The sequence below is a fragment of the Cricetulus griseus genome (assembly GCF_003668045.3).
Source record: "Cricetulus griseus strain 17A/GY chromosome 1 unlocalized genomic scaffold, alternate assembly CriGri-PICRH-1.0 chr1_0, whole genome shotgun sequence".
In the NCBI taxonomy this organism is placed as follows: domain Eukaryota; kingdom Metazoa; phylum Chordata; class Mammalia; order Rodentia; family Cricetidae; genus Cricetulus; species Cricetulus griseus.
The window spans coordinates 196,191,137-197,198,913 of NW_023276806.1; the positions used below are offsets into that span (position 1 = coordinate 196,191,137).

A 1,007,777-nucleotide genomic window follows, 5' to 3' on the forward strand; every position below is an offset into this window, starting at 1 on the left:
ATATCATCACCAAACAATTTGAAAACTGACCTCTCTGTTTTTGTTTGGTTTCTGAAAATGAAGCTGTAGGTTACCAAGCAATCTGAAATCTCAGGAGCCTAATGCCTCTGTGAGAGTGAGGACATGAACATGGTGCAAAACCCTCCTGGTGCCACCTGAGACGACAAGAGGAATTCAACTAATAAGCTAAATCTGTCTAGAGGCCAGATGAGGGAGCTGGAAGGCTTGGAAAGCAGTCCTTTGGAAGCTCCCCGTACTGAGTGCTCAACCCCGAGATTGTTCTTGGAATACAGACCAAGGGAGGGGAAACTACAAAGAGGGGACTCACAATTAAATTATGTTCTAAGATCATAACGAAGCAACAGAGACATTTGGAAAACCCACCAAAGCATTAAACAACCAACTTCCAAAAGAGCCCAGGGTCAAAGTCAGAACCAGAGAGGAAATCAGAAAATTCTTAGAGGTGAATGAAAATGAAATAAAAATGTGTAGGGTGTGGCTGGGTTTGAGGACACGGGTTCCAAGCATGAAGAAGAGAAAAGTAAAACGAAAGCAAATAGCAGGGAGGAAATAAAGAAAATGAGAACCAGGCTAGAGATGCAGGTTACTGCCACAGCTCTGGTCTACCACAAGAAAGCCCCGGGTTCAAGCCCAACACTACCCAAAACAGAAGCAAATTGAAAATAGGAAAGAAATAGAAAATCAGTTAAACAAAAAAGTAGTTAATTTCTGTTTAAATCAATATGTGATCAACTTTTCTAGAGAAGTGGTTCTTAACCTATGGATCTCAACCCCCTTGGGTAGGTCAAACAACCCCTTTACAGGGGCTGCATATCAGATATCCTGCATATCAGACATTTACATTATGATTCATAACAGTAGCAAAATTATAGTTATGAAGTAGCAATGAAAATAATTTTATGTTTGGGGGTCACTATACCATGAGAAACTGTATTAAAGTGTCACAGCATTAGGAAGGTTGAGAAGCACTGCTCTAGAGTGACCAGGGGGGAGTTGGAGAGGTTACTATGGACCATAAGGATTTTTTTTTCATTTTTTTATTTGAATTAGAAACAGGATTGTTTTACATGTACTTAAGGGTATTTTTTAAGTGAAATTTTAAAATACTGCAAACAACTATTATAACCCAAATATTCTTTTTGTTTTGTTTTGATTTTTTACAGACAGGGTTTCTCTGTGTAGCTCTGGTTGTCCTGGAACTTATTCTGTAGACCAGGCTGGCCTCAAACTCACCTGCCTTTGCCTCCTAAGTTCCTGAGTGCTGGGGTTAAAGGCGTGCACCACCACCACCACCAAGCTAATCTGAATATTCTTATCCTTTATAGAATGGAGAAAGATATATATGAATGAAAATATCATAGGGAAACTCATTCCTTTGTACAATGGATAGAAGCTACAGTTGATGCTGTAGCCATGAGGACTACTGCTACATGCCATGATATGAGTATAGCAAATGAACACTCCAGTGCACAAACCATGAACATGTGGTTTGAAACCTTACAACATAGAGGAAACATTTCCCGTGTCAATTCTCCACTTTGTAGACTGGACATGGGTTAGAGTCTACCCAGTAGTCTCCATGGCCACATAGACCAAGACGAAAGGTAACTCATTAGGATGGAAGGATAGTTGGAGAGACGCTTCCACAGTCTGCTGGGACCTTGTTGACCTTGGAGGGCAAGGAGAAAATTTTAATTCCTTTGCCCACATTAGTATACCCCCTATTAAAGCTGTTGAACACCAAGGTCAGTTACACCAGCCTGCTACTTTTAACTAGTGTGTAATGTTTAAAGCTTGGGCAAGACCCAAACACTATTAAACAAGCCTCAAATAGACACATATTTTGTTCTTTACAGGCAGTTTTTGTAACTGCTACCAAGAACAGATCAATAACTTGAGAGAATTCCATTGCTTTAAGTAGAAGATTGATATCAATGTATTGAACTTTGACCTGAGAAATCTTAAGATCCTTCACACCACGAAAAAAATCTTATCTTTTACATTTAATTACAATAAATACTCTGAGCTTTGTAACTTGCTTGGGTTTTTTTTTTTTTTTTCAGCTCTTTCCCACTCTGGAAAAGTATGCTGGGTTCATCATCCTTGAGTCCAGTTTTGGAGACTGTGGTGGTTTAAAAAAAAATGGCCCCCAAAGAAAGTGACACTATTTCAAGGTATGACTTTTTTGAAGTAGGTGTGGCCATGTTGGAGGGAGTGTGTCACTGTGGGCATGAACCTTGAGGTCTCTTTTGTTCAAGCTTCCCTTAGTGTGATACTCAGACCATTTCCTGTTGTCTGCAAGATGTAGGGCTCTCAGCTACTTCTCCAGCACCATGTCTACCTGCACGCTACCATGTCCCACCATTATGATAATGGACTGAATTTCTGAACCCTAAGTCACCCTAATTAAATGTTTTCCTTTATAAGAATTGCCATTGTCTTTATGCCATCTTGGTGCCTGTGGAGATTTGCTGGGAACAGGACTTCTAAAACACAAATATGTCTGGAAGGTTGTGGTGCAAGGCCATTTTTGCTGGCTATAAGCAAGGTTTCCAGACCCAGAGAGAGCACACAGTTCTTCTTAAAATTGAAGGTGTTTATGCCTGAGATGAAACTGAATTCTACTTGGGCAAGAGATGCACTTATGTATAAAAAGAAAAAGCAAAAACAGTGACACCTGGAGGCAAACCAAACAAAACCAGAGTGCTCTGGGGAAAAGTGGCATGGTCCATGCCAAATTCCAAAGTAACCTTCCTGCAAAGGCTACTGGACACAGAACCCATGTGATGCTGTAGCCTTCCCGGATTTAAACTAATGAAAAGTAAATAAATAAAAGTGGGTGAAAAAAGAGTTGCCATGGTCATGATATCACTCCACAACAACAGAAACCCTAACTAAGACAGAGGTCAAAGGAAAAACAAGGAGGAGCCCAACAGATGGAGGCTCCTGAGCCCATCAGGAGATAGTAATGGCTTTTGATTTGAACATCTGAAGACTGTCCTCTGTTCTAGCTTCTCCTGGCTTCTTCCTGTCTATGGCTCATACTGCTAATAACCTGCCTCTCCTTCCTGCTCCGTCTCAGGGCCAGTCAGGAATTTCCTTTCTTCCTTCCATCTGGAAGTTTTACAAATAAAACCACTGATGTGCTCTTGTGGTCTTCCAGACAGGCCAGCTGGAGAGGTATCCTATCTGCCATACCAATGTCCCCACTGAGCTCTATCTTAGAGGCCAGGTCAGTCCTCATGTCAGCTCTTTAGTGGCACAGTGGCAGTTAGAGAAAAGATAAGATGGGAGGCAGGCACTGGCCAAACCTCTCAGGGTAAAAAGACCCCAAAGAAAAGTGACCAGTTCCCTTCTTGGCTAAAAGCTGGAAATGTCCCTGGTCCTGTCCCAGATGGAGGTGAGAAATGCTGGAAGTATTTGGAGGCTCTGATCCCTGGTCTGGCTTCTAAGTGACTTTGGAGTTACCTCTTCAGACAGAGAGTGAACATAGCAGCAGTAATGGTCCATTAAGGAAAATGTCTTTCTGGTCAAGAGAACAGAATCTCAGGCCTGGGCAGAGACCTAATATTTCAGTTGGGCAATAACCAACTGTCACCACATCTAGGAAGGCAGGCTCACCTTAAACTATACTAAAAAGATAGGCAGAATAGCCTATGCCTTTAATGAAACACTTTTTTTTGTTGTTTTTCTATATAGCCCTGGCTGTCCCTATACTGGAACTCACTCTGTAGACCAGGCTGGCCTTTACCTCAGAGATCCACCCACCTCTGCCTCCCAAGTTCTGGGATTAAAAGTGTCTGCCACCACACCCAGCCAAAAGCAAAATTATAATAAAAGGATATGCAAGCCAATATCCTTCATACACACAGTTTCAGAAGTCTTAAATATACTGATATGTTATCAAAGGCATAATAATTGAAGTATCATAATCAAACTGCTTTATTCTAGACATTGGAGAATAGCCCAACGATTCAAAATAAGTCAGTACAACTCACTGAGACAGAAGATTGAACGACACCAACAGGAGCAGGAAAGCATGTAACAAAATTCACCATCTAAACTCACAGTGAGGCAGGGAAGTGACTTCCTGGGTAGAGGCACCTGCTGCCAAGCCTGATGACCTGAGTTCAATCCCCAGGACTCTCAGGGTGGAAGGGGAGAACTGACTCCTGCAAGTTGTCCTCAACAGGCATACCGTGATGTGTGTGTCCACACACATGAACACACAAATAAGAAATGTAATGTTAACAAAATGAAACTCTCAACAAATTAAGAATAGTAAGGAACTTTCTCAAGGTGAGAAATGGCATTGTTAAAACCCCACAGCAGCAGAATCATAGCTAGTAATCTTAATGGTCAAACACTTTGTTACATCATATTTAGTGGCCAAAAAGAATATTTCCCACATCCACTGGGAATAGAGCAAGGATGCCCATGTTCCACACACGATGCATCCCACTGGACATGCTAACCACTATAGAACCAAAAGATATTTGAAACATACAGATTGGAAAAAGAGGGCTGGAGACAGCTCCGAAATAGAGTGCTTTCCTAGCCTGCAAGAGCCAGGCTGAGGTTGTAGGTGGTTGTGAGCTGCCATGGGAGTGCTGGGGAGAAATCCTGGTTATTTTTTCATTTTGTTTTGTTTGTTTGTAAAGCAGATTGGATAAAATAAATGACCATCCTTAATTAACAATATGATTACTTGTACAAAAACAACACCAAAAATCTATAAGAGATTTTTAAAAAGTGAGTTTGTCAAGGGACCATGGCACAAAGTCAGTGTACAAAATTATTTTATTTCTATAATATACCTATTAAAATTTTTTATCTATATATATGCATATATGGTAAATTGATTTTGCCAAAAAGACAATGGTAATTTGTTAAACAGAAAACGGTCCTTTCAAGAAATGGAATAAAGTGACATCCGTATACAGAAAGAAAATGGGCTACAATCCGTACCTTGTTCTATATACAAAAACTAGCTCAAAAATGAAGAAAAGACTTAACTGTAAAGCTAACACCATAAAACTTCTAGAAGAAAACAGAAGAGAAAAACATGAAGGCCTGAGGCAACCGTTCCTTAGCAACCAAGTGACAAGCCTGAGAGAAAACAGCAAGTTAGACTTTATCAAAATTTAATTTTTTTTTTTTTGCTTCATGAAAGATACGATTAAGAGAGTGAAAATGCATGCTACATGCTGGGAGAAAATATTTGCGAATCATTGACAAAAGATTGCCATCTCGAACACACAAACACCTCTCAAAATTCATCAATAACCAAACAAGTTCCCAGGACTGCAGATTAAGGCTCTACACTTCCTGAGGCCCCGACTTCAGTCTCTAGTGCCCAGACTGAGAGGCTTACAGCTGCCTGTAATCCAAAGGGGATCTGATGTCCTCTTCTGACCTCCACAGGCACCTACATGCATACACACACACACACACACACACACACACACACACACACACACACACACACCCTTTTCTAAGGGTTTTTTTTAAGATAGTGACTCTCATTCTGTGACCAGGCTGTCTTAGAACTCACTATGTAGCCTGCTCTGGCCTCAAGTTTGCAATCCTCCTGCTCCCCATCCCAAGTTGTTGGCATTAGAGGCATGAGCCAGCATGTCCAGCTCCTTATTTTTCTTCTTTATTTGTGTGAATGGTGTTTTGCTCACATGTGCATCTGTGTGCCATCACATGTACATGTGTAACATGACTGGTGTAGCGGAGGTCAGAAGAGGGCATTGATTCCCTGGAACTGAGTTCACAGACAGCTGTGAACTGCCATGTGGGTGCTGGGGATCAAACCGAGTCCTCTGCAAGAACAACAACTGCTCTTAACCACTGAGCAATCTCTCCAGCCCCAAACACATACACACAACACATTATATTTACATATACAAGGGCATAACATACAAAATCTGGCCTGGGAATGGCAGCTCACACCTGCAATCCAGTACTCAGGAGGCAGAGGCAGGGAGATTGCCCAAAGTCTAGTGTAGACATGGCATGGACCTGTAACCCCAACTATTTGCGAGGAGGAGACAGGAAGATCACTGAGCCCAGGAGCTGAAGGCCAGCCATGGCAACACCGTCTGCTGTAATGCAATACTTGAAGTGCAATAACTTATAAACAAAGAGATTATTTATCTCTCCATGGCTGGTGGAGTAATGATCCCACTAAACCCCACTTTTCAAGGTCCCACTACCTCTTAGCCTTGGGGCCAAGCTTCCAAAGTGTGAGCCTCTAAGAAACAAACCACATGTAAACTACAGCAAAAACAATAAAAGACGATTTCCAGGACTTAGGAAAAGGTCTGACTTCTGAGAGGCTCAGGGAAATTTGGAAGTGGAGAAATCTATTCTACCTTTGGATTGTAGTGGTGGCTACACCACCGTTCACACTGTCAAACCTCAAAACAACAAACTGAAAAGGATTAATCTTACTCTATGTTCATCAACACCTTATTTTTATAATAGAAACGATGAGCATGGTACTAGCCATTTCAAAATATGCCCAGCTTTGTTCACAATAGAGAAACACTGACTACACTGTCCTGAGATGCCATGTCTCACCTGCCAGACTGGCAAAAGGCCCCAAAGTATGACAGTATACCCTATTGGACAGCCCGTGGAGAAGTGATACACTCATATATTGCTAATGAGAACACAAAACTGTGCACCCCTATGGAGGCAATTTTGTCAATAATCAAATTATGATGCATTTATCCTTTAACTCTGAAATAAGTATTCTAGACATCTCAAAAAGACATTAGTTAAAATATAAAATGACATAAACACAATTCTGTTCACTGTGGCACTCTTAGTAATAAAAAGCCTGGAAGCAAGCCAGCTGTCCATCATCAGAGAACTGATTGTATCATCTACAATGCATTTACAAATAGACTATGCAGCCACAAAAAGGCACAATCCAGCCTACATTGCTAAATGAATAAGGAATGGTAGGGGGAAAGCTGGTTTGGTGTGTGTCTCATTTTCTTTTCTGTTGCTGTGATGAAATACCTAGACAAAAGCAACTGGAGAGAGATGGGGCTTGTTCATCTCACAATTCCAGGTTATAGTCCATCATTACAGTGAAGTCAAGGCAGCAAGATGAGAGCCTGAAGCAGTCACATTGCATCCACAGTTAAAAAGCAGAGAGAAAGAGAAAAATGAATGCATGCTGGTGTTCAGGTCAACTGCTCCATCTCTACAGTCCAGGAGCAGCTGTCCAGGAATGGTCTCACCTACATTGATTAGCATAATCAAGATCACACACACACACACACACACACACACACACACACACACACACACACACACACACACACACAGCATGCCCAGAAGCCCATCTCCATGGTGTTTCTAGATTCTGTCAAGTTGACAGTTAACACTAACTCTTACAGTATGTCAACATTTTATTTATCTAAAGTAAGAGAGAGTGTGAACTTAATTACACTTTTACCTATGCTAACAATAAAATAATAGAAAGACAAAGCATAAAAGCATTTCAATTATTTCCCGTAAAGAGAGAAAGCAAATAGGGCTGGAGAAAAAGGCAGGTTTTGTGGAATGTGGATTGCTATGTAAATAGTTTACACAGTATTCATATATAGTAAAATTTGGTTTATATATATAAATTTTGTTTATATATATATATATATATATATGTATATATATATATATATGCCTATTTAATGTATGTGTCTTAGTTACTGTCCTATTGCTGTGAAGAACACCTTGACCAAGACATCCTTATAAAAGAGAGGAGATAATTGGCTTGCTTCCAGTTTCAGAGGATTGTTCCATTTTACCATCATGGTGTGGAGAGTGGAAGGCAGGCATGGTGCTGGAGAAGTAGCTGAGAGCTTCCCAACCAATTGGAAGGTAGCAGGCAGCGAGAGAGACGCACGTGAGATTTTGGAAACTCAAAACCCAACCCCAATGACATACCTCCTCCAACAAGACCACACCTCCTAATCCTTTCCAAACAGTTCACATCTGGGAACTAAGCATGCAAACATATGAGCCTTTGAGAGTGGGGAGACCTCATTCAAATCACCACAATATGTGTTATGATTTAAATGTGAAATGTCTCCACAGGTCCATGTGTTTGAACATTTAATCTCCAGATGATGGTGCTGTCTGGGCTGTGGAGCTTTTAGGGAGTGTCTCCTGGCTGAAGGAAGTGGGCTATTGGGGCCGGGTGGATCTTCTGCTTGCCATCCCGTTGAAATGTAAGCAAGCAAGTCGCCATACACTCCCGCCACCAAAGAGCCACCTCTGCCATGCCTTCCCCATCATGGTGGACTATGTACACTCAACTGCGAACTAGAATAGACACCCCACTTCTGTTGCTTCCTGTCAATTATTTTATCACAGCAATGAGCTAATGAGTCCACATGGCCATAGAGTTGGCAACATAAACACAAATTATCAGAGTGAATTAACTGAACATCCCTAGTTGCTGAATGAATAAAAGGCAAGAAAACCCTAAATAAGTGTACACGCACACTATGGGGAAATCAAAGGAGAGTCGCCGTAGGGGTCAGAAACCAGGATTGGGTGTGGTAGACAAGAGAGCATGAAGTAAAAGCCTGTAACTTTACATTCCAATGGAGAAATACCACGATGATCTTGAAGTTCATCATTCTCTTTAAATGCATGTTTTATGGCTCTGCTTATTGAAAAGACTTTTAAAAAATAAAAACAGTAACTAATCCAGAAACAAGTTGGCCCACAGCACATGGATTAAGGTATTCTTCAAGCACTATTGGTCCATGCCTGGGAGATCTGCTCTCTGAGAGTCTCTGGACAACCAGGTGACTCCCACAAGGTGTCCTCTAACCTCCACGTGCCCACTGTGGCACTCTCCATGCCCCACAAAATAATAAATAAATAAAAATGTAATCAAAGAAACCAGGACTACTCGTATTCCTGATTTGACTGATTCCAAGTCAAAGCAGGATACGTCATGAAATGGAGGCAACATCTTTTCACAGGCAAAAAAAAAATCTCAAGCAGGCTCAGACACCAACTCAAGGACAATGCTGGGCAAATGTGAATGGTTTAAGCAGAAATAAGGCTGGTCATTACAAGGACACAACCAACATTTTGCTCTTTGATTCGCTGGTCACTGTGGAAGACATCAGAGAACAAAACTACCAAAGTGAAAGAATTAAGCACTCATCTTGTCTCACTATAGTTTCAAGTAGGCAAGCAGGAGAAGTTTCTCCCTGTCAAGGTATCCCTGCTAATGAATGAAGAAAGAACAATAGAATCCCAGTATCACCACATTTTCAAAACCCCTGATGAATGAACACATCAAAGTAATAATGACTAATGCTAGCTAATATCATAAAAAGGAAAGGAAAGGAGAGCAGACAGTGGGAGCTTCCTGATAGCAGTATGCAAAATAACCCATCAGATGCTCTTAAAAAGACATCTTAATCAAATCAAGCCTAGGACTAACTGCTCGTTTACAGGTAACGGAGGAAATGGAAGCGTGCTCACTGATACAGTGTGGGACCAGCAAAGTACAGGCAGCAGGAAACCAGGCTACAACCAGCAGTCACACACAAAGCAGAACTGGAGGGGAGACTGGGCAGGAAGGGACATGTTAGTGACTTGCAACTCATGGATCTTCATCAGACCATGGTTCAAATGAAGGAAGTGTGAAGGCAAAGGAAACAAAGAATCAGAATTGGCAACATTTTAGGCAGAATAGTGCATGGTATGTTTTTAAAACTGAATTTTAGATATGCCATCTGAAATATTGCTTTTGACTAAGGTCAATGGGAAACGGGATTACAGGATGCCCTGTTCTTCAAAATAATCTGGAAGGAGAGAAACAGGAATGATGGTATCAATGAGACAAGATTAGTCATGTTGGATCTAAGTATGGTCTCCTTGGGAGTTTGTAATAGTTTTAAAGAGAAAAAGAAAGACACGCTCAATTGATCCATAAAGACTCAGTAAGAACAAAGGGGCTGGAGAAATGGCTGTCAGCATAACTTGATGGGCCAGCATAAGGACATGAATTTGTTCCCCAACACTCGTAAAAAAGCCAGGTACAGTGAGGTGCACCTGTGATCCTGGCACTGGGAAGTGGCGACAAAGGATCTCTGGGGCTTGATAGCCAGCTGATCTAGCCAAATCAATGAGTCCCAATTCAGTGAGAGACCCTGTCTCAAAAGGTAAAGTGGAGAACAGTTAGGAAAAATACCTAACATTGACCCCTGGCCTCTACACATACATACAATATATATGAGCACGCACACACCTGCATGTCTGTGCATACACACATACAAATGAAAGAAAGAAACCTAGAACAAGCAGGAAAATTAGAGTGCATAGTGGGATATAGTAAGACATGCTTGTCACCCCACTTGGGAGGCAGAAGCAGGATACTGAATTAAAGACAGCATAGACACTCAGCAAGACCAAAAAAAAAAAAGAAAGAAAGGAAGAAAGAAAGAAAGGAAGGAAGGAAGGAAGGAAGGAAGGAAGGAAGGAAGGAAGGAAGGAAGGAAGAATCACCGTTGAAGTAGGCATGGTAGTTTCCATATGTAAGTCCAACCCTGAGGGAGCTGAAGGAGTGTGTTTGACGCCAGTTCAAGGTTAGGCTACATAGTATACTCAAGACAAACCTAGGATACAGAGTGAAATGTCTCAAACTGCTGCACTGCACAGGGTGTGACCTCAAACACCTTTAATCCCAGCACTCACGAGACAGGTGGATCTCTATGAGTTCAAGGTCAGCCTGGTCTACATAGAGAGTTCCTGGACATCCAAGGCTACATAAAGAGACCCTGTCGCAAACAAAAAAAAGAAAAGAAAAACTAACAGATAAAAGTGGCTGCACAAAAAAAAATGAAAGTGTATGCACACCCAAATAAGCCGGTCATTTGTATAATTAGTATAATCAATGTACATAAACGGCCTGAGCCAAGTAAAAGTCAAGTGCTATCAGATTGCACTTTCAATAGAATATATGTGCTGCTTTCAAGGTACATAAATATCAAAATAAAGTTAAAAATGAGGTACACAAATATCAAAATAAAGTTAAAATAAGGTTACATAAATATCACAAGGGCATGGATTAAAAATAGGTATCTTGTAAATGTTTGCCAAAGAAAAGAAAAAAACCATTTTTTGATGAGTGAGACATCAAAATCAGGCCAGTAGCAACTTCAGGAGAGTGGCCAAGGAAGGGGATTTGAGAGGGGGTATACCCAGGAGTATGCTTAGGGGTCTCCCTCTCTTTCCTGGGTGGTGGTGGACACTCAAAGCTCTTTTTAGACTCTCTACCTTCCAGTAGGGCTTGGAATTTTTAGCTTCACTTTTTTTTTTTTAACTTCTTACTCTGAGATCATAACTCATCCACAGGAAGTTGTAAACAGCAGAATACCCCCCCTTCACCCTTGACTCAGTCTTCCCTGAGATCCTCTTACATAAAGGTGGTTCATATTAAAATAAGGACGGCGGTGTTGCTCCAAGTCAGTGGGAGGGTCTCCATCGACTTACCAAGTGTGTAGATTCCTGTCACTGCCACAAACAGAACCGTTCCACAACCTCATGACTTTCCCTGGCACTACAGCCACAGAATGACACATGTCCCCCATTGCGTGCCCCTGACAACTATTACTTTTCCTCCCAGTGCTATAGCTTGTCGCCCTAAACTCTAATACACAACTATCATGTAACACGCGACCTTTTGAGACCAACATTTGTGCCTCGAGGTCACCCAAGTTGTTTTCACATACAAACCATTCTTTACTGTTTCTGAGTAGCTGGTCATAGACTGTGGGTTTATCCACTGAGCTGTTGTAGAGTGTTCTGGCTGTTTGTGGTTTTCGGCAATTACAAACAAAGCCAATATGGGGAGTCACATAGAGAGCCTGTATACACATCCTTTTTCTAGATTTTCTAGGATATAATTGTGTTAGATTATATAGATTACTTTTCGATCTTTTTCTGAGTAATCCTACCAATTCACTTTCCCAATAACAATACCTGAGAGCTAGTTTTCGCACATCCTGGGCAGCATTTAGTATTTTGGCTGTTGCTATTGTTTATTTTAACTGATCTCACGGCTGTGTAATGACGCGGTCTCAGTTGCATCTCCCTGACAGCTAGCAATGCTGAACATTTTTCCAGGCACTTACTTATTATCTGCAGTCATCTGTGATGAGTGTCATTCCCTGTCTTTTGCCTGTTTTCTTGTTTGTTTCTTGCTGTAGTTGAAAGTTCTTAATATAATCTGTAGATGACTTCTCTGTCAGAGATATGGTTTTCAGACGTTATTCTCCCAATCTATAGCTTGTCTCTTCATTCTCTTCATGGGGTCTTATACGGTGCCGAAGGTTTATTTTATTTGGATGCTGTTTGGTTTATCAGTTTTTACTCCTTTTGTAAATATTGGGCTATGTGTGTTGTGTGTGAGAACTCTTCTCAAAGTCCTACATCTCAATGTCTCATAATTTTTAAAAATCACTTTGTCCTAATGAACTCACTAATAAAAATCATCACATGGCTGGTTTATAGAAGCCACTTACTCACCCAATCCTCAACTCTCTGCCCTCAGGGAGCCTCTGTACAGATGGAATATGGCCATAGACGCCATGGATCTTTGTATACACTTTCACCATCAGTTACATGTGTAGAGATCCTAGCCTATGACATATGCATGTTTATATGCCAACCGCTGTAAGTGTAGGTGTGAGTAACATTTAGAAAGAGACCAAGAAACGATGACACTGGGTTGTGAGGATGAGCAGAACGAAGGCAAACAGACACGTGAGTCAGGAGAGAGAATCTAAAGCTAAGTATCTTCCTGGTTTCAACTCTGTCTTGTTTTCTTTTTTTAAGTGAAAAAGTCCATAAACAGTTTTATGATTTCATGCTTTCCATTAAAATCTGTAATCTATTTTAGGTTTAATGAAATTATTACCAAAATATCCTGGTTGCCAGTTTTTAAAAATGTATTCAACCAATTTTTACAAATTGCAGCTGAAAAATACGTCTGTACTCATATACACATATATGTATGTAAATGTAGGGTTAGACCTTACTTCGATAAAATACTGTTGTGCTTGGCTATGTATAGAGACAGATTGAAAAAACTTCTCCTCTCCATTAAGCTCAATTTACATAAACTACAAATTGGACCCAGACATGAAGTGAAGTTTTTACTCACCATATGCCATGCCTGTGCCACTTTAAATTTTATTCCTTTCTTGACTGTCACCTGAGACCCACATGGGAGACTTGACTCTGCATGCGGCTGCCTCATGGGATACTTGAGGTCCTCAGGTAACTCAAGACTACTCCATCACTCTCCTCTTCGCCCCTGCCAAGCTAAAAGAGATCCACTGTCTATTTGTACCATTGGAGATCCACAATGTCCTCTTGGCTGCATCTTGCCCAGCCAGGAATGCCACTTATTCCTTCTTCTTCCCACATTAGTTCTCTGCCTCCACACTCCACTGGCACATGAGAGTCCTTGTCTCACTATGGAGCACTCCTCAACATTCACCATGGATACCCTCATGGATGTCCTCTCTACCCACAAATGTGTCTAGAATATCCATGAATATCAAGCAGAGCAAAGTATATTAAAAGTCAGCCATGAGCCGGGAGAGCACAGAGCTCAGTGTAGAACCCCAAGCAGTGGGAGTGAGGGGGTGTCTGGAATGTTTTGACTATGAATCCATTCACAAGTCAGTGTGGAGAAAAAAATCTTACAGAACAAGTCAAACTTCATTAAATATCTTCGGCTAGTGATATTTAGGAACTACTTTGGGTAGTTGATCATCCGAATTTAGTTCACCGTACTAGCTCTGACTATCCTGGAAATCACTCTGTAGACCAAGCTGGCCTCGAACTCAGAGATTCACCCACCTCTATCTCCTGAGTGCTGGGATTAAAGGCACAACCATGCCTTGGCTCAATAAGAGTTCCTGATGTTGTGTAAATACTTCCATGATTGGACCCCACTGAATTCTACTGCTCAGGTAATTTTCAAGGGAAGTTTAAACACCATGCAATTCTTTATATGACAGAGCCAAGACACTGGGTTCTGACTTCACATCAGTTGCAGATAGGATAAATGTAAAAACTCCTGCATGGGGACCACCCAAGTCCACTCTGAACACAGGTTATACAGACTAACCATACTGGAAGATAGAAGGTCAAACAACCATGGCCTCTACTCTCTAAGATCTTACAATCTGGTGTCAGGAGAGAAGAGCTGTCTATCATGTCAGAGACGATAGAGGATGTCTTCATAATACTTGGAAGTCTACCTTCCACAGGAAAGATAGTAGGGGAATGACCTGGATAATTAAAAATAGAAGATGACATCATGGCCAGGCCAAGATTTTGGCTGAGTCTTATAGGATGACTGATGATGTTTGGATGGGTGGATGGACAGATGGACAGACATGCTGATGGATGGATGGATAGATAGATAGATAGATAGATAGATAGATAGATAGATAGATAGATAGATAGATATGTGTTGTGGTGTGTGGATGGATGGATGGATGGATGGATGGATGGATGGGTGGAGTGTGTGCATTCATGCATTTGTGTGGGAGGAGGGGTGGATGGGTGGACAGATGAACAAATGGTAGAACAGAAGGTATCTGAAGCAGAATGCTCTCACAAGTCCCACAAAGAGGGAGTTACCCCTCTCCCTACTGTGCCCAGAGCTCCATTGAGTTGCCCTTCAACAATAAGTGGAAAACATATGGAAATGGCAGCCACCTAGCTGACACACATGGAACCCCATCTTCCTAGAACTTAAAGTCATAAGTTACTGATACCTCAGAGAAAGGTAGTTTCATAAGGGAAACACAGACTTGAGGGTAAGACCAACTCAAGTTATTGCTAGAGTAACCTCAAGCCACTCCTTCTCTGTAAGCTCCAGCTTTAGTGTGACAAACAGACTGATATTGGGACCAAACGCAGAGGATTGTTGTAGAGAATAAATAAATAATGTGCACACAGTGCCTGGAAGATAAGATGCACTTTACAAGAAATAACTCTTGCTAGTCAATATCTGTGCACACCTCTCGATATAGTCCGTGGTTGCCTCTGCTTCACTCCTTCCTACATCCTTGCACTTCCATCTGGGATGCATTTCTTCTGTCTCAGGAATTGTCTTCGGATGCCAGTTCACTTTCAGGTAGTCTGTGGTGTGGTTGATGTCATTGTTTGTGTTCTGCCAGCAATTGAACCCAGGGCCTCACACGCTATGCAAGTGCTCACTGCCAGGGTGCCCTCCCAGCCCATCACTCTGCTCTGAAGGGAATCTTCAGTGTAAGGGTCTAGAAAGACAATGGTTTTCCTTTATCACTTAGAAGATGTCACCACATGGGCGTGACTTTCAGCATCTCTGTTGAGAGTTAGCTGATGACCTCCTCACTGTTTGTTTAAAAGTTGTGTGTATTTTCCTCTCAGAGTACTCTTAGTATTTTTTTGTTTGATCATTCCAAAAGTCTGATTTAATGCTGGCTCAGCCATGACCTTAGTACTTCAAAAACTCTTCCTTTCCCCCCCAAATCAGTCCCCTTTTTCCTCCACTGTACTCTATAATTCCTTTGCTTATACATACATCTAAATACACAGGCACACATATGTAAGACACAGAGACAGACAGACAGACAGACAGACAGACAGACAGACAGACAGACAGACACACACACACACACACACACACACACACACACACACACACACATACACACACGACTCTAAGCTCACCAAGAACAGCCATCCCTATCTGTTTTGTTCACTGATCTCTCTCCAGGCCTAGAACAGTCTCTGGTCCCAGAATAGGACTGCTTGAAACCTCCACTGACTATTCTACCACTCTTGTTTTTCCAAGCAGTATCTGCCCATCCCACCTTTCATCTGGGCACTCAGAACACACTGACACTCAACTAATGTGGGCCTAATTAACCCACACTAGTTAGCGTTATTAATTAACTCCAGGAGCTGCTATGGGCCTGGCTTATGTCTGCTCCTATGGACACAGACACCCCTTCTCCCTGCACCTTCCCTGCTGGTCTCCTCTGGGCACAGAAATCAAGTCAGGGAAACATGAACTTCTCTTGGACCCTGAAAGACTGAGATTGAGCAGAACGGAAACTCTAGGTCAAATAAATCTGTGGAAATGCAATAAAAATAAATCTGCAGACACAATAAATCAGAAGCTCAGTGTGGGTCAAATGGCTTCCTGATGTCAAAATGTAAATGTTAACCCAAAACGTCATGCTTCTGCTCTCTGCGGCCCATTTCACGGCTATTATTTCACATTATCTTCAAAACAGCTCGAAGATACAAATCGTCTCCATCTTAGAAGACGCAAAGCTGATACTTAGGGGAAAGAAAAGATGCAAGCAATGCCAAGGAACCACACGGCAAGGCCAGATCAGAAGTCACAAGTTCTAGAACAGGGTTTCCTACTGGGCTATCTAAGGGTCCCCATGCAGGGTGTTCAGGGCCACAGCAGAGATGTGGTATATCTTCCTAATACATCAATTCTAGGCCAAGGTTCACATAAATAAAAAAGAACTATTTTCCTATGAAAGCAAATTATTATTTTGAGGTTTTTGTTTTTTTTTTAATAAAGTGTCACCCTGTAACTCAGGATGACCTCAAACTTAATATTCTGCTACCTCAACCCCCTAAGCACTAGGATCACAGACATATATGGCTATGGGTAGCCACAAATACGAAGTTTTAGGGTGTTGGGGAGCAGGAGGTGTGCAGGAGGGTGCATCCACAGCTCATGTGTGGAGGCCAGAGCACAACTTTCCGGAGTTGGTCCCCTTATTCACCGTGGGTACCAGGGATCCCACTCAGGTGTTTAGGCTGATGCAGCAAGCACTTTACCTGCTAGGCCATCTCAACAGCCCTAGTGTAATTTTTATACAAAGTACAGTCCACAGTATTTGTGTGAATTGTTAAGATAAGAAAATTTGGGGGCTGGAGAGATGGCTCAACAATTAAGAGCACTTTCGGCTCTTGCAAAGGACTCAGGTTCAGTTCCCAGCACCCACAGTGTGGATGACAGCCATCTCTAACTCCAGTTCCAGGGAATCCAATGCCTTCTTCTGGCCTTCAAGGGCACAGACATACATGCAGGCGCAACATCCATACATGTAAAATAAATGACTAAACCTTTTTTTTTTTTTTTTTTTTTTTTGGTTTTTCAAGACAGGGTTTCTCCGTGTAGCTTTGGAACCTGTCCTAGCACTTGCTCTGTAGACCAGGCTGGCCTCAAACTCAGAGAGAGATCCGCCTGCCTCTGCCTCTGCCTCTGCCTCCTGAGTGCTGGGATTAAAGGTGCCACCAATGCCCAGCCGACTAAACCTTTTGTAATAAGCTAAAATTTGCCTGAAGACTGGCAAGAGCCATCTTAGAAATCTGTGCCACGGGGCTGGAGAGATGGCTCAGAGGTTAAGAGCACTGACTGTTCTTCCAGAGGTCCTGAGTTCAATTCCCAGCAACCACTTGGTGGCTCATAACCATCTGTAATGAGACCTGGTGCCCTCTTCTGGCCAGTGGGCATACATGTAGGCAGAACACTGTATACATAATAAATAAATAATTCTTAAAAAATAAAAAAAGAAAGAAAGAAATCTGTGCCACACTTCTACCCTGCAACCAGCCCTGAACAAAGCCTTTCATTTCCCCAAGCCTACTGTTCTCACCTGTAAAATGGGGATAGCAATGCCTTCCTGACAGGATCCCTATCATGAAGACTAAATGGAGTTCCAGAAAAGAAGCCCTAAACAGAGCCTGACATGGGAGGACGGGTATGAAAACACTCATGTTTTTAAATCGCCAATCCTGTTGGAAGGTTTTTAAAACATATGGAAACCAAGTAGCAATCATTTCATTATGGTCCCCACACTCCTAGAGTGTCCAATTTAAAGTTTCACTTGAGAAGCAAGAGCTGGAAACAATTTATAGGATTGACATTGAGCAAATGATTAGAGATTAAAGAGCAGCATGATTGAAGAAACTTGAGATTTTTGTTTTAATGATTTTTCTGTGAGCTTGAGGAGGAAAGGGTTGAAAGGGACTTAAAAACAGTCTTCACCAGCTGGAGAGATGTCTTAGTGGATGACGAGATTACTAATGAAGCATGAGGGCCCGAGTTCAGATTCCAAACACCCACATAAAAGCTGGACATAGTGTTACACGCTCGGAACCCCACTGCGCCCGAAGGTCCATCTGCAAGCTCCAGGTTCAGTGAGCTACTGTCTCAAAGAATAAGATGGAGAGACACAGAGGAAGATACCAAAGCTGAGCTCTGGCTTCCATCTACACATGCACAGGTCAACCCGCCTGTGCACACACATGTACACACATGCCATGCACATGAGTTCACACACACAGGCTCATGCATGCATACGCACATGCACGAGTGCACACACACACACACACACACACACACACACACACACACCACATACACAACTTCACAAGGGTTAGGGAAATAACTCAGAGCTAGACTGCTGGCTTAGCATATGCAGAGCCCTGTGTTCAGTCCCAAGTACTGACAGAGAGAGAGAGAGAGAGAGAGAGAGAGAGAGAGAGAGAGAGAGAGAGAGAGAGAGGAAGGAAAGGGGCGAGAGGAAGAGAGAAAAAGAAAAAATGGAGAGAGAAGAAAAGGGAAGGGAGAAAGGCTCGGCTATCATATTCCCACCAGAGGTGGAAAGGCACACCACCCTGACCTCAACTGAGAGGACCAAGGAGAATCAGGAATCAGAAGCCCCGCTTGGCTTTTAGGCTCTCGGAACCACCTAAGGAAAATAAACCCACTTCCCTACAGATTTTCTAAAATCTTCATTATGGACTCTTGGCTGGGGACAAGCTGGCCTCTAAGCAGGAAGCATGAACACCCACACAGTGAGGGAGTTGGTGCACCGGAGTCAAAATGTCCCACAATGTCCCCTCGTTGGCCCTGCCTGGTCACCCACAGTCTTATGAGCCTTTGTTAAAAGGTTCCCACCTGCAGGATGTGGAGCCATTAACGGTTTTCAGCATGACACTCACTCTGCAAGTGCCTGGCATCCAGCAGAAGGCTCAGGAAAGCACAGAACAAACCTGTGTTGAACCCACGGCCAGAGAAAGGCAGAGGCGCTGCCTGGCTGAGGTAGGGTACCAGGACCAGGCTGGCAGCCATGAAGGTGCTCAGCATGACCCATGCAGGAGAAGCTCAGAACCAATGTCATCATTGCCCATCATCTGTCCATCTGTCCGTTGTCATCCTATGTCCCCCACCACTCGCCTCCGATTCCTCAAGCAGCGGTTCCTTGAAGGGAAGGCTGTGTCCTGTTAATGATTTTATCCCCATGTCCCCACATAACACCTGGTCCACAGTCAGGAATGTACAACACACACCAGCTCTCAGATCCCGCTAAATGTGGGGCCGCTCTCACCAACAGCAGCAATCAAGGCTTGTGCTTAGAGCTATGAGCTGAGGCTCCCTGGGGAACTGCTTCGAGCTGCTGGCTCCCAACCTGAACTTCAGGTTCTCTCACTGGATTGCCACCACCCAGTCCCTCCACCCGCTCTCCTACCTACACCAAGTCCCAGTCCCATAGGCTCACTTTTCCCCTAGCCCCTTCATCAAGGGATGACCTCCTCCTACCCCTGACTCCTTCCCTCTCCCTGGCCACGCCCGCCTGTTCCTCTGTTCGCTCTCCCCACTCTGCGCTACCTCCTGCCTTGTTCTGGTTTCCTCTTCCCTGAATCTGTCTTGCAATACACAACCAGGCTGCTCCTCTATCATCTGGCTCTATCCTGTTTTACCCCTCTGTTCAGCCCCACATCTGGAGCCACAGCTGGTTCTCATCAGGATGGTAAAGCTTGACTCTTCCCGGAGCCTAAAATATTACAGCAATTCAAGAGAGAGGGGAGGGTGTTAGTACATAGTAAGAACTCAAAAAGATACATGCATGCAGGTTCAACCAAGGAGAGTGTGGATGAATGTTGCTGAGTAAATGTTTTAGCAATGGCGGCACTAGGCAGTAGAAAGCTTAAAAGTAAATAGAACAAAACACCCCTGCGTTCTCAGCCCAGAATATTCTGAGGCGTGGTACGTGTCTCAGATCTGAGTAAATATTACATTCGGTCCTTGTCTTCTGAGGAGGGGAATCCTGGGAAGACCTAGCTATCGCCTCTGGGAAGCAGGAGCAACTTGCAAAACTCAGGATAGAGCTAGCTATAGTTTCTGGTGGGCAAAGAGCAACAGTGTCAAACAGCCAACCCTGCTCCCTCACCTGAGGCTCCTTAAAAACTTCTCTAAGCAAAAGAGGAGAAACCCAAGCTTTATCGGTTATTATTCTCAAAACCCTGGGCCAAGCCCTTATGGTCAGTGCATACCTCATAGAGCATAGTCCTGCAAGCCCCCCACCCCCCCCCCGGGTGCTAAGCTGAAGGGACAATCACCAGGACCAAAGGCCACAGGAGTTAGTGGAGTGCACATGACTGGGCTTCTAGGCATTGGTGTGGGGGGCAGGGGCTGGGAAGAGACTTTGAGTGAAGAAGGAGGGGCATGAAGAGACAGTGGTAGGGGAGAGGACAGTCCTGCTGGTATGGCCAATGGTTTGGAGAGGTCAAGGCTTGGGTCCTTCTTCGAGGCCTGCCTGAGTGTGTTCTTGCTATTGTCGCCACCTGAGTTCAGAAGTAGGCTCTAGAGGACGCAGGCAGGTGGCTCCCTGATGGCTCACCTGAGCCTCATCCATAGCCACTGTCTCTGGACAGGGCTTCAGTGGGACACCAAAGCCCTGTGGGCAGTTCGGGGAGTCTGGCCATTATGTAATGTCCTCCAGGACAGCTCCCCTTCAACCTCTGCCCCTGGAAGGAAATCAGCATCTGTGCCCAGGCCTGACTGTCAGGGTGGCCCTGCCACACCAGGCTCTTAAGAATTCACTGCACAGTGCGCAGGTCATTAAGACATTCTCAGCCGGCCTGATGAACACCACACACACACACTGCTCACTGAGGTGGCTTTCCTGGCCCATCCCAGGCCTGTGGCCAGGAAGCGTAGGGGAAAGTCTGAGATGTGAGGTGCCACTGCCCCCTGCTGGTACCCTCAAGAATCGTCTAAGCTGGTATCAAAGATAAAATGGACCAGGCTAGAAGGTTACTGTTCCCTTCCTCCACTCACTTTTCAACAGGGAATAAATACACAGGCTTGGTATCTTCAACTGGAACCATGGAACTAGATGTCCCTAAAGGAGTTGACATCTCACAAAAAGGGGACAGACAGGCAGCAGAGGAGATGCAGGGAACAGGAGAGAGAAGGGACCCTTCCTTACTTGAAGAAAGAATATAGTGACACTCTCCATGTCTGTTTCAGCCTTCAAAGGGCACAGAGTGTGTTCATAGTCACTGGCATCACACCTCACCAAAAGAACCCTGAAGGCAAGGCAGGACAGGGCAGGGCAGGGCAGGGCAGGGCAGGGGTAGGCCCTTCCATTGCACCAGTGAGAATATGGAAGACTACAGAATCTGTGTTGTCCCCTTTCCCTCCCAACAAAAACAGGTGCACAGCCAGACTCTGAAGAAATCACAGGGCTCTGACACATGCCACTTTGTGTTTCTAATGGGCCCTAGAATATCCACAACACTAGACCTTGTCCTTGTCCTGTCTTCCTGGGGCCAGCACTGGGTTCTACTTGTCACCTGGTGAAGGGGTCACGTGGTCTGAAAGAAGCCATGTTTGGCACTGGCCTGCGATTCTGACCTTCAGAATCAGATGGAAGATTACGTTGCAGAGCCCTGAGAAAACAGCAGCCTCTGCGAACACAGAGGTCACTCCCAGTGGAGCAGCGAGCCACGTCCAAGGTTCTCGCCTCTGGGACGGCCCCGAATGTCATGTGTCATGTGTGCTTCCTGCTGCTTCCCCACAGATGACCAACAGAGCTACCAGCAGCAGAAGACAGAGGCATTTTGACGAAGTCAAGGGGATGCCCTGTCCACTATAACCTGGACCGCCTCTTCCACTAAGAAACCGTCACTCTCTTCCTCTTTGTCTCTGATTCTCTCCTGGACAGCTTCTTCAACCTTCCATTCTGCCTCTCTCCCACCCTGCTTGGTTTGGTCTGATTGTCTCCCTCCCTGCTCTAGCCAAATGTCCTCTTCCTCTGCAGTCCCTCCCTAGGCTACAGCACGACTAAACCAATTGAACAGAAATGAACCCATCTCTCATCCCTGTCTCTCCATCACTCAGAGGCAATAGCAAAACGTCTCCTCTGCCCTGGGCCAGGGAACAGGTGACAAGTGGGTGGCTTGTTCTTCATCTGGATTCCTTTTGAATGTCAGAGGGAAGAATATTTACTCATACAGAAATGGGGCTTGTCAGGGCCTGTGACTGTTCCCACTGCTCTCTCAAAAAGATGAGTGGAGGAAGACCCCTGTGAGTCCTATGGCAGTCAGTGTCCCCTGACATCATATGCACCCAAGTTGGGGCTCCAACTGAACGATGTCACCATCTAACTACCTGAGAGGAAAATGAAGCCATCTTAGTCCATCCCTAGGGGACCATGACAGCCTGGTATGGGCTAAGTCCATCTCAAAAATGCTCTCCGAAAGAGGTATCACCTCTTGGGGACCTAGGGTCATTGCTCACCACCCCAGAGATCTATGGTCCCAGGACAGGTTAAGACTGGGTGACCCCTGACCTCTCACCTCTCCCTCCATTTCTCACAAGGTCTACCCCCCTCCATGATTCTAACCACTGCTCAGCTCAGAGAGGTGGGGGACACACAGAGAGGAGGGCAGGCCCTCACCGGAGCCAACGATGAACTCTCCTGCCTTCACTCTAAGACACTTTGGCACTCTGATATCATCTTCGATGTTCAGGACCTTGGTTAAGAGCTGGTTTTAAATGGCTATATGATGGATGAAGAAACCTAGGGTCAAAGTGATGTTCAGGTACCCTGGCCTAAGTCTGGTCCAAGATTCCCCTGGCTACAGCTCAGAGGAAGGCAGGAATCCTCAGCCATGCCCACGGCTAGGTGCGATCCATTACTAAGCCACAGACAGACGACTAGCTGGGTCCTCAGAGCTGAGGGTGTGGCCCTGCCACCTCCAGCAGTGTTCTCACAAACCTGATGTCCTCCCAGATTAAAATGGTAATAACCCCGTTTTGAACAATGAAGCAGAGAAGGGGAGAGTTGACTTGATGGAAACGAGCTCTTCCCTGAGTCACCCTGGTGAGGTGGGAGGGTACACTATAATGTCACCCCCTGTCAGGGCAAGCATGCCCACAATTTATGCTATGTTCCACGTGGCTTTAGGAGCTGGGAAACATTTGCCTAGTCTTTCTTGGGGAGAATGAGAATATGCAGTGCTAATTCTGATCTGCAGCCAGGCCTCTAGGTCTCATATGTGGGGCTCTTTTGCCCTCTGGTGGACAGACTATAGCACTGCAACTATGTCCCTGCTTAACCCTTAACACAGATAACAACCATCCGACCCCACCTGGCCCCTTCAGGCTCCGTTCCTTTTCCCACATGATCTGACACCATCATGGCTAGGCAAATGGTGGCAGGAGCCCTGCTCTCTCCTCTTCGTCCCTGCTCCCTTCACTTCCTGCAGACCAGGCCACCTCTTTTCTGTTACTCCCATTTAGGAACTGCCTCTCTTAGCATGCAGCTGCCACGTGTGGCTAGTACCCTGCCTTGGACACTAATGGACCCCTCCTGCCCTGTGACCTTTCTCAAGCCTCCTTGACCCGATCTCTCTCCCTGTTGGGATGGTTTCTTTGCCTCCTGGCTCAACCAGCTTCAACTTGCCAAACGCCTCTTCTCTTGCTGCCGCAGGGAGCAGACAGTCAGAGCCAGTGCTAGTGTTTCCACTAAGGAGGATAGACAGGACGAAAAGCATCAGCGGGAGCCCTTTGCTGAACCAGGATCTTGGGATGACAGTGGCCTCGGGGACCTAGCAGCAGGCTTCTTTGGGGAGTGACAAGACTCACCGGTGACAGGAACTGGCTCCCCAAAAAGTGGAGAAGGAAGGCTGGCTGCGGGGCCTGTCTTTACCTACTTCTTTTCTTCCCTTCACCCCGATTGTGAGGATAAACTGCGATCCTACTTTTGCTAGATGACTCTGTCTCAATCCCACATCTAGGGAGTGCTGTGGACTCCTCCACCCCCACCTCACCCCACCCCACCCCGCCCCCAGGATCTCCTACTGTTCTGTACTCCGTTGCTTCCCTCACAAAACATGGAGTGCAAGCCTGGGAGGCGCCACTGGCAGGGAGGAAGAGTGCGGGCAGACAGACTGAGGCACCGCAGTGGAGTGGCATGACCAACCTTCTCAGAGCTGTGCACAGGCAGAGGCAGAGGACAATCTTGGGGTAGCTGGCCACATAAAACAGAGTAGCCCTTTAACCTTGACTTTTGTCTTAGTTCTTATCACCCTGATTTAAAAAAAAAAAAAAACTACATCTCCCAGCTGCCGTGGCTTGAAGGTGTCCCCTTCAAATATTCAGATATTGGGACTAGAGAGATGGCTCACTCAGTAAGGTACTTGCCATGAGAACATGAGGACCTGAATCCTATATCCAGAACACCATGCATAAGGCTGGGTGTGACAGCACAGACAGTGTGGTCCCGGCACCAGGGAGGCAGAGACAAGAGGATCTCGGGACTTACTAGCCAGTCTAGCTCCAAATTCAGTGAGGGACACTGATTCAAAAACTAAGGTGGAGGAGCTAAGGAGACGGCTCAGTGGTTAAGAGCACTGACGGCTCTTGCAGAGGTCCCAGGTTCAGTTCTCAGCATGCACCCACATAGCGTCTCACAAGCATCTATAACTCCAGTTTCTGGGGATTTGACACCATCTTCTGACCTCTGTGAGCATCAGACCTATATGGGGTATACATACATATATGTGCAAGCAAAACCCTCTGCACATAAACTAAAAATAAAAACAAACAATAAAATGTAACTGCATCACTGAGACCATCCATTCATACCCGCCTCCATCCCTTCTTTGCCAAAACCTCAGCAGCAGCCTTGCACCACCTTCATGAGCTTAACACACAGCATCAACCAGGAACAAGGTGCAGACAGCCACTCACCCAAGAACACTCCCCACCCCCGACTCCCTGGAGCTGGGGTACGTCTCTGTCCTCCGTACCGTTAACATGTCAGCACCCTTTCTGTCACAGTACCTGGCGCAGATGAGTACCCCAAAAATGCCACTATGCAGGACTGCCCTTTATTCCTCTTTCTCTTGTGGCCCCACCCCTCTGAAGCACAGCTCTATGGTGAAACAAAAGCCAGCATACAGTAAGAAGCCTTGAGGAGTGACTACCCTTCCACTCAGAGCTCCCATTATCAGGAGGTAACAGGTTTCTGCAATCTTACTCCCCATTTGGGCAGAAAAACATGAAGCAAGCTTTCTCAAGGATGTTTAACTGGAAATGTTCTACACCTCGAAATTTAAGACTCCATTTCAGAAATGATTCCGCCTTAGATGAAAGAAGACAAATGCCCCTATTTTTATCCAGAGAAAGTTACGAAACACCGTGCACGTCAAATCTCCATATACCTTTTCCTCCTAATGCAGCAAAATGATACCTTTATCATCGTTCAATCAGAGGCTTGCTAAGTCGGTGCAGGGAGATGGAGCCGTGACAGTAATCATCGATGCTTCTGGCGGCCCTTCATGCCCGATCCAATGCACAGCACTGCCATCATCAACCCATGAAAGACTTCCTCAATTTCACTCCTGCTCATCATCAGCACAACAGATATTTATCGACTGGCTGTTGCATGCAGGAAACTTGGCCAAGGGCAGAAGGAAAAAACCAGGAGAGAAATTCCCCCCTCCCCCCCCCCCGCAAGGATTTTGAAAAGGGGAGGAGTGGTACCATCAAAGCAAGAGATCTGCCTCCAAAATGTGCAGGACATAAAAAGAAGACAAACATGGTGGCTTTGATAGAGAGCGATGGTCTGGACCAATGTGGACGTTCAGGTTGCTCTAAGTGCAATTTTTGCCAAATGCAAGGAAATGATAGCAGCCTAGTTCTTCAACTACAAGGTAACTGAGTGGATGTGGGGAGGAAACCCTGCTCAAAATAAGCCTGTCTCCTAAATGTTTTCATTTGTTTTGCTTTTGATGGAGGGTTTCATGAAGTCAAGGTTAGCATTGAACTTACTGCGTGGCTCATGATGAATGTGTGTTGAGGGCAGGGGGCAGGGTGCACACATGTGTACATGGGTGTGGAGGCCTGAAGTCAATCTTGAAGGTATTCCTCAGGTACTATCCATCCACCTTGGTTTGGGAAGGTTTTGTTTTGTTTTATTTGAACAGCGTCTCTGTCTTAGGACTCTTATTGCTGTAATGAAAGGCCATGACTAAAGCAACTTGGGGAGGAAAGGTTATATTTCAGCTTACAGTTCCAGATAACAGTCCATCACTAAGGGAAGTCAGGCCAGGAACTCCAACAGGGCAGGAACCTGGAGGCAGGAACTGATGCAGAGGCCATGACAAGGGTGCTGCTTACTGGCTTGATCCTCCTGGCTTGCTCAGTCATCCCAGGACCACCTGCCCAAGGGTGGCACCACCCACAATTGAGAAAATACCTTCCAGACTTGCCTGCAGGCAAATGCTATGGAGGCATTTTTTTTTCCTCAATTACAATTCCTTCTTCCCAGATAACCCTACCTTGTGTCAAGTTGACTCAAAAACTAAGACTGGGCATGCTAGTGCATGCCTTTAAGCCAGGCACTTGGAAGGCAGAGGCCCGTGGATCTCTAAGTTCAAAGCCAACCTGGTCTACATAGTGAGTTCTAAGATACCCAGGGCTCTATATAGAGAACCTATCTCAAAAAAGAAACAGAAAAACTATCACATCTCTTGTTTGGTTAAGCCAGATGGCCAGTGAGCCCCAGGGATCTGCTTACCTCTGCCTTTCAGCTCTAGGATTACAAGGCACACCACCACACGGAGCTTTTTGATGTGGGTGATTGCAGGATATTCTATTTACCTAGCCTAGCCAAGGATGGTCCTCCTACATCCGTTTCTGAGTGTTTGAGTACCACCATACCCCACTCAGGATCTTGCCTGAGCCCTGCTGCTGAGATGATGTGAATTTCAAGGCTATTCAAGGTGTTTCATAGGCTGGAGACTTGGTCACCAGTGTTAAGGGATATTTGATCACACTGTGTGACAGGCACCTTCTGATTGGTTTAATAAAGAGCTTACTGACCAATAGCTAGGCAGGACTTCCAGGAAAGAAAGGAACTGGGGCAGAGCATAGGTACCCAAGAGATATACTCCCCAGCATGATGTCCCTCCTCACCACAGCTCAAAACAGCAGAGTCAGCCAGCCGAGTGAAGGCTGAAGCCTCTGCAGTGTGAGCCACAGGAATCTGTTCTCCAGAATCTGTTCTCCTTACAAACAGACAACCTGAGGTCTCCCATCACATCAGCTAAGCTGACTGGCACACCTATTAATACCAATGGGCAGGAAAAGTTCCACAGTCTTGGTCTCCATTTGGTCATGAAAATAGGGTGGCTGATTCTGTTTTTTGTCTGTTTCGTTGGTGGTGGTGTGCATTTGTCTTCTAAGACAGGGTCTCACTGTGTAGCTCTGGATGGCCTGGAACTCACCACGTAGACCACACTGGCCTCTAACTCACACTGATCTGCCTGCTTCACTCTCACCTGCTGAGCCACCACACCCGGTTTGATTCTGTGCTGTAAAGTCAAGGTCTGAAAAGGGTTCCTTGAGGCCATGATCGGTCACACAAAGAATAGAAATAAGTGCAATGGTGTTAAAAGAAGAAAGAGAACTCTAGGCATAAAAGTCTCTGTGGGCCTTTTTTAAAAATGTTCGTTATTTATACACATGAGTATCTGTGTGTCCGTTTATGAATTCAAAGGCAGGTGCCCTTCAAGCCCAAAACAGGGCATCCTGTGCCCTGGAGCTGGGATACAGACAGTTGTGAGCTGACATGGGTTCTCTACCAGAGCAGTGCACACTCAACATCTGGGCCACCTCTCCAGCCCTCGGGACAGGTTTTCTCTGGGCTTTGGAGGCTGTCCTGGAACCTGCTCTTGTAGACCAGGCTGGTCTCGAACTCACAGATCCGCCTGCCTCTGCCTCTACCTCCTGAGTACTGGGATTAAAGGAGAGCGCCTCCATCACCACCCAGCACCTTTTTTAAGTGTTTTTTAAAAAAAAATGACAGGAACACTGTCACCACCCTACCAATGCTCACTGAGTCACTGCAGTGATGCACAAACCCTCACAATCACTTTCTTTCCATATTCAAATCATTCAAGCATCTCTATTAACAAGATATTAACACTTGCTGGATTTTACTCAATTATGCCAGAAAGATTTTCAGTGTTTTGACTCTTGGGATTTAAGGCATCTGAAATCACTATTTTTGTACCCTACTGGAAAATCAGAAGACTGGGGCCCAGTCACAAATGGCACTGTGCCTAACTAAGCATGACCCCAAGTCCCGACCCTGGTTACCTTGATACAAAGCCAGTTGGCTTCAGCTTTTCCCCTCACCAGAGGGTTTCCTCCTATCCCTCAGCTCAGCTCTCTACAAAGAGGCTGCAGTGCCTCATGCCCCCTACCCCACCCCATGCCTCACGCTCCCAGTCTCCAGGAACAACCGTGCTGGGATTTCCAAGAAACTCCCAGGGCCAGCCACCTAGTACTGAGCAGTGAGGTTCTCTTTACTGCGATTATATCACCCTTGCCCATAACAAGGCGGATCCCATCTGGCAAAGCTTCCAATGGGTACCTCACTTATCCAGCAGAACACCCACCCAGCCCAGCATTGCAATGTAAGAATTCTGAGGGCAGGCAGCTTCGTGTTCCCTTTCTGCTAACTCAAGCTAACCCCACTGCCACCAACAGAGCTCTTCTGTTCCCTTACACCGTGTGACTTGGTAGAGTGTGTACTGAGTCCTCTCACACACAGATAAGCAGTCATAGGAACATCTTGCATAACTATGGTGGCCACAACAGGACATCTACCGTACAGAATCAGGTGGTACGAGCAGGGGAGGAAAGGCAGGCCCCAGACTCCAGACTCACAATCTACCACTGTCACTGCGAAAAATACTTCAGTATGCAAGTAATACATATAAACATGTAAGACATTCTCACACACATAGCTCCGGGGAGGCAGTTGACATCTGAAGTTCCTTCCTGGGAAATGATCGTTAGATTTGAGATGCTCTCCTGAAAACCTCACACTCCGAGGCAGCTGCTTCTAAGCAACCAGACCCACTTGGTTTTCGGCCATCCTCCAGCTTTGTTAGCTACATCAACGGATGCTAGAAAATGCTCTCACTGCTGAAGTGGACGCGGATCATGATGCAAGGGCCGTGAAGCACCCTGAGCATTCTGGTCCCATTGTAGACAGGAAATTAGAGACCTGTGGAGCCAGTTACCCGACCTCCAGGATAGGAGCTCAGGGCTGAAGGTTCCGTCCAGGATTTACTCAGGATTGCCATCTGACCCAGCCAGATGTGCAAACGCTCCCTTCTAATCAGGCATTTCTTCATCCACCAGGGACACATCGCAGAGCTAGCACAAGTGAGCCGTAGTACTCTTTCTGCTGTCGTATCTGCTGGTAAACTGCTGTGCACCTAACTGAATTTACCCTGAGATTTCACTTCCCCAGAATATGCCATAACATATAAAGTTCAGTAGGAAACAAATAAGTGAAACAAGCCTAAGCCCCTCACCTATTCCTAAATAATGTGTGTGATCACTATGAAGCGAAGGGACCCTGAAAAGCGGCCTGGTGGCTGGGGTAAGTTCACAGCACTGTCCCCTCCTCTTCCCTATACCAGTCTTCACCCCTCCTTGGCATGCTTGTCCTGCCTAAGGAGCAGAGTCAGAATTCAAACCCCTTTACCAGGCCAGCACGTAGACTGCAGACATCGAGATGGAATTCCACAGAGGCAGCCATGAAGTTTCAAAGTCCAGGTCACAATTCATCAATTCTGAAACTACAGGAAAAGAGGACAAATTGCGTTTGCAGCAGACCGGCATCCAAATCTATGCTTGGTGGCGTCACAGAAGTATTCAGACAGCATCCACAGAACAGAGGGCAATGTCAACGTCAGGAAGATGGTGGTAAATTCAGGGATGCATATGTCGGAAGTCACTTTGGCAATGATATTATAGTCATAAGAGACAGATGAGGACATGGAGTCTTAACATTATCAACCTCGGGCTGGAGAGATGGCTCAGTGGTTAAGAGCACCACCAACTGCTCTTCCAGAGGATCCAGGTTCAATTCCCAGCACCCACATGGCAGCTCACAACTGTGTGTAACTCCAGTTCCAGAGGATCTGGCACCCTCACACAGACATACATGTAGACAATAATACATCAATGCACATAAAAATAAATAAATCCTTTTTAAAAGTCTCATTGGAGAAGGGTCAACAAAGGGAGGATTATTTAAACATCGAATAGCTAAAGGAGTGTTCTGGAAAAAAAAAATGCTTGACAGGCTAAGCAGGTAAAAGATCTAAAGAGAACTGAAAATTAGAGTTGGAAGTGTGTCAAGGGAGTGTTAAGGGGATGGTTCAGCCAGTCAGTGCCTGTCACACAAGCACAGGGATGTTAATAGGGTCCCAGAACCCACATAAAGTCTGATTGTGGCAACACACACCTGCATTCCAGTGCAAGGTGAGGGGGACTCAGGGTGGGGGCATAGCACAGAAAGTCAGAACTCCCTGGAGCTCACTGGCTGGTCAGCCTAACATGATGAGCTTCAGGGTCAGTGAAAATAATAAAACGAAAGATAAATAAACATGGTGCAGCCGGAAGCATGGCTCAGCAGTTAAGACCGCTTGCTGTGCAATCCTGAGGGTCAGAGTTCATATCAGTTCTAGCTTCATTTCTGATGCCACTGTGATAAAGCACCCTGACCAAAAGCAGCTTATGGGCAGAAAGGGTTTATTTGGTTTACAATTCCCAGTTACAGCCCATCAATAACAGAAAGTAAAGGCAGGGACCTGAGACAGCTGGGATGGGCTCGAAAAACAAAACAAACCAACACAAGGGCATGGAAGCTTCTTTTGCAGTGGTGTTGATGACTGCAGCCTCACAGTTGAGAATGAGGCACATAGAAGAGCTTTGGTGACGACCCCCACCCTCTCCCCCCAAAAAAGAAAAGAAACGGTCTAGACGGGAAGCCATTGAAGAGAACTCTTAAGAAATGTGATGGGGATGCTGAAGTGAAGCTCTTCACAGTTGATGGTTCAGGCAGGGGTGGGGTGGGGAAGGACTCAGTGCTCTAGGGGAGTTGGACCATGCTCCAGGAAGCATATGGGCAACACAAATTGGACTCAGTCTTTTTCTTTTCTTTTCTTTTTTTCTTCTTTCCTTTGGGGGAGGTCACAAGGGAGGGGAAGTGGGCCTGAAAAAGACTGGGAAGTGAATGTGACCAGGGTTTATATGAAACTCTGAAATAATCAATGAAAATATTATGATAAAAAAGTAATAAATAAAATACTAAAGCCACCTAAATATGAATAAATAATGGTGGAGAGTGATCAAGGAGAGAAACTCAACATTGAACTTGAGCTTTCACGTTGAACATGAACACACACACATGTTCAAGCACACATACGTAAGTGCACTTGCTACCAGCATTGTTGTCATCACCATCTCTGTCAATCAAGAATGATGCTAACAGCATCATCACCATCAAGACTATCATCAGTACCACCAACATCCTTACCACCATCTACACCATCTCCACCATCGTCGGTATCATCACCATCATCACCATCACAGTAGGTGGCATTGACTGGGAGGAGTAAATCAGTTCACTCCATGTACTGTTGCTCTCAAACAAGCCATGGGCATTCTGTCATTTTCAACTGTGTGAGGAGCTCTCTCCCACGTTTCCTCTTCTGAGGAAGAGGTGACTCAAGAGCCCACCTCCAGGCCTTCTTTGCTGCCTCTCCTTTGCACCTATTCACAAAGTAGGTTTATGACCCTTAGCCCTGAATTAGACAAATTCTGTAGGATCCAATCCACAGTTCTACCAGTCACCAGCTGTGTGACCAAGGACAATTCTTCAGTCCCTCTAAAGCCTTAGCTTCTCACCTCAAAGAGAGCTGACTTGAGGATTCGTTGGGCACATGCATCACTGCTAACACGCCTGTGCATAGTGAACACACATAGCCAATCACTGCTCTCCTTTAATATGCAGGGTGGGGTGAAGACACATGAGGTTCCACCCTACAGATTCAGCTACAAAAGCCTTTTCTTCCAGGAAGCATTCCTCAGTCCAATGACTTGGGGCTCAAAGGCTGTGTAGAAGGAATGCAGTTCTAGCACCCTGAAGGGGAACAAATTTCCATTTCAGATACTCAACCTATGTAACCCTCCAACAAATCTGTCTTCCTGAGACCTCCAACAGGGGCCTCTCCCTCAAGATTCTCCCTTTTCCACTGACAAAATTAAAACCCATCTCCTCTGCAGGAGCTTCCTGTGCTGCATTCTCCCCAGATGTGGAAACCCCAGGCCACCTAACAAATATCAATTGCTTTTTCTTTGCATGATTCTGGGTATCAAACCCAGAGCCTTGGATACACTAGGCAATTGCTCTACTTTTGAACCACCAGTTTCCATGGTGAGAAAATAACAGTTCCATTCCCTTTTAGCTAGTCACATGACTGTTTGATTCTTTGCTTTTCCCAACCTTGTAGGAGCATCTAATCAAGTTGCTAATTAAACCAAGTTGTTACTACTAATAATAATAATAATCACAATAATAATAATTAATAAGCTTCATGCTAGATCACGTTGTGATTTGGAAGAAATGTAAGGAATCAAATAACAGGAAGAGCAAAACTCTTTCCTCTTCCAACCCTGTGACAACCCTGTTTGTGTGAACAAAGCCACTCAGTGCTTGTATCTGTGAAAACAAAAACGTGAGCACAAGGCACAAACCGAATCTTGTCCCATTCAAGCAGTAAACAATATTTTCCCATGGGGTCTTGACCTAATTCATCTACTGAAAAGATGCATTTCCACCTTTTAATTATTTATTAAAGTTTATAGTTGTTTTGATCAACTGCATATTAGTAATAATTGCCAAAAATAATTCAATCCAGGAGAAATGCAGTCAACATTTATGGATTTATGATCGTCGGAAATAAAATTTAATTTCACAAACATGTTTGGATCCCTGTGAAGTATGGAAGGATGATCAATAAAATACTTTCAAAGGCAAAGCATTACATCAAGATGAAGTTGCTCAGGGGGAAATAGAATAAGAATATTAGTTCAAAGAGAAAAATGATGTCACGCTTCATACTTTTAAAGAAGTCGTGTGTGTGCTTTTTAACAAATGAGGGCTGTTACAAAACCACTAAGGCCTCCCGATTACATGGAATCATCTCAGATATGTTGGAAATTACCTTCTACAATTCCTTCCATTTTGAATACATTCATTAAAAAAGCTACAAGACATGCTGTTTCAAAATACTTTTAAGTAGAAGGTGGAGACTCCTGTGATGGCAGCTTGCCCTCTCTTGTCCAAAGAACCCAACCACTGATCCATCCCCATAGCCCATTCTGCTTCTCTCTGCCTATTGCTCCCTCCTGTCTGAGAAGTATGCATTCACAAAAAGAAGGGTCTGGAGACCGTATGATCCAAAAAGATGGGAATAAAAGCACATAAAAATTTTGGGAAAAAATTTAACAGTTCAAAGTACAGCTAGCTGAACTCATTACAAAAAAAAGTGAGAAGGATTCCCAGGAGCTAGGAGGCAAGTAGGACAGGAAGCCATGGGAGCAACACAAGCAGAAGCTGCTGCCCCTGTTACTCTATGATGGTTCATCTGCCTGCCCACTACCGAGGGATTTCTGTCACTGGTCTGCTAGCCAGTAGAGAGCAGTGGATGTAGTTTTCATGAGAATGGACATGGTAAATGAAAAGGCAGACAGAAAGATACACAGCCTTTTTGGGAACGAGCAGCAGGTAGAGGAGCTGGGGACCCCTTTTGGATTCCCCATTCCTTCCTGTGGTATCTATGCATGGATTGTGATTTCTAATAAACTGTAAAGCATCCTTTGACTCGCTTCATCATCTGGCACCCAGAGTGGGGCACGGATTCACCCTGAGGTCAGCACCTGCCTCTACCCACGTGTAGGAAGACTGGCTCCGGAGAGTGAGGAGCTTATGCTGAGGTCCTACATACAAGCAGAGCTCTCAACAACACCCATTCTCAGTCATGGAAGGGGCAAGGCCTGGCATGGTGGTGCATGCCTGTAACCTCAGCATTTCAGAGACAAAAACAATTCTAATCAACAAATCGCATCTTCTGGCCAACTGATGCCTATCTTAGTGCCGCACCATGATTTTAAATTTTACTTGACCCTTTCCTTTTATCAGTCCCTCACTGTCATAATAATGCCACATAATCAGCCTCCCAGGACTCTGTGACACAGAGATAATTGTCTGCTCACTGTCCAGGGTGTGGATTCAGGTGTACATTAGACACTGACAGGAGAAGGGCAGGAAGCACGTCCCAGTTGGAACACATTACATGTCTTTATGCATGTGACATAAGCCAATAGCCCATTTGGCAAGTCACCCAGCCAGGCCTAGTAACCCTGAGGTAAAGAAACTACTCTGGTATCACCACAGAGAGGGATGGGGACACAGTCACAAAGTCAACCCCCCCCCCCCGCCACCACCATGACCACTTCCCAGCCCAAGCCTCACAGAGGAGCCATCAATATCAGACTGGCTCCCTCCTACTTCCCTGGGTACTGTTATCCTTCCTTTGCCATCTGTCTGGCTCCTGCAGATCTTACTTCATGGTGTCTGGGCCATGATGTACTTCAGTTCTCTGTAAATACTCCCTTAGGTGGCCAGGTCTCCAGAGATCTTCAGGGTTCTAGTATCCTGATAACTGCCAACATGTTAGCCCGGGGCATCTAAGACAGGTAGTCCCAAGTGAAGTCACCAACACTGCTCTACCTTTAGAAGCTAGTCAGTGGCTAACCAGTCTTTATCTCTCTTCAGATTTGGTCTGACCTCAGCCCCAAGCTCAAACTATGTGTAGAGGATATTTATGGTGCTTGAGGTGAGACACACACACACACACACACACACACACACACACAATCAGGGACTACTGCCTGGACCGGATGATCTGTCATGGGGGATGTATATGATGCTTAAGAACTGTGATTCTGTAGCTCATCCTCCTTGGTAAATCTTCACCAAGGCCATATACCTCAGTGGAAACTGTCACTTAACTGGCCACAGGGATGCACAAACCTAGTTTTTCCTATGAATACATGAGGAAGAAAGAAATGCTGCAACTTCTGGGCAGTTGCCGGGGCGCTGGAGACGGGAAGGAGGGAAGGGCTAAGGAGGGGGGGTACATGGTGACTTCTGCTGGTGTTGAGGTTCACATCCAGAGCTTTGTACGTGCTAAGTACTTGCTCTACCACTGAACCACATCCCCAACCCTGCAATAGTGAATTTTAATATGTCAACTGTCTGTGGGCCACCATGCTAAGATATTTCACTAAATATTATTATAAATGTCTTAGGGGAGAGAACTGTGTGCATAAGATGGATACATTGATCAGAACACTTTGAATAAGGCGGATTAGTCAGTGGGATGTGGGTGAGCCTCATCTAGGCAGATGAAGGCCTGAATACAGCAAAGACCGACCTGCCCAGGCCAGAGGGAATTCTTCCCAGCAGTTGCCCTCTGGATTCTAATTGTTATTCTTCTTCGTAACCAACCAGCCAATCCAGCCTGAGGATTTAAATTTTACCAGCTTCTACAAATGCAAGAGACAATTCTTTTAGATTGAGGAGAGAGAGGTGGGGGAAAGGGAGATGGAGAGAGGAGGGGAAGAAGGGAGAGAGAATAGGAAGAAAGAAAGAAATATAATAGATAGATAGATAGATAGATAGATAGATAGATAGATAGATAGATAGATGATAGACAGACAGACAGACAGACAGACAGACAGATAGATAGACAGACAGATGGGTGATAAATAGGTAATATCTAGACAGACAGATGATGAATGCATCACACACTCCTGCCTTTTCCCGGTCTCCCTGGAGAACTTTACCCCAGGACTCCATTGTAGAAGGTTCGGTGGAACAGGGCAAGCCTCCCAACCTGTACAAGTCTTTTTCTGTCCTTTTCTTTCTCAAGCCCTCCTAGGTAGCTCTGTGTGCCAGTACTGATACGTTTTATTCCTGGGTCAGGTTATGTTGCTCTTGGCCAATGACTGCTTTGAGACAAATGCATTCCTGGAAACTACATTGTAAATCCAATTGTCATAAAGCAACTCAGGCTTTCCCATGGAAACAATGTCACAGTGAATGATGGCAGGAGGGATAATACCCTGATTGCACAGAGCTTTGTACTTCAAAGGGAACCGGCACACTGTTGAGCTTGTCCTGGAAGATGGGCAATATGTTCTCCTCATTGTATAAAAGGAGAAATGGGGGCTCAGAAGAGCACTTGGCTTGGTTCACACAGCTCCTAGGGGGCTCTCTCCTTAGCCACGCAAGCTCTCCGCTTCTATTGAATCGTTTATACAACGGAAAGTGAGACCAGATGCAATGACTGAGGAAGGGTTTTCAAATGACAAGACTGCTCTTAAGTCACATAAAGCAGGCAAATGAGTGTATAGGCTCCTCCAGGAACTCTTGAACTATAAAGTAACCGTAGACTGCACAAGCATCCAGTTGTGTCATTGCAGAACACCTTACCTGAACAACCGCACTGAGCCCCATCCATCCGGAACACTTAATGAGCAACCAATAGTTCCCTCCGCAGAACAGAGTGCAGCAGTGCACAGGGAACCCACACACACACACACCCCGAATCCATGAGCTTGTTTTTTTAGACCCCCCTAATGCCTTTTATGTGCCCTGAAAACAAAATTAAAACTCATAAAAAAGGCTTGTTTTTGTGTTTCTGGCGTCAAGAAGGAAGCAAGCACCCTTCCTTAGAGGGGCTGAGCTTGGGGCTGGAGAAATGGCTCGGTGGCTATGAGCACTCATTGCTCTTGCAGGACATCAGGGTCCAGTTACTAACACCCACATAGGAGCTCACGAACATCCCAGACTCCAGTTCCAGGAGATCTGATGTCCTCTTTTGATCATTGAACACAAGGCACATACATACACACAGCAAAATACCCATACACATGCCGGAAAATAAATGAATGAATGCCGTTTTCAAAGAAAAGAAGAAGAGAGGGGCCACAGGGCCCACGAAGCAGAGTCGGGAAAGATGATGAGGGCAGGACTGGACCCTAGTGAAGAGTCAGTTGGAGCTTTCTCATCTGGACTGAATGGAACACCACCACCACCACCACCACCACCCACCAAAAAAAGAGCTTCCAGATTTACAGAAAACATGAAGGCCTTTGTCTGCTCTGCTACCATTACCAGGACAGCTTTTTGGACTCTAGGACCTATCCTGCTTCCTCTTGTCACTGCCCTCTCTCAATGCTGTCTGTCACCTCTACAGATTCAAGTAGGGAGTGGCCCTGCCCCTGGTGGGCAGGGGATAAAGGACAGGAACACGGTATGGGGTCAGTGTAGACGTCCGTGTCTCTCACTCACCCCTGTCTGAAGACTTTACTTTGTTCCCTGTGGAAGAAATGGCTGTGAGTATCGACTCGTGCCTGGGTATAGTGCTCGATGCCACACAGCTGAGCTCCTGTGGCCTTTGCTCAGCTCTCAGTTCCTGCACAGAGCACCAGCTGACTGTTCCTTGCCTACAATTCATCCATCCCCTGCACCCAACTCTAGACAGAGCCTGAAGCTAGGCTGTCCACAGGCAATGGGTCACTGTATCCCTCCAGGCATAAGGCTCAGTGTTGTGCCCAAACTCTGAACCCCAAAATCACCAAGAGACCCGAACTGATGCAAAAGCAAAGAGTCTTTAATTTTAAGAGTTAACTCAGATTTCCCAGTTCATCCCACACAGCAGGTAAAGCAGGAGGGACCTCCAGCAGCGTTGGACAGGGAATATATTGGGGTAGAGCAAGGAGAGTGTCTGGGGGTCCTCTAGTTGCATAGCAACAGTCTCAGGATTGGTGCACCTCCAGATTTGGACAATCTGTCCTGTGTTGATTGGTCAGCTGCAGCTGCAGGAAGGGTGCTATACCTAGAGGCCCTCCCAGGGTGGTTGCTATGCTCTGCATTCCACTGTTATCAGTAAGGCACATCAACAGCCTGCCAGCTAACTTCTGATTGGTTCCTTGCCACATGGAGGGTATCTAGCTTCCTTGTGATTAGGGCAAGGTTGGGCAAGGTCAGGGGCTCAGCTACTGAGTCAGGGGCCTACATCTTGCTGGGTCTTTTCTGCAGCCTGCCATGGCTGCCAAAGCAGGAGGCTGGGTGAGGATCTGGTCCCTTCATTAGGTTACTGCCAGTTCTCAACAACATCCAGAACCCAGGAAGTAAGTACCTACTGTGCCCATCACATCATGCTCTGAGGATACTTCAGACCCAGCATGCCTAAACAGTAACTCAGGAGAGCCATGAAAAAAAAAAAAAAAAAAAAAAAACAAGGGCTGGAGAGATGGCTCAGAGGTTAAGAGCACTGGCTGCTCTTCCAGAGGACCTGAGTTCAATTCCCAGCAACCACATGATGGCTCACAACCATCTACAATGAGAGCTGGTGGCCTCTGCTGGTCTGCAGGGACACATGCAGACAGAACACTGCATACATAATAAATAAATAAATCTAAAAAAAAAGACAAAACTGGAGCTGTGTGTCGATTGGTAGGGTTCTTGCCTCACACACACATGGCACATTCAGTCCTCAGTGTTGCATAAGCTAAGCATGGTGGCACAGTCAGGAGGCTGAAGCAGGAAGATAAAGACCACTCTCATGGGCCACATAGCAGATTCAAGCTTGAGCCACCTGGAAGACTCCCCCCCCCAAAAAAAAGAGGAGGGTAACCCCAGTGGTTGGAACCACAGAGTCATAAAGCATACCCACAAAGAAACTGGAACTGAACACCCAGACCCCCTAGATTTAGGGGCAAAAGGACCAGACATGTCTGCTTCCTCAAACAGCCTGGAGGCTGCTCTCCTGGAGGTCATGTGAATTTACGGCCTACTAACCTAGCACCTGGTGGAATGGGTCACCCATGTGTCTTCCCTCAGCCCCTGGGCTGTGAGAGCTAATCCCATCAGGACTGGGACTGTTCCAACCTGGGCCTCAGAAGTCAGAATATGCATGGATGGGCTGACCCCAGCCAAAGCACAAAGCACACTAACAACCAGCATTCCTTGCAACAACACCCCTGAGGAGTTCCGGGGAGCAGTGTGCTTGGGTAGCCGTAATGTTAATAATTGCACTTGGTCCCAGTATGGTCGGAGCTAGTAGATACATACAGGAACAAAAGGCTGAATCAGTATTTCTCCAAGTCTGCCCAAGGCTACCACTGCACATCTTAGTACAAAACAAAGCTCCAGCCTCCAGTATGGACCATTGATTGAGACTCTCTGGTGGTCAAGGCCACACCCCATATGACTTCATACAAGCTAATGCCACAGCTGACAGACAGCAGCATAAGAGTCACACTCCATGGGACTGGAGAGATGGCTCAGGGGTTAAGAACATTTGACTGCTCCTCCAGAGGTCCTGAGTTCAATCCCAGAAACCACATGGTGGCTCACAACCATCTGTATTTGTCAGATTCCTTCTTCTGGTGGGCATGAAGACAGAGCACTCGTACACATAAAATACATGAATAAATAAAAAGATTCACACTCCTACAAGACTTAGGGAAAAAAAAAAAAACATCTGGGGACTGGAAAGATGGTCCAGGTTAAGAGCCCTGCTGCTCTTTCAGGGGACTGGAGTTCAGTTCCCAGCACCCATGTTGGGCAACTCACAGTTGCCTATAATTCCAGCTCCAGACGCTCTGATGCCCTCTTCTGGCTCTGAAGTCACACACACACACACACACACACACACACACACACACACACACACACACACGGATACACACAAATTGTTAAAAATGTAAATCCTTGAAAATGAAACAAAACAGGGCTGAAGACATTGCAGTTAAAAGCACTGACAGCTCTTAGGGAGGTCCTGGGTTCAGATCCTAGCACCCACACAGGGCCTCACAACCATTTGTAACTCCAGTTCTAGGGTATCCAATGCCTCCTTCTGACCTCTGTAGACACCAGGCATAATATATCAAATGAATGCAAATGAAATAATAATAATAATAATTAAAATTACTAACCACTGTTTGATCCCACCCCAGCATCTACACTAATTGTACTAGGGTTCAGCCTATATTGGGGGGATTTCAACACACCCACCCCTAAGTGTTCACTGCCCAGGCAAGAGGAACTCAGTGTGTAAAGTTTGAAGACCCTTGTGCCTTCCAGAATACCCTTGCTTGCAGAATTTATTGCCCCAGTTTTATTTTTTTTAAAAATATATTTATGTGGAGGAAGGGAGCAGGGATACCTGGAGGTCAAAGAACAACTGGCAAGAGTCAGTTCTCTCCACCACATGAGTCCCAGGAATTGAATTCAGATCGCCGGGGGCTGGGAGCCAAGTGTCTCTACCCACTGAACCATCTTGCTGGGCCCCCACTTTCCCGGGAACCACCTCAGTTCTGGGAAAACCAGGCTGTCATCCAAGTACAGAAGGACACCTACGTGCAGCTACAGATCAGCAGGGCACAACTGCACCGCCGGTTAGGAACAAAGCAAAGGGCAGGTGGGAAGGAGCCTTTCCTTCCCCCAGCCAGACTGGGAGACTCGGGGTGTGCAGCAGGGTGGTGGCTACCCCTACAGCCCCAGTCCTCGTTTCCTGATCACTCAGAAAGCATTTCCACGTTGGCCCAAAGTTTCTGTTTCCTGTTCCCTCCCACACTATTTTTAGGCCCAGCAGGCATTTCCTGTGTTGGCCTGTCCCACCCACCTCCTGTCCGACCTGGCCTCTCCTATCAGGGTGCCTGCAGGGTGGGCCTGACACATGTAATTCCTCTGGTAGCCCTGGAAACAGGTTTGTACCCAGCAGGTGGCCCACAGCTGCCAACTCTCACTTGGTGCCACCCACACAACATCAGACTAGCTGCTTTCTTGAGTAAGCCCCTTGCGGTAGGCCTGGTACTAGGAGACCCTCCTACCTTCAGGCAGAGCCTGCAGCCTCCAAGATATGCAGGTGCTGCTCCTGGGACTCAACAAGGACGGGGACAGCAGAGCTTCAGGCCTGGAGGCTGGCTTTTACCCAGTGTTCATTTCGCTCTTAATGGCCATGGTGGAAATGAGAGTTGAGACTCCCGAGTCCTAGGCTTTTCCACTCCCTGCTTTTTCAGACCCATCTGTGGGTTAATGCCTGCCTCGTGTGACTAAAGCTCATTGTACCTACAAGAAAGTCAGGGTCTGTTTACTCAGCCTGAGGTGAACAGGTGGGGACCCTAAGGCTCACAAATGAGGAGCCTCGGGACCTGCAGCCCATTCCGTCCCAACCAGTCTGATTGCATGAAAGGCTCTGTACCATGCTGTTCATAACTCCTAAGGGGCCTGTGTAGACAGTTTATTTTCCTTCTTACTCCTTCCTCAGGATATTGTAGTTGCACAGATACACTGTATCCCTGCCTCCTACATTGATATAAAGAGAATACGGTTTTCCACATCTTCTAGAACCAGTTGCAGGGTCTAGAAAGATGGCTCAGCCGTTAAGAGCGCTCACTGCTCTTTCGGAGGACCTGAACTCAATTCCCAGCAACCACATAGCAATGCCCAATAATCTGCAACTCTAGTCCCAGGGCATTCTGGCCTTCATGGGCACTGCATGTATGTGCTACACAGACATACATGTAGGCAAAACATTCAAACACACATAAAAATAATTTTTTAAAAGAACCATTTACAGCCAGGTGGTGGCAGCACATACCTTTAATCCCAGCACCCAGAAGGCAGAGACAGGAGGATCTCTGAAAGTTTGAGGCCAGCCTGGGCTGCAGAGTGAGTTCCAGGACAGGCAGACCTACATAAAGAAACCCTTTCTCAAAAAAACAAAACAACAACAAAAAGATGAAGCCAAGCTTGGTAGCACATGCCTTTAACCTTTAATCCCAGCACTCAGGAGGCAGAGTCAAAGATGTGCAGATCTCCAGGAACTTGAGGTAAGCCTGGTCTAAAGAATAAGTTCCAGGCCTTCCTGGGCTACATAGACAGACCCTGTCTTTAAAACAAACAAACAAAAAAAAGTGTTTAAAATCTGAAAGCTGGGCATGGTACCACAGACCTATAACCCCAGCACTCAGTGGCTGAGGGGTAAGGCCAGCTGCCAGCCTGGCTACATGGTGATATCCTATAAATAAATGAACAAGCAAATCTCATCCTTCTGGGCCATTGTGTAAGCTAAGTAAGAAGGGGAAGCATTTGAATTTGAAGTCAAACCACTAGGGGAATTTTTTGTTGTTGTTGTTGTTGCTTGAAATTGGAGGCGGGGGTTCCTTTTTCTTCCTTTTTCTGTTTGCTTTTGAGACAGTCTCTCCGTGTAGCCCAGGCTGGTCTCAAGTCTGCCAACTGCTGGATGACAGGTATGTGACACTACAGGAAGCTCAGTTTGTCTTCTTCACGCCCAATTCTGATGGAAAGAAGTCACTTCCCAGAGCAGTGTCTCCAGAACTCTAAAAGGGAGGTCTGAAGCCAACCCATGCTGGAGCCAACATCACTCACCCAGAAAATCAGACGCCCCAGTACCTGAGGAGTGACTTCTTACACAAAACCTGTTGAGTTACTCTTACACTGAAAGGGAAAAATTAATAAAATCTAAAACCCGGACTCCAAAGCCCAAATAGAAAAACTCTTAAGCTTCTCTGAGTTCCCAAAAGGCAGCCCAACAGACAAGGTTAAACTAAGGTCCACATGACTCAAGGCCTTAGACCAGATATCACACCCTAGAGTTGTGTCAACATTCCTCTGGTCCAAAGAAGATCAGATAGTTACCAAAGTAAAAATCCCCCAGCCCAGGAGATAATTAACAAACTCATTTCCTCTGCAGCATCCTGCTTAATTGCACCTTGCTTAATTGCATACAACTGTTGTCCTGTCCTGTGTAGCCACAGAAGTTTGTAATCTTGGGGCTTCCAGCCCCACACTTTTCCCTTTTAAAAACACCCCTCAGTAGAAAGTAGGTACTCCATTTGTTCCCGAATGAATTTGGTCCTTGCTGCAGCTCATATCCTCAAGTCAATAAAGAAACCTTTGTCCCTGCATTCGGTGAGTCGTCTCCTTGTTGGCGGGTTCTTTTGGGGTTCCGCAACCTGGGCACAACAACACCAAGGCCTAATATGAACAGAACGGGCTATCAAATTAACATCTTCCTTATCTGTTCTCTGTTTTTATCTCTCTCTTCTAATTACATTTTGAATTAATGGCTGTGAGTCAGTGTTGTCTGTCATCTTGAGCTAAGGACTCCAGAACCAGCAGTATACTAATGCTGCCATAGATGGCTTTTCTGTCTCCTGGAGTGAGTCTTTCTGGAAAGGTTGTCATCTGTCCATCTTCTTGGTTAAATGGTTGAAATAATCTGTGTATCAACCCTTGGAGAATATATAGTTCTTGGCTACTGTGCTTCAGGCAAGCCAGGTACACACAGTAGGACTTCGGGAGCGGGGGAGGAGGAAGGGAACCACCTCATAATAAAGTCTTTAAGAACTCTTGCTATTTGGGGACTGGAGAGATGACTCAGCACTTAAGAGTGCTGGATGATCTTGCGGAGGACTCAGGCTTAGTCCCCAACACCCACATGATCGCTCAGAGTCTTCTGTAACTCCAGTTCCAGGGATTCAATACCCTCTTCTGGACTCTGAGCATGAAATCCAAGTTCAGGACGCACATGGTGGAAAAGAAAACCTGATTCCCTAGAGTCCATAAACACATTCACACCTTTTTTTTTTTTTTTTTCTGGTTTTTCGAGACAGGGTTTCTCTGTGGCTTTGGAGCCTGTCCTGGAACTAGCTCTTGTAAACCAGGCTGGTCTGGAACTCACATAGATCCGCCTGCCTCTGCCTTCTGGGTGCTGGGACTAAAGGTGCGCCACCAACGCCCGACAATTCACACCTTTTTTTAAATTATTATTATTGAAGAAGCAGAGACCACATTCCTGACTCCAGCCCATACCTGTTTTATCAACTTCTCAGAGCATTTGAAGTGTTTCACAAGGGCAAGTCAGGAAAACTCTGCTGGGGTCTTGAGCCACTACAGGCTAGCAGCATGTCCGTTCCCCAGCTGAGGGACGGGACACTGGCAGCTGCAGCTTTCTGGGAACCTTTGTCCTGTAGCAGTCTTAGCCCCTGGGGGTGGGGAGTAGAAGCTTGAGGGTTTTTTTGGTTTTTGTTTTTTGAATCCACTTTGTCCCCAGCATAGAGCACAGTAGTGGGCCTTCATCTGAGCATTCAGAAGACACTCAGTGTGAGCATTTAGAAAACACTCAGTGTGAGCATTCAGAAGACACTCAGTGTGAGCATTTAGAAAACACTCAGTGTGAGCATTCAGAAGACACTCAGTGTGAGCATTTAGAAAACATTCAGTGTGAGCATTCAGAAGACACTCAGTGTGAGCATTTAGAAAACACTCAGTGTGAGCATTCAGAAGACACTCAGTGTGAGTAGCATTCAGAAGACACTCAGTGTGAGTAGCATTCAGAAGACACTCAGTGTGAGTAGCATTCAGAAGACACTCAGTGTGAGTAGCATTCAGAAGATGATATTCAGTGTGAGTAGCCTAACTCAGTGCACTTGTGAACGAGGGCAGGGTGGCAGCCCATGTAACAGTATCTTCTGGGCTGGGGCCAGCTCTCCACAGGACACCTGTACAGTCACAGATTGGTGATTTGTAAAAACACACAATGTGATTCTTGTTAATTTCAAATAACTCCTGTCTTTATTAAATCCTTACCAGAGAAAAATTAAGCTGTCATACTGACCCCAAACCACCCCCAACTATCACTCTGCCATGGCTCCCAAGTTCTGGCACAGACAGAAATTGTCCTGGGATTCTGGAGAGACCATTATGTAAGGGCCACCAGATTGTCAGTGGTGTCACACTGGTGTCACACTGATACTGCCATGCACAAAGGGCCCACCAGCTTCAAGGTCCCCTCCTCATCTGTGTCAACGTTAAGCCATCTAAAAATGCGCTGCTTTAGAGTTGTCCCCACTTAATTCAGAGTTGAGGAAACCCAGAGAGAAACTCACAGATACAGGAGCACGCGCGCACACACACACACATACAGAGAGAGAGGGGGAGAGGAGAGAGGAGGGGGAGAGGAGGGGGAGACGGAGGAGAGGGAGGGGGAGGGGGAGAGAGAGAGAGCTAAAATGGGGAAAACTGGCCCAGTCACTGTACCACTCTGGGCCACCAGATGGCGAGCACAGGCCACCTGACCTGACCATTGCACTCAGGAACAGCTACTTGAAGGGCAGCAGCTCCAGTCAGAGGCCACCCTGAAAGGGAAAGAACAGCTGAGGAGCCTCCATAACTCACACAGCAAATATACCACAACACATATAACAAACATCCATACACCCAACATCACACATAACACAAACAATGGACAATACACACATATTCAACGTCAGGCACAACACATACAATAAAAACACTACAAACAACGCAAGCCCCGTATCATATACCACACATGTCAATAGACAACACACATATCCAACATCACACACACTATATAAGACATATTCACCATACACATACACAATATCATGCACAGTACACACAATATAAATGCTTCAGCACACAAAACACACCACACCCACCTGCCAACATCACACCCACACAATATAACACGACACATATACAATACTCATTGCAACATACAACACAACAGACTTCAACATATACCACACACAACACGCAACGAAGTATGCCACATTTCACACACCACATACACCACACATAGAAAATGTATCACAACACATACAACCCGCAGTACATGCAAGTGGCCTGCTCACAGCCCTTACCCGTCTCTGGGAGCCACTGGCTTCTATCTTTCTTTGGCTCTCTCCCTTTGCCAAGGGCACCTATTAAGGTGCCAATCATCTCCTCCCCCTCTCCTCCCAGACACCAGCCAGCTTCTATCACCATTCCTTAGAAGAGAAGATACTACCCCCACCCCCCCATCAAGCAGTTTCTTCTGCTTTTTCCTTCTGGATGCTTTTCTGTTCCTCCGACCCAATGATCCTGCACCACACCTATTACCATTGCTTTACAGGAGACAGAGTTCAAACTGACATTGTTGCTACTCGTGGTGGTGGCGGTGTTAGTGGTGGGAAGACAAGGAGCTAAGTCTTCAGTCCAGTGAGGCAGATCCCACATGCAAAGTCTTGCCCTCATTCACTCCTCTCTCCTGGCACACCTGCTCCATCCACGGGCATGTTGCTGAAGTCTTGCTGAGGTAGGAGGGCCAAGTGAGAGGAATCAGGGTAGCTGCCCAGAGCCAGAGACCCTTCCCAGAAAGCTTGACTGAGAGACACTGTGGAGCAATAGGTAACCTGGACATCACACTGTGTGCCTGAGGCTAGACCAGCTACCCTAGGGCCATCCATGACTGACTAGTCCCTGCAAGTTGAGCCCACTTCAGGGAGCTGGTAAATCTCAGGGCTGGGAACAGCTGCCCCTGGCCTGAGCTGCCTTTTCTTGAGCTTAGGGCCTGGGACTGAAAATAAGGAAAGACAAACAGTACCCTCCAGGCTCGAATGGAACAAAGGGACAGGCCATGCTGCCTCTGAGCAGAACTGCTTCCCCGGCAGCCCAGCCCAAGTCTTTCCATCTTCCCATCCCTCCTCCTGCATCATCTCCTCTCTGTGCCCTATTCCCAACTTCCTCACCCCCAAAATGGATTCAGAAATTACAGTCAGTGGCAGAACCAAATGAGGTAACCAGAACTTCCCCACCCTTAAAAAGTTGGGGGGGGGGGGTGCCGTTTTGTTGTTGTTGTTGTTGTTGTTGTTGTTTTTAACTACGAGATCTGTTGTTCTTACTGGTTTTTTCATTTTGAGAAGCTTATCAAAGTAGGGTCACAGGTAATTCCTTTCTTCAGAAGCAGTAAATATGGCTGGAATAAAGAGTATACTAATAGGGCATGGGAAGTCAGGGAGATGAAGAACAGCAAAGAACTTATTCCAGGGGCCTCTCAGACACTAAAACATCCTTGCCCTGTTAGTGGGATTAGACAAGCCCTCAGCTGAACACTCCTTCCGTGGCAGAATGGAGGACAAAACACCTGCTGTTCCACACAGTGTGGTATCACTCAGCCTCAGGGAAAGCAGGGGAATCTGACCCACGCTCCATATGGACAAGCCTCAAGCACACAGTACTAAGTGAAGACAACTGTCGCAAAGGGGAAAATGTTGTCTCAGCACAGTCACATGAGACCCTGAAAGTGGGCAGACTCGTGGCCAACAGTAGGATGGGAACTGGCTAGTACAGAAAGTATGGCTGTGAGGGTGCTAGCCAAGCACACAGCACTGTCCCGGCTCCTTCTGTTCCTCACCCACCGTGGTGTCCTGAGAGTTCCTGGACTTCCTGTCTTGCCAGCCTCAGACCATCCCAAGCTTTGGGGGAACCTGAGCTCATTCTTCACATCCTAGCCTGCTCGTCCACTTTCTTCCATTCCTGCTTCTGACTTTTCTGCCCTTTGTCTTATTTCTTTCCCTCTCTTGCCAGCCCTCAGGTTGTTCTGTAACTATGATTACAGTATTTCTTCTAGAACCGTCTGTATCCCCCTCAACCTCTTGTTTGCACAGAAGACAGGTACAAACCAACAGATAGTCACCACAAAGCAAACAGAGACTCTAAAGGCCCAGGAGCCACTCCCAGGACAGTCGGGGGCCGATTCCAAGCTTGGGCTTGAAGACAGGAGGCATTCCTGGGCCTGGAGCAGGGAGCTGGGGTTATCTGTTATCAGGAGCTGATTGCACTTAAAAGTGCCTGCTCCACTTCAAAGGAGCTTTCAGGGTGCATTCTGGCCATCAGAGCTGTCCTTCGGGCAGCAGCAGTAAATCTATGAGAAGGAACAGAGGCAGGCTGCCGCTGCACTGGTCTGTGCACAGACCAGCCTGTCAGGGCAGATTCCAGAGCTATTTACAGCCCTGCCAGAGGGTCTTTCTTCTCCCCAAGTGGCCTCTCTCATGGAAGAGGGAATGAAGCAGAGAACTCAGGGTCCTCACGGTTTGTGTCTCCCCACAGCACATCCCATGATGCTGCCCTTCTCTGTTCATGGCCCTCTCATTACTGATCCTTAGAGAAATACAAATCCAATCACAAAGAGAAATCGCATCGCTCCCAAAAGGATGACTGCAGGCAAAAACACACAAGTGTTGGCAAGAAGGTGGTAGGTACATCTGGAGACACTGGTGCATTGTGGGTAGGATTCCAACATGGCAGCTGCTGTGAGAAACAGCATGGCAATTCCTTGAAAAACTGAACATCGGAAAATAAGCATGGCTTCACATATTTGCAAGTCGACTATGCAGTATGATCAGTAAATAGAGGGAACTTTAAAATAAATAAAAATAGATGCTGGGTGTGGTGGGCACACATCTGTAACCCCAGCATGGGAAAGTGGAGTCAGGTGAATCCTGAGGGCTTACTGACAGCCAGCCCAGCTAAAACAATGAGCTCCAGATTCAGTGACAGACCTGTCTCAAAATGTAAGCTGGGGGGTAAAAGAGAAAGGCTCCACACCAAAGAACACCTTCCTTTTTTCCCCTTCCTTCCTTCCTCCTTCCTGCCTGCCTGCCTTCCTTCCTTCCTTCCTTTCTTTCTTTCTTCTTTATCTATCATCTATGTACCTACCTACCTACCTTTTCATTTATGTGTGTGTGTGTGTGTGTGTGTGTGTGTGTGTGTTTGTGTGTGTGTGTGTGAGAGAGAGAGAGATATGGACATGTGTGTGCACACGTGTATGACTGAGATAGAATCATAGATGTCTGGCCATGGGAGTGGTGGGATCAGGGAGACCTTGTTTCATGGTAGAGTTTTGGTTCCACAAAATACAATGAGCTCTGGAGAGATAGTGGTGATGGTTCAGCAGAAATGTATGTGTAAAAATGGCCAATTTTCTTTTTTCTTTTTCTTTTTCTTTCTTTCTTTCTTTTTTTTTTCAGGGTTTCTCTGTGTAGACCTGTCCTGGAACTCACTCTGTAAACCAGGCTGGCTCTGAACTCAGAGATCAGTCTGCCTCTGCCTTCCAAGTGCCTGGCTTAAAGGCCCGTGCTACCACCACCAGGCCTACATTTTAATTTTTTTTAAGATGAGCAAAGTTAAGTAATCAGGATGAAGGAGTTCTCCCTAGGAACAAGCCTGAGTTGAAGTCAGGCTTACCTGGGGCCAAAACATGAGCTCCTTGGCGTGAGGCCTTGCTCTAGCCAACAGTTCCTTCAGAGTCAGCCAGCCCCTTGTTTGAGCTGATGGTAACTCAAACATGCTTTCCCTGCGTGCTAATCCCAGGCCACATGGAACACCTGTGGGCCAGCTCTGTGCCTGGCACCAGAGCATGACAATAAATAAGCCACCAGGTCCCCAGTCCTTTGAGACACTGCCATTCTATGGAGGCTATGAAAACAGACCCCCAAGAAATCGACTGAGATCGACAGTACTGAGATCTGTTGAGGATGTAACCCATTCATGTGAAGAAAAACAAGAGAGTCGGAGAGAGAGGATGGCTTTAGATGGACTTATCAGGGAGGATTCTCTGGAGAAAGATCTCATTTGGCTTCTACAGATTGTACCTGGTGAGAGATTATTGTACAGGACACAGTCCATCCATGGTATTGGTGCCAGGAGTGGAATGAGAAAGAAAGAGTGACTAGAGCCAGCTGACCGAAGGGAAAGAAGGGCTGGAAAGACAGAGGAAGGCAGAAAGACAGGAAGGTCAGAGCAAGGGCCCCGGAAGACAGGCTGTGTAGCCTAGGTGATAGATTGCGACTGAAGGGATTAGAACAAGGGGTGATGAATGGGAACTTTGCCTGAAAAGTGACAAGGGGTGGATCTTAATGTGTCTATTACCAAGCCTATGCTCTACCAGATGGGGTGCAGAGCTCGGTCGGACCTCCTAATATGTCCTGGGTCAGGCTCCATAAGGGACACTTATCCACTACACCTGATTTTCTGCACATCTGTCTCCTGGGAGCATGCTGACACTTTCAGGTGGGGGAGGACCTGCTTGAGAAGAAAGGGGCCTTGGAGATGGCGGCCTGTCCCCAAGGAGCTGAGAGATGCATGCTCATCTTGCTCAGTGCTCTTCATCTGTCAGGTAGAATCCGTGGGTAGGAGGGACTCTCCAGATGCCTTGTGTCTATGAAAGCATGGTTCAAAGGGTCAAACAGGAGGGGAACAGAACTGGTTTCTGCTACAAGGCATTCTCTCCTTAAATGGTAGGATTTGTTTAGCCTCCCACACAGCTCTGGCCTGCCAGCCAGGAGAGTCCTATACCAGAGAGAGCTGATTGTAGAGATGAGGGTTCTAATGAGACTAATCGCTGACAGCCACTGAGAACCCAGGTGTCAATTCCCCACTGTGACAGCCCAAGGTCCCCTGTGCCCAATGGGCACATAAGCAAGAGCTTCGTGATAATTACCCCTGCCCTCACCAAGGCCCCTGGGGACCTTCTGAGCTCTGTCACCTTGCCCTGACAGAGTGTTTTGTCCATCTGCCTCCCATGTCACAACTGGATGGGAAGAGGTAAAGTTTTCGTCAGTCACCCTCACGGTTGACATCAGAATGAGTCAGTTTCAGCTAAGTGGTAGTGATAAATCCAGGGTGTTCAACCTCTACTCTGACTTTTGTTCTCCTCCAAGTTCAGTGGCTTCTGTCTGGGGTGTCTCCACCTGAGCTCCAAGCCCTTCTGCCGTCACTCTTCTCTGATTCCTGTCATACCCATCCATCACTTAAAGACATGTCTCCAGGCTCTGGTCACTCATCTCTTCCTATACTGCCCTGGGTTGGGCTTCCCCATCAGCTAACATAGTCCAGCTTCTGCCCTGGGGCTTCTGTTGGACTCAGTCCAACAGAATTTGGATTTTATGTTTTTTGTTGTTTTGTTTTGTTTTTCCCCTGAGTGAGGGTTTCTCTGTGTAGCTTTGGCTGTCCTGGAACTTGCTCTATAGACCAGGCTGGCCCCAAATTCACAGAGATCCACCTGCCTCTGCCTCCCGAGTACTGGGATTAAAGGCGTGCACCACCACCTCCAGGAAACCCTTGGAGCTTCATCTAGTTCCCAAGGTCCATGCTGAACATTCTCGCTACGATAGGACCTTCCCAATTAATGTGGTCCTACAGACCGCAGCTTGACTGAGTCCTAAGAATGGTTTCTCATCCAAACTGGTTCCCCCTCTAGTCTCATTTAAAAGCCACATAATGGGCTGGGGATGTAGCTCAGTTGGTATAATGCTTACCTAGCATGTAAAATGCTAGGTTCTAGTCCCAGCACCACACAAAGCAGGTGTAAGGACACATACTCATAATCCCAGCACTCAGGAGCTAGAAGCAGTAGAATCAGTAGCTCAGGGTCACCCTCAGCTACATAGCAAGGTTGAAGTCAGTTTGGAGTATATGAAACCCTGTCTCAAAAAAACCCAATTATTTACTACCCAGCTGCTGCCTGTCACTTCTACCTTCTATGGCCAAGTCATACAATGCCGACAGTCTCGATGACCCGACAGTCCTGATGACAACACACTCTTCACTCCTGTCTCTGATTCACCCTCTTTCCATCGGGGCCCTTGCCCGGGTTAGTGTTATCTGTCACTGGGATAGCTATCATCTCAAATGATCCCAGAACTTCCGGGTTCTTCCACTGCAGCTCCAGAAGTGCCTTTCCAAGACCTACATCTGATCACATGACTGCCTTTCCAGACCTTTCCTAGCTCCCCAGAGCCTGCAAGCTTCTAACATCACCTGAGCCACCTCTCAAAGTCAGCTTGCTCTCATCTGCCAACACACGATGGCTTTCCGTGACCATGCCATACACCGCAAGGACATTTCCCCTTGCTCCATCTACAAATGCCGGTGTGAGCTGTGACCCTAAGGCTGATGAGAGGGCTCTTCATCTGTGCCAAGATCCAGTACCAGCCCTGCCATTGCATTTGAGTTCGTAGACGCTTCCCCTGTGTTACCTATACACCTTGTGTTCCCCAGAAGACTGCCTAACGTTGGCCGTGGAAGCCCGAGTCACCCGGCTCCCTTCTACTAGCACAGATGGATCTCTTCTCAAGATGGAGGCTATGAAGTAGTTTGTCTGCATCTAGAGAGGGTGACTGGGGAACCCGGCATTGGAATTCCAGGGCTGTTACCAGCTCCATTTGACATCATCCCCCAGCTGTACCAGGAGCAGGAGCCCTAAGCATGCCTGAAGTTTGTCTAAACAGCAGAGCCCTGGGTACGAAGCGGTTCCAGCCCCAGCCAGGAGCTCAGGAGTGTGGGTTTGGCCTTTATCTCCTGTCAGCTCTGCTAGAAGAGACTCCTCCACAGGGCCACAGCAGGTGGGCGAGGAGGAGGGATGATGGAGCACTTTCCCTGCAGCAGTCAATTAAGAAAGGGTTTAAAAGGCATTGTGTTATTCCACTTATGGCAGGAATGCTGCAGGAGCCCTGGTTCCCACCTGCTCTCAGCTCCGGGGCTGCTGAGGCCAGGGCCACAGAGGGGAATCAGCCAGTTTGGGCCATTCCTCCCCACACCTATGCTGTCCGGAGAAGCACACCCACCAGGCCTCTCACCTCATCCTGCCCTCTTTACGTTCCTTTCTCCACCTCTTGACATGCGAAATCAGTTTTCTCTGTTTTACCATAAGCATTTGGTATTAACTTATTTTTATCTAGTATGTGAACCATGATGTATCATTGTAGCCAAAAAGTAATTTTAGGAGCTGACATCTAAGGATATTAAAGAAATTATTGACCAGATGAAGCTGGGAAAATGACAAAGTCTGATCCAAGGAAATTTGATCCAAGTTTCTACTGTGAGCCAGCTGAAGTCTTATGTCTGTGACTGAAGCACCCCGGAGGCCCTGGCTTTGCTGTACAGGCAGGTCTTTAACCTTTTATTCTATGTAAATATGGAGAAATCAAATGTGAACGTCTCATCTAAGTGAACGTAACGGGATCAAAATGTTTACAGTGCCCAGGGTGACTTTGAGACATGACACTATGATCTACAAATGTGTCGGTTCACATTCATCACTATCCTAGGACATATGCAGGTCATAGGCCACAAGCTTGAATGCATCTGGATCTATGAAATTCCTTTCTTTATGTTTTTCTAAGACTGAGCTTCAAATTGGTAGTAGGGGCTGGCAACATAAAGTTTGCTGAAATGTAATGTAATCTTACTCAAACTTAATATTAAAATAATCTTTAATAGATTAAAAATAAAAAATGTGTCTTAATCCACCCAATCCCTGACGGGCAACAGGCCATGTGAGTAGACAGGTACCGGAGTCCACACAGCTTTGCCCAGAGTCCTGGGACTGAGCAGATGGGAAAAACACCTAGAACTGGACATTGTTTTTCTGAGTTTTTACTTTTTGAAAATCTTTGTGTGGGTGTATATATCTTTGTGTGGGAGAGAGGGGGGCTATAAATGCAGTTATATATACACAGTTGACATGTAGAAACCAGGGATAGGCCTCAGCTATTGGTCTCTGACTTCTACTGTGTTTGAGACAGTGTCTCTCTCTCTCTCTCTCTCTCTCTTCTCTCTCTCTCTCATCTCTCTGTCCCTGTCTCCCCTCTATCTTCTCTCTCTCTTTCCTCTCCTCTCTCTCTCTCTTTCTTCTCTCTCTCTGTCTCTTTGATTTTTCGAGACAGGGGTTCTCTGTGTAACAGCTCTGACTGTCCTGGAACTCACTCTGTAGACCACACGCTGACCTCGAACTCACAGAGATCTATCTGTCTCTGACTCCCAAGTGCTGGGATTAAAGGTGTGTGCCACCACTGCCTGGTGAGACAGAGTCTCTTATTCACTACTGTGTATGCCAGGCTGGCTGACCCACAGCTTCCTGGGACTCCAGTCTTCACCTCCTATGTCCCCACAGCCTAGGACTCCAAAGTCAAAGTCTTCAAGAGTCACTCCCAAATTGCTCCCCAGTTCTTCTCTCCACTCAGTCCCACATCCTCAAGCCTTGAGCTTCAAAATTCCTGGTGCACTTGGATTTCACCCTCATCTCACACCACACAACCCTTCTAGCCTTTTCTCACCCTCTCTTCCCTGTGGATTGGACTGAGAGGCCCCACACACTCTAGGCAAGTGCTCTACCACTAAGCCACATCTCCATTTCCCTCTCTTGTAGTTTTTGTTTGTTTGTTTTTGTTTGGGTGGTGGGGTTTTGGTTGGTTGGTTGGTTGGTTGGTTTTTTGAGACAAGCTCTCAGTAAGTTGCACAAACTGGCCTTGAACTCACTCTGTAACCCAGACTGGCCTTGAATTTGGGGTCCCCTGTTTCACCCTCTGAAGAAGGTGGGGTTACAGGCCTGTGCTGCTAGGCCCAGCCAGCTCTCCTGGGTCGTGGGATGCAGATAGAAGTAAGGTTTTGCCCAGGCTGGCCTCGAACTTGTGACCCTCCTGCCTCTGCCTCCTTCAGCAAATCCTACTAGCATGTGCCACCTCAACTGGTGACTGGCAGTAGGACCTGGATTGATCCTTAGTGCTTGAACTGGCTTTTTGGAGCCCATTCCCTATGGACGGATACCTCGCTCAGCCTAGACACAGCAGAGAGGGCCTTGGTCCTACCTCAAAGCAGACTTTGTTGACTCCCCACGGGAGGCCTCACCCTATGTGAGGGGAGGGGAGAGGGCTGGGAAGAAGGGAGGGAGAAGGAACTGGGATTGGTACGTAAAATAAAAAGATGGTTTTAATAAATTTTTAAAAAGTTAGGTTTTGTGTGACTACAGCCTGTTTGTTGGCCTAAGGTTGACATGACTTTTCCAGAAGCTTCCTCTAAGGCCAGCACTGTAGGATTTCAGAGCATCCAGCACCCATGGCTTCTTACCCCATGCTCCTGCTGCCATCCAGCACCCAGACCTGAGCCTGAGTCTGCACCTAGGCCTTTTCTAGGGAGATATTTCCTACACCCTCATGGACACTCAGAGACCCTAGCACCCAGGGCTGACAGAATTCCATCTTGCAAACAGCCTTTGACCATCAGCCAAATGCCTTCTGGGTCTGATGGCCAAAGTATGGAGGGAGTTTCTTTTAATTTAGCTGCCTTTCTGTTTCTTTATTCTTCCTTGTGACTCACTATCTTGAGAGGTCTTTAATAACTGAATAGGCCTGAAACATTCCTCCTCTGTTTCTCCCACATGGTTTTTGCTACCTACCCCCACACCATGGAGGAGGGCAGCTAGAGGCCCTGGCTGGCGCTGGCCTGGGTGTCTCCCACTGTAGCTGCTGGCTCACAGCCCAGGACAGGAACAGGAAGAGGGTCCCAGAGCCTCTTGGAAATGGGATTTACATCAGAAAAGAAAGTCTGTCTGCCAGCACTTCCACCCCACCCTGCACACTTGTGCACACACACACACACACACACACACACACACACACACACACACGTACACACACACTTCTGCATCCACAAAGTCTCACCCCTCATATGTCACGAGGGGTCAGGTTCCTGAGGTCTCCAAGGACAAGGAACTTCTATGTCTACAACATACCAAACTCTGCATTTTCCTGTAACAACCTGATGTCAAGAACACATCTCCTCATAGACAGAATATTACTTATACTGTAGGAAGAAGTAGGCCTGAGCAACCCAGATGGCTGCTGTGGAATATCCCAGATCTCTAAAACAGTTTTCTGCTGCCCCAGGGGAGGGGATGAAAAATTGCTGTGTTAAGACCACAGAAGCAAGCCCTGGATAGGGACAGAGGCACCCATGTGGAAGTTAGTCCTTCACCACAAGCCAGACATGACAGCTGACTGGGTTCTGCTATGACATGAAAAGTAGATGGCCATGTCTCAGGAGACATGGCACTAGGCCAAACATGAGACTCTGAGGTGGGGCTGAGCTATCCTCAGAGCCCAGGAGATGAGCCCAGGAGGACAGGCCTGTGCCCAGCACAACCTGGACCAGGCTAGAGCAGCTAGTGCAAGACTTCTGAAAGTGGATACAGCTGCTGATGAAAGCAGAGGCAATGTTCAAAGGACCCAATCCTGGGAGGGGAGCTCTGGTGGCATCTGTTGTAGGAATCGGACTTCTAGCAAGGTTCAGAGCACAATGGCATGCTAGAATAGTCCAGGGCTACTGTAACAGACCAGGTGAGGCTGAGGTAGGAAGACAGTGAGTTCAGAGACAACCGGGGCTACATAGTGAGACTGTGTATCAAAAAAGGAAAGAAAAAGGAAAAGGGAAGGAAGGAAGGAAGGGAGGAAGTAGAGAGACAGAGAGAAAGAGGAAGAGAGGAGAGAAGGAGAAAGGGAGAGAGGGAAATACACACACACACACACACACACACACACACACACACACACACGTCCATATGCAAAGTCAGACTGATCTGCGTTCAGAAGCTCAGTCCTGTCTCTCGTTAGCCACATGACTTTGGAAAAGATGAAAGACTCTTTCCACAGCTTAGTTCTATCATCTGTGATGTAATAACTGGTCTTTTTTATTTATTTTTATTTTGAGACAGGGTCTCAAGTGTTCTGAGCTGGTCAGGAATTTGCCATGTAGCAGAGAATGACCTTGCACTTCTGACCTTCCTGTCTCTACCTCTTAAGTGCTGGGACTACAGGCACGTGCCACCACACCCAGTTTATATAAGCCTACATAGCAAAGCCCCAGGGCCTCACAGATGCTAGGCAAGCACTCCACCAAACCAAAGCACATCCCCAGCTCCAGTTCTCAGTAATCATGAGAAACATCTAGCTTTGCTTTTTAGCATTTTAAGACATCCAACATCATCTCAGAGTCATTAGCTGGGAAAAATAACGGCAGAGTTGTCAGTACTTATCACACACATCAGAAATTACAGAATAGGGGCTGGAGAGATGGCTCAGAGATAAGAAGTGCTGGCTGTTTTTTTCCAAAGGACCAAGATTCAATTCCCAGCACTTGGCAGCTCATAACTGTCTGTAAGTACAGTTCCAGGGGATCTGACGCCCTCTTCTGGCCTTTATGGGTACCAGGTGTGCACGTGGGGCATGTACACACAGGCAGGCAAACATTCATACACATAAAGATAGAATAGATCTTAAAAATTATAGCCTCAACTTCAGGTATTTGGGAGAAACCCCACACTTTAGAAAGCACTGCACTGCTCTTAATGACACAGAGAACACTACATGAAGAGTGTGACAGAGCTCCACCTGGCACAGTGACACACGTCTGTGATCCCAACACTCGGGAAGTAGAAGCAGAGGATCAGGAGTTCAAGGTTACCCTCAGCAACATATCGAATTCTGGGATACATGAGACCCTGTCTCAGGAAAAAGAAAAGGGTAACTCTGAAGAAAGATAGGAAATTCAAAGAGTACAAGGACAAGGTGGGGTGCAGCTATTGGACAGAGTGTGTGCTTAACAGGAGGAAGCTCTGGCACCATCTCCAGCACTGACCCCACCCCAGGTACAAAAGTCTTATAAATGTACTAGCTGATGGTAGACACCTTTAATCTCAGCACTCTGAGTTCGAAGCCAGCCTGGTTTACAGAGAAAGTTCCAGGACAGCCAGGACTACACAGAGAAACCTTGTCTTGAAAAACAAGACAGACAGACAGACAGACAGACAGACAGACAGACAGACAGACAGACGGTAAATAGTTAATTCCAATGTCCACTTCTAATCAAGTGTAAAAGAAGTGTTTCTTCGCTTACAAAGTGAGTCAACAAGAAAGTGTTGAGGCCGCTAACAAATACAGAAACACCAGATATTTAAGAAAATGGGTGGGCACCCCAGGAGTAACAAAGCAGTATTTAATCTTCTTTTCTTTTTTTATTTTTTTTTATTTTTTTATTTTTATTTATTTATTTTTTTTAAGATGGCATCCCACTATATTGACTTGGCTGGCCTGGAGCTCTCTATGTAGACGAGACTGGACTTGAAGTCACAGGGTTCAAGTTTTCTTTGTCTAACAATTTAGTATTAGTGTGTGTGTGTGTGTGTGTGGGTGTGTGTGTGGGTGTGTGTGCGCGCGCGCGCATGCGTGCAGCCATCTCAGCTGTCCCTTGCTTTGTCAGTGTTATATAAAAAAAAGCTGCATCTTAACAATTGGTGGCATCCTAAAGTCAAAGTGGTATAGTTAGAACTGTATGTACCTTACAAGCTTCTTGCATGTTCAAGACTCCTGGTTTGAGCCTCAGCATTGCATTACAGATACCCCCCCCCCAAAAGGAATTATTTAAATGAGTGGATGTTTATGAAAAACTTCAAATGGCACCCAGAACAAAATGGCTCCTATATCCATGCTGCCAAAATAAATTGAATGAATAAATGGAATATGATTTGCCCTTTAGAAATATTCCTGGCAGAGCTGTACAAAAGGAGTATATGGGGGCACAGGGCAGGACGGGCAGACAAAATGAGAACCCCTATTGTTCATGGTTGTGTGGACAGACAGACAAGATAAGCAGAGTGGAAAGTGTTGGTGATGGATCCATACATGTCTGTTACTGGGTATTTGGAGGAGGAAGAGGAAGAAAACCTCAGAGGTGAAAACATCAGAGGTTTCTGGGCAGGCCCATCACCACAGTGCTTCAGCTTGAGCTGGGAAGTCAAGAGAAGCAGGTATAGAAGCAGGCTTAGAAGAATAAATAGCATGTGCACTCGCACGCACGCGCGCACACACACACACACACACACACACACACACACACACACACACACGAGGCATGGGGGCATGCTGAATGGGATGCCTGATGCCTGTGAGACATCCAAGAGGAAATGTCGCCTAGGAAGTAGAAATGAGTTCAACGTAGCAGGAATCAGGGAAACGAAGGGAGGAAATGGGAGAGCCAGGAGCCAAGCCAGTTCCTGCCTGTGATACACTGCTTATGTCAGGCAGAGTGCTCAGCCCTATTTAGTATCTGAGGTAATGCTGTACTTGTTAGTCACCCCACCGAGATGCAAGGCAGGGGAACTCAGAAGTCAACCTAGAACCAAGCACATCCTAGTATTTTATATTCGTTGCATGACTTGCTTCCTCTTGGGCACCACCCTCTTCAGGAGAGGCCTCATCCCTTGGCTCATTTGCTCTTCACAGTGGCCATTCACTCTGTGCATAATGATGTCAGAACAAAACTGATTAGAAAATCAAAATGGATCAAGAGGAAAGACGCAGGTTCCTTGCCAGCACCAGATGAAGAGGACAGAGAAACAACAGGGAGATAAGACAGGACAGTGCGTAGGTGAGAACAGGAAGAAGAAAGAACTGTGCATGTGGCTGTGACGCCCGCCCGCTTGCTACCCCCTCCCTTGACTTGCCTTCTCATCCTGAGGCTTTGCACAAACTCTTCCCCACCCAGGAAACCCAACCTACTCGGCTTTCCAAATTCAAGTTTGCATACCCAGACAGTGTCTGAAGGGATAAAAAGAGAGCCCTGAACTTTAGGACCCACTCTGCCTCTGGCCCAGTAATCTGGAGCCAAACCCTTCACCTTGCTGTCTTGCTTTCTAGTCTAGCATCAATTTCACAGCTCGAAGCTTCTAATTTTGCTTTAGGTGGGTGGGACCTCCTCTGCTGTTCAGGAGAACTGGCTACCTGGCACAAACTTGCATCCTTGATGTTTTGTGTGCATCTCTTTTCTTGTTCCAGTTCTATGTCCCTTGCACCTTCAGGCCTTGCTCACCGTCCTCTAAGCTTCAGGAGCCAGGACTCTGATCTGTACCATATGGTGGGTCTCAAGTGAGAGGCCTGTACTTGTCGGTCACCCAGTGAGCTTCAAGGCAGGGCAACTCAGTACTTAATCCAGAACCCAAACTATCCTAGCTATTTCATATTTTAATAATTTATTTATTTTATGTGAATTGGTGTCTTACCTACATGTATGTCTGTGTGAATTGGAGTTATAGACAGTTGTGAAATGCCATGTGAGTGCTGGGAATTGAACCTAGATCCTCTGGAAGAGTGGCCAGCACTCCTGACCTCTGTGCCATCTCTCCAGCCCTCATCTGCTTTACAGAGTGACCATTCACTCTGTGCCTACTGATGACAGAACAACAGTCCTGTAACCTTTTGTCCCTCACCCCATGACCCACAGGCCTGGCTCTCACTCCCAGGCATAAAGAGAGAGAGTCATGGAGCTGTGCCTAGAAAAATGGTGTCTGTTAGCTACTTGTGCGAGTCCCCAGACATCAAAGGGACTATGAGGCAGAATTAACATTGAGACAGACAGCAAAGTCAGGAAGTCCACAGACAGACTTAGGAAGTGAGATATTTTAGCTAACATTTTTCAAGGAGCCAGAGGAGTGTTAAAGGGAATGTGAGACCAACCGAAGCTCCAACCAATGCTCAGTGTATGCCAGAGAGAGACTTCGGACTTGGTGACTCCCAAACCCAAACCCGTGCTGTTGAATAAATAAGGGCACCCTGAGGCTGGACAGGTGGCTCAGTAGTTAAGAGCACTGGCTGTTCTTCCAGAGAACCCAGATTTCATTCCCAGCACCCCCATGGAAACTCAGTTCTGATGTCCTCTTCTGGCCTCCACAGGGACCAGGCACACACAGGCCCACACGCATACACGCAGGCAAACCCTCATAAACAGAAAACATAAACAAGTAAATATTAAGGAAGTGCACTCTGATTTGCCCAAGACTCAGTTATTCAGAAGCAAAAGGAAAACAGCACAGGCTTTAGAAATGTGTGTATTTGTCAGTTTTCTTGTTGCTGTGACTAAAGACCTGGAAGAAGCAAACTGATGGAAGGTTTATTTTGGCTCGTGGTGCCGAGGAGTGCAGCAGCAGCAGCGGCTTGGATCCTGACTCTGACCAGGAGCCAGAGAAAGGGGAATGTCAGTGTTGGGTTGGCGTTTCCCTTTCCCTTTTCATTCAGACAATGAGATGGTGCCATCCGATCTAAGGTCGGTCTTCCATCCTCAACTAATCCTTTCTGCAAAGACCCTCTCAGATACACTCAAAGCTGTGCTTTGCTGGCTCCTTAGTGTTTCTTTATCCAACTGGGTTGACAATCAAAACCGACCATTGCCATAGCATTTCCTGGGTGAGTCAGAGCAAAGGAAGAAGTCAATGCAGTTTGGGCTCGGGGAGCTATACACTGGGGAAAAGTGGTTGTTGTTGTTTTTAATTTAAAAAATATTTTTTTCAAGATAGGGTTTCTCTGTGTAGCCTCAGCTGTCCTGGAACTAGCTCCGTAGACCAGGCTGGCCTCAGACTCACAGAGATCCGCCTCCCAAGTGCTGGGATTAAAGGTGTGTGCCACCACGCCCAGATTAAAAATATTATTTTTATGTATATGGGTATTGTGCCTGGTGCCCACAGGGGCCAGAACAGGGTTTTGGATGCACTCGAACTGGACTTACAGATGCTTGTGAGCCAGCACATGTGTGCTAGAAATCTAACCCAGTCTTCCTGAAGCGCAGACAGCGCTCCTAACCAGTGAACCTTTTCTCCAACCTGAAAGTTGATTTGTTAGGGTCCTTGGTAAGTATCTTTGCTGATGGTTTATCCAACTTTGTTTTTTTGTTTGTTTGTTTGTTTGTTTAGTTCTCTCTCTCTCTCTCTCTCTCTCTCTCTCTCTCTCTCTCTCTCTCTCTCTCCTGTATGTGTGGTATTGTATGCCATACAGATTACAACACATGTATAAGCAAATGGACGTGTGTTCCTCTAGAGCAGAGAACAACCCAGGTGTCATTCCTTAGAAGCCATCCACCTTGCCTTTGGAGCTAGAGTCCCTCCTAGGCCTGGAGCTCACCAAGTAGGCTAGGGTAGGGGACCAGTGGCTCCGACAGGGATCTGCCTGACTCTGCCACCCTAGTATTGGGATTCAAAGTACATACCACTGTGCCTGAGTTTTTTGCATGGATTCTGGGGACTGAACTTAGCTCTTCATGCTACCATGGCAAATACTCCTGGGACTGAAGTGAATCTCTCCTGGGTTGTCTAACTCTGAACAGGCAACCTCACCCAGGCTGGCTGAGTTTCTCTTGAAGACATGCCTGCTCCTGGGGTGGAGGTTGAGGGCATCCTTCTGTTCACCTTCATTCTGTCCACATGATCTTTGGAACTGGAGCATGGGTCTGACCCATCAGAACACCTGTCACCAGTCATCCAAACCCTAACCATCATCCGGGATTACTTCATTCAGAATTATTTGTCCCCAAGAAATATAGTTGCACTTAAAAGCTTGAATGTGGATCACTTTAATGAAGGGGAAAAGGAGTCAGTTATTTGGGTAATTGACATTGGAGACAAAGGTGACTTTCTTCTCTTTGAATGGTGGTCCTGATGAGGATTCTAAGCTAGCACCCAGAGTTGGGGCCAGAGGATCTGCTGGCCCTGGCTGGCCACTGATCCTGCTCATGAGCGTGTATGTGAGCAAGCTGGCCCCAAAGTCACCAGCTGGGCCCCCCAGCTTTGTTTTCAGAACACAAGATGACCCCTGGCATCAGCAAATAGCACCAGAGTTTAATCAGAAATCGGGGACTAAATAAATAAATAAAAAGAAAACGGTGACAGCTGCTTGCCATCGCTCTAATTAAAAAAAAATATACAAGCCACCATGGTCAGCTTTCTGCTGCATCCTGGCACCCCCTCCACACATCCACAAGCAACAGGTCACATGCCTAGGGATGCAGTCACTGTTCTGGGAGCACAGCCTGGGGTCCAGACCCATGAGTGTAAGTTCCTCAGATGGGTGTGGCTACAGGGGATGCTCATGCTGCCTGTGCCTGCCTTCTCTGATCACCCCACTTTTCCTCTGAAGTAGGTGTCTATATTAGTAGGCTCCAACTTACTGTCCTTGGCCAGGGAGAGAATGTGTGCAGGTACACTTGTATATTATGCATGCAGGTGGAGATCAGAGCCTCTGTCACTGACCAAGTAGGCCAGGACCGGTTGGCCATGGAACCCCAAGGACTCTCCAGTCTCCACCTCCCTAAGACAGGAATTATACAAACGTCTGGCTTTTGTTTTTTAAGATGAGTTCTGGAGACTGAGTTTGGGTCCTCCCAAAGGCAAGCATACGGTCTTCTCCGGTCCCATCCACCTAAGTATTCTTTACAAATGAAACTCTCAAGCCACGGGCTTTGCCTGCTCACATCTCCCCTCTGTCCATAGAGTTCCAATAACACCTTCCTAGAAAAGTTTCTTTCCATGACCCCACACAGCCTTTCCATGACCCCACATAGCACACAGACTGCCTTCCTCCAAACCCCTCCTATCAGAGCTGTCTTCACAGTAGCCATCTCTTGTTTTCCAGGGCAATAGCAAGATCTCAGAACCTTGCATAGGCGAGGTAAATGCTCTGCCACTGAGCTACAGCCCTAGCCCTGTTAAATTATTTTTTACTTGTTTTTCTCATTTGGTATCTGTCCCTGCCCGCCCCCCTTACCCACTTGCCTGCGCACTCATCCACACTCTGAGGACAGATGCTGTCTTGTCCACTGTCATCTCCTGTCCTGCTTGAACAATGTCTGGCACATAGCAAGCTTTCGATCAATATTTACTAAATGAGTGAAGTGTTATTTCTTCCACACCGAGATGACCCATCTGACTTACCATTAGAATGTGAACTGTTCTTTCCAGTAAAGGGTACAGTATAGGGAGCTCCTAGTCATTCTTGTCACAAAACCCCCAACCTGCTGGCATCTCTGTGCCTGGCCCTCTGTGAGAGTCTCTGAAGACTAGTTCCTTTATCTTCAAAGTATCCAGAAATAGTATCTTTAACCCTCTTAGAAGGGGCAGGGGGAAGCAGTGCTTTATAAAGGAATTTGAATGAGTCCTGGTACTCAGGAAGTGGAGGCATGAGGATCAAGAGTTCAAGGCCAATCTTGGCTTAATAGCAAGCCTAGGTTACATGAGACCCTGTCTTCAAAAATACAAACAACAGCACAGCAGCAACAAATTCCCAAGCTCATTGGCGCACCCATGATGCATCTGTTTGACCTGAAAGCTTCCTTGTGACCAAGAAACTTTGTCCTGGGACAAAACTCAAGCAATAGAATTATCCCCACTGAAAATTGCCCCAAGCCCTAAAACCTATTTGCCTATGGCTCAGGGCTACCCAAGGAAATGACCTTTGTTACCCTCCAGGGCCTCCTAGCACTGGCACTTACCCCCCTCCAAGCTCCTAGAGCCTGAGTGAGTAGCCTCCAGTGCTCAGAAATCACCTGTCTAAGCACTGTTTGCACATACCACCGCTCAGCCGGGGGCCAGCCTTGTCCCCTGAACTGGCCTGTGATAGACATCACCTGAATCATCACAGTCACCTAAGAATCATCAACCCAGCACAGCTGGACTGGCGGCAGCCTTGGACAATGTGGCAGGGTTTCTGGCAAGGGAGGGAAGTGGGGAGGGGGGTGGGAGGGGTGAGGTAGGAACTCTGACAGGGGCAGAGAGGGAGCCCCAGAGGTCCTGGAGACAAACCCTAAGCCCCCTGGGCTGATAATTCACTGTCTCTCAGGAGAAGATACTAAAGCCCTCACACAGACATGCTTCCCAGCTTTATGAAGGGCTCCGTGTACAGTGCTCAGAAATAGCAAGCATCTCCCCTCAATTGGCAGCATCCACAAAGGAGGTACTTGTATTGCTCCTCACAGAGAGGACACAGAAGCTCCGTAGGGATAAATGGCTTATTCCAGGCTTGTCTGCCTTGCCATTCTCTGTCCAGATACCCCACACTCCTTCATTTCACTGTGAACTAGGGAGCAAAGCCCTGCACGAACCTTTTCCTGGGGTGTTGTTGACAACACCTTTTCCTGGGGTGTTGTTGACAAGAGCCTCCTTATTCCCAGCTAGACCTCGTTGTGGTATGGGTGCACGGGTGAGTGTAAGATGGAGGACTTGCACGGTTCTCCCCAACCCCAAGGGCACACACACCTCTGCTTTATGTAGTCTCTAGTTTCTGGGAACCATTTGATGAGCCAGCTCTTTGAGTGGGTGAGAACGGGAAACTGAGAGGTGTGACTTTCAGGCTCAGTGCTGTTGTTCACTAGGAACCCAGCTGCTGTCAGGTAGTGACAGGCCCTTTTGAGAAGACCTCTGGAGAACATGAACAAGGAAGCTCTGATAGCAACACCTCCCTAAGTCCTGCTGGGGACGATGGGGCAGAACAGCTTCCCATAGGAGACACTTTCCATCCAGCTCCATCCGGCTTCATCCAGCTCTGTCCTGCACCAGGAGCTTGAGCTTGCACAGGGTACACAAACTTGAGAGGAGATTCCAGGGTGCAAGGCTCCACACCACCCAAGCATGAGTTACCATCCCGTTCCTTTCCCTCTCTTTGTACCATCTACTTAACCATGCAGAGCCTCCTACTAAGCATATCAGCCAAAGAGGCCCCAGAAACCCACAGAAACTCTGTCAACAGCAGAAGAGACAAAATGACCTTCGAGCAGGACACCTCCACCTGGTAGGACATCTTCCTGGAAAAACCTCTACTAGGAGGCTTTCATTTGAGTAGGCCATTCAACGGCATAGAGACCCACGACCTAATTGGTTTTTCTAGATGTCACGCTGGAACCCCAGCAGACCCTATGAGATTCCTGTCAGCTCTATTTTTGCCACCATGTCTGGGAAAACTGACTGAATTTCCTTTTATCTGGAACCAAGCCCAACTCTGAAGTTGGGTGGATATAGCCACACTTCCGCACCCAAGTTTCCGCAGGTTTGAAAACAAGGCTTGGGTGTTGCAGAGAACAGCTGTGCTAACAAGCGTGGCTCTTATCTATCTGTGACTAGTCCTGCCGGGGTGTCCAGGAGAGCCAGGGCAGTGACTAAAGAGTGGACATCCACACCCAACAACAGAGCCCAGGGGGTGACAGGGAGAGCTGCCAGAGCCAAAGTGGTACTGCTTCAGAAAAGGAGCCCCTGAGAAAACCTCAGAAACAACAAGAGAGTCAGTTCCCCGGTGTGTGGGACAGTCCCCTAAAACTGCTTCCAGGCCCTTCAGAACACCTGGCCCAATGACCTTCTCCGCCTTCAGTATTTCTGTCTGTGCTAACCATGCTGATTGGAAGTCACCCAGGGTGATCCTGTCTCTGTGTACAGGTTCTAATAACTTTGTCCTTTTTATTTTTTTTAAGTTTATAGCAGTTCTGGGGATTGAAGCCTTGTGCATGATGCCCAGCCTTTATTTTTAATGTATTTTTTTATTTTGAAATATACTCATCCTAAATTGCCCAGAATGGCTTTGGAGCCACTTTGTAGCCAACTCTGTCTCAGCCTCCAGAGTAGCTGAGATTATAGGCCTGTGCCACAAGATCTGGTTGGCTCTCAAACTTTCAAATCAGCTCAGAGCCCTCAGAGAAATCCGTGTGCTCTGCTAATGCCCAGTAAAATACAAGTTCCCCCACACATCCCTTTGTCAACACAAGTATTGTGTCTGTCTGTCCCATTGCTTGGTGGACCCATGAGGGATATGGTGGAGTTAATGCTGACAGAAGTTTATGAGGTTCCGATTTAGCTGCTATGGCATTCACCCCAGGCCTTGATGTTTTTCAGACATGCATCCCGTGCTGAGGACTCCTGCTGGGGAGTGTAGATGCCAATCAGCAGTCAGCAATTCCCAGCTAGAGCTGGAGAGGCAGAGGTAGCAGAAGCCTCACCAAGCCGCTATCTTGTCATAGAGATCAACGTGGTGACGGTGGTGACATGGTGACGACTTCACTAGTTCTAGCTGCTGGCTCAGGAAAGGGAAGTGGCCAGAGCAGAGGCCATGACTTCCAGGGTTTTCATTTGCTACTCTGCCATTCGTTGCTCAGAGCAGGTCTCTGGTCATCAGGATGGACAAACAGCCAGCTGGACTGGGAGGAAACTGAAGGTCAAACAGCTTCGGAGTTGCTGCACTTACCGTTGAAAATGTACTGCAACGGCCCCCACTCCACAAATACACAACTACCATTTTGTAAAATCGAATTCCTCTTTTAAGAGTGCAAAAGAGGCCGGACAGTGGTGGTGAATACCTATAATCCTGGCAGATTGGGAGGCAGAGGTAGGTGGAGCTCTGAGTTCGAGGCCAGCCTGGTCTACAGAGGGAGTTCCAGGCTAGCCTGGGCTACACAGAGAAATGCTGTCTCAAGAAATAAACAAAACAAAAAGGGTGCAAAAAGGGGCTGACAAGATGGTTCAGCAGAGAAAGGGGTTTGCTTGCTATGAAGCCCACACAAGTTGTCCTTTCACCTTCACGGAGTGTTGTGATAGGCATGAGCCCCACTCTCCCATGCATGAACAAAATAAACAATAAATAAAACTGTAATACATAAATTTAAAAGAATGCAAGTGGAATTGTTAAGGTAGGAAGGCATAAAGAGACATAAGTTGCCCACAATCCACCAGGGTGATCACACACACCAAAGTGGCTTCCTCTCTCCTCCTTCCAGGAAGCCCAAGCATGTCTCTCCTGGCTATCCTAACCTCTTCTCATATCTTTCTCTTGCTCTTTGTCCCCTGGAGCGTATGAAAGAGAACTTTAGCCCTGTTTGACAAGGGGCTTCGAAATGGCAGATCATTGACAAACATTCCTAGGGTGTGAAGAGTCCCGAGGAAGAGATTCCTGCCCCTGAAGGCATCACTGTGTAGGTGAAGAGGCAGACAGACCTCCCCACAGCTGCAGAGAACAAATAAATTAGTAACTAAATTGTGCTTAGACAGCTGGGGATGTCTCAGCTGGTAGAGTGCTTATCTAGCATGCACGAAGTCCCCAGGACCACAGGAACTGGGCAGAGCTGCACGTGCCTGTGATGTCAGCACTCCACAGGTGGAAGCAAAAGGATCCTCCTTAGCTACATAGCCAGTTCAAGGCCAGCCTGGATACAAAAGACCCTGTCTCAAATGTGCTTGGACCATAGCAATTGCCTGTAAATACTTGCTTATAATATTTTTATTACCAAGACATTTTATTACCATCATATATGTTGACAGAGTAATAATGATTAAAGAGTCTGTTTTGAGGGAAAAAATTGTTGGAGGTTAGATGGTTGAAGATAGTTTCTGGGTTCCAGAAGTGGTCTAAGGCCCCAGCCTCTCACTTGGGAAATGACCAGCAATCAAGCCCAGAGTAGACAGGGGCTTGGTCAGGCTATTCACTGGCCCTGCATACCCCACAGACAGCAAGATTAGTAGATCTAAGGGACACAGGCAGTCTCAGGTCATCCATCTCAAGCCTACTTGGCTGAGCTCTGATTGGGTTCTCTCACTGAGAACCACATGAGCAAGCTAAGGGACTTCCCAAGAAGGCTGGTGGAGAAGACCTGGGAAAGGCCCCAACACCAGGGAGAGCAGAGGGGTTTTCAAAGTCCGAGTGAGGAGCAGACGGGGACATAGTGCCTGGCAGCCCTGTCTGAGGATCAAGGACACCATGGGTAGAAAAGTATTCTAGGTGGAGTCTAAGGTGATGAGCTAAGTGATTCATGTGTGGCCTGACCCTCAGTCCAACATCTCTCCCAGGGCTTTCGGGTCAATACTCTTCAGAGGGTGTAGCAAAGTATCTATAGACCCTGAAGCCTGGCAGTGGCAGGCACAGACCGTCCCCACTGGAACAGGTCATGGAAACTGCCACTGACCTTCAGTTCAGGCCAACCTGGGCTGGGCAGGAGAAAGCAACAGAGGAGATAGAACTAGAAAGGAACTTTCTGGAAGCCATGAGGAGAGCCCAACACTGAGAGGACTGCTGGGCTGTGCAGAGGAGGTACGCTGGCTTGCTTCCAATGAGAGAAGGGGCAGACATGGATGGGGCTTGAAAAGAACAAACGAAATCCCCTCCCTACATATAAATACCATCTGTCTTGACATGGCAGCCACCGGGTCTTAGAGCCTGGACACGGTGTGTAAGGGGAAGCTCACCAGCAGCCTTCTTTGATCTTTCTCTCTCTCTTTATCTACCCTAAAGTAGTGTGAGGCCCAGGGCTCTCAGCTCAACCCCTTCCCCAGCTGGGCCAAACCCATAATTCATATAGCCGGCCCTCCCACTTCAGAAGGGCTTTGGTGGTAAAAACACAGTCCTAGCTTGTACCAGCCTCTGCCTCCCCCAGGCCCTGGGGATTAGGATATGAAGGGTTCCTGCATTCCTTTGGACCACCTTGCCTCTGGTCCCTGTAGTTTCTCCAGCTTCTATGAGCGAGGGCCAGAAGTTGCCAAGGTCCCCAGGGAAGGCAGTGCAACATTTCAGCCAGAGAAATGAGGAAGTGAGATCGTTTCTTTCCAGGAACCTCAGGCCTTCCTCTCAGACAAGCCCTTTCCCATGGCATCCGCCTCATACTGCCCCTGAGTCAACCCCAGTGCCCCGAGCCAGGAAGAACCCTCCTCAGGGCCCAGAAGTCTGCCCCCGCAGTTCCAAGATGGAAGGAGCCATCCAGCAGGGCCACAAGGTCGTCACCACCCACTGCTCTCTCCCCTAACAAGCCTCAAGCTTCATTGATTCCAAAATAGAAAGGTTCATGTCCCAGATGAAAGCTGGCCTGGGCCTTTTATCTTTATAGCCTGTACTCGGCATAGTCTTTGCTAAGAAATGTCTTAAGGAAAAGGACGATTCTGGAAGATTCTTCTCTCCACAAGAAGCGTCTCACTTGTCAAAACCAGTTCCTATCCTAGGACCAGAGCTGAACTAGGGATCAGAACCCCTGAGTCTGACCTGTTTCACTCTCTACATCAGTCGCCACACGGGCACACCTGCAAGCATGTGTGCCCATAGCCCAGCAAGGAGGCAAAGCAGACTGAGCTTCTGCTGGGCTGGTCACCTCCTCCTTGCCAGAGGCCCCATTTTTCTCTGCCCTCTCCGAGGCTCGTGGAGACATCCACCAGCTCTGCAGCCCAAGAGCTATCCCCCTTGAAAGGCTTCCAGTAAATGCTTCCTCCACAGAGGAGATAAGCAGTAGAGTCCCCAGTAAGGATCCAGGCAACCTGCAGGACCGGAGAAGAATTCTCTGAATTCAGGGCCACTTGATTTGCAGTCGACTCCCTTTGACAGTTGAGACGGGTTCAGTTCCTAGAAACAGCCCCCAACAAGTAACTGAAAAACTAGAATAAGCTCAGGTCAGAGAGACAGCTCGGTGGTTAAAAGCCCTTATTGCGTTTGGGGAGGCACCTTCTGGGTCCCCAGCATCCACATCTGAGCTCACAAGGGTCTGTAACTCCAGTTCTAGAAGATCAAATGCCTTCTACAGGAGCTGTATGCACATGGCACACACACACAATATGTAGGCACTCTTTTTTTTTTTTTTTTTTTTTGTTTTTTGAGGCAAGATTTCTCTGTGTGTATCCCTGGCTGTCCTGGAACTAGCACTGTAGTCCAGGCTGGCCTCAAACTCACAGAAATCTACCTGCCTCTGCCGCCCAAGTGCTGGAATTAAAGGCATGTGCCATCATCATCCAGCCAGGCAAACACTCTTACACATATTTTTAAAAATCTTTTTGGTTCTTTAATAAAATATGTTCATATGTAATGAGTTTGTTGTTATTCTTTTACCTGAAAAAAATCATTTTTTATTTTAATTTTTGCTTCTTCAGGTTTCTGCCAGGCATGGTAGCAGTGCTGAAACCTTTGGCAGGAGAATTAAGAGTTTAAGGCTTGCATGTGTAAGAGTACTGAGTTCACTTAACCACTGAGCCAACCCATTAAACAAACCTGAGTGTATTTTACCAAGTATAATATATTTAAGAAGCAAATAATATATTTCATTAAATATAGCTACATTCCAAAACAAAACACAACTATGAGAAGGTTGACATTGTTTTCCCCACCTGCAAGTCTGTCTTACTTAGCAGATACCATCTGCCTTCTCATATGTGCCTCTGTATTCAACCTGGCAGCATTCATCGTTTTGCTTGAAGACTATGAAGGTACTTATGTCTGTAATTCCAACACTTGAGAGGCTGAGACAGGAGGATTGCCACAAATTCAAGACCAGCCTGGCCTATCCAGTGACTTCTAGGCCAGCCAGAACTGCCTAGCATGATTTGTTTGAAAAAACATGAGGCCAAGCTGTGTTGGTGCACGCCTTTAATCCCAGCACTCGGGAGGCAGAGGCAGGTGGATCTCTGTGAGTTCGAGACCAGCCTGGTCTACAAGAGCTAGTTCTGGGACAGCCTCCAAAGCCACAGAGAAACCCTGTCTCTAAGAAGGAAAGAAAGAAAGAAAGAAATGAAAGAAAGAGAGAAAGAAAGAAAGAAAGAAAGAAAAAGAAAGAGAAAGAAAGGAAGAGAAAGAAAGAGAAGAAAGAAAGAAAGAAAGAAAGAAAGAAAGAAAGAAAGAAAGAAAGAAAGAAATCTTGTTTTGCAAACATCTACATGAAAAGAAGTATTTTTGGAGGAATTGCTTTCAGGTGCTCTTTGATACTACACCAAAACTCAACTAGCATCATGTCTCATGAGTAGGAAGAGTGGGGCAATGTGGTCCTGGGGACTTTATGCTGTTGTGTGACACTATTCCTGTGGAGACAAACAACGTCTCATCTCAGACAGGGAACAAACGACAGCCCAAAGGAAGGGTGCCACCAAAGTCCGGGTTGGTGAACAAGTGAATTTTACTGGGGATATTTATAGGTGTGTGGGTGAGGGGTCACATACAGGGGAGAAATGACTCAAAGTCAGCTGTGTCACCAAAAGCCCACTCTAGCATGGGTGACCACTTCTGAAACTGAACGTCTGCAGCACACTGCACAGCCTGCAAGCAGCTCAACAGGTTGGAGAGTGTCCTTTTCCGGGTGCCTCAGCCGGTCTGTCTCTTCCAGGTAGCTTGAGTGGTCTAGGTGGGTGTTCATTTCATATCACACACACCCATTGTTATTACTATTATTTAAGCTCGTGTCTGTGTGTGTGTGTCTGCATGTGTGTGTGTGTGCGTGTGTGTGTGTGTGTGTGTGTGTGTGTGTGTGTGTGTGTGTGTGTAGAACTATTGCTTAATTGGGCGGTGATATAGCTTAGTGGTGAAGTATTTGCCTAACATGTTCCACCTTCAGCTAAAAAAAAGGAAGACATGAAAAAGAAATACTGTATAATTTTAAAAATTAAAAGCAAGATGGCGTTATTACATATCTACCTATATCTCTGTCCACCCACCCCATCCTCTTTATGTGTATGTGAAATGGTAGGGAAGAGGGGTGTCTAAAAGAGTGTGTAAAGAACACGGAGTGAGCTACTGGTAAAGCTGGTGGCTGCACAGGAGAGACATGAGAAAAGGGGCCACTAATGAGAGTGAAGGCTGGCTGGGGAGGCAGGGTGACAGTCTGCACCATGACAGAAAGTCACGGTTTATGCATGAAAACAATAGTGTATAATGAAGGTTAGCAGACAGAGTGAAATAAAGGGACTATTCACAGCAGGTGGGCAGGGTTAAGGGAACACATAAGAAATGGCACCAAACTGTGCCTAGGCTTTCTTGGCCTAGTTCTGCATATTCTGATTCTGCCCAGCTATGTCACTTCCTGCCTGTCTGTGCAGACCTCCAGACCTCTATGGTTAGCTAGTGGCAGTTTCTGGCCATCTACATCACTTCCTGGCATCACATGACAACACCCAAGAATCCTCCTTGTCTCCTAGTCCTACCTATCATCCTGCCTGGCCAATCAATGTTTTATTCATCAACCAATAAGACAAACATATACACAGAAGAACATTCCCCATCACTAAACAGCATGGTCACAGTAACAGCTAGGAACCATCACTTTACCCCAGCCGCAGGGGGAGGAAAAACTGAGATGAAGGTCTATACGAAGCTAGCTGACTGGACCAAAGGTGGCCCCCGGGAAGGCGAGCCAGTGGTTCCATATATTCTAGTCCCGCCCTCCTCTTGGATTCTCACATCCCACTAACAGCCCAGCAAGAAGCCAGAAGCAGGCCTTGTTCACATAGTTCATCAAAGAAAGTTTTTATACGAAGTTGCGTCTTGAATATCAGTATGCTCTCTGGGGCAGGCACCCAAGGTAAATCAAGGCAATGGCATCTTGCTATAGGAGCTGCCATTGTATTCTTTACTTTTGGGCATTCATGGAGAGGGTCATCTCACAGGGGATTTTTAAAATAAATTTCTCATAATTCTGAAATTAGAATTACATCATTTTCCTGGGATTCCCTTTCCTCCCTCCAAATCTTCCTATTTGCTTCTCCTTGCTCTCCTTTAAATTCATGGCCTTTGTTTGTTTGTTTGTTTTTTCGAGACAGGGTTTCTCTGTGGCTTTGGAACTAGGTCTTGTAGACCAGATGGGTCTCGAACTCACAGAGATCCTGCCTCTGCCTCCCGAGTGCTGGGATTAAAGGTGTGCGCCACCAACGCCCGGCTAAAAGTATTCATTTTGTTAGCTCTTTTTTCTCATTCTTTCTTTTTTTCTTGTTTTGTTTTGTTTTGTTTTGCTTTGCTTTGTTTTTCAAGACAGTTTCTCCGTATAGCCTTGGCTGTCCTGGAACTCGCTCTATAGATCAGGCTGGCTTCAAACTTACAGAGATCTGCCTCTGCCTCCCATCTTTTCTTTTCTTTTCTGTTTGTTTGTTTGTTTGTGACAAGATTTCTCTGTGTATCCCCAGGCTGCCCTGGAACTTTCTGTGTAGACCAGGCCTGCCTCTGCCTCCCACATGCTGGGATTAAAAGCATTCACCACCACTGTCTGGCTGTTAGTTACATTTTACTGATTTATTGTGTGGCAAGTGCTGAAACATCCCATCAGCCAGTGACAGACCCTACCCCATCTCTTTTATCTCTCAAATCTCATGGAGCCCAGGCTTGTCTTAAACTTGTTACTTAACCAAGAATGATCTTGAACTTCTGGTCTTCCTGTCTTCGTTTTCTGATTATTTATGTAATGCTGGTGATCAAACACAGGGCTTTGTGTCTGCCAATGGAGTTACATTCCCAGCCCTGATATTTAAATGCTTTTAAATTGGGACCTGTTTATTTGTTTGTTTGTTTGTTTTTTGAGACGGGTTCTCTCTACATAGCCCCAGCTGTCCTGGAACTCACTATGTAGACCAGGCTGGCATTGAACTCACAGAAATTCCCTTGCCTCTGCTTCCATAGTGCTAAGATTAAAGGTGTGTGCCACCACACCCAGCAAACCTTTTTTCTTTTTGCCAACTTCTTGTCTGGATAAGTGGGTTGTGTTACAGTGACTAATCCTTCAAAAGAAGCCCCAAAACAGTGACTATCAATGATTCTAGTGACACTTCTAAGCTACTTCTAGAATTATGTGACACACATATATGACGTCTAAAGGCACTATCACCTCTAGGGAACCCTCCGAACACAAAGCCTGGGTACCAGAGCTCGGCATCGGGACTACATATCTGGCTTCATCTATTGCTCACTAATAATGAGGAGCAGACATCTACCAAGTGCTGGAGCACAGTGAGAAGCTGGGAGCTGGTCCCTCTCCATCAGTCAAGTGGAAGAGGCACACATGGAACCAGCAATCAAATGGCCAATAGATTCTAGGTAGCCATGTGAAAGACAAAGCAGATAGTAGAGCCAGGGCGCTTAAGGGACACATCTCTTCTCTCATGTCCCCATCTGCTACACTAAGATTCAGAGACTGACAGCTAAGAAAGAAGAGGTTGAGTAGTGGACAGTGCCCAAGGGAGAGAAGAGGAAGAAAAGAGAAGTGGTTCAAATAGCTGGGCCATGCAGAAAGCTACAGGGTCAGAGCATCGATACAGGTGGCCTTGTCAGCACTGGTTAGCCAAACCTTGTAGGGACAGAAACTGCTACTCACCATGGCCCCAGCATTGCCTGCTGCCCCTTGGCTGGAGTTCTCCCCTCTGTCTCTGGTCTCTCTTCCATGGGTCCCCAACACTTACGATCTGACAGAATCCCACAGATCCTCTGAATGAGGCAGACTGATACATCAGGAGTGGAAGTCAATCAAGAACAAACAGAGCCCCACGTGTTCTGGCTGGGAGCAAACTTACAGGTCTCTGATGGGAAAGTGAAAGGCAGTGGCCACCTGAAATCTGGGGGCCCCAGGCAAGGCAAGGGCCACTCTGGGCAGATGCAGGCTCCAGGTTGTTCCCAGCCCTCCTGAGCCTCCTGGAAGCACACCCAGGAACAAGCTGGGAGCTGTGCAGCAGCATTGCATGGCAGCAACGTGTGCAGCCTGGGAATAGCCAATAACAGGCTATGGAAGGCCACCCTGATGCCAAACCCTTCTACCCCAAAAGTTACTCCTTTGTCTTTCTCCCCAACATCCCATCCACCCTGCATTATTTATAACTCTCTGAACTCAGAATCGTTTGATAATCACGTTCAATAGTCAATGACATTTCCATGTAACAGCCCCTACAGAAAGAAAAAAAAAAGAAAAAAAGAAAAAAACCCACAATCCTGCCCATCCCCAACCCTACCCCCCAACACAGGGTGTCACATCTCCCAGAATGGCCTCCAACTCAAAAGTTTGAGTCTTTTGGCTGCACTATCTGAGTGCTAGCATTAAAGGTGTGTGCCACCATGATTGGTCTATGTAGTGCTGGCAAAGTGAAGCCTGGGACTTTGTGTTTGCTAGACTAGTACTCTACCAACTGAGCTACAACCCCAGCCTAATGATCTTTCTGATACAGCAGTAAGTAAAAACTCATTAAGGAAAAACTATTCAAAAGGATGAAATTATCTGGCCCAGGATGCCAGCTGGGCAGGTCAGTGACTGTTTAGTTAAGGGACCGCCCTCAGGAAGACAGGTTCATCTTAAACCATGCTAAACAAATTGGAGGCAGAGACAGACAGAAACTGCCTATAATTCCTTGAAAAGGACTGCATTGACCTGGAGCTTGAAAAGTATAGGGTACCCGAATGTGTGTCATATATGTGTTCATATACCACACACACACACACACACACACACACACACACAACACACACACACACACACACACACACACACACACACACACACTATATATATATATATATATATATATATCCCATGTCAAAAAAAAATCCTTTTGTCCCAGCTCTTATCTAGAAAAGATCAAGTACAGGAAGAGAGACCCTGGGGTCTGACTCACCTGTGGATCAGTCTCACTGGGGAAGTGAAAGCTAGAGTTGGGTGGACAGAAATGGAGGAGATCTTTTTCTTAATGAGCACTACATCTATGGTGCTCACCAAAATCAAATAAACCAATCAGTGCACTGTGTCCCACCTCCACTGTCAGCCCCTGTACTGACTGCCCACCCCCACAGCAGTTGCTGTCTGTCTCTGGCTGACAGCCTTGGCATAATAACCACATCAGCCAAGCTGAGAGGGGGTCCCCCTGGGGTTCTGTCCCTATTCAACAGAGAGGCAGCTGGTGCCCACCCTTTCCTCCAGGCACCAGCCTCCATGGTCTCTCCAAGCTGCTGTCTTAACCCATTCCTGTGTGACGGACACCTACTTACCCAATGAGCATGGTACCCGCCTTCACTCATGGGCTAAGTCCCCTTACAGTTGCAAATGCCACTGGGTGGAAGAGGGTATCAGGGTGATTTCGGTCAGGGACAGTGTGACTTTTATTGTACCCGCACTGGGAAGATACTTCCAAGCCCCTTCTCTGGCCCAGGCAGAGTCAGGAGGAGCAGCAAATGTTGTTCTACTAATGCCACACGTCCACCAGAATCCACGTCTGCCGGAGAGCCACCCGTCACCTCAATGCCATCTCTGTTGTGAGATTCTTCGTGAAAAGCCCCTGTGTTATGGCTCCCGGCTACAGCATGGACTTCAATACAAGGTCCCCATTCATTCAAGGCTCACCATTCTTGGCCACACAGGCTGCTGGCTCCCTGAGGGAAACTGCCTGGGTGCAGAGTGATCTTCCCACTTGGCATCTGAAGAGGCCAAAAGCAAGCTGACTGAAATCCCCCTCGTCACCCCAGTGGCCTTATGGGAAATGCTGGCATGGCTCAAAGCACCAGGCCCGCCAGTATATGCCAGTCAGCCAGTCTCTTTTAACATCTCTGTCAGCCTCCAAGCTCCTGAGCAGCATGATATCAATGGCAGGATACACAATGCCTACAGAAGGAACTTTTTATCCTCTGATAAGTGAGAGGGGGAAAAGTTCAGGCTCAGAGATACCTAGATCTGAATGGAAAGTTGGTTCTAGGGAAAGGGGCAGCTGAAAAAGTGTTTGTTGTTTATGTAGTACTAGCAGTAGAGCCCAGAGCCTTGCACACGTGTTCTGCTGCTGAGACACGCCCCCAGTCCAGATAATTGACTGCTCTGAGCTCAAGTAGGTTATTTTGACAGACGGTTTATGCACCCAGAGAATACCACCACACTGGTTCTCAAGTCTTAAAGGTACATCAGAATCATCTAGACGGTTTGTTAAATGAGCCCATTAAAGAAATGGCTCGGGGACCTCTGTGCAAAAGGAGGAAGGAGAGTGCAAGTGACAGGTGATGGGTGACTCCAAGGAAACCACATCTTCCAGACACAACAGGACTGATGCACATATGAACTCAGAGACTGTGACAGCACGCACAACACCTATACAGGTTCAAACCAGGCAAAGGCTCAGCACTGAAGAGTGGAAGTGAACGTGGGTTCCCACCCGAACCAAGAAAGGACTTGCCATTGATACCTGAGGAAAAGGAAAGCGGGTTTTCTCCAATGGGGATTCTAGAGCAGGTGTCATGCTCAGAAATAGTCGACCAACACAAAATTATGCTTTTTCAGTGGGTTTTTGTTTAGTTTAGTTTTTTGTTTGTTTGTTTTGTCGTATCGGTTTTCATTTGTTTATATTTTATTTTTAATTTTTGTTTGGTTCAGTTGGTGGTTTGGTTTTTGGAGACAGAGTTTCTCTGTGCAGTCTTGGCTGTCCTGGAACAAACTCTGTAGACCAGGCTGGCCTCAAATTCACAGAGATCCACCTGTCTCTGCCTCCAGAGTGCTGGGATTAAAACACCACCACCTGGCTCTGTGTTTGTTTGTTTGAGAGAGAAAGAACAGGAAGTTGGGTAAATAAGAAGGTGAGAAGTGGTTGAGAGTAGGTGGGGGAAGGGAAAAGAATATGACCAAAATGTAGTATATGAGAATTATATACTCTACCTGGGCATTGGTGGCGCACGCCTTTAATCCCAGCACTCAGGAGGCAGAGGCAGGCAGATCTCTGTGAGTTTGAGGCCAGCCTGGTCTCCAGAGCGAGTGCCAGGATAGGCTCCAAAGCTACACAGAGAAACCCTGTCTCAAAAAAAAAAAAAAAAAAAAAAAAAAGGAAAGAAAAAGAATTATATACTCTAGTACTGGGCTGGAGTCTAGCAATCTGCATTCCTGACAGGCAGTTAGGGACCCTCATGTTGTGAAACCCTGGAGCAGAGGCTCCTCAGACTCCAAAGGTTACACACTGTTTGAGACAACTAAAACATACCCAGTATATTCCCAAAGACAGTTTCAAAGCAAAAAGTACCAACAGAGGCAGATAAGATAGCATACGGACCACTATGGGATAACTGACAACTGATACAGGGCTGTGGGACTCTAGAACAACACCAGTCAGTAAAGAAGACACCTAAAGCTGGCTGGGACCTACATGATGTACACAGACAACCCCAGCTGCCCTTTGCTTCATGAGAATGGTGACTCTATGGTGATGGAGACTTCACTCTGGACTCCCCTAGGTTCCCGGGCCCATGTGACTGCCATGGAAAGAATTCAGATGGGGTGCACAGAGCATGGAAGAGAAGGTAGGCAGAGTTTATTGCAGAGTAGAGCAGAGTACATGCTCCAGGAGGAAACCAGACAACGGCCAAATCTTCAGGTCTAAAGTCTCTATAATAGGCAGTCTTTCCTAAAGGCTTTTTCCAGTCCAGATGATTGACAAGCACATTTGAACTGATTCTTCCAGGAGGGGAAAATGGGATGTCTTTGATCTTTGACATAAAGCCTACCTCTAGAAGGTAACCGGTAAGGCTTAGTACTCCTGAAGCCAGGTTTAGATTGTTATCTATTAATGATCCTACAGGCGGTTGGAATGTCACATTTCCTGAAGGGCCAGCAATGTTCAGAGCCCTGCAACTCCGGTCCTGGATGGTACAGGCTTTTGAGGGAAAGATCCAGCCCCAGTGTTCTCCACGCCTGTTGCTGATAACTACCTGGCTACTAACAGCATCATTGGCCTTGCAGAATGCTGTGCCCATCTTGCATCTGATACAAACGATGAGAACAGAAGATTAAAAACTGGTCAGGCAGTTTAGGGAAGGAACCTCAAAAAGTGAACAGCTCTACTCTTTGTCCTTGCCAACCAGTTCTGTTTTGACCAGAAGCCAAAAATGTCCTTAGTTCTATCAGCAGTTGTGTCCTGGCCAGAGATCAGAAATAAAAAAAAAAAAAAAAGTTTAGAGGCACCGGCTTGTGTCCTGGTGCCTAGCACTTACCTTTCTCCTTTTACAATCCTTCCCCTGGGCTCTCTGGTCATAGAGAGCTCTGCTGGCTTTCTCCAGAGCTCTCTCCTGTAATTAAACTCCTTTCCTAAACCCATCCTTCCATTGTCCATGATACTCATTCATTCTTCCAGTCTTCGAGGCAAAGAACTTGGAAGCCACTGAGTTGGGGTGGCTTTGGTGACTGATTGGATTATCTGGGACCTTAACTCTATAAATTCAGTGTTTTAAGAGTTCTAAGGCTGAGTGGGCCTGACCCCAGGGCAGCAAGGGGTTGTCAATGAAGCTTGTCAGAGGATGAGAGACTCAAGCAAGATGACAGACGGATGATGGGTGAAGAGGAGTTGGGAGTACACAAACGTAAGGACAGGGTGAATGAACACTGCAAGGGTGGGCTGTGAGCCACCCTAGACCTTGGGACCAGACTCAGTGACCAGAGGGTGCCATTTTCTAAGCCAGCATTGGCGGGACTAAGCCTGTGTTTGCAGCAGGAGGCAGCTAGAACCCCATGCCAGCCTTCCTTCTATTGGGTCAAGGCAAAGGGGGAGATGATTCCATGGGTGATACTGGGGTTAACACTGCCAACCTCTTCCCCAAAAGACAACCTGTGAGTTGCCATCCATTCTGCTCCTTCTCAGCTTCCTGGGGAAGAGATGACCCCCTAGAACCATTTGTCTTTGGAGAAAAGACAAAGGAGAGACGATTAATTGAAACAACACAGAAAGGGCCTCAGACATTTGTCTAGATTGCCAGGAGGCCCTGAGTAGTCCCAAAAGTCACATTGCCTCGAGATGTCTTTTTGTTTTGGTTTTTGAGACAGGGTTCCATGTAGCTCAAGCTAGTCTTGAACCCTATGTAGCCAAGGATGGCCTTGGACTCCTGATCCTCCTGCCTCTTCCTCCCGAGTACTGGGATTACAGGCAAACACTTCCGCAGCTCATTTTCTGTGGTACTGGGGATTGAACTGGGGTCTTGTTCATGCTAGAAGCAGTCTGCCCTCTGTGCTACGTCCAATCCTAGGATCTCTTAGAGGGAGGCATCTGTGGGTCCTTGCCCGTCTCAGTTCCTCACGATACAATGAAACCCTATTCCCTCTTGTTCAGCCTCCAGTAGGAAAGGAAAACAAAAGAGCACAGAGCCAAAGTAGGGCTCCTGCATGGGCCTGAGTCAGAGTTTAAATATTCTCACTGCCCTAGCATGGCAGGGTTGCTTGTCTACTCTGCCTGCCATAGGTGGCAACTCACAGGGAATCCAGCATCACTATCCCCACAAACATCCCTGACTAAGACCAGGAGAACCACAAACAAGGCCCATGACCCTTCCAGCACACAGAAGTAGCTTTTCACCTCATGGGCTGTACAGGAAGATTCCTAATTTCTTTAGGCTCTGATACAAGCTTTAATGGAGCGGGCAGCAAGCCAGGCCCAGCCTAGAGAAGAAAGCTGCCATTCCCAATCCTGAGAGCTGTGGAGTGGAGCCAGAGGGGTGAGGGAGATGCTGTATGAAGGAGGCACTTTGGAAATTCCTTACATTTTTTTGCCCTTTGTCTCTGTGCATTGAGATGGAGAGCCACATTTGACTCTGTTCCAGTTCCCATCTCTCCTTTGCATTCAAAAGGAAGATCCTAGCCGAGCACCAAAGAATCCCCGGGCTCTTTTTTCATCTCAGTGGAGACCCAGTGGCGTGAGGTAGCCAGGCTGGCTGAGAGGCAGGCTTTGTTTTACTCTGTGTTCCTGCGTTTCCCTTTTTCAGTGACTAAGGGCTGGCTCAAGTCCTCAGTGATGCAAATGCGATGCCGCTCTACTCCTTGGTAGAGGGGATATAAAGGTACCTGCATGCAGGTTGGGGATATGAGGATTGGCACAGGGACACCATAGCTAAGCTCCACGAGGAGTCTGACCAGGTGCCAGAGATGGAACCCAGTAATAGAGCCTGGGTTCTGTATGCTTGTGGTCAGCTCTGGACTCAACATTTGGTATTGAGGGAAAGGGTGGATGGGGGATCCAGAAGCCCCTTCCCCAGGAACCGCTACAGACTGCAAGGCTCTTACCACAGGTGTGAACAAGGATCCCTCTGTTGTGGATATAAGGCCAATGTCCTTTTGCCCCCATGAACGGCTCACCAACCCCCACAGCAAACCACTTGTCACCCAGACAGCTAATTCCCAAGCCAGCACAGGGCCACCAAGTCATGCTAGTAACCCGCCCTCCTCTCCTCTTTCCCCCACTTTCCCACCCTGATCTGAAGAGCTGGGATTTTTCATTATCCTCCTTCACTTGAGCCATCATGACCCTTTTGTCATCAAATGGCATCCTCATCTTCCCAAAGTGGCAGAGAGCCTCACAGAAAATGGGGCAAAGATCTATTGACAATTACCCAGTTGCTCTTAGACAGGCCTGTTCCCATAGTCCTGGTTTTGTCCCAGTCCCTCCCCAGCCCCCACAAGAGTACCAGATCCCCAGTCACTCATTACAGGACCTCCCTGGGGGAGTCACATCCCCACCAAACTTCAGTTTTCATCTCTGAGATGGAGAGAATTGTCTTGAAGACCTCTGTGTTTCTTCCTGACTGACAGCCCAGGGTGCAGGTATGAGTTACACATCCCATGTCAGGGACAGCTCCCCCAACTCCCCCCTCTTTGATGCTGGTCCTGGCAGAGGGATACCTGTGGCTAGCATCCAGCTCCTAACCCTTTTTGGTTCAACCCTGTTGAGCGGATGTAGAATGAAAACCACAGACAAGTGACAGTCATGCTTCAGTACATGACTCTTAACCAGACTGACCACACTGTTACCGGAGAATCTGAGTCTCAATAATAATAAAAGAACTCAAAAGCAGGCTCAGAAAGAAGCTCAAGTGCCATTTTATTAGCATTAGAGAGAAAAACAATGGGGCAGACAGGGTATAAATCTCCACCTACGCTGGGAGAAAAGAGACAGAAACATAGGAGACAGTGATGCCTTTGAGTTAGACTATAAAACACCAGGCAGAGGCTGGGGTGGTGACTTTGATCCCACAGCTCAGGAGGCAGAGACAGATGGATCTCTGTGAGTGTCAGGCCAGCCAAGACAGCCAGGTCTACACAGCAGACCCTGCCTCAAAATAAATAAATAAACAAACAAATAAATAAATAAGCTGGGTCTGGTGGCTGGTGGCCCACACCTTTGATCCCAGAGGTCAGGAGGCAGAGGTAGGTGGATATCTGTGAGTCTGAGACCAACCTGCTCTACAAGTGAGACTCTGCCTCAAAAACAAAAAAAACAAAAAAACAAAAAAAAACAAAAAAAAATTTAAGAGAGAGGGCCAGGCAGTGGTGGTGCACACCTTTAATCCCAGCACTCATGAGGCAGAGGCAGGCGGATCTCTGTGAGTATCAGGCCAGCCTGGTCTACAGAGTGAGTTTCAGGACAGCCAGGGCTGTTATACAGAGAAACCCTGTCTCGAAAAAAACAAAAGTAAGTCAATAAATAAATAAACAGACAAATAAATAAATAGATCTAGAGAAAGAGAGAGGATAAATAACTGAAGGAAATGGATAAAAGAAAGAAGGGAAGATTTAGCCATGAAGATCAGCAAGAGCTGTAGAAAGGGTGGGAGTCTTCAGAGAAAAAGATGAGAAAGTTCAGAGATTCAGAACAGGTATGTTTAGGGTTTGCCTGGTGTACAAAGAGAAGGGAGAGCAACCAGACATGGTGGCACACACCTTTAGTCCCAGCACTCAGGAGGCAGAGGCAGGTGGATCTCTGAGTTTGAGGCCAGCCTGGTCTACAGAGTGAGTTCCAGGTTAGCTACACAGAGAAACCCTGTCTCAAAAACAAACAAACGAAAATAGAGAGAGAAGAGAAGAATTATACTTTTTGAATTAGAACTCAAAAAAGCAGGCAGGCTGCAGGCAGGCTTAGCAGTGAAGATCTGTAAGCAACTGCATGGGGGTGCTTCTAAAAGGTAAAAATATGATTATTCCTCCCATCTCCTTAGCAAATTTCCACATGAATCAGCATTCCTGGGGGGTGATCTCCAGCCAGGTGACTGACAGGCTCGATTGTTTTTAACTGTTTTCTTTTGTGGGGAGGGGCAGACAACAGTAGGTGGTCTTCTCTAATTTGGGAGACGGATCAGAGTGTCATGTCTGCACTCAGGGCCTGGGATTCATCTCATATCTCATGTTTTCAACTAACAGGAAGCAGTTCTTTAATGGGCCTCAACAAAGCCCTTTTCATGTAGCATTTAAAGCCTTTTTTTTTAAAATTATTTTTTATGTTTATTTTGTTTTATCGAGACAGGGTTTCTCTGTGTAGCTCTGGCTGTCCTGGAACTCACTCTGTAGACCAGGCTGGACTTGGATTTAAGAGATCCACCTGACTCTGCCTCACCAGGGGTTGGAACTAAAGGTGTGTACCACCACCACCCAGCCTGGTTTAAAATTTTTCATACAACATATTTTGGTCATATTCTTTCCCCTCCCTCAGCTCCTCCCAGACCCTCCTGTGTTTTAAATATGAAGGGAAAGGAGTCCAAAGAGAGAGGCTCATCCTCACCTTCAAGACTGCCACCGTCTTTCTAGCCACCTAACAACAGTACCATGAGGACATCTCCTTTGAGGACCACTGTCCAGTGCTCCATAACTGTGTCCCTCCTGCGTCCTGGGTCAGAGTCCATCATGCTCAGACCTGGGCTCCCAAAGCATTTCTACTCCAGTTTTTTTGGTTGTCATTTTTGCTCTTCAAAGTTTTGCTCATTAACCTCTGTGTCTATCTGTTCTTGTATCTCTCTGCCTGTCTCTCTTTCTCTTGGAACCTCTATCCCTCACTGAGTATGTCTAGATGTGTGCCTGTCTGTCTGTCTGTCTGATTTATCTCCACATGTCTCCCTGATTTCTCCTTCCGCATTTTTTTTTATGTTGTTAGTCAAACCTTCTCACTTTTTTTAAGGTAACCAGGTATGGGTGTGCCCCAGGGACAGCCTCTGTTATAAACCAGCCTTCGTGGAGATGTTCACGCCAGTGCAACTGATCTCCCATGAAAACACAAATACCATGCACTGAGCATGGGAGCTGGGAATCTTCTAAATTCTTGGGAGATTGAGGCAGGAAAATTTTGCACTTTCAAGGCCAGCTTGGGCTACATAGAGTCCCAGGCTATCCTGTGTTATATAGTAAGACTCTGTGGGGGTTGTAACTTTAGGTCATCCAGTAGCATGCTTGCCCAGTGTGCAAGCCCCGGGATCAATCTCCAGCAAAAACCAGGCATATTAGCCTATGTCTGTGATTAAAAGTTCACTATCTGGGGGCAAAAAAATCCTTAGAAGTCCATGGCCAGAAGTCTTGGAGAGCACTGTACACTTCTTCAGTGTCCATGGAATGACAAAGAAAGATTGTAGCTGAAGCACATACTCATCCTACCACCAATCTTAGTCTCATTTGAATGCTCTCTCTCTCTCTCCCTCTCTCTCTCTCTCTCTCTCTCTCTCTCTCTCTCTCTCTCTCTCTCTCTCTCTCTCTCTCCCTGGAATTCTTTTGCTTTATACCAGATGGAAGCATAGACCTCTGGAACACTTACCACGCCCCCCTTCAAAGACACTGTCCTGGGCCAGGACACCAAGAGACACTGTAGTACATTACAGCCATAGCCTATTGGACCAAACTGAGCACCTGACCTGAAGTCTACCCAGTGTCCTGTGAGCTAGCCCAGCCCAGCTGGTGGCTGCCTCCCATGTGGTACAGTGATGGAAGTCAGGTGGAGGTCAGTGAGAAGCAGACAGTGGCTACAGCTAATAAAGCAGGAACGGCTTGGAGATGATGCCCTGTGGTACCCCAGCAGAAAGAGCAGAGCCATGATAGAAAAAGTCTGCAGATGAAGGGCATTGGTCCATAGGGGGAAAGGCAGTCTGTCACTGTGCACCCCTGCCTTCTACCCAGCAAGCACAATGGGCACTCTGTGAACTACCACACCACTTGCTAATGGCTTCTGTGTGGATTCCTAAAAAAAAAAAAAAATACCTCAACTCCTTCAAACCACACACCACTCTCCTCGAGACCTCTTTGGTAATCACTAGCTTGATGATTGTGTGGCTATTCATGTGTCCTTCAAAGTTGGCCCTTCTTGCCAAACCATTTGTTTTGTTTGGAGACACACACACACACACACACACACACACACACACACACACACACACACACACACACATTCCTGGCTAGCCAGGAGCTGGTCTTCAACTCAGAGATCCACTAGCCTCTGCCTCCCAAGTGCCGAACTTAAAGGCACACACCCCTTCAAAGCCTCATATCTCTCAGGCTGACATATAGTAGAGGACCACCTTGAACCTCTGAAACTGACAGCTTTGTCTCCTTCATGCTGGTGTTGTGGGTATTCACCACTGGCTGCTTAACTATTATGCTATTGACTGAGGTTCACCCCCAGTTCCTGCAGATTCTGTTTTCCTGTGTTCTGCATAGACCTAGGTTTGCCACTCATCAAGGTCTTCCATTAGCATCTGTGAAATCGAAGCACTGGGGGGTGGGGGTTGGGGTGTCAAGTCATAGGTACTGATTTTAGACTGAGACTATTATCGTCTATCATGTCCTTTAGACCCTCACATGAGGACGGGTCTTCCCCTGACACTCATTTCAGAGACACTTATCTCTCTCTTCTCAAGCAGCAGGGATCACCCACTGGTCTGCCGGCTCCCATGCGTCCTCTCCAGCCTAGCCTTGCAGTGGAAGGGAGTGAAGCCAGAGAAGAATGTGTGGAAATTTGTGGCTTTCATCTCTTAAACAAATAGCAAATTCCTCTGGGTTGCCGCTGCTGCTGGAATTAAACAATGATGTGTTCAGGGAGGCTCCAAGGCGTTACCTTAGCAACGCCCAGGCTGTTTTTATGCAAGATCTAGTTAAAGAGGAAAGAGAACAAAAATAATCAAGGGACAGTCCTGGCTGGAGTCCAGGGACGAGGGTCTTTGGCGGAGTATTTGTGTTTTGTGCTCTGATGTGTTTGTGGTTCTCCTTTTTCAGAGCTTTGTGTCCATACTGGTGAGACTGGCTCCCTGGAATACTAATACAGACTCAGAAAGGAGAGGGACAGACGTCACAGGTGGTACAACTTAAGCAGAGGTGACATCCAAGAAGCCGGCCAGACGGGGGTCTTGAAATCAGAAAGGTCACAAGCCGAAGATTAGCGAGGATACCATCTTCTCCAAAGTGACTGACTGTCCTTTGATGGAGGCCCACATGGGAGTGACACATAGGCCCCTCCTGCCCATAGCATGGGCCATGGTCCAGCAGGATCAGTGGCTCTCAGGAGCCTGGTATGCCCCAGCACCTGGTTGGTTCATTTGTTCCTGAAGTTCGGAAGATGGAACAAGTGATGGATAGGATAGTTCACACCTATAATCCTGGTCCTTGGGAGACTGAGGCACGAGGCTTGTTAAAAATACCAAGTCAGTCTGGAAGAGCAAAATAAGCAAAACACCAGTCCAAGCACACTTTAGGAGTTAGCTCTCTCTCCTCCCACCATAAGGTTCCTGGGCATTGTTGCTCAGCTTGTAGGTTTAGCGGCCAGAATCTTTACAGTCCTTACCCTCAATCCATCTCTCTAGCATAAAGTTTGTTTCTTTCCCGTCCTTTCCTTTCCCTCCCTTTCCTTCTTTTCCCTTCCTACCTTCCCTTCCCTTTCCTCTTTCCTTCCTTTCTTTTGTTTTGTTTTGAGACAGGGTTTCTCTGTGTAGCCCTCACTGTCTAGGAACTCTATCTGGAGACCAGGCTGGCCTCAAACTCACAGAGATCCTCCTGCCTCTGCCTCCCAAGGGCTGGGATTAAAGGTGTGCACCACCATGCCCAGATATACACATATATATATGTATACATATATGCATATATATATATATATATATATATATATATATATATGTGTGTGTGTGTGTGTGTGTGTGTGTGTGTGTGTGTGTGTGTGTGTGTGTGTTAAGATGAGGTCATTAAGCCAGGCGTTGGTGGCGCACACCTTTGATCCCAGCACTCAGGAGGCAGAGGCAGGTGGATCTCTGTGAGTTCGAGAGCAGCCTGGTCTACAAGAGCAAGTTCCAGGACAGCCTCCAAAGCCACAGAGAAACCCTGTCTCGAGAAAAAAAAAAAGTCATTAATGTTAATCCTATGGCTGTTATCCTTAGAAGAGGGACATTTGGGCAAAGATACAGAAGGAGGGAGTCACAAGAGGACAAGGTAGAGACTGAAGTAAAGGTGTCATCACCAAAAGATGTCAAAGAATTTCTGAGAGCTGCCAGAAACTAGGAGAGTGGTGTAGAACAGATTCTGAGGCTGAGCCCCCAAGAAGGAAGAAGCATGGGGGGCTTTCAGCATCTAATCTGAAAGCCATGGCCTCAGCACTGAGAGACAATGCACTTCAATGGAGCCTCTCAGTTTCTGGTACTTGTTATGGCGACTTTGTTAAGCTCCTCAAGTAGCACTCTCCTGGCCAGTGCCACATTCTGTAAGAGCAGAAACATTCCACCTGCTTTATAGAGAAGGATGTTAAATTATTTTTGTCGTAGTCTATGATTCTACTTCGGCTTAAGATATTTTATATACTGGTACAAACTAAGGATATTTTTGTCATATTGCACTGTACATGTCTACCTCTGATTAATATATTTTTATTTATTGTTACAATTTTGAGATCATTTTGCTTATTCTGTACACATGTTTGAAGATTGTTTATTTTTATATTGTGAAGCTTTAGTCTTTAAGATATATAGGTTATTAGGAATTACAGGTTAATAGTCACCCATGTTTGTCATATTTACACTCATGTTAGTTAGGTTCTCTAGATGCACTCCACATAGATAGGTAATCTTCAAAGACTTCAAAGACCTACAGAATATGGCATTTCAACATTTTAATGATTTAGAATTCTGTTGACGTGAGACAGGACTGCTCCCGGTAGCACTGATGTACTCCTGAGTGACTGATGGGCACCTAAGACACTCCGTGTGGAGCCTGTTTTCTTCTTGGCAAAACTGGCCTACTGGGCAAAGAACTGCCCTTGCCTCATCTGCTGACAGTAAGCACACTCTCCAATCTGGACTAGCAGGATATGAGGAAAAGCAACTGCTGAACCTTGCCAAGACAGGGTAGGACAGTCTTTCAAATTTTCCTGCTTCTGAAAATGTTGTCAGATATTCTAGGCCTGTAGTCAAAGTTGGATGTCCCAACACTACAGGGAAACATTGGGTGACTTCCAGGCAGCCAACTGTTTCTGTCATTTCTTGTATCCTTTGGAAGTCACTTGCTTGTACCTTGTGCTTACTCAGGTAATATTATTTTCCTTCTCGGGTCTTTGATGGGTTGAAGACTAGATAGTCACAGTTTCTATCCTCTCATATCTTGGCTAGGTCATATTAGGTACAAGACTTAAACTCTTTAGGATAGGACAGCTATTGGAATAATCTCTGTTATTGGCCAATTACCTATAGCCTGGACATTTAGTATGTGTTTCTTGTTTGGTGTTATTCTTGTTGGTTGTGGTTCCATTTTTGTGTATGTTATTGCCTTTTCTTTCTCCTGGACAATACTTGATAATTGTTCTTATTGTATATAGTTTTGTATGAGGTTTAGAATCTTCTTATTTAGAAAAAAAAAAGGAAAGATTTGTAGGAATTCATTCCACCAATAGCTTTGGGGTACTGGGTTAGGGTGTGGCTTCTTGTCTGCAGATGTGATCTCTTAAAAAGAGACAGACAGAGATCATGTGCTCTCTTAGGTTGTGAAGGTGGCTTGAAGCAGCCTGTGACCAGTTCCCAGCTCCCTTGGGCAGAATGGTTATACTTTGTCCTGTATTCATGAGTCTGTTTCCCCATAGCATCCCTTAATAAATTGATATATACATATACGTGTGTGTGTGTGAGTGTGTGTGTGTGTGTGTGTGTGTGTGTGTATCTTTATGGTTCTCATAACAAGGAGGCCCTGTTAGCACTCTGTGAAGGCAGAGAGCCATGGTCCTCAGGCCACCAGTAGAGGGTAGTCAAAATTGGATCTACCTAGCACCCTGCCAGGCCTACCGGGCTGGGAAAAGAGCTCATGGAGTGAGCAGGCCTGTGACTTTTACTCCTTAGCACCCTGCCAAGGACACATGGTTAGAGGGAAGACTAGTGCCATCAGGCTTTTCCCATGCGAGATGAAAGATCTCCACCATTCCATGCGGGGCAGAGCACCGTCATCAGTGTGAGTGCTGGCACAAGAGTGGACAAGGCCCAAGGATGTACCCTACATGGAACCTGAACATTCAGGTTCGGGTTGTCAAGTGTTACTGCCGAAGTGACCCTTTATCTGAAGTCCCCATTCCCTGTTTTATCTCCTTTATTATATTTCACACCATCCACAGTACTCCTGCCTAGGGACTGGTCACATGTTCATTTCCTACCTCCTCTAACAGAGCATCAGTTCTGCTTCCTAGAACAGGGCCGTGCCCAGGGCTTCGGTTAAAAAGCAATGAGAAGGTGGAGCACACAGCTCAGTGGTTGCGCACTTACTTGCCTAGGTTGGCCCTGCCTGTCTGAACAGTGCTAGAGATTGATCATATGGGATATTCAGGGTCAGGCTGAAGGAGGCTGGCTGTGTTCAGAGGCGACAGCTTGTCAAAGCTGGGAGAGGGAGGTTGAGAAAGGAGATGGGAACACTGATGCTCTTCAGCCACAGTTCCAAGGATCCTCTTGTCCCTTCTTTCATATCTACTGCCATTGGACTCTATACAGCAAGCTGGTGGCAGCATAAGGGAGTCCTTCCAGAACTTTCTCCAAGGATTCTGAGGTGGTTTGCTGAATGCCAGTACGGGAAATGACAAAAGGTGGAAGGAAAGAGTCACCAGGGGGCCTAGCCGAGAAAGCCACCCACACGAGTCCCCACCCTTGGAGGACTCAAGTTCTGGGCTTATCTTCCCGTCTTCTATGTTCATGACGCAGAGTGACGCACCACATACACACAGACCTAGGTGGAGAGAGGGACACGGCCTTCTCCAACACAAAGGAGAAAGGGGATTCCTAGCTTCAGGAAGCACCAGTCTCCACCCATCGCCAGCTACACCATTGACTCCCCCACGGGCTTCCTCTCCTCTCCCTGAGCCTCACCACCCCAGCAGAGGTAACTGACAGTTCCCTGAGGCCTCCTTTGAGTTTTACTTGGACACTGGTCTTTATACAAACCCTGGGCTTCCTGCCTAGATCCTTTGTTAAGGCTCTAGCTGTTTCCTCTGCCTGCAGACTCCTCCCCACTCATATCCATGTCTCCCCAGTACGAGCAGGAGAAGCTGGGAGCTGCTTCTCCCAGCACTGAGCCCCTGGCACATCTACTAAGCTGTATTTGGGACTTCACTATCCCCATGCTACAGCTGGCAGGGAGTATGCTAGCCAGGATGTAAGGCTGTGATACCTACAGTGAGCCCACTCATGTCCCTACAACCTAAAGTTGCTCCTTAGAAAGTGGACTTGATCTTATGCAGTGTTCTGTGCCCAGAGCCACACTGCACTGTGAAGGACACAAGATGAAGGCGATAAATATGTTCTCCTACCAGAAGCCAGATGTCAGTTAGAAGAAAGGAACCAGAAAGGTAGCATGGGAATGTCAGAAAGCCATGTTGGTCAGTAGTGATGACACCCCAGCAGCATGGTGGCCTCACTGCTGCCCAGAAGTCGTGTGACAATGCCTGTTCCAGGGCTCCTCTGTCTGGATACCCGTATATGGGATGTGCTAGTCAAGGCCGGGAGAATGTGGGCAAGGCCAGGGGAACAAGGGGACTAGAAGAAAGATACCATCAGGATGACTGGGGACCCATTCTATGTGTTCCTCAGAGATCCCCAGCCCTGGCTGCTGCCAGCAGAGACCAGCCTGAAAGCATGTCCCCTGTCTGTCACTTTCCAGTTCCACTCCCATGCTTAGGGACTCACTTCCCTCCAGAACCATGTGGATCCAGCTTCCATCTTTGTCTTTCCCAGCAGGAACTGAGGCTACAGAGGCAAAGAAGAGGTTCTGGCTCACATGCCTTTGATCCTGGTGAGGGCTGGGAGCTAGGGCAAGGGGCTAATCTATAATCATCTTATCAGAGGACTGAGAGCAGGTCAGTTCAAACAAATGGTTAGCACAAAGGTCGAGGCACAGGGGCCAGATGTCTTGGCATTTCAGCTCATTACCTATGTGGCCCTGGAGAAGTTAGTCAGCCTGAGTGCCTGTCTCCTCACATTGTGGCGCTTGAAGAAAGACAAAATAGCCACCATCTCACCATGATGTGATGAGGGTTGCATAAATTTATTCATGTAAAGTAATCTAAAACAGCCTTTGCCTATTCAACTCCTGCCACAAGGCTCAGCCTGTCACTCTGGAGAACACTGGACCTGGGCAAACACAGAAGGCTCACACTGCAAAGCAGTGAGAATGATTTTGTGATTTGGGTGTTGGAGAGACAACTTCAAACTCCAAAAGTGGCAGGTGATGGCGGCACATGCCTTTAATCCCATCACTTGGGAGGCAGAGGCAGGTGAATTAAGGACAGCCTGGTCAACAGAGAGAGTTCCAGGACAGGCAGGGCCACACAGAGAAACCCTGTCTCAGAAAACAAACAAACAAGCAAAAACAAAAACAAACAAACAAACAAACAAAAAACCTTCGAAAGTCCTCACTGAAGTTAAAAGGTCTGAATAACAAAACCAAGGTTTATAAATAGAGTTTGCAGGCCGGTGATGGAATGGGAGAAGTGAAGGCCAGATCTCTCCTAAGATGAGCATGCCAAGGACTTCCAGAAATCAACAAAGAGAGGGCCAGCTTCCAGAAGTCATCAGAAAAGAGGCCAATGATAGTCACAGACAAAACAGCTATGGAGCCTGTAAGGAAAGCTCTGTGGTCATCCACAGGGGATTTGAGTTGGGAGTATGGTGGTGCTGATGGTGGAGCCCCTGGACAAGGCTCTCTGTAGCAGGTCCCCGTGCACTGTGACAGGAGCTGGCAGACATGACCAAGCTCTTTGGCTGCTGAGTATCCAGCTAAAGAGATTCTCCAGGTTGCAGTCTACCTTATTTTTTGAAACAGGATCTGCTGTTGGGAGCACAAAGGTCTTTTCAATCACAGATAAGCTGTAGGGAAACCAGGAATGTTTAACCCACAGGATTGTCTCTTCAGCAGGAGAGATGGATAGCCTGTTTTTCCACCTAGAAGACTGGGAATAGAGGTGATCTGTGTTATCTGCAGGACCAGGACATACCAAGCTCCCACAGCTGGACTGGAGGTGGCTAATGGTCTAGGCTACCTTTGAATTATCTGTATGCCCAGGGTTCTCCCACGCCCCACAATCAGGACTAGAGATAATTATTAGTCTAGGTGACCTTTGTGTTATCTGTATGGTCAGGGGCCAATAGCCAAAATGACCTCTACACTACATATGACTAAGACCACACCAGATCCTCTCCTAGGCCCTTCAGCCAAAACATGTAGCCTATATCTAGAACTCATCATCATGGAAGAAGTGACATGTGGTTTGAGAAGAGTTTCAATGTAATTATGCCTCCTTGTGCACAGGGATTGTTTTATACCAGGGAACTTTTTTCAAATTGTGTTGTACTTAAATATACTTATGATAAACTGTCCAATGTCAGACTCTAGACATTTGAATCAACACTGGCTCACTAAGTCGTGTTAAAATAGATTTTCTTCTTGCCTCACACAGATCATTACTCCACTGGCCCTGGTGGTTACAGAGACGCCCCCCCCCCCACAGCCTACACACACAAACACTCAAACACACATGTACACACACATACACATACTCTCACACAGATTCAAACACATACAAACAGGTGCAAACTCAAACACACATGCATACACATGCATACATACATGCACACACACACTCACATTCAAACATACACACACATACACATACTCAAACACATGCATGCACACACATTCAAACATATACACACACATATACACACTCAAACACACATGCATACATTCATACACACACTCAAAGAGTTTTGTTTTGTTTTGACTTTTAATAGGACACAAAGAAAGGAAGGAAGGAAAGAAGGGAGAGAGGGAAGGAGAGAGGGAGAAGGAAGGAAGGAAGGAAGGAAGGAAGGAAGGAAAGAAGGAAGGAAGGAAGGAAAGAAGGAAGAAAGAACAGAGAACTCTCCCAAGGCCCACAATGGGTTGGATGCTTACTACAGTCTTACCTCCTGGGAATCTGGACTTGGAAGCCATGAGTTTTTCTGAGTCTCTGAACAATTCCACTTCCTACACAGAACCTAAGAAACTGGGCTATTGATATTACTTTTACAATTAATCTAATGGGAAAGAAAAAAACTCCAATAGGTAGGACTGTCATCGGGTAAAGATGAGAGTAAGCAGTTAGAGGGTAGATTAGGGGAGAGGGGAGGCCGAGGACAGGTTTCAGCCCCTGGGGCACAGGCTCACAGTGCTGGCCTCATCTGCAATGACACAGATACTTTCTAAGGTGGAAGGATGGGCAGGGTCCTCCCTAGGGAGGAAATGTTGCAAATGGAGCCTACAGGAAAGCAAACGGCCCAGCCTGCAAAGGGAGACAAGGAGGTCTCTAGGAGGACAAGCACAAGGGCACAATGGGCTGGGGCTGACTGGAGAAGGTTCCTGGGTTGGACCTTCTCTAAGGGAATCTAGGAGGTGGAAAGAACCTACTCTACTTCCAGAAAAACGAAGTCTTTGGGAGCCGGGTCACACTTGTGGGACTACTACCTGTTACTCCACTCCCATCATACCGTAGGCCCCCACACCCCTCAGAACACACACACGCAGGCTGCATTGTATGTGCCTCACAGCTAGTGCCCTGTCACACACACCACCTCTCACACCACACACACACCTACGTCTATACCTAAGCACTCACACCAGGTACACAACTACACACAACCCTCTTCCACACATTAGCCTTAATTCACACATTAACCAACCCTACATAGACATGCCTATATCCATGCATTAACCCTATATACATACTCCAGCAACCACACCTAACCCTACAGACATGCACACTCATATACTAAGCCTATAAACAAACATAGACCCACACACTAACCCAGCATATACACACTAACCACACACTAACCTCACACTAACCTCACATGCACACATCTGCTGTGGAATCTTTCTGTACACTGTGTAATTTGTGCTCTGATTGCTTTAATAAAGAAGCTGACTGACCAATAGCCAGGCAGGATATGGTTAGGCAGAAAAAACAAACTAAGGAGGGGAAGAAGAAGGGCAGAGTCAGGGGAGACGCCAGCCAGCCTCCAGGGAAGCAAGATACTAGAGGACAGGCAACGCCACAGGCCACATAGTAGGACATAGATTAATAGAAATGGGTTAATATAAATGTCAGAGCTAGTTAATAATAATTGGCCGAGAATTTGTAATTAATATAAGCCTCTGAGTGTTATTTGGGAACTGGTGGGTGGGAGAGAAACGCACTCATTTACAGTCACATGCTAACCCTACATACATACACATATATTCACACACCAACCACACACACACACCTACACCCCACATGCACATATCTATCCACACCCTAAGCCCACATACCACCTACACTTACACACTGACCCCACATGCACACATCTGCATCCACACACTAACCCAACACATACACACTGACCCCACATACACACACACCCCTATATACTAACTCCACACACACACACACACACACACACACACACACACACACACACAACCCCATGTAAGCATACCTACACAAACATTAATTCCACATGCACATCCACATCCACGCACCAATCCCACATAAGCATCTATACCTGCTGGGCGTTGGTGGCACACACACCTTTAGTTCCAGCACTCGGGAGGCAGAGGCAGGTCGATCTCTGTGAGTTCGAGGCCAGCCTGGTCTACAGAGCGAGTTCCAGGACAGCCTCCAAAGTTACACTGAGAAACCCTGTCTCGAAAAACAAAACAAAACAAAAATTTATACCCACACACTAATGCCACACACTCACAATACACACACCACCTGCACACATACACATACCACCAACAACCATAGACCATACCCACATGCACACAGGCTCAAAACACCCATAACTATCCATACCTGGAACAGGCAGCAACAGATCTCATTCATACCCACAAGACTGCATCACATCGTGTACACACACACACACACACACACACACACACACACACACCATCTCACTAGGATGACACCTTCAATAATATAGGCTCCTGACATTTAAACAGCCTGAAACAAACAATACTTTCCGCCTACATTCTCTGAACTCTGAGGCCCCATATAAGGTTTGGGTCTTCTGACTTTGGTGTCACCTCAGGGAACTCCTGATTCCACTGTCAATCACAAGCACAAGAACTCTCTTGCCCCCCATTTCTAGGCTGGGATGCAAGGACATCCTTCCCACTCCCCAGCTGGAGCCACAGCTCCGTCTGCTCTAGTCCCTCCTCCTCTCCCTCTGATGCACTCTGGCACCTTTCTGTCCCCAGAGCCCTCTCTCTCCTCTCCTTGGGGATAAGGCCAGGTTATCTGTCCATCTGCTGGCCCCAGCCTGTTTATCTTCTTAGGGCTTTCTTCCTGGAATAGCTCAGGGTTATCTAAGCTGTGAGCTAGGGCAGGGCCTAATTGTCTGCCTGATAGACCCTGCCCCCCAGGGACAGTGCTTACTCATCCTTGGTGGTCCCTCCTCCTTTGTCCAAACCAAATTCCACTCGGAAGAGGCTCAGATACTAGCCAAGATGGAGGCCTTCCTGGGAGCATCACATTCCATTCAATTTTTCCACTCCTACAAGAGCACCCTGGGTTACCTTTTCTTTCCTCCCCTGAGGTTGTGGTCACTGTCAGGATGCTGGGCATGTCACTCCTCTCCTCATACCAGCCACAGGCATCTGAGATCCCCCTTGCAAGTGACCCCTTAAAGACATCAAACCCAAAGCCAGACTTACCATTCACCCTGTCCCAAACTCTCCATCTGTGCAGCCAGCTCAGGACTCCCGAGACACCCCGATCAGAGCCTCACCCCATTTCTTGGGCCTTGGCTTTCTCTCAGTGCCTCCTACTAGTACCATCCCCCATCCCTGGGTCCCCAAACCTTCCAGGTTGAGTCCTCTGACAACCCCCTCCACCTAGACGCTAGACTTTCCCACCCCTTCCACCAGAGAATAGATGTCAACTGTCATTTCCAGGGACTTCTCTGTTCAAAAGCATTCCACAACTCTTTGGTCCTGGCTGCATCAAGTCTGAACATGTTTTTCAAGGTACAACTCCACTTTCTTATTGCCCCTCACAGCTACCACTTGCACTTTTGGGCCTCTATGTCAGGCCTGGTCTAGTGTCCTGTTGCTAAAATCCTTTACCAAAGGGAGATGTGTGCCCTGTCTTCCAATGTCAAATGAGGCCAGGACACAGCCTAAGTTCACTCTGAGGAACCAATGGGTTTATTGGACTTCCTTGCAGAGAGCATAGGTGAGGGTGCGGGGCTCTCTCCACAAAGACTGCGTTTATCTGTCAAGGGATGAGGGCATACCTGTAGCTGTGTCCTCTTCCTGGGCTTTTTTACTGTAACCTAAGGCCACGTGCAATTGAGGCAGAGTTCCATACACAGGCAGCAGTGAGCAACTGAAGGCTAAAATGAATGACTCTCTCCAACCCTGCCTGAGGGGATGTAAATAGCCAACAAGCTCAGCCGGCATAATCCTTTTGCTAGGGAGGGCACAGCTGGACTCCCAAGATGATGCAGAGGACAGTCACACCTCGACCAAGAGCAACTTCAGTATTTCCTCCGGTTCCCTGAGACCTCCCCTCCCTCCGACCCTCATCTTTCTTTCTTTCTTTCTTTCTTTCTTTCTTTCTTTCTTTTTTTTTTTTTTACAACAATACAAATGCTTTATTCAATATTTGCAGGTCATCATGGGCCAAGTGGTGGATATCCAGGACCCAGCAGCAAGGTCAGCGTAATCTCCGAGCCTCTCTTTCTGACTCCAACAGGGTGAGCACATCACCCTCCGTGCACTGTCCCTGCAAACCGGTCCTGCCCAGCACCTTGGTTACCCTAGCCAGCTTGATGGGCTGTACGTGACTCGTGTCCATGATGGCAGCGATCTGGTGGAGACGACCCTCACGTTTCTTGTGTCCTCTGCGATGCTCTCTGGTCATTCATTCATCCAGTCAGCCAGTGTTCCTGGATCTCTCTCTGGAGCAGCCTCCAGACTGAGACACAGTAATGTAAACCCCCACTGACTGTTCCACAGAGTCCCCTACAGGTCTGTGACCCCCCAACGGTGTCAAACACTTCCTGAGGGCAGCAGTCTAGTGTCCAACTTGTCTTCATGTGGCTTTTGTTTTTGTTTGCCAAGCTAACACAGGATCATCCACTTTCTGCTTTATCACACAAATACATCTTTCAGTCATCACCTTTTAGCAGTGAGGAAGGAAGAAAAACAGTCCCAGAACAAAAGACAACCTGAGAAACTGAGTCAACTGCGCAACAAGAACAACTTCACCGGGTTTCTTTGTCTTCAGCCCTGAGCATCATCTCAGAGCAAAAAGGCCATCCTCCCAACGGAGCAGACCTAGCTAGATGGACGATTCATCAGTTTCTCCTTTTCCATTCACAGAGGACTGGTGATGACTTTGTCAATGTCTGCATCTGTGGTCCTCCATCTATATAGTATTGGCCAGGGATGACCAAGAGCTTAAAAGAGCGGAGCCCTTAGTGGATCCTTTGTTCTGTTGCCAGATGGAGAAAGTATCCTGACTCTCTTATCAAAAGTCAGGGTTACCCTGGAACCCCAACACAGCCATGACTGGTCCTGATGTTGGTGATCCCAATTGTCAAGTGTGTCCAACCTTTTGAAATTTCAAAGTAAAGCTATCATTTAGCAAATTTAAGATCCAGAACTGCACAATGGGTAACACACACACAGAGAGAGAGAGAGAGAGAGAGAGAGAGAGAGAGAGAGAGAGAGAGAGAGAGAAAGAGAGAGAGCTGGCTGAATTCACAGGTACACACACACAGTCACTTGTCTGAATTTGTGTATCTGCTTGGCCGAATGCAGTCACATGCAGCCCATGGCCCACACGTTGGACCCATGTGCTCAGTGCTGCCTCAGACATTTGCCTTGATCCCATGCAACTACCAGTCAGGTACATCTTGTGGCGGCTCTGACTCTGTCCTGCCCTTGGGCAGTGGCACCTTTGAGTCTCCAGAGAGACAGGTCAGACCAAGGTGTCTGGAATAGTGGGCTGGAGCAGGAAGCAATGATCCTCAGAGATAGACCCTCAACTGTGACTTCATTGTTTCTGGGAGTGAGCCCAGAGTTTCAGTGTCCCTGAGATGTGACCCTGCCTCTTCCCTCCCCTTCAAGGCTCATGAGCACAATCTAAACTTTCCATCACTCAGCCTGGAGTCTCCAGCTGCTTCCACAAAAAGCTCCTGGGCCTGGACTGGGGAACGGAGAGAATTTTTCCGAAGGATGTATATGTGTATTGTTGGGGACCAAAAGCATCTCAGTGAACTCAGGGTCATGGCACAGCCTGACAAATGACAGGAAGTTCGGGACTTCGGCCTGACATTTTTTGACAAAGGCCCCAGAGTACAGCCAGGTGAGCTAGCCTCTAGGAGGGACACACATGGCCACCGCCCAGCACTTCCTGCCCTTTGTTGGCTCACGGGACAGCCTTTCTTTCGTGCCTGGCTCCTGTTTCTTATTTAAGGCTAGGAGCAGCTCAATATAGAAACGGGTGGGCCCAGGAGTTGGTGAAGGATGTAGGAATGCAGACTGGCAGGGTGCCTGCCTAAGCAGGACTTCCAAATTGAAATACTGTCACCATATGTATCAATCATAAACCCTTCTGTCATGTATATACCTATGGAGATGTCCCATGTGCTTTCAAGGTATGCTTCAGAGGCTCCCAGTCTACCTACACAGCAGCCTTTGCCAGCTGCTCCATCCTTGGGTCCCTGGGCCCTGGCTGATCTTCATAGGAACCCTGAAGAACAGCCATTTTCTTCTGCTGTAAGGAAACCTTGGTCTCGGGCTTCCTCGGTATCTACCTTTATTGCCAATGAGCTGCTGTGAACACTGATACCCTGGGAACATTTACATCCCTGTCTACATCATCATCTTTACGCAGAGCTCACTTGGAAGATGGAAGATATAGAACAGAATGTGAGCTTCTCTTGGAAACTGGGCTCAAAGTCCTGAGGGAAGGAGAAAGAGCCTGAATTCAGGGAGACCCATGAGCTCTGTTCCTCTCGCTGCCTGACTAGCAGTATAAGCTGGAATAATGACCTTCACTTCACATTCTGTGGTTCTAAGATATGCTTGCTAGCATATAGTCGTAACACTGATATCAGTTAACAGTCACAGAGGTCCACAAGTCTTGAGTCTTACACACCAAGTCAGTAAGCTTTGACTGTTCGGGCTGGTGCTTTCAGTATATTCCCTTTCCATTTGATGCATAGGTTTCTTTTCTTTTTAAAACGTATTTTAGTTTTATGTGCATGAATGTGTTTGCCTACATGTATGTCTGTGCACCATTTGTGTGTCTGGAGCTTATGAAGGCCAGAAGAAGGTGTTGGATCCTCTGGAATTGGAGCTACAGATGGTTGTGAGTCACCATGTGGGTGCTGGGAATTAAACCCAGGTCTTCTGCAAGGAACAGCTAGTGCTCTTAACTACTGAGTTATCTCCACAAGCCCCTCTTTCTTTTCTTTTTTTAAAACTAAATTTCATTTTCGTTTGCCTGTATGTGTGTGCATGGGTGTCTGTGTGTGGGTATTTGTCTGTGTGCCCATGGAGGTCAGGAGCACTGGACCCTGGAGCCAGAGTTACAGGCAGCTGTGAGCCATTCACTGTGGGTGCTGGGGCCCAAACTCAAGTCTTCTGCAAGAGTGGCATGTATCTGCAACTGCTGAGCAACCTCTCCAGCTCTATCTTTCTTTTCTTTCCAGTACTGAAGATTGAACCCAGAGAGTCCTATGTACTAAGTATTCACTCTGCTGTCCACTGCCTCATTTTAAAGCTAATTTTAAATGATTAGGTGTGGTGGTACACACCTTTCATCCCAGCACTCAGGAGGCAGAGGAAGGCAGATCTCTCTGAGTTAATGGTTAAGACTCCAACCATAGTAGCAGTGCTCTGTTCCTCAACACCTTAAGTAATTCTTTTTAAAAATTATGTTGTTTGATCTCGAACATAGAGGTCAAAGGACAACTTGTGGGGATTAGCTGAAACTCTCTTTCACAAATGTGCATCCTGGGAATTAAATTCAGGTCTTTGGCCTTGTCAGAAAACACCTTTGCCTACTGAGCCATCTCAACAGGTCAAATTTGTCAGAACATCTCAGTCTGTCAGAACTATGTGTAGTAAGTCCAGAGTAAATGTACAAACACATGCTTTTGTGTGTAATTATGACATAAGTTTGGCTAATAATTGACTTTTTCCTAGTTATTTTCCTTTTAAGCTTCTATGTATATATGTGTGCATGTGTTCACATGTATGTATCTTTGTATGTGAGCATGCATGTGTATATGTATGCACTTGCCTAGCATGCATAAAGCCTTGAGTTTGACCTCCAGCACTGAAAAATCTCAATAAAAAGAAGAGAGAGTGGTTGTGTTTGTGGGACATTTTATTACTAAAACACATTAGAAAAATAACACTGAGCCAGGCGGTGGTGATGCACGCCTTTAATCCCAACACTCAGGAGGCAGAGGCAGAGGCAGGCGGATCTCCGTGAGTTCAAGACCAGCCAGGTCTACAAGAGCTAGTTCCAGGACAGGCTCCAAAGCCACAGAGAAACCCTGTTTCGAAACCTTCCCACCCCTCCCAAAAAAAAAAAAAAGAAAGAAAAATAACACTGAAAGAGGATTTATGTCACCTGGTCCCCCAGGGAATAGAATGATGCTACTGCATCCAGGACACACTCCATCTCCCCAGTTAGCCCTCTCTGCAAGCATCCTCACAGACACATCTAGAACACCCACATGATGGCTCACAACTGTCTGTAATGCCGGTTCAAAGGAATCAGGACATCTTCTTCTGACCAATACGGGTACTGGGCATGCAGGTGGTAGACATACATGCATGCAGGCAAAACATTCATATATATATATATATATATATATATATATATATATATATATATACACATTTTAAAAAGCAGCGACACGCGACAGGACTGTGTTGCACACAAGCAGCTAACTCTCCAGTCCTGGTGTCATATTGCCACATACAGCAGAATGCATTTTCCAGGATGAATTCCCATCCCAAAGCTTTCCCCAAGTGTTGCTGATCTGCTTTGAGGAAGAGACTGCAGGCAAGCCAAGATGAGGGGTGCTGGCTTTGGACTCCCTCTTTCTAACAGGCAGGGAGTTCTCCTTGAGGGGAGAGGGGATGAGAAGAGGTGGCAGAGGGGCTGGCCCCAGGTTGGAAGCCAGGCCTGAGCATCCCTATTAGAAGAGGGGATCTGGCTGTGGATTCAATGCACTCACAGCCATGAGCCTGCGCTGGGAAGATCTGAGATTTGGGGTCAGAAGCCCTGAGCTGGATTCTGGGCTCTGGAACCACAGTTGATTTCGTTTTGCAGTGTGAGGGCCTCAACTCTAACCTGAGCCTTGAGTGGCCCCAAGGAAGCTGAAACTTCCTAAGCTCCCAATCCCCATCTCAGCAAAATGAGGATACTAGTGGCCACAGTGACTGTAAACACCATGACAACAGAAGGAGTAGTATTTGTTCTCATCTTTCTCTGAGAGGTTAAAGTCAGGCTTGAACCACACTGTGTGTGTGTAGGGGGGGGTAGCGTGGGGATTTCTCTTATGACACAACTTAACAATCATCTAGCATATGGTCACTGTTGTCACCATCCCAGACCTTTACTGAAGGTAAAGACCTTTGCTCCAGGCACTGAGTTAGACCCTGTAAATTTGTCGATGAAAGAGGCAAAGCATGCAAGAAGCTTGCTGTCTCTCACTTCACTTAGTCCTCCAGGGCCAGTCATCAGTCCTGATGGGCTGTGTAGCGGGTGGGCTGCTTCTGTAGGTGCTGGTGACATTATCCCCATCGTTACTGCTGTGGGAATTAAGTGACTCGATTTATATGACCCATGGACACATGTCACAGTGCTTGTCATGGAAAGAGCACTCAATAATGGTTAGCTCTTTGAAAGTGCCCTTGAGGTCACTGCTCTCTGAAAGACTTGGTCACTGTCTAAGATACCTCCTCCTGCTTGACGCTAGCTAATAGCTAAGACATTTCCAGGCCTGGTTTCCTCTGCCATGGACCTCTTGGGATAGTAGCCTTTGTTCCACCTCAGTTGTGAGCATGTACCAAGTCTTCCTTCTTCACACAGTATATAACCCACGAAGGTAGGCCTGGCTCAGCTGCCAGACACTCCTCCCTTGTGGGTGCCATAAAAAGACAGACAAGCTGTCTGCTCTTAGCCAATCAGCAGAAATCCCCTCACTGCTTCGACTGAAAGGTGATGGCAAATGCCTGATACTGCCTGGATGGCCAGGACCCAGAGACCTAGGATAGAACCAAACATGACAGGCAAAAAAAGAAAGAAGGAAGGAAGGAAGGAAGGGAGGGAGAGAGGGAGGGAAGAAGGAAGGAGAAAAGTCAATGAAATGGTCCCTAATGATATCCTGCTGTCCTCATAGGTTGCTGCCTAGCCCGATCATCAGAGAAGCTTTATCCAGCAAGTGATGAGAGCAGATGCAGAGAGCCACAGCTAAACATTATGCAGAGCCTGGGAAACCCTGAGGAAGAGAGAGAGAGGAAGGATTTTTAGAGGCCAGAGGGGTCAAGGACACCAGAACATGGTTCACAGCCTCAACTAAGCAGGGCTCATAGGAGCTCACAGAGACTAAAGTGACAATCAAAGACCCTATATGGGTCTGAACTAGTCCTCTGCATAAATGCTGGGGCTCTGTAGCTTGGTGTCCTTGCGGGATTCCTAACAGTGGGAGCAGGGGCTGTCTCTTGACTCTTTTGCCTGCTTTTGGGACTCTCTTCCTCCTACTTGTCCAGCCCTGCTATGAGGGTACATACCTAGTCTTATTGTAACTTTTTATGCCATGTTTAGTTGAGGGAAATGAGCACTAATGCTCAGCTAGCTTTCTCCTTTTCATGCAACTTGGTACCCTAGGGAATGGAATGGTGCTGCCTACACTCAAGGTAGACCTCCCTGCTGCAGAGTAAGAGATAGTCCCTCACAGGCAAGCCCAGACCCTGTCTCCACGGTGATCCTGACAAGTTGACAGGCCGAGTTAAACATCACCCTCTCTAAGTTGTTTTTGTTCAGTAGGCTGGTCACAAAGATGTAAAAGTGACCAACATATTACGTTTAGACTGTTCAATAGCAAGCATTTTAAAAGGTAGCTACTGCCATTACCAACTTTATAACTGGCCATCTGTTGTTGGTTTTTCCCAATAGGGACCCCAGCTCTGTGATGTGTGTGGGGCCCTGGGGGTCATCTCCAGTACCAACAACAATAAAATTAAGGGATTAGGCAGTTGTTCTGTTTATTTGATAAGCTGGAATTTTTGTTGTTGTTGTTTTTCTTTTTCAAGACAGGGTTTCTCTGGGTAGCCCTGGATGTCCCGGGACTCCCTCTGTAGACCAGGCTGGCCTCGAACTCAGAGATCCGCCTGCCTCTGCCTCTCAAGTGCTGGGATTAAAGGCTTGGACCACCACCGCTTAGCCCAATAAAATGGAATTTTTGTTGTTGTTGTTCTTATTCTCATTTTGTTCTGTGGAAGAGGCAAACTCAGAGTCCCCACATGATGGTCACTGAGCACACCTTTAGTTCCTCACAATTGCAATTTATGCCCCTACTTGAAAAGTTTTTAAAAATTATAGTTCCTGCTGGGCATTGGTGGTGCATGCCTTTAATCCCAGCACTCGGAAGGCAGAGGCAGGAGGATCTCTGTGAGTTCGTGGCTAGCCTGGTTTCCAGGATAGGCTCCAAAGCTACACAGAGAAACCCTGTCTCGAAAAATTAAAAAAAAAAAAATTATAGTTTGTTTAACCCCCACGTGTGTGTGTGTGTGTGTGTGTGTGTGTGTGTGTGTGTGTGTGCATTGTACTAGAGTAGAGGTTCTCTACTACTATGTGGGTCCTGGGGATTGGAGTCAGGTCATCGGGTTTGGTGCAAGCACCTTTACCCATTGGTAAATATCACCAGTCCCTTGAGTAAGTTTTTGTATGAGTTCTGGACTCTTAAAAAAGTTCCACCATTTATTAAATTAAAAAAAAAATGCTTCCAAAGGTCAGACAGGTGGTTCGTGCCTTTAATCCTGGCACTCAGGAGGCAGAGGCAGGCAGATAGATCTCTGAGTTTGAGGCCAGCCTGGTCTGCAGAGTGAGTTCCAGGATACCCAGGACTACACAGAGAAACTTCTGTCTCGAAACAAACAAACAAAAATAAACCACAATTTTTTTTGCATGGATTGGGGAGGAGCATGGTGGGAAGGCATTCTGGGGTCCCTAAAATACCCCCAAGACTGTTATCTCCAAATGTATTCTAAATATCCTTTAAAATTTTTTTCTAAATTCTACAACAGCAGACAGCATTAGTAATTAATGCTTATCATAAATGATACATCAGTCTTCAGGAAAATTTATAAGGCGATATAATTTTTCATGTGCAGCATGTTCATTTTATGTCCTTCTGTGTAATCAGTATGAGCTCTACATTTCTGTGAATGTTTAAAAAGCATAAGAGCACACGTTTATTACTTTAAGTGACGACAAAGGTTTATAGTCCTTTGCTCCTGTGCCATCCCCTGCCATGCCCCTGCTTCTCAAGCCAAGTCCTCCTACAGAAGGCAACCTCAACAGCAGCATTATTTTTATGGAGAAGACGTGAGCTGCTTCACAATGACTCAGTTTCTGGTGACTTTCCAAGGCCACCAAGTAGAGGAGAGCAATTCATTCTCCTTTAAAATTTAAGGCTAACCAAGCAGTGGTGGGTGCATACCTTTAATCCCAGCACTCAGGAGGCAGAGGCAGGTGGATCTCTGTGAGTTTGAGTCCAGCCTGGTCTACAGAGCCAGTTCCAGGACAGTCAGGACTGTTACACACAGAGAAACCCTGTCTCAAAAAGCAAAAAAACAAACAAACAAACAAAAAAAACCAAATAAACAAAAAAAACCAAAATAAAACAAAAACTTAAGGCTGTGTGTGATGAAACTTATCATTTCTTTCCTCTTTTTTTTTTTTTTCTTTTGAGACAGGATATCATTATGTAGCCCTGGCTGGCCTAGAACTTGCTATACAGACCAGGCTGGCCTTGAATTCATAGAGACCTGCCTCTGTCTCCCAAGTGCTAGAATTAAAAGTATTGCTTGTTTCAATACATAAATAAATAAACCGAGGTTACAGTTGTCTAAGAGCCTCCCCCAAACATTTTGAGGTATGTTTCCTTTGGTTGCCCCCAAGATGGAAAGTAAATCGCTATTGCTAAAGACACCATGCACTCTGGACCTGGGCTGGATCTGACCTGAAAGTCAGACCCTGAGGACTAGCTCTCAAGGTTCCTGAAGCTTCCATGGAAGCTTCCTAAGGAAGGAAGTAGCTGGTAGCTCTGCCCAAGTTTGGTGCTACGAGCCGCAACAAAGACCAGCATTGAACAATAACCCTACAGGAGCAGTAGCAGCGCTCATCCCTTGGCATGAGCTCTCTAATTGGGTTTAAGACCATCTCAACCAGAGGGAAATCATGCCAGGTTTTGAAAACTTAGCCAATTACCCAGGCTTCGTGAAGTCACGGATCTTAGAGGAGAACCTACAACAGCTACTTTACCAAACCTGCATAATTCTAGCTACATTCCAAATATTTATTCTTATTCCTATAGATTAATGTAGTCCTCACCTCTCATCAAAGAAATTTCTCTTTGCATCAGATGAAGACCAATAAAGAAAACACAACTGATCAAAATGGAGCTCAGTTGCAACTAATAAAGTTATAACACAGCTCTTGCCTCCAAGGCTCAGAGATCATTTTGGAAAAGGGATCAGACAGATTTTAAGAGCTAGAGGAAAAGGAAGTTTGCTATGAGATTGTGTCTTCTAGTAATGTCAGAGCAACTATATCAATGACATCTCACCAACAGGGCTACCTAAAAATGACTTGAACAAGGATGGCACCAATGGACTTGCTAACATGGAAGGGAGAATGCTCATGTGGCCTCAACTGTAGACAAATGACTACAGGTAGCTAAAGAATGCCGAGAGCAGGGGAGATAGTCTTCCCCAAGGAAGAGCACACCAGCTGGTTATCCAGTCCTAAAATGGCCAGCCTGAACACATAAACATACAAGTGACATTATACAGACTTAGCAGGTTGTGTTTTTTTATATGTAGGAAAGCACACACACACACACACACACACACACACACACACACACACACGAGAGAGAGAGAGAGAGAGAGAGAGAGAGAGAGAGAGAGAGAGAGAGAATTAAAGAAAAAGTGACCATGAATTTGAAAGAGAACCAGGATGGTAGATGGGAGGGGCTGCTGGATGAAAAGGAAGGGGCAAATGACTTTGTTATAATCTCAGTTATAACTACCTGAAAAGTTAAATGGAGGCTGAAGAGATGGCTCAGTGGTTAAGTGCGAGTACTGCTCTCGTAGAAGCCCAATTTCAATTACAGCATCCCCATTGGGTGGCTCATAACCTCCTATAAGTCCAGCTCCAAGGAAATCCACACCTCTGGCCTCCATGGGCACCTCACCCAAGTGCACATACCCTCATAGAGACACACGTGCATTAGATATTAAAAATAAAGAAGGACACCCATTATTAAAAACAAAACTAATTCACACCATCCCCCTCTGTTCCTTCGATTCCCTGCCCACCGTCTGGCCAGGCCGCTGCTGCAGTGCCCGCACATACACAAAAGTAACAAGAAGTACACACACACATCCAAACAACCAGACAAAAGGCATTATACTCAATAGGCCCAGTATGACGGCACACACCTGTACTCTCAGCATTTGGAAGGTAAAACTGGGAGATCAGGAGTTCAAGGTCACTCTTGGCTACGTAATTAGTTCAAGACCAACCTGGCCGGCAGGAGACTCTACCTGGAATCCCATGTTCCCCTCCACCAACACCCACCCCCAGGAAACTAGAGAGGAAAATACTGAGGAGTCACAGGAGAAAAGGGAAGCTCCTGAGCGTGTGTTGTCACACTGCAGACTCCCTGTCTGTGAATGGGCAGGCACTGTGCAGAAGAAAGAAGGTCTCCTTGGGAACAAATCAATAGCAGAAGCTGTATATTTGGCTGTGGCATGGACAGAATAAGGTCCCCACCCTGCAGAAGGCAGTCACTTTTAGAAAATGTAAAGACCTCTTAAGTTAGATGAAGGGTGACTTTTTTTTTTTTTTTCCTGAGACAGGGTTTCTCTGTATTGCTTTAGAGGTTGTCCTGGAACTTGCTCTGTAGACCAGGCTGGCCTCGAACTCAGGGATCCGCCTGTCTGCTCTGCCTTCTGAGTGCTGGGATTAAAGGCGTGAGTCACTGGCGAAGGATGACTTTTTTGTTTGTTTGTTTGCTTGTTTGTTTTGTTTTGTTTTTCAGACAGGGTTTCTCTGTGTAGCTTTGGCTGTCCTGGAACTCACTCTGTAGACCAGACTGGCCTCGAACTCACAGAGATCCTCCTGCCTCTGCCTCTCGAGTCCTGGGATCAAAGCACGCACCACCAGCACTCGACCAAGGGTGACTTCTTAGTTCATGTTCCGGGTTTTCTTCCAAGCAGTCTAAACTCTTTTGACAGAAGGACTAGTTGGGTCAGAGGACTAAGATGCTTCTGAAGAGGTGAAGAGGCTCTAACATTCACATGTCTCACACACCCTGGGCTTTGTTGGTCACTGTAGCTGTGTCCAGGACATGAATGCAGGGTTCATAGTAAATACCATATAGGAGGTGACCATAAATTCTTCCCTAAGATGGGACTGGGGGTACAAACACATAGTCTAAGCTACTTGGGCCGTTGAAGCAGGAGGATCACAAGTTAAGGCCTGCCTGAGCTACACAGTGAATCTGACACCAGTCTGGGTTCCTTAAAGAGACTCTGCCTACACACACACACACACACACACACACACACACACACACACACACAAACACACACACACACCATACACACACATACACACACACACACACACACACACACACACACATACACACACACACATCACACACACATACACACACACACACACACAACATACACACACACACACACACACACACACACACACACACACACACACACACACACGGCTGGAGATATGGTCAGTGGTCGAGTGATTGCCTATCCTGTGTGAGACCCTGGCTTCAATCCCCAGTATCATAACTAACTAAATAAATAAAATCCTCTCTTGGTGTTTAGAAGGTTAAAAAGAGGACAGGCCTCAGACACTCTAGGTAAGTGTCATGCCACCAATTACACCACCCCGCTTGAGCCACCCCAGGGTGTCAGAGGTACAGCTATCCCTCTGGCTGAAACAATTTCCCCTCGTCAGTGTTAGAAAGCCACTGTGTGGAGCCCATGAGAGATTATGATAAGATGTAAGTATTTATTTTTAAGTGATCACTACAAAGAAAACTGCATTTTTCAAGCTTCTTCACCAACTTTACTTGGGAGATTAGAGAAGACACAGTAGTCAGGGCCGATACTTCCTTCCCTCTGCTTGGCAGATAAGGAGTTAACATTACAGGAGTTAGTTTCCTGATATCACAAGCCAGTCAACCGCAGAGCAAAGATTAGAAACTACAGTAGTGGCTCTCACCCTTCCTAATGCCAAGACCCTTTAATACAGTTCCTCACATTTTGATGACCCCCCCACTATAAAGTTATTTTCATTGCTATTTCATAACTATGATTTTGCTACTGTTATGAATTGGTAATGCAAATATTTTTGGAGATAGAGGTTTGCCAAACAGGTCAAGACCCACAGGTTGGGGATGGCTGAACTAGATTTTTTTACCCTTTAAATTATCTGCAAGAAGCTGTTGATTTTCCTAGCTGCTGTCAGTTGAGCACCTCCCAAGACTAAGCAATGAGTAGGTCTGAACCCAGGGACATGGCTGTGGCCTCATAGAACTTCGGGTACATTGAGGAGAGCAGTACTACATACTACTGAGAAAAACTAAAAATGCATGTGCAGACTATAGTGTATTGGGGAGATGCCTTGTGTTTTTACTTTAGTGTATTCATTTATTCTTCAATGGCAGGACTTGAACCCAGGGCCTCACAAATGCTAGGCAAGAGCACTATGGAATGGCAACTCCAGTCCAGATCTGTGCTTTCATTCAAAAGCTTGATTGTTGGGATTCTTTCCAACTTGAAAATTCTGGAATTTCCTACCTTGCTTCTGCAAAGTCGCGCGCGCGCACGCGCGTGCGTGCGCGTGCGTGTGCGTGTGCGCGTGCGTGTGCGTGTGTGTGTGTGTGTGTGTAGTCTATGTGTGGGTGTATGTGTGGGTGCTTGTGTGGGTGTATGCCTGTGTATGTGTGCACTTGTGTGCATGCGTGCGCAAGTAGTGGGGAGACAGAGAGGACATTTCCTTGTTCTCTTCAACTGTGACTTGGCTCTCCTAGTCACGCTCTGACTCTTCCTGCTCAATGGCAGCTCCTACAGCCAGTTGTGTGCCTGACTTTGCAAATGTTATCAAAACGTCCAGGCAACATGGGAAAGAACAATGCCCCAGAGGTTAGTGAAGTCATGGGAACCTCCAGTGCCCGTCCAGCCTCAACCACTGTTGTCATTTGTCCATATCTGGCCAGTATGTTTACCTCTGTGGTGCAGTCCTGTCCTCAGGGGGCATGACAGGACTGTTTCAGATGTCCCCATTTTATCCCATAGCCAGAGACAAGGACACCTGAGCTAGAGACTTAAAATGGAATGTGTCCCCCAGGATACATGTCATACTGGAGCTACAAAACCCTGGATGCTGCCTGTCAAGTAACCAGGAAGATGGAAAGAAGGGAAGAAGCCCCTTAAGAAGCCCCAACCAGTGGGACAGTTTGGAAGATCTATGCAATAGTGAATGGGAAGGACCAAGAGCTACAAGATGAAACCACTGGGCCGCTATGGTCATTCTGATGTTTTCAGGTAGAAGATGTAAAAGGTTGTATGATTCATTAACCTTTTCTGTTATGTTTATTTACTTGGGGGTCACCCACTATACAACACATATGTAAGGGAACAACTACAGGAGTCAATTTGTTCACTTCCACCATGAGGGTCCCAGGGATTGAACTCAGGTCATCAGTCTTGGCAGCAACTGCCTTTATCTACTGAGCCATGTTGACGGCCTGCGGTCCTGTGATGCAATGCTAAATTCATGCATGTGTTTAGCTTAAACACAGCTAGCATGGTCTCTTTCATGTTTATTATGGAGTGAAGATGGTTCAGTAATTGAAAACCCCATGTGCTTTTTATTCAAGTCAAGTGGGTTTGGGGACACAGGACAGTGTGGCTGTGAGTGCGGGCAATGCAGTTGCGTGGGTGAAATGATTGTTTCCCTGAATGGAGAACAGCGCTCGTGGTCGGCTTCGTCTGCACTTATATTTTGGATTACTCCTAAGGGCAGATATTCCATCTTTTAACTGTGTTTATGAGACTCAGCAGGCAAAATTATAGCACAATAAATATCACTTTGTAGTTACACCCCGTGATCTCACGCTCTGAATAGTTAGTGAGTGGCTTAGAAGTGCAGCTGGCAGGGTTAACCCTGACTCCACTACTTAACAGCTGTGGGGTTTTAGGCAAGCTATTTAATTCCCCCAAGAGCCTCAAAATCCTTACCCAGAAGTCAGGATTAATAATAGCAACTGCTTCCCAGATTGGTCCTGAAGATTCAGCGTGGCTATCTGGGTTTTAATCTGGCTCAGCACTGTCACACACATCGAGGATCGATAAACTCCAGCTGTTACAATTTGAATATGGTTGAACGCCTGGTCCCCAGCTGGTGGGGCAATTTGGGGAAGTAATGGAAACTTCAGGAAGCTGCCTCTGAACTTGGACTCTGGAGGCAAGTCTTTAAGGATTCCACCTGGTCACTATTTCCTGGCTCTATTTAGTGTCTCCTGTCCACCATGAGATACGAACGTACTCACACAGCCATGATGTCTGCCCAAGCAAACATGGACAGAACTCTCTGAACAGGGAGCCAAAGTCAATCTTTGCTCCTGTAGGCTCTTTCGGGTATTTGGTCACAGCTGTTACTCACATTGTTCTTATCAGTGACTGTCAAGTGCTTTCATTTGTGGGAACCTCCAAATTTCATGTGCTGGGAACTTGGTCCCCAGCACAGCAGAATCAAGAGGTAGGACCTGTGGAGGTGATTGGTTCATGAGTACTCTGTCATCCTAAATGGATTCATAGGTAAATGAGTTATCTGGAAAGTAGTTTTACCATAAAGACAACTTTCTTTAGCTTCCTGTATCTCACCACATGACACCCTTAACCCCCTTATGATAGAGTGAAAAGGTCCTTGCCAGTTGCCAAGAGGAAGCCAGCCCCATGTTCTCAGACTTCCTAGCTCCAGTACCGGGAGCTAAAGAAACCTGTCTTCTTTATAAATTGCTCAGTCTCAGGAATTCCATTACAGCAACACAAATGAAGGAATAAGTTAAATAAGACATGCTTATTCAACTACTGGGTACTTAGAGTGTGCCAGATACCTTGCTAAATATGTACACAGTGGACAAACAAGTAAGTAAAAGGAGGTTCTTGCTCTTACAGAAAGAACTGAGGTTTGTTGCCAAAACCACCCATCCAGACAGTGAATTGGGCAAGAAGTACCTAGAGGAGAATATGATTAATTCCGATCTGATGGGATGATGATGATTGAGCATCCAAATGAACAAGTTAGCAAGAAGCATTGTCTGCAAGGGCCTGCCAATGAGAGGGTGTTTGGGATCCAGTTTAAAAGAACTTCTCCCAGATTGTGGAAGAGGAGGAGGGAAAGTTAGTTAGGGACCAGAATTTGGAAGGCCTTGAAAGCCAACTTAGGGAAATTAGGTGATAAAAGCAGAGTAGATGGGGAACACGATCACATTTAATTCAGAAGCCCCACACTCTTGTGTCAAGTAGAGGGAAAGCAGAGAGCATCACAAGGAGACAAAAGTCAGGTTCTGCCAAAGGAGAAAAGGAGCCAGACGCAACAGCTCTGTCCACACAGAGCTCAAAGCTCACTGGAGAAATAAGATATGCATGTCAACATCCAAGAAGGAGATCACAGAACAAAGCCACCACTACCTTGAAGTCCACGTCAGAGAAACGAGTCTTCATTTCCTCAACTGGAAAATGGTACAATGATAATACATCTACTCTTCTGGTTTATAAGGATGTAATCACGCTAGGACAATGATGTGTTGAAAACCATTCGTTTTCAACAAACCAAGCTTCATTCAGTACTGCCCAAGTGCAGGCTCAGCCCTGGTTGGACTCCAGGGTGGAGGAAGCTAACTGCATGCTGGTTTTATTGCATGAGGACCAAGAAGGCTAGCACTCAGTTAAGTGAGCCTGGAAAACAGGTTGGGGTATATCAGGAAAACTGAGCCAAAGATGGCACTCTGGGCATCTTTTGTTTCAACTCTCCTACTTGTCTCCATGCATACCTCCTTTGCTCCTGCTAGGGGACCTGAGACTTTTCAAATTGTGAGACACAGGTGCATGAATGAGAATAAGGTTGACAGGGGGGTTGGAGCACCCTGTTAGAACTGTAACTGGAGGGACAGACTGCTTCTGGAACCATCTTTGTTTGTAAGCTACCGTGAGTGAGGATGTTGTCTGAGCTCTCTGGGCCTCAGCTTTCTTCCTGTGGGTGAAGATGTCAGAGACCCCTAACATCCACAGAGCCTTAGGCTGTGTCTGAATGTGAGGTGTGTGGGAATTCTGGGACACTGCACATACAGCTGTTTCACCTGAGAAGAGGGTAGGTACAAGTAGACTGTGTAACCTGTAATTCTGGCTTGAGATAGGCATCACCTCTGCAGAAAAGGTCTCTCACCTTTCACTCTGGGGCACAACATGTTAGGGTTTTATGATCCTAGGCTCAGGCTTACAAGAGGAAATGAATACTTCGGGGACAAAGAGGGAATTGAGGCAGCTCTTCTGTGGGTGCAAAAATATCACTGTTCAAGAAACAAGCACCTTTCAGGCACTACATACACCCTCCAGGTCCCATGGGAATTAATTCTGTGGGTTGAGGTTTAGTTTATAGAGGAGGAGACTGTCAGTCATGGGGATTAAGACTAGGATATGTGGCCACCAAACCAAAGGAGGGTTACATTCTGGACTGACTCACTCCAAGACCACTCCATGACAGACAGACGGTGCCTCAAACCAAAACTTTTTTCCAAAGTTCTCTCTGTGTGTGTTTCTCTCTCTGTCTCTGTCTCTGTCTCTGTCTCTGTCTCTGTCTCTGTCTCTCTCTCTCTCTCTCTCTCTCTCTCTCTCTCTCTGTGTGTGTGTGTGTGTGTGTGTGTGTGTGTATAAGTACTAGCACATGCATACCATAGGGTGTACAAGGACAACCTTGGATGTCAAACCTCACTTTCCACCTTGAGACAGGGTTTTCTGTTGTTCACTATTGAGCACACCAGGCTCTGCTGGCTGATCCATGAATTTCTGAGGGCTTCTCTTGTCTTAGCCTCCCATCTTGACATAGAACCCCTAAGATACAGATTCATGCTACCACACCCAGCTTTCCATGGGTTCTTGGGATCTGAACTCAGGTCCTTTCCCACTGAACCATCTCCCCGGCTCTCACCTTCAAACCTTTAGCAACGAAGTCCTCTGGCTTCAGACTTTTCTCACTGTCCATGCTTCTTCTAAGCTCTCCCTTTCAGCTAGTTCCTTCCTCCTAGTGGAAGTTTCTCTCTTCTTAAGGTGAAGCCATGCCCACAAGCCTTCCCTTGGCCCCACATTCTGCCTCCATGCCTTCCCCTCACACCTACACTGTCCTCAGTTCCTGTCCTCCATTCGGTGCTTCCCTGCAAAGGAGATCACACCGACTCTCTCATTGCCAGATCATGTCAGTCTTAGCCCTTACAGCAGGGGACTTGGATGATAGTCTCCTTCTTCCATTTCTTCTAGCTGAGTCTCTCTCCGGGGTTCACTCTCGACATCTGCCCCATCTGTGAAAGAGCTGTGCCCCAGCCTCTTCCTATCTCCACTGAAAACCATTCCTACATCCCATCTGTACCTCCCCACCTGTACCTCCATGACTCTCTTATTACTGCTCCTGGTCCTGACCTCTGGTCTGAGCTCCAGTGTCACAAACAGGACCTCCTGACATGACTCTGAGTGTATCATGGACCTTTAGCATCAGCACATTTTGAAACTGGACTTTTCTTCTCCCACTCTGCTTTTTTATTTATTTTTTCTTCTTCTTATCTCCTCCATCTCAGGAAGGCCACTGCTCTCCCCTCCCCACAACCTTTGCACTCATCTAATCCACCTGGTAACCAGCGGCTATCTAGAGCCCAGTCACGCCTTATGCCGCACCGCTCCCATACCCAGCTGCCACACCATCCTAATGTACCCAAACACCTGCATAGACTCCTTCACTTCATTCCTGTCTCCAGAGGATGGATTCATGGCTTTCCTGGACCATTCCACTGGCTTCACATTGTGCTGTGGTCTCTTCTGAAGTCAAGTCTGTTCGTTCATTATACCGAAGCGAAAAATGGTTCTTTTCACGCAGAAAGTTGGTCATTGTCTTACGGATGCTGTCTGTAGTCATTCACAGGTTCCAACACTCCACAAAAACAGCTCTCGACTTAGGACAAAAAAACAAAACAAAAACAAAAACAAAAAACAAAAAGCCTGCATATCTCAGCTCCCAGCCTCTCCTCTACCTCTCTCCTCTCCCCCCCCTGAAATGCCTCACTTTTCCCTTCCCCCTGAAGTACTACACCTGGAGCCCCCCACCCCTCCCCCAGGAGCCTTCCCTAAGCCTCCCTGAGCTGTGTCTGGTTCTCTGTTGCCCCACCATTTGTCACGGTCCTCGCCACCTGCTAACCATGTTTGTGTACAGGTATTACTTCTCCCTGAAGAGAGGGAAGGCTCTGCCGCTTCTGTTTGCATTCTCAGCACCAGGCATAATGTCTGGCACACCGCCTGTTACAGTAGATGTGGTTGGATAATAACACACAGGGCATGACTTTGGAGTGAGGCGCTGCATTCAAACCCCAGTGGAGACTCATAGAATCACACAACTTGGCAGTCAAAATAAAGTGCGGCTTTTTTTTTTTAATCCGATAAAAGACATCTGTTTTACCTTTGTGCATTTTCTTTAGGTAAGACACTACCTTCCAGGTCTGGAACACTGCTCTGGCTCAAGGTTGGGAAGCCCATTGTAAGAACGTCCCTGATCCCTTATGCCTGAGCTGCCTTGATGTGACAAGTTAGTGCTTTAGATCTTTATAGGGTGTAATGGGACAGGATCTGTCCTACCTCTCTAGACCTTGTCAGTAAAGATCAGACTGTTTCAGGATGAGCATCAATAGGATGTACCAGATCTGGTCAAATTGCACCTGCCAGGGACAACAAGAACACAAATTTAAACCTGGTGCCATAGGTTCCTGTGTTATGGTTCCAAGCTGGCATGCATGTCTGCATCTGTAGATTTGCATCTGTGTCTATATATGACATCTGAGGTGATGCTGTGCTGTTCTGGCTGCTCTGAGGAAGTGAAAAGTAAACACTGAAGACCCTATGTTAAGAGGTTTAAAGTCTGTTAGTGGATGGGCTGGGGCGTACTTAGCTCAATCAATGGTAGATTGCTTGCTTAGCATGCACAGGCCGTGGGTTTGTTCCCCGGCACACACACACACACACACACACACACACACACACACACACCACAGAGAGAGAGAGAGAGAGAGAGAGAGAGAGAGACAGAGAGAGACAGAGAGAGACAGAGACAGAGACAGAGAGATAAAGAGACAGAGACAGAATACATGGATAGTAATAGCCAAAGTGCACTGAATTCCAGAACTATGGGGAACTAGTGTCTATAGAGGGCATTGCATTTCAGTTCTAGGCTTGTGTTCCAGGCCAGCAGGCTAACTGTGCAGAATGGGCCAGGGCTTTGGTGCAGCTGAGGCAGCTCTGCTCACACCATAGTCTCCTCATTTTGTTGGCCTCCTTCTGGAAGTTCCATGGTACACACATTGGGGGTCCTGTCAGATCCTGGGGATTGGAAACCACAGTTCTGACTTTGCAGTTTTCAGCCCAGATATCTGCTGTCATTTTATGTTTGATCTGATAGTGGAACCAATCTGGAATCCTGTTTCTTTAAAATGTCCCAAACTCTATCCACAAACTTAATGCGTTTGTTTTTGAGTTTATATAGAAGTTGATCCACTGAATGCAAGAGCATGGATTAGCTAGGTCACATACAAAATAAAAATTTCAACCCTAGTTTTGAAAAGGTATTGCTTGGTTTGAGAACAAGCCTTTTGTTGGCATTGATGCCAATCGGGAGAACAGCACTAAAAAAACATCAGAGATACACACACATCCCAGCGTATTTCAGGGAACACCCTCTGTCTTTCCCAAAAGCGGCGTGGAAAACCGCGCGCCAAAAAACGATCGTGCAGAAACTTCCTAGTGAAAACAGCAGGGCAGCCCTTCCCAAGCTTGAGGCCAGCTGCGGGGACACCCCAGCCCCGCTCGGGTGAGCCTGAGCGCAGCCCACATGAGGGGTTCATCAAGTCCACCGTCCTTGGGATCCGGGAACAATGCCTCCACCAGGCCCATCTGTCAAAAAGGCTCCGGATTAGAAACCCAGGAGTCATGTGTGACAAATTTTCACCGTCTCCCTTCGGTGTTAGCCGCCCCTCCCCCTCGAGCTCTGTATCCGGGCGTGGTTGAGGTGCCTCCTAGCAGCGGACTCCAGGGTCTGCAACCCGCAAAGGCCCCCAAGGTAGGGTGAATAGGATGCAACCGAGCTTCTTTGTCCTTTCACGGGGTAAATTCGGGACCTTTCACGGGGTAAATTCGGGTTTATGAGATTCTTCAACTCCAATCCCCACCCCAAGTCTACGCCTTTCTCACCCGCGCAGGCTGCTTGTTTCATTGAGCCGGTCCAAGGTTCTGGCCCTAGGCTAAGTGCTTCCTCCCACTTTAGCGCGTGTCTTAGCAGCTGTTGGAGGTGTTGGCTTTGTTTTTCGGATGAAAAGAACCCAGGCACATAGAGTAATTCAGCACAACTAGGTTTTGAGCCCAAGTTGGATTTGAAGCCGAGGCCCTTAAATCTCCATTGCTGCTTTTTAATTCAGCAAGATTAATTCTTACGGAGCAATTATGGTATTACAGGCAGTGTGTAAAGTATTTTTTACAGACTAGTCTCATTAGCATGTGTGCCACTTACCACCTAAGGGATCTTAAAAAACTTTCTTAACCGTTTTTTTTTTTAAACTATTTTCCTGTCTGCAAAATGAGGCTTAAAAAATGTGGCTGCTGTGACGAGCAAGCGAATTAATACGCGCAAAGCATATAGAACACAGACCCGCACGAATTAATCGCCGAAATTTTTGCCGTAAAAGAGTCACATCCATTTGTACTCAGAAAAACGTCGGTGGGAGAGGTTAAGCAAAAAAAGGGGGGAAAAAATCGGACCATCGCACGGTGCTCATCCCGTAGCACAATCTTGCTCAGGGATTTCACGAAATCCAGGCACCTGCTAGGTAGGGGGCCTGCTCCCCGGTTCAGCCACGGAAGGCGCTGGGGTCCGGGGACAAGGAAGGGTGGGTTCTTAGCGGGACTCCCAGGCTGTGGATCTGTGCCTTCGTGCGAGGGTCGCAGCATTATGGAGGATCCCGGCTGACCCCCTGCAAAAGCTGTGCGTAGGACATCAGCGGAGGGGACTGACTGTCTGGCGGGGTCCCTGGTGCGCACACAGCACAAGCACAAATCTACAGGGACCCACGCTCACACACACACACACACACACACACACACACACGGACCCACACTGATGCGCGCATACACACACACGCACGCACGCACACACACAGGAACACAAACACTGATGCGCGAATACACACACACACACACACACACACTTACACACACACAGGGACCCACACTGATGCGCGCGCGCGCGCGCACACACACACACACACACACACACACACAGGGACCCACACTGATGCGCGCATACACACACACACACACACACACACGCTGATGCGCGCATACACACACACACACACAGACACACACACACACAGACACACACACAGACACCACACACACACACACACACACACACACACACACACACACACACACACACAGACACACACACACACACACACACACACACGCACACACACTGGTCCGGACCTCCACCCTGCTCCCCCGCCCGCGCGCGCTCCAGGGCGGAGTTTCCTCCTCTGCTTATTGTTCGCGGCCCAGCGCCCGCCCAGCCGCCGCCCCGCCCGACCCTGCCGGCGCTGTGGGCGAGCTCCTGGGGGAGGGGGCGGAGGCCAGCGCGGACGGGACGGGGCGGGAGTCGTCGCAGCAGCGCGCGCAGGGCCGCAGCCGCTCAGACACCGCCCGGGCCGCAGCCACCTTCGCTTCTCGCTCCTGGCTCCGCGCCCCAGCCCAGATCTGCGGCAGGCAGGAGGGGCCCCCGGGACGCGACTCCGGACTTCGTGGCTGTCGCCAGGCCTCCCCGAGCGGCGCCGACGCTCCGGCCACCCAGGCGAGCGACCCTGTGCCAGCACCGCAGCCACCTGCTCCGAGTGCCGGGGCGAGGACAGCCATGGGCCCCTCTCTGGCGCTCTCCGCGCTGCTGCTACCGCTGCTGCTGCTGCTGCTGCTGCCGCCGCCGTCGCTGTGCCAGGATGATGGTGAGTGGACAGCCGCGGCTCCGCCGGACCCCTGGTCCTTCCCCTCCACCCCAAGTCAGGCGGGGCTGCTGGGAAGCCGGCTGCACCGCGTGGTCCGACCGACCGCTTGCAGCGGCTCCCGCGTGGCCGCGCTCCGAGTCCTGACCCTGGTACCATCCACGCCCCCTCAGATTGGAAAACGCCGCAGGTGCCGGGCCAGTTCGTGTATTTGCCTCTAGTTTTCACTCGTGAAGAGTGAGCTGGAGCGCGTGAGGGGCACTTGGTGGGTTTGCGGGAGAAAGCGGGGGTGGGGGGGCGGACTTTGGGTGTTGGGAGGTTCCAGATCTTTCGGGGCCACCAGAATGAGATTTACTCTTATTGGTGTTGGGGGCGACCAGGGTCTGTATTGCAAGGTCGTGTTGAATTGAAACTAAGCAAAAAGACAGACTGGAAGTACATGAAGGAGTACCTGCAGCAGACCGCAAGCAAACCTCTAAGTGCCCACTCATGCAGTGTGCTTCTGGTTCCAAGCGCTTTTTAAGTCTGTTGGGGTAGGTGGAATAAATGCACCTTCCATGGTCCCAGAGTGTGGCTCAGTGGGGACCGTTTCTTCGTGTTGCCAGAGGACCGAATCCTTTCTCAGAGCATGGCCAGGATGGTGAGCCCCTCCCACCCCTTTGTGCAAACAGAAACTTCTTTCGCCTAAGAGGTTTGAGCTTCTTAGTATTACCTTAAGTACCCATCTCTCATCAGATGCACCTTGGAGGCAGCCCCACGCCGTTCTTTCTGAAGGTGGAATGTTACTTTCTGTTTGAGAGGTCGGGCAGTGTCTGCAAACATAACTAGAGCAGGTGTCCCAAAGTCCCTGCCAACAGCTGAGATGTGCAGCCCAGGGGAGAGGCACGTTTCTAAAACTGTGTAGCCTACCCTTCTTGAGCAAGTAGCAGAAGGGAGAAAGTGGGGAGGGGAGGCTTCCCAGGGCCAAAAGTTCTATGGTGACAGCCGGGATAAGGAAGGGACTCTGCTGCCGTAGGCGTTAGTGTTGGGGAACTGGATTCTACAGGAGAACAATGAGATGACAATGCTATCCTCATCGTGGTGGAGAGGGCTAGTGCTCAGGGAAAGAATGTTTAAGCCTCTGGTGGGTGGCCTAGGACGCCACCAGTCTGGCCTGAAAGGGAAGAGCCTGTGTCCCTGGAGGAAGGGTGCCCTGTGAGGAAATTGAGAACAGCTTTGAGGGCCACAGTCTGCAGTTTAAACAATCTTTAGGGATGACAAGTTTATGGAGTATTTTGGCTCTTGAGGCATCCAAACTTCATGGTGGGTCTTCAAACGCAGTCTTGGAGGGAGAATGCCTCAACACCATTGAACAGACAGATGGACTAGTTTGTCGATTGAGTCTGGTCTTATAAAAGCCAAGCCGATCTGTGGGAAAGATCTTGTTAAGGGGAAATGTCTTGGAGCCGTCAGTGGACATCAAGGCTGGGGTTCTTGTCTGGCACCTGAGAACTGCCTAGAAAGCCATGTTTGCTGTGAAGCCCTCTCCAGACTCTACACAGAGATGGTTCAAAGTCATGTACAAACAAAACTGTCCCGAAACCTGTCCTTGTTCATACAGCAAGTCTCTTAGCATCACTGAGGCCCTGGTACCCAAACATCCAAATGTCATTTTTACAGTGTGTGTTAGTACAGAGAAGTTCTTTGATGGTGTATGGTAGCGAGGAGGGGTTACAGTGATGATGAGGACCACAGACTGATTATGATCATGGTGGTGAATTACATCCAGGGCAGAAAAGGCATGGGGCAAGCCAGGTATTGGGTAGTGGTGGTTTTACACCTTCCTCTAGGCCAGCTCCCTTGGCTATCACCAGCCAGCAATACTCCAGTCCCACCTGAGTTGGAATTCTGTGATGAGATGCAAACACCATAGGCTAAAGTCCAGGTCTCTGTGACAAAGGAATTATCCTGACAGGTCTCAAGCTTACCTCCTGAGCTGGTGGCTCGAGCACACCCCAGAGGTAAACAACCTGTATCCTGGGATCTTCCATGCCTTTCCTTTGCCACGGGGCGAGCCAGACCTATAAACTCCTATCTGTAAAGCAGAATGGGAGAGCAGAAGGGACCTCTATCTGCACTGTTGTGAGATTTCCAGGCTTCCGTTTTCCTTGGATGATGAAAAGAGACCATTTAGTGCTGTCCATCTGACAGCATTTGATGGGTAAATCCTGGACAGGAGAAAGGCAGTGTGGCATGGTGGAAACTCTCAGACTGACTCCCATACTTGTGCTCTTGTTGTCAAGGTAGTGGACTTCCCAAGTTCCAGTTTCCTACTTAAGTGATCACAAACCTGCTTCGTGGGTTGTTCTCAACTGAGGAACAATAAGGCAACAGGTTTGGCACTGTACTCAACTTACCAACATCAGCCGCAGCTTGGCATTGCTGCTGTGAATTGAATGTGTGTGTTGCTCCATGTGCTTGAGGCATCGAGAGCATCTCGAGTGGCTGATGTTGGTGAGTGACATTCAGGGCACAGCTGCTTCCTAGAGGCAGGGCAGGCTGACTTAAAGAGCACTGAGTGGCCTGCGGAGAGCTTCCTGGAGTGTTTTCATATGGAGATTTTTTAAATAAAAGGGATCTGTATGGGGTGGGGAATCTCTTCCTAGGGCAACTTGAGCTGGTTTGAATTGTGGGGTGTAAGGGGAATGCAGGTTGTGGGGATGGGAGCCACTCTAGGGAGTTTGAGGTGGGGGTGTGTGAACCGCAGGAGTGCTTTAGAAGAGAGAACCAGCAGCTGGTTGAAGGAAAGGATCCAGAGGTTCGGAGTTGGGGGTGGGGGTGGGGTTTTTCTAGCAGGCACTTAACAGACAGGATTCACTCTGAGGTAGGCATCTGCAGTTAGCTGGACACAAGGGGCCGCTTATCTGGGGCAGGGATGAGAGCATCCCTCACTGAAGGCTTCAGGTGGGGCATGGCCACTCAAGGAGGGACAGACCAGCAGCTTAAGAGTCCTCCAGATGTCACTTTAGGTATATAGAATAGAGGCTGAGAGAGCCTGGGAGCCTGCCTCTCTTCCTGGGGCTCCTTCATTTATATGGAGGAGACTACCTTTGGAAGCTAGGGGGAGGGGCAAGTGGTTAGAATCCCCCAGGGGGCAAGAGGCTGCTGAATGGGTTATCTCCTGAGCTTTTGGAGCCCCGTTGTGCTCCACAGCCTGCGACTGTGCCTCTCCACACGTAGAGGCCTTGGAGGATGGGAACCTTGTAAAGTTTGTCTCCACCTCCTGGGCCAGCCCTGTATGTTGTGCTGAGCAGGTGCCCCTGGATGTTGACCTGCAGGGGGAATCCCAGCCAACTTGAGTCCTGGGCATGTCTGTCTAGCTAGTGGATTCCTTTTCCAGTGTTGCGCTGGGGGCCAGTTCCTCCTCCAGCCAGGCTGGAAGTTGCTCTACACAGCTGGGGACAGGATGAAGTCACTTCTACTACTCACCGTCGGGAGCTGGCCTGGAGACCCAGCAGACCTAGGGCTAAGAGCACTTTCAGCTCTGGACCCTGTTCTTATTTGTGGCTGTAGTGTCTGCGGCAGGGCCAGGACCTCAGTTGGTAGGGTTTCCTGTCACAGCCTGTTCCCAGGAACATTGTGGGACAAGTCTTTCTGTTTTGTGTCTCAGCCACTTGTGAGGCTGTGAGAGGCTCAAGGAATTGTCAGATCTGGGGTCGTGACTCCCGGGGCCACAGAAACCCGAGTAAGTCTTTAAGAAAAGAAAGGTCTCCAAGGCTGGGTGTGGTAGTACACTCAGAAGTGAGGGGCTCTCATAGTTCAGGCCAGCCATCATTTTTGTCGCAAAAAAACCAAAACAAAACAAAATGACAACAACAAAAAAAAAACTTTAAAGAAAATCTGCCTGAAAAGTTTCTACACCCTGATAAGCCTGTCTCCCGATGCAGCCATCCAAATCAGACCAAATCAAACAGAATTAGGAAAGCCCACGTTTAATGGATACAGCGCTTCCAGATGGCCTTCCAGCCCCCAAAGAGGAGATGGGAGAGACCAGAAAATTAGTTTCTGAGGGACAGTTTAAATATGCTGTGGGAGTGGTCGTGAACATCTCTGGGAGGAGGGGTCATCACTTGTCGGGCTGAGATGCAGCAGGGTTTGGAGGGAGATTGGGAGGGGGGCTTGGGTGGAACTTCCAGAACATTCCAGACTCTTTGGATATATGGATTCCAGTGTCTGGGGTGAAACTTCCACTATAACACTACCTGAAAGATGCATTATGGGATGGGACCGTAGCTCAGTTGGTAGACTGTTTGCCTAGCATGCATGAAGCTCTCATTTCAATTTCTAGCACTGAGTAAGTCCAGCAGAGTGGCAAAAGTCTGTGCACAGGGGACACTGACACAGGGGGATCAGAAGTTGAAAGTCGTTGGCTTCATAGGGAATCGCAGGTCAGCCTAACATAACGAGACCCTGTCTCAAAAAACCAAAACATCGTAAGGGGCTTCTCATTTACAGTAATGCTTGAGGTAAGATTCCTGTAAGTAGCAGCCCACTGGCTATTCAAATGGAATCCAGAAACTGAGGATGTAGCTCAAGTGGTACAGTGCTTGCCTAGAATCGCAAAGCCCTGAGTTCGATTCCCAGTACCACAGAAAGTGAGTGTAGTTGCCCACACGTGTAATCCCCATACTTGGGAGCTGGAGGGAGGAGAATAGTAAGTTCTAGGTCAGGCTGGGATACAGGAGACCCTGTCTCAATTCAAAAGTTCCAATAATGGAATCCAGTTGCCTAAGAGCCATTTCCATACCTCGTCTACATAACCATTCTAAGATAGAGTCCAAGAGCTGAGAGCTGCCTGGAACTCACCTACTATAACCTACTTAGTTTCCAGATGAGAGGTTCAGACAAAGGCCAGGGGAATGGGGGGGGGGTGTTTGCCCAAGTTTCTGGGTGCTCCCAAGGGCTTGGCAAGAGACGAGTGTGTGCAGGTACGTGCAGCTTTAGATAACCAGGAGCTGAACTCGGGCTTTTTGGTGCCACGTCTTCTCTGGGGACCAGAGGAATTTAGTGATGGTTGACTAATGTAGCCTTTATTAAACCAAATCTTTCCCTTCCTGGTTGCCATTAAGGTAAACTGAAGCTTGGTGTTACCTGGCAAAGCAATACCAGACAGACTCTCCAAGAACTCTTCAGGTACAGTCAAAACGCTGGCTACCTGAGCTATGACTGTAGGTCAGTGTCTCTAACTGGCCTGAGAGCTCTTGAGGCATCCACAGCATCCATTCAGTACCTACAATAAATAGGTGGTCAAAGAAATGCTCCTGGAAAGAGTGGCCTCATCTTGAACTTTCTTTTTTACTGTTGGCTTCGTTTGTTTTTTGAGATGGGGCTTTCACGGTAGCCCTGGCTTTCCTGGGACTCACTCTATAAACCAGGCTGGTTTCGAACTCACAGAGATCCACCTGCCTCTGCCTCCCCAGTGCTGGGATTAAAGGCATGCGCCACCATGGCCCAGCTCATCTCTAACCTTCTAACTCTCATCTCCCTGAATGCCAAGCCGCTGTACTATTGTCTCCTATATAGTGACTGTGCTAGCCTCTGCTCCTTTCCTTCTTCACTCCTTACCCTCTCAGCACATACCACTGCCACCCTCTCTTCCTTTGTACCCTTGTCCCCCTCAGGTCAGCCACCTCGCACTTCCCTAGGGCCAGGGTGCAGGGTGGCACCCCGTCCGCCAATTGTCATAGCCGGAAAGCTGTGTGCCTCAACCCAAAGGAAGAGAATTCTGAGGAGTGGCTGAGTGAAGCTTGCATTCAGCCCCAGGTTGGGGTGCAGGAGCCCCAGCAAGAACCAGGTCCCCCAGGATTAGGGCCAACCAGGGGCCTATGGCTGTCTGAGTTTGAACCTTACAATTGTTTGGCCCTGGTTTGGGTAGACAGGGCAGGCTGAGACACAACCCAGGAGTTCTGTGATTTTTAAGAGCACAGGCAATGTCTGAGGTCTCCTTTGTGGAACTCAAACCCACAGAGCTTAGCCTGAGCTACAAAGCTCTCAGACTCGCCTAGTCGGATTCCCCTGCCAGCCTTTGGAGTATACCCAACTAGTGTCACGGGGTGCTAAAGCTGGGCTAGCACAAGGTTGCCACTGGCTAGCCTCATATTCTGTCCATTCCAGAGAAAGAAAACTGAGACACTGGCACAAGGACTTCCAGCCGATTGCCTGACCAAACCTTTCTTCAAACATTCTCAGGCTCCTCGGTTTCCATTTCAAAACTTCTGCTTCAATGTTTTTATTTTTTAGACAGTCTCACAGAACTCTGGCCGTCCTGGAACTCTCCACGTAGCTGAGGATGGCTTGGTTGTCTTTCTTGGCTGCCTCCACTTGTAGGTGTGTGTTGCTGTGAGTGCCGGTTTTACACAGAGCTAGGGACTGAATGCAGAGCTTCATGCGTGCTAGACAAGCGTTCCCAGCTGACGCACACCCCAGCCTGAGTGTCACCTTTTTGAGGGAGAACTTTTCCAAGACATTTAACTCATGCACCCCCATTTTCTTATTCTACACTAATTTCTCCAGTTGCGCTCACTACACACAATACGTTTCGTTCTGTGCCTCTCCCTCCTGCTAGACTGTGTTTCATGAGGATAGAGACTTCTGTTAGTGCTGTAGACACAGCATCTAGAACAGGCCTGGCCCATAGTAGACGTTCAGTCAATTCTTGTTGAGTGAGTGAGGGCCAGAGCTGATTTGGAGCCTGAAGTCTTGGTGGCAGCTCTGCACTCTCCACTCCTGACCTGAGTGGAGAAGGGTGAAGGTGGCTGGGAGGAGCTGGCCCTGGATCTTGGAGAAATGGACAGGTGAACATGAGCAGGAACAGGAAGACCCCTCAGGAGATGCAGCAGCCTCAGGTCTCCCCTTCAGGTGGAGGATTAGGGATGCTGTTAGAATTTATACAAACAAAAAGATTAAACAAGACAGCTTCTAAGACAAGATACATTGCTCTCGCGTTGGAAGTTCAGAGTTCATGTCGGAAGTTCAGAGTTCGGCAATGACGGTTCTGCCCTCATTAGCACGTAGCCTCATGGTCCATGATGGTGCCAGGGATTCCACCCATCAGGAAAAACAGAAGGGATAAGAAAGCCACTGTAGTTCCTCCTTTGAGGGTATTTTCCCAGAACTACACATGACTCTTCTAAGTACATTTTACTGACCTGAACTTAATCTTGTGCTGGTTTCTAGCAGCAAGGGAAGCGGGAAAGAGTACTTTCCTTTGGAAAGAGTAATTTTTATTTGACCAAAAGTAAGTAGCTACATTATAAAGAAGGAGAAATGGATACCAGGGCAGGGCTGGCAAATTCCACTGCAGTAGCTGTTTGTGGAAGCCTCAGGCTTCTTTGTCAGTCATCCTTTCCCAGGGGCACCAGGTCCTTACTGTGCAGAAGGGAAAGAGAAGTACTTCCTTTATGGCCTTAAGCTTTGATGCTTCTGACCTAACCCTGCTCAGGGCAGTCTGAGGTTTGGAGACTAGGTGTTGGGTATTCAGGGAGAAGTTCCTTTTAAGGCAGAGGCGCCAGCTTCCCCCACCTAGGCTCCTTTGCCCTCAGCTAGGCCACTGAGCCAGTTGCACTGAAATGTCCTATGAGCTGCAGCTGAGGGTGAGCACAGGGATGACCTGGGTTCTCACACTGGCCTTGGGATAGATAGGAATACCTCTCCCCCAACTCCCAGGGGCGCTCTCCTCACCTTTTGTCAATACAGATTTTCCCGAAGCCCTGGGAACCCCAAGGTTGTTCCTGTCTTGGAGCTCTCATGGCCCCTCTTCTACCAGGATAAATGTTCCTATGCTCAGCTGATAGTTTCTCGGCCAGCCCTGCTGCTCACCAGCCAGCTCCCATCTCTCTTCCACTAAGCACTTCCTTCCCGGTGTCATCCCATGCTACCCAGACTCCAGCTCCCTTTCCCAACTGCCATCCAAGCACAGTATGGTGTTGGACTTTCAGCCTCAGTTCCACATTTTCCTCCTCGGGGTGGAATGGGGCATAGAGGATGGAGAGGTTGCAGCCTTCCTCCTGAGATCCAAGGGAGGCATGTTTTCTTATAAAGCAGAGAATTGGGAGGAAGGGAAGAAGACAGTCTGAAGTACTCATAGGTCTGTGCCCCCCCCCTTGCAGGAGGGGTAGATTGCATGCCTCAGTTTACCCAAATGGGAAGCCAGGGCTAGCAACATATGGGGCTGTGTTTGTACTTTCACACTGCATAAAGCAAGCTGCTTACCAATCTGTTTGTAAAGAACATTAGTGACCCCTCGAGATTTTAATAGGCTCTCAGAGAATGTTTGGTCGATGAGTTTAATACTTGCTCTGTGAATAAAAGGGAAACCATGATGCAAAAGTTGGGGAATTGCCACTTACTGTACCCTTCATTGAAGCACAGTACCAGATACAATCTGTCTCTTTTTGGGGGACGTGGGGTAGGATTCAAGATGGGTTTCTCTTTGTAGCCCTGGTTATCCTGGAACTTTCTATAGACTAGACTGGCATCAAATGCAGAGATCCACCTGCCTTCGCCTCTGAGTGCTGGGACTAAAGTTGTACACCACCATGGCTGGTTCTCTTAATACAGTCTCTTAAGTTTCCTTTCCTACTGACCTGACTGTAGCCCAGCACACATCTTATATTCTAGCATTGAACAGAAAATTTTTGTTTCTTCTCTTTAAGACAACATGTACATTGCTGGGCACAGTGGTGCTTGCCTTTAATCCCAACATTTGGGAGGCAGAGGCAGGCAGATCTCTGTGAATTTGAGACCAGCTTAGTTGACATAGGCTGACCAAGGATACAGTGAGACCCTGTACACACACACACACACACACACACACACACACACACACACACACACACACACACACGTTGGGTAGGGTGAGATTTTGAGAAGCATTCAGGCTCCCTTAGGACACTTGGGATGTGGGACATTCAGTATAAATTCCAGACAATCTGTAAAGACCTGGACCACACTGCAAAGTCATCAGTGAAAACACCAAGTACTGAGCTAGGTGTGGTTGAGCAAGACTTTGGAAAAATGAAAATGAAACCCCAGAGGCCTGCCTCCTCTTCAAGAGGGTTTCTAGGAAGTCATGTGGGAGCTTGTGGCTTATGAAGTTGTCTGAACCAGGTACCTGGGAACAAGTTAAGAAGGCTTGGAGCATTCCCTGGATGTTATCCAGGCTTGCTCCTTAAACAGAGGTGGGAAGTGCTACTAAAAGAAGTAGGGTTTGGGGACTGGGGACTGGGGATGCAGTTCAGTTGGTAGAATGCTTGCTGGGAACAAAAGCCCCAGGTTTAATCTTCAGTATATAAGACTAACAGCCCATCCTCTGCATCCTCCTTGGCGAGAGGAGCATACACTTGTAATCCCAGCACCAGGGGAGTGGAGGCAGGAGGATCGAAGCTGGAGAGATGGCTCAATGGTTAAAAGCACTGACTGTTCTTCCAGAGGACCTGGGTTCAATTCCCAGCACCCACATGGCCGCTCATACCTATCTGTTAATACCAACCTCTGACACCCTCACACAGACATACACGCAGGCAAAACACCAATTATTAAAAATAATTTTAAAAATTCAAAGTTTGAGGGCTGCCTAATCTGCACATGACTTTGTCATTAAAACAAACAAACAAAACAAAACTGTACTTCTGATGCTTGTTCTTTCAAGTTCATTGCCTGCAGACAGTTTTCTGTTGCCCCTGGCTCCAGTTTCCCTGGCTTGCCTCCCACCCCAATTCTTGTAACACCTCTTGTCCCAGGTGTCAGAGGAGGGGACATTCTGGAGGACATGCTGTTGGCTTCCCAACCCATAGTAGCTCTAGCCAGTTGGTTAAGCACATCTCTGGCTAAGCCAAAAGGTAGCCACAGGGAACGTCCACTAGCTTTCGTCCACTAGCTTGCGTCTGCCTTCCTAGCAACAGCTGTCCCTTAAGCCCCTGTCCCAAGTGAGACAATGAGCTAGGAGTGCCCCTTGCTCAGGTAGGTTGAGTCCCCACCCCAGCCCAAATGCAAACAAAGTGCAGTTTCCCTGCTGTCTCCCTTGCCTGTTGGGTCACAGTCCAGCTTGGAGCACCCCACAAACTTTCTTCTCATTATAAGGTCACCCCCGCCTCTGGCCTTATAATGCTTATTTGTGGCCTCAGGGGCTAAGGCCCTGGAGAGCTTGTGCTGTGGTTCCTCATCTGTTCTTCCTCTCCTGGCCTTCCTGGGGTGGGGATACACACTTAGGCAGGGAACATTTTCTGACTTTACCTCCAGGGCCCTGGAGGAACCTGGGAGTTCTGTATACACACAGAGCATTCACAATGACGGATTCCAGGACACCTTAGGACAATCACAGATCCGTGCCAGCCGCAGCTCTCTCTGGGCCCTCTAACTCCAGCTATGGCTGTGCTTGTGCGTTGTGCGGGTGTGTGTGACGGAGGGGTGTGGTAGGCAGGTCATCTGAGCTCAGGACTGAACTATGGAGCAGGGAGAAAGAGAAGACTTTCTGCCGAAGAGGCTGCACCTGGAGGTGCAGCCTGGAGCTGGTGGTGGCCTTGGTTTTCTCATCTGCAAATAAGGAACTGACTGAGAAGCTCTTGGGTCATCTTTTCAGTTCACTCTGACTCATCCAATGATTTGGATTAATTTGTGGGGGCAGCCCAGGGGCATCTGTGTAGCTGCTGTCTTGAGGTCCTGTGGATGCCTGCAGGGTAAGTGTCTGAATTCTGGACGGTTCGAGATGCTGCAGACTTATGTATCACAGTGGAAGACATGAGAGCTTCCCCAGAGTGTCATGGAAGCCTCCCTCCTACTCATTGTGGGTCAGATGGATTCCTTCCCCAATTGTCCAGTAGCTAGAAGAGGCAGGATCTGGGGCCGGCAGCTCAGAGCTACTCACGTTCCGCAGGCAAGAATAAATAGCTGCATTGAACCTCAGCGTTTCTAGGAAAGTGACTCTGTCCATCTGTTGCCTATCTAACTTGTTGGGGTGGGATCAAGGGTGGGATCAAGTGGCACCCAGGGTCCCCTAGCTGTGACATGACTGAGATGCAGAGGAAGGGTAAGGCTGGGGATAGGACCTGGGGTTTGTGCATGCCTGGTACGGGTGATGGATGAACGAACGGCAAGTGTCTTATCACTGAGCTGTGTTCAGAGCTCTATTTCCTGGATTTTATTGAGAAGACTATTACCATAGTCATTGACTATGGAGCATTGTAGACTTTGCCATAGCCTGCTCAGTAGCTTACTCCCTGTCTGAAGGATGGGTATCAATTCCTCTGCCTGGGTAACTTTGGGCATGTCATCCTGGCCTAGCAGGAACCAGGCTCAGAGGCATGACGAGGCAAGCTGTGGACTGACTTGTGCTGTTGGTCACCCTGGAATGAAGGAATCTTGCCATGGAACTAACTCCACTTTCCAAATGGGAACTCAAGATGGGAGGGTGGTAGGGACATAGCCCTTGTTTGGGATTGGCCTTAGTGTCCTCGAACAGCTGAGCAGTGGAATAAAATAAGCCTGACTTCTATATGTAGGCTCTGTAGCTACTTGCAGGGAATGCAAAGGTGGAAATGCAAGAGAGCAGAGACTGAGGTGAGGATGGTAGCGTGTGCCTGGGATTCTGGAAAGGGACAGAACCTTCCCCGCTGCACCCCTGTTAAACCCCAAGGCAAACTTCAAAAGCAAGGTTATGCCATCTAAGCCAGCCTGACCTTTTCCATGACTTGGAAACTACAGAAGGAACATTCAACACAGCTCCTAGTTCCTGGGAAAGGTAAAGTGTAAAAATAGTCCCTATCTTGTGCGTGCGTGCAGGCGTGCGTGCGTGCGTGAGTGGGTGCGTGTGTGCATGTGTGTGTATTTAATCTGGTCATGTCCTCTGTGTGATGTCATTAAATCTCGGTACTCTTAAGGGAATTAGTATGTGCTGTTGGGAAACCTGGTTTCCAGGAGTTGCCTGGATTCTTGGCTCACATCCTAGGCTGAACCTGTAGAAAGGGAGCTTCCTAGACCAGCTCTGATGTTCCAGTAAGTTAGGACTTGGCTCTGAAAGGATCCAGCCCTGAGTTGCTTAGTTATAGCCTCTGACATTTGCTGATTCCCCCACCCAGCTCCAAAGAAGTCCAGACTTTGTACCCTCTGGAGGGTGGTCATGCCTTACCCTAGCTCCAGTCTTCTCCTCCTAGGTCCCACCGGGGAATTAGGTCCTGGAATGTTGGCTTTCTTGTTTTTTGCTTTGGGATACAACAGTTGAGGTGCTGAAGAAGGGGAAGTCTTAGCAAGTGTTCCCCCAGCCCAACCTGCTCCCAGCACAGGGGTGAGAAAGGTGTAACAGTGAGGATTATTTTGCAGTCCCTCACGTGTGTCTTTCCTGGATGAGGGACTTCTGCATCACAGGACGCACAAAGCTGGGAACTCTGGAAAGCTACACTTGCGGTCACGACCTCTGGCTTCCACCTGGTGAAAGGCGGTCATTCCCTGGGAAATTCACAGGCTCCATTTCACAGACAGAACATTCAGTCTGGTTCCCAGAGGTGACTGTCCCACAGCTGGAGGTGCAGGACTTCCCTCTGGCTTCATGCCTTTATTTGTGTCGGGCCAAGAGTATGAGGCTGGTCCCTGGCAGAGACTTCCAGGATCCACTGCAAAACTGTACACCACCGGCTGTCTTCATGGGAGGGGGAGGTGGCGTGGGAATAATGATAACGCGCCCCCTCAGAAAAATATTTTCCGAGGTTCTTTCTGAACTTAACTGTGAAGGGAAGAGCCGAGTGCCAAATGCGCATGTGCTGTGACTCTGGACGTGTGAGCATGCCCAAGGTCTCATACTAGGCTCTGCTGGGAGGAGGGGCGGTGCCATGCCACAGAGCCCCCCCCCCCCGCCCATATCAGTCTGCCACGAAGTGTGGCTAAAGAAGAGTGTGTGAAGAAGAACAGCTCCCCCAGAGTTCCAGTCCAGTTTCCTCACCTAGCCACCGAGTCTGCAGTCGGCATCTCCCATAGTAAAGCAAGGCAAACGGCGTAATAGAGCAAGGGTCTGACTGACACAGGAAGGCTCTGTGTCTGGCCAATGTGAGAAGCCTTAGTAAATGCTGGTGGTTAAGTTTAAGAAGCAGGCTTTATTTTGTTTTAATTTTTTTTTCCAGGACATGGTTTCTCCATATAACAACTCTGGCTGCCCTGTAACTCGCTCTTAGACCAGGCTGGCCTCAAACTCACAGAGATCCTCCTTCCTCTGCCTCCTGGGTGCTGGTAATTAGAGGCGAGCCCCACTACCATCTGGCAAGAGGTAGGCTTTATAATAGGTGGATGGTGGATACGTAGGAAATTACACTCTGTGTGTGTGTGTGTGTGTGTGTGTGTGTGTGTGTGCGTGTGAGAGAGAGAGAGAGAGAGAGAGAGAGAGAGAGAGAGAGAGAGAATCCACACCTGTGCCTCCGTGTTGCAGTGGCGTCACAGCCGGGCCCTGCACTGATACCCCAGGTCCACAGTAGGGTGTTGGAGTCTGGATCCCTGTTTGGTTCCTCCTGCTTGCAGTCTCTGGATTTGAGAGTCTTTTAATGCTTTCTTCAAGGTGTATACTTTTTCTTCTTTAATGTTCATTTTGTCCCAAGGTGGGTAGATATTTCTTGTCAGACAGGAAATCGAGGCTCCGAGAGGCCCCTGCACACATAGATCACAGGCCTCCAGGCCTCCATTGCTGTCTCTGAGGCAGGCCATTGAAACTGGGCTTATGACAGGGTGAAGGGCTCCTTCAGGAACTGCTTTTCTAGGTGCTGTCTTATGTTGTGGCTTTGTCTAGCGACCTGTGTTGGCAGGTGAGGGGTGGGGGCATGGCAGCTGGCCTTTCCTCTATCCCTGCCCACTACTGGCCATGGGCAGGCTGCTCCTGGGCAACCTGCCCAGACCAACTGACCGCGATTCACATGGCCAGCAGCAGGCCAAGGGATTAGGAGGCCCTGGGAGGGTGCTGTTGCAGGAGACTCATGGCTCATTCCCCCTCAGGAAGAGCCCAGCCCCTTTTCTGGGTGGTAGGGCAGGCTGGCATCCTTAGATGAAGCTTCCAATGGAGGCAAAGCAGCTGGGCACCCTCTTGTTAGGGGCAGCTGTAACTGGTAGGGGGACGGGCCAAAGAGAGCAGCTGTGGGCAGCCTCTCAGGTAGCAGCAGGACTAAGCTGGGCACGGATGGCATGCCAGGCTCTCCTCTTGCCCGCCTCCATGAGTCACAGAGTGTTTCTAAGATTCTTGGGGAGATGGTTGAGCCTAGCTAGTGAGTCCTTACCCCTCAGTGCCTTATGTGGAAACTGAGGGTTGCTCAGTCTCAGAGTCCGTCTTAGAGTAGGATGCTGGCTCCAGAGAGCTCTTCTGTCCCCACCATTGAGTGACAGCTAGAGGTTGTGAGGCAGAGCCAAGTGGAATGGCCACATAGAGAAACGGAACTCTGAGTGGGAATGCCTGGAGCTGGGACCCAGTGTGCATGGGAATGGGGGCCCCTGGTACAGCCCTTCCTGTACTCTATAGGGCCTCAGCAATGGGCCCAGCCAGCTCTGTCACCAGGCTGTGTTATTCTTTTGTTTAAAAAGAAGAAAAGAGAAATACTGAGACAGACACATTGACTATAAGTTTATTATAAGGCCCGGTAGAATGGGGAGGCTAAGAAGAGGAACAGGGGTAAATGGCTGACCGCCATGGCTGGTCGCCATAGAGAGACAGAGCGGGAAACAGAGACAGGAGAGCACACAGAGAGAGAGAGAGACAGGGAGAGAGAGAGAGAGTAAAGGGGCAGGGGCCTATCTTTTAAAGGGGTCCTCTGCACCTGCGTGCAGACTTCTTTCCCATGGAACCTTGGGCTGACCAGGGTATTGCCTGAGTGGATTCCACCAGGTAACAGGGGCAGGCCAGCATAATGTCTGAACCTTTCAGGCTGCCTCAAGTCCACACAGATGCTCACGGTCATAGTCTGCAGTGTGCATGGCACTGCTGTTGGTAGTGGCCTCAAGTAAACTGGAAACTATGGAGCCACCCATTAGCAGTAGGATTGTTATCAAACTTGGGGGTCACAACATGGGCCCCAAGCCAGATCTGCTCACCTGTCTTTAATAAGCCAGTTAAAACTGGAAGGCAGAGCTGGGCGGTGATGGTACACACCTTTAATCCCAGCACTCGGGAGGCGGGGCAGGTGGATCTCTGAGTTCCAGGGCTACACAGAGAAACCCTGTCTCAAAAAACTGGAAACAAAAAGTGGAAGGCAAAAAAAGAATTTATTCAATGTGGCCATGTTGGGAAGAGGGACAAAGAGATATGACACGCTACCAAGTCTGTCTTCGGGGTCCTGAAGTGAGGGTACAGAAATACACACATCTAAGCCATACTAGCCAAGGTGTGGTCCTGCCCAAACTGATTCATCACTGGGTTTCAGTCCCATCCTGCAAGGTGGTCTGATAAGTTGTAGAACTAAGAGAAATCTCTTCTAAGGAGACAAGCTCGCCCTCTGGCTGGTGCCTTGTCTTTCTCCAAGCATAAGCTTCCAGGGGAATTCCCATTTCTTTGGGAGTCCATTGTTTGAACAGTCTGATGGATTGAGAGACAAGCCTCTCTTAAAACTATCTTAATTTCCATCAGGCCCTTTACAGAATACTTACATATGAGAGAGGTCTGCATACTTGCACAGTGGAACACTGATGAGAGTCAACAGTTGACAGCTATGAACCATGAGATGTGGCGAGGGTGTGTGGTGGTGGTGGTAAATTCAAAATGGCAGAATGGAGCTGGAAATGTAGTTTGGTCATAAAATGCTTCCCTAGCAGGTGTTCTAGGTCTATCCATCAGCACCTCTTGCTTTGGGAAATGGAGAAGGAATACAGGGATGTAGATGAGCAGTTTCTATCCCACCTGGTCCCACAGCTTTGCTCCAACTAAACACAAAAGACTGTTAAGTATAAAGTATAAACTGTTGGCCGATGGCTAGGGCTTCTTATTGGCTAGCTCTGTCTTAATCCAGCATGTTACTTGTTGAGCAGCATGGCGTCTCTTCTCGAGGCCTCTCTCTGCCTCCTCTCCGCAGCCTTCTCCTCATTTGGTAGCCCCACCTATGCTTCTTGCCTGGCTATTGGACAATCAGTGTTTTATTCATCAGCCAATAAGATACACATGTATATACAGAAGGACATCCCCCATCACAGGACAGGCCTATTAAATAAGACGTCCTATATCACAGTCTTCTTTGTGAGATGTGATGTGTGCTTTTAATCGTGCCTCTCATATGTGTGTGTGTGTGTGTGTGCGCGCGCGCGCGCGCGCTCATGTGTGTGCTCCTGTGTGTGCTCATGTATGTGAGGATGGACATGCCAAGGTATGAACCCTGATATCCAATGTTTTCGTTACACAGTGGGACACATCATACTGCACCCTCAGCTGCCCGCCTTTTTTCTCTGCTGGGACCTAGAGAGAGGTCTCTTAGGGAGGCAGCTCTTCCACCCAGCAGGAGAGGAAGTATTGTCACTGGCCCCTTATAAGACAGCCAGGCCAAGTGGATCACTTCTTCGTCAAAACCTCTCATCCCCAAATTGTCCGCTGGAGTCAAATCCCTGTCTCGGTCACCCAAAAGTTCTCATGAACATGGGAGAAACAAGAATCTGCCTTGGGAAGAAATTGGGCAGACTGCTTGTAGTGTGATATCAGTGTGCTGGAGGGCGCCTGTGCCCATGGTGGGTTCAAGAACACCTGAGGGTTAGGAAAACGGCTGCAGCCATGAGGACAACACTCCCTGCACTGGCCAGATCTGGATGACTGAAGCTCAGTTGACATTTCCTAGAAGAGGTCTTGCCTGCCAGTTAATATGACACAGAAAACCAGGAAGCCAGGGACCTCGGTGAGACAGTTTGTATGTACACATGTGTTTTAAATTCTTCTCTCATACAATAACATCCTGAGCACTGCCTTCCCTCCCTCCATGCCTCCTCGGATCACTGCTCCTGTGTCCCTTCAGAAAAGAGCAGGCCTCCCAAATAATAGGCAGAGCTTGGGGAGCCCCTCGGAAGAGGGGCAGGAAGGATTGTAGGAGCCAGAAGGATGGGGGGACATCACAAGAAAATGGCCCACAGAATCAGCTAAGCCGGGCTCATAGGGGCTCACAGGAACTGAAGGGGATCACAGATCTGCACTCAGTCCTCTGCATACATGTTGTGCTTGTTTTTGTGGGACTCCTAACAGCGGGAGTGGGGGTGTCGCTGACTCTCTTGCCTATCCGTGGGACCCTTCCGCTCCAACTGGTCTGCCTCCTTCAGCCTTGATATCAGTGGGACGGTTGTTAAAATGAGGAGGGAGGAAGAGGCTATTGTGAGGCCGCCCCAGGACCCACACCACCAGGTTCCAGTCACCTATTCTGACAGGAAGGGAGGGGACATGGAACACAAGTTAGGTGCAGTGACCTGGTGGGTCCTGGCTGACTGTTCCTGTCCTTGCTGCCAGCTGGCACTGATGTCCCCTTGAGAGCCAGGGTGTATGGCGCTTGTTGGCACCTTCCCTGGAATACTCTGGATGTCTGCTGGGAGAGTACTGTGCAGGTGGCAGGGCTTCAAGGATGGCCCTAGTCCCTCCCAGCTAAGCAATGGGGAGTGGTGTTGTTGGTAACAGCCATGTAGAGGGGAGGAATCCTGTATGGTTACACACGGCACTCTGAGGTCTGTTGCTGGGCTGTAGAACCTTAGGTTTGTTAATTAATTTTGACTTTTTCTTTTGAGTGGGTGACAGGTTGGTTGTTTTCTCAGGAGTTGTATGTATTTTCTGTTTGTATTGTGAGGCCTTGGCTTTGCTTCAAATAGCAGGCGTACGAGTGCCACTGTGGGGCTCTAGGGAAATCACAGAGCAGGATCTGTAGCTGGATGAAAGCACAAGCTTCAATTCCCAGACCCAGGAGAAATCCCACTTCAAAGGTCTGCCAGCAACTGCTTTGCTGTGTGGAGTTGTAAATAAAGTTTTATTGTGATACAGGCATGCTTTAATTAATTGACAGTATCATCTCTGATTGCCTTTGGGGTCACCCTGGCAGAGTTGCGTGTTTGTAACAAAGACTATGGGACTTAGAGAAACATACTCTGTCTTCTTTTGCTCATGGGGTGTGTCACCTGAGCATCATATAGGCAGCCCTTGAAGCCTTACCTAAATGTCTAGGGTGGCTCAGAGCAGTGGCTGTGTAAAAACTGACTTAACCTGTGTATTGCTCAGTGTTACACAGCACCATGCCAGGAAACTGTTCACATTCCAAGGGACCTTTGAAATCATCTGCCCACTTCACAGATGTGCCTGGGTCTCTGGGCCAGAGGCAGTGCATTGATGTGTGTGTGTGTGTGTGTGTGTGTGTGTGTGTGTGTGTGTGTGTGTGTGTGTGTGTATGTGTGTGTGTGTGTGTAGTGTATGTATGTATGTATGTATGTATGTGTGTGTGTATATGTGTATGTATGTGTGTATATATGTATGTGTATGTGTGTGTGTGTCTCCATCTTTTGATCCCACTAACCCAATAGGACTGCAGTGAATCCAGCTTGGTCTCTGTCCCCTGGCCTTTCATTTCTCCTAGAGAGGTGACAGCTTGGAGTGGAGAGTTGGAGTTGAGAAGGAAGGAGAGGCCAAGTGAGTGTCTGGGTGGAGTCCAGTCCTGCTGCCTTCCTGCCTGCCTTCCACACGCCCTCTTCCTGGGGCATTCTTTCCAGTTTCCTTTTCTGCTATTAATAGTGGAGTCAGTCCCAGGTCTGGGAGCAGCCGGGAACAGGAGGAAGCGGGCCCTCATGGAAGGTTCAAGCAGCACCCACCTCTCTCTCCTTGGGGAGGAGGCCGAAAGGGCCTTCTGCTCCATCCTTCACCCTGCTGGGGAAGCCTTTCCTCCCAGCTGGAATAACCTGTGCCTTGCTCTCCACCCGTCCCCTCTATCTCAGCTCTTCTTGGAGAAGCAGGGAACAGCCTGGCCTGCTCCTTGACCCTTTTCAGCCATTTCCCTTTCACACCTTGAGTCTCACCACCTGCACTGAGCACAGTGCTGATGTTCTAGCTACCCAACTCATTTGCAGAGTCAACTTTGGTACCTGTAGGCGGTGGAAGCTAGGACCCTCCCGCCCCCGCCCCTTCCCCCGCTCTATGGAATCACAATCACTATCCTATGGCATAGCATTTGCACACAGCCTGTATAGATCCTTCCATATGTTTCAAGTCACCCAGACTCAGGGCTGCTCGTGTTGCTTCATCACTGGGGTTAGAAGTCTGTCTTCCCTTAGATTTATTTTGTGTGACTGCATGTATGTGTATTATGCGTATGCCGGGTGCCCCTGGAGGTTAGAACTGGAGTTAGAGATGGTTGTGAGCCACCTTGTGGGTACTGGGAACTGAACCCAGTGCCACTGTAAGGGCAACAAGAGTTCTTAACCGCTGAGCCATCTCCAGCCCCCCATGACTCCAGAGGGCTGACCATATACCCACGTCACTCACGTAGACTGAAGCCTAACATCTAGTTTTCTCTTTAGCCACCCTGGGTTCCACTAGTCCACCATCACAGCCCCCACCTGATGCATCTTCTCGTTCTCCCCTTTCCAGGCCATCCTACCCTTACACTTTCCCCTCCAACTTCTAAACAAGTGACCCCTTTGGGCAGGGGCACAGTGTTTGCTGACTGCGTTCGTCTTACACTGATGCATCGTGCTTTACTTTGGCACTGAATGCTTCCCAACAATTTTGTTGTTTGTCTAGTATAATGTCTTCTGACCAGCCACATCCATCAGTGGGGACTCGAGAAGCAGGCAGATTGTCACACTCCCATGGGTATTTGCAAAATTCCCATTGGTATTTTGCAAACCCTCCTGGAGTTTTGATGCTGGCTGGGGCTTGATAACCACTCTTGCAGTAGGTTCTTTTGGTTTTTGTTTGTTTGGGGGTGATGATTACCCAAAATTCAGTATTGAATTCTCTGTAAAGCTAAGCAATATTTTCTGCATCTATCCCTAGGGTTACATTTTGGCAATTTTTGAATTTTATAATCAAGTAAGTGTTTTTGCTTGCCTTTGGGACATGGTCTCTCTATGTAGCCTAAGTGGACCTTAACCTGACCTACTGTTGCAGCCTGCTGGTCCGGACACTGGGTGCTTGCCATCTTTCAAATAAAGAGTCTTCTTGGCTTTTTTTTTTTTTTTAAATGAAGTAATGCCTAGAAGTGTAAACATAGTCCCCTCATGTTCCTGTTTGGGAATACAATCACAACTTATTTATTACAAACTCTGTTGATAAGCATTTATTTCTTGTCTCTATGGGGCCAATATAAAAATAAGCATTTATGAACCTTTCTAGGGTAAGCACCACATGCTACAATCAAAAGTTATAGGTTGAGAGATGTGTGCGTGCCTAGCCTGACTTCATAGCACCGTGGTATTTTGCAAAGTATCTGTGCCAACTTTCCCCAGTCCATATGCTTTTGAAGAGAGACCAGCTCTTCAGTCTTAGAACTAACCTCATCTGCAATCCCATTATCACTTTGGGCAGTCTTTGCATCTGCATCACAATCCTTTGTACCCTCATCAGTACATGGTTCTGGGTTCAAAGAGAGTTTATTACTTTCGTGCCTGTCTTCTGTCCTTTACTCCACATTCTTGCTACCAGTTGCCTGGCTTTACGAGTTTTACCGATTTGGAGGGTATGAAATGGCAAACCCTCCTTTTATTTTGCATTTCCCTAGATGCTGACATTTCTTGATGTTCATGGGTCACATGTGCCTCCCGCCACCCTGTGAAATATCTTATATTAGTGGCTTTCTGTTGTAACAAAGTGCGCAAGAAAAACAACTTAAAGGAGGCAATGTTTATTTCAGTTCATGGCTTCAGAGGGGTCCATGGTCACTTGGCTCTGTGAGTCTGAGATGGTGGTGAGGGAGAACCTGAGGGAGGAGAGAAAAGGGGAGAGAGGAGACTAGACAGAGCAAACCCTGATCAGCTGATGACCTACTTCATCTGGGGACCAAGCATCCAATACAAGCCTTTGTCCAAAGCATGGCATCTGCACACATCTTTTCTATTGGGTTTCCTTTTGAGACCTCGGGGGAGGTGACTGGACTCTTGGGAATCCTGGAAGGATTTGTTCTTTCTTTCCTTGGGATTCGCCTCCATCAGAACCCATTCATGGGTATTCGTTCTGATGCAGTGATTGCTGAGAAGTCTCAAATGGCCCATGTTTGGCTATCGGAGGACTTTCAAGTCCATTTAGCAGGTTTCTGTTTTTTGGACTTGCTCTTTGGTTTTTGCTTTCTTTCACACCCCCTTGCTTCCTGGCATTCTAAGATGTTCCAGGCTCAGCTTGCATCCCCCTCTGTCAGCAGTGGACACACAGTCCACGTCATGAGAAGCCCAGGTGCTCGCTCCTGGAGGATGACGTAAGGCATAGTCTGGGCCCGGGTTGTGCCGTGAGGGGCTGCTTTGTCACAGCTTTTAGGTGCTGCAGGGGACAGAGAATTTGGTCTATCTATACATCCACTAAAACGTGAGCTCGTGAGCTGGCAAGATGGTTCAGAGGTCAAGACTGACAAGCTGAGTTTGATTCCTGGAACTCACACGGTGGAAGGAGAGAAATGATCCCTGCAAGTCATCTTCTGACCTCCAGACCCACACCCTGGCACTCCTTGTCACACAGTAGATAAATAGATGTGAAAACATGAGTTCATACTGACATCTCTGGACTCAAGGATTTGTTTAGCTTCTCCATCCCAACCCTCTCTTGCTTGTTTGCAACCCTTTGAATAGTAGCTTTTGGCCAGACTCTATAAAGAACTTTGGGGTTTACTTTTGTAAGTGGTAAAAGTGTGTTTCAAACGAGGGCAAGGGTTATGAATTTCAAACCTATTTTACCCGTACAGTAATTAAACAACACAGAAAACAAACACAAGCCGAGGTCTTGCTGCAGAGAGAAGTTGTCCCCCACACGTTCAGTGGGGCTGTGTGATGTGTTTGGAATATTTGCGTAGACTTCACTAGCATTTCACTTGGTTTGGTTTTCACAATTGGCATCAAGGAACGCCACTTCTTTGAGGTGCTTGGTTGTGCTTATCTTCATCAATCATCCTGTCAGTGCCTCAGGTGTCCCAAATAACCTTGTGTGGAGGCTCCCCCTACTCAGCCTCTGTGACTCTCCCATCTGTTTTCAGGCTTTTTCTTTATATCATATAGGTGAACTCAAACACTATTATAGCCTTCTGGCTTCTTTCATTAAAAAAAATACATAAACATATATACACAAGTGTATGCATACTTATATATATAAACTTATGTATGTCATTTTATATGTATCTATATATGTATAAATATATACTTATGCATGGTATATATTTATGCTGGTGTGCTGATGCACATCTGCAATCCCAGCACTCTGAATATGAAGAAAGGAAGGTCACAGGGTTAAGGAAGCCTGGACTATGTAGTGAGACACTGCTCTAAACAAAAGTCAAGCCGTTCAGCGAGGTGGCTTAGTGGGTAAAGGCACTTGCTGCCAAGCCTCACAAACTGAGTTCAGTCCCTGGAACCAACATGTAGAGGGGAGAGGTCAGGTTCTGAGCATTGTCTTCTCACGTGTGCTATGTGGTGTATAATGCCTGCACACTCAGACACACAAATAAATAATAAAGATGTGAAAAAAAAAAGTGTGGAAATAGCTCAGTAGTGGAGCCCTTGCCTACCAAATCCAGGTCCTTGGGTTCAATTGTCAGTACTACAAAAAAAAAAAAAAAAAAAAAAAAAAAAAAAAGAAAAAAGAAAAAGAAAAGAAAAGAAAAAAATTAAGGTAAACCGCTAGCCTGCTTTCTAAAGTGCTGACCTAATTTGCATTTCTACTGTGCATGGAGTTCACTTTTAACCCTTGCTTTCAGCAATTCTTTTTTTCTTTTTGAATTAGAAAGAAGATTGTTTTACATGTCAATCCCAGTTTCCACTCCCTCCTCTCCTCCTCTTCCCCCCACCCCCAAGATTTCAGCTACTTCTAGTAGATATGCAATGGTGCATTGTAAATTTAATTTGGATTTGCCTCATGACTAGTGTTGAGCATTGTGTGTGCTTATTTTCTGTTGATGTATTTTTGGCAATTTTTTCCTTTTCTTACATTTTATTTTTTTCTTTTGGAGGAGCAGGGTCTCACTCTGGCCCACATTGGCCTCAGAATCTCAGCAGTCTCCTGCCTCAGCCTACTGAGTGTTTGGATTATATGTCTGTGTATGCTGCTCCGCTCTTTTTGTTATTTTAGATGCCCCCCCCCCCCATGGGCTTGGCTCGATCTCTTGCTCAGTAAGCATGGTGAGAAGGGACAGCTTTGTTTTCCCCAAAGCACTCAGCCAGTCTCTCCCAGTTTCTGCATGCCAGAAGCTTATTTGGCGACATCATTTATTAGGTAAGGGTGTTCCCTTCCATTCCTAGTTCACTTAACATAACACTTTTCTCTCTCCCCCCGCCCTCCTCCTCTTCTTTTTTAATTGTGAGTAAGAGGGGGCAGGAGAGATGGCTCAGGGTTAAGAGCACTTGCAGAGTGCATGTCCCAACCCAGGCAGCTCCCAAAGCCAGCTCCAGGGATCCCATGTCCTCTTCTGAATGCTAGGCACCTGCACTTACATGAGCATGCATTTACACACATGTACACACAATTAAATCAAATAAATCCTAAAAAGTAAATTGGGTTTGTATTTTGATAATATGGTGAATTTTGTTTTGTTTTTTTAGTTCTGAGCTATCCATGACAGATCCCACTTGGTCACGGAGTGCTGTCCTTTGTAGGTGTCGTGTTTTTGGTTAATCGCTAGGTAAAACCACACAGTTACCTACCACTCCATGACTGTCAAAGTGACTGTCATGACAAAAACAGACAGACTTGGTGAGGATCTCGAAAAACTACATGAACTGGGCAGCCACTTTGGAAAAATACTTTGGCAGTTTGTAAAGATGCTAGATGTCGAGTTTCCATACAGCTTGGCGTTTCCACTCTTAAAGAAACAGAAACACACATCCACATAAAACTCAGGGAACACAAATGTTTCCAGAAGCGTTGTTCGCAGGAGGCTGATAGTCCACATAGTACAGAATGAATGATGATGAATGAAGAAAACACAGTAGAGCCATCTAGTGAGATACTATGCAGGCATGACCTACAGCAGGGATGAAGCGTGAAGGAGACAGTACAGAGAACAGCTTGACAATAAGGAGGGAAAAACCAGCCACATCACAGAAAATGTCCTGAATTTCAGAGGCAGATCCTTGGGCAGTAGTAGACGAGTGGTTGCCATAGGCAACATTGGAGCTTTTTTTCCTGCCAAGTCTTTCGAGTGAAAGTTGTGTTGGTCCAGCAGGGTTGGGTTTAAAAATCTGTTGTTGCTATGGATACCATTAGTTCCCTAGAGGATGGGGAGTACTCCAGAAATGCCTACTTTGTCTCCCGGCATAGCTGTAGGTCTTTAAAAACAGCATCATAGTGTGTGTGTGTGTGTGTGTGTGTGTGTGTGTGTGTGTGTGTGTGTGTGTTGCCTGCATATATGTTTGTTATCACGTGAATGCCTGGTGTCCACAGAGTCCTCCAAAACTGGAGTTATGGATGGATGGATGGATGTGAGCTGCCATGTGGGTCTGGGAATTGAACCCCGGTCCTCCGCAAGAGCAGCAAGTGCTCTAATCTGCTGAGCCAACTCTAGTGCCTGTAGTTTTTTTTTCCCTGCTCCTAGGAGCCTGCCTTTTTCAACTTCCCCATCATTCCATTGTTAAAGCCCTTGCTGGTATTGTGAGGCAGGGGAGGGGACCTTCTCTGATGTTCTGATTAAGCCCCACTCAGGAAACTGTGGCTTGGGGGTGTGGTTTTGTGCAGTGTAGTTGATTCTTCTTAGATGTTGGGCTTGAGTCTCTGGAGCATCCTGGTGGCATTGTCATTAATTTTTAGTTAGGCATGGTGTTGTCCAGTGGTAGTCCCAGATGCTCGGGTGGATAAGGCAGGAAGATGGTAAGTTTGAGGCTATCCTTGGCTACATAGTGAAACCCAATCAAAACAAACCTTTGTGCATTTGGTGTTGTTCTTGTATTTTAGTTTCAGTTTCCTTGATTTTTATTTTTATCAGCATTAATTCATTCTTTCTTTTTTTAGTTTTCATGATCAAATGACAGGTCTTGGGCTTTTTCCCCGGCACCACAAAGTTTAAACAAAAATTTACTCATTACTAAGAAAGATCAGGGTAATGGGCAGTGCGGGCCCATCCTCAGTGTGTTAAGTCCCATCTGAGCCCAGGCCCAATGGTCCCTAAGAGAGGCTAGTTCTCCATGGTCAGCTAGTTGGATGCTTGTGTCTAGCCTGCTTCTAGATAATGTGGGCTGCTTCAGGGTCATAGCCTATTAGGGGAGAGCAGGTAGGAGAGAGACTTCTTCAATGGCCAAGGCTTTGGCCTAGTACATTTCATGTTCTTAACCCTGTTTATTTGAGGCGTATACTGAGGTAGAAACGTGTGAACAGCTTCACAGGCCGTATCTGAAGGGTTAAAGCCCATGGTTTAGAAGGAGCAGGAAAGGAGAAAGAAGCCAGCCTTCCTGGACCCTGAGGGATGAGGCCAGGGCTGCACTGTGGGATGTGGCTAGAGTGGTGGAGCTGCCTGTCTGACACCATTGATCCCCAGGGCTCATATGTTGTCAGTTCTTTCTCTGTCACCTCATGGCTGCTCCATGGGCTCATGACTAAGTGGCTGCAATACAGGCAGGTGGCTAAAGCACACATGTTCTAGGTGTGTGTGTGTGTGTGTGTGTGTGTGTGTGTGTGTGTGTGTGTGTGTGTGCGCGCGCGCTCCCTGCAGCCATGCTTCCAGTAGCAGCAGCATGTGGGGACTCGGATGCCTTCCTCAGAGCCATGGCAGACGCAGAGTACTTAGCTGTAAGCAAAGTATGGAGCACAGAGTTCCTAAGATGTACTTGTTGCCATTAACTCTACCCGCTACTAAATAATAAAGCAGGAGGAAGATGTATGGGACCCAAGGGGATTCCCTGACATGCTCAGTCCTAAAAGTAAACGTAGAGCACTTACCAACAGTGTCCCCAGAGACCACAACTCTCAGCAATGAGTCTGGTCTCTGTTGTTCACAGAACCAATGGTGTAGAGTGGTGCTTGCTGTTGGGCCAGCGGCCTTCCCAGGCTACCTCACAGGAGGGCTTGACACTGAGTCTGACCTACCTAAAGCATGCAGGGTTGATACCAGTGCTTGAGCTGAGTTGATTATGAGGGTTTGGAACTGAAAGTCCTGCTTTTTACCAGCCTCCTTTCATCCCTGTTGCTGTGATAATGCACCCTGGCCAAAAGGCACCTCGGGAGAAGACAGTTTATTTGGTTTGTGTACAATTCTAAGTAAAAATTCATACTCTAGAGGGAAGTCACAATGCTGGGAGTTTGAGAGTTTCTCACCACATGCATAGTCAAGAGCAGAGAGGAGGGATGCACCCTTGCTTCCTGTTGGCTGTTCCTGAGTCTGACACAGCCTGACCCCCTGTCTGGGGAATGGCACTGCCCACAGTGGGCTGTATCTTCCTGTATCAGTTATAGTCAAGACAGTTTGCACAGACGTACCTGCAGACCAACCTAATCCAGGCAGTCACAGCTGAGGCTCTTTTTAGAGGGCTCTAGGTTGTGGCATTTTAAACAAGCTGTCACAGGCTTGGTGGGATATGGAGAAATAGATTGGGAGTTGGAACAGCGGGCTCCCAGAGTGAAACACTCAAATCCATGCCAGCAATATTGTGTGACCTGAGGCATGCGCAGTCTTGGCAGGTGTAATCAGGTCACAATGCAATCTCACGAGTAGAGCAGGCTGTACTAGTGTACCCAGGCAGGGGTCGATTGTTTGTGTGGTATCCCGAGAGACTTTGGGTCCCAACCCTGAAAACCAGAGGCACGCAAGGAAAAAAGTCACATGTTGATGGAGTCACAGAGTCACAGTGACACAGCTATCAGCCAAGGAGTGTTGAGAACTGTGAGGAAGAAGCAAGGAAAGATTTTCCTTCACAGGGAATATGGGACCGTGGGCTTCAGACTTCCGGAGCTTGGGGGCAGTCGCTTCAGACTTCTGGAGCTTGGGGGCAGTCTATCTATGTCCCTATGAAGCCACCTTTAAGAAAAGAACCTGAGCTCCACTAGAGGTTCTTGTCTGTGGGAGCACTGACTCCTGGGAACTAGATAGGTGGTGGTGGTCTCCAACATCATTCAACATAGCTCCCACAATTTTTATTTTTTTTAATGTGTGTGTGTGTGTGTGTGTAAGAGGACAACTGGGCTTGGCAGCCATCTTGTTGGGCCCTGCCCACTCGTTTTGGTCTTTAAGAATACTTGTTGTTTAGCTGCTCTTCTAAAATCCCTTTGGCAGGTTGTGCTGATTGCCATATCGTTCTTCCTGCCTAGAGTATCCAATCCCATACGTCTTCCCCCTGGAAATTCTACACTCCAGGGACATTTGTTTCCACCCTAGCTAGAATCAGAATCAGTGTCTAATTAACATATCTGGCTAAGGAGGGAGAGGCACACCAAAACTCTACTTTGTGCTAACAGCACCCCACTTCTATGAAATCCAAGGCACCATCAGTTATAGAATGCACAAATATCCAGGCATGGTAGCTTATGCTGGGAATTCTATCATTTAGAAGGCTGAGGCAGGAGAACGGTCACCATGAGTCCCCTGCCAGCTTGGGCTGCAGAGTAAAACTCTGTCTTATAAAAATAAAAATTGGCCAGGCAGTGGTGGCACACGCTTTTAATCTCAGACTCGGGAGGCAGAGGCAGAGGAAGGCAGATCTCTGTGAGTTCAAGGCCAACCTGGTCTACAGAGCAAGTTCCAGAACAGGCTCCAAAGCTATAGAGAAACCCTGTCTCGAAAAACCAATAAAAATTAGACAAACATAAATGATAAAAAAAATAAAAATTGAAAAAATAGAAAGTCAGCAAAAGAAAGAGAATAGCTGTTTTATGAACCAATTAGAAAACAAAAACCAAAGAGCTGTGAAAACATGACTGACAAATATTTATACTATGTCTTCATTAGAGAGACACAAGAAGGTGTTCCTCTTAGCACACGTGGCAAGTGTTGCTGGAAGCCTCGTCAAGAGTTGTGTTATCTGCACTATCAGGGAACAAAGTTAGTGTGCAAGTGAGCAGGGTATACATTATTAAAAGCCCATCACCGTGTGTATGTGGTGCTGGGAGTCAAACTGATAATTTGAAAGTCTTTGTGTGTGTGTGTGTGTGTGTGTGTGTGTGTGTGTGTGTGTGTGTGTGTCCATCCATGCAACCTCACCTTACAGATTCCCCTGCTCTCTCCACCCATCTCCCTGTAGGAATGCTGTGATTACAGACATGTGATTTTGAATGGATCTTTACATGGATTCTAGAGATCCCACCTTGGGTCCTCATGCTTGCAGGGCATTTCTCCAGTCCCTCCAACTGAGACTCTTGATAACACCAGTATCTCTCTCCAAGACTTTGGATTTCTTCTTGCACAACTATTCTTGGCTGTTCTTGCCAATGTAACAATCCATTCAGTTTTGTCTTTCTATGACAAGATATCCAATGCTGGGTACCTTGAGCCAGCATACGGAATGCAAGGTCTTGGGCTGGGTACCTATATTGATCACTCTGTCCTGGTGAGCAAAAGTTGTAATCCTCCATTTATCACTGTCGTGTATTATTTTGTGAGCCTTAAGCAAGGTAGGAGTGGTCCTTCTGTTAGACAGGAAAACGGTTGGTTCTATTGAGAAGGGAAAGACATCAGAGATGGAGGTTTATGGGTAGTCTGCTTCATATCTATGCAACACCAAATGTCACGGTCAATTTCTATGCTAGAGAAATTACCAAATGAGGTAATCAGTTACACTGGGATTTGGTAGCCCCCAGGACCAGTCTTTTGACCCATTGTGGAAAGCACCATCTCCAGGCAAGGTTCCTAAACAGTTTAAGAGAGAAGACAACTAGCTGAGCAAGCAAGCAAGCAAGCAAGCGAGGACCCAGGCTTCATCCTCCTTGCTTTTGACTGTGGATAGGATGCCTTAAGCTCCTACTCTAACTTCCCTGATATAATGAAGCAAGACCCCTTTTATGTCCATGACAAACCCATTTTATCCCCAGAGCTGCTTTTGGTCAAGGAGACCTGAAACCAAGACAGCTGCCTGTCCTGTCATCTGACCCCACCCCCTACGCCCACTCTGTGTGTCCCGTACTTATCCTCTCCATTTCCTCTCCTTACTCATTCTTCCTGAAGTTCCTGAGTCTGTCATTCAGTTGTTCTTTTTCATGTCATCTCCCTGGGGTTGTAGGTTCTGGGTCTTGTTCAACGTAGGTCACCACAAACCCTGTCGTGTAACAATGCCCTAATGAACTTAAAAAAAAAAAAGATTTATTTATTTATTATACCGCATTCTGCTTATATGTATGCCTCCATGCCAGCAGAGGGTACCAGAACTCTTTACGGATGGTTGTGAGCCACCATGTGGTTGCTGGGAATTGAACTCAGGTCCTCTGGAAGAGCAACCAGTGCTCTTAACCGCTGAGCCATCTCTCCAGCCCCGATAGACATTATTTTAAACCAGTAAAAGCCTTTCTTCCTTGACCCCCTTCCCCCACCTACGTGAAGCTACCGAGGCACATTGCTTTTCCTCAGCACCGCCCACAGTGGGACCATGTGAGCGAGCATTTGTGTGGCTGCAGTGTGTCATCCATTTGTCCTCTTAGGCTGTGCCTTCCCTGGAAAGGCTATGTGGCTCCTGCCGGTAGTTGTTACAGAGTCAGCAGCTCAGTAAGCATCGGTCTGTGTGATCTTCTGGAGGGCCAGGGTATTTGGGTGCTGGGGGTGGGGAGAACAGTAGAGCCACCTGGTAGACTTGAGGGGCTATGGTAGACTCATGGTAGACTCATGAAGGATGCAAGCTTCAGCAAGGCAGTGCCACAGATGAGTGGGGGCCTGAGGGGTGGGGATGAGCTTGAAGCTCACAGACACTCCAGCTAACACCTGGCTTCATTCTGTATGGTCTTCATCAACAGGAAGCGACATTGGCAAGTCTGATGCAAACAAAACTACAAGCAATCCAACAATTTCTACAGCAACAAAGACTAGCACAGTATTGACAGAAACCACAGCTGGTACATCAGTGGCATCTACACTTTCTCCAGCCCAACCAACCACTGCATCATCCAAAGGAGGAACCATCCCAAACAGATCTCCAACACCTACTTCTGCATTGACCCCAGGCTCCAGTGTCAATCAAAGTGGTGACAGCAATACTGCAATTCCCAGTGGTTCCCAGGATGAGAAGACGACCATAGTGACACCATCCAGTAACACTGGCACCACTACTGACAAGGGACAGCCAATCTCTGGAGGCAAGATTGACAGTGCTTCCACAACCCCAGCATCCACTCAGGGGAGTGACCAGCTAACCGCTAATGCTTCTTCTTCCCAGCCTCCCACCCCCTTAACTACCTCAAAGTCTTCTCCTGCCTCCGAAACAAACAGCACAACAAGCTCTCACCAGCCTATAGCTACTCCTTCACACACCACCGAGAGCCCTTCTGCCGTTGTTTCCAGCAGTTCTGACCCCACGTCCAGTCCTAGCTTCCCTGTGTCCCCAAGGAAACCTACCACACACAGTAAGTCATTCCTTGGCAATTTTGCATCTGTCTGTCTGTCTCTCTGTCTGTTTTTTTGAGACAGGGTTTCTCTGTGTAGCCCTGACTGTCCTGGAACTTGATCTGTGTAGACCAGGCCACCCTCAAACTCAAGAGACTGCCTGCCTCTGCCTCTCAAGTGTTGGGATTAAAGGTGTGCACCACCATAGCAGAGCTGCTTTTGATTTCCCTAAGAAATGTAACAGGATGGAGAAATACCTCAGTGGGTAAGAGCACTGGGTGCTCCTACAGAAGACTCAGGTTCAAGTCTCAGCACCCATGTGGCATTTAACAACCATCTGTAGTCGTCTGACGCCCTCTTGTGATCTCCTTGGGCACTGCACCCATGGTGCATAGACAAATACGCAGGTGAAACACTCATACACAGAAATGTTAGAAAAGACAGAGAAACTTGGCAGTGCATTTCCCCCACACTGTTGCTTAGTTGGCATTTAGAGGTGTACATTTAGTTTTAAACTGTGTGCCTTCTGCCTTTATCAGACCTAGCTATGGGCTCCCTTTTTAGCAATGATAGAGGCTGGCAATGCACAGATTCAACCAAGCCAGAACCTATGTGGTTATGGTGGTGGGGGCTTGGAAAACTCTAGAACAGTGCTTCTCAGACCTGTTTGATAGCAACCCACCATGGGAAACATGCTTTCAAATTAATGAAAAATAAATAAATATATAAAGGCCAGTGCATGGCTGTCTTAACCTGATGACCTGAGTTGGATCCCAGAGACCCATATAGTGGAAAAGGAGGGTTTGCTTCCAGGACCTGGGGTATATCATGAATACTGATGCCCCCTCCCTCCCTCCCTCCCTCCCTCCCTTCTTCTCTCCCTCCCTTCCTTCTATACCTGAGACTGGCTGGCCTAGAAGGAACCTGCTATGCTATGTTCCTTGAGGCCTGGCTGCAAACTCACCGCCTCAGCCTCCCAAATGCTGGGATTAAAGGTGTGCAGCCTCACACCCGATCCTATATCTATTTCCCTTTACTCTCTTATTTTTAAAGTGCCCGTCTTAATTGGGCACATGAGTGTCAGAATCTGTGACCAGCTCAGGAGCCTTAAAATTCTGACTCAGGTGCTGTGCATGAGCCTGTGCCCTGGGAGACAGTGGCCACACCCTGCAGCAGGTACACAGGCTCAGAGTTCAAATCCCCACACTTCCACTTGTGCCAAATGACCTTGGATGAGTCACTGAGCCTTGGTTGCCTTGTTCACAGGGCTGTGAAGTTCCTTCCTAAAGGAGCCAATGCCTTTGAACCCCCCCCCCCAAAGCAAGTGGCTCCAGGTCTGAGCTGTGCCATCATGTCTGTGACTTCTGCTCAGCTCTTACCTCCTCTGAGTGACTCATGGTGTACCATGGCCCAGGACCCAGTTCTTGACTCCTGCCTCATGTTCCTCCATAGCCACTGGCTTCAGCTTTCGTGGCAGGTACAGCTGCTCTCCTCAGCTTTTGCTTTGTCTGTTGCAGCACCGCTGGGCACCTCCAAAGGGACTCCACCCATCACCAGCCAGATACCCGGCATCTCTACATTGCCTTTATCTACACCACAGCAGACTACAGGGTCTCCGGTGGGAACAGAGATCATGTCTACCACTGAGGAGTTCCCACACTCCAGCTCTAATTTGACTTCAACAGCCCCTCAAGGGCCCAGCACGCCCTCTTCCGTCTGGATTTTTAGGGATTATAAGGTAATTCTAGCACCAGATGGCATAGGCCCGACTCAAGGGAAGTACTCCTTAGCCCCACATAGGGCCCCAGGTGGGCACTTCCTGTTTTCTCCCCCTGTTCTAACCCAGGCTTTGGAAACAGCTGGGCAGCCAGGTACATTCCTGGCTCTGAAACTGACCGGCCATGCCCTCACCTTTCCATGTATGCTTTTCCTGGATCAATCACTCCCACGAAGGGGAGAATCAAAAATTAGCTGACTTTGTGCCTAAACCTCCATCTTCTGACCTCTTCCAGCTCAAATGTGAGGCCGCCATCATGCCCAGCGAGGAACTACTCATTCTGAATCTCACGGGAGCCAGCCTTTGTGTGAGTACACGGCCCACACCCCTGTCCCACCCCAGTCATGAACTTCCTCTAAGGGAACAGACTTCTCTAAGTTAGGTCCTTGACTTTTGATGCTCCAGGTGGTCTGAGAGTCGGGAGACCCTGGTTGCAGTTCCTGTGGCTGTGTGTGTGTGTGTGTGTGTGTGTGTGTGTGTATGTGTGTGTGTGTGTGTCTGTCATAGTCTGTCTGACTATGGTATTGGTAGGTTTTGCTGGGCCATGTGGCTCAGGCCTATAATTTCAGCTACTTAAGAGGCTGAGGCAGGAGGGCTGAAGTCAGACTTGGCTACAGAATATATGTATGTATTACATATATAATACATATATAGACATACATATTTGAGGTCATCCATGGCAAGAGTACTAGAGATAAAGATTTTGGCTAGCATGTGTGAGGTCCTGGGTTTAATCTCCCAGTACCTTGGAAAAGAGTTAAGTTCTGACTAATGACCCTGTGTCCTAATGGTGGTTTCAGATTTCCTGGTCCCCTGCATATATAAGAGGGTAGAGCAATGTGTACAGCTCCCTTCACACTGCCAGTCTTCTGGGGCCAAGGGCTTGGCTGGGCTGCACAGCACATAGTCATTGACTTCCTCCTACAAGTGGTGGCTGGCTTGTTGCTGCCCTCTACTGGCCAGCGCCCATTTCTGCAGCCACTTCTGAGAGCAAGGACTGAGGAGCTTGGCTCCTCTCTAGGATGGAGACCTTGGACTCTGCGGTTGTTTTCTTCCAGGGGTTCTGTTTTGCTGACACTTACAGGATGAACTATAAAAGCGTGAATTTAGCCATCAGAGGTTTAGGAGAAGATAGGAATAGCATTGAAATTGTCCCTGAGATGATATTTAGGCTAAAGCCCTTAGACTGCGTAGTTAGTGGGTAGCATTCATTCCCCTTTATAGAAAAGGAAGGTGTAAAGTGCTGGATCCACTCCTGGTGATGGAGTAAGGTGCTCCTGGGCCTAAGGAAACACACATGGAAAGTGTAGAGGGTGACACGGGGGAGACCTAAAGGGTGCTGGGGTCCAGATCTCACGCTTTCACCTCATCTCCTCATCCAGAGTCAGGAAGGGAGACAGCGTGTGAAACTGTGAAACTGTGAAACTGACAGTACTGAATAAAGGCCCATACCCCACACCTCACCATCAGCTCCCCCCCATACCCCACACTTCACCATCAGATCCTCCCATACCCCACACCTCACCATCAGACCCCCCCATACCCCACACCTCACCATCAGACCCCCCCAAACCCCACACCTCACCATCAGACCCCATACCCCACACCTCACCATCAGACCCCCCATGCCATGTTTCTGTGCTCTTTCCGCTTAGGTCTGTGGACAGCCCCAGAACCCCATACTGCCCACTCAGTGGCCTTACTTTCCCTGTCAGCCTCTTTCTGGCATGGCCTTAGCTAATGGATGGGGACAGAGATATTATTTGGGGGTATTTACTGTCTCGGAGAGCTGTGTGGCCTTCCCACTTGAGTAAAATGGACACCAGAGGCTAGGGAACAGCCGGTTTAAATCCTGGCAGTGGTGGGGTGCCGTACACTGGTTTAGCCTACTCCCAGCTGAGGCACGACAGTGCAGGGCCCCAGGGAACTTGCAGGGAGGAAAAGGAACCTGGAAGAGGAGGACTCGTGAACAACACACACGGGCTGAGGGGGGTGGGAAAGCTGAAGCCAGGTAGAGGGGATAAAGAGGAGAATACAAAACTCGATCCCTGGCGGTCCAGGAATAGCACGGGTGAAACGTGGAGCAGGGATCCTTGCAGACTGACAGGAGAAGGCGCAGCCTCGTGAGCCCGAGCTGCTGTCACAACCTTGGAATCACCTGTGCTCTCTGTGCAATAGGAAGGGAGCCCTCCGGATGAAAAGCTCGTGGAACTGCTCTGCCATTCCGTCAAAGCCTCCTTCAAGCCAGCCCAAGATCAGTGCACTCTGCAGGTGGCACCTATTCTAGAGAGCCGGGCAGTGGCAGTGAAGAGAGTCCTCATTGAGAGTGAGTGCAGGGTGAGGAGACCCTCGCCTGCGTGTGGGCGGGAGTCTGACGGAAAGACGGCTTCCGGGTGGGTGGTGCCAGGAGCCATCCCGGGAGACTTCCTCCTCTTGGGTGCCCGCTCTTTCCTTTCGTGGCCCCCTGGGCTGGGCCCTGGAATCAGCAGCCTCTCCTTCTCCCCCACAGCGAAGCTTTCTCCTGAAGTCGTCTATGAGCGGTTGAAGGACAAATGGGATGACCTGAGAGAGGTAAGCAGCTTTGTCCTTTACGCCCAAGTCCAGTGTCCTCTGGTGTAGAAGCGTCCTCTGATTGCCAGGCACGTATGAGTGGACATGGTAGCATAGGAGGCAAAGGACCCACCCGGAAGGGCTAACAAATGGATGGGGTGGAGATGAGAGGCCCGGACTCCGTGTTCTGTCACTCAAGTTCTCTTTCTCGGCTAGGCGGGAGTCAGTAACATGATGCTGGGGAGGGAAGGACCACCAGAAGCCAACGAGGACCGCTTCAGCCTGCCACTCATTATCACCATTGTCTGCATGGCCTCCTTCCTGCTCCTTGTTGCTGCTCTCTATGGCTGCTGTCACCAGCGCATCTCCCAGAGGAAGGACCAGGTAGGCATTTTCCTCCTCAAGCCAGGGAGCAACCAGCCCAGCGAAGGCTCACTCAGTCCCTCCACACAGTGAGGGGGCCTGGACCCTTCTGAGAGGCTCTTGTCCGCATGGCAAGGAGACTCATTGTGGTGACCAGAGCAGAAACCCTGGGTTTAAGCCCTATCTCTGTCCATATCCTGTGTGTCACTTTCAGCCTGCAGCCTTGTCATCAGCACAGAGGGGAAGGGACCTTGCAGAGCTGCTCTGGAGATTTAGGGGTATACTGCCTTAGGCAAGTGTTCCTCTAACCACAACTTCTTTCACCTGGCCTACTAGAACCGCCATCTTCTCTGGTGTGGTGGCATACATCTGTAATCACAGCACTTGAGAAGCTGAGGCAGGAGGTCTGAGGTCAGCCTGACTGCACAGCGTGACCCTGTGTCATACACAAAACGGCCATCTTTATAGTGCCATTGGGCTGCGGTCTCAACCCAGCTGCAAACTACTGGGAACATTGAAAGAGTTCCATACCTTAGACACTGCATGAGGTGTGAGTGGTGGCAGCATGTGTCCAAGGCCAAATCTCAGAGTGCAGACCTTGCCACCTGCAGCGTGGAGGGCCAAAAGGCCCACCGTGCTCATCCTGTCAGCCGGTCTGAAGGTGTCTTGTTTTCATTATGAGTGAGTTAAGAACTTTGAGAGGTATTTGAGGGGAGAGATGGAGGAGACAAAAAAGAACCTAAGGACAAAAAGCCTTAAAAAAAAAAAAATCTCTCCACAGATTGCACTGGAATGAAGGTGGAGACCAGTTGATAATTTTGGGATATGGGGAAGCCAGGGTGACCTCCAGAGCATCTGCCCCCCTACAAATGAGCCACAGGAATTTACTCTAGCCAACTTGGGGTCCCTGGGTAGAATGGGGAAATAGTCTATTAAAGGTCACAGCTATCCACAATGCCTTTTTTTCCCGGGGTCTTTGTCCCCACTCTAGCAACGACTCACCGAGGAGCTGCAGACAGTAGAAAATGGTTACCATGACAACCCAACCTTGGAAGTGATGGAGACCCCTTCTGAGATGCAGGAGAAAAAGGTGGTCAATCTTAATGGGGAGCTGGGGGACAGCTGGATCGTACCTCTGGACAACCTGACCAAGGATGACCTAGATGAAGAGGAAGACACACATCTCTGATGAGGCTGCTGGCCACCCAACAGGACAGCAAAGCTCCAGACCACCCAAAGTGCCATTTGGACAGGAGGAAGGCTTCCCACTAGAGGAGGGAGAGACTGGCGAGGGAGAGTGGACTCCGAGGGATGCCCCTCCCAGTCCCCAAGGGCCTTAAATTTTCCTTTTCAAGTTCCACAAGTCACATTCTGTTTTCTTCATGTAAAATAACCCACTTGTGCCTGAGCCCAGAGCCGCTGGAAGGCGAGAGGAAAATGGAGAAAGCCACGGAAGGGGCTTTGGAGAGAGAGAGAGAGCCTCTAGTCGTGGTGTCCTCTCGTCTACTAAGTGAGACGACGACAGAGACCTTGAGGTCAGGTGACTTGCACAGGGTCACACAGACATTTGTTTTCCCTCAGTCTGGTGCTTAACTGCACCGGGCCATACCACTGTGTTCCTTTGTGCCCCTCCTCAAGGCTGTTCTGGGCAGGAGGGATACTTGCAGGTGGGCGGGCTAGAAAGAAAACCAGGTCCCGACTGTCTGAAGGACAGGTCCCAATTTTCCATGTCCTATAATGTGGCCTCCACTAGCTTGTATCCCACCTCCCACGATTCAGTCTTTAGTGCCACCATTTCCCAGGGCACGACTTTGAACCTCCTGTTGTAGATTCTGATTTCCTTGCCTGTGCTCAGTGTGATTGGGACTTGGCCCACACAGGCCTCACTCCTCGGTGGACGTCTGCCGAAAGGGTTGGTGGGCGGGCAGAGGTAAGGGGGCTCATGCGCAGACAGCTTCCCCGTGGCAGCTGATTCCATACTGACACTGGCCCATCACCCAGGGCACCCCTAGAAGACACTCCCCCAGGTGTCCTCTGGCCTTCTGCTCCCACAAGGAACAAAATGCAGTAGCTCCTGAAAACCAGATGTTCCCTTTCTCTTGTTCACTGCTCCATTGAGGGGGTGACTCCTTGAAACCCAGTGTCATAGAGCAATTGCTCTATGACAGGGACAGACATGTCTTGGGACCCTGACTGGTCCCGGATTGGCAAATGTGTCTCAGTAGACAATCAGCATAAACGACCAGCCATTACTGCTGTGAGAATTGTGTTGTGTGTTTGTTTCGTCCAGCTCCCCACTACCAGAGGCCAAAGCTCAGATCAAACACTGGAGATGCTGTTAGCTTCTTTCACTAGTTCTCACTCCTCCTCTGCTGTGGAGAAAGGCAGGCCCAGAACATGCAGTTAAGGCGCCTCTGCCCACAGTCCCAGCATGGAGCCAGGCTTTTTGTTTCCTGTGTTCGTGGCGGCACCCTAGCTGTGGAGTTTCTTGTGGCATCTCAGGGAAACACAAAGCCATGCCTAAATACCTAGCACAGGAGTTTTACGGGCTTAGCCGTCAAGTGGCCATGTGGAAGGCAGCTGAGGGGCTGGAATAGTGAGAAGTTCTGAGAAGAAGGGGGAGCCTGTAGGGAGCTTTGAACTTGGTCTGTTTTGTTCTTGGACATAAATTCCTGTGACCCATTCTCTGCCCCGGAGTAGCTTGTTTTTAAAAGATGGGGGGTGGGGGTTTGACAACAACAGGTGTCCTCTGCCTGATTCCACCTTTACAGCCATCACCCTGTGGTATTCCCTAGGCAGGCAGCAAAGGCTGTCAGAAATCAAGGCAGGCTCTCAGTGAGTTTGACAGATGCTAACAGGAAGCCACAGCCTTGCGGCTGCTTCTCTCAGATTGCAGGGGATGGTAGAGAGCAGTGCCAGGGAAATTAGGTCTCTCCCTCCTGCATTAAGTTCTGTCACCAGTGGGTCTGTTCTATCAGTGTGAAAGGCTGCTTCAGTGTCACAGTCACTGGGGGTGAGGCCATTTGACAGACAGCAAATTCTATTTCTGCAAAATGGTCACAGGTTGCAACCCCACAGCCTCTCAGAGATGACTGCAAGATTAGATAAAGGATATCAGGCTGAAGGAATTGCCATGGCTCTGTTCAGGGTAGTCCATGGAAGCTCTGACCAGGCTGGTCCAGAGCTCCTTGTGCGCCCAATGTTGCCTTTTAGGACTGGTCTCAGGCCCCAGCTTGTTCTTACTGCTGGGGTATCTGCAAGACACACTGCTAGCATCTATAACAGTCGCCTTGCTTTGTTTCCACTGGGTTTTTAGAGCTGTCTGTTAACTCAGAATCTCTGGCTGAGAACAGGAAGAGGAAGGGTTCTCAGCAAGACTTTAAAACCAGCTGTACCAAAGAGAAATCAGAACTCTTCATTTCAGTGGCAGATGGTTTTCCCAGCTGCAAACCCAAGGGCCTGATGACTGCGACTGAACAAATCCAGCAGCTGCTGCTTGAGTGGGAGAGAAAGGAGAGGAAGCTAAGCAATCCGTATCTCAGGGCAGGATCCAGGCTCTTCTGGGAGACTCAGGCTTCTAACCTTCAACAGAGAAAGCTAGCAGGCGTTTTGAACTTTATCAGGTTTGGCCCCCCTTTTGGACTATATCCTTCTGTTGAAACTTTGAAGAATAAGGTGAAGTTGACAAGATGTATGCATTTTTTTGACATTGTAAATACAAGGGCCATGAGGTTGTTTACCCTGTACTACTTTCAGAGAGTAAATTTTGGGAAAACATTTGATAGCTAAGAGACAGCTAAGTGGTTTTTCTCTCCACAAGAATGTAAATGTCTTTTTAGTAGAAATGACTTTTTAAAAATGAGAGCTATAACAAAACAGGCTGGTAACAAAAGTATTTACTTTGTAGATAGGGTATTTTAAAAATTTAAATATGATCCTTGCTCCTCCCCAGCCAAGTCTTAATCCTACTTCAGTATGGGCTGAGTTCAAAATGTGTTTATACGGCTGATGGTCACGGGGAAAACAGTTTGGAAGACACAGTTCAATCTTCCTATGGGAAAACACATCCCAAGCCACAAAGTGAATGGATCAAAATCAACCAGGGACAGAGACAAGATTAAAACAGGAGTCCCAGACTGCCCACCCTGTGTTGTGTGTTCCTCAAGAACAGGGAATTAAAGAGTGCAACTCACAGGTACAAAGTCAACACAGGACACCACCAATCCTTCTCCACACTTACCCTGGCAGTGCTGGGGAGGACACAAGGGACACACAGCCATGTTGCTGAGCTTTGGAATCATTTGGGTCTGAGATGTAAATACATGTTTGGGGGAGGCATATTTTTTCCTCCCTAACAATTTTGAAAATTTACTGAGCAATGTCCAATATAACAAGGGTTAAAGGGAATCCCACAGAGCAAGGCAGAGAGGGCAGGACACCCCCTGTAGTGGAGCCTTTGTCACTGTCACCAGCGGCTTGTTCCCTGAGGTTCCCTGGGGCCTTTCTGTTTCTTGGTGAATGTCAGCCAGCTTGCCCAGGACACTGGGGGAGCCTGTGTTAGTGGACAGGGGTCTGAAGAACACTGGAATCTATTGAGAAACTTATTTGTAAAGACTATAGTTAACTATTGCATTTTCTTATAAAATATATTTTGGAAAATTGTACACTGTCAATTAAAATGCTTTTGTGTAAGCTGGTTCAGGTCCTGGTGTGTTGTTCTGGCTTAAATTTTCCACCCACGCCCCTGAGGACATTAGCTACTGCCTCTGTCTGCCTATCCATGCCTGCTGCATCTATCTACAGCCTATCCACAGCCGCCTATCCAACCTGCTGCCTTCTGCCAGTAGAGGGGAGAAGGGGGACATATTGGAAGAAAGGAGTAGAGGACTCCAGGGCTATGCAGCACCTGAGAGGACCTCATTTCCCCTGTGCACTGGGTTACAGACCTGTCAACCTTTAACTCCCCTTGCTTCTCCCTGGGATATTCCTACAGATGACCACCATCAAAGAAAGAGGCCATGACTATCGGGTATGAAAAACTGGCCACGGGAGAACAGGTACGTTAGGGAGCGCTCTGCTCTGACCATGGAAGGTTGCTGCAGGGGCTTGAAGCTGCTGTTTCTCCCGGTACACAGTGAAGGAGGCAGTTGATGGACCAGAAGATACATTTTCTCAGGGCGAGCTTCAAGGAGGGAAAGGACTGTCCGCAGATCTGGGCCATATTCTTAATTTGCCTCTACCTCAATGATCATAATGTTTTCACCTCCTTTCAGTGCTGGATTCTTTTTTCCATACCACTATCGTGCTTGAGTTCTAACAACAGACTTCATTTCTAGATTGTATCCGCAGTTACCGTGGGTTTTTCTTTAATAGTCTTTGTGTGGCTGTAGGCAAGTGACACCCAGAGGGATGGGCCAGAGTTAGGTCCAGGGTATTTTGAGGCTAACCTCATGAGTGTGCCAAGGATACAGAAAAGAACCAAATGCCAGGAACTCCCACAGGACCGTGGCCCTGCTGGGGCACACTGTTCTGATGGTGACTCACAGTTATCACAGCCCACAAATGAGCTCTAAGGCTCCGCTCTCTTCCTGAGTGGGTCACTGACCTGGCTCCCAGCCCTCACAATCTAGAGAGCCTCTCAGTTGCCCAACTTTCCCATTCTGTAAGCTCCCTCCCAAACCACCTCTTCTGTACCCAAAAGGGGAAAAGAGAGGGGTCTGGCTACTCGAGTGAACACTTAGGACAAACACCAAGTGAACATCTTTCACATGGCTGGTCCTCTTAAAACCACGGGAGCCTCACAAAGATGATCTGCTGCTAATGTTTACTTGCAGAGCTGAGACTGGTCCACAGTATGTGCCGGGTTCTGGTGGATGTGGAGATGAAAACAGCTCAAGGGGCAGCTGTCCCATATGTGTGGCATACATTTGCCAATCATCTAACCCTTCCAGCATAGTGGGCAGGTCACCTTTACCCGGTTTTTCTCTCCCCTGTCCGGTGTCTGTGGTAAGGGCGTGTTCGACTGCTCCAGCAGAGCCATCTGCTCTTTTTCCAACCGAACCTGAAGGATGTTGCCTCCACTCATAGGGACAGTGCTCCAATCACTCCCCCACCCTGCCCCATTTCCATGACCTCGGGCTGTCACTTGAGAGAAACTGAGCGTGTGGACACATAAAGCTGCGTCTTCCATCTGTAGGCTTGCACTCACTGTACAGGGGCAGTGAGCGTCTTAAAGGGTTTTTGTTTACTGCTGTCTTCCGCGCAGGAGATAGTGACAAACATGTCAGTGTTCCTCATTTTGATCCCTTTAATTCTCAGGAGGATTAACCAAGGAAAGGGCAATTTTCTTACCTTATCACTGTACCTCATGTCTTCCTGTTTTGAGAACACAAAGAAACATTAGTTCTGAGCCATACTAAATTACACCCTAAAAAATGAAAGCTATGCAGGAAGAGCTTGATTTTCAAGTTAAATTTAACCCCTATTTTGAATACACACCTGACTATGCAGGCCCCTAAAGCCTGGAGCATTTGGACTCTAACAGATGACAGGTGGAGACCTTGCTTCAAGGAGCACCGCCATTCCCCAACCCCCCGAATAATCCATGCTCTCCCTTGGTATATTTCTGAATCTATGTTTTAGGTCTGGTCCTTAAGATTCTCCTTTACAGCAGTGATATAAACCTAGACTTTTCCAAACTCAGGAATACTGCTAGGTTCTCTCCCTTTTCAGTCTAGTTTTCCATGTACTTTGAAACTAGTACAACTAAACCCCAGGAAACAAGTTCAAACTCACAAAAGACGATGAATTGCTGATTGACAGCAGATTAATTTTTTTTCCCGTGAAACCATTTGCCAGTGTTTAGCAGAAATGGAAACTTCCTCAGAAATGGCAAGCATGCCCTTTACCTCAGTACTGTCTCAGAGGAAAACACCCAAGGCCTCACTGTTCCCACCTGAAAGCCTGCATCAAACACTCCAGGGAAAACTGGTTCTCAGTGCTGGAAGCAGTGGTTAAGAGCACTGGTTGCTCTTCCAGAGGATCTGAGTTCAATTCTTAGCACCCATATGGGAGCTCACAGCTGTCTAACTCCAGTTCCAGGTGATCTGATACCTTCATACCAATGCACATAAAATGAATTAAATAATTACAAACAGGTTCTCATGGGGCTCAGGCTGGCCTTGAAATCCTATGTAGCTAAGGAAGACCTTGAATTCATTATCCTCCTGCCTGCCTCCTGTATACTGGGATTAATGTCATGTACAAACCCCACTTGCAGCTTATGAGGATCAAATCTGAAGCCTCCTGCACGCTAGGCAAACACTACTATCTCCAGCCCCTGTAAATGTAACTTTTTAAGTTTCAAAGTAATTTTGGCAAGACATTATGTAGTGTTCATATATAACTTTTTATTAAGAAAATGAGCAAAATACATTCTTTCTTCATATGTACATTACATACAACATGATTCTACAACTTATATTCGGCAAAGATCACTCATTTATTTATTCACAAAGTAGTGATAACATGTACCAAACCTGGAGTTCGAAAATTACTTTCACCACAAAGAAATCCTAGAAAGTCCACAAGGATTGGATAAAAGATAAACCATCGAGGCTTGTGTATGCCTGGGGATGGACGATTGCAGAACTCAACAGAGCCAACACCCTGATGCTGGAAGAGAAGAGATTGGCCCCAAGAGGGCTGTTTACATGTTCCAGTTCTCACACGCTGCCCTTCCAGGTAGCTTGTAACGTTACTGACTCTACAAATCCAGTTCCTGCACTGCCGTAGAGCCCAACAAGGTGATTTTCTCCTCCCACACCAAGAGGAGGAGTCTAATCCGAAAATGGAGGTGCCAAACTTGGAACCTTCTGGCTCTTAGCTGGTGTTTACACGTTTTTTAGGCATCTGCTTAGCACGATAAGGATCTCTCATGTCATGGAAATGAACGCCTCACGGTCTGTTTATATTGTATGCCTGTTGCCTTCAGCCTTTTATTTCTGAGTGTGGGTTTAATTATGGGCATATGAGATGGTCATAGCCAACATAAGTCTACTCACGCTATGTATGTCCCATATGCCTGTCACAGTGCCTAACTGCCATAGAAATTCAGTTTTAGGGGTAAGATTTCCAATAACCCCAACAAGAAACAGCATCTTTCCCCCCAAGTACATCACTAGAGATACATAAGGAGACAACTTTTCAAACTTTATGACAAGGTAATGCTTGCGGAACATGAGCAGGGATGAGCTGTACACTTGCAACCTGGTCATACCTGTACCCCGTGTAGCAGAAAACAGGCTATTAACATTGGCTTAAAGGGGCTGGAGAGATGGCTCAGAGGTTAAGAGTACTGGATGCATTTCCAGAGGTTCTGAGTTCAATCCCCAGCAACCACTTGGTGGCTCACAACCATATGTAATGAGATCTGGTGCCCTCTTCTGGTGTGCAGACATACAGACATACAGACAGAACACTGCATACATAAATGAATCTTCAAAAATAAAAATAAACCACTTGTCTAAAGGCCTTCCTTGCCTTTGCCCATTTTGATAATGAAAAGTAAGGGAAAAAAAGGTTAAAAAAAAAGTAAAGGGTTAGCCACACCTGGTGGCACACACCTTTAACCCCAGCATTTGGGAGGGTTCTAGGACAGTCTGGTCTACATAGTTCCAGGACAGCCAGAGCTACACATCGAGACCCTGTCTCAAAAAGACAAAGGGGTGGTGGTGGTGAAGCCATCTCGTCAGTCAGTAAGAGCCTTCCTTCTTTATTCTTAGTTATTTCCTGACTTTCTGTAATAGGCATGGTTTTATAATTACAAAATCAATAAATGTTATTCAAATCCACAAAGGTTACTTAACACTCTCTAGCTTTCAGATAAACTGATCCCAGTGTGTCCAGACTAGATGTCCTCACCAGGAAGGTCATCCTGGGGAGATGACACTGAACCACCTGCCTCTACCGGGTTCAAAGGCATACGCCACCACTGCCGCACCACCACTGTGATATTAACCTAATTTCCACTCAAACTTTGGCCCTGAAGCTCTTTATCAGATAGCATCTTAATTTTCTGGTCACTGAGTACTTCTAACTCACAAAGGCAAAACAGCTGACTTAAAAAATTAATATTTGTTTTGTGTGGATTATAAATATGTCTTCTCCAGAGATGGAATACTGCATGTTCTCAGGACTAAAATAAGAAAAAAGGTCCTTGCTGGGTGGTGGTGGTGCATGCCTTTATTCCCAGCACTCAGGAGGCAGAGGCAGGCAGATCTCGGTGAGTTTGAGGCCAGCCTGGTCTACAAAGCTACCAGAGAAACGCTGTCTCAAAAAACCCAACACAAACCAAAAAAAAAGAAAGAGGTCCTCACCTTAGCTCCGAAGGAAGGAAGGAAGGAAGGAAGGAAGGAAGGAAGGAAGGAAGGAAGGAAGGAAGGAAGGAAGGAAGGAAGGAAGAAAGAGAGAGAGAGAGAGAAAGGAAGAAAGAGGTCTTCACCTTAGCTCCCTTGTACTCTTGGGGGGCTGCAGGGTCAGCTGTGCATAGCTTTAGAGTTTTAGAGTGGTAACGGAAGGAAGAAAATGTCTTCACTTCAAAAAGTAAACAAAATCTGCTCACAGGAAAGAAAAAGTGCCACATTATTCTGCAACCTCTAAATAGAGCAGAAGGCTAGACATAAAGGATAATCAATACTATACAATCTAATTGATTTCAAAAGACATTGCACACATGTCAAAAGGCAGACAGACTTAAAGAACACAGCACAACGTTTGTGCCCAGGCCAGAAGTAATGGTTAGGGAGGGAGCAACACTGTTAATGAGTGATCTCTGGAAGCTTATCAAACACATGATATTTTTCTCTCATGAAACAATGGCAAAAATGTATGTATCTGGGGTTTCAGCTTCCTGAGTGCCCCTCTGCTGCTCTGAGTCTATGTGCTTGTTGCATGTGTGTGTTTCTTCATCCTGATTAAAAAAATCTCTCCCCATAAAAATTTACTCATACATAATCTCGAATTTCGGAGTTTGACATCTACCATGAAGTGGGCCGGGCTGACAATTACTTCTCTGTGTTCTCACAGGCATGACTGGCATTTATTTATATGTGCAATTAGGCCAAGACTTGCAAAGGGACAAGTGCTCTATAACTTCACAAGTGAGCACATTAAAAAGTGAAACGCTACACACACCTCTGTTCTCAGTAGCAACTGCATCCATGAGTGTAAAGACAGCAACCAGTCACTGGCACATACAGGCTGGCATGGCCTGAATGGTTCTGGTCTTTGGTTGCAACTATGTCTGAAGCTTTGCCAGCTTGAAGGGAACTGGAACATACTCTAGGTTCTTTTCTCAATTTAATCTGTCATTTTACAGATGTGAAGAACACCTGAAAGCATAAAGTTATCAGAAACCCGCAACCCTCAGGACAAATAAATAGAACTGCCAGGATTGGATAATTCAATTTAAGGCACAAAACCTGTCAGTTCAATTCTGTATGGATCTGAAGTACACAATGACCACTTTCTTCCTATTTTAGGGGCTTAGTAAATGAACACCAATCTAGTAACATGAGCTAACTTGTAGGACTTGCTTGGGATTCCCAAGGGTCTCTGAACTCTCACTCATACACATGGGCTCACTGCATATGGAACTCACTGTGTTTCTTCTCTACCAACTAACTTGGCATCCACTAAGCAGTGAATGGAACTGAAAAATGATGATGTCTTCAGGCTGATTTTCTGTGTGGCAGCCAGCTCAGGTATGGAAATTCTTTGCTGGGCTTGAGGCTGGCATGCAAGATGGTCCAGAGCTATGTTGTAGCAAGAGCTCAGAGATGACGTCTAAGCGGGTCGTTTGGAAGCCTCCAAATTACACATTGAAATGTTTCTAGTTTTTGCCTGTGGGCTTACCAAGGAACTAGTCATATGTAGGAAAGTACTTTCCTAGTTTTCAAATTGAAAGATTACTCTAGGGTGTTTTAAGGTCTGTATTTGCAAGAAGAGGAAAAAGGTTAATTATCTAGGAAATGCTACTTTCCCAAGACTATTCAGAAGAACACAAGCTTTACCCCCCCCCCATAACTTTTTTCTGAGCCCTGACTCCACGGAATTATTCTAGGTTAACAATGAGGAGCTTTCTGCCTTTCTTAGCTTTGGGGACCTTCAAACTCCTGTTTTTCTTTTTCTAGTACACTTTCATTCTCTTTTGTAGCTCTCTTCCCGAGGGCAACACTTCTCGGGACAGTGCGCATATATGTGTAACAATCTACTGGGGCTCCCTGTGTAGCACAGAAAGGAAGACCTGAGTTCCCTTCCCACTCCACATCCTGTCACTGTTGCCTTCTCTGTTGTTGATCCCACAGGCGTCAGAGGCAGCCACAGAGAGTTGTTTCCAAGCAAACCTGGCAGTGTTTGGGGACAAGACTGCACATTTCCAGATCTGATTCACAAACAGCTGGAATGCAGAAAAGAAATCAGAACCATCCTTTGCTGTCTGTGCTGTGAACTGGATTCTAATTCAAGATCTGTGGCTTTCGAAAACGATAGTAGCAGGAATTGTCCAGGAAGGTATTTCTCTGTGAGTACTAGAAAGTCTAATTTACTGTATTGTCTAAGGACTCCCTAGGTTACTGACTACAGATGTTACTGTCTGACGATTTTATCACTAGCTTTATGACTAAGAAAGCAACTCAGTCACTTGGAATTGAATCTTCATTCATACTCTTACAATTTTTAAATATTTCATTTACTTATTCATTTATTTTATGTGTGTGCGTATGTGAAGGTCCAAGTCAACTGTTCTCTACTTCCACCACGTGTGTCCTGGAGGATGAAGTCAGGCTGTCAGCAAGGCTGAGCCATCTCACCTATCCTAAATTCATCTTGATGAGATATTTATATCATTATATTATTCTTATTTATGAAAATAGGGATATCAATTACTTAGTGGCAATAAAAGCCATTTCTAATGTTCAAACTGTATCAGAAATTAATGCCCCCTCCCAAACCTTGAGAGGGGGTCTCACTATGCTGCTCCAGCTGGCCTGGAACTCACGATGTAAATAGACTGGTCTTGAACTCAGAGATATCGTCCTGCTTCTGCCTCCCAAATGCTGGGATGAAAGGTGTACACTACAACCCTAAAAGCCAATCATTAGCACAATTTCAACAGAAAGTCAATGCTATTGATGGAGGTAGAGACAGAGAAAAGGTTGGCTAGCAATACAGTAAAAGGAAAGGGCGACAGAAGATTTAAAGTGTGGTGGCACACTAGTCTCCGTGAGCTGGCTCTCTCAGAACCTGTGTTCTGCCAACAGTTCTATGACAACTGTTTCTAGTACCAGGAAAAGAAGTTAAACCATGCCTCTCGGTGATCACTACCCCCAAATGAAAATGGCACACACATTTTATAGCAATATCTAAATGTTATTACTTCTTTACCAATATACATTTTTAATCTCATTATTCTCTTATCGTAAACAGGAACATGTATGATTTACAATGATTTGACTTTTTCTTTTTAAAAAGCAATACAATAGTTCTAAACAGTGCCATAGAAAAATCTAGAAGTAATGAATAAAGTTAAATTAGCCAAGGAAAATAAATGGAAACACAATTCACAGTAATTGGTGAGTAGAATGAATTTAAAGTTAAAAAGTCATCTAAAAATAAAATCTGAGACAGCATTTATTATTAGGAAAACAAGAGCATTTGGTGATGAAATCAACAGACTGCAATAACCACACTCCAGAAACAAGCAAACTATCCGTATTTCTACTAGTGAGCTCCATGTAACTTCAATAAATGTGGAAACTCTGACCTTCAACTGACACACCTATATAGAGAAGATTTTATATAATATTATATATATATATATATATATATATATATATATATATATATATATATATCTATCTGACATATACTAGAAGCTTTGGATAGCCAAGTCATTTCAACATTAAGACAAATTACAGAGACTAAACCCACAGTCAAAAACCACATATAAAAATTAGCATTATTTGCCTAATACAGAAAACAAAAATTGCATTAAAGAGCCCAAAAACTTAATCTGTAAATATTGTCATATACAGACTTCAATGACTATCTCCAGCAACTATAGAATTTTTTTTTTCTTGCAGAGCCTGCACATCCTAAACCACAGACTAGCTAAAACTTGGTGAAAATCCAGGCAAGAATTTCTGCAAAGGGGTGAGACTGTAGACAAGCAAGGGTTTTAAGAAAGCAAATGTTAGGAAGGGCATTCTGAAAAGGCTTTGTGACTGTCTAAAGTGCACACTATCATGACTTCTTCCTAAGAAGTCACTTCAAACAAGAATTCCCAACTGCCATATAATACTCGGTCAGCTAAGAATTTCACACTTATTTCACTCAGAAAATAAATGACTCACAATTATTCAACAAAGCAAAACAACTACAAGGTTAACTCTTTAATATATATTATTACCATGAAATTTAATATAACTCGGAGAGTAGTAATCAGGAACATTCTTTTAGGTACTTTTTGACTTACTAAGCAGCAATCTCAATCTCTCACTAAATGGGTAAGTTCTTCAGCTAGCTTTTATCTGTACAGATTTTAAGCCTATTTTGTCACATCAAACTGTTACTATGTATCTCTATAGAACACTTTTTAAGGCAGATGTGGAGAGAGCCAGTGGAATGGCAAGTTGCCAACACTTACACAGAGAATACACATTTCCTTCAGTGTGGTTTTATAAACAAACAAAGCACTGGGCCTTAAGTCTGACACACTTGTCTACATTAAACCAGTGACTTCTTTTTCCAATATTTTCTGTTTTTACTCCCTGGACACAGAATGGTCAGTTTTAGTAGAAATGGAAACCATATCAAAACGGGTGACTTTGATAAAGTTAATATTGTTTGTTAGCTTTAACAACACAGAGGTGGGAATCCAACTCTAAATTACTTTGTATGTGTGTATAGAAACACAACATAACTCTGAATCAAACCAACTGGCAGCCAAGTAAGTTCTCATGCTATTTCATAAATAAAATGCAAATGCATTTGTGAAGTGACTTGCAATTAAAATTCCTACAGAATACAAGGGCGAAAGTGGCATCAGGTATCTATAGCTTATTTCTGATTGAAAGCCATATATTCTATAGAAAAAGGGAGCCGGAGGTGAAGCTGGAACTGGGGATTATGTCAAGGGAACAGTTTCCCACTAACTAATATGTCTAAAGCTATGTGTTTTAATTTGGGACTAAGCTAGAGTATGAAAGACATTTTAAGTAGTAAAGCACACATATTTGGTTACTTAAATATTAACTTTATTGTTTAAATTATAATATTCTGCTGTTACTCCTTATGAAATATCTATACAAGTTCTAAATCTGGGTTCTGATGTGAAATGTGAGCAACATGTCAGTCTTGGTCCTGGACATACAAAACTTTCTGAAGTTATCCCTGGCAGCGCCCCAACTAAATCCCCAAGGCACAGATTCTCACTTGACTAGTAGTCAGTCATTTCAGTTAGCGAAAGCATCTCACTCAGGCAACTAAGTAGTTTCCTATGATCCAACCACTTAAACATGGTAGTGAAAAATGAAAATTTCCAAACTAAATAAAAGTGAAGAAAGATGGAATTAAAGCAGGCATTTTAAAAACAGAAGAAGCAGTTAAGAGGAAAAAAAGAATCACTGAGGTCAAGAAATGAATCTGAAGGAGGAAACTGGGGTGGTGGGGAGCATGTATAGACACAAAGGAGGCAGGCAGCAGAATTCCGTTTGATTGTAATGTCGAGCGAGGTGCCAGAGCTCACAGTGCTCAGCTACAGTTCTTATATTTGGCAGCTTCCAGTTCAAGTTTTTTTTTTGTCAACTACTGATTTGCATCTGTCTTTGAAAAAACGAGATCCACCAGGCTACTATTAGTGATACAGTTCATGTTCTTCGCTGTCATTTAAGAAAATCACTTCAGGAAATTGCAAAAGTCTTTGAATAGAATGGATTTGCTCCTATGTACAGTTAACTGGTTATTCTGTATTTATATAATTTGGTACCTGCTAAATACATTGTATTTTTCACAAGATAAGGTATTGACTTACATGTTTAATAAATTACTACTGATTACTTTGGGATGCTTATAAAGCTAAAAAGCCATGATTCAATCCTACAACTGGCAAAAATATATTTCCATTCATCCTCAAAAGTTAAAGACAGAGGAAAAAGACATGTCAAAGTCTCATTCCTATACATGACACTTTTGGTTAGTACAAGTCAGTTTCATAGTCACTCACCCTTAATAGCTGGCACATAGATATTCTAGATTCTGCTTTCAGCACGGTGGGTTACCAGCTGCAAATGGCACACTTTTGAGCAAGTGTGAATATTAATTAGCCAGATGCAAGTTTCTCATGCTACATTCCAAACCACCTGATAGGAAGGTATGCTCCTCTGTTCCCACACACAAAAATGGAATGATGCAAAGGGCAGTTTGTTGTACTTTTCTGTCTAGTGAAAAACTGTTGGTATTATTTTTTTTCCTTTTGTCCATCTAAAAAAGCCCACGTCACATGCTTCCTGAAATTCTTGTCAGCTGTATGCCAGAGGACAACTACAACCCATTACCCTTCAAAACAGCAGGGAGCCATATCAGAAGAAATGAAAGCACAGCTCTGGAACCCATTTTCCCAGATAAAACTGCAGCAAAAAGACAACTCAGAGGAGGCCGAGAGTGCTGGTTCTGTGTAACTGTACCAGAGGAGTGCCATATCCTTCCAAAAATCCCTACAAAGACAGTGAGCACGACAGGACTGCTCCCGCTGGTCATCCATGAGAAACCTCTTCAAGTTTCAGCATGATAGCCCTGGTTTCAAATTTTTGTGATTCAAAGCCACTGGCTACTGTAATATCTACTACAAAATACCAATACAATTCAGATCAAGTGTCTGGGTCAATCTTGAGTTTCACTTTTTGGTTGTATGGCAAAAAGTATAAACTGAAGTCCTCTAACCTCTCTATTGTTTAATATAATACAAGAAAAGTCAACATACACCAACTGTCCCACAGAAATAGACACCTGTCAAGAAGGAAGTAAACTAGTGACACCACTTACAACAGCTGTGATTCGAGGAAAAGTAAAAGGGAAAGAGGAGGAAAGGCAAGCAAAGGCCAGACAACCCAAGAGCAAAACCCAAATTCTTACAGCACCGAGTCCACTAACAGTGCTGTTTTCCTAACTAAAGATAAACTTGGAAAAATTGGAAAGCAAAAAAACAAAACAAAACAAAAACCCATAAAAACCATAGTTTTCGATACTACTTGCTAATTCTTAAAAGCTAAAGAAAAATATACATAATTAAATGGGAAGTATATCAATTTCACTTTATTCACCTAATGCAGGAATATGAGGAAAAGGGGATTGAGGTCAGGTACGAAGGAGAGGGTTAAAACTTGTGATAATAAGGATCCTTCAAAACTCTGATGCAGTCCTCAGTCACTGCGACGTCACCTCTGCCCACGCAAACACGGAACTCCGACTCCTGTCTCCACTTCTGAGCCCAGCAACTCAACTCAACTCCCCAGTTTACAGTGTGATGAGGTCTACCAGATTGCCTTTCGGAGGAGTCATGCTGTCAGGAAAGAAGTTTACTAAGGTGTCAAAGAGCTGAGTTCTTTGCGCATAGGTGTGATCCACATCTGAAAAGCCTGGAAAAGAAAACAAATTCACATATTATTTCAAAAATTTGACACAAAACAGAGAAGTTAATGTGACCAACATCATGGGGAAATCAAAATCAGGACAGGCTTCAAAACTAGCTAAATTCTACCAACATGATCCTGGTTCTACCAGCTCACATCACTTAGAGCAATAGTTCTCAACCCACCCATGCTGCAACTCTTTAATAGTTTTTCATGCTGTGGTGACCCCCAACCATAAAATTATTTTCATTGCTACTTCATAACTACAATTTTGCTACTGTTATGCACTGCAATGTAACGTCTGTGCTTTCCGGTGGTTTTAGGCAAACTCTGAATTTATAATTTATAATCTGAAAGGATTATGACCCACAGGTTAAGAAGCCCAGCCCTGGGGGAAGGATGCAACAGTGTGGACTAGGCCCTGTCAGCCTCCTTGGCATCCAGCACCATGTACATCTGTGAGACCCTGTTCACTTCAGACTTCTGTGCAGACTAAATGCAACTACGTGAAAACACCGAGCAGAAAGATTGTCACTTCAGTAATTAACACTGACTTCTCTCTCATCTCTCCTTTGCTAGATTCTTCTTCCCGCCATTTACATCTACAACATTTATTTTTCAAGTTCACATCAACCAATCCCCCCATCCTGGTCAGTTTGCAAATAATCTCAGCTGTTTCAGACTTCTAACAAACGGATTAAATAGTCTATGATAAATGCTTTTCCTATTACTGAATGGCAAGGTTAGCTCTGATGAATGCCATCAAAAAGAGAACCAGGGCTGGGATAGTTCAGGGAAAACACAAACTGGACTGACTCCACTCAACAGTTTTAGATCCTATTGGTTTTAATCTTGTAAAGAATAGAAATAGAACACAACATTGTCAAGGATACCAGCTTCCCAGAAGAAAATAAACAATGCCTTGAGAATAGTTCATTCCTTTTTATTTTAAAAAATTATTATTATTGGTTTTTTTAAGTTTGCGGGGGTGGGGGTTACGGGGTGGGGGTGGTGTTTCTTCCTTTGAGCTTGGCTTAACAAAGCCTACTATCATATCATAGAAATGAATAGAAGGAAATACTGCAAAAACTAACAAAGCTTATTTGAGAAGGTGAGATTATAACCTTTTTTTCTTTTATAACGCTTTTCTGAATTTTCCGAATTGCTTTACTTCCAAAACATTGCAAACACACAGAGGTTTCAAAAGGACAATGAGCCTTCACTCAGAGCCTTCACTTTGATGAGTCTGTTGGTAGTGTCTCGCCTGACACGTTCTTAGTGTAGATACTGTGCCCTTCTCGTGCATCACCTCAGAAAGCACAGGGTTATCAGTTTGAACCAGTAGCAATTAACATTAACTTTGATCATAAGGTTAACTCAGCCTATGCCAAATTTCTCTGGTAAAGTTTTATTCCTACCTCTGAAATTAATAAACTGCAAATGGGGAAATTGTTCAACATTTCATAAATACTTTGTTTCTCAAAACACCAGGACCCAGTGATTAGTAGTCATTGATGGTTCTTGATGGAAGAGCAATAATGTAAACTACTGTGATTTTCTAACTGTTATTCCTTCTGTAGTTGCCAACTGGCACTCTGTTATAAAGTGCTCCCCCACCCCTCATTGTTTTTTCAAGGCAGGGTTTCACTATGTATCCCTGGCTGTCCTGAAACTCTATCTGTAGACCAGGCTAGCGTGAACTCACAGAGATCTACCTGCCTCCACCTCCCGAGTGCTGGGATAAAAGACATACGCCACTATGCACAACTATAAAGATTGTTTCTTTATCTTCCTTTTAAAATTTATTTGTTTGGATCAGTATGTACTCTTGAATTCTTCTCTTATTCAATATTAAACTCATCACTGTCACCATTTTGATATTCACATCATCTCAGATTTAACCAGTAAAAAATCTACCCACCAATTTTTGAGCATCTCTTTACTTTTCCATATAATAAGATCTCAAGCTTATTCCTACACAGCTCTGGAGTTAGTTATTTTATAATTCTTTGTAGTACCAAATTATCTGAGAAATCCAAAGTCAGTTACACTAACTGCCGACATATCATTTCTAGGCCTGGACATAAACTCCACTCTTAGAATCATTTAGGAGATTTAGTAGATGAGGAGACTCTAAAGTTTATCTACTCAGTCTTAACAGCGTTTAACTGAGTGTGTTATGCTCCCTTAGTCCCCAAAAGTATCTTTACTTTTATCACATTTACCAGTAAGGAAATCAAAACTTACTCCCATTAGGTGAACTATGAAGGGTACTGAGAATCCTTTCATGTGGACGGAGCAGATACATACAGCACAGTTTCACAAAAATATTTCAAAGCCACACCATTAAATAACATATGCTGTACAGTATGTTTTTACACTATGTAACAAGCCCAGCATATTCAAAACCATATGCTTATATATGCACATTAGTATAAAATCTTGATTAAAGATCCTATATTTACAAAATCACCTAATCACTGAAATGTATTTGTAATCTCACAATCAAGACTTGTGGCGCTATTGTGAATATTTATAGACAGTGCAAGATGGCAGAACATTTGGGGTTGCCAGAAGCACATCCCCAGTAAAGTCTGCTTTCTTGTTTCAGGTCTCATATTATACAGCTGTCATTTCATGTTCTGTATGGAGCCACAGTTTTTCTAATTCTGTCCTGTTTGATGGTGACCCCACCATTTATAGTGGCCTGGAGCTTTCTAAGAGTAAGCAGCCGTGACATGCCTTTCAGAGACAGGAGGCTAAACAAGCTTCATTCAGGCAAGGGCTTTGGTTCTCCTGACAATGTGTTCAATGTAAATGAATAAATAATGTGCACTAAATAAAAAGGCATCAAACAGAAATACCCAAGAATCAATGCTACGCAATGATCTGTTAGAGGGGCTCACAGAAACTTAATCCTCTGAGTTTCCCCCAAGAGCAGTGATTCACCTTCACTAAGTCATTGTCCCTGTGGTTATAAAACATAATTACTTTGAATAATCAGAATCAATTATATCAACCTATCTCTTTACAAAGCAGGGTTGGGCAAAGACACACCAGGTAGAGCAGACTGGGAAGCTGTGTAAGGGGAAACTCATGCTTAACCACAGTAGTGCTTTTTTGTTTGTTTTTCTCCCAATCCACGTAAAAGGGGCAGGAGTCCAGGACATTCACCGAGGACACAAAGCCTGGCATGGCAGCTCAGGAAGGGCGGTGCTGATGCCGTGCCTCTTGCTCCCCTCACTTCTACGGCTCTGTACTAACCGTGACTGAAGACAATGACTGCTCTAAAGACACGAGGGTCTACTAGGAACAAGCTTTGTTTATACTCCCAGGAAAACAAACTGTTCTTGACAAAATATGTCCTTTGGCAGGGAGTAGGGAAGAAACAGAAGAAAGGAATTAAGCTAAATGGTAAAATATCTGCTGACACAGTCCTAACCTATTTAATCACTGTCAATAAAGTCTTGTTAATGGCTAAACATTAGCCAAGAAAGGTCAGTGTTGACCAACCAATAAGTAAAAATAATGGCCCTGGGCTGTGGTATCTGGATACATCAAGGCATGAATTCTTTTAAACTGATGGCAAGTACACAATTTGGGTATCACTATATCTGCTTCAAAGGATAAAACAGTGAAAGGCATGAGCTTTCTGGCAATGTTTGTACCTAGTTTCTCCATTCACCAGGACAAGGCTGCAATGTTTGGCAGTCTAAAGATACACCCACTAAAATGGTGTTAACAGTGCCTGCTAATCTAGCCTGTGGAATCCAACATGCTTGGGAGTTAAGGACTGCCAGTTTTCTATTTTTTTCCTTTCAGTTTCCTATCTTACCACAATGATCTCAAGCTATTCTGGAGTCAGAAATGAAGACCAGAGTTGCCTAAATCATTAAAGAAGCCTCAATTACTGTTACAGAAGAGAGAAGGCAAAAGTCCCAAGGAACATTGCTGTTCTTTCCCATCCTAGGGAATAGCACCAGAATCACACAATTTATGTTTTTATTTTCTTCTGAGAATTATTCACTTTTAGCAGACAAAAGGACAACCAATGAATACCCCAAGGACCATTTGATTTTAAATAAAAGAGCAATGTTTCTATTATGCACACTGCTGTACAACTCTTGGGCTAATACTAATAGCACTGCCATCAACAAGGTTAGTAAGTACTCATGTAAAATTACACTTCACAATCACAAGTTCAGGGCTACAATTTCTCACATTTCAAAGATTACTCTTTGAGGCCAAAGAATCTTGAGTTCAAGCCCAGTGTGGAACTTAAAAAAGCACAATGCTAGCAAAAGACAGAAGCTACCTATCATGAATTGTCCTAACAAAAATATCCCTGAAAATTTACAGCATAAAAAAGCTCTGGGTTTTGGAACTTCTGTAATAGACTTTTCAGACTTATTTTTATGACAGCCTAGGTTAGCTGCTGTGTAAGTGTGCGCATGTGTGTTAATTTCATGTTAAATTAGCATATGAAGTGACAGGCTTCCTCTTGTGTTTTGGTACACTCTGAGCTTCAGCTGAAGGCCACTCCTCTCATGTGCCTTCTTGCCCATGCCCCCACCTGAGCCCTTGAGCCCTCAGAATCTCCCCATCAACTGTTACAGCACAAGTGTTCTCTTATACACCCCCCCACCCCGTCCCTAAAGCCTTTTTCTCCTCTCATGGCTCCTTCTAGTGTCCTAGTGTCTGGCCTCTCCCTGCCCTCGCTGCCCACAATAAATATAATAACATTATAAGTACATGAATTGGAAAGCTAGGGTCCATACATGACAGATGGAGTGCTTGTCTCAAATCTGAGTCACCTCACTTAATGCTACATTTTCTACTTCCACCCATTTTCCTGCCAATTTCATTCTTCTTTATGGGTGATTAAAATTCCATGTATGCTCGTACCACACTTCCATTATCTATTCATGTGTTGATTGACATTTAAATTGGTTCCATTTCCATCAAACAGAGCAGCAATGAAAAAGGATGTGAAATACTTTTGTGTCAGGATACAGAGTCCTGTGGGTACATGCCCAGGAACAACACAGCTGAGTCACAGTGTAGTTCTATTTTTAGTTTTTGAGAAGCCTCCACACTGGTCTCCACAATTCCACCAGTACTGAAAAAGGATCCTCTTTCCCCATATCCTTTGCCAGAGTCTGTTTTCATGTTTCCTTGAGGACAGCCATTCTGAAGACTACAGTGAAATACAGTCTGAAAGTAGTTCTAATTTGCACTTTTCTGATGGCTAACTATATTGAAAACTTTAAAAACCATTTACAGACCATCTGCATTTCTTTTGAGAACTGTTCACTGTCCCTGTTATTAAGTGGCATGATTAATCCATTCGTTTATTTAGGCTTTTGTGTATGTGTGCTTACATTTTACACTTCTTTTTTACATCCTAGTTGCCTAAAATACAGCTGGCAAAGACTTCCAGTTTACTATGCTGGTAGTATTTTGCTGTGCAAAGGCTATATGATGTAATCAACTTTCAATTCTTGCGAGCATTTCTTATGCTATTGGAGTTTTATAACTTTAGTTACTTTAATCATCCATTAATACCATTCAATTTCTAGCACCACATTTTTTCAAGTAATTTATTAATATTAAATAAGAGTACTTCTTTTTTTTAAATATGAGTACTTCTTAATGAAGTCTAAGGGGGAAAATCTTAAGGGGAATTGATTTATTAACCATTAACAATTTTCACTTCTAAAGAAAGATAAATTATTTTCAAAACATTTCATTCCCCACCCCATTTACCAGCTCCTGATACTATACAACTCTCCAAAGAACAAAGAGAAAACAGCCCACCTGATTAAGTGTTGATTCCAGAGCAGTGATACAAAGATGAGTTTATTTGACCATGCTTCTATTGCCATCAGCCTGTATCAAGGGGTACATGAACTGCAAACTGTAAACAGGAACTGGCGGATGATGCTAGAGAAGCAACCTTTTAACAACTACTAGAAATTGCAGGAACTTGTTTAATGTACACCTCGCCTAATACTCCATACCAGAGATCAAAATCCAACCAAATGTTAGTGCAACAAGATAAACTGCTGGGACACTTACCTAGAGCTGTGAAATCTGATCCAGATTTGAACAGAGCTGAGGCCAGGAGTTGAAACTGTAGAGAAATACACAAGCAAATTAGCAGGCTGATACACTTAGGGAAATAACTTCATCGTTTTTTATTTATTATAGCCTCTGTTCTTATGCATTCATCGCACAGATCTAATCACCAAAACCTGGCAACATCCCCTGCATAGCTCCACATTTACATTCAAACAACATGCTGGGTTTTCCTATTTATTTTTTTGAAACAAAGTTTTCACTGTGTAGCTAGGCTAGCCTTGAACTCATAAACCTCCAATCTCAACCTCCTTGGATGTCTTTAAATTTTCACATACCAATATTTTGTAAGGCCCAATTGTCTTTTAGAAGTCTGAAATGGGACAAATACTCTATTTCTTTGTGAATTTTTTTTTTTTTTTTTACTATTTTATGTGTATGGATCTTTTGGTTGCATGCCAATTTGTGTGCTGTGAGTTCCTGATGCCCATGGAGACCAAAAGAGATGCTGGAACTGGAGTTACTTATGGTTTTGAGTCACCATGTAGACACTGGGAATTGAACCCAGGAAGAGTAGCAAGTGCTCTTAAGTGCTGAAAGTAATCTCCCCAGCCCCAATCTATATATTTTTGCTTATGTTATCTTTGCTTAGCTCTCACAGCAGAATTACAATTTATTCACATAAAGATTCAGGAATTCATCTAATTTCTGAGAGTTTATGTAGAATTATAGGAGAGTTTCATAGTATAGTTTCTTAAATGATTAATAAAATTACTGATGGAGACACTGGGGCTGGATTAATTGCTGAATTACTTTTAATTACAAACTCAATTATGTAATAAATATGGTATTTTTTTATTTCTTATTATGTCAGTTTTGGTAAATTACATCTTTTAAGGAATCTTCTGTATATCACATTAAGTTCCTCAATGCACTGATAAGGTTTTTTACTGTATCTTTTTGTTACTGTTTTCATACTGGGGTTCTAGTGACTTCATTTTTTCAGGTTGTGGTGGTTTGAGAGAAAAACGGCCCCCAAAGAAAGTAGCACTATTAGGAGGTGCCGTCTTGTTGGAGGATGCATGTCACTATGGGGCCGGCTTTGAGATCTCTTTTTCTCAAGATCCCCTCAGTGTCACAGTTGGTAGACTTCCTGTTACCTGAAAGAAGTAGGACTCTTAGCTCCAGCACTGTGTCTACCTCGACATCCCGATGATAATGGACTGAGCCTCTGAAACTGTAAGTGAGCCACCCCAATTAAACGTTTTCTTTATCAGAGTTGCTGTGGTCACAGTGTCTCTTCACAGCAATAAAAACCCAAACTAAGACACACGTGATGTTGAGTTTATGTTTTCATGTTTTCTTCATGAATCTTGATAAAAGGTTATCCATTTTATTTACTTTTTCAAAGAACCACAATTATACTTTACTTTTTTATAGAATGTTTCAATTTTATTAATGTTCTGTTTTAGCTTGTTTTTCTTTTTTCTTTCTTTTCCAACTCCTAAAATAAAAAATAAACTTCACCGATTTCTTATGGAGAAGTGTGAGAGAAATCTGTTCTTCTAACAAACTGATAAAGTAAATTGAACTGATATATACTATAATTTTAACCAATACCAAACTGTATTACAGACCTCTTTCCCAAGTTCTGCAAATGTCCAATTGCAACCTAAACTCCTCAAGCTGTTGTCTCTAGCTGGTGTCACTAGCCTCTCAGATTGGACATATGCAGTACTAGCCTGTCGTAGTCGGGAGCCTCTACTGACTCCATGAGAAAAGCAACTTTCAACTCCTTTCTTTCTTTCTTTTTTTTTTTTTTTAAAAAAGGTTTTTTATTTATTATGTATACAGTATTCTGTCTGCATGTATGCCTGCACATCAGAAGAGGGCACCAGATCTCATTACAGATGGCTGTGAGCCACCATGTGGTTGCTGGGAATTGAACTCAGGACCTCTGGAAGAGCAGCCAGTGCTCTTAACCTCTGAGCCATCTCTATATGGCCCCTCAACTCATTTCTTTTAAACTACATTTAAGTCATCACATGTCCATTCTACCTTTAAGGAGACTCAGTCTCTAATCTATGTTTTTACTTCTTACCACTCTGCTGTGAGCTGAACTACCATAGCTTATTGTTTACATTTCTGCCACCGCTCTCATGGGTCTTCCTGGTCTTATCCCTTTTCCCTTTTGTCTTTCCTCAATACAGTACTCAGAGTAGTCTAATTAAAATACAGAGATCTTATCATTCCCTTGTACCATATCTGGAGCTGAGTCCTTAACCATTCCAAGTAAAAGCTAAAAAAGTCCTCCTAACCAGACTTATGAAGCCATTCAGTCTGTTTTCCCAATCTCTGTGTATTCTTCTCTAGCCTTATTTCACAACGCTCCCATTCTTCTGACTTCTCCACTTCAGTTAGCATGAGTTCCTTCCATTCTCCTAAACCATGCCAGAATGCACTATACCCCCAAGGATCTCTGTTCCAGCTGCTAGAATTATCTTCACTGTACTATCTCCTCAGAGAACTAACTCCCTCACATTCTTCAAGTCTGTGTGCAAATCTACTTTCTACTGAGGCCTATTATGATAAACCCATTTAAGACTTCAACTGCCCCAATTCTTACCCATATAAATTATGATTTCCTTTAGGCCCAATCCTGCCACTGGCTTTTTGACACAGGTCTTATGTAGCCCATGCTGGCCTTGAACTCATTGTGTTGCTGAGGATGACCTGGAACGCCATATGCTCCTGCCTTCACCTTCCAACTGTTTCAGATGTGGGCCCCCAAAGCTGCTCCTTTACTCTTCTTAGATTACATACTATTAACCAATTTATAATTATAATAGACTATGTATTTTTCTTACTTAATATGTTTGTTATCTTCCTTAAAAGGATGTTTAGCATCTACTGAACAAAGATCATTCCCTTTACAAATATATTTCCTATGCCAAGAATGCCTGGCTATGTAAAGAATCAATATACAACTATTAAATGAATGAGAACAATTATTTTGGAATCCTAAAAGAATTGTATAATTAGTACAAAATGTGGTCTATTAGTTGAAAATTTGTTTTCCCCATTCCTCTATTAAAATGTCCTTTATGAAAATGGCAGGCTTGATTTTGGCATTTTTTTTCCCTCAAGCCTTTCTAGAAAAAAAAATACATAATTTTTATTAGCATGTGCTAATTACACATAACATGTTTCGTCATCACATTTTTATACATGTATAGTATATAATGTATATATATACCTAACCTTTCTAAGGTCCCCTCTCACTGCCTTTCATGAGTTTTTGTTTCATTTTGTGGGTTCTTGTTTCTTGTTCTTTGGTGGTTGTTTGTGAATTACTACATTTTATTAGTTTGAACAAACAAACAAAAAACAGGATCCTGAGGGTAAAAGCATGGGCTCAATTTAATTATTTTAATAAAGTTCATTGGAAGTTCAGAACCAACAGTCTAGAGACTGAAGGAAACAAGGAATCATGTTTCGATTTACAAAGGTAGGCAACTGTCACTGTCCTAAACTCGTTATAATACAATGATGAAAATTATGATAATTTTCACATCTCAAACATAAAATACTTTAGGTTACTGAGAAGTTAATTTAATTAATGAGAAAATATGTAAAACAGGGGAAAAAAATGACAACCCAGACTGCTGGGTTATAAAATAGTTTAAAAGTTAAACCTGCTTACCCATTTTAAAACCATATTATAGTCTGGTAGACCTACCATTCCCAATTATCAGGTATTTTCTGTGTTTTGTTATACATGCAGACAGAAGAGTGGGTGAGGGTACAGTCTGAGTTTGGAGAGGATTCTAATGTTCACAAGCACATACCACCTCACTAACTTCCAAGGCTAAGCAACTCTTGCTTACACTTTTAGAAAATGCAAAGGAAACCTGTATCATACAAAATGTAGGATTCACAGAATAGGAAAGCCAGCTACCAATACTTTAAAATGGCTGTCCGAACTTGCAATAACTCCCTGTCCTGATTTTTCCCATTAACTCTAAGAGCAAACTGTTTTATTTGACCTACTTACCAATCCCACAGCTGAAATTATTTACTCTGAAATATTTGGTTTTGGTCTGGTTTTTAAAAATAAGGGGAAAATAAGTATGTTCAGTTATGGCCATTTTATATAGGACACGGTGAAAATACAAGGAAATCTATTTAGAACTCTCAAATGCATGGTGCAACAAAAATGTCCATTAATGTATTTTCATAACTACATAGTGTAATAAATCATGGCAAATTACTCTGTTTCTCAGCAAAAGAATAGTAATTTCCCACATTTCAAATGGTATCAGGAATCAGATAAACATTCAAAGAAAAACAATTTATTGTCCCTAAACAGAGGGTTCTAAATTGTAGTTTGCTCATTCTATACTTGAGGAAGAACTGCAACCAATAATGAGTGAGAAAGACGGAACATATTTTCACAGTAAACTCTGAGGGAGTACTGTTTTGGTGTGGAAGACATGAAGGTTTTATTGTCTTAAAAATACAATGATCCTGGTGCATGAAAGAATCTGACATTTAATCAAAATCCATGTCAACACTGAAGGAGAAAAGTGCTCAATACTGCAGTTACGAAGCCAGCGCAAGGCAGCACCACACAAGGAAGCAGGCCTAAGGGACGGCTGTAGCCCTTCGGCATCAGCTGGGAGTAGAAGAGCGAAATGACCGCAGCTCAGGTGCTGCTAAATGAACAAAGACACGTGAAGGGCCAAAGCAATCTCTGAAGCGCCAGAAAGAAACTGTAAGACCCAGTGCAGACATGTTCACACACTGGATAGGCACATGTGTCGGTAAGAACAGAAATCTTAAACATTGGCTTCAACTTCATGGAACAAATCCTGAGACTCATTTCTCAAGCTTAGGAATTAGCTGGAAGAGGTTAGTAGCCCATAGTCAAGTTCTACTGCTAGAACCTTCTTACAAATAAATACTAACACTGCAAGTATTCCAAACCCACCTCCCTCTCTGGCTCCTTTTTCCACACAAAGAGAAGTTCTATTTCTCTCTTAGACATTAACAGCAACAGACGTGCATATTGAACCATTGTATATAATCCTTTATGATCTATAAAAACTGAACTTAAAAAAATTTCCTCCATAAATATAGAACTAATGTCGAATTTAAATTTTTATACCATTATAATCAGGACTGGAGAGATGGTTCAGTGGTTAAGAGCACTGACAGCTCTTCCAGAGGACCTGGGTTCAATTCCCAGCACCCACATGGCAACTCACAACTGTCTGTAATTCCAGTTCCAGGGACCAACACCCATGGTAAAACACCAATGCACATAAAAAAAATAAATAAATTTTTATACCTAAAAATTCTTTTTGAATGAATCAAATATGCCTGCTCAATTTCCTTTTCTTTTTCTTTTTGGATACAGGGTGTTATGAGACACCTTGTGACTTAGATTAGCTTTTAATTAGCAACCCTCCTGCCTCAACCTTCCTAATGTTGGAGGACAGGCATTCAGTAACATATCTGGCTCTGCCTATTCACTTTTTTTTTTTCCTTTCTTTGGTTTTCTGAGTCAGGGGTTCTCTGTGTAGCCCTGGCTGTCCTGTAGACCATGCTGGCCTTGAACTCACAGAAATCTGCCTGTCTTTGCCTCCTGGGATTAAAGGTGTGTGCCACCATCACCTGGCTGCCTGTTGCCTTTTTATTTCATCCATTTTTATTATCCTCAAGATCAGAGCATCATATTTTCTTCATTTTCCTTTAAACACTCAAACTAGAAAAACATTTAAAAAACATAGTCCACTCCTGAATTTGAGTCCCATCTTTACCTCTTTTGTCTCTTCTGGGTCTGAATGATCCACAGTTATATAAAGATCATTCTGTAAATACTTCAGAGCACTAAGAGGATCCATTTGGGCCTTCTCTTCAAACCTAGAAAATACAAAACAAGGGAACAATTACTCTGAGTTATGAGAAATGCCCTTAAGACTTGAAGAAAGGTGCTTAGACATGAGCTAGCTATTCTGGGTATCTAAAAACCTTGTGTTTTTGTGCATCAGAAAAATAAGAATTCTCCCACGCACACTACAGATGTCAAGTCTCCAGAGATGCAACAGAAACAGAACATCGGTGCCAAGACTTCCTACCTTGGCTGTGCAGCCCGGCAAGGCGGCTCAGCTGACAGGGTCCTTGCCACCTCCTTTACTGGGCCCAATTCCATCCTCAGAACTGACTTCCCGAAGTGTCCTTTATCCTCCACATTCATACTGCAGTGTGCACACAAGTGAGTGTGCACACACACTTACACACCAACCTTACAAGACCCCAATGTGTCACATCAAAACCAAGAAGATAAAGACTAGCTTTCTTAGACTAACAGACTAGACTTTCTGATGACAGGGGTTTTTTGTTTGTTTGTTTGTTTTAACAGTTTGGAAGCTGAAATGAATAAGGCACTTAAAAAAATCAATTTTCTTAATTAAAAAAATTATGTGAGTGTTTTGCCTGCATGTATATATGTACACCACATGTATGCCTGGTATCCAGAGAGGCCAAAAGAAGGCAACAGATCCCCTGGAATGAGAACAACGGACAGCAGTCCAAGTACGGCACTTTTAATAAGTACCATTAACACAGGTTAGATTTTTTGTAAGTTGAATATTTGCCTAATTTTATTTATTTTTTTAGTTTTCCCACTTTCCTTTCCTTCCTCCATCCTTTCCCATGATACCTTCCTCCCTCCCTCTCAAGCGCATGGCCACTCTCTCTATGATGGTTACTGTTACTTGTAAATGTATCAATGCATTTCCTTGTTCTTTTCTAGGAGGCACAGTCTCACAGAAGACTTCTTCCCAGAAGTTCCCTGAACCTTAGGCGCAAAAGTTTTGTGGCAGATGTATCCCTTAGGGCTGGGTACCCCACAATCAGTTGATTTCTGTTTCTACAGCAGTATTGATAACGATAATAGAAACAAATACAATAACCACTTAAATATGCTTGATATGATTAGGTATTTTACATATTTCATTTATACTTAATATAACTCTCATAATATGGATACATTTTTCACCATCTGTTAAAAAAAATAAGAAATTAAGCCCTCCCCTCGACCAAATTGTGTCAGGATAAGAGCTAGTAAATAACAGAAGCAGAATCAAACACACGTGTGAACAACTACACAGCTGAATTCTCTTAAGTTAAAGAAAAAGAAAATTTGCTTGCAATGGTGGCCCACATCTTTGATCCCAGTATTCAGGAGTAAGGCAGGTGAATGTTTATGAGCTGGAGGTCAGCCTGTTCTATACAGCAAGTTTCAGGCTAGCCATGAGACCCCCTCTCTCTCTCTCTCTCTCTCTCTCTCTCTCTCTCTCTCTCTCTCTCTCTCTCTCACACACACACACACACACACACACACACACACACCACACACCCACCCACACCCCATCACCAACAAAAAAACCCCAAGTGTTTGTTATCTACTTAAATAAGACAGTGTTCATTTGTTACAATATAACTATACAGATGTTTATATATGATGCCTTTGAAAATGCTATATAGTTATATAGAGTACATAGGTTCCTCTGGGTAAGGAAGATGGTAAAGACCTTTCCCAATGGAGTTCAGGCTGATACTGCTTCAATGACAGGCTATCTTTACTTTAGGCAAGGACAAAATTAAATGTGAACCACTACTGTTCTCTTGTATCAGGTAGTGCTCAGATAAGAGACCCCTTAGCAGAGGTCATTATTACTCTACCAACTTATCCACAACAGATTCAAGTATTGAGCCATAGGCAACTGTCTCAAGCTAGATCAGCAGCTTACCAAGTGGCTTGTCAGAATCCCTCCCAATAGGGACATTCTTTAAAGAACTCTCTCTTAAGAGAACCAAAAGATAGATATACAAGGATGTGATGGTTTCAAAGAAAAAGGTTCCCAAAGGGAGTGGCACTATTGGGGGTATGGTCTTGTTAGAGGAAGTGTGTCACTGTGGAGGCGGGATTTGAGGTCTAATATATGTTCAAACCAGGTCTGTAAGACAGTTCACTACCTGTTGCCTGCACACCACCATGTATCACCCGGATGATAATGGACTGAACCTCTGAACTGTAAGCCACCCAATTAAATGTTTCCTTTATAAGAGTTGCCTTGGTCATGGAATCTCTTCACAGCCACAGAAACACTAAATAAGACAAAGGACATATAAAAGCAGACACAGAGGAGGGGGTGGGCTGAAGTCATAAAATAGTCAATCAGCCAGCCTGCCTGCCTAGGCTCTGAGACCTAGGGAAAGCAAAGTCAGAAGGAGCCAGCTGTATAGGAGGACACAATGAGGCAAATAGAAAAGCCACTGGAACTGTTCTGGCTTCACATACAACTCTCCAACTGGTCTCATTACTAAAATACAGAGAAGGTACCTTAATGCCTGGCTTGCTGCTAAAACGACTAAGGGGTCCTAGGCTTCCTCCAATCTTCTGCAATGTGAAATAAACCCAAATTTCACTTTCCATTCTATTAAGTTCAGTAAAGAAAGCAGTTTCCTGGAAGTTATGTCTTCCCTCCTGTTTGTGAGTTTTGTTGTTGTTTCCATCTTGGGGTTCTTAACGTGTAAAAAGTACTTCTGTAGTCTAGAATTGTGTTTAACCAACAGTTCTTCCCTACTGTTAGACATGAATTTAATGCTGTAAGAAGTCTTGCTCCTTCGACACACAAGTTGTTAATCAAGTTTAGAAGACGAATATTATATTAAAAGTTAATGGTGACACTTTATTTATATCCTTGGCTCACAAGGTACTTTTTTCCTTAAAATATATATGTTAACTAAATAGAACAAGTAAATTTCCACAAGAAAAACAAAAAGTCACCTATCAAAATGTATTAGCCACTTTACAGAAACAAGCTTCTATTCTATATGTAATATAGGAAACTCTTAAATTTGGCTAAAGTTTAGCAGAAGAAAAGGTCTACAGGTTTCCCAATGTTTAAAGTGGGCCTTCTATGACCCGTTTGACAAACCTTCCAGAATCACCCTTGATGCCTCTTTGTCTCATATCCATACCCAAACCACCAAAACGTCTATTTGTAGACCCTTCACTGTCCATCCAGAAACTCACTGTCCGTTGTCAATCTCTTCTGCAGTGTGCCGCCAGACAATACCAAACATCCTTTTCACCCTGGTCGTTCCGCATGCTCTCCTCTCTGCTGGCGACTAAACGATGTAATGTCAGCTCAAGCCATGTCTTCAAGTGTTCACCGATGACTTCCATGTTACATAAAAGCTTCCCAAACTGAACTTAGCCTTCCCAATGTATAAACTTACTGTTTCTGAAGAATTCTATATGACCTTATACCCTTTTGGTAAGTCTGAATGTGTTACTCATCTTTGAAAATCTAACAACTCCTATTTCCTCAGAGTAAAAGCAGGAGGCTTGCAGAATTTGTCCCCACCGCTGTCCCTTCAGCCTCACCTGTTACTTTCACCTCACTCACACCCACTGGAGGTGGAGACAAGGGGGATTTCTGGAGCCAGTCCAGATGAATGTGTTCTGATAGCTCATGTTCAATATTGGAAAAAGGACCTCAAATACATATTTGTCTTTTAAAATTTTACTTTTTTTTTTTTTTTTTTTTTTTGGTTATGTAGACAAGGCTGGCCTTGAACTCACAGAGACCCACCTGACTTTGCCTTCTAAGTGCTGGAATTAAAAGGTTGAGTTACTTCTCTGGGCTGTATCAGAAGATTTTTTTAAGAGCTAAATTTAACTTATATCTACCAGTTGTTCTAGCTGAAGCAGAAAAAGAAGCACAATGGTTTTTGAATTTATGTTGCCCTTTTACAAATAAAGTAAACATTAAATAAGATACTAAGAAGTGGATTTTGGTAACTAGCTGAAAGTGCCTCAAAGTTTAAACCTTATTTTAGTCCATTCCTTGTCATCCTGACTGTCCTATAGGAAATAAATTTGTTTATATACAAGGATGCCTCAAAATAGCTTCTGCATTAATTTCTCTAAAATACAACTTGTGAAAGCAGAGAAAGATAAATAATTAAGCATATGGTTTTTAAAAAAAGCACAAACACAAAATGACTTAGTGGAGCCCATTCTATATGGAGAGATACCTTGCTCAGCCTAGACACAGGAGTGTGGGGGGTGGAGAGGCGCCTTGGTCCTGACTCAACTAGATGAAGGGACAGACTTAGTAGACTTCCTCGGGGAGGCCTTACCCTCTCCATGGAACAGATGGGAGAGGGAGAGGGTGGGAGTGAAAAATTTTACTTGCTTATTAAGAAGTTAGCACCTGTATGTGTCCTTACTTTGTATGCTCCTTTGTAAAATGAAGGCAAAGTGAAGAACAGACATTTACAAAACCCACTGTCTTTGCAGCACTCCACTACCTTCTCTGACAGTCACACCAAGAGTAGCTGACAATGCTAATTAAAGATTCTTTTCAGTCAGGCTATCACTATGTAGCTCTGGCTGTCCTGGAACTCACTATGCAGACGACACTGTCCTTGAACTCATAAAGATCCTCCTACCTCTACCTCCTGAGAAGTAGCATTAAAAGTGTGAGCTACCACAGCCAGCTTAGTAAATTACATTTATACCTGTGTTTTCTTATGAGGTACTTGCAATGCCTCAGTAAGTAATCTTTTGAAGGTCTACACAACTTCAGTGACCAGAAGTCATCTAGTCTCATCTTTGGAGAGCAAGATTTTCCTGGATTTCCACCAAATAAATAATGAACCTATAAGAAACACAACAAACCAGAATGTAAAGAGCTCATACATACCCACAAAACTACAGAGCTCATAAGGAAATTTCTTTTATTAGGAGTATGTGATAGTTAACTCTCTTTGCCTTATTCATTTGATAATTTTTAAATTGATACATTCTTACCAAAGGTTTCCCATGATTTTTCTCTATTCCATTTTACCCTAAAGCACTTTCCTAAACTACATGTGGATTAAAATTGTACTATTAGAATTGGAATGATAATGGAAAATGAAACAAAAACCATGGTAGGAATAAGATAATCCAACACATATTTTAGAGAACTAAAAATAAAAGTATTATCTAGTTAATTGTTGATCAAAATAAAAAATGTTAGATATTCAAAAGAATTCTGACATAAATTTTAAATAGAATTGTTGAAGGTCAAGAGTTTAACTTTAACTTTAACATCTCTGATTTAACATAAATGCCAACTAGTAAAAGACATATATAACTTTCACAATGTTATTCCATTGTTCAATTAATACCAAATAAGAAATGTAAAAGGATTACAATCATGATTTCATCACTAGAGTAGAAATTATTGTATACTTACACGAAACATTAAAACACTTCCCTGAAAATTTGAAAACATTTATATTCACAGTACTACAAAATAAACAATATTTCTAACCTAGTAAATGAAAATTATTCCTAGCCCACTGAATGACAATTCTTCATTACCCTCTTAGGAGTAAGGGCTTGTATTCATTTCCATGTTATCTTTTATCTGAAAGTTTCAAGATATATAAGCACTGATTTTAATACCTACGGCTTAATCAGAAAAAATTTGCTCTGCCAGTAAATTTCAATACAATTTGAGTCCAGTTGCTAAATTTCACATCAAATTTAAGAGGAAAATAGTTACAGAAACTACTCTAAACACTTAAGTGATACAAAAATTATTTTCACAATGCCAGTAGACAGAGGTCACTTATACAAGAAATATATAGATGAAACAACTTCTTATACAATTGGAAAATCTAATGCCTGGGAAGTTATTATATACCTGTTCCTTTTCAAAATGCAAAAACTGCATTTTATACTTGAATATCCACAACATATACACAGTGACACATGGTATATGTCTGTTCCATGGAGTAGAAAAGAAGCCACTGACAGTTTTCAAAATAGAAAAGATGCTATGGTGCGCACCTGTAATCTCAACGTGAGGGAGGCTAAGGCAGAAGAATCTCCTGTTTGAGAACAGCCTGGGCTACTCAGTGAGACCCTGTTGCAGAGGAAAAAAAAAACCAAACAACATAAACGATGGAAAGTCCCAGGAATTATTACGGACCATACAAAAAGTTTATTCTCTTGAAGAATTCTGAGAAACACTGGGGCTAGCTAGTGGGATAGTCCTGTAATTCTAGGTACTTGGAAAATTGAGGCAGGAGGATTGCAAACTTTGGTTGGGCTACAAAGTGAGTTCTAGGACCGCCTGGGCAACTTACCCAGTGTCAAAATAAAAAGTAAAAAAAAAAAAAAAAGTGCTGGGGACAGATATATAACACAGTGGTGGGGTGCTTGCTTATTATGTGAGAGACACTAAACTCAATCTTGTGTGTGTGTGTGTGGGGGGGAAGTGATGGGGATAATATTGAATGCCTGCTACATATTCTATTAAATGTCTGCCTCTGTATTGAAACTTTTCATTCAAATCCACTTAAAAGCAATCAGAAATAAGATCTATTTGGGGGTACTTTCTGACTGTAGTCCATTGAAAATATACAGCTAAAGTGGTTAGCGTACCTTGTGTAATTCATCATAAACGAGCTGATGAGCAAACCTTGGACATGGCTCTTCCTCCTGAAGACTTTTGCTCAGATTATCTTTTGCAGCTTGATCATTCTTATAGACACAAGACCTGGAAGACACCACTTTTAAGACACTGTACTTCTGTCTATACAATTATAGCGGGTAAACTAGCTGCCAATGCCCAACTATCAACAGAAAAAAATGTACAGCTGTCCACATCAAAGTGGAAAGTCAGTGACTCTCATAAGGGGACATGTACTTGTTAGAACTAGTTCTGACATTTCAAAATAGCTCACTCCAGAACAACCTATCTTGTGCTTGGAATCAGGTACTGTATTCACGAAGGGTTAAAAGTGAAGTGTTGTTTTACTGTGTACTCACAGTGGAGGGCTCAAGCACACTCTCATCATTCTGAATGCAAACAAAACGTCTCACTCAGGAAACAACAGATCCCACAGCTGCCAAGCATATTGCCATAGAAAATGGAGCTGGTTCTTGGAAGTGTTTCTGTTGTCACTGAATACGAGAGCTGGATCTTCTGCAACTGTTTCCCAAGCAGAACACGCAGCGTCTGCTCTGCCAGATGCCCTGGGACAAGGCTTGGCTTGGAAATGCTAAGTCAAACCTACCCTTTGCCAGTACTGGGATACTGTTGGTAGAACGTTAGGTTCAACTTTACCTAGTTACTTGGTGGTAACCTAGAGCAAAATACAACTCTTTAAAGCCCCAGAACAGGAAGTATCAGAAAGCGAACAACAGAGTAAAATTCCACTCATTTAATATCACTTATACACAAGTACTGATCTTATCTAGGGCACCGATTTCTTTAAATTACTGATATTTTAGGCCAGGTGGGTTGGCTCACACCTATGATCCTGGGCAGAAGTGAGCAAATCATGAGTCTCAAAATATGTTTAGTATTCTTTCAATATTACAAATTAACACACACACCCCCACTCTGCTCATTTTTAAATAAACCAGCTTCATGTAAGTAACACTGGGATTGCAGCACAGACATGAGTCCTTACCAGCTATTCCTCACAATGTCATAAATCCAGAATGAATTTCTAACGTTCTCTTCCCTCTTCTCTTTGTCTTTGCTGAGTCCAGATAAGACATGTATTTCATTTAATTCTGGATCAATAGTTGCTCTCTGTGTGAATCCTGTCATTGGCACTAAAAACGGAAGAAATACTTAAGATGGCAGTACTTACAATAAACAGGAGATTAGTACTAACTCATTACACATCTTCATTTTGCTCTATATGTCCACTGTATTTACCTTTTAACACACCTCACAGCCTTTTGTATTAAACCACAGACTTTGTTTACAGCCTTTTTTTCCGCTTAGAATGTGAGTGACATAAAGGCAGAGGTTGCTTTGCTCATTACTTGGTTCTCAGTGTCTAAAGTAGGACATACACATAACACAAGCACACGCACAGAGAGAGCGACAGGGGGAGGGAGGGAGAGAGGGAGAGGGGAGGAGGGGAGGAGAAAGGAAAGGGGGATTGGGGAGAGAGGGGGAGGGATGCAGACAGAGCACACAGTGAGCATGTGCACAAGAGCGAGCACCAGAACGAGTACAAATGACCTTAAAAATGGAAAGAAAAATTACAGAATGAGAGCAAAGACCTGCAAGTCATATATCTAAAAAAACTTGTGTACAGGGTAAGTAATCCATAACTCATTCTTAATTTTAAAACAAGTAAAGCATTTCCAAGAATATACTCAAGTGGTCAATAGACATAGTAAATGGTACTCAGTATCATTAGTCCTTAAGAAGTACAAATCAAAACCATGATACAATACCATTTTATGTAGGCAAGGTGACATACACCCCTACAAGCCTAGTACTCAGGGGCTGGAGATCAAGACTAAGGTTGAGGGGAGGTAGAGGGCTGTGGCCACCAGGAGTGGCTTTTAGAGTACTTAATGTACTCACTACACACATTATTTCTCCTTGAAGAATCTTGCCCTCATTTGATTGATTACAAGGTCAGTTTTGTCATGGTCATATTTGTGGTTATATTATTTATCAGCTCCCCTAATGTCTATACTATCACTTTCCTTGTAAAGTCACATGTTTAAGGGCAATGAGACAATTCTACGAATGTTTTCTAAAGGCCATAGAACATATAACATATGCTTCTGACTATGTTCATTTGGGCAAATTACTGGTTCTAGCTAACAGGCCACTGTGCTTACTTTGAATTTGTGGTTCATAGACTTGGCTTTTGATCACACACGTTGAGTTTATTGATTTCTTTTGAAATAGCTATAGTCCTCTAGTGTCTATTCATGTTGGTCTGTAAGGAGGTAATGTTTTTCAGAGATTGAACAATACATTCATTTGGAAGAGAGAAAGGTGAAAAGTTGGAGGCCATAACTCAACTGGGACTAGTATCAGTGACTTTATAGAGAGGAAGAGCCATAAGAGAGTGAAGCCTATACAACAAGAAACAGCCAACCACTTCTGTGTACTAGCAAATCCCTATGTAAGGATTCTGTATTTTCAACCCTTTGGGGCAAACAGGAAGCAGTCACTGAAAGAGAAGAGTAGGAAAAATGAACTAGTGAGCTCAGATGTCAGTGCATGGCTGCTTCCATCAATTCTGGGCACCCCCAGGAGTCCCTGCTTTGGCGGTCTGAATGAGAATGGCTCTCACCTGCTCCTATGTTTGACTGCTTCATTCCCAGTTGGTGGAACTGTTTGGGAAGGACTGGGAGGGGTGACCTTGTTGGAAGACGTGTGTTACTGGGGATGAACTTTGAGGTTTCAAAAGTCCACATCATTCCCTGTCTCTGTTTCCCTCTGTGGATCAACTCCAGGGATTACTCCAGCGCCATACCTAGCCGTCTGCTGCTAGGTTCTCTGCCACAGTACAGTGGTCATGGGGGTCTAATCTTCTGGAAATGTGAACCCCAAATTAAACTCTTTCTTTTATAAGTTGCCTTGGTCATGGTGTGTTGCCAAGGCAACAGAACAGTAACTAAGACATCTGCACTGCATAATGCTGCTCTTTGGATTCTGACAATGAATGGGCTCCTGCTATGTGCTTCTATAAGGAAGGGCCAAGAATTAATAACTCAGAGAGTTATTAATTAATAACTCAGAGAGTTAATAACTTCGGAGAGAGGCTTTGATCACTTAGACTGAATTTAGACTCCACTCGCCTCTCATTTTTACTCCTCCTAGGCTGAATTTGGGTAAAGAAATTAGCAGAGTGTGCTAGTTTACTACTTTGTACTAAAACATCCTACATTCTTTAAATCTTGCTTTATTACATGCACCACTTTCATGATAATAAAACTAAAAACTGGATTGAATAGAAACAGCATTATCAAAACTCCACAAGACCCAAAGGTAAAAAGAAAAAAAAAAAAAAAAGAAAAAAAAACCAAACAAGTATTTCACCCTAACGTACCACAACTATTAATCTGGTCTTCTGTATTATTTCTTCCCAAGATGAAAACAAGGCTATCTTTGTAATTTCATACTTTTTTTTAAAGATTTATTTCTTTATTATGCATACAGTGTTCAGTCTGCACCCCAGAAGAGGGCACCAGCTCTTATTACAGATGGTTGTGAGCCCCCATGTGGTTGCTGGGAATTGAACTCAGGACCTCAGGAAGAGCAGCCAGTGCTCTTAACCTCTGAGCCATCTCTCCAGCCCCTTTAATACTTTTTAATAGGTGGCATGGGTAGTGTTGGCTTAATGTGAAAGGGTCAAAACCAAAGTAACTCTTGCCATCTATTTGCTTGTCAACACCAAGCGTAATAAACACATTCCCATGGACAGATTTAAAGGCTGACTCTGCTTTTAAGGTTTTTGTGAACATAAACTGATAGAGAACTCAGATGATGCAGACATCCCTCACATCACCCTGACAGGTGTGACAGGGAAAAGGGTGAAATTTAACAGTTGCAGGGATGGATGAAACGGAGCTTGGCTGGCCAACCTTCTCATTTTCAGATGAATAATCAGGTCTAGAGAAGTTACACAATCTTGCTAATGGTGAAAACCCAAATGAAGAGAGTTGGTCTTTTGATTTAATTTACTGTATCAAATACATCAATGTGCTACAATAGCTAGAGCACAATGGAATAAAGAATGGCCAACTATGGAAAGGCAGAGGACACAATTTAAAAACCAAAACAAGTAAACAGGAAGCCACTACGTTAGTGGGATGAGATTCTAGGAGCTCTGTAGCAATGCTTGGTTTAGTATCTGCAACATGGGGAAGGTTCCACTGCTGGCCTCAAGCAAACAGAAGCCTCCTAACACAGTCTACAGAAAACTACAAGCTATGTGTGTTACAAATCATCTTCTAAACAGCATCCTCAATTGCTGGTAAACACAGAATTAACATGTGAGAAGTATGCTAAACAGCTTGTGTTCACAGCATTAATGCCAAAGGCAGTTTAGAAATAAATCAACTTTTAGCATACTGAATTTTGATGTTAAACACAAAGCTAAAAAATCCCTTCTTTCTAAGCAACTGCCATCTGCTAATTTAAATTACAATTTTTGTCTAAGGTAAGTACAAAATTGTTATACACAAGTTAGAAAATTTAAAAAAAAACTGAACCAAGTTAGAAAATAAAAAGGTTTAAGTTTTTCTAGATATTGATGTTAAATCTAAGATAATACATTTAAAAAATTATAAAGAGCAATGGTTGAAGATTTTACAGTACTGGACACATGGAAAACATCAATAAAGAGCAGTAATTTTGCTATCAAGACATGTATTGTCTCCTACTGGGAATCTCAATTGTTAAAACATTTGCTCTATGATTTCAAACAATACAATGTAAAACTCACATTGTAAATGCAGTTTTAATCAAACAGCACACGAGTGAAGCACAAACATGTAATTATATATTAAGTCCATCTCAAATTACAGTAATTAAATGAAATACAAATACATCAATACAAAACAGCTAATAAGCACCAAAATGGTTTAATACATTGCAGAACATCTACAGAGTGGGTAAAATTGATGTTTTCTAGGAATATTTGATAATTTGGGAATTTGAATAGTGTTCTACCTCATTACTAAAAAAATTTAGTGCTTTAAGAGATAAGTAGTGCCCTAGTGAGATAAAATAAAATTTAAGTGTACACTAGTTATAGTGAGGTAAAAATAATTCTATGCAAATACAATACTTCTTGGTGTGAGGTTTTCTAACTAACCTAACTTTATGCAGTATATTTTAAAAGGAGAGTTGGGATATCAAAGAGTCTGGATGGATGCTCTTTTAAGAAATTCTGAATAAAATGTGTCCTTCCCCCAGTTTTGCAAAGTCTCTGAAATGCAGAGCCATGGCTGCACCTGTAACAGTGTTCATGGTAGCGATTAGGCCAGAACCACACGCTTTAATCCCTGTCTTGAGTTAGGAAAGAATTTCAAGAGACTAAAATATAAGGTAAGATCTGAGAGGTGACCAAAACTAGATTTTAGAGGTAAGAGGAGAAACTGGGGGAACAGCATGGCACAAAGCTCAAAGACTAGGAGAGGAATGTCACCTCTGAAGGGGCTACTCGGTGCTGACGCAGCAAGCAGTCCAGGAAGCAATGCAGGCAGAAGAGGGCTGCCGGCTAAGCCAAGCCCTCATGCAGCCAGGCTCTTGACAGACAAGATTCTAGCTCTAATCAAAAAGATCAACTTACTTCTTTGTCTTCTCCGTACACAAAAAGAGCGTATGAAGACAGAGCCCATACTCACACCTGTATTCCCAGTGCCTAGCTTGTCGTTTGACACCTGCTAAGTGACCAAAAACTGTCTACAAATTAAACGTTAGGCCTGTGGTTCTGTCCTTCCTAAATCCCTCAGTAGAGGATGGGTTGGGAAGAGATGGGGCACATGGCCAGAAGACGACTAAAGAAGACTGAGGGCGAACGGGTGAGATGGCCCAAACTAGCACAGAATAAAGTGGCAACAGGCACAGAAACATGCTGTAAAGACGAGGTGACTTGATGGTTACTGGATGACTCAGTGTTACCTGAGGGAGGGTGAAGGTGACATCTTCTGGAGAAGACAGATACTCAACAATACCAGCCATGCTGAAGGATGAGTCCACCTCCACTCAGCGAGGCGGTGGGCATATCACAACTAATCCTGCTAACTTACAGGTGCAGATGCACAGTATGAGGCAGTAGGTAAGCCTACCTGACTACACTGAAATAGAACCTGAGCTGGAACTGATGCTCCCAATCCCTGCCGGGCACTAGAACCCTCCAAGAGAATAAGAGGGAAGGCAGACGGGGGAGGCACGAGAAAGGGAACAGGAAGGAAGAGGGGAAGGAGAGGAAGGAGCAGGCACAGATGGGGGCAGACACACAAATAAATAAATAAATAAATAAATAAACAAACAAACAAACAAATGGAAAAATATCATTTCAGTTTCAACCTGATATAGGTGAATTATTCTGGTATGTTCTTCAATTCCAAGCATAACTCTGTAAGAGTTTTAGGTGGGAGCATTTCCCAGCTAGTTCAAACCATGCTCAATTCTGCCAGAAAAGTTCTCAAACTAACACTTGTACAGTTTGGTGCTATTTGAGCAATGTAACTCTTAGGATTATTGTAAAATTAGCCACTTGGAAATGTATCCTTAAACAAGACTGTATCTTCAAAAGAAATAAAATCTAGACCCAGAAATTCAGTTCTGAAGATTCCCTCTGCAGAGAGGCTTCCAAACTACTTTATCTAAATGACACTCATGCTACTCATTAGCACAGCCTCTACCTCCCTTCTCTTCTCAGAGTGCAGAGGCAGGTCACTCTTCACTGGAGCATGAACCTTTTGAGTTAGCTCAATCCCCAGAGTTCACATGCCGATCCTTAGCCAAAAACAATCCTTGGTAAATAGAAGACAATGGACTGTTTGAGGAGAGAGGGTCTAAAACCCTTAAACGCCACTAAGCAATCAATACATACTATTAAGTTAATGAATGCATTTGTTTGCTTTGTGTAGTTAATTCCCAATTAAAACCAATTAAAAATTGAACAATACACAGCAGAACTGTAATTATGATTTTGGATAACAAAGTTATGAATAACTACAAAATTGTTACTAATTTAAATGCTTTCAAATTATAACCATTAAATTTATTACAGTAAAAAAATTTTTTAAGTAGCTTTCTTCCACTAATTACTCTTTGACACGTTTTTCTTTTAGTCTTGAGAAGTGGTTCCATACGGTAAAAAGAAAATCTTTTTCCTCAAACTCTTACATGTCAGATCTATTGTCACATAGTTGCATTATGCCCAACGTATTATTTAACCATATGAGAATAATACCACCAATAAAAGATCATCTGGTATATAGTAGGTCTATACAAACAACAGCTCCTGGGACTGGGGATGAAGCCTAGTGCACAAGCCCTGGAATCATTAATAGTACGGCACCGTAAAACTAAGAAATGACAACATCAAAAACCATGTGAGTTATTGTTCATCAAAATACTATTTACTAGCTAGGCTACAAACACTTTGAGAGACATATGTCCTCTCATACCCTGAGACAATATACTGCAGCTTTGAATGTACTATCCTATCAGTTACCACCCTTGAAGCTGGACAGGGAGAGCAGAGTCTGTCCCCCACCCACCCCAGGGGACGCCAGGGAAATCTAGAGTAACTCCTGTAAGTCAGAGGTAATGCAAAGTGAAATCCTGTGTCTCCATACTATCCTACTGCAGGGACAGAAAGGGAGTGAGGAAGCAGGGTGGACGTCTAAGACAGGTGAGTAATAGCACCAGCCTCCCACTCTGGACCAGCCCCTAAAGGAAACATAAGCGGAGGCCGCTATTTCAGATATCACCAAATGACTTCCTGTCTCAGTAAACTTTGACTCAGGAAACTGATCATAGCTTTTGTATTACATTGTTTAAAAAAATCCCAGCATTTGGGAGGCAGAGGTAGGCAGATCTGAGTTCCAGGCCAGCCTGGCCTACAGAGTGAGTTCCAGGACAGCCAGGTTTACATTGAAAAAACCTGTGTTGAAAAACCAAAAAATAAAAAAATAAAGAAAAAGTGCAGCTCACTTTAGGGCCAAGAAATTCACTGTGATGATGTCTTTTTTCTTAAAATTTTGTGTTTTTTTTTTTCTTTTTCCTGTTATGTTCCTATCCCCAATCTTTTATAACACATGCTATCTGCCTACTAGTATTTTTATTGCAAAGGCTCAAATGTATCTTTTAAGTCTACTTTCATCTGGAACCTCCATGCCCTGCTCCTCCTGCTCACTGGGCCACATCTTGGGAATCCCTTTTGTTTTCCTACATTGGATTTTCTTTTTTTCTTAGCTTCTGTGTTTTCTCTTTTGCTACTTTTACTGTTTGGTTATTACATTTAGTAAAGTATCTTCCTTAACAAAAAGTACATTAAAAGGTTTTTTTTTTGTTGTTGTTGTTTTGTTTTGTTTCGCTTTTTGAGACAGGGTTTCTCTGTGTAGCTTTGGAGCCTATCCTGGCACTCACTCTGCAGACCAGGCTGGCCTCAAACTCACAGAGATCCGCCTGCCTCTGCCTCCTGAGTGCTGGGATTAAAGATGTGCGCCACCAACGCCCGGCGGCTATAGTTTTCATATCTTGAGACAAGAGTCATTTCCAAACCCCTTTCCCTCACACCCTCAACACCTGCTCCCAGACTCTCCAGTGAAGCCTGACTTCACGGTTCTAGCCAATAAAATCTACAAAGCATCACACCTGCAGCTGTCAGGACAAATCTGCATTCTCCTGCTGTCCCGCCCCACAAGCAAAGGAGTGATGTTTGAAGTGAATCAAGTAACTTATCTCCAGGTAACTAACACCTTTTATTAAAGACAGAACAGCAGAAGAGCCAACTTGGGGCCTTGGAGACACCCCTGAATCACTCCATCAGTCCCAAATGGTCTACTCTGGATTTCTTGATCTCAGATGATTCTGTAACTATTCAAACTGCTGTCTGACGGGACAGTTCTAAAAGGTAAACACAGATTTACCTGCAGATCTAAAACTACTGCTTCTCTCTTAATTTCTCACTATTTTGGATAAGAAGAAAATCCCCGTTTAATTATTTCCCAGGGTTTTCAGAAGCTCCTCTGGTTTGCTGAAGTATCTAATGCCTTTGAGACTTTCTATGTCATGCTGAGTCCTGCATCTCTGAGTGCAACTCATTAAGAAGTCCTCTTTCTGCCAGAATTATGAAATCTCACTATAATGCACAATGATCTGCCTTAACAGCAAGAGAACTTGCTGTTGGTTTTCTGATGATTCAGCCAGTTATTTTTTGTAGAGGGCCATTTATAACCTGAAGATCAATGTTCTGAGCTTGAGGAAATTTTTAAGTACTTCTGCTTCCTCCATTTACTTCATTCTCTACCTTCTGGAAAAAACTCCAGGGATGTCGGCAGTCGACCTGCACTGAACACTGACTAGGCTGAAGACCAGCAATTTACTGGTGGTCATGAAGAAGAGACCACAGAAAATACACCTCTAGCCTGCACTCCAGAGGGAAGGTGTGAGTGCACGTCCTGAGAGTCACATGACTCCATAGTTGTTGTTGTTTTTTCTTTATCTTTTATTTAAAGAAAAAAGTTTTATTCTTTTGAAATTTTGATTTATTACAAGTGTGTGTGTGGGGGGGGTAGATAGGCTGTGTGTAGCACAGTTCGTCTGCAGGGTCAGTCTCCTTCCCCCATGAGATCCAGGGATGGAACTCAAGCCACCTGGTTTACACCCACTGAGCCATCTTACCAGCTCAGCTTTTCTTCTTTACATAAATAAAAGAAGAGGCTTACTAAACATAGTGCGTATAAATGATACCTGTAACATATGTATTTGTAGCTGTATGGGGGTGAGGGATGTACATTCATATAAGTGCCTGTGGAGGCCAGAGGTCAACATCTGGTGTTTTCTTTTATTGTTCTCTACCTTAGTATTTTTTTTTTTTTTTTGAGACACAGTCCCACTTATTTAACTAGATTAGCCAACCAGCAAGCGCCAATGCTTGTCTTATTTCTCAGCACTGGGGTTACAGACACATACAATCATGCCTGGCTTTTAAATGGGTGCTGGGGATCTGAACTTGGGTCCTCATGCTTATGTAGCAGCACTTTACTGACAGAGAGAGCTACCTTCACAGCCCTAACACAATTATTTAAAAATTCATTTTGTAAAAGCCCCATTGATAAAAGGATATTTTTTATATATGGCAGCTAAAATAAAAAGCAAGCTGATCTAATTTCTATTCCTGGTGCCAAAATGGGCCTTCATCAAATCTACTCTTCTGGATATAGTATTCACAGGTAAAGCAATTACTGTGTTGGTTCACTGGAAGTTATCAAAATAAGACTTTTAAAAATAGTAAGTACAGTGTATTGCTAGCCACATCAGGGCAGTGTGCATGGACTTTTAGTACCAGGAGATGTGCTTGCCAGCTTGCAGGTAAATCTGACATGAAGACTCCCTTGGAACAGACTGACACCATATGCTGGTGTTTCACCTATAGCTCACTACAGTCAGAACAATAAGTAGACAGCATCAGCAAATGCAGAGTACTTTTTAGGATGCCACAGACACACACGTTTACTTCGGAAACTCATATTAATCTCTGCTTAAAAAAAGTAACAGAGCCAGGCAGTGGTGGCACACACCTTTAATCCCAACACTTGGGAGGCAGAGGCGGGTGAATCTATGTGAGTTCAAGGCCAGCCTAGTATACAAAGCTACACAGAGAAACTTTGTCTTGAAAAATCAAAAAAGAAAAAAGAAATAACAGTAAATCACATATTTTCGAACAGATGGAATTCGAGAGTTTTATTCCTCTTATTCAGAAGCATTTTAATTAAAAAAAAGTAGAGAAAGTGTGAAGGATGGTTAGAGAGAGAAGAAAATGGACATAGTTTTCTATAAAAAGTAGTGACAGCATGAGAAATATTCTTACCCATTCCAGAGTCTTTCTTGGTGCCGTCTGAAATTATGTCTACATGATCAGAGTCCACATCGTAACTAAAGAAATCATTCAAATAGGTCTTAGATCTCTGGCCACCAAACACATATAAGCAACGATTTTTCTAAAAACGAAGGAGAAAAGGAAGAGAGTTGTCATTTCCAATGAAGAATTCAGGATGATCTTTCAAACTTTACATCTCTATAGCAGCAGCTTCATGAGAGATCCCATACAACACTCCTTTGCTAGAATGAAGAGGAAGAGAGAAAGGCAGCTCTCTCCACACTACCAAAAGCATTGCTGAGGCATGGCACACTACCTACTAAAGCCAAATAGCAAAGTTATTGTCTTTTGTATGACTACAAGGGAGCATAAGTGAGCATGAGTGGGCAAGCAAGAAATGTGTTTGGATAAATGAAGACACAATGAAGTACAGCCACCCATAAGAAACGTAACTCCTTCTTATACCTAAAATAATAAACAGAGTTATCTAAAAGTACCTTGACTTAGTTTATAACCACATGCATGCTTTTATTAGAATGTTAAATTTAAAAACAGAAACAAAAATGAAAAAAATCTATATATAAAGCTACAACTTTATGTACACACAGAATTCTAACCACACTCAGAAGTATTATACTTATTTTTAATTCAGTTTTTTTTTAATAATGCATTCTTATGGCCTAAGTCTTAAATTAAAAATTCACCAGAAAGCAATTTTAATTTTGGAAACACTAGTGATTTTGTTGCTAGCTTTGACAACTGGAAAATTTTCACAGATGAAACAAGTAATACAACATGAAATAAGATTTTTAACCTTAAAAGATATACAAGTACAAAAATCAAAGTCACTAAGTAAAAGGGAAAAAAATAATTTGAATTGGTTTATCAGTGAGAACTCACGACTTGTCCTTTGTTTTATCAAAAGATAAATGTGTATATATGGATAAAGGGGAGGCTCCTACTGGTCAAAGATAGATTAAAAAAACAAAAACAAAAAAAAACCCGAAAAACTGACAGCACTGAATTTAAAATATCATGCATATAAAAATTCATGAGCTCATAATTACAATGTTTTTTTCTACCTCACTGGTTAACTTTGGAAACTGAATTCATTAACATGCAAATAAACAAATCATACATCCATTAATTCACTTAGATTTATTTATTTGAGACAAAGTCTTACTACATAGCTCTGACTGACTCGGAACTCACTATGTAGACCAGGGTGGCCTCAAAAACAAAGAGATTCCCACTGTCTCTGTTTATATTAAAGGCATGCACTACCACACCCAGTGGTTTAGTTCTTTTTCTTTTTTTAAGATAGGGTTTTTCTATGTGTTCCTGGCTGGCCTCGAACTTGCTGTGTGCAGCCCAGGTTGACCTCAAACTCATGGTCTGCCTGCCTTAGTCACCAAAGTGCTGGGATCACAGGTGTGCATCACCAGGCCTGGCCCAAGAATTAGATGGTTTCATTTTAGAGTAACCAAACAACTCATGATATAAAGATGTTTTGTTGTTCTTTTTAAAAAACAAAAAAACAAAAGTAGAATTACACTTAATAATGCAGAAGAAACAACATCAGAAAAATCACTATTTTGTGATAGCTAATGAAATCTAGACAATGAATACCCAATGAATATCAATAGGTAAAGATTATAGGAAATTTCATAATTGATCAACCAAACTAATAATTCCTAAACTCACTAACATTTATCAAAAACATAAACAACAACATTAAATGCCTCTTGATATCCTATGATCAGAATACTGGTGAAGTGTTGTTGTGTTTCTTCCTGGCCTCCCTGTGAAAGGACAGCAACTATAAATCAAGCCTTCAGGTAGAAATGACTAGTTTATAGAAAATACGACAGAGAAACACATTAAATAATGCAATGAAGATACAATCAGTCAAGTGAGAATGGGAAACATTGTAGATTACAATAATTCTGATTTTTAAAAACCAGAGTGAGTAGAATGTACACGGAGAAAAGAAGGACATTCTGCGGCAGTACCCAGGTAGGTGTATTTGGGATCCCAACCTGAACAAACCAGTTCTGGAAAGCTGTTATTCAGGCCATCAGAACAGCATAAGTGCAGACCAGGCATTCTATAATATTACAAACTGCTTTCATTGTGACGGATATGATAATGGTAATACCATTTTTTAAGAGTGCTATCATTGTAGGTGCAATTGTCCCTCAGTATCAGTACAGGTGACCCCCAAATCCCTTAGGATTTGCAAATAACATATACATATCCTCTTATGTACTTTAAATCATCTGTACATTATTTTTAATATCTAGTATAAACTGTAGGACACGAGAGCAGTTGTTTAGCAAATAAAGTTTTTTTAAAAGTCTATACATGTTCAGTAGAGATAAAAAAAATTTTAATAGTATTTTTAATCCATGATTGTTTAAATCTGTGGATGCATAGTCCACAGATATGAAGGACCTGCTAAATAAAGACATCCTAACTGAGGTCTTCCTGAAAAATATTCCCAACATAATAAAATGTAAAAAGCTCTAAAAGTGACAGGAATGTAATTAAAGTAGGAGAGATACACTAAAAACAGACAGATTGTTTACTGATCAAACTGAAAGACATATGTTCTCAGAAATTCACTATTATCTCCTTCTTTGCACTTCATATAAAGAATATTTTTAAAATATGCATGTTGAATAACATATGGTCTAATACTTTGTTCACACAAAGAAGGATTACCTGCTTCAAAAGGAGAACTCTTTTTGTTGTTTTTGTTAGTAAACTCTTGTTCTAATTCTATAAAACCAATCTGTACTTAATTGAGAGTAGCATCAGGAAAAATAATTCAAAATTATCCATCTAACTACTAAGAAATGTTCACTAATGGTTAAGTCCTAAAAAAGAGCTAATTATACGACAGCTAGGTAACCAGTAAAGTCAGTAATAAAAGCACCTACCTCTATCTTCAGGTAATAATCACTTAGGAGTTAGTTTCTAACTTGATGGAAATGACTAAATGGCAGTTCTATTTTCTCTTTCACTGCTGTATTAATCATTTATTTCTAGCGAAAGCTTTGCTTTTTTACTAATCTCTCCTATAAAGATACACATGACAAAATAACACAATGTACAGAATATTCTTACTGAGTGGAACAGCATGCAGTGTCCAATTCGAGACTGGATGTCCTCAGGGCCAGCATTACAGGAGTCTTCTCGAAGAAGCTTCCAGGTTTGACACTGGCAGTTGAATGCAAACAAGCCACTGAATTGTGGTTCACTGGCTCTGCTGTCATCTACACTGCCATTACATGTCAAAATTCTACCACCGAAGGTGTAGATCATATGTTTTTCTGAATCCATACACATCTACGAGAACAAGGCAACAGATTGAACAGTTTTAGTTTGTTCCTTCGGATGTGCCAAAATGGGATCAGTATGTATGGTTTCACATTCTCAAAGAAACCCTGAACTTTGCTCTTAATGATGCTAAGTACATCTCTTAATTATTATACACACATATTGTAATACTGTTCAGAAATTCAGGATAGCTTTCTAAACACCTTTTCAATTTTCATTTACTCCAATTAAAATGAATATACTGAGTTAAGGAACTTTGCTTTCTTGATGCCATGCTACAAGATTTAACCAGAGCCAGCAATGAGTCATGGCATATTGGGTCTTACTAACCCTGCATACCGATCACAACTCTATGGGTGAACTGTGATCATATGCTCCTCTCCATCCTTTTAACAAGAGGGCAGATTCCCAACCGGCAAACCAGAGTGATTCAGCTCAATGAAACTCTACATTTATTTTACAAAACTCTTCAAATTATGTTCTAAATTAAACCAACAAGCCAGGAAGTGGTGCTGTACACCTTGAATCCCAGCACTCAGGAGGCAAATGCAGGTAGATCTCAGAGTTCTAGTCTAACCTGGTCTACAGAGTGAGTTCCAGGACAGCCAGGGCTACATAGGGAAACCCTGTCTTTAAACAAACAAACCACCAAACAAAAGGCCATTTGCAAACATGTCTACACACTGACTTCCATAGTGTGAAGAACTGTGTTTTTTTACATTATAAATTTAATTTTCAATTAATTAAGCTATGCAATTCATGTCTACCCTGATTTTGTTTTTTGAGATACGGTTTCCCTGTGTAGCTTTGGAAACTGTCCTGGAACTAGCTCTTGTAGACCAGGCTGGTCTTGAACTCATAGAGATCCACTTGCCTCTGCCCCCCAAGTGCTGAGATTAAAGGTGTGCCCCACTACTGCCCAGCTCCCCACCTTAAGCTTTACGCTCTTTAAAATAAAAATATAGCCTTCCATAAAAGAACGCATGAGGAAACAGCTGTTTGTCACAAGATAGTATCAAAATCTATCTCAAAGTCAAGCTGGAGTTCAGATACCAAAGCCAGTGGCACTTGTGATTGAAAAATCTATTAGGTACACATAACAGCTGTACTTTCAGGGAAGCACAGCACTAGCTGTTACAAGCTTGAGTCTCTTCTTCCAGCAAACTGCTTTTGTCATATAATTACTCTTTCATTTTTAGCACAAAGTTATTATGGTAGTTTTAAAGGCCAAGTAAAAACATAAAGCACTGCAAAAGAGGGAAAGATTCTAGCAGAGAGTGAGAAGGGGGGGGGATGAATTTGAGACAGGGTCTCTCTACATAGACCCAGTGTTGCTCCTTCCCTTTGTCAGTTTTTTGGCGAGGCATTCTTAACTGTCATCAGGGCTACATATCCACACCTTTGTTTTGCTAATTCATAAAGGACAGGAGGAGCACAGTATCAGCATGGAGACTCTTCTCCACACTTCCAGCATAAGGATACGAAACAGGGACAACTTTATTTATAAACTATATACTCCTGCACTAAGATGCATAGTCTTTTTGTTTGTTTCTCGAATCAGGATTTCTCTGGCTGTCCAGGAACTTGCTCTGTAGACCTCACTGGCCTTGAACTCAGAGATCTGCCTGTGTCTGCCTCCCAAGTGCTGGGAATAAAGGCGTGTGACACCACTGCTTGGCCTATTTTTTTTTTTTTTTAATGAGGGTCAATTATCAACAAATTTTAAACCACTCTAGGCATCTTAATGCTATTTTAACCCAGTCTAACGTTTGTTCTTCCTTTTTTATTTAGTTTTTTTCCTATGTTTTTTAGTATTTTTTCTATTTTAAATCATGTATATGTGTGCCTATGTCTATGCATGGACATGTGCACATGTATGCAAGGTGCCCTTGCAGCTCAAAAGAAGGTATAACTCCCTGGAGCTGGAGTTGCAGGTAGTTCTGGAACACTGGACATAGGGGCTGGAAACTGAACTTGGGTCCTATGCAAGGGTAGCACACGCTCTTAATTGCCCAGCCATCTCCAGGCCCTGTTTTGTAGTTTTTAATCTCCGAAAAATGATTATAAAAACTTATGATAAATTGTGATATTTTTATAAAAATTTGCAAATCAAAATTTGAAAGACTAGTGAGTGTGGTGGCACATGCCTTTAATCTCAGCATTCAGGAGGCTAAGGCAAATCTCTGTGAGTTTCAGGCTAGCCTGCTCTACATAGTGAGTTTCAGGACAGCTAGGGATACAAAATGAGAACCTGCCTCAAAACAGCAACAACAACAACAACAAAAACCTAACTGAATTTAAAAGTTGGAAAACTATCTACTCAGGTTGCATAATTTGTAAAACCCAATTGAGCAGTAGATAGCCCAATTTTCTTTTTCTACATTTAATTCATTTTCTAATTTTTATAAATTATCAGAGTTAACTGATACTTCATCAGACTAGAGGATGCCCTCCTATTTAGTCCCTAACATTTTCTAGGGGCATAAAGACTTCTTCTGGACATCTCAGCCTTTGCTGCACTATTAAGCAGAACCCCGATTTCTTCTGGAGGGAGGTGATGTGCCTTCAGAAATGCTCCCACAAACTGCTCTTGTTATCCAGCACCATTTCTAATGTGTTCTCCCTGCAGATGTTGGCAAGGAGATCAATCAAAGTATTTGTCTGCCCTGTCAATTACTTGGTCCAGAAAGGAGGCCAAGAGACAGAGATCTTCAGTTTTTTTGTTTTGCTTTTCAAGACAGGGTTTCTCTGCTTAGCCCTGGCTGTCCTCAAACTCAAGAGATCCACCTGCCTCTGCCTCCAGAGTGCTGGGACTAAAGGTGTGCTCCACCACTCTAGTAATTTCTTAAAGTGTTTATATTTAAAGGGCAGTTTGGTCAGATCTTTAATACTTGGTTCACACTATCTTTTCTTGAACACCTTTTTAGATGCTGCTCTTTTGTCTCTTTGCATTTGCTACAGTCCACATAGGGGTAGTGTCTCCCAGAGGTCAACATGCTAACAGTTTGGCACCATGGTGGCACCACTGACAGAGGCTGTGGAATTTCAGAGGTGTGGCCTTTGGAAGATCACTAGACTATTCACAAAGAGGACTGAGAGACTCCGATCTGCCCCTTCTCTTCTGTGTACCTGTTCACATAAGCAGTCTGGCTCTGCCACATGACTGTCATAATGTGTGCCCTTACCAGAATCTCAGAGCAAGGATGCCACCTGATCTTGGACTGAATCCTGCACAACCATGAGCCAAAATGTGTCTTTTCTCTTTATAAGTTAAATGCCTCAGGTATTTCACCATAGCTACAGAAAGCCAAAACAACACTGAGAGTAGATATACAACCAGTCTCAGTTCTGGTGGCTTCATAATTTTGTCTAGTGACTAAAAGTAGTGTGTTTTAAATTTAATGTTATTAATATTCTTTAGAGGTAGCTGGCTGGATCTCATTTGCCTGTCTTCTCTGTACTTCGTTCACAAACACTTTTTATTTCTGTTTTGTTTTACACTGATACCTATTCTTATTTATGCATATAGATTATCTCCATTTCTGAAAATGATAATATGTTCTATATTATTATTTTTACACTGTGAGAAGGAGGCATGTGTGTGCCACAGTGGTCAGGGGAAAACTCTGTAGAGTGGGTTCTCTTATTCATCTTTATAAAGGGTCCAGGGATTCAGCTCAGGCTGACAAGCTTGAGCCACAAGCTCTTTTACCCACTGAGCCACTTCATCAGCCCCCGTGTCTTTGCTGTATTTAGGTTCTTTCATCTGCTCTCACCATTTGGTTATCACAACTGCATTTTTCAAATTTATACTTTGTAGTTATCTTCAGTTTCAAGCTTCATTGTGTTGTTAAGCTGTTAGAAGGCTGAAATAGAATTCTTACCTACTTTTGTATGAAGGAAAGTATTTTTTTCCTTCTATTATGTTCTTTAAAGTATTTCTTAAAGATCTGGTGCCTGTTACTGTTTATAATTTTTCACATTTCCTTGGCCCCAACAGCTTTCAGAGAGTGCCTATGGAAGAGGGACGGACAGTAGTGTTTAAGGACCCTGGTGCTACAGAATAGAGGTGTGCTTCTGTGAAGCCATGTCTTGTCTAACTCTACAATCTCAACTGGTTTAGAAATGGTCCATCTCAAGGTGTCTTGTGAAAATTACAGTTGTCTATTTTGACTCTGTATGTGCATGTTTATATACCTGTGTGTGGGCACGCATGTGACAGTGTGCTTACAGAGAATGACTTGTAGGAATCAGTTCTTTCCTTTTATCCTGTGGATGCTGGAGACCAAACTTGGCAATAAGCACCTTTACCCGATAAGCCATCTCACTGATTGGTTCTCAACATCTGAATTTCCCTAGCTCACTGGCTATTGCATAAAAAGCCTGTGTCCCCACCTGTCAAAGGGTTTCTTTTTTAGACCGCACTGCTTTCTTAAACCCACTGGGCTTTCTGACACTTGCTGTTCTGTTTTGCCACTGAGAGGAGTCTGCTGTTCCCCTGCATTCAAGCTCTCTCTCTCTGGCTTTAGCACATGTACCAGGCTTTTTGTTGTTTTTGATTAAACTTACAAGTAACTGTGAGCTTTCTCTTGCCCAAATTTTGGGGTATGTGATTTACATATGGTTTTTAGCAACTTTGCTGTTCTTGAAATGTAGGCAAAGCAATGGCATGGAAAGTTTGAGAGCTTAGCTGAGCTAAGCTGCCATATGTTCACCATAAATACAAGTCTTCAAATTCCAATTTTTTTAATGCTAAAATTCAAAATGGAAAAATAATTTTTAAACGTGTTTATATTTTTCCCTTGTTCTTCTTAATTTTGAACACAAAGTACTAAACCCTAAAACATCATGGCACTATAAATAATGTTTGGAGTGTCATGAGCACAAGTTAATAAGATCTAACTTACAGCTTTATTTGCATGTAATCAAATGTACACTGGAGGCTTAGACAGATGCTGCTTGCTCCGTAGCACAGAGCATAATTGTTCAGCTGAATTAGGACCAAATACTGTTTCTTCCCCTCCATGGTTCTTTTATGCCATGTGATCAGCTGAAAACTTAGCATTTATTTAATAGTAGCCAACTTCCAAGGGGCACCCTGTTTCATCAAAGTCAAGACAAACAAATGGCCATATACATTTGTGTGCCACAGCTAGACTATCCCTCAACTACCTTATTGTCAACCCATACAAGTAATTTTTGCAAAATTCAGTATTTTTTGGTAAAATATTAACAACTTCTAATTAAAAGGCTAAATTGTTCCCTAACAATGTCACCCACTGACAGTCTGTCCTTAGATGAGCAGAGTCAGCTTAACTCCTTGACTTCTTTTTCCCAGAAGAACAACAGTGAGGCTGCCAGAAAAGATGAGCATGGCTTTGGAAACAAACTCAGCAACCAGAGGACCTGACATCTTTATTTTTCACCTACAGTGCTTGATGTAGTTCTTCTGCTCCATCCTTTTATACCAGCTATGCACGGATGAAAACATGCAAATAGGATAACTACAAAGCAAGGCAAAACAACCTATAGAGAAGCAATCAATAAAGGCCTGGGATTTGGCTACCTCCTATTTCCCCAGTAGCAGACAACACAGTAAAACATATCTCTTCCACGCGCTGAGAGCTGCTGTAAACAGGTTAAGTAAAACTGCCTATTTGAACAATTCAATGCAGTTACTGTTTTGTTTTGGTTTTTTTTCTCCCTATGATTGGGATGATGAGGAGAGGCACAGCCAGAGTAATTAAAGTGGTTTCCATATCACTCACTGTTCACAACTGTCTTGTCCACAGATGTATATGGCCAAGATATGTCCATTATACGCTGAGTTTAAACTTAATCTAGAATGTGCCAGATTTCTACAGAGCTTTGTAAGAAGTTTCTAATTACAAACAAAACAAAGCATATTTTAGTCTAACTGGAAAGGAAGCTCTGGATTTTAAACTCATTAGCAAATTATTTTAAATTTTTTCCAGGAAAGCATAATAAAAAATATTAACAGCAGTAAGTTGTTGTAGTTGTTATAATATATATATATATATATATATATACTAAATTTGTTTTCCTACTATTGCTTCATCTATACTAAAGTTTTAAATAGATTAACAATTATGTAAATATTAAGATTAACAGCTTAATATTTTATCCTATACCAAACAATAAAAAAGTAAGAATAACCTTGCACTTCCTAAAATAATTATCTTTATTACCTACCAACATTGTCATCAGACAACACCATATAAACATCTAAAGTAGACACTAGTTAATTCTACTATCATTTAACTGCATCAAACCTGATGATCAAACACCAGTTTTGGTCCACCATCAGCAGCAGTGTCTTCACTCAGTAACATCCAGGTATTGGTGTCAATGTCATAACGGTAGAAGTCACTTTTCAGAGATTTGCTGTTCCTCACAGAGGAATCCAAGTAACGGCCCAATGTGTAGATTTGCCTCCGTTGAATGTCAATGCACATTTTATGACACGATCTGGCACTAGGACCATTCTGGAGAAAGAAGGGTGGAAAGATAAATGGGGGTGTCTAAAAGCAAAGAGAAGAAATTCTTCTATTTCATTAAAACTCCTAACAAGTCAACTAATGTGGGTCTAACACTAGACTAATAATCTCTAAAGGAAAGCAAAAGAAGCAGTAGGAAACCAGGCGGTGGTGGCACACGCCTTTAATCCCAGCACTTGGGAGGCAGAGGCAGGCGGTTCTCTGTAAGTTAGAGACCAGCCTGGTCTACAAGAGCTAGTTTCAGGACAGCCTCCAAAGAAACCCTGTCTCAAAAAACCAAAAAAAGAAAAGAAAAGCAAAGAAAAGAAAAGAAAAAAAAAAAAAGCAGAAGTGTCCCAACCTGCAGGATGTCAACCTGGGGCAAGAGAGTCAGGGATAGGGAATGGGGACAAGCGACACAGAAAGTACGACCACAAGACAGGATTCTGATCAACTTTACTTTTCTCAGGCTAGCTTATATAGTCGTCTGAGCAGGATATGGGGAGTATGGGGAGGGGCAGAATGGGTTGTTTGTGCACCAGGTGTTGGTATAGGCAGGATATTAGGAAGCCACAAAAAGGATGTTTGGCAGGGTAAAGAGTTTATGAGTAAGAGGTCCAGGAAGGGTTGCCTAGGTGACTGAGCCTGTGGGTGGAGGACTGGGTCAGGTTGTTTCTTTTCTTGAGCTGAGGTTCTAAGGAGCTGCTATGTAAAGGTTAACTATGTGGCCTGCCAAGCATGGCCTAGGATCTCATGCCCAGCCCTGAGATCTTTGGCTCCCAACACAGAAGCAGTAGGAGACGTAAACTAGAAATGTTTTTAATCTACCAGGAAAAAGGTATGACCTATTTTATACTCTCTGGCACTTGTTTTAACATCCATTGTATCATATGTCACACTGTGTTTTATTTGCTTTGAACACAGTTCAATTCCCTATCAAAAATCTAGTTTAAGGCATATTGGATTTTTAAAAGAACTGTGAACAAAAAAAGACATTTAAGTAATATGCATGTATGGTCTTATGTATGTATAAGATGTGTGCACATGTATGTAGGCCTGAGGTCAACACCAGTGGCCTTGCTTTGACTGTCATTCACCAAATGACTCTAGCTTGTTTCTGACATAAAACTTGCCAGAACATTTTCTCAATTAAGATTCCCTCTTCCCAGATGTCTAGGTTTGTGTCAAGTTGACAAAAACCAACCTTCACACTTGCTAAATTCTGTTTATATTATTACTGTGGATAGATGTGTTTCACTAAATCCTTACAAAAACCCTGTAAGGAACTCATTATCACTATTTTACAGTCTAAACTACTTGTCTAGAATCAGAACTCTAGGAAGTGACAACAATATCTAAGCCCACTGTAACCAGATTTAAAAACACTATAAAACCCTGCTCTTTTCACCTTGATAGGAATTATTTTTTTTCTCAGAAGAGAGAAATGAGCAAAATCTAACTGCTAATAAACTTTATATGCTCATGACTGAGATGATGAGAAATAGGAAGCTTGCTGAATGACTACCAGAAGACTGGGTGTGATCTGCAGGAAATAAAAAAACCACTGTAAGTTCCTGGAACAAGACAGAACACAAAATAGCATTATTATACGAGGAGTAATATAATGTAAATAACTTGATTAAGTGTGGGAATATTACACAGGAGAAAGGGTTGACACTAGTAACAGTAATTGAGAAAATAAACTGAGTGCAATCTCTGCTTTTTCATATTCATACCAATTATTCTAATATGCCTTAGGATATTTTTTGCTAAGATCTCATAGATAAGATAGAAATATTATTTAGGGGAAGAATTCCCCATGATTAAGTAAGCCCATGCCTTATTTCTATTAATATAAAATTTTAATTTTTAAATGAGACAGAACCGATTGCTTCAATCAAAGTAGCACTAATACCATTAAAAAGGAAAGAAAGCTATACCCCAGGGAGAACAAAAATTAAAAATGAAGATAATAGAAATTAAAATAGAAAACAAGAACCAGAAAATTTTAGTTTTTTTTTATAAAGCAAGAGAAACTTGTTTTCTGATGTTGGTAAAGATGTTTACCAACATCTGATATAAATTCAGGGATATCATTGAAGAATAACAGGAATTAAAAGGAAAATAATCAAGTATTTGACAATAGTTAAAAGTGTAGGTAAAATTTGACAAATGAAATATGCAAAGTCCTTGAGAAAATATAACCTACCAAATGTCATGAGACACGAGGTAAAAATGGAAAGTCCTTCCATCTAGAAAGTGAATTTATCATTCAAAACCTTCCTATTCATACAAGAAACGATTATTAATTTTAGACAAAAAATTCAGAAAATATGAAGGAAAACTCTATTTTGAACTTTGTTCTATTCCACATCTAACACCAATACAGAAGGATTTTTTTTGTTTTGTTTTCGTTTTTTCGAGACAGGGTTTCTCTGTGTGGCTTTGGAGCCTGTCCTGGAACTCACTCTGTAGACCAGGCTGGCCTCAAACTCACAGAGATCCACCTGCCTCTGCCTCCCAAGTGTTGGGATTAATTAAAGGCATGAGCTACTAACACCTGGCTACAGAAGGAATTTTTGACATAGTTCATACATGCTCATGGTTAAAAAACAAAACAAAACAAAAAACAAAACCCAGCAAAACAGGAATAGAAAGAAAATGTTCCAATCTGATAAAGGATGAAGATAACATGAAGCCCAGCTTTCACTAGGTAGTAACACATAAATGTTTTACAAGATCTGAAGTCAAGGATGTATATCCTCACTACCTCCACTTAACAGTGCTCTGCAAGGTCAACTTGGTGATATGGGAAAGACATTAGAAAACAACAGAAGTTATGAGGAAAAGAAGAGAAAGAGTAAATGAGGTCTTTAGTCACTCATACCCACTTAATTATCGTAAGTGGATTTAGTAAAATAGCATAATACAAATGAATTCCTCTCTCTGAGGTGCTTCAGGCAGTCAAAGATCTTTTCATGAAAATGCTTAAATATTTGTCGCTTCATTCTCTATGAACACGGGCAAAAGTTCCCAGAGGCTACATGACTTTCTGGTTGGTACACTAAAAGTCTGAAGCAGACTCTTCTTCAAGCAGTCAATTCAACTATTTCTACTACCTTCTATTACATCAAATATTAGAGACTTTAAAAGTATAAAGCGAGGTCATTTTGTGTAGAATGGATGTCTCAAAAAGCGTTTGTGTAGTTTTTGGAGTTCCAAGTTCATACAGAGATTTTTCTCATGGACTACAGTGGGAGAACAATTACAACTAGTCAAAGTATGCTTACTCTGTGGGAAATAATGGCACACGCTTTTAATTCCAGCACTCAGGAAGCAAATGCAAGAGGACTTCTGTGAGTTTGAGGCCAGACTGGTCTACATAGTGAATTCTAGGACAGCCACAGCTACATTAGTTGGACCCTGTCTCAGAAAACAACAACAAAATATCCAAATAGTATAATGATTCACAACAACTGAAAACAATAAAAACGTACTTGCCTAGCTATATAAACAATTATTTTCTCCTTAAGAGCTCAGTCTTTCTATGAGCTTTTGATCTCTAAGTGTTTTACTAGACACATGTTTAAATCAACTTTGCTTTTTGATTGTCTACCATGATTTTAAATGCACATTCTGAGACACCACCAACAGTAACCTATAACCTATACTCACTGGTACAAAAAATTAGGTATGCAAAATAGTAACTGCAGAATGTTAGAAACAATGCCTGTTTAAGCTAGGGCAACATTACCATTCAGTTTTCAGACAGACCAACTAAAGACTTTCAGGTGTTGTCTTAGGCACTGTTCCACTGCTGTGGAGCATGGCAGCATTCAGACAGGTGCTGGAGAGGTAGCTGAGAGCTACATTCTGGCCCACAGGCAGAAAGAAAGGGAGAGACAGAGAAAGAGAGAGGGAGGAGACAGACTCTGGGCATGGCGTGGGCTTTTGGAACCTCAAAGCCCACCGCCAGTGACATACTTCCTTCAACAAGGCCACACCTCCTAATCCTTCTCAAACAGTGCTACACCCTGATGACTAAGCATTCAAATATATTAACATATGGAGGCCATTTGTATTCAAATCACCACAGGCATCCATGTGATGGAGTAACAAGCTATAATAAACCTGAGTTCCAACTGAAACATTTAATTACCTTCAAAGTAACAGAAAATGTTCTCTTCAAAATAATCAGTGATTTTTAACTTCATTTTTCATATTACAATGTATACATACAGTATAAAAAAATAATGAGCTGGGCACACTGACACATGTCTGTACTACCAGCACAGAATATGTAAAGCTAGGAGGAGGAAAAGCAAGCAAGCTTAGCCTTGAATTTGAGGCCAGTCTGCCCTACCTAGTGAGATCATGTCTCAAATATACAAAATATATGTACTACCAATAAAGCCTCACACCCAGACACCACTCTCCTGAATTTTGTATTTATCATTCCTTTGCTTTACTCCAACACCAGCTTTTCATTTAATTTATCTGACTACTTATAAAAGAGTAAGCATGTCGACTACTTCTTTAAAACACATAAATTCTAAATAATAGGCTTCATTCCTATCAGGAATTCAGACTCTAGGTGGGAAAACAAGAACACAAACCAGTGAAGTGAAGGTGGGCGCACCAAAGGAAGTTTACATTCTGTTTAGAGAGCTTCAAGAAAGGCTATATGGAACACGGGAAGTCTAAATGGAGCATTAAAGAACATACAGGCTGAAGCTGGACATGGGAGATCTAACTGAAAACACAGGGGAAACCCTGGCAAAAGAGACAAGCAAGGACCCTGCAGAACTGTGGAAATGCTCAGTGCGCAGGTAAGACAGGGCACATGGCTGGTAAGCTGGTGAGGGCCAAACCTGCAGGAGAACTGGAAGCTTTCACTAAATTAAAGAGATTAGGTTAGAGACATTATTTTATTATTGTTCTGCCCCCCCTTTTTTGTATGAATACATGGACTTTGAACTGACTCCTTTTGACAAATAAGACAAAAACTTGGCGGATTATTCATGGCTATTTCATCCCCTGGCAGACCTGCCTGTAGTCAGACTTTCCTTTGGGCCTCCAGTTCACAAATAACGACACAGAGGCTTACTGCTAATTATGAAAGCTCATGGATAGAGAAAATGTGGTATATTTACACAATGGAGTACAACTCATAGGAAAAAACAATGAAATCTTGAAATTCGCAGGCAAATGGATGGAACTAGAAGAAACCATCCTGAGTGAGGTAACCCAGTCACAAAAAGACAAACATGGCATGTACTCACTCATATATAGATAGATTTTAGACAGAGCAAAGGATTACCAGCCTACAATCCACATTGCCAGAGAAGCTAAGAAACAAGGAGAACCCTAAGAGGTTCCCCTGGAGAAGGGGAAAGGGACAAGATCTCCTGAGCTAATTGGGAGCATGGGGGGGGGGACGGAGGAGGGAGCTAGGAGAAAGAGAAGGGGAGAGGAGGACATGAGGGAACAGGAAGATTGAGTGGGGAAGAATAGAGGAGAGCAAGATAAGAGATACCATAATAGAGGGAGCCATTATAGGTTTAAAGAGAAATCTGGCACTAGGGAAATGTCCAGACATCTACAAGGATGACCCCAACTAACAATCTAAGCAATAATGGAGAGGCTACCTTAAATGCCCTTCCCCGATAATGAGATTGATGACTACCTTATATGCCATCCTAGAGCCTTCATCTAGTAGCTGATGGAAGCAGAAGCAGATACCAACAGCTAAACACTGAACTGAACTCCTGGAATCCAGTTGCAGAGAGGGAGGAGTGATGAACAAAGGGGTCAAGACCAGGCTGGTGAAAACCACAGAAACAGCTGACCTGAACAAGGGGGAGCTCATAGACCCCAGATTGATAGCTGGGAAACCAGTATAGGACTGATCCAGACCCCCTAAATGTAGATGTCAGTTAGGAGGCCTCAGGGACTACGGGGCCTCTGGTAGTGGATCAGTATTTATCCCTAGTATACGAATGGACTTTGGGAGCCCACTCCACATAGAGGGATACTCTCTCAGCCTAGTCACACGGGGGAGGGCCTAGGCCCTGCTCCAAATGTTGACAGACTTTGAAGGTCCCCTGTGGAAGGCCTCACCCTCCCTGGGGAAGCAGGAAAGGGATGGGATAGAGGGCTAATGGAAGACAGGGGAAGGAGAGGGAACTGGGACTGATATGTAAAACAAATTTGTTTCTAATTTAAATAAAAAATAGAAAAAAAAAAGAAGAAAGCTCAGCCTTAGCTTAAGTTTGTCCCATTAGCTCTTATAACTTAAATTACCCATCTTTTTGTTAATCTATGTTTTACCACATGTTTTTTCCTCTCTCCCATTTTGTGTGTCCCACTTGTTCTGAGTCTCAACAGCATCCTTGATTCATCTTCTACTTCCTCTCTCTCTGCCTGGAATCCCATCTATACTTCCTGCCTAGCTATTGGCCATTCAACTTTTCATTAAACCAATCACAGCAATATATCTTCACACTGTGTGCAAATATCCCACAACACCTGCCTTTGCCCTAAGAACAAGTCCTGGTTAGCCTATAGACGGGCAAACATTAAATGAAACACAGCCATGTGGTCTCAGCTGAAGCAACCTTAAACCAGCGAACAGCTGTCTCCCATATGAGTGTTCACACCAAGAGAATGACCCAGCCAACCGACTGCCTCACAAAAAAATAAATGCTTACTACTATATACCATTCAATCCCTAGGAATGACTAATGTTAACAGTAACAGGGATCAAAGATAAATGTTTCTAAAAGATTACGATTCATTCTAGGTGTATGGCACAGGTTAACTTGGAACTTCCCTATGTAGACTCAAACTTAAGGCAACTCCTAAGATGGTCCTGCATTTCTGTAATTGCAGGAAGATGAAGAAGTATCACACATCAAGGCCAGTCTAGGCAATTTTCTAAGTTGGGTAGGGTAGGGAGTATGGAGGGAAGGAGACAGACCGAGAAAAAGTAGCATCAAAAGGAATAGAGACAAATAAAAAGATGGAAAAAAAAAAAGAAATAGAGATGAAAGGACACTTGAAATACAGTACTGACATCAATGGACCTTTGGCATAAATACGACACAATGAATAGGGAAGATTTTAAGATGAACCCTATTCTTACTAGAAGAATAGTTACAGACGTAATTAACTCAATACAAAATAGCTGAGAATAAACAAATTAAGTTATTTTAGATATATGTTTGTTTTTGTTGAGGACAGAAATAACCATTTCAAAAAAATGATACTTTTAACACTGAAAATGGAAGACCATTTTTATGTAGCTGGGATTAGAAAAAGAAATCAGAATTTCAAGGTCTTATGGAAAAGTAAGCATTAACCAAATGATTAATCCTTGGAGCAGACAGAGTAAGAAAGAACTCAGTTTTGAAGGCACACCACCAGATCTCTTGAATCAGCCTTCCTAAACAAAAATCAGTATGCTTGACTTAAGTCCTTTTCTCTTTTGCTTTCTTTTTGTTAGAGTTTATCTTCCAATCTACAGTCTGAAAGAGCTTAGATGGAGAATACAATAAAAGTTCTACAACAATTTTGGGGGAAAGATGACTAATATTTGCTTTTCCCTGCATATAATCATAATTATTTAATTCAAAGTCATAAATCAAAGCTATTTTCATTATAGAATTGCTTCATTTATACACATAAAGATACAAACACAAATACATGTATAGATAATATTTTAATTAAAATAAACATCACTTATGAAAACTGACAGGTATAGTTTGATGATGAGAATTCATTCTGAGAAATGCATTGTTAGGCAATTTCATCATGTGCCAACATTCTATACTGTATCTGTATAAACAAATTTGCCTGTGATAGCCCTAAACAATAACTTACAAGCCCATCAGTATGCACATAAACTATCAATGGCTAAGGACTGTTATGCAGCACATGACTTGACTGTACAGTGAAATAGGGAGGGGTCACAACAGAGATAACATGGACAACATGAGACAGGGGGCTGGAGAGAGGGCTCAGCAGTTAAGAGCATTGGCTGCTCTTGTACAGCTCCCGGATTCAGTTCCCAGAACTCATATGGTGGCTCACAACCATCCATGACCCCAGTTCCTGGGGGTCTAATGACCTCTTAGTATCTCTGCAGGCCCCAGACATGCATGTAATGCCCATACATGCACACTGGCAAAACAAACATATATTTAAAAAAAAATCTAGACAATGTAGAACTAAAACATCAAAAGCAGGTTTCTCAGAGGAAATAAAAGTAAGATGGTGGGGGCTAGACTAGACTAGCTCAGTGATACTGCACTTTGAGGCCCAGGTTCCATCCTCATCAGTGCAATGGTTAAAAAACAAAAAACAAACAAACAAACAAACAAAAAAACCCAGATGAATGCTGGAAACAACAGTATAGTGCTGAGGTATGAAAAGATATTATACAATTACATTTCTAAGGTAAAGTAGTTTAAAATTAAAAAAAAAAACTATTGCTATTTAACACTACAAAATAGCCTTGGCAATATATACCAATAATTGATGAGCTAGGGATAGAAATTCAAATGCAAAAGTTCTTAAATTCAATTTATTTTCTTACTTCAAAATTCTTTTGCACTACCACTGTTGGGAAACATCAGAGAAGAAAACAAGCATGCTGAAGTGTATACTGTGTACACACTCCTACTGTGACGCAGACGAATGAAAAGACTAGGAACTTGCCTCTTTCTCAGTGTCTCTAGAGATACATGTCCACTGGTTCTCCTTCACACTGTATGCCCAGAAGTCAGCAAGATCTTGTGTTCCATCCCAGCCACCAAACAAATAAACAGTCTCTATGAAAATCAAAAAGGTATATATTAAAAAAAGCCACAGGGACAAGGGTTAAGGCACCAGACTCACTCAATTGTTTCAAAGAACATTTAAGAAGGTACTTTTCATAGTTTTTACAGTTTTATCTTTAAACTTGTAGCTTTCAAAAATGTACTCCAGCTGTTCTTAAACCTAAGTATACAGGAAAACTGCTATAGAACCGTATTTTTTTATTTATTTATTTATTTATTTATTTATTTATTTATTTATTTATTTTTATTTAAAAATCAGAGCACTAGGCCATGTCCCCCAAGATTCTGATTCCAAAGTTCTTCAGTGGCTAAAAACTTCTTAACAATGTAGCCACATTTTAGCCACTAAAGGCTGACAGAATTACTCAAAACTGTAAAAACTAAAAATGTACAGGAATACACGATGCACAAGAATAACATGGGGACAAGTAGCTGCTACTGGGGACAATGAGGAAAGGTCACATTAATGGTGATGCCTTCTTAATGCCAAAGCAATGCTTAGAACCAGCTGACAGTTAAGAGTAAATTGATAGAAAACAATGGTAGTCCCAGGAAAATTGAGTTAATATTTCCCCAAATATATTGTAATTATCTTCCTTTTCAAAGATTAACCTAATACTTTGAGAAATTAATCTCTTGTCATTCTGAAATGTCTATTGCATTTATAGACTTTATCACTGTGACAAAATTATCTGTCTCAGTGAATAGTGAATCTTTATACAATATACTATATCATAGATCCTTCTCCAGAAAATGCCTTTCCTTTTGTTAAGTGTTTCCCCTTCTAAATATGTTATGCCAACTGATTACAAACTGTTAAGCCACTGACCCTTTGAAGCCTGTGTTTTAAGACTATACACATAGCAGTTATCATCTAAACTGTGAATGATCATAAAGACACAATTCAAAATGATATATGGGAATACTGTTATTTATATTTATACATATTTATATGTATATATTTATACATTGTAAGAAACCTCTTTCCATTCATGTTGGGCTGTCATGCAATATTCTGTCATTTTTTCATATAACTTAAAATTTTAAGCAAATTTCTGAGTAAGATATTCACAAATGCTTTACTGCTTTCAGAGTAAGAACAACCCACTAAAGGAAGACTTAGTTCTAGTGCTAACTGGATGCTATGGCTTGAAAATACCTCCCAAAGGCTAGTCTTGAAGGCGTGGTCCTAGCACTCTTTTCCTCTTTCCTGGCCACAATGGTGTGAGCAGTTCTGCCAACCTCTTCCTACACTGGCAGATAAAAGTCCTTTAAAAACGTAAGCCTAAATTGTTATGTCACCATGACAAAAGCCTGGACTAACATAAAAATGTTGCTGGTGATTAACCAAGGCCACATGGTTCTTTGGAATTGGTTTGCAGAAAGAGTTTAGAAAAGTTCAGAGAAACCGGCTAGAAGAAACCTAGGATGCTAGAGGAAGAGCTTAGTTGGCCATTTCAGTGGAAGCTCAGAAGGTCAGACGACCATCACCACTGCTAGCTGCCTTTAGCCAAGTTTACAGTGAAATCGAGAGCAAAAGGCAGACAGAAAGATTTGAAAAACTTGGTTTGTTTAGAAAAAACTTTATACACATTTGAAACTAAGGAAGACATGGTTTCTGAAATGCTTACAGCCATTACAAAAGAAGCAGTTTTTTGTTTGTTTGTTTGTTTTTTCCCAATAAGATAACAGGAAATATGACATGGAAGCATCTCAGGAATTGGCCAGATGACCACCCCACTGCAAAGAGAAAACAAATTAGAAGACTTTACATTGAGCAATTAGTACCTCTAAGGCACTCTGACCTTACATGAAGTTATTTTCCAAAGATTATTTAACTATGCTAAGCTACCCAGGAACTGAGCCCACTTATGCTAGCAGCAGACTTAGGTGAAGTTTACCTGCTGTTGCTTTTGCAGACATATAGAATGCTAGAGTCACAGAAACAGAGGTTTCTACTCAGATTTCAAAGTTAGGCTGAGAAGTGAAGTGAGACAGTATGTACAGAGTTCCTGAGAGGGAAATGCATGAAGCTGTGGGACACAAATGAACCCAGGAAGTTAAAAGATTTCAGGAACAGAGAATGTATACTGGAGAATGCCGCAGACCAACAAGAAAAGCCAGCCTTAAAGAGAGGCCATGCGAGCTGGAACCATCCAGTGATGGGAAAAAATCCCTCTTAGAGCTGGGCTTTCAATGTTGTTTCTACAAAGCCTATCTCTTTCTCACATCATACCGTCACATACCCCGGATCCTGGAAACAAGCTACGATTTTATTTCTATACCTCCATTCTTCCATTTTGGATTGGAAACGTTTATTGAAGTACATCTAACTTTTTTGTATAGAGGCTTTCCTTCAAGAGCTTGCCTTGAACCTTAGCTGACTTTGGGTTTGAACTTCTGCCCCTACAGACTTACTCTTAAACACCCAGTCACAGCTAGAAGCACTACTTCAGAAGGCTGGAGCTTTAAGATGGGGGCATGGCTACGAGATGTAGGTCACTGGAGCAATGCTCTGAAAGGCAGTATCTTCTCTTTGTTCCCTGACTTACTCCCTTCCCTTCCTCCTTCTCTCCCTCCCTCCTTCCTTGCCTCTCTTTGTTTCCAAGCCACCACTATGTGAACTATTCTTTTACATCATCCCTACCACAATGGATTAAAACCTCTAAAACCGAGAACCAAAATAGTTTCTTCCCCTAAGTTATTTATCTGAGTTATCTAGTAACAGTGGCAAGAAATTAATACAGGGTGATTGAGCACAGGTCACTTTACCTTCCTCAGTCTTAGTGGTTTTTTTTTTTTTTTTTTTTTTTAACCAAACTCTGTTCAGAGGTCCCTCAGATTTAAGTTACACAAATTGTCAAAAATGAACATTCCCATTAAAAAAAAAGAAAAACAAAAACTTCCAGCTATCTTTCAGTTCATAGTACCTCAGACACAGTATTACTGTACTAGATTCCAAGATAACCAATACCTGGAATCCCTTTGGCGCTGTAAAAATATGAAATGATGGCAGTTATTTTAAAGTACTAAAAATTTGTCTTATTTCATAAGTATAAAACAATCCATTATCATTAGTTAAATAACATTGTTTCCCAGATGGCATACAGTAATGTCCCAACACATAATTTTACTGGAAAAAGAATAAAGAATAAAGAATTTTCATCTGGCTTAAGATTATTTGCCAAGACCTCACTATAACAGCAGTTAACCCTGTTAATTTCTGAAACTTGTAGAGGGAGGCCCATATAACTAAAATAGCAATAGCAATTGACCTTTTGTTTTATAGTACTTCTGGGTACTCTCTGGATAAGGTTACCCTGGTTCATTAACTTTAATAACCCTTCCTCTTGGGCCCTGAGTTCTCAGTGTTCTTCTGAAAAGCAGGTCTCTTTGTGCGCATAAACTCTCACAGCAGAGAAAGCCCACATTTCCACAACAGCCTCATTGATAGCTGAGCAAAATAAAATCTGGCACAGGGCAAGCATCCCAACCGAATTAAGAAAGCTGTCATTCCTGTCCGTGGAAGCTTTGTGATCCAACTGAAGCAAGAGTACAACTAAATGAATGTTGTAGAAACTTATTCTTTTGATGCAGCTGAATAAGAAAGATGCAACAAAAATTTTTAATTAAATCACCTCATCACTTAAGTCTCACAAAGATAAATCACATAGAAATAAATACCAAAAAGTGTCATTAATCCATAAAAGTCAAAAAGGCTTAAACTACGAAGCTATCTAGAGAGAACTATGGTGAGAAGTAAGGCGTGGAAAAGAAAGAGGAAAAACTGAAATATTAGCAGGAGAGCCGGCTTACCAGAAACACACGAAAGAGGAAAAGCTGAAATCTTAGCAGGAGAGCCGGCTTACTAGAAACACAAGCGCCCCCCCCCCCACAAGTCCTATGACAACCTGCCTGTATATCCTAGGCAACACCTGTGTATCCTAGGCAACGCAATCCTCCTCAAGCAGCAACCCTTTCTCTCCATCTTTTCCCCTTAAAGGAATATAGGCTAACACAGTCATGCATTTGTCCTGGCTCTTCAGCAGTCTCTATCTGATAAGTTTTAAGCACTGATTTGACCTCACAAACACTGTAGGGAATAAAAAGATAGATAGAATAGTCCCTTGTCCTTGTCCTTGAAGAACTTACATTCTAGGCACAACTATAAAAGGGTACATAAGTCACCACAACACAGAATAGACCAAGTGCCATATGAAGGCAAAAAGCCCAACAGGTGTTCTAATGGGGAGGGGCACATGTGGCTGAGGATCTGTGGTAAGAACAGTATCTGTCCTGGGTCAGAATGTGACTTTGTGTTCCGGAAAGTAGAATATGGGACAGAAAAGAAGCATTTTAGGCAGAGTAAAATGAGTAACAAAGACAGAGAGACAGAATGACAAAAGAGAAGTGTTTGAGAAGCCATAACTCCATATTACAGCCTCAACCTTGATTCTATAACTACATCTGGATGAACACTAAACTTCCTTAGCCACTAGTTTCCTAACCTCTAAAACATAGTATGCTTATCTTTCGTAAAGATACATTGAAAACTAAAATTATACATTGCCTGCAAAGAAGTTAAACTGCATGATAAGTAAATTACAGACAATGGACAGGATATCAGGCCACAAAGGTAGTAGGCAGACAGGAAGTCTAAAAAGACAGTGACTAGATCACAGTCCAGGTTCAACTGTTAGGGTTCCAACTTAATTCCACAGACACTGAAGGAACTATAAACAATCTTAAGCAAGAGGGGTTAGAATCTGAACTTGCTGCAGAACTGACTGAAAAGGAAGCCATAGGGAATGAGAGAGATTGATGGTAGCATAGTTAGTAGTAGCCTATTTTAAAAATTTCAAGCCAATTTCATTTAAGGGACCACATCAAGTAATCATCAATCAATCATTACTCCATAAATATTACTCCTTGGTACAAAGGATACATCATTTTGTACCAGAGCCTAATAAGCCATGGATCTACTTACTTCCGTACTCCCAGTAACACAATTTACACATTGTACATGAATTAAAAATAAGGGAGGCATGTTAACACAAGAATTTGGCTAAAATTTTCTCACATTTTGTAAAATAAAAAGAGCTTTTTTTACTTGAAGTGCTCAACTGCAGTATCTATCACTCTACTGAGTATATCAGATTGCTGATAGCATCAAGCTCCACAAGATGGCACACTATTCATAATTAAATGAGTTTGACCATTTTGAAAGTATAAAGTCTATCAAATATGTGCTAACAAAGAAAGCCAAACAGCCAGACACAATGGGTGTCATCAAGAAGACAGGAGATGGCTCAGCAGGTAAGCCTGAGGACCTGAGTTCACCTGACCACACACAGCTGTCCCTGACCTCCATATGCACATCTTGACACTGACACCCAAACAGGAATCATACACACAATAAAAAACAGAAATATAGCCACATGAAAGTTTGATGGCAATTAACAATCCAAACTCCTTTTTATTCACTTCATTAAAAACTTAAAGGAATGGCTGGGCAGTGATGACACACGCCTTTAATCCCAGCACTCGGGAGGCAGAGGCAGGCAGATCTCCTTGAGGTCAAGGCCAGGGTCTACAGAGTTAGTTCCAGGACAGCCAGAGCCACACAGAGAGACCCTGTCCATTGGGGCTGGGGCAGGGTGGGGGGGGGGTCTTCAAGGAAAACTGAGATACATTTTTTGTTTCATTTTGTTTTTAAAAAAGCACTTTAATGTAATTGCTATAGAGGTAGTTCAAGGTTCAGAAACTTAGAGAGGAGAGCTTCTAAATGACAAATCACCAACAACTTCTGCTGGTATCTGATGGGGGATGCTCTTCTGCATATATGCTTCTCTTATTGGTTGATGAATAAAACACTGTTGGCCAATAAGGCAGGAAGATAGACTGGATTAGGAGATGAGGAGAATTCTGGGAAAGGTAGACAAAAAGTTGCCATGTGGAAACCGGGAGGCTAAGACATGTCGGGTGTTCTCTGGTAAGATAAGGCCATGTAGAAATACACAGATTAGGGGCTGGAGAGATGGCTCAGAGGTGAAGAGCACTGACTGCTCTTCCAGAGGTACTGAGTTCAATTCCCAGCAACCACATGGTGGCTCACAACCACCTGTAATGAGATATGGTGCCCTCTTCTGCAGGCAGAACACTTCATACATAATAAATAAATAAATCTTTAAAAAAAAAGAAATACACAGATTAGTAGTTAATAACTGAGAGAAAGCTAGTCAATAAGAAGCCCAAGCCATCACCAAGAGTTTTATAATTAATATTAAGTGTCTGTGTATTTATTTGGGGCTTCGGGGCTTCGGGGCTTTGAAGCCAACTAGCAACAGGTACCAAATAATGGGTATATGTTGCCTGAGTCTTTCACCAAAATTCAGTAATAATTACATAAGAAGAATAACCTAACACAAGACAATCCATGATGAAACAAAATCTCTCCACACAACTGCTTTACCTAAACCACAGCTGAAACCCAACTTACAATTAAAGACTATTAAGCAGAGAAGTGTCAGGTTCAGGCACTATAATCAATAAAACTAACATACCAAAGTACCACATTCGCCTGCTACCACGATATGTACAATATGATTCTCATATGATGGGAGAAGTTTGTCAATTGTAAAATTTAAGCCACGGTGCATTTTTATGGCTACTCTATCCTTGGATCTGACAGTGAAATGGCATTAAGCAAACAACTATTGACTGGAACAGGGAAATGAGATTTAGGAACTATTAGCTAAGAAAACAAGATATAGGAAACACTGAGAAGCAACAATTGCTTTCACATACAGCCACATTAAATAAGCCAAAGTAAAATTTACTTAGCTTTACAGGCATGCGCCATTATGCCTACTTATGCTTTTAATTTCTTTCTGAACCCGACTGACTGCTATTTGTGGTTCTTTTGTTTTCTCCTTTTAATGTCATGCTGGGAAGGAAGCATGACTGCTATTGTATCTGGGTAGATATTCTACTGCTGAGCAAAACGTCGGACACAGCTATGAGACAGCACAACGTCCCACTCCATCCTCCCCTGCTCAGACACAGTAAACACATATAAACTCTAAGACTAGGAGAAACTCGACGATGAATAGATCCCAAGCAGGCGAGACAGGGAGGCTTGCTGAACAAGTGCTCTTAGAATCCACACACCCTACAACAGCAGAGGAAAGCAGCATAAAGACCATTACCCTGCACCTCGCCAGGAAGGGCCTTCACATGGCTTACTTCCATCTCCTTTTAGAACACGCATCATTGACCACTGCAGAATTTAACAAGACCTTTACAGAACCAGGAGTAATACTATTCACACTATCCCATAAAACAGGGAAAAAAAAGACTGTTTCTAAACCTACTCTATAAAGCCAGTATTATCCTGTTAACAGATATAAAGACATAACAAAAAGAACCAGAGACGTATATCCCAGATAAATATACATGTAAAACCCCTTAATAAAAGCCTTGTAAACAATACACTGAGAGACTATATACCATGATCATGTTGGTTTCATTCCAAGGATGTAACACATGCAAATTAATAAACATACTACTACATATAAATGGAACCAAGGGGGCAAAATTCACAGGATCATCTTAACAGATACAGAAAAAGCATCTGAGAAAATGCAACATGCCTTCATGAAAAAAGCTCTAAAGAAACAAGGAACAGAAAAATCATACCTCAAAATAACTCATATAATAAATTGATAGTAGATATCATGCTAAATGGGGGAAAATTGAAGGCATTTCCTCTAAAATCGCCTTTCTTATTCAATACAGTGTTTTAAATTGTCACCAAGTAGTGGGGGGGGGGGGATAAAGGAGAGGTTGAGATTAAGATTAAAGGTTATAAGTATAAAAGCCATCATGAAGAAATTAAAATTAAGAGCTAGAGATGGCTCAGCCAGTAAAATATAAAAGGGCCTGAGTTTGATCCCAACACCCACATAAATAAGTCAGATGCAAGCAGCTTGTAATCACAGCACTGGGGAGAGAGAGACTGACAACATTCAATGTCAGCTTCTGTCTCCACATGTATATACATAAAAATGCAAAACCATATGCATGGGCTCACACACAAACATGGGGATACATAGGTGCTTGTGTGTGTGTGTGTGTGTGTGTGTGTGTCACATGACTGTAATAACCACTTCCACTACACTTCTTAAAACTACAATTCCTATAGTTAGACAAACAGGAATGGCAATATGACCATGGGCCACTTAGAACCTGCTGAAGTTGTGACCCTACTGCATAAAACAGAAGGAAAGATCTATACCTTCATCTTCTGAGCCTCAAAAGAAGGACCGCCACTAACTTAAATCTGCAGGCACGTTGTTCACACTAAGTGCTGTCATGACATTTGCCTATCACTTGAATCTTTGTTTTCTCCTTAAAATCCCATACCTTATCTTTAAATTATCTTTTTTCTCACATGTGTTCTTTCCCCGTCATGCATGGCCTCTTTCCCACAGACAGCATAGCAATTAGTGCCCTGAAACTCCTGCCTCTTGAAGGTGGGTTTTAAGTGTTAAGGTCACCTCACCCTGGGGTGAAGTGCATTTTACTGAGGAAATTAAAGGGGCTTTTCGCAACAATTTCCCTTGGTGTATTATTAGCAAGAATTTGCCTCTTTAATAAACAAACATAGGCATGCTTGTTACTCTGACACAGGAAAGCAAATGCCTAAAGACTACATTGTCTTTAAGCCTACTTATGTAGGTCAGGCGAGTACTTGCCAGAAGGGGCAGATTAGGAAACAAAAGTCTTCTATACTTTGAAAGAAAACTTTTCCAAAGAGACTCTATAGTCTTCTCAAATTCTAAAAGTTATTATAGTTATTTAATACTTAAAGTGAAATATCCAATTTCATTACTAACAATTACTAAAAATAGTCAAGATTTAGTACCTACACTGTATTTTTCTAATTATTCATAAAATAATATGAATCTACAAAAGAAATATTTCTATCCCTGAAGTACTGAGCCAACACAACAAAGTAACAAAATGGTACACATACTCTTAGGGAAGTAAAACGCTGCTTGAGAAAACACTGGCATTGTACAGAGTAAAGTTTTATAAAGTGGAATTACGTGAAGGACACCTGTACAGCAGCCTCCTCTCTCATTGTCAGCTTTCAGACACATATGCAGTCAGCCAATGCTGTTCTCTTTGCTATTGGTTTAATAACATTTAACCTTTATTATAGATGGAAAGAGAAGTGTGTCCACTCTTAAAAAGTATTTTAAATGTCGGCCAATGATAAATTTTGGCCTGAATTTACTGCTGAATTCTACTCACACTTTAGCTCTAGAATTCTGCTGGAACTCCGGATGGTGGCAGTACATGCCTTTAACCTAGCACTCAGGAGGCAGAGTGATCTCTGTGAGTTTGAGACCAGCCTGGTCTACAGAGTGAGTTTCAGAACAGCCTCCAAAGCCACAGAGAAACCCTGGGGGTGGGGGTGGGGGGATGAATTCTGCTGGAACACTGCTAGTGTGACTCACCTGTCTGAACATCAATAACCATCTGATGGCCCCCTCTCATTCCTGGTCGGTTATCTTCTCCATCACCTGAAGAAAAAAAAAAGTATTTTCTATAATGAAATAATAAAACTTGCAATTCCAGAGGAGTAACCTCATTTGTAAGTCTATAAAGGGTAGTGACACTCCACATGTATTCCATCAAAATATTATAAATAGTGAAAGGCAGAATAAAGGAAGAAATATCTTTGTTTCAACTATTCAAAAGGTTACAGGATTCTAGGAAATGGTATGTGTGTAGGGGTGTGCACGCAGGTTCCCACAGATGACAAGCAACTATTCATCACTGAGTTCTATTCTCAGTGATGATTACAGGATTCTAATATCACATTCAATATAAACCAGAAAGCCTAAGGTTTACATCATATATCTCCTATTAGTTGAAATATATTATCTGGCAAATGAACTTCCCTAATCTTCATATGTAAAAGTGACATCATCTAACTCTGTACACCAGAGTTTCACAGGGAAATGTCAGTTTTTATACAGCTATGAGTTACTGATGAGGAATACTTTCTGAGAAATGCACCATTAGGCAATTCTGTCCTTGTGTAAACGTCAGAAAGTATCCATTGCACGCCTACTCATATGGCAAAACACGTTACCACTAAATACTTCAGCCAACTACAATGTCTGTATCTTTCAGAACAGCTAATCACAGAAAAAGGTTCAGTACTAACACTAGATAGGAAGTTTCAGCTCAATTAAAAACTCATGGGATTACTGTTATTGACCAAAATGTCTTTATGAAACACATGATTATACACAGAAATAGGACATGAAGCCAAATCACGGTACTGAACGATTCCTTTTCCTCTCTCCTAGCTAGGCGCCCTTTAGGTCTTGCAGATCACTGTCACTAAGGGCTTGCCCTTTTATTCTCTCCTGCCAGTCTGTATTGCTATTTTCAAAATTATCAAACACTAAAATATTAATTTGTACCATTTGTTTTGTGTATTTAATCTGTTTGTTTGCAAATGCACTGTCTTTGAATAGATCACCATACACAGAACTATGAAAGTAGGAGTATGTTCACATAGCAGAGCTTATATAAGTCAGGAGGAATTTTCAGCACATATTAATGAGCAATGCTATGAAAACTGTCTCACGAGTGGAGAGAAAGCCTTGGAAACATAGGAAGACCACAAGGAACAACTGAATACCTCGAGAGCCATCTTTCTTCAATGGAAACATGTGCAGTAAAACATTGCTCCAATCTGGCAAGAGTGAATGCATACAATAAAGTGACAAACATTTGCTCACACAAAAATAATGGGTTAATGAAGACGACTAAATTCGGAGTCACATTTTGAGTTTTGAACAAACAAAGCAGTCCCAATTAGAAATAAATGCTCCCTAGGATCTGTGTCTCCAAGAAGGATGCATGAGATGTGGCCACTAAGGTACTTGGATACTCAAATTGAGTGCCTTTAAGCTTCAATTGCACTGTGATTTAAATAGAATTACTATGTCAACTTTTATTAGTACCTGTGTATAAAGTTCATCATCTGTCCCTCTTATTCTCAAAGGTCCTGCTATGCTTAGTGATCCATTTTGTTGAACTTAGATTCCCAGGAACACCCATGGTGGCACCACAGCATACCCATCATTTTACACACCTCTATGAAAGTAGTTTGTAACAGCATTCTTCGTGAAGAACAAACAATCTCGGTCCACATTTGGTCATAGTGATGAAACAAGAATTTAAAAGATAATTTTAATACAATAAGCTAAGGCTGGGACTATAGCTCACTGGTAAGAGTGTTTACCTAGTATGTACAAGGAGAAAAAAAATGATGTATGACAAGCCACTATGCCACCTGGCTAAGGAACCTATGCTCTACATGAAACAGCTGCTCGTTATGAACAGATGTTTGGGGCATCCAAGGAAAACAGACTGTAAAGATAACAGAGAACAGAGCGGACAGTGCAGCTCACCTTTGGTGCTCTTAGGAATGATCTGACTCCACCTCGGCTTATACTCCTGCTGACTGATATACTGATTGAACAAGCCATCTGCAAGTATCAAAAATAAGAATTACAGCTCAGCTGGCTCTTCAATCTCCCAGGATGCTACCCAAATATAAATACATAGTAAATGATTAGTTGAAACAACAATAGAAACAAATTGCATTAGCAGCGGCCCATATTAAACTTGTTTCCATGATTATTAACTACATTAGTGGCTATAAATTTACCACTGTACTCATGAATAAGTATGTGACCTCAACAAGGACCCTGAAAGAAGGAAAACACTGAGAGGGGAAAAGTCAAGATGACAATTTAAGGCTGGAAACTAGAAGCAGCAGAAAATAGGTAATAAGTAATCCGAAGCATGGCCATATACACCTTAAAAATCATTTTTGGCATCAATATAAACACAAACAGGAAAAGAAAGAATATTCAAAGCCAGAAAGAACATTTGCTTTCTGGTGATTTCCCACTACAATTCTTTATTTACTACTTTTAAAATCCTTACCCCTTATAATGAATAGATTATTGTATTCCAATATCTTCCCCTTGAAGAGTCCAGAGATTTTGTTACAAGATTACCAAAAAAAAAAAAAAAACCCTCCATAAGGAAATATGAATGCCAACAGCTTTGGTGTAGGCACTTTATAGTACAAACTCAGAGAAAGAGAAAATCCTTTAAAATGCAAATTCCAGTTTTCTTTGGGTACAAAGTGACAGATAAAAGTACCGCCAGAAGCAACAGAACTGTATTTACTGATGCTGCCAAATGTTAAAATCTGTTTTGTCTTAGTTCATTTAATTCTAAAACAACCCTAAGAAGGATTTGCATCTCCTCTTCTAAGATAGAGAAGTCCATATTTACAGAATTAAGGAACTTCATCAAACTCACACATATGTTAAGCAGTGCAGCGGACACTGGAATTTCACTTTGCTTTTTTTCTGAATCCTTCCTCAGTAAACTTTTCATCTACTTTTTGGAGGAAGGAGTTATTACACTAGTTACCACAATTATATGGAGACTGTACTTCTCACACAGCTACTCTGCTCCAAATGATTATTAGACCCCATACCCACAAGACTGTCACAAGTTTACCAATGATGTATAGAATCAAATTCTGGGTAACAAAGCACGAGAAATCTTCTAAAGGACTTGTAAGCAATGTTTCATTGCTTCTGAACAGATATACAGCCAAGAAAAGAAGATACTTTTATCTTCTGGGCACATTTTCAGATACATATGCAATATATGATGTATACAACTTCTAAATTCCATTTGTAGAGATAGGGAAAGAGTCAATTCTATAGTAATGACAGAGCAGAGAAATATAAAGAAACTAGATCACTGAATCAACCAACCAGGAAAGCCACCTCACCTTCTTGTTAAGTCACATAGTGTGTAGCATTTCCTTACCAAGCTAGAGTTTTCTTTTACGTGTACCCAAATAGGTAACTAACAGTATGCTCATTCTCTCACAAATTCTGTCCTTTGACTATGATTTCTGTCTGAATGAGGATCTTCCTGTGTCACTGAAAACAAAGACTTGTCCAAAATGCTATAAAATGTCTCTTTTCTATGACTTGCATACTTGGAATTTAAAGAACCTCCCTACCTCTTTCTTTTCTGGGTTAGTCAAGAAGCTGCTGTAAATAACCCTGAAGTTCTTTACTCTTTGTCTTTTGTAACCTAAGTTTCCTTATAAATCGCGTCATCCAAGCCAGATGTGGCGGCTATGCTTTAACCCTTGCACTATGGAGGCTGGAGCAGGACTGCCTTAGGAAGGAGGCCAGCTGGGGCTACACAGCAAGTTCCAGACCTTCCTGGGCTACAGTTCTGGGTTGCATCTCACCTCCAAGTCCTTACACACTCAGAGAAGTTGGCACTTACATTTTGACTGTTATAGGAAGAAGGAAGTACATGCAGCACAGTTTAATTTAGTGAATGTGTCTATTACATAATTTCATAATTTTGGAGTCTTGCTTTATTCAGCCTTCCTGATGAAAACCTCCTTTATCATAGGTTTTGAGAATCTTTTCCCCTCTTCCAGACAAAATGTGTTGGGCTCCTGTTCATTGTAGTAATGATAATAGAAAAATAAAGCAACAACAACAAAAAAATTAACCATAAGCTCAATATCACATAAACAAAATTTTATTTAGCTTTGAAAGGGAAATTTAATAGTTTTAAAATATTAAAGAGAAAATAAAATTATTCATTTAAGAATTAGACTAGCCTGTGGAAATGGCTCAGTGGGGAAGCACGACAATGAAGCTTGAGCCATATATATATGAAAAACTGAAGGTGGGAAAAACACAAAGTAAAAAAATCAAAAAACTACAATAGAAAAATAGTAAATTTCACTTTTCTATTTGTTTTTTGAGACACAATTTCACTATGTAACTCTGGCTGGCCTGGAACTCACATGTAGAACTCACAGAGACCCTTGCCTCTGCCACTGGGTGCTAAGATTAAAGGTGTGCACCACCATGTCTTTTCCCATTTTCTGTAGGTTTTTTTTAATTAGCATATATTTCTTTCCCTTTCTCCTTTCATCTTCCCCTGTTGACAGAATTTCATATATCCCAGTCTGGTCTCAAACTCACTGTTGTGCTTGAGAAGACTACGGTTTCCTTTCCTATCCTCAGAGTATGGAGTGCTGGGATGACACCCAGGGCTTCCATATTGCTAGGCAAGCACTTGCCAACTGATGCACCTCTACAGGCCAGAGGAAAAATTTCAGCAAGTCTATTTCTGACAAAAACCTGAAACAGGAAATCAGAAGTCCAACAAAAGTAAAACATCCTAAAGAAATTAAAATATCTCAGAGAAAAACACACTAGTAATAAGTTGCTAATAATTTTCAAACTATTTAACTTATGGCTTCAGCTTCAACATCACTTCATTTTTTCTGGGACTATGACTATACTAAATAAACACAATAAAGTCTTCACTGGGCACGCACTATTTTTTTTCAACACAGAAACACTTTAAAAATACATGATTAAAAATGAGACCCAGGAAGCCTTTTTACCAAAAGAAATGTTTAAACCTCAATGATCAAAACAAAGCCCAGAACATCATTATAGTACCACTACCTATTCTCAAATTTAGTTTCTCGTCCAAATAGATTACATTCATAGAAATACTTAAGTAGCTAGCTTATAGAGCATATACACTTTTGGTCATTCAAAAAATATTTTACAAAATGATGCATTTTGGCAGGCTGATGGCACTATTAAGGGACATGCTAGACAATTTTATGCCAATTTGACACAAGAGTCACTTGGGAAGAAAGACTCTCAACAGGGGGAATGCCTGCCTCCCTGAGGTTGGCCTCTAGGCAAGTGTGTAGTGCATTTTCCTAATGACTGACATGGGAGGGTCCAGCTCCCCAGGTGCCGCCCCGGGCTGGTGGTACTGGTGCCATAAGAAAGCAGACCAAGCAAGCCATGGGGAGCAAGCCAGTAAACAGCATCTCTCCATGGCCTCTGCATCAGCTCCTGCCTCCAGGTTCCTGCTTTCAGTCTCTGCCCTGACTTCCTGACGAAGGAATGTTACCTGGAAGTGTAAGGTGAAATAAACCCTTTCCTTCCTGTGATGGCTACTCTTGGTTGTTAACTACATAGGGAATTAACTAAAACCCAAATGACTAGGCACACCTGTGAGGGATTTGTTCTTTTCATTTGTTTTTCTTAAATAAATATTCTGAAGGGGAAGGTTCATTTCTAATTTGGGTTTCAGGTGGGAAGATAAAGCTTTAATCCAGATCTTTTTTAGTGGGAAGATCCACCTTTAATCTAGACCACATCTTCTGTTGGCAGCCTGTATAAAGGCTGTATAAAGGACATGGAAGAAGGAAACATCTCTCTCTGTCTCTCTCTCTGCCTGCTTGCTCTCGCTCTTGCTAACAAGTCCATTCCTTCACTGGCATTATAGTCTACTTCTTTGGGATTCTCTTATATACTGAAGACCAGCTGAGACATCTAGCCTTGTTACTAAACTATTACTGGATTCTTGTAACTTCTGTTCATAGGCAGCCATAATTGAGTTAGCTGGACCACAGACTATAAACCATTCTATTAAATCCCCTTTCATTCTATAAGTTCTGTTCCTCTAGAGAATCTAGATTGATATACTCCCCAAACTGCTCTTGGATGTGGTGTTTTATCACAGCAATAGAAACCCTAAGACAGCAGAGGATACAGAAACTACAGGAGGTGAAGCCTAGTCAGAGGGAAGTGGACCCCTAAAAATGTCCCTCTGGAAGTTATACCGAGTTCCCCCCCACTCCCCACCCCCGCCCCATTCCTGTCAAGCCATGAGGTAAGCAGCTTTTACCATATATTCCCACCACTATGATATCCTGCATTGCTACAGGCCCAGATTCCACAGTCAAAGGACTGTAAACTAAAATGTCTTGAAACTGAGAACCAAAGTAAATAATTCCCCACTTCAGGTTATATTTTGGTAACAGAAATTATACATAAAGTAGCTAGCTTACAGAAAGCTAACTAACTAGCACACTGAACTAGTAAAAATATATAGCAGTAAAGCACAGCTATTAAAAGTATAGATATTGGTAACAGACTATGGGAGCCCAAAAATTAGCTTTGCCACTGATTAGTTATGCTATCATAGCAAATTAATTATTCTCCTTTATTTAATAGGGGCAGTGATAATACTACACATGCCCCAGAGAGCAGGTAGGACAATTACAAAGTTCACATAAAAGAACTTAAAAAAATAAAAGGTCCATTATAAAACTTCAAACATACATTGTGGTGGAGGTGGTGGTGATGGTGGTGATGGTGGTGATGGTGGTGGTGATGGTGGTGATGGTGGTGGTGATGGTGGTGATGGTGATGGTGGTGATGGTGGTGATGGTGATGGTGGTGATGGTGGTGATGGTGGTGGTGGTGGTGATGGTGGTGGTGATGGTGATGGTGGTGGTGATGGTGGTGATGGTGGTGGTGATGGTGGTGATGGTGGTGATGGTGGTGATGGTGGTGATGGTGGTGATGGTGGTGATGGTGATGATGGTGATGGTGGTGGTGATGGTGGTGATGGTGGTGGTGGTGTGGTGGTGGTGGTGGTGATGGTGGTGATGGTGATGGTGGTGATGGTGGTGATGGTGATGGTGGTGATGGTGGTGGTGATGGTGGTGGTGGTGGTGGTGGTGATGGTGTGGTGGTGGTGGTGGTGATGTGGATGGTGATGATGGTGATGGTGGTGGTGGTGATGGTGGTGGTGGTGATGGGTGGGTGATGGTGGTGATGGTGGTATGGTGATGGTGATGGTGGTGATGGTGGTGGTGGTGTGGTGATGGTGGTGGTGGTGTGGTGATGGTGGTGGTGTGGTGATGGTGGCGACGGCAGCATAGCAGCAATAACAATGTCAATGGTGATGATAATGCAGTGTTTATAATTACACTTGGTACAAAACTATTAATCTTTTTTGTGCACCAAATGAGAAATATGCCACTCAATCAAACAGGAGTTAGGAGACAGAGAGAATACCAGGTAAAAAAATAAAGGAAGCTATCTGGAAAGAACTAGTCTTGGAGAATGAGTTGGAAGTGAATAATGAAAAGGAAAGTAAATAGCAAAGAGGGAATTCTGGGAAGAAGCCATGTTTTAGGAAGGAGACTGATGGTTATGAGGGAAGAGAAGGTCGTTTTGCATTACTTAGCACTGCAGAGAATAAACAGAATTCCAAGGGAGGAAGAGTAAGGAAACTAGCTACTTGGGACAACAGCTCTAGCCTCTGACTCATAAGAAGCTCCTTAAAATTAGCTAGGGGATTTTTGTTTGGTTGTTTGGTTGGTTTGGTTTTTCAAGACGGGTTTCTCTGTGTAGCTTTGGAGGCTGTCCTGGCACTCGCTCTGTAGACCAGGCTGCCCTTGAACTCACAGAGATCCGCCTGCCTCTGACTTCAAAGTGCTGGGACTAAAGGTGGGAGCTACCACCCTGGGTGTCAGTGAGGCGGCCTTGGCAATCTATGGGGCCTTGGGTAGTAGACCAGTATTTATCCCTGACACGCAAAGAACTTTGGGAGCCCATTCCACATGGAGGGATGCTCTCTCAGTCTGGACACATTGGGGAGGGCCTAGGCCCTGCCTGGGATAATATGACAGACTTTGGAGATCCCCCATGGAGAGCCTCACCCTCCCTGGGGAGCAGGGGGGGACAGGGTGGGGACTTGGGGGGGAGGGTTGGTAAGGGGTCGGGGGAAGAAGGGAGGGAGAGGGAGCTGGGACTGACATGTGAAGCAAGCTTGTTACAAATTTAAAAATAATAATGAAAAATGAGGAAAAAAAAGTTAAAAAAAAAAATTAGCTAGGGGAAACTTGCTCTATCCAAGACTAGTTTGTTTTGTTCTCTGCCTCCTGAGTGCCAGGATTAAAGGTAGGCACCACCCACCATACCTAGCACATCTGAAGATTATTAAACCCACCCAGATTAGTAAGAACCAACACAGATTTATGCTAAGATATGAAAAAGGAAAGGGGGATGCAGCAGAATAGATGAAACAGTAAAATTAAACCATGAATGTAAGAAAGTAAGCAAGTCTTGACATCAGACCTTAGCACCAAATAGACATGAATGTTGAAAAGTAGACACGATAAATAGATGGAAATAATCGCACAGCTGAAGACATAAAATATGAATTGTCAAAGGTGAGAGAGAAGACAACCTGAAACATTACAGAAATGAAGACAAAGACAATAACCAAAAACTGTGATGTATTTGGAAATTAAAAATAATATTTCTATGAAACTATGACTCACAAAGAGCCATTTCATTACATAATGAAAATAGTGAACCAGACAACAATGTAAGTAGATATAATTTTATATCCTTAATTCATGTGAGAAGATTTAAAATTCTGATGATTAGCTAGGCATCCAAGCAAAGGTGTTATAAAAACAGATACAAAAGCTAGGCATGGTGGTGCATGCCTTCAATCCCAGCACTCAGGAGACACAGCAGAAGGATCTCTGTGAGTTCAAGACCAGTCTTGTCTACATTTCAAGTTCTAGGCCAGCTAAGGCTACATATTCAGAGCCCTTATCTCAAAATAACAAACAAAATACACGAAAGAGAGAGAGAGGGGAGACAGAGAGACAGACAGAGAGAGAGAGAGAGACAGAGAGACAGAGACAGAGAGGAAGAAAGAGGTAGAGGTAACAGTAAACAAAGCACAGAAAATAACAAAAAGGCTAGGATCAGGCAGTGGTGGTGCACACCTTTAATCCCAGCACTTAGGAGGCAGAGGCAGAGGCAGACTGTGAGTTCTCTGTGAGTTCGAGGCCAGCCTGGTCTACAGACAGAATTCCAGGACAGCCAAGGCTGTTAACACAGAGAAACCCTATCAGGGTGGGGTGGGGAGAAAGAAAGAAAAGGAAAGAAGAGAAGAGGAAAGGAAAGGGAAGGGAAGGAAAAAATAAACAACCCACAAGTTAGTTATCTCTAAACCAGTTTTCTGGTGACAGTGATAGAATTAAAAAAAAAAAAAAGAAGAAGAACAATTTATAACTAACTAATATAAAGAACAAAAAGAAATAACCCAGGAAATCCTGCAAACATTAAGTAGTTAATAACATAGTAAATACACCTTTATCTCCATAAGTTTTAAATTTAACATGTTAATAGACAATTCCTAAAAATAATGTAACTGAAACAATCCTGATGAGTCCTACAATGTTCATAAAAATTGAACAGATAGGGATGGTGCTCCCATAAGGCCATTTCATTAACAGACAGGCTGGGTGCTCCCACAAGGCCATTTCAAGACTGATTACCTAACTCTAAGCTCTTCCAGGTAAGAAAACAAAGAATGTAAATCTTAACACAGAAAGAAGAGATTACCTTCTGAGTTCAGTAGGTGAAATTAAAACCTAACCCTGAGGGGCTGGAGAGATGGCTCACTGGTTAAGAGCACTGGCTGCTCTTCCAGGACCTGGGTTCAATTCCCAGCACCCACATGACAGCTCACAACTGTCTGTAACTCCAGTTCCAGGAGATCTGACACCTTCACACTAATGCACAAAAAATAAATTTAAATAAACTAGTTTTAAAAAAAAAATCTAGAAAAAATGGGGGAAGCTGAAAGTACAAAACTGGAATTCCAGCACTAGGAAGGTAGAGGCAGGTAGATCACCACATGTTCAAGGCTAGCCTGGACTATAAAACAAGTTACAGGTCAGTCAAGGCTTCATAAAAAGACCCTGCCTCAGAAAAGGAAGAAAAAATGAAAACAGGAAGAACAAATTAAGGAGAAGAAAAAGAAGCCATAAAGAGTAAGCCATGACATAAAGACTCAAAAAGGAAAATTTAAAAAAAAACTACAAATAACTTTATACTGATAAATTTAGCAACTTAAATGAGGTGCATAGTCCTCAAAATGCATAAACTACCAAAACTCCCTCAAGAATCCAGAATACAAACAGCTCTTTATCAATTAACAGTAATAAGTGTGAAGTTTAGTAAAAGTCCTCATAAAACTAACTTCAGGCCCACTTTCTATTATTCATCCTTTTTAAAGTCCACCATGGTACTATTAATTCTATATAAACATTTTCAGAAAATTAAAGAACTAATTCTCACCTCATTGTTTCTGTAAAGGCCAGAACTACCCACATACCAGAACAAGGTATATACTTACAACAAAATTGCAGGCCAGTATCCAAACTACTCAACTATTCATAAAAATACTCAATAAAATTTTGTAACTCAAATGTAACAAGACCTAAAATGAGTATCAAACAGGGATTTTCGTAGTATTGGAAAGCTAAATTTAAAAATCAAAATTAATATAATTTAAGATCTAAGCAGTTGAAAACAGAAAATTCATGATCTCAAGACACAGGAAACATATTTGATAAAATGCAGTATCTATTTCTGATAAAGATATAACAAACTAGATCTCCTCAATCTGGTAAAATGCCTATGAAAAAATTCTAACTAACATTTTACTTAATGACTTCTTTACAAAGCAAAGTTATCTACTGTCTTGATACTGCTCAATGGTCTATGGAAAGTCCAAGCTAATACAGTAATAAAAAAATTTAAAAATATCAAGACTGGATAAAACACGAAAAAGGGTCTTCTAAAAGTGATGGCATGATTAAAAACTCTACTGAATCTCTCAAGCAGCTACCAAGGCTGCAGAGTAGAAAATCAACATTAAAACACCTGATTTTTTTCATATTCACTAGCAATTAACAATTAGAAACTGAATTTTAAAAATACTACTTGTAGTAGGAATATAAAATGTGAAATACTATGGGACAACCAACATACATATATAAGACCCAGCTACCAAAAACAAAAGACAATGAAATAAATGTTAAAGAACTGTAAAAACAGAGAGTATAAACCATATTGTAAATAAAACACTAACATGAAGATTTTGATTCTTGCCAAGTTGACCTATGACTATACTATAAACGAAACAAAATGATAGTAGACAATTTTTCAGACATGGAGAAGCAAATTTTAAAATTCACAAGAGAATTCAGACCACCCAGAATAGTCCAAATAATCTCAAAACAGAACACTGGAAGACTTACTCACACTATTTATTAAGCTAAGTAATCAAGACGGTGTGGCACTAGGGAAACACACTGCATTGTCAAACCAGAAATTATTAGATCCCTATCTGGTACCATACACACAAATTAACTCAAAATCAATGATAAGCACAAATGTAAACCTCAACGACAAAAGTCTTGGAAGAAAACAAGAAGTTCTGATCTTGCTCAGATTTAACGCCCAGAGAGCATGGTAACAATCAAGCAGATAGAAGGACTCTCACCACGAGGTAAACTTCTGTGTTCAAACACACAGTGAGAAGATGAAAAGACAAGCCATACACTAGAGATTACATTTTACTTTTGCTTGTTCTGAGACAGAGTCTCATGATATTTAGACTGGCCTCTAACTTGCTCTACATCTGCCCTATCTCCATCCACCAAGTACGGAGATTACAGAATCTGTACCATCAGATCCTGTGAAAATATATTTTCTTATTTCCTCTTTTTAATTAGCATGCACTAATTGTACAAAATAGTGGGTTTCATTATGACATTTTAAATCACACCACATCAGAATCTTGTCTCCTCCATACTGAAAGAATATATTTTTAAATCCCTTATATACTTCTAACAGGGCTGGAAAAATGGCTCAGCCATTAACAGCTAGGCTCATAACCAAAAATCTCTCTCTAATAAACAACTTGTCTCCAGATAGAAGAAGTCTCAAATGCAGACATAGGAAAACAATTCACTAAAAGAATGGGCAAAAGATACAAACAAACATCTCACCAATGAAGACACAAAAGATAAAAATAAGTCTATGAAAATATGCTAAGCATTATTAGTTACTACAAAAACAAATTAAAACCAGAAATTATACACATATATCAGAACAACCAGTATTAAAACTATTGCTGGATGTTTACAACGTATGGACAAGAATATGCAGCAGTTAGTCAATTGTCTTTTTTAATATTATTTTATTTTAGGATTTCAAACATGAGTACTGTTACATCATTTCCACCAACGGCCCTTCCCTCCAACTCCTCCCACGCCTTCTCAATGTCATGACCTTGTCTTAACTACTGTCACACAACTGGAATTTCTATCCACTACTATGTGAGTGTAAAACAGCAATGTCAGTTTAAAAAGTTAAAATATACATACAACATGACACATGGTGATTCTGTTCCTCAGTGTCTACCTTAAAAAGTGAAAGTGTTTTCCACACAAAGACTAATGTACAAATGTTCATTGCAACAGTTGCTTGCAACAGCCCACAAGTGTGAGTAATCCAAATGCCCATCAGCAGATGACTGTAGAAGAAAACTAGTATCTACATCATGTGCTACTCAGCAGTAAGACATGGGGTATCACCGAGTGCAGCAACCTACATGAAACTCCAAACAGTTAAGCCAACTGAAAGAAGTCCAAGAGTATAATCTGTTTACATAAAGCTATAGAAATGCAAACTCATCTATAGTGACAGAAAGTAAATACTTGCCTAAGAATGGAATGGAAGCAATGAAGGAAGGCTAGATTAGACAAGAAAGTGAGAAAAATTTAGGGATTGTCGATGTGTGTTACTGTGAGTATAGTGGTGGAGGTGTCGGGCATATGGGCATACATGCATATATGTCATACCAAAGTATACATTCTAAGAATGTATAGTTTATAGTCTCTCTCTGTGTGTGTAAAACTCTAATCAGATAAAATAACTTTGTCTGTTTTCTACAACGTTTACTCTTATTCACACATGAAAATTTTAGACAGGTGTTAGAATAAAGGAAGAAGAAATACTCAAATGCAGATCACACTTAAGATCATATTAATGAGAACAGTAAATACACTGAAAGAAGTTTTTGTTTGCTCCATTGTAAGAAGCTTGATAAAAGATGCTTCAGTGTCCTACTTTTCTATTCAGTGAACAAAAACTTCTTGGCCTCATCTATGTTTTCAGTGGAAGAGAAGCCAAAAAATTCTGCACTGTTCTTTTCCTTATTTGTTCAACAAATCATCATCAGTGAAGTCAGCAGCAAAGTGAACAACCCTGAAAGGAATAGTTATTAACTAAGTGTTCCAAGGCAACGGAAAGCCCTTAGCAGTAAGATGGTGTGGCTCTAAGTGTCAGTTATGATCATTTTACTAAACCAGGCTCCCTTTCTAGAGGCAGAAGTGCAAGTAACTATTGTAAACAGACTTGCACATGCTTGGAACAGCTTCTCCTAACCAACAGGCATACAACTGAAGAGACAGTTTGAAAAGGTAATTATCATTAGCCTTACAATCAGTGAAGCTTCACGTGGTGGTTACTGTTGCTTTATATCACTAATGCAACAAAATCAGATGCCTTAGTGGTGAAGACATGAAACAAGTCAACCCCCAAATCATAAAGTTACCTATATATTTCCCTCATACTGAGATTAGAAAAATATATAAAGTAACTTTTAGAAATGGAGACATATTTATGCACTTTCATTGGTAGCATTTTAATAGTTTGGTATGGGATTATCAGTGTTCTTAAAGTATATTCAATCTCAAAACTATCACTTCTTTATTTGTAAGCATGAATCATCAATTAAAGAAATAGCAACAATGTATAAGGCTTGGAGGTAACTTTGCCAATGTATCTTACAATAGATCTGGAAGTGACTGATTTTAGTATAAGTTTATAAAATAGAAAGACTTTTCGTTTCCTTAGTTATAAAATACCCAACACAATACCCAAATGCAAGCACCTAGTAATAATGAATAATAACAGCAGGGAGAGTAAAATATATGAATGCAAAGGACTAAAATACATTATTATATTCCCTATTCTTTGTATGAAAAGATAAACTGGATTAACCCTACAAATTTGTTTGTTGGTTGAGAAATGGCTCAGGCTAGCCTGGAACTTGCTACGTAGCTGAAGATGAATCTGAACTACTGATCATCCTGCATCTCTCCCATAGTTTATGCCAGGTTGAAGTTTATGGCCTGTGTATGCTAAACAAGTTTTCCACCAATGAGCCATCCCCCAGCTCTCCACAAGCTTTATACTGAGTATCTGTAATGTTCTTTGTCACTATGAAAACCACTGTGGAAGAACAAAAAGGAGAAAAGGAGAAAAAAAAGTTCTCATTCACTAAGGGATAACATAGCCCTCTTTTTACTTCAAATAACTATGAGACCAAGACCTTAAATATTCAAACTCAAAGCATTTTGTTACATTATAAATACATGTTGAAAGCCAAATTATAGGCCACTTAAGAAAGTCAGCAATTCTATAAGGAAATCAAGGATTACGCAGTGTCACTCACATTACAAAGAAAAAATTTAATACAAATTTCCTTGTCTATTACATTTACTAATATACAAACAACCCGTCATCCAAATCACACTATTAAAAAATGAATATTGGAGCTGGGCAGTGGTGGCACACCCTTTAATCCCAGCACTCGGGAGACAGAGACAGGAGGATCTTGAATCCAAGACCAGGCTGGTCTACAAAATGGGTTCCAGGACAGCCAGGGCCACTTGGAGAAACCCTGTCTTGAAAAACCAAAAGGGGATGGGGGGAAAATATATTGGCCATTGAAAAAAATTACTTAAAGGAACAAGTCATTGGGCTGGAGAGATAGCTCATCTGTTAAAGGCTAGGCTCACAACCAAAAATATAAGGAACAAGTCATTGATAACAGACCATAACATCAAAAAACTGTTTCTCATTTGATTGTTAGTTTAGTTAAGTGCTTGGTTTCCTACAATGACAATTTAATATAGGTAAATGAAGTCAAATTTATTTCTATTCTTTTTTTAAATTCCTGGAATATTATAAACCTATCTTACATAACAAAATTACAAGGAGATAACAAACTTTACAGAGGAAAAATAGAAAAGAGTAATATCTGATTAAGCAGCATATATTCTTTCTGAAAGTTTCCTGTAAATACTGAAATTATCCTAATAATCCAACTTTCTAAGTTTCTCACCATTTACAGCCTTTTCAATCAACTCTTCGCAAGCATCAAAGTCACCCTTCAACACCAATTTGTCATGCATATCTGTCAACATTGGATGCTCCAGTGCAATCTTGGTTTTCTTTTGCAGGGATTCAAAAGCCTCAGTATAGTTGTGTTGTCTAAAGTGTTTTAGACAAAGGCGAATGGCTTCTTGTTCGCGGTACTACTAGAACACAAGAGAAGTAGGAGGGAAAGAGATCTGCTTAGTTGCCGCTGTGGGAAACAGTAACAATAAATAAAATTAAACTCAGCATTTACTATTTACCAAGCACTATATTCAATCTTGTTCATTAGTTACCATTATTTTCACCTGTCAAGTAGTAAAACTGAAGCTTTTGCCCAAGATTGTAAGTATGTTACCAAAGGAGATCAAACCAGACATATTTCAAAAGCCTAAACTTGGGGGGGGGGGGCAAAACATTCTATGTTAAAAACCCCTTAAGGCTATACATTCTGCAATTCCCAGGACAGCAACTAAAACATCATAATGCAGGTGCTAAGAGAAAAGACAGCAGGAATTTAAAAGTGAGCACCCAATTTACAAACCATTTTCTTTAACAGGATGAATGCCAGAAATAAACACAAGCTCAGAAAAATAATTTAAAAACAAACAAGTTAAAATATGCACTTGGATTACCTCAAATTTTCTAAGTATATTGATTTACAAAAAGAAGAAAACAAAATTATATAGAAACACTACATAACAATTAAAAAATCAAAAACAAAAACAAAAACAAAAAAAACCTCACCAGCCGGGCGTTGGTGGCACACGCCTTTAATCCCAGCACTGGGGAGGCAGAGGCAGGCGGATCTCTGTGAGATCAAGACCAGCCTGGTCTACAAGAGCTAGTTCCAGGACAGCCTCCAAAGCCACAGAGAAACCCTGTCTCAAAAAACCAAAAATAAATAAATAAATAAATAAATAAATAATAAAAAACACCCTCAAATAAGACAGAAAAATAAGACCTCCCCCCAAGACTTGAAAAACAGCTAGTTTATAGTTACCTCACTTCTCAACTAATTAAAGGTTATCAAATTCCTATTACTTATACAGCTATAATTACCAATATGTAACCTCATCTAATAACCAGAGTGACTCTATCCCCAATAATTTTACACCCTCCCCCCCTTGGGCCTCAAAAACGGATTTATTATTAACTATCTATATAACAGATACATAAAGAGTGACATTTAGCTACCATGTTGACTTTAGGCATTTCAATCATGTTTAAACAATAAACTTTCTATCAGGCTGTAAAAGTAACCCAGTAAAAATTTTATTCAAAATAGTCTTATCACTTTATATTAAAAATAAAATTGAGGGTTAAGCGAATATAATAAAATAACAGCTAACTATAGAGCCCTGCTGCCTGAGTCCAAATTCTGGCTCAAGCACTTTACAACTGTGTGAGCCTCTCTGCTCCATTTCCTCTTCTATGAAATAATGAGGATTGATAATTATGTCTCATAAGATGATGATGATTTAAGTGAGTTAGGAGTGCTGAGCAGCTGATGGCTACAACACTTTAACTGTTAGCTGATTAATCCTAATTTTTACTACTGTTCCCGACAGACATTTCATATTGGTCACAATAAAGACATTTCTCCCTCCTTGGGTATCAAAATGTAAATGTAAAGCACAGTCCTACCTTGCTGTACCAGTTCAGACAGGGCTGCACTATATCAGGATCATCAATGCCACTAAGTTCAACATACCAGATGCTAAAATTAAAGCTGGGCCCCCAGGACAAAAGGGGAACTTTAAGGAGGAAAAGCAAAAGAGGGGGAAAATTAATATAGCTCAAATAAGTTTCAACAAAGTAAAGCTACTAATATTTAAATCTATATGGAGTTATTCATCAAAATTTATGACTCATGCCACACACCTACATTTTCAGTCCTTTCAGGGCTCTAGCACGAGGAACAAGAATTCCTAGGCCACATAGTGAAACTCTGTCTCAACAACAACAGAAACCATGCATCTTAGAAACAAGTGAGTGTTTGGTTTTTAAAAGATGGCTTGTGATGTCAAAAAACAAATTTGACTGAAGCCATCATGATATTTTCTTAGCTAATAAAAACTATAATATAACTTCAAAGGCATCATACATCTACCCCTAAAAAATAAAACCCAAACTAGATAATCTAACAGAGGTTACTGATCTTACATACAGCAGATAATAATATTTTAAAAATTATATCCAAGTATAGATTAAAACTTGAATTATTCATCAATATATAATTCTGAAAACAAAACCAGAAAAAAATACGCTTAAAGTCAATCTCTACTATGAAGACATACCCAAATAATCAGGGAAAAATGCAACAACAATAAAAATTATCTCATAGGTTTTCTTTAAAAAAATAAAAGACTTCTTTCAAGGAGTACAAGATGATTCAATAAAAAGAGATATAGTGATGCAATTTACCATGTTAACAAAAGCTAAAAGGAAAAAAATATGCCCAGTTACTTTTTAAAAATCATCTTTAGCCTTAAACAATAAACCTGAGGAAATATTAAGTACTCTTGTCCAAATGTCAGAACAAAAAAGCCAATTTCTTTACTAATCAATATTACACTGGATGTCTTAACCAGTACAATGGGCGAGGGGTTGGAGAGACAGCTCAGCAATAAGAGCTCTGGCTGCTCTTCCAAAGGACCCAGGTTCAGTTCCCAGCCCCCACACAGCAGCTCCCACACACCCATATTCCAGCTCCGGGGATCTGATGCCCACTTCTGAGCTCCTCACGCACTAGATGCATAGTGAACAGTGCAGACACATGTGAAGGCAAAAACATGCACAAAGTAAAAAAAAAAAAAAAAAAAAAAAAAAAATCTAATTTAAAAAAAAGATTACAGTAAGTAAAGTGACATGGCTGTGTCTACCTGAAATTTTAAAAGACTTGACTATCCAATCTTTCTGCTCAACTACTAGGTACACAGAAGTTTGACTACAATGCATGTGCTTAAAGGGTTTTAATAAATCAATGTTTTGTCGGGACTTGAATAAATACAATGATTCCCACTACAGTCTTGAGGGTCTCAACTATTCCCGTTGAGTCTACTCTTTAACACTATTATCACAAAAAATTTCTCTTAAAAAATGTGGGATTCTGGAATTATTGTTCTTCAATAATAAATATGACTTCTTTGATTCCAATTTTAATATAATATTTCTAAAGGTTTGGGGCAGAGATAGGCTTGGTCCTTAATATCCTTAATATCCCTGCTCACTAAATAACTATCACTTAATAATGGACTCATAAAGCAATGGTTAGCAAACATTTCTGTAAAGGACCAACAGAAATCTTTTAAGCTTGATGGCTATGTATCTCTTTATTCACTTTGCCTTTGAGGCACAAAAGCAGTTAAATCCAGCATACAAACTAAGCAGTGCAGCAACACTCCTATAAAAAAAGAAACCCTAACATAGGGAGCTAGAGCCTATGGACTAAAGGCATTAAAAAACTTTTTAATTCAAAGACACCAAAACCTTACCAATTTTAATGAATCGACAAGGGAACATCTGTTCATCGATTTTATGTTTCAAGGTAAATGTCTCTTTGTTATAATCATTCTTCAAGCCACTGTTGGGGGTAGGGAAAGAAAAAAAAAAACTATATGCAAAAACATGATTTCATAATTTAGTAAACACACAAAGACATTGTAATCTTATATTCGGATGTTAAGCTTTAAGCCAATGCTCATACTGTATATTCAAAACAATATAAACAAATAACTGAACATGAAAACATAAGTCAAAATATGTGCATCCAAATCAACTGCAACTGACAGCTGCGCTTTTTAAAACTATACAAAAGCTAATGAAGAATGTTCCATATTAACTAGAGAATGTGGCTAGCATATGGAAATGCGTGCCTATTTGTAATGTATAATTTAGTCTGATTTTTTTCAGGGAGTAAGAAAGGGATTAAAAATAATACAGCTGTATCTAACAAGTTCAACAAGGCCAAATATCAGAATTTGTCAAAGAATCACGTTTCTTATTATCTTTTCACCATTCACAAATTGTCACAGACAATCTTGGTCTGCTCATTTAATACCATCTCCTTTAACCCAAATAAACACTAACCCATATCACCTCTTGTTTAACCAAGATTGATACAAGCGCTTACAGGAAAATCCCTTACCATCAGACTACCCTACTCCCTAAAATACTTTGATGACTTAAATCAGAGCACACAACCAGTATTTACTTCAGTATTTTCTTAATGGGATAACCATGTCACAAATACATTCTAAATCTGCATGGCTTTCTTTCCACTAGCTATCCGACTTTCATCATGCTGGGATTTAACTGTTTTAGAACTCCAATCGACTGAGTTCTATCTGTGCTACATGCTGTCATGTTTTGTTTATTTTCATCTACTGAAACTTCTCCTTTTTCATCTCTAGCAGCAAAATCTTAGAATACTATTTAGATTAGACAGTTCAAACTTTGAGTGGAGTTTATGTTTTCTAATAGACACAGATTTTGTGCTTCTACCACAAGTGGGTGGTTTGCTCTGGAAGTGCTAGGGACTAAACCCAGAGATTATCATTGGAATAGAAAGTATTTCTAAAGTTATCGAGAGGTCAAAGTTATGAAAAAATTTTGATTCTTTCTCCATTATTTAAAAATTTTAACTAGTAAGCTGGTAGTTTAAAAAAAAAAAAAACAAAAAACCCACTAACTTAAGCCACAATGTTAACAAAGATACTAGAATAAAACCAAACAAATGTTCTTTCTTTACTTCCTAGAAAAGAGCACAGATTTACCTACAAAGAAAGTAGACTAAAAAAAGAAAGCTGGGCGGTGGTGGTGCACGCCTTTAATCCCAGCACTGGGGAGACAGAGGCAGGCGGATCTCTGTGAGTTCGAGACCAGCCTGGTCTACAAGAGCTAGTACCAGGACAGCAGGACAGCCTCCAAAGCCACAGAGAAACCCTGTCTTGAAAAACCAAAAAAAAAAAAAAAAAAAAAAAAAAGAAGGAGAAAGTAGACTAAATCTGCAGTATGTTTCACTTTCTTCCCCACAAGCAAACCCACCTAGACAACAGCTCTGTCATATTTTCTTCATTCATTCCTCCAAAGACTTTGAATTTCTTCAAATTGCAGACATGGGTTTTCTCATATTTTCCAAATGTAATATTCTGAACTATAGCAGGCCTTTCAAGCTTCAGAATCAAGTACTGAGGAAAAAGAAAGAAGAAACAACAAAACTACACCCTCTGCTTAATGACAAACTTTTGGTATTTAACTTCTGACAGTTAAAGGAGTAGTAAGTTCCACCTCAGGTGGAAGGCTGGAAGACTTTTTTGTTTTTTGTTTTGTTTTGCCTTCAAGGAATAATTAAACAACACCCTATAATGACTGTTACCATTCTCCACTCAACAGAAGCCACCAACTACATTCTTCTGCATGTTGAAACAGACTGAAAGAAGCCCAAGTGATGTAAATTCTGGTCAGTGAATGACACTATAACCAGACTAGGAATAACCAAATCAGCAGGATTAAAATGCAAAACTAGCGACCACGCACTCCATAAAATGAAATTGGCAGAACCAAGTCTCACTATATACATTACACACACACACATTATACACTTAAAATTAATCAAAACTTATTAAAATTAATTTCTTATAATAAAATATTTTGATGTAATTTATATTAAAACCTAGAGGCAGTCTCCAAAAAGCACAGGAGTAAATCTTTATGGTGTTAGCTTTGACGGGGTTCTCAGGTGTGACATCAAAAGTGCCTACTATAAAGTTTCACATGCAGATACCCAGCTCTCCCAACACCATCTGGTAAAGAGTCTGTCTTTGCTCCAATAACTACTTTCAGCATTTCTGTCAAAAAACCAGCTGGTGGTAGCTGCATGGATTTATATCCAGATGTTCTATTCTGTTCTACTCATCTATATTTCTGATTGTGCCAGTACCATGCTTAGTTTTGGCTATGTAATATACCTTGTAATCAGGCATGGTGACACCTCTGCTTGCTTGATTTCTTTCTTTATTGGGGGTGAGAGGTGGGGAAACAGGATTGTTTTGGGTTTCTGAAGACTTTTGTGTTTCCAAATAAATTTTAAGATTGCTTTTTATATTTCCATGTATATGGTGTTAGCCTTTTGATTGGGATTCATTCAATCTTGTAGACTACTTTTGTTAAGATAGCCATTTCCACAATTCTTTCAGTCCACGAGCACAGCGGTCTTTTCATCTTCTAGTGTCGTTTTCAATTTCTCTCTTGAATTTTAAAAGTTTTCCATGTCTTTCACATCTTTGGTCAGATTTAGTTCAAGATCGTAAATGGGAGTGTTTCCTTAATTTCTTTCTCTATGTATTACTGGTATAAAAGAAGACTACTGATTTTGTAACCTGCCACTTTTCTCAAACTGTTTGCCAGCACCAAGAGTTTTCTGGTTACAGTAGGATCTTATATGTAAAATCTTATCATCCATCTTCAAACCTCTATCATTACCCACCTTATTCCTTTAAGGCAAGGTCACTCTCTGAACTTGAAGCTCAGTTTTTCAGCCAGGCTAGCCAGCAGCCAACAAACCCTAGCAGTCCTCTTGTCCCTGCCCCCTGAGAGCTGCAATTAATGAGCACATAGGACCATAAGTGAGTGCAGAGATCTGAATTCGGGGTTTCCATACCTGCACAGCAAGTGTTCTTACCTCCTGAGCCATGTCTCCATGTTCTTAAACATTTCTTTTTATCTACTGATTTTGGGGTGTACTGGCTGGTTTTATGAGTTATCAGAGAAGAAGGGGCCTCAGTTGAGGAAATGCCTTCATGAGGTCCAGCTGTAAAGTATTTTTTTCAATTAGAGGAGATCAATAGGGGAGAGTGCAGCCATGGTAGATGTTGCCATCCCTGGGTAGGTGGTCCTGGGTTCTATAAGAAAGCGGGCTGAGCAAGCCAGGGGAAGTAAGCCAGTAAGCAGCACCCACCCCTTTATGCCCTCTGCATCAGCTCCTGCCTCCAGGTTCCTGCCCTGCTTGAGTTCCTGTTCTGACTTCCTCCAATGATGGAACTATGATCTAGAAGTGTAAGACAAATAACCCTTTCCTGCCCAGCTTGCTTTTTGGTGATGGTGTTTCATCGCAGCAACAGGAACCCTAACTAAGACGGGGTGGGGATTCTTATTTTTCTACAACCCTAAGATGTAGCATTAAATTATGTGTTTCTCAGCACTGCTCTCTCTCTCTCTCTCATCTACTCCATAGACTCTGTGTTTCTCAGCACTGCTCTCTCTCTCTCTACTCCATAGGCTCTGTGTTTCTCAGCACTGCTGTCTCTCTACTCCATAGACTCTGTGTTTCTCAGCACTGCTCTCTCTCTCTCTACTCCATAGACTCTGTGTTTCTCAGCACTGCTCTCTCTCACTCTCTACTCCATAGACTCTGTGTTTCTCAGCACTGCTCTCTCTCACTCTCTACTCCATAGACTCTGTGTTTCTCAGCATTGCTCTCTCTCACTGTACTCCATAGACTCTGTGTTTCTCAGCACTGCTCTCTGTCTCTCTACTCCACAGACTTTGGTGCACTGTGTTTCATTTTCACATGACTTTAAAATGTCTTTATTTCTTTTTGATAGTGTGTTGTTAAACCTCCATAAGTCTGTGTACGCTCTACAGTCATTGTAACTGTGGTTTTGTAGTTTTTTTCATTGCTTATAGATTATAAGGAATTATTTCTATTTTCCTATAATTGTTCAGATTTCCTCTATGTTCTAATACACACTTTTAGACAAATGTCCATGGGCTGCTAAGAAGAATGTGTATTCTGCAGTTTAAGGAGAGAATTTCTGGAGATACCTGTTAAGTCCTTTTGATCTATGATGCCATAATCCAGATGCTTCTGTGTACTTTTTGACACAGAACTCAAAATTGATAGAGCGGCCCGGTGGTGGTGGCACACACCTTTAATCCCAGGAGGCAGAGGCAGGCGATCTCCGTGAGTTCAAGGCTAGCCTGGTCAGGACTGCCAGAGCTCACAGAGAAAACCTGTCATGAACCCCCTCACCACCAAAAATAAAAAGTTGATAGAGTAGTGTAATGAACTACCCTGTACTATTGTGTTGGGGTCAAGCTGTGTCTTTACACCTAGCAAAGTATGTTTTATGAAATTGGGTGCACCTGTGTACCTGTGTTCATTGCACATGCCTGGATGTTTAAAACTGTAATGTCTTCTCGTTGGGTCTCTCTCTCTCTCTCTCATTCTCTCTCTCTCTCTCTCTCTCTCTCTCTCTCTCTCTCTCTCGCTCTCTCGCTCTCTCGCTCTCTCGCTCTCGCTCTCTGTCTGAGTTTGCCGGTTTCGTCACTTTTTATTAGTTGTCATAGTCATTCTCCCAGATCCACCCTTACCCACCCAATTTGTATCCTTTTTAAAAACACATTAAGTCCCCTTTATGCTGCCTATAAACTGTAGGATAGGATGGGTGGCCTTTACCAGGGCCACACCCTTAAAGAAAAATGACTGTTCCTTTCCCAGCAGCTGTCAACTGCCAACAGCTCCTCAGAGGTGGGAATTCATGCTTACCTCTCATTTCCATGTTGTAACTGGTCTGGCCTGAGCCTACACAGACATTTTGAATGCTGTTCTAACCACTGGGAATTTGTTATGTGCAACTTCCCTGCTGTGTCCAGAAAACTCAGTTTCCTTTCAGTCATCCACTGCCTCTGGCTCTTACAATCTTTCTGTCTCCTCTTCCCAAATGATTCCTAAGCCTTGAGAAAAGGGGAAGCTATACAAATGTCCCATTCAGGGCTGAACATTCCTCAATCTCTTACTCTCTGTACCTTGACCATTGTGGGTCTCTGGGTTTATGGCCATCAAGTACAAAAAGCATCTTCTCTGATGAGAGCCAACAGATGCACAAGTCATCAGGAGTCCATTTAAAACTCGGTCCACTTAGCAGAGTAATAGTAACTGATTCTCCCCTAGGGTCTACAACCTATCTAGCCAAAGGTTCCTGTCTCTGATGATGCCATACCTGTGGAGCAAGCCTTAAGTCCAAACGACACTCTTTTTGTTCTAAGGGTTACTCCCATGACACGTGTGTCACTACTGTACCTGCAGGCATGTCTTGCCACGTGGATCATCGTTGTAGTACATCTAGTAAGCTTTATCTCTGTAGATTGGGCTAGTTCTTTCTCAGTGTCGGCCATGATGCTGGGATTGTAACTTGGAGGGTGCAAATTATATCGGTTTTCATGTTACCTATCATTTCTGCATTGGAACTTAAGCACCAGGAATTTAACTGTTGGTTGTTACTTTTTCATTTTCCAACGGTATGTCTGCAGTTTTGGGGAAGGATTAGGTGGCAGCATGGTTGAGGTGTCACTTTCCTCTGTTAAAAGATTGTTCACAGTATCAAATTCTATCCCAGTCCTCTTCTGAGAGTAAACTACCAACTACAATAGACACCACCCAGGGGTGGACTTTCCTGACTGCTGAGTTTTATCTGGCATCTCTCACATTCCTTTCCTAGTTCCCAGAAGGCTGTCTTGTGCTGGCAGCTCCTCTGCACAGAGACTGCTTCCTCCACAATCTGTATCTGAATCCTGGTTTGGCCCCGACTCTGGATCCAGATCAGGTTCTAGTTCTGGCTTTGGTATATATACAGAAGTCTCTGCAAGTGGATGCCTAACTTTTGGAATGAGTTTCTGGCATTCCTGCAATGAATGAATACTTGGTTCGGTGATCAGTGTTTCCTTGCCTTAGCTGGTCTTGGTTCAGCTAGGGGTATGTAAATTCAGTCATGGAGGTAAGTAGTGCCAATTTATGGGTGAAGTAGCTGAAGTAACCCCAGTTCCAGTAGGTATCATACAGTCTCGACCTCATAGGTGTGTTTCTAAGATCAAATCTTAAAGTAATTACTTTGACTCAAGCCACACAAAAACACATATTATGCCATTAATAAAACATTCTGGCATATTGGTTCATGTCTGTAATTCTAGCACTCTGGAGACTGAAGTAGTAGCATTAAGTTGAAGACCAACCTGAGCTACACAATGAATTCCAAACCAACCCATTCTATACACCAGACCCTGTTTCAGACAAAGAAGGAAGGAAGGAAATCTGAGTGAGAAAAGGATAAAATGAAAAGTATAAAAACTAAAAAATGCAATGTACAGTGAAAGAACACAATCAGTGGAGGCCTAGACACAGAGATGAGGTAGGTGGATTAAACACGGTACACGGGAAACTTCTGGAGGGGGCAGATGCATTCAAGTCACAGATGAAATCCAAAAAAGGACTCATGTACAAAACAACCTCTAGAACTCAGTACTCAAAGAGAAAACAATGCTCTTTTTTAAGAAATGGGGAGGGAGGGAGGAGGGAGGGAGGGAGGGAGGGAGGGAGGGAGGGAGGGAGGGGAGGGAGGGAAAGAAGAAAGGAAGGAAGGAAGGAAAAGAAGCTAGCTGTTTGCTAATCTACTTCAGTTACCTTCAGGTCTTCAAAGTAAATAACAATATTCAATAATCATACATTTCCTTAAAACTACTTTGAAAGGAACATAAAATTGCAGTAGAAATGTTATGAAGTAATCTTAAATCAATTAAGACACCTCTAACTGGATCTACATTTTAAACAACCCCAGTATTCATTAAGTCCTCACAAAAACATATTTTCTATGGTAGCAATAACAAACACTAGAAAATGTATTTGATTTGAAAAGGGTGAAATACTAGCCTAAAGCACTGATAGGCTTTCATTCAAGCTACATTTAGTCTTTATAGATGATTCAGAAGTAACATGAAGTTTATCTTTAATGGGAAGACTGGTCAAATGGAGTTGTTACTATGATTATCATTTATAGAAGTTTCGTGTGCTTCTTTCACAAGTCAACTAGACTATGTCTTACAGTTTCCTATTCCTTGCAAGTACCTTTCACCATCTAAATATGACTGGCTGTTGCAATTCCAGCGTTATTTAGTACTTTTAATTCCACATCTAAAGTTTTTACAGGTTTTCACTACTTTTTAGTTACAGGTACTGTGTTTCTGGTTCTTGCTGCATGCATACTGCTCACTTTCCTACAGTAGATTTGTGGAGACTACCTGAGGCCTAGGCATAAAGGTAACCAGCTCCAGGAAAGCTGCTTCTCTTTAAAGCACTGGGCATACAATGTCACTTATAACTTCTCTTGACTTCAGGAGGTTCTGGAGATTTGGTCATGCCAAATATGACAAAGACCAGCACTCTGCCGTGAGCTCTCACAGATAGGACTTCTTCATCTTGTCCTGTTCAATAAGGCTGCAGCTTCTGCTACTGTCCCCAGAGCCAAGGATTTCACCTGCCATGTCCTTATCCTAAGACTGAGTTGCTTTAGGGTCCTAGCTTTCATAAACCTTAAGCACACATGCAGCTTTAAATCAAGTCCTTTGCTCAGTCAATAACAAGCTTTACAGCTGACAACCACTGAGAGCACAAAACTTCAGGCTTTTTATCTATACACCAAAACTGTGCCTACCCTGTCCAATAAATAAAACTAGATTGCTCATGTCCTTTGAGACTGGCCACAGGGAACCTCAGATTTGGGTAATAATTACAACGAAGACAAATTGATTACTTATTAAATTTATTTATTTATTACTTTCAAAATTAAATTAATCTTACTTAATTACAAAAGCTTTAGGTTACTTCTATTCTAGGACTCAACAGATTGAATGCTAACTCAATCAGGGTTTTGCTTGATTCATCAAGAACAAAGAAAATATTTCATAGCTCTACTTAACTTGGTACCTCTTGAATACATACTAAATAATTTTTAATGAGAAAGAAATATATAAAAATATTAAATGCTACTACCCTTAAAATATAGTTAAATGGGAATTTCATAGTAAAAAATCATAATTTCAGCAGTAATGTCAAAGTAAATAAAAATACAATCTTTGGTCTGAGAACATAGCATTTAACACACATCATTTTGAAATAAAATATGAAACTATCAAATGACACAAATAGGTACAGGAAAAGACAAGAAAAAAAAGTACAGAAACTAGACTCCCATGAATTCTACTACAGTAAGTTTACCCACCTACTTTATTACACCTTCAAGGATATTGATATAAATGATACTACTATTACTCACTAAGCATTATACACTAGAAAGTGTATAATGAAAGAATGGCCCTTTTAATAATAGTACTACCTACCAAGAAAAAGCAGGGCCAAAACACCTTCTTTTTATTATTACGATTATTTAACTTTATTTTATGTGCACTAGTGTGAAAGTATCAGATCTCCTGGAAGTGGAGTTCCAGACAGTTATGAGCTGCCATGTGGGTGCTGGGAATTGAACCTGGGTCCTCTAAAAGAGCAGTCAGTGCTCTTAACCACTGAGCCATCTCTCCAGCCCCCCATTATACCTTCTAAGTGCACTATTTTAACATAGCAAACTCAGCCAGAGAGATGGCTTAGCAGGTAAGGGTGCTTACAAAACTCATGTGATGGAAGAAGAGAACAGACTCCCATAATTCATCCTCACGTGTACATATGCACTCACACTCAACAAACACATACATAAACAGATAAATGTAGTTTTTAAAAGATACCAGGATAATAGTGTAACAAACTATGCTGACTTTTCAAAAAAGGTCCCTCAGTCAAAGTCAACTTAGTAACATTTACAGAATGACTTGAGCATAACAAAACTTCAGCTCAGATCAGGACAATTACAAGCACTCTAGTCAGTTCTTGTCTAACATTTTCCTTGTAAGTTAAAAAAAAACAAAAAATAAAAACAACTTAATTTTACATTCTTATTAATATATAAAAGTTAGATAAATTTTCATTAAGACAAAGTAAAAGTGTCTCATCAAATCCCACATTATTTTAACCTATAAAATAAACATTTTTAACACACCAAAAAGAAAATGTAGCTCATAATTCCCAAGACAAAATCAACTAACTCTCAATGGTTTCTAGCTAGATAACTCATACGAACTAAGCAAATGCCATCTATTCTGACTTTTAAACAGTCTCAGATGTTACATGTAATCTTACCTGGGGAGGATAGTTGCTCTCTGAAGACCATCTGGAAGATTGATCATTTGGTTTATCCACTAAAATGTTCCTGGAATAAAGAAAAGAAAAAAGAAGCAATTAATTAAAACAGTAAGTGACAAATCAATGGACAAAAAAGGAGTAATGCACCATTATAAAACTACTGAAACTATCACAAAGTTATACAATGTTTGCAGTTCAAAAGAAAATAGCATATAAACCTTAAGAAGAAATACAGAGGGGGTGGGGAGACGGGAGCACTGGCTGCTCTTCCAGTGGTCCGGAGTACAATTCCCAGCAACCACATGGCAGCTCATAACCATCTCTCGTGGGATCTGATGCCCTCTTGTGGCATAAAGGTGTACATGCAGATAGCACTCAAGCATAGGAACAAAATAGAGGCTGTAGCATGAGGTTATAACAGGAAGTATAAAATAATACCCAGAGTCCATATCACCACAAATAGCCCTAATATAGCCACAGGAAAAGCATCACAGAAACCCAAACCGAGAAACTTTGAATAAAAGACATGATTGCTATTCTTCCAAACCCTGTGAAGTGAAAAATAAACAGAGATGGAGAGATGGCTCAGTGATTCAACGAATCTGTTCTTGCAGAAGACAGTGTTCACTTGTCAGCACCCACATGGAGGCTCGCAACCATCCATGACCATAACTCAGGGAATCTCACGTGCTCTCTCACCTCCACAGGCACTAGACACACATGTAGTACACAGACATATATGTAAACAAAACATTCATACACATAAAACAATAAATCTTGAGAAATTTAGAAAACAACAAACAAAAATAACACTAACAAAAAAGGAAGACCGGAGACCTTGTCAAATACAAACAAGTGAAAGGAGCTCGGGCACTGGTGGCGCACACCTTTAATCCCAGCACTCCGGAGGCAGAGGCAGGCGGATCTCAGTGAGTTCGAGACCAGCCTGGTCTCCAGATTGAGTGCCAGGATAGGCTCCAAAGCTACACAGAGAAACCCTGTCTCGAAAACAAAAACAACAACAACAACAAAAAGAAGTGAAAGGAAACAAGGCAACTAAATGTAATGCTGTTTCTTGGACAGGACCCTAGATGAGTAAGAAATACTTCTGGGGAAAGTAGTGATATCCAAATACAATGTAAAGTTTAGTTAAGAGTAATATATCAATGTTTGTAGCTTTGTTGTGATAAATTTATACAGAAATATTAAATGTTAGCAGTAGGAGAAGCTGCTTAAGGGAAATAAGCTGTACTATCTCTGCAGCTTTTCTGCAGGCTGCAATTATTCTAAAAATAAAAAGTGTATTTTTAGAATGTTAGCTGTATACCTGGCAGAGAAAAGTACTTGATAAATGAGTGAATAAATTATATGTTTATTTATATTACCACAAATAATAGATTTATTATAACAAGTAGATGAATGAATAACTTTTTAAAAAAAGACTTATTTTTATCTTATGTGTCTGGGTGCTTGTCTGCATGTATGTACGCCACATGAGTGTCTGATAATCACAGAGGACAGAAGAGAACATAGAGTCAAACTAGAATTACAAGTGGCTGTTAGCCACCATGTGGGTACTGGGAAATGAACCCAGGTCCACTACCAAAGAAACAAGTGCTCTTTAACCACTGAGCCATTTCTCCAGCTCCATGTGAAATTTTTTAAAGCAGACCATAAAGAAAAGAACTACTTTTATATACATATTATACAAAGACACACACACACACACACACACACACACACACACACACACACACACACAGAGTCAGTATTAACAAAACCAAACACTGGGGATTCACCTGTCCTTAAAAACTGGGGCCACATTATCAAAACCATATAATTCTGAATTAAGACATAATTACTAGCTAAAGGTTTCAAAATGTTACTCTGTTTTGCTGGTAGGTATACAAATTAATAGACCTTTTCAGGACAAAATTCTGACATACATCAAAAACAATTCAAATATGCACATCTGTAAAATGAAAATGATGAAAACTACAGCTATGAAGATATGGTGTCTCAATATTCTGCTTTCTATGTATAAACTATCTTCTTTAAAAGTACATATTTAGAAATGGAACACAGAAAAATGGAGTCTGACTACAAGGGCATCTGATCACATACTACAAATCTAAAGCAAAGTCAAAGAATCATTCCACTTCTTGGAACTTAACCTACAAAACAATTAAAAGGTATGAATCATCACAGCACAATTTAACAGCGATTGTAAGAAGACTAACGATTGAGTAGGTGAAACCCGACATTTCTATGTTATGCCACATCCATTATAAACACAAAACCTGACTTGGAAAATGTTCACCATATAGTAGTAAGTAAAGGGCAAACACTGTTTATACATGAAGAAATCAAGTACTGTAAGAAATAACAGCATTCACGTATGGAGCTGTCACATTCAGATGTGGGGCTGTACAGGGTACCACGCATAATCTTCACCCTATACAACAGCACATGGGAAACAAGTTTATCTTAAGGAAGAAAAAAAATACAACAGTAGTTGCCAAGGCCTGTGAGAGCGTGGAGAAAGGAAGGATGAAGAGAGCATGGTTAACAGGTACAGGGATGCAGGTTGTTAGGAAGAACACCTTCTAACCTTCAATACAGCAGAGTAGAATAACTACAGATTACAACATTTAATATTATTAAAAGTCATTACAACTGTGGATGTTTCCAAAAAGTGATGGATGTCTGAGCTGATAGGCATGGTGATTCCTATCATCTAAGCATTATACCTTGTATACCTGTATTATACTGCATTCCACAAATACAGTGACGGTTGGTTGGTTGGTTTTGAAACAGAAAACTTCTCTGTAGACAACATTGAGCTTGAATTCCTAGGAATTCTTCTACATAGTGCTAGGATCACAGACATGAGCCCCCAAAATATATTTTCAACACAAGGAGTGAAATAAACCACACTCACAAAGATGTGCACATTTTATATCATGTGCAGAGTTTAGAATTTTAAAAGGGGTGAAAGTAGCAGAGGACAATTTAGTGAGGAGGAAAGGGGGTAACTGACCAAAGTGCACTAGACACATCTGAAAGCCAGCGAACTGGAATTTGAACTTAAAGTAGAACAGAAATCAGAGAATAAAGATGCTGCATCTCCTTTATATATAGTTATACACAATCAATGGGTTATAACAGAGCTTCCATTAATGATGAACACTTTAAGGTAATGCCTTAAAAAAGAAAAATGGGTACTGAGGGTAAGGAGATAACAATCTGTTTGGTTCAGTTTTCGAGACAGGGTTTCTCTGTGGCTTTGGAGGCTGTCCTGGAATTTGCTCTGGAGACCACACTGGCCTCGAACTCACAGAGATCTGCCTGCCTCTTCCCCCACCAAGGACTGGGATTAAAGGCGAGTGCCACCACCACCACCACACCACCACCACCACCACCACCACCACCACCACCACCACCACCACCACCACCCAGCATCACAATCTGTTTTTAATAGCATAAAATTGAATTGAAACAAAGGTACACAATAAAATACTTTGATTCTTAATGCAAAATAAGGCCCAAACCTTAAGTCAATTTATATTCTCTCCAGCTATCAAAAGTGAAGCCTACAGCTTTCCCCTGAATCAAATACTTGTTACTGTAGAAGTTCAGACTCATTTCCAAATTCTTAGCAATTTTAAGATGGTATCATACTGAGGAGTCTACCATATTCCATGATTGTTTGTTCCACAAATATACACTGAGTCTTACACTGAGCAAGACTGTGTACTAGGCTCCAAGTATACAGCAGTACATAAGATGGAACAAGGTCTCCCCTTTCATTCAAATGATAACAAAATAAACAATAGAGCTGTAATAAGACAATCATACACCACTGTAAGTTGTTGTGGAATAATCTTTTTGTACACTGTGAATATGTGTCTTTGCCATGATGCTTATGATTGGTTTAATAAAAAAGCTAAATGGCCATTAGCTAGGCAGGAGGTAGAGATAAGAGAGTCAGACAGAGAACTCTGAAAGAAGGGCAGAGTCTCCACTGGGTGAGAGAGAACACATTTGCAAGAAAAGAGGTCACAAGTCACACAGCAACATGTAGATGAATAGAAATGGATTAATTTAAGTTGTAAGAGCTGGTTAGAAACAAGCCTAAGCTATTGGCTGAGCTTTCATAATTAATAAGTCTCTGTGTGTTTATTTGGGAGCAGGCTGGCTGGACAGAAATTCCGCAAACAATAAGTGCTAAAAAAAATAATGAGTTCTCAAATATGGTCTAAAACTTCACACACACACACACACACACACACACACACACACACACACACACCCACCCCTACCTACCTACCTACCTCTGGGAAAAAATGCTAATCACAGTAATTAGAAGAAGCTACTACATAAAAACAAAGGAAAAGTCTATTCCTCACAAAGGAATGAACAAGTTCAAATCCCAGCAACATCAAATAATCTGAGAACTAGATAAAGTCACACCATGTCCTTCACTGGGTCCAAGATGAAGATAAGCACATGAGATTTCTAAGGGAACTGGACCACATTTACTTACTGATCCTGAATTTAAGCTTGGGGCTTCATAAATAGTCAAACTGTCTCTCTAGTTATAAAGATATATTTAACGCACATTTTACATTGTTATATTTATATTTTAAATATAAAATATATTTAACAATATATTTTTCTCCTGAAAAACAACTAAAGAACAAACTATGCATATCCCCAAATGACTTGAAAACCTAAAATGAATTACAGAACTAAACCAATCGTGAGGATTTGACATAACAGAATGCAAATGTGCACTGCAAAAATGTAGACAGAATTCCATCATGGTGATTTATGCCTTTAATCCCAGCACTTGGGAGGAAGAGGCAGGCCTCTCTGTGAGTTCTAAGCCAGCCTGAGACAGTCAGAGCTACATAGAAACTCTGCCTCAAAACAAACAAATGTAGGCAATATAGTTCTCTCTCTCTCTCTCTCTCTCTCTCTCTCTCTCTCTCTTCTCTCTCTCTCTCTCTCTTCTCTCTCTCTCTCACACACACACACACACACACACACACACACACACACACACACACACACACAAACACAAAGGAAATGAGAGAGGTGGAAAGGGAAAGGTGGATGGATGTTAGATATTCTTGTTGAGTACCTCAAATATTAGCTAGAAGTTAAGTTGGTCACTTAAAATTAGGTATCAGGAGGAAAGAAATTGTACAGAGATTCTTAGTTACCTCCTTGGGATGATCTGTTACAGAAAAGGAATTGGCCTGAAGGTTACCAATGAACACAACTAGAAAGTATGCTAGTATTGAACATAGAAGCAAGCAAACAAACTTGGGGCCAGCCTGGGCTGCAAAAGGAGATCATGACTGGGAAGAGAGGGAAGAAGAGAAGAGAAAGGAGGGGAAGGGAGGGGAGGGGAGAGGAAGACAGGGGAGAGGAGGAAGAGTCCTAAAACACCATTCTAAAGTTTGAATAGAAAATATATTAGAACCAGACTGAGTTAATACAGATTTTTAGAATTATCAGATAAGAAATGTTTTTAAATAGCTATGGTTATAATTACTTAAGAGTTCTAAAGGAATAGGTAAATAATAAATAGGATAGGTTAATAACATTAAAGAAAGAATCTGAGCTTGAACTCTTTTAACAGAAAATCCCCAAACTAAAATATCTAAGGCAATACAGTGACTGAGAAATTTCAGAAGTCAGTAAGAAACGTCAAACCACCAATCCAGGAAGATGAGACAAAACCAAAAGAGACAAATACAAAAAAGAGAAGAGAAGAGAAGAGAAGAGAAGAGAAGAGAAGAGAAGAGAAGAGAAGGAAGGAAGGAAAAGAAAAAAAGACAATCTACATCTAGGCTATATTGGTTAGGTTTCTCTAATGCTGTGATAAATATAACCAAAATAAAAACAAATGGTGGGGGTTGGGGAGACACAGGGATGATAGTTCATCTTTAAGGAAAGTCAGGTCAAGAACTCAAGAAGGGACAGAGGTAAGAACCATGGAGGAAATTCACATACTGGCGTGTTCTCCACAGCTTGCAAAGCTACTTTGCTTTTTCATACAACCCAGGATCACTTGCCCATGGTGCAATCAATCATTAGTCAAGAAAACGCCCCACAGACATGTCAATAGGCCAATCTGATGGGAGCAATTTCTCAATTGGGGTTCCCTCTTCTTAGGGGAGTCTAGGTTTGTGTCAAGTTGATAAAAACCAGCATACAGGTATTTCATATTCAAATAGCAGAAAACCAAAAACACTGAGAAAGTCATGAAAAAAAAGTCACAGAAAGTAGGGAGAACTCATCTACAGAGAAACAAAGTTAAGAGCTCCATTACTGTACAGGCAATAAAGGAACAATTTCAAGTGTTGAAAGGGAAGGGGAAAGAGGACCAATCTTGATTTCTGACCTGAAAGTAGAGAGAAAATACTCAGAGTTAAAGGTCACAGTGGATGGATGGAGGAAGAAACGAGGTTAACCAAAACTAAGGATGTATTAAATATTATCTACTACTGTAAGCCCTTAAAAAAAAATTAAAGGGATTTGAACACAAGTTCCCTGCATGGGTGGGCAATGCTTCCCCCAGAAGACATGGGTTATTAAATGAAAATCTTAGTGCTAGGAGTAGGAAACTTTCTTATGAATTATTCATCAAGAAGGTCTTATAGGTGCCCCTCCCCCAAACAATATAGGCTATTGCCATGCTTGTGACTGCCCACAAGAACTGGATTTTAAATACCCTACTGTTGAAGACACATTACATTTTGATTGTAGAGCATACAGAAATCTACCTGGAATTAACCTGAAAACTTTCTCACAGATGGCTAATTGCCGTAATGCTGGAGGGGGCCATGCAGGCAGGTAGGAGAGTCAAGTCATCAATAGTATTAACCACAGTGAATATCCTGGATGTTACAATACTGACTTACCAGGCAAGAAGTGCCCACCAGTGCATTAGAGGCAAGGGAATCCATGCCTGGCACTGTAAACCTGGTCAAAAGTCCATGATTCTGGAGGTCATAGGCCCTGAGGAGCAACCTGTTACTGTTATTCTACATAATGGGTACATAGTCAAATTGCTTTCTAGGTATTTATTTATGCCAATAGATGAGTGCTGCTCTCAACCCAGATGAGAGAAACTGCTTCTACAGTGAGCAGTAATTAGGGCAAAGACTCATAACTAGCTCAAAGTGCTCAGAAAAGGTGACTGTAAGTACTCAACCCTAAATAGGACATCTGTATCAACCCTGTTCTTCCAAGCTCCAGCAACAGGTGAAGAGAGAGCAGAAAGAATGGACAAGCTGAAGGATGGAGTAAAGAGTTGTGAAACGCAGTTTTCTGGGCCTGACATGACTGTAGCACTATGAACTCACTGCAGTCACCATCAAGCCAACAAGATCAGTCTGTGTTCTAGTAGTCAGCACTCATTGGACTCAAAAAGGGAGAGAGCATAAAGATGGGAAGGGAACACACTGGCATGAATGAGTTCATTTAGAAAAGATAGAGTGTCCTTCTGTTACCTTCCTCCTCCTCTCTACCCTTCTGCCATGAGATGTTTTAGACAGAAGATCTTTTTGCCAGGTGTTGGTTCCTGAACCTTGGATGGCTCAGCTTCTAGAACTACAATCCAATAAATGTCTGTTTATTACAAACCACCCAATCTGTGGTACTCTGATATAATCATACAAAAGAGGAATAAAATATATTCTGAAAATCAATATCTGTACTACTCATCAGCAGTATAATAGTATTTAAAGTTGGAGTTAGATTAGTCATAAACATATTTTACAAACTCTAGGATAAGCACTGTGATGGTTTGAATGCCCCCACAGTCTCAGGCATTTCAACACTTGGTCCTAGCTGCTGGCACTATCAGTTGGTGCAACCTTGCTGGAGGAAGTCTGTCACTGGATTTAGAAGGCTTTGAGAGTAAAAAGCCTCGACTCCTTCCTGTTGTTCTCTCTGCTTCATGCTTACAGTTCCTGCCACCTGTTTCCATGCTGTCCCAGCTGCTAGGAAAGTTAATCCTCTAGATCTGTAGCCAAAATATATTCTTCTATTAACACAAGCACTAAAAAATATGTAAAAAAAAACATATACAAGAAAGTAAAGTCACATTGGAGGCTAATTTAAAATCAGAGACAGAAAAAGAAAAGGTGAAAGAAACACATGTTTGAATAGAAAACAGTTATAAATATGGTAGATATGAACCCAACTGCATCAATAATCAATTTATATGTGAATGGTTTAAATAAACCAACTAAAAAGAGAATGTTGAAATGGGTGAAAAAAAACTGCTCAAGTACATCATCTATGAAAAACCCACATAAATATAAAGAGCATAGGTGAATGTAAAGAAACAGATGAAGATAAATCATGATTTAAACAGAGCATGAAATAGCTATATCTATATCAGGCTTACTTAAGTAGAGGGGATATCATCGGGGGGGGGCATTAAAGAAAATGCCAATTCTTTAAGAAGACATAACAATCCTTAATGTGACTGCACCAAACCAAAACAGTGTCAAAATACTTGAGAGGAAAACTGTCAGAATTGCAAGAAGCACTATTATAATTGGAGTATCAACCTTCCTCTATCAGCAATTGACAGATTCAGCAGGCAAAACCTCAGTATGCCACTGAACTGAAAAGCACCATCAATCAACTGGATCTAACTGACATCTATAGAACACCTCACCAACAACAAAGTCCATTCTCGCCGTGCTCACACTAGGACACACACTAAGACAGAAAAATACACTTTCGTAACAAAAGAACAGAAACTTATACACAGAAGGCTCACAGACCTCAGTAGAATTAAACTAGAATCATTCGTAGAAAATAGCTGGAAAATCTTGGCATAAACAACACAGTTCCAAATAATACACAAATCAAAGACACCTCAGGATAAACACAGAAATATTTTGAAATAGATAAAAAATGGAAGGAAAACCCTACAAGTGTTAAATACACATTAGAAAATCAGAAAAATTTTAAAATGAATCGCCTAAGCTTTCACCTTAAGAAGCTAGGATAGAAAAGAAATGCAAGCATGAATATGACAAAAAATAAAAAGCAAAACAGAAAATCACAGTAAAAATCAGACCAAAAATGAGAACTAGAAAAAAAAAAGTGTAGTTGGTTGTTTTTTACTCTGATTCTTTCTTCTTTAGGGGCCCACCATCCAGCTTCCACATAACTATAAATGGAGGCTTATTCTTACTTATAAATGTCCAGCCTTAGCTTGGCTTATTTCTAGCCAGCTTTCCTTAAATTATCCCAGCTATCTTTTGCCTCTGGGCTTTTCCCCTTTTTTATTTCTGTAATTTTACTTTCATGCTTAATCTGTGGCTGGCTGTATAGATGGGCCCTGCTTTTCTCATTCCTTGATCTCTCTTCTTGTTCCGCCTTCCTCTCATCTTTTTCTGTTTATTCTCTCTGCCTGCCAGTACCGCTTATTTCTCTCTGCTGCTTCACTCTTGGCCATTCAGCTCTTTATCAGACCAATCAGGTGTTTTAGACAGGCACAGTAACACAGCTTCAAAGAGTTAAACAAATGCAGCATAAAAGAATGCAACACATCTTTGCATTATTAAAGCAAATGTTCCCACAGCATAAACAATGTAACATCTTAAAATAATATTCCACAACAAAAGAATGAAGACAAAGCCTGACTACCTTAAAAAAAAAAAAGACAAAACCTCTAGAATCTTGTTTGTTTGTGGGTTGTTTTTTTTTTTTTTTTTGTGGAGGGGTAGATTCGTGTGTGTGTGTGTGTGTGTGTGTGTGTGTGTGTGTGTGTGTCAGGCAGTTGTGTGTCATCAGGCATGAGTGCTAGAAATGGAACACTGGTACAGGTCCTCTGAGAGCAGCAAGTGCTCCTCTAATCACTGAGCCATCTTTCCAGCTCCAGGGTTTCTATTTTTTCAATTAATATCTAATATTTGTACTCATTTATGTGGCTACAACTCTACAAATTAAGTCTATGGACAAATACAATGTACAATAATCAAACCAGAGTACTCAGCCCTTCTGTCCCCTCAAACACTATCAACACCTATGATCCTGGAACCCAACTTTTCCTCTCCAGCTATTTTTGAAATGTACAGTTAATTGCTTTGGATTAGTTTGCCAATTTTGTAACAGATGAGAACCCCAGTAACTGCATCTGGGTTCTGGTTATCCTACCCTCTGACTGCTTTCTCTTCCTAGCCTCTACTAGCTGTACTATCCACTACTGTGTGATTAATGTCTTTAGCTTCTCCAATAATTGGCTCTCTGCACCTAATTTATTTTATTTAACATAATGCCCTCCAGTTTCAGTCATGTTGCTGCAATGACAAGATTTCATCCTTTTTATGGTTAAACAGTATTCTCCCCACCCCCACACATCTTTAAAAAAAATCTGTGTGTACAGGTATAAATCTGTATGTGAATGCCATTTGTGTGTGAGTGCCTTGGAGGCCAGAAGAGGGCATCAGAACCCCTAAGACTGAAGTTATAGATGACTGTGAGCCATGTGGATGCTGGGAATAAAACTCTCGTCCTCTGCAAGAGCATCAAGTGTTCTTAACCACTGAGCCATCTCAGCCCCCATGTACCTATTTTTAAAATCCATTCATCTTGGTCAGGCGATGGTGGCACACGCCTTTAATCCCAGCACTGGGGAGGCAGAGGCAGGCAGAACTCTGTGAGTTCCAGGCCAGCCTGATCTACAGAGTGAGTTCCAGGACATCCAGGGCTGTTACACAGAGAAACCCTGTCTTGAAAAAACAAAAACAAAAACAAAAAACAAATAAAATCCATTCATCTGCTGATGGACATCTTGGCTGACTCTATAATTCTGGTTCCTGTGAACAATGCTGCAATAAACAGCTATGTGGGTATCTCTTTGATGTAATAACTTTTATATACCCAGTAGTGGGTTGTAATATTTTTTCAGAGACAGTATTTTTGTAATACTGTTTTCCATAACAGCTACACACTAATTATATTATGATCCACAATATATAATTCTCCTGTCTATAAATTCTAGTTAAGTTCTTACATAAAAAACCCAAATATCGGGGGTGGAGAGATGGCTCAGCGGTTAAGAGCACTGACTGTTCTTTCAGAGGTCCTGAGTTCAATTCCCAGCAACCACCTGGTGGCTCACAACCATCCTGAATGAGATCTGGTGCCCTCTGCTGGCATGCAGGCACAAAACTGTATACATAATAAATAAAATCTTTAAAAAAAAAAAAAGATTCTCCATAAAAAACAAACAAACAAAAAAACCCACAAATCTATAAGCAAAAATCAGGCCACAGAAAGATTAAAATTTTGCTCTGAGAAGGACTGGGTTAAAAGGATAAAATGACATGATAACCTATTAAAACCTATTTAAAAAAGGACTTACATCTAGAGCAAACATGTATGCACAGTGATTAGGTTAAAAAAAGAAGAAGAAAAGCAGACAATTTAACTGGAAAAAACGGGCAAGACATGAATAACATTTCATTGGGTGCATACAGAGGGGAAGATAAACACATGGAAACACAAACCATCAGTTATCGTTACTTGCCTATCAGAATATTTAAAATTAAAAGCCAGTGACAGCAGCAAAGTCCACAAATTCAGAGAAACTGTGGACAGTTGACATGACGCAAAAGGCCCACATGGTAGGAGAGAACTGATTCTCACAAGTTGACACACACACACACACACACACACACACACACACACACACACACACACACGTAAACAAACAAATGCACAAGAATAAAAAGAACTCAGAGAAACTGGAATGCCTTTACACTAATGTGAGTGTGAAATGGCACAAACATTCAAGGTGTCTATTACATATATCCAATTTCCATACCCCCGCTAAACATTTTTATTCTGACGATGATTATCACTGAATATTAATACCACTAGTGAAAGGCCAATGGGAAACTGTAGCATGAATAATAAAAACCCAGAGACAGATATTGGGGTTCAAGCTGAAGATCAGAAAAGCAAAGCAGCCAGCCACTAGAGAGTTCTTACCTCTCCTAAGAATAAGACCAAAGAAAGGCGATCCTTCCCTCAGAGTAACTGCAAACTGCACTGAGCTCCTGCCTTATATTCCTCTCTGGTGCTGGGATTAAAGGCCTGTCATCCCAAGTGCTGGGATCAAAGGTATGCGCTCTGTTTCTCTTTTAGATTGATTCACTCTCATGTAACCCAGGGCAGCCTTGAACTCATAGAGATCCATCTGCCTCTGTCTCCCGAGTGCTGGGATTAAAGTTGCGGCCATCACTGCCTGTCCTCTATAGCTAACTAGTTAGTGGCTTAGGTGTGTGGCTAATTAGTGGCTTAGCTCCTAACTAGGTGTGTAGCTAACCAGTGGCTTAACTCTGTACTCTGATCTTCTAACAAACAAAGCTTTATTTGTTAGATTACAAACAAAATATCACTACAGGAAATCTTACCAGAAATTACCACTAGACTATACAGCCTGAAGTACTAACAATAAATACAAAGTACATTACACCACCTAGATAGTAACCTTTTAAAAAAATGATTCAAAATATAATTCCCAGTATTGTTTAAAACTAGAGAAAGTAGTTAAATTCTACTATGAAAATGCAACTAGACTTACGTAAATATGGAAGTCTATTCAGGGCAAATGACTCAGTTTCCTCAAAAATTTTCAGTTGGTAAGGCTGGGGATAAAGCTCAAATTGGTAGCCAGGCGTTGATGGCTCACACCTTTAATCCCAGCACTCGGGAGGCAGAGGCAGGTGATCTCTGAGAGTTCGAGACCAGCCTGGTCTACAAGTGATAGTTCCAGGACAGCTTCCAAAGCCATAGAGAAATCCTGTCTCGGAAAAAAAAAAAAAAAAAAAAAAAAAAAAAAAGCTCAAGTTGGTAGAGTGCTTTCCCAGCACACACGAAACCTGAGTTCAATTCTTAACACCCAGTAAACCCGGCATGGTAGCACGCATACACCTGTGTCCCCAGCAATGTGAAGGTGAGAGCAAAAGGATCAGAAGTCCCATGTCATCCTTGGTACATAATGAGTTTGGGGACAGCCTTGGATACATGAGAGCCTGCCTTAAAGTAAAAAATAAATTTAAAAAATCAGTGGGCTAAAAAAAAAAAATGGCAAGAGGATGAGAAAATGCTTCTTGGTAAAAGAATTTTAAAGAGACATAGCAATACAATGGGTATTTAGATTCTGATTCAAACTGAAAAGAGACAGCTGGACATGGAAGCAACATCAGGTGTTATTAAAGCATCACTGCTAAATCTATTAAGTCACATCAATGAAATAAAGAGAAAACATCTCTAGAACAGCAATTCAGAGAAGGCTCCAAGTGATTTCTACTCCTTGGTATACACAGCTTCATATAATCTGTTGCTCATGTAGGATAACCTAGGGACTTATTTCAAACTAACAGAACGAAGCAATGATGATGTGGTGTCATTTCTAAACCTCAGACACTTAGTGTGATTTAGACCTTATATGTTAGAGGCCTACTAGGCAGCCTCTGACCCACAAACAGCACACAAGGAACTCAAGCTAACCACAGAAACCTAAAGTAAAGTCTTCCCTATTCAAGCCTTCAGAAGAAACTGGTGTCGTGGCCAGCACTTTCACTGGAGCCTTCTAAGAGACTTGGAACAGAAGATCCTTCTAAACCATGCCCAAACTCTTGATACTTAACTATTATGTAATAAATGTATTGTTTTAAGCTGTAGTTTGTAGCAGACTGTTACTGAGGCAAAAGATATTAATGCCATGTGACCTTCTTCATGTATATTAAATATTTAGGAAGAAAACAACTTAATTTAAGAAATACCAGGAGAGAAATAGGTAAGTGCAATAGAGACTGAGCATTTTGGAAATAGTAGGTCACTATAGTACCTACTTAGCATCACACAAAGGAAAACTTGATTTGGCTTATTATCACCATGGAGTATGGAGTGGAGAATGTTCGAGCCTGTAATAACTATCTCTAAGGATTCTAAGTCCCCTAGGGACACAAATGCACATGCATACTCCACATGAGCAAACAGCAACCCCTGGGGAAAGCATGCCAATGACAGAAAAGAAACATTCCCATGTAGATGATCACTGGTCAACAACCAAACTGAAAAATCAACTCATGTAGTTTGGCATCTCAACAACAAATAAATACAGAAAGCCCAATAACTATTCGTATAAGAGCATTTTCATTTAGTAGATATCCCAAAAGGTTTATAGGACTAACGACATGGCTCATGAGTTAAGAGTGAATGCTGCTCTTGCAGAGGACCTGAATTTGGTCCCCAGTACTTTTAGGAGGTGTGGCTTTGTTGAAGTGAGTATGGCCTTGTTAGAGGAAGTGAGCCACAGTGGGGCAGGTTTTGAGGCTTCCTATGCGTAGGATACCACCCAGTTGACTTCTGTTGCCTGCGAGATGTAGGACTCTCAGCTTCACCACCATAGCTGCCTGCACGCTGCCAGGCTCCCAATCACGGTAATAGACTGAACCTCTGCAACTGTAAGCCAGCCACCCCAACTAAATGCTTTCTTTATAAGAGTTGCCATGGTCATGGTGTCTCTTCACAGCAGTAGAAACCCTAAGACATGGTGCCTGAGTAACCTGCTTGTTTGAGCCTGCTTCCCTTCTGTGGTGTGTACCCTCACTTTTAATAAATTTATACTTTCATCTTTCCCTTGTTGTGTCCTGTTCAATTCTCTGTCAAGATGCAAAGACCCCAAAGTCCCCTAGTAACAATTTTATTTTCCACAGACTTTTATATTTATAGTTCAATATTCATTTCTGCAATTTTATTATACATTATTGTGTCACTCCTTATATCATAAAAGAATATATGGAAAAATAAAAATATAAAAGCCTACCAACATTAATCCAACTGAAACTCTAAACTTAGCCTTTACTCCCTTCAACGGAGGCATTCTAGTGAACAATGGTGGCTGCAGCATAGTCAGACGCTCTCACCTCTCACTTTCAGACAGGCTCAAGTATTACCCAAAAGTCAGTAAAGGACCCTACACTTAGTGGGAAAGATAATCAGAAATCTGAAAGGCTTTAATTGCAATTCAAATGCTATGATATAGCAGTAAGATATCTTTAAATCTGTTTTTACTCCATCACCCAGAGCATCACAACCTGTTGAAAATCAAGAATTCAACAAATGACAGAGACCTAGATTTGTGAATTTTCAACTATCCAAAATTCTAAGCTCTGGGGGAAATTAGAAGTTATTTTCAGCTCTTTAAAATCTATGCCTCAGTTTATATGAGGAGAGTTCATAAATATATTTCAACCCTCCCAAAAATAGCTTACCAACCAAAAATAGCTTATTCATATATAAACAATATAATTTTTGTTTGTTTTGAGACAGGGTTTTTCTATGTAGCCCTGTCTGGCCACTATATAGATCTGACAGTAACTACATACACCAAGCTGGCCTCAAACTATCAGAGAATCTACCTCTGCCTCCCAAGTGCTAAGATTAAAGGTGCGCACCACCATGCCCAGCTTTAAAGAATATAATTCTTAAAAGTCAATTTTAATCAATTTTCTAAGCACAAATTATGTGTGAGTGTGTACATATATATGGAAAGTATGCACATTAAAAATGGGGCAAATATATTCAAGGATCAAAGTATGGAGTAAATATATAGACATACATATCCTCAACAAAAATAAAGGAAAATAAAAGACTATCTTCCTGTCACAAAAACTAGTGCAAGTGAATTAACAGCAAGATAATCCAATCTCATATGGTCATTTTCAATATAGGGCTTTCATTTATTAAGTCATTTTAATAGCTTTAAATAAGCTATTTTAAAATAGCTTTTAAGAACTATTTAATAGCTTTTTAGGCACTTCTTCAATACAAAAGAACTGACAAAAAAAGTCTGACAGTTCCTCAAATAGTTAACCTCAGAAATTCTCCTCCTAGGTACACATGTAAAGGAAATGAATACATTAAGTTCACACAAAAGATTCTTCACATAAACAATGTTTATGGAAGCATTGTTCATAATGTCCAAAAAGTATATACAGCCCAACTGCCCATCAAGTACTGAATACACAAAGTGTGACACATCTTCACACAGTCAGAACACGGACACGGCACTGACACATGAAACAGGGTGTAGGAACTCTAAAAGCATTACTCCACGTAGAGGAAGCCAAGCACAAAAGCTGTATTTCATCATCCCATCTACCTGAAAGACTCCGACAAATCTACAGGTTAGAGAGTACTTTAGTACCTGCTTATGGACAGAAGGGCAGCTAAAAGTACTATAGCTAAAATGTACTGTACACAAACTGTATGTTAATCTGCAATTTAACAATGTTAACTTTACAATTTAACAATATTACATAAAAATAAACATATAATCAAGAAGAAACACATAACTAGAAGAAAACATATCCTAAAATTAATCAAAATGTTGGTAGTATTCCTTAAACTATTATTAGGCAAATCAAATTCTGCATTAAACTGAACTAGAAATTTCAAGGTATCATTAGAAATACTGTCTATAAAAATTTTGACTAACTTAGTAATAAAAGTCTCAAAGATACAGATAAGAAACACTCTATTCCAAGTCCTTCCAAACATTATATTGTTGCACATTTCATTTCAGATACTCTCAGACTTTTCTGAAAACCACTTAAAACATTTAAAATCAATTATTTTTTATTTGTCAACATGATATTCCATCCCCAAACCAAAATTACACTTAGAAAGAGAAAGGTAATTAAAATGTCTAGTTAATTCACTCATCTATTCCTTAATAAACATGATGCTCAGATACAATGATGGGGGAGCATTCCTTACACCCTATGAAGCTTATGGTCCAGTTGAACGGAATAGCTATTAAGCAAGTAACCATATAAATAGGTACACGGCTGAAAATTGTAATACATGATCTATCAGGCAGGCACATATTGTTACCAGGTATTCAACCACAGAGGTGGGGGATAGGTGCCAGAATTATGGAGGAAGAGTGGGGCAGACAGGATGTCCAGGTAAAATAGTATTTTAAACGACATTTGAAGACTAGGAATTAAGTCTTACGATTCCTCTAATGGAAACAACCTAAATCAAAATGGGAAGTGGGGAAAAATGGACAATGAAAGGAAAGGAAGGGTATCACACCTAAAGGTGATAAAAGTAAATGTGCAGTTATCTTTATGTAAGTCTATTTCTTTTACAGCAAACACAAGGCGATAATACCAAGTACCCATTTTGTTACTTTTCTGTTGCTGTGAAGAGACACCATAAGCAAGGTAACTTAGAAGAAAGCATTTAATTGGGGGCTTGCTCACAGTTTCAGAGGGTGAGTCCAAGACAACCAATGGCAGGGAGCATGGCAGTAGGCAGGCAAGCATGGTACTGGAGCAGTAGCTGAGAGTTTACATCTTATCTACAAGTTGGTGGCAGAGAGAGAAAACCTGGGCCTGCCATGGAAGCCCACCCCCAGTGACACACCTCCTCCAACAAAGCCACACCTCCTTATCCTTCCTGAACAGTTCACCAACTGGGAAACAAACATTCAACTATATGAGCCTACAAGGGCCATTCTCAACTAAACTAGCACAGTCACAATCTTAATAATAAGATATACTAGTATACATAGTAAAGAAATGTAAAAATATTCTGAGTATTAAATTCCAACAGTCGAAGTCAAAAAATTGACACTAAACCCAATTATATCTCCTCTAAACATGCCTTAACACAGATTCCCACAAACGTTTTAATTAAAAAAACAAGTAATATAAAATCATATTATAGGAATGGAAAACTACTATATATTTATAAGAATAAATTTTCCATTTTAGATCTCACAGAAAACAAGTCTCAAAAGAGATTTATAGATCAACAAACTCAAAAGTAAAATGCAACTAAGTAATTGCTAGTAAGCAGATACCTAAGCAATGGTAAGATGACACAGGCCTGCAATCACAGAAAGTAGCATGCACTATAATCTTTTTAATATACAGGAGGACAGGAAAATCTGAACCAGATCTAATAATAATCAAATCTTAGGACAGCAAGATGGCTCAGTGGATAAAAGTACTTGCCACCAAGATCGGTGACCTGATTTTACTCCCTGGAATCTACACAGTATAGGAAAAGAACCAACTCCTGAAATTTGTCCTCTGATCTCCAAACATGTGCCACGGTATTCAGTGCTGTGTATACAAATAAACTCTCTCTCTCTCTCTCTCTCTCTCTCTCTCTCTCTTCCTTTCTAAATAAATGAATAAATAAATAAACTTAATTTTGAAAACTCTGTTGTTAATTAATAAGAAACAGACCTCAAATATAAAAACACAAAACACACACAGTAAGAGGAGGGCTGGACAAGCAGCTATCTAGCATGCATGAAATCTTGGGTTCTAATCACCAGCGTCACCAAGGAAAACCTAAGTAAAGCTTACACCCAACAAACAGCAGCTCAAATAATGCATATGGAACCACACTAAGTAGATTTTAAAGGCAAGAAGCACAAAGTATTATTAGAGATAAAGGGGGAAAGTTACACCGTTCAAAGGCCCGATCTGCTAGAGGGATAAAGCTATATGTCTGTATGCATCTAGTAACATGACTTCAAAGCACAAGAAATAAAAGGAAAAATGCAGATCATAATCATAGAATTACCCTGAGGTACACCTCTCTGTAATGAAAATGAGTAAAGCTGGGGATGCTGCTCAATGAAAGAGTACTTGCCTAGCACACATGGGGCCTAGGTTCAATCACCTGCTCTAAGGAGAGAAAAGGAAAAGAGAAGAGGAGGGGAAGGGAGGGGAGGGGAGGGGAAGGGGGAGAGAGAAGAGAAAAAAGAGGAGAAGAGGGAAGGGGAGGGGAGGGGAGGGGAGGAGAGGCAGCTAGACTGCTAGCATTGAAAGTCATCTGCAGCTCTAGCCTAGTGACCTGAGGTTGAGCTCAGGAACCTACGTAAAGGTCAAGGAGGGAGTGGACTCCACGGTTGTCTTCTGACCTCCATGCAGGCCATGGCACACACATCATGCAAACACATAAAATAATAAAACTTAGTTAAAAAAAAAAACTCAATAGATTACAGAACATTTGAACAGCATAATCCACAAACTTGACTTTCTAGATATACAAGGAAGATAGTCTGTAACAGAATAAGGTCTTTTCAAGTGTACATAAAATTAATCGAAACTAGACTCTGCTGGGCTGGAGAGATGGCTCAAGGATTAAGAGTACTGCCCGTTCTTCCAGAGGTCCTGTGTTCAATTCTCAACAACCACATGGTGGCTCCCAACCATCTGTAATGTAGTCTGGTGCCCTCTTCTGGACTGCAGGGATACATGCAGGCAGAACACTGTATACATAATAAATAAAAAAAAAAAAAAAACCTAGACTCTGCAAAGGTATGAAATTACCTGGAGCATGTTTTCTAGCCATAGCAAAACTAAGAAGTCAACATAAAAAACATAGCTACAGAGCCTGGGTGGTGACACTCCTTTAATTCCAGCACTCAAGAGCCAGAGTCAGGTGGATCTGAATTCAAGGCCAGCCTGGTCTACATAATGCATTTCAGGCCAGCCAGCCAAAGCTATAAATTGAGACTTTGTTGTCCCCACACTCCCCCAAAAAGAAAAATAAGACAGACATAAAACAAAACAGAAGAAAGTAATACAAGATCTCCAATGTTCAACAATAAGCAATAAAGCCAGGCATAGATGCACAAACAGGACACTGAGGCAGGAGACTTGCTTGAACACAGGTGTTAGAGACCAGCCTGGTCAATATATACATAACCCACTAGGGGCGACAAAAAAACGAAAAGACAAATTCTAGCCAAAGAATAAATGAAGGGGAAATCTGGATAATGTTATGGTTAAATGGTAAAGAACTTATACCTAAACTTAAGGGCTGCGAATCCGTACAAACAGAAAATCCTACAATATTCAACATACACATTAAAACTAAACAGCCCCACTTTCCAGTTCTTATTACCGGCCAATCCAAAATATATGTGCTAGGGTATCTCACTTAGGGTCTACTCAGCAACTTCAAAGGGGGAGATTTCAGACCAAATCAATTCCATATGAAGATTAAAATGGCTTTCCTTTCTGTATATTTTAAAAGATGGATAAATCTTAATGGGTAACATTTATTTTATCACAAGCAAAACCTATCTAAATAAAAACTGCATTATTTTTACCTTAGCATACGTGTGTGTGTGTGTGTGTGTGTGTAAAACAACCTATAGGCCATTATTTTTACTTGAAGGATTTTTTTTCTGCAGATTTTTTTTATTTGAATTAGAAACAAGATTGTTTTACATGTCAATCCCAGTTCCCTCTCCCTTCCCTCCTCCCCTACTCCCCCAACTAAAACCCTATCACATATCCTTTCTGCTCCCCAGGGAGGGTGAGGCCTCCATAGGGGGTCTTCAGGGTCTGTCATATTCTTTGAGATAGGGCCTAGGCCCACCCCTGTGTGTCTTGGCTACTTGAAGGATTTTTACAAATATACATAAGTCATGGAGTTTATAAACAAGTGATCTTTCTAAGAGAGGTATTGTCCAAAAGCTCACTGATGAGAAAAACGATTACGCTGGGCGTTGGTGGTGCACGCCTTTAATCCCAGCACTCGGGAGGCAGAGGCAGGCGGATCTCTGTGAGTTCAAGACCAGCCTGGTCTACAAGAGCTAGTTCCAGGACAGGCTCCAAAGCCACAGGAAACCCTGTCTCGAAAAACAAACAAAAAAAAAAAAAGAGAGAGAGAGAGAGAGAGAGAGAGAGAGAGAGAGAGAGAGAGAGAGAGAAACGATTACATTAGTGGGTCACAAAGCAATACAAAAACAGACGTGTGTGGGACAGATTTGTTGGAGACGGTGATGAGAACAAACAGAATCATCATATGCATATGTGAAATTGTCAAAGAACAAATTTCAAAAACTTTTACTTAGTTTCCATTATGCATGTGCATGCTGTGTGTGTCTGTGCATGTCATCTGACAAAGGGGCCAGAAGAAGGTGCAATACACAGGTGGCTGAGACCTATTATGTGGTTGTTGGGGATTGAACTTGGGTCTTCTGGAAAAACAAAAAGTGCTTTTAACCACTGAACCATCAACTTATAATACCACTAAAAAGAAAACAGCAATAAAACTGACAAAAGAAAATGTATAAAAACTCTAAAACATTGAAATAAAGAAAGCATAAATAAATGGCAAAACAAAACAAAAAAGAAAATATCTATAGCAAGTTGAGGCTGAGGAGATGGCTCAGCTGGGATCCCCAGCACATGCGCACGTGAAAAGCAGATGCAGCAGTGCTGGAGGGGTGAGCCATGCCAGCAGCTCACCGGTCAGCTCTCCTGACCTAATAAATAAGACCCTGTCTCGAAAAATGATGTGAAGACATGAGGCAAGACAGCTCGGCAGGTAAAGGTGCTTGCCACCAAGCCTGAGCATCTCAAGGTCCACAGAGTGTGCCCGCAGATAATTCACACAATGTATGATTAGCCTATATTCAGCCTGCAGAGACTGATCATTTCATAAATTTTCTTCTCTAAAGTCCTTTATCACAGATTTTAATAGCTAGTATTATAAATAAGCAATAACCAGAGATCTTAACTGTTCATTCTCTGAACCATTCTATACACATTAAAATCCATAAAATCTCTTATTTCTAAACCATCAAGATGGCTCAGCAGTAAAAGCACCTGCCAAAAACCTATGACCTGCATTTAAGACCCAAGACCCACATAGTAGATGGAGAGAACTAACGCCCCTACGTTGTCCTGATTGTCACAAGCACATTGTGACACACATGTGCAAGCATGCATGTGCGCCCACACACACACAAACACACACACACACTGTAAAAATGTGACTTAAAAATAAAACCATAAAATCTCTCATTTCCAAAGGTAATTCATGAATAACTGAAATATATCAAAGTCCCATAGTTATTAAAGCACTGAAATACATATTATCTGCATATGAAACATCAAAAACTCCCTGTATCAGGTCCAAAAAGTTATAGACAGGATCTCATTGTACATACTAACTGGCCCCAGACTCACAGAGATTCTCCTGCCTCTGCTTCCCAAGTGTTCAAGTTAAAAGCTCAGACAAGAATGTTAGCTCAAGCTGAAGGTGAGCCTGGATTACACAGTAAATTCTACACCAGCCTGGGCTTTAGAGCGAGACCTTGTTTCAGAAAACAAATGAAGCTGGACATGGTGATGCCCACCTTTAGTACCAACACTCAGAGTCAGGAGACAGAGACAGGAGGATCTCTCTGTGTGCTGGAGGCCAGCCTGGTCTACATAGTGAGTTCCAGAACAGCCAGAGCTACACAGTGAGACCCTACCTCAAAATAAAACAAAAACAAACAAAATCAAAAAACAATGTGATTCTAAATTAACAAGAATATTAATAAATTCCCCAGGCACCCAGAATTCAACTGTCTACAGAGATGAGCAAGTAGTCTTGCTTAAAGTACCTTTAATCTAGTCATTCAACCCCTAGGAACTCAGAAGAAATGGGTTTCCCTTTCTGCCTCATCAGTACCAGGTGCCGTGGTGCATCTTGTGACCCAGACACTGGGAGGAGGAGGCAGGAGAATCAAGAGGTTCAAAGACAAACTCAAGAAGGCTGGCTGTGCTACATAAGGCTGTCTTTAAAAACAACAACAAAAACAAGAAAATCTACCAGGCAAACAATCTCATTATTCATAGTGACCAAAGGACAGCAGAAGCAAAAAATGAAACAAAGCCAAAAAGTATAAATGCCCAATAATAGGAAACCAATTAAATAAAAAAAAATCACTGCCTAGAATATAAATGTATCTATGCAAGTGAAAAAAGAATATTTAATCCCATAAGAAAATATCTATTACATAGACTGAGCATCCCTTACCCAAAAAGACTGGAACAAAGTATCTCTGATTTTGGAGTTTTTTACATTTTGAGCTTTAATGACTAAGAATCTCCAATACAGAAATTAAAAATCCATAATGTTCCCAAATCCATATGATCTAAAATCCAAAACAAAGGTGCTCAAAAGTTTCAGATTTCAGAGCAAATGGGTTTGCAAATTAGAAATACTCAACTATACATAAGTATACTATGAAGCAAAAAGAGGATATTAAATACTAAGCTAAAAAGATAAGCAGACCTGGAATCACACATCTAAAGGATGGGAGCGATCTTTGCATGGGGAGAGTAGGGTAGCTTACATTTGTTCCTGTGGATATTTAGAAAATATTCTAACTACAAACATCAGGCATTTTTGCAATGAGAACAAACACCTACTTATTTTTAAATGTGAAAATTTTTAATTAGTTGAGCTGAAATAAATTCAGCTATCCTAAGCAAATGTTACTATTAAAACTATTTAATTCATTCAATAATAAAATAAATCTGAGAACCATTCCCCATCAATAGAATTACCAAAGATGTAAAGCCAGTTTTAAAGACTCAGGTTTCATGGCAAAACCATAAACACCAAGATGAAACACTGCTCGATGTTCTAACTCTAGAGCAAATCTTGTCTGCAGGCACAGAACAGTCACACTGCATACTGAAGCAGCTACAGGAGCTTGTTAGGGAAGTCAGAGAGCCTAGGACCAGTCCTCCTCTGACCTGAGCAAGGGAACCTCTAAATCTCAGGTTCCCTGGCTGTAAAATATGTATCACATCCATCTTGCTGTTTGGTTGAAGACTAAGTCTAGGAATACATCTAAGAGAAGGGAAGACACTTAATCCCTGCTTGTTATTGGTAGAGCCAGTGTAGACTGGGTTTACACAAGAGCTTGCCAAACCTCTGGAAAGCTGTGTGCTGTGGGCAAGTATGTTATATATTGCTCTCAGCTTCCTCATCGGCAGAACATAGGAAACTCGTTGCAGGTTTGTGCTTAAGAGTAAACAAAACTATATGAAAAAAAAGCATCTCAGAGACAGTAACTATAGCCAACATCATCACAACCTACAATGATACACACCGAAGAATGGGGATCATTATAACATGTTTTTACCTGTAGTATGCTCAATTCTATCAATGATCACTTACATGTACCACCCTTAATTTCCAAATTAGGTAAAAACTTCAGAAAAAAAGTAAAATACAGGTAAATTAATTTAAAAACACTGAAAAAGATCATCATTAGTTTCAAAGTCAAAAAATGTTTTAACATTTTAACAATTTAAGGTTCACATGAATCTTGAGTTAAATGGAGAAATGGTTTTCTAGAAAGAAATCTGGGACTGGAATTCTTTTCATGACTTCATGGTGTGGAGGGACGGTGGGAGCAGTCCTATGCATACGTGGTATGTGTGCACCTATGTGTACGGATAAGTGCATGTGTGCCAGAGAGGCCAGGAGGACATAGGTATCCTATTCTATCACTCTCCACCTTGCTCCTTTAAGTCCGCATCTCACTGAACTTAGAAGTAGGTTGGTACCCAGTTAGCCCCAGGGATCTTTCAGTCTCTACCCCACTAAGAGCAATGGGGTTATAGGTTCGGCCTACAAATCTGTCTATGCTATGATTTGAACTCAGGTCCTGAAGTTTGTACAGAAAACACTCACTGAGTCATCTCTCTAGCCCTTTACATGACTTTAAACAACTAAAACACAAATGCCTTTCCTAGAAGAATTCTCTCCAATCAACAATTCCTCATAGAAACACTTGTGTGGATGCAGTAAAGTAGCACACTGGTTAGGATCATGGACTGTGGAGCCAGATTCTCTGGATTCAAATTCTGGCCTCACCCAAGAGGACAGCCTCTCCGTGCCAGTTTCCACATCTGGAAAATGGAGATTTGGGGAGGGGGTTGGGGGGGGCAGAAAGGGACAACACAGGTCACATATAGCCCAGGCTAACCTTAACTTTACTATGTAGCTGAGGATACCAGTAAACTTCTGATTCTCCTGCTTCTGCTTCCTACGAGCTTGCATTACAGGCATCTCCTACCAGACCCAATGTTTTGAGATTCTTAAAAGATTGTTAAGGAGTAAAGAAGTTAAAATACTTGAAGTATTCATAATAAAAATCGGCATATGAAAGGCATAAATTCTCACCATTTTTGTAATTATGACCACCTCCCCAAAATGCCTAGGTTTCTGTCAATAAATATTTGCTGTTTTGTGAACAATTTCAACAAATAGCTGGCTAGACCTACCCCGCCCCCCCCCAAAAAAATCACATCTGCTTAAGACATTTACTGTCTCACCCCATTAGAGGTGATTTTAGACCCCCCCAAGTCAATTCCTTTCTTAAACTTCCCATCATACAAAGTTATAATAGCCATACTTGCTAACATAAATTCAGAACCAAAAATTTTACAATTAAGGCAGACACACACCAACTTGCCTGACAAAATTCTCAAACTCAAGCCAGGTAACACTCGACTACTGTCCTTCAATGGAAAACCTTCAGATTACTGAACTCTACAGTGCTTTAAAATAAAAATTATACTATTTTTTAATGCCATTGGGATCAAACAAGATACGCTTAATGAAAATACATACCATATTAACACTTTCTTAATGGCCTTAAGAAATCTATAGTAATGGATTTCTCCCAGTTACATTTTAACTGCCACAACAGGTTCTGTCCAGTCCAAATCAGAGTCTGGTTAAAGCCACTATTCCACCAGATCAGGTCTGTTTAGAAATGCTTTCTTCCTTAACGCGCCCATACAACAGCTAACTCAAGTGGGACACCTAATCTGTAAGGAGTCTCACTCCAGATCAGAAAAAGAAAAAGTCAACTCTCACCAGAGAGAGGTTCAGGTACCTACAGCCACATGTCAACTTCAACTGAAGGTTAGTGTTTACCTAGCTTACCCTCAAATTGAAAGTTGGGTTCCAACATCCATGGGAGATGTGGCCATGTACTAGCCATCAATAGGCCACTGCGGGCCAGATGAGACCACAGGTCAGCCTTCACTGGGTCAGAGCAACAATATCTCAGTGCCAACCCTTGACCTGGTGAATCAGAGGGCAGGGTGGCAGTCAAGGGAGATTCTTCTACAGGCGGCCTCACTTTGAGAGTCCTGCCTGACTTCACTTGAGACATTAAATCTGGACAAATGCAAGGATTTTTTTTTTTTTGAAATATAAATGGGAAAGCATCATTGTTCAGTACACTCCCGGGATGCAGTCATTTTATTTGTCTAGCAACATAAAAACACACCAGCTCCCTGGTTTGCTCATCAAAGCCATTTCTGCTGAGACGGAGGCTCCCGAAGACAAGCAGCCGCCCTCCTTCCCTGTCTTCCCCACAACTTCCAGCCCCAAAAGCAAAGACACCCCTTTGCCAGCCCCCAAGTTCTTGCCGGGATGCAGACGGACTAATAACTTCTCTCGCCGCTCGCCCGTGCGGAGAGCTAAGCACTTTTAATGCGGGCTCCGGAACTCGGGGGCTGTTAGGTCCGAGCCGCGCTGGGAGGAGCGGGCGGGCCCCCGGCGCCCTGGCCGGCTCTCACGGCTCTCACGGCCGGCGGGGGGGGCGGCTGGCCCGCGGCCGGCGCGCAGGCCCGCCTCGCCGCTGCCCCGAGCTCGCTCCCGGGCCCTCCCCCTGGCCTCGGCCCGCCAGGCCGGCGCTCTCGGCCGCCGCGCCGCGCCGCTCCGCGCCGCTCCGCTCCGGAGGCCGCGCGTCCCCCCTCACAGGCCCCGCCTGGGCCTTTCGGCTCCGCTGCCGTCCACCGCACGCTCGGCCGGGCCGCGCTCCCGCCGAGCAGCGCCGCCAGCTCGAGCGCGGGGCCCCGCACTTACTCGGGAAGGTAGGTGGAGGAGAAGGAGCTCCACTTGTGCAGCGCGTAGGGCAGAAGCCGGCACTCGGGCGCCGCAGCAACAGCCCCGCCAGCCGCCATCTTGTCAGCACCGTAGCGGCCGCCACCGACCGCCGGCCCCGCCAGGAGGAGGGCGGGGACGTGGCTGCTCTTAAAGGGGCCGCGCCGCGAACGCCACCGCGACCGCCAAGGCGACCGCGCAGAGCGGGCACAGGCTCGGTCGGCGGCCGGCCGCTTCCTCCGGTTTCCCTCCCGAGAAGGCTTGCTGCAAGAGGAGTGGCGCCGAGGACTTTTCTTCCAAACGCAGGTAAAGACAACGCCAAGAACATTTGGGGGTGGAAAAAAAAAAAAAAAAAAAGAATCTTAGTCGTAAACCAGGAAGGGAAAATGAGATCCGCTTTGGAAAGGCGATACCTTTCCGACTTTGGAACCCACCGCCCTAGCCTGTTTGTAAACCCTTTGAGGAGAATTGAAGTGCAATAATAACGTATGGCCTTTGTCTCTGGACTTGTCCTGAGGTTAAAAAAAAAAAAGAAAATGCCCTTGTCACCACCGTGTTCCAGGGTCAGGTGGAGGCGAGAAGAGGAAAAGCTAGTGTGTGTTCAGTCTCTGAAGTCCTCCACTGCAAGCATTTCTTGTGAGCCCTCACCTACTAGTAATATTCTTATGGCTTCCTTTTCAGAAATGACATTAACCCACCTACCAGGAACACGTCCATAGTGTATGGAAGCTGTGTGCCATCATTTGTTTCATCTTCCTTTTGATTTTACCATAAATGTAGCCCAAACATTGGGAAAGCGAAAAGACCACGTCCTCTTCAGAAGGAATGGTGAGCATACCCGCTGCCCCGGCCTCCCCTAACACAATACAACCAGAAGGGCATCGTCCCAGCTTCTTATCACAAAAGGAACACCTACCTGGTCTAAATATGTGTCAAAATTAAGATAATGTTCCCGTCTAGTACCTGTTTGTCAGGGTTAAAAATATTTATTTTCTGGCCTAGCCATTGACATTACCAAATCTTGGGTTCACTCCTTGCCCAAGACTTTGGGTTCCTGAAAGCTTGGATAGGGTCATTTTGTCAAGCAGAGGATGAAGAAACTCAAGCAAAGAGCTTCTCAATGAATGACCAGGTGAACCAATCGTTATTCTCTCCTTGATTATGATCATTAACCTGCCCATCAGCTCTCTCCAATTCCTTGCTGGATTCATTTCCACTGGGGGAATTTTTGTAGTGGCCTCTAATAGGATGCCATTAGAAACGTCAGCAAGGCCCCAAGTACAATCAGGCTTAAAGATTCCTTGTGCTTTAAGTGTGAGACTTGGTTGGGGAAGGGTACAATCACAGGGCAATGCTCTAAACCAGTGTCTTGAGTTAGAGAACGGCCTTCGATGAGGAAGTTAGCTACAGAGAGATTATCTTGGGGGGAAAGGTTGTCTCTAAAAGGGAAGGTGAGACTGGGACTCACTCCAGTTAATTTGAGGGCCCCACAATTTGCTAATTTCTCCTCTTACCGAAATCTTAATGAGTCTTTTTTTTTTTAATTCTCCAGGCACAGAATTGTGTAGTTCCTGATCAAACTTTGTGAAAAACAGGTATAAACCCATTCATGTTATTGAGCTTGTAATTTGTAATTTAATTACATCTCTCTCTTCTCTTTCCCCCCTTCAAGCTTCCCATCTAACCACCCCTGCTCTCCTTCAATGCATGGCCTCTTTTTTCATTAATTGTTATTAAAGGCATCTGTGGACCTGTATATAAACATTTACTCCCAATTATAACCTGATGGGTTCGTATAATGTTACCTATATGCATATTCTCAGAGCTGACCATTTCTCTAGGGAGGACCAGCTCTCCAGCTTCCAGCTTATTCAGCTACCTGTAAAGTTCTTCATGTCGTTTTGAGGCTCCATGGGCTGCCTTCCCTCCACCCCGGCCCCACCCCCCAAGCAGCTAAACCAACTCTTTCTAAGTGTTAAATTTTCCTGTAATTTTTTTTTTTTTTTTTTTTTTTTTTTTTTTTTTTTTTTTGGGCAGGGAAGGGAAGTTGTTGTGATTGTTGTCATTTTCACAATAGAATCTTACTCTGGAGACCTGACTGGCTTCGAGTCTGCAGAGTAACTCTTGCCTCTGCTTCTTTTAAGTACTTGGATGGCCATGCCAGCTCTTCTGTGGCTTTCCATACTCTTCTACTATAAATGTCTTAACCAGGGGCCCCTCATTATCCCTCCAGCATTACTCAGGCTCTCTCCTTTTTCTGCTCTCCTTTACCCCCGTCCCTCCTGAGCAATCTATTCTGGCCACACTAGACAAGCATCCCAAATCACTACTTCTATGGTGTGCATGCTCTCCATCTCTAAGATGTAGTCTGTTCCTGGCCTGGAATATCTCCCTACCCTGTATTTTACCTGGCTAACTCTTCTTGTTCTTCAGATCATTTTATCTTGGAAAATCTTTCCTCATCACCTATTTTAAGATTACTTGACATTTTCTACATTTCCCTTAACACCCTGAGTTCCCTCTCCTTAGCTTACCACTCATCCCAGTATGCTTCTGTTTCTTTTGTATTTCTCTGTCCTGTTAATGATAACTCCCACTGTGGCAGGAGCCATGCATACTCGGTTTACAGTTGTAGCTATATATTGTAGTCCCCACATATTGTAGTCTAATACCTAGTAGATGCTCAGTAAGTACTTATTGAAGAATGAATCAATAGTGCTAAAAGACAGTGTCAATTAGAGGCAAATGTCCTGCAAAGGAAAAAGAATGTCAAAACACTGCAAACATGTGTCCCTTAGGTATGATTGCCAAGCACAGTATTAAGACCTAGGAGAGCTTGGTTTTTCCTATAACACAAATGGTGAAAAATTTAAAGTATCTCTGTGTTAATAGAAATACAAACAGATGTATTGCTACTCACCCCAAAATTTGTAGAAATGTTCAAATAAAATTGGAATCTGCAGAAAATTCCTAACACTAGACTTCTAGGGCTCCATCTTTACTTTCTTCTGCCTTTGGAGTATGACTTTAGGTGATGGGGTTGTTTGCACAGATGCATATGCAAGGCCTGGGAACTGACAGTAGCCACACAGTCATCCTGTACCATTGTACTTCACAGATGGGGCCTATTACACCATCGTGGAGCATCAGTTTTCAGAGAGCATCAGTGCTGTGGTAACACACAATGCTAGTGACCCAGTCCTCTTACCCCCCCAGAGGCCTCTGCAGTGTGCTTCTCAGATACTTCTCACTGGGGGCAGTTGATTATGTTTGGGATTTTGCTAACCACTGTCTCTCACTGCAAGAAGGACTTATCGAGGGAAACTATGATGCCCCAGGCTGTCCCACATGCTAGGGAGACAATGGTGCACAGAGGAGCCAGTCAAGGCCCCATTCTGTTTGGCCAATGCATGTAAGTCATCTAGGTAATTTTAGTCTGCTACATGTTAAAAAGAGACCAATACAGAGTAATTCTTAGATTGGCCAGACTCCCCAAGAAGATAATATTTGAGCCAACCACTATAAAAAGCTGGGTTAAGCCAGGTGGTGGTGGCACACACCTTTAATTCCAGGACTGGAAAGGCAGAGGCAGGCTGATGACCTCTGTAAGTTTGAGGCCAGCCTGGTCTACAGATCAAGTTCCAGGACAGCTAGAGCTGTTATATATAGACACCCTGTCTGGAAAAACAAAAAACAAACAAACAAAAAGTCCAGGCAAAGCATGGACCATTGACTGGTGAAATGCTTTATCCCAGGAGGTCCAGCTGCTGGGTGATACCTGCAGACTCTCTTTGGTTCAAAAGCCCACCCTGTTTGATTGTATCACAATTCTTCCCAAATGAATGGGTAATTGGGAATCATTTTAATAAACTATGAGGTACTACTCAAATATCAAATGTAGCTAGTAGTAATAAAGGCCACAAGACAGGCAAAGCAAAACAAACTCAGCCGGGCCTGTTTTCCTGTAAAGGAATATACCACTTGGCTGAGGGCAAAAGGCATTTGCTTACTGTTAAGGAAGAGGTTTCATAGTTATGCTTGGTAAATTATACTCTACCATGACAAAATACTCGAGACAGGGTAATGTATTAAAAAAAAAAAAAGAAATTTATTTCTCACAGTTTCAGAAGCTGGCAGTTCAAAATCAAGAGGTCAGCAGGTTGAATGTCTACTGAGGTCCTGTCTTTCTGCTTCTGAAATGGCTTATGTCCTCTGGAGGGGAGAAGTATGTCAGACATAGTGGAAGAGGAGGAGAAGGGAGCCTGGCTGGTTCCCTCCCACCTTTTTATCAGTGTACCGATCCCATTTTTTCAAAGTGAAGCCCTCTACACTCACCGATCTCCTAAATGCCCCATCTCTTAATTGGGGGTTAAGTTTCAACAGGAATGTTGGAGGGGATATGACATTCAAACCATAGCAAATGATAGCAAAGGACTAAAATGTACTTAAAATAATAGACTGATACTCATTGCTCTACATGGTTGATTAAAGTAAGACAAAGAATGTAGTAAACCTTTCTCTGTACTGCCAACTCCCAAATAACAGCACAGAGACTTCTTATTAATTATGAAAGCTTGGCCTTTGGCTTAGACTTGTCTCAACTAACTCTTGTAACTTATTTAACCATTTACATTAATCTAAATTCTGCCAAGTGGCATTACCACTCTTCATCTTGCCCTTCTGGTTTCCTCTCTGTGTCTGGCTGGAGACTCTTTTTCCATAGTCCTCTCTGTCCCTGGAAGTCCCACCTAACCTTTTCCTGCTTAGCTATTAACCATTCAACTCTTTATTAAACCAATCACAGTGACACATCTTCATACAGTGAACAAATATCCCACAACACAATAATTCATTAGTTAAGGAAAACAATCTTGACATAAAGGCCTATGACATTCTTCCTTTAGCTTACCAGGACCTCTCAAAGTTCATGGTCTCTAACAGATTTTGATGTTTAGAACAGGTGACACATGACAAATTATTCAATTTGCTGTCTTCTAAGCAAGCTCTGATGTAAATTTAAAAAATGCCCTTTTACAGTATTATTCAATAGATGAGAACATGAATGTCCAAGTTTGTTAGCTGCTATGGCACCTAAGACATTTATACAACTGAGCTATTTGCAGATGGGCATCTAGAACCCAATTCCTGTTTTTCCTATGCATTTCATGACAAATGTGATATATATGTCTACTTATGATATTATTCTTTAAATTCTCTATGATAAGCATATGCTAGCTACTCAAGAAACATGTCTCTTGGTTTCTTCTGAATTTCTTCTTGACAATATATAGTTATGTCTCTATAAAATTCAAAACTGAATAGAATTAAAGGCATAAGGTTGTCCGCTCAAATTTTGGTCAGCCTGATGTTGTCTGTTGGCAAGATCCAGAGTCACTAGGAGACAAGCCTCCAGGTGCACTTGTGAGTTACAGTCTAGATTGAGGTTAGCTTCTGAGAATGTCTATGAGAAATTATTTTGATTAGGTTTATCGATGTGGGAAGACTATTCCCTAGGTGGGGGATTCTAAACTGTATACAATGAATAAAGCAGGCAGGGGGCTGGCATTTGTAGTTCTCTGCTTTTTGACTGGATGCAATGTGACCAGCTACCCCAAGATCATGTTGTCTTATGTACACATGCACTTTGAGCCTAAGTAAGTCCTTTCTTCCCCCAAGTTGCTTTGTCAGGGTATTTTATCATGGAAATAGGAAAAGAAACTAAGATAGAAAATTGGTACCAGGAGTAGGGCCATTGCTATGATAAACCTGACCACACGACTCTTAGGCCTTTGGAATTGGTGTATGGGAGGAATGTGGAATAGTTTGGCACTTGGGACTAGAAAAGCCCTGGAAGGCTGGAAACAGAGGTTAGAGGGTTGTTCTGATAGGGGCTTAGAAATACAAGAGTGCTGAAAAAAAAAAAAATACAGGCAGTGGAGGCCATGCTCATGCGTTATCAGAGGGAAACAAAGACTCTCCCAGGAACTGGGCTATGTATGGACCATCCATGTAGTATTTTGGCTAAGAATCTGGCTTCATTTTATCTGTATCCTGAGAACTTAAATGAAGTTGGATTTAAAGCTAATAGGATAGCAGAGGAAACTTTCAGGTAGGAGAGCATTCAGGCTAGTGAGGAGGAAACAACTGTTATTATTAAGTAGAATGGCACCACTGAAGAGAAACATCGACACTGCCCTGGGGAAATGGTAAAGGGACCTTGAGAGCGAGATCTCACCCATCAGAGGCTTCATATCACGAGGGTCTAAGTTTGTTTGAAAGGAGAGACCAAACTTAAGGTGTGCTCTGCCCAAACACATCACCTAAGGAAATGTTTCACCAAGGTCAGCCCAGACAGGATATGGATATTGCTATGGTCATGTTACAAGGGGGCCAGTCAGCATCATGATCTGGCAACCGAATTTGGCATCATCATCCACATGGCACTGGTTTTGAAGTTATTAAAAATGAAAACTTAGCCAGGCGTTGGTGGCGCACGCCTTTAGTCCCAGCACTTGGGAGGCAGAGGCAGGCGGGTCTCTGTGAGTTCGAGGCCAGCCTGGTCTCCAGAGCGAGTGTCAAGACAGGCTCCAAAGCTATACATAGAAACTCTGTCTCGAAAAACCTAAATAAATAAATAAATAAATAAATAAATAAATAAATAAATAATAAAAATTGAAACTTAGAAGCAGTCATGGAGTCCTAATCTGTAATATCAAACAGCCACTGAGGCCAGGAAATAAGGAACAGAGTCAGAGTCCCTACAAGGAGGCCCTGAAAGGCTGAAGGCCCTGAAAGCATGAAGCTGCAAAGGTAACACCCAGCTTGTTCTGGTGACCATGGGGCATTAGAGATGCTAAGACCATGGGATGTCTGCCAAGGAGAACTGACAGCATGAGTGGAGCCAGCCTAGGAGAGAGGCTATGTGTGTTACAAGCAGCAGAGCTGGAGTGGGGCCATCCAGGCCATTTGGAGCCTAGATGATTATATTACAAGTCTCTGATGCTGTACACAAAGTGTTTGCCCTACTGGATTTTGGTCTCGCTTTGATCCAATCATTCCTGTTCCCCTATTCTTTCTTTTTGGAATGGAAACTCTGTGCCATTCTATGTTGAAAGTATGTAACTTGGTTTTTGTTTTATAGGAACTCAGCGTTAAGAGACTTTGTAACTGTTATTGGCTATGGCAGCAGTTCTCAACCTGTGAGTCATGACCCCTTTAAGGGGTCTAACAACTCTTTTACAGGGTCACATATCAGATATCCTACAAATCATATAATTTACATTATGATTCATAACAATAGCAAAATAACATTTATGAAGTAGCAACAAAAATAATTAAAAATAACAACATGAGGAACTGTATTAAAGGGTCACAGCCTTTGGAAGGTTGAGAACCACTGGGCTATGGGAACTTTTGGTGTTGAAATGCATGTACTTTGCTTTATAAGATGGTCATAAGCCTATAGGGACAAGGGGTCATAGCCTATGGGGACAAGGTGTCATAGCCTATGGGGAAAAGGGGTCATAGCCTATGGGGACAAGGTGTCATAGCCTATGGGGACAAGGGGTCATAGCCTATGGGGACAAGGGGTCATAGCCTATGGGGACAAGGGGTCATAGCCTATGGGGAAAAGGGGTCATAAGTTAATGGGGACAAGGGATCATAAGCCTATGAGGACAAGGGGTCAGGTCCTCAGGAACAGACTTTACAGATGATTATGAGCCACAGTGCGGAGTCTGGGAACTGAACCTGGGTTCTCTGCAAGAATAAGTGTTACTGGAAAGCAGAGGCACGTGAATCTCTGTGAGTTCAAGACCAGCCTGGTCTACAAGAGCTAGTTCCAGGACAGTCTCCAAAGCCACAGAGAAACCCTGTCTCAAAAAAAAAAACCACAAAGTAAAAAATGAAAAAATAAAACAAGTGTTCCTAACCGATGACCCATGTCATCTCTCCAGCTGCAGCAGACCCTTTTCAGCTGTAAGCGAGTCCATTCCCTGGGTTGGAATTCTGAAGTGGATAAAATGAACTTAGCACTAATGCCCATTTTCCTTCACTTTCTGACTCTGGGTCCAGTGTGTCCAGTTGCCTCAATTTCTCTGCCAGGATGGACTGTACCCTTGCAGTATGGGCTGAAATAAACCCTTTCCCCCTTTGAAAGTCCCCAGGGAGATTGAAAGCATGGACTCACCCCATTGGCCATTTCTTGAAATCTAGGAGCTCCCGTTACTGTCTCAGCTCCCACAGCAGCCCCGCAGTGAACTGAGATGCTTTGACATCGAGGACCACCAAGGCTGTATGCACCCTCTCTATTGTAAAAATCCCATGTGTTTTCATCCTCACCATCACTCCAGGACCCAGCATTCAGAGAGCTAAGAGGAGGGATCTCTGACATATTCCTAAAACTAACAATTATGATGCCAGGCTGTAATGGCACATGCCTTTAATCCCAGCTCTCTGTTCAAGGCCAACCTGATCTGCAAAGTGAGTTCCAAGATAGCCAGAGCTGTTACACAGAGAAACCCTGTCTTGAACTGCCCCCCCATAAACAAACAAACAAACAAACAAACAAAAAACCTAACACAGTTATGAAGTCCTTATTTTTTTTCCAGTGCTGGGGGTGGAATTCTGTGCCTCGGGCATACTAGGCAAGCCCTTCCTACCACAACTGCACTCCCTGACCCTGAAATCATTTCATTAAGCAGCATGCTGTCAAAAAAGAACAGAAATGCAAAAAAAAAAAAAAAAAAAAAAAAAAAAAGACATTTAATTTTCTTGTTGTTGTTGAATAAGTAGTTAATTAGTTTGGGGTTGTTTCTTAAGTCAAATGTTTGTCAGTCCTTTGCCCAGCAGGGCCTGTGGCCAAGTCACTGGTGAACCTAGACATGAGTTGCAGGTATGCCGTTCAGGTCTGTCTTCTCCCAGGAGGTGGCAGCAGCCACAGCAGCCGCCACAGTGTCAGCTGCTGGGGAAATAGGGCAGAATGCATCTGCTCTCCCATTGGCTTTCAAGCCTAGAAATTCCTGGTTCCAGAGACCACTTTATCCCTTCCTTGGTTTGCTGGGTTTGTTTGTAGCCAGGCACTGGGAGTACAGGAGCTGGCAGAGAGTCCTCTTTATAAGTGCCTAGCTTTTTCTGTAAACATTTTGGTCTAGGCTGTGACCTTGAAGCATGTGTGAAGGAGGCTGAGTAAGTCTCTAGCCAAAAGGAAAGAGCTTCAAAAAGAAACAACCAGTAACTGAAACTCACAGCTCCACAAGCATCAATCTAGAGGGCACCAGGCAAAGAATATAGATTCTTGACCCCGGGCTCCCAGCCACCAGCCTGCTGACCTTGTCCTTGAACCTGTTAGAGCTGCAATTCATATCAGCCCTTGGTGGACTAAGTTGATCTTCAAGCGCTGCTGATTTTTAATTTGTAGGGGGTGGATGTGCACAAATGTGCCCGTGTATATTGAGCCAGAGGTCAACTCAGGTGTCCTTCACTTTGTCTTTTTGAGACAGATTCGCTCACTGACTGGGAGCTCACCAAGCAGGTGAGCTAGCTGGCCAGCAACCCACAGGGACCCGCCTGTCCCCACCCCTCCAGGGTTGGGATTTAAAAAGCATACTACCACTCTGGACTTTTTTTACATGGCTACTGGAGATCAAGTTCAGTTCCCCATGCTTGATCTACAAGCACTTTACCCAACTAAGCTATCTCCTCAGTCCTAATTTTTAAATTTCACTCTTATTATTTGAATTAAGTAGGACTGCCCTTCACCCTTGCAGAATTTAAACAAATCTTAGACACAACAAAGTGCTACTTGGTTCCAAGTTAATCCCAGCTGAGCACATATCCTGGTTTGGCAGACACTGCCAGCTGCATAGGAGGTGGGCAGAAGTCCCAGGAAATGTCTGGATACCACACAGCTATGGATGAACTGTCAACTGCTGGAGATTGCTTTGCAAATTACCACATCCAAATGATGCCGACAAAACGGTATTTCAAAAAAGCAGTTAACACTGATTCCTAGTGTATTTGGAACCAAAAGGCCTTGGGGGTTGGGGGTTGGGGGCAGGCTGAAATCTGCTCAGAAAAATCTTATCCCAGCCTTCCTGGTTGAAATGTCCAAGGATAAGGAGTTTTGAAGTCAGACTTTTTCTACACTCTCTTCCCCCACCCATACCCAGGATTTTGTGAAAACCAGGCATAACTAGTTCCTCTCTTTCCCCTGCATCATCTAATTGGCTCTGATTACCTTGTTTTGTTTCTCATACTTCCATCCATTCATTGAAGTAAGCGTTTACCCAGCCTCTCCCTCCCATGTATCTGGTTTATATAAGAGTCTGTTCAGAAATGGATGGTATTTTAAAAAATACAGTATTAGTGGTAGTGATGGTGATAGCAATAGACTTATTTCTGTAAGACCACAGACCAGATGTCCTATTTCCTAATGATGGATATCGGTAGAATAGAGTGGAATCATCTAGAAATAAGTCCTTAGTTCCATAGGAATTGGCCCCCATGAGTCTGTTAAGACAACTCTTCTTCTTTCATATAAAAGTCACCATATTGAAGTCTCTTTGGGATTAGGAGCATTGGCTGCAGAAAGCCAGTGTCAGTGGGGAGGTAGACAGATATCTATAGTGAGTAAACTGAGGCGTGCCTGTGAGAGGGAAGCTGGCAGTAAAAAGTAACTCTAGACAGCTCTGCAGTAGAGAGGAGAACCCAGAGGGCAACTCGGAGAACAAGGGGACACAGGGATGTCCAGGATGACACAGAATGTCCCGGACAGTGGCACATGACAAAGAGGAAGTAATCTATATCTCCTGGTTCTATCACATCGCAGATCAGTCTGAGTTGACCCTCAAGGTCAAAAAGGTGCCAGATGTCCTTGGAATTAAATCATCTCATGTCCTAGGGTAACTTGTGGGAGTTTGTTCTACCTTGTGGGTCCTGAGGATTAAACTCAGGTCATCAAGCTTGGCAGCAAACACCTTTATCCAATGACTCCTCTTACCAGCCCTCAAATGCAAATTTTTGTAGAGGACTTTATCATGTTGATAAGTTTTAATATTTATTTTGTGGGTCCCTGTGTGTATGGGTGAGTGCCAGGGGGGGGCATGATTGGCAGGGAAGTTCCTTACCTGCTAAGCCATCTTGCTGGACCCTGAAGATTGTGATTTATGTTCTTGCATATTTTCAAATAAAGCTCTAGTAACCTCCTCTCCCCAGCTCCACATACTAAATACACAGGACAAAGGCTCAGAACCCTTGACCTCTGGCTTCACTTCATCCAACTTGAGTTGGGGTGTGCTGATTTCATAAGACATATACTTTGTCTTTGTTTCTTTCTTTATTATTATTATTATTTACACAGAGTCTTAATATGTAGTTTTGGGTGGCCTGGAACTTACTTTGCTGACCAGGCAGGCTGGCCTTGTAGTCACAGAGCTGCCTGCCTCAGCCTCCAGAGGGCTGAGAATAAAGCCTGTGTCCCCACACCCCACCCATCTCAGTTTCTTTCACCATTGCTGTGATAAAAGATTCTGACCAAAGCAACTTGAGGAAGAAAGGGTTTTCTTTTAGCTCACAGTTCCTCATGTTCGGGAAGTCAAAGGAGCAGCCCTGGAAAGCAGCAGATCATGTGACATCTGCAGGCAGGAGAGAGCAGTGAAGTCCTGCCTGCTAGTGCTCAACTCTCTAATCCAGGATTCAGTTAGGGAACGGTACCACCCACAGTGAAGGGTCTTCCCCCAGAATGGCAGTCCCACCAGGCATGCTCAGAGACCCATCTCCCACATGAGTCTAGATTTTTCTCAAGTTAATGACACTAACCATCACATGCTTTAAAAAGAAAAAGAAAAAATCCTTCAATCTAAGTCTTTTTGGGAGTTTGAGACAGGGTTTCTCTGTGTAGCCCTGGCTGTCCTGGAACTCACTCTGTAGACCAGGCTGGCCTTAAACTCAGAGATCCGCCTGCCTCTGCCTCCAGAATGCTGGAATTAAAGGCATGCACAACCACTTCCCAGCTCCAATCTAAATCTTGGGCTTCTTCTTTTTTGCTTTGTTTGTTTAATTTTCCCTATTTACTGATTTATGTATTTCCTTAATTTATTTTTGATAGTGTCTCACTATGTAACCCAGAAAGGCCTGGAACTCAAATTCCTCCTGCCTTAACTTTCTGAGCACTAGGGTAGGGCATGCCCTACCTGGTTTGACCTTATTTGTCTCTATATGTGCAAGCTGGAAAGGAGAAGAGACAGATATAGAGACAGAGAGAGACAGAGAGCCCCTGTGTAGGCCAGGCTAGCTTCCAACTGTCAGTCTTCTAGCCTCCGTCTCCCCTGTACCTTTCCCTCTTTGCCCATTGTTCTCTTCTGTTGCTTTCTGGTTCTGTCTGAGCTTCTCTTAGCCCTTGTCTGTCTCTCATTACTGTCTGGTCCTATACCCTTTCTGCAGCTCCCATTCCCTTCTCTCTGACCCACAGTACACCCCTCTTTGTTCTAGCTCATCATCTTCCCCCTTGAAGCTCCTTAATTAGAAAGTATAGGGGAGACAGCACTGTCAGACATCTATAGTTTTATTATTCAACAAGATACTTTATTTTTAAGAGCAGATAATTACTAAAAGTAGATTTTTTTTCCTCTCCAAAAACCCCCAAAAAAGGAGGAAGAAAAAAAAAAAAAAAAAAACCCTTGCTCATAGTTAGCTTGTTCCTTAAATACTAGCTATAATAATTATTATTTTAGTTATTTTCTGGATTCGCCATGATGACTTTGTAGCTCATTGACCCTTGGTTGGGAAGGCCTTCGCAGTTCTTCATAATCCAAGACAGCAGCTGACATCAATGTAAAAAGAGAAACAAGCTAAAAACAGTTGAGTGTGTACGCCCTGAATTGCATATTCAGTTGCAAAATCATCATCATTATTATTGTAATTACAGAGGGGAGGCATTTCAATAATTGTTCAAAGTGTCTTCTTGAGGAAATAAGTAAATCAGGGCCAGCTGTCACAAGCCAATCTACAGTAATGATCCCCGTATGTGTGTCTTTGGGATTCATAACAATCTACAATAACAAATTTGTGCATTCATCTACTGTCCCCGAACAGCCTAAAAAATAACAAACCTATGATCCGCTCTGATGTCTCGCTTGGTAGCTCACTTGTATTTTTAAACAGCATCCTTGAATAACCCTAGAGTCATAAACTTGCCAAACAAAAATTGCATCACCAGTTTAATAACAAACAACGGTGGGCAGCCTGGCATCCATCCACCTGTGACAAGGATAGCCACAAGTGAGGTTTCTGAGCCAAGGGGAAGCCAGGTAGACAGATCTGCAGACAACTGAAACTGTTCAGAAAGAAACATCCACCAAGACAGACATGCTTTATTGGCTTGGAAATTACAAACAGAAATTGTGAAGGCCTTGTTTTCAGCTTACTTGTGAAATCAGCCCGAAGTATTTCAGATCTTGCTCCTCCCAAGATACAGCTGTGAAATGACTAATAGAAATTAAGTGACATTGGACCAGGAACTAGGTGTGCCACTTCTCTGAGGACAGAAAACGTCCCCCAATAGAGGCCATCCTCACAGACTAATACATCTAAGAGATGGCGCAGAGAAACTACCGAACTGGACCACTCCATAGACAGAAAGATTGATTTATTGGGGATCAGACTGCCAAGGCAGAGAGAAAAGCAAAATGGTTGGGAAACAAGCAGATTTTATATGACAGTCATCGGAGTAGGGATCTGAGCTGACACAAGCTGTCAGGATTGACCCGGAACTAGATGCCCTTTCCTGAAGTAGCTGACCTTTGGGAGAAGGTTAAGGGCAAGGTTCCTGGTAAGCAGAAACCGCCTTAAGAGATCTGCTTTTCTAGAGAATACAAACCTTCAGGCTTGCTCACAGTCCTTCAGTTTACCCACCAAAGTCCTCCTGTTTAGGACAATGTCACCAGCTCTGCCATTCTGGAGGAAGGGGGGCTTTGAACCTGACAATACCCTGGGTGCTTTAAAGAGGACCAGCCAAGCACATGCATGGTGTATTTACAAATGCTTTAAAGAGGACCAGCCAAGCACACACATGGCACACTTACAAAGAGTGGGAATCATCCAAGCACCCTCTCAAAATTCCCTCATGTCTTCTAGCTTTGAATTATGGTTATATCTCTAATTTCGTGGTCTTGAAGAACCTCCAGAGACAGAGAAAGAAAGAGGAGAAAGAAAATCTCTTATCACATTGTTTTTCTCTCGCTGGGCCACTTAGGCTTTCCAAATGCAAGTCTTGCTGAAGGCTGGGCCTAAGCCAGGGGAGAAGGGTGAATGACCTCAAGCTGCTTCAGGAACTTGCCAGCTGCTCTGTGCAGCCTTCTTAGGTGCTAAGAAGCATCTTCCTCAGTACAGTGGCTCAGTATATTTCCATATTTGTGCTCCCAGCTAAAAGCAATTTAACCAGCATGCAACCTTATCTTGCTTCAGTAGTTCAAACACTTCCTACAAAAGCATCACAAGGGGCATTGGGCATTGGTTGACATTTTGAAAGTTGTTTCGTGGTATATTTTACATATTTTTTGTTGGTTTTTTTTGTTGTTGTTGTTGTTGCTTTGTTTTTTCAGGACAGGGTTTCTCTGTAGCTTTGGAGCCTGTCATGGAACTCACTCTGTAGACCAGACTGTCCTGGAACTCAGAGAGATCTGCCTGCCTCTGCTTCCCAAGTGCTAAGATTAAAAGCATGCACCACCACCTGGCTATTTTGCATATTTGTTTGTTTTTGTTTTTCGAGACAGGGTTTCTCCATGTAGGCTTGGCTGTCCCGGTATCCACTCTGTACACTGGGCTCGTCTACAAAAATCCTCTTACTTCGGCCTCCCAAGTGCTAGGATTAAAGGCTTGTGCCACCTCGGCTTTAATTTTGCATATTTTTAACTGTAAAAGTAAGACATGACAATGCTGGAAATAAGTGGAAACTTCAAAATGGTTTCGTATAAAAAGAAAAAGATGTCCCTCTTGCTTTTATCACAAGTTAAAACACTGAGAACTATTTCTTGGCCTATATTTTCCATATAAAGCTATAGAATGCATATAATATTTCTATGCAGAGTAGATTGTGTAAATATACAGCATCTTGTATGCTGTATCTAATACGTATCAGCGAAATTTCATGTCAGCACATGGAGATCTTTTAGCCACTGCATGGTCCTTAAAATCAACCATTGCTGAATTAATGGACATTTAAACTCTTTCCACTTTATGCTATTATTATTATTATTATTATTATTATTATTATTATAAATAATATAAATAATGCTTCCATGAATAGCCTTACATTCATGTCTTTAGGAATCTCCATTGTGACTTTATCCATAGAATAAATTACTTCAAAGAAATTTCTGGATCATAATATATGTACATTTAAGATTTATACTCATGGCCGGGCGGTGGTGGTGCTCACCTTTAATCCCAGCACTCAAGAGGCAGAGGCAGAGGCAGGCAGATCTCTGTGAATTCGAGACCAGCCTGATCTACAAGAGCGAGTTTCAGGACAGCCTCCAAAGCCACAGAGAAACCCTGTCTCAAAAAACAAAAACAAAAAACAAAAAACAAAATTTACACTCAGTGGTAACACTTCCTTGCCTACCTTGTGCAAGCTCCTAGGTTCAACCAGCAATACACACACAACACACACAATTAAATGCTTCCAGATTGTAACCCTCCCCCCACACTGTCCTGATTCCATTTCCATAGCAGTGTACATTTGCTATAACTTGGCTAAAAACCAAACTTTATTGGACTTTAACCATTTGTCACTCATAGAAACATGGACATGCTGTCATGTTTTGCATTTTTCTAAGTAGTCATGAAGCTGAACACTTTTTCCAGGTAATTTTGACCATTCCTACTTTTCTGTTTGTTTGTTGTGTGAGACAGGTTCTCCTTATGTAGTCCTGGCTAGCCTGGAACTCAGAGAGACCTGCAGCCTGCCTCTACCTCTCCTAAGCACCAGGATGCAAGGTATGTTTGACCACATCCAGCACCATTCTTATTTTTAGTATATGAAGTAATTGTTCACATTCTTTGCCCATTTTTCTGTTCATTTTGTTTTTTGATAAAACTGTAAAATTACGATCTCCTTGCATAATACATAAGCACTTTTTCTGTCAGATTGCAAATAATTTCTCCTCCTATCCATTTGTCTTTGGCTCGGTTTGCAGTGTTTTTTTCTGCTACTGCTCTTGTCTTCATTATCTTCATTTCACCATATAAAAGTTTTAAATGTTTTACGTAAACTCATTTATCAGCATTTTCCTTTTCGGCTTCTGAATTTGCTTGTGTTTTAAGCGTTAGTTGTCTTGTTGTTGGGTTTCTTTGCAGTATAGTTTGTGCACAGTTCTCCAGGGCCCATACACCCATCCTCACGCCTCTCCTTGCCTCAATCTAGCCCCAGACACATGGTTTGAGCTAGCTCAGTGTTCAGGCAACTCCAAAGGGGAGCTCAGATTCATTTAAGACAGCCTGCTGCTTCTAATGTACTAACTTAGTCGTGAAAAAGAGACGACTCCCCACTCCCGAGCTTTTTATTTTGAAGATTATAGACGCCACAAAGTTTGAAAAACTACAATGAATGACCCTATACCTTTCATCTCTGTTCAGCTATTGTTTATACTGCTTTCACCTTTGCTTTATCTCTTCCTAGGAATAGACGTTTTTTATCCATTGAAGCATTTGAAAATAAGTTGAATATTGAATTTTTTAATTGACATCTCACTTAAAATAATCCAGCATACATCTTCAAAGAATAACGACATTCAACATAACTATAATACCATTTCAGACTTGGGAAAATTAACAATGATTTAATATCTTTAGGTTCATATTAAAATTTCTACAATTGTCTAAATACCTTATATACACGTTTTCCTTTTGTCCCAAAGATCAATCTTTGTCCCCCCTTTCTCTCTTGTCTTTCTTTCTTTCTCTTGCTTGATTGCTTTCTCTTTTTGACAAGGTCTCATGTAGCCCAGGCTGACCGTGAACCCCCTGTGTAGCCAAGGATGACCTAGACCTCGTGATCCTCCTACTTACACCTCCTGAGTGCTTTGCCATGATCCCTGGTTTATGTCCTGCTGGGGATGGAAGCCAGGACTTTGTACACATTAGGCAAGCACTCTACCAAATGAGCTAGATCCCCCAGCCCCTGGTCTAAGATCTTAACATTACATTTGATTCTTTTTCTCTAGTCCAGTGTCCCAAGATGGACAGTTATCAATATCCACAGATATTTTTGATTATGGGGTGCTTCTGGCATTGCATTGATTCATTTTCTGTTGAAATAACAGGATACATGAGGTTGGATACTTTACAATGAAGTCTATTTGATTTGTAGTTTTGGAGGCTGGAAGTCCATGATTAATTAGGTGATCATATCTATTTGGTCAACTACTAAGTGAGGGCTTCAGCTTGTTTAAAAGTTGGATCTTTAGACATGGTTATTCCAACACTGTCACCCATTAAGTCAGGGCTCTTGTTTCCTCCCTGGAGAGGTTGCATGATTGCTCCCCAGGGAAAAGACACATCATCATTCCTACAGCAGAGTCATAGTGAATGCTGTTATCTGCTCAGAATTCTGCTTTACATATATTTGTCACAGCAACTCTGTGCATAAAGAGTAGGGGCTACATATTAGGAAGGAGAAACCAGAGACTTAAAAGGAGATACTAGGAAAACCATAGCCTTTGGAAATCAGTGGTCAAAATCTGTATCATCTATTTGGTTCTGGATCTGGGGCCTCTGTAGACTTCATTTACTTATCTGTACCATGCTGAAGATGAGCAACTGGCCTCGTAGGTTGAACATAGCTGCCCACCTGACCTATAGTAGATGTTATTAGGTCAGTATATCTCCCGACGATAGGTTAAAACTCCTGGGTCATGACGGATAATTCATGGTGCCACAGAGTCCACGAGCAGTTAATCAGTCAATCAAAGCCATTAATTCAGATAATTTAACCTACACTTCAGTTGAAGTTTAACTTTAGAGATATTTAGGGAATGAAGAGTTTGCTGATCAATCCCTTGAGTAATATTGTAGGAGGGTGATTATGACCATTTAACTTCTGGGAACGTGTCAGGGAAGACTTTAGTTCCTCACAGGCCTATCAGGAAGCGCAAGCAGACTCCAACTTTGTTCACCGCAAAACAGTGCGATCATTCCGTCCACAAATAACAAAGAAATACATTCTAAGAGAGTGCAGAGAACCAGTCTCATCCTTACGAAACTATCACAGATGACTATCACACCTCACATGGCTGCTATGTCACTAAACCTTATAGTCCTGTGGGTCACTGTTACACATGCATTCAATTTCAAATATAATTTGTGTGTGTGTAAGAGAGAGAGAATATGTGTGTGCGTGTACGTGTGTGTGTGTGTGTGTGTGTGTGTGTGTGTGTGTGTGTGTGTGTGTGTTTATGTACACCATGTGTGCAGGTATCTGTGGAGGCCAGAGGGCATCAGATCTTCTGGAGTCAGAGTTTCAGGCAAGTGTGGATTGCCTGTCATTTGTGCTGGGAACTGAACATAGGTCCTATGCAAGAGCATGCTCTTAACCACGAAGCTATCTTGCCTGCCCCTAATTCATTTAACTTTTAACCCAAATCTCACTAGGAGACACATGATGGTATTAAGGACCACCGTGTTTCATGAAATGTTCTAGGCACCTGGGGTACATCAGAGATGAAAAATAAATGTTCTTTTACTCTATTTGGGATATATGGATGAAAAATCCACAAATTTGTAAATTACATTAAAAAGTAAGTGCTAATGACAAAAATTTAAAGTAGGGATAGATAGGTCATTGTAATTTTAAATTAGGACTGGCAGTCACTTAAAAGGCAACATTGGGCATGGTGTGGTGGTATGTGTCTTTAATCTCAGCACTTGGAAGGCAGAAGCAGGTGGATCTTTGTGAGTTCAATGTCAGCCTGGTCTACATATCGAATGCCATGTCAGCCAGCACTATAGAGTGAGATCCTGTCTATAAATGGCTGGGCAGAATGATACTGGAACAAAATTTTAGATGATGTTTAATAATTAGCATTTGCTCTCACTTTTTAAAGTTTTAGGGCTTGAAAGGAAGCTCAGTGCTTAAGACCATATACTGCTCTTGCAGAAGATCCAGGTTGGGTCCCTACCACCCATGTCAAGGTTTCACAACTGCCTGTAACTCCAGAGAATGGGGCCCCTCTTCTGGCCTCTGTGGACAGCTGCAGGCCCATGGTGTACATACCTGCTCAGGCACACACTGAAGCCATTTTAGAACCTCTAAAGTCTCACAAGGACGTTTTCCTTATGTGTCTATCTCTGAAAGCATCCAAGCGCCTTCCCAAGGGAAGGCAGAAAGAGCAGATGCCTGTTTCAGGTATGTCCTGTCTGTATACCAATGGGGATGGATTAGCAAGCTGCTTTCTTAGGGCCTAAGGTGTCCCCTGAAGGGAGCTGCCAGACTTAGTGGGACTCTGTGACCAGGGAGGCACTTGCCCTTGAAGATGATTGAAGGACTCAAGCTAGAAACCTCATGGAATTCAGTAGACACTTAGGAACAGCACAGGAGAGTTTGTCTGGGGAAGAGACAGGCCGGGCGTTGGTGGCACACGCCTTTAATCCCAGCACTTGGGAGGCAGAGACAGGCAGATCTCTGTGAGTTCAAGGCCAGCCTGGTCTACAGAACGAGTGCCAGGATAGGCTCCAAAGCTACACAGAGAAACCCTGTCTCAAAAAAAAAAAAAAAAAGAAAAAAAAGAAAAAGAAAAAAGAAAAGAAAGAAAGATAGCATCTACTGTATATGGACCATAGGCGAATGTCTGGTTTATTTAGTAGCTACTGTGTACTGAGCATAGGCAAATGTTCCCCAGCATGTGCTGACCATTATGATCATCAACATGTAAAGGGCAAGGAAACTAAGGCTCAAAGAGGGTGAGTAAACTTACCCACTGCACACACAGAGTGACTTAAGCACAGCTCTGCCTGGCTCCAGAGCCCATGTTCCTACCTCATTAGTCAATGCTGTCTAGGATTAATCAGATATGGACTATAAATCGCTATTGTTTCTGGAGCCCACAAAAGACTGTCTCCCTGGAGTGGTTCCAGTTCTGAGTTTCCAAGTGCCTGTTGAACATAACCAAATTTTCTACCCCCTCCTCCTCTCCCAGGGTATCTATCAGGCATGTCTCAGGTGCTTGCCAGAGCCCCTTTCTATTATATCCCAAACTTGCAATTGTCCGTTCTGTCTCATGCCTGCCTGGGACTTGCTCTGCTTGTAGCCCATACAATCCTGCAACCCAGAGCTGCTTCCCCTCCTGCCCGGCCCCTGTCACACTGAGCAATCAGGCCCAGCAGGTACTGGTGCAGGTCTCTAGCATCTCTGTGCTCCTCAAACAAGGTTAAAGGCTGCACAGCAGTGCTGGTTGGAGCTCGCCAAGAAGCTAACAGTGGGAATAGGTGACCAGTGTGTGAGAGAAGTGAGGTGGGATGAACTTGGATCACTGGGAAACAGGCAAGGGGAAGGCCCCCAAGAAGATGGCTTCCTTGTCTTCCCTCCTCCCAAGAGCTTACCTGAGCATAGTTTCACCCTCCAGCACAGTGATAGTCTGCAAAGCCACTCGAGCAGGCATACAGTCTTTCTGTGGATTGCACAAGCACCCTCTGGCAGAACGCCTTGTCTTCTTGCTTCCCTTTTCCTCGCACACTCTCTGCCCCGGGATTGCATCTCCTAAATAAAACATTGGCATGATGTTTTAGTTTGAGTTCTGTTTTTCTAGAAAACACGAACTAGATAAAATACGAAAGTTCAAGTTCTCGTCAGAGGATCACTGCTTCTTGCATTCTCTTGAGTGTGTTCCAAAATGCAATAGCTGATGATGTCTTTCACACAACATGTAAAGATAAAAATAAATCTCTAAAACTCATACTGCCATTATCAGGACACCTAGTGGCATTTGTGTATTTCCCTTAAAAATGTGCAGTTTGTTTGAAAAGAAAAGGAAAACTATTGAAAGAGTCCTTCCTTGGTGCAAAAAAAAAAAAAAAAAAAAAAATTCAAAGCCAGGAACTCCTAACTGATCTCCCTCTTGCATGCCTATTTCCTGATGGTCTCACAGAAACCTTTCCCTTGCCCGAGTCTGGGCCCCCATTATTCTCTTTTAGACTATTAAGGTTGCTTTTTAATTTATCTTTGTTTGCACGTTGCCTATTGCCATCAAGTAAGTAGTCCTAAGACTGATTTTATCTTGTTCTACCATGTTCAAAATCCTTTAGTAACTCTCATTGTTCAGAAAATGATGCCCAGAGATCCTTCTAAAGCCACACTCTGGTAACTCTGCATCCATAGCAGAGCCTGGTGCCCAAAGTCCTCTGTCAACCATTGACCACGCCTGTTAGACCCCTTTAAGGAACAGGGCATGAAATATACTAGAGGAAATCACCTGTTGTGAGGAGAAGTCACACAGTACCTGGAAGACGGTAGCTTCAGTCAGGTGGCAACAGACACCACTGGGTAATACAAGCTGAGGGGTAGAAAAAAAAATAGAAAGTACCATGAAGCAAGGCCACCAGAGGCAAGAGTCACAACAGCAAGGCATTCGTAGGGTACAGAAACAGTACTTCACTATGGAAGGGCCCACAGGGATGACTGCGTTAATGCCCACTGGTCATTGCTTCAACATAGCTGGCGGTACCCCAAGTCCAGCTTGTTCTAGAAATGAAAATGTTGCCTTTTGAGATTTCTATCAGCCCAGATCATGGCAGGAACCTGAAGATATAATCAACTGAGACTGAAAAGAAGGTGGTTAGGACATAGGCATGACATAGGCACGAGAGCTGTGGGCAGTTAGGATGCCAGGCGCTCACGGACTAGCAGCGGTGGAACCCAGGGCCGAAGAGAAGAGGCAAGGGAAGCCCCACAAAACAGGAACTATGGAGGAACATGGTTTCGCTGAGAACATCAAAAGCACCCTGCTACAGAAAGAAGAGAGAACCCTCAGTGTCTTCTTCCTACTCTCTGATACTTGTTAAAGTCTCCCCTTAGAAAGCCCAATGGTTACCAGAGGGCAATGGAACCCCCAGGGAACACAGCACAGGATTAACAAATTATCTATCCGATACAGCTCAGGGCAGAGAGTAGTATGGCAGCTCCCTTTTCCCTCCGTAAATGTCCACAGCCTAACCTCCAGAACCCAGGGGAACTTACTACATTCTATGACAAAAAAATGAGATTGCAGTCAAGGGTCACGAGAGAAGAGACTTATCCCACATTTCTGGGTGGGTCCTCAATGCAGCCACACACATTCTTACAAGGCAGTATCAGGGGAATAGTTCTACAGTCGAGGAGGAGGCAATGAGACCACAGAAACAGATTGGAGAGGAGTGGCCAGTAGCCAAAGAAAGCCTGAGGCTATCAGTAACTGGAAGAAGCAAGAGACAGATTACCTCCCCTCCCGTCCCCTCAAGCCTCAAGAGATGCTGACCCTGCCCAAACCTTCATTTCAGACTTCTGGCCTCTAGAACTGTGAGAAAATAAACTTCTGTTGTTTTAAGTCAACCAGTTTGTACTAATTTGTTACAGCAGTCGCAGGAAACCAGCAGAGGCCAAATAGCACAGACTCAATTCATCTCAAATGGCACACTGATGTCCACAACCCTGTTGGCTGGACACCCTTTTACCTACCTTTATATACTGTTTGGAATTTCTGCTAGGACCCTCCCCATGCCTCATATCATAGGCTCCCAAATCACAGTTGCTTCCACGTGCAAATTTCTTTTAATTCAAATAAGAGTATGACCTTCTTTAGAGCGAGAACCTGTCTCTCGTACCTTGGGAACCCACAAAACTCCTCACACATTTCTTTGAGCAGAGTAATTGGTAAATGAGAAAGAGAGCTTCCATTTGCACATCTGTAAATGGAAAATAACAACCACTAACTTGCCTCTCAGAGGCAATGATGGCAGTATTTCCTGAAATCAACTCCTGTCCCTGTAACAGAAATGAGATATCTGAAACACTCATTCCTACTAGAACAATTCCTTAGGAAAAAAAATTTACAATTCATTTTAGTGAGCCCTCTATTCCACACCGAACTAAATAACACTGCCAGCAGTTCACCCCAAGGAAGAAGAGGCCAGCAATTAACAAACAGAAACAGGCTGGAGTATGGTTCGATGGTGGAATATTTGCCTAGTGTGTTTGAGGCCCTGGTATTCTACCTGCCCCTTGGCACTGGAAAAAAAAATAAACAGCAAACAAAAAAACTTGAGACTGAAATACAAGCGCCAAGGAACCATGACTCATATAATAAACATTTATTAAAGAACTATGATGCCAAAATACAGTCTATAGATGCTGAGGAAATGCAATAAGGCACAATCGAAAGGAAACAATTATCACAAAATAGAGGAATCCTTGTGTGTGTGAGTGTGTATGCAGAGGGATGTCAGAGTCATCCTCAATCACTTTTCAATGTGTGTGTGTGTGTGTGTGTGTGTGTGTGTGTGAGAGAGAGAGAGAGAGAGAGAGAGAGAGAGCGAGAGCGCTACAGACATCTTCCTCTCTCCCCTTCTATAGTGCTGGGATTATGTGTGCACACCACCAGGCCCAGCTTTCTACATGGGTCACTGGAGATCCAAACTCAGGTCCTCATGTTTGTGCAGCAAGCCCTTCACTGACTGAGCCACCGCCGCCCGCCCCCTAGCCCTAATGAATGCTTTTTATAGGAGCGCTTGCTAAGGGATCAGAAAGAAGGGAATGATTAACTCGAGAGACGGGAGTCTCACTCTCAAGGAGCCGCTTTCAAGCTGGTTATTTAGGATTTCATCAGGCAGAGCCAAAGTCTGGAGCATTCCAAGACCAAAAGAAACAACTGCCTGTGCTGTTGCCAAGCAAACCACACCCTGTTCAGTCCTATTGTATCCGCAAAGGCCTATTTCTGTTCATTGTCCTCATAGCCACTTTTTAAGACAAAAAGAGAATGTGGGCTAAGCCCCTTCTTTGAAATCAGGTATTTTATAGGTCGAAGAAAAGAGACTGTGAGGAGGGATTGTGGAGGTTGGCTTCTGGTGAGTCCAGAATTCAAGAAGAAATGGAAGCTCTTCCCTGTTTCCTGAAAACTGAACTGAGGCTCCCCCAGTGTGTTGCAGCGGCTCCTTCTGAGCTCAGTCAGGAGAAAGCAAGAGGGAATGAGAACACCCCAACCATAGGCACTGCTTTGTGACAAGCACGCCTTAACCAGGAACAAGGGCCCTACTTCCTCCCTTCGGCTGACCTTCAGATCCTTCTAGGAGAGCAGGCACCACCCAGCCTCCCTCCCAGACAAGTCCTGCTAAGCCTCTGAGACCAGAGCTTGCTGCTTGTGAGTGGGAGGAAAAAACCTCTTGGGAAAGCAGCCAGGACAGAGGAAAGGAAGGCCAGCAGACACCTACCCAGGGGCACATGGGTCCCCATCCTCACCATGGAGCATCCATGGGAAAGCAGGTAAGTGGGAGGCTAGCATCCCAGCCTCCCGCTCCGCAGCCTTCATCTTTGTTTTCCCAGGAAGCTTCTACCTTGCAGACCCTGCCAGAAGGCCCACGGCATTTTCACAAAGCAGTAACAACAAGGACAGAGCGTTCTAGCCTGCCGGAGCCTGCTGGCTGGTCACTCTTTCCACTGACTTTTGTTTTCATGCATCATTCCTCTAACTTGCTTCTCAGATTCCTCTGGGCTTTGAAAAAGCCACACAGTGACACCACCCAGTGGGCTGGCAGGCATCTCTGACATGCACCCTGCCCTAAGCATTGACTCATATCTGGAGTTTTCAGAAAGGGACCACCTCCTACCAGTGTAGTTGGCAAAGGTAGGGCTTTAAGTACCACCCTGTGGACTGGTAAATCACATCCTTCTGTCTTATTCAAATGCATTTTCAGTTCCAGGCATGGTGGCGCACACCTGTAATTCTTTCTAGCTCTTGAACAGCTGAGGCAGGAGGATGGCAATTTCTACACCACCTGTCTCAACTTAAAAAAAAAAAAAAAAAACTGAAAGGGGGAAAACAAAGAAAAATATATCTGCAAGGTTTGTTGAGCACACTTTGTTTCTTTCTTTCTTTCTTTCTTTTTTTCTTTTTTCTCTGAGACAGGGTTTCTCTGTGGCTTTGGAAGCTGTCCTGGCACTCGCTCTTGTAGACCAGGCTGGTCTCGAACTCACAGAGACCCGCCTGCCTCTGCCTCCCGAGTGCTGGGATTAAAGGAATGAGCCACCACAGCCTGGCTTCACACTTTGTTTCTTAAATGATCCAAGCACAGCCAACACGGATGTGTCTAAGCAAACAGAGAAGTTTCACTGTGACCGTTTCAATGTGAAATGTCTCTCATGGTTCATGTGTTAACTTGAACTTGGTGCCAGCTGGTGGCACTGTTTTGTGAGGTTGTGGAGCTGTGTGTGTGTGGCAGGAGGTGTGTCACAATGTGAGTACTCTTCAAAAGGAACAACCAATCGCAATGCCAGGGTCCCCCTTCTATAGTAGACCCGGCAATGCCAGGGTCCCCTTCTATAGTAGACCACATTGCCTGGAACCCAGAAGCAACATGAAACTCTCCTCTCTTAGGCTGATGCTGTCAGGTGTGCTGTCCGAGGGATGTAAAAGTAACTGACACTCCTGTGTTGATGTGTTAGACTGCTGTACACATGCCTATTGGAGCAGAGAGAATCTCAGCTCCTCAAAAAATCATCCGTAGCGTTTTGAGCCATAATCTGAGAGTAAGACCCATGTAGATGCTTACTTCTAATACTTTAGAAATACTTTACATGTATTTATTTAGCGTGTGGGGGCCACTACACAGATGTGGAGGGCATGTAGAGGAAGTCGGTCCTCTCTTCTCACTGTGTAAGTCTGGGGCATCAAACTTAGGTCATTTTAGGCTTGGTGGCAATAGCTCCAGCACGATGTTGACTTTAAAAACTTAATGGTATTGGTTCTCAATGTGGATCAAGAGACTTTCTTGTAAATCACTGATGAGAGAAAAAATTGGTCGAGCTACTACACAGAGTAACCTCAAAAGCAACCTGGTAAAGTCAAAAGTGCCTATCCGTTTCCTGTCAATCACCACCCTAATTTACACCCCAAATTCCTACATGTGTCTCAGGAGACACAGACAAGGATGTGGGTTACATGAAAACCCCAAATCTCAAACAAAACAACAAAACTATTGACATAATGAATTTCTACTTACAGGAGACTAGCATGTAAAGTAGTTACATAACAGGATAATAGTATTTCAGTACTCCGTAGTATAATATTACCATGTTATGAAGAGCAGATTAGTTTTATTAGTGCCATATACATAAATCTCAAAGTCATTGTGGTGAGAAAAGGGCTGTAGGAAAATATTTATGCTACTGATATACATGCTTAACACTGTAAGCTAACGTTTTGTATATTTTAAAGTATCTTTAAGAAATTGGTTACCTCTGGAGAAAGTTGAGATGCAAAGGACGTTGAAAACTAGATACTGTCTTTAAAAACATTAAAAGGGCACTAGGAAGGCAAAAGCAGATGGGTCTTCAAGTTTAAGACCAAACCTAGTCTACCCAGGATAACCAGGGCTACAAAGACAAACCCATCTTGAAAAACAAAAACTCCCTCCCTCTCTCCCTCCTTCCCTTCCTCCCTCCCACCCTCCCTCTCTCTTCTCTCTCTCTCTCTCTCTCTCTCTCTCTCTCTCTCTCTCTCTCTCTCTCTCTCATTGTACCACACACTTTTCCTTCCAGCACTTGGGGGGGGGGCAGAGGCAGGTGAGTTCCCAACCAGCCAGAGTTACATGTTAATCCCTATCTAAAAAAATACATGAATGAATAATTAAAAAAAAATCCTGGATAATGGCTATATACCCTACAAGTGACTCTGAAGACCATGGCCATCATAGCAAAAGGTTCTTATGAGCTCTTTAGAATTCTTACTTATGAAAAATAAGTATTTGCTTTATATGATGAGTCACTTCCATAAACATAGGCACTAATGAACCCTCTTAGAAATGTGTGCAGTCGCTGAGGCTTTTGTTAGTGGAGAAGCCTTACAGATTCACTTATCTAGGTGCCCCTGTGACCTGGACTTGAGACTGTCCTGAAAAGAATCAGAGGGACAGTGGGATGAGGAAAGATGCTGCACCACATGTGGTTATAATTATAACCATACCCAGAAGTTCCCAACATTGGCAGAAAATCAGATAAAAATGTTAATGCAGCTGTCCATGCCCCATCGTCTGAGAGCATGACACAGCAGCTCTGTGTCAGGGAGACTGAGATCTATAGTCTAAAAGGCTTTCCAAGAAATTCTGATGATCAGCCAGGTTTGAGAAATGGCAGCCATCTCTGTTATGGTCTACCAGTGTTTTCAAAGAAACGGGGCGGAGAAAACAAAGCAAAAGATGAAAGGAGAAAAGGGAAGCAAAAAGAAGGGAATGAGGGCTTGCAAGCGAGCCTTTAACCCTCCTTCCTCCTCTGACTCTTCCAGGCTTCTCCAGCCTTGAACTGTCTTTTCAGAATTCCAACTTTCTGTAATAGTCATCTGGGAATTACACGCTTCCCTGTTTGTCCCTAACCGGGCTACTGTTTAACCCACTAAGTTTAAGGTGTGCCATAAGCATCTCAGACCATCTTTGTATTTTCCATAGTGTCTAACACGCGCCTCGGTGAATAAGCAGTAATGATCATAATTAAGAATACACCAAGTTCAGAAATGTGTTAAGATATGAAATAAATGTGCAAAATCAATTGTATTTTTATAAGCTAGCAATGACATCCACTGCAATCCTTATCAAAATTCTGACATCTTTTCTTTTGCCAAAATTGACAAGCTGGTTATACAAGTCATATGGAAGGATAGCTCAGAATAAGCACAATGACCTTGAAAAAGAACAAAGTTAGGAGATGAGTATTTCCCAGTTTCAAAACCTACATAATCGGATATAAGGCATGAGGGTACCTACAAAATCCAGCAAACACTTGATGGTATCGAGATAAACCCACACATTACGGTCAGTTTTAGATAAGGTGCCACACAGCTTTATGGGGAAAATATGATGGGTTTTGCTTGTGCGTTTGGCTGTGGCCCTGGAGTTTGAGCCTCACATATGCTAGGGAAGCACTCTACTGAGCTTCACCCTTATTCCTCTGCTTTCACTGTTGATTTGGACGCAGGGTCTTGCTAAGTTACCCAGGCTGGCTTGGAGCTCATTCTGTATCCTGGGCTGGTCTTGAGCTTGCAATTCTCCTTCCTCAGCCTCCCAATCGGCTGGGATAACAGGACTGGTGTGTGCCCAGCTATAACTAATTTTCCAAAAGATGGTGCTGGGACAGCTGATTATCTACATGCAAAAGAGTAAAGTGGGGCTCTCTTCAGCACTTACACTCCTCCCCCCCCAAAACTAAGCAAAGAAAATACGTATGTGTGAAAATGTAACAATGAAACCCATTATTTTGTACTCCAATTAAAAATTAATAAAGTACCAATTCACAGTGAATCCTTGACCTAAATGTAAGAATTAAAACTATACATTTTTCTATTTTTTTTTCATACGGTGCCATACTATGTAGCCCTGGCTAGCTTAGAACTTGCTGTGTGAAACAGATTGGCTCTGAACTTGTGACAATCCTTCTGTCTCTGCCTTCTGAGTGCTGAGATTACAGGTGTATGCTACTATGCCTGGCATAAAACTAAAAATTCTTCCTGGGATAGAGATACAACTCAATGGTAGAACCTGTGTCCAGCATGTGGAAGGCTCTGGGAGCAATCCATCGCCAAATAAGCAAATTATCTCCTGGAGGAAACAAAGGTGCACGGGAATCTTGCAAAAATCTTTGCAAAATCTCGCAAAAAGGGAATCCAAAAGAAAAGCGTCAAAAATTTTCAAAATAGACCAATTGGATTTTTAAAGTAAAAAAATTTTTGTTTCATGGGCCAGTGAGACAGCTCGGGGTGGGGATGGGGGATAAACAGACTTGGTACATAAGCCTAATGACCTCATCTCGATCATTAGAACCCACAGAGGACAAAGAGAACTAATTCCCAAAAGTTGTCCTCTGACCTCCATCTGTGCACCATGGCATACTCTCACATATACACATACAAATAATAATAGTAATAATAAAAACACTTGTGTCAAAGGACACCATCAAGGAAATAAAAGGGCAAATTACAGAAAGAAAGATAAGCCTTTCCAGATATCTGGTAAGGACCTTATATCCCAAGTACATAACCTATCCATACTCCATCATTAAAAAGATAACCTAATGAAAACATCAGCAAGAAATCTGAATGCAGATTTGTCAGAAAAATAGATACAAATGACCCCCATGCATGCAGACAGATGCACGGCACCATTAGTCATTAGGAAAGCCCGAGTCAAAGCCCCAGACACAATCTTCACACCCACAAGAATGGCCATTGTTAGTGAGGATATAAAGAAACTGAAAACCTACATGGTTTCCTCAAATGCTGAACTACACAGCCACTGGGCAATTCTTTTCTCGACATATAAGTGAGGAGAAATGAAAATTCGTACACTTGTATTATGTACAAATAACAGCATTATGTATAACAGACAAAAAGTGAAAGCAACCAATGCTTATAAACTGAAGAATAGATAAACAAAATCTGTTATAACCATGTGAAAACAGACATACTGGTAAGTGCTACAATATGGGGGAAACCATGAAAACACTATGCTAAATGAAAGAAGCTGGTCACAAGAGATCACACGTTAGGATCCATTCGTGTGATACATGCACAGTCTGCAATTCCAGAGAGGCAGACGATAGATTAGTGGTTCCCGGAGGGTAGGGATTAGGAATGAGTCATGACATCTGTGAATACAACAAAGTTTCTACAGAGGTACTGGAAATTTTCTTGAATTGGGTAGTTGAGATGGATGTACCAGTCTGAGAATATTTATAAAATAATGAGCTGTATATTTAAATAGGCAGCTTTTATAGTATGTAAAATAGTATGAGAATAGCTATTCTCAATAGCTATAAGAGAAGTAAAAACTAGATAACCCAGTTTTGCATTCTAGCTCAATCACTGTTGCTGAATATATCAAGTTCCTTCCCCTTAGGACCTTGGCATTTGCTGTTTCACTAAGTATTTGTATTGTATTAGCTACCTTTCTATTACTGGGATAAAACGCCATGACCAAGGTAACTTATAGAAGGCAGTTTCCTTGGGCTTACAGTTCCAAAGAGTTAAGAATCCTCTGAGGGAATCATGGCAGCAGATGGCAAACATGGATGCAGGAACAGCTGAGAGCTCATATCTCCAAATATAAGTAGGAAGCAGAGAGCACAAACTGCAAATGACTTGTGGCTTTGAAATCTCCACCCCACCCCACCGCCAGTGACATACTTTCTCCATCCAGGCCACACCTCCTAAACCTACCCAAGCAGTGCCACCAATTTAGGGGACCAAGTATTTAAATACCTGAGCCTATAGGGACATTCTCATTCAAATCATTACAGTCAGTTTCTCATTATTTAGGCCTCCTTCATCCTTCATCCATTGGGTGATTGTCCCCATTTCTGATTATCATTATTATAGTGGCTTAAATGAGATGTCCCCATAAATCTTGGGTACTTGAATATCTGGTCCTTAGTTGGTGGCTGTTTGGGGAGGATCAGGAGGGGTGGCCTTGCTGAAGGAAGTATGTCACTGGGGGCAGGCTTTGAGGTTTCAAAAGACTAGGCAGTGTGTTCTGTGCCTCCCATTTGCAGACCAAGTTGTGAGCTCTGAGCTAGCTATACTGCTGCCAAGCCTTGGTTGTACCATCATGGACTCTAACCCTCTGAAACTGTAAGCCCAATTGAATGATTCCTTTTGTAAGTTGCCTTGGTCATGGTGTGTTTTTTCACAGCAATAGAAAAGTAAGTAATACGATTATCAGTAACCCTGCTTTATTTTTCTTGTAGCATTGGTCACTATCTGAAATCATATTGTCTTTTAGTTTACTAGTTCCTTGTTTGTCTCTCTCACAGAGTATATGCTCCATGAGAACAGGGACCTTACCTGAGTTAATTATTGCTGCCACTTATGTCAGTGACAGGGCCTGGCATGCAGTAAGCATGCAATAATGTTTGCTGGATGTTTCATGAATGGAAGGTGGCTAATCACCAGGCTTCCCTTAATCTCTCTAAATCTTCATTTTCTAGTGACAAAGGGGCATAAAAATAATTGCACTTTGCCCATAAATGTCAGTGTGTGCAAAGACACAGCTTGTTACAGACACCCAGCAAGCGTGAATAGTGACTATTGTTAGGACCTCCACCACCACCATTAACCTGTAATTAAGATGGTGCACACGACCATAACAATCACCTGAAATGAGCCATTTTCACTGGAATATGAATGGTTGAGCCCCTTCCTGGAGGGTGGACAAGCTTTGCATTCTAGGTCCCTAGGATTTGGTTCCTCTTTAAATGAAGTTAATAAACAATAGCTATAGTTTTTATGATTTTTTGGGGGGGCGCTGAGCTTTGGGGTCTGGAAATTGAATGTATTTTTAGGTACAATGTACCTAAAAATATTCTCTACCACTAAGTTACATCCCAGATCAGTAGCTGTAATTGTTATAGTGATTACTTCAGTTATAAAGAAAACCATGACAGAAAGCAAGAGAGAAAAATACTAAATAACAATGCTCCTCGAGTCAAAGAAAGAACGGGCGGGCCTATTATCTGTTGATAATAATGTAATAACTTTCCCCACATGTTTAGTAGTTCACAAGAACTTAGTGAATGCCCATTGAGTCCAAATACAATAGCCTCTTGATGCTTACCTTCCTTACTGGCTTAAAAGAGCCAGGGTATGAAGTCAGTGAAGCAGGGCTGTGAAGTGGGTGAGGAGCTCTGTGGTGAGAGGAAGCAGGTCATGCAGATGGCAAGTGACATCGCCTACTGCTCCACACCCACCCCGAGGCTTGTGCTTTTGCAGTGGCTCTCATTACAAGTCAGGTAGAGTCTCAGAAAGCCATCTTTTACTGACTTTTGTGAAAGAAATGATATGTTAGAGTGGCGAATCCATCAGGAAAATTATGGTTATGCTCCAGGAACAAGTGACCCCGAAAATCTCAGTGGCTTACAACAACAGCTGCCAGGTCAGTCATGCCTCGTGTCCATTAGAAGTCCCCTGCTTTGGCACAGCTCCCATTCTCTGCACTCTGAGGCCAGCATTGAGGAAGCAGCTGTAATCTAGAACCTGGAAAGGAAAAAGAAAGAGGGTGAGTGAAAGCTCCCCACATGGATGCAGCTCGCTCCTACCACCTGCATTTCATCGGCTAAGGCTGCAGGGTAAGAGGGTAAGAGACTTGGGATGTTTTGAGAAAGGTAATACAAACTACTATTAATTGTCTTCAAAAATTCTAGAATTTGGTGGTGCCTGAGGGGTCTCACTTTTATATTTAAGAATGCCCTTTGGGGTAAGGAGGGAAAAAAATACCTTTGAAATCCAACTGTAAATACTCCATAATAGATTACCACATATAAAAAGATGTTAAACACTAGAGTCTAGATACAGAAAAATAGACACAAAAATACAAATGAAGACACCCTTAGAGAAGTCTGGCAATTAAGAGGATGTAGTGTAGACAACTCCTCCCCCAGACCTTGGCAGATCCTTCCTTGCCCTCTTGGGCTCCAATCACAGAGTGATTCCATGCATTTCCCTGGGGACTGATGCCTCCTGTCTTTCAGGAAATTGGTGACTGCCCAGTTGGCAACTTGTTGGATGCTGGGAAAGTGCAGATTCCTGACAGCGGTGACGTACATTCTGGATGGCACTGTTTTCTGGGAGGTGAGCATGTCTTTACCAGCACATACCAGGGCTGCGTTTCCTTAACCCTGGAGCCCCCAAGCACTCACATTTCCCTGAAGAACTGTGGTGGCTAAGGGCTGACCTCTGTACCCCCCAAGCCAATGCATGTTGAAGTCCTAACCCCCAGTACCTCAGAAAACAACAGTATTTGCAGATAAGGACTCTCAAGAGATAGTTACATTAAAATGAGGTCTTTGGGGTGGGGTATTATCCAACACGTGGATATTCAGGGCCAGGGCTGAGTGTCATGGAAGAACACTAGCCATGCCTGTACAGGAACCTGGGTTAGACTCCCTGTACCCCCAAATAAGCAAATTAGGAAAGACTATATGGGGATTCAGTAAGAGGGATCTGTGTGCAGCCTAAGGGGGCGGGGGAGGGAACTCATTCAGAAACCAAACTTGCTGACACTTTGGTCTTATACTATCAGAATTTCCGTCATTTAAACTACCCAGTCTATGGAGTCTTGTTATGGCGGCTCTCTGGACTAACAGAGCAGTTCTTTTGAGTATCAAACAGTGACATGGTAGACAGGAAAGGCGCATCATTCTTCTCCCAGTGCTGAAGGTGAACCCAGGGACTTCACACTGGCTCAGGCTATTTTTGTTTGTCACAGTAAAGGTGCTGCATGTCACCCTCTGATCCTCCCTGATATCAGGGGTTGGTAGTGTGAGAAATCTTTTGAGAGAAGTCCTTCACAATGGTTATCATGCATAGACCCCTGAAAGATCCTCACCTTTGGGAACACCCTATTCACCAGCCCCCAAAAAGGTCTCCCAAAGGATTTTCATTAATTGGTAGGAATTAGTCCAGATGTGTTTAAAACCAGGCGAAAATGTCATTTTAAATGATGCTTAATTACAGAGAGCTCTTAATAACATGGGGAAATGATTATATTATCATTTAAGTGAAAGAATCAGCATGCAAAATTAAACCATATAGATAGAACCACCTTATCTATGTAATCGTGTGCATAAGAGAAAGATTGAGTAGAAACACCGTCAATGTTAACATTAGCTTTCCCGTGTGATGAGATTATAGGTTATTTTTGTTTTCTTCTTCATATTCCTCTGCATTTCTGAATTTTTCATGTTGAGCATGTGTGAGCTTTATAATTACAAAATAGGCTTATGTTTTAAAGATTGGAAGCTGGAGCCGAGTGTATGTAAGCCAGTACCACAAATGAGAGACATCGCCAGGAGATACAGGTTCCAAAGCTGCTAAGTCAGATCCAAATCCACCCAGAACCCATGGCCCACTCTCCCTGCTTCCATGACTGGCGATGTCAACTCCTATTTTGAACAGGTCTCTGACAGTCCCTCCTCCCTTCAGAACTCTACACTCTGCTTCTGAACTTAGACTCTTCTTTCTGGAGTCAAGTTGTCCACGTTTTTCTTAACCAATGACCCAACGCAACCTTTGCACCCTTTCCATATACCTTGCTCCCAACCCTTTTGTGCCCTAGAGCTGCCTTGGCACCTGTAGCTTCCATGAGCAGAGTGGCTGCAAAGTAGTAAGCAGGAAATAAAAGGGACAGGGGGAAAATCCTGGGAGAAATGCTTCCAGAGTTTTCTTCTCTGTGCTGTAACTCTCCTGGCTCCTCCTGCCTTCCTTCTTGTTCCTCCTCTTGTCAATGAGTAACTACCTCAGACTGACACCCTGGTGAAGAATGCACAGGCCATACTTAGCCGACCGCCATCTTCCTTGCCCTCATTGTATCCGTCTGCTCACAGCAAGACTATCCTTCCCTGTCCTCATTGTAAGACTATCACCCAGCGCTTCTGTGTCAAAACACAGTCCTCTTCCTAGCGCAGCTTCCAACCTCATTTTGCATGAGCCTTGCTTGATCAGATTTTTCTTGTGATGGAGCCTGTCCACCTAGCCATGAAACATGGCATTCCTATTAGATCTCAAGGCTGATTCCTACCAATAATCAAGGTTGATATGAGCGGAATAACCCCACTCCTGTTTTCCCCAGCCAAGCGATAATATGTCAGTTACCTTTTTGTTCCGGTGATAAAATATCATGACCAAAAGCAACTTAAGGAAGAGTTTCATTTGGCTTTTGGTTCCAGGGGGATAAAGAGTGCATTGTGGTTGAGAAGGCATGACATGGACATAGGAGCAGGCAGCTGGCTGATCACATTTTATCCACATACAGGAAAGAAGGAGAGGGAACAATAAAAGGGATGAGGCTATACACGCTCAAAGTCCACCCCCAACGATGTACTTCCTCCACCTCCTAAAGGCTCTGGAACCTCCTCCAACAGCACCACCAACTTGGGGTCAAGTGTTCAAATACATGAGCCTGTAGGAGACATTCTCATTCAAACCCACCACAGATGGTATTAGGAGACTGGGTTCCAAGGGGAGCAGTTAAGTTGGTTAAGTAGTGAAAGTGGAACCTTTATGAGTGGGATTTGTGTCCCGGGGGAAAAAGGCTCTGCAGGAAGCTTTCTCACTCTTTTCATCCCAGGAAAAGATGCCATGGGAAGCCAGCACTTAGTGTCCTGGAAGGTCCAGGTGCATTTAATATCTTTGTGTTAGCATTTCCATCACTGTGACATAACATCTGAGAAGCCACTTGGGCAAAGAATGACATGTTCCTCTTGAAGTTTCAGAGTTCTCAGCCCATGCTTGACTGACTTCTTGGTTTCTGGGCCCGGGAGAGGCAGAACAGCACAGAGGAAGAAGGTGGAGAAGAGAGCTGGATCACCTTGGAAGCAGGAAGCAGACAGAAACAGCAGGAGGAGGCTAGGACCAAGACACGCCCTGCAAAGGTACCTTCACGGCAACCCACTTCTCCTAACAAGGCACCGCCTCCACAGTTCCACCACTGAACAAGTTATTCAGAATGGAGGCCCTTAATGCGTGACACCATTGGAGTTGGTCGGCACCCTCCTGATCTAAAATGCCCCTGGAAACTCCCTCAGAAGCTCACTTTACTCATTCTGGGCATCTCTCAATCCAACTGAGTTGCCAGTCAAGATGGACCATCTCACCCCACAACCACATGTGTCATCTTCCCCTCTCACAAACAAGGAAATGGAGGCTCAGAGAAACTAAGAAATGTGCCAAAGGTCTCATGGTTAGTGAGTGGCAAGCGTCTGTCTAACTTGAAAGTTCAAGCATTTCTTAGTGCTTAAGAGCTTGTCTTTGGCCACGGATGCACTTCTCAAGGACTGAGGCAACAACAACCCTAGGTGCCTAATACCTCATCATTGCCACACCTACATTCCTAACCAACTACACCTTCCACTGAGCAGCACACAGGAAGACAAAGACAATGCAATGGAAAGACAAAAAGACAATGGCTATAAACCTATAGATTTGAAAACACTAAACATTAAGAAATACATTTTCCCTTAACATTCAGAGACATTTTTTGTATTTATTTATTTATTTATTTATTTATTTATTTATTTGCCTTTGGGACAGAATCTTACTCTGTAGCCTAGGCTGGCCTGGAACTCACTATGTAGCTCAGGCTAGACGCTAACTCAGGGCAATCTTCTACCTCTTGAGCATTGGAATTAGGTGTAAGTCACCACACTTATCTGTCTGAGACTTTGGCCAATCACCTCACCTCCTTTGTTCCTCAGTTTGTGCTCTGGCTCCCCAACTGTAAAACAGCCCAGTACTAGCCAGTTCTACTTACATCAGACCACATTTCATGTTTCTCTGAGGCTAGCATCAGGACAGTGGTCCCTTAACTCCTACTTGCCATTAGAAAACAAATATATGTCCTACTACCGTACGGATTGGAAATAATTTAAACGCATAATGCATTAATCTAACCATATATAAAAGCCAGTGGTAGTGAGCTGATGAACAGAAAATGATAGTAAAATTTATCTGGCTGACCTTTTAAACAGGACAAGCCAAGGAGACATTTGACTCTGACCCCTAAAGACGGTCAGCTGGCCAGCTGAACCACAGCCCTTTTCGGTGAGCCAGCAGATATCCAGCTGCCAAGGAACCAGGCAGTGTTTACAGGATCTCAAACCACTGCTACTTTCTTCTCATCTTCCCAACAAAAACTCAGAAAGGACAAGGGCACCCCACAGGCCACTAAGCACATCCCCGATTGTCCCCCAGGGAAATCTGGTGCTGAAAAATGGCACTTTTCCAAAATAGTGGTTCCAGCCAGATGAGGAATTACAGAAAAGATGGCCTTCCATGGAAAATACCCTGCCTCCAAATCCCCAATGTCTTCATTAGGGAACTGAAAATGCAGGCACAGCAGCTGGTCTCCACCGAGCTGTGGTGCTGTGGGAGTGGCAACATGTAGGGCTGGTGACAGGGCAATTCTCTTTCCAGGCCCCAGCTCTGCCGCCGACAGCTAGCTGGGTGATCTTGGCAAAGGGGCTTCTGAGCCAGACTGTGATGCTTTCTGTTCTAAAATCCTGTTACTGTTCACCTCTGGATCAGGACCTTCCATTGAAAAGCAAGGCAGGTTCTTGAGTGTTTCACAGATCTCCTACTATTCCAAAAGCCACGCCACTCTCCTTTTTATATATCCCGCAGTGGCTCCCCTTGCATGTGATTAAAGACGCATTCTCCAAGGTGGTATTCAGAATTCCTGGTGATCAGGACACAGGTACCTACCCCCGCATACCACCCTCTAGCCTATCAATCACCTCCTTTATGCTCTGGCACCACTGCACTGTTTCTGCTTCCTCTTAGCGTCCTCGGTGCAATGCTGAGCGTGCACCGTGTGTTAGATGCTCTTCTACCTGCTTATCACACTGCTCTCTTTGCTTGAGTGGTTTGGACTAATAACAGCAGGGCTTGCTGCTGTAACAAGCAAGCTGCAATGTACCAGTAGATTAACAAAACAGAAGGTTATTTCCATATTATGTAACAGTCCCTCCAGGTTCCTTCTGTTTTACAGCTCTGCTGTCCTTAAAGCTTCCAAGTTCTTCATTCCCAGTTCATGATAACCGGGAAAGAAAAAGGCACAAAGGCACATTCACTTTCCAGCCCTGGTGAGGACATGAGGCAACATACCACTTCTGTTCACACTCCTTTAGAGAAACCTGACCTCCTGGCCTCGATGAGCATGGGAAATTAAAGCATTGCTTAGGCTCCTTCCCATCTTCCCTTACGATGTCATATTGTGGAGGGAGGAGAAGATAACCTCATGGCATTCCCTGTCCTGAGGAAAGGCTCAGTCCCCTCAAACATCAGTCCATGTGCTGCTCCGTGTTTGGACAGGTAGAGGCAGGCCCTCGCTTCCCTAGCCCACTGCAGCTGTACCTTTCTCCATTATGACATCTGTCACTCAGTTCTGTGTGATGTGTAGGACAGTCTGTCTAACTAGATGGACCGTGACTCCCCTTCTTCCTTCTTCCCTCTTTCCCTCCCTCTCTCCTTTCCTTCCTTCCTTCTATCCATCCTTTCTTTAGACAGGTTCTCTAGGTAGCCCAGGCTGGTCTGGAACTCACCATGTAGCCTATGTCAGCTTCAAATTTGCAATCCTCCTGCCTCCGCCACCCAAGTAAGTGCTAGCATTATGGACATGTGTGATAATTAATCTTCATTGTCAAGTTGACTAAATTTAGAATTACCCAGGAGACAAATCTCTGGACATGTCTGTGATGCTTCCAGAGAAGTTTAATTAAAGTGGGAGACCTGCCCTAACTGTAGGCTGTACCATCCCATCAGCTGGGGTCAAGAAGTAGCAGACTTGATCAGGAGGAAGTAAACACACCATTGCCATTCGTGACTACAGATGCAATTGACCTGCTGCTTCATGACCCCGCTGCCATTCTTTCTCTGCCATGATGGACCACATGCTTAAACTGTCAGTCAGAATAAACCCTGCCTTCCTTCCTTCAGTTTCTTTAGGCAGGAAACCCTGTCAAAGCAACCAGAAAACAATACTGGACATGTACACTAATAAGTGTGGTTATTGCTGTGACAAACCTGACTTTGTGGTTGGTAGGTCTTTGGAATTTGTTCGTGGGAGGAATGTGGATGAGTCTGGAGTTGTGGGCTGGAGAAGCCCTAGAATGCTGTGAGCACAGCTTAATGACCCATTCTGGTAGAGGCTTGGAAGACCAGAATGCTAAAGGAAGATAGACAGTAGATGCTCCACTCAAGATGTTTCAGAGGGAATAAGGACTTTACTGGGAACTAGGCTGGAAACAATTAGCATTATGGTCTATCAAAAAATCTAAGTTCATTCTGCCTATGTCCTAAGAACTCAACCTAGGCCAAATTCAAATGTAATGGACTAATTTGCTCATCAGAGGAAATTTCAATACAAGACGGCATTTAAGCTGTGGCATAGTTATTATTGCTCACTGTTCTTGTTTACGTGTGTGATGAAAACAAGTAAGGAGACTCAAAAAGGGTGCAGTTGGGCAAGGAAAGGAGTGTGTACAAGTTTAAAGTTCAGCCAAAATGGGTACAGAGAAAGCAGCGTTAAATTAATAATCTTGTGCTCTGCACTATGTCAACAAAGTTCCACCTATAGAAGGTTCCAATTTGTGGAAATGCAAGCTAATTTTCAAGGAGAAAGCCTGAACTAAGAATACCAGTAAAGGAGTCCCTGCTGGAAAACAACTATAAGGGAAGGGTTCTCGGGTTCAGCCACCAGGATATAAAGAGGCACTACAGATGTGATAAAGGGTAGCCAGACCTTATCTCAAGTTGGCAATAGAAGTTTCAGGGTCATCCATATGGTTCAGGTTTTACAAACATGCAAAATATAAAAGATACAGAGGCATGGAAGCTGGCATCAAGGTTCCAGAAAGCCGCTGAGGCCAATGTGTAGTAGAGTTAAGAGTCCCTGCAAGGAGATTCTGAAAGACCATCTCACGAAGGTGAAGAAGCCCAAGTTGCAGTGGAGATCCCAGGATGTTGGAGACCATAGGACAAGCACCATAGAAAGCTTCAGCCCAGAGTGGAGCAAATCAAAAGAGGTCACATGTGCTTTCTGCAACAGAGAGGCTTTCCAAGGCCCTTGGGACACAGATGAGTTGGTCATAAGTTCAAAATGTCAGACATGGAGTTTCAGGTTTGATAATTGCCCTGCTGAGTGCCAATGCTGCTTTGGTCCAATCTTTTCTTGCTATGTCCCTATCCTTCACTTTCAGAACGGGAATATTTACTCTGTAACTTTGTAATGGAAGTATGTCATTTGATTTTGTTTTGTAGAGCTCACAGTTAAGAGATTGCCTTAAGTCCTAGAAAAGTCTTTGGATTTTGGACTTTTAAACAGCATACTGACTGTTAAAGACTGGGGAGTTCTAGAGATGGACTAAATGACTTTTGCATTATGGGATGAAAATGAAAGTTCAGGGCCAGGTATAGAATATAATGACAAATTGATATCCGAGGGGGGTCAGAGTGACATGGGAGAGATTGACCATGTTTAACCTTCATTACCAGGCTGACTGAGTGTATGACTACCTAGAAGACAGGTGTGTCTTCCAGAAAGGTTTCTTCAGAGTGGGAAAACTCACCCTAAATTTGAATGGCACCACATTGTAGGCTGGAATCTTGAACTGAATAGAAAGGGGAAAGTGAGCAGAGCATTGGAATTTGTCTTTCTCTACTTCCTGACTGTGGTGTGTGTGACCAGCCACTTCCTGCTCAAGCTGCCTGTGATGTGATGTGAGCAGCCACTTCCTGCTCATGCTGCCTGTAATGTGATGTGGCCAGCCACTTCCTGCTCATGCTGCCCGTGATGTGATGTGACCAGCCACTTCCTGCTCAAGCTGCCTGTGATGTGATGTGAGCAGCCACTTCCTGCTCATGCTGCCCGTGATGTGATGTGACCAGCCACTTCCTGCTCAAGCTGCCCGTGATGTGATGTGACCAGCCACTTCCTGCTCATGCTGCCTGTAATGTGATGTGAGCAGCCACTTCCTGCTCAAGCTGCCTGTGATGTGATGTGACCAGCCACTTCCTGCTCATGCTGCCTGTGGTGTGATGTGACCAACCACTTCCTGCTCATGCTGCCTGTGGTGTGATGTGACCAGCCACCTCATGTTCATGCTGTCGTGTTTTCTCTACTGTGCTGGGCTGCAGCCTCATTTTGAATCAACAAGCCTTTCTTTCTTTTGGTTGTTTTCATTACATATCTTCCCATAGCAGCTCAAGTACAGCAAGCAGTCATCAAGCTGTGACTCTCGAAGAGAGGAATCTTGTCATTTCATGTTTGTACTCTGAAAGCTTAGCAAAGATCCTGATACGTAGTTTTATATTTATTGAGTGAATTATGAGCACTTTAAATGACTAGAAGAAACAATGAATAGTTACTCTGAGGAAAAAAGCTAGTTTTTAAGGAACAGACTCACATGAAAGAAAAAAAATGATTCAATATTATCCAAGTTTAGGAAAGTAAATTTGCGATACAAGCATAATAATTATAGTTAATATTTAGCATTATTATTTATTTAGAATATGTTTTTCTAATTGTACTTTGTTTATGATCTAACAAATAAAGCTTGCCTGAAGATCAGAGTGCAAAACTAGCCACACTAGTCAGCCATAGAGGCCAGGCAGGGGTGGGCACACACCTTTAATTTCAGCACTCGGAAGACAGAGGCAGACAGATCTGTTAGTTCAAGACCACCCTGAGCTACACAAAATTGATCCAGTCTAAAAGAGAAACAGCTCACGCAAGGGTGACCTCAGCTCTTGGGATCCCATGCCTTTAACCCCAGCACTAGAGAGGAATGTAAGGTGGGAGGAGACAGGAGCTCAGTGCAGTCTGGAGATGCAGTCTGAGGACAGGATCGCCCCTTTTGGTCTGAGCGTTGGTAGAGATAAGAACTCTCTAGTGGCTGGCTGCTTTGCTTTAACCCCAATATCTATCTCTGGTTTTTGTTATTAAGACCAAAGACAATTTGTGCTACATCTAATAAGCTCCACGGGGCAAAGACCTTATATCTATTATTCTTTGTCCTGTCTCCAGTACCTAACACATTGTTGTCTATAAAAGGTAATCAATAACTATTTTGGAATGACTAAATGCATAAAGAAATGAATGCATACATTCTCGAAGATTGTACTCGTAACTCCCTAAGGCACATAAAGGTATAGCTTGATTAGAAAGGAAAGTCTAGACTAACCAGCAAAAAGTCACCAACACTAGAAAAACAGCTCATAGTGTACACCAAGACCTGTCTGTGGCAGCTCTCACAGTCCATGTCATTACCCTCTTTATATAAGAAACGGACAAGCACTGCTTGAGGAAGCTAAAACCTCAATGGGAGTAAATGAGGATAAATAGATGTCTCTAAAATGGCTGAACTATGAAATAGCCTTTGTAAATTGGTTAATGGGAGAAACAGGAAGCAAGGTTGCAGATGATGATGGAACCATGACAACTACAAAAAGAATGCTGATTGATTAAAAACAAAATCTTTTCCTTTTTTGAGACAGGGTATGGCTTCTGGAGTCCAGACTAGCCTCTAACTCACAAGCGTCCCACCAGAGCCTTCCAAACTCTGTTAAAATATGTCTCCCTCAAATTCATACATCAAAATCTGATCCTTAAAATGATTTAGATATGGGATTTGGGGGAGTGATTAGTTCACAGGTCTAGAGCCCATAAGAGTGTCCCCAAAGGGACCCTCTCACCTCTTGGGCCACATGTGGACCCAGTGAGAAGCTTCCATCCATGAACCAGAAAGCAGCCCTCAGCAGACATCAACGCTGCTAGTTTCCCTGCTTCCAAAATGGTGAAACACAAATTGTCTGTTGTGTATAAACCACTCAACTTACAGTGTCTTGTTATGGCAGCCCCAACGGACTAACATAGGTCTGAAAGTAATTCTTTAAATGCTCATGACACATTTATAACCTCATAGGTCTTATGTGATAGATTAGTGAGATAATCTATGTGGCTTCATGCAGATCCCAAGCCAGTGTTACCATGGGAACCATCAGGTAAGGCAGGCAAGGAGCAAGCACAAGGGCAGTTTACAGTCCACACCTGTGGTCATCTTAACCCAGGTGTCTGGAAACTCTGGAGAGGCCTATGTAAAAACAAGCAAGTTCCTATGTGAACTGACTCACGGTAATCAATAGATGGACAATGATGTTGAAAGATAGTCTTTGTTTTTGTTTTTTTTTTTCCCCTAAAGTAACCAAGAGACAAGTGGAAGGTCCAGGGGTGAGTGAATCAAAGGGTGTATCACACTTATTTTGCACACTTTTGGTGACATAGGACAAGACTAAACGCTTGCCTGGAGGGAACCTCTGTGGCAGAAACTGGGGTGAGTTGGACACACAGCTCTATCTAGTCCATCCTTCCCAGCCTCTCTGGAAGTTGAGCACCAATGGCCACATCTCTGTGACTAGATAGATGCTAAGGGCTGCCAATCTCCTGGCCTTGTCACAAAGCTTCCTAAGCAGTATTCTCTGAAGGATTTCTGTCCTGCTGGCTGAGTGGAGGGAACCCTGCAGATGACAGAGTCGCGGGTTGGAAGAAGCCTGTGTACCAGAATTACTCAACGGCTCTGTGTTCACCGCATGTCACCCACCTCCTCTTCCACGTGCGCTCCGGACTGTGAGAAGAATGGTACCGTTGCACTGGGCCGACTCACTGAGATTTGAGGATCAGTGGCTAGAATTTGTCTATCCTAGAAATTGGCCCTACTTCCCAACTTTCTTCCTGGTCACAGTAGGAAGAGAGATAGGGAATCTCTGGAGTGCTAGATGATCAAGATAAATGAAGTTATCTGGGGACTGGAGAGTCGCCCCAATGGCTAAGAGCACTTGCTGCTCTTGCAGAAGACCTGGGCATTCCCAGCACCCACATGGTAGTTTACAAAGTATATAATAACTCCTGTTGCAGGGGATCTGGCACCCTCTGGCCTCTATGAGCATCAGGTATGTACACATACATGCAAGCAAAACACTCATACACATAAAACAAACCTTTCTTTTGTCTAAAAGAAGATATTCAGTGCCAACCTCAATGTTGAACATTATAGTTTCTAGCAGATTCTGGAGTAAAATTGGAAGCCATGGACATTCCTATGGGATCATACAGACTACCTTTGTTTCTCTGCCCAATCCATTAACTGCCCCTCTGAACATACTTATGCTCCCAGGAACAGTGAGACACCACCTCCAAACAGCTGTTATGTGAATTCCCAACACAGCCTATTTGATTTCAGATATTTGAACTCTAAATACTGCCGTATATATGTAAACCTACTATTTTTTTTTATTTTTTCTGAACATGATGATTAAGAAGAACAAATAAATTGTCAAGCAACTCTATGTCCAAGAGTCTATTTTTTAAGTGATTATAAAATGCGGTTAGGCACAATCCTAAAGGACAATTAGGGGGACCCAAACATCATGTTGAAAATGAGACCTTTGGGTGCTTGCCTGAAGACGTTATTAGGAAACATTTGTTTACTCACCAACTTTGAAATTTAAGACTGTCTTCAAGTAGCCTCAAGGTATTAAGAACAATAAATAATAATGTGCTGACGGAAAACATTAAAAAAACAAACTTGTTAGGGTCTTTCAAATAATAAGGGATAAATTTGGCTTAAATCAGAATACATGCTCCAAATCCATCTGGCCTGCACCATCCAACACTAAGCTGAAAGCTGGAGTCTAGTTGCCATCTGCGTAATGATGCTCTACCAAGCGTTTAGTGGGGACCAAGACTAGGGTTTCAGAGAATGCTAGAGAGCTCCTAGCTCCTCATTGCTAACTTGGGCCACTGACGGGAAGGTGAGTCTAGAGAAAGGGATGAACTTTGAGACAGCTGTGATTTGGGGGAGAAGGGGTGTGTGGAGACAAGGTAAGAGATATGACAGCAAACACTTAGAAGAGTCCCTTTAGACTGAGATAGAGGGGACAATGCACCATTCCTCTGGGAAAACAGGTCTGTGGCTCCATGTTCCAAGGTTGAAAACTTGAGCTCCAATATTCCTCTCTTGTGGCATCTTTTCCTTCATCTCCATCCTGTTTTCTTCCCACTCCAAATTCCAAGTCTCTATACATACCCCAGGCAGCTCATCACCAGGGCTTTGTCAGCATCACAGAGAGCGCCTGGAGCTCATGCATATAATCCCAGAACTTTGACAGGCTGACTCAGGAGAATGAATGCAGTGAGTTCAAGGCCGGCCTGGGCCACAAACTAAAAGCTTGCCTTAAATCAGGGGTGGTGGGTGGTGGTGGTGGGTGGTAGGTGGTGGGTAGCAACAGGATGCTTCAGAGGATAAAAACATTTTCTTCACAAGCTGCCCATCCTGATTTGGGTCCCCAGAACCCATGTAAATGTAGAAGGAAAAAATCAACGTCCACCAAGGTGTCCTGATTTCCTTATCTGCACCACAGCATGTGTCCATATATCACACACACACACACACACACTCATGCTCACACATGCTCACACACACACACTCACGTTCATACATGCTTTCTCTCTCTCTGTCTCTCTGTCTCTGTCTCTGTCTCTGTCTCTGTCTCTGTCTCTCTCTCTCTCTCTCTCTCTCTCTCTCTCTCACACACACACACACACATACTCACACATACTCATGCTCACACACACACTTACACACTCATGCTCACACATGCTTACACACATACTCACGTTCACACATGCTTTCTCTCTCTCTCTCTCTCTCTCTCTCTCTCTCACACACACACACACACACACACACACACACACACACACTCACACACACTCACACAATAATAAACAAATGTTACAGTACCAAAAAGCTCAAGTCGTGGATCAGGTGAGCTTCAGCAATGCAGTGTGGTCATAGAACTGTCTTCCCCAGCATAAAGTCCTCGTATCAACACAGAAGATATGGAGCCTCCTTGTATGTCTCCCAGTTGGAGTCCTGAGTCTAGACATGAAATTTAAAAAGATTTCTTTGATACAGGGTTTTGTTATGTACCTCACACTGACCTTGAACTGAGAGTGTCTTGCCTCAGCCTCCTCAGTGTTAGGATCACTGTTAAGCACCACCATACCTGGCTTGACAGAATCTTAAAGGAGACCCATGTGGTCATGTACAGCCTAGGTCTTTTCCAACTTCTATTTTCTTCCCCCGCCTTTTTTAAAAATTTAAATTAGAAGCTTGTTTTACATGTCAATACCAGTTCCCTCTCCCTCCTCTCCTCCCTTGCACCCCCCCACCGAGCTCCTATCTCAATCCCTTTCTGCTCCCCAGGGAGGGTGAGGCCTTCCATGGGGATCTTTAAAGTCTATCATATCATTTGGAGCAGGGCCTAGGACCTCCCCCGTGTGTCTAGGCTGAGAGAGTATCCCTCTATGTGGAGAGGGCTCCCAAAGTCCATTCTATCCATTCTTCAGTTGAGGGATATCTAGGTTGCTTCCAGGTTCTGGCTGCTATGAACATAGTTGAACGGATGTCCTTGTTGTATGAATGTGCATCTTTTGGGTATATGCCTAAGAGTGGGATTGCTGGATCTTGTGGTAGACTGATTCCCATTTTCCTGTGGAACTGCCATACTGATTTCCCAATGGCAGTGGAGGAGTGTTCCCCTTTCTCCACATCCTCTCCAGCATAAACTGTCATTGGTGTTTTTGATTTTAGCCATTCTGACAGGAGTAAGATGGTATCTCAGAATTGTTTTGATTTACATTTCCCTGATGGCTAAGGATTCCAACTTCTATTTTCAATGATCAGATTCACCGCCCCCCCCACACACACACGTGATTAAACTATAGAGTTTTATCTATAAGTAAACTACATTTATAAAAAAAATAAGGTTTTAGGCTGGGCGTTGGTGATGCATGCCTTTAATCCAACACTCAAGAGGCAGAGGCAGGCAGATCTCTGTGAGTTTGAGGCCAGCCTGGTCTCCAGAGAGATTGCCAGGATAGGCTCCAAAGCTATACAGAGAAACCCTGTCTCAAAAAACCAAAATAAATAAATAAATAAATGTTTTATTATTGTAGGCATTGAGTTAATTAATAATACACATTAGTTAAAATAATCACAGAATAGAAAGTATTAGCCTTATTTTATAGATGAATAAACTGAGGTTCAGAATTGTTAGGTAAATTGCCTACATCTTCTTGCTGAAAACTAAATTCTGGTTGGCCTCATTTCTCCATCTATATTCTCTTTTTTATACTCCATTTATTATTATTATTATTATTATTATTATTATTATTATTATTATTAATTGGTTTTCTTTTGGTTTGGTTTTCTGAGTCAGTCTTATGCCAGCCAGGATAGTCTTGAACTTACTATGTAGCTGAGGATAACCTTGAGCTTCTAATCCTCCTGTTACTACCTCTCAAGTGCTGGGATCACCAGCATGTGCCACTATGCCCTGTATGCAATGCTGGTGATGGAACCTAAGGCTTTGTGGGGCTTCATGCACGCTAGGCAAGTACTCTACCAACTGAGCTACAACCTTTACCCTGTTTTGTTTTTTCTAGACAGAGTCTCAGCAAATAACTTCAATCTGGCCTTGAACTCAAGGTCCTCCCAATTCAGTCTTCCTAGTGCTGGGATTGTAGGCCTGTGGTACCAATCCCTGCCCTGTATACCTGTCTACATCACATGACACAACAATCAGAGTTTCTTCATCTGGGCTCTGGTCTTCACAGTGACCAACCTGATGTGCTCCCCCGCCCCCGACAGCTTCCAGTCTTGTGCCTACCCCTCCCCGCCAAAGGATGACATTTTTCATTATCCTAGTCAGTCTCTTCAGGCTTTGTTGTGGGTAATATATAAAATTTCCCAGGTCTTTTAAAGTACTGGATATAGTTCAAGTGCTTCTGATATAATCATCATAGAACTCTGAGAATCTGGAGAACCTGGCCTAGAAACTGCAGCTGGCAGCTCCGAGCGATGGAAGTTGGCCAGCGGGGAGTTCAGCACCTAGACCCAGGCACAGCCCGTCCCACCTCTCCTGGGATTCGTCCATTCTTTTGATTCCACTGAGTGTCATAACCACAGGCTGATGTGAAGCAGAAGGTTCCTTCTAGAAAACAGAGTTCGCTAGTGGGATCAGAGAAGCACACCACCTATGCTACCAAAGGAAAGGGAGAAGGACGGGGAGGAAGAAAAAGAAATGGAGTGAACAAAGGAAGTGAGCGGATGTTAGACTATTGGGCCCTGGTGGTGAACCCCCCTCCTGGGGTCTTTGTCACCAAATATTAACAATGCTAAGTAGACATGGGATGTGTGGACGTGTAGGTCCCTCAGGAGTGCTATCAACAAGGAATTAGTCCCTCAAAGAGATTCTTTTTTTTTAAATCACCTTTCGTATCTGGTTGGCAACTGGTTGAATCTAAACTCGTTAAAGGTTACCCAAGAAATGGAAAGAAGGTATATGACTTAATTCTAGCTGCAAAAATAAAATAAAAAAAAAAAAACAAGACTAACAGTATCCTAAGATTAAATTGTTTCTCTGTGCAGAGAATTCACAACAGCTGCCTAGATGAAAAACAACATAACCAAAACAAAAATGAACATAAAAACAGATAGACAATGGTAACCAAAAAAACCCCCTGGGGACCCAGAGATCCAGGGCAACCTTGGACAGAGACTAGCTGACATAAGGATTTAACTGCTCTAAAACAAAGTATTTATTTGGAGATTAAGATTAAGTTATTTTTTCAGAGAGGTTCAAATTCTTAGTTTAAAAATAACAATGAAGTTCTTTAATTTAATTTTGTGAGTCTTCACTGAGTTGGCTCTTCAGTTTGCAGCAGCTAAAAGTCAAGAGATAAGCACAGAAAGAGGAACAGACTCTTCCCCCACTCTAAAATCTGCGGTGTACAGCAAACAACTAAAGATCTATTTACCTGCTATCCAAATATATGTCATTCTTTATTTTTACATTTTGGAACATAAAGCAATTTCTTAAGATAGACACACATACACACACACACACAAATTATTTTAGAACACTGTAAAAACAATTCCCTAATATCTGAATTTCCAAAGTGTTCTTTCATTAGTTAAGAGTCAGAAAAATATTTTCTATGGTTAAATTCTGGTTAATGACCAGATTGGGAGAACGTTCTGGGGCCCAAAGAACACATAGTCTCTTCCAGACCTCCAGATCTCATATTTCATATTCTGTGCAGATTAGCCAGCTACCCATTGGGATAATATAAAGAAGCTAGTCTCCCCTCTCTCCCTCTCCCTCTCTCCATCTCTCTCTCCTTCCCTGTCTCTCCAGATATATTTTTGTCTCTGTCTCCATCCCTTTATCTCCCTCTCCTCTACCTTCTGTGGTTGTTTGTTTTTTAGACAAGTTCTCTCATAACTGGGGCTGTTTTCTTGGACTCCTGATCCTCCTCTTACTTCTACATCTCAAATGCTGAGATTTGAGATGCCATCAGCACACCCAGCTTCTCCACCTACGCTCTCCAAGATGAAGACTATGCTCTACATGCCAGGCAACATGACATGAGTATTTAAGGCAGGGGTAATTCTTTTTAAAAGTTCGAAAATCGATTCTCACATTCCAAAACTTTGTTAATAGGAGACTGTCTCCTTAACCCCCTGACTCCATATTAGCCTCATCGATTGTGGGACATCCAGACATGATGTCTGACCTAAAATGATGCGGTAGGAAGCACCCAGAATTGTCCCTGAGAACTTTACCCAAGTATGTACCCGACTCTTACCAAGCCTTTGGATCTAACTTCCAGTTTACAAGAAACACGGAGAAGAACAAGTTAAATAATAGCATAAAGAAGCAATCAGATAATACAGAACACAGGCTATTCCATGGAACAATCAGGTGGGGCTCAACGAAAGGTTGATGTCATGAGAAAGCAATGCGTGTGAATGTGGAGCGAGAAGGCAATGCTAGGTAGAAAAAGGTGTCTAAATAAACACAATGCCCGAGTGAAGTATGAGATCTTGTTTGAATTAAATAGAATCACAGGATGTTCGGAGTGGGATAGAAAAACAGGAATTACTCTTTGTTGGTACAGGTATTGTTTAGAAATAGTGGTGGTTGCACAACATTGTCAATGTGTTTAAGGCCACTGAATTGTATGGTTAAAATAGAAAACTTTACATTATCTACAATTTACCACCGTTTTAAAATGACATTTTGGGAGACAAATAAGGAAATTCAAAATGTGGATAAACAGTTAATAATGTCAAAATTTATGTGGCTCTTGTTAGGAATGGCCGTGGAACTGTGTTCACCTCACAAAAATGTGCTTATTTTTCAGAAGTCAATGTTGAAATATTCAGACTACCCATAAATTTTATTTAAACAATGAATAAAACTTATCTTCCTTCAGAAAAGAGGAAACTGCAGACTACATTGTGAAAGTTTTGCAATCATTTGATCTCCATGTTAGATAATGTGTGTTCCTGGTGTGATGCTGTCTCTCTTTCCAACCACATGAGAACTGTGCACAGGGGCAGCAGCAAAGGACAGAGCCCTCTCTGGACAGCCCAAGTGTAGATACCAGTGGGCATCATAAAGTAAGTCTGCACAAGATTTCATCCATTTAAAAATCAGAGGGAAAGTTTCAGCCCAACATCAGCCTATGTAGTGAATCTGTAAGTAGAGTTGCTGCCCCTAGCTGGAACTAGCTCCTTACCTATCCCCAACTTCCTTCAGGGGTTGAGCAAGCTAGCTCATCATACTGAAAGAGCTGCACAGCTGCATTTCTGGGAACTAACAGAGCGGGATCAGGACTGTTTCATCCAAGGCACCCTGCAGATCGTTTCCCTTTTAAGAGTCAATACGCCACTAGCAAGTCACCAGGTCGCATCTCTTCCAGGTGGTCATGCAGTTCCCTTCCATCCTGCTCTTTCATCGACAGAACTGTACCGTACCCTGGCTAGCAGTGATCTCAGAACAGAAGGGCAGTAGAGAAAAGCCTCACCACACATACCGCCATTAGGGCAAGTCTCTGGGAATTGTAACTGATGGCTTTCTCTGTCCCATGATGATAAAATCTACAAAGCATTTCATTTACACAAACAGCTATAACTTTGATATAAAGCACAACTCGCTTTAATAATTACACAGTTTCTTTCTGGGTTAAAAATCCTACTCAAAATCTTGAAATGTGCAGAGTCCTCTAACGCAAGTATGTCCTCATGTGTCCCTGAATAGCTATGAAAGCAGCCCAACACATTTATAGATGACAACGTCATGTCACAGTGTCAAGAGGTTGGCCGCTGCAATGGATCACTGATTGGCAATGAACCCGCAGCAGTCTTACTCACCAAGGCATCTGCTGAGGTTGTTTGACCTTCTCCTCCACCTCCATCTTCCCAGCTCTGCCCAAAGCTGTTCTCCTCTGCTTCAGTTCTGGGCAGTGGTTCTACTAGATACAAGATTCTTAATGGGTGCCCCTTTTGTCTCTTTCAGCCTTTTGAATATCTCTCCCACCATCTCCAGGCATCCACTGTTTATGTGGAGAAGTTGGCTGTTTATCTTACTTGGGTTCTTTTGTACACGATAGTTTTGCCTGTGTTTTTCTTCTTGTTGTTGTTCATTTGCAGTGTGGGGATTGGACCCAGGGCCTCATGCATGCTAGGTAAAAGCTCTTTCACTGCGACACATCCTCTACCTCTTTGTTTGGTTTTGCTTTTGTTATTGCTTGATCGTGTTGCTTCCACAATGTTTCCCATTTTCTGTCAGTATTTTTGCTTTAGTGTATCTAGTTGTACAAGTTGTTCTTAGATAAGTAGATGAATAGATTTCATAAAATTTCAGGGTTTTGCCCATTATCTCACCAAATCCTTGCCCCTTTGCATATGTTGATCTATTCACCATAGTTTACCACAATTTAAAAGACTGTGATAAATTTTTTTTCAAATTTGGTAAATTGTACATAATGCAAAGTTTCCCATTTTAATCATACAGTTCAGTGGCATTAAGCACATTGGCAACATTGTGCAACCATTACCACTACTTCCAGAAAATAACTCTACCCACAAAGAATAATTCCTATTTTCCCCTTCCCACTCCAAACATCCTGTGATCCTATTTAACTAGAACAAGATCACATGCTCTGTTCTGGCATTCTGTTTCTTAAGTAATTCCACATTTGTCTGAGTCTCTTTTTCATGTTTCTTTATTCTTTCCCTCTGATCTTGAGATCATATAATCTCTATCTTCAAATCCAATGAATTCCTGGGTACTGTGGCATCTGCCTTTAATCCCAGTACTCAGGAGGCAGAGACAAACAGGTCTCCATGAGTTCAAGGCCAGCATGGTCTACAGAGGGAGTTTCAGCCAAGGCTACTTAGTGAGACCCAGTTTCAAAAAAAAAAATAATCTGCTGATTCTACTAGTGCAAATCCACTGAGCACTTCTAGTGAATTTTTTTTATTTCAGTTACTGTACTTTTCAACTCTAGAATCCCTCCCCCTTTTATAATTTATTCATTTTTTAATTTTATTTGCATTGGTGTTTTTCAGGCATGTATGTCTGTGTGAGGATGTCAGACTTGCAGTTATAGATAGTTGTTAGCTGCCATGTGGGTGCTAGGAATTGACCTGGGTCCTCTGGAAGAGCAATCAGTGCTTTTAACCATTGAAGCATCTCTCCAGCTTCCCCTCTCCCCTTTTTGAAAAGTCATTTCTATCTCTACATTTACACTGACAACCCCTTTCTTCAAAGCATGATTTCCCTTGTTCTTTGAACATACAATATCTGCTTTGAAGTCTTGAAGTCCAACACCCAGGCTGTCTCCTAAGCAGTTGCCACTGAGATCTATTTACCTCCCTGTATATATTGTTTTTCTTGTTGCAAACAGGATGTTTTCAATAGTACTTTATGACAATGCCGACTCCTGCTTCTCTTGGTGTACGGCTTACTACCATCCCTCTATTTGGTGCAATGCCTGCTTCCTCTGGTGAGAAGTCCTTTCCTCATTCAATGTTGCTCATATACACATGTAAAGCGAGGCAGCTGGTGTTACTCAGAAGGTCAGTCACATGCACAGTCACTCAGGAATGGCAGTGCTTCCAGGAAACCTGACTGTGTCTGTCTGTCTGTCCATCCCTCCCTCTCTCTCTGTCCCTTTCCTTCAGGTTTTCTGCCTCTAGTGATAGGACCCCTAGCTGTTAGGCTCCGCTCCTTGCCATCTAATTGCACTATTCTTTTCCACAAAGCTCTGGGGCATACAACTGCTCCACACTGATCCAATTACATGGAGGCCTCTTTGTAGTGGTTTTTGAGTCTTGAAGATTTGAGCTGAGCCCTGAAGGCTCTTCTTGGTTCTTTCTTTCCCTAGTACTCTCTAGTAAACCAACCACGCTGAAGTCTATCCATTTCTCTCATGGAGCCATCAGCTTCCTCTTCGTTTCTCATTACCCAAGTCTCTATGGTTCTTAAGAACTGACTTCAATGTGAACTTCTCTACACCCTCTTCTAAACACAGTTATGATGGGGAGATGTCCTTCTGTATATATGTTTCTCTTATTGGATGATGAATAAAACACCGTTTTGCCAATAGAGGCAGGAAGATAGGCAGGACTAGGAGACCAAGAGAATTCTGGGAAAGGTAGGCAGAAAGGGATCTTGAAGAGACACCATGTAGCTGGCAAAGGAGTAACAGGTCCGGGCATTCTCCTGTAAGCCAAGGCCACGTGGAAATATATAGATTAATAGAAATGGGTTAATAATTAAGACAGAGGTAACCAATAAGAAGGCCTAGCCATTGGCCAACAGTTTTATAATTAATATAGCATCTCTGTTTGTTCATTTGGGACTGAAGCGGCAGGACCTGGTGGGACAAGAAACTCCAGCAACACAGTTAGCTTCTTCTCATCAGTGCTCTCTCTTCTTCTAACTGGCCCCTTTTCTTACACAGAGTCTCTAGGACTCTCTTCATGGACACAGGGACACTGTCAGTTTCCCACTTTGCTTGGACTGATGGCCCTGCTTTACAAAAAGAACATAAGTAGGAGCAGTGACCTCTGGTTTTGGTTTTTAATTTCCTCTGTGGAGACCCTGTCACATGCGAAATAGAGTGGATGCAAGTGGTCCCCAGTTTTATGAGTCTACCACGTAACAGTGGAGACTTGGGCAGGAAATAAGTCCTTCACCTTTTTGCTGCACTTTTTTTGAGGGGGGTTGAATTCATCACCTACAACACAGATGTGGTAAGAGGGAGATACTGTAGGCCTTGACTGATAAGAGCCCTGCCTTCCCAGGCAGGTGGAAGCTTCTGTCACAACAACATAGGATGGACAAGGTTGGGGGTGTAGGGAGCAGCTTGTGGTTTAGATGCTGTAAGTTCCCTCTCTTGCTGAGATTTAGTAGATTTCTTAAATAAATGAGCATTTGCTCTGTACCCTTAGGAAACATTCCAGAGACGTTGAATGATTGTTTTTACAATATGAATGTTTTGTTGACAGGGGACTGTAGGGCTCCTCACAGCATCATTCTGGAAATGGCCTCCTAATAGGATCTTAATAGCTATAAACACTGTCTTGACTGCTAATAATGTTTTTCTGAGCTTCCCTCCAGGGTTCAGGCTCTGATAAATGGAGGTGAATTTGGAGATAAAGTACTGCTCGATCATCCCAGACCAAATAAAACTTTATGGACACGCTCTGCAAACTGCACAGAATACCAGACAGTGACCAAAACAAACCAGCAGGCCCACCAACCCCTGGACACCTCCCTGGTTTCTGGGGTGATGCTACATAAAGCAGCCAGTCTCCTCTGAGTTGAGGTCCCAGGAATGATTTATTAAAGGATTTCTCACAAACTTTCCCAAAACATGGCATGAGAGTTAAAGAGGATTTACAGTAGAAAACAATTCATCAAATCAACCCTGTTCCTTCTGCCTCCTCTCCTTTGTTCTGAGCAGGTATCCTTGAGGAATCTGCTTGAACTTGGGGGATTTAGGAGCTATGAGCTAGACATTGAGCCTTGCCCTAGATGACTGTGGTGGTAAGTACTGTCAGCTTGCTGTGACTTAGAATCACCCGGAAGATGGGCTTCTGGGCATGCCAGTGGAGGACATGTTAATTAGAATAATCTGAGGTGGGAAGACTTGACCACCCTGGATGGTACTGTCCTGTCCCGTCTCCCCCGCCCCCGGGGGCTGGGTCTTGGAATGAATAGAATGAGGAAATGGAACTGAGCACGAGCATCCCTCAGCGTCTGCTTCCAGTTGTTAATATGATATAAGCAGCTGTGTCAAGCCCCTGCTGTTTTGACTTCTCCACCATCATGGATATGCCCTTGATCAGTGAGCCAAGATAAACCCTTCTTCCCTTAAGTTGCTTTTGTCAAAGTATTTTATTACAGCGGCAGGAATAGTAAATAAGATAATATTCTAAGCACATTGGCCTTGTGGTAGGACGAATAAGCAAAGTCACAAAGCTTTGTGAGGTTTTAATTATGAAAGAAGATCAGGAAATTTCAAATTCTCAGGTCTGATTGTCTAGTAATATCTACTGTCCTACCTCAAAATAATGTCTCATCCCAACACCTGGTAAATTCTCCAGTCCCAAGTGGTTGGACTGAAACACATGTATAGATGGGCAACATCGGTAAGTTTTATCTATGTGTGTCTGTATATTGTGCATATCAGTATATACAGTTACATATACATGGGTGTGTATATGTGTATATGCAACAATAATGAAGAAGAATAGGTCATGAATTTCAAATTCATGAGAGGGAAGGGCCATGGGAGGCACTGGAGGTGAGAGAGGGAGGGGGCATGGGAGGAGAGAGAGGGAGGGAGGGCCATGGGAGGCATTGGAGGTGAGAGAGGGAGGGGGCATGGGAGGAGAGAGAGGGAGGGGGCATGGGAGGAAAGAGAGGGAGGGGGCATGGGAGGAAAGAGAGGAGGGGGCATGGAGTGGGCGGAGGGCATGGGAGGCACTGGAGGAGAGAGAGGGAGGGGGCATGGGAGGTGAGAGAGGGAGGGGGCATGGGAGGAGAGAGAGGGAGGGGCATAGGAGGTGAGAGAGGGAGGGAGGGGTAGATTCAGCACTCATCTATGAAACTACCAAAACATTTAAGGTAAAAATACATTTAGTACCTAAATGAATAATTACAGATATTTATTATGTAGACTATAATTCCTGTAATATAGGCCATTGCAATGGAGCCAAATTGAACTGGAAAGCATGAATAACTTAATGCAATTGTCAATTTCTCCATGGTCTGCTCTGCTTGTGATCCTCAGGAATATATGCATACAGGCAGCAGTAACTGGACTCGGGTTATTGAGAAAATAAGAAAAGGGTGTGTGGTCGGCAGGGAGATCTGCTGGGGAGTTCTGACGGAATCTGGAGGGTTACTGGGATGGACATGTTCAAGACACATGGATAAACTTAAAGTACTATAAAAATAATGTCTCGTCTCTCTCAAGCACTAACGGGTTTTGTCACTTAAATTGAAGCTGGTTCTGAAATAGCTCCTCCCACGATTATGTCCCTCCCACTAACTTGGGAACAAGGTTTTCCTTTAACAAGATCTCCATAAAGACCACCTGGCCCTGACGTAACTGACTCTGACTTCTCAACACTGCTCTCAGGGCCGTTCGAGTTCAAGAAGTCAAAATCAGTCCCCACAGAGATCAGGTCTAACAAGTTCACCTACTGTCCCGAGGACCTTTATGCCACCATCCCCCATGTCTGAAGTGACAGCAACTGACCAGAACAGGTTTTACCCAGTTTCCTCCCTGGAAGTGGGCTAACCGTGTTAGTCATCTCATTTCTGTGACCAAACAAAGGCCTGACAAATGCAACGGATGGAAGGAGGGAAGGAAGGAAGGAAGGAAGGAAGGAAGGAAGGAAGGAAGGAAGGAAGGAAGGAAAAAAGGACTTATTTTTGCATACAGTTCCAAAGAATACAGTCCTTGATGAAGGCGTGGCAGCAGGTGCTTGAGGTGGCTGGTCACACTGAATCCACAGTGAGGACGCAGAGAGAGATGGATGCTTGTGTTCAGTTTGCTTACTCTTTTTCTGTTCAGTCTGAGACGATCCCGGCCCATGGAATGGTATCACTCACCTTTAGGGTGGATCTTCCCTTCTAAAGCTGGTCTAGGTAACACCTCACAGATGTGGTATGGGGATTTTAAATTCCACCAAACTGGCAATTAATATTAACCATCGAGCTGGGCAGTGGTGGTGCACGCCTTTAATCCCAGCACTCGGGAGGCAGAGGCAGGCAGAGCTCTGTGAGTTCCAGGCCAGCCTGGTCTACAGAGTAAGTGCCAGGACAGCCTCCAAAGCTACACAGAGAAATCTTGTCTCAAAAACAAAAAACAAAACAAACAAACAAACAAACAAAACCAATAAATAAATAAGTATTTTAAAAACTTTAACTGTCGCCGTAACCATCACTCTGCTGGCAAAAGCTCTACAGCACAGATTGTTTAATATCTTTAAGGCATGCTATATAGTTTGTCCCCAAGAAGGTCATTCATATACCGGAGCCTAGGTCCCCAGTGGTGATGATGAGGTAGTAGGACCTGGACACTCTGCCCATACAAGTAGATTGGTGCTGGTTTAATGAATCCCATCTTGCATGTGACCCCCCCCCCCATGCACACCACCATTGTGAAGCCATCTACCACGAGGTCCTCAACAGACCAATGGGGATGCCAGCATCATGCTCCAGAATCTAACCTGATAACAAACCTTTCTCCTTTACAGGGTATCCTGCCTCCAATATTTTGTCATAACAACACAAAATTAACTAAGGCGAAGTGTAATGGGGAGTGGTTGCTTAACCGAAATAAAATTTTGGGAGCAGATAGTGATGATGGATGCACAAGATTGTAAGCATATTTTTAAAAAGTACTACTTGGAACTCACGGTCTTCTAAGCACATGCTGTACATCAATGACTTACATCTCCAGTCCAAGATCAGGCATGCACTTTATGACATCAAAATGTACACTTAAAAATGCCCAATGGTAAACTCCATGCTATGTCTATGTTAAAGCACACACACACACACACACATACACACACACACACACACACAGAGAGAGAGAGAGAGAAACAGAGAGAGAGAGAGAGAGAGAAAAACAGAGAGAGAGAGGGAGAGAGAGAGAGAGAGAGAGAGAGAGAGAGAGAGAGAGAGAGAGAGAGAGGCCACACACTTGGGGCTTCATTGCTGCTGGTTTCCTTTTTGCTAGTTTTTGCTTTGAGACAGGGTTTCATGTCACTGTGGCAGGCTTTGAATCACTGATCACCTGGCCTCCATCTCCTGAGCACTGGAAGCTGCAGGCTCTCCATGCACAGTAGTTCTCAAAATGCTTTCCCAACATCCAGCTTGGGGCTTTGCCAGCATCTGAGTTGTTTTCAAGAGGCAGGCTTAGGCTCCCTGCATATTTTTGCCATTCCTATGAAAAATGAAAAGGAGATTAACTCCCCCAATCGCTGCCTGCATCTCAGACAGTTGGAAGAGAGATGTAGTTGCTTAAGAGCTCAAGGATACAGAATGGCCTGGGATGGGCATCTGCACATTTGGAGTTAGCCTGAACTGGTGTCTGCATCCTTGTGCTCTTGCTAAGTGGTAGCTAGCAGGATCCTGATTTGTTAGACTTAATCTAGAATTATGACAATACAACCTCAATTAGCTGCCAATAGTTATGACCATCCTTTCCTGATCGATCGTGCTTTTTTTCCTGTTAGCCCGCTACAGCCTTGTGACCCAAGGCTCTGGAATGGATCAACCCGCCTACGCCTGCACACAGCTCTGCGTCTCCATGGAAACAGCTTGTCAGGCCCTGCTTGGCTGCAGGTACCGAAGACCTCTCATTTGCAAACTGGGTTCCACACAGACTCGGTCTTAGCAACCAGGCAGGTGTCAGGAGCCCTGTCCTTTCTAGCCACAAGGGTCTGGCCTCTCATCAAGCCCCCTTTGTAGGGCACCTCCACTGACATCCAGGTGGCCTTGAAGGGAATGAAAGGCTTTCTGGCCCTGGCCCCTTCCTTCCTTGACACTGTTCCACCCATCAAAGCCTAGACTCATCTGAATGCCTGCCACCCCACCTGGAGCAGCAGCTTTGTCCCTCTCAGACCCTGCTGTCTGCATCCCTACTGTCTCTGGTGTAGCTTGGGCCCCCTATCATTTCCTTGCTTCAGGACTGCAAAATTCTCCACGCTGGTCCTAGCATTTCCGTGTGTTCAGTCTCCATCTTACAATGACTTTCTAAAAACGTAATGTAATAACATGTCATAAAAAAAGGCTTTGTAAGGTGGGGGATGCAGGGCAGAGGGAGACTGAATAACGCATGCTAGAAAGAAATGATAGCACGCAGAACAGGGTGAATATAGTTTACAGCAAGTTACTCCATACTTTCTAAAGAGGTAGGAGACAGACGTTTGCAGACTCTGAACACAGGATGTATGTGACAGATGTCCAATAAGATGGAAAGGCCAATCCTGCTGATTGGATCAATGCACATTGAATACATGGATTGAATCATCACGATCTAGCCTATAAATATACGCAATTATTACATGCCAATGAAAATCCGTTAAAAACAAGATAGTAGAACCAAAATGTCAGAATGTGATTATACCTATCATAGATTTTTTTCTCCTGTGTATGTTAATTCCCACATAATTCTATGCAAAGGGGACACAGCTTGAGTACTCCACAAACAATGGGCTGGACACTGTATGTTAGGTATAGAAATAAAACTGACTATGAACAGAGTCCTAACTTTAAACTGGCTTGTGACTTCCTTTAGGATTCTGATTATGTCAGGTGGGAAAGTCAGAATCAGGATGAAACCTATGTTTTTGAAGAATTCATCTCTTTTTAAAATTTATTAGATAAAAAAATCCAAAATATTATTAATGGGAAATAAAAAGGGTAACTCATATTTTTCCCAATAAACATCTGTATAAAGTTTGTTTGATTAAAAGCAAGATATAAAAAAACAAAACAAAAAAGCCGGGTGTTGGTGGCGCATGCCTTTAATCCCAGCACTTGGGAGGCAGAGGCAGATGGATCTCTGTGAGTTCGAGGCGAGCCTGGTCTCCAGAGCGAGTGCCAGGATAGGCTCCAAAGCTACACAGAGAAACCCTGTCTCGGGGGAAAAAAAAAAAAAAAAGCAAGATATAGGTCTGGGAATGAAGCTGTGTGGTACATGTGATAGGCTCAGTCCCTAGAGTACGGGGAAAGGCACACACACACACACACACACACACACACACACACACACACACACACACACATCCCTCCACCCCTATCATGGGCTAAGAGAACACAAATCTTTTCATGTCCTTCACTCATACTAGGACAGTTATTGGCTCCCATTCCCCTCAGATAGACTCCAGACCCTGGAAAAGACAAGCAAGATCACCCTGTTATCGATTGGCCAGGCTTACCTCCCAGACACAGCCCGTCTCGCCCTTCTCTCTGACAGCAGCTACTCACTGTCTATACTTCTCCCCGGCCTCTCCTTGGCACTGCTTCCTGCTTCCTGCTCCATGGTGTGGCCTCTTCTTGCCTGCCCTGATTTCATTTCTGTTGCTGGAATGAACTACCTTGACCAAAAAACAGCATATGGGGAGAAGAGGTTCATTTTGGTTCTCAGTTCCACGTTATGGCCTATCGTTGCTGGGAAATTCAAGGCAGGAGTTTGAAGCAGCCAGACACATTACATCCACCATCAAGAGCAGACAAAGAATAGACCCATGCTCACTTACTTGTGCTCAGCTCCCTCCCTATTTATTCTGTCTAGGACCCAAACCTAAGAACTGTTACCATCCACATTCAGGGTGTGTCTCCCCCTAATGACCACATTTAGGAAAAGCCTGGGGCAGATATGCCCATTGGGCAACCTGATTATGTTAGTTACTTTTCTGTTGCTGTGATTAAAATACCATGATGGGTGCTGGAGGGATGGCTCAGTGGTCAAGAGCACTGGCTGCTCTTTTAGATGACCTGGGTTCAATTCCTAGTACCCACATGACATCTCACAACTGTCTGTAACTCCAGTTCCAGGGGATCTGACACCCTCGCACAGACATGCATGTAGGCAAAACATCAATGCACACAGAATAGAGACAAATTATTTTTTTAAAGTTAAAAATCCTACCATGATCCAGGCAAGTTATAGAAGAGTTTGCTCAAGCCTATGGCTCCAGAGGCGTAAGAGACCATCATGGCAGGGAATCTTGGCAGCAGGGGGCAGACGTGGCGGCAGAAACAGCTCCCATCTCAAACAGCAAGCAGCAAGCAGCAAGCAACAAGCAGAGGAATGAACTGGAAATAACATGAGAAAATTATGCTCTCAAAGCCCACCTCCAGGACATAAATCCGTATCTCCTGACCCTCCCAAACAGCACCACCAGCTGGGGACCAAGTGTTCAAATATCTGAGCCTGTGGGGGGAAAATCCCATCTAAACCACTGCCCCTATCAAGGAAATCCCTCATTAACACTTCCTTCCCAGATGGCTGTACATTTCGTCAAAAGTAACCATCATTGTTAGAAGTAACCATCATACCACCATACGGCCCTTTTGTACAACTCCTCATGCATTTTTGGAGGGCTATGCTCTCGATTCTACAACTGTGAGTTTCTCTAAGTTCCAAACCTCTCTCCCACGTTGTCCTACTTGCCTTTCTGCTGTTGAGGGCAAGATGTTTGCCCTCCTCCATCTCAGTGCCCACCACAGTCACTCGGATGCTGATACACACAGGAGGGAACGTCAGGAGCCTCTGGAATAACAATGTTACCCCATGCTGATAGTAAATATGTCCTGCTTCAGGGTCTTCTTTGGCTTGGTGCCTACAGCCACCAGCCTAGGCCAGCTGTAACTTAGCCACATGCCAAGGCATTGCAGCACAGGCTGCTGGCCACTGTGTTTTGGGTTACTTCCGTAAATGGGTCACTGCTTCTGCTCAGCTCTGACTACCGCTGGTTGCCTTTCTTTAGAAGACACCTGGGAGTCGGCACCAGCCTTGGAGCTGGGCCCATATGGCTATGTCAGCAGCTAGAGAGCCATTCCTAAGAGCCGAGATATCCTAGGAGGCAGGCTTTCTCCTGGAGTTCCGGAAGATTCCTTTCTTGCTAGTGGTACAACTTCACCCAGGCAACGCTTTCCTACAGGAACCCAAGATCAGAATCACAGGGAGAGGAGAGTACAGTAAGCCGACTCAGGGATGGCTAAGACCTGTCTCCAGAGACAGGGTTGTTTTGTCTTGTTTTCTTTAGTCTTGTGGGGCGGGGGGGGGGCGGGGGGGGAGCTTGTAGTTAGTGATAGTGGTAACATAAGTTCGGCTGTCAATCAAAAGGGAGGGTGAATGGATGAGGACCCTTGTCCCATAGAGTAAGAAGACAGAGGCAGCGCCTGCCCACATGGGCACAGGGTGTAGTGTGAGGCAGCAGGTAGCCTTCAGCCCCCATCCTTCTCCTAAGTCATCACATCTTTCATTTTCTAGAAATGAGAAACCAACCTTTGGCCTAGAACCCAGATGAGATGCAGAAAGAACGGATTTTGTTTCCGTGTGGGTGGAAGGTTCGCTCAGACAGAGAAGGGGAGGAGCAACCAAAGGCCCAGTTCCACTTTCCCATTGCAGTAAGTAAGCAAAGGAGCCATTAAATGAGAAAATGTATGTGAAGGCACTTAGCACAGTGTTTGCCAAATGCACGGGATTCGATAATATTGACTTGTTCATTTTACGTTCACTCAGTGGCAGGACCTATAAGGCAGATTTGTGTGCAGAGAGGATAATAGGGGTACCCGTAAGGGTAGGGAGCATTCTCTACCTGGAGGGGCTGATCAATTTTGCCATTAGATGTTTCTTCCTTTGACTCTATAGAAACTCATCCATCAGAGGCAAAAAAAAAAAAATCTTCAGATATTTTCGTTTTACTATTAAAGCTTATCATACTCAACCTCCAGCCCTACCCTTGACAGTAGTGGAGATAACATAAATGCATTAAACACCAGAGATGGGGGTGGTACAAATTTCTAGTGAAGTTGAAACAAAAACTGGTCAATCTAAGTGATACCCACACCTACATATACATGTGCAGATACATAGACATACACAGAAAAGAAAACAAAAAGTAAAAAAAAATAAAATTAAAAATGGGCTGGGGTTGAGGTCAGTGGTAGAGTTTACCTAACGGTCAGGAGGCCTCAGGCTCAATCTGCAATACTGAAAAAGGAGTTTGCTGTGTGTGAACTCTAGTAAGCCTAGCTTCCCAACAGAGATGCAAGCAAATAAGGCAGATAAGGAGATGCTCAGCCATCTCACCTTGGTGCTATGGGGGTTCCATGCTTAGATGGTTATGAGTGGGAGAATGGGAGAAGAGTACATCTGCTGATGGCTTAGTGAGACACGGTGAAGGAGGCCAACGGCTGATACAAATCTTGGGCTCGGCTCCAGAGAAAGCGCTCTACATGGACAGCCTCTAACTCTACCCTCTACTTCTCAGAACAACCAGAAACCTTTGTTTAACCAAAAATAAACTAAATGCAGAACAAAACAAACCTGGAATTTGTCAACACCAGTCACCTGAGCCTCTCACGAGGCTTCATAAAGCTATTGGATTAATATAAGCTCTTGACAGCAAACTAAGCATGGCATGTGCTTGTATTTGCTCAACACTATCCCACATATACTTCGTCTTCATGCTTAGCAGTTCCCTGAGATGTGTAGTAATCTTTAATACTTGCCTTTACAGAGATGGAACTGTACTGCAATAGAGGTTGCTCAGATTAGTAAGAACGAAGAAGAAGAAGAAGGAGAAGGAGGAGAAGGAGAAGGAGAAGAAGAAGAAGAAGAAGAAGAAGAAGAAGAAGAAGAAGAAGAAGAAGAAGAAGAAGAACAACAACAACAACAACAACAACAACAACAACAACAAGAAAATAAATTGTTTTTGAGATAGGGACTCACTCTGTAGTCCAGGAAGGCCTAGAATTTACTGTGTAGCCAAGGCTAGCCTCAAATTACATCATTCTCTTGCCTCTGCTTCATGAATGCTGCAGCTATGGGTGTGTGTCACCATACCCAACTAAACTGACAAGAAAAATAATGTTTTATTAAATTCCAAATTCAATAAAGTAAATATATATATATATATATGTATATATATATAATATATATATATATATATATATGGCTTTATTCCCTTTACTATTATAACCAAGAACTATCCTAAGTCAATAATTAAAAGGCAAAAAACCCCAGTAGAAAAATCAGCAAAACATTGACCTATCAAATAATAAGCAGGGATCCCTGTAAACAATCTGTAATAAACACAGAAACAGTTTTTTGGTTTCAGGTTCTGCCTAAATGTGAGTTCTAAGTTTCCAGGTAATTTGAGCTGGATGAGACCTCACAGTCAAGGTTGAAAATGTATGAGGTCTTTTTCTTGTGTACTAATACCAAACCTAAATCTTGCAATGTTAACACCATCCACTGGGAGGAAAGAGATGGTATTGTCTGGGCCTTGCAGATAAATGTCATTAGCTGAGGAGGAAGACTGTGGAGGACAGTGTCCCTGAGCCGCAGGTTGTTTCTTGGGGACAGAGTAAGTCTTGGCCCTTTTCTTCAGAGCCCCTGGAGTCTTGCCACTCCACATATGGGCTAGTGGGACCTCCAGGGAACTTACAGATGTGCAGAAGACGGCCTTCCATCAAGCCTCTTGAACTGGAATCCGCATCTTAGACAGCCTCTGAGGTGACTGTACACAGACCTCATGGTGCAGTCACAGGGCAGCCACACAGGCTCCTTCCTCACAGGTGCTGTGTAATTGCTGGTAGGATGGAAAGCACAGGTGGTCTCTGAGGAGCCCTTCAAAGCTAAATCGTTGAATTTAATGAAAAGTGTCACACTCAGCCAAGTCGAATGCTTCCCACTCTACAAAGGGCTTTGTGATTAATGAATTAATAACAGTGTCATGGTGCTGCTGTTCTTACAAGTGAATTTAGAGTTCTTATTAGCATCCTTTCACTGGGCGTCTTGATAGACCCAGGAGGCATCAACTGAGATGACTCCTCTCTCATCCAGCTTTGCCTGTCCACCTCCCACAACAGAAGAGGCACTGGGGGATGTAAGATCCAGAGAACTGAGATGGAAAGACAGACCTGTAAGGACTGGATAATATCCAGTACATGTGACCTAAGGACACTGCTCTTTTCTGGTCTGCCCTCAGAACAGTCCATGAGCTTTCTCCTGATATCACCCAAGGGCGTGTGCAAGGAAGGGAGGGTGGAAGGAGAGGAAGAAAAGACTAGAAAGAGAAAGAAAAGGTAGCTAGGTCTGGCTGTGCTCTCCCTTCGGCCCAGTACTTGGAAGGCAGAGACAGGCAAATCTCTGTGAGTTTGAGACCAGCCTGGTCTATAAAGCAAGTTCTAGAGCAGACAGGGCTACATAAGGAGACCCTGTCTAAAAAAGAAAGTGGCAGGGGGACATTGCACCAAATGGACAGAGGCACAGATGCTGAACCTGGCCACTGAAGTCCCACCGAGGCCATGGTGTGCACGCCACCATCTCCATCTTAATTCTACTCGCTGTCTGCCAGTCTCTCTTCACTGAGCAGACCATCTTGGTAGCAACCCACCCTCCAGCTTCAAGGTTGTCTCTGGATTTGGGGGCTGCCAGGAAAGCTGTTAGATGCAAAGGAACAAAAGAGATGCGGGGATGGAGAGGCGTTCTGAGCTTGGCTAATGAGAGAGGTGACTCACTGGCTGACTCAGACGCCTGGGAGAGGGAAGCAGTGGGGGACAGACCTCAAAGGAGCCCTGCAAACCAGAGCTAGGAGGCCAGAGGCACGTTTCGGTTTTGTTGTTGTTTTGTTTGTTTGTTTTACAGAACTTCTTGGGGCTGTAGATGGGGGAGCAGATTCTCAAAGAGAGGGACATGGGGGGATGGGGGGGGCTACTTTTCCTTTTCTCTTCCCCAGAAGCTGGGTTGTGAATCTAGCCTTCTGTGCTTGGAGAGCTGTGTAGCATCCTCCAGCTATGCTGACCTGAGCTCTGGCAAATCTCAGGGCACAAACGCAATAGGAATTAATTGCCATCAGGTCCCCAGGCAGTGAGCTGAGTCAGGTACCACCCTCAAATTTTCTAATACTCTCCATTAGGGGAGGGAAAGGGCCACTTTTGATTTTTTTTTTTTAAGTATTTTACATTTGAGAACATTGTGATCCAACCTGTTCTTATAAATACATTAAACACTGTTCTAAACATATGACTAAGGCATCTTATCTTTTGTGAATGGCTAATTGAGGTTCTGAGATGGAAGAGTCCAAGGTCATTGCTATGAAGGTTGGTACCTGCCTTGCCCTAGGAGGGATGCACCTGAAATGATATGACTATGAACTGCCCACTACACAGTATAGCTAGGTCTCCTAAAGATCACACGTTTGTGACATGGTCGATTGTAGGGACAAGACTACCTACCTAGGTGACGAATTTTCTTCATGTGTTAAATAAGCCACATAGGTTCAAACCGGAAGCCTCAGCCGGTTCAGTCAATGTAAACCCACTGAGCTGGCTAAAAATAGCTCTAGTTGATTACATATTTATACGTAATTTGATGGTTGATGTCTCAAATGTACTTCTGCAGAGCTGTGAGCAAAGGCAGGAGGGGAGTTCTTGGCAGCTTGGCAACCTGTCACCTTTCACAAAAATGAAAAACAAAAGCCATAGGCTTTCAGCTTCCCCGGCCTCCTGCAGACAGCAACAGTGTTGCAACTGTTGTTAATCTCAGCCCTGGCTAACTACTTTTGTCGCCATCATGTTGCCTGTATTTAGTGCCGGGTGTTTTGTAACATTCTAACCCCATCTGTCTGATAATTATGAAAGCGCTGGAGAGTATTGGGTGTGCCGATAACAGGCTTATTCTGGTGAAAATGAAGAGATGGAAGCACTCAGCGTAGTGAGAAAAGTCTTCAAAGCTGCGTGCGGGGTAAGGAGCAATGGTCTTCGTCCACACTGGAGATCAGACCCAGGACTCTAACCACGGAACACTGGGCATATCCTGAAAGACAGACTGAAGATGTGGGCCTATGTGATGACCAGTAGTCTGCAAAAACTAAGAAACGGGAACACATTTGAATGGGAAATGAGTAACAACACTGAGTACCTAAAACGAAATACGAATTCAGGTGAGGGCTGAAATTGCAGGAGAGCATTTGGAAGCCAGATGTGTTTACCGATCCTTCTGAAACATTTGCTGAACACCAGGGTGGCTCTGTGGGGTCAAGGCCACTTAGATTCACAGCCTGGAAGTTCTCCTACAGCCTCACATGTAAAGCTTTGAAGGAACCAACATGGCTTCCGGAATGCAAATCACTCTTGGCAGCTGACATATTAACAGTCGTTTAGAACTCACCAATTTATAAAGCACATACACATTCCTGCATATTTTACTAACTCATGCTTTTTTCCCCCTTTGCATAGTTCTTTGGCATGATTTTGTATGCATGTGTGTGCATGTGGAGGTCAGAGGTCAGCCTCAGGTGCAGTTCTTCACTTCTTCACTTTGATTTTTGAGACACAGTCTCTCACTGGGACCTGGGGCTTGCCAATTAGCCTAAGATGGCTTGATGGCTAGTTAGCTAGCCCCAGGGGCCTCCACTCTCTGCCTCCCCATCACAGGGCTTACAAGTACATCCTCCATAGCTGGTTTTTCCACATGGGAGTTAAACTCGAGAGGACCCTCAGAGTTTAGATAGGAAGAGCTGTACAGACCAAGCTATCTCCACAGCTCCTCGCCTGTTTTGTTTTGTTTTTCAAAACAGGGTTTCTGTGTAGTGTTGGCTGTCCTGGAACTCACTCTGTAGACCAGGCTGGCCTTGAACTCAGAGATCCACCTGCCTCTGCCTCTGCCTCCCGAGTGCTCGGATTAAAGGCATGCACCACCACCGCCTGGCTTCCATTTGTTCCTTTTAGCAATAGTCTGACATTCTATTTGCTGACTGTGTCATCTGATCCACCTTTTGTTGGACTCAGAAGAATAATGTCACTTGTCATAAGTCACTATACATTTTTACCAGAATAATTAGCAGAAGTTACAGGTTATGTTTAACATTTTAATATGTTTCTTACTTACCTTGAGATAGTGCTGACTAGTATCATGCCCAGAAACATATGGATGCTCCATTCAAATGGCCCATGGACCTTTGCCAACTAACTAAGGAGGGTTTTTGAGGAGAAAAATTTGTTTCTAAAAGTTTATTGGATTATCCCTACAGTCTCTTTGTATGACCTCCCCCCACCTCACTATACCCCTGGCCATTTTTCTGTTGAAATATCTATCAAGTAATGATGGGTAAGTGTTTTCTATATCAAAAGTCCTACTTCCCCCAATTTTCATGGATCTTGTTACTTTATAGTGGCCACCACTGTGTTTCACCTCTAAAGCTGAGATAATGCCAGTCCCTGTTAATGTAGATGGCTGATGGAAAGATTGACTGAGAAAATTTGGGAGGAAATGCTACGAAACACCAAACATTTTTAGCCCATCCTTCCAATGATGAGACCAGCTTGAAACAAAAAGGATTGGCTGATATACCCAGCATGAATCTATATGCAAACTCATATCCTCATCTTAAAAATACCTTGCCTCATAAGAAATTAATTTCAGCTTTAATAGTTACTAAGGATTGCTATAATTCACACACTGACTGACTCCCAAATGTCTAAATGTTAAGAGTGGTCTCAAGGTAGTACTAAGATGGCAAAACCCTTGCTAGTCAGGGTCTCGTGGGAGATCCTTGGATCACTGAGGGCATGCCCTCAAAAGGGACTGTGGAACCTTCAGCCCTCTTTCTATTTGTTTCCAGGACATGAGGTGGACAGTTTTGCTCTGTCACTCACTCCTACTACAGAGTCTGTCTCATCCCAGGCCCAAAGACAGGGGCCCAGCTGGAACCTCTACAGTGATGAGCCAAAATAAACCTTCTCTCTTTTTAAGTTAATTATCTTAGGTATTTTGTTACAGCGGAGGAAAAGCTAAGACAAGAACGTTATGAAAATCAACAAAGATGGTCAATATAAAAGCACTCAGAAACATTTAAATGATCCCACATAAAGCCAGGTCGGCACTCCAACATTCTTTTGCTTTTTGTCGAAAGCCCTAATTAGCCAAGGACAGACTTGTTGTAACAAGCAAGGCTCCTCATTCAACATGATTTTTACCTCAGCCTTCTATTCCACGCAGTGCACCTTCCCAAGCAGTCCTATTCTTGGCTCGTCTTCACTGGAAAACAAAAAGAGGTCAGTCAGTGGAACACTCTTCTGCAACAGAATGAGATATTTTTAATTATGCATTTTTATAAATAGATGAGAAGAAAATATTTAAATGAATACACGAGCCTTCATTCCCAGCAATGCCGCCACCCTCCCGCTGCCCCCATCCTGGTCTCCATGGTTTCTCGCATATCTTTCCTGTGTTTCATAGATGCAAACAAATCCAAACAGACAGCACTTCCCTGTTCATACATGAAGTTTGCTTCACTTTCCATCTCTTTTTTCAACCTAATAATAGCTGGTGCTCCATGATAGAGATACTTTTTTTAGTATGTTCCAGACCCTATATTCAATCCACAGCACCACAAATCAAAGTAAAACACAAGTCCCTGAACACATCTTGAGTAGAAGACCTCTATTGGGAAGACACAATATAAATGAGACATGATGACATTGCCTTTAAATATAAACATTTTTAAAATGTTGTCTCATCACCGAAAAAAATATAATTATGTGTGGGAATATATGTTAACTAGCCTGATTTAGCCTTTCTACAATGTATGCATATATCAAAATATGGTCTATACCATAAATTCATAAGACTTGCATTAGTCAACCAAGGAACTACTGAACATAATATAAAGGAACAAAACAAACAAATAAATAAAGTGGAGAACCCAGCCCTCCCTCCACAGTCTTACTTGGTTCTGTCATCATAGTCAGAGAATCTCAGAATTGGCTTGTCACACTCAGGCATCAAAACTTGTTTCCCTTTTTTCTGGGGAATATATTGTGTGCCCCACCCCCACCCCTGTCCTGTGTGTATTGTTGTTGCCTCTGGGAATCAATCTCAGAGCCTCGAGCATGCAGAGCACACACTCTACCCCTGAGCTCCACCCAAACCCAAGGTTGAACTTTAATTTTCCTCTTGGCTGGGTGTGGACACAGGACCAAATTCCAGCAGGTAAATGTGAGCAGAGTGTAAAAGCACTACGTCTAGGTCTAGCCCAAACCCATAACCCCAGTATTCCTTGTTCTCCCCACTTGCCAGCAGGTTGGTAATGCCTAGAGTGACTCTGTAAGCTGCACACTGAAGATGGCAGAATCACAAGATAGAAAGCTCCGGGTCTTTGAACTGTTGCTAGAAACAGTACTATGAATCTTGGATGTTACACGGCAAGAGAACCTTCCCATGTGTTTGAGCTGTGAGATCGTAGTTTAGGTATAATACAGCAGCTATTATTCTTCATTAAAACAGCAAACACACAACACCTTCTATCTGTGGGGGTCTCTTACTAGCATTCATTCCTGGGATCCCCCAGCAAACTTCCAGTGGACTATGAACTCCTTGTAAGAAGTGAAGTGATTATCGCTCATGTTTGCATCCTTAGTGCCTAGAACAAATCCTCCAAATCCTTTTGGAGGAGTGAATGAATTTTGGAACTCCTGCAGGGACAATGGATTAACTCATTACCATGTCAGTTAGTTTCATATTACCCCATAGCTTTTTCCTTTGATCAAGCATACTTCATCAGCTTCAGATATTAGAAAATTATTAATCTGGAACTAAACTCCTAAACTCCACTACCCTCTAACTTTTTGTTTGTTTGCTTTCCAGACAGTGTTTCTCTGTTCTGAAACTAACTCTGTAGACCAAGGCTGGCCTCAAACTCACAACGATCTGTCTGTCTCTGCCTCCTGAGTGCTGGAATTAAAGGTGTTCACCACCACCACCAGGCCACTACCCTCTAATTTATACAACTTTCTTATTGTCTTTTTCAGATGCATAGAATAAATCCAAGCTGTCTTCAAGACAGCCCTTCAACCACTTGACAATGTCTCCTCCTGCCTCTACCATAACAAATCGTCCGGATCCAGACTAAATAGTGTTACGTCCTTCAACTCTTCTAAGACTGCAGTGACTGCAAGTCTTAACAGTGATTTGCCCTCCACTAGACACACTCAGGGCTATCACTGTTTCCTGTTCAGCCAGTACCAGGGAATAGCATTGTGCTCTTGGCATGCACTGCCCAGCCCATGGTGGACCACTTGGCCCTCCTAACTAGGACTTCAGACATCAATCAAAGTAACTCTCTAATTTTTACAGTCCTGGAGGCAGCTATGACACCTGGAGATCCATCTAAGCCTTCCTTCCATCTAACTTGCTATCTTTTCTCCCTACCAGAGAAAGAAGTCCCTTGCCACCACCTACACACCTCACCATACAATCTTAGACAAGTCACTTCACCGCTCTTGTCTGAAAAATGAGGTGGCTGGGCCACATGATTATTGAGGTTTGCTTCCCACTCAAAAATCCTTTGTGAGTAGAACAGGAAATTCTGAGAGAATGCATGAACTTTGACGTAGGATCTCTCACCCACAAAGCAATGGGAGGGCAAATCTGCCTGGAAACAACAAGCTTACAAAACAACATGAAGCTGTACAGGTCGGTTTTCTCAGCCATGTTAAACTAATACCCAGTGGTATCTGGAGACTGTGACCAACCAGAAGTATAGACTAGAGACAGTGGATCACTGGTATAAAGTCAAGAAAAACACAGCACCAGCTAACAGTGACAAAGCATAAGGGAAATTAGTGTGTGGCTCGGGGAACGGTAGTGGCTGGAGAACATACTGTCTGCACTATTTAAACTCAAGGAATAATGACCACATTGTGGGGTTTCAAACTACAGAAAGCCTAGTTGGGTGCATTGCTTTTCTTCTTCTCATCTTACATACAGTATAAGCATACCCACCTAGAAAGACCCTCAGCTACTGGACCAAAACTGCTGTTTGCTGGGGGCATGAATCATGTCTGTTTATCTCTTGCCCTTGGTCAAGTTCTTATAAAGCAGACATCTTGCTTGCTTTAAGCTGATTAATTTCTCTTACTGTTTCTGCTGGATAGCTGCCCCACCCCACCCCATCCATGCTTCTGAGGCTGGTCCCACTTCCCACCTCAGAGCAAAAATCTACGCATTATTATTTGACCTCTTTTGAAAACCTCATTGCCAGTTTCCTAACCTGATCTGGGCACACTCCCCATCGGGGCCTGCATTTCCTGTGGATGATGAGTTGGTTTCCTAGGTGACAGAGGGAAGGAATAGACCTGTTAGCTTGTGGCTTCTGACTCACTCTCTGCAATGGACGTCACAGCATCCTGGCTGGATAAGTGGATGCTGATAATAAGCTTGTGCTGAAGGCAGCAGCAGGGCACTAATGGCTAAGACAATCGAGTTGTACCGCTCGCCCTCCCACGAGGCAAGCCAACAGACCCCATAAATTCTGGATATGAAGAAACAAACAGCAAATTTCAAGACCCTGAACCCAGTCCATTATAAATACACAGTGGAGTCCTGTTTGACAACGATCTCAGCACAATTTGCTTTTCTGGGACATGAAGGAAACAGGGTTCTCTAACGAAATGGCCCATGAAGTCTGAAAGGAGAGGTAGCAACAGATCAAATCCTCAAATTCAGTTTACTGAGATGTCAGCTGTCTGTAAACTTTCACAGTTGTTCCCAAAGGGGTAATTAAACTCACAGTGACCCAATCAGTCATCAGAGACCACAATGAGAAATGACAGATTAATCTTCAGAAATGTTAGATTTCATGAAACTTGGAGACAAGGACACATGGACACACACACACACACACACACACACACACACACACACACTTACTTTTCAACTCCCTCTTTTTCTGTCAACTCATCCCTACCCTGTACAAGTCAATGAAAGCTTCGTGGAACCAAAAACCTGAAGACTTCCTTTGTTCTTCCCATCCCAATCAGAGAAGGCTGAATGGATTCTTAGGATTCTTGAATCCCTTAGATGACCAACAAACCTATAGTTCCTTCCAGGAGATAAAGCGTCCTGTTTTTCCCAGGGGCCTTGAGGGTACTTTAAATAGCAGCAGCAAGCCTCCGAATGAATTAGACAGCAAATGTAGGTTAGCTTTATTTAGACTTATAAAGAAGCAGAGAAAGTTGTCTGGTTCAAGGGCAGTGCAGCCTGACATGACAGCATTTCTCAGAGGAGGGGAAATTGCTCTGGGAAAGAGAGGTATTTGGGGCGAAGAGCAAAGCTCCTTTGTATCTCCAGGGACAGGGATGCTACAATCTTCAGCCCAGAAGAGCACAATTTAAGAATGGCCAGCTAGTCACTGAAGGAAAGAGTTCAAGATTTACAATGTAAAATGGAGCTGTGCATCTGAGTTCACCATTTCTCTTCCAGTTCCTTGGGAAAGTCACCAGAAACTTCCTGAAACATAGGCTGGGACAGGGAGCTCCTGCAGCTTCTCAGAGCAAGACTTCAGATCAATAGTAACTGCCCTTAGTCTCCACATGGGGGGAAGTTCTGGAATCTCCCTAGGAGACCAAACCATGAGGGTGCTCAAGTCACTTCTATAGAACGGCATGCTGTGTGCTCACATCCTAAGCATATCCTCAGGCACAGTTTAAATCCTCTTTAGATACTCTGTAATACCTCACGTTACATAAATGCTGTGAAACTGTTGCTATGCTAGACAGCCCAGTCCAGGAAAAATAATAAAAACAAAATCTATGAATGTTCAGGAGATATGCACATCCTCCCACCCCCAACAACATCTTCAACAAGTTGGTTGACTCTGAGGGTGCAGGATCCATGAATACGGAGGGCCAGCTAGCCATCCAGATGGAGGGCCTCTGGAGATACATAAGCCCGGAAAGTAGAGAGATAGGCAAATGTTGTGGTGACATTTATGCATTGGCAAAAATGTAAGTGCTTGAGAAAAAAAGGTCAATAAATAGGTTTGCGGTTTTCTTCCTCTTTTTCCTCTGCACCTTTCTCCCTGGGATTATTTTCTGTACATGTTTTCTGAAAGTCAACCATGTATGGAAGGTTATAGATCTAGGAAAAAGGATAACAGTCCAGTTCTGTTGTTTGTGCCATGTTTATGGTATCTTCCATAAGTCTTTGCTGGCTTCTTCTCAGCACACAAAAGTCAAATTTGATCTTGTGTCTTAAAGTTCAGCAGCTACTCCCTAGTTGCAATTTTAAAACAAAGACATTAGATTTATTCATTTGAATACATGATAACTCTGAATAATTAATAATTCTGAGCAAACCTATTTCTTCTTCATGTATAATTTTGTGTTCCTGAAGTAACACTGAATTTATACTTATGAAAGAAAAAAATCTTGGAAAAAAAATCTTAAGAAACAGACAAAATCCAAACCAAATCTTTAGCAGCTTAGTTTTTTCAAATTTCTTGTTTTACTTTAAGTTATGCACACATGTGATGCAAGAGCCCTGTACTCCTGAGTTCGAGTGCCCAAGGAGGTGAGAGGCGGGAGTCTGCTGGTGCTGGAGTTGCCTGCAGTTGTGAGACATCTGTGGGTGCTGGGGAGAGACCTCTGCAAGAGCACAGCGTGCTAGTAACCACTGTTAAACCACTGCCATGCTCCAGCCCACTTGGTTGTTGTTTTGTTGTTTCCTGCTCTATAGAGGACACGGGTTCTGTTCCCAGAACCTACCTGTTGGCTCACAAAAGTCAATAACTCCAATTCTAGAGATCCAACACCTTCTGGTTTCTGAGGGCACCAGGCACACCAGGTACATGGGTACACACACACACACACACACACACACACACACACACACACACACACTACCACCACCACCACCACCACCACACAACACACACAGGCACTTATATATATAAAATAAAAATAAATAAATTTCACACTTAGTACTTCTGAAAACTATGCATCCTTATAGATTGTCAATGGAATGTCATAGTGAAAATGACATAATCCCATTGTGAAGCCAGACGCAAGGGCTGAGTTGGGTATTCATTCACACTTTTCCCAACCCATTCAATTCTTCCTTCAGTAATTATCAACAGAATATCCACTACGTGCAGAGAAAGCAAGGGTCCCTGAGTGGTCACCTTCTTCCTCACTGTCTGCTCTTCTACGCTTGATGGATCCCTCTCCACTGTGTCCACCCAAACTCTTCTTCAATTACCTTTGCTGGTCACCTGGAGCATATGCTGGAAATGTATCCAGCAGGGAAGCACTGTTTGCACTGCAGCCAAAGTATGCATAACTTGCCTCCTTCACTGCCAAAATCTCAACAAACTTTTAACTCTTTGTGACAGTGGCAAACGGGCTACTCATCTGAAGCCACTGCAAGTCTAGGAGGGACACAGAATGCCACTAGGTACGACCGCATTTATAAAGTGACACATGACTTCTGAAGTCCAGATGCCAAGTATTTTCAACCAACCTTTTATAAAGTTGTCTCGCCTAGAAGACAATCCTACAATCTTTTCATGCGTAGCTATGAGAATCGAATCCATCTCAACCTGTGAGTCCTAACCCCTTAGGGGGTGGGGGTCCATGACTCTCTCACAGGGGTCGCATATCAGATATTCACATTATGATTTACAACAGTAGCAAAATTATAGTCGTGACATAGCAACGAAAATAATTTTATGGTTGGGGTCACCACAACATGAGGAACTGTATTAAAGGGTCACAGCATCAGGGAGGTTGAAAACCACTAAGCTAATTAAAAGGAAACTTAACTATTTACTTCCTTTTTAGTAAAGCCAACATTTCTACTTGAACCAAAATGAAAAATGTAGTAATAGCCGTGGGGTCTCTCTTGCTCTTCAGTCATATCACTATCTTTAAATATATTTGTTAGAATTTCTCAGTGTATGCTAATGATTCATCCTTTTAAATGTTCTTCAGTGGCACATTTTCATAACCTGTTCTTAATATGTCTAAGTTCTGGAGAATATAGCATTTACATGAAGAGACAGAGCTAAGTTTAACCAGCTGCTGATACAAATAAACAAAATACGGTGAATGTAACTGCTAAAAGAATAGCAGTCTCCCATCTCTGTTTTTCTGTGTTCTTCATATTTGCTTTGCCAAATATGATTTCAATAATCTCACATTGCTGTGAAGACAAAAAGTATTGTAACAGTGTGTACCCGAGCGAAGTGAGACTCAGACATTTTCTTTTTATTTTGTGACATTTGTGTCTATTCAACATGACACTGGAAGTCTTCCTCTCATGACACAACTCCCTGCTCTGTTTTTGCTTCAGCCAGGGATTGTTCCAGGCTCCCCTTCTCTGCACATTTCGCCTGTGAGATACTTAGCTGCTGCTTCATCCTCTGGAACTCTACTTCTGCTCTCTGCGGCAGCCAACACCTATACACAAAGCTCTAGTACCCCATCCAAATGGACACTCACCCATAGGCTATTAAGTTCTCTCTTTCTCTCTATCTCTTCCCCTCTCTCACACACACACACAAACACAACACTACATACCACACAAAAAAAACCACACGCGCGCGCGCGCGCGCACCCACCCACCCACCCACCCACACACACACACACACACACACACACACACACACCTTGCCTCTTCCATCCTCTTACTGGGAGCTCACTCTACTCCAGCTGCTTGCTGGCCCTGTGGATGAAAGCATTGGCCCCTAATGTCAGTTCTGTGATCTGTATGTATGTCAAGGGAGTTGGGAACAGTTAGGGATTTTTGGCCCCAGGGGAATCTGGCAGTACCGGTGAAAGATGAAAGAGGCAAAGGCTCCAAGCTGTCTGTCATGGTAAGAGCAGAGGAGACAGCAGTTAGGGTCCTGTACCTGGAGAGTGCTGGCTACTGATAGCCATGGCTCCTCAAGGCTCAGCTCAGGTCATCACTCTCAGGAGCTTTACCCAAGATGCTACTGTCTCTGCCTTCGCCTCCTGCAACCCTGGTTGAGATATGTTCTCTTCCTTCTGGCAACAAGCCATTAGGTTGAGGCTTTTAGAAGCACAGACATTGGATGCTTCAGCTTTAACCTTAGCAACCGCTACCATGAGTATTATCATGTACTCAAAGAACGAGTGGAAACCATGTTTCACTCTCATGGGAAAAAGTGACTGACGTTGGTGGAAGGAGAGAGACAAGGCTCTTCGCACTGGCATCCCTTCCAAGACACACAGAGAAGTGCTGACCTCATACCAGGAGCTAAAGGCAAGAGCAGCTCTGCAACAAATAGTGCTGCCTGACACCTCAGCATCCTCACTCACATGGCTCCTAGTGACTAATAAATAGGTCCAATGCTACCCACAAGAGGAGTCAGGCATGATAGCACACACCTTCAATCCCAACTCTGGAACTGGAGGCAGGCTGTGAGTTCACTGTGAGTTCAAGGTCAACCTGGACTACATAGCAGGTTCTGGACCAGCCAAGGCTATACAGTGAGGTCCTGCCTCAAAAATAAACAGAGCAAATAAATAATAATAATTAAAAAAGAGTCTCTCAAAACCCTGCAAGAGGTTTTGATCATGCTAGCAAATGGAGAAATGCATCACATATCCTTTAAATTGATGGATAAGATCCATATCTTAGAGTAAAATGTTTCAATATTTAAGAGGTCTGAGTATAAAGAGAAGGGAAAGATGGGAGAGAACTGTGTCCTCCTCCCCCTCTTCTTTATCACATTAAAAATTAAAAACCCCAGCATTCTTATTACAAAGGTGACCCCCGGGCCTCATGCTGGGTTTATGGGTCAGAGTTCTGGTAGCAAGCACAGAAACCAGGGCCTGAAAACTGGGTTCACATTGACCAAGGTCGGCTACAGCAGGGTCCTGTCATGCTGGATGAGGATGTCTTGGATCTTCTTCCAAACCTTGTTCACCTATTTCTGGTAGTAGGCCACCAGGGCTTTGGAGATGGAATGTGTGACAGCATAAATGTGACTGAGGTGAGCACCACCCTTCACACAGACCTGGATGTCCAGGTCAGCAGACTGCTTACAGCGTTTGCAGTTCCACAGGACCTGGAGCCTGCTCACTTTGGCCAGGCCGATTTCTTGTTTGCAGCACGTTATAGCCATAGCTGTCTTTTCAGCAGACCCTTGGGCAACAAGACTGACTAGAAGCCAGATGCCAGCCCCTCACTGTGAGGAGGTGCCACTGAAAAGGGCCCGGTTCTTTATTTGAAAGATATCAGTTTAATTTACCCTGAAACCATAACTGGTTTTATTGTCTTCCTTTCCCACAGGGAGAAAGTAGCAGTTGCAAGAATCAGAATAGGAAGCATTTGGGCACTCAGGAGAATGAAGACTCGAGCCCTGTCTCTGCTATTCCCAATGCTATCTTCTATTGGCTTGTTTGTTTGTCTGTGGGTCTTCATTTTTGTTTGTTGGTTACAAGCATGTGTCACCAAGCCCAATTCCAAGAGATACTTGTAAGAGATAGCTTTTCAGAGGGGCTGGAAAACAAAGATTGAATGCTGGGCTAGGAGTGTTGCTCAGTGACGCTGGTTATTCCATATGTGTAAAGGCCCAAGTTGAAACTCCAGCCCTCCAAAGGTTGACTATTTACTGGACTCTGTGGGTCACATCTGACACTGGACAATGTGGGAGGGATGGAAAAATGGTCTTCCACTCAGAGGACTAAGTACCAAGGCTGAGAAGTTGACACATGGACGCTGGCTGACTGACATAATGAAATGGAATTTGGGGAAAGGGATTGCCAAGGCTGCAAGAGAACCGGAGGAAGTGTTCCCTCAGCTTGCAGGGTATCCGGGAAGCTCCACAGAACACGGGGAGGCAGCTCTGAGCTGTGCTAGGAGCAAGCTCAGTGCTGGGACGCTGCAGAAAAGGGAATGGGTTATACTGCAGCCATGAAGAGTTCAAGCCAGTTCAGCAGAGTTCAGCTTAGGGCTGGGATAGTTGAAGGTGAAGGGGGGTGAGGGGTGGAGCCAGACCATAGAAGCTTCCACAGAAGCCTCTGAACTAGAAATGGGGACTTATTGAAGGTTTTTGAGTAGAGAAGGCAATGATGCAATTAATTCCTTGATTAAAGTACCCTGAAGTATTGCTGAATCCATTCTGACTCCAGTACACAAACTCATAAAGCGGAGAAATATAGAAAGTCAGTATTCTTAAGACAGAACCACCAATACCGACAGAAACACAAAGGCCTGCTTACTTCTGAGGAAAGACAGCCAAATCCAGCCATCTTCCTCAGCCAAGAATGGCCCCATTTTCCTGACTGGAGGTCATCCCCATCCACCAAAACCCCCAAGGCAACCCCTCCTCCCCTCAGAGAAAAAATTCCAGCTGGGAAATGACAGTCCCTTCCTTTCCTTCCTGTTGGGCGGTCAGCCCAAGGGAGATTGCTGCCCTGTTCTCACCTCAGTGTACCAGACCCACTCGCTGGAGTGGAAACAGGATCCTGATGGCTTAATTGAGTTAAAAGGGAAAAGTGCGGGTCCATCTAAAAGCCTCTCGATGGCTTCAATGGCTTCAGAGAGGCACTCAGGGCTCTGAAAACCCTGTGGTGGTGGCAGAGGCTCAGTCCCAGGGCTAGGGAAAAGCAAAGTGAATTTCCCATAGTGCAGAATTCAGGAGTACTGAAAGCCAGCTGCCCGAGCCGGCACAAACGGCTTGTTTACATTTTTCTCTTGGGCTGAAACCCATCTATTTAAACTTTAACCAGAGGCAATTATAAACCCAGCAAAGCCAGACATGGCAGCTTGCACAGGACTCGAGTCAAACGCCAGCAGTCTGGCACGGAGGGAGGAAAGAGATGAGTATTTTGAGAAAGGGGTCGAGGAAGAACCACAGAGGTCTGAGAGTAAAAGGTGTCCTTTGCTGTCTGGTCCCCAAAAGCAGCACAGCGAAGACTGGAGTAAGGACAACGGGGGCAGTCTGGAGAAAGTGAAACCCGTCACCTTTCCAGCCTACTCACAAGGCGGACAGCCGCAGCTTTGAGGCTGCTATCTTCCTTAGCCTAGGCGAAGAACAGTCCATTTCTCCGGATTCTGGAGACCAGTCCATCTACCAAACCACAAGGTGCTCGGGTTTTTCTCTGGCTCATGGGAAGCCATTTTCTTACTGAGCTCTGGCTTGCTGAAAGGGAGTGTGGCAACTCTTAGGGCCTGTTTTTGTAAGGACACTAACTTCATTCATGAGGGCTTTATCCTTAAGACCTAATAAACACCTTTGTTTACTTCCTGGGTCAAAAGTGCATTAACCTGAAGAGGCGGCAGCTATAGGCGAGATTGTCCTCCCCAAAGGGCAAGCAAGTTTTCCTAGTGAAGGCCCCCAGGAGCCTTGATGAGCAGCTCAGTGGGCTAGGGTAGACTCAGCTTGGCTAGTGTCTAAGGAGAACTCATCTATGCTCAGGCTGGGTAGATCCTACCAGCCAGTTCAGGGATGCAGACCCACAGTTTCAAAGTTGATGTTTCATTCTGAATTCCAGGTCTGGTGGGCCTGCTCAGTCGGGCCCAATTTTAGATATAAGAACTTGAGGAGCAAGGCATGGTGGTCCACACTTTAATCCCAGCACTTGGCAGGCAGAGGCAGGTAAATTTCTATGAGTCTGAGGCCAATTTGGTTCACATATTGAGTTCCAGGCCAGCCAAGGGTACATAGCAAGATCTTGTGCCGCCACCCCCCCCCCAAAAAAAAGACAGAAAACCAAAACAAAACAAAAAGAATGTGAGGAGGATTATGAGATACCAGCTGCCATGGAGAAAAGGCAACCCCTCTTCCCCCATTCATGTGTTGGAAAATCTTATTGCCAAAGTAGAGGCCTTAGTAGTAGGGCCTTTAGGTGGTAATATTGTCACATTATGAGACCAGAGATCTCATGAAAGGGATTAGTGCCTTTAATAAAACAGGCTCTGGAGTGCTGCCTTCTCTCCCCACTGTGTGGGCTGTCTGTGAACTGGAAAGCCAGCCCTCACCAGATAAGGAACCGCCAGTGCCTTGATATTAAACTTCAGCCTCCAGAACTATGAGAAATAAATTTTGTAGATTATTAGTTACCCAGGCTATGGTTTCTGTTACAGCAGCCCCAAAGCACTAAGGCACTAACTAGTCAAATCCCTCCAATATCAAGGAGCCTGACGCTAGCCCTAGATGCCCATTCCTTCGGTTTTCAAGCTCCTTGGTTTTGCTGTCTCTGTAAGGATGCTCATGCATCATGCAGAAGACAAGATTTAACTCAGATGTTCTCAGCTGATTTCTTAGCAGGATTCACTTTCTGCTTGTTCTATCTAGCCAGTCTGACACCAGAGCCCTGTGGGAAGAAGATCTAGGTGGGCGGAGGCCCTGGGAACTAGTAGTAGGAAGCAGACTAGGCAAGGAGCTAAATCTTTGTGTGACAATGAGACACCAGCGTGAGTACGGTGAGCAGCAGCCAAGGTCTTCCTGACTTTCTGTAAGTCCTCTTCTGGCCTCCCTCTTCTTGCCAGGGAAAGCCATTTGGGGCCCAGCCAGAGGAACACAGGTAGAGCCAGGGGATTATCGAGCACCTCGTGATGTCCAAGGCCCTGGTTATGGTCTTCCAGGGTAAACAGGTCAAGGTCATGGGCTTCTTTCCAGGCCGGTTTGCTCCCGTCACCGGAAGGTCTGCCCTGCAGCTCTGAAACACTCTCTTGACTCCAGCCAATCATCTAAAAAATTCATGACCCTGTTCCCAAGAGCCTGGATGGCTCCTTGCAAACTCATCCTGGCTGGTGACAGACCTCACGGGGAGGTCTCTGTTTACACAGGGACAGGACACTTCATACAAGGATGGTAACATCATTGCTGAAATCTTAATTCCTCAAGTTTACATGTTAAACACTGTCTCCTCATTCTCTGGTTCCTGGAAAGAAAGGTCTGATTCTGTGTCTTCTGTGGGGTAGAACCTTGTGGCTATGGCTTCCAATGGATGTGCCAAGAGCTGCCTGAAAGGCTCAGAGACATATACGAGACATATACCTGTTGCCCAACACGAGATAGTATATATTGGTGGAGACATTTCATAAAACCAGGCATGAAACCTCCAAAGGAAATCTAGGAAACTATATATAAGGCAAAAGCAGCAAGGAACAGTGGTTAAAAATGTGGACTAGGAACCAGGCTGAGTGATATTAACTGTGGAACTTAACCTCCTTCCCTAGGCCTCAGTTTTTCATCCACAAAATTCAGACAGGAGTAGTTCCCAATTCCCAGGGTTGTTGTATGGGAGGCCTGGGTTACTATTTAAAGAAATAAATGTGTTAATATTTGAAAATGCATAGAGTGTCACCTTCCTACATAGCTTTGGATGGTGAGGTGGTTAACTTTATCAACTTGATGCTCCCTAAGATCATGTGTGAAGAGAATCTCATTGAAGGGTTGGTCATGTTGGGTTGGCCTATGGGTGTATCTATGGGGACAGTCTTAAGTAAGTTAACTGATGTGGGAAGTACCAGCCCACCATGGGCAGCACCATTCCCTAGGCAGGAGGTCTTGAACTGTGTAAGAGTTCAAGCAAGCAAGCAAGCAATTATGCATGCATTCATTTCTCTCTGCTTTTGACTGCAGATGTGATAGGACTAACTGTTTTAAGTGCCTGACTTCCCTGCTAAGGCGCATTATAACCTGGCACTGTGAGGAAAAATAAACCCTTTCTCCCCTAAATTGCCCTTTCTCAGGCTATTTATCACAGCAACTGAAACAAACCTAGAAAGGGATGGGGAGTGTAACATCTAAAGAGTAACATGACCACGTTGCCAGGCTTTGAGCACTGTGGTTGGTTTTATGGTGGTCAGGGTCTTCAGTTGGTTTCCCACAACAGCATGATGAGACAAAGATCTTTCTGCCCCCAGAGAGGTTCCATTCTGAATTCTAACTCGGGACCCAGAACAAGCAGAGCCAATAAGAAAACCCACCCTGTGCCTGCAACGGAAACAGTAATCCTTCTACTGGAATCCCTCTCAGCTCAGGGACCCATACATCGCTAAATGCTGCCCCTCCTGGACACCCTGCACCAAGCCAGGGTTCCAAAACAGAATACAGTCATCTTGAGAAAGTGGGGGAGCCGAGGTGCCAGCAGGTGGTTAGAAAAAGGAAGGACCAAATGCAAGAGGAAACCAAACACACCAGAAAAAAAAAAAAAAAAGAAAAAGAAAAAAAGAAAAAAGAAAAGAAAAGCCAAAGAAAGTACAAGGAAACTTTTTTGTGTCTCTCTATTTTTGGCCAAGTGGGGGGGGGGATAAGCACAAGAGAATGAGACAGAGCCAGTGAAGGGACAAAGACAAGCACAGAACTGCAGATCCACGCTAATTACCTCACCCTCCTCCTGTGTGGGGCTGCAGGCAGCGCCCAGGAGCCTAATCATCATTTCATCTCACAGCCTTTCTTCCACTTTTTTTTTTTATTTTCTTACAAAGTCCACTGCAATTCTGTTTTGCTTTAGGAAGTAGGAACAGGATCTATCTTTAGGACGCTGAAATGCCAACTGAGCTCGGAGGGGCATAACCGGGGAGTAAAGAAGAGTTGCTCTGACCAGGACAAATATCAAATCACAAATATTTGAAATTCTTCCCCTCGGTGCCCTGAGGAGAGAAGGGCCTTTGTTTGCTGAACTGGCTCCCAGAACCACTTGGCCCTTGTCCTGCTGCATGGGATGTTGGGTGGGGGAGGAGAAGCCAAAGGCAGGCAAAATATTAGTCAAGTACCTACTATGTACAAGCCCTTTCTCTGCTGGGTGCTAGAAACTGATGGTGAACAACACCACAGACCCCTGCCTGCAGGAAGCCTACACACTTAATTTTAAAAAAACTGAAATCTTGCGGTCAAACATTATTCATCACTGTTACATAGCTGATCTCTGTGGATTTTCCTTCTTGCAAAGCTGAAACTCTATACACCCAATTAAGTTGCTCCCATTTCACTGATCCCCAAGGTATGGGCAACTAAGATTCACTTTCCAGCTCTATGACTCTATTTTAGGCACTCATATAAGTGACTGTGTACAGTAACTTCTCTTTCCTGTGATTAGCTTGTTTCCCTCAGCACAGTGTTCTCCAGGTTCACCCACATCCTAATTGTCAGAATTCCCTTCTTTGTTAAAGCTGAAGATACCACATCCCATGGACACCTCGTTTACTTCTCCATTCTTCCATGGGTGGACACAGGGAGCTTCCACCCCCTGACTACCGTGCATCATACTGCTAAGAACACGGGCATACAACTCTTGAAGGTTACTCTCCTTCTCTTACCTCTGCTTCCTCCTCATCAGGAGGAAGTTCTTAACTATGTAGCCTGGACTCATAATCCTCTTGCTTCTTTGGGAGAGGGGGGTTCTGGGACAGGGTTTCTCTATATAATAGCCCTGTAGACCTGGTTGGCCTCGAACTCACAGAGATTCGCCTGCCTCTGCCTCCAAGTGCTGGGATTAAAGGCGTGCCCCATCAACGCCCAGCTGAGAGCTGGACTTAGCAGTTGTGAGAAGCCTGACCTGGCTGGGAAGTGAATTCAGGTCCACTGCGAGAGCAGTACCTGCTCTTAGCAACTCTAGCCCCTAAACTAAACTCCTTTAAGTATATCCTGTTACATTTGTCTCATATTACCCATAGGTCCAATTCAATTTCATTATTATTATTTCCTATGTGTGAGTGTTTAGCCTGCACGTATGTTTGTGTACCACATATGTGCCTAGTGTGGACAGATGATCCCCTGGAACTGGAGTGTACAGATGGTTGTGAGCAGCCATGCCGGTGCTGGGAATTGAACCTGGGTCCTTAGGAAGAGCAGCCAGTGCTCTAACTGCTGAGCATCTCTCTAGCCTACCAACTCAAATTTTAATTGTACGGAAACCTGTGTTATTTATCCTTGTAGGCCTACTTCTTGTACAGTGTGAGCACATAGTAGGAGTTCGAAACTGTTAAACAAAATATTTTTGCACTTCTTAGTCACCACTGTTGCAGCTGTCTGCTTTACATATTTTAATAAATAAGTTTTGCAATGTTAATGACTGCTATTTTGATTATATTTACATATTAAGTTTATATAAGGAGAGTAGTACAAAAAATATCCAGACCTCAATCAAAATTCACTTTCTAGATGAAATGCCACTGACAATTCCTCCCCACCCACTTTGCCAAAAATCAGCACCTGCCACTTAGCCCTTTCTTTTCCTTAGATCATGATACTGTGCAGACCTGGAGGACACTCACCAGGGGTCTCCTCGGTCCATGGGACCTTGTCTGAAGGAAGCCAGGCATGGACTTGAAATGCAGTTGGCTCAGCTTAAAAACTTTCACAGAGCATTGTTTTCTTCAAGGCACAGGATGAACAAGGCCAAGCCTCAGGTCTGGAAGAACTCAGAGAACTGTAGCTCTGCCTGGCCATTTTCTACTATAATTAAGCAAGAGGCTTTAGTTTTCTCAGGTGTAGAAAATACATTTACCACTGTTCCCCAGGAGCCAGATGACAAACACAATACTACCACAGTGTTCAGAAAGCACCAGGACCTGAAGGACACTGGAAAAATTCTGAGGGGCTATGTTAGTGACTGTTCTGTTGCTGTGATAAAGTAAGTACCATGGCTATCAGCAACTTAAGGAAGGGTTTGTTTTGGCTTTCAGTTCCAGGGAGATAAGAACCCATCCATCATGGTAGCTGGAGCTGGAAGCTGAAGGATCCCTCTTCAACCACAAACATGAAGGTGGGGAGAGAGAGAGACAGAGAGGGAGGGAAGGGGGGGGCAGACCGCGCACATACGCACACGCACGCACGCGCACACGCGCACAAATGCAAAGCCTACCCACAGTGATGAACTTCCCAAACAGTGCCACCAACTGGGGGATAAATGTTCAAGTCCGTGAGCCCATGAGGGACATTATCATTCAAACCACCAAGCAGCACTGTCTCTGGTGATAACTGCTGTGGTAAGTAGTGCCAGTGGCTGAAATCACTTCTGTGTTGCTTTTCCAATGCACGGTAGAATTCAGATTTTTGTTCAAGATAGCATTTTTGTGCCTAAGTCTTGGAGGCACTTGCTCAGCTCCAAACACAAAGCAGTGGTTCTTGTGTCTGCCTTACTATAGAAAAAAATATGTGTGAGGCTCACTCACTTTATGAAGAACAAAAGTTCATTTAGCTTAGAGTTCAGGTAGTTCTAGAGTTGAAGAGCCTGCCCCTGATCATAATCTTCTTGCCATCAGACTCCCAGAGTAACACAGGACGTCACATAGCAAGAGACAGTGTATGTGTCTGTCTCTCTGTCTGTGTGTGAATCTGTCTATTTGTCCTGGGTTTTCTCCCCCTTATAAAGCCACCAGTGTTAGTCACAGGGCTCCACACTGGTGACCTTATCTAATCCCAGTCAAAGGCTCCACTTCTAAGCATTTGCAGTTAGATTAAATTTCTACTCTGTTAATATCTCTAAATGAGGGTAAAATTTCAGCACACAAGCCTCTGAAGGATACATACCAACTATACCCGCATCATAACAGTTATTAAAACACAAAAGAAAAAAATTGGTCTAATATATAAAATGTTTCTATGGGCCAGAATTGCAAAGCGAAGAATGGGGCTGAAGACAGGGCCCTGAGTGGCCCATGGGTCTGAAAGCTGGTAGAGGATATTAGAGGAGAGTGGGTACCCTGTAAGCCAGGTCCAGAGCTTAACAATGTGGTCTAGACTGACAGCTCCACCCACACAGGCTTGTTAAAGAGCACAGAAGATTGCCCACCCTCTGCTGGTGAGTCTCCCACCCGGGAATACACAAGACAGAAAACTACAATCAACATATCTCTGACTGCATCTATCTGCTATCCCAGCAGGCAAAGGAAATATTAATTCTCCTTATTTGGGTATTAGAACTGTCTGTGAAGAAAGCCAAGCAGTTCTGAGAGAAAAGAGGCTACATAACGAGATCCAATCTCAGTGTCACCCTCTCTCCCAAAATGCAACAGATCCTATAGAAACACTATACATTAAATATGAAACATGTTCATGAATTAGAACATTCCTTACCACGAGGGGTTAGGTCTCCTCAAGCTAACATTTACTTTCAACACACACTCAAAACAAGAAGAAAATCTCAATCTGACTGGGAACATGGAGTAATGATCACAAAATTCACATCAAAAAATAAAAGTTCAGGGTGAGCAAGATGGCTCAGGGTGCTAAGGCACTTGTCACAAAGCCTGACAAATTGAGAGCAAACCCTGGGACCCACATGATAGAAGAAGAAAAATATCTCCCGAAAATAGTCCTCTGACTTACACACACACACACACACACACACACACACACACACACACACAACACATGATAAATATAATTTAAAAATAAAAGTTCAAACTGCAACTGCAAATAACAGAATATACAACATAAAGTAAAGTGACTTCAGCAGTAAGACATGTATTATTGCAGCTCACAAGAGACCCAGTACTGGTTATTGCAGTCACACGATGACATCATAAGGACCTGGGACTACACATGCAGTCTCAGTGAGCCAGCTTCCAGTGCCTCCTGCAGTGGGAAGATGCTGCCACAGTTTTAGGATTTCTATTTTCCTCCAGTTTTACACAAAGATAGCAAGGGTCTCTTTCTTACATACTTTTTAAACATGAGGGGGACCTTGCCTATCCCCTCCACTTTTACTTTAACATAATTTCATCTAGTTCTCATTGGAAAGATATTGAACCCATTCAATGGGATGGGTTTAGGGTAAACAGATGCCCGGGGACATTGTGGATTCCCAGTTAGAAAAGAGAAAGGCACGCTATCTGTTAGTGAGATAATTTACTATGATAGCCAAGAAACTGAAGAAAAACATTAAGTCTGGACATTATTCTACCAAGTATCAAAATTTAAAATCAGAGATGGCACAAGAAACCAGATTTGAAAAAAATAACTAATAAATAGATATGAGTTGGAATAACTGTATAGGTCTACACTGTTTTACCCCACAATGGCTACTTGATCAAAAGACTTAAATGTCAACTGTAAAGTTATATATTCCTCGGAAAAAATATAGGTTACAGGTTATCTTTACACACTTGGGATGGGAAAGAAATAAAGAACAAAAGTATAATACATAAAAGGCAGTATTACTGTATTTCAGTAATTTAAAATAAAAGGATGCCATTAACAAAGTAAATAAGATAAACTTAGATATTTTCCCAGATGTAAAACCATCCAAGTTCTAGTATTGAAAATTATAACGATCTCTTAGACAACAAATTAAAAAAGAAAAAACTAGAAAATTGTCAAAAAATTTGAATAGATAGAAGAAGAAACCTAAAGACCAAACACACAAGAAAATGTCACTATCATTAGAAACTATGGTAAAAACAAAACTTTAAATGCCTCAACTTTATATCTATAAATTGGCAATGAAAAACTTAATTCTGAAAATATCTGATGTTTAAAAGATACAGATAAACAGAACTCTTGGGAAACCAAAATCAACACTTCCATGACAACCAATGCTAAGACCCAGAAGCCCCAACTCTCGGGTCCACAACCCATATTAGTGAATCTCAGCTAAAGGTGATGCTGCCCCTAAGGGAACACCTACTAGTGTTTGAAGACAATTTTTGTTGTCACACATTGGAAGCAGTGGTGCTGCAGGGATCTAGGGGAGGAAGTGAGGGAGGCTGATTGACAGATTACTCCCCAACAAAGAACCTGCCCCCCATGTCAGTAACCTCTGGCATCTCCTGCCTGGGAGACTGGTATGCAAATGTTAATTACAGCATTGTTTGCTAGAGCAAATAGCAAACTAAAAATAACTCACAAGTTCTTAAAGAGAATAAAGTAGCTTGCAGATAGTCAAAGGAGGCACGGATTTACAGCAGGTGTAACAAATGAGTTTATTCTTTGGGTTGCAACTATGAAATCTAAAAACTGATGACAAATAAAAAATACATGGTTATGATATATTTTATACTCTACGAATGAAGAAATACTATATATACATATATATGTATATATATACATATATATATAGTTTATTAATACATCCATATAATGAGGGTATAAATGCATACATGGGAATGACTTATGATTTATAACAACTTCAAGATAAATTACTTTGGGGGACAGAGGAGGAAGGAACTTCGACAACATTTAAAAATGTCTTACATGCCAGGCAGTGGAGCAGTGTTGGCACACGCCTTTAATCCCAGTACTCAGGAGGCAGAGGCAGGAGGATCTCTGTGAGTTCAAGGCCAGTCTGGTCTACAAAGTAACACAGAGAAACCCTGTCTCGAAAAACCAAAACCCAAACCAAACAACAACAAAAAACTAAACCAAATCAAAACAACAAAATGACTTACAACAGACCCAAAAATAATTCAAATACTAAGACCTGTACTTGTGGGTGTTTTAAGTGCAATGTCTGATAAAGTGTTTTCTGTTTGTTTGAAATGTTTCATAATGAAGACATATTTAAACATTTTAGGAGCTACATTTGCAAAAATGAGTGTGTGTGTGTGTGTGTGTGTGTGTGTGTGTGTGTGTGTGTGTGACTCGGGAGCAGAAAGCTAGTGTAGGGAGTCCAGGCTTCTGGAAGAATCTCATCCCAAAGGAAAAGAGAAAGAGAAGTGACCCCCTCCGAAAGCAGAACATGCTTGTGCAAAGACCCTCTTCCCGGGTTTCTCAGTTTATGGAAAACTGGCTTTCCTGCAGACCAGGGTCTGGCAGCCGGACCACTGTCCATGGTCCTATTCTGCCCTGGTGGAATTCAGAGGCAAGCTTAACTCTTCTCTGTACGAAGATGAGTAAGTGTTGTAGACAGAGCTGGGGAGCTGAGAAGACAATGTGGGCACAGCTGGCTGGAGTATTTGGACAGAAGCTCCTCTACCTGCAGCATATGCCACTGTCAGAAAGGGATCCGCCTGGAAGGCCATTCTCTGTGGCTGAAGAACAGCTTCCCACAGTGAGGCCCTGAGGCCTACCTGGGGAGACGGGCTGTCATCTCCCCCCGTACCTCACATTTACAGCCATGAGCTTTCCTGTTCCAATGCTTTTCACCGTTTCTTTCCTGGAAGACTAGTCAATATTCACCCCTGCTTCTGCAGAAATACAGAGAGACTAGCAAGTCCTCTCATAGGCTCAGGGCCTACTAGCCAATATTTTGTCCTAAGTCAGTGGGGCTAAAAGAAAGGCAAGAGGAACTCAACCAGGAAAGATATTTTATGGGCATACTAGAGTAATTGCCCATCTTTTTTTAAAAAAAGGAACATTTCCTGGGATCCCAGGAGGTGTCTGGCGTCACACAAAGTGATCTGAGCATGAGAGTGCAGAATACAATGTTTGGGAACACAGTGCTCCTCAGGGACTAAAAATTAATGCAGATCCAAAACAGTGCTTAACAAATACAAGAGCTGGTTGGAATAAACAGGGAAAGACAAAGTGAAAGGCAAAGGGCCCCACCCCTCACCCCAGTGATAGCTGGGAGAATGAGAAAGCAGAATCTGCCAAGCCAACAGACTGAGGGGAGCGTCGAGTCACAGGATGGGCAGAGTACATGGGTATTTACCCTGCAGATCCAATTTTTAGACTTCATTACTTGTACACACACACTCACACACACACACACACACACACACACACGCACGCACGCACACACCAATAGCTATTTCTGAGAAGTCACTGGCAAAAAAAAAAAAAATCACTCCCCACCAAATAAAATCCCTCAACAGCCCGCCCCCATTTGTTATTTTCTATAGATGGAGTCAAAACCATCTAGTATACAGAGAAAGTGTTTGGTGGGAGCGGAGTGGGGGGACACTAATGTCAGCAGACTGAAACTGGGAATGCAACCCTGGGTAAGAGCTCTAATGGAGACAGTGCAATTGAGTTGTGGACGATGATTTCTATCAGCAAGAAGAAACTGTGCTAAAAGCTCAATTTGGTGTACTTTAGGTTCCTTGGTAAGCTAGTGAGTTCTCACAATGCTGTTTGTTATGTAATGGAGGAGATGCAGAGAGCAACACACAGATGCTGTGCTACACAGGTACAAGAGTATCCTAACAGAAATAAGTTCTCTGGGACAGTGTTGCTGCCCCACCAAGGTGACAGAAGGTAGCTGGAAATGCAGGGACCTTCCTGGTCCTTAGAGTGAGCTACTTCTATCACTGCAGCCCAGCTCTGTTGTCAGCTTTCCCTTCAACCTGGAGAACCATACCACATTAAAGGAGTTGTTTTTTTTGTTTTTTTTTTTTGTTGTTTTTTTTTTTAGGAGATTCAGTTTTTAAAAAGTATTTTTATTTTTAATTATTTGTGTATGCACACACGTGCGTGTACAAGTGTCTGTGTGTGTGTGTGTGTGTCTGTGTGTGTGTGTGTGTCTGTGTGTGTGTGTGTGTGTGTGTGTGTGTGTGTGTGTGTGTGTGTGTGTGTGTGTGTGTGTGTGTGTGTGTGTGTGTGTGTGTGTGTGTGTGTGTGTGTGTGTGTGTGTGTGTGTGTGTGTGTGTGTGTGTGTGTGTGTGTGTGTGTGTGTGTGTGTGTGTGTGTGTCTGTGTGTGTGTGTGTGTGTGTGTGTGTGTGTGTGTGTGTGTGTCGTGTGTGTGTGTGTGTCTGTGTGTCTGTGTGTGTGTGTGTGTGTGTGTGTGTGTGTGTCTGTGTGTCTGTGTGTGGGGGGGTATGTGTCTGTGTGCACAAGTGTGCCTTTGTGGGTATGTACAGGTGAATACAGGCACCCAGGGAACCAGATGTGTTGGATCTTTTGAGCTAGAGGTATGGGTGGTTGTGAGCTGACTCATTTGGTTTGGAACTGAACTTGGATCCTCTGCAAGAGCAGTTTGTGCTCTTAACCACCAAGTCATCTCTCCATCCCCCAAGAGTCAGTTGTATACACTGTCCAGCTTCTAACTTGAGGACTCTATGGTCACTGTAATTTGCTCACCTTTGATGTTTGCATGTTTGCTCTAGTATTATAATTGTGTGCCACACGTCTCTGTATGTAGATTTAAAGGGCCTAGAACTTTTATTCCATTGTGGAAGGTAAGTCATAGGACAGTTACTTCCACATCAGTATCTAAAGAGCATCTCAAAACTGGCATGGTCAAAGGGTAATTCTGGTTTGTTTCCTTAAAATTCTTGTGTCAGATAAAATAATGGGTGAAAGGGAGGGCAACTTTTTAATTATTTTTAATGAACAAGATTTTTGGCTGGAATGTAGCTCAGTGAATAGCGTGCTTGTCTAGCATGCACAAAGCCCTGGGTTCAATCCCTGGCACTGCATATGACCAGGCCAGTGACAGTGTGTATCCTAAGGCTATAGAGGAAAAGGTAGGAGGATCCAAAGCTCTCACTCATCCTCAATCTTCAAGTACATAGCAAGTTCAGGGCTAGCCTGGGGTTATGTAAGACCACAGATCAAGAGATGATCAATGGTAGTGCTTCAACCACTCAACTATACTAGTTAGGACGAGGCATCCTTTCTACCTTGCCATCCTTAATGTATGGCTCGTTAATTTTCGTGCCTTTTGTCTTAAAATCAGGACGTCTGCCACGGTTCCAGCAATTTTGAGGCAACTGCAGACAACTACATGTATCCCCAAAGGCTTTCACTCAGATCTCATTAGCTAGGAATAAGATTCCCTTAGCTGCAAAGAAGAAGGGGAAATTGAGTATCTATCAAAAGAGAACAGGATTTTTATGACTGAATCATACCACCATGATTCATCACTTGGAGCTGCTGGATGTATTGTCATTAGAAGCAAGCGAGGGCTCTGTCAGCAAGGAGGGAGAGAGGAGCGGCACCAGGGAGGCAATAACTGAATCTACCCCGTACTCCCCTCTCTGGCAGGCTTCAGATTCCCTGGAGCTGGAGTTACAGGTGAGAGTGAGCTGTCAGAGTTAGGTACTGGGAACTGAACTCAGGTCCTCTGGAAGCTCAGCAGGTGCTGAGTCATCTCTCCACACCCTGGATGTGTTTACTCTACTTAGCTCTTGATGGTCCATGTGACTGACTGAGTTCCTGTCTTGACTGCCCCCAAAATGACAGACTTGGAGTTGTCAAATAAACCCTTTCCTCCTCTGGGCTGCTTTTTATGGGGGTTATTTGTCACAGCAACAGAAATGAACAGAGAGCAGGCCTCCATGCATAGCCTGCAATAAGAAGTTAAGAATGCCTGTGCTTTCTAGCCAGGCGTTGGTGGCACACGCCTTTAATCCCAGCACTCGGGAGGCAGAGGCAGGTGGATCTCTGTGAGTTAGATACCAGCTTGGTCTACAAGAGCTAGTTCCAGGACAGCCTCCAAAAGCCACAGAGAAACCCTGTCTCAAAAATCCAAAAAAAAAAAAAAAACAAACAAACAACAACAACAACAACAACAACAAAAACAAAGAAAAAAGCAAAAACAAAAACAAAAAACAGCCCATGCTTTTAGTACACAATCTTCCGGCGAGCAGGGACTTCATTTGCTGTTTTCACTCCTGTGTTCCTGGTACCTAAACGATGGTATGTGTTGAGGTCTCACAGATGCTTCAGAATGTATGAATTCATGAAGGGCAAGATTTTAAAGTGCAAACATTGGGAGTGAAAATAAGATCTATAACACACTATCTGCATCCTTGGAATGATCCATTGTGGAGAAAAATCACTTCATTAAAAGATACAGACTGTGTATTGTTTCAAGATATCACTACAAACATCACTGACTGCAACACTGACGCCTCTGACCATGTCTCTCTCCCCACGTCCTCCTCCCAAAGCTGTGCACGTCACTTGTCCTCCAAGTCCTGTTACTCAGTGCCATCATTAAATGTCTTCTACAGCAGGTGATCTTTCTCTCTGCGACAGCATGACCGCCTTTTCTCGACATTTTCTGAATGTCTGGGAGAAATCGACAGAAACATCTGGGAAATGTCCTCCCTCCCTGCGTTTTTTTGGCTATGATTTCAAAAAGGGGAAAGCCTAAATGTTCTTGAGAGGAGACAGGAATATTTAGACTCTGAATTGCTTTCCCTTTTTCTTACATTTTCATATTTTTACATATGTTCTTTCCAAAGGCCAAAGCTATCTCCTCTTCCTTAACCAAAATACAAAAGCTTTTCATTGAATAGTTTTCCCAGCAAAAATAATGACAAAACCAACAAGATGAATATGGCATCTTTTTCCTTCTCTCTTTCTATGATCTTCCTAGCCTTTTCCTAGCATCCTTATTTCTAAGATGGCTTACTGTGGGCTCAGATTTTTAGATCAGCAGGTAGCAGGGTCCACATGCCCCGCCCAGCGCCCAGCACGCAGACCTCTAGTATACCTACAGGTCACAGTGCATGGAAATGAAAATGGGCGATGCTCATATCCACAGTAGGGGTGCAACATCCAGTAAAACCTATTCAACATATCCAAAGCACACCTGTATTTAGGGAAAAAGTCAAGGATCACTCAGAAATCACACACATGTGCACACATGCTCTCACACATAAAATCACTTTATGTTTGAACTTCTAGGACTGTTCATAGAATGTAATAAAAGGGCTGGAGCTGGAGTCCAGTGATGGGGCATGTGCAAGGCTCTGGTTTCAATTTCTAGTATTGTAAAAAAAACATGAAAATAACAAGACTTTTATCTTCAAAGATCTTCAGTCAATATACTAAAAATAGGGGGGAAAAAAGCTATTGCTCTGAGTTCGTCAGAATCTTAGCCTCTGTCCCTTTTTTTACATACAACTGTACTTCTTCAGCAAAGTGTTCCTCTCTATATACAAGTCGTCCTGCTTAAACCTCACCCTAGTATCTACCTCTTATAAACCCACAAGCCCTTGAAGCACAGTGTGTTTCAAAATAGGCATATCGACAGTTTTTTTGTGTGTGTGTGTGTGTGTTTTTTCCCCAAGCATCGCTGAAAGTATCAGAGTGCACATATAGCCAGGGGCTTTTCTGTGTCATGCCTGATCCCACAGTTGCTTATAAAATAGTCACTCAGAGGCTTAATATTAATTATAATTGCTTGGCCAATGGCTTAGACTTATTACTAGCTAACTCTTACATATAAATTAACCAATTTCTATTAATTTATGTATCACCATGTGGCCTGTGGCTTACTGGTGATGCTCTACCATCTTACTCCTCTGGCAGCTGCTGGCATCGCTCTAGACCCCACTCTCTTTCTCCCTGTATTCAGTGTAGCTTTCCAGCCTATCTCTATTCTCCTCTGCCATAGGCCAAAGCAGCTTTATTCATCAACCAATAAAAGCAACACATATTCGCAGCATACAGAAAGACATCCCACATCATGCAGACCCCCAAATACATATGCATTTAAAAATAAAACCTACATATATGTTTAAAAACTAAACAATGAAGGGAATAAAAGGAATAAACTCTTGGATTCAGCCCTACCAAGAGCCTGTTTCTAGACTGTACCCCAAGTTTACTGGATGACTATTTTACTAAAGTAGGCAAAACTATGAAGATGGCTGCCCCAGACTGGTTATCCAGTGAAAGAAACACTAATTAATCTACAGACCATTGTTGAGGGATTTTAGTCCTAAGTGAGTTGGCTTGAACCAATGGAGATTATCCAGGTAGGCTTGAACTAAGCAAGTAAGTACTTGAAAGGAATCATTTTCCTCAGTGGGTAGAAAAGGAAGATGAGACTCCAAATGGGGGAAAGATGAGAGGGTGCTTGTTAGCCATGAAGATGGAGACGTCAAGGAAGAAGTGATACTGGAGTCTCTAGGAGCAGCTGACATTACAGGCACTTTTTCTTCTCCAGGGCATCCGGATGAAAGCCAAGTCTAATTGATGCCTTGCTTTCTGCCTTCAGAACCTTAAGGAGAGAGAGAGTCCAGGCAAGGCCACCTTGACTCCTAGGACCCATGGAATAGCAAAGCCCACTGAATAACTGGTGTGCTGTTCCAATCTCTCAAATCTTTGGTAATTTGTCCCACAGCAGTAGAAAATAAATACATCCCATCGGTTTCCCCCAACTTGAAATAAAGTCAACACTACCTGGTCATTCCTAAGAAAAATTCCAAAGCCAATGCTGAGCTTTAATGGGCATGTTGCAAGTCTGACTGAAAAGAAATGCTGTACGTTACTGCTGAATACTGTGATGTTTCTATTAATTACAACACCCACTGAAGTTCAATCAACAACAATTAGATGCCTTAACCCTAGTTATGTTTGCTTTGGCATGCTTCTTGCAGTCGCAGGACAGAGCTAACTTTAGAAGCCACGTCATACGGGTCAAGACCATGGAACTGTCGCTTCAGGGAGGACGTGATTTAACCTGCAGCTTTTCCAATTCACAAAAATGGTCTGACGAATGTATTGGTGCTGTACCGGATCTTGGATCTACTTTTTAAATTCCGAGATTTTTTTTTAAGCTTTATTTCCCTTCCTGAAAAATGACCTTCTCCTTGAAAAATTCTGTTGAAATCTGGCAAGCTATTTCTGATCTTGAAAAAACAAATCATGAGAGAACAGGCAGGGGGATCACACACATTTTAATAAAACTGATCACTGAAACGAGGGAAAGGCGCAAAACAGGTCACAAAGCATTCCGAGCAGGTATTCCTCTCTAAGAAGATGCAGAAGGGAGTGCCATTGAACCTGCTCGCCCAGATTTCTCCTCCAGAAAATGAGAGGTAACCATGGACACTCTGATGAGAGCAATTCAAGAGCAGATGTAGTTTAAACAAAGCTATGTGGAGAAGAGGAAGGGGTGGCATTTAAGGAGCAAGGGGTTGGATCCAGAGAGAGGGCCCTCCAATGCAGCTTTCCATACAGGACGAGCAAGCTTGGGGATGAAACAGCACCGTCCTAGGCAAGTGACACAAATTCCCCAAGCTGTGGTTTACTCAGGCCAAATCAAGGTAATTTTTCAATGTTCTCAGCACGAGGCCCGAGATGTGGAACACTCGATTAATGACGGCTGCACTGTGAGCTAGCAGTCTCATCCCTACCTTTGCGCCGGCATTCCTATAATCATCTCCAGTCAGACATACACAATCCTACTGGCCAGATCCAAGCCTCGTGTTCAAAACTAAAGACAAGAAGCCATTCTCTGGCCCAGAAGCCCACAGCGAGGACAGTACTTACTAGACCCACAGGAGGAAGGACCAACCGCAAATAAAGATTTCATTCTAAAACAATCCCATTTTCTGGCCCCATCAGTTGACAATGACTTGGCCATTGAAGATGATATTTTTCCAACAAGGTCCACTTTCTTGGCTCTCCTAAGTTATTAATTACAACCATGTTTTCCCAAATGTGGAAATTCCCCTTGCTCAGATACAGCTACTTGCTGGCCAACCCTCCTTTCCTAAGAAACCTCTACAGCACAAAAATATTTTTGTTTTCCCCAACTGCCCACAGGGAAAATTTCCTCACTCTTTTTTCCCCCTCTTCCCTTAAAGGCTTCTGGCAATTTCCAGGAATACAAAGTAAGGCATCACTACTTACTGAGATGGCCGGAGAGCCGTCAAGACATCCTACATCTCACACAGCAAAAAAGGAGTATCAATTTCACATTCCACATTAATAAACTTCATCTATGAGTTTCTTTCAATCACAGAAGGCAATCTGACTGAAATCAAAATGCCTCCCACTCCTGCCCAAGAATATATTTCTAGGACTTGAGTGCTTCCATTATGAATAGCGGTGGCCAGGGGGATTTACTTTATCAAACCATGATTCAAACATAGGTGAGAGTCTTTTACAAACACAGGCTCTAAAGCAGGCCTACAATATAGACGGATTAGTCAAATAGTAAAAATCCTACAAATGAGGCCGACCAATATCTCATGTCATAGTGTTAGGAATAAAGAGGATCAGGTTGGGACTGCAGATGGCTGGTCCTTGGTCCTCGTGCTGGGATGGAGAGGACCACAGCCCCACCTTGGGTAGGTGATGGACAGTGGGCAAATGGGGAATCAAAGACTTGTAGACCTTACTCGTATTGGAAGTTTTATTGAGGGGGAGGTAAGAAAATAAGGGAAGGAAAGAGAAAAGAGGTAGAGACACAGAAACAGGACAGAAGAGAAGGGAGGGGAGACATTCTGCCCTTTCAGGGAATGTGGGAGGGGGCAGAAGGAAGGAGAGAGGAAGTGGGCAGGGTCTTTCTTTTAAGGAGCCAGGGTACATACACCTGTCAGGCACAAGTGGGTGAGAGGAAGGGCCAGGTTTGCCTGGATTACAACAGAGTCTTGAAAAACTGTGATCCAAAGAACTCAGTTCCAAAGTTCTAAAAGGCTGGGAAGCTGGGTCTGATGGCCTGTGACTCCATGGAGCTGGGTGTGACGGCATGTGATTCCATGGAGCCCACTGGCCAGCCAGCTTACTGTACTTGGTGAGCTTCAGGCCAGTAAGACACCCTACCTCAAAGCAAACAATTCTGAAGAGGGATAAATAATTAAGGAAACCAACAAACACGGCGGGCAGAGCCTGAGGAATAATGCCTGAGGTTGTTCTCTGGCCTCGGCAGGCACGTGCACACGTTACTCGTGTGCGCGCACACACACAAACACACAAAATGTTAGATGAGTCATCCAGGTTGCCTTCTTCCTGTGCTGAGCTTGTGGTGAGGGCTGACGACAGCAGAGGAACCCTGGAGATGTTTTGTTCTTTTCAGAACATTCAAGAAGCATTTCTGTGCCAGAAACTAAATTTAGTTGGTGGAGAAGAGGTGATAGAGTGATGAGTCAGACTGGGTCTGTGTCGCCCCCCCTCTCATTCCCCCTAGTTTTCACAACCTAGTAAAAGAGGCACATTGTACACCCCAGTACTTGGGTTGGGGGAGGTACCATTCCTCTCCTTCCCTTGGAGAACTCTGGTAAAAGCTGGAGATATTTTTGATTATTGGAAATGGAGGGGCAACTGCCTTTGGCACCTAAAGGATGCAGCTACCCATACAACGATGCAAACCACAGACATGTGCAACAGCAGAGAATATCCAGTCCCACAGTCAATAGTCAATATAGTGCCACGGCCAAGAAGCCTTATACTAGCGGCATTGGCAAGAATAGAAGACTTATCCCCTGCCTGCTCAATGAAATGACTGATTGGTGGTGGTCCACATGGTAAATGACTTTCACCCTAAGACACCAGTCACTTTGAATTTATACCTGTAACCCACAATATCTGCCAAGGTTGTTTTGAACGTGTGCACATTTAGATGGGTGCCAAATAAAGCGTGGTTAAGGAGACACCAGGCAAAATGAGTGGCAACTTAGGGTGAGCTGTTAAAAAGATGAAATTTGGAAGTCAAAGCATTCTCCCAGCATGCTTTAGGTTCAGTCCCTGGCATGGGAGGGGTTGGGGACCCAGGAACAAAATTTTTCTAGGTGATGTCACATCACTAAATGTGCAGTGACAATGAACTGAGCATAGCAATTATGCTTAGCAACACTTGTTTGTCTAACATTGAAAGAAGTTGGTTCTTATTAAAACAATCCTGGTGCTGGCATCTTAGAAATTCCTCATTGTAGGCTGGGATTACATACACGACCATGAAGGGGGTTTTAGATTAGCATTCAGAATGTTCCAGACTTCAAATTAGTCTGTTCCTTGAAGCATTGAATTAGTGATTTTGAACAAAGTTTGAAATTTCAACTATTAAAAAAAATTGAGATTATCACTTGACGAATTTAAGAGTTTGAGGGAATGGGATTTTAAAGCAGAGCCTTACCATTTTATATTTGATGTGGCTCCTGCTCCTTATAGACAATAACAGGTACAGCAAAGCATCGGTTGGTTAGTGAGTACCTCATGCATCTGTTATGTTTGCACTGCTTCACCAGCTTCTGACAGAGACAACCTAAAGGGACATGGACTCCTTCCCTTCATTTCTTCCTTTGGTCCTCCCTCCCTTCTGTCCTCCCTCCCTTTCTTCCGTCCTCCCCTCTCCCCTGCCCTCTCTCCTTCCTTTCCTTCTCAAATTACTGTTTCTTCTAGTGCTGTGCATTAATTCATTTATTTATTTTACATGCATGGGTGTTTTGCCTGCATGTATGTCTATGCATCCCATGTGTGCCTTGTCTCCCTTAGAGGCCAGCAGAAGGGGCCAGACACCCTGGGACTAGCGATACAGGTAGTTGTGAGCCATCACATTCGTTTGAGACTCGAACCCAGGTCCTTTGGAAAAGCAGCTGGTGTTCTTAACTGCTGAGTCACCTCTCCTTTTTAAATTAAATGAAATCATTTGAGTCTCACACTGTAGCCCAGTTTTGTCTGGAACTACATAGCGTAGGATGGCAAGAAACATGTGGCCACCCTCCTGCCTCAACCGTCCAAGGATTGGATTAAGAGACATGTGTGTGGCATGCTATGTCCGGCATAGAGGGGTTTATTTCACCTACTGTGAAGGGAGAGTGTATTGGAGGAGTTGGGCTTGTGGCAGCAGGAGCGTGTGGAGGAGATAGATACTTAACATCTGTAGGCCAGGAAGCAAAGGTCATGCTAACACCAGGGACCCAGGCTATAACTCTCAAAGGCCCAACCCTCCAGGCCTACTTCCAGTAGCTAGACTCTACTTCCTAGGGTTCTACAACTTCCCTTCACAAAACCACCAGAGGAGAGACAAGCATTCAAAACACGAGCCTGTGTGGGATGGGCTGGGGGTGTTTCAGATTCAAACTACAGCACAAGTACCACTACTAAGAGCATAGTTATGTATCACTTTTAGTTTAGGATTAATTAAAAATGAAATTGTATTGTTCATACTGAGCATGTCAGTGGAAAAATACAGTTTACCTTACTAAAATTATTTAACATCTTTTTCAGGAAAAATGGTGAAGTAGTCTAATATTCTAATGTCAGTGAAATAAACAGCCATTGTTACTGGGAACTCTGTAATTTTGATGAAGCAATTACCTTCACTGTGCTCTGTGGGTTACCCAGGAGACAGTGGCTTTCTTCCTCGGCCTATTTGACCTGTATGTAAGTTGATGAGTAAGTCAGGAAATGGCCTATAATTGTGTATTAGTACTCATCAAAAAAGGATGGGAGAACTACCACACAGATCTCCAACACAAACACCTGCAATAATCTACCATTTGGATTAGCATTAATGTTCTCTGAGTATAGCACACAGCATAGAGACCACAGGGTTCCTGGTGTTTGCAACACGAAGAAGCAAAGCTTGGGAATTTTCCAGTCCAATTTTTGCCTAATGTGAATTTAGTAAAACATGCCTAGGAGCAGAGACGTAGTGTTCTCTTTGCTTCTCATAAAGGAATAAATAAAGAAAATCATTCCAGCTCTACATAACAAAAACGATCTTATGGAAGGTGGGGGCCCTTGGTAAAAACATAGGATTTTAAAATGATGTACATTTTAAATGCCAAAACTTTAAAATTTAAAAGAATAAAATGTGGGCTGTGGACGCTCAGCAGAGAGCTTGCCTGTCACTGACAAGGCCCTGGGTTCAGAGCAGCTCCACAAAGAAGTGACACCCACTAGAACCTGACTTGGGAAAACATCTAGTATCTTCAGAAAAAGTGCTTCGACTGTCAGGGGCCTGTGGGGTGGCTTAGCTGATGAAGTGACGATTGGGGTTCAGCTTCCCAGCACCCACACAAAGCTGGGTGTGGGAGTAAGGGCTGTAATCCCAGTGTTGGGGAGATGGAGACAGAGACAGGAGGCCTCCTGAGGCTTTCTGGGCAGCCAGTGTAACTGGACCAGTGATCTCCAGGCTCAGCGAGAGAGCATGTTCCAAAGATTAAAGTGGAGAGGAACTGAGGAAGACATCCAATGACAACCTCTGCCTTACCCACACATGTGTGCGCCCACACACACACAAACCTTCACACACACACACACACACACACACACACACACACACACACACACACGTCTTGTACCTTATAAAAATGGCTCATCGCTGTCACCTCCTTTTATTTACAATAAAAAAGACAAAATCTTGGATTTACTTCTATTTCCTATTCCAGGGATAATAGGGGATACAGCTAGGCACTGACCAGTCAGAAGAGATGTCGAAGTGGCCAGAGTGGCCCAACTAATATGCACAAGCTCAGTGGCAGCTCACATTATTTAATATGGCCAAAGGCCCCAGTTCAAAGGTGATTCCTAAACTGAAGACATTAGGAAACATACCTCCTGTACTGTGGCATGATCCATGAGGATTACAATATGTGCGTATACAAAAGAAAATGCAAATATTCCCAAGGCTTATTGAATTCAGTGTTATAATTGCTTATCAACTAAGAATTCTAATTAATTTGCCTTCCTCTCATGGCTTTCAGGTGAGTCTTTGAAAAGTCAGGTTTTGGGCTTCCTTATTGGACTATCGATAAAGTCAAACATAACAGCCCAAATGTATGTCACTCTTAAAAATTCTAACCTACCCTAGCACTCAGGAGGCTGAGGTAGGAGAATCTTCATTCAAGGCCAATCTGGCTACTTAGTGGATTCTAGGCTAGAATTTATTGGCCCTATGTCAATACATAAATAAACAAATAATAAGTAAATGGGTTGACAAAATGGTTAAGAGAGTAAAGCACTTGTTGCTTGGGCCTGATGACTTCAGTTCAATCCCTCAAACCAACAATGTAGAAGGAAAAAACTGATTCCCATAGTTTGAACTCTGATTTCCACGCTAGCACTGTGGCATTGTGTCCTACACACAGACATACACACACACTACACACACACTCATATGCACACACACACACACACAATATAAAAAAATAAAGAAGTTTTTATGTCTACATAAGACATGGTGTTCCCCTAGCATTCACAGAGGGTTATCTTTAGGCGATGGGGTGTAGCAGAGTTTCTTACTCTTGATATGCTCTTCAGTGTATGAATGTCTTTCCAAGTCATTAAATAATCATCATCTAAAATCCTCTCAATTCTACTTACTTAGCCAATGTCTCAGTTCAGTCTTTTCTCCTCTCCAACTCATCACCCAAATTTGCTTCTCAAACACTCAGGGCCACTTCCATAGCTGTGACTCATTTTATAGGAATCTTCTATGTAGCCAAAGGGGAAGGATGGGATAGCTGGCTGTTTTCTCAGGGCACTTGACCTCTGCAGTTTTTCCTCTGCTGTCTGCATTCTTTGTGTTGTCATAACTAGTTGTTTCAAAATACTGCTTAGCTTTCCATATTCTTCCAAAATGAGGATCACAATATACCGTATTTAGGAAACTGGGGAACACACTGCTCAACTTACACAGTGCCTGCAAACCTTGGGCTATCATTTAAGGCTGGAGCCCTGCATGAAATAATCGCAGACTTTTGTTGCACAGGTGGTTTGGAGGGGTAAAAGGATGAACCAGGAAGACATCTGGATGATGCTCCGATACTCAGGCTTATAGGTACATCTTACAGTTTTGCCCTCATGGTGTGGTAGGCATCTTGGACCAATGAAATCTAAGTGTCCTTTAGCCAAATGATTCAGCCTCCTTGCTTTCCTCAGGGACCCTAAAGAGGTATATTTCCTTGAGACTGGGTAGTAGCAGGATCCTCCTCCTCCCCTTTCTCCTCCTCCTCTCACTGTACTTATAGCGCTATGTGTGCTTTAATGGCCCACCTAAATAAAGTGAGTGCGAAAACAGGATGCATTTTTGTCATGGAAAAGTCTCCCAGCCAGTATGCATAGCTACCAGGTATGGGTCTGGAGGGCCCACATCCATGACAAGGGACTTGAGTTGACCTCTCATCGCCATCGTCAGATTCCGTACTCTGCACTCTGCTCCCCCTTCTCATGGTGCACCATACTGGAAGGACAAGAGTCTCTAGTGGCCACCATCCTCACTTTGTGTAGAATCAGAGGGTTCTGTGAGAGTGCCAGCTCTGAGAATGAAACAGAGGAGGAGAGGTGGGTGGGAACGCATTTGTAGGCAATGCGGAGCTGTCCAGCAGCGATGGAGCTGCACCGGGGAAGCCCCAGCGAGTGTGGCAGCTGGGAGTGGGGATTCAGTGAGAGCATTCCTAACCAGAAGGAATGTGTGTATGCCTGCACATATACAACCGTTTTCTTTTACTTTAGGTTTCAGCTACTCACACAATCCTTGGTCTTCAAATATGAAATGGAAAAACTATAAATTTTAAAGTGCATGCCATTCTGAGAAGTATGATTAAAGTTCATGCCATGCCCTCCTGAGACACGTTTTATCGCTTTGCCCAGTGCTCCACATTGTAAGTGGCACAGAAGCCACTTAGCAGCCACCTGGGCTAGCATGTCAACTGTCATGAGATCATGGCGATTCCTCAAAGTAACCCTTAGTTGACTTACTAATGGCTTCAAGGCATAATGGTGCTGACAACAAAGAAACCATAAAGAATTTCCTTTAAGTGAAGAGGTGAACTTTCTTAACTTGCTAAGGAAAGAAAAAAAGTAGATGCTGAAGTTTTGGAGACCTAAGGTGAAAAAAAAATCTCTCTCTATAAAATGGTAGAAAAGCAAAAGGAAATCTGTGTGCTCTAGCTTTGTTTGCTATTAATCCCAAACTGCAAAAGTTACAGCTATTACCTACAGTAAGTGCTTAGTGATGATGAGAAAGTAATTAAATTATGGGCCTTGGTACTATTGTTTCAGGCATCTACTGATCATCAGAGCATACCCTGGGTGTGAGAGGGGCACTACTTTACCCAACATACTGTATGATTCACCCACCCCACCTCAAGGGGCGGGTGAAGAAAGAAAGAAGCAGAAATGTACAGGGGAAGGAAAAAGGAGACTTGATGAGGAACAAAGACAAAGACAGGATTACCATATACACAAGCAACCCATCAGCTCATTAGTGCTGATCCACTTATGTGTGCATGAGTGTGCACACTCACAAGCACCGCACACGCAAACCTGTCAACATGCCCTCTAAGTATATTGCAATTTCAGTATTTATGTTGTGCAATTAGAAATAGTCATTTTAAGCCTTTTGGGGGCAGCCCGGGGGGTGGGGGGTGGGAGTAGCTAGTCAAAGGCTTCCTTCCTGGAAGGAATTTAAAATTTTAAATTTTAAATTTTAAAATTTTAAAATAAAGTACTGGTGTGTACTGCAGCCATGTGCGACCTCCCCAGCCTGTTGACATGTCTGAACCATCTCCTTTAGCATCCTCTCTTTTTGGGGACCAGTGGACAGTAAGTTACCAATGGAGGCCTAAAGCCAGCAGTAGGATTGTAGGCAGTTGCTCATCTTTCTTTTCATGACTAGAGACCCAAGAAATCATAAAGAAACACTACATCACAGGACAGCTTTATTTTTGTGAACTAACATTGAAGGTTCCCCACTTTGGACAGCTGTCATCAGTCATGTGCTTCACCGAGTGAAAAAGACCCACAAAGGAAGAAGGTAACTCTAGCCTTGAAAAAGCCTTTCATCCGATGCCTTTAAATTTGTCACCTGAATGTGATATTAACATAATCGTCTGCATTTTCTGCTAATGAATGCACCTGCTTCTAAGACTTTATTTTAGCAGTTTTAATGAGCTCTTCAAAGGAGTGTGCCTGGACTCGCTGCACTGCTAGAGAAAAAGCAGCTGTAAGCAACTAACGCTGCATTCAGAATTGGAGTGAAGGCTCTGTGAATTTGTTAAACTTGAGAAGCAGTATCTACCCGTCTGTCTGCAAGGAGAGACATGAAGCTGAGCTGTGGCTAACAGCAACTGGGAAAAGCCCCAGTTGAAGTGGGCCTGGCCAGAAAAGCTTCTTGGGTGCTTGGCCATAAGGAATGGGCCTCTCAGGTGGTTCTCTGAATCCCAGCTTTCTCATCTGGAAAATATGGTGTCTACTTGTAATGGTTACATGCCTCATGCTAGAAGCACTCAATAATGGTAGATTTCCTTATAGCCATAATGTTTATTCCTAAGGAAATGCAATTTAAAGAAGGGCCACATATGGTTGGAATACATTTATGTGAGATATCAAGGCTGGGAACCACAGAGACAGAGAGTAAATTGGTGGTGGACAGGTTCCGGAAGGAGGGAGTGAGCACCAAGCAGTAGCTGCTTAATGGATACAAGGCTTCCCTCTGGGGGTGGTAAAAACGCTTGGGAACTAGATACAAGAGGAAGTTGTGCAATGTCACAAACACACTAAAGGCCTCTGTATCGTTGCCTTTAAAATGATGAATGTTGTTATGTGACTCTCACCTAAGCATAAAGCAAAAGTACCCCCTTAAATTAAACAAAAACTGGCTTTAAATGGATCAAGCAGATTGTTTGATTGACTGCAGGTCCTCAGAGAATTCTTAGGTGAATAATGACTCATCAAGCTTCGTGCTAAGGAAACCAATCTGGTCTCCTCTACCGAAGCCATCAGGATGCCCTTTCGATGCTGAGTCATACCTTGCTTCAGGGTGAAAGCATCCCAAGAAGTCATCAACCAATCTGCAGATGTTCAGAACACCCTGTAGATGCTCGCACAGTAGGGCAGACAGATAATACGTCATGTGACCAAATCTGTTTCACAATTGTTACACTCTGACTTCAGTGACATTTGCATGCCTGTCAACTCAATCTCTACCTCTCCTTCTATGTGGTCCTCTGGGTAACTTTCATTTGAAAAGCTTAAAAGTAAGGACTAATGAACTACCCCCAAACCCAACTAAATCTAAAGTGAAAAACAGAACAAGTGTTGCTTTAAAAAAACAAAAAACAAAAAACAAAAAAACACAGAGCAGACAGATCATGAGGCAGGAGCATCCTAGATTCATGATGCTACCCCCTCCCTTCCTGTTAAGAGAATCTCCAATTCCCTTTTAACTTTTATTCAGTAATAGTGAACTACCGTGGCAGTAACTAGCTCTCTGGACACTCCTTAAGAGTCTTCCCTCAGTGTTAGGGACTGGCTCACTGGCCATTCAACCACACTCTTCAATGCTGGAGAACCATTCAAGAAACAGGCCCAGTTTAGGGATCATCACCAGCTTAACCTGGGTTTCTCTGGAAAGGTCCTGGGTTCTAGAATTCTCCAAGCCAAGCCATTTGACAATTCTGTGCACCCCTACACTCTTTATCTAGACTGACGTGGAACGTCTCTCCAGAGGACTTTGAGTTCTGTTCTGAGGCCTCCTCTGTGTAACCTGAGCTCACCTCCAGCCACCCTCTGGCAGTGCTCAGCCACCAGGGCACTGGCTGCATGCTGACGAAGGTCTTGCTATGCCTCACAGTGTGGTCCTCAGAAGGGCAGCATCAGCATCACCTGGAGATCAGCATCCATTGGCAATGCAGGCGAGGTCCACCCTCAAGCTACTGCATCAGAGCCTACAGCTCACATTTAGGTTCAGGAAGTGGCGGTCCAAAGGATCTGCTCGAGGTTGCTTTTGCTGGCAACATGACTCACCATGTCAGGTTCCCAAGTTGTATCGGTGCACATTCCACTTCAAGGTCTAACACAGATTCCCCTGCAGTGCTCCTGGGCAAGCTAGCTCTGCTTTGGATGAGTTCCCACCCAGTGGGCCTCACGGGTGATCTGCGCTTCTGTGTGCTGAGTGGTCACACATTTATATAGCACAGCCTCCTGCTAAGCAAGCTATGCCCACCCCCTAGGTCATCTTGCCCTCCTGGTCCCACAGCTCTAGCGGTACCATGTTCATAAATTGTTGTTAAAGAAGGAAATCACAAAAAGGAAAAAAAAATAACGTCTATAAACCTGCATAGTTTAGAGCTAAAGAATATGTTAAAATTTTCCATTGTGGAAATTTCCCAGCTACTGGGCTCTTTAGATTTTTTTTTTTTTTTTTCAGAGCTGCAAGCAAAGAATGGAAATTTCCAAACGCAGCATCAAGAGCTGCTGTTCTGCTGACTGTCTCGCTCAGCCGGGGTCATCTGCTTCTCTAAGACATCAAGGAATGCCAAGGTAGAGAACACAGGCTTCCTCCACAGGCAGGAAGGAGAGAGCTAGGAGGAGGGGAGGGGCAGCAGAGGTGACAGCCCCTGCTCCTTCCCCCAAGCAGGAAGTTTATCCTACTTGACTTGTTTCCAAGGGCAGCTGGCTGGCAGGACTTTTTTTTTTTTTTTTTTTGTGACATTCCTAAGGTGGGTGGGTGATACAGAAACATGAAAGAAATAAACATTTGTTGGGGTCTAATTTTGAAAACACTAACTTGTAGATTCATCATTCCATGCTTACGTGATCTGCCCAAATAAACCTTTTTTTTTTTTTTAGACAGTGTCTTATGTAGCCCAGGCTGGCCTTGAACTCCTGATCCTCCTTCCTCCACCTCCCAAGTGCTGGGATTACAGGCATGTGCCATTATGCCCAGAGTTAACTTTTGAGCTTAGAGTCTTTAGCTGTACCTCCCAAGACAGCTCTGTCTTCCCATCCCCCATAAACCAAACCATCCACAAATATCCCAGCAGGGTCTGTGCCCACCTCGGCACCCATACCACAGCCCTGTTCTTTCCACTGTAGCTACGTAAAAATACATTCCCATTCACAGCTGGTCCTGCCGCCTGACTCAACAGGCATCTAATAGTTCCCTGAGATCTGGCATGTTCCTTCCACCCACGGATGCTGCTCCTACAGAAGGCTAATGGCAGCAACTCCATGGAAGTTGGTGTCAAGGCGTCAGTTTCCTGCAGATGCCCAAGGACCCGGAGTGGCTTCAGAACAGAAAGAATATTTTCAAACCTAAGCTGTGTGGGTTTTTGTCTGAACTGTTTGGGAGTTGTGTTTTTGTTTTTCACTTTTTGGGACATTCTTAAGAAACAGGTGCTGCCTCTGAGATACCCCCTGGTACCAGGGAAAGGACTGCTATGGAAGGTTTTTGACATCCTGGTTATTTATACTACACATTATTTATGGAGACAAGTTTGGTAACAGTGAAGAATTTCTGGCAATAAACTTTAAAAAAAAATCACATGGCTGAAGCTTGGGGACTACCACAAGTTTGAAGCTAACTGAGGCTACGTGGTGAAAACTTTAAAAATCCAAAGAGGAAAACGGCTTGGGAAGGTAGCTTAGTTGGTAAGATACTAGCCGTGAAAGCATCAGGACCTTGGATTGGATGCCCAATACCCCTTTAAAGTCAGGCATGATGGCATGCATCTGTAATCCCAGTGGTGGGGAGGCAGAGACAGGAGGGTCCCTGGAGTTCACTGGCCAGTCCATCTAGACAAACTGGTGAGTTCCAGGTTCAGAGAAACCTTGTCTCAAAAAATAAGGTGGGTCGTGATTGTGGAAGATAATCGATATCTACCTCTGATCTTCCTACATAAGCTCATGTACCCCACAAACAGGTACATATAACACAGAGTGAGAGACAGAGAGAGACAGGAGGAGGAGAAGAAGGGAGAGAGACCTAAATCGGAGGGGGCATCAAATAGCTAATGAGTAAAGCAGCTGTCCCATGTCTGTCCCTTCAGTCACATCTATGTAGAAAGGCATCATTAATAGCAGCCGTAACAGTAGTGGAACATGGAATGATTAGCAAGAATATTTAGCATAGGTCTGTCTAGACATTAAGCCCGAAGGCTGTTCTCAGTCACCGGGTGCGTCTGTGACAACTGTTTGCTTTATACCTTTAATGGGTTAAAATCGAGCCCAGTTTCCTGGTGGAACTCATCAGGTGGTCTCTGACTGTGGGTGTGGGTCTCCTAGGACAAGCCTCATTTGATTCCTCTGTACCTGTCATATGCTAGAGGATAATGGTGGCCTCAGTGGGAGACACTGATGATTCATAGCTGTGGGTGGGACTCAGTGGACTTGTCTGATGAATACATCTTTCCACTTGAGACCACAGAGATGATTTAAAAAAAAAAAACAAAAAACAAAAAACCTGTGGCTGGAATGCATGCTGCTTTAGATTAGGATTGCTTATGATTTCAAACGAGGCTCTGACTCTGTCCCTCGGCTCTCCCTGCTGTTTGCAGTGTACCTTTGCAGTGGCTTAATCAAGAACTGGGACCCACTTCCAGACCCTTCAACCCAGGCTGGCCTTTTGCCTCTCTGTAGCTACCAGAATGTTACTGTGCTGAATCCAAGCTGTGCCTCAAGTGTGTACTTCCACTTTCTCTCTTGAACCTGCCTCTGCTGGCTGAGCAGAGGCCAACCCGTGGGAGGATGAGTGATTGTGTACAGCAGGGATGAAATGTCCCGCCTGATGGTATCCTAGGTCACCCAGCCCCAGGCAGTACACTGAGTCTGGCCCTCAGACCAGGATTTGCTGGCCTTTTATCTAAAGAAATGTGTCACCCACAAAAGCATTGGTACTCATCCTGGGATCCCAGCAGCTTCACTGTAACTAATCTCCATCACTCTGAGGGGAAAAAAGGAGACAGCTATTTACTCACAGCAGAAAATAAGAAGGGGCTGGGGGTGTGGCTCAGTGGATAGAATGCCTGCCTAGCCTGCACAGAGTTTGGAAGTTCACCACCATGTAGAACTGGGCACTTGGGAGGTAGAGGCAGGAAGATAAATCAAGGTCATCTTTGGTTACATAGGAAATTTGAGTCCATCCTGGGCTACATGAAACTCTATCTCAATTATATATATATTTAAAAAAAAAAAGGGAAAGAAAGGAAGGAAAGTGGAAAGGGAGAGTTGACACAGTACAGAGATTACACTGGGCAAGTACTACGTGGAACAATTAAACAATTAAAAGCCCCTTAGCCACTTCAGCCTCAATGGTTGCTTGGTTAATGCTACAGGCCAGAATGATCAAGCAATGTTTCATTTCCCAGCCTCTACCCTCTAATGCTCATTTAACAAATGCATGCTGTGTGTCTCAGTAAGGATGGGGCCCCACTTGTACTTTGCCTGCTTGGAGTCCCCGAGTGTATTGTGCTGTTTCACGCCTCCCTAGCCCTGAACACAATGTTCCTTCTGCCTGGAACACTCTTAGCCCTCTTCTCTCACTGGCGAACGCCTACTCACTGATCAGAGCCGAGCTCAAGGATACTGCCTCTTGGAAGATTTCCCCAGGAGCACCTCCACCTCCTCGCCCTCAACCTCCGGCCACACGCTCGCTGCATCTCAGCATTCATTCTGCCAGCCTAACAATTAAAGCAGAAAATGCTTCTATGGCACTAGGCACTTACTGTGTGCCGACACTGCCCTACAGCGCCATTCGATTGGAAACTTTCCACATCCTCCTGTCCTTCCTCAAGGCGGGCGTACGTTCCGAAGTGCATGCCGAGTTCTTCCCACCTGTTGAACAAACAAGTTATGCAGTGATGTATCATCTAAACTGTATACCCACGGAGGGTACCTATTGCACCTTCTCACCCTTGCAGCATTCAGAGCAGACTTGCAGTGGGCAGCAGATGGTTGAACGCAAGGAACAAACACTAAACAGCACAGAACACATCCTAGGCCGCCTTCTCAGCCCTCCACAAGGACAAACATGGTCAGGAACTCTTTGAGGTAGCTGTTTTAGTCATCATGGTACCACATATCAGGAATGGAAAGCATCAAGAACGCCTTGGTAACTCTCCCAAGGTTGCACAGCTCGAACTTGAGAGAGCTGGTTTCCACAGCAGGAAAGGAAAGCTGGAGTGACTCAGCATGAATCCATTTCCGTCCTCAAGGAGGAAGAGAAAGAATGAAACTTTGAGGACACGAGTGGTCCAGTGTGGGTGGCTGGATGCTTAGGCTTGATCATCAATAGGCTTGTGTTCACTTGGGCACTCAGTGCTGGGTGGAGAGGTGATGGTACTGATGGGACCTCCAAAGCTTTTCCTGTTGTCATGTTTATTCAGTATGGTGTCTGGCAGCCCACATATGCTGTTAAGGCCTCTCTGACAGCAGACAGAACCTTGTGGAATAACCCCTATGCTGGCCAAAGGACACTTTACCAAGGAGCAGCCGGAAGACAATTGCCTGGAATTGTCTATGAGGCTGCTGAACCTGGCTGCGCATGGGCACATTTTGTAAAAACACAATGGCCAGCTGCTCACTGAAGCTTTGGCAGTCCCCATGGAGCATCCCAGGAAGTGTACCTCTCAGTGAGACAGACAAAGGCAGGGACACACAGTGACTGGATCACAGCTGTCTCAGCACAGGCCTGCTCTGCTGAAAAGACAAAGAACAGACACTTGGAATGGAATTTTGCTTCTGAGACAAACGCAAGCTTGGAAAATGTTAGGTCTGAGCACTGGGACATTAGAAAATGAAAATGCCCAGTTTCTGCAGACCCTTCATGTCCACAGTCCCTTTGAACACAGAGGAGTCCATTCTTTGCTTCTCAGTCATGTCCAACCTGTGTTTGACAGGCTGAATGTATCCAAGATAGCTATGGGTGTGGTCTACAACATTATTAGATGATGCCATCACATTGCATCGTCAAGAGCCTGGACACCTCTGCATGCAGGTTAGTCTTCTCCCTTAAACTGGATCTGCTCTCATGGTTTAAAGGGCTGAACAGTGGCCAGGATGACCTCCCACAGGCTCCTAGTCCTTAGTACAAAGCATAACAGAGGGGAGTAAGAACTCCAGGACTCCAAATATCCATGTGTCCCATGGACCTGGATAAGACTGTATCTACTGGCTTCTCTCTTGGTGAGGACCTTCTCCCCAAAACACTTATGGCCTGGCTGGAAAACATTAGAAACCTCCATTTGATTCATATTCATCTTCAGGCCACGGGGTGGAATTGATAGCACTTTACTTTCTAATGAAAATAACCTAACTGTTGTGTTTACAATCTGTGTTACCCTGTTTAAAAAATAAAAGTCTTTGGCTTGTTTCACTGGAAAACTTTTATTTTCCCAACTGACTATAAACATCTTGAGGGTCAAGATCATAATCTTAGTCCTTTGGACTGCTTGGTACAGACAATATGTCACAGTACTTGGTGGAAGTCAGAGGGACAGAGGACACTATTTGGAGACACCCACCACCGCACCTGCACTCTCACACCCTGCTCCAGCTCTGTGGAGGTCTTCAGGAGCACTTAAGTCTGAGATGCAATTTCCTCATCTTTAGATCCCTCTGGTCTCCCTGCCTGTTGAGAAGATCAAATAAGATAATGCATGTGAAAGTGTTGTGTAATCCAAGAACTGCCAAGGACTGAAACGTAAGGAATCCTCAGAGAGGCACTTAGTAAATATCTGATTGATTTTTAATGATAAGGTATTGTCTTCCCTCTGCTCTACAATCAGCCCCTTTAAGGATTTTATTTCCTAGAATTTAATTTGGTTTGAGTAGTAAAGCCACTTCACGTCTTCCTGATAGCGTGCGTTTCCCCCATAGTCACCTTAAAATCTGATTGTAATCTAAGCAAACCAACCCTCCCAAAGTCACAAAGCACATCACTGTCATGCCTGTCACCCACTGTTCACGGGGACAAACACACTCAGATCCCACTTAAATTTCACAACCTTTCTTGTACTGCTTTCGGACCGCGAAAATTGTACTCTTAAGGAAGGATTGTGTATATCTTTGTGTGGTAGCACACTCAGTAGATGCAGGAGTTCTAAGCCTGTGTCACCACTAAGTCCAAGCCAGCAGAGAAAATGAGAGAAATGGAGTGCCTTATGTGAGTCGTTTCATAGAGGCGACACTGTATCCTGGCTTCTTAGAACAAGTCATTTCTGTATAGTCCTTGTTCTGCATTTGTTCTTAGGAAAGACAGCACCCTTGGTTATACTGAAATTCTACATGCTACATTAGAAATCTTCCAAACATGGATCTTTCTCAAACTGCTTTTAGAAAATATTATAGCCAGCCAGTGGTAACACAGGCCTTTAATCCCAGCACCCAGGAGGCAGAGACAGGCTGATCTCTGTGAGTTCAAGAACAACCTGGTCTACAGAGAGAAGTACAGGATAGGTTCCAAAGCTATGCAGAGAAACCCTGTCTTGAAAACCCAAACCAAAAAAGAAAAAAGAAAGAAAGAAAATATTAAGTGTAGTTTCTGAATTTTTCTCTCTTAGTTAAACAAAACAAAATGAAAACAAGAGATACAAGGAAATAAATAAGTTGTATATTCCAGGGATGAGTTTACACCTGATTTCTCATCTAGCTCTCTGGGGCCAAATAACATGAAAGTAAAAATATCTAGATTTTATAAACTGGACAAAAAACAAACAGCCAAGGAACCATTGCTTAAGTCCTAGCATCTCTTACTGAAATAGTTCCATGTCTATTTTCAAATGCTACTTAGGAAACTACATGAGCCTGTGTCTCTTCTGAGTACAACCCAAGTGTGAGCCATTGGATTTGCATACAGGTTTGAGATGTGTTATTGATGTTATTGGACTTGAGCCAGCTTTGAACAATACTGATGAATTTATTTATAAGCCCCTTATATAGGGGGCTGCCTTCCACTCTAAAGCAGTTGTCTGTGTTAAATACACCAAAGATAGAAAGAATAGTAAACAAGCAAACAAAAAAACCAAACTCATCATTAAACATTCAACAACTGTAGACATAAAGCCATCTTGAGAGTCTTAGTTGAGACAGACCTACTAGGTAGCTCTGGCTGGCCTGGAACTCTCATTGCAGACCAGGCAGGTCTTGAACTTGCACTGATCCACCCTTCTGTGCCTTAGAGTGCAGGGATTACAGGCATGCACCATCACATCTGGCCTTTGTTTTTAGTACCCAAGAGGAAGGCTAGGACTGGCACATTCTCAACATACATTCTCAGCTCCTGAGGCTTTAGTTTTAGCAGATGTGAGTAGTAGCCATATATTATATCGAAATACATTTTTATGTTCAAACCTGACAGCAAGCTTATACATCTTTATTTTTCTCTAATTAGTTCTATTTTCAGCAGACACTTTTCTTTCTTAGTCTCAAAACTTTCCCACTTCTCCGGAGGCTGGTAGGAAGCCAAGTTCCCTTCACAGTCAGACCAGAAGGAAAGTATCTAGAAGGAGATGTGGTGACTTTAAAATTTACCAATTTATTAATTATTCCCAGCAGTGGAACCGATTCTCAGTCCCTCTTGTCCCAATGATACAGGGGCTACAGGGAGTGGCAGACACTGTGGGGGTGGAGCAGGGCTGTCCCACTGCAATCTCAATAGTAAGGGGAGAGAGCATCAGAGGCAGATATCGTAACCCAAGCATCTCAAGGTGGAGAGCTTCTTGTACATACAGGTTACTTACTTATTTCATATATATTACTAACTGTTTTCCCAGAATGCAATTTGCCATACAGAAGTATCATTCCAAGACTTATCAAAGTCTACACTGGTCTACAGTCAAATCATACTCACATGAGATCTAAAATAACTTAAGAAAAACAAATGAGAAGAGAACTTGGGTGGAAGCTGTATCGCTTTAATAAAACTTGGGTTTTTCCTTTTATGCCTTCCTATCTAAGCGGTAACACTTGAAGCATTTGGTTAATTTTAGGATTCTTGATTGCTGTTGGGAACAAGTGTACTGCTGTGGCATGAAGTGGAAGGTGTAATTGGGAACCAGACAGGAGACAAAAGACTTCCTTCACAAGCATAACACTCACAAAATGTAGAAAGTAAAGAGAAAAAAAATAAAAGATAAGTGATTTCTCCGAGTCACATAAAGCTACATTTCATAAGCAAGTCCCTGAAAGAGCCCAAACCGGCGGCTACACAAACCTTTCTCGGGTGCTTCTCAACCCCTTAAAGAACGGATGATGACCAGCAAGACAACTCATTAGGTACAGGTGCTTGCTGCCAGCTTGACGCTCAGCCCTGGGACTCACATGGCCAAGGGAAAGAACTGACCTGGTCCCCACAAACTGTCTTCTGATCTCACCACATCCATGCACATTCTGGCAAGTGAGTGTGCACACATGCACACATACAAAATGTAATATTAAAAATCAAAACAGCCGGGCAGTGGTGATGCGCGCCTTTAGTCCCAGCACTCGGGAGGCAGACGCAGGTGAATCTCTGTGAGTTGGAGCCTAGCCTGGTCTAGATAGTGAGTTCTAGACCAGTCAGGGGCTACATAATGAGACCTTCTCTTTCTTTCTCCTCTCTCTCTCTCTCTCTCTCTCTCTCTCTCTCTCTCTCTCCATCTCTGTTTCTCTGTCCTTTCTCTTTCTCCCTGCTCTGTCTCCCTCTGTCTCTGTCTCTGTCTCTGTCTCTCTCTCTCTCACGCGCGCACACACACACACACACACACACACACACACACACACAGACAGACACCAGAACAACAAACAAACAAACAAAAGCAAAGGTAATAAGGATACTGTAATGGTTTGAATGTGAACTATCCCCCATAAAGCCATGTGTTTAACAAGTGTACCCTAGCTGGTCACGATGTTTTAAGGAGTTTGTGGACCTTTTAGGTGGCAGAGCCTAGTGAGAGGATATAGACAACTAGGAATGGGCCTGTGAGGGCTCCAGCCCATCTAGGGATCCTTGTTGGTCCACCTCTCTGTCTCTTTCTGTTGCCATTATGTGAGCAACCTGTATCCACTCCTGCCACCATAAACCCTTCTATGATTTCCCTGCAGTGATAGACTGGAACATTAAGCCACACTAAAGCTCTCCTCAGTCAGAAAAGCCAATACAGACAGCAAGCCACGAGATGTCCCACCCATAGTCTCGCTGTTCCTGATAACTGGTTTGCATTCAGTAGAGAAAGCCAAGCACAAGGATAAATACTTCTTGCCATTCATGCCCAGGTGGGTGCTTGGTTTGTTTTCTAGACAAGGGCTCACACAGTAGCCCAATCTGTCCTTGAACTCATAGCAATTCTCTTACCTCAGCAGCTAGAATTCTGTGATTATAAAATGGGTTCCCTGCGGACTTTGGGATTCTGGGCTAAAAACTTAACTTCTTCCTCCATTAGGAAGACCTGGAAAGGACTCTAAGAACTAAGGGCAGTTCTTCTTAGCTGGGTCAGATAGGGATCATGTCTAGGCCCTTATAAGAGTTGGGTGAGGTAGGGTATCCATAGAGGTCTGTGACTGACATCAAAAGACACGAGGACAATGAACTTCCTTAATTATCAAATGCTGCCAATGACCTTATGTGTCACTGCTGAAAAGCTAAACTACATTTGTTCCTCAGCATATTGATAGCAAATCTCTGAGACAAAGGTTCATGGTTAGATTTGCTTATTCAAGACAAAAGGAAAGAAAACCCTCTACTGGGTAACACAGAAAATACCTGGGAAAATGATCATGTCAGTAAACATAAAGAATGAAAAAGAGAAACAATGAGATCTAAAAACTAATAAACATAAGAAGGAAGGGATGGGAATAAATATACATTGGAATGAGTTTCCCTTCAAAAGATCTGTGAGACTGAGCTAAAAATAAAATAAAATAAAATAAAATATGTACAGGGAAATTATCTCAAAAAAGTGACAAGAAAAGTTAGAAAATAAATGTCTGAGGAATATATATACCAAGCCAATCCCAAAGTGGAGGTGGTGGTATTGATGAAATTCATGGCCACATGTAGTTAATAGGAATGAATGATAGAGGTTCAAGGCAGAGCCTGACTGCCTTGGTTTAATCTGAGGTACCATGTGTTTGGAATGATATAGTTCCTCCAGTCCCCTTCTGTGCCTTTCTTTGGGCTGTGAGGACTGACCTGAGGGCCTTGTGAATGCTGAGAAAACACTCCACCCTTGAGCTACAACCCAGCCATCCAGTCTTCTGCTATAATTTGAGGTTAGGGATGTAGTGGGTGGAGCCTCTTTGTTCTTTTCCTGTCTGGAATACATATGGGAGAGCTGGAGCTGTACATGCCGTCTTACAACTGTGACTTGGAAAATGAGTGCCACATATTAAAGGTGGCAGGACAGAAAAACTGCCCCTCAGATGATGCAGGAGCTACTGAACCAGCCCTAGACTTCCTGTCTCCAAATATCCTTCACGTTTGAGAGAAATGCATTTCTGTTTATTAAGCCACATTTTTTTTTATTTTGTATATGTATGGGAGCCTAATTCCGGTGGGGTGCATACAAACGTGAAAAGCTGTTAAGAACTGTGAGCTCTTTGCACAAAATAAAGAAAAGAAAAGAAAAGAAAAGAAAAGAAAAGAAAAGAAAGGAAAAGCACAAAATCAAAAAGGGAAATCAGAAGAAGAGGAGTGTGTGATGAGATGGGCAATCAAATGCTAGGCTTTGATGTACTCCTTTCAGAACTCTCTAGAACGCAGCATGAAAAACAAGCAAGAACGGCCAGGGCTACAGACTCCAAAACTCACTGTCTGCAGAGACACACATGTATGTTTCTTTTTTGTTTGTTTGTTTGTTTGTTTTGGCTTTTCAAGACAGTGTTTCTCTGTGTAGCTTTGGAGCCTGTCCTGGCATTCGCTCTGGAGACCAGGCTGACTTCGAACTCGCAGAGATCTGCCTGCCTCTGCCTCCCGAGTGCTGGGATTAAAGGCGTGAGCCAACAATGCCCGGCACATGTATGTTTCTGATTGGCAAATAATATATAAAGCATATTTTTATATACAACAAGGGAATATGCAACTGCTTATGCAATGTTTACCTAATTAATTAAGTTGGCCAGAAAACATGAACAAATACTGTGGTTTAGGCAGCAGAAGAAAGGGGAAGGTTGAGCAATCTTCCTAGGCTTCATTTCTTAAGTTATTGAAGACAATGGTTAATATAATAGCCATTAACTTTATCTCTCGTCATTATGACTCCCTGCAGCTGATCCCCCCCCCCCACAAGCCTAGCGTTTTCCAGCCTGATCTGGTGTGGCAGGTCACTAGCTCTGGGTAGAAGAGCCAGACCATCAGATGGCTGTCACTGCTGCAAACTGATAGGGCCAGCAGCAGGCAGGAAGGTCGGCATTTCTCGGATTGGCCCCAACTGAACAGGGAACACAGGCTCTACCACAGAGTTCAAGAGCACCGAAAGAATGTTAAATGGCCGGATTGTTACTCACAGGAAAAGAAACAGGCACCATGCTTCCAATTATTCTTCACTGCAGACAACAACTAGCTGTTTCTGCTGGCTGGCACAGCCACTGGATGGGGACACTACTGAAGAAACTCTGATGAAGAGGAATGAATGTGGCCAGTGAATTTTTTTGACACAGTCCCAGCTATATTTTTGCTTATTGCTGGCAAGCTAACATGAGGGAAACAATCGACAAAAAACGTTGTGAAGAAGGCCTGAGGGACAAGAAGTCTTTACAGCCCTTCACAAATAGAAACTTTTTATACCAACGAGGATCATCTAGCACATAGGATAGTACTAGGAGAAAAACTAACAAAATTCTTCCAAGAGAAGAATGTACCACATTTTTATTTCAAAGTTTAAATACTGAAGTATTTGAAACACTTAAAATAGGTAAATACCACTTGTATGCACCTACAGTCTCAGCTAGGTTGGAGGCTAAGGCAAGAGGATCACTTAAGCCCAGGAGTTCAAGGTTAGACTGAGCAATACAATGAGACCCTGCCTCAAAAACCGCCACTGGTACCAACAACAATAATAGGTAAAAACACAGTAAGTGATAGAAATAAATCCTTTATTTTATGATAAAGGGAATCTATTAAGAACCCTATATATCCACTCTATCTCTCAATCATTTGTTTCATATAATTAAATTATTAAATATATATATATATATTATAATAAGTATTTAGTTCCTTGACTAAATTAAGTACAATAAAATATCAATTATATTTAAAAAATCAGCTTTGCTGCAGAACTCAGAGGGCAAGTACAAATGAACTGAAGATAGTAAGTTCCCCAACTCATTTTAGGTCACTAACGAGGCAGAAACTGGCTGATGTCATCTAGGGATGAATGGGGTATTTGTTCTGTTGCTTCTGGGGACCTGGAGCTAGAGCGGCCTCCTCACAGGAAGCCTGTGCTTTGCATATAGTTGTATGTTCTGTCTCAAACATGTGGATACACAAATAGATGAGCTAAAGGCACAGGGTTTTTTGTTTGTTTTGCAGGGGGTGGGGTCCAAAATGTTTCCTATGTAGCCATTCTTAATTTTGTTTGCACTATCTTAAGGTATCTCATTTATTTTTTTAAATGGAATTGCAAACTCAGTTCCTTCACACTAATTTCTGCACTTATAAAGATCTTTTCCCAAGTTACATCAGTAATCCCAGAAGTTGTGTGGCTGAGGCAGGAGGATTGTTGTGAATTAAAGGCCAGTCTGGGCTACATAGCAAGAATCTGTAGGAAGGAAGGAAGGGAGGGAAGGAGAAAGGGAGGGATGGGAACAGAGGAAGAGGAAAGGAGGGAGGGTAAAGAAAGAAAAAAAGGAAGAATTTTTTTCCCCTAGTGTTTGATGAAGCTGGTGTCATTTACAGAAGAATTCACACATCAGGAGAGCATCAGACTCAGGATAAGCTTTTGTCTAGTTTCTCTCTTATACACAGACAGGACACACACACACACACACACACACACACACACACACACACACACACACACACACACACACACACACACACACACACACACACCAGGAAGCACAGCAGCAGACGATAATGTACTCCCTTTGGAATTTATATAGTGTCTACTCACTAGGGAGGGGAACAGGATGGAGAAGAGAGTCAGAGAGTAAGAGTAGAAGAGAGACGTAGAGAGGACCGTTTGGGATAAAGTATTCTGGAAGCACAGCCTGTTCTGTGGTCCCACTGATGGATGAGCACTCTCTGATCTACTCAACTTGGCTGGCAGTAGTGAGTGTTTGCTGGATTGAATTCTCAATACTTACCAAGACCATTCTGAGAAGTATGTGAAATAGAGTCTCACTTTTGTTTTTGAGACAGGGTCACTCTATGTAACCCAGATTATCCTTAAACTCATAATCCTCCTGGCGCTACTTCCCAGGCAAATTCAATGCCACCTTGGTCTACATAGAAAGTTCCAGGCCAATCAAGAATACATAGTGAAACCTTGTCTCAAAACTTTTTTTTTTCATCTGCCTCCCTGCAAGAGTACAGACAGCTAGGGACGGCATGGCAGGAAGTGTGGACTAATGGGGAAAATGAGGGCTAAAAGTCCTTAAGACAACCGAAGAAGGAAGGAAGTGAAAGCCGACAAGTAATTCCCACTGTTAGTTTCTATTTCAAGCAGCATTTCAGGTTGCAGGATCATTTTAGGAGTTAAAGTCTGTGTTTTCTTTCTTTTTTTGAAAAAATAATTTGTTTAACTTTATTTTGTATGCATTGGTATAAAGGTGTTGGATCCCCTAGAAGTGGAATTGCAGACAGTTATGAGCTGCCATGTGGGTGCTGGGAATTGAACTCAGGTCCTCTAGAAGAACAGTCAGTGCTCTCAACCACGGTTCCATCTCTCCATCCCCAAAGGCTGTGTTTTCTAAACCACACTCAGCCTCAGGACTCTCTTATGCATCCTTTGTTCATTAGTCAAGAAGGAAGCTACTGGGGAGAGGGAAGGAGGGAAGGAGAGTGTGGGAAAATGTATAGCTCAGTCAGAAAGCAAACAAACAAATGGATAAATAAATAAATAAATAAATAAATAAATAAATAAATAAGACACTACCTCACCAAGAATCCAGCCAGTGAGGCTGAGTCACAATGCTTGATTCAAAGGTCAACCAGATACAGTATTGTTCCATCACATGGGATGCTCTCTTGTCTGCCTGGCACTTCCCCATCTCCAAGGAGCTATAGATTTTTGTTCCATTGTGTCTGTTGTACAAACATCTCATAGTGTATGTAAAAAAAAAAATGCAATGTATATGCATCTAATCTTTGTGGCGTACTATAATTATAAGCACAAGTTTAAGAAAGCATTGATTTGTCAGTCCATCCAGGACCAGGACAAGCGACACATTATGGATGGTCATTTTTGAAATTAAGTATTCATTATTCAACTTTACAAGCTTGCCTCACTCTTTTCTCATATACTGGGGACCGAATCCTCTCTCTTACATTTCAATCATTCATCTGGGATGTCAAATAACAGAAAGATTTTTTTTAACAGTTTTTATTTGAATTAGAAACAAGATTGTTTTACATGACAATCCCAGTTCCCTTCTCCCTCCTGTCCTCCCCTACTACCCCCCCCCACACACACACAACTAAAACCCTACCTAACACACATCCTTTCTCCTCCCCCGGATGGTGAGGCCTTCCATAGGGTGTCATCAGAGTCTATCATATCTTTTGGGATAGGGCCTAGGCCCACCCCCGTGTGTCTTAGCTCAGGGAGTATTCCTCTATGTGGATTGGGCTCCCAAAGTCCACACCTATGCTAGGGATAAGTACTGATCCACTACAGGAGGTCCCGTAGATTTCCGAGGTTTCCTCACTGAAACCCAAGTTCCTGGGGTCTGGAACAGTCCCATGCTGGTATCCCAGCTATCAGTCTGGGGAGCAAGAGCTCCCTGATGTTCAGGTCAGTTGTTTCTGTGGGTTTCAGAACCCCTTTGCTCTTCACTCGTCCTTCTCTGCATCTGGATTCCAGTTCAGTTCAGTGATTAGTTGTGGGTGTCGGCTTCTACTTCCACCAGCTGCTGGATGTGGGCTATCGGGTGGCATATAAGTCAGTCATCAATCTCATTATCAGGGGAGGGCATTTAAGGTAGCCTCTCCTCTGTTGCTTAGATTGTTAGCTGGTGTCATCTTTGTAGATCTCCAGACATTTCCCTAGTGCCTGATTTCTCTGTCTCCCTCTATTATGGTATCTCCTTTCTTGTTATCGTCTATTCTTCCCCAGACTCAACCTTCCTGCTCCCTCATGTCCTCTGCATCCCTCCTCTTCTTCCCTTCTCATTCTCCCAGCTCCCTCCCCCTCTTCCCGAGCTCTCAATTTGCCCAGGGGATCTTGACCCTTTCCCTTCTCCAGGGGACCATGTATGTCTCTCTTAGGGTCCTCCTTGTTTACTAGCTTCTCTGGCAGTGTGGATTGCAGGCTGGTAATTCTTTACTCTATGTCTAAAATCCACATATGAGTGAGTACATATCATGTTTGTCTTTTTGTAACACAAAGATTTAGTGAAATTAACATTAAGGATTAGGAATAAGTAGCTGTTCCCTACTGTCTCTGACAGCATTTCTGTTTTTGTTTTTTAGTTTGTTGACGAGTCCAGTAACGGGTTTCACTCTGCAATTCTCTATAGGGAACATGGGCCTTCCACATGGTAAGAGATGAGTTCATTTGCTTCTTATCAGCTCATCTGCTGGGACTTGAGCATTCCTGCTAAGAAATTGACAGTTGTGGCAGCCAGTTCACTTCCGACAAACCTTACAAGGCCCACCATCACTCCTGCTCAGAAACAAAAGATTCAGACTCCCGTGTCTTCTACTCACTTCCCCTCCGGCACCAAGCTACCAAACTGCTACATCCCTTCTCTGTTGGTTCCTTGTTTCTGTTGCTCACTACTTCACAAACACCCTGGGCACTGCCACCTGGGGGCATTCTCCAGCTGTTCTACCCTGATATATCCCCCCTTCCTTCACAGCTACAAACCAAGTCTTAACTATTTTTGAAATGAACTTTTTTTTTTTAATTATACTAAACTAGGAATGAATGCATCCTCTCTGGAGAAGGACTCAAACAACACAGAAATATATATACAGTAACAAGAGAAAGTTAAAAACGGCCAGGAATGCTTATCATCACAGCATAGCACTTGGGAGGCAGAGGCAGGCAGATCTCTGTGAGTTTGAGGCCAACCTGGTCTACACAACAAGTTCCAGGACAGCTAGGGCTACACGGAGAAACCCTGTCTCGAAAAAAAGAACCAACAAAACAAAACAAACTAGACAATCTAAACATAAAACCCTGAAAGTCACTATGAATTCTAGTCCTTCCTCCTCCTCTACTACCAACTACCAACTGCACACACACACACACACACACACACACACACACACACGTGCGCACACACACACACACACGCACACACACACACACACACACACACACACACACACACACACACGCACACACGACACACACACACACACACAGACACACACACACACACGCACACGCACACGCACACGCACACACACGTGCACACACACACGCACACGCGCACACACACACACACACACACACACACACACACACATGCACACCTGACATGGTTTCAATGTTTTCACAAAAAGTCCACAGATTTGAATGCAAAGCCCAGTGTGGCAGTGTTGGGAGGGAGACTTAGAAGGAGGAACTTAGGTCCTAGTCTTCTGAATGGCTCAGGGTCCTTCTCTCAGTTCTCAGGGCACTGGGTTCACTTCCACCACTGTGGGATTCAGAAAATCAAATCCAGATTTCTGGCTCTCTTGTTCCCATCCTAGTGCCCTTTCAACCATGTCATGAGGCACCACAAGGCCCTGTGCTCTTGGGCTTCCTAACCCCAAGAGCTGTGAGTCAAACTGTTGGTTGTCGCTATTCCTAGATTTCTGTATTGTTTGAATTTTTTCTTTTCTCTTTAAACTACTTAGTCTGTGGTGTCCTGTTATAGCACCAGATAAACGATGAAGACTTCCCTCCTCACAAATTGCTAAGCAGCCCTCAAGCTCTTCTTCTCTAATATATATTATATAAAGTCATATACATATGTCACATAAAGTCATGTACATGTGTTATGTAAAGTCGTATACATGTATATAGGATTTTTCTTTGTTTTCAGGCAACAGGAATGTATACATGCAGTACTCTGGACAGCTTTCTTCACTTCAGGCCTATCTCCAATCTCCTCTCTGCCCCAAAGCCTCCTCTATTCCTTGCCTCAAACACTAGGCATCCATGCTTCTGTTGGTTTCTGATCTGTCTCTGTTTGATGTGTGGGCTGTTTGGTTTTTATTTACTGTGGGGGTGTCTTATCACCAGCATGCAAAAATCATTGAGAGCTGAGGTGTTATCTTGATCTTTTGTGGTATTTAGAATTGTGTTATGCACAAAATAGGTATTTGATATGACTTTACTGCATAACTGACATCCAAGTTCCTGTTTTCTGATCTAAGGCAGGAAAACTCTGGGCAAATGTAGGGAGAAGTTCAGATGAACAGAGGAAACGTGCTTGAGGGTTTTCATGGGCTCACCCTCGAACTCCAATCTGTTCTCCATGGTGGGCAGGGGAGTCTGACAGACTAGACAAGCACAGCAGCCCCGGGAAAGTCAGAGGCCCTGGGTGTAATGTTTCCTCTGATCTCTCAGACCAAGGACAGCTCCACTGGCTGAGCTCTCAGGGCCACCATGGAAGGTTTACAGGCTGGGTGAGAAGGATGGGCTGTGAAGAAAGTTCAAACTAGCCAGGAAAACACAGTCTCAGAGCTTTCGGGGTTCTAAAACTTCACCTCTCAAAGAACCAATTCTCCAGTAGGGTTAATCACTAGCAGCAGGTCAAACTGTCTTTCATCTTTTCTTTCCCACAAAGAGGAGAGTTAAACTCACAGCTTCTGTATAAAATGTCACTCTCCTGGCATGACAGGAAAATAGAAACAGCCAATGAGACAGACTTGGGTGTTTTCTTTAGTAGTGTTTCTTGGTCACTTTCTTAACCTGTATGCCTGTTTCTTTCTCTTTCCTCTGCATATGTGTATTCATGCTCACGTGTGTGCATGTGTGTGGAGGCCAGAGGTCAACCTCAACTGTCGTTTCTCAGTCACCATTCACTTTCTTACTTGTGACAGGGTCTTTCACTGGGACAGACCTCACCAAGCTGGCTGGCCCATGAGCCCCAGTCTCCTATCCTATCTCCACCTCCCCAGTGCTGCGATTAAAACTGCACAGCACCACTGGCTTTGTTCCTTGGGTTCTTGGGATGGAACTCAGAGCAAGGGAAGCACTTTATCAACTAGTCCATCTCCTTAACCCTGTGTCTCAGTCTTTTAGTCTGGCTATTGTTGCTAGTGAAATTTACTTGTGTCTGAGCATGCACAGCGCAGCAAGGTCTGGATCATAAGAAGTTGTCAAAAATGTTTGTTAGTGAGAGAGGTCCAGTTCTGGCTGCTCACACCTGTGTCAAGAACTAAAACGGTCTTTCAGCATAGCCTCTTAGCCACAAGAGGCTCACAAGAACACTGGTGAGCCATTGGAGAGGTGGGTATTATGAGCAATGCTTTCTGAGAAATGCTATTCAATTCCTGTTACAACAGATTTATTTCAGATTCTTATTAAACTTTGTTGCTTGAAATAAATGGTTCGTTACATGGAAAATCTCTTTTTGTTAGAGATTTCCTCTGAAAGAGTATTAGTCATAACGTGTGGGAACATTCCTTTTGATAACGTACATGTCTCCTATTAATAGACTCAATTCTTAAAGTCCAAATAACCATTTTTAAAGACCCGACTTAATATTTAACGACTAAGAATTTTACTTCATAAAAAAGTTGCTTTTTGTCCCAGAGGAGAACTTCTAAATCCTTCAAAAGTGGCTATTAATGAAATTAATTTTAGTTGGGTAAGTAAGTGCTTGGGATAATACAGATAACCAAAATGGTTAAACTACTTAGAGTTGTTCATCAAGCCAGCTAGATGGTTCAGACGGCAAAAAGTGCTTGGCATACAAGCTTGAGACCCAAGTCCTCTCCCTGAAACTCATTTAAAAAAAAAAAAAAAACCACTCTGGATGTGGTGGTGCACATCTGCAATCCCAGCACTCCTACGTTGGCAGAGATGGGAAAATCACCAAAAGCACTCAAGGGCCAGACAGCTTGGAGTGAACAGCCAGCAGAGAGGTGACCACTCAACAAGATGAAAGGCAAGAATCAACTTGTCCTCTTCTCTCCATTCATGGGCACACACACACACACACACACACACACACACACACACACACACGCACACGCACACGCACACGCACACGCACACGCACACACGAAAAGGTTTCAGAGTAATTTGAAAAAAGAAGCCTACTCATTCTAGTCTCTCTAGTTGCTGAGACACTGTTCATCCATTATGAAAATCTGACGCAATGAGAAGAGAGTTGGGATATATAGACACTTGCCCTTGGCATCGATTGATTGTGAGTTTTAGTTTGATTTACCTCTTTGTTCATCTGGACAACTTCTGGAAAATAAGAGAATACAGCCTATTTTAATAGATGATGAATGTCCACCAAGGTAGCAGCTAAGGGCACAGGCTTGGGGGTCAGCAACATGAGGGTTTGAATTTCACCTTGACAACTTTCCGAGTAAGTGAATTTAGGAAAATTATTTAACCTCTCTAATCCTCCCAACTGGTGACACTTATTTCTCTGGTTGGTAAGGATAAAAAGACATAATACAGCCCAAGAGTTTACCTAATGCTCAGTGGGTAACCATTGGATTTTTTTCTTTTTCCTTTTAAAAATCACTTTGTGCTAGAAACAGCAATCTTGTTACTGCCAGCTCAAAGCCCTTATAGTGTACTCAGTAAACCTGTCTTGTTTCTAATAAAATAAAAACAGGACTGGGGATGTGCTCTGTTGGTAGAATGCTTGCTTAGCATGCATGAAGCCCTGGGTTCCATCCCCAACATTGTGCAAATCAGGTATGATGGTGCATGCTGCAGTCCCAACATTTGGGAGGAAGAAGCAGGAAGATCAGAAGGTCAAGGTCATCCCCATCTATGAAGCAAGTACAAGCATAACCTGGGCTACATGAGATACCCCTAACCCCCCAAATCAAATCAAATCAAATCACCACAGTTCTTTAGTCATGCTAAAACATATATTATCCATAACCTGAACTGTGGAAGAGTCAAGTGGGAACCTCTAAATGGGGGTAGGAGTAGCTAAAATCAGAACAAATTAAGAACAATTAAAGAGGAGGGTTAGTTTATTAGTGTCAAGGTGCAAGGTGTAAGTTGTTTGCTTTTTGTCCTTCAGGGTAAGGAAGACACTGCCATCAGCATGAGGAAGAGACAGAAGCAGTCAGGAATGAAGGCATGGTGGGCCTTGGGGTGCTGATGGGCTGTAGGGCCAGCTACACCACTGACCCTTGATGCTATAGACAGGTTCTAGAGAAGGCCTGGGAACTCACCTGCCATGGAGACTCATTTATGCAACGTCAGTGAGTTGTGTAGCACCTCTATTATAATACTTTTTAAATGGCTGACTTTAAAAAATCTAATAACTTTTTATATTTAGGATATGACTGAAATACAGGAAATCCAAAAGATTTAGGAAAAATCATAAATTTCAATTAGCCATGCATTTATTATCAGCATTTAGGTTAAATTTCTTAATTACGTTTCTACTGTTATGATAAGACACCATGACCAAGGCAACTGAGAAAAAAATGTTTTGGGACTTACAGTTTCAGACGGTTAGTTTAGTCCATGAAATCATATCATAGCGGAGAACACAGCGGCAGGCAGGCACAGCATTAGAGCAGGAGCTGAGAGCCACATCCTGAGACAACAATTAGAAAGAGCTAACTGGTAAACCTTAAAGCCCTGTGACACACCTCCTCCAAAAAAGCAGTATCTCCTAATCATTCCTAAAGAGTTCGCCCAGTGGGTATCAAGCATTTTATATATGAGTCTAGGGAGACCCATTATCATTCAAACTGTCACTGTGTGTGTGTGTGTGTGTGTGTGTGTGTGTGTGTGTGTGTGTGTGTGTGGAGAGAGAGAGAGAGAGAGAGAGAGAGAGAGAGAGAGAGAGAGAGAGAGAGAGAGAGAGAGAGAGAGAGAGTACAAGCTCTGGTTCAGTTCTTCAAGCATCAACAACCTTTTGAGACAGGGCCTCTCACTGGCTTAGAGTTCACCAATTATTCTTGATGGGCTGGCCAACAAGCTCTGGTGATCTTCTTCTCTGTGTCCCCAACACTGAACCACACATGCACAGACCACCACATGGCACCACATGGGGATCAAACCGTGGTTCCCCAGGCTTGAAAGGCAAACACTTTATAGACTGAGAAATCTCCCCAGCTTTCTTTATCTTTTTTTGTATGCATATTTAAGGGCAACTGGGCCATAGCCATGCAGTTTTGGATCCTGTTTTTGAATTAGAGAACTTAGGGAAGCGTTTTCCTAGCTGCTAACTTGCCTTCATAACCATCCTTTCAACAAGTGAAAACTACATCAGTAAGTAAAAGACGAGTAATTTATTTTGTTTAACTCTTTTCTATTATTTGATGTCTTGAACCTCTCTGACTTCATGACATCATGCTTTCTTTCCCAGATCTGAGACTAGCTTCCTAGAACTGACTTTTTCCAAAACATAAAAAGTTGTAGGGCATGAACATTTTACAGTTCTTCATCCTTGCTGCCAAATTGCTTTCCAAATTGTTTATCGTGCCCAGTCCCAAACTCAGTGTGTGAGAGGAGCAAGCCCTGATGCACTCTCGAAAACACTGAATTATTTAATTATGTGTGTGTGTGTGTGTGTGTGTGTGTGTGTGTGTGTGTGTGTGTGTGTGTGTATGCTTCAGTTTCCAAACTATGTTGATAAACATTAAGTGTGTCAGATGATAGGCAAGTGAGGGAGGCAAAACTAGCAAGGGAGAGGCAGTGTCACTGTTTTACAGAAGATAGTCAGGAAGGGCTTTCTAGGGGGGCATTTAATGATGCATTGTGGCACACACCTGTAATCCCAGTTAAAAGGAAAGCTGAGGCAGGAGGATCACAAGTTTACTGACAGCATGGGCAATTTAGTGAGACCTTGTCTCAAAATGAAAAAAAAAGATATAAATAAATAAATAAATAAATAAATAAATAAATAAATAAATAAATAAATGCCTGGGTACAAAGGTTAGTGGCAAAGTCCTGACTACCATAGTCAAGACTATGGGTTCAGTGCCCCAAATTACAAAATAATAATAACTGTCTTAGTTAGGGTCTCTTGCCGTGACCACAGCAACTCTCATAAAGGAAAACATTTAATTGGGTGGCTTACAGTTTCAGAGGTTTAGTCCAGTATCATCATGGCCCGACATGGTGCTGGAGAAGGAGCTGAGAGTAGAGAAGGAGATATATCTTGATCCCACAGGCAACAGGAAGTAGTCTAAGAAACTGGGCATGGCTTGAGCATATATGAGAACTCAAAGGTCACTCCCACTGTGACAGACTTCATCCAAGAAAGCCACATCTACTCCAACAAGCCACATCTCCTAAATAGTGCCACTCCCAGTTAGCTTATGGGGGCCAATTACATTTAAACTACCACATAAAATAATAATAATTAATAATAATAGTAATAATAATAATAATAATAATAATAATAATAGCTCTTGAAAGAGAGCTGAGGGAAGGAAAGAGTAAGGTACTGAGAACTAAAGAAAGTTCTCATACACGATGTAGGACCAGGGTCACCACAGCCCCTGTGAGGATGGAGGAAAAGGGCGGCTAGAACAGGGAAGCCTTGATGAAACACTGTAAAGATTGCTCTGAGCTGAGCAAGATGAGAAGGCACTGATGAGCTCCTGTAGGAGCCTTGATCAGGGCAGTCAGAACTGGCTCATGTTTTATATGGTTCTGTTATCCAGCATATTCAGAACAGACTAACCATGTTCAAACCAAACTCAGCATCTTCCCTGGCAAGCCTCCTACATTCTCAGCATCTCTGTCCTCTGACTCACTGATGTTCAGAACCTTCTACAGTCTCAAACCAATGGCTGTCAGCACCCTGCCAGTGCTTCCTCCAACTTTTTCTTTCAGACTTTTTTTCTGTCATTCCTGCAACTCTATTTCAACAATTTCCTGAGCCAAATCCCTTAGTTTTTCCCTCCCAACGAGAGCACTTGGGACTGCCAAGCCATTGCCCTCCACAGGTTAGTGTTGTAGAAATTACTTTCACTATGTAAAGGTATATTACATTTGTTTATGATACATTTGTTTAAGGATGTAAGTATGTGTATAATTATGTAAAGGTGTGTTGCAATTGTTTCGCCTTATGTGCTTAAAGCCCTGATTGGTCTAATAAAAAGCTGAATGGCCAATACGTAGGCCGGAGAATAGGCGGGACTGGTGGGCAGAGAGAATAAGTAGAAGAGAATGAAGAGAACGAGGGAGAAAGAGGGACATGCTCAGGGTCAGAAGTGAGGCAGCCACCAGCCAGGAGAAGCAGTCAAAGTAGGACAGGAGAGAGACAGAGAGAGAGAGAGAGAGAGAGAGAGAGAGAGAGAGAGAGAGAGAGAGAGAGAGAGAGCCCTGAGGCAAAACACAGATAAAGAGAAACAGATTAAAATAAGAGCTAAACTAAGGGGCTGGAGAGATGGCTCAGAGGTTGGGAGCACTGGCTGCTCTTCCAGAGGTTCTGAGTTCAATTCCCAGCAACTATCTATGCTATCTGATGTGTAGGGATACATGCAGACAGAACAGAACATGGTATATATAATAAATAAATAAATCGAGAGAGAGAGAGAGAGAGAGAGAGAGAGAGAGAGAGAGAGAGAGAGAGAGCACTAAGCTAAGGCTAAGCATTGAAAACTAATAGCAAGTCTCCTTGTCATGATTTGGGAGTTGGTTGGTGACCCAAAAGGAAGCCTGTTACAGGCTGGTCCCTCTTGGGGCATGTCTTAGTTATTTCTATTGCAGTGATAAAATTCTGACCAAAATCAACTAGAAGCAGAAAGGGTTTGTTTTGGCTTTAAACTCACAGCTCATCACCAAGAGAAGGGAGAATGGGACCTCAAGGTAGGAACCTTGAAGCAGGAACCTGAAACAGAGACCATGGAGGAGCGATGTGCACTGGTTTGCTCTTCATGGCTTGTTCAGCTGTTTTTTGTTTTTGTTTTTTTTTAATACACTCCAGAACTACCAGCCTAGGGATAGTAACACCCACAGGGGACTGGGCTCTCCCAAATCAATCACTGATCAAGAAAATACTTCTACCCTCTTGCCTACAGGACAATCGGATGGAGGAGTTTTCTCAGTTCAGGTTCCCTCTTTCCAGATGACTCTAGCTTATGCCAAGTTGACAAAAACCAGGGTTGTTCCATACATCCGCCGTTTCCCTGTTCACCAACCTCAAGAAGGTCCAGATTCTTCAGAATGAAATCTGAGCCTTACCACAATTCTAATCTACTGGTCAAAACTTGCCACCCATTATTATCCAAAAGCATGCTGCCTTCTGGTCTAACAAGTTTCCCAAACCAGCTCTCCACTCTCCTACCGTACGCCTTTACTTATATTGTCTCCCCTTTTTGTACCTTCTGTTTCATGCCATCCCAGTCCCACCCACAAAGGCTATCTATGCTTCTGGGACCATCCCAAGTAGCTCCTTCTCAAAGCCACCTCCAGCTCTCTGGGTAGACTAATGTTAACTTACTGCCGTCCCCCTAACTCCCTCATCACCAACATATCTGGCGCTATACTAAGCCACGGCTCGAATATGCTTTCCTTCCTTCTCCATGACACCAAAACACGAGAGTCCTCTAGAAAAATTCTGCACTTCAAGTGAAGATGCTGGGACAAAGATGCTCCCCACAGGCAGATATTCTGGCCTTTGTTTCATATTTTGTATAAACTGTGGCATGGGTATGAGCAAGACCTTAGGCAGACTGAGAATGCCTCCCTTTCTGGTTACGACCAAACCTGTACATAAATTCATTTTTCCATTTATCTGTATTGTTTTTTTTTCTTAATGCAAGAGAGCGTTCAGACTCAAAGCTGATAGGTGGAGGCCTGCACTAAAAGTCATTAGAAGAGCTACATGTTGTTCTTGTTGTTATGTATCTTTGTAGCTTTGACAGTACCCAGTTCCAATCCCTTGAACACAGTAGGTGTCCAGTCAATGTTCATGGAATGCAGATTCCCAGGGCTTTGTTGGTTAAGTCCTTAGAGCCTGAACTCACATCATCTGATTCCAGGCCCTACACACCTTTCTCAACAGTCTTCCCTTTCTCTGGCTTCTTGCCACGGTCCACTGTCATTTCAGCTGAGCTGTATCTGAAACAGCTGTGGGATTTTAAGTCAGAATGACTAGGCAGAAAGAAAAAAAAATGAAACAAACCAAAGGCTGGAATTTATTTTCCATGTCGCTATTAAAGTCAGTATGAACATCTGACTTAGAATTTGAATTAAAAAGTAAACAGTGAACAACAGCAACAAAGGCCAGTAGCCCTCAAGAAACTCTACAAGAGTTTGGTGTTTGAGTTGCATCTTATAGCCATTAAATCGTCATGTTTCTTGGTATAAACTTGTAGTCCAAGGAAATAAAGAAAAGAGGAAAAATAAGTGTGTTTTGAGTTTTCCTTCCTTTTTTTTTTTAATAACTCCCAGTAAAGCTTCTAGTCCCTAAGATATGACTTGGGGATGAGGCTCTGTGGCCAAGTCTCATTCCCAATTACTCTAGTCATCCCGACTTCCAAACTAGGAAAACACATCTAAAGGGCCAGTGTGTGTTGAAATGTGAAATTAAACAAGTAAATTACACTCACAAAACATGCTACATGCAACTACATGTTAAATGAGAATAAAGTTAAGTTGTAGATTGAAAAACTAGTAACAGCTAGCATTAATGAAGCAGGCCTGAGACTTCATTAGTGACACTTGAGATGCCCTTAGGAAGGGGAAGGTTTGGTTGACAGTGAACCTGTACTCTAAAGACTGGCTGAAGGCATCAGGGTGGGGTGGGGATCACAACAGGAATGGTTGGTTGTTCCTCCCCTCCCAGTCTCTATGTGTGGGTGCAGCAACTGAGAGGTGAGCAGGATTGCTATGAAGAATGCCCCACCGAGGTGCTCATACAATTAAATGAAAGCCTTTGACATCCCTGCAAGCGGTGTGTGGGGGGGGGGGAGATGAAGTGGGAGCATGGATTCTCGTCACTTCCATACACTCCTTGAGAGCACCTTGATAGGATTCCTGTCAGGCAGAGGCAGGCACCTGATAGGAATAGAACATAAAAGAAGGCTCAGAAGTCATTTCGTAACCCTCCTCTCCTGGGTGGGGAACCCCAAACTTTACAAATAGTTTGTATTTAAGAAACTTTCCTCTAATAATTCCTCAATTCTCCCTTGCAGAACAAAACCTTTTGCTGTTTGTTTGTTTTGTTTTTCCTCCTGCTCTCTAGATATGGAAACAGTTTTTTTTTTTTTTTTTTTTTTTTTTTTTTTTTTTTTTTTTTTTTTTTTTTTTTTTTTTTTTTTTTTTTTTTTTTTGCCATAGTTAAAGATCGTAACTGCTTGTATAGGACAGGCTTGTGTTTCTGCACTTGGGGGTAAAGGGTATAGAATAATAGCTAAGAGTTGAGGCTTGGAGACAGAGTCGCACTTAAGCCACAGCTGTGTGATCACAGGCAATTTACTTAAGTTCTCTAAGCCTCAATTTCCTCACCAATAATGTAGAAATGATAATACCGTCCAGCTGACCAAACTACCATGAGGAATGATCTAGAACAAGGGCTGTCCAATATAAATAGAACATAAGCCACATTGAGAGCCACACATATGATTTAAATTTTTGAGTAGCTGGTTTTAAAAAAGTAGAAAGCTAACAGGTGTATTTAATTTTCATACTATAGGTTACTTAACATGTACAAAATATTACAGTATTTTATACTCTGAGTCTTTGAAGATGAACTCAAACTCCTGCTCCTCCTTCCTCCACTTTCCAAGTGCGAGGATCACAGGCACATGCCTGTTTTATGTGGTACTGAGGATTGAACCCGGAGCTTTGTGCATGCTAGACAAACACTCTACCAACTCAGCCTCATCCAAGCCCCGGACAGCATCTCTCCATTCTTGTAACACATTTCAAGCCCTTAATGACCAGATATGACTAATGGAGAGTGGGTCTGGGGAAAAGCCGTGAGGCATCTGGCTTTGTTCTAGACACACAGTGAATACACAAACAAGCATGAATATTAAGTCTCAGGGGGCTCCATAATCTCAGAGCTTTTGCAGACTGTCCATGATGCTCTGGGAAATCCCTGGAAAAGCTGGCTGTTCAACTTTGAGCCCTCACTTACCTTAGAGGCAACTTCCTCATGATTACAGCCATCTGTCATATGGAAAAGAAACATAAAAAGTGGCCTTGGAAAGATCTATGTGAAGAGTATATCCCACAAACACCAATGACGTTCAGGGTACTGACTCAGGAAGCCCTACGAATGAGGAACCACTACTAATCTAACACCTCGTACAATGCTCGCTCCTGGGCATTTGTTCTCGTATTTTCCAAATAATGAGGAACTAAAGTAATACAGTGTGATCAAAGTTGACTTGTTAAGCTAATGTTTGTAATCTGCACACTCAGGGGGCAGAGGAAGGAGGACCAGATGTTCAAAGCCAGCTTTGGCTATATATCAAGTTCAAGGCCAACGTGGGCTACATGAAACACTGGAGGAGAAAAAAAGCAAAACACAAGTTAAACACAGAGTTACAATACCAGACAATTTCACTGGGTATATACTTGGGAGAATTATAAAATATATTAACACACACACACACAGCACCGTTATTCATAATAGACAAGGAATTGAACAACCAGATCAGCTGAGGAGTGTGTAAGTCAAATGTGGTAGGCTCACATCATGGAACACTATTCAGTTATAAAAAGGAATGAAAGATGGATGTTTGCAACATCATGAATGGGTCTTGAGAAGTATGTTAGTGAAAAAGGCCAGTAACAAAGGTCGCACTGTGGAAGTCCACTTACATGAAATGAATATACCCGTACCCAGAGATAGAAGTTCTGGGTTTTCTTTCTGGTGGCAGAAATGTTCTGGAATTAGATCTTGGCAGTGGTAGCTCCATATTGTGAATAAACTAAAAACCAATGAATCGCTCAACCTGAAGGTTGACTTGTTGCTCACAGGAAGCAGAATCACACATTCAAGTACTGCCAGAGCTCCAGAATAGACAAGTATTTGTGAGACTTTAAAAATAGAAGTGGTTACTCACGACCAAAACATTAGTTGATAAGATATCATCTTGAGCTACAGCATACTTTATATTGAACCTGCCCTTCTTTCCCATAAATGAGAACTGTTTCAAAGTTTAGAATCAAGACTAATTACACAAGTCTAAGGACACGGACACACAAAGATGCATAGATACCCACATATGGGATGGCACCAATATCTCTGAACAAAGGTACCTGCTGTTCCTCTGTTCATGACTCTGTTTCGGTTCCCTCACACCCAGGAATCAGCCTCATTTGTCGGCATGCCCCGCTGTCCTCCTGTGGAGCAGTGAGATACAGAGTCCACATTTTACTACTCTTTAGCTTTGTGACTTCTGGCAACTTCTCTCTCTTATGTGCCTCAGTTTCCCCTTACAAAAAGGATTTAATCCCAGTGCTTGGGAGGCAGAGGCAGGCACATCTCTGAGTTTGAGGCCAGCCTTGTCTACAGAGTGGGTTCCAGGACATCCAGGCCTACACAGAGAAACCCTGTCTCAAAAAAAATGGGGTGGGGGGAGATCTGGGCTTGTGAAGATTGTGTTGAGGGGTAGGGATAGGGTTAGAATGTGTAATCCTCTCAGATGAGTGCCTAGCCACAACAAGTACTTTCTCAGGGTTTTATAAAGAAGGATAAATGAACAAGTTAAGCGGGGCTCCTGGACCATGGAGAACTTGCTTTCCCGTTCTCTAGAACATGCTTTCCACACAACAGCTCTTCCTTGCTCTTCCCTCAGTACTTAGTTCAAATGTCATTTGGTGACCCCGGCTTTCCTTCTTCCTGTTTATAGTACTTATCACTTTCCAGAATTCCCTGTGGCCATCTGCTCCAGCTCCCTTATCTGTGGCCATCAACTCCTATCAGAAGACACATATCTGACTGTACTGTTTGCCTCTGCATCAAACGAACCAAGAGTGGTGGCTGAGAGGGAAGAGAGAGCCCTGGCTGTTTTCTGAGCCAATGGACATTAAAGACAGGCCTAGCCGGATGCGAGGGAGGTTACTTTCTCGCAGGGTCCCCCATTGTGCCATTTTATATGGGACCTCACGCTTATGACCTCTCTTTGATGATGAAAAACGAGAGACAAAAGGCGATGAAGAGTACCTCGAGTGAGGGGATAGCTGGCCTTCACATCAGTGACTGGTGAGGACTCTAGAGGAGCCTGGAGGCTGCCGCTGCTGGCCACTGGGCGGAGCGAAAGGAGGAGTCAGAAACAGCTCTCAGACACAGGCTGAAGGCAGAGTGTGCACAGGTCAACAAGAACTCATTCTTATTTATTTTCTTGTGCACCCATGGTGGGAGACCTGCTAGGTTAAAGCTCTACCACTGAACTATATCCCAGCCGGGACAAGAAATTTTAATAAGATCTTTCTTGTTACGCAATATGTGTCCGGAGCTTGCGGGTACAGCGAGGTACTTTTCCATGGCATGAGGCCTGTTTCCAGGCACAGTAAACATAACTGTCAATGGAAGGCTGTCGCTTGCTTGTATGACTGCAGTCCGGATAAGCAGGTGGCCACAGGGCCTGGGAGTCCTTGGGCAGGACACAAAGCCAACAGATAATGGCTTTTCTCAATCTCCCATTTTCTGCTCAGCACTCTAGAATCCTAATAAAGTCCCATACATCAGCACACTGACTCCAAAGAGCCAATCTGTAAACTCATCCTGCCTAGTCTGGAATCGGGGTCCATTTTCTTTCATCATGGGGGGGGGGTGCTCACCGTCATCTGCATCTCCCACTTCTGCCTTGTAAGAGGCTTCTGTTTAATATTGTCCGGAGAAAAACAACCCATGACTCACCAGCCTCTTGGGAAATGTGTCACCCCTTCCAGGAGTTTCACATTAAGAAAAGAGGTCAATATGGAGGAAAAGAAAGACTAATGGCGACAAGGCGATGAGGACATTAATAACCCTGCGGATGACAATGGCCCTGTAGGTGACAGTTACTGAATATTCACTATGTGTCAGATACTCTACTTACAACAAACACCATTATCTTATGTAGCTGTAACTCCAACCACCCTTTGAGGTTGATATCATCTCATCCATGTTACAGTTGAGGGATGGAAAAAGCATATGCCCCACCACATGGCAGACAAAGGGCTGAAAATTACTCTAATTTTTTTTTTACTCTAAGTTCCACCATAGCACGATAAGGAATACATTTTTAGAACATTTGCACATAGGTGTGTGTGTGTGTGTGTGTGTGTGTGTGTGTGTGTGGTGTGTGTGTGTGTGTAAATGTGTAGGGATGATGTGGGGTACTATGGCATACACGTGGAAGCCTCAGGTGTTAGCAGATGACAGCCTCAGGTGTTAGCCCTCACTTTCCACCATGTATGTGGAAAACTCTTGTTTGCTTCTGCATTTGCCAATCAAACTGGCCAACAGGCTTCTGGTAATTCTCCTGTCTCTACCCCCCCACATCACCATAGGATTGCTAGGAGTAGAGGCACACGTGACCTCATCCAGCTTTGACCGGGGCTCTGGGGATTCAAACTCGGGTCTTTATACTAGGGTGGCAAGGGCATTACCTGCTGAACCATCTCCCCAGCCCAAATGAATAGATTTTTAGGGGGGTTGGGGGGTGGAGCAGACAACACAGCAGCCCTGCGTTTCTGTGATAGCCTAGGTTCAAATCCTCTCGTGAAGGCTTGGGGGGCAAGTCACAGAACCTCCTTGTGCTGGAGATTGTGTTCCAATTAAGTGAGACAAAGCACTTACAACAGTCACAGGCATAAACACAAGGCCCTGAAGGCTGCCTATTTAGATTGCTGTAAACCCCATACTACAAGTCTAGATTCCCAAATAACAGAAGGTTTCTTTTACCTGGGTTTCTACTGTGGCTACTGATACATTTTCTTTAAACTTCTAATGAAAAAAAAAAAAAAGACACCCTAGAATTTTGAAGGGAGACACATTGAATTCCAGTTCCCTAACACTGATTTTCTTTGGACTTTTGCTCATTCTGAGAAGCTGCGTGGAAAGGACACCGCGCTGAATCAGGCCTGGGCTTTTGTCTCCAGGAAGCTGTCCGACTTTAATAAAGTTACATAACTGCCCTTTGCCTTAGTTTTCCCAAGTATAAAATGGAGGGGTGAGGCCAGATGAACTTTAAAATCTCTCAACTCCAACCGGAGGTGATTCTGCCTCTCAGCTACTTTCCTGGGCTTTTCTAGCCCTCACGGAGATATGTAGGTTTAGCATAAGTTTGTTAACTTCTCAAACTACATCTGGGGAAAACATTTCACATACAATGAGCCTGTAAGGGAAAGGTTATAATTAAAAACTCAGGAAATCTCAAACGTTTCCAAAAGCTATGCAAATTAGTACCTTAATACCTGCATGATGGCTATGTATACAAGTGAAGTATTAATCATTTGAAACATTAACTATAAGTAATATATTAAATTTGATATGGCCCTTCTAATCTCTGTTGAAACATAACTCACAATGTAAACATGAAAATGTTCCATCAATGGAAATTTTTCAGACAGTATTTGTAATTCTGTCAAGGTTTCTCTGTAAGAAAATGAGAAAAGATAGTCAAAGAAAGCCAGGGGTGGTTTCAGCTAATGTATCTGATGAGCAGAGGCAGGTCAGTGTATATAAGTCTAAAAAGTATCTACCACTATGAACACAGTAAGTCTTGCCTCTCTCCCACTCTGCCACGTGCCATGTAACATGGTCTGACCTTTCTGAAGGGCTATTTGACTATACCAATCAGGAGCTTTAAAATGTTCCTTCCATTGAGTTAGTTCATTACACTTAAAGATACACGTACTAATTCCATAGACAGGGCTAGAGACATAGCTCAGCTGACAGAATACTCGCCAACCATGCACAAAGCTCCAGGTTCGATCCTCAACATTGCATAAAACAGATGTGATAGCCGGGCGTTGGTGGCGCACGCCTTTAATTCCAGCACTCAGGAGGCAGAGACTGGCAGATCTCTGTGAGTTCAAGGCCAGCTTGGTCTACAGAGTGAATGTCAGAACAGCCTCCAAAGCTACACAGAGAAACCCTGTCTCGAAAAACAAAAAACAAAACAAAAAAAACCAAAAAAAAACAAAACAAAAACCAAAACAAAAGAAAAACAGATGTGATAGGGCTGGAGAGATGACTCAATGGTTAAGAGCACTGGCTGCTCTTCCAGAGGACTGGGGTTCCATTCCCAGCACCCACATGGCAGCTCACAACTGTCTATAACTCCAGGTCCAGGGAATCCAACAGCCTCACACCAATGCACATAAAATAAAGTTAAATTAAAATAATAAAAAACCAGATGTGATAGCAAATACCTATAATCCTAGCACTGTAGAAGTGGAGGCGGGAAGAACAGAAGTTCAATAACCATTGGCTTTAGGGAGAGTTCAAGGCCAGCCTGGAATACATAGATGCTGTCTAAGATGATGATGATGATGATACTTTGAGGCAGCATTTTATATGACTGGAAAGAATTGGAGCTGGATGTGGTGGTGCACGCCTTTAATCCCAGGATTTGGGAGGCAGCGGCAGAGGCAGAGGGATCTCTGTGAGCTCAAGGTAAGTCTGGTCTACATAGTGAGTTCCAGGACATCCAGGATGACGTTGTGAGACCCTGTCTCAAAAAGAATTAGAAACAGAAGCTGGCTCAGTTGGTAAAGTGTCACTCGAGCATGAGGATCTGAGTTTGCATTCCTAGCACCCACATAAAAACCCTGGCACAGCAGTGTGTGCCTATAATCCCAGCCCTGGGGTGTTGGAGACAGGAGCATTGCTGCGACTCGCTAAACAGCCAGTTGAGACAAATTAGAGCATTTCAGATCCAGTAAGAAAGCTTGTCTTAAAAAGTAAGGTAGAGGACTGAAGACATGGCTCAGCAGTAAGAGCATTTGCTGCTCTTGCAGAGGAACACATACACTACACACATGAAGAAGAAGCCGAAGTCATCTAAATCACCAGAAATAGAAGAATAGTTGTCATTGATGTTAAACATATGCTAAATACTTGTATATGTGAATCTATTCACAACATGTATATTTAATAAAAAGGCAGATACTTTTCCTGCCTCAACTAGGTCACAGTATAGACAGCATGGATGCTTGTTGACATTGTCTTACATCCAGAGCTTGCCAGTGAACAGAGGAGCTGGAACATATGTCTCTGTAGGCAGAAGCATGATCAGTTTATCTCAGCAGCATTAGTTCAAATCAGGATTGTAGAATTTTACCTGACATCTTCTGTGTTACAGCTATGTTATCTTCCCATGTGTTTATTAGCCAGGGTTCTCTATAGGAACAGAACCTATAGAGTGAATATACATACATGTACACACACACACACACACGAGATTTATTAGAATGGCTTACAGACTATGGTCCAGCTAGTCCTACAATGGCTATCAACTAAAGGTCCAAGAATCCAGTAGTTCTTCAGTCCCCAAAGCTGAAAGTCTCAGCTGCTCTTCAGCATACACCAGAATCCCATAGAAATAGGCTCTAATGCCAGTGAAGGAAGGAACTGGCCAGTTAGAGTGAGAGCAAGCAGGCAAAAAGAACATGCTTCCTTCTTTCATGTCCTTTATACAGGCTGCCAGCAGAAGGCATGGCCCACACTCAAGGTGGATCTTCCCACCTCGAAAGAACTGGTTTAAAAATGAGTCTCTCACTCCAAACGATTTAAGAAAAAAATCCCTCACAGGTGCATCTAGCCCCTTGGTTAATTCCAGATGTGGTCAAGTTGGCAAACAAGAATGCTCATCACATTCCTCATAGGAAGAGTCCTGTCTTTAGGAAAATCAAGTAGGACAGACTTTGAATATTTATCTCTAGCCACTGAGCACCAGAGCCCACTCAGTTGGTCTACCTCAGGATCCCCAATTCCATTTACAGCTTCAGTGAGCTCCATCCTGTGGGGTCTACCACAGCCTGTTCAACTATTCTTCTGTAATAGACATGCCTTTCTCACTTTTTTACTCAGCGTGTGTGTGTGTGTGTGTGTGTGTGCGCGTGTGTGTGTGCGTGCGTGTGTGTGTGTGTGCGTGCGTGCGTGTGTGTGTGTGTGTGTGCGTGTGTGTGCGTGTGTGTGTGTGTGTGTGTGTGTGTGTGTGTGTGTGCGTGTGTGTGTGTGCGTGTGTGTGTGTGTGTGTGTGTGTTGCGTGTGTGTGTGTGTGTGTGTGTGTGCGTGTGTGTGTGTGTGTGTGTGCGTGTGTGTGTGTGTGCGTGGTGTGTGCGTGTGTGCGTGCGTGCGTGCGTGCGTGTGTGTGTGTGTGTGTGTGTGTGTGCGCGTGCTTGTCTGTGGGACGCCCAGGGGTCCATCCCCTGCACCACACACACACATAAATAAAGCCAAAGAAACATCAACGTCCTCAACCTATGCCCCTTATGTCCCACTCCAAGTTGAGACAACTGACAATAGGAGTGCTGAATATTTAATAATTTAATAATTGTTGATGTAAGTTCAATTGTGATTATGTTTTACAAAATCTCTATTTTTTAAAGATCCATATTAAAATATTTATGGGATAAAATGATACGACATCTGGAATTTGCTTTAAATTACCGTGAGCAGGGCTGGGACTTCAGGTTAGGGACAGAAAGCTTGCCAAGCATGACTGAAGTCTGGGTTTTGATCCTCAGCTCCAGAAATAGAAAAAGCAAACAGGAGCGCAGGGATTCTGACAGGTGAGCCACAAGCTAATAGGCACAGTGCTTCATTACGGTCCCTACCAACTTTGGTTTATGTTTTAAATTTTCTATGATAAATGTGGACACATATTTATATGTAGTGAAAAACTTGGAATATGTGTGCATGGGTCTATTTATGTGTATGTTTAAATGCCCATTAAAAGAAAAAAGCCTGACCATGGTGGCTCACACCTGTAATTATATTACTCAGGAGGCTGAGGCAGGAGGATTCCACTGAGGTCTAGGCCATCCTAGATTACAAAATGTTTACTTTTTTCTTTTAATTTTTTGAAACAGGAGTTCTCTCTTTAGCCCTGTATGTCCTGGAACTCACTTGGTCTTGAACTCACAGAGATCTGCCTGCCTCTGCCTCCAGAGTGCTGGCATTAAAGACATGCGCCACCACCGACCGGCCTTGAGGACTTTTTTTTGTTTGTTTTAAAGGGAAAGATAAAGGAAATATGATAAGAATTTATGGTGATAATGTGTGTGTCATAAAATTGTGAGGCTTTGGTAATCATATTTTCTTCTTTTTGTTTGACTGTATACTTGCTATATAGCTATATATCTTACAATGCACATTTTTCTTTATCTGCCCCCCCCCCCGTGGTGCTGGAGATTTGACCCAAAGTCTCATGCAGGCTGTGCACGTGTTTTACCACTGAACTGTACCATCAGCTCTGTGCATATTCCCAATAATCATGAAAATGTATTTTAAAAGATTGATTTTTTTAATTTAACAATATTGTTTTTACAGTTCACCTAGAATTCACTTCTGATGCAGTGATTACAGTGACCCTATACTTTTTAAATATAACAAGGCAAAGTGAATCCTGCCATATTCAATCATATTTAGTTTTCATTGAGTATAGATGACAGTTTATGAAAATATAGTTCTAAAGTAAAGTTCGGGGTTTAGAGACTTTGCCATTTGGTGTAATGGAATCATCTCAGATTTACAATCTGAGAGTAAACAGTTAACTTTTCTTCCTCTTCCTCCTACTCCTCCTTTCATAACAACAATAGACCCATTTGGCACCAAGTTTTTCCTCCAAAGTCACCTCTGCACTGAAATCTCACACCTCAGATTTCAATCAGATATCCTGCAGATATGGAGAAGTTTCTTAAAAACAACAACAACAAACTTCTTGCATTTTACCACCTTGCTGGCTTCTGGCAGCCTGGGAGAATCTTTCCTTTAGACCTCAGGAGGAATGCCTGCCTCTCTTTCCCCTTATCCATCCGATACCCAGGGCGGCCACGGAGCTATCAAGTTGAATCACACTCAGAAGCTCAGGCAAGGACAGGAGAGGCAATGAAAGAAGGTGGTTAACGGATATTTTTAGTGTACTGGTTGTCAATAGTAGACCACAGTGTCGGTCATTTGATGAGACTATTAAAACCAGTTCTCTAAGACCAAGAAAAAAATGGAAAAAACATAGCCTTATGAAAATAAGCATACTTAATAATTATATGTACACTTACAGCTTCTAAATGTTTTACACTTAGATATCTGGACAGATATTTTGAAATTATTTTGAAATAAAGACATCTTTTTCATCTAATTTTCTCTCTGCTTTTTGCTCATCATTTTCTCCTAAACAAATCATTATGAAATGTGTTATGAACTATCTTGACAGATGGTCACATGAATACTGTTTGAACATGGAATTGAGTAAGAAGGCAGAGGCAGACATAGCCATGTACCTGAGAGTCAAACTTTCCAGCTCACAAGCAGCTAGGGTAGATAATGCCAGTGTGGGGTCCCCTGCCTGACTGAGTTTCCCTGGCTTATTCTATAACTCAACATAAGTTCCATCTACACTTAGATAATATAATCTCGACCGCTTAGTAATAAACACAATAACCTTGTGAAATCATTGTTTTAGAAAAAGTCAGGCTCAGCCATTAAGAGCATGTACTGCTCTAGTGAATGACCAGAGTTGGGTTCCCAGCACCCACATCAGGCAGCTAACAACCACTTGTAATTCCAGCTCCCCACCTCCCTCTTCTGGCCAACTTGGGAAAATGCATTAACCTGCACAGACCCATGCATGTACCTGTAACTAAAAATAAAATCTTTTTTTTTTTTTTTTATAATTAGAAAATAAGCTAAGGGGCTGAAGATCCAGTTTAGAGATGAGATGCTTGCCTACTATGTGCAAGGTCCTGGGTTCGATTTCCAGCATCATAAACAGTAAAAAAAAAAAAAAATCAGATTAAATTGCTTGTTCAAGGTCACATAATAACCTAGACATTCCAAGTTTTAAACAATCAGTTTCAAGTTATGAACAATGACAACTGACAATGTCTGCCACTGTCCTTCTTGTATAGGACTCAGTCTTGAGCTAGAGAGCGTACAGCTGACCTCCACCTGGGGCTCCTCTACTCCTCCAGAATGGGCACAATGTTGACTGGTGTGGAGATGGACTCTGCTGAGGTGGAACCTCCTGCAGACAGACCCCACTATCAGCACCCCTGAAGGGGGAAGGAGACAACTGCTCCACTTCTGCCTGGATCTTAAAATTAATGGAAGCCTATGCAGCTTTAAGTCTGGGAACAGACAACATTTTTGATATGGTAACAAACTAGAAGTCAATCCAAGAAAGTTGAATTTTGACATCTTTCCAGCAAGGGTCACTTGTTCCAATGCAGTGGGCTCAACATTTGGAATTAAAAACCTCAACTTTAGCAAATTACAGGTTTGAAATACTGGGAACTCTAATTAGACATGCATTCCCAAATGCCAGGAGAGCCCACTCTATTCATTTACTCTTGGCTTTATGAAAAACTATTTGCTTGGAATGCAGTCTCTGTAAAGCAATTTACCTTCAGATTTAAAGAATGGAATATGTGAGCAAATAATTTTCCAAGTTTTACTGAATGAGTGATAAAATGAAATCTTATGTTTGTAAGAACACAGCTCCTGTGTAATTAAAAAATAATTTATTTAAATACTAAACACAATGAAACATTTAAGCCTAATTTCCCAAATGGACCTCTGTTCTTGGCTACTAACATCACAGTGGGCATCCCAAGGATCACTTACTGTGTATCACATAGGTAGATGCTGCTATAAGGTTATATGAGCGTTCTAACAGGAGGATTTGTGCAGACATAAAACAGAGTAACGCCTCTGAAGGCAGACCAAAATAAAGCATGATGGAACCCTCTCGCAACCAGCCAAACAAACATTTCCAGGGACTGGAAACCAAGACAGATTTCCACCACAGAAACAAGAAGCCATTTGACTGTACTAGGTCTCCACACTTGACAACAGGAACCAAAGTGCTGGGGACATGCAGACCCCCAAGCCCCACCCACCTGGAAGGCAAGAATGCACTGACCTTTAGCAGCTCGGCAGACCGAAGAAACTCCAGCCTGCAGCCCATTTCAAAATTACCAAATCTCCAAAAATTACAGGAGATGGGTAGCTTACAATCACAATTGCTTTGATCACATAGGTCAAGACTGCATTAACATAAGCGGTAATTATCGAGGAAGGGGTCATCTACTTCATTCATTTAATAGCCCATTCTCTCTCAGTCAGATTTGCCACAGATCCAGCCCAACTCAATTAGGAGGCACAAGAATATTGGATTGAACTATTTTTCAGTGTAAGAAGGCTTGAACAATTTAAGCAATTAGGTGCTCTATTCCTCCTCTGCTAATTTACAAGGTATTCAGTGTAACTAGTTTTATTCAAACCTTTACATTCTATCCTCTTCTTTCTAGAAAAGAATTTAAATTGTATCTCAAAAGGCTTCAGGGGAAAGATTGGTGTCTAGTTTCTAGCAGTCATAGGCCACATCTCCTGCTGCCCAGACTGCAGCCCCACCGACAAGGCAAGAGGCTGACTCTCACTACTGGTAAAAGTCCAGAATACTTAAGACATACAAGGGCTGCACCATGTTGGTGGCTGTGTTAAAGCACATTCTAGATGTCACCATGATGTTCCCAAACACCATAGATACAAGGTCACCATAACCCCATCTGTTATGAGACCATTTCTTCTCTTTCGGATGCAACAACAAGGAACAAGGCCAGGTGAAAGAAAACTGAACTTGGATTCAGAATCCAGTCCCGTGGGCTCCAGTTCTTGGAGCGTGTGTGTGTGTGTGTGTGTGTGTGTGTGTGTGTGTGTGTGTGTGTGTGTGTATGTATGTGTTCGTGTGCATGCATACATGCGCATGTCTGGGTATAGACAACTCAGTGCAGCAGGCAAGTGTTTGCTAACGGCTATTGCGCAGGCATGAACCCATCTTCCACCCTGAAGCTTTGTAATGGATTATCACCTCTGCCTCTTGCCATCAGACTACCCAGACAGCTCTTGTTTTCCTTCTTGTGAAACATACTGAGATGATGTTTCAGGTGCATCCGTGTGGTTACATTCATTTCTTCTTTTCTGATAATAAAAGCATAAAGATTTTATGGAGCACCTACCAAAACCAAGGAATTAATTCCTTCCCGTAATTATCCACTTGATGACTGGGCAACTCTAATTCCTGATCAATCCCTAAGGTGTTGAAACGTACATGCTTATGACTACTTACTGGCACTCAATCTGACATTAAGATTACCCAGAAGTAATTAAATCTCTCCGCCACAGGACACCCTCTCAAAGCTCAGAATTCAGAAGATGGCCACCTATGTTGTTTGTCACTCCCACACATGTGCTCACACATGACCTTGGATTCTTTCTGAATAACACTGTTTACCAGAACCTTTATTATTCTTTTGTTTTCTTCTTAGATGGTCTTCTGTCTTTCAATAGCTCTGTCTGAGCCCAGAATTCATAAACAGAGCAAATGTGGTCTGATCCCCAGTGAGCACTGGAGAGCCAGCTCCACTCTCAAATGCTCTATTGCTATTAATACAGGAGATTGATTTTTTCGAAAGGGACATCACACGGTGTTGACTCACCATCTACAATCAACAGGAGGCTCTAAATCTTCCTGACGTGTGTGCTTGCAAGTCATCGCTCGCCCACTCTGTACCTGTTTAATTGGATTCAGGGATCTTTGAGGCTTGATACTTGTACCCATTAACTTCATATTGCCAGATGATTCACTACAATCCGTCAGCACTGGGGTAGAGGGGATCCTGACTGAATCCATTAAGTGACTACCCCCCTACTTGTATGTCATCTGTCTATTTGCTTAGCATGCCATCAACGTTATCATCTTAGTCATCAGTAAAAAATGTCAAGGGGAAGAGGGACGTGTACCGGATCCTCCAGAGACCAATGCACATTTCAGTACCTTAAAAAACAGGAAAAAAAGAAAGAACCTTCACTCGATCAGCAAATTGTGGTATCTTCCATGTACCGTTTTAAGTCCTGAGCATGTAGTGCTAAACAAACTCTCTGCCCCCCTGAAGTGTACTCTTCGGTCACCTTGACTGGATTTAGAGTCACCATGGAAACGCACCTCTGGGTGCATCTGAGGATGGGAAGATGCACTCTGAATTCAGATGGCCCCGTCCCATGGGAGGGGATCCTGAAGCTAATAAAAAGGAGAAGTAGCAGAGGTCCGGCCTTCATCCCTCTCTGGTGACTGGGGACATAATGTGACCAGTTGCCTCACAGTCCTCCTACCTTGCCTTCCCTGTCATGATGGGCTGTATCCTGTTTTCCCTTCAGTTGCTTTTTATCAGGTATTTGGTCACAGCAAAGAGAAAAACAATGTCGTGAGATAGGCAATTTTTAAAAAGGAAGACAAGAAAATAACAGTGAATGTTAAACAAATGCAAGTAAGAGAATATGAAAACTTGGAGTTGAGGATGGAGGAGGGGGCTGTGTGTGGAAGCCAGATGTCTAGTGCAAGGTTGTCTATGGCATGCTGCTCCTGTCCTGAATTCTTAGCACACGTTTGGCTCAAAGGTGCTCCACTATGATCAGCAAGTCTTTCTGATTCCTCAAAATCCCCTTTCTCTAAGAGGAATCACATTAAAATAAAAAAAAAAATCAATACAACTAAGACAGAGGGCATCAGCCAGTTCACTCAGGGGAGAGGCTGGCAAAGCGAAGAGGACCAAATGACACAAGCTGACAAGGCATATTCTAGGGAACATGGACTATTGAAGAGTTGGGCCGATTGTGTGTTAGCATTTTGTAGAGGCAGCCATCAAGACTGGGGATTGGTTTGGGATATATACAGGGTGAATTATGATTCATTCATTAAGACAACAAACAACATGAAGACAAGACGGAGAAGCTGTAGGGGAGGCATAGACACATGCCTTAGTCATGTTTGTGATGCCTGGGGAGATTCACAGAGCAGAGACAGGCAGCTGGATCTGGTAACCGCATGAAATAGGTTTAGAAATCATCAACACAACTCTGCTGGTTAACTTGTGTCAGCTTGGCATGAACCTAGATATACTTTAGAATAGGGAACCTCAATTGAAAACTTGCCTCCATCAGATTAGGTCTTGGGTATGTCTTTAGGTCAGTTTCGTGACTGCTAATTGATGTAGCAGGACTCAGTCCACTCTGGGCAGCGCCTTCCCTAGTCAGGTGGGCCTGGGCTATATCCATAAGGCAGCCGATGGAGGGAGCCAGAGAAGGCGTGTGATTTGTAAACGGAAATAAACCCTTCCCTCCCCAAGTCGCTCTTTGTCAGTGTCTTATCACAGCAACAGGGAAGCAAACTAATACAGCACAGAATAAGTGGATTCACAGGGGTGAACGAGACAGCCTAGGAGGATGTAAAGAGCCCAATACAAAGCCGAAAGCCTGGGCAGAGAAAGGATTCCCCCAAAACAGGAAGGAGGCACATCCAAAGTATCAGGGTGAGGGATGCCAAGGGTAAGACACATTTCAGTAAACAGGCTGGGGTCAACAAAGGCAAACAGTGTTCAGAGATCAAAGATGAAAGATCAAGGATCCACAGGTGCACAAGTTCAGGACCAGTGAGCTGAGATGTGAACAGAACCAGTGCACACAGCCAGCCATTTGGAAATGTTTGCTTTGAAGGTGGAAGATGACATACCATATCCTTAGACTCCGCCCCCCCACCAAAGTGGGAAATGGGGCCCTCCTGAAGGCTACCTTCATCAGATGAAGGATATCCACAAGGGACCCCTACCTCCTTGAAGGCAGTGTAGTTGATTCATGTCAGGTATCCGGGGAGTCACAGCTTGCAGGTCAAGGAGTAGTCTACCAACTAATGCTGGGCTTAGCTAAAGCCATCAAGTAAACCAAATCCGCCTTGTATATTCTCCCTCTAGGTCTCAAAGGTCCACACAGGCTTCCTGGACCAAGGCTCGCTGTGATGGATGAAGGCCCATCTGAGTTCTTGAGCAGCCCATCGCTGAAGTGACAGCGACTGGGGAAGATTTGCTTGTCACACTCACTGTCTCTCCCCTATTGTCATGGCGGTCAGAGGGAGGGAAGGAGTCTGGTCACCTTGGACTCTGGAACAGGCAGCTGGCCCCACAGCTGGCCAAGCAGCTATGCAAGCAGGGAGCCTCTCTGAAAGCAAAATCCAGAAGCCAAAATAAATGGGTCAGGTGGAAAACAGATGACCACAACGGCAAGCACTACTGAAGGTTGGTCCTGGGGAGTGAAGGTGAGACACAGACACAATGAAGGGTTTGGCAAGGGGAAAGGGTAGGAAGCTTGCAAGAAGGTGAACCAAAGAAGCATAGATGTGTGAACACACACGCACGCACACACACACACACACACACACAGACACACACCTACCTCATGCACACATATACTCCAAAGCATCATCTCAGTTACTCTGCATCTTCCCTGACTCTGTTTGTGTTCTCGGCTTCCATGATAGGAGTTCAGTTTTCTAATTCCATCTTAGTGTGGGTCCCGGGAACCAAACTCAGGCCAATAGGCTCGCGGGGCAGGTGCCTTTACTCACCCAGCCCACCTTGAACAATGAAACAAAATTTACATTTGCACAAATCCACAAGCAGGATTTCCATAGCCCTTCTCCCCTACATGATCCTGAATTCCAAGAGCACAGGAAAGTTGTGGCCTGGCGCTGCTCAGCCATGCACACAGGCACCAATCAATGCTAACTAGCCAGACCACCACACAAATCAGCTAGCCTCTCCCAAGTGCCCAAAGGGGAAACAGAGGCTTGGTAGTTCACTTAGGCCTGACTTCACCAGTGGGAACACTATTTCCAAAACATAACCCTTCCAGGTGATCCTGGGTTCTGGGAAACACACAAAGCCTGAACCAAAAGGCTTGTCTGTCTTCAGCTCCTGATCAGAGTGCAGAAGAGAAAAACAGTGTTGAACAGCACACACCAACCCACTGGCATTACAAACGGCTGAGCAGCAGTTCCAGCTACAGATTTTTTTGTTAATCTCATTTTACTCAAGTCAATAATCATTTACCTGCTGACTATTGCTTAAAGCAGAGTTTTCATCTAATTCTCAGTTAATAGGCCCGAAAAGGAAAAACTAAATAATAATACCTCACTTAAGTATAAGTTTATCTTCCAAGAAGACACCATAACTATGTAGACTTTCTAAAGCACCCTGACAATGTTTTTATAATGTAAATACTAAAAAGGGCTATTAGCATCTTACACACTGGGCGTAAAAGAAACCCTGCAGGGTTGGAGTGACAGGACTGGATCAATGGAACTTCACTTTGAAGGGGTTCTAGGTGGTATGCTCCTATTGTTGGTTTTTCGAGACAGGGTTTCTCAGTGTAGCTTTGGAGCCTATCCTGGCACTCACTCTGGAGACCAGGCTGGTCTCGAACTCACAGAGATCCGCCTGCCTCTGCCTCTGCCTCCCAAGTGCTGGGATTAAAGGAGTGCTCCACCAACGCCCGGCAATTGTTTTTATTGCCTTAAACCAACATGCTTAGAGATGATCACTTCATTCTTAAATTTTAAGGAGAAAAATACCTTGCTTAAATAACATGGACCAAAACACCTGTAGGTTCCTCGATCAAATCTTTTGTGCAAACCTAACCGAATTTTGGAAGTACCACTATATTATACAAATTCTGCAGAGATGTAAAACTGTCAATTTTATTCTGTTTTTCAGACAGGCTCTCAAGTAGAGCAGGCTAGCCTTGAACTTGCTATAAAACAAAAGCACCCTCTTGTATTCCCCAGCCCGGGTTACAGGTAACCCCACCTGGTGTTACCTAATCCTATTAGTTTCCATTTGGGAGGTCCTGATTTCCCAACCGTCCATGTATTAATTCATTTGCTCATTTATTCGGTCACACTCTTAAACATTAAGGTATCCGCTCAACAAACTTGGTGTTCAGGGCCCATAAACACTCTTCTAAATGCAAAGGATAAAAACAGGTATAAGATCATAGACTTCAAGACACGTATGAGCCAAGGAGAGTGTGGAAAGATTCCGCAAATGTTGTGAACTGCAGTGGGGGTGGAACGGGAGCTGTGGCTTTGGGAGCACAAAGCGGGGATCTGGCTGGCAGAGTGGGTGAAGACGGCCTCCTCCCAGTGCCTGTCATTCCAGGAAGAGGCTATGGTTGTTCCTGGTACACGGAACATGATGTGCAGAGACACAGACAAGTAAGGCAGAGACAACGGATGCAGCTGGAGAACTACAGAGTCTGTGTATCAGAAGCTTCTGCAGTCAGTCACTGCACAGGCCCTAGACAAACCCAGAAATGACTCTATAAAGGGAAATGTCTAATCCATAGCCATCTACACACAATGTATTCTGCATCTGTACCCAAAGCCCTTCTGGGAACTTGACTCCGTATGGGACACCACACAGAGAACGGCAGAAAATCAGCACCAATCCAGTCTCCTAGAGGTTTGTATCCGCCCAGTTTCATAACAGCTAAAGTCTAGGGAATAACAGTTAAGCCTGGTTTCATCAAATCTAGGAGGTTGCTTAACCCATCTCCATTATTAAATTAATACTTTTATATTGCAATATTTCAAAGGACAGCATGTTCAAACACACTCAGTTGGGCAGGACAGGCTTTCCTGCCCACCTCTTCTAGAGTACGCAGGCTTAGTGCTGCCCTGTCCAGAAAAGGGTGAGAGCCAGTCTGGTAGGCCTTATCAGCAACCCGACATACTAGCAATGAGTGTTAGCGATAGTTCCTAAAAACCCTACCCATATCCCCACTGTGAAGACTCTTCTCCAAGCAGCCCCACATGAGAGGACCTGTCTCAGTTAGGGTTTCTACTGCTGTGAAGAGATACCATGACCACAGCCAACTCTTATAAAGGAAAACATTTAATTGAGGGGGCTTGCTTTCAGTTCGGAGGTTCAGCTAGGCGGTGGTGGCGCACGCCTTTAATCCCAGCTTTTAGGAGGCAGAGACAGGCAGATCTCTGTGAGTTCGAGGCAGAGGTCCAGTCCATCATGGTGGGGAGCATGGTGGCATGCAAGCCGATATGGTGCTGGAGATGAAAGTCCTACGTCTTGCCTCAGAGGCAACAGGAAGTCTATTGACTTTCACCCTGAGTGAAGTTTGAGAAAAAGACCTCAAAGCCTGTTCCCACATCGACACACTTCTAACTGAAAGTGTGGCCCAAATTAAGGGTGTGCCCTCTAGTCTCAAGGTCTAGATTAAACTCAGGTGTCATCCAGCCTCCTCCAAGACCACACTTCCCTCAACAAGGCCCCACCTCCTAATAGTGCCATTCCCTATGAGTTTATAGGGGCCAGACACATTCAGACTCCCACAAGGCCTGAGTGAACTGGCCAGGGGAGGAAATGGTATAAATGGCGAAGAAGTCATGCTCCAGGACTATAGCTCTGAACTCCAACTCAGGACTGCATTGTCATTCAAGGAAAGGCTTGCATGTTGAGTCACATCCTCGTCTCAAAGTCCCTCACTGACCTATCAGCTCCAGACCAATTTATAAACCAGCTTTCCCCTTTGTCCAGCTGTCACTCAATTAACAAGCATCCATTTTCTCTCTTAAAGCTAACTCAACTCACTATCCACCGCATCCCACCACTGAAAACACACCATGAAGACCGTGGAGCTGTGAAGGTTGAATTAACGTTTACGATGTCAAGGCCAAGGCCGATTCTCAGTCAGCCCACCTCCCTAGCAGCCTCTAGGAAGATAGAAGACCATGGGACCCATGGTCATTTGCCCTAATGGAAACACCCACTACAGCTGCCATCCTTCCACACAGCCTCGCTCTCCTTCCCGTCCATCTCTCTGGTTGTGCCTTTCCCGGGCCTTTATTGGCTCCCTCTGATCTCTGTGTTGGAAGTCACCTTGGGCTTGTCCCTGTACAAATTCCCCAAGGACTACTGTTTGTTTGCTTCTTTTCTTTCTTTTCTCCCTCTCTCTCTCTCTCTCTCTCTCTTTCTCTCTCTCTCTCTCTGTTTTATATCTTTTTGAGACAAGACCTCACTCTGGGTCCTTCCTTCCTTTGTTCTCTCTTGAAACAAGGTCTCAGTAGTCTGATCTACTTCTTTCTTCTTCTTTTTTTCTTCTCTACCTTCTCCCCCTACCCCCATACACAACACATCTTTGCTTCTTTTTTTGGGAGAAAGGCATCCCTCTGCAGTCAAAGTCAGCCTGAAATTCACTATGTAGCCCTGCTAACCTCAAACTTATGGCAATTCTCCTGTGTCAGCCTCCTGAAATTATATTCTTCAGCCACCATACCTGGTGTCATTGCTTCAAACAACATTCCCTAGGTAGTAGAGCTCTTACCTAGTATCAAGCCATGGGTTTTATTCCATCTATGAAAAATATAGATAACAAAAGAAACAAATAGCTGCCATGATAGCTTACAACATGATATCTCCTAAACTCACTGCCAAGAAGCTTTGTTTCCCAGTGAGCCAAAGTTTGGGTGGGACACTGAAGGGGTATCTGAGTTGTCCAAAACATTTTGTTTTGTTTTGTTTGGTCAGGGAAAGAACAAGATAAGGAAAAGCACAAAGGCATATGAGAAAAAGAATGGTGTTTACTGAAGAGAATGAAGCCTGGTGTGGGCTAGCAGGAGTAGTGAGGTAGGCGGTCCCTATACTGGGAAGAGGTCTGATTGGCAGCTAAGAAGCTACAATTTATTCTGAGGACAGGAAGTAATTATGAAGAGTTCCTGAAGAGAGAAGGGCAGTGATCATTCACACTGGCGGCGGGGGGGGGGGGGGGGCGGGATTGGAGAGGGGGAACTGGGAAAGCTTGTGGGGTGGTGAAGGGTGAGCTGGAGTAAGGAGAAAACGGCCAGGAAAGCCAACTAGAGGCCACTGTAGAGTCTCAAAATGCAAGTAAGGTCTGAATCACTATAGCAGTAGGGGAGTGCCAGATACAAAGGATACAAAGGAGACTTAGAAGCAGCATTAGGGGCACAGATATTGATCAGATAAGGTTTTGAGAGTGGAGGAGGCCATGGTCGCAGTCAAAGACATGAACAAAAGTTAACCTTGGGAAGGGGAGCCAGTGCAGACAGGACCATTAACGGCATCAGGCTTGGAGAGACTGCAGGACACCCTGTGTGAATGAACAAGTCTGCGGACATTTACAGCACTTCATGAATATAAGAAGGGTTCAGATACGTCACTGTAACCCATGAGACAGCATGGGGAAGGCACACAGTGAGCCAGAACCCTGAAGAAGATACAGATAGTGGTTAAAGAAAGAAAGAGCCAAGAGAGGACTCTGGACAAGAGCTCTTGGAGAGATGGATGGAAAAGGGACCAAGTGGGGTCTCCAATAGAGACATAAGTGATCTTTTATGAAAAAAAATCAACAGCCCTGGTGGGGGGGGCAGTGATGAAGAATACAACAGGCTTTATAATTAGAACACAGGATGAGGGCTGAATTAATCTAGTTCAGTTGGTAGAATGCTTGTCTAGCATGCATAAAACTAGGTGTCACAGCGGTATGTGCCTGTAATCCCAGAATTTGGAGGTTTCAGAACCTTGAGAACTAGGAGCTGGGCTGGGTGTAAAGACGGGAGTCTTGAGTATACTAGGTAGTTGTCTAGCCTCTGGCCACAAGACAACCTTGAATTTTTGCATGCCAGTAAGTCCAGTTCAGTTCAGTGTATATTTCTTGAGTGCCTGCTATGTTTAAAGCATCTGGCTCAGCACTTATGTCTTCCCCAACAATATGCAAGGTGCAATAATATTCTGGCTTTTCACTTGTTGTCCCACATCTGCTTCCTGCCAGCCACAGCTGTCACTCCTTTCCACCCTTGTGCAATCTAAAAAAAATTCTTCCATATAGCACTGCTCCTGCTAGATGAAAGTTTTCAACTGGCCCTCAGGTTTCCGCACTTACTCCACATTTATGAAATAATCCAGTGTAATGTACATGCTCGCCAGCTGGCTTGCTTCCTTTAGCTAGCCATAGCCTTGCATGTCAAAGTGGTTTTGAAAGCTTGGACTCAAGTGCAACTGTCCCCAGCTGGTGTCAGCAGTGTCCAGACCTAAGTAGGTATCTCCCCTTTCCAGAATATAGTTCCTCTTGTCACACTAGCTAAAAATCACAAGGATGTTCGATAGCCGCTGCTGGCTTGAGGTGCTTCCTAAGCAATTCAGATCTTGAGGTTTGGTGCCCAAATCTCACCCTGTCACCCAAGCTGATGTGCAACTCACTATAGCCACCTGGTTAGCCTCCGTTGCAGTCTTCCTGCCTCAGCATGCACCGTCAGATCCAGCAATAGAGCTATCTGCACTCTGAATGTTGAAAAAGAACACAAACTTCACATTTTATACACAATGTCTTAAAGTCAATTACATTAACTCGCCACCCCATAAACACTGTATTTACGCATTTGTTTATTTAGCTAGTAGTAAACCTAGCAAGGGCTTGGGAGTCAGGCAGATCTACATTTAATTCTGGCTCTGCTCAGCAATAGAGTGATTTTGGATCCTGAATCATCTGAGAGCAAGAGGTGGGGTGGGGCAGGAGGCGTGGGGGAGGGGAAGAGATTCCTAGGCTGTCTACATACAGAGCAGTTGGGTGGTTGTTTGTAAACGCTCAGTCCCCTGGGTTTCTTGCTTTCCTTCTCTTCCAGTCGCTTGTGTCATTTTGAGTTGCTACTCAGATAAACCTTTCTTTTAGTAAGAGAAATGAATTAAGCCATTACTAGAGCCAGGGGCCTAGTGAAGATATATTGATATAAGTATCAGTTATGGGTTCCGAGCTCAGATTTTCCGTGACTCAGTCTTAACTCCCATGCTTACTAACACGCAATCAGGAGCGCGTACACATGTCACTCTTAGCTCTGGTTTGTCACCTGTATAATGGGGATAACACCTGCTTCTCCCATACCGGGAAAGATATTGGATGAGAAGCATTTCAGCATAGAACTCTGCACACAGTATACTCAATTGTTATTATAACCAATTTGAAACCTGAGAGTTGACTGGGTTTTATTGGGATTGGGGAATTTAGCTCAGTGGTAGATCACTTGAAGGTCCTAGGTACCGTCCTCAGCTCCAGAAAAAGAAAAAGAAAAAGAAAAAGAAAAAGAAAAAGAAAAAGAAAAAGAAAAAGAAAAAGACAACAGCAAAAACACTGGGTTTTATTAACCCACAATTTTGTGTGTAACACTGTCCTTGATGTTTCATAGTGTCCATTAGGATTCCCTGGAAATCTCTCTACAATGCCAGGTATGATAAATATGCCTTTAATGTCCCCACCCAGGAGCATCAGCTACAGGGAGGGATGGAGGGAGGGAGAAGACCATGTGACAAGCGCTTGCCTTCTAAGGCCTCTGGCTTCTGCCTAAAGCGGGTGATGTACTTCCTACCTTGGAGGTCCGGAATGAGGATTTTTGAGGTTTAAGGTTTAAGGCTCCTGTGGGTGAGGAAATCACAGTACTTAAAGTTCTGAACTCCAGTGAACCCCTGCTGGCTCATGTAGATACCAACTTTCTTTTCCTAAGTGCCTAGTTTACCAGGCAGTAGGTTCTGGAATTCACTTTTCTTTCTTTCTCTTTCTTTCTTTCTTTCTTTCTTTCTTTCTTTCTTTCTTTTTTTTTTTTTGAGACAGTATTTCTCTGTAGCTTTGGAGCCTGTCCTGGAACCCTGCTCTGTCACTTTTCTTTCTTTCTTTTTTTCTTTTCTTTACTCTCTTTTTCTTTCTTTCTTTTTTTTATTGGCAAAGTTAGCAGGACCTAGTGGAACAAACATGTAAACTCACTTCACTTTACTTGTGAAGTGGGATTCAGAAATATCTTAAGTTTGAGACCAGCCTGGACTATATAGCATGACCCTGACTAAAAACAAAATTAAAAAAGAAAGAAAGAAAGAAAGAAAGAAAGAAAGAAAGAAAGAAAAACAAACCACAGAAAAAAAAGAACCCAGAAAAAAATTTTTAGGAAAGTTGCATAATCCCAGGATGTGGTACTTCCCACCTCAGCAATTCCTCACAACACACCCATAGCTGGAAACTCTTTTTGTAGCATATATGGATCAGAAGCTTTGGATTCATTTAAACTTGAATCCCTCATTTAAATTGAAATTGAAATCTTATTTAAATTTACCCTTCATTCATCATGGGCTCCCATTTCATAGTAAGTCACTTCTTGGTAAATCATTTTCTTTCTCTGATTATAAGAGCTTGCCTGTAGATTTAAAAATGCTAAGGCAGCTTGGAATATACAGAAATCATGAAGAAAATGAACTCAATCTTACTACCAAGGTATTGTCACTATATATATTTTACTGCATAACTCTCCAGTCAGTTCCCCACCATCACCCCTGAGAAAACACATTTTAAAATAAAGAACCAAGTTAGGCTAGGCTGATGGTACTCACTTTTACCCAGCACTCGGGAGACAGAGGCACGTGGATCTCTGTGAGTTCGAGGACAACCTAGTCTACATAGTGAGTTCCAAGACAGCCAAAGCTACATAGAGAAACCCTGCCTCAAGAGAAATACATACATACATACATACATACATACATACAAACAAGCATGTAACCAAATAATATTTTGTGATGTTGTGACACCTTCCAGAACCTGCTTTTTATCATTTGCCTACATTCATAGGAGTATATTCCAATTCACACAATGGTTCTTTTTAGACACTTAGGTTATCTCCAAGTATTATTACAAAGTATGCCTCATTACATATTCCACATTAAACTTGGTGACCATGTCTAATTATTTTCTTTGGGAAAGTTTTGAGAAATGAAAATCCTAAGTTAAATATTAAATGGTGCATATATATTAAGAGGCTTTTCATTGTTGTTGGTATTGAGTCTTCCTCCTTTTTTTCATCCAGGTAGCATCTAAACATAGAACTCAGGCTGGACTTGAACTTGTGATCTTCTGGTCTCAGCCTCTCAGGTGCTTGGATTGCAGGTTTGGACCACCAGGCCTTGCTATATGTGCTAAGGTTTTAAGCACACAGTGCTGCATAGCTCCCTAGAATGCTAGTTTAGACTCACGACAGAGATGAAGTATAGTCATCTCCCTAGACTTCATCCATGCACTTATATCCCTTTGCCATTCTTGCTGATATGTCAGGAGGCACAACAGCTCTTACCACTTCCTGACTGACTGGCTGTGTGACAAGTACTGTGGATGGAACTCACTGTCTTACATGTGCAAACCACACACTCCACCAGCAAAGGTACCGGCAGGACCCGACAGCTCCCTTGTCATTTCTTCATTGTAGGCTCAGGTGACAGACAGTTTCATTCTGGACAGTCTCTCCCTATGGTCCCACCACAGTGCCCCCAAACTGTTAAGAGTCTCACACTTCTGCTTTCAATTCCAGGATAGCATCCTGGTTCAGCATTCTCAGCAACAGTCCTGACCTTCTCTTTGGTGGGAGGAACTTAGGTCACATGTCTATACCCAAATCAGTTACTAAGGGATGCCCTTTACAGACTGGCTTAGCCTGGGCCACGTGATTTGCTCTTTGGGCAAGAAAGAGGAGTTAGGGGCCTCAGGAAGGGACAGCTGCGGTGGGGGTAGGGCATGCTTATGAGGATGACTAAGGCTGTTAGTATCTTTATATCCGGATCATTTTTTGCAATAGAAACAGAAGTGTTCTGCCATTCAGAGTTTCATGTTTCTTCAACATTAATACAGCAGACACTAGAGCTAAAGACATGGCCCTCCCCCTGGAATGCCATGTTGCCTGTGAATTGCTGGGGTACATCATGGTTTCTAAAGGTCTGTTAATTCATAGCTGGAACAATTCCTTCCATGATCAAGGTCAAAACATTGTCTGTATCCCTCTCTCAGCCTAGGTTCCAAAGATGGGCTAGCCCTTTATTCTGGTGTTGTCTCTGGCTCCGGTCCTCCTTCCTCTCTGCTGAGACCATTCTTTGTCTCTTTTTTAGGCATGTATCGACCAGGATTTCATTTAACCATTCTGAAATGTCTTTTCCTGTTTTGTGTTTCCAAACCTTTAACGTCTTTCCAGGGCAGCCTTCCATGGGACCAGTCAAAAGCTGAGTCAGTTGAACCCTGGAACAGGAGGGCTGAAAGTGAGTCACCCAGTTGATTCTGTTCAGAGGCAGGGCACAGTGACACGTACTCCAATGTGCTACGCATGGTTTAAAGTGTCCCACTGAGGGCAAGCCACTCTCATCTGACCCCATCTGAGATAACGCCTCTCCATGTGCCATGCCTGGCCTTTGCAACACACATTCCACCTCCATTCCCGCTTGCCCTGTGGCACACACATACAGTGACACGGCTCACAATGGTCTCTTTTTACTGTCTTGGGGTTGTTGTTGTTGTTGTTTTAAAGACATGGAGGTCTTGTGAATTTTCCACTGGACTCTGCTATTTGCTTATCTAAAAAATTATGCAATAGAGCTCATTTGACTGCCTCTTCATCCTTCACAGGACGATCTACTTCCTGATGTGGCCTCCACACTCCTGTCTGACTCTTTCTGACATTCTGGTGGCCATTGGTAGAGCAACCACTTTCAGGACGCAAAGTGGGCCCTTATCTGCCAGGAACTATTGATTGCAACAGACCTAGACGATAAAACTTCAAACCTCCTCTCTTCTGCACTAGGGTGCAAGACAATGAATGATATTGAGCCTCTTTAGAAAATCCTTTCACATTAGGCACACCTAGTCATGGTATAAACAGAGTTTAAGAACATAGACGGCTCACTTGGTAAAGTGCTTGCCAGCTTGCATTAAGAGCTAGGTTTGATCCCCAGGGTATATGTCTTTAAAAAGCCAGACACGGTGCTATGCGCTGGCAATCCCAGAATTGGGGACATAGAGACAGGCGGGTCCCTGGTACTTGCTGGCCAGCCAGCCTTACCTAATAGCTGAATCCTAGATGACAAAGAAGAGACCTGGTCTGAAAAAGCAAAGTGGATGTCATTCAAGGTTGACATCTGTCCTCCATACAAACCCATGTGTGTGCACCTGTACACATGTACCCATATACACATGTTCACACATGAAGACATATTTCTAAAGTTACCTGGGTGTATATATGGAATATGATTATTATGAATAAGGGTCCGAGTCTAATCCCCAGCACCAAATGCCAGACCTGGTGGAAGGATTGCTTTGAGTTTGAGGCTGGCCTAGGCTATACAGTGTGACCCTGTCTCAAAAATCCAACATAAAGACCTGACAACCCAAAATGCAGCAAAACAGGTCATCACAGGGTTCACTCCTGCAATCCCAACCACCGGAGGTGCTGAGGTAGCATCATGTGCTCCAGGTCAAGCCTCAGCTCCATAGCACGAGACCCTGGGTAGAAGAAGGAAGAGGTAGGGGAGGATGAGAATATGAATGAATGTATCAGGGGAAGGAGCTGTACTTTAGGATCTAGAAAAAGCTATAGTTGAATGGACCAATTTTCATTCAACGGCATGAGTCTGCCCCATTCAGCAGCGTTACTCCTTCACCATTATTCTTTACTATGAACAAAAACAAAACAAACGGGCTGAGGGGGCATGCAGCTCAGGGTCAGGACATTCGATAGCATGCATAAGACACTGATTCCACCATACAAACAAAAACCCCATTCACTGTCTTCAATCCTTTCCCCAGACTCCAGCTGCCTGTGGACCTCAGCTGCACATCATTGTTCTCACAGGTCGGAACCCTGCATTCGGAGATGGCCCATTTATATACAGTGGTTCCATTCATCTCATTTTTTTCTGTGGTCTCAGGGATGCTTCCAACTGTTATCCCAAAATGGCAAAGAGAACAACTCTAAAATAGACAGTGCATATGTTTTAAATAACATCTTGCCTAATACATTGCTATCTCAGCTACAGTCCCTAGTTTATAATTAAATTTTATCATAGGTACGCATAGGAAATAGACACAGTTCAATAGGGTTTCTTAATCTCCATGGATTCAAGCATCTACTGACAGGATTGGGGTTCTTTGAGGGTTTTTAATTTTTTTTTTTTTTGAGACAGCGTCACATGTATCTCAGCCTGGCCTCAAACTTGTTTTAACTTCTGATCCACCCTATCTGTACCCTCAGAGTGCTGGAATGACAGAAGTATGAGCCCAAGGTTCATGCTACCCTATCTGTACCCTCAGAGTGCTGGAATGACAGACGTGTGAGCCCAGGGCTCACGCTGACTAGGCAAGCACTCTACCAACTGAGCTATATCCCTCACTCCCACCTGAGGTCTCAGGATGCAGGCTTTCAAATAAAGCAAACATGCTGCTCCTTCAAATGAAAACAAACTTGTTACATACCCGGTTTTCTGCTTTTTGTACACACCCTTTCAAATAAGGAGCTGACCAGACTGCTACTTGAATAAGTAATTACACTGATTGTTTTTAACAATTCCCTTTTCATTAACCTGAAATTATTAATTGCATGGAAATGTACTTCTCCAGACATTTTACTCCTCTAGAACTTTCTCAGTTATTGGCTAGGTAAAGGTTCTCCTGCGCATGCTCTCTTCATCTTGTCCAGGTCAGCCCCATGAGTGTGGAGCTGCCTGCTCTGGCTATTTCCATGTCCAGAGCACAGGAGTAGCTGTTTGTCACTTCTATTTCACCAAGACATTCTTCTTGGCTGGCTAGAATTAAGCATAGAATAGCACCTCCTCAATAAGGAATTAGTTTAAAACCAAGTTGTGCCAACTTTGTTAAATGCTTGCTTTTCAGCAGAATGATATTGTCAGTTGATTCTAAATAAATTGAAGTTCACTATTACCCCTATGCTATGTCCCTATGCCACTAATTTGGTCATCTGTATTGGGAAAATGTTATTGATGTTTGTTTGCCACCAAAGGCTCACAAGACATGCTAGAAATTGTATCAACAATGGAGAGAGGACAGGAACCAACACTGGGTGGGGGTACTCCCTATGGCATGGGTTGTAACACAGTGGTCTGGAAAAGGAAAGCCAGGCTGTGAAAGGCCTATTATCTCACACCAAGGTAAAACTCAGGAAGCTGTTACTATGAAGTAGATTAGCCTTATTCTAGCTGCTGGCCCATGAGGGCCTGGCACCTGGAATGGACCTCCGGGGAGAACACGGCAGGGTGTGAGCAGTAGAATACTGTGTATGCCTGTGTATGACAGCTGGTCAGAGCAGAGATCAACAAAGGCATCCAAGCCGTGGTGGAGCAGGCTAGTATTCAGGGAAGCACACCACCAGAGGAAGACTAGCATTCAATACCCTGTTACCAGAGAAAAAAGGCACAGAGCTTAGGGTGAAAGTCAAGAATTAGTGAGGGGCATAAGAGGAGGAACGTTTAGGTGTCTGGGTTTCAGACGCCCTGGCTGGAAGGAAGCATCATGGTTTTTTTGTTTTGTTTTGTTTTAACCCAGTTACAATTGACATTTAAGTGCTGGAGTGGGGACGCTGGGTAGCTAGGCCTGTAGTAGGTGGAGCTTCATAGGCAACCCAGAAGCTGGTTGCTAGGGACAACAGCTGGCCAGCTGCCTTACTGTCTGCCCCTGTGACACTATCACTTCTGCTTTTATTTTCACCCAAATGTTCCTTATCAGGTCTGTGGGTTTCCAGACATGTCTGTGACTCTAGCTCCTAGGTTTCAGTGCTCTGCCTGCTTGTGCTTCCTGTAAATAAGCTGTGTGTACTGCTCCCCTGCAACAACGGCTGCGTTTTACCAGTTGTTCACTGTGTCCCAGGGAGGAGCAGGTTTATACAGACTAACTCATTTAATTCCCCACCTCCTCGGTAGGTAGTTATCATTATACCCAGTCTGAAAAGAGGAAGCTGAAATTCATATGGTTTATGTAATCAGCCCAAGGTCACACAGCTGGAATGCAAAAGAGCTCACATCTCACCCTTCCCCCTCCCCAGCTGCCTTCGGTTGCTCCTAAAGACACACTTTATGCATGTATACAGTAACAAACCCAGGCAATTCTCCGTGATTATTTTTCCCCTGGCCACTAGATTATCTAAGTAGCTGCTTACCTACCTATTAATGTTCTATCCTCTTTTATCTCCACGATATCCAGCATAGCACTATTAAAAGCAGACTGTCAACATCTGATGAATTATGATGGTCAAAAAATATGATTAGGGTCTAGGTATGATGGTGCATGCCCCTTAATCTCAATGCTTGGGAGACAGAGACAAACAGACCTCTGTGAATTCTAGGCCAGCCTGGTCTACACAGTGAATTTCAGGCTAGCAAGAGCTACACAGTGAGACCCTAACTCATAAAAACAAAACAAAAATCCAATGACCATACAATATGATTAATGGGAGTTGGGGACGTAGCTTAGTTGGTAGAATGCTTGGCACACAACATGGGGACCTGAGCATGGTTCCTAACATCCAATACAAATCTGTGTGTATTGGTGTGAGTTTGTTACCCCACCACAGGGAAGGGGAGAAGGATAGATCTGTAGAGCTGGTTGATGTCCCCAAGGTACCAGTGAGAGACCTGGTCTCAAAAAGAAATAACAAAACAAAAACAAAACAAAACAAACATGCAAAAACAAGCTGGGAATTCAAAAACAAAAATACCCAAGTTGGATGATTCCTGAGGAACAACACCTGAGGTTGACTTCTGGCCTCTACAAGAAAGAATAATCATGCTCATACCTGCACATACATGTGGGAACACTCTCACACATCAGCACACACTCACAAACACATTGTGGTGGTTTGGATGAGAACGGCCCCCTTAGACTCATACATTTGAATGCTTGGATCCCAGCTGGCAGAACTGTTTGGGAAGGATCCGGAGTTGTGAACTTGTTGAGGAGGTGTATCATGGGGCAGACCTTGAAGCTTCAAAAAACCTGAGCCGTTCCCAGTGTGTTTGTTCTCTCTGCCTCCTGGTTGTGACTCAAGATGCAACCTCTCAGCTTCTGCTCTAGTGTCATGCCTGCCTGATGCCATACTCCCAGACATGATGGCTATGGACTGTCTGAAATTGTAAACCCCAATAAACTATTTCTTTTATACGTTGCCTTGGTCATGGTGTCTAATCATAGTAATAGAGAAGTAACTAAGACATTTGGTGATATATTATTTATGATTTATTAAAGCTCACCTGAGGATTCAGAAAGCAAAGTCAGCCAGGCACATACCTTTAATGCCAGCAGCCAGAAGCTAGGAGGTAGTGGTACACATGTCTAATTCTAGGACTCAGGATTAAGAGGTAGATGGATCTCTCTGAGTTCAAAGCCACCCAGGGATACATGAGATTGAATCAATCTAAAAGAGTAACAGATCACATGCCTTTAATCCCAGCACTAGCGGAGTATAAAAGGCAGAAGCAGGCTCGTCACTATTCAGTAAGGACCATTCATTCTCCTGTCACACGGAAGATAGGAGCATTCGTTCTCCAGCTACACTGAGGAGGGGCAGCAGTTTGAGGACTGGCGAAGAGTTCCTGGACCAGCCCTTGCAGCCTGAGCTAGAGGTGAGAGTTAGTGGCTGGCTACTTTGTTTTTCTGACCTTCAGCTTGAAGTTTGAACCCCAGTATCAGTCTCTGGGTCTTTTATTTATTCATGTTATGAAGACATATGCACACAAGACTCATTAGCATTATTGTTTGGGTATTTATAAAGTCAATTAGGAAGAATTTTTTATCCATAAAACATAGTCAAGAGTAACTTAATGGCCAGGCAGTGGTGGCGCACACCTTTAATCCCAGCACTTGGGAAGCAGAGACAGACGGATCTCTATGAGTTTGATGCCAGGCTGGTCTACAGAGTGAGTTCCAGGATAGGCTCCAAAGCTACACAGAGAAACCCTGTCTCGAAAAACCAGAGTCACTTAATGATGGAGACGTGATCCAAGAAATGTCCTTGAGTGGTTTTGTTAAAATGGAGCTCTCACAAAAGCCTACATTGTATAGATTACTAATTACTTGGGCTACATGATATATATATCATAGGTATAACATATAATATGTATATATGTATGTGTATGCATAATATTATGCCTATTACACACACACACACACACACACACACACACACACACAACACATAAGCACACATATAGGAAACAGCTTATTGCTCACAGGCCCATGATAAATGAAAAGTTATATTAAATCAAGCATAAGGAAAAGACATAGGAGATTGATGCTGGTATAAGTGGTACACCATTTTACAGTAGTCATATTTATTGGTAGGAGCATACGCTGAAATAAGGAAGTAACAGAAAGAATAGCACAGAGATCTTGTAAGTCCATACGGTGGTTCTTTAAAGTAACTACCAAGTGTTATGCACTGCACAACTGTACTGCTATACATTTATGTGACCAGACATGTAGTAGGGCTTACTGACACCAGCATCACCCCCGGCCCCCAGGTTGGTAACGCCTCCTGTTCCAGAATTCTGAAAGCTGTGCTATCACTAAGCAACAAGAATCTTTCAACCCCATCATAGTCTTAGGGGACCATTTTCACATACGGGTCTGTTGCTGGCTAAAATGTTGCAACAGCCACTGACATGTACACCACAAGGAAGCGTAAAACACGCAAACAGTGCAGCATTTTCCTAGGGGACATTTTTGTTCCCGAATAACTCAGACGCAGGTCGCAGATCAGCACGCAAGTCCACGCAAACGGGAGAAGTGAAAGGAAAGGTGAAGCGATAAAGAAATGAAGCCAATTATTGTTTCTGGAAGCCCGAGTCTGAGCAGCTTTTTCATAACAAGATGCTCACACTTATCTAAACCAGAGGTTGCAAAACTACTCCCCACACAGCCCATATGCAGCCCACACCCTGTTTCTGTGTGGCCTATAAACTGAGAATTGTTTTCATATTTTAAAAAAATGGTTGGAAAAATATTAAGAGAGGAATGAAACCTCATGACATGGCAGGCCTGAATGAAATCTAAATTTTGTCATCCATAAATAGTTTTGTTGAAACGTGGCCATGCTTATTCAATAGCCCCTCCCTTCCTCTCTCCCTTTCTTCAGTCTTCCCTTCTTCAGTCATCTTGCTATGTAACCTAGGTCGGCCCTGAACTTGAGACTTCCTGCCTTACGCAGCCCCAGACTGCCGAGTGCTGGACTCAGGTGTGCACACTGTGCTCAGTTTCATTCATGTATTTGTGATGGCTGCTTTCTCACAGCAATGACAGCATTAAGGATTTGGAACAGAGACAGAGAAGCCTAAAATGTTTTCTACTTCTTCCTTTGTAGAGAAAGTTTGCTAATTACTGATCATAATGATGTTTGGATGTCACAAGCCTTTCTTCAATATTGTTAAAGCTACTTATTTTAGTTTCTAAAGTTTTTTTCTTTTTTTAAAGATTTATTTCACTTTTACTAAGGTGTGTGTGTATGCCACATGTGTACAGGTGCTCTTTATTTTTTTTCTTTCAAGACAGGGTTTCTCTGTATTGCTTTGGAGCCTGTCCTGGAACTTGCTTTGTAGACCAGGCTGGCCTCAAACTCAGAGATCCACCTGCCTCTGCCTCCCGAGTGCTGGGAATAAAGGTGTGTGCCACCAATGCCTGGCCCTGTGGACAAGTGCTCTTACAGGCTAGAAGAGGGTGCCAGATACCCTGGTGATGGTGGTTGTGAGTTGCCCAATGTAGGCACTGTGATTTACGAAAAAGAGTGACCTCCCCAGCCCCATGTTCTGGAAGTTTCTAGGATCTTCTTTTTCTTTCTTTCCTTCTTCCCTCCTTCCTTTCTTTCTCTTTTCAAGACAGGATCTCACACAGCCTCAGCTGGCCCAGAGCTCCTTGTATGGTCTCTACCTCCCAAGAGCTGGTATTATAGTGTGCTCTCCTCCTGTTTTGTTTTGTTTTGTTTTTGTGTGATACTACAGTTTGAACCTAGTGTTTTGTGCAAGCTAGACAGATACTTTTCCAACCTAGTATACCCTGTGCCAAGAATACTCTCCTGTCAAAGATTCCGCCATCCTCCCTCCTCTCTGTTCATTTCTCTACAGCCTTTTCCGGTAGCAGTGACTTGAAACAATGGCGAACTGAGAGGCCTATCATGTGTCTAGGAGGATAACAGTCTTCCTGACTAGGGTCATCTTTCTCTTTGATAGGAAACTGAGGCTGGGCATCTAAGAGCACCCTCAGTGTCGTCTGGAACTGTAGCGAACCCAAAATGGATTTGCTAGATGAGCTTTACCGACTCCTGATGGGGTAAAACAAATGTTCTCATTACTGTCTAGGACCCAAAGAAATACAAAAGTGACTTGGGTGTCCCAGACACAGGTATTCCTTACCAGTGTTTTGAGAAGGCACTTAACATAAAGAGTGTGGTCCTGAGAACAGTTAATCTGCCGGCGAGCTCACAAATAAACGAAGTGCACACCATTATCTGCTTGCTAGGAGTCCTTGTGGTGCACCTCAAATGAATCTTATTTATTTATTTACTTACTAATTTATTTTGTGGCACTGGGAGGCAAAGCCAGGGCCTTCTACATGGTAGGTAAGTTCTACTCCTGAGCTTCATCCTCAGTCTGATTGATTCATCTTCTGAGATCCAAACACAGATTCAACAGTCTTTGTCTACCTGTGTATCCCTGTCTTTCTCCCACTTAACAGACGTTTACTAGCTGTCTATGATGTGTATGGCACTGGGCATACAAAAATGTATAAAAATCCTAATTCTTGAAGACACTAGGACTCAGGAGGAAGACTACTGATCTATGCTAACCTTTCTTGATCTTTGGTGGTGCTGAGAGTTAATCCCGCCTTCAACAGTCTACTCTTGGTACCTTTGGTCCTCTTACTTCTACTTCTCTGGGTTCTGACTCTATTTCCATGTCCAATTTTCTTTTCTACTCAACCTCTATATTGAATATATTTTTATTTTATGTCATCATATTTTTGTCCACCCTAGGCAATCTCCTAAATTCACAAATCCAGTTACTGTAGCACTTCTGAGCTCCAAACTCCTCCCTCCAAGTCTACTGGAGACATCTTCACTGGGGCAGAACTTCTGTCTCCTCAGTCTTGTGGCTGTTGTAAGCCTCATCTTAGCCACCAAGGCCTCTGCTCACACATCTGATCTTGGAAGAATCCTCAAGTAAATGTGACAATAACAGTGCCTCCTTTTGTGTTGCTCACCATGTCCTGTCTATTGTTAAATTAATTAAACAGCTCTGTGGGCTTCGATTATTTCTTGTCCCATTCATGCCAACGTCTTCACTTGGCAGCCATCCTTCCTCTGAAACACCCTTCACTAGTCTCTCTGCATACCCTTTGGCCTCTCACCTTCATCTTCCCCTTGGCAATGTGTGTTAGATTAAAAAAAAAAAAAAAAGTAAATCTCCCTTAAAAGAAAAAGGCAGCAAAATACACGTGTTGCTCTTCATCTGGTTTTTTAAATACTTAGTGATAGATGGTGAAGCTCAGTTCCTATCGATGTCTCACTGCTGTCTACTTTTCCATCATCGCACCATTCTGTATTAACTGCTTCTCGATTGGTGGCCTTCTCAGTCTTTAACAACTATAAATAATGAGCCATCTTTCAATATATGTGTGAATCTATCCATTGGGTAGAGATATAAAAGTAGACTTGTGAGGTCAAAGGCTTTGTCTATTTGAAAAGTGATAAACGATGCCAGGGTGCTCTCTATAGTGGTCATCCACTTATTAAGAACACGTCCGCTTCCCCCAGCGGCCCAGACAACCAGATAACTTATCTCATTGCATTGGCAATGGGTATGCTCCTTGTGTTGAGAAAGCAATTTAAGTATTTTAATTTTCTTTTGTATTTGTTTGGTTTCAATCCGTTTGCAATATACTTTGCCCAACTTTCCAGATTTTGGGGTTGGTTATTGATTTCATCTGAAGTAATTGTAACTTCTAGGTTCAATCAGAAATTCTAGTGTTTTTATTATCATACAAAAGCTGGAAGCGTTCAGAGTTGTGTGGCGTAGACTATTTTTTTTTTTTTTCTTTTCGAAACAGGGTTTCTCTGTGCTGCTTTGGAGCCTATCCTGGCACTCGCTCTGGAGACCAGGCTAGACTATTTTGTTTAAGTCACAATTTTGTCATGTTTTTGCTACACTTAATTTGTATGTCCTGGGGAGGGGCCCATACCTGTGTGGTGGCATGTGTATGAAAGTCAGGGGACGACTTACGGGAGTTGGTTCTCCCCTTCTACTATGTGGGTACCAGGAATCAAACTCAGGTCATAAGGATTGGAAGCGAGGGACTTTAATCACTGAGCTGTCTCAAGGGCCCCTCAAGTTTTTATTCTAACAATAAGTACCAAGAGTTATTTGACAGGGACCTCACATTTGGGGGTTATGAATTGACCCTCAGAATTCCTGACTTCTAGAAACAGAGTGGCAAGATCTTCCACCCACACAATATCATTTCACTCCCCCACCAGCCCACTGAAGCACTCTGATTATTCATTAATTATACAGTGAGATTCAGACAACGTAAACACAGCTAGAAACCCCTCTACTTCTGAAACCCTAAAAGTCTAGGGCTTCATCAGCCATTAATTCCTCAACACGCTAAAGGCAAATTCTTTTTTTCCCCACTGAGACAAGAGTATCACTATACAGCCCAGATTGGCCTTGAACTCATGATCCTCCTGCCTCAGTTTCCTGAACTGTAGTATCACAGGTGTGTGCCACTTATACCTCCCTCTAGAAGGTGGTTCTTGATATCTTCAATTTCTACTGGTCTGTCACTCCGTTCTTTCCCATCTGTAATCACCCAATGGACAGTGCTGAGCTCCAACCATGTGGCAAGAATCTTCACTGGCTTTACATTTTAGATGCCCTCAGCTACATGCAATAAAGGGAAGGGTAGTGTGGCTTTGGTAGCTAGGTCACTGTGAAAAGATGCACAGGGAAGATAGAAAGCGGACAGCAAAGGACACTCGCTTCAGGTGGAGGAAGGCCTCTTGGAGGAGATGATGTTCTAAGAAAAACTGGAAGGAACAAAAGAGTATCCCTAGAAAGAAAATATCTGAGGCATGGTAGGGCTGGAACCTGAGAGAGTGATGGGAGACTGAGCTGAAGAGCTGGGCTAGGATGCCACACAAGGCATGGAAGGCCAGGAAAGGAGCCTGGACTGCATTCCAAGAGCAAACAGAGGATATGGAAGGATTCTAGGGGAAGTCATATGACAAGCTATGTTTTACGTCTCCTGGTGTCTGGCTTGAATCAGTGTTCTACCTGTGCTGGAGAGAACAAGAACAATCACCCATTAGAGGCCGGGAGTGGCACACATTTATGATCACAACACTCAAGAGGCTGAGGCAGGGGGATCACAACTTGGAAGCCAGCTCAGGCTACTTAGTTAGTGTGTCTCCTCTCTCTCTCTCTCTCTCTCTCTCTCTCTCTCTATATATATATATATATATAATATATATATATATATATATATATTATATCCCTGTCTCCCTCCCTCTCCCTCTCTTCTTTTTTAAAAAAGTCAAATATAAGCATTAGAGAGAGGTTGCTTGTTTGGACTAAGTTGGTAGCAAAGGAGATAGATTAAGCTTGGGAAATGTTTTAGAGGCAGAGTTGCCTTAAGGTCCTCAGGAACTGGATGTGCAAGTTGGAGAAACAGAATAACCAAGAAGGTCTGCACATCTTTTCAGCTCAAGTAACTGGCGGCTGGTATTGCTACTCAGTTTGAAGACGCTCAGAAGAATCCAGAATTCTCTCATTTCTTTCTTTAAATATATACCAGTACCTTTATAGACCATGAATTCAGACACTCTTCCTTGTACCTTCGTTTTCTTCTTGACTTGCCCTTCGTCCTTCCTATCTGAGAGAGCTTCCTCCAGCTCCTTACTCTGTTTTCACGTGCCCCTGAATCTGTCGCAGTCTAGTTATTCTTCCCCCTTTACCAGCATGCTTTTGACAAATACATAGATTACCTTTGTTGCTAAATCCAAGGGTTTTTCAGTCCTTCTGTCTCTTAAATGCTCTGGCATTTAATGCTGTTTTATGTCCTCACAAAGCATCTAAAGCCACTTGTCCCTTCTCTTTCTACCTCTGCAGATACCTCCCTAGTACACCTCCATCCTCACCTTTTTAAATGGCATTTCCATGGAGCTTTGGTCAGGTCCCCTTCTTGTCCTCTATCCCTCCTCTTTTGGGGATTTCATCTGTAACCATGAACTCTCACTTATCCTGATGACTCTAACACAGATGCCTCTGGAGTTTCGGCTTCACTGATATGCCAAGGATACTTCAAACTCGGTAGATTTAAAATTAAACTAATTCCTTCTAGATGTGACCTGCTTTTCTCCTCTACCATTCTGTTTACCTAAGCCGTAACTCTCCCACCATGTCTTAATCATGCAGATAAAATCAATCATCATCAGACTCACTCTTAGTTACTGAACCCTTTCCTTCTCTAGATCCCCTCTTGCTATCTTAGTTTAAGAGGTTCATGTCCCTGCTCCCACTTTTCCCCCTTAGATGTTAAACATCCTTCTGATTAATCTCCTGGCTTAAAGTTATCACTAGCAGATTCTCCCAAGAGCAGTGGTCTTTCTAAAGTGGCCATTTGATTATGTCAGAATGTCCCTTAAAATTAATCAACTTAAACAATTTAAGAGGCTGAAGAGAGGGCTCAGCAGTTAAGAGAACTTACTGCTCTTGCAGAAAACCCAAGTTCGGTTCCCAGTACCCACATGGTGGCTCACAACTGCCCGTAACTCCATCTTCATGGATATCTGACACCCTCTCCTCACCTCCCCTGGCTCCTCTATGCATGTGGCGGACATCCATACACTCAGGCACACACAAATACACATTAAATATTAAAAATTAATCAACAGCTCTACATTGGCCTTAGAGTAAGTCCAAATTTCTTAGAAAGATAAAGTCTTTCATGCTACAAAAGCCTGTTTATCTTTCAGAACTCCTGGCATGCATTCGTGCAATGTAAATGTTTGTGCAGCATCTTCAACTTGCTGGGCACCATCCTCTATGCTCAGTTCCTTGGGTGTGCCTTTTTACCTTAAGTTCTTGACATGCAGTGCTTGCTTGCTTTCGTTCCTTCTTTCTTTGGTCTGGAATAGTCCTCCGTTTATTTTGCTCACACTCACCACTTGGGTAGCTATGTGCCCTCCTTTGAGCTCTCCCGTAGATATATATCATCTCACTATTGCGTGATCAACTAACTGTGTTTTCATTTGTCTCCTCATTGCACTATAAGCCCCTGTAGGGCATAGACTCTGTTTATCTTTGTATTCTAGGGCCACAGCAAACACTCAATAATGAATTGAGCAGCAGAGTTGGGTTTCAAAGTCAGAGCTTCTCTTTCCAGCACAAATCTCACATTTCTTCACACTATTTTTTTAATATCTTGAATTTGAGGGATTCTAAATTACAAACTGGGTATATGTATACCTGTTGCTAATTAAAATACAGGAAAATAGATGTTTGGCTCCATCAGAATCCAATTGATAACCGTTTTTTGGATCGTGCTTCCTCCATCATTCCACCACCCCTGTGCTCACTGAGGCACTGGGGTTAACTGCATCTGTGATAACTGGAAGGCCTTTGCCTGGTCTCACAAACTTTCATACTTTTTAGCCTGTTGTTTCTACACCACTACAAGGCAAAGAGAGAAGAGATGCAAGGGAAACAAGGTAGATCTTACTCATGTGGCCAATGATATTAAAACTCAATGCTTCAACAACAAATCATCTTTCACACAAACACACGCCCTGATCTCTACAGCTAGGCATGTTGCAATGCAAAAAGAAAAACAAAACAAAACAATATAACAGCTAAAAATTGGAATTAAATGCAAGGAAATGTCAAGATCTTTTAGTAAGCTTCCATTAAGCATACAACATGCAAATACCCAAAATGGCAGCCCAAGCTCATCTGGCCACAGAAGCAAGAGGGATCTTTCTTCAATGCCGTATGTGCACACAAATTATCTTCATCAGAACCCAGCTATTTACATAGTCTTATCTCTCTGCTATTGCCTTGGCGATATTCTTGTTATAAAAAGGAAGAAACTGAAAGCAAAAATATAAAAAGCAAGGCCTGACTAATCGGAACACAGAGGAAGGAATCAGTGAAAGAGACATTTCGTTCACAAGGTGATGGGGTTTCCCATTTGCAAAGCAGCCTTGAAATCACACTTTGTACTCTCAGGGCCACAGTGCCAACCCATACTTATTTGTCCTTCCTGGGCCTGGACTACGTTCAATTCAATGCCTTATTTAGTCGAAATGATTCCTTCGGCTTCAATGTGTACTTTTTTATGCTTCATTTTGAAAATATCATACTTAAATATTTTCTCTTCTTGAGTTTGTTTTAGTTCCAAAGCTGAGGAATGAAGGGTTTTTTTTTGGGGGGGGGCACAGGATGGATTTTTCTTGGCTTTACCTGTCAAGAATGGCTTTCTCAAATGGCTAACAAAGTAGCCTGGCTGTGCCTTAAACCTCCTACAATAACGTTTTCCATGAGAATTAGCATTTAATTGGGATAATTTGTTTTCAACGGAAAGCAAAAATTCCTTTCCAAGAGGATCAGCGTGATAATGTCTTACCAGCTAGTGCAACGAGACCAAATATAAACCAGTTCTGAGAAACAGGAAGTGAACCTGACTGGTCTAGTCTGAGTGTCCCTGGCAGTGACGCAAATACAGAAATCAAATTAGGAAAACAAGATATGTGGGTGTGAGGCAATCGATAATAATTCAGGATGCTACAACATAAGCAAAGAAGCCTTTAACCAAATGCCATTCATTTTAATAACACCCCGAGCAGTTTGATTTCCCTGTACCACACTGGTGATTAGAGAGCAGGACGAGCTTGAGTTCCCTAGCAACCGCATGTGCTTTTGAGACAGTGCTTAGCCTTTCCGATAATCCCCTCAACCCCTTCCTTGGAAATGTATGACATTAAAAGAAAATGTTTCAGAAAGTGCTTTTTGAGATTTCCAGGAGCAACATGGAAAGGAATATAATAATAATAATAATAATAATAATAATAATAATAATAATAATAATAATATAGCTGTCCTGATAATTGTAGGCAGATGAAAAGAGAAATGTTCCTAGGTGCCCAGCCTGTCTCTACAGTTCACTGCTCTCAAGTTTAGGATTCCGATCCCGAGGGTGGGGGGTGGGCTGGGCAATGGAGGTGAGATTGTGGGGAGTTTAAGGTGGTCTCCTCTTGGAACATGGTGCAGTGCTGTTGTCTCTCAGAAGCACGCCTCTGAAGTCAGGGTGAACCCTGGAGTGTACAGGTGGCCGTTTGTGTAGGGGCAGACTGACTCATGGTTTGGGCAGGGCAAAATATGCCACATTTTCTTTCTCCTTTAAGCCCCATGAATTACCTTGGTTGGAGGACTTGGGGTGGGGGCGGTGAAGCTTTTTCCTATTGATTGTTTAATTGCACCAGAGGCTGCTTGTCCAAGGCCACTAGCCAAGAGCGGGTGTTTTTTTTTTTTTTTTTTTTTTTTTTTTTTCTTCCTGGCTAAAGTGAGGTTGGACCAGTTTCCCACCCTTTTCCCTAGATTTGAAGAAGACAACCCAGAAAATCCAGAAAGGCTACAGGAACCTGGGGTGTGTTGGCCTTTGCTATTCAAGGGTGTCCTACAGCGCCAGGGCTGCTGGGATGAAGTTCCTGCAACCCTGAATCATTGCCTCTCTCTCTATCTGGGTCCTGAGTTCGAGATCTACAACTCCACCCACCGTGTGATCTGGGACAACTGTCTGGCATTAGTCAAATACTTATTCTTGCTGCAAATGGCTGGCCATCTTTTCTATAGCCTGGGTCTCGTCTCTGTTAGCTGACATTTGACTCCTTGGGGCCCAAAGGCTCCTGGTGCTCCCGCCGTCCCACCTAACCCCCTTGCGCGCTCCCTTCCCAAGGCGACCACCTGCGTCGCCCAACTTACCCTCTGCCCCGCGGGGAGGGCCCCTCGGGGTAGCAGAGCCCTCCCTGCTCCCGGGCGGCTCAGGGGGAGCTCGGTGTTTGCCTCCAGCCCTTGGCTACCGAGGATCAGGTTCCTCCCCTCCTCCCCCTCCAGCTCCGGCCGCCGCCGCCGCCGCCTCCTTCTTGCATGACACAGCAGAACCGCAGCTGCCGCAGCAAGTCCAAACCATCCGCCCAGGAAGCGCCGCAACCAGGGCTTGGGAGGGGCGGTGGGGGCAAGGCAGGGGTCTACTCCAGGGGTAGTTCTGGCCCCACTTTGCACCATACGGTCCCCTCCTGCCCAGGGCGAGCCAACAAGATGAGGTTCGAGCTGACCAGGCCGAGCCGTGGAGGAAAGCTGGGGCTTGCCAGCAGAAGGGATGGGACCAGAGAGGAGGGGGTAAAGGAGACCCCAAGAAAGGGCAGGACATTCCAGGTGAAGAAAGGTAAGACGGGTCCGTGAAGTCAAGGGCCAGGCTGTGGACTTAAAGGAGGTCAAAGAGAGGTAAGGAGGTAGAGTTGCTGAGAAGAGAACCAGCTGCTGCTGATGGTGGTGGGGGCGGGGGTGGTGGTGGTTAAGTATTTGGGAAGGCCTGAGCTGGGCACATAAGCCAAGGGCCGGAGTTGGAAGGTAACAGGCAAAAGAGTGCTAAGGGATGAATTAGACGTGGAGTTGGAAGGCCAAAAGGATGGTGGTTAATAGAATTAGAAGGCATAACTGATGAGGTAGAAAGACATACAGTCAAGGCCTGACCAGAAGGTAAAAGATCATTCTCCCATCCCACTCTTCAAGTTACTGAGTTGCTTGGTTTTTTTTTTTTTCATAATTCCACCCATATAATTTTCCTTATGAAAATGGAAAAGCACGAGCTAACAGAGAAATAGCAATTTATTTTAGATTTATAAGATAGTATTTCCCATATCCATAAAAATTTTGAGACAGAAAATTGCAAATCAAAGTGGAACACCCCCCCCCACACACACACACCAGACTGCAAGTCAGTAAGATTAAGTACTTCAACCTGTTAGTTTCCATACATTACTGGACTAGAATAAGCCTTTAGACTCTAGCAGTGGGACGGGATTAGTGGCTTCTAATATCATGAAAACGCACTTGCTTGCTTTCTAGTCATACGTGCACATATGTATGTATACATAATTTGTAGTGTATAGCATGTACAGTATGATTAAGGGATAAGCATGTTTTCCTCATCACCCTACTTCCAACCAAACACGCATTTTACAGCGGTCATCTTGTCGCCATTTGAAAGAATGTGGTCAGAAAAGTAGTCCCCAAACTGCCACTTTGGTTCTGTCTGTACCTTACAGGTCATAGCTTCATACCTCACTTCCTGACACAAACAAGTTTTTACTGTTGTCAGCAACAAAGCCCTAATATAGCTGCGGAAGAGAAAAACTGTGTTGCATTTTGCCTCTTGAGAGCATCATGACCAGTTACCGGAGGAATGTAATTCCAGAAAGCTCCGAAGCTGGTGGTGATGGGAATTATGGACCAAATACCTGATTCTATTTGTTGTTATTGTTTGGGCATATTTTTTTTTTCCTGTTCTACCACCAGCGATCTGCGAGTGAGCTTACTGAGGGGGCAAATCTGGTTTTTCTTTTTTGACTTTGTAAAAATTTAATCAGGCCTCCTGAGAGGAAACTCACAGCTCTTGGGAGAAAATAAAGTAGGAACCACGAAATGTCATTTTAACAGAGCGTGGGTTTGGTGACTGCAGGAAAGGATTTAAGGACGCTCCTGTTCCGTTTGCTGTGTAATGAGCACGGGCTCCACGCACGCACCGACGCCACAGCTCCCGGATGCAGCGGCTCCCTTATCTGGGCTTCTGCAGCGCCACAAGCCCCTCCGGGATGCTGCGAGGGGCTCCCGGAGGGTGGTGGTGGTACAGTCGCTGCGGCCGCCGCCGCCGCCGCTGGTCCTGCTGCTGTTGTTGCTGCTGCTGCAGTCACGTGGGAGCCCCTTTAAGTTTCCATAGAGAGGCCTCTCCGGTGTCACATGATGGACATGATATAATGAAACAACACTGTGGAGAGGAAAGCATTAGGAGAGCCCACGGCTACAAAAACAAGTGAGAAGAGGTGGGAGAAAAAGAAACTACGCCACCTCCGCTGCAGCCGAGCGCACGCAGCAGCAGCAGCCTGGCGTGACAAGTGGGCGACGCCGGGGGCAGGGAGTGGGGGTCCTCGGCCCGCCCCGCGGACCCTGGAGTCCACCGTGCGCAGAGCAACTTTTAACCGGCAGCCCCGCACCTGTCTGCGAGCCTCCGCCGCCCTCCGCGACCATCCTGGGAAAATTCTAGAAGATGACGCTCTCGGGATCTACGTGCGCATCATTTTCCTCCTCGCTCGCTCCGGAGGAGGAAGGAACCAGAAGGGAAAGCAGAGCGGCGTCACGCGCAGACAGACCCCGGTAAGTTCTGCGGGGCGGGGGACACGGGCCCAGAAGGACTTGGGGACGGGGTTGGGGTGCTCGACTCCCACCCTTGGGGGGGGGGAGGTGTCCCCGCACTCCCTCCCGGTGAGGCAGATGGGTTAGCGCGTCATCCGTGCTATTTCCCCGGTGGACTCCGTAGACGGCCACCCTCGCACTCCCCCGGGGCCCCGTGTCGCCCCCGACAAGGGGCTCGCGGCTGCCGGCCGGGATGCTCGGCGGGCGGGCGAGCGGGCGAAGGAAGGTAGGGCTGCTGCGTGACACGGGCATGTCGGAGCTATTTCGCCATGTTTGTGTTGCTAAGAGCACTTTTTTTTCCCCCTTTGCGGTGGCTGGATGCCACATGGCTCCTCCGGAGCTGCTGCCGGGTTGAGAGCAAGTGGCTTTTTTTTTTTTTTTCAATGTCCGCATTCCAGCTAATGTTGCGCAGATAAAATTCAAACTTGAGGTAAACAGACGAGGAGGAGGAGGAGGAGGGGGAGGAGGAGGGGAGGGAGGGACCGGCGGGGAGGAGGGGGGGAGGACTGTTTCCATTTCGAGATCCCACCTCTTCACTCTGCGCAGACCAACATCCCGAACCTGGAGGCAACTCGCGCCTGGCTCCCACGCCCCCCCACCTCCGCTGTCAACAAGAAGTAAGGGCCGGGGGCGTGCGATCGGGAGGGATGCGACGTCTTGGTTTTGGGGGTGTCGGGGGGGGGTGCTGGGAAACCGGAGCTTTTTGACTTCCACTGTTATTTTGGCGGAGGGAAGCAGGATGCGCCCTCTTGCTCTGGGGATGAGGAGTGGGAGGGCGAGGGGGACAGGTTCCCAGGAGCGTGTCGCCTCCACCTCTGCCGTCCCCCCATAGAGACACAGGTCCCCCCCCCCCGCAGGTGGGATGGGTGGGGCTTCGGGTTTCCAGAAGGCAGGTTATCTAGCAGGTGTGTGGGGTGGGCATTTGGATTCGGTAAGTCGCTCGGGTTTGGTAGGAGACTGCGGGGAGGCAAAGCGACTGCGTAGGTAGAGCGGAGTCTAATGCTTATTTATGTATGGGGGGGTGTTTAAAATCCAGGGAGAAAAATCAAGACAGCTCCCCCCCCCAATATGTCTGTTTCAGCTCGCAGCCAGGCTGCTGCGTGAGTGGCGAGGACGAGGGCGAGCTTCGTCATGTGGCACACTGTAGGCTTCTGACAGCTTGGAGCCAGCTACCCCCCCTCCCGCGCGCGCCCGCTCGCTCGCTCGCCCGCCCGCCCGCCCGGGGCGGAAGGTGTGGGTTGGGTGGTCCGAGGAGGGTGACGTCCGAGACGGGGTGGGGACAGGCTCCGGGAGCGCCAGGGTCCGCAGCCACGGGGCGCTCGGCACAGCGTGTCAGGGAGGAGGCGGCCACGTGAGGGAGGGGGGGTCCGCAGGGGCGCGCGCGCTAGAGGCTGGGGGCGAAGTGCGTAGCTGGAGTCGTGACGGGGGTGACACGCAGCCGCCGAGGCCGCTCGCCGCCCACGCAGGGCCCCGCGCCTGGGTGGGTGCGCACTCACGCGCCCGCTCCGGGAGACGTTCCGGCGGCGCAGGGCCCGAGCCCGGCGGTAAACAGGGTGGCGCCCTCTGCCCTCCCCGCCCCCGGCCTGGCGGAGGCGCGCGATCGTGGCGGCGCGAGCCGCGGCGGCGAGCGCCGGGGCGAGCGCGCGCCCGCCCCGCTCGCCCCGCCGCGCCCCGCCCGCCGCGCGCGCCCCCGGCCGCCGCCTCCTCTGTTTTTGTTTTGATGGAGCCCGCGTGCAGCTGGCGCGTGTCGAGTCACGTGCCGCGGCCGCGAGGGGGCTGGGCGCCGGCGGCCCCGACTCCGAGGAGGGCTCGGGAAGGGGTCGCAGCCCCCTGCACAGTCGCGGGGCGGGCTGGCCGCGGTTACTCCCGCGGAGCGGCAGGATTGGGGTTCGTCGTCACAGCATCCCTGTGCGAGTCGAGTCACCTGCCCCCCCCTCCGGGCTGGAGGACCAGCCGAGGGATCAAACGGACCTCACAGGTGTGTCATCGCTAGACACAGAAGTACCTGCTTCTGGCTCTTCATCCAGGCTGCACGGTATCATCACCCCGAGACCCCTGAAATCCAAATTGAGTTAGGAGGAGTGAGGGCCCTTTTCCTCCTCCTCTCCTCCTCCTCCTCCTCCTCTCCTCCTCCTCCTCCTCCTCCTCCTCCTCCAGTCCTTGTGACGCAGTAGCAATGGAAATGGATGGGTAGCCAGCTTGGTAGACCAGATAGTTGTCGAATCATCCATATTTACCAACCAAAGGGTGAAAAATAGCCCGGATGGCTAACATGTCGCTCTGTCACTAAATGGGGCCTCGAGATGCCAGACAGGATGACTGCGCAAACATGGCTGTAACCTGGAGAAGGAACAGTTTCTTTCACACATGCGAGGTTCTGGCAGAGGTGATAGATAGTGTGAGGACTCCCTGACTGGTATCCAGGGTGGGCAGATCCCAGAGCACATACTTGGAACCATGACTTGGGGCTGCTTGACCTTTGTGGACAGCTCGGGATCAGTGCGTGTTAGCCTGAGGGCCTGAGTTTGTATACACGTATTTCTACTGTTGAAGCTTTTATCCGGACAGGTTCCCTGGTCTGAAGGGAGGAAACTTTTGGTAAATTCATTAAGGCCTTCCTTCAGGCTACCTATTCTAGAAGTTTACTGAGGAGGAGAGGGGGAGGCTCTTAGCAGTTTGAAGTTAACAGGTGGATCCCCGGGAGTATTTTCGTGTTTGCTGTTGTTGAACATACGTGTAAACTGGAAGAAGAGTCCAGAAGATGAATCTGGGTTCCACCCATGTCAGTGAATAAGTATGCTGTGGTGGTCATGGTTTGGATGTGGTCAAAAGTGTCCCTGTGGGGTACAGTGTCTGAGAAATTCTGCATGAAAATTTTGGAGCACACAGTTTCTGGGGTTTTAGAAGCTTTGCTTTTTACAGAAGTCTCCTTGGTTTGATTTTTTTTTTTTTTCTCGTTATATAAGCTTGATGGGAACATTGAGATGTGGTGGGGGTTCCGGTACGTGTTTGGAAAATATGCTTGTTGCTAACTAAGGAGGTAACTAATAACAGTAAACCGAAGCTTCTCCCTAAGCTCAGAGTTAATATTCTAATAATCTTGTGACCATTTGCATGTCTTTTGTGTCCTAATCAACTCTGAATATGCACTAATGATTGCCACCCAATAGCGTTTGTCGCATGGTGAACACAGGTAAGTGTAATAGAGATCAAGATTTTAAGGTTAATGTTCACATTTTCTGCAGTTTGGTGAGCCGAGCTGGAAGACCCACCCAGGCCAACGCAACATAAACACGAGCTTCCCTGGTTTGGGATAAATCCTTCTCTGTCTATCCTGGTGTCACCACCATGAGTGACAGACATTTTTCTTCAGCATTGTCAGACCATTTAGGCACAGTGGTTCTCAACCTTCCTAATGCTGCGACCCTTTAATACAGTTCCTCAGGTTGCTACTTCATAACTTTAATTATGCTACTGTTATGAATCATAGTGTATATATCTGTGTTTTCCGATGGTCTTAGGCAACCCCCTGAAAGGGTCGGTTGACTCCCCCCCACACACACAGAAAAGGGTCACAGTCTATAGGTTGAGAACCACTGGTTTAGGGACTCTGCATAGCTGTTAAGAGGGCTTGTTTGTTCTCTAGTACCTCCTTCAGGAACATTCTCTGTTGTCTAAAGTGAATTGATTTATGTAAATGGGTGTTTTGTCTGCATATGCTTCTGTACACCAGAAGATGGCATTGAATCCCACGAGAATATAGTAAAAGACAGTTGTGAGCCACCGTGTAGGTGCTGGGAATTGAACTTTGAAAGAGCAGCCAATACTGCTGAGCCATCTCTCCAGCCTCCAACTTTTTAAATAAATGTAACATATTATGTCTTGTGCACATCCTTGGCTCATTTTTGTCAGATAGGGCTTATCATATTTGTCACGTTGGAGGTCTTTAACAAAAGATTGTTCTCTTCAAAGTTAAGGAATGATTTTTTTTTAAATCAGTGTATCAGTGTGGCGCGCATTGACGCTAAATTCTTTACATTGGCCGCCATTAACTTCTCTTGTATTTGTTTTGCCTCCCTTACCCACTTCCATTTTGAAGCTACCTCTGCTATGAGCTGTCGTACTTTTGTGGGAAACACAGAGTACGATACCACTAATGCATTCTTATAAATGGAATAGAGATGATGGTGACATACAGTGACTTTCCCCTGTTTTCAGTTTTGCTTTTTTTTTTTCTGGCCCCTTAGACGGTGTTTTTTTGTCCTGATACCTACTGGAAGAGCAGCCTGCTGCTGTTTCCACTTACCCCCTTATTTGGGGAGAAAGAAATGGCACCCATTACCAGCAGACGTGCTTTTATGTGCTCTGGTAGGACACATGCTTCATCACATTTCATTACACTGTAATTTTCTGATTTAATATAGAGAGATGTGTGAGAGCCCCTCTGCCTTTCAGGGCTTTCTGAGATGACGAAGCGATTTCTGAGGCTGCTATCTGCAGTCTGGTACCTGATAGAGGCCCTCAAGTGGTTTACATCTTAAATGTGGCTTGTGTGACACAGGAATTGAACGTCAAGTAAATCCAAATTTAGATAGCCACTGGTGGCTACAGCATGGGACATCATGGAGGGTTTTTTTTTTTTTTTTCCTCTCTGAATCTAACATGTAATGAGCAAACATTTTAGCTAGGGTAGGGTACCTTTAAAAGAAAAACATTGGCGGTTCTAGAGCATTGGCACACATGCTTCTCGTGCCTAGATTATAGGTACTTGCTCATGACGTTTTTTCTGACCTGGGTGAGGCCCTCATCTGCAGAACATCTGTGTTATTATGTAAGCTGTCCTTGTACTTTATGTGGTCTCTCCCTTCTAGGAGCAGAGTGGAGATGTAGGGAATAGCTGTAATAATGAGTAATTATTTACAAATGGATAGGAGTAATCGGTGCATAAACCAAATGAATGCCTCACAAGTTGAATCCGGATTTTTTTTTTTTTTCAAATGTGTTGTAGGGGCCGGGCAGTATTTGTCTTGCTGATGGTTATGTCTCCACTGCTTAGCACAGTGCTTGACAACAGGAACACTCAAATATTTGTTGAGTGGGTTAGTAGTGGTGATGTCATTGCAGCCGCAGAGCTAATGTTAAGGAGTGGAAGAGAGGGCTGAGGATAGGGACTCTGATGTCACAGTTCTTCCAAGGCATTCTGGTTAAGTGTGACCTTGATTTCTTTCCTGTAAGATTCAGAGCAGGAGCTGTCACCCTTATTTGATGGCAGATTAAATATAGTCACAAGGTGTGGTGTACAGGTCAGAAGTTTCTGAGAAGAATATACACCCAGAGAAAAGGAAGCTTGTATTTTGGTTGTGTTACGACCGTCCCTGTACTTCCTGAAAGAAAATGAAATCCATGCATTGACAAGTATTAGTTAATTTGGCCCATGAAATAAAAAATAATAATAATTATATTTGTTAATAATTCTAAAACAAAGACCAGAAATGTAACTCCAAGCTTGGAGTGACATTGAGAAAACAACTTGAGTATTGGTGTGGACTCTTTATTTCATAACCCTTCAGTCTCATTGTAACACCCAAGTTAGAAACTTCTCCAAGAGGGTGTTTAAGGTAGAGGCAGACGCAAGTTTTTTAACTACTAGGAAATACATGAAAACTATGTAGGATATGGCAAACGTGGTTAGAACAAGACCTTGGAAGGTGAAAACCTGGAGTTTTCTTAAGTGTGTTAGAGTGCTGGCGATGGTCAATGATGCAGATGGTGGTTTTTGGTACATAGTCCACTCAGACGAGCCTACTTGATGCTATGATGAATGCTTGTCTTTTAAGCCTGCTTTATCCCATAGAACTCCTGGTGTCAGCCTGTCTTTCTGTCCCACTGTATGTCCCACAGTGAAAACTAGTTTGCCTATAACAATCGGAAATACTAACCTGTCACTCAAAACAAAGTCAAAAGCCATAGGGAACACTCCCAAGGTGGAATGTGAGCTGGTGATGGGCAGCATTCTCTTAAGGAATTCCTGTCTGTCTGTCCTTCATGGTTAGGTTTAAATAATTATGGAGTGATTTTTTTTTTGTCTTTTTTTGAGACAGGGTCTGACCATGTAGCCCTGGAGCTCACTATACAGACAGACTGGCCTGCCTCTGCCTTCCAAGGGGGGTCCCTTTGGGATCAAAAGTGTGTGCCACTATGCCTGGCTGATGGGGTATAAATAATAACACATAAATAAGTGCAAGCTTCTCAGACTTGTAACCAAGTGTTCCAGTAATTCCTGCTGTTGCCTTAGAAACAAAACCAAAACACAACCTTAATAAGACAGAAGCAAACACTACTGATAGCAACAGAAGTGAGCCTAACTAAACACATGAAAGGGAGCCCGTGTTAACTTGACGTGTTAGAGGTCAGTCGTGTAGGCTGCTTTTTAGGTATTCAATATAATTTACTTAGTATAGTTTATATTTGTCTGTGTCTAAGTGTCTGGTGCTGCTGTTAGATTGACAATGTAAAAATCTAGATGAGTTTGCCTATGAGAACCCATAGGACTAATTGGATTCAGGTATATCATTAAAGAGTCACTTTGAGCCTACTGAGAACTGTTTACAGTGAGTGCCCATGGTCACTAAGTTGGTATAAGAATTTAAGGAAGATGGGTGTGTTTCCAGTGACCATCCTGGCAGAGGATCACAATTTCCAGGCTAACCTACATGGTGAGACTTTCTCAAAAGCAAACAAATGAATATGATGAGGTGATTGGCTTCAATTCTTCATGGAGTTGGTTACATTGGACCCATGATTTTCTCATCTACAGAGGCTTTGTTAGAATCTTTGGCTTCCCAGGCCTTCTGCCTAGATAGGTCTAGGGTAGGATCAATAATGTATACTAAGATTCCCAGGATTGCCACCCATGATCCTCAAAGGATCACACATTAAATTAGGTAACTTTTCTCTACTCTGTGATTGTTAACATGCACGCACGCACTCGTGTGCACTTGGGAGGCAGAGGCAGGCAGATCACTGAGTTCAAGACCAGCCTGGTCTACATATGGAGTTACAGGACAGCCAGGGCTACTTAGATCTTGTCTATTAAAATATTTCTTATGGTAAATGACAAAGTTGTAAGCTGCTGGTTTATCTTTAATGTACTAAATACTAACCAATTGCCTTTCCGTTCTTTTGTTGTTTTAACATGTATGGATATTTTTTCCTGCGTGTGTAATGTCAGTATACCATGTACATGCAGTTCCTGAGGAAGCCAGAAGAGGGTGTCAGAAGCCAGACGGTGCCCTGCAACTGGAGTTACAGTTGGTTGTGAGCTGCCATGTGGGTGCTGGAAATTGGACTTCTAGCTTCTGGAGGGGCAGGCAGTGCTCTTAACCACAGAGTCATCTCCAGGCTGCAAATTGACTTTTTTTTTCCTTTGAAAGGTTTATTTATTATGTATACAGTATACAGTGTTCTGCCTGCAGGCCAGAAGAGGGCACCAGATCTCACTATTCTAGATGGTTGTGCACCACCATGTGGGTGGGTGGGAGTTGAACCTGGGTCCTCTGGAAGGGCAGCAAGCTGTTAACTTCTGAGCCATCTCTCCAGCCCCGCAAATTTAACTTTTAATTTGCAGAGTGGTAGTAGCAACAGTATTGGGAGATCACTGAAGAAAGTGGGTCTATGACACACAGATATTTTTTCCCAGGTGAAAATACATAGCTTTGGGTCTGTACTGAGCAGCGATAGCAGTAACATAAAAGTCCTCTGAGAACAGCTGACTTAGGGATGAACATGAGAACATGAAGGAGACGCCCCATATTGTATTTGCAGACATGTGGGAAGTCAGAGCACTCTCAGCCCATAGCTCACAGCTGTGGTCACAGGTAGTAGCGGCACCGAGGCTTGGAAACGAGGCCTGTGGGGCTGGAATCTGGTAGCCAGGGGTCGGGATAGCAGAGAGTAGTCTTAGAGCAGGCAGAGGAGTGTTCTTGGAGTGCTGGGGAGGCACTCAGATGTGGATTCTGAGAGGACAAGGGCTCTGGAGACATTCCAAATGATCAGGTGATTTTCAAGTCTGAAATGGGCCGAAGTAAGATTTCACAGCATCCTTTACATGAGGGAATTCATTGGACAGCAAAGTGATCCCCAAGGGAAGTATGTAAGACCTCATCTGAGAGGGAAATCAAGTGGGACGTGTGAGGAGGAGGGGGACTGGTGACGGCGAGGAGATCTTCTAAGATTTTAGAACATTAAGAAGACTAATTAACGAAACCATTTATAGCAGCACTAAATTGTGATAAAATGATTGTGAGCCTTACTTTGTGTGACTGTCACCATGTGCTGTTACTTAATTCATGTTAGACCCTTTCCAAAGTTCTCCTTGGAGCCAGTGCTTACATTTTTAGATGGCTTTAAGTTAACATGCTTAAGTCAGGTTTCTGGAAGGCAGGCGTACCACTTCTTCCGGAGTGTGTCTGATGGATTCCAGTGGGCCACAGCAAGCTGCCGCCTCCAGCCCGGCTCCTCTGCACAAGGTTTAGTTTTATCTTGAAATCCTGTGTTTTGTAACTGCTCTTAGGAAATACTGAAACTTACACTCTTGGAGCTGATTTTATATGCATGTGACTGGGTTTTAGACTTTCATAGATAGAGCTCTGGGTTTGAATCTGATTTTGAAAAGATGTGCTACTGAGATCTAGAGCCTTTTTTTCCTTGTGTTTGATGAAGGGGGATGGAGTTATTACTGACTCAGACACCTGGACGTGTTCTTTGCAATTCACTCTTTAGATTTCATTTTCTTTTGACACAGGCTCTCTCACACTACAGCCCAGGAGTCCCTGGAACTTAACTCACGTAGCCCAACCCACCTTCAAACTCAGCAGCAGTCCTCCTAAGTGCAAGAATTAGAAGCACAAACCACTACACAGTTACCTCTTGGCAGGTAAATCTGTGACACAGTTTTAGATGCTGAGGTTGGCAGGCTGAGAGTGCTGGGACCCAGAGAGTCACTTGTCATGGGCTGCTGTAGGATTCCTTCTCCTGGTCCTTCCTTGAGTGTCCTTTTTCCTTCTTACCCTAGAGCAGTGGTTCTCAACTTGTGGGTCTCAACCCCTTTGAGGAGGTCAGATGACCCTTTCACAGTGGTCTCCTAAGAACATGAGAAAACATTTACACCATGATTCAAAACAGTAGCAAAACTTGAAGTAGCAACAAATATTGAAATATCAATGAAAATAATTTTATGGTTGGGGTCACTACCACATGAGGAACTGCATGAAAGGAGAGCTTTGAAAAACCTCCTGAGGGTTGGGGGTGGCAGATAGCTAAGTTGGTAAAATGATTAGTATGAGGCCTTGAGCCCCAAACCCATGTGGAAGGCATCATGGAACACTTTTCTAATCTTAGCACTAGGATAGATCCTTGCTGGCTGTTCAATCTACCTAATCAGTGAGTCTCAGGTCCTGGTGAGAGATCTGTCTCTAAAAAATAAAGCCCAAGGTGACTACCTCAGGAAGGACATCCAAGATTGACCTCTGGCCTAGGAACATGCCTATATACTTACATATTTGCACACGTACACCAGCAGCAGCAGCAGCAGCAACAACAACAAATCTTTGTTAAAGTTTTAACTTTAACTATGCTTTAGAGTTAAAATGTTATGGACAGTTACTATTTTTTCTTGTCTTTTAATAAAGAGCTCTGTTTGGGAGCATCTGCCTCAGTTTCTTTCAGTTTGTTTATGCTAACCTGTGAGAACTCTGGCTCTGTCCTGGCTAGGCATGCAGCATCTCCCGAGAGTGCTGGCTGGCCAGAGCTGCCCTGTAGGTCTTATGATTCTACCTCTCCACGCACACTCTTTCTCTGGCTGCCAGTTCTCTTCCTGTGCTGCAGCTGATCTTAGTTTGAACATTGAGATGTAATATTGACCATCCTTTTGACAGTGATTTGTGGCTGCTTGGTTACTCACCGCTGTTCCCATGGGCTCTGAGGCCCTGGGAAAAGTGCTCTCTTCCCTTTCTGTTCCTTGGGGAGAGTTTGGATGGGCGATGGACTTCCTGGCCCTCAGATGTCAAATGGAATCTGTTGGTACAGTGGTAGGTTGCAGACCCTCACAGAAGTGTGTGGTTATTGCACATGGCTGATAATGGAAAGAAAGAGAGGGGTCTTGGTTGATGTAGGGACCAAGGTGAGAGAATCCAGAATTCTTAAAGGAGTTTAATTACTGCTATGGTGAGAATGCTTAATTACACGTTTGTCATTAGTATTATTCACATTCCTGATTTACCTCTTTGAACTTTGTAGTTTTCTTTTTCCAAAATTCTATACTATTTATTACAGGTTCTGTCACAAAGGAATTGTGACGGCACTATAGATTTTCCCACTTTTTGCTTGAATATGCATCTCTTTGGCCCTCTCCCTCCTCCTCGGGTGGATCCCAAGGGCACTCTCTACATACATTTGCAGAGTCCTGGCAGTTGAAGGGGAACCCTGTATCCAGGAAAGGTCATCCACCAGGATTTGGGTGATTTCTGCTGCTCTTTTGGCTCCCAGGAGGGAGGTGTCTTCTCAGGACAGACTTGTAAAGGCTTCTAGAGCCTTTGCAGTGATGGTGTTTTAACAACTGAGAGAGTGTCTGGGAACCAGCCTAGTGTTTCTGTTACTTCTTGTACACACACTTAATAAAGTAGTATCCCAGGTCTGTCTTTTCACACTTGTACGTGGCCTGTGACCTTGAGTGCTTGTGTCCTATTTTCGGGGGAATTCTTGTCAGTAAGGAATCCCTTTGTCCACAACTACACCAGGCTCCTTATCTATCTGTCTGTGGTCAAGGCCATTGACAGTTGTCCCTGCTTGCTGACCATTATCATGGTATTCATCTATTGCAATACTGTTGGTGCTTTAAAAAAAAAGCTTGGAGTGCTTTCCATCTGGGTTAGTTGTAGTTGTGGTAAGAAGGCTGAATTAATCACCTTTGTCTAAGACTTATTTATGTTCCTTTGACTTTGCTTTCTTTTTTTAACATTTTCAGAATTTTATGTTGTATATAAACTTTGTCAGAAGCATTTCTTGACTGAGAATGCTCAAGTTTGATAGGAAGAAAGAAGTAAAATATTTTTAAAGGCCATTCCTAGCCATCTTTTTTTTGAATTTTTCATCTTTGAACTTCATACCTTACGCTTTTGCTCTGCGGAGCGTTATTATGCGTGTGTTTAATAAAAATCTTCCTTTTGTTTTCATGGGAAAGTATGCCCAGAGCCCTTCTTGGCTCCCACTTTTAGGGAGTTCAAGTTGAGATTTTTTTTTTCCTGCTGCTAATTTAATTCTGGAAGAGGAGCCAAGGCCACCCATCTTTGTAGCTATCTAATGAGCCACGTGCAACAAGGACTTCTTTGCCTTAATGAACCATTGTCCTAGTTGGTCATTTCATACTATTTGCAGGATTTTTTCAAGATGAGAGATTTTTACAAATACAAGGTCAGAGCTGGGGTGCTACTCAGCAGGGGCAGTGCGTGCATAGTGTGGACCTCGGGTTCAGTCCCCAGCACCACAAAACCTAAAAAGATCATTTGGGATTCCAGATGGCAAACCTGGTCTCCAGTGACATTATAGTGATCTCCCGATGATAGCTGTGGAGTATTTGTTTCTTTGTTAGGGACCTGGTTGTGACATGATATCCTAGGCACATTCTCTGTCTAAGTGACCCTGCAGTTTAGAGGAAAGCTGCAGCAGAATCCCAAGAGTCGACTGGAAACGCCTGTACGCTCGCTGCATTTTGTTACCGTTGGAGGGTACCACTTGGTTGCAAGGACAGACCTGTAATTGTGTGACTTTATGTAATACTTGCTGACATACTGCGGCGCCCTTCAGGAGTAAGAGCTGTAAGCTCGAGGGAGGTTGTTCTCCAGGAACCTGTGGGCTCGGGGACATGGCAGGTAACCCCCCTCATGCAAATTTGGGGTTGTGGAAATGAGTTACTTTTTAATCAGAGTTTTTCTAGTTTTCAGTATGGAGCCTAACTAAAATGTACAAATGAACATGATCTCTTCGGTTACACTTTCTGTCCCAAAAGAAAACGAATAAAAAGCTTTGAATGTGTAGAGAATGCATCTAAAAGTTTTGTGGTCCGCTGTGGCTCTCAGCGTGCCCTGCTTTGCGCCCCCCCCCCCCGTCATTCTTTCTGCCTCTTTCCTTTTCTTACTCGGTTTCCCAAATTTATATGTGTGTATATCTATCTATCTATCTATCTATCTATCTATCTATCTATCTATTTGTGGGTTCTATTTGTCTTTCCCATTTGCTCTTTCTAGGACTGCAGATAAAAATAACTCCATTGGTAGAGTGTTCGCTTTGTATTCATGAGGCCCTGGGTTTGATTCTTCATAGCACAAAACAGATAAATAGCCTAGAAACATTCTGGCAGTTCCCATACGACCCCTACCCCCAAACTGATGACCCTTTAAAGCTAAAGATAGCTTTGACTTTAATGTTGATTGCTGTAGTCTCTAAACATTCATGCTGACACATAGTAATGAATAGGAAGTATTTCTGAAGTTTTAATGGTTGATATAGGTTAATCCCGTGTTGGGTGGAAAGTACATGCTAAATGTATACCGTGTTCTTCAATAGGCATTAAAGTAGAATCCTGCCAGGATTTAAGCCATCTTTTTAAGTAACAAATTTTAGGATTGTTTTTAATGAAGAATTTGTTGAACAAAAAATGTTGTTTGTGTTCAAGTAATATTTTTAAATTGCTTAAACTGTATTTGGTATGAAGAACATACCAAATTTGTATTAAATTTGTATTAAACATCTCTGTCAAGGATGGCAATACAGTCTAGTCATAATGACCTTCAGAGCTAAGGGACTTCAGTTCTGTTACTCCTAGGTCACACAGTTGACGTCAAATGACATAGCTGGTTAGTGGCACAATTGAATTCCTCCTTCTATCAAAAACTCAGGAGAATTGGACATAGAATACTAGCAACATGAGACTAGTGTTGGAGTTGATAGTAGTTGTGACTTAGACATTATCAGATGTGGATTGGTGTTTGACCTCTTTGGAACTGAATTACTGAGTAAGGTTCCTTCCAGGCATGGGATACAATTCCCATTGAGCCAGGGCTTCATTCGTGCCCCCAGGCCTAGTGTTTGCATCTCAGCTGACTGAAGTGGGTACATACTCAAGGGCAGGTATTCCAAATTTCAAATCTGGTAGAAGGGCCCCTTCAGTAATAATCAAATTGGGACTTGGAGGGGTGCTCTTCTCAATTACTGTTCTTTAACGGGTTGAGAGACCAGTGTTACATAAGTTTACAAGAATTTTGCTATTTCCAACTCAAGAGTTGCTTTGTTTGGGGTGGGAGAGTAGGTTCTCACTAGGAGAACCTGGCAGTTGGGCAGAGGGAAGCCAGTTGGAACAATCTGGAAGGGATAGGAAAGAGGAGCTTTGGTAAAGGTTGGAGAATAGCCAATTGCACCTGCTTCTGAGAGGCCCATAATCTTTAGGTGTTTGTCTGTTGCTCAGCTCTGTTGGTCTTACTAACTTGACAAGACACTCTTCTTTTGCCCTAAAGAAATGAGAAAGAAGCATGGAGGTAAAATAGAGGGAAGCCTTTTTAATTTTTATTTTCTGAATGCTACCCATGCAGGGCTGCGGGGCTCACAAGCAGCAACTATTTGCGTGTTACAGTTCTGGAAGCCCAAGCTCAAGAGACTGTCAGATTCTTGTCTGATGAAGACCAGCTTCCTGGCTCATAGTGATACCTTCTTGCTGTGCCCTTGATACAGTGGAGAGGAAGCAGGCACTCTGTGTGTGGTTTGTTGTTTGTGAGACAGGTGTTGGCACATAATAGCCCAGGCTGCCCTCCATTGGGCTCCCTGAACTCTTTCTGCCCAGCCAAAATCTTCCTTGGTATCTCTCCAGAGGTCACTAACTCCATCTCTGAGCGCTCCACCTCCTTCCCTTAATTAACTAACCTTGATTATTTCTAAAGCCCTTTCCTCCCAGTACTATGTATGAGGGAGGATTTCATTAAATACATTGGTAGAGGGAGTGGCAAAGCAGTCCGTAGGGAAAATGAGCTTTGTGCCCCTTAACTCAGTAGAGATTTTGGTTGTAAGAAAGTACTTTGGAGTTGCTGTGGGGAGGGAGAGATTCGATGGGGGCTGATACTTAGAAAGACAGGAAAGCACAAAGGAAGATGTAAGAATTTGTCTTCTCTTGGAGAAAGAGATGCTTTGTCCTCTGGGGATGAGAGGGAATCTTGGAGTTCATTTAGGTAGAAAAGTCCAGAAGATGCCAAACAGAACTCAGTGTACGCTGAAGATGTATTTATACCACTTTTAGTAAGAAAGGAAATAGGAAATCTGTGAAGAATTCGGGCCACAGTATGAACAGAGAAGATGGTTTGGGGTTTAGAATTAAATTGAGTAAAAAATACAGATCTAAAGTAAGACAGTGAGTTAAAAATGTCTATGGAGAGTGGATATGGAAGTAAACACTCACTCAGCAGTAATATCTGCACTTGGATTCTTTTAGGCGTGGTCTTCTACATAGCCCAGGTTGGGATCTCAACCCTCTAGCCTATGCTTCCTGAGTGGTGTCATCATGGTCATTCATCAGTACATTGTGCTTCCATTTTTGTGGGTATTTGTTTTTTTTTTCTTTAAGTTACTTGAGTTTTCCCAAATTTTATGTGACAGTTAAAACCTTATTGAGTAAATTCTAAATACCTATGCTATTAATCGTTTCCATGTAATAACAATATGATCATCTTGAGTGGTAGATTATTTTTTTTAATAATACATCTATGGATTCAACCAAGCAGTTAGAAATAGTTGGGGGAAAATCTTGGCATTTGTACTGAGCATATACAGCCTTTGAATCATTTCCCGAACAATGCAGAATAACTGTTTATATGTGCCATGTACATTATAAAAGGTCATTTAAGGTGTGTTGGAAGATACAAGCACACACTAGGCCACATGATTAGTAGTAGACTTTAGCATCTGCAGACTTGGGTATTGGATGTGTCTTGAAACCAATCCCACACGGATACCAAGGATGATCATAATTCTAGGATAAAGGTCTGATGTTTATTCATTCTTTAAAATAACTTTCAGCACTTTGAGAAATGTTTCATAAAAGGTGAACTGTAACATTATCATCAGGATTAACTCAGCCAGATTTTTTTTTGCTTTCATGTTACCACAAAGTTAATGTTAATTCTTAAGTGCCTCTACCTTCAAAGGCCAGTGATATGAGTGTTCAGTTAATCCTAGTGTCCAGTAGGCATCCTTTGCGTATGAAGACAGGAGGAGAGGAACTGTGCAGGAGTGGTGTCATGGATCCCTCCTGTAGCCATGGTGAAATGTTGAGAAGCCAAATCTTTGTGGGTAGGTGTAAGCAAACAGCTTCAGCAAGCTCTTCAGTGCAGTGTCCATGTCATACCCCAAAGACCTTTTTGCTGCACACCTTCCCATTTTCTGACTATCACTAAAAAACAAATAAAAGATGGGAAATCAAACAGCTCTGGCTATACACCAGGTATTTTTAAATAAATATTTTTATTTTAAAAGTAATTACATACAGTAACTTTTCATCATAATCATTCCCAGTTCTTCCCCTTAATTTCTCCCAGGTCATCCTCACTTCCCTACACTCTCGTCGCTTGTGTCCTTTTGGGGGGTTATTTTAATAATCCTTTGACATTTCTGGCTGTGGGGCCGTTTAATCATAATAGATGCACCCCCCCCCCAGTCTGGAGCTCCCCAACCATGGCTTCTTGGCTAGACATGTAGTTACCAGGTATAAATCTCCTCCTGTGAAGTGGGCTTTACATCCAGTCAGAAAGCAATTGGTCACCTCCCTAGCATTGGTGCCACTGTTGGCATCCACTGGCATGTCTTAACCAATCAGAAAGCAGTTGGTCACCTGGCTGACATTGGTGGCACTGTTTCATCCACTGGCATGTCTTATGCAATCAGAAAGCAGTTGGTCACCTGGCTGGCATTGGTGGCACTGTTTCATCCACTGGCATGTCTTAACCAATCAGAAAGCAGTTGGTCACCTGGCTGACATTGGTGGCACTGTTTCATCCACTGGCATGTCTTATGCAATCAGAAAGCAGTTGGTCACCTGGCTGACACTGGTGGCACTGTTTCATCCACTGGCATGTCTTGCAGTGCCAGTTGCTATTTGCAGCTCACAGAGTAAACAGCTGGGTGAGACTTGATGACTTTTCCTCCTAGCAATCTGCACAGCATGCTGGTACTCTGATGACTAGTGTTAGAGGTAGGAAGCTTTCTGTCAGTACCCACATGATTTTTCCATGTCCTATGACCAGTGAATGTGGGACCTTCAGCAATGGTCTTCAACAGTGGGGCCTTACCATCAAATTCTGTCAGGCAACCAAAAGCAGCAATAATAGTCCATAGTGTTTTGCGTGTTTCCGGAACATCTCTAACCACAAATTTGAGGGGAGGTGCCCCCACACATTAGCACTGGGCTTTTTATTTGGCATCCCGTGCCCCTGAGGTAAGCATGATCCCCACAGTAGGGTAACTCCATAATTAAATAAACTTTTGTTCTGGAGGCTCATAAAAATTGTCTTCATAGGGTTTTTTGGAGTACTCTTTGGGGTAGACACCTCTCCTCCAACCCCTCCCCTCCCCTGCCTGTGCATTTGATGGCATTGTTGGAAGAATACTAGGCAGTCACGATGGAGAAGCTCCTCCCCGTTGGTTTGTTTGATGTTTCCTCCTGTGGTACTCAAGTTGTGTGCTTCGTTAGACAAGTCACCCAGGGTACATTGTGTCCTCACTATATCACTCTGGAGGCACATAGTGTCACCGTTGATAAGGTTGACTTTGATACCATGGTTAAGGTCAACTTCCCTTCCCCCTCCCTCCCTCCCTTTTTTTTTTTTTTTTTTTTTTTTTTTTTTTTTTTTTTGAGACAGGGTTTCTCTGTGAAACAGTCCTGGCTGTCCTGGAACTCACTCTGTAGACCAGACTGGCCTCGAACTCAAAGAGATCCGCCTGTCTCTGTCTCTGCCTCCCAAGTGCTGGGATTAAAAGTGTGTGCCACCACCACCCAGCTCTCTCCTTTTTAAAGTCAGTTATTCCACCATTTTCAAATAAAAAACAAGTTCATGGAATAATCTTCCTCAGATTTTATTACTATCCTATTATTTATATGTCTTTTTTTTTTTTTTCGGTTTTTTGAGACAAGGTTTCTCTGTGGCTTTGGAGCCTGTCCTGGAACTAGCTCTTGTAGACCAGGCTGGTCTCAAACTCACAGAGATCCTCTGCCTCTGCCTCCTGAGTGCTGGGATTAAAGATGTGCACCACCAGTGCCAGGATTATATGCCTATTTTTTCAAGTTTTATTTATTTAAAAAACATGATGTTTATTTGGGAGGGGAATTCATGCATGCACAGGGCATGTGTGGAGACTGTCAGGCTTGGCTGAGGCAAGCGTTGCAGCCCACTGAGCCGCCTGTTTAGTATTTTCTACTAAGCTTTGTGACTCACTGGTGTCCACCATCCAATTCAGTTATTCTTAACTCTATGGCACCTTGTGGTGTTAAAGTTAAATCTTAAAAAAAAAAATACTAATTGGTCCTCTCCAAAAAAGTGTTTTCCTGTCACAAACCTTTCATGTCAGTTTAGACTTGACAGATTTTTACATTGGTGCTGATAAGTTGTTACTTGTTTTAACACTCAAGTATCCCAATTTGGCTAGTGGGGTCCATTAGAACTGGCTTCTGTGCCTGTGTATTTTGTTTCTGAGATAGGATCTAGTGAGATATCCCAGGATGGCCTTCTGTTACTCTAAGTTGCAGCTCACTGGGATGCAGGTGATGCAGACATGGACCATCACCCCTGGTCCCATGTCCTCATGACCTTCCTTTCATGCTTCCTGTGACATGCTTCTGTTGAATGCCTGTTATACCCCCAGCTTTGGAAGCAGTGTGTGAGTGCACACATGTCCCAATAGCCTGGCCAAGAGCATGGCTACCCTCAATCCGACAGCTGAGGAATAGTGTCTTAGTATGGTATAACATTTTTCTTAACGATGTATGAAGTTGAGAGTGTGTCCTTCTGTTTCAGTGTGTATATATGTGTTCACATTCTTTTTAAGTATTTTTTAAAGATTTATTTATTTATTATGTATACAACATTATGCCTCCATATATGCCTGCAGGCCAGAAGAGGGCACCATATCTCATTACAGATGGTTGTGAGCCACCATGTGGTTACTGGGAATTGAACTCAGGACCTCTGGAAGAACAGCCAGTGCTCTTAACCTCTGAGCCATCTCTCCAGCCCCCCCCCCTTTTTAAGTATTTTTAATCTGTTTTAGAATTACTCTTTAGGGGAAGGGAGGTCCTCCTGGATGTGCTATACAAATGTTTTCTTACTTTTTATCTGGTTGTGTTTGTTCTCAGTGTTTTTGATTCTGGCCATACTAAATTTTTTCTTTGATTGATTGATTGGATCATTCTTTGTTTGCTTTTGAGACAGGGTCTCATTTTATCCCTGGTTGGCCTGGAACTCACTATGTAACCCAGTTTATTCTCAACTTCTGACAGTTCTCCTGCCCCAAGTACTGGGATTACAGGTGTGAGTCACTAACTTTTCAAATTAAATTGTATGTCTGTAGTCAGACTGCTTGAGTCTTTGGTCCTTACTGCCTCTATGTCCTAGTGGAGTGCCCTGCCCCGCCAGGGCTGAGAACTTGCCAGCTCTCTCTCTCCCTTGGGCACCTTCGAGGCTGCGCATTTGGATCTTGATATGTTTGGAGCTTATTCTTGTGTGTGCTCCCAGGTGGGGATCTGATTTATTTATCTCCAAATGGCTGTCCAGTCCTTTAATACTATTTCTTACAAAGTCCATTTTCCTCAAGTAATTTTCACATCTCCTTTAATTGCACAAAGCCGCATGCCTCCTTGAGACTATTTTTGACTTGTGTGTGTGTATGTGTGAAGTCCTTGGTCTGTCTGTCTTGTCTGTCTGCATCACATTTTCCATTATGGAGGTTTTATGGTAGCAACTTGAAGAACATATCATCCTGTCTCTAGTACTTGAGTGTTTATTAGTTATTCAATAGGAAACTCTCTATCAGTCTTCCACTTGGAAACTTGGTATGTTTGTGAAAGTTACAATTATTTTCATATTTTTACTTACAGTGAACTGACATTATGTTTGCTTGTTCTGTCAGAAAATAAGAACTCTTAGTTGGTTAAGTCTTCATTTGTGCCTTTTCTGGAATGTTTTAAAGTTTTCTTCTGATGGATTTTACACATTTCTTATTACGAAACTTGCCTTTTTTTCCACTTAATATTGTGCCGAGCAGGTCAGTACATGTTGACCTATTTTATTTTGTAAAATGAATCCAGGGTAGTCTGCCATGCCCTAATTTGATTTAACTTTGCCTCTGTTGATGTATGCATGTTACTTCTGACTTTTCCCTTTTTCTAAGCAGTTAGAACTGAAAATGCTTATTCATAAGCCATCTGGATTTGGGGGTAATTACTGCTGCCAAGTTATCCTCTCAAACCATTTGACGAAGTCATGCAAACTTCAGTGCATATGTATAGGTCTTCAAACTTCCTTTTTGAAGAAAAGCACCATAAAAATTACTCCCAAAAGTTGTGTGTTGATTAACATGGATAACAGACAGTAGCAGGGGCTGGGGGTGTGGTTCAGTGATGCAGTGTGTGGGACACCCTGGGTTCAATTGCCAGAGCACTACAAATAATAAAGGAGCAGAAATCACAGCTTCTACCTTCAATAACTGGAACATAGTCTTGGGCATGACATTTATATATATTTGAAAGTATGAAAAGTTCTCATGTAAGGAGACCTTGAGTCGAGTTCAAAAGAAAGTATTGCTGGGTCTAGTGACAGCACTCAAGGGGCAGGAGCAGGTGGATCTCTGAACTTGGACTGCCCAGCAAGTTCCAGGTCAGCCAAGGGCTACATGATGAGACATTGTTTTAATAGCCTCCTCCTCCCAAAAGAATGTACTGAACATAGTTTGTTGTGCTAATGGCATAGGTTAAATTGACCTCACTTTTCAGGTGACAGTAACGTCCTAGACTAAAATGGTGTCTGTATGCAAAGACAAGGGGAGGGCAGCAGTTGACCGATGACTTTGAGGTGAGGCCCAAAGAAACACAGGTTTTCTGAAGGTAACAGAGCATCCTCAGATTCAGAGATTGGAGTTAACAGAAGGCTGATTTTCTTTAGCTGTGTGCTGGGGTGGGGATTCAGGGGTCTCCTGATATTAAGTCACAATGTTAGGTTTCAGGGCGGTGCCCCTCTGGTGCTGGTGGCTTGTGGAGAACTCAGTTTCTTCCTGAGAGCTGGCAGCGCCCCCCCCCCCATGGATCGATCCTGTGAAACAAGGCAGGTGCTTCAGTGCCTTTTGATTCCTTTAGAAAGCATCCGCTGTTACTCTCCCCACATTACTTTGAAACAAGCTGCAAGTCCAGCCCACGTTCAGGAGCAGGGGGACTAGGTTTCACATTTTCAAGAGGGGAATGTCGAAGAATCTGGGAACAGATTGTGAAACCTACACACTGTCCTGTCTGTTCTAAAAAGGAGGAGCGACGCTAACATTTGGAAAGGGAAGAACACACTCCTCTCCCACCCCCATTCCCCTGATATCTGAGGAAGATCAAGCTGGTCATAGTTAAAGGCAAATTGAAGCGATGGCTCCCAGTGTGGTGCTGAAGCCACCCGAGGGTCATAGGTTCCGTTGAGGGCGGGGGGAGTTGGGGAGAAGTAGGGCAGGTGGAAGGAAGGAGGGAGAGAGGTGGCAGAGTGATGAGCGAATGATGAAGAAGAGCAAGATCAAGCAGGTCAGAACTGGCGAGGGGGCAAGTTCTGAGTGTAGCATTCAAGGGACGATTCACATGGAGTTGAAAATGCACAGCCAAGACCCAGATTGAAACCTCTCACCAAAGAGGCCTTGCATTGAGGGCCAGGCCAGGCGAGGAATGGGGGCTGTAATTGGGAGCAGGGTTGGAGAAATGGTGAAGGCAGGAGAGAATCCGGAGTGGTCCGAAGCCCTCAGGTATTGGGGTTTGAAGACAGCTGTAGTGAAAGTGAAAGCATTTGCCCGCAGGATTGCGATGGAGACAGCCATTTTTTAAGTGGAGTAGAACAACTTTGGAAATTGGATTATCACATCTGCATGGATGCTCAACTTGGAAGGACAAGTGGCTGGCATTCAGGGAGTTCCTTTCTTTGATGTTGACATGTATCTTCTGTCTTCCTGATTCCTTTTAGAACCACCCTGCATCCCAGGGATGGTGTCCTCACTCACTCTCCGGAACCTTTGAACCATAAGTGAAATCTGTTTACCTTCTTAGGCACCCCACACACACGTCCTGCTTCTAGCTGCCCTCCACTCTTCCTTGAAATGTGTGTATTACATGTGTGCATGCTCAACTCATGTGGAGGTCAGACAAGAACGGTGGCCATTGGTTCTCTGCTCCTAAGTGAGTCAGGTCACTCTCGGGCTGGTGGCTCCTTTGAAGGAAGGGGTAAGACAGAGGCATTTAGCAGCCCTACATTTAATGTTGGTAAACAGGTATACGCATGTGTACCTTCCTTCCCTGTGCACACCTCCAGGATAGCAGTGGCATTGAGGGCTGGAGACTGACTGGAGAGGTAGAGCACACATGGTGTAGAGTATCTGTGGTTGACTGAAGTTGAGTAACACAGAGTTGCTTATCTGAAGTGTTCTGAGGCAGATGTGTCAGGGATGGTTTGGGAACCCAGAAACCAGGCACAGTGGGGAACACAGTCTTCAGCCCAGCCTGGTCAAATGTATACTGTGTCCTCATGCCCAGCCTGCTCAGGTAATTTGCAGCTACCTTGCTTGGAGTGGTCTGGGCATTCTGAGGTTTGTCTGGAGTCTTCTAGAAAAAAATACACTGGGGAGAAACAGGGGTAGGTTTCTAAGGCACTGTGTGGCGCACTATAGAGCTGGGGACTTTGAAAGTGCTTGGAGCTCATGGCAGCAGGAAAGAAGTGAGGAATGAGGCTGGAGAGGCCCTGGGTAGAATGCCCATGATGATGGGTCTTCATTCCCCCTGCTGGTAGTGAGGAATTGTGGGAAGCTTTAAATTCAAAGGAATGACTTAGGTTGGCTAGAGGACTTGAAAAGGTGGTGGCTCCTTGGAGCAGCCATTGGGGGGATTTAGAGAGAGCACGAGCGAACGAGAGAGGAAGTGGATATTTTCTAGTAACCAGGGCATGGTATAGGTTGAAGGCAGGGAAGTAAAGGAGTTGAAGAGTTCCTGAACTTTCTTTGAAAGAGTCTTCTTGCCCAGGAGCTAGAACTACATCATTCAAGACAATTTAAGCTTCTTTTACATATCTGACTTTTTAAAAGTTAATCACTGTGCGTTAAGATGTAGTGTTTTCTGTCTTCACACCAACAGGTGGCCTCATATACGTTAGCTCTCCCTTAAGATGACTCAATGTCTGGCCTGTGGTGATATATTAGTTATGATTTATTAAAGCTTGCCCGAGGATTCAGAAAGCAAAGCCAGCCTCAAGCTATAGAGGTCAGGCATTGGTGGTACACACCTTTAATCCTAGGACTCAGTATGTTTAAGGCCACGATAACTACACGAAATTGATCCAATCCTAAAAGAAACAGCTCACACAAAGGTGATCTCAGCAACTGGGATCACATGTGTTTAACCCTAGCACTAGGGAGGTAGAGACAGGAGTGATAAGGCTGGGCAGAGAAAGGAATATAAGGAGGAAGAGACAGGCATTCAGAGCCTTTTGCCTCTGCGGGTTTGTTGGAGACAGGATTAACATTTCAACTGGGTTAGAGGTAAGATCTAGAGGCCGGCTGCTTTGCTTCTCTGAGTCTCTGGGTCTTTTATTTATTGTGCTACAGTAGCCTTTTGTGAAGGGCTTGTTTCACTTTGCTTGGTGTCTTAGCATGTATCAGAATTCACCTCAATATTGTTTGAGACAGATTCTCATTATGTGGCCGGCACTGGCCCAGGACTCCCCATTCTCCTGCCTTAGCCCTGCAACTGCTGGGGTCACAGGTGTGCTTTTAAGGTCACTCCATTGTCAGCAAATGTATCCAGCCTCATGACATTAAACAGTTCTACTTTAGTACTTAGCCTTTAAAAACTTAATCGGGGCCGGAGAGATTGTTCCGTAATTAGGAACACTTGCTGCTCTTGGTTTGGACCCAAGTTTGGTTCTCAGCACCCACATAGAGACTCGCCACCAGGTGGATCACAACTAGTTCCAGGGAACCTAGTACCAGCTATGATCACTGTAGGCATCAGGCACACATGTGCTCCACATGCATAAATGCAGGTAAGACTTATAAAAACATGAATCGTTAAAAGAAAAAGTTAGAAATCAAAACAGCATCAGACATTTGCTCCAGATGGAGAATTAGTTGTGTATAACCAAAGCAGCTCGGTCTTTGGTCTGTTGTGTGATGTTTTTGTCGAATTTAGTTCTGATGTAGCTGTCAGAACAAAGTTGAGAGATTTGTAGGGTAGTTTTAAGAAAGAAACTACTTCTTTTAAAAAGGAAAAAAAGTCGTTAGTTGAGGGGGGCAGGGGGAGGAGGGGAGGGAGAGGGACCTGGGATTGACATGTAAAATAATTTTCTTTCTAATAAAAAAGGGGGAAAAGTAAGAGGTTCTATCAATCACAGAAAAGAGAACACCCCCCCCAAAAAAAAACCCAACTCATTTTTAGGGCTTTCCACAAACCAAATATTATCCAAATAATCTATGTTCAAGCCAAAAGCTATAATCTGAGAATTGCTATGTTGAAGGGTTACTTTTTGCTTTAAAAACAAAACATATTCTCTGGGTCCCTCCATACTGTGCCAGTGAAAGCCATTTCTCTTTGAAGATCTGAGAGTGATGAGCATGAAATCCAAGGCTGCCGAAGTAGGCAATCCTGAGAGAGTACCCAGTGCCATTCTCTGAACTGTGGTTGCTCCACCAGGCCTGCTGGGAGGAAGCTGGGCCTTTGGTGTAGTTAGCAGCTGGCTTTGTGTGGGTGTCTCTGTTCAGTGTGCTGCTTTGGAACCTGTGAGAGGCCTGCTGGTTGAGAGTTTTATCGTCATCCCATGACCAGTTGTCAGAGAGAACTGTGGTATGAAGCTTGTTGATTTTAGAGAGCTATTCTCAGAAGCCCTTTTTGGAAGGAGATAAAAGGCAGGAAGAGTACCAGCAGCCTGGCTCCGTCTTGATGTGGATGCTTTGGAAAATGGTAAGTGGTTCTGTGGGACCATCGAAGGGGATCAGATTACAGCCTACTGTAAAGGTAAAAACAACTAACAGTCTATGACAGGGATGTCACATGTCCTGGGGTCTCCCTCCAAGCAGTCATGGAGCAGAGAGAGTGTTTTCTCTCCACACTCCTCCTTCTCTGAGATGAAGGTTGTAAAACTTCTAATCTGTCAGTGGTTCATTAGTTCAGTTTCTGAGTGACTAGCAGATGCAGACTCATGATTTAAGGCGATTGTCTTGTTGAGACTGAAGGACTTTTGAAACAGCTAGTTACCACCTCTGGTGAAGGCTGTGACGACAGCTAGTTAAATTCTAAGTGTCTGGTGAAAATTTTCTCATCTTGAAAGTCATAGGCAGAGAAGGACACTTGACCAAAGCCAAGGCATGTAAACCGTAGTCACATGGTCCTGTGCTGCTCTATTGTCCCTGGAGAATGCACATGCCATGGCAAAGGATATTTTTATAATATGCAACTTAGATGATTCTTGGAGTCAGGTGAGTGGGTGATTCTGGGCAGAAAAAAACTGTCTTCAGCAAGAAGTGAGAATCCATATTGAGGAGAACAGGAGCTAAGAGGCCAAGAATACCCTCGGGCAAGGGGAAGATTGCAGTGGGAGGAGACTGAGAGATGACGTGGTGGTGGTGGAGAGAAGGCATTTAGTCTGAAAGGACTAGACCTGCTACCAACAGGAAAAGGATTTCTCTCTACTCCAGAATTGAGACTTGCTTGGCCTGGGACTGGTGGAGATGGACTGACTCCTAGGGATTGCTAGCCATGGGGGTTCAGAAGAGCCCCCCCCCATGTTAGGCCTAGCACAATAATTGAGCACTGTGAGATTATTGTGCTTAAAGCATCCAGACGGATAGGACTCTTATTCCAGGATGCATGCTAGTGAGTTTTTTTGATTTAGTCAAGCAAATTAGTCTGTTACTTACTGCAGAACACCAAGTCAGTGTTTCTTACTAGCAGACAAAAGAGCAGAAAATGTCCTCATAGATTTTGTTTCCTGCGTATTTAATTAAGATAGGGTGACAGAACCCAAGTGTGAAACCTTCCCAGGGGGCTGGCAGGAAGGTGGTATGTTTTACACAGCCTTCTGCCTATAGATAAAGTTACTAACTGGCATCTCTCACAACATTGCTGGTTTGGCTCACTTAACCGCAGTGGGACAGAGGGTCAGAACTGAACAAGTTCATACATCCTTTGGGGATGGGAGGCCAGTGTGACAGGCAGAATGGAGTGTCTACAGCTATGGAGTTAAAAGGCGTGTAGTGTGCAGGATAGCTGTGGTCTTGCAACTGAGTACAGCTCTGTGGTGCATGGGTTTCAGGAACTCTGATTTAGCACTGGCTTTTGTCTTCAGCGTCTGCATTGTCATTGGCTTTTATGAAACCCTTTGTAGTTTCAGTTGGAGATGGTATCACTTTTGAGGGAAGGTCATACCTCAGCTAATACTCAAAGTCAATGTATTTAGTCACATGCTAAACACAAGGGTATTTACATAAGTGTGATACTACATGCTTGGGGGGGGCTCTCAGAACAAAGGGGTTTCTGGGCTGGGGAGGTCAGTAAGTAGGGTGCTTGCTGAACAAGCATGAGGATTGGAGTTCAGTACCCAGAACCCAAGTGAAAAGTGGTGGTCCGCACAGAATCTCAGCCCTAGAGAGGTGGAGACTGATAGTTCTATGGGCTTCACTGGTCAGCCTCTTAATTGGTTAAGTCTCAGACCAATGAAGGACCGAAGAAGGATATTGGAGGCTGACCTCTGGCCTTCACACACGTACACACCCATGAAGAAGGAACCAGGTTCAGGCTTGCTTCTGCATTGTCTGATCTAATGGGACAGGTAGAGAGGCACTGTATATCATTTGGCGATTGAGAGCTCGGAGGGTACAGTAGATCCTGGTCAGCTTCAGATCCTGGTGTTGACACGTGCCAAATGTTTAAGTTTGGAAAAGGTTTTCCTTCACCTTAAAAAGACCCACAACCGGCACGGGCCAACAGGAAGATCTGTGCCTGTGCCTTAGGGTGCCAGAGCCTAAAGCAGAAGGTGGTTGCAGTGGGGTTAGAAGCCCCAGTTTCGTGCCTCGTTTGTTCCAAACAACAGAACTAGCAGCACCAGTCTGTGAACTCAGTGCTTTCTTAGGAGTCCAGAGACGGTGACTTGGTTGGAAGTTTGTTGTTAGAGATGAGGGTTGGGGTGTTCTCTGTGTGGAAAGGTCACCCAGACTCGATGGCTCTGCCAGAGGCAACCCTGAAAGACAGGGCAGAGCTAGAACAAAAACAGACAAGTAGTTAGTATTTCTCATTTTTCCTTGAAGTTAGAGGTTGAAATAAACTTTTCCAGAAATGACAGTACCTCAACTCATGCATTCTTGTAATACACACACTTGTTGAGCCAGTTAGCTGCTCAGACCGTCCAGGTCTGGCATACCATGGCTCATTGACTTCAGGAGCCATGTTGATGGTTGACTGCCACATTTGTCTGGTCTATAAAAATTAGAAGGTTTCAGGAAAAGTGAATAAAACTAATAATAATTTGACAAATTAGAAAGAAGCAGCAGAATGGCTCGGTGGCTAAGCATACTTTCCGCAGAGGAGATGCTATGGGGTTGCTGCAGTTCCTCCTTCCAGATCCCCAGGTAAAGTTCCTGTTGTACTGACCCTGGCTTAGAGCCATATGAAAGGGGATTTTGGGAATTTTTTTTTTTTAACCAAGCCAACCCCAACACAAAACCCCACAGTTATGCTATGAAATGTATTTTTTTTTACTTATTGTTGTTTTGGTAACTGGAAAAGACATGCAGAATTATTTCTGTTAAAAATTATCTGAAAAGTTTGTTGGTATATCAAATAAATTCGCAAATACTTAACTTGATTATATAATTGTTTTCTCTCAGCAAACCTTATCTACTTCTGAAATGGCATACTAGCTTAAGAAATGGGACTGATTTGATCATATCCTCATCTCCTGAAAGCATGTCTTGTAATTTGACAATCAGTTTGAATAGCATTATGCAAGGTTTTCTGAAATTACCCTGTATAGTGCCATCTAGTGGTAAACAATTTACTTGTTTTTGGACAGTAGTTCATATTGTACTTTTTGATAAACTATTTATTTCACTTCTAATCATTATTTATTTATTTTATTTAAAGGGACTGTCTAAACCAAGTATTTACAGATGGAAGGACTAGAGAAGGAAAAACTAACTGGTTTTTCCTTGTACAGCAATACATGCACACATAGCGAGTTGTCCTTTGTTTAACCTAACAACATTTGGGCATAGGCATAAGACCCTTTTTTGTTTATGAAAGCCATGTGCTTGTTGCAGAGGTACAATGTAAGATACATGCCTCGGCTTTGAAATCAGGCGTGCGCAAGCCTGGTGTTCTATAATTGCTGTCTGCCAAGTGGTGTTCAGTCCCTTTTGTGTGTACCAGCTCATTAACTATTCACGGACTTTGATTTCTCATGATGGGATTTACCTTTGCTGCACACCCAACCCAGTGTGCAGAGCCCCTCCACCCTCTTGATTGTGATGATAATTAAATTTTTGCATAATGCTCAGCATTTACATTGTGATGACTTGAAATACATTATTCGCAACCAAGTGGTAGGATCCATAGTTAGATTTTCTCTCCATCATAGTTTTATTTGTTTGTTTTTAATTAGCAATTGTGTTTGGGGGCAGGGTTTATCTAGATGTACTTAAGACTTTATAGTCATTCCTGAACTCTTCCCCAGATAATTAAAAAAAAAACAAAAACAAAAACAAAACAAAACAAAAAAAACGTTATTTGTGGTCCTGTGAAACAGACACTTGAGGTTTTGTGTTGACCAAGTCACTCGGGGATAACAGTTGCTAGCCAGCACTTGGCCACTGTGGCCCAGCAGTCTTTTGCCTAGTAGCTGTGATGTCTTTGTTGCCTCCAAGAAAGGTTGTGGGTCTTAGGGTCTGGCTGGAAGTAGGGCCCTCTCTGTGTGGCGAAGGCCTCAGTCAAGCGTGATGGGGGTTCTGCAAGGCGAAGGCACTAGTCACTTTTGATAGTGACTTGCTATAGAGAAATAGAGTGGGTGAATTTTCTGGGATTGCAGTAGAAAGGAAATACACAAGACAGGAACAAACTAGTTCAAATCTTGTTTGAAGCCTTCCTGGGGAGGTAGCTTCTTGGGTCTGGTCAGGAAATGGCAAAGGAGACACACACAGTGGTGTCTTCCTTGTCTTCCTCCTGGCTTGGTTTGCTCCAGCAGTATCTGAGGTATTACTCTTGGGATCAGCATTACCCGTGTAAAAGAAAGGAGACAATAGGAGTCTAAGACGCTTATGTTATTTTAGTAGAAGTATTGGCTGCAGAACTGTTTGTCTGTCCGTAAGACACAGAGGCTGTCATTCTTCATGGCGAGCACTAGGAGGCCACAGAGGCCCGACTCTGGACACAGGTTTCACATAGGGAAGAAACAACAGCAAACCCTAGGGAAAGCAGCACTATGCTAACAGCTGATTAGCTAGTTTAAAGAGGTTGGTATTTCATGATGCAATGAGGAATAGTCTGAACATTGTTTTGTGAACACAGTTTCTTGGTTCATTCAGCATGCTGTTTGTAAATAGGATGAGCTGAGCATTCTGTTTTCTTAGAATGGTGCTTTGTAGTCAAACCTCTAGATACAGGCCTGATTTTTATGCACAGAAGTTGGATGTCTGATGGACCAAACTCTCTCTGTATTCCTCCAGTCCATTGTGTGGATTGAAAACAAATACTTTCATAAAAAGAAGCAGTTTGGGCCACAGGCATTCTCAAATCTTCTGGTTAACTATCAGATATTATTTCAAGCTTGAGCTTGTCCATCCTCCATTAAATCATTACTTCATCAGGTGGTTGCTGAGTGTCTTTGGTCTCCAGGCCCTGCTGGCTCCTCTACTGATAGCACGAATACCTCCCCCCCTAAAGTTTTACCTTTTTGATTTTAAAGGTAAATGAACATGTAATGACATAATCCTCTTTATTTCCGAGTTGCCTCCTTTATTCACTACCTGTACCACCTCTGTTACCCTGATCTCCTGGCCTATGTATTATTTTATCCGTACTATAATGATTTCATGTACCTGACATTTCTCTTTATTAAAATTGTAAATGGCCGAATGGTGGTGGTGCATGCCTTTAATCTAACCAGCATTCAGGAGGCAGAGGCAGGCAGATCTCTGTGAGTTCGAGGCCAGCCTGGTCTACAGAGTGAGTTCCTGGATGGGCTCCAAAGCAATACAGAGAAACCCTGTCTCAGGAAAAAAAAAAAAAAAAGAACAGGCAGTCTTTTATTTTCTATGTTTCCTGGTAGAACAAAGTGTAATAGTAAACAGAGGAGAATACTTTCTTATCAGTAGCGTGTCCTTTGGGTGGCTTTCCAAGCATCCTCATCCCTTCTCCCAGTCTCTCCTTCTTTTCTCCTTCTCCCCCCCTTTCTGGTGTGTCATATTTCTGAAAGGGGTCTTGAAGGTAGCTCAGTTGATATGGTGTTTAACAAGGCTTGAATTCAGTCCCCAGAAACAAAGCCAGGATGGAGGTTTAGGCTGCTGATCTCAGCAAGGGGAGGGGTCGGGATGAGGAACGACACTGGAGGTTGTCCTCTGATGTCCACACACACAGACTGCTTGCACACACAAGCACATGCGCACACACATAACATACACAGAAAAATTTGAAATAATGAGTTTTCTGGATGCTTTGGCATTTGTCCTTAATGTTTTTTATTTTTCACTGTTTTATATAAACCTCTGATTTCTGGGAGGCAGATTACCCGATTTCTCTTCATGGTTTTAAAGGATGTTTTGGGGTCTTTTCCTTAGTAATCTTAGGGTGCACGTCTTCAAAGACTCCGTACAGATTTTAATTAAAGTCAGTGAGTCCAAGGTCAAGGATGCTTGGTTACTGACCTCTGTTTATGGTATTAGGAGGAACTGCATGTGAATTCTGAATTCTTGATGTGATGTAACTGTGAGTTCCCTAGGAGATGCAAAATGGGTGTGGGACTTTGGTGGGAACTCAGAAATCTGTCCAGGACCAGCAGAGGACACACTGCTTTCGGTTTGGAATATGAGGCTTCCAAACCAGCATGTTGTGTGTCTCCACCCTTGAGATCTTCCTTTGCTCACTTTCTTAACGCCAGAGAGATTAGCTCCTGGACAGACATGTGGACTCCCCCACCACCACCACCACACACACAGAGAAGTACCTGAAACTATTCTGTTCCTCTGAGCCCTGTGCTGGCACACTGTACTGTGTTCCAGGATTTGTGAGCAGGTGGCTGTGTGTGTGTGGCCTTTGGTAATTGGGTAGCTCACAATGTGGCTTGAATTCCCACATGGGCAGTGTGCAGGATGTCCAAACAAAACACAGAAAGGCAGTGTTCACTGGAGCTGACTGACCTTTGCAGTTCTCACCACACTCAAGTTCTGATTTTTAACCATTAGTAGATGAGTTACATTTTCACGAACTGTAGATAATATTAATTTGGACATGAGATAGCATAATATACTACCTTTTTTAAAAACGTCATATCTCTGAATCTGTTCTGTTTTACTGTGTAGACTTGGCTGGTTTGGAACTAACTATATAGGCCAGACTGGCTTTGAACTCATGAGAGGTTGGCCAGCCTTTACCTCTTGAGTGCTGGGATTAAAGGCATGCATCCCTACACCTAGCATGATACATATTAATTAATATATATTAATCTCAAAATGACTATATTCTACCACAGACTTGTACTGTCCAATGGGTAGGTATTTACTATTAAGAGTTGACTACTAAAGTTCAGTCTAGTTAAAAATCCATGGCCACAATATAGCTCAATAGTAAAGTATGAGGCCCTCGATTAAGTGCACAGTCCCAGGCAGTCAGTCACTTCTTAGTTACTCTAAGCCGTATATGGCTACCATATTTGATAATTACATAATTCTTTCATCAATCTAAGAATGTGATTGTACATTGTCTGGGTTTTATGTATCAGAGTTTTGCATTTGTGCTGTACATATCATATCCTATAAGGAAGACTGGATAAGCCAATCCGAATATCCCCAGGGAGAGTTCTGAAGACCCCAGTGTATTGTTTATATGATGATGGGCTAGAAAAGTTACTTCTCAGGTAAGTACCAGGACAAGTCATGCTTACCCTGAGACTTACATCCCAGCATCCCTAGGGATAACTTTGCAATCAGTTTTCTTTGTTGTTGATGTTTTTTTTTTTCTTTGCCTTATCTGGGAATATAGAGCCAAAGTTACTGAACAATTGAAGTAGCCCCCTGGCATGTAGATCTGTGTGCTTTGTTCCTTTCTCTGCAGTCTCTGGGAACACCTGCCAGAAAGCCCTTTAGTTGGCTTTTCCAAAACACTTTAATTTTCAAAATAGTAATTAAAGAACTCTCAGTGATGGAGTTGACAGAACCCTTCAGGCCTTTCAGTGTTGCTAGGGAAATTCAGCTGGGAGTCTATTTGTGTCTTAGTCAAGCTGTGTAGACAGGGCTTGAATAAGGAGGCTAGTGGGCTGTCTGGTGTCTTTTTAGAGGAAGGGGGTCCTTGTGGACAACACAGAATTGAATTCTTAGTTACCCTTTCTCAGTGGAGAAACACTCTCCTCTTTTCCATTTTATTCTGAAACTTACAGGCCATTGTGATACTTGTACATTTCAGGCCAAAGAGTAAAATAAGTTTTAAGCCGTACATCAAAGGAAAGTTGTAGAGCTAGGCATTCTATTGGGCAAAGTTGTCGAATATATTCGATTTGGGGCTTTCTAGTTGCTGAAGTGAGAAGGAAAACAGAGCTGCCTAGTTTGTGTGTGTTGACAGCCAGAAGCTGGTAAACATCTGCAGAAACCAAGCGTTTCCTGGAACTAAACTCAAGCAGACATGCGTCACGTGGACCTTTGTTTAAAGAGTCTAGTGAAGAATATCTTCAACCACAGTTACATAACAGGTCCAGGAGCACAGTGCATGTGAATTGGGTTCTCTTGGGGGTGACCAGGAAGCCCAGGGTGTGCCCTTACAAGGCAGGTGGGTGGAAAGGAGCTCAGGGACCTGAGGCCAGGGCCTGTGCTGTTTGGAAATTACAGGAGAGAACTTTAGACAACGGATTTATTTTTCTGTGGGATAGGAGATCTTGCCATTGTGGCTTTTCCATAGCATTCCTTCCTCTTCGCTCCCAACAATCACTCCAATGCAGAGATTTTGTTTTGATGATTAAAGCAAAGAGCATTTTTCGTGGACCCCTAAGGGCTGGCCTTTGCCTTCACAGAAGTCTAGTTCTCTTCAGAGTAAAGGGTGACAATAGAATCTTCAGTCTTTCAAAACTTGTATCCATCCATTTTATTTTTTTCATTTAGGCTTTTGTAACACATTAGCTTAACCGTTCATAACTAAAGTGATAGGACAGAAACAGTCTTTTCCCCCCTTTATGGGGGACAACTGTAGCCAGCTGCCCATCTGAAAGAGTATAAGAGAAGACCGTGCCCTCTCTAGAGTTGGCTAGGTATGGTGATTTGAATAAGAATGCCCCCCCCCCCCGTAGCTTCATATATTTGAATGCTAGTCATCTTAAAAGTGCAGTAGTCCTATAACTGTGCCTTGAAGCTTAATGGAGGAGTTTTGGGTTAATGTTGTTGGCAGAGGAGATTTGAAAATGCCCTTAAGAGATTAACATTATCCATGGTCTTTTGTGTGGTGTCTTCAGATGAAGGAAGGGACTAAAGTGCTCTGGGCCCTCTTTCAGAACGGTACCAATCCCGGTCATGGGTGATACTCCATCCTCAGGTCATGATCACTGCCCCAAGGGCTTGCCTCAAATTCCAAAACTTTGAGAGTTTTCCTAATGTGGAGGGTACAAACCCTGGCCTATGATAGCAGTGGCTACATTTTTGGTGAAAGCAGCATTTCTGGAAAGACCCTCATAACTATTTTATTCTAATAGTTTTAATACAGTCATGTGATAATTTTGGTCTAATTTCATTTTCTCTAGCTACTTAGATACACTTTCTATCTGAAGAATATACAGCACCTTCCAATGCACCTTAAAGCAGAGACTACACGTACATCAACTACTTGTTAGAATAATTTCAGTTCAGTCTGCTCCCTAGGGAGGGAATTGTTGAAATTTGGAGTTTGTTTTGAGCTTTGTGGTTTTATTATCAATTTTTTTTATTTTTTAGCGTTTTGGAAATTAGTTCAAAGCCATTGGAACGCTTCAGATGGAACATTTTTAAGCAATAAATCCCATTTCCAAAAAAGAAGAGATTGCCATTAGTCTCAGAGACTTGGAACTTCAGGCGTTTTGGATAGTGTTGAGACTGGGGACTTTTGAAATTGGACTGAATGTATTTTGCATTATGGTACGCTCCAACTTATGGAGCCCAGGGAGTGGGTGGAACGTGGCGGTTTTAACAAGAACGGCCCCTATGGGCTCATACTTTGAATGCTAGCCACCAGGGAATGGCACTGTTTTGAAAGAATTAGGAGATGTGGCCTTGTCGAAGGAAGCGTGTCACTGAGGGTGGCAGGATTTGAGGGTTCAAGAGTCCATGTCTCCCTGGGCCAAGGATCAGGGTGTAACTCTCAACTGCTTCTCCAGCACCATACCATGCTGCCATGCTTCCCGCCATGATGATAATGAACTGAACCCCTGAAATTGTGAGCAAGTTGCAGTGGCTAAGGCTCTAGGGTACTGTACTGGCTGGTTTTGTGTGTCACAAATAACCTCTGTGAAAAACATTTTGGCTGAAGCATTGACTGTTCGGAGTTAAACATGGAGCAGGCACAGCCTCCATTTAATAGACCATGCCTTGAGCCTGACAGGTTCCCCAACAGGCGCAAAGGGCACTTTCTTGTTAGTGTCATCTGGGGAAGGGTCAGCTGAAAAGGTTAGTGTTTTCAGGTGATTGACATGAAATTAAGCTTTGAAAAAGCACTTGTGAAAAACTTAATAATGAGATCACACGACTTTTTTTTCTAGAAAATACAGTGAGACTCATGTGAGAGAAGACAGTTTTCTGTTAAGGGAAACAGTGGTGGTGTATTACAGTGCACACCCAGTCTGTGATCTTCATAGTGTTCGCAAGTGTGAAGACAACTTTGCAACATACTCAGTCACTTTTGTACTTTAAAAATAAGCCCAAAGTTTCAATCCAGCGTATCAGTTAGTAACACCTTAATTCTCTTTGCTCTGCTGTCTCTTCTCTGTCCGCCTGCCCTATTTTTCTCCCTCCATCTTGAAGACAGGACTTCTTACTGATCCCAGGTTGGCCTGGATGTAGCTCAGGCTGGCCTCCAAATCATGGCCTCTCACTTCCCACCTTCTAGACACGCCCCTGTGTCCAGCTTCAGTCTTTTGAATGTCAACCCTCTGACTGGGGAGATTGATCAGTGGTTAGGGCACTGGTTGCTCTTGCAAAGGACCCGGTTTCAATTCCCAGCACCCACATGTCAGCTCACAACTCTCCGTGACTCCAGTTCCAGGGGATCTGGTGCCCTCACAGAGACATGAATGTAGGCAAAACACTAATGCGCATAAAATAAAAATAAATGCTGTCACTTCTGAATCAAAAGTGTTGTTTCATAGGTTGTATGGCTAGAAACAGCAGATTTTACCTAGTGAAGGGTCAGACTGGGAAAAAGTGACCAGGTAGGGCTACATGATGTGTGTATTTTAATGTGTCAGCCTAGGCTTGTGCTGGAAGGGATGTCTTAAAACAGAAAGGACATAATTAAGCACAAAAGATGGCTGGGTTGTGTCTCCCACCACTCCAGGGTTATGCATTAACTTGATCTGAGCCCTCACTTTAGCAAACACAGAAGGAAAATAATGAAATAGAGCTGATTTCCTGCTAGGCTCCTGATAGTTTCATCTTGGTGTATAATACAGCTTCTTTTCTCCCACAGGCATTTTGTTGCTTCTTAGGGTTAGAAGAACTGAGCTAGCAAGAGTCTGTACTGTCTGTGCCTGACAGGAGAATTTTCGAAAAGCTCAGAGCCACTGGTAAGTAAGTGCTGCCCACTCTCCTATCTATTTGTTGTACAACTTTTAAACCAATGTAGCATCCTCTGGCCTCTACATGGGTGTGCACAAGCGCTCTCTCTCTGTCTCTGTCTCTGTCTCTGTCTGTCTCTCTCTCTCTCTCTCTCTCTCTCTCTCTCTCACACACACACACACACACACACACACACACACACACACACAGAGTGGAATCTTAGAACTTTGAAGTTTTAAAATACGGTGCACTTTAATTGGGTGCTTTAAGTTTTGCTACTGGAAAATAGTGGCGATTTTATAATAAAGAATTTAAAATAGTAGTAAATGTGTATAATTGAAGGAATTTTGAAAGAAGGTAACTCACTGATGGTAAAAGTAATGGAAACCTTTCTGTTACATAATAGTTAATCTGTAAAAATATAGCAGTTCACAAATGCAGGCATTAACATGTTTAAAAGCATTCTCCCTGGTGGTTTGTTTCTGTGTTGTTAAAATGCAAATGTGTAGGTGGGGCAATTGCTCTAACACTTGAAAGGTCAAGCTGTAGCTACATGAGTGTCTCTCCATGCTGGGTGGGCTTTGGTTAACCTGAGATCCATGGCAGTCTAGAGGACATCGTGCTGATAGTTGTGTTTGAAAATGATGGTTGTGTTATGCTAACGTAGATAAGATTACAGAGTCCTCCTGGACTTGTTTCTTAATCACAGGGAGCAGGAGGAAGGACCCTGGCCTTTGCAGTTAAAGCACAGCCAGTTATCTTGATAGCAGTGACTTCTGAGAAAAGACCCTGTGTCTTCTTTTCTATTCTTGGAAGCTGGTTTTTATTTATTTATTTATTTATTTATTTATTTATTTATTTATTTATTGTTGACAAAACTAGTAAACCACGAGGATGCCCTGAAGTTTTATTTTGGATTCTTTAGTTAGCAGTGGTTTAATTTGAGACGAAACATAATGCTGTCCAGTGTGGTAGCCACTTGGCCACATGTAGTTCCTGAGCATTGAGATGGCAGTGCTGTTTGAGATGTACTCTGCATAAAATATACACTGTTCAAGTGTTATATGTCTATATCTATATATCATACGACAGGGCATGGTGGCGCACGCCTTTAATCCCAGCACTTAAGAGGCAGAGGCAGAGGCAGGCAGATCTCTCTGCTTTCCATATCAGCCTAGTCTACATAGTGAGTTCCAGGACAGTCAGGACTACATAAAGAGACCCTATCTGAAAACAAAACAATAAAAAAACCCCACAAAATATTTAAATTTCTCATGAATAGTAATAATAATCTTTGAAATAACCTTTTTGATATATTGAATTAAATAAAACATTACTAAAATTAATTTCACTTTCCCTTCCACTTCTTACCACGTGACAGGTCGATGCTTCTCTCTTCTCCCTCTCCTCTCTCTTGCTTTTTTCTTTTTAAGGTAGGATTTTGCTATGTAACCCAGGCTGTCCTTCAGATCTCCTGCCTCAAACTCCTGAGTGCTGGATTACAGGCATAGGTCACTATGTCTGGGTTAGAAAATGTTAATTATTTGTACCTTGCCTATTTCTCCTTTTTGCTTTCTTATTTAAGGCAGGTCTTATTTATTATTTATAGGCAGAGTTTTGCTGTGTATCCCAGACTGGCCTGGAACTCCCAGGAGCAATGTCTTGCCTGAGTCTCCCAAGTGCTAGATTATAGCTAAGTACCACCATACTCAGCTTCGAATTTTATCTTTTTTGACAGGCTTATTTCCGTCACCATGTATATTCTTTCCTAATCAGTGTTCTCCTTCTGCTTGTCTGTATGGATAATTCATATAAATCTATATTGTTTGATGGATCTGATTCTTTGATTCGTCAAGTGTTTATTGAATACCCACCATGTGCCAGGCAATATTCGATGTCACCATTGCAAACAAAGCTCTTTTTGTGGAGCATTGTAGATACACATACAGAACAAACGAATAAGTGGAATTTGTTTTACGATGCAGTGTGAACTTGGAAGAACTGTAAGGCAGGCAAGGGTTGGGGGCTCAGTGCCATGTAGGGTGATTTCAGGAAGGCTTCCTTCACTGAAAAGGGGGGCTCCTTGGCAGAGATTTGAAGACAGCCTCAGGTTCATGATAAGAAAGTGGGCAGGAGTGTAGGCAGAGAGGATAGCAGATGCAGAGATCTTAGGATGCAGGCATGGTGGGTTTGCCTGAACAGGAGGGAGGGGCAGGTCAAGTGGCAGGAGCAAAGGGGGCAAGAAGGGAAGAATTCAGATGCACAGTTGATGATGCAGAGTGTGGTTACACTAAGAGTTGTGCTTCTAATGAGATGACAAGGAATTGGTGGGCTTCAAGGAGAGGCATGGGGAGCCTGCTCTTCTGAGGCTGCTGTAATTTGATCGCTCTGGGGTCAGGGCGTTTACAGGGGGAAGGAGAGAGTGAGTGTTCCAGGGTATAGGAGTAACCGAGGTGAGAGGTAACCAAAGGAGTTGAGATGGTGTTGCAGAGACAATAGGGGTTGGATAGCCGCTGGGCAGTGTGGGACTGTAGAAGTCAGAAAAGCTCAGCAGGAGTGAACAGCCTGCCTGGGCAGTGCAGTTGATGGGCTAGATCAGGTGGGACCTAAAGGTTTTGATGGTCACTGGACTTAGCTATGACCTTGACGGTAGCAAGGTCAACAAAGTGGGCTAGGATAATTGGGAGATTGGAAGGATTCTAAGAAATCGAGTCTAGATCCTCAAGTCAAGAAGAGCCAAGGAAGTTGTTCTCTCACAGATGAGAGAAGTCAACACCATTTCCAAGACAGGTGTTAGGTTTGTTTTCCTGAAATGGCCCTCCTGATGGTGACATTGAGGGCCAACAGCTGTGTGAGTAAGACAGGCGATGGGAACAGAGCGCCCTCTAAGCTGTCTTCGGTTTGATCTGGGATGCGAGGGGGGTGGAGTGATGGCACTGAAGGTTGCCTTTGCAATTTGATGAAATTTGGCTTTGTTTCTCCTGGCTGAGTGCCATTTACATTCTGACAGTCAAAATCCTTAAGGAACAAATGTTGAAACTAGTTCTTGTCAACTAGAAGTGCTGAAAGGCTGGTACTGGGGCATAATTCCCTTTATTTTTAAGGAAGTTATAAAGACATTTGAAGAAATGAGACATGCCCAGAGCATTGCCCAAACCTCTAGATACATAGATCTAATTTAAGAGTGGGTAATGTCTTCATTGAAGTGTTCTAACAGGGCAGTATTGACTGTGCCCGTGCATGATACCTTTGTGAAGGCCAAATGGGGGCAGTAGGTGAGCACTTAGGGTATGTGGTGACGTGCTCACCCGAAAGAAGAAAATATCGACGTGGTTAAGTCTAGTTTGAAGGTTTGTCATCACATTCGGGGTAGCCAGGGAAAGTGGGATGATAACTAACCCGCAATCATGCTAATGGGACCTCCAGAGAGTCTGCCATTTGCCCTTGCCAGATGCGGTGGTTTGAGTAAGAACAGCCCCATAGGCTCATATACTGGAACTATTAGTCCCCAGGGAGTGGGACTCTTTGAAAGGATTAGAAAGATTAGGAAGTGTGGCCTTGTTGGAGGAAGTGTGTCACTGGGAGTGGGCTTTGAGGTTTCAGAAGCCCAAGCCAGGCCTGGTGTGTCCCTCCCTTTCCTCCTCCTCTCCCCTCCCCTCCCCTCCCCTCTCCTCCCTACCCCTTTTCCCCCACTTCTCCCCCTCCCTATCTCCCCCTCCAGGTCAGGGTGTAGCTCTCAGTTCCTGCCCAAGTGACTGACTGCCTGTATGTCTCCATGCTCCCCGCCATGATGAAAAAGGACTAAACCTGTGAAATTGTAAGCAAGCCCCCAGTTAAATGCTTCCTTTAAGAGCTGCCTTGGTCATGGTGTCTCTTAACAGCAACAGAACAGTGACTAAGACATCAGGCTTTGCTAATGACAACACAGAATCAGTCCTGTTTGGGTCATCCTGGAGTTCTGTGGTCAGAGTTTTGACTGAAGTCCAAGCAATCAGTTTATCCTCAGAAACCTCAACATTTCAGAACATCTGCTACTTGGGTTCCAGAAAGTAATGTTAGTTGGCACGGGTGTATTGGGTCATTCTCCTGTGGAGGATATTCCAGTTAGGGTAAGTTTTACATTTCAGGCTGGGGAGCATGTCTATATTTCATCCCTGAGGTAGAACTAGATTTATGCTTTATTTTCATAGTAGGGTCCTCCTTTATTTAGACGAAATTGAAAACTGAAACATGAAGAGCCAAGTGGGCATGGTGGCACATGCCTTCAATCTAGTCTTGGGAGGGCTAAGATTCTTGGAGGCAGTAGACAGTAGCTAAGAGGGGTCCTAGAGCACCTTCTGTGTGGAGCTGCCCATTGTCTGCATTGAATCAGGGACCAAATTCTGGAGTCCATCCATTTTGCCTCTGAATCATATCTAAAATGGGAGATTGCATTTCAGTGTCTTTTGTGTAGAATCCTACATTTTTTGAAGAATACTTTTCTTCTTTGACAGCTTCCTGCATACATACAGTGTGTTTGGGTTGTGTCCACCCCAACTCTCCCATCATGCACTCTGCCACCTTTCACCACATCCCACTCCTACCTTTCCTATGATTTTAATAAAAAATCAATAATCTTTGAAAAAAATTTCCCCAGTCTAGTACAAATGGAAGAAAATGGTTTAGAAACAGTTATGGACCAGCTAGCTATTCCCTCACCCCTTCTTTCCCTTCAAGTAAATCCCCCACTGAATGATTTTACAATGGCTCGTATTTTTCAGGCAGCCTGACGGTTCCAAAGACATCATAGGATTGAAGAGTAGCATGGGGGTGGAGGTTTGTGCCCAGCACTAACATGGCGGCTCACAGCCATCCATGCAACTCCAGTTTCATGGGGATATGATGACTGCTTTTAGCCTCCATGGGCACCAGGCATGGACATACTTGCTGGCAAAACACTCACCCACATAAAGTAAACATTTTAGTATTGCAGTATAGGGGTGTCTTACCTGCCTATGTGGAGAGGAGGGACATCCACAGTGACTGGCGAAGGCTTAGAGGAGGAGATTAATTGAACATTGAGGGCTTTATTGTTGGCCTTTATGGATTTTCTTGTTTTAAGGAAGTCTCACAATATAGAACAGGTTAGCTTCAAACTGAAGACCCTCCTACCTCAGCTTCCCAATGCTGGCGTTGTCGATGGACACGAACCACTCTGTCCGCTTAAGGAGCTGCACTTTGGAAGGATGGTGTGACTATCCCGTTGGCCAAGTTCGGGGGGGCAAGAGGGGTTCCCAAAGACTAAATCTGGAACCGTAAAGGTAAAGGTGAGAACAGAATTGAGATGCAGTAAGCAGGAGCATCCTGTTCTTAGGACTCGTGGGCTAGGGAGCCAAGAGGAGCCAAGTATGGGCTCTTCCATGGCCAACCCTGCAGATGGGTGACAGATTTGGGCAGGTAGGGATTCACTGGAAGGTTTGTCAGGGGAGTAGATGATTAAGTCCTACTTCACCTTTGGTATGGGCAGTACATAGGAGCACTAGGGAAGAAGGTGACCCTTGATGGGGCCTGTGGCCGGGCAGCATCACGGACTACAGCCTCACTTTACAGTAAAGGCACTATTGGGTACTTCAGGTCATTCTCCAAGTGGAAGAATTTTTGTATGTGAAAGCCTGAGTAGTTACAAATGCCATAGTTCCTGCTAGTGATTGCATCTCTACTTGATCATTTGTCTCTGTACACTCGCAGAGATGGCACAGGGGGTAATGTGTTTGCCACACAAGCATGAACACCGAGTTCTGACGCCTACTACCCACATAAGAAAGCCCCTGGCCTGTAATCCTGGTGCTGGGGAGGTGGACACAAGAAGATAACTTGAGGCTTACTGGCCAGCTGATCTTAATTTCATGAGCTTAGGATCAGTGAGAAGCCCTGCCTCAAATAATAACATAGAAAGCCACTAAGAAAGACACCTAGGCCTGGCAGTGATGGCTCACGCCTTTAATCTCGAGAAGCAGAGAGGCAGGTGGATCTCTGTGAGTTTGAGGCCAGCCTGGTTGGTATACAGAGTTCGAGGACAGCACAGAGAAACCCTGTCTTGAAAAACAACAACAATGGAGCAAGATTAACAAACAAGTCTCCTCTCCATTGTCAGCCACCCAATTCAGTGAATAGGGCAACCCCATCCAAACTAGGTACCAATGGAATCCACTCCTTCCAGAAATGAGCGGTTTCTGAGCAACTTAAGACTGGTCAGCTATCAATGGACCTTCTCAATATTCAAGAAGAGGTCTCTGTTACACAGGTTACAAGCTTGCTTCTTCAGACCCAAAGAGTTGTAGTGGCCGGTGACCCCGTCTGCTCGATGATAGATAGGATCTCTCATATGGAAAAGCAGCTTCAAAGCATTGCCACACCTACCGCGGGGGCCCTGCACAACTACATGGTGAAGATGGTAGACAGTATTCAGTGTTGCTGCTCAGAGCTGGTGGCCCTTGTAATGACAGCTGAATGATTGGCATGGGCCGCAACAGCCACCAGTGACTGGAGGGAACATGGGCAGGAACCTGCCAGGCCTTCCCTGAATGAATCAGAGCGCTGGAGAAACTGTGAACCTACCCTAAATCAGCAGCCCCATCACGGCAACAAAGACTGCTCGTAGTCTAAATGGAGAGACTTTCTCTAAGCCCCCACGTGACAGCCCTTGAGTTCCTCTGCTTGCTCTATGACCATCTGGATGGCCCTTACCAGCTTGCTCAAATAATAGCCCGAGGAGCCCAAAGACATGATGCTGTGGACATTTGCAATGCTGAGTTTCCAGCTTGCCTAATGGAGGGAGACTTAAGTATACACTGATGAAAATTTGTTCACCTGGTCCCAAGTCTAGCTGAGGCTGGTCCCCTAGAGCTGCACGTCAGGACTCAAGAAGAAATCCCTCATGCATGTCGATCGAACATCAGAACTGTCCCCTCCAGCCCACGCCTGGATCGGGGATGGGTGTGTGTCTTCATCTTACTTTCAGGTGAAAAGTTAGGGCTGAAAGTTTAGTGTGATCAAGGCCATAGCCAGAGTCTGCACACAAGCAGTCTCTTGGCTCTCCAGACAGACAGATCTCCCACAGTGGAAGAGCCACCAGCTCGCTGCTCAACCCTATCCACCCCTTGGCCACAGTCACCACTCCATTAGCACACCCTACACTAATAGTATCAAGAAAAAAAAAGGAGCTGGGTGGTCGTGGAGCACTCAGCAGGTAGATCTTAGTGAGTTCGAGATCAGCCTGGTCTTGGGCTAGTTCCAGGACAGCCTCCAAAAACCCTGTTTTTTTTTGAGGGGGCGGGTGAGAGGAAAGACAAAGTCACATAATTATGTGTTTTGACCTGTGACCTCCACATACACACATGAACATTGATACACCTACACACAAAAGACTATTACTTGTTTTTCTTTGGGATAAATGCTAGAAAAGATTACCTAAGTGTCTGTGCATGTTAAATTGTTATTTAATTCGGGGAAAACCCTGTATGGACAGTTTTTCTTTTTAACTCAGTAGACATTTATATTGAAGACACATAATAAATAATTGGAAATAAAACTTTCAAGATTTAGTATTTGCAATTAGTACTAAGTGTAAGTACCCCTATTTTTATCCTCTGACATCAGTATGTAAATGAGGGTGACATTTTACTATTTGGGGAAGTGTGATTATTCCTGCCTGCCATTCAGGGAAGTGCTTGCAGTAACAAGTAGATGCACAAAAGACTATTTATGTCCTTTGTGGATAATGTTGGGGAAACACTATGGAAAATTACTCCTCTTGGAGGAACTTTTGTCCATTGTTACTTGGCTGTGTTAATGACCCTGCTTATCATCAAAATAGTTAACTTCAAAACTTCATTAAAACGCAAGTTAAAATTAGGTTTAAGCTGAGTCCTTGTGCATATTTTAAGTGGCATACGCTCAGCATCTGCTTGAAGGGCAGTCTGGATGAGAAACAGCTCAGCATGGGCCGTTGCTGTATGCCCAGATGCAGTGCAGAGTGGAGTGTGCCACAACTGAGCTGAGCACAGTTCCCAGGGGAAGGTATCCAGGGGATGTCAGGAGCTTGACCTCACGTGAGCAATTTCCCTATCACTGAATGCCAGAGATGAAAGTCCCTCCTCCACTGTTAGAAAATTCTAGAAGGCCTTTCTACCTACCTGGCATTCCACTCTAGGAAGCAGGCTTTTGTGTGCCACAAGAGGGAGCTCCTGAGCTAAAGCATGGCTTCCTCTTTCTTTTGCTGGTGTTTGTTTTGTTTTGGGGTCTCATTATGTAATTGGCCAGGCTGGAAGGAACTATGTAGACCAGGCTGGCCTCGAGATCACAAGAGATTTACCTACTCCTCTTTCCCAAGCCCTGCAATTGAAAGGCACACATCACGATGCCTGGTTTTTGCTGGTAGTTGCGTAGAGAAAAACTACAAGCACACTGTATTTGTGTTTAAGTAGTTTTAATGTGTCATTTTCAGTGTTGGAAAAGGTTCAGGATTTGGAAGGGATAATCTTGGGACCTCCCTTCGCTGCAGTGTCTTCTTACATGTCTTTCTCTGTGACTTGGTGACAGGTTTAAACACTATCCCAATTCAGTCGGCCCGTGGTTCACATTGCAGTGCTGTTCCCGGTGAAGTAGACATATCAGCCTCCTGTGGTTTACTCCCCCTCACGTGGAATCTGATACTGCCCTGAGCAGAAGAAAGTGGAATTTCTGTAGAAAGCAGGCATGATTTTATGTTACTGTGCAGCCCCATGGTTGCACGAGCTCACCTCCCACCTCCGTGGTTCTGTTGTAATACCTCCATGCTCCTTTGGTCACAAGAGGTCAGCCCTCTAGTTCAGGTGGGGGCAGAAAGGAGGGAGAAAGTGGTTGACAAAGAGGCAAGCTGAACTCTTTAAGTTGGTCTTTAAAATCCGGCATCATTTACAGAGAAAGCAATACAGTATTCAAATGGCATGTTATTGAACCATGCGTATTCTCCCCACAAGCCCTTTTCTCCTCACTACCTTAAATAAACAAACACACACTCAAACATACGTAGACAGGGCCATTTCACAGCATGCTGTATTGTGGTGCCTCTTCCAAAATAAAGTCCCAGTTGTATCTGTTGCAAGTAAGGCTCCAGGGCAGCAGAGGCTGTGGCGATAGCGATGAAGATTGTCAAGGAGATTCCAGGTTTAATGCCTATGGAAGAGAAGGAATTAGGATTGGCCAGAGGGCATATTGGTCCAGTCATAAAGCCTCCAGAGAGGCTTTAGCTGATTCCAGGGTGAGAGCCAAGCCACTGTTGCTTCACACTGGCCAGTCACTGGATTAAGATTGGCTTGGCCGTGGGATAGGACAGATGAGGGTACCGCTTCTGCAGACAGCTGTCATCTCACAGCACTCTTAGGAGCTGGGGAGGAAGCTTTATGTACACACAAGGGTCCAAGACATCACGTCTTAGTGTTCTCCACAGTCCGTACTGTGTGTATCGTCTGACCAGCGACGTGACTGTGAGTTATTTATATTCAGTGTTTATATTGTTAGCTGTGTGGGGGGTGATGTAGTTATTGTGTGCGCTCTGATGTGGAGGCTAGCAGTAGATGTCTAATGCCTTTCCTCCATGGCTCTCTCTCTCTCTCTCTCTCTCTCTCTCTCTCTCTCTCTCTGTCTCTGTCTCTCTCTCTCTGAACCTGAAGCTCATCAGTTTGGCTTTGCCACATCTCTCTGCGCCCTCACTCCAGTGCTGGGGTTACCGGCATGAGCCGATGTCCTGGGCTTTTTACTAAGTCCTGGGGACCTGAACCCAGGTTCACCACCTAAGCTGTCTCCCTAGATTTATATTTTAAAATATATTTTCCTTTTGAAAGACTTGTATTTGTGGTCTTTTACTCTTAGAGTAACAGTGCACTTTCCCCCACCTTGTAGCGAATGTACCCGAGTCCCTCTGGGGTGGATAACTAGAAAGTTCCAGGGTCTTACTGCACCCACAGCTTCAAATTTAATAGCTGACTTGAACTTGCTCTTTGAAGTGGCTGCATTGTGCCACTGCCTCATTAACACTTGTCATTGTCAGAGTTTAAGTCAAAATTAAGGGTATGAAATGGTATCTTGAAGTTTTAATTAGAATTGTGTTGATTTTATATGGGAGATTCAGAATTTTGTGTTACCAGCTGTGTGTGTGTGTGTGTGTGTGTGTGTGTGTGTGTGTGTGTGTGTGTGTTTAAGTTGGTAGTCAGTCATTTGAATGTTTTTTTTAAAAAGACTTTAAAACTTTTATGTGTGTGGTGTTTGTAACATTTTTTTACTAAGTACTGACATTTAAAATATTAATAAATAAATAGATCGCTTATGTAACCATGTCCCTGCTGACATTTGGGTCAATTTAATTTCACAATGATTATTCTTGAACCCACATACTTTGAATGATGACGTTTATTTAAATATAAGCTTACAATTTACTCTAATAATGCCAGGAGTTTTATTTATTTATTTTTGAGACAGGGTTTCTCTGTGTAGCCCTGGCTGTCCTGGAACTCACTCTGTAGACCAGGCTGGCCTTGGAACTCAGAGATACACCTGCCTCTGCCTCCCAAGTGCTGGGATTAAAGGTGTGCGCCTCTTGACTGAATGCTAGGAGTTTTACATCTTGATGATACAAGATGTACTTGGGTGGGAAATCTAAGCACACACCTCACTTCATCCTCTCTGGAGAGCTGGTCAGTTTGGGGATGTTCCAGCTTTCAAGTTGATGTGCTCTGTTTTCCTGTCACGTGACCATCAGCAGTGCCTATGAATGGCAGGCATTGTGTAGATGTTTGACTACATGAGCCTGTTGTCACCTTGCAGATCCCATACTGCTCTCCATCGATGTCTCTGTGTCCCAGATCTATAGCCGCCGTACTGTGTTCTCATGACTCAAGTGGTATGAGTCTGTGCTGTAGAACACCAATGGGCAGATTAGTGCTTTTTTCTAGGATCTTCTGGGCTGTCCCTGCATTATACTTTCTTTCCAAATGAACTTCAAGAGCATTTGGTCAAATCACCTCCCCCCAGTCAGATTTTGATTGATAGTGTGTTATTTTTCTGAAGACATTCGTGTTTTAATTTTCTTGCCTGATGATTGCTGTGTATTCATCTGGTTCGTACATTCTGGAACTCTTCAGTTAGAGCACATTAGTCCCCAGATTTCTTTTTTGATTGAAATTCGAGGCAATTAAATAAACCCATTTCAGCATACATGATCATGCCCACGTGTTCTGCAAAGACAAAATTGAACCGTACTAGCTTGGTTCCACGTGTTTCCTGAGTGGACGCTTTTTTAACGTCATCACTTTATGGACTGTGGGGTCGGGAGGTCTTTTCAGATGGCCTGCTTTGTCCTATGAGGCTTTAAAGGACTCCATGTCCGTGATTTCCTGTATTGACAGTGAGGAAGTCAGACATGCTGGTCTGTTGAGGCTGTATAACTCTCTCCCACCTGCTTGGGTTCTGGTGATGGAATTTGCTAAATGCAATACAAGAGCTGGCTTGTCATGTGTTTTCACAGAGCACTGATGGCTCCTGGCCAGCCTGTTTAGTCTTTTTTTCTTCTTGAATAAAATTGCCTATTTTTCACTTCAGATGGGGGTGTGAGGCAGTTCTGAGGTGTTTTTTTTTTTTTTTTTCCTTGTTGCACACACACACACCATCTGTGGATTCCTGGCATCTCAGACAAGTTCCCAGATTGTCCATGGTGTCGGTTGGTCAGCACTCAGAGTGATCAGGATCCTAGCCTGGGCTTGTCCCTGTTTATATCCAGAGTCACCACAGTCATCTCAAGTACAAAGTGTTGATGCTGTGGGATGAGTGTGTTTTTATTTTGGATAAACTCTGCAAAGGTAGTTCAGAGAGCCTACAGTGTCCTGTGCTGCTCACCAGGAACAAACGTGGGAATGTTACTGTGGACGGAAATTCATGCTTTGCTCAGTACGTACTGGTGCCTCTCCAGTGTCCATTTCCTGTTCCGGGCTCTACTCGGGGATGTCATGTTACTCTTAGCCTCCAGCCTTTTACCTTAAAGTAGTTGACTAGAGGTGTTTAATTTCTTCACCTTTTGTTTTGTTGAGACAGGGTCTTGTGTAATCCAGGCTAGCTTGGAACTTCCATTCAGCCAAGGATGACCTTGAACCTCTGATCTTCCTGTCTCCACCTCCCAAGTGCTGCGACTACAGCATGCCCACAATGTCTGGTTTTATGCAGTGCTAGAGAACCAGCCCAGGGCTTCACACATGCCAGTCAAGTACTTCAGTAATGGAGCCACACACCCAGTCCCACATAGTCAGTTTGGAGGCTTTGCCTCAGTTACTCTTCACTTGCTGCGACAAAACGCTGTGGCCAGTGGGACTTAGAGAAGAAAGCCATTTCATTGGGTGAGTCTGTCCCCGTCATTGTAGGAAGATGGCAGTGGGCAAACAGGCAGGCTGAGAGCTTACACCCTGATTTAAACGTAGAAAGCAGAGAGAGGAAGGCCCTGGCATGGGCTTGTGTCACACCTACTCCAGTAAGGTCACAACTTCTAGTCCTCTCCAAAGGTTCTTCCAACTGGGGACCAAGTATTCAAATATAAGAGCCTATGGCGACCATTATCATTCAAGCCACCAAAGGCCACAACAGACATACTGAGTAGATAGTTTGTAGAATGTCTCTCAGTGTCACTTTTACTGATTATTAGATGGGGTAGTGTCTTTGAGTTTTATTGCTATGAAGGGACACTATGACATTTCATTGGGGCTGGCTTACAGTTCAAAGGTTTAGTCTATTATTGTCATGGTAAGAACCGTGGCAGCATGTAAACAGACATGGTGTTAGGGAAGGAGCTGAGAGTCCTACATTTAGATCCACAGGCAGCAGGAAGAGAATGTCACCACACTGAACATGGCTTGAGCTTCTGAGACTTCAAAGCCCACCCCCTAGTGGCATACTTTGTCCCACAAAGCCACACCTCCAACAAGGCCACTCCCTATGGCCAAGCATTCAAACACCTGAGTCTATATAGGGGCCATTCCTATTCAAATTCCTCACAGGTGAGTTTGGGAAACAAGACCACAGAGTGAAGGCTTTGTTGTTGTTGATTTTTAATCACACCCATGTGAAGGGAGCATGCTGTGTGACATCACCATTGATAATCCCTTGTCACTTGGCTCATTGCTGGTTTTCTTTAAGTTTTTTTCCCTCTTTTCTCCCTCCGCCTCTGGGAACAAGTCACCAAGGACAGTAGTCTCAGTTTTAAAGTTTTGTTAGTTGTCTTCCCTATTGATACTTGAAATACTGTATTTGAAATCATGCCTACGTTGGCGTATCTGATTTCAGATGTCTATAGTATAGACATAATATTGAAAACCTTCAATGCAAGAATTTTAAAAAAGTGGTCTAAAGGCAGTAATGTTTTGCAGCAGTGTTACTTAGTGATCGCTTGCATTTTGGTTTTACCTTAAAATTTCCATAAGCCGTAAATCTCATCAGCTGCTCCACTCCACTCAGATGCTCTTGATTTTAGCACAAGAAAACCTCACTGTTTTCTCTTAGAGTTGGGAGATAATGTTTAGCATCATAACATTGTATCCATACTGAAGTGTGCCTCAGTAAACTCCAAAATACGACGATTCTAATTAATCTGACGGGAAGTAACTTGAGTATAAAAATGTCCTTAAGATTCGTGCTTTTTACATGGACTCTCGACACCAGAGCAGTTCCTTGTTCACCTCTGCTCCACCTGCTTCTCCACCTACAGGAGTTCATGGGCCTTCTTAGTTAGCTGGCTCATCTCTGTGTTGCAGGAAGGGGTGAAAAAAATTTTTGTTGTTTTGTCTGATTAGTTTCTTAATCAACTCAAGGTCTTATTTACATTCATGAAGAAAAGATTGCCAGGTAGTGGCATCACATGCCTTCAATCCCCAGCACTGGGGAGGCAGAGACAGAGGCAGGCAGATCTCTAGGAGTTTGGGGCCAGCCTTGTCTACAGAGTGAGTTCCAGGACAGTTACACAGAGAAACCTTGTCTGGAAAAATCAGGGGGAAAAAAAGATTAAAATAGGATTACTTTAGCATATAATCAGAATGGAAATGGTATCTGAGTTCTTAGGATACTTTTTCAGAATTTGTGGTGAATTTTGTGATTGCCAAAATGATTTGCTTTGTGGAGCCATTCTGTGTCATCCACAGCTGTAAGCATTGTGTCTAGGTGGACTCACTAAGTCTTTTTTTCCAAGACTGTAGAAATTAATGTCTTCCCTCTAGGTGGCTTGACCTTGACCTTGGGAACTGTTTAGAGTTGTTTGACTTTGAGCCAGTTTCAGAATCCTGCACTGAGAGGAAAGGTTGAAAAAATTACATATTAAAGGGGTCTTTTGCTCACTTCATGGTCACTTGGAATGACAACTAAAAACAAGAGTAGTGTTTTCAATCAACTGCAGGGGAAATCCTTTCCTTGGCTTTCAGTTCCACTCTCGGTCAGTCAAACCAGTCTTCAGTTCATACGGGGATTCCCATGCAGACTGTCACAGGCTCTCGTGTACGTATAAAATACAAGATAGCACCACATTTGTGTTGGCTCTTAATTCAGTGAGGTCTGTTCCGTGTACCGTTGCTATTTTAATATTACTCATTCTTAGTATATGGACTAGCAAAATCTGAATATCAAAAATAGAGAAAATTGTCAAGTAGGTTAAAGGCTATTTAATATAAGGCCTTGGATATGTACTGCATATAATATGCATATTATACTACACATGTATAAAGCTTTATAAAAGTTTTTATGTAGCAACAAAGAAAATCTTTTTCTTTTTTTTTTTTAACAAAACATTGACTACAGGATCCCAACTTAGGCCTGCCTTTTACCACTTAACTGTGCCCTCTTCACTAGCTGTAGCCACCATCCTTACTCAGGGGATAGGATGTAGTTTTTATTTAATCTATGTGACATGTAGGAGTGTTTTTTCTGCAAGTATGTATGTGCACCACATGCATGCCTGATGCCCAAGGAAGTCAGAAGAAAGTTTTGGATTCCCAAGACCTGTTTGTCAGTCACCATGTGGAACTGGGAATTGAAACCAGGTACTCTGCAAGACCAACAAGTACTTTTAATGCTGAGTTTGGCCCTAGCTAGCATGTATTTTATGGCTCAGTTTCTAAGGTTGGAAACAATCTTCAAAACAATAACTGGTGACCCAGTTGGGGGAAATATACTGATATGACAGCTTCTATCTAGCTGAAAGTCTCATAAAATAGATGGCTGAAATTGGCATATTTGCAAGAAAGTTTGCAAACCTCCGTGTTGACCACCTGTGCTATTTCTTGAGTTTGTAGAAGAGCCATGGCTTCTGAGGCTTGAGACTTGGCTTTGTTCAGTCACCCTAGTTTGTACCCCTAGGAACCAGGTACCCCACCCCTACCCCCCAAAACACAGGATTTGGCCTTCTCTTGCACTTTGCAAGCATGTTGGCACAACAAGCAGGGAGTGAAGAGTCTTACTTGAGAAGGAAGCTGTCATCTGCTGTGGAGAAGCTGAGTCCCTGCCCTTTCTGGCTTTGCCCTCAGCACTATCTCCAGTCCCCCACAGAGGCTTGCTCTCACTCAGAAGTCCTAGAGATCTAAGCCATCAGGGAACAACTGGGGAGGAAGGTAAAGATGCTCTTAAGGCCTGCAGGAGCCCTTCCAACCATTTAAACACCAACAGCCATCCATAGAAAAGGGATTTTCATGTCACCGTCAAGCATGAGTATCTACAGAACTTCCCTGACATTTCCAAAACAAAATATATTGCTAATTTTTTTTATGCCACAAAGATTGGGCTTCACAAGGATGCTCTAAAATTGTAACCTGTCTTCTGTGGCATCTTCAAGACAGTTGCAAAGCCACACAATGAGCACTTACAAAAAAAGTGTTTTTACTTGGCTTTTATAGTCCTAACAGCCAGCTGATCCACCTGGATTTGACTTTTCCCAGTCTACAAGGAACCGTAGAACAGCTGTACCTGGAAAGTTGACTCATACACTAGGCCAGTGAACAGTTACTGCAACCACCTCTTGAGCCAGGCTCAGTGATAGGGGCAGGGCCTTAGGGATAGCAAAGGCCAGGAGAGATCTGGGGTTTAAGAGAATGAATGACAGCCAACTGATGAAAGGTAAGGGTTGCAGAGGGTGATGGGAAATTCCAGGCCTTGGTAGAATCACTGGAAGGGGTCCTTCTGTATTGGAGGTCAGAGTCCCTTGCTAAGGACTTGTAGAGCCTAAGTTCCTGCTTTAGATTGGGTAGCAGTTGGGAAAGAAAATTCAGAGCATTCAGGCAAGAGCATGTACTGTTATTTTAGACTTTTGCAGTGTAAGGCCCCTAGTAGGTATATAACGGACCCACTCTGAGGTGGAGAGATAACTTGGCAGTTAAGAGCTTGCACTGCCCAGTTAGATTACCAGCACCCACGTCAGGCTGCTCACAAGTATCTGTGACCCTAACTCCAGAAGGATATAATCGTCTGGCCTCTATGGGTACTTTTAGTAACATGTATACCCACACACATACACGTAATTCAAAATAATTGAAATAAATCATTTTTAAAAGATTGATTTTCTAAAATAATTCCTAGTAAGGACTTACATAAAATTTATCTGCCTAGTCACCACTGAAAAGATGGGAGGTAAAAAAATCTTTAGCCAGGCACAGTGGCACACACCTGTATTCCCAGCACTCAGGAGGGAGACAGAGGCAGGTGAACCTCTGTGAGTTCAAGGCCAATCTGATCTACATTGTGAGTTCCAGGACAGCCAGAGCTACACAGCGAGGCCCTGCCTCAGAAAAAATAAGTAATCTTTTACTTGGATGGTTGGAAGTCAACTGAGAGAATGTCAAGGAGTCCCAGACCACAGACTTAAAGTACATTAGAATAAAGCACCCCCTGAGAAGCTGGCCATTCCATGCCGTGGAGGTTGGGGGTTACACAGCTGTAGCTGTTCTCTGTTGGTTAAACTTGAAACACTTCCTTTCATAGGCTGGAAGTCATGATGGGACACTTACATTTTTCTAGGGGTTGGGGGAAATGTGCCAGCCTGCAGGTCTGTCCCCTCCTACCCATCCTCTGGAGCAGCCCTGGGGCAGCTTCACAGACAAGCTCTGGGGGTTGGTTCTTATTTTTTATGTAAGTGAAGATTGGACATTTAAGAAAAAGTAGTCAGAATTGACATCGAGAGGTCAGGGAATACAGAGACAAAATTTATAGGTTCCCTCTTCCTCCACCCCTAGTCAGAGTTCCCTTTCCTCCCTAGGCACATTCTAGAACCTTGGTATTGGAATTTTGGTATCAGAGCCAAAAGGCCAAGAAAGAACAGGTTTTGAAAGCATCACATGGCTGCTGGCTGTGTTTTCTGTGAGTATTTCCATGGCCTTGCTTTCCCAGAGTGTGTGTTCTCTCTTATCTTTTACTATAACAGTATTTTGTTAACACTGAATAAAATAACATTCCATAGTTCTTGTTACTGGATTGCAATTTTTTTTATGTTTGTGAATGTTTTGTCTGCATCACATACATGCCTGGTGTCCACGGAATACAGAAGAGGGCAACAGACCTCTGGAGCTGCAGTTACTTGTGAACTGCCATGTGGATGCTGGGAATTGAATCCCGGCCCAATGTTTCAAGAGCAACAAGCTTTTAACCACTGAGCCATCTCAAGTCATAACAGCAGGGTTTTTGAAAATAACAATTTCTCTCCTAAATTTAATGTGAATAGAACTTAGTATGTTTAACTTGCATTCTTGTTAGGAATATTCAAAGTAAGTCATTACTCACATCCTTTTTTTTTCTCCCATGCCATCAGGTTGCACAAATACCTGACTCCAGTAGCTCAGGAAGACTATCAAAGATGGGAAGTCAGCCTGCAAGCCCGAAGTGAGAGCTCACTTGCAGTTCTCCCTTTAGCCTAGAGGTTTCCTAGGCAACCACTTAAGCAGTAATTAAAGATGAAGAACTAAAAGGTAAGCATTTAAGAATCTTAGTTCTCAAATACAGTGGTCTGCAAGTTGGGATTACGGTGTGAGTTTTTTGTTGTTGGTGGTGTTGTTTATTTGGTTATTTGTTTGGGTTTTTTCTTTTCCATTTAACATTAAATAAAAAAAAAACTCAAACATTTAATTAGAGGACACACTATAATTAGGATGAGCATGCTGTGCTTTTATTTTTATCTTTTTCACACTTCTCTTGAACAGAATGTCAGTACACACACACACACACACACACACACACACACACACACACACACAGATATGTATTCTTATGCTGACTTGTTTTTGAAGGTAACCGTGAAGTCCTTGAGTGGACTCACCTACATGCTTGGAAGGGATGCTTGTTAGTCCTTGTTAATCGGATGTTGCTGCTTTCTGTTTTCAGTGCTAACTGAGATTTCCTGAACGCTTCGTTCAAGCTCTTTTCATGTCAGCCCCTACTTGGTTGGCCCAATATTTTACTTCCCCTGAAGCATGAACACACACTTCCCGGCTCTAGCGTGACCATTTGTTCAATTCCAGGTGAAAGAAATAGGTGACTTTTTCTGATGCACAGAAAAAGAAGGAAGCCATGCTGGTTCCATGACAGCTCACCCATGTGTTTAGAGATAACAGGTCCTCAGAGAGAAACAGGATGTACAAGTTTTGGCTCTCCTAAGCTTGAGTTGGGTAGCGTGGCTCTGCGTGCAGAAGGTCTGCAGACTAGGGTACTCCCCTGTGGGAGAACATGGGGGTCTTTCCCCACCCTGAGCATCTGTGGGTTTTGTGGACAGTTTGAATGATAGCCACAATAGCTAGAAAACTTTCAGATGTCACAGTTATTCCCCATCTGTCACCAGCATGCCTGGAGACACTTCTGCTATAGGATGGTGGGAGGTGAAGTGGGTACACCCTGTTACAGCTTTCTCTTCTCTGGATTCCTGGAGCTTCAGATGGAATTGTCACAGGGGGACCATTAGGGAGCCAGGCTCTGGGGTTTAATGTAGTTTTGCCCCCTTTCCTGTGGCAAAGTGAAAATTTGAATTACGGAGTTTAAATTATGTATTTGAAATGTCAGGTTATACTGTATGTTATTCTAATTTAAGAAAAGCGGTGCACAAGAGAAAGACACCATGCGACAGGGTTCAAGTAGAGGGGTTTGTTATTAGGGAAAGGGAAGCTGGGAGACCAGCCTTCGGGGATAGAAGCATCAAGAGAGAGGAGAAAGGGAAGGAGGGGGCTGAGCGAAGGAGAGGGGGACAGAGAGAGAGAGACACACACACAGAGAGAGGGGGGGGAGGATGAGGGCAGGCGAGGCTCTTTTGAAAGAGAACATAATGAATGTTCACAGGAGGGGCTCTTAGTGGCTGGAGTTGAGGGTATATCCTGTCAGGACCCCCAAGGACAGGCCAGTACAGATGCCCGAATACTAACAGTGTGGACTTCCTTAAATTAAGTTTTTTAAAAAAAGGGAATTATAAGTAACTGAATATTTTGGGTCATTGCTTTGTTGTTACATCTATTTGTTGTTTTGGGGCTCATGGCATCGTGGCTTGAGATAAGAGGACACCTTAGAGGAGTGTTCTGTCCTGCCATGTGGATCCGATGTGTTGAACTCAGGTCGTTAGGCTTGAGAGCAGGCACCGTTAGCTGAGCTGTTTCATTGGCACCAACTTGTTAGTTTTAGTATCTACCTTTTGATTTTTCTGTGAGGTGAATATTGTCTTGTTTGTTTAGTTCACTCATCAAATGTATCTCATCAAATGTATCTCATTAGTCAGTGATGATAGCAGGGCTTAAGATGAGGGTTGGGTTCTTGTTTTGAATGTCCCAACAAATCCTCCCAAAAGAGGAGTTATGCAAATGTGTAACAGCAAAGGATTCTGTAGCACTTAGCATACACCAGATATGTAGCAGGCTGTCAGGCAGGTCGTAGGTTGATACATAGTCTAATGATATGCATGCATACCCTCCTTCTTCCCTCCAGGGAATTAACCAGAGACTTAACCAGAGAGGTTAAAATGTTTGCTCTGGGTTATGAGTTGTGTTTGCCTAATAGTGCAGTAATGGGGCTGTTCAGAGAGTTCCAGCAAAGCTATTGTGAAGATAGAAAACAGAGGTGTAAACTTCAGCAGCAGCTCCAGAAAGTTGGCAAGTCTATTCCCAGGAGTGAAAGGGTTAAGTTTGCCCATGCAAATGAGTCCATAGGCTCAAGCAGTTACAGACAGTGGAAGAACGGGAGAGTTCAAAAACAAAGCCCATGTCTCTAAATCTTAAGGGAAAGACACATTAAGTCTCTACTTTCTCAGTTATACACAGGTATGTGGCTAAAACCTTCATAGACTTTGGTAAGTGCCAGGCTGTAGGACCCCATCCCCCCTTTTTTTCCTGGAACAAAAGTGAAGGATCTGTAACCAAACCAAAATAAAACAAAAAAACACTTAAAAATTAGAAATATTAATTTATTCAAATCCTAAGCATATGGGTGACATCCTCCAGAGTTTTTAAGATAAATTTTATATTTCCCAGACAGTTCTTTTTTTTTCAACTTTTTTAATTTGAATTAGAAACAGGATTGTTTTACATGACAATCTCAGTTCCCTTCTCCCACCCGTCCTTCCCTACCCCCCCCAACTAAAACCTTATCTTTCACATATCTTTTCTGCTCCCCCTGGATGGTGAGGCCTTCCATAGGGTCTTTCGTATCCTTTGGGATAGGGCCTAGGCCCACCCCCTGTGTGTCTTGACTCAGGGAGTATTCCTCTATATGGAATACTCCTATGCTAGGGATAAATACTGGGCTTCTACAGGAGGTCCCATAGATTTCTGAGGTTTCCTCACAGAAACCCATGTTCCAAGGGTCTGGATCAGTCCCATGCTGGTATTCCAGCTATCAGACTGGGGAGCAAGAGTTCCCCGATGTTCAGGCCAGCTGTTTCTGTGGGTTTCACCAGCTTGGTCTGGACCATTGTGCTCTTCACTGGTCCTTCTCTGCATCTGGGTTCCAGTTCAGATCTGTGATTAATTATGGGTGTCTGCTTCTACTTCCACCAGCTGTTGGATGAAGGCTATTGGGTGGTATATAAGTCATTCATCAATCTCATTATTAGGGAAGAACATTTAAGGTAGCCTCTCCTCTGTTGCTTAGATTGTTAGCTGGTGTCCTCTTTGTAGATCTCCAGACATTTCCCTAGTGCCTGATTTCTCTGTAAACCTAAAATGTCTCCCTCTATTATGGTATCTCCATTCTTGTTATCGTGTATTCTTCCCCTGACTCATATATTCTGCTCCCTCATGTCTTCGGCCTCCCTCTTCTTATCCCCTTCTTATTCTCCTAGCTTCCTACCCCCTCTTCCTGTGCTCCCAATTTGCTCAGCAGATCTTGAACCTCTCCCCTTCTCCAGGGACCATGTATGTCTCTCTTAGGGTCCTCCTTGTTTATTAGCTTCTCTGGCAGTGTGGATTGTAGGGTGGTAATCCTTACTCTATGTCTAAAATCCTCATATGAGTGAGTACATATCATGTTTGTCTTTTTGCGATTGGGTTACCTCACTCAGAATGGTTTCTTTTAGATCCATCCATTTTCCTGCAAATTTCAAGATTCCATTGTTTTTTTGTTTTTTTGTTTTTTTTCCCACTGAGTAGTACTCCATTGTGTAAATGTACCACATTTTCTCTATCCATTCTTCGGTTGAGGGGCATCTAGGCTGCTTCCAGTTTCTGGCTGTTACAAATAGTGCTGCTATGAACATGGTTGAACATATGTCTTTGTTGTATGACCAGACAGTTCTTTGAAAGCTTGCAGGAACATATCTGGATACTCCACCATTTTGTGTTGCATGAAGCTAGAGGAAAGACCGATGGGCACCCTTCAGATTAAAGTAGGTGGCAAGCAGCTGATCCAGTATACCTACTTTACTGGTAGATTCGACCTTCCACAAGGAGGATTGGAGCCTTTCTTTATAGCAGCATAGCTACCAGACACTGCTCCCCACCCGTGTGTCCCAGCCTGATCATGGGTACATCACCCAGAGCTGCATCCCGTGCCTCTGCACACCTTGTGGTTATAACTTGTGCACTTTCTCCCATCACCAATGGCAGCCTTGTTTTCCGCCCTTCCCTGAATTTATTGGACTTAGATTGTTCCATCTACCTCTTTGATAGATGCACTTTATCCTCTAGTTAAGTTTATTGCCCCATTCAATTCCCTGACTTGTTGGGATTTGTGGTTCCTTCCCATTAGTGATCCCTACAAACCACCCCAGATCCCCCCACTCCCTAAATCTTTGTCTACACACAGCACAGCCAGATCAGCAAGTCAGGAAGTCTGTGTTTGACCACACTCTTGTGTCCATCTACCACAGACATGTTGCTCCTACTTTTTCTCATCTACCAACTCTTCACCCATTTTAGAAAGACTTTTCTTTCTGCCTTCCTTCCTTTCGCGGAGGGGTTGGGGTGGGACTAGGGAGGGGGATTGAGAGAGATATGAAGCAGTGAAGAACAGCAGATCCCCTGGAGCTAGACTTACAGGAGGTTGTGAGTTACCTGATGAAGTAGGTGCTAGGAACTGAACTCCGTTTTTCTGGAAGAACAGTAAGTGCTCTTAACTTGAGTCCTAGCTCCAGTCCCCCCCTTTCCATCTCAACCTGTGTGTTCTTCCTTCACACCATTGTTTCTCTCAGCTAACTTAGAACCACATTTGAAACTTAAAATCAGTCTCTTGCCAAAGCCCTCCGTGTCTGACCTTTTAAGCTCTGGCAGCTGAGCAGCAGGGCAGACTAGGACCTGTTGAGCATGTTCAGCGGTTGACTGTGTCACTGGGCTCGTTGTCAACACAGTGGAGTGCTACCAGCTTGTCCCCACTCCTCTCACCTCTTCCTCTTGCCTTCTGTGCTTCCCCTTGGAGGTGATCTATTCTACTTGATGCTGCCAGAAGAGGCTCAGGTAGCAACTACTTCACCTTTGCTTCCCTTATCCCAAACCTAAACTAGTCCTCTAGCCCTGTCTCCCTAGCCCTGCTCATTGTGTCTCACAGCTGGTTTTCTTCTTCCTGCTGAAGCACACTGGGCACCTGACTCCCTCCCTCCCTACCCTGCACTCCTTTAGCCTGCTCCCATAGCTTCTGTTCCATTTGTCTCCAGCCTTTGTGTCCTTGGTATCTGTACCTGAGAACTTTCTAGTTTCCTCCTCCTCCTCCTCTCAGTACTCAGTCACCTTCATTGGTCTCATCTCTGCCATACTGACGCCAAGTACAGATGTCCATTGTGAGACAGAGTCTGCTGGTGTTGCTCATGTTATCCTTGAACTTGAGATTTTTCTTTCCTCTGTCTCTGGTGTTACAGACATGTAGTGCCTAGTAGCTAATGTCTGTTTTCTTAACAAAGTACAAGAAAACAATTGTGGTTTTTGTTTTGTTTTGCAGTGCTGGGCACAGAACCGAGAGTCTCACTTAGGCTAGGCAAAAACTCTACCACTGAGCTCCTGCTCAGCGAAGGAAATGGTATTGAGCCCTTTCCTTTCTGCAGGAAAACTAGGGCTGCTCAGATGGAGGACACATGACACCTAATCTCTGCTAGATGCAATGCTGGCATCTGTTGGTTGTGGGATCGATCCTGCACTCTGCAGAAGTAGTCCCCTGGGCTTATTCTGTTTATGTGCAGAAGGTGGGTTCATTGGCAGTTTTCAGATTAGAAAGTGGCTCCCTGCCAAAAAAAAAAAAAAATCTTTGTTTTCTTTTATAGGGTCCAAGAAGGCAATTTTGATAGTTAATGAGCTGTTTAGGACTAGGAAGTCTAGACTTAGGGTGTCAGCCTTAATAGGTATCATTTGGGGCCACTAGCTGTCCCGTGTTTAGAGACCATGAGACCCATGAGGAACAGCAGGCCTTGTTGAAGCACACTGAAGAGTGTCTGGGACTAGCAGGAGGCAGTTCTGCTCATTGCAACACAGCCGTACCCAGTGTACTAAGGTGATGTGACTGCTGTTGTCTCCAGCTTTGGGGGTTGTACATCTAGCTCCTCCACATATGTGTTGGGGGACATCTAGAGAGTCAAAGAACAAGTGAGAATGTTGATCCATTCTCTAGTGTTCATTCAAACTAGATTCTAGTATCCTAAGCTCCAGAGACTTCACTGTGTCTCGGCCCAGGTAGAAAGGCCATTGTCCTGTTGTTCCAGAACCAGGTATCAGAAGCCCAGAAGAAACATTGGCAGAGATCCTCAAGATCCAAGTAAATGTGATGAAAAAAACAAAACATGGAGAAAAAGAAGCTTCCATGTTTTCCATTGTACCTTCAACCCTTACGTCCTTAGCTAAAGTTTTGATTTAAATGTGGTGATTCCGGGAGCCAAGGATTCTGGGAAGTAATTATTTCTTTGAGGTCATGTGGGTGCAGCACACCACACAGTATGCTGCTGTATAAAAATAGACCAAGTCTACAAGCCCTTTAACCCTCAATTCCAGTCTCTTGAACTAGGAAAAATAACTGTCACCATTCAATCCATTAAGTCTGTGGGGGTGGTGAGTTGTTTTGCTTTGTTTTGTTTGTAACAGGCCAAGCAAAAGCCTCCCCATTCTGTTTAATACAGAATATATGCAGGTGGCATAAAACTTACCAGTAAATCCAAATAATCCCGTGCTGTATAAAGTTTAAATAACATTCTATTGATCCCCCTCCAACCATTATTGCTTCCCAGGAAATAAGTGGTTAGGGATTTATTCGTGAGACCTATACTATCTAATGGGTAACCATTAGCCCATGGGACTCTCTCAGTTAAACTAATTAAAAATAAGCAAGGGCCAAGGGGACAGCTCAGTGGGTAAAGTGTTTATACCACACGATTGATGACCCGAGTTCAGTCCCTGGAGCCCACATATAGAGCTGCATGCAGAGGCTAGCACCTGCCATCCCAGCATTCTTCACTTGGGCATGGGAAGCAGAAACAGAAGCATCTAGAACCTCACAGGCCGGCTAGTGTGGGGGGATGATGCACAGAGGAACAGACAGCAAGAGAGACCCTGCCTCAGCAAAGTGGAAGTCACGAAGTGACTCCCTAAAGTTGTCCACACATACTGCGGCACGCACATCCCCCCCCAATTTAAATGAAGGGCATTTTAACCTTACACTTCCTCAGTCATGCTAGCCGTCTCTGAGGTGCTCAGCAGCTGCTGGCCACCATGTGCACAGGACAGGTGCAGAGTGTCGCCATCATTGCAAACGTTCAGTTAACAACAGGGATCAAGATGGATTCCAGTCATATATAAACATGTACACACAGTTGGCATAACATTGTACATTCTGTTTTGCAGTTTGTTTCTTCACCCAACGGAGAAACTGTTAACTCAGTGTGATCCACATACAGGATCATGCCAGGAAAAAATCAAAAGAAATGCATTAGCAAATGTAAAAGTTGAGTACATCTAAACTTTGTAATTTTGGATTTTAGAGATCATTGTAACATGTTAGTGCTTATCCTAACTTTAAATTATTTATAGACTGTATCCACTCACCTCTGGGCCTGTTAAGAAAAGCCAGTTCAGAATATGTATTCAGGCTGACATTGCTGACTTCCCACTTACCTGAGCATACCTCTCTTGCTCCTCTGTAGCGTCAGAAGTCACTTTTTTTCTGTCTTCTTACTGGCCGGTAACTTCAGTACACATGTTGCTGTTGACATAAGTATTAAATAAAATGAAATTAAAATAATTCAGCTCAGCTGGATGTCAGGTGTCTGTAGCCCCATGTGGCCCGGTGGCTTTAGTGTTGGGCAGTCTCCATGGTTGCACGAGGCTCAGATGGACACTGTGAGGTCACGCTTTCCGTGAAGTGCAGTGACATTTCTGTGGATAAAGGTTGGGGAAGTGATCACTGACTGGGAGGACAGACAGGCCTTCTGGGAATGCTTGCAGCACACTTGATGCCCTTTCGCACTGGAGGTGCTGGCCCTTTCCTCAAAAACGCACGCTTTCCTGCTGTCTGGAGAATTGGCAATCCCAGACGAGCTGGAAAAGAGAGAAGCGGTAATTTAATTTGGTTTGTTGACTTGATTGTTCCTATGTTTTCCTTTCTCTTGTTGAGACAGTATCACAGATAGTACAGGCTGGCCTTGAACTTGTGTTCCTCTTACCTTCTCTTCTGAACACTGGACTTGAAAGCGTGCATCACCACCAGTGCCTCATCATTTATGGGACACTGAGGAATCAAACCCAGGGCTGTGTGCTTGCCATAGGTAAAGTACTCTGCCAATGGAGCATATACCCAGCCCTGGATCTGATAGTCTCCCGGGTTAAGGTACTGCTGCAGTCATATATAATGTGGTCAAAGATAGCATTGTATTAACTGTAAATACGACTGCTGGAAAGTTGTCAACAAAAAGTTACAAAATATATATCTGTGCCTTTGTATATTTAGGAAATACGTGCTCTGTTAGGATTCACAGAAGTGAGAATACGGGATGAGACAAGCTTCTCTGTGTCACCTTTTCTTCCTCTGGCTGTTACGTGAGCCTTCCAAAGCTCTTCCTGTGCACAGTGGCCTGGGGCTGACACACCATTGCCTCTCAGTTATTACTGCACAGCAGTTAAAGCTATGTAGAACTGGTCTTCTTGATATAATTTAAGTGTATTCATGAGGAAAAATACTGTTAGCATTGAAAATCTCCCCCATGTAACCATTCTTAACACTCGTGGAAAGAGAGTGCAGGAGACGGCTGATTAAAACCCTTGGAAATAATTAGAGCAGAAAGATGAAGTTGACAAGAAATTATTCCAGGTCTGGGGCACCCTGCTTCAGCTTGTCTTTGAAGAAAATGAATGCTGGTGTTAATGCATTTGGGTTGAATAGCGATGACAGAGCTCTTTCTGCACCTCCCGCCCACACTGCAGAGCCCACGCTGCCCTTTCTCCTTGCACACTCATGACTTCTGAGTGATGGAGAAGTGGGAAGTAGGGACAGTAGAGATACTGCCCCCCACCCTCCCTAGTTCAGTTCCCAGGAGACCACACCCAGAGAGAAGTGATGAAGTACTCATTTTAAAACATGGCTTCCTATAATTCGGCAATATTAACTTTTCTATTAAAGCAAGTTGCTAGATCTATACTCTACTCAGGAAAGAAAACAATAAAGAAACCAGTTAGGGGAGTTGACATTGTGAATTGCTTAGCTTACTTTGAAAGGAAAATCTTGTTCATTGTGGAACTTTTAAGGGAGGCTTCCTTGGTGCCAGAGTCAATTTTACAACATGTGACTGCCATGGTTGCAGGGGGATCTAGTCACTGAGGGTGTGGACCTTTACACATCCTGACAGTGAGGCCCCCGTGGGTTGATAGCAACCTGGTGCTACGTTTTATGAGAAAGCCTCCTGGCTGTTCATAGTGCACATCCATAATCCGTACCTTCCTCTCTGTCTTGTATTGTGCTTTTAGGTTACCATTGTTGTGTATGGGAAGAGGTGACTATGTTATCACGTGAATCCTTCTGGGAACTTGCCTTCAGGGACAGTTCTGCTTTATCTTCTGTCCCTGTTCTATTCTGCCATGAATGTGTGGGTCTCACTGTTTTAAGTTAGGCCACAGTTCGAGAACTACAGATAGGAGGAACACGCTAGCCGTCCTGGTTTCCTACAAACTGAGGGAGAAGAGCTCTCAAACCCTACCACACATTGGGTTTCCTCTCTCCCCCAGCCAAACACCGTCTTGAGTCATATCAGTTCAGTTGCTAGGCAAGTTCATCAGCTCGACCATATTTACAGCGGCATTCTCCTCCTAGGCTGCACTAGGACTCGGGGATTAAAAGAAATAGGATAAGGTGTCCAGACCCTCCTCAGGTCAAGCCATGCTCTAGTCCCTGTGGCAGCCTCCCCAACTTCACAGTCCCATAGCTTTGTCCTCACCTTTGGGAGGTGCCATCTGATGGCCCGTGGTGTTGTAACTTTCATTTGGCAGAGGCCCAGTTTTGTGGATTTTTTTTTTCTTTTAAAGAGAGACGTTGGGTTTTTCAGAGAAATTCTTCTGTGGGTTTTTGAAAGCGACAAACAAGTTAACTTCGTTTTAGTCAATAATTGTTATCAGAAAGCCTTGTTCCTAATTTCAAAGAAACTGCACCGTTCCTGTCATTTCCAGTGCCTGTTTAGTTTTCCTTTGATAATTAGGGAATTTCTGTGAAAAGGGTAGTTTAAAGAGACTTTCTCAATTCTTTTGTCTGTAGAGAAGAGATTGCAGGAAAACTTGAAAGCTTTTTTTATTTTACGTTTTTAGTTCTCTCTACTTGACAGTGACTCCAGAACACTCACCACATCTACGTGGCAATGTAGACATTAGGGGCACTGGCAGGAAGCTAGAAGTTCTGTTTAGATTGTCATGTTGGCATAGACTGTGCAGTCAGCATTTCTGTAAAACGTAGAGGAAGGAGAGTGGGCCTGACATGGCTGCCAGGGGGTGGAGCAGCTGGCAGCTGATCCGTGGAAGGCAGGTGGGCCCGGTGGTTCTGGGGAGCAGAGACAGGTAGTTGGCAGCGGAGCCTGCTTGATCTGCTGCCAAGGCTCCTTCTGGTTTGGCCCAAGTAACCTTTCCAAGTCCGTCCATTTCTGTCCTCTCTGGCACTCTTAATTGCCCTCGCCCCATGCGGTCCCTGGGTACCAGACCTACAGAGTGGTTGGAGGAGAGGAAACCATGCCGAGTGAGTCAGGGTATTTGGTGGGGAGTGGGTGTGTGTTGTCAGGGAATGACTTTGTGGAGTGGCTTCTTTCTTCCACCTTTATGTAGCTTCTAAGATGGAACTGGGGTCACCCAGGTTGCATGGCAGTCAGGGGCCCTTACCCACTGAGCCTACTTATTTATATGTTCATTTGAAATACTGTGCTGTGATACCTCTCCTATAAATTCACAGTGCACACTTAGCACTTTGAAAGTCTGTGAAGTTGGGAAATTGATTTAACTTTGATCCAGGTTTTAAAGTTTACTTTAAAAAAAGGACATTGAATCTTTAAAAATAAAAAAAAAAGAAACAACAGCAAAAATGTTTTGGGGATGATGTGAACCTGTAATGCCATCACTTGGGAAGCTGAGGCAAAGGGTATTAAGTTCAAGGCAGCCTAAGCTGTGTATGGTAAAATGTCATCTGGGAAAGCAGCAAAGGCTCTCAATGTCCTTCGCTCTATTCCACTTTGATTGCTGTGAACAGATGACCTAACTGATAATAGCCTAACATGCTTTGGCTTGGGGCTTGAGGAGAAGGGATCCACCAACTCTAGGCAGCTGCTTGGCAGTTGGAGCATGAGGTTTCCTGGTAGTAGCTGGACATTCCAAAGGGCCCCAGGCTTCCCCACACTGACAATTGCATGAGCCTGTGGGAGATATTCCACATCTAAACCATAGTGGGAACTGTCATACAGAGTCCTCAAGCCAGCAGGGACTAGTGGTCTTGGGCACTACTGTCAAGTAGATGGAGTTCCTGGGAATGGAAGACCAAACCAAGCAGCTTGGGGCTTTGGGTAGGTACTGTTGGTTTTTATTTACTAATCCATGTTCTCAGATGGTCGGTGTGCTTGGCGGTTTTTATTCCATAAAGCAAAACTTTGATCCTTGAAAAGCCCTTTGAGATAATCTCATCCTGCCTCTGCCAGTTGGAGGAACTCATTGTGCAAAGGTTGAATACGTTACTTTCCAAAGGTCAAACACTTAGGGATTCTGGCCTGTTAAGTCTTCCAGCATTAGGTTGGAAGGTCCCAGTGCCGGTTACTAGAGGGAGTCCCTGAGTTGTGAGACTTTGTCAGTGTTGTCTTCCAGAATGGGGGAGGATAAGAACAAAAGTTGATGTTGAATTTCTTACCAATTTTGACTCTGATAGAAGGAGTGTAAGAGGTGTCCTTGAAGCCTTGGGAAAAGCAGGAATCACACATGACTGTTGGAAGAAATTCCTTTGCACAGCTAAAAGTGATAAGCTTCCATCGAAAGAGGCCACAGAAAACATGAGGGGATCCGAAGCAGTGAAGGACTGACAGCCAGCTAGAGAGTACCTCAGTCATTCCCATGTTCTATAGGCAGTGCATTCTCATTGGTTGCAGGAAGTTTCTGGTTACCACAGCTACAAGTCTGAATTTTGAGTGTTGACATCTGAAGGTTCCAAGTTATTTTTGCTTCAATTTATGTTTTTCTTCCTTCGTGGGGGCAAAAGTAACCCTTGCTTATTAATTGGTATGTGAAATTGAATCATTTTGTTGTGATAGGTTGCTTTTCTGTTCATCTCAGGCATTTTGTCCTCATTTTTACGAAACCCAGTCTCCTGTGAAACAGTACATAATGCTGTGTCACAAACATGGATTTAAATGAAGTCAAGCATACAGAAGATGAGACTTACGTTTTTTTTAAATTTCATTTTTTAAATTTTTAATGTGCATTGGTGGTTTTCCTGTGTGTATGTCTGTGTGAGGGAGTTACACATTCTAGTGTGTGTGGATCCTGGATATACAGACAGTGATGATCTGCCATGTGGGTGCTGGGAACTGAGCCCAGGTCCTTTAGAACAGCCAGTGTTCTCTCTCCACTAAGCCATCTCTCCAGCCTGAGACTAAGTCTTATTTCAACAACAAAAAAAAGAAGTCTCCCATTGGATCCGTAGACCCGAAGGTCATCTCATAATGAGGAATTTCCTGTCAACTGCTTTTTCATGACTGCCTCAGGATGGTGCATGACGGTCCTGTATTTTCAAGGCTCCTTCAGAGACAGAAAACTTGTTTGTTTTTGTCGAGGAATCTTTGATGTCATGTGAGGATATTACAAAAAGTGTTGTACTTTCTGTCTACACTGGAGTCAAGAGAGTGGGCCACAGAGAACTACTTGGCTGCATTGAGTTCCTCCCCTGGCTGAGCCTCTGCTGCTAGGAGCATGAGCGGCTCGGCCTTGTTCTAGAAAGCCCATGTGATGTCCATGTGGTGAAGTGACCATTTTCCCCTCAGACAAACCATACAGTGCGTATGTTTGTGCCTTTCCTGTGTGTTACTCCAGAAAGTGAGGTAAATGCTGTCAGTTACCACACTTTGTCCAGGTGACAGATCTTTTCGTCTGCCTGTCCATCCGTCCATCCATCCTTCCTTCCTTCGTCTTTTTCTTTTAAAGAGGGAGTTGGTTTATTTTGTTTCAAGGGCATAGTTCATCATGGTGGGATGTCAGGACAGCAGGGATTTGAGGCTGCTGGCCACACCACACCCACAGTCAAGAAACAGAGAACAAGATTGAAGTTTCTTAATGGTTTTTAGAGACCAACTGATTTGCCCAAATCATGAAGTAACTGTCCATGGCTGACCCTGTGTCTGCAGTGGTTTTTCTTCCTTCAAAAGAGAACAGGTGACCCTCCAAAGGACAAACTCCAGAACCTTCCTGCTATTGGAAAACATGTCCATCTTAAAATCTCAGTACTTACTGGGAGAGAACATAGGAACAGACAGGAGATGGAGGGACTGGCTGCTTGACTGTATGTAATTCCACCACCACCCCCTTTTCCTTGTATCTAGTGGCACCAGATTCATTTGGAGTTGTTCCGTGTTGATTGTGGTCTGTAAGTGAGGTCTCTTGGTCTGCAGTGTGCACTGTATCTGTAGAGGGAAGTCAGATGTTCACACTCCATAAAAACACAGCTTAGGTAATACAAGATGTATTTGTTGACTTTCAGAGCATCCAGATGTGGCTTATGAGATGGAGGTGGCTATCATTTATCTGAGAGGCATCCATACCTCCTTGTAGAACCTGTATCTCAGTCAATGGGTCCCCAGACTGTTGGATTGCAGCAGCATCCCTCAAGACTCCTGAATTAAAAAGTGGGCAGATGGACGCACTTGGTCAGTGCTGTTAGGTGTGTAGTATGCGGAGCTAACCTGCAAGCATGATACCTGGTAGTGTGGCCAGAAACCAATAGGGATCAGAATTAGGACCAAGTTCTAATGCAAGAAGCAACTTGGGGCTAGCGACATAGCACTGAGGCTGTGCCGTATGCTGAATGCTGTCTCTCCAAGGATTGCAGGGGGCAAGTGCAGGAAGGTGCCACCATTTAACTTTTAAACACACAGATGGGTTTGGTGATGCAGAGAGCAGGAACCAGTCTCCATTTTGGGTGCATGATTGACCTAGAGCTAGTAATTAATTAGAAGGATGTTTTAGAGGTTCTGTCTAGAATTTCTTCTCATTTACTATAGTGGGGTTTCATGTGTGAATTTGTGTTGTCAGCCAGGGGAAGGCTGATAGAAACGCCAGACTGAAAAGACCTACAAAGAAAGGACCCTTCCAGATTGCTAGTGCTGTGTCAGCTTGGGTCTTGTCAGTCATGGTCCACATCTGTATTCCAAAGCACTCAAGAAGTGGAGAAATAGGCAAGAGGACTTTGAACTCAAGGTCAGCCTGGGCTACATTGGGAGACTGTGCACAAATATACTAAGTCTTTCTGGCCAGCCACCACTCTGTCCTACATCATGGTCCTCTTCTACTCAGTGACCTCTATCCTGGATTTGTGCATTAAGTCATTTGAGAGAATTCTGGGGTCAGTGTTCACCACATCACCAAGCCAGATTTGTGTTGTCTCTGCTTCCTCCTTGCCAGATCTTCTGTGAGTGAATACAATCTGCTGTGGATTATTTGCTATTGAAAAACATTTTGGTTAGACAGGTTGTAGTTATATAGCCCATGCCTGCCTCAGCTTTGCATCACCAGTGTTTCCTAAATTCAGTTTGATACAGAAACAGCTGGATAGAACAGTGAAGACAAGAGCATTGAGTTGCAGCAGGTGTTTAGTGCTTGCAAGGATTAGTGTTGTGAACTAGCTGGTCCCTAAGGTATTGTGAGATGTGATCTTCCTGCAGTGGGCCATAACTCAGAAATGCATTGATGCCCACTGGGGACTTGCCTTGTGGTGCTTGAAATCTACATAATTCTTAAACTCTAAGAAATGGCATGGACCAAAAATAGAGATTGGAAGATGCTACCTGTCGGTGAAACATCTTGACTCAAGTGGGAGCATGGGTATTCTTGGTGTGGGGGGCGGGAGGGGGGTAAGGAAAATAAGAGGAAATAGACACCCTGCACCACACAGAGATGTGTGGGTAAACACCTCTCCTTTGCCAGCATCTGATCAGCACATGGTTGAGATCGATTCACAGCCAGAGAGCTTTGACTCTTTTAAGCGTCAATACTTGGCCTGTGGACCTTGGAACCAGTAGTAGTAGTGGTCATGTGCAATTGTCTTATTTGTAGATAATAAAATAATAAATGGATTTTTTCCTTTTTTGTAGTTCAGTGAAGTTGCAAAATTTGGATTGTAAAGGCCATTTGTATACTGCCGTCTTTTCCTGTCTCATGTTTGCTTAGAACTTAGATGCTGCTTCTTGGCAAGGATATCTCCTGGTTCTGCCTGAACAAGCTGAGGCATTGTTGGAATGTAGTAGCTTTAGTTAGGTGTCGTATAGCTAAAAATCCTAGCGTAGTGCTGCTTGGTTCTCTGCTGTTGGTTGTGAGGTGGGCGGTCATTACCTTGGGATGTGTAGTCAGTTGTGAGCTAAGGCCTGTGAAGGGAAAGGAGGTCTCAGAGTGCACATTCTATTTCTTGGTGACTGAAAAGCTGGTTCCTTGTGTTGGTTGCATTTGATGCCTTGTTCTGGAAGTGTCCCTTGCAAATCTCTCCTGGTCCTTTCTCCCTTTGGCCAGCAGATGGCACCTCACCGTCTCCTCTTCTGCCTGCTGGTTTTGCCTTTTTATTCCATCTTCACTGCCTTTGTGTCCCCCACCCCCCAACTTGGCAAATGTTTGTCACCAGGATTGATGCTGTTAAAAGTCTCACTGTGACAAGCTGTCTTGTCAAAGGGACAAGAAGAAAGGGAGGAAACAGGTTTTCATGGCTTCAGGCTTCATTGCAACTATCTTGTTTTTCTCTAACACATCTGCTAGAGAAACATTTTCCGGTGGAAGCTGATCCGACACTTCCTTGGGACGTCAGGGTTCCATTTCCATCCATGCTGTTCAGCACGTGGAAGGCTCCTCTTTTCAGTGTTCGGCTAATGAGAACCTTTTGTTTGCTTTGCCTTTTTTAAAATACGAAGGTGTTTTTAAGAATGATGTCATACACAGGTGAATAGGTCCATTTATTTGTATTTAAATATTCTGAAGACTATGCTGAACCCCGCTCACCCCTCTCCCCCCTCCTTTCTCAGTCAGTAAGTATCTACTGAATGCTTCTGGGTTGGATGTCTGATAGAAAGGTGTGTTTGGGACTGTTTGTTAGGAATCCAGGTCTTACTGAAAGTCACTCACAAGCCTGACCCAGAGTCAGCCTGCCTTCATCTGTAGTGTAACCTCTTACCCTGTCCAAGTCAGCTTGCAGCTCATGACACCTCCATTATAATGAGCTCTCCTACTCCACCCTCCCCCAAATGGTCCCTTGCACACACCTGTATCCCCTGCATCTGGAAAATGCAGACAGGAGGTTCAGGGCTCAGCTACATGGTTTGGACATCCAGCATGGGCTACACTACACCCTCTCTCAAAACAAGTGAATAACAAAAGGAACATGTGGTTTCCATCTCGGAGCATCTTGAGCATCTCTGGTTCTCTCCTTGGACGCACCACTACTCTGCCCAGTACGTGCATATATGACAGTTGTTAAGTACCTCTCAGTCCCCATGAATGTCAGTACAGAGTCTGTATTAAAATGCTCTTCACTAAGTGACTGTTAAACAGTTATTAGATGTATTCTTTTTTTGAGACAGGGTTTCTCTGTGGCTTAGGAGGCTGTCCTGGAACTCACCTGTTGACCAGTCTGAGCTTGAACTCGGGAGATCCCCTGCCTCTGCCTCCCTAGTGCTGGGATTAAAGGTGTGCGCCACCAACGCCCAGCCTATTAGGTGTATTCTTACAGGCATTGGCTCTGAAGTTAATCAGATCTGGGTTTGAATCCCAGCCTTGCGATTGGCTGATTGTGTGGCTTTGGTCACACCTTTCTAAATTTCTGCTTGTATAATCTAGAAAGTAGAAATGATAATGACTATTTGAGAGAAACTTTGCCAAGATTAAACAAAACTTTGCCCGGGGCATACTGTATTTTCAGTAAATTGTGATATGCATGTGCACACTCACAGACACAGCACATCCCAACCCCCACCACAGCTTAGCTCTGCTCCTGGGAGAACAACCAACCAAAACTGGAGGTTTTACACTGTGGTGACTGGGACACACGAGAGGATGTGAGACACAATGTCTCCTAGACAGTAGATTCTCCGTGGATGCACATTTCATAGAATTTGCATCCTATGGTATTTGGAATTGACAAGTACATTTTTTAAGAGTTTATTTATTTATTATGTATACAACATTCTGCTTCCATGTATATCTGCACACCAGAAGAGGGTACCAGATCTTATAACAGATGGTTGTGAGCCACCATGTGGTTGCTGGGAATTGAACTCAGGACCTCTAGAAGAGCAGTCGGCGCTCTTAACCTCTGAGCCATCTCTCCAGCCCGACAAGTACATTTGGCATGCGTATTAGTTCAATTTTCATTAAGTATTTTTAAAAATACCCAGGGCAGAGTGCTTTATAAATGATGTTTTAAACTTAGTTTTAGAGGTGGAAAGTCCCATGGTCAGGTGACCCTGTTGGTGAAGGTTGGAGAGCAGGTGACATTCTGTGAGAGGCACAGATCACATGGCCAACAAGAGTCTTTTAACAACCTGGGTCTCTGGAGTCGTCCTTTCCCAGAGTAACTGCCGCAGAGACCTCCTATTAGATTCCACCTGTTAAAAAAGGACCACACCACCTTCCAGCATCCCCACATAGGACCAAGCTTCCAGTTCATTGACAGGATGCCTTGGGGACAAGCCCCATGCAAACACAGAGCACTTTTTTACAGAACAGGATTTCTGGGTTGGTGGTATAGTAATGAATACAGCTACCTGCCAGACACGAGGTCCCATTGATGTTTTCTAGCCACAGGCTGCTTCCCAGGGCTCACTACTCTCTACTTCCTGATTTTAAATACTCTATAATCCATGCTGGTGGCACACACCTTTAGTCCCAGTGCTTGGGAGGCAGAAGCAGGCAGATCTGAGTTCAAAGCCAGCATGGTCTACAGATCTAGTTCCAGGATAGCAAGGGCCCTGACTTGAAAAAACAAAACCAAAGACTCTTGATTCCCATTGCGGTCTGAGGGACGCTTTTGCCTTAGTGATATTTCAGGCCCACATTTTTGTTTAATTTTATAAAAATGTTGAACTTTCTCTTAAATATGACTTAACCTTTTGTAGTCCTGAACCAAAAAGAAGAAAAAAATACCTTGTTTTTTCATCCATGTGTTTCATACTGTAAAGCATGTTTGTGCTTCCATGTCTACCCTCATACTGTCATTCTATACTGTAACAAACAGTCCTAAAGCTTGATCGTTTGCAGTCACCTTATTTGAGCAGGATTCTGTGAGTCAGCTGGGACTCACCCGAGTGGCTCTTCTGGTCTCTGAATGTCCACAGTGGGTCCAGTAAGATGCTGCCTAAAGAGAAAAGATCAAAGATGTTACCACAAGTATCCAGAATGGGGACAGCTAAGAAGTCTTCCTGATAGGGCGGCTGAGTTTTAGGAGTTGTGTGAGAAGAAGCCCACACAGGCAGCATGTGTGTGGGGTTCCCTTCGTCATGCTTACTGGTGCCCTGCTGTCTTAGCCCAGTTACTACCTGTGACACCTGGTATGATTCCCAGATGTGATCCACCAGGGCCCTCCAGAGTGACACTACTCTAGCATGCAAGTCAGTCACAGAATTCACTGAATATTCTTACGAATTCAGGTTTTCAGTGTGGAATGGCTCAAAACCCTTCGCTTACACAGCTGTAAGTTAAAAAGGCTTATTTTTAACAGTGTGGGAAGTGGGTCTGTGACCATGAGCACAGGTGCCCATCAGTATAGAGGTACCAGATTCACCTAGAGCTGTATCTGAGCCACCCTGTGTGGTTTCTGGGAACTGAACTTGGATGCTCCAGAACACCAAGACCTCTGGCCCTAGTGCAGCTACTTGTAAAGGTTCCTTTACCCTCAGATGTTTTATCATTTATATGGGTGTGTGGAGCTGTATTGATAAGCTCAGGTATTGGTTTTCTGATATCTCTCAAGAATCCATACACACCCAAATTAACTTAAAATTTGTTAACTTTCAGAGTACAGTATTTTCCTGCAATATAGGCTTTGTCTTTCAAGGCTGCACAAGGGACCCTGGTTGGTTTTTGCAGAGTGTCTTGCTTAAATGGCAAATGCTGCGTAAACTTCCCTTGACTGCAGTCTGTCTAGACACCTGAAACTAAAGAAAATGGAGTTTGTCCTTTGTCCTTGGGATGTTTAGGTTTAGACGTGAAAACTGAGCAGATGAATTGAAGGCCGTTGGAGGTGGTGGAGTGGAAGGAGGTGAATTTTGTAACAAAAGCGTGTTTCTGTTTTATTGATCTTCTCTTCCCTACTAATGCATGTAAGGATCCATGAGCAGGCCACATACTTGGTGGGGAAAAGGAAAAGTTGCTAAAGGCAAAAAGGAATTCATCTTGCTTTTCTAATGTAGAGATTTTCAAAGCATTCTGATATTTTAGGGGGACCACTAGGCATTTTCACTGTGATCTGAGTGAGCCCTGGACATGACCTTTACCCCTTCTGACACAGAAGACTGCTATGTCTTGGTCAGAGGGTCTTCTGTATTTGAACTGACTGTGCAGTTACCAAATCCCAGAAACTGGATGCCGAGTTCTCACTTTCCAGTACCTGCCTCAGCTTGGATGATTCTTAACTGTTGTGTCTATCTGAAGGGAATCAGCCTTCCATCTGAACAGTTAGATGTACCTGCCCAGGTCTCCAGCAGCCAATATATAGTCCAAGGTTTGGGAAACGCCGAGGGAAGTTTCCAAACTTCATAGTAGCCTAAACCTTGCAGGAAAGTCTACTTCTGAAACAGAGTGGTGTTTATAGTACAGGGTTGGTTTTGTTTGCCTCTGCAGTGTTTTCTTCCTGCAGGGCTGTCACAGTTAAAGGAAGTACAACGATGCAGGGGCTGAACCCAGAGTCTCTCTCATGCTGGGCAACCTGCCCCCAGAATTCAGAACCATGAATTAGGTGGTGTGAACTGTGTGACAGCTGTCTTCACACCAGCCCCCCTTATTTAGCAAAGTTGCATGCTCTGCTTTAAATGTGTAACATTTTAAAAGTTTTCATCACAATTACCTGAAAATAGTAATAGGGTTTTGTTTATTTGAAATAATGTGCCCAGGGTGTTTTTTGCTTTTTGGTTTCCAATCTATCCGATCTAAAGTATAGGGAGTTCTTGTTTTCAAACTGTAACCCTGTAACTAAACTGAGGAAGGAGTTGCTAACATCCCTTATCACACCTAGGCACACAGGAAATGTCTCATTCTTAGAATAAATATTTGGCCCTTCTCAGATAGGAATCCCAAAGTGCAGTGGTTCCTCTCGGATGCCCCTGGGCCTCTACTGGTGTCGCCTAGGAGTCCACACTAAGGAATGGCTTGGCACGTGTATGCTTCCCATAAGTTCAGGAGAATGGGCCACATAATCAGGTGGGTGGACCCAAACACGAGTGTTTCACCTGGAGCAGGTATGGCTCCTGTAACCTCAGCACTTGGAAAGCTGAACGAGAAGCCTTGCCACCGATTTTGAGACCAGCTTGGGCTACACAATAAGTTCTAAGAGTGGGACCCTGTCCTCAAAACAGAACAGTCAAAAATGATGTCTCAATGGCATATCATACTCTGAGTTCCCCATCTATGTGCCTTGAGAGCAGCTTTCTTGGTGCAACAGGGTGGACTAACTGACATCTGTCATATTAGTGGATAACAGCCAGCTACTTTTGGGAAGCTTGCGCATCAGTCATTGCAGGTTTTAAACTGCAGCTTTAAAATAACAAATACATTTGAATGTTAAAAAAAAAACATGTCTTGATACCTTGGGAACATTTCGTGGGCATCTCACCTCCTCTTTTTAAATTTTAGATTGATTGGTCTTATGTATGAATGCTCTGTCTGCATGTATGCCTTTATGTCAGAAGAGGGCGTCAGATCCCACTAGGGGTGGTTGTGAGCCACCTTGTGGTTGCTGGGAATTTAATTCTTGAAGAGCTCTTAACCTAAGCTGAGCCATCTCTCCAGCCCCTTGTGAGCATCTTTTAAAAAACAAGTCTATACTGACTAGAAGCCTGATTGGTGTTGAGAAAACGTGTTGTTCCCTGTGTGCAGGGATGAAGTTGGGATAGGTAGAGTTTTCAGGTGGAAAAAAAGAATACAGGGTTGTTTTGTTTTTGGTTTTTCGAGACAGGGTTTCACTGTGTTGCTTTGGAGGTTGTCCTGAAACTCGCTCTGAAGACCAGGCTGGCCTCCAACTCACAGAGAACCACCTGCCTCTGCTTCCCAAGTGCTGGGATTAAAGGCATGTGCCACCAACACCTGGCAAAAATACAGTTTTGTCTGGAGAGTGAGTTTTTATACAAAAAGAGCCCATTGCTTTTTAAAATGTGTTTCTTACATATACTCTTTTAAAAACAAAAAACCAAAAAACTTCTATATGTGCATTGGATTTTTGCCTAACTGTATATCTTGTGAGTCTGTTGGATCCCCTGGACCCAAAGTTATAGACAGCTGAGAGCTACCATGTGGGTGCTAGTACTTGAACGCTGGTCCTCTGGAAGAACAGACAGTGCTCTGAACTGCTGAGCCATCTCTCCAGCCCCAAGCCAAGTGCTTTTGACTACAAGCAAGAAGAGTGGTTCCTTTTGTCTAGAAAGTCAGGGAAAGCCTCCTGAGAGGGGAATTTAAAAAAGCCTTTGTGGACTGTATATTAGAGAGAAAAGATGGCATCCTTTGGGGAGAGTGTGATTTCATGGGACAATAGTATAGGACTCATACAAACCAACCCAGTTACTGTCTTGGTTAAATACATCAGCTGTATATTTTAAAGATAGAATCCACTGTATTAAGTCCCCCAACAACCACTCCATTACCTGTTTAGACATGCCTAAGGTGTCTTTAGAGTTAATACCCTACTGATTTTTTTCTTGTTCAGATTTAGACCTTTAAAGTGATAACTGTGCCCAACTTGGCTGCCCATTTGTTCTTTTGTGCGTCATAAATTTGCCCTAAACTCAGCCTCTATGAATTAATAGCCTTCTGTTTGTTCATTCATACATCTGTTTGCCCACATGAGCAATCTAGAGTGCCTACTTGTGTGTTAGATCCTGGAGAGTTCCAGGCACCCACCAGGGAACAAGCTAGAACTGGACAGGTGAATCCTGGAAACCACCTTATGTTCTTATCGTCAAGGTGTATTTAAAAGATAACAACAAAACTCGAACTGCAATCAATAACCACTAGGCCCTTTCAGAAGCCTGTACACTGAACTATTAACAGGATCAAAGCTTTGGCCGGAGTGTCGTCTAAGCAGGCCAGGAGAGAGAGGGTGGATGGTGGGTGATTCTCTCCAAAGCGTGGCTTTTTAAAGCATCGGATGGTATTGTCCTGTCTGTACTTCAAGGGAGACACCAGCTCTGATGATGACACGCTGAGGAAAGCTGCCTAAAGAAAACCACGGCACTGGGGAAGTTGGATGAACCGTAGCTGGAACAGGGCTCTTGTTACAGTTCCCTCTTATTGAGGGGCAGGATAGCTGGACTCAAAGGGATGTGGTGCCTAGCATGCCCCTGGGTGAATCACCACCCTCTGTCTGCCTCTTTACCAGAGCTGTGCAGATGGTGGTATGACCCATTTCAAAGGATGAGTGAGGTCAAGTTACCTTGAAGAGAGGTTGAATTCTGCCTTCCAGAAAGCAAGCGAGCAAGAGCACGCACACAAGCACATGTAGCAAAATTAGCTACTATTTCTTGCCTTTGTTTGCCTGCTTATCTGTGTTCTGAGTGGATAGAAAGCTAGATCACATGAGAACGGTCAATTGGGCCTTCCTTTCCTCATGCTGCTACCCTTCTGCCCCCTGGACTCCAGAGTTGTTTGTTTTGCAAGCCTGTAACTTCGGCTTTTTAATATGTGACCTTGAAAAAACCCTGATTAAGTAGTTCTGGGCAAAGCTCTAATGCTGGAAAATAATCAGGCCTCCCACACGTACCTGCTCAGCCAAGAATTTGTTTGCCCCAGAAACCGTGGGTGGGCGGAATGGAAGCAGGCCCACGCCCAGTCCCATGTGAACTCTCTGTTCTGGCTGGAGACTGCCCTGCTGTCACCTTCACAGGCTCCTGGCTGGCTGCTTTTTCCTTGTTTTGTTTTGTGTTTTTCTTTTGGTATGGTACTGGGACTCGAACCCAGAACCTGGCGCATGAGTGCATCAATGTCAATTCTCAGTTATAGACAACCATACTTGGATTTTACAAAACACTTTGTAATGTTTCCCAGCATGTTCCCTGTTTATTTTGCAAAGTGTGGCCTCTATCTGCCTAGGTGTCGATCTTAATGCCAATTCCTGTCAAGCCCAGGTGGGCTATGCACAGTGTACTAGCGTGGTCTGCTACTGTACGCAAAGCTCCCTTGAAATGGCTCTGGAATTTCAGCCCTTCGGCCAGCAACAGATACTTCTTGCCTTTGCCCAGAGGCATCCCAGGCCCTGGCTGTGGCCAGAGGTTTTCGCCCACTCCCTCTTTGGTCAGTCTTCCCTTGGAAGGCTGCTGCGTGTTCAGCTATTGGCTCCCATGCCTGTGTCCTGTTGAATCCTGTTGCTCAGGTCTCTGCTGTGAGCAGTTAAGGCCAGACCTCTCCTGTGTGGCAGCTGTGGGGAGTAGGGTGAGAAGAAGGCTCTGCCAGCATCAAAGCCCCCAGGATAGAAGTGAGCTTCCAGTAGTGTTAACCACCTTCAGGACTTGATTCCATCAACCTGTTAGTTTTTGTCTCCCCCAGATGTTGCTGGAATGGTGAATGTGATGTACGTGTGTGTGATGTGTGTGTGTGTGTGCGCGTGCGCGTGTGCACACGCGACAACACACAGAACGGGGAGTTTGCCTTATCCTTAGAAAACATGATGAGGTCTGCCCTGAAGAGGCAGCTTTTTTTCTATGGCAAAGTAAGCATTCACTTTAGGTTTCATCATTTCTATTTCTGGGCTGGTTTGTTCAAATGTGAGGAAGAATGAGTAGAATGGGCACATTACACACACATGTGCACACTTGGAAGCTATTAGCACCTCTGGACAAACCACCTCTGACGGAGCGAACTGTTCACATTTGGTCATTTCCTTCTCCATCATCCAAGAGCAGCATTTTGTTCTCTCTTTCTCTAAAAAGAAAAAAAATGTGCTAAGTTTAAACTCTGATTGCAAATTGATATGTCAGGAAACGTCTGCTGAGGGTTCTAAAGTTTATAACTTGAAGCTGTTTCAAGAAGTCTTACAGCTAAGGTAAGGCTGCCTCCTAACCTGTATCGTTCTTCTCATGGAGAAACTCCACCACACTCCTCTAAGTAATGAGCCAGGGGCTGGAGGGTCATATGCAAATAGCTGCCACCCACTGTGAGGAGGCTGTGGCTTATTTTGTTGGGCACTACCCAGACACCATTCTGGGTTGGCCACCCTGCCACGCAGGGCAGCAGTCTGTAAGAGAAGTGGGTACTTACAAGATCCAGGCCAACTAGAAGGTGAGCACTGACAAGGGAAGATAGGTGGCAGTGGGGGTGCTGGTGTGGGCCCCACGGAGCTGGCTCTGTAGGGTCAGGTATGTGGCTTGGAGTTTTTGTAGGGAGGATGCTGGTGTGAGTTACGAAAATTCTTGTGAATAGCAATTGCTCTTCTTGGCTGCAGTTCCCAGATTTCTTATTTAATGGAATGTTGAAAAGTCCTACGTGAGAAATGCTTTCATAGAAGTGACCACAGAATGTATACCTGTTTTAAGAATAGCCCAGTAGACTATAAAAACTGATCTATGGTGTTAGATTCTCAGAAAAATAGAACAAATGGGGAAAAAGTTTCCCTTTTTGTGTTAATTAGTAATGTTGGGGTGAAGGTGTCTCTAAATTGGAATATTTGAAGATGAAGTATTGCAGGTCAGTTCTGGGGGTGGACAACCTGTGTGCGCTTTAATGACAGACGTAGTCTAATGTGAGGGTAGCTCTGTAGGCACATTGTCTGAGGTTTCCCAGTAACCACAAGCCATTGTTTCACTATTTGTAGTATGAAATAATGTGTTCTTAATTAAAAACAAGCTATGACTGTTTCTAAAGACTCAGCTACAGCAGTAGGTTATAAATACTGACAGTGATAAACAGTCCCACCGAAACTCACGTCTTTCCTATGCAGAATGAAGCATATCCCGACCAACTTCCTCCCAGGTCCCGAATGTTCAGTAAGTGCACCTGTCAGTCAGGTGGTAACTTCAGCATCGTCTCTCTCCACCTTTCTCCTTCCCTTTCATTTGGGGCCTCTGTCATCTAGTGAGTGCATGGATGCACTAAACCCTGTGGTCACCGCTCAGGCTTCACGGAGACCTAGCTCACATGGTGCATTGCAAGACCTGGCAGTGTCAGGCAGAAGTGGATCCAGCCCGGATGTGCTGGGTTTGCTCAGCTGAGTGGAGGCTGTCCACTGCTGGAGGCAGGGTACACCCACTTCAGAGGAGGTTGGGGTGAAGCCCAGCGTTCCAGTCTGAAGGGCTGGTCTGGAACTGGAAAAGCGTTCTAGGCATAGTGCCTATGACGCACAGAGTTGTGAAATTGCTTTTTGGGAGGGAACTATAGCCTGTGCTGTTTGTCATGCCTAATACAGGAGATGAAGAGGGCGAGCAAGTCTGTCTTCAGTAAGGGAAGCGCCTTACTTTGAAAATAATTGTTCATGTTGTGCCCAGGTCCTTCGTCTCCCTTCTGTACTTGGCTTTAAGCTACACTCAAGCCACATAGACTGAGTCTGTTCTCTGCTGTGTGCCCGCAACTTAACATTAGCCTGTTTCTCTTTAGTTATCTATTACCTTTTGGTCACCTGAGGATTTTATAGTGGGCCCTTTCTCTCTAATTTCCTGAGGATCCTCATCTTCAATATTTTTGACATTGTTTTCAGACATTTTCTGATGACATTCCCCCTCCTGAGATTCGCCACAGTTCTTCTACCTCTCAACTCCTCACACTCTCTTTCTCTCTTTAAAAAAGAAACAAAAATAAGAAACACATAGAGACAGAGGGAAAAAAGCAGAAACCAAACCGTAGAAGCAAAAGGCTAGGAGTGGTGAATGCCTTTTAACCCCAGCACTTAGGAGACAGTGGCAGGAGTATCTCGAGTTCAAAACCAGCCTGGTCTACAGAGTGAGTTCCAGAACAGCCAGGACTACGTAGAGAGACCCTGTGTCAAAACAAAGCCACAAAAAATATACACGTGAAAGACCAATATGATTTAAAAAAAAGAAATAAAATGTTCCAATTTGAATAAAAAAATGCCATTGAGTTCATTTTGTGTTGATCACCTACTACTGAGAATGGGGTCTACCTTGCAGTATGATTAATATACCCAGTGAGATTCCATTGGAGAAAACTAATTTTTCCTTTGTATGGCGATGTCAATTGCAAAGAGCTTCTTGGTTAGGGGTCGGAGACAGTGTTCACTTTCTCTTTTCAGCAGTGGGATCCCATCTCAAAAATGTGCAGACCCTGTGCATGCTCTTGTAGTCTCTGAACCTACATGAATGATTTTCTTTTAAATGTTATGCATGTTACCCTTTTAAAGAAAAACATGGGGTATGTGCATATAAGCCAGAGTGTAACTTCCAGGAGTTGTTTCTCTTCCACCATGCAGATCCCAGGGCTTAAAGTTGGGTGGGCAGGCTTGGCAAGCACTTTCACTTGCTGAGACACCTTGTCAGTGCACTGTTGTCCTTAGACGCAAACTAAGAGGGAAATAGATACTGTGAATGGTCAAAGAGGACCAGGATATGGGTTGAAGTAGTTCCCAGATGAAATGTTGAACTTCTCAGTATATCATTTGCACATGAGTCTTACGGATCAGAGTGTGCTTTCACTGGCCCTAGCTGTGAGAGCTTAACACTAACACTAACACTAAAAGAACTCTGCCGTAGGGCAGTATGGCATCCTCGAGCTCACCAGGAGGGCCTTGCCTGTCTCAGCACAGTTTTGAGAGATGCTGAGTGAACACAGCATGTCCATTCTGAGAGTTAAGTGGCTAAGAGCAGGCCAGCCGATGGCATTGGACTGAGGTGTTGAGGGAAGGGGAGTGGGGAAGGGATTCCATCCCTGACACACAGCAGCCTCCAAGACTGAAGGACTTAAGAAAAGCTGCTTGCTGACTGGCAGCCCATTGGTTTTGAGGGCACTCTGTTCTGTGACCTTTTCCCGCCCACATTTATCCACAGAGCAGAGAATCCAAAGATTACTTAATTCTTAAAGAATTCCGTCATGACCATTGTACTGTCCATCACCTTATCACCGTTATTAGGTGTAGACGCATAAGGCCTCCTTTATGATGGGCTAGGTGTTGCTTCTAGACCGACCTCACACTGGCCCAGCCAAACACGTGAAGCTGACCTGTAAGGATGCTTCTCTTTGATGTTTGTTCTGCTGTGGGTCAGTAGATTGTTATGTGGAGAGCCATGTTTTAAACACGTCAACTGCCATGGCCACATAAATATAAGGGCCTTTCTTCTTAGCTAGGACAAAGCCTTTTCTTTTCAGAATAAATCAAAAATGCTAGTACATGGGGGTGGCCAACATAGGAATACATGTATACTCCATGTTTTGTTTTTTTTGTTTTTAATAAGAACTGTTTATTGTTTGATCTTTTCCAGGGCCAGGGATAATCATGGATTATTTCTGTACCAGATTAAAAGCCCACTTTTCTGTCCTAATGACAGTAATTTAAACAAAAACACAGTCCAGTACATTGTATTAGCCAACTACATATCTGTGTCTTTCACTAAAATAAAAAGGATAAGTTTGTGTTGGCCTACAGTTTTGGATGTTTAAGTTATAACAACTGTCCATTGCATTAGGCCTGTGGAGGGGGGCTGTGGATGGATCGAAGTGGGCACAAGGGAGATGCCGCCACCTCTCACTAGTGCTAAGCTGGAGTAGTTCCAGTGCAATCCTTGCATAGCTGGGTCTTTGGGGCTGGGTATAAACCACAGCTGTAAAGATACCCAGACCACTGTGCTCAGTTTTTAGGGATCTTAGAGTTGGCCCCACGGCATCTCCTCCATATTCCAGGAAGAATCCATCTTTTAGATGCCCATTCACATCTGTCCATAGCCCTGACTACTGTAAAGACCAACTTCACTTCTCTCTCACTGTCCCAGAAGCCCTGGAACTGCTCTTTCTACTTGGTCTCCCTGCCCTCATGTTGTCCACACAGCAGCCGGATCTTACAGTGCCTTCCCAGAAGACCTCTGTACTCTGCCACTGCAATAAAAGCCACAGGCTCATAGTGCCGTAATGTGAGTTGCTCGCCATAGCTAGGGATGTCTGTCCCAAAATGTCCTCAACCTTCTTTTGTAAGCCTTTCCAAGATCATGTGGCAGTTCCTTAATAAGGTGTCCCTTAACTGCCGGGTCTGACCGCCCCACTCCAGTTCACTTTTCTAAATGACACTGAATATCACCCGGTGTGTTTGTTCATTGTCTCTTCCTAGAATGTCACCTCCTCCCAGTGCAGATGTTGTCTTCAGTGTGTGTCTCTGATGTCTAGAAGTGAGCCTGACCTATTTTACACGCACACAAAGATTGAATGCAATTGACTCTCTAACCCCATGTCTAGATACAGATTTATAAATGGGTGGCGTGTGTGTGTGTGGGGTCTCTCTACTAGTTTGGTTTCTAATCCCCTCACATAAGAGAACTGAAATGTAAATGTGTAAAAAATAACCACAGCTGTGAACCATTTAAAACACTAGGCATCCAGTTAAGAAATGACAGTTGTTGATTTGGGAGGCAAGTGGGAGGCAAACACAGTGGTCCCTTGCAGTGGTCCTTCGTGTCCCGGGGATTTGAGAAAGGCAGCAGCAGGAAGGCCTTCTTCTGCAGTGCTCACACTTCTCACTGGCAGCCCCTGAGCTGTGGTGGCACCCTGAAGTGAACTCGGCCTTTTGAGTATGTTTCCCATCATTGTACCAGCTGAGGACGTCCTTGGCCAAGTGTGTGTTTTCCTTTTTGTTGATGGTGTTTCTTAGTAACCTCTGCCAGAGGCCTCGCTGAAGAATTGCTCCTCAATCGTCTTGAACTTTGTGCTCTTTCTCCTTTATTAGCTTTAGGTTTATTTTAGCCATAGAAGTATAGGAAACAGCAGTAACAATAAAAATTGAGACATTAACATACATAGAGCCCTTCTGGCTCCTGGTTATCTTGAAGTAAGGGACACCACAGGGAGGTTGACACTTGGTCTTCCCTGTTGGGGTGACGGTACATTGGGTTCTAATGGTCCTACAGCATCATCCATTCAAGAATAGATCTGCTGAGCCCCTGTAGTAAACTGTGCCAATCAAATGAGCAGGTCCACCTCAGGGGCTGTGGTTTTTGTGAGAGAAGGTTAAAGAGAAAACTGCAGAGGGAGCAGGACCAGAGTGGGCCAAGTGTCAGCTGTGGTGCTTATCCGAACATCCAGGGTAAAAAAGTAAGTATGCTTGAATCCCCGTCCGATTTATGTTTTATGGCGTTTCCCCAAGACAAGAAACTGGGAGGGAATACGAGCTAGAGGCGTGTTCTCGTTTGTCCAGGGGAAGGGCAGTGGCAGGAGGGCCTGGGCTAGAGCAGAAGAGAAGGGCTGGGTTGTTATTGTGGGTGGCTCCAGCAGGCTCACCAGACAATTCCAAGGATGGGTCCTCTTCTCCAAACTGCCATAAGATGGCCGTGTCAAGGAGCTACTTGGGTACTGACAGAACAGGAACTATTGACCAAACTAGGCAGAGCTGCCTGGGGGTTTTGATAGTCTGTTTTTCATTACAAATGAATGCTGGATGTTATGACCTTGTTAGTGTGTTAGGAGCTTCTCTATTGTGAGGCTTGCTTCAGCATCCCACCACAGCTGGGACTAAGACATGTGAGAAACCCTGGAGAAGGCGCCTTTGGTTCCTCGCTAGTCACAAACTTCCCAGGGTAAATGTCATTCGATCCTTGCCTCAACAGTAGCATTCCTTTTCGACAGACACTTTTTCTATTGTGTTGAATGTTTAGGTAACTCTTAAAACTGCATAGCTGCAGTTACTTTATAGGGTAGAGGGTGAGGTGCCTACAAATGATCTTCATAGGCAGGGTGACTTGGGAAAGCGTATCAAGGGCTGGCAAAATGGTTTAACCAGTGAAGGTGCTTGCCTCTAAACGCAAGGACCTGAGTTCAATCCTCCAGCCCCCCTTGGTTGGTGGAAGGAGAAGACCAACTGTTGCAAGGTGACCTCTTCACAAGCCCCTCCCCCACCCCGATATCGTTAAATGTAATCATACCAAACAGAAGGACCCAGAGTGAGGAGAACCTCCGCTAAACCCAAATCATGGTGTCACATAGTATTCTTTGAAGCCACCAGATAACTTGTTTTTAATGTCCTTATTACTAGTCAATGGGGAGATAGTTTTTTAAATGGGTATTTTTTCCCTTTAATTTTTTTTTTATGAATGCAATAAAGATAGACAGCCTGAAATGGTAAATTAAGGTTCTCCTGAGTCTGGGAAATATTAAACAACCATCGAAAACTTGTTGGTGCGCCGTTGTGAACTCTTGCTAAAAATTGTGTCCTCATCTTTTGCAGGGGGAAAATGGTAGCAACTCTGGCCCTTTTAACGGAACACAGGAAATCACCAACAACCAGGTAAGTGAAATTAGTTGTGTGTGTATTTATTGCATTGATTATTTATAAGTGATTAGAATAGTATCTGACACAGGATACAGTGTGTGTTTGCCCTTTTCTAAGTTATTGCCAGTCTACCTAAGCCCCAGATGAACTAGTCGTAAACAGAAAACTGCACACAAAGTCACACCCTCTGACCCAAGGGTAAATGAACAGCCTTGGTAAGTTCAGATATGGCCTGAGTGGATGCAAGATACTTAATCATGGCACACCAATTTATTTTTGCCTTTAAGTACCCATTCATAATAACTTTGAATGTGAAATAGGTTTCAGTTTTGAAACTAAAGAGCTGCTTTGAAATTTGTTGAAACTTTATAATAACTTTTAAGTAATAGTAATTATTATGACTATTAAACTTTTGTAGACAGAGCCTCATGTAGCTCAAGCTATTCTCAAACTCTGTATGTAGCTGAGGCTGGCCTTAAAGTCCTGGTCCTTTTGCCTCCTAAGTGCTGGGATGACAAACATACACCACTCTGCCCAGCCTTGAAATTCCTTTAAGAAAATAAAGTGTATGTATTGGGGGGGGGATGCAGGTGGCAGAGGACAGTTTGTTCTCTTTTTCTACCATGTGAGTCCCAGGGATTGACCTCAGACCATCAGACTTTATGGCAAGCATCTTTACTTGCTGAGCCATCTAGCAGGAACTGGAGAATTTATCATTAGGGAAAATGATAGCTTTGTTTAGCTTTGTTTACAGGTGGCCACCAGGGTGGCTTAGGGATTGGCATTAATGATACAATAAAGATGACATTAGGAACAGCACCTCACGTTCTAAGTGCAGCAGATAACATGGATGAGAAACTCCCAATTGTTGAATGTTCAATTTTGTGGTACCATGGAAGCTTTGACACCAAGCCAATGAAGATAGAGACACACATGGCGCCTGTGGATTTAGTGAGCACGGGCCCTTCCTCCTTGTTTCATCTGTCTCTTTGATTCTGCATATTCAGACTCATGTCTCCTTGTGTGATGATGCTCTGGACTTGACACCCCTCATTTTCAACCTTGCTATCTTCTTGGTTCCTCTCCTTTACTCGGGGAGGGACCGATCTGTTTGATTGTTCTCTGGATGGCCTTCATGCTGCACCTTCGTTCCCTGTGATATGGCTTGGTAAGTTACCTGCCTTATCTTAAATACAGGGTCGCTTGGTGTTTGTTATGGTTCTCTGCTTGCATTCGGGGTTGTGATGTTACCTGTGGGGTTGCTCTTCTCCTGGGCGGTACTAGCGTGGCCATTACCAGCACCACGGATGCACTGAGTATGTCTGTGACACTCACACCCACAGGAGGAAATACCAGTTAGCACTGCATACCTGTCACAGTTTTCTATTTTGTTCTTGTTGTTTTGAGACTGGGTCTTTCTACATAACCCTGACTATTCAGGAACTCTCTACGTAGACCAGGTTGGCCTCAAACTCACAGGGCCTCTGCCTTCCCCAGTGCTGGGATTAAAGGCGTGCAGCACCACACCTGGCCCTTAGTTTGTTTCATGCTAACACATCCTCTTTTTAATGTGGATCGTGACTTCCAGGTTAATCTCCTCTGGTAGACTTGTGAGACTTCCGTGCCCTTTTTCCTTGCCCTTGAGATTGTGTTCTGTGCACTGCTGTGTCTTTGACCCTAAAACCTCTGCAGACTTACCTTAATTATCTAAAAAATTATTTCATGTGTGCCAATCTTTGCCTGCACGTATGTATGTGTGCACTATGTGTGTGCCATGCCCTCGGAGGCCAAAGAGCATTTGATGCAGTGGAACTAGTCACAGATGAGTCTTACGAGGCCGTGGACACTCTATCCCAGCTCTTTAGTTTATTTTGTTGCAGCAAACTTTGACCTTTTGGTAACTGACTTCTCTTGTTTTCTGCTTGCCATCCCCTGCTCAGCTGTCTTTCTGTTTGAGCTTTGACACTGCTTTCCTGACCAGTAACAAAGAATCATACTTGCCATTTTGAAAGCCCATCCTTTTGTGCTGTGAGATCTCACTATTTGGCAGCACAGAGGAGGTAAGCTGGTCAGTTTAGTGCTTATCACATAAGGCTGAGGCCCTGGATTTGAATCTAGCCCCCACGGAGAAAGCCAGGCAAGGCAGCATGGATCTGTAACTTTATCGCTAGCACTGTGGGGCAGAGACGGGAAAATCCCTGACAAGCTAATGTAACCTTATCAGTTGAGCACAAACTTCAGTAAGAGAAACTGTCCCCAGAATGAATGAATGAATGAATGAATGAATGAATGAATGAATGGCCATGAGTGTTAGAAAGACGCCTGACAGTGACCTCTGGTCTCTACCGGCCCACGTGCACATGCACATACACATGAACATATGTGTCCCCCATGTAAAGATTTGCTATTAAGTAATTTTAAGAAAATACTTCTGCATTAATTTTCATAATTTTTATATTGAAATGTACAGTTCCTCAGAAACATAACTGTGGTGGTGCTCTGATCTCAAAAAATCCACCCTCCCACCCTATAAGTGGTCAGATCCAGGGATCACATGGTAGGGTCTTCCTTAACTGGTCCTCTCCTTGCTTGGTGTCAAACACTCCAGAGAGACACCTCCTGGCCAAAATGTAGTATTGCATTGCTGTTCTCATCTCGAATTTACCATAGGACCTTAACGTTTTGTAGTATGTGGATACATTTTATACTAGAATGTGCTGATGCTTCCTGCCTAAGCCCCTCAAACATACTTTCCATATATAGTGCATGTCTGATGAACCTAATAAGTATTCCGTATCTTTGAATTTGGTTCAAGGAATAGGGGTGTAATGGAGAAAAGGATTTCATGATAAAACACTAGTCCTGGCCTTCCTACATGTTCAGTGGGGCTACAAAATAATTGTGCAGTAACTATTTCTCAGGCCTGGGTCATTTAAAAGATTTTGAAAGGGGTAAGGAGTAACTCACTTCTCCACGACAGAGTAAGAGCTTATTTTTTAGGTGGTTTAGTTTTATTGCATGAGAGATGCATTTGTTCCCATTTACAAACTTTGCAATGAAAGAATAGAGCCAGAGACAGAGAGTTGGTTCAGTGATTAAGAGCACAAGCTGCTTAAAAGGGTCCAGGTTTGCATCCAGCCCCCACATGGCTGCTCACAACCACCGCTGACTACTCCTTAGGCATGAGATGTGCTCACACAGGCAGAATACTCATACATAAAGAAAATTTAAACATCAAAACAAAATTCTAGAATAGAAATCCAGGGTACTTACAGTTTGCTTCAGAGCCCCAGTAGAAACAACATGGTGGCTTCTGAGCAAGTTCTTACTGAGGACAGAACCAGGCTCAGTTCAAAAGACAAAATAAATGATTATGCACTTCCTAAGGGTATATACTATGTCCATAACAGATTTTAAGGACTACCATGTACAAAATTGTTCTTTAATTTGAACTAAGCTAGTAGTAACCCACCTGCCTTTGAGAAATATCCTGAAGTTTGTAGGTAACTGTTAAGAGCTTTGGCTGGAATATTTCTCTTGTTGCTTGAAAATAAGATTTTTCACCTTTTTGCTAACCTGTCCTTTGTATAGTTTTCTACAAATAAGTGAAGGGAAGTTGGTAGGAAAATGCCAGAATGTGTGTTCGTCCCTGTAGGCAGCATCCCTGAGCAAGCAAGATGGAACTCAGTGTGGGCCTACCTGCCATGTGTCCTCATGCCGTCTCTGTCCCTCTTCAGTAGGTAAGCTTTGTGTCACTGGCCGGAAATTGCAGTGGCTTTAGAGAGTGGCAGACGTGGGGAGATAGAGCTGTTGGCCTAAGGGAACATAAAATGATGCATTTGTGTTTTGTAACCTCAGACACGAAGAACATGTGTTTGAAAATATGTCTTTCACTTTTCCTGTCTTCCTGGCTATCGTCCTGTGAAGCTGTTCCTTTTGTCAGGGCCCCTTGATTGATCTGAGAGAAGCCGGTGTCCAAGCTTAAATGAGTCTAGAAGGGAGGTAACCAGAGGTGAGGTAGTGTATTCCAGAGGCTGGTTTTGAACCCGGGGCTGAATGCCAAAGCATCTCTGTTGATATGGTGTGCACATTAATTGTGGTCAGCAAATGGCCACTGTTACTGCCAGGCCCAAGACAGGGTGCTGCCAAAACTGCAGAAGGAAGTTGTTGCATTTGTCTCCTGTAGTTAGGGATTTTGATCTGCTTTGCATTTTCTGGATGTATATGACGAAGAAAATAATAATGTTAGGCTAGGGAAATGGCTCGGTCACAGGTGTGCCTTCTATGCAGGCATGAGAACCTGAGTTCACATCTTCGGATATCCATGTGAAAAGCTAGCTGTATGACTGTCACCATAGCACTGGGTGGTGAGGGACAGACAGAAGGATCCCCAGGGCTCTTGGTCCAACCAGTCTAGCCAATCCCATGAGCTCCTGGTTAAGTGAGAGCCCTGCCCCCAAAATAGGTGCAGAGTAACTGAAAAAGGCATCTGGTGTCAAAATCTGGCTTCCCATGCACGTGCACACACGTGCTCTGCATACACACAACACAAAACAGTAACTAATTTTCAAAGTTAAGTAAGTAATCATGTTTCATTTGGTGAGTCCCACATGCTAAGCATCAGCTGAAAGCATAAGTCGAGGACCTACTGCCATTCAGTCTAATGCTTACAACATCAGAAAGCCAGGTGAGCAAAGGCTGAAATACACTTTTCTATCCTTGCTGAGAATCGTGTGGCAAGCAGGGCCTCATTGGAACCTCATGCTCTTTGGGTCCAAATAATACTGAAGCACTATTTGCAGTTTTAAGGAGCTTCTCATTTTACAAGGGGGTGAGCTGTGGTGACCAAAGAAAGTAGAGGGTATAATAGAATAACACAGTGACCCAAGCTCTCTGCAGTTTCGAGCACTTTAATAATTTTGGTGTTAGAAGTTCTAAAGTGAATACTTGGAAATTGTACTCCACATTTAGTTATCAGATAGAGTAATTAAGAGTACCTTTTCCAAACGAACCTCTTGTATGTACCAGGGTGTGTCTGTTTCAGTGCTTCAGGTATGGCCATATCAGGGATTATTAGGAAGATAGGAGATGGACATACAAGCACTGGGCCAGTGTGTGTGTATGTATGTGTGTATGTGTATGTATGTATGTATGTATGCACAATGTTTAGTTGTCCCTGTTTTTTACATCAATGGATACTGTGTAAGGGCTCCAGTTTCTCATCTCTTTTCTGTCGTTGTCGTCGTCTTCTTTTTTTTTATTTTTAAATAGTAACCCTCCTAAAAGGTAGGAGGAGATAGCCTACTGTGGTTTGTTTTGTTTTGAAACAGAGTATGTAAACTAGGCTGGCCTGGATCTCAGAGCTGCCTTGCCTTGCTCTGCCTCCTAGTGCTGGGATTGAAGGTGTGCTTCACCTCACCCAGTTCCCACTGTGATTTTGATTTGCATTTTCTTGCAAACCAGTAATGTTGAAAATCTATTCATGTGCATCACGGTCATATTTGTATGTCTTCTTTGGAGAAATGCCTGCTTTAGAAATGAGATTGTTTTGCTGCTGGGCCTTGGGCACCCCTTACCTGCTCTGTGTGACTGTCAGATACGTGACTGACAGCTGCCTTACCCAAGCCCTAGGGTCTCCTCCACAGCCCCGCCTCCTGTGCCATGCTGACCTGCTTCACTTGCTCTGATCCTGCTTGTCCGGTTTTGCTCTTGTTACTTGTGCTTTCGTCATACTCGTCATACTCGAGAAAGCCTGCCTAGATGGAATGGCGTAGCACTTTCCCTGTATTTTCTCCAAATAATGACATGCATTCAGTTGTTTAAGTCTTTGGCCCATTTATATTCACTTTAATTTTGAAAATCACATTGTATGTGTTTGCTGTATATGAGTGTGCACTCCATGTACTCTTATGCAGTGCTGTACAGGTGTGGGGGTCAGAAGATGGCTCACAGGGCTAGGTGTACTCTGGTCCTGGGGACGGAGCTCAGATTGTCAGGCTTGGCAGAAGGCACCTTTCCTCCATTCACCTGCCTCACCAACCCATGGGACACATTATCTTGTAGGGTGTATGACAGATCAGTTTTATTTTTCATGTTCTCAGCACTGTTCATCTAGGGGCCTGTTCTTTTGGATGTCTGAGTTGTCTTTGTCAGGATCCGTTGGCTGTACACAGGGGTGTATCTTCCAGTGATTGTGTCTGTTTTAATGACACCATACTGCTTTAATCACTATAGCTTTATAGTGTATTTAAAAGTCAGGTAGCATTGTCCCTCCCTTCTTGTTCTTTCTGTTTGGACTGTTGCAGAATCTTTATCTTACCTTAAGAATTTGAGGATACATTTTGCTAAAAAATGCCATCCGGATTTATTTTACGGTTTTAAGACATGCTATTGACTTTGTGAGTATCCACTCAGATCCTAGTTCACTGGTTTTTCCACTTTGCCAGCTTGAGGGCAGGAAGGACAGAGGCCCACCCTCATCCTCCGACAATGAAGGCTTTGTGAGCTGCTTTCAAACCTGGAGCAGCTTCCTCCTTTAACAATAGCTCCTCCCTTAAATGTTCCCTGTCCTCCTAGTTCTGCACACTCTTCCTCAGCTCCAAAAACACTGCCCTCATTTCTGTACTCTAGGGAGGCCTCAGCCAGACTCTTAATATAAGCGAGCGCAGCTGGCTACAAAGTTGGTAGCTATGCTGTTTTTCCTGGCATAAATGCAAGGGGTTTGTGATGGTGGTTTTTGTTTGGAGACAGGGTCTTATGGGGACCTCAGGCCTGCCCCGTTCGTGTCAGTTAAAAGAAAAGAAGCTTAATTGCCACATTGGAGGTTCTCCTCTCTTCTGCAGGCTGTCTTGCAAAAAAATAACGCTCCTGTCTCAGCTCAGGAAGCGGGCAGGTAAGTGGACGAGAAGAATGAGTAGCAGCAGCATCGCAAAAGTCCCCACATGCCACTTGCAGCAAGGGTCACATTTCTCCCAAGGGTATCTTTCTCAGAAGCAGGTTAGCCATATTAGTACATAATTGAATCATCCTTTTATTTCTTGCAACCACAGTGTGTGCCTCAGTCAATGTCAATTGTACTGGTTTCAGATACACTGTGTATTTCGTAGAAATGAACAGCTCAGTCTGTTCATTAAGAGAAATAACTTTAAAATACCAAAAAATCATTTTACTGATGGATAGGTAAAGTCATCTTTCCTGCCTCTTCTGTGAATTAACAGTCAAAAGTAAACAGTATTATTCAAGGAAGATTTTAACAGTGCTCTGTCTGAACTGTGTGTTGTAAAAGGAGAATTACTTTTATTAGTTTTTAAGTCACCTAGAGACTCTGTGGAAAGACATAAGAAAGTGTGGGACAACACGGTCACCGCAGTTTAGCCCCAGATTTTATTCAAGGGTTTCATGACATTTACAAATACCCTAAACTGTTCTGAAATCCTCTATGTGACAGTGTGTAAACCAGCCAAATATATTAATCTTGATAACTTTTATTTTTAAAGATACTTGGTTTCTTGGGGGGGGGGGCTGGGGACAAAGTTGCTTGCATGATAAAAATCTGCAGTTACAGTTAAGTGTCAGACGAAGACCTGAGTACTGCTTTCCTTTGCTAGTAGTATTGACTACTTCAGCTCACATGATGCAAGAAGGGCTCTCCCGTAGCTGTCTTCTCACTGTTTGTACTAGGTACTTGTCATTGGGATCAGACACTCAGGAGAAGCAGCTTAAGGGAGGAAGGAATTACTGTGTCTCACAGTTGAAAGGGACACAGTCCATCATGGCTTGAAGGCATGCAAGTGTTGCTAGTGTATGGCTCAGGACTCCTTGCATCTCAGCATCTCCAGGAGCTAGTGCACAAGCAGGGCGTGCCCACCCATCACAGCAGCCCACTTCCTCCAGTGAGGCCTCACCTTTTAAAGGTTCCACAGTTTTTCAGAACAGCTCTCTCTATCCAGTATTCATTAAGCATTCAACATATGAGCATGTGGGGTAACACTTCACACCCAAATTATAACCTTTAAACTGCAGTTTGAGTGGTGCTGAAAAAGTAAGGTTCTTACCCAAGGGTCTGAGTCTGAGGACTCAACGCTGCCAACAATAGTGTTGAGTCTTACATCTGTATAAGACCCTGTTATAAAACATGCTGGGTAACCTGAAGGCAGCAAGGAGGTTGCATGGGCAAATAGTTGTGTCCCATGTCATTTCATGTTTTCATGAATCGTAACTGTATACCCATCACACGGTGCTAGACCTGCGATTCTCTCTGAGCCTGTAGGAAGCTCATGAGGTTCCCAGTCAGGATGCAAAGACCGAGGCAGCCCTGGAGCTCCAGATACCCAGCCCAGAAGTCACATCACCAGCATGTCAATGGCTTGTGGACATAGTCATGGGATAAGAATGGACGTTAATACAGAGTTAAGGACCAACACTGCAGCTGACTCCTTCCTTCTCTCTGTGATGTGAGTAAGAAGCCACATTTATTGCAGAAAGGTAAGGGATTCGGTCGCTGCATTTCAGTCTGCAGCACAGAGAAAGGTGGATGTGCTGTTAGCGCTTCTGGGAAGAGTGGTGCATGCGCCCTGGGGCATGAAACATAAAGAAGTGAGGCTAGACCTGAGGTAGCTTAGGTTTTCTTTCTCGCAGCGTCAGCACAATTGTGCCGCTGGTGGCTCTGCGACTAAAAGCATGTCTTGAGATGCTAAACTCCATGACTCAAACTACATAGCGGGCAGCTGACTTAATTTTTTTTGTGTGTTGTTTATCTGTAAAACAAACAATGTTAGTGTCATCTTTATTGGACTACTGAGAAGATGAAGGGAGTCAGTGGTATGTCCAATGTATAGAACATTCTGTGGCACATAGCACGTACTGTGTGATAGCTGCCATAACTGTAATTTAATCCTGCTTAATAATTCACAATTAACACTATGTAATGGAATTGAAGTAGATTTTTCTTGTTGGGTTTTTTGTTGGAGTTTTTTGTTTGTTTTGTGTTTTGTTTGTTTTTTAGCTTCATCTTCTCTTAACATCCACTAGGGAGAATTTATACAGGGTGATTGACTGAATAATGACTTAGAAGATACCTTTAGGATCAGCGTTTAGCATAGTGTAACTTGGTTTATGGATTAGTTCCCAAGATAAGAAGGATGGCATAGTTCAGTTCTAATTAATTCTACAGGTGATACACCCACTTCATTTCAAGCATAATTTCCAGCCTTTGATAGTAGACCATTTTCTTTCCCAGAAAGGATTGGATTTACAACGTGGGAAAGTACATGCCACACACACGCAGTTACGTGAGAGTGATGAGCGCCAGCCTTTTTATTCTGTTTTGTTTCCTTTTCTAAAAGTGCTGCTTACATTACAAATGGGTTACTGCATGGTTTGAAGAACCCTCCGTTAGATCACAGACTGGCTTCACAGGGCTCCAAAGGAGCAAGATTGAAGAAAAATATAGCTGCCTTCCTTTCCCTAAGCCCCCTGCTGGCAGAACTGGAAATCTACCACTCCACACTCACACTAGGTCCATTAATCATTTTCATAAGTAATTTAAAATTAGCAATGCTAATAGTAAAAGATTTTTCAGATGACAGTCTCCTAACTCCCTCCCCTAGAGAGTCTTACAGGAGGACCGAGACCTGAAGAGTCCTCGGCTCTACTGGGCTGCCCAAGGCTCTGGCCTGTGCCTGTTGAACCAGCCCCATGCCTGTGGGAAGTTTGCCTCTGCTCATCGTCGGACACCACAAGGCTGACCACACTGCATGACACCATTCTGAACCCTGCCCCATGCTCTCACCATCTGAGTCACCAGCCAGACCAAATAGCTACTTCCCTGGAAGATTGACAACCAGCTTCTTACCAAGCTTACCATACAAGAGCCTTCCCAGATTGCTTTGCACACATCTTGGTCACATACGTGGCCATTCAGCACACCTGTGGTCCATTGGTTTCTCCTGGTGCAGGGTGTATGTCCAACACAACCCCTTTCTGCTGGACTTGGAGGAATTTGACCACTGTTCCCTCTCTCCCTGATGACCTTTCAAGCCATAGTGTTGTTGATCCCGTATATATGGAGTAGGTATACATATTCCATCTGCATTTTAAGTCTCTGTCTTCTCCTAAGAACAGTCATCAGTAAACTGAGGAAGTTTCCCAGCCCTAGTGACTAAACCTTCCTACATTTGCATATAGACAGCTGAAGGTCATTCTTTGCATGCTTCTCCACTGCTGACCCGCATTGCACCACAGATTCACACCTGCTCTTCACAACTCTTCACAGAACATTGTGCACACATCATGAGTGAAGTCAGCTCCGTGGAATGCCCTGGATCCCCGAGAGTCATTAGAAGCACTGTTCCTAAGGGAAGACGAACTCCAATCCTAAACCAATAGGTAATAATAATCTTTTTTTAAATCATTATTAGTCCCTTAGTGAGTCTAATTTATGAATTGAAGTTTATCATCCAAATGTATGCAAAGGAGAAAGTTCATTGTGCATTGGGTGTTTTGTACTCGCTGAGGTTTCAGGTAGCCACTGAGAGTCTCAGAATGTGTCCCATGATTAAGGGCAGCCTTTTTAGATGCTGTTAACTGTGCTAGAATGTTTCCTCGTCATTTGCAGGGCAAAACTAAAAAATCAGAATCATAGGAAAATAGTGATTGAAGCATGAATTTGGAAATGCCGCTCATTTAAATGCCCATGTGTATTTGGGATACAGGAATATCAAGTTCTCTCCTGACTTTATTTAGGTAGTGTGTTTTCTGAAAGGGCAGTTGATTATGGAGCTCTGGGGCTTCCCAGATCCAAGCTGGTGGTGGCCCTGGGTGGACTTTGGACATCCATCTCTTCTCACTTTGGGCATTTTTCTGCAATACACTTGACATATAGCCACTTAATCGGGTGAGAGCTATCTTTTTAAAACCAAAAAACAGTACCCAGAAGACAAGAAAGGACTTCCATGTTTCCGTGTTGGCAGAAGCGCTTAGAAATAACCGCCTGTTAGAGATGGCGTTTCGATCTTTGCTCCTAGCCTGACGTGGTATTAAGATCTTTTGGTTAATGATTGCCTAACATTAAGTTCCCCTTTGCCTTTGACTCTCAGATGTGTGTGCTTGAGCCTGATGCTTGTAGTAAGTCAGCCTCCCACTCAGCCATGCACTGGTTAAGAGCAAGGGCACATCCTTAAAAAGATGTCAGGTGATTTCGTTGTTGTGGAGGTCACAGTGTATGCTTTGCAAGTGAAGACAGTTCGGCATCCCTGGGCAATATCTTGTGGGTCTGTTTTTGTGTAAAGGGCCTATCCTTCACAGAAAGACAATTACATAGTACAGGGCCTAATAGATTAACTCACTAGCAAATAAAAATTAAGTATATACATATCTGAGTTGAGATGTAATGAGCTCTCGTGCATCAAGATGGTGTTGGTATACATTTTGAAACATGTCTTGACAAAAGTTTGTTTCTAAAATGATCTTAAACTTATGCTAGGGGTAAGGCTGACTAGGAGTGCAGGTGGAGATGATAGTTCTAGTGTTTGGGTTGGCGCCTGTCAAAGGTGTGGCAGAGCTCTGAAGTTCAATGCAGTAGGTAGGGTATTTGTCTGAGATTGGACCTGAGATTTGACCTGCATTAAAAGAAAAAAACTAGGCATGCCTCAGTCTGAGACATAAAGGCATACGGAGGATACATTGATAGTTTAAAGAAGTATCAAAAGAGTTTGGCTGTACCACCTCAGGGGTGATATGCATTAACAGGGATAAGCCAGAAGGGCTGGTGTCTTCTGTTGCACTGCGGCAACCAAGGGTGTTCTCCTGCTGTTGATACGGTGCAGTGGGCCTTCACCTGAGATGCTATTTGGGGAATGAAAGGGATTTCGATGCTAAAATGAAGTTCAAGAATCTCTGTTCTGACACAGCCAAATTTAACTATTAGGCAAAATACTGGCAACACCAAAAAGAGCTCCATAAGTAGAGAGTACAAAGTTAAGTGTTAGCTTCCTTCCTATTTGTGTCCGAATGTCCCAGCAGATAATGATCCTGACACAAAAAAGGGCATTTGAAGAACCTATTCATGTATTCTCAGTTGGGCTCCCCATTCAGAGAGTATGGGAACATGCAGAGGAATGAAACACTCTTGGAGGGGGTGGGGAGAAAGTTTTCATACTTCACATTTCATAAAATTCTTAAGTCCGTGTTGTAAAGACGAGATTTCCCCAGTATTTCCCCAGGACTGAAATAAAGTGGTTAAGATGAAGGAGAGCTGTTGGAAAATTCCAAGGTGTTTAGATAGCCGTAGACCTGTAGAAACCAAGAGGGGGCAAAGCTGAGAACTACAAAGTCTGGCTGGAGCCCTGGCTCGGTGGCAGAGAGCGTTGACTCCCTAGGGGACCTATGGTCGCTTTTGGCCTCCGAAGACACCTGTACCCACATGGTACACACAAACTCCTGCAGGCACACACACAAAACACACAAAAAATTTGACTTACAGGAAGGTGATGACATTTTAAACATGTCTGTGTTTCTTGATCTCGTTTTAAAGAATCCTTTATGTCCCCAGGGTGCTGGAAGTAGTTAGGTACTCAAGACCAGCTACCAGCTGTGCAGGGAATGCATTCAGGTGCCCCCCCCCATTGCCAGAGTCAGAGAGCTGAGTTGGCGAGTCCATGGGCTACTTTAGAAAGAGTCACTTTATGCTGTAAAGTTCTTGATTGAAAGCCCAAAGTATGATACATCCATCCATATCACTCTCCTCTGCTTGCCTTCACGTTCGCCCGTCGTTTTCTGCAGCCTGCCTTGTTTCCCCAGTTCTCTGTCTCCTAATGTAATGTTCAGATCTAGCATGGGTGATGGGAGTGGACACAGGTAACCCAGTGTCACTCTCTATTTGCTGAAATTACAGTTGGTCAACCTACCTGGAGTTGTCCTGATGCTAAGAATGGAAGAGACGTGACTAAGTAATAAAGGGGGAGAGGAGTGTGCGGTCAACTGTTTAGTTCCATAGACGGGAAAGATGACCCTCACACCTCTAAGTACAGGAGAGTGACCCCCAATTCTTGTCTGAAGAGCACACTCTCGGTCTCCACGGAGGCAGTCTTGACACAGGTAGTTCAAAAACACGTTGAAAGTTGGTCTAAATGGATCAGTTACACAATTGTTCTGTTAGTTTTTCATGTCTTGTTTGTCACCAGGGAAACCAAAAGTTAACATTTCTCTTTGTCAGAATTTGCCGCCACTACAGAGTCCCCCTCCCTACTATGGCCCTGTCCTCTTAGCCTAAGGGTGTGCATACCTTGCCTGTACCTCCATCTGACTCCCAGGCAGTCTGTATAAAGACAGCAAGCTCTGGCATTGGTGTGTGATTCGTTGGTAAATTGCCGGTGTCGACATCCTAATTCTTTTTCGCCTGGTGAAGGAGCCAGATCTCCTGTGGTCGGCTGTGGTTTCCTCTGGGCCGGGGAGAGTGCCACGGAAACAACGAACCCTGTCTAGTTTTGACTCTGCTGGAGCATAGTGCACCCTGCGTCTTCTCCTGAGATGATGGGCTGTGAGGAGCTTACCCGGAGGCTAGCAAATGAGACTTGCACACGCCTCAGCCTCCTGTAGCCAATGGCTTGCTCAGACCACATATATTACCTTGTGCGGTTTCGCTCATCAAGGGGATTCCCGTCTTCAGCAGAACACAGCCTCGAGTCGTCCCTGGCTCCTCCAGAAAAGCAAGGGCACACATCCTGCCCCCAGAAGAACTCAAGGTGTCCCGGGTAAGCAGAAACAGGGGGAATCCTCCTCCCCTAGTTTCGTCTGGTGGATTTGGGGTTTTAGGGAAATGTGTCCTTTCTGAAGAGCTTAGAACTGCTTTCCTTGTGCTTTTCTACCCAACTGCTCCTCAGCGTTTCCCTGTCTCACCCTCTTCATGTGTAATCCACCCTCTCTGAGTTGTACTTTCAGTTTCAAGGTTTAAATTACAGTATTCCTCTTTTTTCCTGCATCTAAAATGTTTTTAGCTAACTAAGTAGTCATAGTTGCTCAGTTACTAATTATGCCTAGGTTCCCGGTTCTAAACCAGAGGCCCACAGTTTAGGAAGTGCTTTCACAGGTAGGCAGAGGAGAAATCTCCTTGCGCTTGGTTTGTGAAACAGTAAATGAGGGTAGCGTGTCTGTCAGGCATCCTTCTCAAAGGCCAACCTCAGAAACGACACCACTGGATCTGATGAAGGCAAGATCTCTCTCCCCATCTGTTGATCTGTTTTCTGTTGGCCGAACCAGCTCATCTCTTGTCTCTAGGCGTGTGGTTTGCTGTGTGTACATTCAGAGCAGTGGCATTTTTCTAGAAGTGACTAAGGCTTCTTGGATGAATTCTGTCTTTGAAAGAGGTGGTTGGATTGCATCAGAGAAGCATTTACAGTAAATGGCTCCCCCTTCCTGTGCTGACCACATGTGAAAGAGTGCTTTAATTCTTGTTTTGAGGAAGCGAGAGCCCCAGAGCTGTGTGAAAACTCCCTAGTCTCGTCAATTAGCCAGATTTGAATCTGAGAATTTTTCAAATTGGAATCACTCTGTGATCCTAAATAAATGTCGAAGGAGAGCAAGCTTTCCAAGTTCAGTTTGGAGCAACTGATGGTTCTGGCTTCAGAAAGAGGAAGTAGATACAGTAAATGACGTAAATCTAAGCTAACTTCTTCCTGGCCATTTTGTGTTAAGTTCATCTGTTTCTTGGACATGTTGATGCTTGGACCTTGGGGCACTAATTCTCAGCGAAAGCCTGTAGGTCTTTGCCAGGGTTCTCGGGAAGTGGGATTTCCCCCAGTGGAAATGTGCGAGGGTACTTTGTTTATGCGATAAGGGTATTTTAAGGGGCTAGCCCCATACAGAAAAACTTGCCCGCTATCCCGCATGACTTAACCTTAGGTGTTCATGTAAGGAAAAGTTGGTAATTTCCTGAGACTAGACTTAACGCCAGTTTTTTTTGTTTTGTTTTTTTTTTTAAGAAAACTAAACCATTTTGCATTTTCTTAGAGTGTACCCACTCTCTGTTGTCTAACAGTGCCTCACCCTTTTATCTGACTACTTGTTTAAAAAAATTTACAATTGCATTTATTTGTATGCCCACATGCTGCGCACGTGTGGAGGTCAAAGGACAGTGTGCAGAAATCAGGTCTTGTTTTCCACCTCATGCTGAGTGCTCATGTGGAAATCAAGATGGCAGACTCTGAGGTCTTAAATCCAAGTAAATTACAAGGGCCTGTTTCATTGTACAGTTTAATATATAATTTAATTTATAATTCCTTATATATTGAAATAAGAGTATTTCGATTATACACTTCTTTTCCCTTTTATGTTGGCTCTAGAGGATTGCCTTCGGCTTTTTAAAAGCTGCCTACACAATAGTTAATATTACTGTTGAATTTTATTTCGGAATAGTACCACATGACATGATTTTATTCTAGTTTTATAAAAAGGTGGCTTTGAGAGCTCCGGTCATGGCCCACTGGGTAAAGTGGAGAGGAGTACACACTGTCATGCCATAGTGCTCCTGTGGAAACTCGGGTCCCAGCTAGCCTGGCACACAGAGAGACAAATAACAAGAGACCCTGTCTCAATCAATGTTGAGGACCTATACCGAGGTTGTTCTTTATCAGTACCTTTGTGCCCGTATTCACACTCATGAACATTTGTGCACACACACACACCTGTGCACAAGCACACATGCTGGCTCTAATTTTTTAAAGAGGGCTCTGTGCTGAGTAGGGTTTTAAAACACTGATTGATCCCACTGCTCTTGCTGCTTTAGAAGGGAGGGCAGTGTGAAGAGGGCACTCCCCCTGTGCCTGAGGTGCTCGTCTTCTTGTGCCGCCTTCCCAGTGGGCTTTCTGGACCTGTGTATTTTATTCTTTCCAGAGCTCACTTGATCTTTAGCCTGTTCCCTTTCTGTAAAAAAGGAAAAACAGGTATGAAAGGAAGTTTACTTACCATGGTGCAAACTAGCCAGGAGTTAAAAATAGACCCAGGTTTTCTTGCTATGGGACAATGTGTCCCTGCCTTCTGAACCTGTTCTGTGTGTGCTGTTTGCACTTGAGACAGCCCTGTCAGCCTCGATCACCATAGGGAAGGTACTGACGATACAGTACATTGACCTCTCAGCGTCACAGCCGAGGGTTAGGCTGACCAGCAAAGTGTTCCTTAGTGCTTGCTCGTGGGCCTGTGACTTTTAATTTTCTGGGCCTCTTATTTCAATGCTGTCTTGATATTGTATGGATGTGATTATTATTTCTCAAAGAATTTTGGGTTATTCATGAAAGTTTTTCTTTCTTTCTAGAAAAGAAACTCTTTGCTGTCTTATATTTTTCTATTGCTCCCAGGGTCTTTTTGTTGTTTATCTTGGTTTCTTGATACTTGGGTCTCTCTCCCTCTCTCGTGTTTCCTTCTGACTAGACACTGGGGGAGGGGGACCCCAATGCTGTGCTATTGGAAAGCTGCTAAGAATTGGGATGAGGACTTCATTTGGGGGTTCTCCTAGACACATTAGCAGTTGAGTCCCCATGAAGCTTAGAGAATTGCCTCCCTATTTTCATTTTGGGGGGGTGCGACTGAGGTCTGTTCTTCCTTATAAGCACAGGAAGTGGGCATGGGAGGAACACGTGTATGATTCCAGACATTGCTGCTGCTTCCTTTCCGTTCTTGTCATCATTTCTGGCTCTCACCGCACTTGCTTTCTTTGAACTTGAAACCCTATAGGGTTCTCCTGAATAAAGCTACTTGGCCCTCCTCAGTGTCTCTCAGACACTGAGTTCAGGCTTTGAGCTGCCTCTGCTTAGCATATTGGGTCCCATTTTACCCTCCAGACATTTGAGCAAAGCTCTCAGGTTCTTGTCTGTGAGTATGGGGCAGGCAGGGCTGTATGCATGAGTGCCATGCATCTACTGGCGTGCTTAGTTACAGAGAGGGAACCAAGAGAAACAGCAAAAATACCTCTCAGTGAATGGAATTGGATTTTTCCTGTAGCATACCACCGTCTTAAAATGGCAAGACCTTCACCCGATGATTTATTAGAATTAAATCTGAACAATTGAGTCAAAAAAATAAGGTTAGCCAGATGGTAGTTTTTTGTTACCGTGGAAAGAGTTTGGCTCATGGTTCTGGTTTAGTCCGTCTGCCTGTTGTTTGGGACCAGTGTTGAAGCAACATGGTTGTGGAATTGCTGACTCGAGGGTAGTTGGGAAGTGAAAGGAGAAAATCCTTCATGAGCTCATGCCCAGTGACCTAATTTCCGCCTGCCAGACCCCACCCCCTAAAGGTTCTGTCTACCACTTGATACCAAGGACTTGGGACCAAGCCTTCAAGATCGTGGAGGGCTTCAGGATGCATTTCGAATTGAGTCATGGGAGAGAGGTAAACGGCATCCTGACTGCAGTAGGGTTGCTGAAAACTACCTCGAATTACATGACTGATGATTATTCAGGGTGAGCCTCACCTGGTTAGTTCCCACCTAGTCATTAAAACCTACAGAAGTAGTGATAGTTGTCTGATCTGCGGCTCCATTGCTGCTTGGTTCCTATAACATCTGGCAGTCATTCCCTGGGAGGCAGAAACTCTCCCACTTCCTGTTCTGAGAGATGTTTCTAGACACCCCCACTTATTTGTTAAGAACCTCCAACCCCATGTTGATTGTCCTTGCACTCTATGAAGTGGGAAAAGTAGATACCATTTAATCAGGTCTTGAACTTCCTGAAACAGTTGGTGAATTACCGTGGGAAAGTACGCAGATTTTAACAGGACTCATTCGTGCCTCAGTCAAGAAGCAGAACAGTTACGTTATGTAGTGATCTTCCCTAACCCTTCCCTCCCTTGCTGGCATAAACGTTTCTCTTACTCTAGTCTCCTACAGGTTGTCATAGAGTAGGAACTCTTGTCTACCATCTCTCAACTGGGGTATTTCACTGCTGTGTGCATCCATCCTCCGTTCTTCCTTCATAGGAAGGTGGTATTCTGCACCTGAGTGCTGTAGAGACGCAGTTGGTGGGTCTTCCTGGCCTCTGTTGGGACGCTTTCTACCTTCTCAGCTATCATGAGTACCACTGGAAGCAGGTCGTCTGTTCCTTTTTGGATTTATGGACCATACAGAAGATATATGTACCTTTATTTAGCTTCTAAGCTATTTGCCAAAGTAATCGTACCATTTTATATGTTATTCCAGCAAGCAGGGAGAGTTCCAGGTACTCATTTCTTTCCTAACTGTGTATATTGTTGATTTTCTAAGTTAGCTTATTCTCTTGGGTAACAAGTCGTGCATTATTGTGGTTTTAAATTTGGCATTTCCTTTATGGGTAATATGCAATTACTGGCAATGTATATGTAATATTTTTGGAGTGTCTATTCAAGTCTTTTGACTTTTTTCTTTTGTTTTTGTTTTGTTTTCTGTATGTTCCAGGCTGGCCTTAAGCTGTTGAGCCTTGTGCCTCCCAAGTGGTAGAGTAATTGGTATATATCACTATGCCTGACCCTTATTTGCTAATTTTAAATTCTTCTGCAAAGCTTAAAATTAAAAGAATTTAAACAAAAAATACTCCTGAACTATTGGTAGGTTGTTTTTTTTCCCCCTAAATCTTTGTCCCCAACTCTGAAGTTTTCTCCAGTGTGTTCGATCCATGCTTTAGCTAGAAATCAGACTCCAGTTAGTTGTCCTGTGTGTTCAGAAGCTTACAAAAGAGCTTTACTTTCCTCATTGACTTGTTCAGGCACTGTTGTTGAAAGTCAGTTGTATATATATATATATGTATGTATGTATGTATGTATGTATATATATATATATATATATATATATATATATGGAGATACATACATCTTATAAAATGGCCATTAAGTAGGTTTTAAAAAAAAATACTCAGCACTTTCAGCTCTCGGGAAAATGCAAATCAAAACCACATTGAGACTCCATCTTGCCCCAGATGTCGTCAGGAAATCAAAAATCAGCAAGTACTATAGAGGCTGCAGGGAAAACCCCTACTCACTAAATTATTGCAGCCACTAGGGATGTTTAAATAGAGGTTCTCGAAAGCCTAAGAACAGAACTAACATGTGACCAAGTCACACTGCTCCTGGGATACACCCAAAGGAATCAAAGTCGGCACACGGCAGAGACACCTGCACACTCATGTTTTTGGAGCGTTCTTACAATAGACAAATATGGACTCAGCCTAGGTGTCCCGGAGATAAACGGGTAAAGAAAATGTAGTGTATGCACACTATGGAGCATTGTTGAGTTACAAAGAACAAAATCATGTCATATTTTGAAGAAACTGGATGCAAGTAGAGACCCTCACACCAAACAAAATAAGCCAGACTCAAGCAAACACCATTTTCCCTCATGCAGAACGTAGATTTTAAAACAATAAACCATGGAAGTAGAAGGGAACAATTAGTGAGGAGGGGAGTGAGAGAGGAGGGAGTGAACCTGGTTCAAGTACAGTGTAGACACCTATGAAAGTGTCATAATTGGAGCCGGGCAGTGGTGGCACACGCCTTTAATTCCAGCACTTGGGAGGCAGATGCAGGAAGCTACATAGGGAAACTCTGTCTTGGAAAAAAAAAAGAAGAAGAAGAAAGAAAAAGAAAATGTCATAATGGAACTGAAGACGTGCAATGGATTATGTGCTAATAAAAGTTAAATACATTGGCGAAGGTGGCACACAGCTATAATCCCAGCATTTGGGACCCAGAGGCAGGCAGATAGAGCTCCTGGAGTTGGAAGCTAGCTTGGTCTTCGTAGGGAATTCCAGTACAACCAGAGCTACAAAGTAGGACCTTGTCTCAGAACAAACAAAGGGTTCCAAACTGATAGAATTACCCAAGTCTTCTGGATCGTTCTTTGGAGCTTATCTTTGAAGTCGGATCTGGTAAAAACTCTGCATACCAACAGTTCCCACATCCAACTGTTTTGGTCTCCAGTGTGTCCCCCATCCTTTCGTGGCCCTGCTCTTGCTCTGGATATTCTCTCCTGGACCATTCTTCTGTGTATTCAACATGATGCTTGTTAAAAACCACCTCATACAACGGACGTTTTTGTGAAGTCCTAACGCAGGTCACCTGTGGGTCCTTCTCTCTGCTTGAAGCATTCACAGGTACTCTGTTCCACACCACACAGCATAACCCCATGAAACCCTCTCTGGACATCCAGCACTCCTCATACTGCCCTCCCCAGCTCCTGGCCTCAGGTTCCGTGTCTTTCTTTCTTCCCCATTCCTGTCCCCCTTGAAGAAGCCCATCCCTTTTCTCATTCAGAGTGATTCATCTCTTCCCTGGACATTCTGAGTCTCCAGCTTCATCCCTGCTTGTCCAGCCCCACTGCTTGACAGCTGTGGAACCCCTTTGCACTTCAACCCCTGTTTTCAGAGTGCAGCTCTCTGGGCTCACAGAGATGACTGATGCATGGCCCTGAGTGACGCAATGATGACACTGATGACCATGTCACTTTCAGGCTTCCACCTATCTATCAGACCAGATCAGAGGCCCCTTGCATCTATACCTCCAGCACCTAGGTCTCCTGTAGATCACAATGGCCAATTCACTGGAGAAAGGATGGTGATGTAATACAAGCCACCCAGGACCTGGCTAATGCCTGAGCTCACAGGTCTTTGTTGAATGATGTCAGACACCTTATACAAAGAAAGTCCTAATAGACAACTTCTGACATCAGTGACCATGCCTGATCCCTCCTGAGGTTCAGCCCCCTGAAGCTGCTGGGTGTGGATCTCTTTGTCCTGCTCTGCTGAGATGGAAAGGGGAAATGGAGTAGGCTTGTAAGACCCCCCCCCCCCGCACGCGCGCGCGCTTATGTTTTTTCCTGCCTGCTGCTGTTGTTGCTTGGATTTGTAGGTTCTTTCCTAGTTGTAGGGAATTTTTCAAGCTGGCTTTAATGAAAGGGTCTCAAAAAGCCACAGGGAAGTCTTGTGTGTTCTCAAGTTAAACACAGTGTCCCTTATTTCATTTTCGATCTCTTTCTGAGCTGACTAGTGTAATTACATTTAAAGAATTTAGTATCAAAAATACTGTTTTGATGTTTGTACCATTGACTTTTTCTTTTATTTAGAAGGCACCTTTGAGACATTCAGTTTTTAAGGAGAGTGACTCCATGCTCTTAAAATGCACATGTGTCTGGGCCTGGAGAAGTGGCTCAGTGAATACTGTGCTTGTCAAGCAAGCATGGGAACCTGAGTTCAGATCCCCAGCTCCCACATAAAAAAGCCAGTGGCAGAGGTGCATGTCTGTGATCTCAACACTCAATGTGGGGTGGGGTGGGGGGCTGCAGAAAAAGGAGGATCCCTGGGATTCACTGACCAGCTGGTCTAATTGAAATGGCAAGCTCCAGATTCAGTGAGAAAACCTTGTCTCAAAAAATTAGGTGGACTAGGGCTGGAGAGATGGCTCGGTTGCTAAGAGCACTGACTGTTCTTCCAGAGGACTGGGTTCAATGCCCAGAAACCACATGGCAGCTCACAGTAACTCTAATTTCAGGGGACCAGACACACATGGCAAAAACACCAGTGAATATAAAATTTATGTGTGTGTGTGTGTGTGTGTGTGTGTGTGTGTGTGTGTGTGTGTGTGTGTGATTAATATAGGAAGACCTTAATGTTGACCTCTGGCTTGCATGGGAAAGCACCCCCTACACACACTACACACACACTGCATATATTATTTCTAACCACCATTCAGTGCACTGAGTATGTTAAACATGTCTACTTGAGTGTCAGTGTGTTTTATTAAATGGAAAAGGACAATTTGAATTCATTTGTTTTTAATTTGTTGTAAGCACATTGAACAAATGCATAGTAGTTTGATAATTGCTTAAAATTTATTTACAAGTCAAATGTTTTAAGTGGCGACCAGTTCTGTTTTGTGTTTCGCTGAGATTGAACACCTATTTTTAGAGATGCAAATTAAGATTTGCTGTTGACCTGCTTAGGTTTGATTTTCATTTGCTCTGATTAACATAGTAGAAGTGAAAGTGCCATTTATTTGAACACATGAAGCTGATTTGAGAGATGAACTGTGCTTGCCCAGGGATTTTGTGTCTGGTAATGATACTGAAGATCCAGAGAAGAGCTAGAAGTATAGATCACCACCTCTCCCCCGATGCACGCTCGAATGAGTGCACACCCACGAACATACCTTTTTTGGACAGGAAACAGGCAGTTTTCCTCATTTCATGGAGAATCAACGGGGGGGGGGGAGGGGGAATATAAAGAGAGTTGGCCATTGCTCCTGACCCCTGGTTCCCAGGCAAGTAACTAGTAACTTTCTTACCTCCCACTGTGTGCTTGAAACTGCCAGCCCTCTCTCCAGAGCCCCTGACCCTGCTGTGATACCCAGGGTTCTGCCCCTCCCAACCCCAGCACCACTTAAAGGGAGCCTGTTTATCTCCATTTCCCCCCTTACCCTTCAGTGGTCAAGAGCATGAACATCACTTCCTGAGCTTGCTTGCTTACAAGATTTTTACATCTGACCACATCCCCTCAAATCACACCTGCTCAGACCAATTCCCTAACATTTGTGAAATGGAGCCCTGTTTTCCCATGCTCATGTATATGTCTCTCTTCTCTGGACTTGGCTTCTCCCGGGAAGAGCAACAATGCTGCAGGAGCACAGGTGTGAACAATGAATGCTTCAGGAACACAGGGGTGAATGCTTCCTCACATACCTGTATCTGGAGCATCACAACGCTCCTACTCTTTAGCCAGATTTCCCCTTTGTACACCGTTCCTTGTACTTGAATGTCTTCAGTTTCACCCTTTCTCAACCCCTCCAGGGAAGTCATCAGCTTCTCTTCTCAAACCTTGGCAGCTTTCAGCTGTAGCCACTGCCCACTCAGAAAACTCAGTCACTCATTTGAAAACACTTCCATGCCACACATCCTCCTTTCTCCAGAATGTATCCATTCCTTAAACAACAAACTCTATCCTCAAGGAATCTCCAGTCTATTGAAACTTAGTGACTCTATTATAGGGACCTTGCATGCATCAGGTCACACTTATGTTTGTCTTTATGTCACTCAACATCCCCAGGGCCCATCCTTGTAATCTTCAAAGGATTTCTTTCCTTTTTAAGGCTGAGTAATATTCCATTGTGCATGGCACATTTTCTTTATCTGATTACCCATTGATGGATGGCCAGGTAGCTTCCAGTTTTGGGTGGTGGTTGTGAGTACTGCTGCTGTAGGTTTGTGCAGGTGGGTGTTGGATTTCCTGTTTTAAGTTAATTAGAACCTAAGGTTTCCTGATCCTCAGCTCCTAACCTACCTGTTGTTTCCATGGATTCTTGTCTTCTGTGTTGTCTGTTTATTACTTTTCCCCAAATGACCTTTGGAACATTACCTGAGACAACAAAGAAGAACTACCTACACATAAATACAACAGAATTTGAAAAGACAGAAAGTGAACGTGGGCCGGGCCTGGAATCCCATCCACCCTGTAAGTTGAGACAGAAGGAAGCTAGGTCAAGGCCTGCCTGAGCTACAGTGTAAATGCAAGATTAGCTTAGCCGGCTTCGGGAGTTCCCATCTTGCCTTAAAAAGTGAAAAAGACTGTGGAGGTGCCTCAGTGAATACTTGCTGTTCCAGCTGCTGTTCTAGCAGCTTCCCATGGTGGCATGTGCCTGTAACCCTTAGGTGACAGTGGGAACAGGCAGGGGACTCACTGAAACAGCAAGCTCCAGGTCTAGTGAGAAACTTGTATCAGAAATCAAGGTGGGGAGCAATAGAGGAGCATAGCCGGAAGTTACTGCGACCTACGTATGTGCACACACACACACATGTGGCTACACATGCATCCACACATTGCACACACTTACCAGGACAAGAGAAGACAGAGAAAATTACTGTCTGTTGCTATGCCAATGAACACCATCGTTCAGCAACACGGTGCAGTCTTCTGCTCTTAGAATCACATGGCAGGCAGGGAGCTGCAGGGCCCAGCGTTGCCTGAGAGGAGAGTTTTTGACTAGAGACCAGAAGATCAAAGTTCCAAGTGTGACTTCCACCGTGTGCACATTGCATTCATACCACCCCTGCGTCAGAAAATCACATGTACAGGTCGGGGGCCAACAGTAATGTTCTGAAAATTCTCTAAGAATTGTGTGGAGACCATAGGATAGCTAAGAGATGGGCTTATTTCCCATCTCCGCACAGTGGCTGTGTATTTTGAAGGCATACCAAGACTTCACAAGTTAAAGGAAACCCCTGAGCAACAGAATAGCCATCCGTGGCTGGTTACATTCTGCATTTTGAAACTTAACTGGTATAATAACAGTTTCTTCATTTGTCAATCTTAAAATTGTAGTATCATTATGAAAGGTATGACAATTATAAATAACTTTTAAGCTACAGGAAAAGAATGCATACGTAATATCACTGTGGCAATTTGATTGCTATTCTCTTTTACTGTGAATCTTCATGTATTATATCTTGAGGTCCTAAAGAGGTATAAACAATATAATTTCTATAGAGCTGAGAAATACTTATAAGATAACCCTTTGCATAAATTTCTACAGAGTTACTTTTATTGGGTGTTATGGAGTGGAAATTGCCAAAATACTGCAAGTTCCTGACTTCCTTCACACTCCTAGCCTAGTTGTATTACAAAGCAAATCGTTTCTTATTCAAATGCATTGTTTGTTTCACTGGGGAAGATGAGGAGGCTTAGTCAGAGGGCAGGCAGAGCTGGGCAGAGGGCTCTGTAACTTGCCCCACACTACCCTGTTTTTCTGCCAACCACGAGCCAGCGAGCCAGCCGGTAGGGACAAGGGAGGAGTTGGGAACCAGGGCCTTGGATGTGTAGAGTCAAACCAAATCTTAGCTGACTTGGTTATTTATGGGAAGTCGAGGCAGAAGGCAAGTAGAGAACATAGAGACAGAGCCCCAGCTGAGGGAAGTCAGACATCTTGGCTCTGATTTCAGCTGTCTGCCAGGAAAGTTCAGCTTCTCTAATTTCTCCACATACAGAAGAGGGAGAAGGCTGTGCATTCTCAGCTCTATTCTAAAGCCCTAGTCTAGGCAGGGGGCAGAGCCAGACTCACCATGAGTTGCTGTGGTCTAATGCTGGGTCTAATCAATGGGTATGAGACCAAGCTTTGTAAGATGAGGCTGGATGTCACTTAAGACTCCACCTTAGGAGAATTTCTGCTGACTTCCCCTGGCTGCTCTTAATCTGTCATAAAGATCCCCACTGGAAAATTCTTCCCTAGCCATTTCTTTGCTCGTGTGTGTGTGGGGGGGGGGGGATAATGGCAGGACATCCAGGGCTGATCATCTTGTCTCTCACCCCACCTACTCTGCCTCTTGCCCAGAGCCATAGCGAAAATGTCTCTAAAAGGCTAAGATCAAAATATAACGTGACGTATTAAAGTGCTGGAAGGAATAGCTAGAGCAAATGAATGCCTGCTCTTAAGCCATGGTAATTCTGTCGGTATTAATAAGTGTTTGAATTTGAATGTATTAGTAGCAGGAACTGCACTGAGAAATGAAACCACAGCCAATCAAATCTTTTATATTTCCAAAGTTTTTATTAATGTATTCTAGTCTTAAAAAGTAGCTCAAAACCTATACCTCAAAGAATTTTTATAATGCAAAGTCGTCTGTTCTTTATACTCAGTGTTTCTTAGTTTTGGAGTGATTGATGTGGTCTGATATTGGGTATAGCTTACATAACTTACAAGGTGATTCACATAGTTTAATAATGCCTTTTTATAAACTCAGATATTCTAGTGAAAATATTCTTCCCCAAATGTATTTACCATAGTCCTGTACAGTACTCCTTGAACCCGTAGAACCTCGATTAATCTGAAGAGTTTGCCAGGACTATGCAGTACTGCGCACGAGAGAAAACATACACTTTTATAAGGAACTACAGCTTGTGTTCCATTTGATGACGCTCTGTATTCTCTGGTCTCCAAATAACACTGAGAAATAGCCTTGTACATACCTCCAATGGTCATTATCTTCAAAGAAACAACCCCTTTGATAATTAAGCTTTCATTTCTCTGTGTGCTGCTTTAATCTCACTTGTTTAAAGAAAAGTCTTGGGGACTTGTTTTCAAAGCTTCCAAACAAATCCTTATTTCACACAGGCCACAGTCCATTCATGGCTCCGTATATCCCAAGGATACTATTTATAAATGCCAGTTAAGTTTCTTTTTCTCACTGTGCTAATCTACTGTCTAATTGTCTTTGCTATGGGTCACGTGACTCCTCCCGCCCATAACACACGCACTTAAAATTCTCACTTCCTGATTGAGCCATCAAGATTACATAAAGTGTAAATCAGCCTAAATAGCTAGGAGCAGAAAATTTCTGAGGAAAAAAATCTGTGCTCTTGTTTTGATAATAAGTCCTGAATGTGTGGCTTCCTGGCTGAGAGACTGTTAGGCTTGGTTGTTGGTTTTTGTTTTTTTTTTTTTTCATCCCTTCCCTTTGAGATTGAATCAAACTTTGCTTTCATTATAACAAGGTAACATGCCAACCAGATAGGCGCTGTGGGGGTGGCTCCGATGGAGGAAACCAAAACGGTTCTGATTAGCAAGAGAGCCACCCAGTTCTTCATGACCCAAACGAAGAGCCCTGCAACTCTCTGTCTCTGAAGGTACCGATTTCATGTTTCTGAGGTGTGCTTGACCGTGTAGCCTTTGCTGGGCTTCATTTCTGGCTGGCAGGGTTATACTTGTTTACCTGGGATCTTAAATCTATCACATTTCCTCATGGGAGGCTCGGAGATTGCGTGGCACAACAACTTGATGTGTGGGGCCTTTCGGCCATTCTTCAGCCTGGCTTTATGTTATTAACTGGTGTTTTTCTGTTTACCCCTCTCTGAGAAACCGTTGTGTCTTCTCAGCCTCTGTTGCTGTGGTTAAGGGCTTGATGCTTACACCTTTTTAGCAAAGGAACCAGGATAGTTCTCAGTAGGCATCACAGAAGTTAATTGTGGGCTTTTAATTACTCTGTAAAACAGCACAAGTGTTACGGATTCTGGATCTAATTTTATTTCAAGAGGGTGAGGTACAGGACATTTTCTCACAGATGTAGTTGCAATAGGATTCCAGTTACAACTCTTCTTTGCTTTAATAGATTCAAATTGAGGCAGGTGAAAGAAAAGTGTATCAGACTTAGAAGAGGCAATTCTTCACTTACACGGGTAGCACTGAGACACGGCACCGGTAGTGTGTTCAGAGCACAGTACTCCATGAAATACGTCAATACCGTGAAATAAAAACTATCAGAAAGTTTGTGGGGAGTTCCATGCACATAGGAATGAGGCCACAGCTTGAGTGAAGCTCTCGAGAGATGGAAATTCTCCCCAATATGGCGGTGGTGAACTAGGAAGCCAGTCTCTTGAGTGGAAAGTGAGCCAGCAGGACTGGGTTTGTATGTTGGGATTTGCAATCTGATGTCTCATGCCTTTGCTTTCCTGTGAGAATGACCAGAAAGCCAAGGCATTTCCTGATGGTCCCGTGTGAGCATTGTGGGTACGATGCTAATGCCACTGTCCTGGCTGTGCTGTGGTGTTTGTTCACCCGTGGGTTGTGCGAGGCAGCTGGAGCAGCGTGTGCAGCCAACAGCAGCAGAGGTGCTAATGCACGGCCAGTGATGTCAGGAGTTACGAGACCGTGGTTTCAAAACACTGCAGTAAACAAGGTCAAAGTGTCCCCTTTTGTTGGAAAGGAGTCTGTTTTCATGAGTTGGACAGTGCATGGATGAAGTAATTTTCCAAACAAACGTCACATTTATATGTATGTTTCTTTTTTCTTTTCTGGATTAAAAAGAAACAAATTATCCAGATGAGATTTGTTACTGGTTATATTACAACGATTTCTCTTATTTTTCTATTTTTAATGAAGGAAATAATCTATTTTATGTTTGCTTTTAAAAATACAGTTCTGTTAACTTTTTGAGAATTTCATACATGCATATAATATGTTTTATTCATATTTATTCCCTGCTTCTCCCAATAACTCCTTCCAGTTCAATTTCCCACCCCTCTATAACACACCTCAGCTTCATGTCTTATGGTCAAAGAATTTGAAATATGTGGTAGATTTCAAATCATGGTAGGTTGCAGTCACAGTCAGTAACAACATGGTTCTTCTAGTCTTCTCCTTTGATTTTTTTTTTTTTCACCTGGATAGGCGTCTAAGCTAAAGAAAGTAAATGGTGCAGAATACCAAGACTGCATGGCTCCTGCCTTAGGCGTTTTCCAACTTTGAACCTGAGAATGCCAGGGAGTGGAGGCTCAGGCTGTTACACTGGCCTCAGGGTACTGGAGGTAACAAGTGGGTGTCGTTCCTTCAGGGTATGTGTGTATGTCTGTGTAGTAACAACAGTGGAGCCACGTGGCATCCAGAGGTCATCTCAGTCTGCCCTGGGGAATCCTTGTTCTCAAAAGTGTCTTCAGTAACTCTGAGATGAACTGTGAACTTGAGGCACTGCTAGAAGCTCGGGTGCTTTTGGTGTTCCACAGCAAAGCTGGGTGTGTTAGCACACACAGAGCTTTTAAAGTGAAACCAGGGCCTTGAGGAACCAGTTGCCAGCAGCCAGCCCAGCACACAACCTGCTTGCAGCTGGAGAGCGAAGTAAGTTGGGTTATTTTGTTTTGGTTTGGTTTTTCAGTCAGTCTCTTAGTGGTTTACCTCGTTAACATCGTTAGATGTTCGATACCTGATAAGGGCTAAATATTGGAAGTGGGAAATGTTACAGCTAATTGCTGCTTTAGTCATTTCTGCCTCTCCATGTCTAAAAGGCCGGCTTGCTTTAGAGACTGGGGAGTATTATCAAGAAGAAAAGAGGCTCGGTTGGTCACTCCCCACCCCTTGGCTCTTCACTCAGTTAAGTGGCAGTGACAGACAGACTTTTCTGTGCGTCTGTGCGGCAGCCAGGAGCTCCTTCAGCAAAACAGCCCAGTTCACTGCCTGATTCCTATGGGAAGCAGGCAAGATGTGTGTCCTCAGGGCAGGTGTACTGGCAGAGTGTCTCCCTGACCCCTCAGAGGGAATTGTGCAGAAACCAGTGCGGAGAATTTTAAAATCTGTAAGGAAATGGAAAGTTGTAAGAGACATATAGTACTTAACGATGTTTTAAAAAATTAAAGTTAGGATAAAGTGGATAGAGCGCTGGTCTGTCAATAGAAATGACTTTTTCTCTGTTAGGAGGTTCTGTACCTTGTAGATTTGGAGCGAATGTGGATTTTAGCCTTTGGAGTACAAAGAGGTGTCAGTCACCTATGTAGGAGCCTGTGACGGTAGCTTAATTCTACAGTGGGCCTATATCTTTGATCCTGGTGGATTGAATCTGTCTCTAGAGGTGGATTGGTTCAATTTTAAATCGGAGTCCTTTGGGTTTGACATTGCAAGCAGAACACAGAGCTGCTGAGTGGTTTGTGATTTGTAATGAAATCCTTTCTTTATAAAGGGAACTGCTGGTGCTGTAGAATGCTCTTAACTGTTTCTCTATCCAAATGGTGCTTTGAGGGTAGAAGGATAGGCAGCGTGGCTGTGGCATATGGCAGGGATTAAGTTAGTGCCAGTATCACAGAACTCCCTTTTCACCTCAGAGTTTTGGTGGTAGGACTAAGATAAGCTGATGTCCCTCTCAGACAGTCCAGGCCCCCACTCCCCCACCCTGTATAAATATCTGAGGACTACTAATTCAGCAAAAAAGTTTTTAAGTATTTTCCTTAAGATAGCAACATGATGGAAATTATGATTTTATTAGTTCCGTTTACAGAGCTTCAGTCTGTAAATTAAAGATGGGAGCATGTTGAAGGGTGAGCCAGCAGAACATTCCCATTGAACTTTCCTTGTTAAGGATGGTGCCAAACAAGCCTGCCGTTCCCTGGTGAGACGTCCTTCCTAATTAAAGGGGAAGGTGGCCGCCATCTGTCCTCTTCCATTCAAGGCAGTGGGGGCCTGGAGTGGAAGGAAGCAAACTCCCCTTTTATTTTCCTCACATTCTTTTTTTTTCTTTTAGTTTTTATAGTCTGCTTTCTCCCTAGTCAGTGACCCAGAAGGCCATTGATGATCTGTCTGTCTCAGTATGAATAGTACTGTAAGCATGCCTGGCACTTGGAAAACAAAGTTCATGGCAGTGCATTTATCCACTTAGAACTCCACTTGAATTATGTCTCAGAATATTGCAGTCTCCACATAGTTGTCTCTGGCCTTCGGATCCTGAAGGAAAAGTGGGAAGTTTTATTTTTATTGATGTTACTTTTTCATGAAAATAGTTTACATTCCACTGGACATAATTAAAAGTTGTTAACATGTGGCTGTGTACAGGGGACGTGCCCTGGGCCCCACCTGTTAGTTACAGTGCATGTATGTTATCTGGGGAGAGCACATGGATAAGGGTGCCAGCAGATGTTTAGTTGCACAGTGGTCTGGCCCTGCGTTCACTGGAGTAATTCATATTGTTTAGCCTTTAGTTAAGCAGTAAGCTTGTTGGTCCCATCCTCATGAAAGTCTGCTCCAAGAGAATTTAGTTTATGCTCATAGTTTGATTGTTTTAGATGTGAGTTATCCTCAACAAAATGATTTCACTTTGTTGCCTCAGTTTCCCTCGTGGTCAGAGAAAGAAATGTGTTTCGCTTTAAGCATTTGAGAGAGTATGAAATAGTGCTTGTTTTTCATACAAACTTTATTGGAACTGAGAATTCTAAATTGTTTAGTCGGTTTTATTTTCAGTTTTTAATACGCTTTGGCAAAATGCTATTAACAGCCATATTAAATTGACCAGTACTGGTTCGAACTTCACAGCCAATACAAGATTTCATACTGTCTGTGTGACATGGAAATGTGATATTTCTTAGCGTTGTGATAATATAGGTGGGGAGCTCAAACATGGGAGTCAGCCCTGGAATCTCACTCACCACTCTTTTCAGATTTCTCACCAACCTGTAATGAGCGTTCTTGGAAGCATGGGTGTGCTTCTGCTCTGTGACATCTGGGGAAGAGGAATGCAGGCATCTACAGAAAAGCATCCGGTTTGCATGTCTGGATTTAGCTGAAAGCATAGGTCCACCAGCGAAAGAAAGGATGGAGCAAGCGTGAGCAGCCAATCCTTGTCATCTCGTAGCACTTTCATGCCTGTTTTTGTTGCCTTATATCATAAGGTAGGATTTTAGATGTTTAGCCATGTACAGTGAGGTTAAAATTCATTTCCCCCTTAGTGTGCATTTTAAGAGGACTAAAATGTGTCTATAAAGTGTGATTATGAGGTAATGTGTTTAGGTTTTTAGGGTATATGTGGCCATATGAATACATGCTTGCACCTATGTGGATAAGTGTGCGTGTGTAGGCCAAGGGTGATGTAGGGTGTCTGCCTTGATCACTCTCCACCTCCGAACATTGAGGTAGGGTTTCTCTCCTGAATTGAGCTTGTCAGTTTTGCTTGTTTATGTAGCTACTTGCTCTAGGGATGCTGTCTCCCCCTCCTGAGTGCCAGGACTATAGGCAGGCGACCATGCCTGGTCCCCCCGCCCCCCGCCGCCATTACAGGTGTGCTGGACATCTTTAGGTGGCATGATCTTTACCCACTGAGCCATGCCCTCAGCCCCAAGTGATTAGTATTTCAACTCACATGGCAAGAGACACATGGATAGGTTCATGTGAGTGAGGAAGAGTTCAGACTTTACTAACGGGAGGCCGACTCCCTGGAGCACGTCACTTCCTGCCCGCTGTTGCATTGTGAACCTTTGGGCTTTTTTCCTGTCTGTGGAGCAGTCAGGAGCTGTTTTTGCTAGCACTAGTGACTAAACTATGTCTGTATTTCTTGTTGTCGACACCCAGTGGGCTACCAGTTCATCCCTAGAGTTAGTGTGTCATGTTCAGTAGTAAGCAGCTAGCCCACAGATCCGGCATCTCAGGAGGACACCCCCTAGCAGGATAAATGACACAATGACAGTGCCCACCACTGCAGAGTGATGGGCACTGTCGCCTAGAACCCAGATCAGGTTCAGGTAAGAGCTCATGAAAGAATCTGTGTGTGTGTGATGAAGAGTTGCTCATAGAGTCAAATCTTAGTAGTGAAAGCCTTGCACCACCCCTTCTTACATTGAGACTTCAAACAGACTTTGATCCACAGTTGCTAATCAGTTGAAATGTTTTCATTCAAGAAGAACTTTTCTTTTACCTTGGTTAAATTGTTGGTGTACAAAAGGCAAGGTCCAAAAAGGTTCTGAGATTCTTGGAATAACTTTGGATTCTCTAAGAAGACAGAGAATAATTAATTTTTTTTTACATGTTAGACTTGAGAGGGCCAGCCTGGTCTACACAGTGAGTTCTAGGACAGACAGGGCTGTGTGGAAAGACCCTACCTTAATAAATGAATAAACAAACAAAAACTAGAACTGAGAAAACATAGCCAGAAATAGTGATGTATGCCTTTAATCCCAGCCCTCAGGAGGCAGAGGCAGGCAAGGCAGATCTCCCATGAGTTCAAGGCCAGCCAGAGGTTCTTGGTGAGACCCTGTCACAAATAAATAACAAAATAAAATCTGAGAGAACATGAAAGCATCCTAGGTCATTTTACTGTTGACAGTTTCTATATAGCTAATGTGTGGAGACAGAAAACTTGGAGGTAGCTTGACTCTCTGTGAATGCAGGGAACGAAGGTTGCTGCATAGCCTCTTGTGTGTTAATTCCAGAGGGACACAATTTCTGTGATGTGTCATGGAGAGTGTCATTCGGTTCCTTGTGCTTCCTTGTGCGTATCTCTCAGTTCTAGGCAGGAAGGCTGCTGCTCCTTGCAGATAGCCAGTGCATGACTGAGCCCGAGGGCCTGATGCTGTCCTTGCAGAGCCTAAAGCTCAGGTTCTGTGCACAGATCAGGGTAGAGAAAGGGGTGGTTAAAAGTGGAGACGAACTAACCAGCAACATGGCCCCTCAGAAGCAAGGCTAATCCCTGCAAAGGATTAGAAATGCTTCCCAGAGAAGGGAACTCTGAGCTCAGTGTAGAGAGAAAGGTGGTATTGGAAAGAAAGTGCCCTTATCTACGGGAACAGCTGGTGGTGATGAGAAATACTAGTAACAGTGGTCATTCCTGTCTCTCAGTGTCCAGCAACAGTGAAACCCAAAGTGACTGGGAGACCATCAAGAGAGCAGACGTCCCATGAATGCCAGCTCTAGGTGGGCCCCATTTGCTGTAATTAAACAGATCAGTTTTAATACTGAGTCACAGGGGAGCAGGAGATGATTGGGGCAAAGCCCTGTGCTGGTGTGTATGAAAGGGTGTGGCCTGGACAGTGAAATAATAGCTGTGGAACTCTGTTGAGATTGTCCGGTAAAGAGGTGAAAAGGCTGAAATAAGAAGGGGAAAACTTGACGGAGTCCGGAAGCAAGGTCTAGGAACTGCTTGGATCATATGATGTTACCTGGGTGGAGGAATGTTACCCTAAGTGGATGATAAAGAGGCTGAGCCACCAGGAGAAGACTCTGATCTTTAACTGCAGAAGGCAGAGCAGGTCAGGTGACCAGTGAGTGAGCTTGGTCACTGGAGGGTGAGAGACACAGGGGAGAGGCTGGCTATGGAAAGGAGTTAGGAAGCCCCGAGGCTGATATGGAAAGCGTTCTTTGTGTGCAAACTGAAGCCAAAGTTGTAAAGAAGGGTCAGTGACTAGCTAGTGAGGGGCATAATGACTACGGACTGAGGCATGCCTTACAAATGCCCTTTCCAGAGACGGTGGGAACAGCTAGAGAGGAGGGGGAATTGTAGTGGTAGAGCCACGCGCTCATACGCATGCAGTCAACATCACATTTTAGGTACATTTCTCATTAATACGCAGGTAATTCTACAGTGCGGGTCTTACCATCTTCATGCTGTCAACAGGGAACACTGGTGCTGTCTGACTCTACCATTTGACATCACTGAGAGACCATCCCCCTTGGTCTGTCCTGAAGTCAGGCATTCTTCCACAGGCATCCTTTCGTGTGGCAGGAAGCAGTGGAGACTAGAAGCTCTCCACAGCAGGAAGCCTGGAACAGCTCTGCCAGCCAGGGAGCACACTCCATTTTAATGACCCCCTCCCCATCTTCCTAGAATCTGCTTGGCACTCGGGCCACTGTATTTGGACACTGGCACTTCAGACACCCATCCTGGAGGTTGTGGATCATCCTTCTGACTAATCGCTGCCTACACCAGGTCTTCTAGAAGTATGTAGGGGTTTTTCTGTAGACTTGACATTCACTTCCAAAGGAGCATGGCCTCATTGGTGTCTCTAGCCCATCCTGTGTTCTGTAACAAAAAACAAAGTCACTGTGCAGCCCGGAAGCTGAACGTGGGAGTCACCCTCCTGTGAAAGGCCAGTGTAAGGGCTAGTTTGACCAGGGCACATACACCAGTTGTCTGATCAAACACCAGGCTAGATGGCCCTTTAGCATTAAGGTCGATGCAGATTTTGACTAAAACATACTATCATCCCCAGTATGCTTGGCCCAATCAATTGAAAACTTTAAGAGACAGCAGGTGTTGGTGAATGCCTCTAATTCCAGCACTCAGCAGGCAGAAGCAAATGGATATCTGAGTTTGAGGACAGTTTGGTCAACAGAGTGAGTTCTAGGACAGCCAAGATTACACAAGAATCCCTGTCTTTAAACAAAGCAAATAATAATAATAATAATAATAATAATAATAATAATAATGCAACAACAAAAAAAACTTAAGGAAAAAAGTCTATGGGAAAGGAAGACCTTTCTATTTAATATATTTGAGACTGAAATGAAGCTGTTCTCCCAAGGTTACTAGCCTGCCCTAGACCTTTCGGACACAAATCTCCATAAACCCCATGAGCTAATTCCCTAAGACACAGCATATACCAGGCCCCTATACATATGTACATGAAGGAATTCATGTTCGTTCTCTCTCTCTCTCTCTCTCTCCCTCCCTCCTCTCTCTCTCCCTCTCTCTCTTTCTCTCTCTCTCTCTCTCTCTCTCTCTCTCTCTCTCTCTCTCTCTCACACACACACACACACACACACACACATACACACACAGAAACACATGTCTTCTGTCTGAAACTCCAGTGTGATACTAAGACATCCAGATACTGAGTTACTGAATAAGACATGCCTGCTTACTAAAGTAACTGCTTTGGGCCTCTCAGCATCCTTGGTGCACATGTGAACGGTTTGTCACATAGACAAGAAAGATGAATTATAGAAGGGACATGATGTACTCACACTGGTCCAGAGAGTCGATGGGAGAGCCAAGGGTTTCTTTCTGGGGTCACTGGACTGCCTGTTTGCTATTTGTTTCTCTGGTTTTTATTAGCAAGGTAATACAGTTGCTGGCTTTGCATTGGGTAATTGTTACTAGTAGGGTTTTTGCTGTGGTAGTGATTTGGTTCTTAAAGTCACATGATGGGATAGGATTTATTCTAACCACCACTGTGTAGATTTTAAACGCTAAGGCCCACCAAGCATTGTTGACCTTGCTACATAGCTAATGAGTGATAGACCAGAGCTGGAGGTCCAGGAAGCTTCTTAGCCTTGTATATACTGCATACAGCTCTCAGGTCTCCCCTGAAAGCCTCATCTGGGACATACATCACCATCACCATCATGGTGCTGTTGGTGGGCCAGGTCCATACCAGGCAGAAACGCTCAGTTCTTCTCCATAGAAGTGTTCCTTAGCAGTAACACAAGACGATCATCAGGCCTATATGGTAGCTAGCCATCTGGTTTGCCCAAAGTGGTTCAGTAAAGTGGCACAGTGATGACAAGGGTCGGCTCCTTGTCCAGCTTTTGGGAAGAAGAGAGCACACTCTTAATGCTTGTTCTTTGATTCTCTGGAAGAATGATGACCATAATTGTTAGTTATTGGATATATATGACGAGCTACAGCTTCAAAAGCACTTTAGAAATCTCATCTCATGGAGTCTTCAACAGATCAGCAAGAGGCTGGCCAGCCAGCTCCATTTTACATATATGGAAGACACTGAGAGCTTAGCTAGCATTTCCAAGCCTAAGTGGCAGGACAAATTCTAAACCTAAGCCTGTTCCAATGTGCTTGGCCACTCTGAATACCGGTCCCTCTCCCCTGCTAGACTGTGGCTCCCTGCCTTAGAAAGTGCTATTCCAGATACATGGTTGATGCTCCCTGCCCATACAGGAGAGCCTAAATGGACTGACTGCATGTTTGTGATCGCATCAAATGGCTGTGCAGTGGAACACATGTTCCTTCTCATTCCTGCTGGGACCAGGGAAAGAGCACAAATCTGACGTGAGGGCATTCCGGATTCACGGAGTTTAATCCACCCAGCCCTGCCTGTAGGCTATCCTCTCCTTGCCTGCCTCTCCTTCCCAGAGAAACTCAGATGATGTCTCCTGCCTCCCTGCTGCCCACAGCCAGGACCATCTTTTCTGACTTGTGCTCCATCCAGGTCTGGACCAACGTTTAAGGAACACCAGTGCTCGTCTGAACTCAGCAGATTCTACATTTTTAAGCAATCCCTCATGGTCCGATTCTGATAGCCCAGACTCTTCCCACTGCCTCCCTGCCTCTACTTATCTATTAATTGTGTCCCCTTGCTTTTTTAAATGAAACACCTGGAAAACTAGGCAAACTGAAGCCAGTATGTGTACTTCCTACCATTTTTCTCCTCAAAGTTAATTTTGCTTTTGTTTCTTAAAACTGGGAATCGTTGGTACTATTTTCACTACCAATTATATCCATTTATTCTACCTTTTGGAAATGGTAGTTGAGTGAAATTTGATTTTTTGAAAAAAGTCAGTCAGAATTAGCCAGCATTCACTGTTCACCTGCATAATTCTTTCACCTTCAGTTGATTTCTGGCAGAGTAAAAGTATTGTGGGATTTTTTTTTCCTGTATAAAAATACAACACAGTTTAGAAGAATAACTACTCAGCCTGTTTGCTTTTTGTTGTGGGTGAGTACGCATGTACATGAATTTGGAGATCAGAGGCAAACCTCAGATATCTTTGCTCAAGACCACCAACCACCTTATTTTAAAATGGGACTTTTCTTTGGTCTGGAGCTCACTGAGTAGTCGAGGCTGACCCACCAGTGAACCCACTGTCTTATCTCCACTTCTCCAGTGCTGGGGGTATAAGCAAGCACCACCATGCCTGGCTTACCTTTCTTCACATTTTCCAAGCTCTTTATGGAATGAGGCATCCATCCCCCTAGCCCTGGCCCGGAGAGTCTGTCTTTCGGTCTATGCATGAACACATGAGTCTGTGTACACACTTAATTACGTGTGAGCTAGTATTTCTGCTTCCTTTCATATTTTTAACCTACAAAAGGTCTGAATATCTAGAAACTTCATTATTATCGTGAGATGCCTTAGAATTTATATACAAACCCAAGGGGCTGGTAAAACTTTGAGTTAAAAAAACTACTTAATAGCTCGCTGCAGTGCCAGATGGGAACTTGTGTGGGATTTGGAGAAGCTTCAGAGCAGGGCCATCTGTGTTTGAGAATGGCCATTCACAGTGGTGAGCTGGACTCCAGGCAGGAACCTAACATTAAACGTGTACAGGAAAGCATCAGCATCCTTTGGAGCTACGGAATTAAAAGTTGAAAAGTTCACCTTCCCAAAGGTCTCAGATTGACAATTTTTGCCAGCCCCCCCACCCCCTTTTAGTGTTAATCTGCATTCTTTTCTTTTAGGTTAGGAGAAAGATAAAAGTTCTTCCCTAGAAATTCACGTCAGCATCTAGTGTTCTTCAGAGCCTGGTGCAAGCCTTGGCCGAAAGGACAGGGTTCCCTTTGGTGAGCTGTGGAGAAGGAAGCTGGTCCTTCCTGGGCTGTTCTCCCGGCACACCTCTGCCATGGTGGAGAAACTGCCATTCCATTGTAATTCTTCCGGTCTCTGTCTTGCCAAGCCCAGTGGCTTCTGTTAAAACATGTGGCAACTTCTCCCTTGGAGGCTAACTCGTCCAAGTTACCATAATATTTAGGACCAGCTACAAAGGCATTTCTTCCCCTAAACCTCATGCCAAAATCAAACTACCTTCTTCTCTTTGGCCCTTCAAAGAGATCCAACTCTTATATAAGAAGGGCAAGAAACCTACAGGCCTTTTTTTTTAATGCCTATTCAAACAGATAAACAAGGTACGTCATGCCTCGTTTTGCTTTGAGCTCATTTGCGCCCCCCCCCCCGTGTTCAGTGTAAGAATTGGCTGTAAGGAATGGTGTACCAAGAGTGCAGAGGGAGGAAGAAAGAACGGCTGACAATCACCAACAGTCAGCAGAGTCTGAGCCCTCGGCAACTGTTTTGAAGACTATCAGCCTCTGGGAGCAAGAGAAAGTGCTAAGCCATTAACTGAAGAGATGTAGCATCGATTAATTTGGCCTCTTAAGACCAGCCTTGCAGACCAGGGAAGCTTCTCAGTGTATAGGTCCTAATCTTACCCCTGCAGATTGCTCCTTGCTGGTTGATTCATGTGTTGTCTGCTTACCACTCCTTGCTAAAACAGTGGTACCCTGCAACCAACTTCATCAGCATAAATTAACTTCCTTGACTTTTAAAAGGATTGATTTCCTTATTGTTTTGAAATAGGAGCTACTTTCAGCACAGATTTGTGAGTGACATGTGCAAAAAGTTTATATAAAACACCTCTCAGCCAAAGTAGGTTTAAAGATGGGTGTCAGTGTATCACTGTCCAGCTCAAGAAAATCAGCACACTAAGAATATTTGGGGTTCCTCTTCTCTGATTCCTATCATCACTACAACACACACACACACACAGAGAGAGAGAGAGAGAGAGAGAGAGAGAGAGAGAGAGAGAGAGAGAGAGAGACCTGAAGATTTTCTTCACGGTCCTCTGGCTCTAAACAGACATGTGTTTCTATCACATCAGTACGCAGGGGTAAAAACACTTGAAGACACAAAGATGTAGTAACACATTGTTTGCAGTCTTTGCAGCGTGCATTTTTCTCCTGTATTGTGTTGTTGGGGACAGAGCAGTTTCTTCATCTATGTTGCTTTACTGTTCTATGTGTGAATTGGTCGCAGGTTTTCACTACCTTATTATGGAAAGCGGGAGAAAAACAAGGATTCTGCTTTAGGCATGTTGAGTTTGCGAGGTGTCTGAGAAACCATTGATGACACGGGCGGGCCTAGGTCTGATGAGGATGGGAGAGGTCAGCATGAAGGTGGAATTGAGGCTTTCAGTGTCTGGAATGTGATGGAAGGCACTCGTTGGGACTTGCACGTTGGTGCTTATTTTTTTAATTCATGTCATGTGTCTTTCTGGACGGTTGGCTTGCCCTCAGGTGTCTTGCTACCTTGCTGTAGTTTTGACGTACAGGGAAGGAATGAAGAACATAGGAGCTTCAAGGAAGCTGAGGAGGGAAGTGTTTGCAAGCTCTCCAGGGTGATGTGGCGCTTAGGCGTTGATGTTAGCACTTCTCCTGGAGTTTTGTAAGATAAGTTTGTGTTGTCAGGTCAAACACCCTGCATTGTAAATCACCATACTTCATTTTAGTGTCTGCTCACCTCTTGTCCACTGTTTGCAGAATTCATCTGTGGGAGCTCTTCCATTCTTTACTCAAACTAGAAATAGGAGCAACAGTGTATAAAGGGTGGACTGGCATTTGAATGTGTGGCATCGGTTCCTGAGAGCTGTGTTTGGGCCCGTGTGGTGCTGTTCTTTAAATGACAGGTATTTACCAGGTCCTGCAGCTTCAGGAGTTCAGACATTTCAAGTTCACATTTCAGTGGGTCTGCCTTGAATCCAGCTAAGAAATATGCTCAGTGTCAAGGTCCCTAGAGTAGTCTGCAAGGTCCTAGTACCTATTTTACATTATAGATTTCACCTATGAACGCAGCCTAGGTCCTTTGCACACAGCCCGGCTTCTGACGACCCTTGTGCTCTATAAAATTGACCCCGCTAAGCTGATTCAGAGCAGTTTGTTTTAATTAAAATATTAACTTGAAAGTGATCCTGCTGGATTTAAGCCATGTTTGCCTGCCGCCACCCAGTGAGTAAGCAGTGAGTGACCTAGACCCCCTGCCTTTCAAGTGCCCGTTTATTTTGTGTTAAAGCCATATGTCTCCAGGAGATCTGGCAGAGATATGAAAGCATTTGAGTTTCCTTCATCAAATATGAAGGAGATAGATATATAATCAGAGAAACCAAGCAATGACCAGAGCAAATGTGCATTTCTCTGAAGACCTTTGACACTCATGAGTGCTAGATCAGAGAGCTTGCCCTTGGTATTCTACCTCCCATTGGGGGATGCTGAAGTCGGGGCAGGGGTCAATCTTTCTGTAATGCATGATTCCACCTGCTGTTCCCAGAGAAGTGGTGAGATAGTGATAGGCAGGTGTCACTGTAGTCTCTCACGGGGAGGATGGGCAGGGCAGCTCAATTGGCGCCTCCCACCATATGTATCACTGTGTGTGCAAATGCCAGGCAGTTAGTTTTCATGTGTTTATGGAAAAGCTTCACCAGTCAAGGAAAAATGTTACGTTTCCAGGAGATAGGAATTGCAAACCTTCAGAGGACAATGCAGAGAGTGACGGATTCTTTGCCAGCCGAAGGTTACCAGAGAGATCAGAGTCCCTGGGCTAATCACACATATTGATGTGTTCAAGAAGAAACATCGTTGACAAGAGGGTTGCCATCATGTGGGAATTGAATTTCTAAGGCTTGCCTGAGAGGGTTTGAAAGCAGGCATGGGAAGGAGGAGGGTAAAGGAGACATGCATTGTGATGGCCCACAAAACTGTGTATCGTGCCTGTTGATTGAGACAATTCCCAGGGCAGCCGCAGATGGAGGAAGTGCTTGCCTGATGCTGCCATTAGGTATTAGGTGGTTGTTACAAATGGTGAATCAGCTCTCGGCCCCACACAGCCCAGTTGGTCAAGTTCATGTCGTTAACTGTTCCTTGGTGAGCTGCCCTAACACTGGAACATTCTTGGTCTTGGGGAGGTTCCTTGTCCATACACTTCCTGAGCTGCAGGTGAGTTCATTGCCATTTTCTGCAGCCCTTGTCTTTGCCCTGGAGGCCACAGCCTAACCCAGCAGCTGCCTTTGTGGATACTCATACCTTTCAGACCTGGATGAGCTGTGTGAGCTCGGGCCACCTGGCCAGCTATTTCCATCTCTGTTCCTGGATCTGGAACACTGGTGAATTATCTGTGGGGAGGACCAGTGAGTGGATGGAAAAGAGAACAAGGGCGAGAAGCCAGGAGACCTGCGCAGGCGCCCGAACTGTTACTGTTTTCACGGATTAGAGTAAGGATGTCTTCTTCATCCAGTATCCCCTTCAAAAGAGGATCAGGAACTGGAGGTAGCAAGTTCTGTGGTGTGGACAGCAACTACTGGGGAAATACCAGGAGTAGCCTCAGACTGAAAACAAGAGTCAGGAGAGTGCCAGGAGGGCAGCCACCACCTGTCCTGCTGAAGAGCAGGCAGTGGGCTAGCTCAGCCTTAGTCTCTGAGTGTGAACACTTGGCAGGTTCTGGAGCCAGCAGCTTATCAGCACAGCATGTTGTGTTTCCTGTCCTGGATGGATTGTGGAGCTTGAGCTCTTTGCAGGCCCCACTCCCCAAGGAAGCGGGCAAAGGAAGAGCCTTCTGGTTCTGGTAGCCAGCCTGGACTCTCAGGACTCATCTCTTCCTGGTCCTTCTGAGTAGAAACAACCAGGGCTTTAGAACTAACCCATTTTAAAAGCTTTCTAAAACAAGAAATTCCATTAGAAACTTACTAAAGCCCCAAATTATCTTTGCACCATTTTCCAACCTCTTTAAGGAAGGATGTTAGGGCACTGTGCTTGTTCAGATTTGTGTCTGATCATGTATTTAAGTAATTTAAAAATCAACTTTAGTATTGCTAGTGTTCTTTTCCTGAGTTCTAGGTCTTTTGTGAACAAATAAAGTGGGACACTTTCTTTACGACATGAATGAAATCTAGATTCCCCAGGGGTTGTTTGTGACTTCTGAACACCCGACAGCCAAGGCATTCTCAGATAAAGAGGTGGGGAGGGTTTTAATCACACAGTTTTTTGTACCCCACCCTTTAAATATCACCTTTCAGTCATTGCTTCTTAATGAGTACCTGTTTACTGATGTTTATACCAGGGATTTGAGCATTATAAACAGTTCTAATCAGAATACAATTTAGGAGAACAATTCCTGCTCACTTTCTTACCCTTACATCAGAACAATAAAAATAAATTGACATCCTCCCTCTGGGCATGATTTGAGAAATCCCATCATTCTGCTTTTGAAAACTTGAAATGTAATAAATGAGTTCAGATGAAATTTAATTATAGTTCTTAAACTGTAAGCCTCTAGAAATGGGTATGGCCACTGTAACTTCCACCTCTTGAAATAGAAGAGCCACAAGAAGCTGGAATAAAATTTGACCTCTTGAGTGTGACCACCATCTGAAGAAAATCTACAGTTGCAAAATCATTTTTCTTCTCATTTTAAAAACAATATTTTCCTTACTTGAACACAGAACCAAGAACCCAGCATTTGTTACCTGCCTAGGTGAGGTCATTAGCATCCTGTGGATGGCAGTGGTTGACAGGCACACCTGCGGGGAACTTGAATCAGAATCTTACCTCTGGCTTTGGAAGCCCTGGCTCTCCATAGCAGATCCTTCTCTTGAAATAAGCTTGACATGGGGACCTCACAAAAACAGTGCTCTGGGAACACTGGGTTTTTAAAACACAGCTAAAAGTGACAGAGCATCTCAGTGTTCCTCCTCCAAGAGTTCCCCTTGCCTCTGGGTATGCTGCATTCTGTCCACACCCCGCCAGTCCGGCATATCCAATGCCCTGGCAGGCACGTCCCCTCCAGACATGGGTTCATGGCTTGAGTTGTTCTCCAGCTCTCTGAGCACTGTTGGTTCCAGCTAAGGGTGGTGAAACCTCACATTGCCCAAAGACAGGGACTTGAGTGCGGCAGATACCGGGCAGCCACAGAGAGTTCTGTCTTATTCTGCGAAGGTGGTGGCTGATGGCTTTCAGATCCCAACTGCAGGTTGCCTAAGATGCCTGTAGTTAGCAATGGCCTGACATTCACGAAGTTATACATAATTAATTCATAGTTTTGATGTAAAGTTGAAACAAGGAAGACTACTTTTCAAGCGACTCTTACCTATGCAAACAGCTTGCAACTAAAGGCGAGTTCCTGCTGCCTGCATCCAGCATTTTTCGCCTCTTGACCTAGACCCCTACAGCCAAGTGCTATCGTGCATATTTACTGATTCAAACTTAAAATCTCTGAGATGACATCTGTGTTCTGCTGAGACTATCTGCTCTCACGAGTGCCTAGTTGCTCCAGAGTGCGTGTGCCGTCCCTGTGAATGAGGCTGGCCTTTACACACTGGGAAAGTTTAGCCCCACAGAAATCTAAACAGCTCCCCCAATCACTGCAGGCCTCTCTCCCTAAGGCTACTCTGTCAGAAACAAGTTTAACAAGGAACTGATTGATCCAGGGTTTTGAACTCGGCTCTCCCTGGCCAAAGGTCTGCTTCGTTTGTCCAGAGACTCCTTTCTGTGTAAGCTGTTAGCATTTGTCTCTGCTTGTGCCAGGACTCCGCAGCTTCAGAAGGTATCCGAGTGAGACTAAAATAGCCCTGCCACTGGGACAGAGAGAAGCCCATTTGGCTTGTGCCTCGTTATTTGTCCCTCAAATGGTTCCTAGTTGTGACGTCAAGACTGCCATTCAGCACGGAGCAAAAGGAAACCGTCGCCTGTCTGCATCAGTAGCCTGTAGGAACTGCTGTTTCTAAGGCATCCAAAAATGCTCTCTGGCAGAGCTGTGCATTCCATGCCTGGGTGACCTGGTTAAATGGAGGAAACCAAATGCTGTTCCCTGAATGGTCTCCAAGACAAACCTTCCACCCAGGCATCTCAAGCTTAGGCCGCACAGCCTCCAAGGACTGAATGGCTAGGCGGAATTTCTGGGCCAAGCTGCTTGTACATTCAGCTCCTATGCAGCCTCTGAGTCGGGAACAGCATTAGCATTGGCCTTGGTTAGCAGTCTCCTCAACATCATTACACTGTGTCAGGTCAGTACTGCAGGATCCCTCCTGGCAAACAAATGCTATGTTTTGTTTGGTTTTAGAAAGTCCTTTTGGAATCACACTCAGAAATGTCAGCTGGTGAATGACTATTTCCTTCATCCAGCTCTCATTTCCACCCCCAGCGTGTATGCATGCATGTTGGTCATAATTCCTTACTCTTCTTACCTAGTGCATACGTGCTTTTGTTTGTTTGTGTTTTTATGAAGAGCTGCACTTTGCTCTGGGGAAAGGGAGCAGTCAAAACCGTGTGTGTAGGGAAAAGCTCCCACCTCGTCTGTAAACACCGTAATCCTATGTGACCCAACACTGCCTGATTGTGTTTTGATCCCTTACAGTAATGGATGCCTCAGATCTACCAACTGAAGGCTGAGTCACCCTCTCAGGCTGTGCTTCCTTGAGTTTCTTTCTGGCATGGAAGACACTTTATTTTGTGAGCCTCCAAAATGAATGTTTCAGTCACTAGGAGAAGCACAGGGTATGGCAAACCACACCGTATTTCAGGGTTGGTTGAGACAAGTCAATATGTGTTTAAGGTTTTGCATTAGAAATCCCATCCAGCCTTTCTCTAAATACCCACTCTGTAAACCTCGGACTGAGGGATGTTGGCAGAACCAAAACCACTTAACCTAACACATGCACAAACGTAGATGCACATTTCATGTCAGAGTCTTGATATCAAGTGAGGCCTTATTTTGGAGACGGTCTTGGCTGTATAATCCAGACTAAACTCAAATTCACTTCAGTCCTCCTTCATGCTGGGATTGTAGGCGTGAGCCAACACACCTGGCTCACTGGAGCCATTTTATGTATGGACTGGGTTTTTTGTGGTTTGGTTTTGTTGAGATGGGCTCTCTGTATGCTTTCCATAGCTTGCATCAGCCTCCAGAATATTGGCATTACAGGTCTGTGCCACAACCAGATGGTTTGTTTGAGATGGTCTTGTTCTGTAGCCCAGGCTGGCCTACAGATGACAGTGTAGCCTAGGCTGGACTCCCATTCACAGCCACCCTCCTGCCTCAGCCTCCTAGGTCATAAGATTACAGAGCTATGTTGTCACTTGGCTGGTAAGGCCTTTTCGTAGTAGGTTATTACAAAGTTCTTCTTGATCCCTAGCTCTTCTGGAAGGAGGTAGAGATCTTCAGATGGCTGCGTAAAGACAGACTAGAAACAATCCGTGAGCCATGTCAAATGACGATTTAGACTGAGCTTTAAGTGAAGTCTGGTTTTGTGTTCATAGACAGACTTGCTCAAAGCCAGCCAGCTTGCAGACACCCTGTCAGTGTAGAGGTTGTGTGGTATATGGAGCCAGTGAGCTTGGCTTCTTCAGGCTTATCGTGGTGTAGGTCGGCCTGGGGCTATTGGAGTGAAGGAGGAGAAAACCCAGAGTATCGCCTTCTAGCTGTGTGCTGGAGTTGAGTGTGATTTACCGAAGGTCAGGGTTTTCTCTTACTTTATGAAGAGGCCAGCTATCCCAATACAAACTGACTTAAAATTGAATTAACTGCTTTATTAAGACTGTGTATTTGTTTTTCATTACGTGAAAAAGGTTGGAGACGTGACACAGTCATGTTATTTCTTTGAACAAAGACTGGATGTTGACTTCTATACCTCAGAGAGCGTGATTTTTGTAGAAGCACTTGCAACATTTAAGTCCCTCTCAATTTTTAAGTATACAAGCCATTATCTTAATAAAAAACAAGTCTAGCTTTCATGTAATCATCTGTGTTGGGCTTTCTCTACTGCAGAGGTCTTATATACATACAGTGTAATTTAGTGTCATTTTGTCAGTTTGGAAGTTTCCACTTTCATGCTCCAAGCTGACTACATTGTATTTGCACTGTATTCTGCAGTGTTAGCCAGTCAAGGTGACCGATAAGAGATACTGGTAACACAAGGCCTGAACAGGACATGACCGTGTTTCTCAGCATTATAATTAGGATGAACTTCACTTCCTAATGCAAAGTGGCAGCTACAGAGATTGAGGTGACTCCTCAGGAAACAGGAGCCCCACCATACCCCAAGTATGTGGTGTTGCCTTTCCTTTTCGCGTGTGTGTGTGTGTGTGTGTGTGTGTGTGTGTGTGTGTGTGTGTGTGTGTGTGTGTGCGCGCGCGCGCGCCCACACTTGCCACTGAGGTCAGAGGAGAGCATCACATGTTTTCTGTTCATCACTCTCTGCCTTATACCCACTAACACATAGTCTCTCACTGCATCTGGAGCTCTCCAGATGTGTTTTTGCCTTGTCTTTTTCTGTTTTTGCTGTGCTGTTGGGCCAACAAACCCCAGTATGCCTGTCTCCATGCCCTTGCCTCCCGCCCAGTGCTGGTGCTGCAGGCATGTACTGCCATGCATAGCTTTTATGTGAGTGCTAGGGATCTGAATTTGGCTGTCATGCTTGTACTCTTAAAACTGGCCCCCTGCCTTGTGTTCTTTAAGGGACTCGATATGTTTCAGTGGCCTTGCGTGATCAGCCTCATGTAGATTTGTATGTCATTCCTGACATATAGATAATATAATCTTCGGCATGTTACAGAATTTCAAGGGTTTTGTTGTGTTCTGTTTTTATTGTTATTTATGGAGGTTTTTGTACATGGTCCAGCGTACATGTAAAAGTCAAGAGTTGGTTCCCTCCTTCCATTGTGTTAGTTCCTTGGTGGCAAACACCCTTAACCTGCTGTGTCATTTCTCCTGCCTGAGACTTCAGGTTCTTGATCTGTAGCGTGCAGTGGTGAATGATACACTGGTGCACTCTGGTTGAGAGGACTAGAGCCTGTGTATGTAAACCCCGGGGAGCACACTGTCTTCATAGCAACAAGCATTTCTCTTGTTAGAGCAATTAGGTGGGGGGGGGGTTGAGATAAAGTTTTGAGATAAAGTTTCACCATATACCTTTGGCTTCTTAGTAGGAACTTACATTTTGTATAAAATTTCCATACTTATTTTTTAAATTTTAACAAAAACTTGGAAGGTGACAGACATAATTTTTCTCTATAGGCACAGCAAAATAACTGAAGATTCTTGTTGAGTGTGGTGACCCAAGAAACTGAATTTCAGGAGATTATAGTTGGGACTCTATGTCATGGAGTAGGTCATTTGACGGCCATTTTCTTCACACAACAGGATATCTGGTGACTTCTATGGGAACCACAAGGACTTCATCTTTCTATTATCTACTCTGCCTTCCACCACAGTCACTGGTCGACAAGTGACCAATTAAAAGGACCATCCTGCTCATCCAGGAACAAGTGACAGAGGTCTAAGGTGTGTAAGGAAGAAGACAGAGGCGGCAGAGATGGACAACTGCTGGCTAAGCTTGGTGACAAACAGGCCTGAAGATGAAGGTTGAGTGCCAATGGTCTATCTCCCAAGTCTTGCTGCAAAGCTGTCCTTCTAGTTAAGGTAAAACAAATAAAATGTAATGTGTGCTATTTCCACATTGAAATAGGTTAGATACTAGGAAGAAATGACCTGGAGACCAATATCAAAGAAGGAGAGTATAAATGGTATACTTAATGTCTACATGTATGTCTGTGTGTAATGAGTGTGTGTGTAATTGTATGAATTTGTGTGTCTATGTACATACTTGGTGAATGTCTGTGATTGTGTGAGTATGTATCTACCTGCGAGTGATTGTGTGAATGTGTGTATTTCAATCCTGGGCCCAGGATTGCATACTTCCTGGTGGAGTCACAAACTCATACCTTCATTAGAAAGCCAAGCTAGTCCCCAGCTTCCTGTGCATTCGTGTGTGTGTGTGTGTGTGTGTGTGTGTGTGTGTGTGTGTGTGTGTGTGCGCGCTGTTGGCTGCATCCTGCTGTGTGGCACTGAGGGACAGACAACTTTGCCAGGCCTGTTTTGTAAACAAATCTGTCAGCCTAGCGTTTTTCAGCCCTCTGTACATTGGTTCTGCTTTTCCCACCAACATAGAGACATTTCGAAGCTTGTTTCCTTTTAGAAATAGACAAGAAAATTTGCACATGACTGAAATAGGCAGTCTACCCCATAGAAGTCTTTGGGTTGTCACAATTTTAAGCTTAGACCATGAATTCTGAAAGTGAATTGCAGCTACTCCAGAGCCCCCCACCACCCTGGTCAATGCTCAGGAGAAAAGGGAAGAACCTTTGCCCTCAGAGCTCCTTCTGGGCCATAATGGGATTAGTCACCTAAGATGAGAAAGTGTGATGCAGGTTTCCCCAGAGTGCGTGAGTCATCCCCTTGATAGACGAGAGTACGAACTTGAAACATCTACCGGTAGTCTCTACATGGTTGATTTAATATCTCATCCAGGTTCAAGTTTTTATGGCAGGAAATGTGTGTGAATGGTTAAGATAGGAGTAAATAATACTTGATCTTGTGACTATAATACAGGGAGGAACTTTTAATACCAAATAAAACTTTGGGTGGGGGAAAGTTCTGTCTTAAAAATGTAGCACACATCAGTTTTCCAGAATCTTGCATGTAGTTGTTACTCTGTCTTAAGTGAAGCAAATAGCAGAATGAGCTCTGTAACTTTCTTGTTAATACCTTTGGTTTTGGAAGACATTTTTAAGTATTTTTCTGTGACCCAACATGATATACAGAACTATTAAATGTGGCAGAGGAGGAGAGGGAAATCAAATCCAGGGCATCAAACGTACTAGGTAAGCGCTTGGCTGCCAAGTAGTAATGATTCTATGTGGGACGTTGTTGACCAAGTAGAGATGTACATGGCATTGAAATACGGGATGATACCTAGACCAAGGAGACTCCAAAGTGTCACCTTAGACACCATACTTTACAGGCACTTGGGAAAGGCAATTTTATGGGACAGGAAGGATGTAGCTGAGGAAGTTCAAAGGGAGAAGAATTTTGTAAAACTCAAGTATATTGCTAGTCATTGGGACTTCTTCTAGAGGGTGCTTTTCCTTGAAGAAAAAACAGGCACAAGGGAAGAGGGCATTTTAGAGCTCCCACCAACCCTGCTCATGCTTCCCCAGGATGAATGGACTGCAGAGATTAAGGTGTCTAGTTCCTTATGCATTTGCAGCCTCTGCTGGCTGGGCTCTGTTGTCACTGAGCAAGGATATAGATGTGAAGGCCCAGACTTGAGCCCCCTTCCTCCACCCTGCTTGAAAACGGGTCCTCTGAATCCTTCTGCTTCTCAAATGTAGTGTCTCAAATCCAGCAGGTAAAGTTTGTAAGACACATGTCACTGTGGACAGACTGACCTGTTCATTCTAGACTTGTGTTAGCACTTCATTATTAGAAATTTCAGTTAAAGATTGTAGAAAACTATGTTTGCAAGTGACATGTTCAAGAAATGGCCTCGTTAGGACCGCTCTGTGGCTTTTAGGCAGGTCCCTGGTGCTCTTTCACTGGAGGCGCACCTCCTTGGAGGTAGCTGGAGAACAAGTCAAGATCAAGGTCCCATGACTTGGAGTGCTGTGTCCACTATCCACTGATAGTGGCTCAGCTTAGGAAAGTCCTCAAGCTCCCTGGGTTCCCTTACCTGTAGGATGGGGGCAGAGGTAATAGACCTTAGCCTGTAAGGTTTCTCTGAGAATAGCTTGGGTAGTGCCTGAGCCAGGCCTGTGTGTCACAGACAATTAATCTGGTCCAAATAGATTGGGTGACCTTCGTAAGAGCAGGTGAGCAAAAGGAGCTGGAACCCAGCTCTGGCTTCCTACCTGCATGAGGCCACTGTGTCTCCTGTCCATAAAAATGCTGTGAAGAGTCCCGAGTGTTTGCATTATCTAAAGGGGAACTTTGAGCCAATGTAAGTTTGGGGAGCACTTTTGTATTGGGGTTTAGTTTGTTTGAAGATGGTGGACCCTATACACTTGAACATTTCATGTCCACAACGATGCAAAAGTGACAACGAGACCTGGATCATCCTTGGAATTCAGTCACATTCTGAGTGTCCAGTCTACCCAGGTGAGCATACCTCTCAAGGACTGCAGTGACCTTCAAAGCTGCTTTGTGCTTGGTGCATGCTCTTTGCCCCTCCTTTGCTTCTGCTTAGTTGGACTTTGTTTTCCCTTTCTCCTAAGACTGCCCTGGTCAGCAATCGGAGACAGGCCAGGACCAGCCACACAGCCGTTGAGATCTGAGCCCAGCATGTGTTCTACACTGTGTAGAGAGAAGCTTCCTGTTCCAAGAGGGGAAATGAGATATTTGAGCATTTGGGCCATCCTCAGATGCTTTTCCTTTCACCAGTGCAGTAGTGATAGAATTTCTAAAACTGTGGCTGTCTCTCCATGTCCTTCTCTTTCCCTGAGGGCATTCATTGGGTCTCACGGATGAGGGCAGAAGGGGTGAAGAATGGTTTGGTCTAGTGAGTATATTCTCACCTCCAATTATAGAGCCTTTTGACGTGCCCTGACTTATAAATTATATTTACATTATGGAAATGGTCCCTGTGCTCTTTAGCAATACCAGTGTGATAGATAGCCTGGGAATTAGCCCCACAGAAGAGCAGCTTGCCTAGAGTGTATGAAGCCCTGAGTTCAATCTCCAGTGCAAAAGCAAACAAGCTACAACAAAACCGTTTGTAAAACAAAAACAGTATGTCCCATCTTAAGTATCCGAAAATGAGGAAGAAAAGAGTCAGGGCAAACATCCAAAGGCATGCAGGTCAGATGTGGTCTGTCTCCATCAGCAACGGCCTACAGCAGACACTTGTGTTCCCTGCTCTGTGACTCACAGCCCCTCCCCACACCCATCCCTGACACCTTCACCCAAAGTGAAGGCAAGACAAGCTCTTAAGCAAACGCTGCCCTTTCACCAGCATGGCCCCATAGTCTGCTCAGAACAAGCCTTCACCAGGAATCGGAGCAGTTTTCCTTCCCTCCCCATTTTGTCAGGTCGCCAAAATCTCCCACTCTCTTTTATGTTAAATACATTAATACGTTTGTCAAAATACAAAATGTCATATTGTTGTCAGCTACAAATAATGCCAGTGATACAAATAATAGTGTCAGGTGACAGGTGGACTGCTGTTAAATGACTGTCCCCTCAGATAGGTCTGAAAACCCCATTCACAGACCTAGGGGATGGCAGTGGAGTCTGGCGAATGTCATCTGAGAGGAAAGAGGATTTCCATGTTTGAAATTTGGGGACAAAAACAACTTTCTCTTCCCTGCAAGGGTTAATTCTCTAGCCAGCTTCAGATTGGTTCTCTTGAATCTTAAAATTACTTTTCTGGTCACGCGCTCAGAAGGTCTACGAGTCTGTGAATCACCCCCACCCCCACCCCATGCTATTCTCTTTGGCTGTCTTAATTACACAGGGGTTGGGAAACCAAATTAAAATTAGGCGTGGCTGGGTAAACAGCGACTGCATTGCAAGCTTTTAGCTTCACTGCTGGGGTGGTTTTTCCTCCCTCTGTAGCTTTCCTTTTCACTTCTTATTTTTCTAAAGGAAATAGCACAAGGTCTTTTGGAAATACTCACAGGAAGTGGTCGCTGGATGCTGGTTACTCACCAGCCCCGGAGTCCTGACAGGTGGCAAGTGTGTCTGCCTCTCCTGATTTATGTGAAAATAGTCCCCAGAGGGGCAGGCGAAGGGCAGGGGCGGTGCACAGCCCAAAGGGCTTTTTGTCCACCAAGTGGCTTTCATGATGAGACTGGTCATTGCATGTCATCTGGAGGGAGGGTGACTCAGGGAGCTGGGCTGGGGTCGGTGCACACACGTGGTAGCTACTCTGGAGTTTCTGCTCAGTTCTCAGAGTGCCGGCTGTCTCCTAAAAATGATCCCTCCCTCCCACCGCCAACAGCCGTTCTTCCTCAGTGAGTCACTTCCAGAAATGAATAGCCGCAGATTTTGGAATGAGCATTGTGAAATCCCTCGTTTATAATGGCAGGTTTTCAGTTGGTGGCTTGATCAGACAGTTTCTCAAGATCAAAATGAGACCTTGTCTTTAAAAAGAAAAAAAATGGAAAAAAAAAAAAACAGAAAGTAAATCCCTTGGATTCAGAAAGCAAAAGTCTCCCACTGAAGAACTGTCAGAGCTGATCTAGCCACCTCTGTATCAAGTTGTGTGTCCTTATATTTGCCTGCATGGATGAGTTCTTGGAATTACCGACCTCTCGCCAGTACTAGCTGGTGATTTCCGATGCAGAAGGTCACTAACGACATGAAACGGCCCTCTTCTGGGTGAGTAGGTGGTAGTTTCCGAAGGTGTTCAGCAGCTCGACTCATGGGTTTAAAAGGCAGGGTTTAAAAGCTGGTAGCTCTTGCACACTCTGTGCACTGCCCAACAGCAGGGCCCTGAGGAGTGGTTTAACAGTGTGGACAGTGGAATCCAGTCTTTGGAACATGGAAGTCTTTTGAGGAGGAGAAGGTATTTTTTCAGAAGGAAGTGGTTTGGTTTTGGGCGGGGGGCAGGGGGACTTTTAGAGGTGTAATTAATTGGGTTTCTATGTTTATTTTAAGCATCTTTGGGGTAAAAGAGACAAATGACTTACATGGTCTCAACAGAGAGGTTACACTGACTGTAAGGCAGCTGACCCATATGGCCCTATACCAGCAGTACTCACTGTCAAAGCAAAATGCTAACCCCAGGGTAGGCTGGCTATCAGCATCCACACTGGGTCTGCATGGCCCTGTGGGATCCTGGGTCAGTGGGAGCACTTTTATCCAGGGCAGAGAGGAGCTGGGTTACTGGAAATGGGGAGTGTAGCTGTAAGGATTGTGCTTTCAAGTGGATCGGTTGCTTGACCTACTGACTCATTTCATAGGAATTAGGAAAACAACCTAGTGTGGTTTTATTGTTAATGCTTGAGGACTGCAGAATCCCTGGGCCTGCAATTAAGATGGGCTGGAGGAAGGTAGTGCTGGCACTCGAAGTTTCTGCCAGCCTGCCCTCTGCTCTCCTAATGGAATTCAATCTTCTGCTTCCAGGGCAAGACCAGCCTGTGCTTGGGGATCCTTGGGTGACCGATCAACCGTGAGTATGTGCGACAACGGTTTCTGGTTCTCATTGAATCTTGCCTAGAAACTTCTAAATGGCATTCTATCTAAGGAAGAGCTTCTAAGAACTGTCTGTGCTAGTGTATTTGTAATACATTTCACTTATCATGGAAAGTACTGTGGGTGTGATCATAACTACAAAACCAAACATAACCTATGGACAACTATGGAAACTAAGTATTCAGATTTCTTTTGACCTTTATAGCATACAGATAAAAATGCAGTTTTGGTGTACTAAGTGCTTCTTTATTATTTAAAGCATAATAGGAAATAGATAAGTATATTGTAGGGAAAAAAAAAAACGAAAGATGCGCATTTGTGGCAAGTGATGTAATATTTATGTGAGAGAGACTTGTGAGTCCTGATACCCTGATTGTATTCCAGTGCTAGCAAATGAGCTTCACTCATAAGAGAGCTTCGCTCTCAGAAGAGAGCGAAGATGGTCTGCTGAACCTGTGTGAAAGCAGAGGCTGAGAGAAGATGGCCATGAGGCTGTATATACAGTCTGCCTCTGTCTCCTAATCACATCCTCAAATTACATCCTGGGGGTGCTTGATGGGCGATTCTGTGGGTGTTCTCATTCTCCCACCAGAGGGCTGAGTAGAAGGTAGAGTCGGTGTGTCTATTTATTGAGTGGACTGAGTTATGACCCAGTGCCTTAGAGTTACAGTTATCAGTCTGTTCTGGATGCTGAACCCCCTTGAGATTCTGGTCAAGCCCATGAATTCCTTTGACTGCATCGATACACAACATTTGGTTGTCCTTGGAGACATCCATAGACACAGAAAAGCCTCTGTGATGTGCCAGGTGTAGGAGGTTGAGCTGGACCCTGGAGCCTTACCCTGGCTGGGCTGGTAGGCTTCCTAAAGAATTGCTGTTAAGAGCAAGAAATAACCAGGCCACAAGTCACTCCATGAGGCTTCTGGGAGGAGATCAGAGCCAGAGAAAAGGACAAAGGATGGAGGACATGTGACTACCAATAAATATTAGAAAGTGCTTCTTGTTAGGAGTGTCACATGTGGGGCCTGGAACCCTGTCTATTTAGCCAGGTAACTATTTAGTCAGGTAATTATGAGTTCAGGATAGAGACCTAAAGACTCATAGTAAGCAACTTTGACTAGTTTTTCTCAAATTAATTTTTCCTCATCTTTTTTTACACCATAAAATCGGGAAGTCTTTCTCTCCTTCCCTCCCTCTTTTGTTAGTTTTTCCATGGTGTATGCCCCAAATGAGGTAGGAGCACAAGGATTTAACTCCTGACACTCATAGAAAGTCAGAGAGAGAGTTACACTCCTGGGTAAGCGTGTGAGGACGTGTTGAATGCAAAAGGAACAATGTTTGAAAAAAATCCAGTCTTTATTGTTCATTAGCTCCATTGAATACCTTCAGAGCCATGGCGGAAAAGGAAGACGACATGAATCTTGAGTGTGTTAAAAGGAGTGTAACATGAAGGCTAAAGGATGGGTTTGACATTAGTCAGAGCCACTGTACTCAGTTTGAGTCATGCTCGAAGACAGATGTTGGGCGATTGTGAAGTACAGATACCCAATCAACAGAATTGCACACCCTTCAAGGAAAAGATAAGAAACAGAGGGTTTTAGTCGGAAGAAAAGGGAGGATCTGTTGCTGACGGTCATATATACTGACTGCTTGCTTTCTCGTCTCCTTGGGCCTCCATGCTGCCCATTTCCCTTCACGTGCAGCACAGTGCATAGCTGCTGGTTTAGGAATGCTTGTAACCCTTTAGTGAGAGCCTCACTGGGAGTAAATACACCCAGATAAATCCAAAGAGCTCTTGCTATGATGTAGGAATAATTAATGCGTCTTCTGGCTGTGGTAAATAGGTAAGGTGATAAAATAGTTGAGCTGAGGGATGCGATGAAATCTTAAGTGGGAATTTTCTCAGAGTGGAAGAAAGTAAGTAACTATTTTGAGTGGTAGGACATTTATTCTTCCAACAGTCACTCAGGGCCAATTGTAGTAGACAAGTACAAAAGGAAGACTATGGTGCTTGGTTACACTGCTGTGGGACATAAAGCAGCATGTGGTGGGGGCTTGTGACATTCAACCACCACCCTGTGTGACCTCCTGATGGAGTTGAAGTCCAGAATGCCTCCTTAAAGGGCAGCCGTTGAGGTTAGCAAGATGGAGTAAGTGGTGAGCCATCCCCATGAGGACCTGGTACATAGGGGCACAGACCTAGGAGGTGTGCCAGAAGGCATGGGTCCCAAAAGGAATGATGAGAGCAGACACTGGGGAAGCCCTTGTTTACACAAGACAAGTGTGCCACAAGTGGTGGCCTGATGATTTCCAAGAGGGTGGCCTGGTGGGATGTACAACTTAGACAGATAACCAGGCAGCAGTGAAGAGGACTTCATTTGGAGTTTGTGCAGGTAAATGGCTAAGGGAAGACAGGTCAGGCAGGGTAAAGAGACTCCTGATGTGTAAGTAGGGGATTCCCAAGAGAGCAAGCAGTAAGCAGATGGGTAAGGCAAAATTGGCGCAGTGGCCTAGTTGCTGTCCAGCATCACTCACTGTGGAACCGTGGAACGAAATGCCAGAGGGGAATCCAGGCCCAGGGGAAGGAACAGGTGGCATTGGCGTGGCAGAGCACACAATGACTAGGTAAACGGAGACGTGAGAGAAAGAGTGAGTGGGAAGTCAGTTAACAGACATGGACTTTGAATTGGGTGAACAAACAATTCAAATGGTCTTGACTGGTATGAACACCCATTTCCAAAGCAATAGTCATTCTCTTGTCTTTTTTTTTTTTTTTTTTTTGCATTGGTTTGTGACAAGGTCTACCTTTGGTAGCCTTCGATCCTTCTACCTCCTCCACCTGGCCTTTGTATTTTAAACCTGATTCAAAGTTACTGGTAGTAAAAGTTTCCATTGTATATGTTTAAGGTATACGATATGTTTTGATGAGCAGTCAAAAGCAATTTATATGTGTCTCACGTGGTTAAGCTTGTGTATCTAAAGGCACCTATATTCCCCTGTGCTACAATATTGACTGTTGTTTAGTCATACTTCCCATTGATTTATCTCAAATAACAGAAACTATATACCCTTTAACCTATAATATCTCCTCTTTTAAAGATTTATTGTGTATGCAGTGTTCTGCCTGATGTATACCTGCAGGCCAGAAGAGGGAACTAGGTCTCATTATAGACAGTTGTGAGCTACCATGTGGTGGCTGGGAATACGGTCTCTGTTAAGAGCACCCAGTGCTTCTAATCTCTGAGACATCTCTCCAGCCCTAACTTACATCTCTTATTCCCCCTTGTCACTAGTCTGTTCTTTTTCTCTTTTTCTATATACTTAAGTCCCCAAAGATCTGTTGGTGTTAATGTCACATATTTCTCTTCCCATATCTACCTCCTCACACAGTGCAGGAGCTTTATCGACCCTTGGTCTAGCCCAGTTTTTAAATGAGCATTTTCTCCATTAAAGCATTTTAATGGTGCCTTGGGTTCTCCTTTGGAGGTTCAGTTTTGTCATATTTCAGTAGTTATCCTCTAAAATACATGAGTACTGGAAATTCGCTTCTTATGGGTAGAGGTGGTGCTTGCGTGCCTTTAACCCCAGCGCTCTCAAGAGGCAGAGGCAAGGCTGGCCCGTGTAGCTTCTAGGCCAGGCAGGGCTATGTAGAGAGACCTTGTCTCATTTTGTCTCGTGATTTCCTTAGGATATGTTGAATAGTGAGTGAGTCTTGAAGGAACCAGACTACAAGATTTTGATGAATTTTGCTGACTTGTTTCTCAAGTATTTGCACCATGCTAGACACATTTTTTAGCAGAGTATGGAATTTCTCACAGTCTCTTTATAGGTGTTGTTACTACCTTTCCTGGTAGTCTTAAGACAGTGTTACGTAACTTTTGGTTCATTTGTTCAATAGGTATGTAAAGCACACCCACTCCATGTTAGTTTTTCCTAGTAAGCTGAGCTTTGTTCATGTGTTCACAAGTCTCTCTTTTTCTTTGGTAAATGTCTGTCAATGTTCATTACTAATATTTCTGCTGAAATAAGACTTTCTGAAATGCAGTTTTTAATCTCTGTATGTATGAGAGGTACTTGGACCAAATATTCTTCCTCCATTCTTTGACTTCTAGTGACCCTTTGTTTCTCCCCTAGCTAAAGCTTGCTGCTCTGTATTGAAGACTTTCCTCCTAGTCAAAAATTAGACAATACTTGTCTGATTTTCTAAGAAGTAATTTTATTTTTCCTTCTTAAACTTGACAAACGCCAAGGAAGGTATGAAGCAAAGATTCAGATGGGTTTTTTTCAGAGTAAATCCCCCAGCATTGTACACTGAGTCATCGGTCTTTCCCAGGTAGTTTGTGGTGTTCCCGTTATTTTCTGTTTCCATACTTTGTTCTGTAGCAGGATGCCCTGAAGTGCCTGAAGCACTTGAGTAGAGGGCGTGATCATAGTTTTTACAAACATTTTATTATTCAAGTCTCAAGTATACAGCCAATAGTAAACACCTTCCACTCACCAGCTGCATGATGATTCCACAATTAGTATTTTACCACTCTTTTATGAAAACCATGTATTTATTGGTGTAATGGTTTCTAAACCATCATCTGATCCTCAAGAAGAGTCTTAACGAAGTTTTCCCTAATCCATGTTTGGTCTTTCTTGTTTGTATGTTTCTTCTTAATTTGCAGATCTGCTTTTGAGGACTCTTGGAAATTTATATTATTAGTACGGTAGACAGTGAACAGCACAATATATATTGAGGAACACTATATTTCCCAGCATATTTTTGTTATCTAATTTCATGGCTTGACTTCCAAGGCTTATGAGGTGATAAATTTATTTCTTAAGCCTAGTTCCCTGTTAATGGATGGCTTTCCCTAACAGTAGCTGTCTCTTGCCAAGATGGTACAGCAGCTGGGATGGAAGGTTAGGCCTGACCAGAAGTAGCTGCCTGGGCCACAGTGCTGGCCTGAAAGCAGACACTGTCACAGGGTGCTTTTCTGATAGCTGTGTGTTGCTGTGCAAGGAAGCCCTTACTGGGAAAGCAGGCTGCCCTGGAGAGCCTAGCACTCCAAACTGTACCTCCCAGAGGGCTGTCTTTGAATGGGCCTGGTTCACAGGGAGCAAGCAGCAAGTCCTCAAAGACCTCAGGTCGAGGAGCTCCAGCCCTTTCTCCAGGCTGAGAGCCACACCACAGATTCCCAGGACATCATGAGCCTTGATGGGACCACAGCCTGGAGATAAGTTTGTTACAATACTATAACAGCTAGCTGGTCCCTGCTTCTTAGTGCAGTACACAGCCAGATGAATGGAAAATTCACAACCTGCCTGGAAAGACTTGCCTATGCTCACCAAACCAGTGTACCATACTGTTTTTTTCTCCCAGGCTAGTCTCAGTTTTGCATCTGTAAAAAATACCTTGGACTTATGGTTGCACTGGTAGTTTCTTTATCAACAATGTATTACTTCTAAGATAAACAATTGAATATAGATTAATATCCATTCTTCATCTGAAATCTAGGAGGATGGTTTTCCTCTATCACTTTTCTAAATAGTACTTAAATAGTACTTAACCGTGGTGAAGTTCACCAGATTTGGCTCTGGAGTTGGAATTTGAGGCTATGAGGTAAGGCTCTGTCCATGGGATTGGGTAGGGGTGTGAGGTCTAGAAAGGGTGGGATGGGTGACATTTCTACAGTCATATGGGGAGACTCCCTCCTTGCTAGTCAGCATTCTGCCTTGACCTTCTCCAGGTGGCACGCTTATCCAACATCACCCAGGTTCTAAATGCTGCTTCCCAGCAGAGGGGGCAGTTGTATTTTTGAAGCCTGGCCAACAAAGTCTTTTAACTCTGAGACTATCCAGAGAAATTATATCAACTAAATTAAGGTTCTAGCAAGTCCAGCACATTCAGACAGGTGTTTTGGTTTGGGTTTTTTTTTTTTTTTTTTTTTTTTTTTTTGCAGATGGTTTTCTCGGGGCGGGGGATAAAGTACTGTTTTTCCTGCTAATGTCCACCTCCTACCACTTCAGTGCTCTGCTTGCTGCTCCCCAACCTTACTCACCTCACCCCATTAGGTACTTCTGCATCAGGACTCTGGCCCAGGGCAGCCCAGTGGTTTTACAGAGGCCCAAATGCTGCATACAGACACCATTTAACTTTTACAGAATTAGCCAGGAGCAAGTGGGAGAGATACGTAACTTTCCTCTTACATATTATTTTCCTTAGTGTTAAAATATAAAGACGGATGCAAAGGCTCCCCACACACACACACCCCACTCATCACCATGGAATGCACAGTGTATATGAATCACCTTCTAAATCCATAGCTAGGCTTGAGTTAGCTCCAAGGTTAGATCTGCAGGAAATAAGGCTGATGAGGTCATAGGCCGTGTGGAGGGAACATGAAGCCACTCACCACAGGGAACCCTGAGGGGCCGTGTCATAGGAGTGCTGCTTTAGGCTGAGTCATGCCCATGTGGATGGAACTTCTGCCTCCCAAGTATCTCTTGTTAAAATATTAAAAACCGCCACCAGTTTAAATGAAACAAAGTTGGGATGTTTGCATAGACCCCCCGAGGTTACATATAGACAGATTAACAAGGCAAGTAAGACTCTTACTTGCAGCCTCGCACATGTGGTCAGCACACTCATGTAATTCTAACACCTTGGTAACTGAGGCAGGAACATAGAGAGCTTAAGGCCAGCCTGGGCTACATAATGAGCTAGAGGCAAACTATGCAGAGAGAATATAAATTACGAGGTGTGGCTTTTCCTCAGAAGCTTGGTCCTGAGGTGGAAGCTATAATGGTGTGTTTTGTGCTGTTGCCTCTGGAATGCTTACCAAGAAGAAATTAAAGGAGGCTTTTAGCGTTTTGGACAAGTCATGGGTATCGTCCACGGTGGCATTTTTATGTTTTTATTTAACTGTGAGAGAAATGTACCCTGTGCTCAACTGCCATCTCACCCATAATCTACCACATGCTAATGATGACTAGCCCAGTACCTAAGGTTACTGGGGGTATATTTCCTATGGTCATTGTTCTGGGGTCAGAGTGAACAGGGAAAAACTCACTTTTGTGCTCACGTTCCTCATTCCTGTAAACTACCCCCCAGCACAGAGCCTGATTCAACACAAATAGAAGAGGCTGGTGACAGCAACTCATGTCAGAGGCATAGGCCAGGCACTGTACCCGGTGCTTTATGGCAGGAGACCACTGCAGTACCCACCCCGCACAGACACAACTGAGGGTTGGAGAACTAGTCATTTTCCTGGGGAGTCACACAGCCAACAAATGCAGGAACCAAGATTCAAATTACAGTGGTCTGCCAGCTACACCCAAGCTTTGAATTTGTATCCTATTTGGATTCCTGACTCATTTTAGATTTTATCTATTAGGCCGTTACTCAGTTGGATGTAGTCACGTATCTTCAGAGTATTATGGAAGAATGCTCTCATCCAGCTGGATGCTTTCATGACATTCCGTGTTCTAGGTCACCTCGTGACCATGTATTAATGACGAAGACTCTCTGCCTGTGCCTCTACAGGATGTACTTTGACCATAAGAGACTGTGCAACAAAGGCAGTTCACAACTCTACTGGCCCAACCACCAAGGCTGAGAAAAGCGGTGTGGCTCATATGGGCCAACTCCCTTTTCATGGTGAGAAACAAGTGACCGCTCACTACCGCTAAGCCTCCCTGGAAGTTCAGGCCCCACAAAGGCAGCACCACAGTTAACTACGGAATTCCACTGTCGGGGGAGAACTTGGCTTCCTGTATACTCTGGCCCCCTTCCCCATTTCGGTGATATTAGCCAATAGGATGAATGAAACGGGATAGGCTGAAGTTTTTCCCTTTCTCTGTCACCTCAATGAAACCATCCCTTCTTGCTCCCAAAATGTGTTAAGTTTCTCTTATGAACTTTGAATGAGAGACAACTGACAGTTTTGTGTAGCACGATCATACAATATGTCGATCCTCCCAGCAACTGGTAGTTTTCTCTGTCCCCATTCAGCTTGCCCCATGCTGACACATGGTTGGTGAGTGACAGATCCAGGACCCCACTCTTCAGAGTCCTTAGGCCTTGGATCCTGTTCTCTTGTTCTCTGTGAGGCACTGTCTCAGCACAACCCTTTACGAAAACCACGTGTTGCTCTTGTCCTGATCAACTGGACTCAGAACTGGCTGATTTGGGTTTTATTTTTCCCTTTTGCTCTCTTCTCCAGTTAGCAGCCTCTTGTCCCACTCCCACCCATTCTCACTTGAAGTCCACCGACGAGTGGTGGGACCTCTCCAAGTTGCGAGATGTTGACATTGAGTCTTTCTTATAGACCATGCTGGCTGCTTCCCTTCATTGTATAGATTTGGCAGAGTAGAATGCCATAGGGTTTGGGTTCCGTTTTCGTGGGCAAATTGAACGTGAAAAATCATGGTTGTGTTAGTGAGAAGTGAACAAGATGGGAAGTGTGTGTACCTGGCAATGAGGAAGTAAGCAAGAGAATGAATGTGTGTGGGCGGCCCATGCGCTTGGCACAAAAGACGCTTTAGAGAGGTTGCTGGCTAGGACAAGCTGTGTAATTAAACAGTTGAACAGGTCTTACCAACAGCAGGGTGGTGTTCTCCACAGGCCTGCAGGGGAACGAGGAAATGGAGCGAGAGAGCTGGAAATGTCTTTGGACACACGGAGCTAGACATGAGTTTTCACACGCCAGGTAAGCTCAAGAATGCAGAGTCCAGGCATCAGTCCATAAGTCAAAAAAAAATCAACCCAGTTCTCAACTTGGCTTTCTTTTAGGTAATATTTGGGCAAACTGGGGATTTTTTTATTCCCAGAGAAATGAATATTGCCACCACTGTAGAACAGAGGACCAAAGTTAACTGGTTTTTTCAATAATCGTGATACTGGACTGACAGTTTTATGGTTAGGTCTCTAGAAAGACCCTCCCTGCATTTATTATTCTCTTGTGGAGGCAAAGTCAGGAAGAGGAAGACACCATCAGAGACCCTTCCTCTGGTGTTTGCTGGTTGGAGGTCTTCAAGTCAGGAAGGCCAAGGCCGACAGAGTTTGTCCTGTGCTCACTGAGCATGTGCTGTATGCCAGTCCCTGGTCAGCACCAGGCTAAGGGTGATGGATGATGGGACAGGGAAACAAGTGTGGTTTCTGTCACTGTGGAACCTAGGTGAACCCATTGAAAGGGAGGATCTAGAAGGCAGTTTCAGCACACAGGGTCATGGGGAGTTAGCAGTGAGGGCTCCAGAGAGAAAGAAGGACCAACCATTAAAGACGCTAGGACAGTGGTTCTCAACCTTGCTAATGCTGCAACCCTTTAATACAGTCCCTCATGCTGTGGTGATCCCCCCCCACCATAAGATTATTTTTGTTGCTACTTCATAGCTGTAATTTTGCTACTGTATGTAGCATAATGTAAATGTCTGTGTGCTCTGATGGTCTTAGTTCCTCCCATAGGTTGAGAGCCACTGCCCTAGAGTGAAGCATAAATTCAACATTAGGGACCAAAATGAAGGCAGCACAAAGGGTGCCTCCATTTCAGAAGAGAAACCTCCTGAGATCCCTGGGGTACGCCCCTGGGAAGTTTCCAGGCTCTTAGGAGAGCCCCACCCTAAGCCACTGCTTGCCACTTCCTGTTCCTATGACTGTCCCTTGTTGAGGGGAATAAACAAAGACAGTGAAAGCATCTGACAGGAATCTGAAACCAGACCCATTTTAGGTGCCCCCATGTGTGGCAGTGGCTTCCAGAGCTGGGGCCAGAGGACCTAGATTGCTCCACCGAGGATCACATGACCAGGGTAACGAGACCAAAGAAAGGGCATTGTGGCAAACAAGGCGGTAGGATGTGGAACACAGATGGTAGTTACTTTGGATAAGAGAAGCCCACACAGCTGGACCCCAGCCTTCCCTGGAGCGGTGTGCACGGAATTGAGTGGACTTTCTTTCTTCACATCTCAGCCTCTGCTATCGAAGGTTGTGGGGAGTCCTGTGTCCCACCCCCCATGCACACACACCTCATGTGCAGACCCCGTGAGCATCCCTTTCACTCTTCTCTCCAGTTCCCACTTTGCATTCTTATTGGAAGTACTCTACCTCCACTTTGGAAGAAGTGAACTTCAGCCTCTGAGGGGGGGCTAAAAGGAAGCGCTGTGTAACCCAAAAGTGTTGTGTCAACACTGTGGTTCTGAGCGTCTAATCTTTTACTACCTGTAGGGACAGGTGGATGTGGAGTTGGAGCTGGCAGGGAAGGCCGAATTCTTTCAAGGTTATGGTTGTGCAATAGAGTATCTTTGAAGCTGCAGGAGGAGGTCAGAGCAGCTTGCTCACAAAGCTCACTTTACTGAACTCTTCCTTCACAGGAGCCTATTTGCTTGAATATCTGAAGTGGTTTCTTTCTGTGCCAGCATACAGCACATAGCTGGGCCTTCAAAGAGTGGTCATTACCCGTCTGTAGTTAAAATAAGCATATTTCGTGGTCGTGGTGGTGGTGGTGGTAGTGACACTCGTTTAAAGTTTTCCTGAGGTGGTGGTCTGAAGCGCTTACTTTGACAGCTGTTTTTTTAAGAATGCCTGTTTTAGTGTCCCAGGGGAAAATGAGAAGAGTTTCTCTTATCGAGTAAGAAGTGGCCATCAGGAGCCATCAGCAGGCTGTGTTGGTGAGGCTGTGCTGAGCTTGCGTCTGGGTCTGTAACCGGACAAGGGGAAGTAGAAGAAGCTCAGGGTATTTTTTGCTGATCGCGGCTGCAGTGGAGCAGATCTCTCCCCACCCTGTGGTCCTAATGGAGGATTCAGCAGAGAGCGCCTTTCACTCTGGTTGGCTGCGTTAGCGTGGTCAGACATGCAAGCAGAAGTTGTGCATGGTTAAGGTGAAGGAGTGGCACCCTCCCTCCCTCCCTGTGGGCATCCAGCATCCCCCCATTCTTCTGCCAAGTGTGTGGTGTGACCAGAAGCCCTTTCACAGAGCTGTGGTTGCCCCAGAACCTGGGACTAGAGAACTCGTTTCCTTTGGTCCCTTCCCATTCCTCCTCTGTCTGCTTTGAGGCCCTGCCATGGAAATGGTGTGGCCACTACAGTACTTTTGGGTGCGTTGACTTAAGCAACTGGGGGTGTTAATTAAAACCCTCTGTGTACAAGCACAGCTTCAGTAGGTGATAAGTGCAGGGGACCCTCCCTGGGACCTGTGGGTAGTCCCTGGAGCCCTTGCAATGGTGAGTGGGTTCTCGCATGTAACAAGAAAAGCATAAAGCCCTGCTGGAGGACTTTACCATGCCTTTTTTTTTTTTTTTTTTTTTTTACTTGCATGGTGGGTGGCCTTGCTGGCTACCCCAGCCTGTGGTGCAGTAAAGGAACAGGACCAGGACTGTGAGCCTCTTATTCCCCACCCCTCCCCTCCTGTGGAATTAGGAACAGGTAACCACTTCACTGTGACACATATGCTCAGAAGATCTGGATCCTAACTCCCCTGCTTCCAGGGTGAGCTCTGATCACAGCCAAGTCACCCGGACATTGTCCGGGTGCTGTGCGCGCGCGCGCGCGCGCGCGCGTGCGTGCGTGCGTGCGTGCGTGCGTGCGTGTGTGTGTGTGTGTGTGTGTGTGTGTAAAAGGCCTGCTCGGTGATTTGCCTTTTCTAGAAAGGCCAAGTCACAGATGCTCTATTCCAGGTGTTGGGACTAGTTGTTGCCCTCTCCCATCTCCAGACTGTCATGAGTGGCAGATACCAGATAACTAGAATGTTCCTTTAGAGATCCAGGCCAAGAGGGGACAAACTGGGGAAGCCAGAACTGGGACTAGGCAACCAGGCTAGGTTACCGACTCCTTCGTTTTTCTCCTTCCCTACATGAAGAAGGCAGTGTGCGTGGCAGCAGGAAGAAGAGCCACTCTTGAGTCCAAGTAGCACCCGAGGCAGCCTCTCCCTGGGAGGAAGGTGTTCAGGAACACAGACAAAGTGCTTGTGGAGTGGGCCTCACTCACCTGGATGTTGTGCCACAAGCCCGAAGGCATAGAGTCAGACCCGACTCTGGGCTTGCTTGCTGTTCCCTGTGGTAACCTCTTACAGGAGGTCCCTGTGCTCTGCCTATATCACCATTTCCCACCTCTGAGTGTTTCTTGCCTGCCCAGCCCTCTGCTCTGTGCATAGCCAGCCAGTGGGGAAGGTCACTGCTGTTGACTCCTCACCAGGCCCACTGACTTCCTGGCGCTTCTGCAGCGGGAATGACAAATGACAGAGAAGCATTCTTGAAGTAAGCTTCGAGCTTACACCCTCCTTAGCGTCCCTGTGGAATTGATGTGGCTCTGCCCTGCCGGTGGTGGGAGCCTCGTTCCCTCTCCTTCAGAGGGCTATAGTTTTCCATTGCAATGGTTGTGTGAGGCTGCCACCTTGTGGCCAGGACCAAGCAGTGTGCAACTTGCTTCATGCTCCCAGAAGGACACTTTAGCAGTGGCCCCAGACACTCACTACACACATCAGTCCAGCTTAGGATGTAGCGTTTCTGCTTTGGCATCTATGTACTAGGTGTTTTGGTTTCTTTGGCTGCAAGTCACTCTCCATATGCTCTTCTACTCTGCTCCAGGCTAATCTGTCTGAAAGGCAAATCCGTTCTCTTGGGTTCCAGGCTCTATCCCAGCTCTCGGGAGTCTGCCAGCCCCTCTGCCCCACAGTGCTTTCCCCTCCATCTTACCTGGCTGATGACCATGGATCTGACAGTCACCTCAGGTACCCCCCCCCCATATCAGCTTCCCTCTTACCATGCCTGGCTCACTTCCCTTGGCATGCCTCAGCTCCTTTTTTTGGAAGGCAAAGAAAGAAACAGAAAGCCAAATGGCTGGAAGGAGGAAGCGAGAGGGAGGGAGAAAATCTGAGAGGATTTAACAACTGTGTTATAATCAGATGTTTTTCTTCTTCCACAAGCTACTTGAAAGTAGAGACTGTCTTTTGTCTCTGAGTCTCTATGTAATAGGATCGTGCCTGGCATCTGACCATTGCTCACTGGCTATGAGGAGGAATAAAGGGAGAGAATCAAATCAGGCAGAGGCCTTCTTTGAAGCGGTGGAGCTCAGGAAAAAAAAAAAAAAAACCTTGGGGGTGCTCACAGAGCTGAGAGGACTGGCTAGGAACAGAGTGGGGGTGTGTTGCTGAAGCCAACTGATGCGTGGTGCTCACAGATCTCCCAATATAGGAGGTGTCTGCAGTCTGTAACTGTGACCTGCCCTCCCAGGGGACCCTGTCTCTTTCTTTATAGCCCCTGCACTTGACACAATGCCTGGCGTACACTGTGGACTTGAAAATGTTATCAGTTGAAAGTACTTAACAAAGCCAGGGAACATCAGTTGACTTGATACCATCAAAGCGTGGTTGCTGTGAATCCAGAGGAGGGAGGGGTTTGGGAAGTTTTTACAGAACAAGTAGCAATCGTTAGAACTGGACAGACAGCAAAAGTTCTTTACATTTAAAAGATTAAAGAGGAAGAGCTCAGTGTCTGAGATTTCTAGCAATTCAGCCAATCTCTTGAACAGAGTTGGAGGTGAGAAGCCCACCACGTGGGCGGCAGGTTATCTGCCTAGTAGGGGGTTAATCTGCAGATGGGAGAGTGTCCTGGAGTGGCCAGATTTCACTGTGGAAAGACCTTAGGCACACTCAGACTTCCTGTAGCTATGTGTGTGTCAGTCACCTCTTTAGAACCTACCAAAGCCTCCCCAGAGGTGTTTGGTCATTCCCCCCCCCCTTCTTTTTAACAGGGCCTCAAGTGGGCAAGGCTGGCCTTGAACTTACTATGTGGCTGAGTCTGGCCTTGAACCCTCAATCCTCCTACCTCACATCCCAAAGTGCTAGAGTTTCTGGGTGTGCCACTGCATGCTGCTTCAGAATCCTTTTTTTTTTTTTTTTTTTAAGGTGTCCTGCAGCCTCACCTTCATTTCCTGTCATGGCATTCACCTTGGTTTCCTCCTTGTGGCTTTGGTCTTGTGACCCACGCTTTGTAGGGTACAGGTGTGAAGCCCCCTCAACCACAGGACTGGCTCTTTCCCTTTTGAAACAAAGACTTTCCTTCAGGTGCCGCCTTTGTCCAGGCCCTGTGCTGTCCCCGGGTCCTTCTGTCCTCGTGACTGTAATGACCTGGAAAGCGGTAACATGCAGCCGGCCGGTGATCCTCCAGAGCTCAGTCACTGCCCTGGGATGCCCCGGCAAGGCTGTCCCAGGCTGACTGGGTCCTCTCCATCTGACCTGTGAGCCTGTGAGGGCTCTTTCAGTGTGACAGAGATGGCAAAGGAAATGGGAGTTTTTCTGGCAAAACACACAGAAGGTTTTACCACAATTACAGTTATGGTCCGTGGTTGGTCATCTTATTTCAGCACACCCAAATTATCCACTTACAGACCTCTTTTATAAATAGAAGTGAAGGATTTTTTTTTTTTTTCCGAGACAAGGTTTCTCTGTGGCTTTGGAGGCTGTCCTAGAACTAGCCCTTGTAGACCAGACAAGTCTCGAACTCATAGAGATCCGCCTGCCTCTGCCTCCCAAGTGCTGGGATTAAAGGTGTGTGCCACCACCGCCTGGCCAAGTGAAGGAATTTTTAAGTGGTGTTTTGTTTGAAATTGTGGTTTTAGAGAGTGGGAGGGTAATATGACACACGGCACAAGCCATTGATCCTCTGTAAACAACGTAAAAGTGAGGTTGAAGTTATCGGGGGTGGGGGGGGTTGTAGGCAACCAGGCACACATGTGAGGAGGCTGTCTGTTGCCCACCACCTCACAGCTCCAAGACAGGGTCTGTCAGTAAACGGGAAGCTCACTCTTGGCTAGACTAGCTAGCCAGTGGGCTCTTGGGATTCACCTGTCCCCCAGTGATGGGATTACAGGAATGCGTAGCCACGCTTTTTATGTAGGTGCTGGAGGTTTGAACTCTGAACCTTACACTTATACCCACTGAGAAATCTCCCCACCCTGAGTTGGTTTTTTTGCTTGCTTGTTTTTTTTTTTTTAAGTTATTCATAGGCCTTCTGATGGTTCAGACGCTTATCATGTATTCCCAAAGTAAAAGAAGAAAAAAAAATGTTCTTTTTGCAAGTCCTGCCTGACATGTAGCTTATATACCCACCATACAGAGATAGAGATGGCCTTGGTCTGCCAAATCTGTAACTTCCATCTTTGCCTGAGATATAGGCAGGAAAAGAAAAGGTGTTGGTCTGACTGACCACCCAGTCATGCCAGTCAGAGCTTCCCAAAACAACACGGAAAGCCCTCCTGACTGAATTGTGACTGTTAGGAAATAGAACTAACTTACTCCCAGTAAAGCCATTAAAAGGTATAATTGTTACATCTGGTTGGTTGACTGTGATGTCCCCTTTTGGGACTTCCAGAAAGGGAAGAAAAACCAGCAGAACTCTTGCTTTTCAAGTATTAAGATTCTTTTAACTTTTGAAAGTTATGGGGTCTTGTTTTTTCAGTTTTTTTTTTTTTTCTAGTTTTTGACCATATACCCATGTGACCAGTTAATTCTGTTGAGCGAAAGTGTCCTAAAGGGAAAAGCCCGTCCTTGTCCTGGCCAGTCATTGTTTAGCTCTAGGTGAGTGTGCTTTCTGGGGACCACCCCAGGCCCTGCCAGAAGGTTAAGCTGCTCCACTAAACTCAGATGCTGGGTTGTTTGCAAATTGCAGGGTTGCCTGGGGTCCACAAGTTGGGGCTTGCTCCTTATTTTTTTCTGTTTGTCTTTTTGGGTCATATGCACAAAATATAAGAATGGATAAGAGGTTTTCTGGTGTTCCTCCTTCCCTTCCTCCCTCCCTCCTTGCAACAGTGGGCATGAACCCCACGCTCCTAGTTTTATTAAGTCAGAAGAATTGGGGAAAATTCTAGAATCCAGAATCAGAGCAGATTCCTGAACCTTTGATTTCAGGTCATGCAGAGTTAATCACGGTTGGTTGGAGTTTGAGGCCTTTTGGTTCTGTAGACTTCATGCTCCAGGCTCACTGACCTGGAGAAGTGTGGTCTGGTGGAAGAGGAAGGGCTCATTATTAGGAAGGAAGCTTCCTTCTCTATGTTGGGACCTATGAGAGAACTGCCCTGATTTTACATAGAGGTTACAGATAAGCCAGTCTTGGTGACCACATTCCATCACTGAACATTGGGCACCAAAATGAATTTCCTCCCCCTTGGAAATGGTTGAGGTGGCTCTATAACAGCCTTGGGGTGTTTCTGGGCACCGGTGAATTAAAGGCAAAGGCTCAAGCAGGCATGGGTTTGTTTATCTTGCCTTTCTGAAGTTGAAGCCAACATTCTTAATGGTTTTGAACGATTTGGAAGGCTCTTTTTTTCGGCAGAACAGCTTTTCAGGCATGGGCTAAAGTCTCTTTAGATGAGGCTCAATGCAGAAACCAGCCTCACACCAAATGTCATTTGGTAGAACCAGCTCGTTTTGGAGCAAATGAGAAACAAAAAGGCCAGCGTCGGGAGGCTTGGGCCTGCCAGGGGTCATGGGTCTGGGAGAGGAGACAGTCCCAGACAGGAGACTCACTGGGTCTGGAGCCTGGGACTCCCAGTCCAAACCACAGAAGGAAGAGGTTCCTGCCTGTCCTTGGCTTTTTTTAGAAGAGACCGCTCACCCATTGAGGAACAAAAGTGGAACAGATATGTGTGTGCTATAGGCAGGCTTTTCCAAACCATGTGAAAGGTTTGCCCACGTGTTACGTGTTTACTAGCTCTTGGAGAGAGAAGAGAATGAGCGCTCAGGGTCTGTCTGCCAGAATTGGACCTCACATACCTCTGCGGATTTTTCCCTTTAGATGAGAACTCACGCCACAGTAGTTCTTAGTTCTTAGTAACACAACCCTTCCCACAGGAGAAAGAATTGAGCAATGTTCTTAGAACATGATGTACTCCAGGGCCTGAGTAGATGTCACGTTTAGAAGATGCTCTGGGCACTTGGAAGTGCCCCCTGAGGGAGATGGGGCGGGGGGGGGGGGTCGTGGGAAGCGGGGGGGGGGTGAGGGCATCTTAGGGAAAGCAGTTGACTCACCCTTGCTACTCAGTGGAGGCTTCAGGGAGGTAGCCTCCAGGAGGAAGGCCTTATTTCCTCATAAACCTAGCAGGGACCAGCCACCCTTGCTGTGTTGGGGAACAAGCAGCACAGGCCATAAGGGGGAAGCCCCAGGAGACACCAGACCAATTCCCAGCCACATCAACTCCAGAGATGTCCCCTCTCCTCCTCTGACACTCAGCACCAGCACACACTGGCACTCAGCCACCCACCTTTTATTCACGAGCACGTAAGACGGTGGCGTACTGCTGCATTTACTTGTATAAGTACAGTAATCTGAGCCAAGATTAAATGATTTGTCTAAGGAGAAAATAAGGTCAAAGGCCTGGAATCTGTACCCAGATCTCTGCCACGAAGCCCTCCTGTGAGTAAATCCTAGGCATGTCCTTCTAGGTGGACTTCACACAGCTGTCATCCGTGCCGTACTTCTCCTAATGGCCTCCTTATTGCAAAGTTTGCTTTCTCTGGAGCATGTAAAGCCAGCTTTTCAGCACGAGGGGAAGCTCTCCCACACAGCTATCCTTGGCTCTAGTGACACGCAGTGCTGGCTTCTCCTCCTCAGAGCCTGTGGAACGGATGTGGAGAGAGGCCATCTTGCTTAGTTCCTACCGTGCCCCTGCTCCCAGCAGCTATGTTTTTCTAAATAAGATAGGCAATGTATTTTAAGATTTTGTTTTTCAAGAAAGACCCGCTAAAGGAAAGAGCTTAGCAAAGTGAGCCGCCAATGTGTCCATGGCCGCCTTTCCTGGAATCCCTCTTCCTGGAAGTAGGCTTTGTTATATGACACAAAGAGATGAAATAGTCACATTGGTAGTCACTCAACCAATCTTCCATGGCGTGTGTGCGTGCGTGCGTGCGTGCGTGCGTGTACGCGCACCAGAAGAAAGGTTAGGATCCTTTGAAGCTAGAGCTGTAGGCAGTTGTGAGGCACCTGACTTGGTGCTGGGAACCAGATTGCTGGCCTCTGAGAAAGTAGCCAGTGCTCTCAATTGCTGGCCTGTCTCCAGCCTCCCCCACCACTTGGGGGGTGGAGGGAGTTAATTTCTTTCCCTACAGTAGGGTCTACTCATCACCATGTCCTGTGGGAGTGGACAGATTCAGGTTGGAGGCTTTGCCTGCTCCTGGATCTTGGCCTCCCTTTTGTCTGCTATTCTTTGTGAGGCCAAGTGTCCTCACAGTTACAAGGAACATTTCTTTGTGTCTCAGTTGTGTTTCAAAAGTCATGCCAGCCAGAGTGTGATTTGGGATTAGTGACATAACTTCCTTTTGCCAGGGGTCTAAGAGGAGTCAGGAAACAGGTCAGGGCAGACATCCGGTTGAGGAACCTCTAGAGGATATGCTACAGTCTTTCTCCCCCTCCAGCTACACCAAGCTACAGACACCCAATACCCGAAGGCTTTCCCAGCCACCCTGGGACACTGAAGGAGCTGACCCCTACCGTTGACTCTAACCTTTACCTCTGTATGGGACAAAGAACAGCACACCCTTGGGGACACTTACTGAGGCCCCACAGTCCAGACCTGACCTGTGTCCTACATTATAGTGTTTAGCCACCTTTCCTAGTGTCATCTGCAGTTTTATAACCTGTTACGTTTTATAACCCCGGGGTGGCCAGTACCATGTGACCATGTTGCATTGCTATTGGCTAATCTATCTACAAAAGGCATGACATGTCTCTCCCACGTGCGTGACTTACGGGGACTGGCACCTCCTGTGTTTGCCAATGTTACCCCTTGTCTTTCTGTCTGGCACCTCTTCCTTTGCCACGGTTTATAATTTACTTACCATGGCTTCACTCCTCCAGCCCCTGGAGTACCATGAACCCCATGAAACTGTGGGGCCTGAGTGGGTAGACTAAAATGGCTAGAATACCTCAACCTGTTTCAGATCTTAATCCTTTACCCAATTCTTGACCCTGTGTTTTGCCATCTCTTGACCTGGCCTTGACCTCCAGAGAAATCACCAGACCTACCCACAGCATATGGTTACTAATGGCGTTCCCCAACCTTAACATCCAGGCTTTATGTAGAGGCAATCTAGATATTTTATCTGAAATGTTAGATGTGTCGGCCACTCACTTGAGGAAAGGGGGGCATTTACTGAAAACCCTCTGGGGCTGGAGGGGGAGGGGGGTGTGCAGATCAGATGATCCTCCTGCCACGGCTCCTGGAGCATTGGGACTGCAGATGTCTGCTGCCCTGCAATAGCTTTCTTTTTTCAAGTTTTCACAGCTCTCAGAGAAAAGGTTAGCCCTGAAGAAAGAGTTAAGAAGCTCTCCCAGGGCTGTGTAACAAGCAGCAGAGGAGAAATTGACATCTAGATCTCTGCGATCTAGGGCTTAGCTGTTTGTCCTTCTAATCCCAGGTTAAAGGTGCCATCGTTTGAGAGGGCTCTCTCTCTCTCTGGCACTCGACAGAGGGCAGTGTATATGTCCAGGCACTCAGCAGGCTGATGCTCGTGAGGAACAGGAGTGATAAGGAAAGATACTTGTTGCAGGCCTGGTTCCCAGGTAAACCACCTGTACAGACGGTGACTTCTGTCACCTTGCCAGAGACAGCCAGGGTACCCTCAGTGTGTCCCCACTGAGCTAGGTGCTCTGTCCTCACTGGTGGTGGGTACATTGTGACTCTCTGTGACTCTGTGCAGTTCTGCCTGCACAGTCTCAGCCAGTTCTCCTGGGCAGGGAGGTGGGAGAGAGACTGCAGGCGGCCTGTCAAGTCAGACCCTTGGATGTTAGAAAACTCTCCAGCCCTGCAGTTTTCTTCCTGCAGAATCGGCCTACAAAGCTGCAGGGCACAGCAGGGGCCATCAGGCTCCTGGGGAGAGGATGAATTACACATGGCTCTGTAATTAGGCTTATTCAAACCCTGACCTGGGAGGCTCTTCACAGACTTAAATGTAGTAAACCACTTTCTAACACTGAATGCTACCTAACCAGGTGCAGCAGGTGTTCACGGAGACATGATTACAGCTGTAAATCACGGGGTCCCCTCTGTGACACTGGCCCCTCTCCTTATTTCTGTGACCAGATAGTTTGGGAAGCTGCTAGTTGATGTTGGTATTTGATTTACTAGCTACACTTGGGTTTTCACTTTGTGTTGGTCTTGACACCTCTCCCTCCGTACTGTAATTCTGAACCTGAGGGTCTTCAAACGCTGTTCTACGTACGGTTTGAACATTATCAGACTGTAATCCCAGTGCCCAGGGATCTTCGAAACAGACACTTCATTCTTGTTTGGAAATTATCTTGAAGAGTATAAGCTACAAGAAGAAGAAGAAACCTTGGACATTTCAGGGTAATAGATAGGACATGAGGGTCGTTGTGTTAAGTGAAAAAAAAAAACTCAGAAAGATATATCATACTTCATGTTTCCTTTCTTATATGGAATCTAAATAAAACAACCAGGTGTGGTGGCACACACCTTTAAAACCCAGCACAGGGGAGGCAGAGGCAGGAGGATCCTCTGAGATCCAAGACAGCCAGGACTACACACAGAAAACCCTGTCTGGAAAAAACAAAAATCACTGATGTAATCTATACATTTACATAAGAGACACAAAAAGAGAAAGGGGAAGTGTTTGGGAAGAGGATAGGGACCAAGGAAGGAAGGAGAGAAGGTGAGTGAGTAATGATGGTGAACATTGGTCCAATACTTGTTGTCACAAGTGTGTGGAGATGGCATAACAAAACCTGCCGCTTTGGACAATGAGATAATGCTTATAATAGGAAGACAGCTGTGTTGGGCCTGACCTGTGGTCCACAGGTGGCTCTCTGCCAGTCTGGCCCGCTTGAAGGTTGGCCCACACCATCCTGGTTTGATGATAAGCTCTGAGGCTTTTGCTCTTCCAGGTTCCACTGGGGGCGTAGCAATCATTAACTTCAAAATTGCAGTTGTTGGAAACTTGACTGCTGAGTCACTGGGCCTCTTTTTTGTTGAGGTCTTAAGTCCCTTGTAAAGTATCCTGCATGGGCCTGCTGGGACAGCATTCTCAGTTTATTAACTTGAGTGATCAATATTTTGGAAATGACAGCGTCTACGCCCTTGGCTCCCTGTCTAGTGAAAGGGACTTTGAGTTTTAAAGTGAGACCACGTAGGAAAGAGTAGAGTATAATGTAGTTTGAGTTCCAGATTCCTGCGGCCTGGCCTTAAAGTGATCAAAGATGACTATACTCTGAGACATGTAGTGAGGTGCTCTGTCTGTGGGCCTTCTGCAGCAGCATGCATTGCTAAAACTTGGGGATCACAAACTCCCAAGCCTTGAAAATAGAAACCACCTCCTAACCTGTGCAGGGCGATTTCCTCCATTCCTGCTCTATTGGATTTACAGGTTTATTGCATGTTGCAGTTCCTAAGCCATCCTGCATAGCACATACCTTCTGATCTGCAAAATGGAAGGCCAAGGGGCTGGTTCCTTAGTTACAGCCATCCCCTCCCCCACCGTCTCCAAATACAGACCGTGCTCCAGTGCAAAGTAGTGCCTGGAGTGACAGGAAGTTTCCCAGCTATGTGTCTTAAGCAGGAAAAAGAAGGGACCTTAAGAGTTCATGTTCTGAAGGTGTCTGAATAAAGGGAGCAGAGGAAGCTTAGGCTACAAAGGGAAACACTCACTCTGTGGCCTCCCTGGAATGCATCCTGAGGTTCAAGTCACTGCAACGCCACACTGGCCCTCTAAAGAAGGGCCTCCCCAGCAGGTCTGTGCCTGGAAAACTCATGCTAGCAGGCAGCCTTTGTGGCCCTGTGGAAGTAGAGGGCATGCTTTGTTCATGAGTGAGTCCCCAGTAAGTTTTTCTAAGTGACCTTCGGCATGGGGTCTATTCTTCTTCTACATACCCGCTGCCAGTTCACGATCAGGAAAGAATTACATAAACCCCTGCTCTTCAGCACCAGGCCTTCGAATGGAAAAGTACTAAGGATATATTGCAGTGCTCATTCCAGTGTGGTGGGAGAGAGGTGCTCCATTCGGAGACCCAAAGGAACCTTTTTAAATGCATCCTTGTATGCCTTCTCATTTGTGAGCTGAGGCAGACCTCTTAGTCACATCTCTCTGTTACGGTACAAAGAAAAGGTCATATACTGCTTTACAGTCATCTCAAATATCTGCTTTACTGTCACATAACTCTGGTGTGGTGGGTCAGGTAATTACCTTTGTACAGAGAGGAGACCGAGGCATAAAGAGTTGGAGTTAGCTAACCTAGGGTTCTGCAGGGAGCAGGGGCAGAGCTGGTCTTGGCTCCACAAGTCTGTCTCACCCTCATCACCATCTGAATGCCTGGTAGAAACGGGAGGCTTTGGGGAGAAGACATTATTTTACCCTCATGTATAAGATACGATCTGGGGCCAGACATGATGTACCCTTCACTTGAGCTACCTAAGGTCAGTGGGGACAAGGCTACAGAGAAGATGGGGTATGCTCAAGGACCCACTGCAAGTCAGATGTGTGATTGAGAATCTTTGACTGTTTTATGTGATCAAATCTTATCAATTTCTAGGTCTTCCTTCCCACAGGTGACTGGTTTGGAGGGTTTCTGTGAATTGGGGCCAGAGCTGGTGTTAATGGGTGCGTATGTGCTCACTGGCCAACCCCTGGATTTGGAATTAGTGGATATTCCCACATCAAGGGAAGATGAGCAGTTACAGTAACTATAAGGCAGCAAAGCCCCGGTGGCTTGGGATCAGGCTAGCTAAATAGAGCCCAGACCTACCATTTACAAGCTTTAGGACCATACCCTGACTGCATTGTCCCTCATCAACACACCCGAATCTTTATGTCCAGGTGACTGAATGTCCAGAGTGTGTCTCAGCATAGGCCAGAGTAAGCATCCCAAAGGTGTATGTATGCTGCGAGTATTTCTCTCAATACCCTTCCTCCCTCTCCTTGTTCACTCTGACCTTCTTCCTGAGAACACGGTCCAGGGTTCCGACACATCAACCTAACTGCCACCACATAGGACTCAGTACCTCTTTCTGATAGGGAAATCAAATTACTTTACTCAAGACTACATAGCAGGTGAGCAGCAGAGCCAGATCCTGCTCATCGCACGGACCGAAGGCATCACGGGAGGCTGAGCAAGGCTACCACAGTGACACAGCCCCTGTGGTCTGGCTTGCTGAGTCCTAGAGTCGCTAACATTTTGAAGCTGTGTTCTCCAGGAGGTGTCAGTTCTGGATGGTCTCCTTCTTGTGCAACCCTGACGCCCTGAGGGAAGTCATCTTAATCCACTTTGCTCACGCAAGAACAGACTGGCCTCTCACATCAGTGGGAGTAGTATGCATCTACGGCCCGGCTTTGCCACACACGTGTCCTGCTGTGGGTTACTGACTCACTCCAGGTCCCAACTTCGCTATCAGATTTGGAAGAAGTGCCCAGGAGGCCAGTGTGTTCAGAAGCAGCGTGAGGCATGCAGGGTGGCTTGTGAATCAGGCGGCTCCCATTTTTGTGGCTGGTGGGCTGTGAGATGCTTAGGGGTCTGTTTTTGAAGGAGGGTGGAATTCTGGCCATCCCAAGTGTGTGTTCGGTGTTTTAAGGTTGTTGTGGTTTTTGTTTGTTTCAAGTGGTAGATTATATGTAAATTATCATATCTAAATCAAAATGCTCAGTTGACTTCAGAAGCCACAAATGCAGGAATTTGTTTTACTGTAATTGAAAATTAATACCAAGTGGTCAGTCCTGAAATCATAAACATAAAAGTAACATATATGGACTGAGCAAGTTGTATTTCATGTATTTAGGATGAGAGGAAGAGAGCTAGGTGGGGGGGGTTAAACAGCATTTTACAACAGACTATGCATGAGGGATGAAGAGATGGTTAAGAGCACTGGCTGCTCTTCCAGAGGTCCTGAGTTCAATTCCCAGAAACCACATGGTGGCTTACAACCATCTGTAATGAGATCTGGTGCCCTCTGCTGGTGTGCAGGCATACATGCAGGCAGAACACCATATATTTAATTAATAAATAAATTCTTAATAAAAATGTCTAAGATTTGAGAATGAACAGAAGGGGTTGAGAGAAGGGAAAATGGTATTAATTCTATTCCAGTTCTGTACATTTTTTAAAAGGAAAGGTAACAATGTTCCTATAAAAACCTATTTTTAAAGAAAGTAAATTAACATTTTACATCTGAAATCTTCCCCAATAGTTTTAAAGAGTGTGGATGCGGGAGTTAGGATCCTTGACACTCTAAAAAGATTGACAGCAAACTGCCTAGAAAGACCATGTCAAGAGCTACACAAAAATAACCCAGTGTGGTAGCCACAGCTTTAATCCCAACACTCAGGAGGCAGAGGCAGGCAAATCTCCTGAGTTAAGAGGCCAGCCTGGTCTACAGAGAGTTCCAAGACAGCCGGGGCTACCTGGTGAGAACCTGTTTAAAATAATTACAGTAGTGATAATTTGTCAGAGATGTAAGACTCAAAGCCTTAACTTCTGGGGGAGAATTGAATGTTAAGGCAAGGCCTGAACTCACTGCAGCACTCTAACAAACCTATTCTGGAAGAAGGGGGCGGGGTCACATTAGCACCCCCAGTGGGTGTGGCTTCGCCTTTGAGCTGTCCAGTTTTTGTGCTCCTCAGAATCACAAATTGCACTCATTGGTTGACTCTAATGGAATGATGTGGCAGTAAAAAGCACCGTATTTATTGTCTTCATCTCTGGTGCGTTGCCTCACTCAGTAACATGCAAGCTTCCCATAGTGCCCACAGCTGCTGGTACCAAGACCTCAGGAGAGTTCAGGGCTCGGGTTGAAGGCTCAGTTTTATCAATGAGGAACAATGCAGTAAGCGGCTGACATACCCCACCCCCACCTCCAGCTGGATGAACACCTGAAACTGGCAAGTAACACACAGACTTCAACTTTTCCCTTTGTAGGCTGTCTGGAGATTGTTGAAAGATCGTGAAAACAGACAATCAAGCTCCTTCAGGAAGCTGGTTTCATATGGTGGTTTAGATTTAAATAGTGATTGTCTAGCACCATTTGAAATCAGTGTTCTTGGTGGAGAACAACTTCGCTGCCAACCACAGAGTGCTACAGTCCTGAAGTATCCAGAATGGAAAATAGGCTACCAGATCCTTGCCCTTGCCCTGCTGACATCAAGCTTGCTTGGGTGTAGCTAATTAAACATCAGTCGTTAGAATTTTATACTTGTTTATGTAATAAGTCTCCTCTGGAAACAGACTCACGTCTGGATGAAGAAGAGCCCTCCATGTGACAGATTGAAGGCCTTTCCAATCCACACGACCTCTTGTCACCCCTTAGAGGATGACTGATTTCTTTTGGTGTTCAGAGTCAATAGAATTTTCTAGCACCATCTGAAATCGGTTATAATGATTGGGGACAAGCATCATGCAGCTGACTGGCACAAGAGGAACTTACTGCTGACTTCGGGGCCATAGGTAAGGGGATAAGGAAACAAATACCAAGAAAACTGAGGCACTTTTCTTCTTTCTGTTAACTTGAGTGTCAGGACACATGTTAAAGTAACAAGTGGTTAATGATTCAGGCAGTGCTGGAGGTTACATCTTAAAGAATCTGTTTACTACATTGCGGGTTTGGTGGAAAACCAGAGGAACAAAGAGCAAAACCAGTGACTGGCCAAGCCAATTTGAGAGGAGCAGGGAGGAAGTTCAGTTTACTTCTAGAAGCTTCTATTAGCTCACCTGGGGACAGCCATACACTGGCCATTGCATGGTTAGCTGCCCACACTCAGGAAGGCTAAAAGGTAAATGTAGCAAACAGTTCAGCTAACTAATTAGGCTTATGTCTGTGACTCAACTAAATTAACAGGCATAGGAATAAGCAGAGTGAAGAAAGCGGGAGTTTCTACTTTTGAAATGTCCTTAGCAAAGGATGCTTGGTAAAAACTTACTGACTTTTCTAGGTCCAGGAGCAGGAGTGAGGCCAGCTGCTACACCTCCTAGGTTGTCACTTCTCTCCTGCCCCAGGTGCTGATGTCACCAGTAGCTCTACCCACAGCCACATGAAGGAGCATTGGAAGACCACTGGCTCTTATCTGCCCTGAAAAGACCGAACACTCTAACCACCCGGAACCTCTACCTGCTTTCTCCTGCCCACTTACTGCCTTTCAACCCCCCTGAAAAACTCTGGGAATGTTGTTGTCTCCAAGTTAAGACACAGGGTGGGGAGCTAGATGTGTGTGTGCACGCGTGTGTGTGCATGTGTGTGCACAGTGCCCCTCTGCCCAGAGGTGTCCTTCCGTCCTCCTCAGACCAGGTCCTCCAGGACTCTCCTGCCCCTAGATCACAGGTGCACTGGTCCGTGTTGCTGTGGCGCCCTCACACGGCATGGCTGTCCCAGCAGGGCACTGCTGGTGGCTTCTCCCCTGAGCTCCTGAGAGCAGATGTGGGCTTCAGGTTCTGAGAATCTGACTACTGTTTTGAGCTTCTCTGTCAGGTGTGAGCAACATGACTCTAGAAGGGAAGACCTTCCATGTACCAGGATTTTAGAGAAAATTTGTCACATACTACAGCTGCATGATTGAAACACTTCCAGGTATTGCAATCTCTGTGACAATCTACCCCTGTTGGGTGTGCCCAGCCTTTCGACATCGCAAAGCAATGTTGTCATCTACAGAGTTCACTGCATTAGAGAACACGTTAGAGTGGAATTGCAGAGAATAATTTCCTAGGATGCTTATGTGTTAGACATCATCCATAGCTATTTTGGGACGTGTGTGGCCCATGGACCACAGGTTAGACATGCCTACACTGTGGTATTTGTAACATTTCCAAGAGGCACTTAAAAATGAGAAAAATCAGATGAGTCATACAACTGACTAAGCTTTGGGTAGATCTAAAAATTTTAAGTGAGATGGGGTTTTAAATTTTTTCTTGGTCAACTGAAACCTGAAATAAACTGGAAAGAAAGAAAGAAAAAGAAAGAGAGAGAGGGAGGGAGGGAGGAAGGAAGGAAGGAAGGAAGGAAGGAAGGAAGGAAGGAAGGAAGGAAGGAAGGAAGAAATTAAGAAAGAAAGAAATCAAATCAAATCTGGACTCTGAAATGAACAGACAAATCCGAGTCTCTGAAGTTTGCTTTGCTGTTGACACTGAGGTTAGGCTCTTCTCTGTTCGTCTGATTTTTAATAACTGAACAGCAAGGGAAGATATTGTAGATAGGAGGATGCCAAGGAGAGGGAAATGAAATTTAATCCAAAAAGGAAACAAAACAGGAAGCTCCCTCCCTCATTAGACCCCCTCACCAGAACTCAAATCCAAGTTTCCCGTGCTCCTGTGTGTTACACGAAAAAGCAAACAAGCCGCTGGTGGTGTTCAAGTGCAGCACGGGCAGCCCGTAACTGTGCGCTACATTCTGAGGTCTGTTCATAGTTCGTTTCTGTCCCACCTGGGTGAGATGGTGCCTATTCAGAATGGCTGCACAGCCCATTACCCTGACTACACAAGCAACTGCACAGCCTGTTACCCTGACTACACAAACAACCACACAGCCTGTTACCCTGACTACACAAACAGCTGCACAGCCCGTTACCCTGACTACACAAACAACCACACAGCCTGTTACCCTGACTACACAAACAACTGCACAGCCTGTTACCCTGACTACACAAACAACCACACAGCCTGTTACCCTGACTACACAAACAGCTGCACAGCCCGTTACCCTGACTACACAAACAACCCACACAGCCTGTTACCCTGACTACACAAACAACTGCACAGCCTGTTACCCTGACTACACAAACAACCCACACAGCCCGTTACCCTGACTACACAAACAACCACACAGCCTGTTACCCTGACTACACAAACAGCTGCACAGCCCGTTACCCTGACTACACAAACAACCCACACAGCCTGTTACCCTGACTACACAAACAACTGCACAGCCTGTTACCCTGACTACACAAACAACTGCACAGCCCGTTACCCTGACTACACAAACAACTGCACAGTCCGTTACCCTGACTACACAAACAACCGCACAGCCTGTTACCATGACTCTACACAACCACACAGCCTGTTACCCTGACTCTCACAAACAACTGCACAGCCTGTTACCCTGACTCTACACAAACAATTGCACAGCCTGTTACCCTGACTCTCACAAACAGCCTATTTCCCTGGTGATATGAGTCACCCATCAGCATCCTGTGTAAAGCAGAAGTGTGTGTTTGCTGCTGAGACTGAGCAACTTTTTTATTTAGCTGAAATTAAAATGGAGTATACCACAGACATAGAATCCATTAGTGTTTTTACATATTTTAATTATTAAGGTAAAGTAAGAGTTACAGAAAACAGAGTTAACCATTTTTTAAAAAAGATTTATTACATATACAGTGTTCTGCCTACGTGCCAGAATTGGACACCAAATTGAATTGTAGATGGTTGTGAGCCACCATGTGGTTGCTGGGAATTGAACTTGGGACCCCTGGAAGAACAGTCAGTGCTCTTAACCTCTGAGTCATCTCTCCAGCCCCCAAAGTTAACCACTTTAGTGTATATAATACATGGCTCTTATGGCATTCATGGTGTTATACAACTGTCAGATTAGCAAGGTCTAATGCCCCTCACCTCAAAAGAAGACCTGTACCCAGCAGGCACGTGTCCCCCATTCCCTTCTTCTGACTCCTAGTAAAATCTCCAGATTTATACAGTCTGGACATTTCACGGAATCATTCACATGCTGTGTGAAATTCTGTGTAATTTTGTTCACGTAGTGTGCTGTTTTCACGATTCACCCGCGTTGTACTGTGCATTAGTGCTCTGTTTCCTTTTCATGAGTTAATAATATTTCATTGTATGGGCATACCATGTTTGGTTTATATATTTATCAGTTTGGCATCTGAATTATCCTGATTTTCTTTTGTGAAGTTTAATCTTTGAATGTGATTCATGTGTTGCATGTCCACAGACTATATCGAATAGCACTGAGCCCCATGGCAAGAAGCAGCTAGCTGTCCACAGTCCTGCCTGTGTTTTCCCATTAGCATCTTAAACTCTTTCATCTGTGTCTTCCGGTTTCATACATTTAAAAGTGTTATGCTGCTGTTCTTTGATTTCTGACTTTCTTCCCTTCTCCCTCCCCCATGGGATGTGAGGGTTTAGCTTTAACACTCACGCCCCCATAAGCACCCAACTCCATTTACCTCCACAATTCAATTATAGCCCAAGTTAAGTCAAGGGCTAGCGAACAACCCCATCCCAAAAAACCAGGCGGATAGCTGTCCTGAAAACACCCAAGGTTCACATACACACGCACACACATGTGCCCACAGACAAAGGACTAGTGTCAGTAATATGTAGAGATTTTTTTGTAGCCCACCCATGCAGACTCGAATTCCTTCACAAACCTTATTTAAATTCTGAAATGAATCTCATTTTAAAGTTTTAAGTTTCCACATGCTTCACTCTTCACTCCTAATCCTGACTGTGGGACTGTGACTTCCCTTCCAGCGTGTTCAGACCAGTGTGCGGTCACCGTGTTGTGCTCTGGTTTCTGGGAGCCCATCGTCCTCCCACCCTGGTCTAGATAAATGCCTTTCTCTGCTGTCTGGCTTCTTCCCCTGGGTTAACACATCCCAGATCTTCAGCTCTTTAACCCTCTTGACCCCAGCTTCTGTCTGTTTGTGTGTGTCTGTGTGTGTCTGTGTGTCTGTGTCTGTGTGTGTCTGTGTGTCTGTGCAGAGATGTGCACACACCCTTCAGCAGTCATCTGGGAAAGGCCGACTGCTGGGACTTTGTTTTTCTTTAGGTTTTACACTCTGTTGATAGGAATTCCTGGTTAGAAAAAGAAAATCCCCTGGGATTTCATTGTCTGGAACAACACAGAGCTGATCTCTGAACCTTTGTCTCTGGAAGTGGGAGATTCAATTTTAACACTCATGCAGTTGTGCTTACAGTTATACACGTGCGTGCATGCGCGCGTGTGCACACGCGTGCACACACACACACACACACACACACACACACACACACACAGTGTTCTTTAGTGGGTGGTCCCAGGTCACCATGGAGGCTGTTGTCATTCAGCCTCGCTACCATGATCAGTGAAGTCTCTCCACTCTAGCAGAAGTTCCTGCCTTTCTAATCCCCTTGCCTTGTTTTTGCTTCCCTTCCTGGGACCAGCTTTTCTTCCATTCTGCACTGATCCACTCACTCATCCCTTCTCCTTTCTGTCTCTATTTTACTTCTGGGAAAAGTCCCCCATGTCTTTGAAAACTTAACAGTATTTCTTTCTGCTAATGTCAGAAAGGTGGGTTTTTAATGTCATTCTTTCCCTGTGTGTAATTTCACAGCTATTTCTGGGGGTGGAGGGTGTTGATTTTGTTCTCATTTTGCAGTTTTCTGCCCTCCACTGAGTCTAAATCTTCCAAGTGCTGTGGGTTTTTTGGCTTTTGTGTTGTGGGTTCACTTGGATCTTCAGTGCTGTTTCTATTAGGGATAGGAGTAAAATGTCAAAGTCTCTATCCACTGACAGGACTTTTCAACTGACCTATCTAATTGCAGCATGTATGCTAAATTGAAGAATGGTCCTCTCATACAAACAAAAGAGGTCCCTGTCCTGGGGCTGGAGAGGTGGCTCAGCAATTCAGAGCATGTACTGCTCTTGCCGAGGACCTCAATTTGGTGCTTAGTACTAATACGTGTGGTAGCTCACAACCGTCTGTAACCCCCATTCCAGGGGACCCAACACCCTCTTCTGGGCACCCACATGCATAAACACACCAGGTTTTTATGTTTTTAATCTTAAGAAAAATGTCCTGTCCTAACCTGTGAAAATGTGGCCTTATGTGGGCTTAGCAGACTCGGTGGGTCAGTTACCTTGAAATGGGAGAGCATCCTTGCTGGTCCTGGAGCCTCCTCAGTCATACCTGGCCTTAAAAACAGAGCCCCCCACCCCCACTTGGCTGTTGGTCAGAGAGATGTGAGGATGGAGCAAAGTAGAGAGACCCAACGTGGCCGGCTCTAGGGATGAAGTAAGAGGGCCCTGGCGTGGAGTGTCGTTTCTGTGGTAAGAAAGGCAGGATAACAGACCATCTCCTCCAGAAAGGAGTGGGACTGCTGACTCCTGACTTTACCCGGTGAGGCTGGAAGACGACAGCACAGTTACAGTCTTTGGAAGACAGAGTTTATAGTGACTTGTTACAGCCATAGGAGGAAAGTTACAGTGTGGACCCGCTGGGGATACCCAATGCCGTTGCGTGCTGATAGGTTCTTTGGTCTTCACCTAGAGGTCGCTGCAGTTAGCACAGCAGACTCCTCAGATAGTACAACAATAAAGCCTAGTGTAGGGTTGGTAGAGAGGTCCTGCAAGCTTCAGCCAGAGCCTTGGAGAAATTCTCACCCAAGTCTTGAGCCTGCATCACAAAGAGCTTCAGGAGTTCCAGGAAACTGCAGAGTCTGCCATCCAGTGGCAGATAGTAGATGGGACTGTGGACCGCCATGTCTGGCTCTTGGAATAATAACTTTGATATAGGCATTCTACATCTGATTCAAGTTTTTCTCACTGCCAGATTGAAGCCTAGAATCATATGGAGAAGAAGATCCTGGGAAATGTAGTTTCAGCCTTACATTAATCCTACACAGGCATGAGCTTGAATGTCAGATTCTGGAAGCTGGATTGAGGAGGCAAAAAGTCTTACGGTTCGGACTGGATTTCTAACTAACCTCTCTTGTAGACTGGCACCCAGTACTCCCCTGGCTGTGCCCGCTGTCTCCAGGTGCACAGCTCTGCATCGAGCTCTCCTGAGTGAAATGTGTTGGGGGTCCTTGGGGAGAAACTAGAATTTAACTGAGCATCTGTACCTCTGTTCCAGACTTCCTCCAGTCCACCTGACTTCAAGGCACTTCCTCTTGCCCCAGCTCCTGAGCCTTCCTGCCCTTCTGCACAGGTATGGGGTCCTCCCTGGGGGTCCTCAGTATGGCCATTGTGTGCCATGCTGAGTGTAATCTACGGAGGTTCAGCCTCTCTGCCCGTTGGTTAAAGCCTTGTCCACAGATTTCTCCACATTCTCTCTGGCTTACCTATTACTCATAGTGATAATCTTTGTGACCATGCAGTAAAATAGTAAAATTCTAAGGATTTTTTTCTATTTTTGAGATTTTTGTGGTTTTTGAGGTTTTACTGTGCAGCCCATACTGGCATCTGACTCATAGACATCCTCCTGCCTCCGTCTCCAAGTGCTAGGAGTAAAGACATGTATCACATCACCTGGCTGACTTATTTATTTGTAGGGGGAGACCCTGGATACCTGTACCGCTCAATTGTGTACAGAATGTCTTAACATATGTAAGACCATACATCGTCACAAGTAGAGAGAAGAATTTACACAGTAAGACGACTTGTGATATACAAATTATACGTAAGTTACCTCATACAAGGATCTATAACAGTGTAAGTTGTCTATAGTCAATAATCACTAAGGTGAATCACAAGAAGATAATAATGTACCTATATCTCATCCTAACCATATCTATCCCATCCTCAAAGTAAAAATCATAGGAGAAAACAGAAGGCCATCATGTTTTGTCTTGTTTACATGAGACAGAGTCTGACGGTCCAGCGCAGGCTGGCCTAGAAATCAAGATCCTCCGTCCTTAAGTCTCTGAAGTACTGGGATGGACAAGTGTGCACCACTGTCCTGGATTTGGCTACAAAATTGTCTTTATTACACACTTACATTTATTGAGTTTTACAATTACAAATGGAGCTTTCCTGTGTCACTGTACAGATTAAAACTCCTACCCTTCAGTTTTCACTCACGTAGCCTTTATTTTCCTAATATTCCATAAACGCTCTTCAGTGAGAAGCCTGTGTGAGTCTCCACAGCTCTTTCTTGGGGGATCTTTGTAAAAAAAACTCTGCCAGAGTTACATTCTTGGGGAACTTACTTTGGGAACATCATTATTTCCCAAATCAAGGATGATTCCAAATAGCTCATGGTGTCCATTGCCCTGGGGAGGTTGTTCCGATGCCCCATTGTTTTCCTGCTGTTGGAGAACTTGGCATGTCTAAGATGACTTCTTGGCTGAAATCAACTTCCCTGAGATTTTCGGTATCTCTGTTCAATTGTCCTCCCAAATCCTGGATGATTAGTAAGAAACAAAGTTGTTTTAACTCTTCTCTCTCTCTCCTCCCCTGAGTCCTCTCCTTGTTCTCTTGCTCCTCTTCCTCTTTCCCTGTTTCTTCTATTTATTCTTTCTGTCCGCCCTTGCGCCTGCCTTGCTGTTGGCATTCAGCTCTTTATTAGACCATCAGGTGTTTTAGACAGGCAAAGAATCACAGCTTCACGGTTTAACGCAGCATAAACAAGTCATACACCTTAAAAATACTCCCCAACATTTACCCGTTTTTGTCTAAACAAAAAAAGGTTTTAGCTATAAAATAGTAGAACTATATACAACAAAAATAGTTATCAAATAAGAATTAATTTACAATATTCTGTCCATTTGCAATTCAGCAAATTCAGAGAAAATAATGCACTATCTATCCTATCTCAGTGAATCCAAAGTTTTATACCTAACCTACTTTCTATCATATCTAAGGAACACTGCAACTATATGAGGTTTTCAACTCCATCAAAGACTCCAGAAGGATATAATATTATTTAAATAAACAAAAATCGCATTGCAAATTACTTCCAAAAACTCTAAAAATGACAGAGACATATGACTGCCTGGACAGTCACCCAAAGTTCCTTTAAAACACTGGGGCATTCATTTTCTCTCTACAAGCCCATAGTACCTGCAGACTTTTCAATGAAGCAGGAAATTTGAAAGACTGTCCTGCCTATATTGGCAGTTTGTCAGTCACTTCCCTCTGTGTCTGCAGAATATCTGATAGACTCTTCTGTGACGCAGGAATTTTGAAGGACTGTCCAGCCTTGTTTTGGCAAAGATCAACAATGTTTTCTCTGTGTGTCTTGCAGAATATTTGCATAGCACATTGGCATCAAAGGCAAGAACAGTTTCTTTACTCAGTGGCTAACCTTGCCACAACAAAAGCAAACTCCACAAAGAGTCTCTTCAATGCCCATCGTCTTTTCTGAAGTAAATTGGTGTTGCCAGGAGCAGATGAGTCTCATAGTCATGAAAATCTTTAAATTAACAAAACATTTAAATTCTATAGGTCTTTGAAGTATATGAAGACCATCTATCTAAAAATGCATCTATTTAACCTAGAAAACATATCTACAAAAATTGTTATAAATGACTACTACGTTTCTTGATTGTCCTATATAGTTTATAATAAAAGCTTTCAAAAACTAGAAGGTTATCTTACATTTTTAAATGAACTACACAGATACAATAACTTAAACAAGAGGAGAAATACATATACAATATGTGGTAACAAATACAACCTTAAATTTGTATCAATCAGGCCAGCCTGGTCTACAAAGCTACACAGAGAAACCCTATCTTGAAAAAAAATTGTAACAATCTACAAAAACCCTTTAGACAAAAGTAGAAACATATATACAGTGTAACAAAAATAACATTAAATTTGTATCAATATACTAAAATACTTTAAACAAAATTAGAAATATATAGTGTATTGTAACAAAAATGACCTTAAATTTTTCTCACACCTTACAAATACAAAGTATTTTAGATCAATACTTGTCCCTTAGTTTATAATAGATTCAACAATCTACCCTTTCATCCTATCAATCCTACATCCTTCCTCTTTTCCTTTTTTTCAAAGAGATCCCTGAATATAATATCATTTGCATAATTTCCTCCCTTGCCAACACCAGTAACAATTAATAAACATCCCCCATAAATTATGACAAGCATCCATAACCCACCAAATAACTAAAAGCCTCTCACACTGTTGGGAATGTGGGTATTGTTTTCTCTAGACTGCTTCTTGCTGGTTGTGGGTAAGAAGACACCATTAGGATCCCAGAGAGAAAATTGAGATAATGACCAAGTCCTGCAAAGACCAGCTATAATTTTGTTGATAGACATCACCTGTCAAGTTTCAGGTGGTCTTCTTTGACCAAACCTGACCCATATCTACCTGGAACGAACTCACAGCCTCTTGTTTCCTATGGAAGTAAAAGCAAAACCATTTCTCCAAAGCATTTTTTTTATTTCCATGTGACAAATAACATTTGACTTTTTTAAAGTTAAGGCATTCCTAAAGTATATAGGCTTGTTTATTTCCACTCCAGGTCTCTTAGCAGCTGTCCTTTGCTTTTAGCAATCAAATAATTCAAAATCAACACAATAGCATACAGGATCCAGACTCTTTGTGTATTTCCCATCTTTATGTGCCTTATTATTTTTTTATTATTTTTACTCTCTCTTTAAAGACATCTATTGTATTATTTTAAGTTGTTTATTTCTTTCTATGACTGTCCATACCTGTTTCTTTCTTTCTTAAGCCTATGCACATTGTAAACACACTGGAACCCATTCAGAGGTTTTTCCATCTGGACCTCTTTTACTGTGTATCTCTAGTCTTTTTTGACCAAAGGAGCAAACGTTAAACTGTTAAGCTACACCTGTGTTCTCCCAGTGCAGCTCTATCAGCTGGCTCGGCCCACTTCTTGGGGCAGGAAAGCCAAGTGTAAAGTTTTCCTCCTGGTCCGAGGCTCATGGAAAACTGCATTAAACCTTTCTATCTATGGGAGCCAGTACCTGCGTTGTTGCAAGCAGTTTTTACTTAGCTTGCTGTTTGTAGCTTCTATTTAGCATTGCCAGCTAAACAGCAGTGTCTCTTAAAGGAGCCATGCCCCGCCCCCACACACACACACTTTCTCAGGCTCTATCTAGATGGATGTCCAAACACCACCATGGTACTCATTTTGTAGTTGTAGTTTTGTCTCTACTCTTTTGGCTCTTTGAGGGGCCCATCACTCAGCTTCCAAATAAATCACACACAGAGGCTTATTCTTAGTTATGAGGGCCTGGCCTTAGCTTGGCTTGTTTCTAGCCCTTCTATCTTTTCCCTCTGGGCTTTTATCTTTTTTTCTATATGTCTTACTTTCCTTCTTACTCAGTGCCATCGACCACCCCTTTGCTGAGGGATGCATCAGCATGTCCTGGGACTTCTACAGGGACTGAGAGAGTTGGAAAGAAACTCTCCCAGCCTCCTTGGTCTACGGAGGAAACAATGGATGGGCACCTTTGCAGGGAACACACTGACATCAGCACTGCCTTGGTATGTGGGTGCGGCCAGAGAGCTTTGGACCAAACTGTGCTGACTGTAAGGCCAAAGGAGACACCCCGGGCACTGGGCACAGAACATCTCCTCTGGGAGGTGGAAGAGCTCGAAGGTAGACCAGCAGTTTGTTCATTGAAGTTACAGGGGAAAGTCAAAGAAAAAACTGAAGAATGGTGGCATGTCTACCACCCCTGCAAACACTACCTCGGAAACAAACGAAGTCCGGGAAACTATGGCCTACTACCAACCTGTACCAACCCGAACATGTTGGACACCACCCGCTATGGGTTGGGCAGAAGATGGCGTGGGCCTGGCAGAGGTTGAGTCACCAGGACTGTGCCAAAGGCTTGATGTGGCAGGAGGTGACATGACAAAGGCACTAGAGTGTGCCAGGTGGGTGCCAGCCGTCTTAGCTGTCAGGACTGGTCTGGGACAGAAGGACAGCCCTTGGATATATTTTTAACGGAGGCATTTTCCCTGTGTGCAAACAGCTGCCTCTCTCTGCCGGCTTCTTTCCTGAGACTGAATAGGCCAGAGGACAAGGCTAAGGACAGGTAGCAGGGGCAGGAGGCTTAGAATGGATGATACTCTGGCCTGTGGTTTAATCCTGCTTCACTTATTTTCTTCATTGGTCAGGAGATAAAAAACAGTTGAGGAGAGAGAGGCTGAGAGAAAACGTCAACGACCCAGAGATTCAGTAACCAAACAGCAGGAAGTGATGAGAGTCTCCAAACAACTTTGAGATGACTTTGGAAGGGACCCTGATGCCACATTGACTGAGCACCAACAGCCACTAGCCTGATGTCCCCCACAAAATGCAGAGTCAGGAGGAGCACCTCATTGAGGCTGCACAATGAAAGTGTGTAACAAGGAGGTCCATGCATGTAGCTGCTCGTCTTTCAGCTGAGGCTGTTCTAGTGAGGACAGGCTGGGTGCTAGGTCCCTGGAGGAGAAGTGGGGGCTTCTCATGAACGCACGTGCACCTTTACACCCGTATCATGTGGGGTCTGCCATATGTCCCCAAGGACCCAAGACTAGTGATCATCTCTTGAACCTCTGCTGTAAGACATCAGCAGTAAACACGGCACAGGTAGCCCAGAAGTAATGTGGTTGGATAGAGACCTTCCAAGCATCAGCAGTGTGCAGACATAGGCTCTGAGAGAGGCCCTGCTCCTCAGGCCATTCCCAGGCCCTGCCTGAAGCAGTTACACTGATGACAAGTGCTTTGTTTTCCCGCTGGACATCAGTTTAAGAGGTAGAATGATTACCCTAGCATGCACTCATTCACAAGGCCTTGGGTTCGAGCCCCAGCACTCCAGATACCGAGTGTGGTGGCACATGCCCGCTGATGAAGAGATCCCAGGAGGCATGGGAGTGAGGAGTTAATCCTAATATTCACCCAGGTCAACCGGAGGAAGGGCTCCTGGCATGGCAGGCACCTCCAAGACACATTCCTGTGTGTCCTTTTGTTGACTCCTCCCCCGCATTCCAATCTCTACTTGTGCTGGAGCAAAGCAGTGGAGACGGTGTCCACGGAGCAGATTAACCATACTTTGCCCCAACCTGCCCATGATTAGGCAGCCATTCCCTGGCTGGCAGTCCTTGGAGGGACAGACACAATCCAGGAAACACTCAGCAAGAGTTGTGACCAGGACATCATAGCAAAATGGAGCTCATTTCTAGACCTCACATACTCAGGTGTGTGTGTTTCTGGTACTGGGGAGACAGCTCATCGAGAAAAGCCACTTGTCATACAAACATGAAGATGTGTGTTTGCTTCCTAGAACCCACATTTTAAAAAGCTGAGCACGGTGGTGACTGCTCATAATCCCAGCACTGGGGAAGGGGACATGGGCAGGTCCCTGGAGCTCATGGGCCAGTCAACCCAGCCTAGTTGCTGAACTACAAACTAGTGAGAGAGCCTGTTTCATCAAAGTGGATGGCTCCTGAGGAATGGCCCCCGAGGTTTCCTGGCTACTAAACACACATATGTGTGTATACATGTCCCTGTACCCATGAACTTGCCTGGGCACACATAACAGACACAAAGCCAAATGCTTCTCTGTCTACTTTTCAGGGCACAATAGGCCACTGTCATTGTCCTTTCCACGTGTCATCTCTGGCCACACACCTCATCCTTACTGTTTTCTCAGCTAGCAGGCTGTACATTTTTTCTCTCTTTGAAACAGGGTCTCAGTGTAGTTCTGGCTGTCCTGGAACTCACTATGTGGGCCAAACTAGCCTTGAGCTGAGCTCCAGCTGCCTCTAACCTCCTGAGTACCGGCATTAAAGCCTGCTGTCTGTAAGCTTCTTAATTCAGGGTCTCTGCACATATGGGCCACAAAGTGCTATTTCCCACACACTTTGTCTGTGAAGCAGTCTGAAAAGCAGCAGGTTTAGTGGACATTGTCTGAGGAACCCATGACATGCCTGTTGTCATTCTCCACACATGAAGAAATACTGCTGTGCCTGGCCTGCCCGCAGCTTGCTCTGAGCCAGGATGTATTCTGACTGTTCAAAACACTACTGGTGTTTTGGTCCCATGCAGGCTCCCCAGCTGTCAGTCTAGAGTCTGAAAGCTCCCACAAGCTCTCAGCTGTGCTCAGCTGTCTCTGTGGGTTTCCACATCATGATCTTGGCCTCCCCCCTTGCTCATATAATCCCTCCTCCCTCTCTTCACTTGGACTCCCAGAGCTCAGCCTGGTGCTTAGCTGTGGATCTCTGCATTGCTTCCATCAGTTACTGGATGAAAGTTCTATGATGGCAGTTAGGGTAATAATCAATCTGATTACAGGAGAAAGCCAGCTCAGGCACCCTCTCCTCTATTACTAGGCGTCTTAGAGGTCATCCTTGTGGATTCCTGGGAGTTTCCCTGGCACCAGGTTTCTCCCTAACCTCATCATGGCTCCCTCTATCAAGATATCTCTTTCATTGCTGTCCCTCTCCATCTCTCCCCCAACCCGGCCATCCTGATAACTCAAGTTCCCATCCCTTATCCCCATCCCCCTGCGTTCCCCGTCCCCAATTTACCCAGGAGACCTCGTCTATTTCCCATTCCCAGGGCTATTTATGGGACCCTCTTAGGGTCCTTGCTTGTTACCTAGCTTCTCTGGAGCTGTGGATTGAAGCCTGGTTATCCTTTGCTTTACGTCACTATCCACTTACGTCATCCTGGTGCATGAGCTGGCTTTCTGGAGCCCATTCCCTATGGTGGGATGCCTTGCTCAACCTTAATTCGGGGGGGGGGGGTGCGGGGGGAGACTTAGTCTTGCCTCAACTTGATAGGCCATGCTTCATTGACTCCTATAGGAGGCCTAACCCTTTCTGAGGAGGTGGGGGAGGCAATGGGAGGAAAGGAAGAAGCGGAAACTGTGGTTGGTGTGTAAAATAAAAAATTCAATTAAAAAAAAACCACTAGTTTAGATAATGCTTAGGCACTGGGAATTTTAGCAAAAACAAAAAAATAAAAACAAAACACAAATGAACAAACAAAAACTCTCCTGAATCTTATTCCTCTAACGGAAGTCATGGACACTCAACAGCTTCAATAGGCTGTTAGATGTGCTAGCAGGGAGGACTGGCATGTGCTCACTCTCTCTCCAGCACTTTCACTATTCTGAGGGTTCTTCTGCTGCCATAGGAGTTGTGGAGCTGTGTGGCACCGATAGGACCATTCAGCACCACGACCAGAGTCAAAGACCTGGCGGGCTTCACCTCTGCTCCTCCACTGCACTCCAAGCCAATGTGAGAAAGAACCCCATCACTTCCAAATCACTGCTACCCTGGGTCCCACTGTCTGCAGGTTTCACCTAGACGAAGACTCAGTCCACAGCCAGTGACTCTAGCAGCTGCCATTCTGTTTCTGCTCTTTTATGGAGGCAAGTAAGCCATCACCATTTCTTGGCTTTGTAAATCTGAGTATCTATGAAAATGCAAGCCTGACTCAGGCCTTGGAGAGAGAGCTCAGGTACGCAGCGCCATTCCTCTGGTCCACCCCTCTGCGGTTCAGCTCTGGGACTGCAGAGTTGGGAGAACTGCAGAGTTAGAGAGAAGGGGCTAGTGCCTGCTGAATGTCCCACATGGCAGGTGTGACGTGTGCACATTGTCTTTCACCCTCACAGCAACCGAGCGAAGGCAGAGGTTTCCTCTAGCTCCCAGCCACATGTGTGCCCATAGCAAAGGCGAGAAAGACAGTTCTTGTTACATCAGGCTGCCTCCTGTTACATAAAGTGGGCATTCCTGAAGAGGCTTGTGAAGTTAGGCCAAGGACCAGATCCTACCAGTTTTCATTTTGATTTTGGAATTGAAAAAAAAAAAGGGGGGGGGGAGATTAAAGATGGACAGTTGCCATCACTATCTGCCTTTCAAGCACGTAGGATCGCCAGGCATGGTCCAAACCCCTGTGTAATTCCACCTGATCCTCCCCATGGGCTCTGCAGGGTGCACACACTCTGAGGCTTGATGGAGTCAACTCATTTGTACAACTGCTGAGCAGCAGAGCTGGGATTTGAACTGAGTTCTGTCTGACGTCAGTAGGTCTGTATGTCCTGGGGCATCGGGGAAATCACAGTGGAAAATTTTCATGTGCTACTTGGTTGGAAAGAAAAATATTTGCTGGATGTTTGCATTTAATTTTGAGCCTTTTGAGGCAGGGTCTCCTGTAGTCGTCCAGACTGATGTATTACTCACAGTTCTTCCTCTTCCCTAGTACTGGGATTACGGGAATGCAGCACCACACCCAGATAAAAGTATTTCCCAATAAAATGACAGCAGCCAGTATTTAAAGTCAAACATCACATAAAAGTTATATCACCCTGTAAGGCAGAGAAGCTGTGGGCGAAGGGTTCCTTGGTTTCCACCCCACCCCTACCCCCCACCTCACTGCAGAGTGTGTAGCTTTTTCAGAGATCCTGTGGGATAGCCAGGGGGTACATCATTCAAGTTCTTAGTTCAAGTTTGCCACCGGCAAAGTTAGAGGGAAACCTCCCAGCTAGGAATTAAAAATGTTGGTCTCTGGAGTAGATGGTCCTCAGACCTTCCCTGCTAGACACGGTGAACACTTGACATTGACACAACAGAGGCAGTGGCAATGTCAGGGTATACCTGGAATGTCAATCACTGAACCTCTCCTCAAAGCTTTACTGTTATCCCAGGGTGATTGGTCACCTAATAGTTAACCACTCAGGCCCTAACTCAAGGCATCGTTCAGTTACCGTGTCTCCTGTTCTACTTGAGTGTTCAAAGCTGGCTGTTGCTTTTATGGAGAAGCCTAATTGCTGGGCAGTCTTATACTTGCTGCTTCCTTCTCCAAACCTCCTCCCCGTGACCTAGCTTTAGACTGTGGGCTGCACCACACCTTCTCTGGTCCTGCATGGACATCCTGCTATGTCTTCATCTACGGAATAAGGTGCGCTCATAGCTTAGCTTAGTAACAGGGGACATTAAAGGATACTTATTTCACAAACACAACAAAAAACAAATTAGATTTCTTCTGTAGCCCCATGCACTTTTCTCTGACACCCTATGCTTGAGTTTCCTGCATTTTTGTGGCAAGAGGCCTGCATGGAAAACTCGGTGTATAGGGAAGCTTTTGTCCAGTTGAAGCATTTTAAATTATTGTTTAATTATTGAAAAGGGGCAAAAACAAGAGAACCTTAGATCCTAAAGTGAGCAGTAGCGAGTGAGCAAAAGGGCAGCCTGTAAAGTTCCCAGACTTGTGGGAACTCTGTGTCCCATGATGTCTGCAAATGAATCACTTGTGTTCATACATTTGATGCTACTGTGAAAAAAAAATGTCCCTAGAATGCACATCCCAGATACCTGTTGTAAGCCAGAGCTGCCTTCTTCCTAGTTCCTATCATTGACAGAATACTTGCTTTGGTTCAGAGTGTGAGAGTAATGCTGAAATTCCTGTTAGACACATGGATTGCCTCATATTTATATGAAAACTTTTGTGTCTCTGAGCTGACATTGTTCCTTCCTGGTATCCAGAAGCCTGGAGCTGCAGATGAGCTTGAGGATAATTCCCGTGTAAGGATGGCAGAGAAAGATGGTAGGGTTTTGCATGTGGGATGGACCCACAGCCTCTCCTGCAGACTCGGACTTCTTCAGCATTGCTTTAGCTGAGCATCCAGCCCACTTGTTTAAGACACTGTTAATGTGGCCCTTTGATACTTGAAGCCAAAGACAAATAGGAATCAGGAACCCGCTTATGTTCCTAGATCCTCAGAAGTCTATGTGTGCATTTCCTTAAGTGTATAGAAAAGCTTCACAGCCGTGTTACCTGGGGACTGTACTTCAGATCTTCTGTATCCAGCCAGAGACAGAGAAATACAGGGTGGAGTTAAATGCAAAAGAAAATAAAAGAAACACAGGTAGTTACATGTGAGTAGTTACTTGGCTTCAGTGTACCATTAGCTTAGCAAAATTTGAGTCTGTCCATCCCAAGTGCTGATAAGGCTGTGGGCAACTGCATTCTCAACTCTGGTGAGTGGGTAACCTGGGGGAGCCACTTTGGGAAAGTGTGAAGATGCAGTAAGCAAAGAAATGTGTACTGCAGGAATGCTTGCACACTTGTGCCCGAGTTGGAGAGGGTGTCATTCACTGGGACATTGTTCTCTAACATTGAAGACCCTGAGGCAGCCCAAGTGTAAGGGTAGTGAGTGGATAAAAGCAGCCAGGTGCAGTAAAAGGACGAAGATAAAAAGCAAAAGCAAAACCCAGATCTTCATGGGTGCAAAGGGACTCTGTGGCAGCTCTGGAGAGCTAAGTGTTACAATTAGAGGGCTGCCACAAGCTTGTAGACAGGCCACCTCTTGCCAGAGATAGTCATGTCCAAAGGAGTTACAATGTAGATATTGGAGAAAGCTACAGGTCACCGCACACACCACTGGAAGCTGGTGTGCAGACTTTAGTGGCTGGGTTTACTTTAAAAGGCAAGCGTGGGGGGAGAGGAGGCTGGGGAGTTACTCCATTGCTGTCAAGTTTCAGTTGTGCAGGATGAGTATGTTCTAGAGAGCGCCCCCCAGCACAGGGCCAGAAGTACAGTATACTCACTTAAAACTGTGGAAAAGACTAGGTCTCCAGGACCATGTTCCTACCCACACATGAGAGGGTGAGGCTGGGGTACACAGGCAAGCACTTGAAGGAGATGGTCTCTTTTATTTGGATTGTGGTACTGTTTTAGGCACTTGTCCAGATTTCTCAGATTGTATGCGTTGGCTACAATGAGTTTATTGCCTACCAATTATGCCTCAATTTGGCTTTTAGAAAAATAAAACTTGAATTGTATAGCCCAGGCTGACTTTAATCTCTCCGTCCACCTGTCTCTCTGCCTTCAGAGTGCAGGCATGTACCTCTGTGGCTGACAGTGTGGCTGTTTTACAATCAGAGTCGAGGATGACAGTATGAATGGGCCTCATCCAATCAGGTGAAGGCCCCTAGGAAGAAAGATCAGGCCCCATCAAAGAAAGACTCCTGCTGCCAGCCACCTCCAGATACAAGACCACAACCCTAACTCTTGCCAAGCCTGGCAGCCAGCTACAGCTTACCACCCCACCCCATGGTCACACGGCAACCTCAGTGATGAGCGTGTTCTCCCTCTCACCTCTCCACATACACAGGTATGTCTGCGTGCATGTTTTATACATGAACTGTGTGTAAGCATATGAAAAAAAAAAAACTGTTAGTGCTTTGTCGACAAAACACTGACATTCATGTCCCCTGGGCTTTTGTGTAAAATGTTTATCTTCTTTATTTTTATGTGTAGCTGTTTTGCCTACATATAGTCTCTGTACCACGTGTCACCAGTGCTTTTGGAGGCCAGAAGAGGACATCAGATCTCCTGGAACTGGAGTTAGGAGCCTCCTTGTGGGTGCTGGGAATTGACTCCAGGCCCGTGCAAGAGTGGACAGTACTCTTACCTACTGCGCCACTTCAGCCCCATGTCTTCAGCTCTGAGTCTGCAGATGGAAGAGCTTGGTCGCTTACCTACACCCAAGCAAACTAATGCTGCAGGGTGCAGTTCTTTGCTTTTAATGATGGCGTGGGGTTTTGCGTGAAGAAAGCTCAGATGAGTAGTGCAGGGAAGCATGGAGGGTGCTCACTCGCCCGGAAGCCCTGCTGTTGACACCCACAGTGTTCGGAGAGCCAGTGAATTCCAAGGGAACGAACAATCCCGGCTCCCATCCTGCTCCTGCCTCTCCACCCTGCCTCATCTTGTTCTGCTCTGTGCGTTTGCTACTTCGTTTCTTTTCAGAGGCAGGTTTTCTTTCTGCCCTGGTTAAGTTCACAAAAGGCCTCTCAGCCAGAGAGCGGTGAGCTACAGGCCTGGGGCTTTGTCCAGGGGAGAAAGGAACAAAACGGTAGTAGCCCTGAGGGTGGGGCAGGAGAGGCACCCTGGGGGGCGGGGGTATGTGCATCTCTTTCACCTCAGCCGGGACACACTTGAATGCATTTGTGAGACTTGCCCTTGAACACTGCCCTCTTGAGACTGCTGTTCTTGTCACCTGGCTTTAAATGTCACTGCTGAAAAGAGTTTCCCTGACACCCCTGAATGTTTCTAAACTTGAAGTTTCCAGTGAAGATGGAAGACTGTGGAGATAAACAAGAAGCACCTGTCCCAGATGCCAGTCAAATGGGTTTGTTTTGTTTTGTTCTCAGCACTGGGAATCGAACCCAGGGCCCCATACATGCTAGGCAAGCATTCTACCATTGAGCTACCTCTCCAGTCCTCTTTCCCCCTTATTTTGAGAGAGAATTTCACTGAATTCCCTGGGTCAGCATTGAACTCACTTTGTAGTTCAGCTAAAGACTTGAACTTGTGATTCTCCTGCCTCAGACTCCTGAGTAACTGGAGTTACAAGTCTGCACCACCATCTTGAAAAACACTAACAAAGCAGACACCAAAACTGGAAAGCCTTGTTCCGCATAGCGCAGGTTGCAGCAGTACAGGGAAGAGTTCAGTTGCGCTGGGCATTGTGGTTGCCTTAGCCATAGGTGCCACTGAGCCCTGTAAATGCTGCTAGTGCCACTGAGCAAGTCACCTTTTCAGCAGATGACAGTCTACATTTTATTTCATTGAAAACTGAGACAGCTATTGCTGTTTACGTATGAAATGCTACCCGGAGGCGCATGTGTTTAATGCTTGCTCCACAGCCATCAGTCTCTTTTGTGATGTTCTGGAAACCTGACGGGGTGGAGCCCTGTGGGGGAAGTATGTCACTTGGGGACACGTCACTGCTTCCTGGCCACCCTGAAGTACACAGCCTTTGCCAACATGTTCCCACTACTGTGAAACCATGAGCCAAAATGACTTTCCTGCCTTAATGTTGTTGATGGCAGGCATTTTATCTCAATGACAGGAACACAGCTTCCTGTGACTAATGGCTTCCATATTGGACAGCACAGCCATGGGGGCTTCCCTAACTCCCTCAGGGCCGTGTCTGCCAGCATAGCTTGAGAAGGAACACTCGTAACAGGTCAACTCCTGATTCCCTGGCCACTGTGTGTCCATATCTGAAGCACTGTCATAGCTGTAGGGAACCTCGAAGTCGTCAAGACACACCAAGACCAAGTTCTCAGCACAAAGGTGATTTATTGCCCCAGAGGGACAGAAGGCAGGGAATAAGAGACAAAGGCAGAGATAGAGGATGGGGGAGAAGGGGAAGGGAGCAAGGGAAAGAGTACAGGGGTATTTGTCTGGGGCGGGGGAGGGGGACCGCCTCTAGATAGAGAGGAGACTGTAGCAAGCTTTCCTTTGGGCCACCATCCAGCTCCCAAATCATGACACAGAAACTTATTATATGCTATAAATGCTCAGCCTTATCTTAGGCTTGTCCCACTAGCTCTTATAATAAATTAACCTGTTTCTCTTCATCTACATTTTAGAGCTTTTTTTTTTTTCTTTCCTTCTGTAGGCTCTGCTCCCTGCTGCTTCCTCCGGCTGCCTGACCCCTGACGCCTCTCTCCCTGTCTCATTCTTTTCTCATTCTCTGGGACCTACAGTCCTCCTCCTATATTCTCTCTGCCCTCCAGCCCCGCCTCTTCCTGTACTGCCTAGCCGTTGGTCATTCAGCTTTTTATTAGACCAATCATGTGCCTTAGACAGGCAAGGTACAACAACACATCTTTACATAATTAAACGAATGCAGCATAAACAAATGTAACACACATTTACACAGTTAAAATAATATTCCTCAACAGATGCTTGGCACATAGGAAAATGGCCATTTATAAAGGCATAAGGAGAAACCCATGTTAGGATAAGGTATTTAATATTAACTGGGCGTGTTAATTAGGTGAGCCAAAGAGGCTTTTGATTGCTGGACTTCAATACTTGATAACTGAACCTTGATAGTCAGCCTCAGGAGGAGGAAGCTGCCAAATAAAGGAATAGACCTTAGGGGCTAGCTTCAAGAATATCATCTTAACATTTTTAGTAGGGCAGTGGGAATTGGGGAGAAGGTCAAGGCCTGCCAGAGCCACCTGGGCTAGGGTCCCTTCAGTGGTAGTCTGTTTTGTATCTCTTTGGAGAGGTTTTTTGTTTGGGTTTTTGTTTTCTTTTGTCGTTTGTTGGGTTTTTTGTTTGTCTTTGCAGAGTTTTGCTGTGCAGCTTCACCTGTCCTGAAACACAGGCCGACTTAGTTCGCATTAGTTCTGCCTCCCGTGAGCTACAGTCACAGGCACGTGCCACCCGTCCCACCCTGTCGTTGTTGGGAGAGTTGGGGGACGTGCTAATTATTTTTGCCAATTTAACACAAACTAGGATCACCCTCTTGAGCAGCTGCCTCCACAGATCAGCCTGTGGGAATGCCTGCGTGCATCTTCTTGAATATTGATTGATGAGAGAGAGCTTGGCCCACTGTAGGTGCTGCCCCACTGAGCAGGTGGCCCTGGGCTGTGGAAGAAAGCAAGCTGTGCAAGCCAGTGAACCGTGTTCCTCCATGGTCTCCGCTTCAGTTGCTACTTCCAGGTTCCTGCCTTGACCTCCCTCTCTCTCTCTCTCTCTCTCTCTCTCTCTCTCTCTCTCTCTCTCTGATTTTCAAGACAGGATTTCTCTGTGTAACAGTCTGTTGTTATTTTGTAAAAGTTTAATAATTAGAAAAGAACCGAGAGATGGAACACGAACTAGAGAGTACATTAACCATAGTTTATTAAAGGTGGGGGAGGGGGGTAGAGAGAAGATCGGAAAGGAAGAGAGGAGAGTAAGAGGAGTAAAAGAGAGAGGATAAGAGAATGTGAGTGGGCGGGGTCTGTCTTCTTCTTCTTCTTCTTCTTCTTCTTCTTCTTCTTCTTCTTCTTCTTCTTCTTTCTTAGACAGGGTTTCTCTGTGGCTTTGGAGGCTGTCCTGGAACTCCTCTGTAGACCAGGCTGGTCTCGAACTCACAGAGATCCATCTGCCTCTGCCTTCTGAGTGCTGGGATCACAGGCATGTGCCACCACCTCCAGGCACCTTGGCTTCTCTTGTTGACAAACTGTAGCCTGTAAATCAAATAAATCATTTCCTCCCTCAAGTAGCTTTTGGTCACTGTTTTATCATAGCAACAGAGACCAAACAAGGACAGGGGGCCATATGGAGTTTGGTCTGGTCAACTGAGAGTTTGGGTACCCTTTGCAGACACACTTTCATCAGGGTCAGCTAAATGTGTTCCCAGAAACTTGTGTCCACTGGCTACTTAAGATTCCAGCAACAATGAGAAATTCCCACTCAGCATCATTTCTAAGGTGGGACTTGTTTTTTAAAAAGATTTATTTATTTTTGTATACAGTGTGTTTGTCTGCATGTGTCCCTGTTGGGTCCCAGCCCCCACGGGGTCTCTGTGAGTTGCTTGTCAGCCAATAACCACAGGTACATCCTGTCTTCTAGTCCTGGCTTACAGCCCTGGCCTTGCCCCACTACACCTGGGAAAACACCAGCTCTTCTTCCACGAGCTCTTGCACCTGGGGTTTTTCTACTGTGCTGTAAGTGTATTTAAGGCTGCTCTCTCTCTCTCTCTCTCTCTCTCTCTCTCTCTCTCTCTCTCTCTCTCTCTGGATGAATAAAGATGGAAAGACACACACAGCCCAAGTGGCTGGACTTCTCTGTGTTTACCTAAGTCTCCAGGATTTCACCCCAAGTTTGTACGACACATGTTCCTGCACACCAGAAGAGGGCACCAGATCTCATTACAGATGGTCGTGAGTCAACATGGGGTTGCTGGGAATTGAACTCAGGACCTCTGGAAGAGCAGCCAGTGCTCTAACCTCTGAGCCATCTCTCCAACACGGTAAGATGGGACTTTTAAAATGTGTTTATCTCAATTTTGGAAGATTCAGGAGAAAGTCCCTGCAGTTTTGAGGGAGTGTTAAAAGCCCTCTGCTCCACCTAATGAGCTAGTTAATGAAGAGTCCTTCGTGCCACTGACTGAATTAGCCATCGTCCTAGTGGAAGCAGGAAAAGGTACCATTTGTCATGCTGACCTTGGGATAATTTTTATTCAAGTGATAAGCAATATCTGGACTTAGCGTATGGAAATGTCGCATATTGGAAAGGAGGGCAGATGATTGGGCCAGAAATAATTTGGTGTTTGGTTCCCAGGAGGCATACGTGTGTTCAGCACTGTTTCTATCTGCCTAGAGAAATGGGCTTTTCGAGCTGGTCTTCAGCTCAGAGCCTCCGGGGCAAGGACTCTACTCCCCACCACTCCATATGGAGACTACTGCAAAAAATGCCTTTCCAGGTTTTCTTGGAGGGAAAAAGATAAGACACATAGTAAAACATTTTTAACAACCATAAACCCCTTCAGTATAAATTATAACAAGTTATATATTTGATTTCCCCTTTGGGGGACATATTAGACTCAAATATAAAAGTTACTATATTCAAGCGTAATGTGGACTGGTTTAGTCGGAAGGTCGGGGCTCACAAAACAATCTCATGCTAAGAGAAGTGCTGTTTGGTTCTGTGATCCCGCTTGTAGGAGAACTGCTACAGACTGTGAGGGAAGTGACCAGTTTTTAAATAATGACTGTGACTTGAGTCATTTCTGAGGAACAAGTAAACAAATTCCTTCGGTTTGACTCTGGATTCCGTTACTCAAACCCATCTGCTGTGCCCGTGAGGAGGCTCTGTCACACATTGCTTAGGAGCCGGCCACTCTGAGTCAGGCTGAGTAATTGTACTTAATGAGTTTGGTCTCCATCTCATTTGGTTTTTGCTCTGCCCTCTAGTTCTACCCTGATTTTTCTTCCTCCCTCACAGCCACTTAGGCACATTAGTAGCCGTCTTAATCTGAAAAGGTCAAAAGGAAATTATGGAGGAAACCCACCGAGAATAGAGTATCACAAAATTTATTGTCTAAATGCAGACGTGTTAGAGAATAAGAGGATTGTTTTAGTAATCATGCCAGGGCAGCAAGTGTAAACTTCCCACTGTAACTAAAGGTCAGCCTCATTAGCTATGAATGCAAACCAAGATGAGACCATCACGACCCACCAGACTGGCAAAAGTTAAAGTGTAAATTACCAAGTGTCAGTAAAGGTGCTGAGCACATGGAAGACTATGCTTCTGGGCATACATTGAGCTGTCACTGTTGATGGCCCTGGGGTTATAGCTCACTGTGGCTAACCTATAACCACTCTGAAATGGCTTCACAATAGCAGCTAGAGATCAACGTATTCGTGTCCTGTAATTCAGTGGCTTCCTTCCCTCAAGACAGGCATTTATATTCACAGAGACACTGTTTATAGGAACCCAAAGTATCCAGGCATTAGCATGGATACATTTAAATGATAGCCTCTATCTCTAGTCTGCATAAAGCATAAGCATTTCATTTATTACTGAACAAAACCAATTTTGGACTCATGAAAACACACCGGTTTTTCATGAGTCCAAAATGGCTGGAACTAAGCAAGAGAGCATGGATAGGTGGACTAAACATAAAAGGTCGCATGCTGGGAAGACGGCTCTGTGGATAAATGCTTGCTGAACAAACAGGAGGACCTGAGTGTGAATTCCCAGCACCCATGTAAAAAGCTGGCTATGGCGATGAACATATGCAACTCTAGTGCGGAGGGGACAGAGACAGGCAGAGCCCCGGAGCTTGGTGGTCCCTAGGTTGGGTTCACTGTGGTTGGAGAAGATGAATGGGCTTTGACCTTCTGCACACACCTGAGATAAGGAAATAGTAAAAGTATTTATATTGGTCAGATTTCCATTACTATAATAAACATTTGGATAATCCGCTTAGAGGCGTGTATTGATATAGTTGAACTGTATTTGGACTGCCAGCCTGCAAATAATGACACAGAGACTTATTAGTTATGAAAGCTTAGCCTTCAGCTCAGGCTTGTCCCATTAGCTCTTATAACTTAACCTACTTTTATTAATCTACATTCTGCCATGTGGCTTTTTTTCCCAGATATTTTTATTTGAATTAGGAACAGGATTGTTTTACATGACAATCCCAGTTCCCTTTTCCCTCCCATCCTCCCCTACAATCCCCCCTAACTAAAACCTTACCTATCACATATTCTTTCTGCTCCCCCTGGATGGTGAGGCCTTCCATAGGGTGCCATCAGAGTCTATCATATCCTTTGGGATAGGGCCTATGTCCACCCCCGTGTGTCTTGGCTCAGGGAGTATCCCTGTATGTGGATTGGGCTCCTGAAGTTCACACCAATGCTATGGATAAGTACTGAACTACTACAGGAGGTCCTGTAGATTTCCAAAGTTTTCTCACTGAAACCCAAATTCCTGGGGTCTGGATCAGTCCCATGTTGGTATCCCAGTTATCAGTCTGGGGAGCAAGAGTTCTCCGATGTTCAGGTCAGCTGTTTCTATGGGTTTCACCAGCCTGGTCTGGACCCCTTTGCTCTTCACTCGTCCTTCTCTGCATCTGGATTCCAGTTCAGTTCAGTGATTAGTTGTGGGTGTCTGCTTCTAATTCCACCAGCTGCTGGATGAGGGCTATCAGGTGGCATATAAGTCAGTCATCAATCTCACTATCAGGGGAGGGCATTTAAGGTGGCCTCTCCTCCGTTGCTTAGATTGTTAGCTGGTGTCATCTTTGTAGATCTCCAGACATTTCCCTAGTGACTGATTTCTCTTAAATCTAAAATGTTTCCCTCTATTATGGTATCTCCATTCTTGTTATCTTCTATTCTTCACCTGACTCAACCTTTCTACTCCCTCATGACCTCTGCATACTTCCTCTTCTTCCCTTCTGATTCTCTTAGCTCCCTCTCCCCTCTTCCCGTGCTCCCAATTTGCTCAGGAGATCTTGACCCTTTCCCCTTCTTCAGGGGACCATGTATGTCTCTCTTAGGGTCCTCCTTGTTTACTAGCTTCTCTGGCAGTATGGATTGTAGGCTGGTAATCCTTTACTCAATGTCTAAAATCCACATATGAGTGAGCATCTCACTAGATGCCAAAAAAGCCTTTGGCTGCCATGTGGCTTTTTAAAACCTGTTCTTCATTCTGTGTGTCCCGTTTGTTCCACGCTTTGCCATTGCCCCTGCCTCTTTTCTTCCCAGAGTTGTTCTCTCTTCCCAGAAGTCCCTCCTAGACTCTCCAGCCTAGCTATTGGCCATTCAGCTCTTTATTAAACCAATCAGAAGGCGCCTTAGGCAGAGACACATCTCTACAGTGTACACAATATTACAAAACATATTGGGGCACAGTTTGGGAGGTGCTGGGCTATGACTGCTTAGCTCCATTGCTTTGAGGCCTGTGGCAAATCACTATGGGACCATGTGGCTATAGGGGATCAAAATTACCTTAAACCTAGGAAGCAAAAAAGATGGATAGGATCAAGGTACCACAATCCCCTTCAGGGGCGTGCCCTTCTCATGATTTAACCCTGCCTCTTACCAGTAGCACCACACTGAGGCCAAGCCTGTACCACAATGGCCTTCACTAAGCACTTGAGATCCAACCTAGAGTTAGAGCAGTGGAAATGGGGAACATAGTAGGTAAGGAGAGACCTCTGAGGTCTCCAAAGAATTTTAAGGTTTGGCAGTGAGTGATGGGTACACAGATTTGTCCTCTATCGCTCAGACTAGAAAAACATTGTGCAAACAATAGTATGAGGACTGTGGTGGCCAGAAGAGTCACTTGCCTCACAACACCTGCTGGATTGGCCTTTCTGGCTCCCTGTGGTCAAGTGAGACCACAAACTGGAATTGTGACTCAGGAACATCAACAATGTGTGTCATTTCTAGGTCAAATGGTAGTTGCTATTCTATGGCCTTCAGAGCTGCCTCTAAGTCCAGCAGGACAGCAGTCCTCATTCCAAAAAGTATTTGTTCCTTCAGCCTAGAGAGAGGGTGAGGACACTGTGGATCGGGGACATCCAGCAGTCTGCAGTGTGTAGAAACCAGCAAGATGGAAACCTTTCCTGTTATAAGCCACTATGTGAAGACAGCATAGGAGGTGAGTTCTTGCCTCAGTACCATTTCACAGGAGACCTGCTCTGTGAGGAAGACAACACTGTGGAACGCGTGGAAGAAGAGCGTGTCTGAGTGTGGAAACTTCCAAGTACAAAGACCCTGTCGTGAAACCAAAGGACAGAAATTAGACCAGCGCAGACTGTAGGAGGGACAGTAAGCGCTGCGAGCAGAGGGGAAGGCGGAGGTCTGAGTGCACTGAGACTGGTCAGACACTCGGAGCCTTCTCCTAGGCGGCCACCAGTGGCTTCAAGCAGGGGGATGACAGCATGCTGACTCCATCTGAAAGGGCTCATTCACCTCACTGTGTGGAGAGTTATGGAGGGCAAGCAGGAAACCACAGAGCCCATTTACAAAGCCGAGTCAGTGAGAGACTATGGTCAGGGGCTTTGATGCTGCAACCCCAAAGAGAGGGGGGATTTTTGTTTTGTTTTTTGAGTCTGAGTGCTGGAGTACAGGCATCCGCCACTGTACTGGGCCAGCAGTAGGATCTCAGGGGATATGTTTTGTACCAGATGGAACTTGCAAAAAAGATGGAAAACACAGACATGGAAGAGCTGGCACAGTGGGAAAAGGCACTGCTAGCCATACTAGCCTGATAGCTTGCCTAAAATGTCAATGCGCTGGCCTGAATCTGTTATCCCAGCACTCCTACTTCAAGATGGGAGATGGAGACAGGAGAGCTTGCCTAGAGCTTCATGGACCAGCTGTAGTGCAAAGAACATCAGAAACAAGGGAGACCCTGCTTCAGCAAGATGGAAAAGGAGAACCAATTCCAACCACACTCACACACACACACACACACACACACACACACACACACACACACTCACTCACACACTCACACACACACACACACTCACACACACACACACTCACACAGACACACACTCACACACTCACTCTCACACACACACACACACACTCACACACTCACTCTCACACACACACACACACAGACACTCACACACAGACACACACACACTCACTCACACACACTCACTCACACACACTCACTCACACACACAGACACACACACACTCACACACACTCACACACACACTCATACACACACACTCATACACACACACTCACACACACACTCACTCACACATTCACACACAGACACACTCACACACAGACACACACACAGACACACACAGAGACACACACACACTCACACACACACTCACACACACACTCACACACACACTCACACACACACACACTCACATACTCACTCACACACACACACTCACACACACACTCACACACACACTCACACACTCACACACAACACACTCACACACACACTCACACACACTCACACTCACACACTCACACTCACACACACTCTCACACACTCACACTCATACACACTCACACACACACACACTCACACACACACTCACACACACACTCACACACTCACACACACACTCTCACACACTCACACTCACACACACTCACACACACACTCACACACACACACACTCACACACAGACACACACACACTCACACACACGCTCTCACACACTCACACTCACACACACACTCACACACACACACTCACACACACAGACTCACACACAGACTCACACACAGACTCACACAGACACACACACACACTCACACACACACACACACACACACACACTCACACACTGTGGCACACGTGTGCCCACACTCACATATCAGTTAATTGATTTAAAAATGAATATGAAAAGCAGATATCAAAAGAAAAGGTCACAGATGCATCTGAGGCTCCCGGGTGAGTGTCTACATTACTGATGGGGTCCTGTGCCAAAAAGAGGAAAATGAGAAATGGAGCTGAAGAGAGAGAATGAGGTTTGGCTTTGGTTATCCATTAGACACCCACACATATGCCTCTAAACAGACCCCTGGAGATGAATTTATTTGCAAGTTACTAGCATGTAAGTGATATTTAAGTCAAGGGACTAGATTCCATCATCTAAAGAGAATATAAATAGTAAAAGGATAAAAAGATTTGAGAAAAAGGCAGGCAAGCATATGGCCAGTGAAGTCACAAGCAAGTGTGTCTTGAATGCTTTCGAGAGGTGAGACACAGGGAAGGAATGGTGTCTGACACATGGCGAAAGGGGAAGCTTTGACTTGAGAAGACTCAATCACATTCTGGAAGGAAAAGCCAGGCGAGCGGGACTGAGGAGAGATGGGAGGAAACAGAGGAAGAGCACAAAGGGAACCCTCATGACCACTTTCACTCCCATGGTACCCATGATAGGATGGAGAAAACACTGAAAGGGGAGACTGAGTTTCCTTTAGGATTAGAAATTCTAGAGGGGTACGCTAGTGGAGACCCAGCTGTGAGGGAGAAAGTTGACCTGCGAATGAGGAGGTTTCTTTGCAGACGACAGATGAATGGGCCCAAGCCGAAGATGAGACATCCTACAGTCAAATGTGCTACACACAAGTAGACAGATTGTTGCTAGAAGTACTACCAGGGCTTTCTCCCTGAGTGTGACAGTGATCCTGACTTATGAGTAAAAAAAAAAGGAATGGTGTTTGATGGGACAGAAACCATATGTGGCAGAGTTCCCATGAAGCAAGTTATCGGGAAATAGTGAGTCTTTATTAATTTTAAGTATAAAGAAAATGAATCCCCTGAGCATGCAAGTGAAAAATAAGGTTTACAAGCTGGGTGTTGGTGGCACACAACTTTAGTCCCAGCACTCAGGAGGCAGAGGCAGGCGGATCTCTGTGAGTTCGAGACCAGCCTGGTCTACAGAGTGAGTTCCAGGACAGCCAAGGCTACACAGAGAAACCCTGTCTCAAAAAACAAAAACAAACAAAAATAAGTCTCATTGGGAATGTAGCTTAGTGGTGAGCACTTACCTGGATGTTCAAGGTTTAATCTCCAGCTCTGCAGAAAAAAAATATAAAAATAATTTTTTAAATGTTCTATCGTGGGCCTGGTGAGATGGTTCATCAGTTAAGAGTGCTCATTGTTCTGGCAGAGGACCAGAGTTCAAATCCCAGCACCCACAACATCAGGCGCTCACAACCACCATAACTCCAACTCCAGGGGCTCCAACGCCACCTTGTGGCCTCTACTTCCTGCATACAAACACATAAAAAAATTTCTTTTTGAAATGCTTCCATGATAAGATTGGTTTTTCTTCTTTTTTTTTTTTTCCTAAATTTCATTTTCTATTGTTTTGAGGAGGAGGTTGCAGGGGTGGATACGGAGGGAGGGAAATGGACAGGGTGCAGTGCCTCCTGTGAAAGCCACAGGATAAATGACAAGAGAGCTTATTTAAAGCTGTATGTCGGGGCTGCAGAGATGGCTCAGTGGACAGGAGCACTGGCTGCTCTTCCGGAGGAAGAGTTTGATTCCAGCACCCACGTCAAGCCACAACTGTCTGTAACTCCAGTTCCAGGGGATAGGACAGCTCTGACCTCTGTGGGCATCTGCACTCATGCACACATCCCCGCCTGCAGACACAGGAGCCTAAAAATGAGCTCCAATACTGAAAATACATCTTTAAATATATAAAAAATTAACTTTATGTACACAACAAAAATTAGACGACGAACTATTAAAAGAAGCGGTATGGCTTTTTTCATTTAATTCATGAGTCATTGTCCTCTCCTCCTCGTCCTCCTTCCTTCCTCCCCCTCTTTCTTTTATTTTCTAAGGATGGATGCAGTAGTATTTTCCATCCTTCATCTTCTTAATTAATATTTCTAGCTACAATAGTAATGGGTTTGTTTTAAGGCATTCTCAAAGAACACACCACTGTACTTTGTTCTTACCTCCTACTCCCAACCTCTCCCATCCCTGGCTTCATATTCTATGAGCAGATAATGTAAATATGAGAAGCATGAAGGAAATGTCTGTGATCAGACATATGTATAAATTACAACCTTTAGAGTAACAAATGGATGAAAATGAGTAGATTAAGCTAGGTATGGTGACCAATACCTTTAATGCTGGCACCAAGCAGAGGCAGGCAGATTTGTGTAAATTTGAGGCCAGCCTGGTTTACAGAGTGAGTTCCAGGCCAGCGGGGGTCACACAGTGAAACCCTATCTTTAAAGGGGGAGGGTTGGCCAAAAAGATGGATATAGAAGATAACTTTCCTCAATATTATAATGTTTCATCCATTAGCCATTGGAGGATTATGGACTTGTGCATTTTTAGCCTTTTACTAAAGCATAGCATTCATATGTAAATAAATTTACACATAGTTAAGTGTGCAGCTCATTGAATCTCCACAAAATGATCACACCCTTGCAGTTACCACACAGATCAAGAAATAAAACATTAGCAGCCAATGAAGGTTCTTTTAAAAATTAAAAGCAATTGCTAGTAGAGTAAAATCAAAAGATAGATACTACCCCCCCCCAAAAAATGTATCAAAGATGCCAGTATTCTTTCAAGTCAACAGAAGGTGGTGCTCTTGAGCCAGCAATGGGGCAAACCACTTAACCTTTCCCGGCCAGTGAGCCTGGAAAAGGAGAGAGCATTTTCAAATGAATGGGAAACTGCAAACACCTAAAATTGCAAACATACATACATACATACATACATACATACATACATACATACATACATACATACACACACACACATACACATAAAATAAAAATTCCCTTCCACAAAATGAAGCAGGAAGAAGCTAACACACATTAACAGCCTGAATCCTTCACAGGCATGAAAAGAAAGCACGTAGAATTACACATTCAAATGCTCAGGACAAAGCTAGACAGACAACTAACCAGGGAAGCCTAAAGCAAGAGTGTGTCGTGGAGGGGGAAGAGCTGGTTTGTGCTAAGCCTTCCTGCAAGTGGCAGCCATGATTCCATACCAAACGCTTTGAAAGGAGAGCAACTACAGTCTAACGTGGGATAGAGTTGGCACGGAGAATACCACTGTGTGAGTTTCCCATTTAGGTGGCTGGTAGCCCAAGGGCAAGCAGGGCAAGCCACAATCCATACGTAGAATTGACTAAATCTTGGGTAAAACCATAGCCTCGCCAGCCTGCAGAATGAAGAGGTGTATTCTGAGGCAAGCACCACAGATAAAGGTAGTTTGTTAGAGGCTGTGCCACGTGCTGACGTAAGTTCCTAGTGTCTCCCAGTGTGACCCGACTTTGGGCATAAGTCATGTAGATTTACTAGTTCAGATGAAGCCTTGCTGGATTAGGCGGCCCCTTTTCCAAAGTGACCGTGTCCTGAGGGGAAATGTGGGTATATGCGCACACGAGGGCAATAAAGAATACATTTTCAAAATTTTATAAATACCAAAAGACAATTTTAAAGAGCCAGGAAAACAGACTCCATATTAAAGCAAAGTGCATGGGAAACAGAACAATAAAATATTTACTAAGCAAGTGTCAGCCATTTCTGCATATGTAAGGAAACACTCACCTCTCAAAGAAAAACACAGCTTCACCACAGAGAGGACATCAGCTGGAGGTGGATTCAGGAGACACCGGAAGATATTCCCAACAGCTAAAACAGAGAATATGTGACAATATAACAGGCCGCAAAGCCATGCCAAACAAGATGGGGAGAATGAGATCAGAAAATACTGAATTTGGAAAAAAATTGTTTCAAATGAGAAACTCATCTGTATGTTTTTCAAGACAGGGTTTCTCTGTGTAGCCCTAGCTGTCCTAGAACTCCCTCTGTAGACCAGGCTGGCCTCACACTCGGATCGGCCTGCCTCTGCCTCCCAAGTGCTGGGATTAAAGAGACACCAAAGGATTAGTTGTTTCCTTCCTGCCTCACCGTGTTCCTCTTCCTCCCTCCAATGTGGAAGATCTCAGCAGGCCAAGACTCAAGACCCAATGGTAGAGCTTGTGTCTCACATGCTCAAGACCCCAGGTTCAGTTCCCAGCACTGAACAGGAAAATGTCAGCAACTGATAGATTTTTAGAGGTGTATCTGAAGAACAGGGAAGAAAACTGTGGGAAGAGTCTCAGAGGAGCACAGGTCCTTCGCTCACACCTATCCCCTGACGGGAATGAGGGGAGAGGAGAGGAGGCTTGACGAGAACGCTTTTGAGTTTTGTGCAAAGCATTGATCTGTGCCCTGGTGAGCTCCACGAGTCCAAGCAAGGTGATACCAAGTGCTGGGGGCTAGGGTGTCAATAGCAAGGTAACAGAAGAGGGGTCTCCCAGCATCTGTCCTCTTGAAGAGTCACCTCTTGGAATAACTACTCAGAATACCTTCACACGCTTTAAGAAAGCCTGTTGAAAGAAGGGGGGCTGCGGGGAGCACAGATACAAGAAAGGGAGCTTTTGTAGGGAGGACAGATTGGCGGCTTCCCTCACCCATGCCACCCCTCCCCTCAGTGTGAGAGAGGAAGAGACAAATGAACACCCAGATGCGCTGTGAACAAGGCCCAACCAGGAACGCTGGTGGGAGAAACAAAGCCAGAAAAACTTAACTAGCAAAGAGAAGAAGAACATTTAAATGCAATTGAAAATCAGACAGGAAACATTAAAATAAAGTTATGAAGTTTAAAATTGAAGACAGCATTAGTGAGTGCCTATGATCCAGCAATGCCACCCTTGGTTACACACTCAGGGAAACAAACTCAGTATGCCAGAGAGATGCTAGCACTCCCATGCTCACATAGCTCCCCTAAACACAGTCCAATGCAGATTCAGCCCGTGTCCATAGTGGCTGAGTGAAAATGAGGTATACAATGACTGTTATTCAGCCAAAAGAGAAAGGGAGCCTCGTGCCATTGTCACTAGGTTTACCCGGAGGACATTATGCTAAGAGAAGTAATCTAGACACAGAGGTCTAAACATTGCATGTGCTCATATATACAGAATCTGTGTGTGATGAACTCACAGAAGCAGAGATCAGGGTGACGGCTGCAGATTGTGGGGACATGGGACGCTGTTGGTCAAAGGATATGAAGACAGTTCTGGAGACCCAGTGAACAGCATGACTATTGTAGTGAATAATACCCCACTGTACATCAGAAATTTGCTGAGAGTGGATCTTAAGCCCCCCCCCCACACACACACAGAGACCTTTAGTATATGAGATAATGGACATGCTGACTAACTTGCTGGTCATGCTGTTGGCCACCACAGAATTAGATTAGAAACCAGTGGTGAGGTAAGTGGAAACCTCCACACATTAGAAAAGTGTCAAGTATTAACTTTTAGAGAAGTGAAGTGAAGATGTAATATCAGAGTAACTCTGTATTGGTGCAATTTTACAGCTCTAATACTATTCCAAAATTTAAAAATTAAGCCATGGAAGACGGACTACAAATTGGGTAAAAAGATATGATTGATAATAGGAAGATAGGTAGATCCACAGATGGATGGATATGGACTAATTAAAGAATTACATCCAGAATTTAATTTACAGAATTCATGCAACATTAGTAAGAGATAATCCGAATTAAAATGTGTAAATTATTTGAGAAAACACTTCATAAAAGAGGGATAATCGTTAAATTCGTAGGAAGGCACTCAGCACCATTATTATTCAGGGAAATGTAATCTGGCATCACACAGAGGCCACCACTCACACCTATTAGGATGCGGTAAGTAGATAAAATAGCCAGGCCCCTCATTAACCACTGATCAGAAGTTAAAACAGTGCAGCTGCTTTGGAAAACGTTTCAATAGTTTTTATGAAGCTAATTACCTACCAGAGGATGTAGCAATTCTGCAGCACGTCCCCAAGAGAAATGAAAATCCATCTTCCCAAAATGACTTGGGCACAAATATTTATAGCTTACTTATCCATAATAGACAAAGCCTAAAAAAAATCACGCAAATGTTTATCGGGCAGATAGGGAAATAGCAATATGGTACTCACTATGTCTCCAATGGCACAGACAAATCTCTAAAAGACTTATTAGTCAGTTACCTAGAAAAGGGGAGAGGTGATGCATGCATACAGCCAGATGAGACAGATAATAGGTAGCAGATGGAAGATAGATGAGAGATAGATAGATGAAAATAGCTGAGGTGGATAAAGATATAAAGGGAAAGTCTGAGACAGAATTTATTGGGGGAATTGGCTGACATGATTATGGCGACTGAGAAGTCCTGCCATCTGATGTCCACAAGATGGGGTCCTGGGAAAGCTTCTGGCTCTAATTTAATCTGATTCTAAAGGCTTGGAAATCTGGGTGGGGGTGGGTAGAGTCGGTGTTATAAGCCTGAAGATGGCAGACCCAAGGACAGGAAGCAGTGGCTGTCCTAGCTCAGGAAAAGAGGCACCCTTCTCTGCATTGTTGTCCTCTCCAGCCTCACGCAGGGATGATGTCCGCCTACCACAGTGAGGACAGATTTTGACTCAGTCTACCAGTTTAAACACTAATCCCTTGCAGAAACATCCTCATGGGCCCAGAGATCATGTTTACTAGCAACCTGGTCTGGGAAATGCCTGCCACATGTAAGATAGTGAAGAACTCGGACACAAAGGGCGGTCACGCTGTTGAGGCTCTCATATGAACTTCACAGACAGGTAAGCTAAGCTCTGGTGATGAAAACCAGAATAACTTCTGCCGGGGGTGGGGAAGAATTTGCTAGAAAGTAGCAGGAAGAAATTTTGGGAGATGACGAAAATGTTTTCTTTGTTGATTTAAGAGCTCCTCCATAGGTTTACACATTTGTCAAAGGTTGTCGATATGTATACATGTCTGTATATTTCTCTGCATAAGCCATACCTCATTAAAATTGAATTTTAGGGCAGAGCAGAAGGCCCTGTGTGTGAAAAGGACTTGGTGCACAAGTATGAGAGCCTGAGCTTGGACTCCCAGAGCCCATGAGAGGCTGGAGCAGCAGCATATCTAACCGGTGTGCCTCCTTTAAGATAGCAAATGGGGACAGGGTCCCAGGATGCTCCAGCTAGCTGGCTATGAACAAGGACTGTATCTCAGACAAGGTGGGGATTGTCCTCTGTCCTCTACATGCTCACTGTGACACACACATCCTCTACACACACACACACACACACACACACACACTCATGACCCCTATACACACACACCCTACACACACATTACACACACATATGCCCCCTACACTCATACCCCCAACACACACACACCCTACATACACACATGCCCCCTACACACACACTCACACACACACACCCTACACACACATGTGCCCCCTAAACACATACACATGCCCCTATACACACCTCCTACACACAGGCACACACTTCACATGTCCCTTGTACATATGCCCCCTACACACACACACACATAGCCTACACACACACACACACACACACACACACACACACACACACACACATGTGCATGCCTCCTACACACATGTGCTCCCTACACACATATTTTGAAAAACCTGCATTTTAATTTGTAGAGTTAAACCTTAAATTCAATAACATATTATCACAATATTTTTGGTTTCTGTAATTCTTCTGCTATGGTTATCAGAGAAGTCATGTGTAACTAGGGGCATACCTAGGTCTTCTAGAACATGAATGTGATTTTAAAGGCTGATTGTGATCAATAGAACATAGTTTCATAAGTGCAAATTAGGCATGGATATAAATATAATTTTAAATGCTAGATTGTATAAAATTGTATTTTTAAGGATGACAAATATCTCAAACATTACCTGATTTTTTGTCATTTGCATCCCCAAACCCTGCTTTTTCCTTTGTGTTTTGGCTGCATTCTCTTTGATTGCCTGTTCATATAACAGCAAGTTCACAGAATTTTCTCCAGAAAGACGGCTTACTCTTCTAGCATAGTTAGTATAACTTCTGTTGTTGTTTTTGAGACAAGAGTCTCGCTGTGTAACCCTGGGTATGGAGGAACTCACTACAAAGACCAAGGTGGCTCCAAGCTAGCAGTGGTCCTCGTGCCTCTGACTTCTGAATGTTGATTTATGGGAATGAGCCAGCAGTAAAGTCAGTGCTTTGTGATTCACTGTCAGACTTCGTAAGAGGCACAGCTCTGCCTGAGAAGCCATTCTTTGTGACTGTGTCCCAGATCTATGCCTTGTAGGAACTTTTTTGTGGGATTCTTATACAAGCTCACAGCATTATTTATAATTGAGTATGCTACATTATTGAGTGTATTTCTGATCAAAGAACACTTTTATTTTGATTAGGTATCTCTGAGACTCACATCCTGAGCTTAGCATCGTCTTTGTCTAACAAGGTCTATCAGAGTTCTCTGTGGAGAGCTTCCTCTCTGGGCTGCTACCAGCATTATTTTGGTGCTGGGCACACACTCTTACCACAGCAGGACCACCAGTCCATACCTATGTCACCTCATAGTGTTCACACTCGAGGGGTGGCAGGATTATTGGGAGTCATTCCTACACTGCCTTGTAATAACAGCTCCACAGAAATGATGGCAAATATTCACTCTGCTAACCCCAAACTACAGGAACCCCATGCTCCACTGAGACCGCCAACTCCTCACCCCCCCAACCAGATCCAAGTGATGCCCAAAGCCACCCAGTAGCTCCCAGCCTGAGTAAGTGTGTGACCAAGAGAAATGTGATAAAGAAATAACAATCTAACTGTGGTTATGATAAATGTCATGCTAGTACAAACTTTACAGAAAGGTGACATTTTAACACATTGCTAGGTCTCTTCATGGGGCCCGGAAAGAGCCTGTGCACGGGGGTGGACCTGAAGATTTCTCTCATTAAATGGGTTTCTATCTCTAATCCTTTACCACTGTGGAAAGAACATGCCTGCCATTCCAATCATGAAAAAGCATTTCCCTTTTCTTCAAAAAATAAAAAAAATTCAGGTGTGTGTGAGACAGGAGACAGCCAGTTCTTTTAAAAATAAAAACGAGCAAGCCTTCTAACACATTCCAAATCCCAAATTTATTCCACCATTAGTAATTCAGAGGATGCCAAAGAAAGCAACCCCATGCAGCGAATGCTCTAAGTTGAACGCAGTGGCCCCTGTGGGAACTGAAAAGCTTCCTGGAGACAGAAAGGCTGGTGAAGCGAACAGAATGGGTACCAGCGCCAGATAAAGGAAATGTGCTGATAGACACAGTGTTTTTAATGTTTAAAACAGCTTTATGCATATATGTGGGTGTCCATCTGGGTTTGTGTACATGAGTGCAGTGCCAGAAGAGGGTGCCGGGTCCCCTGGAGCTGGGCTGACAGATGGTTGTGAGCCACCTGATGCGGGTAACTCAGGTTCTCTGCTAGAGCAGTATGAGATCTTAACCACCCAGCCTCTCCAGCCCTACAGTGGAGTTATTCAGCCACCAGAAGAATGACACACTTCCCTTTGTAGGAAAATGCACAGAACTGGAGACCATTGTGTCATAAAACTAACGTGTAAGGAGTTCCTTCTCAGAAGGAACAACAAAGGCCTTGGGAAGTTTTGTTTTTTGGTTTTTTTTTTTTTTTTTTTTTTTTTTTTTTTTGGTTTTTCGAGACAGGGTTTCTCTGTGGCTTTGGGGGCTGTCCTGGAACTAGCTCTTGTAGACCAGGCTGGTCTGGAACTCACAGAGATCCACCTGCCTCTGCCTCCCCAGTACTGGGATTAAAGGCGTGCACCACCAACGCCCGGCAAAGCCTCGGGAAGTTTTATGTCTTCTCTCAGATGTGGAATTTAGGGTAAAAAGTGAAGGTCATGAAAGCAGTGGGGGACTATTAGAAACAGGGAGGGGAAAAGGGAGGGGAGAGGGAGGAGGGCACAGGACGGGGAGGAGAATAAAAGTATATAAATGCATGTATGAAAATGTAACCTTCTAGAGCAGTGCTCTCAACCTTCCTAAGGCTACGGCCCTTTAACACAGGTCCTCACGTGTGGGGACCCCCAACCATCATATTACTTTTGTTGCTACTTCACAACTGTAATTTTGCTGTAATGAATCATAATGTAAATGTGTGATTTGCAGTGTATCTGATATGTGACCCCAAAGAGGTCACGACCCACAGGTTGAGAACCACTGCCTTAGCATGTAGAATTAATATGCATTACTTAAAATTTGGAAGTTACATTCGTTCTGTATTAGTCTATGAGTGTGCGTGTGGAATAAATGTGCATGCTTCGATCAAGAATACCTTATTGCTGAAACTGCTAACGGTCTTCTAAAGTTCAGTCGTAATCTTTTGGAGGTGCTATGGTTTCTGATCAAACAGGGCCTGGGGTATCAAAGGTTGCGGCAGTTTGGGTGACTTCATAAGTCAACAGTGATATTTGCTGTATCAGTTGTTGACTTCCACAAAAGAGTTATCTATAGCACAAGATGCTGCTGGGTACCACTTTACCCACAGCAGAATATCGTTCAAATTTGGAACCAACCTTCTCAATTCCTGCTGTTGCTATAGTAACTAAATTAATGTCATCTTCCTAATCCTACACCATGCACAGCATATTCACCAGGGGTAGACTCCATCTCGGGGAAAGCACTTTCTTCACTCTTCCACAGAAAGGTCCTTGGTGCCTTCAACTTCTATGATGCACTTGTAACAATTCAGTCACGTGGCCAGCCTCCACTTCTGACCTCTTACCACTCTAAAACATCTGCATTTGCTTATTCAAGTCTTTGAACCCTCAAAATCATCCATTTTAGAACAAACTTCTAGACTCCTAGGAGTGCTAATATTTTGGCCTCCAATGCATTGAGATTTTCTTTCTTTCTGTGTTTTTTTTTTTTTTTTTTCTAAACACAGGGTCTCATATAGTCTAAACTAGCTTCCAACACTGTGGAGCTGAAGCTGTTCTAGTTGGTTTTCCTGCTGTAGTAATAGAACACTGGCCAACATGGGAGGAAAGGGTTTATTTCACCTTACAAGTCATAGTCCATTGTTAAGGAAAGCCCAGGCAGGGTCCAAGGAAGCAGAAACCATGGAGGGAGGAGTGACACTTGTTTGTCCCTCTGTTTTGCTAGCTTTCTTGCATAGCCCAGACTCACCCTGCATAGGGATGGACCACCCACAGTGACCAGGGCCCTCTGAAACCAATTATCAATACTTGCCTGGTTTCTATGGTTACTCCAGGTTATGTGCTTGGAGCTAGGAACCACAAACAAGAAAGAACCTGTGAGTTGGGGTGGGAGGGAGGCACACACCTTTAATCTCAGCACACAGGAGGTAGAGGCAGGTAGATTTCTGTGGTTTGGAGACCAGCCTGGTGTATATTAGGAGCTCCTGGCCAGCCAGGGCTATATAGAATACATAGAAAGACCTTGTTTCAGGATGACATTTGTTACCCCACTAGTTACCCCACTAGTGAATGAGGGTTTTTACCCCCAGATCCTTACCAGCATTTGTTATCAATTGTTTTCTTGATCTTGGCCAATCTGACTTGGAGGAGATGAAAAAATAGTTGTAATTTGAATTTCCCTAATTGCTAAGGATGTTGAATAAGTGTGTTTCTTAGTCATTTTATTTCTTCTTTTAAGAACTCTCTGTTCAGATCTGTAGCCATTTTTCAACTGGGTTGTTTGCTTTCTTGAGTCTCTGTTCTGAGTTCCTTTTACATCCTGGATATTGGTCCCCATCAGATGCTCAGCTGGCAAAGGTTCTCTCCCACTCCGTGGGCTTCATCCTCACTAGATCTTTGTTTTGTTTGTTTGTTTTTCTGGATGGAAGTCTTGTAGTTTCATGAGGTCCCACTTGCCCATTGTTGGCCTTAATTATCCCTGGGCAGATGGAGTTGTATTCAGAAAGCCCTTTCCTACATCTGTATCTTCTAGGGCTCTGCCTATGTTTTCCTCTATCAGTTTCAGGTTTCACACCGATGTCTTCGATCCTTTTGGACTTAATTTTTGGGCAGAGTGACATTGGGTCTAATTTCATTCTTCTACATGTAGACATCCAGTTTTTGCAGCATGATTTGTTGAAGATGCTGGTTTTTATTTTTTTCTCCAATGTATGTTTCTGACATCTTTGTCAAATGACTGTAGTTATGTACACTCATGTTTGGTCTTCTATTTCATTCTGTTGGTCTATATGTCTGTTTCTGTGAAGCTACCATGCTGTTTTTATTACTATGACTCTGTAATAACCCTAAAATCTGGAGTGGTAATTTCTCCAGTATTTTTCTTTTTGCTTAGAATTGCTTTGGTTACTATCCTAAGTCTTTTGTGGTCCTATATAAATTAAAGATTTTTATTTTCTGTTTCTGTAGAGATTTTGATTGGGATTGCACTGAATCTGCAAATGGCTTTTGGTAGAATAATCATTTTCACAATGTTAATTCTATCAATCCACGAGCATGGGAAATTTTCCCATTTTCTAGTTTTTCTTAATCTCTTTCCTCAGAGGTCTAAAGTTTTTATTGTAGAGTTCTTCTTCCTGGATTGTGTTTGCACCTGATATTTGGCTTGCTCCAGGGCTTTGGTGGACAGAAGTGTGTCCATGATCTCTTTCTCACCATGGTGGTTGTTGGTATATGGGAAGGATACTGATTTTTGAAAGCTGATGTCACATCCTGCACACTTCAATGAAGTTATTAATCATTTCTACAGGTTTTCTGGTGATAACATCTCTTATGCATAATTTGATATTATCTATAGATAAGAATATTGACTCCTTTTACTACTTATAGTCCCTTTAATTTCCTTCTCTTGCCTTATTGCTCCACCTAGTGCTTTAAGCAGAGTATTGAAAGGGAGTGTGGAGAGTGGACATCCTTGCCTCATTCCTGATCTTAATGGGATTGCTTCAAGTTTTTCTCCACTTAGGATGATGTTGGCTGTGGGTTTGCCGTATGATCGGGGATGCCCTTCTGTATGCTGTGAATGTATGTTTCTCTTATTGGTTGATGAATAAATGCTGATTGTCAAGTAGCCAGTCAGGAAGCATAATCAAGGCTACCAGACCAGGAGAATGTTGGGAAGAGGACTCAGAGAGGAGGCACCAGGGAGATGCCATGTGGCTACTGGGAAGGTACTACACCAGGCATTCTCCAGTAAGATAAGGCCATGTAGAAATACATAGATTAATAGTTATGGACTAATAATTATGACAGAGCAGCCAATAAGAAGCTTAAGTTATTGGCCAAACAGTTTATAATTAGTATAAGCTTCAATGTGTTTATTTGGGACTAAACATCTGTGGGATTAGGTGGAACAGAAATTCCTCCTCAGCCATATATGGCCTTTATTATGCTGAACTATCTTCCCTCCAATCCTACTCTAGGACTTTTATCATGAAGGCATGTTGGATTTTGTCAAAGGCCTGTTCTGCAGCTATTAAAATGATCATGTGGTTTTTGTCTTTCCATCCATTTATGAGATTTAATACATTTGTTACTTGTATATGCTGATCTATCCTGGCATCTCCAGAATAAAGCTAACTTCACTGTGGTGGATGATTATATATATATATATATATATATATATATATATATATATATATATCCGTGCTCTGCTTCCAAGTTCCTTACTGGGTATTTTTGCAACTGCTTTCATCAAGGCTATTTTTGTTGCTGTTGCTATGTCTTTACTGAGTTTTGGTATTAGAGTAATGTTGGTGTTGTGTTTTGAAAGAAAATGACCCTCAAAGAGAGTAACACTATTAGGAGGTATGGTCTTTTTGGAGGAACAGTGTCATTGTGGGGGTGGGCTTTGAGGTCTCTTTTGCTCAAGCTCCCCTCAGTGTGATGGTCAGTCAACTTCCTGCTGCCTCTGAGTCAAGATACATCCAGCTCCATGTCTGCCTGCATGCTGCCCTACTCCCAGTCATGATAATGGATTGAACCTCTGAAACTGTAAGCCACCACCTCAATTAAATGTTTTCTTTGTAAGAGTTTATTTCACAGCAATAAAAACCCTGAGACGGCTGCATTCACAGAAAGAGTTTGGAAGTACTTTATTTTCTTCCTTCCTCCCTCCCTCCCTCCTTCCTTCCTTTTTTTGAGTAATTTAAAAAGTGTTGGTTGAGTTGGGCGGTGGTGGCACACATGTTTAATCCCAGCACTTGGGTGGCAGAGGCAGGTGGATCTCTGTGGGTTCCAGGCAAGCCTGGTCTATAAAGCTACACAAAGAAACCCTGTCTTAAAAAAAAAAAAAAAAAAAAAAAAAAGAAGTATTTGTTGTAGATCTTCTTTGAAAATCTGGTAGAATTCTGTTGTGATCTGGATCTATGCTTTTATCAGTTGGAAGACTTTTTTTTACACTGTTTTTATCTCCTTATTTGTTATGGTTCTGCTTAAGATGTTGTTCTTGGTTTAACTTTAGCAGTTTGGGTGAATCTAGGAATGTATTCATTTCTTTTATATTTTCTAACTTAATGAGTATAGGTCTTTAAAGGATTCCCTTAGATATTAGATGTAAAGCAAAGGATAACTAGTCCATAACCCAGAGAAGCTAGGTAACAAGGAGAACCCTAGGAGAGACATACATGGATCCCCCTTGGGAAGGGGAAATTGACATCTCCTGAGAAAATTGGAAGTGTGGCAGGCAGGCAGAAGGGGAGGGGGGAGAAATAAAGGGGAGAACATGAGGGAACAGGATGGTCGAGAAAGGAAAAGGACAGAGAGGGAGAGCAAGGAAAGAGATATCTTGATGGAGGGAGCCATTATGGGGCTATTGAGAAACCTGGCACTAAGAAAATTCCTAGAAATCTACAAGGATGACCCCAGCTAAGGCTCTAAGCAGTAGTGGAGAGGGTGCCTGAACTGGCCTCCCCCTGTAATCAGATTGATGACTACCTTAATTATCATCATAGAACCTTCATCCAGCAACTGAAGGAAGCAGATGCAGAGATCCACAGCTAAGCACTGGGCCAAGCTCCCGGAGTCCAGGCAAAGAGAGGGAAAAGTGATAATATAAGCAAAGGGGTCAAAACCATTTTGGGGGATGCCCATAGAAACAGCTGACCTGAGCTAGTGGGAGCTCACTGACTCTGGATTGACAGCAGGGGAACCTGTGTAGAACTAAACTAGGCCCTCTGAATGTGGGTGACAGTTGTGTGTCTTGGGCAGTCTGTGGGGCCACTGGGAATGGGACTAGGATTTATCCCTAGTGCTTGAGCTGGCTTTTTGGAGTACATTCTCTTTGGAGGGAGACCTTGCTCAGCCTACATATGGCGGGGAGGGCCTTGGTCCTGCCTCAAAGTGATATACCAGATTTCGCTGACTCCCCATGGGAAGCCTTACCTTCTCTGAGGAGTGAATGGGGGTGGGATGGGGGGACGATGGGGGGGGGGCTAGCAGGAGGAGGGGAGGGAGTGGGAACTGGAATTGGTATGGAAAATGAGAAAAGATTGTTTTAAAATAAAAAATGATAAAGAATTCTCTTATTCTTAATTGATTTACTGTCTCTTGGAATGTTCTGTTTAATCTGTGACATCTTTCTGTCTTTCAGTTAATTGGGCTAAACTTCTGTTCATCTTACTACTCTTTAAAAAAAACTCCTTGTGTTTTCTTTGTTTCTAGTTTTTCCAGTTTGCCACATCCTTGAGTTGCATCATTAAGTAGCTTTTGTGTTTTCTGTTGTTTTTGTTTGTTTTTAAAGTAGTCATTTAGAGCTATAAATTTTCCTCATAGGACTACTTTTAATGTATTTTAGAGGTTTTGTTTGTATTATTGTTTTCATTTAATTTCAAAATTTTTGTATTGTTTTCTTGATTTCATTTTGACCCATTCATTATTCATGATGTGTTTCTTAATTTCCATGTGTTTGTGTAATTATTAGGGATTTGTTTGCTGTTGATTTTAGGCTGTTTTTTTTGGTTTTTGTTTTTGTTTTTTTTTTTTTGCATTGTGGTCAAAAAGAATACATAAAATCATTTCAATTTTCTTAATTTGTTAAGATTTGTTTTGTGGGGCTGGAGAGATAGCTCAGCAGTTAAGAGCACTGACTACTCTTCCAGAGGTCCTGAGTTCAATTCCCAGCAACCACATGGTGGCTCACAAACATCTGTAATGAGATCTGGTGCCCTCTTCTGGTGTGCAGATATACATGCAGGCAGAACACTGTATACTTATAAATAAATAAATAAATCTTTAAAAAAAGGTTTATTTTGTGTCCCAAGATATGATCTATTTTAAAGATGATGCCATTGGCTGCTAAATAGAATGTATATTTTATGGTGTTTGGTGGCTATCTGTTAGATCTCTTTTATGTATAATGTTATTCAATGCTGGTGTTTCATTATTTTTGTTTAGATGAACTGTTTATCGGAGAAGGTGGAATATTTAAATCACCCACAATTACTGTGTTACGGTTAATCCGTGTCTCTAATTCTAGTAGTACACTTTTCCTAAGTTTGTTGCATATGTGTTTAGGATGGCAGTGTCTTCTTGGCTCACTGTTCCTTCTTTATCTCTTCTGATTAGTTTTAGTTTGCTAGCTAAATAGTAACTTGAAAGTTTCTGTGGAAATAATAATTCCTAATATTTGTATGGTACTGTAATGATAAACTCTTTCAGCCAGCTGCCTGAGTTCCACCACCATGCTAGGGCACCCAAATAACACTCAGAATCTTAAGTTAGTTACAATGCTGTTGGCCAATGACCAGGATTTCTATTTGCTAGCTCAGTCTTATCAACCATAACTATTAATCTATATATTTTATAAGGACTAATCTAATGGAGGACGCTGGAGTAGTGTGTCCACTCTTCCTGGAGATCACATGGTGACTCCTGTCTTTACTACATTTCCCAGAATCCTCCTCGACACCTAGCTCCACCTATCTTGCTTCCCTATTAGCCAACAGTGCTTAATTTATCAACCAATATGGCAAACATATTCACAGAAGGACTTCCCCATCATCTCCTCTTTTCTGTCTAATTAAAAAGAAGAGTTTTAACATTAACATAGTAAAAATAAAACAGTTATCAAGTAAGAACCATAGTTACAATATTTAGTCCATTAACATTTAGCAAGATTTAAAGAAAATATCCTATCTATCCTATCTTTGTGAGTCTAAGGTCTTATATGTAGCTTATCTTTTATAATAACTAAAGAAACTATAACCATAACTATCTATCTTCAACTCCATCAAACACCACAGAAGGATAATATATAAACTCTAGACTTGACAGAGACATCTCACTACCTGGACAGTCACCCAAAGTTCCTCTGTAATGTTGGAGCATCCATCTTCAGCCTATAGGCCACAGTGTGTCTGGCACACTTCTCCATGAAGCAGGAACCCTTCAGGACTGTCTTGTTTTGCAAGTTCAGCAGTCACTTTCTTGTGGGTCCTGCATGTCCAGTTTATCCAACAGACCAGGCAAGAGCAGTTTCTTGCCCAAATGGCTAATTTTGCCATGTTAAAGGGAAAACTCCAAATTGAGTTTCTTCGATGCCCATCATCCTTTCTGACTTAATTGGTGTGCTAGGAGCAGTTGTGTCTCACTGTCAAGAAAAACCCTAAACCATTTAAATACCATATATTCTGTAGGTCTTTGAAAGGTTTGAAAAATATCTATCCATCTCAAATACATTTCTGTATATCTAGAGAACCTAACTAACCTAACTGTAAGTTTTGACTATTATACCTAACTATGTACAATCTGTATTTAATTATGCATTGCATTTTAAAAGATCTGTGTAAACACAATACCAAACAAGAGGAGAAATTTACATATCACAAAATTAACCTTAAATTTGTATCAATAAGTGAAAATCCATACCAATGCAAAGTATTTATTTCTATATCCTATTTCCCTTGTTTCCTTTAAAAAGAGATTGACTGTGATCATTACCACTTATAACCAACCCCGTTTAAATGAAAACAAACATTTATAAACAATATTTGGGAATTTGGGTGTTGTTCATTCCAAACTGCTTCCTGCTGGGTTGGGGGCGATGTCCATACCATGAGGGATCATGATAAAACACAGAAACCTGGCCAGGTCCTTGTTTTTGTAGTCTGCAAGGCTGTATCATCTCAGCTGTTTTAGATGTTGGATCACCTGGGACACTGTTTCGGGGCGTCTTGCTTCATCAAACCATATTAGTCTGGAAGGAATCCATAGCTTTCCATTTTCTGTGGAAACACAAGCAAAAACTCTTTTCCCAAGTAACCTGTCCTTATATTTAAATTTAGAAGTCAAAGCATTTTTAAAATATATAAGTTGGATTAATTTAGCAGCACTTATAATCAAATGTATTTTAGCAGCTGTAGCTCTTTCCTCCGCAATCAAACAATTTAAAGACAATAGTATAACAGATAGTATCCAGACTCTGTATTTTCCATCTTTACCTGGCTTTTTATTATTCTATTTCTTTTACTTCCTTTTTTTTTTTTTTTTGAGACAGTGTTTCTCTGTGGAAACCTGCCTGCCTCTGCTTCCTTCAGCAAATCCTACCGTCGTGCGCCACCACTGCCGGCTACTCTTTCTTTCAATTACTTTATCCAGTTCTTTTCTCTCAATTGTTAGCAGGGCCTCTAAAAAGAGCCATGTGGTTTTCCCGTTTATTCTGAGTCAGGAAACCTCCCTTAGGGAAGCTGCTCAAGTCTGCTTGTTTCTAGCAAAACAGAGACCACCTGAGAAAATGCTGCTACCAAGAAGCTGTGCTTGTCTCTGTTCTTTTGCCTCTAAAATCCCTTTTTAAGCTTTTGTAAAGTTTTTATGTGGGAGTTTGTAAAGCCACATGGGCACCATCTGATAACTCTTTCCGCCAGCCGCCTGAATTCCGCCACCATGCTAGAGCACCCAAATAACACACAGAATCTTAAGTTAGTTACAATGATGTTGGCCAATGACTAGGATTTCTATTTGCTAGCTCAGTCTTAATTATCAACAATAACTATTAATCTATATATTTTATAAGGACTTATCCAGGACGCGGGACAAGTGTGTCCTCTCTTCCCTGCGATCACATGGTGACTCCTGTGTTTCCTACATTTCCCAGAATCCGCCTCAACTCCTAGCCCCACCTATCTTGCTTCCCTATTGGCCAACAGTGCTTTATCTATCAACCAATAAGACAAACATATACACAGAAGGACTTCCCCCATCATGGCACTTATAATAGGCATACTTGCTTTCTAGAAGATACTAGAATTAGCAATATCTACTAAGATTACATGAAACTGAAAAGATATACCACACTTAAAAAAAATAATAATCTTTAAGTTCAAAAAGACCCAGTAGGAGGTCTTCCCACCAGATTGTCTCATAGGAAGCCTTTCAAAATGGCATCTCTGCATCATGATAGTGCTGGCTGAAGTACTATGCTGGGAAGATCTGAAGGACTTTTCAAAGATTTGGGCTTGTAGAATGTGGAACCCTCTAGAGGAGCAAGCTCTGTATTTGATCCTTGTATTTGGCATTGGGGGGGGTGTCTTCTTTATTGAGAAGAATCTAAAGACCTGCAGGATCCCATTTTTCTCCAGTGATACCAGCAACAGAATGTAAGTGTCCATCTTTCAAAGACCTGATTTGTAGACACCATGCCTGTGTTCAGGTCATGCCAATCATGGTGGCTTGAAAGAAAATGGCCCCCAAAGGGAATGGCACTATTAGGAGGTCTGGCCTTGTTGGAGAAGGTGTTGTCTTTTTGGAGGAAGTGTGTCACTGTGGAGGCAGGCTTTGAGGGTTCATATATGCTCAAACTACACCTAGGGAGATAGACTACTTCCTGTTGCCTGCAAGTCAAGATGTAGGACACTCGGCTACTTCTCCAGCACCGTGTCTGCCTACACTTCACCATGTCACACCGCCATGACAGTGGACTAAACCTCTGAAAATGTCAGCCACCTGTGGTGGTTTGAAAGAAAATGGCCACCAAAGGGAGTGGCACTATTAGGAGGTGTGGCCTTGTTGGAGGAAGTGTGTTGCTGTGGGGTTGGGCTTTGAGGTCTCTTTTGCTCAATCTTCCTTCAGTAGGACTGTCAGTTCAACTTCCTGTTGCCTACAAGATTCAGGACTCTCAGCTACTATAGCACCATGTCTGCCTGAAAGCTGCCATGCTGCCTGCCATGATGATAAAGGATTGAACCTCTGAACTGTAAGAGAGCCACCCTGTTACGATAAATATTTCTGCCAAAATCCGCTGGGCCCCATCGCCACGTGTAAGCTTTTCGCCAGCCGCCCGCCTGAGTTAGGACCCAAATGAATACACAGAAACTTGTGTTAGGTACAAAGCTGCTTGGCCAATGACTAGGATTCTCATCTGTTAGCTCAGTCTTAACTATCATAAACCTATATATTTTATAAGACTTATCTTATCGGACGCCTTATTGGCATCCCTCCTTGCTGTGGATCACATCCTGCCACTGGAGCAGGAGCAGAGGGGAAAAGAGGGCCCTTCCTGTTTCTCCTTCACTTAAATATGAGTCTCCTTGCTATGTCACTTCCTGCCTGGATCAGTACTTCTCTACTACATTTCCCAGAATCCTCTTTGACTCCTAGTCCTGCCTAACTTGCTGTTTCATTGGCCAAACAGTATTTTATTTAACAATCAATAAGATAAACATACACAGTACATTCCCTATCACCACCCCAATTAAATTTTTCTTTATAAGAGTTGTCGTGGTCACGGTGTCCCTTCACAGCAATAAAAACCCTAACTAAGGCACCACCTCAATGCAATGTTTTTCCTTTAAAGGAATTATTGTGGTAATGGTGTCTCTTCACAGCAAAAGAAATCATAAGACTCTAAGCCAAACCCAACCTCAAATCAAACACTATGTATTTCAAAATGTCTGAATATAAAGAGAATGCCAGGCAGCAATGAAATTTCTACAGAATTTTTTTTTTCTTTTTGTTCTATTTACGTAAGAAGTTCCCCTGCTCCCTCCAAGACACACACATCAGCGCTCCACTCGGCTGGGGAAACCTACACTTATTAGGGAATGAGTTTCTTTAAAACACAAAGGAGATGCTTTTCCAGCCATAGAAAGGGAACTATCTCATGATTACATCAAGAAGGAAATTGGAAACTTACAACCTAACACAAAATGAGCACAGTGTCTGCTCTTGTCAGCTAAGGAAGGGAAAGAAAAATCTCATCATCTCAAGTTGTGGGAAATGGAATATGGAATTTTGGTGAGCATGATTTCCAGTTAAAATTGCCCTAGTTATTAAGTTTAAGAGAAAAAGAGGAAGGAGGGACAGACAGACAGACAGACAGACAGACAGACAGACAGACAGACAGACAGACACAGAGAGACACAGACACAGAGAGCAAGTCCTTCAAGCAAGAGATTTATTATGTAATTGGTATAACATAGGTCTGAGGGATCGTTCCAGCCTCACTAGACAAAGCAAGGTGTCCATTTTCAATAGTTTTCAAGGGGTGGGAGGTTTGCATCGTGACAAAGCAGACTTGGCTAATATGTGACCTATGACAGAGGCAGGGGAGAGAAAGACATACATGACTTAGGCTATTTGACGAGGGTCATTCTTTGTCTGGATAGGGAAGTGTGTGACCCATGCAGTGGGACAGTAGTCAAGCTGCTGCCTAACCCCAGGCAGCAGGAGGTGGGGGCTGGATATGTTCTCTCTCTGTTGTTGGCTTGAGGTCTCTAACACCAGGTCCCTGCCCAAGAAAAATATAAGGCTCATTAGCACTGAGGTTTTTCCATACCTTGCTGTCACAGCTGCCACTGCTGTGTTTACAATATGCAGCTTCAACCTCCACTTCCCCACAGCAGTCCTGAGATCAACAGAAGGTGGCAATTTAAAGTAACAGTTTTAAAGCTAATTGGACAAGACACTCCTTAGGCAGTCTGACCAGAACAACACTAAGAATCATGTCCTCACCCTCAGCTGGACCACATGCCCAGATGTAACAGCTCCATCCATTTTCCAAGATGGTGATGTCCTTGGTCTGGCTTCTTGGTTCCCCCTGCTGTGAGCTGGTTTGGAGAAAGGAAAGTATTTATGATTTAAAGTTGGGACTTATTTTTTCATCTCAATTTTCTTCCTTCAGGTTTCCTAGACTATTTACGAATAAGAGGTTAACCCGCTGTTGTGTGATGATAGATTATTTCACCAACAAAGAGATTTTCAGATTTGCTTTATGTTTAGTTTCCAGGTCCATCACTGTTATAACTGGGGTTTCCCCCTGTGTCTTTTTTACTTCCTCTTCTACTCAGAGGGATAGTAAAGAAATATGAAAATTGTCGAGCAAAATTGACTTCATTGACTTATTGTCTGATCCAGTCTCTCAAAAAAGGGCAACAAGTCATTTCCAATAGGAATTAAGTCATTAGAACACATCTTTGGAGGTCTGGGACCTGTCTCCATGGATAAAGTGCTTGTCAGCAGCCTGAGGACCCGAATTCAGATCCCTAGGACCTATATAAGCTGGGCATGGTAACAGTGTTTGTACCCTAGTGTTCCTATGTCAAAATGGGAGGGAGAGCCAGACAGAGAACTTCCCTGGGAATTCACAAGCCAGATATAGATAGATAGATAGATAGATAGATAGATAGATAGATAGATAGGGTATGTACAACAGATCTGTCTCAAACACAGTAGAAGATAAAGGCTTATGCCCAAGGTTGTCCTCTGACCTCCACATTCTGGGACACACACCTACACTTGCACACACACACACACACACACACACACACACACACACACAAAGCCTTTTAGTCTTTGTAATGGCAAAGCAAGTTGATTAGCTCGTGTGTGTGTGTGTGTGTGTGTGTGTGTGTGTGTGTGTGTGTGTGTGTGTATTCTGAAATATTTGAACAGCTGCCTTCCCAGGATTCTTTCCAATGTGCTCCTAAAATAAGGCTCAAAGGTTCACAGTCTTGAGAAAGGTGATTTATGTTACAGACCCTCTGATGGATGTTCCAGATGTTCACAGCAGCCGTTCTCAAAGGAGATTTCTAGACCAGCAGGCGCAGGCTCACAGACAGCACGTTGTCCCACACCAGACCAACAGAACCAGGCTGTAGAGGTAGCCCCCAACAGTCTCCAGGACCCCTTATGTATTCTAACCTTAGGGTACCACTTCCGTATATTTTCATAATTCTGAGGTGTAGCATTACAAAGAGAAAACAGTGAGAAAATCAGTTTCAGTGAAAACAAATTCAAGCAGAAGAAACAACAGAAGCAATGATGGGCTGGGGGCCATCGCCCTGGCCACAGAAGCCACTTGTATGTCCCTCCCAGAGTGTGATAGAACAACTCATAACCCAGCATCTCCTCTGGCCGGTGGGTACCCACACCGTGCAAGGGTTTATACATTTCTCTCCCAAGGAAGACATCAAAGCACACACAGAGAGAGTAGCCGCCCCTGGAATTTCATTTACAGCTTGTATAAAACACAAATTAAAGACACAGGACCAAACAGAAGAATTCACTTCAGATGATCAAAAATAGAGATCCAGTGAAGGTGAGGGCAGGATCAAAGGACCAGTCAGGGAAAGATGAGGGACCCAGGGATGAGCAGCGGCTCAAAGCCATTGCCATCTCTTTCAGGGAAGAAGAGGAGAGAGAGACTATTCCTGGGGACCAAGTGGCCCAGTGGGAACCACTTTCATGGAAAGAACCTGGTGTGGAAGGAAGGAAGGGATGTCCTAATGCAACCCTATTGTGTGTCATCTCTTTGCATTTGACAAACTCAGCAGGAGCCAGTGGCAAGGAGCCTCAGGTGACTGAATTGCAGGGTCCAGCTCCCTGGACTCCCACAAAGCAGAGAGGTTGAACTGTGTGGGTGGGCCGGAAGTAGTGGAAAATAAGAAGTCCACACACAGGGCTTCAGTGTTTGGATTCATGGAGCTATGTTTTGGGAGTAGTTACTGTCCTTTCTCTCTTTAAGATTTTTTATTACACGTCTGTGTATTTATTTTGTGTGAATGAGAAGGAGACATAGGAGCCACTGTGTGCCTGTGGAGGTTGGCAGCTTTCAAGGGTCGTTTCTCTTCTTCCACCATGTAGCCCGGGAATTGAACTCAGGCTTGCCAGAAAATGCTTTGCCCACTGAGCTATCTTGCTGGCCCATCATTGCTCTCCTTATGAAAGGCAGCTTTAATCAAGGTTGAACCTCAATTTTTAAATTACTGAAGTAAATATTTATTGTTGCAATGTTTTAGAAACTCTAGTGATGTCTGTAACTATAGCCAAATTAATTACACAAATTATCAGAGCCTTTCATAAGTTTTGATCAAGAATGTCATTAGAACAATTTATGTAGTCGAATAGCTTTTAAAATGTTGCTTGTATTCCACAAAAATGGCTCATTGAAGACATTAGCATATTTTAATTAACGGATTTGAGTAGCACAATTATATCTAAATTACATTTTGTGATCTCTCTAATAGCTTTACAAGTAATTTTCAGATATATCTGAAACTCTGCTTGGGGGTTTTATTTGGTATAAACCAACCAAGGGATTTTTAGTGACATTTATAAAAGTTTCACAGAAACATCCAATTTTCTAAGCCATATCAAGATCAAGGTTTGGATACTGTGGGAATGTCTAATTAGTACTGAGACTATCACAAAGTCACCTTCTCATTAGGTAATTATTAATTACTTTTTGACACAGGGTCTCATGTATCCCAGGCCGGCCTCAAACTTGCTGTGTAGCCAAGGATGATCTTGAGCTCCTTGCTCTCCTGTATCTACCTCCTGAGTGCTGGGGTAGCAGGTGTGAGTTACAACACCCAACAGGATGCTGGGGATCATACATGCTGAGCAACCACTCTACATGAATAGCGTCTCTGTTTCCTGGGTATATACTAATACAACCCCCAAGTTCAGGGCCAGCCCTATAGTGTGCCGCAGCTGGGCCATGAGATCCAATTCTGTCTATCTCTTCCTAATTTTGCCTTCAGTAACTGAGCATTGATAGTTCTTATATCGACAGTGTAAGAGGGAAAATTATATCAATGAAACCACCACCAACAAAAACTAACTCTCCCCCGTTCTCTCCCCCTCCTTCCTTTCTGAAAACAGAGGCCCACTCAGCTTCTCCCTAGGACCTGGTAGAGGCCTGTAATGAGGTGTTTTTGATGTCTGTGGTTTCCCGGGGAATGGCTCCTGCCATATGAGTCCCTGGAATTTAACTGTTTCGATGAACTCTTTGGAACTGATGAAATTGGTAGTATTCCTTTTGTGTGTTCAGTTAAGAATTGTGCTAAGGGACACACCTCCACTGTGGGTCTTCATCCCTGGCCTGTCTGTCTCAGGAAGAGGTGCCTGCTCTCTTTGAAGACACTCTATCATCCTCAGCCCAGCTAGTCTCTGCAGATGCTCTCCTGCACTCCTTAAATGCCTCTTGGCACTAGACTCTGTCCCTCCAGGGTCCTGGTGCCCGAGGAGCTGATTTTTCAGTTATTTTTAGGATGTATGATTTTCCTTTGACCTCTTTGCCTTCTCCTCACACACTTCTGTCACTATGGGAGAGAGGAGCACAGCCTAGCATCAACACCACATTCTCAGTTCAGAAGCCACATGACCTGTGGCCACAAGCCAAGGTCCCAAATTAACCTATGCCATCACTTTCCTCCTAGTACTTGAAACTGTAGCATGTTCTGGGCAGAATGCCAAAGGCTTTCTATCTTGGGGCCCAAAGGCCTTCATTACCTAAATAAAATGATGCCTGAAATAGAAAGGTCAGATTTTTTTAACCCTTTACTGACATTTCCTTTATGTTACAAATTATGATTTCGTGTCCTTGTGAGCTATGGAGCACCTTGATAAGGAAGTTTCCATGTAACATTTTCATAGTCATATTTAGACAAGAAGGATAATGTCTTACCAGACTCAAGCAGCAGGCAGTCTTATAGAAGTCCAAAAAAGAGATCTCCATATGTTAACTTGACAATGGAAGTCTGTGCAGCTGTGAACACTACACACTTCTTTGCAAGTCAGTTTTCCAAAACAGAGAATGGGAACTGTGATGTCACCCACCTGGCTGACCTCAGGTAAGAACCAAAATAGAGCTTGCCGGAAGCCCATGTCTCAGAATGCCAATCATTGTCCTAATTATCAACATGAAGCCCATTTGTCTTCTGGTTAACTCACACTGAGTAGAGTGGGCCTTTCTGAGTTCAAAACAGAACGTATCCATCTCTGTTGTGTTCCTTTACTTCCCAGAGTGCTTCCATGTCATGTATCGTGGCTCTGTGGTGATTGCATTTTTGAAAAAAAAAAAAAAAACAAAAAACGGGTCATATAAAGGGAAATGCATTTAACATGGGTAACTTCCTCCTGTGTCTTAGCCAGTGTTCTATGGCTGTGAAGAGACACCATGACCAAGGCAGCTGTTATGAAAGAAAGCATTTAGTCGGGAATCTGCTTACAGTTTCAAGGGTTAGTCCATTCTCATCGTCATGACAGGGAGGGTGGCAGTATGCAGGCGGACATGGTGCTGGAGGAGAAGCCGAGAGCTGCCTGATCCACAGGCAGACAGAATTTGGACATAGCGTGGGCTTTTGAAACCTCAAAGTCCATCCACAGTTACTTAGCATTCAAACACATGAGCCCATGAGGGACATTCATATTCAAAACACCACATCCTAGTATCTTGAGGGTTCCTGGTAGGACTCTTCAAGGTTGCTTTTAGATGTCATTCATTACCACTTTTCCCGGGGTGCGGTGGGGCATAGTCATGAAATCGATACCTGTAAGGACAGGGGAAAGGAGTGTATAGTTAAAGTGGGACAGGGTGTGGTCCTACTGCAGCTGGCGGCTGTCCTGCTGTCTGTGGCCCACGTCACCACCAAAGGACATTCCCATAGTCTCTGCTGCCACCAGAAGCATATTGATGTCCATGGCTTGTGCTGCTACCGGGGGCCATGTCGATGTCTGTGGTCCCTGTTGCTGCCAAGGGCCATGTTGGGGCCAGTGATCCTGCCGCAGCCAGGAGTCAAGTTAATATCTGTGGCCCTTGTTACCACCAAAAGCCGTCTGTATGTCTGTGATCTGGGCTGCCGCCTAAAGCCATAGTGATGTCCATGGGCTGGGCTGCCACTGGGGACTGTGTTGGCCTCCATGGCCTGTACTGCCAGTGGAGACCATGTTGAGGTCTGTGGCACATGTCACCAGAAACCAGGTGGAAGTCCATGGCCTGTGCTCCTGCTGACTGTAAAGGACAAGGAAGCTTCGGCAGTGGTGCCAATGCCTGCAGACTCACCACACAGTTGAGAGAGAGAGACACAGAAGGCTTCTGTGACCACCCCCCCTTCTCCCCCCACACACACCAAAAGTAACAACCCAGACAGGAAGCCATGAAAAAGAACTCTTAAAAATTGTGATAAGGATGCTAAAGTGTACCTCTCGGGGTGGGGAAGAACTCACTTTTCTTTAAGGGGGTGGCCACTGGGAGTTAATTGGACCATGCTCCAGTGACTATATTGACAATACAAATTAGACTTGCTTTTTTTAGTTTAGTTTTTTTTTTTAACTCTTTTACTGTGGGGAGGGCACAAGAGTGAGTTGGGGAGAGAGCTGGGAGCACTGGGAAGTAAGGGTGATCAGGGTGCATTGTGTGAAATTCCCAAATAAGCAATAAAATGTTATATGAAATAAAATAGAGAGGGACAAAGAAACATAGAATACAAAGAAATACATAGAAACACAGAAAACGGAATTCCTAATGGTAAAAACTCATCTCTGGCTCCCGTCTTTTTTGCTACGTATGGATGTTCTACTTTTCTTTCTCCAAATTTCTTTATTTCCTTTCTTTTCATTGGTCTGTTTGGTAACTCAGTCTGGCCTTTGACTTGATAGCCTGTTGCTTCAAAGTTCCATGCCCATGCCCTGAGCACCTGTCCTTTCACAGAGTAAAATCAGACTTAAAGGTTTTCTGTAGTCAGACAAGTTGCACAGATGAAGGGGGGGGGCTAACCTCTCACTGATTGTATCAATACTTTAATTATTTCATTATCCTGCTAAGTCTAGTGGATTATGTTATAACTACTTAAAATTCTCCTAAACACTCATTCACTGAAGTGGAAATAAAAAAAAACAAATGGCTAGAGAAAATAAGGGTTCCCCAGATGTGGATGGAAACTTTAAATTTCATGTATTTAATAGATTGGATTCTTGTAACTGCTTTAAAGGTCTTTAAGAATAAATATAGAACAGCGTGATAAACACAAAATCAGGTACCGATGGACGCCTTTTGTAAAAATGCTAATTCCTTGCCTTAAGCTCTCCTTGATCTTTTTACCCCAACATGGGAAAAAATATCATGGGAAGTAGAGTTTTAAACTAAACTATCACACTCTTGGATCTGAATCAATGACTTTCACCCAATTCCATCTGCCAGATTAGGGTCTTAATCATGTCAGACCTTTCTGTTTTAAAGCTGAAGAATTACAGACATCTGCATTTTTATTGTAAATATTGCATTTGGTTGTAGAGCAATTGAAGCTTTGTGCTCCTGAGCCTCTGAGACACAAAACAAATTTGCCTGAATCAAACAGTCCAGGTACAGGGAATTGTAATGTGGAATAAACCTTGATAAAGGAATACCAATTAGCCAGGAGAAGATCGCCTTTATGCTTGTGCTGGTGCCTTGGTTACAGAGTTTTAATTCACATGTTTTCCTTAATTGTTTCTCTCTCTCTCTCTCTCTCTCTCACACACACACACACACACACACAAAACATCAAGAGCACAGTGCCTAGCCTAGGAGGAGTCTACATAAAGGTGTGGGATGGGCTTGGGGAAGCTCCTCCATGTCCCACAAAGACAGGGCACAGCTTCACTGCTGTTGCTTCTGTCCTCAGCTTAGACATACTGTCATTGTGCCACGGAAAGACAGTGCACCTCAAGGAGAAAGAACTCACATGTTGACATTGTCAGGTGTCAGTGTGGATGCTAAGGGCTTTTTACATCCTAATAGAAACTTCTAACATGAGGGTCATAAAGAAAAACTGCATGTTTGCTCCCAAAGGCACACAAGGTGTGAAAAGTATCTAATCAGAAGGGGGAACTATGGGGGCAGAGGATGAGGCCAGTGAGAAGGGGAAACAAGATGGTAACAGGGAGAGAGAATATTAGCAAGCTGTGTGTGTGTGCGCGTGCGCGCTGGTGAAACCTATTATTTTGTGTGACAATTTTAAAAAGAAAAGAAGAAACTGCTGGCATGGAAAAACAGACAAGTGCCACTCACTTGGAAGAAGGGAGATGGAGGAAACGTCAGAATCAAGAGGGGAGACGTCGTCAGAGAGAGGAACTAAGGAAGAAGACAGGCAAAAAGTGTTAGTGTGCTTGGATGCTCTTTTGACCCCCGGTTCCCAAATAATGACACGGAGACTTCTAATTAGTTATGAAAGCTTGGCCTTACCTTAGGCTTATTCCCAGCTATCTCTTACAGTTTAAATTAACCTGTTTATATTAATCTATGTTCTGCCATGTGACTTGTTCTCGCTCATCCATACTGTATGTCCAGCTTCCCCATGTCTCGCTGGCAAAACCCCCATACCAGATTCTAACCCAGAGATCCTCTCTGCCTGGAAGTCCCACCTATCCTCTTCCTGTCTAACTATTGGCTGCTCGGCTCTTTATTAAACCAATCAGAAGGTGCCTTGGCAGAGACACATCTTCACAGTGTACAAAAAGATTATCCCTCAACGAGTTGGTATAAAATCCATAGAGTGAAAATGGGATTCCATAAAAAAGAACAATATGGAATTAAAAAGAAAAGGAAAGAGCATATGTCAAGTAAAAATGCTGGTCAAATTGGAAAACAGAGACTGCAGTATAAGAACCAATGAAGGTTTCTCTTCTCTCCAAAGGGAGGAAACCCGGCGGGTTTCACTGTGCAGATGGCCCTGCTCCTCATGTGTGAGTGTGACAGAGCCACCTCCCAGTGCTTCCTGCCTTCTCTCCACACTTCTGTCCTTTGGGGGCCTCCTGCTCGGAGTTCCCGTCCTACCCGGTACATTGTCACAGGAAACCATGGTCTGGGAGTGGACATCTCAGCCTGTGAGCAAACAGAGGAATGAGCGTGTTACGTCAGTAGCAGACAGGCCAACACCAGGAGCGATTCCTGCCGTGACTTCACAGTTTGAATCCGGGACAAGGTACTCAGCCCCCAACCCGTAACGAGATTTAATGACTTGTACAGAACAGGTGGCATAGGCAAAGCCCTTAGCTGGTTTCCCTCCCCCTAACTGGGACACCGAGGCCCTTTACACAGGCCAGGATAGGGACAAGAGAAACTAGAGGAATTGATTTCCTAGAATTCCATACAAAGGGACTGATCATAGGACGTGGGACACACACCGAGTTAAGATTCCCTATGCACGAGAGCATAGGTTCGTATCCAGAACTTATGAAAATGGAGTAAAGCTTAAACACTGTCTGCCCTCGAGTTTAGACCAGCTGACTGGTGTTCATGCGTGTGAGTCTGTGTATCCGTGTATGCGTGTGAGTGTGTACGCGTGTGCGCGCGCACACACACACACACACACACACACACACACACACACGAACACCCATGTATGCACATGTGTGCATATGTGGACATACAGATACATGTTCTATACAATTAGAAGAATGATCTATGACAGCCATACTTTGAGTGTATCTATTAAGTTATACAACAAACCAAAGTAAAAGAATAAATAGCAAGAGACAAATAGCAAAACATTATCAAATTAAGGCTCAAAACATACAGCAGAAATTGATTGTGGAGGCCCCTTTATGGCAACCAGCTGGAGTTCCTAATGGAGTCCCAGACAGGGCAGAGTGTCCTGGTGGGTGAAGCTTTTGGTAAAAGAACAAGCAGCAACAGACAGAGGTGATATCATCAAGTCAGGCACTCATGATGCCCAGCAGGAGCTGACGGGGAAGTTGAGGCAGTCCCTGGGGTCCCCAGCTGGGATATCTCTTTGGGCTTCCTGTTCCCACCATAAGCACTTGACATCACAGGGTAAACAATAGTGACCTCTGCTGGAAATGCCTTCTAAGTGTGTTCGAGGATGCGATGGATGCTCTTTGCTCCCTGGCAAAGTTGTGGGGTGGGGAGCAGCCCGTCCCCAGCCTTGGAGGACATTTTGAAACAAACATGCTTGCATATGAAATGGGGGAGGGGATAACCCAGTTCCCAGAGCCAGCTTCTCATGGAGTCAAACAGCACATGACAATTCGCCATTACAATGTACATCACAGTACAAGTGTACAGTGCAAGTCAACCTCGGGTTATATTATTCCAGACATCCACCTCATTTCTTTGAGACAGGATCTCTCATTGGCCTGGAGCTTGCTGGTTAAGCTAGGCTTGTTCAGAGTCCTCTTGTTTCTGTCTTCCCAGTGCTGGGATGATAGACTTGGGTTGTGTGGATCAAATCCAAGCCTTACTGCTCATCTAGCAGGCTTTTCACCAACTAAGCTACCATCCCAGCCCCTAAAGGTTTTCTTTATATGTCCAGAAAATAACCAACCTTAACTTTCAAATGTATTGATTCTCGTTGTGATTGGCATAAAGGGAGACTTCTGTATCTACCCCAGGAAGTAATTTGAGATGGTCTGGAAATATTGAACTTTGGAGCCATTGAGAAGACTTAGTGAGTGAAGACACTTGCTACCCACTCTGACATTCTGAGTTCAACTCCAGGGTCCACATGGTAGCAGGAGAGAACCAACTTCTCCAAGTTATGTTCTGGCACACATATGCCATGGCACCAGTGTGCCTACAGAAAGACACATAAACACAGATACATAGGTAAATAATTTTTAAAGTATCAGTTGTGGTTGGTGGCACATGCCTGCAACCCTAGCTAGCATTTGGAAACTTAGATATGAAGCACACAATTCAAGTCCAACCTGGATACATAGCAAGATCCTATCTCAAACAAAACAAAACCCTTAATTTTCATTGTTATTCTTTTGTTTAAAAAGAAGAAAAGAGAAATGCTGAGACATGAGACATGTTGACTATAAGTTTATTATAAGGCCCGGCAGAGTAGGGAGACTAAGAAGAGGAAAGGAACAGGGTAAATGGCTGACCGCCATGGCCGGTTGCCGCAGAAAGACAGAGCGCATAGGTGAGAGAGAGTAGAGAGGAAGCAGCAAGGAAGCAGAGAGGAAGAGAGAGTAAATGGGCAGGGATCTGTCTTTTTAAAGGGGTCCTCTGCATCTGCGTGCAGACTTAGTTCCCATGGAACCTTGGGCTGACCAGGGTACTGCCTGTTCCACCAGGTAGCAGGGGCAGGCCAGCATAATGCCTGAACCTGTCATTCCCACCTCTACTTATTATTTTAAAAAGGTGGGGTGTTAGACATGGCAGGTTAAGGAATAAGGGCGTCGAATTCTCAAGACTGCTTCCTGCTGACCTGGGGGGCGTTGACCATCTTTGGGGGACCCGAGAAGGTTGGGGTGCTGCCACGTCCTGGGGTAGCTAGTTGTTTCATTGCAGTCCAAGCTGTGCAGAACTCCCTGATGCCTCTTAGACCTGGCAAGATGTTTGCAGAGTAGAGGACAAGGTTAAGTTTAGAAAAAATTTTTTCTTAGGTCCTGTCATTTGAGGGAAGATTGTAAGGTGAAGGAGGGGTTCCCAAGGTGTCCCAAGATGAGGGAAGGGAATTTGGGACCGGGGAAAGGTTGAATATTACCTGGAGTGAACCTGACCTGTTTGGATCTGATTCGGCTGGAACTTACAAGAATCCTTAGAGTTTGTGGAAACATAAGTATTAGACACATTAGCAGCTTGTTCATGTTAGAAGCAACTTGGCTGAAAGCATTATCATTTTAAAATTGACAGATTTTTTTTTAGGACAATGAAAAGCATCTTAATCTTGACCTTGTAGTTATGATCTCATAGTGGTATTGTAGGACTGACTATGAACAGTAGCATGAGAAATAGAGAAATCCGGAACATAGTTCATTCTTTTTAATGTCCCAACTCACTTTATCATCACTTAAGCCTTTTCATCCTCAGACCTTCATAACTACATCTCAGACCTTCATACATCTTACACTTTCCTATCTTCACATAGATAAACCCTAAAATACCTGTTCCTAGAATCTGTTTTGCTTTAAGCTGGCAAGACTACCAGTTGTCAAAAGCATCAGAGTTCTTGAGAAGGATAAGATTTTACCTGAATCAATGATTAAAGAATAACAGAGACTTGCCAGCAGGCTGCATGGACAGCCACCCTCAAGGTACTCCATCCATAGTAGCCGGCTGCAAGACACCTGCCTTCTTGCTTGTAGCATGTGACCTGTGTATTACAGACTATAGGAAGACTCGCCTACCATTGTCCCAAGCAACTTGGAGAAAGTTGATTCCGCTGTCCTCTTGTCCACGGTCTGGAATACTTTGTAGCAGTTGAGGTGAAGGGCAGGGTTGCTCAGTGACCTGCGTTGTCACTGTCACTGACTCAAGATGAAGTTTCTTAAGTGCCCATCAGTCTTCCTGGAGGAAATGGAGTGGGGCCAGCAGCTGGCCTATCGCTCTGTTATAAAAAGCTTTTTAACAAAACATTTTAAATGCCATATTCTCTAGATCTCTGAGCATTTGAGGGCTGTCTGTTTAGTATCTTAGCAGTTAAAAGTTGCCTTTAGTTAGAGAAAAATCCCTTTTTGTAATAAAAGCTGTACCTTTGTAAATGGCTTACAGGATAGACTGAGTGGTATAAATATTTTGTTAGTTTGAAATAGACCTTTATGATTTTAAATGTTCACCATCATTTTAAGATATATAGTAATTTAGAAATATGAGACTTAGCACAGTTTAATTTCAGTTGCATATAGAGCTAGATAAGTATAAAGTTAAATTACAGGTACAGAGACAAGCAGAACTGGATAACAGTAAAGGGGGAACTAGAATGTAATCTCTTATCCGTACATTGTAGTAAATAGACCAGGAGATTTAAAGGGACAGAGTAGACTTAAACAGAGGGCCCTGGAAAGGCACAGTATTTAGTAAACAAGCCATGAACAACAGAGCTAGTGAAAGAAGAAATCACAGAAAAAAATAGAATAAAATAAGCAAAAAGATCTGGCAGAAATCAAAAATCCGGCAGACAGGTTTGCTGGCACAGGCCGCTGGAGCTGGGCGTGCCTACAGGTAGGTCACATGACCAAAATGTCGGGACCATAAGCCGCTTTTGTCTGTTTACCTGCTTGTTGGATGAAACCAGAAAGGTTCCTCTATGCATTTCCCATGGGTGAGGCAAGTGGAAAACCGGCAAAAATCTCCTCTCCGGATGCACATCTGCCCGTGGGAGTTGCCAGGGGGGCTGGCCCCAAAGGGGACACAGCTGTCCTGATACCAAAAATGGACCCAGCGGTCTGAACTGAAAAAGCAAAAAAGCACTGCTCCTGGAGTGGGATCCCATGCCTGACCTTCAGGAAATGCACCCAACAAGTGAAAGAAGAAATCTGATGGCAGTGCTTGCCCGTGCAAGTCACTGAACTGAGTGGACAGGCCTAAGCTAGGTCACCTGGCTAGGATGGCACATGACCAAGATGGTGGCCCCCAGGTTAGCGCACATGGCCAATGGCGGCCCCCGAGGCCCCCCGTAAGCATATTCTCAATTGCCAGAAGAAGTTTTTCTCCATGAGTGAGGCAGTAAGAAACAAACAAAACTCTCAGAGCGTCTCAAGCAGACACTGCCAAGAAGAAGAAACATGGTCAGATATAGGAGGGACATTCCCAGGTGAAAGAAATTTCCCACCAGGAGGCAGAACTCTGCTCATTTACCTACTCGCTGGCAGTAACCGAAAGATCCCGTAAAATGTATTTCCCGTGGGCAAGGCCAAAAATGGCACAGATTGCTCTGTCTGAGAGCACCCAGCAGAAAGCCCGAAAGATGCTCAGCAGTCCGAAACCAAAAAATGGACCCAGAGTGAATAGTGCTGGGTCTGCCCCATGGGAAAAGTTATGGGTATCTTACCAGATTGCAGCGAACAGTCAGATGAGTGAGTTCCAGAGATCCTTAGTTGGAAAAGCAGCGAGGTGAAGTCTGCTGCAGGCAGGAGGAAGTGCCAGGAAAAGCCGAGATGGAAGTGGGTTATGAGTTCAGATTTTAGGATCCCCGAAATTTCCGGTGCCCATGGCAGGAGAGAAAGCCTATCCTGCCAGCAAGCTGTGAGAGCTTATGGAGAGGGCCTAAACCAAGTCAGGTGCCAATTGTTATTCTTTTGTTTAAAAAAAAGAAAAGAGAAATGCTGAGACAAGAGACATGGTGACTATAAGTTTATTATAAGGCCCAGCAGAGTAGGGAGACTAAGAAGAGGAGGAGCAGGGTAATGGCTGACCTCCATGGCCGGTCGCCATAGAGAGACAGAGTAGAGAGGAAACAGAGAGTGGAAGCAGAGTGGAAGCAGAGAGAGTAAATGGGGAGGGATCTGTCTTTTTAAAGGGGTCCTCTGCACCTGTGTGCAGACTTAGTTCCCATGGAACCCTGGGCTGACCAGGGTACAGCCTGTTCCACCAGGTAACAGGGGCAGGCCGGCATAATGCCTGAACCTTTCATTCATATTATATGCAAACAAAACCCCCAAAGGAATTACTGGTCTTAATATAAATGTGAAAACTGCCATGGCCGGCATGACTTAGGGATTGGCCTAACTGGGGCAACAGGGAACGGGGCAGGTGGTCCATGCACCAGCAGCTACACAGCAGGAGGAAGCAGGGTAGCTAGTCAGCAGGAAGTCTCTGCAGGGAGCGCAGTCTCAGGTTGTAGTCATCCAGGGTGGGGCTGCGATCTGTCCTTTGCACACACCAGTTTTAGCTGAAGGTCAGCCATTTGTCAACATTCTTTCTTGAACCAGGGAAAGGCTAATACACATTCCCTCTGGACGTCATTTGCTCCTCACCAAAAAACTATTCTAGAGCTTGCAGGAGAAAACATAGTTTTGAAAATCTTAGATTACATTTTAGAAAAAAGAGCCAGTTAAAATATATGTTTCCTTGGGGCTGGAGAATTGGCTCAGAGGTTAAGAGCGCCCTGGGTCTAAACGCATAAGCCAAATAATGAACCTAAAACAAGAAATCAATACAGCAGCATTCTAGCTTACTCTACTTACAATGGTGAGCAGACCAACAGCTGATAAAGAGATGGCTCAGTCAGTAAAGGCATGGGTTTGGCTTCCCAGCACCCACCTAAAAACCAGGTGCAGCAGTGTTTATCTGCAATCCCCACGCACTGAGGAGGTGGAGACAAAGAGGATCCCTGGGGCTTGCTGGCCAGGCAGTTTAACTGAGTCAGTGAGCTCTAGGTTTGATGACAGATGAAGTTACATAGCATGAACTTCTGGCTTGCACACCTGTAACTGGAGTTTCTTTCCAGCCTGGTACTGCAGCTGATTCGCCCCAAATAAACACATGGATGCTATATTAATTATGAAACTGTTTGCTGATGGCTAGGGTTTCTTACTGGCTAGCTCCCTCTTAATTATTAACCCATAACTACTAATCCATGTATTTCTGACCCGTCCCTCGGGTCAGTCATTTAGGGTTCCGAAGGGGGGCTGCCTGAAAGAGTCATGGGCAAGAGAAGGGAAGGAGACCAAGCATGCAAAAGAGGGGACCAGAGTCCATCTGTGCAATTGTCAAGGTCTCGATTTATTGGGGCTCAGTGTGGGCTTATATAGCCCTGCACCAAGGAAATTGGGTAAGCGGGGAATAACAGGAAGGAACATCTGGCGTATGCTGGGACCGAAGCATTCTTCTTATCAGCTGGAACATCTTATGGTCTTCCCCGGAACAGCGAAAGCCCCAGGCCCTTTCTCGGAACAGAAGCAGTTAGCAGTTCTGTATGGCCGAACCGTCTAATTACAGAGTTGGCTTTAAGCCGAAAACTTAAAGGTCATAAAAGGACTTACAAAGATGGGCTTTAAACCCATAGTTTAGGGCCCATGGCCCTTAACATATTTCTGCCTGGCCTTATCTTACCAGAGAACGTATAGCACGTCCCATCTTCCTGGTCTCTACATGGTGTCTCTTCAAGGCTCCCTCTCTCTCTCTCTCTCTCCTCCTTCCTCTCGTAAGTAGCACTGCCTATACTTCCTGCCTGGCTATTGGCCAATCGGTGTTTTATTCATCAACCAATAAGAGACACATATATACAGAAGGACATCCTCCATCACACACCCACACACAGAAATCAATGGGGAAACACTAGCTTTAACTGTACTTTAGGACAGTGGTTCTCAACCTTGGTTCTCAACTTCACAGGTGTATTTTCTTGTTCCACCAGCCAGCTCCCAAATAATGACATGGAGATTTATTAATTATAAAAGATCAGCTGATAGCTTAGTCTTGTTTCTAAGTAGCTTTTATAACTTAGATTAACCCATTTCTATTTATTTACTTTCTGCCCTGTGGCTTTATTACCACATTTCCGTGGTGCCCATCCTGCTTGCTCTGCATCTCATGGGGTCTCCATCTTCTTCCCAGCATCCTCTCTGCCCTGAAAATCCTGCTTAGCTATTGGCCATTCAGCTTTTTATGAAACCCATCAGAGTGACAGATTGTCACAGTATACAAAAAAGATCATTCCACAACACAACTGTGACCCCTTAATACATTTCCTCATGTTGTAGTGATTCCCAAAAATAAAATCACTTTCACTGTAGTCTGGAGATAAAGCAGCTCAAAGGCCAATCAACAGCTAGGAAAGTGGGATGATGTCATTGTGAAATACCCATGCCATGCATCCCAGCCCATATGTTGAACAAGAGAAGCCAGACATATACTATAAACTTCTGTTTTTATCATGTTTTAGAGTGGGCACGGTGGATCTATGGTTATAGTGAAAAAGAACTTTTTGAAAAATGGCCTCAGGGGACTGGAGAGGTGGCTCAGAGGTTAAGACCACTGGCTGCTCTTCCAGAGGCCCTGAGTTTGATTCCCAGCACCCACATAGTGGCTCACAACCATCTCTAATGAGATCTGGTGCCCTCTCTTCTGGTGTGCAGGCATGCATGCAGGCAGAACACTATATACATAATAAATAAATAAATCTTCAAAAATAAAAATAATAATAAAAACTGGTCTCAGATAAAGATGAGGCAGGGACTGGCTGCCAGCGACTGCTTCAGGGTGGTAGTGACAAGGGGTATAACTGGCCCCAAACTAAGCAAACTGTGGTTTAAGTGGCATTTTATTATGTGTCAATTTTGTCTTGATAATTATTTCATCTTTTACCTGAGGTCGAATCACATTGATCCTGAGAGCTTTGCCATCTCCCTCTTGCACTCGGCATAAAAGCCAAGGTTCTCACCCTGGCATCAAGGCCCTGTCACCATCTGCACCATCTCCCTTCTCTACCTCCCAAGCACACGCTCCTTCTGTCCCACCCAATGTGACCTCCATGTCCCCAAACAACCAGGCTGCCACCTCAGAGCCTTTGTGCCTGCTGAGCCTTCCATCTGGAATGCTTCCCTCCAGGAACCATGGGTCTCTGCTCCTCCTTGGGCCTCTTCTCAAATCCCATCTGGCCAATGAGATCCACCTGGAGAATCCTATTCAAAAGGACACAGTCTCCCCCCAACTCTGTGTACCTGCCATTCGTTGTCATTAATTCTTCCTCACTGCTGGAACTGTACATTGCAACACCCACGTGGAAAGACGATTTGGTCTTGTAAACCGAAATCTGAGGTGATCTTTCCCTTGAGTCAACTTCTATCCTAGAGAAACACATGTGGATGTTCCCAACAAAGCCTGTGGCAGGGTGCTCATTGCGGTAGATCTCAAACAGTCAAAAGCGGGAAATAATGAGTTTGTCGTTACTATTGTGTATATGTGTAGGGGGGTTGTATATACGGCAGCACACATTTGTAGGTGAAGGGTCGGATTTGTGGAGCCTGTCTTCTCCTTCCACCTTAATGTTGACCCCAGAGGTCAAACTCAGGTCTTTAGGCTTGCATTGTCGGTGACAGGCGCTTTGTCAGCTGAGCCATTTTGTGGACCAAAAACTGGAAATAATTTAACAATCTGTTAGCAGAAGGATCAGCAAATATAGCGATCATATCTATACTATGAAGTTCTTTTCAGAATTTAAACAGAATTGGGTGTTTTGTTAACACAAATTAATCTCTGAGACATACTGTTTATCGAGTGAAAGATAAAATTAAGATTTTTTTTTTTTTGCTGGAAAGTGAAGGACAGAAGTTGTGTCATATGGCAGAACAGGGCCAGGGATGTTTTGAAACAAACAGTTCTCCCTGCTGATTGTGAGGTGGGAGAGCTACACACAGAGGTGCCATGAGTACATGCAACCCGGTACAATCTGAATAAGGTCTGCGGGTTGTGCCAATCTCAGTGTTCTAGTTTAGACACAAAACCATAATTACATAAATTACTGCCAGTAGGAGAAGCTTCCTGAATGTTTTTCTGTTTTGTTTATGTAGCATCTTGTGAATTTATAACCATTTCAAAATTTAAACTGCGAACCCGGAAAGATTGCATTATTTAAATAAAATCAGCTATAGGTCATGAGGCAGAGCAAGCAGCCAGTTGACTGGAAGTAACTATAGACAGTGAGAGAGGGAGGGGAAGCCGGGAGGTCAGCATGAGAGAGGCCCAGGAAGTAGAAGGGAGGGGCAACAGGTTGCAGGAGTTTGCTTCAGATGGCCTCTGAGAGAGCGCTCTTTCTAGGAGGTGGGCAGAGGAGGAGGTCAGCTGGCTGCTTTCTCTGCCTCTCTAGCTAGCAGGTTTTCACCCAGCCTCTAGCTCCAGAGCCTCTACTGGTAAAATAAAAACAGAGACTTAGTTAAAGCAACCTTTGTCTCCCTATGTGCAGGAGCTGAGGTGGTGGTGGCTGCACATCCTGTGCTCCCATGGCCGTGACCTCAGCAGCGTAGCCATGGCAGCCGTGATTAGGACCAGGTGCAGCCACTGTGCTACAGAAAAAAAAAAAAAAAAAAAAAAAAAAAAACCAACAACATTAAAGAAATGAAAAATTAGCCAGGCGGTGGTGGCGCACACCTTTAATCCCAGCACTCGGGAGGCAGAGGCAGGAGGATCTCTGTGAGTTCGGGGCCAGCCTGGTCTCCAGAGCGAGTGCCAGGATAGGCTCCAAAGCTACACAGAGAAACCCTGTCTCGAAAAACCAAAAGAAAAAAAAAGAAAGAGAGAGAGAGAAAGAAAGAAATCCTGATGTATTACGATTAATAACTAATATGTAGCCCATGGTGGTCAGGGTATATATTCATTAGGTAGCCAACGGGCAGGCAAGTAGAACAAGCCAAAACAGCAGGGGAAGAGAGCTACCATGTGCATTCCCTGTCCCTTTAAACCTTTCCCACGTCACCCAGACATCACCCTGACCACACTCTGACAGGCGTGGTCGGGCATACCTGTAGCCAGCCCTTTGGAGGCATGGTTATGGTGTCTCTCTACTCTGATGTATTTGAAAATTCAGCTTTATGAAACTAATTTTTCCTAAATTGTATGTAGTCAGTAGAGCTTATACGGAAGAGGAAAACAGAACAAGATGTCACAGGGACCCTCCTGAATCAGAACTAAGGATGAGAGTGTGCCCTGCCAGACATGGGGATTTCCTATAAAGCTACTGTGTAAATGGAGGTTGCTCATCCTGCCCGCCAGCTCCCAAATAACCACTCTAAGGCTTAACATTGATCATAATTGTCTGGCCAATAGCTCAGGCATATTTCTGACTAGCTCTCACAATTAAATCAACCCATTTGGTTTATATTTTACCACGATGCTCAACACTTGTTACCTTGCTTCTCCGGCGGCTATATGGTGTCTCCCTGACTCCACCTTCTTTCTCTCCATATCTTGTTTGGATTTCTTGCCCGGCTCAATTCTGCCTGGCCATTGGCCAAATCAGCTTTATTTATCAACCAGTAAAAGCAATACTATTCACAACATACAGAAGGGCATCCCACAGCACTGTTGCAATAAGGAAGTGTGGTATAGCCAACAGGATCAGCAAACTGTTCAAGGGCACAGAATAGGAAGGGGGACCATGAATACCAGAACAATTTATTAATCACTATAAAATAGAAAGGTTAGGCTTTTCAGTAAAATGCTCATATACAAACTAAAAGTAGTGGTTAGGAATTGTGGCACGCATCTTTAATTCCAGTACCCTGGAGGCAGAGGCAGATTTAAATGATCTACTACAATCTAGTCAAGAAGATTCAATTTAATGCTATAGGGGTACAAACTCGCCCCCCGAATAAATCTCTCTCACAAACTAAACACAATGGAATTTTAACCCATATGAAAAAAATTAAAGTGGGTAAATTACCAAAGACTGTTTTTAAAAGGAGTAATAATGTTGTGTCTGTGCATTTAGTCACAAGAAACATTTCAAAATATACTAAGTGATTTAATGAAGATCATGAAACAAGAGACCTTTTGTTGTAAGTTCAGTTATGCACACACAACAGAGTGTCTGGGAAGATGGTATGGTGGAATGATTTTTAAAATCATAGTTGTATTTCTAAATTGTCTACAATAAATCTAGAATTACATTAAATAAAAGAAAAGGCAGCAAGCAAGCATTGCCTTTTTTAAAAACTGAACTATTTCTTTTGCCCCTCAAGGAAATCTTTATTCCTTGAGCCCCATTCCTCCTGATCTGGCTAGAACTCTTGTTCTCACCGGGTAGTACTGCGGATAGAGGATATCACACCCTTGTCTAGTCCAACCATCTGAGCTTTTCTTAAAGAAGCTTTCAGTTATCTGTGCATACTTAATATAAACCTTAATACACAGTCAGCTCTCAATATTTGTTGACCAACCAAGAAAAAAAATACTTGCAATGCCTCATCTCACCACTAGGAGGCACTATATCTCCACTAAGACAGTGCTGAGAGCTTGGTAGACTGGAAAGAGAAAAAAAAGCTGGTGGATGGGTGTGTGTGTGTGTGTGTGTGTGTGTGTGTGTGTGTGTGTGTGTGTGTGTGTGTGTTGCTTGTTTTGTTTTGTTTACTTTCCCCCAACCTAGGAACGCTTCCACAAAGCATTGTCAAGTCCACCTGAAGGGGAAATGAATGTAAACCATTCACAATGGATGACATGTCGATCCTGAGATGAGATAGCCTCCCTTTATCTAAAGGCTCCATACTTTGTGCCTGCACCATCCTTTTCCGCCCTTACCATAAAAAAGCAGTTTTACTGGGTACCAAATTAGATGCTGTTTGCCTCCACAAGAAAACAAGTTTGTGTTTAAAGCTCATTTCTCTTTCAGTCACCAGTTCAGTCTGAACCCCTAGGAATGAAAACACTGGCTTCCGTGAATTAAAGGGTTAAGGTTCCCCCTTGAATCATGTGTTTCCCTCTCCCAAGAAAAATCCAACAGGCAGAGTTCCAGACTTAACAAAACACAAAAATGATGTGATGGTTATAAAACCCTTCTCGGATTTACGGACGGTTTCAAGACAAGTCACAATGGAATGTTCTCCTGATTCACTTAAAATAAAGTGGCAGCCAGTTTCACAAGGATATGATTTAAAGACTGGCAGCCCCGGCTGATGACAGTGGACAGGCAGAGACGCCCACTCACAGGGGCAGCAATTCCTCCAGAAAAAGATGTAGCTGGGATATGTTTAAAATCTAAAACAGGGGTCTACGAGCTGTAGATCTGCTGTGTTACAGCTGCTGGGACCCGTGGAGTAAGGAGCAAGTTTCTGTCACTCCACCAGGTCCCCACATAGCTTCCCACCCCCAAATCCCAGCTCCCCTACTTACTGATCCCTCTGACCCTGAACAATTGCTCAGCTCAGGTGAAAGTGGGAGACATAGGATGATGGTGAGACTGTCTTACATAGGAGGAGTCCGGTGAGGGTTAAATGAGGCATGGTATTAACACTACCTGACGAGTACACTGTGAACACTCAAAATAGTCACTGTTACTCATAAGCCCACTCGGCAAATGACGTAGGAAATATCTAACGCATCGTGCCTGGCAGAGTGAGCACTAAGTGTGGGCTGTAATTTCCTTGTGAGAGAAAGGCCCCAGACAGCCTGCCAGGTTCTTGACCCTCCCCCCCCCGAAGGATGTATCATCGTCAGTCACTAGCATGTGGCATCATGAGACATCCCACTTGCGACAATGGGGGTTCCTGGGTTCTGTTTCATACTCAGCCAAGAAGCCTTTCTGCTGCCACAATGCCCCCATATTATAGAAAATGTCTTACCAAGGAGGAAATGTGAGGGGCAGCTGGTCTCATGTGGCCCATAATTTAGGATACAAAATACGCTTGCATCCCCGTTAGTGCTCAATTTGGAGAGACTTTCCACCTCTCCTTGACCAAATCCAGGCCCTTCTTAGCCACAGATTGAGACTTACAAGCTTTCTTTACCCAGGAATATTCTTCTCTGTCTTACTTCTAACTAGCTATATTAATTTATATAAGGAGTTCTGTTATGGCATTCAACGAAGCTAGCTAAAGTATTTTGATCATATTCACCGCCACCCATTACTCTTTCTTTGGCCCCTCCCAGTGCTGCCCAATCCTGTCTTCCCACCTAGTCATGTCGTCCCCCCCCCGCCCCCACTTCACATCTTTTGGTTTTTGGACGACCCGGTGATTTCAGTTAGGTTTACTTAATTAGACCATGTGGGAGGGTTGTTCACTCCCTTTGGTCCCCGAATATTCTAAAGGAAAGGGTTTGCTGGATTCAATCGGCAAGCATTTACTGAGCACCTGCTGTGTATCAGGCGCAGTGCAAAGCTTTGCAGAGAAAGGCAAGGGACAAACCCCGCCCCCGTCTCTGCCGCCGTTGTTTTCTATTGGGGAACAGACTATGACTAAGGGGCGACAAGTCACACCAGGTCAGGGACAAGCACTGGGGAGAAAGATAAAATCTTAAGTGACAGTCTATGGGGGAGGTTAGGGGAAGCGGGATGCAGTTTGGGATGGAGAAGACAGGCTGTCTATCAGGCACGAGTCAGTTAACCTTGTGGCTGAGCCGCTGTAAGGTGCTGGGGAAACAAGATTTCAGAGTGTACCCCAGTCCTTCTTCACAACTGAGCCACTGTAGCTCCCCTTCTGCTGAACTCATAAGCATCCGGGGCCAGGACCAGCTGGCCCACAGCCACCCTCTTAATCCTGCCGCCACTCCCTCCTGCAAGACCCCGGCCCCACCTCCCAGGGCCTCCAAACATCCAAGCACACACACCCCACCCCCACCTCCATCCCGAACCTCTGCGGTTAGCCCAGTGGCTGCAGAGCCTCCCCCTCTCGTTTTCAACAGGAGTTAGCCATGCCTAACATGACGGGCACAAAGGGCTTCGTGACCTCAGTAGGTGACCCTTAAACAGCCCAGTCCGGCTCTACTCCACGAGACATCCCCCAGCCCCAATCCCGGCTCCAGCCCCAGCCCCAGCCCCAGTCCCAGCCCACACCAGCCCCCAGCCCAGCCCCAGCCCCAGCCCCACACCCAGCACCCAGCCCAGCCCCACACACCAGTCCCAGCCCCACACCAGCCCCAGCCCCAGCCCCACACCCAGCCCAGCCCCACACCCAGCCCCAGCCCCACCCAGCAGCCCAGCCCCACACCCACCCTGAGCCCCAGCCCAAGCCCCAGGCCCAGCCCTGGTCTTCTGACACCAAGGGTCTAGAGTTTGGTGAGCATCCGTTAAGGGGCAGAGGAGAATCGCTCACAGTTTGTGAGATAAATAGGTTTCTGCCATCCAGTGCTGTTGACGTTTTGCCACCGATTACATTTTTTTTTCCAAAGGTTTCTTTAAAGTTCTTAGCTGTGGGCTGTGTTTACTCGTGCCTTGGGTCATAGTCTGACCACCCCCAGCCCAATCCGTTTGTTGATTCTTACATTACGGTTCACCAGTAGCTCTCTTGTGGTTAATAAAGAAGTCTTTGTCGGCTTAGGGATTTATTGGCTTCTTCATTTATTTATCTGGGGGTTTTTTAAGACAGGGTCTCACTATGTTGCCCGGTCTGGCCTTGGGTTTGCAATCCTCCCGCCTCAGCTTTCAGAGTGCTGGGATTGCAGGCGTGAGCTGGCAGCTGAAGGCATTAGATGGCAGGCAGGCAGAAGTCAGGAGGCCGGTGGTGAGAGCAGGGAAATGGAGGCTGAAAGCACTGTGTATGGAAGCCTGCAGCAGAGATGTCAGAGCCACGGTCCTGTGGCCAGGTGGACAAAGCCTTCCAAGACTGTTTAACGGCCCTTCTTAGTGCTGATGAAAGACAAACTCACACAGAGCCCAAACCCTTACTTCTGCCCTCAGGCAAGACTGTGGCTAACCCTTCCCCAGCATCTGGATCCATCGGAAGATATGAATCAGATGAAAGAATTTAAGGACATATTGAGAGACAAGGCATATCCCCTGGAACACCTTACTCCAGATGCAGGCCCAGGAGGCCTTCGGAGTGGGGCAACCCAATAGTCTAGGGTGGTGAGGTATTTTAACAGCCTGCTGTATACATGTCTACTAGGTGAGGGCTAGGTCCCCAACGCAGACTGGACAACAAACCAGGAAGAGGAGACAGGCAAGAGCAACCAGTGTTCACCATAACCACTCCATAACACCAACTTCTGCAAGTGGGATGGTGGGGGAGGGGGGATGAGGGACAAAGGAGATGTGAGAAGGGAAGCCCCAGAAATCCTAGGGAGGCCACTGGAATTTCCTTAGGATGTGGGAAGGGGCTCAAACAACGTTTTTGTTTTTGTTTTTTAATTTTGTTTACTGATTTTTTTTTAAGATAAGTTTTCATGTGTCCCATGTTGGCCTTGAACTCAGTATATAGCTGAGGAATGACCTTGGATTCTGGTGCTCCTGCTTGTACCTTTTGAATGTTGAGATAACAACTGTTCCCAGTTCATGCCATGCTGCAGACTGAACTCCATCTTGCTTGGTTTGCCTGCCCACTGCCCACCAGGGTTCTATGCCAGTGGTACTCAGCTGGCTTCCCCAGACCGGCAGCTACAAGCTGGGAATCGTTAAACATCTTGATTTTAATACTTCATTCTTGACTTTACTTCTGAAACTAGAGGTGGGGTGTTGATGGTGAGGCCGTCAGTTGGCATTTGTACAAGGCCTTCAGTGTTTCTGGGTCAGGCTCCCCTTCAGACATAATGATGGGCCCCAAGACACTCATGGTTAGGGAAGAGAAACTGAGTCCCAGCCCACTTCTTTTCCCTGTTCACTCAAAGTTCTCTCCTGAAATCCAGTCCTTTCCCTCTCCTTAGGTCTTAGGTAGTGACATTTCACTCCAGTTATTCCTGAATCTGTAGGGATAGGTCTGCTACAGCAGATCTCCACACTCTCACTCTGGAACTATGCATGGTTGGAAAAATTTATTTTTCCTTTTCCACAGTCAGCCCTGGCTGTAGTTTTTGCCATTAGCTTTCTCCTGATATTTCCTTTGAGACTGCAGGATTACCATCAACATCTGCTCTCTTCCCAGCCATGCTTGCCAGGAACTTTAATTTCTATCTGTACTAGAACGCCTCTTAAATCCCTGAGTTTCAAGGCAACTCAAAGGCCAGAAATCACCCTGGCTCACAAAACATACAATGAATACCTTCTGGCCTCGTGATGCTGCCCAGGTCATGGAAAAGGGATGTGCTCCCTGGAGCTGAGTTCAGATTCATATTGGCCATGATTTATGTGACTCAGCAGCCTCTTCCTCCATGGTTCTTTCTCTGCAACTGTTCCCAGCAGCAAGACAAACCAAATCGTAGGAGATTCTGTGATGACGTTATGAGGACAGATAGCAAGAATAAGCCTTCCAGTGGGTTCTCCAAGACCAAAGGTGTTATCTGTCCTTAGAGGAAGCCACAGTTGTCTCCTTCTCACTGAATCTGGTCCCTGTGACACAGGTCACTTTCCCTCCACTGCCTAAATGCTCCTGGGTCAGCCTGAGCCTTTCTAGCATCTTGGAACCATGTAGAGGATATTCCACAGCATTAATAGTAGACCCAACGCAGAAATCAGGTAACTCATAGACTGGGGTAAGTCTGACAGGTCTCAGGCAGATGATTCCAAGTCACCACCAGGCAACTCTTTTCCCAGGATGAGGAAGCTGGGTCTGTTAGGAAGCTTGGTGACAAAGAGAAGAGAAGCATCAGCCCACTTGGTGATGTCCTTGTGAGTGATGCTGTTCTGTTTGGGCTCTGTTCTTTCTGTTTGCCCGTCTGTTCTCTTCCACTCTACTCATGAGGGACTGCCCTGATACTGCAATTATCCCTTTCTCCTTTAAATAGAGTTTGTAAAACAAAAAAATGATGCCCCAGCAGCTCTATCTCATTGCTCCTTGATGCGGACGATTCCAGGTCTTGTAGCTTTTTCTGTACTGGAGATTCACTGTGTAGGCTTGTTATAAATAATTAGCTAACATAAGTAAGCATAATGTCATCTTGGAAGATTTATACCCTTGGTCATATCACCTTCACACCTTCACGGGGCATCATATCATTTCTCAATATGAAAGTAACTGTATTTGTTCCATCCCATGTTCTGTTCCTGAATCCTCTTGTATGTACTTTAATGCCATAGTGACACACATGGATGTGTTTCTCTGTCTCCTTTCATGTCTAATATTCCTTCCCATATCACTATTTTTTTTAACTTCTTAATTCCATCCATTTTAGAAACACCATATGATCAAGTTTTCTTCCCCCACCCCCAACCCCTTTTTATTTCACTGAGTCTAATAACTTGGGCTTTTGGTCATTGTTAGCCAATTACAATATGGCAAGAACTATACTTGATCTTGGTTTTTTCCAACTTATTTTATGTTTCTGTTCTTAATCCTTTCTTTTTTTCTGACTCCAGCGATCAGATTTGCTCCCCCTCCCGTTTGTGATTTGCAAATTAGTTTCCATTTTGTTTTCTTGTTAAAGCTTAATTGAAAATTCCCAGATACGGTTAAATTAAACTTCTTTATTTCATTAGCTAAAAGCAGTTGCACAAGTGAAATATTTACATTTGAAAAATTCAAGTAGCAGATAAATATGCCGGGGCATGCCTGAGATCCCAGCCCCAGAAGAAGCTGAGGCAGGAGAATTGGGGGGTAGGGGTGGAGCCAGCCTGAGTTTACATAGGAAATTTTATGCCAGCTTGGGCTACATACAGTGGGATGCTGTCACAAACAAAACAAACGTCAAACAAGATCAAGGAATGTAGAGTGAAAAGTGTAAGTTTCTTTCATGGCCCCAATCTTGTTGCCCTCTACTACCCACAAAGAGCCAGTATGCTAACACCAAGATGGAGTGTCCAGAGTTTTTCTGTGCATGTGTGAGAGTGTGTGTGCAGGCAGATTTATTAATATTTCAAAAATCATAAACAGAACCCATTCCCACACCTTCCAGCTCTTTACTTCTTCCATCTGCTAGATCTCCATGTAAGTAGGTAGGTCAGGTTCCCTATTAGTGCTCACATACCTGTTATTTGTGCTGTGATAATGGCCCATGAGATGGCCTTTCCCATGTTACATACCATTCTTCTAATGACCAGTGCTTAATTCGGTCCCCATTTTTCATTTCAAAAAAGTTCTTGTAATAAATCTTTGACATATGTAGTTGTATTGATAATTAAAGTGAAGTTCCTGAGTCAATGAAGTAGGGGCCTTGAAGGTTTTCATGGTTACTACAAAAGTAACCCAAGAAGTCAATGGCCAGAGAGATGGTTCAGTACAGATGCTGCTGAGCAGGACTGGTGGCCCAAGTGTCATCTCTGGAGTCTGTGTAAAGGGAGAAAGTGAACTGACCCCACAGATTGTCCTGTGATTGTCACATGTATGTACACACATACACAGACTCACGCCTGGGAACACAAACACACACACACACACACACACACACACACCACAAATACACATGCACACACATGGACACATGCACACACCACAAATACACGTGCACACACATGGGTGGGGGCACACACACACACACACACACACACACACACACACACACACAAACACACACACCACAAATACATATGCACACACGGGCAGGGGCACACACACACACACCACAAATACACATGCACACACATGGGCACATGCACACACCACAAATACACGTGCACACACATGGGTGGGGGCACACATGGGCAGGGGCACACACACATACACACCACAAATACACATGCACACACACACCACAAATACATATGCACACACATGGGCGGGCACACACACATACACACACACCACAAATACACATGCACACACATGGGTGGGCACACAAGCACACGACACACATGCACACACGCCCTCAAGAGCACACCTACTGCCTCCCTTACTAGCCCTGGATGCTAATTTACAGGAGTTCTGGCCATCAGAGCACTTGCTGCTCTTCCAGAGGACCTCAGTTCAGTGTCCAGCACCCACATCAGGTGGTGAGAGCGGTATTTTGGCTTTAAGCCGTGGCTCCCTGACAGATGGTATGGTTACCATCACACACTTACTGACTCTGCAGATTCTGAACTCCCTGTACTTGGCCCACTTGTCTATTCCTCTCCCTCCATGATAACTGGTAGATGGTCCTTGTATACGTATGTTAGTCCTTTGGAATATTTGCTGAAAAATACAATTATGAACTCATAGCCTGATCCTTTTATTGTTGTTGTTCAGGATGACTTTTGCCTACAAGATTTTAAGAGCTTGTAGGATGTACATCTACGTGTATGTCCTTTTATGGCTGCTGAGATTTGTGTCTTCCTCCTCTACTGAACAATCACAAAGGTGTATATGTTTTCACAGTAGTTTTTAAATTCATGTCTTAAAATCTACAGACAAGGAATTTTCTTTGGCGTGTTCCATTCCATGAATCTGAACGAATTAACCTGAAAGAACTGTGTGGAGGCCACCATCACTACCACAAGGTGTAGAAGAGCTCTAGAATCCTCAAAATTCACTCCTATCTTCCTGATCCATCTCACGATTGTTGTTATTATTTTAATATGTGTAGGTGTGTATGTCTGCGTGTTCATATGAATACAAGTGCCTTCAGAGGCCACAGGCATTAGAACCCCTTGAACTGGCGTTACAGGTGGTTGTGAGCACTGAACTCGGGTCCTCTGGAAGACCAGCTCTGAACCACTGAGCCATTGCTGCGGCCCCTCTGATATGTTAAGGGATTTCTCATGTACATGAAACTGACTTCTCCCACTCAGTGTAATGAGGGTGAGAGTCACCCCTGGTGTTGTAGGGACCAGTGTGTGCCCCCACTTTGCAATTTTGTGCTGAATTTATTATAAGGAGGAACCCTTCACCACCTGGAGGGCTCTTAGGCTACTCCTGAAGTTTGGGCTTCTAAAGGGTTAGTGGGTCTTATGTTGGGCTCCACAAGCTGTCAGACTGTCCCCTAATGCACAGTACTGTTGTGTGTCCCTCCCTCCATGTTTGAGGTGTCCTCTTGCCGAAGTTAGTGCTGCCTGCATAGAAAGTTCCATTCTGGTAGGTGTGCATTGGTAATTCACTGTGATTTTAATTTGCACTTTAAACAACTGATAATATTTAACAGCTCGCATATGTCGTTTACAAAAATTTTGTTCCCCTTATAGATTGAGAGTTTTTTAAATTGAATTTTAAAGTTCTTTATATTTTTATTATATCTATATTATATAGACAAATTTGCAAATATTTCTTCTAGTCTGTGTCTTGTCCTCAATGTTTTAACAGTGTCTTTTGCAGAGAAAATATTAATAAGTATGTATAATTTTTTAAAAATCCATTCTTAACAATTTGTGCTTTGGGTATTGTGTATAAGAAATCCTGCCTAACCCTAGAACATAGTCATTTTTCCTTTTCTGTGGATTTTCTTCATAGCTTTGGAGTTTTCATTTAGGTATATGATTCATTTCAGTCATAATTTTTTAGAAGCTGCAAGGTACGAGATTTTGATCAGTATTGTGTTTGTTTGCTTGTTTTTTGAGATAGGCTCATAATATGTAGCTCAGGTTGGCTCCAAACGTGATCAGACTCACATTGTCACACTTTCAATTAGCTGTATTTAGTTTTAGATTAATTCCTGAAATCAAATGATAGGATAAAATGAACTTTGCTCTTTGCCAGAACTGCCTGTCAATAGATGTGACCTCCGCAGGAGTCACAATCTGACTGGGATTCTGAATAGGACCACACTGAGTCTATTCAATTCCTCCCCACACTCTGTCTTCCTTCCAGGAATTGGTACTTGTGTGTATACTAGCTTTACTGGTGTTTATTAGTTTTACAATCACAGATAATGTGCGTTTCATTAAACATCTATTAAATATTCTCATTGGTGCTAATTTTAGTAAAAAACTAATTTTTATTTTGTTTTTATTTGTCCATTGTCTGGATATAGGAGCACAATTGATTTTTTTGTTGTTGTTTGTTTTTTTAATATTGACCTTACATTCTAAAACCTTCCTAAAATTGCTTTTTGATTCTGGTAACTTTTTGATCGATTCCTTGGGAGTTTTTAAATAGACTAGTCTCATCTAGAATAAAACCAGTTTCTCTCTGCCATTCCAGGGGAGAAGCCTTTCTTGTTTTGTTTTCCTGCCTTGTTGCATGAAAAGGGATGGAAACCTCCAGTAAAATGTTGAATAAAGATAGGCAAGTGGCCTTCACGGTGGCGGGGAGGGGGGGTGGGGGGTGGGGAGGTGGGGGGGGAATCGGCCCCTCCCCCTGCTTCATCGTTAAGTACAATGGAAGCCTTTTCAAAGATCCCATTTACAACTTCAGTTTTCTGAGAGTTTTCAGTTTTTTACAAATACTCGTTTTATATCTACTGAGAATATTCTTTCACATCTTAAAATTTATTTTAGTGCCTAGGTGGCTAAGCCACATAGAATTTTTATTTTTTTTTAAGATTGTATGTGAAAGTAATTGAACTTAAATCCCCCCCCCCCCAGCGATTAACTGTCAATGTTTTTTAAATAAGTGTCAGTGTTTCCCCTCACTGGGAATGTCCCTGAGCTCTCTCATCTACATGGCTGTTTCTGGATCATGTCTTTTGTTATACCAATTAACTAGACTAGTCCCCTGCCAACACCACACCGAATCTATTCCTAAGCTTTATGATGTTTTGAAAGCTGCTAAAAATCGTTACTCTTGCCGTTTTTCTCTTCCAGATGAACTCAAATCCACTTGCCAGATCCCATACAGAAACCTGTTGCTCTTCTGAATGGCAAAGCGTCGTATTTATAAATATTTATAAATACACTCAATATTGTATAGCTGTTGGTTCTTACCGAGCTGATTTCTATAAACAGTGTTGCTTCGAAGCACCAAGCATCTCTATTAGGAAACACTACATGTTTCTCTATTTATTCAAACCGTTATTCGTGCCTTTCAATTTAGTTGTATACTTCCTCCACGAACATGTGTATAGAGTTATCCCACTGATATCTTACCGGCTCCATAGTTCTTAGACATCTCTTTGGGGCTATAAAAAAAAGTTACTTGGAAATATCTGTAAAAAGTGACAATTTTGTATCTTCAAAAATGTCTATATAGCTTATTGTGCACTCTTAAAAGTACTTCATTGGATGGGACATCTAGTTCAACACTACATTTATTCCTGCATTGTTCCCAACATAATGGGAAGTCTTCAAGTATTTCATGATTAGACAGTTCGTTTGAGCCTCAGATGTCTGGTAGAGAACTGGTTTCAGATAGCAGATGTCTCTTCCCCCTATGACTTATCTACCAAGATACGTTTAACCAGAGCTGTGTATTGCATCCGATCACTTACTTTCTGAAGCACCTTTTGAAAATAGCATCCTTTTTATCTGCAGAGAATACAATGAATTCTGTCAAGGTCCAGCTGAGGAACCCTCAGCAGCTTGAGCAGGGTTTCAGTGCCTTCTCAATACACCACTTGGTTTAGACGGCTTGTATTGCTATTCACAAGCAAGATTGACTTCCTTTTCAGTCTGTCATTACGTTATTTCAGAAGAAGGTAATAGCTGCTCCTTGTGAATGAAAAGGTGTCTGTTCTGTGAGCTTCAGTCACTTACTTCATGGAGAAATGCCTCTTCCTTAGTTTTCGTAGCTATATGTGGCAAAATTATTTGTGTCTGGTTCTGCTTTCTTTCTTATCTTTGATTATCTTCTCATTTTTGGATGCACACACACACACACACACACACACACACACACACACACACACACACACACACACACACACCACAGGACAGGGTTGTATAGCTCAGGCTGGCCTCAGACTTTCTGTATAGCTAAGGATGACCTGCTAGAACTATGGGCATCTGCAGCCACACCCAGTATCCATTTGTTTCTAGATGACAGTCAGTATGCCTGTGTGTAGGGGGGTGTCTCCTGCTTATTGAACCATCACCCTTGGGGATCTGTGCTTTCATGGATAGAACATTTCATCTTAATTTTAGTCATTTTTATTTTAAATTGTGCACAATGATCACACAGTTTCCCCCATACTTCTCTCTCATAACATGGATCATGTCTTTTCTATTTTTTTATCAGTCAATCACTCATCTATTTTATTGGTCTTGCCAGAGAATAGTCATTGGTTTTATTAATGAGATCCAACTATTTTTGGTTTTGTTTGGTTAATTTCTACTTTATTCCTGTTCTTGCCTTCCTCTTATTTCTTGGGATTTTTTTTTTTCTGTTATTTTTCTAGTGCTCAGGTCAAATGCTCCTTTTGTTTATTTTCACAGTTTCTTTCCTGCAAGCTCTGAAGGCTTCAAATCGTTCCATTTGCACCACTTTGGCAGCATGAGTGGACCTTGATGTGTGAAGCACTCATTTGCTCATTTCCAAGTAGTTTGTAATTTCAAATCTAACTCCTCTGTAATACAAGTTAATTAGATGTGTGCTTGCTCATTTCCAAGAGGATAGTAGTTTTTGTCTTTGTTGGGTTCTTTAACTACTTTTTGTGTTGTTAAATAGTGATTTTATGCATATGGCAACACTTGTAGTTTGTATAATTTCTGTCTTACCCTGGACTTTTCTGGTAAAAACTCCATGTAAGTCTAAACAAACTGCATATTCAGTATTTCTCAAGTATAAAGTCTCTTAATTATTTTATTAGAATATACCAAATTCTTATTTTGCTGCTTGAAATGTTTAAAAATAACATTGATTTGTATGGTTGACATTTACATAGTGTATCTGTTTCTATTACCTTTATTTAAATTCCTGGGTGACTGTGTTTTAGGCATTGTAGACACATAGCATATAGTTTTTAAGGTTTTTGGTCCTCTCTCTGTTAATTCTAACCTGAAGTTCTCCGTATTTCCAGTGTGGTAAATCTACTCACATTAGCATTGCTGGTTCTCCAACCTAGCCACTTCGGTGGCTTTAATTGTTTCCTATTTAGCATATTTTCCCTCTTTTCCTGCCCTCCTTTGTTAGATTTGTGGTGTTCCCTTTATTTCACTTAAAAAAAAAGTAATGGTTGGGAAGTTTTGCTTCTTCAATTTTTCCCGATGGTTGACTTTTTAATTGTTAAGAGCTGTTTAATCGTATTTATAAAGTCAACACGTTCAATTATTCACTCTAACTAGCTCCTCGCTGAACAATCGAAAGCCTGCCCTGTGCAGTCTGCTGTCCTCTAAGCAGGAGCCGTCAGGGGATTTAGCTGAAGCTCCGCTGTTTCACCTCCCTCTGCACCTCTCTCCTCCATCAGTAATTATTTTTAGTTCCACTGTGTTTTGTCACTAAATTCCCTGCCCTTCCTGCCTTCCTCTTTTCAGCCCTCATTTTCCCAGAATACACTGTCTAGCTGCCCTTCCAGGGAGGGTCTTGTGTGGTCTGTGTTCTGACTATGTGCCCTTCCTAAAGTGATTTTATTTTGCCCTCACATTTAACTGATTGGTTCACCTGGGTAGAGACTCTGAAGCTCAAATCATTTTCCAGGAGAACCTTGAAAGCCCCACTTCACGGTCTCCCCGAATCCACGTGGTTTAAAGGAAGTGTTCCCTCCTAATGGCCAACATACCCGGTGGCTCTCTCCCATAACTAGGAAGCAAACTAAAAGGGGCACCTGGCTGGACATTTCTGGGGCTGCTTCCCAGTCCCCACCACTGCTTCATCGCCCATTCATTTACCAGATATTTGTTGTGTTCCAGCTGTGTTCTGGGACTTTAAAAAAAAAAATTGCAGGGGCACAGAAAAATACAGAGAATAATAAGGCAATCAGCAATGCACTTACTGCTCACATTGACAAATCTTATCATTTCGTCTCATTCATTTCAGTTTTTAAAAAAACAAACAAAACAGTAAAGAATCAGCTGAAACTATTCCCTTCCATACTCTGCTCTAAATTTTCCATTCATCACAACTGATATATTACACTTTTAAAATATGGGAACAGTGTTAGGCATGTAGGTGGTTAGATAACATACAGATAAACAGCACACAGTAACAAATACAGTGCTTGATACCTGTCTGTGTGCAATACACTCTTACTGCATACATAACCATATCCCTGCTACAACCCAGTGAAGTAGGTGCTATTATTCTCTTTATGAACCTGGGGCTGTAACTTAATTACTGTCATATAACTAGTAGGTGACAGCATCAGACCCTGGCAATCTGGCTGCTGTTTGTACTATTCACAAAATAAGATGTGCTGATAAGGTAATAATTAACAAGTATTCAGAAAATTAAGTGGGTTTTTGTTGTTGTCGTTGTCATCGTTGTTTAAGATAAAAGTGGTATCATTTTTGACACTTCTAAAATCTTGGAGTATTTTTTCCCCCTCTATTCTGTTGACTGAACAGAGAACACAGCCCATGATCTAGTAAGCTTTGGTTCGTCATTTATTTTTAATCCTATATAGCACTGCCTTGCATTTTCATAAATATTTAGGTTGCTTCGGGAGATCACAGGAAACGCTGCACTGAACATGTTTGCAGATGATCTCTGAGGGAGATTATGATTTTCTCTAAGGCATGTCACCAAAACAAGAAATTGCTAAGTAGCAGGGCTTGCACATCGTCATCTTGACAGGTTATTGTCAAATTGATGCGCCAACTTATAATCCTTCCATGGGAAAGAGCAGGGCACTGTGTTTCAATCTAGCTTGTAAAACTCCAAAGTGAAGTGACATGCTGCTGCTTAACTATTGAGTTCTCATTCCAGAGAATCTCACACGAGCTGCTTCCTTTCTGTCTGGATTTAGATAACTCTCTTGAGTCAAGTCTTCCGTGAAAGTTTCCTGAGGAATTTCTCTGCTCTCTCCCACAGTTCCCTGCTGACTAAAGTCACTGTGTCGTGTAACAGAGTTTACACTGTTCACCTAACTGTAACTGTGTACCTGTTGACCACTGCCATTCATCAGACAGTATATCATTCACTTAAACTTGAGCCTGAGTGTGAAACAATGCTGTTCAGTTGGATCTAAATGAAACCTGATCATTAAGAACATTGTAGTTTACCAATCAAATCTAAAACATTGTATGTCAAGATGAGATTTTTATAAAGTATTTTACTTTGAGAATTTAACACTGAATCAATAGCTTTAACTATTTTATTTTGAGCATACTATAAAAACCATTAAGAAAATAAGTACATGCAGCATTTTAAGAAACTCAACATCCTGTCCTTAGGGATGGTTGTTAAAACATACTAGCTCTTTGGTACTTTTATCCCATCGCTCAACCAGGATGCAGCTCAAACAGCAGAACCTTCATGGACCCAACTCTGCATCTCTACTTACATGTCTGAAAAATGGCTCAGATACTCCAAAACCAAATTCCCAGTTTTTGTCCCCATGAGTCCTACTTCTTTGTAAGTCTCTGTCTCAAAAAAAAAAAAAAAAAAGTCCTGAAGATGAAGTCCTTGGAGTAGTTCACCTTGTCCTAGTCTCCTTTTATATCCTCCAAATACCCTATACTCTAACTTCAAAGAACACCCCAAATCTGGCTGCAGCCCACTGTCACTCTGGCAGAAACTGGCACATGCTTGTATCTGCAGCAGCCTAAGGAAGTCTCCTGATCACACTCTTTCCTGAACTGTAGTACGTTTGCCACACAGCATCTAGAGAGAATCTTTACAAATTAATTTACATGACACCACAGCTCAAAATCCTCCTTAAGATTACCTTACTCCTTCCACTGGTTTGCAAAATGCTACACAGCATGCCTCCCATCTGGTCCAGATCCCAGAGCCTTTCCTCTCTCCGTGTGCTTCCTTTTGCTATTGTCTGCCTTAGCTTTGTGCAAAGCAGGGTAATGGCTCCCAGAGATGCCCACATCCTAAAAACAGAACCCAATAAACATGTTATTATGCATGCCAATCCGGAGTTGAGTGGCAAATGAACTGCAGGTCACTAAAGCTCATCTTGAAATGCAGAGACCATCCTGGGCCATTCAAGTGTGCTAGATGCAGTCAGGGTAGCTGAGAATGAGAAGCCAAACAGAAGTTCAGAGTGATGCAATAGGGAAAGTCATGGCCTGTACTTGCTCCATTTGTTGATGGAGAAAGATGTCCTGTGTGTGAGTGTGTGACTGTGCGTGCATGTATGTGTGTGTGTGTATGCATGTGTGTGTGTGTGTCCACATGTGGCACTTTAACTTGTAGTAGCCGGTTTTCTCCTTCCACCATTGGGGTCCTAGGGATAATGGCTTGCAGGCAAGTGCAAGCTGGTGCAAGCCCTACTGAGGCATCTCACCAGCCTGGAAGGTGTCCTTTGTTGATCAAGATTCAGTTGCCTCTGGAAGCTAGGGCAAGAAATTGATTCTTAACTAGGACCTGATGTGTCTTTTTTTCCCTCTCTCATTGGGAACCATTTTGGACTTCTGAACTATACACCCATGAGAAAACAATTTTTTGGTTGTTTTAGGCTGCTGAGTTTACGGTAATTTGCTGTGGCAGTGACCAAACTCCTGCTGCCTGGCACCTCAACATTCTCCTGCCTGAGTTTTCTGCGTTTTCTTTTCTTTTCCTTTCTTTTCTTTTTTGAGACAAGGTCTTTCTGCATAGTCCTGGCTGTCCTGGAACTCACTATGCAAAGCTGCAAATTTACAGAGATCTGTCTTCCTCTGCCTCACCAGTGTTGGGATTAAAAGCAAGTGCCACTGTACCCAGCTGAGATTTCTGCATTTTCTATAGCTATTTTTTTTTATTTTTCCCAACAACCCTACACAAAATATTCCCTTCAGAATCCTATCTCACTAACCCTATTGTGCTGTTCCCTATGGCATTCATCAATTACCTGAAATATGCATTTGCCACTTACTTGTTTGTCGTTTGTCTTCCTGCTAAAATGCAAGCAAGAAATCCGAGACTGTTTTGTTCAATGCCTCATATTATGCCAGGCAAAGAAGGGAATCCTGATGAACACTTTCTAAATGAGTGGGTCACCTTGTCCCAGAGAGAACAGGGCTTGGACTGGGGGGATGTCAGACTTCTTGGTGCAAGTGCAAATAGGTAGAGATGCATGGGGCTACTCAGTTACTGAGTGAAAGAATGAGCAGCCAAGGATGAGGAGGGCAAAATCCATACAGAAGCTTATAAATCTTGGGAGTCTGAGGACCTAGTATTTTTAAAGGCCAGTGGAAGCTGCAATACAATGGGAGGTAAATGTGAGATGGAAAAACAAGCATAAGTCAGACCATTCCCTGCCATTTGGGTTAGCCTTGTCTATGACTGGTTTTGAGAGCTTTGTCAGCTAGTGCATGGCAAGGAAGAGTCTGGAAGAGACCAAGGGGAAGCAGGGTGATCAGTGAGGGCAGTGCTGTAGCTTGTTCAAAAATAATGACGGTTTATAGTTAGGGTGTTGGTAGGAAAAATGAGAAAAGTAGATGATCTATATCTCATTTGAAGGAATAATTGGCCAGACTTGGAGTCAAATTATATGTGGGGCTGATGTAGCCAGAAGTGACAATGACAAACTTGATGGTAGTGCTGGGTGCTGAGACAGGGCAGAACGTGTGGAGCAGATCTGAGGATAATGAACAGGAATTCAACTTCTAATCTATTGTTTGAAGTATCTGTTAGACATGTCAGAGGGCTGGGGTACTATCAATTGGTTAGATGGATTTGAAATGGACATCTCTGGAAAAGAGATCTGGGTGAGATCATAATTTCAAAAGTCAAGGGTGTACCTATGTACTTAAATCATGGAAAATACTATAAATTACCTAGAGAGACTAGGTAGAATTGAGAGGAGATAGTCTGGGACATAGCTCAGAGAACTTTAAATTTTAGAGGTTAGGTAAAACAGGAAAAAAAAAAGAGTAATTAAGACTTAAACTGCTAAAGAACCAAGAAATGAAGAAAGCCCTGAAGAATGTCGGATGACAGAAGCCAAGAGAAGTGTTGCTTCAGGGTTGCTCAACTGCTCTGAGAGCTCCGGTCACTGATGGCTGGATTTAGCAATGAAAGGATCCATGTTATGTATTTATTTTTTCTCTTCTAAGCAAGATTTTATTGTGGTAAAATACCTATAACCAAGTTTACCATTCTCAAACAGACAGCTCAGTGGTGCTGAGCAGAGACACACAGGGAGGTATCTGCGTTATCTTAACAAGGGCGATCTCTGTAGGAAAGAGAGCTAGATGCTGGCTTTAGTGAATTTAGCAATTCAGGAGGGTAAGGAAGTGGTGTCAGAGACCGCATTCAGGCGTGAGAGACGGCGTGGCTCTGAAAGGCAATATAGTTATGTTGGCTGCTCCACTGAGGGGGAGGATTTTTTAAATTAAGGCTATTAGTCCATTATTTAATATTGACTCAAATTATGCTGTAAAGAAGAAAGGACAAAAGATGCTGCCGAGGGAGAAAGCATGTGGCAAACTGAAATGGGAAGAAAAAAGGGTAATGGGCTAGAACAGTAAGGGACCTGCTTTTGACAAAATGGAGGGAGGGAGCCTGAACCAGATGCAGATGGAACCTCAGTGTTTCCAGGAAGCTGTCTTTTTGAGATTGGTGGTCATTCATCTATCCTGTGTGTATTTGTTGAATTCCTACTCCTTTCCCTCACTGAATCATTAGGTCAAAGGGGATGTTGAGATGGCTGGCCTTCCAGGACATCTGTGTGACTGTGGCATTCCTGGGAGCCTCTGAATGGGCTTGCAAGATTATTTTAGTAACATTTCTTTCAAGGCCACTGTATACATCACATTGAGAAATTACCCTTATTCTACTTTTCATTTCAAATAATCCTCAATTGTACTTCCAAGAGCCAAATCCCAGGAGCTTACACAATAAACATTAGCTACAGAATAGCTCAAGTGACCTAACAGCAGGGAAATTCAGGAAGGGCGCCCCTCTGAAAACTGAATGTTTGAGAAATCACAGTGAAGTGTGACACTCAGCACAAGTGTCAGGGATTAAAAAAAAACAAACACAGAAAGTAAACATGTATCTCTATATTAAAAGAAACAGATACTGTCAGCCAAAGCTGCCCATTTGAAAGGATCATGGACAAATACCAACAGGCTCGTAAAAAATATAAATAAACCTTTGTTTATTTAGGAGAAAAAAATCACTATATATGTGTGTGGTGTGTGTATGTGTGTGTGGTGGTGTGTGGTGTGTGTGTGTGTGTGTGTGTGTGTGTGTGTGGTGTGTGGTGTGTGTGTGTGTGTGTGTGTGTGTGTGTGTGTGTGTGTGTGGTGTGTGTGTGGTGTGGTGTGTGTGTGTGTGTGTGTGTGTGTGTGTGTGTGTGTGTGTGTGTGTGTGGTGTGTGTGTGTGGTGTGTGTGTGTGTGTGTGTGTGTGGTGTGTGGTGTGTGTGTGTGGTGTGTGTGTGTGTGGTGTGTGTGTGTGTGTGTGTGTGTGTGGTGTGTGTGTGGTGTGTGTGTGTGGTGTGTGTGGGGTGTGTGTGTGTGTGTGTGTGTGTAGTAAAAATGGAGTATGACAACAAACATAGTAGTAGTACATGTTAACGTGAGAGAATATGAGCCAAATTTCAAAATTTTGGAGATTTGAATATATCTTTTTAAGAGAAATCTGAATTACCAAAATGGTTTAGAGGACTAAAGAAATTGCATTAAAATTTCAAAACATGGTAGCCTTACAGATGAACTTCACTAGACATTCAAGGAAATAATATCTCTCAGAGACTGTCAGAGAAAATGGGAAAAGAAAGAAAAATTTCCAAATGCATTTTTGCAGAGGTACTATAACACTGACACCAGACAACAGCCAAGCACAGTATAATAAAGGGAAATCCTAAGCCTTCACTTATGAATAAATTGCTAAAATAAAATATTACAGGCTGCTTGGGGCAGTGTATTAAAAATACAACAGTAGACTATAGAAAGCACTGTTGTTTTAGAGATTCAACAGGCTTACATTAGAAAAATCTGTCAATGTGACCTGTTGCTTTAGCATACCAACAACAAAACCTATAACTGCCTCAACAGTCTGAGAAAAAAATATATAATAAAAATGTCAGTATCCATCTCAAGTTTTTAAAATAGTCCTACTTTAAGCACTATAGGAAAAAAAAAAAAGAGCTACCCTAACCTGATAAAGGGCTACTATATAAAAAATTCACAGCAAAGATGGACAATAGATATATTTTCAATGAGACAGAAAGGGGTGCTTATTAACACTCTGGCTGTACTGGGGTCCCAGCACATGCAGTGAGATTAAGTGAGATTAATCAGGGAAAGGGTGTTATTTACAGATAACATGATCATTTACATGAAAAATACAAAAGTCCTCTAAAAATAAGCCAATGAGAATGTTTGCCTTTTAAACAAGATCATTAGCCCTTTCAAAAACAGCAATCAACAAATTTAATTTTTAATAAAGAAATTACCCCACTGTCATGATAACAAAAGCTGTAAGGTTCCCTGCCTGGGGTTGGGGGAGTGAGGGGCTAACAAATAGCCACAAGCATTTTGCAAACAAATTATAAAATGCTTGAAAACTCAGAATAATATTCATGAACTGGGTCGCTGGGCTTCATAAAAATGTCATAGCTCCTCAAATTGTAAAGTTAACCCAGCAAAATACAAAAACAAAAGACAAAAGCTTTTCTTTAGAATTTGACAGGCTGATGCTAAAGTTAGTATAGAAGGGAAGTGTAAAAATGGTCAGGGCAGCTGTAAAAAGTGAACAAGGAAAGAACACATCCTTCTGCATTTCAAGAGTAATTATCAAGCCATCATGATTAAGACTTACTATCAAGCCATGGTAATTCAGAGTGTGCTATTGGTTCAGAATTGGTTTGGTCCATGGAAAAGGACAAAGTAGAAACACTTCCATGAATATATGGAAATTTAATTTACAGTCATGGTGGTATTGCACATTAATAGGGACATGATGACTGCTTAGTAAATCAGGTCACAGCAGGCTTTCCATGGTGGGGGAGAGGGGACTGAAATCAATTCCTGCTTTACACCAAGCTTTTCACACTAGACATCAGAGAGAAAGACAGAAGCTGCTGTCTTCATGCATCAGGTGTGGAGGTGTTCTTTAATGATACAGAGGCAACAAAAACTGTTGTTGTTATTTCTAAGGATTAGTGTGCCCACAACTACATTTTACATTTTCTGTAATACAGAAGACATCAAAAGTTAAAAGACAAGCTATAGATTGGGACAATATGTTTAATGTGTACACGCATGGAACACTATAAATCCAGGGGATGAAAGGTAAAAAGCATGCATAGCCTATTGGAAAAATGACAAAGGCTGTGAAAAAACAAATCACAGACTCAGAAACTTCAACAGCCAATAAATACATGGAAAAATGCCCAGCCTCACTAGCAGTGAGGGAAATTCAAATAAAATAACAAGATACTGGCTATTTTTTAAAAAAATCAAATTGGTAGAAATAAGTCTGAATCTAGAAGTGTTTCCTATCACTTGAGGGAGATGGAACCTCTCACCCACTACCGATGGGTGTGAAAACTGGAGAGTCACTTGGCAGTGCCTAGTGACTCCCTCCATGAGTGCTGTCTAGCAAGCTGCAACTAGGTATACACATGCAGAAAGCATTCCATATGTGCAAGAGAAACATGCACCAGTAATATCAAAATATTGGCTGCAACTCCAGCATTCATCAATAGGACCGTGAAAAACAGGACACATTCATATGCATGGATCTACGAAGGGAAAATTAAAATGAATGAACTGCATTTATATTTACCAACATGAATAGGAAAAATAAAAACATACCAAGAAGGAAGAAACAAGCTGCAGAGTAATATATATATATATATATATATATATATATATATGTATATATATATACATATATATATATATCCTAAAACCATGTGTATGCATTTTTAAAAAGCAATATCCCATATAGATTCCTATGCAGTTGCAAATGTGCAGCCTAAACTGCAAAGCTGCATACCAAATTCATGATAGTGTCTGCCTTTGGGGTAAAGGTGCAGAAAACTGACAGGGAGGCATGCAAAAGGGACTTTAATTTTATCAGAAATGTCAAATAGCTCAAATTAGAAAAGATCTGAAACAGATATGACAAAATGATAACATTTATCAATTACAGAAGACAGGTACACTTGAATTTTCTTCTTTCAGCATTTAAAAACATCTTTACATGCTTTTCTAAATCATAAATTAAAAGGGAAAACAGGTAGTAAATCATTCTGATAGAATTTTCATGTACAGGTTGTTGCAGCATCTGAAAATTTGAGGTAAATACCTTTAGCAAAAAAAAAAAAAAACCCATCAGTTTTAGAACTGGGTCCCTTTAATAACAATACAGATGCCAATATTATTATAAGGCTGCTGAAATGAACGAGCAGCTCTGCAGGTATCAGCACAAAAATCACGTTGGGAAAAGCAAGCTGCACAGTGACATGTGCTGCACCTAACATTTATTAAAAATTATAAATACGTTAACCAGGCTGCACGTGCAGGGTTACACACAGAGGTGGCTGGGCAACAAAGTTCAGCGTGCCTTAGAAGGAGATACACTTCCCGATAGTGACCAGTGAAGGGGGAAATGAACGGTCCGGGGAGGAGAGAAGTGACAGGCAGCCCTCTCTGACTGTTTAATATAAATGAAAAATGTGAAGCAAACACGACAAAAATAGCGTATTTGATTATTCCAGTCATTAAGTATATGGGCATATGTTATTCCTGATGCATGTGTATCATTTTAATTTTCCAGAGGGGAAAAAATACTGAAGCATTGCAAACAAAATGCACATAATTTAATATTATAAAAGTACAGCCTGTGTATATCCCAAACTGTGGTGGGACTTTAATTAGAAATTATCCTGTTTATTTCTGTGGGTTTTTTAATTTTAAAAAAAGGGGGGGCAGCAAATAAAGCAGTGAAGACATGTAAAAGAAATCATTCATATTTTTGATTATAAAAAAAGAAAAAGCCCCCCCACAATCATAAACCTCCGGGTGAACATTCTATACCGTTTTGCTGCATTTTCTTATTTTTAATTTTTTGTCAAAAAAGAAATAAAAGCCGTTGCCTAATTGGAAACGTGACTTTCTATTATTAAAATTGTGGGAGTCCATTTTAATGTGTTTATCTCGCTGCTAGTCTGTAATTTATATTTCATCGCGGAAATTTGTTTGTGTGCCTGTGACAGGTTAATGCCGTTTAAACGCGCATTTTTCTTTCGTTGCTTGAATAGTTAAATCGTTACTCGGAGGATTTTAAGTTTCTATTTCAAGCCGAGAGGATTCTTCGCTCTCGCTAGGGTTAAAACCGTTTCTGATTCAAACTGCTGCTAGTTAATAGCGGCTACGTGGTGGATCTATTTAGGACGCGGCTGCCGACCGGGCATTAACAGTCGAGCTGCTAAATGCGAAAACTTTGTTTCGCCCCCGTTTCTTTTGGATGCAGACTTGGGGCTATTTTCAATTTGAGCAGCGAGCGAGCGGCGGACGCGAGACAAACGCAATTCCAGCTCACTTCGCCAGCGCGATCGCGTTTGCGAAGCGAAAGACAAGTCAGGTATTGACGCGGCTTTTTCTCGGCCCCCCTTAAAAGAAAGTTTCTGGGACTCTGCCGGACACCCGGCTGGCTGGGGACCAGGGGCGCGGGGGGCGAGGCAGGCAGGCTGCCCAGAAGTTGCGATCCGGCACTTGCGCGCATTGAAATTACCTGGCTCGCCAGCAGCGGAGAGAAAGCGCAGACAAGATAATTTCTCAGGCTGCTGGGAATGCCTTAGTCCGCGCGGCCGCGCGATCCAGGGGTATCCTCGGGCCAGGGCGGGTCCCCACCACCCCCGCAACTCCTGCGGGGCAGGACACGCCGAGCGGGCCAGCTTAGACACCGGCAATAGCGGTTTGGGACAGTGAGCGTCACGCCCCCGGGTCCCGCAGCTCGAGCGGCTCGAAGAGGCGGGACGGACGCTCCCGGGGACTCTCCTGGCCGCGGCTCGCCGCGCTCGGACGGCGCTCGCCCGCGAACGGGCGCCGCCGGCATGTTGGCGGCCGTGGCTTGCCTGGACTACTTCGCAGCCGAGTGCCTGGTGTCTATGTCCACTGGGGCGGTGGTGCACCAGCGCGCAACGGAGCCCGAAGGTGCCAATGCAGCGGCTGCCCCCCAGGTGGGTGCGGTGTCCCGGGAGTCAGCGGGGACGGGTGCCGGGGCACGGGGGGTGCTGTGGGTACCCCCAGTCCTCCAGGTCCCCGCCCCCAGCCCCGGCGAGGATGATGGAGCGCCCCACCTGCTGGCTGCGAGCGCCTTGGCGGATCTGAGCTGCGGTGCCCGGGAAAGCACCCGGGAGGACCCGGGAGAAGCTCCGTGTGCCTCAACTAGCTGCAGCGAGCCGACCTGGAGCTCCAGCCCCACGGGGGGCCCCGAGGCGGTCCAGGCCTTTTTGGAGGAGGAGCTCTACGGCGCTGAGAGCTCCTGTGGCGAGCCTGCCATCCAGGGTGCTCCTGAGGTCCCAGGGGACCCCGAAAACAGCGAAAACAGCGGAGAAGTGCCCGAGGGGCCCCCAGGGGCCCAACCCACGCCAGCAACGGGCCCTACGTTCCGGAGGAGGCCGATTACACCCGCATCCAAGCGACATCAGTGCGCCTTCCCGGGCTGCAACAAAGCCTATTACAAGTCTTCGCACCTCAAGTCACACCAGCGCACCCACACGGGGGAGCGCCCGTTCTCCTGTGATTGGCTCGACTGCGACAAGAAGTTTACGCGCTCTGACGAGCTGGCCCGCCACTACAGAACCCACACCGGTGAAAAGCGCTTCTCCTGTCCGCTGTGCCCCAAGCAGTTCTCCCGGAGCGACCACTTGACCAAGCACGCCCGTCGCCATCCAACTTACCATCCCGACATGATTGAGTACCGGGGTCGTCGTCGCACTCCCCGCCCTGAGCCACCACCCCCAGCAGTGGTGGAAAGCTCTGGTTCCGAATCCAGCTCCTGCTCTGGCCAGGAGACCAGCTTCACTGCTTGCCTGTAGGACTGTCCTTGCTGTCTGTCTTTCCCTCGAGCACAACCCCCCCCCCCCAGGCCATTGTCCTTGCCTTCTCTCTGTCCGTTCCTATTTTCCAGGGTCGTTAGACCAAGGCACAGACTGGTTGCTCCGCTCTGAGGATGGGTTCTAGACAAGCTTGTCGGACTCTGGAGAGGGACTGGGAGCCAGAAGAAGTCTTGCAACGCAATTGCCACCTGAAAGGAGCGGTTGCTTCAAAACAGCTTGCAAGAAACCAGCATACTGAGGATTCTTCCGGCCATGTATGTCACCAGAGATGTAAAACTGAATTCTCGGACGCTTGAGGATCTCCCAGTCCCAAGGACTCTGGTGTCTCACCCATTGACCAGGGCGGACCTTGGAGAGGGTGTCCAGGGTGGTAGTCTTGGCAATGTCCAGACTTGGATGATGAGAGGCCTTTGGAAACAGAAAGTATTTCTATTTCTGTAAACAGCAATGTTTACTAATTTATTGTATTGTCTTTTAACAAGAATTCCAGGTTTGTGGGAGGCTGATGTCTCTCACTCTCCCACTTGCCCCAGCTGCCTCTGCTTTGTGGATATATGGCTGGGATATGCTTTTTGGTGCCTGGGAAGTGCTTTGAGTCTGCTTGCAGTTCCTATAGTGTAATGTGGAACCCTGCGCTTGCATTGTAACCCCTTTCCTTTTTAAAAGTTCCTTCTTAGGGGTGGTAACTTTCTGGCCCAGGATTATGAGGAGATTGGTTAAGCAATTAGAAAACAACCATAATAGCACCAGAGAGAAACAGCTGGTCTGAAAAATTTCTCCTTCACCTAGAAGGCAAGCCCGAGTAACTTTTGGGTGGAACAGGTGCAAAACAAGACTTTTTACAACCATTGATAGCTGTTCAGAGAAATAGAGATGAATGTTCCTGATGCCCCGCCCTAAGTAATCTCAGACGTAGCAGAGACTACCCACCTCTCAGTGGCTAAGTAGGGCTTAATTTCCGTGGAGGTCTGCACATTGTTTTTGTTACAGGTGAACTGGTGGGGGGGGGTGAGAGATTGGTTTATTTTAGAGAGCTGCTGTCTTGGATTTGGGGAAGGAGCAGCTAGATAATAGCTACTATTAAATAGGAGCATCTTTCTCTAAGAACAGTCTTAAGTTACAACCTCAGGGCCCCTCTGCCCCTTGAAGGACTCTGACATCAGAAGGATTTTTCTGTGGTGTGTCCCAGCTACTGTGGATTGAAATCTGTGTGCGTGTGTGTATGTGCTGTGCTGCTTCCATTAAATATGAGGCCAAAAGGCCTTTCCTAACCTGATGAGGTTCCCTCCCGATGATCCCCTCCTGGATATCTTATGCCTGTGCATCAATCAACTTGTAAAGGATGTTGTAATCTCATGGAATCATAAGAAGCTCCTGATTAAGCAGCTTGCTTTCCCCTGTTTTATAGGTTAAAATGCTGAAGCTTAAATCATCTTAAAAGTTGTATGCTAAGTTTCTGGCAAGACCTGTGAGTAAAAGTAAAGTGTTTGACTTGGAAATGGCTCTCCTGTGTGCTTGTGTCTTCATTTTCTCACCCCCTGGGACTTTAGACAAAAGGGACCTATTGCCACATCCTGTTTTCTACTGCTGCTACAAATCTTTAATGTTGAGTGGTTACCTGAGTCCTTTAGCCACTATATTTAATACCCAAACCTTTTCCTTTTCCTTCCTTCCTCTGCCCCTCCCTCCCTCTCTTTCTTTCCTTTTTTCCTTTCCCTTTCTTTCTTTCTTTCTTTCTTTCTTTCTTTCTTTCTTTCTTTCTTTCTTTTTTGAGACATGGTTTAACTATGAATCTGGAACTCACTCTAACTGGACTGGAACTCACAGAGATCTGCCTGTCCCTGCCTCCCAAGTGCTGGGATTAAAGGCGTGTGCCACCACCACTGGGCTCCAAATCCCTTTCTTAACAGGTTAAGTCCATTCTCATGTCCACACTCTGTGATTTTGAAGTGAGAATCTTTGGCATCTTGGGAGAAACTTTGCTTTGGAGCTGATAGACAGACTCTTAGTATCATCTGTCTTATTTTTCTGGTCCTGGGCATTCAGGTATCCGTGAGAGAATAAATGGTCACGAACATAGCATTGGAATGATACTAGGTTCTCATAAACCATGTGAGGGAGGGATCCTTGGATTCCACCAAAGAAGGTGGCCTATAATTCTCAAGAGGCTCTGTGTTTTATAATGAGGGCAGGAAAAGCAGGTGGGATTGCCCTTGGATTACACAAAGAGGAAAACCCCCTAACTTTAAAGGTGATTTTTTTTTTCCGTTTTTCAAGACAGGGTTTCTCTGTGTAGCTTTGGAGCCTATCCTGGCACTTGCTCTGGAGACTAGGCTGGCTTCAAACTCACAGAGATCCGCCTGCCTCTGCTGGGATTAAAGGCGTGCACCACCACCGCCCGGCTCTAGAAGTGATTTTTTTTTTTTTTTTAAATAGGAAGAGGCCTCCTTTTGCTTGTCTGTTTCTTCAAGTGCAGCTAGATAGTTGGGTCCTGTGGGGCCCAGTGACCTAAGGTTTTTCCTTTATCCCTCTCAGTAGAGCATCCACTAGTGGGTAAGTAAACTAAAGAAGCTAATAGAACTCCTATGAACTATTCTGGAATTAAGTTTTAAAAATATTTGGATTTTTAACTGGTACATGACTTTAAATTTTCAATAATGTCCACAGTAGAACTCCCCCTGGGGACTTTTGTTTGGTAACGCCCTCTGGCACTCAACTGCTATCACACTCAGGACAAATGTAAGAGACTTTTAAAATGGTTTTTCTTGATCTGAGTATTATTCTTTGCACTCCAGCAGTTTTTGAGGAATAGTTGTTAATGAGGCATTTCTGTTTCTACTTGGAAATGTATCTGGGGGCTAGTTGGATTTGGGCTGAACCTCTGTGTCCTTAGGCCCCCCCTTTCTCCTCAGATCTGATATAGAATGAACTAGTAACAGAATCTATTAATAAAAATCTTCTTGGAAGCTGGGAACTAATTCCAAGTCAGACCTTGGGTGTGAGATAAATGTATTCACTACCTTGCTTAGAGGAGGTAAAGGGGACAGGGACTCCACCTATGGAGGCAATGGCTGCCATGTCTCTATTTCTCTGTGCTTTTTCAAGCAAGGAATTATTTTGTTATATTTCTCTTTGCCCTATCTATCTCTCACTTCTCCCATAAGAAAAAGATTACATTCTCTACTTGAGACATAAGGAATCAAGTCATTGTGCACACATTCTTCATCCCTGCTCAGATGAATACACACTGCTCAGATTCTGAGTTCATGAGGTCATCACACTTGCTGAGACCAAGGTCTGCCTTACAGAGGCAGGCCTGAAGAGCATCTGTGTCTTAACTACTTTGAGGACACCATCCCAATGCTGGCATCTAGGTATTTCCTTTCTATGTCTTCCTTCGGGTGGGTCATCCCAAGTCTAAGAATTGGGTGATGATGGGGAGACAGGGTATTAGAATGACCTTATTGAGCATGAAATAGATTTATCGGTATTTTAATTTTGTTATATATATGTATATATATCCTTTAATTCCTAACATATTTAAGTGTGCCTTTGACGTTAAATCTTGATTAGGCACCCTGACTGGAGTTGAAGGACTGAAACAGGATGTCTAATTCGCTGGGCCACAGTTTTAATGCTTTAGTTAGCTTGAATCTTGCAGTTCTTTGAGTTGTTCAAGTCCAAACAGCTTATGTTAACGATTTTTTTAAAACCTTTAAATCATTACTTTTGAAAAGCATTGGAGATTTGCAAAAAACGGGCTGCATAAGAGACTGTGTCTGGTCTTGATTCTCGTAGACATGGTTGAGACAGCCTTGATGCACTTGAAACCATCAGTTTTTGCTACCTTTATTCCCAACTTCAGTGGGAAGTGGTGATGTTAGGTTACAAACTCCCCCTACACTTCAGAGCACATGCTTAGAAGGCCCTTGCACTAAAATTGTGCTAGAGATGATCACACAGCACTAGATCCATTTTCCAAACTTGATTCTCCCTGATCTTGATCCGAATTGAATCTTTCTGTAGAGTTAAAGAAGGACTGATGGGAGGAATCAAGTTTTCTTTTTTAAAAAAAATTTATTTATTTACATTAGAAACAATCTTATTTTACATATCAATCCCAGTTCCCTCTCCCTCCCATGCCCCCCACTGGCTTCCCATCCCACCCCCATCCACTCCCCAGGGAGGGTGAGGCCTTCTGTGGGGGTTCATCAAAGTCTGTCACCTCGTTTGGGGGAGGGTCTAGGCCCTCCTCCGTGCGTCTGGGCTGAGAGAGTGTCCCTCCATGGGGAAAGGGTTCCCAAAGGGACCAAGTTTCCTACTTCATATGGAGGAAGTGCTGTTTGTGTTTGTTCCTCGTTGTTGCTAGCTTTGTGGACTGTGTAAATAAACTCCCAAAACGGAATTTCAGGGACCTACTCAGTTGAAATTCTGTGTTCAAACACAGAGAAATGATGGATTTTATCATAAGTACACAAAAAAGAATGGAGTGTACAATACATGGAGGCTTAAGGAAGAGAGAAGCAAGGCCATTACAATCCCAGAGGCAGAAAAGATATTTAATAAATTGTTTAGACACTTCTGCCTCTACCAATCATGTATTTAAGATACAGAATTCAAAAAAGAAGCAGGGAATTAGTGAAAAATAAAGGGAAGTGGTTGATTAAGCTAGAGGAAATGGATTTATTAAAAAGAAATATTTTAGTTTTGGGCGATAATATTGATGTAAAAGAAAAATAGAATGCAGAGATAATAAATCTTAACGACAACATAGTAAAAAAGGATGACAGGATGACATTGTAGTCATTACTAAATCAGAGAAGGTGATTGGAAAGAGATTAACAGAAGAATGGAAGCAAGTTTTCAGAGAAATTCCCATCTCACTGGAGATCTCAGGTTTAAGAAAATTTTGGGGCCAGGAGGTAGTGGCCCATGCCTTTAATCCTAGCACTTGGGAGGCAGAGGCAGAGGCAGAGGCAGGTGGATCTCTGTGAGTTTGAGAACAGCCTGGTCTATTCCAGGACCGGGGCAAAGCACACAGAGAGACCCTGTCTTGAAAAACCAAAAAAAAAAAAAAAAAAAAAAAAAAAAAAAAAAAAAAAAAAAAAAAAGAAGAAAAAGAAAAGAAAATTTTGGGAAGTACTTGCTCTCATTATTTGCAGAGAATATACTGAGAACTAATATAGGAATACTACATGACTTGAAGAGTGAAATAAAATAATTAGATCTTCAGGAGAAAGTAGAAGACTCAGAAATATGTGCAAATAATTAATCAAATGAATTTAAGAAATTAAGGAAGAAAAAAAAGACATGAACATCTTAGTAGGCTCCAGAATAAGTATTTGTTAAAAATGAAACACCAATTTATGACTTAATTTACAAGGAAGCTAGTAGCAAAGGGTGATTGCTGAAATGGATAAAACAATATCTATCAAAAGCCTACTGCAAATATTAGATGGAGATGTTGAAAGTTTGCAAGCATTCTTACTGAATACGTGGTAAGATAAAATATCTTAATAGTCAAGTAGACAGTAACATAAAATACATGTAATAGATCCAAATTGCCTTAAAATATTATAATTTTGGGAGTCTAAAAGCAGAGTTCTACATAACTAAGATAAAAAGAGAGATTTAGCCAAAATATAGAACTAAATGAAACAGACAACATGATGCAGACCACGAATAACAAACACTGAGACTAGAAGTGTAGTCCACAGCCTGGGTAAAAAGAAAGGTTGAAAGTAAATAAACTGAGGTTTTTAACTATAGGAGAAAAGGAAAACAATCAAAAGCAAAGCAGACATGACATGGTGGCCCCCATATTCTCAGAAAAACAGTGGCCACAAAGTAGTTCGTTTTGTTTTGTTTTGCCTTTCATTTTTCAAAACAGGGTTTCTCTGTGGCTTTGGAGGCTGTCCTGGAAATAGCTCTCGTAGACCAAGCTGGTCTGGAACTCACAGAGATCCACCTGCCTCTGCCTCTGGAGTGCTAGGATTAAAGGCATGTGCCATCACCTCCCAATTCTTTGTTTTGTTTTGTTTTTGTTTTTCCACAAAGTGGTTTTTAACGAGGTTCTTAAATGGAGGGGGACCTCTAAGATGGTGGAGGTGACTCACAGAGCCTATAATACAAACATATACACACTGTATGTAGGATTTAAAATTCCATACAAGCTGGCCGGGCGTTGGTGGCACACACCTTTAATCCCAGCACTCGGGAGGCAGAGGCAGGTGGATCTCTGTGAGTTCAAGGCCAGCCTGGTCTCCAGAGTGAGTGCCAGGAAAGGCTCCAAAGCTACACAGAGAAACCCTGTCTCGAAAAACAAAACAAAACAAAACAAAATATTCCATACAAGCAGGAGGTGGGAAGTGATTATGAGGAGATCCAAAAATAAAACAAAATAAAATAAAACCCAATCTTAGTGGGATAATGTTTTTAAAAGAGTGGAAGAAGAAATTAGTGAGACAGAAGACAAAATTTATTCTTCCTTTAAAGTCCTAATAAAATCACTTTGTTTAAAGACAAATATGGATTAAAAATAGTAGAGCTGGCACAGAGACATTCTCAGGGAAAAAAGAAGGACAAAATCACATGCCACATGAGCAGAAGTTTTAATTATAAGAGAATAATCCGAATAACTTTGTATTAACTGAAGATGGTGCGCAATTTTATAAGAAGGGTATAGAATTTAAAAATGGCCTAAGATGATGTAGAAAAATCTGAAAGTGAAATAGTAGTAGAAGATCTATTCTCCAAAAGGTACCATGTTTAGGAAGTTGTATAAGCAAGTTATACAAATCTATAAAACATGGATTGCTTCATGGGGCTGGAGAGATGGCTCCAGGAATGGCTGCTCTTCCGGAGGACCAGGATTCATTTCCAGCCCCAACATGGTGGCTCACAACCATCTGTAACTACAGTCCTAGGGGATCTGGTGCCCTTTATGGATGCTTAAGAAAATAAATTATTTCTTTTATAAACTGCTCCAGAGCATAGAAAAAAAAAAGATGGAAGTCTATTTTTATATAGTTGATTCTGATACCTAAAAAGATAATTGGTAAGGAATAAATATACCTATTTAATCTATAAAAACAAGTGCAAAAATACTAAACAAAATATTAGAAATTAGAATCCAGCATCAAATGAAAAAGAAAAGCATCACAATCCATGAAGTCCATATCAACAAGGTATGATTAATTCAATAAAATGATATATTAACATAATGACTGAATAAAAACCATCAAGTATGTGTTCATATTTCAGCAGTCATCAATCAGAAACTATAATAGGCTACAATATTCCATACATGATAGAAACAAACAGCATTACAACGTCTATGGAGACAACTGTAAATTTCTTATTGAGTGGCAAAGCAAACAGGGTAACTAGTTAACGCCAAACACAATGGAGTCAGAACTAGACTGACAACAGGTAGTTTATTGAGGGGACAGTACTCGCCCAATGGCCAGTGACCAGGGTTACACCGAATCCGGAATGACCTGCAGATGTCCGCTCAGCCAAGCAGGAGAGAGAAAAGAGGGCCATGTGCCTGCCTGTCTGCTACTTAAACCCTTGCTACATCACTCTGACCACGCCCACGTGGGCACCTGTGGCCAGCCCCCAGCAGGCATGGTCAGCAGTACCTCTAAACAGGATTACTTCCCCATGACTCTTGTTGTTTCCCTTCCTTTTTTTTTTTTTTTTCTTTTTCTTTTTTGAGCCAGGGGCCTCAAGCATACTAGGCAAACTACATAGCTCAGCCCTCATGGAGCTTTTTTAGAAAGAAATACCTTAGAAGGACCAGAAGAAAAGAAGGGAAACTGTTTCAGTGGATGTCAACATATTATAATGAAGGGATTGAACCACCATAAAACAGTATAGTAACTGACAAATGGATGAGAAGAATTGAATAAAGACCCCACAAATAAGCCTGTGAATAGAGTTCCTGATGGATAGGAACAAAGACACTTCATTTAAGTACAGGAGCTGATCAATGATACAGAAACAATTGATTAATCACGAGGAAAGGAAAGAAGCATTGTTCTCTATCATACAGCTTTCAAAAAGATAAATTCCTCATGGTAAATACTTAAACCATTTAAAGTTAAGAAACTAATTGGTTAAAAATGCTGGCAAATGCCTCTATTGTTGTTAAACAAGAAAAGTTGTCTTGGTTATGATACAATTTTATTTTTATGTATTGAGTTATTTATTGTGGGGTTAGGTCTTGAACACAGGGTCTCATGTGTGCTGTGAAAAAAAATCAAGAAGGAAAAGAATTTGGCTAAATCAAAATTTAAAAGTAGTTTATATTTGAAAACCAGTAAGTAAGTAAATATCAAGCTATACTCTGAAAAAAACAATAGCGATCTGAATGCCCAGAATACATTAAGAGCTGAAACCTCAGGAGAGGAAGCACTAGACTCATATAGACTCACACACACACACAAAGTGGCCAAAGTATAGGCATGTAAAGAAAAGTGCAGCTTTAAGAGAGACAGGAGCATCGTCCCTTGCAAAGGTGAGTCAGTTAAAAAGGATAACATTTTTAAAATATCTTAAAGGGAAGAAAGTTAATATTTAAAAACCAGAATCATCCAGGTACTGTGGCTCACCCTACAATCCCAGCATTCAGGAGACAGAAGCAGGGAAGTTCAGAGTTTATGCCAGTGTGAGCTACATAATGAGACCCTGTGTGAGAAAATATATAAACGCAGGTGTTGGGGTACGGAAACATGCACTAGGTAAATGTTAATAAAGCAAGTAAATGTGACATGCTACAATATCAAGTGCAAATTCAAAGCACAAATCATTAGTGGGATAAATATAGGCTTATTTTATATAGAAAGAAGTGTACCAAGAATCCAAGGGAACCGAGGGCCTCTTGCCTCTCTGGAGGGCTACCAGCTCAGGAGCTGTTCTATCGCTGGGGCAAAGGGTTCTGTCTCCACTACTCCTGTGGCTGTAATTGCTCTGCATGTGCAGAGGTAGCAAATGTCAACACAGGCTAAGTCACAGAGGAACAATGTGGATCCTTTGAGAAAATCTCCCTACCCCTTCTCCACAATTCACATGCCCATCTTAGTTGCTCGGAGCAGCTATTGAGGACTCAAAGTTTCACCCTGCACACTAGTGGCCCTTTCAAAATTTCTAGCTCTGTAAAGGGAGCAAAACCAAATGTATATACACTTGCAAATCAATTTGAAGGAAAAGAAAAACCTGTTGTGTTCTTTCTTATCTATAGCTACCTGCCTTTAATTAATGAGCTTCTACTCCCATTAGTGACAGGAAAAATGCAAATTTGTCAATTAAGGTAACAGAATTAATTTCTATTTCAATTTGTCATTTTCAGTTAAAAAATATTCCCATTCCATTTAATTTTGTTTTTTGAGATAAAAGTTGAATCAATTCAAAATTCAAACTCTTTCAGTGCCCGTCCTCCTGCCTTGGTTTCTGCAGGTCTCGGGAGGGGGAGTTTACATAACCTCAGCCCAGCAGACAGGAAGTGCTTTCAGGACGGGTGCTCCTCCGTTTCCCTGCTTTCATGGCCAGCATGGGAGTTTCAGGGAAAATTGTGATTGTGCCCAAAAATTATAACAGATCTTGTCTGGGTTTTGTTACTGTTTTGTTTTGCTATCTTTCTGGTATTCAGGCTGGAGTCTGAGGTCTGGCTAAATCTGCTATTTGTGATGTCCCCACTGAGTGTGACCGTCTTATCTGCAATGTAGACTTTTGGACTTCCAGTTTTCTCAGCACGCCGGCTCATTCCAGCCAAACTGTGAAATAAAAATAAATATATTCTGGTTCTCGGTATCACATGAAAGCCACAGGGAGCGGAGCTGGGTGCACACAGAAGTCCATCTGTATAGACGCCTGTGTTTCTTAAATGGCACCACTTCACTCTGCTATCAATAGGCGCAGAGTAGAGAGAGGACTAACCCAAGCATTCAGATTCAACATTAGTGTATACAGGGGTGCCTTCCCCCACCCTGGCATGTGGAAGGAAGCCAGTTACTTCTCAGGGACCTAAGCATCCAATTCAGTTCCATTCCTTCTCGCCTCCCTCCAGCCCTTGGCTCTTTCAATGGGAAAAGAACTTGTCTTTCTCACTCAGGAGGCGCTAGCATCCTAAGTTGGCTCTATCCACTTACTAACTACAGCAAAGTTTAAGATTCAGGCTGCTTGCTTTGCTCTAATATGTGCCAGACTTGGAGATTTAGGCTCCCTTCTCTTTCCCAATAGAAATTTCAGGACTGCTATTGTGCAAATGTGCGAGATGAAGTAGAGTCCTTTACTTTTCTAACCTTGCCCTAACAGCCTGGATGCTCTCTAGTTGAAAGAGAATAGTCACACAGAAAAGAAAAAAGAAAGAACACATAATACTATTTTTTTCAAAACAAATTTTCTCCCTTATGCCAATTTTTGGTTTGCTTAAAGACTGGGTTCTTAAGCTCTGAAGGCAGAAGCAAAGGGGGAAAAACCATTTTTTTAAATTTTGCTTTTCCTCTCTAAGCCCTTCTAAGTGAAGACATTTGTTAATACGAGCAAGGCAAAAAGAAGCTGTACTCTGACTTTTTCAGGCCCCTAAGAATCTGGAAATGACCAAGGCAGGAAGAGCTGCATCACTACTGCTTCATATGAACCAGGCACAGTCGATGCCAGTAGAATCTATTGTACCACTGGTCCCCAGGGAGCTGTAGGGCTTCCTGTCCCATCAAAGGAGGGACACCAACTTGGTCAGTGAGTTCCAGCAGGGGTCAGCAATGGATTAGACTGGAATGCACAGAAAAGCCCAGAGGTGGTGAGAGAAGCATTCCTTCTGGACTGTCATGTAGCCTTGGCTTGGATCTTTAAAAAACCAGGTTTCCACAGGCATGCAATCCAGTCACTGTTTATCAAACATTTACAATGTATCAGGCATTGTCATAGACATGTTAGGAAACAAAAGTGACAGAAAGAAAACTCTTTCATATTCCAGCTAAAGAGAAACAGAAAATAAACAAGAAACAAATTACATAATATGTAAGGCAAAAAAAGCAATGTGCCATTAGGAAAAGCAGAGACAATCAATGGACTTGAGGGGTTAGTTGGAGTAAGAGCGGTGGAGAGCTTTCTTGGGCACATAAGATATGAACGAAGACACGGAGGAGGTAAGGAAGTCAGCCAGCAGATAAAAGATCTCTAGGAAGAGAACACAGCTAGGTGCTATGGCCCAGACACAGCATGGCTGCAGCTCACCAGCAGGCAGAAAGAAGCATGCTAGGCCATATGTACCTTGTAAGCTATTGCAAAGACTTTTATTCTTCTCAGAATAAAACATAGTCCTTGAGGATGTTAAATGGGATTATAACCCACTGTATGTTTCAAGAGATCTTTTGACAGTTATGTCAAGCAGAGAGGTCTGTTAGGGAATGGTTTCATTAATCTAGTTAGGAAATTATGTTGGCCTGGACCAAACCAATGTTAGGAGGTACAAGGAGAAGAAATCAAATGTGAATAGCATTTAAAGGAAAAGCCTTTAGATTTCCCTAAAGGATTTACTATTGGGATGGAAAGAAAGAGAAGAGTCCAGGTGACTAAGAGGTCTTTGCCCAGAGCATCTGGATAGTTTCCATCAGCTGAGATAAGGAAAGCTAGAAATGGGCAGATTTGTTGGAAAGAAAAAGCATCCATTTTGGACATGTTGGACTCTTGTATACTGGACATCCCAGTAGAAAATTTGAATAGGCAGCAAAATAAATATGTAGTCTAGAATTTTGGAAAAAGTCTGGTCTAAATAGGAAACAATATAGATGCTATTTAAACCTGTAAGTCTGAATCATACAAACAATGAACTATAGAGAGTGAAAGGGAAAAGGCTAAAGTTGGTCCCAAGAGCATTCATTCATGAAGAAGTGAGAAAGGCCAGGATCCAGCAAAAGACGCAGAGAGTGAGGCAGGAAGAAAGCCAGGAATGGAAACATCCCCAGAGCCTCACAAAGACAGCACATAAAATGGGAGTGGTCCTCATCACCAGATGTGGTTGCTAAGTGGTTGCTAACTCAGGCTGAGGGCTGGGGAGTTGACCATCTCCCTGGCTATCAGTCGGTTACTGGAGACCACAGTAAGAGCAAGTGTGGTAGGAGCAATAGACTCCAGAGAGAAAGGGAGTGCATTGACAACCATAAGGACAAGGCACTGTTGTGAGGGTTTTGTTTTGTTTTGCAAAGAAATGTAGTGGAAGTCAGCTGGGAAAACAGAGACAAGATAAGCGACTTTTTGGGTTAAAGATGGGAAAAAGAAATAAACTTGCTAATGAAAATAACCCAAGAGATTGTAAAATGTTGTTAGAGCAAGACAGAGAAGGAGAAGAGTGGCTGGAACACTCTTTCTGGGCAGAACAAGAGCAGTGAGGTCTAATGTGTGCATGGCAGGATGCATTTCCTCCACCTGCACAGGTGTTTCATCTTAAAGTAGTAGGGAAGGCAAACTGTGTGACAGACGACGAATAGAAGGGGTCGTGGGAGTCAGTGGAAGGTCGTGATGATAGCTCAGAATTTCTCAGGAAGGTCCAATAAAGAAAGGTCACCAACCAAGCTTGAGACTACCACAGGAGCACTTAGCATTTGAAGAGGGATGGGGCGTGACAAAGTCACTGGGGAAACCCAGAGAAATTAACCAGGATGTGTGATTTCCAGGTAGCCTGAAGAATTCACTCAAAGCTTGTGGTTGTGAAGTTAAAATGATAGCTCTCTGGGTGTGAGTCCCTGCACAACTACAGGGGTTTAGGCACAGGCGGGGCAGACAAGCTGAGTTAACCACTTTAGTTTGACTCAAAAGAAATCCGTGCAAGCAAACAAGGGATCCAGAGATAAGCGCGTGGGCGTATTCGCAATGACAGAGCATAGGATTTAAACTGTGCACAGAGGGGAATAAGAACATTAGGCTGGAGAAAGATAGTGGAAAATAAATTCCCAGCACAAATGAAATAATAGATCAGGAGTTCAAGGTCATCTGCCACATAGTGAGTTGGAGGCACTATCTCACGACACCCTGCACCTCAAAGGAAGAAAAGAGAAAGGGAAGGATAGTAATGCCAAGAGCCATAGCGAGCTTGCAGATTAAATTATTAAGAAATATTGACAAATGACACACTGATATTTTTGAAGTAAATCACTAATTGAATCTTGTGACTGAAACATACAATTTGTGACTTAATGTAACTATCATACTCAATGAAGGATAATATTGCTACAAAGTAATATGTGCTTGCAGGGGTCTGAACCTAACAAGGAGAGATTTCCCTGGGGATTTCTGTCAATATTTTCCATTACTCAAGTGTTTCTTCTTAGAGAGAAGGAGCTATACTTTTGACAGTGTGATTACTGCTTTTATGCCAGTCATGTCAAAGAGAGAGACATCTTGAGCAGCTTAAAAAAAAAAAAAAACCACTCTGAGTTTCATGTAGCCCAGACTGGCTTCTAGCTCACTATGTAGCTAAAGATGACCCCAAGCTCCTCAGCTTACTTCTTCCCCCTTCCAAGTGCTGGGGTTACAGACATGTACATCACTGTTGGTTTTACATGGGTAGGATTTGAACCCAGGGACTTGTGCATGGTAGGAAAACTCTATCCACTGAGCCATATTCCTAGGGCTAGATATCTTTATTTTGCTTTCCCCTCCAATAGCATAAAATGATTCAAATATCATATTATTTCTATAATTATTGCTTTAAATTGATGTTTATTTTTATTTTTTTGCAAAAAAAAATCACATCTAGGGGCTGGGTGGAAAGATGGCTCCACAGTTAAAGTGCTGGTCAAACAAATTGGAATTCCCACTATCCTTGTAAATGCTGGGTGGGCAAGGCAGTGAGTGTATCAGAATCCCAGTCACTGAGAAGGCAAAGGCAGGGGATTTCCTGAGCAAACTGGCTAGCTAGACCAGCCTTATGGCTGAGCTGTGGGTTCAGATGAAAAACCCAGTTTTGACAAGTAAGGTCAAGGAGGACTCCTAAACTCGGCTGTAGGCCTCCAGAATATTTGTGAATACATGTGGGAACAAGCATATAACACACACACACTCACACAAAGAAGAACCCTTGGATCATGACAAATAAAAAATAGCATATTATTATTTTATTTTATTTATTTATTTTGGGTTTTCGAGACAGGGTTTCTCTGTGGCTTTGGAGCCTGTCCTGGCAATTGCTCTGTAGACCAGGCTGGTCTTGAACTCACAGAGATCCACCTGCCTCTGCCTCCCAAGTGCTGGGATTACAGGCGTGCGCCACCACTGCCTGGCTGCATTTTATTATTTTCTTGATCAATACACTGACTTCTACCTACACAAGCATTCCATTCATCCAACTATTTGCTTGTTATTGTTTAAGGGGGATTTAGGTTTCCTCTTCACTAAGGTCTGTGCGGCATCATAGTAGACCCTTAATTACTCAAATACTAATGTAATGCATGATGGGAATATTCATCTCCCTCAGCGTCCACTAAAGAGTTTTGACGTGATGGCTCTGATTTCTGAACGATGTCCTATTTTATACCTCTCTCTTTAAATTGTTAATATCTCATGGTTTATTTTCCTATCACCATCTTTTTTTTTTTTTAAACAGAGGTATTTTAATCTCTGTTATAGCTGCAATGACAGGCACAGACTTCATCCTCTACTTTGTTTTGGTGACATTAGTGTCCTGTGATGGGCCATCTTGCCTTTTACCAGGAGACCTGGCCAAGTAGAGGGTTACTATTGGTTCATAGTATAGTCTGTCATGATATATTTCCTGTGACATACAGGTAGTTTCTGTTCTGGAATCTTAATTACAAAAAAAAAAAAAATTCCTACCATCCTCTCTCCCATGATGTTAAGACAGATAAAGCAAAACCACTTTCCCTAGAAAGCAATTAGCTTAAGGAGCATTGGGTCACTGGCAGAGACAGTGATATCCCCAAGGGCTAATTCTAAGGTGCTGTTGTAGTTCCTCCGGGAGGTTGGGAGAGCCTGGAATTACAGGGTCCCAGCATCCAATTGTCCTGTTGTACTGGAGACACAGTACAATGTTATTTGCTACAGCTCACAAGTCAGCCCTTCCCAGTCTTGCTCATAACAGTTCTCCTTCATTTAGAATTCTCGACTCTGCTTCACTTTGTGCAAATCTATGTAAGTCTGAGAGCATCTCTAGCAGTCTGAGCTCCATGAGCCTAAGAAGAAGGAAGGCTAGGGTTCAAAAGCCTGGTGCCAAGCCACCCAGGAAACACTCTGAAAAGCTTCTTCAGCTACCTCAGTGTGTTCATCAGGGATAATTGGGTTGAGGGCAGTGGTTTCCTTCTTCTCCCCAGACTTCCACATTGCAGTGTACATGCCTGGGCCATACTGCTGTAGAGAGGTACCACCTGCCGCACCTATTCCCAGGGAATTCAGTAGAGACCATAAACCACATTTTACCTGGAGTGGTGAGTGTGAAGAAAGCAGAACCCAGCATCTTAGTCCTACGCTGTCTTTCCAACAGTGAACAGCTTCAAACTTCAAGCAAATTTGAATTGCATATTGAGGGTAGACACCAGTGTTATTAGTTTCCAGTTGGGAAACTGAGTCTGGTTATTCCTGAATGTCAGCGTTCCATCCTTGGACTGCACCTATTTAACTTTCTTAAAGAGGACAATGGAGTCTACCCTCCAGGTTCCACTAACATCTATGGCAGTGGTTCTCAACCTTCCTAATGCTGCAACCCTTTAATAGAATCCTCATGTTGTGGTGACCCCCAACCATAAAGGTTGGAACTTATAGGGCAGCGTAAGGGGAGTAACTAACAGTCTCAAGATTGGTGCGCTTCTGGGTTTGGGTAGTCTGTCCCGTGTTGATTGGTCAACTGGTTGTTAAGGCCTGTAGGCCCTCCCAGGGCGGTTGCTATACTCTGCATTCACTGTCGTGGCACTTTTACCATAAAACACTCCCAGAGCAGTAAAGTGCATCTGGAGTCCTGCCGGCTAACTTTTGATTGGTTCCTTGCCACAAAGAGGGTATCTGACCTCCTAGTGACTAGTGCAAGCCCAGCAAGGTCAGACACATGCTGAGTCAGAGCCTACATGTCTTTTCTGCAGCCTGTCATGGCTGCTAAAGCAGGAGCCTGGTCCTGTAACTAGCTCCAACCTTTAGATGTGAGTAGCCAACATGGAGTATGCAAAGAGTCGGGGCACAGGGGAGGGGAATCATGAGAGGGAAACAGCAAGATACAGGTGACATGCATTGGGAAACGGAAGACAGGAAGAGGGCCTTCAGCTGGGGAAGGGGAGGTCAGTACAGAAGGAGAGACAAATAACACCAAGGTTGTTTGATGAAAGTCCCAAGGAATCATTTTATATTTACCTAAAAGTATACGCTGTTTGACGCGCGCGCACACACACACACGTGCACACACACACACACACACACACACACGTGCACACGTGCACACGTGCAAAGGGACTTATGCTACTTGGGCTGACAGTGTTCCCCATAGACTAACGAAGTTCCTTAAGCGCCAGGCATGAGAAACCTCCTTTCCAGTGGTTGGTAAGGGCAGGTCAAGTTGCCCTTGGTTGTTTCTCAGAGGTTAAAGTTAAGTCCCTATTGGTGAAGACACTGCATACTTTGGATACAGGGCTCAGATTATTCAAGCTGGATCTAACCTGCAAGCTTCCTTCCTGTGGGATAGCTTCCATGGTCCCAGAAAATACTGCCCAAACTGCCAAGGGAGTGTTGTGGAGAATGGCCCCTAAAAGCTCTCAGGAACACTTGCTGCAATTTCTTTTAAAACCACCAGACACCCAACATCGATAGCCTATTAAGGGTCCCAGTAGGAAACATGACACACTCAAATTGGGTCAATGGATTTCAATAAAGGCACTGTCTTCAAGAATGGGAGCAAAAGATAAGGGGGTGGGGTGTCAGCTAGTAATTTGCACTGCTGTTTCCATGGGTAGACTTCAAGGGAAGAGCCCAGTGAAGAAGGCCATGCATGTGAGAGATGCAGTGTTCTTCTAGCAGAGTGTTAGGCCAACGTGAAGTAGGGGTGGAGCCAGAGGGAAAGTTTACCCAGAGCTCCTTCCCATGCATTTTTTGTTCCTTCCCCATTATTGGCCAAACCCAATGGAAGCCAGACAATAAGAGAGGGCCAGGAGTATGAAAAGGAGGAATGGGGAGCAGATATGGAGGATCTTAGAAGATAGGGAGGACATTACCACTACTTTCCAAGAGCTGGAGGACGGCCAGGACTCTTTAGAAACTATTATTTTTCCTCTGTTTTGATTACGGAACACCTACTCACTCAAGACAAGATAAGCAGACCACACACTAATGAATGCAACATCCAAGTCCCATCTCCCAGGAAGACATGTGGTTAGGATCTAACCCAAGAAGACTAATTTTGAAAGCCTCTCAACAACTCATAGTTTCAATGTTTCTTTTGTCCTTATCACAAAGCAAAAGTCATAGATCTGCATCATGGGGCATTTAGATGTGCAAACAAACTAAAAAGAGAACATAAAACTGCCCAGTAACCCCAGTGTAGTGATAACGACTGCTAATATTATAGGATGTGTTTTTAAATCTCTTCACTTATATAAACATTTGTATACTTTTCATTCTGACAAAGAAATTACAGTAACAGTGCACAAAATCCACATATTACTATCCCCATGCTGATCTCCCAGATGGCACCTAACACATTTCTTACCCTCTGTACATATGTATATATGTATGCGTGTGTACATATGTGTGTCCGCATGCAGGTGACATAGATATAATTTATATGCTCCCACACCTATATTTTTTTTCTGAATTGTTTCAGAATCATCAACTTCACAAGATTTATAGAGGTATGCTATGTCAAAATCTTATTTAGGTTTTGTTTTTTGTTTTTTGTTTTTTTGAGACAGGGTCTCTCTATTATGTAGCTCTAGCTGTCCTGGAACTCACTATGCAGACAAGGCTGGCCTTGAACTCACAGAGATCCACCTGTCTCTGCCTTCCAAATGCTACCATGCATGCGCCACCATGCCCCGTTACTGTGCCAATACTCTTTAAGTAATTGCTTTTATACTCATAATGCCCACTCCTCTAAACTATGAATAAAATAATAGTAGTAATAGCCCATTGGGTCAGAACAGAAGCCAATACCCACCATCATTTGTGAAAGCCCTAGAGTATTACTGAAATCCTGAGGCAAGTTGGGAAGGGGCCTCTTTGGCAGACCAGTGGCCACACTTCTATTCATGGGGATGAGATGTTACAAACTGGGACAGTCTGACAGATACTAAGCAGACCCTGAAGGCTCAGAGAAGGACTTCAGAAAGCCACCAATGAGGGGACATCTGGAGGTACTGAGACTGACTGTGGGCTGCAGAACAACAGACGTTTGTTTCAAAGACACTGTTGCCTAGTGTCCCGTCTAAGTTTGAAGGTAGTATATCATCTAGAAGAAGTCAATTCCACACACTGGATTATAAATGTTTGGTCTGAAAGACAAAGGGAGCAGGCTTGAAATGCATCCCTGTGGCAGGGTGTAAACAGCCTCTTCATAGAGGAAGAACCAGTGGAGAAGGGACAGAATTGAGGTCGTCTGTTACCCAGTACATGCTGGTTTGGTAGTTGGTTACATGGTTTTCTTAGGCATGGCACATCATCTTAAAAAGTCTTGGTGTAAAACAGAGCCAAATGCCAAAGCACTTCCCTGGATTGCTACCCAAGGATGGACCTGCTCTCCAGAGGCCTGCATTGGAAAGAGCAGGCTGTTCATGCCTCTGAAAGCCAAGCAGCAGGGGGCTGAGGAGTCAGAGCACTATGCAAGTGTGTACTGAGCCTGAAGAATGATGGCTCATTAAGCCAGGTGGTGGGTGTCAATCCCCAGCACTCGGGAGGCAGAAGCAGGCAGATATGTAAGTTTGAGGCCATCCTGGTCTACAGAGTGAGTCCTAGCACAGTCAGGACTAACACATAGAAACCCTGTCTCAAAACAAACAAACAAGAATGTCTCATTAAGCAGTAGAACATGGCCTATGAAACCCTAGACTTTGTTGCTTGTGTCTTTTTAATAAGAAAGTCCATCATTATCCTTATAGTCTTAGAGGTGTTAGTTAACTTAGGCTATTTCTTGATCCCAAAGAGAAAAACAGATTTTGAACATACTAATTCCTGACAGAGGTTTGTTCTCTTTAAGACACACATCTATGTCCTGTGAGGGAAGCTGGCAGATGGCACTGCAGACAGACAATTATATTGTCAAAGAAACATTGAGAGATCTTCCCTTGGGTTTTGAGATCAAGAAGAAAATGTAAAAAAAAAAAAAATTGTAATCTTAATTGTATTTCTATTGCTGTGATTGAAACAAACAACCTTGGCCAAAAGCAGCTTAGGGGAGAAAGAGGTTTGTTTCAAATTGCAACTCCAGGTGAGAACCCTTCGTTGTAGAGAAGTCAGGGCAGGAGCTTTGGCTAGTCATATCCCATCCACAGTCAAGAGAGAGAAAGGAATGTGGGCATCCTACATACTCACTCACTAGATTGCTGGTGCTCGGCTCTATTTCTCTAGTCTTAGTCAATTCAAGACCACAATGGGCTGGGTCTTATGCCCACAGGCCAACTCGATGTAGACAAGCCCTCAGTGAGGCTCTCTTCCAGGGGAAGCTAGGTCAGGTCAAGTTGATTAAGCCAACCAGCATAGACAGTGTGGCTAACAAAGGAGAAAGGAATCCTGGGTTGGGTCCCTCATCCAGCTCCCAGCTTCTAAACTGAATGGCGCCTGGATCTTCTGAATACCTTTGGGCCCAAGAATTAGCCGCAAAGAGTGGGTGGGGCTTGGGGGGGGAAACAATCTTGCTGAGACTGCCACAGAGAGGCAGAGATGCACACATGTAAGAGAATTAATGGTCATCAAGGGAGGGTGTGGCCTGAGTGGGTCCCCTGTGCAGCTTGTGAGAGCTAGCATCTTGTCCAAAGTAGGCCTGTGGACAGTGAATCAGAGAAAGGATCTTACTGTCTTTGTGGACAACCCAGAAGATAGTTGTGACGTACTAGCCCTCTTTCCCACTCCTCCAATAAAAAGGTTTGTGGGGCAGTGGGCAGCAGTGGGCGGAGCAGAGGGGTGAGAGCTAGTCCTTCTCTATCCTAAACCAGTAGGAGCTAAGGTGAGGCTCAGGGGAGGCCTTAAAATTAATTCATAAGGGCTCAGCTAGTAAACTGCTTGCCTTGAAGGCAGGAGGATTTGAGTTCAATCCCCAGAACTCATAAAATGTCAGGTGTAGTGGTGTATGCTTGTAATCCCAGTACTGTGGGGTGGAGATGGGCAGATGTCTATGGTCACAGGCCAGCCAGCCTAACCTCCTGGGTGAGCTCTAGGCCAGCGAGAGACCATGTCTTCTGGCTTCTATGCACATACCCACACGATATATGCACTTACAGGCACACAACGCAATACAAAAAAATAAGTTGTAGAGCAAACTACAAAGAGTTATGAGACCAGAGAGTGGCTTATCGCATAGATGAAAGTTGCAGAGATGTATTGAATTGGCAAGAAGGGGCATTTTATAAGACAGCAGATCATAGTAGTCATTGGGGAATTTTTTCTTTTTTCAATTTGTAACAACAGTTGAGATTCTTCTCTAAGACAATTACTTTAGACATGTACACGTTACTTTTTCTCTTCCTGAGAGTCCAGGACTGCATGCATACCCCACCCTCCATCCATGCCTTCTCCCTACCTGAGCAGCAAGGATCAAATGCGTACCAGCCAGCATCACAGCCTCAGGGGTATGTGGATACACCCTGACCAGTGAGGATACAGTCTATGTCACCCTGGCCAGCTAGGAAACAGTCTTAGCTTCCACTTTAATGGAAGTTCCCCACCCACAACACGGAAGCATTCATTCTTTTGATATTAAGAACTTTAAACAAGCTACATGTGTGGTGGTGTATTTTGTAATCCCAGCATCCAGAAGTAGGGTAGGAGAATAATGAGTTCAAGGTTAGCCTGGGCTACGTATGAATACTGACTACAAAACAAAAACAAAAAGCAACATGGAGCAGGAGTATGGGGTGTAGGGGGAGGGGAGAAAAAAAGAACTTTTAATAAAGCCCCAAATGAAGATCACTGTAACATTTTCCCTGGTGGTGGCTTTTGGGAAACAGCATTGTCTACCAGTTCTGGTTCATACTACATAACTTCCTCAGTTTCAAAACCTTGAAGTGTTTTCCCAGACTGAGACTTCAGACAGCCTTGCTGTCTGGTTGCTTCTGGAAGACTGAGTTCACGGAAACGCAGGAGACACTCATGGGCATAATCAGCCTTGTGCTTTACTTCTTGTAAGGTGCTTGGATGTATTGATTCAGAAAAATGTAATATGAGGGTTGTGGGTATAGCTCAGGGCTAGAGCACTTGCCTAACGTGTACAGGGCCTTGGGTTTGATCCCCAGTCACTGTAAAAGGCAATGGCAAAACAATGACAAAACCCCCACTGTGTGAATGAGCACTAAATCCAAAGATGATGAAAATGGAGCCACAGGCAGGCAAGGAAAGCCAGCGGAAATCTGGGAAAGTGGCACACACCTGTGATCCCAGCACATGGGAGATAAAGGCAGGTGGATCAGAAGTTCAGATTATCCCGGCCACAATGCCAGTTTAAGACCTTTTCTCAAAACAAATAAAAAGCAATCCATAGATGATTGAAGGAATTCGGTATAACTTACCTGTCACCCTCAGGTGAGAGAGAGGTATGCCCCCATCCCCACCCCTCACCCTTGCAGTAGGCGGGAGAGCTGGTCCTGCTCCTCACTGGCTGCAGCACTTAGGACAGTGAGGTCTGCATCTCGCCTGGGCAGCGCAGTGTGAGTGGTGTGGCCCTGGGGACATGACTGCTGGTGAGCCAGCCAGAGGGGGTGAGAGCAGGAGAAGCAGCCAGCCCCTCGCTGCCTGAGGCTTTGGGCGAGCTAGCTGGGGCAGTGCTGGAGAGCTCTTCTTGGTGGTGAGAATGGGGGATAGCTGGTGGGCTGACCAACCCAGCCACCACCCAGGTCCAGATCCACTTAATCTATGATCTGCTGGAGCAGGGGAAGGGGCCAAAGCTGCAGGGTTCCATGACACATGGCAGCAACGGGATACAGCAACGGGGTATCTAAGAGGAGTCCCAGTGAGGATCCAGTACTGATAGTGCAGCAGAAGCCGTTGCCTTCAGACCAGACCAATGACTCATTGCAATGAGCACTTACAAGTAAAGATGGATGGACTAAAGTGTATACTGTGTGACACACTACAGCTTCTATGACAAGATTTATTTTTTTTAAAAAAAAAAATTTATTCTATTTGGTTGGGGAGTTTGCAAGGGCAGAAGGCAGAAACAAAGGAATGGGAGATAAGTGGGATTGGGGTACATGATGTAAAAATCCACAAAGAATCAATAAAATTAAAAAAAAATATTTACCTGCCACCACGAGGAGAGAAATATTAGACATAATTATCTGAATTCTTCAAGAATTTTTTATTATGAAGAGGAGAGAAATAGGTCAATATCTAAAGTGGAGAAGGAGAATCAAGAAAATTTTAGAGTAAAAAACCCTCCCTGTTTGTTTTCGTTGTCACCAATCCTCCAATCTTATTCCAAGTCCCTGACTGTAGCAAAACCATTACCTGTAAAAACCCCACCTGTAACCAGTGTGACCCCTCTCTTAAGCATCTATAATCAAACAAATTGTTCATATTATACTATGTCATTTCGTCTTCAACGGAGACAGGAAGCCTTGGGCTGTTCTGCTTGAGGTCCTACCCAACTGACTCTTGCTTCACCGTCTCCCCTCTTGGTTAGCCTTGAGAGGATGGAGTGGAACAAAGAGTGGGTTATTGGCTACCGCTTCGTCATCATTTTGTGGAGAAATGGGAACTGGAATCCTTGCCTGGCATCAAATACAAAGTGGTCGTGAAGGGGAGATGGGTTCTGGATGTCTAGAGACTTGAATGTGGGAAAGAAAACCTGGCAATTGAAGAAAAGAGTATTGTTGTTGTTGTTAAAGAACAAGTTCTCTCTCTTTTAGATTTATTTATGTGTGTGAGTGTTTCACTTGCATGTATATGTATGTACCATGTATGTGCCTCCTATCCACAGAAGTCAGAAAAGGGTGCTGGATACCAGAGAGTTGTAGCCTGGAATTAAACCTATATCCTTTGTGCCCAGAGCATCAAGTGCCCTTAGCCACCACTGAGTCAGCTAGCTCCCTAGAATAGGCTCTTAAATAAAACTTAGAAAATGCAAACCATAAGATAAAGCAAAGACTGCATCAAAATTGAATCTATTCAACACAAAAAGTACCACTTTATTCTCATGGGAGTTTATTTTCTATAGCAGATAGCAAGTGTTTGCAAGGATGTAGAGGAATTGGGACCATTGTCTATTGCTGGTGGGGATACACAATGACTCAACCACGGCAGTAGACAATTGACTGGTTCATTAAAAAGTTTAACAAAATTACCGTATGAGCCAGTGTTATTCATACCAGTCAAAAAGTAAAAGCAGTTCAAATGTCTCTGGATGAAAGAGTAGAGAACTGGATTATGGTGTGTCCACACAGGGAGATTATTTAGCTATTCAAAAAAGAGTGAACACTGATTAATGTTCATAGTATCCATATTCAGAGCAGATCTCTAAAACGTATGTCAGATGGAAGAGGCAGACACAAGGGACACGTGATAGATGATTTAATTAATGTGAGATAAGTGGATCTGGGTGTGGCGGCACACAATTGTCATCCAAGCACCCAGAAGGCAGAAGCAGGAGGGTCAGAGGTGGAGAGAAATAGAGAAGACACTTTTTCTTTGGACTGCATCCCATTTTCAGTGATTCTGTATTTGTAGTTTAAGTGTATCCAGGTAAAGACTGCACGGCTGGATTTTTTTTAAGTTACATTTATTTATTTATGGCGCGTGTTGGGGGAGGCAGTTATGCACAAATGGAGGCCAGAGCACAGCTTTCAAGAGCCAGTTCTCTCCTACTAGCATTTGAGCTCTGGAGACTGAACTCAGGTCATCAGGTCAGAAGTAGGTCCCTTTACCTGCTGAGCTGTTTTGCTGGCTTGTGGTTGGGCAATTTTAGTTGAACCTGAAAGTATTTTCCTCATAGGTGAATTTAATTCATTTACTTATTGTTTGTTGACATAAATTATGTTTACTTATTTTTAGTCAATTTGCTATGCTTTTGACTTGCTTTTATTTTCTTCCCCATTTCCTCATTTATAGTGTATCACACTTTCTTTTGTCCCTTCTATTTAGTTGAAAACTCTAACTTCATCCTCAAACATTTACCACTTCAATCAACAGCCCTTGACTGAGAACCAGATGTTATACATGAAGATGTTATACATGAAGATGTTACTCATGTTCTTATTTCTTAGTATTTACAATGAAAACACTACCCTGGGCTATGTATCAACAACTCCTCTGTCCGAGCTAGTTCCTAAAGCAAAACGAAAGAATCTCCCATCATTCACATTCTGGTCGGAAACAATGTAACTGTTAAGAAGCAGTTGGTCTGGTGCAATAATTTGGCCCCTCAGCATCAGTTAAATATGAAACTCACATTCCTTTGACAATACTGTGCCTAATGACTACATGTGATTGCCACATTCTGCTAATTTTAGGTGGAATTTAAACACAGTCATCACTACTTGCAAATCTTTTAAATGAATGCTTTTAGAATTGTATTGAATTCAAGAGCCATGAATACAATTTTTTCTTAGACGGGAAACATTGTATTGAGAGCTATATTTCAATGAAATGAGAATTTAAAATCAAAGAGATGCTAATAGTGAATAGCATGGTATTCATACATGTCTTTAGTAAAGATTTAAAATTTTCAAAGCTCATTTCAGATGGAAAAAGAGGGAGACTGGGTCTGTCTGTCCATTCTTTCCCATGACATTCTTGTCCCCTTGGGCGGACCTCATTTCCTTAGAGTCTTGTCCTCGACTATTACCTGGTCATATTCTTTTGGGGCATGTGTTAGCCATGGCTCCCCATCCACAAAATCCATGCCCTTCTGAATCCACAAAAGTATTCCCAAAGTATCTTTTAATCGTTGTGTGTGTGTGTGTGTGGGGGGGTCCTGTTGTCTAAATTTTCTGCATCCACTTTGAGTGATCGTTCCAATGATTAAAGGAGAGTCCACCAACTGTTCTTATTTCTACCTGTCACCATCAGAGGGCGACTTTCAATAGTTTCCTAGGTCTAGTCTTCTTGGGGTATAATTCCAAATTGGTACCTTGTGTCATTTCTTTCCTCTTCCATTAAAATTCCCTGGGATCCATTCTCATCAAAAACATCCCACAGCCATAGGCACAGGAACAAGATGGGACATGATTAGAAGGGACTGACTTCAGTGTGTTCATGGACTAGCAAAAAGTCCAAGATTGGGCTGGGAAGATGGCTCAGTCAGCAAATGCTTGCAAGGCAGGCAGGCAGGCCTGAGAACCCAAGTTCCATTCTCAGCGCCCACATAAAAAAAGAAATCACAAAATTGGGTGGGTAGGGTAGGGAGGAGGGAGCTGGGAGGAGTTTTGGAAGGGGCTGAATATAATTGAAATACATTTTACAAAATCTTCTATGAACTAATAGAAACGAGAAATATTAATTAGTCAAATGGAGCCAGACACAGTAAAACAAGCTCCCCATGCATACCAACACCCCCCCACCCGCCCACACACACCAAATCAAAACTAAATTAATAAATAATTCTTGAAAGAAATAAGAAGCCCCAAATGGCAAGAGTGCCTAACATGATAGAGAACTTGCAGGAGATGGTTAGGAAGGAGCAGGGAGAACCACGTAAGCTTTATAAACAAGCAGGGCTAGAGAGCGGGCTCATCAGTTAAGAGCATTTGTTGCTCTTGCAGAGGACCTGGGTTCAATTCCCAGCACCTACATGGTGGCTCACAACCATATGAAGCTCTAGTTCCAGAGGACCTGATTCACTCTTCTGGTCTCCATAGGCAATGCACACACACAGGGTTCACAGATGGGCATGCAGACAAAACACCTAGACACATAAATAAACTTTATTTTTAAATGGCAAGCAGTTTGAATTTATTCCAAATATAATGAGATATTAGGCAGGTTTTGACAAAGGAAATTCCATGATTCCTTTATACAAAAAATAATCCATAGGGGCGAGTGAGATGATGACTCAATTTGTAAAGATGCTGAGTAAGATGGACAACCTGAGTTCAGTCCTGGAAGCCCATGAAAAGGGAGAGATGGAGTGATATTTTGTTTGTGATCTAACAAGTAAAGCTAGCCTGAAGATCAGAGTGCAAAGCTAGCCACAGGAGTCAGACACAGAGGTCAGACAGTGGTGATGCACACCTTTAATTTCAACAGCCATGCTAGTTAGCCATAGAAGCTGGGTGGTGGTGGTGGTGGTGCACACCTTTAATCCCAGCACTAGAGAGGAATATAAATGGGAGCTCATGGTCTCAGTCTGTATTCAGTCTGCAGTCTAGGCAGTCTGAGGAGCAGTGCAGTTTGGAGATGCAATCAGAGAACATGATTGCCTGCTGAGCATTGGTAGAGGTGAGAACTGGCTGGCTGCCTTGCTCTTCTCACCTTCAGCTTTAACTCCAATATCTGTCTCTGAGTTCTTACTATTCGTGCTACAGTGAGAATAAGCATCAATGCCACAAAGTTGCTCTCTTATCTCCACAGGTGTGCATGTAAGGCACATGCAGTCCCCTACACACACACACACACACACACACACACACACACACACACACACACACACGGTCATTTTTAAGTGATCTGTAGAAATATATTTGTTTGTTTGTTTGTTTTTCCCTCTGTCCTTCCACAAGGCAGACAGAGCTGCAAATTCTGAGAAAAGGTGTCTGAAATTATAGTTCAGATATTCTGGACCCAAGGAAGACCATTCAGAATTCTCTCTTCAAAATAGAAATAGCCGGGGACTGGAGAGATGGCTCAAGGGTTAAGAGCACTGACTGCTCTTCCAGAGGTCCTGAGTTCAATTCCCAGCAATCACATGGTGGCTCACAACCATCCGTTATGAGATCTGGTGCCCTCTTCTGGTGTGCAGATATACATGGAAGCAGAATGTTGTATACATAATAAATAATAAAATCTTTAAAAGAAAAAATAGAAATAGTTGCCGGGCACTGGTGGCACACGCCTTTAATCTCAGCACTTGGGAGGTAGAGGCAGGTGGATCTCTGTGAGTTCGAAGCCAGCCCACTCTACAGAGCGAGTGCCAGGATAGGCTCCAAAGCCACACAGAGAAACCGTGTCTTGAAAAGCAACAACAACAAAAAATAGAAAGAGTCTATAAGTCCTTAAAGGAAACAGAGCCAAGAAGTGCGTGCAGCCTAATTGCTGCCTGCTGTTCATTTCCTAATGCCATCCCCCTCCCCCACCTCTCCCTCTAAAGAAACACACCAGTGTGAGAAGCCCCAGTGTGAGAAAGAGTTTGGTGTGGTCGGGACAGTTGAAAGGTATCCTGACTTCAGGTGCAGAAGACATTTGAAGACAGGATCAGCAAGACTTACAAAGGACCATTTGGATGTGTTGCATGAAAGAATGAGAAAAATCAAGAATAACTTCAAAGCTGTCATTGTCCAAGTGACAGAATGAGTGGCCTTGCTGCTGAGATAAGGAAGAGGATGAAAGGAATGGGTTAGAAGGGGAGATGGAATGAAGGATTATTTACAAACCCTTCAAGTCTGAGATGCCTATTAGATATCCAAGAACTGTGGTCGCATGGAACTTCCACGCAGAGTCTAAGCTGGAACAGAAACCGGCTGCTGTCTATGTGCTCCGATGTCCCTGGAACGTACAGGAGACTCTGGCACACAGTAGGTGATGAATAAATATTTCTTGGATAAATGAGTGAACATGTGTCTGAAGCTTTTGTAGTTTGATGCCCTGGACCACAGCCCTGGCTGAATAGGGAAGCCAACTGGCAATGGAGACTATTTATCAATAACTAGACTGCTAAGAGAAATTGCAGATGATCCAAACCACTTTTGCCAGAGAAAGGCTGACAAGAACTGGAAAAACAGGAAGCGTTTCTTGTTTCCTTCAGTCAAGTCCCTCTTTTTGATGGAAACTAAGAGGAAGCCCACTGGACAAGGGAACCTGGGAAGTTCGGTATTTCAGCGTGGAGTTTAAAGGAGGGGGTGGTGGGGGCTTGGAGCCAAGAAGCAACAGGTAAATAGAAGTAAAGAGCCCAGGAGAACATCCTGTCATCTGAACTTAACTCTGGATGCAGGACAGGGAAAAAAAGAGGAATGAGGGCCAGGATAGAGGGCTGAACATACCCTTCTAGATGAACTTTTAATACCGAGAGGCCTCCCCTGAGAAGGACAGGAAACACAAATAACAATATGAATTATCCTCATAAGAAAAAGCTGAGTGGGACCATGGGAAAGAAGAGACTTCCCCAAGAGCCCCTCACCCCAGCCCCCATCACTCTAACTCGACTAACATCGATGCTCTCAAAGCTTTTGCCATCTAGTATCCAGTCAGCGGTGAGGATTTAAGGCATAGGCAGGGATAAGATAATAGTTTGGTACAACTTTATATTATCCTCTATTAACTGCTGGGGGCTAGTATGCCACACAGAGGCTGTAGTTATTTGGAAGAGCTAGAAGAAGAGAAAATATTCAGAAATTGAGGGGATAGGGCTCTAGGTGTGGCCCAGAAAATAAAGTGTTTGCTTTGCATAAGTGGAAGAACCCTAGTTCTACCCACAGAAACCATCTAAAATAGGTATGATGGTGTGGGTTTGTAATCCCAGCACTGGGGAGGTGGAGACAGACTGGTCCCTGGTACTCCCTGGCCAGTCAATCTACCTCATTGTGTAGCTCCAGGTTAGCCAGAGGCCCAGATCTCCAAAACACAAGGTCAATAGCACCTGAGGAACAACTGGAGCTGTCCTTTGGCGGGGGCATTACACACAAGCAAGAGGGTGGGAGAGGCTTTTTGGTTTCAGCATCACTGAGATACCAATAAATGATTTCTAGTTGCCTAGAGTCCCTTTTAGTGAGTACAATCAATTATGCTCAGTCATGACATAAATGTCTCCAATATCTGGGTAGAAATCCCTAAGATTAATAATTTCCTTTCTTTGTGAGACAGAGTTATCGGTACTGATCACATCTATTTGCTAAACCATTCTGTATTACAATTGAGCTTCTGAAGCTTGCATTTAAAGGTTAAGAACTGCTACTTCATTCTGTGGTTCCATTAAGTTTAGATCAAAAAGACCAAGAGCCTGTCTGGGGGTGGAGGAGACACCTTAGGATAGATGGAAAGCACGTGCCCTGTTTTATTTATTTATTTATTTATTTATTTATTTATTTATTTTAGTTATTTCTGCCTCTTGTTTTGGAAACATTTGGAAATTTGCAATAGTCATCTCTACTCGAAAGAATTTGCCCGCCCATTCCCCTGTACCCTTCCCCATGCACCTTGTACTTTAAGAACCTATTTTTCCCCCTTTATGTTTCTTTTTTGGTCCTTAGACCCCCGAGAGTCCAATACTAAACTGAATGGAAGTACAGAGGGGAGACTCCACACTCATGGAAGCATATTTCCCCCACGTTAAAAAGACAGGCACACAAACGTATTTCACGGTCCTGATTCTTTGTTTTTAGGTCAGCCATCATCACGCTCCATCTCCATTGTTCTCTATTTCTGCCACTCTACCTCAGCTTCCCATGTGTGCCAGAAGGGCTGCTCCTCACAGAGCTTATTAGCTTAGATAATCATCTTCTCATTCATCTCTGAATAATGCTCATTCTCTTCAGATGTGGTGTTGTTGTGAACAGATTGATAAACCCTAATTCCACTCTCTGCCCATGGATGGAGGGTAGGTTGCTAAATAAATCTCCCCACCCAGTCTCCTTTTTCCAGTGTGCTGGCAGAAATGTTTTGTTTGTGTCTGAGACAGGGTTTCTCTGTTTATCAGCTCTGGCTGTCCTGAGACTCACTCTATAGATCAGGCTGGCCTCATTTTCACAGAGATTCACCTGCCTCTGCCTCCTGAGTGCTATGATTAGAGGCGTGCACCACCACACCTGTCAATCTCTCAGGTTTTTGCCTTATAATTGGCAGCCATGAGTTGTTCTTTAAGGATTGGTCATCTTTGTGAGGTTTTTTGTTTTTTTGTTTTTTTGTTTTTTTCTTGAGACCGGATCTCATGTAGCTCAAGCTCATCTCAGATTCACTATGTAACTGAAGATGACTTTGAACTACTTAGTCTTGGAGCCTCATCTTCCAAGTGCTGAGATTACAGGCATGCACCTCCAAACCTGACAGATGTTTTTGTCTTTTCTGTACTTTCAGGAGTAGCCATTTAGATGCTACCTCCAAGAGAGAGGCTTAGCTTCTTTTTGTTTTGTTTGTTTTTGTTTTTCAAGACAGGGTTTCTCTGTGTAGCCCTAGATGTCCTGACACTCCCTCTGTAGACCTGGGTGGCTTTGAACTCACAGAGATCGTCCTACCTCTGCCCCTCAAGTGTTGGGATTAAAGGTGGTGCCACCATCACCCGGTTAGGCTTAGCTTCTTTTATTGGAGACTGTCTTCCCGTGACTCTGTAGCTTTTCCTCCCAGCACTGAACTTTCTTTTCCCATGTTCTTTAAACACTGTTTGGGATCCTATCAATGTTTGTGTAATTCAAGGCTCTGCCCTAAGCCTGATATCTTCTCAGAGCTCAGAGCACCATTTTTTTCTCCATAATCTCACAGTGCATTGTTTCATTAGCACATTCACCTGGGGCTGACTCCTAAATATGCCATTCTTATCCCAAAAGTCTTAATGCAGTTAGGCTGCTATTATAAAATGATGCGAGGGTTATAAACACAGAAATTTGTCTCTCGTAGTTCTAGGGGCTGACAGTTTAAGACCAAGGTGCTGGCAGATGTTGTCTCTGATAAACTGCCTAGTTCAAGAATGGCATTTCAGTTGTGCCTTCACACGGCAGACAGAACAAAGCTGCTTCCTAGACCCTCCCTTAGAAGGGCATTAGTCATCTCTCCCAAAGGCTGTAACTTCTAGTACCCTCATTGTGAGGGTTAGACATTAACCTATGAACTTGGGAGAATATGAGTTCCCATCTTTAGCTGGGCAATGGTGTCACATGCTTTTAATCCCAGCAGAACTAGGAAGAATTAGGCAGCTCTCTGTGTTCAAGGCCAGTCTGGTCTACAGAGGGAGTTCCAGGACAGCCAGGGCCACACAGAGAAAACCCGCCTCAGAGAGGAAAAAAAATTCCAATCTGTAGCATCAAATTTGTCTCTTCTAAACTCTGGATTCATCTTTTTTAATATTATATTTTATTTTATCTTATTTTGGTGCTAGAAACTAAACCTGGTGTGTCTCATACAAGCCAATCAAGGGCTCTACCACTAGACTACACCACAAGCCTCAGACTCATCATTTAAACTACCTACTAATGACCCTACCTGTCCCAGATAAACTCACCCAAACCAAAGTCATTCATTCCTCACATTTGCTCATATTCTATTATTCTTTAGTTTGTCAAATTACATGTCCTCTTCCTCAGACAATAAGACTAAAATGTGATGCTATTCACGATCCCATGACTACTCAGTCCTGGCAACCCTACCATCCAGGTGCCTTTTCTCTCTATCCACATCCCCTATGGGCTTTAACGACAATGCCTATTTAGACATTTTGTGGTTGCTGTTGTTATAAATTATAGAAATGAACTCTGATTAAGCCAAAAATGTTTATTTGAGAGAATATTGGCAAAGTCTAGAGACTCGGAGGGAAAGCCGAACAACCATTGCTTCAGGAAAAGCTGGATCTGGGGTCTTCAGCAAATAACACAGATTCAATCAACTTTCCTCTGTGTCTCTTCATCAAGCTTTCAGACTCTTGGCAAAGAGATCAAGTCATTCAGAGCCAGGACCCAGGATAGAGGGCACACATCTGTGACTACAACAGACCCTGTTATTACCCAGTCCCTCCCCAGTGTCACCATACCTGCTTGTCTTTATTTCTTCACCATTTTGTAGCCCTACAATCTCTAGTTGTCACTTTCAATGCCACCATTTCCATAGTCTAAAAATATTTTCTATTTTATTCAATTTAGTGTGTGTGTGTGTGTGTGTGTGTGTGTGTGTGTGTGTGTGTTTTGTTGTCTTTGCTGTTCTTGTTGCTTTGAGACAGTGTCTCATGGAGCCCAGGCTGGTGTCAAACTCACTATGTATTTGGGTGTTGGTGGCAAACGTCTTGGGAGGCAGAGGCAGGTGGATCTCTGTGAGTTTGAGGCCATCCTGATCTACAGAGAGAGTTCCAGGACAGGCTCCAAAGCTACACAGAGAAACCCTGTCTCAAAAAACCAAAACAACAACAAGGACAACAAACTCACTATGTAACCAGAGATGATCTTAAATTTCTGATCCTTCTGCCTCCTCTTCCCAAGCGTGCGGTTCATGGGAGCAAACCACCATGTCTGGCTTAGTGTTTAATGTATCTTCTTCCTTAAGACCTGTTGATAACTCTTCAGTGCTCAGACCAATCTACAGGCTTCCTAGCATCTCACCCCTAGCTTCCTTCCTTCTACTTTTTTTTTTTTTTTTTTTTTTTTTTTTTTGGTTTGTCGAGACAGGGTTTCTCTGTGGCTTTGGAGGCTGTCCTGGAACTTGCTCTTGTAGACCAGGCTGGTCTGGAACTCACCGAGATCCTCCTGCCTCTGCCTCCCTGCCTCTGCCTCCCTAGTGCTGGGATTAAAGGCGTGCGCCACCAACGCCTGGCCCTTCCCTCTACTTTTAAACCCTAGACACTCTGCAGTCATTCCAATACCATTGAACAAGTCATCCTTTGTTTCAGTTAAATTTTTAGTTGCACTGTTCCTTCTTCCCCCAAATCTTCCCCTTACCTTATTAATTCAGTTTAAATGTCAGTTCTAAGTCTCTTCTAGGCTCTTTAAAAATATACATACATATTTGTTTTTGTTGTTTGTGTGTGTATTCGAAATGTATGAATGTGTGCCATGTGGGTACCCAGAGAGGACAGAAGAGGACATTAGAGCCTCCAAAGTCAGTTAAAGGTGATTGTGAGCCACCCAACATGGGTACTAGCACCCAAACTCAGATTTCTTGCTTTTAACCTCAGACATTTCTTCTACCCTGGATTAAGTGTTCTTCCTCATTGCTCCCATGGCATCCTGAACTTGCCTCTAACATGGCTATCACATTTTGTTGCACTTTCCTTGTGTTTCTCTCTGGATTAATTGTTCTCCTTAAGGAAACACATTGAATTTATGTCTGGTTTCCATGACCTAGGATGGAGTATGTGCATTGTCACATTTGTTAAAATAAACTGACTTGGAGTACCTTTCATACAAAACACCCAGTGGCTGGAAATATGTATGAAAGTCACATTCACATTTTTAAGGAGCTGACTGTCTTGGAGGGAAACAAAACCAGTGTGTAAGAAAATACAGTTAGAACTACGAGACATCTATGTGCAAAAACAATGCCTGAGGACATGGACCAGAAAGTTGACCTGGTAGCAGTGTGGAGAGGGATCAAATGGTTAGGAAGCGTGTTTTAAGGCGGGATGGAGATGAGGGAGAAGTGCCCCTGTGCATATGACATGCTTGTTGTCTTGAGAGACAGAATGAAAATGCTTGTAAATGAAGAGATACCGGGAAGGGCCGTGGGAGGAGGAGGAGCAATAGGCAAATAGGAGTTCAGACAAACGAGAGCATAGCCTGCAGAGTATTTTTCTTTAAATGTGTGTCTTTGTCTTTTACATTCTGTCTTTGGAACAGAGTGCTTCAGCATTCTAGATTGCTAATCTATCACAAATTCCTCAGTACTTTCAGAATCCAGAAGGGAATCGTGGCCTTCAACATGGAAAGTTTCCCTATTAGGGAACTGTATCTTCCTGAGATTTCCTAATATTCTTACAGGTATCATATGCCGGGTCTTTTTCCTTTCCTCCCTCTTTCCTCTCCCCTGTTCTTCCTTCCCCTTCCCTTCTCTTCCCTTCTTTTTTCACGTCTTTGTCATGGTCTGTCTATATTGCCCGAGATGGCCTCAACCTCCTGATGTCATCCTTCCCATGCCTCCCTCCTCCTCCAGTGTCTGAGTAGCTGGGACAAGGAGCATGTACCACCATACCCAGATACATCTTTCTATCTTGACTGTGTTTTCTGTGTGTGTGGTTCTTTTCCTCCAGCCTTGCCTGCACACAAACAACACAAGATGTACAACTTCTCATTGATAGCAAATTTTTTATTTCAATTTCAATACATACTCAAAGCTAGACGGGCAATTCTAGAAAAAGCTGAGCATGAGAAAAGAATAAAGAACATATTAATAAAAGAAATTAATAAAGAAAATAATAAAGGACTCTTGGGGAGGGACCCTTCAGGGTTTCATTCACTCTAGCCACAGTCTGGACATTATTAGTATTTTTTAAGGATTTATGTATAGACAAGCCAACTGGACAGAAACCCTAAGGAAAAAAGCCTACTGATATGAATCTGGACTATGTTTCCAAACTGGGGTTTTTACAGGACCTGGGCTTACCAGTCTCACCAAAGTTTTACTTAATTTTCAAGGCCCCTGTTGGTTACCTCCCTCCTTGTATTCTTTACTGCTCAAAACAGCAACCACTAGTCTTCCAGTCTGGGTGCTTCAGACACCATCCTACAAGACTCTTCTTAAGTCCCATTTTCTTAATCCTTTAGAAAAATCTCTTTCCCAAGCCCTATTAACCTCTCCTTTGTCTAAATGACAGGTCCCCTCAGCTTGTATTGCATGTTTCCAATGGTCTACATTGAAAAGCATAGCAGGAACTGGAGAGAAGGCTCAACAATTAAGAGTGCTTGCTGCTCTTGTACAGGACCTGAATTGTGTTGCCAACACTCACATCAAGTGTCTTGCAACCGCTTTTAACTATAGCTCCAGGGGGATCCAACACCTCTGGCCCCTGCAGGCCCCAGGACTAACATGCACTGCTCTTCATGCCTAATTAAAAGTCAAATAAATCTTTTTTTTTTTTAAGTATAGTAACTCCACCCTAAACACACACACACACACACACACACACACACACACACACACACACACACACACACACACTTCCCGGGTTCTCAGGCCTTAGCTGTAGATAAGGATGGTAAACTGAAAGTTGGAAGTTCCGCAGACTTTCCTCCTCCATTGCACACGTGATTTCATTTCACTTAGAACCCTTACATAGGTTAAATCTCACCAGTGTCAGAAGATTAGAATGTCACCTTTAAATCACTCATTTAATGATTTAACTTTACAGATGAAATCGAGACTTCTAAGAGATGAAGTCGCTAATGTATTATCGCGTATTTTCCTTTTCTTGTTTCAGAATTAATAATGACTTCCTTTGCTTTCCCTCATTCATTAAATAAATTTAATTTCTCAAGGGCAAGGATCATCATGGTTATTCAGCTCCCACATCTGCAATCCCATCTATTAGTCTTCTCTTGTTTCCAACACAGGATCAACATTGGGTCTGAGCACACAGTGTGTGCTAAGAAAAGAATATTTTATTGACTTGAATCTTCATAGAACGTTTATCATTTAGAGGTGCTAACTTTAGACCTTCCTGCAAGTTGGTTCAGTACTCAGTGAACAGCCATGGGCCCAAAGAAACAAACCAAGTATGTAATCTTCTTTGCTCAACTAAGCTATAAACACCAATTTCTGCTAACTTACTTTGTCCCTCACAGCATTCTAGATGGTGTGAATCAGAGTGTGCCTTTATTAAATATTCTGTAGTTGACCAACTGTTTGCAGAACAAAACAGAGTTGGAACTTTTGTTTCACTGTAGCAACAAAAGGACTTTTGCCAAAAAGAAAGGACCAGGAGGGTCAAGATGAGTACTGCTGGGATATTGAAGAGCTTTTTGTGTAGTTCAAGGCCGAGTATGAGATTCTGTGATATTTTGTAAATACACACACACACACACACACACACACACACACACACACAAATCATTTTGAAAAGTGCTACAATAAAAATGTTGCAACAGTATTATTATGTACTTACAGGAAAAGAATACATCAAAAAGGCACAAACTTTAAGATGTTTATTCTAAAAGAACTTATTGAAACCTATCCAATAGGCTTGGGAAGGCTTTTAAGCCCTTTGGTCTAAACTTGGAGGAGTAGGAATGTAGCTCAGTTGCACGGCCTTGTTTAGCAAGTATAAGTCCCTAGGTTTGATCACTAATGGGAAAAGAAGAGTCAAGGACTCCAGAATACTTTTTTATTAGATATTGCAACTTCCTCCTTCCCCTCAAAAGGAATTGGTATCTGGAGAAAGATGGGGAAGTGAGTGAAATAACAGTTCACCAAACCATCTGCCATTGATGACTATTTTTACCACCCTAGTTCTAGGGAAATAAATGTTTAGATGTGGTTCGGAAAATGATTTGACCATTAATTCAAGCAAAGCCAACAGGAATCAGAAAGTTAGTTGTGAAGTTCCCTGGCTATATTCCTTTCCATGACTGGCCAATTGGCCTTCTCTAGCAAAGTCAGAGCATTTTGACATGGAGGACAAGCAGGTAGGTATTCAAAATAGTCGTAGGTGGTCTTTAAGCAATGATAGTCTAGCTGTCTGCAAGAGTTTCCTTGGGTGTTCTTCTAAAGCAATTTCTTTTAGTGATCCAAAACTCCTATTTAAAAAGTTAACTTACTGGATGCCAGCATATCCTGGAGAAGTCAGTATTTGCTTAACTCTTTAATCTCAAATCTTTTCTCAGCATGCAAGCTGGCTAAGAGTTCTACTCAATTCATGAGCACCTAAATTAGTAATCTCCCAAATTAAGCCCTAACTTAAACAGAGATTGAGAACACACAGAGAGTTGGGACTCTTGAGTCGGTAACATTACTGGATGCTCCACCACTTTTTCAGGTTTCTCGATGACAGGACTTCAAAGACTATGGAAAATGTCTCTGTTAAATTTGAGAAAAAAACAGATCCAGATGACGAGGTAAGAAAAACCAGTAATAGATGTCCTATGTCAGTTTTCCTTGGGATTGCTTAAACTATCTTACAAACAGTGGCTTTATAAACTTCCTATGTAAAAGCAAAGAGAAGCAAACATTTATATTATTTTATTTTATAAAAAAGAAACATAGAAGTTAAGGGGGGCAACAAATCAAGACTCAAAACCTAAAAACTAGTACTTACCTTAGAGTATATTAAATTCTAATTCACCTAGACATCAAGGCTATTTTTTATGTCATTTTTAATTATTTTTAAAGTTAGCATACGAAGTAATGTGTTGTTTTGTTTGTTTGTTCTGTAGTACTAGAGACTAAACCCAGGGCCTCATGTATACCCGTCAATCACTCTATCATCGAGCTATCTCCATAACCCTTTTTTTTTTTTTTTTTTTTGGTTTCCTGAGACAGGGTTTCTCTGTGTAGCTTTGGAGCCTATCCTGGCACTCACTCTGGAGACCAGGCTGGCCTCGAACTCACAGAGATCTGCCTGCCTCTGCCTTCTGAGTGCTAGGATTAAAAGAGTGCACCACCACCAGACAAATTTTTCTTCCTTTTTTTTTTCTTTTTAACTTTTTAATAACAGGTCTCACAAAGTTGCCCAGTGTAACCTTGAACTCAAGATCCTTCTGCCTCTGCCTCTGCCTCTGCCTCTGCCTCTGCCTCTGCCTCTGGATTAGCCAAGACCATAAGCCTGTGCCTCTAAGCTTGGCAAAGTAGTAAGTTTCAATGTGACGTTGGTGTGTCATATGTGTATGTCAGGGTAATTTATTCCTATTTGCCCCCTCCTGCTACTGTTTACCCATCTTCTCTATCTTCCTCTTACTGACTCTCTTTTGTGTTCATGTCACCTATATTCTATAATCTACTGTCCTAGTTAGTTTTGTCAACTTGACAGAGCCTAGAGTCATCTAGAAGGTAGTCTCAATTGAGAAATCACCCAGGTCAAATTGACCTGTAGACGTGTCTGTAGGGTCTTGTCTTGATTGCTAATTGATGTAGAAAGGCCCAGTCCACTATGGGCAGCACCATTCCCTGGGTAAGTACTCTGGCCTAGAAAGCCAGCTAAGCATAAGCCTGGGAGTGAGCCAGCAATTCCTTCATGGTTTCTGCTATAGGTTCCTGCCATGTCTTCTTCCAAAAGTGAACTGTGACCTGGAAGTATAGGCCCAATGAATCTCTCCTTCCCCCAAGGCGCTTTTTATCAGTGTGTTTTTATCATAGCAACAGAAAGGAAACTAGAACACCTACTACCTTGAGATCTCTTCCTCCCATTGATGGTCTCTTTTCTACTTTTGCCCAGCCACACACCACATGCACATATTTAAATCTAGTTTCTGTATGTGAAAGAAAAACAAGTGTATTTATCTTTCTGAGTATGGCTTCTTTTACTTAACAAAATGGGCTCCCATCCATTTTCCTGAAACTGTCATAATTTCATTCTTCTTTAAAGCTAAATAAAATCCATTGTGTATATAGACCACAACTTCTTTGTGCATTCATTTATTGGATATCTGGGCTGTTTTTCACCCCTTAGCGATTGTGAATGGTACAACAATAAGCATGGATATGCATAATCTCTGTGGTTTGTTGATTTGGGAGTAGTATAGAGATGGTAGCCCTGTTTTAAATTCTTTTAAGAAACTTCCACAGGCCTTCCATGGTGGCTGCATTTATACTCCCACCAGCAGTACATAAGGGTTTCAAGGTCACTGCATGTAGCAAAATTCCATTGGTTATCTTGGTTGCTTTCCCAAGATTATCATGTTCAAGTGAATTTTTGAAGCCAACTTTTATTTCACCAGGGATAATGTAAGTCAACTTGGCAAAATTAAAAACATACTCCAATTGTTAGGCTTAGTCAGCTGCTACAGGCTGATTTGGAGCCGAGAAGCAATTCCTCAGCAAAGTCCAGAAGTTAAAATGTTTTCCTCATAGACTTCTCCCCCTAAAATTAATTTTAAAACATTCTTAAGGGGAAAAAGCTTTCAAACATCCCCCCCCCCCAAATTCTATTTTATACATCACACAAAAAACTTGTGAAGCAGGTTTTTCAAAACTTTTGTTTTGAACAAGTAGGTGTTAGTTTTCCAAAAGTCAAAAACAAAACTTTTAGTTCTCTGGATTTGCCCCTTATTTCTTCTTGCTCTTTCTAACAGAAGAGGCTGGGCTGATACTCTCAGTCCTCATCTAACCCAAAAGCCACAATGCCCGGCAGTTTTCCCCTGAAGTACAGTACATTCTTCCCTCCTATGGTTCTACCCAATTCTTGCTGTCTCCTTCATCTCCATCTGCTTTTAGCGTTAGTCACTTTTCAGTGCATACCTCCTTTTCCCAAAACCCCATCTTAACTCTTTGGAGGCATGGCCTCTTCCAAACTGATGCTCCAAACACAGGATTATGCTTGTCCTCTTGTCTTCTGATTTCTGAGTATGCTAAGGAGGTAATTCATGGTGTCTGTCTCCTGTGTTCTTCCTACTTTTATTCATCCTTGGATAACCCAGGCCTAAGTACATGGGCAGGAGCCCTTCCTTTATCAGACAGGACACTCTAACAGTCTAAATGGCAGTACTTCCACTAATCCAATGATGCTAAGTACTACACAGAAGGGACATCAAAAGTTAACTATTTTTTTTGAACATCTCTAAAAGAATTATATTTTGCAGAGATATTCAGATATGGAAAAAATCTGTTTTCCCTTCTTCTGTGAGTGTCAGTTCCCAGTTCAGTTGCTAGAGTTGTCCCCGGAGGCTCCTGGAATCCACATCTCTTAGGTTTTGACCTTTTGTAGCTGCTTTTCTCCTTAAAGGTTAGGCTGGATTAGTCTCTCAGTTGATGTCACCTGATTTTACTGCTGTAGAGGGAAAAGGAAGGGGAAAGGTGTGATTCCACTTGTCTGCTCCTCTATAGTCAATGCAGCAGTGTGTGTGTGTGTGTGTGTGTGTGTGTGTGTGTGTGTGTGTGTGTGTCCATGTGTGTTCATGTGTGTCAGGGTCTATGGGGGTTGAGGGTACATGTGCATATGTGAATGGAGACAAGAAGTCACTCCAAGATTTTGCTCCCCGGGAACTACCCATCTTGTTTTTTTGGACCCAGTCTCTCACTGGTAACCGGCTTCACTGAGTAGGCTAAGGTGACTAGTCAAGGAGCTCCAGGGTCCTACCTGTATTTGCCTCCCCAGAGCTGAGATTGCAATTCTGTGTCTTGATGCATGGCTTTTTATGAGGTTGCTATGGATCTCTTGCTCCCGTGGCAAACACTTCTGTGGATTGAGTTAGCTCACTAGTCTCCTTACAGGAAATTTCCGAGGCAGGTCAACATTACCGTCTACAAACTTCTTCCCGTATCTCAGGATTTCTGAATCCTGCTCTCCTGGCTGTAGACTTTGTTCTAAAAACCCAGAATACAACACAGGCAGAATAGTTTCTCCTCGTTTAGTGTCTAGAAAAGACTCTTTTAGTGAGGATGAAGTGAGGTCTTGCTGTTTAGTAGGTGTGACTACCTAGTAGGCACTAGGTAGATACCTCAGTGGGTAAAGTGTTCATCCAGCAAGTGTGAAGGACCTGAGGTGGGATCCCCAGGTCAGGGGTTGGGAAAGTGGCTAAACTGGTGGAGTGCTTGCCTGGGATGCGCAAAGCCCTCGTTAAATCCCTAGTCCCAGATAGTCCAGGCAAGCCTGGAACCTGTGCTTAAGAGGTAGAGGCAGGAGGATCAGAATTTAGCCTTGGATGCATGAAATCCAGTCCTTAAAAAACATGTTTGTTTGTTTGTTTTTTGTTTTTTTTAAATGTGGCAGTGTGGGCCCATAACTCCAGTTATTTTGGAGGAAGGGCCAAGAGACAGGAGGATCCCAGAGCTTGCTTGCCAGCCAGTCTAGCTGAATCAGGAAGACCCCGATTCAGAGACACTGTTTCAAAAAATAAGGTGGAGAAAAAGACACAAACACACCCGCTCCCCCCCCCCCCCCGCTAAATTCTGTTTCTTGTTTCCAGCTATTTGATACGACTGGGCCATCAAAATTTGTCCTTAAGAACCTCAGATACTACACAACCCATCCAAATATGGTAGGTGGAAAAGCGTGCCCCAAGACCTCTAAGGATGAATTTCAGCAATGGGTCCAGAGCTCCAACTACAGAGCACCCCTAATACCACCAAGTATTCCCCAGTTTCCAGGATGGGGAACCAGGGTTTGGTTGTGAGGTGGGAGGAGAGACTCAGGGAGAAAGTGGTCCCAGCTCCTTTAATTCTTCAGTAGAGAAAACATAATCAGGAAAATATGTAATCCATGCTTCCCCCCTCCCTTCCTCTCTAGTCTTCCTATTCAGAGAAAAAGCAAGCTCCCTGGCGACTGCCCCTTCCCCACCCACACCTTCGGTGACTCAGTGTGCTTCGTGACTGTCTTTCCCTTTTAACCGTGCTACAGCTAGTTAGTAATGCCTGTGCCTGGGGAGAGAGGTTGCTGGAAATGAGAGAAAGCTGAGCTGAGCTTCTGGGGTTTTCTCTCTGCCTCAGAGACAGGTAGAGAAAGGCCAATCAGGCCGAGCCACAAACAACTTCTATTTGTGCCACTAGGGATAGATGCTATCTTTTTTTTTTTTTTTTTTTTCTTTTTGTGACTTTAATCATCTTGTTCTGTTACTATGGAAACCCTTCCGGTGCATTTCCCCAGGCCCCTAGTTTATTTGCAGCTCTAAGAGAAGGCTGTGACAGAGAGCTTCCAAAAGTTTGAAATCAACAAATGTAAAGGCAGGTTTACTCAGGCCCTGCTCATCCTCTCAACCTACCTACCCTGCAGAGGGGGATAAATTGGTCAACTGATTTCCTTAGCCCTCCCTTGACCTAATCCCTTTGTCTTTCTGGAAACCTTTCTCTCTACTTAGGCCAAATACTATGAGCCTTTGAAGCCCAGTAAACTGCAAAGATTCCTGACCCAAAGGAAGAAAATGAATAGTTTTATGATAAAGGTGGCAGAGTATGATCAGGATATGACCTTACTGCTCATGACCAACAACCCACCTCCCTGCTCCGTCAGCCTGCAGGAAGATGATGGCTCGCCAAAATACTTTCCCCCGGACTTTCAGTTCAAGGTAATGGTGCCCAAGCCAGTCTCCTGGGAGCCTATGCATGGATGGACCAGAGGGAGGCAGGGAATAGAGTAAACACGGAGAAAGCCAACTGAACCTAGAGCAGGGTGACCAAGATGCTATCTACCTCCTTCTCATGCCTGGTCATATATTCCATGAAATCAGAATAGCTGTGAGCTTAAAGTCTTCATGGGCTACAAAGAAAGACCCTGTTGTCTCAAAACAAAACAACACATAAAAAATAATTGCTGAACATATTCAGTAAACTAAAAACTGGGACAAGACTATGAAGATGATCCTAGAACATATTCTATCTTGAAGAATCTTGGAATCCAATAGGTTGAAAAATGATGCATATTAAAATAATTCTGACCAGGGTATGTGAATCACCCAAGAATACTTAAGATATAGAAATTATATAGACTAGAGAAGAAGCTCCTTTTTGGGTAAGAGGGGATGATCACGGAGGTGACTTCACTGCAAAAGAATAGGAGAAGTCTTGGAGACTTAAGAAAGGGAAGCACTCTCATGGAGCTATAAAAGAGAAAGTGGCAGGAGATCAAAGCGTGTAAATCAAATTTGTGTTTTAGGAAGAGCATTTGCAGGTTGAAGAAAGGTACATTAGTTACAGAGGAGACAGACAGACAGACAGATTAGTTATATTACTTTAATGGTCGAGATAGGCAATACTGAAAATTTGAGCGAAATTCAAAATAGCAGAGGAAGTGAGAAAAATTGATTTAAGAGCTATTTGGGAGCAGGAGCTAAGAAAGTCCTTGACAGCCTGGAGTCGGGGGCCCCCGATCTAATAGGAAGAAATTAAGTGAAAGTACAAACAGAAGACTCTAACCGAGATTAGAGTCTGGGAGTAGGATAGCCCAAAGACTTCTCTTTATAGCAAAGTATGAGTTGGAAGTTAGTACTTCTGTAGTGACTACATGGGTGGTACTGAGAGATGCCAAACCGCAGTGGCATATACTGAAATAGAGCTCATGAATTCATCGCCTGTGGCCCCCTGGGCCTCAGAATTTGTGCCCTTTGACAGTAACTTCAGTGTTTATTGTGATATTGGGTGTAACGTGTTTCTGAGAAAGAAACAATCTTGGGAGAGAACTGCTGTCCTTAACACAGAGAAGAGAACAGGGCAAACATGCAACCTGAGTGCAGGAAGAGCTTTCTTTCCAAAGCTGTCCCTCGTGGGTCCCGGAGGTCAAGTGCAGGACCTGAGAGTCCTCATGAGCAACAGTACTAGTGGAATTGTATTAGTGGACAATGTCAAGCCTCTGAGTCTAAGGACTAGAAAGCATTCAATCTACAATGGCCCCTTACTATTCCTGCTGCAGCCCCCACCCCCCCATCCCCACCCCGCTCATTTGGTCCTAGGATGTCATGCAAAACAGGTATTCTTTACTGTGCCCAGGCACAGCGGAGATTCCAGTGAGCAGGCTGATGAAAGGACACATCAAAGATTGTAGCTCTTAGTCCCTTCTAAGTGACTCTGTCCCTAGCACTGTCTCCTGTGAGAATGCCTAAGTAACTTTGTTTTACACAATATAACCCTATCTCTACTCATAGTATGGACCAGGTGTAGATACAAGACCTTGTGAAACAAAATTCCTAGGCTGGTAACTGACCTGAGGTGCAGGCTGGTACCTCCAAACCCAAAGAAACCAAAACTAAACCAGCCAACATACTAACCACCAAATCCCTGAGTAAATCACAGATTTTCATTTCTAAGCACCTGAATTAGAAAATGAAAATATTAAGGCAATGGGAATGAAAATTGAACGGGCACATAGAGAGATGCCATCAGAGAATCAAAACATGGGGAAGAAGGGTAGTTCATGGGTCAGGAGTGTACGTGGTTGTAATTACAGAGAAGGAAGGAACAGGAGTCAGGGAGAGAGATAGATAAATAGATAGATCTATTGTATCCCTTGTATCTATCTCTCCATGTGTATATATGTAGGTTACAAAAGGGCTATAGAAGTTTCAGGGTTTGAGAAGAGGGAGGGAGGGAGGGAAAGAGGAAGAGACAGTCAGGAATAGAGAAGGGACTTATTAATATGTCATGGTTAAGACAACTGGTAACTGTCCACTAGTGCCATCTTGGATCCCAAATAACTTTCAGTTCTTTCTTATTTTATTTGCATTTAAACTTTTATAGAGAAAAGAAAAAAGCTTTTATTTTTGAGAGGCAAGGGAGTGACATGGAGGTCAGAGGACAACCTGCCAGAGTAGGTTCTCTCTTTCCATCCTGTAATTGTGGGGATGGAAATCAAACCACCAGGCTTGGCAATATGCTCCTTTATCTACCTTTACCATTGAGCTGCCTCACCACCCTTAGTTATTTCTCCTTTTTGCTCTGAGGTCCAGTTCCTCCAAGGTTCTGCTGTTTTTAATGGCAGGGTCATTAGCTATGTCTTAGTTCCTAGGTTCTGCTGTTTCATTGCCACCTACTAACTTGCAGAGAGTCCTGTGTCTTTGACCTGGACCAGCTTAAAGAGAAGGGGTTCAGAACAAAAAAGGAATAGTTCAGTGGCAACTCCAAGTATTTTTAAAAAGATTTTAAAATTATGAAACTAAGAGCTCAATATGTCGATTGATAGCTCCGTCTCTCCTATTATGTGCCAGACCCTATGAAGGCTAACAAACTCCGGGTGTATTGCAACTAAAGTCTTGGCTGAATGACATCTATGCAGACTACAGGCAAAGAAGCAACCAGGCAGATCACATATAAAGTGACAGGTGCTTTGAAAATGAGGAAAAGGAGATGGGGTGTGAGTGGGAGTTTTAGATAGTGTGATTCAGACAGGTTCTCTGGAGAGGTTGCGACTATTCAATAGATGTTAAGGGCTGGGGAAATAGCATGTGATTGCTGCTCCCGGCATATGGTCTCCTTTGCATAGCCTCACAGTAGGCAGACTTTGATCGAGACTTTCTCAGGAGATAAATCAGGAGAATAAGGCAATTCAAACCAAGGCAGGTGATGAACAGTTCAAATAGTTGATGATTTTTATCTAGGGAGAAACAGAGCCTAGCAGGAATGTGATAGATATCACCAACATTTTTGAGCACACTATACAAGAGGTACTGAATTCATTCTGTTTGGACTATTTTGGAGAGAGCTACAAGGAGATGGATATTGGTTGATTGAAGAGAAAGCTTATTATTAGAATCACTGCCACGACGATTAGTCTCTCTGTGTGTGTGTGTGTGTGTGTGTGTGTATGTGTGTGTGTGTGTGTGTGTGTGTATGTTACATGGGAAGGAGGCTGAACAGGCATGCATATATTAGATCATATGTGGAAATCAGAAGACAACTCTGGAATTAATTCTAGGGTTGGAGCTCAGGTCTCCAGGCTTGGACAGCAAGTGACTTCACCTGCTGAGACAGTTTGCCAACCTTGTGTGTTGTTTCCCCCCTCCTCTCTTTTTTGATATAGGACAACAGGATCACTTGACAGGGAGATTACAGATGAGATATGAGTGTCTGAAAGCTTTTGACTATGTGACCTTTAGGAATGGTAAAATTATTACCTCATAAGACCTTTCATTCTACAGCCTTTCCACAGCTGAGAAAAGAATGTAGTAGATAAGGCAGCTATCTCCAAGGAAGGAAGGTAGTGTTCCATGGGTCTGTTCCCCAATTTATTGTCAAATATTTGGTCTCCCAAGCAATTCACTGACTGGGTCTAAGTGTACTATGTCTGAGACAGAGACAGGCACATCTGTGTCTTTACCCAATGTCAGAATTCATTGAATTACAATAAACTCACAAGCGACTTTGCTTTCTTTGGTTGGCTGCAATTTGCCAAGCAGTCCTGATTTCCCTTGATAGCTGGCTGCTGGCAAACACAGATCTTTTATTACAATCTTAACTACTAATAAAAAAAAACCCTGTCAATTTTGTACACATTACATGTCACAGTGAATCTGTCTATGCCTCTATCCATCTGTAAATATGAAGGTTTCAGAATGGCTAGAAAAGGGGTTATAGAGGCTGCAGAGTTTAAGAAGTTTAAAGAGACCATACTGGAGGCAGAGGCAGAGGCAGAGGCAGAGGCAGAGGCAGAGGCAGAGGCAGAGGCAGAGGCAGAGGCAGAGCAGAGGCAGAGGCAGAGGCAGAGCAGGCAGAGAGGCAGAGGCAGAGGCAGAGGCAGAAGGCAGAGGCAGAGGCAGAGGCAGAGGCAGAGGCAGAGGCAGAGGCAGAGGCAGAGGCAGAGGCAGAGGCAGAGAGAGAGGCAGAGAGGCAGAGAGAGGCAGAGAGAGGCAGAGGCAGAGGCAGAGCAGAGGGCAGAGGCAGAGGCAGAGGCAGAGGCAGAGGCAGAGGCAGAGGCAGAGGAGGCAGAGGCAGAGGCAGAGGCAGAGGCAGAGGCAGAGGCAGAGGCAGAGGCAGAGGCAGAGGCAGAGGCAGAGGCAGAGGCAGAGGCAGAGGCAGAGGCAGAGGCAGAGGCAGAGGCAGAGGCAGAGGCAGAGGCAGAGGCAGAGGCAGAGGCAGAGGCAGAGGCAGAGGCAGAGGCAGAGGCAGAGGCAGAGGCAGAGGCAGAGGCAGAGGCAGAGGCAGAGGCAGAGGCAGAGGCAGAGGCAGAGGCAGAGGCAGAGGCAGAGGCAGAGGCAGAGGCAGAGGCAGAGGCAGAGGCAGAGGCAGAGGCAGAGGCAGAGGCAGAGGCAGAGGCAGAGGCAGAGGCAGAGGCAGAGGCAGAGGCAGAGGCAGAGGCAGAGGCAGAGGCAGAGGCAGAGGCAGAGGCAGAGGAGGCAGGCAGAGGCAGAGGCAGAGGCAGAGGCAGAGGCAGAGGCAGAGGCAGAGGCGAGAGGAGGGCTAGTACAGATGCAAAAGATAAGATTCACAATCCATTTGGGGAAGCACCCAGTTAGAAAGCTTCCGGAAGCATAGAGCAGTGTTGCAGAGACACAGGACCGTGGAGATGGGGTGCAGCATGGGTGAAGGAAAGGGTGGACAGGCCTTGCCAAGTGGTGGAGACAAAGCTGAGCTGACTCTCTCAACCTGTCAGTCCATCCCTTGGCACACACACTGGTCACATGACAGGTCTCTGGGGCTGCCACCATAACAGTGCTAGGTGTCTTCCTCTCTATGTAGTCCAGGAGAGAGCCACTAGTCTGGTGTGTCCAGTAAGGCCTCAGGTTTTTCCTATATGGTTTTACCTTTCAGGTTTAAGTCTGCATCAGGGTTGGTTCTGAAAGGGAGATGGTTTCTTCCTTTTTTTTTTTTTTTTAAAGATTTTATTTATTTATTTATTATGTATACAACATTCTGCTTCCATGTATATCTGCACACCAGAAGAGGGCACCAGATCTCATAATGGGTGGTTGTGAGCCACTATGTGGTTGCTGGGAATTGAACTCAGGACCTCGGGAAGAGCAGTCGGTGCTCTTAACCTCTGAGCCATCTCTCCAGCCCGGGAGATGGTTTCTATGTGTGCTACAAAAAACAGATTCCTCCTCCACTGCATTTACGCTCAAAATGAAGACAAATACTCCTTTGTTAAGTGGGACCAGCTAGAAAGTCACTGTTTTACACAGTATGGAGTAACTCAGGGCAGGGCACAGCCTGACTGCCACAAACGCTTCCGCCTAACCCAGGAACTTACTCTGCCATTCATTTTCAGGAGCCCATGACTTAAGAGTTTTGGGAAAGTTGCCTGACAAGGAATCTCATCTTTTCCCACTCCTCTCGCTGTGGTTTTTGAGTTCCTGCTTTTCCCTCTGATAGATGGGTTGTATTATTTTAACATATTCCACTGTGATTTAGTCCAGGAGCTCAGCTCAGTTTGTAAACTTCTAGGGATTCAGTTTCCTTCCTCCTGTACTTTTTTTTTTTTTCCTCTCAGGAAACTCAACTTCAGCCCAAACCCACCAAGAACTTCTTCCTTCCCACAATGCCTCAGAAAAAGAAGTTAAGACCAGATCTGAAGACAGTCTTCCCTATGAAATGGATAGGTGATCCTCCATCCAAGGGACAACAGTGGTTTAGGTGAAGTGTTAGCTCTTATCGGGCTTCCTTTTTTTCTCTCATCTTCCCCTTGTGCCAATTGCTGCTGTTTCATTTAGCAAACACAAATGGAAACCCAAGGAGATTTAGGATAAGGTCAACTGGAAGAAGATGTCCCAGAGAAGCTGCCTCATGTTGTTTTGCTTGTATAGAAGATGTCAAAACACAAGACACTCTTTGTGTTTCAATACATAGGTGTTGTCTTCAGCAATAGGGCCTCACCATCAGGTAGCAGAGACACAGAAGGACTAAGGAGGCAGGTTCAAGACAGAAGGGTCCCAGCACTGAGGGGTGGATCCTACCCTTAACCAAGAAACTCTCTGCAATTAATACCCCCTGGCAAAGGGAAAGTTGGTTTTCGATAGCGGTGTCTCACTAGGTACATTAAACACATTTCAGGGCAGGCCTCAACAAAACAAAGCAAACTCAATGGTATTTTTTGTGGACTTTTAATTTAATTGTTCTATGTTTTGGCAATTTGATTTGTCTTTTGCTTATTTGTTTGGATTTTCATTTTTTATGGGTTTTGTGTTTCTTATTTTTTTAGTTCTTTTTGTTGGTTTTTCTTTGGGGGGGGGTTGAGACAGAGTTTCTCTGTAGCTTTGAAACTCAATCTGTGGACCAGGATGGCCTTGAACTCACAGAGATTTGCCTGCCCCTACCTCCTGAGTACTGGGATTAAAGGTATGCACCACCACTGCCTGGCCTTTAATTCTTTTTTGGAGAAAGAAAGAACAGAAATTTGGATGAATAAGATCTGGGAGGAGCTTGGGGAGGGGAAATCATGATCAAAATTTTTTGTATGAAAAACATTTTTTCAATAAAAAAACAAAACAAAACAGGGAACATGCCTCTAATCCCAGCACTCAGTGGTAAAGGCAGGCAGATCTCTGTGAGTTTGAGGCCAGCCTGTTTTAGAGTAAGTTCCAGGACAGCCAGGGCTACACAGAGAAAGAAACCTTGTCTTGAAAGACAAAACAGCAACAAAAAAAAGGCAATATGATCTATGACATCACTTATATACTAATGAAAGAAACACAACAATGCAAAACTAAAGTTCTCCACTGACAATAATTTCAAGAATGAAGGAAAACGTATTCATAAGGTCTGTATTTGGAGGAGACAGCAAAATAAAAGTGTAAGTTAAAGACTAGAGGAACAAATGCTATGAGGACACAAAGTAAAAGGATGTCTTGAAGGCTGGGGAGTTGGCTCAGTCAAGTGATCACTGCACTCATTTGAGGACCCAAGTTTAATGTCTAGCACCCATGTTAAAAAGCCAGGCTGTGGTGCAAACCTGTAATGCCAACACTGGGAGGTAGAGACAGGAAGATCGCTGGAGCCTCCTGGCCAGACAGTCAAGCAAACTCCAGGTTCAATGAGAGCCCCTGTCTCAAATCATGAGAGTTATTGAGAAAGACACCCAAAACATGTCTCTGGCCTCCACATTTACCTGCACAAATATGCACTTGTATGCACAGATGGTAAGCACATGCATGAACAATTTTTCAAACGAACATAAAATGCTTTATTTGAAACTATTCATTGTAACGATAAGTCTTTCTGCCAGCTGCCCGAGTTCTGCCCACTGCCACGTTAAGGTCCCATGTTTTATCATGATCTCCATGGTATGGATATCGCCCCCAACCAGCAGGAAGCAGTTTGGAATGAAGGACGACCAAATTCCCAAATATTGTTTATAAATGTTTGTTTTCATTTAAATGGGGTTGGTTATAAATGATAATGGTCACAGTCAATCTCTTTTTAAAGGAAAACAGGGGAATAGGATATAGAAATGAATACTTTACATTGGTATGGATTTTCATTTATTGATTTAACTTTAAGGTCAATTTTGTGATATGTATATTTCTCCTCTTGTTTAGGTATTGTGTTTATACAGACAAATCTTTTAAAATGTAATCCATAATTAAGTACAGATTATATAGTCACCTATAATAGTCATAACTTATAAGTAGTTTAGTTAGGTTTTCTAGATATACAGAGATGTATTTGAGATAGATATTCTTCAAACCTTTCAAAGACCTACAGAACATATGGCATTTAAGTGGTTTAGGGTTTTTCTTGGCAGTGAGACACAACTGCTCCTGGCACACCAATTACGTCAGAAAGGAAGATGGGCATCAAAGAAACTCGTTATGGAGTTTGCTTTCAACATGGCAAGATTAGCCATTTGGGCAAGAAACTGCTCTTGCCTGGACTGTTTGTTGCTGTATAAACTGGACATGCAGGACCCACAGGAAAGTGACTGCTGAACTTACAAAACAAAATGAACAGTCCCGAAGGGTTCCTGCTTCATGGAGAAGTGTGCCAGACACACTGTGGCCTATAGGCTGAAGATGGATGCTCCAACGTAACAGAGGAACTTTGGATGACTGTCCAGGTAGTGAGATGTCTCTGTAATTCTGGAGTTTATATATTTATTATCCTTCTGTGGTCTTTGATGGAGTTGAAGACAGATAGTTATAGTTATAGTTTTCTTCAGTTATTATAAAAGATAAGCTACATATAAGACTTTAGACTCACAAAGATAGATAATAGAATGTTTTCTTTAAAATCTTGCTAAATGTAAATGAACAAAATATCGTAACTATGGTTCTTACTTGATAACTGTTTTGTTATGTATTTTACTACGTTAATTTTAAAACCCTTCTTTTTGTTAATTTTGTTAATTTTAAAACCCTTCTTTTTGTTTAGACAGGAGATGATGGGGGAGGTCCTTCTTGTATGTTTGTCTTATTGGTTGATAAATAAAGTGCTGTTGGCCAATAGGAAAGCAAGATAGGCGGGGCTAGGAGTCTAGGAGGATTCTGGAAAATGTAGTAAGGGGGGTTGCCATGTGGTCCCCAGGAAGACAGGATGCATTCTGCCGGCATCCTCCATAAGTCTTTATAAAATATATAGATTAATAATTATGGTTGATACTTAAGACAGAGATAGCAGATAAGAAATCCTAGTCATTGGCCAGCAGCATTGTAATCAACATAAGAGTCTGTGTGTTATTTCGGGCATCTACGTGGCAGCGGGTCTAGGGTGGCTTGGCGGAAAATTTATCATTACAATTCAAAGGAGGATTTTATCTAATATTGAGAAGACAGGGGATTCTGGAATCAGCTGAAAGGTTTGAAGCATGGCCAGTATCTCAATCCCTCCATTTTTTTTTTTAAACCAACCACCCCAACCCTCTGGCTATTTTCCTTTCTTCCTTGGGATCTCCGGTGATGTAGCTGACTTTTAGGTGGCTAGCCATTAATTCACAGTCCTATATCAACCAAGTACACTTTTGTTGGTTAAGGTTTTCCACTGACAATGATTTCAAGACTGAAGGGAAGTACTCTGAAGTCTATGCTTTGAGGAAACAGAGAAAAATGTATCCTAACCTCATCTTTGCTCCAGCCTCCCAGAGAGAGGCAAAGAAAGACGGTAAGTTCTCCTCTCTCCAACTGTGCTTTGCTAAACTGAGATGTGGGCTAGAGTGAGAATCCACTGGGCTTAGAGACTTGCTTGAGCTGGCATCTTTTGTCATGGGTCCAAACACTACTTTTCCTTATAGAAGGAAAGTTAAGATGGTGCTAGACTATTTTGATACTCACATTTCTAGAAAGTTCAAGAAGGTAAGAGAGTTCCCTGGACTATATCAATCTACCATTTTCATAGTTTTTGCAATAATGATGCATTTTAAAGTAAAAAAAAAACTCTTAAACTAAATAGTATAATTGTTGATAACCTGGATTTGACATTTGGCTACATGTAGTTTAAAATGTATATTTGTGTACAACCTAAAACCTCCCAGATACGTGCACATCATACTTTCTGGAAACCTGCTGTAAAGGACCAAAGGCTAAGTATGTGTGTCACAAGCCTGATGTTCACGTCTTTAACCCTAGCACTTGAGAGACAGAGACAGGCAGATCTCATGAGTTTGAGGTCAACCTGGTCTACATAGTGAGTTCCAGAACAGCTAGAGCTACATAGTGAGACCTTGTCTTGAAACAACAAAAAGTATGTGTGTCTCAGAGGCCAGCAGGTCTCTTTGAGACAGAGGTAAGAATAGGGTTGAAGGGTGTTGGGACAAGGATTTACAGAAGGCATAGTAAGAATGCTCATACATTGTCTCTCATTTGATAACACTCATGGGGGCGGGTGTTCTGTGTTAGGCTCTTACTAAACACCAAAGGTAAAGACAGTCTAGACCACGAAGGGCCTTGTATATTATATAAATATGCAATATGTGCTTGGATTTTCTCCATTATGTAGTTGGGCCCCACTGAAGGGTTTCGGGGTGTCAAACACATAACTGTATATTAGACATGCAATTGATGAGCCTCTAGACTTCACCAGTCACAGCTTTAGCATAAGGCAATCATTATTTTCTTTTAGAGATATAGGTTATATTATACCACCCTTTCCTAGCCTCCTTCCATCGTCTCTGTCTCCTCCTATACTCATTTGCCCCTCCTTCCATTCTATCCCTACCTATGCTTCTCCCCAATTCCCCATATACAACTGAAACCAATCTGTAGTGAGGGGGAAAAATGGATCAATGTATGAAAAAGCTGAAGAAGCACAGTGATCCATCTTGTTTAAAAGAGCCCAGCCTCACCCCACCCTCAGTTTCTTTACTCTTCCACAGGCCTCCTTTACATTACCTGTTCTTGAAAATTGCCAGGTTTCATGACCCTGTCCCTACCTAACTCCCAATAACTATGGTCCAAGGGAGAAGAGGGTCTCTATAGCAGGTCTCTCTTGTCAGACTTTCTTTGGACTCCCCCCAAATAATGACACAGAGACTTATTATTAATTATAAAAGATTCGACTTAGCCTAGGCTTGTTCCCAACTAGCTCTTATAACTTAAATTATCCGGTTTATATTAACATATATTCCGCCACAGGGCTCATTACCTCTCTTCATACTGTACATCCAACCACCTCCACATCTTGTTGGCTTCATCCCCCAGCATGCAGAAGACTCTTTCCAAGTTTTTTCTCTCCTCTGAAGTCATCCTTTTCTTCTCCTGTCTGGCTATTGTCCATTCAGCTCTTTATTAAACCAATCAGAAGATGCCTTGGCAGAGACACATCTTCACAGTGTACAAAAGATGATCCCATAACTGGTCTCTCCTTCTCCAAAGCCTGTTTGTTTTCAGCCCCAGAATATAGATGAGGAAGCATGTTTCTTCCACAAGAGACTCCACATGATGAGCATGGGTTAGAATTTATAAGCCAAATGAGGCAGTTACAATCATTAGCGTAGTCCTCAAAAATTTAAGTTAGATTTATTTATTTTATTTGATGTATGAGTGTTTTGCCCTATATGCTGTGTACTTCATGTGTGGTTGGTTGCCCACAGAGATCAGAAGAGTGGGCATCAGATCCTCTGAAACTAGAGTTACTGATAGCTGTGAACTATCATGTGGGTGCTGAATTGAACCCCAGGTCCTCTGCAAGGGCAACGAGTTCTCTTAAGCACTGAGCCATCTCTCCAGCCCCTAGCATAGTACTTTTAATCAGAATGGAGCAAAGTCTTAAGTAATACCATTATTAAGGATTAGACACATTATTCAGCTTAAATCTGTGTCTGGTGGGAAATTTTTCTTTTGGTTTTTCGAGACAAGGTTTCTCTGTGTATCCCTGGCTATCCTGGAAACACTCTAGACCAGGCTGGCCTCAAACTCAGAAATCTCCCTGCCTCTGCCTCCTAGTGCTGGGGATTTAAGGCATGAGCCAACCATGCCTTAAATTTTTCTTTACTATTTGCAATATAACCTTGGTAAGACTTTGTAATTTTGCAAGAGCCCTGTCTGTAACAGGATGACCTAGGTATACAGGCATAAAGTAGCATATCAGTCTGCAGCCTCTAATGATATTAGTGACATTAATGATGACCTCTCCAAACCTGAGTTGTTAGTTTACTGTGTACCTAAATGGCCAGTTATGGTGCATTTCCTCAACAGTGATGTGTTTCTGGAGAGATCTGGGTAGAAGTTTTGTAGGCTCGTTAGGAATTTGCCCAAGAGGCAAACCACACCCTGAACCCAGGACAGTAGTTAAGATCCTTCATCAATAGACAACGCCCTAAGAACAGGTGGAACCGGAAAGACCATCTAGAATATGATGCCATCCATGACAAAGGTAGAAAAATTGTGTTATTCATACTTCGAGACGGGGCCGAGAATGAGAGAACATTTTGGGAAAGCACCGGGGCACGTGAGAGAGAGAGTGTGTGTGTCCCTTAAATTACTTCAGCGTTAACCAGTATGGCTGAAGATTGAATCATTTGAAGACCAAATTGGCAGTGGGTTTTGGTGACGAAGGAATCCAGAATCCAAAGAGGTCAAGAATGGCAGTCCCAGAATGCACCCTCTTGGTAAGAGTTAGTCTGGTCCCACCAAACGGATCGCATCACACCTTCCTTTAATTATCCCTCTAGTCCTTTCGGAGATGCACATTCAATGCGTTCTATGCTTTGTCGTAGTTTCCAAGAAGTCAGAGGATGCGACACCAACTTCGTCCATGCTTTTGGAACCACTGACATTTTTAAAGCTTCTGGAGGAGAAGCCTACCAGAACTGTGCCAGGGGAGAACGTCTTTCGCTATGGAAGAGCTCAGCAGTGGGTTATCCAAAATGCCACCGTCATTAAGTGAAGACAAATCCTTCACCCCTTCCTGGCTCTCCAAGAACTGAGGAGGCCTGGAGAAGTCACCAACTAACCAAATAAAGTTCCACACTTGCTGCCTCAGACCCGAGTTGCAGAACCTGGGACGAGGGGCGGGGCAAGCCTGCGGGCAGGGTCTGGCCCTGGCCCCGCCCCCGTGCGACAGTGGGCGGAGCAGAGGGCGTGCCTGCGTCCCTAGGGGGCGAGGGCGGCCATGGACGCCCGAGGGGGGCGGGCCTTGGCCCCGAGTGACGGCCCGCTGGCCCAACCGGTGTGAGGACACGGGGCCGGCCTTCCTGCAGCGTCTTCCGCTCGCCGGCTGCGGCGCCTGGAACGGTTGCGGTGGGTCTGGGCGCTGGGAAGCCGTCCAAGATGATTAAAAAATTCGACAAGAAGGACGAGGAGTCTGGTACGCGCGGCGCTCCGGACGCCCACCCTCCAGCGCAGGGGTCCCCCTTCCCTCGCCCGCAGCAGCCACCTGCTCCGGGGACCGGCCGCATCGGCGGGGTCTGCCCGAAGCCCCTCCCCCGGCGCCGGGGCCTCCCCTCGGGCCGCGCGCTCCCGGCCCGGGTGTCGCCTGGAGCGCTCGGCGGCTCCGCCCCGGCGCGTCCCCGCCCCTCAGAGCCGGCCCTCCGCGGGGCCCTGTCGGGGGGCGAGGAGGTGCGCGCGCATGTCTCGGTAGCCTGGGGTTGCTGGTGGGGTTAGGCCCCAGGGCGAGCACCCCTGGTTGCTGGGGCTGGCTGGGGTCGACCGGGCCAGGGTTGCGTGTTTATGGACTCTGAAGGGCCTTGATTCTCCTGTTCCCAGGGGTTAAGACTGCCCGGTGGGACACAGCTCATTGAATGCGCAGGCATCCAGAAGTGACTTGCGTGTTGATCCCTGTCTGTGGTGCAGTGCAAGTGGGGAAGATGCCAAGCCTCTTCAAAAAAAAAAAAAAAAATCTTCAGCTCTTCAGTGGTAGCTGCTCTCACAAGTGTGGTGGAAGGTTGGGTTAGTGGACCTTCATGGCCTCATCCTGCATGGCCTCTTTACATTTGTGATTCTCTGCGACACTGTTCCTTTCTGCTTCAGTAAATGTGTGAAACACGTACAGCAGGGCTTGCTTTTAGGGAAATCCATAGTGTCCTGTCATCTCATTACTCTTGGTGGTGGTGGTGGAAGCGACACATTTGTTAACATCCATGGGATGGGGGAAGGCACTCATTTTGGACAGGGTTCCTATATCCAGAGAAGGCCATGCTCCCTCAGTATGGCAATGACAGAATTTGTACCAGAACCAAAATTACTTCTTCCAACTAATTTGCATATTAGTCATGGTTGTCCTTGTGACTTCCAAGGGACCATACTGTTGAGGTGAGAATCCCCAAGCATGCAATGTCCTTCTCTGGAAAAAGTCTTTGCAGGACAGCTACCGAAGACCTTCTCTTTTTCTTACACTATAGGTAGTGCTTCCAATCCTTTCCAGAATTTGGAGAAGAGTGCTGTCCTGCAGGAGGTATGGCTTGAATGTGTGCACTACCTTGTTGATTCTGTTTGAGAATGATGGGCAGAGAACCTCTGAGGTACTAAAGTCAGGACACCCAAAATAAGAATGAAGGAGCGTAGACCCACCTGGCAGGCTAAAAGTCACTCTTCCCTACATTTGGTCAAAGAAAGAAATTGATTTTTCTTTTTTATATTAAAAGTAAGAAAGGAGTATAACTGAGTGCAGAGGATAGAAAGAGGGAAAAGGGCAGTCTGGAACCATAGAGAGGTAGACCTACAGGCTCTGTTGGGTGCTGGGGGATTTTAATGAAATACTAGAAGAAGTAGTGTTAAGTGCAAGGTTATTGGAAGACTTCACAGATATTAACTATTTTATTTTTTGGTTTTTCGAGACAGGGTTTCTCTGTATTGCTTTGGAGCCTGTCCTGGAACTCCCTCTGCAGACCAGGCTGGCTTAGAACTCACAGAGATCCACCTGCCTCTGCCTTCCGAGTGCTGTGGTTAAAGGCGTGTGCCACTGACGCCCAGCTCAGATATTAAACTCTTGATGTTCCTATGTAGACAGAGGTTCTGGTAAAGTCTTTAAAGTTGAAATAGCCAACCTAAGGGAGTAAATAAGAAAGTATAGATAGGAAAGTCCAGGTCCCATCCAGTAATTTACTGTATACTGTCATAACTTGAGAGCATAGACAACTGACATTATTTGGATAGTTTACTAACGTGATGTTAATGTTACTAAAGATGATTTGTTGTCCTCTGTGATAGAAATTACACCATATATAGCATACTGTTTTGCATGTTTCTGTAGGCACGCATATTCAATGAAACCCCCATCAATCCAAGAAGATGCTTGCATATCTTGACAAAGATTCTGTACTTACTCAACCAGGTAAACTATTCTGACTTCCTGAGATTTGTTTGTTAGGACAGAAATAACATGAGCCATGTTCAGGTTTTGTATTAGTAGCATTATTACACTATTACTACCAGTTTGATTCTGGACAAGTAGTTTAATCATTATGTGGGTTACTGCTCTTGTGTAAATGAGGATTGCAATACCAATATATTTTCCTCCTGAGATGGTTTCTCTGTGTAATAGCCCTGGCTGTCCTGGAACATGCTCTGTAGATCAGCCCAGGCTGTCCTCGAACTCACAGAAATGGGCCTGCCTCTGCCTCCCGAGTGTTGGGATTAAATGTGTGTGCCACCACACCCAGATGATAACATTACAGTTAAATGAAATAGTAGATATAAGCCATTGTAATAGTATTAAGCACATAGTTTGTATTCAGAAATACTTTCCTTTTGTAACTCAACAAGTTTTATTGCATTCCTGCTGTATCTTATATACTGTTCTAGGCACTGGTGTTATAGCAGACAAAACCAATTTTTTTTTTAAATTCTGTGTTCTATTATTGCTATTAATTTTCTTTTTTGCCTTTGCCTCAAACAGTAAATTCAGTCTCACAAATATTTAAAACTTTAGAAAATATGATTTTATTTTGTAGACAGTATGTTTCTCTTTGAGTATTTATATACAAACCTATATACTTTGCATACCTAAGAGATTTATATGTATTACTAAATGTGTTATATTTACCAACTGAAATTCTAAGAAAAAATTTTATTTTACTTTTTTACATTTACTTATTAACTTTGTGTGTGCTTTCCTCAAGTGCATATGGAGGTCGGGTCTCTCTACATGGCGACTGAACTCAAGTTGTCAGGCTTGGTAACAAGTGTCTTTATCCACTGAGCCATCTTAACAGCCTCTAAAGACGTAATCTAAAGACTTAACAAAATTTTGTTGTTTCCAAATGAAGATTGAGAAATAAGCATGTTACCCTACTGTGGCAGCATGTTAGGAATGTTTAAGCCAAAATCAGTTTGACTTTGCATCACATATATTGTATTGTAGTCCAAAGTGGCTAACTCCATTGGAATTGTAGTAGTCAAAGTTGGTTCAAAGAAGTCAAAGTCAAGTTGGCCAATATCTCTTTCTTGGATCAATTCCTGTTGGCAGTGATCTTGTTAAGGAGACTGGGCATGAACTTGGTCATGTAAACAGGGTTGGGAGCATTCATTTTATCCCCTTCCCTGGTTCTTGTAGAACTCTATGAGAAAAGGGGGAGAAACAAACAAACAAACAGACAAACAAAAAAACACTTCAAAATTTCTGCTAGAGTTGACAGAGCCACACATTCTGAGTTTAAGTCAAAAAGTAGTAACAAGATTTTTCTAATATGACTGAAGACTCCCACAGGATTTTGGGTATTTGGCGAGTTTCACAGTAAGAAAGGCCTGTCTCTTTCTGATAAGCAAGTTGGACACTGATTTAAATAGTTGTAAACTTTTGTTAGACTTTGTCTTTCATCCTAAACTGGAGACACTTTTTATAGCAAAATTCTTATCCCCTTGGCAAATAGATGTAAGACTACTTGTATCTCATTTAAAATCTGAACCCTGAAAACTGATTGGGCTTGATGTGCTGTATAGGACCAATGTCAAAGAAAAGAGTAAGTATTGAAATGGTAGTGTTTGAGGAAGTCTATGACCAGAAATGTTTTAAATTAGTGAATTAAGTTGTCTATCTGAGCTACTGCCAGATCAGCAACAGCATTGTCGTGTCTGGGAGTTTGTACCAAGTGAAAACTGTCATGTTTCCTCAAGATTTCACTGAAGGGGACTGCATTTTGACAGGATCCCTAAATAATCTGTTTTCGCATCAAAAATTGTAAGCTCCAAATCATGCTTCTAAGAGTTTTTAGGTCAGTATCTATAGCACCTAGAAAGATAAAAAGAAGATGAATCTAGATCCTTCTCTTTTGGTTTGGATACCATGTTGCCATTTTTTCTGGGATCACACACACACACACACACACACACACACACACACACACACACACACACACACACACACACACACACACACACACACACACACACACACACACACACACACACACACACACACACACACACACACACACACACACACACACACACACACGCACGCACGCACGCAAGCGCGATACACCTGTCCTGTACTGGTTATGTGCCAGGCATTAGACTGTGGAAATTTACAAGGTGTAATCCCTGATTTTAGGTTGTGTGACCTTATCATGCAATGGTGATTGGAAATTCTACTTCCTATCATGTTTTACCTCCCTGTAAATCCTTGAGGGAAATAGAAGCAGTTTCTGTTAAAGATGTAGAGACTACAATTCCAGAACTGTGGTGTGGTATTTTGAATTATTTTAAATAACAAGTCTCTAAATGGCCCTGAGGAGTTTTTCTCCCCTGCAGGTTTCTAAATCGAAAGCAGAAAAGTTGCCAAGAATGTTTATAAAGAGACCTTCTCCTGAATTCAAAATGATTTCTTGAGGAAATAAAGAGAAAATCCTTAACATCTATATTTTTTCATTTTAAAAACTCGTTTTAAATTTTACTTAGGGTGAGCCCTTTGGGACTATGGAAGCTACAGAAGCCTTCTTTGCAATGACTCGCTTGTTTCAATCTAATGATGTAAGTCTTTTTTATTCTTTTATGATGAAAACATTTATTTTTCCCAGGAACTTAAGAGTATTCCAAATTAAAGAGGGTTGTTTGAAATGTTTAAAATGACTTTAAAACAGTCTTTCCTTATAAAACTTACGGATGTTTTTAAATGTCATGTGAATGTGGGAGAATGAAAGTATATAGTATAAAGTATATTGTATAGTATTACTATATAAAGTATATAGTATAAAGCTGCTCCTGACGTCATTAGGGGGAAAGCTGATACCTGAAGTCCCGCTCAGTTGGCTCCTAGTCAGGTTTTTCTTGGGTCCAGGTTATTGGTCAGCGGGGTGGCGGTTGAAAAGAGCTGCATTTGGAGTGGGGACACAGTAAGCCTGCCACACCTCCGTAGCTGCCTCATTACCCTGGGCCACCTCAGTGCTTAGAGGTGGTTGCTGCCGCTCTCCTTGTGTTTTCTGAGTGTGGCACATCTCTTCTGTGCCCAGCTTCAATACAGACACACACAGGGAGGAGAATTCTGGGATACATATTTCTTAGCCTTTTGTTAACATGCTTTTGCCAACTTCTTTTCATGCATATTGTGTATCAGCACAGGGTACATTTTGTGTCCAGTTCCTAGGACCCCTGGGATTTGAGTCTGCCCCATATGTCTAGATAATGAAGATTTTAGAAGTGGTTCTTCAAGAAAATCAGCAGACCCCTGTAGGACAGTTCTATTAAGGGAAGCCTTATATATGCTCAGGTAGAGGGAGAACAGTCCCCTCAGATCAGAGTACTTGTATTGACAAAAGATGCTTGGCAGAATTTGGGGTTTCAGATACCTTCATCAAAATCTGTCCATTTGTCTCCACCTCACTTTCAGATCTTCTTCCTTGCCAATCTAGTTCTCCAGGGGTATGGCTTCAATTTGTTTTGTAATTAAACTTCCTGCAGGATATGCTTTCCCAGTTTTGTGGCCACATGGTCATGGCAAAAGGGTTCCTGTCACACAGCAGTATAATATATAGTATATATGACCAGAGAGGATCTCTGGTTCCTTCACAGACTTTCAGCTGTCCATTTTAAACCTGTTAAGCTCATCATTTTCTTTGAAGAGATTTGTATGTGATTTGTATGTGCACACATGCGGTGGTGCCTGTGTGGAGGTCGAGGACGACTTGCAATACTCAGTCCTGTCCTTCCACCATGACGGTCCAGGTGATTGAACTCAGGCCTTCGGTATCGGTAGCAAGTGCCTTTACCTACTGAACTAGCTTTCTCAGCCCCCTAAACAAATTACTTTTAACAACTTAATTTTTATTACAATGCACCCTCTTATTTAACTAAAACTGTCTTCTGTAAGTCTTTACAAGTGATAATTTAAATGTTTCTTTGTTATTTCATGCTATGGACTACTTTCATCCCCTGATTACCTAGAAACAGGATTGTTAATGTCTTCAGTCCAAACAGAGAAGCATTTTCAAGTTCCTAGCCTCTAGGACATGCACCCTTTTAATCACTTCCTGTACCAAGAATTCAGCGTTCAATCAAAAAACAGAGCCATTGTGCTCTTCCTTCAGGGTTAGACTAGAAAAGTAGGCATTTCAAGTTGTTGGAATAGTGCTGTTTTATAAAAGTCAGGCAAGGCTGGATGTGGCTCTGATTTTGCAGTCAGGTACCTGGCATTGGGCCTGTTGGGGTCAGCAAATAATTATAGGATAGAGGGGTTATACGTAATGATAGAATGAACCAGGTTGATGGAGCCAAGAGTGGTGGCTGTCACTGCTAGAGGCTGTGACAGCAAAAATGAGTCACCATTGCGGTGAATGATGGTAGGTGATATGGTGTAAGGGCATGACATTTAAAATCCAGAACGTTTTAGGGAAGGGGGTGCACTGAAAGAAGGTGATGTCAGGAGCTGAAAAGGCAGGAGTGGCTTCCTTGTCTGGAGGTTATGAGAAAGAAAACAGCCACCATTTAGAAAGTTGCAGGGCAATCCTTAGGGAACAAAAGATTTCAATTTGAAGGATAGGAACATTAATGGAAGAAAATTGAAATGATAAAAGAATTTTTCTGTGTGTGTGAGTGCACCTGTACGTGTGTGCATGTGAGTGTATGCACAAGGTTGAGTTTGTTGGAGGATGGAAAATAAAATTGTTCATTATCTTTTTTTATAATGTCTGTAGATTTTGTAATGATATCTATCATTTTAATATGGGTAAATTATGTCTTGTATTCCTTAGAGTTTCATCTGGAGGTTTATACCTTATAGATATTTTCATGGAGCAAGCTTTTTGATTTATTGTTTTTCCTATTAATGTTTCTTTTCCAAAATAATTGGAGGAAAATAGGATGAGCTGAAGATATTGGTTAGTTGGTAGAGTGCTTGGCTTGAATGCATGAAGCCCATCACACCAGGCGATGGTGTGCACCTGTAACCACTTGGCAGGTAGCAGCAGGATGACCAGAAGTTTAGGGCCATTCTTGACTGCCTACTGAGTTCAAGTGTAGTCTGTGTCACAGTGTGAAGCCCATTAAAAAGTGAAGCAAGAGAATGAGAGCAAGAGAAGAGAAAAAGACAAACACATAAATTTATCTAATTGTGTATATAAATGAAGAACACAGCATTTACAGAACCAGAATAAAAGCAGACAGGTAATTTTAAAGGAACAAAATCGTATTTTAGCTATGCTGTAGCAGGGTTAGAAATCAGTACTGAAAGAAGCAGAAGAAACGAGTAGGAAAAGAAAATCAGTTATTTTGGATAAATTACTCCATATTTTGATCTTAAGAACCACATTTCTGTTTTGTTTCCAGCTTTGTGTAGGGCTGGATTTGCCCTGCTAAATACTAAATACTAAAGACACACACAAAAAAAACCATGTGAAGTTGCAGTTTCCAGACAGTATGTCCAGCATGCAAGGACTGTGATCTGAGAAAGGGAAGCAATCAAGATGAGCCCTTTGATTGCAGCAGTGAGCTGCCCAGAGGCTGATTATAGGCAACTGGAAGGACAGGGAGAATTGGGAAGGCCAAGAGAGTTTAAATCTTAGGAAGGATACCAGAGAGAGAGGAGAAAAGTGGGGGGGGGGGGGAATTCGTGTACTTGAAGACAGATATAGAAACAGTCTGAAATAACCCTGAAGAAGAAAAGAAAGACAACAAAATGAAGAACGCCACTTGCATATTGGATAATATTTTCAGGGTTTCTGGCAGTTACCCTAAATTGCTTTATGAACTTATCAAAATCTAATATTCATCCCTATCTTTTCTCTGCTTATGGGAAATTTGAGAGTCTTAGACAGTCCTACCATATATATGAATATGTAAACAGATGTCTTTATATATGTGTATATTTCTAAGTATATTTTTATATATTTAGAAATAGATCTTTTTAGTTTTTTCTTTCATTCAAATTTATCTTTAATACTTTTTTTCCTGTCTGACTGTTCCTTCCTTGCTTTATATCTGAATTACTATCTGGAATAGTTTTCCTTGCATCTGAAGAATATACTTTTTAGAATCTATTCTTTAAATACTTATTTCTCAGCCAATGAGATCCTCATGAGTATGAGTGTTCATTTTCACTGCCAGGACTCCTGACCTGAGACTCTGTATTTTGCCCATGGCTACATAGTAAAATTTTGGGGTCAGTCTTTTCATTTGATTATTGGCCATTCATGTCTGTTTGAATAAATGTCTCTTCAAGTATTTCCATAAGCATAAGTTTGACTTGCTGGGTTTAAAAATTTTAGAAAAGGACACAGAGTTGGGTAGGTGTGTGTGTTGGGGGAGTAGATCTGGGAGGAGTTGAAGAGAAAATAGGATCAAAATACACTATATGAAATTCTCAGAAAATTAATTTTAAAAAATCAACAAATCCTTTGCCCATTAAAAAAAATTGTGTTGTGCTTTTGTTATTGAGTTGTAATAGTTTATATAATCTAGATGCAAGCTCTATCATATATATTACAGAAAAATGTTTTTATTCTGTGAAATACTATTTTTAAAAAATTAATTTTGATTCATATTCTGTTTAACATTTCTGTGTATTTATCTACATAATGTGTTTTGCTGGCTAAAAGTACATTTATGCCAACACTTTTCAGTGTTAGTTTTTAGAAGTTTTGCCATTTTGGGGGGCATTAGGTAGTGTCTGAATCTAATTTCCATTTGCCTTATGACTGCTAACTTGAGCACCCACTTTTTTCTTCTACGTTGGCTAATGTTTTGCACATCCAGTTTTCATCGGTGTTTTATGCTAGGTCTTTTATGTAGAATAGAATTTGTTTTAGTTCGAAATTTTGACTTCTATTTACGGTTTTCTTGTTAGCTTTATGTTTGTGTGACTTTGATCTGTTGTATGCTTGCCTGCCTACCACCCTCCCCCACTCCATCTCCTCTCCTCCCCTCCCCCACCCCATCTCCTCCCAGCTCCTCCCCTCCCCTCCCCCACTCCCATCTCCCCTCCCTCCTTCCTTCTTTCCCTCCCTCCCTTCCTCAGTTCTTTGTGTTAAATCACACTGAGAATCTTCATTTTTCTTTTTTCTTGGGCTCAGTAGTGTCAAGCAGGTTTTTTTCTATAGCTTGGGCTCTGGGACTGGGTCCGATGTGTGTGAGTTTCTGAACTTGTGAGACACTGAAGGTACTAAGAAGGAGGCTGGGCAGACTAGTAGATCCTGGGATCTTCAAGTAAATCAGAGATGCAGCTGAGGAGAGTTGGGCTGGGAGTTTTGTTATTGTTGCTGTCTCACTTTGGATCCTGGTAATTTTATGGAAGTTGATTACCCAGTAATAAGTCATTTTAGGAGAAACACTGGTTTTCACTGAATGGAGGGGAAAACACAATGAGTGTTAGTTATCTCTACATATACATTGCTTAAGGATCTTAAAAATACACTTTCTTTATTACTTTAAAACAATTATATCTCTTTAGAAGAGTAATTGAGGCTTTTTGTTTTGTTTTGTTTTTTGGTGTTTTTTCAAGACAGGGTTTCTCTGTACAGCCTTGGCTGTCCTGGCACTTGCTTTGTAGACCAGGTTGGCCTCGAACTCATAGAGATCTACCTGTCTCTGCCTCCTGGCAAGTAATTGATTTTTTTTTTTTTAAGACTTTGCTTTTATGTTTCCTCAGGTATCAGTGTATCATGAGTTTTTGTTTAAGAAATAGTATTTTGAGCTTTTTAAAAATAGCCATATAGTTTTAAAAGGTTTTTTTTTGATAGATATTTTAAAGTCCATCTCCTTTATTTGTTTTTAATGTTTATTCATGTGTGTGTCAGTTGATGACTTGTGGGAGTTGGTTCTGTTCTCACTATTTGGGTTCTAGGGATTAAACCCAAGCCATCAAACTTGATGGAGAGCACCTTTGCCCTGTGTGCTATCTTACTGGCCCAGGAACACCTCTTAATTAATATGTTTTAGAGTTATTTAAAGAATTAGCAGGGTTCTTACAAATAACCTGCTGTCATCTGTAAATCCACTTTCAGCAAACACTCAGGAGAATGTGCTACCTTACCATTAAGGAAATGGCTACCATCTCTGAGGATGTCATCATTGTCACAAGCAGGTATGTGGATAGATAAAATACTTATGTACCAATGGAATATTTGCTCTTCTCTTTCTTTTGACTGCCAGTAAGAATTTATAATATCATATCTTTAATCATTCTTTTCCAAAATGCAATTGTCATATATTTGTTATTCTCTTGAATTGATGTTTCTTTTTGCCAATAAGAATTTGCAAAATGTTATTTCTTAAACTATTCTTTTCTAAAACCCAGTTGTCATCATATAAAAATCATCCCTATCTGCTAAGAGGGTTGCAGAGGGTATTGATATTAGGCTGTGGGTTAGTTTTTAAAAGTTTATAAAAATTGGGGCCGAGAGATGGCTTGAGTGGTTAAGAACTTGCTGCTCTTGTGGAGAACCTGAGTTCCCTCCCTAGGACTCATGTTGTGTCTCATAACCATCAGTGACTCTCGTTACTGAGGACCCAGCACCTTCCTCTGGTCCCTGTGGATGCCAGGCACACATGTGATGTACACACACTTGCAAGTGGACACTCATACATAGAAAATAAAATTTCTTCTTTTTGGGGGCGGGGGCGTTTTGAGACAGGGTTTCTCTCTGTAGCCCTGGGTGTACTGGAACTCTCTCTGTAGACCAGGCTGGCCTTGAACTCACAGAGATTCACCTGCTTCTGCTTCCCAAGTACTGGGATAAAAGGTGTGCGCCACCACACCAGGCATAAAAATATCTTTTAAGTTCATAAAAATAAATATAAGCAAATCTGAAAAGTAACTGCTTACTGAAATGGGGTATAACTTATAACAAATAGTATCCAAACATTATCATTTTACATATAAAGTACTTTTATGCTTAAAAATATACTGAGGAATAGTTCAGAAAATAACCACTAGGAAGACATAAATATCTTTAGTCACTGTCATTAGTAACCAAAATAAGCAAATTAAAAATTGAAGAATGAGGTATAATCTATTTACTTACCAGATCAACAGAAGAGTAAAGAAGTGTCATTACATTTCTCCAAGGAATACTGGTGCTGTGGTACACAATGGACTTTGTTTTTCTAGAAGGCATTTAGGCAGCATTTATGAAATGCTGGGAAATTTCATACTCAGTAACACCACGTTCTGGATCACTCATTTGTCGTGTGTCTGTCATTGTTAAAATTACTTAATTAGCATGGGATACTCATAGAAAATATCCTATAGTAAACATAATGCTGAGTGGAGGCTGGGTATTCTGTATAGTCTGACTTTGAAATAGCTTATATACCTATGTAACATATCGTGATGACCCAGTAATGTAGTAATAGTAGTGTATAGATGTGTGTAACATGGTAGTGAACACAGTAACCTAGCAATAATAGTAGTGTATAGATGTGTGTAACATAGTAGTGAACACAGTAACGTAGCAATAATAGTAGTGTATAGATGTGTGTAACATAGTAGTGAACACAGTAATGTAGCAATAATAGTAGTGTATAGATGTGTGTAACATAGTGAACACAGTAATGTAGCAATAATAGTAGTGTATAGATGTGTGTAACATAGTAGTGAACACCATAACGTAGCAGTAATAGTAGAGTATAGATGTGTGTAACATAGTAGTGAACACAGTAATGTAATAATGGTGATTTATCTTTGGCTGCTTGGAATTGTGGCTAATGTTTTATTTAAAAGTTTGGTAATTTCTAAATATCTTAGAATGAATCTGTATAGTTTATAGTAAAATATATAATGTTACTTAAAAAGTAGTTGCCTATTTAATGAATAATTATAACTTATTTAACTGAATATAGTTTTCATACAATGAAATACATTTTGAAGGAAGATGTTTAGTTATGTTGAATACAATTTCAACTAGAGCTTTCAATTGGCAATATCAGAAAAGCAGATATAGAAAGTAATATAAGATGAAAATGTATTTCCCCCTCATTTAACTGTAAATCTGGAGACACAGAATAGTTGGTGTTGTTGCAGCCATTTGACAGTGGCAGGACTAGTATCACTTGAATTCTTCTGGATGTACTCCATCATGGCAAAGTAGACGCTTGAATTACTGGCAATGTCCCATGTTCAAGCAGGAGAACTACTGGGAAGGGGCCAAGGGGTGCCAGCACCATCTGCATCTTTTAGCAGGAATGCAGTAACATTTCCCAAGCAAATTTTAGATTTCATTTGGCACAACTATGTTATATGACTTTTCTTAGGAGGCCAGGCAAGTGAGTGTTTAGCTTTTATAGTCCAAGTACTAGGAGCAGTCAAGGAAGAAGGGGTTGAAAATTAATGTTGAATTAGTCATCTAGTGGTGTCTGCCACAAACAGTTATATTTTTTTAATTCACCAAATACTTGAAAAATTAAAGATAAAGTAACTGTTATTTGTTCTTTCAATGGTTAATGCTTCCCTCTGAGCCTTATTAGATATAATTACAGTTTGTTTCTGGTGCTTTTAAGTGATTAGTATGTATGGTAGGTCCAATAATGGTCCCTTGACGATGTCCATGTCCAAATTCCCAGAACCTGAGAATATGTTATATTCTATGGCAAAGGGCAGTAAAAGCTGATAGGAGTATTCTGGTTTATTCATGTGGTCCCTTGAAAAGTAAACATTCTTTAAAATGGAAGTAGATGGCTAGAGACATGGCTCAGCAGTAGAGAGTGCTGCTGCTTTTCCAGATGACTCAGGTTTGGGTCCCAGCACCAGCACTGGGCAGCTTACAGCCATCTGTAACTCTAGCTCTGAGGGATCTAAGGGAAGACCCTCTTCTGGCTCCTTATGCACACTCGTGCGCACATGCACGTGCACACACACACAAATAATAAAAGCATATCTTTATAAAAATACAAGTGGGAGGCAGAAGGAGTGTCAGTAAAAAGATGTGATGCAAACATGGTCAGACAGATGCTGCTAAAGATTTGAAAATGGAGGAAGGGACCTTGAGTCACAGGGCACAGGTGACCTCTGAAGTTGAGAGAAGTGAGGAAATGGATTCACCTATCTTTACTTTTTTGTTGCTTTACTTTTTACTTGTTTTTACATTGTTGCTAAAACAATGCTTGGGGCTGGGTTCTATAAAAAGTAGGGAAGTTTATTTACTTCATTTGTGGCTAAAAGTTCAAGATTGGAGTCTTTGTTTCTCCTGTCACTATGGTTAACACCCTGACTAAAGCCGATTAGGGAAAGGGCGATTTTGGCTCAGAGTTCCAGTCTGTCATGGTGGGGAGACATTGGTGGGGAGACAGGGCTGCAGGCAGGGAGAGGGTGGCAGCAGGACCTGGGTGCTGGCTGACCACAATTTGTCTATATCCAAGAGGCTGATAGCAAATAGGAGATGGGCCAGGCTATATAAGGCCTCAAAGGCTGCTGCCCCCAGTGATCTACTTTCTTTGGCGAGGCTTCACCTCCTAAAGGCTCCACAACTTTCCCAAACAGCTGGCTGGGGACCAAATGTTCAAATGCATGAATCTATGGAGGACATTTCTCATTCAAATCATAGCAGTTGAGAAGCCCCAACTCTTTGACCTCTGCTGGGGGCTCTATGGATTATAATATAATTAAACATCACAATGGCAGGAGTGTATATAAAAGAGGTCAGGTGGTAAGACCAGAAGTCAGAGGATGCAGGAAGCCAGTATTTTTATTTTTTTATAACACTTGGTCCTGCAGGATTAACCATGTCCTCAGTGATTTCTATAATCACTTCTGGAGGCAGCGTCCCCAGTGACTTAAGTAGCTTGTACTAGGTCCCATCTGCTAGAGGTTCTGCCACATCCACACTGCCATTCTAGGCAATAAGCTTCCAGTGCCTGAACCTTTAAAGGTCATACTCAAACCCAGCAAACCCCTATAGCTTTCATAATACAGGCCTCTAAACATCTCAGTTTTCCAGTGAGATCTGTTTTGGACACCAACTCATTTGAACTGTAAACTAACTATAACATAACATGAATGTTACTTTAACCCTCTAAATTTGTGGTACTTTGTTACAGCAACAGTTGAATAGAAAAGTGCTGCTGTAACAGAAAATCTGAAAGTAGCTTTGGAACTTTGAGGATATGTTAGGGAAATCCTAGACCAGCGGTTCTCAACCAGTAGGGTCACACCTCCTTTGGGGGTTAAATGACTCTTTCATGGGGATCGCCTAAAACACAGATATTTACATTATAATTCATAACAGTAGCAAAATTACACTTATGAAGTAGTAATGAAAATAATTTTATGGTTGGGGGGTCACCATGACATGAGGAACTAATTGTATTAAAGGGTCACAGCATTAGGAAGGTTGGGAGACCATTGCCCTAAACTGTTAGTGGAAATGTGGATTTTAATAACTGTGTAAGACTCAGAAGTTAAAGGATTAGGAAAAAAGTCACCTTAAAAAAAATCTAAGTCACTGTGAATAGTTAGTGTAAATATAGGCCTTAGAGATGCTAATAGTGAGGATTCAGAGGGAAATGAAGATGAAGGAAGGGGAATCTTTGTTATAGTGGCAGGAAGCTTAGCAAAATTATATTCTGTGACTATGTGAGGAGCATGACTTACAAGAAATAAACTTAGATTTTGACTGATGAGATTTCCAAGCAAAGTGCTGAAGATGCATTCTGATTTCTTTTTATGTGTTTAGTAAAATTTGAAAGTAGGTAAATTGAGAGGAGACCTGTTTAAAAAGAACCAGGTTTTCTTTAGTTAGGACTTGGGAGGTAGAGGCAGGAGGATCAGGAAGGAGTTCAAGGCATTTTTTGGCAACATAGCAAATTTGAGGCCAGTCTAGGCTACATGAGGTCCTGTCTTAAAGCCAATTTGTCTATATCCATAGTTGTTTATCTATAACAACTACCACAAAGCCAAAGAAATAATAGCAAAAACACAAATTACCTAAAAATGAGGTCTTTGAAAATTTTCTGTCTACAGGGCATAGGGTGCTAAGACTGAGAGAGTCACTGTCATGAAAGTGTGCTCTAGAGAACAATGAAAGGAGTCAGTGTTGAAAAATTAATCAAAAGGTCAGAGTGTTCATTTGGAACACCAAAGAGGTCAGCAGTGAGTCCTCAGCAGTTATTCAGAAGCTGAAAATAACGATGGGATTATCAAGGCAAGATCTATGGTTGAGCCTCTGTATAAATGCAGTGAGTCTTTGTATTTACGGTAGACCCACCAGGTACTTGAGTATATTATACCAGCAGAAATACTACTGTCTTGGACTTGAAGGGACACAGAGAGGACAAAGTGAAAGAAGCTTTCAATACTTCAGAATTCAGCACATATGAAATAGGCTAATAGACCTACAGTTTTGAGAACATGCAAACTTCTTCTTATGACCAAGTGAAGGTGGCTGACTACGTGGGCAGGGGTTCAGGCCTGAAGAGTGCCACTGAGAACTTCTTAGATTGCTGCTTAAGCACTTTGCCTGGCTAGATTTAAAGCTTTTGAGGGCCTGTCTTAGTTTCTTTTCCTGTTGCTGTGATAAAATACCCTGACAAGAGCAACTTAAAGGATAAAAGGTTTATTTGGTTTGCAATTCCATTATTACTCAGAAGTCAAAGCAGCAGGATTTTCAAAGTTCAAAGTTCAAGCTTCCAGGTTACAGTTCATCAGGGCAGGACAGTCACAGCAGCAGGAGTCTGAGGGAGCTAGTGACATTATGTCCACAGTTAGAGAAGAAAAGAGCAATGAACAAATGCACACTTAGTATTCAGCTTGCTTTTCCACTCCTATATAGTAGAGGATCCCCTGCCTGGGGAGTGGTGCCACCCATTGTGGGCAGGTCCAAAATAATCCCCCACAGACATGCCCAAAGGTCCTTCTTCCAGGTGATCCCAGGTTTTGTCAAGTTGATAATTTGCACTAGCCATCACAAAGCCAGTGACTTACCTTTCCATTTTCTCTTTTTTTTAATGGACACATCTGTAATTGTTGCACTTCGGCATTCTTACATTTTATTTTTGTCACTGGTCCAGAGATGGGGAGGATTGTTTCACTAAGAATGATAAGGGTTTCACCCTATCTAATTTGATGATTTTGATAGTAAGATTGAGACTTTTGAATCAGTGAAATTTAGATTTTAGACTGACTTGATACTACAGTATGTTGATACTATCTACTTGATACTACAGTTTGGGGAAATCTTGGGATGGGGTGAATGTATTTTGCAGATGAAATGGATGCAACTTTCATGGCACAATGGTTTTTGGCCTAGTGAGTGCTTTGTTGGATTCTACAGAACTGTAAGATAATAAATGTGTGCTATTAAGCCTCTAATTGTGGTAATTTGTTACAGTAAGAATAGAAAACAAATAGTACAGATTGCCATTATGTACACATAGACAGTTGTGTTAGAGGGCAGGGAAACTTGAAGGCAGATACTTCATAATAGAATATATGAATGAATAATAAGTACATGGAACTGTTGTCAGGGAAATGTAAACTAAAATCTTAATTAGCTATTATACCATAGGATGATTAAAGAAACCTGGCAATACAAAAACAATAACAAGAACAACAAACTTTTGCTCTAATACAAAGTAGACAGAACAATTAAAACTTTCATACACTATAGTAGAACTATAACTAATTAACAGACAGTTTCTTGTAAAGTTAGACATGTTCTAACCCTGTAACCAGTATCTAGATATTTACCACAGAAAATGAAAATATATGCCTAAATACAAAACTGGGTAAGAATTTTGTAGCAGCTTTATTTGTAATAGGTCCAGACTACAGATAACTGAAAGTGCCCGTGTATAGAAGAATGGATAAGCAAAATGTGATATATTCATGCAGTGGCCTATTGTACAGCTATCAAAAGGAACAAATTGCTGATTAAGACAACATCATAAATAAACCTCTAAAACTTCATGTTGGAACAAAACCAAAAAGACACAAAGAATACATCGTGGGTGGTTCTACCTTTATAAATGTCAAGGGCAGCTTGTGTTGATAGAAGCTATAAGTCTGGTGGCTTGGTGGAAATTACCTAGAAATGAGCATGGGGAGCTTTCTATGGACATGCAGGTGTTTAGTAGTTTATTTTGGTGGTTACATGCTTATCACACTTGCCAAAACTCATCTACATCTAACTAAACACTTAGATAGTTTTGGTTTATATTACAACTCAATTAAAGAATAACTTGCTGGGTGGTGGTAGCCCTCCCAGTGCTTGGGAGGCAGAGATAGGTAAATCTCTGTGAATTTGAGGCCAGCCTTGTAGACGGAGTTTATACAGTTTGGTCCACAGAGCAAGTTCAGGGATAGCCAGGGCTGTTACACAGAAAAACCCTGTCTCAAAAAACAAAACAAAACAACAAAACCTTAAAGAGATTTTGCTAGTGGCTTAAAGTTGGTTATGTAGATTAACATCTGGTGGTAATGTTCTGTGTGTAAGTCCATGTGTGCAGAGTGCTTAGGATTCTGGAATTGAGTTCTGAAGGCTGGTCATTCACTTGGAAGCAGGGATCATGGTAAATCTTCATGGCTGATCTGAGTAGCTTTAGAATTGCCTATAAGATTGGTGAGGCACAACTTTGGATTTGTTTGTAAAGTTGTTTCCTGAGAGGCTTAACTAAGAAAAGAATATCCACTTGGAATGTGGGTAGTACCCTCCTATAGGCTGCTGGATGCCTATAGGGTAGGGAAGGTCATCAGAATGTTGTCATTTCCATCTCTTTGCTTCCTGGCCCATCATGTCTTCAGCTGCTCTGCTATATCCTGTTCACCACAATGGACAGAACCCTCTGAAACCATGAGCCAAAATAAATGCTGTTGGTTTATGTAAAACATTTGATTATAACAACAAGGAAGAAAAACAATACAGGTGGGTTTCAGTTTGTGCTAAGTTAATATCTCTAGTCTCAGTAAATAAAATCAGTAGTTCATAAATTGTGATTTGCAAATAAATGTGTTGTGGAGTTTGTAATCATGTAAAAATTTTTAATTGTAGAGTTAATGTATGGATTCTGGCTGGGGGGTAAAAATAGTTTTAGGAAAGTGAAGTCTTCCCACTTACTTGTTAAGCTTACAGACCTGAGCCAGTTTTTCTGATTGGATAACTTTGTTGTCCTTGGATGACTAGTTTGAGGAGTGGCTGTCAGGGACATGCTCAGTCTTTCCTGTGGTGAAATTCTTTCAGAGATCTTCTGTAATGTTCTCATTGCAAAATCAAAAAATGAATCAGTGCAGTTCTGTTGGCCAAACTCCGAATGCTAATGATACCTTGTGTCTTTTTACATGCCTAGAATTGTTCTGTTTTCTTTTCTGCATAACTCAGACCCTTAGTATTTTGTGTATTGATTTCCCTATTCTGCTTGACAGTCTACTAGTTTGAGTTATTCTTTTTTTTTTTTTTTTTTTTTTTTGGTTTTTCGAGATAGGGTTTTTCTCTGTGGCTTTGGAGGTTGTCCTGGAACTAACTCTTGTAGACCAGGCTGGTCTTGAACTCACAGAGATCTGCCTGCCTCTACCTCCAGAGTTCGGAGATTAAAGGCATGTGCCACCACCTCCCAGCTTTTCAGTTATTCTTAAAGCACTGTTTTATATGTATGTTCTAGTATTTAGTGTATTGTTCAGTACTCTGTTTAAATATTTTCTGCCCTCTGTACCATTAAAGTCTTTGAGAGCAAGAGCCATATCCTACATTGTTGCTTGTACTATTAAAGCTGGAACAGTGTCTTCCATTTATAGAAATTCAGTATAGGCATGTTGCAAAAGGTGAACATAGCATAATCTGCTTTTCTCCTTTAAGCAAGGGCTTTGGAAATCTGAGGATTTCCTTCCTCTCTGTCTTCAGAAAGTCTTTTCACATAGTCGCAGATGTGAAAGGTGTGACTTAATGAGTGTTGAGAAATCTTTCTGTGTCTGCTTCCTTTGTTTTTTCTTACCTTGTTTGTAAGCCTGATTGCTTGGATTAACATTTATGCCCTTTTTCAAATAAAATTGTGACAGGTTCTTGAAGTGAAGTATTAAAAGTGATGCCACATCATAAATCATCTTCTCCAAAAACCTAATGAACAACAATGAATAGAAATGAAGGTCAGGGACTTTTAATTCTATCCAAGATGAAGTAAGGATGTTGTAGTCTGTCTTTCCCAGCAGTACAACAAAAAACTTAAGTAAAAATACAAAGTAAACTACTGAGGCCTCCAAAAAGGAAATTATAGCAAATAAATTGGGGGGAGAAAGCATTATTTAATAAATGACTGGTAAAACAGCAAACTTCATGAGTTCTGTTCCTTCTATTCTGGAAAGACTGAATTAGGACTCTGTACCAAATAGGGCTCCAGGGAGAAGTCTACTTCTGTGGCCTGAGCACAGATTTGAACAAGAGGGGCCAGTGGAGAACCCTTGAGTTGCAGAGTACAGGGAAGAATTCTTGTTGCTTTTTTCCTCTTTTCCTTCTACTTTTTTCCTGAGGTTAGCCCTAGTGATAGAATTCCTATGGTATGTAACTGATATTATAGACATGGAAGCCCTGAGAAAAAAGCTGTCCCTGGAAAGGGTGTTCCTGGTGCATGACAAGTAGGGAGAAATCCACTTACTGTTGTTTGTTATTATTATTAAGAACTTTCTGTTTAGCCTTCCTTATCCTAAGAGTAAACCTAGTTATGTAAAATTGGGTATTAGCATAGGAACTAAAACTGAGTAACCTCATGTTTCTAGTTAAGAGAACTGATAAAAGAGGTCTTTGATAATCAGAAAGTATGGCAAAAATGACATTCAGAGAGATGGGAAAGTTCTGGAAGGTTTGGAAAGATCTGAGTGCTTTTTCAAGGCAGCACAAATGTAAAAAGGCAGGCAAAGGTTTTGAAATATGAACTAACTTTGAAATCAACATGCATAGGACAGGTAGGATCTGGAACTGAGTTAATTCTTTTCTAACTAAAGCGTCAACATCCCCAAATCTTTTAATAGAACTTAAGAGTCTCATGATATGTTTAAAATGTCCAGAGTACAAAATGTGATCTCCAGATTCAATATAATTCCCAATCGAAAGGTCCATAGTATGCTTCACAGAACTAGAAAACACAATCTTCAATTCACATGGATACAAAAAGGATCTTTAGTAGCCAAGGTGGTTTGAATAAGCATGGCTCTCATAGGCCCATATATTTGAATGCTTAATCACCAGAGAGTAGCACTGTTTGAAAGGATTAAAAGGATTAGGAGGCATGGCCTTGTTGGAGGAAATGTGTCACTGGGCATGCGTTTTGCAGTTTCAAAAGCCCTTGCCAAGCCTAGAGTCCCTTAGACTACAAATCAGGATGCAGCTCTAGCACCTGTCAGTATACTGCCGTGCTTCCTGCCACAATAATGGACTAAATCTCTGAAACTGTGGGCAATGACTAAGCCTTGGTCATGGTATTAAAGCAATAGAATAATGGACTAAGACAACAAATACCCAAAGCATACTGAGCAAAAAGAACAATGTTGGAGGTATCTACAGTACATGATTTCAAAATTTATGCCAGAGTCACAATAGTGAAAAACAGCATGGTACCAGCATGGATATAGATAACACAGAAGACCCAGAAATAAACCCACACATCTGTATCTAAATGATTCTTGTAAAGGATGCTGAAGGCTTGCTTTGGGGAAAAGACATCCTCTTTGACAACTGGTGCTGGAAAAATTAGACTTATTTTGTATAAAAATAAACTAAAACTAGATCAGTGATTTTAGTGGGACACCCTAAACTTTGAAACTACTAGAAGAAAACACTGATATGGCGGTGATTTTCCAAATAGCGCTCCAGTAGCCCAGAAAACAGAAGCAAGAAGATGAAGCAGGATCATGTTAAATTCAATAAGCTTCTGCACAGCAAGGAAGCAATAGAATGAAGAGACTATCCATAGGGTGGTAGGAAAGCTCTGCATATAACCATCTGACAGTGAATTCATGTCTAGAATATATAAAGATCAAAAAAATACAACATAAACAATCAAATCCAACCAAAGAAGGGCCAATGATAAGAAAAGACATTTCTCAAAAGAAGTACAAACGGCCAATAAATATGTGATAAACAGCTCAGTATCTCCAGACATCAGGACAGTGAAAATCAAAACTGCACCAAAAGCCAATATTATTCCAGTCAGAATGGCTATTATCAAAAAACTAACCCAAAACTAAGGATGATAAGGATGCAGGGAAGGAACCCTTATATACTGCTGATGGGAATACAAGTAAGTACAGCTACCAGGGGAGAACAGAAGGCTGTCATACCACGGCTTCTTAATTGTTTTCCATTTGAAGCCACCTTTTGCCTATGCAATCAAACTATATGACTCTGCACATATAAAACAGGTGTACAAATAAAAGCTTTACTGATAATATAAAGAAATATATTGTAAAGCAATTTTGGCATGCATTTTATTTTACCATTTATTAACTTGAACAAATTTTTATACTAATGATATCCTTTTATGTAAGGAATTAAATTCTAACTGACTATTTGGTACTGTAGGCTGTGGAACATCTTCGATGATTTTCGCATTGATTTTACTTTATAGTTTTCCATCTTGAGAGCAGAGCTTTGCACAGACTCGCAGCACAGAGTGACAGACGGGGTGTGTTTGGAGCCGTTGTGGACGCTCTAGTTTCATCTCAAAGAACAGTTTTAAAAACCAAACATTCTAATTTAATAACAACCCAAAGATGAGTAATTTGATACTGACATGCTATAGAATTATGGTAGGAAAGTATCAATTTTTTTTGCTTTTCCATAAATTATGTTTTGTAAAGGCAGAAATTTTATTTGTACAGGAAAAGCACTGCAGTTCATACCCACACTACTCTCAGATCTGAGCTAGTGAGTTTGAGGCAGCTTTGTTGACATTGACAGTAAGATGGTCTGTGTTGTGCAGGAGTGCGTGCTTTGTGCTCAGAGCCAAGGCTTCAGTGAAGTCCCATGGTGCAACATGAGGGGGCACTGCCAGAAACACCCTGGCCTTGTCCTGATCTCCACACATGCACTGTGACATGCATGCAGCTCCATGTGTGTACAACCTCCCATACATGCACAAATCCACACATTACACACAGACAGACATTTCTTTAAAATGACAAAGAAAATTTCAGACATACAGAAACTGAAGTAATTTATTTTTAGTATTATTAACATATAAATACAAACTTTGTTTCAGTCAAAATAAAGTGGTAATGGAAATGTGGATCTACATAAAGAAATAGGATATTGGAAGTAACTAAAACATTCTGAAATGTAAAACAAGCTAAGGGCTTGACATAGGTCTGCTTTGATGAAAACTACTTCTTGATTTGTTGTCAAAGTATGTTACAAGGCAATGCCACCTATTTTATGGCAAAACAATGTGACAATAGACAAGAGTATGAGATGTAATGGTTGCTATAGTCTAGTTTGCCTAGAGCAGGAAGCCCAGTGTAATGGTGGGATGCCTACTGAAGGGTATTAAGTCAGAGATGGTTCCTAGTGAGGTTGAAGAATGTTCTTCTAGGACAGCAATTCTCAACCCATGGGTTGTGACCCCCTTGGGTGTCACATATCAGATATCTTGGATACCAGATATTTATATTATGGTTCATAACAGTAGTAACATTAGACTTACAAAGTAACAATGAAAATAATTTTATGGTTGGGGGGTTACCAAAACATGAGAAACTGTACTAGATTTGCAGCATTAGGAAGGTTGAGAACCACTGCTCTTTGAAGCTGTATATGATGACATATGGTGCTGTTTTAGTTCCAGTGCAGTAATATGAAGAAACGAGGGCTATAGGGGATCTTAATTGGTCACTTAACATATTAATTCTGTTTTAAAAGACGTTTCACAGTGCTGCCTCTTGCTCTTCAGGCCTTTTGGCTATTTGGATCCTCCCGGATAGTGCCTTCTATAAAGACTAGGCCTTCACCACTCGTTAAATCTATTAGTACCTGATCTTGGACTTGCCTTCCTCCAGAATTGTAAACAAATGAGTTTCTATTGATGACAAATTAATTCAGTCTAAGGTATATCAACAGAAATAAACTAGCCAGCATTTTCTTCTCACTCTTAGTATGGATTGGAGATCCTTATTAGTTGATGGATTAAAAGGCAGAAACATTTAACTAGTTGGCTTCTAGTTCCTGTTGGGTGATGGTTGTCCTCACACTTTTAATATGCCCCTGAATTAGAAGTTGACAATGACGAGCACCCCACACTCACGCATCAGTGAAGGCCTGGGACAGGAAATGAACTATATTGTGTATCAGGAGTAATGATGACTGCTGGACCCACTTTGAAGTTAACATATTAATGAAGGTAATGAATTGATCTTGATTTTGTATAGTGGCAGCAAATAGCATTGTATTTCAAATTCGTGTTACTCATTTGAGTACATTTTGGTGCTTTCATTCCTAAGACAATGGTGAATTGGAAATAGGGAACAACTAATAGTCCAACCAGGGTGCATCCAACAATGGGCTCACGTCCTGTGGAATATAGATTTGAGTTATGTCCTGGAGAGATAACAAGAGCAGATTAAGTACATACTAAGGATTAGGGGGAAATAGATCAACTGGCATAGGAAAGAGATGATGGATGAAGGGCCCTAGCAGGTTCCCTTCTCCTTCTTGCTAAGAACCAGTAGATTAAATTCCTAAAGCTAGCTCCCATGATCTATTCCCTCATTTGGCCACTGACTTATTCCTGAGATGAAACACCAAGGTCCAGCAATCAAAATTCGTTATTTGGCTAATATGTCCAATCAGAATTTACCAACTCACCCTAGCACAGATTTCCTCTTTTTCTCTTTAAAAACCCACTCCTGCAAAACAAAAAAACAAAACAAACAAAAAAGCCTGCTTTGTTGCTTGCTGTCTCCCTTTGCTCCTCCCAGGTAATAGATCTCCATTGTGCTAGGAATTTGGTGTCTGGGTATATCCTCTGCTGACTCTGGGGGTGGGGCAATCTCTCTTACAATGTGCATAGTTAGCCTTAGAATGAGTTGTAGAAGCAAGGATTACACATTGTGTGTTCTGCTCACTTTCCTGTGTTTAGGCTTTGGTTGAAATAGTAAGTGGTTATCATCTTGAGACTTCAATAGTAGATTAGACTTACTAGAGATAAACAGACTGAAGGATATGGTCATCCTATATTAGATGCTTCTTCTGAGTCACTTGGCATAGTTTCAGGCTTCTTTGTTTTCAGCTGTGGTAGGATTCAGCTCATTTAATTTATATTGCCTTATTTCTGACTTGTATTATGTATTTGGTTACCCATCCAATGGGATGACATACTCACAACTCATAGCTATATGCCCCAGAAATGTGGGAGAATTGTTTAAGGCTAATGTTTAGCAAGGGAGTGATGGCTCTGGGATGTATTTCAAAAGACTTCCTAGAAGATTGCTTTGTTAGGCAATTTTTAATCTCTGTGATACCTTACCTTAGGAAAATGAATGGAGGAAAGACTGACTTTGGCTCCCTGTTTCAGAGGCATAGGCCATTGTCACTTGGCTTTCTTGCTTCTGGACTCATACCTGGTGAAGCAGCAGCTGATCATCATGCTGGGAGCAGGTAGTGAAAGTAGGCCGTTGAGGTGAACAGGAGACAGAAAGCAGCAGAGGAAAGTCTGGGACAAAATATGCCCTTAAAGCATCCCCTCAGTGAAGTGCCTCTTCCAGCCAGGTTTTCCCTCCTAAGGGTTCTAACACCTCTCAAGCCCATCAGGGGATCACAAAAGCCTAGTAGCTGGCAACTGAATCTTTAACACATGAACTTTTTGAAATAACATTTTATACTCAACCATGCCATTGCTTATTAAATATCTAGTTGCAAACTGGAGAAAATCTACATCTACTGATTTTACCTACTAACCTGCTGTCTTTCCTCTGCTTCACAGTTCGTTTTAGCACATTCCATATGAGCTCTCTGGATTAAGCCTTTTCTATACACAGGGAAGCTAAGATAGTTAAAGAGAGCTATGGCTAAAATTACTGCTTCATCTTTTAAAATAAAATTTTATTTGAATATAGCCACACCCATTTTTGTTGTCATTGTGGTTCTCACCCCCACCCCCACCCCCACCCCTCTCTCCTCCCTCCCTCCCTCCCTCCCTCCCTCCCTCTCTCTCTCTCCCCCCCTCTCTCTCTCTCTCTCTCTCTCTCAGATCTGAGGCCCCAAACCCCAACCTGCCACACTCACTTTTATATATTGTGTATGAGAGCTTTCATGCTATCAAAGACTTGAGTAGTGTTGAGAAAACATATAGGCTACAGAATTTTAAATATTTACTAATTGATCCTTTTCAGAAACAACAACAAAAATGCCAAAGTCTGTTTCCTAATGCTCCTGTAGCAAGTTACTATAAACATGCTAACTTAACCAGCTTGGTAGCTTAAAAACAGTTTTTTTTTTTTTTTTTTTTTTATGTCAGGCTAGGAAGAGTATGCTATGCATACTGTATGCTATGCATCTGTAACTCTAGTGCCTCCTTGTAGTGAGATGGGAAGCAGAGACAGGCGAGTCCCTGAAGCTCCTGGCTCAGCTGTTCAGGCATATGGAGCAGTAAAACAACAGGGTGCTTCCAACAAGGGGAAAGGCAAGGACTAAACATCTCAGGTTTTCCTCTCACCTCCACTGCTTGCTGTGGTAATTCTTACACATGAATGTGCACACACACACACACACACACACACACACACACACACACACACCATATAACCCCACTCCTGAAAAGTTTCACTGGGCTGGAGTTAGAGGTGTGGCCAAGACTTGCTCTTTGTGGCCACTCTAGGACATTTGCTTATTCTCTCTAGCTTCAGGAGACTGCAGGCTTTGTCACATTGCCTCAAGCTTCCTGTGCCAGTCTCTGGCTTTACTCTTATAAGGACACTTGTAATTATATTTAGGGCACACTGCACTATTCTGACAGAATCCCTCCCATCTTAAAATCTTTAATATAACCATAACTACAAAGAACTTGACCACATAAAATAGATTTGTAGGTTCTAGAGAATAATACCTGAGTATCTTTGGCACCTTGGATTTAACTGATGGGCCTTCCTCTGGTCCTCCCAAGTTCTCATCTGCCCTACCTGTAAAATACATTCTCCCTCTCATAATATCCTAAAATCCATGATGTCACCTCTAGCTCAGAAGTCCTAGATGTCATCATTTACATTGTCACAACTTAGTATGGTTGAGTTTCTTGGTATAATTCCTCCTGGTGAAGAGGAATTCACCTAGTTTCATAGGTTCACAGACCCCTCCATGTGTGCTCCCCAGATATAGCAGTGGAGTGGACAGAGAGTCACATTTAACACTCATTTTCACTGTTAAAGGGAGATGCATAGAAAGAAGGAATTAATAGTGCTAAACAATGTAAACTTCTTTTAGGCTTCAGGCTTGGGGATAATATTCCCCCCATCCCTGTGTGTGTTTGTGTTACTGTAGTAGCTGTGAGTAGGTCTTACAGCCTGCAAAGCCTAAGATATTTCTTAGATTATCCTTGTTATAATATATACTTGTTGACAGCAGGAATCTTTGTCTGTTGCTCACTAACATATCCAAGTCTCTAGAGTACAGCTTGCTCTAAAATAAACATTTACTGTAATGTGGAACAAAAAGTAAAGATTAAGGTAACTTAATGGAAGTGAGGGGCAACCTTTGGTATTGCTGAGAAAAACCCAGGTTATAGATAAACAAAACATTCAATGATAAACTAGGAGAAATTTTTCTTGGCTTAAGAAAAAGAAATGTACAGCTTAAAATAGCATAGTGCATTCAAATAAAAATTGCAATAGAATGGCCAATGCTAAAATACATCTTGGCTAAATTATATCATTGAGAAAAACAAAGAGTGCTTGTCCCTTAAACATAGATGTGGTGGTGCATGTCTGGAACCCTAGTACTTTGTAAACTGAAAGAGAAGGACTGAACTCCAAGTCAGCCTGAGCAATATAGCAAGTTCCAGGCCAGCCTGTGCCGCAGCATAATGAATTGGGAGGCGGGGGTGGGGGGCTTGGGGGTGTGGGGAAGAAGACGGACAGACAACAGAGATAGATACAGACTCTACAGACTGACCACCCAGTCTGATTTTAACTATTCATGACAATTTTAAGTGTCAGAAAAGAATGGCGACAGTGTCTACAAAGCAATAAGAGAAAGAATGAGATTCAAGAGTAGTTTACAAATTGCTAAGCAAGTTGTTTTTCAAGTGCAGGGAGAATAATCAGACTTCCAGACTTGAAAGAACTTAGGGATCATAACATCAATGAGCATTTCTTATAATTAAAAATTCAAATTACAGTAATCTTAAAGTTAAGAGTGAATTTTATAATAGATTGTAGAAAATGAGTTAGCAGTGAACATTGAGTTTATAAAAATAAGTGTAAACCACTCTAGAAATTATTGTTAAAATTGAATATAAATAATATATATATATATAGTTATACATATTTTTCATAATAATGCAAAAATGTGGTAAAAATGGGCAAGCAGACAAAAGAGATGTTATATGTACATTAATTTTCTTAGGTTACATAAGTTAATTTTTTTGCTCTTTTGTTGCATTTATGTTTCTTTTTTTATTTATTTTTTACATTCCAATCCCAGTTCCTCTTCCCTCCTCTCCTCCCACTCCCCTGACTCCCCTCCACCTCCCATCTGCTCCTCAGAGAGGATAAGGCCTCCCATAGGAAGCCTACTAAATCTGTCCCATCATCTAGTTGAGGCAGGACCAAGGCACCTCTCCATCCCCACACCCCTGTGTCTAGGCTGGGCAAGGTATCTCTCCATATAGAATGTACTCCACTAAGTCAGTTTGTAAATTAGTGTTAGATCTTGGACCCACTGCCAGGGGCCTCATATATTTTCCCAGTCACACCATTGTCACCTATATTAAGGGAATCTAGTTCAGTCTTATGCAGGTTCCTCATTTGTCAGACCTGAGTCAGTGATCTCTCACTAGCTTGGATCAGCTGATTGTTTTTCCCCATCATGGTCTTGACTTCTTTGTTCATATTATCGCTCCTTCCTCACTTTGATTGTACTCCAGGAGCTTGGCCCAATAGTTAGTTGTGGATTTCTATATCTGCTTCCATTTGTTTCTGGAAGAGGGTTCTAGCTTCTCTGGGGTTGTGGACTATAGACTGGGTATCTTTTTGCTTTATGCCTGGAATCCACTTATGAGTGAATATATACTATATTTGTCTTTCTGGTTTTGGGTTACCTCACTCAGGATGTTTTTTCTAGTTCTGTCCATTTGCCTGAGAATTTTAGGAGGTCATTGTTTCTTACCGCTGAGTACTCCATTGTGTAAATAAATGTACCACATTTTCTTTATCCATTCTTCAGTTGAGGAGCATCTAAGTTGTTTCCAAGATCTGACAATTACAAATAATGTTGCTATGAACATAGTTGAGCAAATGCCCTTGTGGTGTGAATGTGCCTCCTTTACATAGATGCCTAGCAGTGATATTGCAGGGTCTTGAGGTAGGTTGATCCCTAATTTTCTGAGAAATCGCCATACTGATTTCCATAGCAGCTCTACAAGTTTGCACTCCCACTAGCAATGGAGGAGTGTTCCTCTTTCTCCACATCCTCTCCAGCATAAGCTGTCATTGGTGTTTTTGATCTTGGCCATTCTGACAGGAGTAAGATGGTATCTCAGAGTGGTTTTGATTTGCATTTCCCTGATGGCAAAGGATGTTAAGCATCTCCTTAAGTGTCTTTCTGCCATTTGAGATTGTTCTGTTGAGAATTTTCTGTTTAGATCTGTACCTCAATTTTTAATTGGTTTATTTGGTAGTTTGATTTCTAGTCTCTTGAGTGATTTGTATACTTTAGAGATAAACCCTCTGTCAGATGTGGGTTAGTGAAGATCTTTCCCCATTTTGTCTTGTAACCATAATCTTTGCTTTACAGAAGCTTCTGTTTCAGGAGGTCCATTTATTAATTGTTGCTCTTAGTGTCTATGCTACTGGTATTCTATTTAGGAAGTTGTCTCCTGTGCCTATGCGCTCAAATGTATTTCTCACTTTCTCTTCTATGAGGTTCAGTGTGGATGGATTTATATAGAGGTCTTTGATCCCTTTGGACTTGAGTTTTGTGCATGGCTGTAGATATGGCTCTATCTGCAGTCTTCTACATGTTGACAGCCAGTTATATCAGCACCATTTGTTGAATATGATTTCTTTTTTTCCATTTTGTATTTTTAGCTTCTTTGTCAAAAATTAGGTCTTCATAGGTTTGGGGTTGATATTAGGGACTTCGATTAGATTCCATTGGCCCACCTGTCTGTTTTTATGTCAATACCAAGCTGTTTTTATTACTATACCTCTGTAGTAGACCTACAGGGATGGTGATGCCCCAAGATGATCCTTTATTGTACAGAATTGTTTTGGCTATCTTGGGTCTTTTGTTTTTCCATATGAAGTTGAGTATTGTGTTTTCCAGGTCTATGAAGAATTGTGCTGGGTTTTTGGTGGGGATTGCATTGAATTACTTTTGGTAGGATTGCCATTTTGTCTATGTTGATCATACCTATCCAAGAGCATGGATTTTTCCATTTTCTAATATCTTCTTTCATTTCTTTCTTTAAAGGCTCACAGTTCTTGTTGTACAGGTTGTTTGGTTAGAATTACCCTGAGATATTTTGTTATTTGTGGCTATTGTAAAGGGTGATGTTTTTCTGATTTACTTCTCAGTCAGTTTGTCATCTGTATATAAGAGGGCTACTGCTTTTTTTGAGTTAATCTTGTATCCTGCTACATTACTGAAGGTATTTATCAGTTGTGGGAGTTCTCTGGTAGAATTTTTGGGTCACTTATGTATACTGTCATATCATCAACAAACAGCGAGAGTTTGACTTCTTTTCCAATTTGTACCCCTTTGATTTCCTTTTGTTGTCTTATTGCTATAGCTAGAACTTTAAGTACTGTGTTGAATAGATATGGAGAGATTGGACAGCCTTGTCTTGTTCCTGATTTCAGTGGGATTGCTTTGAGTTTCTCTCCATTTAGTTTGATGTTGGCTGTTGGGTTACTATATATTGTCTTTATTATATTTAGGTATGTTCCTTGTATCCCCATTCTCTCCAAGACCTTTATCATGAAGAGGTGTTGAATTTTGTTGAAGGCTTTTTCAGCATCTAGTGAGATGATTGTGTTTTTTTTTTCTTTCAGTTTGTTTATATGGTGGATTACATTGAATGGATTTTCATATATTGGACCATCCCTGCATCTCTGGGATGAATCCTACTTGGTCATGGTGGATGATTTTTCTGATGTGTTCTTGAATTTGGTTTGCCAGGATTTTGCTGAGTATTTTTGCATCTGTGTTCATGAGGGACCAAGTAGGATTCATCCCAGAGATGCAAGGATGGTTTGGTCTTTGCATGGTGTCCCAGATTTCTTGCATGTTTTGTGTTAAGGATTTGTTAAACTTAAATTTTTCTTTGACCGATGAATCTATTTCCTCTAAGTTATCTTCAATGCCTGAAATTCCCTCTTCCACCTCTTGTATTCTGTTGTGTATGCTTGCATTTGTGGTTCCTGATTGTTTACCCAGTTTTTCCATTTCCAGAATTCCCTTAGTTTGTTTTTTCTTTTTTGCCTCTATTTCAGATTTCATGTCTTGAATCATTGCCTTTACTTGTTTGATTGCTTTTTCTTGGTTTTCTTTAAGGGATTTGTTGATATCTTCTAATTTTTTGTTTGTCTTTTCCATTTTTTAAGAGAGTTTTTTGTTTCCTCTTTAAGGGCCTCAGTCATCCTCATAAAGTTATTTTTAGGTCGTTTCCTCTGCTTCTTCTGTGTTGGGATGTTCAGGTCTTGCTGTTGTAGCATCACTAGTGTCTAGTGGTGCCATATTGCTCTTTATATAATTGAGTGTGTTCTTACCTTGCTCTCTGTGCACCTCTTCCTCAAATCGGTGTAGGTGGAGCTTGTGCTTCTGGGGTTCTCTCTCTCCAGTTGCTGTAGTTGGGGGCTGTGGCTCCGTTGACCGCTCCTTCAGGTACAAATAGATCAGAGCTTCCGGTGAACACTCCTCCTGGTGGCAGTGGCTCAATGCTCAGGTGGTCACTCCTTGAGGTGCAGGTGGGGCTACAGCTCTGGTGGACGATCCTCCCGTTGGAGGTATAGATGGGGCTGAAGGTCCAGTGTTGATGTAGTAATGGGGATGTTTCCAACCGAGAAATGGCAGTGGATGCTGGCTGGGACACAGGGGCTCTTTCCCAGAGGAACTTAAACTTAAAACTCAGTTCTTTAGTTCCTCCCTTGTATTGAGAGTGCTCAGTAACAACACAGAACCTACTGATAATATATTCAATGATGTAGAATATTCCCATCACTGTGAAAAGTCTCTTGTAGAGCATTGCCTTATAAAGAACAAACATAGAATTCAAAATAAAGTTGCTACACAATGACTGGATGTGATTAACCCTCCATGTAGTCTGTTAAAAGAGATACAGAGGTCAAATACTACCAGGTGTGGTGATGGACCTCTCTCACCTTAGCACTTAGGAAGTGTAGGCAAGAACATTGCAGTTTCAAGGCCAGCCTGGACTATATAGAGGAACCTGTCTCAAAACACCCCAGCAACAGGAGAAGCAACAAATAAAACAAAACCCCAACAAACTGTTAGACATTGTGATCTATGAAATACAAAATAAAATCTGAATGTAGAAGAATAGGCAGAAACATGAGCCAAATAGCTCTGAAAGAAGCTCAAGTCACTCTGTTCCTATTAGGAAACTGGTTTCCGTGTAAAAAAGTTTTGAATGAGACAAAAGAAGTACTTTTTGATTATGAAAAATGAGGACAAAATGGTAGTGAATTATTTAATCAAAGGATATAAACCAAAAGCATAATAAATACAAATAGAAGCGAAATATTATCAGTCTCATAATAAAAAAGATAAAAGCAAATAGAAATTTAAATAATATATTTTATTAAGATTAATATTTACAAAATTGCACCTTTATAATAGAAAAGTCACATTTACATGTATTTTTGAAATAATTAAAAAATATTCTGCATGCATTTAGGCCCTGGAAACCTTTAATTTCAGAAAATGGAAAATGTATTTTCTCATTACAGTGTAATCAGACTGTAAATTTATTTAGAAAATAAAAGAACAATGAATAATAAAGCTGTGCTCAAAAATTTCATACTTACTAGCCTATAAGTTATGTAGTAAATGTGTGGTTGAGGGCTTCCTATAGTTGACAGTAGGATCTAGTTTACAGATGGCTGTCCCTGAAAGTTTAGAAAGCTAAGCGTGCCTCCCACAGAGTCAGAGAGAGGACATCCACAACTTCTCCAGCAGCTGTTGTCCCTGCCATCTAATGAACACTGGGTACACTCAGGGTGCATGTGCATGGCAGCCGCACCAGGCACAGCAGTAGCTTTGGACTCAGGACCTTACCAGCCTGTGCTTTGCCTACTAGTCGAGTTGACAAGTCTGCTTGGCTCTGTCTGTGCTCTAGCTGTTGTCTGGGAACCTGGAGTCGGTTTTCTAGTCAGAAATGGGCAGCATAATAGCGGTCTGGGTAGAAGTGCTCTACCTGTCGTACCCACTTCAATGAGAAAAACAATGAAGCCCCATGAAGTAAATGTTCTACTTAAGAAATTAGAAAAAAAAAAGTGTAAATAAGCAGAAGGAAGAAATTGCTCATGATAAAGCAGAAACTAGAAAATGTAACACGGAAAACTAACATAAACCAAAGAGCTATTTTTTAAATGGCTGAAATAAGCTTAATTCGGAAAAGAAATGCCGCATAAAATTAGAACAAAAGAGAAATAATGAGAACTATTTAAGAAGTAAAGAAATTGTTGTGAGAATATTTTAAAAACGTTAATCCAATTAAGTTTGGAATGTGTTTGAAAGAAGTGAGTTTCTATGAAAATAAAATTAACAAAATTGTCTCTAGAAGAGACAAACCTATTTTTGTTGTTTTTAAGAGGAAAAATGTGATTTAATGGTGCAGTTTCAGTACTTAGAGCTTAACATATGGTTTGACAATAAAATCCCCAATCAAAATGAGCATAGATGCTCATACTCCAGGTTTTACATTTTTAATGCTGTAGTTATCAATGCTTTCTTAGCTTCTTTCTGAAATTCACTTTGAGAAAAAACAGCATTCCAAAATTCGACTTCAGGTTCTGTCAGTTTCTGTTTTATTATGATAAGGAAACCAAAATACATTTTCTCCATGCTCCATACTCCATGTTATTTTATTCATCTATGTTGAACTATGATTTACCTATCTGAATCTTTATAGCCTCTGTATGATATATAGTAGGTAGGACTACAGAAATACATTGAGGATCTGGAAGAGATACAGTGGAATAATTCGAGACACAAAATTTAAACAGACTGTAACTGTAGAAATGAATTCCTTTTAACAGGTGTTTTGTTTTGAAACAGGGTCTCATTGTAGTCCTGGATAGCTGGTCTGGAACTCATTTTATAGATCATGCCCATCTTGAACTGAGAACTGCCTGCCTTTGCCTCCCAGTTACTAGTATTAAAGTATGAGCCACCACCCTCAGTTTAATTAAAACTTTTGTATTCGGGTGCTGGCAATCACCTTTAGTTCTGGCACTCGGGAGGCAAGAGCAGGCGTATCTCTGTGAGTTTGAGGTCAGCCTGGTCTACAGAGTGAGTTCCAGGACAGCCAGGGCTATACAGAAGAGACCCTGTCTTGAAACTTAAACATATAATATATATATATATAATATATATATATATATATATATATGCCACATAGGTAGTATACATCTCCAGTTCTAGCACTTACGAGTCTGAGAAGGAAGATTGCGAATTTGAATCTACCCTGGGCTACTTAGTGAGATTATAATAGATTATAGCAGGACGGTGGTGGCGCTCACTTTTAATCCCAGCACTCAGGAGGCAGAGGCAGGTGGATCTCTGTGAGTTCGAGACTAGCCTGGTTTATAAGAGCTAGTTCCAGGACAGTCTCCAAAGCCACAGAGAAACCCTGTTTCGAAAAAACAAAACAAAACAAAAAAAGATTATAATATTTCATATCTGCAGGACAGTATTCTATATTTCTAATAAAAGCATTTTACATAAATAAAATTCATCACAATAAGGAAGTTCTATCAATTTTTAAATTATGTGTGTCTATAGATGTGTGGGCATACACACAAAATAGTACATTTATGGGTGTCAGAGGACAACTTTCTGAAGTAGGCTGTCCCCTTCCACCATGTGGATCCCAGGGATTGAACGCAGGCCACCTCTTATCAATTCCTTAACACACGGAATTCCCTTCATGTACTGTCTTGGGTTAGTATTAAAGGCAAAAACCTGATGATTATATATCCAAACAGCATTTGTCAAAATTCAATGACTTTTTTTTAAGACGTTGAGAAGCAGAAAGGTGAAGAATGCGTTGGCAATTAAAGTATGTCATAAACTTAAAGCTGGGGATACAACTTAGTGGTAAAGTGAGTTCGGGGTCCTGAGCCTGACTCCCTAAATGACAGTATTGCAGTTAATTTAATGGAAAGCATTAAGCAGGGTAAAATACCTAATATTACCATTGTTTTAGAATGTTAACTAGTACAGTTACTTGGTAAGAAGAAATAGAATATTGTTTTGAAAAGAAAGTAGCAAGGACCTAGAAAGCTTCTCATTACACCGTTAAGTAAAATAGGAAAGGTCAACATTCCAGGGTGAGCATTTTAATAAATCTCATTGTTGTGTTTAGTGCTAGTAACTTCCTTACTAAGAAGCTCCAGTTACTCCCAGTTAAGTGGCATTGAAGGTTTAGAAGGTGAGGAGACAAGTGTTACATTTATTTTTCATTTTTAATATTTAGAAAATTTTGTTAAACTAGTTACTTTTATAATACTTTTATAATTTAAAGAGTAAACAGTGAGTGGGCTCTCACTCAGTTTCATACTTTCTGCTGATGATTGAGTCACTTGTGTCTGTTTTAGATTACGTGAGAGGAGTTGAGCAAGGAGTTGGGCAGGAGTTTGATTGCCAATTTGGGAGTATACAGATGGGTAGAGGATGTGAGAAGGGAGGAAGACAGGCTAGCTGCCTTTTAAAGTGTGACATGGAGTTGCATCTGCCTATTTCTGAAGCGTGGCAGAAAGAGCTGAAGTCGTTGATGGTTGTCAGTTTAGGAACCTGTGGCTGAGAAGGAGGTAAAAGGGAGTGAAGGAGAGTATTATATGTGAATTTCATATACGAAGTTTCTCTAGTCTGATGGCTTTTTAGGATTTGGGGGGATTTCAGCCTAGGGCTTTCTATCACATTGTCATTATTATCACCATCATTATTTATTATCTGTATTTATAATTTGAAATTTTTTTCATTTGTTTGTGTGGTTAATTTTTCTTTTTCACCCTACTGGAATTTGTCTTTCAGGGCAGTATTTATGAACTACTAGTAGTGGTAAAGTCATTATGAAGTAATGGGTTAGAAGTGGACTCTAGAGAGAGAACGTTTTGATTAAACTCATGCTAACCAATTTGTCTTTTAGTCTGACAAAGGACATGACTGGAAAAGAAGATGTGTACCGGGGCCCAGCCATCAGGGCTCTCTGCAGAATCACAGATGTAAGTTCTCTTTGTTTTATTGGGTTGCTAAAGGAAACAATTGGTAGGTAGCATGAGATCTAGTAGGACCCCCCAAGTCTGACTTGGTGAATCTTCAGTGTGAAGAAAGGCGACCACAAAAGAGGTTTTTTGTTTGTTTGTTTGTTTGTTTTTTGTTTTTTGAGACAGGGTTTCTCTGTATTGTTTTGCACCTGTCCTGGAACTCACTCTGTAGACCAGTCTGGCCTTGGAACTCATAGAGATCTGCCTGCCTCTGTCTCCTGAGTGCTAGGATTAAAGGCGTGCGCCACCAACACCTGGCTACAAGAGAGGTTTTTAACTCCAGTGTTTTCCCCATCAGCTTGTTTTTCCTTTTTTTTTTTTTAAAGAGTAGTCTGTTTTTTCTGTTTGCGCTCATGAACTGTTTGTTATACATGGGTATATCATACAAAGAAAACAAAAACCATTCCATATTTGCTTTTTATGGAAACTTTTTTGTAGGGCTCAGATCTTTCAGAATCTGAGGAAAACCTTTAACAAGTTACGAAAGCAGGCCAGGTGTTGGTGGCGCGCGACTTTAATCCCAGCACTCGGGAGGCAGAGGCAGGCGGATCTCTGTGAGTTCGAGGCCAGCCTGGTCTCCAGAGCGAGTGCCAGGATAGGCTCCAAAGCTACACAGAGAAACCCTGTCTCGAAAAACCCAAAAAACAAAACGTTACAAAAGCAGAGACAAGTTATCTGTCAGGAAATCATCAGTGAGATTTCCCTTAGTCACCGTGGTTGTCCATCACTTAACAGTGACGCAGATACAGATATGTGATTAGTCACCAGAAAGCCGGTAGACTCTGTCTATCTGGCCTGGGTCATTTGTTTATTCTGGTCTACTTTGCTCTATGTAGAGAGGTGAGAGTATATAGACTCTCTAGAGTCTTTCTTCTAGAAACTCTGAAGTAGGAAGGATTACCAAGCAAATTGGATGAATCGATGCAGGTTTATGCTATCAGGTGTATCTCTGTGTGTTCCAATCTTCTCAAGGTTTATACTTTCTTTTGAGACAGGACCGTTAACTTGCTACATAGCTCAGACTGGCCTTGAAGTCATAATTCTTCTGCCTCAGCCTCCTGAGTGCTAAAAATTAAAGGTGTCTATCACCATACTTGGTATGCATTTTATAATTTGATCCAGATCAAGTTGGAAATCCTAGAAGAAATAAACAGCTTGATTTATTTTTGCTATCCTATTATTTTGTTATGGTTTCTTTTTAGTATTAAATTCTTAGGACTTGAAAATATTATTGCTAGCAATAAAGTTCTTTTTAATCTCCATATTGGTCTCAATATGTTTACTCATTTGTATCTGTCACTACCCTTCAAAGACAAAAAGCTTTTTTCATGTCAGTGTTTAAAAGAATCTTACTTCCAGAAGACTCCATGCTGAGGGCTTGCTATAGTAGGATATTACACATTTAATTACCTATGTCTTAAAATAATCAGAAATTACACTTGATGTGTAGGTTTGTTCAAGATATAGAACATGCACTTTTCATATAGAATTATCTAACCATCTTCAAGATTTCAAATGGAGCTTCTGCCCCCATATAGGAATCTTTCTCTCCCCCTCCCCAGATAAGACAGAATCTAACTACTTTGCTCAGGCTGGCCTTGGACTTACACACAGGCTGTGTGTGTGTGTGTGTGTGTGTGTGTGTGTGTGTGTGTAGCTTGTACTGGATTATTTGAATTCTGCTCTCTAGGATACTATTACTATATACAATCTTTTACTGCAAAATGAATATTTATACAGAACACATATATGGCCAGTGTTTGTACATTTTTTTGTGGGTAGTAATTTTGCATGAATGGTTTTAATAACTTTTCTTTTTGAATATTATTAGGGAACAATGTTGCAAGCTATTGAAAGATATATGAAGCAGGCCATTGTGGATAAAGTCTCCAGTGTATCCAGTTCAGCACTTGTATCTTCCTTAGTAAGTGATATGGCAGCTGTTTGTTTCTTATGCATGGTCTAGTTTCTAGTTAAAAAATAAATTATCACTATTGTTCTCTCACAAGAGAAACTTAAAAATGTGTGTACATCCTGTTACTTTATCCAACTATGTTTTATTTGGAAGAACACTGAATAGTTTTAATGGGCAATAAAACTTGAACTTTCCATGTTTGGAAGCTTTGGGGATCTGAGAATTATGTACCTACTGAAGGTGGTGAGTAAGATAAGAGTAATGGGCAGGGAAGAAACAGAGCTTGTTTTTTACGTTCTTTCTTTGTGCCCCAGATGTTTACCTCATGCCTCTTTGTCCTTAGCTCCCCTTGGTTTCCCATATCTGTCTATATCCTGTAACGTCTCTCTTACCACTTCTTGAATTTCCTTGTAAGAAGTGACCTTTTGTTTCAATAATAGCTTTTTTCCTTTCTCTTTTCATCAAAACAGAATTATCCATTGTAACTTTTCATATTGCATTTGATTAAAATCAAGAAATATGTGACCAGGGAGACTGCTTGGTTGATAAAATGCTTGCCAGTAAGCATAAGGACTTGAGTTAGAGTCTCAGAACCCACATTAAAATACACACATGGGGTGGCACATGCTTGTAATCCCAGCTCTAGGGAGGTGAAGAGAGGCAGAGTCCTAGAGCTCAGCAGCTAGCCCGCCCAGACAATTGTCAGGCCCAGGTCCCAGTGAGATTCTTGCTTCCAAAAACAAGTAGTCTGACCTCTAGCTTCTGTACTGTGCACACCCACCCCCAGCACTCCACCCCATGAATAGACACCTACTTACACTTCACATGTGCATACAAGCCATTAGAACTGTGAAATCACAGACTGCCTGATTCTGGGGTGTCGTGGATCAGGTTTTAGTTCAAGGAGTATGTTGTACTCTTTCTTCCAGAGGTTTCCTGAAGTAAAGCTTTTATTAACATTATTTAAATACCATTCTGTTTGGTGCTTCTGTTTTTTCCCTTTTGTTGCTCTCTTTTGCTTACCTCTTCTAGCTCACAAAGGTTTAGGTGTCTATTTCTTTGCAAAGAGATATTGAAGAAAAAAAAATTACAGTTTACAGTTGCCCTAGGAATGGAGACATCATAGACTTAAAAGGCAGCAATATTTTCAGTATTTGGGAAATGTCTTTTAGTAGTTTTACAAGAAATTTAACTCACATTTCTAATGTCTAATGATCATGCATTGTATATTCTTTTTTCCTCATTAGCACATGATGAAGATAAGCTATGATGTGGTTAAACGATGGATAAATGAAGCCCAAGAAGCTGCGTCAAGTGACAATATCATGGTGCAGGTACTATCTTTGAATCTTGTCACTTTATGTTTCAGGATGAAGTATTGATTATCCAACATTAAAGGCAGTTTTTTGACTTATTAATCTACTTATTAGTCATATTATCAAGTAGGTGTCTTACTAATTTTGATGATTTCCATCAGCTTTCAAGTGTTTAGCACAAGATTGATGACCTTCAGGGGGGACCCTCGTTTCAATAGTAGATAGACACGCTTATTCCAGAGGGACTCACAAAACATTCCAAACTTTTATTTGAAAATAATTTGTGTAAAATGAAACTCTGTTTCTTAGGCATTGATAATAGATATTATAAAAATAGTCATTTTTACGTATAAAACATTAAGAAATCTTATCAAAAAGATCTTAAGATATGTATTAGGCTATTCTTATCAAAAGGAATATGATCAAATTTTTAATTGGCAGTTTTATAGTTTTATATGAAATCTCTGTATATGTTTGAGAAAGTTTTAATGTTTGCAGCTTCTATGTGAAAAGCAGTCACTTTTCTATTTGAAGACATCTTTTGGCCAAATTGAGATCACTGTACTTTTATACACAGTGTCAGCATGGTGATACTGTGCTAGCCTACTTTAGGAGATGAATCCTTTGCTAAGGTGGCGACAGATTTAAACCACTTTAAGGGGCCTTGAACCAGGTATAGTGGCTTGCGCTTGTAGTCACAGCTCTCAGGAGGCTGAGGTAGGAGGACCACTTGAGCTTGTGAGTTTGAGACGAGTCTGGGGAATACACTAAAACCCTGTTTATAAATGAATCATCTGTGAAGCTGAGGGTGTGAGCCAGTGCTGAATCCACTAGATTTATCTTCAGGTGGTATGCAACCCTTTTCTTACTTGTCTTCTGTGAATTTACAACTTCTGAAGTCAATTAGACTCTTTCAGTGTTCCCTGTGTGTAATTCCATTTGACTTGAATATCTTTTGTTTGAAAATCTTTTGTCTAGTTCCATGCGTTTGTCCTTCCTGTAGGTGGCTTGTCATTGTCCTCAGCTCATGGTGCACTTTTCCTTGTTCTTAGTACCATGCATTGGGAGTGCTGTATCACCTTAGGAAGAATGATCGGCTTGCTGTCTCCAAGATGTTAAATAAGTTCACCAAATGTGGTCTCAAATCACAGTTTGCATACTGTATGCTGATTCGAATTGCTAGTCGCTTACTGAAAGAAAGTGAGGATGGGTAAGTACTCTAAACTGAGTTGGTTTCTGTTTACAAGTTAATGCACCTTAGAATTTATTTCCTTTATGGATATTTTTAGGAAAGCACTTTCTTTACAGATAAGTTTGATGTTTTCCATTAAAAAGAAATTCAGGTAACATAATTTTTTACCTTAATGTATTTATACATATGTGTATATATAGTGATTATTGATAATATACCTACAAACTGATACTGAACAAAAATTATTATAGATCATAAGTTGTACAGATGTTTGAACATGATGGCTAGGAGGGACATTAAGAATCATCTTGTATATCTTGTATTTTTATAAGAGAGAATATTGAAATATTAAATTGATTTGCCCAAGGTCGATGTGTAAGTGTGAGTTACATGTGGACTTAGCAGTAAGTAATACCATACTGTAGCAGTCCTAGAGGCTTAGAGGGAGGACAAGAAGATGGTAGGGATCTTTTAAGGGATAGCAGACTTGGAACAAAGAAGCATCATCACCCCAAATGGCTATGCTTTCCCTTTTAACTTACAGACAGGATCTCTCCAAGTTGGCCTCTCTTGCCTCAGCCTCCGTAATGCTGGGATTGCAGGCGTGCACTACTACCTGGCCAGTTATGGCTTCATTTTAAAATAGATTTCTCATTTGATCTGTTAACAACTAGTTGAGTAGCAAAGCATTGCTGAGAAGGGAAGCTTAATAATCTGTATTTCAGATCAGTAGTGAATATCGCATGCTGGATTTGATTAAAACCCAAACAGCGGAGTCCTAGGTTAGCTACTGGCTTCTCATAACAGAAAGTACTTGCTATTTTCTCATTTTAAGTATTATTTTATGTCAGTCTATACTATACTTTTATAAGCAGTACTTGAATTTAGTAATCAAAATGGACAAAGGTAAGAAGAGTGTGACTTTAATGAAGATAGAGTATTAGAAACAGATTCCCTGATGATCCCCATGTTGAAGTTAGTTTATAGTGACTTTAGTAACACTTTCACCATAGGTTACCTTGTCTGATTATGGCAGATGGCATTTTTTCATGGGGTGCTTTTTGGTAATTGAGACTGACTTTACAGCTTTTATAACTTTTGGAACCAGGTCTAGTAATCTGACAGTTTCCCATTCTTTTAACTTTGAATACATATTTAAACAGTATAGATAGAATTGTTATATTTTCAGATGTGATACATCTGGCTAGAATTTGATCCTGGAGGTAACTGGCTCTTGTGACTTAAACTGCTTAACATCTCTAGAACTTAGTTTCCTTAACTGTGAAGTAATTTATCTGTCAGAATTATTGTAATGATTTAAGTAATGTACATTGACAGTAGACAACTTACTAAAGAGCAAAGTCTTATCCTTGACCACATCTAATGTAGTTTACAGACAACTCTTTTGTAACAACCTAAAACCCAGGCTAATAGTGTTATGTGGCAGTGATTCTTTGAACTGTTGTGTGACAAAACTTTTCCTGATGAGACATAACACACACATCTATTCACCCCAGATAGGGAACTCAGGACAGACCAAAATACAGATGCCACCAACGTCCAATTTGGTAAATGAATGAGTTTTAGGGGATAATGGATGGGAAGTTACTTATAGGAGCAGAAATGACTCAAAGACAGCTGCATCATCAGGGCCTACCCAGCAGGGCTGACAGCTCACACAAGCTGGGAAACCTGGAACACCTTACATAGGCCGAAGGCAGCTCAATAGGTTGGAGAGTGTCCTTTTCAAGTGACTCTGCTCTAAACCTCTGCAGGCATCTCTGCTGATCTCTGTTTCTTCCAGGTAGCTGGTTGGTCTCAGATATTTCTTTGTAGCTTTTCTCTTCTGAGAGTCTTCTCTGTAGCTCAGATTGTCTTGAGTCTTCTTTGTAGCTCTGTTCTCATTATTTAATCTGGCAGAGAGTGGGCCTAGTGAATCTGGTCATTTTCAGGAACTTCCTAAAGCCATTTTGAATTATTTACCTTCTTGCTTAAGGAGCTTCCCTGCAGGATGGGGATGTTTCCCTATTGGAGGAGACTGTTAGACAACATTCCACCTCTTCCTTTGGCTCTAACATTCTTCCATTCCCTCCATAATGACCTCTGAGCCTTGGAGGGTGAGTATAGATCTCCACTGTGACTAAGAAATAGGCTACCATGTCACAGTAGTAGTCACTTGTTCTCAGGAACTCCACCAGTGGTTATGAGTTGAAGTGCACAACAACAGTGATCTATAAACACACTTGTTTAGAAGGCAGTTCGACAGACACATCACATTCATCTAGAAAAACCATAGGACTTGCTTCCTTACTGGGACCTATGACTTCTCTAGCTATAGATTTTGTCCTGGCTTACTGTATGGGATGTGGACTTGCTCTTGTGAGTGGGTTTTAAGTCAGTTGGAAGGCGTTGGTCTTACCCACAGTAGCTGAGCCACTATTGCACAAGCTGGCTCACCCTACCTGCCATATTGTTATTTCAACACCTAGGGTCTGTAGCTCAGCAGGAATGTTGGTGACAGTTGTCCACCAGCAGCCTGCCTGGCCCCTTCTGGCATTGTGAAAGCCAGCCATCAGGGTGGAAGTTTCCTGTTCAGTTTCAGCTTAGTTTTTCCATTCCTATAGTCAAAGCATGTACATGCATTGTCTTCAGCACTGGGGTCTTACCATCTAGTTCTGGAATACAGCCAACAGCAGGAACCATAACCTTTATGGTTTGTGGGGTCTCAGGGGCTCTCCTAGCCAGCACCTCACAGGGAGGTAGCCCACCCTGCCACTGGGGTTTTCATTCAGTAACATGATGGATTCTGGGAGTGTCCATTTTCACCTATGTAGGGTTCCTTTTGGCTTTGTTTCCCTTTCAGTTAACCCAGCCTTGGTAGGGTTGTAAGGTGGGTGGAAGCACCTGGTTGTCTCTCTATTGGCTTTCCAAATCTGCAGAACACTCAGAGGTCAGCACTGTATCACCTGTAAAACAAAACCTTCTCCAGAGGATGGGCAGGCAGGACAAGGCAACATGCTGAACTACCATTCCATAACAAATAGCGGGTTACACAGATAACCTTGGGCAAGCACCATCAAAGTGCTTTGTCATCTGTTCTGAGCCAGTATCAGCTGACCCTAGAAGTTTGCAACTAAGAAGATACTAATGGAGAACATAAGCAGCTTCTAATCCAGCATGGATTTGTATCAGTTGCTTCCTCCACAGATCAAAACTGGATACGAAGCATGGATTGGAGGTGCTGACTTAATTAGTTCTTCATTATCAGACCCTCACTGTGAGCTGTTACACTTTCATTTCCTGGAGGTCTTCCACTGAGCCTGCCTGTATTTCTCTACACCAGATAAACTCAGTGGGCCTGACTTAATCTGCTTACGCCTACCACCCAACGCCAAAGGGAACTGTGGTTTTGCTCTCCCCTGCTGTATCTTTTGGTTTCCTGGGTCAGATAGGACCTGGGTTGATACTGTGAATGCAGATGTAGCTGTTGGGCTCCCCATTCAAAACACCTGGCAATGTTTGGGGAGTTCCAAAATGGGCAAACTGTCTACACTCCTAGCATAACCTTTTGCTGGAGGAAAATGTCCCTGAGTCTGAGGGTATGATCACTCACCCATGGAACATACTTGATTATCTTCATCTGTATTGTTCTGTCTTCTCTGGACTGCTCTTTGGGCTTTAAAGCTTCCTGAAGCTCCTTAGCACAAAATTTGGCTTTCTACCAATACTTCCTAAGAACCCCAGCTTGACATAAATCCTGCCACATTTGTCTTGGAGTAGCCCAAACAGACCTCTTCTGCTTTACTGTTTTCTCATCTCTAGGTTGCTCTCACTTTATGGACACTCTTTACATGCTGGTCTAAGTCACTAAGATCTGCCAAAGCTTTTCCTACTTCATAAAGATTTTGCCCTACACCAAAGGGCTCAGCAAAACCACTAAAGCTTCCGTGACAGCCTGGAGGTCCATGCTGGGTCAACTTTTTCTTTAACTTCTCTGTGGACACACTTCTGTCTGGTCCAGTGAGCTGGGGTTCAAACAAAGTTTCTGTTATTCTTAGTTCCCTCAATAGCACCTGCCCCTCCTCTCTGGTCCTGTAACTCCTGATATTTATGGGGACTTTAGATGGGGATAACCAAGTGTTTCTGATGGCTTTGGTAAGCTAGTCCCTCAGGGACAACTTCCCTCATACTGTACAGGTGTGCAGCCTTTGCCTTAAAGGGGGATGGGTAGTTACCTGAGTCAGTTTTTCTGTCTTTACAATAGTCAGACTGATCCCATGTGCTCCATGTCCCACAGCCTCACCAGCCATGCTGTGACAGGCTATTGCATTGCTTGTTTAAAAGTCTTCCCAAGTGCTGAGTATTTCCTGATCACCTTAGTTTCTCGTACCAGATATTGTAAAGCCTTGGGAAAGAGATTAGAGAATTTGAAGACAGCTCAGTGGAAACTACCTAAGCTGAAATATAGGGAGGAAATAAGGGGAAAATGAACAGAATATTTGAAACCTAGGAGAAAATGTCATAGTCTAATGTGTCTGCAGGGTGACTCAGAAAGAGAAAAAGAAAGGGGCAAAGTGAGTATTTGAAGAGATAAACGTCATCTGCAGATACAGGGAGCTAGTGAACCCAGGTAGAGTGCGTGAGAGTGAAGCACTTCTAGTCTCATGTAAGAATAATCAAAAACTGGGGACGGGAGAAAGCACAGCATGTCAGAGTAAGGAGATGAAAGTAAGAGCGATGGTTTCTGTAGTGGTGCTTCCTCATTGTCAGCTTAATTGGATTTACATCCCAGAGGAGGCACCCTCTGGGTGTGTCTGTGAGGATATTTTAGAGAGATTTAACTCTGTAGAGAGAAGACCTAGCCTGAGTGTGGGCTGGGGTTCCCAAATGAATAAAAGAGTAGAAAGGAGAGTGTCTCTGCTTCCTGACCTTGGGAAGAACTCCTGCTGCCACACTGGAGCCACCTCCACTGTCATGGTAAACTATGAGCCAGTGTAAACCCTTCTTCATCTGGCTTTGTCATAGAAATAAGCAATAAGGAAAATAACTGATTCCAGAAAGTAGGGCTGTTGCTGAGAATACCTTACTTTGGAACTGTTGTTTGTTTGTTTGTTTGTTTGAGACAGGGTCTCTCTATATAGTTCTGATTTTCCTGGAACTATATAGATCCGACTGGCCTTGAACTCAGAGATCCCTTTGCCTTTGTTTCCTGAGTGCTGGGATTAAAGGTGAGCACGCCCCCTCCACCCCCCAGCTGCTTTGTGGGAGAAACCTGGAAGAATTTGGGCCTGTGGGTAGGGAAGCCCTAGAACGCTGTAAGCAGAGCTGTACTGGTAGCTGTATAGAAGACCAGGGACTGATAGAAATGTTAACAGTGGGATCCTGGCTAACACAGTTTCAATAGAGAATGACCACTATTGGGAATTGGACCAGAGGCCAGTCATATTACATTCTGGAAAAAAGAAAAGAATCTGGCTCCTTTCTACCTGTGTCCTGAATTCAGAAAATAATAATTCAAGTTTTTTGGCAGAAGAAATTTCAAGGCAGTATAAGATATAGATATTCAGTTGGAAGCTCTGCTTAGGCCTCACTCTCCCCCATCCCAAACCCCACTTCCCTCTCAGAAAACCAGCCAAGTGGTAGCTCCTTCTCTGAATCTTAAGTCTGCTCCTACAGGGTATTTAACACCCGGTCCCTTGACCAGTGGTCTGTTTCTCTCCTGCTTCTCCTGAGATCACCCGGGAGTGTTTGCTCAGATTAAGCCTGGTCTTATTAATTCAGCTTGATTTGGCTCATTCATCCGTGAAGAAACCCACTACCACCAGGGATTCAAAATACTTACCAATAGGCTTACTGCTTTTGGTCAGATCTACAGTGAGAGGAGAAGAGAAATACTTAAAAATGTGCATCCGCCTGCTTTCTCTGCTCCTTCCTGAGCGTGTCTATCACTGCTGCTCTTGCTGGTCTCTGCTGACATCATAGTCATCTTTGGATTCTCAACATACTCTAAGTTCAGGTGACTTTGTGGGGAGCTCAGACCTTCAGGGCTGAACTGACATGCTGAGACATGCAGTTTCATGGACTGAGCAGCTACTTAGTCTCTGCTTCTTCAGTGGACACATGACCAGTCCTCAGTTTGTTTTTTATTCAGGCAACCAATAAATGAGACAAAATTGTGAGAAGATAACATGATTTACATTTTTATTGAAATAAAGTATATAGGAATCAATTTGTCAAAAAATTGTATGTCTCTCTACACAGAAAATTATAAGTTATTATTTAATGTGTTACTTTAAAAAAATTAAAGTATATGTTATATTTTTGTATTGAAATATTCAATATTATAATAATGTCATCTCTTTAAATAGTCCTGTGGATTTCATGAGTCTATAGCAAAAAACCCCCGTCAACTTTATAAATAACAAACATAAATGCACCTACTGTATGAAAAGACATACAAGAAGGCCTAATCTTAAGATGGAGCAGTCCAAATGTCCATCAGTGCTAGGATCCAAAAATAAATCATGGTGTGTTCATGCAAATAATATACAATAGAAATGAGTAATTACTTCTGAATGCAACCACATGGATAAGCTGACTGAGAGGTCATGCACAAAAGAATACGCTCTGGGCCTGGGATGCGGTTCAGTGGTGGAGCGTGTGCAAGAGCATGGGTTCAGCCTGCAGCAGTCCACACAACAGCACAGGAACAGGTGCGAGAGTCCACTTATGCAGCAGTCCACACAACAGCACAGGGACAGGTGCGAGATTCCACTTACGCTAATTTCAGTGGGAAGAGGTTGAAATGGAGTCTCACTATGTATCACAAGCCTACCCTGAATCTCACAATGACCCTCCTGTCTCAGCTTCTTTCAGCTGAATACTGGGATTACAGGCCTATGCCATCATACTTGGCTCACTGATACTCATTTTAGATTTAATAGATAAAGCTCATGTTAAAGGTTAAGGTAGGACTGGAAGTTTGGCTCAGTACAGAGCACCTGTCTAGCATGCATGAAGCCCTGGGTTTCAGTTTAGTGCTGTCAGAAAAAACAAAACAAGCCAGTCAGTGTGGCACATACCTTTAATCCCAGCACTTGGGAGGCAGACACAGGTGGCTCTTTATGAGTTTGAGACTAGTCTGGTCTACAGAGTGAGTTCCAGGACAGCCAAGGCTACACAGAGAAATTCTTTCTCAAAAAAAAAAAAAAAAAAAAAAAAAAAACCAAAAAGCAGAAAGAAAATAGTGATTATCTTTGAGGTAGTGTTTGTGAGGTAGCCTGAGGTTGCTTCTAGAGTTCTTGAAATACTTATTTTTCTTATCATGTCAATCTTGTATTAATTCCCTTAAGAATCACATACTGTACTATCAATTGTTACATAGAAAATTAGTCTAAAGTTTGCCAGATTAAGATAACATCAAACAATAAACATCTATTTTCCCAAACAATTTCTGTGGCTTTCTCTTTTCTTTTTTTTTCCCTTATTTCTGTTTTTTGAGGTAAGGTTTCATGTTAACCAAGTTGGGCCTAGAACTCACTTTGCAACCCAAGCTGGACTTCAATTACTGACTCACTTGCCTCTTCTCCCAAGTATCATAGCCATGTTCCATCATACTCAGCTAGCTACTAGGTGATTGGGGTCTTTCCTGCAGTTGCAGTCCGGGTAAGTGTTTGGGTTACAGTTTTGGAGGCTGAAATTTTGGCTCCTGAATTATATTATACTGGTATTGTGTTGGCAGAGCTATCTCAGTTCTTTGCCATATGTGCCTCTCCATGGTATTGTTGAGTGTCTTCACAGCTCTGGCATCCTCCAGAACAAGAGAAAAAAGTGCACCGTTTTTTTCTGGCCTAGTCTTAAACATGCCAACATTTCTGTTGCTTAGAAAGGTTAGCCATTTTAAAAGGAACAGATAGAGGGATGCAAGAATCATTGAGGACTGTTTTCAGGTTTGACTGCCATGTTAGTTGTGGGTTGCCATAACAAAATGCTTCAAATTGAAGCCTTACATGACGTGGTCACTGCTGTGTATGCCACAGTGGCTTACTCACAAGCTTCCTGCTATTGTCTCGGCCTCCTATCTTGCCTTAGAACCACTGGGACTACTGAGGTGTGCTACTGTGCCTGACTTTTTTATGTGTGTTCTAGGGATCCACCAAATCATCTTCCAGCCCAGAAATTGGCATTTCTAGCTCAGAGTTTTTCAGTGTTGAGATGTGTGTGCATGTTCTCATGGGTGAGTGCATGTGCATGCAGGTAGGGCATGTACACATGTTCATGTAGAGGCCAGAAATTTAGATCAGATGTCTTCCTTTGTTGGTTTCCACTTAATTACATCAGATGCCTACCTTGGTTGATTTCTGCTTATTTACTGAGACAGAATCTCTCACTGAGCCCAGAGCTTCCTGATTCACCTAGGCTAGTTAGGCAGCCTCCCCAGGAGGGCCTTCCCTGTCTACTGACAACCTGGATACTTCCGTATAGCTTTTATGTAGGTCTCGGAGAGGCAAACTTTGGTCTTCAGACTTGGTGGCATGCACTTTATCCACTGAGCCGTTTCTTAGCTTCTAAGTCATTTTTAAAATTATTAAAACTACAATAATACACTGGGTGATTCTTAGAGATCACATAATAGGTGGTGATTAGAATGTGGTATTAGAAATGGAAGTATGCTGTTTTTGTTTGGGAAGGAAATTATAATAATTAAGCTTTGACCCAAAAAATGTATTGGTTATTAATTTTCGTAGTCCATTTTCTGCTTTTGCAATAGAGTACAAGAAACTGAGTAGATTATAAATGAAAGTTTCTTTGGCCTATTGATTGGGAACTGGCATGTCCAAGGGCATGGCGCCATATCTAGCATTGGTGAGTGTGCTACATCAGACAAGGCAGAGGTAGTACGCTGTGAGCCCCATATCCATTGGAAAAGGAAAAGGAAAAGGGAAAAGGAAGAGACATCTTTCTGTTAGTGTGTCTCTCTTCTGGTAACTAATCTGATGTGTTAACAGCCATTTAAAAAAAATGGGAAAAAAAGAATAATAACCATATGCAGTCTCAAAAAAAAAAAAAAAAAAGTCTGCATGGCCAGATTAAGTCTTTAAAGTTTCACCTATTAACAGTTTTCTGTTGGAGCCTAAATTTCCCATTCATGAGCTTTGATGGATGTGTTCAAACTATAGCAGTAATTAGGAGTGAAAATTGAATAAGAACTTTTCAACATTTTAAAAGCAAAAAAACAAATGGTACAAAGACATGACTGAAGGTTGTTAGGGGGGAAGAGAAAGTGTTACATATAAGCAGGAGACAGGATAGAAGTGTCAGTGTATTTGATAGCTCTTGCTGTGTGGAAAATTGGCCTCAGACTTACTTCTTAAAATAAGCATTTCTTTCCCAGGTTACCGTTATCAAGGAAATAGTGGCAGCTTTGATGTGTGGTACCTTGTGGGTGTAGTCATGTTGGTCAGGCCTGCAGTCATCTGTCACTGGGGGATCCACTCATACTTTACTAACATGTTTGTCGACAAGCCTCACTTTCTTCCTGGCTTTGGCCACCTTTGAGAGCTTTTTGTTTGTTTGTTTGTTTTTTGAGACAGGGTTTCTCTGTATTGCTTTACAGGCTGCCCTGGAACTCACTCTGTAGACCAGGCTGGCCTCGAACTCACAAAGATCCACCTGCCTCTGCCTCCTGATGGGGGAGGTCCTTCTGTGTATATGTTTGTTTTATTAGTTGATAAATAAAAGCACTGTTGGCCAATAGGGGAGCAAGTTAGGTGAGACTAGTAGAAAAGGAGGATTCTGGGAAATGTAGGAAAGGGATAGAATCGCCATGCGATCCCGGAAAGAGAGGACGCATGCTGCTGGCGTCCTGGATAAGATAAGTCTCTATAAAATATATAGATTAATGGTTATGGTTGATATTTAAGGCAGAGCTCGCAAATACAAAGTCCTAGTCATTGGCCAGCAGCATTGTAAATAATATAAGATTCTGTGTCTTATTTGGGGGCCCTAACGTGGCAGCGGAACTCAGGTGGCTGGCAGAAAGAGTTATCGTTACAGCCTCCCAAGTGCTGGGATTAAAGGTATGAGCCCCCAATGCCTGGCTCATTGAGAGCTTTTTATTGACTGTCTAGTGTCCACTTAGCATCACAGCTACCTTTTCCCACAGCAAGTGCACAAAGGAGAGAAACCTGACTTGGAAACAGCAGCGTTTGTAACCTAATCTTGGAAGTGTTGGGTTGCCACTTTTCTTATATCCTCCTGATGCAGTAATGTGCAAGGAAACTACCCAGGATTTCAACAGTCAACTGTGTGTATTTGGTGAGCCCATCTTTGTGAGCTATCTAGTATACAAAATATATAATTTATTATTATAAACCTAAGTATTACCTATTGAAAGAGGCTCAGATTAAAAATACAGTAAGAATATGATTGATCTGTATGTAACTAATAATAAAATAGCATCATATTTAGGATGCTATATCCAATGTTATTTAACTTTTTTAAAATTAACAATGATAAGGGGAGGCTAGAGAAATGGCTCATAGGTTAAAGGTACTGGCTATTCTTCCAGAGTGACCCAGGTTCAATTCCCAGCACCCACATGGCAACTCACAACTGTCTGTAATGGTAGTTGCAGGGGATTCGACACCTTCACACAGACATACATCCAGGCAAAACACTAAGACACATTAAAAAATAAAAAGTAATTATTAAAAAATGATAAGGCACATACAGATTTTGAGAAACTTAGCTGTATGTATATGACTGAGTGATTACATACATAAGGAAATAGCCTATTATTTCTAGTGCTCTGACATGCTTTATGTATGTAACTTGGTTATAACTATTGATCTGCAGGAGAAAAATCTAATCTGACATTTAAAGCACTCATTTCTTTGTTTTTCTTTGTATTTTTCATTCCCTCTAGATCCATTCCTAAACACTAAAGTTGTTTCATCTCGTTCTGAACATTTTATTAATAAACTCATGTTGCATTTTTTGCCTTTTTTTCACTTTGAATTTTATTATAAGAATTATTCTTGGTTTTGTTTATAGCTATTCATTTAGACATATTTCCCTAGTAATTTCCCAGCTCATTCTTCTAAGAATAGATATCTGGATTGTTTTCTGTTTGGGCACTTATGAATAAAGCTGCTCTAAATAGCTTCCTGTCTCTCACTGCTCCTATCTGTGTGTGTGTGTGTGTGTGTGTGTGTGTGTGTGTGTGTGTGTGTGTGTGTGTGTGAACTTATGATAGTTTGACTTGAGAGTTTTTTCTTAATGCAGGTGACACCAACACATGTGGGTTAACCCTTTCCCCAGGCCTTCAGTAGGGTACTTTATGATGAACAGCAGCAGCAGCAGTGAGCCATACCTCCTAGCATGCAGTATGAGGGTGGAGAAGTACACCTCAGGTGGGATGTGCTCCAAAGCTTTAATGTTTGGCAGATAGGCATAAAAGGACTTCTGAGTTATATTGTCTTCGTTTATAATTGTAAGTTAAGGAGCATCTATATCTAAGACAAAGAAATCTGTTCTAAGAGATGTTGGATTTGGCTTAGTTCTAGAGGCTGGGAAGGCAAGAGCCTGCTGCTACTGGCATTTGCTCAGCATCTGGAAAGCCTTCTTGCTCCCTCACGTCGTGAGACAGAGGAGAGGTGTTACTTGAGGTATCTTGTCTTACAACATTACTCTTGTCATATGACCCAACCCTCATGATGCCATCTAATTCTAGGAACCTCCCAGAGGTACTAAATAGCATTAACATACAGATTTGAAGGTTAAATTTTCAATGCATAAACATCTAAGGAACATATTCAAACCACGACAGTCTCCATAGCCCTATTTTCGTGGTTAAGCACACACTTCTTTACAGTATGTAAAAAAGTGTGGGAATGTGAGATCATTGTCATTTATACCTCTGCACTTTATAGATAACACCAGACTGTTTTTCCAGAATGGTTGTTTCAATACACATTCCATGGAAAAGGGAGATTTACTGAAGCTGAGACTTGGAATTGTAAAACTTCTAAGTGAAGAAGTACTTTATGTAGTTTTGTGAGATTAGCTTACAGACCAGAATGCCTGCTTTTAAAAATGTAGTTTAGTGTTTTAGCTCACAATCACAAAGAAGTCCTAATTCAATTAACAATTACTCTTCATTCTTCCTTTCCTCTGCCTCTAGAAAGCTGGAAAACATTTATTGTTTTTTTAATCTCCATGTATTCACCAGTTCTGGACATTGCTCATAAATGGAATCATACACTATATAGCTAGCCTCTTGTTTCTGGCTTCTTTCACTCAGTGTAGGTTGTCAGTGTACATCTGTATTGTGGAAGTATTCTCAGTCTTTCTTTTTTAATAATTGAATACTATTATTCCATTATGTAAAGGTACTACAATCCATTTGGTTTGTGTCCCCTTTGGGATATTATGAAGAATGCTATTTTAAATTGTGTAATTTTTTTCTTTGTGTGTGTGTGTGTGTGTGTGTGTGTGTGTGAGAGAGAGAGAGAGAGAGAGAGAGAGAGAGAGAGAGAAGAGAGACACACACACACACACACAACACACACACACACACACACACACACACACACACACACACACACACACACGCAGATACATGGTCTCAATTTTTAACCTTGGCTGTCCTGAAATTCATACAAAACCTTTGCCTCCTGAGTGCTGGAATTAAAGGTGTACACCACCATGCCTGGCCCAGCTTGTATAATTTTTAATATGAATGTATGTTTCAGTTCTTAGTTCTTATGGGTATATACTTAGGAGTGGAACTGCAGGCCCCTCGTCTAACTCTGTGTTTAACATTTGAAGGCACTGCCAAACTGTTTTCCAAAGGGGATACACCTTATAGCAGTTTGTCAGCGACGTGTTAGAGTTCTCAGCATTATCTGTTTTAGTAGACTTGTCCTAGTAATCATTAATTGTTGGGTCCAGCCAACCTGTCTGGTCTGTACCTGAGAGGGGGAGTATGGAAGATAGAGTCGGGAGGGCATCCAGTGAATACTGGGGTCTGCCTTAAGTTTATTGCTCAAAATTCTTATATACACCAACCAAAAGGGGGGGGGATGCAAAAGACTTGTTTACCATGTTATAAGGAACAAACAGTAATTACTTCCTTAATTCCCAAAACATCTAGTAACCACACCTTAGATCAAACCTCTTGTTATATGGCCTTGAGGATTAAGATATGTAGTAACCACACCTAAGATCAAGTGTTCTGTTATCTAGGTAAGGCATCCTCACCTTAGGCCAAACATCCTTCAGTAGCCACACTTTAGACCTTTAGGTCTCAGGCCTTTAACCTTAAAAGAACAAGGATAGGTTTGAACTCTCTGACTTTAAGTCAATGTAGAATGGAACCACTATGGGCCCCAACAATGAAGAGATTGTATAAATTTACTTGTTTTAATTTACATTTCCCTAAATACTAATGATGTTGATATCTTTTATGTATTTATTGGTCATTTACATATTATCTTTGGAGAAATCTCTGTTGAAATCTTTGCCCATTTAAAGTTGAGGTTGACTTGTTATCATTGGCTTCTGTTAGCTTTTTATGTATTTTGAATACAGTACCCTTAGCAGATACATAATTTGCAAATATTTCCTCCCATTCTTTATGTTGTCTTTTCACTTTTTTTCATAGTGTTCTTTTGTTCACAGAAGTTTTGAATTTTGGTCAAGTCTAATTTATAAATGTTGTCTTTGTTTGTTTATGGTTTTGGTGTTACACCTAAAAAAAAAAAAAAAAAAAAAAAAAAAAGCTGTTGCCTAATCCCAAGGTCACAAAGATTTATTTTCAGAGTTTTATCTTAGAAATTTAGATTTTTGATCCATTTTGAAGTAATTTTTAAAAACTTTTTAAAATGATTTATTTATTCTCATTTTATATGCATTGGTTTTTTTTTGTTTTTGTTTTTGTTTTTGTCTGCATGTATGTGTGTGAGAGTGTCAGATCCCTGGAACTAGCATTACAGACAGTTGTAAGCTGCCATGTGGGTGCTGGGAATTGAACCTGCAACCTCTAGAAGAATAAACATTGCTCTTAACTCCTGAGCCATCTCTCCAGCCCCTTGGAAGTATCTTTTAGTATGATACAAAGTAGAGGTTCAATTTCATTTTTTTTTTTTTTTTTTTTTTTGTATACTAATATTATGTCTGCTTCCCTATGGGTTGAAACTTGGCCTGTTGCTAGTGGTGCTGTTTTGGGAGGTTCAAGAAACTTTAGGAGGTAAAGGCCTGGTTGGAGGAAGTAGGTTACTGGGGTATACTTTTGAAGGCCCTGGTTGATAGTCCTGTTTTCACTCTCTGCTTCCTGACTATATAAGTTGAACAATCTCCTTCCTCATATACATCCTGCCATAATTTTCTCCCAGAGTATATGGGACCAAGCAGAAATTGACTGTTCTCTTTAAAACTGTAAACCACAATAAATCTTTGCTTCCCTATGTTGTTTTTGTTGGGTATATTAGTCATAATGATGGTAATACAGACTAATAATTGTTGTTTTACTATTGTTTTGTAAAATACTATTTATTCATCATTAAGTTTACATTTTTGTTGTCGTGGTTTTGATGTGTAATTTTGACAGTTTTTTTTAATGTTTTGTTTATTAACAAATTTTGTCCTTTGACAATTTCATGTATGTGTATCATGCATTCTGGTTAACTGTCCCACACCCTTTCTTATTTCCTTGCTACTCCTGTCAGCCTTCTTTCTTACTTACAAGTCTCTTTCCCATATTCACAACTTTTTATTTTGTGTCTGTGTCCCACAGTGGATAGCTAGGGCTGTTTTTCTCTGTGATCATGGGTTTGGAACTATTCGTTAGAAGCTAGTGGGCTCACCCATGGATATGCAAACAACTGAATACTATCCCAGATTCTGTGTTAGTTGCCAATAATTAAAAATAAGTGGTAGGACCTAGTGAGCCCCTTCCTCCCCACTCATAGCCAACTGTTATGAGTGCCTGATGTGTAGGCCCAGTGTCTGTAGACTCAACTGCTGTGAATCCAAGATTTCCAAGGACTTGTTATGCTTGGAAGATGGTATTTCTTACTCTTCTCCCTATCTCCTATCTTCTGGCTCTTAGATTCTTTCTGCCCCTCTTTTGTGGGTTCCCTGATCCTTGGGGAGTAATATAAATGCCTTATTTGAGGGCTTATGTCTGAGCCCTCAAATGGTCTTAGCATTTATGTGGCCATAATTCATTCACCTCCATTTGTTGTGGAGCTTCCTGCAGCCCTTTCACCCAAATAAACACACAGGTTCTATATTAATTGTAAAATTGTTGGCCGATGACTGGGGCTTCCTGTTGGCTAGCTCTGTCTTTATTATTAACCCATTTCTATAATCGATGTATATCTACATGGTCTTACATTACCAGAAAACACCTGGTGCTTCCTTTCTTTCTGGTCCTTACATGGTGACTCTCTGCCTGCCTTTCCCAGAATTCTCATCTCCTAGTCCCACCTATCTTCCTGCCACATTGGCCAAACAGTGTTTTATTCATCAACCAAAAAGAGAAACAATATAGAAGGACATCCCGCATTATACATTCACGGCTAGGAAAGGTTTGTCTTATTGAATCCGAGAGTAGCCCTTGTCTGTGGATATAAACATAGGCATCTAAAAGTTGATTTGGTTGTTTTGGCACTCTGTTCCTGAGTTTACTGTCCACTTGGATTTCTTTAATATGGAAACACCTGTTTTTTAATTTTACTCAGTGGTTTTATTTTATTGTCTGCTCTTCCCATTGATTTTTAAGAATTCTTAATATGTAATTATAGAAATTATTGATTGATTATAAATATTACATATTCTTTTTCTGATATCTTTGATGAACAGAAAGAATTACTTAAATGTAAGACAATTTAAGTTTATTGGTATTTTATTGAAAGAATATTGTTTTTTTTTCTTACAACCCCAAGTTCATAAATATATTTTCTGTGTTATTTCAAGCATTATAGTTTTAATTTTCATGCTTTGGGTCTGTATCCTACCTGCATTTGTTTTCTAGATATGATATAAAGTAGCAACTTAATTTTCCCTCTCATCTGAAAGCCAGTGGACTCAGTGTCATTTGTTGAAATGAGTCTGTGTCCCCTGCTGTATAATAACCAGTTTTATTGTAAAAACTGGATCTCCTTACAGGCTTTGGTCTGTCTCTGGGCTCCTATTTCCCGCTGCTGTCAGTTGCAGCACCTGAGCCACCACCATACTGACTTTAATAGCATTACAAAAATGTGAGATACATGCTAGAGCCAAATCATTTGTTCTTCTGCACAAGAGTTTTTTCAGGTCTTTTTTTTAATCCTTATTTCTCTCTGTGTCTGTTTAATCTGAACATGCATTACTTATCTTCCTTTTCAGTGGCATTTGTTTATTCTTAGGAGACTTGTATCAAGGCCATTATAACAATCAGGAGTTCTAACCTGGTTTGTTAATCAGCTTTTCATCATTGAGGTAAACATCTAAAAACAAAGAAAGGTTTATCTTGGCTCTGGGTTTTGAAGGTTTGAGTCTGTGGTTGTGTTGGTCTGTTGCTTTTGGGCCCCTGCATGGTAAAGCAGAGCATTGTGGCAGGGCACAGGTGATGGAAAAAGTGTCGCAGTTCATGGTGATGGGAGCCAGTCCTACAGAAAGGGGCCAGAACAAGATATGCCCTTCAGAGGCATACATACCCCCGCTGACTTAGTCCCTCCATGCTAGTGGTTCATTCACTATGAGCTCAGAGGATGAACCCACTGATTAAAGTTAGTGCCCTCAGTCACCTCTCAGTAATCAGGGATAAAGCATGAGCCTTCCTATGATCTTTTTGTGGGGACATAATATATGCATGTTCTTACTCCCAGGTGTTTCAATTCCTGTGACATTGGGGCTGTAATCCATTGATTCACTTCCTGAAAGCCATGATAGAAATCCAACTTGATGCCCAGTCTGCTATGATATTTTAAAAATGCAAACCAAGCACAAATGGCCAAGTAAGACTCATAACATGCCTTGAAGGAAACTCTTACAGAACCAACTGAAGTAATACCTGGTGTTCTGGCCTCTCCATTGCCGTTTTGGTCTAGGTCAATGTCCAGAGGAGAGAGGAGTTGGACTTAGTGCCACCCTCAACAATAATCCCAGCACTTGGGAGAGAGGCCAGCCTGCCTACGTAGCAAGACCATGTCTCAAAAATAAATAAATAAATAAAAACAAATTATATACAATTTTACAATTCTTAGTAAGTAAAGTTAATGTTTTACCGAAACAAAATTTTTGCAATAGACATTTTTAAAAATGTTTTGTCTCACCATAAATTAGAAACATACACATCAAAATAAAAGCACCATTTCCAGATACCATCATATTAGCAAAATATTTAATACTTCATAGAATCAAATATTAGCTAAAATGAGAATATTCTCAACATTGCTGCGAGTATAAAACAGAACAGATACTTTGGAGGATCATTTGCATTGCCTGATTAAAAAGTAAAAACACATATATTGCTAATCAGTCATCCAGAAGTTTCTCTTCAAGAGTTCCATAGAGGAAATACTTGTACATATGCACAAGGAAGCAGGATGTCAGTTCCTATATTATTTGTAATGTCTGAATTTTGAGAGATATCTTTACTATGCAGCCAACAAAAAATGTGCAAAAAATTTAGTTATAAGAAAAATACTGCCCCATGTAAAAACATGGTAAAGTGAATGCGAAGACTAGCCATCACTTCTGTAGAAGAAAAGCACACTGGATACAGTCTCTTGTGGTGCACATATGTGCATGTGTTCATGTAGGCGCATTTGTGTACATGTGTGTTTACATGTTTACATGTGTATACATGCAATGTGTATGTGTTTACATGTGTATACATGCATGTAGAGACCACAGGTCAGCCAGCTTATGCAGCTGCTATCCATCATGATTTTTTTGAGATAGGGTCTGTGGTAATTTAAATGAAAATGGCCCCATAGGCTCACAGGGAGTGGCTCTATTAGGAGGTGTGACCTTGGAGGAGGTGTGGCTTTGTTGGAGGAAGTGTGTCACTGTGGAGGTGGGCTTTGAGGTCTCCTATGTGTGGCACACAGTCTTCTGCTTCCTATAGATCAAGATGTAGAACTCTCTGCTCCTTCTCCACCATGCCTGCCTACAGGCCACCATGCTTCTCGCCATTATGATAGTGGACCAAACCTCTGAAACTGTAAGCCAGCCCCACTTAAATGTTTTTCTTTGTAAGAGTTGCTGTGGTCATAGTGTCTCTTCACAGCAATAGAAAACCAAACTAAGGCAGGGTCTTTCACCAGCTTGGAGCTTACAAAGTAGTCTAATTGAAGGACTGTTGGAAGTGTAAGATGAGATAAACTCTTTGTTCTCCAAGTTGCTTTTGATCAGTGTTTGATCACAGCAATAGAAAGCAAACCAGGGTAGTATCCAACAGGATATTGGAGACTGTTTAAGGGCTATTGGACATAAGACTTTCTGCTTATTTCTTGAATGATATTTTTAATATAGTAGAATTTATGATAGGTAATAATAAAAGTTAGGGATTGCATTTAATTTATTCGCTATTAAAATTCAAGCTGGGTGTGATGGCTCATTTCTGTAATACCAGCACTCAGGCAGAAGGGGCAAGAGGAGTCTAAGTTTGAGGCCTCATGGGCTACAGAGTGAGACCTTGTCTTAAGAACTACCTCTACTTTAATCTCAGCACTTAGGAGGCAGAGGCAGGTAGATCTCTGTAAGTGTGAGGCCATCCTGGTCTACAAGATAGCCAAGGCTATACAAAGAAACCCTGTCTTGAACAACAAAATAAATAACAAAAACAAAACAACAACAACAAAAACCTACCTCCCACAAAAGAAATTAAAAGAAATTTGCAGTATTGTTATATGAGAGCATATGGTTAAAAACCATTGTAAATTATACAGTTGACTGCTAGAAATCAATCAGTCCCAGTTGGTTAATGTGAATTGAGAGCTGTTACTGTTGGTGCCACTCAGGGATAAAAAATAAGGAATAAGAAAGATTCATATAAAAGAATAAATACTTTAAAGAGCATAACCTAGGTTTACCAACTCTATAGAGTATAAGAAAGCAAAGCAGTTTGCTGGTAGGATGGCTTAGTGGGTAAACCACTCAACTTTTAGTTCCGTTCCCAGAGCCCATAATGAAGAGAGAGTCCCAACCCTAGACACTGCTCTCTAATCTCCACATGTGCACACCCACATTCATTCATTCTTCCCCACACACAACCTACACACACACTAAAATAATAAATAAATAACTTTTTAAATAGTTTGTTTTGGTAGCTCTTGATAACTTTTAGTAAATGAATATATATATATATATATATATATATATATTTGTTTAGAACAACTAGGCTTCCTTCAGTGCTATATATGAAAAGATTTTTAAATTTTAGGTTTTGATCAACCAATATAATGTGTTTGTTTTTTAATTAGGGCTTCATTCTATAGCCCAAGCCTACCTGGGACTCATAGCAATTCTACTGCCTCCACCACCCAACTGCTGAAATTATAGGTGTGAGCCAACATGCCTGCCTCAGTATTAGGTATTGTTTAACAATTTCATTGAGATTAAAGTACAAATGATAAAATCTACTCACTGTAAGCATGCAGTTGTATAATTTATCAATAAGCTTTTACAGCTGCAGCACCTCAGCAAGTCTGTCTTTAGAATGTTTCCATCACCTTTTCAAGTTGCTTACTTTCATCTGCCATTATCCCTCAGCCCTTGAGCTGCCTTTTGTATCTTTAAATTTTGCCTGTGTAGACATTTTCTATAAATAGTGTCATATTCATGCTGTTTACATCTAGCCTAATGTTTAGTGGTTTACTTCATTGCATCATGGATCTTTGCTCCTTTTTATTGCTGAATGATATTGCATGGTATGAGGAGGACAGGTTTTGTTCATCGGTTGGTGGTCATTTGGGTTGATTATATTTCTACTGTGAATATAGATAACTATCAATAGTCAAGTACGAATCTTTGTGTGAACATGTATTTTCTATTTTTCTTGGGAAGATTTCTATAAATAGAATACCTGGACTGTATGCTGTTCTGAATTTAAAGAAGCTGAAGAAGAATTTACAAGGTTCCATCCTATTTTACATGCCTTTGAGGATACTGGTGCACCCTGTCTTCATCAGTGTGTGATGTTGTCACATTTTTTCATCATTCAAATTGCTGTTACTATATCTGGCCTGTGTCACTGTCTGGCCTGGAGCTCTTCTGTCTCTGCCTCCTGAGTGTGCTGGGGTCCTAGATGTGCCTGTGTGCCTGGTGCTACTGTTTTAATAGCCATTCTAGTAGCTATATGGAAATCACTTTCCTAATTACCAGTAGTTATTTTCTCTTCAGGTGTTTATTGCTTACTTCCTTTTTTGCTGTTACTAAGTAGAACTCATTTAGCTCTCTTAACCATCTTTTAATACAGTTGTTGCATTTGGAAGGCTTCCTTACCCATTCTGGATACAAGTCCTTTAAAAAACTAGAGATAACAAAACATGCTGTATCCAGTAACAGCCTAGTTCAAGATTACATTGACTTCCTCAGTGTATTCTTATAGCAGCATGGTATTAATAATAGTTTAGTTTGCAACCTTTAAGACTATAGTCCAATCTGAGTTAAGTTCTACATATGCTCATATAATGGTGTGTGTTCATTTAAAAATACATCCATAGCAATTTTCCCAGTGCCAATTAGTAAAAACTCATCTTTTCCCCTTTAAATTGTCTGCTCTTTGGAAAGTCAGCTGACCATGTAATGAAATGCCCAGTTTTGTTCATTTGTCTTGGTTGCTCAAGATTTATAGAAGTTGTGAATTTGAAAAATGTGTTTCAGAATTTTTGCTTATATACATTTTAGAATGAGCTTTGAATTACTACAACAAATCACTGCTGGCATTTTGATAGGATTTGCATCGAATGGAATAATAAATGTATTTTAAATAAATCCATGTGGGACTATTGCCATCTTGATAAGTAGTTTTAGAGCATGGTCATGGTCCTTTTCTTCATTTAGAGCCTTCAAAAAGAATTTTTAGTTTGCAACTTAAAATTGTGATGGTTTTATTAAAATCACTTAAAGTATGTCTTTATTTTGTGCATATAGAACTCAGGACAACTCACAGGAGTTGGCACTCATAGTCCATCATGTGGATCTGGGGAGTCAAACTTGAAAGCAAGCACCTTAACCAACTGAGCCATCTCGTGGGCCCCAAACTTTGCTCTTAGCTGTTATGAATGGAATTGCTACATTACTTTCACTTCTGGATTTCTTTTTGCAGTACTTTGAAATACAGTTGTTTCTTATGTCATTCATATAGACTATGAACTTGTTATGCTCCTAGCTGATGCTCCCCCCCCCCCCCCGCATCTGTGTACTACTTTGGATTTTCTGTGTACAAAATCATGTCACCTGTAAACAAATACAGTTTCACTTCTGTGTTTCTAGACTAGCTTCTGTGTTTTGGGCTTTGCCTTTTTCACTGGTTTGGGCTTTGAGGACAGTAGTGAGTAGAAACGCTGAAAGAAGTCTTCTTTGGTTGCAGTTCTACAGGGAAACCATTACGCTTGATGGTTGTTGTAGATCTTTAAAGATCTACTTTATCCAATTGAGGCCATCTTCCCCTCTAGTTGTTTGTTTTAATATTGTTGTTGTTTGTAATAGCAACTGTGTATTAATGTAACATTTGATTTTTTCTAATAATCAATTTTGTTTTACTGTGATTGTTATTAAAAGTGAATTGTATAATATGTATGTTATTTATTTGCTCTGGATGAGTGTGCAAATACCTGTAGTATACTGACTTAGATTCATCCAGAGACATACTCAGCTGTAGTATAACTTTAGTTTTTTCCATAGTGGCCGTACTGATGTACAGTCCTACCAGCAGTGTATAATGGTGCCTTTATCTCTGCATCCTCACCTACATTTGCTTATGGTGTAACTATTCTGATTGGGGGAGACAGAATTTCAGTGTCATTTCATTTGCAAATCACTGATGGCTAAGGTTAAATATTTAATTTATTTATTTACTTTCCACTTGTACTGCTTTTGAGAACTGTCTGCTCAGTTCATTTACTCATTTAATTTTTTCAGCTCTATATTCTAGTTATTAGTCCCCTGCTTAAAGAATAGCTAACAAAAAAATATCTCCCATAGGCTGTCTTTTCAGTTTGTTGTTTTCTTTGCTATGTAGGAGCTTGATTTGCTATTTGTCAGGCCCAGCTGTTATTTTCTGAGCTATTGGAGTCTTACTCAGAGAGCTCGTGCTTGTCCCTTATCTTGAGATGTTTATATTTTCCTTTCATAGTTTCCGGGTCTTATATTAAGGCCTTTTGTCTATTTCGAGTGGATTTTTGTACAAGGTGAGAGACGAAGATTGAGTTTCAGTCTCTGCCATGTACATATCCAGTTCCCTAGCACCAATGTGGGATGAGGCCATCTTTCCCCCAGTAGTCACTTTGGCACCTTTGTCAAGAATCCATTTCCCATAGGTTTTCTAGTTTACTGCAAAATAAGTCTTCATAATACTTCCTAGTGAACCTCAGGAGTTCAGTGAATATTTGTTATAATATTCACCTCTTTCAGCTTTCTTTTTGGTTAGTTTGTCTAAGCATTTGTCAATCTTGTTTGTCTTTTCAAAAAAGCAACTGTTTCATTGCTCCTCTTTTTTTTTTTTTTTTTTTTGAATGAGGGTTTCTCTATGTAGCCCTGACTGTCCTGGAACTAACTCCTTCTGTAGACCAGGCTGACCTTGAACGTGGAGATCCGATTGTCTCTGCCTCTCAAGTGTTGGAATTAAAGTCATGCACCACCACCAGCCAGCTCATTGATCCTCTTACAGTCTTTATTTCATTAATTTCTACCCTATTCTACTTTTTCTTTTTATTTCTACCTACTAATTTTGTTTGGCTTTTTCTTTTTGTTTCTAAGCCCTATTAAGATATCTATTGGAGAGTTCTCTTTACTTATGAATGTAGGCATTCATCTCAATAAGCTTACCTCTTCTGCCTTTGCTGTATGCCAAAAATCCTAATAAATTGTGGTTTTATTTTCAGTTGATTCTAGGATTTCTTTAATTTTTAGAAACTTACTTTATATATAGCAAATATAATTTGTATATTCAATCTCCATGTGTTTGTGTGGCATCTTTGCTTTCTCATGATACAAATTTTGTTCCATTATGATAAATAAGACACAAGAAATTATTTTTTAAAGATGTATTTTATTTCATTTATATGTACTTATGGGTGTGTCTGTGGGTGTGTATATGCACATGTATGTCCCTCCACAGATTCCAGAAGAAGGTGTTGGATCTCTTGGAACTAGAGTTACAGGGGTTTATGAACTATTTGACATGAACTTTAACATTGTGCTGTTTCTTGATTTGGGAACTTTTCTCCTATAACTTCATTGAATAAATTTTCAGTCCCTTTAGCCTATTCTTTTTGGGTCCTTCTGTACCATAGATTGGTTGACCTGGTCTCTTAATAGTGCACTAGAATGTTGTTTTCGTTATTTCTGGATTTTGTTTTCTTTATTTTTATTTGAATATAGATTTCCCACCTTTGTCATCAATTCCTGATAGCTTTTCTTCAGTTTTTATTTGACTGATTTGAGTTTTCCTTTTTAATATCTTTTTTGGCTGAATTTTTTATTCAAGTACTGAAGTTCTAGTCCAAGTTGTTGAATTTTTTTGTACAAGTATCATATTGGCATCTTGACTCATTTGAACCATTTTATTAATACTGTGTGTGTTGCAAGCACATGAATATGAGAGTATGAGCATGTGTGCAGAAGCCAAGAGTGGGGTGTCATGTGTCTTCCTCTATCGCTCTTTGCCTTACTTCTCTGAAACGGGGTCTTTCACTGAACTAGAAGCTCCCAAGTGTACCTCTGCTCCCCAGTCCTGGGGTGTGCAGCCATGCTTGGCTTTTCATGTGGGCACCAAGGGTTCTTGGTAACTCAGGTCTTTATGGTTACAAAACAGTGCCATTTCAACAGACCCCCACTGATGATGTTTTAAAGCAGAGTTTTGAAATATTTCTGACTTTTTAACTATTTCAAAATTTTTAGGTTCAGTTATTCAAGAGTTGCAAACTCTTAGAGGAGTCGCACTACTCTTAGAGGAGTCACACTACTCTGTATTTTCATGTTTATGATTCAGGTTACACATCTGTTGAGACGGCATTACTTTTTTTAGTGAATTCCTGAGCAGCCTTCTCTTACGGCTCCACTCATAGGGGAAAAAGAACTGTAATAATGCATTAACACCAAATAGGTCATTTATAAAAATACAGCTAAAAGGGGACTGAAGAGATGGCTCAATGTTTCAAAACATGGACTGTTCTTCCAGAAGAATCGGTTTTCAGCATCCATGTTCAGGAGCTCATAATTAATTGCCGGTAAATTTGCTTCCTGGGTATCCAATGCCTCTGACCTCTGCACGCCTACACTTATATGCATACACCCACACACGTTCACATAATTCAAAATAAGTCATTAATAGAAATTAAAGTCATTTACTACATCGTAAGTGACAGTAGAAAAGGAAATAGTAAAAATAATGTAGAGTAAAAGTATGAATTTAAAAATTAGTAAAGGCAAAATAATAATGAATGAATTAAAGGAGAGGGTAAAGAGAAAGGAATGAAACAAGAGTTAATGAAAAGAAAAAGAGACAGGATGTGAGAGGAACAGATAGCAGCATTTTTAAAAATCAGATTACAAAATATAGGGAAAAACTGGATAAAGAGGAACAGAAACAAAAGAAACACTACAACATCAGAAAAAGAAAAATATAAAGATGTATAAAATGTTATAAAGAGTAAAATCAAAGAAAGGAGAATGGCAGAAAGAAAGAATGAATGAAAAATGAATGGCTGATTTAGACATGCTCTTTTCTGTGTCCTCTGGGAGGAGAGTTGGCATTGAAGTCCCCAAAGTCAGCCATTAATTGTATAATTCTGTTGATTTCTGTAAAGTGTGATGAGTTGTTTTGTTTTTATCCTGTTTGCTGTCAGAATTTTTTATTTACTTACTATTTCAAACAACATTTTATCTATATGTATTTATCCTGGTTGAGATTTGTTGAGCTGTGTCATATAGACTTGGTTTTGATCAGTCAAGTGTGGAGGTTTTCAGTCATCAGGGAGCAGGAAGATCTAGTCAGGGGAAAAATAGAGGAGAGCAAGAAAAAAAGATACTATAATAGAGGGAGCCAATATAAGTTTAAAGAGAAATCTGGCACTAGGGAAATGTCCAAGATCTAAAGGTTGGACCCCAACTAACAATCTAAGCAATAGTCAAGAGGCTCCCTCTATTAAGGTATCTCTTTTCTTGCTCTCCTCTATTCTTCCCCTGACTCAATCTTCCTGCTCCCTCGTGTCCTCCTCTCCCCTCCTCTTCTCCCCTTCTCTTTCTCCTAGCTCCATCTCCCCTCCCCCCATGCTACCAATTAGCTCAGGAGACCTTGTCCCTTTCCCCTTCTCCTGGGGACCATGTATGTCTCTCTCTTAAGGTTCTCCTTGTTTCCTAGCTTCTCTGGCGGTGTGGACTGTAGGCTGGTTGGAAATTCGGAGCCCAGCAAGTTAAAGCACCAGAAAGCTCACCATTCTCATTAAGACCCATGCTTTTTTTCAGTCATTGCTCACTTGGAGAAAATTTAAAGTTCTGAAAGAAACTAGTTTTGACAAATTTTCTTTGCTTTTTGAAGAAGTGAATCTTCAGTGATTTTTCATCCAATGTTCCAGAAGTATATCTCAGTCTGCCTGTGCTTTTAACTATTGTGTACATATCCTGGTATTTGATATGTAAACATGGTCTGTATACATTTATTGGCAGTCATGACAGTCCACTCTTTGATTTCATTGAGAGCTGCTTGCGAAATAAACACGAAATGGTTATTTATGAAGCTGCTTCTGCAATTATTCACCTTCCTAACTGCACTGCAAGAGAGTTGGCGCCTGCTGTCTCAGGTTAGTTGTATTTGCTAGCTGTCCTCTGTTTATGTTCTTACACTTTTTAAATCAATGGGTCTACAGAGTAGTTATTAAGAGTGTTGTTTAGGACTGAGAATGCTCAGTAAGTAAAGATGGTTGCTAATGAAAACTTTAATGTTTAGAAAACACACTTGCCTTCTCAACTAGCACTGCTTCTCTTATTTAAATTCAAATATTAATTGGGATATTAATTCTTGGAGAGGAAAAGCAAATCCTGCTTTCTATTAAAGTTTTTGTAACTGAACAAGCAGTGGTCTTTTTCTGTTTTTGTTGATGTTTTTGTTCACATGGAGATTTGATGATGTGATCTAATTTCCTGATACTATGAACGTAATCATTAGACATGTAATTTTCAGCTATATGGTGAACAGGATGCACAGTGACTTTTCTCTCTCCCTTTTTCCAGTTCTTCAGCTTTTCTGTAGCTCTCCTAAACCAGCCTTGAGATATGCAGCTGTGAGGACCTTGAACAAAGTAGGTATCACAATTTGTATGTTTAGTTCAAAAACATTAAATACAAAGCATTTGGATTTCTCTTCAAGCTTAGCATATATGATGTATGGGCTTCACATCTGTAGCACCTTATTTGTACTTGGGTTCTTAGTTGTAGCCATTTATACTGTTAGTTCATGGAGGATTACAATTCTTTTCTGACTTCTGAGTATGTTGTGTTCAAGTGTTATACTGCTCAATATAGAGTCCATTCACAAGTTCATTAAAATTAAATAAGGGAGCCAGATGGTGTTGGTGTGCACCTTTAATCCCAGCACTTAGGAGGCAGAAACAAGCAGATCTCTGTGAGTTTGAGGTCAGCCTGGTCTACAGAGTGAGTTCTAGGACAGCCTCCAAAGCTACAGAGAAATCCTGTCTTGAAAAAAGAAAAAAAAAAAGCAAAAGATTAAGTAAGGGATTCAATTCCGTAGTCATTATTATCATACTACCTATGCTATAGCCACTTGTAGTTAATGAAAATCATAGAAAAATGTGCTAACATTTAACAGTTTAATCAATTCCTTACCTCTAATCTTAATAGAAGTTGTGTCTTAGAATTCACATGTTTATGAATTTTAGAGAGGTTATATAATGTGATGCTACTTCTTAAATTAACTCCAGTGGGCTGAAGCAGCAGCATCTAACCATTAAAATATACAAAAGATTTCTACACAAAGCACGTGACTCTGTGCTACATGGATAAATGAAGACTTTTACATCAGGCTGGGTCATCTTTTCCTGTTGAATAAAGATCTGCAGAGTAGTTTCACATTTCCAGAATTAGGGGTAAGATACTCTGTGCCAATTTGGATTGACAGGGAGATGGAGCAGCATCAATGCAGAATGACAGATGTATTTTGGCAACTATTGATAATCCAGTTTGGCAGGAATTTGTTTAATGGCAGGGGTGTTTTAAAAGTGACAGAATATCTTTGTTGATCAACATTTACCATAATAGATCTTTTTCTCAGAGTTCTAATGTTTAGTGAATACTCAGACATATAAACTATAAGGAGACAATAGGCCACTTACAATAAAAGAGACTGATATTATTATTAAGGTTAGTTAATTACAAAGGAGAGTACTATGCTATATTGTTGTCATTACTAATTTATCAAGTGAAACCTTGTTAGTTAAAAAACAATTACTTTGGGCAAGGAGGAGTTGAGAAAGGTTGTCAGCTAGCCCAGGCTGGCCTGGAACTTGTTAAGTGGCCATAGATTATATTGAACTCCTGGTCCTTCTACCTTTAGTTCTCAAGAGCTAAGATCATATGCATTCACCACACCTGACCTAAAATGATTACTTTTGGCCTATACTGTTCCTTTAGATTGTCACTTACCTTAATTAAAGTGTAAGTTCTGGCCCTTATCAACAACAATGTACTTTGCTTTTTTTTTTTTTTTTTTTTTCTGGCCACCTTCTGCAAGGTGGCAATGAAGCACCCCTCTGCTGTTACTGCCTGCAACCTGGATTTAGAGAACTTAATCACAGACTCAAACAGAAGCATTGCTACCCTGGCCATTACTACATTGCTCAAAACAGGGAGTGAGAGCAGCGTGGACAGGCTTATGAAGCAGATATCTTCTTTTGTATCTGAAATCTCAGATGAATTCAAGGTAAGAATTTAAACAGGCTTTTTCTTGGTCTATGGCTTCCTTAGCAGTGTCTTTTGAGAAAGTCTTTATGTTTATGAAGTCTGCACTATCATCCTTTTCTTTCCTAGATATTGCTGTGTCCTACATAAATAGCTTGTATAAGCATTTTGTAAACTTATAAGCTTTTACAAACATTTATTCTAGATGTTTTATGACTTTAGCTTTTACATTTTGTTTTGTGACCACTTGAATTAATGTTTGTATAAGTTCAGTGTTTTCCTATACTCATACCCAGTTATTCCAGCATAACTGGTTAGAAGATTTCCTTTCCCTATTAGATTGCTTTGGCATCTGTCTTAGATAAGGTTTTATTGCTGTAAAGAAACACCATGACCATGGCAACTCTTATAAAGGAAAACATTTAATTGGGGCTCGCTTACAGTTTCAGAGGATTAGTCCATTATCATTATGGAGAGAAACACAGTGGCCTGCAGGCAGACATGGTGCTCGAGATGTAGCTGAGAGTTCTACATCTTGATCCACAGGCAGCAGGAGACTGTTTGCCACACTAGGCGTAGTTTGAGCATCGGAGACCTCAAAGCCCACCTCCACCATGACACACTTCAAAGGCCACACCTACTCTACTAAGGCCATGCCTCCTAAAAGTACCATTCCCTATGGACCAAGCACTCTCACACATGAGTCTGTGGGGGCCATACCTATTCAAACCACCACAGTATCCTTATTTGAAAATCAAATAATCAAATAGTCATTTACTACTAATGTGTAAAACTATTTTTCTTTCAATTTCTCCATATTTACTTGGTATCATGTGACCTTCATTGCCTATGTTGTTTGAAATTATCTGTATTAATAATAATATTCTGTATAAATGAAGAGGTTTCCTTATTTTGAATCCAAAGACCTTTCCTTCCTTTTTTCTTACCTTACTAAAACAGCTAGCACTTCAAATAAAGTGCTGAGTAGAACCAGTGACAGTGTATTAGAAATGATCAAAGGACAATAAGTTTTAGTGTAAAGAAAAAGAAAGACCATATCATTCTTTTTTAATGCTCAGCCATGTAGCACAAGGGACTGTTGCTCTCTACTTAGTATGAAAAAATAAACAAAAGTAGATGCTTTAAAACTTTGCAGTGTTATCAAAATTGTTTTGTAGCTGTTTGCCAAAATAAACCAGAATGGTAGAGAAAGTATATTGGTAAGGATAATGTTTTAGAATGGAAGTTGGCAAACTTCTCTAAATGACTATAAAATAAATACTTTAGATGATCCCGGTTCCTGAAATTATTTATATACATATTCTTTATTTTTATTCTTTATAATCCTTTAAAAACTCTAAAACCAGGCTGGGCGTTGGTGGCGCACGCCTTTAATCCCAGCACTCAGGAGGCAGAGGCAGGCAGATCTCTGAGTTCGAGGCCAGCCTGCTCTCCAGAGTGAGTGCCAGGATAGGCTCCAAAGCTACACAAAGAAACCCTGTCTCGAAAAACCAAAAAAAAAAAAACCATCATAGCTTTCAAATCCTACAAAAATAGGGTATAAATGTGGGATGATGGTATGTGCCTGAAATCCTAATACCTAGAAGGCTGGGGCAGAAGTATCATGAGTTTTGGCTAGCCTGAGCTACGTACAAGTTCTAGGGCATCCTGGGTCAATAATAAGACTCTTGTCTGAAACAACAATCAAGCAGAATGCAACCAGGATTGGGTAGTAATTTACTGACTTCAGTTTTAGAAAGTTAAAACACTTAGAAAGATTAAAAATTAAAGGACACTTAAAACTTGATTGCCAAGATATCACTCATTAGAAATATTGATTTATCCTTGTGTACAACTACTTGTAGAATTTTTAAAAAAATCTAATGACCAATAAAAGTGGATTTGTTGTTTTTTGTGTTTTTGTGTTTTCTTTTTGAGTCAGGTTCTTATTAGGTAGCTTGGGCTGGCCTTAGACTCACAGTCCTGCTACTCCAGCTTTCCAAGGGTAGAGATTATAGGTGCTACCATGCCTGACTGAAAAGAAACAAAAAAGAAGAGAGAATCCTACAGTTTCACTTTTTGAGCTGTGAGATGATTTCAGTTGTGTGCATTATTTATATTGGGCAAGTTACAAGTTCTATACAAAATGATAGCAGTCATGGAAATACCAAAGAGTAAACAAAACTTACATAGGTATAATGTTTGGGGGCTACATTAGGAAACTGAAGAAAAATAAGGAAGTGGTAAAGCTACTGGGAGAAGAATCATACCAAGGAAGGCTACAAAAGAAACAACCAGACAGGAAAGAGGTACATAAAAGAATTTAAGATTATGGAAATCTTTTAAACAGACTATGAAGTAAGTGTATAAACATTGTTTTTATAAACTTTGTTAAACATATACTTAAGTAAGTAGTCTGAAACATGCCATAAGAAAGTTAGAAAAGGATAATATTTTTAATTGTTAAGCTACATTCTTTAATCAGCAGGGTCTCTCCCTGTTACTAATTTTGCTAGCTTTTTAACCTTATAAAGCAAAATCTCATTAAGTTGTTTAAAGTTCAGTGTACTTTTCAGTATCATCAGTGATTTTCTCAAGTTTTTAGTTCCTGATTTCTGTGACTGCATGGAGTTTTAGAATAAAAAGTAGATCATAAAAATAAAAATAAACTTTAAAAAAGGGATTGATCTCAACTTACTATCAATGTCATTAGTTTTTTTATTATTTTCATTGGCTACATATTAAGTGTAGACCTTTACAATATTTCTCAAAAAATATTTTCCCACTCTTTAGTGCCTTCCAAAGGAAAGTTCTCTATACACATCCATGCATGGTTTCAGGAAGGAAATGAAGATGTGAAGTAAATTTTTTTTAATAGTTATATTTGTTTTTGTTTTTTGAGACAGGGTTTCTCTGTGTAACAGTCCTGGCTGTCCTGGAACTCACTCTGTAGACCAGACTGACCTGGAACTCACTGAGATCTGCCTGCCTCTGCCTCCCAAGTGCTGGGATTAAAGCTGTACACCACCACTGCCCAGCTGTGAAATAGATATTGTTGAGTAGCTTGATGATTCAAGGAAGTATTGTAAAGTCTGACTATATCAAATGCCATATCACCAAACACTTAGCAGTATAAATTTGCTACTGGATTTTCATGGCAAAAGCCCTGCTCTGGGAGTCCCAGCAATCTAGACTTGGCCCCCTGTCCTAGTATGTCAGTGAGAGGGCAATTAATCATAAAAAGCAGATAAAGGAGATTTAGTCAGTGTCACTGCATGGGGTTGGTTGTTGTCTCAAACTGGTTCTGAAAATGTTTCAGAGAACCCCTTAATGCTTGAGGGGATGAGCCAGTCCTCCTAACATGATGTTCCTGCCTGAGAATGATTTCATAATGGGCTCATCTGTCTTTGAAATTCTTCTGTTCCTAGAGTCCAAGATAAATACACGTTAAAGACATGACTGAAGACCTCTAGGACCCTTTTTGGAGGTTTGGAATGGGGTATTATAGTTAGTTATGAGATGTCTCGGTTACTGTTACCTTTGTGTATACAGCCTTAAAGGGGATGGGAATAGAGAGGTACAACACTTTTTATGCTCTTCTGGAGTGGATTGACATGCCTCTATGCAAATTAAGTGGGTGACTGGCCCAAAGTTAATGGAGATAGATAAAAGATAAAAAAGATACCAGGCTTTTATCTTGCTTTTAGTTTTGTAAACCCAAGTCAACGATTTTGAGCAAAAATAACTTTTAAGTATCTGTTATAGATCTGTATAACCATAATCATATATGAGATCCATTGTCCTCTTAGGAAAATAATAAAATGACTAATATGCATTCTGCTCTTTGTGTTTTTTTTATGGGGGTGAGGATAGATTAAGGGTGAAAGATGACTGACGTAAGATCACATTGGTATTAGCAGCACAACTGAAGCTCAAACCTGTATTTTCTTTTTATTTATTTATTTATTTATTTATTTATTTATTTATTTATTTAGAGGCAGGGTTCTCTGTGGAGCCCTGGTTATCCTGGAACTTACTTTGGAGACCAGGATGGTTTCAAACTCAGAGATCTGCCTGCCTCTACCTCCCTAGTGCTGGGATTAAAGGCGTGTGCACACCTGGATTGTATTTTCTAAAAATTTTAAATGTACTTCCCCAGCTTACATTCAGTGTTTATATCATTTTTACTAAGTCTTTTAAAATCTTTTTTTTTGTTTCCTGTCTTTAATTATTGATTCTTTCTGACATCTTTGATTTTAGATACTGTGTTGAATATGATAAAATGTTGTTAAAACATTAGCTTATCAAAATTAGATAATCACATAGAAAAAAGTAATTCATAACCCCTTCAACTCTACTATAGACAGAAATGAGTACTGTCTGGATTGTAGATTTGATTGTAAAAAGCAAAACAATAAGTAGGTTAAAAAAAAAAAGTGAGGGCATTCAAGTTTTAGGAAGTAACCCAGGCAATGGCAATAGCCTCTGTTGTTCTGTTTTGGAAGTCTGTTGGACACTGCCTACCTTGATAAAGATGAGGCAGACCCAAACTTGTATATATTAAGTAGAAGTATAAGTACAGTCATTTTGAAAAACTAATAGTATTTACTAATGCTGAATGAACCCATGCCCTGTGTTAGACCCAGCAGTTTTACTCCTAAGTATATTCCCTACAGAAACGCATGTACAAGACTCATTTTCAACCAGTTAATTTTGAAGGAATCTGTGTGGTTAAGAAAATGACCTCTAACCAGGTGGTAGTGACACATACCTTTAATCACAGCACTTGGGAGACAGAGGCAGGCAGATCTCTTAGTTCGAGACCAGGTTGGTCTAGAGATCCAGTTTCTGGACAGCCAGGACTATACAGCGAAACCCTATCTCGAAAAAAAAAAGAAGAGGAGGAGGAGGAGGGAAAAGTATTTTGAAGAGGAAAATTTTATAACTTACTAGATGTGTGACTGGCTGCCTCAGTTTCCTTGGCTATACCAAGGAAATAATAGTAATAATAATCCCATAGAGTTGTTGTGATGTATAAATGAAACAATAAAAAGCTAAGTGTGCCGTAGTGTTAACTGTTGCTGTTTTCTGTGTGTATAATATAGGAACTGTAATTACTCAAGGAGTGGTTGAGTATTTTCCATATTATTTGGGTTAATTATTTTATTTTAGTGCAGTTACGATAAATGTTTTAAAGTATAAATAAACTAATTTCTGCTTGCTTTCAGTTTTAGTATTGCCCCTCCCATTTTAATCATTTCATTTTTGATACATAGGACATTCACAGAAGTATTGATGTATTCAGTAGAGTATCACTCCTCTTGTATCTCCTCCCATAACTCCTTATAAGACTTTATTTGCTTGCATATTTATCTTTAGTACATTTTTTTGTAATTGTTTTTATTAATTCAAATTAGAAACAAGCTTGCTTCACGTGTCAGTCCCTCCTCCTTCTCCCTCCCCTCCCCCCCAATCCTTCCCCCAACCTCCCATCTGCCCCCCACCCCATCCACCCTCCACTCCCCAGGCTGGGTAGGGCCCTCAACAGGTGGGGGCTTCCCAAAGTCCACCACATCATCCTCGGCCGGGCCTACGCCCTCCCCCATGTGTCCAGGCTGAGACATGGGATGGGCTCTCAAAGTCCCTTCTTACACCAGGGAAAAATACTAATCCACTACCAGGGGCCCTCTAGAGTGCAGAGGCCTCCTCATTGACATCCATGTTCAGGGGTCTGGATAAGTCCTGTGCTGGCCTCCCAGACAGTATTTGGGGTCCATGTGCTCCCCCTTGTTCAGGCCAGATGTTTCTGTGGGATTCACCAGCCTGATACCGACAACTTTGATCTGCATTCCTCCCTCTCTGCAACTAAGTTCCAGAGTTCAGTTCAGGGTATTCTGTGGATGTCTGCCTCTGCTTCCATCAGCCAGTGGATGAGGGCTCTAGGATGGCGTAAAAAGTAGTCATCAGTCTCATCATAGGGGAAGGGCATTTAGGGTAGCCTCTCCACCATTGCCTAGATTGTCAGTTGGTGTCATCCTTGTAGGTCTCTGGAAATCTCCCTAGTGCCAGATCTCTCCTCAGGAGTATAATGGCTCACTCTAATATGGTATCTCTCATCCTGCTCTCCTCTATACATGAATGTTTCTTGTTTTATTGTCCATCAAAGATAGCATACTGTTGTGTTCTTTTACAGTACTTTTAGTTTTCAACTTAAAAGGAAGTCATTCAAAGTTTTTGGAAGGAGATATGCTTCTTTTTTAATTTTCACCATTTTTTTTTTTTTTCAGATTTTTTGACACAGGGTTTCTCTGTGCCCTGGCTGCCCTGGAACTTGCTCTGTAGATCAGGCTGGCCTCAAATTCTCAGAGAGTCTTTATTTGTCTTTACAGCTGCATATTACCCCAGCAGTTGTGTGGAATGTAGCTTACTGAACTAGTCTCCTGTTTGGGTAGTGTGCAGTTATTTTGTACTTAGGAACAGTACTGCAATGGATACCTCGGGCATGTGTTTTTCAGAACATTAGATCTGTGTCCTCAAGGCATTTTTATGATGAAAGTTAAATATAATAAATATGTCTTTCATAGAGCATGCTAAATGTTGCCAGCAGTCTATAAAAGTATTATTTTCCCATAATCTTACCAGTAATGTGTGTTGAGCTATTGTAGTTTGCTTTTGAATGAGAAATGATGTTTCAGTATGCAGTTTTAATTTGAATTCTGTTTTTAATGAGGAAAATTAAACATCTTTCCCTTTTAAGATCACCATTTGCATAATGTTTGTATGCAAATATGCCTGTAGGCATGTGTAAAGGCCAGAGAAGGTTCACCAAGCTTAAGTGCCAGCCCTTTCCTCCTACCTCGTCTATTACCACACTCACCAAGCTGGCTTGTCCGCTGCTAGCCAGCTTCCCAGGGTTCTCCTGTTTCCTTCTCCCTTCTTCTAGAGGAGCACTGGGATTACAGATGCTCATGACTGTACACAGACTTGAGTCCTAGCATACGCATTCATCTGTCTCCCTAACATTTCTAGCCATCCTCTGCATTTCCAAAGGTCACGTAAGACCTCTTTATGAATTGTCTGTTGAGTTTTCCACCACTATTCCTATAGGATTTTGTCTTTGCTTCTTATCTTTTTAAAGACTTCTTGTTTGTCAAGGCTACAAACATGAAACAGTTTTCCATTTATCTCCTGTGTTAGAATGGGTTTTGTAATGCTCAAGTTTTGTTTTTGCTTTCTGTTTAGTTTGTTTTTTGTTGTTTTTTTTTTGTTTCGATATAGTTTTATTTGCCATTCTTACACTTTTATGTTTTACTCAAGTTCCATATATGCTTGTTTCTTCTTTTCTATAAATGGTTTACTTATTTGTACAACACTGCCACACAGTTTTTAATAAGCTTTGTTTACCCTGTTAGCATCTGTTAACTCCCCATTAAAGCTGTTTTTCTTTTCCTAGCTATGCTTGTTTTCCTTATCAAAATAAAGAAATTTTTATTGCCATTTTATTGGAATCATATTAAATGTATAAATTACTATAGAGGAAAACAGCTATCTTATTGATGTTGAAAAATTTTAACCAAGTACAAGGAATGTTTTTCAACTCCTTTGACTGTTGTGTGCTTTTCCACAGGTGGTGGTTGTGCAGGCAATTAGTGCTCTCTGTCAGAAGTACCCTCGAAAGCACAGTGTCATGATGACTTTCCTTTCGAACATGCTTCGAGATGATGTAGGTAGCAGACTCCCTATTTTACACACATGAAGCTGTTCTCTTACATTCCCTTGATTGCTGTTAAATACCATAGTGTTTTGTTGTTGTTGTTAAGTCACTTCCTCATGGTTTGCATTTTTATTTTTTTATTCTTTGAGAATTGTATACATATATTCAGTGTATTTTAATCATGTCCAACCCTCACTTCCCTTGCACTCAATCCAACTCAACCCAGGACCTCCCATTAGTATTTTAAAAGCATTTCTTTATCATATGTTAAATATATTTCTTTCTCATTTCTGTATGCCTCTCAAATACTGTACATAACTCCAATTGCTGTATTATCATGGCTATTTATTTTCTCACTTGAAGGAGAAAAAACTTTGTTATTATTGTTAAATAAAGGAAGTTAACTGAAATATAAGCATGAATCTTGAAGTACAAGTACTTCTTTAAAAAATTATTAAAATAGGGATGAGGTGATAAAAAATATAAGACACCCTGGGTCTAGATAAGCATTTCTCAAAAAAAAAAAAAAAATCCTTAGAATGGGATTGCAGTGGTAGTGCTGTTTGGGGTTGGGGTGGGGGCAGAAATCCTAAGAACAAATGGCAGTTTTATCTTCTCTTTTGTCAGGGAGGTTTTGAATACAAAAAAGCCATTGTGGACTGCATTATCAGCATTGTGGAAGAGAACCCTGAGAGTAAAGAAGCCGGCCTAGCCCACCTCTGTGAATTCATTGAGGACTGTGAACACACCGTTCTGGCTACTAAGATTCTACACTTACTGGGCAAAGAGGGCCCTAGAACTCCTGTCCCCTCTAAGTATATCAGATTCATTTTTAATAGAGTAGTCCTGGAGAATGAAGCTGTCAGAGCTGGTGAGTCATTAGAATACAAGTAGTGATGTAATGGCTGGTCTTTAAAAATATGTGATGTCAGAGGGCATCGATGAACGTGGGAAATGCAGTTACAGGTGTGATGTGACTTTGGAGGACACCCTGGGACTAGGTATACAGCTCTCCTTTGTGTTCCGACTTTCATGCAGATTTTTGCCTTGAATTGGAATCCTACAGTCCTTGCCTTTCAGTGTAACAGGAACACTATAGTGCTACCTCTCATTTTTTCACTAAACCAGTATATGGGATTTATGTATGGATGTGTCCATAGATACATTTTAAGTGATTCTAGTCTATGCCACTAATACAGGTAAATTATCCTGTAATCCTGTTTCACGTTAACTCCTGACCTTATATACTTGGTTTCCAGATAAACTCACAGAAACCGTCACTAGTTGCCTTCATGTGCTCTTTTTCCTATTTTCTTCTCAGCTCAATAAAATTTGACCCTCTCCTTTAAGTTTTTTTTCTCAAGTTACTTTTTAAAATTACATGTAAGTTAGTGGGAAAATCAGACTACTTGACAATTTTGATCTTAGTTCATGTCTCAACTTGATAAACTGTTTACTGGCTGCTTAAGGAAACTCTTCCTTTGGTTTTTATAGTGTACTCCAGTTTTCTGTCATCCCTTGGTCTATTTATAGTCTTTCTTTCTAGTACATTAATTGGCCATCCTTAGAATTGTCTTATCACTGTATACATTCTTCTGGATTGTGTTTTGGAGCTCTATTTGTAGGCATGGTTCTCCTGAATAAGAATGTCCACCATATACCCCATATGTAATGTGAAATTCAAACTAGTCCAAATTGAAATCTTTCCTTGATCCTCAGAAGGCAGGGATTTAGGTCACCCTGAAACCTCATCTGTTCCTCACCACAGGTCTGTCACTTTGGCCTCCTTAACTGGTTTCTTCATTCTCTTACCTTCTGTCATTGGGTACAGGTTTAGGCTTTCATTCATTCTGATCCCTAGCTGCTCTGCTTCTAGTGTCACAGATTGTTTGTTTGTTTGTTTGTTTGTGGAATATGAAGAGTGGGCATTAAAATAACACAAATTTGGGCTGGAAAGCTGACTCATCAGTTAAGGGTACTTACTGTTCTTGCCAAGGACCTGAAATTGGCTCTACCTGTAACTCTAGCTCCCAGGGGATCTGATACTTCTGGCCTTGCCAGCACCTACACTCTGCTGTGTGTGTGTGTGTGTGTACCTACCCAGAGGCATATACATTTTACATAATTAAGAATAATAAAAATATTTAAAAACAATCACAAATACATCCTATACCTATGTGAGATAATAAACCTTTAATTGAAACATTACGGTTGAGCTATGTGTGGTTTTTTTAGTTTATCTAGTCTCTCACTTTCACTCTCTAATGTGGCTCCAATTCTCAGCCTTTCTCATTCAAGACTAGTAAATACACTTTCTACTCTGGACACAGAACATTTATTTGTTTTTCTTTTTAATACTCTTACCTTGTCTCTTCCCTTTGGCTAAACTAACTATTCTACAAAATTAGCTGCAGTAGTGTCTCAATTCGTTGTTTGACCTAAGCCCCCATTTCTGTACTTACCTAGCATCTTGGATATAGTTTTGCTAGAGATTTACTAGGGTAAGACAGTCTCTTTCAAAGACCATGTCTTTTATCTTTGTATTCCTCAGCTTTTGCCACACTTCCAGTAAAATTTAGGTGAGCATTAAATCTTTGTTGAATGAAAAGAATGTTAGTAATAGCTTCTTGGCATTAGTTGTTTGAAATTTGAACTGAATCATGTCAGAGGGTATAGGAAGAGCTATAGGTAGGTGTCCTAGGGTAGAGACAGCTTACACAGTATGTATATGATTCACAATTCTGTTTATGCTTAAGTAATCAAGGAATTGCTAATGAAACAAGACTTTATTTCTACTGAATACTAGTTGTTTCTCATTTGCTTTTGGTTTTGGTTTATTTGTTTTTATTTTGTTTTTTAATACGTGGTCTTTGTATCCTAGGCTGGACTGAAACTCACTCTGTAGCCCAGGCTGGTCTTAGACTTTGAGTAATTTTCCTGCCTTGGGCTCACAAGTGTCTGATTTGTTTTGGGAATGCTTATTTCTTAACTCTGAGAAGTCAGTATTTATGTTGCTTCATTCTGTGTTTCACAACAGCTGCTGTAAGTGCTTTGGCTAAATTTGGAGCTCAGAATGAGAGCCTTCTCCCAAGCATCCTGGTCCTCTTACAAAGGTATATAAGAGAATGCCAGCTTTTGAAAGATAAAGATTCCATATAGCTAAGTAGTGAAAAACCTCATTGCCCTATTGTTAGACACACTGTAGGGCTAAGAGTAGAGCTAATAGAGCTAGTCAGGGGCAAATGCAGTTTTTCCTATTTCTGATAGTTATATATACACAAGATACATGTGAGATTTGAGATTTGGATTTCTTTTACATGATTTTGAGGGAGTAAGGTAAATATATGTACTTCAATTTGTACAGTAAACACTAACTTTAAAGAGAGGTTAAACAATTCATATGAAGAATTGAAGATAGCCTTTCATGATCTTCATAACTCCCTAGTTGTGAGGGAAAGTCCTTTTTAATATATATATATATATAATTTTTTTTTTTTTAGACGGGGTTTCTCTGTGTAGCTTTGGCGCCTATCCTGGCACTCGCTCTGGAGACCAGGCTGGCCTTGAACTCACAGAGATCCACCTGCCTTGCCTCTGCCTCCCGAGAGTGCTGGAATTAAAGGTGTGCACCACCAACGCCCGGCTTTAGCAAGTATTTTGTGATTGTATTTTATATTTAAAGCAATTAAGTCATAAGCCAAAGACTGACTAGTTTAAATGAAGCAGATTGCCATTTGAACAGTACTGAGTGCTAGTTTTCTTTGTCTCCGTAGCGTAACATTTCCATTTCTTAGTGTTAGAGAAGCTAAGTCTTTGTTGGGCTCTTGTAGTTACAGACTCTACATTATTATGTCATGTTACTGTGTTCTTCCTAGTGACTTCAGGCCTCCTAGTGTAGTAATTCTGACTTGCAATGGCATCTCTTTAGTACTTCATAACAGTTCAAAGAATCATGGAAAATTTAGGAGCCCTTGTTGGCTATTATTGAACTCTGCCATAAAAGTCATATCAGATAACCTCAACTGTGCTTTACAGGAACAGTGGTAAAACTGTTGGAAATCTTTGGGATATAGAAACATACCTATGCCATTCCTTCTGAACAGGTGTATGATGGATACTGATGATGAGGTACGGGACCGAGCTACCTTCTACCTGAATGTGCTACAGCAGAGACAGATGGCCCTGAATGCTACATATATCTTCAACGGTTAGTGCCTTAGTGTTATGGAGACATGACATAGCACTTCTGTTCAAATGGTCAAACCTATTTTATGGTGATTCACATATTAGCTGACTCCTTTAGGCAGTTGCATGGTTTTAATCTTTGAATGAAATTCCATTTCTAGGGAAACGTATATTCATGGAGGTATTTTCTAATTTGGTAATAGCAGTTCCTATGAAATAATATGTATTTTTTAAAGTATAAAAGGGTCCAAAAGAATATTGCTTATCTCTAGTTCTTCTTAGGTTCCCTCTTACATGATTCTCTCCAGTTTTGTTTTCTTCTGCTTTTCTTGTTCCCATATAGCTAAAATATTTGATTTTCTGAGAGATGCTTGCATTTTGTTGACTTTTTTAATGTTCTGCTCCCATGTTTCCATGAAAAAAATAAGGCAGCTTATAAGTGTATAAGGCAGTTTTATATAGTAATCTTTAATTTGATTACTTGGGCTAGAGCAGTGCTTCTCAACCTTCCTAATGCTCTGACCCTTTAATACAGTTCCTCATGTGGTGGTGAGCCCCAACCATAAAATTATTTTCATTGTTACTTCATAACTGTAATTTTGCTAGTTATGAATTGTAATGTAAATATTTGTGTTTTCCAATGGTCTTAGGTGACCTCTGTGAAAGCGTTGTTTGAGATCTTTTAGTAATACAATTAATGACATTGCTTAAATTTAGGATTTTAACTCTCTTGGGTTTTACCTGAAAGTAACAATAAGAAAATGTCCCAAGATGAAAAGTTTTTCTTAATCATTCTTAATCATTCTTAATACTTGAAGCTGTTTGTTATAATCTTTTGATACATGTTTCTCTTCCTTCAGAAAGCTTTGATAAGAGGTTATAATGCTGAGCTTTTCCTATTTATAGGTCTGACAGTCTCTATACCAGGGATGGAAAAGGCCTTGCACCAGTATACACTAGAGCCTTCAGAAAAACCCTTTGACTTGAAGTCCATTCCTCTCGCTATGGCTCCTGTCTTTGAACAGAAGTCAGGTAACATAACTGTTTAACTCTGTTAGTTTTTCTGTGTGTAAGTAATTTATAAAAAACAAAACAAAACAAAAAAGAAACCTAGAAAAAGCTTTTAAAAATAGCATAGTTTCTCTCTTTCATTTTTTAAATTTTTGCTTGTTTGTTTTTTGAGACAGGATCTCTCTACATAGTAGCCCTTCCCTGAAATTCACTGTATAGTCCAGGCTAGTCTCAAACTCACAGAGATCCAACTGCCTTTGCTTTCCAAGTGCTGGGATTTAAGGTGTGCACAATTGGTGATCTTTTAGTACTAAGATGAAATTGTTTAAATTTAGAATTTTGAGACCCTTGGCGTTTTACCTAAAAGCAAGAATAAGAAAATGTCCCAAGATGAAAAGGTTTTTTTTGTTTGTTTGTTTGTTTTAAGTTATTTAATACAAAATGTCACACTACTTGAATCTGTTTGCCACTGTGTATCTGGTAAAAGTTACTGCCTTCATCTCCTTCTGTGGAGAGAAACTCACTTGATTGCTTACATCTGTCTTTGTAGAAATCACGCTTGTGACTTCTAAGCCAGAGAAGTTGGCTCCTTCCAGACAAGATATTTTCCAAGGTATGTTTTTATGAGTACAAGTAATAATCTTTATAATCCCTAGGTATTATGAATTAATAACATCTACTACCTTTATTCAATTTGATTAATTCTCAGTTCAGTAAATTTCTCATGTCATAGGTTATAGTGGCTGGAATTACCTGGTGTCCATGGACTTTTCAGTGACTAATTTACTACCTGGAAGTGTTGTTCTTGTGCATATTTTGTGGTTAAGAGGGAAAGAAATTAGCAATTTAGTTTGTCCCCTCCCCCTACGTATAGAAACCTAGTCTATAAACTTGATAACTTAAAGGCTTATTTCACAGAAGTTTAGAGACCACTGGTTGAGTGTTCAGTTATTAGTAAGGCCATAGAAATGAAATTGTCTTTCTGCTCTGTGGTAACTAAAGCATTTTAATAAAGTCCCTTCCTGTCTTCCTCATACTGTGCTTCTACTTTTCTTTCTCTTTGTGCTTAATAGAACAGTTGGCTGCCATTCCTGAGTTTATGAGTCTGGGGCCCTTGTTCAAGTCTTCTGAGCCTGTTCAGCTCACGGAGGCAGAGACAGAGTACTTCGTGCGATGTATCAAGCACGTGTTTACTGACCACATTGTGTTCCAGGTGAGAGAAAGAACTCTTGGTTCTTCCTATGTCTTTATATATAAGCTGGTATACTCGAGTCAAATAGCACTTTCCTTTAGTTTATGATTCTAGTTCCTTTCATAAAGGGTTAATTTAGTAGTAGTTCTAGTTTTTTGTTTGTTTGTTTGTTTTTTGTTTTTCTGTTTTTTCCCAGAAGTATAGAGGTTTCTTCTGATGATGGGCTATTCTTGATAACTATAATTTAAAAGAATATAAAATTGAATGTCTCAAGAAATGAACAATATGTAATTCAACTATTTTAAAAATCAGCATTTAAACAAGGTAAACTAAGTGGGTTGTTCAAAGAACTTAGATTTGAGAGTCGTCAGATTTCTAACACTCTGTAGTGACAGTATCAGGGAGAGAAACAGGGTGGTCCAACACTAGTCTGTGTTTCAAAGAGGCAGTCTAAGGGGAGGTATGAGGCCTGGGTTCAATCCCTAATACCAAAAGAAGAAAATAAAATCTTAGGAGATTTACAGTGTTATTTATAGTGTTGAATACAGTAGATTCCAGAACTGAATTGTGGACTATGAGTGAGAGAAACAACTCACTGGAAAGTATTTCTTAATCTTTACAACTTTTCTGTTGCTAACTTTTCAGTTTGACTGTACCAACACTCTGAATGACCAGCTGCTGGAGAAGGTAACGGTGCAGATGGAACCGTCCGACTCCTATGAAGTACTGTGCTACGTCCCAGCCCCCAGCCTCCCTTACAATCAGCCGGGGATGTGCTACACACTTGTTCGCTTGCCGGATGAGGATCCTACAGCAGGTACTGACTTCAGAAGGGAGAAGATACTTTGTGGTCTAAAAACCAGCTCTGGAGCTCTTAGAATGTCTAGCCAAGTATTGAACATTCAAGAATATGGTTCTTTCCAGAACTTAATGTTGTGCGGGTAGGGTATGTTTATAAAATTGGTTACTATTGTAGAAATACTACTTTCAAAACTAAATCTGTGAGAAAAACTTGCTAATGATAATGGTAAAAGAGAAACTGAATGTATTTAGTGACAGCCTCAAAAAGAATTCAGGGGTTATTTTTTTTGGGGGGGGGGTTGTTGTTTTGTTTTCATTTTTCATTTTACATACCAACCACAGTTCCCCCTCCCGCCCCTCTTCCCACTCTCCCTCTCCCTCACTCCAGCCTGTCCACGATCTACTCAGAAAGGGTAAGGCCTCCCATTGGGAATCAATAAAACCTAGCACATTCAATTGAAGCAGAACCAAGCCCCTTGCATTGAGGCTGAGGAAGGCATCGACCATATGGGAGGACTCCAAAAAGCCAGCGTGAACTCAGGGTTTCTATTGAAACAATGTAACCATGAGTGAAGGTTCTAATACCTGATATTTCTTTCCAGGGTTCCTGGGAAAACTTGGCTATTTAGCAGATTGGTTGGCATTTCAATACATTATTTTAACCATCTTGTAGTGTAAGACTGTGGTCTACAATGTTTCAGCTTAGTAAGTAATTTAGTTGACCATTTTGTGTCCATATTGAGAAATGCTTTATCATTTGCTTGACCTATGTTCAGTCTTGGTGGGGAGGTAGTATAAGGGGTCTAAAAGAGAGCCAACTGCTACTGTGAGATGTTTATAATTTGAGGATTTAGAATGGTCTTGACATTCTAAATCTAAATGGTCTTTTAAAAATGTTGGAATCTGTCACACTTGAATTCTTTACCCCACTCAGTTTTCCCATACTCGAGCTGCAGAACACCTAGCAGTAGCTACCCAGCTTTCCCAGAAATAAGCACACATACCACATTAATATTTAAACAGTTTTTACTACTAGTAAGTACAGGAAATACAGAAATTAACAGTATTAACAACCATCAGGGAAGTTACAGAGCTACAAGAAATCATAAAAGTATTAGTAAATAGTTATCCCCAGTCATCATTCAGTTACATTTGGGGCTTAGTCCAATTTATTTTTTGGCCCCTTCCCTTCAATGTTCATTCATGGGAGCCCCTGACCTGTCTTATCTGTGTTGGGTGCTAGACTAAGCTACTCAGACTCTGGCACGAGGTAGATTCACATTGGCACCATTGCCGAGTCTGAATCCCAGGTTGTTCCCTCTGAGCCTCAATGGAACTGTGTTTGTTGTTGTACAGCCATCTGGATTTGTAACCCCCTGGGTGGGAAGGCACTTTCCTATCTGGACTCTGACATTTTTCTCCTTTAAATTTCATTACTTCCTTTGTGAAATTTCTCACATTCCATTTCCTTGTAGCTTCACTTTGCTCTCCTGGTCTGGTTCTCTCTCTCTCTACAGAGAAAGAGAGAGAGATCTGAAGCATGTCAGCTAGGAATAATTACACTTTCTGTTCTCTCAAGTAAAGCTCGTTTTATTTGCCTTTGTTCCAAACTTGTATTGTCCAGCCTTAATGTAGCTCTATGTTTTTTGGGTCCAGCCTTAATGTAGCTCTATGTTTTTTGCCATCATCCCAGGAGACTATGCATTTTGTCTTTTTTTTCCCCAACATCCATCTTTCCTTGCTTCAGAATTCCCCTACAATCGCTGCATTTCTCACTAAACTTATAGGTTGTTTTATTTTTAAAGGAAGCCATTACTTTTCCACTTAATTACACAGGGAAGTGAAATCTGAACCCATTGAAAACTCTAGCCCCTCCCAGTTGAGAATACTAGCTCCTCAAGCTCTTCAGGTGCACTCTGATATGGGATAACTCAGGGACCCACACCCCAGGGAAGGGGATTAACAGAGCAAGTACATTTTACAACACCAAAACACACAGAACAACAATATTGAAATCACAGTAGTTACATATATTATAGGAAAACAAGAGTAACATAAAACACTTCCACCAAGAGACATCCCCTCAGCCCTCTTTACTGACGAGGTGACTTCTTTTTTAGAACAGATCTTACACTTTGTTAGCCCAGAGGTTTCAACTTTTGGTCTGCTGGCTAAGAACTGTTTGGGTTTTTTGTTTCTTTGTTTTTTTGTTTTGTTTTGTTTTTTAATAAAAATTTGGCAATTAGAGAATTTTCTTTATGTTAAAATTCACAGGGTTTCCTGATCAGTGGCAGAATGTGGCTATAAATTCTAATCTTGTTTCAACAGTTTTGTGTTTGACCTATCATATGCATGATTACTCCTTTCTATTCTTTAGTTTTATTAGAATTCATGAATTTTTAATCCATAGCCAATATTAACTCTTAGCAAAGAGTGAAGTGAAATACCAGGACATAGGTGGTAATGGGGGTCTTTACCCATCCTCCCACCCTTCTTTATATTAACGTGATATTTTTTCCCATTGCAGATACTCTAAAAATTACCAGTCATTTCAAAATCTATTACTTCTAATGTGTATCTTATCTCAGAAAAATGTTTTTCCTTATGGTCACAGGGGAAATAAATAGAAATTCTTGGTTATGATTTCCTTCAACTTGGAAATAATATAGCATATTAGAGAGGAATATGGGTTTAATGAATAGGTATAATAATTTGAATTCTGGCCTTACCACAAACTGACTCCGTGAATTGGACAAATTATTTTATTTATGTAAGTCTGATCTAGCACCAGACATAGCAAATAATAGACAATATTTTGTTTAATTCAGGAATTGCTTAATTTTTTTCCTTTAATCATCTCTAAAATCAGTTCTTCTGCAATTCAAAAGATCATGTCCTCCAGTATTATCCAGAATATTATTCCATTAATCACACCTTTCTTTGCTTAATCTATAGACACCCTTGGCTTTCAAATACTTGTTTTGAAGATTGTTGATCAAACTATTAACAAACTCATCTCTATGTGACTATTTGTTCTCCTTACTCAACCCATTCATCAAGTGATATCTGATAAAGCTTTTACGAAGCCAACTGCTGTGTTGATAAATTCTTAATGTCTACAGTTCCTGTTTTCCTTTATTCTTTATTTAGTAAAGGTCTTCAATGAGCAATACTACCCATCTGATCATCCAAAGTGTCTTAAGTAATTCCCAGATGACATAAAATGAACACTAGTCACATAGCTCAGTTCCATTAACAGTACTCCTATTCCATTTGGGCTGTGTGAATTTTGTTGCAGGCCATGTTAAATATAATTCAACCTATTTCGAACTCTCTCAATTGTCATTGTCATTGTCCCACCTACACACTTTTTTTTTTTTTTTTTTTGGTCTTTTTGCCTTTTTTTTTTCTTTCTTTCTTTTTTTTTTTTTCTTTTTTTTTTTTTTCCTCCTTTCTAAGACAGGGTCTCCCTCTGTATCCCAGGTTGGCCTTGATGGTGCCACTACTTTCCTACAATTTTTGTTTAATGCTCTTTTTGTTGTTGTTGTTGTTGTTGTTGTTGTTGTTGTTTTTAAAAATCAGTGAAGTTGTTTCCGTAATAAATGAAGGCTGACTTGCCTCCCTTAAAAAGGCAACTCTGCTTAAGGCCTCCAAGTCTGTGTATCATTCATTGCTTAACCTGGAGATCTGATAACACCTCTCACCTTGGAAACCCTGACTTCTGCCTTTTGCTTTCCTGCACTGGCTCCTTTATCAAGGGTGAGCCACAATTTCAGTTGGTTCTGTCCTCCCCTGCCCTTGCATTTCTCATCAGCTTTGTGAGCAATTTGATTGAAAATGTTTGTTATCATCCTATGGCCACCTACTTCAGTGTTACCTTCTAACTTGGATGCAGGATTATTCCTGGTAAAACCATCCCATAACTTTTTCTCATGTGAACTTATCCAGAGACATGCTGATTCCTCCTCAACACTTTTCTTGGAACCTTCCAATTGATGCATGGATTCCAGCATGGAGTCTTTCCAGCCCTGTCTGGTCACTTCCTGATTTGCACTCCTGTTCCCACCATTGCCAGTCTCTGAGCCTGGACAAGCTCTAGAGAGTCCAGGTGCTGTCTGAATTCACCTATTACCAGCCTAGTTTCTTAGGTCAGCCACTGTGGGGAAAAAAAAAACAACAACCCACTTTCTTGCTTGGAATCAGTGTGACCTGAGCCATCTTGCCTTGATTTCAATGACAGTGCTGCCAATTATTTTCTAGGTACTGTCCTCCCCTCCCCCCCAGTTGGCATGTCTGAAGTGAAGCCCTCATCTCCTCATTTCCCTCTAAATCCTGAATGGACATTCTTAGCATGGTGCCTTCCCCTGAGCCTCTCCACACCCTCTGCTCTCGAAGCTGCTGGCTTCTTCCACTTATGCTAGCTTAAGCCTTCTTCTCATGTTCTCCCACTTACTACAAATTCCTCACCTCCTCACAACTCTCCTGGGTCCAACTAACCCTTTCTCCTGCTTTACCTTCCACTGCCCAGAGAAGCAGAGTCACACTCTCAACACCTGAAGCTCCTTCAGTCGCCCTCTGTGCTGCTCTCATGTGTTCTGCAGACCTCTGACTCTGCTGCCCACTGCCCTGTCCTCTACACCACTGCCTCACCACATCTGGTCCTCCGCATCAGACTGACTGTCTCAAGTCTGCACACAGCCATCACATCTATGCATCGTCTATCTCTGTCAGCCCCACTCCTCCACCTCAGTCCTAGCAGGAGCCACAGAGTTAGCACTGCACTCCCTGCCCCTGACAGGAGACCCTCACACAGCTCTCATCCTTCTCACCCCTTCCTTCAACACTGCATCCAGTTGCTCTCTGTCATCCCCCTGCACTGACAGGACCTTTTCTCCCAAGTCTGACAGTCATGACTCTGATGCCTCCATCTGCCTGGACTCACAGGCCCCATCTGCTCACCCCTCCTCCTCTGTAGCCATCTCCGTCCCCCCTTCCAGCAGTGATTCTCACCCAGGGGTGCATGGCCCCCCAGTAGCCTATCAGAACCTCCTTCTGGGTGGTGGTGTTATTTGTGAGCAGATTGCTGCTCTGCCTCTGAAGTTCTGATAGGCCACCTGGGGGCCATGCCCACCCCCCCCTTGGGTGGAACCCCCCACCCCCCACCCCTGGGTGAGAATCACTGCTGTGGATGGCCACCTATTCTCTCAGACCTTTACTCTTCAATTCCATGCCTGGAGCTTTCCAGGGATGACTCCTTGAAATTTTCACTCAAGCATCTTAGCACGTCCTCAAACTCTCTCCTTGTGGAACCGCCTCTTTCACTTGCTTACTCCTTCACAAACAACATGCCTTCTCTTTTCTTACAAACATGGGACCTGGAACTGTCCACCAGCTAGCTCCATTCAGTAAGATGTCTTCTCAGTGCCTAAAACTAGGCTTGCATCTGCACCCCAGTCCCCTGCTTTTTCTCTATGGCCCATATTTTTGTTAAAAAACCTACAACTTGCCACTTGATCTTACTCATGACTCGTGTCTCTAGGACCTGCTTCCTTCCTGTATCTGCTTTCATACTCAGATGTTTTCCATTGTTGCCCCTCCACCACTCCTGAAGCTGTTGAAATCACAGGTCTGGGTTTTCATTGACTCTAGCTGCTCCTTATCTTGTACTGCCATTCCTTCAACTCTCCCATGTAACCATGCTCTTCTCTCCCCTTCTTTCAAGCAGCAAGTCAGAAGAACAGGGCCAGTCCTAACACATCCTGCTCCTCCCTCTCTCACCGCCACTGCAAACCTCATAAAGAGATTGTGGCCCTGCTCATTGCAGACACACTGCTTGAAGTGCACTGGATGTTCTTTTTTCCTCACTGCCACTAGGAAGTACAGTATTCATTATACTTGTATTGATATTTGGAGACCTTCTCTTTGTGTAAGTACCACACTACACCCTCTTCTTTATTACCTTACCTTTATCCCTCCATCAAACATGCGGTAGCCTAAGCCCATCCTGTCACCAGACCCTGGCCTTCTTGGTCAGGGTCATCCGCTCCTCATGGACTAGTGACCTAACTTCTCTCTAAACCTATGAGATTCCCAGGGTGTTGGAAGGTCCTTCCTACCCTGGGCAGTTAGAAGGTCCTTCCTACCTTGAGCGGTTAGAAGGTCCTTCCTGCCCGGTAGTTGGAACGTCCTTCCTACCCTAGGCAGTTAGAAGGTCCTTCCTACCTCGAATGGCTAGAAGGTCCTTCCTACCTGGGTAGTTGGAACATCCTTCCTACCCTGGGCTTCACCTAGACCCCTTGCACAGACTCTCTGTTGTAAAGCACCCCTCTCTCCTTTCAGACAATCTTAAACAGTGGGAGCACAGGTTCAGAGGTCAGCTGCGAAGTGGCTGCTACGCATTGGTACCCAGCTGTGCCTCCACTGTTTGTACACATCCCCTATCTACACTCTTACTGGACTCTCTTCATGAGAGTCCAGTTTCTGACGTGGCTTAACAGTGGTCTATGCAGGAGTCTATAAGGTGCACCTCACCTGGTTTCCTCTAATTAAACTCAAGCCACTCTTGTCCCTTTGCTACAAACACCATCAGTTCCATCCTACATACACCCGGGGCTTTTGCTCATCTTTTCCGTCCTGATAAACCTGACATTAATACCATCTATCCAACAAACTTATCCCCTGAGATCTACCAAGGATCTCAGTTAGGGAACTCTACTGTCTACTTTACTGTCTTCCATAGTGGCCCCTCAACCTTGACTGAATTCATCACAAACTCTTGAAATTCTCTACTGAAATGCCTCCTCTTCTTTCTTTCACAGCACCTGCCACCTTCCAATAGCAAGCCAAAGATCACTCTGTTTCTTCCATGCAGGTGCTGTCAACTCTCTACCCCTTCCCCTGCAGATGTTACCTTCCCTGTGACCCACACTGTGCTTCTCAACTGACTTCACCTGCTCCCTTCCCAGCCTTCACCCATCTCTGACATCACTGTCAGCCTCCGTGTCCAAAAAAGTTCCCCCTAGTCCATGCTATTTAAACTCTCCCTGCCCCTGACAGGAGACCCTCACACAGCTCTCATCCTTCTCACCCCTTCCTTCAACACTGCATCCAGTTGCTCTCTGTCATCCCCCTGCACTGACAGGACCTTTTCTCCCAAGTCTGACAGTCATGACTCTGATGCCTCCATCTGTCTGGACTCACAGGCCCCATCTGCTCACCCCTCCTCCTCTGTAGCCATCTCCGTCCCCCCTTCCAGCAGTGATTCTCACCCAGGGGTGCATGGCCCCCCAGTAGCCTATCAGAACCTCCTTCTGGGTGGTGGTGTTATTTGTGAGCAGATTGCTGCTCTGCCTCTGAAGTTCTGATAGGCCACCTGGGGGCCATGCCCACCCCCCCCTTGGGTGGAACCCCCCCACCCCCCACCCCTGGGTGAGAATCACTGCTGTGGATGCCCCTCTGTCCTGCCTGGCCTGTCTGTCCCATTCTGTGTCCCTAGCTTTCTGGTGGTGACCTTTTGATGTCCTGACTGGAGCATCTCACAAGTGCTCTCCACATCTTGTATAGATCTTGAACCCTCCTTTTGGAGCCAGCTCCTCCTTTCACACACATGTCCCAGCCCCAGTCTGCACTAAATGATTGATGTTTTAGCTCCTCATTTCCACTTTTTTCTCTTAAAAGTTAGTTTTTAGAGGACCAGTGTCTGTTTTTCCTTTTATTTTTAAATTTACCTCCCCTTCCATCTTCTTCCGTCACAGCCTCTCCTTTCCTCCACACCCATTGTTCTAATGAGCTCCTTCATCTTTGCCTCCAGCTGCTTGTACCAAGCCTGCATACTGTACCCAGCAGTCCATGTAAGTTCTTTCTAGAACTCCATACCCATGGCTCCCTGTAACTTTTGCTTCTTTTTGTGCTCTTCGTTTGACACTATTCCTGAAAAGCCCACAGAGAGGATCTGCCTCTTAATGTTGCTGTCCCTACAAGCTTTTTTGTCCTCTGCTCTCATTTCTGCCTACCCATCCTCAAACAAGGGTGCCCACCTTCGATCTGACATGCTGCTGAGCTGACAGCTGTCTTTCAGGACACTCTAGCCCATCATCTTCCTTTTCTTACATGTCTGTCCCTGCCCCCCCTTCCACCAGTGATTCTCACCCAGGGGTGCATGGCTCCCCAGTAGCCTATCAGAACCTTCTTCTGGGTGGTGGTGTTATTTTTGAGCAGATTTCTGCTCTGCCTCTGAAGTTCTGATAGGCCACCTGGGGGCCATGCCCACCCCCCCCTTGGGTGGAACCCCCCCCCCCCCACCCCTGGGTGAGAATCACTGCCGTGGATGCCCCTCTCCTGCCTGGCCTTTGCTGTCCCATTCCATGTCTCTAGCTTTCTGGTGGTGACCATTAGTGTCCTCACTCTAGTAGTTCAGGGCTTCCCTGTCTCATATGGATAGGGCACTCTCTAGTTGGAACCACTTCCTTCCCTTCCTGGCTTATTCCTTCACACATAGTAGTATTCAGGGGTTTAAGATCACATTTCTCCCTAATGGTTGCTTCCCATCCCTGTTTGGTTTGGTTTGGTTTTTCTTCCCAAATTGTGGTTTGCAAGTTGACCAGAGTGCTCTTAAGGGCCTCCTTCTGCCTCTTTCTTGGACTTCCCACTTTCTTGTTCCCATGGTCATTTAGCTTGCATCCCTTATTCCCTGCTTCCTACTCCCTACTTTCTGCTTGTTCTCTCTGGGATTCTCTGCCCCATCCCCTATAGCTGACCCTTTCATGTAGCTGTACTCTCAACTACATAGTTCCTGTCACTTTGTCAGATAATACATTCCCTAGTGTTTCCTGCACACAGCTGTCCTCACTGCTCAGACTCTTGGCTCTTCCCCACATTCTACCTGCTTTCCAGAGCCAATCAATGGTGTGTACTCTTGTCACCATTACGGGTTCTTCCCCCTAACTGTTGGGCCTATCGTACCCACTGTCAGCCTCATTTCTTCTTTTTTCCTCTTCCTGCTCTACTAAATAGTTCCCACAAAACTTGAATGTCTTCCCAGCACTTTTCACTTTCTCCTCTTTATCACTTCTCTGCCACCAGCAGGGCTCCATTAAGGAGACTCAGGCACCTATTGCCATAGGCTCCACCCGTTAACAGCATGCACAGCTCCTACTTCTTCTTTCTTATTTGGCCTGCCTCTTATCACCTCGCTTGTCTTCAATAATTAAGATCCTTTCTTACACAAGGCCCACTCTCCACCCTCCTCTTCATACCTGTTTTCTTTTAGATCAAACTGCCCCCAAAAAGAAGCTGAGCCTAGACACTTTCTCCCAAGATGTTGCTCTCTGGCAGAACAAGTTTGCTCTTGCATCGCATTCTTGTAATTTAATTATAATGCCTTGCTGGGTTTAATGACCCTTCCACATCCTTTTGCCATTTTCACTGGCTAGGCACTGTTTGCCAGTGCCTGTCTACGGGCCAGCCATACCAGCTCTTTCCTTTTAGATACTTTTAAATAGCTGAAGCACAGGTTCAATGGTCACTGCGAAATGCCTGTTCCGCATTGGCTCCCAGCTGTTCTTCTGCCATTTGCAAGTATTTTGCTGCTGACATAATGTTCTCAGTCTAGAGTAAACCTTTCCCAAATCCCTGAGGTTGCCTGCCAGTGCTGTCTGTTCAGGTCCCATTTTTAAAATGCAGGGTTCTCTGATTCCCCTATTTAATTTAGATCACTTTGGGCATTTGCCTCTGCTTTGCTCTGCTTCTCATGTCTGGCCTTGATACCACTCATCTTGTCTACATGACTTGTCGGCTTTGATCTGAATGTCCTCTATTTTCAAACTGCATTCTCTTTCCCTCTTTACAAGCTGCCCCCCCCATCTCTCATTTTCAAGTCTCCCAGTTACAATAACTCCCATCACTCTGTCTTCCTATCAGCTCTGATATGATTGGTCCCACCTACCACTTTTCCCCAGCAGCCAAATCTAGTGAGTGGATTCTGTTTAATCCTTGCATGTCCCTCTTCTGTTTCCCCTTTTTTAAAAGACCCTCTACTTCATTGCAGTTTCCAGGCACATTTGCTCTGCCATCTGCCATCTGCCATCAAGCTATTAAATGAGAAGTCTGCCCTCGTGTCCGCTCCTTTCCTTGCGGGCTCTCACTAACCTCATCTCACTGCTCTCAGCAGTGCCAGGCTATCTCTTTCTACTATTAAATTCATCAATTCCCTAAATTCACCCCTGAAAAAACTTGGCTTCTTGATTCCACCCTCATCTTTCCTAGTGTTGCAGTTGTCGAACACCCCTGACCTGGAATATTTCTGAGGTACCACTCCCTCCAGCCTTACTAGCCTCAGCCACTTTCATCCTTGCTTATTTACACCATCCTCCTTCTCTTCCGCAGCTTCACATCGTCACGTTTGCCCTACTTTCCTGGTTTACTGCATTCAGCATGCTCACACACAACAGCCCTCTCCTCTTAGTTGCTAGGACTTCATTACGTGCTCTTTCTTCTTTTTTTTCTGAGCCATGGTCTCCTGTAGTCCGGGCTTTGAACCCACTGTGTACCCAAGGAAGACCTTCAACTCCTGATCCTCCTGCCTTCCCCTCCCTGGTGTACTACTAACCACAGTTTTATCTGGTGTTGGAGATCAAGCCTAGGGCTTCTTGCATGCTAAACAGGTATTCTACCATCTAAGCTACATTCCCAGGCTCTCCTTGTTCCTCTTGCCTAATACATGATGTCCCCACTGTTACATTTTATTCCCCATTTGATTTATAAACTCGTTCCCCACCCTTGCATTTCCAGGACCCAGGTAATCACTCCATCTATGATGCCTGTGTGTTATCCACTAAAGTACTGATATCCCTCTACTAGTTACCATTTCTGAACTGTCCATTTAACTCTGTAGGGATCCCAGGAGTGTACTTTCTTCTTTACCTTTACCCTGTCCCACCACATTTTGACATCTTTGCTTCAAGCTGCCCCAGATGCACACCCTTTCCCCATGTCCTAGGTCTCAACATCCCTGTGGCCCAGGACTGTGAGTTCTTACTTCATGGAAACATGTCAAGAATCCTTATATGTACTCCCTAATATCCTTCTAAAAATGTTTCAGATGTCTTTGCTTCCCTGCTGTGTTCCTGTCCACATCTACTTTTGTCTTCTACCCTTACTCCTACACCCTCTTAACTCCTGCCCTACACAGCCCTAACTCAGAGGAGTTCATACTTTCCTTGACTGACAGCTCTCTTCATGGGCACTGCAGTTCCTGACTACAGTGACTACTACAACTGCTCTCTCCTCAGAACTCATCTCTTTCCTTCAGTTCCCATTAACTGCTGGTTCCATTTTTTCTCTGTCTCTGTCTTCCCATGGTCAGCCAGCCACACACACACCATCACCTCTACACATCAGCTATCTCTGTCAGCCTCATCCATCTCTGTCAACCCCACTCCTCCACCTCAGTCCTAGCAGGAGCCACAGAGTTGGCACTGCACTCCCTGCCCCTGACAGGAGACCCTCACACAGCTCTCATCCTTCTCACCCCTTCCTTCAACACTGCATCCAGTTGCTCTCTGTCATCCCCCTGCACTGACAGGACCTTTTCTCCCAAGTCTGACAGTCATGACTCTGATGCCTCCATCTGCCTGGACTCACAGGCCCCATCTGCTCACCCCTCCTCCTCTGTAGCCATCTCCGTCCCCCCTTCCAGCAGTGATTCTCACCCAGGGGTGCATGGCCCCCCAGTAGCCTATCAGAACCTCCTTCTGGGTGGTGGTGTTATTTGTGAGCAGATTGCTGCTCTGCCTCTGAAGTTCTGATAGGCCACCTGGGGGCCATGCCCACCCCCCCCTTGGGTGGAACCCCCCCACCCCCCCACCCCTGGGTGAGAATCACTGCTGTGGATGCCCCTGTCCTGTCTGTCCCATTCTGTGTCCCTAGCTTTCTGGTGGTGACCATTTGATGTCCTGACTGAAGCATCTCAGTGCTTCCCATTTCAAATGGACAGGACACTTTCCACTTAAAATGACTTCCTTCCTTCTGTTAATTCCTTCACATTGATAGAATGCCCAACCCCAATCTATATGGTGAGCTGTTTTCTTTTTCAGACACATTCCTCTTCACCCTAGTCGCCCCTAACCAAATATGGTCCGACATTTTGATGTTACCCCAATCATATTATTCTGTTTGCTTATCATTTATTATCCTTTTTAATTTCCCTTATTCTTTTGCAGTTATAAACAGTGAGCCCTAAAGAACCATCTTGTATTTTTGTCTATTCTTGCTTCCTACAATGCATCCCCTCTGACCCTTGTCTTTAGTTTCCTTCCCACCTGAAGCTAATCTTTCTCTTTTGGGTAGATCCCATCTTTCCCAGCAGGTGTCCATCTGTTCATTTCAACACTAGACATGGAATTGTTTTCCAGCTCAAAATAGTAGAATTATTTTCTCAGTACCTGGCACTTGGCTCGTGTCCCCACCCAAATCCCATCCCAGTCCTCCCACCCCCAGTCCCACCCCGCCCCACCCACCTACCCCACTACTCCCAGCCCTGCCCTCCCACCAACCCAAGTAAGCCCCATCCCTTATCCCTTCCCCCCACCCACCCTTCCCCGCCGGATCCGTAGTAAAGAGCCTGGCCTAAATTTTGCTCCAGCATAAACACTCTAAGACAATAATTCTACCATTTCACCTTGCCTAATGTTGACTACCCTTTTCTGTTTTTTCTTCTCCATGCTGAGACTTACAAGCTGTGCTGGGCACTCTAAAGTGCCCTCATTCTGACCCTGGGACCTCCCATGTGTATTTATTCTCTGACTGGCTCCAGCTTGTCTCCTTCTACCTTGCTCTCTGGCGCCCATGCTCCCTGGTATGTCTTGTGCCCTGTCTGTCTTCCATGCACTGCAACTTCCTCCTGTAGCAATAGTTTTTTAATTTTTTTCCCTACATTTCTTCTCTATCCTTCCTGGCTGAGGTAAACCTTCTTGCTTCATTGCTGTGACTCTTATTTTGTTGTTCATCTACCTAGTGTCACTTTATCACCTCTTTTTTCAACAGTATATAGTCTGGTCTTTGCTGGGCTCAAATGCTCATTTTCTCCCATCCCTATGCACCATGCCACCTTCTCTCCTGCAGCCGTTCAGTATCATGGATCTGGACACTCTTCATATCTAACTGGCCCTACTTCATATCTAACATAAGGCTGCCTTTCTCTTTCCCACCATCTCCCACCAGCTTTATTCCTCTTTCCTTTCCTTCCACCAAAAAGGAGCACAGAACATTACCACCAAGCCTGCACTGTCTGCTCCTTCCCTGTCTTACTTGCACTCTCTACAAAAGGTTTCCCCAAACTGAATATAGCCATGTCTGTTGAACTTGCTTCTGCAGAGTTAAAGATTATCTAGATCACCCATCTCCTTCCATGTCCAGCCTGTACCTACTTTTACAATAGGAATGGTACCATTTTAAAGGCCTCTTTTTTACAAAAGCACCAGTTTCCATTCTGGTCTGCCCTCCATTCAAAAAAAGAAGCCTTTCAATTGAACCCCTGCTTTGCACTACTAACAAGCTTCGCTGTTTACCTTCTGCAAGAAATCTATAAACACTGATGAGTTTCGAGGGCCTCTGCCCACTTTTGCTACATCTCCTGTCCCTGTTCAGTCTCTCTGTTGTACAGCACACCCCTCTCCTTTCAGCCAGTCTTAAACAGTGGGAGCACAGGTTCAGAGGTCAGCTGCGAAGTGGCTGCTACGCATTGGTACCCAGCTGTGCCTCCACTGTTTGTACACATCCCCTATCTACACTCTTACTGGACTCTCTTCATGAGAGTCCAGTACCATGTTTCTGAGGTGGCTTAACAGTGGTCTATGCAGGAGTCTATAAGGTGCACCTCACCTGGTTTCCTCTAATTAACTCAAGCCACTCTTGTCCCTTTGCTACAAATGCCATCAGTTCCATTCTACACACACCCAGGCTTTTGCTTCTGTTCTCCTCTTCTGAAATCTGACATTAATGCCACCAATCTTACAAATCTGTCCCCTGAGATCTGCAAATGTTCCCAGCTAGGGAACTCTACAGTCTAATTTCTGTTTTTCATTGTTGCCCCATGACCTTTGCTTAAACTACCACAAATGCAGGAAGTTCATTTCTGAATTGCTTCCTCTTCTGTTTTCCCATCAACTCCCCTGACCCAACTGGACTCTCACTTGCCACTGCCTCATGCCATCCGCCTCCAATGTGTCTCTACCCTGAATATGAATGTAACCCTGCCCAGCCACCTCCTTATTTCTCATGCTGTGCTTTCTAGACACTCTCCAGTTCCTCCCTAGATCTGATGCTATTTCTGCCCCAGACATACCTACTCCATCCTCCCACAGAAGCACCCACCCTCACTCTGACTTTCTGCTGGGCTTACAGCTCTTTTCGTTGGCACACTAGTCCCTAACTCCCCTTCCTGCCTCAGCAATCATCTCCCTCCATGAGCTCCCTGCACTGCTGACTCCATTCTCCTCTGTTCTTGCCTCCCCATGGAGAGCCAGCCACACATACACACATACATACATACATACATACATACATACACACACACACACACACACACACACACACACACACACACACACACACACACACGCTCTCGCGCCGCCGCCGCTGCCGTCACACATCATCCATCTCTGTCAGCCCCACTCCTCCACCTCAGTCCTAGCAGGAGCCACAGAGTTAGCACTGCACTCCCTGCCCCTGACAGGAGACCCTCATACAGCTCTCATCCTTCTCACCCCTTCCTTCAACACTGCATCCAGTTGCTCTCTGTCATCCCCCTGCACTGACAGGACCTTTTCTCCCAAGTCTGACAGTCATGACTCTGATGCCTCCATCTGCCTGGACTCACAGGCCCCATCTGCTCACCCCTCCTCCTCTGTAGCCATCTCCGTCCCCCCTTCCAGCAGTGATTCTCACCCAGGGGTGCATGGCCCCCCAATAGCCTATCAGAACCTCCTTCTGGGTGGTGGTGTTATTTGTGAGCAGATTGCTGCTCTGCCTCTGAAGTTCTGATAGGCCACCTGGGGGCCATGCCCACCCCCCCCTTGGGTGGGAACCCCCCCCCCCACCCCTGGGTGAGAATCACTGCTGTGGATGCCCCTCTGTCCTGCCTGGCCTGTCTGTCCCATTCTGTGTCCCTAGCTTTCTGGTGGTGACCATTTGATGTCCTGACTGGAGCATCTCAGTGCTTCCCCCATGTCATACAGACCCAACACTCAATAGCTGGCATCACCTCCTTTCTCTCTCTGTTGCCGCTTTCACACACAATGTGCCTGGAGCCTAGTTTGTATAGGAGAACTCTTTAAACATATTCCTCTTCATTCTTCCTACTACCACCAAATACAACCTTCAGGCATTGTGGCAATAGTTTTTACTTTAACCTGGTCCTTAGGCTGCTTATTCTCCCCCTTCCCACTTTGTGATACAATATCACAGAGAGTCTGGCCACAGCATCACTGTTGTCATGTCTGTCCTGTTGCTAAAAATCGGCACTTTACCCTCACTATCCTTCCCACCCCCTCCCTGCGCAGTTGCTCTCTATCTTATTAAACCTAGCTTAATCACCAGCGTGAATTTATGAACCTCTGTACTCTAGGTGGAGTCTAGTCTTCTCTAGGCTCAGCTCAGTACCTGAGTCCTGGCTTGTACCTTCTCAAACGAGCCTGCGCCTCTCCCCATGTTCAGCCCACTATTCTCAATCCTTTTTTCCTATCTAATCTAGCTAGTCTCCAAATAAACCTCACCCTAGCCACTCAACCTTGCCTGCCAGCACCCATCCCTAACCAGTCTGTAACAGGGAACCAGGCCACAAGTTGCAGTATCCAAGCACATTCAAGGGTTAAGAGCACATTGTCCACTTCCCTTCCCCATGCCCGGCCTTGAAGGCTGGCTGAGTCCTCCAAGTGTCTCCATCCCCACTTTGGCACCTCCATTCTACTTCCTAGCCTAGCCTGTCTCCCTTGTGCCCTACTCTTGCTCTCCATTTTTTCTGGCTGCCTTCTGTGCCATTTGTCTTCCATAAGTGATGACATTACTGTCCTGTTGTCACATGTTATTTACCATCTTTCTCCTTCTTAGCTGTTGTTCTTTTGCCACCTGCCTTACAGAATTCACCCTCCTATTTCTGAGGCTTGTACTTCTCTCAACTACCTAGTGTCTGCCACTTCATCCCCTCACCTGCTCTGTTCTCCATAGGAGGCTTCTGGACCCTCTCAGCCTCTTTCCATCCCGTCCCTATTGCCTTCTCCTGTGTGATCAACAGCTGTCACTCATCTGGATATTCCATTAATTCTAGCTTCAAGACACACTTGTTCTGCCTTTGCTTCACCATTGCAATGATGTGGATCGGGGTGGGCAGTTGTCTTTCCGTTAGAGTCACTGGGTTCCTCAAAAGTCTGCACACTGCTTCCTTTCAGGCTCCCCTTCCTCTGTTGTTTCTAATGCACCAGGATCCTTTTCCAAAAAGGAGGACTGCACCACCATCTGTGGCAGCTGCCTTCTCACCATCAGTACTATAGTCCAAGTCACTCTTGTTTCCTTTTTCTCCTTTGGGCCCACTACATTATAAGACTAACATTCACTCAGTTTTGAAGTCCTACTGCTTATGCATATACTAGTCTTCATCCTGTTTCTCTTCTTTATCTCTTGTCCTTTGACAAGAAAATAAATAACAACAAAAACCCAGCCCCTGAACTCCTAAACCTCAAACCCCTAGAGCCTTGCTGTGTCCTGTAAAAATAATGTTACCTACTTCCTTTACCTTCTCAAGCTACACCTACAACCCTCAATGCTCCCTCCACAGCACACTGCTCTCTTTTCCACCAGGCTTGAACAGTGGAAGCACAGACTCAGTGGTCACTGCGAAATGGCTGTTCCGCATTGGTTCCCAGCTGTGCCTCCACCGTTCACACACACCCACTGTCTACCTACATGCTCACTTCTTTCCACTTGAGTCCATCCCCATGTCCCTGAGGTTGCCTTCCAGTGCCATCCGTTCAGGAACTGTCATAAAGTGCATGTTACTTGGTTTCTTCTAATTAAGCCAAGCCACTTTGACCCCTTTACTTTACCTCTTCCTAGGGGCCCCATTCTGTAAACACTTGGAGTTTGTTTCTCTTCTCTTCTCCTAAGACTTGACATGGAAACTCCATCCTACCGGCTTGCCCCCTGAGATTTGCCAATGCCCCCATTTGGAGAGCTTTACATTCAGACTTCCCCTTTTGTACAGTGGCCCATTTGCTTTAACCAAAACCACTGTGCATGATCTTTCTGTTTTCTCTTAGATTGACTCCCCCTCTTTCCTATCAACTCCTCTGACCCACCTTTACTCCTACTGGGCACCTTCCCATGGCAGCCAACTGTAGCCTCTCTTTGTGCCCTGAACATGAATTTACATCTTGCTTGGTGTTCCCCCGTGTGTCTCTCTCCTGTTGTTTCCCAGAGGCCTCTACTCTTGTCAGCACCCAGCCTTACTTCTTCTGCCACCTCCCAGCCAATCCATGGACTCGGGACTCTTTCCCTCACAGGTGCTGGCCTGTCCTCACTGTTGCCACTATTGTCAGCCTCTTTGTCCCTCGCCAGCAGTGCTGAATCCATCTGCTGCTCAGCCTCACCTCTACCATTCTGTGTTTAAATCAAAATCAGTGACATACCTGGGTCCTTTCCCTCAGCCTTTCCTCATCCCTGCCCGTCAGTGATAAAGTGCCATGGCCACTCCTCCCTCATTTCTACGTTGGCCTCATCTGCTTCTTCACTACACACTTCTCTTCTACCATTTATCTGCCCTGGGCTTCCTTATACACTTTGCCTGCATTCTGCGTGTTCCCTAGTCACTCCCATCTCCACGGTCTTTGCCATGTCTCCCTAAATATAATGCCCTCCTTTGTCCTCTCAACATGCCTTTTCTTTCCTTCCTGCTGGGCTCCTTCATTTTGTTCTTTCTCTCATTTTTGCCAAATGAAATATTGTAGCTATCACGGGTCTCCCTTGGGTTGAAAACCTCAAACCTCTTACTTCTGGGCCAAGTAACCATTTCTACTTTTCTCCCTAGTGCCTAATAAAGTGCTATGTTGTGAGCTACTGTCTATGAACCCTCTAGCTGATGTAGCAGACATCTTCCTGAGCCTCCTTTCCTGAGCCCTTAGTGCGCTCACTAAGCTGGAGTCATGCTGTACCACTCTGCTCCCATATCTAGGCACTCAAAGTTTGCCTCCTCGTGACCTGAACTATGGGATCCTCCCAGCATCCTACATTCATGGCATAAGGTGACATCACATTGCTTTTCACATTCTCCTAAAAAATGCACAGGAGAAATGGTCTTTCGTTCTCTACTGTGTTCCTGTCCATTCATGCTTTTGTCTTCTGCCCTCATCTTGTTCCCTCTCCCGACACCCCATACCCACATAGAGGTGTCCACCCCCACTCTGACTTGATAGAGGGCTGACAGCTCTCTTCGTGGGCACTCCAGTTCATGACTCCTTTTCCTCTTTCTCCTTTAGCATTCAGCTCCTTCCCTGAGTTCCCCTCCCCCCTCCCCATGGACAACCAGCCACACACATGCATGCATACACGCATATACACATGTACACACGCGCGCACGCACGCACTCGCACACACACACACCACTGCTACACATCATCCATCTCTGTCAGCCCCACTCCTCCACCTCAGTCCTAGCAGGAGCCACAGAGTTGGCACTGCACTCCCTGCCCCTGACAGGAGACCCTCACACAGCTCTCATCCTTCTCACCCCTTCCTTCAACACTGCATCCAGTTGCTCTGTCATCCCCCTGCACTGACAGGACCTTTTCTCCCAAGTCTGACAGTCATGACTCTGATGCCTCCATCTGCCTGGACTCACAGACCATCTGCTCACCCCTCCTCCTCTGTAGCCATCTCCGTCCCCCCTTCCAGCAGTGATTCTCACCCAGGGGTGCATGGCCCCCCAGTAGCCTATCAGAACCTCCTTCTGGGTGGTGGTGTTATTTGTGAGCAGATTGCTGCTCTGCCTCTGAAGTTCTGATAGGCCACCTGGGGGCCATGCCCACCCCCCCCTTGGGTGGAACCCCCACCCCCCCACCCCTGGGTGAGAATCACTGCTGTGGATGCCCCTCTGTCCTGCCTGTCCTGTCTGTCCCATTCTGTGTCCCTAGCTTTCTGGTGGCGACCACTTAGTGTCCTCACTTAAGCATTTCAGTGCTTCCCCTTCTCATTCAGACCCACACTCTCTTCCAACCCCCTCCTTCCTTTCTGTGTTTGCTCTTTCACATGCATGACACAGTACAACCCCAGTATTCATGAGACTTGTTCTCTTGAAGCCCTATCCCTACCCATTGTACTCTCCCACCCTTATGTCAATGTATTTGATTCCATTCTGGTCCTCTCTCGGCTTCCATCTCTTAAACCTCCACTCCTCTTTCTCTGCAGAGACAAAAGGAGCCCTTGCAGAGCATACTGCTTTCTTACACAAATCTCTCATTTCCTGATGGCCTCTTGCTTTTGCCCCCCTTCCTACTATACTTAAAGCTGCTCTAGTTTCTTCTCATTGTAGGATCAGTAGATTCTTCAACTTGCATTAATCATCCTCATCACTCAAAATAGAATCTCTAGGTCTGTGTCCACAATTCCACTCCCACCTTCAACATCACTACTCCCAGCCCTGCCCTCCTGGCTAGCCCAGTCTGCCTTCATTCTGTGCCTGTCCCAAACCCCACCTTTACTCCACCCACCCTTTCCTACTAGAACCTGGCCAAAAATTTACACCCTTGGCAATGGTGTTCACTTTATTGTCTGGCATTCACTTTGTGTCCTTTTCTGTTGTCTCTCTCTCCCTCCCCACTCCATCTCCTCTCTCTTCCTCTCTCTTACCCACTCTTGTGCCCCACCTTGTGTATGATGTCCTTGCCTTCATTGTAACCTTGGCACCACCTCCTCCTCCCTCGTCCAGCCTGGCTCTGGGTTGCTCCCTAGCCTGTGCCACTTCCACAGCTCACCTCCTTTTCCCTTCCTCACCAGAAGCCCCCCCACAGCTGTTCTTGCTGCCCTTCTTTTCTTCTGTAGCCAGGAGAAGACTCTCTGCCTCATGTCTAGGCTATGCTTCTCTATTCACTCCTCATTCTTCATGAGGATCAGCTCACTTCTTCAGCCCATTCTCACTGCTCAACCACTTTCCTCTTCTCCTCTTCGGGGACTTTTCACCAACCAGTTTTCCATTGATTCCGACCTTTTCTTTTTCTCAGTAGCTTTTGCCCCCATTTCCTTACTAATAGTTCAGCCTCTTTCTTCCCATCCCATGAAACAATTTCCCATGAAACGTTTCTTTTTCTGTCTTCCCATCATTTCCATTCCTCCCCTAAAAGGACCTCCATTGATCATAGGCTGTCCAATTTCACTTGTTTCTCCTTTCAGCCATGGCATACTGCCTTCACACACCCATTTTCAGATTTTAAGACCCTCTTCCTAAGTAATTTCTACTTTCCATCCTGTTGTTCCATGTCCTCTCTTGCTCTTTGGGTCAGCTGAGCCAGAATAGATGCCCCCACACAGCCCTAAAGTCCTCCACTCCCAGAGCCTGGTTTCCAGCTCTGCCATTTGTCTACCTTCTTAACCTCCAGTGCCAATCTCACAATGCCCAGTGGGTTCCCATGTCCACTTCCTACCCCATCTTGCCTTCTATGTCAGCCAATAAAGACTTCCCCTGGAATGGGGAAGAATGGATTGAGTTAACCCTACAAAATGTCTTCCAGCATTGACCAGCAGATGCTCCTCCACCATTTACAAGCTCTCTACCCTCATTCTAGACTTGGTGTCCACGGGTCCATCTCCATGTTCCTGAGATTACTGTCTTAGTTTTACTTACTTAGTTCTTACTGCATTAGACATAGTTGTTTCCTCCCTTTGAGGCTTCCCCTCAGAGCTGTTATCATTTCACCATGTCTTTCATTAACTTGGTAGTCCTAGAGTTTTCTAGGTGCCTTCCCAGTTTCTGCTTCCTGCTCTGGCTGCCCTACCCAAACTCCCTTCCTCCCAGTCCCTGCTCACCTGGCCCACTCTTGTCTGCCTTCTTCTTTGGTGTGGTACAGTGCCTTTCCCCAAGCTCTCTGTGCTCTCTGCTCTCTTACTGTTTGCTCTTTCCACTACTTCCCATTTTGACCCATGTTCTCATGCTTTCCCAAACTCCTCACCTCCTCCCCTTTCCTGGACACAACCGGTCCTTTCTCTTGCTGTATCACACCTTCAATATCCAGAGCCCCTTCCCACGCCCTCTGTGCTGCTCTGGTGTGTTCTGCAGACCTCTGACTCTGCTGCCCACTGACCTGTCCTCCACGCCCAGCTGCTCCACCACATCCGGTCCTCTGCATCAGACTGACTGTACCATTTCTTCACTGTCTTCCCAGCAGTCCTGTGGCCCAGGCTTATGAGTTCCCTCTGGAACTCCACATCCTTAGCTCCCTGTAACTGGTTTTGCCTCCTTTCACATGCTTGAGTCACTCTGGTAAAGCTCTCAGGGAACATCTGCCTCTCAGTTGCTGTCACTGTGACTTTTTATATTCTGTTCCACACAGTCTAGCCCATTCTGACATAGTAACCTCTATCTACCCTTACCCTAACTTGATCCTAACAACAACTCCTGATCCTCCTGCTTCTCTCCCGCTCCTCAGTACTCAACTCCTTCCTTGACCTCCATTTCATTACTGGCTCCACCTCTTTCTCTGCTTCTCCTCTCTGGATAACAAGCCTCAACTTTGATTATTACTGAACACTACCCATCTCAGCCCCACTCCTCCACCTCAGTCCTAGCAGGAGCCACAGAGTTGGCACTGCACTCCCTGCCCCTGACAGGAGACCCTCACACAGCTCTCATCCTTCTCACCCCTTCCTTCAACACTGCATCCAGTTGCTCTCTGTCATCCCCCTGCACTGACAGGACCTTTTCTCCCAAGTCTGACAGTCATGACTCTGATGCCTCCATCTGCCTGGACTCACAGGCCCCATCTGCTCACCCCTCCTCCTCTGTAGCCATCTCCGTCCCCCCTTCCAGCAGTGATTCTCACCCAGGGGTGCATGGCCCCCCAGTAGCCTATCAGAACCTCCTTCTGGGTGGTGGTGTTATTTGTGAGCAGATTGCTGCTCTGCCTCTGAAGTTCTGATAGGCCACCTGGGGGCCATGCCCACCCCCCCCTTGGGTGGAACCCCCCCACCCCCCACCCCTGGGTGAGAATCACTGCTGTGGATGCCCCTCTGTCCTGCCTGGCCTGTCTGTCCCATTCTGTGTCCCTAGCTTTCTGGTGGTGACCATTTGATGTCCTGACTGGAGCATCTCACAAGTGCTCTCCACTTCTTGTATAGACCTTGAACCCTCCTTTTGGAACCAGCTCCTCCTTTCACACACATGTCCCAGCCCCAGTCTGCACTAAATGATTGATGTTTTAGCTCCTCATTTCCACTTTTTTCTCTTAAAAGTTAGTTTTTAGAGGACCAGTGTCTGTTTTTCCTTTTATTTTTAAATTTACCTCCCCTTCCATCTTCTGTCACTAACATTTTTCTGGTGTCATCAAGCATGCTTTCTAGGCATGGATATGCTCTTTCTCCTGTGTTCTTTGGGGTCTTTTCCCCAGCTAAATTCAGTTTCTGTATTCATCTCCTAACTTAAATATACACAGTCCTTCCATCTTCCGTACATGGTTGCCATCCCGCTTGCTTTCCCATCCGCTCTCTCCCTTCAGGGTGTTTGCTCTCTCTCTAGTTCTCCAGTCTTTTTCTTGGCTTATCCTCTCATTCTCCTGGCCTTATTTTGTTGTCCGTTGTTACCCTCACTCTTGGCAGTCCTGTGAAGCTAACTAGCCCTATGTTTACTCAAGAAGTGGTCAGAACCATAGGGTCCTTGGCCTCCACCTGCATTCTACCCTCTTGATGCAGTTACAGTGCTGAGACCTTGTCCAGCATGTCATCTTCACATGGTCTTTCCCGTGTAAGGCTTACTTTAACCTTGCTTTTTTTATCTGTTTATTTTTTCCTATACTACCTGGGGTAGGAGACAGCTAATTTCTCATCCATATGCCCCTTTTGCTACACATTCATCACTCAGTCTGTTTTCATTGTTCTGCTTTTCCTATATTGCACTCAGGTGCTATGGTTTTCTGTTCACTCCTTGGTAAGACTCCCGCCACTTGCTTTGTTTCATATCTACACAACCTAATTGTTTTGTTTTTCGAGACAGAGTTTCTCTGTGTAGCCTTGGCTATCCTGGAACTCACTCTGTAAACCAGGCTGGCCTCAAACTCAAAAGATCCACCTGCCTCTGCCTTCTGAGTGCTGGGATTAAAGGTATGTGCCACCCCCACCCCCACCCCCACCCCCAGGAGACACAGACACACGCATGCACGCACGCACGCACGCACGCATACAGACAAAAAACCTAATTCTTAACTTTTCTATCAACTGTACCTTTCTTTGTGTACACACTTCCCTGAACATTACCCCTTCCTCCCAAGTTCTGTTTTTACTTATCACTTGATCTCTTTCCCTTTCTTCTTTAATAACTGCCTCCCTACACCACCTTCTTCCTGACTCAGCTGCTTTGTAAATACCAGAAATTATCATTACTCCCCCACACACACACACACACACTCTTTTTATAGTGAACACACTGCATTTTGAGTTTAAAAAACCCTTCATCCACCTCCCTTTTGGGGGGAAAAAAACCGAACATTTTCACAACCATCATTAAAATGCTTATGAAAATTTTAAGAATGTTTTATAATATAAACCATGTTTAAGGACAGTTGTCCAATTATTTTAAATGCAGTTTTCATTAGGAGACACCGTTTTATGTGGTACAAAATGATTCCATTCTATAGGATGAAACAGTGATATTTTTAACATAAGTAACAAGTTGTTATACCTTACATAATAAATACATACAATGTAAACAAATATTTTGAAAATGTTTACTTACCAACTGATGAGTTTCTTATGTCACATACTATTTGGAAGATGACAGGAATATTTCACAGCATTTTTTTCCCGGTCCTTGATTATAGGTAATGAGCCTACTGATGATAAGTACTATGGCCATAAAAAAAAAAAAAAAACAAAAACAAACAAACAAAAAAAACTACGCTACCCCAAGCAGGGTTATGTACAAAGGAATCATTAGCATTAGCATCTGAGTGTAACCCACTGGTACCAGGCTTCCTAAGCACATGGTGTGGGGTGTGTGTGTGTGTGTGTGTGTGTGTGTGTGTGTGTGTGTGTGTGTGTGTGTGTGTGTATGTGTATGTGTATGTGAGTGTGTGTATGTGGGGGGTATATGTGTGTACAAGAACTTTACATACTAACTGCTTTTAGACTGTGCTACAGAGCTAGTAATACTTGCGTTCCTCTTTCTGGCCTGTTGTATTTGACACTCTGAACCTCAATTCATGTATTTCATCTCCATTCAAGTACACATAGCCCCATATATATGTTTTCCTAATTGTGTCTCACTTTCTCACCTTCAGCTACTTCTACAAGACTCCTTAACAATACCCCAGCCAATCCAACTGCAAACTTTCCTGCCTCTCCCATACCATCCCTTAGTCATTCTGACACCTCATCTGACCTGCTAAGTCCTCCTTCATTTCTCATTCAGGTGTGACTTTAACTTGTAACACACTTAAGAAACACTGCTCTTGCCTTTCCTTCTGCCTTGCCCTTTAGTTAAAAACTCCACACTGGGGCATCAAGAACAAGTTTACTCCAACTCCTTCCTTTTCTCCTTTCCACACACTCATCATTGTGATCAGAGTTTTAGTTCTGAAGGTTTCTATGGCTCCATGATCTCTTTCATTACCATGCCACCTCAGAATCATTCTCTGGGTTACAAAGTTCCTCCAGGGCATTAACCTCTCTTCTTCATGTCTTTTGACCCAAATAAGGGGTTTCTCCTTCCAGTCAGTACCTGCCGTTGTTTTCATCTGTCATTTTCCCATTCCTTTCTTCCTCACTCTGTCTTATCCTAAAATAATATCAGCCCTTCTTGTAGAAACCACCTGTGTTCCTCTTGAACAGGACTTTCTAGCCAGGTTCTGTCTCTAGTATGTTTCCCCTCTTCAGAAACAAAAAAGAAAACCACAAAGCCTTCATACAACAGAGAAACTTCAGTGCCATGGTCTACACAGCACACATTTGTCAGTTTGAGTTGAATTCCCATCATAATCTTCAGCCACTGTCTCCCAGTATTACTCATCCACTCTATAGACAGACTACCCAGAGATCTCTCCTGGTGCCATTTTACCACAGTTCATCCTAGCCCATCTCTTCCTGGTCCTTTGAATTAGAACTCCCACCAAAGCCTCCCTGATTTAATGCCTCATTCTTCTCCCTGACCAAGCATTACCAGTTTTTAACATCTAGCTTTCAGATCCAGCATCTAGCCTGAGACCCACATTCTTTCAGTCTTGCAGATTCCACTCTGGGAAATACCATTACCTGTTTGCTTATGCCACTCTTACTGTTAACTCTCCTTCAGATAACTCCCAGTTTACAGTTCCCAGTCTGTCTCCTCCTCCTTAATCATGATGTTCAGTATATTTTGTAGTCTAGATTTTCAGAGGGTTCCTAAAATTGCCCCTAGCTCAGAGCCACCCCATGTAAACTCTGAAACCCTCAAGTCTGTTGGTCATACTGGTTGCTTCAGATGCCGTTCAAGGAAAGACCACCAGATGCTACTCCTTCCTTCAGAGCACTGTTTCATAGCCACACTCTGCTCCATCTTTGGTGCAGTCTAGCATAACACACATTTCACTCCTACAAACCCAACTCTGTCATTTTTTAGCATTCCTCACTTTGGCCCTCTATGATGCCCTTCCCTGACCTCCCACCCAAAATGCTACTTCCTTTTTCTTTTTCAGATTCCAACTTCCGTCTCCTCTGGGTTGCTCTCACACAAGGCTCCCTAAGTTTCATGCCATGCAGAGTCAGCCAAGCTCTACAAGTGGTATCAGCAGTTGTAATGGCACACTAAGCAGTAATCCACATATGCCATCTAACTGGGCTGCCATCCTTTCCACACACTGCAGGCAGCATGGATACAGAATTACAAGCTGCCTGCCCACACCTCCATTAAGCAATCCAAGTCGTCATCAGTCACTTGCTATCAGCACTCTGGCATCTCAGTCATTACAGACTTTCCCTTCCTTAATAGTCAAATCCTCCAATTCCCCTCCAACCCTTCCTGTCCAGGTCCTTCTTTGCCATCGTGTTCACCATGGTCTCTATGCGCAGATGTAACCAGTTGGATTTACATTGAGCTCTGACAGGACTTTCCATTTGAGGTCTCTATTCTACACTTTCTCTACCAGTTGGCCCTCTGACATGTTTTCCTCCCCTTTGCTTCCAGTCCACCTTTTCATTTTCATTCCTTCCTGACTTGGGGCCCAAGAATACAGCCTTAACTTTTCATTTTATGTCAGTCATTCCTTAGTGCTGCCTCTTTTACATCTGAGGTTGACTTATATGTTGGTATTGTACACTGTTGTTCCTCTTTTGACCTAGAAAAGCCTTAATTTCCAGCAGCCCTCCTGTTGTGTGTAGCGTGCCTGTGGCCCCAGCACCGTCTGCTCAGGGCACTTCCATCCCTGTGGCCCAGCACCGCCTGCTCAGGGCACTTCCATCCCCATCACTCACTTTTTCTTTACATTCGCCGCCTAATGCTTTCACCCACCTCATTCTGCTTTCAGCTCAGTCTAACCCTGTGTGAATCCTTTGGGTGGCCTATTGCAGATCCACTATTTTAGCCTCTCACTTCTGCTCTCTGCACACCCTGTCCTTCAGCTATTTAGGAATCTCTTCAGATCTGTATCTCTTCTTTATTTTGCCACAGGCTTCCTCTCAGGGATTAACTTCGACTTTCTACCCTGACATGTGCTTACTACACCCCTGTCCTCAGCCCAGCAGCACAGCCCTCTCCGTTTAGCTTTCAACACTGATCCCCAGTTCTGTACTCGTCTCACACTTTCTGCCTTAGCAGTTGACTCTGGTTTTTATTTAGCAAGTCCTTACAAAATAGGCTCCATTTTTTAACCCTCTTTGACAGAGGTCTTCGGGTTTTGTTTTCTTTGTTCCTTTGCTTTTGCCTTTCCTGTCTGATGAAGCTGTAACCATTATGATGGTAAAGTTGTGCTCTTGCCCTGGAAGGGCCCCTCTGGCCTTCTGTCTTGTCTCCCAATATCTGTCTCTGCTCTGGCTTTACTACCGTTGGCTTTTAATGCAACTCCTGGCAGGCTCCCTGCAAGTCCTCATTGTATCAGCCAAATCATTTAGTTAAAAAATGTGCCACAAAGGTTTAATTCACTCATTCTTCCTCAACCCATTCCTACATGTCACATCCTCAGAACTTTTAAATGCCTTCTGTCTTGTCTTCTACATAAAATCCAACCAGTCTGCCCCAATCTGTGATCTAGTCTACCATTCATTTGGTCTCTAATTTATCCCTAGGCTCTTAATCCTGCAACTTCAGATAGCACTCTATTAAGATTTATACTAAAGGATCTATGGCATTGAATTATAGTATCATGGGTAGATATATATATATATATATATATATATATATATATATATATATAATTATAGTCACACAAATTTAACTCCTAGAAAGTCAGCTTTGGAGACAAAGGTCATGTCTATCCACATTGCCTTATACCTTTACTTAAATGTCATGGACTGGAAGGAAGGAAGGATGGATGGATGGATGGATGGATGGATGGATGGATGGATGGATGGATGGAGACTCTTAATGTCCATACTATGATGTTTACAATTGAGTATTTCTTCTCTTGCTCAGACCCCCAAATAGCTTTCTAATGCTTCAATTTCTAGTTATTTTGTACACATAGGCCTTTTCCAGATCCCTGATTAGATCATAGGCCCCTTTCCTTCATCCATGCTGGCTAAATTCTTTCCTTCAAACTGATTGGAAAACTCTGTCTTTATCAAAACTTCACTCTCTAAAATTGTGTCAGGTTTTTTTTATTATTATTATTACTCATTTCTTATGTAATTCTTAGTCATCTGAAACATACAGTGCCTACCGGCTTTCCTGTTTTGAAACAGACTTTACCAGTAGTAAAACCTCACTTTCATGTACTCACTGTTGGTTGAAAGTTGACTTAAGAGTAGTTTATTCTGGTGTTCTGTAGAATCACTTAAGTCCACAATCTAAAGACAGCATTGAGACCCTGTACTTGGTCAGTGTTAATCTGATGATCTGTGTGCTTTGCTGTGTTTGCAAAATATTGTCCCTTTTGACCAGCATGACAAAAAGTCCCTCCAAAATATGTCCCCCTGCCTTCTTCACATCAACACAGACACAATGTGCTCAGGTCATCTCTTCTGTATATTCTTCTAGTCTACAGCACAGAAATATGTCCAAATCATACTTTGTGAACTGACTAATTGACCAGCTTGCAAGCTGCTTCAAGAACTCTACTACCTTAGAACAGGGTATGCATCTGTTAACACTGAAATGTGGAACACAATGCTGAGCACAGATGGTACTTCCTCAATGATGATGGAAATGTGCTTTTCCTATCCACTCACGTGGATTTGCCTGCTCTTCCCACCAGTTGCAAGCACCTTTAGCTGTACCATGAAGTTTACAGTCCGGGACTGCGACCCTCACACTGGAGTCCCAGATGACGATGGGTATGACGATGAATATGTGGTGAGTCTCCCCTGCAGATACTCTGCACCTTTGCAACATTCAAAGACTCTGTCACAAGACCATTTTCTAGAAACAGCTGACAAAACTCATGGGACCTAGACTGACCCTATTTGTAATGGAATCGTATCATGCCAGAGAGAATTTAAATGGAGCTCTTTATAACTAAAGCAAGGAAATTCACCTTATTCTCTTTTAGTGGGAATAACTAAGGTAATTGCATTATTTTTAATGTTATTGAATTTATTTATAAAGTAGGTTTTTATTTTATGTCAGCAACTTTATCTTTGGTTGGTTGTAATATCAGCAAGTCATAGACTGAAAAACTTTGACAAAAAGGACAGGTGGAGTGGCCTCAACTAGGGGACAAAATGTGGCAATATGACTGCTGTGCGTCAAAGGGCTACTGGCACTCACCCTATACTTACTTGGCTCTTGCCAGATTTTTCTTGCCCCTCTGTACTAGAACCTATAGCATCTGGCTTAGCCAGACCACATTAGTGAGGAAGAACTTTCTTCAGGCCCTTTGCATGGTTTGTAGACATGATGATCAGTTCCTTCTATTTTTGTTGTAGACTTAAAGGATTTTTATTTACTGACCCCTGCTTATTGCCCACTAGCTGGAAGATCTTGAAGTGACTGTGTCTGACCATATTCAGAAGGTACTAAAGCCTAACTTTGCTGCCGCCTGGGAAGAAGTGGGAGATGCATTTGAGAAAGAAGAAACCTTTGCTCTTAGTTCTACAAAAACCCTTGAAGGTGAGAAGAGTTTTGCTGCCAGTGAGCTGCCTGCGGCCAGGATAAAACCCAGGAGGCATACATGCAGTTCCAAAGAACTTTCTATTGAGTATGTCTTAAGTAATCTACTCAAAACCAGGTACCTGTCTTCATCATCTGACCAAATCAGCCATTTTCCAGACTAGTAGCCTCCCTCCACATTGTCTACACCTCTGTGCACCTGCAGCTCCTAGGACATGCTGGGGCAGAGGCAGACCCTGGTGTTTAACTTTCCTAATACTGCTACATCAACTTTCTCAACAGAGGCTGTCAACAACATCATCACATTTCTGGGCATGCAGCCATGTGAGAGATCAGACAAAGTACCTGAGAATAAGAATTCCCATTCCCTTTATCTGGCAGGTAAGAGATTCCCATCAGCTCTCTCCTAAGATGTATAGAATTTAAAAGGAAGGGATGTGAATAGCCACTCCATGCCCTGCTGCTGTCTGTCATCTCATTATGTAACAATTTGAGACCTAATCAAAATGATTCATTAATTTTACAGGTTCTCCTTAAGTTATTCTTTTAGGAGGCCCATCCGACTAAAATACCTCAGTCTCTAACAAATGCCAGCATCAATCCTTGAGTACACTGTCAGTGATACCCACTACCTTCCATGTACCTGGTTTTCATGTGAACATTTAAAAATTAGGGTTGTTTGTAGGACTCATTTCCTGTCCATTTCTACAAAGGTGAAACTAAAATAATAGAAAGGAGGTACAGGCAAAGCATGAGAAATCCATTAGTTAGAGCTTATTGAAGTTCTTAACACTGCTTTCCTAACTTCTGTCTCTCAGGCATGTACAGAGGTGGCTATGACTTGCTGGTGCGATCAAGGCTGGCCTTAGCAGATGGAGTGACCATGCAGGTGACTGTGAGAAGCAAAGAGAAAACACCTGTGGATGTTATCTTGGCTTCTGTAGGATAAGTTCTTGCTGGGAAAGGTGATGTGGCTATGCTCACCCTATTCGTGGTTTTTAGGCCAATGGCATGAATTTTCCAGAATCACACTTGTCCAATGTTTGGCCCTGAGCCAGCAGATCAAGCAAATGTTTATCTTTTGTGCATGGACTTCAGTGTGTTTCTTCCCTTCTCATTGTCTCACTTGCTCAGCTTTGCTATGACAATGCAGCTTTGAGTGATCTTGAAAACCAGAATCTATGTATGCTATTCTACAGCTGCTTGGCTTCATTATATGCTTTTATTTCATGTATGAAAACTCTAGGCAATGTTGGAAAATCTTATCCCAGAAGGGTGGAGGGGGAGGGGAAGCCGGAATCCATTTTTGTCACAGTTTGTTTTTATTAATAGAAAATAAACACTCATTCATTCCAGTTTCAAAGTTGCTATACTTGAAATTCCTAATTTTTAAAAAATGAATTTAAAATAATCAATAATGCTGCTTTAACTAAGACAGTTAAAACTGTGGCTTAAAAAGTATTCAGCACCATTTGCTCTTAGGTCTTTCAACATTTGTTCTTAAGCATTTGTTCTTAAGCATTTGTTCTTAAGCATCTGCCTGTCTGTCAGTACAGGAGTTGCTGAGTTACATGAGAAAGCCTTTTTGAACAGCCAGTGGGATAGATGCTAAGCAGCCATCCTAAGAGGAGTCAGTGGACATCTGGCTGTTATAGTGGCCCCTCCTCTCCCCTTCAGCTCTGGAGGAACATACACCTAAGCACTGATGCGAGGAGGCAGGCTGTTATTTACTGTTCAGCTTGGACTTTTTAGCCAGGAACAGTAAATCTCTGGCACAGATGCAACTGGTTAATACTTTGTGGTTTAGGAAATTCTGTAAATAATTTGAATCTGTTTATTCACAAATTATATGTGTGATGGCAGTCTCTACTCTAGCAAGTAAGGGCCAACTGTTTTAATACCCTTATAAAATACATACACAGGTATGCAAATCAGCTGTAAAAGCATATTCAGAATGCTGTATCATTTATGCCAATGATGACTATCTTGGTTTGATGCGTCTTTGCGTGGGGAAAGCAGTGCTGGGGGCTGAACCCAAGGGCATTAGCTTGGTAGGCAGGTGCTCTACCATGAGCTACATTCCCAGCCCCTAAGCCAATGGTCTACTTCAACAAAATGTCTGTAATTAGAAGCAGCTGATGAAATAAATGTAAGGTGTGACATGATACCCTTCTCATAAGCCGTGCTGTACAGAGAGCAAGCTTGTAGGGAACATCAGCAAGCTCCTTCCTCACTCTTTACTACAGGGTTCTCATTAGGGTTGGGCCAGAAGTTAGCATTTCTAAATATTTCAGCAAAGTCTACAAAATCGAGGGTGGGTTTGTTTGTTTTGTTGTTTTTAGTGTTTAAGAATGTCCAATGCTGCCTTTCTGGTGTAATTGAGAAGTGTTATTCATCAGAATGTTCTAATAACACAATACAGTAGCAGATCTATATACTTGATCAGATGTCACAGCAATGAGGGGAGGATTATCATGTCACCCTTAGAGAATGAGAGATGGATGGATCATCATGTCATCCTTAGCGTTTCTACTGCCTATTTCCTATAGTTTGTTCACCAATGTGAATAAAATGGATTTTTATGAAAGAATAGTACTTGATTGCCAGGACCTCTTTTGGGCATTTCTAAGTGGAATACACACAGATACGAGAATGGGGGAGGTAATTAATACAGGGAAGCTACTACTCTTTCCAGCTCAGAAGGAGTTGATGAAGCCCATGTATGCATTCAAGAAGCCCATGGGATCCTCTAGCTGTGGGTAGTGGCTAATGTGGTCATCCAGAATCGACACTGTGGACCGCGGCAGCGTTTTCCTAGTGGAAGAGAATAGCATGGAGGTGAACTTAAGGCTGGAGGATGAGAGGATATAAGCCATGGGAAGCCCCATAAATGCCCCTGTAGACATACCACATTGGAAGAAGCCAACAAAGAGCTTATTAATCTCCTACTTGGGAACTATACCTTAGCCAGATAAACTTGCCAGTTCCACTTAGACTGGTTTCAATTGTTCAGAACACAACAGACAACATCTTGCAAATACAACACGTCTGTAACAGTCCTCAAAACATGACTTTCAGCTCCTTAGAGAAGCATCAACAGGTGGCTCACTCAGCAACTCACTGCCCAAGCAAAGATAAACAAAGAACCTTCCTTAATCTCATGAGGAGGTTGTTTAAAATTTTAACCAAGCTGTTGATTGCCAGATTGTATCTACTGGGGCACATGAAGGTATGGAACACTCTTACATGGTAGTCAAGACTTCATATTCCAGCACCTTCTGAATAAGTACCCTGAGGGAGCAACAACCAATGAGAAAGCATTTTTCATAGTTAGCTGTTCATAACTGCTCAATAAAGTCTGCTCAGTTGAGGTCAGTGAACTGGCTTTACAGTCAGACTAACACATTTCTTACGACGTTTGGTTCACGTGAAGTTTTTCCCCTTTCCTTTCTACCAAGGAATATGATAACCATAGAGCACAGTGAGAACAGGATGTACGAATCCAGAGAGTCTGTAACCACATCTCTTGGATCTTTCCACTTTGAGAATAAGAGTTCTGATCCCTAACTGGTCTAGCTATTGTATGTTTCCAGTGAGGTCAGAGGCAATAGCTAGTGCCAACAACGCTGTCAGGATGAAATACTAAGAGAAGGAAGGCCTCTGAGGAGGACTCACCTGTACAGCTCCAGAAACTCTGGGTAGGGGTTTATAGGATCCAATGGCCCATAGATAAAGTGAACTAGGAAAGAGAAGAGGAAGGAATTTCTAATAGCTCACAGCTATGCTTCCTGTTGCTACCCTAAAATTAACCTCCCTCCCTTTATTTAAAAAAGAAATTCTGTGAATAAAAATTTTTATGAAAGAAAACATTCTTATTAGGTGAGCTATAAAGACCATCTAGAACAAGCCAGTCAGGCTTCTACATAGACCTGTGTGGTCCCTTCGTGCTCTTCTGTACCCTGAATCCAAAGGAGTAAGCTCACTTTGAAGACCTGCCTTCTACAAATGTAGGTAGAATCATCATTCTTTGAAGTTCCCTCTGTTGGGACTGACCTCTGACATCTTGATCACTAGCATGTGAGGCACGAGGACAGAGCACTGACTTGTGACCTTTGTTAATGACCTTGCTAGCTTTCTGTCCCAAGAGTTCCATATTTACAATGGCAGGCAAGCCATACTAGCTCCATCTGTACTGGAGCCCATGAGTGGTAATTATGTTAAGTCACTATTTATTTCCCAAGGGTCCCTGTCAAGAAGTGACAGAAAACTACACAGATACTCACTGGGGATGCTCACAGAAGTAAGTGCTCCCACCCAGCGTCTTCTGAATTTCTTTCGTTGATTGATGTACTGTAAAAGACTACAGCACAAGTGAGTCAGCAGGAGCAGAGCAAGAACTATTTCTTATCAGTGCAATTTCAAGTCCACAGAGCCACAGAAAAGCATCTTCATGTAGAAGCCTCAGGTCCCAGGAATGGCCTATTTCATCCCTTTATGTTAACTAGTGTGTGGACACAACACTGACTATCAACATAAGCACTAATGGTTCTTTGCATTTATTAAGCAGGGAATGAGATCTTTAGAAGATTACAGTTGGCTTGGAGTGTATATGACTTAAAACCTGGGTCTAAGAATCCAGTTTTGACTCTACTACTACTCACCAGTTCTGTGAGTTCTTTCTGTGAAACTAAGATCAAACTACAGAATCTCTGAGTTGATAGCCACCTCTAAAAATGCAAGTGTAGAAGTTTATGGGATCAGGGCTTTATCACTGTACTTCAAATGACCATGGAGTGGAGAACTCTTCCTGTAATGGAAGATGCCAACAACCACACTGCAGCCCGTGCGGCATTCTGACTGCTCTCCCTAACTCCAGGGCAGTTAGTAAGGCAAACTATGAGAATAATTTTTTTAAAAGAAAGGCATGTTTGTTTTTCCATTTGATATCTGTGGGTTAGACTAGGGAAGGAGGAATGCCTCTCATACAGAGTTCACAGCAAAGCCAGCAGTTAGAACACTGGGAGTCACAGACCTAGCTGGCGAAAGGTAAGGCCTCATCTCAAGGAAGGATGCATATATTCAATCTCCCTCTCCAAGGGAACAGCTACAGCCTCACCTAAGCCAGAGCTTTGCTCCTCAAGCTCTGTTGCTGTTGGAGAAACAGACAAAGGAAGAGCTGTGTATTTAAGAGAGACGTTAGGCTCCTTTCAAAGCTAGGACTGCAACATTGTGAAACATTTTAATATTAACCAAAAGTCTAAAGAAGGATATTATGCCAAAGTCACTGAGTCTTTCCATGTAAATGAGCACTAAGATTTGCAACTATTTATCTATACTTTGTGCCCAAATGCTTTAGGAGTAAGGCTCACCCTGTGCTTGATTTCTTTGTTGGGAAACAGACCTGGACTGTTTCAAGTTTGTCTCATCATCCCTAGGCAGCCTTCTTGTGACAGGGAGTAAGCCAGCAAGGAGCAGGACATGATCCTACACCTGCCCTGCACTCCAAGAGCTGCATTGGGGCCCAGAGCAAGGCTCCTGTCTTACCTGTCGATGACCAAGTTCCCGTCGTTGTTGCGGATCCCAGCCCACATGTCCCACAGCTCACTCTCACTGGGTCGAGTATACGGGCCGAAGACTGGAGTAAGACTGCAAGAGTACAAATGCAGAGGGTAAGACAGTGTGGGCGGAGTCGGAGCACCACACAGAACTGGGGTCTCAGAAGGCCATGCTGTCTGACACTTTGTAGATTCAGAAATTCTTTCTAGAAAATCTCCACGCCCAGGCTTGCCTTGGTCCAAGGCTATAAAGCAGCAAGTTTCACTACACTGTTCTCAGCTCATAGACTTCGATGATGACTTACCCTCGAGAGAACACAAAGAAGTTCATGAGCCTTGTAAGGATCGGTGAAAGCACACCTCCATCTTTGAGGAGCTGCAGATAAGAAGTGAAAGGAAAAATCAAGGATCCAGAAAAGGCTGACAACAGATAAAAATGGAACTTAGACAATAGCTTCTTCTTTTAAAAAAAAAAAAAAAAAGTATAATCCCTAAATGTAACTGAAATTAAGTTTAGCCTAGGATCTCAACTTATTCAAATATCATACTTAGGGCACAGATCTTCATATAGTTGTGTTTCTCTAAATATTCATCTCTTATTTCTCATAAGTATTTGGTTTTATATAGGAGAGCCTGCTTTATTTGACTAAGGAGGGAAAAATTCATTTGATTAAAGAAGATTTCAGGGTCATCACTGCAGGTATGGCCCTTAAAAGGTCCCAGGTTTGTTTGATTTTAATGTCACAGACATCTGAACTGAGGAGCTATGCAATGAAGCTGCCAACCTTTTGGAGGAGGAGAGGCCGGTGGGTTTCAGGAAAGATACCTGTGGAAAGAGAGATTTCTTAGTCACTTACCGACAACTCTAAGTTAACAGCGCAACTGTTACCAGAAACTAATTACCTGTCAGCCCTATGTACTGCATGACACCACATATATGTGTATCAGGCTGAGGCATGACTCTACTGCTGATTTCTAAAGATTCTGTTAACAGTCAAATTATAGCACACTGGAACTACTTTCCTCGTTTCAAAGGGACAAAATGCATAAAGTAATTCATGTGCTCTTCCATAATGCATTGATGCTGGGGCCTAAACTCCCTTCAGCATCTCCAATGCTCGGAATACACAGTGGTGTTAATGAACTAGACTGCAAACACATACACATGTATGTCTGTTTTTCAGTCAGTAGGTTCTAGTAAAAGAAAATGGCTTCTTTTCTTTTGCACTGATTAAAAGGACAGACCCACTATTCTTCCAAGCCACCATTAAGACATTCAAAGTGGGGGCATTTGGGCATTTCTGGATTAATGAACTCCTCAATAACAGACAGAAAAATAAATTCCAATTAACACATTCCCAGATGACACCTGGCACTACCACCAAAGAAGAGTTTACTAATGCAGCTTATCAGCCAGATCAACGAAATCACATTTGTAGTAGACCTTTTTTGTTTGTTTTGTTTTTGTTTTGGGGGCAAGGTTTCTCTGTGTAGCCCTAGCTGTCCTGTAACTCATTACATAGATCAGGCTGGCCTTGAACTCAAGAGATCCTCCGCCTCTGCCACCCAAGTGCTGGGATTGAAGACATGTGGCTTCCTTTTATTTTCCGTATGTTTGAAGACATATTCCATAAATGCCATCAACTATCAAAACTATTCATGGCACAACTAAGGTAAGAGATGCCCTATGTCTTGTAGGGGGAAATGCTGGCCACACCCACTTGGGGGCTGGCACAGGTGATGCTGTCCACACCCACTTGAGAGCTGGCACAGGTGACACTGACCACGCACACTTGGGCATGGTCAAAGTGACTTAGCAAAGCTTTAAATATCAGGGGCCCATGCATGCGGCTCTCTTTTCCCTCTCCCGCCTGGCTGAACAGGACTGGCTCCGTCACATGAGTACTTCCTAATAAACCATCTGTTTTCAAACTAGTTCTGACTCCTTGCTATCCACTTTAATGTCTAGTATCTGTTTATAATGTCAGATTACCATTTAGATGTCTTTATGACTTAAAAAGGAGGCTTCTTAGGCTACACCCCACTTTCTACCTACCACCAAGGCAATTACCTCCATTTGACAGACAGAGACTCTTTATGGTAAGCCGTCCAGATCGATTCTGCTTGTACCTGTACAGGGAAAGAAGGAACACACATGTACCTGAACGACTGGCATCCATGCAGGGGACTGTGGACAACCTCCAAAGGTTTGAAGATCCCCAAACAATTCAGTTTACTGTCATCTTAAGCTCCTGACCCCTGTGTTGAGGACAGATGTCTGGTCTCACTGACCTGTACAACAGCTCCTGAGCAACAATATCTCCATAGTCGTGAGACAACAGGTTGATTCTGCGGTTCTGTAGTCCCAGGTGCCGCAGAAGAGACTCTACGATGCTGGCCTGCTCAAATATGGAATACTGATGTGGTCGCTAAAGAAAGAAAAGCCAGAGACACAGCATGAGGTCACCAGAGCCTGATCTGCATTCATACCCATCCCGCCTGTCACTGGGGCCCACCAAGCTACTGCTTACCGGTTTGTCACTGAAGCCAAAGCCTAAGAAATCAAGGGCAATCACTCGCTGAAACCTCAGGGTCAGACCTTCCCAGATCTGTAAGAAAGCAAGAATGATGTACAGTCTGCCCACATACACCACTGTCCTGCCCACAGCAACACACACACACACACACACACACACACACACACACACACACACACACACACACACACACACACACACACACACGCAAACACAAGATTCATGCCTGTATGTCAGCTTGGATAAAGTGAAAAATCTCATGAAACCATCACAGGCCTGGGTGATCCCCTGGGAAAGGGTGTAAGGTCTAGCTTTTAGTATATTGAGAGCATAACGCCAGCCTTTAACTTGGCAATGGTCCTTTCTGAATGACCAATTTTTTTTACTCCCTTATAGCACATGAAAAGCAAGTTTACACTTAATGAGATTTTATCAAGCAGTTCAAATATGCAAGAGTCTTCTAGGGCTGACCAAAAAAAAAAACCCATAAAATTCTAGAGTTTGAGTATTTCTTAGGACATAGCCAGACCTAGTAACCAAACTTCATTACCTTGTACCAATCGTAGCTGGATGTCGGAAAGCCATGTAAAAGCACAACTATCTCGGGGCTTCCAACCACGCCCAGGGAGTCTAGAAGGAGAAGGAGGAGAAATCAGGCAAATTCCCTGCCAAGTAGCAACCAAGACACCAAAATCTAATTCAGTAAAAAGGATCAGACCAAATTAATGACATTAAAGTGCTACTCTTTAAAATGCAAGTATACAATACTTTAGATGAGGGACTTTCTCTTAACCTGTACTTTAAATTGTAAATGGCACACTTTACATGAAAATTCTCAAAACAGTTTGCTTATTATCATTTAAATGTTTTTAGAGAGATAATCCCATATTTTAGTTATTAATATTAAAATGTAAATTATTTTTCATTTAGTAAAAAGTAAACCAGTTAATAAAAAATAAAACCAATTAAAATGTTATAATCACAACAAACTAAAAGATTTTTTATACCTTATCACTACTTTATCACATTTCTCTATGATCTGACATTTCTTACCACTGGGAGCAACTGAGTTTATGATACTTGTCCAGTACTAGTAGATGATAACAAACTTACAAAATTGTATCAGTTACAAAAAAACAGGCTATTAGTGGCACAAACTTTTTTCTATATGTGATATCAAATTATTCAAACAATAGAATACCTTGCCACAGTACTGGATTTTAAATTAATACTGCCAGTGGTGTAAAATTTTGGTAATACGTTTTCAAAAAACATTTAATTAGAAGCAGTTAAAAATAGCATGTACTGAAGAATCTACACAAATAATATGTAACACTAAATACTCATTCTGGGAAAGCGCCAACAAGCCAACATTAAGAAAATCTCATACTTACTTGACTGTGTATAGCAAATGAGAGGAGGTCAGGAGCAATAATGAAAAACGGTTTACGAAAAACAAACATTTTTCGTTATTGCTCTTGACCCCCGCCCAAAAGAAATCTTTTCCAATCTGTTTCTCAGTTTCTTCACCTAGAAAATGAGATTAATGGCACCTATCTCCAAGTGCTGTTGTAAAAAATTAAGTGAAAAATGAAGATAATGAAGGTAAAACTTTAACAATGCCTTGAATATCATTAAGTAACAGCCATATTAATTCCCAGTAAATCTTCTCAGGGTTAGATACATATAACAAATCATGAAAAATGGTAAAATGACATAAGGGAACGGGTGGGGTGGGGGGAACAAAGGTATATATAGGTCTCCAAATATCATACATGTTACCTAGCACTAGGGGCGCTCTAGAGAAAACTAACGTCAAATACAAATGGGGCTGGAAGAAACTTCCTACACACGCACAATTCCACCCCCACCCTCACCCCTGGCCCCTCCCTGAGCCCCACCCCACCCCTCGCTCTATTGCTGAGTCCCCTGCACTCAGAAAACTGAAGGGAAAATTGGTCCATTATTTCAGGTACACCTTACACAATCAGGATTACTCCCAGAGACCAAGGGACACAAAGTAAGTGCCTCAGCTGGTACCTACGTGACCTTAGGGTTCTCCAATAGTGCAGTTCTCACCTTGGTAGAAGATGCGCAGTCCCTTGTAGGTGAAGAACTTGCCGGAAGTCTTCCATGCGTGCAGAGCAGGGGAGAGCTGAGGGGGCGGGATGTGCAGGTAGGCAGCCAGCAAGGGCACAGCCAGGAGCCCCACTTGGACCCACCACTCCCTCATCCTGTGGGGAAAGCAGGCAAGGTAACATTGTACACGTCCAAAAATCAAAACGGAACATGGGTGGGAAACTTTGGCTCTATGAGGTAAATACGGCCATGGCAGAAAAGTTTACCAAGAAAATATGACGTCTCTACCCTTGGGCAGTCACCGGACTTGCTCACCACCATTCTGTCCGTGTGTGATCTTCAAGCATATATGTGACATATTACATGTCCTTAAGCAGAGAGCTGCTCCTGGTTTTTTTAATACATACTCTCTGGCCAAGTGAAGCCCTATTTGGCACTACTGTCTGGATTTGGGCCAAGAAACTGGCAAGGAGAGGCCGAAAGCAAGACGGCCACGGCGCTTCACATCCCAGTAAGCAGCTTTGCCCTGACCCTGAATACCTAATCTCTTAGAAGTCTAGGCAGCAGATTATATTTTTGCTTTCTTAGCAGACTCTTGAGGTGGTTCCCCCCCTTTTTTTTTAAATTAAGACCCCGCCCACACACCTAGCATTTAGGACTTGGTTTTGACTGTGGGAAAAAAAGCACGCATTTGTGCCCCCAGCTTGCCAGGCCAGGATTTATACGGTCTAGATCAATTTATCTACACTGGAGGCAAGAATTAAAGCAGCATTGGAAACCACTTCCTCTGTCTATTTGTGACTTGCCATGGTCACCAAGGAAAGGGTTCTCTAAACAAAATGGGATAATGCCTCCTAAACTAAAACCAGCGGTGTCACGAAGATAGCTACAAGTAAAACAAATTAATTGCTGGAGTCCTGGTGGGACGTGGGCTGGTTGGCTCAACGTAAGAACGCCCTATGGCGCCTTAACCTGCAATCTCGAGAAATTGGCTGGGGGAGGGAGGCTAAATAACAATAAACCTAACATAGTGGGTGGCAAAAAAAAAAAAAAAAAAGACACCTCTCGGGAAACCTCAACTCCCTGCCTGAACTTTAGACTGCGCTTGGAGTCTTTTTTTTTTTTTTTTTTTCCCTTCTGTTTAACCCTCCAAAGTCTCTGTGCAATGAACAGTCACAATGGCTTGGTTCTACCTTTCAAGGCAATACTAGAAATGACTGGAAAAGTGCCAAGACAGGATGGTTTTATCGCAGTCTGTGATCCGCTAACGGGCTTTACCGCCAAACCTCCTTGAAAGGCAAATAACAAAAGCGTTAGGTTTAGGTTTTTTTTTTAAATATATCATTATTATTATTCATTTTTGATTGTTTGGTTGTTTTCCTCAGAGCCCATTCAGTCTCGTTACCTGTTCATACATTTTCACGCAGCCTCTGGGGCATCCATAGCAGGTCTCAGACTGAATCTGCAGTGACTCAGCAGAACACCGGGAGGGGCGCCTACAGCAGAGCGAACAGGGGCTTCCCGCTCGCCTGCCCGCCCGCCCGCTGGGGAACAGAGGTGCCACACCCACGCTCTCCACAGTACGTGGTGCACCTCCTCCACCCAGGAAAGGGGGGGCAACCCCCCAGGGAGCCGTTTTCAGTCTTAGTTACCTTAGAAAAAATACCCCCCCGCAACATTTTACGATTTTTAGTAGTCAAGCAGTCTGGCAATCAGGCGAAAGGTTTAAACAAATATTTTTTAAGTCAAATTCCCATTATTTGATGGCGCCATGGTTTAGATTAAAAATTCATCACACCCCCATAACAAACTTTATGTGCCTTGATTTCTTATTTCTGTAAATGATGGAAAAACACATTTATCTAATACCACCCGACCACTTCTCGGCGAGAAGAACTGCGTAGTGAACCCCAAAGACCGAAGCAAACGTTTTTCATAACATTTTCACAGTCTGGTGATGTCCCCGGGATCCCGAGGGTTCCCATTTCTGGCTTCGGAACCACACTTACTGCCTCATTTCTGGCTTCGGAACCACACTTACTGCTGCGGTCACACGCCGCGCACGGCCAAGGTCCGGTCACACCTATGCGGTAACCACGACAGCGCGATGCCAGATCCTGGACATCTTAAACTGCGCCACGGCAATCTTGGCTCCTCGACTCCTAAATCACACCCCGGGGTCTAAAAACCCCCAGTCACGCCACAACAACGACCAGCTCTACAAATCTTAAGACGCACCGGGGCGTTACCGAGGTTCGCCCATCTTCAATTACGCCACCACCACCACCACCGCCTCTAAATCACGCCACAGCAAAGACCCTGACGAAAAGCCCTATTTTGCACCAGGGTTATTAATCCCGAGACCTTAACACGCCTAATTCTCACGCAGCGGACCCCGGGTTTGTAAAAAAATCACCAGCCAGGGCGATCCCGAGTTCGGGCCGAGCGACCACCTTTCATTTCAGCCCGGGCAGCACGGCCACCTTTTGGGGAGGGTTTTGCGGTCCCGGGCAGCTCCGGGGTGGGGGTGGCAGCGGCACCCACACCGAGTCGGGCCGGCCACACCCCCTCGCGGCTCAGCCAGCAGCACCCACCTGCGCAAGCGGTCTCGGCGCACCACGGCCGCATTATCCCATGCCGCGCGCCGCAGGGTTGCGGCTCACAGGGCGCGCCGAGGCGCCCGCGACCGTACAGTATCGGAGGTGGCGTCGGCGCAGCCCCCGGTCCGCGCAGGGCGGCCCGGGCAGCGGCGGCGGCAGAGACGGCGAGCAGTGAGCAGCCTCTCGGGCGAGCCTGCGGCACTGCGCCGGTCGGTCGGCGAGGCGCGGCTGCCGCAGAGAGGAGGGCTGCTCCACCAGCGAAGTCGCACCGGGATGTGCTGGTGGCCGCAGCAGAGCGGAGCGAGCGGGCGCCGACTTTTAGAGCCTTCCGAGCCCCGCCCCTGGCCCGCCCACCGTGCTGCAGTGTCCCTCCCTCTCGCTCCCGCCGCAGAGCCCCTCCCCACCTCTGCAGAGAAGGGGGGGCCTCTCTCGTGGGCGCCTCCCGGGAAATCAACCCCCTCTTTCTTCGCAGATCTCTAATTCTGAACCCTACATTTTGATGAAAAAAAGAAAAAAAAAAACCCTTTCCCGTGTGATAACGCCTCAAGCAAAAGATGGCAAATATGTGAGACCACCCAGACCCCCGACCTTTCCCTTGGTCCCCAACCCCGGAAGGTAGCTGTTAGAAGGTAGCCTCGGCGCTAGGGTGCTCATCGTGACACCCACTTTTTTCCCCCCTACATCCTAAATGGGTGCTGAGTGCTGGGAGTGACTGACTACGCATCCGAAAAAGCGGGTTACCAGAGCGCAGCAACGCCAAGCCCTTACCCTGCGGTAACAATGAAGGAAGGACACACTAAATGACTAGGGAATGGACAAGTTCTGTTGAATCCTCCCCTGGGCTAAGAGGACACATTCACGGAAGGGCCGCGGCCACACAAAGCGAGCCCAGGATACCACCATCACCACGGTGGCACCAGCACGGCTCCTTTGCAGCAGCACGACGTGGTCGGCATGCCCGAAGCTGCTGCGGCGCTGGGGACCGCTCATCAGGAGCACAAGCCTCCTTTATTTACGCACAACACAATCGCAATGCAAACACCCTAGAGGTACGGGCAAAGCCGAAGATTTTTTAAATCCATAATCCTTTAAAAGGCATCTCCCACACTATTTGCAAAGTGTTGCCTGTGTGCTGTTCCGAGCTGCACACTGATCTAACGGCTCAGGAGCGAGCGAGCTAGGGACACAGCGCCGGCTGGCCCAGCGGGGGCGCTGCAGGCCTCTCTTAGGCACCTGGTTCACCGCAGCTCAGGCTTTGCCACATCCAAACCCAGCCATGCAGGCGAGCAAGAATCGGCCAGAGGACCGCAGCGGGTCAGCCGAACCTGTGGGCATCTAACCTGTGGCCTTCTGACCACGCTCCCGGAGTTGGGAGCCACCCAGCAGACACCATAAAAGTGCCAGCACCTGAGAGGGTCATCAGAGCACCTAACGCGGTCCAGGGTAATCCTTCTTCGGGGATGGCGTGAAATAAACGCTCGTTCAGAACCTCACGGGGCGACACACGGGGTTATGAAGTGAGTGCAGGATGGAACTTTACACATTTTCTTTATTTCATACCATTTTCCAACAGGTCGGTCCCCTGTTTCCCAGCCTAAGACCCTCAAAGTCTGAACTCAAGTCTCATTCACCTTTTGTAACCCAGATCCCGCCATAGGGTGGGCAACAAAGCAGGCCCCTAACAAATACCGCATGAATAAGTTCAAGAATTTGAGGGCGCACAGGGGAGGAAGTAATTAAGGGGAGGGAGGAAGGGGTTGTCTTGAGTGATGAATAGACATTTACCAGAGACAAAGAACATTCCAGCCCGAGGGGACGGCTTTCGCAAAGCACTGGGGGCTCCATACCCGTGTAACCTTTAGTTAAAAAAATAAAAAAAAGTGTTTCCTTTGGGCGCCAGCACTGATTGGAGGGCGGGGGGCGGGGGACCCAGAAAGAATAGTTCATCAGAAGGAATGTGGAATTTGTTCTAAATGAGAAGCTACAGACGTATTTAAAACCCGGTAGAGCCGCAATTTAAGTTAGCATCTTTACAAGTAGAGGACTACCTACCTACATTAACTAGCCACCAAACCTTTTAAAGGCCAAACCACTTAGCAAAACGTGAGCTAGCGTTCTCTATAGAGTAGAGGCATTCAGATGTTTAACAACCGCCCGTGCGGAAAGCTGCTGCATTATATATGTTTTTCATATTTGCTGTCAATGGAACCTTTAAGCCTTACAAACAATTCCACTTTCTTTCTCACTAGGCTGAAGCACCAGCATCTAAGACGAAGGCAATTTTCTAATTAATGGACCAAGTGCCCCACAAAGGAACTCATTCTGCAGGCCGGGGGAACAGTATACCCGCACGGAACAAGAGGGTCGTGGGGGCGGGCGCGTTTAATCCCCCGAGGGGGTAAAGTCAGTGAAAGCGTTGAGCCACAGAAGCAATTGCAGTCCAGGCCCAGGGGAATCCTGCCTGCTAGGGATGACTAGAAATAACTTGGGTGGTAAAGGGTGGGATACGGTTGGAATGGCGTGGAACGCAGAACTTGGTTAGACAGGGAAAGCGGGTAGCAAGCAGCTCCGACACAAAGACAAGGAGCCGAGGATCAGGCGCTCTGCCGGGGATCGGCTAAGGCTGGGGAAGGCTTTCTAACGTCCAAAGGGTTAGGGAATCTTCCAACCTGGACCGACTTATTTCTGAGCCTCCTCCTCAGCGGGGAGAATCTGACCTACGTTCTAAAAACCCCTGGAGTATCTGAGAAAACATGAAACTCCATAAATGAAGAGTCGGCTACGGTGTTTGCTACCGGTACCCCCCCCCCTTCTTTCAAGCAGGCTCTAGCTATCTTGGCGGACGTGACCCGCAGAAGAGTTCCCTCGGCCAGCGGCTTGTCGGACATCCCTCCACATTCCTTTTCTAACACGGGTTCACATCATAACAGCACCTCAAATGTGTGCGAAAATCAGCGTAGAAACGTCTCCATTTACGGTCTCACAACAGCAAACAGTAAGAAACCAGCGCGGCTTCTACCGTAGGTTCAATCAACATATGTTTCTTAACCCCATTTTAAGAGCTGTAATACTAGGACAAATACAAGAATGCTTACAGACAACAGGACAGAGCCACTTTCTAAAGCCATAGTTAAAAATCTGAACAAACTAAAAAAAAAAAGTGCAGATGAGACAAGCGCATTGGAACAATAATTCTTGGTTAAAGAGAGTTAGGGCTTAATTTTTAAAAAGGTTTCATTGAGTCTGTGAAAGATGGGTTTGAGATTTGGGGGGGGGTAGGAAAAAAAAGCTACTATGTCTTAAGTTAAGGAAATATACCCAGAATAACCTGATGATTTTGTGTTATTTTGCTCATCAAACCCCATTGAGACTATTTTATTCTGCTTTACAGGGTAGGTATTAAGAGACATTTAATGTAATAAATCTACTCCAGTGTAACACTAAAATGCTTTGTAAATCGTGGGACTCGGGAGCAACAAGCCTAGCTGAAGTCCCTACTATGAGCATAAGTATCGTGCATGTCCCTCATCATCTCGGGAACCGGCTAGGAGAGAATTTCCATTCATCCCCGAGAAAGATTCTGCGGTTCAGGGGGCTGTGTGCTCACACCGAGGAGAGGAGCCGGGGGCTGTACACAGATGTGTCTGGCTCCAGAGCTGGCGTTCCTTCCACTGCCCCACACTGCCTCGCTGTTTGAAATAACTGGGCATGTTTAGTCTAAAGAAAAGGGGCCTTGTGGAGTAAGGGAAGGCGGAAATGTGTCCGCAGTCTTCAAATATTTGTGGAAGCGGCTTTAGACATTTTATCCCATATGGCTCCAATGAGCACAAACGGCACAGAAACAGAAATCCATTCAGCATAAAGAATTTTCCAACAGTCCAGCCCTGCTAGGAGGGTTGAGTGGCTCATGACGAGCTCCCTGTCACTAGGGACTGGGCAAGCTGGCAGCAGGTATGTTAGATCCTTGTCTTTAGCTCAATGAATGGTCTTTGAAGGCTTTTACCATTCAGTGGCACAGAGAGGTGCCGGCTTGGCCAAACAGAGCCCTCTGTCCAGGGTACAGTCTACACCTCAGTCTTCCCCAGTCACGATCCTGAGCCCCGGACTCACTCAGGAATATATTAGATACATTGGATGGGGGGAGAAGTGCTGTGAGTTTATTGATAATTCCTTCGGCTTGTTTTGCCTCCGGCCACCCCTTCTCTCTCACTCTGTACCAAATGTATGTAATACATTCTTAAGTGAGGTCCTCCTCCCTTTTCAGACTCTTTTTGAGGTTTAAAAAAAATACAGCAAGGAGCTCCAAAAAATGAGTGGTGGTGGTGGGGGAATAATATCAAAACCGAATAATGAAATAAGAAGAAGGTAAAGGACAGCCGTTTCCTTGCACTGCGGTATGGCAGCATGCCCGTAAACAATGCCTGCACACCCTTCACTCCACAGCACCTTCCAGCACCCCAAACCCGGAACCACCGAAGCCCTCTTCTCCACTGGCAGAGGCCACCTATGCCACTCGAACATCAGCATCAGCAGGCTGGGAGGATTCTAATTAACTAATGGTATCTTGGATTTTCACAGCTCTTTACCCTTCTCACACACATTATCTCATTTGCTGCTCACCGCAGGCCCTCTCAGGAGCAGCTACTTGCATGCAAGCAGGCATGAAAGCAGGCAAGCAGGCAAGCAGGCGTTCTTTTCCCGGCTGCCTGGGAGGGAGACCACCGCACTCGCTTTGATGCTGGCGGTGGTCTCCGGCCAGCCGGCCCCTGCTCCTTCTTTTTTGCTATCTTTCACGGAAGGGTTTCCCTCCAGCTCCAATGAGCACACCCCGGGGCAGGTGTTTTGGGGTTGCCTTCTTAAGAGCTCTCAACTTTACACCTTCCTCAGCTGCCCTGCCCCTTCGTCTCCAGCAGCGGGCACTCCCCATCTCCCTGGCTGCCCAGGCCTGGCCTTCCACCCTTCCTTCAGTTATTTCAACGTGTCTTCCCTACCCTGGGCCCCTAACTGCACCCACGCGAGGCGGGTGGGCAAGTCTGGCCTCTCCAGCTTAACAAGAGAGGTTCAGGAGGGAGTCAGCCTTGGCAGCCAGAGCTGGCTTTGTGTTCCCTTCACGGGAGGTGCAGCCACAGGATGGGGTGGGGTTGGGGAGCTGTCCTTGTGAGGGTACCCACGCCCCCACGACACAACCCGTGGTCCCAGGACTGGCGAGTTCCACCTTCCCCGAGAGGAACCAGACTCATTCTTGGGGCAGTGGGACCAGTCTTCCTCCTGCCTGATCCAGACCTCCCCAGACCTCTCCTCAGCCCAGTTCCCAGGATCTACTAGGCCAAGCCACTGAATACCCACCCGGCTCTGGCTAGAGTGTCTCCACCTCAGTGTGCTAGCCCACCTCCCCCAGCCCAGCACGTGCCGCCACCGCCTTCTCCCTGCCAGGCCCCAGCGCCACCTGTTGCAAAGGGCATGAAATGGCAGGCCACACCTTGATACTCGTCCTAGGCAATGGATAACCGAAAGAATAAATAAATACAGTCTTGTGGAGCCTCCCTCATCTGCGTACTTCCACGTTCAAACATTAAAAGCGAAGGCCAAAAAAGCGGTATTTCCATGGTTATTAGCTACGGAGACTTTCTCCTCATTTCGTAGTTATCCTCTAGATTCCCATGTCTGCAGCTCCAACCCTAGCCTCTGAATGACCCCTATCCTGCCTACAAAGCTAATCATGACCTCTGTTTTTCTTTATGTAGGTGACAAACACCTCATACTCAACAAAGTCTAGGCTAAATCCATCATCTCTCTCCACTTCCTCTTTCCCACACTGCAAACTGACACGTCCGCATTCTCTACCTCCTTCTGTACCCCGTCCTGACCACCACCATCCATTCCGATCTTCCACGCACAAGTTTCTTTTCATTTTTACCTCCCAAGTCCCTCTTAAGTCCCTGGCGCCCTTCCATTGCTACCACCTTTTCCTTCGTTCAGGCCTCCACACCGTTCACCTGGACCTTTGTTTCCTAATTGGCTCCCAGGTCTCCACCATCACACCTTTTCTAGTTCCTCGTTGGCACACCTGCCAAAGTGATTTTTCTAAAATGAAAATCTGATGACATCTCTTTTCTTCTTAAAATGTGTTACTGTTGTTAAATCCAACATCTTTAGATTGGCACACAAAACTTGTCATATAAAAACCCTTCAAAATCTGGCCCTTGCCTTCCCTTAGAGTCTTCTCTCTTGCCCTCCTAATTGTCCATTGTCCAGCACTTCATGCTCTGACCAACCATTACTCATCAAATATACCAGGCAGTTTTTTATTTTCTCCATGCCTTCACCCAAGTCCTCTACCCTGATATCAAATGTATCCTTTCCCACTGTGTCCACCTCAAAAAAAAAAAAATCCTATACATTCATCAAGAGTCAGTTTAGTTACTGTTTCTCTTGTCTGCCTTCCTACAGAACCATCTCCCTCCTTCCACTGTGCCTTTCTGTCCCTTAGGCATGCTTCAACAGATGCCCTCTCCTACCACGTCTCTGAACTGCTTAAGTTCAAGGGACCATGTCGTTTGTTTGTGTCTCTTCTGTCCACCCAACATTTCATAATGGTGATGAGAATGAATAATAGCAAAACATTGTTGATCATTTTGTACCAGACCCTGTCTATATCTTTATATTTACCAATGAGACAACTAAGGCTTTGAAAGTCTGAGAATTCCAGCCAAGATTTCAAAACTGGTAAATTGCTGGGTAGGATTTGAATCCAATTCAATCTAATCATGTTTATCCATTCGTCAAAGAATTTGGGAGAATTATAACATTTGGTGGAAGTCATTTCCTCATGGTACTATCGTTACAGGTTTGAATTTCTCTCTTCAGGGGAAATTGCACTGCTATTCTACTCCAGTGGATGGAATAGAGTGTTCTAACTTAAACTGATGGGATGAGAAGCTAAAGTTAAGTCTTGATGACAGGCTAAATGAGAAAACAACTGTGGTATTATTTCACAGTTTCGGATCTTAATAGATGAATGTGCTTGCTGAGGGATGCCATGATTCAAAGCAATAATGTCTTCTTTTGTTGTTGTTTTCCCCAAAACTCATGGGTAAGTTAGAGAACAGAGATCTAACTAAAAATCAGTCGAATGTTCAAGAAGTTGCCAGAGATGGAGATACCATCATGAGGTCTAAGAGTTCTTGTGTGACACTAATGTGCCTGGCACACAGGAAGCACTATATTATCACAATTACTACTGTCATTCAGATAACTAGCTCTCAACCCAGTGTTGGGGAAACAGAGAAGCAAAATGATAGATTATTATATATAGCTGTGATCAAAAGTCTAAGGGAGTACCAAATGAGATCCACCAGGGAACAAGGGGCGTGGCAAGGAAGTTAGACAGCACCTGTTAGAAGTTCTCATGACAGAATTTCTAGAATTAGAACTACCAAAAGGCTACCAGAGCATCGAAAAGTGTGGGAAAGGTCGCCGAAACCTATACTGGCGTGGCCCTATACTCAAAGGAAGTTACAGATACAACCAGAAGTCCGAGCAGGGACACCATGCAGCAGGACAGACTAGCACATTCCCATCCCCCAGTCCTGGGTCCTCCCTAGCATAGAAGAAACAGCCAAGTACAAACATAATGATGTGTGCGTTAAGTGAGAGACAAGGTGGAGGCTTGGGACCAACTCCCCCAGCACAGCCCGCTAAGGCCCACCTCTTCCCGAAATCCCAAGCCATGCCAGGTGTCCAGCACACTGCCTCACTGTTTCCCGGGCCAAACGGCATAGAAGGCTGCTTAAAAATCAACATTCTTACCACAGGCCATTAACTTTATATAGGCAAAACATATTTATGTTCCTCCACTTTTTCAACAAACAGAGAAAAGAAAATTTCTGTGAGTTGTTCACCCTGTCCGCCCCCCCCCCCCAGGGTGGTGGTGGAAGGGAGCTGTCATTCTGATGGGAACCAGTAATGAGACACATGGCAAGGGTAGGAGGGTATTCAGAGTTCAACAGAGGAGCACTGTTGCTAAAATTCAATAGATCCATCTTTTTTTTGGAGGATAGTTTAGCACTATCAAAATGGGCCCGGCAATATCACTTTGTCAAATTACCCTACACGTATGCTCCCTGGCACGTGTCCAAGATTGAACAATACTGCATTATTTAGGAAAAAAAATAATTTTTTTCTAAACTGGAAATGACTTCAACATCCATTTATAGGGTACAAGTGAAGAAGCCCTCTTAAGATGCCAAACTTCTCAGTGTTGTGTGAAAACAGACTATATATTGTAATCCTGCGTGCAGAAAAGCACGTATGGTCCATGTGGTTAAATATAACATCGGCGTGTGAGTCCTACAGCAGGGATATCCTCTGCATTTATCAGGACCGCCTGTAAAACCCTGGGGGTGACAAAGCAGGTCTCAGGGACAAATCTGTGCCTCTGAAAGATTTGGTTGGTTTTAGATTTAAATTTGAGTATCTTAGGAGGGTGTCCCCTGCTGTTCCCATTAAGCTGCCTGGTCCCACCCACACACCCCCTTCCCCTCTGTTGGTACTTGGCCCCTGAATATACATGAAAACAGACCCAAGGAGAAGGCAGGCTGAATGGATCCTTAGTCCTCACTTTCCATCCTACGTGGCAGGCAAACATTTCTTTCATACCTCAAGGGAAGGTGGGGCTTGGACCCAGGTCTTTCCTGGCAGGGAGAGGGTGAGGGTGGGGATGGGGACTGCAAGTCAACAGGGATCTGAATGAAGAGACACTGGTTTGGAAGCTGTGGCTATAGTTCAGATAGCAGCCTGGGAAAGTCGGACAAATGAAGCCCATGTTTGAAACTTCTTTTTCATTCTGCTCCCAAACACTGCAATCAGAGAATATCTAAGCATCTTTGAAACCTGTGTTTCATCACCTAGGCTGCTGGGCAAGGGTCTAGCATACAGAGGAAGAACTACTGGTCCTAACTATCCCGGAGGGCCTCAGTCTCTGCTTCCTCTGAATTAATTCCTCCTCCTTTACTTTGTTGGCACCAGATGCATAGGAAACAGAAGTTGTCCCAGCCAAGGTACTATGGAAATCAAACTGGAACATCTCTGAGCCAAGGTCTCCAGAAGATTGGAACTATCTTGGCTCATGCTGCCCACCACTAAGGATTGATGGTTTCCAAAGTTAAAAACCTTTGAGTCTGCAAAAGATTTACCTTAAAAAAAAGAACAAAGAGCATTTCCAAATGAAATATGCTCGTGTTTTTGGCAGCAGATAGACAGATTGGCACAAGAGTTCCCATGCCATGCCATACTGCTTCATCTACTGGAAATTCTTCAGCAGAATAAAATGATTTACTTGAAAAAGTTTTACTGAAGGAAGATGGGTAATTCTTCTGTGGTTGTGTTGTGTAACAGTTTCTTCTGAGATTAAGATATCCTATGCTTCAGTGCAGAGAAGCTCCTTAGATGGAAAGGGAAACAACTCAAAATAGCTTCAGGAAGTCCCTGAAACTGACCAGATTCACTAGACCACTCTCTGCTATAATAAGCCATAAAAGCTGAGAGATGTTCTCAGAGGAACAGAGTTGAGCTAAAATGACTCTCAGACAAACCAAGACACCTGGAATAACTTTAGATCAACCTGTTGAGCTGCCAGCAGGCTGTGTAGCAGGGTTTCCCAGCTTTTGTGAGCTGTAGGGATGCTGGGGTGGACTTTGGTGATGCAGCTATCTTTGAGTCATTTCTGCTCCTGTGAGTAACCCCTAATTACACTCCTATAAGTAACCCCAAGAAAATCCATTGGTTCACCAAGTTGGACTTTGGTGGTATCTATGCTTTGGTCTGTCGTAGGATCCTGATCTGGAGTGAGTAGAAGTGTGTGCTGCATCTTCCCAGGAAAAGTTCTGTCACACAACAGGTATGAAGAGTGGGAATGCACTGCAAGGCTGGAGCAGAGACAGTAGTCCATGAAAGAAGCCAAATCCACAATCACCTATTGCTTTGGCTTGATTTCTTAGAAAAATAAAACAACAAAAGAGAGAATCTATGGACATAGAAGCGTCTGGGTTACTAGCCACTTGCCACCCTGTTACCTCTATTTCTGTCAGGGCTGAGCAAGTCCTTCAAGGCAAACCTGAAAGACCCACCATCTCAAGACTAGATAGAGTGTGCCACGTGCATACAACAGCATAGAGTTGATATGTAGACCATGCTAGCCTCACACTAACAGAGCTCCTCCTGTCTCTGCCTTCTATATGCTGGGGTACACCATGCATGTACCACCATGCCTAGCTCTTTTAACTTTTTATTTTAAGACACACCTCACCAAATTGCCATGATTGGCCTTGAGTTCAGCTCTATAGTCCAGGAAAGACCTTCCTGCAACCTGTGATCTTCCTGCCTTAGGCTGCAGAGTAAGTGTGATTATCAGCCTACATCACCAGAACAAGTTACAGCTGGAGGTTTGAACGTTCTTTCTTGATAACCTGAGGAAGGAATAGACAGAAAATCAGAACATGAAATAGAAATACATGAGCAACTGTATCAGCTTGAACTCATTTCCATTAAAGGAAACTTCAAGACACTGAAGTAGAACACACATTATTTCTAACTACACATGAAATAGTCACCAAGATAGGTCATTTTCTAGACCATAAGCTTCAACAAATTTTGAGACTTACATTATCTGTTCAAAAGCTGCAATAAAAAAAGCTGCAATAGAATCAAATTATAAATTCATTAGAGAAAAATACATGGTAATCCTCAAAATTTTAAAAATTAAAAATAAATTTCTAAGCAACCCATGGGTCAAATAATAAACCTGCTGGAATGGAAATAATGGCACAGCAGAGCAGGCTTGCAGGGTGTGGCCCACACTGTGCTGTTATGGCAGTTTGGGTAATGAGGGATTCAAGAGGATGCATTTCAAATAAAAAAATACCATCTTCTACCTAGAGAAATGAGCAGGAACAAAGTAAACCCAAAGTAAATAGGAGAAAGGAAGTGTAGAGAGCAAAAGTAATAAAGCAGAAAACCAATTTTTAGAAAAAATCAATGAAAATAAAAGTTAATTCCTTTATAAAAAACAATGTAATTAAAAAAACTCTAGAGAGCAAAAAGAGAGAGAGAGAGAAATTACCAGTATCCAGAAGGAAATTAGAAAGAGTCCTTAAATAAAAAGGAAATGTTATATCAATAAATCCAATAACTTCAGTGAATTCATTCCTTTAATCCAAACTATCGAGATCACTGAGGGCAGCTAAGGGTATCTACTTGATGAACTGGACTCAGGGTTCAAACCCTTCCCACAAAGAAAAATCCCAGTGAACTTGTTGACTCCTTCCAAATCTCTTAGGGAAAAATAGCCCCTGTCTTCCAGCCTCCTAGAACCAGAAGGGGCCTCTTTCCAGCTTATTTTATGAAGCTAGCATTATTCGGTTGCTGAACAAGCAAAGGCAATACAAGAAAACTACACACAAATGAATCCACAAAATCCATTTGCAAAAATCCTTAATACATTTTTTGGCAAAGTGAACCTAGCAATACATAAAATGAATGACACATTATAACTAAATGGAGTTTGTTACGGAAATGCCAAAAATCATTTTAATATTCAGAAGCCAATTAATATAATTCACCACATTAAAAGATTAAAAGTGAAGAGTCATCTCCATAGATTTAGAAAAGCATTTGGCAAAATTCAAACTCCATTCTTGATTAAACTCTCTCGGCAAACTAGGACCAGGAAGAATCCTCTCAAACCTAACAAAGGCTCAAAAATTTTCAGCCAGCATCACTCCTGGGGCTTTCCCCCTAATAGAGAGAGCAAGGTAAGGGGGTTTTCCCACCCCTTTCTTCCACATTGTTCTGGAAGCCTGAGCCAGAAAAATAAGGTACCAAAAAAAAAAAAAAAAAAAAAAAACCACAGGCATTGAAAAGGAGGAGGAGGAACTGTGTCCATATACACGTGACTACATGTTTTGAAAATCCCAAAGAACCAACACAGAAGCTACCAGAAGCAATCAGTTTGACAAGGTTGTGACACACAAGGTTAATAAATAAGACCAATGTCAAACAACTACTTACCGATGAGGGGCAGTTGAAAAGGGGGGATGAAGAGAAACCAGTGCAGCCCTGGAGGAGGAGAACAACTGGAGAAAAAGAAGAGGCTTGCAGCCAGGCAAGTGCCTAGTAGAAGGTACTGCTCTCCAAATCAGGGTACTTCAAAAATACCATTTACAACAGCATCCAAAAATATGAAATGCTTGTGGATAGTTTAAATATGCTTAACAATCAACACTCTAAAGAGAAATCAATTATCTAAGTAAGTGGAAAGTTGTACCAAGCATGTAGACTGGAAGACTCAAATTTACAAAGTGTCATTGTCCTCAAACTGATGTGTAAATTCAGTCAAATCACAAGAGTCTGGAGTGTTTTGTAGTAGAAAAATAGCAGACTGATTCAAAGTAGATGTGAAACGTGAATGGTACACCTGTAGTTCCTGCGACTGGGAAGCTAAGGCAGGGGGATCATGAATTTCAGGCTAGCCTAGGCTATAGAGTAAGTTTCAAGCAAACCTAGGGTAAAAAGACCCAGTCTAAAAAATAATCAGACCAAACTAGAAATGCAAAGGATAAAGATAGTCAAAATTTAAAAACAAAAAGTAAAGTCACGGATGTCAACTTCCCATTTTGAAATTCATTTTTATTCATTTTTTCATACAACACACTTTGATCATGTTCTCTCCCCTTTATGTTTCCATTTTAAGACTCACTGTAGCTGCAGGGACCTTGCAAAGGTGATGCTGGTGCAGAAACAGACACATAGGACAATGTCTCAGATGTATGATCATTTAATCAGCAGAGAGATCCAGAATAAAAGGAAAATAGATGCACAAAATGGAACAAATGGATGTACATCTTAAAAATGTGAAAAATTAAAAACGCTTGAACCTTTATGTCCTTTACACACCTTAATTCAAGATAAATCATAAGCAACATTAAAATATACTCATAATGAATCACAGAGTTAATATAAGAACCCAGGGCTCTAGAACAAAAAATACTCAGTGGACTTTGTCCAGGTGCAAGCTTGTCCACGGAGCAGAAGGGGGATGAAGAGGAACCAGTGCAGCCCTGGAGGAGGAGGAGGAGAACAAATGGAGAAAAAGAAGAGGCTTGCAGCCAGGCAAGAGCCTAGTAGAAGGTACTGCTCTCCAAATCGGAAAATAAAGCTGTTGTTTGATCTTCAATCTTCGGAATGGCTGGGCATAGGGGAGCCTTTGGGGCATCTCTGGGAACATAGCATGAAGGAGGAGTGAGGCGCTCTTTGACCCCATGTAGCAGCACTCTTGGAGATGGGGTACAGAAGAGTGCAGGAAGATGAAGATGCCATTATGAGGGCTGGAGCAGAAGGTAATTTGCCGAAGAAGTCAAAGTAAGATCAAGCTGGATGTGTTTAGAGCAGTCCATTGAGGGAAATGCCACAGAAAGTTCACTAGGTATAAATAAAGAACCTCTGTGCCAGCTTACGGGTGGGTCACCAAAGAGGGTCCACCTTTGTGGACCATCATTTCTGTGTCACCTGCCTTCAAGCTCCAGGATAAAACTACTGTACTTCCAGAGGTCAGACCTGTTTTGCTTGATGGTAAATCATTTGAAACACATTCATATTAATACAAGTGAGAATTCATTATGAAGTCAAATATAAGCATTACATGAATTTGAAGATCAAATGCAAATTTCATGCTCACAATAATCCCTTAAAAATTGCTTTTCCATGCCCCTTCATGCAAATGCAGCTCTCCTGTGCTGTTAGGAAGATTTGGGTAGAAACATTTGCAAAGTACCTCTTTAAAAAATAAGGAGGAAATCAGGAATGTTCTTGAGATTGATTTTTTTTTTTTTCCAGTGTCCAGACGCTTTGGCAGAAGAGGCCAGGCAAGTATTTCAAGTTGAAGGATTAGGACTGTGGGGACAGTGCTGACATCTGGCTGGGTTGGCTGAACCCGTGCAAGCACATGCACCTGGGACTGGGGTGTGGGGCTGTTCACACAGCCTTGGGAGCAGCTGCATTCCTGGGTGACATTTCCCATGGAAAGGGTGGGATCCTGCCCTGACCTGGGGTCTGAATGAGTGTCTCTAGGTAGAAGTAGAAATCCGGCCTTCTCAGAGAGGCAGATCGGGATCACAGGGTGTTCACGGCAAGCTGGCTTTTAGCTCAGAATCAGGGAGAGAAAGAGATGGAGCTCAGACATAGGTCTTGAGTTCATAGGATTAAAACGACAACAGAGATCCACAAAAACATCTTGGGGGGAGGTGATGGGAAGGGAGGGAGAGAGGGAGATGAATCCGAAATAGAACTGATAGCCCTCCCCTTAGGAATAACAACAACTATAATCTAGCTTCCTTTCTATATTTCCATGCAGACATCCAAAAAAATCTTCACGAGAGGACACATTATTCAGAGGGACTAAGTGTCAGTGCTTGGCAGGGTAGGCCCCTGTATGAAAATGATTTCAGGGGAGTTGGGGACATGGCTTAGGAAGTGCTTGCTGCATAGACATGGGATGAGTTCTAGTCCCAGAATCAGTGGTGGTGTTTGCTTGTGATCCCAGGCCAAGGAGGTAGAGACAAGCAGAGAGCCCTTGGGCAAAAAAAAAAAAAAAATGGTGACTGTCTCCTGAGCAACACAAGGTTGACCTCTGGCCTCCACATGTACGTGTGCACATATACAAGCATGCACACACACACACACACACACACACACACACAAGCATGCATACACACACACACACACACACACACACACACACACACACACACACACACAAGAAAGAGAAATAGGGGAAAAAGGAAAACAACAGACTGATTCACTGATACAAATGTGGCTTACTAGAGATGGTTTTGTTGTGAGTGAAATACTAACCAAACTTGAAAGTGATTACTATTACTGCTTTTGTATATTAATCATGCTAAATTAATTTAAGTTATGCAATACTATAGATTATAAGAGAGATGTATTTACTTTCATACACACACAGGCCAAAGGATCAGTGTGTGGCCATCAACACAAACCTGCAGCCTGACCACAAGATGTCCAAAGACCCAATCATTTCTGTCTCTCTTGGTTGGGGCCCTCTGGAAATTTTAATCAATATGTCTTGATTATCACAGTGGATTTGAAAGGCCAGAGAATATGGGCATAGGGTAGGAGGGAAGAATTAAATTTGCAATATAGCTTCTTTGGCCTAGGTGGTTGAAAAAAATTAAATAAGCACAAACCCAAAGGCAAAAGAAGGGGGGAAAGCAAACAGAGAGAGAGAGAGAGAGAGAGAGAGAGAGAGAGAGAGAGAGAGAGAGAGAGAGAGAGAAGGGCAATCACAGTCAGCTGCAGCACCTGGAGCATTAGGCTCTGAAAATCCAATTTGCACATTGTGAGTGGAAGGGCCTTTGCTGAGGGGGTAGGGACTGGGGACTTGTGAGGGAGCAGAGGACCGTTGCCCTGGAGACAGTCTTAGCTTGGAAATGGCAAATAGGAAAATAGCAAGGGCTTAAGGGAGAAAAGGGGGGAGGAATGGGCATTACTTATGATGGTTGAAATCTTAGAAACCAGACTAGACCAGAAAAAAGAACTGTACTTAAAAGACAAATACAGATTTAACCACTTTGAAAATGAAGCCAGGAAGAAGCTCATCCTTGTGTTGTCTCCATGTGGTGTTTAAGATGTGTGATCAGACCCTGGAGGGACCTCTCTTTGGGAAGAGGAACATTTGCTCAGAGCACAAACTGCCTCTTCATTTCTGCCCCCAGAACACACCAGCCAAGGTGAAAGTTCTCAGGAAGCCACCAATAGAGAAGAAAGATGAGCACAGAGCCTCCTCCCAGGTGCCTGCAACCACCCGTGACATCAGGCGTGAATCGGTGTGTGCAGGACTACTAAAGCAAGGGCTTTGTATGAGTTGGCTAGTGTCAAGGTGGGATAACTAATGGGGGAAAATGGTGTGGGAAACCTGGCCAAGGGGCTGGACAGATGGATGAGCAGTAAAGGGTTCTATCTGCCCTTCCAAAGGACCAGAGTTTGGTTCCCAGCATCCACCCTGGGCGGCTCACAACCACCCATATCTCCAGTCCCAGGACCTTCTGTGGCCCCCAAAGGCACCTGAAGTGCAAATACATTAAAACATACATACATTAAAACACATACAAAATAAAACAGACCTAGGACACCTGGATTCTGGTGCTGAATTTGGGAACCAAAGAGGCCAGAGCTTGAAAGGTGGCTTCTACCTAGCGGTGGGGAACAGGAAAAAGTCGGTAAGATAGATCAAAGGGTTCAAAGATGACAGAAGAGAGTCTCAAGCATAAGAGGAGCACCAAGGATGGACATGATAAAGGAAACACCAAGGAGGCCCTCCACTGCTGCTAACTGAGCTGTGGCTCCAAGTGTACAATGGCAGCAACTCATAGGGTATAGTAAGACACTAACATTCAGTTCCCATGAATCAGAGACTCTGGGGGTGGGAACCCTTCAGAGCAGTCTGGTATGCTCTAAGGATTGAGAAGCACCCTACTCAAGCCATCCTGACTTGCCTCTAATGGATACTGGGATCACACTTGGTAGGGAGCAGGCTTCTAGGTCAGCTCTGCCCAGTAGAGAAGAGATGTGATCCTCCCGAAGGTAGTCACATCTGGGTGTGAGGCAGGCTTGAGACTGATGGTGGAAGAGACTGAAAGAGAAGTATAGAGCACCAGTTTACGTGGTAGGCCTCTGGGAAGAACCAGAATTCACAGCCATTTGTCCCCTCTAGAACAAGCTATGGAAAACTACAGGTTTGTGAGAGGAGAATTAGCGAGCCCAGTAAGGGAAAACAAACAAAGATAACCCTCTGATCTCAATATTGGCCAGGTGTGCAGTTCAGAAGGCCCCTGGGAAATGAGAACGGCACATTTTCAGCTTGGAGGAACTAGCTAGTAGAGCAACAAGAAGTTTTAAACATCAGGAACCAAACATGTAGACATAATGGGCTGGGGTCAGGGCACTAATGGAGAAGACAGCAAATGACTGTAATTTTCAGAACTGTGAAACCATAAATTGCACCAGGAGAACTCTGCCTGCTGTTAGCGTAGCATCTGCTCTCATGCCAAAGCAGCTGGAGGCTGCGGAACTGGTTATAATCATTCTTGGAAAAAGAGAGAAAATTGTATGTAAAGGATCAGAAGTGGAGCCCAAAGCCCTGGACATAGGGACATAGGGAGCAGCATCAGGGGTAAAGCCGTGTTCAGGTTTCAGTAATGCATGGATAATTTTTACAGCTAAAGACTCAAGGGCATTAAAAACACACAAATGAACCGCCTGTTCTGGTTACCATTAAGCTTTTAGTTTTACATAGCAGCCCCAGAGGGGCTCCAGCTTGTCCAGGTGGGTACTATGCTCAGGAAGTATGGAGCAGCAAACCTGTTTCTCTCCAAAGGGCCTTAGCTTTGGGGACTGAGAAGGCCAAGAGACATAACAGGGCTCAGGAAAGACTGAGAGACCTGGTACCTTCTTCAAGTACCAACCCCCGAAATTTCGGACACCACAGCAGGAAATAAAAACTAAGACACAAAGTGAGTGAGGATCAAGACACTCTCCCCCAGGATGAGACCAGGAGAGTTCGGGAGCCAGAGTTGGGTGACCTTCAGAGTCCAAGTCCATTATCCAAGAGCTTTTGTCAGGTTTCTCTCCATTTTGTGTCTTTACAAGTTCTTAATGGCTTCATTGTACAATTGCTATTGTACAATGTACCTTAGCAAGTTATTGTTCAGTGTACAATAACTTGCAAAAAAAAAAGTATGTGGTTTCACAAATCCCAGCATATGGTAGACTCTAAAAAAACACCATATTCAAAATAATGGACACATCGTGTATCTACCCCTCATCTCCACGCACTCATTTCTTTCCTTGCTAACCCAGCTCCTGTCCTCTCACCCACCCTGCCTCCCATCCGCTCTCCCCAACCCCAGGGACTCACCTATTGGTTCCGTTTCTGTTTCCATAGCTTAATCGGCACACCCGAGAATGATCCATAAATGGTGCTGTGCGGTAAATACCCTTTTAATTTCTTATTAATTTATGTATTTGTATGTATAAGCATGTGCCATGACGTGCATATGGACATCAGAGGACAACTTCTGAGAGTCAGTTCTCCGATTCTGCACCATAGGTCCCAGGGATTGTACTCGGGCGGACAGTCCTGGCAGCAAGTGCCCTTACCCACTGAACTACATTGCCAGTCCCCTAGAAACACTTTTTTTTTTCACTTAATGTAATGATTTTGAGATCTAAGCATGTTGTTTATTTTTCATGACTACTAAGTTTCGTTTCACCATGTGTGGACAGATTTTTTTCTTAGACAAATATGGAGGACGTAGTATTTGATTTTACTAAGATGAGTTTTCTTCTAATAATACCTTTGTCTAATTTTAGTACCTAATTAACGCTGATATAAAAACATGACTTGGGAAGAAATTCCTTTTCCATCCTATGGAAGCTTTAGTGTAGAATGAGTATTATCCCTTCTGTAAATATTTGGTGGAACTATCAGTGAAGATATTTTGGCCTGGAGGAGCTGTTCTGTAGTGAGTGAGTTTGTTTTGTGAAAGAGAGGTTTTAGTCTATACATCAGAACCCTTTAATAGATACATGACAGTTCTTGTCACCTGATTCCACCTTGGATGAGTTTGAGTGGTGTATTTTGTTGTCAGTTTTTTGGCATACTTTTTATTCATAAATATTAATGTCATTTGACATCTGTAGGATCCATCGTGATAACCCTCAGTCATTCCTTACATAAGAAATTTGTCTTGTCTCTCTTTTCTTCTTGAAAAAATGGGTACAGATTTATCAACATTTTTGATAATCCCAAATAACCAGATTTTAAGCATCTCAAGAGGGATGAGCTCCTTAAAAGTTTCTAGGATTTGGGGCCATTTGTCATTATCTGTGACAAGAATATCCTATTCCAGGCTGGAGAGATGGCTCAGTGGTTGAGAGCTCTGACTGCTCTTACAGAGGATGGGGTTCAATTCCCAGCACCTACTTGGCAGCTTACAAATGTCTGTAACTCTGTGATCTGACACTTTCACACAGACATATATTCAGGCAAAACACCAAAGCAAAAAAAAAAAAAAAAAAAAAAAGAATATCCTGGCCGGATAACTAAAGGAACTTGCCTATCCACATATGGTCAACTGGGAGAAATAGACAGAAAATTGCCTCAAATTTATGGCCAGCCTAGGCTAAAAGATAAGTTTCAGGACATCCTTGAGAATAACAAACTCTTATCTATTAGTGCAGCTAAAGTAAGCCAGGTTGTTAGGGCCATATGCTTACAAATCAGTCCTTCATCCATCCAGATACCCAAGTCCACTGCAGGACTAACAACACCGGCCTTCATGATGCCAAGAAAGCCAATTTTCCACTCTGAGTAAAAAATCTACAGGTATTCTTAGACCAGCACTGAAGTTCACTAAGGATTAAATGATTTCCTAGGCTTGTTAGAGCCCCAGAATAGAAGAAGTGGAAGCCAAGTTTCTCACTGTTGGAGAGATAGGCCAGCTGAAATGAACTCTGTGGGGGGCTGCATGGAAGTCAGAGCACCGACATGAACTTGTTCATCTACCTGCCTGTCTCTCTGTCTACACACGCATACACACACACAAGCACATACATGTGGAAAAACACTTAGAGATATATTTCTTTTCATGAATTAGCATATATGCACATTTCCTGCATCAATATGCTGTGAAATCTAAACACAATGAACAAATCTAGAATCAACATCTAGCTTAGTATATAACATTTCCAAATTAATGCAAAGCTAGGCTGGGGTGTGTAACTCAGTGCTAAGCCTACTGCATAGAAGGCCCTGGGTTCTTTCTCCAGTGCTGGAAAAAATAAATCGAATCAAAACAAGCATCTTGAAAAGACTGACCCTGGAGTAGGATGATGCAATCCAAAACCAACCTGGAGCCCTTCGGAATGCCAGAGAGTAGGAGATGCTAAAACACGGGGGGGGGGGGGGGTAGCGGCTGTGAAGAGTCAGCCAGAAAGACCTCCTAAAGTCCAACATCTCAGACAATCCGAGTGACAGCAATGCAGCACCAGATGTGAATCCAAAGTGAAGGAAATGCAGTGCCCCGTAAGTAAATAAACAAGTGAAGCAGAACTCAAGCTCTAGATAACACCCCAAACATCTGGAGACGTTCTCCAGTCCAGCATGGAGAACTAAAATCCACCTTCCCCTGATTCACTTTGAAGAACCAAGTGTGGAAATGGAGACTTAACCACTATACCATAGAGAAGGCAAGGCCTCACTGCTTCACCCAAGGATGGAGGATGCCCGCGCCAGTGACGTCCTGTGGATTAGATGTGCCTCCTGGCCTTCCTAACAAATCCCATAACCTCAGTCTCAAGACAAGCAATAGCACCAGGAAAACCTTCTGAAGAACACTCAGTCTTGCAGAACAAGGAGAGACTGGAAAGAGGCCCAAGAAGATTAAGGATGCACAACTTCAAGAATGCATAAGCGGCCAGCCTCCTTGCACAACGGTAGCATGCCTGACTCCAAAAACACATAAGCAAACGCAGATATGAAAGTAGGAAGAGGGTGTTGGGGAGAAGAAGGGTTACGTAAGAAGTGGGAAGGAGGATGGCAGAGAGTAACAGGGAATGAAAATGACCAAAATATGTTGTCTACATATATGAAATTAATTTAAAACTGTGATGGGTACCTGGGATAGGGTCCAGGAACAGAGAGACTGTGTTGATGGCAGAGCTGCTGCAATGCAGATGGAGTAAGAGTTGAGTTAATAGGAAGGTACCAGCATTGGCTTCTTGTTTTGCCAAAGGTGTCCCATCATGTGCAATGCTGGTCATGGGGAAAGGGGGGGGCGGGGGGGCGGGGGGCGGGGGGGTCAATGAACCTCCTCTGTGTTATTTTGTAGCTTTTCCCTTAAGTTTAAATTCCTTTCAAAATAATATATTGCAGCTAAATGAAGGTGAAATAAATATATTTTTCCATAAACACAAGCTGAAACCATTGAGCTCCAATGCTACTGCACCCTGTCAACAAAATCTTTCCGTCTGAGGGAAATAATACCAGAATGAAAAATGGTTCCTACTTGAAGAAAGGAGCCTCAGGTCTCTACCCTTCTCTGAGGCTGCTATGCCCTCAGTCTGGACTGTGCACAACAGGCTATGTTTTCAGCATCTGGTCCCCAGCTTCTGTTGCTATCAGAAGGCTGTAGAGCTCTTTAGAGATGGGGTCTTGCTGCAGGAAGTAGGTCATTGGGGGTAAGCCTTTAAGAGTTGTGCCTACCTTTGGTTCTAACTGCTTTTGTTTTAAACTATTTTATGTGTTTGCCAACACATATATACATGCACCATGTATATGTCTGGTGCCTAAGGATATTAGACAAGGGCATTGGGTCCCCTGGACTGGAGTTAAGTATGCTTCTAAGCCTCCATATGGGTGCTGGGAACAGAAACTGCATCACCTGTAAGAGCAGCCAGTGCTCTTAACCACTGAGCCGTCTCTCCAGCCCTCTAGCTACTTTCACTAACTCCTGGTAATCCACAGTGTGAAGGACTAAAGCCTCGTAGTCCTGCTTTCATGGGCTGAGCACTCCTGCCTCCATGCCATCCCACTACAATGGGCTGAAACCCTGAAGCCAGAAGCCTAATCACCCTTTCCTCCCTTGAGCCACCCTCTCAGATAGTCTGTCAGGATGACACAAAAGTCACCAATGCACACCCAAAAGAATATGAGCAAAAGGAAATACCTTATAGTTTTATAACTCCTTAAAGTATAGTTGATGCTTAGACTGCCATATTAACAGTAACTGACATATTAATTGGGTTTACCTGTGTACAAGCAGAATGTATTACAAGAACAAAGGGGACATAAAAGGCACACAAAGACCTGTGATAGGGCATGATGGGTAAAAACACTTGCCACAAAGTCTTAGCAATCTGAGTCCAATGCCCAGAACACACTGTGTAAGGAGAGAACCAACTCCTGAAAGCTGTTCTCTGACCTCTACATGTCCCATGGCCCACACTCCCTCACACAATAAAAAGATAAGTCATATTCAAATGTACAATTGTATACAATGTAGCCATGAAGTCTGAGCATTAAATGACATCAAACAACCATGGGGAAAGAGAGAAAAGAGCTGTCACCAGTGGCATAACAGAGGAGATAAAATAAAGTCCAAAACCACATTCAAGTAAAGCAAGTGAAGGTGTGTGAGGGAAACCAGCAAATGCAGATAAAATAAGCGTAAAATACCAGGAGTAGACACGAGCTAGACAATATACAATTAAATCTAAATGAAGAAAAATGTCTGTTGTAAACTAGATGATATCACAGTGAATAATAAGACTTAGCTAGGCGGTGGCTACAGGAAGACTTCAACATCTGAAGTAACAGACAAAAGATGAATACAATGCGCAAGCCCTAAGCGTAAGAAATCTAGAGTGGCCACAGGAAGTTCAGCCAAGTAGACTTCAGGATGAAAAATAGTACCAGAGATAGAGGAATGTGTCTACTTTTTATTGCTTTATAATAAATGACCACAAAGCTATTAGTTTAACTTTAAGACAATCCCCATGTGCTAGTTCACAATCCTGTTCACAGGAAGTCTGGCCAGACACTGTTGAGTTTCCAACTCTAGTTATTACAATACTGAAATTCTCCAAGTTAAAGCTTCATTTAGAATCTCTGAGGGAGGAATCTGCTTCCAAGAATCAAATTCCCTGTGGTTTATTATTGAGTTATGCATGTCTTTCCTGCCTGTCAAGCAGAGGTCACCCTTCGTTCCCACAGATTGTCCTACTATAATTGACATGTGGTCCCTTCCATCTTCAAACCAGCACCAAGGTGTTAAATCTTTCTTATGCTTCAAACTGCTGACCTGGCTTCTGGGATCAGCTAGAGAAAAACTCCTCTCGCAAGTGATTAGGTCAGACCCACCCAGACAACTCCCATGTTAAGGGCAATAGCAACCATATAACAGCCATACTCACTGGAGGGACAAGAAATCTGTGTGGTTGTTGTAGAATTCTTCCAGCCACAGGGATATTTCATAGTGATTCAATTCATAGACTAATAATAGAATCTCAAGACACATGAAGCAAATATTAACAAAGCTAAAAGAGGTAGATAAATTCACATTTGTGGTTAGATATCTCAGCCATTCTCTCAGTAATTGGTAGAACAAGAAAAAAGAAAGAAGATACAGATGACTTGAGCAATACTATCAACCAAGTTGGCCTAATTGACATTTGTAGAGCATATCCCGATGGTTTTAGAATGCCTGCTACCCCCCTAAATTCGCACTCATCTCCCCATGGAGACAGTATAACTGTTGTGGAAAAGGACGAAAGTCATACAGTGTACCCTCAGACCACAATAGCGTTAAATTACAACTCAATAAGACCCTGTTACAGCAATTCTACCATGACTCAGAGTATGTGTTTGGATGTCAACAGGATGGTATGATCAGAGAAACATTAATTTCACAAGAGTGGAGGTCCCAAATGGAGTTGTAGAGAAGATGGCTTTCTGGGACAAACTCAGAACAGGAAGTGAGGAATGAGCAAGAATTCAATGTTTTATAACAGGAAAGTCCTGCCAGTGTGAATCTTGAAAGAGGTCCCACCTACCATGAAATTTCAGAGGCAGCAAACACGTGTGCTTGTGAGACCGGGGAGGGGGTGAACTTTACAACATCCTGCAGAAAGCAGCAGACACTGCCAGGAAATGAACCTCCGAGATCCAGAGGTAACTCAAGTCCCAGAAGTCTTCATAACCAAGCAGAAAGAAAGCAAACAACACATTTATAGCTACTTCATGGGTCAAGGAAACCACGAGGGGAGTGAGTGGATATTTTGAACCAAACAACAATGAAACTATATTGGGGGCTGGGGAATGGAGCTCACTCGGTAGATTGCTCGCCTTGCGTACATGAAGCGCTGGGTTCCATCCCTAGCATCACATAAAACCAGACATCATGGCATATGTCTGTGATCCCAACACCAGGACAGTGGTGGGAAGAGGATCAGAAGTCCAAGTTCACCTTTGGATATATAACATCTAACATCAGCATGGGCTACAGGAGAACCCACCTTAAAAAAAAAGTAATAAGTCAGAATTTTGGGGATGCAGCTAAGGGAAACCTTTTCTGACTCTAAGAATGTCTATGATCTAAGTTTCTGCCTTAAAAAGCTGGAAAAAGAGCAAAAAAAAGTTTATAATAAATAAAGAAATAATAAAGAGAAGAGCAGAAATTAATAAGGAGAAAATAGAGATGGGAAAACTTTAAAGTGCTTCCTTGAAAACATCACCAAAACTGACACACCCTGGGCTTGATCAAGAAATAAAGAGTGAATGCCCTGCCATCAAAAAGAAGGGGTAGCACCACGGACAATAGAGACATTGAAGGGGGATAAAGTGGCCCTATTATTTAGTTTATGATGAGTTGTGATACCCGAAATGAAAATGGTGTGCTTCAAAATGTACAATTTGTAACTCAGTTCCAAAATCAAACTCACAACATATGTGTAAGAAAAGGGGCTTATATTCAGCGTGTATGTAACTCTTAAGATCCTCTAGTAAGAAAACCTAAGCGCTGAAGCGCTCTTTACAAATTAACATATTTAATGATGCAACTATCACACAAACAGAGAAATGTATCCCAAACCGCCATCTTGACCACTACGCATCCACTACAATGAATATGACTTCAAAACTCAGAATGCTCTGGTCTGGGGAAGTCTTCTGTCCTGTGTGGGGGATGTAAAATATTTAGGTCACGTTCAAAGACATCTGTCACTTCCTTACACAGATAAGCATACCCTTATCCAGGAACCCAGCCATCCTGTTTACACAAGGGAAGTAAAGACACGTCCACATAAAAGCTTGCTAGGAACATTTATAGTGGTTTTATGTATAGGCTCTAAAATCTGAAAATAATCTGTCATTTAATGGGTGACTTGAAACAGACTGTGGTATATCTATACTGAATAACAAAAAGTAACTAAGTAATTCCTGGGAAAATGGTGTTCTGAGTCAAGGGGTATGCCAATTACCTCAATCAGATCATTGAATGTATGAGTTGAAATGTCACCCTGTACCCCATAAGTTGTGTCCAAACTTAAACTAAACATATATCTTATGACAGTATGATGAATACCAGTAACCACACCATATGATTCCTTATGAATGAACCAGAAACTAATAATCCAATCTGTAGTAACAAAAGCAGATCTGTGGTAGCCTCGGACCATGGTGTGCTGCCTGGGCACAGAACATCGCCCGTGTGGCCGAACTGACTACTGATGTAGTTAGGTGGGTACATGCACTTTTCAAAAATCATTGGTTCTTAAGTTTGAAATTGGTACATGTTACTGCTTGTAAATTACAACTCAATAACATTGAGTATAAACAATCTTTCTACAAGAAAATCGCTGGGCCCAGATGGTCTCACTAGTTTCTATTAAATGGTTAAGAAAGAAATAACAGCAATTTTATACAAACTTGGAAAATAAGGTGAGGATGTTTTTCAACTCATTTCTTGAGACCCCCAACACCTCAGCACCAAAGCCACATACGTTACAATCAAGCAAATCTCCAAGTCAGCATCCATTCGTGAACATATATATGAAAACAGACTAAGTAGTAAAAAACTGGATGTAGCAATGAAAGGTCACTACATCATGACCAAGCAGGAGGTTATCCCAAGAATGGAAAATTGTCGTACTATTCAAAAATCAATTGATGTGATTCAATATACTCTTGGAGTAAAAGTGGAGGGGAAAAAAAAACATAAATGAAACAGAGGACTCTAGGCACACATGGGTGCTAAAAAACAAAACAAAACAAAACCTCTCTCCAGCTGACTGTGGTTCAATGCCAGCTAATGTTATGGGCGTGGTTTGACCCACCTGCTGATTTGCCTCACACCTAATCACTACACCTGTCTGCCTCCCTGAGGAAGAGCTTTACACTATGGGCACTGCAGGCCAATGCCTCGTGATAGCATGCAGCTGAGGACAAACCTTGGCAGGATAGCATCACCCCTGCCTCCTGACTATTTTTCTGAAAGATTTCTCTCACAAGGAGGGTTTACATATTTCGGTAATGACAGCAAATCATCATATCTCATGCCTTATTAACTTTTGGGGGAGTTGGTTTTTTGAGACAGGGGTTCTCTGTGTAGCTTTGGCTGTCCTGGAACTCACTCAATAGACCAGGCTGACCTCAAACTCAGAGATCTGCCGGCCTCTGCCTCCCGAGTGCTGGGATTATTATCTTAATGAACAACATTAAGATATTTGTTCAAGACCAGGAGAATTTCCGCCTGGTACTGCTCTTGTCCCCAAACAAGAAAGCAGCAAGTGAAAAGTTGTCTGTCTCCAACCCAGAAGAATCCAGAGTTCTCTCAACCACAGCCAAGTCTTACCTTGAACAACCGGCAGGCCTGTCTTCATGCCACCAAACACTATTGCTTACCAATGGCCTTGAAGCTGCAGGAGTCTTTGACCCTGCACCTCTGAAGGACTAGATAGCAAGCATTTTCTTCAAACCAACAGCTCAGCAGCACCAGGCCCAAATCTGGCCTCAGGAGCTTGAGCAGCCACGCTGCGGTCCTATGGCTGCTCGGACCAAAACAACCGAAGAGACTGACCGGACCTTAACACACCTGGGTATCACAGCAAGTGGAAAGAGGATTGAGTGATGGCTGGGAAGGACGTAGGAGTCAGCTCTGAAGAGGAACTGCCCCAAACAGAAGTTCAAAAGATACCCAAGAAGCCGCTGGTAACCAGCCCCTCTATACCCATACTGGGGAGCCATGCCCAGGCCTTTCATCCCCAGGCTCACTCAACACTAGACTCCCCATATTATCCTGTGTTACAGCGATCCCTAAAACCGTGGCCTGGCTGCCCCAGCAGCTGTTGATCATTAAGGTGACCATAAAATATATCACCCAAACTGGGACCTTTTGAGAGTAAAAAGTGAATGCTATCAGTTACACTGTGTTAACAAAAGATAAACTGGATTGTTCCAGGGGACACGGGATCATCTCCCTCTAACCATTGCCCCTCCACACACTGGACAGGTCCTCTCAAAAACAACCAGAAAACCACGATCCTGACACTGTGTTCTTCTCAGCCACCACCACCACCCCACCCCTAGAAATCCAGGCTGGCTTTTCCCTTTAAGGGCATTATTTTCTAGACACTAAACTGAGATTGAAAACAGAAATAACCAATATGGGAATGTTAAAAGAATGTTCCTAGACCATTGAGATAGTTCACTGGTAAAGATGCTCACTGACAAGCCTGGTGACCTGAGTTCAATCCCTGGGACCCATATGGAGAAAGAGAGAACCTACTTCTACACCACCACCAGCAGCAGCTAATAAAATAAAGGCTGTTCCTAGCTTATGGTGCCTAGTCTAAATAGCCAAACTCACTCTGAGAAGACAAGTAAAGTTCCTCATTTCAGTTTTGTATTTGCTTTCTTTTTGTATGTTTTAATGGCTGCTTGTTGTTCTAATACACATCACACTTGTTGTGGAAAATTAGAAATTTTAAATCAACCTAAAAAACTAAGTATTGCATGGTTATAACAGTCACTATTATTGAGCGAGTGATGTCAGCAAAAGCGGTGGACTGAGGACCTCACAGTACAATTCTCCCTAAAGTGAAATGGCCCCAGATCAGTTTTGTCACAACTCTGGAAGTCAGCCATGGGCCATAGCAACCCAGGGAGCATTTATTCAAGAAAGGCTACCGAGTGTCCGTTAAAACACTGAGTTTATGATCGTTCAGCTTGCCCTCTTTCTGTAACAGGTTTCTAACTCCACAGTAGCCTTGAAAACAAAGAGACCCCCACTGAAAAAAAAAACAAAAAACAAAAAACAGTGGCCTGGCAGTTATGAGAGAGCCCACTCACGCCTCTGTGGAAGAGCTGGAGCCTCTTTAAAAAGCTTCATTCAGAAGGGATTGCTATTATTTCACCTATCTGGTGTTTCCCTGGGAGACTCCATTCGAAAGGCTTTCTTTATTTGATTAGAGTTCATCAGTGCAAATAAAACCCACTTTTCCCTAGGATGTTTGTCAAAAACAATTAGAGCTAATTGTTTAACTTCATGGCTGCTTGAGTCTGCAAATAATGGTTGGGACAAATAATAGACTAACCAGAAGGCTTCAAAGGAAAAGTCTGGGGACAACATGTCCCTGGGGGAATTGAAATGTATGTATTCTTGGACAGTCAGAAGTTCTGTGTATGCATACAATACACTCCTGCCTCAGGTGGTCAGCTTGGCCATGGGAGTCTGCTTCTTCTGACACTGGAGACGGGTACAGTGAATGTTTTGAGTGTTGTTGAAATAACAGAAGGAACCTTAGAAAATGGAATGACACACTGCTGAGAAACTGGGAGATTCTTTTATTTAGAATGGCAAAACTCTGTAAGTAAATTCCATAGGTTCAGTTCAGTTCCTATAAAGTTTCAACCCCCGCCCATTCATAAATAGACAAACTGATGATTTGAATGGAAATACAAGGATCTGTGAAGATCCCAGCAATCTTTTTCAAAATACTTATTTATTGACTTTTTATTTATGTATATGTGTGTAAACCTGCATGAGTTTACAGGCATCACATGCTTGTGAGCCAACGAGGCCTGAAAAGGATCTTGGGTCCAGGCAACTAGAGTTACAGATGTTGGTGAGCTGCCATGGGGGTACTGGGAATTGAACCCAGGTCCTCTGTAAAAGCAGCCAAGGCTCTTAAGCCACCTCTCCAGCTCCAAGCCTAACTCTACTACCTTGATAAAGAACAAAGATGCTTCCCAAATTCAAGTTGTGAAAGTCACAATGTGCAGGACCCTGTAATTGATGAAAATGTAGATGAAGAGAAGATATGAAAATTCAGAAACAGGGGGCTGGAGAGATGGCTCAGCAGTTAAGAGCACTGACTGCTCTTGTAGAGGATCCAGGTTCAATTCCCAGCACCAAATGGGCAGCTTACAGCTGTCTGTAACTGCAGTTGCAGAGGACCCAACCCCCTGCCACAGGCAGAACAAACACCAATGCACATAATAATAATAATAATAATAATAATAATAATAATAATAATAATAATAAAAGAAAACTCAGAAATGAACCGGTAGTTTATGGACCATTGATTTTATTGATTGTTGTTTTGTTGTTGTCGTTGTTTGAGAGAAGGTTACTTTGTGAAGCCCCGGCTGTCCCGGAACTTGCTCTGTAGACCAGGGTGGCCTGGAACTCATAGATTCACTTGCTTCTGCCTCCAGATTGCTGGGATTAAAGGCGTGCACCACCACACCTGTCTTTGGTACATTGATTTTTTTTTTTTTTTTGACAAGGGTACTAAGACAATTCAGTAGGAAAAAACATACTCCTTTCAACAACTGTTCCTAGGGTAGTGGGATACAAAAGAAAAAGGGTAGATCCTTTCTTATATTCTATGTAAAAATTAATAATATTGATAAAATACTCAAGTTAACTCTAAAAGCTAAAATTACAAAATTCTTAGAAGAAAATGTAGCAGTAAAACTTCACAAATTTAGGTAAGGCACAGATTCTTAGAAATGACACCAAAGGACAAAACAACAAAAGGAAAATACAGATAAATTTGACTTCATAAAAAATTTGAAGTCTTTCTTCTTGGAAAGATGCCATGGAGAAACTGAAAAGACTTACAGAGGTCAGACAAGATTTCAGCACTGAGAACCAAGGGGACACAAAGTCCTGGCCTTGCCTGGTCAAGAAGCTGTTCGTAACTGATACCTGCTGGGAAAGGGGAAAACAGCTTTCACCAACGGAGTGTCACTGGGTGCAGCAACCACACTCCAAGGTAAGCCCCATGCCCAGGAGAGCTTGACCACACAAAACTCAACGTATTTGGTTTTGGTTGTTTTTTATCTTGTTTTTAAGAGGGAGAAAGAAAGAGAGGACATAAAGTTGGAGGAGGAGGGGAAAGAATATGATAGAAACATACAGAAAAATTTTTTTAATGAATAAAAAGGTAGGAAAAAGAAAATATTTGCAAACCCTATATCTAATAAGTGTTTTGTATGCAGAATATATTTGGTATTTTCTTTAACTCTAAAAAATAACCCTAATCTTCAAAATTGAATAAAAATGAATAAACACTTCTTTAAAGAAAATATTAAAAAGCCAGTAAGCCCCCTGCTTTCCTTATTGTGTAATTCCTTTTGTTTCTAATGGCTAGGCTTCTTCTGCTGGGCCCTCTCCTCATCAGTCATGTGGACCTCCCCCCCACACACACACACACATGCTTTGCTGGGGCATAGCAGGCAGTCGTTGGGTCCTGATGGGGTCTTCTCAAAAGGATGATGCTTTTCCTGAGGATTGGACTGGTCACCATAAAACAGGTCCCTTTAGCTTTTTCTTTCTTCTCTCAGACAGGGTCTCTCTGCAGAGCCCTAGCTGTCCCGGGACTCACTCTGTAGACCAGGCTGACCTCACACTCTTTTTTTAATAAGCTCTTTTAATTAACTTTATTGAATAGCCAGATTCATAAGTTAGCACAGATCAAATGATTGTTTGCATGGGTTACAAATGACTTTAAAAAAAAAACAGGACTAAAACAGTGAAAATTACAATCTGTAAAAAGGAACATTTTTAACATTTCAGAGAGCTGAGCGTTGGTGGTGCACGCCTTTAATCCCAGCACTCGGGAAGCAGAGGCAGGCAGATCTCTGTGAGTTCGAGAGAGACCAGGCCAGCCTGGTCTCCAGAGCAAGTGCCAGGATAGGCTCCAAAGCTACACAGAGAAACCGTGTCTCGAAAAAACAAACAAAATTTAAAAAAAAGAAAAAAAACATTTCAGAGAAGCAAGACTGAACACAACACATTGAAGATCAATACTTATTTTTGATTCAAGAACAAGGACTTAATGTTACAATATTATACACTACAAAATTAAATTTTCTATGCAAGGATTGTGTTTCTAATAGTTAAAACTGTGAAATTACATACAACTGTTCTGCATCCTGCCTCACACGCTTGCAGATCTGCCTGGCTCTGCCTCCTCAATGCTGGGATTACTGTTGTTGCTTTTGTTTGTTTGAAGATTTTTTTATTACTTATGTGTATATGTGTATATCTCTGTGTGTTTATCTCTTATGTGTGTCTCTGTATGTGTGTGTATCTCTGTATGTGTATGTGTGTGTATCTCTGTATGTGTATGTGTGTGTATCTCTGTATGTGTATAGATGTGTATCTCTGTGTGTGTATGGGTGTGTATCTCTGTATGTGTATGGGTGTGTATCTCTGTGTGTGTATGGGTGTGTATCTGTGTGTGTGTATGGGTGTGTATCTCTGTATGTGTATGTGTGTGTATCTGTGTGTGTGTATGTGTGTGTATCTCTGTAAGTGTATATGTGTGTGTATCTCTGTATGTGTATAGTTGTGTATCTCTGTATGTGTATGTGTGTGTATCTCTGTATGTGTATGGGTGTGCATCTCTGTGTGTGTATGTGTGTGTATCTCTGTATGTGTATGTATGTGTATCTCTGTGTGTGTATGTGTGTGTATCTCTGTGTGTGTATGGGTGTGTATCTCTGTATGTGTATGGGTGTGTATCTCTGTATGTGTATGGGTGTGTATCTCTGTATGTGTATGGGTGTGTATCTCTGTATGTGTATGGGTGTGTATCTCTGTATGTGTATGTGTGTGTATCTCTGTATGTGTATGTGTGTGTATCTCTGTGTGTGTATGTGTGTGTATCTGTGTGTGTGTATGGGTGTGTATCTCTGTATGTGTATGGGTGTGTATCTCTGTATGTGTATGGGTGTGTATCTCTGTATGTGTATGTGTGTGTATCTGTGTGTGTGTATGTGTGTGTATCTCTGTAAGTGTATGTGTGTGTATCTCTGTATGTGTATAGTTGTGTATCTCTGTATGTGTATGTGTGTGCATCTCTGTGTGTGTATGTGTGTGTATCTCTGTATGTGTATGGGTGTGTATCTCTGTGTGTGTATGGGTGTGTATCTCTGTATGTGTATAGGTGTGTATCTCTGTGTGTGTATGGGTGTGTATCTCTGTATGTGTATGGGTGTGTATCTCTGTATGTGTGTGTATCCCTATGTGTGGGTGCCTGAAGAGGTTAAAAAGAAGATAGATCCCCTAGAGCTGGAATAACAGGCAGTTGTGAGTCACCCGATATGAGTGCTGGGAACTGAACTCTTGTACTCTGCAAGAGCAGCAAGCACTTTTTAACCACGGAACCATCTCTGCATCCCCAAAGCCCCTCCTCAATCCCTCCCTCCCCTTCCTTCTCTCCTTCTCTCTCTCTAAACATGGCAACTCACCCCTGTACTTTCCCATCACGAGGTGAAGCATCACCTGGCCCTCACCAGAAGCTGAGAAGGTGCTTACAGCCTCTAGAATTGTGAGACAAAGCTCTTTTCTCTATAAATTACTTCTTGTCGGGAATTCTGTTACAGTCACAGAAATGGACTAAGAGAGCTAGGTAATCTACACTGGGAACTGGGCATGGTAGCTCATGCCTGAAATTCCAGCACTTGGACTACTGAGGAGGAGGATTACCTTACTTTCAAAACCAGCCTTTAGGTTTATATAAATCCAGTCCAGCCACTGGGTTTATATAAGATCAAAGTCGTAGCTCCAGGCTACCCATCTCTCTGAAAGAGTTCCTTTCAATCCCCAATCTTCAAAGGTGATCACTAAAGTGAGTGACCTAACCGGGGAAGAACCCAGGTGTGGGCAGATAAGAACTGTGTCATGAGCAGGAACCAGATTTCTGAAGATGGGGAAAGCCCAAGGACACATGCCGACTGTGAGCTCTGACAGTGGGTTGCATGTAGCATGCCCTTGGCAGCATGGAGAACAGGAGAGCCCAAAGCAAGAAAGGCTTAACTCAATGGAAGCTGGGGCTCACTTGAGATCCTTTGTCCTTTGCCTACACTGAGTGAGGCAGAGAAAAAAAAAGAGGGGAATGGGGCCCTGTTGATGGTCCTAGCAAGGGCTGGGAGAATGAGCACCTCTGTAGCCCCTGGGGTGTATAAACCGACTGATACATAAACCAGAACACTAATACATTCATATACAAAGAGAACTCTCCCTGCCAAATGGACCAGATGTTCATGCTGACTGGTCAGCGCATTCTCTCCTGTTGGAAAATCTACATGGGAAGCCAAATTATAATCAGGAGGTTGTTTGTGAGCATGAAATCAGAACAAAGGGAGGGAATTGGATGCGTTCTGGGGCATCCATGGGGATATAGGGTGGACTGCCTGCGTGTTTCTAATGGTCAAAAAAACAACCCTTTCCCTTGACAGGGCTGGAGACATAATGACAAATGTTTGTTCCTTGGCTCCGCTCTTCAGCACTCCCTGCAGACCACCCCTCCTGCTCCCATACTCTTGCTTCAGCTGTTAAGGACAGTGATTAGGTTACAGCCTCCCTCACATTCCGTCACGCCTTGATTAGATTTCCAGGCTCTGCAGCATCCTGTTTCCTAAGATGACATTTGCAGACATTCATGTGTGGATCATGCGTGGGTCTCATTGGTTTAACAATCAAAGGATAATATTATTTATCACTTTGGGGGATCATTTATCACTAGGCCTTATTATTGATACCCTGGATAGCAGATAAGAAGGTTGAAAATAGCCAGGGTGACAAAGGAGGAGGCTTTCCACGTATCAGTTTCTCATGTGTCTTCATAGGAACTGTCACGGTTTGTCCTTGACAAATATTGAGCACCTATCTTATTCCAGACACCAAGAGTGTGAAGAATGAGGCTTCATGGAGCGTCAGGTTGAGCGTTGGATGATGAAGGAAACAGATAAAGAAATCACCTATCACAGTCTGGGCTATTTCCAGGCATGTGTTGGTGGCATTTGATCTGGGATGAAGACAGAGGTCAGTCGCAGAAGGTCCCCAGAGTGAGGTGGTTTCATGTTTCTCCTAGAGGATGAGTAGAAGGTAACCAAACGATCCAAAGACAGACTTACCAAACAGAAGGCAGTGCAGACAGAGGACTCAGAAGCAAGAGGTGGCATGGCACACTGGAAGAGCTATCCTTCGGAGTGACTAGAGTCCTCAGGGTGGAGAGAGGCTGTCCTCTAACAGTATGTGGGAAAAGAACCTCAAAAGACTCCACTGTGGAGAATCCCTGAGTGGTTCTGAATGTGCCCTCTAATGTGTGGATTCGATGTATCCTCTAAAACGCCATCCTTTGGAAACTCAATGTCCAGATTCATATGTTCATAACATTTGGAATTGGGACATTTGAGAGGAGTAGATGAGGTCATGAGAGTGGGGCCCCATGACAGCATTAGTGGCTTTATAAGAGGGCAAGAGAAGCTGTGCTCTTGGCCTGTTTTACCATGTGACACACTGAGAAGGGCCCAACAGGTGCTGAGCAGGTGCTGGCCCTGTGCCTTTGAACTTCTCATCTCCCAGGGAGTCTATTCTTCATAAATCACCTGCTCTTGAGTGTTCTGTTATGCACACTATAAATCACGGAAGACATTGTTACCACTTGTACTTAATGAATTTTCTCCTAAAGACAATAAAAACTGACGGGAAGTGTCTTTTGTATTTATCCTCATGTTTAAAAAATTATTCCCATTGTTCTTCACGTCTTTGTGTTTGCCACTATGATCATGCTTTTTCTGGCAAAGAACTCCTTTTAATATTTTGTTTAATACAAGACAATTGCCAGTGAGTTTCTCAAATTTTGTCTGAAGAATATCTATTTTTATATTTAAAAAATATTTGCCCTGACACTAGGATGTGAGCCTGCTCCAATACAATCTCCTTGCCAGGATAGACAAAGATCTCTAAAACTGCGAACCAAAATCTATCCTTCCCCCTTAGATAAACAAACAACAAAAGGATACTGATTGTAGAATTCAGAATTGACCTCCCCCACTTTCTGCTGTTCTTAAAACACATCCCTCAATTGTCTTGTCTTGTTTTGTTACCGAAAAGAACTGTGCTGTAACCTTATCTTTGTTCTTCCATGTGTAGTATTTCTTTCCTTTCTGAGTGTCACCGGCTTTTTCTCTTGTCTACACTGCGTAGATGGGTTTAATTTTTACTTGCATTTGGTTGCATTTACATTGTTGAGATCTTGGAGCTCTACTTTGGTTACCTTCCATTCATTTTAGAAAACTTTCCCCACTAAAACTCTGTCATCTGCATCTCTCCTGCTTGAGTGTCTTCTTGACGACATCCCAACATTTAAAAAATAGTAATTCTTGTGGGTGCATAGATGTTGTTTCTGTGGTATTGAATAGATTTGAGTGTGTGAGTATGGGTGTGTGCACCAGGTGCAGAGCTACTTTTCAACTAAACCATGTCTCCACCCACTCCCCAGCATTTTTAATGCTCTTTTTCCCTCCTGTATTCATTTCCCAGGCTTTCTCTGTGTTTCATTTTGGATAATTCTCTGTGTTCAAGGTCATTGTCTCCATCAGCTGTGTCTAGGTTGCTGCTGGTATTAGGAGAATTCTTCAACCTTTAAAAATTATTTATTTATTTAGTGTCTGTGCACATATGTGAAGGGCAGATGACAACTTGCAGGAATCAGTTCACTCCTCCTACCATGTGGGCTCCAGGGACCAAATTCAGATAATCAGTCTTCACACCAAGGGTCTTCTATCCCAAAGCTGCCAGCCCCAAAGTTTTTACTGTTGATACTGCTTTCACTCATACTTCAATTTTCATAGTTTCTCCCTATTTGCTAAGATTATCAATATGTTAATCCATATGTTATCTACCCTTTTCACTAGAACTTTTAGTATGTTGGTCAGTTATCGTAAAATCCAGGTCTGACAGATCTTTATTTCTAGGGCACCGAGTAGCAGCCATTGTGTAAGTTAGTAGAAATGAGGTAACTTGTGTTTACACCAGGATGTAGGCAACCTGCCTTCTCCATTGGGCTATTCTTGTTGGGGCTCAGCTAACTAGTCAGTAGTAGAGCTGGTCCATGTTTGGGTTTTCCCTCACTTCCCTGGATACCAGATGTGACCACAGCTCTGTGCTCAAGGCTGGAAAGGTTTCTTCAGTGTGCAGGGTACCTCTGGCATGCCTGCCTGCCTGCACATTGGTACTCCAAGACTTTTCCCAACAGCCCTCCTTCCAATCCTGCCTCCCAATAGAAGCTGCAGTTGCCTGCTTGTCACTGGACTGCAGTAAGAGAAAGGAGGTAGTTCTGGATTCCTCTGGTCCAGGTCCACTCAGGATAATTCATCTTCAGAGGCCTGCTGAGCCCTCCTCCGGTACCTGGCCAAACACTGCCTGGTACCTTTGGAGGGCCTAGGCAAAAGAGAATCATCTGCCATTCCCCTTGGCACTCTATCCTTGATGTGTGTTGGTACAAGTTCTTGGGATTTAGAGATTTTTTTCTTGACCCACCCCATCCTGCCCCCGACACAAACAGCTGATGCTTCTCCCATTCTCTAAAACAACAGATGTCTGTAGAATCCCTGGGAATGGAAGGCCAGCTTCCTTCCTGGCCCCAGATGTTTCCCCCCCTCGTGGGGCCCCCTGCCCTGAGGGTCTAAGGTTTTATCACTTACATAAGTGTCATAGGATGTGGGTAATGTTTGTGCCCCAGCAGTGACGGACCACTTCCTGCCCATCTACTCCACCAAGGTAGCTTCCCTGGGATACCTTGTCTTACTCCAATCTTTCTGGGAGCAACTAGCAGACATGGATGGACAAGAGAGTTCAAATGGCCTCTTGTGTCAGGGTCTCTATTCCTGGTCAGTGTTCTCAGAGAAACAGAAGGAGTGGGGTGTGGCTATCTCTACCCATCTGATTTATAAAAGTATTTCTCTGTATGGAGGAAAAAGGGGAAGAAAGGGTTAACTGGTTTATGTAATTATAGAGGTTAGCAAGTCAAAAATATCTGCAGAGGGTGTACAGGCTGGAGACAAAGGGAAGAGAGTCCAGAGGCAGCCTGCTGGCAAATTCTTGCTTCCTTAGGGGTGGTCAGCCTTTTTCTCTTAAGGTCTTCAACTTTTTGGATGGAGCTAAACCATAGCATACGGGGTTATCTGCTTTGCTCAAAGTCAACCAATTAATCTCATCTTTTAAAACACTTTACAAAAACAACCACATTAATGTTTGACCAAACATCTGGATTCCTTGGTCCAGCCAAGTTGACACACAGAATTAACTACCACAGGCTCCCCATTGTTTATTCCACACTGGTCTGCTAACCCACGTCCAGCCTTTGGCCATGAACCCATTTCTTCTCCCTCACTTCTATGACCAGAACCTTTTTTGTCCAGCCCAATGGGCAGAGTGGGACTCCACGGGACTTTGGAGTTAGTTGTGTGGTTGCCTTATGAACATGAGCTCATCTCTCTGAGGGCTTCAAGGAAATGTGATTTTTATAGCTGAGTTACTTTTCTATTTGTTAGAATGGGCTGATGCTCCTTGCAGCCTTTTGTATACTAAATGGAAGCAGAATGCCTGTCAATGTGTTTTGTTTTGGGTTTTTTGGTTTTTTGTTCTTTTACCATGGGTATGATCTTGATTGTTTAAAAACTATGGACAAGAATATCTAGAGGAAGGAAGAGAAGCAATGAACGCAAGGAGAAGGGGGATTACAAGCTAGTGGCCTCAGGTTTCCATGAAGAAAACTGAGCTCTTGTGTTATTTTTGGCAAATATGATCATCTGATACATTCTGTCCTCACTGGACTTCTCCTAGCACACAGGCCCACTGGCCATCCCTGTGCTCAGAGTACAATAAGTGCCTCCCAACTCCAACTCTTCCTCCATTCTGACCCAGGGCAGCTCTTCAGAGTGCTTTTGGTACTAGGTCTGTGGCAAAACATTAGTCCACAAAAATCTCAAGCTAGGGGGGCTAGAGAGATGGCTCAATGGTTAAAAGCACTGACTGCTCTTCCAGAGGACCAACGTTCAATTCCCAGCACCCACATGGCAGCTCACAACTGTCTGTAACTCCAAGATCTGACACCTCAGAGAGACATGTATGCAGGCAAAATGCCAATGTACATAAAATACATTATTTTTAAGAAACCCCAAGCCGAAGGCCAGAGCATTCTTTCTATTGCCCTAATATACTGGCCTCTATCACAGATGTGAGATCTTCTGGGAGGGAACATCACCTACACTTTATGTCACAGCAAGACTGTCCACTGCTAGGTCTTGCAAGTGTCTTTCAAATTTCATATGTTGAAAAATGTAACCCCTAATTCATACATTTATACTTGGGACATTTGAGAGGTAATAGGGCCGTTAAGAGCTCCATCCTCACAAGTAGACTAATTCAGTCACGGATTAATAGATGAATAGGGCACCCTGTCTGGCAAATGAGATCTCCACGGATGCCCTCCGCCATGTCATGATAAAGCAAGGAAGCCATCACCAAGCGCTAAGCAGATGCTGGAACCATGCTCTTGGAGTTTCTAGCCTCTAAAACTCTGACTTAAATGAATCTCTCTTCTTTGTAACTTGTCTGGCTTCTGGCACTTTCTTATAAGAACAGAAAATGAACGAAGACACAGGGGTGGCTGCAAAACAGCACAGATAGGAGTGTGAACTCCAGAAGCAAATCAACCAGGATGCCATTTACATCAACTTATTTGTCTCATCAGAAAGTAGTGCAGTGTGAGACTACAGCCTTGGGTCTCAGTCACCGTCTTTAGAGTGGCTGCAGAGATGTAGAGGCAAAGGCCAGCTTCCCACTCCTCTGGACACGCTCTTCACCAATAGAATGGTACCAAATTGTTGCCACTGTTACAGGAACCTTTCACAGGGCAGAGTTACAGTGCTTCAGCTGTGTTCCATTTCTGGGGACCCAGGAAAGGATCCCAGGACTGGACTAGATTGGGTGGAACGATTTCCTTAACATCTGGACATGCATGTCATTTAGGAAATGAGAACAAATGATGCCAGGGAAAGGAGCCAAGGCCCATATCCAAAAGGGAACATCTTGAGACAGGTCTGGTGGAGTGGGGGTTTGGGCTTTAATCAAAAAAGTAGACTCAACACCCAAGGGAGGGCAGGGAGCGCATTTGGATGGAGGATGTGAAGCTGGACAATGAGAGGGGTTCAGGGTGAAGGAAGGTACAAAGAGTTTGAGGCGTGGGAAAGGACCAACCTGCTTGGTAGCAAAACGACCATTGAGTTCTGGAGAGGGGAGTTGGGGGACTGAGTGGGGCCAGGGGTAGCTAAAATACAAACCAGCTTCCCATCAACCATACTGACCTTACCTGATGGCTCCCTCCCCTCCAACTCAATAGAACCTAAAAGCTCCTGGGAACCCATACAGGGTTAAAAAGAAGACATCAAACAAATGGAAGTTCCTAAGAGCACTTCTAACTTCGGAGAAAAATAAGATTAATCAGTGGGAGTAAGAACTTCTAAAGAAAAGAATCAGAACTCCTTCTCTTGCAAACAAAGCTCGACCCTCTTAGCAATCACCGCTCTGATTGCAAGGATCTCACTCAAGTGCCTGGAGAGTCTTTTACTGCCAAGAACTGCAGCACTTCACATAGGGGAATTACTCAGAATTCTGCTCTGGTCTAAATCAGCCCAGACAAAAGCCATAGACAGCTCTCAGGGTGCAGCCAGCATCACGAGTTTTGTTTCTTAGGGGAAGAATGTGATTTTTAAAGTATGGAGTAAGTTCATAGCCACTAAAGAAAATCTGTGAAACTCACAAAATGTCTACCGAACAAAACAAATATCTGTATTTTGAAATCCAGACATGGCTTTTATTAAATTTTTTTCATTCTTTCCCCTGAGGATACCTGTATTTTTTTTTTCTCCATACATATCAGGATCATATTAAATAAGAAGCTTCCTGGTGCCTTTTTTTTTTTTCTACATTTACTGAATCAGTAGTAGTTCTCCATTGCCCCAATTAGCCTTGAAATATACTTTTTAATGGTTCTGAAAAAATACCTTTTATGAGTCTGCCATCATATATTTTAATCATTTCTTTACTAATTAGGTTGGTGCCATTTTTTTCTCTGTGTTTTAAGTAAGAGTCCAGTTTACATCTACAAGGGTCATTGTCATGCACTGCTCTGATTATTTCCTGAGACATTCTTAGGATTTTAAGATTTGAGACTTTCTAGCCAGGTGGTAGGGTGTACACCTTTAATTCCAGCACTTGGGAGGCAGAGGCCGGTGGATCTCTGTGAGTTTCGAGGCTAGCCTGGTCTACAGAGCATGTTCTAGGACAGCCCCAGAGAGCTGTTTCACAGAGAACCCCCGTCTCAAAAACAAGACAAACAAACAGAAATTGAGGATTTCTCTATAGCCATTATAAATTACTCTTCAATAGGCCACACCTCTTTAGGCACACTAGTTGTGTCTGAAGGTGATTATTTCATGAATCACTAGGCACGATCATAATTAACATTCTAAAAAAGAAAAATATCTTTTGCTTGTTAGATGAAAAATGAGACTTAGTTCTTGACCTTGTTAGACATATCTTACTACGTTTATTGAATGTTTCCTTCCATGGGTTATCATTTGATAGAATTTAGCTACTTTTCATATGGCGAGGAAACATTTCTCTTTAATTTTGGTGCAGTTTTGACACAAGCAGGATCCAAAAGGAATCTTGATGTGAAAAGCCTTTTGGTTTGTAGCTCAACACTACCAAAGAGTCCACAGAGGCTTACTATGAAAGCAAGGGTGGCTCTCGATGAGCAGAGTCTCTTGAAGTGTGGCCTTTGGGCTCTTCTGCAACAAAATCCAGGGGATGGAGAAGGGTTGTGTGTTTAGATTACTCCATACTTCAATCGCAAGGTAGCGTCATATCAAAGAATCCATGCTTCCATAACCTTGCTATGTGTCTTGTATGCTGCTCTAATTTCATAAACACAGTGACCACTGTGGGCAGTAAACCTGGTATTTCCATACCCACTGGAACAAGAGCTATTAGTCTTACAAAGAGGTGAACTCCAGCACTGAAGGGTAGAAGTTGAATGTGTGCTAGGCAGTGTTTTCTGTTCTTGGGATGCTGGGTAGTTGTTCTATAACTTTGTTAATGCATTATCACCCATTTACTTGATCTCCAAGTTTAAAGATTTATAGCTACCCTCGAAACAATCCAGTTCATTACGTTGCTTACCCATCTCATGTACAACCATAACTTCACCAATAGATGCCTTGAAGTTTCTCCTCTCTTCCTTGTCTTCCCACCTCTTGGGTTGTTCCCTTAGTACTCTCCTTTTTTCCCCCACATTCACTTATTTTGTGAGTCTGCATGTGTTGTGCAAATGTGTGTAAGTCACAGGACAACTTGCAAGTAGTTGGTCCTGTCCTTCTACCGTGCAGGTTCCAGGGATTGACCCCAGGTCATCCAAGTTGGTGGTAAGGACCTTTATCCACTTTGCCTGCCCCTCTCTCAATTTCTATCCATAATTCCTAGAGCCATTCCAACTCTAAACTGCACAGGTAAGCACACACTCTAAATATGTGTCTAGAAGATCTGATATTATTCTACCTACACAGTCCCCGGTCTTTTATGATGAGGGTGGGGGAATATGAGAAGGGTTAAGTGACCAGAGACAGTAAAGGAAGTTAAAAGAGAGCTTAGTAGGCACTAAAGAGCAGACAAAGTGCGAGGGACAGCTATGATGGTAGTCCAAGATCCTGGAAGTCCAGCCTGTCTGAATGGCTGGTCCAAGGCATGGCCCTAAGAGTTGGTTCCTGCCGCAGCTAAGAAGACAGGGTATGGGGACCATGTTGTGTCATGCACAGCCCCTGCTGTAGTCCACATAGATGGTATTATTCACACAGCTAGCCAGTCTGAACAACCCAACATAACCCTTCTCTATTCCTGGAAAAAACGACTTAGAGCAAAGGACAAAGGGTTACTGTGCTGTTCCACCCCTGTAAAAGGAAATAATAAATTTGATGGATTTGGTGGGACATTTAGGAGTCGAGTCAAACTGTGTGGGTAATTGTTTCGTAAAGGTGCTAGGACTTAATTTTCAGATCTGGAATGAGAACAGGTGGTGGTTGGTGGCAGGAGTCACAATGGTTCCCATGGCGACGGGATTGGATTTTAGTCATCTCTCCCATCCCCCACATAACGCACTGCGGCTTTCCTCATAAGGTGCTTATTAAATACTTGTTAAATGAATGATGAGCCACTGAACGGTGTGCGCTTTTGCAATTAAGGCTGCCGTTCTCTAGCTAGACTAAAAAGCTTTTAAAGCAACAATAATTACTGTGTTTACTCGTGATATTTTGCATAATTTGCATAATAACTTTAACCTGAAAATAATAAATGATGTATTCCCGTTCCAATTGAACCACCGTGGCCCATATCATGTCCTCTGTCGTGGAAGAAGCAACCCCGGCGTTGGGTTAGAATGGCTATACGCAGGGGTGGGGGCGACCTGGGCTGAATCTGCGTTCTCACTTCAGCCCGAGGTCGGGCCCTCTCCCCACTTCTGCGCAGGCGCAGCCTCCCTTCCCCCCCACTCCCCTCCCCCGCGCCCCCTTCCCGCGTTCGGGCAGGAGCAGCGCTAGTGGGCGTCCCGCGTTGCCCTTGGCAACCATTGAGCGGCTTCTCGCTCGCCCTCGCCCCAGCCGAAGCAGTAAGCGGAGCTGCTATTGGCTGGCCTGGGAAGCCCGGCCAATCGGAAGAGCGCTTACAGGGAGGCGGCCGAGCGGGCCGTGGGGGTAGGAAGCTAAGGTTAATAGCCAGACGTGAGGCTAGAACCCCGAGCGTGGTCGGTTGGAGCAAATATGTCTGCCCGGAGGCACATTGGGAATCCTGAGGTGAGGGCCAGGTCCGGACCCGAGAGCCGGAGGGGGCGGGCGCACCGGAAAAGGCGCCACGTGGGCAGGGACGAACCGCCGGCCACTTCCGCCGCCTGGAAGGCGGGAAGTAGCCAGCGTGAGGAGGGGGCCGAGCGCAGGGCCTAGGGCGGGGCAGGCCTAGGCCCTGCGTCAGGAGGCGCCCTGTGGCGACCCGCGTGCTCTCCCCCCAGTGCGGACCTGACACCAGTGTTTGAGGGCTGGAGGAGCCAAGCACACAAAGACACAGCAGCCCCTGCCCGCAGACAGTTTACAGTCTAGGAGTGACACCTGCAGAAGGAGCAAAAGTCACAGACGCCCCAGAAGCATGGACGGAGACGAGGGGGCCGTCACTCCTGAGGGTGTGGATACAAGCAGACCAGGCCGTGGCAAAGGGAGCAGAACGCGACCCTTTGTCTTGTGCCTCTTACTTTATTCACCTCGTTTACCCTCGGTGCCCTCCTGCTCTTGTAGCAGGCGGTTTTAACGTCACCCAGTATTCTTTGACTCTTGCAGACACACTCCAGACCTTACAGAGAGAGCAACCAAGTCTCCACCCTTCGTGAGTTCAGCCTAGTGATGGAAACTTGCAAATTGGAGTACGCCACAAGATTGTGGCTTGAGATGTAAGAGGCAAGATTAGAACTCAGTCGAGGAAGGTTCTGGAGCTGGAAGGGGCCCAACCCAGCAAGGCCATTCACTAGTCAGGTGAAGAGGTAGACCAGCATGAACAAAGCTAAGGAGAAATGAACTCCTACAAGCCGATGTAGGGGTGTACTGAGACGAGGCAAGTTGAAAGGGGCATTCTGCACCTTCATATCAAACACCAGTTTTGTAGGACTTTCATTTCTTGATGAATGCCTGGTGTTCCAGGAGACGGCAGCATGTGCCTTGGAGCACCATGATTGTAATGTCCATATCATATTTTAAGTTTTTGTTTTTGAGACAGGGTCTCACATGTAGCCCTGTCTGTCCTGGAACTTGTTCTGTAGGCCAGGCTGGCCTCACACAGAGATCCATGCCTCTGACTCTTGAGTGCTGGTATTAAAGGCATGTGCTACGGACACACGACCTTGATAGTGATGTGTAAACACTGCACAGTGTCACTTACTGGAATATAAAATCCAACTCATTGAAGAAGAAAGTAGAATAGTGGTCACCAGAAATTGGGAATGGGGGTACAAAGAGATGCCCAGGTTCTGGTCACAGGATAGCAAGTTTGTTAGAACTGAAATTTTGAGGTCTATTTTACAACAGGATGGCTAAAACTAATGTATATTCAGATTAGCTAAGAGATCACAAAATGTGAGGTGATGACTATATTTACTAATTTGATTTAGTGATTCCACAGTGTGGGTCCTATAAATAAAATGTTTTGTCAACTAAAATAATATTAATATTAGATGCCCTTGATGAGGTAGGAGAGGTAGTTGTACAGTGACACCATATTTCTCCTGCCTGTTGGTCAGAACTCAAGAAGCTTTTAAGTTTTAGTAGTGTGATCTGATTTGCATCTTATACACAATTCCCAACACACCATGGAGAATAGAGTTGGAAAGGCCAAGGCAGAAACCAGACAGACTGACTAGGTGACAATGTCAATGTATGTCTAAACTGGGGCTAGGAAGTAGGGACAGAATTAAGGAGAAATATTAGGTGCAGAACACTCCCATCAGGCATGGTCACCTTGAGAAATGGCACTGAGATGGATCACTTCGGTTACCATCAGGGACCACTCATTGGTTCATCTCAATGAAATCAGGGATCTAGGAGGAAGAAGAGTATGCTAGAGGAGGAAGGGTACAAACGATTGCTGTGCTTACTGCCTTCTTTGAGTGGAGGACAGTTTCCAGGAATTCTTGAGAAAGAATGCATAAATTTTTTGTACCTAAAATGTAAGGCATATCTAACCCTGTTTTTATTCTAAATTAATTTTATTTATTTTTATTTATTTATTGCCTGAGAGTGTGGCTGAGGATAGAATTCTTGGTTGGAAAACATCAACATCTTGAAAACATTGCTCAGTGGCCCCACAGCCAGTGTTTCTGTAGAAAAATCCAAAGCCATCCTGTTGCTTTGTGACTTGTTTTTCCTTCCAGGAAGCTTTGTTTTGTTCCCACTGTTATGACATTTCACAAAAAGAGTCCTTGTTATGGTCTGTTTTCACTCACTTTGGTAAACACCAGAAACGTGTGTCTTTCTAGTCTGTAAATTTTTCTTGAGTTATTTTATTGTTGGCTTCATTTCCTTCACCCTCTTTCTTGCCATTCCTTATTTGATATTAGACCCATGTAACTGGTTCTCATGTTTTTCACTTTTATCTCCTGTCTCTATATTTTTGTCTTTCTTATTTTAAGAAATATAACTTTTTTTTTCTAATTTTTATATTGTTTTTCATCTCTGCTCTGTGTGGGGGGGTGGGGGGGTTGTGTGTATGGGTGTGTGTATCTGTAGGTCAGCAACCTCAGGTACTTCTCTCAAATGCTGCTCACCTTGGTGTTTTTGTTATTGGTGGTGGGTTTTGTTTGTTTTTTGTTGTTGTTTGCTTGGTTTCTTTTGAGACAGAATCTCTCACTGATCTGGGACTTAGCACTGAGCTGGGCTACCTGGGCACCACATCCCAGAGATCCACCTGCCTCTGCCTCCTTAGCACAGGAATTACAGGCATGTCATCGCACTTTTTTGTCATGCATTCTGAGAATCAAAGTCAGATCCCCATGCTTACCCAGCCATCATGTTACTGACTGAGATGTCTCTCAGAACCCCATCATTTTAATTTTTAAGGGCTGTTTTTCCCTCTGATGTCCCTTTAAAGAACTTTGCAGAAAGGTGCTAAAATAGTTAAGAGAGACCTGTGTGCCTTTCTCTCAGTTTTCTACAAGTGCACATCAGAACTAGAGTATTTAAGCTTGTACAATTTGTGCATAGTTCTGGGCCATCTCCTCACAAATGTAGATTTAATATAACCCAGATTTGCATATGTGTAGAGAAGAGCTACAGTCACAGTAAAGAACTTTGTTACCACAGTAGTTCCGTTATGGTACCTCTCCCAATCACAGCCATTTTCTCTCTTACTGATTACTGTGGTTATCAGGATGAGCCTGATAACCACAAATATGTTCTCATCTCTATAGTTGTTAGTTGTTATAGCCATTGTAAGAGTGCTTACAAATAGAATCATCCAATATATGACCTCTTCAGGTAGCTTTTTTTTCTACTCAGGATAATGTCCTTGAGACATATCAGGGTATTGAAACAGTTGACTGCTTAGTGCTGGCCAGTTTCTGTAGGGTTGATATACAGTTAGTTTACTGGTTAACTCATCCAATCAGTTTAAAACATTCTGGTTGCTTTCAGTTTGGGACTATTAGAAATAAAGATACTAGCATTTGGGTACAGCTTTTTGTGTAGACATTAATTTTCATTTCTGAAGATAGGTAGGTACCTAGGAAGACAGTGGCTGAGTTGTATGATAAGCATATGTTTAGTTTTAATAGAAAATGCCATTTGATTTTCCAGAGAGGCTGTACTGTTTTTCATCCCTGTTAATAGTGTAAGAGAATTTTTGATTTTGCAAAATGTTGTTAACATCTGATACTGCCCGTGTTAGTATAGCTGCTGTGGATAGGTACATAGTGTTATCTCATTGTGGGATTAAAAAAGCAACTATTCCAGCCTGGTCTCCAGAGTGAGTGCCAGGATATGCTCCAAAGCTACACAGAGAAACCCTGTCTCGAAAAACCAAATAAAAACAAAAACAAAAAAAGCAATTATTGGAGTGGGGGGTGTTTGCATGTGTGGGTATTATGGTATGTGTATAGAGATCAGAAGACAACTGGTAGCCATTGGTTCTCACTCCCACCATGTGGGTTGCCGGGCTTAGTAGTGAGTACCTTTACCCACTGAGTCATCTCACCCACCGCCATTGTGGTTTTTAGTTTGTATCTCCCTAATGGACACAAACTGGCTAGCTTTTCATTCAATTATGTGATTATCTGTCATCTAGACAACTTCTTTAGCAAAATATCTTTGTGTCTTTTCATTTTCTTCCCTCACTCCCTCCCCCTTTCTTACTTTTAAGATAGGGTCTCTTTTACACTGGAGCCTGAGCAAACCTTGAACTCACTGTAGTCCTCCAGCCTTAGCCTCTTGAGTGCTGGGATTACAGGTATGAACCTCTCCATTGGGCTTCTGCTCTAACACTTGAGTCTTCTATTTCTCTTTTGTTGTCATTGTTGGTGACTGCATAGACATTGTTTTTTTGACAACAGATAATAATTAGGATTTAAATTTCTGGGGTTTTTGTATGCCTTTACTTTGACACTATGCTTCTTATGAATAATGTGTCTGCATCATTATTACTGTTTGCGAGTGTTACTATCGAATTTTATTTTATTCTATTTTTTATAAATAATGTAGAAAATTTGCTATATCACTATCACTATAATTTTTTCATAATTATCATTTTCAAACTTTCTACACATTTTACTGAAAAATTTATGTCAGTGGCAAGGAGAGATTTATATTGTAATTTTATTTTACATAAATGTTATATTGTACATATGGTGTTTTGATTTGCCCTCCCCCCTCCCACACACACACAATTAACAATATGTCTTGAAGCTCTGGGTGCCAGCTGACTCCATTTCTGTGAGGCCTGCCTTCGCTTGTAGATAGCTACCTTCTTATGATGTCCTCACAGATGTGATCAAAGAGCCAGTTTATGGGTGTCTCGTTTTTAAAAAGTTACCTTGTGTTTCTTAAAAGTTTATTTGTGCACTGGGCTGTGGTGGCACATGCCTTTGATCCCAGCACTTGGGAGGCAGAGGCAGGCAGTTCTTTGTGGGTTCAAGGCCAGCCTGGTCCATTGTGAGTTCCAGGACAGTCAGGGCTACATAGTGAGACCCTGTCTCAAAAAACAAAACAAAACAAAACTTACTTGTCAGTGTAGGTGTGGTATATGCCTGTGTAAAGGTTCATTCCTGTGTATGTGTGGTCAAAACTCGACATTTAGTGTCTTCCTCTGCTGCTTATCTTTTGAGACAGGGTCTCTCACTGAACCTGGAGTTCTTAGGTTAGCCCTGCTGGCTGATCAGCGAGCTCCAGGAATCTGCTTGTCCCCATCCTGTTGCCCATGTCTACCACCACTGGGGTTACAGATACATGCCGTCATGGTCAGCCTTTTCTGTGAGTGCTAGGGATTGGAGCTCAAGGCCTCCTGCTTGCATGGTAAGTCCTTTACCAAGTGAGCCCTCCCCCAACTACTGGCAGTCTCTTCTTACATGGACACTGATACCGTTAGACAAGGTAAGGTGTTCTTGGGACTCTTTTAACCCTCAGTTGTCGGTTTATGTTTCTGAGTAGGAGGTTTTTAAAAGGTGATTGAGATATTGAGGGGGTTTTTATTTGTTTGTTTGTTTGCTTTTCCATTGAGAAGAGGCCTGCTGCTGGTGAGCTACAGATGGTGACATTTACAAGATGCCTTGTGCAGCAGTGTGTGTGTGTGTGGGGGGGTGATCCAGCGAGCCAGCTCCAAAGAGCTTCCATCAGCCATTATTCAGCCTCTTAGTCCCGTTGTGGGGGATGCTTGAGGCAGCTGATTCTTTGGCCTTTTAAAGATTGTTCCTGGCTTTCCCTGGAGCTCCTTATTCTTCAGCTGTCCCAAGTCTATCAAGTCATTTTCACTTGTTGATCTCTAGTGATATATGGCCTGTTCCTCTGCCAACCACTTCATTACTTATTCCCGAGGGCTCTGCCTTCTCAGTCACTAGCTTCTCTGTGGGTTTGAGGACTCTGGTGCTTGATTGCTGTCATTTTTCCCACTCTCTCTGCATTTGGCATTGTTTATGTCCTTAAAATACTTTTTAATGAAGTCTTGCTAAGGTTTTGGGAGGGAGTGAAATTAGATGCATCCATTCAGTCTGTTCTCTGTCCCCAGTTTATCATCATCTTCAATGATTTCATTTACATGTTTTTTCTGACATGCTCGAAGGAATGTAAGACAGGGACCTTAACTCATCTGCACCTCCGTTGTCAGGCGTCGTAGCTCCACCAATACTTTTGAATAAATGAGTCTGTGTCTCAAGCTGAAATGAGAAGTTAAGGGTAAAACTCCACCATTTGGAGATTAGAAGTCTATAAAAGGAAATAAGTCAAGTCTTTGACTCACAGAGAGTCTATTGATTGAGGAGGTGGAATCCTGAGAAACACAGTAATTAGGGGGCTGGCAGGAGAATGAGTCATGTATCAATGGAACGTCAGGGAAAAGAGATATTACTGAAGCCAATTGCAGTAGAAACAAGTGTGGGTTTTGTTGTTTTTTTTTTTTTTAATATTCTATAGTGTGCTATAAAAGGATCAGGAAAGTTTAAGGAAAAATATCCATTGTATTTGGCAAGTAAGTTTTTGATGTTAGGTAACTGGCATGAGAACTATATTCAGATGGTAGAGACAGCAGTCATTGCCGTGGATGACAGAGTAAATTTCAGATACACAGTGTAGACTTCTGCCATTGTTACACTTAGGAAACTTAGCAGAAGAAATAAGGGTGGGACACTACTCCAGTTATATGTAGATTTGTTATGAATAATGCCCTTATTTAGTGGCTTGACAGGAGCCTTTCTGTTATTCTCTCTTGTGACTCTAAGCTCTGCTACATGGTTATCTCATGAAAGCCCATGTGATTTTGCAGATAGTCTGAAGCTAGAGGTTTGTTTTGTTTTTTAACTCCACTTACATGTATGTCCATTGATGCTGTCTGTACAGATGTCCTATTCCATGTGGCCTAGACTTTCTCACACTTGGTTGAGTTCTAAGATCAAGTGGCCCAAGAGAACCAGGTACAAGCTGTACTGTCTTTTACCATTGAGCCTTAGAAGTCATATCTCAGGCTCACCAGAGTCATAGGCCTCATCTCTCAGACAGCAGACTGTAAAACCATAATCTAATGGGATGGGAAATTTTGACTCTACCTTGAAAAATACAGTCTGCCATGGGTAGTACCTACTGAGAAAGTAGGTATTGCTGTACATGGAGTCTTGGGCCAAGATGACTGTTTGATATTAACATAACTGGATCAATTAAAACACCCATTTTTAAAAGTTCCTCTTTGAAAAACCTATTTTAATATGAGATTATCTCAAGACCAGTATTCACCCCCCTCATTTGTGAGCATAAAAGTAGGGAGGTTCTGAACCAAATGTACAGTGTCTTTAAAAAAAAAAAATCAAGTGTGCCAGACAGCATGTGAGTCTTGTTTTGAGAGATAGGAAATCAGAAAAGCACCTGTGGTTCAGACGTGCTGCTGGTCATTTGTTTTGTTTTGTTGTAATATTTCTTCAGAAAAATCCCATTGTGGGTTTGTCATTAATCCTTCTTCTCCAAATCCTTCTTCCAAATCCTTCTTCACAAAGCTGTGTCTCACTCTGCAGAGTCTGTCAGATTGTGGAGTAGAGAACTGCTAAAACACTGTTGTGATTGTATGACTCACGTCTCAGTATTTTTACTACATTCCATTGTTGCCAAGGGCTAGTCCTCACTCCTAATCTATAGTGAGGCTTCTCCATCTGGAGCCTCACGCTCCAGGTCCAGTGTTACGGCCCAGGGTTCCACATCCTAATGATTGCTGAGGTTTGGGGGGTTACATACTCCTTTGGAAATTTGGTGGGAACTTAGGACCCTGGCAGAGAAAATGTACTGAATTTTTAACTTCCGGGATTTTAGTTTCACGGGATTCATGGAAACTTACCAGTGATGTCATGTGAAAACCCTGGCAGGAGTTCAGATTCACAATGGCTAATCATTAAATGAGATGAAGTGGGCAGATGCTTAGTCAAATGCCAACACATAGGACATGCTCATTCGGTAAAAGCAGCAGTTGCCATTCTGCCCACTTTCAACTTCCTTCAGCAAATACAACAATTTGTTTTCCAAACATACCTTTAAAATGGCTTTGCTATTAGAATTTGTTTCCACATAGAATACTTTTTCCATCCCTCTTATTATCTAGTACCCAATCTTCCATGAAGTCTGTCTTCTCAACCCAATGTCTGAGCAATCTTTTTTCAGACTTCTAAGAGTCTCCAATGTTGAGCTACTCTTTATGGTACCAGTGTGTGCATGGGCCATCGTGTGTATGTCTGTGTGTGTGTGTGTGTGTGTGTGTGTGTGTGTGTGTGTGTGTGCGCGCGCGCGCGCGCGCGCAAGTGCGCGTGTTCGTGCACACCTCTATGTGTGTATTGAGTTGGGTTCTTACAAAATTGCCCAAGTTGCCCTAGAACTCACAGTCCTCCCACCACCCAACCCTCCAAAGGACTTGGGTTACAGGGCCACTGTGCTCAGTGTATTTGACAGGCAATTCCTGCTCCTTTGTTAGCACAGGGTTTTGTAACATACTGAGAGATGTACAAGGTGGAGCCCCTTTTCCAAGATGGACTGTAATCAGAATATGTGGCCAAATGAACCCTTTCCTCCAGGGTTGCTTTTCGTCATGGTGTTTATCACAGCTGCAGGAGAGTGACTAAGATAGTAACCCTCTAGCAATGTGCCTTGAAGGGTTTTTGACATAGTAGATTGTTTCCAAAAAGCCTGTAGTATTCTACACACATGAACTTTCTCAACTTCCTGCCCTCTCATGATGAGCTTTATTATGACCATAGGTATTTTATCTTTATTTTAAATTTGTATCAAAAGTTGCCCCTTCCACCTGGGCTCTGGGCCCCTGCCCATTCATCTGTAACCATATTTAAATCTCCACATAAACAGCACCACAGAGAGGAGGCGGTGGAGAGGAAGAGGGAAAGGAGAGAGTTCACCTTGGCAAATCTGGGAAGAAAAACAAGAAGACCATCTGTCTACTAACCACCACTCCCATACATCTGACCTATTGTTTTTGCTTCTGCCCTTGTTACTTTACTAGAGCTGCTTCCATCCGGCCATCAATAGTGTCCTGACTTATAAATCCAAATTTACTTTTCTATTCTGTTACTTGACCTGGACCCTTGTTTGCCTGTTCTTGCTTGGCCTCTTGTTCTTGGATTTGACAGTTTTGTTCCATGCTGACTGCTTCCTTCTTCCTGTAACTCTTTTCTTCTGTAATTTTCATAATCCACTTTGTGGCCTCTTCTGAATCTCAGCCAGGGCTCTTCCCCCATGGCTGTCAGGTTTGGGAAATTTCTTCCCAGTGGACAATTTTCCTAGAGTGATTTTAGCCGGCCCCATGGCTTCATATGCTGCCTATATACAAATAATCCCAAATTGTTTTTTGTCCTAGCTTTTGCCTGATCTTTATGTTCCATACTTAATATTCCCCCACGCTTCATACATAATATTTTTCCATATATGCTTCCTCTTTCACTACCTTTTTCCACTGCCCTTTTTGTATGGTGGTTCATGAGTAGCCATGTTGATTTTACATGTTAAAGATGGAGGAGTGGGCACTAGGCAGGGCTACAACTCCAGCCTCACATTTCAAAGATTTTGAAACTTTCTTCTTCTCTCTGTTGCCACTGTTGTAGAGCTTCCTATCCCCTAGCATAAGTCTCTCAACTGATTTCTGTGCCTCTTTTCCTGACTATGATCATATTCTCTGTATTATGCAGAAAGATCATTCCAAAATATAAGTAAGATCTCATCACTCCTCCCTAAACCTTCAGTGACTCCTCTTCTCTTGGACTTCTCAAGTTCCATACTGTTGACATCTGGGCTGGCTCTTGTGGCATCAAATGTTAACCAGTATCCTTTGCCTCTTCTTAGGAAATGCCTTCAACACACACACACACACACACACACACACACACACACACACACACACACGCCAACATACACTACTCAGTTATAACAAACAACCCAAAATGTCTCTAGACCTTGATAAATGTCCCCAGGCACAGAGCTGGCAAAATTGCACTGATTGACAGGACAGGATTCGAGTACCTTAGGTGTTTTGTTTTGTTTTGTTAGATAGAAGACCCTTTGTGACCTGCCCCTGCCCTATCTCTGCAGTGTCATTTGTTCTTTCATAACCCCCAGTGCTCCGTGCCTTCCAGTGATGGCCAGATTTCTTGAGACGTCACCTACACTTTGTCTTCAGGTTTCAACTGAGCTTTTCTATTTGTTGGGACCTTGTAATGCCCACACACCACTCTTTTCACTCAACTAACCACTGTGGCTCTCAGAATTCAGCTCAGCAAGCAATCTCTAGGAATCACTTGGTCTTGTCAAGGTACTAGTCTCATGTGTCCCCATGCCCCTCTGTTCCCTCTCCTTGTCACATTGACACCTGTATATCCACAGGGAGCAAGAGATGATGGCCAAGGCTCTTTTTACCTCTTTGTCCCACATAGGAACCTAGTCTTCTAGGCATTTAGTAATAAATGTCCGCAGCATGGATGGCACTCACTAAGCATTTGTAGAAGGAATGAATAGTCTCTCTCTTGAAACGGCTTCTTGTCCCAGAGCTTTCACTTCCCACCATTCCAGCCTGTGTAAGTCATGGAAACAAAACCAGTTGGTCAGTAGGTCAAGAAACAGCCATCCCAAGGCAGGAGTTTTCAGGAAGAAAGTGTGGCTCTTCCTCAGAGCCTAGGACATTCTGCTGGCAATGCAGCACAGGGAGCTTACTGTCAATTCAGGCCCTAGAAAGGACTAGGAAATTGAACAGAAATGAGAACTTGGAAAAGAAATCTGACATTTTTCTCCAGCAGCATATGGATTTCTCATTAGTCCGTGTAAGGGAAAACCGGGGGTGGGGAGGCCTCAGCAGCTGCAGCTGTCCACACTCCCTCCCCTCATCATTCTGCTGCCACCACACCTGGTCCCCAGAGGCACCCTCACATCTCAGCTATTTGGCTGAGGGATGGACAAATCTCCATGGTTCAGCAGAGACTAGCCTGGAATTTTTCAAAAGAAGCTTTGCTAGGAAACAAAGCAAAAGTAAAAACAGGAAATAGGGTATAGAAATGATAAAAATATAGACTAGGGGGAAAAGTCCCTCAGCTTAAGAGAAACTCGTGTGTGTGTGTGTGTGTGTGTGTGTGTGTGTGTGTGTGTGTGTGTGTGTGTGTGTGTGTGTTATTTTGCTAGGCCTAGTTCACTGTTTAATTTTTCATGATACTGTCTGCCTCTGGGAACTTGGCCTTAAGTCTCTCTTCATGTTTGTATGCCGTTCTTTCTCTTACGAACCTTCTCCATCATCGTCTGGGGAAGGTGTCGGAACTGGCATCGCACTTGCTTGCTTTTCTAAGCAGCCATTGCTGATCACAACGGGAAATGCATTTTTCACCATTTTTTTTTTTTTTTTTGAGGCTAAGCCAGCTCAGTGATTGCAAACACTAGCAGAGAACCAATGCTCAGTGTTCATAATAAAGGTTTTACTTGCCTGGTGTGAAATGAAAAACACAGACAACGTCATTGGCTTTTTAATAACATGAGGGAACTGGTCTTTTTACCCTGAGGGTTTTGTTTTTTTTTTTAAACCTTTTAGGTAATTGAAATAGCAGATGGTGGGGCTAGGAGTGTAGTGGTGTAGTGTGGTTGCCTAGCATATGATAGGCTCTGGATTTGATTCTCAGTTCTGGAGAAAAAAATAGCAGATAGTTTATGTGTTTGTCATTAAAATTTTAATTAAAAAATAAATATACTTACCTTAAAAAATAAAACAGCAAGTGGAAGTTGTGAGGATTTTATGTACTTACTTGGCAAAATTTTAAAAAATAAAACTGGATAATTTTTTGTAGGTACCCCCAGTTTTTGTTTTGTTAGTTTTTAAAAATTACATTATATGTGTGCACAAATGTGTGCCCGCATGCCACAATGTTTGTATTAAGGCCATAGGACAACTTTCTGGAGTTGGTCCTCTCCTTCCACCATGTGGGCCCTAGGGATGGCATGCAAGTCATCAGGGTGGGTAGTAAACATCTTTACCCACTAGGTTGTCTCTCTCCGGCCGTACTACCCTCAGGTTTTAAAAATTCTTCTTGGGCTCAGAAATCCAAAATGTTGGCCAACAGGTATTAAATACATCATAAAAGTGTCGTAGGCTATTTCTGTGTTTTGTGGGCCATCACAACGGCATTCTGATGCGTGCAATTTTTTTCACAGTCCTCCCAACAGCCTGCTTGTCCCTCACTGTTTTCTAAGGCAAGTGGTCCAGTCTTTGACTGTTTGACATTCTTTCCTTAGGAACCAGGTAGTATAGTTCAGTCATCAGACAAATGATCATTGATTGACTGTAACAATAGTAAATGGACTTAGCACATACTAGGTCCCACAAACATGAGAAACTCCTTGTCCGTGCCTTCAAGAAAAATCCCAAACTAGGGGGAAGGATCTAGTGGTCCAGGATGGGATGGGGTTCTGTATTCTGCAGGCCAGGGGAGAGTGCCTCTGTATTCTGCAGGCCGGGGGAGAGTGCCTGTTTCTGCCTCAGGAAGCTTCACAGTGGACAAAGGTTTTGCAAAAGAGTTGAGGAAAGGTACTTTTGGCAGTTATCTGCCCAAACTGGCAATATTAGGAAGGACAGTCCCTACCAATGCAACATGGAGCACATGCAGGAAATGAAGGTTGGAAGGTACAGCTACTTTTCGTATCCATAGAAACCAGAAAGAGGTCAGAGCAAGGAAGCTCTTTACTCTGAGCTAACCTTTCCTTAGTGGCTTTTTATGTTCTTCTCGGGAATTTAATATGGGGATTGTCTGCACTTGGATTCCAAGGGCTAACTACCAGAACACAGCACAACTCACGGCAAATCTGACATAGACATCTCTGCCGACCATAAGCTCACCCGGAGCCCAACATGAGCCTCAGCTGCCACAGAGCAGATGCCATGGCAGTGACATCTGTGGAACCCCAGAGAGCCTGCCAGAGGGTCCCTGGCCTGCCAGCATCTGGAGCATCTGTATCCTGCCTGCCACACTGTAGGGAGCCGGGGACAAGGCCTAGGAGTGTCCAGGGGAGATGGTCCTGAAGCCATCATAAAAAGAATGACATTAGAAAGAGGACAGCATACTTACGTCATTGGAAGATACCCTTCCTAAGGTTTTTTTTTGTTTTGTTTTGTTTTGTTTTTTTCCCCTTAGCACACAGTACTCTGAGATTAGTTTGATAAAATGTGGAAATGTTTTGATAGAAACAAGGTAACTGCCTCCACCAGAGATGTCACATTGCAGAGACCGTTCTGTAAGGGACAGTTGATCCTGTTCGTCATTAGAGTCTGAAATTTCAGCATGTGTCCCTCTGTCCCACCCTGGCCCTCACCTTAACCCCTTCCTTGTGAATTGTCTTTTTTTGTAGTATCTGACCAGACGGATACCACAGAACCCAAGGTATCAACATATCAAGTCACGACTGGATACTGGTAAGTAAAAGCTGTTGATAGACAGGAAAGTGCCCATCATACGGGGATCAGCCATAGCTAGAAGTTTCTTTTTGTCTTGCCTGATGTCTTTGAATGCTGTTTTTCAGATTATCAGTAAAATTTCGCACTCAGGTAATTTCAGGTATCATTGCTTACCCCATTAGAAAGCATCTAAATCAAGAAAAGGAAATCCTAGGAATTGAAGCCATTGTTCAATAAGTTGCAGGGCTGACGCTGAGTAAATATCAGGAGGTCACACTCCATTTTGGAGCACCTTAAGTGTACTCCATCAAACTGACAGCAATAGATTATACATGTGCATGTTTGTTCAGTCCAGTGTTTGCACAGTGCTGACTACATGTAAAAGTGTGGACTCTGCTAGATAGGAGGATGGCTGTGGGTTGTGGCTTTTGCAATTAGAGCATCAAGACTCTAGTGGAGGCCCGTTGACTTGAATGAGTAACTAAAACACCAGCCGAGAGTGAATTAGTGCTGCCCTTAGGTGGAAGCAGTTGCAAGAGGGCCTTGCTAATTTCCATGCTGTCTACATCTCTCCAAGTTATGCTGCTGCTGCTGCCCAGATCCCTGTGGGTCTGCAGTCTTGTGAGGTTTGGGTTGTTTGTCTCTGTTTTCTTCAGCCTTTGCCTCGCAATTCAGAATTTTCCTGCAATATCCAGAGACACCTGAGGAAAGTGAAGGGGAGTGTTGAGGCTCTTTAAATCATCTTTCCCTTTCTCCAGTCTCCTTCAAAACCATGCTCTTGGGTTCTGTGTTTCCCTGTATCACTAGCAGAGATGCAAATGCTTTCAGTGTACCAGACTTGCATGTGCTATGTCTTTGAGACATTCCATGCTACACAGATATTTGTTATTGCACATAGCCTATGCTATGGGCAAGTGGAAATGTCATTACTGTTTCAGAGGAGAAAATTGTGACCTGGAGATTTTGTGATTTACTCAGATTTCAGTGAAGGAGATAAAAACTAGGGTTGTTGGCAGGTGAGGAAGTCAACGCCGGAGAGTGGATGCCAAGCCGATGCTCTGGCCCTTAAACTTCCCGTCCTGTGTTTCCCCCAAATGTTTCTTCTCCACAATATCCTCAGCATCCCCAGCTTCCCTCAATGGCAGGTCATCCGCCTTCCTGGAAGACAAACAGTGCCATAATTTTGTAAGGGGCTCATCTGTTCTGTTAAAGACCACAGTAAAGAAATGAATTTCAGTCGAAATCTTTTTACCCCTATACATTTTTTTTGCTACAAATCCCTAAGTGACCTGAAACTGGCCATGTAGATTAGACCAGCCTTGAACTCAAAGAGATCTATCACTAAAATTTAAAAATTTTTGTCTTTTAAATGAATGGGAGTATAGCTCAGTGGTAAAGTGCAGGTCTAGCTAGGCCTTGAGTTTATTTTTTGTTCCCCAATAAACAAACAAACAAACAAGATTTAAGAGCCCAGGTTTATTTCAGACATCTAGATTTATCTATACCTGTATAACATTTTTCTCATGGAAATCAAATAGGGATTTGTGCCACCCACTTCTATCTATTCAATTCAACCCATAACCAAAATTTGACTTAATAATGGTTTCTGAAATTAATTTTAATTTTTAATGTAATGCACAACATCTGATTTTATAGTGCATATTAAATGCCAGAATCCTTTTATACCCCGAGAGTTTTTATCTGCTTTTTGTTAATTAAGCTTTTTATTTTGAAATAATTGTGGATGCAGATGCATTTGTAAGAAATGAAATGGAAATTCCACATACTCTTCACCTAGTTTCTCTCAGCCTGCACTATTGCTATGGTGATAACAGCATTGACAGGCACAGCCAAGCTATAGAACACTGCTGTCCCCACAAAGACTCCCATGTTGTCCACTCTCCACCCCATCCCTCTTTAATCTTCACAGTTGCTCATTTTTTAAACAACTGCTAATTTTTCCAGTCTCTCATTTTGTCTTTTTTTTTTTTTTTTTTTTTTTTTTTTTTTTTTTTTTTTTAGGAACAAGATATAAGGTACATTTATTTTGTGTTCCATTTCTTTTCTTTCCTTAGCATCATGTGTGTGGCCAGTAAAACCAAACCCTGGCTTAGGGTGCTGCCAGTCCTACTTGTAGACTGGACATTTTTTTGCTCTCCCAGGCTGTAACTTGTGTGCAGCATTTTCCTTTGTGTTACTGGCTAGTATTCCCTGATATGGATGTACTTGATTTAATCATTGTCTAGTTGAAGGAAATTAACACTGTTTCCAATTGGGGGATAGCTACAAAATAAAAATAAATAAATAAATAAATAAATAAAAATAAAGTGTTGTAGGCACTCATTTACAGATTTTTGTGTGAGCAAGTCTTAGTTTTTCTGGAATAAATGCCTAGAGGTACAGTTGCTAGGTCATATTGTAGCTTGACTTGATTCACTTTGCATTTTTGTCTCTTTTGTCTCTTTTTTAGACAGAGTCTCATGCAACCCAGACTAGCCTCATACTCCTTTTATAACCAAGGCTGGCCTTGAACTCCTGATCTTCCTGCCTCCACCTCCCAGTTTTAAGAAATGGTCAAACTGTTTCCATTTACCATCCCCACCAGTAGTAGATGAGTGATATTTTCTCCACATCTTCACCTGCATTTGGTGTCGTCACCATTGTTTCTTTTCCCGTGCTGATAAGGTCTGTAGTAGTATAGCATTGCATGTGCACTTGCCCGCTAGCTAATGAGGGATGACTGTTTCCAGTCTGTCTTCTTTGCTGAAATGCCTATGCTCGCCAGGTTACTTGCATTTTTGTCATTGAATTTCCAGTTTCTTATGTATTCTAGATGCTTGTCCTTTGTGAGAGGCCTGGTTTGTGAGTATCCTTTTTCCATCTGAAACTTGTCTTTTACTCCTCCTGACAGTCTTTGAAGAAGAAAACCTTTTTATCTTGATGAGGTTGTTTTTTTGTTTTTGTTTTGTTTTTTATCTGTTTCCTTTGGGTAATCATAATTCCATCATCCACTTTTAAGAACTCTTGACCTAAACTACATCCCAGAGACACTTTCTATCAGGACTTTCTTCCTGAACGTTTTTAGGTTTTACATTTAGTTCCATGGTACATTTTGAGCTGCTTTTATGTAAAGACGGCTGACTTAGATGAAGATTAGCTTTCTAATTTAGGGGTATCCAACTGCTCTGGCATCATCATCTTTGTCAACAGTCAGGAGAATATTTATGTGGGTTTATTTCCAGGTCTCTGTTTTGTTCTCTTGATCTATCTGTGTAGCCTTTTGCCAACACCACAGCCTTGATTAATGTAGCTGCATAGTAAACTAGATACTTGGAATTGGTGAGCCCATTCTGTTTTTCTTTACAAAATTATTTTAACTATTCTGATTTCTTTGCTTTTCCATACAAATTTTAGAATAATTTTCTTTACTTTTACAAAAGGGCTGATTTTGTTTTGTTTTGTTTTGTTTTGGGTTTTTTGAGAGAGTTTTTCTGTGTAACAGCTCTGGCTATCATGGAACAATTTGTAGACCAGGCTGGCCTGGAACTCACAGAGATCCACCTGCCTCTGCTTCCTGAGTGCTGGGATTAAAGGCGTGTGCTGCACCACCACACCTGGCAAAAGGGCTGATTTTTAATAGAAATTATTCACCAATTTGGAGAGAACGTCTTGACCACATGGAGTACTATTGATCTGTTCTCTGTTTCTGTGGCTTTGCCTATTCTGACCACTCGTCTAGGTGAAGATGTATAGTATGTGGTCTGCTGTATTTGTTCCCTGTAACGTAGTGAATGTACTCAAGGTTTCTTCATGCCACAGCATATGTCAGTATTTCATTCCTTTTTATTGCCAAATAATGTCCTATTGAGCAGGTATTCCATATTTTGTTTCTCTACTCACCAGTTGATAGACATTTGGATTACTCAAACTTTTTGGCCATGGTGTGTCTAAGAACGTCAGTACATGCAAGTTTTTGTGTACATGTGTTTCTAGTTCTCTTGGATATATATTGAGGAGTTGAATTGCTGGTCATTTGATACCTTTCTTTTTTTTTTTTTTTTCTGAGAACATGCCGAACTTTTCTAACCAAGCCACATGGCTTTACTTTGCCATCAGTAGTGCAAGAGGGCTATGTCCTCTCCACATCTTCACCATGGCTTTGCCCATCATCTTGACTGTGTCCACCATTGTGGGCATGAAGTATCTTCTCGTGATTTTAATTGCATTCCCCTAATGTCTAATGATGATGACCACCCTTTCTGTGTGCTTTTTGGCACTTGTATGTTTCCTATGGAAAAATGTCTATTCAGATCATTTGCTCATTTTAAAACTGGTTATTTTTCCAGTTCCATTTTAAGTTCTTTTGTTTATTCTGGATACTAGGCTTTTAACAGAAATATGATTTTCAGATGTATGCTCCTATGCTGTGGGTTGTCTGGGGTTTTTGTGGGATTTAACTGGAGGAATAAATTACATCTACCCATCTTTCCTAGAAGCAAAAGTCTCTCAAACTAGTTTTGTAATAGTTTTTGGAAGGGCCACAGTGTGCCTTATTGCTTCAAGCTCCCAAGTGCTTTATAGTCAGTGTGGGAGAAAAACTCTATTCTAGCGTTTGGTTTGTGTGTGTGTTTCACATGTAGCCATCAGTCAACTTCAGGGAGAGAGCTTTAATGTATTTTTGTGACTTAGCTCTCTGGTGGGTTTTGTGCTAAGATGTACAACCTTTGGGGGCTATCAAGGCCTACAGGAACCATAAACATATCATTTGCCCAAAGGTGATCATTGCAGTAGGTAACAATGTTGAGGAATCCTGCTGAAGTAAACACTAAGAGAGACTTCAGAGTCCCGGCTGCAGGAAGAAGGTCTCACCTGTGAGTGTTTTTAAGCTCTTCAGCCAGAACCATAGAAATAGGCAGAATGAGTGAGCAGCTCCATTTCTAGGCTAAATAGGTGAGCCTTTAATCTTTTCTTATAAAACAGTGATCAATTTAGAATTAATCACACGCACACACACATACAAAATCAGGAACTCTGTGGCATGTCTTGTCTTCTGGAAAGGCAGGTCCCTTTCTCCTGAAGGAGGCTGTTTTGTCTTTGTGCTCCTGACTCTACTTCCTACAGAGACAGAGCCCTGTTGTGCAGCTGTGGTGGATAGTAGAATTATGTTGACCTTCCAGTCGTCCCTTTGTTTCATAGATTCCTAGGTGTATCTTTTCAGTTCCCACCATTGCCAGACTGTGCCTGAAGTGGGCTGGCTTCTGAGGCACCCCTGCAGTTTGCTCAGTTGTCCCTCTCTGGGTTTCTGCTCTGCAGCTGCACAGGTTTTATTAAGGGGCGTTCTCTGAAGCACTGGGCTCTCCCTGTGTTAGCCTTGTCTTTCATCGCTGCTGCATTCTTCTCTCATTTCTGTTTTCAGTCGAGCGTCTTTAGCTTTCCAAACCCTGTAGCTCTCCTCCCCAGGGTCTTTTCTAGCATGATTCTTTATTTTTGTGGATGTCACCTTCCTTTTGTTACATCTGCACAACTAATCATTTCCTTTTCTTTTCCTTAGTCTCTACTTTCCTGATTATGCACTAATAGTTTTGATCTTAAGCACTCAAGCTCATTACAGGCTACACGCGCTTCATTTCCATTTGGTATCTGATTTGTCTCTTACGTCAAAGGAAGAATGTATGTGAAAAGCTTTACAAACCAGAAAGCTGTAGACTCACGTATAACTGATCTGGGTTAACAAAGGGCCACTGTGCCTCCTTTCACGCTTCCTGCTCCTTCAGAGCCAAAAGAACTTCTCCATAGAGGAGGGAAATATTGAAGAAAAAATAAAGCCGTGGTGCTGTTTCTTAGCAACTGAATTCCTGCCTTATAAATCTTACCCTCTCTAGATTACTGCTGCTCAGAGTCATTTGCTTTTGTTACATGTTCAGTACAAATAACGTTATTAAATTATAGGAACACAATGGGGAAAAAAATCAAAGCAGTGAGTCACTCCATGAATCGATTGTACTCTGTCTTTGCACAGGGCTACTGATAGAGTTGAGTTGTTTCTTTCTCTTGATTCAAATTGTGGAACTCTTGTTAGATATCTTTCATTGCAACTTCAGTGGTAAACAAGGTAGAAGCTAAATATCACCTTAGGCATTTCTAGGTTGCCTGAATCGATGGCTCATATGTGTACTCTGTAACATAATTGTGGATCAGTCAAGTTGCATATCTTTAAAGGAAATCAGAGGATCTGATATATGAAACTCAAGCCAAATCAGGATGTGATTATTTACATTATAAAATGACTTTCTCTAAGGACTTTTCAAATGGTAGAGTTTTGTAGTATATTTCATCCAACTAGTGGTGTGTGTGTGTGTCTCCTACGCTAGACACAGGAATACAGATTGTGCGTGTGGATGTGCAGATAAGCAGCCCTAGGCTTTCTGTATAAGGAGGTAGATAAGGCAGTCTAGTCAGTGATAGATGCCTTGTGAGAGGCAAGCCGCTTGCTGCTTGCTGTAGGAGTGAGGGGAGGGAAAGGCCACACTTCCTGCTGGGGGAGCCGGTGCAGGGATTCTAGAAAATGAAGGCTAGCAGAGCTCAAGGTTGGCATCTTCCCTACCAGAGCTCAAAACTCAAATTCAGTATCGGGCAGTGGACAGCCACTCAGCTTTTATTTTGCTTTGTTTGGCTTTTTAATTAGTCTTTTTTAGGAAAAATTGGCAGTAATACTGGATTTCAAAAAGTCTTAAAAGATGAATTCCCTTTTCAGGCTCCTTTGGTATAAAAGCCATGTCTGTAAATAAATGGCCTGTGAAGTTCGACCATTTCCAGTCAGTGTTGCAATTAGATGCAGTAAGACAAAGCACTTATTTGACACACCACTATCAGATGCATGGTAAAATCCCTCTTTTCATCCTTTCTCAAATCATTTACAAGGCCGGCGGCAGTCCTCCTACCCACTCCCTTCTCCAGCTGAAGCAGTCTAGAAACCCTATGCTCTCTTTTCTCCTCCACACCTGGACAAGAGTGAGTGTCTGTAAAGAAAAGAGCCTTTTATTACTAGCCATCTTAAATTTGTTCATAATTTTGCCAAGTATTTGTAGAAACGCAAGAGGTTTTTGTTTCTCTGCCTTTTCCTTCAGTAGGAAAAACAAATGCTGGAGGTGAAGCCCCTGCCTCTGAGCACTCTGGTGGAGGTCTGCTGATGTAAGCTGGGATGCTGTGTGAACCTATAGGAAATGGTATAGAGAAGACATTAATTATAGCTTAGTGGTAGAGCACTTACTTAGTATGTATATGGCCCTGGATTCAATTCTCAGCACTGCAGAAATTTTTAAAAATACGTACATACATATATAAATTTTAGATAATTGTTAGTAGAAACTGTATTAGTTGTGACCACAGTGTTTTAATAGGAGAGAAAATAAATGGAGCTGGCTGTTGTTCTCTGTCCCTCTGGGAATTTGTAACATCCAAATGGCCCTGTGATCAAAGAAGGAACACTCCCCCACCCCAGGTTGCAATGTTTTTAACCCACAGGAGGGTTGTGTTTGTTGCATAGGGTAGACTCCTTGCCTAGCATGCAGGAAGCCAATCTCCACTACCAGTTACAATAAAACACCAGTGGAAAAGCCAGGTGGCTCTGTGAACCATACTAGAAACCAGGAGGTTGGGAATGCTAATCCTTGAATAATTGGTAAGTTGCTGCATTGCTGGGCAAATTGATGAGGTGGTTTTTTTTTGTTTTGTTTTGTTTTGTTTTCTTCCTCCCAGTTTTCTGAGTAGATTGCCTGAAGCTCCCCTAAACCTAAAGAAACTGCCGCTCCAAGCACAGAGAAGGGGCCAGTCATGAGTGCTCTTGTGTTGAGTGTTTTAAGGATAAAACTGTAGGATGCTGAACAGCAAACTAATTGGCGTTTTCTTCAAAACTTCTGTGCGTTGACTGGCAAGTCCTCACTTGAGCTCAAAGCTGCAGTAGGGAGGAGGGTGGGACCCAGAAAAATTGATGGTCTCTGCTGTGGAATTCCCGGGTCAATTCTCGGGTCAGTTCTCGGGTCAAAAGGCTTATTATAGACATTTAAGGAGTCTTGGCACTTTCTTTCTCTCCCTCTGTATATCCTCCCCACAAAAGGAGGAAGAAAGCTTTGAGCCAAGAAAGAAAAACCCAAAGCTCCTAAAACAGATTGTATTTGGTTCTTGTCTGGTTCTTGGTGGTTTGGGAGGGTCTTCTGAAACATAGTCAGGGTCTCTCTTAGAGAGCCAGCCTCGGGCCTCCTTAGCAGCCCCAATTTCTCACTGATATTCTGGAAGGGTTCCATCTGAGTTTAGGGGTGCACTGCACCCTTCCCATCCTGATAGTGTGTCCTAAGATTAAAAGCAGACAAAAATAACAATGATAATGAAAAATAAACCTAAAACAGTGGGTGTTTATTCTGTGGTGAATTAATGGTAATTTTTGTTTGTTTGTTTGTTTGTTTGTTTGTTTTTTGAGACAGGGTTTCTCTGTGTAGCTTTGGAGCCTATCCTGGCACTCACTCTGGAGACCAGGCTACCCACGAACTCACAGAGGTCCACCTGCCTCTTCCTCCGGCTAGTGCTGAGATTAAAGGCGTGCGCCACCAACGCGAGGCTCATGGTAAATTTTTTATAACTAAGTATGGTATTATTTTGAAAATACATTTGGGGATTTAAGACAGGCTTTCTCTCTCAATCTGTGACCCAAACATGAGCAAAAGTTCAGAATACAGCTGAAACAGTCCTCACTGAAAGCATCTGCAGTTAGGCTGGATCTCAGGCTTTAAAGAGGAGCAAAACTGTAGAAATGAGAAATTATTTTGAATGTTTTTCATTTACCATGTTTAGGTGTAAAACAGAACTTGCCATGTTGAATCAAATCAAATTGCAGCACACTCGGTTTAAAAAATACTAATAATAGCCCTGGCTTGAAAGCTAGAATTTCATTCATTTGGAAACCAGAATGATCATGGACCAGTTTTAAAGCATGAACATGCTCCAAACCACCTTGGCTAGAGCTGAGTATTATAGAACCAGACCATAAAACATGAGGGCCGGGAAAGCTCCACAGCAGTGGGAACCTCAGCGCTCCAAGTCCATGGTGAACACTCATGCCCAAACTGTGTGGTCTGGTTCAGGATGCAGCATCAGCATGAATAGGGGGATACAGGGTGGGGGAGGAGAAGCCACAGAGACAAAGTGGAGTGGAAAGATTGCTTGGGTAGCCACAGAGGCAGACTTTAAACATTCAAAGATGATTGCTTCGTTCTTCGTCCTTCTCTGTCTATCTAACCACAAAAGGCTATGGGGTACAAGGAGGAGGAAAACCCTGACTCTAAAAGGGTAATACAAGGGAATGCAGGCTGTAAATGAGTATCTGCACTGCCTGAGACTGTGCCATGGTTGGGCAATGCACCTGAGCTTAAACACAGTGGGCCAGAGCATTTCCTTGGTTCTGTTTCTTTAGCTATGCCACATCATCTACGAGGTTGTTCACTATGTGTAGTTTACTTTGCCTGTCTTCCTAAGTTGTCTAGGAGCTGAGGGGGTGCTTACTCTCAGCCCAGTTTCACAGTGGAACTTATTTCCCAATAGTAAAGCATATCTAAGGTTTGTCTTCTCTTTCTAGGTAACAGTATGACCAAATACATTGAGAAGCTAGAAGAGATTAAAAAAAGTGAGTACCACTATTGATGGCTTGGGAAAAACAATGGAACTCTGTAGTTGCTATCAGCTGGCCCCCACACTCTACATGTGTGAAGGGCTGTGGGGCCAGGTGAGCCTGCAGGGTCTTGGAGACATTGGGCACCCTGTGTCTACTCAACGTGCACCCTGTAGGGATTGTAATGCTAACATGTGGGAATAGCCACAGCCCAGGCTTCTGCTTTCTACACGCTGCTGCAGTCATTGTGGCCTTTTGTTCTAGTGCTCAGTGTTGTCTGGCCCATACCTGAGGGAGGGTAATAACAACCGTCTTCATAAAGTTCTTATTCATCGGCGAATGTTCTCAAAGGACTGAGAGGTCTAAGGAAGCCGACTTGTTCTTAGTATTCCACATTAGCCATTCATTACACTCTGTTTTCTTTTAAAATTAAAACCATATTCTTTTAAAATTAAAAACCATATTTCACACAGATCCCTTTTTAGAAGCTAATCTTCTGCAGAGATATCTGGCTGGTCACTGAACACATTGCCCTCACAGAGAATCGTCAATTTTTAATCTGTATCCAAAACCAGTCAATGTGAAATGTACATGTTGAGGCCAGAATTAAAGAAATGTAGAAACATCTGTTTTCTAAGATAGGTTCACTTTGTGTAAAGTAGGAGAAGCCAGGGCCAGGGTATTTGGCTAATAGGAAGAGGCGCTCTTACCCCAGCTCAGGATTCGGCTCTGTCATCTTGGGAGGGAAATTACAATTCCGAAATACATCAGAACTTTTTTTTCTTTGACACAGCAGACCTTTTCATGTAAAATGATGATGTCCCATTTGAATTGCACAGTATAGGGAAACCCACAGTAGATGTGGCCTTGGGGCAGCTTCCTGCCTCTTTATTTGCTACACTCAACTAGAAGACTCAGTTCTATAAACATTTTAGAATATGCATATTTAATATTAAATAATAAATACAATGTCACAGGATCATTCTTTTTTGGTTTACATGATGTCAGTTATATGCCTTAATAAATATAAGATGTATTAGATTTCTGAACTATGAAAGAAGAAGGTCTTGTTTACTCACCGACACTGCTCTGCTGTTCTCAGCTCAGCACCCGGCCGGCCTGCTTCTGTTTGGCTTTGTGGCTTCTTTGAGCTCCCTTCCATTTGAAGCCAGATGTCAGCTCACCTCACATGTCCTTACCATTATTTGTTCCATACCAGGGCCTGTCCCACCCAGATCATCTAAACCTTGTTTTAAAGCATTTCTTTAGAGCACAATGTGGTTTCCAGAGTCTCTACACTTTAATGGAGACTGTCTCCTGCAAAGAACTGTTCTTGAAATTGAATCCTTGAACATATTCCCTCCTTCCTTCCTTAGAAGTCATGGGCTCCTCTCACCTCCATCTGATAACTTTGTGCTCATCCCCACAGAAACACTTTAGATTCTGGTTTGGCACCTACGTTTTAGAAGCTGTTTCCTCCCCGCTCCCTCATTTTCTGTTGCAAGTGTTCTCTTGGGTCTAAAGGGAAGAGAATGCTGCCTTGTTTCTTGACACCCTAGACCCAGCTCTCTGCTGGCCTTTCCTCAGATGCCACATCTGTCTGTGAAATCACAAACCTTGTTCTGTTACTTTCTTTGATTTGTCTTCCTCTGTGAGTTCAACTTCCTTTTCTTTGCTAATAATGAATTTTTAACAGAACCCTGAAAATGCAGAAATCCTTTGTAACCTGAATATTCTTTGCACCGTACCTGGGGAAAACGATGCTGTCGGCTATTGACCATTGACAAAGCCCATTCTTGGGACCTGGTGGTTAGATGACACTAGTTGGATCCAGTGTGAAACATCCTAGATAGTCAGGTCTCTGTCCTTCCAGTAACTCGAGAGAGGCCAACTCAGTCCCTGGACTCACTGGAGAAGCAGAGCTTGATAGTGTGTCTGAGCTAGGATAATCTGTCCCCCCACCGAGTCTGAGAGAAGCCCAAACAGGTGAAGCTCCATTCTTAAAGCTGTGTTCGCTCTTGCGAGGACAGACTGACAGACTTGTCCAAGTCGTCTTTTTTTAAGACAACTTAAAACTCTGCACAAGACTTTGACTTGATCTTTTATCTCTGAGTAACAATGTCAGAAAGTCCTACTGATGGCTCTCCTCCTAAACCAGAACCAGGTATGTAGCGTCCAGGCTGCAGTATGTGACATTCTACAGGCTCTAGCAAAGCTAGCTGTTGATGTGGTATCATCTCTGGTTAACTACATGGGATTTTAATGTGCATTTTCTACTTAGAGGTATTTCAAGCTGTGTAACACTACCAAAAGAGTACCTGTGGGTAGATGTCAAAATGCAAGCTCCTTGAAAGCTATTTGGCTTTTCTGTTGTCTAATTTATTGCTACTTTGGTTTACAAAAAATTTTCTTTAGGTGGGCAGGTTGGTGGCAATTTGAGGGAAATGCTGTAACAGCTCGCTTGTACTCAGCCTGTTGGGATTTGCATCCAGGCACCTTTATTAACTTATTTTATCCAGTAGAAGCTGCTCTAAGAACTTTCTAGAAATAATAGTTTATTTGCCAAATTGATCTCTTCAAGACATTTTAAAACAGAGAAGTTTTAATTCTCTGCAAGAAAGAACAGTAATGTATTTAACAGATGGTTAGTTTTTAAGGTATTATTATTTCCTGACTCTAATTATTAAAGTATTTGGTAAACCAAGCTTAGATTAGCCTCCAAAGTAACCATCCAGTTTGTGCTGAGGTTTTGGGGGAATTCATGGAACTGATTAGTAACACCAAGTAAATAATCTTAAACACCTTTAATCCTTTCCTTTGTTGCTAGGAGTCCTGGTTTATGAGACATTCTGAGAAGGCCATGGCAATTATCCAGCTAACCTTTAGTAATTCTAAAATAATGAGGTGGTCTGTAAGGAGTCCTGGGCACTAGTGTAAAAACCATGAACAGGAAGGAAGGATAAAGGCGGGCAGAGTTCAACAATGCAAGCTTTAAAATTAGCATCATTGTTAGAAAAATTTCAGGAAGTGAGCTTCTGGTGAGAATCCTCGGAGCCGATATTAGAAAAGTAAGATTGTCCGCTTTTTAATGTTTGTTCATTGTAATACGAAGATGCCTTTTCTTTGTTTGAAGATAAGGTCTTGCTGTTAGTTCAGGCTGGTCTTGAACTCAGGATCCTCCTGCCTCTGCTTCCCAGTTGCTTGGGTCACAGAACATTCTACCATTGCCTGGATGATATGAAGAGCTATTGACAGGTGGTGGTGGCACACACCTTTGATCCCAGCACTCGGGAGGCAGAGGCAGGTGGATGTTTAAGTTGGAGGCCAGCCTGGTCTACATAGTGAGTCCCAAAACAGCCAGGACTTACTACACAGAGAAACCCTGTCTTGAAAAACCTAAACCAACAGAGAGCTATTACTATAACTGTAGAAGTATCCCTATTTGAGTTATATTTCAAAGCTATAAAGATGATACTAATTGAATACATATTATTTAGGTTGGTTTTTATTTGATTTTATTTGCATTTTGGTAAAAACACAAAACCTAATTTACCATCGCACCATTTTTAAATGAGCAGTTACTGAGGTTTTATTGTACAGCAGCCCTCCAGAACTTTCCTTGTGTAAAACTGACTAGGTTGATCTTTTAAAGAAACTCCCATTACGTTATGAGGCCCCATCATAACCTTGCACACACACACACACACACACACACACACACACACACTTACACACAAAGTGATGTCTCCTATCTCTGGCATAGTTCACAACCACAGGGAAAAAACGATTGCCCTCTTTGAAGTCAGAGTCACAAGAGCAGGGTAAAGATGACTCACCAGCTGCTTAGCCTGGGGCAACTTGGCTTCTCAGAGTTTCTGTCAACATCTGTAAAAGGTAGCTGGTTATCCCTTGCTTTGTTCTGAAAAGGATTTGAGCCTGCTCACACAAATGACCGCCACACAGTATGGCCATAGTGGAGACAACTTAGTGAAAGGAAAGCTCTTCAGGTGGCCAAGCACAGGGGGAGTGATGGGAACTCCAGCTTGCCTCTTTGAGTACTCTGTGAAGATCAGATGATGTGTTAAAGCACACTCATAACTTGAAAACTAGAAAGAAGAGCCCAAAGAGACCAAAATGAACCCACATAAATGCATGTTGTATTCTGCTTTTTCAGATTATAGATACAAAAAAGATGAACTTTTCAAGAGACTAAAAGTTACCACTTTTGCTCAGCTGGTAAGTTTAATGATCTTTCTCTATTGGAATAAAGGCAAATCTATGTTGTTCTATGTGCCCATTCTAGGTATCTCTGGGTTGTTTTGTTTTGTTTTTGCAAGACCTTTCTTATTTCACCATAAGGGGATGAATTGGTGTCTATGGGGGTGATGTTCACAAAAGGATGACATGAATTTTTTTTCTTTTTAATAAGAGTTCCATAAAATAAATACATCTGCATTCTATTTTTAATAGTCCTTAGGTTTTATTTTACTTTGTGCACTTAATATTTAGAATCTAAAATTTTCAATTCTAGATTGTTTGATTTTTTTTTAAACAAATAACTCCCTTGTTCTGTCCCTGAACATTCCAAACTGCTCTGCTATGAGTTTTTTCCTTACTTCAGGCAAGACATTGTCTTCCTTCACTGAAAAATTATGGACAAGGTGTCTCAGTGACTCCCAAACAAGGACCATTGATGGGACTCAAGTGATTTGGAGCTCTATGGAAGTGCTTTAAAATTATCACTGTGGGGCTGGAGAAATGATTCAGCCATTAAAGGCTAGGCTCACAACCAAAAATGATCACTGTGAGCTGGGCGGTGGTGGCCCATGCCTTTAATCCCAGCACTCGGGAGGCAGAGGCAGGCGGATCTCTGTGAATTCGAGACCAACCTGGTCTACAAGAGCTAGTTCCAGAACAGCCTCCAAAGCCACAGAGAAATAGTCTCAAAACCCCTCCCCCAAAAAGAAAGAAAAATATGTACACCTCTACACATTTCATTCTTTTCTATCAGGTCATTCAAGTTGCTTCCCTGTCAGATCAAACCCTGGAAGTGACAGCTGAGGAGATCCAAAGGCTGGAAGGTAATGAGAATTGAGGATGTAGGAGACTAACAGATTGACCAGTGAGGAAAGTGCTCACCCTGCACATTTATTGGTCTGTTCATAGGAATTTGGGTAATTAATAAGTCTATTTGCAATTAGTTACTCTCAGAGAAATGCTATCTGATGCCCTAGTTATTCTCATTTCTTTAAAAAATATTTTCTGACACACAATTTCAGTGCTTTAGATGTTTGAATATACTACTCCCTCTTTTTCTGGAAAACATTTCTAATGTCTTCTGCATAAACACAGGTTACAGAAGTCAGTGGTAAGAGACTAGAAAGCCAAGAAAACATTTCTGTTCCCATGGGATTTGTAGCTGTGCATGTACATACATAACTCTGTGTGTGTGTGTGTGTGTGTGTGTGTGTGTGTGTGTGTGTGTGTGTGTGTGTCAGGGGAGAATGATACCGTGCTAAAAATTACTATGTGACAGGATTCATTGATGGAAGGCAGCATTCATTTGTTAAGTATGTGGATTTTATTGTTTAATATTCTCAAAAGCCAGCAGGAAGGTACATTTCATAGATAGAAGCCCAAGCATCAGGAGTTAAGCCCTGGTGGCATAGCTAGTAAAGAGTGGACCCTGGGACTTCATTCTAAATGTCTCCAGTAGTAACCTTCTCGTTGTATCACCAAGGGACTCTGCAGAGATCCTTTGGAAATGTGTGAGGTGCTGTGGGAGTTCTCAGGAAGGAAGGATGTTTTCCAGTTAGACTGAGCCAGGCTTCCTGAAGCTGTCAGAACTAGGCCTCAAAGGGTACACGTTCCGGGGAATGAGGAGCCTAAGCAAGGCATGGACATGAAAGGATAGCATGTATGCCAGGAATCTGGTAATCCAGGCTGGCTTTGGTCTTCAGGGACGGGTAGACACTGGGTGGGAGATAAGGCATGAGAGATAAGCAGGCTCCAGATTTCCTTGCTAAATACCAACTGGAAAATAAAACCCGTCTAGTTGTACACTCATGAAAAGAATACACAGACTTCGGGTCTTGATTTTATCCTGAAGGACCCTGCAATCAATGTGTGCCTGTTTACTGAAAGGAATGTGTTTGTTAAGGTTGATGTAGGTCAGGAATTTAACTTCTGATTTCAAGACAAGGTTCTCAGGAAGTCTGAACACATTGGTTTTGTGCATCTCAACTGTCATTTCACTGGGCTGGTTTTTGTTAGGGAGGATAAAGAGAATCTGAAAACGACAGGAATTTATCTTTGACAGATGCCTCTCACCCGGCAGAGAAATAAGGGTTCATTGTAACAGAGATAATTGAGTCTCCTCATACAAGCGCTCCCAATTTTAACCGAGTTATATAAGCACCTAGATTCGGCCTCTAATTCATTGTTGAGATTGCTGTACCAGGGCATGTGGGCACATGCAATTTTCTCTTCTGAGATAAATTTGCACAGCAAAATAGGCTCTTGTAAAGTAGGACGCCATAATGTGTGAGTAATATTAGTGTTTTTCTAGTGCTCCACACGGATAATAGCTCAGTCAGGAGTGCCTGGAGAACAGGCCGTACCTGTTTGTGTGTTGGTTACCTTTGAAGAATGCAAAACCCTCCTTTTACAATGTTAATGCTTTTTCCTGACCTAAAAATGTGTTTCAGGATGGCAAAAATACATAAAGAAGAAAATGATAATAAATGAAAATGAATGTTGATATTCAGCTCTATTTTCCTGCATCTCCCACCTTACAATGCCTGCTCTCTGTGGATAGTTTTGCTCTGTGCCACTTTGAATTAACAGGTTTTCATGTGTATTTTCCACCGCCATTAAACAGATTTCAAAAACATGACTGTAAAAGTTGTGTTCCTGTATATATCTATCTTTGGGACATACATTAATTTAATTATTCTACGGCTGGGCATAGAAGTGTTTTTCTGATTTGTCACTTTGATGAAATAATGCCACACTGTATATGTGTAAACAGGCATGTGAGTCTCATTGTTCCCTGAAAATGAATCACTGCAGATGGTTGCAGGTGAACCCACTCCCAGGCCATCCCCAATGGGGTGTGACCTGCATGCATTCCTGTCAAGAGTGAATGGGAACACCTTGCTGCTAAAACGGAATTATTACCTCTTAAAAACTACTCGTTCATGCAATGGATAAAAATTAGTATCTAATCATCTTGTTTTTTAATTCCTTTCATAATGAAATTGAGCTGTGTGTGTATACGTATGTGCATATGCCCACATACATTCACTTACTGGGCTTCTCTCTTGCAAAAATGTTTTTATATGTTGTATCCTATTTTATTTTTCTAAAACAATGCCCATTTTTTTTTCTTATTGATTTGTGAGCTCCCTGGATAATTAATATCTTTATATATCAGGAACCAATATAATACTGAAAATGATGAGAAAAGTCTTTGTTTGTAACAATTTCCACTGAGACCAGAATTAAGGATAAAAGCTCAGTTCAGAAAGGACCGACATGTTTTACTGGGAGGTGGTCAATCAGGAACATGCCACAAGTGATACCTCTTCATTGAGGTCTTCGTTGAGACCCAGAATAAATCTTTGCATAAGAGTAAGGGGCCTAGAAGGTCTGAATAGATGCTTGCTGTAGCTGTAGTTGTATTTTTCAGGGAATGTTTAATCACTTCATTTATTGTAAGTGAGATCTTTCTCATGTTTTCTAATTAGTGTATAAAAAGCTGTGCTATGTGGTTATTAGCATTTAAATCATAACCTCGAGTTTGTTTGACCATGTTCTCCTAGTATTTGCTTGAAGGTTTCTAGGTATATTATATCATATACAAATTAAATTTTAGTCTTTTTTGAATAGTTAGGCTTCTTCTATTTCTTCTTTCACTGTATTTGTTAGAACAGGAAATCCCCAGATTTTATAGCTTCTATATTCTTTTTTTATTACTATTATTTAACTTTATTTTATGTGCACTAGTGTGAAAGTATCAGATCTCCTGGAAGTGGAGTTCCAGACAGTTATGAGCTGCCATGTGGGTGCTGGGAATTGAACCTGGGTCCTCTAGAAGAGCAGTCAGTGCTCTTAACCACTGAGCCATCTCTCCAGCCCCCCCCCCCATATTCTTAAAGATTATTGAAGACCCAGAGAGGTTTGGTATATGTGAACTGTATTTATTCAAATTTTTATCAAATTGTATTTACTGTATAAAAATTATTGTATTTATTCAAATTCAATTTTTATTATATTATTTTGTTTTGTTTTGTTTTGTTTTTACAAGACAAGGCTTCTTTGTGTCGCCCTGGTTGTCCTGGAACTATCTCTGTAAATCAGGCTGACCTCAAACTCATAGAGATCTGCCTGCCTCTGCATCCTAAGTGCTGGGATTAAAGGCATGCACTACCACCACCTGGCCAAGTATATTAAAATTTTAACCTGAAAATTGAAGCAATATTTATTACCACTTATAAAAATATCAATTCTAACCCCATCACAAACAAAACTGGTGTGAGGGAGGGGTATTGGGGATCAAACCCAGGACTGTATGCACACTAAACACTGTCTCTTCCACTGAGGTTTATCTCCAACCCGTAAAAACATATTTTTATATTTTAAAGAATTCATTACATTTCCAACCCAGAATTTTACCAAGTGGCTTTAAGTATTTTGTAAATTTCTTTCATGTCTGTTTTAATAGACGACAGCTGACTCTGATGTCTGCTCTTTGCCTTCAGTCCGTGCAATGTGCTGTTTGGGTTGAAGTCTGTGAAGAAAATCTGACTCACATGACCTGTAGTTAGTTGGGAGAGGAAGGGGTAGTTCACTGTCACTTTAGTCAGTCAACTGTTTATACTTTCTTTGATACTGCATAAAACTGGTTCTTTGTCCCTCTCTCTTTCCCTTTCTTCCTTCCCTTTGCTCCCCCTCCTTCCTCCCTCTCTTTCCATCCACTCCCTTCTTGCTAGCCTAGCCCCCGGGCTCCCATCCTCCTGCGGATCACAGGCATGGACAGCCTGCTCAGACGGTTGTTTCCCAAGGGTTTGCTGCAGGCTGGCCTCTGACCCATATCACTGGACTTGATGCTCTGCTTTCAGCACATCTGCCTGGGCGTGATCTCATATTGGACACTGCTTACTTGTCAAATGTTGTTTGACTGAGTTATGGAAATCAGAAATGTGTCCCATGTAGGGAGGCTCTTCATCCTTCACCTCCAGGTTCCAAACACAAATTCCAAAATTCTGGGTTTTGTTCAAAGTTTAGCCACTAACAAGAAATAACATCAACTGTTTTCTTTAAAAGAATGCTCACTTAATTCATCTTTGAAACCATGTCTCCAAATACACAAGTCTAAGGACGCAGATTTTCTTACCAAGAAAAGATCCCTGCAGCAAAAATGGCTGGCTCAGCTACAGCCTAGCAAGCATTCTAATCCTTACCCCTAACATTGCCACAGGATCTAGAAAACTACCCTTTCACCACACAGAATATTCCAAAGGCAAATGCTTGCATCAGATCCCCCCCACCCCTCTCTCGTCTTACTCTGTAGCTCTGGCTGGCCTGGGACTGTCTCAAAAACATCAGTCCTCTTGCCTTGGCCTCCCAAGTGCTAAGATTACAGCTGTGAGCCACCACACCAGTTCAAGGTGAAATTTAATGAAAATTATTAATCATTGTTTTATGAGGAACACTCTTTAGTGTGACTGCCAAATGTATTTACTGTGACAGCGTGTGCAACAGGGAAAAGTTATGACTGCTAATAAATGTGGTGTGACTTCCTTGATGCTTACCGGAGTGCTGCTAGAGTTTTCACACTGTCTTCTTTGTCCCGTTAGAGCAAATATAAATTCAGTTTTTAAAAAATGACAGGGGTTGTGAATTTAGCTTGGTTGATAGAACACTTGCCTACCAAGTTCAGGGCACAGATTCTGTCCTCAACTGGGGTGGGGGTGAGAACACATAACATCTTAAGAAATAGTTTTCACTTAGTAGACAGCACAAAAGGGTCTTGAGAAACTCCTGGGGTTTATTTCACTACATTTTAAGAGCTCTGTGTGTTACAGCTTCTAGAATAACTTAGCAATAGTGATATGATTGTTTTTTTTTTTTTAGCTTTGCTTCAATGGAAATGTCGAATAAGTAAATTCCAATCCTGAGATTCCATTTGGTTAGTTCTTTTTTATTTTGTAAAAACCTGCATTAATATGGACATAGGTGTGAGTAGGTGGCCACACACGTGGGCCAGTGTGCATGTGGAGTCAGTCAGAGACAAGCCACAGGAATCGCTTCTCCCTTCACTAAGAGGCTGTCATGACAGCAAGTGCCTTCACCCGCCTAAGTATTTCTTCATTGCAAATTTTAGACAATGATTCTGCAACTTCAGAAGCTGATGCTGAAATTGCTGCCAAGACCAATGGGAAAGAGAGCCCTGGGGAGCAGTCACCCAGTCCTGTCCAGTTCATCAACAGCACAGGAACAGGGGACTCCAGCCGCTCCACTCTCCAGAGGTACTGGATTCAAGCATTTGACCCACTGCAGAGACTGACTTACCTGAAACAGAACTGGCAGCAGTGATGTCCCACATTTTAATCCCAGCCCTTTACATCCTTTCTTTTCATTAAATATTACCTGGGCCCTTTTCACTTCTTACTGAGTTAATGGGAGAGTGGATTAATAGGCATGGATTAATTTTTACCTCTCAGTTCCATTCTTCTCAACCCGTCTACATGTGGGCTAACTAGGGTCTAGCTTTTCCGGGTACTATATTTCTATTCTCAGCATGAATTTTGCCCTGTGTAGAATAAGAAAGACACATTGCCCCCAGAATGCCCTGTACTGGCGTGGAACAAGTACAGAGGAGACTCACAGCAGGCGTTGGCATTATTTTCAAACTGCACATGGCTCATCCTTTTTATTTACGAGGACCTTATTGCATGCATTACATCTCACAAATACTAACTTGATTATAAGACTGGTGCTGGATTTTATCATGGATCCACCCCGTCTCCTCACAAAACACTTCTGCTAGAGAAATTTCTAGCAAAAGAATCCCCATCATTGGTGCCACTGTGTTAATACTTTCATAGCTACTTCTCTGAAAAGGGGCTATATAAAATGTGTTCAGGGAGATATAGGTGAGGCTAGAGAGATGGCTCAGCAGTTGCTCTTGCATACTCACAAAACAAAAGAAAGATTTAAAAAGAAGAGATACAGGCTACCAGTGCTTCCTCGGAGGGTGTGGGTTCCTATCAAATAGGTTTTCTTCTTCTTGGCTTCAATGAAATATGCACTGTGTAGGATGGAGTCATAGTGTTTATGGATCTCTGGTTTAGCAGCACCTTGATATGTCCTGAAACGGTAGCATCTTCCTTCCTTCCTTCCTTCCTTCCTTCCTTCCTTCCTTCCTTCCTTCCTTCCAGACCCTTTGCCACTTGGCATTTTGTTCATGGTACCTGGTCTTCTTAGTTCTCTTATGCTCTGCCATATTTTCTGTATGACATTAAGATGGCAGCTCATGTTTAATGGACCTTAGAAACAGAACTGTCAGTGATGAACTCCCTTATTTTAATCCTAGCTCTTCCCTTGTCACATTATATGAGTGCCACTAACTCTAAAAGCCTCTTCAGGCTCATCCTCATCCTGTGTAAATTGGAAGTAAGTACAGATAACTATTGAAAATAAGGTTCAGTGTCCACTTTGGGTAGGGCACTGTGTAAGTACAGTCACACATCACTTAATGACGGGACATTCTGAGAAATGTGTCATTAGATGATTTTTTTTCCATGATGGAGCATCCAAGAGTATACTTAAACTAAAATGGCTCCCCATCACTCTGCAGGATCATCTTAAGGGAGCACCATTATGTTCTGTCCTCGTCTGACGGGAACTTCTTCACATGGTCTCTCGGCCTGCATGTGAAATCTGTGAAACATTGGTGCTGTCTATTGTGTTTATTATACATAGAAACCTTTTGCATTCCTCTTGTCCTGCAAATCTTGTTCTCTGCCCACTTATTCTGTTTTCTTTTTTTTATTATTTTATTTTATTTTATTAGTTCAAATTAGGAACAAGCTTGTTTCAGATGTCAATCCTTCTCCCTCTCCCTCTCCCTCCCCTCCCCCCCAACATCCCACCTGCCCCTAGCCATCCCCCCTCCACTACCCAGGCAGGGTAAGGCCCTCAAAAGGGGTTCCCCAAAGTCTACCACATCATCCTGAGCCAGGCCTAGGTCCTTCCCCATGTGTCCAGGTCAAGAGAGCATCCCTTCACAAGGGATGGGCTCTCAAAATCTCTTTATTTTTTTAAGACCTTACATATTTAATACAGTGTGTTACCCCTGTACAAATGGAAAAAAATTAAGTTCAACATTTCTAGACCAATAAGGCTGTTAATTTTTGTACAATGCCAACTCAACACGGTAAACTGGGATACTTTTTTCAAAGTTGACAGCACAGCTGAAGTTTCCAAAAATTCAAATTATATATGCATATATATATTTATATTTATATTTATATAAAAAGACCAATAATGGCAGTATGTTACACATCAATAGCAGCAACAGGTTTTCCAGGTTCTGCAATCATTTGAACAAAATTGTAGAGACATCCAGCACACTCCATTAAAAAAAAAAAAGTAAAAAACAAAATCCCAGAAAAACAGCACAATTCTGTTACTCTTGTGGTACCTGGCACCTTTTTTTTTTTTTTTAAAGTAGCTTCTCAATCATCATCTGGAAGGAAACCATTCTGAGCAACATCATTCTGATAAACAGATTCTAATAAACATTCTGAACAACAGCTCTGATAAAGCACAGTCACTACTATGTATCATAAAGCAGGTCCACATATGAGTGAGTACATCTCATGTTTGTCTTTTTGTGATTGGGTTACCTTGCTCAGAATGGTTTCTTCGAGTTCCATCCATTTTCCTGCAAATTTCAAGATTCACTTGTTCTTTTCTGCTGAGTAGTACTCCATTGTGTAAATGTACCACATTTTCTCTATCCATTCTTACGTAGAGGGGCATGTAGGCTGCTTCCAGTTTCTGGCTATTACAAATAATGCTGCTATGAACGTGGTTGAACAGATGTCCTTGTTATATGAATGTGCTTCTTTTGGGTATATGCCTAGCAGTGGAATTGCTGAATCTTGTGGTAGACTGATTCCCATTTTCTTGAGGAGTCACCATACTGATTTCCAAAGTGGCTGTACAAGTTGGCACTCCCACCAGCAGTGGAGGAGTGTTCCTCTTTCTCCGAATCCTCTCCAGCATAAACTGTCATTGGTGTTTTTGATTTGGCCATTCTGACAGGAGTAAGATGGTATCTCAGAGTTGTTTTGATTTGCATTTCCCTGATGGCTAAGGATGTTGAACACTTTCTTATGTGTCTTTCAGCCATTTTAGATTCCTCTATTGAGAATTGTCTATTTAGTTCTGTACCCCATTTTTTAATTGGATTGTTTGGTGTTTTGGAGACTAGCTTCTTGAGTTCTTTGTATATTTTGGAGATCAGCCCTCTGTCAGATGTGGGGTTGGTGAATATCTTTTCCCAGTCTGTGGGCTGCCGTTTTGTCTTGCTGACTGTGTCCTTTGCCTTACAGAAGCTGTGAACTTCTCCTTAGATTAACTGTCCCCTTTCTTCCTCTGAATGTTGCCCTTGTTGCTGAAGGCGGCGTGTGCTGCAAACTTTCTACCCCTCAGGCCTCTAGTAATTGACAAGCGTTCTCTGAGGGTAATGGTAAATGCACACCAAACCCTTCTTGGGGTCCAGCATCTGCACAACCCTGCCTTCTGGAAAAAACTGAGAACTGAGGCACTCTGGCCATTTAGTTTTTCTTGGGGGCACCCTTTGAGAAGACCAGGAACCCTCATCTCACCATTTTGAAGAGACACATTTAACCTTTCAACCCCTGACTAGTTTCTGATGATCTATTTCTTTTCTTTTCTTTTTTTTCTTTTTTTTTTTCTGCTTACAGCGTCATCAGTGGCGTTGGGGAACTGGATGTAGACAAAGAGCTAGTAAAAAAAGAGGAGCCCAGTGGTAAAGACAAGCCTTATCCGGACTGCCCCTTCCTGCTGCTAGATGTGCGTGACAGAGACTCTTATCAGCAGTGCCACGTTGTTGGGGGTAAGAGAGGAGGGGTAGTGGAGCCCCTCAGTCCCAGGAACAGAACCTAGCACAGGTCAACAGTCAGGGAAACTGTCTGTGCTGGCTTCATCATGGAAACCCTTTGAGCGAGCACCGCCATGTCCTCTGAGAGAGGCTGACCGTGTTCTCTGGGACTCACAGGCCCAGTACACGAAGCAGGGAAGCCATTTCCTCTTTTGTTCATGGACCCTTTCTCTTTTCATGTCTTTCATGAAGTATTTAGGTATATTTAGGTTTATGGCTCACTGACTTTGAAAGTATATTTACCTCTTAGACTGTAAGCCAGCTGGGAAGTGGGGCCAAATTCTAAGAGCTCTAGGAGTCCTAATCTTATTCTTCTCTTGTAGCTTACAGTTACCCAATTGCAACTTTGTCGAGGACAATGAATCCCTATTCAAACGATATTCTTGAGTATGTATCCTTTGTGGCATTTTAAGGAGTTGGATGTTGTCAGGGTTTTAAAACTCAGACTTACCGTGAACCATGGTTCTTAGTGTGAAAACTGAAAAGGACCTTTGACACTAACCAGGATAGCATATTTTAGATTTTAGAATCCTAGCAGCTGCTGAGTGTCCCAAATGTAAAAACAGATCCTTTTAAACCATACTTCAGTGTGCCAGAAAACACTAGGCTAAGAGTGTGTAATCAATCGAGAGTGGGCCTAAGGCTGTGGATCCTCTAAAAAGCTTACCCAAATTGAACTTAAGTAGTATTTTTCTATTTTCATTTTTCTTTTAAAATTAATTTTTTCAATTCATGAAAATCATGCAAGTAGAAAAATACTGAAAATCTTAAAAAAGAAAACTAAACTATCCTATTATCAGACATTTGAGGATCATATCCTATCACAATGCTTGGTATACTCTGTTCTGTTTTCCATATATGCATGTGTAATTTGTTTTTACAAAATTGAAGTCATACTGTAGATGCTATTCACATCTGAAATTTCCCCATGCTAATGTAAGCTGTTTGTAAGCTTCATTTTTGGCAGTATGTAGTATCTCCTTGTCAGATTTACTTCCTAAACATCCCCTTTATTGTGGACTTTCAGATGGTTCTATTGTATTACAGTAAGGAAGCCTTCAGTGAATGTATTGGACATAGAAAATTTAAAATGGAGGCTGTAATCTTTCCTCTCCAGTATTGTGAAGGTGAAGAATTAGAAGGTGTAATGTATGCAACTCATGCTGTCAGGATTTAGGTCCTGCTAGTTCCAAAAATGGAGCCTTAACTCACCTTACAGAAAAATGCTCACGGCAAGATCATCATCCTGTATGATGAGGACGAGAGGCTGGCAAGCCAGGCAGCGACTACCATGTGTGAACGCGGGTTCGAAAACCTCTTCATGCTTTCTGGGGGTGAGCAAAGCTGCAGTCTGCCTCACACATCCGCTCTCTGCACTCAACAGCCCTTCAGATCCACACTTTCAGTGCTCAGTGTGGGTCTGAGAGAGAGAGTCATGCTGTCTGGAAGGAAGCAGGCATGTGAAATGTCCTCTAGTTCTGTCAGCATGTCTGTCTATGTGGGTTTTGTTGGGAGGGGAGAGTGGGGGTTCCATTTTTGCACTGTAGGTTTTGTTGATTTGAGGCTTTGATGGCTTTTGAGACAGGATCTTGCTACATAGCACAAGCTGGTCTCAAACTCTTAATCTTCTGCATCAGCATCCTGACTGCTAGGATTATGGGCATGGCCACCAGGCCCATTGAGCGCATGGTTTTAATTCCTAAGATAACAGCATTACTGCAGGGTTCTATAAGAATGCTAAACACTTGAGCAAAAGATTTCCTATGGCATTCTCGGCTGACATTTCTAGTTTACATGTTGACACAACAGTGAAGGATGACTTTGGATCTGCAGCGTAGTGATGAAGGGCTAGAAGACACACAGGCCACTTATAGCTTTGCTGTGGCCTCACTATGTTAACCCTGCTTTTTCTTATGCTTTTCTACATCTAGGTCTGAAAGTCTTAGCTCAGAAATTCCCAGAAGGATTGGTCACTGGTTCCCTGCCAGCCTCTTGCCAGCAGGCCCTCCCTCTTGGTTCTGCCCGGAAACGATCCAGCCCCAAAATGCCATCCCTGCCAGCTGAGAACAAGTGGAGGTTTACACCAGAAGACTTAAAAAAGATAGAATGTTATCTGGAAGCGGACCAGGGCCTGACAGACAATCACAGTAAGAGATTCTGACCTTTATTTTTGGTGGAACTTGAGCTGTGCACCTCATCACACAAAAATTATAAAGTACTTGAGGGTCTATGCATGACATGGTACTAGTGGAGTCACCAGTGATGGCAAAGATCAGGCATTAAGGACAAACATGGAGAGTCAGCCAGCAGAATGTGCGTCCTAGGCGTGGTATGGGCATTCAGATTCCTTCTTGAGAAATCTGCTCTTCCTTCTCTGCTTCTGGGAGCCTCCTGCCCTGACTTCCTGCCTTTGCCTGCTGCTATCTCTTCTCCCTCTCCTCAATCCACCCTCACCCTGTATACCTATCTTTACCAAGGAAGGCGTCAGAGATAGACCACATTTGTTGAGGATAGTGAAGGGGAAGAAAATAGACTGTGTGGGCTTTTCTCCATCCCTTCTCCCTTCCTCAGCATCAAGTTGATCTCAGGCATAAGAAATAGATCGTCACTGGCCCATAGGAGATGCTGTGGAGGGCTTCATTAGCTTAAAAGTGTTCTTGGCCGATTGTCCCTGGAACCCTTCTTGCATCTCTGCCACTCTCTCTTGCTCCCTTCAGGCCGAATGAACCAGAATAACTCCTCCGGAAGAGACTTGAAGGTGAAAGCTGGCCACAATGGGCAGAACCTGCCAACGGGGGGTCCTGCTGGTCACTGCAATCCCCGCACACCCAACAGTGGTCACCTGCAAGGCAAACCCTGGAAGTGAAGACCTTGTGTCGTTCAGTCAAATAAATGTCCCCTCCTTTTGGAACCCCCACCACTCCCAACTTGGTCATTTCAGAACTGTTACGGAGAAAAGCCACACTGCCTGGGCAGACCAGGCCCACTCCTCCCTGTCTGCAGTTCCCTCCCTTCGCTCAGGAAGGATTTTGACAGATGACCACAAAAACCAGAGGCTTGACAGGCTCTAGTGCCCTCCCTATTGTTTACAGGATATTCATGTCTTTTGAAATTGAATAGGAAAAAAGAAAAATACTTTTCTTTTAAATAAGGTCCAGCCTGTTTGGTCTGCAACCAGTGTTGTTTTGTAAATAATTCAGTCACATCTGCTGGTGTGTTCTTCCCAGACAGCCTTTTTCATTCACTGTTGATTTCATGAAAGATTTCTCCAGGTGGGCCTAGCATTAGCTGCTGTCCCCAGGGGTGCAGATGAGTTTTGGTTCCTGCAGCTCACAGGCCCCACACTGGGCCAGGTGGCTGGATGAGTCAGTTAGCCTGTCGTGCTGCAGGCTCTGCTGGGAGTTTGAGGCTGAGGGGTCTATGAGCATAGTTCCATCTTACTGGTTTAGCAGAGAGGCTCTCTGCAAAAATGGTCCCTTGTTAAATGGTCCCTGAAACCAGAAAGGTGTGGTTAGCTATACTCACACTGGAAGGAGGGCCTAGTGCAGGAAGGTCCCAGTATACTACAGGTCTGTGCTGAGAGCCATGGAAGGCCACCGCAGCTGTCCCCTCCATTGTGAGCCTTATATCAATTAAAATTTCCCGTTGTCTAATTTGAGTCCAGCTGTGTTAGATGGCTAGCAATCCCAGTCACTTGAGAGCATCAGCTTCACTCAGGCAGGGGGAACGCACAGGTGAGGAGGACTCCCACTCCTTTGTCAGGGCTGACAACCCTTAAGCCCTTGCTTAAAAATACAGTATTAGTCTAATTGAGTAATTAGTGCAATTTCCTGCTTGCTTTTCATTCTCACGACTGAGCTGTGATTAGGAGGCTGTGATTATAGATTCTGGTTTTGGCCGGAATTTTGAATTGGCATTAATTGAATTGCTAGATGACTGACATCCATTCTCTTTAATTGGGGGAACAAAGGACCTCAGGTAAGGATGAGGCGAATGAAGTCTCCGGGAAGGAAGAGCCCTGTTAATTTTTATGGTCTGTGATCGGAGCTGTGATAAGGGACTAAGGAATAAATTGTGCTCTTTGTCATGGCAACCAGCTTCTGAAAAGCCAACTGAAAATTGCCTATCCTTAGGTGATTACTGCTGCCGGTAAGATTCGCCTTAACAGTACTATTTTCTCACCACTAAAAAAAAAAAAAAAAAGGAAAAAGAAAAAGGCCCACAGTATTCTAGCATGAGGACTGTGTTTGTAAAAGAAATAAACGTAATAAATATCTCATGGAGACATATGGAAAAATAACTCAGTCAAACCAGCTCTGTTTCAAAATGTGTTTATTCTTCTCTACTGATTTCCAAAGTGCAACATTTTCCGACGTTTTAGAAATCAAACAAACCAGGGACATTGTTCAGATGTCAAGCCGTGCCCAATTTTCCACAGGATTCGAGAATCTTGTATAAAATTCAGCCAACGTACACATAGCTTTAATGAGAAGCCTGTCATGTTTCCCCATAAATTTATTGCCTGAGAACTTAGTTCAGCCTTTTGCAAATGCCAAAATGCACTGGCTTTTTATTTTCTTTACAGCATAGATAGAAAAATGCAGATTTTTCCACATTCGACTTTCCCCTAGCACAGACAAGGTTTTCAGTCATCTTTGACACATATACATTCCCCAGGAAAGTATTTTCCTCAGTAGCAAAGCTCTGGTTTGTCACTTAACATGGGCTAGGCAGGTCAGACCTCACCCAATCCTATTTTGAAAGAAAAGGGCTATTTCCTCTCATTGCCCTCCTGCATTCCCACCAATGGATGGTAGTGTTAGAGACTGCTGTATGGATAGATGTGCTAAGCTGGGTTGGTCAAAGCTGTTAGAATTGCTGTGTGCTTGCTGGCGTGCTCTAGCAGGCTGAATGTATTTCCATGTGCTTCTTCACAGCAGTTTGCCCTGTCTGTCGGCAAAGATTTCAGACTTCCGAGAGACCAATCTGATTCTGCACCCATTGTTAGTCTCCGACGCCGTTGCTTCTTAACGTCCCACTTTACCAGTTTCCTCATTAGATTATTTGACATGTATTATTTAAATGATCAGTGATACTTTGTGCAATTATGAATGTTGAAGATTAAAGAACGTAGTTACTAATTTGTCGTTTGCTATTCATGTGCTGAAACCTGCCAACTTCTCTCTTCCTCTCTGTCAGAATGATTTGGGGGAGCCCCAGGAGACTAGAGTGATTTGAAAGCGTACCTCTTTTTACTGCATTTCCCAGAAAGGCGTATGCTCTTTGCATCAATGAATCTGGAAATCATTCCAGTTTCGAGCCAGAGACCATAGCTTTCTAGTCTGGAGGCCTATGTTTTTCCTGGAACTCAGGCAGGGACAGATTGCTGCTTTGGATGACTGTCTCGTGGCTTTCAGGTCATTGTGTTGGGGACTAACTTGGTCCCCTGACTGGAGCTTTGTGCACTCGTCGAGGAAGGCGCTTTATGATGTATGATGGCCTTAGCTCTACCCACTATCTCAAAGAGGATATGTATTTAAGAAAGAGAGGCCATTAAGGGGTACTTATTTAAGGGGCCAGACAGGAAGGAAGCCAGGAAACAAAGGAGGGAAGATAGAAGAGAGGCAGGAAGTGTCAAGAGAGGAAGACAAGAGCTACAGTGTTAATTCAAAAACAGAACTTCCTGGGCTGTAACATCAGGCTGGGGCTATTGAAATCTGCAGAATGAGTAAATAGTCTAGAAGTAATTTTCTTTTCTCTGTCTCTCCGTGGTGGAAAGCCAGAGCCAGCCATCATATTGGACTTGATGTAAACAGGAATTAGAATAAATAATGTTGGTTAGTTGCTCAGGGAGTTTTTCCTGTGGTGCTATTTAAATTATACAGAACTTAAGACATTAAGCTACTCACAAGCAAACAGAACAAAACAAAACCCCCCTCTTCTCTAATTCCCTTGTGGGGTATAAGTTGTCGGAATCCTGGGCTGAAAGAAATATGTCAGTGATTTTTCTTTTTGGTTTTCGTTTCTGCCAGGTTGTTTACTGGTTATAGAATCTGTCTTTTATGTTGCCTGACATGTTTAGGGGGATAACTAATTTCAGTCCACCTGGACATAAATCCACGACTGCCTCTTCTTACTAAACCCTAAAGATAACCAGCCATTAAGAACATTTAACAGACTGTCGAATGTCTTTAATATGCATTTATGTTCTTCACAATCCCTTCAAAGATCCAAAAGCCCAGAACCATGTGGATTATAATCCATCGATTAAATTATGTGAACATGTTGAGTACTCATATGCAATTCAATTATTTTTTATTAGCAAGGATATTTTTCATGCAAAAAAACAATGAACAAGGCCCAGTGTGCTTCCCAGTATTAAGAATGCATTTGGGTAGTTAACTTGCCAAGACTTTTAGTAATTATTGAAATCAGGGGATGGGGATGGCTAACTGGGAAAGTGCTCACCATGCAAACAGGAGAACCTGAGTTGAGATCCCTAGCACCTACATACATAAAAGACCAGGTATGGTGGTACATACCTACAATTCCAGTGCTGGGATGGCAGAGACAGAAGGATCCCTGGGACCAGCCTATTTGCCAAGCCAGTGAGCTCCAAGTTCGGTGAGAGACCCTATCTCATCAAGTAAGGTAGAGAACAACTGAGGAAGACCTCTGGTCTCCATGCACACACGAATACATCCACACGAACACGTTTATATACATATACAACAAACAAAAATCATTTAAATTATTATGGCATCCTGAAATTGGAGCCCATCAGATATAGCATGAAAGAAAGCATCAGTAGAAGTTTATCTAGCCTGAATTCTGAAAGAACAGAATTCAACACACAATTTTATGTGAGTTCACAAACCTTCATTTGTCCTGCTAGTCCCCTCATGGACTCATTCTAGTGCTGAGCCCCTTGCTTGAATGTAGACGCAAAGTCCCTTCACCTGTACAGTGTCCTGACTCCTGGTTAACTGTTTCATAAACAGAGGTCACTTACTTAGAAGCCATTGACTGATAGACCACATTTTTACAAAACAATCAACATGGCTTCCCTTTGAAATTTAGACAAGAAGCTCTCAGAGGATCCAGTTCACCAACTCTGTGACAGTGGCCCTTAAGTAAATATTCATGAATAAATAAACTATCAGGACTGTGGCTGGTCAGGGTGTGGTGGCCACTCCATGTCAGCCTGCTATTCTGGAGACTTGGAGAGCTCATGATCTTTTGTCTCCTGTACAGCTTTCTCTTGTCCAGGCATTTGCAGCCGTGGCTTTTCTCCCCTCTCCTTCAGAAGGTACCCAGAGAGCTGGCCTGCGAGCTATTTTACCTGTTTTCACTGTCCTTTTAGAGGCTTTCAGAATTCATCATTACAGGTAGCCCTCACTGTCTTGATCTAAGAGTTGTTTTCCCTTCAAATCTAGAAAATTCCAGATAATACCAGCTGTTGATGTGTTAGGCAGCACTCATGGGTCTCTATGGCATGTTCCATGTCCCCAATGGTTGAGTGAGATAGCACCCCCATTTTCAGAGGAGGAGACTGGAGTTAGACAGCTCACACTGTAGTACTGACTAGATGAGAAGCTGGGACCCAACCCAGTGGTTCCCAAGCAAAACCCTATGGGCTCTTGGCTTTGGCTTCCCAGGGCAGATTCAGTTGTGCTGGGTCTTCCTGGGTGATTCCTCGGTTGACCCATGGGAATGTAACTTCTGCTTGGCTTTTGGTGCCCTTCCCTCCTCATCAGTGCCAATATTCTGGAAACTGCCTTCTCTACCTATGCAAGACTCAACAGAGCTCATGCAATACCTGCCCCCAGGAACATTATAACATCTCCACTGTCTTCATCAGGGGTCCTGTCTCCAACAACAGCATTTTTGGAGGTTTTTTGTTTGTTTGTTTGTCCACAGACACGTGATGAGCTTTCACTTGTGGAATGAGAGTCACAAAATGTTAACTGACTGTAGAAGGGGAATGTAGACTATTGCCCTCACAGACCGAACTGTTCACGTAATAAAACAAGATGATATGATTGGCGTCTGATCTCTTCCTCTTTGATAGTATTTCTGGTTTAGGCTGACACAAACTTCAAGACCTGGCCAATGGCCCCAGGCCCGTGTTTCATGGGGAAACGGGCACAGCTTCTTGCTGCAGCCGATATCGGCAGAAGCCTTGCTTCTCAAGCTGCAGCTGGCACTGTGGCTGTGCTTAAGAAGGACTTTTAATTTTCTCCTTTTACTTTGGCAATAAACACTTGGCTGTCTCCATCTCTGGGGTTTTTAGATGATGCTCACAGTTTGAGTTGCCAAATGAATGCGGATCCTGAGAGCTTCAGGGAAGAATTCATTACCCTTTGACGGGTTCCCAGGTTTGATGGTGCTCTGTGCTTTTCCCAGAGCTCTTCTTGGCCCGGACACTGCAAACATTATGGCTGTTCATCTCAAGCTTCTCCAGGCAACATCTGGGGCTTAGCATGCTCACAAAATGATGTTTCCCCAGTCCTTCGAGCAGGAGCCCCCGAGCACCTTCCAATCCACCTAGTCCCTCCTGCCCTTGCAGAACAACTGCCAGATGACGAATAGCTTTGCACTTGTGAGGGATGGGTGAAGTCATATCTGGACTGTATTCAATAACACTTCAGCTTCAGGCCAAAGCCAGAAAGCTAAACACCCCTATTTGAGCGTTAATTCAAGAGACTACCTGACGACTTCTCCTGGAGAAGCGATGGTCCCTGAGCTTCACTGAGAACCACCTGCAATGGCCTAAGACAGACATGAAATGAGCTCACTTGAAATAAAGCCCTCTCAGGGGCCCTGGAGACTCCACATTAGCATAATATATTGCCAAGATTGCAGTGGGAACTCACTGTGATGTGAACAGAAAGGGCTCTTGGGAGTCTCCACCAGAGCTACAGCAGAGGACTTAAAGTGTGTCCCAACTGGGAGCCTGTGTAGTCCCAGCCTTGTTAGTAACACAGCTATCTGTAATAGAAATCTTTCTAAATATAAACCAGGGAAAGTTAGGGAAATGAGGTTATGGCTCAGAGGGTTGGAGTTTAGGACAAACTATCTAAAGAACTGAGCAATGACTGAGGTGGCCATTCCCATGTTTGACGTTGGTAAGTTGGTGGTAAGTAACTTTACCCAGAGGTTTGTCACCTGGTATCCTTCAGATAAGCCCTCCTCAGCCTGAAGCTGGGTGAAAAAAAAAAAAAGCCAATTGCATTAAACTGGAGAGGATAAAGAGAAAAACCACCACCTCTACCCAAGGCAGCATAGTTGTTACCAGGTGTGTCCTGTGTGTTAGACAAAATGATATTCAAAACATTATTTTGTAGCTAACTTTTTACAGAAACAACTATTGGTGTATAAATCATGTACCCTGCAACTCAGCCACGATTGAAGAATGCCACGATTTTAGTAAATTTATAGAACTGTTAAACCATCAACACAATCCAGTTTTAAACATTTCCATCTTGTGGCCAACTTCTTTCACTTAATGTACTGTGAACAGTTTTTCCAGGTGAACACAGACCTGTATGGTCTTCTGATGTCCTGCTGTGTGGCCATGCCACACAAGTACCAATATTGATCACTATGAAGGGTCCTTTTGACACACTTGGCTCCTTTGCAGTGCCTATCTTACAACACAGTCCAAATATTTTCATAAATTCCTTCAAATGGATTTGCTGAGTCAAAGAGGTACTGTGTTTAATTTTAAAAGTCAAATTGCCAAATGTACAGACAGTTCTCTTTCTCCCAGCAGCACAAGGCTGTGCTTATCTCTTCATGCCCTCGATAAAGCTGTGTGGCCAGGCTTTTATTATCCAACAATCTGATAAAAGAAATATGTTTTCCTTTAATTTACAAGAATTCACTGAGGATCAGTATCTTTCGTGTTTTATTGGCTTTTTTTTTTTTTTTTAATCTCCTTTAGGAGATAGCTGCTTTTCATTTTGAAATGTTTGTTCTTTTCCTTCGGTCTTTTTTATTTACTTTAACCCCCTCAGGGTTATTAACACTTATTTTCATTTAAGTTGTATTTTCTAAAATTGTTACCTTTTAGCTTTATAAATGTATATAATTTGTACCCTATGGATTTGTAACTCTTTGAATAACATAAAGTTCTTCTCACAGCTGAGATATCTTTAAGTGCTAATAAGCTCCATATCTTGCCCGGCAGTGGTTGTGGTACATGCTTTTAATCCAAGCACTCAGGAGGCAGAGGCAGGTGGATCTCTGTGAGTTCAAGACCAGCCTGGTCTACAAAGCAAGTTCCAGGACAGCCAGGGCTACACATAGAAACCCTGTCTCAAAAAACAAGAAGAAAGTTCCATATCTCTAATATGCATTTATTACCAAAATTGCTGTTAATATAAATGTCACTAAATGTCATGTACTTGGCCAAGCAGTGGGATTAAATGAAGCAATCCAGTGTAGCCTCTGTGCCATGGAATTCATAGCGCTCCATCCCTTACTTGTCTTTGGAGGCAGGGCCTCATGTATTCCAAGATACATGAACTGCAGGTCCTCCTGCCTCCACCTCCTAAGTATTAGGGTTATAGGCCTGCATTATCACACACAGTTTGGTGAGGTGTTGAAGATCAAACCCAGGGCTCCATGCTTGCTAAGTAAGCACTCTACTGGCTGAGTTACAGCTCTAGCCCCTACTTTTCAACTTACAACTCTCGATTTCTTAGAACCTTACTCATTGAGCCAAAATTCTGAGAATTCATAATAATTTGCCCATGGATATTTTAACAAGCCTAAATGACACAGATCATAAAATATATTGATTCAAGCCAGGCATGGCGGTGCATGCTTTTAATACCAACATTCATGAGGCAGAGGCAGGAGGATCTTTGTGAGTTCAAGGCCAGGCTTGTCTACATAGTAAGTTCCAGACCAGCCAGGGCTGCACAGAGTTAGTGTCTGTCTGTCTGTCCCCTTTCCTCCTCCTCCTCCTCCTCTTCCTCCTCCTCGTGTGTGTGTGTTTGTGTAAAGCAGAGTTCTTCCAACAATTACTAGGCACCTTTATTCCAAGCACTGGTGGTATTAGAGATAGAATGCCAAGGTGGTCCTTGCTACCAGGGAGAGCACAATTTATTTTAAATTAAGGAGTTCTGCCATCTGTTATTTGTAAAATAATCATCATATTAGCCTAAGTTTTTTTCTTACCAGTCTTTATTAAGCTGGTGGCCAACTTCTTCTTTGGCCAAACTAAGCAGTTACAAGGCAGTTTTGCCTTTTCTACAGTCTCTTGTTACGTGGCTTGAAGGGAAATATTTTGCAAAAGATCAGGGAGTCTTACCAAATCTTCAGCTTAAAATACCTTTTGGTGGTTGTTGTTTGAGACAGGGTCTTTCTAAGTAACCTGATGCTGGGTCCAAACTCAAATCCTCCTGCCTCTACCTCCCTCCTGCTAGAGCTGCAGGGCTGCACCACCATGCCTGGCTGGGAAGAGCTTCTCACCTTGTCTTCCAATCTTAGTATGCAGACATTTACATGTAATCAGCCTTGTCCTAATTTTTAGAGTATTTGGTAGGAAAACAGTATTAAAATAGAACTCAAAGATGAAAAGCTTTTTGACCTTTAAGCCATTTTCTGTGGAAAAGACAAGACCTAACTCTGCTGCTGAGAGCAATTTGAAATCTAAGCGACAGAAAGAGGGACAGCCTCCAATCTCACCCCAGCCTATATACCTGCATCCTGGGTCAGTCCCCCAACTCACATTCACATCTAAGAGATACAGAGGAAACCGAGGTCAATTCTTGCTTTAATGAAGGTAGGTGACTGTGTTGTGATGCTAGCTGGTAAACGTGCTGTGGAAGGCCTGAGGGTCACCATGCCAAGGGAGGTCAGCTTTTTGGAGAGATGTAGGACAGGAAAATGGGAAGGTGGGGGAGAGAAACAAGAGGCAGCAGAGATGATGCACAGCAGACCTCACAGAGGATTTGGCAAACAAAAATGTAAGCTGTTTCTACCCTTCCAGGTCAATTGCCCTCAATACACAACAATTAATAAATATACCTGGCTGCTTGAGTCTTTATCTTCAGTGAATAGTTTCACTTTACCTCAATGTTCTCTTCCAATGTAATTCTGTAGTGGGAGGCCACATACTGCCTACAGTAACCTGTCTGACTCACCTGCAGCATCACCTTTGGACAGCAGTGGCCACTAGAGTTATTATATTCCATACTCCAGGTTACTGCTTCTAAAGATGAATGGATACTATCAGCTAGACTGCTGCACTTGCTCAATTCCTCTTCACCACGGGGTGCCAGGCATTTGGTTAGCAGCTGTGGCTGTTTTCTGCTACTAAGATATGAACAAACCACCCCACTGCCTCTTGGATGCAACTTCATGGGACCCTGGAATGCAGGAGAATTTAGGGGTCATCTAGTTCAGCCACCCACACATTTCCATTGAGACCTGCGGGGACTAAACCACTTCTGCCTCAGCTAAAAAAAGTGGGCACTCCATGTGCATCCCACACACAAACCCCAAGGTTCTTTTTCTTGTACACTCAAACTTTATTAGGTTGTCCAGATGGGGCTAAGGAAAAGGGAAAGGCAGGGGCTAAAGGGCTGCTTTAGTAGGGGTGTTTGAAGGTGTGGTCCATGATGGTTAGAAGGGCCAGCCATGTCTCCTCAGCTGTGGGGATGATCTGGGAGGCAGGCAGCAAGAAGCCTCTGCGCCCAGTGTCCCGAAGTTCAAAAGTGAAAGAATACTTGATGCCCTGGCTGTAGGTCCAGTCAACAGTGCTCCCACTGGCTTGATCTGGGGCAGGAACAAAGACAAAAAGTGAGAGTAAGGGGTTGATCACTGCAAATGTCTACATGGACTGAGTTAGCACCCAAAGCCCAAGCCTTGTGTAATGCCAAATAAAGAGTATATCTTCTGGGGGCTTCTATTGACACACAGTGGGGCTTCCAGGAATCTCCTGCTGGCTCTAAACCCAAGAGACCAATAACCAGCAGTGGTTGTCCTATTCATTAGTGGGATGCCAAAAGAATGTGTAATTGCAAAAGCCTGTCTGAAAACTGTCTCCACCCTACAGTCACCTCAATGACACCTCTACATATGCTGGAGCCCCAAGCTTAGGTAACCAAGAATCAATCTCCAGGGACTCTGGTCTGCAGAGGAAAGTGCAAAGACTCCTGGTCAGGGCAAAGCCTCTTGTCTGTCTTCTAGAGGGAAAATCTCACGGGTTTGCAGTCTACAGTAGCTGACAGAGCTGCTTTTGTTGAACTGGGCACTGGGAAAGGGAGTTGGGTTCCACATTAGAATCTCACTTCAGTACACTAAATGCAGCAAAATCTTTGGACACAGCTTAGAAACTATTTCCAAAGAAAGCCTGGGATCCCAAACAAGTTCTGCCTTGGCTAAGACTGCAACCCACTCCCCACCTTAAACCTGGGCCCACTGGCAGGAAGCGTGTGAAGCGGCCGTGCAGCTCTCCCACCTTGGCATCTGCGTCCTGCTTTTGCCTGCCAGGCAAAACTTTTCAGGCAAAAAGTTCCCCAAACACCCCATACCACATCACATAGCAAAGCCTTTACTCTAGAAAGTTCTGCCTGGAGGCCTATTACCTAGACAGATGGCCTCCCTGGCTTCCCTTCATTTCCTTCACCACTATAGCCCAAATTCCTCTCTGTCTGCAAGCCTCCTCCTACCCTGGTATTCAGCCTCCACCCTAGTACTCCTGATGCCCCTGGCCGGCTCTGTTATTTTCCTCCCACATCTCTCACTTAATCCGCTGTGGTTTCTAAGCACATGGCCAGTCCTCCTGCCTAGGGTGGGTTTGCTCCTTTTGTTCATGGCTATACTCAAGCACACAGACAAGGGATGCCTGATACAAAGCGGGTGCTTGGTCAGTGACTGCCGACTGCATCCCACATGCTTGTAGCCATGATTCTGTCAGGGGCTTCTCCTCGGTGTGCCGTGTAAGGATGGGGGTGGAAAGGCATTTCTTACACAGAATTTTATGGCGACCTATAAATCTCAGAGCTCCACCTCATCCGTGCAGGGACCCAGATGCAGCCTCAAGATAAGAGGACAGATGTGCTCAGGAGCCCTCTAAACAGTGTGGGGAAAGTCAGTCAGGAGAAGGCACTACCCACCCTCCGGCGACTCCCAGATCTGAGCACCTGCGGCAAGAAGAGCCAGTTAATGCCGGTTTCCAGGCCACCAGTAACTTACAGATTGTATCAATGATACTGCCATACTTGTACTTGGTCCCATACAGAGATGTCAAGGCTGTTACAGCAGACTTAGCGAGCTGATCCTGGAGAAAAGATCCAGCAGTGCCACTGTCAGGGCCAGGGTAGCCCAAGCACTGTTGGGGCGGCCCAGGAGTGGACACCAGCTTAAAGTGGCAGAGGACATGGAGCCCGCCCTTCAGGTCAGCCCCAGAATATGAGGGCAGCATGAACTCTCCATCTCCACAGGATGGCTGGCTGGTACTCCCCTTCTTTCCAGGGGAGTCTGCAAATTCAGAGTCTAGCCTTGCCTCTTGCTCTGTATTGACAGAAGTGACTCAACCACACTATGCTTCATTTCCCAGCGAATGAAGCAGGCTACCTTCCTGGTCAACACAAATCATCCTGCCAGACTTCCCAAATCATCAAAAGACTGTGGGGAAAGACTGGCACTGGAGACAGTGGTAGGCTCTTAGCATTTAATCAGCTTAGAGGGGTGAAATTCAGGTTCCTAAAGGGGAACACAATTGGGATCATCACCTACCAGCTCCTCCTTGTCAGGGGCTGGTTCTGATGTGTAGCCATAGGGGTAGAGAAGGAGCTGGGAGTAGCTGTGGATGGAGATGAAGGCCTTGATGCTTCCATGTTTCTTCACAAAGTCCACAATGGACTTGACCTCCACTTCAGAGTTGGCAAACTTGCCGTGGTAAGTGTCCGAGCAGGGGTTGTTACTAGCTCCGGCCACTGTGGGAAGGCAGAGGACACAGCTATTAACTCAAGTGGTGTGGCTTCCACAACTTCCATGGCTTCCAGTACATTTTATGGAGTTAGGTAGAAGTGGGGTACAGAGAGGCCCCTCCCCCTCCCCTGGCTTAAGGAACAGCCAGCCACCGCATCATCGGGAGCCCCACCTCCTTTACTAGCCAGGTTTGGGTAGAGCAGAAATCAGTTTACACAGGGACATGGCCAAGGAAGGCAAGAGTTGAAACCCCAATTCCATCTAGAAGGAATTTTCTTCCTACAAACAAGGGCCCAAGTGCCTGAGTGCCACCTCCAACCCAGAGAACCCTCAGGCAGAGCTTAAAGCCCGCACTCTTCCTCACTGCTAGGTCAAGAAAGTGGTAGGGAACCAGCAACGGGAGGGCAAGACGCCATGTTGTTCCATTCCCCGCCCCATAGGAAATCTTACGCCCAAAGCCAGCATCCCAGTTCCTGTTGGGGTCGGCCCCAACGCAAAGGGAGCCCTGTGTGCGTGATCGAGTCTTCCGCCACATGCGATTCTGAGGAAGAAAAGAGGATAATCCAGGAACCGGCACAGCCACACCACCAACTGTGACATTTGTCACAGGGTAAAAGCTGCTATGGAACTCGGGATCGGGGTTGGGTGGGGCAAGGATCTCAGTCAAGGACAGCATTGGCTTCCCCGGGACACTTTATATATATACAGTGTCTAGAGGAGTCTTGTATTATTATGTCTGCATGAGGAGTTGCTGTTGGAAGCTAGTGGGTAGGTGAAGAGGCTATTCAACACCTACCATGCATAAACAGCCCCCCAACAGCAAAGAATCAACCTAAGATGGCAATAGGGCCTAGAATGAGAGTCCCAGTTCCATGAGGACAGCCTGCTTGTCCCTTCTCCCATTGGTGAGGGGAGGGGGGTGTCACTTGTGGAGCTTAAAGGTACATCCTGCTGCCCTGGGGAACAAGAGGTAGTCTGTACCGTTTTATGGGTGTAGGCAAAACCATCAGGGTTGGTGACAATCTCCAGGAAGATGTCCATGTTGTCAAGAATGGCCGTGAAAGCTGGGTCCTGGGTGTAAGCTTCAGTGATCTGGAAGAGAAGGTAGAGTGCTGGCCGTGTTCATACAACCGGCACTTTCCCTGGCCGCCCTTTGTGGCCATTGCTTCTGCAAAGGGGAGATCCAGCTTCCCATGGTCTGTGAACACCAGTTCCCCAGCAAGCAAGATCCTTCCTCATTGCCCAACTTTACCTTCTTTGCAAACCAGACCCCACTGGCCTGGGTGACCCATTCTCGGGAATGGATGCCAGTGTCAATCCAGATGGCTGGGCGGTTGGTCCCTCCAGTGCTGAACTGAAGAAGAGGCAGGGAGATAAGATGGGTAAAGGGCACTCTCCATCCAGGCCTCAGTTATTCCCTCCACCTTGGCCAGAAGCCACCAGCTCTTGATATACCTAAGGTCGAGGGAGGCGGTTTTGGGGACCTCATCCTTTGTGGAGTTATGGGATCATGGGCCATACAGGGACCCTACAGAGCTTGGGTTCCTGACTTCCAGGCCCTGGCCCTGTTCTGATGTTCAGATAGTCCACTGTGGGAGGTCACCAGGAAAACATTCTATCTGGACGTCAGGACTCCACAACACTTCTCATACTGCAACACTTTGCATCGTGGCACCTTGCACAGGGGCCATGCTAATCTTCTCTGTATCATGGGCAGCACGTATACGAAAATCAGAGCAACACAGAGAAGATTAGCATGGCCCCTGCACAAGATGCCACTACACTTGGGTCACCTCAAACTTGGTTTTGGGTTTTTTTTTTTTTTGGGGGGGGGATTTCGAGGCAGGGTTTCTCTGTATAGCTTTGGAGGCTGTTCTGGAACTAGCTCTTGTAGACCAGGCTGGTCTCGAACTCCACCTGCCTCTGCCTCCAGAGTGCTAGGATTAAAGGTGTGTATCACCACCACCCGGCCTCACCTCAAACTTTGTATACATGCATATGGCCACCTAGGCCAGTATGGATGCTCAGACCTTCCCAGGTATCTGCACCCGGATTGTGTAGAACCGTGTATTCCATTACCCATCTACCCTACACCCTTCTATGGAGGTCCACATGAGGGCACATCTTTGCATGTGTGCCCTTGTCTACATGTGGGCTTCTGTTACCTTCAGCACGTAAATGGGGCGATTTTCAAAAGTGTTGCCAATCTGGATCTTGCTTACAAGCTGTGGGTTCTCTGCCACCAGCAGGTCCATGAATTCGTAGATCTAAGATGGGAAAGAAGCAAAGGAGAAGAGGAACTTAATGGCTTCTGGGAACCCAGATGCCTCCCTCAGCAGCCTGGTAGTGCAGCCTGAGTGTGCTGTCACAACTGACCACAGCGGCCACACAGAAACAGTAGGAGTTACCCACAGCCAGGCCAGCCTTGGCCCTGGTCTGCATTCTGCCAAACATGAAGAAAAAGTATGGTGCTATGGACAGAATCTTCCAGGGCTGTCCTCACCTCCTCCAGGGTGTGGTAGGTGGCATAATTGAAGGTTTTGGTGGATAGGGCCCTGGCCTGGAAGGCGAGCATCTGCGTCTTTTCCTCATCCAACAGGGACTGAATGTCTTCAATCATGATGTCATAGCTAATACCTTCAGATTCCAAGAAGACTTTGACAGCCTGGATGCTGGAGAAGGGCACTCGGACATCAATGGGGATTCCAGGCCGGACAGGGTCCCGCCAGAAGTCCAGCTAGGAAGGATAGGAGCGGCACTGTTAAAGGGGGCTAGAGGCGCCAACCAGGCCATAAGAGTGGGAGAGCCAGCGAGGGTCATTGGCACTAGAAGCTCCCACATAGCTGGGGGTGATGCCCGTGTTCTGGAAGCAGAGAAAGATTGGAGAAGCCTGGGAACTGGACAAAGTCCAGTGTGGTCAGGAAACGGCCAGAACCGAGAGGCTTTGAGGGAACAAGACAGACATAGGAAGTGGGAAAGGGGTCCTGGCATGTTATCAGATTCTCAAGGGCACCAAGGTCTGAATCTGGGGTCTGAAGTCATTTCTCAATAGCGCAGCCCCATGACTGTGCAGGGAGGCTAGGCCAGAGCCCAGGGTCTAACCAAATGTTTACAGGAAGCAGTGGGGTGCCCTGTGGGCGGCCAGGGAAACCTGCCCTCTCACCTTCAAATGCTCCAGCTCCTCCAGCTCCTTCACTTTCTGCACCTGGGCTTCATCGGCTGCAGAAATTCGGAGAACCTGATGCCTGGGCAGAGCAGGAAGAGCCCTGAGAACTTGAGGCACCCCAACACTTCCCAGCCCAGGCCCGTAGAGTCAAAGGAGGGGTCTGAGCAAAGAGAGATCTGAACTTCCTCATGTCTCTCCCTGTCTTTGGAAGCTTCTACACTTTTGTGCTGTTCCCTTCACAATTTAGACTGGTTTATCTCCAAGCCAACCAGACCCCTCCTTTCTCCATCTAAAAATTCTTTCTGAGAGCTCAACTCTCCAGCTTCTTCTGGGCCCTTCCAAGCCGTGCCCTCCCTACCAGGCTGCTGTCCCAGGGTGGTGGCAGTCTGGTCTGTCTTCTCTCACTGTGTTTCCGTGTGTCTGTCTGTCCCTTCCAGACACTGACTTGGGGAGAGCCCTTTCGCACACTTTAGGACACCCACACACACACTCCTCTCCATGCCCCTACCCCACAAAGTTCTCATGGCCAAAAGCTGCCTGCAGCAGCACACTCAGAACCAGCAGCCTCCGCATGTTGGGAAGGTAGGGCTGAGGCCCAAACTGAGGTCTGAGGCCTTTTAAACTTTACAGGTCCCTGGGGACTGTTCCCCTCACACCTGGATCCAGTCCCACGGGGAGGGAGAGGTAAAAGTTCTAAACTGAGGCACCTTCTCGCCCTTCCAGATAAAGTGGCAGGAGAAACAAGGCAGGTGGAGAGATAAGCTAGACTTCTACCCTTGACCATGAGTGTCAGCTGGACCACAGGTCTCCCAGCTGGGAGGACCCTTGCTGCTTCCCATAGACCCGAATACCTTATTGTTAGTATGCCATGTCAGAAACAAGAACGGACATATTTGTGTTTTTCCACAGTGTTGGGATTTATTGGCTAACAATAAATGCATGAGCTATTTCATTGGCTTCAATCCACCAACTATGGCTTTCACGTGATATTCCACAGCCATTGACAAACACAGGTTCTTCCTGATTGCCGATATTAGCTCTGCAATCACCATCACATTACACACAATACTAGAGAGATTCCCCCAAGGAGTTAAAGCTGCTTCTAGGTCCAGAGGGACCTTAGTAAAGGCAGGATCGGATGCAGGTGGTGAGATAAGATATTGAAATAGCTAACCCTGTTACAGAGCTATCCGGGCACAGGGCTGCCAAGCGCTAAGCTGGATCAAGGTCCCGAGCTGGCTCTAACCTGAGTCCAGATGACGAAATGGCGGTTGGCCATGTCAAGAGGGAGATCGTGCTGACCAGAAAATCCAGGAAGAGACTCAACAGTTTGTTTACTGCCCATCACATGTACGTGATGATCATATACTGGTCATGGGTACCGCTCTACCCCACCCAGTGTTTGGTATCCCTCTTTATGTATGAACCGGGTGAAGGCGCTGTGTGGTTCACTGGTGTTTGATAAGATCCCAGACCTGTTTGGTTTGTTTTTGTTTTTGTTTTTTCAATAGCTTTGAAATGCCCGTGAGGCCAAATGTTCCCAATTTAAGTTGGTAAGTTCCTAGGTGGTGATATTTTGTATAAATAAGTTATTTTTCAGTCTGTGTCTTGTGTCTTGTGATGGACAGATGATGGCTGCTTATAGATACGAGTAAGATGCAGAGCCGTCTGCCTCAGCACCTGCATTCATAATGAGCGCATGGCTGTGTTCGGTTTGGTCATATGTTTGTGCACGTGGAGGCCAGAGCATACTCTCAGGTGTTGTTCAGTAGGAGGCATCAATTTGTCATTTTTAATCTACTTTATGTTCATTCCTCACTCAAAAGTCATAGCTCAGGTGGGCCTAGTTCCAGGGAGCGCCAACAAATTCCTTTTTTTTTTTTCCATTCCAGCTTTAAGTTGCTTTTCTGCTACATGTGGGAAAAAAAAGATATTACAAAGACATTCTCTAACTTCAGAAAAGAACAAAATGGGTGGGGAGGGGAGGGATTGCCCACTGAGTAGATGGTTGATCTCTGTGGGCCCTCCAGCTGTGAAAAGTTAAAACTCCAGGACACTTGAATTTCTTTTTACTTACTTTAAAATCAAGCCATGGAAACATGCCTAGGAAGGGCAAACAGAACTCTGCCAGGTCTGTGGGGCAGTCAGCCAGAAGCCTCTGAGGGTAATGGGCTGGCAATGTGGTGGCCAGGACAGTGTAGGTAGGGGCAGCCACATTTTGCTAGGGCTTTGGTATGGCAAAGTCACTAGGCTTGAGCTTGTATGGGAGTTTGGGATATCAAGGTCCCGTCCACACCCTCCTTCAGTTTTGCCTTGTAACTGCTCCGTGAAGCCCATCTGTTAGTTTGAAGGTGCCAAGTTGTCCCTGTACGTTGGCTAGTGGCCTGTGTTCTCAGCAGAACTTATGCCTGGAGTAAGGGCCCTCTGAAGAGACACATTCCAATGTCAAGGATCTTCAGGGACTGTCACATCAAAGCCCAGATTTTTGCAGAGATGCACTCCCATGAAAAGTTGGGGGATAGAGTGCTTCTGCTGAGTCTAAGAGAGGTCAGGGACTCTTGTCCCCAGCAACAGATGCTCAAAGAGAGCAGACTTAATGTGTTTCCTCATGAAGGACGCGGACGTCAACACCACATCCGGCTTTCCTGTTTTCTATAGTGTATTTCCCTTTTGCATCCCAAGTGCAGTTTTATGGACATTTCCCCTGTGCTCTTCCCTCTGCTTCAGGAAGTCGAGGGAGATGGGCTGGGGGATGGGGAGAGGATGAGAGCCACAGAGCTTAGCTATGCTCCAAAGAACAGGAGGGTGATTTGCAGACCAGGACAAGAAGCCAGCAAGATGCTGGCCGAACCCAAGAGTTTTGAGGCCGTCGTTATTTCTAAATGTTGTGGCTAGTACTAACTGGAAGGCTAAGTAGGTTGGAGTTGCCCACTGTTAGTCTGTCTCTCATGCTGAGGATGGAGCAGGCTTAGCCCAATTCAGTCAGCTTATAGGAGTGGGAGGGCAAGGCAAAAGGATGCTGGCGTTGGGGGAAACGGGAGAGTTGGTGGCAGAACTCACGGCTGTAGCCTAGGAAATGGATTTCACCTGGGAACATTTTACAGGCCCCATCTCAACCCTTGTTCCAACATGCCTGGGACCATGCTGGGAGTAGAACGGCATGATGACAGATAAAGCTCTTCTGGGAAAATGGGGAAGAGGGCACTGAAGTACAAATTTGGACAGCTGTCTGCCTCTCTGGTTCTCAGACTCAGAATATTTGGGACAATTTTGGACAGTGGTAACACGTTCCATGGCTCCATGTGGTCTGGCCTGCCTGTGGCTGGCCTCTCTTCCTGTTCTGTAGCAGGCCCCCTGGTTTTTCCTGATGGCCCCTCCAGGCCAGCTTGGAAGCACTTTGAGGCCTGGTGTTCCTTGGACTCTCTTGCAGCCTGCACCGTCTGACAGCCTCAGTCTTCTTGCTTTTCTAAAGGAGTATTTTAAATCTTAGGGCTCTTTTTTTTTTTTTTTTTTTTTTTTCTGTAGTCATTTTCTGTGTGTTCCTGTCTCTCCTTGGAATGGTCAGAGGGGAGAGGAGGAGGCTGGGAATGGAAACAACACCTGGCAGAGCTTCTGAATAGGGGGCATTGGCCCCTCACCCTGGGCCTCTGCTTCTGGCCGGCCTCACACGCCGCTCACATTCCAAACTGGCGGGCTGGTTTGTTTTCTTAAGAAAGCAATAACTGTGCACATTCACTGCGGTTCTTATGGTTTTCCGTATGTATAATCACTCTTTCTCCTTCAGTTTTTTCAATTTTTTTACACTTTCAAATAAATGCTCATAAATTTTACGGATGAAAAAACATAAAAAAGAACAGCTTGTTGGAAAAAGGAAGAAGAGGGGGGAAGATGTAGAAAAACTAAGGTTCTTTTCAGCCTAACGTATTCAAGAAAATGGCAGGGGACGTTACAGGTTTACAAAAAAGAGAAATCTTAAAATGATTTTTCTAGCACCAGAGCATCTTCGTCTTAAGCTCTTGGTCAATGCACTTAAACCCTGGCCATTGCCTCCTTGAGCTTGCTGGAACCTGGTGGTGGTCCCTCAGTCCTAGACAAAGCAGCTGAAACTACACCATCTCCTGGAGTTAGTGGTCTCTCGGCCACGAGGGTCACGTGAGCCTTGTGCAAATCTCAGGATGCAGAAGCCTCAGACTTTACAATTTCAGGATGAAGGGGGTTGGTTAGAACATCTGGGAACTTCCATGGCTTTCCAGTTAACTAGAACAAGAAACTTGCTCTGAGGTCCTTCCCACGCTCCCATCCCCTGTAGATGCTGTCACAGGCTCCATTGGGTGTCTTCAATATCCGTTCTTCCTTCCTATCAGAACTCTGCTTTTATTTGAAGCAGTGATGTGACCAGCTGCAGAGCAAGTTCCCAGCCTCCCTGGTAGCTGGGCGGCGCCACATGGCACTGCTCCAAGCCATAAGATAGGAATGTAAGCCTATAGACTAGCTGAGGCAGTAGCTCACACTTTCACCCCCTCTTCTTCCTGCCTGGAATTCAGATCTATGATAGGCACAATGACACCGTCTGGAATACAGAGGTCAACATCCAACCACGCTCCCCAAAAAACCACTGACAGTGGTCTCCTCACAAGATGATACTGGAGATGAAATTTTCCAGTTATCTAATATCACTGTGGCCACTGTAAAGTCTGGGATGTAACACATCACTCTTGCATTTGTGGGGACATTGGCATAAGCAAGCCTGTTATGCTGCCAGGTGTATCAAAATGTAGTACAGACTGTTAACATACACCATATAATACTTGAGCAAACAACTGTGTACCAGCCTATGTTTTTTCTTGTCATTTCAGAATATACTTGTGGTGGCTTGAATGAGAAAAGTACCCCTTAGGCTCATATACTTGAACATGTGGTCACCTTGTTTAGGAGGACTGTGGGACCTTTGGGAGATGGAGCCTTGCTGGAGAACCTACATCACTGGGGGTGGGCTGTAAGAACCTCTCCCCACTTCCGGTTCTTTCTCTCTGGTTTGTGTTGCAGTTGAAGATAAAATGGGTCGGCTTCCTGCTCCAGCTTCCTGACACCGTGTCTCACCTCCATTCTGGAGTCTCCCTCTGGGACTGTGAGCTCAGATAAACTCTTCCATAAGTTACCTTTAGTCGTGATACCTTATCACAGTAACAAGGAAGCAAAAAAAAAAAAAAAAAAAAAAAAAAGCTAGAATTTAGCATCAACAGATTATACTCCAGAGACAACCATATATTTCTTGGGGTTTGGAGAATGTTGGCTTCTGAAAGTGCTGGAGATTGAACCTGGGGCCTTGAACATGCCAAGCAAACTCTGCCACTGAACAATATCCCAAGCCATCATCTTAGGTTTGGCACATTTCTTGTGCTTAATCTCATTTTGTTTCTTCATTGTGGATTGAGAAGATAGGCCCTGCCACATGCATATGCCATGAAACCTGGGTGTTCAGTGGGCTAAAGCATCTATAAAGTATGTAAGCACTCAATATGATGTCTGCTCAATGGCACATTTCTTTAGCTGTATCCCCACTGTTATAATACATGTCTCTGTATCTTAACAAGACAGATCAGAAGGGTCTGGGTCCCCAATGCATCAAAAACAATCTCTGGCCAGGTGGTTAGTAGCATACACCTTTAATCCCAGTACTCAGAGGCAGACAGAGCTCTGTGAGTTCCAGGCCAGCCTGGTCTACAGAGAGAGTTCCAGGACATCCAGGACTGTTATATAAAGAAACCCTGTCTTAAGAAAAACAAAACAAACAACGAACAATCACTGAGACAGCTCCAGACTGCACCTGTTGGATTAACCACACCCATTTTGGCCATGTAAGGTGAGTTCTGTCACACTGTCGCATACAGCAACACTGATGGAGGTGAGGTTGAAGAGGAGAGATGGTCCTTCCACAAATCTCAAGTGTCTTTCATAGGCCTGGAGCTGCCTGGAGCTGAGAGAGCAAACATCCCAGAGGCAGTGCCTGCCCTCATGGGTCTCAGAGACCAGCAAAGATGAACAAGGAAACAAAATCAATTAGTTTCTAATGATCGTTGCTTCAAAGGAGATAAATGAGGACTTGGGAAGAACAACTATGGGAGACATGATCTATGGCCAACGGATAGTCCTGGAGCAAAGGCTTGTAAGGGAATGTTAAAGGGAAGATTTCCAGAGAGGAGAGGCAGCACATGAAAGATCTCTAGTGGGAGACCTGAAGGGAGCTGTGAGGGACAAAAACAGGTCATGTGACCTTGGGGTTTTTTAAGCATTGTTTATTGAAATGTTGTTTGTTGTTGTTCTTTTTGTTTGTTTTGGTTGGTTGGTGTTTTTTTTGTTTGTTTGAGTTTTTTTTTTTTTTTTTTTGGTTTTGTTTTGTTTTTTGAGAATGAGGCTGTTGAAGACTACATCCATATAAGCCCAGAGACAGAGGCAAGCTGATCTCTGAAAGTTCATGATGAGGGATGTCCTTCTGTGTATATGTTTCTCTTATTGGTTGATGAATGAAACACTGTTTGGCCAGTAGAAGCAGGAAGATAGGTGTGGCTAGGAAACGAGGAGAATTCTGGGAAAGGTAGGCAGAGGGAGACTGCAAGGATATGCATGTAGAGACTGAGAAGATAGGATGACAGGTGTTCTCTGGTAAGATAAGGCCATGTAGAAATACATAGATTAGTAGTTATAGGGTAATATTTAAGACAGAGTTAGCCAGTAAGAAGCCCTAGCCATCAGCCAACAGTTTTATAATTAATATAGCGTCCGTGTGTTTATTTGGGGCTGAAAGGTGGCGGAACCTGGTGGGACAAGAAACTCCAGCATCAAGTTAGAGACCGACCTGGTCTACACAATGAGTCCCAGGGCAGCCAGAACTACATAGTGAGACCCAGTCTCACAACAAACAATAAAAGACCAGCTCTACCCATAATTCACAGTTTCTGTGAGGCTCCTCCTGCCAACCTGGTTGTGACAACAGGCTACTGATGTCTTCTTCCAGGAGACTGGGTGCAACGCAGCTTCAGGTTTGTGGCACGTGAGGAATTATGGGTCCTAAGGGCTAGTCACACGCTGTAATATGTACTATTGTCTCTCAGTCTGAGTCCTCTCATCAGAAATAAGATCATGAACAGTTCTGCCTAAAATGCCTAAGAGGAAGCAATGTGTTGAGTCCCATAATGCACTGGGAACTGTGCTTGGCCCATAGTAGGTCCAAGAAAAGAATTTAAGACCACATCACTAAAAAACCTATCAGCCCAGTCCTCCTCCCTCCAGGGCAATGCTGCTCCACCCCAGAAATGCTGGTTAATTGTGAAGATGAAATCCTAATACCTGCATGATAAACAAGTCTCCACAGACTCTGTTAGAGATGGCCCGCTTGGACAAAGGGGGACATAAGTTTCAGACTTACACAAACTAAGTTATGTGTGGCTCTGAAACAGCTTCCCTTATCTTAAAAATGAGCTCATTGAGCCAGGTGTGACAGTTCAGAAAGGGACTAAAGGCAGGAGGATTGCCATTGGCTCAAGGCCAATCAGAACCACACTGATGGTCCAGGCCAGCTTGAACTACAGTGTGATGAGATTCAGCCTCAAAAAAAATTTTTATTTAAAAATGAGTTTATTAATACCAGTCATGTACCCTCTCATGAGGATAAAATGAAAATATTTGTGTAGAGGGCATAAAAGTTATAACCACACTTCAGAGTGCAGGATTAGAGCTCATTTTATTTATCTATAGCTTATATTAATATAGCCCATGACCCCGTATTTCCACTAACAGAAAACTTCAGGTTGGAAACCCCAGCTCGATTAACCCACTTCAAGCTTTAAACATAAAAACAACTCAGATTCTTGTGGAAATTTTAACTGGAATGTTCTGCCCTCCTCTACCAGCTCTTTCCCTGCAGATAGAAGATAACCCGGCTTCTTCAGGGTTAAGTGGCCTGACTTCTCTGGGGCCAACGTGCCATCATGTTACAGGCTGTGTAGCCCTGACCTTGTCTCTCCCGTGCAGAATCCAACTCACACATATACACACTCACACACACACACACACACACACACACACAGTCACACATACACATATACATACACACACATATATACACATACTCACACACACACACACACACAGTCACGCATACACATATACTCACACACACACACACACAGTCACACATACACATATACTCACACACACACACACACACACACAGTCACGCATACACATACACATACACACACATATATACATACATACACACTCACACACACACACATACAGTCACACATACACATACACATACATACACACATACACACACATACACACACATACACACATACACACAAACATATATACATACATACACACACATACACACTCACACACACACAGTCACACATACACACACATACACACACAAACACATATATACATACATACACACTCACACACACACACACATACACACATACACACAAACATATATACATACATACACACACATACACACTCACACACACACATATACACACATACACATTCACACATTCACACACTTTTTTTCTTTTGCTCAGAATTCTGAATAGCTGCAGCTTACAGCTGCCTCTAACATCAGCCCAATCCCCTTAGTGATTTCCCACTTAGGCATCAGAGTGAATACAGGCCTTGTCTAGGTTCAAAATAGTGAATAGAGTTTGCTCATCTAAAATCACACCCTTTCATCAAGGGTTTCTCTTTTTGTAGGCTGTAGAAGGAGCTTCTTCCTACATCTTTCTGCATTCATCCTTCTCTGTGTTGCTCAGGAACTGGCTTATAGGCATCCAGAATCCTACATGAGCACTCATGCGTACACACACACACACACACACACACACACACTCATGCATGTGTGCTATCATAGAGCCTGACTTTTGCAACCAAAAGTCTTGTTCTCACACTAATATTTCTGCCTGAGACTTTCACACGTATTTCCA

The 1,007,777-nt window shown here is 43.5% G+C and overlaps 8 protein-coding genes, 5 long non-coding RNA genes, 3 other non-coding genes and 1 pseudogene across 44 annotated transcripts; 11 read left to right on the forward strand and 6 right to left on the reverse strand.

Annotated features, from left to right (window-relative positions):
- The first annotated feature begins 2,520 nt into the window (after nucleotides 1–2,520).
- LOC107978896 lies at nucleotides 2,521–2,831 on the forward strand (annotated as a pseudogene).
- Nucleotides 2,832–18,988: 16,157 nt separating this feature from the next.
- Podxl (podocalyxin like) lies at nucleotides 18,989–159,546 on the forward strand. The gene is made up of 13 exons (XM_027391298.2): nucleotides 18,989–19,207; nucleotides 31,744–31,857; nucleotides 97,588–97,750; nucleotides 117,473–117,564; nucleotides 118,353–118,486; nucleotides 119,061–119,497; nucleotides 149,553–150,158; nucleotides 151,656–151,876; nucleotides 152,151–152,222; nucleotides 154,094–154,241; nucleotides 154,425–154,486; nucleotides 154,682–154,849; nucleotides 155,820–159,546. Exons 1-13 carry the CDS (start codon nucleotides 18,989–18,991, stop codon nucleotides 156,015–156,017), a joined length of 2,634 nt encoding a protein of 877 aa, XP_027247099.1. The 3' UTR covers nucleotides 156,018–159,546.
- Nucleotides 159,547–171,172: 11,626 nt separating this feature from the next.
- On the reverse strand, nucleotides 171,173–284,746 carry Mkln1 (muskelin 1). 3 transcript variants are annotated; one of them, XM_027391603.2, is made up of 19 exons: nucleotides 284,606–284,746; nucleotides 257,837–257,906; nucleotides 249,862–250,004; nucleotides 248,310–248,398; nucleotides 246,460–246,569; nucleotides 244,781–244,973; nucleotides 231,238–231,315; nucleotides 230,463–230,516; nucleotides 229,264–229,329; nucleotides 219,618–219,730; nucleotides 210,696–210,908; nucleotides 204,190–204,411; nucleotides 201,052–201,181; nucleotides 191,146–191,293; nucleotides 190,112–190,226; nucleotides 188,194–188,333; nucleotides 183,417–183,519; nucleotides 177,595–177,649; nucleotides 171,173–171,522 (listed from the first exon to the last, which is right to left on the reverse strand). In XM_027391603.2, exons 1-19 carry the CDS (start codon nucleotides 284,701–284,703, stop codon nucleotides 171,401–171,403), a joined length of 2,262 nt encoding a protein of 753 aa, XP_027247404.1. In that variant the 5' UTR covers nucleotides 284,704–284,746; the 3' UTR covers nucleotides 171,173–171,400. The 3 variants fall into 3 exon arrangements, with proteins under 3 accessions (XP_027247404.1, XP_027247407.1, XP_027247408.1); XM_027391606.2 differs by lacking the exon at nucleotides 230,463–230,516; XM_027391607.2 differs by lacking the exons at nucleotides 257,837–257,906; nucleotides 284,606–284,746 and adding an exon at nucleotides 251,303–251,393.
- A 28-nt stretch (nucleotides 284,747–284,774) lies between these two features.
- On the forward strand, nucleotides 284,775–339,694 carry LOC103161455. 5 transcript variants are annotated; one of them, XR_004771668.1, is made up of 6 exons: nucleotides 284,775–284,929; nucleotides 285,305–285,451; nucleotides 286,176–286,218; nucleotides 291,765–291,822; nucleotides 317,373–317,472; nucleotides 320,109–320,874. It is a non-coding gene; the product is annotated as an uncharacterized LOC103161455 (long non-coding RNA). The 5 variants fall into 5 exon arrangements; XR_004771671.1 differs by lacking the exons at nucleotides 291,765–291,822; nucleotides 320,109–320,874 and adding an exon at nucleotides 339,278–339,694 and having other exon boundaries at nucleotides 284,776–284,929; XR_003480328.2 differs by lacking the exon at nucleotides 291,765–291,822 and having other exon boundaries at nucleotides 284,776–284,929.
- A 3,325-nt stretch (nucleotides 339,695–343,019) lies between these two features.
- On the forward strand, nucleotides 343,020–348,210 carry LOC113832857. Its single transcript, XR_003480331.2, has 3 exons — nucleotides 343,020–343,179; nucleotides 346,838–346,974; nucleotides 348,090–348,210. It is a non-coding gene; the product is annotated as an uncharacterized LOC113832857 (long non-coding RNA).
- Nucleotides 348,211–407,026: 58,816 nt separating this feature from the next.
- LOC113839306 lies at nucleotides 407,027–460,082 on the reverse strand. 7 transcript variants are annotated; one of them, XR_004771666.1, is made up of 5 exons: nucleotides 459,780–459,865; nucleotides 431,538–434,088; nucleotides 430,910–431,019; nucleotides 412,410–412,506; nucleotides 407,027–407,360 (listed from the first exon to the last, which is right to left on the reverse strand). It is a non-coding gene; the product is annotated as an uncharacterized LOC113839306 (long non-coding RNA). The 7 variants fall into 7 exon arrangements; XR_004771667.1 differs by having other exon boundaries at nucleotides 407,027–407,363; XR_004771661.1 differs by lacking the exons at nucleotides 430,910–431,019; nucleotides 431,538–434,088 and having other exon boundaries at nucleotides 459,780–460,082.
- A 2,017-nt stretch (nucleotides 460,083–462,099) lies between these two features.
- Tsga13 (testis specific 13) lies at nucleotides 462,100–774,963 on the forward strand. Of its 12 annotated transcripts, XM_035450677.1 has the most exons (24): nucleotides 462,100–462,230; nucleotides 497,485–497,581; nucleotides 515,413–515,569; nucleotides 543,874–546,371; nucleotides 553,199–553,248; nucleotides 554,626–556,742; nucleotides 559,762–560,107; nucleotides 593,507–593,785; nucleotides 596,238–598,519; nucleotides 599,267–599,312; nucleotides 631,150–631,224; nucleotides 631,568–631,695; nucleotides 642,845–643,126; nucleotides 643,273–645,093; nucleotides 647,549–647,770; nucleotides 651,798–651,915; nucleotides 660,284–660,420; nucleotides 755,520–755,681; nucleotides 756,941–757,019; nucleotides 761,025–761,096; nucleotides 761,913–762,119; nucleotides 767,969–768,111; nucleotides 771,443–771,570; nucleotides 774,623–774,962. In XM_035450677.1, the coding sequence occupies exons 18-24, from the start codon at nucleotides 755,659–755,661 to the stop codon at nucleotides 774,790–774,792; spliced, it is 822 nt and encodes a 273-aa protein (XP_035306568.1). In that variant the 5' UTR covers nucleotides 462,100–462,230; nucleotides 497,485–497,581; nucleotides 515,413–515,569; nucleotides 543,874–546,371; nucleotides 553,199–553,248; nucleotides 554,626–556,742; nucleotides 559,762–560,107; nucleotides 593,507–593,785; nucleotides 596,238–598,519; nucleotides 599,267–599,312; nucleotides 631,150–631,224; nucleotides 631,568–631,695; nucleotides 642,845–643,126; nucleotides 643,273–645,093; nucleotides 647,549–647,770; nucleotides 651,798–651,915; nucleotides 660,284–660,420; nucleotides 755,520–755,658; the 3' UTR covers nucleotides 774,793–774,962. The 12 variants fall into 12 exon arrangements, with proteins under 12 accessions (XP_035306568.1, XP_035306574.1, XP_035306576.1 ...); XM_035450678.1 differs by lacking the exons at nucleotides 462,100–462,230; nucleotides 497,485–497,581; nucleotides 515,413–515,569; ... (10 more) ...; nucleotides 643,273–645,093; nucleotides 755,520–755,681 and having other exon boundaries at nucleotides 647,710–647,770; nucleotides 774,623–774,963; XM_035450679.1 differs by lacking the exons at nucleotides 462,100–462,230; nucleotides 497,485–497,581; nucleotides 515,413–515,569; ... (12 more) ...; nucleotides 651,798–651,915; nucleotides 755,520–755,681 and adding an exon at nucleotides 653,529–653,701 and having other exon boundaries at nucleotides 774,623–774,963.
- On the reverse strand, nucleotides 558,846–559,784 carry LOC113832856. The gene is made up of 3 exons (XR_004771660.1): nucleotides 559,639–559,784; nucleotides 559,262–559,479; nucleotides 558,846–559,165 (listed from the first exon to the last, which is right to left on the reverse strand). It is a non-coding gene; the product is annotated as an uncharacterized LOC113832856 (long non-coding RNA).
- Mir29b (microRNA mir-29b) lies at nucleotides 624,273–624,355 on the forward strand. The gene has a single exon (NR_105195.1). It is a non-coding gene; the product is annotated as a microRNA mir-29b (primary transcript).
- Nucleotides 624,611–624,688, forward strand: Mir29a (microRNA mir-29a). Its single transcript, NR_105194.1, has one exon. It is a non-coding gene; the product is annotated as a microRNA mir-29a (primary transcript).
- On the reverse strand, nucleotides 691,827–697,175 carry LOC107978222. The gene is made up of 3 exons (XR_003480330.2): nucleotides 696,407–697,175; nucleotides 694,428–694,644; nucleotides 691,827–692,658 (listed from the first exon to the last, which is right to left on the reverse strand). It is a non-coding gene; the product is annotated as an uncharacterized LOC107978222 (long non-coding RNA).
- Nucleotides 718,984–721,464, forward strand: Klf14 (Kruppel like factor 14). The gene has a single exon (XM_027391608.2). It carries the CDS (start codon nucleotides 718,984–718,986, stop codon nucleotides 719,968–719,970), a length of 987 nt encoding a protein of 328 aa, XP_027247409.1. The 3' UTR covers nucleotides 719,971–721,464.
- Nucleotides 774,964–775,063: 100 nt separating the features above from the next.
- Nucleotides 775,064–890,010, forward strand: Copg2 (COPI coat complex subunit gamma 2). Of its 2 annotated transcripts, none has more exons than XM_027391601.2 (24): nucleotides 775,064–775,212; nucleotides 776,246–776,298; nucleotides 777,097–777,177; nucleotides 779,742–779,813; nucleotides 785,276–785,355; nucleotides 810,786–810,861; nucleotides 812,735–812,827; nucleotides 814,066–814,152; nucleotides 815,187–815,344; nucleotides 841,211–841,344; nucleotides 841,775–841,842; nucleotides 843,291–843,479; nucleotides 851,085–851,180; nucleotides 851,799–852,042; nucleotides 854,209–854,284; nucleotides 855,275–855,378; nucleotides 856,263–856,388; nucleotides 856,918–856,980; nucleotides 857,441–857,580; nucleotides 858,205–858,376; nucleotides 886,992–887,089; nucleotides 887,707–887,845; nucleotides 888,128–888,226; nucleotides 888,664–890,010. In XM_027391601.2, the coding sequence occupies exons 1-24, from the start codon at nucleotides 775,176–775,178 to the stop codon at nucleotides 888,792–888,794; spliced, it is 2,616 nt and encodes an 871-aa protein (XP_027247402.1). In that variant the 5' UTR covers nucleotides 775,064–775,175; the 3' UTR covers nucleotides 888,795–890,010. The 2 variants fall into 2 exon arrangements, with proteins under 2 accessions (XP_027247402.1, XP_027247401.1); XM_027391600.2 differs by lacking the exon at nucleotides 775,064–775,212 and adding an exon at nucleotides 775,631–775,793.
- A 531-nt stretch (nucleotides 890,011–890,541) lies between these two features.
- On the reverse strand, nucleotides 890,542–898,170 carry Mest. Its single transcript, XM_035450686.1, has 11 exons — nucleotides 898,017–898,170; nucleotides 896,488–896,567; nucleotides 895,932–896,009; nucleotides 895,693–895,829; nucleotides 895,472–895,530; nucleotides 894,186–894,226; nucleotides 893,706–893,776; nucleotides 893,390–893,491; nucleotides 892,129–892,205; nucleotides 891,521–891,584; nucleotides 890,542–890,659 (listed from the first exon to the last, which is right to left on the reverse strand). The coding sequence occupies exons 1-11, from the start codon at nucleotides 898,168–898,170 to the stop codon at nucleotides 890,542–890,544; spliced, it is 981 nt and encodes a 326-aa protein (XP_035306577.1).
- Nucleotides 898,171–943,323: 45,153 nt separating this feature from the next.
- Nucleotides 943,324–985,807, forward strand: Cep41 (centrosomal protein 41). 5 transcript variants are annotated; one of them, XM_035451129.1, is made up of 12 exons: nucleotides 943,368–943,457; nucleotides 948,522–948,782; nucleotides 956,763–956,826; nucleotides 966,437–966,484; nucleotides 970,644–970,705; nucleotides 971,481–971,550; nucleotides 976,857–977,001; nucleotides 980,470–980,621; nucleotides 980,990–981,057; nucleotides 981,886–982,000; nucleotides 982,598–982,813; nucleotides 983,384–985,807. In XM_035451129.1, the coding sequence occupies exons 2-12, from the start codon at nucleotides 948,639–948,641 to the stop codon at nucleotides 983,530–983,532; spliced, it is 1,233 nt and encodes a 410-aa protein (XP_035307020.1). In that variant the 5' UTR covers nucleotides 943,368–943,457; nucleotides 948,522–948,638; the 3' UTR covers nucleotides 983,533–985,807. The 5 variants fall into 5 exon arrangements, with proteins under 5 accessions (XP_027247205.1, XP_035307020.1, XP_027247204.1 ...); XM_027391403.2 differs by having other exon boundaries at nucleotides 943,369–943,457; nucleotides 948,522–948,704; XM_027391404.2 differs by lacking the exon at nucleotides 948,522–948,782 and having other exon boundaries at nucleotides 943,324–943,457.
- Nucleotides 985,808–993,267: 7,460 nt separating this feature from the next.
- On the reverse strand, nucleotides 993,268–999,354 carry Cpa1 (carboxypeptidase A1). The gene is made up of 10 exons (XM_027391308.2): nucleotides 999,290–999,354; nucleotides 998,779–998,860; nucleotides 998,119–998,352; nucleotides 997,781–997,882; nucleotides 996,868–996,969; nucleotides 996,597–996,707; nucleotides 996,066–996,156; nucleotides 995,421–995,620; nucleotides 994,878–994,962; nucleotides 993,268–993,455 (listed from the first exon to the last, which is right to left on the reverse strand). The coding sequence occupies exons 1-10, from the start codon at nucleotides 999,352–999,354 to the stop codon at nucleotides 993,268–993,270; spliced, it is 1,260 nt and encodes a 419-aa protein (XP_027247109.1).
- LOC113832865 lies at nucleotides 997,320–997,423 on the forward strand. The gene has a single exon (XR_003480337.1). It is a non-coding gene; the product is annotated as a U6 spliceosomal RNA (small nuclear RNA).
- Nucleotides 999,355–1,007,777: the final 8,423 nt, after the last annotated feature.

Coding starts and splice junctions, on each gene's coding strand:
- Podxl (XM_027391298.2), top strand. CDS start 18,989: ATGTCCCACAATGTCCCCTCGTTGGCCCTGCCTGGTCACCCACAGTCT. Junction 97,751..117,472: donor GTCCTCTGCGATGCTCTCTG/GTCATTCATTCA, acceptor CTTCGGTGTTAG/CCGCCCCTCCCCCTCGAGCT. Junction 119,498..149,552: donor GTCGCTGTGCCAGGATGATG/GTGAGTGGACAG, acceptor CTTCATCAACAG/GAAGCGACATTGGCAAGTCT.
- Mkln1 (XM_027391603.2), bottom strand. CDS start 284,703: ATGGCGGCTGGCGGGGCTGTTGCTGCGGCGCCCGAGTGCCGGCTTCTG. Junction 231,316..244,780: donor GATTGAAAAGGCTGTAAATG/GTGAGAAACTTA, acceptor TGATACTTGCAG/ATGGCTTGTTCAATCAGTAT. Junction 190,227..191,145: donor GACATTGTGAGGAATAGCTG/GTAAGGACTCAT, acceptor GGTGTCTTCCAG/GTCTTGTGTCTATAAGAATG.
- Tsga13 (XM_035450674.1), top strand. CDS start 599,140: ATGCTTGAGGACTGCAGAATCCCTGGGCCTGCAATTAAGATGGGCTGG. Junction 599,313..607,929: donor CCTTGGGTGACCGATCAACC/GTGAGTATGTGC, acceptor TACCAACAGCAG/GGTGGTGTTCTCCACAGGCC. Junction 631,225..631,567: donor CTTCCTGCCCTTCTGCACAG/GTATGGGGTCCT, acceptor ATTTATTTGTAG/GGGGAGACCCTGGATACCTG.
- Klf14 (XM_027391608.2), top strand. CDS start 718,984: ATGTTGGCGGCCGTGGCTTGCCTGGACTACTTCGCAGCCGAGTGCCTG.
- Copg2 (XM_027391600.2), top strand. CDS start 775,646: ATGCGCAGGCATCCAGAAGTGACTTGCGTGTTGATCCCTGTCTGTGGT. Junction 854,285..855,274: donor ATCCTGGTCCTCTTACAAAG/GTATATAAGAGA, acceptor CCTTCTGAACAG/GTGTATGATGGATACTGATG. Junction 855,379..856,262: donor TGCTACATATATCTTCAACG/GTTAGTGCCTTA, acceptor TCCTATTTATAG/GTCTGACAGTCTCTATACCA.
- Mest (XM_035450686.1), bottom strand. CDS start 898,170: ATGAGGGAGTGGTGGGTCCAAGTGGGGCTCCTGGCTGTGCCCTTGCTG. Junction 896,010..896,487: donor CCAGCTACGATTGGTACAAG/GTAATGAAGTTT, acceptor GCTTTCTTACAG/ATCTGGGAAGGTCTGACCCT. Junction 892,206..893,389: donor GGGAACTTGGTCATCGACAG/GTAAGACAGGAG, acceptor CTTGTGCTGTAG/TCTTTTACAGTACATCAATC.
- Cep41 (XM_035451129.1), top strand. CDS start 948,639: ATGCCGTCATGGTCAGCCTTTTCTGTGAGTGCTAGGGATTGGAGCTCA. Junction 956,827..966,436: donor CAAGTCACGACTGGATACTG/GTAAGTAAAAGC, acceptor TTCTCTTTCTAG/GTAACAGTATGACCAAATAC. Junction 971,551..976,856: donor GGAGATCCAAAGGCTGGAAG/GTAATGAGAATT, acceptor TGCAAATTTTAG/ACAATGATTCTGCAACTTCA.
- Cpa1 (XM_027391308.2), bottom strand. CDS start 999,354: ATGCGGAGGCTGCTGGTTCTGAGTGTGCTGCTGCAGGCAGCTTTTGGC. Junction 994,963..995,420: donor CCCCTGACAAGGAGGAGCTG/GTAGGTGATGAT, acceptor TCTTTTCTCCAG/GATCAGCTCGCTAAGTCTGC. Junction 993,456..994,877: donor CAGTATCATTGATACAATCT/GTAAGTTACTGG, acceptor TTCCTGCCCCAG/ATCAAGCCAGTGGGAGCACT.